The following is a 1,100,983-nucleotide window of genomic DNA, read 5'->3' as shown; positions in this document are numbered from 1 at the left end:
TGCACTGATAACAGCTTTAGAATAAATGAAGTAAAAATGGACAGAATTAAGGAAGAAACAAACAATTGCATAATCATAGTTGGAGGTTTTAATACTCTTTTCCCGCCAACTACTAGAACCAAACCACAGATCAGTAAGGGAAGGGGAGAAGGGGCTGTAAACAGGGAAGGAGGGAGAGCAAGTGAGTAAGCAAGGAATCTCTATAGGGTAACGGGAGCTAACCAAGCCCCACTTAGGGAGGGAAACAAACTAGTTTACCACCAGAGATGTGGGACTGGAGTGGGACTTACCCATCAGTGAGAGTCAATCATAAATAATTACCAAGGATGCCACACAATATGGCAAACAACGCAGCAGGTACGCCACAGCAGGAGAAAGCAAAGAAAGCCCCAAAGAGCACACTAGGGCCAGCTAACTTGTTGGCTACACTTGCAATATCTCCAGTACTACTGCTACATAGGAGCCAAGTGTCTACACTTGCAATATCTCCAGTACTACTGCTACATAGGAGCCAAGTGTCTACACTTGCAATATCTCCAGTACTACTGCTACATAGGAGCCAAGTGTCCCCCCCCACCAAAAAATTTGTTCTGAACGGGGAATGGATGGAAAGGACAGAAAATGACTAGATACAGAGAGCTAAGGGGAGGAAGAGCAGGAATACCTCAAGACAAGTCTGCAAAACACACTTCCCGCAACACAGAAGACAATTGTCAATAAGAAAGAACAAACCAATTCAATAAATGAAAACAAATTCATTTTCAAAAATGCAAATAGGGTAAATTTACATGAGTTAATAATAACTATGTTTAGCACCTGCAAAGAATTTGAAATATATAATCATTAAAATAAAAATACATATGTAAGCAAATAATTCTACATGGACTCAAGAGATCATTAGTGATTTGGAAGAGAGTGTCAAGGAATTCACTGAAATCATATCACAGAGAGATAAAACATTTTTAAATGTGTAAGAGGAGTTAGGTGCAGGATGGACTGAGAACCCAATCAGAGAGGCATCCCATAAGGAGAAACTAAAAGAAATGGTAGAGAAGCCAGATAATGGCTTGAGGGATGGCTGGAATTTGAAGAATCAAAGAAAGACATGAATTCTCTGCTTGAAAAGGTGTAACAAATTCCAGGCAGGATAAATACTGATAAATTTGCACCTAGAAAAGTCGAAGTGAATCTCCAGCCACATAAAGACAAAGTTTCAAGACCCCCAGAAAAATATACATCTCCTTCAATGGAATGGTAATTCTACTGATAGCAGATTTGTCTTCAGCAACAATAAATATTAACAAAGGGTAAGTAGTACCTTCAAATTGTATAATGAAAACAACAAATCAAGACTATTATACCCAGTTTCAGTATCACTCACATGGAAGAGGAGATAGATATTTTCAGACATATGAAAACTAAGGGTTTACTACCCAAAAACCTCACCGAAAGAGCTGCTGAAGGGCACACTTCAGCAAAGACGAAAGATAAAGACAAAGTTGGGATATAAGAAATCACGGGGAGCAGAGAAACTGGTGAAATACATCAACTCTAGATTGTAAACAGTAACAACGATGACAAATACATTCATAAAGGGGACTAGAATTTTAAGTAACAAGATGAATAGGAGACATTAAGGAAATAATTCAAGCATGCTAGGGATCTTGCCTTAGTCTCTTCATTCATATCATTCAGAACATGTTTATAAAGTGGCTAATATGGGCCAGAAGCCGTCGTCGGCGTTGGGAGGAACGGACCAACAGTAAAAGGTCCTATCCTCATGGAACTTACATTGTGGGCCAGGGGGGTGCGGGGGTGGGAGAGACAAACAAAAAAAAATCATGAAAAATAATGTAAGGTGCTATGACAGCAGGGTGACCGATATTTTTTCTTCACACCAGAATACCCTCGAGGGTGCAAGGAGGTACTCTTATGCCAGGAAAACCTCCGTAAACCACCACCACCCCATATGAACTCTGGGGTTCGTACCACCCGGTGTATGTGCTAGGTAAGTGCTACAGATGAAAAAAGGCAGAAGATAGCAACACTGGATATGTTTAGACTCTGTCACAAAAATATTAAATTAAATATAAGTGAAAGTTTTAGGGTATTTTTTAAAATAATGGAAATAATTAAAAACAAAGAGGGAATTAAACTATCCCTTCAACTAAAGGCCAGAAAAGCAAGAAAAAGCAAAGCAAAACAAACTATGATGAAGAGAGAGTGATTTGGGTGCTAGGTAGGAGGGCTAGGAAAGAAAAGGGACCGTCAAGGCCACGCTCCGGAACCCTGTGCAAGCCCTCCTTGTGTTATACCCCTCAGTCACGATCGTTTCCACTTCCCAGCCAATCCGTGAACTCAGACCTTGAGAGGCTGTGTTTTTTATTTTTTGTTTTCCATGAAATGCATCTTATGCATTATATAATCAAAAGCAATAGGAAGAGGCTTAAGTTTTAAAATGGTGTGATAGAGGGAATATTTACCCCTTCTCTTCTCAGAAATCATCCCAAAGCAATAAGGAGCAAAAGCACAAACTTCATCTTTGATTAAAATTAGAGGTATTGAAAACCCAAACCACAAATTACATGGAAAATCTTCCAAATGTGTGGGTACGGAAAGAGGCAGAGAAGGGATGCTCACGGAGGCAGATCTCAGAAAAAGCCAGGAAAGTCTTCTCCAAGATGAGGTCACAGCCGTAGGTGCCACCTCGCGATCCTGTGTCTGCCATAATGGACCTTGGGACACAACTGGTGTTAGAAGTGTCTCTGTATATGGTTTATTTACTTATTTTTTTAAAGCAGGGAGGAGGCCTAAATGAGCAACAAGACAGACAAGATACGCAGGAAGATGTCTACCAATACAATAAGAGGGAGAAATATTTCATTACTTCACAAAGAAATATTTGCTAGCTTGAAACACAGCCCGATCCTCTCCCCAACACACAGCTCCCACCGATAGCTCGTGAGCTTAACCCTCCTAAAAATTATTCGAAAATACTGTAGACCAACACATTTATGAACAGTCCTACAAAAATACCAAGCAAAATACTAGCAAACACAAAAAGAACCACAAAGAAGTGGGGTTTATTGCTGAAATACCAGAATGACCACATGTATCTGACTTCGCATGTATTTTTTTTTTTAAGATTTTTATTTATTTATTTGACAGGAAGAGAGAGAGAGAGAGAGAGAGATAGACAGCCTGCAACAAAGGGAACACAAGCAGGGGGAGTGGGAGAGGAAGAAGCAGGCTCATAGCGGAGGAGCCTGATGTGGGGCTCGATCCCAGAACGTCGGGATCAAGCCCTGAGCCGAAGGCAGACGCTTAACGACTGAGCCACCCAGGCGCCCCTATTATGTATTTTAAAATATTTGTGTGTGGTGAAAATTACGTTAGTTCCTCCAACTGCTAAAAAATCATGTATGCGTTCAACATAATTTTTGATGAAAAAAGTCTGAATGATGTGAATATGTCCTTGAAAGATCAAATATCTCAAGGCAAAGTCAGGTTTGACCATAAAGGGGGCATTAGGAATGTTCCCATTAAAAGTCAGCAACAGGACCAGATGTCTACTTTCACCATTGCTATTTATCACTCTTCTGATAAGAGGGGAAAAAAATTAAAAGGATAAAATTGAGAAGGTGGAATTAAAATAATTTTTGTTTGCTCTCTATCAGATTATATACTCTGAAAACAAAATAATCAGCCAAAAATTTATTGGAAACAAAAACAGAATGTGGTAAATTGACTAGGCAAAAAGTTAACATACAGAAATCAGGAACTTTCATGTATACAAATGATATCCAATTGGAAGATACAATTGGGAAAATTCCCCACTTAAAATAGCAACCAAAAAAGGTGAATAGCATGGAATAAATTTAATAAAAAATGTGTGATATCTATATGAAAACAATGGAGAGACACACACAAAATAGAAAGGCATGTGATTGGCCATGTCAGTAATGAAGCTTTAAATTTAATGAAATCCAAATAAAAATATCAACAGAATATTTTGGGGTGTGGGAATGGCAGGAACTGGAGAAGCTGACATGAACATTTATATATAAAAATAAATAAACAAGAAGAGTCTTGAGGGTTGGGGGGTTTGGGAAAGAACAGTAGAAGGAGGAACTGGCCCAACTACATACTAAACACATTAGAAAGTGACAATAAGTATTTGTAACAGCAAAAGAGTGGAAATTTCTAAAGAGGTAATATGTAAGCTTTAGAAAAGAATGTGTACTTTATGTACTTTTATAAAAGATGTACAACATTTTAAGAGAAAAAAATCCATGAAAAAGCTTATGTCTTTGTCATTTTTGTGTGAAAAAAACTAAGAAGCAAAACTGTGTGCAGTGCACTCCCCTTTATGTAAAAATGGGGGTAATGTGATTACTGAATCCAGAAACTAACATACAGAGATGGCGTCTGGAGGCATTCGTGAAGAACTGCTCACATGAGCTGCCCTGGAGAAGGGAAACTGTAGGGCCATGGGGTAGGGGAGAACAAGGTCTCTTCACTGTGACTTCCTTTGGCTCTTTTGGGTTTTGTATAATTTTGAAAAATAAGTCAATATAGAAATATATAGAAAAATATAGAAATATTTTATAATTTTGGGAATGTGTCTCATTTCAATTATCAGGTGACACACCTATGTGGTCAATTCTGTTGAATCAAGGAGACAATCTGCTTTAGGTAATTTCTGATGCTTTGCACATCACTATAGCAACGCTATCAGATATTGTCCACAGGGAAGATCAGGAAAATTCCCACCCTAGACCACTCTGGAGATTTGTAAGGGTGGGAAGCCAACCTTGCTTGTCTGTTGCAGGAATGAAAAAAGAAAAAGAAAAAAAAAGTCAGGGTGGTCTGTAGGCCACTGGACACATTTTCTCCTATGGTGGTCTGATTGTTACAGTAACATTGGGCTTTTTATTTCACAATGGCCCATTTTGGTAATTCTTATGCAAAACCCCATTCACTTCAATTTTGGAGTTACTTCATACAGCCCTCATTGACTTTATGTAAATGTTTCTAATTTATGGCTATAATCCTATCGTATATGGTAAATTTTCCAGAAATTAACATCATTCTCTTATCCATGCAATAGATCCCAGGACAAACCCACTCCTTATGGGCTAATCAACAATGAGATTTTTCTGTTGGTTTTAGGCCTTTGGAGTCAGACACTGGCAATATGCTTAAGCCATGTTATAGTAAAGCCATATCACACTAAAATTCAATTAATCTAAATTGGGCTCCATAATAGTGATTATTTCATATCTGTATATGTCACGTGGTAAATGCTATCGGTCACTTGTCAGTATATTCTTAAATTAGGGAGCTCATTTTTTCAAGCAAAGGGTGAGAATCAAGAATTTTAATATTTAGTTTACAGAATTTCAGGATAAATCCAGAAATAGACCCCATCAATACAGATCCTTCTAGCACATGGACAAACAGACATGTGGTGCTTATGGGAACTCAAGTTGTATATTGTTTGACTCCCCAAATAAAACAAAAATTAGAAAAAATACACACCACCACAAAACAAAAACAGAAAGCAAAAAAACTACAAGATGTAAATATTTGGATAACTCAAACCTTTTTGCTGAACTTTCAAACATCAAATTTAAAGGTTCCAGCCTTGATCAGACACCCAATTCATAATTTGGTATCCAGTACGCACTCCCCCGACATTAGCAATTGTCCTCATGGCTATGGTCTTGTTAGAGGAAGAATGTCCTCGCAGCAGAATTTTTATGGGTGGAGGTAGTGGTTGGGAACTCTTTATGTGTGCCGGGGTTTTAAACACACTTCTTTCCTTCAGGATTGGAGTTGGGGTTGGGACTCAAGCCGAGAGTGCTTCATCGGGAAGGAGTGGCACTGCTCAAATAGCAGAGAGATGCACAGGGGAGGGAAGGATAGAAGCATTGTGTAGGACAAGAGTGGCTCAGCAAAATGATATTAAGGCCCCACTTTTTCTATTAGGTAGTGAGCAGACATTGCCTAAAGAATGTCACTCATGTCCTTTCTTCCTATTCTTTGTAAGTACAGTTGACCCTTGAGCAACATACGGGTTAAGGGTGTCAACCTTGCGCAATCAAAAGTCCCCTTATAACCTAACTTCTGACTCTGCAAAAACTTAACTTTTAATAGCCTGCTATATTGGAGGCCTTACTGATGACATGAATGGTTGATTAACACATATTTTGATTTGATTTAATTTTAATTTTAGTATAGATAACATACAGTGTTATATTGGTTTCAGGTGTACAATATTGTGATTCAACAATTCCATACCTCACCGGTGCTCATCACGACAAGTGCACTCTTTAATCCCCATCGCCTGTTTCTCCATCCCCCCACCCACCTCCCCTCTGATCACCAGCAGTGTGTTCTCTAGAGTTAAGAGTTTGTTTCTAATTGTTAGATCCTCTTGTTGGATACACCCTTTAAGAATAATATAGTGTCCTTCTGTATCTCTAACCACAGTCTTTAGCTTAAAATCTAATCTGTCTGATATGAGAGTTGCTACCCCAGCTTTCTTTTGAGGTCCTTTCTTTTGAGGTCCTTTGGCATGAAAAATGGTTCTCCATCCCTTCACTTTCAGTCTGGATGTATCTTTAGGTTCAAAATGAGTCTCCTGTAGACAACATATGGATGGGTCATGTCTTTTTACCCAATCTACAACAATGTGGCATTATGGGAGCATTTAGGCCATTCACATTGAGAGTGATTATTGAGAGATATGATTTTAATGTTGTCATATTGCCCGTGAAGTCTTTGTTTCTATAGATTGTAAATTTCTGTTCTGTATCACTTTTGGGTCTTTTTACTTTTATAGAACCCCCCTTAATATTTCTTGTAGGGCTGGCTTCGTGGTCACATATTCTACAGAACACTGATGAAAGACATTGACGAAGACACAAAAAGATGGAAAAACATTCCATGCTCATGGACCAGGAGAATTAACATAGTTAAAATGTCTATGCTACCCAGAGCAATCTACACTTTCAACGCTATCCCAATCAAAATACCAATGATATTTTTCTAAGAGCTGAAACAAACAATCCTAAAATTTGTGTGGAACCAGAAAAGACCCTGAATCGCCAAGGAAAGGTTGAAAAAGAAAAACAAAGTTGGGGGCATCACGTTGCCTGATTTCAAGCTATACTACAAAGCTGCTATCACCAAGACAGCATGGTACTGGCACAAAAACAGACACAGACCAGTGTAACAGAATAGAGATCCCAAAAATGGACCCTCGGCTCTTTGGGCAACCAATCTTTGACAAAGCAGGAGAAAACATCCAGTGGAAAAATATAGTCTCTTCAATAAATGGTGCTGGGAAAACTGGACAGATGTATACAGAAGAATGAAACTTGTCCACTCTCTCACACCATACACAAAGATAAACTCCAAATGACTGAAAAACCACAGTGTGAGACAGGAATCCATCAAAATCCTAGAGGAGAACATAGGCAGCAACCTCTTCGACATCAGCCACAGCAACTTCTTTCGTGACACGTCTCCAAAGGCAAGGGAAACAAAAGAAAAAATGAACTTTTGGGACTTCATCAAAATAAAAACCTTCTGCACAGCAAAGGAAACAGTCAACAAAACAAAGAGGCAATCACGGAATGGTAGAAGATATTTGCAAATGAAACTACAGATAAAAGGCTGGTATCCAAGATCTATAAAGAACTTCTCAAACTCAATACCCAAGAAACGAATAATCAAATCAAACAATGGGCAGAAGATATGAACAGACACTTTTCCAATGAAGACATATAAATGGCTAACAGACACATGAAAAAATGTTCAAAATCATTACCCATCAGGGAAATTCAAATCAAAACCACATTGAGATACCACCTTATGCCAGTTAGAATGGCAAAAATGGACAAGGCAAGAAACAACAAATGTTGGAGAAGATGTGGAGAAAGGGGATCCCTCCTACATTGTTGGTGGGAATGCAAGTTGGTACAGCCATTCTGGAAAACAGCATGGAGGTCCCTTAAAAAGATAAAAATAGAGCAATGACCCAGGAATTGCACTACTGGGTATTTACCCCAAAGACACAGACATAGTGAAGAGAAGGGCCATATGCACCCCAATGTTCATAGCAGCATTGTCCACAATAGCTAACCTGTGGAAGGAGCCAAGATGCCCTTCAACAGACGAATGGATAAAGAAGATGCGGTCTATATATACAATGGAATATTACTCAGCCGTCAGAAAGAACAATTACCCAACATTTGCAGCAACATGGATGGGACTGGACGACATTATGCTAAATGAAATAAGTCAAGAAGAGAAAGACAATTATCATATAGTTTCACTCATTTGTGGAACATAAGGAATAGCAGGGAGATCAGTAGGAGAAGGAAGGGAAGAATAAAGGGGGGGAATGAACCACAAGAGACTGTGGACTCTGGGAAACAAACTGAGGCCTTCAGAGGGGAGGGGGTTGGGGGATGGTCTAGGCCGGTGGTGGGTATCAAGGAGGGCACATATTGCATGGAGCACTGGGTGTTATACGCAAACAATGAATCACAGAAAACTACATCAAAAACTAATGATGTACTGCATGGTGATTAACATAACATAATAAAATTTTTTTAAAAAAAGTTTGTTTCTTGGTTTGTCTCTCTCTCTCCTTTCTTTTCCCCTTTGCTCATCTGTTTTGTTTCTTAAATTCCAAATTTAAGTTTGATGCTTGCTGTGGTTCTTCAATATGTCACTTTTATTATGTTGAGGCATGTTCCCTTGGAACCTACTTCGTTGAGGGCTTTTATCATGAAGGGGTTGTTGTACTTTGTCAAAGGCTCTTTCTGTGTCTATTGAAATGATCGTATGGTTTTAGCCTTTCTCTCGCTGATGAGGTGTATCACTGTGATTGATTTGTGAATATTGAACTACCTTCCTTCCTGGGAATAAATCCCACTTGATTTTGGTGAATGATTTCTTTAATGTAGTGTTGGATTGGTTTGTTAGTATTTTGTTGAGGATTTTTGCATCTATGTTCATCAGAGATATTGCCCTGTAATTCTCTTTTTTATAGTGTTTTTGTCTGGTTTTGGTATCAGGGTAATACTGGCCTCATAGAATGAATCTTGATGTTTTCTTTCTTCTCCTATTTTTTGGAATAGTTTGAGTAGAAAAGGTATTAAGTCTTCTTTAAAAGTTTTGTAGAATTTGCCTGTGAATCTATCTGGTCCTGGACTTGTGTTTGCTGGGGATTCCGTTTCCTTGCTGGTTTGGTCTGTTCAAATTTTCTATTTCTTTTTGCTTCAGTTTGGGTAGGTTATATGTTTCCAGGAATTTATCTATTTCTTCTCAGTTGTCTAATTTGTTGGCGTGTAGTTTTTCATAATATTCTCTTACAATTGTTTGTATTTCTGTGGTGTTGGTTCTTATTTCTCCTCTTTCATTTGTGATTTTGTTTGAGTCCTCTCTCTCTCTCTTCTCTTTTGATGGTGATTCAAAGAACCAGCTCCTAGTTTCATTGATCTGTTCTATTGTTTGTTTGTTTACTTTGTACGTCATTTATTTCTGCTCTAAGTTTTATTATTTCCTGCCTTCTGATTTGGAGTTTTATCTGTTATTTTTTTTTCTAGTTCCTCTAGGTGTAAGATTCGATTGCTTATTTGAGATTTTTCTTGTTTTTTTGAGGTAGGCCTGTATTGCTATAAACTTCCCTCTTAAAACTACTTTTGCTGCATCCTAAAGGTTTGGGACCATTGTGTTTTCATTTTCATTTGTTTCCATGTACTTTTTACTTTTTCTTTAATTTCTCAGTTGACCTGTTCGTTGTTCAGTAGCATGTTATTTAATCTCTATGTATTTGTGGTCTTTCCAGATTTTGTCTTGTGGTTGATTTCTCGTTTCACAGCGTTGTGGTTAGAAAAGATGCATGGTATGACTTCGATATTTTTTTCAACATTTTATTTGTTTGTTTGTTTATTTATTTATTTATTTATTTATTTATTTAAAAGAGAGAGTGAGAGAGAGAAGCAGACTCCCTGCTGAGTGGAGAGCCTGACGTGGGACTTGATCCCAGGACCCTGAGACCATGACCTGAGCCAAAGGCAGATGCTTGACCGACTGAGCCACCCATGTGTCCCAGACTTCACTATTTTTGAGTTTGTTGGGCTTGTTTTGTGGGCTAATATGTGATCTATCTGGAGAATGTCCCATGTGCACTTGAAAAGAACGTACATTCTGCTGTTTTAGGATGGAATGTTCTGAATAGGTCTGTTAAATCCATCTGCCCAGTGTGTCATTCAAAGCCACTGTTTCCTAGACGATTTTCTGTTTGGATGATGTGTGCGTCAATGTAAGTGTGGTATTAAAGTCCCCTACTGTTACCGCATTACTATTGATTAGTTCCTTTATGTTTGTTGTTAACTGTTTTAAGTTTTTGGGTGCTCCCGTGTTGGGTGCATATATAGTTACAATCGTTATATCTTCTTGGTTTGTCCCCTTTATAGTGTCTTTCTTTGTCTCTTTTTACAGACTTTGTTTAAAGTCTATTTTGTCTGATCTGAGGATTGCTACTCTGGCTTTCTTTTGACATCCATTTGCATGATACATGTTTCTCCATCCCCTCACTTGCAATCTGCAGTTGTCTTTAGGTCTAAGAAGAGTTTCTTGTAGGTAACGTATAGATGGGTCTTGTGTTTTTTCATCCACTCTGTCATAGCTTATTGCCCTACAGAGTTCCTTTGTATATAAGTGTCTTCTTTTCTCTTGCAACCTTTAAAATTCTTTCCTCATCACTATTTTTTTTTCAATTTTAATTACTATGTGCCTTGGGGTGGACCTTCTTGGGTTGAATTTGTTGGGAGCTCTCTGTGCCTCCTGAAACTGGATTCTGTTCCCCTCTCCAGATTTGGGGATTTTTCAGCTATTATTTCTTCAAATCCCTTTCCTGTCCCCCTTTCTCTCTCTTCTCATTCTCAGATCCCTAGAATGCAAATGCTGTTATGCTGATGGAGCCACGGAGCTCGCTAAGTGTATTCTCTTTATGTGATACTTGTTTCTCACTCTCTCCTCCAGGTCACGGGCACATTCCTACAGCCTACTACTTATTCCGTCTATCATATTTTTAGTTTTTTTATTGAGTTCTTTGTCTCCAATATGTTAGTTTTTGTCTCTGTGTCAAGGGTCTCACTGATGCCCTGCACCCTTTTCTCAAGTCCAGGGAGTATCTTTATGACCATTACTTTAAATTCTTCATCAGGCATGTTACTTACTTCTGTTTTGCTTAGATCTCATGTTGCGATTTTGTCTTGTTCTTTCATTTGGGACATGTTCCTCTGCCTCCTCATTTTGTCTGCTTCTCTGTGTCTGTGTCTGTGTCTGTGTGTTAGGGGAGTCAGCTAGGTCTTCTGCTTTTAGAAGTTGTGGCTTCGTGAAGACGAAGTTCTGCGGTGCCCTGCAGTGCGGTGTCCCCTGCTCCCCAGAACCGGGCACTGCGGGGGTCTCCTATGTGTGTGGCTTGCGTCCTGCCATTGTGTCTGGGTAGCTTTTCCTTTCAGTCCAGACGTCTGCACTGACTCTCTACCTATTGAGGGCTGTGTTTGCTCTCTGTGATGTTAGTGAGACCCGGGCAGACCAGCTCTGAGGGGCGGTGCTTGCAGAGGGGCTTGGAGGTGGGGCAGCAGTATTAGAAAAAAATTTTAAGTTTTTATTTAAGTTCCAGTTAGTTAAGATACAGTGTACTGTTAGTTCCAGGTGTACCATAGCATGATTGAACACTCCCGTAACACACTCACTGCTCATCACAAGTACACTACTTAATCCCCATCACCTATTTTACCCATCACCCCACCAATCTTCCCCCTGGTAACCATCAACTATTAGAAAATTTGCACTAAGCTGCTAGTCCTAGGCCATATCCTCCACGACCTGGTGGGTGTGATGGTGGTGGTGGTGGCTGGGGGCGCAGTGTCTGTGCGCGGGGCAGCCGGGCAGGGCATGTGGGTGGCATTACCAAACTTGCCCTGAGAGGTTAGTCCTAGGCCGGATCCCCTAAAGCACAGTGGCTGCAGGGGCGTGGTGTGTGGAGGCAGGGGCTGGGCGTGCACAGCATTGACCAAGTTTGTGCTGAGCCAGGGCTGAGGCCAGCAGGCTGGGAGGGGGCAAGTCCTCAAGAGATTCGTGGGCAGGGTACACTGCCAGCCCTTGAGATAGCCAGGGCCGGGCAGCACCCCCTGCAGATGGCTCAGTGTTTATGCTGGGGGCGGGGTGATGGAGTCTGCCAGCTCCTTTCTTCCTGGAGAAGTCCCCCAACACACTCCAAAGTCTGTACAAATATGTCTCCCTCCCACGGTGCAAACTGTCACTTCTGTGTTGCCTCTCCAAGGGCTGTTGTCTCTTTAAGGGCAGGGACCAGGCTATCCCTGGCCCTCCAGGCTCACCCAGTGCTGCTGAGTCAGCTGACTTCTCAAGCTCCAGGCTCCAAGTCCCGCTGGTTATACAAACTCTGGAATTCAGCCCCTCTGGATTTCAAGGCCAGACGTTATAGGGATTTGTTTTTCCTGTGTGGTCTCCCTGGTGCTTTCCCTTCTCTGCACCCACCGTGCCCTCCTCCTGTGGGCAGCTCCAGACCACCCTCTCTGCCCTTCTAACCTCTCAGATGCGGCTTTGTCTCTACATTTGGTGGATAGCTCTCCAGTTTATTTCCTGGGAAGTGAGTGTTATCTAGTTGTAAACGTGGAATGAGGGGAGCTTGGGGTCCTCCGACTCTGCCATTTGCGCAAAGGGAGGCAACACATATTTTTGGTGTTATATGTATTATATACTGTTTTCTTACAATAAAGTAAGCTAGAGAAAAGAAAATGTTATTAAGTAAATCATGAGAAAGAGAAAATACATTTTGCAGTACTGTCCTGTATTTATTAAAAAGAAGTCCCTTATAAGTGGGGCTGCACGGTTCAAGCCTGTGTTGCTTTCAAGGGTCATCTGTATTTGCAAAGGTCATTTCGTCTTCTATTCCTTCATTCTCTCTCTGTCTCTCTCTTTTGGAAGTCTCAACTGTGATCATGAATTTAGTCATGGTTTTTTTAGCTTCTAGCTTGTCACTTGATTCCAGTCCTATTTCTTCAAATGGGACAGTTTTATTTAGAATACGTCACGGTCACTGCAGACCTAACATCTCCAAAACCCACGTCATCACCTCACTTGTATCGGGTTCCCCATCATTTACACTAACATACTGCTCTTTAGTCACCAAATTCTGCAAATATTTCATGTGTCTGTCTCTTCCTTTCAGAGTCGGTTCTGAGTCTGGCCGTGTCTGGCCCTAAGCTTCCACCTAAGTTCTCACGAGAGCCGCTGAGTTGGCCCGTCTGGGTGCGGGTTCTGCTCCCTCCGGCCAACCTGCGCAGTGTGACTAGGATAACCTTCAATCAAATTTGTCAATGATTTTCTATTTCCTATGAAACTGTGGAACCTCCTTTGCTTCTCTTTCAAGGTCGTCCACATTTTTTACTCTCTGTTTCCCCCTGCTCCCACCCTGACCCCCGACCCCTGCCAACACACATGCTAAGGTGAATATTATGGGATCCACTCAGATACTCTCTTCAGGGCTGATGCACCCATCCCATGTCACCCCACCTCCTGACCCCGGTGAATTAGGCAGCTGCTGATGATTCAGAACTAGACCCCTCACTAAGAGTTGTCCTTCATGAGAGAGAATGCGTGCTCCCTTCAGGTGATGCCTGAAGCCCATGACTGACGGATGTGGGACCCAAACCCTGTCCTCCTTGCTGCCATTGGGACAACTCTAATTACCATCTCAGCACCAGAACTCTGCATAGGCCTCAGTTGCAACCAGATTGATTTTTCTGCTACACAATCCTATTTCCTCACCCCCTTATAGGTCTATGTTCTGAAGTTATGCCCCAATAAACTTTCTGCACACAACAATTCGTCTCGGAGTTTGGGAAACCTGTCCAAGATAGGCAGTTCCAGGAGTGGTCCAGAAAGTGTACTCAAAACAGGATTTGGAGATGGATCCCTTGCCAGTCAATTGCCAAAGACGGCCCCTGGCATGCCGTAGCATGCACTGTTAATATTTTTCCCAGGAATCAACTGAGGTGGGATGTTGGTGAGGGGACTCCTGCCTGGTACAATACTTTCAGTGCTTAAGAATTATAAGGTACAGGGCGCCTAGGTGGCTCAGTCGTGAAGCGTCTGCCTTCGGCTCAGGTCATGATCCCGGCGTTCTGGGATCGAGTCCCACATCGGGCTCCCTGCTCAGCGGGAAGTCTGCCTCTCCCTCTCCCACTCCCCCTGCTTGTGTTCCCTATCTCGCTGGCTGTCTCTCTCTGTCAAATAAATAGAATCTTTACAAAAAAAAAGAAAAGAATTATAAGGTACAGTGTGACTCTTCAGACTTTGGAATGGGGTAACAACTTCCAAGTGACATTGGTTTATTGAAGAGATTTTTAAAAAGGCTTAGGGTGATTGATGATCAATTCATTCAGAATATGAAAGCAATATGATCTCTGGCAGAGTTTAATGAAGCCCTAGTCTCCTACTCAATTGTCAGGCAGACTCAATTGTAGAAGTAGTGCTATTTCAGAAAAGTTTGGATTCTTAGCTCCAGCAAGGCTTCTGTGCCAAGGTTAGGGTCCTAATAAAGAGAGATCGAAACCCTAAAATTGGGAGGGAAATACCTTTGACAAATGTTGTCAAGAATCTCAATTCCTCAGAACCTGATGGGCCTGTTGTTAGGCACCCAGCCCTACTCAGAATGTGCTGGGTCAGCTAAGGAATAAGAGTGAAGTCACTCCAGGAGCCAGGTAAGTAAGTATGGGATTGTATCCTGAAGGTGCTGGATCAAAGAAGGGGAGCAGAGTGTTAAGCTAGGTATCACCATGGGAGCACTCGCCCATGATTCAGGATTTAACACTGTGGCAAATTCCCCAGGGATGGTATAAGGTATTAGCCTGATTCTTAGACTATCACAAAAACTGATCCATATTCAATGAAATGAAAATGTAGGAGCTTCTATGATGGGTGGTGGAGGAAAGGATCCCCAGGCTCAGAGAAGCAGGCATGCTAAAGTGCATCTGCTATGTCAAGCTAACCCCCCCCCCCCCCCGCCAATGACAGTCCCAGGAAAGCCTATGTTCACCAAAGCAGTGTTGACTGGGCTTGTTTTAGGAGAAGCAGCAGTACTGAGAAGCTCAGTTGTCTGTAGCCCAGGGCCAACAGTAGGAAGAGATGCTGTTAAAAAACTAGGCTCCTTGATGAACCTGAGAATAGCAAGATCTCAAAATAATATAAGCCAGGTGCCAGTGCTTAAGTTTCAGGAGTATTGTGGGCACAACTGTTGCAAAGAGTTATGGGATTGGAGTGGCATCCAGAGAGTCTCAACTGGCAGTCGATTAATAGAACATGGTGTTCCTGGATATATGAGAGATGGACTGCCTACAAGGGTATTGCTTAATTTATATAGTTAAAAGAAATCAATAATGGATTATCAGACACAGAAGGCAGTGTCTCAGTAAATATCACAATTCCTTGCTCAGTTTCCAAATCAGATTGGAACCCATTGACCGAAGGAGGGGCTGATTCTTTAGAAGTCAGGACCCTTTGATACTAGGGCAGATATAGTCATTTGTTATCGCCCTGGTACTTAAACAGGAGAGTTTAGACTAGTTCCTCAGGTAAATGTGCTACGTGTAAAAGAGGAATACTCAGAACTTTTGAAGAGTATTGAACATTGGTTCTGAACTTACACAAATACCTGGAGACCCAGTAAACCAATATGGCTCCATATTAAAGTGAGGGGTATGTAAGAATTATCAGAGTCCTAGCCAAAGTCTGGTTCTCAGAGGGCCCACTAGTCTGTTGGCCAATCTGGTGGTCCTTCCCTTAATCTCCAAATGCATAATTGAAAGGGACACGCTTGGTAGTTTGAAGAACCCTCACAATGATTCCTTGATTTCTTGAGTAAGAGCTATTGTGGTGGGGTGGGGCAAGTAGAAGTTTCGGAAACTTCCTACCCCAGAAAAAAAACAAATGAAAAATGATGTTGAATTCCAAAGGGGATGGAGTAAACTAATGAAACTTTCGAAGAGTTGAATATTGTGATAACTCCTGCCATTCTCCATGTATTTCATCAGGTCAGCTCCTGCAAAAATCAAACAGAACATGGCAAGTGATAAGACAGGAGCCCCAGTTGCAGCTACTATGCTCAATGCATTTTTTGTTTGGTTGGTTTTGGTTTTGTTTTTGCTAGAACAGGTTAAAATAGCCTCCAGCACTTGAGCCGACAAGTGTGTTTCTAGCCACATCTATCAGGAAGGAGAAGTGAGTACATTGGCATTCCCATGGGATAAACGGTGGTTTATGGTCTTGCCCTCAAGTTTCTTACACCCTTTATCAAGGTGTAATCTGAAATAACCTGGATTTTATGGACATTCTGTAAAATGTCATATTGATTCACCATATGATTAGCATCATGTAATAGGATCAGATGAGAGGTATGGGGCAAGTATATTGGAGGTCTTGGTTTATATATTATATATACACCAAACTGTAAGGTTTATACACGATAAACCTTAGAGAATAGGTAGCAAATCTTACAAAGATTCATAAGACTTCTGATTCCAGACAAGATGGAGTAAACACATTCTGCTTAGTCCTCCCACTAAAGACTCTGGAATATGTGTGTGTGTGTGTGTATATACTATAAATACATCATAATATATATATTGTATACATATATAATGATATATATTTTTATATGATATATATTATATATCATCTATGTGTCATATGGTATCCATATATATGTATACATCTATGTCATAATATATATATTATGTATATATACATGTATATTATGTGTGTGTATGTATATATATAAATATATATATATAAGACATAATAAGGCTTTAAAAGTTGGGAGAAAAAGAGAGATCAGGTAGGAACCTCAGGACCCAAGGAACGACATTACAGCGATTTCCCTGGCTTCCCCCACCCCCAACTCCCCTTATGTATCCCAGACTGAGTAGCAGAGAAATCAGCAACCCAGAAATGCCAATGGATACAACCATCACCACCAAACAAGAACTACTTGGCTTCCCATTTTTCCCTTTTGGTAAATGGCCTGCTGTGTTAGAGCAGTAGTGGCGGCTGGATTGGGTGAAGAGGGTGGCAAGGGTGGGTGGAGGTTAATAAGGATTCAGATGATAACCTGATGATCAACACATTTTAACTGTACTTTATGTTGGTCTTATTGGTTATCTCCCATGGAGAGCTAATCATCAGTGGTGATAGATCAATCAGCAAACGAGCTTTCTAGGAATACACACATTCTAAGTTGTTCACTCAATAGCAAAAATCCATTTTCTTTGACTTTATACCTTAAAAATCTATTGGCCAACTTCAGAAGCAAGTGAAGTGAAATATCGTAGCCTCATTAGTGGAACAGTCTGTCCCATTGAATAAACTAAGATGAATTATTTATTATTAAGTTAAATTTAATTCCTTTGAAGTCCATAGAGTAAATCAACCATATGCAATTTTATTATAGTGTTTATTGTTTTATTGGTAATTGAATTACTTGAATGGGATATAAGTCAATTAGTTGAAAAATAGAGACACAGTGAAACCAAGAAGTATTTAAATTAAGAAATGTTGGAACATGTGAAAAGTGAGTGTGGAAGTGGACAAAACTCAGGACCAGTTCTGGCTTGCTGAAGAGACAAGTGTGGTACCCTGGCCATTACAAGGAAGATGAACTCCTATTTGCAGCAGTTTCTCGACACTTCCTCATTCAGTATTTCTTACTCGAAGAGCACAATGAGAGGAGGCTATGAACTCTGTCTTCAGCTGCTGAGCAACCTGTAAGAGGCTTGGAGAGCCAGCATCGAGAGCCATCCCCATCACCTCTGCTCCTTGAACACCTGGTTCTGATTCTCTTTGAAGATGCCAGGCCCCAAAGGAGGTTGCATGACGTAGGCTAAGGGTCGAACTCACCACGACGGGACAAAAACACTCCAAACACACAGTGTTTCCTTCATTGCCAACTGAAACAAATTCTGAATTCCATTTTCATGGCACATCACACCAGGATCACATATAATCCTAGAGTATCTTTATTTGTTCTATAATTTAATAGTACACCTATAAAATAATTACATTATACTTATAGCTTTTCTTCATTTATAAACAGACACAAAGAATTAAATACCATTTGAGCCATTATAAGGTAAACTTTGTACATAGAAGAACCCCCAGAAGGAGCTTCCCACTGCAGCATATCATATCGCTTCCACTGCTACATCCACATTTGGGTTCAAAGAGAGTGTGCTCATGGGTGTGTTCTGCGAGTTCGTAGCTTAATCCTTCCTCTATCTGCCTGGGTTATGTGTTAATAAAACGGGCTTGGCATTGCAGTCAGCCAGAGCCTCCCATCCACTCCCACCCTACTCTGCTCCATTAGCCTCCATTACAGTCCTGTGGACCTCCTTCTCCTTCCTTCACAGCTTTTCTGCCGTGTGTTCTGCACTGAGTCTGACTTGAGGTTTTCCATTTAATGCAAAAATAAATTCTGAACGTGGACACGCTCTCCACGCTTTCTTTCCATCCCAAGGTTCCAGCCTTCAAGGATTTCTGTGGAGTTCTGCCTCCTGATTTAGGGCTGCATATACCCATTTCTAAAACCAATACCCCCTTTTACAACAGCACATTCTGCTCAGGTCTCGTGGAGATACAGAATAGACAGCAAGGAGACCCATGGGGCAGGGGCAGGAAATGGATTCAGGGACGTGCCACACGCCTTGCTCTCCAGGTGAACACCCCTGGACAACGTCTAATGTCAGGAAGCCTCAGTTCCCCGAGCAGTTTGTAGAAGGTCTCACGAACCTGGAAATGGGCCTTTCTGAGTGCCCTTGGCAGCAGCACCTGAGACTCAGTGCTCAGAAGTCACTCCTGAAAGGTTTTCAAAGTGTGCTGATTCCCACCAATGGTATCTCATTCACATTTATCAGACTGTGTGAACATGACTCACAGGGAGGCCTCTGTGGGGCAACTTAGTGAAGGGATTCAAAGTAAGTGTAATTTTGCCAGAAAATAAATGATGTCAGCTTTCTTATACCAAGAGACCACAACGTGAAAACCTCAATGATTCATTATAAAAATGAAAGGTAAGCTGATGTTCGATCATCCTTTTAAAAAAAAGAAGTCCATTCTTTGAAAAGGAAGCTTCTGTAGGATAGCTTAACTAGATTTCTAGTCTCTATGTCTTATCTTTTACTTCCTCCTGCCCCACAAAGTGACCTGACTCCTTATATATTTAAATATTTCTCTCTTTTACCAGGAAATATTTCTTGTTTAGTGTCATGGCAGTAAAATAGTATACCTTCTCACACCACATACGCATATTAAACATCGCAGGGCTTTTCGGTTCCCTGTGAACGACTTCCCAGTGAGTCCCAGCCTATACGCGCGTCCATCTCCACCCCCTTCCTGCACTGTGCTGCGACGCCTTAGTACCTTCAGGGAAACAGTCTTCCTTGTAAAATCACCTGCCGTCTCCCTGCCCAATCTAAGAACAGGTGCCTGACGGTGACTCTGACCAGGCGTTACTGCTGAGTGAAACCCCTCAGGAGTCTTACTCAGAATGGTGCTGCAAAGCCAGAGCCCAAACTCGTGAAACGATACATGGATAGGTCTATAGTGCTTCTTAACAGTTCTTTACAATACAGGTCAATTACAAAACCAGCGTTAATATGGAGACCTTTGTGTGTAATAATATTCTAACTGCAGCGATAAGAGCATGCACACCAGAGTTCATCTGAGTCCACAGATGGGGGGGGTGAGGAAGAGGGGGTGGTGGCTGGGGGTGGGGAGAGTGTGGCCTGCTGTGAGCAAGGTCCCCAGGGAAGCCCATTTCGTGATCCCAGTGGCTCAAGTCGTCTTCTCGGGTGTGGGGTTTGTTAGGAGACCCTCCCTGCGTACCGGCTGTCCGAGCCCCGCATCACAGCGGCGCGAGGGCAGCCCTCCCTTCCCCAGGGAACCCTGCAGCTGAAGCGCCCGGGCTCCGCGGGAGAGGCGAGGGCCGCATCCTTCACCTCCCGGGAAAGGGGAGCTGGAGTGTAGGGTGAGGCCGGGGAAAGACTCGCTTTTCCACACGGTGGAAACATCAATGCCCCATCGGCAGCGCAGCCCCGCAAAAGTCCTCTCCGACCTCCGGCTGGCAGGTGGCGGGTTTCCAGCCGCGGCCCTCGGGCCGGAATCGCAGCCGGCGTGGGACGCGCGCGAGGGGCCCGCGGTCGGCCGGGAACGCCTCGGCGACGCTTCGCCGGTGGCGCGCGTGTGGCAAGGGCGCCGTCCGCCCCAGGAAGCGTGCTGGCTGCGGGGCTGGCCACGGGGCAGCGCGTGCGTGGGCTCAGAGGACGGGGACGAAGGCGGCGGCGGCCCGGGGACCGGCGCGCAGGGCGAGCGGCGTCGCGCCGCAGGTGCTCACTGCTTGTCCGAGTCGCTCAGGTTCACCGACATGCACCGACACTGCTTCACCTTCTGGATCTTTTTGAGTCGGAAGGGAGGGTCCAGGCCAGGGCACTCGAGCTCCACGAGGACGGAGGTGACGCGCTGGGGCTTGCAGAAGGCGCACGACTGGAAGGACTCCTCCTCCTTGCGGACGTGGCGCGGGATGTAGAAGGAGTTGCACTGGCCGTAGCAGAAGCGGTTGAGGATGGTGCGGCTGCGGCAGCCCTCCTCGCTCACCGTCTGCCGCAGCGGCTGCGTCTTGCACCAGTCACTCTTGAGGTACTTGCGCTCGGTGACCACCAGCGCCTCCTGGCTGGACGCCAGCACCTCCTTGATCTGCTGCTGCCATCTCTCCGAGTGGTTGCTGCTGCCGTCCTTGTAGGGCGAGGGGATGGCGCCCGCAGGCCTGTTCTTGCGGGCCTCCGCCACCTTCACCAGCGCGGCCACCAGGCACAGGGACAGGGACAGCTTCCAGAACATCCTGCAACGAGAGAGAAGAGTTAGAGGGCTTGGCTGGGGCGCGCGCGGGCGCGCTGACCTGGGCTCAGGAGGAGGAGCTGCGGGCAGGTGGGGCAGCTGCAGGGGCGAGCGCTTCTGCAGGGATGCTCTCCGAAATACCTCCCCGAAGGCGAGGCGGGGAGCCACAGGGTGAGTATAAAAGAACACAGTTAGAACACAGACCCATGTCGAACAGCTACAGAACTACAAAGCAAGGGTTGCCACGCCGGTTTTCCGCAGTGCCGACAATAGTTAATACATTTTACTGCATTTTCATTTAGTACGGGAGCAGTACTGTCCTACGCACATTACGTGTATACCTCGTTGGATCCTGAAAACAGGTTTAAGTTGGAGGTTATTATACCTACATTACAGTGAAGGAAACTGAGGCACACAGACGCTAGCAATTTGCCCAAGGTCGCACAACCGCTGCGAAATGTCCAGGAGCCAGGCATCTGCCTCCGGAGCCAGCAAAAGTAACCACTAGACACGGACCTGATCAGGAATATTAGCAGAAAGTAAAGGAAAGCTGGGCATGTTCACGAGTTTCTTAAAAATGAGTATTAAATTTAGGAATGGACACAGATCAGGAAAAGTCATATTTACACTTCTGGTAATTGTTCGGAATAAAAAAATTACATTTAACATCTGCACAACGATATTCAAGGTAACCCAAGTGAGTAATGAATTAGAGTCTCGTAGTGGAAACCACTTCCCAGTCGTGAATTAAGAAATTTCCAAGGCTGTGTTAAAATGGCCTTAGACGATGCAGTCGTAACCCACACGAATAGATGATTCTTCTGTACATTAGGGCCCGTGACCCAAGTGTGCAGGGATGGGCACTAGAGAGAAACTGACTTTGAATCATGTCTTGTAGGAAGGAAGCCAATCTGACTGAAAGATGGACTTCTTTGAAGTTTAATTCCCAGTTTTCATTGCTATATTTCCGTCAGTGCCCTCGAGGGACTGCAATACCCCTCAGCAGACAGGATCCTTGTCTCCTGATGATGGATCTTCACTTATCCTTGTCATCCTCGCCATCATACTCACGTTTATTCGTTGCCTCCCTGGGTATTCTACCACCTGTAGAACTGCATGAGACTCCCATCCCTTTAACACATACACACCAAACTGGCACGTAGACATTGAGTACATAGTTCTGTAATGCATACTACAAATTCAGTAGGAAATATATTAACCCCCCTGAACTATTATCGATGTCTTACATACATTTCTGCTAATAATAAAAGTTAATATTTATTGGTGTTCAAACCCCATCCCTCTTACAGTTTCCTTTCATGTGTAAACATATCCAAATTCTGTGAAATAAGTATTATTATTTCTCCCATTTTATGGATTAGGAAACCGAGGCATGGAAAGGCTTCATAACTTACCAAGATCAGATGGCCAGAATGTGAAATATTTGAATCCTGGCTCCAGGTGAGTATAGCTATCTTGTTTCTAAAAATATTTGTGTTAAGAGGACACCTGGGTGGCTCAGTCATTAAGCGTCTGCCTTCCGCTCAGGTCATGATCCCGGAGTCCTGGGATCGAGCCCCGCATCAGGCTCCCTGCTCATTGGAGAGTCTGCTTCTCCCTCTGCCTCTGCCTCTGCTCATGATCTCTCTCTCTCTCACTCACTCATGCTCTCTCAAACAAATAATTAAAATCTTTAAAAAAATTGTGTTAAAATATCTATGTTAAAATCTTTCTATATGTCATTATTGTTAGTCTAAGTGTAAACCACAAGAGGCTTTTACAAACCACATAACAGAGAATTCCTTCATTTAGCAAGTTTTGTTGAGTATTTATTCTGGAGCAAACTGTGATAAGCCTTGTGAATTCCAGTCCTTCCCTCAGAGACTAAGAGAAAGTTCTTCCCGTGTCAGATGAGCCCTGACAAGATCTGCTCTCCCTGTTCTCATCTCATGGACCTCCTCATCGACCCTCTCCTACTTGCTCTGCTCCCAGCAACACTGACCACCTTTCTGTTTTCAGAATGCACGTGGCATTTTCTGCTCTAGGGCCTTATGTCTCTGTCCTTCCCCCAGACAGCGACATGGCGCTCTGCACAGCCTTCAAGTCTTTGCTCAGTTATCACCACCTCAGTGAGGCCTTCACAGGTAACTTCATCAACACCCTGCCATTCCCTGTGTCCTTCACCCCTGCTTTGTTTTTCTCCCTGGCACTTGGCATCTTATAAGATAGTACCGAATGATCTTACCGATTTCGGTGTTGTCCGACTTCCCCAACCGGAATGTGAGGTCCAAGAAAAAGGACCACCTGCTTACCTATATTGTATGTCCTGCACTCAAACCAGTGCCTGGCACATAGTAGGTACTCAATAAATGTGTGTTGAAGGAAATATGAATACCGTGCATTTCGGGATGCCGACGATGGTGCTACAGTTTGGAGGCACGATGGCGTAGGTCTGCACAGCCAAGAACATCGGAATCACTGGGATGCTTTAGAATGTAGATTCCTTAACTCCACCCCCAAAACATTCTGAATCAGTGGAGCGGCCGTGGAGTTTGAGATCTGTATTTTAAAGAACTGCTTTGGGTGATTTCTATGGGCCAGTGCCCAGGGGACAGTGGGGACACAGGAAAAGAGCATCAGCTCCTCCTGGACAGGCAGCAGGACAGCCCCGGGAAGTAACAGCTAACGAGTGTCTTAAACTCCAGATAGGATCCTTCCAGGCAGTGACGCTGCCAGGAGTGCTGAGTTAGGTTAATGTAATGACAAGAGGCAAAGAGAAGTAAAAACATTGAGAACAGAGAGGGGAGAAAAGGGAAAGATTTTCTTTTTTTGTAAAAGCATTTTTGTGCAATACAGTTACTGAAATTTTGAGGCCGAAATTTTAAAGAACTTTCCTCATGCCTCCTTCATTCCACACATGAACTGTCCTGTGAAAACGGCCACGCTTCCAGCAGATTCATGGCAAGCACTGAGTATTGGACTCGTTCAACTTACGCAGCTTATTATATTTGCAGAATGATTTGTGATCTCAACAGTCTCTTAAAAAGAAAGCATGTCGGTTCCATTTTAATAATTTCCAAAATCATTAACATTCTGAATAAACACAACCAAAAGTGTGTAAGGCCCAGCCAGGAAAGACTGACAGCGTCAGCCGGGTCTTCCGCCCCCGGTTCCAGGAAGAGCTTCACATGCGTCTTCGAGAGGCTCACAAATGGCGTGCTTTCACTCGACAGGTCCTAGCTGTTGTCAGGGACAGCAGAACTAAAACATGTTCCGATCAATTTGGGGCAAAAACTCTTCGATTCTCAGTATTAGATGGGATGATTAACAACATGCATTCTTTGAACGCTTTGGAATATTCTCACAACATCTGGCAATCACCCTTGGAAGTTATGCTTCACGAGAACCTAAGAAGGAGAGCAAACCTCCCGTTTTCAAGACCAGGACGAGAGGCTGATGACATTGCTAGGTGATGGGGGCCAACCCAGGCTCTTCTCCTTCCTTCCCTCCATCTCGTGTCTTTACTCCTTCACACATAGCAACAGGAACATTGGCAAGGATCTGGAATCTCAATGTCAGGGCAGGTGAGGAGGCAAGAAGTATTTGCTGCGGTGACTGTTAGGCTTTTCAGTTCAAGGGCATTAAAGGAACCGAACCAGCTCTTGCTCGCGGCACATTTTCCCCTAGCCCTCAAGTGCGTGAGGTCGTCAGGGGAGAGAATGTGCATGCGTCTTTCTTCAGTTCGCTAACTGTCTCACACACGCTCACTTCACACGCATGTCAGTGGCCCCACCAGGACCTGGATTTAGCAGTCAGAGTTCTGCTTTGCCTTGAATTACCTCACTACTCACAGAAACGGTTCGCATACAATTAACCTCTCAGGAATGTTGCCATCATGGCTGGTATCACAGCACGAACGTTCTTCATTTCACCCTCACATCTTGTGTTCGGCTTGTCTCAGAAGAAACTCGTAAATAAATCCTTTCAGTTTTCTTAACCATCCTTGTGGCCTGACAATGTTGTACATTTGCAAGGGGTGCCGGGACCGTAAATGCTGATACCCTGAGCGGTCTGGGTTGTTCAAAGTGGGTTGTGTAGAGAGAGGGGAAGCAAAAGCACTTTCCTCTTCAGTAATGCCCGGGGCCCTGGCCCTTCTTGGTCTCAGAACAAGGGCCGCACAGGCCAGGACAGCATCTAGGCCGCTAAAGAATAGCTGGCCCCTCCTATCAGTCTTTTCTAGAAGCGTCGAGCGGTTCCGCGAGAGGAACTTGGCTATAATGCTTCCTCATTTCTAGGAAAGGCTGTGGCAGCGCTGACCTCCGTGCCGAAAGGTGTACATGATCAAAGGCCAAGGGTTCGGCGAGGCTGGTCGGCTCACTCCCAGAGTGATCGTGTTGGTTTTAGAGGTCCGGTCAAGGCAGGGCAGGGCTGTGCCTGACTGCTGGATGGGATGAGGCTCAGGCATTTTCTGACATCCTTGGCAGGTTGAAGGGAAGCACCCAAGGTTGCATCTGGGCGGGCACATCTGCGATAAGCTTGCTCCCACGGCCCAAGCGAAGACAGAATCCAAATCAAACAGCAAACTCCAAATATAAACCCCCAACAGGGTTAGAATTCGACAATTATTTTGATGAGTTTTACTACTAGAACCTCAGCAGCCAAAGGTCCTTCACCCGTGACACCGAGTCTTGGCTGGGAGGCTGTGGCTGAGCTCTCCAGCTACAGGTGGACGTGCCTCGGCTCGGGGATCACCCTCTCCGCCTACAATCACTTGTCTACCGAAGCCATTGACTTCCAGCAGCTCTGATCTGCAACACGCGACTGCCCGCGGGCCGATCCCCACTTGCACTCTGTTTCGGTAAATAAGGTGACAGTGAGCACAGCCCTTCCGGTTTAGCTGCCTTTTCTTTATGGCTGCGTTTGTGTTACAAAGACAGAGTGAGTAGTGGGAACAGAGACACAGCCCACGAAGTCAAAAACATTTACTATCCGGCCTTTCGCAGAAAAAGTCTGCCAAATCCTATTCCTAACGTCCTCTCCCACTCGGTCATTGCTTCCCTTTCCCTCTGTGCTCTTTCGCTAGAGAAGTAGCTTTGAATTTTAGAATTTCTGTCTATGAAACATTTCAAACATAGAGCAAGCTAGAACATACAATAAACCCTATCAGCCCTCCACCAAGATTAAAACAATATTAATATCTCCTATCTTTCTCTCGCAATCTCTTTCAATTTTGAAAGCAATAAAACAAGATAGATAAAGCCGAAGTTTTGTTCTCGCAGCCTTCTGCTGTCACTGAGACGACCAGCGTCCTGAGGTTGCCTGTGTCATCCCTGCTAGTGCTTGCCCGTGTTTCCTGTGTGCGAAATACACGGTCATGCTAGCGTGCGTGCGTTCGACCTCACGTGTAGATAGCCCTACGCTCTTCTTGAGCAGCTTCTGCATTCCACAGCAGGTGCTTGAGATTTTTAGGGTCTATTCATCTCCACTGCTGAATCTGAAAGCGTAGTGTATACATTCCCCTTCCTGGGGGCGGTGAAGTCTCCGCGTTGTCACTGTTACCAGCAGCGCTATCCTCAACAGTCGTGTGTGTGTATTTACACCCACGTGTTAGAGGTTTACTCGCGGAGACACCGAGCAGTGGAAATGCTGCCTCGCACGGTATGTGCCACTCGAGCTCGACGAAGTCTTGCTAAGTTACTTTCCAAATGCTTGTGCCAGTGCCCCTGCCCCGAGTGATGCTGAGCCCTTGCTGCCACACACACCTGCTAACACTCGCTGTTACCAGGTGCATGACGTTTTGCCCATCCGAAGAATTTGAAATGGCATCATATTATGATTATTTTAGTTTGCACCCTTCTGATTACAAGGGAGTTGGTCACCAGGCTCAAATACTGTAGTCATACACTGAACTTATTATAAGTAAAAGAGAGAGATTAAAACATTAGGAAAGGAAAAATAAGAAGTAGTGACTATAAATCTTCTGAACTGTCATGAGAAGAATAGGAAGTGGCTTGCAATTTCAAAGCAGAACGATCAGGGCATCCCACATGACTCAGAAGTTTGAAATCCGAATGGACTCATTTACTTTCCCAAGTGACACCGCCTGAGTGGGACACTGAGTATCATTTTGTTCCAGGAGAAGTTTCATTTCGCCTGGAAAAATTATATTATGTTTTTAAAAAAAGTTTTCAACCAAAGAAGAAACGATACTATCATTACTTACTTTGACTTCTGGATAGCAAGTGTATCATTTAAGAATTGGTAATCAGAGTTCTTAATCTTTGAAACAATAGCTGGGATAAACTCAGTCTGGGAAATGTAACACTGAGGCAAGATGGCAGCAAAGCATTAAATTAAATAAGAAAATGGATGGGAACGCTCTCAACATGGTAAGTTTATACACACAGGGTTGCTTTTCTCAAGAGAAGAGCCACTTGGGAATGAGAGTGAGAACATGGCTTCTGGGCCTGGAGCTGCCCATCTCGTGACCCTGTGTGACTCAGTCCTAAGCTTCCCTGGGTCCCCCTCTGTAAAACGGTGTTAATGGTACTTGCCACCCCCATTCCACATTGCTGTTACGAGGAATGCGGTGCTGAGATATAGTCCAAGCGCTCTCTGAGCGAAAAGAACCATGAGTTTTATTTGAAAGGAAGGAAGAAATTATGAGCAATCCATTAAGGATTTTATAGCCAGTGACATTGTTCTCTGCAGCCATTAGGCAGAACTATTATTATTATTATTATTATTATTATTATTATTATTTGCAGATGAAGATTTTAGGCTGTGCTCAAGGGACCAGCTGCACTCAGTGATTCTGCACTCTTCAGCCTCGTTCCTCAAGTCTTCCCAAGGCAGCCTTGTGTGTTCAGGGTGATCGTCTAAAACAAAAAGCTTCCACTTCTCTGACAGCAGCGTATAGGTCTTCCGTCCGTGTATTCATGAAAATCAGAGGCGCCTGTCTAAAATGCATGATCGCAGTCGAAAGCATCCCGCCCATGAGCCCCAGCCACACTCTCCACTTCAAGCTACTTGTGTGACAGTGGGTAGCGATGGGACGTTGCATGCAGGAAAGCCTGACCAAACTGTGTACCCCCTTTTCACTTCCTCTGGAATTCACCACAACAGTATTTTTATTCTTTTTCTTTAGTCTTTAGGTGTCTTTGGTCACTTTTACTGGTTTTTCTTTCTCTGGCTTCCTGGTTAGTGTTCCCCAAGAATTGTTCCATAACCCTGTTTTCTCCTTCCTCACATTCCTACTAAGAATTTCATCCGAGCCAAGACTTTAGCCACCAGTTGCTTTCTGCTCGTGACTCCCAGACTCTATACCCAAGTGCCTACCAAACATTCCCTGGATGCCCTATAGACACCCCAAATTTTATATGTTCCAAATCTCATCTGTTTTTTCACTCAGCTCCTCTTCTGAAAGTTACTATCTCAGTGAAGAGCACGACATTTATCCTTTCCCCGGGGCCGGAGAGCTGAGAGTTAGGGAGGGTCCGAGTTGATTTACTGCTGAGAGCCAATGTCCTCAATCTTGCTAATAGAAGCACAATGTCGTTCAGGTAGCAGAGTCCAGGTTCCTCATGGAGGAACTCCATACCATGGAGTACGGCGGTGATAGGCCCAAGTCAGTGACTAACACGATGTAAGAAACAGCCTCCTGGGAAAGATTTTTACTCCCTGTCACAGCCACCAGGCGGGTACAGCATGTCGAACCATTGCAATATAAAGCACAAAATGGAAAGCCACTGGATTCTTGATTACCTTGGTAAGCCATTGAATTAACCATCCCTAGAACTGCTTCTCCCTGGACTTCAATGTTGTCAGTTAAAAAACTCCTCAGGATCTAAATCGTTTTATTTGGGTATAGAGAATATCCAAACCTATCTTCTCACGTATTAAATCCATTAACGAGACCTTATTGTCTTTCTTGCCTCACTGTCAAACCTCGCCATTATTCCTTTGGTTTGGGCCCCCATCACCTGAATATTACACCAGTCTCTTCACTGGCCTCCCTGCCTCCAGCCTCACACTCACATCCACCTTCCGGGCTCCTATCAGAGAGAACACCCTAACATGCAGATCTGTCTCTGTTAGCCCTTTCGGGTTTCCCTTTTCAGATTTCCCATCATGACAAGTTCAAAGTCTTTGGACAGTGTCTAAGCTTCCGTGACCTTTGTCCCCTCTAGTGTCATCATGTTATCCCTTCACGATATCACGTCATGCTTGAAACACACACAGTTCCGTGTCCTGCCACACTGCAAGGTTGTTTTCCACCTGCAAACACCTGCAGTTATTTCTTTTGCCTGAAATACTGTTCCTTTAACCACTGGTGGGCATTGAAGTTTCATTCCAATTCCACTGCCTTTGTGACACACCCGTGCTTCCCGCCCTCATCATCTCTGCCGTCGTCGCACCTGCTTTCACCACGACCAACGGGCCGCTATGCGGCTGAGGGCCGCGCATTCCCCACTGGCGTGTGTGTTATCGGAAACCGTGACAGTTAATCTTTGTTTCCCTACTGACTTGTGGTCGGTCTACAGAATAGTTTTAAACGCTTATTTATGTATGAATGAATGAAAGATTGAATGATTACATAGGTTTTAGCCACATTGGTATAGAGGAGAATGTTTTTATTTTGAAAAACCATAAAGAAGAACTTGAAACTGGGTTAGCTCTTCAGGAGCAATGATGCTTTTTATGCCAGCTTTTAATCATAATGGTTGAATGCATATCAAGCTATCACAATCAGATATCAACATAACTATTAAAAGTGGAATAATTTTTTTAACAATCTAGTAGACTGTTGCCTCTGATTCAGTAGTAATACTTTTGCAGCTCCTTATCCTCCTTTTATTTCAAACCGTTGTCCACCTCTCTCTGCTCTCTCTGACCCTGACCAGAAGTTCTTTGTCATGTCTCACCTTCCAGCTGGCACAGGTCCAGTCCTGGGGGTTACAGAAAAGCTTTCCGAGGGGTATCGTTCAAGGGTAGTTTTAGATGAAGCAATATTCAAATCCTCAACCCCCATTTGTTCCTTCTCTTCTAAGAGATCTGCCCAAGAAGTTGTCTTTACACTAAAGGTGTCTGTAGTGTCCAGGCAAGTCCTCCCTTCCTGCCTCTATCAGTCTCCCTTCCCCTACTTGGTAAAAGGAAGGGACAGTTCTCATCCACCCTACTTCTACTGGGCTGTCTTGCCTGGGGTATAAGTAAGGTTCCAGGGCACCAAAGGAAAGGACAATTCTAAATATTAGAACTCTCCCTAAAAAGTAAATTTTAATAAATCCTTCTTCATGTCAGTTTTTTTCCCCAGTAATTTGCTTTAAATCAACACTGAAGGAAGATCTAAATGGTCAGGTGATATATCACCAAAAATAATTTTTTGATGATGAATATTATGTGATTATTTACATGCAAGTAAGTCTGAAATGTTTTAAGAAATTGAGACATTGCTTTTAGAAAGCACATTTCTATTACAACCTATTTTTGTGGACACATTTACTTAGTATATATTATATACAAAATACAATCATACACATATACACATGTATAGTGCATGGTAGAAATTCTCTGCTGAATCTTGTTTCCTCCTGGCAATAACTAGCATTTATTCATGAAAATATAAACAACAGTAAATCTCTGTGTATGGGACATCTTTTTAAGAGAGGTAAATAATTAAAATTTACCTTTTTGTATTTAATAATTACTAAATTTATGACTTATTAATGCTATTTTGATCAAATACTATTCTAAACTCTAATGAGCAATCAGCAAGAAACATTAAATATTTAAAGCTTATAGCAACAGGATTAAAATTTGCATATAGGCTTTTGGTCACAGAAAAGAGTGATGAGGTAAAAAAAAAGACTTTCAGGGGCACCTGCGTGGCTCAGTCGGTTAAGCATCCTACTCTTTTTAATGTCTCCAAAGGAATCTAAATACCATAATAGCTAAATACCTAGCCGTATTTTATGCCCACTATTACACATTAAAAAAAATACATGTAGAAACACTTCTTGAAAGGAAATGTTACATTACTTTTTCCTTGAATTCCTATTTCTTTCTAGTTCTCCCCCACAGAATTTATCCTATTATGACAGGTTTTGGGTTTGAAGGCTTTTTTCTTTTTAAAGATTTTATTTATTTCTTTATTTGAGAGAGAGAGCCTGTGAGTGCATGTGGGACGGAGGGGCAGTGGGGGGGGGATAAGGAGAGGGAGAGAATCTCAAAAAATTTACACTGACAAGATTTTCAAAACTTTAATTACGAGTATAAGAAGGGATGGGGAACTGTTTCAGGAACTGTTCTACATATATTTTTTTAAATGTGTAATAATGGGCATAAAATATAGCTATGATATTTAGCTATTATGATAGATTCCTCTGGAGACATTAAAGAGTATTGTAACTGTCTTATTTTAAAATATCAGTGTTGCGACACTCTTTCAGTGATATTCATTACAAATTTGTATGCCAGTTAAAGAGTTTGTGAGGTTATAAAGATTTAGAACTAAAAATGTTTACAGACTAGTACACTAAGTATATTATTATATTACTATTTCTAAACGGGAGAATTGTGTTAACAATACCAGGCGGGCAAGAATACTTCATCCTTGAATTCTCTGGTACATAAAAATTTTGTGTCCCCAAGTAACTGTTATGAAGAAAGATCTCAGACTTTCTTTCTCTCCTATTCATGTACTCATGTCTCCCAAATTCTGCAACCTCTGTTTTCTGACAGTTTTTCAAAACACTCCGTTGGCTAATGGGTCCATAGAGGACTGGAAAGTCCCATATTAAGTAATTTAATTGAAACAAGAAGTCTGGTTCGGTTGGTGTTAAGTCTTATGTACCCTGCCTTTTTCCTGTTAGCTCCTATTGACAACTGATGTGAATTCAGACAAATTAAAGGGTAAATTCAAGGCTCTTGACCAAAGAAAACAAACATAACCAGAGACAACCAGGAGACTTATGCCAATGGACATGGAGTCATGGAAAAAGTAAAAAAAAATTAAAAAATTAAAAAATGTCAACTTATTTAAAATGAATCCTAATACTCGATACCTAAACCCATCTCTATTTATACACCTATAACAGCAATACTTTTACTAATCCTGGAAGCCTTAAGTGGTTTGTTCATTCATTCCACATGCTCTATGAACCTTCCTAGGGGTTGGGATACAAAGATGAATAAGATATCTATATCATGCCAGAAACAAGATAAATCAACAAAAAGTGACATTAACGCTGGAAGTAGGAGACTGGTGAGCTGTTGGAGTAATCCGTGAAAGAAACAATGTAGGGTGTAACTAAGGGACAATGGGAATAGAAGAGAAGGAAATGTGTTGGGTACTTAGGCTCTAACATGTTGAAGTGATTGAATGGACGTATGGATGAGGGAGACTGGGAAACGCGGGTATCTGCCCCAGGCGACAGGAAGCCAGGGACCAGGCTGGCTTTCCCATGGTGGAGAACAGGAGACGAAGAGCTGGCTGGCAGAGGCAGGAAGTCTCCACACCCAGGAAAGCTGTCGGCACAAGATGTGCCTCACAGGGTTGATCTGAAGAGATGTCCTTGTGTGGAGGTAGTAAGATCATTCAGGGGTACAGCCAGAGGAGAAGTGGGCTGTGGGTGGAACTCTGGGGACATAAGCTTTTCTAGGAACTGAGGAAAAGAACCCTACGAAGGAGGCCAAGGGAGAGCAGAGATAGCCAGACCGTAAGAAGTCGGGGGGGGATGGGCACGTGTCTGCCGGACTGAAGGTCCACCAGTCTTGGGCACAGGAGTGTTAGAGACAGAGTGCGGTGAGAGAGATTGCAGAGGGGAGAGAGTGAAGATAATATGTAATGGATTCTGATTCTCATACTTTAAATTTTGGTAAGCAGTAATTATCTAGCCTTCCAAATATTTAACAATTTACTCTGAGTGAAGTCAAAGGACCAGCTGGAAAGGACAGAAAGTACTTTCTGAACCACAAGATCACTAACCCAAGCGATATCAGCCCGAACAGCTGAGCAAAATGAAGCAAGGGCCGGGCTGATGCCTGGGCTTGAAGCTCTGGGTACTCTTTCTGAGATTTCCCTTGATTTTCAAATAATTAATCTTCTCCCCGAAACACCTACGCTACTAGTCCTCTGCAATGGAAAATTCCATCAGAGGAGAGATCAAGGCTATTTTAATCACTACCATATCCCTGGAACTTAGCCCAGGTCCTGGTGTATAGAAAATGACCAATCAATATTTATTGACTAAATGAACAAATATCTAATATTTTAGAAAAATTACAGATGTCATAATTGCTAGTATTCAAATAGCCAGAATACAACAGAGAAAAAGGAAAGGAAAGCCTAAGGGATTAGGAATCAGTCCTTTGCCTTTTACTTGGGAAATAAAGTCACTCCAAGTGTGTCATTCATGCAGCAAATATTTACTGAATGCACATGTGCTCATGATATGTTTGGTGTCCATTCTGCTTTTTATAACTCTCTGTTTAGATCTTTCCTTGGATCAGCCTAATTATAAATAATGTAAATAAAAAGGACCCTTACTGAACTTTTGAAGTAATTCTAGGGAATGTTTCTTGTTAACATCAAATAGAGCCAGTTATACCTTAAGCCAAGCTTATCGAATATTTTCTAGTGTATTGTTTCCAAACACAAGGATCGGCACATTTTTCTACAGAGCAAGTTCTATTAACAATATCTACTATTTCTTTCAATATAGGACTCTTTTTAATAAGTGGTCCTCAAATTTCATTATGAACGAGACACACATGGGAACTTGTTAAAATGCAGATCTCAGGACCCTATACTGTCGGAGTTCTGGTTCCCAAGATTTGGGCTGGAACCTGGAGAGTGGCATTTATAATAAGCATTCCATGTTCTGAAAAACACAGCCTAAATTAGTTGTCTAAAATAAAATTATCTGGGCTCTGGTCCACTGCCCAGGGCAAACTTCATTAATTATATCCTCATTAATAAGGACCAGGGACTAATCCAGTGATACGTAGCAATCAGTGTTAAAGTTAATTGAAATTTAGATGTAACATCTCTTCTTTCTGTGAGCAATTTCCCCATGTTTAGAGTAGAGGACTTCTTTCATGGTTTGTGACAGGAAGATGTGAGGGAGATGATTTGCAAGTAATTGTGATGTATGTTTCCACTTAGGATGCCTTTCTTCTCCAGCCTGTGTGTGCTGTCGCTTCAGCAGCTCTGTGGATCTCGGTGTTGGGAGAGATCCCTGCACGGGGCCCTGGGGAGAGGGTCTGCCCCAGGGACCTGCCCCTGCGACTCAGGTGAGGTGGAGGTTGGCAGTCACATACACGCAGAAGCCTGCCCAGGGACCAGCTTCTCTGTTCTCATGACCGGCCTCCCCTTCTCTCCTTCCACTTCTCCATGAAGTCGGGGGCTCTTAAAGGCAACACATGTGGCGTGGGAGCTTAAAGAGCTAAAGAGAACCCATAGCAGGCATCAGTCGTGGTGAAAGGGGCCACATAAAGAAATCTGTATATTTAATATGAAGAAAATCATAGGTATTTGGTAGAGACATGAGATTTCCTTCTGGGGTAATGAAAATGTTTTGAAACTAGATGGAGCCTGTGTTTGCACAACTTTGTGAATGTACTAAAATGTCATTGAATTGTGCACTTTAAAATAGTTAATTTTATGGTATGTGAGTTTTGTCTTAATTTTAAAAAGCAGCAGAGACATTAACATAAAACTATTTTTTGAACAAAATTCTGTTTATGGTTAAAATCTAAATCAGTAAAAATCAACCATTATTTTCAAAAACAAAAACAAAAAAGTACACGGATCGATTCATAGCACATGAAATGCTTTCCCTCTGAGAACACATGTAATAAAAGTTCTGTGACTGTCCTTCAAGGACGTCGTTGGGTGAGCAGTGGCCATATGTATGACCCAAGTTAACTTGCTTTTCTTTTTAAAAACTTAATCTTTTTGTCTTTAAAATAATAATTCCATTTGGTTGCGATATTCTGTTTGCGATTTGTAGAAAATTTGGAGAATTCAGAAAACATGGAAGAGAAATATAAGTTTCAATGGCTATATAATCTTCTAACACATCTGAGGGTTCAATGCACTTAATTATTCTTCCGTTTAGCTGGTGTCCCAACTTTCAGCTTTACAAGTCACACCGCTATAAACACCTGTGTATGTGAATTTTGGAGTATCACATTAACATAGCTTTCTAGAAATAACATTACTTTATCACAAAGAGACCTCTGGATTCTAAGATTTAATGGGTTTGAATATTTGTTTAGGAAATCCAGTGTCTTTGATCTGGGGACAGATGGGTGAGATTACTGCTATAAGTCCTGCTAAGAATAGGCATGGAAACTGAGTTCAGAACTCCTGACAAGCAAAAGAACCCAGAAGAGATAGGGGCTGAACAGAAGCAGAAGAACGACCTGTGACTGGTAGTCTATCTTCTCAGTTTACTGTGTCAGGGGATTTGAAATACAACAGCAAATTTTGAAGTTCCAGTACAAGGGAATAGTGGCAGACAAACATTAGTTGGGGCAGATTGTCTTTAACTAAATACTAGAGAAGAATTTGCTGGTGAAGAATAAAGGAAATATGGGAGTAGAGCGTCAGTATGAAACATCTATATGTGTGTTTAATAAATATCGGGTAATAAAAGGAGTCTTGACATCAAATGAGACAACACCCTATATTAAAATAAATATAAAATATTAAAAAAATGATTTTCTGGATAGCTCAGTAACAGGTTAGTAGAATAATTATGGAAGTTATGGGTAAAATTTCCTCCTGTTTTCTTCCTATTAGGGCCTTTTTCCTCTTTTCACAATTAATTATGGATAAGTTTTGATTGTAAAGTGTGGTTCCCTGATTAGTACCATCTCTATCACCTGGGAATGTTTTAGAAATCGCTTCTCCCTCCGTCCTCCAGATCTACTGAATCAGAGACTCCAGAGAGGAGATGGGATGTGTGGGGGGTCCAACGCTCTGCATTTTAATAAGCCTTGCTGATGATTCTGGTTTTTTGTACATCGGCTTTCTGTTACAAAACTTACCGGTAGAGGGCTTTAATGATAAGAATTTTTAATAATTGATGCAATTACTTTGCTCCTTGCTAATTGTAGTATATTTCTTACTTCCTTGACATATTGATTTAAAAAGCAGTATAAGCTCTGTATATAAAAACTGTCTTAATCATTCCTTATAAAGTTTTCATCTACAATACTTAGTAAAATACTCACTAAGATATTCATCTAAAATTCATAGTTCATTTGTTGTTTCATTATCCCACTTTTCCTGGAAGTCACATTTTAGTGAGGGTGCACAGTAAGTGTTATAAAACTAAGCTATTTTCAGATAGCAGGAGGTGCTCTGAAGAACAAAAGTCCAAGATGATGGGAGAAAAAATGATTTGGCTGGGGTGTCATTAGATTGCGTGGTTAGTTAGGGAAGGCTTTACTGAGGAGGACAAACGAGCTGAGACCTCAATACCAAGAATGAATGACACTCATCTTTCTGGAAAGAGGTAAAAGCTAACACAGGAATGACCAGAAGTGAGGACAACTTATATGTTCTTGCAAGAGAAAGGCCAGGGAGGCTAGTGATTCGTGAGCTGGGGGACAGTACCAAGACATGGGGGAGAGGCAGGGGGGATCAGATCATATATGGTCTTGTGGACTAAAATGAATGTTTGGGCCTTATTATATGTTCAATGAGAAGCCAGCACAGGGTTTAAAGTAGCAAAGTAGTATATGATCCAATTTCATGTCTTAAAAACCTTTGCACTCTTACTGGTCTGTGAAGAAAGGAGGTGATATGGTGAGAAAGCAAGTGGAAGACCATATAGGAGGCTACTGGAATAATCTAGATAAGAAATAATGGTGGTGGAGAAAAAGAGAAGGAAATAACTCTAAGACATATTTCAAGGATAAAAACAATGTAACATATATTTGGTTAGATTTGAGAGTGAAGTAAATTTTTTGAAATAAGAAAGGTTTAAGACAGAAATCAAGGATTTAGTTTTGGCCAAGTGAAGCGAGATGTCTATTAGATATCCAAGTGGAAAGGATCAGTTAAGTTGTTAATATGAGTCTAAAAGTGACAGTTTGAGGGGAGAGGTGACAGTGGGAGAAAGATGGTGTTTAAAGCCAGGGACACAGACTGGCATATTTAGGTAGACACTAGAGAGGAATGAGTGCCGGGAACAGCTCTGGGGCCCTCCTGCCTTAAAAAGTTATGCAGAGAAGGAGGAACTAGCAAAGAGGATTGAAATGGAGCAGCCGGCGGTGAATAAAGTAAAAGAGGAGACAATGTCTCACAAGCCAAGAGAAGATGTTTCAAGGAGTGGTAGGGTCTTTGGAATGCTGCTGCGATCGAGTAGGTGAAAGTTCAGAAAAAAACTGGCCCATGGATGTGGCAATATGGAGGCCACTGTCAAGTGAACGAGACCCATCCCAGTGGAGAAGCTTTAAAAGGAAGCCACATTCAGTAGGGATGAGGTGAGAATGGGAGATGAGGAAATAGAAACAGCGACCACAGGAACTGCGCTGCACATGCGCACGGTGGAAGGACATGGTGGCTGGAATGGGGAGGGGGCCGACTGTGAGGTTACAGAAAGGTTATGGTTATCTCAGTGTATGTGGCCTGCCGTGGCGCTTTTAGGGTTGTTCTTTACTGAAATGAAACACAGGACTCCAACAAATCCTATAAATCCTCAACATATATCATACTCTTACAAGTCCAGTCAACGGAACTGTAACTTTTTCTCCACTCACAGTTTTATTTATTAAAGGCTTTTTATTAAGTGGGTCTATTCGTCCAATGTCTTTTTGCCTCACTTTCCCTCCCCATAATTTAAAATATTAATTTCTGTTACTTCCCACCCCTTGATGAGGTTAAAAGACATTAGAATAAGATAATATCTCGGAAGTACTTTAAGTCTCTTGGAGGTACTCTGTATCAGTAAGGCTTTTATTATTTTTCCTCATTTACTCATTTCCTTTCTCTCTCTGGGAGGGCACTTTTGAGATTATACGAGGTTGGGATTTATGAGTTAAACAACACAAATACTTAACAACACAAGTACTAGCACTTAAAGAAAAAGGGATAGGGGTCATTGCATAATATTGTAAATTTCGGGACTAACAATTTTGTTTTGTGGGTTTTCTTCCCGAGGCTGTGTTCCAGAGAGGGCAATAAAGGGTAAAACTCATTAGTGCATCATTATCTTTTGTCTGAAGGAAACAATGTGGGGTTTCTGGGCAGCCCACTTGGTGTTTGCATTGGTCCTGGATGTATTTCAAACCAACTATATTGTTTGAACAATTCCCCCTCTTAAACATGAAAAAGACCACCACCAAACCACAGAGTTGATGCTAAATTACTAGGTGATGACTCTTCTGGCTCCTAAAGGTTTCTAGATCTCAGTCACTGAAATCATGGATCTTTCTTCTAATGAGAAAGATCTAAGCCTTTATGGTAGACCTCCCATGCAGTCCCCCCACTCCTGCCCCCAGTGTGCTCCATGGACTTCTGAGAAGTTTGGTTTAGAATCAAGGTCATTGAGTTCTCTCCAAGCCTGACTCTTAATAGCAATTCTTTGGAAACTGTGAAGTATTTCCAGGTCAAATCTGCAAATTTACAATTATCAGCAATTGTATAATCAGTCAATATGTTTGATAATGAAAATCCAATCTGTTTTCTCTTTATCAAAATGAGGCATTAAATGGACAGTGGTGATTTTATTTTTATTCTGTTGTTCACTAAATTTACTTATCTTCCTTAGGGATTTCATTAGACTTTATTTTTATTTCTATATTTTTAAGTGGTGATATGAGAAGAGCATTTATGAAGAAACTGAGAAAATCCATTGGGGGACATCTGGGAAGAAATCCTTTTCATAGGGATTTCCATTAAATACAGTACCATATACTGTGTCTCCAAAAAGATTTATTGTTGACTTGTTTGTTTGATTTATTGAATGATCAATTGATCTGTTTGCTTATTGTTTGATTTGTTTCTTGTAAACATACTCTAGATCTAAGCAAAAGCAAAAAAAAATCAATTGTGTAGCTCCTGGTTTATATTACTTTCCAATATGCAAGAGTTTCAAGGTTTTAATATGGGAGAGGTAGAAAACTATAGAAACGGGAGTGTCATCATACAGTGACTGAGCCTCAAATCTGTGCTTGAATTGTGGGTTTTATTTTTGTTCTTATAATGATTAGTGTCAGTATGATCCAGCGATGCATACGTGAGAAATGACGGTTAACAGCACTGACTGGAGTTGTCCTTGAACCAGACTGCTGGGTTTGCAACCCCACGTCCAACACTTTCCATGGGCAAAAACTGGAGCAAGTTTTGTACTCTCCTTGTACTGTGGTTTCCTGATCTACGACCAGATAAGAAAACTGAAACTCCATCATTATTAAGAGCCAGGCTTCAAATTTACATCTGACAAAAAGTTCCTTGCTTTTCCTATATATATCCCAATTATTCAAAAATTAAAAACCCCCTTACCTTTTTTATAATCTAATAATGTGCCTTTCTAATTACAACACTTAAATATCCAAAGAAAACCATAAAATGATATTTAAAAATGGAAACAATCAATCATGCCATTTTGAAATTCTTAGTAAATTTTGTACAAGGAGCCCCACATTTTTAAATTTTCTCTAGGCGTTCACACTTTGAGGCACAGAATTCACGACTGTCTGCTCCAAGCCTCTCCTGGCCATCCTGTATTTCTGAGGGGATTGAGTATTCTAGCACATTTATCATCTGCTGCTGCCCATTCTTGGGCCCTTGGTTAACAATGGATAGCAACTCTTCTTCAAGATAAGTTCTTTGATTCCTCTTTAATTATGAATTTGTTGAAAAAAAATTTAAGAGTTGGAAATACTGCATTATAGCCAAGAAAATCCATAATGCCGGCAGAAAATAGGAGTCCTGGGGCGCCTGGGTTACGCAGTCGTTAGGCGTCTGCCTTCGGCTCAGGGCGTGATCCTGGCATTCTGGGATCGAGTCCCACATCGGGCTCCTCCGCTGGGAGCCTGCTTCTTCCTCTCCCACTCCCCTGCTGTGTTCCCTCTCTCACAGCCTGTCTCCCTCTGTCACATAAATAAATAAAAGCGTTAATAAAAAAAAAAAAGAAAAAAGAAAATAGGAGTCCTGTGACATAGACCCACAACGGAAACCCTTACCTTTCAAACACCCAAATCCTATTAGCATCACGCAAAGACATTTTAGAGATGCCAGGATAGTGTAGGTGGGAACTTATGAAGCAGCAGATTTTGTTATTTCTGTTCATTGTTATCAGTGTTATTTCTCTTCACTTTCACAGTCTTTTTGGGGTTTTTTTCCCAATATTTTTTGAAGATTTTATTTATTTATTTGAGAGAGAGAAAGCGAGAGAAAGACACCAACCACAGAGGGAGAGGGAGAAGCAGGCTTCCCGCTGAGCAGGGAGCCCGATGCAAGGCTTGACCCCAGGACCCTGAGATCATGACCTGAACCGAAGGCAGATGCTTAACCGACTGAGCTCCCAGGCGCCCAACTTTCACAGTCTTAAGAACAAAATATCATCATTCTTGCAAATCATGCCTGTTAAACTCCTTTCATGTAAAGGAAAGAGTTGGTCTTCACGTATCTAAAGGTATCAGTTTTTCCCAATTAATTCAGGATGTAACTGACCTGCTTGTGCTTTTCAAAGGAATATATATTTTGGAAGGCAAGGGAGTAGTGAGATTCTGGTGCAGAAATGAAAACTGCAGTTCTGAAATGTTATCTAATTCTGCCCTTAGAGGGGCAGGGCTAATGAACTCATGGTAAAAAAATAAAAAATTTCCCTGCTAAATGTACTTGCTTTTTCCCTAAAGGATGGGAAACAATTGTGAACAGAAAATATGTCCTCGTTAGTCTATATTATGTGGAGAGAAATGTGTCCTCACCTTTTTTCACGTTTTAACTGTTAATTCTTCCCATGTCTGAAGGTCAAAGCAGACTATTAAAGCCTAAGAACTGCTGGATTTGCTGTCTAGATGAATTCATAAGAAAAGCTAACTCCATTTGAAAATTATGTTTTGATCAAAGGAGTCTATCTCATTCGGAAACATTCACTTCTCAAAAAGAAACATCCTTCTGTGTACCAACATGTTTCACTCTGACCCTGCCCCCAAATTTGTGCTTTTGGTCAAAAGAGGCTTTTTTAAAAAAAACTTCATGGATGGCTTGTCATTACTGGACACTAATTGGAAAACAAAATCTCTCAAAGTACATATTGTCTTTATGTAAGGACAGCAAGTTTTTATTTCTTGATTAATTTGTTTCTTGAAAGAATGTCAGTGAGTTCTAAAGACCAGTGTTCTTGTGGGTTTTTCAGAGTGCGTTAAATTGCTGTTGTTGTTGATGGTGTTTTGCTTTTTCAAGTTTCCTGCATTTTGGGAAGGAAGAAAGCTGACTGCCAGCTTCAAGGGGTAAGAGTCTTGTAAGAAACCAAATTTTGGTAATGGATTCATTTTAAATACTTATTTAAATATTCAAATATCCATCTTAAATATTATTAATATTATCGATATTTAAATATTATTAATATTCATTTGAATATTATTTAAATAAATATTCATCTAAATAAATATTTGTTTAAATATTAGGCTAACGGTTTGTAACTGCATGAAAGATTCTTGCAATGTACTCTTTTAAAAAGCAGGGTTTTTTTTTTTTTTAAGATTTTATTTATTTATTCGACAGAGATAGAGACAGCCAGCGAGAGAGGGCACACAAGCAGGGGGAGTGGGAGAGGAAGAAGCAGGCTCATAGCAGAGGAGCCTGATGTGGGGCTCGATCCCATAACGCAGGGATCACGCCCTGAGCCGAAGGCAGACGCTTAACCGCTGTGCCACCCAGGCGCCCCAGTTAAAAAGCAGGTATTTTTGGAAATTGAAGGATCAACCCCTAAGTTTTCCAAATGTACATTTCACATATTAGTTTACATGAAAAACAGAGGTTAATGATGTGTATAAGGTCATTTGCTCATACACTCAATGCTCTTAGATAGGGGATATAATCGTAATTGGTATTTTTTTCTCTCCCTGCCCATAATAATAGCTTTTTTGCTAGTGCTGCTGTTTGGACTGATCCTTCTATCATAATTCTCTTCTAGCTTCTTCATTTTTTTCTTTTTCTCTCTTTTCTTTCTTAGTTATCATCTTTATTTTCTCACTTTCTTATTTTTCCTGGTAACAGGATGTAGCTTATATGACCGCCATTTCCAAAAATAAAATTGCTTTATTTTCATTGGTAAACCAATTAATCATACTAAATTTCTATATTTATTTTTAGACTCTAGGTCAAGACAAACTGAAAATTAGCATACATGTATTCACGTAAAACTTATTTTTAAAAAAATCTGAAGCCATATTTGTATCAATAGAGATGAAGTGTTCTTTCTTCCTTTACCTTGTTATTTCTCTTGGTCTCCTAAAGTTAATCCGTAGTGTTTGTCTCATATGTTCTGGGAACAGAAAGACACACTTCTTGTTCTCAATAACATAATCAATATGTGGAAATAAATTTTAAGGCAAAATGAGAAAGACTTAAAAATGCTGTATGAAAAGGTCATCAACAGGTAGTCAGAAGTTGCTCTCTCACTTAGAAAAGCCAGCTCAAACTCACCTACTCCAGAAAACATTTTTTGTGTATATCCCAAGCTCATGGTTCTCCCTCTCTCCTTTTCTGGGGGGTAGGGGGACAGCTTATCAATATTTTCACATTTTCCTTGTGCTCAATGTTTCTAATTTGTTCTTAAAGTCTTTGAGTGTGGGTATCATGTCTTAAGATTGCAATGGGCCCTAGTGGTCTTCTTGTCCATTCTTCAAACCCAGGAACCCAAGCTGCGGAATACACAGCTTGCTCTTGACTCTTATCACAAAACGGCGACTGCTGGGTGAGACCCTGGGACAGAGTGGAATGACACTGCTTGCAGATAGGCTTCAAGGGACAGCTATGAAGCAGATGTTTCATAGAGTGTTTTTTTCCATCTAGATTATAAATTCATTGACAGCAGGAAATTTTTTTCACGTATATTTATCTTTTTAAAGGTTTTCATGGTATAATATTTTGTATTAGTGGACAAAAGAAAAAAAAGTCTTTTTTTTTTTTTGTGGCCCATTTGAACTAACAATCTGGTTCAGCATTCTTTCATACTTTTTGGAAAGCAGAAAAAGTAGATTAAAGTACCCAAATAAACTCCTAATATAATTATAGTTTGGGTAAGCTTTTTTTTTTTTTTTTTGATCCCATTAAATTCTATCTTTGAGTCCCTTACTCTCTTCTGGTTTTTCTGCTCTGAGTTACAAAGGCTTCATATTTTCCTAATCCTGTCTTGTGAGTGATGGTAGCAGCTTATAAATGTCATTAGTATGTTCTTGCTTACGGTTTCTAATTTTTGCATATTTTAAATATGAAACAGGAAAAGACAGTAAGAATCCCAAAGGAAGCCCAAATGGCAGGGTACTAATGACATCTGTCAGGATATTATCTACTTGCAGTGGAGAGCTTTCTTCCGTTCTCTCACACTGTGCGTAAGATGGCCAACTCTTTGTCCCTTTACGGAGATAGATATGTATATATTTCCTTCGTCATGGAAAGCCGTCAATGTACTCTGGGCAGGGTCCTACCTTGATTGCGATGAATGCTTTACCTTGACAAAGCAGCTTCAGAACAGTGGTAATCAAGTGGGAGGGTAGAGAGTTAATGGTAAATACAATTTTACCACCTTTCTGTCAGCATCGAGTGGGACATGGAGCAGGAATGACTAATAAAAATTTACAGTAGATTTAGGAAATGATTCCAGAGAAATTTTTTGAGGTCCTTTGACCTCTAAAGGCACTGTTGTCAGGAATTCTAATCAAAAGGCACCTCTGGCCTATCAGTTCCCTTGTATAGGAGTGTTTGTTCTGCCCCTGAGAAAACATTGACTTACACATGTGTAACTTCTAGTAATTGAGGTTCCAGTTTTCTCTGGTGTTTGCTAAGATGAAAGCCTGTTTGGTCCGATACAATGCACTGTAACTTCATTCTCTTATTTTACTCTATTGTTTGAAGAACCTTTCCAGGAGAGAACACTCCATCTATGCTGAAACAATCAATATATATGTCCTTGAACTTATCAAAAGGACAAGAGGCCACAGGGAAAAACACAAAGGAGTAAAATCAAAGATTTTTCTTCCCAACCTCGACAGACTTTTTTTTTTTTTGAAGATTCAACGACTTAAAAAAAAAAAGCAGTACTATTTATTTATTTTTGAATAAATAGTATATGTACATGTAGGTACAAAATGGAATACAATGGAAAGTTTCCATCCATCCCTGCTAATAGTCATGTAATATAATCAGTCTCTGATCATTATTCTAGAGCAGGGTTTCTTTTTCCTGGCACGATTGACATTTTAGACTAGATAATTCTATGCTGGGGGAGGCTATCCTATATAGCGTAAGATGTTTAATAGCATCTCTGGCTTCTACCCATTGGATACCAGTGGCAGCCCTTCTCTGCCTCTCAGACATGACACCAAAAATGTCCCCCAAATAGTCCCAAATGTTCTCTGGGGAGACATTTAACAATATATCTAGAAAAAAATCTCCAGAACAGTAACTCTCCATAAAGAGAGTTCTCACTATTTGGGGACACCACATCAAAATTCATTAACTATATTATGAGAACTTATTTAACTAGTAACTTATTGATAATCCTTTAGATTTTTTTTCTCTATTATTTGCAGTTACATTCAGGGTGGCAATGAAAAATCTCACACATGGGTTTTTTCAATATATGTACTTTCACCTTTAATGTAAATTCCTAGAAGTAAATTGCTGGGTCAAAAGTTATGTGTGTTTGTAATTTCTAAACAGGCCCTTTTAGAAGCGTATCAATTTATATTCTTGGTAACAAGATATTTTTGCCAACATAGGGTGTTATTAACATTTAGATTGTTGCCAATCTCATAGTTAGAAATGGTGTTTCACTGTTCTTTTAGCTGTCATTCCCACATTGAGAGAGGTTAAGCTGCTTTTCATTTATTTAAGATCTATTTTATATACCCTTTTATGAACTGTATGTTCTTATCCTTTGCTCATTTTAATTGATTTTTAGGAGTTCTTTATATATGATGCCCTTCGTCTAGGATATGTGTTGCATTTATTTTTTTATCCAGTTCATGGTTCTTTGATTGGCTTATGGGACAGAATATGGGGTTTGACAAGAGACTCAGATACACATGGACATGTAGAAAGTTATTTTGTTGGTATTTTGAATAAGTGTGGAATTATAGGTTTTACAGTAAATAGTGTTGGGACAACTGAAAAGTCATCTGTGAAATATAAAGTTGAGTCGATGGCTCACATTACACCAGTATAAATTCTCATGAATTAAAGATTTAACTAAAAGGGTAAAGTATCAGAAGAAGCGTATAGAAGTGTTTTTTTAATAATCTAGGTATAGAGAGGGTGTTCCCAAATATCACAAAACAAAAAGAAAAAAAACCCATAGTAGGTGAAAAATGTTTACTTTTTGATGACCTTTCTTCTGTACTTTTTTTCCTACCACAATTTTCTGAACTACTTCCAAGACCAAAACAGACCTATCAGCAGGGCCTCAGCTGCTTTAGCACAAGCCGAAAGTGACCTCCCGATAATGAGTTGAAGCCACACCGGAGCAGCTCAGGGTTGCGGAGAGCCCGTGGGCTTTTGGACCGGGCACACCTGGTTTCACCTTGTGTTTCAGCTCCTAAGAGACTCCATATAACCTTGGGTAGTTCACACAGCTGCTTTGAGTCTTAGTTTCCTTCACTTTCTCACAACCTCAGCCGAAGTAGATGGGATAAAGGCACGTGATCCTCTCCAAGCTTCCTCCTGTTTTCCACATCATCTCCAACTGCACACTAATTGGGCAGGAAATGTCATGATTTCTTAGCTCAAGATTGCTCAGCCGCACCCTGGTGCCGAGTCTCCATTTTGGGCCAACGTTACAGGTAGGACTGCGTTTCCTTGTCTTCTCTCTGAAGTCTCTCCTTTGATGAGCAGCAAGCCCCAAGTGTGTTTCTTAAGGCTCTCCTGGCTCTCAGCCTGGGGCCAAGAGGGACTTTCTCAGAGTAAAGGGCCAGGAATAAGGACCCTGCCTCTGAAACCTGCAATCCTCCTGCGTTCATTCTCTACTGCCCTCGTAGCAAATTACCACACACTGAGTGGCCCCCATCAACACAGATGTATGTCCCTACACTCCGGAAGAAGTCTGACATGGGCTTCAGTGGAGTGAAATAAAGGTGTCTACAGGGCTGTGTTCCTTTCTGGAGGCTCTAGGAGGATTCTTGCTCTTTCCGGGTTCCAGAGGCACCCGCAGTCATTGGCTCACGCTTCCCTTTCTCCATCTTGAAAGGCGGCAACGTTGCGTCCTCTGACTGTTGTTTTGTGGTCACATCTCCTTCCTCTGAGCACAACCAGGAAAGGTTCTCCTCTAAGGACGCTTGTGTTTATATTAGGTCCACCTAGGTTATCCAGCATAATCTCCCTATCTCAACACCATTACCTCAATTACCACTGCAATTTCCACGTGAGGTAACATTCACAGGTTCCAGAGATTAGGATGTAGACGTCCGTAGGAGGACAGGATTTGGTTTACTACAGCTTTATAACATGAGTCCAGGATCTGGGTAGTGGGCAAATCATCCCTGAGACATTAGAAGTCATATTTTACAATTGTGTCGTCATGATAAATACATTGGCTGGGTGGTTTGGCGTGATAATTTTATCAGATTTAAGGCCCTTTGTATAACCAGCACGTGAATTTAACATGCTGGTTTCTGTAGAAATCAAAGCAACTCAATCTCCTCTTTGCCTTTATCACTAATCCAGCGAGCATTTAAACCCGTGTTCTCCCTGGCTTGCTTGGCCATCCAGGCAAGCAGTCCGAGGGGCCCGGGGTGCAGCTGCTCTGGCCATCATCAATGCCATGGCCGCGGATCAGGTTACGTTGGCCTTCTTCTCTACCTTGGCTCTCTCCCAAGAGTACTAGATTTAAATATTCTATTACTGAACTACCAGGCACTCTCTGACCCCCGTCCGTCTTTGAGGCCCTTCCAAAGCTCCATGCTTATGTGAACGTGCCTTTAAGAGAACCCCCTGGGCAGACGCACATGGTCCTACTGCTTCAAAACCATCGGGCTCCAATACAAGTGTCTCAGTACTGACACACAGCCGAAAGGTGAACATTGCCAGGTGAAAAACTGCATGTCTAAACTGCTTTTCTGGGCATATGAAGAGATGGCCTAAGTGCACTGGCTGGAGAGAAACTTGAGCCCCAAGGATGGGGTCAGTTATCTTGTTACCTTTTAACTGTTAGCTGATGTCCCACTAGCTAAGCCGTCCTTACCAAGAGCGGTCTGCAAGGCCCCACTAGTGAGACGGTGACATGGTTTGAGGATTCAAGGAAGGGAAACGAGCAAGGGCGCTGGTGAACAGGTGACAGGAATTAAGTCTACTTCAGGGAGAGAGTGCCTCCTCGAGGTCCCTCGTTAGTATCCACGGCCGATGGATTAGTTTTGTTCTAAATCTGTTCTCCTTCTCTTCTACTTGTGTCGGGAACCCAGATAGGAAATGACATTGATTTTTATTAATGAAAGGGATATTTAATCTTGATAAGTTTAATAAGATGCACAGTTGTGTATCTTCATGTAGCATTCATTGTGACTTGAAACCATTTATAGTCCTCACTGAGAGTCCTTAAAATAATCCTACCTAAAGGTAATCACGGCAATTTTATATCATTAAAGATTAGAATTAATTTTAGTGTCTTTGCCTTTGGGCAGGTTCTTAGGGTGTACTCAGATTTTACAGAAAACACTTGTTTAGGACAACCCACTAGAACTAGAGGGAAAATACAAATATTTTATAATGCCATTTCTGCTGTTGACGGTAGAGAACGTTTTCAGTATGTGTGTTGGTGTGTTTGTACGAGCCATTCAGAAGGAAGGACAAAAGAGAGGAAAGTGTCTCTAAACTGTCGTTTCTATTTAGTGCTTACCATAAACGGGAATAAATGTTTATAATCTCTCATCCTTACCGCAGGCACCCACATGCGATACTGTTTTCCAGACCTCACAGATACGCAAACTAAGGCTTTCATTGCTTGTCCAAGATCACACAGCCACTAAGATGGGGAGACAAACGTCAAATCCCAAAGTGTCTGAATTCTAAGTCTTTGCTTATTCCATCATGCAATATGTAAAATTACCGAGATCACCCATGGACTTGTTCTGCTGTCTTAGCAGAGGAATATGAAATTATGGAAAGAAAAATAGGTTAATGTGGAAATGCCCCAAATAATTTTCAGACGGATATAGAAAATTTAGGTACACAGAAAAGCACTTATTATAGCTAATCCTCAATGCCACGTACTGAACACACATCTCAGTTAGTCCTTACAGGGACCTTTAGAAGTACAGTAAGGTCACTCCCTACCCCTCTGTTATATTTGAGGAAACAGAGGCTCCTAGAAGTTTGAACTGTATTTAAAAATTTATTTGAATATCAAATTTTGCTGAGAGAGATACAATTGCCATTTAAATAATGAGATTTCCTATGGGATTTTGAAATTCTGAGGATAGACCTACTATGTGCATCTAGAGAAGTACGTTCTCAACAATGTTTGTTACATTAGCACATTCTAAGTCCAAAATGATCATGGTTCTCACTGGCCACTCACTCTCTTTATTCACCTGTCTCCAATCCCTAAAATTTAAGGAACATCACTGGCCACAAGGAGAAAGTTGTACCTGGATTGAAAAGAGAATATTTTAGGAATGGTAAGAATAGTTTGCTTTGAATAAACCTAAGAGCCACAAAACAACTACATCAAGATAATTCAATAAATTAATTAATTAATACCAAGCCCATTCTCAGTATGTTCCGTGAATTTCCTTAGCTAAGTCTGACTTGAAAACACGTCTCACTGGCCCCCTCTGTGCATGTCCAAGGGTTCTGGCCCCTCAGCCCAACATTACCCACGGCTCTGCCAGGGAAACGATAAACAGCCTTCCTGCTGGGGCTTTATGACTCTAGCTTAGAACAGCCCTTTATATCCAAGGAGAGGTTTAGACTTCGCATCAAGTTTTGCCAAAGCCACATCAAGGAGAATCGTTTACCTCAAATTCTTTTCCATCTCTGACTCCTACATCCCAGTGAAGGGGCTCTTGGGGCTTTCTGAAAGGGAGCATTTGATGAATCCCTATATTGGCAGCCAAAGTCGCCCTAAGGTAAAACAGGATCAAACTGCTTGAATTCAGTTTCCTTTATTATCTCACCACTTAGGATGACATGAAACATTTAGCCTTAATTCAGCAGGTATGTGAGGGTGTTTCCCTGCAGGACTTTCTGAGGTGAGGGGAGTCGAATGTATGGGTTGTTACAAAGCTGTGTCCCAGACAGAGATGGCATGGTGATTTATACTGTGCCTTTTTGATGGACTCATGGGAACCATTGGGTAGAATTCTCTGTTTAAAAATTGCCCATGACTATCGTTTTTCTTACAAAGTTTGTTAAGCTAGTGATTTCATAGTTTCATCAAAGAATTTAGAAAATGACAAACAAGGCATGGAAAGTCAGAACCAGAATGAACATAGAAAAATGACAGCTCATTTAGCAAGATACAGACCCTCCCATATTGCTGATCTCATGGCCCAGGGCTGAAGAATGGTCTCTCCTTGCAATGACTTCCCAGCAGACTAACCCATGTGGGCTTCGACCCTACAGCAGGCTAGTGGTAATCTCTACCTGACATATCTATTATACAAAACACTTAGTAATGAATATATCGGATGAATAGAAAACAAAACAAAACAAAAAACCAGAACAACTTAAACCTGTTCACAACTCCGTTTTATTCACTAAATTCCAGGATTATCAAAAAGTCCTACAAATATACAGACTGACTTAAAAAAGTGGTTGTGGAGTGCACTAGTTGTATAAATTTCCCTGAGCTCCTGGAGGGTAGATGCTTTGGGATGTACGTCCCAAGTGATGTCAGGGTACTATTAATCTCCCTTAGGTGGGGTGTTCCTAGGGTCATTTGCACAGCCTCTAAGACACGGACAATACTGTTGCTGCTTAGATAAAAACAATGTATTTAATAAGCAAAGAGCCAGGCCTGACATTTACTACCCAAGGACTTTCACCAGGTAATCTTAGGACACAGGTTATCCCTAAATGCTAGTTAATGTTTCAATTCCAAGATTCTGGTTTTAGATACTAACCAACCACTTGGCAACCTTGCTGAGCCCCAGATTTCTCAAGAAAAGGGAGTAGCTCAATGTTTCTTGGAATGCAAATCTCAGAATGCTAGCTCCGTGGAGTAACAGAGTTCTGTGGCCAAATAAATTATGATGACTAGGGTTAACGCGGCTATAGAGCCCCTTTTCTGAAAGACGTCAATGTGACTAATGTGATACGCGAGCCTCTACGAGAGAGTTACAGCGTGCAGGATTTCCTGACTTGTCTGACAATGGAAGCTGGGAAGGATCTCACTGGACTAGTGTTCCAAGCTAGCGACGTACTTTGGGACGTTCCAGACAAGATGATTTCTAAGAGTTTTTCCTGCTCTAAATTCTCTGATAATCTTTGGTTCATACGAAACACCAAGCTATTCTCCAGATATTTCCTATATGCCTAGCTCTTGACATTCCTTTCTAAAATATATGACTCCTCTACGATCGCAAGGATCAAAAGGGTCACTGTGGCTTCCATGAAAAGAGAGATATTTTGAAATTGCAGCATAAAAAAACATACAATCCAAGGGCAACTTTACACACAGTTTTAAATAATGTTATCACTAACCATTCTGACATGGAACAATCCCAAATGAAATCACTCTTTTAAAAATGAAACGGCAATGCAACGATAAGCTCTATGGACAGCAGCTACTACCAAAAAGCCCAGAGAGGCTTTCTGCAGTGGACGTGTATAAAGAACGCCAAGTCAAGTGCTGTTCTTTCTGTCATATTTTTCCTTGAATATAAATTACAAAATTTGGGCCTCACACTTCGAAAGAATCGTTCATTCTGTCTAGCAACCAAATGCTTGTGAACAGTAGCACGAAGTGAACCAATAAACTGCATGGAAAAACACAATGTTTTCTAGAGCTAACTTCTGCTGTTTTAAAGAAATTTCAGAGCAAAAATAGTCCTACAAACTTCGAAATGTAGACAGATATCTAGAGGCCTGTGCTATTAAGGGCTTTATTTTATTTTATTAAGCCTTCAATCCGATTTGTTGACAAATCATTGGGATGACTGAATTTATTACCAAGAAGTTTGTGGGATTAGGAAACTCCCTTAACCAAGGACGACTCATTTAGAAGCTCCCGTTTAGATTTCTGCAAGAGGAAGAAATATTCCCAGTTCTTTAGCATTTTTTTCTCTTTCTGGCACAAAATGATCTTTTTCTTGCATGTTCTCTCAGTCTCCATTTATAGAGATTCTCTTTCTTCACCCTACCCTTCTAGAGTACCTCAAACAAACTGGTGACATAATTAAAAATTTGATTTTTCTGGGAGATAACTTCCTAGGGGAAGGCGACATGGTTAAAGCTAGGTAGAAGGGTGAGATTCAACCTATCATACCTGCATGCCAGCCCTGGGGAATGTGTCCATCTCAACTCAGTTTACAGTCGCTGGACATTTAATCAGATTTGTATGTAATAGTATTTCATAATTTTCCACAGAGCTCTTTTTCCTTTGTTCAGAAAAGAAAAACCTCCCAAACAAAGGAAATAGAGTAACAGAATCGTAGAGTTGGTATGTGCTTATGTGGCAAGGGCAGACAGTTCTCCACCCGTTTGGCATCTTCCTCCTCCCTGACGTTGACTCAAGAGTTTCAAGGTGCTCTCGTTGTCCTTCAGACCTAATAGTCGTATGGATTTCATCCATCCCAACCCCCGGGAGTAAGAGGCATTGATAGATGCTTTGGTTCTAGTCCCGGATCTTCACTAACTGGCCTCTCATAAGCTATGTGATCGTAAACTTCTTAGCCCCTATTTCCTGTTGTAGACGGTGAGGGTTTTGAACTAAATGATCTTTATCAACCCTTCTATTCCAAACATTTAACTCTTGAACTTAATAGCAGTTTTCCAAAATTAACCAAAGTTATACAGTTCATTTTCATTCTTACAACAAATTTTAATTAAAAGGCTAATAAATTAAAAAGTGCAGTTTAAAGCAACCTGCCGATACAAGGTAATAAAAATGGTAAGTGACATTTACTAAGGGCCAATCTATGTCAGGTAGTGTAATAACCATATCATAGAAGTTATATGAATTGATCCTTGCCAGAACCTCATCATTACCATTTTACAGATAAAGAATAATTCTTTTTGAGATCAAGTACCTATCTAACTATGAGTAGCTAGTGTCTAGCCAAGGTGGAATCCAAACCCAGTTTCTTTATCCTCCAAAGTCATGCTCACTCAGAACCAATGTCGTTTTCTCCCCCTAGCATTCTGCTTTGAAGTGTACGCTGGTTCCCTCCTACTTTGCAAGTTGTTTACCTTTTCTGAACTTTATTTGTATTGGTCTATTCATTCATTCAACCAACAGCAATTAGGTGTTTATGTACCATAGGTACTATGATTGATATTATGATACAGAGGTGACTATGACATTAAACCCACCTAGGAAGAACTCGCAGTTTTATTAAGGAGTTGGGCAAGAGACCTGGCACTTATAATACAATGTCATAGGTACCATGAGGTATATGAGATATGTGTGCATGGCACATGGAAAAAGGGGACCTGGGAGTAGAGATCAGGGAAATAAAAATCCGTTCCTTAGAGAATAAGAAGTGGAAGAATATTTGAATTGGCACTTCAAGAACCAGTAGAAATGTGCTAGCTGAAAAGGCTGGGAAAGGCATTCTCGCAAAGAGAATGGACGAGTTCAGAAGTTTGTAAGGGCATCACGTTTTCTAAGAACTGAGAGTAGGTCTCCATTAATGAGGTACAGTGTGCATGATAAATACTGGGAGATGAATCTGAAAAACTCTACGACTGAGAAACCTTGGTATCTCATGCTACAGGTATGGAACTCTATTCTGAAGACATCAGGGAGTCCCTCTAGAATTTTAAACATGGTATATTTATGTAATAGGGAAGTCCCTTTGGAAGCAGTGAAGAGGCACGAGTGGGATGGAGGGTGTTGGGGCACGAAGAACAGATTGGAATCTCCTGCAGGATGTGTAGCCCCCTCCCCAAAATCAAACAAAGGAATCAACTATTGGAATATAGAGAAACTGTTGAATTGGAGTGATGTTTGGAGGTGGCCGAGCAGGATAGAAGGGATTTTTGTGGTGGAACAGATATTGGAGGTAGAAGAGTTACTATTGACTGTGTCTCCAACGTTTCTTGTTTGGCTAACAAAATGGATGGTAGCTGGCTCTGTTCTTCAGAAATGAGTCAACAGAAGGAGTAAAGACTTGAAGAGACAAAAATTCAGTCTATAGCATGACATTCTTGAGTTGCCTGTGAAGTTTCATTCAGGTAGATAAATGTTCCTATCACGAGTCAAAAAAGACATGGTGCTACCCTTGAGTAACATATATTTGGGAGAAGGACAGATTTCTAAACAAATAAGAGCATCAAATGTGTATTGGGCTTAGTTATTGGTTAAACATAATAGCAATGATATTGATAAAACTATAAAAGTATAATTTAAATTACTATGTGCAGGAACTGAGTAATGTATACTTTATATTAATGCATACATTACCCTGATGACAATCTGGATATAAACATCGGATATGAATCCTTTTTATAGAGATGATAAATGATAATGTGATTGTGTAACTTATCCCACGTTATGCTGTCAGTGAAAGTAAGGGTACGAGCTGATATTCAAATTCAGGTACGTCTAGGTCTTCAAAACCAGTGTTCTGTTTGTTTACTTGTTTGTTTCTTAGCCACAACACCTCTTGGAGTTCGTAAAGAGGGAAGATTATAAAAAGGAGAGAGCATAGAAAGAACAAAGGGCCAAGAATGACCATTCTAAAGAACAGATGTGGATAGAGGCTCTTGTACAGGAGATTTTGGGTGAAAAGATGGAGGGTGAAGCTCAGCCAAGGCTTTCATGTAAACCAAAAGAAAGATAACATGAGGAAGTAGGGAGTGATCTACCATGTTAGCTGTGGCCAAGAGGAGGACTCAAGTGAGTCCTTTGAGTTGGGAATATGTAGGATGTGAGTGACCTTTGTCAGAGCAATTTTACTGTGGCAGGTATCACAGAGACCAGACTGCACAAGGCTGAAGACTGACAAAGACAGGAGAAATGGGCATCACAGTACAGACTATTCTCTCTCTCTTTTTTTAAAGATTTTATTTATTTATTTAACAGAGAGACACAGCCAGTGAGAGAGGGAACACAAACAGGGGGAGTGGGAGAGGAAGAAGCAGGCTCCTAGTGAAGGAGCCTGATGTGGGGCTTGATCCCAGAGCACTGGGATCATGCCCTGAGCTGAAGGCAGACGCTTAACAACTACACAACCCAGGCGCCCCTATTCTCTCCTTTTTTAAAGATAAAATTATTATATAACATCATGTAAGTTTCAGGTGTACAATTATAATTCAATATTTGTATGCTCTACAGAGTGATCGTTAAAATCTAGTTATATCCATCACCATAGAATTGACCCCTTCATCCATTTTGCCCACTCTCCACACCTTTTCTCTGGTAACCACCAATCTATTCTCTGTATCCATGAGTTTGTTTTTGTTTTGTTTTGTTTGTTTGTTTTTAGATTCTACATATGAGTAAAATTACACAGTATTTGTCTTTCTCCATCTGACTTATTTCACTTCGTATAATACCTTCAAGGTACATCCATGTTGCAAATGACAACATTTCATACATGTTTATGGCTGAGTAGTATTCCATTCTATGTATACTGTAAATAATACTGCACTAAACATAGGAATGCATATATCTTTTTGAATTAGCACTTTTGTATTCTTTGGATATATACCCATAAGTGAAATAACTAGCTCATATAGTAGTTTTATTTTTAATTTTTTGAGGAATTTTCATATTGTTTTCCATAGTGCCTTAATCAATTTATGTTAACTCACCAACAGTGTGCAGGTTTTCCTTTTCTCTACGTCATCTCTAACACTTGTCATTTCTTGCCTTTTGATAATAGCCATTCTAACAGGTGTGAGGTGATGTCTTATTGTAGTTTTGATTTGCATTTCCATAATTGGTGGTGTTGAACATCTTTTCATGTGCCTGTTGGCCATCTGTGTGTCTTTGGAAAAATGTCTGTGCAGATCTTCTGCCCATTTTTAATTGTTTTTTGTTGAATGGTATGACTTATTTGTAAATTTCGGATATTAATCCCTTATCAGAGATATGATTCACAAAACACTTTTCCTGTTCAGTAGGTCCCCTTTTTGTTTTAGTGATGGTTTCTTTTACTGTGCAGAAGCTTTTTAGTTTGATGTAATCCTCATTTATTTTTGCTTTTGTTACCCTTGCCTTTGGAGTCAGATCCATAAAAGTATTGTCAAGACCAATGTCAAGGTGCTTACTACCTACATTTTCTTCTAGAATTTTATGGTTTCAGGTTTTACATTCAAGTCTTTAATCCTCTTTAAGTTAATTTTTGTGTATTAGCGTAAGATAGTGGTCTAGTTTCATTCCTTTGCCTGTGGCTGTCCACTTTCACCATCACCTTTTAATGAGAGACTGTCCTTTGTATGTTCTTGGTTCCTCTGTCATAAATGAATTGTCCATATTTGTGTGGGTTTAACTCTGGGCTATCATTTTCATTCCATTGATATGTGTCTAGTGTTATGCTGATGCCATACTGTTTTGATTGCTATAGCTTTGTAGTATAGTTTGAAATCAGAGAGCATGATACTTCCAGCTCTGTTATTCTTTCTCAAGATTGCTTTGGCGATTCAGGATCTTTTGTGGTTCCATACAAATTTTAGAATTATTTACTTTAGTTCTAAGAAAAATGTCATTGGAATTTTGATAGGGATTTCATTAAATCTGTACATTTCTGTGGGTAGTATGGACATTTTAATAATATTCTTCCAGTCCCTGAGCATGGAATATCATTCCATTTATTTGTATCTTTGTCAATTCCTTTCATCAATGTCATAGTTTTCAGTGTACAGATCTTTCCCTCCTTGATTAACTTTATTCCTAGGTATTTTATTGTTTTGATGCAATTTTAAATGAGACTGTTTCCTTAATTTGTCTTTCTGATAACTCATTAGTGTATAGAAATGCCACAAATTTCTGTCTGTTAATTTTGCATGTGGCTACTTTGCTGAATTCATTAATTAGTTCTAGCAGTTTTTTGGTGGAGTCTTTTGGGTTTCCTATATAGGGTATCAAGTCATCTGCAAATAGTGACAGTTTCACTTCTTCCTTTCTGATGGGGATGCACTTTATTTTTCTTGCCTAAATGCCGTGGCTAGGATTTCCAATACCAAATTGAATAACAGTGGTGAAAGTGGACATGTTTATCTTATTCCCAATCTTAGAGAGAAAACTTTCACCTTTTTACCATTGAGTATGATGTTACCCGTGGGTTTGTTACATATGGCTTTTATTATGTTTAGGAACTTTCCCTCTATAGCCACTTTGTCCAGAGCTTTAATAATAAATGGATGTTTAATTTTTTCAAATGCTTTTTCTGCATCTGTTCAGATGATCACTAATGTGATTTTATCTTTCATTTTACTAACATGTATCACATTGAATGATTTGTGGATGTTGAACCATCCTTGCATCCTTAGAATAAATCCCACTTGATCATGGTATATGATCCTTTTAAATTATTGTGGAATTCAGTTTGCTAATATTTTACTAAGGATTTTTGCATCAATGTTCGTCAGTGATATTGGCTGAAATTTTCTTTTCTTTGTCCTGTTTTGGTATCAGGGTAATGCTGGTCTCATAAAATGAGTTTGGGAGTGTTCCATCATCTTCAATTTTGGGGAAGAGTTTGAGGATAGGTAGTAAATCTTTGTATGTTTTGTGGAATTCACCAGTGAAGCCATCTGGCCCTGACCTTTTTTTGTTGAGAGGTTTCTGACTACTGATTTAAAATCCTTACTAGCAATTGGTCTATTTAGATTTTCTATTTATTCATGATTCAATCTAGGAATACTTTATGTTTCTAGGAATTTATCTATTTCTTCTAGTTTGTCAAATTTGTTGGTGTATAATTGTTCATAGCAGTCTCTTATGATCTTTTGTATTTCTGTGGTGTCAGTTGTAATTTCTATTTCATTTCTAAGACTTTTTTCATTAGAGCCCTCTTTTTTCTTGGTTAGTCTAGCTAAAGGTTTGTCAATTTTGTTTATCTTTACAAAGCATTAGCTCTTAGTTTCATTGATCTTTTCTATTTTTTTGCCTCTATTTCATTTATTTCCACTCTTATTTTCATTATTTCCTTCCTTCTACTGATTTGGGCTTTATTTATTCATTTTTTCTAGCTTTGTTAGGTATAAAATTAGATTGTTAATTTGAGATTTTTCTTATTTTCTGAGGTAGGCCTGTATTGCTATGATATTCTCTCTTAGAACTGCTTTTTCTGCATCTTAAATGTTTTGGCATGTCATATTTCTGTTTTCATTTTTCCCCAGGTGTGTTTTTTTTTAATTTCCTCTTTGATTTCTTCAATGAACCATTGGTTGTTCAGTAGCATTTTGTTTAAGCTCCATATTTTTGTCATTTTTCCAGTTTCATCTTATAATTTATTTCTAGTTTCATACTATTGTGGTCGAGAAGATGCTTGATATGATTTTAGTCTTTCTGAATTTTTTGAGACTTATTTTATGGCCTAATATGTGATCTACCCTAAAGGATATTCCATGTGCACTTGAGAAGAATGTGTCCTCTTTTGCTTTTGGATGGAATGTTTTGTATATATTTTATTAATTTCATCTGGCAAAATGTGTCATTTAATGCTGATGTTTCCTTATTAATTTTCTGGTTGGATGATTTACCCATTGAGATAAATGGGGTATTAAAGTCCCCTACTATTATTGTGTTGCTGTCAGTTTCTCCCATTACAACCATTAATGTTTGCTTTATATATTTTGGTGCTCCTATGTTAGGTGCATATATGTTCATAAATGTTATAATTTCTTGTTGGATTAACTTCTTTATCATTGTGTAATACCCTTCTTTGATTTTTATTAGTTTTTATTATATTTTTAATTTTTTTATTAGTCTTTGTTTTAAAGTCTATTTTGTCTGAGTGTATCTTCCCCAACTTTCTTTTTCATTTCATATGTTTGTTGCTATCCTTGGCCACATCCATGGTGCAAGGGTGGGTGGGGCTGGTGCCTAGCCTGGCTGCCACTACAGGATAGTCTTTCAAGAAAAATGATCAAGAAGGGAAGCCAAAAGTGGCTACATTGAGACACAGATTATGCTTCCATCACAGCAAGTTTATTGCAGTGGTGACAATGAGGGCTGTAACATTTTTTTGCTAGGTTCATGAGTAAAGAGTGGATATAACAAGATTTTTCAATATTAGAAACCATTAGGGAATAATATATTTTAGATCATTTGCCAAAATAACAAACAATATAATTCCTATAATTTGACTTCTAGGGCCCTAAAGTAAATTGCTTGACGAAACTGGATCTTTAAGATTACAGATGGAGAATTTTTTTTTAAAGATTTATTTATTTATTTATTAGACAGAGAGAGAGACAGCCAGCGAGAGAGGGAACACAAGCAGGGGGAGTGGGAGAGGAAGAATCAGGCTCCTAGTGGAGATGCCTGATGTGGGGCTCGATCCCATAACGCCGGGATCACGCCCTGAGCCGAAGGCAGACGCTTAACGACTGAGCCACCCAGGCGTCCCCAGATGGAGAATTTTTGAAGTATATCTATATTCAAGTAGAGATCAAAGAACCCCAACCACCAAAAGAATTGTGGGCTGACTTACAATGACAACTGGGGATTGAGTATAAGTTCTTTTTAAGTGGGCTGTCTTGTAGATTATTACTTAGACTTTTAAGGAACTAAGGTGATTGTCAGTAGAAGGAATCACATGCGAAATTCCTTGAATGAAAATTTATTGACTTTAAAACAAAAAGAAGAGAAGGCAAAAGACCAGATCTCAACTAGAGTGGTTAAACAAAAGGCAGCCCCAGAGAGGTGACGTATTTTTTATCCATTTATGTATTTGGCTCGATTATAAGTGCACGTATTTTTAAAGCTGAAAGGTAAAAAAGTAGCGGGGAGCATGAGGTTTAAATCATAATAGTCCTAGTCAAATCATGTAAAGAGAGACTAAAATGAATCCTGGAGCAAGGTCTGTAGTGAAATGAGAAGGAAGGGGCATTCAGCCAAGTACACAGGTAGATGTGCTGACCTTGAACTGATCAATGGGCATTTGCCTTTGACACCAGGGAAAATATGTAATGATGGAAGAGTAAGTTGGTACTTTGGTATGAAGGGTGAGAAGTTGATGCTTGCACCCGAGTGATTTAATTTTCTCAATCCAGGAGGGGGTATGGTAATTTTTCCTAGTATGAAATTGAAAATATGGGTCTCAAGTACAAGAGAAAATTCCAGCTGGGGTTGTAGATCTGGAAGCCATCTGTAGTTATGTGCATGAGGATAAAATCTTCCAGGAGTAATGTGAGGATAAATGTTGAACCTTGGAGGAAAATATTTGGGATGAGCAGAGGGTAACATTCCTTCGAGGGAGCGATGAAGTTTGGAAGGAGGAGCACTCAGAACCCAAGAAAGGCAGGAGTACCAAAGAGCTGAGTACTGAGCAAAGTGTACTGCCATAGCATGTTAGAGACAATACGATGGAAATGACCAGTTAACTCCTAACAAAGTAGATACCTTAGTTAAAGCAGTTTTGGTTATGCTGTGGGAGAGAAAATAAATACAGATTTTTTTTTCTAGAAACTAGAACAGACTTTAGAAATAACAGCCTTCCTCCCTCCTTCCTGTCCCTTTCCTTCTTTCCTTCCTTTCTCCTTGCCTTCTTTACCCTTTTTTAGAATTAAATTTTAAATGAAAGCTATTTGAATATATTTTAAATTAAGAACAAAAAATGGAGTGGGAAAATAGAGGAAAGAAAGAGAATACTGGACAAGATTAGATGCATTCTCCAAGATGGGAAGTAAGGAGAAAAGAATGGTGAGTTGTGGAGAGAGGTAAGTTCTAAAGATGTGGAGAGTCATGCCTGGTGGCCTCTCCATTCTCTGAAGCTGTCTACTAAGTGAACATGGCTGTGGACATGCACTGAAATCTTAAGAAGCGTGGTAAATGCAGGAGACAGCACTGCAGGACAGGAGGAAGGGAGCTAACGTCCAAGGAAACAACAGAAAGAGTTCAGTAACCTCTACAAAAAATGAGGGTATATTACTCTATTATAAAAATGGAAAAGCATCAACACTATAAATTCTGCAAAATACCCATGATTGATGCAATAACATCCATAATGTTCTCTAGAACTTTGTGTCAGACATTAAGCCCCGAAATGATTGACAGACTGCACCTTCTCCAATAAAAAGACTGAAATCTGCTTTATCAAAACTAAAGAAACATTAAACCTCAATAGTTTTCATTTATTTGAAACAAAAAACTTAAAACTAGTAAAAGTCAATAAATAGAGAAAGGAAAGAATTGAAGTAGGATTGTCTAGAAAGTAAAATTTCTTGGCTACACTGACTTTAAACTTAGTTACTCTTATTACCTATAAACGCATATAAAGTGTTCGGGGGTTCAGGCTTCATGTGTCCCCAAATGGCAAGGTCTGTGGCTCTGTCTTGACTCTCTTGATAAAGAGGTTTTTTGTCCTCTTGAGAATGCTTTTTCTTAGCTCTTTCTTGATTTATTATTCCCCTAACAATGTCAACGCATTAAATTGGAACTAACATAAAGCAACTTCCTTAAGTTCAGTAACCTGGGGAAAAGTTCACAAGAGTATGGAATCATTGAATTATTCTTCCATCCACAGCTGTACTAAGGACACATAAAGACTTTTTAGAACAGAGTTGGGTAGCTAGCATATCAATTAATATTACCTATTTATAAAATATTAAATTCAGTGAAGTACTACGTGTATGTGTCTCTCCCAAAATGAATCTGAAACTTGGCACACTGGTGAAAAATGCTTTGAAACATCTCTCAAATGAACAATTTTTAGATATTACATTTTAGAAATGAAATAACAGTATCAGATAATTGGCAGCAAAGTCATTTTCCCAAGTACTGATGCCAAGCACAGGGCAGACATCCATTATGGGTTGATGTAGATCAAAAGGGGTGAGACACCATCTCATGCTTATAGAATTTCAGAATTAGAGACATTTGGAAGGGAAAAGTTAGCATCATTTGCCATGTCCAAGCCAAGCCATGTGCACGGAGCTGCTTTTCTGCACTAGCCAGGCCCTAGTCATCCGTCCTTATTTACCACCCCCTCTGGATTTCTGACAACAGCCGATGCATGCAGAATTAGTCAAAACTACATGCCTCACTCCAGTTACAACAAAGGCTGACTTAGGCTCTTTCTATTTGGTCACAAGTCTCTGTATTCACCTGGCAAGCCAGAATTCGTCCCCCTCTCCGGATGAGCGTGCATGAGTGAACCATCTAAAAGTACTTAGAAAAAAAAATATTTGTCTACTACTTCTACGGAAGGGAGGAGCCAAACATCTCTCTTTTCCTGGACCCCCACCCAAAGCCCTAGTTTTCTCCCGTTAGACCTTACCACTTTCTCTGGTTGCTTGGAACACCAGGCTCTTTAACAAAAGAAATTTATGAATTGATGCATGGTTTTAAAAACATACTTGAGCACTTCCAGGACTTTGAAAGACCTCTTGAAATAATGGATTCAGACTCCCTGGAACACATAATCCATGTACACATGGTGAAGAAATGACTTGGAGCTAACAGTAGGCTTTAGAGGGTAGAAGGAGGAAAAGGGCAATTGACTCGTCATGTTAAACTCTGTGTAACACGGATGAAGTGGAGATCTTAGACTGCAATGTTATTGTAAATTTTCCAGTAATCCAGATTTCTGAATTGCAAATACTGGAAACCAGTTCTGCCTTCCTGCTTCACACTGACAGTGACACTTCGCTTGCCCACATCAGAGATCTTGTGGCTTTTGATTCATTCAGTTGTTGATGCCTCCTCTTTTGTTTTCTCAAAATGTCAATATTTGTTCTGTCTGCATCCTAATTGCTAGTCTTGGTGTCTTACTGTGTATGAGGGTTGTGGTCACTCAGCTGTCTCAGGATCCCTTGCTATGTGCTGGGATTTCACGTCTTAGGATATTAGCTTGGCAAAGCTGTCAGCTACCCTGTTCCATGCCTCTGACTAAACTGCAGTTATGTCTCTAATTGAAAGCCAAAATTATTTTATTCCTCTCTACAGAGAGGAAACCCAGAACTATTATTCTGTACACACACCAAACCACAGGAGCCTGGGTGAGGGTCTGTAATGACAGGGCCTCCTACACAGCACATTTGCAAGCTTTCTACTAATTACCTTAATTTTCTTTGTCTAGACTAACTTATTGCATTGAAGAGCTCCTTTTCTAAAGGGGTGGGGTTAGGGTAAAAGGGACATCGTTAGTCCTTCAATTCCTGCCAAGTAAAGAGGAGAGAAAAACATGAATAGAACCAAGAAAACAAATAAAACAGAATGAGAAGATTAGCCCTTGAGTGGGCCGTTTCCTAGAGCACATGCTGGTTTAAAATTGATCCGGGAGATTGTGATCTAGTAAGACCAGAATCTCTACCCTTACAGCAGAAAACACATTAAGCAAAATATAACCCAAAGAAGAAAGGTGTTTCATAAGAGAAGACGGTCACTAAGCAGGGAAATGACACTCGTCAGTGTGTTCCCTAGATCACCAGCAATAATGAAAATCCTTCTGTTTTGTTCTTCGGCTTTCACAACATTTCCTTAGTTTGTCTTTTCAGATTGAAAGAAAATGGGCTTGTGCGGAATAACCTGGCTTCTCTGGCTCATGCTTGTGGTGAACACTAAGAAAGGCTGCAGTTCAGCTATAAGCCATTTTGAAAACCTTTTCCTTGGAGAAAGGCATTGGATCAGTTCACATAACAGCAGGCTGCATTTTCACTGTTCTTAAAAGCTAGAGATGAAAACAAATGTTGGTACAGACTGTATGGCTTTAAGGCGAGAGAGAGGAGCACCAAAGGTGGATTGAAAGACCGAAGGGCAAGGCTGGCCCCTCCTGGGCTGCAGCTGCCCCTTTGGTTGCCAGCAGGCCAAGGCCATGGGAACTCTGGTCCTGGCTGGGAGCCCGAGAAGCTCCTCTCCTGTCGGACAGTCTCTTTAGCCAAATTCTCAAGCCCCTGCTGGTTAACTCACTTCCCACCTCTCTTCTGTTGGGAACATTACATTTATTTCCATTTGCCATATTCAAAGACTTACTGGTTTCCTAGGATGTGATGATGGGTTTCATTTTATTGCTCTCGTGTGTCTCGATTAGGTTGCCCTTGATTGATCTACTTTTGAGTTTGGTTAAATTAACTCTCAGCAGGCCAAAAATTCAGGAGTATTATTATTATTATTATTTATTATTATTTTGCCTCTGCATACATTGTGTGTAATAAAGAAGTTTCCTGGATTAAATATTGAGCTTCTGTTTCTAAATCCAAGGGAACCATTGAGGCAAAGATTACGAAGGTCCCAAAATGTGTCTTGTGTCACTGGCCCCAGGGTGGGCGTAAATAATCCGAACCGGGGAGCACACACTTGGAAGCGAGCGTGCTGCCATGTCTTCAGCACTCATTTATCCGCGTCATTGCTCTGAGCCCTGTTTCTGGGACAGGTAATTACATATTGATTAGACCAGTGGTTTTCAGCCAGGCATGACTCTGCTCCCCAGGGGATATCTGTCAACCTCGGGAGTCCTTTTTGGTTGTTACTGCTGGGGAGTGGAGTGGTACTGGAACCTAGAGGGTGGAGGCTAAATGGTAAACATCCCGCAGGGCTCAGGACAGTGTTCCCCAAGAAAGAATTATCTTGTCCTTGATGTCAATAGCATCGAGACTGAGAAATCGCGAATTAGATTGACAACTTGCTGCTCCATCCCATCTCTAGAGCTTCCCTGTCCACTCAACAGCAACAGATTCAGCACCTTACCTTCTTAGGAGCCCATACATTTTTCTTCTAATGCTGGATAACTCTTTGGATTTTTTCACTCAGTTTTAAAAGAATTGGAATCATATGAAGCTGTGGCATAAGAAGATTAAAGCCAAGCCCATCTGACATAAAACTTTGCTTATGCTTCTGATTTGGGAGAAAGGTGTCATAATTTTCTGTGCTCCATAGATTTGTATCTAGATTTTTTTTTTCTAGTAAGTTGAAGTTCTTACAAAATTATTCACTACCTCTGAGGAAGAAAAAGCTCCTTTCACTTATACAAATTCTATGAAATCCCTTCCAAAATTCACCTTCTTTTTGAAGCCTTTCACTTTCCTTCCTACACATTCTCAAGATCTCATTAAAGCATTAATTCCTCTATGAAGCATCCCTAAATGTCCCAGGCTGAATTTTCTAGATCGCTCTATTTTGATTACTTGTCTGCAATTTTATCTCGCCCACCAGATTACGAATTACCTAAGTTTGGGGCCAAGCTTGCTTCATGTTAGGATGACTCCACAGCCCAGCAGCGTAAATGGAGAAAGTGCTCTGTAAGATGTGTCAGATAATGAGTCCAGAAATTACCACAAATATTTCATGTCAGTTTTAGAGACAAAGTACACCTTTAAAAAAATATTTGACATAAACAGAAAATATGTCATCAAAGGTAACTTGCTATAACACTAAACCTACCTTGACATTGATCTTTCATGGGAATAACTAAGTAATTACATTTCAAAAGGGGTTGACACATAGGCCTAGCACTATTTCTGAAATTTGATACATTAAGAGAAATACCATATGTAATATGGGACTATTATAATTTAAAAAGCATATTACATGCTTTCTTATGGAAACAAGAGTAGAACTAAGGTGGCCCATATATTCAAAAGACTCCAACTGTGACTCAGAGAACTCTTTATATCAATGATGGCTACGTGTTTTCTATTATTATAAGAAAAATGTTTCCACTCCTATTTTTTAAGGCATTTTCAAGTTCATCTATACCCCTTCAAACATCTCTTTTACTTCATTTTATGATCTTTGCAGTTTGAAATACGTGTGCTTGGTATCCTGAATGCTATACTCTATTCCCTTTTCCCTTCTCAACTGCCAGTGTTGTTTTATCTCTGATTTGTGTATGTGTTGTAAGGAACTAAACTATCACACCTTTCTGGATCTTCTCATCCTCCAGCCCATGAAAAGTTACACAATTCTCGAAATTCAAAATTTAACATTACCCACGCCAATTTGTTTCATAAAGATGACACTGAATAGTATATGTTACTAAAATATAAAACATCCAGGACATGAATGTTTTGCATACAACTAAACAAAAAACTTTTGGTAGTTAATTAATTAACCAAGTAACTTATTAATTAGTTATCATTTAAGCCCAAATAAATGACATTTAAAACAAAACTAACAACTCCCAACTTCTACCCCATTTCTTCACAGTTGTGTCCAATTTCTCTAGGAAGACTATTTCATTTTCATCATTTGCCCACTTTATGCGTGGCTCACAAGACCGCTCCCTGCCAGATCTAAAAGGTAGGGACACATGCATGTGTCTTTACAAGATTGTATCTCCCTAAGGGGAAGGTTATCACATTTGTCTTGCCCTCCCACATACCTACCATGGAGTTTTGCACAGAACTCACTGAGTTCGGTGGAGGTATGCACTACAGAGAAGCCTACGAACAATACTCTTGCATTTGTGCTTCAAAGGTATGCCTCCTTCTCAGAATCTGTAAAATGTACTGCAACGTGTTGACCCTGTCCATGGTATCTTTTGGGAATGAGAGAGAAAATACAATTTTTATTTCACTGTAAAAAGTAGTTGTCAACTCATAAGTATTAACCACTTGCCTTGTCTGCTTGATGTTTTTAAGGCCCATTTTAAATGTCAGGAACACAAAAAAGTAACTTGTCCTTTGTGGCCTTATAATACAGTTAGGAAGGTAGATTGCATATATACACGTGAAAAAAATACATAGTGATATCGGATATCGTGTTGAAATTGCAGATGGAAGGAAAGAAATAGTGTTACCAGAGCTCATATGAGAAAGAAGACACTGAAGACTGAGGTGCCTGTTGATGGCTTAATGGGGGAGGTGGAAATTGGCCTGACCTTAAAATGAAGAGAGGGATTTAAAGGGCAGAGGATGATGAAGGGTATTCTTGCTAAGAAGTGTGAAGAAATGCCTTGGAAGCCAGAATGTATACGGCATGGTTACAAGGGAGAGATGGGAGAGGAATATTTTGATGTGAAAGAAGGTTAGGCACATTGATGGAGGCAAGGGAGACAAAAGCAAAAATGAACTATTGGGACCTCATCAAGATAACAAGCTTCTGCACAGTGAAGGAAACAGTCCACAAAACTAAAAGGCAGCCTACAGAATGGGAGAAGATATTCGCAAATGACATATCTGATAAAGAGTTAGTATCCAAAATCTATAAAGTACTTATCAAACTCAACACCCCAAAATTAAATAATCCAGTTAAGAAATGGGCAGAAGACCTGAATAAACACTTTTCCAAAGAAGACATCCAGATGGCTAGCAGACACATACAAAGACACTCAACATCACTCAGCATCAGGGAAATGCAAATCAAAACCACAATGAGATACCACCTCACACTGAGTCAGAATGGCTAAAATTAACAACACACAGGAAACGACAGATGTTGGCAAGGATGCAGAGAAAGGGGAACCCTCTTACACTGTTGGTTGGAATGCTAACTGGAAAACAGTATGAAGATTCCTCAAAAAGTTAAATATAGAACTACCCCACAATCTAGCAATTACACTACTAGATATTTACCCCAAAGGATGCAACAATACAGATTCAAAGGGGTATAGGCACCCCAATGTTCATAGCAGCATTATCAACAATAGCCTAACTATGGAAAGAGCCCAAACATCTATCGACTGATGAATAGGTAAAGAAGATGTGGTATATAGATACAATGGAATATTACTCAGCCATCAAAAAGAATGAACTCTTGCCATTTGCAATGACATGGATTGTGCTAGAGCATATTATGCTAAATGAAATCAGTCCATCAGACAAAGACAAATACCGTACGATTTCACTCCTATGGAATTTAGGAAACAAAACATAAGGGGCAAAAAGAGAAGCAAACCATAAGACTCTTAACAATAGAGAACAAACTGAGGCTTGATGGAGGAAGGTGGGTGGGGGATGGGCTAAATGGATGATATGTGTTAAGGCAGGCACTTGTTATGATGAGTACTGAAATCAATATTACACTATATGTTAACTAACTAGAATTTAAATAAAAATTCAGAAGAAAAAAAAGGTTAGGAAGGGGCCTCTGAGCAGACAGAGTGGAGCATTCAAATTACGGAATGTCAGATGTGAAACAAAGGAAGTTAGACTGGTCTCGATAACTGAAAAGCCCTTTAACAGAGTAGTGAGTGCATGAAGAGGTGTTTTCGGAGGATTAATATGGCACTTAAAGGAAAATTCTGGGAACAGAAGTCTTTTGGGGAAAACTATAATCATCTACTTACCATATTAAAAAACCACCAAGAAGAAGTCAAGCTTCAGCACAGTAAATGCTGACTGACCAGTTATTGAATAATGAGTAAACAGATGTGAGAATCACAAATATATTATCTGATAGAGAAAGAGAAGGGAATGTTAAATCACTGTAAAGGAAGATATTTATGTTTATGTAAAAAACACAGAAATAGGATTTAGGCTCTTCAAACTTATAAAATATCTAAGATTTTCTTCTGAAATTTCCAAATCTTCCCCAATTGCTCAGATTTAATTTCTCAGTCATAGTCCTTAGAACTTTGCATGTAGTTCTCTTAAAGCTCTTATACTCTGGTGTGTATTGTATTATTTTTCATACAAGATTCAAAAGCTCTGGGAGGTGCCTGGGTGGCTCAGTCGTTAAGCGTCTGCCTTCGGCTCAGGTCATGATCCCAGGGTTCTGGGATCGAGCCTCACATCGGGCTCCCCTGTTTGGCGGGAAGCCTGCTTCTCCCTCTCCCACTCCCCCTGCTTGTGTTTCCTTTCTCGCTCGCTCTCTCTCTCTGTCAAAAAAATAAAATCTTAAGAAAAAAAAAAAAAGTCTGCCTTCAGCTCAGGTCATGATCTCAGGGTCCTGGGATCAAGCCCCACATCTGAGCAGATTTACAAGGTAAAGAATCAGTAGGGAGTAAAAGATTAAAGATGCAATAGGAAATAATGTGCATTAGAGCATCAGAAAGTTCAGGAGGATACGGGATTTATAGGACAGAGATGGCTACAAGGGGGACTAGCCTTGTGAAAGAGGAAGTACAGCTCTTTCTCTGAGATAAGATGGAAGAAAATAGGTCCAGCAAGCTACGAATACGTGCACTGAGCCTCTGCAAAAGATGTGGCTCAGTCATGTAGAGGTAGCAAGGAATAAAACAGAAGGTAGAGTTCCATTTATGGAAAGAAGTGAGGCCATCAGAAGGGTAGAATTCTGAGAGCAGCCCGTGGAAGCAAGATAAAACATGATTATGGGGCAAACTTAAACCACGAGGACCCTGTGAGCTTACAAATTAATAAGTTCTAAACTCATGGCACAATTTCCAGCTTTCTCTAGCAACTCTCTGAAGACTGAGTGAACGTGGGTGTGACTCAGGATGGGGGGCAGCATAACCAAAGGCCCCATGAGATTGGTGTGGGAGGTTGGGGAGTAAGAGGAAATGGAGTAAGGCCAAGCATAGCATTAACTCAAAAGCTAGAAAGGATCACTTTCTGTTAAAAATGAAAGATGGAAATAGAATTCTATTAAATAGTGTCAACACCCAGTTTCTAATCTTTAATTTTCTTGTTTTATAATAGTATTTCCTTTTTCCATATTTACATTGTAGACTTATCTGTTGGGTCACTCTGAAAAGATTTTAATGATACTTTTGTTATATGCTAATTAAAATGGTTTCCATTGCGTATTGCAATATTTTGAATGATTGAAAGCAAATATTGTGCTGACATATGCAATAAATGGTTTTCAAACATTCCCAGACTATATTCTTTAAATTAGGTCTTTCATATATTTGGGCATATTGCAACTACTATGGCAAGACCATGAAGATGAATTGGAATGGAAACTTAGAATTTAAAAGGAATACTGATTTTGAAAAAAAATTCTTCTATGGCCAAAAGAACCTACTTAAAGTGTTCTATAATGGGCTAAATATTACAGAATGTTCCTTAATTTGATTTATTCTGTTGTATTCTGAACTTGGGCTGGTTTCTCATCTTCCCCATGCTTTCAGTGGAGCTGATCCAAGCACAGAGTCTTCTTCAACGTTGGAAGAGACTTTGCATTTGGATCTTATCCACAAGGATTCGAAGTTAGATGAAACATTGGTTCTTGGGAATGAAATGCCTGTGGATCTTAATTCCCTGACATCTGAAAAAAAATGTGGTTGATTTCTGTTGAGATATGAGTTCATATTTTGAGTTACTGTGGTCTGATTGTCATTAAACATTTTTTTAATCAATTGAATGAGGTGCAAAGTATAAGCACAAATAAGAATAAAAAAAACCCACATAGAAATAAGATCTGCTTCTTTTCTTTCTTTTTCCCTCCTTGAATGCTGAGTTCAGATTAGTTGAGGCTATTGAAGGGAAATATTTGTTGAATTAATAGAAACAGGAGGAAGAATCATAGCTTCTTAGAGCCAGAAGGGATCCTACAGATTATGCCACCATTTCTTATGAATTTTGTAGCTCAGGAGAACTGCGACCACTGAGATAACATGATGTGTTAGGGTTACACACCTGTTTAGTGCATAATCCAGGACTAGATGCCAGAACTTTTGGTTTAGTTAACACTTTCCATTGCACCATGCTGCCTCTTATGCGTTCTTCTTAACCCAACTAATTCATTAACTGGGTGACTTTCTATGGAGAGCATAGATTTTTCTTATAGCGATAACATTAGGATTCTAGGGTATTAGTACTATGTGATATCTAATTTAGTTCTCTGCCTTCAACAATCAGCTGCATTTAAAGTACTCAACTAATTTTTAGTAGTTATCTTTGAAAGTGATTTTGGTTTTTAGTAGCCTTCATTTAAAAAAAAATACTTCAGTTTTTCAGAGTAGTTTTAGGTTTACAAAAAGAATTGAGAGGAAGGTGGAGCGATCCCGCGTTTGCTACCTGTCCCCACACAGGCATAGTCTCTCTCATTATCACTCATCGGAATCAAGGATGAGCCTACATTGACACGTCATAATCACCAAAGTCCATAGTTTACCATAAGGTTCAGTCTTGGTGTTGTAAATTGTATGGGTTTGGACAAATGTGTAATGATGTGATTCTATTACTATAATATCATACAGACTATTTTCAGTGCCCTAAAAATCCTCTGGCTCTGCCTGTTTATGCCCCCACCCCCACCCTTCACTGGCACCCACTGATCTCGTTGTTGTCTTCCTGGTTTGTGTTTTTCAGATTGTCATATAGATGGAACCATATAGTATGAAGCCTTCTTAGTTTGGCTTCTTTCACTTCATAGTGTGCATTAAGATTCCTCTTCATGCCTTTTAATGGCCTGATAGCTCATTTCTTGTCAGTGCTGAGTAACACATAATACACAGTAATACATCGGTATTGTTATCTGTAGATGTACCACAGTTTATCCATCCACTCAAGCACTGAAGGACATCTCGATTGCCTCCACGTTTTGGCAACTATGAATAAAGCTAGTATAAACATACTTGTGCAGGTTTTTGTGTGGATATAACTTTTCAATTCCTTTGGATAAATACCAAGGAGTGTAATTGCTGGATTATAAGGTATGTTAGATTTTGTAAGAAACTGCTAAGCTTGGGGCACCTGGGTGGCTCAGTCATTAAGCATCTGCCTTCGGCTCAGGTCATGATCCCTGAGTCCTGGGATCGAGCCCCGCATCAAGCTCCCTGTTTGGCGGGAAGCCTTCTTCTCCCTCTCCCACTCCCCCTGCTTGTGTTCCCTGTCTCACTGCCTCTCTGTCAAATAAATAAATAAAATCTGAAAGAAAGAAAGAAAGAAAGAAAGAAAGAAAGAAAGAAAGAAAGAAAGAAAGAAAGAAAGAAAGAGAAACTGCCAAGCTGTGCCATTTTGCATTCCCACCAGCAATAAATGAGAGTTCTGTCGCTCCACACCCTCGCCAGCTCTTGGTATCATCAGTGTTCTGGATTTTGCCCATTCTGATAGTTGTGTGTATCTTTTTATGGTTTTCATTTGCGTTTCCTTGATGATATATGGTGTGCAGCATCTTTTCATGTGTTTATTTGCCATTTGTGTATCTTCTTGACAGTAGACTTTATTTTTAAAAAATGTATTTCTCCATGTGGAAAGGCAGTTTTTGGTGGTGCATCGAGAGCCCTGGGGCAGGCATGAGTAGATGTGGTCTTACATGGATCTGCTGAGCACCAGCTGTGGGACGCAAGACCCTCTTCACTGGCTGTAAATACAGTGACGAAGTTCTTGTATCCTGCTTTGATGCAGGGATGACTCTTACATGTTATATTTGAAAGTTCTTGAAAAATGCATATTCAAACTGATATAACATTAACTAAAACATCCTTTCCTAATTATTAAGTTCTTCTCTTAGTAGTGTTCCATGGATATTAAGAGTCACATTCTATATATTGAAGATTCTTAAGCTCATTTTAAACATTTCTCCTCTATCATTTGCATTTCTTGTGTAAGTACTTGGAAAATATCTTATAAGAAAGAAATTCAGTGGTATTTCTTCAAGAGACTCTGTATGGGGAATTGTACATGGCAACCTGGTTTCAGCATTCTGAGGTGCCAGATATTAGAATATTAGAAGTCTGTGGGAAATCACGGAGGCTTTCAAGGGTCTGTATCCTGACCACTGAGCCAGAGACCCTGAATCAAAATCTTGTCATTTGTGACACCGTGGATGGACCTGGAGGGAATTATGCTAAGTGACATAAATCAGACAGAGAAGGACAAATACTGTATGATCTCACTTACGTGTGGAATCTAAAAAGACCGAAGTCATAGAAGCAGAGGTGGGGGTGGAGGTGGCAGGGGTGGAGGGGTAAAGGGCTGGAGGAATTTGGCAAGGTGGCCAAAAGGCACAAATTTCTAGTAATAAGATAATTAAGTTCTGGGGAGAAAATGTGCAACATGATGACTATAATTAATAATGTATATTTGGAAGTTTCTAAGAGAATAGATCTTAAAAGTTCTCATCACAAGGGGGCGCCTGGGTGGCTCAGTCAGTTACGCATCTGCCTTAGGCTCAGGTCATGATCCCAGAGTCCCAGGGTCCGAGGGTCCCAGGGAGCCCGCTTCTCCCTTTCCCCCTCCCCGCCCCCCTCCCTCTCTCTCAAATAAAATAAAATAAATAAAATCTTTATTAAAAAAGCTCATCACAAGCGAAAAACTTGTAACTACACAGGTCACGAATGTTAACTACTTGTGGGAATTATTTTATAATACACATAAAATCGTTATGTTTTACACCTTAAGCCTACACAATATAAAAGTAAAGGGACTTTCCATCTTGACCATGATATGGCTTGAAAGGAGAATCTAACCTGACTGTGGGAGGCTAAACTATTTTTCAGTTCTCTTGCAGTTGGGATGTATGCAGCTTTCAGGACCACAGGGCAAACGACACATCCAATTTTTATTGTCATTTTCCCATTCTCTAGGAGTTAAATTACATTTTTCTTTTGATGTCTTCTCTAGGGCTCTTGACATACCTGCCAACCTGTCAGATGTGTAAAAATCTCCTAAATTCAACATGAAATATGGACATTGACACAATCTGACAGGACCACACATTTAATTAGACACGAGTTCCCAATTAGCAATCATAAACGAGATCACACACTTTAAACAGTTAACACTTCGTGTGTGATGTGGTGTGAGATCTCAGGCTTGCCACCGTTGACTTACACAGTGAATTCTTTTGAGACCAATGGAAATGAAATATATATGGAGAAGTATAAAAAATGCTGTGCACGTGTCTATAAATAATATAAAGCAGAATTCATATTCCTCAATTGGATAACATCTGAATTCTTAATCTTTACAGAGCTCGGTTTTCTTAATTTCCCTCCTAAATTTCCATGGAAAATACTCCACAGATTTATAGAGAATGTGAATCTGCTTTAGAATACACTGCCCTAGAAGAAAAAAGTGAACAAGAAAAACAAATTTCAGATATGGGTGGATGAACTCTTATCCAAGAGTGAATAATCAGCCCTGGTTGAAGGGCTTGCCAGTGTCCCATGAGTCTAGAAGGTCCCCAGTCTCTGGAGTTGCTTGAATCATCGACTCCAGACTTGGATGCTAAATGCATTAATGCCTTGTCTTCTTTTTTGCATCATTTCTTTCTTCTTGATCCTGGAAGGAAACAGTGACCTATGATCTATCACTTTCCAGTTTTTTTGGACCAGTCAGCACCTCTTCCTCAAATACCACTTATGACCCCAGCAGTAGATGTTCTTTGCAACTAGCTAGGAATAGCTTCTAGAACAGAGGACTATCGCTGCCTTGCATAAATGGGACTATTAACCTCATGCCACTCTGCCTACAAATTCAGGAAAGCCACATAATACAATAAAATGAACTTGTGAGTTGGAAGTTTAAAAATTCATTTATTCCAATTCAAATTAAAGGGAGAAAAAGAAATGTGTTCACCTGAGTTTTACTTTGCAAATGAGGAAGGTAGAGAATTTTTAAAAAATTTCCTCTAACCTGAGTCTTCAAAGTCACTTGGCACATGAGTTACAGAGTTAGAATTAAATGCATAAAGTGGGAAAAATCTAAAGAAAAATTACACGTTAGGGAAGCTGTCTTTTAGGTGTTTTATTGTTTTTCTCTTTGAAGTCACTCTCCGAAATCCTTCTTTCCAAAAAGTAGAACTTATTGGACATCTGGAGTTGCACTCTGCAGAAATCCTTCTTGGATCTTAAACTTCGGATAAACAAACAAACAAAACATGAATCCCTATCTGATCCTGCTATCATCTTCCCTTCCCTTTTCCAAATAAAAACCAACCTGCCCAGGTCCCTTTGGGTTAGATCATTCCCTTCTGCTAGGGGTGTCTGTCTTGGTAACACATTCAGATTTTCCAAAATAATTCCCTGGCAATTAAAAAAACAAAACAAAACAAACATGAGAATTTAGTGACTCTGGAAGAGCAGTGGGGATGATACAAAAGATTGAATGAATTAATAAAATAATGAATGAACACATTCAACACATATTTATTGATCACCTATATTCTAGGCACTGGAACTACTAAAAAGAGCAAAGCGTACGTGGCTCGTGGATGCAGGGTCCAATAATGCCAGGATGCGCACAGGACTGCTCGGCCCTGACCAGCCCGTGGAAGTTAAAGATCACTGCCTCCGCCACCAGTCACATGAACAATTCTCTGGCACTGTGCATCTCATCCGAGGTCGATCATCTCGTGCCTCTTGTTACAATGATTTACGAACATGTTTCAGCCCTGATTCTTCTTTCACTTGATTTTAAGTTCTTTTTTGGATCTTATTTGTCTTTGTATCCCTTACAATAACTACCAAAGTGTATTACAAATAACCCCAGAGGATATTCTTAAAAATTTCATGGGTTTTCTTCTGGGTCAGAACAGTGATCAAAAACAAATAGAAGGCAGAATTTTTTTCTTTTACCTTTTTTCTTTTTCTTTTTTGAAAATGAGGATACTTACATTCTACTCTCTCAGCAAATGTCAATTATACAATACAGTGCTACCAACTGTAATCACCATGTTACGTATTCAGTCTTCAGATCTTATTTATCTTATCACAAAATCCTTGTACCCTTTTACCAACCTCTTTCCATTTCCCCCGCTCTCCAGCCCCTGGCAACCACCATTCTACTCTTTCTACGGGTTGAACATTCTTTTAAATACTCCACATTATTTGTCTTTGCTGGCTTATTCCACTTAGCATAATGCCCTCCAGGTTCATCCAGTTTGCTGCCAATAGCAGCATTTCCTTCTTTTTAAAGGCTGAAAAGATTCTGCTGTGTATTCATACACCATGTCTCTTTATCCATTCATCTGCTGACCAACACTTAGGCCGAGATGAGCGTGTGATTTTTATCCTTCGTTTTGTTAACGTGGCACATCACATGTATTGGTTTGTGTGTGTGAACCATCCTTGCATCCAGGAGTAAACCCACTCGCTTTTAATGTACGGTTACATCTGGTTTGCTGAAGGTTTGTTGAGGATTTTTGCATCTATGTTCATTAGGGATATTAGCCTATAAATTTCTAGAAAAAGTATATATTTAATTTGGAAGCTTTCAGCAGCTAAACTTAAAGTTCATACTTTACAAATCCCTCGTTAATGTCAAAAGAAAACTAAGGACTGTCGATAATCACTGAATAAGCTGAAAGTTTTCATGCTCTTTAATTTTCAGATATTACATAATATCTACTTAAATCTGACAGTCCTTTTGGTAGAATCCTAAGAATTTTCAGACTTCAGCCCATGATTGCTAGACAGAAAAACTGGTAAATACACAAATGTTGCATTAGTTCAGAGTACTGAAATTTATTCCAGAATGGTACCTCCAGGGACACAGGCTACGGTGTGATAATGTTTTTTCATAGAGCCTACATTATTGGTTGCAGTACAGACAGCTCCTGACCACAGCTGAACTATCCGAGTAAGCACTCATTTCCATGGGTAATTGTTGACAAGGACAGACACATTTGCATAGGCAGAGCACCAGTGATTATTAAATTGCTATAAAAATTGCCATTTTACGCTGTTACAGAAAACAGAACTGGTATTTAAGTTTCACAGTTTGCATACTGGAATTCATGTATTATTCACAGTTTTATCTCATTTCTATAATTACGGCATATTTTCCATTTTGGAATTTGAGTTGGCATATCTTGTCCCCTTCCTCCCTCTTCTCTCCATTAGTTATGCTAATATGCTAATGTTAAGAATCAACCATAATCGAAGAATTTTGACCATATAATTGGGAGGCCATATTTCATCATTTTGAATAATGCAGAATTTGGGGCAGATGGAATTATATTCAAGTCCTGGCTTCACTGCTTTGGTTCCACATCTATAATGATGGGTTGTCACAAGGACCGAGTGCAGTTAATATGTACAAAGCATACCGCACGGGGCCTGCCACAAAGTGCAAGCATTAGAAATAGCTATAGTTATTGACAATGTGAAAATGCGTACATGTTGGTTTTTAAAGTGTTGTAAATAATTTAAATATTTCTTAAAAATAAAAATGATTAGGACCAAGATAAATCAGAGATGAATGATGTAAGATGAAACAGTAACAGGGGCGCCTGGGTAGCTCAGTCGTTAAGCGTCTGCCTTTGGCTCAGGGCGTGATCCGGTGTTAAGGGATGGAGCCCCACGTCAGGCTCCCTGCTCCGCTGGGAGCCTGCTTCTCCCTCTCCCACTCCCCTGCTGTGTTCCCTCTCTTGCCGGCTGTCTCTCTGTCAGATAAATTTTAAAAATCTTAAAAAAGAAAAAAGAAACAGTAACAGTAAGAGTGTTTGATATGCCCTCCTAGTGTCTCTGAGGATAGAAAAGAAAGCTGTCCATACACTAGAATTGAGTGTATACACCAGGGATGTTGATGTCACCCGTACTTTGGATGTAGATGACGTGTGCCGGAGAAATTTATCAGCAGATCAAGCGATAAGTGTAAAATAGACCTTCAATGATTTGAGTTTAAGATACTTGTACTGGGAAGATATTCAAAGTATGTTCTTCATTAAGTGTTCACCCCAGCTATCCTTGGAGAATAGCATGATTTGAAACAGATGCAAAAACTGCAGTTAATTAATAATTCCCACAGAGTAGATAGATTTTAATTGCCGGGATATTTTAGTCACCTTTGATTTAATAGCCCTTGGTTTTTCTTTTCTCTGTCAAATTTATTTTTCTAAGGTGGGACAAAAATTAGCTTTCTGACACCTCCTTAAAGTTTATAAGAGTTTCTAGTAGAGCATATCCTAAACATGTTTTTTCAGTAAATACTTGTTGCAAATGATGAGGGACCAAGTCTACTTTTTTAAATATCTTATGTACTTGAGAGAGAGAGTGAGAACATGAGTGGGGTGAGGGGCAGAGGGAGAAGCAGAGTCCCTGCTGAGCAGGGAGCCCTATGCTGGGCTCCATCCCAGGACTCCAGGATCATGACCTGAGTCAAAGGCAGATGCTTAACTGACTGAGCCACCCAGGCGCCTGAGGGATTGATGTTAGTCATCATTTATTAACAAGCTCCATTTTTCTCTGTCATTGGATTCTAATATCTATAAGAGGCTTTATATAATATATTCATTTAAGTCATATTTGATATTTGAAAATTGAATAAATCTTCAGTCGATGTTATAAATCAGATCAAATTTTAATAAAATCTTTAAAATTTTTCTTTGCAAATGCTGGAATATGAAATCTCCGACAATTTCTGGCTATTTTGCCAAGCAATAAAAATCAAAGTGGGTCTTTATTTAAAGCCAGCAAGTTGAACATACACAAAGCCTGCCACTGCCTCCCAAAATAGCTGCTTAAATGACAGGATATTAAGAAAGGGAGAAAGGTATCAGGTTAAAAAAAGAGATAGGAGTCAAAATGGATATATATCCAAGTAGAAGAACAGACAACAGCAACAAGATTTTGGAGGCTGCAAGGATGGGGGTTGGTAATTCTCTAAAGACCATAAGCCAGCAGGGAGGCAGTCAAAGAGTAACTGAGTACAGAAGGAATCTCACAAATAGGGGTGAGTTGGGGGCTAAAAACAGGAAAGTTGGTTAAAGGTCTGTTTACGACAGAATCAAACTTCAGCACCTCTACCGCTCTATGTGGAAGGAGATCATCTTACCCGAGTGTGATGTGTATTTATTTTCTGAACATACACATGTGCATACGTACATTCTTTCTTTGGAGGTAGTCAAAGCAGAAGGTCTCTGGACAATAGGACACCACTCAAAAGTGAGGACACTTGCTAAAAGGAGGGTGATTGAGTGAATGTTGGAATAGGAAGTCCCCAGACATCTTCAGGTTTATACCAGGTTTATACCTCCCAGCCAGGATAGGAAGAGCCTTCCCTGGGACATCTGTTAACCCAATGTGGGATTAAAAAAAAAAAAAAAAAAAAAGACTTAATGATACTGCCTTTAGGGTCACCCCAAATAAAGAACTAAAATAGATCACTTGTAGTACATTTACTATTAGCAAGTCTATTCAGCAGTACTGTATGGCCAATCAGTTTTTTAGGTTTTTAATTTTAAATTTGTACCACAAACAGCCAGGATGTCCGTCAGGCATTTGAGGAAAGCCTCTAGCATTAAAGAGACCTCCAAATAAGCCAACCAGTGAGCAGAAACAATCAGAAGAAAGAAAGAACTATTCTGGGGTGAAAAATCTCAAAATCCTCAAGTAAAATAACTATTGCTCCTTCGGGGGGGGGGGGGAAGACACCACCAAGAAAGGACTCCGGAGAATAAAAGAGAGCTCTTGGAAGCTAAGGAATTCCAAAACAAAATAATTAATAATAATAATAATAAATACACTGTAGCAAAAAATGAAAAAAAAACAATAAAAATGGGGAGATAAAATTGAGGAAATCTTTACAAATGACAAACAAAACAACAAAAGATGGAAAACAGGAGAGAAATGATAAAAAAAAAATTAAAGGGCCAGTCCAAGAAGACTTTTCTAAATAAAAAGAATTTCAGAAAGAGTAGGAAGGAGGAAATTATCAAGAAAATAATTGAAGAAAATGTTCAAGCCAGAGGAATCCACCAGTATCTAGCATAATGAATGAAGCCTACATCCCCAAAGTATATTTAGAATTTTCAAAAATGGGACAAGGTGAAAATCCCCAGTTCTTCCAGAAAGGAAAACAAACAAACAAAAAACAAGAACAGTTTTTATACAAATAACCAAGGATGAAATTCCCCTGGACTTCTCAACAGCTATACTAAAAGCAGAGGCTCACGGAACAAGGGTTTTAAAAAATTCTGAGGCAAATGATTTTTCAGTTCTCTTCTAAATTAATACATCTATTTTTATTTATTCATTATTAATACATGTGTTTTCAGACATGCACATGCTAAGAAATTTAATCTCCCATGTACCTTTTTTGGTGAAGTTACCGGAGTGTGCTGCACCAAACTAAAGAGAAAAATAAGAAAGAGGAAGACATGGGATCAGAAACAAAGGCAGTATTTGGTGAGATCCCAGAGATGGCTGCCGCACAGCCCGCCTGAGAGCAGCCCCCGGGCGGGAGCAGGTCAGAGGGTACCCGCAGACACTACCTCAGGAAGACTAACACCAGAGAACAGCTAATGTGATTAAAATATCAACAGGAGATTATGCAACCATGGAAAGTTTGTGGCTGGAGAAGCAATAAATAGAATATGAAAATTAAAAAAACAATTATTAACCCAGTGAAAATAAAAACATATGCAGGAAAGGGAAATTCGTCCTAGTGCACTACTAGCTCCACTGCAAATTGTGTGTGCATATTTATCATGGTATATGAAGTTAGCATTTTACCTAACAAAGCTTTAGTTTTAGGAGGATGGGGCTTGAGGAGCGTGTGTGGGAGCGTGTATGTATTTGGAGGTGGTAGTGATGGGTTTGGAGGCATAAGACAGAGCGCTCAATCCTCATCTTCCTACTCTAACAGCTAAAAAATTCGGATCTCAAAATAGAAGCATGTTATATAGAGAAAGAGAAGTAAATACCAAGAGGACTAGCTGGAAACATTGGAAATAATTGCCTTTTGGAAGTTGAAAATTTGGGGATAGGCTAGCGGCTGAGGGATTTCTGATTTCTTTATTAAGCTTTGTAAAAAATTTGTCTCCAAACTATGAAAATGTGACTTTGATGAAATAAAATATAAACTCATTAAGAAAAAAGCCTGAAAAGCATTTATAGCATTCCAATTGAATAAATAAAATGCTAACTATAGAAAGGAAATACATAACATATAAAAACAGCAAGTTCTGAATTATAATTGCAACTCTGATAATTAGTGAACTCCATTGCTTTCTTTTTTTCTACATTGATTTCTATTAATTGGAAGGATAAGGGAACAACTGAAAAGTAGAAAAAGTCTTCCCTGGACACTCCGTAATTGGCTAGCCCAGCAATTCTTGAAGAGCTTGGTCTCCGAACCTTTTTCACTCTTAAAAAAGTTATTGAGAATCACGAACAACTTTTGTTTCTGTGGTTTATATCCATCATATTAATCATATGAGAAATTAAAACACAGAAAACTTAATTATTAATTTATTAATTCATTTACAAATAGTGATAATAAATTCACCATATGTTTTATGAAAAGTATATTTTTTAAACAGAAAGAATGGCATTCTTTTACATCTTTTGCAAATCTCTTTAATATCTGGCTTAACAGAAAACAGCTGGATTTTCATATCTTCTTCTGCGTTCAAGCTGTTGTGTTGTTTTAGTCGAAGGATATGAAGAAAATCTGGCCTTACAAGGTATGTAATTATGCAGCCTTTCTAGATAATTGCTGTGAGTGTTCTTTGATAGTACACCAAAGCCTGACATGAAATTGTTTCTTAAGGCTTAGTTGAAATGCGGAATTTAAAATGATACAAATGAACTTCTTGAACTCTGTTACATTGAAACTCATTGGTCTACCATTCACTTCAAATGGAACTTTTATTCAAACGTGATTTTATCAACATCATGCACTGGCTTACTGAAATGCAGAGATCCTGAAAATGTTGACACACGTATTACACAGTGTTAAAGAAATCAGCCATTGTATCACCACCAATCTCATCACAAGTCTTTGACAGGCTCTCAAGCTACTGGCGGCAGATAAAATATTCCAAAAGTCTAATATTTGCTTGAAAGCCCAGATTTTTCAATTGGCAATAAATACTGTCAGTCGCTTTCTTTGAAGTGACAGACTCATTTTGTTAAATTTTCCCAGCTCTGCATATTGGAGTAATCCTGGTTTTCCTGATATTGGTGTTTGGTGGGACTCAATGGTGTTCAACTCAGTCACACAAGCGCTTTCCCGTGGAAGAGTCCCGGGGTTTCAGCATCCAGCACCCATGTTTTTTGTGTGCTTCTCATTTGCCTCATACAGTATTAAAAAGATATTTATTCAAGGGTTGAGATTTAATAAAATTAGGAATTTTTACCACTGTGTTGAGAATGTCCTTAGGTGAAACTGGCAATTTGTGTTCCCTGTGATTGCATGGTCAAATACAACTACAGTACAGTTTGGAGACACTGCCCTGACTGGTGCTGAGACATTACAAGTTTTAGCCACCACTGCTTTTGTACCATCAGTGCCAATGTCAACACAGTTAAAAAGACCAATAATGTCTTAGTATTATTGTGACCTTTTGGACTGCCAGAAACTGTCTCAGGACTCCTTCTGGGCTAAATTATAAGCTCCTGGAAAGTGGTGATTAATTCTTATTCTTCTTTGTTTCTATAAAAGATGGTCAAAAATATATTGACTTGAATGAAGATAGTGAAATGAAACATTTATGTGGAAAAATAGTGGGTAAATTAATGGGAGAACGTGCCAAGAGATGGACCCTCAAAAAACAAATTAAAACTTCTGGATGATACTACGGTATTTTCTATTCTCCTTAAACCTAGGCATCCACTTCCTCCACGCCCCTACGGCTTCTCAGCTGACACTATACTGGCCTATAGAACAAACCAAGACTTGCATTCAAGCTTCTCCATCCAGCTAAAACCAATGTCTTTTTCTATAGCCTCTTCTCACTGATCCCTAATTAATCACATAGCTTCTTTCAAATAGGTGATGGTCCAGTGCCCCTATAGGTAATATCCTTTCACTATTTTCTAGCTTTTCTATGTTTTCTCCTGTCTTTCATGTCTGGCTAAAATCCAAACATTTTTATGATGTATGTCCTGGTGACCTGACCCTAGTGACATATGCCATCCGTGGCCAGTGATTTAGGTTAGGTTTAGGTCACATGACTTAATTTTATAAGTAGACAGTCAATTGCCTGCTAACTGATTCATGTGTATGAATAGTATCTCCCTAGGTATCAAGCTCCTGGAGTCTGGAAATTATCTCTTTCAAGATGAGACCAAGAAGAAAGGAGACAAGTTCCATGAGTGGCTTGTGAACCAATAATTATTATATAATCTGTCAACATTTATTTTTCTTGCAGACTCCATAGTGTTTCATATGGTACAGGCTTACTGTAGGTCTTCAGTAAACACTTGTAGATTAATTAAATACAGAAAGTAAGGGCTGCTATTGGGAGAAAGATTACCCACAAGGGAGTTAAAAGACTTGAAGGATTGTATGTGGTAAGTTTGAACACAATAAAGCCAAGTAAAGTTTGTAGATTCCAATTTTCCAGTTGATTTTCATTACATTTTATTTGTCCACCATAACAGGCCCAGGAAAGTGTGGACATGGAAAATGAGGTTAAAAAGAATAAGGCCTTTTGGTTCCATAAATAAATAATAAATAATAATAAATAAATAATAATAAATAACAAATAATTCCATAATAAATAATTCCACATTAAATAGCTCTTTCAATAATAATAATAAAATAAAATTTTCTCAGAATCAATAATTTTTATTGATTTTCCTCATACAAGGTTTTTACTGAAAAAATTCCTTGAGACACTTGACCAAGAATAAGAAACTTGACCAAAGTCCCAGAATGTCTAAGTTGCAGGTTCAGTGTTGGGAACCCAAAAGTCATGTTCTTTCTTCTCCGCCCAATAAAAAGATCTCTTGTTTTAATAAGATGTCAAATAGCCTAATGAAAAATTGACTAATTAAATATATTAGGAGCTACTCTGCGACTGTTACATGCAATCCCATGCTTCTTCTTGCTAACTGAAAGATCCCTACAGAAAGGGGAAAAACGGAAACTCTTGGACGGGGTGTGCCATCAGGGGAGGGAGGTGACGCAGTCGCTGCTGGTGCTGACTCAGAAGTGCGGGGCGATGGTGACAGGGACACACGGCCCCAAAGCCAGGCCTTTTGTGAACGATAGGACCCCAGCTCACCAGATCTACAATTGGGCCCTGGACGTCCTTTCACTACAGTCATTTTATCGTGTCAGCCTCATGAAATGACTGAAACTGGAAAACGACAGAGCTGCTGTAACCTTTAGACACCGCCCTGCCTCGGAGACACAGCCATTTCGTGCTCCGAGGGATTACGATTCCTACGCTAACAGGTGGTGTCAGAAAGCAGAACCCAATCCTCTAGGGGCTGCCTTGGTGTTCAGTTTCGCCTTTCACTGTAGGTGTAATCCATGCCATTAGTTTAATATTTCTCTGTGGGAAAGACACCAAGAGACAGGATCCTGGAGAACGTCCCGGGATTTCCACTATCTCTAGAGGAAATTATTTATATCTGATGTAGGGCTTTCCCTGTAGAATTTCCTATACAGACATCTGTAGGAGGAACTGCAGAGGCTGTCGTGTGCATGTGCAGAAACATATTTGTTTTGAATTTAACATCTCTTTACACACCCACTGCACATGCCAGTGCTCCTCGGGCTAAATTCAGGGACGATGGACGTCTGCCGCTTGTTGCTGCACATTAAAGGGAAAGAAGCAAGTTAGCAAAAGTCGCCATATGAATACGTTCTGTAATATAATGGCAGAACAAATTGATTTAGACAAGAACAAAATAGCCGAGGATGGAAAAAATGTTCTGTGCCCAGCTATTAATCCACGTATGGGATAGGATTGCTACCTTTTGTCTGAGTTTCCCAGGACGTTCGTCAAGGGGACGCATGTGAAACTTAGGCAGTCTCCATAGCAACTGCTAGTCTGACCAGGTCAACCTGGAATCCCGCGTCATTTTGCAAATGTCTGCGTTGGCAGGACCACGTATGTAGCTGGCCTCGCCCAGCCCACCTTCCCGTCCCTTACACACTTGTTTCCTTTAACCTTCTTCCCACTTTATGTGCCTGGTTAAATAAAAGGTAAAGGTCAACTTGTTCCCACGGCCTTTGAACTTTCGGTGTTGAGGGATATACTACAGGCACGATCTATATGAGTACCCAGTGTTGAGTTTTCCAAAGTTACTTCGGCGAGAGGTAGACGTGTGACGACTTTAAACCCTCGTACTGCTCTGTACTCGCTCCACACCCCTCACCCTTCTTCCTGAGTTGGGTCTGGGATAAGGCTGATGAAAGTGTGACCTCAGGGTCCCTTAGAGGCTAACGATATTTTCACATGATCATACGGTTTTGTAACATTTGCAAAGGTAAAGTATATTAGCTGCAATTGTTTAGTACTGAGTATCTTTTATTTCAACTTGCCTCCTGCGTACTTTCCCCTGTGTCAGGTCACACCGGCCATGGGCATATTTTGCGCTTTTCGTCTCTGGGAGAAGCGGAGTTGGACACACATTCATTTTGGGTTTGGTAGGATGTATTTCTGTGGTTCACCGTCACTCCTGTACGTGGGTGAATGAACTTCGAGTAATGGATGACTTTTAGAAATAGTGCATTGACTCCCTTTTTGTCAGAGTTATATATTTCTAATTTTGGATTTTGTTTCTTGAAGAAGTTCCTCAAATTATGTTTTAAGCCTGACTTGATTTTATATGTCTCTTGCTGTTTTCCTTAGGTTAATATTTTGTTCTGCATGCATTGAGGATTCCCTGTTGTTATATGTATGACTGTGGGATTCTAATTACACTTTCTGAAATTTAGTTCAGGATGGGGTTCTGTTCAGGAGTTACACACAGCCTCTATGTCTTCTAATGCTGGACTGCATTTACTTATGAAATGACAGTGTCAAATTACAATACAAATAACTAAAATTGAGTGCACTTTATATCACCCAAATTGACTACACTATTTTTTCATTGTATTTTATAAATTTACGTGAGAAAGCTTGGGATATGAATAACATTTTACAGATGGTTCTGGGGCTTATGTTGTTACCAATTGCAGTGAGTGTCATCACTGAAACCAGTATTTGGGGGAGTACATACCTACTATTTACGTGTTGGGCTCAGTCACTTCCAGTAAGTATACTAAGACGTTATTCCTATTTAAACTTGATGTCACTCCATCATTTTACATTTCAGGGAACAGTCACCTTAACTCTTACTAAGACGTTATTCCTATTTAAACTTGATGTCACTCCATCATTTTACATTTCAGGGAACAGTCACCTCAACCCCGACGCTCAGGAGGGTTTTTACCTGCAGTCGTGTGCATCAAAGCCACACACAGATGCTACATCATTTAATCTTCGAGCTTTTGTGTTTTTCTATGAAACCAGGGAACAGTTTTTTCCTTTGATATTTCAGCATCAAACTTTAAATTATTAGTTAAAGGTTCTGAGAAATATAAATACACACCTTTCAAAAGAAAATGCAGATTCGTTTTATAACAGGTTGCAAATTAAATTTAGGACCTCTGTTTCTGGCCAGGTTAGAAAAGAGGGGACTGAGTTTATGCTCTTGCCTGAAACAACCAAGCCCTAAAGCCAAAACCAAACCAAACCAAAATGGACAAAATATTTGAAACTGTGGTTTTCAAGACAATGAACTCAAGGAAATAAAAGACACTGATCCTTAAGAGATGGAAAACAAACAAGGTGAACGTTATGATTGCCCCGGCTTAGTGCTTTGAGAGAGATTCTGGGTGGTGCTGCAGGGAAAGGGGACACAGGTGGAGCCCAGTGGATTTCCTGATTTGAAGAAATAAAGCTGGAAGTCTGGGGAGATCAAGCAGCTGGAGTTCTCATAACAGAATCTATAAGAGTGGAGAGTGTACAGGGAGAGAACTTCTAATATCTTCAGCGGGTCTTCTAGTGCTCAGCTGAGTACTGATCAGGGAATTCACGTAAACAAACTACCCGGGGCAGGAAAAGAATGATCCAAATGTATTAGAGATCCAAAAGGATCAACCTGCTTCCCTGTAACTTAACTGTTCCCCAGAACAAAACCCAAGAATATTTAAAGCACTATAGCATTATCCAGTGCCCAACTGGCAAAATTTACAGTATCTGGCATCCAATCCAAGATTACCAGGAAAGCAAAGAATTAGAAAAATATAAACCACAATGAAGAGAACGAACAATCAATTGAAAACAAACAAGAATGGACACAAATGGTAAGCTTAGCAGAGAAGTACAGTAAAAAGTTATTATAGCTATATTCCGTCATGTTCAGAAAGTTGAGACTTGAGAAATATAAAAAAGACCCAAATCAACTTCTAGAAATGGAAACTACAATACATGAGAATAAAAATACACTGGCAAAAAATACACTGGATAAGGATTAATGAAAGATTATATATTGCAAAAGACAAGATTAATGAACTTGAGGACATAGCGATAGAAACTATAGTTGACATTTGAATGACGCAGGGATTGCAGGTGCTGACTCCTTCAACCGTACTTTTACATGTGAGCAACAAACATCAGGAAATTAAAAAGTGATATCACAATAACAAAGATATGAAATATTACTAACAAAAAGTGCACAAATATGTACACTGAAAACTACAGAACATTGCTGACATAAATTTAAAGAAGACTTAAGTGAATGGACAGACATCTTGTTTATGGGTTGAAATACTCAGTATTGTTAAGATGACAACTACCCTTAACTGGACCTACTGATTTAATTCAATTTCAATAAAAACCCAAGCAGGTTTTTTTTTTTTTTGTAGATACTATCAAGCCAAGTCTAAAGTTCATATGAAAATAAAAGAACCTAGAATAGCCAGAACAATTTTGAAAAGAACAATGTTGGTACATGAGCACTTTCTGATTTCAAAACTTCTTATGAATTTACTGTCATTGAAATAGTGCCTTAGCATGAAGATAGACAAATTATTCAAAGAACAAGAGCAGATTGCCCAGAAATAGATCCACACGTGATTTCTGACAAACATGTACAAGCAATTCAATAGAGAACGGACAGATTATTCAGCAAATGGTGCTGGAACAACCGAATGTCCATATATGAAAAAACGAACTTTTTAAATCTATACTTTGCACTGTATGCAAAAAGTTACTTGTGGTAGATACAAATGTAAAACTTAAAATGTAAACTCCTTTAAGAAAACACTGAAGAAAAACTTTGTGACCTTAGGCCAGGCAAAGATTTCTTAGATACGATACCCAAAGTACAATGTATAAAAAAAATGATAAATTGGATTTTAGCATCAAAATTTAAAATGTCTGCTCTTTAAAATAAACTGTGAAAGAGGTTATTTAAAGAATGTAAAAGATAAGCCACAGACTTGGAAACAATATTTGTGGAACAGATATCAGATAAGGGACTTGTATCCAGACTGACTAGATCTTGAAGTCTCAAAATTCATGAATAAGAAAATAACCCAATACATGAGCAAAAGAGTTGAAACACCGCTTCACCAAAGCATGTGTAAAGATGCTTAACACCCACAGTCATTAGGGTCATGCAAATTAAGGTCACAATGATACTACTGTATACCTATTAAGACGCTAAAAGGCTGGCCCTATCAAATGTTAGCAACCATAACTATTTCTCCATTGGCGCAAACATAAAATGGTACAGCCACTTTAGAAAACAGTTTGGCAGTTAAAATAAAAAAGTTAAACCTGTACCTACCATTTGATACAGTCACTCCATTTCTAGGCTTTAATGGAGTGAAAAGACGTATTCCTATGTCTAGACCCCCACAAAAATGTTCGGAGTAGCTATATTTGTAACAGCTCAAATGCCCATCAGCAAGTGAACAGGTGAACAGCTGGGTACAGCCACACAATGGAACACTGCACAGAAAAGAAGGATTGAACTATTGATACACGCAGCATGGGTAAGCATCAAAATAATCACCTGAGTTAGAGAAGCCAGGCATACCGACTCCACTTACACAAAACTCCAGAAAATGCGCTGGGTGGTAGAGGGATTCTGAAGGGGCTAGAGGAAACTTCTGACGGTGTTGGCTATGCTCACTGCCTTGATATAGGTCAAAATCACACATTTTAACTAGGCATAGTTTATTGTATAACAATCATACATTACTAAAGCTTTTTTTTAAATCAAGATTTTATTTACTTATTTGAGAGAGAGAGAGACAGCAGAGCAAGAGAAGCAGGAGTGTGGGGGAGCAGCAGAGGCAGAGGGAGAAGCAGACTCCCCGCTGAGCAGGGAGCCCGATGCAGGACTCAATCCCAGGACCCCGAGATCATGACCTGAGCTGAAGGCAGCCGCTTAACGACTGAGCCACCCAGTCACCCCCTTACTAAGGCTTTTTGAAAATGCAGTTAAAAGTGAGTGTCAATACTGTATTGACCGTCGTTTGCCTCCCACCGGCTTCCTGGGGGTCACGGGGCCTTCCCACCCATTATGTTCTTACAATTTGGTTGTAAATCTCTTGGATTCTTCCGATGCTTCACGTGGTGGGCGTAGAGCTGCAGGGGCTTATTTGATTTTCATAGGCACTGAAATGCTTTCGCTGGAAAGCTTGGTGTTGTTAGGTCTCTGATACTATCTTTTTAAAACTAAATTAATTAGGATATGAAGGTTTTGTGAATAAGTTTCAGAGAGTCGAGGACACTCTAGTAAAGGACAAATGTGCCTCAGAAGGCCTGAGACCCTTACTGTCCACAAACAGCAGTTCTCTCCCGTTGGAACTGTGCTCTACCCTGGGGTCTTCTGATTGTCTTCTGGGAGAAGTTAACACAGTCCTGACGGTTCTGCTTTGTAGTTTCTCTTCTCCATTTACTAACATTCCAAAACTGACAGTGCCCGGTCACCTACGCCATCATGTCTTTGTGGTCACGCCCCACACTCTCCGAGTGCGTGATTAGTAACATGTACATGGATGTAATGCATGCAACACGATACTAAATTCCTTGTTCTCCTTTGATACTAATCATCATGCCCTGAGCTTAGCGCCCCACACCCTGTGTGTGTTCAGTAAACAAGGCCGACTGGTGAGTTAGGCAGGAACAGTGCCTGAGGGAGAGACCTGGCCTATCCAGCTAAATATCTGCATATTACCAATTTCAATCTATAACATTTCGACATTTGGAACCCTCTAAAATTGTTATTGATTCTGATATAGAACCAGCACGTCTATGAGAAACATTCATGTGCATATATTTTTCTACTTTGTGTGAAGGAAAATTCCTGATTCTATTCTAACTGATGATATTATAGTTAGAATATAACTTAACCAGTGGCATTCCTTATGAGGGAGCAGAATTAACTAGCGGAAGGAACACTGGAAAAGGAATTCCATAAATCTGGATTCTATTCTGAAAGATGTGTGGCCTTGAAGAAGTTTCATCACCTGTAGGATGAGAGCTGTTTGAATCGACTGATTTCCAAGACCACACCCAGTGTTAAATATCTGATGAGGACAGATCTTCGGAGAAGAATTCAGGTCAGTTTCTTACCTGGCATGCACGGTAGTCCCTGCCCTGCACTGAACTCTGCAGGAGGCCACATGGGCCCTCGAGTTCCACTACCAATTCCTTCTCAGTTTTCAAACTGAGGAATTTGAATTACTGATTTTGTGTGAGCCCTGAGGGGATGATGAAGCCAAGTGCAAGTGTTGGGTTCATCATCAGCTCCCCAGTCCCCGAGACATGCTGACTGCCAGGACCAGCCACGTACGTCAGTGTCACCACTCAGAATTGGCTGATTCCAGGAGGGAGTCTAATTACACCCACGGGCCCCATGAGGATTTTGGCACCTTCTGGTCCAAGGTGTAACTGAAGCTGAACTCATGATAAATAAGCTTATTCTTCCCTTTCTCTTGTCGTCTCTACTTTTAATTATAGCTGGAATATTCCAATAGATTTATTAGGATTTTTTGTTTGTTTGTTTTATATTAAAAAAAGATGTATTTCTGTTCTGGTGTATTCAGACAAATCTTTTTCATTGCACGTACTTTGTAGAAGAATTTCAAGCAGTAGCTAATGAGGAAATTGAGTGTGTCTCACGGGTTGTCCCCCCATCACGTCACTGTCTATAAAGTGAACCGTGTGAATCTTTAGCACTAGAACAATAATGCAAGGAGTTGGCAGATAAGACGTAGATTGACTTTTCTAAGCTTTACTTTTCTGCATTCTATATAATTAGACACACCACCGGTAACTCGAATTATCCTAAAGAGTAAAGTCTTCCCTAGCAGCTGACGAGTGACGTCCCTACGTCAACAAAGGAGAGATATTGCCAACATCTCGTTTATTTTATCCCCTGCTGGACTTCACCTTTGACTAATGATTATAGAGAGTTAAAAATCAGTTTTCTTACAGTTGTGAGGTAGTCTCCCCTAATTCTTGTTTTGTTTTTCTCGGTGGGTTGGTTGTGTGGGAAATCATCAATTCAAAAATATTCACTGAATAACCCAAATATTTCAGGCAAGCAGTCACATAAGGTGACTGGCTGGATAATCGCTAAATTAAGCGTTCGTTTTACCCAAGTGTCTAGACTGGCAGGACCCAGTGAGGTACACGGAGGGAAATGCTCTGAAAAAGGACTTTTGTTGTGACAACATGGCTGACGCTAATTCTCAACTTGTCTTACTGGCAAAATAAAATGATGTTTCTTTTATTTGAATCAGAGTCTTTAATCTTATATTAAAATTAGTCACCGGCCTCTGGAAGCAAATCTATCACAATAATGCTAATATAAGTAAGGTACTTCCCTGAAATAAAATTGAAGTAGGAGCAAAGACCTCAGTAATTAAGATAAGTAACACTTTAAGAAAATGCTTAAAAAAACAAATCCAAATACCAAAACCATGAAAAAAATCCATGATGAATAAAAACATCAAAATTTTAATAAAGATAGAATCAATATTATTTGGATTTTTCCCCTTGGTTTGAGCTTAATAAATATTACTCCACAGAGTATCATTGCTGACACCGTATATATTTTAAATTTTGGTATTTTGTTCTTCATGGATTTTTTTGCACTAATTTTGATTCTTTAAAATATTGCGTTAAAATATTATTTATCTTGATTAGCTTAGGTTTTTGGCGCCCTCTTGAATGTCGTACCAGAGCTGTTCTTGTCTTGCCCTTGTCTCAACCCTGGCTTTCTACTTCAATGCCCAGGACGAGAGATACAAATTCTGAAGTCACATAGTCAGTAAGTGGTGAAGTCTGGATTCATCAGCCCTCATCAGGCCTTCTGTTGAGGACGGTGCTTTTACACTTCCCGAAGCTGCTGTACAGTCTAAGAGCTCTGAAGGAAACAACTTTGCTTCTTTCCAGACTGGGATGGTAAACTCAGAGCTAACAATCTCGGAGATGACATTAAACTTGGATAGGGATCCAGGAATGAGTTAAGGGCTACTTATCTCAAATGGGAGGAATGTTTAAAATTTTTGTTATTGTTGTTGGACAGGATTCAATCCTAAAAAGTCAAGAAAGGGAACTGGTAATGCAAAAAGGTATCATCTAAGGAGTAAGTTCTCAGAGAAGAACCTAGCTTTGTATAGTCTAATGATGAAACAACAGCTTCTCTAACATAGTACGAGTACTCTTCCTACGTTTCCTCACCCATGTATTTGTGTGATACAATCAAGAGCTCTGAGACACAGAGGTAAGCCCTTGGAGGAGGAAGGGGTGTTTCTCCTCTGATACAGGACAGAAGGTGTAATTGGATAAAAATAAGGGGAAATGTTTACTTGCAGAAGAGAAGAGGAATATCAGGATTTGCAGGTAGAACTAGTAAAGTTAAATTTGCTCCCGACAGCCAGCTTAGGAGTCAATGAAGTAGGATACTGGAAGTACTGGTGGGCAGGTGGGGGCAGGAAGAATGTGGAAAGAGAGGGCAAAGACAAGTGGCCAGTTTTGGAAGACTCTTTGTGGTAAGTGTGGTAAGTGTTATTCTAATTTTTTTTTTTCACAAAATATAAGACCACAAGATTATACTTCAGTGGGAACAAAACTGAGATTACATGGTGGAAAAGAATATGAACCCAAGATTTACTTAATTGAAACTTAGTTTTCAATAACTTTTACTGGGTATTTCCTACAGTGTAACACTCTTCTCTTACATTTAGTACACCGCTGCATTTATATTATTAATGTGCTGTTCATTCCAATACCATCACAGCAAAGATTGCTCATTTTTAAAAACACTTACACAGAAGGAGAATGAAAAACAACATCAGCATTTGGGTGATATGTGCTATGCTGGGAGAAAAAGAGGAAAGAACAAAATCACTACTGTAAAATCATAGAGCATTTACCAATGGCAAACCCCAAGAAAGAAAAGCCGTCTGCCCAAAATAAGAAGAAAAATTAATCAAATTGCTATGTGTCCTATGGAAGTAATTTCTAAAAACATTTCTTCCAACTTCTCAAGGCAAACAGCCACATACCCTGTAGAAATGAATTCTCTGGAGAAAACAGACAAGAAAGAAAGAAAACCTGTGAGCTCAGTGATGTACGTTAGCTAACTCACCAAGGCAGCATGAAAGCTCAACTAGAAATGTGAATTCATAGCTAACCCACTTTGATTTACGGGGCCCGCAACAGAATTGGCTATGTTCTCTCCGCACCTTTGGTTTAGCTCCCCCACCTCCCTCCTCCCAAATATTGTCTTTTACAAATCTTGTAAATGGATCTGCCTTCCCGCTCTTGACTGAGCTTCCTGCTTTCATCTAGGGAATGTAACGCAGCCTTGTGACAGCTGGTCACGTTACTAGCGTCACCCCTCCATATTTCCTGTTCAGATTTCAGGGAAACCACAAACTCTGGAGAATCATAGCTTTGGTTTGGTTTGGTTTGGTTTGGTTACAAAACTTTTTTTTTTTTTTTTTGTAAGAAACTGTGAAACCACACAACGAGTCCATAGTCTCAAAGGCTGCCAAGTATCCCTGGTTGACCTAGTTAGTCCTGTAGTGGAAATGGGGGAGGGGTGAAAGTTAAAGAACACAACTCTAATTAAAATATTCTGAAGACTTTCAAACATTTTAAACCGAACTCTTTGGAGGAAAAACAACTAAATATTTGGATGTGATTGAGACTATATCAGAAATTTTAACAATTTTTTCTTTAAATTTCAGATACCCCAATTGGAACTAAATTAAACTCAATGAAGTGGAATTTATTAAGCTCTGCTAGTTCTTTCTACATTTGTTTGTAGCATTTTATTCTAAAAACAACCCCGTAAACAATATTTCTGGAAACAATACATAAGAATTATTTGGTAAGATTTTTTTTTTTAAGATTTTATTTTATTTATTTGACAGAGACAGCCAGCAACAGAGGGAACACAAGCAGGGGGAGTGGGAGAGGAAGAAGCAGGCTCCCAGCGGAGGAGCCTGATGTGGGGCTCGATCCCAGAACGTGGGGATCACGTCCTGAGCCGAAGGCAGGTGCTTAACGACTGCGCCACCCAGGCGCCCCTACTTGGTAAGATTTTTTATTCTGTTTCTGATGTATATTTCTTAGTAACATGCTACATGGTTTTCCTTGCTCAGTTTCAGTACTTATCTAATAAGCAAATCAATAGATTCATATTTGATAGATTTACACATAATTTCCAAATGAATTATTCTGTCTCTATTTAAAGTAGGCACCAAAATTAGTCTTTGGTTTATAGTGGATCTTTCTCATTTTCCTTTCAGAGTCATGCAAAGCCAGAATCTCTTCTTTAACTGAGCTTTAAAAACATTCCTGGCACTGTCAATGTCAAAATAAATAGAAGTTCCATTCCTCAAAACTAACATGGAATTGAGTCGGCTATAAAAGTGATGTTGTCGCAACTGATTTCAACAAAGAGAAGCTCTAAAATTAAAAACATGTTTCTTCTGTCATGTGTCATACAAGAAAAATATGGAAATAAGGGAAATCATAGTGTGTTCCTAATTTAGATTCCTCTTCTTTACTATAAACATAACTTTCTCCAACAACGACACACAGATATGTCATGCTACTCTTGAGTATTGAAGGAATTTCTTTTTTCAATTTTGGTTCCCACCATTTGGACACTGCATTAAAAATACAGTTTATATGTACAAGTGATGGTCAGAGGTGGGTCCACTATTTACACGGGTGTTTCTTGAATAGGGTTTTGGTCCTAACTCGAAAACCAGAACATCATGAAACCTATTTCTTTGAGAAATTACACTTTGGGATGTTAACGTTAATGCCAAGTTTGTAGATATTTTGATCAATTCACAAACTATTAAATTACCTAATTAACAATATTAGTAATTTCTAAATAAAAAGCTTATGGCTACCTATGTGTATATTCTGTATAAATATTTTGTAATTTTAGTGATTAGATTTATGGAAATTCACAATGAAAGGGAGTCAGGAACAGACTAAATCTATGTGAGCAAATCTACATTTTTAGAATAACTGAGCCAAGTAAACAACTTATTTTCTAAAGACAAAATATCCAAGAATTCAAGGTCATCATTTCTTGAGAGTAAGTCATGAGTCTTTGTATAAATGTGGCATTAAATTCAAAGAGCAGGAAGCTGAAGGTGTGTGGTCTGAAGACTGTAGGGTGTTGGCTTATTTTTTTCTTTATGGCTTCTTCACTCCATGACCTTTAGCCAGGCAATTCTTTTTCTCTTAGTTTGTTCATCTAAACAATGGGTATAAAAGCACTGCTACTCCACTGTTCAGCCTCACAGAGGCTTCCCGAACAATGCTTCTGATCAGTATGTCTTATTTTGCAGTCAATTATTTTGTTTTTATTTGTTTCCAACCTGCCTCCACCCAGGTTCTGAGACCTCAATTTCATTGATGGCAAAACAAATGAAATTGGAATTCTTAACAGATGCTACACCATAAATTCTTATGGACCTCAGCCGAATGCATGGCAAGCTTTATGGCTGCTTACGCGGGTTAATAAGATTAACATCTATGAAAGGATCTTGGGAGACAGCAGGTTAAAATGATCACACAAGTAATCCACATGCCATACTCACAAGAGGCACATTGTATCTCATTGTTTCCCAAATTGTGATCTACCAATCACTTTTATTAGAATTACCTATGAGTTGACTTAAAATGCAGATTACAAGATTTTCTGGTAGACACTAATAAATCAAAAGTCCTAGGGCAGAGATTGGGAATCTGTATTCTTAAGCAATCTCAAGATGGGGGGCAGGGAGGTGAATCTTATCTGAGAATTTTATATCTCAGACTTTCTTTATACAATAGGGCATGGAGAACAAGCTTGAGCCATATGTCAGAGCTGAAGTCAGGGTGGCCGCTGTCATTCACTGTTACTGTTCTCAGCTTCTTCCTTCCCCTAGTTAGACAGCTAGTTTTATAGCTCTCATTGAGCTACCCAACTGAAATCATTTGTAAGGGATGGTAGGCAATTTGGTTATTGGAGTGATGCTATCCAGAGTATAACAAAATAACATATATTGAGTCCCATAAAAAGGATTGGGATTGAAAGGGAAAAATCTGGTATTTGGCACTTTTGAGACTAGAAGATTCTTTTCCCTCCTGTTCAGACACATTGTCAGGGGATTCCTCGAAAACCTTTGGGAGGGGAGATGAATTTTCTGGGCCACAGCTGCCAGATTCCACATGGCAATTACATCCATACCCAATTTTCTCTGCCCTAGTATCTGTGGAGAAACTCAGAGGTCTGTAGAGAAGTCTAGAAGGTTGAGGGAAAGCAATGGAAGAGCTTAAATCAACTTTGCAGTAGGATCCTGACTTGCCCAGAATTGACTAATTTATTTTTAAATTTGTTGATTCTTTCAACAAATATTTGAGGACAGATATGCATTGAAAGAGTACAGACTCAGAGTGAGAAAACTGAAGAGTGATACTAAGCAAAGCACTTTCTAAGTCTTACTCTCAGATTCTCCATAGAGTATAAGAGAATCATGATTATGTCTATTTTGCAGAGTAGATGTGAGGATGAAATGATATTTGGGGGGAAGCCACTTTGTACACTCCAATGCCTGAGCAAGCACTCTTACTTCCAGGGGCAAGACGCTGCAGTGGTGGTTACAAGAATGCAAGGATGTTGAAGACCTGGATTTTTCCCTCAGAATGATTGCAGTGTCGTGTTGACATCTACATGACCAGCTACCGTGTGGATGTCATGTGAGTGGGTGAAATGCTAAAGAAGTTGTGAAGGATTTTGTCCAGGGTCACCAGGGAAGTTTTGTTGCAGTGCCTGATGGCGTATCATTTGGGCTTCGAAGTGTGGTTAGGATCTCAAACGACAAAGTAGAGGGGCATTTCTGGGAAAGGGAAGGGCATGAGGAATAATGTAGACAGACCTTAAAGAAAGGGAGATGTGCTTGGGAAATGATACACTTTGCCCCCAAGTGACCCAAGAGGACCATACCCTCACATGTGGCAGTAGGGGAGCAGCTATAAAAGCAGAGTAGCTAGAGTCAGCCCGTCATGCCTGTTGTCCTTCTTGAGACTCAAAGAAATCTAAAGCCCGTGTGCCTCTAAAAATGGAGACTTCTCTCCAAGATACTGAAATCAGGGCAACTTTAGAACAAGATAAAAAGTTCATGTCTGGTGAAAATATTTCACAGTAATATGTATACAGGGATGGAGCATGAATAGATATACTAGGTTTTTGTTAAATTTCTCTTCTTAGCCTATTAAAATAAAAATGGTTTGAATTTTCACAAGCTTTCTCTACATACCAGTGATCCACTAATATTTTCACTTGTTGGCATGCTTCATCAAGATATAAGTTCTTATCTAAATGATTGATAACTCTTTGACAAAAGGTTTATGGAAACACCTCTCAACTTGTTAATTACTACTACATACATCATCTTCTGTGCAAAATTTAGTTGTAAAATATTCAAGATATTGTTTATATTACATAAACATTTGCATTTAAAAATCTGAAATAACCTGCTAGGTAAGAGCATGAACTCTGGAGTCAGACAGCTTGGGTTTGTAAGCCAGCTCTGAGAGTCAGTCACCTTCTGACCTCAAGCCAGTTATCAACCTCTCTGTGTCAGTCGCCATATGCAAAGTACAGCTAATAGTACGTGTCTTATACAGCTGCCGTAAAGACTACAGGGCCTGACGTGCGGTGAATTCTGGATAGATTGTAGCTAATATTACTAAGTCCAAATATTTTAAGTCAAATTGACTCTTATCTAAAGGTTTAAAGAGGGTTTTATAGCCTCATAACAATGTTAATAAAAATATATTAAATCAAGTAACTTTTTAAATTAAGTTATAAAAGTTAATTTTACTTAATTTATATTTTTATTATTTACAAAATAAAATAATATGTTTTATAATAAGCAATGTAGTAAATAATACATATATAATAGATTGTAGCAATTTATATAATTATATTATATAATACAGATAGTATGAACATAGCGATATTATAATAAATATGTAATATCATAAATATAAATAAAAATAAACAATATAAGAATAAGCAATATAAATATATGTCAATATTACATTAGTTATATAATTCATTAATAGTATTCTACAATAATATGTAATAAATAATAATTAATTTATAATTTATTAAAAATAAATTATTTTTCTCAATTGTATTCTTCAGAATTCAGGAAGCATTTTTTGGCATGAAACAGTCTTTTGATAAAGAATTAAACTTGGGATTGAGCTTTCCTATGCCTGCCAATTTACGTATATAAATAGCTGTTTACTGAACAAGGGTTTTGACTTCGAATTTTCAACACAAAGATTTCTGCCTTTAAGTTTTAAAGACATAGTAATTACAAAATATGAACATAAAATTCATTTTGACGGTTCTCCAAAGTAAAGCACTTATGTTAATAATTTAAGTAAACTCTCTGATAGGTGTCTACTTGGAGCCTGCAAGGAGACTCTGTAACATAGTGGTCCTCTCACTTCAGAATCACCAGGAGGTCATTAAAGCCGAAATTGCTGGGTTTCACCCCCAGATCTCTGCTTCAGGAGGTCTGGGTACGGGGTGAGAGTTTGCCTTTTAACAAGTTTTCAGGTGGTGCTGATGGTGCCGGTCAAAGAATCACACTTTGAAAACCACTGCTATAATTCATTGTAAGAATTTAAAATGTTGGATTCTTATCTAATATGAATAAAACTTTATTAAGAAATCTGTTATATATTTCTCTCTTCTTTGAACCAAGGATCAAATATTTGTGTGTATTTTTTCTTTTGTCTTTTTTTTCTTTTTAGGTTTTTTTCTCTGAGTATAGTTGACACCCAATGTTACATTAGTTTTGAGTGTACAGCATAGTGATTCTACTTCTCTACGTATTGTGTTCTTGGATTCCAAAGGGTAAATAAAATCTAGGAAAGTCTGCTTCTCAGAAGACTATTCCTGGATTCCATGAGTGACTTTTTTTTTCCACTTTAGATATGCTCTATTGAGACCTCTTGTATTATATTTCTCTCCCTCACCATACTTTAATGATGATAACAATCTTCCTTTATGGGATTTTAGGATTTTGTTTTGCCCGGGTAAGTCCTAAAAAGAATATTTCCTTGTATTTTACGTTGTCTTGTAATCTATAATTATATTGAAACACTAAAAGAACAATTTTTGGAATGTGACGCTTTGGAAAGACTCCTGAATTGCAGAAAATGTTGCTTATCCAGTATTAATCTCATGGGGGGGGAAGGGGCAAAAGAGAATGAGAACACGTGCAGTCTGAGTAAACATCAGAAGTATCCAAGCACACACAAAAATGCAGACATTATCTAGGAAAAATAAAAAGATGTGGCAAATAGGTAATGAGGAATTGCCAGTTTTCCTGTCAGCAAACACCGCTGCTACGAGCTTCCCTGCTTATGTTCCAGCAAATATGCCTGAGCTCGGTGCCTTTCTTCTGACGCAAGTGCGCCATTCAAACAGCAGCGCGTGAGCGGCCTTCCCTGATATTGCTCTGAGGGCCATATATGCTCTACATCGATTCAGATTTCTAAATCACCTTGCGCCAGTCCCGTCTTCCTGCTTTCTTCCTTCAATCCTGTTCACGTCCATCTGATTCTAGCTTTGAAGTTGAATCCTCTAGAGACGTGACTACTCCCCTCCCCTCCTGGTGCGTCTGGCAGGGTTTGTCATTACTGCCATCCTGTCTCTCCATGCGCTCCCATTTTTGTAGTTTCGTTTCCATTTAGAAAAAAGAGCACGGTTTAATACAGAGAGCATGGCATTAACATGAAGCTGTAGGGTCCAGTCCATCTATTATCTGCAAGACCTTTATCTGCAAATTTAGGCTCCTTATCAATTTGGGGATCATTGTATTTGCTCGATTTCATAAGATAGTAGTGAGAACCAAATTACACTATCTAGGTAAAGGGATTTGAAGCATGACCTACATGTCAGGGTCAGGACTAGGGGAAAGCAAGTGAGTTGCCCAGGTGCCAAGTTTAAGGAGGCGCTCACTCTCAGGGTTGTGCCCACGCGGGGTGTGAAGACCGCCTTCAATTCTCCACGCTTAACTGTTCTCACGTGCAACTGAGCTGTGACCAAAGGGTTAAAACCAGAGTGAACAACTGACATTAAATAGATTCAATACTATTCTTTCTCCCAGGGGAGATGCGCTTAACAGTGACAGCAGTTTGGGGATTAAAGAAAAAGCCCCTAGCTGGTGAAAGACCCCTCAGAAATTTGCAATAGATTTATGGTGACCTACTCTACCCAGGAATAAGGCTGGTCGTGGGCTTCAAGGACACTGACTTAAGAGTACTAGCAGGGAGGAAGCTTGTGCATTTAAAAAGAATTTGCATCGACTGAACTCCTTCTCCGAACAATCTTTCCACTTGGGTCCTCAAAGAAAAGAATTTAGAAGAATTTTACTATATTTAATTCAGAACCCACATGAAAAACAAACAAGCAAAACCCACACATAATTAGAGCAGGAAGCCCTCTCTCTGCCTTACCCTGGAAACTGTTCTGCTTCACAAGCACATGGAAGGAAAAGGTCTCCCTGCCTCAACGTAACATGAAGACAAAGATGACTAGAGAGTGACAGAGCTGAATCGTCCAGGAGGATAGAGTTCCTTGCTCACTAATGACTATCATCTTCCAAGAACTAGCATGCTATTAATACTTGCAAGGTTCTCTGGACTAGAAATCCATTACTAGCAAAAGTGCAAGTCCATTTTTATTCTAGGTAATTAATCTAATTTGACTTTCTCCTGATTGCTGCTTCGCAGAATTGGATGCTGACTCCCTTCTCTGTAAAGAACAGGCAGCTCTCTCCTTATCATACCCTCTCTGTTCAGTGAGTTCTCCAAGTGCAGACACCTGTCCAGGGCTCTGATTATCAGCAGAAAAGATACCCAGTGCCTGAAGGCTGGCCTCTGGGTAAGGAAGGAGGGGGGCTGGGGAAAAGGGCTGAGGAGAGACCCATGAACCAGGCTCCCAACCCCAAAGGAAAACAAAAAGTAAACCACATACATTCATGGTGATTTTCCGGAGAACACAGAATTGGGGCCCATCAGCCTTCAACCTTTCTATGTTGCTTCCTTCAAAGAGAGCTGAAAAAGCATTGATCTCTTGACAAATAAGATGGTTCTTAAAGAAGGAAGTTCAAAAGTGTTGATTTCAGTGCTTTATTCAATCTCTAAAGATGCCTTAGGCAAAGAAACTTCATGTTTGAAAATACTTCCCAGGTTCCAGGCAGCCCACTCTTCTACTGACAGTGAATTTCAACTGGAAAAATCAGAGACTGCAGAAAAGTGAGGAACGTCTAATACACATGTTACCAAAACAATCAGCGGAGAATTCTGGAAATGTATGTGACATAAATTACAGGTATTTCTGGATTACACTGATTTTACTCTCTAGTCTGATTCTTTGATCCTACTTTTGGGTCTGATTATTTTTTTCTATTCTGAACTTAAGGTGTCCTAAGCAATACATGTCAATTAAGGGAAAATGAGAAGGTAGAGGTAAGTGGCAAATAAAATCGCTGAGAACCCTCCCACCCAAAGATAACCTCTGCTAAAATGAACGCTTCATATATAAATATTTCCTTCCAGACTTTTAGCGTATTTATATATACACATACTTATGTTCAAAATTTAACTTGTGTTTTCACTATCATGAGCATCTTTCCATGTGAGTAAATAAGCGTTAATACACTACTCGTATTGACGGCATTATGTGGCACTGTGCAACAATGAATGACTGACAGGTGGAGGGGTATTAATAGCTCTTTCACGTCAAGGCAAAGATGATTCTGAGGTTGTATTTTTCACTGGTTTTTTTGTTTGTTTGTTTGTTTTTTGGCTTTTTGGGTTTTTTTGGTGTTGTCCACTGGATTGAGAACCATTTGCTCACAGAGCTGCTGGTTTAAAATGCATGCTTTTTTGACTGCCTTGCCTTCCCTGGTCACGTCTGTCCCTCTCCTGTGTTCCTTGCACTTTCCAATACACTGCTTGCACTTGAATCCTTGGCTCAGTGTCTGCTTCTGGGATTACCCAAACCAAGACACCTGCTACAGTCTCTTCACCAGCAGGGATTCTGAAAGCAGGGCCTCTGTTGTTGCAGACATAATGTAGGGATTCATCCAGTCATCAAACAGGAACCCTCTTCTTACTTCACATCAGTCTAACATTCAGTGCATTCACGGAAAAGCAGAGCACTTAACACCATGTGTATTTTTCATATGGAAAAACTGCAGACTCTGAGGTCAAGCAAATATTGTACAAGGTCACTCAGCTACTTAGAAGACCCAGTCTTGGTTTTTTACTAGAAAATTGTATCGTTACTAAGTAGCAGTCATGTTAGCAAAAGTGAGGTTGACTTGGGACAAATATGAGTTACTTTAAAGAAGCCTAAACCTTGAAATATGGTCTATTCAGAGTATTTTAAAAGCACAGTTATTTGCTTAATAACTACGTTTCATTCCTGATTCTAATCTCTACTCTTCATCCTTGTTACATCACTTCCTTTGTCACCTAAGGGTGAACTGTCTCTACAAGGCACTCGTTAGGGCCATACCCTCACAAGTACCATCTAACTGAACTTTGGGAGGTTGGACTCGTGGGGACAGTGGTGTACATAAATAGTTACAATTCAAGGCAGTGTGGTAAGCACTCCAGGAGAGGCGGAAAGTCCTTTGGGAGGACAGAGGAAGGAAAGACAAATTCTGGCAGAGGGGAGAGGGAAGGCTTGATGTAACAGGTGGCCTTTAAGCTAGATCTGGAAGGATGGGTAGGATTTCAACAGGTGGATGTCAGGGGAGGGAGGGGTGAGGAGAAAGGAGCAGCATGAGCAAAGACAAACGCAATATGGGTTCAGGGAATGTCGAGTGGAGTGGGGTAACGGGCTCACAAAGGACATCGTCAGAGATGCAAGAGACGTGTTCAACATTATATGCTGAAGAACTCTCCTGGGCGCCTGGGTGGCTCAGTCGGTTAAGCAACTGCCTTCAGCTCAGGTCAGGATCCCAGTGTCCTGGGATCAAGCCCCACGTCAGACTCCCTGCTCAGCAGGAAGCCTGCTTCTCCTTCTCCCTCTGCTGTTTCTCCGGCTCTCTATCAAACAAATAAATAAAACCTTAAAAAAAAAAAAGAACTCTCCCCTCGATGCCTGGGAGTCGCCACTTTGTTTGGTGAGCAGCAGATCTGTTAGCGGGAAGTGTCATGAGTAAATCTATATTTCAAGGATATTTGTCTGAAGACACAGTTTTTTATTAGACGCTATTTATTGTGTTGTACTCAGTCTTCCTTTTACTATAGAATAAAATTCACATACAGTAATACCAGATTCCTTTACCGTGACTCTGACACTGTGTAGTATCTGGCCTTTGCCTGCTTTTCCACCCCAAATTGTGCCACTAACATTTGCACACTAAGCTCGGAGCACATTTGCTTCTAGAAGTTCCTAGAAAACACCTGCTTCTGTTCATCCCTGGCCCAGGGATTCGTGCCCTGCTTCTTTTTCCAGCTTCCACATAACTGGCTTGCCCCCCTTTTATTGAGATACAGTTGACATACATCCCTGCATAAATTAAGGCACAAAGGATAACGGTTTGACTCATGTATATTGTGAAATGGTTACCCCAATAACTTTAGCGAGCATCCATCATCTCATGTAGATACAATAAAAAGAGAAAGAAAAAAAAAGAAATTCTGCCCTTGTGATGAGAACCCTTAGGATCTGCTCTCGTCCCAGTTTTCCTGCATATCATGCAGCCGGGTTCGCTGTCGTCACCATGCTATATGCTACAGCCCCAGTACTTACTTGTCTTGTACCTGGAAGTTTGTACCTTTTGACCCCCTTCCTCCAATTCCCCACTGCCTTCTTCTTAACTGACATTTTCACAAAGAAAATCTCCTTGTCCACCCAGTCTAAAACAACATCCATGCTATTTCCTACATAGAAGCTAACAAAATTATTTATGATTTATTTAATTTTTCACTCTCTGCCACTGTACTTGGCTCAGGAGGGCATGGATCATACCATCATGGCCTTCAGGGTATCCCCAGAGCTTGGCAGAGTGAGTAACACATACAAGAAGCTAAAAAATTTTGTTGAATGAATAAATTGAATGAAGTAGGATGTGTATTGTTGGAAAACTGGAAAGACATTACATTGCTTAGAGGTATACCTAAATAAGGTATTCAGCCTCTGATTATAGAGGTTCCTACTGAGGACTCCGGAACATCCCGGTTCCAGTGTGCAGAATATCTTACAACTTTGGCCCTCCTTACTCATGTTAGCCAATGCGTCGTTTCTAGGTGGAATTTCCTTGCAGTACATTTGTTCCTTCTTCCCCACATTTCCCACCTCCAACATTTTCTGGCCATTATTTCAACTAAGTGCTAGGCTTGGTAATTTTCCTAATGATGTGGAAATGGACTGCTCTTTTACAGATGGCCATGGATTGAGTTGCCCAAGACCCGGTCATAAGTCATGACTTGCTGAAAAGAAAGGGAGTTTTTTGAAGTGGAAGGGGCCTTTGGAGGTCATCCAGCAGCTTTTGAAACAGCTCCAGCAGCCAAACTAGTAGGCCCAGTACCTTCCCTGGCAATCTGGTTTCCTGATTTACTACGAGGTATGGAGCTGTTTATGATGCTTTTGATAGAAAATAAATGACTCTTAATTCTACCGTATGATGAAGTTCATATTTGAAATGTCTGAATAGGTTTTTCAGACCATGGTTCTACAACTGGCCATAAAATTTTACAGTCTTGTTTCAAGGATATAAAAATCTGTGATTGGAGCCTCTACTCCAGGCGACAACCGGGGGAATTATAGAAGCCGAGGCTACAGCTGAGAGATGCCCCTTCCTGGCTTTGGGATAAAAAATGCATCGAACTAAAGCGTCCGTGGATAAAGGTAGTAGGACTGCTTTGAGACTCCTTCTAAAATGAAGTTTCACCTGGAAGGTAAGTAAAAGAGTACTGAGTAACACATCTTATGATTTCCAGAGTGAAATGCAATCAGAACTGTAAGTAAGACACAGTGTTCCTAAACTGAGTTCGTGTGGAAAGAGATTATGAGTTTTAAAATTGTGTTATCTGTGCTAACGGACCCAATGAGGTACCACCGTAACAGTGGCCTTGCGGATACCGGGAAGGGCTCTGCCTCTGTTCTTCACGCGGAACTTCTTCCTCTTCAAATAGGATTTCTTGCCCTAGTTCCACGAACATAATACGATCGTTCTCACTGCTTCAATGTTAGAATATCCCAAAGAACATATTTACACGAATTGTCCAGGGTTATGCAGAAGGTCAGCACCCGTGGCTCTAAATGGAAGTTGAAAGTCTGTATTTCCTAGAGCCGTACTCTCAAAGGTTCTCCCCATATATTTAAACATCATTTATCTGACATCTTCGAAGACAGTCAAGAACTGGAAACCAGTCAAAATGATCTCTAGATAACAAAAACAGGGGGCACACAATTCATGCCCAAAATGTTCCACAGTTTTTGGAAGACCATCTTCCACCCCTACCGTCTTCCCCACCAGCTTGTGTACTTGTATTTCATACTTCACTTTAATAAGCTCTGTTATTTGGTTTGCTGTTGATAATAAAGCAAATCCACCATAGTTAAGGGTAAGGAGTAAGAAGCCACGGCACTGGGGTGTCTGGGTGGCCCAGTTGGCTAAGTGTCTGACTCTTGGTCTCAGCTCAGGTCCTGATCTCAGGGTCCTAGGATTGAGCCCCGTGTGGGGCTCTGTGCTCAGCGGGGAGCCTGCTTCCCCTATCTCTCCCTCTGCCCCTCCCCCTGCTTGTGCTTTCTCTCTCTCTCTCTCTCGAATAAATAAATAAGTCTTAAAAAAAAAAACTACAGTATTGCAGGGAGGAGAAAGCATAGTGTTTTTATGTGACCCAGCACATGGCACACAGGTGAGAACTGTCTCAGCCTCACAGAGACAGCCTGACTTGATTATAAAGCATTCAGGACACAGCACTACATAACGGCTTATTAAATTAATACAAATAAATGTGTATCTTAATAAAAAATGAGGGCCTTGAGGACAATGGACGTTCTCTAGGTTGACAACGATGTTACAAAGGAGAGTTTCATCACCTTTAGTACCTCACATTTAACAGCCCAGGAAAATAAACACCACTTTTTGAAAATATTTCCATCAGAAAAAAATATTTAAATGCAAAAAAAAAAGATAGCAGTTAAAATGGTACATTTTAATTATTTTCAGGTGGAACTCCAACACTGGATTCATCCAACAAATAGGGTTTCTTGAAGTCTTTCTATTCTTGATTTATTTCTTGATTTAATGCTAGACAGGGAGTCTATCAAAATTTTGAAATGTGACAGAAACCCCTTTCTAGCAACAGCATTAGATTGGAGTCAGTTTGTCATGTGAAAGGAAGAGCTCAGGGCAGAACGGGGACCAAGGTCGTGCATCCGGCTCTGGCCCTAACAGGGATGTCGATCCGAGAGCACCGCTCTGCCTGCCCTCACAGGCGTCTGTGCCTTCAAACTGTCATCAGCTCGAGGCCCACTCCCGCTCCCCGCTGCAGAGACAAGTCCTTTGGGGGCACCCGTTCTGTCCCTGCTCTTTGTGCCCTGATGCTGAAGGGGAGAAACTTGCTCCCCTGGCCCTCCGCCTGGCATGTCTCCATCCAACTCCTTTGCTTCCTGATGGAATTCTAGGTTTTCATCAAGGCCCATCTCAAATGCTACCTCCCCTGGGACACTCCCGTGCTCGAGTGCTACACGTGGACCACGGGGAGCGGTGGGAGGCTTCTTAGTGCTCCCCCATCACTCGCCTCCTGCCTGCCCCGTGACAGGTGTCTAGTGTCCTCCACAGGGAAGCAGCAGAGCATGGTGGCCGTGAGCCCAGGCCTGGGACCTGCACACATCAAGTCCTGGACTGTTTCCACCCGTCGCACGTTGACATGTCCTCCTTGCTGAGTCTCAGTGTCCCGATTTGAAAACCCAGCATAAATACACTATTTAGTTCATAGACTGAGTGAGGATTACATGAGATACCGAACAAAAAACCAGTCCTTTGTCACGTGGGCCGTTCTCAGTGAGTGCTGGTCAGCACTGTTACGGCTACGAGCTTCAGACGCGCCTGTGTCTTTCTTCACTAGGTTGTGGGTGTCATCGGTGGACCCTTAAGAGTGCAAGCCCCGGCCTGGCACACGGGGCGTTCTTGGTGCTTGGCAGTGAATATATGTCATTGCTTTCGGTGTCACACGTGATCTTCCAGGACTGTGTTCTCCTAAAGGACTCGCACTACCCTAGCGGCCAGACCACCCTCTTCCGTGCCCTTGTGTGCCCTGCAGCGGCCTGCCTCCACCTGCTGTCCCAGCATAATTATTAGTAGCACCCTCTCAGAACTGTCCGGTCTAGACACTAACACCCTCGTTGTGAGAGGTGCCTCCTCAGTTTTATTTCCAGAAATTAAGTTCCTTGTTGTGCAAAACACATGCTACTTCTTCTTCTTCTTTTATTTTTTTTAAGATTTTATTTATTTGAGAAAGCAGGTGAGAGAATGCAGGATCAAAGGGCAAAGGGAGAGGGAGAAGGAGAAGCAGACTCCCCGCCGAGCAGGGAGCCCAATGCGGGGCTCGATTCCAGGACCCTGAGATCATGACCTGAGCCGAAGGCAGACGCTTAACCCACTGAGCCCCCAGCCTCCCCCACATGCTACTTGTGACGTTATGGGGAGCAGGCAATCAGCTGCTGTATGGGGTTGAAGTCCTTCATACAGACAAAATGTTCAGTAAATAGCTGATAAAAGAATAAATGGATGAAAATTGGGTCATTATTTTCCTTTTTGGGGGGAAATAAAATAAGGTAGAATATTGCATATGAGTCTAGGAAGATAGGAGTATTGGACCCAGAAATTCTTTCTGCCATTTAGGATTAAAGGTGGGATAACCGTATGTGGATAAAACTTTAGAGAATTTAATAATAAATCTAAAACAAGATAAAAGGGCAAGACCCAAGAAAAACCCAAGTTAAGGATATATATGCTCATTGGCCTCATACCTACTTGTGAATAATATTTTCAGGGAATGCTACAGTGAAATTAAAAAAAAAACACACACCAAGTTCAGAGTTTTGTCTTTGTTTGTATCATACCAGGCAGTGCAGCTCACTGACCCAGCCCTTAGAAAAATGGCAAGGTAGTTGCTTTCTTCGTTAATCCTCAAGCTCCTTTTCTTATTTTATTTTGCTCTCTCGGTGTTGTGCCCTCAGACCTCTCTGTGTACCCTTTTTCCTTTGTCCCCCTCCCCTGTGCACCTGTATACTGGCCTTGGCAACCCAGAGCTCTTTGTTCAATCTTCAAATACCCCAGCAGTGTTTTTCTTTCCAAGTCATTTTCCAAATTATGGAATGGAAGGTGTTATTTCCTATTAAGGGAATTTCAGGCACCAGGAAACCCACTGGGAAGAAAGGCAATCCGAGGATGAGGCTAGCGTCCTGGAACACTTCTGGAGGCAGCACACTGAGTAGATGGAAAGCATGGGCTTTGGAGTCAGGCCGAGTTGGGTCTGAATTCTGGCTCCTTGCTGTTGGCAGTGTGGCTTTGGGTCTTCATGTGTATGAACGGAATAATAATACTTGACTCTAAGGTTGCTTTGAAAATTAATAAGATTGTCTTTGTAAAACACCTAGTAACGTGTGTAGGTCATAATCTGGCGTGAGAGTTATGACTTAGAGCTTTGGAGGTGGATAGGCAGAGGGCCTAACTTTTGCTCAAAGGTAAATAACTTGACTCTCAGGCTTCTGGACAGCACAGATAGCAGTGTTTCTCTCAGGACTGTTATTAAGGCTTAAATACCTGTAAAAAGACTGACTCCAGTCCGTGGAATACAGTGAGTTCTAAATGAGGTGTGGCCTTCTCTCATACGGGTTATAATTAGATTATTCTACTATGGATGGGCTCAACGAATGACAGAGATCACTCCTCTTGTCATTATTAGTGAATCATTTGCATTTCTGAATTTCTCTGGGAGATGGAGATCTTCCTTGTTTAAACATGAGGTAGAATCCTGAATCTAATCAATCATTTTATATAATATTTCTTACATAAGGAAACTTGGTCAATGGTTGAAATCCACTGTATTTTTCCAGCGGGGAAGCGAAGGAAATGCAAAACTACAGCAAAATCACTTGACCTTTGTGTCCCCCGTTACTAGTACCGCGGTCATTTGTGTGCACCGACCCGACGTAACAAGGTGACTGAACTTGTGTTTAATGCCATCTGGGCTGCGGAGAACCGTTCAGAGCACTCAGGTAAGCCTCTGTTATGAAACAGGATTCCAGCTCACCTGCCTCTGGTCACGTACACGCGCGCGAACTTACGCTCTGACAGAAAAACAAACATTGGGTTATCTCCTCCTGCGTACTTGGGGGAGAGGAAAAAAAAGAGAAAGGGATCCGACCTTTTGATATCCACTTTCTCCATCCTGCGTCTGGCCGGTGCACCAGTAGATAAAGGCTGGAAACTCCAAGCCCACTGTGCCATTCTTCGTCCTGAACTAAAGCTCAGCCAACGCCAGACGCGAGGCCAGAAACAAGGAGCCTTACGACTCTGCAGAGGCACGTTGCCTTCCTCAGAGCGTGTGTCTTCCAAAGAGCCGCGCCTGAATGTGACTTGCTGGGATTCCGAGAACCCTTTTCTATGATCACGGTTACGATCCTTTCGGAAAAAGCCAGGAAGGAGACCACTGTCTCTGGTGGGCAGCTAAACCCAGAAGGCAGGGTGCAGTGTCGAAGGAGGACCAGCAGGACATCCGAGGTGCCACAAACCGTCTGCGTGTTGCCAGTAGTTCAAGAGACTAGGAGACAGTTGCGGATCTACTGCACTGTCACAGGACAAAACAAAAACAACAAAACCGAACGCTGAAACTGTGAAACAGACGACGGGGGAGTTGTAAACGACCTAGCTTTACTTACTTCTCTTTTTTTATCTCCTCCTGTGCGATGTGTGCTTCCCGGTCTCTACAGAGCAAAACCAGTGATGGACATTGCCGTGTTTGCCCCGTTCCCGCTTCCCTTGGCTCAGAGGCAGCCCCCGCTACGAACGTTGCTGGCATCTGTTCAGCGTTTGTCTCCCCGGTGGACTGGGAGCTGCGGCAGGGCAGGACCCCATCTTAGTCCTTTTTTCTATTCCTGGTGCCTGTCACACTGTAAACTCTCAGTAACGTCTGCTGATTGTACATAAATCAGAACCCGGACAAAACAGGGCTAAAGTTCTAAACTGATGGTCAATTTGTTAACATGATCTGAGACTCTTTTTTATATTTAAACAATTACAGACCTGACTTTTGAATCCACATGCTCTAAGTTATTTTTTTCCGGCACCCCAAAGACATTTTCAATGCACCAACCCTACAGGCCCGCTACTGAGGGGGTTTGCACAGCTGGAAAAAATCTTTTCCCCTCTTTTAATGAGATTACTGAGTCTGTGTCATGAGCCACAGCTGATATATTCAGAAGCCGCCCTAATAAATATTTTTGGGTTTATTTGATAGTCTTGGCTGTCACTTGAAACAGAAAATCAGTTCAACCCCACAGCAGTTAATATTGACTAAACGGCTCCAAACCTCCATTGCCCAATGTTTTAATCATATGGAGACAATCTGAATTTTACTGCCGTCAAGAAACAACAGGAATATCTAATGCAGGAATTAGGAATGCATATCAATTTTCACAGTGCCGTTCCGTAATTAGGAGAGTACACTTTCTTGTTGTCATTAGAGGGGCTTTCTGGTAGCCAAACTATTGTTCTGCTGTGTGTTGAGTCTATGACCGCACTGGCCTCTCTGCCTTTGATCTTTTGAGTTTCTGAAGTTGTGGGATTTAGCATGCTACACTGATAATCTGGGAAAATGTACAATCACTATAAAAGGAAATTTTCCTATTAGTCCAAGAATAATTGTTTATAGCAAAACCACCTGATAGAAACATGTGGGTGCATATCACCCTTATGAAGACCAAAGATATTTGTACAACCGAGGATTATTTTCTTCCCTCTGTACAAATCCATATGGTACTTATTCAGACATCAGTCATCAGCAACGCTGTCTCATTCAACCCCAAGAATAGAGTTCACAAGTTTTGCTCCAAATTTGGATAAAAAGAAGTTTTATGAAGAGTTAGTTATTTCATCTTCCGCAGCCCAATTACTTGAGGTCAATGGCATGTAAACTCCACTGGAACAGGGCAGCAATCATGAATGAGGTAGCCACGGAGTACGGCTTTCCTGCTTGATCTGTGCCCTGCTTCCTGCTGCTTTCTCTCCTGGAGTGAAACATCTTCCTGACTGTCCAAGGGACAGTACTTCTCCCACAGACAGAAATCTATCTCTTGCTGACCCTTAGAGTCATCTGGGGGCACCACGAATAGGGACTGCTGCACCTCATTCATTCATTCATTCATTCATTCAACACAGAGTAAAGGAGGGAGGTGCCCACTACTGACTGGACGGCCTGTCCCACGTGGATGTCTGGTTCTGTGCATGTCCGGTTCCATAAATAAAAGGAACGAGGAGGGAGAAGGAGCACTGTGCCAACATGATCTGGCCAAGGAGGAGCAGAATGTTTTCCTCCAGACAGTGACCTTCCTCTGACAAATAGGAGGGGGAAAATTCTGGATGGACTGTGACATCAACTCTTTTCTTTCCCCAAATCCTGTCCAGAGGCTGCATTTGTTGGTTAAAGTAATTCTAAGTATGACCAAGTAAACGTGTCTAACTAGAGCATTTGAACTGGAGAAAACACTAGTTTTGGGGGATGTGGAAAAACCTGACTACATATTTCACAAAAAAAGATCCATCCTTGGTCCAAACAGAGGGAAGGGAAAGTCACTGCTATTACTTTAATAAGCCAAATGCACTATGATGTTTGGCGACCTGGGAAGGAGAATGCAAGGCTACTTTACTCCTCCTCCAATTTCGTTCCATTTTCCATTTGTTCACCTCTTGATTTGAAGGCATTGTTGGACTTCTAAAAATGACTGGGACTATTTCAATGGAACTCAGCCTTGGGGAGTTGAAGCTCTAGGATTATCTAGTATTGCAGAGAGCAGGAGAAAAGTTCATCCAAATTAAACAACAACAGATTACTCTGCATTTGTACAAAATCCTTCTACCGTCCCCAGAGCAAGATGACTTCTCCCCCACTTTGGCACACACCCTGTGGGCTGCACCTTGGACTTTGGTGAAATCTCCAGCAGCACTTTGTGTACTGTTGATTTCGGCTTAGCTTAGTGGTGGAGGTCCACTGGGGGCCATGGTGTAGTAGAAAGAAGAGCAGACAGGGAGATAGGGGACCTGGGCTCTACTTGTGGTTCTACAAAATAACCAGTGAGCAGCCTTACAAGGCACACAACTTTCTGGGCTATCAGTTCCTTCTAGGTAAAATGAGAAGATTAAGTAAATTGCTTCTCTGTATCTCTAAAGTGCAGTGAGTAGAGGACATTAATACATAACATGGGTTTAGGGTGGAGAAAACAGAAAGGACATGATACACAGTGGTCCCCGGTGTGACTCGTCCAGGTCTTCCTGGAGCATCAGAAATTCTTCGTTGGAAGTAACTTCTCACTCCTCCAACGCCCTTGTACCTCATTTGTCCACATCTTTACCAGTTTTATCCAGCTCTTACCTGGTGTTCTCATTATGGACACACACGTCTTGTCTTCCCCTTTAACTATAAGCTCCTTGAAAATGTGATCTGTCTTTTGGTATTCTGCCATTTCTAACTCTGGATCCGTAAATATTTGTCAAAAGAATCAATGGTTCTAGGGAGAGTGTTTAATGAACTCTTCTAAATAATTATTACACTTAAAGATAAAATTAAGACTCAAATGCTTTATGTATCTCCATTCATAAAATTGGATTTGAACTCCTGATTCTAAAGTATTCACGGTAATGAGCTGTTCTTTTATTAAACATTCCCAGACACTCATCCTGAAGACCTTCGCTTTTTTGTCCCAGTCTACTAATGTCAAAAGCCTGCTAAATAAATAAACAAATAATAACCAGCACGGCATTTTTGTGCCTGGGATGAAAGCATTGTTTTATTTAGTTCTTAAAACAATAGTATGCAGTTTTAGACGAGGATTACTGCCTCTAAGTGCCACTCAGACAGGAGTGGAGCCAGGTTATCTGACTCCAAAGTTCATGCTTTAACCTGGAGCACACTTCTCTGGGTCCGATTATCCACCCAGCACAACGCACCCAGCCTCCTATCTCTGTGCGTCTCTAGCGTGAGCCCTACCTACTGCGAGGCAACAGAGCCCAACAGATTGAGGAAAAAGGCAGGGTGTTAGAGCTTTGTTGTAGTGAAAAGGAGGTGAATTTTATTTGGAGTTCTTAAGCTCTCACATGAATGCTTACTTAGCCACTTAGTGGCTGTGTGAAGTTAGGAAAGTTACTGAAGCTGTCGGTAAAATGTGGACAATAGCACTCACTGCAAGAAGTTTTTATAAAAACTCAATGACGTATTGTATGTTTAAATACCTAAAATGCATAGTACGAGCTGGATAGGTCCTTTCTGTCCCTTTCCTCCTGTGTCTTCCAGCATAAGCCCTGCCTTCCCAAACACAGTCCATAACAATGGAAGAGGGAGCCATCCATTTGCAGGAACACCTTGGATCCTCTGTGAAGGAGAACTTCTCCTCAGCTTGCCTGACATCCCAGATGAAATGCATTACCTCCCTAGAAGTTACCAGAGCTCACCACGGCCCCAGCCATCCTGAAAGGTGTTTGCTATCAACACTTCCATTAAGTTGAACAGAAGTGGCTCATTTTGCCATGAACAGGATTCTTCTCTGAGGTTTTTATTTGGGCGCTCAGTGGTCCAGAACTACGTTCTCCATGAGCCCAGCCCACAACGATACTTATATTGAGTAAAATCAGAAGTATTCTTTCTCATATTTTCTCCCTTAATTTATTTTTAAAAAACGGGGCCGCTGGTTGTGCAACAACAGTGATCTCTACAGGGGCACCCATCGATTCATTGGCCAAACATGAAGCATCTTGGACTAGAGATGTCAAGACACAAATGCATGGCCCCTTAGATATCTCACAGTACAGCAGGGGAGAGAAGAAATGAAAAGACAATCACAGTGCAGCCTAGAGCTCTCCGTGCCTAGGAACCCCGTGCGGTGAGTCTCTGACTCTTTAGGACGCTAGCCAGAACTGATCAGTAACCATGGCCCTCGGCCGTCCAATGCACGAGTACTTCCTGATGTCTGAAACCAGCCTAGAAGCAAACACAAAGCTGTGTGGCGTGATGTACACCTCTCCTTACAGAAGCTGGCTGGCTCAAATCCTCACGAATTGAAATTGAGGACAGCAATGGGCTTTTCTTTGTCTCTTGGTCTCGACCATGTAGCCTCAGTGTTACGTGGCAACATCATGCCCAACTCCACGTCTGATGTATGACTCCCTGAGCTGGAATCCATCCCCACCTCCGCACCGCCCCTCACCAGCACAAGCTTCCTTGGCTCAGAGGGTGGCCTATTCCATTTGGGGCAACTTCAGCTGATAGAAACTTTGCCATCTAATAAACCAAATTTACGACCCTATAGAGTGAGGTGTTTTGCATTTTTCCCCCATGGACCTTCTTTGGGTCTAGTGAAGCTCCTTTTCAGGATAATGTTTCTAAGTTCTACTCTTTTTTTTAGAGAGAGAGAGAAAGTGAGCAGGGAGGGGCAGAGACAGAAGGAGAAAGAGAATCTTAAGCAGGCTCCATGCTAAGCTCAGAGTCCATCACAGGGCTGGCTCTCATGACCCTGAGATCATTACCTGAGCTGAAATCAAGTGTCAGATATTTAAGCAACTAAGCCACCCAGTCTCCCCCAGAAATATATACTCTAAATTGGAAACTATGTACATGTGTACACACACACACACAGACACACACACACGTATACATGTATACGTATGTATATATATGTGTATAAATATACAAATATGTATATATACCAACATATTTTTTTTAAAAAGTGTGATATAGATTTATGTGGTCTTCTTTACACGCTAATAAGATCTAGAAATAGGTATAATAACTACCATAATTTTGAAGTAGTGATATGTGTAAGTGATATTTTGAAACATCTGTATCAACTGTGATGTGATATGAAAATAGCTCTGATTTCTATTGGTGACAAGGTGACGGTTCTGCTAATACTAGCATGGTATGTTACTCACATTCATAACTAAAGGGGTTGGGAAATTTCAGTTTCAGGGCAGTAGAAACAAAGATGCAATTTTTTTTTTTAAAGATTTTATTTATTTATTTATTCGATAGAGATAGAGACAGCCAGCGAGAGAGGGAACACAAGCAGGGGGAGTGGGAGAGGAAGAAGCAGGCTCATAGCGGAAGAGCCTGATGTGGGGCTCGATCCCATAATGCCGGGATCACGCCCTGAGCTGAAGGCAGACGCTTAACCGCTGTGCCACCCAGGCGCCCCCAAAGATGCAATTTTTTACCACCCAAATTCATACACTCCCCTGAATAGTCACGGCCTACTGCAAGGTAAAGAATTCTTTCAGAGATTTTTAAAAATCTGCTCTTTGCAACCACATAGAGCAAATCAGTCCTCTTGAACTCTCCTGTTTCTCCTAAATGAAGCCTTCCAATTCAAAACCGACATTGTTTCCAGAATCTTTGGTAACCTTATCACTTTCTCTGCAAGAGCTAGAGTTTGTTAATTTCCAAATTAAAGCACAGAGCCCAGAAAGTTAGCAAGCACTGCAGATGTTCTGACCAGGCCAATAACCCCAGAGGAATGAAGGATAAGCTTGCAGGACCACCTTGGCACCCTCGAAAGATGATGTTGTCTCTCACTGGGGGAGAAAAATGTGTCCAAATGGTTGATGAAGTATTTTAAAGTCAAAGAGGTAAGTTGTTTAAAAAGAGGATCAATTGACTTTCAATGACAGCTTGATTTTCTTACTGAAATGATCGTTTTAAACACAAATGTGTAACACAAGAGATCAGTAACACAAAGCAAAAAGAAGAAAACAAAGCTTTTCCCCCAGATGAATGAGTTGGTCATTTGTTTAGCCTATGCTAGATGTGTGTATTTAAAGCTTTTTGAAGACTGCGCCTTTCAGCAGAAAAGCAGGAGTTTCTGACCTTAGCGGTAAATTAGACGGAGCTAGAGCTCAACAGAGGTGCGACTAACTAAGCGCCAGTTCTGTGCTGGGAAACCAAAAGATGAATCAGAAATGGCCTCTTTCCTCAAGGGAAATTTAAAATTTAGGGAGAGATGTAAACATACAACAAAAATAATTATACAAGGAAGACTAATGCCACACTGTATTGGAGGGGGAGAAATACCCAAAATGATATAAAGAAAAGAGTTGAGCTATTATAATCAGCAGACTTAAATTGTCAGATGGTTTTGTTAACAAGGCAAAATAATACCGTAGATTTGCAAAACATCCTGTACTATCACACTCCGCAAACACCATCCTAGTTGCTAGGCTATTCTCTGTCTTTCCCATGTATTCGAGCTCTTCGCCATTATCCCCTCTAACTTAGCACGTGGTGTCTTCCGCACACATGTTATAAACAAGTGAAAAAAGGTAAAACAGACTATAGGAAAGGTGGGGGAGGGGGGTGTGGAACCCGGTTCCGCAAATTGCTTGTCTGCATTAATTTTTGAAAGCTCTTAATCTCTCTAAGCCTTAGTTATCTCACCTGTAAAGCGGGGATAATAACAAGAATACTAGGCTTTTGATGAAGAGTAGATGATACCTATAAAATATTTAACACAGAGTCGTCCTTCAAGGAACGTCAGCTATCGTCACAGAAGGAAGCATGTAGAACTGATGTTTGGGGCTGGAATGAAATACGAGTATCCACTCCCACGTTCTCTTTTTAAAGACTGAACTCAAGAGATTGCAGGCTCTCCCTAACGCCATACTGCCAGTGTGAAAAACAGGAACAGGTGCAAACCTGAGTTTCCTCACTTAATAAGTTTTAATAATAACCAGATAACCCTCTCCTAGGTCAAAGGAGTCTTAATACCATTCAGCTCTGTGCAACACAGTGATGCTATCGTCTGCTATTGTCAGGTTTCTCTGAAGGTTACATTCTCTAAATTCACGGAAGTGAGGTATCTTAGGTACTTTTTCCATATTATTTGCCAAGTTGAAGTCTTGGATATATACATATTTGGAGCTACACATTTCTGTCTTGCTCCAAATATTTAATGAGGAACAACGAGAGGTGCTCTCTGCAGGCTTGAGGCTGTGGCCCCGGGACATGAACACATCCTCAGCAAAGGGGTTAAAATGGACACAATATATTTTTTCTCTCCAGTAGTAGGCTCGAGGGTGAATATTTTTCATCCATTTATACTCTATCAAATAAGGCACTCCTATGACTATAGACTTAAATCAAGCAATCAAGATTATTTCCGTATACACAATTTTAACCACTTAGTGACAAGTTGGTGCTATAGAAAGATGTTTGCTTGTTGTTGTTTTTACATGTGTGGGTAACCGGCTTACCCAGGAATTAAGTGCAAAAATGTATGTGGAAACATAACATAAAGGATCATGCTAGTGATAATAACCATACTATTTTATTACTGTTGCCGTTGTTACTGCTATACAAAGAAGGAGCTCAGTAGCTATACGTTGAGTGAATGCTTGCATAAATGGTTATATTCTTAGCTGTCAAATGTTATGGTTATAACCAATTGCCTAAATCAATAAAACTTGCAGAAGATAAATCCATGGAGCTGTGGTAGAGATTAAATTACATGTTATGCAGAATGCGTCTAGTATACTCTGGCATGTGTTAAGCACTCAACAAATGTTAGATGAATTTTAATTTGTAAAATGAAAATATGAAAATTAAAATGCAAATAAGGGGAAATTAAAGATAGCTTGAAAATTTGATGAAATTTAAATTCCTAGAAAAAGCAGTTGGCATTGAAATCTCATTATAGAGCTGCTGGATTTTTATTAACTGTAAGTACAATATCACACATCTATCAACTTTCCTGAAACGCTGCTACTACAATTAGAAAATATAATGCATTATCCAGGGTGTGTGTTGTAATTGCATAAAAGCAGAGTGAGGTGGCGAGTTCCCCGTTGGTGATAAGATTAGCTTCCTCCAGCTTTTAGAGCCACGGCTGCAGAACCAGGTGGAATAATTTTTAATGCAGATGGTATTTGTACTACACAAAGTCAACTCGGCTTAGCATTTCAGTGTGTTCTCTTTTTCCCCTCTCTCGCTGTTTAAATAAATTATAGGAGTGGAGAATTTTAGCTTGGAACTGCTACTAGTCCATAACATGAAAGTCATGTTTGTGAATATTTGTGCTCTTGGCGTCATATCCTTCAAAAACTCTCTTTTGGGAGAATTTTTTCATGAAGTCATGTCTTTCCTTTGTCTCTAATTCCCTTGCATTCCTAATTCAGAAATGTTTTCTTAGTGTCACAAGCCCTCAGGTATGTCTTCTCCTGAGGGTCACTGCATCTGCCAGCATACTACGACCTTGCTTTGCCTCTCAAACAGGTCAGAGCCTTCAGGGAGATTTCCCCTTCAGCCATGGGCTTCCTTTATTGCAAAGTAATCTAGAAACAAGAGACGGAACCCAGAGTTTCTCTGACTCGAAGGAGCTGGGAAGAGCTGCATCAAAACCTGAGAAACATCAGGAGAGCTCTCAGCTCTCATCAGTAGAGGTCTAGGACTTACCTCTCCCTCCCTGGTTGCTGACACCCACTCTTACAGCCTTGTGTTTGGTTCTGCGGTGACCCTGCATGAATGTTCTCCCTTCGCCCCAGCTTCCGCAGCAGCCCTGGGGCACTGCGGCGTTCCACACGGGACATGGGAGTGCGCAGAGGCTAATCAGGCTGAGAACGGGGGAGACACACAGTGACCTCCCTTTCTTCCCAGACACAGAGAAATCTTTACTTTGTCCTTGAAAAACCTTTGCTTTGATTCAAGGACACTGCACCTCCCAGCAGAGGACAGTGGCCCCAGAGAGACGTGCTTCCTAGGCTGAGCCCTGCTGGGCAAACCCTGAGGGTCCCAGATTCACTTTCCAGAAGCCTCAACACTACCCTTTCCTGGCACAGAGGTCATGGCTTCCCTCGCCCTCGTGTGCCCATCCCCAGACCAACATCCCTTCTGCCTCCTCTTCTCTCAGGAGAATGCTCTTTTCTGGGCCTCCCAGACTGTTTTAAAGCCCCTCTGAGCTGCACTCTACAGCCTTCAGACGGAGAAGCAAGTCACGCGGCATTTGAACCAAAGACGGCAAAGAGACACGGGTGTTCCTGAAGCTAAAACCACCAGCCGAGCTAAATTAGGATGAAGCATGCAGGAATTATCACTGCCAGTTGCCCACTTTAAGAGTATTTCTCTCTTCTGTCACATTTATAGTTTGTCCCTAGAATATGGCCGATCCGTGAAAGTAACGACAGTGTGAGGCTTGTTGGCCATGAGTTTTTAAAGGGCTGGACTAGGTGTAGTAGGGATTAGGTTTGACCATCTCTGAGATTCTAAAATGTAGATGCATAATTTTTATTTTTTTAGCACCTGTCTTAGACTCTGGGAACCACTAAAACAATCTCTTCCAGCTCTTCTGTTTTGAAGCCAAATTCACTAGGGTTCTAGAGACGCTATTGACTGTCAGTGTACAAAATGTACCCTTGTGGCCCTGAACCTACCTTTGAGAAACACTTAAAACAAAGCCTCGGTGTATGGATAAAGCAAGCGGTTCATAAACATTTCACCTGGAGAACCAACTCAAGAAACCCTATTCTCTCTCTTCTTTTCTCCTCTGTATTCTACTTCTCTTTCTCCCACCCATCTCCTAGCAGAGTAAAGATAAAGTCCACTTGATAGCTTCATAGAATGAAGCTTCAAAGAAAGAGAAGTTGAGTTCTCTCTTAAATATGCTGCTTTCCTTATTTGCCAGGCAACACAACTCTGGAGGCAAAAGTAGAAACAAATCTTTCTGAATGGTGTATCCCTTATTAAGTAAGGCTCTAGACTCTGCTTTTCCAAGGGAAGAAGGTATGTACAGTTAGACCGGTTTAGCTATTTTGGAGATTGGAGTCTCCCCCTGGTCAAGAGGAAACGCCACTTTTTATAGTCTGCATGCTGCCCTCTCCTGGCCTACGTGTACGAGAGTGTTAACAGCACATCAAATGTATTTATTCTCGTCCCATACCTGTGTGCAAGCTGCATGACTACACATGAGAGTTTGTTCAAAATGTTAGGGAAATCTCACTAGAACTTTATACTTGAAGCTTATTTGAGGAAATGGACTCATGATTCCTTTGACTGTTGGATTCATATTCAAGGGTGCCAATCTTCACACCATCTCCCCTCACACCCATGGCGCTTTGAGCTCTCCCTGTTCATTCTCTCACCGCCACGTGGCTGTGGCAAGTCAGGGCTCCACATGAGCCGGGCCCGATGGACGAGCTGGCCAATCAGACATATTCCCAACTAGGGGGTGGCCATGGGAAATACCTGTGTTTAGATTAGTGGTTTGAGGACCATACTTTAGCCTGACTTGTTATCAAAATTAATTCTACATATTATTAGGTCAGTGTGTCCAATTTACAGAAAAGAGAACTCGGTGGTAGGAAGAGAAACAGCTAAGCAAACACAGGGGTAGATGGCCCAGAGGCCAAGTTTATAATTGTATACTTTCCCCTTCGAAACCATTTGTCTTATTTGCTGGCTCTTTGTGTGACTTGTTTTAAGCCCAATACTTGGCACATTTGGTTGCGATAATTTATCACTTTCTCCTAAATACTTAAAGGACCCTGATACTGAGAAAATGCTTGCAACCTGGCCTGACTGCTGTAGTAACGTTGGCCTACAAACGTGGCTGGTCTAATCTGCTGTGTGCTTGTGTGGCCTCTGCAGCCTCTCCGGGTTTGTCCTTGACCTAGGCCGGCCAGTCCTCCCCATATCAATAAGAACTTGGCGCCCAGACTGGAAGCCTAATTCCATTCCTTTGCTTTAGAAGAAGAGGACTAAGGAAGAGGTGTTTACTTTAAAGAGGTTTAAAGGCATGTACCTTGTTTAAACTTTACCAAACTTACAACTCGCGGGTATCTAAAGCTCTAGCTGGCTATAGTAAAAAGCACAGGGAATGAACTTTTGATTACTTCTGTTGGTGACGACTGATAGCACAAAACAATGAGTAATCAAAGCATTATTTACATTTATCTTTGAAAAGCCGTCAGCGTCTCTTAGTCCAGACAAAGTGTGTATATATATTCAGCCTCACATTGACTTTGTCACTACTGACATACGCAAAATTGCTTCGGAGATTGAATGGCAAGAGAGAAATGGGTCTCAATTTATTTCAGATATTATATTTACAGATTGAAAAATGTTTAGAGTGATGCAAAACTACACTTTTAACGGCAAATAAAATTTAGTTGGGTCAATTAATTAGCATTAACTTAAATAGGGAAATTCTGGACAGTTTCCTTTGTGATGTAAAAAGAGAAAAATGTTCATCTATAAAATCAAAATGCTGTCTCCGAAATAAAACATTCACTTGCCATGTGTATTCTTTGACATGATTTCAAAAATACCCTGTTAAATCATTCAAACTTGGCACTGGGCAAAAATATGAACAGTTTTCAAGACTCCACGGTAGAGCTAAGCATGCATTTTCCTTAACAACAAAAGAAGCTGTTAATTTGATTTAAAAAAAAACCAGGTCAATGTAAATTCTCTGTTGTGATATGTAAAACAAACACCTTTCTTATATCTTCCTTATCTACGTCGGGCAGGCACACGTCTTGGATAAGGAGTGCCCTAAAAACCAGGCATGACAGAATGGGGAATTGATTGTGAATTACCAACGGAGGGTTTGAATACGTTCCACCAAGAAAGCACTGAGAAGAGTGCTAATAAGACAACACATTCCATTGGTCCTTGCACCTGCCGCAACGCCCGCCATTCTCTTGTGGAACTGAGTCCCGATCTGTGTATGCTCCTTACTGCAGGAAAAGCTCTTTACCCAGGGATTCAGAGCAGCTATACACCAGTTATTCCAGGATCGCCCAAAGCAAGACTAATCTTTTCACTTAGCCTTCATTCAATCCCCACTGGCTTTTCCAAGGCAGAGACTGAACTCATTAAGCAATGTTAATTTAATCACAAGTAATCAACAGGAAAAAATAAAAGTTATATAACCATCTTCAAAATTTGAAATCAAATATGGTAAAATCCCAGGAAATAGATTTTTTTAAAACAAAATTCATGTCTCAACATAAAATGAATAAAGACAGGAAAAGAAATGGCCAGATGTCTACCGATTTTAGTATCAGATAAAATCAAACCAAAAATGGGCATTTCCTCACAAGTATCCCATTTATGACACCGTTCCAATTCATGACTTTTTAACGTAGTAATACATGAGGTCTGGGAGCTCCTCCTGCCTGAGGGTGCAGAATACAAATGCATTTTCAGGTCCTGAGACAAGGTGGAAATAAAGCAGGTACGCAAGGAGGGTCACTGACCGTGACACTGAGAGACCTGTCCCCCTTCTCTCTTTCCCTCACGCCCAGCGAAGCGGTACAGCGCCGTGTCGCTTCGGGGCTCGGTCCCCGTTGGCCCCGCGCTTTAGAGACCAAAGCCGCGCTCAGGTCCCCTGGTTCCTGCCCCGCAGAGGAGGGTGTGAACCTGACACAGGTGGGAGCGCTCCAAGCCTGCTTGCTCACCATCAGACGCCGTCTGACGGGCTCTAGGTCGCGACCAGAACGGAGGTCGCCAAGACCTGTTAAGTGGGCAGCACGACACCGCGCAGGTACTGATGCCGTTTCGGGGAAAGAGACGACGGTCAAGTCTGAAGGTCTCTGCTTTCCACCCACGGAGAATTCGGTAGGTGAATCCACCCTGTGGCCTCCAAACGCACGTTAGCAGCTTTCAGGACCGGGGTGACCCGGGGTGGACACGCGCTTTCTGCTCTGACCGCCGGGACGCAGCGGGGTCACCTACTTCTAAGCGCCGAGTGACGGGAGAAATCGGAACCGCGTCTGCGCCCCGTTAGTCGTGACAAGCTGCGTACCTGCAATGACGCGACGGAAGCCGCCGCCTCGGGTCCCTCTCGTCTGCGCCACGGGGTCCAGGGCGGGCTGCGCGCCGGCTCTCGCTCGGCCGCCTTCGGGGGCCCGCGGCCGGAGCCCCGCGGACGCGCATGCGGAGGCGCGCGGGCCGGGGCGGCGGGGGGCGCGCGGGGCGGCGGGGCGCGCGGGCCGGGGCGGCGGGGGGCGCGCGGGGCGGCCGTGCGCCCGGGCTGCGGCTCGCAGACGCGCACCGGCCGAGGCTCGGCTCTGACTGGCGCGGCGCTGCACCGGGACAGCACCGCGGCCGGGGATTTCTATTGGCTCCGCGCGCCAAACAAATCACACCGCCGCCCCCCTTCTCGGTTTCACTCAGCGCTTGTTTCTCATCTAAGCCGCAAACATCGCAGCCACACACACTTCACTCGCTCGCGATGTTTCTCTTCTCCTTCCAGGCTGGATTTACAACCCTGTGGTCAGCTGAAACATTTTTTTTAGCAGACTTCCAATCCAAACCTTCTTGTTTATGCAGAGAAATTCTCCATCCCTAAACCCGCAAAACCGCTCCTTCCCCTCAGATCTTCCTCCTCCTTTTGTTGATGGGTTTGCAATGTGAAGAATGTACGGAGCCCGAGTGCGATGCGTCCGCGAGTGCGCGCACACACATGCACACACACCAGGCTCCTTTTGTTTTGAATAACTGAGGCCAATGAAATTAAAGGCAAGCTGAGTCTAATAACCTAAGTGAGAGCTCAAACTCATAAAATCTTGAATGAATTCAGTGGAAAACACTCATTGCTTGAGTTTGTTTTCTGTTCCAAAGAGCGCTTTGGTCATTATCCCTATTTTTGTTTATTGAATGCAGAGGTTTCTAATGGAAATCAGATTTACAGCATCCAGTGAACATGGAACAATGACGCCAGACCCGGTCTTGCGCTGCGTGGGCTCCGTGTGCTTTATCACAGGCTCCAGGGACGCCTGCATGCTCCTGCATGGTTCCTTTTTTTTTTTTTTTTTTTTAATTTTTTGGTCTTGTTTCCACTGATGGTCTCAAGACACTCTTAGTGTGATTCATCGGCCAAAGAAAGCTGGTGAGACTCTGCTGATAAAGTTTCCTGGATTAAAAATTTCAATCCTTGTATGTCAATAGTAATAAACCCTCAGCAGAGAATGAGCCCCCCAATTTTTTTTCTGAGATCCGACAAACTTGACTAGGAAAGTTAAGAAAAAAATAAAATTTCACTGTGTTTTCTAAAACAGACCCTCCCTTAGCTTCCATCCCCCCTAAAACCATTTTCACTTGTGCCTATTAAAATTTTAATGACAGTTATTCTTGAAAAGAAACATTGCTTCTGAAATCAATGAGCTGTATTTTCATTTTTGGCTTGAAAATTTCCTCCCAATGTTATGCCTTTTGTATACTATTTTGGTATTCGATGTTCTGGTTTCAGCCCAGTTCATAACACATTTTGTTGCAAAGTCACAGGAAACAAAAATTTGTTTTTGAAATTTATTATCACCAAACAAACTACCTGCCTGCTTTTATTACTTGGACATGTTCCAAGAAGCCATATTTTTCAGAATGGGCCAACCTAAAACCAGCTGAAATTGACAAAAGAAATACAAAACAAAACCACATTTGGCCACATTGGTTTCTGCCAACAACACTCCAACTTCAAATGGCATCTCCTTATGACTTTTACAACTCTAATCCATTCCCTTTCTTTAGGTAAGCAGTTAAAAAAAAAGATAACACTGACATAAATCTTCGAATATGTGAAGTGTATTTCCTCTAGAGGTCTCAACAGTCGTAGAAAGAAAGGAGGCATAGGTAAGGCTTTCCAGATTTTCCAGGTGGAGAAACAGAGTCAGAGAATGATACTGTGACTTGCCTAGGTTAGGAAGTTAGCAAGCAGAGCTGGGAGATTGGAGGACTGCTCTCCTTCATATCTTTTTGAGATTACTGTTCCATAGAAATTATTCAGCTCAGAGGAAAGTGAAGTGTTAATACAGCAGATTTGGATTCCCATGTGTCTTTGCATAGACTAGCTAACAGTTCATGAAATCATCTGACCAACTTGGTAGATAGTCATTTTACACATTATTCCGGGACAGATCATGATATGTTCTGATAAGCTGCTAATACTTTCTTAGAGTTGCCTTTCTAAAAAGAAAGAAGTGACTGATAGAAACAAGCAGGTTGTTATATTTTCTGCTTGTTATTTGGGGGGATGACTATTGCTCTTTATATTCCTGCAAAGACAGTACAAATAAAACCATGGATAACTTAAAGTCACAGATAAATCTTAAACTTTATTTTAGGTGATAATTCACGCCTTCTTTCCTTTTTTAATGGAAGGATATACCTCTTATACCCATCAGTCATGCGATTTAGAGAAAATAAATTATTAGTGTTTGTTTTTCTACATTTTGTTCTTTTGATCATTTTGCTACTTTTAAAAGATTTTTTTTCAAAGGTGTTTCTCAAATGCTGCAATTCAATTAATTAGCTCTTTTTAAATGACATAGGTGGTGGTAAGAAGAAACACTGCATCTCGGAAGGCAGCACAGTAAACTGCCAAGCACAGTGGCAGCAGAACAATCCTGTTTCATTTGTTTCAGCAACATCAGGGTCATCCTGTTTAGCTCACTGTGACACCTTTTACAGGCGACATTTGCAAATTGGCATGTATCCAAAAGAGTCCATAAGATACCAGTTTTGGATATCATAATTTATAGGAGATGATGACGAGAACTGGGCCGTTTGTCTTGGAGAAGGGAGTTGGAGTAAACATAACAATTTGCAAATGATACATGTATAAGAGGAAGTATGTTTATCATCCATTTTTGCTTTAAATGTATTATCATTTTCACAAGTATTTTCTTATTTGAGTCTTTTAACAACCCTATGAGGAATATGGGGCAAAGAGTATTAGCCTGATTTTATAGATAAAGTCTGTATAGAAAAGGATAGTAAAGTAACATGATCTAGTTATCGGTATGCTGCTAAAGGGTGGGAAAACTTGAAATGCGTTCCGAGCCCAGTGTTTTTCTGGGGAGAAGTTAAAGAATATGAGCAAAATTCAGAATAGGGTAGGACTTTTCATCATTAGAGCACGCAAGCACATGCAAGGATATCCTGGCAAATTGATGATTTCCCAGGGATGGAAGTGGGTCAAGAAAGGGCTTGCAGTCATCTAAAGAGATGATTAGAGCATTGCTGAAGAGGCTCGGCTGGATGGTCCAGGGTTTATTTCAGTTTGACAGCATCTTTGGTTGTATTATGGACCTTTAAAATATTGTAGAAGAACTTATAATTTTACTGAATGATCTTCACGACATGTTATTAAGTTTAAAAAGGTTATGATTATGACATAAGTAGATTGCTGGACGGAAGATGATTACAGATGGCCTTTTAACCTTTTACACATATGAGAAGATGTATCATTTGTAATAGGAAAAAACTCTAAAGAAGAATCTAGAAAAAGAATAAAGGAGTTACAGTTTTTTCTCTGCTATTCAAAGACATGAGATCTCCACACCACTAGTATACTGAAGACTGAATTTCTAGTAAGATAAGCATCATACCCTCAATGTTTTCTATATCTATTTATCATTTTCTTTCCAACTTGTATTAGATATCTTTTTAATGCTGATATTTTTTTCTTGGTTATCTCATATTCGGCTTAGTAGCTTTCTCCTAACCTATCAATTTATTGTTAAATCTATGAATGCTTGTTTAGTCCTTTTATAGTTGTGGTCATTTTCCTTAGATTAACATGACAGTTTAAATTTAAAATTATTTAAGTGAGCTTGATATATGAAATTTTCAATTCTTCAATTTAAATATATATTCTTCCATCAGATTAAAATCTTCATTTTATAGAAAGACAGAAACTCTATTTGTTAATGTTGTATACATACATCAAAATCTCCAAACGAATACTATTTAGGATTCACTGATATATATACATCTGTATTTTACTACCCGCACATTTCTGCTGTTTACATGTACGGACTAGCATTTCTCTCTCGTGTCATAATATTCCTCCCCCGAATGCATAAGAGTGATTATTAAGATTTATAAGAGTTTTATAGCAAAACATATAGCCCTTATTGGGTTGCAGAATAAACTCCTTGGGCATGAGAGTGTTATCTGTCATGTTTGTGCCACCCCAATGGTGCAGAGGGCACAACCCACAGAGGAGCTTGGGAAATTAACAGGAAAGGGAATGACCACGTATTCAGCGCGAGCCCTGTATTTTCCCTTAAGACCCAGGGAGCAGGTGGCGGTGGGTTTTTTCGATTCATTAGTTCATGCTTATTAGATGTCAGTCAGGCCTCTGCACAGTACTCTTAGTTCTGAGATGTGGATGGAAAGAGGCGGAGAGGACAGAATCGGAGTGAAGAGAAGATAGAACCACCTTTGCAAACAGAGGAGACGGCGAAAATAAGATTTAGGAATGACAAATGTAGTTGAGGTAATGGCCAGGACAGTCTCGATTATGGTGCCAGCCACCCCCCAGCTCTCTCCCCAACTTCACAACCCAGCTAAGGAAGCCCTCCTAGATTGTTCCGTCCGTGAGTACAGAAGTACCATACTAACGTCCCTCTGGCTACAAATATCAGCCCAGACCCGGCCCAAAAGCAGACAATCTGCCATCCACGCAGAGATCATGGTGGTTACCTGCCAATCAGACTTCCTCTTTTGAGGCTCTTGGACTAAGGCTATCTGTGTATCTATCTGACTATCTACCGATCTCTCCCTCTGTATCTGTCCACCAGTAGTTGGCATTCAATAGCAATAGCATTAACTTAGTCTGAAAATCAGGGAAAAGAGAATATACTATTTATGATTATGCTAAAAATGATCGTTTGCGAAGTTTTGACTGAGAACGCAGCACTAAGAATGCAAGCCAAGAGGAGGTCCTGTTGCTCAATCTTAGGTTCCATGGGCTCTACCTATATTTCCCTTGTTTCTGTGTGCATTCTTACACTAAATCTCCCAGTGCTTGAGGTGAGATTTGTGGATTTCTCCTCCTGGGAAAGGAGACTACAAGGAGAAAAGAACTCAGTGAAATATGGGGGCATCCCCATGATCTGAAAAGTTAGATTAGCCCCAGGCTGGGTTTGGATCGTGGGCGTTCTCGCACTGCTGTTTGCTGTGTGGCTTTGATGTCAACACGGGGTTCGAGTGCTGAATCACTTGCAATTTCGGCTTTTCTTCTTGGGTTTTGGTTTTTGCATATATAAAATAGGGATAAAATACCTACAATGTAGAATTTGAGGAAAATTAACGTAGATTTTGCTTCAGAGAGATTACACAGGGCCTGATCCAGAGAAAATACTTAATAAGACAAGGAATCCAAGCTTACAGAGGCAGGCATTTCATACGTTGTGGATAGCAGGAGTTGTCAAAGTCCACTAATCAGTGTTTGGATGTAGGGGGGAGAATCGATGTGGCTCAAAATAAATTGAGGGAAGGGTGTCCGCTCTGGGATTGGCTTTAACATCTACAGTGTAGTCTACTGATAGGGTTTTTAGAAATAATCCCAAGGCATTCTGAGCTGTGCCTTATAGGAAGAGATAAGAAATATTCCCATTTTAGAAGATTAATGCAGTGTGATTATATGATGAGTCTCTCTACACTCCTTAAGGATAAGGACTAGGTCTCATTTGATTTTCTATATCCAGTACCTACCACTGTGTCTGGTACATAGCTGGCACTCAGTAAAGGTTAGTTGAATGACTTATTTCATAATTATGAGAAAATTAACTGATTGATGAGTTAGCTTGTTAATGGAAAGATAACTTCTTTTATGGATTATAAACTGGCTTGGAATGTAATTCTAAAGAAGGGGTTCCAATCTGTTTTGTCCAATAGAGGTACTGTTTGAATTTAGTGGTTAATGGTGGTTGATTATGTTATCGTTCAAAATATTCATTTCCCCGGGCGCCTGGGTAGCGCAGTCGTTAAGCGTCTGCCTTCGGCTCAGGGCATGATCCCGGTGTTCCGGGATCGAGTCCCACATCGGGCTCCTCCGCTGGGAGCCTGCTTCTTCCTTTCCCACTCCCCCTGCTGTGTTCCCTCTCTCTCTGGCTGTCTCTCTGTCACATAAATAAAAATAAAAAATCTTAAAAAAAAAATATTCATTTCCCCACCGTACAGGACTTATCCCTAAGAGAGGATTATATATGCCCTCTCCTCTGACTGAGGCTTGGCATTTTGGCTTACTCTGGTCACAAGTTACACGTGCACTTCCCAAACAAAACAACAGTCCATGCATGGCTCCCAATTCCCCTCTTGCTCTTGTTTTCTTCCAGGAGACCAGCAAGGTCCTTGGGTCTCTGAATCAGGATGGCATGAACATAACCAATTTGAGACAGATATGAGGATGAGAGATAAACCTTAGTTGTCGTAAACCACTGTAATTCTGTAGTCACTTGGTGACTGTAACATAACATAGTCTCAGCTGACTGATAGTATACATTTTAAGTAGTATTTCAGAGACCAGAATTCTTTTGCATAGATAAGAGCCAGTATGCTTGTTAATAGATAAATGTCCACTTGTCTTACTTAAACTGGATATTATGCTAATGTGAATGCTATCTAATGAAATTCCCATAAAAAAAAACAAAAATGTGTCAGATTTGATGCCTAATTCTCCCTTCTGTGTCCAATCTTTCTTCACCCCAGCCATAGACCTCCTGATTATAAGACTCGTGTGTACCCAGGAATCACTTGGTGACTGTTGATGAAGCTCATTTCCTGACACGTGGCCACAGAGGACACGTTGGGTTGACAACCACAATCCTCTGACACAGTGGAAAAAGCCGGTGCTGAAGCGAACATCGAGACCGATAGGCCCTCCGAATGTGTCTTGACCACTCCTTTCCTTCTTCAGAGCCCCCTAGGAAGGACAGTAGCCAAGGGGGGTCTAATTCTTACCACATTTTACAGAAATCAGTCTCCACATCTGTAAGACGGGAATGCTAAGACTTACCACCCAACATTGTGTAAAAATTGCCCATCACATAAACAAAGTGTCGAGCAATGGCACACACAGTCTTGTGTGTTTATGCCTCTGTGGTTTTCCACGTGCACTTTCTTCTTTCTGAAGTAGTTTTCCACCTTGAAAATTCATGCCATTCCTTCTACACTCAGCCTGATGCCGCCTTGTCCTTCACCCTCCTCTGTTTGTAGTGGGTCAGGCATTTCTTTCCTTCCAAAGTTCCCATCACAGGAAGTCTCTTTCTCTTGTCATTCTTAGTAAACATAATCGGTGCCCCTACGTTACTGCAAACTGCCCAGACAGATTAATTTCACAATTAAGAGAAAGAATTCTGCACTCAGACAGCTCAGGTTCAGGCCCTAGCTCATCGGTGTGGAGCTCTCAACCTCTCTCTGACTCAGTTTCCTCATCTATGAAAGAGGGATATCGATCACCTTCCTCATGGACGTATCCAGCCGACTTCTTGGTAGTGGACATACAGATAACCTTTGCTAAGTGAACAAAATTTGCTTGTGCCATTGTGGTAAGAAACACGACTCCTCCCCATCTTCTAGCACATTTTATCTAAAAGACATGTTGCCTAAGTGCTTATGACATGCATTGATGACATCTTGGAGCAATTTCTGGAGGAATAGGCAGAATTTAAATACTCTGAAGAGATTTTCTCTGGTTGTGCTTATAATAGTAGGAAGTATTAATTTTTAATGAGTTTCTGTTAAGAATGGCAATATACAATACTTACTTAACCTCTGCTCTGGGTTATTTACAAAATACATTGATCTCATCTCCCCTCTCTAGTCCAGAGCCTGAATTAAAATAACACAATCCTCATGGCTTCTTCTGTTCTCCCACCCACACATTCCTGCTGTCTGAAAGGACCTGAAGCAGACGTTCCCGATATATTTGGAAGGGAACAAAAGTTAGTACGGAACAGCATTTGACCTCTGTCTTGTATTAATGTGAATCTTAGGCTGCCCTGCACGAACTTCCGAAAGTGACATATCTCCCTGTGGGATCAGTAACAGGGGGACAGCTGGCCAGCCTCAGAACGAGCTCGGCCCCATAAGGACTGCAGGGCTGTCCTGTTAGAAAAGCAAGGGTGAGAGGCTTCTCCCCAGCTGCTGCCTTTGTACGGACTTTCTCATCAAGAGTGGCTACAGAACCCGGGTCGAGGAGTCACAGATCTCTGGGGATTTGGTAACAATAGGATTATGTTCTATTAGTCTTGAGAATTCAGAAATTCATGAATATTGAAGAAATGCATGTGGTCACCATAAGAAAATATCGATTAAACTTCTGCACCCAGTGTCAGCATATTAGGAGTTAATAAAGTGAACTAAATTGATTGGTAACATTGATCTCTAACTCAGGCAGCAGAATTAGACCTTGGGTGGGTACAGAAATCAAAACCAGCAGACACACTCCATGCCCTTGCAAATAGGTCTAAAGTCAGAGTCCATTCTTTGGTTTCATATTATCGTGAAGACTCTTTAATATTTACGTATTTGTGTGTGTATGTATATATAGACACCATATGTATGTATATACACGTATGTATGCATGTATGCATTGGCAGCCACCCATAGACAGGATGCAAGAGAGGGCTGAGCTTAGTGTGAGACCCCCCCAGGCATTCATACATATCACATTAAAACCCTGAGTACCTTGGCCCTCTAATCTCTTCTTGAATGGTTGGTTGCATTACTGAATAACTCTTAACCACATCTTCACTGGAATTGGGATAAATTAAGAGAAAGAACTAACATTTCTTAAGGGTCTGTTGAGCCTTTTGCACTTTCAATGCATGAACTAATTTTTTTAAGATTTATTTATTTATTTTAGAGAGAGAGAGAGAGCAGGGGGAGGGGCAGAGGGAGAGGGAGAGACTCTCAAGCAGACTCCTGAGTGCAGAGCTGGGTGTGGGGCTCGATCCCATGACCTTGAGATCATGACTGAGCCAAAACCAAGAGTCGGCACTTAACCTATTGAGCCACTCAGGGGCCCTGGGGTAACTCATTTAAACTTAACTGTAATACTTTAATTTAGGTATCATTTTTCTTATTTTACAGGTAAAGAAACAAGAGGCTTCCCCAACCAGAAAACTGAAGATCTAGAGTATAAATTTGAATTCTCCATACTCCACAATTTATGCTTTCTGTCTTGCAATGAACATTTTCCCATAAGAAAAGTAATGCGTTCTTCCTGGAAAGCTCTTTATAGAAGTGCACAGTTAAGGGGCGCCTGGGTGGCTCAGTCGTTAAGCGTCTGCCTTCAGCTCAGGGCGTGATCCTGGCGTTATGGGATCGAGCCCCACATTAGGCTCCTCCGCTATGAGCCTGCTTCTTCCTCTCCCACTCCCCCTGCTTGTGTTCCCTCTCTCGCTGGCTGTCTCTCTGTCTCTCTCTGTCAAATAAATAAATAAAGTCTTAAAAAAAAAAAAAAAGAAGTGCACAGTTAAAGGAAAGCATATCCGTCAAAATTCCACCACTAACTTTTTAGTATTCTGTTTTCTGACTGTTCATTTTTTGCCTAATCGAGATCATACTATATATTAAACTTCCATATTGCTTTTCTACTTAATATTATATCTGAGCATTTCAAATCTGAAACAAGATTATTTAAAAGTAATTTTGTGGTTACATAATATTCTACATTATGGATGCATTAAACCAACCCTTCTTATTGGACATTTAAATTATTTTCAGAGATACACTCTTATAAATAAATTGTAAAAAATTTTATTATGTAGGGGCACCTGGGTGACTCAGTCAGTTAAGCGGCTGCCTTTGGCTCAGGTCATGATCTCAGGGTCCTGAGATTGAGCTCCGTGTAGGGCTCCCTGCTCTGCGGGGAGTCTGCTTCTCCCTTGCCCTCTGCTCCTCCCCCTGCTTGTGCTCTCTTTCTTTCTCTCTGTCTCTCTCAAATAAATAAATAAAATCTTTTAAAAGATTTATGATGTAAAAGTATCTGTACATTCTGGGCATACATTTTGTACATTCGGCTTTTAAATAACACTAATTTTCTCATGGCGACACCCTTAGCTACCTATGACATGCTAAGTTTGGAATTCCATGCATGAACTAGCAAATAGTTCCAGCTCTTCAGCTCTGGCAACATCGTCTTTGATGTAATATTTATCCGTTTGCACACCTACGCATTGGTGATCAGCACACGGCAGCGAGGATTCCAAACACAGCCGAGCCTAATGTGAACCTCAAGGAATTCATATAAATCGCATTCTGAGTACCGTGGTCTTCTATAACCCTCAGTGGTTCACCACTCTGCACCTTCTCCGCCCAGAGAGAAATTCCAGATATTTTCCAGGTTCCAGTCTATTTCTTTCATTTGTCTCTGTGACACCAAGTGTTTGTCAATCATTTTAATATTTTCCAGTATCTATCCTATGTATTTTATAAAAATTAATGAAATTAAGGGAGGTAGAACATGGAAGTTATTATGTACAGCCAAAGTGGCACATTCTTATCCTCATTTGACCCTTACTATCCTGCAGTCGTTTCGCTATGTGTTCAGTAATGAGGACAAAATTAAAAAACATATGAAATGTTGGAAATATGTGTGAAAGACAGTGCCTCAAAAGTGACGTGGAATTAGGGGTGTTAGAATGATTTTAGCAATTTGATCATTGAAACTTGCCCTTAGAACTATTTATTAGCATGCGGCTCGTGGACAGTCTGCGTCGGAATCATGTGGGGGTGCTTTTCAAGAATGGAAATTCCTCTGCTCCCTCCAAGAGTAAGGGTAGAAACGGCAGTTTAATAAAGTCCTCAGGAGAATCTTAGCCACATTAAAATTTGAAGACAACAGCCCTTAAACTTATTTTTCCACTGGTCAGCTTTCCCATGTTTGGCATTCGAGTGGGTTTTCGGAAACGTGGTAAATTCAAGGAATGTCTGTAGTACAGAATACTGTTCAAGGCTACTCATACACAGATCTAAAATCGCTGGAAAACTTCTTTCCACAACTGCTATTCTATAATATACGAAATTTCTGGTTTCTTATTAGTGGTCATTCATTTTTTTCTCATTCGTCCAAGTTGAGATTTGTTGTTTGTTGTTTCCTGTTTTTAATGACAGGACAATTAGACGTGTGTGTGTGTGTGTGTGTGTGTTTTAAATGATCAGCGTGTGTTAACTAATTTATTTGCGTACAGTTGGTTCTTGCCATTCAGTCTTGCCATCCCGGAGATGGCTGAGCGTGGTGGCCAAGTGGGAGCCCGGGTACGGATGCATGTGGACACTCCCGAGTGAAGACCATGGGCAAGCCCACCCACGGTAGGTGCTTTTTCATCTGCACTGTAGGAGCCAGGGTTTACGAAAGCCATGGGCACCTGCTATTCTGTAAGCCGTGTGTTTGTATGTGTTGATTCCTTTAACTTTTAAGATCTTAGGATGCATTTTTCTGAATCTTTGCAGTAGCTTTTGATATAGTAATGGTGTTAACCCTTTGTCACGTTTATCATAACTATTTCCACGGTATATTGTTTCCCTATACATTTACCCGTGCTATTGTAGAAATACAGCATACAAGTTTTAAAGTGTATATTGTTAATATATCAATATAGTTTCTTGGTTATTTCTTTCATTATTTTGCAATACTTGAAACGTGTTTCTCATCCAAGGATGAAGTCAAATTTGCCCATATTTTCTTTTATTTATATCTGAATTGTAAAATTTAACAGTTTAATGAGAGTAACTTATTAATATAGGTTAATTTTAAGTAATATTAAGTAAATTCAATTTAATTTAGGCGAAATGTGTCTCATTACATAGTGTGAGGTGACATTGGTGAATGACTAATGCTTCTAATTTATAGTAGACTAGATTTTTGTATGTATGTTAGATTATATGTGTTTTATATATAGATTATATTTTATATAAACGATTTCCCCAGTTCCCTGCTTTAATTAACCCTTAACTAACAAAATAATGGTCCTGATCCTATTGGCTATGGGGACTTTCACAGTAACATAGATACTAATCAACAGATTTGGTTGTTTTTCTCCTGAGTGAAAGTTCTACTGTTTCCCCACTAAGCAAAGTGGGCAATTGGTACCTATAAACATTTCTTATAAATATTGTATTTGTTATTATATGTATATTACATGTTATTATATGTTATTTTATACTTGTTAATTGTGATAGGGAAACATTCTTCTGCACTAAGAGAATGTTTTGAAAATGTAGTTAGCGTGCACTCCTCTCATGGCTCCTCTCCCCCTCTGTTCCCCCCCCACTTCATTTTTCCCTTCCTTCTCCTGATGTCCCCCCTATTCCTTATGTTCCACATAAGTGAAACCATAGATAATTGTTTTTCTCTGCTTGACTTATATCACTTAGCATAATCCCTTCCTGGTCCATCCATGTCAGTGCAAATGGTAGGTATTCATTCTTTCTGATGCCTGAGTAATATTCCCTTGTATATATGGACCACATCTTCTCTATCCAGTCATCTGTTGAAGGGCATCTCGGCTCCTTCCACAGTTTGGCCATCAGGGAAATTAAAATCAAAACCACATTGAGATACCGCCTTACACCAGTTAGATGGCAAAAATTGACAAGGCAGGAGACAACACATGCTGGAGAGGATGTAGAGAAAGGGGATCCCTCCTACACTGTTGGTGGGAATGCAAGTCGGTACAGCCACTTTGGAAAGCACATTGTCCTTTTGAAATGGTTACATTATTTTCTTGCATGTTCTACAAAACCTCTCATTGGTTAGGAGCAGAGCCTCTGGACTTAAATCCCAGCTATACCACTTACTAGTTTTAAAATTCTGAGCAAATACCCACTTTCTCATTTGGACCATAAGGGCACTAGCAATACCTGCAGGGTTCGCGGCGAGGGTGAAAGTATTTACTCCCTGCCGAGTGTGCACAGTGGCAACACACAGAGGCTCTGCTCCTCGGGGTTGGGCTCCATGCCCTTCTGAGCAGCCCCACGGCCACCGAAACACCAACTTCCTAATTTGTATTCAGTGTTCCGTTAGGTCGCTAAGGCTACCATGACGGAGCATACGGAATGGGTAGCTTAAGCAACAGAACTTCGTTTTCTCGCAGTTTTGGAGGCTGGAAGTCCGAGATGCACGTGTCAGCAGGCTTGGTTTCTCCTGTAAGGCCTCTCTCCTTGGCTTATGACCGGCTGTCTTCTCCCTGCGTCTTCAAAAGGTTTTTCCTCTGTGTATCTCTGAGTCTTAATCTCCTCTTATAAGGAGGCCAGTAAGACTGAATTAGGGCCCACCTAATGACTTCATTTTAACTTTAACTCTTAAAAGATCCTACATTAAATATAGTTATATTCTGGGGTACTTGCGGTTAGGACTTCAACATATGAATTTCAGAGGGACACGATTCAGCCCACAATAGGTGCATGTGGCTAAAAAAATATATTTTATCCTTCAGGGAGGAAAATTTGGGAACACGTTAAAGGACTAAATTAGACAAAATTTTTCATCAGAGAAAGAACTCAAAAACTCCGTCATGAATCGGTTTGCTTGAATTCGCACAGCCGACGAGGGGCCGCGGATTCTGCCAAGTTCTAAGGCAGCGTTCTTACATATCCGCCCTCCTCTGCTCCTCAGCCCCTCTGCTTTGTGTCATCTAAGTCTGAATGCTTCTTCGTGGGTAAGAACAATTCTTACAGTTTCTGGCATTTGGATATTGGATCGAATAGTGCTCTTAGTTCATTAGGGAGGAAAGGCAGAGAATTAGGTGGTTTTACAATAGAGATTGAATAAAAGACAAAAACACAAAAGGGTGGGGCTGTTCCACGAAAACGACTTACTACCTGTGGTTGCATGAAGTCTCCACCAACTCCCCGTAAAACCCGGTACTGGAATCTTCTAGCTCAGGCCCCATGGCTGCTATTAAGACAGTCTGTGCCACGTATGTGTCTGACTGATGTGGTGAGTGTAGCCGTATGTGGCTTATTAATAAACTCTGTTTGCCTTGCCGATTGCCTCGAAGATGCCAGATTTCCCCAACTGCTCTGCTTGCTGGGCTCTCCGTCGTTCAGTCTCAAGTAACCATAAACACAGCCGTCTCTGCTCTCGCCTCCAACGACTGGGCGTTCTGACAGTGTAACGCACTCGCTCTGAACAGGTGATCTATTCTAATCAGGGGTTGAATTAAACAGTACATCACTTCCTCCGTCCTTGTCTCCTGTGAGGCAGTAGACTTTGGAGGTTAAAGAAATACACTTGAAAATGATCCCAGCTCTGTCTGTTCTTTAATGGCTTTATAACTTGGTGCAGATCACCTAATCTTCCTAACCCTATTTTTCTTACCTGTAAAGAGGTGTTAGTAGCAATGCCTTCCCTTAAAGTTTATTGTGAAGATTAAGAAAATGCAGATAACACAAGTTGTATAGTCTATGATTCATACTATGTACCCAATAAATATTAATTATTATGAATAATATCAATAGGCATTATATTTAATATATGATAAGTCATAATTAATATTAATAAGTCTTGGAGGAGGATGAAAATGCACATGGGGAAAATAGATGAGAATAAGCTTTTAGCTTATTTTAAGCAACTGCTGTTTGGGTATTAAGTTTCCAACTTTTTATGTCACATTTAAAATTCTTTTTCAGAGGTCTCATCTCTCTTTCATAGCTCATTCTTATTATATGAATGTATTTGATATTTATTTCCCATTTTGCCATTTGTTTTTTATTTTTATAAAGCAATTCTGTGACATAAAAAGTATAGAGAATGATGCAATGAGTAAGCACGTACAACACCCCAACATGACTTTGCACTTACAAAGCACAGTTGAAGCCTCTGCCGCAAGTTTTTATACACAATCCCAAACCTCTCTTTTTCCCTCTAGACCTTCAATCCAAAATTCTACCACCTTCATTCCACCTTAAAATGGGCACATCTTCCCCCAAACGGTAGTTCTATTTGATAGCGTGTGAAGGAAGGAGGATGGAAACATTCATAACTGGCCCCAGACTCTGAAAGCTGTGTGCTCCTGGTGAACACTGTTCTGTTTGTTAGCTTACGGAGAAAACTGCTGCCACCATGTTTTTCTCATCCACTGTATTCAGCGTAGTGATTTTTAATTCTGTGCCCTAACTCATTAGTGAATCATGAAATCAAGTTGGTGGTTTGTGACCAGCATGATTACAAACAATGAAATGGGACGAAATAGAAGAAAAGAGAAATGAGGAGAGAATTTCAAAGTGTGCATAACAAGGACAGATTTCCTCATGTGGACTTTTGCTGCAGATTTGTGTATGTTTATGTATTTATTTGTGTACACACAGCTGCGATGCAAATTATGTTTATGTATTATAAATATAACTCAGAAAACTATATTTCTGCCCATGAATTCTGCTGAAAAAATCCTGAAAATGGCTGATAGGGAAGACTGGACAATGTTCCCGCAGACCTGCTGTCCAGTCCTCAGCATCTGGTGAGGAGCTAGCAATGCCATGACAGCACAATGTCAAGATGGTGCTTCAGGACCGAGACCTCCGTCTGGGAACTTGGGGCAGGAAATGTGCCTCCTCTGTCCTCTGGTTCCCACCAAGCCAGTCACTGTCTGGGGGTCTATGAGGGCGGGAGTGCACCCTCCATCCCGAACACCAACACGGCTGAGAGCCAAGCTGGAGTCTTACTCCTCCTTGCGTCCTCCCCCGTCCCAGTGACTGTCAAAGTAGTACGCATGAAGTCGGCCTTTCATAAATGTTTGTGTTTTACGGGGACCTGGGATTTATACTGATCAAATAGGGTCAGACATGCAGACACAGAAATGACTGTCGTGAAGGAAGAAGTGTTTTACACTCACAGATTCTAGAAGCACAGCATGCCACACAGGGCCACGTGGGGAAGCCCCGGGGTCAGTCAGGAGGCAGAGAATATGGTCCTTTACTGTATATTCTATGGGAAGAAATGGGTAAAACAAGCCAAGTAAGGTTAGGGTTAGCTACGTGAATTATTTCAGTGGGCTCTGGGGCCGGGGGGTGCCCCTCGTTGTCTGGTGTCTGGCCCTGGGGCGATTAAGGCAGGCGGATAGCAGCCCAGAGTGTGAGAGCCCATGAAGGAGGTGGTGGGGAAACCGGGCCCTGGACTGTTGGTTTGCGTATGAAGACATACTCAAAGGTGCACTGTTTGCCATCTCTAGGGATTGGCTGGTCCTGGGAAGGTTTGTCCCCCCTGCAGCGGCAAGCCCTCAAGATGTCAAAGCACCAAAAATCCAGAAAATAAAGAGATGTGATTAATGACTAATACAGTGTGAGGAATGGGGGAAGACTATCCCAGTAATAAAGTTATTTTGTAGTTGTTCTGCTGTGAGACAGAAAACAGAATATATGTCTATAATTTGATGTTCTTCTCTCTCTTTTTCTCTCACTCTCCCCTATTTATATGCCTACTTTGGTGCTTGGTATATAATACCCATTCAAAAGTGTTCATTTTTCTCCCTTTGTATTTAAATATAATAATTTTGAGTTAGTAGATATAAACTAGCCTCTGTGTGAGAGAATATTCATTACAGCATAACTTTTCATCAAACCAAGAGTTATAATATATTATATGACTGTAACTACACATAGAGAATCTTACTTTTTTGGTGTAATAAGGCAAAGAGAGAAAGATAATAGTGGTCTATATTTGTTAAGGTTGCCAAGTAGAATACAGAATGCCCAGTTAAACTTGAATTTCAGATAAACAACGAAAGTTTTTAGTATGTCTCAAATAGTGCATGAAATACACTTAGACTAAAGAAATATATTGTTGCTTTCCTAAAATTCAGTTTAACTGGGTATCCTATACTTTTTTTTCCTAATGTGGTAGGCAGAATTCTAAACACGGTGCCCCAAGACTCCACACCCTCATCTCTGGAACTTGCGAACAGGAGTAACTTCCACTCCCATGATTATATTATGATATATACAGTTCTATATAACACAGCCGACCTTAAGGTGGAAACACTTTCCAGTGGGCCTGATCTAAGCAAATAAGCCTTTGTGAGCAGGAAGATTTCCCTGGTTGACAGCAGAAGAGGAGGACAGAAAAGAGGGCAGAAGAAGGAATCAGAGATTCAAAGTGTGAGGCCTCTACACTCTATGACTGACTGAAGATGGAGGAGGGTCATGCGATGAGGAGTGCGGGCAGCTGAGAGGAACTAAGGATGGGAAAGTTGCAAGGACCAGGGTTCTGCCCACATATGTATGAGTTTGGTAATGGATTTTTTTTCTAGACCCTCCAGATAAGAACCCAGCCCAGCCAGTACCTTGCCTTTGGCTTTGTGATGTCCTGCGCCCCATACCCGGATAAGCCCATCTGGACTTTGGATCTACAGAGAGGTGATGGGTATTTTGTGATGGGTATTTAGCTTCTGTGTTTGTGGTACTGATGCAGCAGGAGAAAATGGATACACCTAGCATTTAAATGCATTTGCTTTCAAAATACTTCCCATACATTTTTCAAAAAGATTATTTATTTATTTGGAGAGAGAGAGCGAGTGAGCGGGAGGAGGGGCAGAAAGAGAAGGAGAGAGAGAATCTCAAGAAAACTGCCCGCTGAGCACAGAGCCTGACACGGGGCTCAATCTCACGACCCTGAGATCATGACCTGGGAGCCAAAACCAAGAGTTGGAGGCTTAACTGGGTGAGCCACCCAGGCACCCCTCTTCACATCTATTTTTTGACTTGATTTTCAAATGTAAGAGAGACACAGGATGAGTTTTATTGCAAATTTTCAGATACATCCATTGGCATTCAGACAAATTAAATCACTTGCGTAAGGTCCCCTCGCTTTGCAGCTACAAATAGAAAACAGGTTGTCAGGAAGTATTTTTGCTTTTCATTTGTTTGCTTGTTTAACAAGTATTGTAATAGAATACCTGGAAAAACCTAGATTGTTTGTTCTTTACTTTCTTTGTCTCTGCCTCAATTTTCCACATGTGGAAGCCATCCTTTTGGGAAGGGTTTGCCTAGTTTGGTACCATGGAAGAGTTTTCAAAAGAAGCGAGCTTCAACAGGGGATTGAAAACTAAAGAAGGAGCCAGTTTGGGGACCTAAAGTAGAAGAGCCAGAGGATTAAGGATCTATGTACAAGACACCAAGAGAGTATTTCCAAAGTAGCCTGTTCCATTTTACACTCCACATGAGAGCATGGCTGAGGCATAGGGTTAGAAGGCAGTGAGCTGTGGCTCGTGGTCCACGTTTTCACTGAGGATGAAGACAGACCGTGTGGAGACCTGCCTGTTCTGGCCCAAGGACTTACGTCGCTGAGAGACCGTGTGCCCTGAGTGACAGCAGGTGCCTATCCCAAGACCCACCCAGCCAACCCCTCAGAAGGAGGGCCACAACATTACCCCAGTGTCTTCTGATTCTACAAGCAAATTTCCTCTCATTCCCATGATGTGGAGGGTCAATAGCCCCTTGTCCTTTGACCTAGTAGTTAAGCTCATAAGCCCTAGGTGAGGATCAACTTGGGTTCAAATCCTAGATCTAGAATAAATTCTCTGTGATTTTCAGCAAGTTGCTTAACTTCTCCAAGCCTCACTTTCCACATCTATAAAGTTGGAATAATAATGATCAAGCTCATAGCATGTGCTAAGAATTAAATAATGTATAAATAAGGTTAGCATTATACTTGGCATGTGTGATACATTTTTAATAATTGCTACTCACAGACCTTATTGATATTATTATTTTTGTACTATGACTAACTGTTCATCAATGTTTGTCTCCTACGGGTTATGAGCAAGTTTGGAGAGCAGGGGCCATCTCATTTCTATTAATTTCTCTGAGCATCTACCAGGATGTCTGGCACACAATAGGAGCTCGATAAATGCTTGCTGACTGAATGGATTGATGAATCAGCAATTGCTTTGAAGTGTCCCTGCTGGAAAATGTGTTTGGCTGCTTTTTTAAAAAATGGAAAGTATGTAGTGGGTTTGGGGTAAAGCCAGAGGTTTTTCCTTACCAGGTCTGGGACAACACATTGTCAGCATCCCATGAACTTGGAAAGAGAGAATTGGATGGCACGCCTTCCAGACATATCATATTAAGTGACAGAGAGCCAGCTAAGCTTCGGTCTTATTCCCATGTACTTTTTAATTGACCAGCCATGGCAAGTCCCCTATCCAGTGACTTCCCTTCTCTCCGCCCACAGTCTGTGTCCCTAAATTTATCCCCACCATCCAAGCAACAAAACTGCTCCCAAGCTCATGGCCATGTGGAAATGCCAGCATGGTGTTAGAGTTCATAGTTTGCCTGAGGTGTTAGAGCCATGTGGATGCACTTGAACAACAGGGAAGCCAAAATGATTCCCAAAGGATTCCAGAAATTACTTTTGGAAGCACATTTTAAAAAACTTCCAAATGGATGTGTCTGGAGTAAGAAAAGCCTGCAAACATGTATGTCCACCTTCAAAGTTGAAGTTTCTCTAACTCAGTTGCATACTTATGGGTTTGTTGTGTCTAGGTGTCTGGTAAGATGCCCTAAACTGTATGTGTACTGCATTTAAGTGCAATTTTCCATCTAAAAACTTTCCACATTTTTCCATGGAGATAATGCTGTTTTTCTAAATCCACAAGTCCCCCTTATGAGGTGAGCAACCTGTATCATTATTTTCAGAAAGGAAGTGTGTTTTTGTGCTTATGTACATGTCTGTATGCACACATGAGTGTGTGAGAGGTAGAAAGGTAGTGTTTATGCTTGAATATTCAAAAAATTTCATTGATTTCCTTACTCATTTCTAGAAGGTAGTCATCTTGCATAAGATATGTTCATGTTGAAAAGATTCATTTGGTTCCTGAAAAACCAGTCACTTATGCCTACAGCAGTATTTGTTCAACAAACATTTACTGAGCATTCTGTGAATAGGACTCTGGTAAGAATTCTGGGAAATGCAAAGCAATACAACAAAGGTCTGCATGAATAAGAGTCCAGTTGTGTACAATTATCTGAAATGCAAGCAGAAGCAGAGAGATACAGCTTATGCAGTTCAACAGAAGGATGACTTCTGGCTCTAATGAGCTGGGAAGGCTTCGGAGGAGGTGAAATATGAACTAAGTCTTGAAGTATGAGGAGGATTTTGGTCAGTGGAATGGAAGAAATAGGGTGGAAGACCATTCCCAGAAGGCAGATAACAAGGAACAAAGAGACAGAGCTGGCAGGCTACAGAGATGGCACAGGGAAGCATGCAGGCCTCTTTATCCAGAACAGAGCTTTCATGTTGGGAAGGAATAGCAGGAATATTTGCAAAGTAGACAAGGGTCACTAGAAAGGTCAAGAATGCCAGTTGTATCAGGATTCATTCGTTTGTAAGTAACTAAATACAAAATAAATTAATGATTTAGAACTCTTCAGGAAAACAAACAAACAACAAACAAACAAAAGACAACAACAAAAAACCTCTAGGCTTCAGGACAATAAGGTGTTGGGAAAGCCCTGGGGCACTTCAAAGAATCAAGAGAAGACTACAGGAACCAGGAGTCCAGCCAGCGCAGTGGCTCCAGGACTCCAAATTCCCCATCCATTTGTTTCCTTTTCTTCCCTTTGTTTAGTTTTTTCCTCTTCTGTCATGCAAGTCTTTGCAGAATTGAGTTAAGAACAATGGCTCCCTGTAGCCCCAACTACCCTTTCCTCTATTATCATGCTATTAGAGGCACAGCTGCCTCTTCTCCAGCTCCAAATCGGGAAGCCAAGTGACTGGGCTGTAATTTACTTGGCTTCAGTCACATGATCACCCTAGTCCAATCACGTAGCAATGGGAATGGACGTTGTGATTGGACAGGTCTGTGTCACAGCCCGCCTTACCATCCTATGAGAAATGAGCAAACTGTCTGGACAAACAAGGGCAGTAAAAGCCACATTTTATTGCACCAGGCTGAGTTTTATTCCTTTTGAATTAATTCACTCGTTCATGTATTCATTTCTTTGATTTTCATCATAGAGATAATGGAAAATCACTAAAGGTGTTTTATCGAGTAAAAAAGTCAATGAAAGGATAGACTGTAGTGATCTCCAGGATAGGCTGGAATGAAGAAGAGAGGATTATGTGATTAGCATATGAAAAGTGATGAAGCCAGAACAAGAGTGGGATCATGTGAATGAAGAGAAAGGAAGTGACAAATCGGAGAAGTAAAAGGTCGATCGTCATGGAAGACGTAAGAAAACTGCAGTTGAAAATATGAGGAACACAGGAGTCAAAAATGGCTGTTTACTGACCAGAGTAAGAGGGTCAATTAGGGCAGTACTAATTGAAATTGGAAAGTCAGAATGCGAATTAGATTAGATGAGAAAATAATATTCCATCAAAATAATATTCTGGAAATAATGGGTTTGAGGTAACAGTGAGTCATGTAGGTGATATTTCTTACAGGTAGTCCTTAAAGTGCTCAGGAGGGAAGGTGGCTGCGGATTCACACTGGGATCACCTGAATAAAGATTCAGTTTGAAGTTATGGGAGGGGACCAAAATTCCAAGGGAAAGGATACAGAAAGAGAAGAACCAAGAAAGAATACAGGATGATGGGGCAGGAGGAAGAAATCTTTAACCAATGATGATCCTTATTATGAACTGAATTGTGTCCCCCTGAAAAGATATTTTGAAGTCCTGACCCTGGGTACCTATGAATGCAACCTTATTTGGAAATGAGGCCTTTGCAGATGAAATCAAGTTAAGCTGAGGTCGTCAGCATGGACCCTTAATACAGTATGAGTGGTATTCTTAAAAGAAATGGAAAATTTGGAGACAGACGTAGACACAGAGGAAGTACAGCTATGTGAAGATAGAGATTGAGGTTCTTGTGCCTCAAGCCCAGGAGTGCCTGGGACCGTTAGACTCTGGAAGACATGAGGAAGGATCCTTCCCAAGAGGCTTCTGACGAAGCAAAACTCCGCTGACATCTTGATTTTGGAAGTTGTGGAAAAGGGCCCACACACCCTGTTACTGAGAGTTTGGGAGTGAGTTTTCCTCTACTCTGAACAGGACAGTCTGAGCTGAGGATTCTTCTATAGCTGAGCCCTAGGGAGATTCAGAAGACAGAAGTTTTCAGGTTGGTAGGAAACATTTTGGGACTGCTATGTACGCCCAGGCAATAAAATGAGAGGAAAGGCCTAAATGTGGAGAATCACCTGGTCCTCTATTTCTGGAGTTCTGAACACTACTGGATAATATCACAGGCAAAATTCAGGGATGGAAGACATCTGAAATAAGGCGCCCAGTGTTTGGGGCTTTTCAAGATACCTATTTCTTAAATTCTGCCAATATTTTAAAATTTCCTTCAGGCCCATGAGTTCTCTGTGTTCAAAACTAGGGAATTAATGTAGTCAACTGGACCATCCACTGGAACGATTAGCCCATATTCTTGTGAGAAGCTTGAACTAAAAATCTGCCAGCCGCATAACGAACCGGTCCTCTGACACGAGGGCCACACATATTTTCACTATGCTTTCTGTGTTCGTGGAATGATCCAATTGGTTTTTGGTTTTGGTTTTTTGTTTTTTTTTTGGTCAGTGAAGATTCAATGGATTGCTTAAGATTACTGGAGACGTTCCCTGACCTCTAAAATTTGATCTCTGTACTAAGTTGTTTTGGGGTCCAAAGTATTATGTAGCAAGGAATGGATGATGTTTTATAACAAATCCTTAAAAAATATGTCTATAAATATCCAGTGCACTACTACAAATGCAGTAAATGGTGTTCCTGGGAGCCAGAACACCCATCCTGGCTCGCATGCCAGGAACAGCCTCAGTCCTGCTTGGCGCACCGAGCTGAAATTCATCGCCCTCTGGGTGACTGTGAGTACGAGTTTTTCTTGAGAGGAGGCCAATATCATGGTCAAATCAGAATGTTTCCTCCCAGATATATGCATTTCCTTTAGGGATGAAGAAATGCTTCTAGAGCTCAAGCCTTGGGAAAAAATAGTCTCCTTGAATGTTTTCCTTCAGTTTTTGCTTAAGTAATTTAAGAATTGCCTAATAGAGAAGTGAAAGCTTTCTCCTGAGTTTTCTGCAGAAAGGAACATTTTGGCTACAGTTGGGAATGAAAAACATTCTTCTCGTTTAGGAAGTTTCAGTTAAAGTGCCATTAAATAGATTAGCTTTGTGACTTTGGGCTGGTCACTTCATTGCTCCAGGCAGCTTTCTCCTCTGTAAAGTGAACACTAAGTAATTTCTGAGCACGTTGATTATACAATTTACTTTCTGCAGTGAATTACACCAGCCCTAGGAGTGAACTGGAGATGTCCTGGGGAAACTGGAGTGTATGCTCTTTCCTCTCTAAGGATTTTTGAAGCTCTCCAACTATACAGTTCTCAGGTTCACCGTCTGCGCCGACATCTAATCGCTGTGCTGGTCTTTATGCTATAACTTTCTTCTGGGCAGGATATGTCCATTCTGCTTTGGAAATAGTTCAACTGAATCGAAGTGTTCATTGGTCACTTCGGTACGGCAGAAGTAAACGCTTGGACTTGGGTTGCTGCTGGGTAATAATCAGCTTTCTTATGTCTTATCTAATCAAAACCCAGCTTCAGACATATTCTTCTTCCACATGGGTTGATATCCAGGTCCCAAGAGAGAATGTTTAATTCCTTTAACCTGGGATCTGGGTAGCAGTAAGCCAGTTCTAATACTTTGCCGTTCTGAGAGTGTTGTTAAAAACCATTGGTGCAGACCCAGTGCCTATGTCATTATCTTTCCTTTGTGGTGATAATGACCATGATTCTTACTACTGTGTGCTTATCGCTGGAGGAAGTACTAGAGTCTAAAGGAACCTAGGAGCTGCTATGTCTTTGTCATCTGAAGATGGGAGGCCAGAGTTGCCATTTTCAGTCTGGAACTAACCTACTTCTCTTCTTTATTAATTCATGCAGCCTACGCCTGATGACGACGACTACATACAGGGCATTGTGTAGGAGACCCAGCGTATGGTCTGGGAAGCTGGTAATCACAGTACAACACAGCAATTGACGGAATAGACAAATCTCAACAAGACATGGAAGGACCACATTGTGAGGTGGTTCTTATTTCCTTAACATGCGTTTATCTCCATTACTTAAATGACATCAACTTATTAAAATGCAGGGATTTAGTGAACCCTCTTGTCATCCAGTTCTATGACCCTTTTCAGCCCGGAGGAGTGACGTTGGATCAAGAATGAATTTCTTGTTAGTGGCATTGAGTTGACATCTGGTGTAGCCGGATTAAAGTCCCATCGCACGCGCACAGATTCCCTCTTACTGGAAAGAATCTCGGTTTCGTCCTTGTATTTTCCTCTCTTCTCATTTCTCTCATTTCTTTCCCTTCTCTGTTCTTTCGCACAGACACTTAGCGACGCATATGGTGCTTCTGTGACACGTACCCGCTCTCTCACACGCACTGTCCTGGGCACACGCACATCCCTATCACTCATTCTGTGGAAGCCTCGTACACACTGACTTTCTCACTCTCAAACACACATGATCTCAAGTTTGCAGTTTCCTACAGATGCTCTCTGTCCCTGGAGACACGTTCGCTTTCCCTTGAGCACACGGCATTTCTGCAACAGCCTGGCTCTCAGACGTGTCCCCACATCTGCAGGCACTCGTGCTTCGGCCCTCGGCCCCTCCCACACCTCAGGCTTCTCACTGGTGACCAGCATGGGGATGGAGACAGGAAGGGTGGAGGAGATACCCGTAAGTCATCTGCCCTCCACCCACATTTTCTTTAATTTTTTTCTTCCTTTCTGGTAAGCAGAGAGAAAACTTGCTGGTAGTATGGTATGACTCTTTCCAAGCCTAGCTGTGTGCCAAGGATGAATGTAGTAAGAAGGCATTCGAGAAGCCCTCAGAGTGATGTCGTTCGAGGGGACAAGGAAGCGTTTCACGCTGCCCAAAGAGAAAAACCTTTCTCACCAAGCAGCTATCCTTCTAAGAATGTTACCACTGGGAGTAATTCATTGAACTAAGGCACTATGTCTCTACCAAAAATATTACAATTCTAAGAGAGACAACACGTAAAATAATTAGAAGCTATCATTGAATATTGTTGTGTATCAGGGATTGGCAAATTTTTTGTATAGTAGAGGCCAGATAGTAAATATATTTTAGGCTTCTAGGCTACAACCATTCAACTGTGCTACCACAGAGTAAAGGCAGCCATGTATAATACATCAGTGAATGTGTGTGGCTGTGTTTCAATAAAACTTTATTTATAAACACAGGCAGTGGGCTGGATTTGAACCATGGTCCCTAGTTGGTAGACTCCTGATCTATGTAAACAGCACCATTTTAACTATTTTTATCCGTCCCCTGCTTTTCTTACCATTTAATTTGAAAATGGCTGAATGAAATCTTCAGCAAATTTGGAAGATTTATTTAGAATGGTCAGATGTAAAAAATCAGCTTTGTACTTTGTGAAAAATTCTTTTCTGGTGGCTCATTGACATGCTGAAAAGGTAAGAGATCATTTTCTAAACTCGTGACTGTATTACACACTGAGAGCAGATACACAAGCGTTTCAAGTATAAGCCCCAGCTAGGTTTTTATCAGTATCAGGCTGCTGCTGCTTCCTGCACACGTCTCTGTCGGGCGCTCCTGGTGTGTAAGGGCACAAAGTACCAGGGGAATGAGCCCGAGGACGGAGACGCGGGGACGGTGGGAATGGGAAGGACCTTGCTGGTAGGCAAGTCTAGGAAGGTTACACCCCCACGAGGGAAGTTGGGGAGGAGGGTCACGTGAGGAGCACAGGCAATCAGGACAGCCTTGCAAACAAAGGGAGCGCCGAAAGCCAGGTTGGGAGGCACCTCCAGTACTAGTTGACTCCAGTAATTTGTAGTCCAGTTAAGGTTTTTAATTTTTTTCTCCTACAGTAAAATTTCGTCTGAAAGTATCTTGTTTTTGAGCCAACGAGCTAGAAAGTAGTTGCCGATTTGCATGGTGCACTTTTTATTAGTTTCCTTTTGCTCTTGAAATGCTATTTAAATTTGGCAACTATTGCTGAATAATAGAATACAGTGAAGAGATGTGCATATTAACATGAATGTTTACACAGTGTATCGTTCAATGAAAGAGAAAAGCAGATTCTGGGGAGTCCTTATAGAAAAACCTCACATTTGTGTGCGTGTGTCTGTGCATATACATACATCACACTCTTGTCTCCAAAAAAGTTCATACAAACACGTACAAATTATTTCTGGGCAGAACGGCACTTCTAAGGTTCTATAATTTCTCCTTATCCATTTTTTCTCTTTCTTCGTCTTTCTCTTTCTCTTCCTCTACATAAACACATATTAGACTTCTAGTTCCAAAGGGCAATGAGGACATTTTCATTTAGAATGTTTTTAAAAAGTTGAATAGTCATGACTTCAATTCTAGAAGGACGGATTATTCATATATTGAGACTGGGTAGGAGAAAGCCTTCCTCTTATTTACCTTGCCGGGTGTTCTTGGCTCTTTCCATGTGGGTTGTTGGAGTAAAGTTACTTCCAATTATGATCCAAGAATGTGTTTTATGGAGTGAAGGGATAACTTTGTCCTTGAGATTAACATTGTCTATGGGCCACAGTTGACCCTCATTAAAGAAAAAGCAGAATTTTGAAAGCAGTATTCTTTGCGGTTCAGGGCAAATTAACTTCTCTGAAACCCTATTTCCTTATTTCTATAAGAGAATTAATAACACACATCTTACAAGTATGTGAGGATTAAGTGACAATATACCGAGAACACCTAGCAGAGCCTGACTTCTGGTAATCACTGAAAAAATGCTAACTTCTATCTCTTTCTCACATTTTCTTTCTCCTCCAGCGACAGATTTCCCAAATGAGAAGAGGAAGAACTGGGTTATGCTGCCATCTTTAATAAGTCCCATTGCACATTCTTCCCCAAATCCCAAGCCATTTGTTTTCTCTTTCATTCTCAGAGAACGCAAAGACCCAGATGGCAAGAAAATACTGGAGGAAGAAACAAATGGCAATCCCATTTGTGTTTGAATGGCCAATATAATTTCATTTTAAAATGAAACTCCAGAAACAACATTTGAAATAATCCAATTACTCTTGATAATATCATTTAAAAAAAAACTTGACTCAGGCAGGTTTTATTTTAAATCAGAGATTTGGCTTGCTGAATGTGATGTCATTTCTCCTTATTCCGCGCAGTTCCCCACTGACTCACCAACCCTTGCCCAAAAGATCACCAGCATCACATAACATCCAGTTTCTTCCTATTAATGGAAGTTGTAATGAAAATGTGCATATTTCCTGATTTTCAGTATTCTACACATCACTGCCTCATGGTGTCAACTGGTATGTCATGCTTCCCTATCAGGAGTGTTGGGGTTTTAATTTTAGACAAACGTATTAATACTGATTATGTTAAGGGGGAACAGTGTCAGCCTCAGCATTTCCCAAGCTGAACTCACAAATGTTCCCTGCGATCTCCTTCTGCTCACACTTTCTCTCATAGCGGTCTCACATTTCACCCCGTCATCCAGTTTGACGGTCTCATCCTCTGCTCCTCTGTTGTTCTCTAATCATCCCGTCCTCCTCTCTATCCCTGCCACCAGTGCCAAATTCAGGCCCCTCCCACCTCCTGTCTGCCAGCTACAAGATCACCTTCCCAAGGAAGACACTTGACCCAGTCCTCATCCATACCATTACCAACGTTAATTTGACCGTGACACTTTTTTGTTTACAAGTATTCATTGGCCCTCGAGACTTACAGAATAAACTCTGTATTTTCTAATATGGCATCCAGCACCCTCTGTAATCTTGGGTCAGCCTCCCTCACCAGATACATGGGTACATGCCTTGCCTTTTTCTGCTTCCAGTGTTTCCTTTCCACAGCATAAAACAGATTCCAAATTCCTGAATACACAATTCTATCTCATGAATTCTGCTTTTGGCTCATGTCTGCTCCTTTAAAATGTATTTTCTTTCCCTATTGGCTAACTTCTGTGTGTTCTTTAAGACATAATTCAAGTATAAAAATTCTATGAGGCTTTGCCAAACTCTCCTGGATAGATTAAGTCCCTCTTTTTGTGTGTGCTTTTATGTAACTTTTTCATTGCACTCATCCACTGGAACTAAAACTATTTGTGTATCCACATTTTAAATGGTTCTTTTAGCTCCTAGAGGGCAGATACTTTGTTTTATTACGTCTCTGAAGTATAGTATAATGATTGAAAGACTGTAGATGTCTACAGATACCTACTGAATAAATGAGTTAATCATAGGTGTGTATTAATTATCTGTTGCTTCATTACCTCAACATTTAGAGGCTTAAAATAACCGACATTTATAATTTCTTATAGTTTGTGAGAGTCAGGAATCCAGGAGTGACTTAGCTGGATGGGTCTAGCTCAGGATCTCTCGTGAAGTTTCAGGCAAGACGTCAGCTGGGGTTGCGGCACATGAGGGTTTGGGTAGGGTTTGAGCATCTCCTTTCAGGCTCAACTCACATGGCTGTTGGCGGGACACCCTAGTGAACCTCCTCATGGGCGTCTCCACAGGATTACACCTGACATGCCAGCTGACTTTCCCCATAGGGAGCGATATGAGAGAGAAAGAGAGAGCGTAATGTAGATGAAGGCATGATGTATTCTATAACTTAATTTCAGAAATGCCATCGCATTTACTTCACTGTATTCTACTGGACAAACAGATCAACCCTAGTATAATGTGGAAGAAAGCTGTATAAGGGTCTGGAGATCAGAAGGCAAGGATCACTGGGTCATCTCGGACGCTGGCTACAACAGGCAGCAAATATTTTTCACATTCCTAAAACCCTCCTAACTAGATATTCTCTCTTTTGCCTACTTCTAGGTCATTTCTGGATCCGAACATTCAAAGATTGGATCAAACAGCGTCTAGGTAAAGCCTCTGTAATTTATGGATACTGTTCGTTTTGTTATTAATGTGTGAGAGAGAGAGAGCTATTATCTTGGGATAGAGACAAATTTCTCTTGATGTTATTGATTCAACAACACTGATCAAGCTCATTAGTGCAACGAGAACGTATTTATTTGTTCTAAAGGTTCACACTTGGTATTTATGCATTTTCCCTCAATTTTTACACATGGGGCACATAATCCAAGAATATTTTGAATGAATGAACATTTAAGGATTAGGTTCAAGAAATTAGGTTGATCGTTATAAGCAGGAGCGGGACACGCAGTAGAAATAACGACAAAAATAATCATCTAGTTGGGTTTCTAAACAGATGATACTCAGCTGAGAGCAGAAGAGCATTCAGTCACGAGCACAGCCAGCGGATGCAGCTTGTACCACGCTCTAAGCACAACAGCTCTGCTAGTCAGACTCTTTGGTCCTTTTGTTTGCTTGTTTAAAGTATGCGGGTACCGGTTCACCTGTAACTGTGCAGCAGCCGGCTGAAATGGTTTTCTAAGGGGAGACACTCTCACTCACCGACAATTTTTTTTTTTTTTTAAAGAGGTGAGATGGCATCTAGCCCCTCACAGAAGTTGCTTCCTCCCTGGCTGGACGCTTCGTGTCCACGCCTCGTATTTCTAACATGGGGTAAAGCTCCCCCGTCCCAGGAGGAAATGATATTTCACATTCAATAGTTTTCTACGTCCCCTACTTGCTTCTCTTGCAGGAGGAGTAACTTACTGCTGGAAACTCTGGGGAGAGGGTGCAGCTCTCCAGGTCTTTGGCTGCATCTCATGTTTCTGACCACTCATGCACTATACCTATTACCATTATCTACTTTTTTCAGGCAAAACAAGCCCAGTATAGGTACCACTAACTATTTAGCATCTCTGTTGTAACTAAGTGAGTTAATGCGATTTGTGACAAGTAGGAGTTGGAAGTCCATTTTGTCATTGGGTCCAAGCCACTTTCTCTGAGCCGGTTGAACTAGCAATAAAGCTGTTATGTTGAAACTTCTCTGATTTCCGTATCTGTCTCTCAGCTGGTTCTGATATGCTAGAGAAGCCCAGGTTCAATTAGATTTCCCACTTACATACTCTCATTAACACCCAATTCTTCACGGCACTCCTCCACTTGTCATTATTTTGCAATGTCTTTCTCCCTCTTTAGACAGATAGACAGTACGCCATAGTAGTTAAGAGTATGAGCATGGGAGTCAGACCTTCTGGGTTTACATGCCAGCTGTGCTATTTACTACTTATATGCACTTTGGCAAGTTATTTAACCTTAAAAACGGTTTACAGAAAAACAACGGAAAAAACAGAGTTCCCATATACTCCTTCTCCCCTTCACCTTGGTTTCCCCTATTCTTAACAACCGGCACTGGTGTGCTACATTTTTTTTTTTTTTTTACAATTAATGATCCAATATTGATACATTATTATTAACTAAAGTCCGTAGTTTAATCGAAGACTCATTCTTTGTGTTGTGCACTTCTCCAGCATTTGTCATCATGTCAGCCACCACCCACCACGACAGTGTCATACAAAATAGTGTCACTGCCCTAAAAACCCCTGTGCTCATCCTCCCCATCCCTCCTTCTCCTCCACCCCTGGGAGACCAATTAATAAGAAAAATAAGAGATTGGAGTTTACATTTATTTATTCTTTCTTCAATGTTTTCTCTTTAATTATGTAGATCCTTACTTCCGACCTATGTCACTTTCTTTCTCTCTGAAACTTCTTTTAACATTTATTGCAGGACGGGCCTTCTGGCAACACATTTCCTCAATCTTTATTTGTCTAAGTCTTTTTTTTTTTTTCTGTATCATTTTTGAAGGATAGTTTTGCTGGATATAGAATTCTAGATTTTTCTTTCAAGACTTTTATTTTATTTTATTTTGATTTTCTGCAGTTTGAATATAATAGCCTACGTTTTGATTCTTAGATATTTCACTTGTTTGGTTTTCTCTGAGCTAGTTGGATCTGTGCGTTGATGTCTGTTACTAATTTTGGAAAATTCTCCACCATTATTACTTCAAGCATTTCCTCCATTTCTTTCTCTTTTTCTTCTTCTTCTGGCATTCCCATTATAAGCATGTTGTATCTGCTGTGATTGTCTCATAGTACTAGGATATTCTGTTGCATTTTTAATTTAATTTTGTTAAAGATTTATTTATTTGAGAGAGAGAGAGAGCACGTAAACAGGAGGTAGGGGAAGAGGGAAAGGGAGAAGGAAAGAATCTCAATCAGATTGCCCGCTGAGCACAGAGCCTGACATGGGGCTCCATCTCACATCCCTGAGATCATGACCTGAGCCAAAATCAAGAGGTTTTTTTTTTTAAGATTTTATTTATTTATTTGACAGAGAGAGACACAGCCAGGTAGAGAGGGAACACAAGCAGGGGGAGTGGGAGAGGGAGAAGCAGGCTTCCCAGAGGAACAGGGAGCCCGATGCGGGGCTCGATCCCAGGACCCTGGGATCACGCCCTGGGCCGAAGGCAGACGCTTAGCAACTGAGCCACCCAGGTGCCCACAAAATCAAGACTTTGATGCTTAACAGTCTAAGCCACCCAGGCACCCTCGATTGTTTAAATATTACATTCCCAGGACTTATTTCTCTTGTAATTGGAAGTTTGTAGCTTTTGACCACCTCACCCATTTTGCTCACCCTTCCTATCTCTGGCAACCACCAATCTGTTCTCTGTATCTATGAGTTTGATTTTTTTAAATCCATATATAAGTGAGATCACACAGTATTTGGCTTTCTTGTCTGACTTATTTCACTTAGCAGTTACGACCCTCAAGGTCAATTTATGATAGCACAAATGGCAGAATTTCCTTCTTTTTTATGGCTGAATAATATTTCTTTGCATTTTCTTTATCCATTCGCCTGTTGATGGACACTTAGGTTGTTTATATGTTTCCCTTATTTACACAATTGCTTTATAACAGATTATTTAAATACCCAGAAATGGAGTTGCTGAATCATGTGGTAGTTGTACTTTTAATTTTGGGGGGATCCTCCAAACTGTTTTCCATAGTGGCTGCATCAGTTTATAATCTCACTAACGATGCACCATGGTTATCTTTTCTCCGTATTCTACGCTTAACACTTGTTATTTCTTGTCTTTTTAAAATAATCATTCTAACAGGCATGAGGGGATATCTCATTGTAGTTTTGATTTGCATTTCCCTGATGATTACTGATTTTGAACGTCTCCTCATGTACCTGTGGGCCATTTGTATGCTTTTTTTTGGGAAAAAATATCTATTCAGATCCTAAATTTCTAATTAGATTGTTTATTTGTTTCTACTGAGTTGTATGAGTTTATATATATGATATGCTATTAACCCTTTATGAGGCTTTATGATTTAGGAATATTTTCTCCCATTCATAAGTTGCCTTTTCCTTTTATTGATGGTTCCTTTGTTGTATAGAAGCTTTTTTAGTGATGTAGTCCCACTGGGGTTTTTGTTTGTTTGTTTTTGTTGCCTTTGTTTTTGATGTCAAATACAAAAAAAAAAAAATCATTGCCAAGACTGATATCAAGAAACTTACCTCTATATTTTCTTTTATTCCTCTGTTCCTTTCTCTTTTTCTTCTCTTTCTGGTATTCCCATCAGGTGCACATTGTGCATTTTGTAATTGTCCCCGTAGTTCTGGGCTATTCTGTCCTCCCTCCTTTTTTCGTCTTTGCAGTTTTGGGTTTTGTTTTAGTTTGGCTTGGTTTTTTTTGTTTTGTTTTGTTTTTTTGTTTGGTTGGGGTTTTTTTGCCTCTCAACTTTGGACGTTTGATATATTGATATATTTTTAAGATCACGGATTCTTTTCTTGGCCATGCCCAGTCTCATCAGCCCATGAAATACATTCCTTATCTCTGTTACAGTTTTTTTTTTTCCTAGACTGTGCCTTCACTTCTTTCTTAGAATTCCCGTCATTCTGCTCACATTACACATCTGTTCTTCTATGTTGTTCACTTTTTCTATTAGTGTCCTTAGCATATCAATCATAGTTATTGTAAATTCCTGGCCTGATCTTTCCAAACTCTGTGCCACGTGTGAGTCTGGTTTTGATGCTTGCTCTTTCTCTGCAGACTGCGTTTTTTGCTTTTAAGCATGCTTTGTAACTTTTTGTTGAAAGCTGGATGTGATATATCTGGTAAAAGGAACAGAGATAGCTGAGCTTGTATGTGTTTCTGGCTGGGAGTTAATCTGTGTAGTTCTGGTGTCAGAGGTTCAAATTTCTCCCAGTGTCATTGTTTTTGTCGCCCTTGTTGGCTTGGGTGTTTCTATAGACTCTCTAACAGGGTCTGAGGCTTGCAGTTATTTTAGCTGTGACCCTCTGGTATTGTACTGGAACCCTAGTGAAGTGTGGGTAAGGTGTGGATGAGGGGAAATATTCTATTTCCCAACTCAGGTGGTTGGAGGAGACTGGCATTGGAGTCTTACATTTTTCCAGGTTGTGTAGCCTTTGGTAAGAACTCCTGTTAGTTAAGATCTGGAAAAATAGTTTTCCTTGAGGGCAGCCTCTTTTTAAGGAGGACAGAGAATTTGGGTCCTATTTCAAAATGGCTACTTTTCCCCTTCTCCTGCTGGATGTAGGAGAGGATTTTTTTACTGGATTTTCACTGTGAGAACTTGGGAGGGATCCTGGAGGTAAAACTCACAAACGTGTGGAAGCCACGCAAGACTGAACCCCAGTGTGTTCACTCCTCAAGCGAGTCTACACTGAGCATCGAACAACTCACCAATTACAGTTTTAAGTGTTCACGCTGATACTGGACTCAGCTGTGGAATTTTGCTCCTGGGCTTCTGTTCCTCACAAATTGTGGTTCTCTGTGTCTGCGTTTGTTTCTCCAGTTTTCAGGACAACAGTTGACCTCATCGCCTCAGTTATCTGACAAATCGAAGAGGAGTTCTTCAGGGTTAGCTTGTGTAGCTTTTTTCCCTTGTTCAGAGGACAGGAGAGATGGTTGGGACAGAAACTGGAGCTCCAAATGCCTTAATTTTTGTGCTTTACTTTCTTCATTTATACAATGAACGTAGTTAAATCTGCCCTACAGGATTGATGGGAGGGTTAAATGAGTCCAGGAGTATGTAGAGATTGCAGAAGAGTCTGGCGTGTGGTAAATTTCACAATTAGTAGTCTTCGTAAAGGGCACACGGTCAGGGACCAGGTCGGTCTTGGTCATTCTTCTCAGCAGTGCCTAGCACAGAGTAGGCCATAAATATTTGTGGACTAAATGGCCTTGAAGACTGACTAAAACTTTGGTAATCTTTAACACATCACATGTTCTCTTTGGCTTCTGGAATCATAAGACTTCACTCACGTCTGTGGTCTTTTTACTCCAGATCACAAGCAAATGGGGCCGACGCTCCCTGTGAGGAGGGAGGACATTGCAGCTACTTCCCACATCCATTCATTGGCGATGAGGGGCTGACAGGTGACTAAAGACTCACGTTATAGTTCCATTTTCTATTTTTCATTAATCCAATAGAATGTAGAATACAGGTCTGAACCAACTGTTGGCCACTGCATAGGGTGATGGCTTCCATCACCAACTCTGTATCCCGGCGGCATCTTGAGTCCTTTTACCTTGAGTGGTTCTTTCCACCACCTGTAAAGGAAACATCACATCCTTCTTACCTGAAAGTCCTGTCAGTCTAGGAAATCATGAATGTGACAGGGAACAGAATCGGAATTCCTTACTGAAATGAATTTCACTAGGTCCACGTCAGTGAGAGCACTTTATTATGTAGGTGATGGGATATTCGCAACATTTCAATACCAAGCAGATGTTTTTGGCTTTACTCCATCTAGTGGTTAGAATCAGAAATATTTCAACTGGGTATTTCCTTTTCTTCCCAATTTATCCTTAATTTTGTTCTAATTTCTTTTAAAATTTATTTTCCTTAATCTTAGGTTGTCTAGTCTCCTCCAGATTTCCTGCTTTCTGTAAATGAAGAATTGTCTGAGATTTTAGATCTTGGTTTTACCATTTTGGGCCTTCTGTTAGGGTGTTTTCAAAATAGCAGACATGAGGGGCCCCTGAGTGGCTCAGTCAGTTCAGCATCCAACTCTTGGTTTTGAATCGGGTCACGATCTCAGGGTCGTGAGATCTAGCCCCGTGTAGGGCTCTGTGCTCAGTTGGGAGCCTGTTCGAAGATTCTCTCCCTCTGCCCCTCCCCTGATTCACACACACTCTTTCTGAAATAAATAAATAAATCTTTTTAAAAAATAGCAGACATGAAATGAATGGATAAGCACAATTTATGCTTTTTAAAAAAAGATAGATTTTGGCCCGGTCAGTGTCCTTTTAAAACCCCTGTCCATTAAGGTGAGTAGGAAAGGTGACCTAGAAAAAAAAGAATTAGCATTTATTCATCATTTTATTCTCTTAATCATATTGTTACTTAATCTAGAAAATAGTTAAGATAATTTACAGAGTCTTACAAACTTCAGGAAAATTCCATGCAATAAATAGAGTAAAAAGAGGAAAAAGAAAGAGGCAAAGGCATACCATGGAAGCTTGGAAACAAAGGCACTCCGTAAAGACTGACGTACTTAATATGAAGGCCGCAAATTGCTTGTAGAGTGTCCAGTCGTGACTCCAGACAGGAAGCCTGCTTAGTCACTAATTTCATAATTATCATCAGAATAAAATAAATCAAATACTCCGAAGAAGCACAAGCATTCTTTTCTTTTTTTTAAAAGAGATTTTATTCATTTATTTGAGAGAGACAGCATGAGCTGGGGGAAGGACAGAGGGAGAAGCAGACTCCCCGCTGAGCAGGGAGCAGGACGCGGTGCTCGATCTCAGGACCCTGAGTCATGACCTGAGCTGAAGGCAGACGCTTCGTGGACTGAGCCCCCCAGGCGCCCAGCACAAGCATTCTTAAGAGACTAGAATGGAATCTCTGCCCAGATTATCCTACAGATCGTCCAGTGTGATACCGTGAATCGGGCCTCGACAGCATTCCCAACATTAGTGCAGTCGTGCAGGCCAGGGGGTGTCTTTCCTGGCGCCTCACTCCCGCTCCTCAGAGGCATCACATGAAGTCCAGCTCAGGTGGCTTGACAGGAGGTCACGGTGATAAGGTTCGGAATTACGTTTTGTGGCTGGTCTGCTGCCATAAAAGGGCCAGTTTCAGAGCAACCGGGGCCACGACCGAACTGTAGCCTACCGATCCTGAAAGTGGTTTCTGTCCACTGTTGTTCTAGAGGTCAGGGGGCAGTGAGCTGAGGCCACCGGTGCCGACCTGGTGCCTGCTAACAACATAGTGGTGTCTGGGTCCCTCTCGTCATGAGCGCCTCCCTGCCACCGCCCCAGATGACACCTGCTGCCTCGCTCCAACTTGAGTACTGGCTCTCACGTGGGTGCTGCCAACAGCTGTCTCCCATATTCCCCCAGACTGATCTTTCACGATTTGCCCCCATCACACCATTCCCCGTGTGTAAAGCTTAAGTGGTTTCCTTATTTCTTGAATAAATCACAAATCTTATTACTTGCAATCTCCCAAACTCACTGTTACAAGCGAACCTGGCGTCTCCCTGCACCCCGTTTGAATCGTCTGATCATATGCCGTTGTTGAAAGTGTTTTCGCTTTGCAGTCTTGGTCATGGCCTCTTGTCTACACCGTCAGAACGTGTCATTCATTCGATCTCGTTTCCAATACCAGCTTCTGGATCCTGCTTCTTCCCCCATCCTCTGCACTCGCACGTACTTTGCACCTCTCCTGGACTGCATCCTGCCCCAGTTTACCTTTTCACTGTATTTCAAGCACAGGTCCCCACGCTCACTGTGTTTCCGCCACACTGCTTCCCTTCGGTCTCCAGGACCACCATGCTCTCCTCTGCCTTTCGGAGCCTTTGCCAAAGTTCTCCCGTCTGACAGGATGTCCAGTCGTCGACTCTTCACAGGATAAGAGCTGTCTCAGTTGTCAAGATACCCCGCCTGGAGGCCGTCCTTAGTAAAGCTCATAAAGTGGATGTCCCTCTTTCTTCTCCGTTTTACCTACAGGACACATTTTCCAAGATGTAATTACAGCTGCATTTATTTGTTTGCCTGTTAATTATCTATCTTCCTCCACTAGATTGTGAACTTTAAAGGGTGGGCTTGTAATAAAGTCATGTTCAGAGAATGAGTAACATATATCATGCCTGCTGTTATAGTGAAACATTGTAATTATTTGTTTTTATTAAGCATCACAACTCCTCTGTGCCTGATATGGTATTGAAAATAGATGATTGATAGGTAAAGGTGTTTCTTGAAATCCATTGAATGTGTGTCTTATTCTCCTCATGGTTTGTAAGACTTTTGAGGGTAACGATGGTATTCCTGTATAAAGCTACTTCTCAAAAAATGTTACACATTACAGTGTTTATTGTTTTTTATTGAAACAATGGGGAGAACATTGGATTATGGAAAATGCTTCATTTTTATTTCTTCCAGAAAACCAGTACATTGAAATATGATATTTTATGAAAGATTATTATAGTGAGTAATTATACTATTCACATGTAATTAAAGAAACACATTATAATGCATGTATGAATAATAAGCATGTTTATATAATACTGTACATTTTTGGGGCAATAACTTTAGTTTAAAATGTTAGACCACTCATCCTCATTTTTTTCCTAAAAGGAGCATATTGCCATTTCTAGTGCTTCTTTTCAGGATTCAATGAGTATTATTTTCACTAGCTATCTATATCACACCCACAAAACACCGTCTACACAAAAAAGGCATTGTTTTGTTATTCTGGTTGTCACAAGGTCCAAACGTAAACATCGGCATTAATTAGTGGATTGGTAAAATGATGTAGTGGAAAGACCTTTAGCTTCAGCCTCTGTCCAAAGTAGCTTTAAGCTATGGCTTTACAGTAGGTAAATTTGACCCTAAGAAAATAACTGGTCTCTCTCTCTTTTTTTTAAAGGTTTTATTTATTTATTTGACAGAAAGAGAGACAGCCAGCAAGAGAGGGAACACTAGCAGGGGGAGTGGGAGAGGAAGAAGCAGGCTCCCAGCGGAGGAGCCTGATGTGGGGCTCGATCCCAGAACGCCGGGATCATGACCTGAGCTGAAGGCAGACGCTTAACGACTGAGCCACCCAGGCGCCCCAACTGGTCTCTTTTCAACCACAGTTCTTTTCTCCCTCTTGCTTAGCCTTGTATAAAATGGCATCTTGTACATTCCTTGATACACAGTAAGTGTTCTTTAAGTATTATTTTCCTAATAATAAATAAATAAATAGGAAAATTTTTAAATAAGAAAATAAATTCTCGTTTTCTTTAGTAATTTTCCTAACAGTCAGAAACTAGCCAATTTATGTGGCTCAAAAAAATTTCCACTTTCTGTATGTTGATTTCTTGCCTGAAGACACAGTTATTTTCTGGCTTGGAATTTTCCTCAAACTTTCTCTGGCAATACTCTTTAGGGTAATGGCTCCATTTGGAAGGAAATAGAGTATTAGACATACATCTAAAGAGCTGTCGACACCTCTGTTATGTCAGGTGGAATCCATTCTGAGCCCATCCATTGCACACGGAGCAATGGTTTATCTGCAAAATGAAAAATCCACTTCATTTAAAAAATAGCTCTTTATGATGTGATCAATTACTCAGAATGGCCTGAAAATGTCAGATGTGTGGTCCCAGCTCCAGTCAAATGAAGTGAGTAATTTTCAGTCGCTTGTCCAGTGGTTGAGCCAAGAAGAGAGTAAATATTTATAGGCTTATCCCAGGGCTCTGGTTAGCAGAGTGCCTGGACTTCTTCTAGAGTAAATAAACAAGAAACCCCTACAGTCTTTAAACTTGTCCACTCTCTCTCAGCCAGCTTCTCTCTTGTCTCCTCGCAGCGATTACATACCGCTCATTTCCAACCACATTTTGATTGTCCTGCTGCTAAGTTATAGCAAGGATTTCAGAGGGGACAAGAGTTGTTTTCCTTTTCCTTTGACCGCATGTTTAGATCGCATGAGCCGCTGTGTTTATCCCAGGTCTTACTCCCTCGTGTGCTTCTTCGAGCTCAGTAGGTGACCACAGTGTTTGCTTTTGCTCATTAAGCTTTTGAACATCACGCAAAGCATTACAACAGAGAGGAATTTAAACAGTACGTTACATAAACTGATCAAGTAATTTCATCTGAAATCAAACGTCTAACTTTCAAGAGACTTGAAGTTGAGAGACAACTGATTTTATGAGGTTCTGAGAACTTACAAAGAGTTTAATATCCTGTTTAAGTATTTCATTGATTATGTTAATAAAATCGTATCTGTTGCAAGGATTTTTTAAACCACGTGTCTTTTTTTTTTTTTTAAGTTTATATGTGAATCTTCATGACAGATCTTAGAATTTTACAGCTGGGAATGATCTTAGAATTTATCCATCTATTCCAAACACCTCATTTTACAAATAAGGCAACTGATGTCCTGGGAAGTTAGTGAGGGACACGCCCCAGGACCCAGCAATTGTTACTGATTTTGTGGTGTGTTTTCCCAAGATGAGGCTTCCAGCTTTCCTGATAACATTTTAATTGTTTCATGAGCACTGTGCTATTTCAAAATAGAAAGAAAAAAAACTGGCTTTATCAAAATATTTTTTAAGCCCTTAAAGATGGTTCTTAATCTTCTTTGGATCATAAACCCCTTTAAAAATCTGCTGAAAACTCTGGATCCTCTCAATAGAAAAACTCACATAGATGGTAATTCACACCCCATTTCCTGGAATCCATCGAGTCCTGAACCCTTAATTCCAGATTCATTCATTTATTTATTAGCAAAGATCTATCATAGTAATGGTGGTCTAATTATGTTTCTATATTTGAATCAATTTAGGCATTAAATGCCATTGGAGGTAGCATGATAGTTACCTATTAAATGATAACTATTATTACTAATAACAGTAAAATTAATACACTTTGCAAAAAAACTGTTTTTGATTCATATGACCACATTATCAGAAATAATGCAACTATTTCTTGTCGATTTCGACTCACAAGTGAGCAGGTCTTGTTTGACATGATGGGATGCTGTACAGACAACACGGAATACAGATTCTCCAGATTCCCTAACATACATCTAAGAAACATCAACAATAAACACCGTCGTTCCACATTCAGGAATAGAGAGGGGGCTGTCCGCCATAGCAGTGTGTGTATCTTATACGCAAAGGCCAGACTGTAAGGGGACTTCTTACGGGGTGGGAGGCTGGCCTGAATCTTACACAGTGAGGCTAGTCTGCATCTCTACAAGAGTCAGGCTACAGACCTCAGCCCTCGCACTGTCAGTGCAGCTGTAAGGGAAGACATTCACACTTTCTCACAATTAACAATGTAAAGACAGAGCTTAGGTTAAAAGGACACTCTGCTAGCAGCTTCTAATCCAGCCTCTCCTCACCAATGACCCATCAAAATACCAAGCAAGACAGAAAAACAAGCGCAGGGGAAGATAGGAATCTGGGTGGGATTTAAAAATGCCTGACTTAAGTTTATGCCAGTGTTATTCTACCAAACAGAGCAAGACTTCTCACCTGAAATGTGGTCAGATGGGGATGGGTAGTAAGGAGGGCACGTATTGCATGGTGCACTGGGTGTTATAGGCAACTAATGAATCATCGAACTTTACATCAGAAACCAGGGATGTACTGTATGGTGACTAACATAATATAATAAAAAAAAATTACTGAAAGAGGAAAAAAAAAAGAAAACGCTTTGTGTTTCCCCAACTGTTTACTGTAAACAAACCTAAGTAAACTGGAAAACTCTAAAACCGTATTTTACAAAGGTACCTCTCTTGAAGGCAGGTCTGTGCTCCCCAGGGACTTTTCTCCCAGTTCTTTCCTGCACCCCCTTGGAGGCCAACTCCGGACAGACGGGAAGAGGCAGGAAGAAGGGAGAGGAGGCAGTGCTGTGTTATTGCCGTAGAGGAGAACTCACAAGAGAAGTACAACAATTTTACAAGCAACGCACAAGATGTGGAGGAAAAGGCAGGCTGACAGGCATACTTACTGAGGATTATGGTCAGGAAGAACGAAGTTTACTCTGAAGTCACCAGGCAGTGAGTTAGGAGATCCAGTCTCATGACAGCTGAGAAAGCCTTCCAGACTTTCTCACAATTGGTTGAGGGGCTTGGCACTTCAACCCATTTTCCCTCCATAAATAGGAAATGTGGATGCTGCCAGAGTCCACATGAGTAGAACAAGCAAGAATAATCCAGGCATGTGGTTGGGTTTGAAGGAATAAGGTCTTCTGTCATTCTAGGATAAAGTAACAAAAAGGATGAATGTGATAAAATACTAAAGAAAAAGGGAATAGAAGCATCAGCACCTTAAACAAAATCTGAACAAGAACAGACTTCTGAATGTGACTTATTCCAGGTCCAGAAAAAAATTACTGAAGACTGCAGAATAGTTTGGCAAGAGATAGGAAGACAGCCTGCATGTAACAGAGGCAACAAATCATAAGGAGAGAGTGACTTGAAATAAACAAATGCTAGCTAAGATTAAAAAGTAGACTTGGTAAGAGAAAAGAGGTAAGAAACTAAAGATCCAATACTAGATTGTAATTCCCACTGGAGAAATAAAGATAGAAATGAGACTCCCGAGAGTCAAATCAGTATCGTGGAGGACAAGCTCTTTCCCTTGTAGGAAGCAGAGGAAAACAAAATGTGTGCAAATGATGAGAGAGAAGATGCCCTGAGGCAGAGAACAGGGAGAGAACCTGGGATTTTGCATATCCCTGAGGAAAACACCCAAAAAAATTATAAGCAATACTCAAAAATATATTTGAAGAAAACATCTGACTTGATTAAAAATCTATATATGGAGAATGAATGCTGACATTTCTAGGAAAAAAATAAATGGTAAGAGAAACACACTAGACAAATTGAAATGTATTGTTTGGAGATAATAATGAGGAAAAAATGACAAGAATTCAAGTAGAATAAAAAGTGCACTTTGAAGAGTACGTGCTTCAGACTCATCTCTAACTTTCCCATGCAGTAGGGACACTTACACCTGTTTCATTAAAAGTGCCGTGATTTAGGGGCGCCTGGGGGGCTCAGTTGGTTGAGCGTCTGCCTTCGGCTCTGGTTGTGATCTCAGTGTTCTGGGATCACGTCCTGCGTGGGGCTCCCTGCTTGGCGGGGAGCATGCTTCTCCCTCTCCACCCCCACCCCCTCTCACTATATCTCTCTGTCAAATAAATAAATAAATAAATAAAATCTTAAAAAAAAAGAAGTGCTGTGATTTAGAGTTTCATTACAAACCAAACTGACTCCATATGGGAGGGCACCAGAAATACATTCTCAAGTATCTGACCAGGATATTCGCAGAATTCCTGAAGATGCAAAGAAGGCAAACGTGGAAATGTATGGTTTAAAAGATTCTGCAGTATGTGTTGACAACAAGTAAGTCTAAATAAGTACTACATATTTAGATGCAAATCAAAATTATATCCCAAGTATTTTTTAAAGAAAATGCCTTATTAAAATAATAATTAAAAAATAATTTGCCCTCAGTGCCTTCAGGATTATTACGAATAGAATCTGTGGACAAACCGTCTTTGTTACAAAAGGAAACACATAAGGGAAACAGGAAGAAAACATAAAAACCCAGAAGTTCACCGTGAAATCCCATGTAGTCATGACACGATACTGAGTGAAGAAGCAGCAGGGCACAAATCGTGATGCACACGACGAACTCAATTCCATTTAAAAATTATGCCCACACCTATCTTCCCAAATATATACCCAGATACTCACAGGGTGAAATTACAGATCGCTTTTAGTTTCATCACAGTTTTATGTATATTTTCCCACAATAAACAGGTATTACTTTTATAACAGGAAAACAGAAAAAAGTGCTTAAGAAAATTAACAAGAAGGAACATTAAGGAATTGGCTGAGGTAAAGGAACATGGTCTCCAGCCTTGTTTGAGCTCTTCAGTCTCAGACAGGAGCCAGAGGACCACCTAATATCTCACATTTTAGCGTTTATTACAGTGTGTTTGAACCACAAGGTGCATGTATTAGTGATTTCTCCTGGATTCTTAGTTACAAATGGTTAAAAATTCACTTTCAAAATGTTATTCATTATTTTACACCACAAAATGAGTTGATAATTTACTGAATGTGTTTAGTTGTTCCCAACACACAAACAATAACAGTAGTAAGTCAGTCTGTTTTGTTGCATGATTTTTTTTTCATTAAGTCCACTTTAGGATTTCTGGGCCTCTGTCTTTTGTTTTAAATATCACGCTTTGGCAAAAGCGTTAGACTCTTTTGAGGAATATCGAGGCTATTGTCAGCAATCATCTTTCTCAGGGATTCCGTGATTGACACACTTCGCTTTCAGAGGGAGATCGTTGTGGTGTTTGTGGTACCATTCAGTCTTTCCAATGCAAAGAACCTACTAGTGATAATGTGACTTTTTCCTCCACATGAACAGATCCATGCCAATGGTACATTGTGGTTTCATTGGCTTGTAGGCAGCTCAGTATTTGCACTCACTGGAAACAACTGGATGTTTCAAGATAAGTCAGGCAATTCTCAGACACAACGTAAGCCACCAGAATATGCTCAGATTTTTGGTTTGCATTTTTCAGACCTGTGGGCTAAGATTGGACTTGTGTTAACTAATTTCTATGCATGTGGAATAACAATTTTCATACCATTTTAAGAATAACTCTTCTCATCAGATTTAAAAGTTAGCGACACTGAGGTTTGTCTTGCTGACTCGTCCAACTCCTTTATTTTAAATTGTTTTTTAGAACTAATAAATCTTGTACACTGAACCCAACATTCTCTAGTTATTGAGGAAAAAAAACTAATAAAAACATCTGTGTTAGCTTATACATGGGATCTAGAAAAACCAACTTGTAAAATCATACAGTACAATGGTGGTTACCCGGGGCTGGGGGCTACGGGAAGTGAGAAGATTTTGTTTAAGGTACAAACTTACACCCAATAGATAAATAAGTTCTGGAGATCTAATGCGCTACATAGTGATTCCAGTCAGTAATACTGTAATATAAACTTCAAAGCTGCTAAGTCATAACTGTTTTCAACACAAAAATAAATGATAAATATGTGAAAGGATAAAAGTAGAAACCGGCATATTGTGCACCTTAAACTTACACACTGTTATATGTCACCTACATCTCAATTTTTAAAAATCTGTGAAAAAAAAATCTGTGTTAGTATTTGTATCTTTGGCATCCGTGCTGCCAGAGAGTAGCGCGTGCTTTCCGTGTGAGATGAGAGAGGATCTTGAACTGTGTGTGGAGGTACCAGACTTGCAGTGCCCTGAGTCCCACTGTCCCACTTTTAAACACGACAGCGCGCTCACAGGATGCTGATTCCGTGGCAGGTGGGAGTAAGGAAATCATAAATCCCTTAACGGGAAGTCCTCATGTATCAGTAAGTATTTTGGTGTTGCCAAAATAATGCCACATAACATATATCCCCGCAATCAGTATTGTAACCGTCCTAATCACTCATTCTCAAGGATGTGCTAGTGGGCTGGGGTGACCCTGCTGCTTGTGGCTGAGCTCATTCATGTGGGGCGGCTTGCATTTCTTGATCTAGCTGGACAGTTCTGCTCTTTGCCGCAGCTCTGTGTGTTGGCCAGGAATCTCAGCTCCACATGTTTCTCATCCTCCTTGGAGCAGCAAGCCAACTAGGCAAGTTCTCCTGACGGACGGCAGAGGACCGAGAGGGCTTGTGGAGCCAAGCAGGTGTGTCTAAAACCTCTGCTTGCACCGTGCCTGCTAAAGCCCTGTAGCCAAGAAAGTCACAAGACCAAACGCAAACCAGGCGGAAAGGAAGCACCCTTCTCCTAAGGTGGTTAGAAGAAGGAGTGGAACTTTTGAACAATAATCAAGTCGAACACACTGTAGTAGGTTAAAATGCTGGTTGGGAAAACCTGCTTTCACCATGGTGAAGAAGCTTCAAGTGGACCAAGTTTCTCATTGGGAACTGCCTGAAGTCATTGGAAAGCATCTAAGGCAGCCAGGACTTGAGAGACCAAAACCCAGAGACAAGAGCAGCACGCGGAACTGAACCACATCACCTTTTCTTCTTCTGTTTGGAGCATGGGCTCATTTGCAGGTGTGAACTAGAGGCCACATGTGTGTGGGGCTTGCAACAGTGTTCCTGGGCTGGAGAGCCCGAGAACAAAGATCAATGCTTCCAAGGCATCCACTACTTATGAAAATCAGATCACAGAGAGAAGAAAACAGGACTTCAGAGATTTGAGCCTGAAGTTCTGTGTGAAATTTTTCATCAGGTTTGTTGTTGATGCTTAATACGTACCTCAGTGGGGCAAATATTTCTGGGAGGGTAAGAGCTAGGAAGCGACTTTGTCAGTCTTGTAATGCTGCAAAGATAAAGGTAGCAGTTTAGGGTATGCCGTGGAGGAAGAGACTGAGGAAATACTCAAAGTCTTCAACTGAGTCCTCTGGAAGAGAACTAGAAAACCCATAAATCTTTGCAAATTAGGCAATATATTTCTAAGTAACACACAGGTTAAAGATGGCTTCAGCATAGGAATTAGAATATTAGTCAATAAGAAAATAGTTTGAGGGGCGCCTGGGTGGCACAGCAGTTAAGCGTCTGCCTTTGGCTCAGGGCGTGATCCCCGCGTTATGGGATCAAGCCCCACATCAGGCTCCTCCCTTTGGGCCTGCTTTTCCTCTCCCACTCCCCCTGCTTGTGTTCTCTCTCTCGCTGGCTGTCTCTATCTCTGTCGAATAAATAAATAAAATCTTAAAAAAAAAATAAGAAAATAGTTTGAAATGGATGACAATGAAAAAATAATACATACCTTGTCGTATTCCGCTAAAGTAAGGCCTGGAGGGAGACAGGAGTGCCTATGCTGCAACAGAAAAAATGCTGAAAGGAATTGGTCTAAGTATTCATCACATCAGCTAGGGAAAGGACAGCAAATTAAACCCAAAGAAAGAATAAGAAATGAAATAATAAAGCAAATGGCAGATATCTGTGAAACAGCAAACATAATATAGAGAAAAACAATAAAACTACAAGTTGGTTCTTTGTAAAACCTAAGATCGATAAACGACTAGGAAGATTGATATCATAAAAAGAGAAAAACACAAATCATCAGCATAACCATGTCCAACAGATAATAAAAAGGTTTAGAAAAGGATATAATGAGCAGCTTTTGCCAAAATTAGGTTATGGTCAGATGGACAAAATTCTTTAAATATAAAGGACAACTTAGCAAAACCAAAATAAGAAAAAACAGAAATTTTGAAAAATGCAATGAATGAAATAATGGAAAAAATTGAATCTGTGATTATAAACCTTCCCTCCCCCACATGTCTGTTCACACACACACATACACACACACACATCCCAAAACAAAACAAAACCCCAAACAAAAAACTCCAGGGTCAGATGTCCTTACTGGTAAATTCTTGTAACATTTAGGGAAGAGATTAGGGCAATGCTTCAGAAACTCCTCCAGAACATAGAAAGTGTGGGAACACTTCCAAAGTTAACATTCTGAGACCAGTGTAACTCAACTACCAAAACCTGACAGAGAGAGCATAAGAAAGGAGAGTGAACATGCATGAAAATATCCTCCACAAAGTAGTAGTAAGCCGGTTCTAGCAACGTCTCAATTGCATGATAGATAATGACCTCAGTGGGTTGATTTCAGGAGTGCGGGGTTGTTAGATATCCAGAAAATAATGTAACTCACCTCATTAATAGGATAAAGGAGAAAAAATAACATCATCTCCATAGACTCAATAAAGCATTTGATACATTTCGTGTCTCTTATCAAACTTGGAATAGAAATTGAAGATGAATGAGGCTTCTACATGTAAAATTATAAAATATTAATGAGAGAAGTTTTCAAAGACCAAAGCAAATAGAGGGATAAATCATGTCCATATTGCAAAACTATACACTGGTCCCAAACTGGTTTATAAATGTGTGAGAAAATGACAAACTGACTTTAAATTTCATAGGAAAATGGAAATGGCAGCGTTAGGTCACCGCTGAAGGAAAAAAACCACACAGGACTTGTACCAACAGATATCAAGAGTGATTTTAAAGCTATAGTAATTAAAACAGCGTGATATTGGTAGAAGTACAGATAAGGAGATCAGTGTAAATGTAAAAAGATACCAGAAACAGATCTACTTGTATGAAGTCATTCAATTTACAAAAAAATGTTACTGCAGTACCGTGGGACTGTACCCGAAACACTAAGCTGTTCACCACAATTACAGGAATTGTCTTTTGTCAATAAACACATCACTTCCTTTTGAAATCAAAAGCATCATTGGTCAATACCTGAACAGCTTATTTGCCTTTGAGAAAAAGCAGCTCACAGCTTTATTGTAGTTTCGACAACAACTGAAGGACACTACGTTTCCTAAAGGCAAATCACTTGTGTATTCTGTTAAATTAGGCGGGGGCAAGGAGGCCCCTCCCTAAAACACAAGGACATTCAGAGCTGAAATGATGCCTCATTATTACTTGGGATGAAACAAAGTGGAAAAAAGTCTCCATTCTGGTAGTATAGACACTTTGAATTCAGATCAAGTGCCTTGCACTTGGGCCATGTATACCTTTTACAATAGACTGCAATTTTCACAACTTCCAATCTATTATAATTTTGGGTCGGTATAAGAAGAAAAGAGTGGGAAATACCCCAGCTGGCAGGCAGAACAGGAATCTGACTTGGTCTGAAGACCATGCTTTCTTTACTTTCCAGCCAAACAAAACAGGGGTCTGTGTGTGTGTGTGTGTGTGTGTGTGTGTGTGTGTGTGTGTGTGTGTGTGTGTTTTGCAAGTCCTATCAAATACCAACTATCCAGACCTAGCATGCTATCCTGTAATTAGCCTTTGTCCTTGGTTTTAACTTGACAAAGTGTCAAGCAAACAGGCTCTCCGGTCTTTTGGTATTGGTTTTCACATGAAGTCTGCGTCGGTAACTTGCCATATCCTCACTTGAATTTCTGTTCTGTGGCTATTCTGCATCTATTCACCAGCACGCGAGCGGTGCATGTTCAGACCCTGCTACCTTTCTTGTGTCAAACGGCCCCATTTCCAGGGTAAAGAAAGCAGAGGCGTTAGGATGATCCCCTGGTGTTTCTACTTGACATTGGTGTTCAGTTCTTTAGGGTAAAGAAACTTGGAGAACTGAACGGCTGATGTCGAATTGGTTGTACACATAATTTTAAGGGATTTCTCTCTGCTTTTCATTAAGAAGCACCCTCCATGAGGAGGAACTCTGTTAATAAGAGAGATGAGCCTTCAACTATTTTGTATTTTCAAGGCTTTGGAGACTGATGTCAGCCCGGGCACATTCATTCCCTGGAGCTCCAGAGTCAGGCGCACTACCTTGTTGTACTGAGATTTTGAGCGATGTATGTGTTCTGGCTTTAAATATCTCGCAGAAAAATGGAAAAGTGGTGCTCAGGATTAAGTCAGTTACAAACTAAGTGGTTCCTAAGGCTTTTGCTGCCTTGCCATGAAATTTGCATCTAGGAAACTAGATCTGTGCTCAAGGCACCACATGTGTTTCGTATTTGCCAAATAAAGTTTCAGTACCTTCAACTCTTGCTCACCCATTTCCCGTCTGTGATGAGCATCTCTTCCTCTCTCTGAACGACAGTCATCGTGCTCTGCCCTTTCTGATTGTAATCTTAAAGTGACTGGAACTCATTGGCTTCAGAAGGGCGCTCCCCCGCTGCTTCTGGAATGGGACCAGACAACGAGGCCACTCCCACTGCAAACTGCGACGAGACAATACCGTTTTAGAGTCTGGGAGACAGAGTTTCGTGCCGTGGCAGGTAAGACACAAGACCAACACAGTCATGCATGTCTCTCAAAGATCTTAATGACTGGGACAAAAGCCCCCCAATAAGTAGAGATACAAGAACCTCCACGTGGTTCTGTGCCGGTTTACATGGACGGGCGCTCACTGCTCTTGGTATGCCAGCGTCTTCTCTTTTTTTTATTATTTTTACTTATTTTTATTATTTTTTAAAGATTTTATTTATTCATTCAACAGAGAGAGAGAGACAGCCAGCGAGAGAGGGAACACAGGCAGGGGGAGTGGGAGAGGAAGAAGCAGGCTCCCAGCGGAGGAGCCTGACATGGAGCTTGATCCCAGAACGCCGGGATCACGCCCTGAGCCAAAGGCAGAGCCAGCGTCTTCTCTTGGTTCGCTTCCTCGGTTTTTCTTTGAGGCAGGATGGGAGGGAATGATCCATCACGAATAAATCTGTGGGACACAGCAGATTACTGTCCCTCACTAATAGCCTGGACCGACCCTACATTCTCAAGCATTTGCAAAACTCATCTAAAAAGCTAGTCTGCTCAGCAGGAGATATTAACCTATTATATATGCAAAAGAATTATATTGGCAGTGAAATTTCACGAACTGAAAAATTACATATAGGAGCATATGTTTCTATTTTTGGAGAGAGGTTTGCTTAGCTTTCTTCAGACTCTCAGGGCAATCCAAGCCTCCCAAAAGATGAACAACTACTGTAATTAGAATTGCTGCTTTCTGAAAACACACCCCGTCTCTGGGCTTTATACCAAGTATTGAACTTTCAGGTCCCTCTCACCTAAGCTACCATCATTTCTCTTTACTTTCTAAATTATTCAGTGTAAAGGAATCATATTGTTCTGCCTTTTGTGTTTTTTATTTTACTCTTGTCTGTGTCTGGGCAACTTTCAGAAAAGCAGAAATCTATGTTTGGCTTCTCATCTTACTCTTGAAGGGCTAGCAGAACAGCGATCGGCAACCCTAGCTGTTACAGGATTGTTGTTATTGTGAATTATTATGTTTCTGGGATGCTTTTAAAATATTCATTTTTTTTCCTTTTCCCTCTCAAATATCCTCAGCTTTCTTAGCTCAGAGGAATTCATACAAATTACTTGCTCCTAGGAAGTTCTATGCTGGTATATTCTAGAAAGCCCTTCTCTGCTTTTCTCTTTCCATTATACATGATGACGGTTTCCTGCTTATCTTAAGAGCTATCCTGCTTTCATAATTCACTTCAGTGAAACCGCCAGATGTATCGGGAATTTGCTCTTTCACTCAAGAGAAGTGTTTGGGAATCGCTATATTCCATTTACTAAAGAGAAATGCAGTCGCCTTCATCTATCCCTAACTTTGCTTAGATCACAGACCACAGAGCTAGCAGGGTAGCCTACGTCCTGGCAGTTTTCACCCAGTTCATTCTTGGTTCAAAGACACCAGCCTAGGCCCACCCAACGCTTTCCCACAAGGTCTCCGGGGAGGTGATTTGTCAATAGCTGGGCCAGAGGACAACGGACTGGGACAAAAGTCAAAGTTTGAAAGTTAGATTTTTCAAAGTGTTTTTAAAACATTTTGAAGGACTATCAGGGTACATCTCTTGGTGACTTAAAATATTTAAAAATATGTGAATAGGTTCACATTTTTGAATTGGCAAAAACTGATACAGTGAGTATTATTTCATAATTTGTATATTAAGGTAGCTGGAAATTGATCGCTTCGCTAAGACTACTTATCTTCCTAATCAGTCAATGTTTACTGGAGAGAAACCAGACTTAACCAAACAGCTCCTACCGCGAAGGGGGCAGAACACAAAAGTTGCTTGTGACAGCGTTCTCTCCCAACTTGTGCTAAAGCTTCGGTGATGTGAACACCTTTGCTTTGTTTCACTTGAAAATATATTTGAGTGTTTTCCTCAAAGTGACTTTTTCTTTATTCAGTGTTGGGTCTATGAACCCAGCATTTGGAAATCCATAGGTTGGTTTCTGATAAAATGGTTGCTTTGCTCCTGAGAATGGATGGCCGAGGATAGCCAAGGTTAACTGCATACCAAAGTCTGAACTCCAAGTCAGTGACCCACCCAGAAGCACTCACAGACAAATGCCATTCAGTAATGAAGTTATTTTTAATAATCTTGAGCTCGGGGAGTCAAAGTGTTGGACCCATAATCCTAGTTTCTTAAAGGGCTGATCTTGTGAAAAATTTAACTTTAGATAACTCAGCTTTGTAATATCTGGTCACAACACTGAATAATCAGGACGAGCACATTCTCGTTGGCTATAAGAAATAAACCGGGCTATGGGCATTTTATAGAAGGCGCAAAAGAACAAATTTACCTTCCAGATTTTAGCACAAAGGAGAAAGGATGCAAGTTATCTGATAATCCCAAAAGATAAGAGCAATTGTCTCACCTCCTTCCCTGTGTTCCTGCTGGTCACTTGGGATCCGAATCTAAGCAAGTCCCCAAATCCCAACATCACTGAGACTGCTTACGACTTACTGACTTCAGCATAGATGAATGGCCCAGTTAATGTCAGGGCAGTTTGGTTTGTCTGTCTGAAGAATATACGTCTGTATTTTAAATTGCATTATCCAGTCTATCCATGGGATAAAGATGTGTTTACCTTCACAAATTCCTGGCTTCTGAGCTGAACTAAACAGGGCAAGTTTAAAGGCAGGAGCTGAAGCAGTTCATAGCCTTTGACAGCTCTGATGTGGTCTGCCAAGGCCAGTGAGTCAAATCCAGCTTATCTCTTGGCTTCGGGGCTGAGTGCCGCGGGATCTTGGGTCTTTTCTGCTACCTACATCTCCAGTGAGCTCTGTGCGAGGCTGGTAGTTGCAAAGATGATAAAATGACACTGCAAGGTATTGTTTGGCATGGGATTAGTGTTCACAGACGTGGGTCCAAGGAATTGCTCAGCAGCCTGCAGAGGCCCAGGAAGCTCTGCCACCTGAGTGGCACGTCTTGCTAGGTCACCTCGGGTTGGCTCGAGGCCAGTTCAGTTGGTACAGCCAAGCCCAGGCTTTTCTTCCACTCTCTTACTTGCAGTTTGCTGCACTTCTGTGAAATGAGGTGTTTCTTCATTCCCAAGAAGTGCAGAAAGGTGGAGGCAGAATGTGAGATGATGAACACGGGACTCTGCTCCTCCATCCCACCAGGCTTGGGCTGGCTTGGAAAACAAGCTGTGGCCAGGGGTGGAGAGGGCTGCTGCCCTCCGCTGTGCCCACTGCTGCCAGCAAGCACCTGACCATGGCTCACACGGAAGAAGGAACGAGAACCGGAGGAAGCAAGGGATGGGGGGCCGCCTCTCTACCGGCACGGCGGGGAATCCCCATGGTCAGACAGCTATGGATTCATGTCACAAAAGCAGCCACCTTTTCCACTGCATATGAAGCATGGTAATTTTTCAGGACTTGGAACATGTTTTCCTTTTCACGAAAATGTCATTATTTCGTCCATATTATGACTATGAGGTAAGAAGGAAAATGTATGTGCAAATAAATAGATTGGGTACAATAGAATGCGAGGTGTCTTGTATTGTTGATAATGGAATCCATTGATCATTATTACAGGCTTTGAACTTCTCCTCAATAAATATTGATTTAAAGTGCAGATTAAAGAATTACTGGTGAGTAGCTTCGAGGAGTCAGTCTAGAAGATGCAGTCTAAAAGTGATCGTCTGTCCTGAGGAAGTCGTCACATCATTCTCCCTCCCTTCCAACAGCCTCATCACTTTACTTTCTTTCTGAATCAGCCTTCTTGAATGATCGCATTTTCAAATTTCCAGATGCCCGCCATCCTGTGTCACCCAGTGATTTCACTCACGAGTGAAACAGGTAAATGAAGTGTTATCTGAATTCACTGATGGTCTTAGATCTGATTGTGGAAATTGCCCTCCTTGACTTATGCTAAATCCAGTTTCTTAAATATAGTCTGCTGCTGGTCTTTGCGAAACATCAATCTTTCCTTTTCATGACCTGCTCACTTCTTTTTGTCCCATCTACTAATTTTGGAAACTCAGAGAAAAGACTCAATTTTGCTTAATTGTAAGCGTTAGTGGGGCACCTGGGTGGCTCAGTTGCTGAAGTGTCTGCCTTCGGCTAAGGCCATGATCCTGGGGTCCTGGGATCAGGCTCCCTGCTCAGCGGGGAGTCTGCTTCTTCCTCTCCCTCTGGCCCTCCCCTCCACCATGCTCACTCTCTCCCTCTCCCTCATTCTCTCTCTCTCTCTCTCAAATAAATAAATAAATAAATAAAATATTTTTTAAAAACCGTAAGCATTAGGAACGGATCTGAGCTTGGGCATTGCCTTTCCAACTTTGAACTAATTTTCCCTTTCCAACCATTTATTCAGATTCAATAATGGCGAATTTGCTAAAGACTCATAGAAAAATCTCAATTTTGCCCTCTTCAGTGTTGGGTTTCTCACTTCCTCGCTCTGTTTCATGATACACAAAATAGTTCTGTTCCATCAAGTTTATGGCATAAGCTGTACAAGTTCTATCGCAGAGACTGCAAAGCTGATGTGAGTAACCATTCGGCTTTTGGGAAATAATTATTTATATGACTTTTATGGTTGGGGTAACATCCTATGGCTAAAGATCCAGGATCCAGTACTGCACTTTCCTGAAGGGTCGTCAATCTTTAAAGAAATATACCATCTTTACATGCCTAACTGAGAGTGAGGGGGATTTCTTTTCCTTTCTCAGTCTTGCACAGGATGGTATGAAATATTTCTTTCACTGCATGTTGCTAACACACATCCACCCTCTGAAAGTTTATTTGGTAGTTTGTCAATATCAGGTAACTTGAGGACAAGCTAACAGTAACTTGATGAGCAATTGATCCCTTTGTGAAACCTAATAGTGTTATAAAGTGGAAATGAGAAAACCATGCTGTGATTGCCAGGGTCCTATGATGTGTGCATCAACTGACGTGGTCAAAGCATGAACCACATGGCTAAGGTGTATCTTTAGAGACGATCTTTTGAAAGTGGCTATTAAGCTTTCACTTCTTTTCAAAGACCCACTAAATGTCCTCACCACAAAATAGAAGGGTCATGATGTGTTGTGATGGAGGTGTTAGTTAACACTGCAATGATAATCGTAAGTGTATCAAATCAACACATTATACATCTTAAACTTATACAGTGTTATATGTCAATTATAACTCAATAAACCTGGGGAAGGGGAGTGTGTCAAACAGTGTAATAGACACTGATGAGATTTAGAATGATAAAATTGAAGCAACGTCTACTTCCTTTGTGAAAGTTTTACCTACCACTGCCATCTCATGGTATAAACCCGCTCATCCTTTCATGCTTTGATTGGACTCCATACAGACTTCTACTGGGACTTGAACTTTTTGTTTATATATGTCTCCCACATATTACACTGTAATCCTATGGAAGAGAAACACTGTGCTTTAATCACTATGAATTTCCGGGTTCTGTTGCCCTTCACTTAGAAGATGTTTAAGAAATATTCATTGAATAAATGAATTAACAGTTTCAGATCTCAGACAGATAGGCAGAAAAGGTTAAACACTTGAACTGTGAAAGAGAAATCAAAGGTATGTGCCAAATCCCTGAAGAGTATTATGTGTCAAGAGTGGACCCAAAAGCATTTACTATTGTATTTTTATCCTTTGTCTTAGAGTCACAGAATCTTTAAGTAAGAAAGGATAATATGGTCTAATATGTTTGTTTTGCAGAGAGGGGAAAAAGGACTTATAAAGGTCAAAAGACTACCCAAGATAAACAGATGCTTTATCTGTTTAGAATTAGCACTAAAATCTCTTCATGCTCTGGAAATTACATGTATGTTTTCAGGTTGTTAGTTGTGTGTCTGCAACGTGAAATGTATTATGGGTCTGCCTTGCTTTATCATTTAAGTATGCATTTGTGATAAAGGTGAATACCTGCAATCATTAAAAATTATAGTTTTTATTGAATCAAATTAAACGTAATGAAATTGATTAGTTCATTAGTTCATAGTTCATTCGTTATTATTTATGAAGACATACAATTAACAATGACAACTTACCTTTATTGAGGGCTTCTGTATTACCATGTGTCAAGCATTCTTCTAAGTGTTATACAATATTAATTTATTAATCCTCTTAAAAACCACTCAGGTATGTAAAGGTGAGGCAGCAGGGACAGAGCGACTATGTGCACTGGCCGGTATCATGATCTAGTCAACGGTAGAGGAGAGTTTGAACCCAGCCTTTCCCTGGAACCCAAGCAGTTGACGTCTAGGACGTATTCTTCTTCAAATCAGACACGGTCCTCACCATCAAAATACTTACATAAATTTGTGAACAGAGCACAAGCCAACCAGTCCTAAAATTTAGATATTCGAGAATCCAGAAGAAGAAATAAATTGATAATATTCATTGGATTTCTAAAGGTGGCCATAAACCAGCAGGGAGCTATGTGTGCGTTGTTCTCCGTAAACTTTGCAGGGTGGTAAGTCCTATCACCTGATGCTCTCCTACTGGAAGCTCACTTTATTCTCCGTGATTTCTTCTTCCATCGCACCAGTCTTGGTGCTGGAGAAACGTGTCACTGGATCCTGCAGGGAATGTCTGTGGAGTATGACTTTTACTAACTCTCGGCCGTACAGATCCTGTCCACCAGTAAGGAACTCTGACACTTGGAAACAAGAGGAAATTTGACCAGCTCCATTTCTCTCTGGATGTCTCTATTGATGAGTTTCTTTATCTTTTATCGGTAACCTCTTCAAAAATGCCATATATCATGTTCATAAAGAGGTCTTCTTGGCAGAAGATGAATCAACCCATAGTAGTAGGATTTTGATTTAGTGCTTAGTGAGTTTATCAATTGATTTATTGACGATAATAACTGAATATTGATTATAATAATTGAATTAGCATATCAAATACATATCAGAATTGCTCTGTAATATCGTTCAAGTCCTGGTAACATATTTTCAATGAGGTTGCTTTGAAATGTGCTCCTGAATTCCCCATGAGGGCATTTCAATTTTTCCTTCATTTAAATTTGTCCATTGAAAATTATAATTCTCATGAAAATTTGAAATATATTATTGACACTGTTTTACATGACATAACTTCATCTGTGTTTAAATAGCAAAACCATAATATGGGGGGAAAAAAGCATTATTTATTTGCTCGTTCTTCTGCTGTTTTCTTTCTATCCCTAGTGGAATACTGCCAACACTAATAAGTTAAACCAACAATTGAAATGAATATAAGAAATCAAGGCATCCCAAAGCAAACACGGTTTGCTGATTTTAGACTCAATGTGGCACTGTGGCACTTAACAAAACAATCAGATGAATTTAATTTACACCTCTAATTTTGCATTTTATATTAAAATAGCACTGTGATACAGTGGAATGGCCATTTAAATCTTTCCTAGTTCTGCCAGTAAGAGGCTATTTGGCTTTGAATACATTACTCAGGCTGATTTTACATATTACTTATTCTGTAAAACAAGGAGGTTGGTAACACCTGGTTTCTGAGGATTTTACTAGCTCTAAGATTCTGTATCAAATAACAAGGATTATTTAATAAGGCTCTCAAGGCGTTAAAGTACTTTTCAAGAGTCCAACTTTGAGTCCGGGTTTAAGCCCAACTCTGCCACTTCCTAACTGTGATCTTGGGTAACTTACTTAGTATTTCTGAGCCACACGTTCCTCATCTATGAAATAGTGAGCCAACTCTATTGCTGTGCGTATTAAATACGGGAATGCACACAAAGCCACTAACACAAGATATGACATAAAATCAGTTCCAAATAGATGGTTATTTCTCCCTAAACCCCAGGACAGATTATTCCTCTTAAAAATCCAGCCAATAATAGAGCCATATCACTATCAACCAAGAGTTACTATCATTAAGTTTTATTTCCATTAACTAGAAAATACATTCTTTCAAGGCTAATTACCCACAAGTTTTGGTTAAACAACTAATTCCATGACACCTAAACCAAGACATAATCAGCAGAGAACCCAAAACTGGTGCTGATAATTAGCATGTCATGTTGATTAGCTTGAATGTAACTAGCTTTTTGATATTTTCTAATGAAATATGTAAATAAATATAAATGTTCAAATAATTGTACAACGAACACTCGTGTAGCTACCGTCTATACTCTGTATTAAACATGTTAATGTATTTGTTGTATCACATTTCTATCTATCCATTTTTTCTCCATCCACCTGCTTGGTATTTATTGCTAATTAAAGTAAGTTACCTTCATTAAAATCCTGAGAATAAAAATAAGAACTAGAAATATGCTTCTTCCTAGAACCAGACCAAAACAAAGAGCAAGATTTCAAAACTCTTAAAAATAATGAGATGCTTCACATTCCATAAAATAAGTAAACTAAAATTTGTTACCCTTTTGACAGCTACAATATTTATTATAACTATTTTTAAAAGTGAGAATATTTAGAATAGTGGAACTGAAATACATTGTAAAATTAGAGTTTAGCCATCATAACAGAAGACACACATGGGCCTTATTTTTTTCTAACTTGGGAATAAAGCTAATTAATTACATATTCTGTATTCTATAAAAATAACCTCCAAAAAGTATTGTTATATGATCTGAAAATATCATCCTGCAAACGCCATATTTTGACACTTACGCAACTCAAATATTGGATGAACAGTATTCGGTTCTGGCAAAATTTCTCTGCCAAGTTCAAATCCAAAGGAAACTTTCTGTTTAATCGTCCTATTATAACCCTTTGAGATGAGTGCTGTTAGTGAAAATCCCTATGGTCACTCCATTAAGACACATAGTTGACATGGAGCTCTCCGGATTTCAGCTGGTCGCAGCAAAAACCAGCTTCGCAGGATTGTTAGTCTCTTTAGGAGTCAAATACCCAAGGGCATGCATGTGTTAGTGTAGACTGTGTGCACAGTGCTTCCGACACTATTTCTGCGCAAGCTCTGCCCATCCACCAGGGAGATCCTCTGGAACCCGCTCTTTCTCCAGGTAGCTTCTGTTTCCTGGGCTCGCTCCTCTCTCCCTACGGTGGCACCGCTGGGACGATTTCTTGCTTTCCTCCTGCCTTGCTCCTTCAGAGAAGCGCTGTCACAGTGAAGAGCGGCCTGTGTGTCTCCGGAAAGTCCTCACCCGACATTTCACCCTACCGTGGTCTGCAGGGGAGAGAGGGTCTGTTCTCGTGAAAATAACAGAGGCTCTTGCATCAGTGATTCAAAGAATATTCACCAAGTGCCTGCAGCGTACGAGACGCTGTTCAGGGTGCAGGGGTTCCAGTGGAGGGAGATGTGTCCCCTGTCCTACGGAGCGTACTTTCATTTAAATGAGAGGGGAAAAAGAGTCTACAAAATGGCTAAGATAATTTCTGGTCCTGATAAGGGCAATGAAGAACATAAAGCAATGCGACAGAGGGTAATGGAGGGAGCTCTTTAGGGTAGCAGGAAAGGCCTTTCTGGGTAGCTGACACTTGAATTTTTAGCTGAATGATGAGAAAAAGAGTTGTGGGCATTATCTGGGAAAAACATGGGAAAAACTGGAGGCCCGTGGGCCTTAGGACGTTAAGGAGGGATTTAGCGCTTAGAGCAGGGAGGTTGCCTTAGGCAGGAGCAGGGATCCTTACTCCCCTAGACAGGGAGGCCGAGGTGGGCACAATAAGGGCGTTCTGGCTGAAGCACGAGGAGCAGTCAGCATCTGAGAGTGAGAGGAGCTGAGGTACTGGCTATTCTAGGAGAGAAAGAGAAGTGATTAGGGCAGCCTGGGAAGATCGGACGACTTCGCTAAATGCCTCTTTCATACTTGTCTTAAATTTGAGACGTATTCCGTTATCCCGGTTGTGTGACTTTTCTCAGACTCTTTCAGTTGCGCTGGGGCGGGGCGGGGGGGGGGGATGGGATGAAGTAAGTAGATGTTTAGGAATTCCAGACAAGTGTGGCTATGGGAAAGAGGAGGAAGAGAAGAAAGGATCTTGGTCGGGGAGTGGCTGCTGAGCTGGGTCGTGGAAGCTACTCTTGCTAAGGAGGGGAGGAAGAGCACGTGTGCGTAATAAATCATGGAAAACTGTGGAAAGAGCGAACCAGAGGGCTCAGAGTGGGTGGAGCTAGTCATAGGTGAGAACTTGAGTAAGTTAGCTGAAATTGGTAGGAAGCGAAGTTCAGACAGGAGATATTTAAAGTGGAGGTATTATAGGTGGTTACAGTGCTAATAATTCCAATGAAAGTATCTGTTGTTGCTTACTTACACCGTGCCAGGAAAACTACTAGGAGGTTCACAGTCATGAATTCATTCAAACTGCACAGCAGTTCTCTGAGTCAGGAAACACAGGTGTGGCCATTTTACAGAAGAAACTACAGAACAAAACATTAAGCAACTTGTTCTAGTGATACTGGTAGAAAGTGGCTGAGCCACGTTACAATAGATAATCACATTTAGGGTGCAGGCAATGGGAGTGGATGGCCAGGGTGGAGTGGGAGAAAAGATTATTAGGGCAAAGGAGGACATACTTGGAAAAGCCAGGGCAAAAGATAAATAAATCACTTGTGTGGTCTGCAAAGACAAGAATTATGCTGGGAGATAGTAGCAATGGAAAGAAAGATGGTCACATAGTAAAATTCATCAGTGCTGAGGGCTAGTAACCAAGAGGTTGACGGATGATAGCACCAGGAGGAGTAAGGGATGGAAACTTCTGATCACCTGGCCTCAAGCTGTAGGGAGGCTTTGAAGAATGAAGGAGAGGTGGTTTAGAGGCGCCATGAAGAGCAAGAAAAGCCTAATGCCCCTCCAGAGCCTGGTACTCAGGCGTGTGTATGTTAATTGTGTTCTCCTATTTTCTATATTCTTGATGGCCTGACATCTGGGGCCTCACTGGCTGGGGAGAGAGACTGCCTCTCCCAGCGCTGGCCAATTCTTAGAGATAGCAGATGGTTTGCCCTGGGGTGTGCCTTTCATATGCAAACTAATGAATGCAGAGCTTCCCTTCCACCCACCACCCAATCTGGCTTTTATATTCCAGGCCAATATTCCTGGGCTCTGACCACCCCAGGGCCAGGTACCAGACAACTCAGGACAGTCCCTACATCCTAGAGCCTGCCAGAATTATTCAAACTAACCAATCCTAAACCTGCTATCCTGCCTCACCTGTTCCATTACATGCAAACCACAATAAAGGCTCTTGCCATGTAATTTTCAAGCTTCCTTTTGCCTCCTGACCAACTTTCATGCTTCCCCTTGGGCTCCCACCCTGCACGGTGTGGTGTGTATCTTTTCAATGGCAGTCATATCCTGATCTGTTGGCCTCACCATACTTCAAAAATAATAAAACCTATAGTCTAAAATCGTGTAAGAACAAAATTAGCTTCTTTTGGAAAAGGTCATGGAAGAAGCAGGGACCTCAGGCGGCAGTAAGGTTTTGTGCAGGAAAGTGCTGAGAGGAGTTTGAGTTCATAGAAGCAGAGCTTGAGGATATTGGGGGGTTCCATAAGGCACCAAGGAAAGCTTTGGGAAACTAGAGAGGGTGGAAGATGGGGCCACATTAGGGAACTATAGATGTACGTGAACCGGTGGGGTGTCTATGCAATGATACCTATTGTTAGGCTCAGACTTCTGAGGGAACCAAGGAGAAAGGGGGTGGTGGGGAGGGCCTGAGCTACTTGGATGGAGACAAGGTGATGGATCTTGTTCATGGCTTGCATTCTGAGTTTCAATCTCAGTTCCACCAGGGACCAGGTGGTTGCCTTTGGCCATGACATTATACCTGAAACTAATATAACACTGTGCATCAACTATACTCAAATAAAAAATAAATAAACTCAGTTTTCTCATTTATAAGCTGTTTAATAATATCCATATTTCCTGTGTATAGTAAGGATGAGAGAAAATACACATAAAGTGACCAGCACAGGTTATGTGCTCCCACCCTCAATTAGCCATGACCGCGATGATGTTGGTGATGATGTGATTTTTGACATAATACTGGAAAATCTTCAATATTTGCTCATGTTCTACCACATTTCTTGCTGGTATATCCAACTTTGGGGAACCACACTGAGTTAGGAACTGGATGTGTGGCAACCTTGGGACATATTTCAGGGGAAAAGTACCGTGGAGCCGAGCAGTAGGAGAACAGGAATAGCAGATAAAGTTGATGTGAGAAGACAGTATAGCTCTTCTAAAGAGTAAGGAGCCAAATACGACAAAGAAAGGCTCAGTCCAGAATCAGACAGCAGTATTCAAAAGATGGAAAAAGTGCATGTACATCAAGCACTTTTCAAGACTTCTGGCATATCGGGCCTGATGCTCTCATCTACAAAGATGTTGAGAAAGAGCTACTGAAAGCTACGCAGCACTGCAACGACGAGGTACACTCAAAGATCCTGTGGTCCTTCTTCTTCATGTGTTCCCTTTGATGAGCCTTCAGGGGATACGAGCCTAAGCGGACCCCCCGCCTCCTGCATCTTGGTTCCATTTCCACACACACATGCTTGATGTCAAGCCACCGACTACAAGTCAAAGAAGAAATAGTTTTCCTTCAGGAACTTGTTGATATTATTGTTAATATTTATTTAGCATTTTCAGGTATGCAAAGCATTTCATCATATATTACCTGAAGCATGATCCCAATAACAGGATGAGGAACAGTAACAGATGCAGAAGGATACTTGGCTATAAAGGCAGAATATCATGGTTTGAATTCTGGCTTGGCCACTTAGGAGATTGTGGTGCTTGGGAACATTCTTCAACCCCTCTGTGCTCCAATTCCCGTGAAGGGCATTATCCTATATGTCAAAGCTTATTGTAAGTATCAGCAGAAACAATGGGCAAGAGGAAATCTATAAATTTCCTAGCACATAATAGGTGTTTTAAAATGTTCATTGTTTGTGCATGCATATATAGAGGTTAAGTGCATATAATTTTGAAACATAAATTGTTGAATGTGAAAATACTGTGGTTATCACTCATCACTGAAGCTCAATGATTTCCAAGCAGCCTTGAATGATGTCAGACTTGGTATTTTCTGTTCCAGTGGTACAGCTATCTGCTTATTTGAATATATAAAGTAACATATACAACAAGGGTAAAAAACAGAGGGGGGGATATTTACATGTGCCAAAAAAGTAAAAGCAAGAAATCTAAAAAGCCAGAGGACACAGAAAGAAGTAAATACAGAAAAACCTGAATCTTAGGAAAATTCATGGGAAAAAAATCCAGAATATTTATGGTAAAGGAAAGGAAGGAAGGAATTGCATACAGCAGAAAGACAAGACCACAGAGAAGCCTGGCACTGTGAGAGGAGAAAGCATGTGTAGGAGAAATGGAATAAAGCCAGTGAAGATGGGACTCATGAATAAAAAACTGCTATAACAGAATAATCGGGTAGGAAATAAAAAACCAGCGAAAGCCAGTTCAGAGCAAGGATTAGAAGTAAAAACAATTTTTTTAAAACATTGTGTTCTTAACATGATAAAATTTTAACTGGATGTTAAAAGATTAAAAAAAAAAAACTTGGCTTGTCAAATGTCACCCTCTTTCTTTTAAAAGAAATTATGTAGAGAGCCCCAATGTACATGATGAATGCACTGGGATGAAAAGTAGGGCATAGAGTTGCCATCAGCAAACACTGTCATCATCTGATGTTTGACTCTCTGGAGGTCAGAGTTTCATCTATTTTTAAATTTAGTTTGATAATTTGGATGCAATTGGGGTATTATGAATTAGTTTAGATGAAGTTTGCATGTTCTTATTACACATAGCTGCCAACGATTTCAAAAGTCCTTGACTGCCAAGATGAGATGCCAGTTTTCCCTGGCTTGGCCTTTCCTAAGTTTATCCCTCCTTATAGACACAAAGCTGGGTTGGAGCCAAGCATGTCAGATATTTGCATCTCTTTGCTCCCTCCATGCTGTATGTAATCACCAGTCTTCGTGAAACCTCTAGATGAACTTACTGCGACTCAGATGCAGAGATGGATGCTGGTCCACAGGGCCGTTCTCTGAAACTGTTTCTTGCGTGAGGTCAGCAAGTACTTCAGTTAATGGTAGATTCTTAGGAAGATGTTCATTCCAGACTCTTTGTGGCTCTCTACCTAATTCCCACTCATCTTTCAAGTCTAAGTTTAAATATCACTTTATCCATGAGGGCTTTTCCAAACCCCTTCACCTAAGTTAGAAGAGCCTGTTTTATGCTTCCTTAGCCCTGAATTTTTTCGTAACACACACCATTCTTATAATGACTTTCTCAGTGTAGCCCTCTCTAGCCCAATCATAAGATCCTGTCACTCGTTCAGTGTTGAAGCCTCAACACCTAACACAACAGCCTGGACCATGGTCGGCCGTTCATGAGTATTAGTTTAATGTGTGAAATGGTAAATGAACGAGTTAAAAAAATGAATAGAATCTGAAGAAAAATTTGATAGTGGCATGAACCACAAGGAAAATTTTCCATGTTCTTTTAATCACTGGACCTGTGCGGCAGTGCTGTGAGGCCGGTAAGGTAAGGCAATGTCCATCTTACACAGAGACTTGGTTAGAGACCACATTTTCATATGATCATAGACCTCCTACCTTTATAACACGGAAAATGTTTGTCTCACAGAACTCATGTTAGTTCATCTGGACATATTATGACTGTAAAGCTACATATTTGGAATTTTATTTGTCTTCCAACCTAAGCAAGTTTCTTATCAGCTCCTCATAATTGGTTTATCCACTTTCTAAGTTCAGTTTGACATCAGGTCTGATATGTTGTCTTCCAATCACTAAAGAAAAGAAGAACAAACTTTCAGAAATGCTGAAGAGTCCTGAGGAAATTTTACACTGATACAAAGGGCCAAGGTAGAAAAGACTTGGACAAAACCAGAGTTTATTCAATGAAGCTTCTTTGAACATGGATGGTGAAAAAAGTAGAAGGGACAGACAACAGTCATCGTTACAAACCAGGCGGCCAATTCTATTACCCAAAAATCTTGGCAAATGCTGGAATTTTCAGTCACAGAAAATATCTGACGGTCTGGTGGAAATTATCTAATGGCTCCCTCACTGCCTATAAAGCAAAGTTCTTTGTACCAGATACAAGACCTTTTCCAGTCTTCCCAGAACTCACCCTCCCCTTCTCATGATCTACTCAAGCACCCTGCACTCTGATCGCACCCCATCAACACAACATACACTTCTCCATTCTGGGTCTTTGCAAGAAGTTCTCATTCTTCCTAGAAGTTCTTTCTTGCAACACTGCTTTTATTGGTCTGCTTAGATTGCCATACAGAATATCACAGTGGGTGGCTTAAAAACAGAAACTGATGTTCCCACAGCTCTGGAAGCTCGAAGTCCAAAATCAAGGTGCCATTAGCGTTGGTTTCTGGTGAGGGTTTTCTTCTCAGCTTGGAGAAGGCATCTTCCCTCTGCAACTTTAGAAGAGAAAGAAATCTTCCTCTTCTTGTAAGAAAGCCAGTCCTATCAGATTAGATCCCCACCCTTTGACTTCATTTAACCTTATTTACCCACCTAAAGACCTATTTCCAAATATAGTTACATTAAGGATTAGGGTTTCAACATGTGAATTTTGGGGGGGAAGTGTCAGGAGAGATGGGAAGAGAAACACAATTCAGTCCATAGCACTTCTTCAGGGAAACTCTTACCCATCTTTTAAGACTCACACTGGATACTTAGGTGCTGAGGAAATCCAATAATCTAAGATTACTGGAGAGGGGAAACTTTAAATTGATTTATAAAGGATGTGACACATTGTTCAGAGAGAAGAGAAGGCTCTTCAGAGGGATAATCAATAAGACAATGAGATCAGAATCAATAAACATCATGAAGGAAACGGGAAAGACTGTGGCAGAGGACTGAATGCTCAAAGAGGTAGTTTGGCTTCATCACCAGACTTCTTTTTTTTTTTTTTTTTGCAAAGAGTGACTTTATTATATCTACCATAAAAGAGTAATTCATATTATACACATGTAAAATCATGTATTTTAGTTTGTCTGCTCTTTTTTTTTTTATTAATAATGATTTTTTATTATATTATGTTAGTCACCATACAGTACATCCCCGGTTTTTGATGTCAGGCTCGATGATTCATTAGTTGTGTATAACACCCAGTGCACCATGCAATATGTGCCCTCCTTACTACCCATCACCGGTCTATCCCATTCCCCCACCCCCCTCCCCTCTGTAGCCCTCAGTTTGTTTCTCGTAGTCCATATTCTCTCATGTTTCATTCCCCCTTCTGATTACCCCCCCTTTCTTTATCCCTTTCTTCCCCTACTGATCATTCTAGTTCTTATGTTCCATAGATGAGAGACTTCTTAACAGACAAAATGAAAGAGACCAAACCCACCAGGGAATGACGTACCCTAATCTTTCTTTCTTTCTTGGCACCCTGAATGTTGGTTGAAAAGTCTTGAGGAACCGGACACAGCCCCAGAACTGATAGGTCTTCAGTGAAGAAAGTTTTCCCCTTATTCCTTGGAAAGTCCCTTGTAACATCCTAGGACGGGGATAATTACTAATAATACCCAGTGACCAAGCACATACGGATTTCTGGATTTAAATCTAAAGATGTTAGATCACCCCTTAGAAATACACGGCAAGACATTGCAAGAACAGAGAGCATTATTTCTACATCTTCCAGCCCTCTCCCTGGCCAATTGCACAAAAACCCTACTGCATCCCCTTTGTGGATTCGAGAGTCCCAGTCAAGGTCACTCCTGCGGGTTGAAGGTCTTTGGTGAAAGTCTGAATGAGCGAGATCGGCCTCTGGCATGGACGCTGGTTGTTACACACTGAACTGCACGTTCTCCCTGTTACTCTACAATGAATTATGTTCACGGGATAGAAAAATCACCTGCATGAACCAGTAAAGCAGTTTCCAGAAGAAAGAGGTTATTCGAAAGAAGCGGTTTCTTCTTTTTTTGGAAATTTTTCTTTCCTTAGAACAGACATACCAAAAGAAAAAAAAAAGCTTCATTTAATGGTCTCTGGAAGAAAATGAACAAAAGGCAGAGATAACTTTTAAAAGGCAAAATATCCATTTCATTTCTTTCCAGACAGGCTTTTACTAAAAACATTGATCATGAAGGCACCAGCCTTAGTTTTCTAAACTTCAGAATTTAAAATAAACAGCTATCAGTCTCCTTTCCTACTGAGGAAAGTTAAATAGCACATTCTTTCCCACTAAACCAGAAGCAACATAATGCAGAAATTTTACTGACAGTTTTAAAATGAATTACTGGATACAAAAATAACAGTAACAGTCTCACAGCTTAGGTAACCAATCAAATGTTTTGCATAATAAAAATACAGACATGGCCAAATCCAGATTTAAAAGAAATAATATTTAGACGCTACTAGAATTTCCATTTCATAATGTAAATCCAGGGTACTAGCTGCTGTCTTCAGCAATCAAAGCATTTCTCTACAGCTATTACTACGTATCTGTGCAAGGTCAGGCCCTCATCATTTCATGCTTCAATCATTGCCTCTTCATTCCACTCTGGAGTCTTGCCTCCGGGTTTCTTTTCACGTCCATTCTTAATTGTATTAATCAACACTGAACAAAGGCCACTTGCTTTATTTTCCGCAGCCTTACTGAGATATAACTGACAGATAACACAGTGTAAACTTATGTGTACAATGTGTTGAGAATTACATCACGTATGGATGGAAGGCTGCTTTGCACTCTACTCCCGTGCTACTGAGCACCTTCACTCTTGCCCTCCAGTCTCCATGCCACTATCTTCCTCGTATCCAGGATACACCCACCTGCACACCCTTGCTCGTGCCTCTCCCTGAACCACCAATGCTGTAAGGCTCAGCATTGCTCTATCTCTGCCCAGAAGCCTTCCCTAAGAAACAGAGCTGGTCCTAATGGCTTCTTCTTCTTCTTACTTCTTTTGCAATTGCTACTTACCCTTTTCTCTTGTATTTTACTTAATGTCAATACTTTTCCCTCTCTTTTAGTCATTTTGTGCTTACATGTTTGCCATTCTAGTTAGGGTTTTAAGAGCCTTATGCATTTCAAAATAGTCCCCCTGCCCCTATCCAGTATTAAATATAGAATCTACATTCTAAATGCCAATTGGTTGACTGATGCTGGTTCAGCTGAGACCTCCAAAGTCCTTATTTTTTTTAAATTTAAATTCAATTACCCAACATATAGCACATCATTAGTTTCAGATGTAGTGTTCAATGATTCATCGGTTGCGTATAAAACCCAGTGCTCATCACATCACATGCCCTCCTTAATGCCCATCACCCAGTTATCCCACCCCCCCTCCCCTCCAGCAACCCTCAGTTTGTTTCCTATAGCCAAGAGTCTCTCATGCTTTGTTTCCCTCTCTGATTTCTTCCCATTCAGTTCTCCCTCCCTTCTCCTCTGTGTAATTTCTTATATTCCTCATGTGAATGAAACTATATGATAATTGTCTTTCTCTGCTTGACTTATTTCACTTAGCATAATTCTCTCCAGTTCCATCCATGTTGATGCAAATGGTAGGTATTCATCCTTTCTGATGGCTGAGTAATATTCCATTGTAGGTATGAACTACATCTTTATCCATTTGTCTGTTGAAGGACATCTAGGCTTCTTCCACTGGCTATTGTGGACCCATTGCTACTATGGACATTGGGGTGCAGGTGCCCCTTCTTTTCACTACATGTGTATCTTTGCAGTAAATACCCAGTAGTGCAATTGCTGGGTCATAGGGTATCTTTATTTTTAACTTCTTGAGGAACCTCCATACTGTTTTCCAGAGTGGCTGCACCAGCTTGCATTCCCACCAACAGTGTAGGAGGGTTCCCCTGTCTCCACATCCTTGCCAACATTTGTTGTTTCCTGTCTTGTTAAGTTTAGCCATTCTAATTGATGTAAGGTAGTATCTCAATGTGATTTTGATTTGTATTTCATTTTTTTATTATTATGGGTCTTTGATATCAGCCCTTTATCAGCCCTGATGTGTCATTTGCAAATATCATCTCCTATTCCGTAGGCTGCCTTTTAGTTTTGTTGACTGTTTTCTTTGCTGTGCAGAAGCTTCTTATCTTGATGAAATCCCAATAGCTCATTTTTGCTTTTGTTTCCCTTGCCTTTGGTGATGTGTCTAGCAAGAAGTTGTCGTGGCCAAGGTCGAAGAGGTTGCTACCTGTGTTCTCCTCTAGGATTTTGCTGGATTCCTGTCTTACATTTAGGTCTTTCGTTCATTTTGAGTTTATCTTTGTGTATAGTGTAAGAGAATGGTCCAGTTTCATTCTTTTGCATGTGACTGTCCAATTTTCCCAGCACCATTTATTGAAGAGACTGTCTTTTTTCCATTGGATATTTTTTTCTGCTTTGTCAAAGATTCGTTTACCGTAGAGTTGAGGGTCCATTTCTGGATTCTCTGTTCTGTTCCATTGATCCGTGTGTCTGTTTTTGTGCCAGTACCATGCTGTCTTGATGATCACAGCTTTGTAATATCGTTTGAAGCCAGGTACTGTGATGCCTCCAGCTTTGGTTTTCTTTTTCAACATTCAATATTCGGGTTTTTTTCTGGTTCCATTGAAATTTTAGGATTTTTTGTTCCAGCTCTGTGAAAAATGTCAATGGAATTTTGATAAGGGTTGCATTGAATGTGTAGATTGCTCTGGGTAGCATAGACATTTTAACAATATTTTTTCTTCCAATTCACGAGCATGGAATGTTTTTCCATCTCTTTGCGTCTTCCTCAATTTCTTTCATCAGTGTTCTGTAATTTCTAGAGTATAGATCTTTTACCTCTTTGGTTAGGTTTACTCCTAGGTCTCTTATGGCTTTTGGTGCTATTGTAAATGGGATGGATTCCTTGCTTTCTTTTTCTTCTCATTGTTCATGTATAGAAATGCAACTGATTTCTGTGCATTGATTTTGTATCCCGCCACATTGCTGAATTGCTGTATGAGTTCAAGCGATTTTGGGGGGGAGTCTCCTGGGTTTTCCACATTAAGTATCATAAAGTCATCTGTGAAGAGTGAGAGTTTGACTTCTTCTTTGCCAGTGTGGATGCCTTTTATCTCTTTTTGTTGTCTGAGTGCTGAGGCTAGGACTTCTAGTACTCTGTTGAACAGCAGTGGTGAGAGTGGGCATCCCTGTTGTGTTCCTGACCTTAGGGGAAAAGCTCTCAGTTTTTCCCCTTTGAGAATGATGTTCGCTGTGGGCTTTTCATAGATGCTTTTATGATACTGAGGTATGTTCCCTCTATCCCTACACTCTGAAGAGTTTTAATCAGGAAAGGATGCTGTATTTTGTCAAAGGTTCAAAGCCCTTGTTGTCCACTATTCTCAAACTTCACTGAGTAATAGCAAATAACAATACCGACTAATCTAATTTGCTCACCTCACTTTCCTTATCTCTATTCTCTAAGACAAGTTTTAATAAGACAAATCAGTCTCAAAGAGGGCACAGCAGTGCTCGATAACAATACTGAGGAACTGGTGAACTCTCTGCATTCAATTTCCCGGGATAAATTAATGCATGATGGTTGAAATACAACAACAGATCTTGGTCTTTAGGACATTTTCCATGCTGTGGTGTTCTGGAGCGGAGACCTCCCTCGATGGCTGTGAGGTGCTTTGTTGATTACACACCCTCTCTGCACCCTTTTTCCGCCATATTCCTCCCCCTTGCTCTCCACCCTGCGCCCTCCATCTCTAGCCTTCTGCTGCATGGCACTATGCTATTTGTTCAGAGGCCCTACCTCCAGCATTCTCCGACTTCCTGGGGCTCTGAGGAATCACAGGTGTGCCTTGCTCACGTAAAGGGCAGGTACTGAAGGACTGCTTTCATGGTAAGGTTGAAAGAAAGTCAAGCGTGGTGCTAGCCTCTCTACACAGCCTAGCTTGATAATGTTGATAAAGGAGAATTTACCGGATCTAGATTTTCCAACCCGTATGTGGGTAATGTGGACGACATCGGAAAGTTGTGTCAGCATCAACTTGATTTGGTTGAGAGGCACAGTATTATCTTGTATACAGAAAGGATCTAATCTATTAGCAAATTTCACTGCCCTCCTAAAACACACCAATCCATCTATCCATTTGCAGTCTACACTATTTCACCCACGTGTCAGCATCATTGAAGTCATCATGATTCCCATTCTTCCCACTAAGTTTCTGAATTCCTCTGGAGAACGGAAGGATGCTCTCCCTCATCTTCCAAAAACCCACACTAGTGGACCTCTGTACAGCTGCTATTTAACCACACTTTTCTCATTCCAGACTTGCTTTGTCCAAAAGTTGTCCAGATAGTTTTCAGGTTAAGTAAAAGGTAAGTGATCGCTTGCTCTCGTGCAATCTGCTACAGACCGAATGTTTGGATCCCCCAATATTCGTATGTTGAAATCCAGTCCTCGATATGATGGTATTTGGTGTGTGTGTGGGGGGTGGAGTTTTGGGAAATGGTGAGAGTCAGGAAGGCAGAGCCCCCCTGAATGGAATTACTGCCCTCCTAAAAGAGATTCCAGAAAGCTTCCTTCTCCTCTGCTGTGTGAGGACATAGTGAGAAGACAACCAGGAAGCAGCTTCTCACCAGACACTGAATCTGCTGGAGCCTTGATCTTAGACTCGTCAGTCTCCAGAACTATAAGAAATAAATTTCTGTTGTTTAAAGCCACCGAGGCTGTAGTATTCTGTCATAGGAGCCCAAATGGACTGAGATACAATATCATCCTGTCTCAATGTGTATTATCCTTATTTTTCTTTCCATTCAATGTTCTTTTGCTTGGATATAATTTAAGTACAGCATTTATTTATTTTGTTTAGTGATCTGTTGATAAGCTGACGGTAATCTCATCTGGTTCAATATCAGTGCCCTGTCTGAAGCTATCCCTATCTGCACAGCAAGGAGGGGTGCTGTAACACAGCTTTACGAACTGCTAAGAGCCGGGCACTCTGCTGGCTGCTTTGGCACGCACCACTAGTTAGTTTCCACTGAACGGGGCCACACTCATTTTCCTTACGCCGTGCAATCTGCAGTAAACCACCAGAGACGGATGTGTACCCGATCACCTTGCGGCGGGAAGGAAGGTGACGCGGTCGGGATGATGCTATAGGTTATTAAAGTGAAACTATCACAGCAACAGCCAAAACACAGCAAGAGATGATATCATGCCTCCCAAAATGGAAAAAGCATCTTCCCAGAAAAAAAGAAAAATCCTTTTAAGTCACTTAGGCTGTGAATGTCCTCAGGGCCCGTTGTTTTCTTGTGACACAATAGGCTGACAGAAGCTTTGAGCCCTCACTTTGTTCTATACTCCTCACTGCCTTGAACAAAAGACTGGAGGGGTCTGAACAGGGCAGCAGGACTCAATGGCACAAGGGCTGGGTACTCTCAGAGTCCTCTGCCTTTGTGTTTCAAGGTTAACAGAGGAAGAGTTTCCCCCAAAACCTTTCTAAACAGAACTGCTTAAGTCTTGTCCTTCTTTCAACATGTCTTTCTTCCCCCCACCTCTACCTCCTTCCCCACTACCCTACTCACCCCTCTCTCCAGGTGGCTGTGAAAGACTTTGCATCTTGGTTTAGGGTTGGAGCCACATCAGTTCCAAACTCAGCAGGCAGGCTCCAAGCCTGTCTCCTTCCAAGGGGAGGCTGTCAGAAGCAAGGCTGCTTTTGTGACGAAGACCAGGGCACGAGGGGAAGCCACATATTTCAGAGCCAGAGGGGAAAGTGCTGGCCCCACTGTGACAGATGACAAGATGCCACAGGCTGTGAAACAACACGGAGCCGGTGGGAGCTGCACGCGGCTGCTTGGAGATGGCACTGTGCACATGTTGGCTGGACTTCGGTTCCCCCTTCGGCAGACACGGAAGCCAGTGATTAATGGTGGGATCCAGGGGTTTGGAAGTTATGCAAGTGCTTTGTGGTCTCCAGAGAAACTGGTGCCAATTCAATTAAACCCATCACATTATACTGGGTGTCTGTTAGGCACTTGTAAGTGAGCGAGGTATTTGGGAGAAGGGAAGACACAAAAAAGCAAATGATGTCACCTTTAACTTTCAGGGTTGCTATACAGACTAGTGACAGTGTATTTGAACTGCATGATACGTGCAGGCGCTCCGTGAAAGAGAACTTCAAGAATCTGAATGTCAACTCTTCTTCTTTACCCCCAGGAGTGGGTGAAAACGTTGTCATGTGCGTTACAAAATGTGTAAGTAGGGAAAGGGGTAAAAGGTAGGAAATAAGTTTACCTTCCAAAGCAGGAGAGGGGGGTGTAATCATCTGTACCTTTAAAAAAGCCTTATTCCAGAGACCCCAACAGGCAGATAACAGGCAAGGGCGGGTGGAGGCACGAGACAATTGACTGCAGCCAACTGCAGTAGCTGTGATCCCTGGTTTGAAAATTAAACAGAAATGGCTTCCGGATTGTGTCCAAGTTACGTCACTTCTCCGAGGCTCAGTTTCCTCATCTGTGAAAGGACAAATAGCGGCACTTCAGTGCAGTGGTGGGAATCTGAGAGAAAGGTTTCTGGGGTAGCACACTGCCTGTCAGGCTGCAATTACTCCGGCTGTAACACAGCCCAGGGGTGAACCAGAGGGTAGACAAGAAGGCTGGTTGAAGATGCAGTAAATAGAGAAAGAGACAGACCTCGCGTTCAAGAGCTCAGTAGGCTGCCCGTTCTTTGGGTGGTCTTGGACAATTGACATCACCACTTCGGTTGTCAGGTTCCCCTTCTGGAAATATAAGATGAGACAGCACGTCGTGTCCTTTTCAGCTCCAGTGGTCCGGGATTCTTTGAGTTGATTTCGCCTTCCGTGGAATTCTCCCCTCCAACCAGGTGTAGATGGAGGTACTGGCAGAATAATTGGAAACGTTCAGACTTTTACTCATTCCCTGACTCTAATGAGGCATTAGCTCTGTTGTCTAGAGGGGAAGAAAAGGCTAGATTCTTTCTTAATCTCACATTCTGCTGTGTGGCCAGGCACATATTATTATTATTCTTTGCTGTCTCTGCATATTATTAAATAGATGCCAAATTCAACTTGGCATTTCAAAAAAAAAAAGCACAAAACTTTTGGACATGCAGACTGCTTTGGGATATAAGATTTTTATGCAAATATAAAACGTTAATACATTTAAAAACTTAGAGCACTTTAGGCTCCAGGAGAGAAAGAGGTTTATTTTTAGACACTTAATTCAGTGCTTACTTAATAAGTATTTAATAGCCATGAGGCAAATTATTTAACCCCTCCCTTTCTGTGTAAAACTAAGAAACTAGGTACCAGCTCTGAAACAGTCTTCTTGAGAACCTGGAGGGGAATGAGGATTGAATTAGCTTTTCTGCCACCTAATTGTGAGGAGGGGGCTTCCATTCTATGCCCCCAAGGTAAAACAAGATGTGGGGGATGAGGCCCTTAAGATCTGTGGTTTCACCTGTTACCATGGTAACTATATGTGGTTTTGTTTTCTTCTTCTTCGCCATCAGCTTGATGGAATAATTTTTGATGTAACGTACCAAGCTAAACCCCAGAAATGTTGTAGCAATTTGTCTTCCCAAAAGTGGGTGAACACCGAGTCCACAAACCTGAAGAAAACCAATTCTTTCCTTGAGGTGGGTGGAGGCATGGAGCAAAAATTAAATTGAGACAAAACAGGAAACTTCTTGTTCCCTCTGAGGACCTATCTCCCCTAAATTGTGATGGTCATCACAGATGCAAACTGCTGGACCCAGTGTGCGTGTGCGTGTGCATGTGTGTAACTGGGGTCAGTGAGGTATGCATCAACTCTGAAAATCGGGTTTGCGTTTCATTAAGTCCCAATAAACATGAACCTTGGGGAAACTGGTAATCAGAGACTGGTGTTCTCCTATAACTTTGACAATTTGCTTTTAAATAATATTTATTAATATACATGACTGCCTTTAAAGTAATACATATTCATTACGGAAAGTTTGGATAGAACAGAAAAGAAAAAGATACTGGGTAATCCTGAGATCTCAAAGTAACATTTGATGGACTTCTGATATGATACATACATGTATTTCAGATTAGAATTAAATAGTAATTAAAAATAATGTGCATATTAATATATATTTAAATTTACTTTTTTTGGCTATTTTATATTTTGCCTCAACAAATTTAATAACAAATTTCGAACATCTATGTGGCCACCAAATCTTCTACTGTATCAAGGTCATAAAACATTTTCTGTTAAAGTCACATATAGTAAATATTTTTTACTTTTTTGGTCATAAGGTCTCTGCCCCTACTGCTCAACTCTGCCATTGTTGAGAAAAAAAATGGCCCAGACAACATGTAGATGAGTGAGCTGGGCTGCTTTCCAGTAAAACTTTATTTACAAAAACAGGCAGCATGCAGGTTGGAACCTCTCTCCTAGAAGAGCATTTAAACGACAGCATCCTTTATTCTGGGAATGCATTCAAATAAGGAGAGCATGCTGTTGAGTGCTGCACTTTTCCAGCATCGTGGGACTGTGCATTTTTGTAAACAAACCTCTTTGTGTGTCTGTAAGATTCTTTCTTTGGAAAGGAAGATTTGGGGGGAAGAGCTGTATCAGAGCTTGTGATACATTCTAAAAGAAACTTTGGAAAATTGATGGCAATTCCTTATCCAAAGAGAGAAGAGCTCTGTAGACACCTAGGAGCGACAGAATAGGGAGCATTTTTGAGAGGAAAAGGTTTACTATAACCAGCTCCCTAGAGCTCAAGAATGGAGATGGCGATGCAATCACCAGCTGTCATCCTTCCTGCAAATACTCATTTGTCGTGTTTTCTTTTTCTATACAGGAAGCTTGAAAATTTTATTTAGGTAAATTCACTCATCCTTTCCATTGTTAATTTGTTAAAAATTAAGAAAGTTTTTCAGCCCTCAATATTGAAAAATATTCTCTTATATTTCCCTCAAAAGCCTCTTTGACTTTCATTTTTCTATTAAAAACTTGAACGCATCTGCAATTAACTTTGCAGTTGGTGTTAAATGTCAAACTTGCTTCCTGTTTCTCCTTCCTTCCCTCTCTCTTTCTTTCTTTCTTTTTTTCTTTCTTTCTTTCTTTCTTTCTTTCTTTCTTTCTTTCTTTCTTTCTTTCTTTCTCCTCTTCTTCCTTGCTTCCTGCTTGCCTTCCTTTCTTCTTTCTGTCTTTCCTTCTTCCTTTCCCTTTCCTTCCTTCTTTCTGAGAGTTAACCAGTCAGTACATAGCAATTATTGGATAATCCATAGGCTTTTTACTGATTAGAAATGTTATCTTTGCCATTTAACACAGTATTAAATATACATGGGTTTGTTTCTGAGCCACCAATGCTTTCCCATTACTTTCCAGCCTATCTCTGGATCACAGCAATACTGACACTGTTTTGATAATTATGGCTTTATTATGCCTTTCATAATACCAATCTTTCTTTTTTTTACACAATTAAATATGCTTTTTCTTTTTTCTTTTTTTTATTATAATAATTTTTTATTATATTATGTTAGTCACCATACCAATCTTTCTTTTTTAAAAGCTGTCATTTATTCTTCTAGAGCTTTGGAAAGATTAAGTTGAAAAGACAATCAGAATTTTATAGCATTTCACCTCCTCTTATATATGAGCATTTTCAGTTTTTTCCTCATTGCATTGTATGGTGCTTTCAGGAAAATGTTAAAGCAGCAAGGACAAAAATCTTTATATTCTTCCTCATATATTTAGATCAGCTCTATTGGTTTTGACTTTCAATATGAGGTTGCCTATTATTTGATACATGTACGACTTATATTAAGAAAATATCCTTCTGTAAATGGTTTATGAACAGATATTTTTAAGTTATAAATTGATGGATTTTATCAAAACAATTTTTGCCACTTTCAAAGTGAACATATGGTTTGTCTCCCTTAATTCATCAATGTGATGAAAAATAGTAATACATTAACTAGTATTGAACCATCACTGCATTTTTATTAAATTACACTAGTGTCATTCTTTTATTATAGTATTTAATTCAGATGTTTGCATCTATATTCATAAGTAAAACAATTCTTAACGAATTGGAATAAAGTTAAAATGTGTCTTGCTCCTCCTAAACTATAAATACATATGTAATACATAATATATATTTTGCACATAAAATATATATATTTTTCTCTTTTGAAATTCTGTATGTTTCTTTAAGAATGATAACATTAAATAAAATACTCAAGACAACTTTATTTCTCCTCAGTAAAGTCCCCCAAGTCAGTTGTATTCTGTCACTTCTTGCTGAGTAAACATTTGAAATTGAACTTCTTTTCTTTTAATCTAAATACCTGAGCTACGTGATATTATCTTCACTTTACAAGTGAAAAAAAAAAAAAAGAACCACGGCCTGTTTTTCCACGAGTAGGTATTGTTGCTGACTTCTGCATCCAGGATTTTCCCATCCCACATTCACTTTCTGCCATCCCAAACCACCTAGACCTTTCTGCTGGGTTTCTCTTCTGCCATGTATAATCCCGATTTCCCCCCCACTTTTTATGTCTATTTTGAGTCTTCCTATGTCACATATCTCTACACAGTAGCCTTGTGGTTTTCATTCAAACGATCACCTCAAGCACTTCTTTCTGGATAGGACACAGAGACTTAGACGTCTTGCCTTCGGAACACATGGACAAGGGTATCTACCCACACGATCCTAACTAAATTATAAAGGTTATCCGTATTCCTCCCCCTTTACCCATCCCTGCTCTCCGAGACAGGAAGGGAAACTCAAATATGAAGGATTCACGTTCCTCACCCCCACTCCTCGCTCACACTCTCCCCCACCCCTCAACTCCAAAACCTTTCGGTATGACCCTCATTAATTGTTCCGACCTCACAGCAGCCCTCATTTGTTCCCCAGAGCGCCGACTTAGATCTGTACGGCACCTTGATTACTTCCACATCTGGGATTCGTCACACGCTCGTGTTAACCATGACCATGTGCAGAATTACCCAGCAGGATTTAGGAGACACTCAGTCAGAAAGATCATCCCTACTAAGAACAACATCTGGAGAAAATTAAGAGAAGATATTTTTCCATTGAGAATCCTTTGGAAATATATTTATGATGTAGAGACAGACAGACACTAGCAGACAGGCAGAAACGGATGCTGCTGCTTCTCTCCTGAGGGATGAGGAAGGGCACCACTTCTCCAGAAGATTCCTGAATTAATTATGCACCATAAATGCAAATGCATGGCAAATTCACAAATAAACAAGGGATTTTCTCATAAAGTCTGGTTTAGAACCAGGCGTCGCCTCCAATAGAAATGTCTCTGTGGACTTTCTTTTGATACCATGTGTGTGAACAAATAAAGATTTTATAAAAGGGAGAGGGGGAGTGGGCCACATTTTCCTGAGCTGGATCATTGGACATCTCCAACTATTTTCCAAAGCTTCGGGGTTGGCAAAAGCCAAAATTGGCGTCGCCAAGCATTTTTCCCTTAATTTTTAAATCCATGTGCATTAAGGGAAATTTAATCCGTATGTTTCTGATTCATTTACACTTAACTCATCAAAATATTGTTTTGTAAGAGTCATTTGGCCACAGCAGGACTTAGGAGCCCTCTTAGCAGCGCGCGCGCACACACACACGCACACATGTGAGATCACAAGAGTACCCACACATATTCTTGATTCCTTAGAATCAAGAGTCATTGTCTCTCCCTGAACCCACATCTAAAGGGCTTTGCCTTGGTAAATCCTGGCCATTTAATTGTGTTTCAGGCTGCAGAAAGTTTTATCTTCCACTCTTCTGAGGATATTTGGAATCAATCATTTCAGGAGCCCCTTCTTCGGGCGCTGGCCGTATCCTACGTCTGGGTGAGTGGCTCCTTAAGGACCTCACGTTAGGCAGCTTAGACTTTCCTGTGTTCCTTTAGAGCATTAATTCATTAAAACTTGCATTAATTTTTTAAAAAGTGGATGACAATCAGTGCAGAGGCAATCAATGATGATGGTGAAGATTTAAGGAAAGACAGACATAAGCTTGTCCAGGGAGCCTGGGGTTGAGGAAAGCCAAGGGATGCACATGAAAGTGTAGGGTTTGTGCTAAGGTTTTGTGTTTATTTTCCACTGCCTGAGCATAAAAGGATGGTTTGCTGGCAGCTCCAAATCATGATAAACATTTCAGAAGAATTCCTCATATTGAGTTGGAAACTATGAGAATGTATTCTTAAGAGAAGTAGTGGGACATGTAAGGCCACCTAACACTGCATTTCAAAGCAGTAGGATGAATTCCAGGGCATCTCAAGCCTGTGAAATGCTCATCGGATACACAGTTTATTTTTTTTTTATTTTTTATTTATTTATTTTTTTAAAGATTTTATTTATTTATTTGATAGAGAGAGAGAGAGACAGTGAGAGAGGGAACACAGGCAGGGGGAGTGGGAGAGGAAGAAGCAGGCTCCCAGCGGAGGAGCCTGATGTGGGGCTCGATCTCATAACGCCGGGATCACGCCCTGAGCCGAAGGCAGGCGCTTAACCGCTGTGCCACCCAGGCGCCCCCGGATACACAGTTTAAATAAAGGCCCAATCTTCAGCATGGCAGATGGGAATTTGGGGTGGTAGTTAAGGAGGAAGAAGAGGGTCTGCCTGGTTTGCTAAGTGGGGGAATGACCTTCATTTCTTTCCGCAAGGGAACCGCTACGGACTTGGTGAGCTCAACTGTCATGTTTTGCAAATCTAAGCTGGAGGGAATAGCTATTTGCAAAAATATGTCTGTTATTGGTGATAGCATCTTTGACCGAGGGATCTGTCTTTCCTATTGTTACCATGACATCATTCGTTTCCCCTAACTTTTTCACAACTCATGCTTTTCTTTTCTCAGGGAAATGTCTGTTGTTTAATTGTATTTTTCTTGTTTGATGGCAGGTAGATGTTCTTCCTAAAGCTGCCATCTTTCTGTGGACAATTTTGTCAGACTCTTAAAAGATTTTGCCTTTTTGAACGTTTGTAAGTTTTCCTAAGTATTTATTTCCAAATGAAATTATGCTTGTTTAATTTTACTTAGAATTAAATACTATTTATATTTCTCTTCCAAAGCTTTGAAACAGAGTACCACATAATGGATTTTATAAGAAGAATACATTTAATAGCCAATTAGATTAACTATCAAATCTGTTTCGGGGGGAAAAAAAGAATCTGGTAATGGTTTGATTTCACCAAACTACTTTGTATATTTTTATTTTCTAAAAAAAAAGAAAAAAAATTCTATTTCCTGAAGCTTAAGTTCTTCAAGTTTTTTTTTTCTCCTCACTTAATTAAAACCACTATTTTCAAGGGAAATGAAATTAAAGAAAGATGATATTTTCTCACTCGGTAGAAACTTGTGTCATGTGAACAACACAGATTCTCCATTGACATAATTTTACCCTTATTTTTGTGTGTGTAAATTTTTTTTAAAAAACTGTGGCAATCCAGAAACCCTACTTTCAAAGCAAAGACAATATAAAATTCAAAACATCTAAGCTTTGTTTCTGGTCTCCCACTTTCACTCATCCCCACACCTGGATAGTCACTCTCCTTGTTGCTGCCCACTGGTTGTCTTCTGGTGGTGTGGCTGGGCACCCTAAAACTACAATGCCTCCCCAACTTTTCCACCAGCAAGTCTCTGCTTAGCCCAAGGAGCCCAGTTCAGAAGGTCACACGAGGTGTTGTTTTCTTGCCTCTCAGAGCAATGCACCTGCCTTCTAAGCCTAAACCAGTAGAACCCAGCTCTGACTCTTCCAGTGCTCAGCACGTGCCCTTTGTGTAGCCCATCCTCTAATGGGCAAACACTACAGGATTAAAAATAGAAAGATTTGTATCTGGTTTTGTTTACCCTCATAGATTGGGACTTCCTGAGACCAGGGATTGATATGCTCTAATATATACCTACCCAATGTTAATTGAGTTAAATATCAACATAAGAGTTTTGTCAGTGAAGCTTTGAGATTATCCTTTCAAAGTGGAAAAATTTAGTCAAGATCATTCATTCAACTTCACACATCTGGAGTATGAACTCTGAAACCTTGAATCCATTGCTTTTCATTCAAGAATTTGTTCCCAACTGTTTGTGCTCAATTTCGTGACGTTTAACTGAGTACCGAGTAGGAGCCTAATAACTGTTTTAGGTCTCTGGAGAAACAACAGAGAACATAATAAAAAAAATTTGACTTCATGGGTCTTATATTCTATTTTGAAAGACTCAGACAAAAAATAATCGGACAATAAATGAATCCTATAGCAGCTGACATAGACCCTGTGGAAAGAAATATGACAGTATGAGAAGGGAAAGGAGTGCAAGGGATACATCAGGGCTCGCTGTCGTGAACGAGGAGGGTCTCATGGGGAAGGGGTATTTGGGCAGAAACACAAGGAGGGTAGAGAGGTTGGCCATGGCGATATAGGGCAAATGGTCCAGCAAAGGAAATTGCAGTGCCACAGTCCTGAGGTGGGCACATGGTTTCTGAGGAGCAGGAAGGAGGGCCAGCGGAGGAGGACGCGGGCAGTGACCAGTGCGAGGGGGCCGTGGTGGGAGATGAGATTAGAGAGGATGGAGTCAAACCATGGAGGGACTTTTAAGTGATGGTGGGAGGTGCAGAGCTCTGAGCAGGGCAGGGCTGGCTCTGACTTACGTGTTAAAGGAAACATCCTGGATGCTGTGTGGAGAAGCCTGAAGCAGAACAAGGAAGAAGTAGGAAGACCAGGTAGGGTACTGACGCGGTAACCCTGGGGACAGGAGCTCATGACGTGCACTGGCTGTATTAGGGAGAGATGGCCAGATTCCGAGGACGTTTTGCAATGTGAGCCAGTAGGATTTGGAATAATAGAATGTGGACTGCAAGAGAAAGGGAGGAAGCAAAGACGACTCTACACTTTGGGGCTTGGGAAACTCAAACGTTGACCTCTCCGTTTATTGAGGTGCAGGGGATTTCAGGGGAAGGAGGCAGGCTTGGCTGGCGTGGGGACCGTGGAAGTCACTCGACAAGCCAAGCCAAGGCCGAGGCCTAGATCTGACTGATCCTATTGGGAAAGGTACACTGCTCATTACTTACCTACATAGTGAGAAGGAAAGGCAAGGTGCCAGTTCCCAGTGACCCTTCCCCCACACCAAAATGATGACCCAAAACAGAGGGGCCGGCTGATGAAAGTGTGACTGTGGGGACAACTCTGCTCAAGCTACATGCTGACAGAGACAAAGTGATTTTAGAGTCTACAGCTCTATTTCCAGGGTGAGCGGGCAGAAAGCTCCATATCTCATCAGAACCTGGGAGGCAATGAGCAACGGCCTCATGACAGCCTCTCAGGGGATACAGGGAGGAGAGTAAGGGATGGCCTCCTAGCCGCAACCTCCAGGCCTTCCATTATCTTGTGTTCCTGTTAATCACATGGCGTTCTGCCAGACTTAGATTAGTGTGGTTTCAGACTTTGCCTACGTGGCCTCTTTGGATACACGCAAGATCACCAGGGCGACATGCTGAGGCCCTTGCCCCACGGGAATCAAGCGTTTGGGTTTGGGATATGTCGGACATCCACATGGATGTTTGAGACGGGGGCTTGGAAGGGAGGCGGGGGCAGGGGGCTGGAGTTCGGCCAGGAGATCGTACATTCGGGTGTCGCTGGCACATACAGTTTAAATTAAAGCCAGGAAATGATGAGATCACCTAGAAACGAAATGAAGAGATGAAGTCCAAGTTCAGCATAAGCTTACTCACTAATTTGCATGCATTCAATTATGTATTTATTTTCCTTACCAAGGCATACAAAACACTTAGGATTAAGATTTAAACTACTTCCACAATTTAACTACTAGATAGCAAAAACGGGACTTAGAAAGAGCTTAGAACGAGAAACAAAGCATGATGTAAAGAAATAAACATTCAGGCCCTTAGCAGAAAAGAAGGCAGGCTGGGTAGGAGGGCAAGGCAGGGCGATTCCCCTCTGCCGCGCCCGCGTGACCTCAGCTCTCCTGCGCTGTCGCTGTAAGTGGGAAGAAAATACGGGTCACACTGCAGAGGAGTCTTTCCCTTTATGTCACTTTCTACAAGGTATCTTTTCTTCAGCATTCGGTCAGGACACAGGCCAGGGTCAGCGGTGGGTACCTCAACAACAGACGTATGTTCCTGATTCTCAGAATGAATGAAACAAACACCACTTTAAAAAACGCCACGGAAAACAAACACATCCCGAGAAATTGTTTTTACATTTCTACACTCCTTCTGAAAACTTGTTATTGCAGTGAAAACCGCTAGCCCTAGGGTCTAAATCCTGCTACCCCCAACAGCTGGCTTTACGCGGTATTAGAATTGAAGGCACCTTCTCGGTTGTAACCCTCGTGAGTGAGCGCACGGAAAGCAGAAGGTTTGGGAGCAGCTCATCAGAGTGATGGGTGGTTTTTAACAGGCGTATCATGGGCTTCTAACTATGACCCTGCCTTCCCTACTCGAGGCGTGAGGTCAAACTGCATCTGTTTATACATTTGAATAAAATGTGCCGAAGCTGCTCTCCTGTTCTGGGAGAATACCTCTTGTCCGAGAGCCCCACCTTGCGTGACCATGTACCAAGGCCTCATGGGTAGGTCTCGGTCCAAAGGCTCACCCCTAGCTACTTCCCATTTCACCAGAGCAATGCCGGTGTTCTCAGCATTGCAGCTCTGCTCAGAGCCTGGCTGTTGAAACCGTCTCTGGCGGCCTGGTTCGCCCACCGGTGACCTAACCAACGCCACCTCCTGGCCTCTCCGAGGTGCAGAGAAAGTTTCTGTCTGTCCTGATCCCAGGCTTGCCAATTCCTACACAGTGACGGTGCCTTAGCTCCACGGCTTTCTGGGCGCCCGCCCCGTGCCCTCCTGCACGCCACTACCCACCTTCCCTTGTCATCCCACTTGTGCACCTGTTCCAGGTCTCGTGCATGGTGCCTTTTTGGATCATGCTGCCCCTGGAAGCCTCACTCTAGCTCTTTAGACTAAGAATTTCTGAGTCAGATAAGCCATCTGGGAAGCCCCTCTAAGTAGGTTCTTAGACATTTCAGCTATTCAGAGGAGTTCCCCCCTGAAACTGTGAGTTACAAACTGAATGATGTCATCTGTCTTTCAGAGAGATTCAAACCTCAGTCTACAGATCAATTTAAGGCCCAGTGTGCTTATCACCTGGGCCCCGTAATCTCTAAATTTAAAATCTCAGAGGAGGTCACTGGACTTTGGGAGGGCCTGGCTTAGGTTAGAAGAATATCCAGAGTGCTGGAGCAAGGAGCATAGCAAGGAGTCTGCAAGAGGGAAGGGACGGGATGCTTCAAATGGCAAGCAATCGGAAATTGCTCTCTGGTCAGAAAATGAAGATGTGAAGCAAGTAAGGATTTCTATGGTTGTCCTTTCTATTCAAATATAGACTCCAGCTGGAAATTATGATGTCCTAAAGGAAAAAAATAGGATAAAAAAGAGAATCTAATATAATTCACATACATATGTTGACTGAATAGCATATAAATTAAGAACCCAAATGAGGACAGAGGTTTGTTTTTTTTTTTCTCTTTTAGCTATCTTTAATTTATGGGTAGATGATCCCATAATAATTTCCCAGTTCAGAGAAGAAAAATTGTTCTTCCTTCCTTTGCCCGTTATCATGTGCTGGGCTATTACACCGCAGCTGGAAAGTAAAGGATTTAGGGTAGCGATTTGGTTCTTCCAACTGTTGTTGTAAGAAGTTGGGCAACTCAGCAAGTCACTTGGCAAATCAGTTCTATCAGCTATAAATATTGTAATGTTTATTTTTCAAGGTTGCTAGGAAATCTGTGATGTTTGAAACATTTAGTATGAAACCTGTCACACGGTATCATGTAAAATATTATTGAGATTATTAGTAACTAACATGTACCACCCCATGGCTGTTCTCCTTTCTGTCCCGTCTTCCTTGAGAAATGACTGCCTAGAACTTGTATCTTTGAGTCCGTCACCAATTAAGTTATTTGATTATAGACGGGTATAACAGACTTCGGAGTGATTTTCATAATTTCCATTCTTCACCTTTTAACAAAGTCGCACTGATTCTGTCAGTGAGAAATACACTCAGAAAGTCCAACCAACACTTTTATCAGTGAACTTGAACAGATCTGTCTCCTTCAGTCACCTGAGAAATACTAATTGGCCACTAGATGTCAGGCTTGTTAAATAGTTAAAATTACTGCATTTTTCACCCCTAGGACTCAGAAACATTGATTTTTTTTTCTCTTTTTAATATTTTTTCTCCTTTTTAAGAAATTTCCAGTGACTTTGACAACTCTTCTACGAGGGTCACATTTCCACTGATTTAGAATTCGATCAATTGTTTCTGAGTTTGTGAGTTTACGGTTCATGCAGGTATAATTCATTTTGTTCAGAACTAAAACTTCAAGGACAAACTCCACTGTCTTTGCACTCGCGTGATGAAGCAGCTGACACCAGCCATCCAAGGGCTCAAGCTAGGTTGAGAAATACACACAAATGCAAAGCCCCCCAAAAATCTAATGGCGATGAGAGGCCAGGCTCAGAGGATGGTCCAAAGACAGTGACAATCAGAGGTTGCATCTAAAAGAAAACAGCTATTATGATTCTTTAAAAAGTCACCAAATTCTAGGTTTTAGACATCCAGACTCGTGGGATGAAAGGTGTCTTCTTTTCCCTTAATTGTGCTGGGACCCTGGAGTTGGGCAGTGGACGTGTGAGTTTGGAATCATGAGTTAAAGAACCAGCTCAGAGGATAACCTGAGTAAGTACCTTTGCTTAGAAAGGTTAGTGTCTGGTTCAAAAAGGCATATAAATGTTGTCTGAATATAATGGCGGAAATGAGCCATAACAGGACCAAGGAAAAGGTAAAAGAAGAATGAGGACAGAAGAGAGAACTCCAGGGCAAGAATAAGTTTGCCAAAGAACACAATTTTTTTTTTTTTTTTTTTTTTTACAAATTATGTAGGTTACTAGGGTCTAGGGGTGCATAAACCAAGAAAACAAATAGATTTCATAAGAAAAGTATTCCTATTAGTGCACTTTTCTTCCCTACATATGTTTATAAGCTGTGAATTAAAAATAGAGCTGAATCATTTGTGGCTAGACATACCCAAACTTAGAGTGCATTTCACAGTCTAGAACTAACTATTCCACCACGAAACCCCACAAGGCACACTCCGTGCAGCTATAACACTGTCCCTTAAAAGGCAATATCATTCTGTCTTTGTATTTCACCCTAGTCTCAAAACACCAGCAAGTAATCCTAGAAAACACTTTCCTGGTGTTTCTGGCATTCTGGTGAAGGAAACTTAGAGAGCATACTTTCCAATTACTGATATCCCAAGAAGGAAATACACCCAGGAGTTAATTAACTGCTCAAGACCCTACATCTAGTCAGCCCCAACTTTTGGAATTCGTTTATGTCTTATAAACATTTTGAGTAGTCATGTAAGACCAGCATTCTTCAACACTTCACAGAGCAAACAGGAGAAGGAGGCTTCTTTGGTGTGATATAGCCCAGTATCTCTTAATGATGGTAGCGAGGGGAAACCTTACTATGAGTCTTCAGAATTTGAGAGCAGTTGGCAGATTCAACTCCCCAAGACCTTGCTCTCACTCAAAGTTGTATTCCTTTACTGGTGACACGGGGGAGGAAGGACGGGTTGGATCATAATTTTGTAGTTGGAGACCCCTTTCAAAGGTGCTCAAGTAAAATTTTGTAGGTTAGTGGAATGAGCACAGGGTTTGGAATGCATGGCCTGAGTTAAAGCCTACATGACTTATTATTTAGCCTTGAGCTAATCCTCTGAGTGCAGGAAAATCAATTGTTAAGGTCGAAAGTGCCCAGTTAGCCTATTATTACAGTCAGAATTGAAGGTAGTTTGTTGAGAATTTGGGCGGAAAAAAACAGACATGGGCACAACTCATGCAATGGAAAACACAGTAACAGATAATGTGAAGAATCGTGTTCTGGATTTCCCAGGACAGTATTTCATGTAACTGTCAAATTTCATGTAACAGAATATACTAAATGTATAACTATATGTAAAGTATTATTATACCTCTGTAAGATTTCTTCTCTGTGTGGATTAGTTACTTTTTATTTATACCAGCCTTCTTTCTTATGGAACTGAAAATGGCTTATAGAAATACATAACTACAAGTAAAATAAAATTAACTGTATTAGTCAGCATGTCCTTATGCATTTGCGTATAAACATGAAAATGCTGGAAAACCTCCTTGGGGATTTTTTATTTCTAAAAATATTCTCACTATATGTCTAATAGTAGAAGAGCAAAAATGTGCTTGAAAGCTCTGAGGGGAAGTGATTATTTTGGTGAAGAAAACGAGGAAGGGCTTTACTAATTTAATACTGTATGTTAACTAACTGGAATTAAAATAAAAACTTAAAATTTAAAAAAAAAAAAAGGCTTTTGAGCTGGTTATGCAGTAAAGTATATAAATGGGTGGGGCTTTCAGGGAACCCTGAGGCCCACCTGTCAAGCCCCAGATAGCTCCTGATGGAAAAGTCTGGGGAGTGCTGCCCTATTGTGGATGCCGGGGCAATTCTCACTGGTCCAGCTTACATTCTTCCTTGAGGAAGCAATAATATCAAGATTCCTACCTGAGGCCTTCCTGATCTCAGTGATGTAAGTGCAGGATCCTTTTCCTCCTCTCCCCTCCCCTTCCCCTCTCTTCCCTCTCCTCCCTTCCCCTTCCTTCTCCTGTCTTCTTTTTGCTTGTTTCCTTTTTAATTTTTGTTTCTTCTTCCTCTCTCCTCCCCATCCCCCCTCTTCTAGGTTTGATTTGCTAATAACCAATACACATAGCAGATAGTGGGGAAAGTACAAACGGACCGAAGTCCTCAAACTACTTGTCCGTTACTTCTTGAACTAATGATCCTCGTGATAGATTGAAATACAGAGTGAGTCCGGCTCAACCACTGTGCCCTCTTGCCCAAATCTCTTTGTAACAGGCACGTGACAGATCTGTTTTGCTCATTGGTGGGTAAGAAGTTCATTTCAGATGCCCTTCAAACTGAGGCCAAAATGCAAGTTCACTCCTTGGTTCTTGTTGGAAATGGCATGAAGTTACACTGATTTTTATTTTTTGTATCTTAAGGCCCAGTTACTGAAAATCTAGCAGATTTAGGTCGTATTTCTAGGGTTGAGAAGTTTTGTTGGCATTTAACACCGGGCAGTGTTGCTTAGCTCCAGCTTACTGTGCACCATTTCCTCTGTGATCCCTGCTATGTTCAGGACAGAGATATTATCAGTGTCCCAGCCAGTTTTGACTTTCTATTAATTTTGTTAGTTTTGTAATTATTACTTTAGTTAACTCCATCATTATTAATTTAGTTCGGAATGGGTTTTTTAAATTAAACCTACGAATATTGCACATTTAGATCTGCAACATTTCTGGCTCCTAATTAACTAACAAATGAACCTTAAATTGGTGCACTTTGCTGTTCAAAAGAGACTATAATATATCCAAATATTAGCCTTGTTGATATAACTAGTATACTTAATTCCACCTTGTCTATACCACCTTCCTTAAACACATTTCAGTGGTAACGTGTTGCCTGTGAATCTGAGCCGCTTACGTACATTGCACCACTCTGTCAAGGTAACTGTAATCACATTTCTGTATGTAGAACATTGTTGCTCTTCATTTATACTTTTGCCATCTGTGATTCTTCACTTTATGTGTCAACTCGATTGGATGATGGAGTGCCCAGACATTTGGTCATTCTTCTGAGTGTTTCTGTAAGCGTGTTTTGGGGTGAGATTAACATTTAAATCAGTAGATTGAGTGAAGCAGACCATCACCTCATCCAATTCACTGAAGGCCGGAAGAGAACAAAAAGGCTGACCATCCCCAAAATAAGAAAATTCTTTCCCACCTAAATGCCTTCAAACTGGGACGTTGAGTTTTTTCCTGCTTTTGAACTCAAACTGAACCATCAGCTCTTCTGGGTGATGACTTACCCTGCAGGTCTCGGGACTCGTCAGCCCCCATCCCTGCATGAATCAGTTCCTTATAATAAATCAATCTCTCTCTACAATCTATCTCTATATCCATTTGCCTATATATATTTTATCTATTATCTATCTATCTATCTATTTATCATCTATCTGCCATCTATGTATCTATCATCTGTCATCTAATCTCCTGCTGGTTCTGTTTCTCTGGAGAACTCTGACTGTATACATCCAACATTTACTTTTCCTTCCTAACAGCATCTCTGTATATATTTTGGAAACTGTTTCACTAATACTGCGTACATATGAAATACTCCATCTTTCACAGTGGGACTACAGGTGCCTGCAATCCTGTTACTGAGACTAGCAGGATTTTCACTAGATAATCATAAAGAGAACAGCACTGACAAGATTAATAATCATGCATACAGATTATACTAAGTGTCAGGTACAGCTCTAATGGCATTATATCTGTTTTAATTCTTTTAATCACACAGCAACTATTACACTCCTTTTACAGGCAATAAAAGTGAGGCATGGAAAATGAGGGAGCAACGGCTCCTTCCACAGTTTGGCTATTGTGAACATTGCTGCTATGAATGTTGGGGTGCATGTGTCCCTTCTTTTCACTACATCTGTGTCTTTGGGTAAATACCTACTAGTGCAATCATGGGTCGTAGGGTAGCTCTATTTTTAATTTTTTGAGGAACCTCCATACTGTTTTCCAGAGTGGCTGTACCAGTTTGCATTCCCATCAACAGTGTAGGAGGGATCCCCTTTCTCCACATCCTCTCCAACACTTGTTGTTTCCTGTCTTGTTAATTTTTGCCATTCTAACCGGTGTAAGGTGGTATCTCATTGTGGTTTTGATTTGTATTTCCCTGATGCTGAGTGATGTTGAACATTTTTTATGTGTCTGTTAGTCATTTGTATGTCTTCTTTGGAAAAGTGTCTATACAGTTGCATTTCTATACACTAACAATGTAACTGTAGAAAGAGAAATTAGGGAATTGATTCCATTTACAATATCACTAAAAAACATAAGATACCTAGGAATAAATCTTACCAAAGAGGTAAAGGATCTATACTCTAGAAACTACAGAACGCTTATGAAAGAAATTGAAGAAGACACAAAAAGATGGAAAGACATTCCACGCTCATGGGTTGGAAGAATAAACATTGTTAAGATGTCTATGCTGCCCAGAGCAATCTACACTTTCAGTGCCAACCCTATTAAAATACCATTGGCATTTTTCAAAGAGCTGGAAGAAACAATCCTAAAATTTGTATGGAACCGGAAAAGACCCCAAATCACCAAGGAAATGTCGAAAAAGAAAACCAAAGCTGGAGGCATCACGTTGCCTGATTTCATACTATATTACAACGGTGTGATCAAGACGGCATGGTACTGGCACAAAGACAGACACAGAGAGCAATGGAACAGAAGAGAGTCTCCGGAAACGGACCCTGTGTGTCCCAGGTACTCTTCAGAGTCCTGTTTCCACACTGTATGTCTGCAGGGTGTTTGCTTGCCTTTTCTCCAAAAGCGGCACAAAGCCCTCTGGGCTCTAGCTGAGCTATGACCGCTGACCTTTGAAACTCCAGGCTTTGAGACCCACTGGTTGCCAGAAGTCAAGAAATTCAGCCCCTCTTGTTTTCCAAGCCAACTGCTATAGGGAATTATCTACCCCGTGTGCTCCCCAGTGTGCTAGTCTGTCTCTTGCTCTTCTCCATGCCCTTGGCTCCCTCCTCACCACAGCAGTCACAATCCATTTCTCTACCAAACCGCATCTTCAGTTGTGGGGTCTGTTCTGCCCGACTTTAGGTCAAGTTCTGGGGCATTTAGGATGATATGATAGTTAACTAGTCATATTCATGCGACTCTACCACCATCTCTTCCTCCTCTCGTCTACAGAGTAGTTTTAGAAAAGTAATAATTCTCCAAGACTGGTCTGCCATATTTACAATTTCGGGCTATAGGCACAGGAAAAACAGAAAACACAAGAAAATCACCCTGCCCTTCCATCTTTTTCTTAAAAGTAGTTGAAATTCCTTTATGAAAGATGTCCTCCCTAAACGAGAGGAAAGTAACTTTCAAAGACAAAAATTTGAGACCAAGAGAATTCTATACACACAGACCTTGTTAAAATAATCCTTTTCTTCCTTCAGCCTCTCCACAGTTACTTCCCCCCAAACCACCTTTCTTTGTTCAACCTAATATAAAAGTAAGTGGTTTTGGGGGCACCTAGGTGACTCAGTCATTAAGCATCTGCTTTTGGCTCAGGCCATGATCCCAGAGTCCTGGGATCAAGACCCGCATCGGGCTCCCTGCTCAGGGGGGAGTCTGCTTCTCCCTCTCCCTCTGTCCCTTCCCCTGCTCGTGCTCTCTCTTGTGTGCTCACTCTTAAATAAATAAATAAATAAATAAATAAATAAATAAATAAATAAATAAAATCTTAAAAAAGAGTAAGTGGGTTTTGCCATTTCTTTAAGTCTTTATTCCATATGAAGGCTCCTGTGTCATGTAAAACTTGCATTAAATAAGTTTCTATGCTTTTCTCCTGTCGATCTGTTTTATGTCAATTTGATTTTCAGGCCCAGGTGAAAAGAATCATAAGAGAGTAAAGGTAAACGTTTGCTTCGCCTACACATCTTACTCCTGGAATGCCTCTCAGTTTACTGTATCTTCTACATTTCTCTTTTTGAACCACGAAATAAACATTATAACCTCTATTGTCTCTCAACATTTATTATTTAATTATCTGTGTGTCTTAGATCATATTCATACAATGAGTTCCCTCTTACTTAGATATCATTCATGCAACATCATTTATTAAACACAGACCATGGGCAGGATATGGTGTTAACTCCTGTATGAGGGGACGTGTCTGAATACAGTGAAGAATAAGGTCTTTGGAGTCAGGTACACTTGAGCTCGAATCCCAGCTTCTACCATTACTAGCTCTGAAGGTGGATTTACTAATTCACTAGGAAAGCACGGATTCCCACTCTGTGACTTCTATTTCCCTTCCCTTAACAGTCTCTTCTGAAGAGCAAAAGTTTTAGGTTTTAATGAAATCCAATTTATTAATTTATCCTTTTATGGATCATGCTTGTGGTGTCACATCTAAGAAATCTTTTCCTCACTCAAGGTCACAAAAAGTTCCTTTTTTTTTTTTTTTTTTTTTTTTTACTTCTAGAAGTTTTATTGGTTAGTTTTATATTTAGGTCTATGACCCCATTTTGAGTTAATTTTTGTGTATAGATTGAAATTTACATTTTTTTGCATATAGATATCTAATGGTTCCATCAATGTTTTTGAAAAAGGCATCCTCTCTCCATTGAATTACTTCTACATCTTTGTCAAAAATCAGTTGTCAATGTAAGTGAGTTTATTTTTCCCAACCCATGAACCATATCTCATCATTAAATTAGATCTTCCTTGATTACTCTCAGTGATTTTTCAAGTTTTCAGTGTACAGATTTTTCACATATTTTGTTAAGTTTATCCCTAAGAATTTCATATTTTCGATGCCATTGTAAATAGTATTTCTTTAAAGCTTCAATATCTGATTTTTTGTTGCTACTGTAGAGAAATACAAATGATCTTTACTATAACTCTATGGATATATGATTCACACATCATAACAATTATCCTTTTAAATGTATAATTTGGTGGGTTTTTGGTATATTCATAAATATTACAACCATCACCACTAATTTTAAAACATTTTACCACCCAGAGAAAAAACTCATTACCAATTACTCCCTGCCTTCCCTCAGACTCTGGTGACCAGTAATCTAATTTCTGTCTCTATGGATTAGCTTATTTGGGTTATTTCATCATCTAATTGATGAGATATCACTCTCATATTTCCCACTAATTCTTTAGACATGGTTTCCTTTAGTCACTGACCATATTTCTAATAACTGATTTAAAGTCTTAGCAGAGTAAGTTCAATGTCTGGACATTTTCAAGTACAGTTTCTATCAGTTGCTGTCCCCCACCCCCATGTATGGATCCTACTCTCCTGTCTGTATGCATGGCTTATAATTTTTGGTGAAAACTGAACATTTTGTATAATGTAATGGGGCAATTTTGGAAATCAGATTCACTAGGTTATTGTTGTTTGTTCTTGTCATCATTTTTGCTATTTATTTGTGACTTTCCCGGACCAGTTCTGTTAAGTCCATATTCTTTGTCATGTGTAGGCACTTAAGTCTCTACTAGGTAGGTTTAGTGGTTACCCTAAAATTGGACAAATATTTTGGATAAATTTCCAAGCATCTGCCAAAAGGCATTGTGTAGGTGTTGTGTGTATTTTTAATGCTCTACCAGGTGGTTTTCAATTCTGCCTTAACTCTCCCCTCCTGCTTTCACAGAGGCTCAAGTTTAGTCAGAGGTGAGAGATTAGGACCTTCTCAGGTTTTTCCTGGTCATGTGTCCAGCCCGGCACCTGTGTCTGACCTAGATTCCTAGGACCACGTCAGAGTTTTTCAAAGCTGTGCATAGACATCTCATTCCTCAGATTTTCTTTGCATGTTTTTTGGTCAGCATCTTATAAAACCTCATAGAATCATCATCCCAGGCAGCCGTGATGCTAAGCAATTATCACTGATTGTTTATGGCCAACACCCTAGTGATAGAGCTGTCCTCACAGAGCAAGCTCTGAGCCAGGTCAAATAAAGAGAAGCCCTGAAAACAGAGCCCTTCAGGGAGCTGCCAGACAGGTCCAAGACTGACAAATCTTTTGGGGTAAGGCTGTTTGGAGCAGTCTAAACTTATTCTTTCCCATACACTGACTGAGGTTTCTGGTTTTCACCGTAGTTGTGAGGCTTTTGGTTTTCAAGGTTATGACAGAGCTAGGGAAAGGGGGATGAAAATAGGACAAGTTAAGACACCAAAAGCTTACCGTTCTTACCACAATTCAGTAGACTTTCTTGAATAAATGCTCTTCCAAGTGTTGTAAGCCTTTGGTTAATTGCCAGAGTTGTGAAAAAAGATGGATTTTGGTTATTCTGGCTAGTGTTCTCATTATTATGGAGGATCAGAATTTTGGATGTATTTATCATTCTGGAAGCACTTCCAAAACAATGTTTGTTATACATTGATCTTTCATCTTGTAACCTTGCTAAATTAATTTTTGTCCCATTTATTTTGCACATTTATCCTTCCATATAAATTTAGAATATATTTGAAAATTTCCACAAATAATTCTATTTAGGTTTTGTTTGAGCTTGCATTTATTTCTTTTCTTTTTTATATTTTATTTTATTTAAAATCAGTTAATCAACACGTAGTGTCTTATTAGTTTCAGAGGTACAGTTTAGTGATTCATCACTTACATGTAACACCCAGTGCTCTTCACATCAAGTGCCCTCCTTAATGCCCATCACTCAGTTACCACCTCACCTCAACCACCTCCCCTCCAGCAACCCTCAGTTTGTTTCCTATAGTTAAAAGTCTCTTATGGTTTGTCTCCCTTTCTGATTTCATCTTATTTTTCTCTCCCTTCACCTATGTTCATCTGTTCTGTTTCTTCAATTCCACATATGAGTGATATTATATGACAATTGTTTTTCTCTGATTGACTTATTTTGCTTAGCATAATACCTTCTAGTTCCAATAAGTCATTGCAAATGGTGACTTCATTTTTTTGTTTGTTTGTTTCTTTGGGGTTTTGAGTTTGATAAGTTCTTTATAGATTTTGGAGACTAGTCCTTTATCTGATAAAACCCTTCCAAATATCTTCTTCCATACTGTGGGTTGTCTTTCAGTTTTGTTGATTATTTCCTTTGCTGTGCAAAAGCTTTTTATCTTGATGAAGTGCCAGCAGTTCATTTTTGCTTTTGTTTTCCTTGCCTTTGGAGACGTGTCTAGCAAGAAGTTGCTGCAGTCCAGGTCAAAGATGTTGCTGCCTGTGTTCTCCTCTAGGATTTTGATGGATTCCTGTATCACGTTTAGGTCTTTCATCCATTTTGAGTTTATCTTTGTGTATCATGTAAAAAAAAAAAAAAAGTACAGTTTCATTCTTCTGCATGTTGGTCTCCAATTTCCCCAACACCATTTATTGAAGAGATTGTCTTTTTTCCATTGGATAGTCTTTCCTGCTTTGTTGTAGAGTGACCATAGAGTTTTGGGCCCATTTGATCTATGGGTCTGTTTTTGTGCCAGTACCATGCTGTCTTGATGACTACAGCTTTGTAAGGCAGCTTGAAGTCCGGAATTGTGATGACACCAGCTTTGTTTTTTTTGTTTTTTTTTTTTTTCAACTTCCCTCTGGCTATTCAGGGTCTTTTCTGGTTCCATAGAAATTTTAGGATTGTTTGTTCCAGCTCTGTGAAAAATGCTGATGGTATTTTGATAGGGATTGCATTGAATGAGTAGATTGCTCTGGGCAGCACAGACATTTTAACAATATTTGTTCTTCTGATCCATGAGCATGGAATATTTTTCCATTTCTTTGTGTCTTCTTCAATTTCTTTCATAAGCGTTCTCTAGTTTTCAGAGTACAGATCTTTCATTTCTTTGGTTATGTTTATTCCTAGGTATCTTGTGGTCTTTGGCACGATTGTAAATGGGATTGATTCCCTGGATTCTGCCAAACTGTGTTCACCCAGCCTGTGACTGGCGTTTTTATCTCAGGCACATGACCCTATTTTGAGTCTTCAAATTTTAGAGACTCCTATGGCACGGACACATGCCATTCCTCCCTGGGGAGACAGGGGAGTCTTGCTGCACTTCTATCTTTTGCTGGGACCCTGCTTGGAGAGGGGTCATCCAACCATGCAACAGTTTGCTGGTTATGGCAACACTGAGCAGAAAGCCAGTGCCTAGACTCACTGTTCACAGCCAGCTTCCTTGCTCCGATGCTTGGGAACTCTGCCTCACTCATGCACCCCTGTTCTTTTTGTGACCCCAGGGATCCTGAGAACATGCTGTCCCACCTAGGATTCTGTCCTATTTCAGGCAGGAAAGTCTCCCACTGGAGCAGACTTCTAAAAGTTCCAATTTTGTGCTCCACTGTTTATAATACTTTCCAGTAGCCTACTTAAGCTGGTTCCCTCCCCCCGTACTGCAGTTTATCTTCCAAAATATTGCTCAGATTCACATCTTCACACCTCCTACCTTGCAAAAAAATGGTTGCTTTTCTGTTCGTAGAATTGCAGCAATTTTTTTCTCAGATCTCTGGTTAATTTCACTGGTGTTCAGAATACTTTGATGAATATCTAGCTGAATTCCAGGGACCAGACGAAATTAGGGTCCCCTGCTCCTCTGTCATCTGAACTCCTCCCCTATTGAGCTGCTTTTAATTTATAAATTAGTTTGCAAAGAATCTGTGTCAGTATAATATTGAAAATTCCCATTCACCATTTATTTAGCTGTGGTTTTATGTCCTTCAACAAAATAGTGTTATTTTATGAGGTTCATCCACCTTTGCTAATATTATTTTTAACTACCCCTAAGTTTTTTTTTTTTTTTTTTAGAAAGAGAATGTGTATGAGTGGGGGAAGGGGGGTTGAGGTGCAGAGAGAGATTGAGAGAGAGAATCTTAATCAGGCTCCACTCAGCATGGAGCCCAATGCGGGGTTTCATCTCACAACCCCAAGATCTCCATTGTAAAGTTACTCACTTCCCTTTTGCAATTAACAGGATTTTATGGGGAGTTACTCTGAAATTATGTAAATATCCCATTCCTCACCAAAATTCCTTTTCCTTTTTAAAAAAAGTCTTTATTTAAATTCCAGTTAGTTAACGTACAGTGTCATGTTAGTTCCTGGTGTACAGTTTGGTGATTCAACACTTCTATATGACACAGTGTTCATCACAAATGCCCTCCTTAGTCCTCATCACCTATTTCAGCCATCTCTCCATCCACCTCAACTCTGGTAACCATCAGTTTGCTGTCTATATTTAAGAGTTTGGTTTTTGGTTTGCCTCTCTCTCTCTTTTTCCCCCTATGCTCATTTGATTTGTGTCTTAAATTCCTCATATGAGTGAAATCATATGGTATTTGATCTAGCTCTATCCATGTTGTTGCACATGGCAAGGTTTCACTCTTTCTCGTGGCTGAGTACTATTCCATTATCTATCTATCTATCTATCTATCTATCTATCTATCTATCTATGTATCTATCTATCTATCTATCTATCTATCTATCTATCTATCTATCTATATCATCTATCTATAACATCTTCTTTATCCATTCATCAGTTGATGGGCATTTGGGCTGTTTCCATAATTTGGCTATTGTAGATAATGCTGTTATAAACATTGGGGTGCATGTATCCCTTTGAATTACTTTTTTTGTACTCTTTGTGTAAATACCTAGTAGTGTAATTGCTAGATCATAGGGTGGTTCTATTTTTAATTTTTTGAGGAACCTCCATACTGTTTTCCAGAGTGGCTGCACCAGTTTGCATTCCCACCAACAGTGCAGGAGGGTTCCTCTTTCTCCATGTCCTTGCCAACATCTGTTGTTTCTTTTGTTGTTGATTTTAGCCATTCTGACTGGTGTGAGGTGCTATCTTGTGGTTTTGATTTGTGTTGCCCTGATCATGAATGATACTGAGCATCTTTTCATGTGTCTGTTAGCCATCTGGATGTCTTCTTTGGAAAATTGTCTATTCAAGTCTTCTGCCCATTTTTTAATTGGATTATTCATTTTTGGGGTATTGAATTTTATCAGTTCTTTATATATTTTGGATACTAACTTTTTATCAGATATTCATTTGCAAATATCCTCTCCCTTTCTACACGTTGTCTTTTAATTTTGTTGTTTCCTTTGCTGTGACAAAGCTTTTTATTTTGATGGAGTCCCAATAATTTATTTTTATTTGTGTTTCCCTTGCCTCTGGAGACATATCTAGTAAGAAGTTGCCATGGCTGATGTCAAAGAGGTTACTGCCTGTGTTCTCCCCTAGGATTTTAATGATTTCATGTCTGACATTTAGAATTTTAATTCATTTTGAATTTATTTTTTGTGTATGATGTAAGAATGTCTTCCAGTTTCATCTTCTGCATGTTATTGTCCAGTTTTCCCAACCTCATTTATTGAAGAGACATTCCTTTCCTCATTGGATATTTTTTCCTGCTTTATCAAAGATTGATTGACCTTACAGTTGTGGGTTTATTTTAGAATTTCTATTCTGTTCTATTGATCTATGTGCCTATCTTTGTGTCAGTACCACAGTGTTTTGAACATTGTACACTTTTATAATATAACTTGGAGTCCAGATTATGATGCCTCCAGCTTTGCTTTTCTTCTTCCAGGTTGTTGGGCTATTTGGGGTCTGTTGTGGTTCTATACAGATTTTAGGAAATTCTGCCTGAAAAATGCTGTTGGTATTTTGATAAGGATTGCATTTAACGTGTAGATTGCTTTTAGTAGTATAGAGATTTTAACAATATTTGTCCTTTGGATCTATGACCATGGGATGCCCTCTTCAGTTTCTTCAGTGTTTTACAGTTTTCAGAGCACAGGTCTTTCACCGCTTTGGTTAAGTTTATTCCTAGGTATCTTCTTGTTTTTGGTGCATTTGTAAATTGGATTGATTCCTTAATTTCTCTTTCTGCTGCTTCGTTACTGGTGTGTAGGAATCCAACAGATTCCCTAGGTTGATTTTGAATCCTGTGACTTTGCTGAATTCATGTATCGGTTCTAGCAATTTTTAGTGGAGTTTTTTAGGTTTTCTATATAGAGTAGCATGTCATCTGCAAATAATGAAAGTTGTACTTCCTCCTTCCAATTTGGTTCCCTTTTATTTCTTCTTCTTTTCTGATTGCTATGCCAGTACCATGTTGAATGTTGTACTATGTTGAATAAAAGTGGTGAATGTGGACATCCCTGCCTTGTTCCTTACCATAGAGGAACAGAGCTCCATTTTCCGCATTGAAGATGATATTAGCTGTGGACTTTTCATGTATGGCCTTTATTATGTTGGGGTATGTTCCCTCAAAACCCACTTTGTTGAGGGTTTTTTTTTTTTTATCATGAATGGAGATTGTGCTTTGTCAAATGCTTTTTCTGTGTCTATTGAAATGATCATATGGCCTTTATCCTTTCTTTTATTTACGTAGTGTATCACATTGATTTGCTCTAGCTTTATTATTTCCTTCCTTCTGCTGGTTTGGGTTTTGTTTGTTGTTCTTTTTCTGGCTCCTTTACATGTAAGGTTAGGTTGTTTATTTGAGACCTTTCTTGTTTCTTGAGGAAGGAAGGTATGGCTATATACTTTCTTCTTAGGACCACTTTTGCTGCATCCCAAAGGTTTTGGACTGTCGTGTTTTCATTTTCATTTGTTTCCATATTTTTAAATTTCTTCTTGGATTTCCTGTTGACCCATTCATTGTTTAGGAGCGTGTTGTTTAACCTTCATGTATTTGTGGTCTTTCCAAATTTTTTCCTGTGGTTGACTTCAAGTTTCATAGTGTTGTGGTCAGAAAAGATGCGTCGTATGATCACAATCTTTTTGTATTTGTTGAGGACTGATTTATGACGCAATATGTGTCTATTCTGGAGAATGTCCCATGTGCACTTGAAAAGAATGTGTGCTCTGCTGCTTTAGGATGAAATATTCTGACTATATCTGTTAAGTCCATGTGGTCTAGTATGTCATTCAAAGCCAACGTTTCCTTATTAATTTTCTGCTTAGATTATCTATCTAGTGATGTTAAGTCGGGTGTTAAAGTCCCCACTATTATTATATTATAATCAATTATTTCCTTTATGTTTGTTATTGTTTTATACATTTGGGAGTTCCCATGTTGGTGCATAAATATTTACAATTGTTAGATCTTCTTGTTGGATTGTCCTCTTTATTATGATATGGTGCCCTTCATCTCCTGTTATATTCTTTGTTTTAAAGTCTAGATTTTTCAATACAAGTATTACTACTCTGGCTTTCTTTTGGTGTCTATTTGCCTGATAAATGTGTTTACACCTCCACACTTTCAATTTGCAGGTATCTTTATGTCTAAAATGAGTCTTATATAGGCAGCATACAGAGAGGTCTTTTTTTTTATTATTATTATTCATTCTGACACCCTATGTTGAGCAGAGCATTTAGTCCATTTACATTCAGAGTAATTATTGATAGAAATATATTTAGTGTCATTTTATTACTTGTTTTGTTGTTATTCCTAGAGATTCTCTCTGATCCTTTCTTGTCTTTGTCACTTTTGCTCTTTACTTTCCACTCAAAGAGTCCCCCTTAATATGAACTTCTTTAACTTTTGTTGTCTGGGAAACTCTTCGTCTCTCTTCTATTCTGAATGATAACCTTGCTGGATAGAATATTCTTGGCTGCAGATTTTTCCCATTCAGCACTTTGAATATATCATGCCACTCTCTTCTGGCTTGCCAAATTTCTTTTGAGAAATCTGAGGTAGACTTATGGGTCTTCTCTTATAAGGTAAGGACTTCTTTTGTCTCAGTGCTTTTAAGATCTTTTTATCAGTACATTTTGCAAATTTAATTACAATATGTCTTGGTCTTGACCTGATTTGTTGACTTTGATGGGAGTTCTTTGTGCCGTCTGTATTTGATGTTTGTTTCCTTCCCCAGATTAGGGAAGTTTTCAGCTATTACTTTCTCAAATAAATTTTCTGCTCCCTTTTCTCTCTCTTTTTCTTCTGGTTCTCCTATAATACAAATATTATTATGTCTAGTGGAGTTACTGAGTTCCCTGTCTATTCTCATGTTCCATAATTCTTCTTTCTCTCTTTTGTTCGGTTTCATTGTTTTCCATTATTTTGTCTTCTATACCACTAATTCGTCCTCTGCTTTTTCCAGCCTGAAGTTTATTGCCTCAAGCCTGTTTCCAGTCTCAGTTATTGCATTCTTCATTTCTGACTGTTTCCTTTATAACTCTTTTATCTCTATGATAAGGGTTTCCTTGATGTCTTTCATTCTTTTTTTGAGCCCGCTGAGTATTGTTATGATTGTTGCTTTAAATTCTGCATCAGGCATGTTACTTGTATCTGTTTGGCTTAGATCTCTGGCCATGGCTTTATTTTGTTCTTTCGTTTGGGATGAATTCCTCTGTTTTGGCATTTTGCCCAAGTCTCTGCGTTTTTCTCTGTGTTAGAAAAGCCAGCTATGTGTCCTGCTCCTGAGAGTGTAATGGCTTTATGAAGAAGAGGTCATATAGTGTCTGGGACCTGCTGCTTCAGGGAGTGTCTCTGTTGTGTGCAGCGACTCTGCTGTTGTGTTTTGGCTGCTGTCTCCTTCAGGCCAGTAGCCTGGAGAGGCTCTCCTTGTCTACTGCGGGCAGTGTTTGGACCTTGGCCAGAGTGTGGCAAGTTTTAACTAGGTGTGCTCTGGTCTGCTTGTTCAATGAGACCTGGTACTACTTCTACTAGAAGTGAAGTCCTGCAGAACTCTCTGATCGGGAGCGGTTTCTGCCGGCCTTCCTGGGGAGGGGGCCATCTGTGGTGGCACTGAGGCCATCTTTACTGAAAAAGGCAGTCCCATCAGAGTGTAGCAGTGTGGGGCTTGGTGTGAGCGAGTTAGGCAGCCAGTGTTGGGGAGTACTAGTTCCCACAGGTGGTCCCATGCTTATGCTGGGGGGGGGGGAGGGAAATGGCACTGGCCAAGTACTTTGTTCCCAGAAGGGTGCCTCCCTGAATGCTACTTTCTGGGACACGCTCCAAGAAGAGCAAATATTCTCCCCATGGTGTGCCCCGGATGCTCTTGAAATTGCTGTTTCCAGACCATATGTCCCCAGGTTGCGTGCTTGTCTCTTTCCAAGAGCAGCCCCAATGCCTCCAGGCTCTCCTGGAGCCCAGCCTGTGAGACTTAAACCTTCCGGCTTTAAGCCTCCCTGTTTGCAAGAACTCACAAAATTCAGGCCTTCTCACTTTCAAGCTAGTGGCTGTGGGGAAACAATCTGTTTGTGCATTCCCCTGTGTGCTCGCCTCTCTCTTGCCCTCCTCCACAGCCAGGACTTCCTCTCCTCCACAGCAGCCAATCCATTTCTCCCCTAAACCACACCTCTGCACTTCCTGTCTTCTTCAGTGAAGCTTCTTTTCCAGTTTTAGTTGTGGAGTTTGTTCTGTCGGTCTTCAGGTTGATTTCTGGGGCATTTAGGATGATTTGATAATTATCTAGCTGTGTTCATGGGGAAGGTAAACTTAGGACCCTCCATAGCCCCCCTCCGTGTTTGCTATTTAATACGATCTTTGTTTCCCTTCTCCATTCTTATTTCCAATTTGTACGTCTAGTTTTCTGTTTGTTTCCCTCTTATATGTATAAGATGTTATGCTTTCGTGTCTATATTTATATTGTATATTGTATAAATATAGTTAATAAAAATTTAAAGTGCATTTTCTAGCTACATAGAAAGCTAACGTATACATCAATCATCTGCACAAATAAAAGTTGAACTACTTTATTTCCCCCTGCTCTCTCCCACGGTCATCTTCTAAGTTTGCCTCCGAGCTTGTAACGAAACATATTCAGTTTTGTGTTTATTGTTTATAGAACATACGCATTTAGTGTACTAATTTTTTTTTACTAATTTGTTTACTTATCATTCATTCTTCTATCCAATATATTACTTAGACTTCTTTTTTTGTCTTTATGATAGAGTCCATTCTTTGCTGGTTCTGTCAAATACTCACACTCATCATAGGTGTACTCTTTAATCCCCATCACCTATATCACCCTCTAGCCTGCCCACCTCCCTTACGGAAACAATCGGTTTGTTCTCTATAGTCGAGTCTGTTTTTTTGTCTCTCTTTCTTCTTCATTCATTTGTTTTGTTCCTTAAATTCCACATATGAGTGAAATCTTACGGCATTTGCCTTTCTTCGACTGATTTCACTTAGCATTTTACTCACCAGCTCCATCCATGTTGTTACAAATGACAATATTTCATTCTTTTTGATGGCTGACTAATATTCCATTGTATATAACATATCCTCTCTATCCATTCGTCCATTGATGGGCACTTAGGCTGCTTCCACAATCTGGCTATTGTAAATACTGCAATAAACGTAGGGGTGTATATATCTTTTGCGTTCTTTGTGTTCGTGTTCTTTGGGTAAATAGTGTATTTGTGTTCTTTGGGTAAATAGTAGTAGAAATATGGGATTATAGGGTAGTTCTATTAACTTTTGAGGAAACTCCATACTGTTTTCCACAGCAGCTGTATCAGTTTGCATTCCCACTAACTGTGCATGAGTGTTCCCTTTTCTCCACATCCTTGTCAATACTTGTTGTTTCTTGTGTTTTTTTATTTTAGCTATTTTGACAGGTGTGAGGTGATAGCTCATTGTGGTTTTGATTTGCATTTCCCTGATGATGAGTGATGTTGAACATCTTTTCATATGTCTGTTGACCATCTGGATGTCTTTGGAGAAAATCTTCATGTCTTTTGCTCATTTTTTAATTGGACTTTTTTTTTTTGGTATCGTGTAAGTTCTTTATATATTTTGGATACTAACCCTTTATTAGATATGTCATTTGCAAATATCTTTTCCCATTCTGTAGGTTGCCTTTTAGTTTTGCTGATTGTATCCTTTGCTGTGCAGAAGTTTTTATTTTCATGTAGTTCCAATAGTTTATGTTGCTTTTGTTTCCCTTCCTCGAGGAGACATATTTGAAAATGTTATTATGGTCAAAAGCAGAGAGGTTAGTGCCTGACATTTCTTCTAGGATTTTTATGGTTTCGTGTCTCACATTTAGGTCTTTAAACCATTTTGAATTCATTTTTGTGTATGGTGTAAGCAAGGGGTATAGTTTCATTCTTTTTGCATGTAGCTGTCCAGTTTTCCCAATACCGTTTGTTTAAGAGACTTTCTTTTTCCTATTGCATATTCTTGCCTCTTTCGTGGAAGATTAATTGACCATATAATCATGGGTTTGTTTCTGGGTCCTCTCTTCTGTTCTATTGACCTATATGTCTACTCTTGTGCCAGTACCATACTATTTTGATTACTACAGCTTTGTAATATAACTTCAAGTCCAGGATTATGATTCCTCCTGTTTTGTTCTTCTTTTTCAAGATTGCTTTGGCTATTTGGGGTCTTTGTGGTTCCATAAAAAATTTAGGATTATGTGTTCTAGTTCTGTGAAAAATACTCTGGTATTCTGACAAGGATTGCATTAAATGTGTAGATTCCTTTAGGTAATATAGGGATTTTAACAATATTTGTTCTTTGGATCCATGAGCATGGAATGTCTTTCCATTTCTTTGTGTCATCTTCAATTACTTTCATCAGTGTTTTAACAGTTTTCAGAGTACAGGTTGTTCACCTCTTTGGTTAGGTTTATTCCTAGGTATCTTCTTGTTTTTGGTGCATTTATAAATGGGATTGTTTTCTTACACTCTCTTTCCACTACTTCATTATTAGCGTATAGAAATGCAACAGATTTCTATATATTGATTATCTATCCTGCAACCTGACTAAATTTATTTATCAATTTTTGCAGTTTTTTGGTGGAGTCTTTTGGGTTTTCTATATAGAGTATCATGCCATGTGCAAATACTGAAAATTTTACTTCTTCCTTACCAATTTGAATTCCTTATACCTCTTTTTTTGTTGTCTGATTTCTGCGGCTAGAAGTTCTAGTGCTATGTTGAGTAAAAGTGGTGAGAGTGTATTTCCTTCTCTTATTCCTGACCTTAGGGGAAAAGGTCTCAGGTTTTCCCCATTGAGGATGATGTTCACTGTGGGTTTTTCATATATATGGCTTTTATTATGTTGAGATATATTCCCTCTAAATTCACTTTGTTGAATGTTTTCATCATGAATGACTGTTGCATTTTGTCAAATGCTTTTTTTGCATCTATTAAAATGATCATATGGTTTTATCCTTTCTTTGGTTGATGTGATATATGACATTGATTGATTTGCTAATATTAAAGTATCTTTGGATCCCAACAACAAATCCTACTTGATCATGGCAAATAATTTTTTAAATATGTTGTTAGATTGGGTTTGCTAATATTTTGTTGAGTATTTTTGCATCTATGTTCATTAGCGATAAGGGACTGTATTTCTTTCTTTGTGGTGTCTTTATTTGGTTTTAGTATCAAGGTAATGATGGCCTTGGAGAATGTATTTGAAAGTTTTTTTTTTTTCCTTTTCTATATTTTGGAATAGTTTGAGAAGAATAGGTATTAACTCTTCTTTAAATGTTTGGTAGAATTCACCTGTGATGCCATCTTGCCCTGGACGTTTGTTTGCTGGGAGTTTTTGTGTACTGATTCAATTTCATTGTTGGTAATCAGTCTGTTCAAGTTTTCTATTTTTTTTCCTGCTTCAGTTTTGGTGGGTTATATGTTTCTAGGAATTTGTCTACTTCTTCTAGGTTATCCAATTTGTTGGCATATCATTTTTCTTAATATTTCCTTATAATTCTTTGTATTTCTGTGGTGTCAGTTATTTCATCTTTCATTTCTTTTTTGGGGGTACAGTATACTGTATTGACGCTACATGACAAGGTAGGGCCCCCCCAAGTCGCTACTCTTCTTCAGGGCGTCTGGGATGGGAACTGTGGTCAGGAGATTCTGTGTGTTGGGAGATGAGTTGGTGTATGAACTCCCCAAAAGCTGAGGGCCTCTCTCTCTTCTTCTTGCTCTTGCTGGGGCTGGTGCTCCAGGGGGCTCTTACTTCTTGGAGGCCATATGGATCATAAGTTCCACCACCCAGTTGCTGAGGCCAAATTCACTGTTATGCCTGGAAATGAGCTTGACAAAATTGTCATTGAGAGCAATGTCAGCCCCAGCATCAAAGGTGGAAGAGTAGGTGTCACTGTGAAAGTTACAGGAGACAACGTGGTCCTCAGTGTAGCCCAGGATGCCTTTCCAGGAGCCCTTTGATGCCTGCTTCACCACTTTCTTGATGTCATTGTATTTGGCAGCTTTCTCCAGGTGGCAGGTCAGATCCACAACTGACACTTCGTGGGTAGAGACACTGAAGGCCATGCCAGTGAGTTTCCATTTAGCTCAGGGATGACCTTGCCTACAGCCTTGGCAACAGCAAAAGAAGAAAGGATGGGATGTTGTTCTGGGCAGCCCCTTGGCCAGCACACCACAGTTTCTGAGAGGGGCTATCCACTGTCTTCTGGGTGGCAGTGATGGCATGGACTATGGTCATGAATCCTTCCATGATGCCAAAGTTGTTATGGATGAACTTGGCCAGAGGGCTCAAGAGGTTGTTGATGCAGGAGGCATTGCTGACAATCTTGAGGGAGTTGTCATGCCTCTCATGGTTCATGCCCATCACAAACATGGGGGCATCAGCAGAAGGGGTGATAATGACGATAACCTTCTTGGCCCCACCCTTCAAGTGAGCCTCAGCCTTCTTCATGGTGGTGATAGATATTCCTGTTGGATTTTACTCTTTATGATTATATACTATTTTAAAAAATCTCTTGTTATATTCTTTGTTTTAAAATCTATTTTGTCCGATATAAGCATTGGTACTCTGGCTTTCTTTTGGCATCCATTTGCATAATAAATGGTTCTTTAATCCCTCACTTTTAATCTGGGAGGTCTTTAGGTCTAAAACGAGTCTCTTGTATACATATAGATGTGTCTTGTTTTTTAATTAAGTCAGTAACCCTATGTCTTTTGATTAGAGCATTTAGTCCTATTACTTTCAAAGTAATTATTGATTGATACATACATATTGAAATTTTGTTACTTGTTTTATGCTTGTCTTTGTTCTTTTCTCCTCTTGCTCTCTTCTCCCCTGGTTTGCTGGCTTTCTTTAGTGATACACTTGGATTCCTTTCTTTTTATTTTTGGCATATCTATTACTGGTTCTTGAGTCTTGGTTACTATTAGGTTTGTATATAACATCTTATGCATATAGCAGTCTATATTAAGTTGATGGTCACTTAAGTTTCAACCCATTCTTTGCTCCTCTCCCCTGCATGGTTTGGTATATTGTCATACTTTGCCTCATTTTATTTTGTGAATCCCTTGACTGATTTTTATTGATATACTTAATTTTCCTGCTTTTGCACTTCTTACTTTTCTTGCTCCTGCTTATGGTCTTTCCTGTCCACTCCACGTGTCCCTGGTTATTGATAACTTGTTTTCTCTGGGAAGCTCTTTATCTCTCCTTCTATTCTGAATGATAACCTTGCTAGATAGAGTTCTCTTAGCTGCAGTTTTTTTTTTTTTTCTTTTCTTTTAGCACTTTGACTATATCCTATCTCTCCCTTCTGGCCCTCAAAGTTTCTGCTGGGAAATCAATTTGTAGCCTTATAAAGTTTACCTTCTATATAACTGTTCTCTTTTTTCATGCTGCTTTAAAATTCTTTATCACTACTTTTTGCCATTTTAATTACTATGGGCCTGGTGTAGACCCTCTTGGTTTGATATTGTTGGGGGCTCTCTTTGTCGCGTAGATATGGACTTCTGTTTTCTTTCCCAAATTTGGGAAGTTTTTAACGATTATTTCTTCGAATAAATTTTCTGACCCCTTTTCTCTTTCTTCTGGGATCCTTATAGCATGAATGTTATTACACTTTGGGCTGTTGCTAAGTTCCCTAAGTCTATTTCATTTTTTATTATATTTTTTCCTCTCTCCTCTTCAGCTTGATTGTTTTCCATTACTCTGTCTTCTAGGTCATTGGTCCAATTTTTCTGTTTCCTCTGGTCTACTATTTATTCCATCGAGTATATTTTTAATTTGATTTATTGAGTTCTTCATCTCTGATTCTTTCTTTCTTTCTTTCTTTCTTTCTTTCTTTCTTCTTTCTTTCTTCTTTCTTTCATGTTTTCTATCTCTGTGTTAAGGGTCTCACTGATGTCCTCTATTCTCAAGTCTGATAAGTCAGTTTATGATCATTACTTTAAATTCTTTACGTATCTCCATTTTGTGATGGAGATTGCTGTGATTTTGTCTTCTTTTTCCTCCTTTTGTCTGACTCTCTGTCTCTTTTTCTCTGTGTTGGGAAAGTCCATTGCATCTGCTCTTGACAGTAGTGGCCTTATAGGGAAGAGGCCCTATAGCGCCCTGCAGCAATATTCCTCGTGTACCAGAGCTTGGCCCTTCAGGGGTGTCTCCTGTGTGTGTTGCATGGGCCCTGCCACCGTGGCTGAGCTGCTTTTGCCTTCGTCCGGTCATCTGCAATAGGTCCTTTGCCTGTTGTGGGCAGGGTTTGGTCCCTGGGTTGTAGTGGACCAGTCTGGGGCCTCCGTGGGCCTGAGTCAGACCGGGTATCTGCCAGAGATGCTGTAGCCCTGAACAGAGCAGGGCAGGCTCCCTGTGTTTTCCCCCGAGAAGCTTTCTTTGTTGGGTGGGCCCTGCAGCCAGAGTTGGGTTGGTGTATGTGGTTATCTACCCCTCTTCCAGGGGCAGATCACTTTGGAGAGGTCCTGGTCCCTGTTGGGGCTGCTTGCACATGGCGGGCTTGTGGCACTGGTTTGAATGGGCTCTGGTCAAGTGCATATTGGAGGTAGGTCTGGGGGAGGATGCAGGGGTAGGGTACCTGGTGTTAGCAAAGTTTGTGCAGGTCTGCTGTGGGAGGGGACCTGGAGCTGAGGCCCGACTGGAGGGGGCGTGTCTGCAGGAGAATGGGAGGGTGGGGCAGTAGTGTTTGCAAGTTAGGTAGTGAATTGACACTTTGTTCCCACGGGTGTTCATGTGTTTAGGCTGGGGGTTGGGGGGGATGGCATCCACCAGCTCTTTTGTTACTGTAGAAGTCTCCCAAAAGTCCCTGCTCCTCTATCACAAGCTCTAAGATTAGTAAAGAAACTCCCTCCCGTATGCCCCAGGCTTTTTTCCTTCTCGGAGCTGTTCGTTGTGCTGTCTCTTCAAGTGCAGGGACTCAGTTTTCTTTCACCCTCCTGGCTCTCCTACTCTTGAGCCTGTTTATTTTTAAGTTCAAGGGGTTAAAGCCTGGTGATTGTAAGAACTCATGAAATCATGCCCCTCTGGTTTTCAAAGCCAAATGTTATGGGGATCTTCCCTGCCTGGAGTGGCTGGTGTGAGGGTCTCCTTTCCCTTCTCCGCTCCACTGGCATATCTCCTCCCCCAAGAAAGTCCTGCAGGTTCATTAGCTCCTCGCCACATCTCCGCCCTTCCTACCCTCTTTGATGTGGCTTCTTCTCTATGTTTAGCTGTAGAGAGTCTGTTCGGCTTGTGTTCGGGTCAGTTTCTCAGTTATTTACAATGACGTCAGTGTTACTTTGTTGTATTCCTGGAAGGAGGTGAGTGTAGGGTCCTCCTGAAGAGGAAAATTGACCAGAGCAGGCCCAGGCCAGGAGGCCCTAGAAGATGGAAAGTTACTAACAATAAGCTAGAGATAACCAGAAGCCCTACTGGGAGCAAGAGATATCAGCCGTTTCTGCCTCTGCAAAAGGGCTTCCCGCCACAGGCTCCCTGTGCTACTGTTCCTGCCTGAAGCAGCCCCCACTCCCCCAGTTTCAACCCACCTACCAGCAGTCAGCAGAGCTCTTGGAGCCTGACTGCCTGCACTCCCGTTGCCCGGGGCCCAGAATTTGGAGCACGAGCTCCCTTGGGTCCACCGGCGTAAAATAAATCCGAGTTCTACTTCTCCGAGTGTCACGTGGTCTCTCGCCGGCCTGTTTCTTATTTTTCCGCAACACTCTTACTCCACCATGTTTCTCACAAGTCAAGTTGAATATAGAATTTTAAAATCAGACCTGACTTCTGACATTCCACATTTCCAAAAATAAATATAATGTCAATCGGACTTATATTACTTTGCTTCCTGGCAACTTCCGTGGTATTTTTTTCTGTTCTCTTTCATTAATAGTCTAAATCTTCACTATGAAACTCTTGGTGTATATTTATAAAAATAATCCTGCCTCCTCTTCTCACGTTTATGTACTTTATTGCCGTAAACATTTAAAAATACTGCTTGAGGCACTCTTCAGAGAGATCTTGTCTATTTCCTCTGGTGTTAATTCTTCCATTTGCTGTGTCATTCACAATGCTTATCCTTTTTTGTTTGTAAGCACACACTTCACACGTTTCTCCCATATTTGCTTTCATGGAAAATCGCAGTCTGTTTCCTAGCTCTAGGCCGGGGTGCATTTTATGCTCCAGGGAATGCTCTTGCATGCATGAGACCTTTCCTGCCCTGCACATGCTGGTGACATAACACTACCCTTTGCGTATGCAGGAAGATACGGGCACCATGGCCATTGAAAATGGCTTAGCTCTCTAGTAACCTTGGGAAGCGTGCAAAGCTCTGTTCATGGCACAGTGTGGGTCTGTAGCCATGAGTGTGTGAGATGTCCAGGCCACTGTCCCCGTACTTTCTGCTTGGCTCTCTGCCTAGCTCTCCAGTGCCAAGTGACTTCAGTCTCTGACAATACCAAATATTCCCTTTGGTTATTTTAGGAAATGGTTCCCTTTTTCACTTTCATTAGCAGCTATTTGTTTTTTTAATTTTGAAAATTTAAAACTCATTTCCATTTGGAGTGGAGGTTTTAGAATGTGTTTACCTTCATAACTATTAGATCTTAGCCTAGAGGAAGCTAAGACTCTTTCCAATCTTGTGCTAAAGCCATTAAGGTTTGCTATGAAAAAGAGGCACAAAGAGGGGCTTTTGTGCTTGAAGCCTTGAAGAAGTTTGGGAAGGCCAAAAGCAGGGAGAAATTAGGGAAAGAGGAGAGACACTGAGCACTGCAAGTTGCAGTAGCTGTCATCAGATAGTTGGTTCCGTTATATGTCTGCTCCCCCCCAGGAAGCGCCAGGGCATATAGCGAGAATAACTGGTCTGCGGAATGGACTTGTGGACCTTAATGCGGTGTCACCCCACCGAGTCCGTTAAATTCCGGCAGCCTATGGGAAACTCTTCCAGATCCGCTTTCCATCTTGTAAGCCAAGCTTTCTATAGGCTGTGTAATACAACATCACCTGCTAAATGGTCAGTTTTCACTTGACTGGGACTATCACACAGCCTGGACTTGTCATGGAAGCAAGAGGCTGCAGAGTCTCTAAGACCTCCCACGACAAATCATTCAGTTTGCTTATACTTAATACCCACTTCCCTGGTTGGTCCGCGAGGACTCTGGAAATCTAGTGTGTGGGGAAGAAGTTCCTCTCCTTATACTTTGGGGCCAGACAACTGTTATCTTGCATTGAGAAAGAGTGATGATTTTACCCCTGCTACATTATCACTGCCATCTGGCCTCCCCTCCACCTCTAGCTCACATTGGCTTTGTTCCTACAAGTTTCCATCATACATTCAGGTGAGGTCCCAGATGCTCTCTAACAAACCCTATTCCTATTTTCCAGAGATGCGGTTTCCAGAATTCACTTGTTCAGGATGCAGTCTCCTTAACTTAGCTAAGTTTCACTTTTTGGTCACCCTTTTGGTACCAATGCTTTATTGACTCCATAGGGTTGGTTACAAACCCACCATCACACCTGATGCTCTCCAGGTCTTTGCCCTGGTCTCTGGTATACGGATTCACCACTTGGCTTTGGCCTTCTGAACTTCAAACCAAATCATTCCACTTGAGCTAAGAGTGGTGTTTGAACATGTCTTTTATCTTTTTAGAAAAACAACCTTTTGGAGAAAAAGAGAGGGAAGAGATTAAGGTAAATATTATTTTTTGACTTCTAATTATGTACCTAATTCTGTGCTTGGTAATTTAGATGCATTGTCTTGTTCCTCCAACCAGTACTGAAGTTAGATATTATTAACCTTTAAAAAGATAACAAACACACTCCCAATTTATTTGGTTTCTGAACAAGTTGAAATGATTGAGGTCTCATAACTTAATAAAGACAAAGATTTATTAATCAGTTTATTAATTATGGAGTACTCATGTCTACCCAGCAAGTAACAACCTTTGTAAAGATGAAGTTGTAAACGCATTACATTTCAGCTGTAAGGAAACTTTTCCAGGTATTCAAGGGCATATACAACAGTTTCTGACTTAAACTGATTCTTAAATAATGATGTCTTATGTTTGATATATCATTTGGCATCTTTTTAAAGGTTAATTTGGAGTATAAAATTCTGAATAAAAAGATACAAAAACATGGTCGTACGCAAGAAAATATGTGGGATACATTTGTATGATACACGACTTAGATCTCTCTCCATCCTTTACATTCATCAAATTCTTTGCTATCTCTGTTTTCTTAAGATGGCTTAGAGGATGGATGGGTAGCTCTGGTTACCTCCTGTTGATGATTTAGAGGGTGTTAGAATATGCAAAGGGACAGTCATGGGCAACAGTAAAGTCATTGGCTATTTCAACACGCTCTTTCAAGTATGTAATGAAGAACCCACAAATCCTATGTGTGGAGACAGTCCGTGCACACACCTGGACTAAATCGATGCCGGTAGCCAAGACTTGCTTTCCACATAGACCAGAATTACTCAGAAACCATCACACATCCCTCAGGAGAAGCGAGCACTCAGCCAGGAGAACAGGACGAGGCATGTGCAAGCCTCGAGCAGCAACATCTGCTCACACACGTGTCATGATGAAAAGGGAGCAGTTTTTTCTCTCATTTATTTTCCTGGCACCTGACAGAGGTAGAGTTGCTGACCATATTTCTGCTACTGTTATTCAATCGGAAAACCCATTGTAGCTCCCCAGAAAACACTGCTGTAAACATCGCAAAGGGAAGAATCAGGCCAAGGCAATTTAGAGGGTGAATTAAATAGTTTTGCAGTTGAGTGTGGAAACTCCGGGCTGCTTCTTCAGGGGGAAACTTTTTAAGTTGTGTTAAGGTAGAAAAAGACTTCTTAAAAACCATTTGTTCATTGGAAACTTGAGAGCTTTTTCTTCTGTGCCGGAGTGGGGTAGAGACAGTTGCCACATGCTTATCTGAGTGAACTGCAAGAAAGCCAACATTTTTCTAAATGCTTCTCCTAAAATACGCTATTTCGTATCCTGAGCCTTGTCTAAACCCTGTTAAATGGAGTCGTTAGGCTGTTTAAATGTTTTATATCCTTGAACTCAAACGGACTCGCATGTTTACTAGGAGCTCCCGACTTGGGGATACTTGCTTGGATATTTCTCTTTTCTGACCTCTTGCCATTCTTACATCTTTGATTTCTGCATACATTTGTGATTTAAAATTTTCAGTAAGGATGGGCACCTAAGGAATGACAATTTGAAAGAGGTAGCCTCCAAAATAACCAATCCTATTTGTGCAAGTAATCGGTTATTGCTTTCTTTCAAATAATGTTTTCAAATACTGTTTCTGCTACATGGTGTTTCAATCTAGCGTCCGTGCCTCTGCCCCAGGCTGTCCTGAGTGCGGTGTTTCCAAGGGAGAACACCTATATGTTCGGATTTATGTGTGTGTACTTTATGTTCTCCTTTTAAAAAGTCACAGGGCATATAGCTAAACCTTTTCTAAATCTTAAAGTAAATACAGTGTTCTGATTATTGTCCATGTACATATTTCTCCTATCAAGTCTCTCCCATTTCGTGACAGTTCTATACACTAGCTCACAGACTCACAACTAACTTCTCACAGATGTTGGTACTTTCTTCCAGAATTTAACTTTACCAACAGTAATTAAGAATTACATTAATTACAATAACTACTTTTTTCTTTTTTAAATATCCAGAGTCTGCAGTGCCTGTGTGGATGCAAAAGGAAACAAGGTAAGCTTGTCTCCCCACTGTGACCACCTCTTAAAGGGAGTCAGGTTTCGCTTCTAGGGTCCATGGGTGAGTTTCAGAGGGTATTCTGTGAATGCCCTAAGATTTACGGCACATGCTTCCTATGTGAGAGTGTATAGGGATTTTCATTTACATTTTACCAAAAGAAGTTGTGTGGTGGAGTGGGTTGGTGTGGTGTAGGGGGCTCTGGAGGGACACTGCCTGAACTTGTTCACCAGCTCACTACACGGCTGTGTGACTTAGAGCAGCTTCCCTGGCCTCCCTCTGCTTCAATGGTCTCAAAATTGCAGAAATGATCTTATAGGGCTGCTGTGAGAATGAAATGTGAGGACTTTATGGGCATGTAAAGCCCATACTACTGAGGCAGGTACTTATGAAAGATTACTAATTACCACTGTGTTCTCAAAAGAATTAGTAACCACCAAAGTGTTAAAAAGTCGCTGATTGAAGGCATTTTTAGAATTATACTTTAAGGAAAAATACCAGTTCCTGAGTGGGGAAGTCATACTCAAACCTAATTCTCATAGAAATATCCATTAGCAAAACACAGAGATGCATATTCAGAATGAGGCTGAAAGGCCTGGGAAAAAGCTCTAAAAATGTCGACGGCCAATTTGTGTTGGTCTTGAACGGGAGAAAAAGCATCTACCTGGTCCTGGGTTAGTCCCCAGGGAAACACTTTCTGTCAGCTCCTGACTATGGTACCATCTAAACTGCCTTAAAGCCCTGAAATAAACATTCGGGGTGATAGCTTAAAATTTCATTTGTGGATGCTTTCTCACCATTTTGTCAGCACGCAGAAGTCAAAAGTTACAAAAACAACGAGATTCTGCATCTTTTAATGAAAGATAAAACAACAATATAAACATACACAAATTTACAGAGAAGGGATCAACTTTAATACAATTGGAGTAAAAGGTGTTTCTTATTTAAATATGGTATAAAAATAAATGCAAGAAACATTAACCGAGAATGTACAGACAACAAAGACATGAGCTTGTTTCCGACTGTGAACACATTGGTGAAATGAAACTTTCTGTGCTAATTTATTGTTTAGTAAATGTGAAGCCATATGTATACTTATTAATATATGTTTTTTCTGTTACAATTCTTCCAGTTTTTGACTGAGTGAATTTTCAGTGAACTGTGTGTTTAGCAGAAGCTTTAAGAGAAAGAGAAAGAAAAAAAAAGGTTTACTTCACTTGAACTTGTTAAAAAGGAAAAGACACAGATCGAGCTTAGTACAGGAGAAAGTAAGCAGACAACATTGTGAAATGGAGGCATTGAGATGGTAGAGTCACTGGGAATGGCGATGCCCTCGTGTACACAAAGAGAGAACAATTCAGGTCCTTTGCTCATGCAACATCTTGGTCTAATGTCCTCTGCTCCAGGTAACAACAAAGAGCTACAAAGTATATGCAATGACTCCAGGCTGCTTCCATGCTACAAGGTGATCCTTTTAGTAAGACTGAACGAGGCTTGTTAACCTCTTTGACGTGAGAGATTTCCCCTGAGAAAAAATATAAAACACAGAAAAAAAAAACACAACAGTATGATCACTGAAAACCTGCTCTGAGTAGCATCTCTTTACTGCAGCTGATTTTTGTGCACAGGTCAAAACGGAACCCCTTAGATACATCTTAGTTCAAACTTCCTCCCTCCACCAACACATCAGACAAAATGACCTGCCCCTCTTTCCACCCTCCCACCCCTCAACCCACTACCTCCCCACTGCAAACAGACTGATGGGTTCACAGCACAGATTAGCAAATAATAAAACATGTCCATAAACGTTTCATCAAGGCTTAGCAATGATGCAACACCTAGATTTGCAACTGGTTATAAACATGTTAAAACAAACCTTAGTTAACTGCTCTGAAAGTACCAATGTGAATGCATTCTTGTTGAATTGCTGGAATGAATGTCATGTTTACAAATATCTAGATATGCAGAGGGTATGATTTAATTAAACAAAATTCATTTTTAAAGGTGTAATTGGTAGAAACTCAAGATTGAGTCTGTCCCCCATCTTATACGGTAATGGAGAAAAAGATGCCAATTACACATCTACAGATAAAAGTCTATTTGCCCCCTACTTCTAACCAGACATCTTCTTATCCTTTTCCACCAGATTTCCTCCAACTCCAACCCCATAAAAATCCCATATATCCTGATTCCATATATTGTGTTAATACCTAGAGTACATATTTACTTTTTTGAAATCTTGAAAGCCAACACTGCCCCTATTAATACTAGTACCCTAGAGAGATAAAAAATTTTTTTAATTTCTGATCAGAGTTGCAGATTGTCAATTGGTGGTTTCTGTCTCATCTCTCATTTTATATGTTCTAGTAATAAAAATAAGATGGTTCACTTATTTGAATGGAATTTGTCTTTTTCAGAGTATAACATAATAAGGTAAAGTCAAAAGCTTTTATGAGAAATATAATCCTTTAGTAATAAACTACTCATTAAGTAGTCTTGATTTACTACCTAATATGGATCAGAGTTTGATGACAGGCAGTGTGGTGTTGGGAGAGAAATGATCACTCATGGCCATATTTGGGGACAGAGCAATATGTTTAAGAAATGATCAATAATTTTAAAATCAAGCTTTCTTTACACACGTCACAGTAACTGACAAGGGCCCTGTGGCTGACAGGGATAGCAGCAATGGAAAATCAAGCACCATTTTCTTTTAATTGGGGAAAAAGTTTCAAAACTTAGCATCTAGCAACTAATAGTAGAGAATACCTTCCCACTGGCTATGCTTTAGTCACTTTATGGAACGAAAAGAAGAAAAGAAAAAGCAGTTCGCTAACAAGAAACCCTACTTTACATTGTATGTTGGCCTTATAAACGATATGTTTTGCTTCTTCCTGCCACCCCTTCTGTGCTTGTTTTCTCATCCGTAAAATGGGGATAATTACAGTACCTACTTTTTTCTGAAGAATAATGAAACTAAATTGCTTAAAACTATTCTTGGAACATTTTACGTGCTAAGTTTATGTTGGCTATTATCTCACTATATTATTACTATTATTGTTTTTGTTATATGCTTTCTCATTAGGACACTGACCCCAAAGTCTATTCTGACTCTATAAGGGCATAAAGTCGCTAATATATTGGAATCTAAAATTATACTGCTTTTCCATCCTAAACCTGGGCAATAGGCTGATCAGATAATGCTGGAATCTAAAAGCTATCTTTCTATACTTGAAGACCACACGATTGCCACGTGGACGACTGCATTCATTTCTTGTGCTATTGATGTAAGTGTGCACGTGAGTTTATGTATATTTATTCTGAGGCTGATTAATGTATTTTTAAAAAGAGCTTACTGTTTCTAATGCCATATATGGGATGGAAAAATGCCATATTGGTTGAGGCATAAGAGTGAATGCTTAAATAGCAGAGGAGGGGGAAGATGCTAATTTAAAATTGTTACTTTTAAAACTGCAGATTAGTGTGATTTGTTAAAAACTACTGGGAAGAAGAACGAAATAGTCACGTTGAAATAGAAAGTCATTTGAAACTCATATAATCATTTTTTATTTGGACTGTGAAAATTACTGTCATCTTTGTAAATCTAATAAATATTAACATGGCTCTCTTTCTACAGATTTTTGAAACATCCTTGAAGCTATTAGTACTTGGCCTGGTATGGGTTTCATTAAAAAGGGGGTGAGTTACAAGGTTAGCTTGACAAGCTGTTGTCCTAGGAGATAATTTAAAAATACTCATTCTTAGAAATCCATAGAAAAGCACAGGCTTACAGTCTACTTGGGGACTTGTGATAATAGGAAAACAGAACAGAAATGGGAAACAGTCACCCGGTGGAACACTTTGTGTGTTATGGTCTTACCAAATACGTAATAGGGATATTTGTTATGTGCATTGAGAAAACTAAAAGGCAAATTTGGGTATGACTAACAGTAAAAAAAAAAAAAAAAAAAAAAAAAGGTTTACACGCCCCAGTCTGGGATCGAAGTCAATAGCCCAGGTGCCCAACGAGTCACGTGAACTTGAAGATCTAGATCATTGGGCTCTATCTGTAAACCCTGTGAAAAATTCTGGGAAAACCAGACAGGCACTATTTTAGTGTACAAGGAAATACAGTTGCTCACTCTGCTGGAAAATCTTAAATTAAAAAGAACATTGGTCTTTTCTTGTAGGTAGGAAAGGATGTATTTAGACATCCGCTGTTTATAAAACTCCTTTTCAGTGTGGATCCTCAGGGCTGTACTGAATCAACCCCTGCCAACTAACTTTTCATGATTTTTCTAAGTTGAAGAATCTGAGAAATTTTTACAGCTAAGTTCTAAAATCTTAATTCTGGAAACCTGCTTACAACTGAATTCTGTATGAATAATATTTACTTTTAACCAAATCCCTATATATGTGTTATGTCATTTATACCCTTTCTTGTCAGATTCTAAAGAAAAAGGATTACACTGGGAACAGCACTCCATAGAGAAAGACAAAGACAGGAACTCAGAACAAAACAAAATAGAACGAAAATTCAAAATCCTATGAGATGTTGTACTGTCCAGCTCATGGGCAAAAAGCTAAAAAAGCAGCACATAATCAATTTCAGGACAGAAATACAGCTCAGAGTTTTGCTGGCACCTAAGTGAATACGGACCACCTGCCTAATCTACAATAGTTGTTACATAAAGTCATATGAACAAGGAGAGTTTTCTGGTCCCTCACAGTAAAACTTCACCTCTTAAATGCCCCATAGAGATTCTGTTAGCGTCAGGAAAATATCCACCTCCCCGCCCCCCCCCCCCCAAAAAAGTCAGAGCAAGCAACCTATGTGTTGGTAACTAATAGTTAAAAATTTTACATGATTTTAAAAATGTTTCTTGTTCTAAAGTAGTGACAGAACGTTGACAATAAGGCACTGTGAGTTGGTAGAAATGGACATGACAGCCAGGCTCACAGCGCCAGTCTGAGAGCCTGGGGCACTAGGGAGATGGAGGCCGTTCTCTGCCGTCCTTTCCCGCAGAAAGGGGGAGAGAAGGCAGAGAAGCCACACGTGCTTGGGTGACTAAGCCACTTGTTTTACTACTGTTGTAAAAACACACAGCAGTCTTTCCTGCTCTACAGGACACCAAACAGACTGAGAAGAAATGAAGGGGTAGGATGTATAGAAGAGAGCCATGAAAGAGCTTAAAGAGAAAAGGAGGGGATTATCAGCATCTTTTGGATTAAAAAAAAAAACTGTAACCTCTTCTCTCTTGCATTCTCTTGCAATTCCAACTTGCACGTGTCCTGTCAAAGCCTCCTTGTCTCTGTTCTATGTTGCTGTAGACTCAGAAGTCCATTCTAGAATGTCCTGTAGGCTCCAGAGTGAGGGAGCCAGAATAAGAAACTGCACGTCTTGCTGAGTGTGTGTTGGTGTATGTGACCCGTTGTCTGAGCGGAGGCCCAGCCCCACTGCGTGTGGTGAGGAGCTGAGTGCTTGGCGATAATGTGGCACTGTGGTACCAGACACAGGTGGGCGATTCGAGACACTGCACTTAAGGGTACTATCTGTTCTTCTGCTCTCATGTTGAAAAATGCCCTGTTTCACTTACAAATACCATTGCCTTTGCCCGGATTCCAAAATCCTTCCTAATCTGGCTTTCCCGGCCTTTCAAACTGCCTATCGTCGCCCCACAAAATGGTTCTTCGCACCTGCTGTTCTATCAGCTTGGGTCACCTACCCATGGTGGTAGATAACCGTTCAGATTCTGCCCACTTCTCAAAGATGACTTTCTTATCCAAGTCCTTGCTGGAGCCTTCTAACTGCCCCCTAAAGCCCTCTGAGTCCCTCTCCAGACTCTCTTGCCCAGAGAATCAGAACTAGCATATTTACAAGCCATTTTGTATAACTCATCAAGTCAACTGGCTTTGTGAAACCATCAACAGTTGTTAAACAGCATTAACATTACAGAATCCCCCAGTACATACTAGATTCTTTGCATGAGTTGAGTTCCTTGGCTGAAATCATAATTTTAAAAATAAGCTTCTAGAAACTAAGGTAATGAGACTCAAATGTCTTGGGTTAACTTTTGACGTAAGGGAGGAGAGACATAGTGGATTGAGAGATGGGGAACACTGGTCACACCCTAAATACTGACTAACTGACAGATTCTGGGCCTGTTTAACCCTTATTTTAGAAAGCTCTTCCCTGCTTGAAATGAAACCAGTTCTCCTGGGTAAACTTGCAGTTGGGTTTACTGAACATGTGAATAATTTAACGAAACTATGGAGAGTGTCAGTTCCCAGAAAGTTAAAGATAAGCTCAAATCGTTGAGAAGAAGGAAGAAATGAAGGAAGGAAGGAGGGAAAGAAGGAAGAAGAAAAGGATTCTATATCTAGTTTGCGAGCTGCTATATGTAATGTGGAGGACTGAAAAAATTCTACTGTTATGTACTAAAAAGAGAGGGCTTAGGAACACATTTACATTTAAACATCTATTACTAGCTTCCTGTTTGGATTGAGAAAGAACGATTAAAGCCAAATACTTTCCTCAGTTTAAAATGTTTTCCTAAAATAAAAGTAGTGTATAACCATTAGAAAAAATGGGGAAAACATAGAAAAATATAAAGAATAAATAAACATTACTTGAACACAGTTTTTTTACATACTAATATGTCATTCTATTGTTTTTACAAAAATGTTTTAATTTTTTACAAAACTGAAATTATACTGTGCATAGTATTGGCTTATTATGGGTAACACACATATTACAGTGATTAAATTTTAATCAATTATTCATATTATATGTTTTTTTCTAAAATAATGTTTTGTCCAAATTCATTGCATTAGTGGGTAAGGAGATCAATTTAGATAGATGCTACCAATATGATGAAAAAAATGAAATATGATAGAATAGCTTGGAATATATCAAAGTGCATCACACATAATAAGGGAACGTACTATTTCTGAGGTGTTATTTTAGTTACACATATAAACACACACAAGCAGTTTATAAAGTAATACAATATATACACGAACACAAACACACATGCAGGACTGTGTCTAATGTGGCTGGCAATAAAAAAAGATGCAAGCCAGTGCTCTCAAGTCTAACTTTTCACAGCTGCATAGTATCCATCAGGGAGGTTTACCTTACTGTCTGTGAGAAATCGTAACAATGTAAACTGCTCTACCTTAAGGTTGTGTTTTGTATTTGGCAGTTACATGATGCAACGAACATTCTCGTATGCATGTAGGTTTTCTTAGAATTAAATTATTAGCAGTTGAATTACTGACTGAAAGTCCAAGATGAATTTTGAAACTTTAAACAAAACTTTGAGCAGCTGTTCAACAGTACTTTTGAAAATTTTTTGAAACAAAATTTTGAAACTTAAACAAAACTTTAAAGTTTTGTTCAAAAAAAGTGTTTAGCAATTCATATTCCTGTTAACGGTGTATGAAGTCACTGATTTACTTACCCCTTTTCTCACACTAGATATTATATTAAAACTAACCTATTTGGAGGTAAAAGTTATTTTGTTGCTTTTTAAATTATACTTGGCTATTAATGAAGATAGATTTTTGTTCTCATCTACTTATTGACTATTTGTATCCTTCTTAAAGTGTTCAAATGCTTTGTCCATTGTTCTAATGGCACATTGTTCTGATTATTCCCCATGTAAAGTATGTTAGCTTTTTGCCATGTACAAGCTCACGAGTTTACCAGACCTGAGGACAGGAGGTTGCTGTAACAAAGGTTTGTGGAGTGAGACATGGAGTGGTCTTTCGTGGTACCTCTGTAGCCGAGACAGAGAAGGGTGAAGCTCCTAACAAAACAGTTATCTCCAAGATGTGCTAGTTATTGGAGTAGTAGAAATCTGCCTTCCTCTCTGTTCTTTTCTTTTCTTTTTTTTTGACTTTATTTATTTATTTGAGAGAGAAAGAGCACAAGCAGTAGGGAGGAGAAGCAGACTCCCCACTGAGCAGGGAGCTGGACATGGGACTCAAACCCAGGAACCTGGGGTCAGGACCTGAGCCAAAGGCAGCCTCCTAACAGACTGAGCCACCTACGTGCCCCTTCCTCTCTGTTCTTTATGGCATTTTAATAAGTTATTTTCACTATTAAACTGATGTAGTTCTGATAAAATGTACGTATGATGCAAATTTGGTAATCTTGGTTGAAAGGCTGGCTAACAAAGAAATACTCTAGAAACTTATGTAAAGCTATAACTCACAAGATGAGTTTAATGAAAAGAAAGATAAAGAACCAAACTTAGATTAAAATAAACAAACAATAAACCAAAATTCTAGCAGTAAAAGACAAGATTGAGGAGCTCTCATCTGAACTTCTGAGGGAAAAAAAATGTTTTTTTAAAAAAGTTCAAGCCCCATATGACTACATTTTATTTTTAAAAGTTTTTAATTTTTAAAATTCCAATATAATTAACATACAGTGTTATATTAATCTCAGGTGTACAATCGGATGATTCAACAATTCTATACATGACTCAGTGCTCATCATGATTAAGGAGCTCTTAATCCCCTTCACCTGTTTCACCCATTTCCCCCCCCCCCCCCATCTCCCCTCTGGCAACCACCAGTCTGTTGTCTATATTTAAGAGTCTGTTTTTCTTGGTTGTCTCTTTTTTTCTTTTTCATAAAGAGAGCATTTGTGTGTCCAGGTTCTATTAGGCAAGGAAATACAACCATGAAAATGATGGCGTTTCTTCCTTCAAGGAGTTCATAGTTTCGTTTGAAATTTTTGTTTTATTTTGTAAATTTAAATTCAATTAATTAACATATAATGTTATTATTAGTTTCAGAGGGAGAGTATAGTGATTCATCAGTCTTATATAACACTCAGTGCTCATTACATCATGTGCCCCCCTTAATGTCCATCCCCCAGTTACCCCATCAAATGACTACATTTTGACATGGCTGCTGTGAGCTGGGGAGGGGGAATTGATGCAATTTTCAGGCTGGTTTATAAAAGTTCTATGACGTTCTTTCTTCCTATTTCCTTTCCTACTGGAAGACAATAGTCCCAGTCTCTGCCGGTTGGGTTACATTTCAAGTACTGTGTTCAGGAATGTTCTGGGGGACTGCTGACAGACTGGAGCAATGTAGGAGGTTAGCAACTAAGATGATGAAAGAACAGGAGATTATTGGATTAGAAAGTATTAGAAATACACTTTCCTGATGCAGGTCTCACTCGAATTTAATTTGATAGCAATTTTTAAGGCATCTTCACTTTATTGAGTCTTATTAAGCGTTCAATTTAGTTTTCACAGAAATGTCTTTTTTCTTTTCATACTCAAATTTCAGCAGCTAATATATTTAAATAAATTTTGTAATTACTATCAATTCAGTTATGATAAACTCAACATGGGAACAAACACAACGGACTCTTAACCATATAATTCAACTGGTGGTTGCACAATGGGCACAGCCGGAGAACAGCCCCTGAGCTGTGACATTCGGTGTACCCTTGGCATCGACCAGTGGAGGGAGGACAGCATTGGTTAGTCCAGGGCTGTGGTTTTCAGAGTGTGGTCTCAAAGCCAGTAGGAACAGTGTCATTTAAGAATTAGTTAAAAATGAAAATTCTTGGATCCCACAAGAAAACTACTATTCAAACCTCATGAGAGGTGAGGTCTAGCAATCTGTCTTACCAGGTGTTTCCGCTGCAGTCAAATGTGAGAACCACTGATCCTGGTAAGGAGAGGTCAGGTAGGAATGCTCCTACGTGGATCACAGTTCTTAAACATTACTGTTCTGATGTGTTTGTAACAAATGCAAATGGAGGGATCAAAAGAAGGGGGGAGAGAAAAACGACTGACTCAGTTTATCTGGGATGAAGTCATGGAATCTCCATTTTCTAAGTCCCTGGTGATTTTGACATACGGGATATGGGTAGTTGAACCTCACAAAAAAATAATGAATTAGAGATTTTAGCTCAAGGAAGTAAAAAGAACACTTGAGAGGACTTGGTGTAACCACACCTTCAAGTAGTTCGATAGCCGTCTAGATCCAGAGGAATGTTTGTTATTTTGTCCGGTTCCAGAGACAGAACTAGGGTCAATACATGGAAGTTACAGAAAAGTAGACTATGCTGAAAATAAGAAGTGGATTTCTAGGAGGTGGTGTGGGCTGTCTGCACCACCTAAGGGTCCCACAAATTCTCTGGAATTTGTGAGCCAGCAAATGCTAGATGCTTCCTTGTCACCGAGGCCACAGAAGAGATTCCCGCAGTGGCCTGGAGACTGGGCCTCGGGAACTGTAGCCTGTAAACTCCTTTCCAATTTGGAGGCTCCAAAAAAAATTCATCTTTCTCAGTATCTCCCCAGAGTAACTTGAAGACAACTTTTAAAATTAGAAAAGATAAAAACTTTCCAGTTGCTTTTACTTTCTGGTATTAGAAGTACGTTCCTTCTAGATATTTGTAAGTATATTTCAAGTGAATTGTCTTGATAATAGATGCTTGTTATTCCCCTTTGTAACTCAGCTATGTCTACTGGGTAATTTTTCCATTGCTGATGAAACAGATGGGAAAACAATCTTTAATATCAAAGCAAATAAACTGAAATGACTTGATAAACCAAAAAAAGAATAGCGGAAATTTTCTTCCCCAGAAATTATAGTCAGTGCAGTTTAGTAATGGTGTTTTAAATTTCCAATAACTACCACAAGACTATCTTAAAAATGGTCTTTTCTGGTGGAAATTACAGGTGTAAGTATTGTATTTAGAGTTGTCCAGTGTTTTCTCTTATTACTATTAGATCCTGGCCGTTGAAAAACAACAACGGAAAAAACAGCCATCAACCCATGCAGAGGACATGGGATTTTGCCCAGTCTGGGCTTGCACTGCGGTACCTGGCAAATGCCCAAGAAAATGCAGCAGGGCATCTGTAGAACTGAACACAATATATCTATGTCTATAAACATGTATGCAATTTATATTACGATGTCTAGTGTTTATCTGTTTCAAATTGCTTATTTTAGTTTTGTTGCCTCTAAGCACTAGCAAAAAGTACGGAGAAGTAAAAATCATACCCATGGCTTGTCATCAGCATAAAAATGGCTTTCTTTTCTGAAAAACGTTTCATAAAGGAATACCGACAAACACATAATGATGGTATGTGTGGCTTTAGAATGGGTAAGTGAAAAGAAAGAAATGGCTTGGTGAAGCTATAGGGCTGCCTAGTAGTGACATCATATCTAGAAATAATTAACATATGAATCTCCCGTTGGTGGAAATTAAATTTAGACATCATAGACAGGCCTAATCTTTTTTTTTTTTTTAAAGATTTTATTTATTTATTTGACAGAGACAGCCAGTGAGAGAGGGAACACAAGCAGGGGGAGTGGGAGAGGAAGAAGCAGGCTCCTAGTGGAGGAGCCTGATGTGGGGCTCGATCCCGGAACGCCGGGATCACGCCCTGAGCCGAAGGCAGACGCTTAACGACTGCGCCACCCAGGCGCCCCAGGCCTAATCTTTATCAATTTTAGGCTCAATTCGTATTTTCCTAGCTATGTAAAATAAGTTCATAGCAAGAATATGCAAACATATTGCCTTTAGATCATGCATCAAAATCTATTTAAATCTATGTAATTTTATTCAATTCTATTTAACTCAATGAGGTAATTGAGACTGATACCGAGATTTGGTTGACTATCTGCAAGTACTCTCCCAAACACTGTAAGGCTAAGTACATAAGCAGCAACATTTCACATGCTCCTGCTTTACTCAGCTACAACCCTGTAACTTAACATAAGATTCAGTTCGTATTTCAGTAATATTCCAAGTTTACGTATTTTCAAATAAAATCAAAGCGATAATGTAAAATTATGTATTAACTATTATATAACTCTTATAATTTATTTTTAAAAAATATTTTATTTATTTATTTGAGAGAGAGAGAGAGAGCGTGATTGGGAGGGCAGGGGCAGAGGGAGAAGGAGAGGGACAAGCAGACTACCCATTGAGCAGGGAGCCCTATGTGGGGCTTGATCTCAGGACCCCAAGAGCATGACCTGAGCCAAAGTCAGACACTTAACCAACTGAGCCATGCAGGTGCCCTACAACTCTGATAATTTTTAATTGTGACGGTTTGAAGTTCCTTTTTCTACTATTAACTCTCCCAGCAAACGTGGTCCAAAAATGGTCTAGCATATATGTAGATTCACTGGTGCTAGAAGTTCTACTCTTCCATCTGTACTTCTGTTTTACTGGCCAGGTCCTCGTTATCATCAAGTGTGGAGTCACACAGCAGCTGCTGATCCTGCAAACATGTCCTCCCGTTTCTAGGTTCTCCTAACTTGCTCTCTACCTGTATCTTCTGCAGAGATGAAGATGGTGTGTGGATCCAGGATACAAGGTGTCTCCTTGATTACCTTCTTTTGCACTATGCTCCTCTAACTGGAGACCTCATGGCAGTCCTTGCCTGCAACACAGCTGATTTGTCAGGTCCTCAGCACTCTTTCTGGTTCTACCTTTGCCCTCTCTCCTTCAGAGCCCATTGCCCCAACTATCCAGTATGCAGGTCTCTTGCTTAGACCTTAACTCTTTTCCCTGCCTACTCTGTGCTGCTTTAAGAGAAACTGTCATGATTTCCATGAAGTAAACTAGTGGGAAGCTAGTAAGAAGTGAGTTCTGTTCATTGAATAGTTAACTTTTCTGAGAATGAGCCAACTTAGGTGCACATGTTAATGGCATCCCAAGAGTAGTTATTTCTATTAATACCTTATCTGTTATGAACTGTAAGCTTCCTAATAGTAGTGGCTATGTCAGAATGGCTATGGCTATTATGTATGTATTCTAGGATAGGGAGCAGAGTATCTGACCCATAGTAGATGTTTAATAACTGTTTGTTGTTGTTGTTGTTGTTGTTGTTGTTGTTGTTGTTGGATAAAAGAATCCAAGAGTGCTAGGATACATGAGCACTACTGGGTCATACACTTGTTACATAGAGCCTCCAGGGTGTTTCCAGCTATGCACGAAGCTGGGGCCTTGTAACCACTGGTGTAAACCCAAGGCTTCCAGTACATTAAAACAGTACTTTGGGAAATGCTATTAAACTTCTGCCTCTTGACATATGTACTAGCAATGGGGAGGCTTCCCACTGGGGACTTTCTCCTTAGCAGCCTCCAAACATTCCTTAGGAACCTCCAGGGTTGCACTGGATGCTCCCTGACCAAAAACCACTAGACAGTCCACAGTTTATAGAATTCGAGTGGCAATTTAAGAACCAATGATGCTACTAGCGGAAAATAAAGATATGTTGTCCAAACGAAATAGGCTACATAGTCTGATACATTTCACACCAATCAATTTACCTCATGCTGCAGGGAACCTGAAATTGCTTTCTAAGCTAAGTTATCACCACAAATAGTTTCTGTAAAACAAGATGGATAGCCATATATGCCAACAACAAAATGATAAATGAAATGAGTTTCAGATCCGTAAGAGAAGAAAGAGGAGAAAACGGTTCGTCCTTGAGTGGATTGATTTTTATGTGTTTACTGGTAATATCTATGGTGGGGAAATTCAATGACCAGTTTATAAATTATATCCACCTAAGATGCTCTAGAAATTTTGTAACACAGATCTCTATGACATACCTGCAATTTCAAGCAACAAAGTCTACAGAACTCAACCAGAAAAGAATATGAACAAAGTTCTCCTTAAGGTAAATTCAAAGACGTACAGATATAAAACCAAAACCTTCCTGGGGCGCCTGGGTGGCACAGCGGTTAAGCGTCTGCCTTCGGCTCAGGGCGTGATCCCGGCGTTCTGGGATCGAGCCCCACATCGGGCTCCTCTGCTGGGAGCCTGCTTCTTCCTCTCCCACTCCCCCTGCTTGTGTTCCCTCTCTCGCTGGCTGTCTCTCTCTCTGTCAAATAAATAAAAAAATCTTAAAAAAAAACAAAAACAAAAACAAAACCTTCCTTCTCATGGTTCATAATCTTATCATGATGGGTGTTTACGTGAAGAAGATGACCCGCTTCATTATGGGGGACGTTTATGTAAATCGAGGAGCTCACCGCTCCACGGAGGTTTTACTGTAATGTAACTTCACTAGTATAAACAGTCTTGACCATTCTGAATCCTCTAAGGTTTGTCTCTACTTCCTTGTGGTAGAAATTGGTATCAAGGGGAAATGAAAGTAAAGACAGGCTGTAGGATAGTCAAAACTTAATGTATGTTAAATGAATGAATAATCCAGAACTAGTAAAATAGTATATAAAAACAACGATAAAAATGTAGCAAATGAGTGGATCTTAGATTACTAGGTCAATTTTCTCTATTGGTAGTGTTCCTGGTGAATAAAAACGAACAAGTGACAAGTTTATAACTTTTTTCTTTAGGTGCTTCAGGATCCAACAAAGTTTACCTACACTAATGTACCTTAAACTCAAATAGCAAAGTCTAGAGCACTTGACCAGAAGTGCCATGGTTTAATCCTAAGCAGAGCCAATGTCCAGTCCAAATGGGCGTCCCCATGAGTAGATACTGCAGGCACTGCCTTGCGCTACTCCTAGCACTGCCCCACAGCGGGCTGGGGCTGTATTTCCCAAACCTGGAATCTCTGTTATTCATAGGGTTATACCAAAGTGACAGGGTGGTCTCAGTGCACAATCCTAGTGAGTGTTAGGGTATAGAGAGAGTATTTTATGCTAGATTTCGCATTTGATGAAAACCAAAGTCATTTCACCAGGACTAGAAACAACCCATAGAGTCACTGACAGTATCTTAAAAATATAGTGAAAGACTCCCAGAAAGAGACTACGATTCTTCATAGATTGAAGACTAAGTATTGAGGGAGACCTGTTATTACGTGTAACACAGTGTAGAAATTAGCGATACAAAGTTTGATTCCTGCCTTCTACAATAAGTTATTTTTTCCTCTAGTGTGTGTTAGGGAAAATATAAAGATAAGAGAGAAGGAAAAATAAATAAACCTCTCTTATAATTTTGCATTCCATTTCACCAAGCAATTTAAATTTTTATGCTGAGAAAAAAATCAGTATTTTACTTGATGGATGTTTATCACACCTTGGTCTATAACATAAAGAAAGAAAGAAGGAACAATGTAAATGTCCATCAATAGAGGATTGGAAAATAAATTTCAGGTGTATCCATTCAGAGGAATTTTGTGTTGTCAATAAGTAGATTATGTCAAAGAGTATGAAATGACCTGGGAAGATATCTATGATGCAATTTAAGAAAATAAAACATGTTTCAAAAGCATATTTAAAGTATAACCCCATTCTTTATACATTTATATGAAGAGTATTTGTATTTACATATAATAGGTATATGTTTGTGCAAAGTGCTAATTAAAGCTACTCCTGCCCAGGACAGTTATAGATGAAGAAACGGGGGTTTGGCAAGTTTCTAAAAATTCATATGGCATGAAAGCATAGGACTAGGTGTCAAGCCTAAATATTAACATGTCAAGCTTTCAGACCTGGGCTCTTTTCCCCACATTTTGCTGCTTATATAAAATCTACATGAGTTGTATTAACCAGCAGCTCCATAATCGGCTCAGATAAAGAATTTAATTAGATGTTTAGCTTTTGAGGAACCTTCGTACATCACCCTTACGTTTGGGACTTACTGTAACTATAGGGTATTTCACCTAAGAGTGAACAGAGTAATCATGGGGGTTTGATTGGGTACAGGAGAACTAGCATGACAGGGTGTATTTCAAGGGAAAAATGGGAACCTAAAATAAAGTTACTTTACAATTATTGGGTTCATTCTTTCTCATGGCTGAGTAATATTCCATTATTTCTCTCTCTCTCTCTCACGTCTTCTTTATCCATTCATCAGTTGATGGGCATTTGGGCTGTTCCATAATTTGGCTATTGTAGATAATGTGGCTATAAACATTGGGGTGCATGTGTCCCTTTGAATTAGTATTTTTGTATTCTTTGTGTAAATACCTAGTAGTGTAATTGCTGGGTCATGGGGTAGTTCTATTTCTAATTTTTTGAGAACCTCCACACTGTTTTCCAGAGTGGCTGCACCAGCTTGCATTCCCACCAACAGTGTAAGAGGGTTCCCCTTTCTCCTCATCCTTGCCAACATCAGTTGTTTCCTATATTAATTTTAGCCATTCTGACAGGTGTGAGCTGGTATCTCATTGTGGTTTTGATTTGTATTTCCCTAATGATGAGAGATGTCGAGGATCTTTTCATGTGTCTGTTAGCTATCTGCATTTGAAGAAATATATCTCTTCATGTCTTCTGCCCATTTCTTAACTGGATTATTTATTGTTTGAGTACTGAGTTTGATAAGTTCTTTATAGATTTGGATACTACGCTATGACCCAGCAATTGCACAACTAAGTATTTACCCAAGGGATATAAAAATATTGATTCAGGGGGGCACATGCACCCCAATGTTTACAGCAGCATTTTCGACAATAGAAAAATTAAGGAAAGAGCCCAAATAGCCATTGACTGATGAACAGGTAAAGACAATGGATGACTCAGCCATCAAAAAGAATGAGTCTTGCCATTTGCAATGACATGGATGGAGCTAGAGTATGTTATGCTAAATGAAATAAGTCAGAGGAAGACAAAAACCATATGATTTCATTCAAATGTGGAATTTAAGAAACAAAACAGCTGAATATAGGGGAAGGCCAAAAAAAAAAAAAAAAAAAAGGAGAGAGAGGGAAACAAACCATAAGAGACTCTTATCTATAGAGAACCAATTGAGGGTTGATGGAGGGGAGTTGGGTGGGGGATGGGCTAGATGGGTGATGGGCACTGGGTGTTATATGTAAGTGATGAATCGCTAAATTCTACTCCTGAAACCAATATTACACTGTACATTAACTAACTAGAATTTAACTAAAATCTTGAAAAAAAACTGAATTTGTATTTTTTAAAAAAGAATTTAATTAGATGCAACTAAAAAGAAGATTCCAAAAGACCTAAGTATTATATCTTTCACACTTTTTAACACTCCAAGCAAATTGTAGGATTTATATTTACAATTGCTCTTATCTATATGAACACGAATCAATTATAGAGTTAAATAAAGATTTCACCCCAAAAGATCAAGTGATTTCATAGTCCACTCAGTGCTTTTGTTAAAATTCTCTCACAGAGTTTCCACAACTCCTGGTAATCTGTGGCTATCTCCAGAACACACCTTCCAAGCCCAGTGCAGTACTACAGGTGCCAGAACAGTGGAGATGCGACACCAAGATGGTCATGGTATCTTTTCTATTGATTCTTTTAACGGCTCTGCAGATACTGGGCTGTACTGAGAAAGGGTAACCTTTTTCCCCAAATGAGGTTATATTAGGTGAGTTCCTGGGAGTTCAACATGAGCACTCGCTATTTCTCTTTTCTCCTTCTGTAGCCCAGAGCTGGGCTGATTTAATTTCTCCTTCACACAAACTAAGGAGAGGAGGTGAGTAGTACACTTGTCCTGTTGATTTATGAATTCTGGTCGAAGGCATGGACTATCAGTCCTCCTACCCTGTTTTTCCTCTTGTTTTCTGTCTGTTCTCCTTGAGGTTTGTGTGGCAGACAGACGCCATGAGACTAGTGGTTGGAGAAATGGTGTCAGATTTGGTGATGGTGATAGGGGAAGAAAACAGCTGTTAGAATTAGTGCAGCACAGGAACTTTGTCAAAGAGAATGACATCAGCTTAATAACATTTAAAGGCATGCGAGAACATAGTAAACCTTGAAAGACCTTGCCCTTAAGGTCTTATCTGATGGCAAGGAAAACAAAGTAATAAAAAAGTAAATCACAGGAAATGAGATGTCTTGAGACAACAGGGCAAGGTGAAGATATTTCACAAATAGGAGTTATTCTTATCCCTCCAGTGTTGGGCATAATGAAAGGAAAATGAGTAATCAATAGAGTAATGGATTTAAAGTCAGAAAACTTTGCTTCCAGTCCTGGCTCTAATACTAACAACTGAGTGATACTGCTGAAGTGACCTCACCTCACTAGTCCTTAATTTGCTCATTTGCGAAAGGGTGTTGACATCTGCCTAGCCTTCTCCCAAGACTGTCATAATGTAAAACAGCAACGACGAAACAAAACAAGCAAAAAAGAATGAGTGTCTTTGGAAGACTGCAAAATGCCATATGCAACTGTTAACTGTTATTATAATTATTCTCTAAGGTATTGGCAGGAGTTTATTAGTCTCGGTAACCAATGGCAGTTTCAATGGTATTGGGAAGAACTGTCCAGCAAAACGTTTTTCATTCTCATGTGAAACAAAACAGTGATGCCATTTTTATAAGGCAGGTTATGAAAGTAACTGTGCTGGAACACGGAAATGAACTTCTACAGAAAGATACATCTATATACTCTAGATGTATACATCCTCAGCTGGAGGGATTTATCTCCTACGAGTTGGAAGAACACTAAGGAACAAGGTGATCAATGGAGAAAGAAAGCATTTGGGAACAAAACAAATTTTGGGTCAGTGTCAGCTCCTTTAATAGCTCTGTGATTCTGGGCAAATTATGTACCTCCTCTGACTCTTCAGTTTTCTCACCTGTAACATGAGTATAATAATAATATAATAAAATGAGGATAACATTTAGCTTGCAGGGTCAGATTATACTAAGTTAGGTAACTTAAAGTGCCTAGTGCAGAGCCTGGTCCAGTGGCAGGCACTCAATGAATATGAGCTATTATGATCTCACTTTGCCCAGTTCCTTTCATAGTCTCTATACTGGTTTACCTATATTTTCCCTATTCCTCTTGTTTCTTGAATAGCCTGTCCTGTAGCCTCCCTGTATTTACCAGACTAACCTGCACAATAGGACTCCGCTAAAATGTTTATTTAAACTCCCCATTTCCTTCATTATGTCTACGTGGTCATAATAAAATCACTCATTCTTCATCTTGTGTTAGAATCACTGTATTGTTCCTGTAAAGGCATCCTATTCAATTTATTATGTAAATACTTAGGATGCCTCACACACCTGCTGACCCTAGAAGTAATCATATACATGGAACAACACAGACCCATGGGAAAACAAAAAAGAAATGAGAATAGAAAGAGTTAAAGGGAACTTTAAATAGAAACTACCATCCTAAGATTTAATGTTGTATAATACATTCATTTTCATTTTTATATATAGACAATTTTCAGGATAGAAACTTACTTCCCATGACTAATAAAATAAATATAATTGTTTGTACTCTATTGAGGAAATCAGAGAGCCTTTCTAATTTCCTTATTCCATTTCTTTAGAGTATGACAGAAACAAAATATTCAATGAAAAATACTACTTTTTGTTTTCCTGGATGAAAAAGAGTAACCCTGAACAATTCTGTCTGAGGATTATCTGCAACTTTTTAGTATGTTACGTGCATATGTATGAATCTGACTCAACTTCTTTCTTCAGTAATTCCAGCCTTTTCTCTCCTTCTTAAAAGAATGGTTGCCCTTCTTATCCTAGTGAAATCCTATATGTCCAGTTAAATATAACTTCCTCTGGGAGTTCTGACATTACCTATGGGTACTCCTTCCCCACCCCAACACCAAGTAGAAATATTTATCTTCCTCCTGTATGTCACGACATCTTGTTTATACCATCAGGCTCCTTAGCAGTTAAGGTCTCTACGTCTCCACACTCCTGAGACATAGCACAATGTCTGGAATATAGCTGTCATTTCCTGTATGAATTTCGACTGAAGGCAGCAGAGGATTGAGCCTGTCTTCCCCTTATTTCCTATTGATCTTTTCTTAAGGTTGGCCGTGTGTGACAATGTGGTTCTATTTTAAGAGTTGGGGAAGTTGGTCAGAATTGGGGATGGTGTTGGAGGAAAGACAACCATTTTGCTTCCCTTTTTCATCTTCCTTATGTTGTGTTCTTATTTTTAATTAGATCACAGAAATTTCCATTCCAATCTTTAGAAAACTACTCCATCAGCACTATGTTAGGAAAGGATGAATTTGGAACAATACTAAAACATTGCACAGAGCAGTGCACTGCAGCCTATGTCTACCTTCTCCAGCAAAACCTTGAGGCTTTTTAAAAATATTGTCTTTATCTTCCCATGGTGACTTATGAGGCATGTTTAGGAAAATTTTATTTTAAAGGTCAGAGATTCCAATAGAGCCAGCCAAAATTTTGTGAAGTTTATAGAGTGATTAGTTCCTGGAGTCCTTCATTTTCCAGCCCTTTCATTTGTGCAATCACACTGAATGTTTAAAGTATATACTGCTCTTTAGAGTCTTTCAAATTCTCTGTGCCGAGTCACAACTGGCAATTCATAAATAGAACCGATCAACATTCCCCACCACAAAGATCCTTGAAGGAAACTAAAAACAAAAACAGCATCTTTGTTGAATCCAATTTGCTTACATTTCAACACACATAACTCCACTTCACTGGCCATCACAGCAAAAGCCACAACACACACACAGCAGCACGGAGCTGACCACACGACTCAACGGACAATGCAGACAAACTTGAGTAGAAACCAAGATTTTTCTACCTCTTTTCATAACAGGTTAGTGCTGGCTCTCAGTGTTGGTGTACAGTTTTTATGGCATGGGAAAATAGGGATGTTTCTGCCCTATAAAAATAAATGTGTTGAAGGCTTTAGTTTGAGCTTACACAACGTCAGAAAGTTCCAAAGGCACTGGCACAATACAAAAAAAAAAAAAAAAAAAAAATCCCACAAACAAATATATCACCAAAATATCACCAAAACACATGGCAAGATACTAAGAAAACAGTGGTAGGAAAACTACTGGTCTCCTGGATGATTTATGCAACAGTTTTCAACACCTTCCTGAAAAATAAAGCATAAGAGAGGCATGCTGGGGGGCTTTGGTGGGGCATATCTTGTCACCACCCACCATTCATACCAAGTCTTTGGCTTTAAACTGCTCATTAGGTCATTTTCTCCCTGCAGAAGTAGAAAGCACAGAACCCTCATTGTTCTTTATCTTTGAAGCTTTAGGAAGGGCTAAAAGAAAGAGCATGTAGAAATGCATGCACTAGCTTTATGAATAAAAGGGAAACATGGAATAAAAATACAAAAATCATCATTTCTTCATTTTCTATGTCATAATATACACTTCTTTCCAAACCTTAGTTTGATACATGTGGTTTTTCATGGATGACATCTTTACTCTAGATAGAGTTGGGACAGAAAGATAAGCAGGAAGCACAAAGTTCTGAATTTGAATAAAGACAATTCTTTCATTGTTACATCAAAGGATGCAAGGGGACAGATGGGGCTAGAAATCGGGAAACTTTGTGAATGGGACTTAATGATTTGTAATTCCTCAAAAAAAATAAAACTTACCACATTCTGTGCAAATTTCTCAAAAGATGTTCTGCGGTCCATTGAGAATTCCGACTTACATGAGTGGGGCGGGATGGGGCAAAGGGAAATAGGGAGCATAAACAAAAAGAAAGCAAAGAAAACAGAGCAGAAAAAGACAGGCTGATGAAATGAAGCGACAGCAAATCCATGTTCTAAATCAAGGGACCAGGAAAGCAGGAGAGCTGCTGAGTAGGTCTAGACACAGGGCCCAGGCTCTGTTTTTGTTAGTATTTTTATTTTTAACACCAAAACTCTTCCTGAGCAAACAAAATGGTATGGTTTCAAGCAAAATAAAATGACACTAAAATGAAGTAGATATGTGAAGGTTTTACACTGACATGTGCTAATCCTACGTATTTGAAAATCTAGTGGAATATTTTCCGAATTTCCTCATTATTTTCTGTCAAGACTAGATTTCTATTGATCACATTGATTCTATAGAGGACTGGTGTCCAACAGAACTCTCTGAAAGGATGGGAACTTCGTTCTATGTTCTCCAATATTTCAGAAGCCTTTCTCTGTGGCCATTGAGCACTTGAGATCTGGCTAGAATTTTACGTACTTATGATGAATTTAAACTTAATTGTAAACAACCCCATGTGGCTAGCAGCAGCTGTACAGGGCACCTGCAAAGACAGAGTATCCGCTTCCAGCTGCAAAGGCCGTGGACTTTGAAAACTCCCATTAGCCTACATGACAGTCACGAATCACAGAAAATTCAATTTAATCTCAAAATTTTAAGAAGTTACGGACTATTTTAACATTAAAAATAATGAATGGTGTTGATTTTTATATTCAGATTTTCCATATCCTGTTTTCTTGTTTACATTGATTATAAACATTAATTGAATAATGAGGTCTACTGCAGCTCTTCCAAAATGTGTTTGGCTACCTTCTTAGGTATGTAAAATTTATCCTAGAGATACTGTGTAATCCAGGAGAAATATCAAATTAAAATACCCCGAAGCAAACATTACTGCATTTTGACAGCTACCATTGAAAAATATGAGTCTATATTTAGTTATGGGGTATGTGGCCAAAAACATACACTTAAGCTTACTGGACAGAGAAAACCCTCTTCAAGTTTTTGACCTAATGATGTTGTTCTTTCCTTTTCATTATTCTCATTTTTATTTCCTTAAACTAGACATACAGAAGACTAACATGAAACATGAAAACAGCTTCTATAAAACCTTGTAAAGCATGAACATCCGCAGAAACAAACAAAACAAAAAAGAAAATAAGCAACCAACCAACAAAAACAAACACACCTTAAATGGCCCTTATAAAATGCAAAGGTTTGGGGAAGGTCTTGGAGTGTGTTCACTTACCATTTGTCCAATACCCTGGGCTCAGCAGAAGGCACTACTCCATATAATTATAACTGAGAACCAGATCGGAAAAGGTCACAAAGAACCAATACCTTTTTCTTTGCCTGTAGAAGCTCTTGATAGGCACTGGATCTTATGAAGCGTGGGTATGAATCACTTTTCATCAATTTGTAAATGTGCTCCTAAAAAGACATAATGGTTGAGGTGCTTCTTTATTATTTCTCAGGGAAAATCAAATACTGTGATCAGAATACAGGATATGGTCCAAGAACAAATCTGGAAGCAGCTAAAATTAATAGTGATAATGTTGGTGAGAAATACTTTGTGTTTACAGAACATCTAAATCTTCAAGTTTATTATTTTTTTCACGGATCAATATTTGAACTGGTTTGAGAGCCACAGACGATGCAGATCACATCCAGTCCTTTAAAACAATGGAATTCAGTCAATGGAACGTCAGGAAGTGATTTCAGGTCAGGTGGTTGATCTATAGAGGTCATCTAAGAATATAAATCTGCTATCTCTTGAAATTATTCCAGGCCAGAAGTGAGCGACAGGAAGGCAAGATCGAGTCATCGTCCTAGATACCTTTGGCACCTACATATACTTGGAGGAGGGAGACAGCCCGGATGAATCATTTCTTTGGTGCAAATTATATGGAAAATTGTCATCTACATCCACTTCGGGCCAGAGCACAAGTCCAAAAATAAATTTGGTGATATTTAATTGCTAAACCTCCCAATCTGTATGCTTTTTAAAAGAACTCCTTCAGTGAAAGATTAGGTACATATTTAATCATTTAATCCTAATCAGTCTGCTGTGTTCTATCTTGATGATGAATATTGGTAGACAAAGAAATCAAGGAAAAAAATGCATTCATCCAAGTCACTGCTGGCCCGATCTAGGGAGATTCTGCTTTAAGCCACTGAAGCTCAATGGAGCATAAGCACTCCTTCATCTTTCTAGTCCAGTGAAATACCAGTTAGATGTGGAGAGTAGCCTGGATGTCCCGATCTCTTTTTGTTTGCACAGAATATATATTTTAAGAAATGACTCGGTTTCCCTGGTCTTAAACACACTGGCCATAATTTGGAGTTACTCTTGCTCAATATCTAGCCCAAGGCTCATCTCCAAGAGGACCCTATCAGAAACTGTCATTGGAAAAGTGGGGTGATGTCTCCCTTTGGAGTTAAGCATTTTGGGATTCAGATTTTATTGTGCTCAAGGCCTGCCACATAGAAACATAGACATTTAGGCCAATTCGTTCATCTTGCTGAGTCTTAGTTTTCTAATTTGTAAAATAAGGTGAGGATTAAAGGGATGACATACGTTTAGCAAAGAAGGGGGGTAAGCAAGGTAAGTGCTCAGATCTGACTGAACGTATGCCAGGCACACTTCCAGGGCTTGCCTCTATCAGTTAATGTAAGACTCAACGGAACGTCAGGGAGGCTGGGGACCATTGTTATATCCATTTTAAATATGAAGGAGAAGGATACAAAGCAGAGCTCCGACTAGAACTCAGGCAATTTAGCTCCAGAATCTACTTTCTTAACCATTACACTGTGTCTTTTCTTAAATAATGCCAGGGATTTCTATTACTATATTTTTGAAGATGAGGTTAAAAAACCCAGCAGAAACTGGAGTTAAATATCTGAACTTAACTGAAAAAGAAGCCCAGGGTCAGGTGGTGATGTTTTCTATAGAAAATTATGCTTTCTCATCTTATTGAAGAGCTATTAATCAAGAATATTTTAAATGCCACAGATAACAAAGAAATGTTCTTTTTAAGACTTTAGGAAGGTTATTCCAAACATTTTACACATTGTTGGCTCTAGAAAAATGCTTGAAATCTTATCTTGAACTGAAAGAAAGATAAATCAGCAGAGAAGGAAGCAACAGGGCTAGAATTTTCGCCCTGCGCTCTCTCATGTGTCTCTGTAATTATTTCCACATAAAAGGCCATGGCAGAGCTGAAGAGAATGGGTGTCTGGTTAGCTGTTTCCACCTGTGTTAGTTTTCTGTACGATGGCTCATTTCTTTAAACCAAAGTCAGGAGATACGTACTTTCCACTGAGAATGCAAATAAGGAAGGGCGTGTGTGTGTGTCTTCTTCAACTTCTATGGTTTATTTTAGTAATGTTGTTATTTGAAAAACAAGATACTTTCTAGAACTAACATTCTTCTCTAGAAGAGGTTTAAGAAATTAAGAAGTATGCATGTTCCGATTTAAAAGCCAATTTCAGCACATCATTAGGAAAATAATATCCACTCATTTCAAGTTTATTTTCCTTCTTGAGCACAACTTTTTTAGGGAAAGTGGAAATTCAGATTATGTCTAAAGAGGCAATTATGTCTAGTTTGGAAAAAAACACTAAGAAAATTAATATCTTAATGTAAATTTGTCTTAGGAAATTAATATCTTAACATACATTTTATTTTATTCTTTTCACATATTAAAAAGGTAACTTGGAAAATTCATACATGCCTACATCTATGATTTCATTGTATCATCAAAGACAAAACTGGCTTGAGGGTGACGTAACTTTAGGCTACCTCAGTTCAGTTCTGAGCAGTCATAATAATGAATAGCTTAGGGTGTCAGAACCTTAGAATCTCCACATTGGAAGACACCTTAAGATTTCAAAGATGAGCTACTGAGATGGGGCCATCGTTCGATAAGTGTTTTCTCACATACCGGGTGACGAAAGTAGAAAATGAAGTAAAAGTGTTCAAATACCTCAACTACCCCCCTTCAAGAAATGCTCACGTAAAAACGTTCAAATTTGTAAGACGTTCCCAGGTTCTAGAAACTGTTCGTTTGAATGCATCTCTGTTTTCTTTTAAGTCAACTGGAGTTCTTTTACGTACACTTACTTAAATTGAAAATATTAAGCCTAGCTGCCAATTAAATGAAAATAAAGCAGAAGTATCTCCAATGCCAGCCTCCCAGGAGCAGGTGCGTGACTTACCGCGAGGCCCGCCCACATACCCACCTGAGCATCTTCGAATGTGTATCGCCCAGGCTCCTTCACATTCTGCGTGGTTTTGTCATAGCTCTTAGAATCCAAGTTAATGGCACTGGGGGCTCCTGGAGCCAGAAATTCTTGCCATATTTCCTGAACTCGGGAAGGGACTTCTCTAATAGGCCTTTTCTTCAGGTCCTCCACCGCGAGCCAGAATCTGTGCAAAAGGAGACACCAGGCATTTACTGTGATGCCTCATAATCTCCAAATTCTTCTAATATTGACTGAGCCTACCATTCACCAGAATGCATAATAACAAGCTCCTTTTTTTCTGAGGGCTTCCAGTGTATGGCCTTTTTTTTTTTCATTAGTTGTATTGAAAGATATCAAAGTTTTCAAAAGGAAATATTGAAAACGATCTCTTTTAAGGGTTTGCTCGCCTTAATTTTTAGTAGAGAAAAATAGCCCTGCTAAAGAACCATTTATTAGAAAGGCAGTGGAGTTTGAAGGGAATTAGAGTGAGCGACATAGAGCACCTGCTTGGGGGATAAAATAGGGCACTATACTGTATTCTTTGGATCTTTTATCCATTTGAGCAATGAGGGTTAGTTTGGAGAGGATTTTCTGCTCTACCTGGCAAGGGAATTACAGTGAAGCTTTACTGGAATTAAAAGAGGACTAGACACAAGATCAGAAAAGGCTGGAGCTGGAGAAATCGGGGCAAGTAACTAATTTTAGGCTATTTAATTCAGAGAGTTATGGAATGACAGAAGCGACAAGCTTTCACATGCCATTGTTTGAAAAAGGCTTAAATCTCCAGAGGCATTATAGCAATTCAGAAGCTAGGAAAAAAACAAATATATACTGACTTACTTCTAAATATACAAATACATTTTATATGCTTCTGCATAGAGTATCTATACTGTAAGGAAAGAACCCCAGAACATATTTTGGTTGGTAAGAGCAAAAAGCAAAGTCTAATAATAAAGGGCCACATTGTATTAATGGGTTTCATTTCTTTAAATTTTGCTCTATGTTATATGATTTTGGTTAGAACCAGAAATATTATTGAAAAGATGAATATGTATAGCATTATAATTTGTTAAAATGAAAAAATACTTGAAAAAGGAACTACTAGGTCTTTGTTATCCTCAACATGGACCATTATCGCTCTAATGGCAGATGTTGTCACGCATGAAATGGGCAGATGGGCCAATGGGCACAAAGACGAAGGTCACTACAGGCTACGGAGTCTTCAGAGAGGTATATGACAAGCAGAACCTTCGTAATTATTAAGTGTTATATTGGGCATTAATGAAAGGTCAGAAATAAGCAATAAAACAGTTCAACTAGAGTTGGAACCGCAAATACTACCCAATGTAGTGAGCTTTCAGTTTCTGGAGATCATTTTCCTGTAGATATATGTAACAGTAGATTTAGACCACGCCTCACACATGAAACTGCCATTACCGCTTTCAGAAGGGAAGGCCCAAGACCATTTCCTCCAAAAACAGGAGATGTGACACTCTGCAATCTAACAGGAATGCCATATGCCATCTGAGTGAGCATGAATGTTGTCATCAATGCTCATTCTAGTTCATTCCAGCATGCTTTTAACACCTTAATCAAAAGAATTTTTCTGTCTTCCAAGAACCACTAGAGAAAAAGATACACCATTCAAATGGCTGCCTAATGTTAAGAAGCCCAGGAGGGGCTCTCAAGGAATAGTGCAAAAGACACAGTGTGGGAGGGCAGAGCAAGAAAGGGCCCCCTGCTGGGCAAGCACTGGGCTGGAAAAAGGAGTCCTAGGACAGCTGTTATAGATGCAGTGACATGTTAATGAACTCGAAAGTACAGAACAGTTAATCTAGCGTTGAGAACGTATTAATAACAACATCTACACTAATACGCAAGTGCAGGCACTGCTGGACACGCTGTAGCCCCACTAACTCACGCAGTCCCTACAGCTCTAGAGTCCGTGCTATTATTTCCCCCATTTGCAAGACCAGGCAACTGAGGATACGAAGATTAAGTCGCTTATTTAAGTTGCCCACTAGGAGTGTGATAAGCAGGATGAGTTTCACAGCTAGGGTTTGCCCATGGGTAATCCGCAGCAGAGGACTTGCTCCTAACCACCCGCTCAGGTCTCTCCCTAAGCGCACCATCGCCTTTGTTATTCTCGGCCTTACTGTAAGTGCTATGATAAGTTAGCAGCAAGGAAAGTGCTCCGGTAAAATCCCGCCCCTCCTCACTATATGGTACCTGGAATATGAAGAAGTAGGTGTCTTAATGTCTTTGAGCCTTGAGGTCTTCATCAGGAAAATGGGATGATAATGTCTATCTCATCAGGCTTCCATTAGATTAAATAAGACAAATGATGTAAAAGGCACTTTTGAGGGCCTGACATAGTTTCAAACCCTCAACAACAAAACTCACATTCCTAGGTGTGCTCAGTCCTTACGCTAGGCTGCGTGCTTCATCTGGAAAATGAGCAAAGACACACCAACGGACAGCAGAGGTTGTGTCTGAGGAATAAGTCGTCGTCAACAAGCAGTATTTCTCGACCTTTTCCTCTGTCTTAATACTTGAAGAAATGCTCGTATGCGTCACACTTGTGTGAAGAGCAGGTACTTACAGGCCGCTACCTGGGGAGACGCGCTGAGACTTACTTAAGCTCAATTAGCCCTGCCTGCGAACCGGACTGTTCCGTGTCCCTCAATCTGTTACGCCAGATACCTAAGCGGAAGAAGCGGGGCTCAGATTTGGGGAGCAATGGAGTGTAGCCTGTAGAGGTTTACAGAACGCCAAGAACGCCAATTACTAGCCAATCTGACTTGGACAAGACGACTAGCTTCCCGCAGACATATTTTGCTTACCTGAAAAAGGGGCAGGAATGCTTACACTTCGTTTTTGTTGTGATGATTAGATGTGTGATAATCAGAAACAGTAAACACAAAATACAGCATGGCATACTTAGAGCAGTAGTGGGTATAATTATAATATACTCACAAAATATGTCATATTTCTTAGATGAAATAACTTAGCTCGAAAACTTTCATGGCATAGAATTAGCGAGATAAGAAATGGTTAAGGCTTGAACTGAGGAATCAGCAGTGATTCAATTAATTCTTGAAAGAGAGTATGAACATACTCTTTCCTTTGCCTAAAGCTTCTTCCCTCTTTGTTTTATGGACGGGGAGGTGGAATTCTGGCCTGGTTTTCTCCTGACGTCCAGGTCATAGCCTAAAGCCATCTCCTCTGGGATGCCTTTGCTGACCTCCAGCTCTGGGTTGGCGGTCCCTCTGTACTTCTCTGACCTAAATAACCACCACTTTGTGTTGTGATCTCTTTTCTTCTCTGTATCCACCACTAGGCTGTAATTTTGAGGAGATCAAGAACCATTTTTATTTGGTTAGGTGATACTGGTGAGGCTCATTATTTGTTTATTTCTTTTTCATGATACCAATGATGTCAGGACTTATTTAAAAACTTACAGAATTCGAGGCAATTCCACCTCCCCATCCACTAAAAGGCTAAAAAAATATTCTTTATCTCTGCTCTATTTTTTTAATGCATTCTTATACTCAATAATTGATGATGTGGCCTCCATGAAGAAAACAATCCTTAGCGACTGTAGATCTTGTAAAAACTCTGTCAAGAAGGGCTCCTACAAACGTGAAAGAATACAAAGCTGCATCCCAACAATTCACGACAGACTTGCATATATAATAACATCCCTCCAGGTTCCGTCTGCGGTCATCTTGCTTAAACCACAGGACATCTGTCAAAGTTCTACCTTATTTCTGAATGGTTTGGTACTGGTATCTGTTAAATCATCTGAAAAGAATGTGACACTGTCTGGAGCCGTAGTGTTCCAATGAAAATAAATGAATGCTGAGACCTTTCTGTAAATGAATTTCACAGGACTGTGTAAGTCATGGGAAAGTAAATTAGGGTATCGTGTTTCAAAAGAATAATGAATGAAAGAGTTCATGGAAAAACATTTTTACGTAGTGGAAAGTTATCACTCACTTCAGTGATCTTAAACAGACACTAAAACCTATTGCAGTGTCTCACATTTAAAAATTCAATTTCCAGGTGCCTCTGAAGTTAGAAAAATCTCTAAAATATATAAGGATCATGTTCCCAACGGATGGGTGGGATGCACACCCCTCTTTCACTAACAGCTCGGTGTGGTGCGGCTCTCGACTGCCCCGAGGCTGCACGTAAGTGTGCAGAGTGGATGAGCTGACCCGTAGTTTTGTTTCAAGTTGTTTTTCGTAGGCACCCAAATCTCCTTCCGAGACCTAACCCAGGTAGGAAGCAATATGCAAAGAAGACCAATATTGATAAATAATGATATTATTTAACTGCATAACTATTATTGGCCATTCCTCATTTTGCCAAACATTAGTCCAAGTGTTACACTTCTTTACGGAGTCCATTTCAAATGCATCAAATTTATATACTTAAAAGATCAAGAGATAGTGTAAAAATAAACTATTTTAAGGAATTGAGAATGCTGTAACAGGCTTTGCCATTGTTAGCTTTTTCCTTCCGTCAAGAGGCAGAAATTCAATGGGTTCATATCGTCATCATGTTGGTAAGAGAGTAACTGGTCTATTTAGTGCTAATAACCGGACATACCACAGTAAGTGTCTCTGACACAGAGTAAGATACAAACAATGTGTCTTACCTTAAATTTTCTGAGCTGAATTCTGACTCTAGAAATTTAAGGAACTGTTCTCTCCCAACTGGGTCTTTCAGTGCTTCATCCATGCCAAAACCCCATCGTTTTACCCTCTGCTGGCTTGGTTCTTTGCTACGGGAGATAAAGCCAAATATATTCCTTTCGTTACCAATTCTATCTTTTGCAATGACAGTTCCCTACCTTGAAGGTCCCACGCATATCTTTCAGAAAAAAAAAAATCTGTGACTGACGGTTTTGCGTGAAATTACGTTGAGATACATGTCAGGCATTAACAGTCGTGTCCAATGTTTATTGAGTATTAGGTGCTAAGTGCTCGAAATGGATTCTCTCTTTTAGATTTTTTTCTGCAACTTTATGAGACAAGTACTGTCATGTTGTCACTATGTAGATGAAGAAATCAAGACACAAAGAGAGTTACAATTTGCCAATGTCCGACAGGTAATAAGGGGCAATATTCTAGACATTTTGACCTCAAAGCTCATTTCTTAGCCAGTATACAATGCAGTCTTCAGGGGTATGTTGTACTGTATTGTACTGGGGGAAAATGCATCGGGAACCAAAGGCTTCGATTCTGGTAATGAGTCTGCTGTTGAAATGTGGGACCTAATCCTAGCTGAGTCACAACATTCTGGGGCCCAAATTCCTCATCTATAAGATCTAGAACGTAGGGATGAAGAGTCTGCACTTGTCAAACATTTAAGAACACTGGATGGGGGTAAAAGAAGGAAAAGGTCCATCAACACAGTTTAGTGAAGTGCCACTAAGTACCAAGTCCTCACTCTGTAAAGTGAGGCATTGCTCTTTGCCTGACTCTGTCAAGATAATGATCCAAGTCTTCCCTCCTCAGGAAGGAAACCAGGAAGTCTGAAACTGTGCTGCGGTTTTCTTAAGAAGTCAGTCTCTTGTCAGATTCTCTTAGAGTGTTTTTGGTAAGTTCATTTTATTTTAAAATAGAACTTATAAAGGCATACTCGTATTGGGCTTAAATAAGTATGGATTTAGCATTCATTTTGCTTGAATACAGGGGCCTTGTGGCCCTGTGGATTTTCAGAAAAGCTAAAAACAACGCACTAAATTTTAAGAACTGAAGATCTCAACTCTGAATAGTCTATTCTGAAACTCTCATCCCTCTAATTCTGTGCCAGTCCTCCAGAAATGCAAATCTGAATACAAATGGAAGTATCTAAGGTTTAAAAACCATTACCTTGAACGAGAACTTTGTATCATGGGCTGATAGAGACACAGAGTAAAAATGACCTTCCTATTATCAGCTATAGAATTCTTCCTATTTCAACCAAACCCCGAAATAAGTGAAATATTTGAAGAGAAAACATGTCACATACCTTGCTTCAAGTTCCCAGAAAGTAGTATCATCAGACAGCCATGGGTTAGAAGGGTCAGGTGGCACAAGAAATGGGTCATATTCTAAATATTGTTCTGTGTAGCCTAACAGACTAGAGAGAAAAAACATTTTCATTTTCCTTAGTTGTTTTGGCTCAAGTTATACCCCGCCCAGAATAAGGAATACAATATAAGTAGGTCTGGCCAAGGAATTGCTTGCTTATAGAGTAAAATCCAATGGCAGTTTTTATGTTTCAGTAACTTACACACATTAACTTATTGTGCATCGTGGAAGGCAAATGTGGCTACGGAGACCATGTCTACCCATGCCTAATTCAAGAGAGGCAACATCCCTCCATTCAGATGAAGCAAAATGGAAGGGGCCAGTGTGCGAAAGCAGTGCCAAGAGTCCGTTCTTTGGTCAACCAGTCCACCCACAGCTGGACTGATTTTAGCCAACTTGAAGAACAGTGACAAGGGAATTTTTGTCAAAGGTATTTACAGAAATTAGGTAAAGGGGGAATCATTAACATTTTCAAGAAGAAATCTGTATCCAAAAATGAAAGAGAAGAAAAAGACGGAGAGGAGAGGAAAGACGTTGGAGAGGTAGGATTTGGCAGTGCTTCAAAGTAAAGAAGACAAGTGCCATTAATAACAGATTTAAATGAAGAAAAGGAAAATATCTAAAATCTGTGTTTAATTCAAATTCTGAAGTCATGCAGTAACTGAAAAGTGTGGATGTTAAGATGAATTTACATAGAGGTTCTAAGTTGCCAAAAAGTAACTTGATAAATTGGAAGTTTCATTTGTCTCAGCAGGAGTGAAAAATTCAACTCCTTGGCATTATCTTCTATATCTGATTCTGGTTGCACCGGATTGGATCTCTACAGATTGAAGATAGTAATGATCATTCTGTCATTTAAACTATAACAGAAGAGTTCTTTGGAAGTTTTCTATGTGCAAAAAATGAAAAAAAAAAATAACATTTCTTACAGGATTCCATTTTTAGCACATTTGACCGTCACATGAAATTTTTTTATTTATATGGGCATCTAGAAATACTTACCTATCAGCAACTTTTGACATTTTTAACCGATGTCTATCTAACTGTATTTGCCAATATTTAATCTGAAAAGAGTTAAAGAAGTAGTTAAATAAGCAGTGACATTCTCATATTTTCCACTCTAAATTCTGATGGAATGGGCAATTCTAAGTAAGAGTGTGTTCTAAGTAAAATTTCTAAGTCTGAAAATCAAATGAGATGGCTCTGAAAATTAAGGTGTTTGAATATAAACATAGCCAATATCACTTTAGAACAGCAATGAATTTGAACATTCTGCATGCTTTAACAAAATGTAACTTTATTTAAAAAGTGTTCTAGAGATTGTCAACATTTATCCAGACGAGATCAGGCGTGTTCAGGGTGGTATGGCCGTAGTGTAAACATTTATTCATAGTGAATAACCAAATCAGAATCACCCCCAATATTAAATTCAGAAAATAAACATATTTGTTATTTGTATTACGTTTGTACTATAATTGCAAAGTAAATCCTACTTCTTAATACTAGCCCCAGAAAACATCAATGATCTGTGTTTTGGGAATAATTTTATCAACATTTCAGGACAAATACGTGGACATAATCACATATGGAAAATTTTAAAACTCTCTAAATTACTTTCTGCTCATGGTGATTATAAATATACCAGAAAAAGTATTATTACACTATTGATAAACCATATCACAATAAAATATCAGGGGAAAAGAATCAAAAGGGGAAAAAGCTCCATGACCAAGCCAACCAAGAGATTTCACTATTATTTGATATAAGAGACACTGCTGTTTGCTTTGAAATATTCCTTGGAGCCAAAACTTTTGATCAATTGGTGAAACAAGACATGATGTATACCATAACCGTACACCAGTGTTAGTGAGAGAGAACTTCCAGAGGCTTATGGAGAGCAGTACTGGAAGAACAAGAAAGAACATTCTGCGAAGGTCATGTCACATGACTGGAAACGTAAAACACATGACTCTACGTCACCAGCTTCTTGTCTCCTCATTCTTCAAGAAGAGCTCTTGAAATGGAGACACCGAAACATCGGTGTACCCCTGTTTTAAAAACTGGTTAGAGGACACAGGATTCAGGGAATTGAAGAGCAAAGAGATTTGAAAACCATCTCCATATATTGACACATTTCCAGGTGACTACATATCTTAAAATTAAATGATTTCACTACCTTTTAACTGCAACTCTTCTCTATGAAACAGTCAACCATACCAATAACCTTTTGAAAACCCCTGCCATGAACGTTCAGCATGTACTCTTCATAGCTGCTACTCCGTAACCTCAGCAGGTCATTTTATAGGTTGACCCACCTGTTGTTGTAACTCCTCTTCTGTTGGAGGTTTAGTTTCTGGTGTGGGTGTGTGGGTAGGACTGTGACTTCTAATGTCATTTTGTAAACCATAGACAGACTATATGAAAGTAAAAAAGAAATACGTTAGGACAAAATACCATTTACAGTCACAGACTTTCTAAAAGGTAATTTTGTGTTATATATTCAGCAAGGTAACTCAAAACTTTGCTGCATATTTGATGAAGCTTCTTATTAAAATTCAAAGGCACTGTTATCATAAATATCGTATGAATATAAAACAGCTCTTTGAAAAAATATGTGGCTAGATTATTAACTTTGACAGAATAATTGATTATATGGAAAGAACATAGTAAGTCTGATACTAAGATCTGGGGGTGGATGAGAGTACCAAGTGGGGGAGCAGCAATACTATATAACATTCAATAAGTACTGATTTCAGAATAAAACAGGGGTGGATATAGAATAGAATAAAAAGTTAATAAGCCAAGAGAAAATGAAAATGATTTGTTTTACAGAATGGAATACTGAGGAGAGAGACCAGGTTAACAATTCCATTGTTGATTTAGTCTCTGCGACTGTGATCAAAGACACCCCAGAGTGCTCCACCCTTCCCAACTCAGCATTGGTTATTTACCTCACCATGCTGGTCTTGCCACTGGTGCCACTGGGTGCCTCGCAACATCAGTGACCCCGAAGTTTTCACTTTGGAATTCTTGATGTATTTTGTCAAAAGGTCAAACCTACTACTTAGGAATATTCTTTTTTGAGAAAGACTATTACAGGGACACCTGGGTGGCTCAGTCGGTGAAGCGTCTGCCTTCAGCTCAGGTCATGATCCTGGGCTCCTGGGATGGAGCCCCGTGTCAGACTCCCTGCTCAGCAGGAAGTCTGCCTCTCCCTCTCCCTCCCTCTCCCTCTCCCCCTCCCCCCTGCTCATGCTTGCTCTCTGTCTCAAGTAAATAAAATCTTAAAAAAAAAAAAAAAAGACCTATTGCTTAGTCAGTACAATTAAAGGTTTGGAGACTTGAAGAGACAAAAAAAATCTTCACCTGAGGGTGAGACATCTCACATGTCAACTCCAGGGAGAAGACAAATAACTTTTTCTTTAATAGCAAAGAATTACTATTTTAAAATAAGGGACTTAATATGAGCTATGGAGCACTTTTTCTTTGGACATGAGGAAGAAAGATAAGCACATAATACAACTTCATGAGCCCACAAAATTAAAGTTACCAGACAGGTTTGGAAGAAACTCTTGAAATCAGAAGAGGGTAGATACAGATGCTTAACTGAGCCAATTTTCAGGCTCATCACCAACCTCACCAGTATCTCTAAATTCACATGTGTTTTGTTCCGGACATGTTTTCACTCAGACTCTATCTTTTCTTAATGTTCACTGTTGGCTCTATACCTGGACCCGTTGGATGGACTTGGTTTTCCCTTGTTGCCTCCCATTACTTTGCTCTTGGGCTTTCTTCAGTAGATTTTGACTTGGCTTTAACTTACCTGAATCATTCATTTTACACTATCTTTGGTAAGTCTTCCAATCTGCCCTCTCTTGACCTAGCCTCAACCTCTGGGAACTCAAGTTCTATCACTGGGCAACAATTTCAACCCAACGAGCAGCACATACGCTGTGACTTAATTATTAATAGGACTGAACTGAACGGCTTAAATTTTCTCTGTTCTTTCTTTCATTTATTCATTCAGCATCTCTTGAGCACCTACTGTATGCTGGGTAGAATGCTGCGTATCAGGAATACAGAAATAAACAAAGGTGGACATGTTTTCTCCTCCATTGGAACGCACAGCTTAGCGGAGGGAAGCGTGTTACACAGATAATCACACAAACACACGCATGATTACAACTGTGAGAAGTGTTATGAAAGAAGATGCTAACGGGAGCACAGGGCCTGAGGGACAAGGACACTGAATTTCCACCAAAGAAACAGAAAAGGCCTAGGTGAAGTACTAGGCGTCATATCTGAACTTTGAACTCTGAAGTAACTGTTGAGGTTGATTTTTAAAAATTAGGCACACGTGAGAGATTCAACACTTGTAGACAATAAAGTAGACATTTCCCAATGTCTACAATTTTTCAGTGGTACGACATTAATCTTCAATAAAGAAAACAAGAGGACTCTAAGGCTTGCATTCTTGTTCACCTTAGTTTAATTACTAAAAATTCTTAATAAGCAACTATACTCAAGTAAAAAAGGCTTATAAGGTAAGAGAGCGGACTGTTTTAATAGTAAGTTTTTTGGTTAAGATGAAAAATAACTAAAAAGACTGCTAGAAAACTACGGCATCTTATGGTGCCACGGCAGTAAACGGATCTGTAAGCTACCTTCTGTCTCCACATCTCTGTGAGCGTTTCAGCACGCATGCAGAGACCATAGGCTCAGAAAGGTCCGCGTGAGAACCGGATCCCTGGGAGGCGCCCTCCAGCAGCCTTGCTACGGCTCCAGCTCCGTGGTTACCATGGAGTTTCCGTTTCATGCAGGTAAACATCAGGAGTTCTCTCTTTCATCAGTCAGAGTGCCTTTCATTTTCTGGGGACCTGTGATAGCTTTTAACTTTGATTCTTGGTCACAGTGAAAATGGCCACGAATAATGAAATTTTATGTACAGGGCTTATTTTAGGGACAAAGGAGGTAAGGAAATGGATCCTATTTTGGCGGACAAGTTCTGAGGATCATTCGAAATGTGAAAGGTTTCGAATTTTTTTAGAAAAAGGAAATATATTAAAATATTGGCCTGCAGTGGGTAGAGTAGAGCTAGCGACAGGTAGGACCGGAGAGGAAGGGACATGAAATTGTCTCAATGGGGGAAAATAAAATTAACTAGCTGGGACCCATTTTGAGTTGTTAGGAAAGCTAGTACCAATCAAGATGCTTAGACTTGATAAAAATGTACATTTATTTAAATCCAGTGCCTGACCAGCTTTTTTCACAGAGGGTACCATCCAACCAAATGAATACTGGGTCAGTTATTCATAAAATGAAACAGATCTGACTTTCTCCATAAACCTGTTCTTATGTGATTTCCCTTCACATCCTAGAAGAATTCTAAGAAAATACTCCCCTACTTTTATCCTTGACAGGCGGTGTGGGGGGTGCTTTAAAACAGGAAGCAAAGAGTACGGAAGCTCTTATGCCCTTCTTTGTGGAGTGAAATCTTTGGGATTTTCCCAACTGGTGGTGGAGCGTGGGGATATTTCTCTGTCTCCTGGACCGCTCAGCTGGACCAGAGAACAGACTGTGATCACATCTGCTGGTGTGTGGAGGCCGCCAGTGCAGAGAGGGCAGAGCACAGAGGGCACGGGAGAGAGAGAACCCTGATGAGCCCTGGGGTCCGTCAACCCCAGGGCTAACTCCGCCCTGCCAACTCCCAAGGGTCTAGAATATTCCCTGCTTTTTGCTGTTTTGAGCAGAATGTTTGTTGCCTGTCACCTGATTGTACTTCTTACTTAAAACCCTTTTGTGTTACTCTAAGGCGTGAATAGTTTCTTCTGTTAAAATTAGAATTCCACATTATGCATATACAAGCAAGGAAATGCCAATTTTTTTTATGTATAAACAGTTTTATGTGTAAACAGCCACTGCATTAAAAGCAGGAAAACGAGACATGGCATCAGGAATTTCCTAACTGCTCTTCCACGATGTGCTCATTAGCTGTTACCTAAAATACAAAGTGTCTTAATGCCTAAATGAAGGTGTCAGAGAAAAGAAAAGTAGTGAGACAAGAAACAGCTTACTTTGGTTTTGAAATAGGGGTCCTGAAGTTGCAGGAAGCAATGCAAAGTGTGGGTTTAGTCATGTACATACAAATGCTTTTTTCATTTTCCTCAGGTTTTGTGGTGTCCTAGGGCCCCTCTAGCTCTCATCATACAGAGGGATCCATCCTGTGTTGGTTAATTTTACGTGTCAAGCTGGCTGGGCCACAGCGCTCCTATATTTGATCAAACATAATTCCGGATATTTCTTTGAGGATGTTTTTGAATGAGATTAAAATTTAAATCAGCAGACTTTGAATAAAGCCAATTCCCCTTCATAAGGTGGGTGGGCCTCATCCAATCAGCTGAAGGCCTGAATAGAACTAGAAGACTTCCTCCAAGCCAGAGGGAATTCCGTCAGCAGAGGGCAATTCTCGCCTGGGACTCTGGCCGCTGGCCTCCCTCATCAGATCTGGGGCTTGGCCAGCCTCTACAACTGCAGGGGACAATTTCTTAAAATACATCTTTTGCTCTCCCTCCCTCTGTCTCTGTCCTTCTCTCCTGCCCCCTTTGGGGGACCCTGACTGATACACAGCCTGACCTATTATAATTAAAATCTTAGAAACAGACTGAAGAAAATCAGGCACACCGTGGCCCTTAAAATCTGCCTGGATTAGGCTGATTTCTTTCCGGCTCTGCTACATTATCACCCCTTCACAGAGACATAAGGAAATACACTCCACCCGCCTCTTTGTATTTTAGTAAAGACACTGATCCTAACTACCTAAAAATATCTCAAATCAGATGTACTTCTAAGCCTTCTCTTCACATATTTGATAAACACATTTGAAATTTAACAATTAAATAGAGAATTCTAGTCCCTGCTTTCTTTAGGTACGTGTGTGGATTACTGCTGTAGGGGTTTACGGGGTCCCTTATTCTTGTCGGGATATATAGTCATGAGAAATACTGTCTCGGCTGACTGCTAAAGGAATACACAGCAGCTCTCCTCGCTAGGGGTAGCATCTGTCTGCAAGAATGAACTGCCATCCAGGGCTTCCACTTTCTTACCAGCAGAAGTTTAAAACATGGTGGTCACAGCACTAAAAGGATAAGCAAAGGACATAGTCCGATTAGCTCTGGAAGGCAAAGACAGTTTCCAAGGTGAGAGGCTGGCCTCTGCCATTTCTGTCCAAGGCTTGCAGTCCCACAGAACTGCCCACTCCGCAAGGACAGACTGCGAACACGTCAGAGGGTGGTGGGACAGTTTGCTGTTTGCCGTGTATTGTTTGGGTAATAAAATGGTGTGGTGATCTAGAATCCCGAATCATTCAAATTCCCTGGATAACATGTTATAAATGGAGTTGCAGCCCTCTGAAGTTCATGTTGGAATCCTCATCTCCAGTGTGACTACATAGGGAGATGGAGTCTATAAGGAGGTAACCAAGGTTAGAAGAGGTCATCAGGTAGCACCCTAATCCTATGAAGCTGCTGTCCGTACAAGAGGGACAGACACCAGAGCTCTGTCTCTGCCACGTGAGGACACAGCGAGAAGGCAGTTGTCTACAAGCCAGGAAGAGCGCTCTCACCAAAAACCCAACCTGATCTGGGACTTCTGGTCTCCAGAACTGTGAGTAAATAAATTCCCATTATGTAAGCCGCCCAGGTGGCATTGTGTGAGCAGACTGATAAATACCGCTTAACACAATCACACGGTCATAGAGGTACAGACATTCGCCTACTTGTTCAATGTGCACACTCTCATTAGACCATGAGCTGTCTCATGGTGGGATGCGAGCATTGACCGGGGAATACCTAAAAACCAGTGCATACCTGGCATAAAGTAGAGACTTGTTAAATCTGATTAAATGGATCATTCCAGTTACTAACCAAATATGAGCTAATGTAGCCAAATTCAACACTTTTGACTCTGAGAAGTCATACACACACACACACACACACACACACACACACACACACCAAAAAGTAAAAAAAAAAAAAAAAAAAAAAAAAATCAGCATTCCCTAATTTTGAAAACAAGGGCACACGTGCTGCTTGCTGTAGCATTCTCCAGAATTTTTGTTTTTCTCTGGTAATTTTAGGGTACGGAGCTCCACAGTGAGGCCCTGCAGTTCTACCGTCACTGACTCACAGGAAATCACACCACCGCTGAGACAGCTCCAGCTCCGCAATCCCGTCTCTACGGCATTTCGCCTTGCTCTGCCTGGTTTTCCCATGATGAAGGGAGGGCTGATGCGACGTGAAGCTCAACATCGCCAATTAACGCTTTTCAAGTTTTCGGAAAGCACGGTGGCCTGCGTGGCCTTGGGAAGACAGCAATACCATGTAGCATGAAGAACACAGTTCTCTAAGTCCTATCTGTCCACCCATATGCTGTCTCTTCTGACTCAGAGCATATCTCAGTTGGCCTCTGCTGGGAAAGCTTGACACAAAGTAAGGTATTATGAAAAGTAATTCTTCAAAATTCAGAAGTAGTGATGGGCGGCCAAAAAAAAGGCAAGGAAGATGCTAGAAGATACTCCAGGAAGTGGGTGAAAGGTTTTTATGACTGATGTCCTCCAAACAGTGCAACCCATCCCAAGATCACAGCAAACGTGGCTATTACCTTCCGTGTTTTGTGTGGGTTTCTCATTCTGGATGACTTCTTAATGTCCACTTCCGTGGTATTTACACATCCAGGCTGGAAATGGAAACACAGAGAGACAAAGGAATCTTTGAGGGTGAGGTTTTTGATCCATGTGCGAATGACTTGCCGTCCAGGTCCCTGGCAACTCCTTCCCTGGTCCCAGGTCCCTGGCCACAGCCACCCTCTCAGCAGAGCCAGTAAAAAAAATATATTATACTCTCACTCGCACTAGAAGGACTTCAGAAAACATTCTTGAATGACTTCCGGAAAAACAGGGAAAAGAAATGCATGCGCTTTGTCTGTGAAAGTGGGTGTTGATATTCGTTGCTAACCCAACAGATTGAGAGTAAGGGTGTCCAAAGATCCAGTGGACCATAGCCCAGCTGGTACCCGCACACAGCCCCGCTCAGAGTGTCCCTCTAAGTGAGGTGACACTGTTATTAAAAGGCTGTTTGCTTCCCAAGTTGCAAAGCCACAATCTGTTGACCCAGCTCAAATCCCAGAATGAATTTTGATGAGGGAACGGAAGGCAAGGGGAGGACAAAGCAGAAGCTGACACCCAGCCCCCTCCCCCCGCCCCCCCCATGGGATGTATGAGACATTCCTCAGGCACTCCTGGTTGCCCTGAAGGACCAAGAAACAGTTAACCTATAGAGACCACCATCTTGCAAGACCTGTCTCCCTCAGTTTGCAAATGTCTTAGCAGTTTACAAGAACAAAGCATTTCTATTACTAACCTAGTTTCCAGGAGGGAATACAACTAAATGTCTTATAGCCTGCAGACCACAGACAGATACTTGTAGGAATCCAGGAAGGTCCCAACTATCTTCACGTTAATGCCTTGCTAGAGGAAAAAACAACTTAACTCGACAATGGCAAGGCCTCTGGTATCTTGTGAATCTTCTTTAACATATGAAAATCCTCTTGAAACCTCCCTTTTTCCTTACTTCCCCAACCCCACGGTATATAATCAGCCACCCCTCACAACCCGGAAGCTCTTTCTGCCCTAGGGTCCTGTCCCCGTGCTTTAATAAACCACCAATTTTGTACCAAAGGTGTCTCAAGAATTCTTTTTGGTCGTTGGCTCCAGACTCCACCCCACTGAACCTCACCTAAATCCCGCAACCTCCTCAAAAAAAATTTTTTTTACAATGATTGATGAAATCGGGGTACTAGGGATACTTGTTTTCCCTACACAGAATGGGAGTGTGGGAAGCCTGCTACTGGTTCTCTGACAACCTCAAGAGTATCATTTTGCCAGATTTATTATTCTGTTGCCCAGAAACAGAAAGCTGGAAAGCTTCTCTTCTATTTGGAGGAGGAGAGGGAAGGAGGAAGAAAAGACAGAGAGGGTGGGGGTGAGGAGAAGGAGAGGAGAAAGGGAAGGGAAGGAGGGAGAGGGAGGAGAGAGATGATGAATCAGGAAAAAGAGAAGAAAGGAGATTTCAAGAATCCAGGAGACCTTTTATCTGGAAAGGTCCTTAGATATCGCTTAGTCTTTAGAAGGGATTGGTAGGAAGTGGTTACACGGATTACATTTCGCCAGCTTTCAGGTTTTGGTACCAGATACAGGGATCTCTGGTTCTGGTAAAACGTATGATGTACGGAGCTGCTCAGTTTCTCTATTTTTTCCCACAGACTGCAAGATCATTAAGACATCAGATATACCTGAAAGTGACTCCAGAGGAACTGTGAATGTGGAAAAAGACTTCAGTGCATTTGGGATGTTATGGGAGGGGTAGGGGCAAAAAGGCAGCGCTGGTGTGATTCCAGAAATAGGCTGCTCTCTACACTCATTGGCAGGCGAGGGGGTTCACTCTCTGTCTAATGAGGACATGGGGCATTTTCTTAAACCACTCTGTCCTGACAGCACAGCCATTGGGAAAAACTCCACCATAACAGTGTAAGGGATAAAGAAGCAAGGAAGGAAAGTCTTTTTTCTTGTTTTTTCCCCCTACATATGTTGGATGTGAAATACATACACCACAAACACACAAACACACACACGGCACCAAACTGTTAAATTAATCACAAATTTGGTTTGCACATCTTCGTGGCAGTATCTGGTTTAGCACGACGGTCTGCTGGGCCGTGTAGGAGGAAGAGCACCCACTGGCGTGGGCGTAGTTACTGACTGACACTGCGCAGCTCCCTTCAGCTACCCCCGCATCAGACTGATCAATATCTGATATTCCGGTTTAATTTTTCTGTGGCTCGTTGTGGCAGGCGTGTTTTCTAAAAGACCCCGGTGATTTTGATATGCAGCCAGGATTCACAACCATTGATCTAGATGTAACAAAATAATGCTTTGAAAATTTTAAAGCAATATTGACGTGTCTTCATTTCCTGTTAGATTTCCGTTTCCTTGCAACGTTCCACCTGTAAGCCTCAGTTCATTAGGAAGGCGAAGCACTGAAATTCTTTAAGCTCTTACTGATTCACCGAAAGCCAAGCATGGCAGGACAGATCATAGAGGTCTTCTATACGTCAAGGGGTGGGAACGATGAGGATACGCTATAGAGGAAAGGGAAGGCACGGCCTTCCATCAGCTGGAGAAAAAGAGACCATTTATTATTTATTTGAAAATACTTATTTCTGCATCTAATTGCCAGATCTTGTGATAAATGATGAAATACAAGGATGCATGTATGATCAAATATAAGCAGCATAATAAAATGTGAATCAGCACAATGTGGGAACACAGGACTGGAGAGAAGCTGGCATGGGCGTTATGCAACAGAACATTTCAGACACCCATTATTATTATTATTATTATTATTCTTTAAGATTTTATTTATTTATTCGACAGAGAGAGAGACAGCCAGTGAGAGAGGGAACACAAGCAGGGGGAGTGGGAGAGGAAGAAGCAGGCCCATAGAGGAGGAGCCTGATGTGGGACTCGATCCGGAACGCCGGGATCACGCCCTGAGCTGAAGGCAGACGCTTAACGACTGCGCTACCCAGGCGCCCCCCCCACATGCATTATTATGCACATCGTCTTGGTTCTCACCAACATGGCAGATATATATATATGTAGTATTTGAGCAAATTCGATCCCAGTAAGACCATGTGGTGTTTGGTTATTTTAAAAAGGCCAGCATTCTATGCTTTTAGGGCATATATAACATGTACCACTAGCTGGCACCATATCCTCGTGAAATGTTATGCCTAAGTTGGTTTTCCGCACTACTAAACACAGCTTCCCAATATGATGTAACACTAGCATTACCAAGCAAGCCCTCAATAAAAATGCTCAAATAAGTACTACTGGCCAGATATAATATTAAGTTCATAGTATTGTTCAATTTAAGGAATAATGATGAATATTTACATTGGCCTAGAAGGGAATCCTGTTCTCTCCAGCGATTCAGAGGTGTATTCATTCAACAGAATTAAGCTTTGTTGTGACATTACTGTTACACTATTTATTACAAAGTAGAATTTAATGCCTTGGAATCCATTCCTGAAGCAGCAGAAGGATCATATCACTGAGAAATATTACGCCGTAATGCTCACGTAAGTGTCCCAGTGAGCTGCAAAGCAGAGCTGCGACTGGGTTTCACCACTGACTTGACCCAAAAGCATCTGGATACCCTTCAGTTCCCGTCGTGGCAAAACAGCATTATTGGTTGCGGCGGAAGGCACCCTGTGCTCAGATAAGCAGGGAAACCTAAGGACTCTTCAGGGAAGAGCAGCATGAAGAGACAGTAATGGAGAACGACTGTCACTCAGTCCCAGGAGCTGAAGTGAAACTGGGCAAAACAACGTCCTAAATGACAAATGAACGGAGATGTAAGAATGAGGTGGCCAACAGAACTGATAATGAGATACCCATATCCCTGGAAATTAGAAAAAAGATATGATTCTGGGAAAATTAAGGTTTTGAATACTGAATGTGGAAATATTTTGAAAAATTATTGGTTCAAATGTGATTAAATTACTGGAAACGATCTGTCATTTTGTAACAGTACAAGTTTTAAAAGTTCAGTTTGTCGCGTATTGTACCTCCGTGAAAATGATTCCTGACTCTTACATAAAGTGATTACAGATTTTAGAGTGTTTGATCTCAGGATATTCTTTTAAACATCTAACTGAAGCTTTTATTTCTGTTCTTGGTCAGCGGGGCTCACGAAGTGCTACCTGTCAAGGCAGCTGTTTAAGGGGGCTGTTCTGGAAATCCTCCCGTCCGACCTCCCCTGTAAGATTTACTCGTTTGATTACAACTCCATCTTACTAGCTGGACACAGATTCTGGGTTACGTAATCCTGCTTCAGCGCAGGCTGTGAACAAATCCGGAGGGTCCGCCGACGGAAGGCAGGCTCTGGCAGGGAAGGGAGGGAAAGGTACCACGACGGCTTGCCGCTGCGGACGGTGGTCAGGTCCGGTAGAAACTGCAGCTCATGGGAAGAAGGACTTTGGTTTAAGTCTACAGATAAGTGGAGGTCATAAGGGAAGTGACTTGATATAATTTATTTTTTTAAAAACTCACTGTGTCTCTCACAAAAATTAACTCAAGACAGATCACAGACCTAAATGTGCAGTGCCGAACTATAACACCCTAGAAGATAAGCACGGGAGAACACCCAGGTGACCCCGAGTTTGGTGATGACTTTTTACAGACAATAACAAAAGCACAGCCCGTGAGAGAAATCATTGATAAATTAAAAACTTCCGCTCCATGAAAGATAAGCCAGACAGGGGAAAAAGCATTTGCAAAGGGTGCATCTGAAGACAAATACAAATACACAGAGATCTCTCAAAACGCAGCCCTGAGAACGTGAACCACCCGAGTCAACGATGCGCAGGGGGTCTGAGCAGAGGAGACGTAAGGACAGCAAGCTAGTGGATGAGAGGATGTCATCCACCGTGTGTCATGAGAGAATTGCAAATTAAAACAAGGTTGAAATACCTCTACACTCTTACTAAACAGCCGGGATCCAGGGTCCTCACCACGCAGTGCTATGGGGCAGGCAGGGCAGGCAGGGCAGCAAGAACGCTCCTTCCTTGCCGCTGGGAACGCAAAATGGTACCCACCGGTGGTGGAGGCCCTGACAGTTTTCTTTTCTTTTTTTCCTTTTTTGTAATGCAAATACCTGATTTAGGCTTCCAGGACCGAGCAACCCAACCCTCTCAGAGAGGCACCCGTTTCAAGGGCTGCTAGCTAGAAGGAACAGATCATCGGCCACACCGCTTCATAAAGAGGCCGGCTGCCTCCCGCCCTGGGTTCCTTTGTCTTAGAGATCCTGGTTGATCTCAACATCTGATCGTCTTGGGTACTTGCTTTTGTTTTATTTTTGCTCTTTCTCTTCCACTGCTTTAAATTCCTGCTCTTACGGTTTAAATTCACCAATAAAGAGTGAGCCTATGCAGCCCTAGGCCCCCACCTGGACCCTAGTAAAAGCGGTACCCCAGGCCATGCACTCCCCCCTCCCCTCAATCTCATTACGTGGCTCCAGATGTGCTGTGTAATTAACAGGTTCTGAAAGCTGTAAACCTTTATTTTTTCAGGGTTTCCTGACAGCTGTCGGAAGGGCAACTTGCAGTGATAGTAAGAACCACGGGGTTGATCCGACCAGAACACTAGCTATTGACCGGCTGAGACCAGCACAAAACAAGCCACTTTGGATGAGTTATTTGGCAGTTTCTTACAAAACTAAACCTCCTTTTCCATCTGATCCAACAATTGTACTCCCTAGTATTTATCCAAAAGAGTTGAAAAATTACGTCCTCACATGGGCGTTCACTGCAGCTTTATTCATAATTGCCAAAACCTGACATCCTGCAGTCAGTGAATGGATCAATAAACCATGGTATGGAACACAATGGAACAGTGATTAGGGCTAAAAAGAAATACGCAATTAAACCATGAAAAGACAAGGAGGGACCTTAAATGTATATTATGAAGTGAAAGAAGTCAGTCTGAAAAGGCCACACTGTAGGACTCCAACTATGACATTTTGGAAAAGGCAAAACTATGGAGACAGTAAAAAGATCAGTGGTTTCCAGGGCTTAGAGAGAGGGACGGATGATTTAGGCAGAAGACAGAAAATTTTTAGGGCAGTGAAACTATTCGGTATGATACTATAATGGTGGATACGTGTCTTATACACTTGTTTGAAGCCACAGAATGTTCAACAGCAAGAGTGAAACCTAATGGAAATTATGGCCTCCTGGTGCCCATGATGTGTCTGCGCCGGTCCACTGACGGCAACAAAGGTACCAGTCTGGTGAGAGATGCATTTTGAAGCTAGAATCAATAAAACTTGCCTATGGACTGGGTCGAGGAGCACAGAGGGAGGGAAGAAGAGTCAAGGATGACTCTGGGTTATTGGCAGCTGGGCGAGTGGTGCCGCTTACTGAGATGGGGAAGCCTGCGAGAGAAACAACCGTGAACAAAGATGGAAACCAAGCATGGCTCCTGGATTGCATTTACATACAATTCTAGTATTTTCACTGAATCCTCCACTACAGTATAGCTCTTTATGCGGTAAGCATCAAGAGTCATGACTCAGAACATTTCAACGTTAAAGCTTGTACCATAATCTGGCCCATCCTTCTGTGTCTCTGACCGTTGGCATCACTACTGGCAATATGAGCACATCACTGAATGTGCAAACCAGAACCTCGCGGTCAGTTCTGGAGAAGCTGGTGGAGCGCCACCCCGTGGCTCGAACCTCTACTACACCTCTGTAATTCTCCAGCGCATCCTACCAGACTCTCCGGATCTGTCCTGGGTGGAATCGGAGCACCTCCGCTAACATCTAGCAACTGCGTGTTCATCCTTCCGTGACAGTCCCTTCGCTAACATCTAGCAACTGAGCATTCATCCTTCCGTGACAGTACCTTTTTATTTTTTATTTTATTTATTTATTTTTTTAAAGATTTTATTTATTTAACAGAGATAGCCAGCGAGAGAGGGAACACAAGCAGGGGAAGTGGGAGAGGAGGAAGCAGGCTCATAGTGAAGGAGCCTGATGTGGGGCTCGATCCCATAACGCTGGGATCATGCCCTGAGCTGAAGGCAGACGCTTAACTGCTGTGCCACCCAGGCGCCCCCGTGACAGTCCCTTTTTAGAGACGAGCAGCTGCCACATGGGCACAAGTACGGCTAGACTGTCACCGTTCTCAACAGGGCACCAAGAGGACTCCAGTAAGTTTGCTATGGCTCCTTTATGATCACTGGCATTACTCATGATTCATGTTCAGCCTTTAAATACTTAAAATATTCCCAGCTAGAATTGCTTTGCAATAAAATAAAAGTCACCGGGTAAAGGTTGAGCTGTCACACGTACCTTGAATAAAATATGAACGCCTTCAGGAAGTGACAGTGATCTGAGGCAGGTGTGAGCGAACCCTTCTTTTCTGTCACGCTTGGGCCTGCCTTTCATACCACTGGTTGACCTCCCTCCCTTTCCATGATTTGTTTTTTTCTTTACAAAATGCTGGTTGTAATTTGATTTTCAATTGGGAGATAAAAAGGCCCCTCTGAGACTGGAGACACACACTCCAAACTTGCTGTAGACTGGGGAGTCCTGGGTTGGCGCTCGGGGCAGGCTCATAACCTTCGTGAAGTGGCACGTGGGTTGGCATTATGTCGGTGTCACTCTGGGATGTTGTTCATGGGAGGGCGAGTAGCGCCAACATTTTGGGATTTCCGGTCCATAAGCTTAGTATCATCAGGTGCCTTAAAACTTTTGACTTTAACTCTTAAAGTATTTGCTGAATGTAGGCATGAACCTGAACTAGCTCTCTGATAGCAACGGAAACTGCCCCAGCGCAGGAGTTAAGAGCTAAAGAGCAGGAAAATGGGTCTGTTAACTGAGCTGGTGAAAGCAGTTTTGTAGATACGACTATTGTTAGTCCTGGTGACTTAATGGCATGCTGCACCCAGTGAAGAGAACCAGATAAAACTCCTAATAATGTAAATAAGCCACAGTAAGTTCAAAAGGCTTCTAATAATTGTTGTAACAAATAATAGCAGGACAAGTAGAAAATAACAAGCTCATGAAAATCAGAGAATATTGGAAGTGGCCTTGAATCCAAATAGACTTGAATTACAAAGGATATGGGAGGCTCTTCAGTCATTGTCCCCAAATTGAGAAGAGGCTTACTTCCCTCTCCAGCGGAGACACACAGAGAGGCTATTTGTAACACACCCCTCAGCTCAGCAAGACCTCTATAAAGAAGATGAATTTCAAAGACACACTCTGTTGCATTAAACTTGATTTCCAAAGTCAGAAAAGATAAGCATTTTATTTATCTAGTGGTGTCAGAAAAGAGAAGTTCACATAAAGTTATTTTCCAGATTACATATTTATCACTAACTGCCAAAACTCAATTTCATTTTCACCATTAGAAAAAAAGATCTTTTAAAATAATTACCATCCACCCCTGCACTCTTACACAATTATATCCAAAGCAATGCAATCTTTTCTTACTGATTCAAGGTCATTATTGAGAACCACACTTACTGTGCCATCCTTAAGACAGCAATGCCTGTGAGGCTACATGGTCCTAACTCTTTGTGTTTTTTGAGCTTTTTTTTCATTTCATGTCATTTTTTGAATACCTCTGCCTTCTGTCTGTCAGTTGTCAGTTTTGCTGCTCTCAGTGTCCTTGCCCCCAGCACCACCCCACCATCCTCTAATCCGGTACTTGCATTCTGACAGGGGTCAGGAAACCAGACAAATACTTCTTGAAAAAACACAGCATCTAACATTTTAGCAAATGAACCAAAGTACCCAAGTTAGAGTGTGGGCGTTTTAACAGTTTCTTTGACTAAAAAAACTCTCTTGGCTAAATTTTGCATAGAATTAGGTTTTTGGATATGTGGGGAAGGACGTAAAGAATGGTGACAAAGGAAATGTAAACAAGTTCTCATGATAGCTTCTGGGACACTTACAGGGCATAAATATTATAGGAGCTAATAGAGTGGACCACAGTAGATGACATGAAACATTTGTCTGGAATTCTGAGATAGGGGATGACACAGGCAGGGGGAGATTGTGATTCGCTGTGTGTTCTCAGGGGCAGGAGGAAACCCTAAGTTCAGGCACAGACTGGGCAGCATCCCATAGGAATGTCTGCCCCAAATCCTGCAAGTGAACGATCATGCACCCTGCTCTCTACCAGCTGCCTGTGCCGAAAGCCTTCCAGACATGGTGCTAGGTTTAGTTCAGTTGTTCGGAAAGGGCACTGACCAGCTAAGAGCTCCTCTGGCCTCCCCCACTCCATCACTCACTGCCTTTGCAGCAAAGGCCATCACCATCCACCAGGGTGTTCATGCCGTGACCTGGGAGTCGTCAGCAACACCTCGCTTTCCCTTACTTCCCACATTTCGTTTAACAACAAATCTTGTGCACTTTACTTCCAAACACATCCTGCATTCATCGGCACCCCCTCGTGCCACCAGCCTGGTCTAAGCTGCCATTATCTCCCACCTGGACGATCTCAGCAGCCTTCTGATTTGTCTTCATCAGTCCTTTCTTGCTTTCTCCACTCTACCCCCAAGCTGTTCTCTGCACAGCAGTCAGACCGACTTTTTAAAACTATCGCCATGTCATCACGTTCCTCTTCAAACCTCCACACACTTCCCATCACCAGGCAAACCCTCCGCCGTGTTCTACAAGGTGCTACGTAAACAGCTTCTGTCTGCCTTTCCAACCCTGCTGGGGGCCTCTCTGCCTCTGCTCACTTCACTCCAGCCTCACTGGCCTTCTCCCTGCCCCTCACATGTGTCAGGTTCTCCCCTTTGGACCGGCTGTTACTTCTCTCCCCAGTCTTCCATTCTGGCCTGAGAGAGGCCTTACTGGACTACTTGGCCTCCAAACCCTCCCAATCATATCACCCTGTTTTTATTTCTATTTATAGCACTTGCTTCTATCTAGAATGTTCTTGTGTATTATATTTGCTTGCTTATTTTTTCTCTACCAAAAAGTAAGCTCCTCAAATATAGGGACTTGGTTTCTATCTTGTTTAATGTCACCACCAGAGACTGAATTTTTCTGCTACCTAGTAGGTGCTTAATGAATATTCAATGAATAAATAAATAAATGAATGAGAGAAACCATGGGTGATATGTAATAGTTATTTCTGAACACTACTTATGTTAAAAATACAAAATAAGTTGTATTTACTGTGTTATGGTATATTGTGCATGTGTGCTTGAAAATATTGGTACCCATAACAACTTCCAGACCAACTGGTCATCAACTATCATTATTATCATACATTAACTGAATAGGAAACGTGTGGTCTAATTCTTCACTTAGACTTAAAAGAGACATTTCTGGTACAAGAAAATTTAGCTCAAATGTTCTTTCTCTTGAAATGTAAGTAGTTCATCACTTGATAAGTATATATGGCTAATAATATATTGCTTCCAGATTTTACAGGGGGTGAGTACTTAAAAAGTACTTAGAAAGATTTTTAGAGAAGGCAATATGAGAAAGCCCCTCTGCCCCTACATTTATAATTTTGTTTCAAACCATCTCCATTTTGACCTACAAACATTCAAAGACAAATAAAAGCTGTGCTTCTCTGCATTTTCCCCACCTGGATGTTCAAGGCATAGCAGAGTTAAGATAAAACAACTGAACCGTAGGACACAATACTACATCTCATGAATCACTTTTTGGTTTTCAAAAGCATGTGGGTTTTTAACAATATAAAGTCATTCAATCCATGAACATGGGATATCTTTCCATTTGTTTGTGTCTTATTTAATTTTTTTCATCAATACCTTGTAGTTTTCGATCTACAAGTCTTTCACCTCCTTATTTAAGTTTATTCCTAAATATTTTGTTGTTTTTGTGTGTCCTGTTGTAAATGGAATTATTTTCCTAATTTCCTTTTCAGATAGTTTGTGGTTAGAGATTGGAACCCTTGCACACTGCTGATGGGAATGAAAAATGGTGCTGCCATTATGGAAAACAGTATGGATATTTCTCTAAAAATTAAAAATAGAACGACCAAAAGACCAAGTAATCCCACTTCTGGATATTTATCTAAAACAACTGAAATCAGAATCTCAAAGAAATATTAGCACTCTCATTTTAACTGCAATGCTACTCACAATGGTCAAGATGTGGAAACAACCTAAATGTCCCCTGACAAAGCAAAGATAAATAAACTGGGTAAATACATACAATAGAATACTATTCAGGCTTAAAAAAAGAAAAGAAAGAAAGAAAATCCCGTAATATGTGACAACATGAATGAATCTTGAGGTCATTATGCTAATTTAAATCAGCCAGATAACCTAGAAGAAATGAATAAATTCTTAGAAATATACAATCTTCCAATACTGAACCAGGAAGAAATAGAAAATCTGAATAGACCATTTACAAGAAATGAAATCGAATCAGTCATCAAAAACTACAAAAGAATAAAAGTCCAGGACTTTTAGACTAGGTGGATTCACAGGTAAATTCTACCAGACATTTAAAGAAGAATTAATACTAATTCTCCTCACACTATTCCAAAATCTATGAGGCCAGGATTACTCTGATACCAAACCACACAAAGACATCACAAAAAAAATATCTACAGGCCAATAACCCTGATGAACATAGATGCAAAAATCCTCAACAAAATATTAGCAACCACACACAACTATACATTAAAGAAATCATTTATCACGATCAGGTAGGATTTATTCCTGGGATGCCAGGATGGTTCAATATTCACCAATCAATCAACATCACACAACGTAGGACAAAAATCATACAATAATTTCAATAGGTGCAGAAAAAGCATCTGACAAGGTTCAACATCTATTCACGATAAAAACTGTCAACCAAATGGGGTTAGAGGGAACATACCTCAACGTAATAAAGGTCATATATGAAAAACCCACAGCTAACATCATCCTCAAGGGGGAAAAACAGAGAGCTTTTCCCCTAAAGACAGAAACAAGACAAGGATGTCTACCTTTGCCACTTTTATTCGACATGGTACTGGAAGTCCTAGCGACAGCAATCAGAAAGAAAAAGAGATAAGAGGCATCCATATTGGTAAAGAAGATGTTAAACTATCACTATTTCCAGATGACATGATACTATCCTAAAGATTCCACCAAAAAATTACTAGAAGTAATAAACAAATTTAGTAAAGTGGCAGGATACAAAACTAGAAATTGGTAGCATTTCTATACACTAACAATGAAGTTGCAGAAAGAGAATTTTAAAAAACAACACTACTTACAATTGCAGCAAAAAGATTAAAATACCTCGAAATAAACTTAACCAAAGAGGTGAAAGACCTATACTCTAAAAACTATAAAACACTGATTAAAGAGATTGAAGATGACACAAACAAATGGAAAGATAGTCCATAATCATGGATTGGAAAAATTAATATTGTCAAAACATTTGTATTACCAAAAGCAATTTACAGATTCAATGCAATCCCTATCAAAATATCAACAGCATTTTTTAAAAAACCAGAACAAATAATACTAAAATTTGTATGGAATTTCAGAAGAACTTGAATAGCCAAAGCAATCCTGACAAAGAACAAAGCTGGAGGTATCACAATTGCAGACTTCAAGATGTACCGCAAAGCTGTAGTAATCAGAAGAGTGTGGTCTTGGCACAAAAACATATATATAGATCAAGAGAACAGCATAGAGATGCCAGAAATAAACCCACATTTATAAGGTCAATTAATCTATGACAAAGGAGGTGAGAATATACAATAGGGAAAAGATAGTCTTTTCAATAAATGGTGCTGGGAAAACTGGACAGCTACATGCAAAAGAATGAAACTGGACTACTTTCTAACACCATAAACAAAAATAAACTAAAAATGGATTAGAGACCTAAACATGAGACCTGAAATCATAAAAATCCTAGAAGAGAACACAGGCAGTAATTTCTCTGCCAACATTTTTCTAGATACATATCCTAAGGCAAGGGAAACGAAAACAAAAACAAATTATTGGGACTACATCAAGATGAAAAGCTTTTGCACAGCAGAGGGAAACCATCAAAAACCAAAAAGCACTCTATTGCAAGGGAGGGAGAAGATATTTACAAACGATATATACCATAAGGGGTTAATATCCAATATATAAAAAGAATGCATGCAAGTCAATACTGAAAAAAACCACAAACAAAACAAAACAAAACAAAAATCTTATTTAAAAAATGGGCAGAGGACCTGACTAGATATTTTTCCTAAGAAGATGGACAGATGGTCAACAGACACATGAAAAGTTGCTTGACACCACTGATCCTCCAGGAAATGCAAATCGAAACCACAATGAGATGTCACCTCATGCCTGTTAGGATGGCTACAATCAAGAAGACAAAGCAACAAGTATTGGTGAGGACGTGGAGAGAAAGGAACACTCATGCTGTTTGGTGGGAACGCAAACTGGTGCAGCCACTGTGGAAAACAGTATGGAGATTCCTCAAAAAGTTAAAAATAGAGCTACCCTATGACCCAGCAATTACACTACTGGGTATTTGTGCAGAGAATACGAGAACACTAATTCAAAGGGATACATGCACCTATGTTTACTGCAGCATTATCTGCAATAGCCAAGACATGGAAACAACTTAAGTGTGCATCGATAGCCAAATGGACAAGGATAACGTGGTATACATGCACAATGGACTATTATGTAGCCATAAAAAGGATGAGAGCTTGACATTTGTCACAACATGGATGGACCTCGAGGGTATCATGCTAAGCGAAATAAGTCAGACTGATAAAGAGAAATACCATACCATTCCACTCATAAGTGGAATCTAAAAAATTGAATAAACTATAATTCAGAATCAGAGCTTTAATACAGAGAATAAACTGATGGCTTCTAGAGAAGAAGAGGGTGGGGGGTTGGGCAACATGGGTGAAGAGGAGAGGGAGATACAGGCCTCCAGTTACGGAATGATTAAGTCATGGAAATAAGAAGCAGAACATAAGGAATACAGTCAATGATACTGTAGTAGTGATGTGATAGGACAAATGGTAGCTATTCTTGTGATGAACATAGCATAATGTATAAACTTGTTAAGTTACGAATTTGTATACCTGAAACGAATATAACATTGTGTCAGCTATTATTTTCAGAAAAGATAAATACAAATAAATTCATAAATAAGCCAGTCATAGAAAGACAAATATTATATGACTGCACTTTTATGAGGTTTCTAAAATAGTCAAATTCAGAATCAAAAGGTGGAATGGTAGTTTCCAGGGGCTGGGGAGAAGGGAAATTACTGATTTGCTAATTATCAGGCATAACATTTGAGATAAGGAAAAGGAGTAAGTTCTAGAGATCTGATCTCTTAAGTATTCTTACCACAAGAAAAAGTTAAAACAAAGTGTGAGTTTTAGACATAGAATAAAAGAGCTTAATTTCCAAAGGACTCATTCTGTTACCACTGTTCTTCCTTGCTCTGTATTATGGAATTAAAGATTAAAACCCTCTATGAATGGGGCACCTGGGTGGCTCAGTCAGTTAAGCATCTGCCATCATCTCAGTAATGATCTCGGGGTCCTGGGATCAATCCCCATATCGGGCTCCCTGCTCAGCAGGGAGTCTGCTTCTCTCTCTGCCTCTCTCCCCCACCCCTCACTCAAGTTCTCTCTCTCTCTCAAATAATTAATAAAATCTTAAAAAAAAACCTTTATGACAAAAATCTTCATTCAAGATGTAAAGCAATAAAAATAATACAGATAATAACAAAAGTTCTTACTTTGTGATTTTCCAACCAATATCTCATTTGAGTTTTGTAAACATTTTATAACCTACACAGGTCAACCACTCTGAGCCTAATTTTCACTGAAACCTAATATTGAAGACTTGCACAGTAGAAGGCATCAATCTTATCTGGTCTAACCTAGCACCCAGTTCATGATTTCTCTGACAACTTCTATGACCGGAGTCATTCAACCTTAGCTCTTGCAATGGGCATCACTCTTTCCTTAAGATAATCCCATCTATGGCACATTCTTTACAATGTAGAAAAACCTTTTAATAAGTCACTTATTTAAAGAGTTAGACTATGTTTTAAAATGTTACTACTACATGAAAAGAACAAAACAACATGACTACAAAATAGGTAAGATCATAGGCTGTATATTCTTGGAAGGTAAGGAACCCTGTAAGGCTGGGCGTCTCTACACGCAAAGGTAAGAGGACTGGTACCAAACTCTGTTGTACAAAATAATGTGTGCAAAGGGGAGGCATATTCCTGATACATAAAGCATGTGTTGGCTGCTATTATTATTAGAAGTAAAGTTTGACACACAGAAAACAATCATAGAGCAAGGAACTGGGTCTTTCAGATTGTTAGGATTGAGGAAGTTACTAATTAAAAACAAATGGAACTTTATTGAATGGAAGCAAAAATAAAATAAATAAAATGAACAAACTTTAGCAATTTAAGACCAGAGATCATATTTAATAAATAAATGAGTAAATAGCTTTTTGGGACTAGTTATATGGTCGTGTGGAGGTAAGAGTGCAGAGTTGTTTCAGTTCAAAATCCTTCAGCTACGTCAAGTCAGGCACCAGATGAATACATGTGAGTTTCATTTCCTCAATGGCTGCTTTAATGTTTCACTTCTCAAAGGGCTAACTTCTAACATCTGAAAATACGTACTGACAAATGTCTTTATGTTGGAGTTTGTGACAATCAAATGTAATTTGCTTCAAAAAATCCAGTTTTTAATTGTGAGAAGGTACAAAATATTGTTGAGGGGAAATAGCAGAGCTGAGGAGAAATTTTCTAGAGCTTTCTGGGTCTGAGAGAGAATTGACTTATTTTCCCATTAATTTAGATTGTTTTCAATTTTAATTTAATTATTTTTATCAGGAAAGGAAAGTTCATTTGAAGCAGACACCTGGTATCAGATTAAGAGAACACAGCCTTTCTTCCGTTTTTTTTCCCAATACAATTTGGGGAAACTGTATCTGGGGGGAATCAAATGGACAGCAAAAACAGGGCCCAAATACCCATTGCTCCCTGTGGAATCAGAATTCATGCTGGTCCTGTCGGTACTGGTAGGTTGAGTCCAGTTGGGTTTGCTGGGCCGTCCCTTCATAGACTGTGTGCACTTGTGTGTGCGTGTGCGTGTGCGTGTGTGTGCGTGCACGCATGTTTTTACTTTTTAATTGCATTTGATTTCAAACCTCCAGAAAAAATTGCAAGAAAGTTCAAAGGACTCCACAGACTCTTTCCAAGACTGTCCAACTATCTTTACTCCATTTCTCCGTCTATAGTAAAAGATGAGCTATTGACCCTTCCTGCCGGCAAACAGGACTTCACTATCCTGCTGTCATAGGAATGGTCCAAGAGGCCGGCTTCCCAGGAGCACGGCAGACCTAGAGGCTTTTCTTTTCTTCCCAGCACTTGCCCAGACCCCCGGTAGATGCAAGATACCATCAGTATTTGGGATTAATACTCTCCTCTCCTCACCTCCCTGAGAGGTGGGCTGTTGGCCTCAGGGCCTTGCTCCCAGCATCACCCCAGTCACATCCGTATCCTCATCATTTCAGAAGGAACAGGACAGAAATCTGACACTACATTTTGAAAAGCTGCCAACGCATAAGCTACAGAAACACCAACTTAATAAGGGGGAAAATAGTTTTTATTCTCACTCTAACCATGGCTCACATAAATAGCATCAGATATTACATAATAATAGGACACTGTATCTCCAAGTCTATTCAGGGATAGAAAGAACAGACAAAGGATAAAAGATGTAACCAACGGAGCAAAAAAGAACAGTTTCACTCACAGAGGCTCGTGATAGTTACATTGTCAAAATATTTTTTAATCCAAAGGAACAGATCAGAATAATAGACAGAAACGCTGTTCTTTTCATCACACAAAAGGAGAATTAAATTTGGATTGACACATCTTGGATTTTCTGGACCAGTTAAAAGAACCAGTAACTGGATCGTGGACTACTGGAAAAGGAGAGCGTCACGCGCCCAGGCCTACGCGAGCATTAAGGACACAGAACTGCGTATTTCTAATGACTTCAGCATATTTTCTCATGCACACCTCAAAACTGACAATGCCAAAACTTACAACAGGAATATCACAGAGTTTTCAACAATATTAGGAACTATATTAACATCCTGCTACAAAGCTCCAAGTGAACACATGAGATTATGTGTGTAAATTACACACACAGTACAAAACAAAAGCTACCCGCCTCATGCCTACACAGTCTCCAGACCACCGTACCCGCAGCTCCAAGTGCAGTTGGCCCGGGGCTCTTCTGGCTCTGATACCTGCCCCCTTACACAGCACATTCCACACCGCGGCTGTTTCCAGCAGCCTCATGGGGCTGATAATGCTGAGCTCCTCTCAGAGACGTTGTGCCAACAGACAGATCCCACCATTCGCCTGCCTCAGAGATCAAGCAAATATGCAAGGCACAAGGAAAAAGAATGAAATCTCGCCATTTGTGGCCGACACGGATGGAGCTGGAGACTATAACCTCAGCAAAATAAGTCAGACAGGGAAAGACAAACACCATATGATGTCCCTCATATGTGGGATTTAAGACAAAGCAAATGAGCAAAGGGAAGAAGAGAGAGAGAGGGAGGCAAAGCAAGAAACAGACTCTTAACTCTAGAGAACTGATGGTGACGGGGTGGAGGGGGGAGATGGGGAGGTGGGGGGGCGGCTACATAGGAGGGCACTTGCGAGGCACCGCGGACAGCCTAGGAAATGAAAAGTTCATCACTTTGCCGCATTTTACGACTAAAACAAAATCTAGCTGATGCCCACGAAGGTGGCCCTGATGTAATGAAACAGCCTCACATGTATCACGAACCTACGTAGAAAGACTGAATACTATTTAAGTAGAGATCGCACGGGGTCCTGGAGCAACTGCCCGGCTCTTAGTCCCAAGTAAGGACTTGAGTCTAAGCCCTCTGACGGTTAACAAAATTCAACCTCTGAGCCTTGTTTGAAGGACAATAATGACCCACCCTACAAAATCTCTGTAAAGAATTTGTGACATAATGAATGTAAGGAGCTTTTGTATAAAGGTCCTAATCAATGTTCTTACTGGTATTGACAGATACCTACAAGGATCCTTTCCCCTCGCATTTTGTGGAGAGGAATGCACGTGGACGTATTTTGCACGTGCTTCAGGGGAATACTGTAGATTCGAGCCGAGGCACAGCTTGTACAGCTGGGCACCCGGAGCTCGCCGACAACGCCAGGAATCGACGAGCTTTGTGACAACTGACCAAGCTCTGCCGATTCAGACCCGGTCACTGCTGCCCGGGTTGGTTCGAACATCAGAGCCCTGCGGCAGGAAAGCCTGTGTGCTTCTTAAGGCTGCGTCCTGCATCAGTGTGTTGAGTGTCACACAAAGGGTGTATACGGGAACGAGGGAGCGCAGGGATGATTAATGCACTCAGAACACACTATATCCATCAAGTGTCCGCTCCGCTCTGGTCCTGCTGAAGACAGTGAGGAACAAGCTACCTGCAGGAGTGAGGACTTCGTCCTCTTACGGACGACGGGAACTACTGCAGGCTTGCCCGCCGTCTCTTTCCCAGCAAAGTTCACTTGTATAAGGGGCTTTCGTATTCCTCTCTAAAGATTTGTTTTACTCGCTACTGTAAGAGAGATTAGCAGCTCTCTTTTAAAAATGTAAAAATTAAAGTTAAAACACTTTAACTCGCTTCAAGGTTGACACGGGCAGCAAGATGCATTCCTCAGCTCAGGAGCGTGTTCGCTTCGTGTTCCTCCTCCGGGGATTTGGCAAGGACGTCACCCGGACGACTGTGACATGTGTGCGGTCAGCCCTCCCCCACTGACCTAGAGCCCTGTGTCTCCACCTCTCACTCAGGTTACTGGAGATGGTTCCATCAGCACTGGGTGGAATCTCCCACGGCAATGATAGGAATTTCATTCATGCTAGGGTCTGACTGTGTTTCCTCTTTTCCACCCAATTTCCAAATTCTTTCCACTGACCAGATTCCCCTGGGGTAGTCATCTTCCAAGACGGTGGGTGATGGTCCCTCGCAATCTCTTCTCCTGGTATTCACACCCCTGTGCAGTCCTCACGCTGTACCACCGTTGGTCTGTGTGCCAAGAGACTATGGCAGAGGTGATGATGTGATACTTCTGAAATCTGGCTACAAAGGAGTAAGGTTTCCAACTTGGGGCCCTCTTTCTATCTTGGGGTGCCATGGGGAAGCTATGTCTTGAGTCCACATATGCAGGGGTCTTGGTGGTCAGCAACAGGAGTCTCCTGCCAACCATGGTGTGAGTGATGCGGATTCTCCCGCTCCTTCAGATGACTGCAGTCCTGGTCAACAGCCTGACTACAGCCTCATGGGAGACTGAGACTCAGAACCACGGGGAAAGCAACTCCCAGGTTTCGGAACCTCAGAGGCTGGGGAAAAGAGCAATGTGCGTGTTTGATGCCGCTAAATGGGGGACTTTGTTAGGCAGCAGTACATCCACTCAAGCTTCGAACCTCAGATCCAGCTCTCCTGATTCCCAAAGCCTTTGGGCATTCCACCAGGTCAAAGGGATCTGCCAACTTTTCTTCACAGCCGTACCCCTTGTGTTCTTTTCTCCCTTCAAACGCACGACTGCTGAAACTAACTACCAGTTGTCGAACAATGACTATGTGCTACGTACCTCTACTTTGTCTCAGTGCATTCTCAGTGGACCTTGAGGAGCCTGGGACTTGAAGGTGTTTGGTGAAATGACACACGTGGGCAGCGAGCTGGTACTGGAGCCAAGTGTTTTGAGCTGCCGTTGTTCTCCTGTCCTACATCGAACTGTGCGGCTGAGAAGCTCCCCCCAGGCCCTCAGCATTTCAGACAGGGGGACGACAGATGGAGAGCGGTCGTGGTGCGTAGGGCTTTGCATCGTAGGAGGAGTGGGGACAGAAGTGGGAAGCAGACGAGTCTCTCTGTCCAGCTTCATGGAATCCATCATTTGGATTTAGCTCACAATCCTATGTTGCTCCACCCTCTCATCACACGAAGGAGAACTAACATAATCCCTTATCAGGCTTTCTAAGTCATGGAAAAGCATGCCAAAATTAACGATTGCCCTTCTGTACGGTAGAGATCTTGTTACAGAAATCAAAAAGACATCTACTACGAGCCAATCTCACTTTTGAAGTCCATGTCAGAATCCTAAATAAATAAGCACAAACAAAATCCACTGTCACATGAAGAACACGATGCATCATAACCAAGTGGGGATTATTCTGGGATTTCAGGGATCAATCAACATTAGGAACTCCATTAACAGAATTCACGTAATCATAACGATGTAGGAAAGAACGTTAGGGTCTGAAGCCGATGGCCAAGAAAGAATTCTTGAGATGTCTTTGGTGCAAAAAGGTGATTTTATTAAAGTACGGGGACAGGACCCGTGGGCAGAAAGAGCTGCACCGGGGTTGTGAGGAATGGCCCATTATATACTTTCAAGTTGGGAGGGGGTTAGGGATAGCCTAAGTCTCTAAGGAATTTGGAAGCAAGGTTTCCAGTACCTGGAAGGGGCTAGCTATTGTTGGGAAAAGGTCATTTATTACTGTCTAATAGAACCTTAGTCATGAGACCCTTCAGATGTATATCGGTGGGCCATATGCTTGGGGGATGATTGCCGACATGTGTCTTGGGGGGTTTAGAGATAACAGAAATTTCTAAAGGAATTTTTATACGTTAAAGTAGACTTAACAGGATCTTGGTTGGGGTGTGGGGGGCTCAGGCTAAGATTGCCTTTTGCCCTTAACAAAGTATTAACTTCGAGGCAGCTGAGTCCCTAGAGGAATGTCACTTTGCCTGTTTCAAGGACTTGTCAATGGGCTGTAGGTAGTAAGGAGATTTAATAATTTTTCTTCTGCCTTTGTTTCCCACATCATTAAGACCTAAATATTTGAAAATCACACCTATATAAGATGCCAGTTAATGTCCACTTTCTTAATTATATACACAGTTGCTTTTTTAAGATATAAAAGAAAAGTAAACACCACTTACAACAACTGAAAAAGAAAGAAACTTAACAAGAAATGAGTAAAAGCTGCACGAGGAAAATTTAAGGTGCTTGTGAAAGACACAAAAGTAGACATAAACAAACGGAGTGGATAGGATGATTCAGCTTCATAAAGAAGTCAATTCTCCCAATTTTTATATAAATTTAACGAATTCAATTAAAATGCCAAAAAATGTTTTTTCTTCTGATGTTAGCTAGATGAATGTTTCCAAAACTATATGGAAAAATAATTAGGAAAAACCTAAAATGAAGGACAATGAGTGAGGAGCGGAGTGGGGGTGCGGAAGGTAAGATCCCCAGCCTGGATGACATCTTCATGTCACATGCCCCGCATGTAAAGGGGTGGGGGGCTCTCTGGTATCCAATGACCATACTCCTTGTTTTCTCTCTTTTCCTTCACTTCACGTTCTTACAGTATAATTCTGTGCTGTGGGGTGAGATTTCCAGATGTGCGTACCTCTTAGAAAGACTCTAGTTTGCTTTTAATAAAATTTGTTTCATTGAAGAAGTTACGCCTTTCCTTTTCTCTGGTTTATTGGAAGTCCTAGCTTATCTTAACTGCTTTCCCTTCCTGAATTGTCCTGTTAACCTCAGGGCCTGGCTTGTTAGGGGAAAAAGCTCAATTCTGGCTCCTTCTAAAGGAGAACACGCCCTCAGGGAACACAGGACAAAACTCAACCTCTCCTCAATTTCCTCCTCCGTGAAACAGGGCTACGATCCACGTCAAACTAGCAGAGTGAAGGGTCATAGAATACACCACCCCGAATATCTCACTTGGGCATACTGATTATTTTGAGATGTGGCCACTTAAAACACCAACTTTCCCTGAACTCCCCTTACCTGCCTAAGGACAGATCCTCTAAGAGCGTCTGAGCGGTCACAAGTCCCCTCTGTGGGAGTTTCATCAACGTAGAACGCGGATTCTTCTCACAGGAGAGGACACTAGAGGTCCTCACCACACCCAGATAAACACTGTCACAAGCTATCATACCTCTTATCTGTTCTTCAGAGGGAGTCACCGCCCCTGAAAATCATTTACTCTGCCCGACGAGGCCTACGTGCCCTTCCTTTTTCCCTGTCAAGATGGTATTGAAGTCTGTATTCTAAGCTACCTCAGGGAGTTACTCATTTTTCCTGGGTATCTTTCATGTCTACGTGAGGTATATATGTGACAAACTTCTGTTTTTCTTTCCTTCAATCTGTCTTTTATTGTAGACGTCTCAGCGAGGGCTCCGAAGTGTAGAGGAAAAGTGACTTTTGCTCCTGCATGAGAGTTATGTGAAGATTACAAAGAAAATGTGTTGGCGATCTCATTCTGTGCCAATACCAGCTTTATCCAGAGGTGCAGAGGGCCATGAGGACCACCTAGTGTTCGGTACTAGCCCCCCACTACCGCTTGTAGGGCCCTGCGCCACTCCAGTGTCCTGTGGCTGGGATTCCTCATCTGTTGAGAGGAGAACATAGCCGTACTGCCTGGGGTTGCTGTGAGCACTGGCTGAGCTCAGTAATTTATGTGAGGTGCTCAGAACACTGACCGGCCCCTGCTGAATGTTCTCTGGGCACTGTTATCTACCACCCATCTTCCTTCCCATCACTGGGGAAACAGAGGTATTGGTTCTCCCAGTGTTGCCGTTGCTCTGGGGAGAGAGCTGCAGGGACCCAAGAGGACAGGACCTCATTCCCTTCCTTCATAATCAAAGGAAACTAAAGACCCAACTAAGACCAGAAAAAAAAAATCATTAATATCAATGTTGCCTTTCCCCGTTTCTAAAGGACAGAAACACATTCAGTCTCAGGGATGGCTGGGGGCTTTTGTTGCTTTAAAGTGCCACTTTTCAGGAACGTGAAATTTGATGAGGGGAAAGACCAATGTTAGGTCACCTAGATGACAAGTACTATTGTCTGCAATTACAGGATAATCACACAATCACGTAGGTCTTTTCTGGGCCATTTGTAAGTATTTTAAAATGGAGAGAGAAAATGTAGGACATCATATGAAGAAATAAGATATTATAAATACCTGCACATTTTAAGAGGTTTCCAGACCTAGTTTTCTCAGAAACAAAAAAAATACTTAATATATTTTCTCCTGAAGAAAATAGTCTGCTATAGAGAGTGTATCCAAGTTGCAACCATTTCTTTAAAGTAGCAAATAGAGAATAGTCTTATCAGAAATTACCATAGTGGAATGGAAACCTTTTTAGAGGAACTTTTTCCTCAAGATAACCAAACATGATATGAAATGAAATAATTATAACAAATTACATTATTTGTATTAAATTATAACAAATATTTTTATTAAATTATAACAAATATATTATTTTTATCTCGATAATACTCTCTCAAACATAAAATAGGCTGCAGCTTCTTGGTCCCGATTCATAGAAAAAATACCAAAATTCTTAATATTTGAGTTAATGAAGCCAACGACAGAAATTCTTTGAAAATTTACCACCACTCCTCACAATAACAACAGCCTGCAAAATCGATTCAATTTTTGATCCAATAAGAAAAAGGAGCAGTCACTTAATGTACACCAAATTTCAAAAGCATGTTATCTATTTTAGAAATGGAAAATGTAAGAAAAGCTATGCTGATTATGAAACATACTAAAAAAAAATGTAGTCAAGTTCTCCGTGGGGATACATCCAGTCTCCTCTCTGGAGTTACTCCAGAGAGACGTCCGTCTCTGTCTCTGAGGCTGAGTGGAATTGAGACAATTTAGATGACTGCTCTCACACGTGTGAAAATCACACCCTGGGCCTACTCAATACCCCACCTTAGGCTAAAAGGGAATCAGCTATGAATTCCACACACAAAATAATAGATTTTGGCCATGGAAAAAATATGCAATCAAGGAATAACCTTCACCATCAATAACATAACACCTAGAGTTTAAACCTCCAGCCCTTCCTCCTCCTCTATTCCTAGTGTGCCGACTACCACCTACAACATACAATACACAGAATTTAAAACCCGAGTGGATGACAAGCATGTTGCACCATCTCTTTCCATTAAGTTCACTGAGACATGATGCTCTCAAATTTCTGTCTCAAGTCCTTTAACCGATAACTTTCCAATTGCATCTTCTCCCGGGGAGAAACACTGACTCAACCTTAGGCATGAAGGAGGTCCAAGCGGACCCGAGAGAAGCGATCGGGACGCCACAGCCCTGGACGACTGAGAACACGAAATGTGCCAAGCTGACGTCTCTCATAGCGTGTCTGCAGGAGTATTTGTAATTGTGGTCTTGTGCTCCACAGTTTGTGTTACAAATAATGTTCCTTTGTAGCACTGTCTGCAAAGTATAACTTTGGAGCTCCCACTGGGCAATGGCGAATTTTCAAGGTTAGCAGAAGGGTGACACATTATATATGGCCAACTCTACCTCTCAGTGCACACATCTGAATATGCCCAGAATTAAAATGGCCAGTGTTCCCTGGCAGCTCTTTGGATTAACTCTAAGTGGGTGTTAATTAACACGGTGGGGGGAGTCCTTTCACAACGTATACATAAATCAAATCACCACACACCCACACCACACACACACACACACACACACACACACACACACACACACATACACACACATTTCATCAGACTGTTTCATACTGATTTATTTGAAGAAAAAAAATGTATAGAGAGTTTAAGCACCTCTCCCAGAATTATGGGACTATATATAAGGAAGAAAAAAGATTAAGAAATCTTACTAATTGATAACTAATCCTCTTTTGACCCAGTTGCTTTCCACTGACAAAATGTTCCCGCCTCTGGGCCTCGATTATTACCCTTCAATTAATGATTTTCAAAGTTAATTTGAGAACCCCAAAACATCCCTTAAAAACTTTGTCCTATATCTGCAACTATTGGCATTTCCAGCTGGATGTTAGGTTGTCATACTCGGCATGCCCTAAAACAAACTCTGTATTCCAAATCTGCAACCACCTTTTAGAAAAATCCTTTGCAAATTTCATACTTCCACAATTTCTCAATTACTCAATTCAAAATTTAGCATTAAATTGTATCCTACATGCAACATTTAAGCATTTAAGACATACTCTCTGCTCCTCAAGACTGTGATCTGACAAACAGTAAAACAAGTATTCTGAAGTTACTGTCAATGAAACCATTAAAAATGCTAATATGCAACTGGAAGTCATAGCCAGAGCAGTCAGACAAGAAAACTAAATAAAAGGCATTCATGTCAGAGAGAAAGAAATAAAACTGTCTCTGTTTGCAAATGACATGATTATATATAAAAAATCCTTAAGAGTCCACCAAAAACCTGTTAGAACTAATCAAGAAATTCATTAATTTGCAGGATTAAGTTGTAGGATAAAAAATAAACATACACTAACAATGAATTATTTGAAAAAGAAAGAAAGCAATCCTATTTACAATAGCATCAGACATAATAAAATCCTTGGGATAAATTTAAACCAAGGAGGTGAAAAACCTGTACACTGAAAACTGTAAGATACTGATGAAAGAGGCTGGAGAAGACATAAATAAATGGGGAGATATTCTGTGCTGACAGCTTGGAAGAATTAATATTGTCAAAATGTCCATACTGTCTAAAGCTATCTGTAGTTTCAATGCCTCCCCACTGCCGTATTGTTAGCTACATCACCCCGGATTCAAGTCTGTGCACCTCCTACCATCCAAACGGTGGTCACTGTTCTAATTGTAGATGTGCAGCATTTGTTTTCTCAGATCTCTGATTGATTTCTCAGGTGTTCAGAATGATTTGATAACTACGTAATTGTATTCAAGGGACAAGACACACTTAGGGTGCCCCTACTCTGCCATCTTATTATCTTCCCCTTTGCATCACTATTTTTATATGGATAAATACCTAGTAATGTCATTGCTGGTCACAGGATAATTCTATTTTTAACTTTTTGAGGAACCTCCATACTGTTTTCCAGAGTGCCTGCACCAGTTTGCACTCCCACCAACAGTGTAAGAGTATTTCCCCTTTCTCTGCATCCTCGCCAACATCTGTTATTTCCTGAGTTGTTCATTTTAGCCATTTTGACCAGTGTGAGGTGGTATCTCATTGTGGTTTTGATTTATATTTCTCTGATCATAAGTGATGTTGAACATTTTTTCATGTGTCTGTTGGCCATTTGTATGTCTTCTCTGGAGAAATGTCTGTTCATGTCTGCTGCCCATTTCTTGGCTGGATTTTTTGTTTTTTGGGTGTTGATTTTGCTAAGTTCTTTTTTATATTGTGATTTCATTTTCCATTTTTTTTTCCACATTGGTCACCCAGAATCCAACATGGGGTAAAAAAATAAGCCTCACTCCAACTCTACCTAATTAAATTTCCAAAATATGAAGGCACTTTTTCCGGGTCCTCTTATCCTTATGGCCTCTAATCTCTACTAATTTCACAATTTCTTTACTTCTTATTTTTGACTTTGCCCCTTCACTATTTACCTCAACTACAGTTCAACCACATTTTTTTTTTTAAAGTACGGTTTCTAGAACTGAGTACAAAACTCTAAAATTGAGTTCCTTAGCACGGTGACAAGCATAATTTTTACTTCAATTAAACTAGTTCCCAAAATTCTGTTAATACAGACTATGAATGCATTAGCCCTTGAAGGGCTTCATAAAAATATTGAGACATTACATATACTAATTAACACAAATTCCAAATTTCCTTTGACATTTACTACAATTTGGTGTATTTCTTCCACTATCTTCTTGAGTAGTTAGCTTTTGACAATTCTATCTGGAATCCCTGACAACTGAAGAGTCCTTCTTGGTGTTAATGACTTCATTTATTTATTTATTTTTCCTGCAGTAAACATGGCATGCTCAGAGAAGCTAGATTGATTTCATAATGGTAGTTAAGTGCAATAGATTGATTTTACTGTGTTAAGTGACCTCATGGTTTTTTAACAAGTAAAATCATATTACATATATTTTCTATATCTTCAAGTGGAAATTCATGTAATATGCTATAATAATTTAAATTAATTTTTAAAGTATACTTTAAAGACTCTGAGTTGCTGTCTGAGATTTCCCTTTCCCTACCACATATCTAGCTAATGTCTTTCAGCCTATTTTTGATTGAATAAATGCCAGAGTAAAGCCAGATGAAATCAAAGCAAACCAAACAACACAATGTAGCAGATCACCTTGAATTAGTAAAAGCTTCATGAGGATTAACTGTTCCCTGTTATATTTTTTTATTGAAATGTTATTAGTAGGATTGTATAAGAAGAAGTCAAATGAAAAACGTCAATAAATATTACTATTAAAATAACTCCATTTCTGGTTTTTGAAAACAAAGATAGTTTATATATTGATGAAGCTAAACCAATCCAGGAAAATATAATTTTGTAACTTAAAAGCCTTTCAATTAAATTGTGTTATAAATCTGTGAAATTTGAATAGAGGGTTTTTAAAATTCTAATGGGAATATCGATCTCCAGATTTTAAGACTTATAGCGGTCAGTTCATATTTTTATAATTTGTCTTTTTAAAACCAAAATAAAAATAAGGGCATTCTTTGTGATCTCTCTCATGTACGAATAATTTATGTAAACTAGATTTATTTATATCTTTATAAAAATGTTAGATTGTTCTTGAAATAGTATTAGATTACACAAGATTATCCTGAACATGGAGATAGTATTGTATCAACAGCACTGGAGCTGGTCCTTCAGGGTTCATATTGTTTAAGCACACCTGACCATGTTGTTCTCTATCTGGCAGTGGGATTCCCCAAGATTGGGATGCGGGGCCTACAATTTGAAAGATGGCTTGAACTCTGGGCTCTTGAAAACAGCAAAATGAATGAGAAAAGAATATTCAAAAACCATGAGTAAAATATACAAGTAAAATACACCTATACCAAGACGCCTGTAAACACGGCCATATCACAGGCGCAGTCCTACTAACTCTTCATCCCTTCTTTTTGCAGCACGGAGGCACGCAGTGAGGGTATCACTCTTGCTGCCACTGCTTTCTTTAACTGGAGCCCCTCTGCTTCCCCATGGCTCCCCTTCCTCTGTGACTCAGACTGTGGAGTAGGAGACGGTTGGTTCTGGCTTGGCTCTGCTGCTACTAGCGTGTGGACACGAGCAAGTCATGTAAATCCATGACCGTCTGTATTTCCCCCAGAAAACAAATGTGCAGTCATGTCTGTCTTAAAGTGTTTGTGACTCTGTTCGTAAAATGCTTCCACTGGACGTGAATTTTAGGAATCAAGGACTATGTTCTAATCAACATTTCATGCAGCAAAATGTCTGGCACATATCGATACAGAATAAATGGTATTTTCGCATGATGTTGCACAAGCAGACTGTTTCAGGACGTTCAGATACGGCTTTTGAGGGAAACAGTGCTTAGTCATTGCATTGGCAGATGGCTACAGGACTGATGCATTAACAAGCTGGGGACAGAGGCTATCCGTCAGAGAGTTCGACAAGTTTCAGAGGTGAGTAGAGAATAATCCCTTTGAAGAGGGGAGTCAACACAATCAGATCATCCCAGGTAAGCTCGTTGGTAAACATCAAGGAAGGCCATGTCCTTGTAATTCTCCTATTGCCTAAACCTAGGACACAGATTCCAAGTTCCCGACGAATAGCTAAATAAAGTGGAAAGTGTAGCAGAAACCAAGAGTTCAGCAGTAAAAGACCGATACTAAGAGAGAGCCCACAGATTAGCGTCCCCCACATCAGCACCTGCTATCCTCAGCACCTAGAAGCTGAGTAAGGGAGATGGAGGCCTTGGCTTCAGGGTGGTTCTCCCTCAGGGTACGCCTCAGAATGATTTTCTGATCGGAAGCCTAGTGAGGGATGCATCATGGGACCCCCTGGAGAGCACTCCTATGTGCTCCTTGCTGTAAGGACACACAGAAGACTGGACAGAGCCAAAACAACTGGGAACAGGTTCTGCCTCCAAGAGGGGCACACGGAGGGCCAGGGACCAGCTGAGGACCTCGGAGGGGATGGAGCAGAGGAGTGGGTGGAGGTGGGATCAATGCACACGCTCTGTGAGCTTGAGTGTTCGCCATGGAACGGATGTGGGCAGTGCAGGGAAGTCACGGCGCGAGTCCTCTTAGGTGGCCAGGAGGCTGCGGGCCATCGAAGGTGAACAAGGCTAGAGATGGGCCACCAGATGTCTGGGGGCATAAAGTGGATACACACAGGAACATAATGTATTGACTCGTTTCCAGAGACTGCTTAAAACAAACAAACAAGGAAAAATCCTACTTCATATTCTTGCAACAATTATGCACATGACCTCATAATCCTTTTTCACCATGAGCAAAAAACTGGAGCTGAACATTGAGCAGGGGAGCCAGTTAATCCTAATTCTACTCTTTTGGGAATTTAAAGAGAAAAAAATTCAATGTAGAATTTAACAACTGCATTGCTATCTAAAATTGAAACACACACACAATATATAAAGAAATCTTTGGAAAGCAGGCCTACTTTGGTCTGATCCTGAAGGTAGTTGAGAGGAAAGGTTTTAAAATATTCTCATCAGTCTTGATTTGTCTCATGCTGTGAACCTGATATTTTTTCTGTATTTATGTAAATATTATTCTCTAATGCCTTGTCTATATTTAAAGAAATATATAAAAGACAAACACATAATATCAAAATAGAAAGAAACATATGAGATTAGACATTTTTTCTTATGATGCTCATAACCAGTGTTGAATCCCTTACACAAAGCTTTCTGGTATTAATCAAGGACATTCATTATTTGTTACTCTGAGTCACATGGTCTACGTAAGACTGCCGTGTTGCCGTCTTTTCTCCTTCAAGGGTATAAAAGTGTCAAGCACCTCAAACGCCAAGAGTGATGTTGTGGTGGAGAGATGCATAGCTTTGTAAATTAAACATTACACCACGGAATTCTGGTTAGCTTACACGAAAGTGGCAATCTTTTCTTAACGAAATCACCAAGATTTGGTGAAGAGTGATTGGGCTACCATATCGTTTCCTCACTTTTTCAGGCATCCCTCAGTTTCCAAAGGCTCAGATTATGAACTGGAGGTAACATTTGCACATTTGCTTACCACAGGCCTGTGGACGTCCCAGAATGCTCTCTCTTGGCTATCAAGGATCTTCCTTTCAATCTTGTCTCTCTTCTTGTCCACTCTGTCAACATGGTAACAATGAATAGTGAGTAATGTTAACTGTAGCACCTCTCTGGACAAAAGGCCACAACGTGAACAAATTTTCCAAAAGACTCACAAGGACTCACTTTGCTTGTGCTTCTGCTTGCATAAAAATGAACTCCCACTTCCGAGCAAAAGCTCTCTGCAGCCTGGCCAGACTCTCCTGGAAAATACAGCACAGGTGAAGACGTTCTGGGGCTCACTGCTCATTCACCTACTGTGTGCATGTATCAAGAGAGCAAGTACAGAATTTCTAAAGTCGTAAGTGTACTCCTTCTGAATGATAAGTCATGCCCACTGAATGCAGCTCATCTTCAGATTAACAGTCAGAGGAAACAGGAAAACCTGTCACAAATACTGCTTTTATGAACAATTGACTTTAGAGAACACAAGTAAACATCTAAAATGCGAAAATTACTTTGTATAAAAAAAGTGCTCAAGACTAACCCCCTGGATTTTTCTGTGCCCATATCAGTGGGCAACAGGAAAGCAATGCATTTCTACTAATGCTTCAGTCCGTCTATCCAGTTCCTGACAAGAATGTAAACCCTCCACAGCCTATTAACCGTTTCTAGTCAGGGATTCAAAGTCAGTAAATCTCAGCACAGCAATTGTCTGAACAAGTCACATCAGATTAATTTTATCTGCTGATGGTGGCCAACCTGAAGGTTTGGCAAAAGCTGTTTACTCAAAGTAAATGCCCTTTATTTCTCTAAGTTTGGATGTCTTCACTATACACAGGACACATCAAATGTTTTCGCACTTAAGTCGAGTTTAGCAAGACATGCTTCTCCCTTCTCCTGTGAGGTTATGCGTCTAGAAGTTCACCGTCCCCAACATGAAGGACGAGACGAAGCAAGCAAGTCAGGGATTTGAGTCACTATGATGCCTGATCCTGGAAATCTGGTCCTTAAAATCCAGGGTGGAAAGTCAACAGAGTCTCTGGAAATGACCATAGGCCTTATTCCGGTTCATTTTATGACTTTCTTTGCCAGAAGGTCCTGGGTACTTACGGCTTCATAGTCTGCTAATTCCAGCCGTGCCTTGTTTTGCATTGTTCTCTTGCAGAGGTAAACCGCTGAAAGAAAACAAAATCAATCACTTCTTGCCTGCTTATTAACTGGAGGAACTCATTAAAAATAAAAATACAGCATTAGAAATCAAGACATCTTGGTCTCTGTCACTTTTTTCCAGTAATAATTTTCTATCTTTATATTTTTTTGACAAAAATAAATAATTGGTAACATTTTTACTGAAATTCAAACATAGTGGTATTTATGAGAAAATAGATATGTTCAGATATGTTTAGAAAGTTGGTAACTCTATTAACATAAACTGAAGGCTTCTTGTCATCTCCTTTGCTACATTTCACCGTCATCAACTGTTTTGCCACTAGGAGAGAGAAACTATAACATCTTCCCTAACTACAACATAACCACCTTTTAATTCCATTTTCCTGAGGACTCAGTATCCTTGCTACCAGGGAAAGTCCACTTGGGCAGGAGATCTATGGGACAGGTGCCAGAGGGAGGGAGGAGAGAGAGAGTTCTACAATGGCACCGCCACTGAAAAACCACATTTCTTTACTTATTTCAGGATTATTAGCAACGCTTATGATAATATCAAGACATTCAGAGCCCTCTGGAATAGTCCTGATTTCCAGGACACTGTTTGTAATTTTTCCATAATATGTGATAGTTGAGTCTCATGAAATTCAAGAGAAGCTATACATGTTAGATGCTGAATAAATCTGCTGGATGAGGACTGTCAAATATGACTTTTGGTAAGGTTAGTTCCGGGGCTGTCCTTATAATTACCACCATTGCACTAAGTAGTGCAAAAACCCTCAGTTTCTGATCAACTCCAGCTGATATCACTAAGAAAATATCTTACGCAGAAAATCTGAGATCTCTGCAAGCGCTGATGCTGTGTATTCAATTTCTGTCCTCTAATGTTTCCTTTCTGAAGGTCAAGGCAAGGAGAAAGCAAACCATGGACCGATTCTAACATGACTACAGACACTAAGAACCCAGGAGATGATCTGAGAACACATCTTTCTACAATCTATCATGGGAATTTTATTTTTCCACTAGTATTAGTAATTTTCAAAATTGCTAATTCTCAAAATTAGTAAAATGTAATACATATTGTTATGAAACTCTCCTTTTAATTATTTCAAGTTTACTGTGTGAGCGAATCCTTCCCCAGTCCCTGAATAAAAACTCAAGCAGCATCTACAGTCTTGCTTGTCACTCAGGTAATTCAAAGAGCCCCAATTTATGGAGGGACCATCCCAAGGAATCGTCAAAGATTCAAGCCTGGTGTAAAGTCTTAAGGTCTTCCCCTCTCCCCCAGCTTCTGTGAGAGAAGCGTGACTGTCTCTTTTGTTCACCTTGTTCTGTGTCCCCAGCAAGTATTGCTGACCAAGGCTTCTAACCTCCTGGGGTTGGAGTATAGGGAGGAAGGAGAGGAGAGCGGGTGCTGCCATTCTTGTTTGACTGACACCAGTGTGGTGATCTCGTGTGGCCATTCTCTGGTCTTGGCAGATGAGTTTTAAAGCTGATTATGTTTCTCATGTTACTTTGTGGGATGCTTTGGAGAAACCCTACGCCAGCCTTGCTGGGAATCTCTCACCTGCCACGCCGTTGTAGGGGCTGACCACTGCCACAGCCCTTGGACTACACCTCTGGCCTCTCTCTGCAGTGTGTTTGCCTGTCCAGGCTGTTCTCTAGGACAGGACTCGCTGTCGTATATGGCTTAAATTACACACGAGAGAAACACTCATGCACTCTTTGCCCTGAAAGTAGACCACAGAACATAGCCACTTCCTTTTAATTCCTCCACCCATAACTAGATGGCCTGTCTCATGTCTCTTGTAACTCCAATGCCTGGAGTTCGTGATCCGTTGTGTCCCCAGGAGTTGGTGCGTCCCGTCAAGCACTCTCAGAAAGCCCTTGAAATCTTTGTCATGGGGCTTGAGATGAGGGACATCCCCACTCCTTCTTCCCACTTGGGTTGCTGGGGCAAAGACTCCTGACATCTGAACAGCTACAGAGTCAGTCTTGAAGCCAACATGTTCCCCTTTAATGTGCGCAGCGGGAGGGGACAGCAGCTAGTGTGACAATTTGTAGTCAGTCTAGAATAGCACTTTCACGCCTGCTCCTGATCCACTTCACACTTTGGCTGGATCTCCATGTCAACGTCGTGTTACAAAAATCACTTTCCACTCATCAGAAGAGCAGATACGTTTGGGCGACAATAACTCGTTCTGGCCGTAGAGCAGTGAAACAGCACCGCGGTGGGCACCTCAACGGTGAAGTCTTTTCGGGAAGGATTTTGACAACGCGTAAGAAAGCCTTAAAACATTCATGGCCATTGTTCCAGGACCCGCGCTTCTGAGAACGTAACCCAAGGAAACAGCATGAACGCAGAGATGTGAGCCTCCATGCTGTGGGTACAGGAACACAGGGGGCAAGGGCTGCAGGGGTATTCGTTCGGTTAAATGCACTGCCATTGAAAATGATGCACACAGGTTGTTTTACTTTGGAGTTGAAATAGTTTAAATTTTAAAATCCTTATCCCTCATGTAAAAGTGAAGACGACGCAGAAAAAAAAATTCTAAAGAAAAAAATCGTTCTAATCTCACTTCTGTCATTATTTGGCACATCATTTGGCTTTTCCCTTCTCTATATATCTACACACATACACATGAATATCTGTATTTATACAAAAACGTTATCTGCATATATTTATTTAAAACTGTACTACACATGCTATCTTATGAGCTTTAGCCTCTAATGTTATAATTGGCTAACTTCTTATCAATCAGCGTTGTTCTGTAACACCCTGAAAAATCATTTCATGATAATCCATTTATCATATATTTAAACGAGTCCTTATTGTTGGGCACTTGGATTATGTCCTTTGTCTTGCAATTATTTACTAATGCTTCTGCAAACATGTACGTATGGTTATGTGTTTATTTGTTATTTTATTTATTTATTTGTTTATTTATTTATTTATTTATTTTTTAAAGATTTTATTTATTTATTCAACAGAGAGAGACACAGCCAGTGAGAGAGGGAACACAAGCAGGGGGAGTGGGAGAGGAAGAAGCAGGCTCCCAGCGGAGGAGCCTGATGCGGGGCTCGATCCCATAACGCCGGGATCACGCCCTGAGCCGAAGGCAGATGCTTAACCGCTGTGCCACCCAGGCGCCCCTATGTGTTTATTTTTTTAGATATTTGATAATTTCCTAAAGTGTCATTGCTGAACGAGAGGGTATGTACCTTTCAAGTCCTCTGATCTGTGTAACCAAATTCCATAGTCTAAGCATGAGTATGTCTTGCTTAAACTCTGGAGAGTCCATTTTCAGCAAAACAATCAGAGTTGTTCTGCTAAGACTTAAATCAGATTTCATTGTATTCAAACTCCCCATTTTTCATCTACTTCCTATCTCACCTCACTTCTACTAATGACCAAAGTCCCTGGGTGCCCATTTCATCATCCTGGGACCTCGCTGGCAAACTGACCTCAAACAGCGGCCGCGCCCCCGTCAGACACGTGCTCTCAGCGACACCTCTGTCCCCGCTGCCACAGCCCCTTTCCCATCGTCCTCCTCCACACAACTTTCTGCCTCCTCACATAAAACTTCGGTATCCGTTCACGGAGGCAGCGTATTAGCTTCTGTCCGCCGGCTGCCACCTCACGGGAATGCCAGCTCCGTGAGCCGGAGAGGTCTGCTTGTTTTGGTTGCCCCTGTGTCCCCTTGCCTGGAACATACTTGGCCCACACGATGGTCAGGACATAGTCGCTGAGTAAAAACACCACTAAACTTTTCCTGTCTCTTCTCTTCTGCGAATTAGGTAGTCACGGCTGCTGAATTTTCTCTTGGGGGATTTAGCTTTTCCTTATTAGACTTAAAGCCCATTTATACATTCTAATGACATTCTAAGAAACTAATATCAGATATATCTATATCTATATCTATATCTATATATGCAGGAAATATATTTCCCCATGTTTTTGAGAAGTTTAATAAATGATACAGACAATATTGAGTATACCTCAGCAAACACTTAGTTTTAAATTATATGTTATTTAAATTATATATTTATATATACATACAGCATTCATAGTGCATTTTCTGCAACCTGCTTTTCTACTCCACATGACGTACTGAGACCCACCCAGGCACTTTCCGTGGCTCATGTGTCTTCACGGCGCTGGTCTATCCTGTGAACGCAGCACTCATCGTTTAAGCCATACACCTATTATTAATTCTTGGACTGTTTTCCTTTGCTCTTTCTTTTTTCTTCTTCTCAGTTTTATTGAGACATAACTGACACGCAGCACTGTATGCGTTTAAAGTGCACAGTGTAATGACAAGACTCACATAATTATGATCACCACGGTAAGTCCAGTTAACAGCCATCATTTCATCCACATACAAAAAAAAAAAGGTTTTTTCCCTTGTGATGAGAACTTTTAGGATCTACTCTCTCAGCAACTTTCAAACAGACCATAGAGCGGTGTTCGCCATAGTCTGCACGGTGACAGGACATCTCCAGAACTTGGTCTTATAAATGATGTTTTGTACACTTTGACCTCATTCCTCCAATTCCCGTACCTCTCACCCCTTGCCTCTGATCTTTTCCTTTTTACCTATGAGTGTGTGTGTTTTAACATTCCGTATGTAAGTGAGATAATGCCTCCATATTTTGGAGCTGTTAACAAATAGCGACTCCATATAGGCTCTGATCAACGTATATCCTTGGAATTGGTAGCAGGGCTTTGCGGGACAGGCACAGTCGGAATTTTTAAGACCCTGCCAAACTTCTGCCCACTCTACCCTCCCAGCAATATGCCAATATCCTCACCTTCATGCCAGACTTGAGTTTTGCCGATCTGGCTTGAGAGAGGTGCATTCAAGTGGAACAATTTCATTATGTTTATCTGTTCTCTTAGATTTCCAGTATTTTCACATGAAAGGTTTTAATGAAAAAAGATGAGTATGGATTGCCCCCTTCACTAATTTGGCTCTATTTAATACTTCGTACCGTCGGTTATTTTCATTTGATCTATATTGCAAGCCCTGGTTTCATTTTCTACTTGTGTTTGCCTGGTATATCTGCTTTACCAACCTACTCTAACTGAAAGAGGCGTCATGCTTTCCTTATCTTCCTTGCAGACAGATATTACTGGATTTTATTTATGACCTACGCTAAAGATACCTTCTATTTTAAAAGATGAACTTAATTACATTCATTCTTGTAAGTTATATTTGTTCTTCCTCTTCTTATATCTTGATCTATCTCTCCCTGTGATTGCGATTTCTTTGTTTTCTACCTTTTGTTACATGGGATGAGTTTTCTTTAATTCCCCTTTTAATAATTAAGAAGTCATAAAACTTACCGTTCCATTAGTGGCCATTCTTATGTGTTTAAACAAACGTTTTATATATTTTTCTTGAATTTCAGCCTCAGAAATAAACACTGTCTAATGTTTCCCCCACAATGATGAAGAAAATAATATATTTCTTTCTAAAATTTTTAGTGACTAGAGTTTATTGTATGTTTTATTATAGTTTTTAAAAAATTAATTATAGTATTCATAATCCATTTGGAAATTACTTTTATCACAATTACTTAGATCCTGGAGGGCATGGAGGGAAGGCTGTTGTCTTAGACAATTAAGAGAGAAAAACGTTGACTTGGCATATTTTAAAAAATCTAGATTTGCTGAAAGTATTCTATCACAGCTCAGATCTTCCAAAAAAACCAGAGCTATTAACCATGTGGCTACCCTTCTTATTTCTGGTTTCCTTTGGCGTTGCTCACTTAGTTTGGACATGAGGCCACTACACTGGTGAAGTTGACCTAGTGAATCCTGGGTTTGCTGTTGTAACTGTCAGCCAGCATCGCAACCCTGCAAGGACACTGCGTTGTTCCCCTAGTTCCTCCCCTTTACTCTTAGGCTTGCTCCCTGCATGTCTGAGAGCCTGAGCTGCTTTATGAAATCTAGGTCAGAGACAAAACATCAGACAAGGTATAGGGCTGTCTCTTTGAGTGCTCTGTTTAAGCCTAAGAAACCTTAATCCAAGATGGGGCAAGCCTTTCTCTGCCTTCCTAAGACTTTTATCTCCAGCCCTCATGCATCGATGAATCATTAATGGGGTTGGTCAGAACTTCATCCAATTCTGTAAAGCTGCCCTAATTTCTTGAGAAGAGAAATTTTAAGTCTGATGTCACCATCTTCCTTTCATTTGGCTAAATTCTATTGACTCCAGAATACATTTTTCAAGTAAGTGGTATATGGCATCATTCTCCAATTTCCACACTGTCCTAATAATTCTTTCTATTCTAGTTTTGCTTTCTTTTCTTCTTATTCCATGCGGGGTTGGGGGAGGGGAAGAAATTTTGGACAATTTCCAGGAAGTATGGTGTACAAGTCAGTTCTTGCTTCTTACATCCATCCCAAGATGCAAATATATTTCGTGATTATATCTAAACAAACATACCCTTAAGACCTCAAAGATTTTTGGATTTTTTTATAATAAAAAAAACTTAAAAACATTATCCTTAATTTCACTCTAAAGGAAAGAGATCTTCTTTCCTTCCTTATCTTCCTCAAAAACAGAATTTCCAAAATAATTCTTTGAAGTTATTTTAAACTTAATACAGTCCTATAAAATCTAATACTCATTTAATGACTCAACCATTAGAAATGCACTTGTAGAAATGAAAGTTAAGGAATAACAATACTTTAGGGAATTTTATTTTTTTAAATTTATAAATGAACAGCAACTCAAACATTAATTAACTGAAAGAGAAATGAAATCTTAACAGAAAATTAACTAGAGAACATATGATAAAAATAATCTTAAAATTATTTAATTTTCTGATATGTTTTTTATAGATTTTTTAGATTTTATTTATTTATTTGAGAGAGAGAGTGTGTGTGTGAGAGAGCACAGATAGCGGAAGTAAGGAGAGGGGCAGAGGGAGAAGCAGACTCCCCGCTAAGCAGGGAACCTGACAAGGGGCTCAATCCCAGGACCCTGGGATCACGACCTGAGCTGAAGGCAGACGCTTCATGGACTGAGCCACCCAGGCGCCCCCAAATTTTCTGATATATGTTAATGAAGACCATGCTACTGCAAGTAGTAGAAGGAATTCACTCATGTATGAGATCGAATACCCTGACTAAAGATGAATCAACAGAAGAGGGATCTACTGAGGTCATTTAACACCTGGACCGTGTAAATCTTCCAACACCTGCCAGGAAGGTGTAGCCTTGAGAAGAAAGAATCCCTTTGGGAGACCCATGGGATCATAGCCAAGCACTGAGTATGAGAAGAGTTAGAGCTGTGGACCTCTCTCTCCTTTTCAAGGAAAAGGAAGTGTCCTTGGATGATTTTACCATGCAGACTGCAACATTTTAGGGTGTTAAACACGTATTACCTTATCCAGAGCCTTACATCAACGATCTCAGAGAGAAAAAAAAAAAAGGTGTTGTCATCTTTACTTAATTGACCGTACTAGTGAAATCCAGAAAGCCTAAATCCTCTCCAGAGCCATACAAAGAGAACTCGGCGAATCAGAGGGTTCTTGGGTTATGGCCACACCGCAGATACTAATCACACGTAAACTATGAAGGCAGTGGCAATGGGAGCCCCCCATCAGCTCTCAGAAAGTGCTGAGAAGGGCAGTGGTCCTTCGCATCTGTTTCCACACGCATCCCTTTTTCTTAATTTCTGAGAATGTTGCTCCTAAATGTAGGAACTATTACTGTCACCGCGAATCTTATTTGAATCCCGTTCTCTCCGCATTCATCCACAAATTGTATTACAGATCGTAGGCTCCAACCACTTAAATTGCTAAACAAATGAAACAGAGCTGTTTATCTTTCTTTGTAAATATATCCGCGGCTCGAAAAGGTTTGATTGCTTTTCTAAGGCTCATGAGTCTCGGCAATGTGTAATTCCTGAAGTTGCTGTGGATATTTTATTCTCCCCAAATTTACTTTCTTTCTTTCTCTTAAAAATTATAGCTAATCATCATTATTTGCTGATTTGCCTGCTTGCTGAAATTTATTTGCAGCTCTCCAGTTTCCACTCGCGGTGTTTTTATGATCACCTGCAGCCGTTTGGAGCTGTCCAGAGCTGCAGGGCGCAGGCTTTCTCAGTCGAGGTGGCGGGGGCAACGCTCTGCCTTCCTGTTCCAGCTGACTCAGTCAAGAACCGTCCTTTTTAGGGTCCATTTAGTGCCACATTTTTGCATTTTTGTGCCCTTTCTGGGTGTGTTTGCTGTCTAAAGTGAGTCCCAGGAAGAGTGCCACAGAGCCTTCCAGTGTTCCTAAATGCAAGAAGACTGTGACGTGCTTTTGGGAGACAATGTGTACATGGGATAAACGCTGGTTGTGAACGACTTAGGATGCCGCTGGTTGTAGGGTCCGTGTCTATTAGTCAAACATATATATGAACTAAGGTGTCTGTTGAAAGAAAAACACATACAACAAAGGTCTTTGTATTGATCAGTTGGCAAAATGGTGTGACCAGAGGCTTGCAGGGACGGAACACTGTCCTTCCCCTAGGAGCAACAGCTCAGTACTCCCTGATCACGTATTTGTGGCAGGTTTATAGAACAGACCCACCTCGAAGAACAGGAGTCAAGTGCATGTGTGTGTGTCTAATGCCCTCTGTTGGAGACTGGCGAGTAAAACAGGTCTTCTCTATGATTACAAAGATGCCCACGAGACGTTCAGAAGCTCTGCGACTTATCTACGGCCGATTACCTGACTTCCCACTCGTATGTGGCACCATTACCTCTGTTGCTTGTAGCATTTAGCAGGGTTTTAAACCAATAGTGGATCTATTTTTTTAACACAGCATAATAAAAATACCATAATTTAACTTTCATGGTATTTCTGAACCACTTTTACAAAGATTTTAAGACTCTCAGGATGAGAGGGGTCTATGTGGAATAATTACACGAGGAGAAGAACAGAATCTTTGCTTTATAAATTAGCCAATTAATCCTTCAAGCAACCCTATCAGGTGGGGGTATTGTCATTAAAATTGGGCACGGAGAGTTAACTTTTTCAAGTATACAGCTACTCAGCCACTGAATTGTAATGTGAACCCAGTTGTCTGGAAAAACCCATTCTATTTGGAGAAATATTCAGTACAAACTCTGAATCAAGGGTGTATCCTAAAATGTAAAGTAACTGGGAGAACAGTTTCATACATCTCCCAGCTGAAATAAGAGGCTGAGGGTGTTCAGGACAGTACAAGGTTAAGAGCGGTAAAGCAGCCTGATGGAGGCAGATCAGGATTAGGGGGAGACAGAACTTCGCTAAACATCTAAGGACCTGCTCCGCTAACTTCTATAAAGTTTGATTTTGCTCTTCAATTTTACCTGTTTGTTATATTTCTTTCCCTTCCTCTGGAACCTCTGATAGGTTCCTTCCACTCAACTTCCCCAGAGGCGTCTTGACTAAAGCATATTAGCAAAGTGGTCTGTGACCAGGGCAGCACCACAGGCTGCAAATGGTAAATGATCCTAATTACGGGTATGAACCAGATTGCTCCACAAACACAAGAAAAACACACCGTAGGTGAAAGCTAGGACTTTGACAGATGAACGGATGAGACAGCATCCTCAAAGTCAGTAAGTGAGGCCTGTTCCTAGGCGGGTGACAAAGTTTTCTGTCCTTTCTGAGTCTGATTCCTAACAAATGGGAATTTTAATGTATTTTTTTCGGACTTTATAGGACGGCTGTGAAATTTGAAGGAAATGATCAATGTAAAGGACTTTTGAAAACGTATGAGGTATTATGCAAATGGAAGATTAAATGTATCTGCAGTGGAACAGATAATCAGCGTTTTAGCCAAGTCTGATGAAAATTCTAAGTATACCTCAGATTCAAAGGCACATATAATTTTTGGAAATAAATTAAAATTTGACTTCAGGACCTTGGCAATAATTCTGCTTTAAATATTCAACAGTATACTCATAGCTTAGAATTTCTCTTTCATGCTCTCATTTCTTTAAGCTATGACTAGCCAAACTGTATTAAGAAGTAAAAATGGATGCATTTTCTTCAAATGTAGGATATAACTTTTTATCAATTGAAAGGTACTCTTTTGTTCATTCACTGTGCCAACTAAGGTTCTAGGCACCAAGATACAGAGATAAACAATTCAGTCAGTGTTGCCTCAATCCTTATGTTTAACTGGGAGGAGACAAATATATAGGTAAACAATAATTATTTTTAATGTTTGCTATACACCTCATAGATAAGTGAATAACCACCATTATTTCCCAAGCCGATTTAGTGCACAAGTCATTTCCATGTGTCTCCTCTTCATCTCCTCTGTGCCTGACAGTAATGGTGTGAGCTACAAAACATAGGTTTATTATATATATAATGTATAAATAGCAAATATATTAAATACATATATATATATTTTATTAGATGGAAACACAAGGCTCAGGATGCAATAGGTTAGCCCAAGTTTTCAGAGCTAGCAAATGGAAGAGGCAGGTCTCAGCTCAAGGCTTTAGGACAAAAAGCTCCTCATGTACCCCAGAGACTTAGCAAGAATGGGGAGTGTTATCGTCTAGCAAGGTGCTGGCCCTAGCGGAGGGTCTGTGGTAAAAATCCATCACGCTGCTTCTTTATTTAGTGTTCATACAAACTAATTAGATCAGAGTATGTATAACGTAGCCTATAATTCTATGTAAATGGTTCCCAAGCATATCTTACGTTTCTCTCATACACTTGGCTTCTATTCCCTTTTGAGGTTCATAATGATTATATGTCCATTTAGAATATGAAATTAAAACCTAGTATTCTAATTTGTCTTCATCATCTGACACATTTTGATAGACTTATGACATCTCACAATTTTGTCCCTTAAAATCTCTCTTGATGTTCTAGGAGAAGGGCTATTTTATGCCCACCTAACTGTAATTTCAAGCCTTATAGGGCAAGCATAAAGGTCCTCACTGAAATTCAGAGATGGTCACTTCAAATGTTACTGTTTAAGATTTTTGTTAAAATTGTTGCTGTTAACAATTTTACATTTCACATTGTTTTCACTGTTCTTCAATTTGAGCATAGATAGTTGGCGTCTTTAAAGCGCATATAATGCGTTGGACCACACGGTAAACCCCAGGAATCAAAACTCCTCATTCATTCTATTACTCACTCAGTTAAATGTTTATTGAACACCCACTGATCCTGGATATTGTTCTAGGCACAGGGGATACACAGGAAAGAAGATTTTGTCCTCAAACTTTCAAGCAACTCACAGTCCAGGGTGAGAGACAGCTGCCTGGCCCGCACAGCCGGATGGCCCGCTGCTCTGGGTGCAGTGGAGGCCAATACGTTTGCTGAATCTTAAAGGACCAGTTGTGTTAATCTAGCCATGAATTTTCACATGACTCAGTTTTTCTTTGATTTTCTTCTCCTTTGCAGTATGGGAATAAATACGTTATGATACTTATACATGAAGAAATCCTTAAGAAAAAAAAAATCTACTTCTAGGTAAAGCAACAGATGGATTTTTATATATAGGAGTTCAGTAGAACTCTATTTCCTTTCTTTCCCCTTATTTATTTAGTTTATGTTAAAATCTTATATATTTCTCCCATAATGGGGCTTGAAATAAAAAAAAATTAAACCATGCTTTTCTGGGTATTATTTTTGAATAAGTCTTAGTATCCTTGTATCTGAAATTTGTCATGCCCAACACTGCTCCAAGGATGTACTCTATGGAAGTGTGGACTTTAAAAGCTTTTGCTCATGCACTCACCTCAGGGGGGAGGGAAAAAAAGCATTATTTTAAATTTGACTCTAAAATTTTTAACATAAATTTAAATATTCATGAATCATATAATTCTGAAATGTAGATATCCACATTTAAAAATATAACTGTTAACCACTCTTCTGAATGTATCCAGTGGGCTCCGAATATCCAAGAAAAATACACGGACAAGTTCTTTCGTGGGAGGAATTTGCATTATTCTTTCTTCCTCTTGAACTCATGTGTTAATTACACTATCCTTATAGAATTGGTCACCTGTTAGTCTTCTGTATAACAACAATATATTTAGAGATTAGTTGAAATTTTAAAATTTCCTATGATCATAAGGCTTCTATGAAAAATTTCTTCTGATTCCAGTCATCTTATTAAATATTATTAATCTATAGCTTATGAAAATAATATAAACATATTGCAAAATTTTCCAAATAATTATTTTTAAAAAGCGAAATTTTATTGCAAAATGTTCCTTAATATACAAGTTTTTTCTTAATAGGAAAATTTTCATGTCACTTAGAAAGACTACTTTAGGGGCGCCTGGGTGGCACAGCGGTTAAGCGTCTGCCTTTGGCTCAGGGCGTGATCCCGGCGTTATGGGATCGAGCCCCACGTCAGGCTCCTCCGCTATGAGCCTGCTTCTTCCTCTCCCACTCCCCCTGCTTGTGTTCCCTCTCTCGCTGGCTGTCTCTATCTCTGTTGAATAAATAAATAAAATCTTAAAAAAAAAGAAAGACTACTTTAAAAAAAGGAGAAAACATAGTCCCTTAAATCTATGGTTCCCTGGAAACCTTGAGAAGTCTGTGAATACCTCCAGAGGAAAACGTAGCCCTGTGCCAACTGTTTCAAAATTTCCGGTGTGATTTTCTTCCCTGAGAATGTCATTTTGAAGAGTGACTTTACGTTGTCAAACATGAGATACATGAGTTTTTCATAACTGATACATTATTGCTGTCTGCCATCGGGATTTCACTTTGATTTAAATCCTAAAATTAATTATTTAAAAAATAATTAGTGTTTATTTTGATTTATCGATTTCTTATCATTGGTTCTTGCACCTCATTCTTTCCTTTTTGGTCTAATTCCAAGATATAAATATAAGTCATTCCTTCTTTTTGGAGTCAGAGTGGAGAGGAGACCAGAATCCGCTGAATTTTTGTTAGCAAAATAATACATGAACTAAAAGTAAGCAGTGCATAACCTTCTCCCAAAAAAGACAGAGCCTGTTGATGATAAAAAGCTCTGACATTCCGGAAAGCATGTTTTGCTGCATTCTTTGTGTGGTCGGCATGTAACAGTTCTTTATTTTTTTTTTTATTTTTTATTTTTTTTAAAGATTTTATTTATTTATTCGACAAAGAGAGACAGCCAGCGAGAGAGGGAACACAAGCAGGGGGAGTGGGAGAGGAAGAAGCAGGCTCATAGCGGAAGAGCCTGATGTGGGACTCGATCCCATAACACCGGGATCACGCCCTGAGCTGAAGGCAGACGATTAACCGCTGTGCCACCCAGGCGCCCCTAACAGTTCCTCTTTAAAGCACAGACAGACATCCAGGTGTGAGGAGTGAGTATAAAATAAGCTAACGTTCTTCTGTAGGTTTGGAATAAGTCTAACAATTTAGAGTAACTTGAGTATTTTTATTGACTAATGTTCGTCACCTGTAGTTTTACAAAAGGATAACATTTGTTTTCTTTATGCCTTCCTACTTCTCTCTCTAAATTTCAGGTGCTCTCAAATTGCCCTGAAAGATTAAGCAGTAGAAATCTTAATGTTAGAAAATCTGCTTTAAAAGAGAATACTTTTACTCTGTTATAGAGTAAACTGTTCTCTCCCTGGGGGTTGGGCAAAGAAGGTTTAGAAAAGGTTATGTGCATTGCCAAACACAGAATACTGACCATTAGTCAACCATGCTGGATAATGTGTGATATCAGCCTTCGACTGTAGAAAAATAATAAAGGCAGATGGATATAAACCTATTTTTTAAAACACTGAATGAAATACAATTCAGATTCTTTCCAATTTCAGTGCATAATTCATATTTAAAATGTCTCACGCATTGTTAAATACGCCAATATCATAAATGATGCTAAAACCCTGCAGTGCATCTACTATTCAAGATCACCAGTAGCTACTACTTTTTCCAGCTCAGAGGGCAGAAAAATTAGAGACCACGAGATGCTAAAATGATCCGTATCACTACGGTTATGAACCTTGAAAGTTAGAATGCACGCCTTAAAATCAATTTCAAAGTTTCCAAGGAAACGAATGAAGATATTTCAAGACAAGATTAATGTGATTTGCAAATCAAAACCCACTTAAGACTGTTATCACAGCATTATGTGCTAATTGGTGCTTGCCACATTTTTTAAGAAAGCCAGAAAAGAAAATCTTACTTCATGAACCCAGCAATAACTGAGACAGCAGCCCTCATTTTCTTCTCTGTCTGCTTTGTTACCATATTTTGAATATAATGAAGAATCTGTAAAAGAGGCCTTTGTTACTAAGATTTTGTAAAACCTTAAAAAAAAAAGAATAAGGGCATCAAAAAGCCCAGAAATCTGTGGGGTTGCAAAGAAATAGGAAGAGAGAAAACTGATTGAACAAACATTTGTGACTGACGCTCTGTGAGGTGTAAAATGAGGTTGGACTTTGAGATCCCACTTTACAGATGAGGAAACTGAAATTCCGAAAAGTGAGGTCACTGACATGAGGTCACAGCTGTTAAATGCTGAGAAAGGATCTGAAGCAGTGTTTCTGATTCCAAAACTCCTCGTCTTCGCAGTGCCTCGTGCAGAAAGAACGGCAAGGGAAGTGCGGTGTGCTCGGGGTCCTCAGCGACGTTCTACGTCCTGAGCGGACGCACGTCCTGAATAAAGAGCTGCAGGTCGGAGGAAGGTCATGCTGGAGGTCTGTGGACGGTAAAGTTCCCTTTTGGACCCTGCCTGCTCCCTCTCCGTGACGGCTGGCTGACGAGATCAGCGACTGTCTCTCACCGACCTTTGCTCCTGCCCCCACGCAGCACGATGCCTTGCACAGCCCCGGAAGCTCAGTGAGTATTTGTTGAGCTGCACTGACAGAATTGGTTGTGTCAGGTGTGAAATAAAATTAATTGGTGAGAATGTCAGTTGGGGCTTTGAATCAACTTCTAACTTCCCACTGTCCGTGTGACATCTGACATGGTCCTGCTACTTATACTGGACACAGTCTTCCGTAGGGAAGTCCTCTGTGTCTGCGTTCACTCCAGTGGCCCGAGGCATAGAAATGCGACCGGGGACCTGGATCTCTAAGCGATGTCTATCAAGTTTACGCCAAGTCTGTGCTGGTCTCTTTGGAAAGCGGTCGTGGAGCTGTTCACTTGGATACGTCCTGTGCTTCTGTCTGTCTGCGCTCTGGACGGGCTGCCAGTATCTCACTAAATGCCTCTCTGGGTACTGCACCAGCTGTCGGATGGGACGTAACCTCCAAAGTGCGCCCAGCAATTGCTAAGGCGCGTCCTGGTGATTCCTTTCCCAGCATTCCCTCCTGACGCGTTGTGCATTCGGGGGATTTCATCGGGTGGTTTGAACAGAGAATGGGAATAGTCAGCTGGGCAGGGGAATTCTGGTCTTCCCCATAAACTAAGCAGACACATTGTTCTTTCTTAGCTGTTAAAATATGTCTAAAACAGAAGTACATCTAAGAAGGGTTTGCAACAACAACAACAACAACAACAAAAAGAAGAGTTTGTGAGTCTTGCCCTTTGCCTCCTCCCCAGGGAAACAGCCTGAGGTACAGCCCTGAACCTTGAAAAATAGCACAGTGATCTGGGAGTACAATGGGTTACCACTTTCATTGTAACAGCTGGGAGCTGGCCAAGGCTTTACAAAGAAACCAGAAAGCAACAGCAGGAGTTTGGGCAGCCTTACAAAAATATTTCTTGGCTTAAAGAGAAATTTCTTTAACAAGAATCTGACACCTCAGACTTAGCATGAAAGCACAGACCAGGTCAACCACAGGAAATCCAGCTCGCCAGAATGTGTCCCATAATGGTAGCAGAAACACAGTGGGAGAGCACGCTGGGTGCACTTGGAGGCCCAACAAGAGTTGCGACCACTGAAGACTCAGTTCTTGAAAATCTTTCCTGGTTGCTGCGTTAAACAGGGATTCAGCTCTCTTCCTACTTATCTCACTTTTTCATGTGTTCTGAATTTGGCCAATGATGAGGGCGCGACCTTGGCCGGGCAAGTCCTGCCACTCTCTGGAACTTGGCTGCCTCATCATTAGCTGGGATGGATGACACGGGATCATCTCTCTGCCTCCCTCCAGCTCTGACATTTTGTGGCTGGAGGAAGTCATGGTCCAACACGGTCCTCAGGCTCGCCCCCTCGCCTCACTTTCCGGGGTTCTCACGAGAGCCTTTGTCTAGTGTGATTTAAAACAGTCTAGGTCTCCCTTCTGTTAAGAGAATGTAGAAAATCCTAAGTCCCCCCACCCCCTCTTTGCTCAAGGAAAATACAGAAACAAGTGTGCACATCTCCCTTTAAGCAGGTTTACAATAAAGGATTTTTTTTTTTTTTTTAATTTCAGATCACTTGGACTTACAAGTAGTCCGGTTTTTGTTGTTTCAGCTCGTGGTACAAAAACCTTCTGTTACGCAACCAGAGAATCACACAGTGTAGACTGTTTACCACCCCGGCTGTAGAGGTTCTGCCTACTTGCCAGGTTGACGAAATTTCATACCAGAAACTAAGTGAGCTACACCAGTCTGTTTTCCCGCTTCCGCTCAATATTAGAACAATGAAAATATGATGCCTGTCCTGCTGATACAGTGTTTAACCAAGACTGGGCTTTTAGCTTTAACTGTGAGACATGGAGTCTTCACGAAACTCATAAAATCCATGCCTAACGGTATTTATTTAAAGTACGGGTGATCTTGCCAATGGTCTTCTTTATTTTTTAATTTTCCTTTTCACTCTTTGGTCTTCAAAAATGCCATGGGGGGTCTGAATAGTTTTTGTTTTTATCACGGCCACCATGACTAGCTCTTTTTCTTTACCAAAACTTTAAATGGGGGGCCTGGGTAGCTCAGGTCGCGAAGCGGCTGACTCCTGATTTTGGCTCAGGTCATGATCTCAAGGTCAGCAGGCAGTCTACTTAAGGATTCTCTCCCCCTCTCCCTCCACCCCTCCGATCCCCACTCCCCCACCCCTGCTCATGCATGTTCCCTCTTTCTCTCTAAAATAAATAAATAAATGTAAAAAAAATAAAACTTTAAATGAAATAAACATGCTTCCTGTAATTATTAAGTCTAAACATAAAGGGGAGTTTTGCTTGTACCCTGACACCATCAAGGCCCCTACCTCCTGTCACTCCGTCTCCACCAGGTAAAGCCCATCTAAACCAGAATATTTCCATCCTGGTTCAGGTCCCAGAACAACTTCTCCCTCACTAATAAACAAGCACAATGACAATTTCCTAAGTGCTTCCATTTTTTTGTCACACAGATTGTGTGACTCAAGTGATTCACAAGGAAGCTAGGAGCTGTACTTGGCGAGCGGTATTGGGAGAGCTTGTTAATTCAAACGAACACCTACATCCACGCTTGTCAAAGCAAGGCCCGCGGTCCACTGCTCAGGGATCCTCAGGGTAAAAGGACCCGATGAGGCAACTGTTCCCTTCAGTTTGCATTAGGAAGCACCAGGCAACAAGGTCACACTAAAACTTGGAATGCATAAACTAAACTCAGCTTGTTAACAAAACTTACTGAGGCCTCCAGTGCAGACTTTGCGAAGACGTCTGACTGCCACATGATACCTGGCGATGGTGCAAAGCTCTGAACACACGTATCCATGGATAATCGAGATTCCAGTCATCTCCCAGGAGAATATTTTATTATTACTGAATCCTTAATATTGTTGTGACTTGGTCATGATTTTCAGTGACTGATGTTCATGACTTAACGTTGATTTTATGTCATCATCTTCAATTTAGATTGTCATGAACTGTGTGGTTAATCCCATGGTGTGTCATGATGCACATTTGCATTAATGACATTCCTAGACAATAAGCTCCAGTAATTTCACAGGGAAGCAGCACACATATGTTACAGTTCATGTATGAGTTGTCCATACCTTTTTTCTGAAATACATGTATCTATTCCACAAGTTTTCCTATGCAGTGCCACTCTACTGTTCCTAGTTTTTTCTGCCTAAAACTAACTTAGGATGAGACCATAAAGCCATAGAGTCTTTTAAATGTGCCATAATCAGAGTGGTTGAAATTCAGCCATGAATTGCAGCATAGATTGGTGGGAAAATACTCCAAACAGTATTACCCACCAAGGATCAGCATCCTGGAGAGGGAGAAGTGCTAGATTCTGGGTTCTAGGAATCCTCTTGTCATTCCAGTCCATTCTGGTCAAGAAGTTAACCATCAGTGACAGAGGTATTGCTCGTCCTACTCCAATTGTAGTTCAAAGCACGGTGGTGGACAAGGTCAGTCAGGAAGGACATGCAGAGTGAGACAAAGAGAGGTACCAGGTTGGGATTTTGAGAATATCGACATGTAAGGAGAAATTAGCAGAGGAGGAGCCAGCAAAAGAGAACGAGAAAGGGACGTGGAGATCAGATTCCAAAGAGGGGATGGAAACAAAGACAGCTGGAGCTGGGACTGCTGTCCCAAATACTTGGCAATGGAGTGAGAAGAAGAAAAAGAGATGGATGGATAAATGGGAGAGGACAGAAAAGAGGTAAAGAGTGGGCTTGCTTGCTGGATGGAAATGACGCTGCAAGGTCAGTGGCCTGGGGTTCAATATGGAAGAAAGTTGGGATTATTTGGAAAATAAAGGGAAGCTTCAGTGAAGGGACAGACATTAGAGTAATTGTCCCAGAGCATCTGTAATTTTGACTGACGTTGTGACATTCCTAGTGGGATATAATGTTTTATCTTTCTTTCTGGATGAACCTCTGAACTTGTTCCAGTCCACGTTAATTTACAAATGACCATTCATCGTGACAGCTTTGGGGAAAACGTGCTGGAACATTAACATGTAAATTATGTCCTTTACAGGTTTATGGTGAAACATAGAAAAAGTTAAAAAACATGCGAGTCTTACTAGAATTCAGCTTAGATGCACTCTTATTTTGTTTCTTTACCCTTTCATCAAGGTCTGCCAACTGAGTGTGCCAGGCTCCTCTCCCTTTCCACTCTAGGCCACTTCCAAAGCTACAGGGAAATCAAGGGGAAAATAACAACCTCAACTTTTCCATGACACTGATGTTTGGACTTCAGACACTCTTCAAATGCCAGTGGAAATGGAGAACACATGGAAGAGAAAAAACTAACTTTGTTTCCCACTTCTCTCAGAAGTTGATTCAAAGACTATCCCATGATGAAACAGTGAAGGAAAAAATGAAATAAAAGCAGAAACAAATAGAAATAACTTGTTTAGTAGTGATTTGTTCTTCCTTTTCCCCATAAAAACCTGCTCTCTGCTTTCTGGTCTAGCATGTAAGCAGCTTGGAAATTGTTATTCCCATCCATCCTCACAAAACTGAAAAAATAAAGCTGAACAAAGTAAAAACCAAGTGTTCCTCCCTCCATCCGTCAGAGAATGGAGACCAGAGGGGCAATCAGTGCCCCCAACCTGGAGAGATGGACAGACATATACAGAGAAGCATGACTCACTGGAGCAGAAGCCCAAGAGTAGAAACCTCCATCTGGGGTAGAAAATTAACATTGTAGCTGACTTACTGGGGAATCAGAAACTCCAGGGGATTGGGCCAGTGTTGGGGGAATATCACCCATTGTGACTTTTACCTCCAGGAGCACTCCCAGCTTCTCACAGGCAGGATCTTAGAAAAATTCCCTCATGCTTCCAACAAGACAACAGAAACAGAAACCATCTGAAATACACCCAGAACATTCTGTTCTTTTTTAACAAAACTTTTCTCAGGGGAAACTATACTACTAGCATCTAATAAACGGGGGTTACACCAGCATCTAAACTACCTGGGGGAAGGGAAATACCAACTCCAGCCCAGTTCAGTCTTCCCCCTACAGACAGAGAAATGACCAATTTAAGCCCCTTAGACCTTTCCTATGTCCTTTAAGTGGGGAAGTAGGAATCTCAAACCACCAAGGAGCATCCGTGAAGGTCACAGCTCAGGGGCACCCTAAAAAACTGAGAATGAATCATAGGACTATACAAGGCTCCCCTTCCCCACACATACACACAACTCACTACCACATAAATAGGGTTCCTGGATAGAAGAAGAAACTGAAAAAACTGCATGTCTCAGACCTTATGTTAGAAGTATCTAAAGAAACTCAAAGACAACAGGGGAGGCAAAAACAATGACACCAGAGGAAATTACAGCCTCTAAAACCCATAGCTACAACAAGAGTAAACACAGACTACATCCTACTTAGAGAAACATAAAACCTCACATTAAAGGCCTATCTTAGTTTCTTTGACATCATGTCTTGCTTTCAACAAAAAATTACAAGGTATATAAAAGACAAAAAAACACAGTTTGAAGAGAGAGAGCAAGCATGAGAAGCTGACTCAGATACAGAAGAGACTTGGGAAATACCAGACACGGAGTTAAAAACAACTGTGATTGAACTACTCAGGGCTGTAACGGAAAAAGCCGACCATACGCCAAGAGCAGGTGAACACCGTGCACAGAGAGACGGAAACGCTCAGGAAACATCAAGAGGGAACATAAGAAATCAAAGCACTGTAATAGAAATGAGGAATGCCTTGGATGGGCTCATTAACAGACTGAACATGGCTATTAAAGAGTCAGTAGGCTTGAAAATATGTCAATAGAAACTTCCAAAACTGAAATACAAATAGAGAAAAGAATGAGAATGAGAGAGCAGAATGCCCAGGAACTGTGGGACAACTACTACAAAAGATGTAACATACATGTAATGAATACCAGAAAAGAACAAAGAAAGACCAGAAGAAATATTTGAAACAATAATGACTGATAATTACCCCAAATTAATAATAGACACTATTATTGGACACTACTATGGATTGAATTGTGTTCCTTTAAAATACATGTGTTGAAGCCCTAATTCCCAGTAACTTCAGAATGAGATTGTGTTTGGAGATAGGGCCTTTAGAGAGATAATTAAGGTTAAATGAGGTCCTAAGGGTGAGGCCCTAATCCAATATGACTGGTGTCTTCATAAGAGAAGAGACACCGGGGACACAGAGAAAAGACCATGTGAAAACACAGCGAAAAGGTGGCCATCTGCAAGCTGAGGAGAGAGATCTCAGGAGAAAACCACCCAACAGCGGCTTGACCATGGACTTCCAGCTTCCAGAACTAAGAGAAAATAAACTTCTGTGGTTTATGCTACCTAGTCTGTGGTATTTTGTCATGGGAGCCCTAGCAAACTTATACAGGCATCAAACCCTAAATCCAGGGTGGTCAGAGAACATCAACTACGATTAATACCAAAATCTCTCTCTCTCTCTCTATTTCTATCTATATCATCTATATCTATATGTATTATATTCTAAATGCAGAAAATCAAAGACCAAGAGAAAACTTTGAAAGAAACTGGGGTGAGGGATAGGAGGGAACACATATAGAGGACAAAGGATAAGAATTAGTCAAGTTTCTCATTAGAAACCATGCAAGTAAAAAAAGAGTGGAGTGAGATTATATATAACATGTTGAAAGAAAAGGCCACAAACCTAGAATTCTTTATTCTGCAAAATTATCTTTCAAAAGTGAAGATGAAATACAGATTTTCTCTGACAAACGAAAATTGAGGGAATTTGTTGTCAGTAGACCTGCGTTATAAGAACTGTTAACAGAAGTTCTTCAGAGGAAAGGAAAGTGATATAGGTTGAAACTCAGATCTACAAAAGAAAGGAAGACTTTTAGAGAAGGAATCAATGAAGGTCAAACAAAATATTTTATTTTTCTTATTCTTAACTGATCTAAAAGATAGTCATTTGTTCAAAATAGCAATAGCAACAATATATTCAGTGATTATAGCTTATAATTAAGTGAAAGGAATGATAGCAGAATTGTACGACTGGAAGGAATAAAGTGGGGATATTCTCTCATGAGGTGCTTGTATTACTCATAGAGTGTATAGTGTTATCTGAAAGTTGCCTTAGATTGGTTGTAAATGCATATTTAAAACTCGGGGAAATCCAGAAACAATTAAAAAGTAGTATAATTGGGGCACCTGGGTGGCTCAGTCAGTAAGCATTTGGCTTTGGCTCAGGTCATGACCCTGGGGTCCTGGGATCAAGCCCCACATCAGGCTCCCTGCTCTGGGTAAACCTGCTTCTCCCTCTCCCTCTGTCTGCTGCTCCCCCTGCTGTGCTGTCTCTCTGTCAAGTAAATACATAAAATCTTAAAAAAAAAAAAAAAAGTAGTATAACTGATATACTAAGAGACATGAGAAAATGGAATCATATGAAATGCTCAATTAAAGCCAGAAACAGTAGAAAATGGATAGAAGCAAAAAACAAAACAAAACAAAGAAAAAACAAAGAAAAAGGGATATAAATAGAAAATAGTTACAAATAGGATAGATATTAACCAACTATATTAATAATCACTTCAAATGTGAATGGTCTAAATATGCCAATTAAAAGACAAAGACTCAGAGAGTAGACAAAAAAATAGGACCTAACTATATGCCGTCTATAAAAAACCCACTTAAAAATAAAGATGCAGATAAATTACAAATAAAAGGAAGGATAAAAACTTGCCATGTTAACACTATTAAAAAAAAAACAAACCTAGAGTACCTAAATTAATTTCAAAGACGGCCTCAGAAAGGCTAAAAAGTAAAAGAATAAACAGGGACATTGTATAATGATAAAGGGACTAATTCTTCATGAAGACATAAAAATCCATGTTTATGCACGTAATAACAAAGCATCAAAATGCTTGAGGCAAAACTGAGATACTTCAAGGAGAAGGAGGCAAATACTATTATGATTAAAGACTTCAACATGCATCTGTCTGGTTGACAGCTCCAGTGCCCAAAACATTGGTCAAGACAAGCTGAACAGAAGAGAACCATCAGTCAACTGGACCGAATGGACATTGATACAATACTCCATCCAACAGCAGAACAATCTTCTCAGGTTCCCATGGGACATGTAGCACCAAAATAGACCACGTTCCAGGCCATAGAACATATTCTAATTAATTTCAAACACAGAAATCTTATAAAGCATGCTCTCAGACAACAATGAAATCAAACCAGAAATCAATAACAGAAAGATCGCTAGGAAGCCCTCAAGCGCTTGCAATCAAACAACACACTTGTAAATAACATATTGCCAAATAAATCTTGAGACATTAAAAAAATATTTTCACTAAAGGACAATAAAAATACAAGTTATCATAATCTGTAATGCAGTGAAAGCTGTGCTTAGAGGAATGTTAATAGCATTGAACGCATATATTTAAGAAAAGATCTAAAACCAATAAACTGAACTTCCAACATAGGAAATGAAAAAAAAAAAAAAAGAGCAAATTAAATCCAAAGCAAGCAGAACAAAAGAACTACTAAAAAAATTACAGCATTAATCAATCAACTTGAAAACAGGAAACCAATAAGGAAATTCAACAAAACCAAAAGCTGGTTCTTTGAAGAGATCAATATTGATAAACCTCTAGTCAAGCTAATGAAGAAAACCAAGAAGACACAGATTACGAATGTAATAGATGAAAAACAGGGCTATCACTACCGGTACACGGACTTCGAAAAGATAGCAAAGGAATATTAAGAACAACCCTAGTCTACAAATTTGATAACCTACATAAAATACACCGATTTTTTGAAAGACACAATATACCAAAAGTCACACAAAGAGAAAAAGATAATCTAAATAGGCTTATATCTATTAAATAAATTGAACCAATAATTGATAACCTACCAAAACAGAAAGCACCAAGCTAAGATGTTTTCACTGGTGAATTCTACCAAACATTTAAGGAAGAAATGATACCCTCTACAATTTCATTAATGGGATGGGTTCACTGGAAAGCTTTGCAATGTTTTAGGTCAAGAAATAAGCAATGCCTACTTTTAGAAAAGTGAAGTTCTTTCATTTTCCCCAGCACCTTGAATTCTCCATTTTTAAATATTACACATTACAGAATTATCACTGCATCAATATACAATAATTTAAGGCTCTGTTACTTTGTCAGCCACCCAAGTTCTGAGGACATATATGCTATTTGGTTTTGTTTCTGCATTTACTTCACAGTTCTTTTAAATTGGTTCGTTGTGTATTTGATCTCTCTAATTAATCATAAATTCTTCCCTAAAACATGGAACTTTTGATATAGGAATCTTTCTATCAGTGTTAACTGACCCACTTAAAATCTGTCCCTGAAGGAAAAATTACTATTTATATCAAAGCTGTTCTGATTATTTATATCAGCATAAAATTAATTGCTGTGATTCACCAACTAGAACACTTTCTTTTTGCTGACCTCTTATTATTTCTATGAAAAGTGTATGACTCCTCTGTTTCTTTTTACTATTATTTGAGCATGGTTTTTGAGAAGTGGAATTTAGTGTTGTCTAGTTCTTAGGGGGGTCAATAAGTACATTCTCTCTTCACAGTCCTGTAAGTCTTCACACCATTCTGGAGAAAACACAGACCTTTGGTTGGGTATTTTCTGAGGCACAAATCATCGTCCTACAATTTAATGGAAAGTTCTCAATAATTTCCATTGTTAAAAGGTCTGTCTGCAACTGTCATGTGTTGGTCTCAGTTGCATTACCACTAGGTATGACACGAGTAAGTTACTTCCCTAGGGGGCAGGAGTTAAGGGAGTGACAAAAAACTCAGCAATCAGGAAAAAAAATAATATTACAAGAATAAAAATTAATGCAAAAAATTTTGAACAAAATCTAGAAATACTAAATAAGACAGGCTCCAAAAGGGCTAGGATGTGGTGGGTGAGTCATGCCAATACAGAGTCAGCTCCTGTCTTTATTGGAAATCTTGATTTCTTGGGGTTCTAGTACTACTTGAACATTGGAGACGCCACCCTCAAAAGGGGACTGCCTGAAGACGCTGAGTGTGTGCCCATTCATAGGAACCTCAGTGTGCAACGTGTGCCGAGACAGCAGTCAACATCCCGTCATGGCTTCTGTCTCAGTCTGCAACAGTGCTACTGTGTCTGCTTCTTCAGACAGTTCTCTGGAGCTACTCCATGCTTGTCCTCCAGCCCTCACTGACAGCCCTTTGTGCTAGATCATTCCTGATGCAGGGACACCTGGGGAAGGCCATTCCTGGCTCCATTTTAATTGGCTTGGATTGGAATGGTTTTTGTACTTGGGTGAGAAATACAAAGAAATCTCACCTCACTTGATTTTCAAAGAACGGTGTTCCTAGATCTGCAGCCCTGCAGTCCATATGGGCTTGTCTTGGGCGCTAAATATGGTCAGTGTCTTCTATTTTTCTACAAGACCAAGGCAGGCATGGAGAAGTGTTTCTCCATGTAAACTGACCTGTAAAGGTTTATGTTCTGCGGAACCTACTTGGTAAGTTCAAACTGGGGATGGAAACAGAGGTTGGGATCCTAATACAGGGAAAGGAAACCTTCTTTAAGCCTGCTTTAAGCATGAAACTCCTGCCTGCCCCCAGGCTCTCTTAGAAACAATGCCTAAGTAATCGCTGGGTTGGGGCTCCACAGCCCAACAGCATCACATCATCGATATCATCTTTGCAAACAGGGATCCACATTTCATAACAGCGTTCTTTAAACACATCGTGGTAGGAAATTCAAAGTTGGGTAATTTGTATTTTTGCTGTGATTTATTCGTGCCTAAAAAGAAAAATTACAGAAGACACAGCATCAACCTCACCTGCAGGAGTGGTATCGTGTCTGGGGTCATTATTACCTACGTCCCGTCTTTTTTTTTTATAATCTCCAACGAATAATTATTTTATTCTCCGCTTGTAGATAATCCAAGCAAGCTAGACACAAGCAGGTATATGTTTATCCAGGGGGAAAAACCAAATATAATAATTAAAGTCTCTATCTACGGTTAGTTAACAAATTGCAGGCACTCCAGCTTTGGGTGTGAAATAGAAGGTGACCCTCTCTGAAATGGACCCAGTAGGAGCTACTGTGAAACTGAATGGCATTAATCATTTTGAGACGACTGACTCTGGGGGTTGTTCTGTAACTGATTTGCTGTGTAGGCCGTGCCACTTCCTTGGGCTTAGCACGGGAACATCGATGTGCTGTGAAAGGGGACATGAGCTGCGACTGTGAACACCGACACATTCGTGAGAAACACAAAAGATGTCTAGAGAAAACACTGAGAGTAAGAATTTGCTTTTCTGCAAGGAACAGAGGCGATATATGCCAGGCAGTAATGAGGAAGGAGCACGAAACACTTTTGCTTTGATGTGACAATCTGACTTACGGACTAGGAGAGAAGCAATACCATTACTTTGGATTCATTCATTTGGGTTATTTTGACAACTGAAGAAAGTCGGTATTATTATTCTGCTTGAAAAGTGAGCACACTGGGTCTCAGGAATGTTACGTGTCGCACCCAAAGTCACCCAGCTGGCAGGAGGCTGTGACAGCAGTTGAGTCAGATCTGTCTGCCCCGCCAGCATGTGGGTCTTTCCCCAGCAGTTCCTCCCAAGCCGTCCAAGTGTTTCCTCCACGAGAATTCCAAATTCTCAGGCAACGTCCCAGGTTGGGCAAAATCTCCACAAAGTTCTCCAGCTCAGACTCCATAAATCAGCAGTTGTTTTTAAAAAATACCTTCTTTCTCTAAGGTATTCTTTGAAGGATATGCCCTGAATGAATACATCAGCATTCTCACAACGGGAATATTCTCTCAATTTATAAGTATTCTGGTGTTTTGGTTGTTTTCTATGTTAGTTTGAATATTTGGCACCTGATCAATCCTGGATGAACTACTAAATTCGAGATTCTGAAAGGACAGAAATGAAGGATGGCTCCATAGGTTTTTATGGTTTTTTCTACAGTCTTCTTACAAAGATGTCTCTCCAAGAGCAGTGCCAAAGAAAGCCAGACTGCTACAGAGCTTCTCCTTGTCCTTGCGTATGGTGGCCCGCTGCCTCAAATGCGTTTGCTGCATTGTCTCCTGACCAATATCCCCTCCTCCTTCAAGATCCAACTTAAATGGCTCTCAGTTCCGCTGTGAAATAATTCTACAATGCCCTGAGTAAGGCCGATCTTTCATTATTTTAAACTTGTACATAATTTTGCACACATCACTGTTAACAGTCACTCAGCTCCCTACAGGAACTCCTCCCGTATCATTCTTTCTTCTCATCTAGACTATGAGTTACCCAACCATGTGGATGGAGCCAGAGTCACCTTGTTAGTCCTGCACCACAACAGCACTTGGCATAGGAAAAAATCCTCAATAAATATTCGTAGACATGACATTTTAAAACCATTCAGTCTTACTTTGAAAACCATAGCCTTCAGGAAGATAGGAAAACATGGGTTCTCGTTAGGGGTCTACTTCCTTGAAGGGCTTAACTAAAATCACGGTTGTTGAGCGAAGTTCATTCTAAGTTCACTAAACTTGATTTAGTACAGTTAAGACTCCTATTACATCTTTTCTTTTGCTTGCCTCTCCATGTTTAATATACCTTCTGCTTATGGAATCCTAGGGTGCCTGAAATAACAGTGAGAAAAATGGAGCACCAGAAAGTCAAGGGATTTACCACAAATCACAGAGCTACGTGGCAGAATAAAGTAGAACACTGGAACTTTGAGCCCTTTTGTTACTCTTTCTAGTGGACCAAGGTGCTATGGAAATAATATTAAAAACTTCTTTAAGCTTGTTTATAGCTCTTTAACCTATTCAGAAGAAATTTCTTCTTCTTTTTTTAATAATTGCTTGGGACACTATACCCTGGAAAAAGTTGCCACCAGGTTTGTGCCTGACCCTTTCCAAACAAAGCCATCCACAAATTCAATGTTAGAAATATTGGTGCCATACTGATAGCTGTGGCTTTCTTTTCTCAGTTACAAAGCGATAAAATGTGCGCACGTGCTCATCTATGCATATCGGCTGCCGTAGTAAACAGAGGAGATATTGCACTGACCATAGTCCGTGTTTTCCGGCTCCCAACAATTTGATGGCCAAAAATAGGGTGTCTGTGGAATACAAAGAAGCGGAACTCAGGTTAAACACACACAACAAGAAGAGAGTTCTTGGTTTATGACTTGTGTTCATCTACAGCGATTATCCAGAATAGTTTGCTGACGGTGTATGTTTTGTAATCCAGGAAAAGTACCCAAAGAGGCATCGTAAGGCTTTTCTTCCACACTTACTTTGCTGAGCAATTGTCTAGTCTCCAAATGTGTGCAGCACCACCAGGTACTTAAAACATCATACCTTTGCTGCAATTTTATGTCAAGTGACGCAGGTATGAGGTCTGATTGCATCATTCAAAAAAAGTGTTAACCCACAAAGACTGAAAGCAGACTATTAAATTCAGCAAGACAGGATGAAATATATTTAAATCTAACAAATTGTGTTCTATGATTCAAACATCTCATTATTGCCTTCTGTAGATCCCATGCTCAACCATCAAATTTCCCTAAAATCTGGCGATCATTCGTGTGCCTTTGTTAATCAGATAACGCAGCTCTGAGCATTATCCAGCTAAATTTAAACAACTTTTCTATCTCATTTTAAAAAGAAGTATTTCTCCACAAAAACACATATTACTTTAAATTTTTAAACTGCAGAAACCAAAGGTGATTTTTTAAAAACTAATTTTACTTGATTTTAATTGTGTTAATTTAATCAATTTTAATTGATTGATGTGATCAACAATTGACAGAAATTTCACTCTGTGAACATGAGAGACTATGGACTCTGGGAAACAAACTGAGGTCCTCAGAGGGGAGGGGGTGGGGGAATGGGATAGGCTGGTGATGGGTAGTAAGGAGGGCACGTATTGCATGGTGCACTGGGTGTTATACGCCAACTAATGAATCATCGAGCCTTACACCGGAAACCGGGGATGTACTGTATGGTGACTAACATAATATAATAAAAAATCATTATAAAAAAAAAAAAGAAATTTCACTCTGTGAAATTCTAGAAACTAACAGACAAAACTACAAAGAAACTCTCTGATCAGGAAAACCCTGTTTCTGTTAACATTTGTATTTTCTCCTAGGGGTTCTCTAGCCCCATCAGACACACGCGCTCCAGACCACTGTACCAGTGAGTAGACCATCCATCTACTCCCACAAACTCTGATGACGACTTGGACTCAATGAAACAGTGAGTGCAGACATCAAGCTTGTGGGCTTCACTATACCTAGTAGCTATCCCTGTGTAATGAGCATAGTTGAGGTAATCTCCGATTAACTGTGTGATAATTCTCCCTCCGGAAGAGGGACTCTCAAGGAGGGGGAAAGGATAATGGGGAGAACTGTTTGAACCTCTGAGGGAGAGCCTTTTCAAACTGCAGGACATCAGGGATCTTGATTTACCCTCTACTCCTTCTTGGGAATTGCTGCAGGAGACTAAAGAAATCCACTGATGCTACCCACGTGAACAGAATGACAACAGGAATTTCGATGGGGTGGGGAGAGTTGAAACACTAGACAAAGGCAGACATCAAGGATATTTATGGCCCCATCCTCACGTGAATCCCACTTGACTCCTTGGGAAATAGAGCTTTGAGGGTAAAATTGAGTTAAGATCTAGGGGAACCACAGGGGACAAAATAGTTAAGATCTTGTGGGCTGCTAGTTTTTGAGACACGTCTCAAAAGCATTATTCCCTTTATTTTGTGAGGAGTATGTGTGTGTGTGTGTGTGTGTACACATATCTATCTAACTTTTAAAATATCTATTCTAGTCAGACTGGTCAGACACATACTTTTTTCTCAAAGCCACAAGGAATGTTCTTAGCTGCATTCTTACAATTTTTCTTCATTCTTCTATCATTTACTTTAGTGAGAATTTCCTGACTAAAAATAAAAGAATGAAGCTATTTTATGCTGTGATATTATGAGGAAATGCCATAAAACCAACGTTCTTCACAAATATGGCAAGATTTTTTTTCTAGGAAAAGTATATAAATGTATAGTAAAAAAGAATTTAAAGAATAACAAATGCTTATAATCTGTTGAAATCTAAAAATTTACTTTTAAAGTTCAAGTAGACTTCAGGACATTTTAATGTCTGAGTTTCTCTTTTCTTTTCACAGTTGGCTTCTTCACCCAAGATAACGCTGATCCAGCCATTACTCAATAATCTTTGGCACATATGCTAATGTAATGAAAGTCGTGAAAGGGACCTGGAGAGTCACATCAGATCTCAATTCCAGCTAGCTAAGAGAGGATAATTAGACAATTGCAAGTTTACAATAAATACAGAAATGACATGATTTAAAATGTGCTGAGAAATTGAGACAAATTTACATCCTGCGGCATATCAATGAGATTAAATGAAGAGTTCTGTTTGTCTCAAACTCATGCCCTGAAGCTTCTTCAGATTCCTAATGATGGTTAGAGTCTCAGTCATTCACTGGAGGAATAGAAAACGTGATATTGCAAGTTTCCCATTTTAATTCATGATTTTTAAAATCTTCCCAGGGAGTTGAATTTCAGCTCAATGGAATAAAGAACTTTCTGCTGCTTGGAACCAACACAACAATGGAAGTGGACACCTTGAACAATAATGTTTTCTATTATTAGAGCTGTTCAAATATAAACTGATTAACGCCTTCACAGACATTAAAGCAGGAATTCAATTATCCCTGATTTTTCTGGAGTGTCCTTTGTTTGTTTTTAAAGTCTCGGTTTTAAGATCCTATGATTATTAGATTTACAAATATGGCACATTTAGATCCTATTTCAAATGTGACTAGGAAATTGAAATATTTGACATTTAATATTTAACATTAATTAATGTAATTTAAAAGACTATCTATCTATCATCTACCCAGGCATATTGAAAACTTGCTACCCTTCTGTCCGCACCTAACAGTGATGTACCCATTCCCTGTCTTGTTCTAAAGCTCTTTAAAAAAAAAGTAGCTATTTTCTCCAGAATATAGGGTGGCCCTTGCCCAACTCTGCACATCTCTGACCCAGGACTAAGGCATGTAAACCTTGTCCGCCTATTAATTTCAGTCTGGGAACGACAAGAGCAGAGTTAAAGGTTGCAAATTAGGTTAACTCAAGACATGATCACGGACTTTGGGCCATGTCTGAGCTTGTTTGCTTTAAGGAAAAATTTTAAAATTAGATAATTCTCCAGAGATAAACAGACCATATCCAATGTTTCCCTCACAGATATGTTCTTTTACACAGAGATGATTTTATTTGTAATACTGATGGTGAAGATAGATAAAAGTTGTTATTTTTGTAAAAAAGAAAAATCCTTTCATTCAGAATTTGTGAGATTTTTATTAGGCCCAAAGTTTACTTATAGTCTCTATATGGAAAATTTTTCAAAGAAAATGTAATCCTGCAGTAGCAGAAAAGTAACTCCCTTACAAAATCAAAAAGTGTTACAAATACATAAATATTTTGTTTGCTAATCATTAATAATTTTTATTTATTAAAAGTTACCTTTAGGATCATAAGTTACCTTATTAATAAGCTATTTTAAGCTACCATTACTTTAACTGTATAAAGGATAATATTCCTTTATTTTAAAGCCTTTTAAAATGAATTAATTTAACTAATTTATGTTGCTTGAAAACTTAGGTCAGTATCATGATTTCAAGAGGCGGCTTTATCTCCTCGCTATTCGGTGCCTGAAAGTCCTGTGACTATTTGCCTTGGGTACAAAGGTCCTGAGGAAGTGGCACTGAGAGGGTTCTAGGAAGACAAAGATCTTTAAATGTTTTAAAAACACATTCCCTCTTTGTTTCTCTGTTTGTCCAACCAAGTTCTTTGGCCCCCAAGTTATTATTTTGCCATTTATTTAGCTATAGAACATCTAATGATATTTAGAACAAATGAGGAAGAATGCTCCAATGCCTACAAGTTTGACAATGGGGAGAATCCTTGGAAAACACCTGGAGCTAGAGTCTGAACTCTGGCATCGAATGTGCCTTAATTTTATCGGCTAGAATCCACCAGCCAGTGGGTAATGAACTATCCTGCCTAAGGAAATGTGGAGTGTACTTCAGATAAATCACCGCGAACTCAAGTGTCCACTCCACGCTCAAGGACCAAACTCAGAGTCTGTCTCATTGAAAATGACCCAAACGACTCTTCTCAGTTTACAGGTTATCTAGGGTATAGTTCTGTCTCAGATGAGCACACACACACCAAGTATCCTATGCCTCAGGCTTCAGTCTTCTTGCAGGAAGCCTCAGACACTGACATGCAGAGGGCTTGCATAATTAGCTAAATTCTGCGTCGGAGTTTCGAGCATTCCCATGAGAATCTGCCTAGACCGAAGACAGTCTTGTATCCTGGACAGGGTCCAGGGTGTAACCAATTCAGTCGCCCTTCTCAGCGTCCTTCTCAGCGGCTAGTGTAGCTCACACATGAAGAACTCCCCCCTGTCCTGAATTCCAGCAAGCCACTCTCTGAATTTTCTCAAGGGTTAATATAAAACATAACTTCAATCCTCACACAATTTAGCTTTCACAAATCATCATAACCAAGCACATTCTATCTTTCCCTGCTTATTGTTTTTTGTCCTATGTTTAACATTAACTAGTTTCTAACTAGACTATTCAAATAAAATAAGTCATATTTTCAAAATTTTTGTAAAAACAATCCACAAACAAAATGCAGACTTCTATTTTACCGTTAAGGAATGTTTTCATTAAACTTACCTGAAACCGATAAAAGGTGCCATCATCTTTGAGCGTGAGGACGTGATCCGAGATTGGAAAGAAGTAGCCATGGGCAGCCATTAATGTTCCCAAATGGAGTGCCTCCACTGTTTCATGGAAACAAACAAAAATGTATACAAAAATTTTTTTAAATGTTAATTTGCAGGAGTAAAGGATTTTATCTTGTTCCCTTTTGAGCACATTCTTGCATCCAAATTCTTGGCATCCTGAAAAACGTGGCTTTGAATTTTTTTCTTTTTCCAGCTCTTTCACAGAGGGTCCTAAGGTGGCTCTGGTTCCTAGTAGTAACTGTGCAAATGACCAACCACATGGCATGGCGACCGGCATGTGAGAACGTAACACTGTGGAACGTGGAGACTGGGAGGCTGTGCTGGAATCACAGAATCTGACTCCGTCATTTCATAGATGGGATATATTTTGCTATATATTAACAGTCTTCCACAAACAATTATATCTGGCATTTATATAGCACTTTAAACTTACTATTTTTTTAAAAGATTTTATTGATTTGAAAGAGAGAGAGAGCATGAGCAGCAGGCAGAAGGAGAAAGAGGCTCCCCACTGAGCAGGGAGCCCCATGCGGGGCTCGACCCCAGGACCCCGGGATCATGACCTGAGCCGAAGGCAGACAGCTAACCCACTGAGCCACCCAGGCGCCCTTGCAGTTTAAACTTTTAAAAGTGTTCTCACTTGCATTACCCCCCAGCCTATATAATGGATAATCTAACACTATCAGCAATTTTTCTAATGGCATGGATCACTGTTACATGAGGTCATCAGCGAAAGTTACGGCATCCAAAACCATTTATGCACATTAAGTGAGTGCTAAGCAACCATTTATGCTGCTTCTGTAGTCCCATGATCGTCCGGACTGCTCTCGTTTCTACTGCTCTATATTCAGTGTTCTAGATAGGGACCATGCAGAGGTTTACTTGACAATAAAAAGATTACTTTTTCCAGAAGGCTGAGAAACGGCTGGAACAGAATACTGTGATACTCATGGTCCTTTTGTAGCGGCCGACGATTTCTTCCAATAAAATGGTTAATAAAATGTGGTCAACTGGGTTACTATTGCATTCATGCGGGGACAATATAAAGTTTGCTGACTCAGAGTCTGGAAAGCATGGATCCAAGCACAATGGTTTTTCTGTCCACTGGGAGGTTAGGTTGATTGATCTGTTTTGTATCTGTTTACTTATGGATTTATTTGCGTTTCTTAGACAAGTAAATGGTTCTTTAACTCTAGAATTCTTACAGTAGGTCCACGACTGTGCGGATCTGGTTCTCCTGCTATCAGTCCTGGGGAGCTCTGATATTCCAGCCAGTGCTGAGTCACGAAGCAGCTTGCTGTGGTGTGGCTGAGCATAAGAACCTGTCCCTGCCCTGCACCCTCCATGCCTAGGTGGGCTGATAATAAAGTAATCATTAAATTCTATCTGCCGTGACGTGCTATGGTGCCCCTTTTAATTGTCATCTAGCATCTTGTAAACACTTCAGTTGGTAACTTCTACTTCCGGCTTCTCACTGTGTTGCTCTTGTCAATAAGAAAGAACTGTCAATTATCCCTCTGCCATGACTTCGGAAGACTGTGGCTAAGGGTCCCAGCCACCACCTCACCCACACTTCCAATTAAGTGCCTCCCTGCCTGGAATGTTCCTTTGCTACAAAGGAGCAATTTTTTCACCACATATATATCACGTCTGCATCCTTTTTAGCTCACAGCCAAGACCTTCTCAAAGCCTGTGCTGCTTGCAGCTCCAAACCCCCATGTTCTGTGACTCTTGCTGAAACTCAGGAGCTAGTGGGGTGTTGTAGGAAGAACAAAACGTCTGGAGATACTCGAAAACTCTGTGTGCCTCTCCCATTTATTAATAAAGGTAGCAGACCCACCTTGCAGGGTTGGTATGAGAATCCAACGAGAATACATGTCAAGAAGTTGCAATAGTGCCCCGTGCACAGGAGACATTCAATAGACGGTAGCAGGTAAGCTTCATTATTCACACATGAGCTCAAGTCACTTTTATCCAAAGCACTGTTAGGAAATCCACTTGCATAAGTGTGCCTCAACTAGGCTGAGTGCAAGAAATCAGCAGTCCTAAATAGCATCCTGAACAGCCCCTTATGTACTGGTGTGTGTGTGCGTGTGTGTGTGCGTGTGTGTGCATGTGTGTGTGTGTGTGTGTGCGCGCGTGTGTGCGTGTGTGTGTGTGTGCGTGTGTGTGGATTATTTACAAACTTGAGACAGTGAGAGAATCTCTCAGGAGCAGCACTAATTACACCCGTTTCAGAATCGCAGAGTCAGGTGGCCCACCTATCTTGTCATAACCATCTTTAATGGTGGCCTCGGAAAATATTATTCGCACTGCTTTCCAGAAACGCGATTGAGTTACGGCACACGAGCACATGTGCAGGGAACAGATTCAAGAAAGGGAACCTGAGAGGCCCAGAAAGAGAAAGAGCAGAAGAGTTCTGAATTCTAATCATGAGAATGAGTGCGACTAAAATAAAATCAACAACAGAAAGCAGGGGGGCAGGGGTGCTAAAGGGTTGGCGAGGGTTAGAAAAACAGAGTGGAAGTAAATAGAGCAAAGCTGCAGGGAAAAATCAGAAGCAAATAAACGTAAGCATGTTTCCCTTCCTGCCTGCGTTAGACACTGATTCTGAGCGAGCACACGCTTCCAGAGAGCTGGTGCATTCGCCGGCTTTTCCTCAGGTAGCACGACCATGCGTGAGCGGATCGCAGGGTCATGGCACTGACCCAGGACCACGAGAGAAGGCGGCTCCGGGACAGGAACGGTGCTCAGAGGCAAAGCCAGGCAGTCGGGTGCCCTGTCTGCTTTATTTCAGACTGTAAGTTCGGCACTTAGCGTATCAAGAGTAAAAGTAGCTATTGAGCCAATATTTGCTGAATGAGTAAATAAGTAAGTTTATGAATCAACGATGCAACAGAAATATGAAAAACGGAGCGCTGCATGAGAAAAGGCCAAACTCGTTATTTTGTGCTGTGATAATGAGCAGCTTTCTGAGCTCTTCCAAGATCATGCAGATGTTCATAATCTTGTTTCAGGATACGTTTATACAGTGTGAGGTGGGGCTGTGGTCAGTATGCTATTTTGGGGAAAGGCGGTAGTGAGACTAATGGCACACACACCACTGGGAGATCTGAGAGTGGGCAGGGGTCGTGTTCTCAAGGCCGACCTGTTTATTGCTGGTGATAAAGATGGAGCGAGGCTTCCCCATGGTCCCTCTGCTTCCGGATCCCAGCACAGCCTTAACCTAATAAGAATCCAGAGGACTGCTGACAGTCTTGGAACAAAGTGTTGGAAGAGTTTAATGAGTAATCCATCAAGATCGCCTTTCCCAGTAAGGACACGCCAGATGGCTCCCCCACATTACGCTTCTCAGCAAAATAATCACTAATTAATCTTGTACATGTGTTATTCGCGTCACTCACACAGCTAAATAAAGTTCAACAACAAACCTACATAAAATTCCATTTTGTTTTTCTTTTCGATAGTCCAGCCACGAACAAACTGGGAAATAAAAATCCATCTCCAAACAACTGTCACTGTGTGAACAGCGTCGCGTGGCTTTGTCAAGGTTGACGGATTCACCCCATTACCTCACCCCAAGCCCAGGAGCGACAGAATTATCAAAATCCTTTAAAAGCAAAGAGAATTCTGCATAACATAATTTACTTTTGAATCACAACTACTTGAGAAAGTTAATAGGATGAAAAGCATACCATAAAATAGGCTTGTGGTGTTCAGTGCTAGATTTCTAGACTCAGTTCTATACCTACAACATATTTTCAAAACTCCATAACATTTTCCTTATCCTGAGGTCCAATTCTTGGCAGTCTCAACCCCTCCCAAATACAGTCCAGAATTTTGAAGGGATGGAAAAATGCCTCTGAGTCAAGAAAATAATAATGAAAAAATCTCATTAAATTATGTTTTTATTCCTATCATACAGTATTTATTTTTATTTTCTGTGTATATATTAGCAAATGGGACTGTTTCATTATTAGCACATGGCATCCTTGATGTGGTTAAATACGATTAGTGTGTGGAGAGAAATATTTTAGAAGGAAATCCATTCAAAACAGAAAAAAAATGACAGCTGGTGATATGATATGAGGGAGAGAAAAAGCTAAAAAGCCGACAGAGGTAAGTTACTACACAGTAAAACAACAGGCATTCATCGGGATGACCCTGTGTCATAAAGATTTCATTGAGCTTAAGACTCTCTGTTTAAGAAGACAGGGAAGTGGTCACTTTAGAAGTACTTCAAAATACTCTAACTTTTTTTTTTTTTTAGAATTGGCACTTGAAAAGGTAAGATTAGTCATGTGGAAAAATCAAATATGCAGCACATTTTATCCTCCAAGGCCAAATAAAAATAAACTATTACTATATTTAGGAATTTCTGAGGTAAGTCCATCTTCGCAATGGTTAGGAGTTAATGAAGGAAGTAAGTATCTGGGCTTTCATCTTTTTTTTTTTTCTTTTCTTTTTTAAAGCGCCATTTCCAAGTAGAAAAATCAGGTGCCGCTTGCTTTTTAGCAATCACAATCAGGACGCAGAAGTGAGTAACATGGCGATAGAGAATAGATAAGATAAAATAGGTTCTATTTGGAAGAAATAAAAACAGGCATAGTTTACATCAATTTTGGAGAACACACTAGGTAATTAAGACAAGTAAATAATATTTCCAAACAAAGGAGCAGCGTACAGAGGCGAAGGGGCCAGGCTGTGTAAGCCAGCTGCCTGGGTTCAAATCCTGACTCCCTCACTTGCTGGCTGTGTGATTCGGCAACAGACTTGCACTCCCTGGGCCTCAGGGTTCTCATCCGCAAAATGACGATAATAAAATACTGATGTCAAAGTTCTGCTGTGAGGTTCAACTGAGATAATGTGTGCAGGGTGCTTAAAATAAGGCCCTCGACATGGAAGTGCTCCAAAACTTAAGTTATTATCAGTTAGTTGATACTTACAAAAGGACCCTCTCAGTGGCACTTAGTCTAGTTTAGTCCAGTGCTAAGGCAACGAGGTCACGCACAACACTTATAGCTCAACATCTTTTAAGTTCTCCAGGTGGTCAGACTGGGGGTCTTTTGTGTGCAGATGATGAGTCTGCTCTGGACTGAGGTCCCACCTGACGCCAGTTAGAACGGCAAAAATTAACAAGTCAGGAAACAACCAGTGTTGGGAGGATATGGAGAAAGGGGATCCCTCTTACACTGTCGGTGGGAATGCAAGTTGGTACAGCCACTCTGGAAAACAGTGTGGAGGTCCCTCAAAAAGTTAAACATAGAGCTACCCTATGATGCAGCAATTGCACTACTGGGTATTTACCCCAAAGATACAGACGTAGTGAAGAGAAGGGCCATATGCACCCCAATGTTCATCGCAGCATTGTCCACAATAGCCAAACTGTGGAAGGAACCGAGATGTCCTTCAACAGTTGACCGGATTAAGAAGATCTGGTCCATATATATAATGGAACATAACTCAGCCATCAGAAAGGATGAATACCAACCATTTACATCGACATGGATGGAACTGGAAGAGATAATGCTAAGTGAAATAAGTCAAGCAGAGGAAGACAATTATCATATGGTTTCACTTCTATGTGGAACATAAGAAATAGTAGGGAGGACATCAGGAGAAGGAAGGGGAAAAATGAAGTGGGGGGAAAACAGAGGGGGAGAGGAACCACGAGAGACAATGGACTCCCAGAAACAGACTGAGGGTTTCAGAGGAGAGGGGGGCAGTGGGATGGGTTAGCCCGGTGATGGGTATTAAGGAGGGCACGTATTGCGTGGTGCACTGGGTGTTATATGCAAACAATGAAGCATGGAACATTACATCAAAAACTAATGATATACTATATGGTGACTAACATAACATAATAATAAAAAAAGAATCCACGCTGGTATATATTTCCATTGTTTCTTAGACAGCAAAGAACACTACCCCAAATCCCAAAGATTTGGTACCATAGTGATAGAGAAAGATTTCCAAAGGTAATATCTTCTGCACACCGGGTTTACAATCAAAACCTGACAACACCGGAAATCACTGGGAAAGCTCCTGGCTCAGGAGAGAGGTGGGCAGGACTGACTGATGAGGACACAGTGAGCTGACAGTACTGAGAAATAATGGTGACAGAGGGATCCCAGGGACAGTACCCACAAGACAGAGGAATTCTTAGGGAAGCATACTAGCTCAGTACTCAAAAAAAAAAAAAAAAATCCATTAAGAAAAAACAATTGGCACCATCATAAATCAGTAGCCCTTATCAGACACACAGAGAATGGTCTAGTTGCCTAATATCAGCAGGTGTGACACCTGAAGAAATTATTTAAATATGAAGAGCAATGCTAAAATAAATAAATTTTAAAAAGACACCTATGCAATACTGCTGTGGAGAAAGGGTTAAGATCTATGTCATGTAAGGGGCTCCTGGGCGGCTCAGTGGGCTAAGCTTCTGACTCTTGATTTGGGCTCAGGTCATGATCACAGGGACATGAGATCGAGCCCCAGATCAGGCTCTGTGCTTACTGCAGAGTCTGCTTGAGATTCTCCCTCTCCCTCTGCCACTCCTCTCTCTCTCTCTCAAATAAATAAATAAACTCTTCAAAAAATCTATGTTCTATAATAACTACACGATATCAGGATGTTCATTTCACAGACAGTATATCCCCCCATATAACTGGCAGTTCCATCGTTGTACAGAATGAACTGCATCGTAACAAGACTGTTATATTTCTGTGTGTGATAGGTGCATAGAATGGTATTCAGATGAGAGAAAATCACTTTGAGTTCATCCAAGAACGGTGCAAGGGAACGGTAACAATCACAAGTGCCAAGGCAGTAATAAATTATCATGGAAAGCAACATTCCCTCTAAAATTCAGCATGCATTCTGCAAAATTTCCACCAGTTAGCTGGCTGAATGAGTTGGAAGGAAAGTGGGGCATGGAGTTAACCCCCTGGACAGATGGGGTTTCCATACCATGTGCTGCTTCAAACCAGCAACAGCACGTGCTAGTCAACAAGCACACACGCGTATCAAGGAGACACACGCTCCACTGCAGGTCATGGGATTTGAATTCTGATCCTAACTAGTTCTATGACTGCATATGTTGAGTAAATCATCTCATTTTTCTGGACCTTGGAGTCGGCATCCATAAAAGCAGGGCTGGATCGCCAAACGTTTTCCAACTCTGGTTCTATGGTGTGCAACCAACCTTCACACTGGAAGTCGCAGCAAAAATTCTGCCACCCTTCTTTCGCCTCTTTGTGTCAAAGGGAAATTGATTTTTGTACGTTCTGCAGATAATCTTGCCATGTCCATGGCCAATACTCCAAAAATAATGTACATTATAAAATACACCACTTCATTTGAATTTCAGTTGCTTCAAACTCAATCCTCATGATGAGCTAGGGCTGTTATGGTAAAGAATTTTGTGTGCACAGAGCAAAAGTCATACTGATTCCAAATAAATAGGAACTGCCTTGATGTGTGTGTTCTATTTATATATGTTCTAAAGCTAGTTGTAAAAATGCAGGCATGATATGGGAATTACCAGTAACTCACTCCACACAACAAAATGCCATGAATGAATTTGGTCTGAAAACCAAATGTCAATCCTAAAGATTAAGCAACATTCTTAAAAAAAAAAATCACCATTCATTAATGTATTTAAACCATGATTAAGTAGAAGACTAATTTCAAAGCTATAGCCTTGATCATACAAATAGTAATAGTTATTATAAAATTTCTAAACAAAACCAGATGTAATTTCCTTTAATATGTATTTTGTAGAAATGAATGCTTCCACTGGGGGAGAAGTTTGGGACATCAGAACTGATGTCTGAAAACTTAGATCACGGTTATCACTTGGCGTCCTTTTTATTTTTATTTTATTTTATTTTGTATTAAAATAAATGGTATTAAATGTATTAAAATAAATGCTAGGCATGGGGGAGGGGCTGAACTCACAACCCCGAGATCAAGATCTGAGTGCAGATCAAGAGTCCAACGCTCAACCAACTGAGCCACCCAGGCGCCCCACCTGGTGTCCCTTTTTAAAATAAAAATGCCACTTTACATAAATACATGTACTTATCAGTTTCATTTTCTTATGTTTGTGTCTACGTGTTGGTTTATGTGTGTACTGGAAACCAATACCTGGAAATAAGCACCTTTGGGAATACCTGAATTCTAAGGTACATGCCCAGAGCTAATCAATAGAGATGGCCCTTTGCAAGGATCAAAGTTGGGAAACCAAAGGGGGTAAATTAATTAAATGAGATGCATTCATTAAAATAATTGTTCTTTTTCCTGTCTCAAAACAGCACAACTGTCCATCAAGAATCTGATTTTAATTTTAAATGCCACAAAAAATCCTAACTATTGCAGAGCGGCGAGAATAAGGCATGAATACAGATGAGGTAATTAAAGGGTTAACACCCTTGGCAAAAAAGTCTCTATTTTCGTACAGTAAGTCAGAACTTAAACACCAGATGTTTTTAAAGGATTAAAATCAAATCTAAAAATATATGGCTTCATGAGTTTCTGCTAATAAAGTGTGTAGACAGCTCTACTGCCAGAATTCAAATCAAGAAATTCTAGATGCTGTGTAGTCATGAATAATAAGGAATGCCTGAACCTCAGTGGGTTTGTAATCTTTGTGGACAACACTTCCGTACTTGCACCTGCCGGAGAGGGCACAGCAGTTTATGGGGCAACAGTCAGAGCACAGACTTTGAGCACTTTGTCTGGCTTCACTGCATGTTAGACATCGTCTAGTTTTGAATATTTGAATTTTTAAAATTTTCACTGTCATAAACACCAAAGTGATAAACATTCTTAGAACACAGTCATTGCACATATCTCTAGCTCCACTTCTCCCCTGAATTCCTACATTGTGTTTCCAAGAGTCTGTGTGACATCTCCACTCGAATACATCCTGCATTTGTCATGACAAAACCGAACGGTTGAATTTCATCTCAGACCTGCTCTTCTTGCAGTCTTTCCCGTATCAGATGTCCGTGATTTTCACTCAAATTCTCAAGCCAGAACACTCGAATTGTTTTTGATGTCTGTCTTTCCCTCACTTATCACATCCAGTCCAGGAGCACATTCTGATCACTGTTCCTTACAAACCCAGAATCGACAGCCCCTCCACCACCATCAGTCACTGAGATAACGTTCAGACTAGTTTCCATTCATGCCCTGCTCTTTGCCACATTGATTATTTTAAAATGTAAATCCAGCAATTCTACTTCCAGGTATTTATCTGAAGAAACCACCACCACCACCACCACCACCAGAAAACCACTTTCAAATAGACATATGCACCCCTATGTTCATAGCAGCATTATTTACAACAGCCACGATATGGAAACAATCCAAGTGTCCATCAAAGAAATCAGGAAAGAAAATGTGATTTCTCTCCCTCTCTCTCACACACACACAATGGAACAAAAAAGTAAGCGATCTTGCCATGTGTGATAACACGGGTGGACCTAGAGGATATTACATGAAGTGAAATTAAGTCAGCCAGACAAAGACAAATACCAAATGATTCCACTTATGTGTGGAGCCTAAAAAACAAAACAAATGGACAAACAAGCCAAAATAGAAACAGACTCATAGATACAGAGAACAAAGTGATGGTTACCAGAGAAGAGGGGGTTGGAGGATGGACGGAATTGGTGAAGGGGATTAGGAAGTTCAATCTTCCAGTTATAAAATGAATACAATACAGGGATACAGATTCACTGTATCTGTATATATTATATACTGTATCTATATATATACACTCTAACTATATTCACCATAGAGAATATAGTCAATTGTAACACCTTTGGTGACAGATGGTCACTTGACTTACTGTGGTGAGCATTTCCTAATGTATATAAATACTGAATCACTGTGTTATACCCCTGAAATTAATACAATATTGTATGTCCATTATTCTTCAATTAAAAATGTAAATCAGATCATGTCATTCGTAGTAAAATCTTACAATAAGTTTTCATATTTCTTAGAATAGAGCTCAAATTCCTTGACTTGGCCTTGGAAAATCCTACATGATCTGGCCACCAGTTACTTCTCTGTCCTCCTCCCCTATTACCCACCCCTTCACATATCCTGCTCTAGCATACAGACCTCCTTGCTGTACCTCCAACATACCAGGCATGTGCCTGCCTCTAGGCTTTGCATTTCCTGTTTTCTCTGCCTGGAATGCCAGCATTCTTCCTCCAGAGAGCTAAACATCCCACTTCCTTCCATCAGCTAGTAAAAATTAGGATTCACTCCCTACATATCCTTTTACTACTTTGTCTTCTCTTCATAGCACTCATCACCACTTACCATATGAAACATTTATCTATTTATTATTAATCTTTTCCAACGAAAACGTAAGCTCCGTGTGAGTTGGAACTTTTTTTTTAGTTGTTTTTCATTTGTTTATTTACTTCTTTGATTTTCTATCTTATCAGTGCCTTAATTTTCTGCAATACTACAAGCAACTAAAAAATGTATCAGCAAAAATGGACACATGAATCCTATATTATTTCATAGAACAAATTCTTAGAAATAATATAATGGAGTCAAAAGTTACAGATATTTTTAAAGCATTACTATACACTACAAACTTAATTTCTAAAAATGTATATAATTTAAATTCTCACCAGGAGGTTATAAATGTATTGGTTTCCCTGTAAACTTGTGAACCTCTTGGCATTAGGATTTATTTCCTCATTCTTCATTTGCTGGAACAAATGGTGTCTTGCTTTAGTTTGAATTAATTTGAGTTGTACTACATATTGAATTTTAGCTAAAATTAACAGTTTTATTATACCTAGCATGAGTGAAAGAAAAATACATGCAGAGTTACCAGTGCAGGCTTTGAGAAAGGCTGGGTTAGACTAGGCATGGAAGAGTATTAGATTTGTGGGAAGAATGCTGTCCTTCAATTTCTCTCCAATTTTCCTGAAAATGCTTTCCTTTCTAATTCTTCATTTTTGATTTGTTCCCTACACTTATCTTACATAATTACTTAAATTATAGTCCCTGCGTATTTCCTTTAAATTTTTCTCTACTACTGATTCATACCAGGCTTTGGCAATTTATTCCATGAGTCTTCATTTCTTCATCCATCCATCCTTTCATCCACCCATCCATCCATCCATTTTACTATCCATCTAACAGATAATTATTCACGTTCTGCTTGGTTTCATTCCACGGATATAAAAGAGAATATAACATTCTCTCTGTTTCTATCTTCAAAACTCACAATGCAGTAGAATAATTATGCTTAAAACAGCAAACAATGACTTCTGGTTTCAAATGAGATGATAAAGAGCTTAGAAGAGATCACTTCCATCCTCACAACAAGGAAAGCTGAACAAGCTAAAAATCAACTTTTCCTGGAGCAATTTTGACAACGAAGGTTGTAGGACAAACCTCCACCTAAAAATCTGCAGAGACAGGCTCTGAGACACAGCCCAGACGTCCTTACTTAGAGCATCGATTCAACTTTTCTTTCCCTTAGTGATAAACCTAACAAAATAGATACAGGATCTGTGTGGGAAAAAAATAAGAAAACACTGACAAAAGAAATCAAATAAAATTTTTAAATGGAGACATATTTCATGTTCATGGACTGGAACACTCACTATTTTTAAGGTACCATTTGTTTCAATTTGATGCACAGATTCATGGCAATCCCAAGCAAAATCCCAGCAAGCTGTTTTGTAGATACCGATAGAATGTATGATATGTTGGCTAACTGAATTTGAATAATAAAAAGAAGGATTCCAGAGTTCATATGGAAAGGCAAAAGACCCATAATAACCAACATGGCACTAAAGAATAAAAACGAAGTTGGAAGATTCACAGTATATGACTTCAAGATTTACTTTAAAGCTATAGTAATAAAGATAGTACAGTATTGGTGAAAGAACAGACAAACAGATGACCAGAACAGAATACAGAGCCCAGAAATAGACCCAGGCAATTGATCTTAGACAAAGGTGCAAAGGGTATTTAATAGGAAAAAAGGATACTTTTTTCCCAGCATTATTTTTTCTCTTACATAACCAATTGTTGTGTAAAAAGAAACCCAATGAACCTAGACACAGACGTTATCACTGATGACGTACAGCTCACCGTAAAGTGACCTCCCCCACCTCATACTGTTCTTTGGAAAGAAGTTACTGAATGTAGCCCAAACTTAAAAGAGTAAGGAGTCATGCTTCACCTCATTCAGGATAAAATATATACATAAATTATTTGGCATTTCTTGGCAGGGGAAGCTTTGTTTATACACCCCTTATTTATGTATCCAATCATTCATTTATATCAGCATGAACCTATGGATGTAGTTTTTATACTTTAAGATATAATCCAATGCTACTTAATTTATTTTGTTGCAAAACCTGTTCTGTCTCTGGCCATTGGGAACTCTTTCATTTGGCTCCCGTGTCCCTTTGGCATCCACCCACTAGTATGTGTACCCTTAAGTGCATATTACTAACTGAAAGGATCCAGTGTAAAAAGGTTACAGACTCTACGACTCCGTTCATATGACATTCTGGAAAAGGCAAAACAATAGGGATGGTAAATGGAGCAATCGTTGTCTGATGTGATGAAAATGACATTTTATCTCTGTGGTTTTCCTCCCCCAAACCTAAAATCCCGGTCTAATCATGCAGAACAAAACAAAAGAAAAGAAAAAACAAAACATCAAACAAACTCCAATTCAGGGACAGTTTATAAAACGCCTGACCATTACTCAAAACTGTCAAGGTCATAAGAAACAGGAGAGTCTGAGAGATTCTCATGATCTAGAGATGGTTACCAAGACATGACAACTAAAGGTAATGTGATAACCTGGATGGGATCCTGGGCCAGAAGAAGGACATTAGTTAAAAAGGAAAGAAAATCCGAATAAAATATAGACTTTAGTTGATCATGTATCAATATTGGTTCATTAGTTGTGACAAATGTGTCATACCAGTGGAAGGCATTAATCACAAGGGAACCGGGACTGGAAGAAAGGGCAGACAGCAATCAATGGAATTTCATTCAATAATGTGGGAGAGTTTAAATTGTTTTCAAGCTCCCTGAATAAAGGCAATAGAAAAAGAGATGAAAGACAATTGGACACCTCCCCGAAGGGCTTCCGGGCTGGCTGTCTTCTAATCTATGTTCCACAGTATTGGCCTTTGATCTTCTAAAGAACAAACTCTTAACCCTGTATTTGTTCTAAGGATCAAAGATAATGCCGCTAAAGTTATTTAACATAGTATTTGTAACATAGGAGAAACAAACAAATGTGGCTATTGTTTTGTTACTTTGCAACTGAAATCTATTCAAAGGTTCCAAGGTCTCCCCATCACCCAGCACATTCCTTAATGATGTCCTTGGGACAAGTTTCATCCCTCCTCTACAGGAAACTTGCTCCTTAGCTCCTCCTGCCCCAGCCCTGCCTTTACACTACGTTCACTCATTCTCGCAGTTAAACTAGATGACCTGGAGCAGGCTGGTTCTCGCCTCTGCGCCTTTACTCTAGAATTTATTACATCGAGAAAAGCCTCCTTGCTTACCTTTACCAGCTAAAATTAGATGCAATTCCCAAAGTCCACTCAAATAGAGGCTTCCCTTACGAAGGCCTTTCTAATTCCCCCACGAGTGGGCCTTCCCTCCACTGAGCTCCCAATGCCTGATATCTTTTATTGTAACTAATTGTGCTCTGGTCTTCGTCTTTCCTATTATTTCATAAGGATCCTGAAGGATAGGCACTCTGCTTAAACTTTTTGTTTCCCTGGTCATGCACTTTACACCTGCTACCTGTGGAATACATCATTTGTATTGAAAATAAAGTAAGGGAAAGTGAGTTTAACTTTAAAAACTATTTATTTTTGAGTATTTCTTTGATATTTATAACAAATGCCCACTTTGCTCTGATAATAAATATGATTAAAGCTTGCATTTCAGGGGCTGATATATTGCTTTTAAAAGACTAAATTAAAAATCAATGTCTTGATTGAAGCCACACATCTAATAGTTGCTCTAAGAATAAATAAGAAGAAAGTATGTAATCTGTATGAAAGGGTTTTCAACTTGTTATTTTGTATCTAAAAATCACAGTGCTGGGGCGCCCGGGTGGCACAGCAGTTAAGCATCTGCCTTCGGCTCAGGGCGTTATCCCAGCGTTGTGGGATCGAGCCCCACATCAGGCTCCTCTGCTATGAGCCTGCTTCTTCCTCTCCCACTCCCCCTGCTTGTGTTCCCTCTCTCGCTGGCTGTCTCTCTCTCTGTCAAATAAATAAATAAAATCTTTAAAAAAATAAAAATCAAAAAATAAAAATCACAGTGCTTAAGAAACCTTGAGAATTTATTAAGTTTTGAAAACAACAGAGGATAGAAAAACTTCAAATATCATCTTCTCTGTTTTTAATTAATACCTAGTGTGAGCACAAAAGTTATTTCAACCCACCAGTCCATATTTTACATTAGAGTACATGGCTACATACATTTGGAATAGAAAATGGCTAAACTCAATTTATTTTCCTTCCAGAAATCTTTGACCCTAACTTTTAAAAATCAAGTAAAAAGCTCAGGAGACTAATGGCATTTGAGGTGAGACTCCTGGAACTTGCGGCCTTACCCATCCCTCCAGCAATGACATAAATGGCCAGTCCCTTAATTTTGCCCACAGGAAGCGATTCTGCATTCCCTAACAGTGAACTGAAAACGCAGTTTTAGAAGAAAGGAACTGAAACAAATTCTGAATGTGAAAACTTTAGAAAAGCAACACAGCTTGAGACTTAACTATGCTAAATAATGCAAATATATTTTATTCACATGAAAAAATGTTAGTAAAGACTTCAGTCTAATTACAAAAATGTCTGACTGGAATGGTCTATGAAGTGAGGTTATGAATAAAGATATGTTGAATGGTAGAATCCATTTTAATCATATTAATTCTTTAGCATGTTCGGAATTCGAATTTGATTATTAAGATAAATTTTGAAATTGGGAGAAAAGAGACAAAAGCTACGAATAACAAATGGTTGCTTCCAGAAATGTTTATTTTTTCCAGAAATTTGCATTAAATAATTAATAATAGAACTTATTACTTGAATTTAGTTTTTATTGATTAAAATCGTGGAAGTAGTAAAAATAGTTAGTAAAATAAGGCATGTAAATACAGCCAACTTTAATAAGAAGAGAACAAAGTTGGTTAAAAATAGTATCAATGATATTAAAATATCACTGTTTTTAAAATTAACAAGTATGCATTGGCAGGGAAACATACTGTATCGGAGAAATAAAGGCTTCACAGTAATATTTGTTTCCCTTTTTAATCTTCTCTACCACCTCCTCCTTTCTTTGAGATAATACAACAGCAACATCAGCGTTTGGCCCAGGTCAGACGTATGGATGAACACCACCATCATTCTGTCGCCTTAGAGCAAAAGAATCTATTCCAAGTCAGGAGCTCGTTTCAGCTTTCAGTAGAAATTTACTGTTATTAATAAGCTATCACCTCACATCAGTCAGATGGCTAAAATCAAAAACACAAAACAAGTGTTGGGAGGATGTGGAAAAAAGGAACCCTCGTGCACTGTTGGTGGGAATGCAGCCACTGTGGCAAACAATACAGAGGTTCCTCAAAAAGCTAAATGTAAACCCTACAACCCAACGATCACACTATTGGGTACCCAACCGTGAAATATGAAAACACTAATTCAAAGGGATACATGAACCACTGTTCACAGCAGCATTATTTACCACGGCCAAGATACGGAAGCAGCCCAAGTGTCCATCAATAGATGAAGGATAAAGAAGGTGTGGGGTGTGTGTGTGTGTGTGTGTGTGTGTGTGTGTGTGTGTAATTAAGTCATGAAAAAGAATGAAATCTAAAAAAAAAAAAGAATGAAATCTTGCCATTTGCAATAACGTGGATGGAACTAGAGGGCATTCTGCTAAGTGAAATAAGTCAGTCGGAGAAAGACAATGATCACATGATGTCACTCGTATGTGGAATTTAAGAAACAAAACAAATGAGTGAAGGAAAGAGAGAGAGTGAAAGAGAGAGAGAGAAACCAAGCAACAGACCCTGAACTCTAGAGAACACACCATTGGTCACCAGAGGGGAGCTGGACGGGGGATGGGGAAACAGGTGATGCGAATTAAAGAGCGCACTTGCCGTGATGAGCACTGAGGAATGTACAGAACTGCTGAATCACTATATTGTACGCCCGGAACTAATATAATGCTGTATGTTAACTAGACTGGAATTAAAATTAAAAATGTAATAAAAAAGAGTCAATCGGATGCACTTTAGCGAAGTCACAGGAGTGCCATCTCTTCTATGCAGAAATCAGCATTCCAATTTAAAGGGTGCAAACATTTTTTGCTGTTATGCTCACATTTATTTTCACTTACTTTGAATGAAAACTGCTGTTCCAACAACCGAGGTGCCCAAACATACCAGACACAGACCAGGAATTTGGCGAGTGCCACGCTACCTACTGGCACACGCTATCTAACTTTAAATTTGAAGGGTTCCTTGTGATGACAGGACGCGAAGAAGTCCTAGCTCCCTGTGCTCTGTCTTCTGAACCAAAAGCTTTACTCATTCTGCTCAGAAAGGTTGCAATGACTTCCTACCACAAAAGTGCTGCACCTTCCCCTCTCTCTCAGTCTTCTCTCTTTAACAAGCCACTGATGAATCTCTTCCTGAGACCCTCTGTTTGATGCCCTCTACTTTGCTGTCTTTCCCGCCAGCTCCCGAACTCTTCTCTGCCGTTGTCCTCCCAAACTTTACAGTGAGGAAGTCTCCTGAAAATCTGTCTTTGCTAAGGCTCCCATTTGCCTTTACTCTTTTTATATGCTTTCTTCTTTGGCAAGTTCATCTAATTTCAAAGCTTTGATTTCCAAATGTACAGGTCATTCATTCATTTATTCAACACATGGGAAAAGTACCAAAGAAAGGTGCCAGCACTTTCTTTAAGAAGTGTGTAGTCTATTTAATAGGCAAAATAGGCAGATAAACGGGCACTCAACCACACCATGTAATAAGAATTTCAATGAGGTAAGCGCAGTCTTCTAGAAACACATTAGAAAGACATCCAATCCAATCTTGGGAGGCCAGGAAAGTTTTCTAAAGGAGTTAATACATAACTTAAATCCTAAATAAAGACAGGAGCTATGAAGCAAAGAGGAGGCTGCAAGCAAAGAAAACAGCACGTGGAAACGCTTGTGACCCAGAGGATAGCGTCATTTAACAAAGAGCCAGCAATCTGGCTGCGAGGCGCGCTGTGAGGCAGGGAGTTCTGGGCTGCAGACGCAGCGGCAAACAGCCACACCCAAACAGGTTTCACAGTCAAGCTAAAACGTTTGGACTTTATCCCATGGGCAATGGGGGAATCTATTAGGGTTATGAAATCGCCAAAGAGACATGCTCAGATGGAGTTTTAGAAAGGTCATTTTAGACAGGTGACATGAATATATGGGTGTGGGAGAAAGAAGAAGGGCTATGAGTTAGAAGACTGTGGTTGTTCCCAGTGAGATGAGACTGTGGTTGGAGTAAGGTGCGGAGACCTTCTTTTTTTCCCCTCATTGAGGCATTTTATTTGCACATATGTATTGTATCCTCAGGAAAAGAATCCTAGGATTTTCCCTCCTGTGTGTTTTTGTCCTTGCTTCCTCATGGTCCATGATGCCAGGTGAGGTTGTTAGTCCAATGAAACCAAACTGGCAAGATAGAAGCAGATTGTTCTGCCATTTTTCTAGATCTCTGAGTTGTAAATCAAATCTGGGGCTGATCACTCCATACTTGCTTAACCTGCCTATGGGTTCACAACAATTTTCCCAGCTCTATGATCATCAACGATCTCAAATTCACCAATGTAACCACGTTTCATCATCACAGTTGAAACTGGACGATGACCTTGGAGCATGGCCTAATAAGAACCTGGCATTTGCCTCTCTTTTCGGCATTGTGAATGACCTTGAGAGCATTTGCCAAGACATTCACGTGGCCCATCATGGCAGCAGGAAAAGATGGCAGAAAGAGCAGGGGAAAGATATTTAAAAGAAGAAGTCTACACAGATTTGGGGATAAAACGATGAAGTCAATTTTGATTTGTTGAGTAAATGAAATGCCTGTTAAAGCTCCAAGTGAAAAATCTCTACAAGATAGTTGGATCTATAGACCAGGAACTCGGAAGGAATTCTAGATGAGTATTCACACCAGTCGTGAATAAAATAAAGAAGTACGTGGCCTGAAGAAAGCCAATAAATGAGAAAGACCGTGTTTGGGTCTCAAAAACCCTGACAGTAAAGAGGCAAGTAGAGAAATCTGTGAAGAATACTAAGTTGGACTGTGAGAAAATTTTAGCTCAAACCAGAGGATGGCGTAGGAAGACATGAACGAATGAAAAATGCCACATGAGGTCAGATTAAGGACAGAGAAATGATCACTGAATTTTGTAATGAAGAATATTAACTGGCTGTACTAAATAAAGTTTCAGATTATAAATGGAGGACGCAAGCAAGATATCAGTGAATTGAGAGAGGAATTATAGAGATAAGGATCAGAGACAGAAAGTACAACTGCGTTTGTAAAACTGAGAGAGAGGACAGTGGCTAGGATAGACCACCTATCAATACAGGAGTGTTTTGTGATGGAAAAACATGGTGGAGAATAAACTGGTAACTATATGTTAGTTCAGCACAGACAAGAGGAGTAGGAACCCTGAGGTGCTACAAAAGGTCAGGGTAGTAAGGACAGGAAGCCTGACCCAGATGGGAAAGGATGCAAGGATGGCCGTAGACACTGTCATGGTTTTGTGAGGCACAAAGAGTCAGAACGTGGACAAATTTCCTCTTTGATTTATATTTTCTCTAAGAAGTTATGGTCTGACGCTGAGGGTGACAGAGAATGTGTCTGTCAGGAGACTTCAGGAAAATGAGGGCATTGAATAATCTCCCCCCCTGCATAGGAGCTATGACTAGGAAAACACGATTGCCAGGAGACCCTGAAGGCCTGACTGGAGTTGGAAACTGTGACATCTTGGGGGCAATGATCTAGAGCATTGAGTAACTTCTCTATAATGTGTGCACAATTTCAGGTAGAGACAGGAACATAGTGAGACTGACCAGGGATTAGACGCTGTCAGTGGATTACTGGACGGACAAGCTGAGGGAAAATTGGAAGCATTTGTGCGGTTGAAGTGGCTGACTGTTTTGCTGTTGGTATAATGATTCCTCAGATGGCTGTCTTGCCTGTGAGAGGGGCCGTATGGGTATACTGATCAGCACTGCAGGACCAGCACATTTTGCATGTACGTAATTATTAAATGCATGAATGACCCTACCTGCAAGCCTGGTTTCGGTATTATGACAGCATCACATCACAGGGAGAAGTCTGGGTTTCTACCTTCCTCATTACTCATAGAATATAACATTCCACAGAAGCCTTGTTTAAAACGATGGGAGACTTTTGCATCATTTGTATGATATAATCTAAGCCATAGCTACACTTCTGCCCCACTCTATTTTTAAACTGTCTACATCCCTGTCAATTTGTGTGCACCTTTTCCTGTGAGATGGTGTGCCTAAAATCCATTGTTTGCTCAAACATCTCCGTTACTAGTTACAGAGGTATTCCCAACCTCATAGCCTTATTTAACTTTCAGTGGCAGCCCCTGGAAGACCTGTCCTCAAGTGAGTGAATACGCAATGCGTGTGAACATCTGACAGAATCTGCAGGCAGGTGGACAAAGAGCAGAGGCATGAGAAGGAGTTACATGAGGTCCTCCATCTCAGCAATGCCAGCGAGGAGGGGCCCCCAGCTGCCAGACACTCATACCCAACTCTCTGCTCTTATTTCTCTTGTAAGAGGCTGGATGGAACAGTTGGGGTGTGGTTAAAGGCAAGGTAAGGCCCTGGATTTAAAAGTCTTTCATACTTTCAATAATTTTTTCCTGTTTGTGGTACTGCATCAGGGACCAAAAGCTTACTAGGCTACCATTGCCCATATGTTAGTAAATTAGGCTTATTTATCATATTTGGGGGCCCAGATGGGAGCCGGAAAACATTAATAAAATTTAGGGTTCATGTTTATATAAAGGCAACAACGCAATGGTAATTTACCTATTTGTACAGGGACAGGATATTCTCCTTCCTGATGGCCGATCATCGTTTACCAGATTGAGCAGAAATGTCTCAGAAGAGCAATTCAGGGCTTTGCAAGCCCAACCACCCAACACCTTCACCTTATCTCCTGCTATTGGCCAACATAAAAGTGTCATTCCAGAAAAGCTGACCTACTTTCTCTCCCTATACTATAGGAAAAGAAATGTCTACAACAGCTACTTTTCTAAGCTGGAAGCAAGTGGTCCGACCTTGAATCATGTTAGAAAAGATAGGATATCTGCAGGGTGTCAGGATACTTTCCAATGGCTTTACATTTATTGAAAAATTGTCAGGAAAAAAAAATCAAAGCATAACCTAAAGCAGTTATTTCACTTAATATAATATCATTTCAGGCTACAGATAAATGTTCAAATGATAAATTTGTCTTTTTATGATTTTTATGAGACTCTATTATCCTTGCTATGCCTTTACTAGGGTTTTCCAGTGTGCTATAATATTTCAGCCAATAAATCATGTTTTGTTTCTAATAGGAGCTACTATTTGCTCATAAAACTCATTTTTTCCATGGAATAAAAGCAAACTCCTTAGGCTGTTTCAGAACATTAGAGCTGTGGTTGGATAGTATCTATCCTTGACTTGACTTAGAGAAAAATATATTATTTGAAACCTATGAATTGATAACCCTGGGAAGTTTCACTTTCTGTTTGAGAACTGAACACTCAGGATGTCATGGAGGGTCATGGGAACCTATGGTTTTCCACTTCGAGGTGAACCTCCAACTAGAGTGTGAACCATGAATTCTGAAATATGAAAGATAAAAGATAAAAACAGCCTATTTATTACATTACTATTCTCTTTGTTAAAAATATTCAATTCAATAATATTTAAATGCCCACTATGTGCCAGAGGGCGAAGACAAAATGCAAACCTTCTACTCACACACCTCACATTCTAGTGACTATGTGCCCCAGACCCTGTGAAATGTCCTGAAGTCAGACCGTCATGTCACAGTGGAGCCACAGTCCAGGCCTGTCAGCAGGGGTGGTGTTATGTCAACACGCCCTTGAAAGAGGTCAGTCCTCAAACATATCCTTAGAGGAGGTCAGTCCTGGAGTCAGATATGAGAATTCAGAAACTGCGGCCAACAGTAAGATGAAGGAAACTGTACCCTAGGAATCAATTAAGCCCAGACGCTGGGCCTGAATATGCCTGAAACATTCTCAATGTCAGGGATGCTGGCCACTGTCCTTAGATGTGAAGAGGGCAACAAGAAAACAGCTTCTAAAGGACGCACAGACAGATCTGGACTGAGAAGGGGTAACAGTTACTCTCTGTGATGTATTTTCCTTCTACTCACTGTGGGGCTCAAAGACATCTTGAGAAAAGTGAGTTTGGGAGATGGAAGTGGAAGTCCGTGAAGAGGTACAGGCTTCCCAGCACCCAGGTCGGAGTGGTGCCCTGGGCTGGGGTCAAAGTGACGGGAGCAGATGGTCATTGTTCTGGAGCACTACCATCTCTGAAGGGCAGTGAGGCTCTGGCAAGGAGGAGGGCCCCACAAGTAGGTGGGGGGAAGGGACATGAGACACCTCAGGAGCGGCCCAGGAAAACTACCGGATATGGGGAGGGGAAGACATGGAGTGGGACTAGCTCCAAAAACAAAGCCAGTGAGAGCTCACACCTTCAAAGACTGGGAAGATATGCTAGAATTTAACTGTGGCTATCTGAGTGCTTTTTATGAATGCTTCTTATTCTCCACCTTATATTTCCCAGATTACCTACAGTAGGTTTATAATGGTTTTTATAAATAAAAACGTGTTAAGAAAAATGGGTCAAATCAAAACCACACGAATATACCACCTTATGCCAGTTAGAATGGCAAAAATTGACAAGGCAAGAAACAACAATTGCTGGAGAGGGTGTGGAGAAAGGGGATCCCTCCTACATTGTTGGTGAGAATGCAAGTTGGTACAGCCACTCTGGAAAACAGTGTGGAGGTCCCTTAAAAAGTTAAAAATTGAGCTACCCTATGACCCAGCCATTGCACTACTGGGTATTTACCCCAAAGATACAGATGTAGTGAAGAGAAGGGCCATATGCACCCCAATGTTCATAGCAGCATTGTCCACAATAGCTAAATCGTGGAAAGAACTGAGATGCCCCTCAACAGATGACTGGATTAAGAAGTTGTGGTCCATATATACAATGGAATATTACTCAGCTATCAGAAAGAACGAGTTCTCAACATTTGCTACAACATGGACGGCACTGGAGGAGATAATGCTAAGTGAAATAAGTCAAGCAGAGAAAGACAATTATCATACGATTTCTCTCATCTATGGAACATAAGAACTAGGATGATCAGTAGGGGAAGAAAGGGATAAAGAAAGGGGGGGTAATCAGAAGGGGGAATGAAGCATGAGAGACTATGGACTCTGAGAAACAAACTGAGGACCTCAGAGGGGAGGGGGTGGGGGAATGGGATAGACCGGTGATGGGTAGTAAGGAGGGCACGTATTGCATGGTGCACTGGGTGTTATACTCAACTAATGAATCATCGAACCTTACATCGGAGACCAGGGATGTACTGTATGGTGACTAACATAATATAATAAAAAAACATTAAAAAGAAAAAAAGAAAAAAAAAAGAAAAATGGGTGCATCCTAAGGAACTACGTGTCACATCTGACGTCCGCCCCCACAAAAAGTCTGTGAACAACATGCCGAGCAGTGATTAGGGGCCCTCGAGGAAATAACCAGGGCCAAGCACGGCAGCGCTGGGCAAACCCAAGGCTAAAGGCTTCCGCGGTGAAGCTCTCAGAAGGGTGATGAACAAGTGTGTGTCCATCACTGCTTACAAAGAGGCCCACAACGACCCAGACCACAGATGTTTTCATGCATGAACCCCAGCAGAGGAAAAAATCAAATGTCAGCTGTGCTGAAATAGCCAAGTCACCCCGACAGTCTCAAAATCTGTCGCCCCCTCTTTTTGTGGCTATTCCATAGGATCAAAGTGCGAGCGACGTCTGGTAGATCCCCTTCCAAAAAACCGGCTTAAATTAAAAGAGCAATTATCGCTAGAAAATGACAAAATCACAGTCCGAGTGTGTGCCTTCCATGAAATGGAATTAATCAGAATTCTACGTGGTGTAGATGATGCTTGCTAGTGTGCCTCAAAGCCCAGGTATTCGCGAGCGCAGCGGAAAGGAGCAATTCTGGATAGTTCAGAAATACCAATCACTTCAATTATAACATAACCGCAAAACACAGAAGGCATTTCAGTTTTATGAGACAGAAAGTCTTCCTTGCTTACAGGGGAATTTTCAAAATATAAAAATCATATTATGTTATATTGAGTTTCTTAGACCCATTTTTTTTTTCTTTCTTTCTTTTTTCTTTTTTTTTTACTGTGAGAGCAGTAATCTTTGTGTATGGTTTGCAACCAGATGGCGGTGGAGAGACAGGCGCATTCATGCCATGGTGGGATCACATTCCGGTCACAAAGCTTCTGTGAGCACTGCTGTCATGTGCTCTATGCTGCTGTTGTGAACACTTCTTGCCATTCTTAGATATAACAATCAGAAAAACTTTATGAATAGGACAAATAGCCTTGTTCTCAGCTCAAATAGAGAGGGGAAAATCCTAACTCATTCTTCAGCTGGGAAATAAAAAGTGCTGTTATCTTAATAAAAGATAAAAGGGCCTGACTTTTCAAACAGCTCTTACCCAACGGTCTGTGTCTCCCTCTGGATAACGGATATAATCACCTACATCTCCCTGTCCTTCCCTGAGTGGCGGGCCGATCCCGGCGAACTGGCCTATTTTCAGTGCTGTCCTATCCTCCAGGCCTTATTAGCTTTAAAATCCTTTCTACTTTTCTTTCCTTCTTTATGCTTTCCTTCTTTACTTCCTTTCTTCCTTTCCTTCCACCCAAACCTCCTACTTCTTTTTTAAAAAATGTGTATGCTATATTTCTTCCTCAAAACAAAAAACAAATTCAAGTTGGCTATAAAAGGAACATGTGTACACAGAGGTTAATAAAATAGACAGTGAAGACCTAAAAAGAAGAGAACAGAGATGTCAACAAGCTGCTAGAAGAATTAGACAATGCCAATGGGCAACTGAGCTTTTCCATTTGGTTTTTATTTTTGTTTTGTTTTTTCTAGTGCATAGGATAGAAATACCAATCTCTGCTGAGATATGAAATGTGCCTAAGTGAATTTAAACAACTATTCAAAAGTACATTGAACTCTGGCATCATTTTGCTTGTTCAACTTTTACAAGCAAAAAGACAGCAATTCTAATATATTCCCAGCTGTCTTTATACTTTCCTTAATTGTTGGGAACTCTAGTAAGCAGTATATAAAAAAATCTGCCAATCAGGTAAGAATGGGAAAGATTATAAAACCCTGGAACCGGCATTGTAGACGCATGTACTGGCCAGTACAAACCAAAAGAGGGAACTGGCCCAGAGAGACAGCACCTGCAGAATCTCTCACAAACGCTGGCATCATTTCTGACCCACACCAGGTGTGAATCCAGGCTCCACATCTCAGCTCTGCCCTAAGCCTTAGGGACCTCAGTTGGAAAATGAAACTGATACTCCTTCTCTGGATCTGAAAGGGTTAATGTTTTGAAATCAAGTGTATCTGGATTTGAAGAGTGGTTCTATCGTTTAGTAGCTTCATGGTCGGAGACTTAGTTTTCTGATGCACCACGTACTTCATGAAGTTTCTTTCTCTTTTTTCTTTAAGACTAAATAACATATATCAAGTTCTCAACACGGTGTTGGCACATTGCTGGTGTTCAGTACAGGTGAGCTCTCTTGTCTCCTTCCTGTTTATAAGAACCAAACAAGAGGAAAACATCCAGCATGGTACCTGGAGGGAACCGATTAATTAATGTCAATGCATTATAATTATTTTTCACTGTTACTGGCAATATAGCCACAGAGAGGGAATATGAAAGCAGCCAGAAGCCCAAGAAGAAAAGGCTTCTGTTAACAGGAAAATGGCCTCTGGGTGGCTGAAACCATAGCAGACATACTGGGAGTACTGACTCCTGTTACAGTAATGAAAACTTGTATTTATGGACTTTATGAAGACTTTTCAGTATAGTGCGGGTTTTGAGTTTTAATTGTGTAGAGAAACTGCACAGTGACGTTAGTCAAATGGTAAGAGCAGTCTCTTGTTCCATTATGAAGTATACTATTTAAATGCAAATACAAAACATATATACATACATATACATACATAGATACATAAATGGATAAAGCAGTATGGTTAGATACCAGGTTAAAGGAGACCGCTGGTCTCAATGCGCTGGATGTGACTGGGCTTTAATTACTTTGAATGGGAGGCGTCCTGGAGCAAACATCTGCAGACTTGCGCACTTTCTGCCTTGGTAGAGCACTCCCGAGGGTCAGTGGTCACCAAGTGAGAGGTTCTTGAGGATATTAAGTGCACAAGATACAATAATTTTTTAAAATGCGGATGCTAATGGAAGATGTATAGAAAGGAATTACTGCTCTCTTGTGAGGAGAAGCTAATAACACACTGAAACGAATACACAAAGGAAACCGTATTTCCTGCTCATCTCACATGAAAATAATTAGAGCGGCAGAGTATTCCTCATGTATGTAACTAGGAAGCTTGGCGCAGTAGCAGAGACATGGCTTGGGAGCAGGTGCCCAAAGATATGAGGAATTTATTCATGTTTTCCTTAAGTCTTATTTGTAACAGAAAGTGCACATTTGAAAGGTGTATGCTTAGGTAATACTATTATCTTGAACTAGATCAAACTAATCCATGTTCTTAAAGGTGTTATGTGATGGCTCTGGTCTATGATGTCTTGCATGTTACCACTAGAATGTTAAACAATGTCTTAGACACCCAGAATGTTTTCCTATAATGAATGGTTCACTAGCATTAGAACAATAAATAATAAAGGAGTCACTTTATTTCTTTCATATTGACATGATAGCTTACAGAATGGACAATAAAATGTGTGTTTTTATAAGCTTTTTTTTTTACACAAGGCTCTTGATTATTCGCAACAGTGTTCTAAATGCTTCTATCATCCTGCCACCCAAGCAAGATTGTTGTTTGAAACAATATGAAGAGCACACAGAAAAGGTTTCTTTTTACTTTGACTGTAATAGATACACATTGGAATATGCAGAAAATAGCTCTAACAAAGGGTATGCCCAGGATGCAAGAGCTAAATATAACACCAAGTCTATGAAAATCATTTACGTTAGTCCAAAAGACACAGCGTAAAGGATCATCTGGGCAGGTGGACCCATGCTCCTCTCATGGTCGCCAACCATTTAAGGAAAAGCAGCATCTAAGCCTGAAATAATTGTGTCAAAAGGAGAAGACACACAGGCTATAGACTGGAGACCAAGGTTCTATTTCTTTGAACAGGTTTTTGTGTGATTTAGACATTCATGTTTTTGTCAGTTGACTTTCCAATTGCGAAATGAGTATGTCTGCATGACTACTTCATGATATTGTTGTCAAATACTATCAAATCAAATCAAATAATCTATTTAAAATGATTTGGAACAGCATGAAATACTTTGCAGGTATAAAACATTATCAAGGATAATGGAGACATTCTATACTTTCTCACTTCTGATAGATCCTCATGTTCCTTGGGCTGATTTCTCTAGCAAGCCAACCCAAACCATGGGATACAAAGGCTATTTATAACAAAGTTTTATTATATTCATTAACAGAATTTTTATCATTTTATCTGGAGGACTCATGGGGGGTTGGGAGATGGATGACAGACTCTAATGGTGCACATAACGAGTTGATTTAATTAGTTCAGTGACAAGATATTCAACCCAGTTGAATGATGTACAAGCAAAACATCTGGTTGATTTGTCTGAATCTCAATTTTCCAGATATTTTTACAATAGATAATACTCCAAGAGGAAGAAATTTTGCAACTATTCAGCTGAAGTTTTTATTCTGGATAAATCCATATTCACTCTTAATCTTATTCTTCTATCTGCACTTTAAATCATTTCTTCCACACTGGGTGTGGTTTAGATAAAGAAACATACATTTTAAATTTCTTTCTCTTTACTTTTCCCCAACTATTTAGGAGAACACAAACTTAGTATCAGGTCAATGGATTCTCATTAGTAAAAATCAGGGAGTATTGAGAACTGTTGGATCTTGATCCTTCGGTCAGTGACTAGAGAAGATGTGTGTCCTCTGCCACTATGTATGCAAATTGAGCAACAAATTGAGTAGTAACAAATGTAAATAATTCATGGTAAAGAAAAGCAACTGGGAGCTGAATTGTGGAGCGAAGTCTTCATAGAATAGTTTGTGTTTGAAGGCTAGTATAAAAATCACATGCATTTTAAAGAATTCAATTTAGCTAAATGTGCTTGAAAATGTTAGAGTTTTAAAAGAATCTGGCCTATTTAAAAATAAAATCAAGATTTGGGCACACTTGAATGCTGACTCATTTAAGCTTCCCAAAACACTGTATTAAAAGCATTTTGCTGATGAAGAAAAAAAGAGAGAGAGAGAGAGAGAAATTAACTAAGTTGCCCAATGCCCATAGCCAGTAAGTGCCTGAATCAAGATTCGAGCTCAAGCACATCTGCGAAGCCCATGGCTCAACTCCAACGTCAAGATGCCTGTCAAGGAATACTGGGATCTCAAGAAGCATGGGTGAGCAGAAAGAAAGAGAAAAGTGAAGCAAGCAGGGTACCAGAGAGCACAGACATACTTAATGCTCTTTAAGTATCCTGGAGTTATAGCGAGGCTCATTTCAAATCCTAACCACTCATTAGAATGAGGCTCTCAAGGTACTCCGTGCTTTGGTCAGCATCACTCCAAGAGCTTGGCAATGGTAACTCTTCCAGCGAGTGGCAGCAAGGGTCACAAACGAGCAGGGTGATGTCAAGAAGTTATTAATGTCTGTCAGTCATTTCGTAAAGGGTGCCAACCTTCACCGAATCTTTGCCTTTTGACAAATTGTCCCAAAATATCGGGGCGCCTGGGTGGCACAGCGGTTAAGCGTCTGCCTTCGGCTCAGGGTGTGATCCCGGCGTTATGGGATCGAGCCCCACATCAGGCTCCTCTGCTATGAGCCTGCTTCTTCCTCTCCCACTCCCCCTGCTTGTGTTCCCTCTCTCGCTGGCTGTCTCTATCTCTCTGTCGAATAAATAAATAAAATCTTTAAAAAAAAATTGTCCCAAAATATCATCCATCATTAATGACATGATATTAGACACAAAGCATATTTACTAATAAATGATGAATAGGTTCTGGAGGATAAATTTTGTAAACTCAAGTGGAAAGCTAATAACACATATCATAGAAAGGAAGATCTGAAAGGCAGAAGAAATACAGATGTGGAAGACTTTTGCAGTAACCGCCCAAATTTGTTCACCTATCCTCTTGGACAGTCCTTAGGGAAGGACACTGGTTCTGCACTTGGCCGTGGTACTTGCCTTGGCAGAGTGCAAGCTTGTGTTGTGTTTGGAAGCCTGAAAACCACTATAGTAAGATACCAGTGCTAGCAGGCTGGAGGCTGGGAGAATGAGATGCAAAGGACCAAATATGCCCCAATCCTAGATCATCCACCCAACCACTTGGCTGCGATCCAGAAGAAAGCCCAGCAGAAATCAACCGAGCGAACTTCCAGAATTATGAGCTAATAAATAAAATAGCTGTTATTTTAAGCCACCAACTTTACACAGCAAAAGCTAATTGACGTGCTAGAATACCATTTCAAGCAATGAGAAAAACAAGCAAAAGGTATTATTACAGCCTTGTTTCCCAAATAGAGACCCAGTAATCCAGAAGGAGCATACTGCAAAGACTGTGTGCTGTGTGGTAGGCTCAGGCAGGAAGATTTTGGGCATCCTGAAAGAAACGCACGCCTTGGAATGGTGGGAGAGCAGCAGAATATTCTTGTGCAACTGAGAGTAAAATAGAAAAACACCATAGGTCCTTGGGAAGCATCGTACACTTTCCCAGTGTGAAGAAGAGTCAGTTGGTGTGCCCCCAGACTGAGCTTGGTTGAAGCAAAGATTGTAAACAGACAGGAAGAGGCCCTGTCAATGGGAACAAGAAATAACACAGAAGCAGTGGAGTGGGCCACCAACGGAAGACACTGGTGGTGGACGTCGCACTTCCCAATGGGTGCCAGTGAGCACAGAGATGCACCAAGGGCCCAATTCCTCCTCTCACTCTCCTGCCCCATCCAACAGATGGCGTGCATCGGTTTTCCTTTCTGTGAAATCAAAGTACCACTATATTGTATCGGCTAAGCTCTCACTCGGAGACTAAAGCAATGCACTCTGCGCTTTGTATTTTCATACATATTCTATGTTCTCAGTAACAGGCTTGAAAGGTGTTAATACCATTATTAGCTCCTTACACTACAGCAACATAAGCAATGTCTATCACAATTAAATCATCATCAATAAGAAGAAACCACGCAAATGGAAACCTGCATTCAGCATTAAAAATTAGGGAAGGGTGCCAAAACACATGCCCCCTAAGTCTAACACTACACTATATAATGGACCAGACTGCAAAATCGTCCTAAGAAAGCACCACAGTACTAAGTAGAGAAGACTTTGGAAGATGACTAATGAACCCGCAAGTCTGCAGTGGGAAGGTCAGAACATAGAGGAGAAGGAAGCACATCGCTGTGGATGCTGTTCCCTGGAGTCACTGAACAGCAGCTTCTCTCCACCGCGTGGGGAGCACACACTACAGAGATCTGGCCTGACCCCAGGGGCAGGTAGCCGGCAACTTACAAAGCAGAGCACAGGGTGAAGGTGTGGCCCATGGAAAGGGTCCATCATGGTCAGAGACAGTATGGCACCGTGAAGAGGTCCTGAGGCTGGGACCGCTCCCAGCTCCACTCCTTCTCTACACGCAGTCTAATGAAAAAGGAGAGCTGACGTACTAATGCAAATTAATGTCACCAGCACTGCCACTCCTGCTGCGAAGAAGGGAAACTATGGCATCGAGTCATCGAAGACAAGCCATCCACCCTGTCAATACTCAAACATCAGTCCTATGAGGAATCCTTTATGCTTAAGGAGAATAAATGGGAAAACAATTCATAAAACAAACCACAAACATTTCTAAGACGTATAGCGGCAACGAAGTAAACTTAACGCCCGTCTCTTCTGTGTGCAAGCGGAACAGCCAAAGTGAATGACAGTGATGTGACGAGAGAAGCGATGGAAGGACTCACAAGACAACAGGCTGCGGCTAGAAGGGGGCATGCCAAAGGGCACGTGGAAATACAGAACTGGGCAGAATGAAGAAAACGCACCATGCAAGAGATTTATTCTCCATTAATAGCAATAAAGAGCTGAATTGCCGGCGGGGGAAATCAGAATGAATGCCGTAATGTGCAAAGTTAACAAGTTTACCTAGAGGGAGAAGGAAGGGAAAGAGCTACGAGAAGAGCGAAAAAGAAGAAAGTGATCAATGATAATTGGGTGTAAGGTGGAAAAAACATACAAGTAAATGTTATTTCAAAAGAATAAACCAGAATAAATAAACAGGAAAGTGATTAGACATAACGACAAAAATGAATACAAAACCAAGTATGATTGTTCGTGTTTTCTGAGCAATTATTAAGTGTAGTAATAAATGCTTGATTACTGTTTTTTCAGTAGTAGCTGCTTCAGATACATGAATTCTTTAATTTTCAGGGAAGCACTAAGTGGTGGGCATCATTATTATATGCATGTTAGACATGAAGAAAGGAAATCAAAATAATATAACAGGAAATATTTTTTCAACTTAAGTAAACCCGAATCAACAGACTTCAATGATTTAGCAGATCATACAAATACACCAACCAACCAACCAACCCCTAGCAATTGTGTACTTATTTTTTAAAAAGATTTTATTTATTAATTTGACAGAGAGAGAGAAAGCAGCAGAGGGAGAGGGAGAAGCAGACTCCCCGCTGAGCAGGGAGCCCGATGCGGGACTCAATCCCAGCACCCTGGGATCATGACCTGAGCCGAAGACAGACACGTAACAGACTGAGCCACCCAGGCCCCCTTTATGTTTTGAATTTCAAAGATAGGGAAGATATCACAGAGATCAAGGCAGAGGAAAACACACACATATGCATATAGATATATACATATATATGAAAAATTATATATACAAATTTCATATATATGAAAAATTAGTTTCAGATTTTGCCATAGTGAATGCATAAAAGCAATGAATTAATATCCACAGTGTTTTAAAGAAAAAAGTTTATCTCACTTACATTATATCTGGCTAAGTTGTCAATATACACACAGGCAACAAAAGTTAATGTCAGATACACAGAGGCTCAGGAATTGAACAAATACATATAATCCCAAGAAACTACTGGAAGAAGTATTCCAGCTTTACAGTAAATTAGTTAAAATACTAACAAAAATAAATTTAGTAAAGTAGTGATATAGAAAATTAGCAAACAATATTCATATGCACAAATAACCAGTTAGTAGATACAAGTGCGGAGAAGAACCTACCTATAATAGTAACACAAAATAAAATAACTAGGAAAATGCTTAATATGAAACATGCAAAACCTATATGAAGAAACTTTAAAACACTCCCGAAAGAACCCACAAAGCAAACGTGAACAAATGAAAAGACACAGCATGTTCTTGGATAGAGAAGACTGAAGTCTGCAGTTGGTCTGGGAAGACAGAAGGAGCAGGTCTGGGAGGGGATGAATGAGGACTTGGTCATGCTGAGACTGGCCCCCTGAGAGAGGCCACATATGTGTCAGAGAGACTAGTATGGAAGACCATGGAGAGGTCAGTGTGAAAGCTGTGAATTTGCAAGTCTTCCACATATGCCGCTGAGCAACAGCGCGTATATGGAGAAAAGAAAAGTACCGAGGACAGAAACTTGGACATTCCAACATTTATAGATTCGCTAGGAGTGGAGACCTGTTGCAGAAGACTGTACGGGTAGTGACAAGGAACAAAAGCCATGAGCGTGACACCCTAGAAGCCAAAGACAACAAGTCAATCAGGGAGGGGACTTCCTCCTGTATGCGTTCATTGTAAGAATTCAGAAAATATGTGTTAAATGAATAAAAGTATGAAGAAATCAATGAAGAAATAAGTTCCTTCTAGAAAAAATATCAATTGTGAAAACAGACCCAAGAGGTAGATGAAAACAAAACCTTTAGATGAATCCTTCATGTATACTGTATGGATATGTCTGTATGTAAACATAACAAAAACAATCCTAAATTCTAATTAAAAGTTTAAATACAGCTTTATTTAAAAAGAATAATACGACATGGCCACTTGTCTAATAGTACCAAAATCTCTAGTAAAATATCAGCCAAATGTGCACTGAATTACTACAATAGAAATGGAAAGGTATTAAGTATTCATTAACAAAATATTGAACACTAAGTGTACAAATAATGTGGACTCATTGGTCTTACAAAGACCCTGAAGACCATGCAACCCTCTCCCCCTGTCCCCAGATGGGCCACCAGAACCTGCTCCTATCACTAGGCATTGGTGTCTTCTTCCAACTTGTCACAGAACCCTCTTTCAACAAATGACTGACATCTGGAACTTCCAGCGATCCCTAGAGGTCTTCAAACAACCACTTGGCAAGCAGGTAGAAGCCTGGCATGAGGCTTATTTTATTCTTTTTTATTTTAAAATTTCCAAGAAAATGTATAGGGTTAAAATAATATATTCAGTTACTATAATAACTATTAATCTCTTTCGATGGGCAGTTCCAGAACGCTAGGACTAATTTCATCTGTGCAGTCATCAGAGTTACTTCCATGATGTCAGCTATATTCTTGAGCACACTGAATCAGAATCATGCTGCCAGATTGACGCACTTCTGTGTGCAGATCTGTTATAGCTTTAGAACAGTCATCGATGCTTTCTGCTCTTCTTAAAATCTAGCCTTTTACTCTTCAGAGATTGAACTAGTTCATTCAAACCAACCAACCAGCCAACCAACCAACCAACCAACCAACCACTAGTTTTTCAGCCAGACACAAATATGACTAAAGAACGTGTCTGTTCTTTCCTGGATATGGTCAATTTTATCTTTCCATATACCTTCTAACGAAGCTTTACAACTTCCTTAAAGTGTTGAGCAAGCAGATAAGGTCAGTTTTTCATACACGTTATAGCAAAAATGATATCTCCTGTGTAAACTATAAATAATGACTGTGTCTTACTAGCTTATCATGTACCTTTTCCCTGCTTCCCAGACTATTACTAAAGTACACTTTGGGTCTTAACCCCCAAGAAATACTCTTGAATCCACTTCACCCTTGGAGCAACAGTATTTTTTGTAAAGCGGTAGTTTCCTGTTTGTCAATGACTACGCCAATCTGTGGTGGGTTGTTTTGTTGTTGTTGTTGGTGGTGGTGGTTGTTTTCAGCACTGGGGGCTTTTGTCTGGTGCTACAATTTGTAAAGTGAGCCTGAGTTGAGATTAGAATGTAAACTTGGTAAGACTGTGACTCCTTGTCCCAGGAATCATCTCCTCTTTCCACTTGGTAACAATATGATGCTTCACCTGTACTTGTCTGAACCCTTTTAACCTGCTGGGATAGTCTAGCAGCTCACGCACCAGACGCGCAGGGGCTGTGTGCAGGCATTGATGTGCCGAATTACATCTCCATGTTCTGATGACCTGGCTTTATAGTTAGCTCAGAAGGAGGAAAAAGAAAACCTCTGCCTTTCGATGTACGGTTACTTCTAAATCATTCTAAGGTGGTAACCACCAGAGGCAAGAGCAGAAGCCACGCTGGATTCTCTTCTCATTGAAGCGACAGTGTGTTGTGTGGTTGGTGTACTGTTCTCCTTCCCCGCCATGTCATTCTCAGTCACTTATGTCATACCAATTTTTATAAGCTTTTTGCTTGTGTGGTTTCTTAGCATCTTCTCTAAACAAAATACATCTTATTTTCACCTCAGGGATGTAAATTGTTTGCTGAGTGTGAAAGCTCTTACATGACGTTTTTGTAAAGTCATGAAGCGCCCTCCATATGTATTAATTTGTTCTAGGCCACGTACAACGTGGGCTGGAAGAAGCTGTTCCCAATCTCTGGGAATTAGCTCAGTGCTGCAGAGCAGACATAATGTCCACCACAGCAAATGGCTCCATGACTTAAATAAGAGCATTAAAAAAATCATGGAGGTATCATGATCAAAAAAATAAAAATTACAAATAACATTGTTTTCAAACCTCATGCAAGAATAGAGTTAAGGAAAATCATAAACAAATGAAATTTTAATTAATGGTTTTATGAAGGGAAATTTCATTACTTTATAATCACTTGCTGTATATTATATCTACAATTATTTATGAACACATATATACTTTACCCATTGTACAGTCATCAATCGCCTGAATCAAGTTTTATGAAATGGAACATTAAATATGTGAAAAATTGTTAAAACTTACTAAATAAATTTTAGTTAAATGATGTTGACTACCATAAAATTTGTATAAATATGAAAAGCATAGTTTAAATGTAATTATAATCTTTTAGATTTGCTTGCTTGCCATATTAGCCCTAAGAAAAACATATGTCTTAAAACCACAAAGAAAATAATTCTATCAATGGGAAAATGATTTATTTACCTGGATCTTCTATAGTTAAGTTCTTTATTAACCATTGAACAATGTCTGACCCTAGAAAAAGAAAAAAGAAAAACACAAATATTTGTGAACATTTGTTTATACATGTTAACTTTAAGAACTCTCAACTTCTGGCACTCACATGACTAGGAATGTTTGTTTCATGTTTTGGCATATATCTCTTTTTTGTTAAAGTATAGTTGACACGCAATGTTACACTTGTTTCAGGTGTACAAAATAGTGACTCAGGAGGTCCACATGTCATGGGGGGCTCACCACAAGTGTAGCTACCCTCTGTCCCCAAATAACACGATTATAATACCACTGACCATATTCCCAATGCTATAACTTTCATCCCTATGACTTCTCAACTGTGTAACTGGAAGTCTGTATCTTCCACTCCCCTTCACCCATTTTGCCATTCCCCTCTCTGCTCTCCCCTCTGGCAACTGCCACTTTGTTCTCTGGATGTATTTCTCTGAGTCTGTTTCTGCTTTGTTTTGTTTTGAAGATTCCACATATTAGTGAAGTCATACGGCATCTGTCTTCCTTGGTCGGACTTACATCACTTAGTGTCATCCCCCCATGGAGGTCCCTCCATGTTGCAAATGTCAAGATTCGCCCAGGTGAAAACTAGTAAATTATTTAATATGAAATATTTGAACACAAAGGTTTACTATACCTGCAGTAGACAAAATGATTCACTCATTTGTTCACTGAATTAATGCTTATTGCGTGCCCACTGTGTTTGAAGCACAATTCTTTGCACGGCATAACCGATACTTTGTAAGACGGTCCTTTTAGCTACTCTCAAGCCAACCCAAATTTCTTGTTAGCTTTTGAAAACTCCTATGTGTTTCAAGTCTCCATGTCTTTATAGTACTATTCTCTTTGACCAAAATGTCTTACCACTATTTTCAAAACACTCAAGATTCATTTACACACTAGAACTTTCCTTGACCCTCACCTCCATCCACGGAGTCTACAGCAACCTCCACTGAAAGTGAACTGGTGTCTGTGTAATCTTGTATCGTAGTACAGATCACACAGTGTTGCAATTGTTTACCTGAATGAAGCCCTCAAGTAAGGACCTTGAAGTGGGGTACCATATTCATCTTTCTACATTTGGAACAAAGTAAGTGTTTGATAATGTGTGATGAATAAAAAACATGAGTAAATACAGGTTTTCACTTCATACAGAATAAATGAAGGAGGGTCTGCAGAAAATGAAATGTTTGAGCTAGATTTTGATATATGAAAAAGACGAAACTTAGTTACTCAAGGCCTATGTTCAAAGTTAAAAAGGGGGCAATAGGCAAGAAAAACTATTTACTGCATTCTTTCTACACACTACATGCTGGGAATAACAGGAATGTGATGCTTAAAAGTATTCACGGTGTATTCAGCAGATCTTGAATTCCAGGTGAAAGAATTTAGATTCTTTTTCTGTAAGTCGGGCAGAGAAAGGGAGACATGGTATGTTCTGCAGTGTTTTGTTTCAAACAGAATGACCTCAGTTTCAGACGGGAGAGGGTGGGGGAATGGGATAGGCTGGTGATGGGTAGTAAGGAGGGCACGTATTGCATGGTGCACTGGGTGTTATACGCAACTAATGAATCATCAAACTTTACATCAAAAACCAGGGATGTACTGTATGGTGACTAACATAATGTAATAAAAAAACATTAAAAATAAATAAATAAATAAAGACAAGGGAAAAAATCATTAACACAATACAATAAAAAATTATATGCTTGGAAAAAAAAAAAAGAATGACCTTATCAAAACAAGTTCAAGGAATTCAATTGGCAATACACATGGAGGGCCTTGGGCTGGTCAGACAGAAAGCAGGGCTGCCAGTCCTTCTACTGGTTGAGAGCCGGGACTGAAAGGAAAAGTACTGAACTTGTTCAGTGTACAAGCGAATTAAAGCAAAATTAGAGGCTTGCTTCAGGACTTTGTGACTAATTAGGTATGGGGGTGGCCAGTGGGAGAACAGTACAAGAACTCAAGGTTTCCTGTGCAGTGGCATCGGGGATGAAAAGAACAGTGAAAATATGGGCAGAAACGGGACATTCAGGAAGAGGACTTGATTTACCTGAAATGGTTAAACAGTTCTTGCTGCTTCATGCAAAATAGGTCAAAACTATCTTCAGAATAAACTTGGGGGCACCTGGCTGGCTTAGTCAGTAGAGCATGCAACTCTTGATCTCGGGGTGGTGAGTTTGAACCCCATGTTGGGTGTAGGGATTACTTTTAAAAATCTTTAAAAATAAAAGTAAAAAAATAAAATATGTATGCATTTTTTAAATGACTTCATGTGTTGAATCCCTTGTATGCTTTTATAACTGTTACTTTTACAACTGCCATTGATTTTAATATATGTAAGAAGATGGATTCACCTCGACCCTAACGCAGCTCTGAGGGAGGGAAGGGGGGGACCACTCACAAGAACACAGGTATTTCGCAGTGTTTTGTTGAGACTTATAACCTAACTTATCTGGACGCATTGTCATCCCTTCAAAAAAGAGAAGGGGGACTCAGTTTTTCTGTGTGCATTGATACTTGCCCAGTGTAGAATTCCAGGTACCCAAATCTTATGCACTATTTCCAGGTACCTTGCTCATTTTCCACATTTGAGCATCGACTTGGGGAACATATGTGAGCAGCCACTGGAAATTTTCCATTCTTTTGAAGAGAGCCAAACATTGGTTCCAAGACTATAATTTTCTCTCAGTGTGAAAAATGATTTAAAAATGCTTTTAGGGGAGGTTTTTTTTTTTTAAGTTTTCTTCTTCTTATTTTTTTTTTTCTCCTGAGCAGAAAGAAATACAAAGAAGCTTAATTTGAAACTACATTTAACTCAGGAAATAGGAAACTTTTTTTCCTAGCCTAGATTTGAGTATTTCTGTTACGATCATATTCTCAGTTCAGCTCTGAAAAGGATGATTGGACCGCTTGTCAGTATCACTTGGGAGATGCTATTACAGTGATTTTATTGTTGTGTGGTCACCCCAATATACTTATGGTTTTAAGTTAGAAGATTATGAATTACTTTATTGTTAAATGTGCACCCAAATCCACCGTATTCACCTATTGTACATGTACAACAGCAAGACCCTAACTCCCAGAGACAGGTAGAGACAGGGAGAAAAAAATTTCACATCTTGATGGAACCAGAAGACAGAGAGAGAAATGTGCTATCATAGGCACATTGAGAATTACAATTCAAATTTAAAAGGGTGCATTAGGGTCAGGAGGGGTGTAGGAAAGAAAGGCGCATTTCTAGCAACATCTCAGCCTTTGTTTAATGAATAGATAAACAGATTTGTGTAAATGTACACATCCGTCTTTATTCTGGGGGTGTCGCAGTAAAATAGAGAATTTTTTGTTTTCTTTTTTGCTTATTGGTGTTTTTTTCTTTTCTTTAAAAAAAAATTGCAAAAGAGCTCCTGACTAGCTACAATGTGAAACTTGTTGAGAGCTGCAATAACATCTTAACCCCCGAGAAATAAAAGAAACACCTGTATGACTACAGCTACTGGGAACTTGAGCCCTGAGCAGTGTCTATACTCTTGCTTTGAATTCTTAGAAATTACTCTGGTAGTCCTCACAGTTACAAAATTATGTGTTCCCTCTCCTTAGCAGAAGAAGTAGAGGTTTTATTTATTTATTTATTTTTAAGATTTTATTTATTTATTTGACAGAGAGACAGCCAGCGAGAGAGGGAACACAAGCAGGGGAGTGGGAGAGGAAGAAGCAGGCTCCTAGCAGAGGAGCCTGATGTGGGGCTCGATCCCAGGACCCTGGGATCATGCCCTGAGCTGAAGGCAGATGCTTAACGACTGAGCCACCCAGGCGCCCCAAGAAGTAGAGGTTTTATTATCGTGCAACCCCAGTAATCTATGATTTGAAAAATGAAAACAAGCAACACAAACAAGCGTGAGAGTTCTTCACACTGCTCATAGTTGCCTGCATGCCATCTTGTTTCTTACTTCAGTGACTTTGTGGATGCTGTTTCTCTTTCTCGGATGCGGATGTCCCCATCTCTTTTTCCTTCAGCCAATTACAACTCAGTCCATAAAATTCAGGTCACAAATTAACGACTGCAGCAAGCCTCCTCCACCCACCCCACCTGCAGGAGGGTCTCATTCATCTTTGGATCCCAAACACCCAGACTAGTGCCTGACGTGTAAACGCTGATCACTAAATGTTAAAAGAATGAATGAATCGCCGGCAAGGTTCCCTCTCCAGATCATTCTCTAAAAAAATTTACGAAAGGATGGTATCCATCCTACAAAGAATATTTGGCCAGCGTATGATTTTCAGCTACATAATCACCTTTTGCAGTGATAATTTTCCCATTTCAATGCTATCACTTTACCACTCCACCCATAATGAACGCAAAGCAATAGAAGATGTTAAGACATTGGCATTATTTCCTCACCCATGTCATGGACCCGAGCGGAAACGGGCTTCCCCAAGCCTGCTGTGCTGCAGAGAGACAAGGCCTGCACCGGGCCCCGTCTTGTACCTGCATCACTTCCACCGTAGCCACATTCCCTGTACTGACCAGGACACACCCTCAGCTACAAGCACCAGCTTCGGTCATCCAGACCCCAAACCTGAGCCCGCGGCTCACAAGGAGGAAAATATTGTGGAACTCTGGTGCATAAGCAACCAAAATGTGACACTTTAGATTTGTGTCTTCTACAAAAACAATCTCTTTTGTAAGTTCTGCTAAAGCCATTAATGAAAACTTCAGCTCTTGATCAGTGGAAGAGGCCCAAATATTCCTGAGGCAAAGACATTGACCTTTTTAATATTTCTCTTGCAGGAAAATAAATGGGCTTTTAGCTTGGGGGTAGAGCTCCTGGGTCATTTTTTTCAAGCAGTTATTTAATTAAGATCATGACAATTTATCTGGATTTTTAAACTTTGTTGTGTAAGTTCCATGAATCATAAAAAGATTTCTTCGGACACAAAGCAGGGATTTTGCGCCTCTTATAAAGCCTACGGAGCTGTAAAGAAAAAGGCAGCACAGGCTCAGTTGTTAAGCATCTGCCTTTGGCTCAGGTCATGACCCCAGACCCTGGGATCGGGTCCCTGGGACGGAGTCCCTGGGATCGAGTGCTGGGCTCCCTGCTCAGTGGGGAGGGTGCTTCTCCCTCTGCCTGCCATTCCCCCTGCTTGTGCGCACGCTCTCGCTCTCTCAAGAAAGGCAGAAGAAACGGCAACGCAGCAAAGATGACAGTAATCGGAGGGTACAAGAATACTGAGACGACCCTGAGGACTGTTGCCCACCTTCCCCCAGAACTCGAGATGGTTACTGATCAAGCAGAGCACCTATTTTTCAGACCGTGCTCCGAGCAACACCGCTTGTCTCGTGTATGAGATGCTATGAGTACACGTGGGGATGCAGTACAATTAGAAAGAGGAAGGGGAAGTGGTGGTTCCTCGATGTGGCCTTTATTGAGATAAAGAACATCGTGAACAATCAAGAGAAGGGTGAGTTTGCAATGTTTCCTCAGAATCGGGATATGGGATCCCTTTAAAGAACATTTTAAAAATTTTACTGTATTTTTCTGGTTTTACAATTCTTTAGACTCACAAAAAATGAAATAAGTAATAAAAGTGTTAAATGTGCAAATGTAACTATCAATTTTGAGTTAGTGAATACATTGGAACTTACCAACAATAAATTAAACAATTGAGTGGTTGATTGATTAATCAGTTAATCAATTCTATGTGCTAACTGCTAGGCATGAAGAAGAGATTTGAGACCATTCATGCTCTGAAAACATAATCCCTTTAAAACCAGACACGGGCAATGTCTAGTTGTCTAATTGTGTCTTTGAGGGACATATGAGATGAAGAAAACACGTACTGATTGATAAATAAAAATTTCCTTTAGTGCAATCTATAGCTGCAATAGGAAGGAAGAATAAACTAACATTCACTGAGTTTTTCTTGCAAAATAGGGTACTTCACATAAATTTCCATTAAAATCTCCGCTTCAGCTTCTAATAGTAAACGTTCAGAAATGCAACAAATGAAAATGTCCAGAACCAAAATGGGAATGAACCATCCAAAGTGCATATTTAAATATGTCTCTCCTAATGAAAAGTTTGCAATGGTGCCTGGATAGAGCCCAAGGACTTGCACGGCAAGGTCCTTCGTGGCTCACTTCCTTTCTGCCTCGTGCCTCGGATCACATCATTCCCTCTCCTGGAGTTTATAACTTAAAAAGCATCAACCTGAGCTTCTTTAACCACACATAGCACGATGCTTTGTATTCTGTGCTGTGACAGACACTGTACATTCTGGTTGGAATAACTTCTTCCATTTAAGACACAGCCCGAGCACCCTTCCTCCTGGAAGCTGTCTCAGTTATTACCTCCCTCATCTCCTGCTGTGCCCGTTCCTCGCCTGGGATCTCATAGCTCCATATCCATTCTTCCACTACAACTTAACCATGTTGAAGAGAGAGTATCGAGACACGTATCACTAGATTATGAAATCCTCAAGGACCTGAACACAGTACCCGGTACGGTCTCAAGAACAATGAGTCAGGATTTGAATGGAATTTCTCAAAGACCAAACTCAGAATATAGTGTTTCTTAACACTTTGGAATCTTCCTACATTTTGAGCTAGTTATTAGGAATCTTTAGCTGTCATTGCTACACAAAGAAGCTTTACATTTTCAATGCTACGAGACTAAGAATCATTTGGATTAATCCATCGTATCTTTGCATTAAGAAGGGCTTGTAAAATAATGAGACTTCTAATAAATCATTGTTAAATAAAATTTAAAATGTAAATTTGAACAGTACCTTTTAGACTAGAAAGTCTCCATTTTGAAAAATAAGAATGGTGCTACATAAATTAATAGATGTGTCCTGCTCTAGATGATATTTATATTTAAGCACTTCTACTTTGCCACATTTGGTCAATGAAGTTAAAATAGTCAGAGTTGAAAAGTAATTACATTTCCCACTGCCCACAACTACATTTTGGCAATTCCATATGTTAATTAAACTTTTTAAAAACAGACTTTATTTTCTAGACAAGCTTTAGGTTCACATGATATTGAGTAGAAGGGCAGAAATTTCCCATAGGCATCCTGCCCTCACACACACACAGCCCTTCCCAGTACCAGCAGCCCAGTCCTACATCTGTTACAGTTGACGAGCCTGCATTGACACATCATCTCCACCCAGAGTCCCCAGTTTAAATTACGGTTCACTCTCAGTGTTCTACATTCCGTGGGTTTGGACAAACTTACACTGGCATGTACCCACCATACTGTATCGTGCACAGTAGTTTCACCGCCCTGAAAACCCTCCATCCAACAATTCATCTCACTGTGTCCTCCAACCTCTCAACTACTGATCTCTTTATTGTCTCCATAGTTTTGCCTTTTTCAGAATGTTATATAATTGGAATCATACAGTACGTAGTCTTTCCAGATTGACTTCTACACTTAGGAATATGCATTTAAATTTCTTTCCTGTCTTTTCATGGCTTGATAGCTCATTTCTTTCTTAGCACTGAATATTATCACATTGCTTGAGGGTGCCAAGAAACACAATGGGGAAAGAACAGTCTCTTCAATGCTTAGAAAACTAGTCACATGCAAAAGAATGAAATTAGACCCCTGTATTACACCATACACGAATATCAACTCAAAATGGATTAAAGATTTGAATATCAGACCTGAAACCATAAAAATCCTGGAAGAAAATGTAGGGAGAAACTTCCTTGACACTGGCCTTGGCAATAATTTTCTGGGCGTGATAGCAAAAGCTTAGGCAACAAAAGCAAAAATAAGTGGAAATATATCAAACCGAAAGGCATCTGAACAACGGAGCAAAGGGTGAACAAAATGAACACAACCTATTTATTGGGAGGAAATGTTTACAAACTCTATGTCTCATAGGGGTTAGTATCCAAAATATATCAGACTCCTACATCTGAACAGAAACAAACAAACAAAGAACAACTTCAGTAAAATATGGGCAAAGGACCAGAATAGACAATTTTCTAAAGAAGACATACAAATGGTCAGCAAGTATAAGCAAAGGTTCTTGCTGAGAGTGGGGCTCTCTGCTCAGCGGGGAGTCTGCTTCTCCCTCTCCTTCTGTGCACACTCTCTCTCTCAAATAAATAAATAAATAAAGTCTTCAAAAAATAAGAAGAAAAGAAAGCTTCTCAATCATCAGGGAAATGCAAATCAAAACCGTAATGAGATTATCACCTCACAACTATTACGATGGCTATTATAAAGTGAATAAATAAAATACGAGTCTTTGCAAGGATGTGGAGAAAATGGAACCCTTGTACACCATTGATGGTAATGTAAGTTGGTATAGACAACAGGGAAAACATCATGGAGATTCATCAAAAAATTTAAAAATAAAACTACCACATGATCTAGCAATCCCCTTTCTGGGTATACACCCAGAGGAAATAAAATCAGTACTGCAAAGAGATATTTTCACTCCCATGTTCACTGCAGCATCATTCACAACAGCCAAACCATGGAAACAACCTAAGTGTTTACTAATGGATGAGTAAAGAAAAGGTACGATAGCATTCAGCCTTAAAAAAAAAAAAAAAAAAAAGAAGGGAATCCTCCTATATGCAATGACGCAGGTGAAAATGGAGAACATTATGATAAGTGAAATATGCCAGACACAAAAAAGACAAATAGCGCATGACTTCACTTACATCTGGAACCTAAAAAAGCTGAACTCAGAAAAGCAGAGAACAGGATAGTAGCTGTTGGGACGAGAGGGCGGGAGGTGTGAGAATGGAAACATATTGGCCAAAGGGCACAAAGTTTCAGTTATACGCTAGGAATCAATTCTGGAGAGCTAGTGTCTAGCACGGTGACTAGCTTTAATAGTACTGTGTTGCATACTTGAAATTTGCTACAAGAGTATATCTTCAGTGTTCTCACAACATATAATGGTAAGGATGTGAGGGGATAGATACGTCAATTACTTGATTGTAATAACCATTTCACAATGTATATACGTGCCTAAAGATCACATTGTACACCTTAAATATATACAATTTTTATTTGTCAGTTATACCTCAATAAAGCTTAAGCGGAAGAATAAATACAAGAACAGGGCAGAGAAGTCCCTAACCTTCTTTCTGTCCTGTGAGGATACAAAAAGTGAGCAGTCTGTAGCCTGGAAGAGGGCTCTTCCCAGAACCCAACCACGCTGGCACACTGATCTCGGACTTCCAGTCTCCAGAACTGTAAAAAAATAAATTTCTGCTGTTATAAGCTATCCAGGTTATGGTGACTAAGCCCGAGCTAAGTAAACTGAAGGACAAGTTCCATGTTTTGGCAACTAGGAATAAAGCTGCTGTAAACACCGTGTGCGGGTTTTGTGTGGATGTAAGTTTACAATTCCTTTGAGTAACAACAACAGAATGCAATTGCATGATTGTCGGGTAAGAGCACGTTCACCTTTGTAAGAGATCACCAGCCCATCTTCCAACGTGGCTGGACCATTTTGCATTCCCACCAGCAATGAATGAGCCTTCCTATTGCTCCTCAACTCGCCAGCATTCCGTATTATCACTGTTTGGACTTCGGCTGTTCTCACAGGTGTAGAGTGGTATCTTGTTTTAATTTACATTTTGTGATGACATATGATGTGGAACATCCTTTCATATGCTTATTTGCCACTTGCGTATCTTCCTTGGTGAAGTATCTGTTAAGGTCTTTGGCTCATTTTTTAATCAGGTTGTTTGTTTCCTTACTGTTGAGTTTTAAGTGTTCTTTGTACATTTTGGATAACAGTCCTTTATCAGATGTGTCTTTTGCTACTATTTTCTTCTAGGATATGGCTTATCTTCTCGTTCTCTTGACATTGTCTTTCACAGAACAGGAGTCTTTAATTTTGATAATGTCCCGCTTATCAATAATATCTTTAATGGATCATGGCTTTGGTGTTGTATCTCAAAAGTCCTTGCCACACCAAAGGTCATTTAGGTTTTCTCCTATGTTATCTTCTAGAATTTTTATAGTTTTGTGTTTTGCTTTTAAGTTCTGTGATCCATTTTGAGTTAACTTTTCTAAAGGGTGTAAGGTCTGTGTCTAGATTTATAATAATAATAATATTATAATAATTATTATTATTTTTCAAGTGGATATCCAGTTGTCCCAGCACTATTTGTTAAAAGGACTATCTTTGTTACATTATATTGTCTTTGCTCCTTTGTCAAGGATCAGTTGACTATATTTACATGGATCTATTTCTGGGATCTCTGTTCTGTTCCGTTGATCTATTTGTCTATTCTTTCACCGATACCACACTGCCTTGATTACTGCACCTTTATAGTAAGTCTTGAAGTCAGTCCTCCAAATTTGTTCTCCTCTTTCAAAGTCATGTCGGCTATTTTGGATCTTTTACTTCTCCGTATAAGTTTTAGAACCAATTTGTTTATAACCATGAAATAACTTGCTGGGGTGTTAACTGGGATTCCATTGACTCTATAGATCCAGTTGGGAACAACTGATACCCCAGCACTATTAATCTTCCTATCCATGAATGTGGAATCTCCCTTCATTTATTTAGCTCTTTCTTGATTTCTTCCATCAGAGTTTTAGTTCTCCTCATGCAGATATTCTACACATACTTTTTAGATTTATACCTAAGTTTGTCTTAATTTAAATTTCTCGATAATTATAGATTCATACACAGCAGTAGGAAGTAATACGGAGAGATCCCATGTATACGTTACACAATTTCCACCAAAAGATAACATTTTGCAAAACTATAGTACAGAATCACAACCAGGAAACTGGCACTGATACAGTGAGGATACAGAACATCTCCATCACTCTAAGGGTCCCTCGTGATGCTCTCTTACAGTCACACTCAATTATTCTTGACCCCTGGCAACCAGGAATCTATTTCCCTTTCTACAATCTTGTCATTTTAAGAGTATTATTAAATGGAGTCACAGTACGCAATCTTTTGACACTGACTTTGTTTTTCACTTACTCAGCATGTCACTGGAGATTCACCCAAGTTGTTGCACATATCAATAGTGCATTCCTCTTTATTGCTGAGTATTACACTGCGGTAGGAACGTACCAGAGTTTGTTTAATTCTTCACCTGCAGAAGGGCTTATTTGTCAGTTTGGGTTATTATGGATAAAGATGCAGAAGCTATAAACATTTCTGGGCAGATTTTTGTATGAATATAAGTTTTTTTATTTCTCTGGGATAAATGCCTGCAACAGCAATTGCTGGGTCATATATTTTTTTCTTTTTAAGAAATGGACAATTTTCCATAGTGTCTATTTTCCACAGCCATTCTGACAAGTTATGTGGCAATAGCTCACGGTCTTTTTAATCTGCACCTTCTTGATGGTTAATGATGTCGGCATGTTTTCATAAGCTTATCTGATGTATGTACATCCTTTTTGGTGAAATGTCTCTTGATGTCTTTGGCTTATTTTCTAATTGGATTGTTTGGTTTTTTAACAGTTGATTTTTTCAGAGTTTTTTACATATTCTAGATACTAGAATCTTGGAGATGTGGCTTGCAAATATTTCCTTTCATTCTGAAGCTTGCCTTTCACTCTTTTACTATTTTTTACTTTTTAAATTTTTAAAAAGATTTCTTTATTTATTTTAGACAGGGGAGGAGAGGGGCAGAGGGAGAGAATCCTGAAACAGATGCCCGCTGAGCACAGAGCCTACCATGGGGCTCCATCCCCTGACCCATGAAACTATGACCTGAGATGAAACCAAGAGTTGGATGCTTAACCGACTGAGCCACCCAGGCGTCCCTCTTTTCACCCTTGAAACAAGGCCTTGGCAGAACAAAGATATTCAATTTTTATGAAATCCAATTTATCAAGTTTTCTTTCATACATCATGTTTTTGGTGTCAAATCTAAGAACTCTTTGCCTAGCCCTCGATACCCCCAAATTTCTTACTTTATTTACTAAATGTTTTTTGGTTTCAATTTTATACTGAAGTCCATGATCAACTTTGTGTAAATGTTTGCATACAGTATGAGACTTAGGTTGAGGTGTTTTTTTTTTTTAATTGGTCTCTGAATGTCTAATTGCTCCATCACCATTTGTTTAAAAGTAGATTTTTCTTCAATTAAATTGCTTTTCTACCTTTGTCAAAAACCCATTGGGCTTATTGGTATGGGTCTGTTTGTATGTTCTCTATTGTTTCATTGATCTCTATGTTTTCCCTCCACCAATACCAAACAGTATTGATTATTATAGTTCTATGGTAAGTCTGGATTATATAATATAAATATATAATAAAGTCCTCTCACATTATTCTTCTTTATCAAAAGTGTTTTAATTATTCTATTTCCTTTGTTTTCCGTATAAATTTTAGAATTATCTTGCCTGTATCTACAAAATAATCTTTTTTAGGATTTTGATAGAAATTGCATTAAACCTTTATACCAATTTGAAGAGTACTGACATCTTTATAGGGTTCTGTTGTCAAATCTATGAATATATATGTCTCTCCATGTATTTACATCTTTGATTTCTTCTATCAGTATTTTACGGTTTCAGAATACAAGTCCTGTACATAGTTTATTAGATTTATACCTAAGTATTTAATTTTCGAGTGCTTGTAAATGGTATTATATTTTTAATTTCAGCATCGACATGGTCTTTGTTAACATATAGAAATACAATTGACTTTTGCATGTTTATGGTATATCCTGTAAACGTTTGGATTCAATTTTTGGTTACAGGAGCTTTTTTGTAGATTCCTTAGAATATTCTATATAGAAAATCATATTATTTGCAAATAGGGAAAGGTTTTTTTCTTTTTTAAATTTCTTCCTTTCTGATATGTACATCTTGCATTTCATTTTCTTGTCTTACTGTCCTGTCTAGAACTTACAGCTTTATGTTGAATAAATCCTTGCCTTATTCCTAATCTTCTGGGTAAAGTATGCGGTCTTTCCCATTATGTACAATGCAAGCTGTACTTTGTTTTGTAAATGCTCTTTATCAAGTTGAGGGAGTTCACTCTCTCTCTTTTATTCCTACTTTTGAGTTAATTTTTTGTTATAAATGAGTGTGGACGTTTGTCTAAAACCTTACTGTATTGATCGTTATAAATATGTGTTTTAGCCCATTATAATGGTGGATTACTTTGATTAATTTTTGCATATTTAACCAGCCTGCATGACTGAAATAAACCCAGTTGGTCATGGTCTGTAATTATTTTTATATACTGTTAAAAATTTGCTAAGAATTTTTACATCTATATTCATGAAATAGTCATCAACTGTAGTGTTCTTTTTGTATTTTCTTCTCTGTTTCTGGTTTTGGCATCAAGGTAATACAGTTGCTACTTCTTGTCTTTCTGGTGACAGCTACTCTAGGAGTTGTGAGGTAATATTTCACTGTGGCTTTGATTTGCCTTTCCCTGATGATGAGTGACACTGAATATCCAATTTGGAAAAACGTCTATTCATGTCCACTGCTCATTTTTTAATGCATTGTTTGTTTTCCTAGTGAGTTGTATGAGTTCTTCATTATTCTGGAAATTAACCCCTTGTTAGATAGACGATTGGCCGATATTTTCTCCCGTTTAGCGGGTTGCCTTTTCATTTTGTTGATGCTTCTCTTTGCTGAGCAGGAATTACTCAGGTTGATGTAGTCCCACTTGTTTATTTTTGATTCTGCTGTCTTTGCTTTTGGTGTCAAGTAAAAAAAAATCATCACTAAGACTGACATCAAGGAGCTTGCCTATGTTCCTTCTGTTTTACGCTTTCATGTCTTACATTCAAGTATTTAATCCATTTTAAGGTGATTTTTGTATGGGGTATACGATAATGGTCCAGTTTCATTCTTTTGCATGTGGAGGTCCAATTTTCCTAATACCACTGATTGAAGAGATTGTCCTTTCCCCACTGTATATTTCTGGCTCCTATGTCAAAAATTAATTGACCATATATGTGTAGGTTTATTTCTGGACTGTCTATTCTGTTCCATTGATCTATATGTCTGCTTTTATGCCAATACCACACTGTTTTAATTACTATAGCTTTGTAATATAGTTTGAATTCAGGGACACTTTTACTTCTTCCTTTACAATTTGGACACTTTTAATTTTTATGTTTTTCTTGCCTAATTATTCTGGCTAGGACTTCCAATACTATACAAAATAAAAGTGGTGACAGTGGGCATCTTTGTCTTGTTCCTAATCTGAGAGGAAAAGCTTTCAGCATTTCCCCATCGAGTACGGTGTAAGCCGTGGGCTTATCATATGTGGCTTTTAGTATGTTGACATGTATTCTCTCTATACCCACTGCGTTGATTTTTTTTGGTCATAAATACATAAGATTTTGTTAAATGTCTCTTCTGCATCTATTGGGATGATCATATGATTTTTACTCTTCACTTTGCTAACGCGATGGATCATATTGGCTGATCTGCAGATGTTGAGCCCTCTCTGCAGCCCTGGACTAAATCTCATTTGGTCATTGTACATGGTTTTTTCATGTATTGTTGAATTTGGTGTGCTGATATTTTGTTGATGATTTTTGCATCTGTATTCATCTGGGATTTTGGCCTGCCACCTTCTTTTCTTGTGTTATCCTTATCTGGTTTTAATATCATAGTAATGCTAGTTTTATGAGTTTGGAAGTTTCCCTCCTCTTTCATTTATTTGGGAAGAGTCTGAAAAGGATGGGTACTGATTCTTCTTTGAATGTTTGGTACAATTCACCAGTGAAGCTGTCTGGTCCTAGACTTCTGTCTGTTGAGAGGTTTCTGATTACTGACTTGGTCTCCTTACTAGTAATCATTCTGTTCAGATTTTCTATTTCTTCATGACTCATTTTTGGAAAGTTGTATATTCCTAGATTTTTAAAATTTACATGAATTTATATTTATCAGTCATTTATTTTATAGCTTCTAGGTTTTATATCTTGCTTAGAAAGATTTTATCCTTATTGTTCTACTTTTTAAATTATCTAATTTTCTTCTGGTACTCTACAGCAAATTTAAACTTCTATCTCTTGTTTTTGATTTGGGGTCTCCCTCCCACTCTTGGACTTGCCTCCCAGCAAAGCATTCAAGAATCCACTCACTTGATCTTTAAACAAAATTCATTTAGCTCTCTTCCAGGCAATGTGAGAATAACATAAGAAAAACATTATTTCTACACAGAAGAGGCTCCCTGCTTAGTAAGAGAAGATAAAGGAGGAGAAAGCTGGACCGTTCCGACCCTGTGCGGACCCTGTGCCTCTACTCCAGTTCCGGGCTGGAAATCCTGAAGAATTCATACGACTTGTAGAGCTGCATTTCACACGTACAGTCTCTGCCTTGGCCTTTCTTACTGGTACTCAGTAATTCGTTTATTTGTTCATTCCACAACCATGCATACATACCATACATACGTCCCATGGAATAATGGGAACACTGACACCCTGGAAAGAAAAGGTAAAACGAATATGATGGTAACTCTCAAAGAGCTAACTGAATGGTAATTGAGGCAAAGAAACAGATGGATAAGTTACAATGTGGTGAATGTTCTGATAGATCTGAGAACAGCCCCCTACAGAGCAAGCACAAGGGGTTCTAACATGGTTTAGAGAGAAGGAGGAGAGGAAATACCATGGTCCGCTCCCACCCCATTCCTCACGGAGCTGTTCCAACCGTGCGCTGCTGGTTCAAATTTCTCTATGAGGTTGCTCAAAATGAAAGCAGAATATGGAAGTTTAAGGTGACTAAAGTATATAGCCCTATTTTTACTGAGGCATAATTTATACACACTGCTGTGAAATATAAAATCTGGTAAATTCTGACAAATGTACAGACCAGCTCAATTAAGATACAGAACATGTGCATCATCATACTAACTTAAATACCCATATGGCTGCTTCCAGTCAAGATGACCCCACGCACTGATGGGGAAAACCAGGGTTCTCGTGTCTAGCGCCACATTCCCGGGACTTCATGAACAAAATCTCACAGTATGTACTTGCTGTGCCTGGCTTCTTCTTGCCCAACAAACCGTTTTTGTTAGTCATCATATCATTGTATGCGTCAGTGCTCCTTCTAAGTGTTGAGCTATTTCCATTGTTTGAACGTATTACAGTTTATAGATCTTTGTGTTCTTTCTGGTTTAAGGTCATTGTAAACAAAACTGCTGTAAACATTCGTGTGCATATCTTAATGTGGACATATGTTTTCATTCTATTTTCTTTTTTAATTTCTGTGAATATCTTCCACCTGCTTTTGACAAACACAGAATGCGGTATTTCTGAACCCCAGAAGTCAGAAGGCGGCAACGAAAATGCCAGTGGTATCACTGGGTGAAAAAAATCTCAATCTGATACTCAAGTGGCCTGAATTACAACTTCACATTGCCTCTCATTTCAATTAAAATATGGAGCTTAACAAATATTAACTCCATCAACTTACTGCCTCCCAATATATAAATTTGTCTGTCTTTAAGTCTCCCCTCCTTCTTTTCTCCCACTTTTTTAAGGAAGAGGGTTCTACTTTCCTGTCCCAGGCAAATCCCACCTTAGCTTCTTATTTTCCATCTCCCCAAGAGCTTCGCTCTACTTCACCCGCAAGTCTTTTTCATACTTAAAAGAATGAAACTTCAAGGACAACAGTACGGCACTCACACTGCAGCAAGTGAGAAGATACCACACAAACAATTCTACAATTAATTATATAACTGAAGTGACAAATGTTGTGAAGGCAAAGTAAAGGGAACAAGGAAAGATGAAAGCAAAGGATCCTGATTTACTTTGCAAGCTTGGGAGGCTTCTCTGAGCACCTGGATAGAAAATGCTGGACGACGTATGAGGGAGAATTATAGCTAAGGAAGGCCCTGGAACAGAGAGGACAAAATCAGAATCAAAGTACAAGGGATGTGATTGAGGAAGGAAGTGAAGCAAAACCCTTTTTCTGAGATGGAAAGAAAACGTGTGACTAGAAAGTGAAAGTATTTTAAACATGTAGAAATTGGTATGTTTATATCTCAATTTTTCCTATGAACTGGGAAGCATAACAATTTTTTGAGGCAGCTGTGGGTGACATTTCGAATCTGAAGAAAGATGTGAGGAATTGGAAATGCCTGTACAAGAAGAGAAGCAGGAGGGCTGCCGATGCAGGAGCAGTGCAGGGTGTGCTGAGGGCCTTGGCCGGGTGAGCGGGGGAAGCACAGGATCCGGGCTCTGGACATCCTCCCAGCCCCTCATCACTACCCCCATCACTCCCTCTCCCCCCTCCCCATCACCCCCTGCCAACCCTCCCATCACCCCCATCACCCTCCACTCTGCCAAAACCCATCACTCCCAACCCTGCCAACCCCCATCACCCCCCATCACCACCACCCTGCCAACCCCCCATCACTCTCCATCACCCCCCATCCTGCCAACCCCCATCACCCCCCATCACCCCCACCCTGCCAACCCTCCCAGCACCCCCAACCCTGCCAACCCTCCCATCATCCCCATCACCGCCACCCTGCCGACCCCCCATCACTCTCCATCACCCCCCATCCTGCCAACCCCCATCACCCCCCATCACCCCCACCCTGCCAACCCTCCCAGCACCCCCAACCCTGCCAACCCTCCCATCATCCCCATCACCGCCACCCTGCCGACCCCCCATCACTCTCCATCACCCCCCATCCTGCCAACCCCCATCACCCCCCATCACCCCCACCCTGCCAACCCTCCCAGCACCCCCAACCCTGCCAACCCTCCCATCATCCCCATCACCGCCACCCTGCCGACCCCCCATCACTCTCCATCACCCCCACCCTGCCAACTCCCCACAACTCCCCCCCCCCCACACACACAGCTCTCAGCTGTGCAGGCACAAATGCTCAGAGGCAGCAGGAGGTTTTCAAGGTGTATATGGCACAAGGACAAGCCCTGGAAGTCATTCATTGGTTGAGGGGGCTGAGGGAAACTGCTGAGAGAATAAGAGGAAATTCAAAAGTTTTGAAGCGATAATAAAGTTAGGAAAATTCTGTCATTCCTCCTGGCCCACAGCAAACACACAGATATGTGATGTAGGGGCAAATGGTCAACCTCACTGTATACGCTGGCAAAGAATACAGCGTCCTTCAGGAAAGACCAAGCTTGCTGTTAAGGCCAGGAATCTACAAGAATTTTCTATAAAGAGACTGAACCTGAAAGCAAGACTCAGGAACTGACATAAAACTCTAGTTTGTCTCCTCTGGAATGACAGAAAGTTACCTAGACCAGCACAGTGTGCATGAATCACACTGTCAAAATCACGTTTAGAAATGCAGATTCTGATTCAGAAAATCTAGGTTGGGCCTGAGAGTCTGCATTTCTAGCAAGTTCCCAGGTGGTGTTGCTGCAGCAGGTCCTTGAACAGTGAGGGTCCAGACCACCTGAGGAGTGTGAATCAATGCTGAGTGACTTAATGGGGCTTTTGTGTTTGAGGATCTAGGAAGAGAAGGAGGAACATAGTAGGTCCTTTGGGTCTCTATGGTGAAGGAGTCTACACTGATCGGAATTCCAAGACTGCTCAATAGCTGTGGAGATTACCCTTCCAACAGGCGCTGCCCTCCACAAATGTCTCCAACCATTACTGAGTGGAGAACAACTGGCAGCATCAGCCAGTACTCGGGTGGACTGGCATATGACCGTAGACCCAGAAATGGGAAGCGGGCATCTCGGTCACCCTTATAACTGAGTAGGCATGTTGGAAGGCACACTGTTGAGGGCTGGAGGTGGAGCCAGTGATGGGGCATAGAATGGAAGGCAGAAGGACTGGGTCACAGTACAGCACAATCCTGAGGAGTTCAGTAAAAGAGATGGGCTGAGATTGTGCCCCTCTGAGTTCCTATGCTGGAGTCCTAACCCCCAGCACCCCAGAGTGTGATCTGAGGTATTTAAAGAGGTAATTACAGTTAAGTCAGGTCATTAGGGTGGGCCCTAATCCCATATAAGTGGTGTCCTTACGACTAGTGGAAATGAGGACACAGACCCACTCAGAGGAAAACCGTGTGGAGACAAGGGGAAGGCGGCCATTTACAAGTCAAAGAGAGGCCTCGCCTGAAACCAACCCTGCTGATGCTTCGATCTCAGACGTCCGGCCTCCAGAACCGTGAGACAATACACCTCTATTGTCAGACGCAGCTAGGCTGTGGTACCTTTGCTATGCAGCCCAAGCACGAACAGAGCAGAGGAGAAGGCATTTGGGTAAGGCCTAGCATGATGGCGTAAGAGGCTTGGTGTGACTTTCTGGGCTGAAGGATCTGAAGGAGACGTGGCTCTGGAGAAGGTAACCGTTGGTGCTGTGATGAGTCTCTGACATGTGCTCGTTGGAGAGCCAGAGCCCTGGGACTCCTCTAGAGATTCACACTGGTGACAAAATACAAACGTTTACGTGGATGCAAATCTTTAAGGTGAAAAAATGAGCAACCTATGCTTCTGTGTTTCTACCACAAACACACCAGGAGAAAGTCCCAAATGGATTAAGAACCCTGCCTCATAATGATCTCTCTCTGGCAAGTCCAACACCTAGAAAAGAACAATTGCTGATAATCTGTAATATGCGAAGACCATAACTGCATTTTAGAATATTTTATTCTGTCCTCCTTCCTACAAGAGGAGGCCAAAAGGCAGAAATTAAATTGAAACCCATAGATCAAAAGCTTAACTTGTCTTCCAGAAATGCATCCACACATTGGTTAACATTCATAAGACTGGCCCCTTTGTGGCTGGGTGACTTTTAAGTCAATGTCTTTCTTTAGCCAACGCTCAGTCTCCTGCTGATCTATCAATGCATCTCCTCTGGGAAGCTCAGCATCTGGGATGCCGTAACAGGGAAATGTGCGACTGGCTCCCAGGGAAGAGCGATGAGTTCCAACAAGTCTCGATCCTCTTATCAGTAATGTTGCCACCACCTCTCTTCCCCCATGGGTTTCCCCTCTCCTGATGTGGCCCTTAGGCCTGGAAAATCAGTATGAGACAGTTTCCATAAATTATGTATAAGGAACAAATAGATTGTTTTGGCCTCTAACCAGAACTGTATGTGTTTTATTTTAACTAAAACTGAATGCATAACTCTAGTGATATAAAAGTCAGCTTTGTTTTGTCTCAAGCACAGAAAAGCCTGTAAAACTGGGAGAGTTAATCCTTTTGGGTTAGTCTAAGAAACATAAAAGGATTTTCCCCCCAGTTCTTGGATGGCAACATTTAGCAGAAAGTACCAGCACAGGGGCGCCTGGGTGGTGCAGTCGTTAAGCGTCTGCCTTTGGCTCAGTGCGTGATCCCAGCGTTCTGGGATTGAGCCCCACATCGGGCTCCTCCGCTATGAGCCTGCTTCTTCCTCTCCCACTCCCCCTGCTTGTGTTCCCTCTCTCGTTGGCTGTGTCTCTGTCAAGTAAATAAATAAAATCTAAAAAAAAGAAAGAAAGAAAGAAAGAAAGAAAGAAAGAAAGAAAGAAAGAAAGAAAGAAAGAAACCAGCACAAAAGGACAGAACCCATCATTCCAGAATAGCTCCGATAGGTCTGTGGGTCCAAAGGCAGAATGTTGCGTGTGCCACTCCTTAGTGCCCGGGCAGGGCCCAGCCTCATGGAAAGGCTGACTGCAAAGTGGAATAGCCTCGGCAGGGAAACAACAGCATCTGGCCTGTTTGCTCAAGAAGAATCCGGGGAGTTTTGGAGAACTTTGGGTGCCGGGCATGGAAGCCAGATGAGAATGAAGAATCATGTTGCTTACTGGGGTTCTGTCCAATGTGGAATAAGGTAACTCTGGACGAGGGTGCGCAAGTATAGACAGTAGCGATGGTGGGGGGAGGAAGGGGGTGCCTTATGTGGACCATACCCACACAACAGACCACAGGCTGCACCAGTGCAGTCTGGGAACCGTGGGAGCAGCCAGGCCGGAGGGCAACACCCAAAGACACGGGAGGACAAGACACCTCAGTGAGACCAGTGAGAGCCTGAGGGGCAGACAGGACAAGAAGCCTGTGAGAGGTTCAAGGCCCCTCCTGCAAAGGCACGATGTCATGCAACCTAATTGTGCCGTGTAACGGTAAGGAACTGGACGTTGGTAACGTCTCTATTGTTCTATTTTATAGTAATAACTTGTTAACTCTATTAACAAGGGTCATTGCTCTTTGTTCTGCACGAGTGGGAAGAGGCTCATTTATTGGGCTGGACCAGAACGTCGTCTAAGAAAAGGAAAAAAGGGAAAGGGAATTGGAAAGAGACTTTACCCCAATGACAGTGAGTGTCCAGGGCAGTGACAGTATCAACAGGAAGTGATTCAGTTTTATATAATAGGCAAGATTAAGCCACAGTCCCAGTCTCTCACTGTCCCTCTTCCTGACCCTTCATCTATGAATAGAAATAAAGTTCACGAGGAAGTTCAGGTCAGTTTTACAGAAATAGAAAGATGTATACTCTGCTCGATGTCATTGTGTTGGGCTGAATTTTAAAAAGCTGGACTAGGGTTCTGAAAGGGAAGTTTCTTTCCATTTCACAGCTCAGAGGGCTTGACTATTGCCTCCTCCGTGCTGGTGAGAAAATCCAGCTCAATAAATGGGCCTCTTCATTTGCAGAGCTCTTCAATGCAGAGCAAAGGAAATGACCCTTGTCAATGGATTTAAGAAGCTGTTACCTTAAAATGGAACAACAGAGATGTCACCTACATCCAGTTCCTTAGTGTTCCACTGCATAATTAAAACGTCATATTAGTAAAGGACATAATGGCAGAAGGGGACAAAGTAAGGCAATGTCACTTCTGACAGTCGGAATATTAATGGGACCTTTCTGCCTGATAACGTAACCATCCTACTCTCAGTAAAATTCCAAGGAGTGAAAGCTACTAAGAGGACGTCCTTCTCGAATAACCTCACTGGCACCAGGCCATTACATTGAGGAATGGCAATGATGGTTCACTCCAGATAAAAGACTGTTTTTAAAAAGGTCTTAGCTGTCAAATACCACATTCACGTCACCAACCCTACATTTTCTCATTCTTTTCTTCATGAAATAATTTCTCTTTTCCTTCACAATCTTTCCTGTTCTACATTTATTTATTTTTTTATTAATAATGATTTTTTATTATATTATGTTAGTCACCATTCCTGTTCTACATTTATTTAATCTGAAGTCTTACAATGCAAAATCTGGACAGCGCTACAGTCCCTAACATAGAAAATCAAAATTATCCCTTCCGTGCGCGTCCTATGCTTACATCCTCCCCTCAGGTACGAAACTTGAGTCTGTCCGTCAATCAGGTGGCACTGTCTAGATAGTATCTGTATGTATTTAGGAGATTAGCCTTTCATGCCAGGCTATCTAAAGATCACATTTTAGACATTAACGGGTCACACAGCACTTATCGATTTTAAATCCGCTGGACAAATGCACTCTCTGTTACTTGTCTATAGGTATCCACAAAATTAATCTTTTTCAAGTTCCCTCTAGTCATTTTGGCTGTGACCCAACAGAAACTCCTGGGCAACCATGTAAGTATACAGTCATTTCCTACACAGAAAAACTGTTCAACTCATTTGTATATTCATTAATATTCTTTGAACATATATTATGTTCCAGGAAGCGCCATGATATTGAGATCCTAGTCAAACGAAGGAAGTAAACGTCTTGACAAAATAAATACCACATGAACGTTTTCAGAGGACTATGAAAATCTTGGGAAGAACAAGTTCTTCCTGCCTCTAGTGACAAGAAAAGGAATTTCGGTTGGCCTTGAAGAGTGAATAGGTTTTCACCAGACTGAGATGAGACTAGCATATGGAGAAAACCAGGTTCCATACCTTGCACTAAAGACAAATTTTTTAATGGAAAGGCCACATAGTTCAATTCAGATGGGATATACAGTGAGATAAAACTAAAAAAGTTGCCAGATTTCAGAAGACCTCTTCATTCTTCTGTATGTGTTGTTTTTTTTTTTAAGATTTTATTTTTAAGAAATCTCTACACCCAGTGTGGAGCTCGAACTTAAAACCTTGAGATCAAGAGTCACATGCTCTACGCACTGAGCCAGCCCTCTCCTGTATGTTTCCCATCACTGAATAGTGAGTTGAAGATTTCTCCTATGTTCTTAATTCACAATTTAAATACCTCTAATGACAAAGGTCCACAGTTTCAAAACCTTTGCATTTTCCATCTCCAGGCTCTTGCAGAAAGTCCAAGCAATCTTTTGGAAGTGGAGAGAAAGCCATAACTTTCAATGATACATTTTCCTTTTGCTTGAGATTTTAAGTTTCATTATGTTCATCTGCCCCATACTTTCTAGGCTCACTGTTCTGCTAAGCTTAGAAGACAAAATAAACCACAAGAATCATTCAGTAAGACTTCCCATTCTGAGTTAAGATTTTCACCACTTTTTCTTGGTTGCTAAAGAGGTAAACTGTATTCAATTTGCCTAATATTGACTCTCCCAATTAAAAAATTTAATAATAAGGCGTTATCCCATTGACTTTTATGGCCTGATTTCATACAGATACTTAGAACCAAAGCACCTGCTTTGAGCTAAATCTGCTTCACAGAAGGTTACAGCCTTGTAAATTGTGGATTACATGATTGATTTTATACTGATTAACAGTACTCAACAAATGTCAACCTCCATTCTTTTCATGTCAGTTTCCTCAAAATTTTGGTCTATCACTATCAACTGAATTTATCTAAATTAATTTAATTAAAGAAATGAATGAAATATTTGGGATAATTTCATTTAGATAGTTCATCTTTTTTTTAAAGATTTTATTTATTTGAGAGAGAGAAGGAGAGAGCAAGCAAGAGAGCACAAGCAGGGGAGGGGCAGAGGGAGAGGGAGAAGCAGACTCTCTGCTGAGCAGGGAGTCTGACTTGGGACTCGATCCCACAACCCTGGGACTGTGACCTGAATGGAAAGCAGACACTTCACCAACTGAGCCACCCAGGTACCCCTAGATATTTCATCTTTTCAAGAACAAGTATTTTCCTTCTTTCCAGTGATTAACACGAAGATAATATCCATTACAAGAACTGAGTCAGATCAGAATAAGACATTGGCTTGTTCTCATTCTCCCTTTCAGTTGTCTCTTCAAGTTGAAAAATGACCATGTTCTGTCTTGTACTATAGTTAGAAAACTCCCATATAGATAAAATCACAGAATTTTAAGACCGTTATGTAATTTAGTCAAGCTGTTTGCTCAATCCATACGTGGGTCTGAATTTATTACTTCATTTATAAGGTGACCAGAAAAGTGCTCACCTAAAAGTTATTAACCAGGAATTAGGCAGAACTACCTCAGAAGGCTATGGAAGAAGTCACACGTAGGGCAGGAGGCAAGAGGGGATAATGGGGCATACGGGGAATGATGACAAGTTGGTGCCTATGGCATACCAAGCCAGGCTTAAATTCCTCAGAAAAAATGTTATGTGAAAACTCATAACATGCAAATGAATTCAGGTAAGGCAATTAAGTCTGGAAAGATTAAGTGAGTTTGTAATGCATACCGATTTAGGGAGAGAATCCAGACTAGAAGAATCTCTCTCTTTCCGGCTGTGCAGCATTTTGCTGAACCTTTATGTTCTGAGTGGGTTTTTATAGACAATATTGTTGGATCTAATTTTTTAAATCCAATCTGACAATCTCTGTCTTCACCTGCATTTTCACACTATTCATATTTAAGGTGATTATTTATATATTTGGAATAAAATCTACCATCCTTGTACCTATTGTCTTCTCATTTCCCTTATTCTTTCTATCTTTTCTCCCTTTTACTGTCTTCTCTTCTTTTAATTGAGCACTTTATATGATTCTATTTTATCTCCTCTCTTGGTGTATATAGTTGATGCTTATTTATAATTTTTAGTGGTTGCTTACGATAGACAATACACGTTTTTAAATAATCAAAATCCACTTTTTTCTGAAAGGACAAACTAAGCTTTATTTGCGTCTTTCCTATCATATAACTGTGGGATCAAATTCTGAAGATGATGAACAGTAACACCCAAGACCTTGGTGCTGAGGTAACACGGGGCAGTAGTGAAGACCACGGACTCTGGGCCAGTCTTCCTGGCGCAAACCCACACTGTGTATCTTTCTCTGCCTTAGATTCCTCCTGTGTCAAAACGGTACTGTAATAGTACCTTCTTCTTTGAGTTGTAATGAATAATGAGTAAATTTTGTAAAGCTCTTATAACAGTGCTTGGCACAGTGTAAACATTGTTCATAGTTAAACTACTTTTTTATAAAGATTTTGTTTATTTACTTGAGAGAGAGAGTGAGAGCAAGAGAGCAAGTGAGTGAGAGAGAGGAGGGGGAGAAGCAGAGTCTCCACTGAGCAAGGAGCCCAACGTGGGGCTTGATCCCAGGACCCTGAGATCATGACCTGAGTCGAAGGCAGATGTTTAACTGACTGAGTCACCCGGGTGCTCCATAGTTACACTGCTTCTAACAACACAAACTTCATTAGTGTTTGAGCATATTTCTGGCAGGTCCTTATTTTTTCTTTTAATTTTCCTACTTTCACTGAGGTATAATTCACATACCATAAAATTCACCATTATAAAGTTTACACTTCAGTAGTTTTAGTAAAGTCAGGGTTGGGCAACCGTTCCCAGGATTTTACATTTCAATCACACGAAATAGAAAACCCATCCCCATTATCAGTCAGTCTAAATCTATCCCCAACTCAACCTCAACTCTAAAAAACTACTAACTGCCTCTGCCTCTAAGGATTTGCTGATTTTGGAACTTCCCTATAAATGAAACCCTCTAGAACCACTTTCAGTAGCACTATAGTACTTCATGAGACGTGCGGGTACCTTACTACAGAGAATTCCTAATTTTCCTGTCCCTTGTGACACTGCTGTCTTTAATTCACTTATCCATATGCTATAGTCACCCAAGTATTGTTGCTATTACTGTTTCACAAAAGTCGTATTCTAGATGAATTAAGAATAAGAAAAAATAAACAATTTTCTTTTCATCTTCATTAATTTTTCTGTTGCTTCTGCTTTCTTTGTGTACACACAAATTTCTGACCTGTCATTCTACTTCTGCCTGGAGAACAACTTTTAACATTTCTTGCAAGGTAAGTCTACTGGTGGTGACTTCCTTCAATTATTACTTATCTGAGAAAATCTTTATTTCTCTATCACATTGAAGCATACATCAGCTACACAAAGAATTCTAGGATGGCAGATTTTTCTTTCAGTACTTTGAAGATTCCACTCCATTCGCTTCTTGGCTGCATAGCTTCTAGTGAGGAGTCCACTGCCATTCTACACATTTTTCCTACTGATAAGTTGGTTTTTATCCCCTCTCCCTTCCTTCAAGATTTTCTTTTGTCTTTGGTTTATTGCAATTTGAATATGATATACCTACATTTTATCTTGTTCCATTTTGCTTAAAGAATCCTACCACTCCTTCTTTTATGTCATCTATTTTTTCTATTACATTCCTTATTAGTCATAGTTAGGTTAAATTCCTCATCTGATAATTCCAGCATCTTTGCTACATCTTAGTCTGGTTCTCATGATTACTTTGTTCCTTTAGACAGTGTTTTTTCCTCCCCTTTTGCATCACTTTTAATTTTTTGTTGAGTGCCATACATGTTGTATCAGGTAATCGGGATCGAAGTAGACGGGGCTTTACTGTGATGACTTCTATTAATACGGCTATGAGTTCAGCTGTGTTCAATGTTTATTGCAGCTGTCGGACTAGAGGTTTCAAATTCCTCCAAGTGTCCATTTTTGTTTTATTGTGGTTTTTGTTCTGTTTTGTTTTGTCTTCTTTCTTGATTTAAGTGCTACTCTTGATACTATTCTTCAGTAACGTCTGTGCCTTGCAGTCTGGCATGTCTTCAAGTGGTAATATATTGTTATAATGGAGGCTTATTGGTGTGGAGGCAGGGTATTTATAAGATGGGGGCATTTTATAATCTTCTGATTGTTAGCCATTTAGTGGGACTGTTTCTTGGGGCTATGGTCTTCACCTTTATTTCTGTCCCTCCCATCCCTGTTCCCTTCCCTAGCTACAGTGTTTCCAATACATTTCCTTGAAATCCTGCCCCTGGTAACTATGTTTTTTGTCGTTTTTTTTTTTTTCCTTTTTTCCCTCAGGTAGATAGTGCTGAGGTGGGGCAGAACTGTCTTCCCTGTTTAGAATAAGGTTCCAGAACTGCCCTCTTGAAAATCCCTTCCCCCTGGAGACAAGAACTTTTTGGGGCAAAAGAGTTTGGGACAGTATCCTTTCCCTGCCCATTGCCAAGGCCATGTGAAAATCCTTCTTAGAGCCTAACCCTGAGAACCTGGTCCAGTTTCTGAAGGGAAAGCCCAGAATGTGTGAGGGCCTTACTAGGACCCCAGGAGCTTCTCACTCTCGTGCTAGTCTGCCTCAGGCTCCGGTAATTCATCACAGTTCCTATTTAAGTGTTCTTGCCAGCTTGTGGCGTCTAGTGTCTTCTGCTCCTTATAAGCAAGTCTGTATCCCTACTCCTACTGCCATGCAGTTTTTCCCTGGATGAACCTGTACCTGCAGGTTTCAGGGTATCAGGATGACCTATGACCTTAGTTCTCTGACGAGTCTAAGAAAAATCACTGGTTTTCAGTTTGTTCGGGTTTCTCCTATTGTAAGGACAAGAGTGATGAATTCCAAGCTCTTTATTTATTGGAGATGAAAGTGGAAATCACATCTCTTCTTATCTGTGAGAATCTCAGCAAGTTTCTAAATCTCTTCAGTTTTTTTTTTTTTTTTTTCCCACCTGAAAACATGGGTGCAGAGTGACTTACCTCATGAAGTTGCTGGGAAGGGATAAGCTCTAGAAAACATTAGCCACAAAGTGTGGCATGACTCAGGGGCCCAATCAACGCTATTCCCATCCCCCATCATGCCATGTACCAGTTTGACTGAATGAAAGGAATAAATTACTGATTTGCTCCCTTGATTTAGAGTCATATAAAAATGACATTTTTATAATTAAGTGGATTTTACTTTATAGTAGGGTATCAACTGGTTGTCTTACAAGCTGTATCTAAACCAAACAGAATAATCCAATGCATCACTCATTCCAGTGATGCTGTCTGTCTAGTCAATAAAATGTGCACTCTCTTAGAGCTACCATAGCAATTACCACAAACACGGGGGCTTAAATAAACAGGAATTCATTCTCTCAGAGTTCTGGAGGCCAGAAATCCAAAATCAAGGTGTTGGCAAGGCCATGCTCCCTCTGAAGGCTCTCAGGGAAAATCCTTCCCTGCTCCTTCCAGCTTCTGTCAGTGCCAGGCATTCCTGTGGCTGCGAATTCCAATGTCTGTCTCCATCTCCACCTGGCCTTCTCCTCTGTGTCTTCCTCTTCTGTGTCTCTCATAAGGGCACACTAGTCATCAAATTCATGGCCCACCCAACTAATCCAGATGATCTCATCTCAAGATTCTTAACTTCATTACATCTATAAAGACCCTTTTTCCAAATAAGTTCATATTCACAGCTTCTGGGGCTCAGGGTATGGACATATTTAGGGAAAGCAACCATTTGACCCATTAAAATGCATTAGCTAAATTAGCTGTTGCACTGGGCAAACCTATCAGTTTGGTTAAAGAATTAAAGTTCTGTATAAAGTCCTGAATTGCCCCAGAAGAACACAGAGGAGTGTTTTTATTCTTTGTTCAATCCAATGGATTCTGTGATATAATCATCAGGGCTAGATCCTCAAAGAAACATGATCAATTGTATCAACTTACTGCTTTTTTCCCAGAGTGGGTCACAATATTTTATTTTCAGAGGCAGTTCTAGATGATTCCTTTGAATAGAGAGGAAGCAAATAATATGCCTCTCATGTTGTAAATGGAAAATTAAGACGGAAGGGTAATCCAGTTAATGTTTGCAGTTTAATTAGAAACGCTGACAGAAAGACTTGCACTGTTGGTACAGCTCCCTGTTAGTGCCGTCAACATAGCTGCACTGCCTCATCGTCTTATGTTCTTTCTCGAATTTCAATCTGGGCTCCAGAACCACAGAAGTTCTATTTTACATGCATCAGTAACAATGAGCAATTTACACTTAGCTATCTTTGTCTGTAAACCACAGCAGCTGCTTGGGAGTCCTCATTCTACTGTGATAAGCAGGTCTGCTGTTTTCTCCCTCACTCGTTCGGCACTCATGCCAGGGGCAGGGTGGAGGGCTGGGTAAACAGGAGAGCAAGGACACAACACCACTCCATTTCTAAACAAAACAGGTTGTTTCAAAATCCAGCTACTGTTTTGATTTCCAAGGTGTGTAATTCATTTTTAAAATGTTTAGATACTCTCTTGGTTATAATGCTTTGGCTTCCCTCCTGAGAATATACATAGCATTTGGACAGAAGTACACCTCTGATTGGGACAGAGCAATGCCAAATTACATGGTTACTGGAAGAATGGATGCACAAGAACATTCATCCAATTTCAGAGTAAGAACTAGGTATTAGCTGACTCAGGGGCATTTGGACACTTTCAGATTCTCTCTCCATAACTTTTAAACCCATATAGGAAAAAAAGGAAGTGGAGGGTAGACTATTCACTAGGATCTAGACATTTTTTCTTTACTATTAAAAAATGTAGGAAGAAACATTCCTATTAGATATGGTAATATCCCAGTTTTGTACCATACGAAAATCTATTTAATTTGTTTCCATTAATCATTAATCACTTGGTGCCCCACCATCATACATCATAGCCCTACTCTACTTTTCAGTACACAAGTATGTGCTCTGTTCAACCTGAGAAAAATGGTGGGAAAGGATGGCCTGAGGTGGGGGCGAGAGCAGTGACAAGAAAGGTGGCCAGTTGCCTGTGGGTTCTCGCTGACAACTGCATGGTCCACTGTACTGTTTAAGGAAGCCATTTTAGGTACAGTGCAGGGACCTATGACAGCATTAGTTTCCCTTTCTTGAGAACCGATTATACATAAAGCTTTTAATATTCAAGACCTCATTAATCTTCACAACAGCCCTATCAGGTAAATACTTTCAATCCCATAAAGGCTTAAAAAGTCAAGTAACTTGCCAATGGCCTCACTTAGCCCGGAATTTATGGGCAGAGCTGTTTGACTCCAAACCACGTCCTCTAAATTGCAGACATAATACCTGTTATGAATAATTAGTAATCCTTTTTTTTTAATTTTTTTTAGCACCTGTGGCATTGTTTTTAGTACTTTACATGGTTTTACCCATTTAACAAGTATAACAACTACAGGATGTAGGTATTGACCAAGATGGCCACGACATTGTCCTCAGCTAGACTAAAGTTAGACAGGCTTCTTCCTGACTCTAAGCCCGACTTCCCTTTTCTTAGAGCATTTACTTTTGATAACTTGTAATTTTAAATCCTTTCTCTGACCTTTGGGGGTGTAAATATTTTTAACCCCTCTTGCCTATTGTACAACTTAGGATTGTCTTCTCAAAGAGCTGGGAGCCATCCCTGTGAAATGTCATTGTCAAGAAAGATTGTACCCCTAAGTCCCAGTCTCTGTGAGAGGATAGGAACCTAACCTTGGTGGAGTCTTGCTCCAAGTCGTACCATGATCTCCTGTCAGAAAAACACAAGAAGGATGACTTTCTCTTTGAATAAGGCCAATTGGCAAACACAGATGACCTATGAACTTCCTCACCCAGCTCTTAAAAACTCTCCCACCTTTGTTTCAGTGGGGTTGAGTTCAGATTGCTTTCTGGTTTCTCTCCCTATTGCAATAGTCTGAATAAAGTTTTCCTTGCCTATTTAAATTTGCTCAGTGCAATTTTTTTCCTTGATAGTGCTGTTGATCCCCATTTTAAAGATAAGAATCCTGAAGCATAAAGATGAACTAATGCCCCAAGATCATGATTGGTAGGGCCAGGGCTAGGACTCACGGTCTAGTTTCAGAGACATGCATGAATTATTATATTCAAAGGGAAATAGCATATTCAACTATTATGGGGAAATACGTGCCTTCACATAATAGGCGCTTGAAAGCTGAAAGCCATGCGTACGAAAAGCAAGAAGGGAAATATGACTCGGTCAAGGAGATGTGGTTTAGATCGGGAGGTCCCTCTCAGTAACCTTGCAGCCTTGGATGAGCACAGTAACAGTCCCCGATGCTTGTGCTTGTCTGTCCTTGTGGCTGAGTGGAAGGACAAGGGCCCTGCTCACCTCCCCTGGCTTTACCACTCTCTGGACCATCCGACAGGAAGCACAAACACCACTGAAGGATGATGAGCTCGTATGTGTGACGTTGCTGAGTCGTATCTCACTACATTACTCGCTAAGGTCAAGAAAGAAATGTGAATTGGCCCTTTTTAAAGACCAGATCTAATCTAAATGTCATTTGATAGGTTTAAGGATGCCAAATGGAAGATGAAATTATGGAGTGCAAAGTCAAGTTCAGTGAAGAAACTAGCATATGAACACAGAGAACAAAGGGAATTGTGGAGAGACATGTTTATTTATGCTGAAAAAGACCTTGTAGCTCATTGATTTGAAATACTTAAGTATTAATTTCAATTGAGGATAATTTAGGAAAGCTTTGTATCGTGCCCATATTAGAAAAGCAAATGTGACACTCCCATCCCTTTATCAAGAACTAGAATAAGTCAAAGCAACCACTGATTGCAAATTAAAATGCTAATTTCTACCCATTTAAATTTTTGATAAATTCCTACTGAGAGCTACTGATTTTAGAAACTCTCAAGTGCCTCCATAGCTTTCACTCTACTGAGTCCCCAGGAGTTTGCCTCAAGGGTCAATTGGTTTCAGGCTCTATTATAAGGAAGTCTAAAATACTCCCAGGAAGAATGAATGCCACCTTGGTGGAAAAAACACATTTCAACCTATGAAAGGCAAAGTATTTTAGGTTATGTAATGTGCTCTCAAATGCACAAAAGAGTTGAGGAGACCAGCTTTCAAGGAAAGTAAAAATACACAATAGCTGAAGATGGTCGGCCAGCGGTAAGTACGCAGTAGTAGTAGTCACCAGACAGTGCGATCCAAGCTTCACTGAATGCTTACCAAGGGCCTGCGACTGGCTGAAAGCCCTTACATGTGTTAGCCATTTTAATCCTCACAACAATCTTTTAGACGCTATCATTATTCCATTACATCCAAGAAAAGTAAAACAGAGAAGTTCAGTCATTTGCCCAAGGTCACACAGCTAAACAGATGAGATTTGAACCCACAGGCTGATACTAGGTTCACGCTCTTTTAACCACTGGAGTTAGTAGGGGTATTGGGACTGTGGCAGGGAGCATCTCATATTATATATTGCTGAAAATCACTAAGACCGAATTTGTGGGAGGGAGGATTTTCCTTTGCTTTCATCTGTGCCTGGAAGGCTAGGCAGTTAAAGCACAGGAAACTGGAAAAGCTTTCTTTGAGTGGAGGATATGACAATTCATGGTGAGAACATAACCATCACAGGATCATTTCCAAAGAATGCAGTTCCCTAATGGTACTACCAGAGGGGGAGTATAGAACCTCAACACCCCAGTGTCTCCTAGATAATGAACAAAGTCAATACTACAAATATAACTGACAGTGCACTAACCTCCGAGAAACAAGGGCAGACTGGCGTTAAGACTGAATCACAATAGCATGACAAATCCCTCGAGTAAAATACAGTCTAAATTTTTCAGGATGTTTATTCAGCACGAAGAACGAATGGCACATAGTGATGTCGGCATACATTCTAAATGTAGCAGTACAGGGTGGATATTGGTAAGTTATCACTTTAATGTATTTTTAACTTCTAGCACTCAATAATTCATAAATAATTAACTGACAATTATTTGTTTAGGGTCTATTTCTACCATTTGAACATTAAGCTCTAGATGGACAGCAACCATATTTCTAACCGTGAACCAGACAGGCAAAGTCACGCTCTGACAGCACTGACAGCATTATAGTGAAGTAGACAGATAATTGTAACCTTGTATAAGTGAAACTACTGAATACCATGAAGAATTAAAAGGATACTCTGAGGGGAAGGGGAGTATGATAGGTTTGGGGGCTATGATAATAATCTTCCATGTGGTCAAGAAATCACTTTATTGAATTTAAAGTGTCTACATTAAGTTCATTGCTAAGAAAGAGTTTGGAATGCATACTCAGTTTACAGAAACAAACACAATTACAGTGTATGCATAGCCAGAGCTTAAATGTTGCAATATTATACTTGTTATACAGCTAGAGATGATGTGTAATTAAAGAATGGAAAAGGATCGCATAGCATACAGCCCTGTGCCACTCAACTCACTTCAATATTAGATTTTGAGCCAGGAATGGAGACTGAGGATGACACATAGGGAAGCCAGGAAGGCATGGCATTACAAAAGCCAACCCAAAAAACTGTTTCCGCCAAGAGACACTGCATATGACCAGGCAAGATGAAAGCAAAGAAGGTGGAGACATGTGAGAACCTAGGCAGATACATTGAGGTTTTTTTTCCTTTTTAAAAGATCTTATTTATTTATTTATTTATTTGAGAGAGAAAGAGAGAGAGACTGAGACCATGAGCCGGGGAACAGAGACTCTACCCCAACAGAGCTGCCTGAGTATCGGTGAGGCAGGCCCCTCCCCCAGAAGGCAGGCTGAAAAATCAAGAAGCCCACATCCCTAAGATCCCTATAAAATAAGTGTGCAAGGCCTGGGTCCCGGTCAATAATTTGGGCTCTGGACAACCCCGCAACCTCTTCTCATCAGAATGACAAGAAGGAGAAATCCCCCCCAGCAAAGAAAAGACAATGAGTCTGTGGCCTCTGCCACAGAACTAATGGATATGGATGTAACCAAATTATCAGAAATGGAATTCAGAGTAACAATGGTCAAGATGATGTGTAGACTTGAAAAAAGTATTAACGAAAATGTTAATGAGAATATAGAATCTCTAAGGGCGGAAATGAGAGCGAATCTGGCAGAAATTAAAAATTCTATGAGCCAAATGCAGTCAAAACTAGAGGCTCTGACAGCCAGGCTGAATGAGGCAGAAGAACGTATCAGCAAATTGGAGGATGGGTTAGTAGAAGAGAAAGCTAAAATAGAATCTGGACTCAAAAAAATCCACGCTCAAGAATGTAGGTTACGGGAGATTACTGACTCAATGAAATGTTCCAATGTCAGAATCATTGACATCCCCGAGGGGGTGGAGAAAAACAGAAGTCTAGAAGAGATATTTGAACAAATTGTAGCTGAAAACTTCCCTAATCTAGCAAGGGAAACAAACGTTTGTGTCCAAGAGGCAGAGAGGACCCCTCCCAAGCTAAACCACGACAAACCTACGCCACGTCACGTCATAGTGCATTTCACAAATATTAGATCCAAGGATACAGTATTGAAAGCGGCCAGGGCAAAGAAATTTCTCACGTACCAAGGCAAAGGTATCAGAATTACGTCAGACCTGTCTACACAGACCTGGAATGAGAGAAATGGTTGGGGGGGCATTTTTAAAGCTCTTTCAGAGAAAAACATGCAGCCAAGGATCCTCTATCCAGCAAGGCTGCCATTCAGAATGGATGGAGAAATAAAGACGTTCCAGAATCGCCAGTCATTGACCAATTTTGTAACCACAAAACCAGCCCTACAGGAGATATTAAGGGGGGTTCTATAAAAGTAAAAAGGCCCCAAGAGTGATATAGAAAAGAAAGTCACAACCGATACAAACAAAGACTTTACTGGCAACATGGCATCATTAAAATCATATCTCTCAATAATCAGTCTCAATGTAAATGGCCTAAATGCTCCCATAATGCCACAGGGCTGCAGATTGGATAAAAAGACATGACCCATCCATTTGCTGTCTACAAGAGACTCATTTTGAACCTAAAGATACATTCAGACTGAAAGTAAAGGGACGGAATACCATCTTTCACGCCAATGGACCTCAAAAGCAAGCTGGGTAGCAATTCTCATATCAGACAGATTGGATTTTAAACTAAAGACTATAGTTAGAGACACAGAAGGGCACTATATTATTCTTAAAGGACATATCCAACAAGTGGATATGACAATTATAAATATGTATGCCCCCAACGGGGGAGCAGCAAGATACACAAGCCAACTCTTAACCAGAATAAAGAGACATATAGATAAAAATATGTTAAGAGTAGGGGACCTCAACACTCCACTATCAGAAATAGACAGAGCACCCATGCAGAAAATCGACAAAGAAACAAGGGCTTTGAATGCCATACTCGACAAGTTGGACCTCATAGATATATATAGAACATTACATCCCAGAACCAAAGAATACTCATTCTATTCTAATGCCCATGGAACATTCTCAAGAATAGACCATGTACTGGGTCACAAAACAGGTCTCAATCTATACCAAAAGACTGAAATTATTCCCTGCGTGTTCTCAGACCACAACACTTTGAAATTGGAACTCAACCACAAGGAAAAATTTGGAAGAAACTCAAACACTTGGAGACTAAGAATCATCCTGCTCAGGAATGATTCGATAAACCAGGAAATCAAAAATCGATTTAAACAATTTATGGAGACCAATGAGAATGAAAACACAATGGTCCAAAACCTATGGGATACTGCAAAGGCAGTCCTAAGGGGGAAATACATAGCCATCCAAGCCTCACTCAAAAGAATAGAAAAATCTAAAATGCAGTTTTTCTATTCTCACCTCAAGAAGCTGGAACAGAAACAGAGGGACAGGCCTAATCCACGCACGAGGAAGCAGTTGACCAAGATTAGAGCAGAAATCAATGAATTAGAAACCAGGAGTACAGTAGAGCAGATCAACAGAACTAGAAGCTGGTTCTTTGAGAGAGTTAATAAAATTGAGAGACCACTGGCAAGACTTACCCAAAAGAATAGAGAAAGGACCCAAATTAATAAAATTATGAATGAAAAGGGAGAGGTCACAACCAACACCAATGAAATTGGAAGGATTATTAGAAACTTTTATCAACAGCTTTATGCCAATAAATTAAGCAATCTGGAAGAGATGGAGGACTTCCTGGAAACCTATAAACTACCAAGACTGAAACAGGAAGAAATTGATTTTTTTAAATAGGCCAATTAATTATGAAGAGATTGAATCAGTGATAAACAACCTTCCAAAAAACAAAACTCCAGGCCCGGAAGGTTTTCCTGGAGAATTCTACCAAACATTCAAAGAAGAAATAATACCTATTCTCCTAAAGCTATTTCAAAAAATAGAAACAGAAGGAAAGCTACCAAACTCATTCAAAATCCTCAACAAGATCCTGGCTAATAAAATCCAACAGTACATTAAAAGGATTATCCATCATGACCAAGTGGGATTCATCCCTGGGATGCAAAGGTGGTTCAACATTCACAAATCTATCAGTGTCTTAGATTTTATCCAGAAGGAAAAATTCAAAAATCATATGATTCTCTCAATAGATGCAGAAAAAGCATTTGACAAAATACAGCACCCTTTCCTGATTAAAACCCTTCAGAGTGTAGGGATAGAGGGTACATTCCTCAATCTCATAAAAACCATCTATGAAAAGCCTACAGCAAATATCATTCTCAATGGGGGAAAGCTGGAAGCCTTTCCCTTAAGATCAGGAACACGACAAGGATGCCCACTCTCGCCACTATTATTCAACATAGTACTAGAAGTCCTTGCAACGGCAATCAGACAACAAAAAGGGATAAAAGGTATCCAAATCGGCAAAGAAGAAGCCAAAATGTCTCTCTTCACAGATGACATGATACTCTATATGGAAAACCCAAAAGAATCGACTCCCAAACTATTAGAAGTTATAGAGCAATTCAGTAATGTGGCGGGATACAAAATCAATACTCAGAAATCAGTTGCATTTCTATACACGAATAATGAGACTGAAGAAAGAGAAATTAGGGAATCCATCCCATTTACAATAACACCAAAACCATACGTTACCTTGGAATTAACCAGACACGTAAAGGACCTATATTCTAGAAACTATAAATCACTCTTGAAAGACATTGAAGAAGACACAAAAAGATGGAAAAATATTCCAGGCTCATGGATCAGAAGAATTAACATAGTTAAAATGTCCATGCTACCCAGAGCAATCTACACTTTCAATGCTATCCCGATCAAAATACTGATGACATTTTTCAAAGAACTGGAACAAATAGTCCTTAAATTTGTATGGAACCAGAAAAGGCCCCGAATCACCAAGGAACTGTTGAAAAGGAAAAACAAAGCTGGGGGCATCACAATGCCGGATTTCGAGCTGTACTACAAAGCTGTGATCACAAAGACAGCATGGTACTGGCACAAAAACAGACACATAGACCAATGGAACAGAATAGAGAACCCAGAAATGGACCCTCAGCTCTTTGGGCAACTAATCTTTGATAAAGCAAGAAAAAACATCCGGTGGAAAAAAGACAGTCTCTTCATTAAATGGTGCTGGGAAAACTGGACAGCTACATGCGAAAGAATGAAACTTGACCACTCTCTCACACCATATACAAAGATAAACTCCAAATGGATGAAAGACCTCGATGTGAGACAGGAATCCATCAAAATCCTAGAGGAGAACATAGGCAGCAATCTCTACGACATCGGCCAAAGCAACCTTTTTCATGACACATCTCCAAAGGCAAGAGAAACAAAAGAAAAAAATGAACTTGTGGGACTTCATCAAGATAAAAAGCTTCTGCACAGCCAAGGAAATAGTCAAAAACACAAAGAGGCAGCCCACGGAATGGGAGAATATATTTGCAAATGATGCTACAGATAAAAGACTGGTATCCAAGATCTACAAAGAACTTCTCAAACTCAATATGCGAGAAACAAATAAACAAATCATAAAATGGGCAGAAGATATGAACAGACACTTTTCCAATGATGACATACAAATGGCTAACAGACACATGAAAAATTGTTCAAAATCATTAGCCATCAGGGAAATTCAAATCAAAACCACACTAAGATACCACCTTACACCAGTTAGAACGGCAAAAATTGACAAGGCAAGAAACAACAATTGCTGGAGAGGATGTGGAGAAAGGGGATCCCTCCTACATTGTTGGTGGGAATGCAAGTTGGTACAGCCACTCTGGAAAACAGTGTGGAGGTCCCTTAAAAAGTTAAAAATTGAGCTACCCTATGACCCAGCCATTAAACTACTGGGTATTTACCCCAAAGATACAGACGCAGTGAAGAGAAGGGCCATATGCACCCCAATGTTCATAGTAGCACTGTCCACAATAGCTAAATCGTGGAAGGAGCCGAGATGCCCTTCAACAGATGACTGGATTAAGAAGTTGTGGTCCATATATACAATGGAATATTACTCAGCTATCAGAAAGAACGATTTCTCAACATTTGCTGCAACATGGACGGCACTGGAGGAGATAATGCTAAGTGAAATAAGTCAAGCAGAGAAAGACAATTATCATATGATTTCTCTCATCTATGGAACATAAGAACTAGGAAGATCGGTAGGGGAAGAAAGGGATAAAGAAAGGGGGGGTAATCAGAAGGGGGAATGAAGCATGAGAGACTATGGACTATGAGAAACAAACTGAGGGCTTCAGAGGGGAGGGGGGTGGGGGAATGGGATAGACTGGTGATGGGTAGTAAGGAGAGCACGTATTGCATGGTGCACTGGGTGTTATAAGCAACTAATGAATCATCGAACTTTACATCAGAAACCAGGGATGTACTGTATGGTGACTAACATAACATAATAAAAAAACATTAAAATAATAAATAAATAAATAAATAAATAAATAAATAAATAAAACCCTAATCTGATCAAATGGGAAAAAAAAAGATCTTATTTATTTATTTATTTATTTATTTATTTATTTATTTATTATTCGAGAGAGAGAGAAAAAGAGAGTGTCAGCAGGGGCAGGGGTGGAGGGAGAGGGAGAGAGGAATCTCAAGTAGACTCCAAGCTGAGCGTGGAGCCCAGTGAGGGGCTCAATCTCACGACCCTGAGAGATCATGACATGATCATGACATAACCAATGCTTAACTGACTGAGCCACCCAGTGCCCCCAGGCACGGTGAGTTTTGTTGAGGGTACAGATACCTTTGGATAGGTATAAAAGCAGAGGACAAGTAAAGAGACACAAAACGGACAACACAGTCAACAACAATATTCTTGTCTTTGAGGGGCTCACAAACTGGAAAGCAAGACAGGATGATTCATGAGCTAGACCTTAAAACAAACATTCAGTTGTAGCCAAGTGCCATCAATGATCCAGAAGAGCCAGAGGGAAGCATGAGCTGGTATAGCCAGGGAGAGCTTCCAAGGATATAAGACTTGGAATTTTCAAGAAATTAGGAATTAGATGAGAGAATGGAGAAAGAATGTTCTAGGCAAGGTGTCTGACCAATGTTGCAAGTGGGAAAAATCAGCTGATCCTTTTGGGTTGCAACAGAGATTTTTTTTCCCCTCAGGATAATGGAGGATATGATTGAAGAAGCAGAAAATGACAGGACACCTTTTTTGAGGTAGGTCAGTAGGGTTCCAGGGTAAGGTTCTTGAAGTGGGGGGAAAAAAAAAAGCAGAAACTAAAGGAAGATGTTCTGTAAGGTGGCACAAATCCAACTGTTTTCTCACTGACACAACACTTACGATGGGGGGGAAAAGAGTAGCAATCCAGTAAAATGGATTTCATCCAATCCTTTCAGCTTCAGGTACAGACACCAATACTTATTTTCAGTGCTGTTTCATGAAATTTTAAAAAATGATGTAATTACACTTACTCATTTTAAACAAAGCCCCCCCAATCTAGCTTTTTTTTTTTTTTTAATCTAGCTTTTTAATAAGGAAAAAAGGCTGGCAGGGGTCTTGTGACTGTGGTTTAAGACAATTTGGGTGGCAAGTCAAACATTTTAGAAATGAGCTTCCATGAATCTGCTACAGAACCCGATGTCGCCATTCGGGCAGAATATTCAGCGTGCAGTGGCATGTGCAAAATAAGAGGGTTACTATTTCAAGCTTTCAAGATAAATGTTACAACATCTGAACAAGAATAAATGCCATAATTATTCCATTACCTTGTATCCCTGGGTCTTATTTACCATCAGTTTTCCCAGCATGCTAATCTATTTACAGGTAAATTGAATACTTCTCCCTAAAGGGGATAACATATGCTTACTAACAACTTGTCCCTAAACTCCCTGATTTCACAGCATTGATACACAAATATACTATATAGAAACAGTGGCTTATGTGCACCAGGTCTGATGTAAGCCACAGCTGCCAAAAAGACTGCAGTAGCCTAATCTTATTTAATTTCTCTTTGGTGGTGTTTACCTTTTCAAATATAATTGGTTGTGGCAATCTGTGAAACAGAGAGGCACAAACAACAGACACCTCCATTATCTTGGTGATGGTTCTGCAGCTTTCTGCTGAAGGCATTCCCAAATGATGCACAACACAACGTTACGGCATCCATGTTTATCCAAGAGCACTTGATTAAACTTATGCTGAGCGTAAAGATTACTCTTCTTAGCATGCCACTTTCTCACTGATGGCTGGCAAATTATTGAAGGAATACACTAAGTATAGTGTTTTACCTCCTGTTATAAAGGCAATGAGAATACTGGATGGGAGTGTTTCTATTTTCTTTGGCCGCACCATGGTCTTGAGACAACAGGTGCAACTGATAACTGATTGAGAGATGGGGATTTCTACTTCCCCCCCGGGCACAGCAGTATATTTATTTTAAGTTGGTCTGGTTTTGTCACAACTTACGTAATTTTTAAAAATGTGCAGCAGGGGCGCCTGGGTGGCTCAGTCAGTTAAGCATCCGCCTCTAGATTTCAGCTCAGGTCATGATCTCAGGGTCGTGAGATTGAGCCCCGAGTAGGGCTCTGTGCTGAGCTGCTTAAGATTCTCTCTCTCCCTCTGCCCCCATCCGTGCAAGTGCACACCCTCTCTCTCTCTCCCTCAAAAAAAAAAAAAAAAAGATTTAAAAATGTACACACCCCTCCCTTAGTAGATGGCTCCACCTCCCATCCAGCTGTACAAACCATAACCTAGAGCCTCCCTGTTCTGTCTCTGTTCCTCACTGCCCCCATCATCGTCATCAAGTCCTATCTGCTCTGTCAGTACAAGAACCTCAACACCTGATTCATTCTCACCTTCTCTGTCACCACCTAGTCTAAGCCACCATCATTTCTCCATGGGCCTCATAATGGGTCTATTGGCTTCTACTCTTCCTTGTAAAGCCATTCTCCACATAACAGCCAAAGCAATCTTTTAAAATGCTCCTTTAGAAAATCTTCTCCATAGTACCAAAGATAGAAACTGACAGTCCAAGATTATGATGGTGGGATGGTGGGGGATGGTGGGCTCTATTGGGACAGCCCAAGTCACACCCCACCCCTTTGACTAATAAACACAGTGAACTCCCCCCAACACCTCAAACTAATCATATTGAGTGAATTCTCCTTATAGAAATGTGGGCGTTCTAGTCAAAAAATGGGCAGAAGACATGAACAGACACTTCTCCAAAGAAGACATACAAATGGCCAACAGACACATGAAGAAATGCTCCACATCACTCGACATCAGGGAAATACAAATCAAAACCACAATGAGACCACCTCACACTAGTTAGAATGGCCAAAATTAACAAGGTAGGAAACAACAAATGTTGATGAGGATGTGGAGAAAGGGGAAACCTCTTATACTGTTGGTGGGGATGCAAGTTGGTACAGCCACAACCAAGAACAGTATGGAGGTCCCTCAGGATGTTAAGAATAGAGCTACACTATGATCCAGTGATTGCACTACTAGGTATTTACCCCAAAGATACAGATGTAGTGAAGAGAAGGGACACATGCACCCCAATGTTCATGGCAGCAATGTCTACAATAGCCAAACTATGGAAGGAGCCAAGATGCCCTTCAGCAGTCGAATGGATAAAGATGTGGTCCATATACATAATGGGATATTACTCAGCCATCAGAAAGGACGAACACCTACCATTTGCATTGACATGGATGGAACTGGAGGGGATTATGCTAAGTGAAATAAGTCAAGCAGAGAAAGACAATTATCATATGGTTTCACTTATATGTGGAACATAAGGAATAGCATGGAGGACATTAGGATAAGGAAGGAAAAAACGAAGGGGGGGATATCAGAGGGGGAGACGAACAATGAAAGACTATGGACTCCAGGAAACAAACTGAGGGTTTCAGAGGGGAGAGGGGCAGGGGGATGGGTTAGCCTGATGAAGGGTATTAAGGAGGGCACATATTGCATAGAGCACCGGTGTTATACACAAACAATGAATCATGGAACACTACATCAAAAACTATTGATGTACTGTATGGTGACTGACATAACATAATAAAAGAGAAAAAAAAAGAAATGCGGGTGTTCTTTTTTTTTAAGATTTTATTTATTTATTTGAGAGAGAGAGAGAGAGAGCATGAGGGGGGAAGGGTCAGAGGGAGAAGCAGACCCCCTGCTGAGCAGGGCGCCTGATGCGGGACTTGATCCCGGGACTCCAGGATCATGACCTGAGCCAAAGGCAGTTGCTTAACCAACTGAGCCACCCAGGCGCCCAAAATGTGGGTGTTCTGATATCAAAAGAAAGGAAAGAAATGCTCCATAACCAAGAATAATGGATATGTATTATAGGCTTGTGATGATATTCTCATTGGCTCAAAATAAAATGAGAAAAACAAATATGACATATTGAAATTTTTAAAAGAATTTTTTGAGAGAAAGAGAAAGACAGAGAGCACATGGGGAGGCAGGGGCAAAAGGAGAGAGAGAATCTCAAGCAGGCTCCATGCTCAACATGGTGCCTGAGGTGTGGGGTGGGAGGGGCCTCAATCTATGAACCTGAGATCATGATCTGAGCTGAAATCAAGAGTCAGATGCTTAACCAACTGAGCCACCCAGGCGCCCCCACAACTGAAAGTTTTATAAAGCTAAATATAATCAATTTTTAAAATTTTCTATGTTTTTACTGTTCTTTCTAAATTTTTTTTTTGGTGATAAAATGCCCTTCCTTCCAATAAACTACATCAGTAGCAGATTACAGCTTTCTCTTGATATCTGTATTTGGTGAAATAAGGTTAGCAACGCTATGACAGTCCCTAAATATATTACTTAATTTTACTTGTTCATAATACCCAAACCTTTGGGAATCCTTAATTTAGAGCACACATTTCCAAACTGCATTCTAAACTGCAGCTGAGGTCGCCTGCCAAAAACGGGTAAGAGAGGTTTATTGGTTTATTGGCAAATATGCTCAGAATTTCTGGATTAAAAAATATTAAGCAAAAGAAAGTTATCCTCCTACAGGACTTATCAGAACCTTAAAAATGTCAATGTACACTGTGAATCCCACCCCCCCAAAAGATTCAGTATACAGCATATCTTGCAATTATTTGACAAATTCTCTCATGAAGAATCATCTTGAGAGACTTATCCTAGGAACTGCTAATCTAGGGACACATGAAACACTTCATCAAATATGTGATGTTTGCTGATAAATATAAAGGCATCATTCCACTTTTTTAAAAAAGAGGAAACTAAGAAACACTAGTGAAATTAAGATATAAATTCTTAGTGACATATCACTCTTACCTACAACCTCAGTATTTTCAAAATATTCTTTTCTTAGCCTGGTCTGCACGTTTGTAAAAAAAAAAAAAAAGTTCTCATTCATATCCTTGTATTTTCCCAAATGACTGAAATACGAAGTCATTGCATGAATTGGAAACAGTATCTTTAGACCATTACTGAAGATGTATTACCATTGCCAGAGTATCAAGTATCACCAGGCAGGAATAGGCAGGAAAAAATCTCTCTTCAAGTATCAAGGATTGAATAAAGTAAGAGGCTTGGAAACTTGTGATGGAACAGGATGTTACAAAGCTGTCATTCCTGTACCCATAGATTAGAGCTAACAAGGTCAATTTAATGACAAAGAGCCATAACAGAGTACTCAGCCCCTCTGCAAAAGGAAACAATAAATACTTAAAAAAATTCCAAGTACCATGCTTCTTGCTGTAAAGTTATGCCAGTTACATAAGAGGACAGCAGTTTTATAATTGGCACTGGTTTATGGAAGTCTGATGCTGTGTCACACACGGAGTGGCAAAGGGGGTTCTGATTTGTTCATTCAGGTAGAATTTATTGAGGCCATCTGGGGAAGTGCGGGAACCACTATACTAATGCTAAGTAGACTGGACAAGGCGCAAAGAATAAAAACTAGTAAAATGACAGGTGTACATAAATTCCTGTATCACTGATAGGAAATGAGAGTATGAAGCAATACTCATTTAGGAGGGTAGGGACATCCATCCTGTTCCCTTCTAACACTCCTGTTCTTCTTATGCTTAATATTAATAGATATCAGGGTAGAATGGTCACTATTTTGAGAGAAAGCACTGAACAGGATGGATTGTTGGGGGTGGGGTTTGCTGTGGACTCAGGATGCAAGTGTGACTGTCGGTCTCGGGATACAGGGGATAGCATCCTCTCTTGGTGGGGTAGTGTTTGGTGGCAGGGAAACAGAACAGCAAGGCTAGGTCACAGCAGATAGGCAATGGGTAGCATGTAGCTCAATACTTGCTCTGAAATCAAGGGATGTGATATAAAGGGAACACCTAAGTTCACCCCTAGAATTTCCAGGCCAGAGAGTTCATTAAAATATGGAAGAAAGGAGGGATGCGGAATTTCTCCAGGTATGCACAGAGGGCGTTTATCTTTAGCACTTACACAGAGGGATACTGAAACAACAACAACAACAACAACACTCTTAAGATCATTTCAAAGAAGGATCCTAAGTAATTCATCATTTCTGGGATGATTAGGAAAAATTTCAGAACTGGTCTACAGTTCAAAATACACTCAAAATAATTATGTAATGTGCTTTCTCAATGGTATCTCAGTGACTGAGAGTTCTAAGGATGTACTACATTTTTTCCTAAGAGTTATAGCCAAATCAACCCATATAATCACCAGCACTACCATCACCACCATCATCACCATTATCATCATCATCCACCATCCTGGTCGTCATTATAGCTAATGAATAGTACAGTAGAGATGAAATACTGATCATGTGCTTCTATTATTCCTAACCCTTGACATGAATCAGCTCTCCGTGTAAACTTCCTTCAAAATTTCAGCTGAAATGTCATTTCCCTCCCTTCAATGAGATTTTCTCTTCCTCTATAAACTCAATTATCTAATGGAAAAGAACATAATCCCATATTGCAATACAGATATGTTACTTATTTACCTTCTCGAAGGAGATATTGTGCCTGGTTCTACCTTATGCCTCTCAGTGAATCCAGCTACTAGTAATTGCACAATAAACTTCGTTTTGTAAATAGACAAAAATATAATGCCTAAAGATCTAATATTTTTTAAGATTCACTGTCATTTGAAATACAAACATGCCTTTGGATATGTCATTCAAAGAGGTCAATTAATTACCTCATTTACCTATGTCAGACTGTGCATCTTCAAAACTCCCAGAAAATAAAGAACAAATTACAAATGAATCTTATGTTAGTTGTGACAGCAAAGCACAAGTTGATCGTTAGCACATCAGGGGTATGGGTACATAGCACATCGAACGGAACCCAGAATAATTGTGCTACTGGATATTTATACATCATATTGTTGATTTGCAATCAACTTTTATTTATGAGTCATGCCACTGAAGGTATAAAGGGCAAAGAAGTGTCATCTAGAAAGCAGCTTTGATGTAGCTGGGTGCTTGCACATCTAAAATCTAATTCTAAAGCACATACAAAGTTAATACTTTTCATTCCCCAAACTGCCTTTTCCCAGTTTAACTGAGCAGCCAACACGGCTTCCTGCAGAACTTTGTGAAGTTATTTGATAAGTGATTTACTGCTCCATTTTACCAATTTGGATAAGTGGGAGCAGGGATCCAATGATCTGCACAAGTGTGCTGTCGTAGAGATGAACTAGCAAACGTTCCTGGACACAGGGACACACATGACTAGCTTCCCTTGCAGTTGTGCTCATGTGACTGACAGCTAGCCAGTGTATACTGAGCAGAGGCTTCCAGGCCTGGCTCTTAAGAATGTCCCATGTATGAACCTTCAGGAATTTTTCTGTTTGAATCCATGGACAGACATGGTGATCACAGGAGACACAAAGTTAAGTTGAAGAAAAGGACAAAATAGACGAAGTTTGAGTGCCTGAATCAACCCGGAAAATCAACTGTTCTGGACTTTAGATGAATAAGAAAAAAATTTTTATGATAACAAAGCAGCTAATGCACTAAGATTTGAGGGTTTATCTTTGAGAGCAGCTAAGGTACCTTAACCAACACAGAACTTGGCATCTGGAAGTGAGATGTTGCTATTATGGAAAACTTAAATTGGCTTAGTGGTCACAGAGTACATGGCTAGGAGATATGTATCTGAGGTTGGAAAGATGGAGATCCGTGTTATTTGGGGACAACTTATGTCCATCATGTGCAATGACATGAAGGATCCCAACTAAATGCTCAGGGGAGTGGATGTGGAAAGTTAGATTCATAGCTGTATTTCTCACAATGGCTGTTGTTGGCACATCTTCTTCTGTGGCATGCGGCTAGATTAGATCTCTCATGAGCCTCTGACATTCACTGTGGTACACAACTGAGCTCCGGCCGAGGGGAAGGAGTGGAGTGATCTCTGCAATGTGATACCCCATGTGCTTTCCTTTTGTAGTGTGAGGCACACAAGCCAGAGACCTTGAAAGCCACCTGGTGACAGTGGCAGAGCCATTCGATGGAAGAACGCTGGATACACGAATCAGCACTTGGAGAAGAGCTGTGAGCTGATGGGGACACGTGCTTTGGGTTATATGTGCAATAGATAAACCCCTATTGTATGAAAACACTAAAACTCAGGGTCTTTGCTGTTACCACTGACAGCATCACCCTAACAATACATTCGTAACCGTGTCAAAGAAAATTAAACAAACATAAAGCAATTTCAAGGGTGCAACTGCTGCTTCTCCCATATCCTACCCTAAATCTCACTATGATGATACACCAGGAAGGAAAGAAATTAGTCATACCTACTTACTCTTTAAGACCATTTTCACCTGCAGAACAAGTATGATGAATAATTCAAGGCGGCCACACCTTCTTGAGGCCGCCTTGGTCTTTCAGTGTTTGCCGTAAACCGAGTTTGTTCTTTAGAAAATATCCAACTAAATCTTGATGTGCTAGAGCCATCAGAAACGTAGAGGCATCATTTGTGCCCAAGCCACTAGACGAAGGTTCTCTTCCAAAGAATTTTATTGATTTTGACAAAAGTGCTCCTAAATATATATTTTTTATAATATTTTTATTATATTATGTTAGTCACCATACAGTACATCGCTAATTTTTGATGTAAAGTTCCATGACTCATTACTTGCGTACGACACCCAGTGCACCATGCAATATGTGCCCTCCTTAATACCCATCACCAGCCTATCCCATTCCCCCACCCCCTTCCCTCTGAAGCCCTCAGTTTGTTTCCCAGAGTCCATAGTCTCTCATGGTTCATCCCCCTTCTGTTTACCTCCCCTTACATCTTCCTTTTCTTCTCCTACCGATCTTCCTACTTCTTATGTCCCATAAATGAGTGAAACCATATGATAATTGTCTTTCTCTGCTTGACTTATTTCGCTTAGCATTATCTCCTCCAGTCCCGTCCACGTTGCTGCAAATGTTGAGAACTCGTTCTTTTTGATGGCTGAGTAATATTCCATGTATATATGGACCACAACTTCTTAATCCAGTCATCTGTTGAAGGGGATCTCAGCTCCTTCCACAGTTTAGCTATTGTGGACAATGCTGCTACGAACATTGGGGTGCATATGGCCCTTCTCTTCACTGTGTCTGTATCTTTGGGGTAAATACCCAGTAGTGCAATGGCTGGATCATTTGGTAGCTCTATTTTTAACTTTTTAAGGGACCTCCATGCTGTTTTCCAAAGTGGCTGTACCAACTTGCATTCCCACCAACAGTGTAATAGGGATCCCCTTTCTCCACATCCTCTCCAACAATTGTTGTTCCTTGCCTTGTCTGTTTTTGCCATTCTAACTGGCGTAAGGTGGTATCTCAATGTGGTTTTGATTTGAATTTCCCTGATGGCTAATGATTTTGAACATTTTTTCATGTGTCTGTTAGCCATTTGTATGTCTTCATTGGAAAAGTGTCTGTTCATATCTTCTGCCCATTTCTTGATTTGATTATTTGTTTCTCGTGTATTGAGTTTGAGAAGTTCTTTGTAGATCTTGGATACCAGTCTTTTATCTGTAGCATCATTTGCAAATATGTTCTCCCATTCTGTGGGCTGCCTCTTAGTTTTTTTGACTGTTTCCTTGGCTGTGCAGAAGCTTTTAATCTTGATGAAGTCCCACAAGTTCATTTTATCTTTTGTTTCTTTTGCCTTTGGAGATGTGTCATGAAAATGTTGCTGTGGCCGATGTCGTAGAGGTTGCTGCTTATGTTCTCCTCTAGGATTTTGATGGATTCCTGTCTCACATTGAGGTCTTTCATCCATTTAGAGTTTATCTTTGTATATGGTGTGAGAGAGTGGTCAAGTTTCATTCTTTTGCATGTAGCTCCTAAATATATTTGACATGCATGAGCACGGGGTGTTTAATGAGCAGCTTTTCCTCCTGAACGTCCTTTTCCCCCAAGGTTTTCTTGCAAGCAGCTTGACATGTGTAGATAATTATGGAAAAATATGCAGACTCACATTTTTACCTTTTTAAAAACCTTCTCCTATTCTCAGAAATCTTGCCCTGGCTGTTATAAATCTTGTTCTAAATAACCAACAGCACATATCATACCTCCATAGGAACATGTCTGCAATTCTCCTTTGGTAAAGTTGCCATACTTCTCCAACAGGTGTGTGTGTGTGTGTGTGTGTGTGTGTGTGTGTGTGTATAATTCAATTACATATGCAGTTCTGAGGAAATGTAGAAGACTGTGCTAGAATTCATGGATTCAAAGTTGAATTGTGAGACTCTCTGAAAATAGGCTTTTAAATGCATATTTTAAATCTGATTATTACCTTTTGAAAGGGAACTGAAAGAAAAAAAATAGTAAATTATAGACACTGTTGAAAAATTGACAAGGGGCTTATTCTGCTTCATTTTTTTAGTTTTACGAATTCCTCTGGCATTACTGGGAATTAAGTTTTACTATAATGATCTTTCACTAGTGTCAAATTAATTCCAATCACTTCAAAATCCAGAGTTTGGTATTACCTATTCTGCTTTCTTATCACCTCATTTCTTATCGTATTAACTGGATGTGCTGAGACCTGGAAGAACTACCTGTAAAAGCTCCTCTGACTTTACGTCCCTGTGTAATGTGCCGTCACTCTCTCTTGTGAACACTTAACATGGCAATGACGCCTAGATTGGAGCTTTGCACCCTATTTTGAGGGTAAGCCCCAAATGTTGATATTTTCTGCAGAGTTCTCCCTCCAGTGGCAAAGGTCCCTGCATAATACCTGACCTCAAAACTCTCCCTTTCCCCAATTAATGAAGCCACCAGGCATCAGACCCCAAACCAGCCTTAAAGGAAATCCTACCATTTGTGACAACATGGATGAACCTGGAGGACATAATGAAAAGTAAAAGAAGCCAGAGAGAAAAAGACAAATACTGTATGATCTCAGTTATATGTGGGATCTAAGAAAAAAATGTGAATTCTCATAGAAACAGAGTAGAATGGTGGTTGCCAAGAGCTGGGGGGAGTAGAGATGGGAAGATGCTGGTCAGTGGGTACAAATTTCAGTTATAAGGTGAATGATATCCAGGGATCTAATGTACAGTGTGGGTGACTATCTTTAAAAATACTGTATTGTAGGGGCACCTGGGTGGCTCAGTCGGTTAAGCATCTGACTCTTGATTTCAGCTCAGGTCATGATCATAGGGCTTGAGAGCGAGCCCTGCCTCAGGCTCTGTACTGGGTGTGGAGCCTGTTTAAGATTCTCCCTCTCCCTCTGCGCCTCCCCACTCTCTCTCTCAAATAGTAATAACAATAACAACAACATAATACTGTTGCTAAGTATTGACATATGCCAGGAGAGGAGATCTTAAGGGTTCTCACACACGTAACTATGTGAGGTAATGGAAATAGTAAATAACTTGGTTGTGATCATTTCACAATGTATGCAGATATCAAATCATCACATTACTCATATATACAACTTTGTCAATTATACCTCACTAAATCTAGAAAAAGGAAAAAGACAGTTGTGGTAGGTTATTGGAATGCAAGAATCTACAGAGATTTCTATAAGCATATATATAAAAGAAATTATAAAAGAAAAAAACTACCTTGAATTCAGATTTTTTCCCTGCAGCATTGTATCACAACAGACAACACAAGATGTACAAAATGAGACAAAATTGTGTAATTAAATTAAAACCATGCTGTTGTCCATATAAAAAGAAAATAGAAGTACACAAATTCAAAGATTCAAAGCATTTCAAAGACTCAGGAAATAGACTAGAAGGTATAGTTTAATGGACTGAAAGTGGATGATAATTTTAAAAACTCATTTGTAGAATGAATGGACTAATAATGAGCATTTGAAATTATTTGAACATATAATTTTTCACAATGTCTATTAGAAATACTAAATACACAAAAGAAGGCAATGTTATAATACAATAATTAATGATAATTTCTCTAGGGTAAGAGGGTGTATAAATCTTGGAGCATGCTGCAATGAAATGGAGATGAGAGGAAATATAAGTAAACTATTCTTAGTCTTTTATGTTCTTTTCAGTAAGTGTTGTTTTATATTAGTATTAGCTCCTCTTCAATTTTTGGAAGTGTTTGAGAAGGACTGGTATTAATTCTTCTTCAAATGTTTGGTAGAAGTCAGCAATGAAGCCATCTAGTCCCGGACTTTTCTATTATGGGAGATTTTTTATTTAGGTCTTGATTTCCTTACTTGTTATTGTCTTATTTTGGTGTTTTTTTAATACACATATTGCTTTGTAATAAGTACGCCTGAAACATCTTGACTCATTTTCATCTACAGATTTGGGTCTGAATTTATTTCTTTTTTGGGGGGGATAATTTATTTCCAAAACTCATTTTTTTGTTCTGATGGTATAACCATAATGTATAGGCTTGATATTCATTTCTTATCTGCATATCTATAATCTTTTCTCTAATTAAATAAGTTAACACAAGATTTTAGAGTAGTTTCTTAGACTGAGTGCTCAAAATAGTAATCATTAATAAAATTAATTGCTTTAACCTCTCCTTTTTCCTGTATTCAGGCTGATTTCTTGGTCTTGCTCTCCCTATTACTGACACAGCTCTGTAGTGTTGACTCTTCACTTTGTGTTTCTAATGAGTTTTAATTTCTGCAATGGCAATTACTTTCTCTTCAGTTTATTTCCTTAATATGGCTAACTCCCTTACACTTAACTATCTTGTATTATCACGTCATCTTTGATTTATTCATTCAGAACATTAGATGATATGCTTTAAATCTTATTAAATTCCCTCATGATGTAAAACACTTGCCCCAAAATTTCTTCTAATTCTTTGTGTGCGCTTTCCCAAAATGTGTTCTTAAACAATCTTTTCCATGCCAGTCTCTGTTCTTTTACTTTTGGGACATTTTGTAGACACTTAACATAAGTAAGTTATATTATGTCTGGGTATATTTGAATAGTGAGGGCTATTCCATGCAAGCCTGGCTTTTGCCCAAAACTAGGATGGGTGGATTCTCCTTGAAACTCATCCTTGTTTCTCTGTATACTGTTTGGAAAATCTCTTTAGAACATGAGCTGGAGGACTAGAATTTGTAGTTTCTATTCTTAAAAAAAAAAAAAAAAAAACACCTTTCAATAAGGAATTTGTAAGGGGAGGGAAAAGGGCTCTGGGGTAGTTACGATCAGGGGATTCTGTTTTCTCTTTCCTCCACCAATTAGCCTGAATCCCAGCAATATGAACCAGCTCCACAAAACTGAAAATGTGCCCTGGGATTTAGTAGAAAGTACCTTTGAAATTTTGACTTCTTTCTTTACTTGGGGTAGAGTGGCCAAACATTTTGTGATATCCTTGTGGTTTATGACTTACGAATTTTTCGTATTCTCCCAACTATTTCATTTGATCCCTAAAGATATGTCTTTTAGCTGGCCAAAGAGGTAAAGTGGTTAATTTTTTGGTGCCATTCAAGTGACGGCCTTGACAAACCATTTGTCTTTAGTGGGAAGGAAGAATTTTAAATTATTCCACATCTTCCTTGGACTGCCCACACCTTGAATACTTCAGTCTCTCAAAATTAGAGAATACCAGTGACAATGTATTCAGAATTCTTTTCTAAGTCTCCCCTCATACCGCAGCGATCTCTCCCAATAGGAACAGTCCCCCAAATACTCATGTCTTTAATTAGATATAAATTATTCTGTAGGGACATTGAAAGTGTGCAGCATGTTACTGAGAACTTTCTTTAAGATGAAGATGTATTTTTAAAAAGTGTTTGTATTACTTCTTTCTATTGTTTCACAGCTTCATAAGAGAGGGACACCATGAGTTTATGTATAACATTATCATTTTTTCTGGAAGTTTTTCAGAGATTTCTTAATACTCAGAAAATTTTATAAATGAGAGGGAGATAACTGGGCAGATGAGGAAAAGTTTCACTGAAACCTCAAGTTTTTAAGAACAGTGGCTCCAAGTTGTTGAAGAAGCTGAACTGTTCCTAGATTCTCTCCCAACCCCCAGTGCTTGTTGGGCTTATCGCCTGTCTTTCGTCTCTGGAAGTGTTTCGTCTGATCTCTCTGCAAATAGGTCTTTTTATAAATCCAGTGTCATTCCTACAGATCAGGAGCCTAAAACCCACAGGGTTTCTTCTGGAAAATTTCTTCCTGATCCTCACTGTGCCATGCTGCTGACAAACGCCTCAGCTGATAAGCTCGCAGTAACCACCTGAGGACTTTGGAACAATTACTGATCAGGATTATTAGGGCTGCATTTAGCCACCTTATGCCATTTCGTGGGCCGGCCTAAGAAAATGCAATTCTATTAATGGCACATTATGGGGGGGGTGCATTTTATCCAAAAGATGACAAAATCTTATAAATAAAACCTATTAATAATTGGGCACTTACCTGTATTATGCTATTGTTTTGTGAGCATTCCTTTATTTCTTACAAGTTGTAAGCCTTTTAAAGGGAAAATAATTATCTTCCTTCAGTTATTCATACTGACTTTGCAGGAAAATCTCTTCTGTAAAGAGCTGGGCTATTTTTTTAAAGGGCTTCGTTTTTAATAATTTGTTCATTTAACAATACTTCTAGCGTTACAAGAAAAGTGAGATCATGTGAGAGGTCATGTAGTGGTTGCCAGTCTCCAACAAGGGCTTGGCACACATCTCAGTGAATATTTAAAATTCACTGCAAGAAAATACTTTAAGAAGATTTGGGCTTTAAGAGGGAAAGATGTAAAAATATTTTCCAAAAATCGTAATTATCAGGTAAAAACACAATAAGAAGACTTAGCTGAGTAGTCATTTCCTCTAGAAACTTCCCCCGAGCCCTGAGGTTAAGCCAACTCCCTTGGGCATCCGTAGCATCCTCTGGAGGACTGTCTTAGCACTCCCCGCAGGACCTGCGGTCACCTGCTCACACACGCTTTCTCACCAAACGATAACTCTCGCTTATTGTCGGACAACACTCTACTGATTCTGTGCTCTCAGTGCCCAGGTGCTCTAGGTAAAGATCAATTCTCCCTTGGAGGGTAACTCAAATGGTCTATACCACAAATCTGTAGGCAGACGGTTTTTCCGCTACTCTTCAGCCACCAGGCTTTCTTCTTTATCCTCCTTGGCAAACTGGCAAGTCCTATGGTGGGGACGCGTGGCAGCCAGTAGTCGGGCTGCAATTCACACAAGCTTAACTTTTACTTCTCCTAGATCCCCAGGTGGGCTCCGAAGAAGCAGGATGAAGATAAAGGCTAGTGTGCCCCCAGTGGCTTATTCTTCCAACAGCAGCAAATTTTCTGAGTAGCCAACAGCCCCTAAGTCTCAGATCTGCCTAGAGGCAGAGAGGGCTGCTGGGATTTCAACAGATGACTGGATTAAGAAGATGTGGTCCATATATATGACGGAATATTAGTCAGCCATAAAAAAGAATGATTTCTCAACACTTGCTGCAACATGGACGGGACTGGAAGAGATTATGCTAAGTGAAATAAATCAAGCAGGGAAAGAAAATTATCATATGGTTTCACTCATTTATGGAACATAAGAAGTAGGAAGATCGGTAGGAGAAGAAAGGGAAGAAGAAAGGGGGGCTAAACAGAAGGGGGAATGAACCATGAGAGACTATGGACTCTGGAAAACAAACTGAGGGCTTCAGAGGGGAGGGGGGTGGGGGAATGGGATAGACTGGTGATGGGTAGTAAGGAGGGCACGTATTGCATGGTGCACTGGGTGTTATACGCAACTAATGAATCATCGAACTTTACATCAGAAACCAGGATGTACTGTATGGTGACTAACATAATATAATAAAAAATTATTATAAAAAAATAAAAAAAATAAGGCCTGTATTTATGGTCTTGATTACCTTCTTTTCAGAGCAAGAGGAGATGCTACGGAGAGAACCAGTCACTCTGAGCTTTGCACTGTGGCCGTATCCTCCCCCCTCCCCAGGCTGCTATCAAACAATGAGTGAGATGATACGGTTACTCCAACAGGCATTCCTGGGAGACACGCGCATTTCTGACTATGATTTTAGCTTGAGGACTTCCAACTGGCCGTGTTGAACTTTTCAGAGAAGTGCACTGGGATCTAAGACACTTTCATTCAACCTTCCTTGCCTCCCACCCTCTCTCCTTTGTCTCCTTTTCCCCCTTTCCCTCCTTCCCTCCCTCCCTTCCTCCCTCCCTCCCTCCCTTCCTCCCTCCCTCCCTCCCTTCCTCCCTTCCTTCCTTCCTTCCTCCCTTCCTTCCTCCCTCCCTTCCTTCCTCCCTCCCTTCCTTCCTTCCTCCCTTCCTCCCTCCCTCCCTCCCTTCCTTCCTTCCTTCCTCCCTCCCTCCCTCCCTCCCTTCCTCCCTCCCTCCCTTCCTCCCTTCCTCCCTCCCTCCCTTCCTTCCTCCCTTCCTCCCTCCCTCCCTTCCTCCCTCCGTTCCTTCCTCCGTTCCTTCCTTCCTCCCTTCCTTCCTTCCTTCCTTCCTTCCTTCCTTCCTTCCTCCCTTCCTTTCCTCTTTCAGTTAGGGTCAGATGTGCACCATGTTCTGGCAAATGTGCTTTTATCACAATACAGTTCACATCTTTGTATTATACCCTCTGTTATACTCTCTAATGTATTTCAGATAGGAAACTCTACATCCAATTGTCACCAATAGTACTTACCACTTAACAGAAGAAGACAAGCACTCTATGAACAAATTGACTCATTACACAAATATCCAAGCCATTAGAAACTATGCACCATTCAAATCTTCTCAGTCAAATAATTGTTTACAATTCCCAATGGCCTGCGAATGTCCTGTAGAACCATCATCATTTGTGTGTGTGCGTGGGGAGTCACTACCACGTCTCAGGGGAGAGTCTAGAAGGTACTCCCTTGACTCAGGACAAGGTGTTCAGATGATGTTCCCATGTCTGTGCTTTGGGTCCATCTATATTTATAACTCCAGGACAGGGTCAATAATATGGAAACCAGACTCAACTTTCCTCATATATGAGCCGAATGAAGCACAGAAACAAAATATAAAAGTAAGTTCAATATCAGCTCTTATAATCTCATAAGAATTATTAAGGATTAAGAAAAACTTTTAGAGAATTTTCTTAAGGGGTAAATGAATCTGCTTTCCTCCTAATTCCCCTGCCCCAACCTTCTGCATAAATCTGAGGAGAGGTGCCCACCAGGAGGGCATGAACTCCCAGGCTCCCAACCTCAGTGTCACCACCAGTGATGGTACTATTATCAATAACATTATGTGGTGTTCCCTTTCTAGTCAAATTCTCTGGAAAATGTTATATAAGTGTGCTGTAAATTCGTTTCTAAATTTGCTAAATAATGCCAAATCATTTATAACATCTTGGATGCAGCTAGGAAGTTTGCTACTAAATTTATGCCCCATTTCATTGGGAAAAAAAATCACATCCATATCAAAGAACATTTAGCAAATCTCTGCACCTGCATAACTCCGTACTTTTCACCAGGGTTATTTAATAACATCTACTGAGGGGAGATGCCACCCATTCAAGTGGAAGGAGTGCACACAGTTGTAGGTCAGGACATCTGGATTCCACCATTCTGTCTGATACACCATGAGCTCATCACCTGGGTGAATCACTTACTTTCTGGGGTAACCAATCAATCAAAAAGTCTAGGGAAAGTACTGCTACTGTCCCTCTGACGTAATACTCTATGCTTCTAAGAGAACGGCACATGCGAGGTCTTGTGCTTCTCTGGTCTTTTCATCCCATTGTTCTAGGGCTGCCATAACAAAAGGCCACAAACTCGTTGGCTTAAAGCAAGAGAAATGCATTGTCTACCATTATGGAGGTTAGAGATCTAAAATCAACATGTCAGCAGGGCCATGCTGCCTCTGAAACATGTACAAGAACCCTTCCTTGCCTCTTCCTAGCTTCTGGTGCCTTGCTGACAATCCTTGGCATTGTCTGGCTTACAGCTACAACACTGCAACCTGTCTTTGTCCTCATGGTGTCTCCACTCCTGTTTCTGGGCCTGTGTTTCTTCTCTTCACACAAGAGCACCAGGCATATTGGATTATGGCTCACTCCAGTGACCTCATCTTAACTTGATTACAGCAGCAAAGACCCACTTTCCCAATAAGGCCACATTCACAAGTGCCGGGGGTTAATTCTTTAACATGTCTTTTTTGGGGAACACAACTCAACCTGCAACATTCACTGAGATTGGAAAACTGGTATCATTGAGTTAAATATATTTGAATGTGTTCCTCAAAATCTGATTATTATGCCTTTTACAATGAAATGGTCATTACTGATGGTATCCCATATACATGTTTCCAGAGTTCTGAACTATCTTTTTAATTTCTCATTTACAACATAGATGCATTAAAAGCAATTTTTATTCCATTAGACATTCCTTTACCTTTGTAATACAGCGAAAAATAGATAGACTATCCAGTCAGCTCAAATCTCAAGAGACATTTGGGTCCTCATGCTTCTATTAAAGTGTCTCAAATATCTTATTATAATCGGTGGCCAGGAAAAAGGGCTTTTTCCCCCTTTGATCACAATTTACTGTGCACAACTTTTGTAATGGGTTGTATCCCAATGTTGCAGAAGACTTAGCTTGACCATGAGTGAGAGGATGAGTGATCTGGTGCATCTGGCAAACTGCTGGTAGGCCGCCAGGAGCCAGAGAACCTTCCTGTAAGAAATTCTTGGAGGGGAAAATGAAGCTTGGCCCAGTGAACTTACACAGAAAGAAAGCTCTGGTCATACAGAGGATGGAGAGTTGTTAGCTATCGTAGTAAGTTCAATACCGCTGATTTGTCTCCAGGCCCTTGGGACTGAAGTCTGAGATCTGTGGTAGTGGGGGTGGTTCACTTAGTATTGATCTAAGAACTATTTTATGAACACTAAGAGACTCTCTGTAAGACACTGAGGCACAGAAAGTATGTGTTACTTGGGCATATCCAGAACTTCCCTCAGACCTGGGCAAGACGGGCCTGGCATCTGGTGTCATCAGGCTGTGGCCCACCTCTCTGGACCCCCATCAGGTGAGGGTTCCACACAGCTAAGGGGATGGATCCACCTAATGCTGATGCTCTTAATTCTAGGCCATGCTTTTGGTACTCAGAAATTCTCTGCCCAAACAGACTTGATTCTACTTCTATGGCCTTCCCAAGTTCAGCTCCCAATTTTTCATCGTGATGGCAGATGGCTCATCCAGTATGCATACAGCAGGTTTGAAAGGTGGCCAGGGGTGGCTGCTCATAGAGGTAGTACGGATAGTGCTTAGATATGCAGAATGGGGGCGCCTGGGTGGCTCACTTGGTTGAGCATCTGACTCTTGATTTTGGCTCGGGTCATAATCTCAGGGTTGTGGGATCGAGCCCCACGTCAGGCTCCATGTTCAGCATGGAGTCTGCTTAAGACTCTCTCCCTCTCCCTTTGCCCCTCCCCACCTGCTTGCTCTCTCTCTAAAAAAGAAAAAAAAAAGATATGCAGAATGGAGCATCCATACATTTTTCCGTGAGGTTGCTTGGCTTGGAAGAGAAAAAGAGAGGTAGAAAGAGAAGCAGGAATAGGCAGGAGGACAGCGAGTAGCATTCCATCCATCATGGAAGTCTGAGGAGTGCAAAAATTGCAAATGTGAAATGACTTCCCCATCATATGAAGGTAGACTTGTCAAGATGGGAGGAACATTACTGAACATTTTCTTTGCTTGATTTATAACTCAATATTTAAGCCTAGATTATGAAGGTCCCTATTTGTGCTCCTGCCCTGCAAATGTTAAGGGTGGGTCTAGGTGACCCCACATCACAGTGTATCCCTAGCCAAGTGGGAGGGAGGCTGTAATTGCAGGTCCAAGGAAGATCAGAGAGCAGCAGGGAAGGAGCTGGGATGACAAAACAGAAGCTCAAGGAAGTCAGGTCATTCGTCCCATGTCACATACCTAGTGAAGGGCAGATAGGACCCACATGAAGATCTATCCCACCGCATTCCAGTTTCCTCGTAATACAAACTCCAGAATTAGCTGGGGATCTTCCTCCTTACCATGTTTCATGGTGTCTCTTCATCCTCATGGTGCCCAATGCTAGTCATCACTTTTATTAGAAAATAATGGCTATTAATCATGTTCACATCTCTACCTAACATTCCCCCTGCAGTGAGTGTTATTAAGTTACTTTCGAAGAATGATTTTCATTTCCTTTTATCTTAACCAGATTCCATGATTCACATAAATCAATCAAATCACCATAGAGCTCCAGCTATTTCCCTTTTAACTGATGCTGTTCTTCTTTTTTTTAATGTTCAATTAGCCAACATACAGTACATCATTAGGTACTGATGTACTGTTCAACGATTCATTAGCTGCATATAACACCCAGTGCTCATCACCACACGTGCCCTCCTTAATACCCATCACCCAGTTACCCTTCCCCCACCCCATCCCTTCTGTAACCCTCAGTTTGGTTCCCAGAGTCCAGACTAGCTCATGGTTTGTCTCCCTCTCTGATTTCTCCCCATTCAGTTTTCCCTCCCTTCCCGTGTTGTCCTCCATGCTATTCCTTATGTTCCACATATGAGTGAAACCTTATGATAATTGTCTTTCTCTGCTTGACTTATTTCACTTAGCATAATCCCCTCCAGTTCCATCCATGTCAATGTAAATGGTAGATATTCACCCTTTCTGATGGCTGAGTAATAGTCCTTTGTATACGAACCACATCTTCTTTATCCATTCATCTGTTGAAGGATTAAGAGGCAACCCACAGAATGGGAGAAGATACTTGCAAATGCCATTACGGATAAAGGGCTGGTATCCAAGATCTATAAAGAACTTCTCAAACTCAACACCCAAAAAACAAATAATCCAGTCAAGAAAGGGGCAGAAGACATGAACAGACACTTCTACAAAGAAAACATACAAACTGCTAACAGACACATGAAAAAATGTTCAACATCACTAGCCATCAGGAAAACACAAATCAAAACCACAATGAGTACCACCTTACAGCAGTTAGAATGGTGAAAATTAACAAGACAGGAAACAACAAATGTTGGTGAAGATGTGGAGAAAGGGGAACCCTCTTACACTGTTGGTGGGAGTGCAAACTGGTACAGGCACACTGGAAAACAGTATGGAGGTTCCTCAAGACATTAAGAATAGAGCTACCCTATGACCCAGCAATTGCACTACTAGGTATTTACCCCCAAAATACAGATGTAGTGAAAAGAAGGGGCACGGGCATCCCAATGTTCATAGTAGCAATGTCCACAACAGCTTAATTGACGATGTTCTGACTTTTCTGGGAAGACCTGCCAGGATCATTCAGAGACACATCCACTCCAGGGGCCATGGGACTGAGACTTGCACAGAAGCCCCTGCCCCGGAGCAGGAGGCCTCTCAATCTCCTCTCACTACTGCTTTCACTGGAGCCTTGGCTTTCAACTTGAAGTGGTTGGGATTTTGAGGAAAACATGCCTTTTTTTTTTTCTTTTTTAGGAAAACATGCATGTTAAGAAAGACAAGACTTGGCTTTATTATTTATTTATCTTACCAGGTTGTTTTCACTGAAACCTTTTACATAGTTTTCCCATTTTTCATTTTGCTAATATAATGGGTTGAATTTTTTTTATAACTGTAATGCATTAAGATAAAAAAATTAAATACTATTAATAAGATCCAAATTGATCTGGAGTAGAATGATGCCCTTTCATGATGAGGTGATCTAAATATTCTCGGCCAATGTTCACTAACATTAGGACAAAGTTGGCATTAACAGAAAATACAGAAAAAAAAGGAAATTCAGAAAATTATTTTAAATTCAGAATCTAGTAACCACTCTTTGACTTTAAAACACTGGAGAAAAGACATGAGGCCTGAGAAACATACTATATACATATATTGAATCTTCTTTTTCCTCTATTACAAGAAGCTCGGGTTTGTTTTGTAAAAGAAGTTTTGGAATTAATCTAGCTAATCCATGCTCAAATAAAGCCACTGGTCCTCAAGAACCAGGGCTTGAAAGGATCATTATTCACGGGGAGATCTGGCCCCTCCGTTGAAAGGCTGGCGTTGACACACTGGCCACGCCAGAGTGGGAGGGAACCGGGAAATGCTCGCGCCCTGTGTCCGGTGATCTGGGTACGCTTTAATCGCCCCAGTAAGTTACACGCTGTTGTCTTCATTTCCTAACCGAGGAAACGGAGATTCAGAGAGATCAGTAATCTACCTCAGCGTAAACGAAGTGGACAGTGACAGTCTGTTCAGCCCCAGACGGGAAAGCTGTGCCTCTATTCAGCAGCTGAACTGCCTCAGGCCGAGCATGACCGCGACCACAAACGGGGTTACGGCGACTCAAGCTTATGCTCTTACCGGCCTGGAGAGTGGGATCTGAAGTTGGTCTTACGGGGCTAAAATCACGTTGTCGGCAGGGCTGCTTTCCCTCCAGAGGTGCGGAGAAGAACTTCTTTCCTTGTCTTCTCCAGCTTTTTGTGACTGTCTTGGCTCTTTGACCACTCTGACCCCTGCTTCTCTCATCACATCCCATCTCTCCAGCTGCTTCTTTGTCACAGGGCCTTTCCCCACCTTTCTCTCTCTCTCTCTCTCTCGTAAGGACCGTTGTGATTTCACTGCCCCCCAACACTGCAGGCTCCCATCTCAAGGACAGCTGCTTAGCAGCCTTAATCCCCTGCCATGTAACCCAGTGTCTCACAGGTCCTGGCAACTGGGGAACAGACAGTTAGGTAGCCTGATAATTTTTTTTTTTTAAGATTTTATTTTTTTGAAGTAATCCCCACACCCAACGTGGGGCTTGGGCTCACGAGCCTGAGATCAACAGTCGCCTGCTCCACCCACTGAGCCAGCCGGGTACCCCAGGAGCCCTGATTCTGTCCGCCACAGGCTGCGGCCACCCCCAGGCTAGTACCAGTACTCCTTCAGGTGTGTCGCCAGGGGGCAGGGGATGAGTCACGCTCTGTGGTTACAGTGACAGGGGCCATCGGGGCAAGAGAGGGAGACAGAAGAGGAAGACCAGGTAACAGTGAAGCAAGGGCTCCAAGACCAAGCCCTTGTCCACTGCTTCTATTCTTGGTGAAACAGAATGTCAGCGTCTCTACCGCTCTCTCTGTGTCCTCCTCACCTGCTTACCTAGACAACCAATCAAACTGTTTAAGTAGCTTCTGTGGATAGAGAGAGCTTAAAATACAAATACAGAAACTAAACAGATTTTCCAAGTCACACAGGAAATCAGACTTTACCTGCTGAATAACAGGTAATGGCTGATGTATGTTGAGTGTTGACGTCAGACCCCTTTCTAAGCACTATACAGGTGTTATCTTACTCATTCCTTACAGTTTCCTTATTCAGCAGGGACTACTATTACTCCTGGCTCGTTTCAAAGATGAGGACACTTGGAACAGTTAAATAACTAGACTGCAATCACACACATTGAGTATTAAGTGGAAAAGCCAGTCCTCAAGCCAGCCTCTAGACTCCCACACGAGCTCCTTGGGGCCATGCTGTAGGTCCACACTGTATGGTTTCACTCTGAACTTTCCTGTGAATCATCACTGAGCTTCCCCAGGGGTGTGTACGTCCTCCACGAACATGTAATACACAACAGGCATGAACAGCTGGTTTAAACCGGTTCAATGTTTCCCAAGAGCCTTACGTGTACCAGGGCCTGGCTGAGATGTTGGGCAGACAAATATGAATAAGCAAATGTCCATGTTCCTGAAAATCTTATAGTTTCTTAGGGAAAATGGAAATACTATGAAACGTTAAGTCAGTGTATTAAGGGTAAAGACGAGGTGTGCCCAGTACATTACAGAAGCCCAATGGAGAGGTACTCCCCCAACACTATTGAGGAGAAAAGGAGTAGGGTAGAGGGGATTCACGTGTCCAGGTAAAGAAACCCTTGATATGGAACTTACTGGCCGAATACAAGGTGGAGAAGGCTGGGAAGGTGTGTCCACTCAGGGATACCAGCACCACTGGGGCCCAGTGGTATGGGAAGCACACCCCACACATGGAGCTGTACGAGAACCCTTCGCCATACACACTTTGGAGAGCCACGCGTCTCCGCTTTACCGTCTCTGTTTAGATAAACGATGAAGTCACTCCTCGCCCTGATGCTTCATGTCAAGGTTGGAAACCATCTACTTTATCTCAAAATTGGCTGAGATGATTTAACCTGAGGGATCGCACAATCAACCTGACTTAATTCTTAGCAATTCCCAAGAAGAAGGATTAAATTAATGGCTCTCCCCTGAGACAAAGCAATTCTCTCAGGAGAAATGGTCTTAAAAACTTGAATTTTACTGCATAGTGTAGGTGCCTTTTTTTTTTTTTGACAGAACACTGATTTCTGAAAATGACAAGAAAGCTGTGCGGCTGAGCTTAAACAGCCTAATCATGTCATCTGTCTGCCAGAATACGACAATTTTTCACCTAATTCACACCATCCTCTGCTTGATTTGAAAGACACCTACATATATTTGACTAAATTCCAGGTGTTTCAAAATGTATACTCTTTCTTCCTAAAGGCATATGAATCTGGAAGAGAAATCCATTATCATAAAGCAATAGCACTGAAAATACCTCTTGACACATATTTAGACTTTTAGGAATAAAATGAAGATTGATGTCATACAGTGAAGTAATTCACCAGAACTCAGTGAAAACTGGGGCCAAATCAACTTTCTAACCAAAATAGTATCCCCTCCTTCTTGTTCTTAGACCTCCTTCCTCCCTTCTTGGCCACACAAAACCAAATCCCAACTGCTGTCTCAAATAGCTACAGCAAGGTTCCTCGGGAAAGACACCCACCCTCTAGGACAAGCAGCCGCCCGCTCAGTTACTTGCTGGATTTTCCCCTCGTGACCTTGTAGTTTTCTGCTTAATTTGCTTTGGTGAATATTGCCCATACTGACCCTAGAAGTTAGAAGATTTCCCCAGGGTTTCACCAGGGTAATAGGGAATTTTTAAAGTTAATTTTGGCGATGTGAAAATGAAATTCCCATCATTATTTGTTGAAGAATATAGCAAATACCAGTTATAATACATGTACCTTTTGGCCACCTATTACTTCTAGACTGACTACAAATACACTTAAATAATTCTACCTTTCTGGATCCTTCCTAGTAAGAGGGTGCTCACCGCTCACTATTGTCATCATGAGTTTTGTGATGCATAAAATATATATTAAGCATCTACTCCATAGAACATAGATTCTATGACCTATGGTTGCCCTGCTTAACAAATATGTACTGACTTAATGGGTATGACAAAATAAAAGACGTAGAAGAGAGTCCCGGTCTCTTTCGACTTATAATAAAATTAGGAAAGGAATAAATAAAAACTGAGGTTTCATAACTGATCCCAGAACAAGAGACATACAACTAGGTGTTAAGATGTGATTTGGTCAGGACAGCTCAGCAAAGGCGGGGACCGCCCAGAGCAGAAGAGTCAGAGGGAAGCAGACTGAAGGGTAGCTGTGTACAAGGAAAGACGTCTAGGGCCCAAGGTGGCCGAGCTCCGGTGCAGCTCCTTCCCGCTATCAGACTCTCAGTGCTGGAGATCCCAGGCTTACGTCCTTATCATTCCCACTTCCATCCGCATTCGGTTCCGTGGAGCACACACCAGTGACTCCCAGTTAACGTCTCCTACGCCAGCCTCCCCTTTGAGCACCTGATTTGGAGATCCGACACCTCCTCGACAGCTCCATATTCCACGTGGAGCAGGCAGTTCACATGATAGCATGTCCTAACAGAACTGCTGAACTCTCTCAAACACCCCCAAACACCCCACAATATGTCTCCAGTATCCTACATACCCATTAAAGATGCCAAAGTGCAGCCAGGCGCTTCGACCGAAACCTGGAGTCATCCTTGACTCTTTTTTCTTTGTTGTGCCTATCCAGCTCCTCCGCACAATTTGTCAGCACTCGTATCACAGTCACCCGATACTTCTCACCCTGACCACGGTCCCCACCTTGGTGCAAGTCACCATTGTCTCTCTCTCAGCTGGTCTCCCTGCTCCCACTTCTGCATGCCTGCTATCCAACAAGCAAAGTTACCTTTTTAAAAACTTAAATCAGCACTCCACTTAAAACATTCCAACTGACTTCTCATTACTCACCAAATAAAATCCAAGCTTTCTTACTACGCTCTACAAGACTCCACTCTAATAAATCATGAAGTATTAATCCTATTAGTTTGGCACAATATGACCCATGTTAAAAAAATTAGTGTGGACTAAAAAACACCATGTATATCATATGTACTAGGGTTAAGTGTTTTTCAGTTTTATATACATAGGCTATATGTATTTGTTTGCAATGCAAAATGTATTTTTTTTTTATTTACTTATTTGAGGTGGGGGTGGGGGTGGGACAATGCTGAGATCATGACCTGAGCTGAAACCAAGACCTGGGTGCTTAGGGCACCTGGGTGGCTCAGTCAGTTAATGTCCTGACTACTGATTTCAGCTCAGGTCATGATCTCAGGGTTGTGAGATTGAGCCCCGCATCAGGCTCTGCACTGGGTGTAGAGCCCACTGAAGATTCTACCTCTCTCCCTCTGTCCCTCCCTGCCCTCGTGCTCTGTCTCTCTCTTTCTCTCTCTCTCAAATAAATAAATCTTAAAAAAAAAGAGTCAGGTGCTTAAATGACCGCCACCCAGGCATTCCTAAAATATATTTCTTAAAATGAGTGGCATCTAAAAAAACATGCTTGCAATCCCTGACCTACATGATCTGGCTCATACCCACCTCGCCAATCTTTTCTCACACCACACTCTACCTTGTTTCACTGCAGCCCCACTGACCTTCATTCTAGTCCCAAATCAAGCAAACTCATCCTTGCTGCAGGATCTTTGCACATACTACTTCCTCTGCTTGGAATGATTTCTCTTTAGAGTTTTACATGGTTGGTTCTTTCTTATTATTGATCTCAATTCAAGAGTCAACCCCTGGGGCGCCTGGGTGGCACAGCGGTTAAGCGTCTGCCTTCGGCTCAGGGTGTGATCCCGGCGTTACGGGATCTGCTGTGAGCCTGCTTCTTCCTCTCCCACTCCCCCTGCTTGTGTTCCCTCTCTCGCTGGCTGTCTCTATCTCTGTCGAATAAATGAAAATGAAATCTTAAAAAAAAAAAAAGAGTCAACCCCTAATAGGTGTCCTATCTAACGTGATAGGTTCCTTTCTGTACTGTCCCCTGTGACTATCACATCACCCTGTTTGAGCCTCCTCTTCACACTGTAGCCATATCGTCTTACCCATTCACTTATTTGTTTGCATCGATTTCCTCATCTGGACTGGACTGTAAACCTCCATGAGCTCAGGGGTTAGTTACATCAGTGTGACTTACCACTTTGCCTTCAGTGCAAAGAATAGTGTTGGTCGTACAGAGAGTGCTCAGTAAGTATTTGTTGAACAAATAAAGGAAACTGAAGACAAATTCTCAACGGAGGCATAGCCAGTGAGATCTGTGGTCTCTCCTGGGCTTCTCAGGGCTCCATTTAGAGATGATGAAGCAGTGGGATTAGTATTCAAAACTCCTCCCTTTGGCTTTGTACTCAGTCCAACAGGCCATTCATTTCAGCACGTTAAACTGTTAATTATGGGGCCTGCCTTCTCCTTGCATTATGTAGAAGGGATAAATAGTTATTACTAAATAGTCATTTAAGAGGCAGTGATTTCTTTCAGGGCAATCATTATTAAAATTGCACAAACACGTACATAAATAAAGCTACTTATTTAAAACTAGGACAGACTGACTAAATGGAGTCCATTTCCCTTTTATTCGCTCTCATGTGTACGACCTGCTTAGAATAAGGAGTCCTTTTTTGCTCCTCCTCCCAACTGATTTCCTAGCTCATGCCACATGCACACCACTGCTATGACCAAAATAACTCTTTATTCCAGTGATTTACTTCCAAGACAGCGACTTTTTCTCTGGCATTACTGATTTAGTTAATATTATTTTTGGCACTAAGTAGTTTTATAATTCATTGTAGAGAATTAGCCAAATAGATAATTTTATACAATATACATTGTATAAGGATTGTTTTCCCTGGATTTTCACTGCAAGTAGATGGAACATGTTCATTGAAAATTGATGGTGCCGGAGATGACAAGTCAGTTACTTAGTGCCCTGATTCTAGCTCTAATCTTGACTAGCTGAAATGTTTGAATAAGTCACTTAAATTCCTTGAGACAACAACTTAGGTTAAAAAAATCCTACCATTTATTGGGAGTTACTGTATTCCAAGAGCTATTTTAAATTTATCCTCAGTTAATCCTCACCAAAACCTTCTGAAGCAGGTTATATTAAGCCTCCCATTTTACATATGAGGAAAAGGAGGCAGAGAGAATAAACAACACAGCCAACACAGTTACGTGGTGGAGGTGGTTTGAACCTGGTGATTCCAGAACCCACACTCTTCTTCACCTCTGTTTCTGTAGGGTCCACATTCTTGTCCATCTCTAGGAGTTAAATTGACAAGTTTTGAATCCTTGCATCTTATGTTAGCTTATCGTACACTTGTCTCATTCATCCAGCTCACTGTAAACTATTTAAACGTAGAGACAGTGCCCATGTTGGAATATTCAGGGGCAATTAGCTTAGTATCTTGCATGCAGTAGGATTCAACAGTTACTTTAAAAACTGTCAGTAATGGAGATGGATTCAGGCCACAATTTTGAGATAAACTAGATTGAATCTAAGGTCTTTTTTGAGAGTCTGTGATTCAGGTGTTGAATTCTCTTCGTGAAGGGATTGACTGTGTCTGCACAAACTTACTTCCGACTTATTCTTCAATCCACTGCAATATGGTTTTCACCCCATTCATGCCATTGAAATTGCTCTTGCCAAAGTCAAAAACAAACTTCAAAAGAGTTTCTCATCCTCATCACCATCTCTTCTGAGGTCACTTGATGTTTTTGATGACCCTGTTTTTCTTAAAGCACTCATCTCTCTTGGATTGGGTGACACAGCCCCACCCTGGCTTCTCTCCCACCTCCCAGGGTGATATGCTCGGTCTCCACTTCAGGATCCACTTTCCCCACCTTATACCTATAATGTCAGCATCTCTCCAGACTCAGTCATAGGCCCTTCTCTTCTCACGTTACACGCTATCTTCTGAACACTGTATTTGCTTCCTTGGCTTTGCTCGATCATCTAAATACTAACGATTTTTATTTATTTTTTTTATTTTTTTTTAAAGAATTTATTTATTTATTTGACAGAGATAGAGACAGCCAGCGAGAGAGGGAACACAAGCAGGGGGAGTGGGAGAGGAAGAAGCAGGCTCATAGCAGAGGAGCCTGATGTGGGACTCGATCCCATAACGCCGGGATCACGCCCTGAGCCGAAGGCAGAAGCTTAACCGCTGTGCCAACCAGGCGCCCCGTAAACACTAATGATTTTTAAATCTGTATTTCAAGTGCAGATCTCTCTCAAGAACTCCAAACCTGGTATAATGGTAAAAACTGATAACTTACTCTAAGAATACTTCAATATAGATGGTGCAATGTATGTGTGGAGTGGGTTAGCATCTGAAGGATCCAAATAAGGAATCCACAATCCAGGGATGGATAACTAACATTTGAAGTTAATCAAGGATCCTTTCCAGCAGTGGCTTAATAACTGCTTCATATTACAACAGTGTATCCCGGAGGGTTCCGTTAGATGCCTGTGTTCGAAATAAAATTTTGTTCATGAAATGAGAGCTGTACAAACTGTATTTTTGGCTGTAAAGATCCAGCAAGCCCAGCAGCCCATCCTTTTCAAGCATCACTCAGAGACTAGCCTTGGCAGACCTGGGTCTCTCCTCTTCACAAAGAATGCTGTCACCTGCCTTGACCTATAATTGGTCCTACCAGACACAGAGTTTAAGATGGGTTTCCCGTATCTTGAACAGCAAAGGGTGGTGCTTTGGATCTTAAGTTCAACGTGTCCCGAACTGAACTGATCATCGCTGCAGGAACCCGCTCCTCCCTTTAATGCTCTTTTACATACTCGGGGAATGACCCACATTCACTCCGGTCTGAGCCAGAACTCTGGACATTACTGTTAACTTCTCCCATTCCCTCATCTCCCACATTCAACCAATTACCAAGTTCCATCAACTCTATCACCTCAATAATCTCTGATCTACCCATTTCTCTCCATCTCACAGGCACTTCTCAAATTGAAGCCACCGATTCTTCTCTCTCCTGGGTTACTACAATGACCTTCTAACTGCTTTCTTCTGTCACCTGTCTTGCCCCCTCTACTTCCTTCTACTCTCTTCTCTATATATCAGTGACTCATAAAATGGAAATCTGTATTCCAATTATACTATATTTACTCATTGTAAAATGTGGGTGATATTCAAAATACCTAACTGTTAATAGTAGAGACACCAACTAGTCAGAACAAATGCCAGCCCATTAACAGTGAGAAACTGTTGTACACACCACTTTGAACGAGCCAGGTTACTTGTGTGCTCACATCCCTACTAGTCTGTAAACTCCGCGACGTTGCAGACTGGGTATGTCGGTGTCAACCTTTGTATCCTTAGCACCTAGCTTGACACATAACCGGCTACTGTTGAACAAAGGAAAGAATTCAATCAGCAAGACAATGTTTTCAACCTGGTTTCTAGAACCAATTTGCAATCTAAGTTGGGGGTAAGGATTAGTGCGGACTTAAGGAACAGTGACGTAACACTTTTAGGCTCAGTATTAAATCACACCTGCTGCTTTTGTAGCCCTAATATTGAACCCCACGTTCCCATCCTACTGTCTCATTTTCTTGTCTGTAGGCAAGTTCTTCCCCTCATCCCTCCTCACTCCCCAGTTTCCTTCTTTTTTTTTTTTTTTGAAGATTTTTTTTATTTATTTATTTGACAGATATAGAGACGGCCAGCGAGAGAGGGAACAGAAGCAGGGGGAGTGGGAGAGGAAGAAGCAGGCTCTCAGCGGAGGAGCCTGATGTGGGGCTCGATCCCAGAACGCCGGGATCACGCCCTGAGCCGAAGGCAGACGCTTAACCACTGTGCCACCCAGGCGCCCCTCGTTTCCTTCTTGAGAACTGGAGATGTCCCAAACCTCAAGACTCAGACAGGTCACTGAAGCCTATTGATTGACTTAGTGCCCAAATTCTCAATTGTCTACCAAGGTTCCATTAAGCGCAGCTCAACAAATATTTATTGACAAATTCTTGGAATACAATGATGAACAAGAGATCCTGCTCTCTTTCCTTTTAAGGAATCACTGTACATTGGTGGAAATGAATATGCAAATGAGTCATTAAAGTAAAAAAGTGTTCTCCAACAGGAAGATTAAACTCATAATTAGGATATCAGCATAGTGCAGCCCTAAGGGCACTGAGAAAACATGTGGACAAGTTACCATAAAAGAAGCCAAACAAGCACCGATAAACACATGCAGACTTCAGTGGACTTCCTTAACCCATGTGACTATTTAACACTATTTGTTTCTGTTACACGGAGGATTACACAACAGTCTCATCCTCCCGATACAAAGGGCCTCTAAGAGCTTCAATCCATCTCTAGTAAGTGTTAAGACAGAGACATCAAAAGGATGTTAGGGGGCACACAAGACAATCACATCAGTCAGGGCAGGGGAGGACAGGCTACAGGAGAGAAGACATTTTAGAGTAAGTGCTGTGTGAGGTAAGTGCTGTGGGACAAATGAACCAGGTAAAGGCTTGAGGAGTTGGGAGACACAGGCAACCCCTTTGGTGAGATTCTTTCATCACATGTAATCAGATCTTCAACACTTCCTGCCAGCCTAGACTGTCATTCCTTATCTCCCTGCCACCTATTCAATCTGCCTAGACCCTCATCCCTAATCTCTCTGTTATCTATCCAGTCTGCCACATTGAACCTCTCCTCACTCTACTGCGGAGTCTATACCACACTGAGGTTGACGTAGCTTGCAAGCCCCATCCATGGCTGTGTCCCAACATTCATCCCACTGAGGCTGGTCTGCTTACAGTTTCTATACTGCGTTTCCGTCAATAATCACCTGCACTTCTCCTCATTAAACAAATGTCAGATTGCATCATCACTATCTTTCAAAACCTTATTTGAAATTCTCTTCCTTAAGGAGTCTTTCACAGTGGACAGAAGCATGTAATTGAAGGCCCCCTTCCTTCTAACTTTCTTAGAAGATTTTTATTTATTTAAGTAATCTCTACACCCAATGTGAGGCTTGAACTCATGACCCTGAGATCAAGAGTCACATGCTCTTCTGACTGAGCCAGCCAGGCGCCCCAGGTCTCCTTCCTTCTAGTGAAAAGTGATCAATGCATATTATTTAGAATTGTGTATTCATAAATATATATTCAAAGACAATAGGTATCTGTATGGACAATGATGTTACTAATGTCATTCAACCATGACTGTAAACTTCTCAGCTGAAGGTATTCAATCTCTCATTGCTTCAGTTGTCCTGTCATCATCTCAAATGCCTGGTACAGCACCAACACAGTATGGTCACAGTGGTTCCTCGAATCCTCACTTAATTTTTATTCAGCCTTACTCCATCATAATTTCTCACCAACATTAGATTACTGGCAAAAATTTGATCAGAGTGAGCAGAGTAGGAAATTACTTAAGTCTCTTGATGGAATTTAATAGTTTTGAAGAATTAGAGCATTTCACATGGGAACAATATCAAAATAGATGACCTGAAACAAGTTGTTTTCCCCAGAATTTGCAGTTCCTGAATTCTCTCCTGAGGCTGCTAATATTCTTTTCAGCTCTTTCTGAAAAGGAAAATAAACAAATGCAATCCACTTTTTCCTCAATCGCTCTTTGCTCCCATATGAACACGTAGGCAATATTTTATAAAGTGTATTCCTTAGACCACCGATCTTGGGAGGTGTTGTAGAGAAACAGCTTCTTTTGGCAATACCTTTGGGAAACACTGCGTTGGATAGCCCTGGTTTGGATATGCACAACGAACACTAGCATCTTAAAGACTGTAGTATCTCAGTAAATCGCCTAGTTTTGCTTTGTTAAACCCCTCATTTCACAAGTGTAAGTGAGTACAGATTTTCTCCCCCAACAATATCCCTATAAACACTACTGTGTGGCAGATCAGGGTGGGGATGCTGTGTGTACTCCCTCCGTTGGACTCATGGGCTGACAGGTGCTGTGTAGTCTGAGGCATTTATTTTGACTTTATATATCTTCTTGATGTCTGTTGTATTCAACCACAGAAAACAAGCACAGAGCAGACCGTTCTTCAACGCGAAGTGTTTACTTGTATAACCCAGTGGGGTTTATCCCAACTTTTATAATTGTAGCAGTTACTGCTTGAATGCAAAGGCAGCAAAAATAAAAATAGAAATTCTAAGAAAGGAGAACACTAGCACTGAACCACAGTGCTGCAGTCTAGGCAGACACGGCATTATTGGGTTGATGGTGAATGCAACGTAGATGTTTGAACACCATACCCTCACTCGATATTCTTCTTTATAAAAATCCTTGCTTCTGGCTTGGATTAGGGCCCAGTCAACTGCCAGGAGAACTGCCGGCTCCCACACAGAGATTCAGAGCAGAATTATAGGTTCTCAACATGGGAATCCCAGGGGGCAGGTGATTTAGTCAATAGGCCCCAAGCAACTATTTTAAACGTGGGACCTGTTCTCTCTAAAGGCACATGATTTATTTATTTGGTAGCCATTTAAAACAGCCTGTTTTCACCTGACGTTCTTTCCTTTTAATGCCATCCTCTATTTCCAGAAGCTGCTTAAAAGTAGCAAATATCTACAGAATTAATAGGATTTCAACGTTACTGCTCTACTGAGTTTCAGTAAAGCTGGTTATTAATCTCACTGTAAATTACTGCAAAAATTCAAAATAGAAAAACAATCACTAGCAAGAAATCACAGGTATAAAAACTCAGATGTTGACCCATGACAACCTTCAGTTTTTATGTCTTAGCACCCAACTCAGTTTAATATTCTTTTTCACTCAACTCATGTACTGAGTGTCTTCCTATTTTCCAACGTGGAGCAATTTCTTGCAATTATACTATATTCACCCATCCACTTGGCAAGTATTATTGACAGGCACTGCTCTGGTTTTATATTACATTTGCAAATAATAGCGTATTATAATAAATGAAATCATCATTTGCTTTTGCAATCCAAGAAAAATTTACCTATACTGAAGAATCTAAGAGATCTTATCAAAAGGCAACTGATACTTGAAGGAAATCAGATAAGGGGCAGGCTGTGCATTTTGTGGGTTAGTATTTTTCAAAGACCTCTGTTTCAGAATACTTGAAGGCTGTGTTTACGATGCCGACTCATAGGCCCAAATCAGACTACCTGGGGTCATGGCCCAGGAGTCTGCATTTCCAACAAGTACTCCTGGTGTTCTCTGTGCACCTAACGTGTCATAGGAATCCTCCTCCAAAGGCCTGGCGGACGGAGCTCTGCACACACACCCTTCAACAGGACTAACTCCGCTCTTGAGTCTTTACTGGGGCTCCTGTGTGAAGGCTTAAAAAAAAGGCGGGGGGAGTTGAGTGCTAGAGCTTCTTTGAAAATCACTTCTTTTAAGTGTAACGCCACTAGAAAGTCATATCTATGAGACTCTAATTTGACCCACCATATTTTAAACATGGCACAGTGGAGTAAGCATGGATTTTAGAATCAGAAAGACATACCTCCACTAATCACTAGTTGTGTTTGCTTGACAAGCTAATTGATCTGTCTTGGTTTTCTCATCTATAAACCTGGGCCACAGCAGAGAATGATGACAATAGTAGGGAATAATGACAAGGGTTGTTCAGATTAAAAGATTGACAGATAAATACTTGGCCAAGGAGTTGGTTTACACTGGGTGCTCTCCAAATTTTAACGCTCATCCCTCCCCAATTTTGCCAGCTTTTATAGAGGAGCCATATAAAATTTTTTTTTAAATGTTCTCTAAAATTCTGTTCTTGAGGACATTGGCCTTTGTGTTCATGAAATACAAGTGTTAAATTTCTTACAGAATGAGGTACTAGGTTCAAGTTCATTGTTTTGGTTAAACATTGTTTCAATTTAACATCAATAGGAATTACTTAAACCACCACGTTTTCTCTTACCTTAAGTTATCACAAACTTTGGATACAACATTAATACTCAATAACAGAAACGCTTCTTACTCTCCCTAGATTGCTTATATTTATTTTCCAAATATATTTATTCAACATTCTTTTAGCCATTCAATAGATTTATTGAGGGGGGTATATTGTCAAGTGGAAGAGCGTGGGTGTAAATAAGTCTCACTTCTTGCCTGAGTGATGTTGGATGAACTATTTCTTAGGCTCGAACTCCTGAAGTATTAAATTAGGCTAATAATAGTACCTCTCTCATAGAATTGTTGTGGGAATTAAATAAGACAAATCATACGTAGCACTTAGAATGCTATCTAGCAGTTTGGCGTGCACTCTAACAGTGCCACTTAATATTATTTACCACACAAAGTAGTTCCTGAAGAGACATGGTAAAAGGGCATGTAAGCGACCTCAAAGCTTACATGAAAATAAGTGTAATATAATGCATATGTTATGAACGAATAATGTAGTAAATGATATTCTCCTTTGTCTCATGTAAGAAAACTCGATTACCACCTTGATACTGGTCTTGATATCACAGCTAGCTCTAACCCATTACCCAAGAAGGCATTCCTCATTTATCCTCCTTGAGACTGTCTATATGAGTGAATGAATGAGCAATCAGAAATGTATATACATTGACCCATGTTCCATTGATCTGTGTTATGAAGATCAGTCGACCTCTGAAGCATCTAGTCCATTCTAGGATGGTCCCCACTCAAACAGATCACCCTGAAGAAAAGGAGGCACTGTTACTTCTGGTTTTCTCTGTCTCCTTAAAATACGAAATGCAAATGAAGGAACTACACTCAATAGGACTCGTGGTCAAGTGGTTAGCTGAACAGCTCACATCTGTTTCCTTTGCTCTACCCACACTCCAGATTCATTACTATTAAAAATCTCAATGTGAGATCTTGATTTAATATTTTCATTTAGCAACACTGTGCCCCCAACACATAGTTCTTACAGCCTTCTAAGGGCCCTCATCTCTTCAGATGAGCCCAACTCTTTGCTCCTTAAATGATAATAATCACCATTACATCTGAGACCCACTTAAAGACACTCATGGGAGCTTTTAAATTATGGTATTTGATTGACTCAGGAACAGGAACATCATAACTGGAATCTATTTTATTGTGTGGACCATTATTGCAAGACTTCCTGGCAGTTAAGGTGAAAGGGAACTGCTTGTCCCGTACTTTTCTGGTCGTGGGAGAAAATAAGATAGAATCTTTAGGCAAAGTTGGTTGCTAAAGAGCCTCTGGGATCCGTGAAATAATCAACTGATTTGTGGTGGAACGAGAAGAAACGTTTCTTCCTGGACTGGAATACGGTGTGTCCAACTCTGCACGGCTTAGCATCAGAGGTCTGGGTTTTCCAAAGGGTCTAACTGCTAAGCGCTCTGTGAAGTTGCTGTTGAGTGTGGTTAAGCCTTAAGGCTCCCTTTTCTGGTGAAACGCCACAATAGTTAAATGAAGCTAAAGGGATGATCTCTCTTATGTGTTGGGGCTTGACTTCGCTGTGTCCTCCTTTCTATTACAACGTTCTTGTGACACTGTGTTATGATCATTGTGTATCTCTCTGTCCCCACTAGCTGGAAACTCTGTAAGTATAAGGATTGCTCCTGGTTTAACTCCGTATTCCAAGATCCTATTTTGACACTTAGTAGACCCTCAGTCAGTGTTTGTTAAATAAGCAGAGACTGCATGACGACCACTGAAAACTACCTTCCCAGGGCTCTGAACACCTACATACCCAGTCGGAGAATATTCACGAAAAAAGTGAGAAATGAGAATTTTTTTCTAAGAACAAGATCTGCAAACAGGTTAATAATTACAGAGATCGTTATAATCAGAATAATGAAATTGTACATTTTCTGTAAGTGGTTTCTGGCCAGTACGTTAGATGCACCTAAATGACCTAGACAGAGGAGAACGGACGTGCTGAGCTAAGAAGATGGAATCACAAAAGTGCAGCCTCACACTGAGGTTCCGAGAGCAGCAACAGTACAGAGTATGCGTCAGGCTGGACAGCGGCTCGTGAGTTTTGCGGTTCTCCAGCGGCCCAGGGCGGACTGAAGGTAGTAAAGAAGCTAACGCACCTTTGCAACACTAATTCAGTGGGTGGGTCAGAATTTCACCAGACCGCGTAGAGTTTACTTTCAACTTTTGGATTCTATGCGTCTATTATATATACGAATTGAATACTATTTGTCAATCTAATAATCCTTAAAGACCCATAGGATAACCAAAGCTAAAGAAACATGGACACCGGGCACTTCATTTGACTTCCTGTCCTTACTCTGCTCCATGATCGCCAGTAACCACACGTAAAACCTCCGAGCACGCACCAGCCAGCCAGACGATACAGTAATATATCATGCATAGTCTTACGATAATTACTCACTCCCTTTTTGCAGACGAAGGAGCAGAAGCACTAATTTAAAAGCATTATCACCTAGGAGTGGGTGCCTTGAAATACTGCCAAAGATACTCCAGTACCTCAGAGCAATAAAGACTAATAGGGGAAAATCTGCTAATCCAAATTACTAGTAGAACCACCTACATCTTGGTAAGTCTTCCTTATATGAATCAGTAAGAAAGAAGCAAAAGTATCACATGAATGGCCACTCTACTGATGAAAAGAAATTATACACTGACATCGGATCTCTTTGGGGAAGAGGAGAGAATATAACACCTGTCCCGTTCACTCAATTTTTCATATGTGGTTTTTTTGTGCTACTGAAATGGTAAATCATCCATGAGGACACGGGTGAAAATGATATTGTGGGCAGTATGAAAATGCAAGAGAAACATACTTGAGTGTCTTGTTGACTTATTTCTGAGATATGTGAAACTGTGCTAACCCAAAGTACCCTCGATGTGGGTAAAGCTACTGAAGTTGTCAACACACTGAAATACCTTCTCCTCCTGTCGTTTACTTGGTCACTGCCATATACGGATAGGTGAATAGCTGCTACCCCAGTGAGTCCCTTCCCAGGCCAGCAGCCGAAACTCGCAGACAGCAGCTTCTGGTTTGATGGTCAGATGTCTGTACAAGACCAATTATTAGATATCCCGAGTACTGACCCAATGGTGTAAACGATAAATGTGTTTCCTCAAGAGCAAATAACCTCTTTAATTACAAACCATATGAAAATCAATTAAAATGTAATCACTGATGTAGGGATGGATTTGGCAGAAATTAACAAGTGATTCTGACGTAAAGTTATGGAGTTAGCATTACATATGAAATTATTTCACTGCATCATTCCTCGGTAGACCTGGGAAAATAGTTGAATCCAGAAATGGGCAAAATGCTGTAGAATGTCAGTTACACAGTGAACTCAATAAAAATAAAACTGAAAAAAAAAAAAGTGCCCTTGATAGACCAGGACCAGCACCGGGATACTGGAAAATTACACTGAAATAAAAGTAGATGACAGGAAAAAAAAAGTCAAATCGAATCTGTATTAGGAGCGATTCACATATTGTGAGTACCTTATATTTACTGGGTATGTATATATTTGTATTTATAATTACATATTTACATTACACATTATACTATACTATACACTATACTATACATTATACTATACATTATACACACACGCACACACACATACGATCATTTAATGTTTATAACAACTTTATCAGAAAGGTATTCTTACCTTCATTTTACTGATGAGAAAACTGAGTCTCAGACATACTATATACTTTGCCAAGGGGCACACACGTCAGGCAGCTTTCGGTGAGGCTCGGATGGCCTCTGCCTACCATAACACACGGCCATCCAAAGAACAATGCATTCTCTCTGCTCACAGGGAGATTACCAGCACACCTGCTCCCTGACCCCCAGGTGAGGGAGCAGTGGGCAGAATGGGAGAAGGCACTGAAGAGGGACTGTTACATCCAGAAAAGTGAGCTGGAGAGGAAAGTTCACCAGGCACAGCTCGACAGGCCACTCTCATGAGAGGTAAACTGATCAGGGGCTTCTTGATAATCTGCAATTTTATTCTGCACAGCCCAGTAATCCAAATAAACCTAGGGGGTTCTCCACGGCTTGGCAGAATTGTAAGAAAGGCTCCAGCCAAGACGTCATTAGAGTCCGCCAAACAAAATCAATTTGTTTATGATCTGTCACTTCTAGAAGCTGGAGAATTAGAGCTCTTTCCGATGTTAGTCAAGCAACTGTCTTCGAGCTCCTATGCAAAACCACTTTTTAAGCTCTCCTTGACCTAAAGATGATCTCACAAAATGCTTTACCAAGCTGAGGAAACGCTGCTTTCCCACACAGCTGTGAGTGGCATAAGACGACAGCTTCTCGGGCCTTGCTAAGGACCAAGTCAAGCCTGCAAAGGACAACCCACTAGGGGTTGAGGTGCCCACTGGGAAGCAGACACGGGAGCAGGCCCAGACAACATGCAAGGCGAGCTGGGAAAGGGGGATATTTATATCAGGCACGGAATTTGGCCAAGTTGCTGCAGGAAAACATTAGGTGAAGAGCCCAATGGGAGGCAACGTTTAGGGGACTGGCCATCAAGGACGATGCAGGATGCTCTTTGTTTAGAGGAGAAAATGGGAAAGAGAAAGAATCCATTATATCCATGTAACTCAGAGGGATAAGTGATGGGCGTAAAAAATTCCCACTGTTTCTCAAAAACTTTGACAAGAGCTTTGGGTTACCTTTAGGTGCACTTTCCGTGAAAACTGAATAGAAAGAGCTTGATTGCCTTCCTTTTACTGATATTTATTTACTAAACATGCATTGTCTAGCTATCTTGGTGGCAGGTGGCATTTTCTATAGAAACCTGGCATTTATGACTACTTTCAATCTTCTATCTCCGTAGGAATTTCAGCTAAGTTTGTAGCTGAGGGGACATTCTCTGCAATTCTAGCCTCCTATTTCACTTTCTAGGTGGGTGCTTTTCGACTGGACTGATTACGTCATAGGTAACAAGGCATGTCTCAGAGCCAGCATGCCTTGCCAGATATTTTGAAAATCATCACAAATGTAAAAAGATATCTGTTCACCTTTCATAGCATTATTATTGTAGGACTTCTCCGATTTGTGGTAGGAACTGGTGGTAAAGAGAAGGCTGGATGGTGTAAGAGGAATATAGAATGCGGTTTCATTAATGAATTCCCCAGTTGCTGTTCTGCACCTGTATTAGTTTGCCAGACCCGTCGTAACAAAATACTACAGACCGGATGGCTTCAACAACAGAAACGTACTTTCTCCTGAGGCCTCGGCCCTTGGTTTGGAGACGGCCTCCTCGCTATGTCCTCAGGGGACTTTTCTCTGCATGTGCCTATCCTTGGGGTGCGTGTGTGTGTGTGTGTGTGTGTGTGTCCTAATCTCCTCTTTTCAGTCAGATGGGATGACGGATCACCCTAAGAGTCTCATTTTAGCTCAATCACTGATTTCAAGGCCTGTCCCCAAACACGGTCATATTCTGAAGCACTGGAGGTTAGGACTTCAACCCAGGAGTCTGGAGGAGAGACAATCATGCAAAACAGTGCCTTAGAGAACATGTGAGACTAAGGATAATTCTAACAAAGTCAACGTATGTCAGTCCTATGTTCAAGTCCCATTTCCATATTCACTAGCAGTGTGCTTTTGGTCAGGACAGTTCTGTCCTCTGGTTTTCAGTTATATTGCTATAAAATGGCAAAAAAAAATCAGCTGTGCTTCACTTGTTAATGTTTAGGTGCTAAATTAATTTTAAGGTATAATTTTAAGGTATGTATTTTAAGTATGCATAGATAACTTCCTTATCTTATTACCTGTACCAAAGGCAAAAACAAACAAACAAACAAAAACTCCAAACAATTCAAAATCAAAGGTCCAATCAAGAAATCTAGGACAGGTGTTCAAGCCTACATCCTGATTCTCACTCTCTAGTCAGTGAAATCCCATCTGGGAGTGCCTCCATCCTTACATGAACGTGGACTACACCACGTACCCCACTAAGGGCAAAAATAAAGGAGAGGATAAGGATGGAAAGGAGGAAGAGATGAGGAAGGAAGGAAGGAAGGAAGGAAGGAAGGAAGGAAGGAAGGAAGGAATGGGAGAAGGAAGGGAAGGGAAGGAGGAAGGGAGGAAGGGAGGAAGGGAGGAAGGGAGGAAGGGAGGAAGGAAGGAAGGAAGGAAGGAAGGAAGGAAGGAAGGAAGGAAGGAATAAAGAAAGATCTTCATGTTGGAAATGAAGTGCTCAGGGCATCTGGGTGGCTCAGTCAGTTAAGTGTTTGCTTAGCGCTCAGGTCATGATCTCCAGGTCCTGGGATCGAGACCCATGTCAGGCTCCCAGCTCAGCAGGGAGTCTGCTTCTCCCTCTCCCTCTGCCCCCCCACCCTACTTGTGCTGTCTCTCTCTCAAATAAATATAATCTTTTAAAAAAAAGAAAATGACGTGCTATATAATACTTATTCTTAATTAGCATTTTCCAGTTCCTGAAGAATTTATTATCACTTTCAGATGACACAAAAAGAGTAGAAGTTGAAATTATTAGTTTAAGACCTGGGTGGAACGAGAAGATAGTATTTAGGACATTCTGGAAGGCATCTAGCAAACCCACAGCACATCTGATAAGTCAAGCTGAGCAGAGGTAAAACTAAAGCTTTCCTTAAACTATCACAGCACCGGACGCCCAGGCCCTGAGACGTGACAAGCACAGGGAACAGCCCTGCAGACTGCCCTGTGACCTGGCACGTGCCCGCAAAGACCTGAGGCTAGGCTCACTCAACTGCAGTCTGAGCCGTGGCTGGCGGAATGCTCTCTGCGATTCCGCCCGGAGCGTGGCAGGACGCTGGGCTGTGAAGGAGCTTCCCCACAGCTTCTCCCACAACAGGCTCTCCGCCGCATGGGAGAATCTCCATCCCACAGAAGGCTGCCACGGGGCTGCTTTCTACCCACCTCTCTGGCTCCAGTGAGGCATGAGATTTTGCACCTTGTCCTTTAGGTAGACCTGCGGCTCGTAAACCACTTAGCCGCAGTGTGGAACTGACGTCTCAACATAGACTGACTTGCCACCTGTGCCATGCGTCATCTGGTCCCCTGGGTTTGGTGGTGTTCTGTGACACCATGCTAACCTAGCTTTTGCCCTCTGTGTAAATAAGAAATTTCTGAAAACATTTAGGCTTGCTGTCTCCTTATTAGTCAAATCTATGGACACGGGGCAAGCCAAGTGTTTTAAAACATACCCAGGCTTTGTTTTCATCAGGTATGGTAAGATATGCAGAGAGAACAATGACGGTCAGGAAGGAAAACATGTTTACTCACACTTCCCCGGCAGCAGGAGGACCTCTATGCCACGTGGGGCCACACATGGGAGCATCAGGGTCAGTCAGGAGGCAGAGAGGGCAGGAGGAGGAAGCATGGGAATGAGCCTCATTGTCACGTTCAGGGGGAAGACGAGGTAAAATGAGATTAGCAGAATTAGGACTACCTAGTTGGAATGATTTCAAGAGACTTGGAGGATAGGGGCTGTCCTGAGTTGCCAGGTACCTGGCCCCGGGGGGCAGTGGCCCAGGAGTGGAGAAGCTCTCTGAGAGCAGGATAGAGGACGGGGTTTGGGGCATGGGTTTTGGATTGCTTGGTTTGCACATGAAAGGTCCTTGCAGGCCAGACCTTTACTAGCTTTAGAAATTGACTAACTCTGGGGTGGCAGTGTCTCCAGGGTAGAAAGGCCCCAAGATATCAAAGTGTCAGAAAATGTAGGAAATAAAAATATGATTAACACACCATACTATTAGCTGATACCGTGCTATTGCTGAAGGACTCCTGGATGCTCAACAGCAGATACATTAAAAAAATTAACAAGCATTGACTTGGCATCTCCGTGTGTGGGAATAGAGAAGTGGGTGAGAGCTAGTCCTAATCTCAAAGAATTTATAGACCAAAATTAATGAAATAGAAATGAACACTGGACACAAAAAATTAGAAGGGGATGATCAAAATATAAGAAGATGACAGTGATTTTTAAAGATTTTAAGAAAAATGTAATGCATAAAAACGTGTTTTAGAGGCAGGAAAAGGTATACAAAGTTCACGTTACCTTTGAGTTATGTAAACCCAGAACTCTTTTTTCAATTAAAACTGCATTACGTGCAAGTTAAAAGTTCAGAATAAAAGTGTTAAAGTTTAAAATTATTGGGGATATACAGGTAAACAGGTTTTAAGTTCCATCATATGCTCTCTTGATTAAAAAAGAGGGTATAAAAACCTTCTGTGCAGCACAGGAAACAGTCAACAAAACTAAAAGGCAGCCCACAGAATGGGAGAAGATATTTGCAAATGACATTACAGATAAAGGGCTGGTATCCAAGATCTACAAAGAACTTCTCAAACTCAACACCCAAAAAACAAATAATCCAGTCAAGAAAGGGGCAGAAGACATGAACAGACACTTTGCCTAAGAAGACATACAAATGGCCAACAGACACATGAAAAAATGTTCAATGTCACTCAGCATTAGGGAAATACAAATCAAAACCACAATGAGATACCACCTTACACCAATTAGATGGCAAAAATTAATAAGTCAGGAAACAACAAGTGTTGGTAAGGATGTGGAGAAAGGAGAATCCTCTTACACTGTTGGTGGGAATGCAAACTGGTACAGCCACTCTGGAAAACAGTATGGAGGTTCCTCAAGACATTAAAAACAGAGCTACCCTATGACCCAGCAACTACTAGGTATTCACCCCAAACATACAGATGTAGTGAAAAGAAGGGGCACATGCACCCCAATGTTCATGGCAGCATTGTCCACAATAGTCAAACTGTGGAAGGAGCCGAGATGCCCTTCAACAGACGAATGGATAGAGAAAATGTGGTCCATATATACAACGGAATATTACTCAGCCATCAGAAAGGATGAATACCTACCATTTACATCGACATGGATGGAACTGGAGGGGATTATGCTAAATGAAATAAGTCAAGCAGAGAAAGACAAGTATCTATGGTTTCACTTATGTGGAACATAGGCAATAGCACAGAGGACCATAGAGGAAGGGAGGAAAAACTGGGAAGAAATCAGAGAGGGAGACAAACCATGAGAGACTCTGGCCTCCGGGAACCAAACTGAGGGTTACAGAGGGGAGGGCGGTGGGGGGATGGGGTAACTGGGTGATGGGTATTAAGGAGGGCACGTGCTGTGATAAGCACTGGGTGTTATACGCAACTAATGAATCTCTGAACACTACATCAAGAACTAATGATATATTATATGTTAGGTAATTGACCACAGTAATAATAAAAAAAGAGAGACTTCCTGGCCAGTCTTGGAAACTCTCTTCCCTGAAGGTACCTGTGATTCCACAAGATGTGGACTGTTATCAACTCTAAAGAAATATCTGCGGAATGACTGAAGCTGAATCATGGCCTTTCTCCAGGTATGAGTGTGTGTGTACCTGTCTTCCTGCATACTGTTATTCCTTTATACTTCCAAATAAATTTAGGACTGAAACAAATACTAGTACAGGAAGGCCACTGCTCTGGGGCCAGTGACTTTCTTCAGAAGGGTGTTCCCTAGGATCCCAAGCTAGGCAGCATGCGTGTGATCGTCAGTGTTCAGGAAGCAGGCTGGGGAAAGGGAGCCAAAGTCTGAGTTCAGGAACACAGCTTTGCATTTACTTGTCTTTTCCACCTCATCCCTCCTTACTGCACCTGATATTCTCATATCAGGAGACTCCCAGAATTTCCAGTATATACAACTGTGACTTCGTTGGAAGGTTGCATGGGGCCCAGTTGCTCTAAATCCATTCTTTCAATAAATCCATCTCTTTTCAGACCTACTCCTCAACTAAGTCTTTCACAGTATGGAATTCTATGGGGCAAACTGGCTCATTTCCCACTGGCGTCCTCTGTTGGAAGCTGGGTTATAGTTCTGTCTCCTCTGCTAAGAGTGGACACGTACTTCTCTTCCATCACTTTCCGTATTCCAAAACCAAAAAAATTATTTGCATATCTCACCCATTTTTTTCCTTCTCTCCTGCCTGTTCTCCTTGTCCTTGTGGATTAGTACCTTTCAAACATTCCTTTATCGCCACTTTTGTGGGTCTGAGGAAGAACAGAAGATAAATTCTACTGGTCAGTCTTCCGTGTATAATGAAATGCTCCCAATTCAACTGGATGGGGTATGCCTTCCGATTTTTGGGTCATCTGTGCACTTCACAGTGCCTGCCTGGAGAAGGTGCTCAAAGAGAAGCTATCACCAAGGAGGCAGCTGTGAGGACAAATGTATACTTTGACAACAAAGTTAGATAGGCTGGTTTGGTTCCACAAATATTTTCTGAGCACATATTCCATGCCAGGACCATGGACACTGGACAGGAGGACAAATAAAACATGACTCTTGCCTCGTGTGATCCATATCGAAACGCCCTTGGAAAGTTTCAAAATTTCAAAGTCTGCAAAATTACAGTGCAGACAAGAATACGCATCACCCAGGCTTGTTCCTAGGGTTGGTGTCTAGCATCTGGGAGGAAAAGCAAGCTGCAGAAACCTGATTACAATCAGACAATTTAAAAGTTAATGGACAATACCCAATGGGATTGATTCATCCTGTATAAATGCCATCTTTCTCCTTTGAATCTCTGCAACTGGAAAATCAAGGGTGGCCAAAGACCTCAGTGACAAAAGCAGATGACGGGCTGTCTTTGTATCTTCGCTTGTTTTAACTTTAAGAGGGAAAAAAAATGATGCTTTATTTTGGTGTTTCAACCTAAAGGGGAAAAAATGCCACTTTAAAAGGAAATTTTCACCCAAAGGAAAAAAAATACCCAAGTCTGGAGCCAGATACAAAGAACTTCTGGGAAGCAGATGAGATCTGAGGACACTCATGAGGAACGTATTATTCTGGGCTCTTGACCAGAAGAGCAGGGCAAGCTAACTTGAGTAAAGTGGGAATTTACTGGCTCAGTAGCTGAAAAGTTTTTGGAACCACTGGTTCTAAGTGCTTAGAAGTTGTTGTCAGGAGCAAATGGCTCTGCTCTCTTCTGCACAAGCTTCCCTTTCAGACATTTTTCACTTTCAGGTTTACGTCTGCCGGCTTAGCAACACACAGGCACAGAGAGTCTTTCTAGCAAAAGCACCAGCCATGAGTCTCTGATCGCCCGAACCTGAGTCAGGTTTGTCGCCTCACCCTCGATCCGGGGATTAGGCTGTTCCACTCACACCACATGGACCGAGAGCGTGGCGAGGTAGTTGTCCAGAGGAAATCCAAATCAATTTGGATGCCAAGAAAACGAGGGACGGCTTTGGAGCCATCAAATACGATAGCTACTAACTGGCCTTGGAGTTTGGCTGCATCACCATTTCCAAGAACTCTTTCAGTTCTTAAACAAGCCAGACGGCCTAGCACTGAGGCCTGGTTCTTGAGGGCAGCTATTTTTAGCTTATTTACTGATCTTCCACTGCATTTGCCCCCATCAACCATTAACATCCCTCTCTTGCTAAAAGGCCACCTGACCAGAAAGGTTAAGAGAAATATTCAGTAACCTCTAAAGAAAGGGTAGAATACTTATTTTTAGCTTTCTGGTATTTGATCATAAATGCTTTCAGCCTGGAATGACTTCAATGAGATTTGTACATCTGAAAGCTGCCAAAAAGAGAAGGGGAAAAAGTCAAATATTAAAGGAAACCTTGCTCTCATCCAAAAGAGGAAGATTCCTTAAATTTCTAAAGAAAATGTTAGTTCTATTTTTAACTCCCTTTTTAGGTTTTCTAAGGCTTGGGCTAAGAGGAGACATAGGTCTGGTAGCAAAAAAAGCTTTAAAAACCAAAGGTTTTATACCCAGGGCTTGTTAACCCTATATTAACAAGTCCTTGAGAAAGGGGAGAAAAGGAGAAAGCAGGTTTTCCATGTGCAATCCGGTCCTCTCCAACCTCAGTATCATCCATATATGGGTCCCGGAAAATTTCTAAAAGGGAATTTGTTCTGAGAGAGAAAGGTCACTAAAAGCACATGGTCTCATGAAGACAGATGCAGGCCATGAGAACAGTCCTTTTAAAAAAGAGCTACCATATTAGCTTGTCATCTTAAGAGAGACATCTATGGGGGGGAGAGTGATCAAGAGGCCAGAGATTCTTTGCAACAAATTTTTGTCCGGCTTCCTTGCAAACATTTTAAAGCATCAGCGCAGCTCCTCTGAATGCAACTTCTAAGTCGACTCTTGGAACGGTACATCCATCAGCAAGCCCTGCTCCAGATTCACTTGAAGTTGGCCGTTTTAGGTTTCAACTTACAGCGGCTTAACACGCAAAGCCATCCGAAGATTATACCAATCATGGGGCAGCCCACCGGGAGGACCTCACAGAGGGGCACCCGTGGCCGTGGGATGTGCGGGACAGATGGTTCCACCTGATTCAGGTGTGATGTTCTCAGACCGAGTCTCTTCTAGGACACTCTTCATTTGCTTCCGCATCTCCCTCCTCTTCCTTGACGAGTCTTTCACTGACCGTCCCAGCCCTTCTTGATGGCTCCCCTCCACTCTGAACCCCGACACACCAACAATTCAGCATTTAACAATATACCGTCTTACATTCCTCCCTAAGTATTTCAAATGTGAAGTTTTGCTCTCACAGGAATTTTTGTATGGCTGTGATAAAAGCTTTCTGGCTTGATACCGTACTGAGCGATCTCTGAGCAGACAATACGAAGCCCCATCCATAGGCATCCTCAATGCAGACTTAAGTGTGAATGATTATTAAAGTTTAAGTTCCCGGTACTGTTATGAGGTGAGAATGTTTTTCTTATACCAACAATAATTCGACCAAAAATCACATTAAAGGGATCTTTGGGCTTAATTTAGTGTCTACTTAGTTTGAGTCTGAGTGTACAGTTTCTGTTTAAAGGAACAACATCTTGTTCTTCCCCTGTGCTGCACTCAACGGCCAGTTGATTTTTACTTACGTCCTGGTAATTCTTTGCACATTAGGTACCTTCACATGGGAACTCAGCTCTCTGGAATAAACACCGGGGACAATTTTGCTCAGTGAGGATCTCTAGTGCTGCACAGGAAAGGCTGCAGTTTTAAAAACTGTCATTTTTGTTCACGTGGTAAAACTTGACCTTGTGTAAATCATTCCCCAAATCTCCAGCCAAAGAGAGAGGTCATGCTCTACACCCATCCCACAGCACAGGCTAGAGACAAAATTAAAAGTCCAACCCCATAACTTTCCTCTTCTGACTCTCCCTGGTTCCAAGGGTACAGGGGGAAAATGGGCTTGGCATGGAAAAATAATTTAGTACATAGTATTTGAAGAAGAAATTGAAAAATAAACACCTCCCCAAAACATTTCATTGTAACAAAATGTGGCAAAGAGGAGTTAGGACAAAAATCTTATATTTACACAGACAGCACAGCTGTTTCCCTGGAAACAGGCAGAGCAGTTATGCAAATGATATGAGTTAGTAGAAATCTGACCCAAAGAATAAATGAAAGAGACAAAAAATGGCTAACAAGGATACAAATATGTTCTGTGGTGAGCAGTGCTAAGAACAAGTTTGAAAACTGTGTCATGGGATCGTCGTGGTATCTGGAGGGAGGTGAGGGACAAACTACTGTGGAATTGGGATGTGCCAAGGTCTGGCCCAGGGTCTGGGAACCGTCGGTACTTTGTTCCCAAGTCTGCTGCTCTGTCAGTGGAGGGGAGAGGAGGAAGGGAAGGCGAGAGGGAGAGGGGCCACTGCTTCCGGGACAGCGATGGGTCCCCAGGGAAGTCTGCACAAGCACAGCTCCTGCGTTAGCCCTGCAGCCACAGCTCTGTTCATTTTTGTTCTCTTTGCGCCATGCCATACTCTGCCTCAGCCCAGGTCAGCTTGCTGCTTTCCTTCTCCTTCACCGACGGCTCCTGTCTCCTAAATAAACATGGCACTTTCTTACCCAATAAAGCACCAGGGTACTGAGGTGAGCAAACTGATACTCACAATCAAGTCTCAAAACCAAAAAAAAAAAAAAAAAAAAAAAAAAAAAAGCCATTTGATTACTACTCATGTCACCTTACCTTGAGAAGTCTCCTCCTGGACTGATTTCTCTATAAAGAAAGAGACCCTTTCCAAGCTGAATGCAGAATGAAATAAGGAAGGATAAATAATTCAAGTTGTTTTAGGGAATCAGACTATGATATAGCTATATGTTATATAATATATATTATATATATCATCATAATATATATGATATATATTATAACGATACATACAAAAATAGACACACTATTAAATTAGCCTAGATTCAAATGTCAGCTCTCCTGCTTACTAATGGTATTACCTGGGGCAATTTATTGACCTATCTTTTACTTATCTTTGTAAGGACACGGATGTATAAAATAATACATCTAAAAAGTCAATACTTCCCAAGTGCCAAGTGCATTGCCAGCACTCAATCAATGACAGTCGTCGCTATGACAGTTGTTTTGACCCAAACGGATTCGTGTTCATATGTGCATCAGAACAAGAACGGTCATTTAACATAGAGTTTTCTTCTCTGAAACAGGAGAAATAGGACTAAAATCCAGGTTGCTTTCCTACCAGTCTATACTCTTTCCACTATTCCAGACAGGCTTTGAAGAATATTAACATTTGAATATGGGAATGTCCAACATTCTAAAAACTCACTTTAAACCAAATAATAAAATTTAAATTGAGACTGTTTTTGGACCCTGGAGAAATTTGGAAACTGTGTTCCATTTCCCGCTTCTCCGTCTTGAAGCCCACCTAAGCTAGTAGCGGACAGCAGAGCAGAGCTGCCATCTTTCTAGGGCTCCCCACTGTGATAAAAGCATCGTACGGTGCTGGCTGCCAACAGAGCAAATAATTAGGCAGAGCGCTCTTTCCACTGCCGATGAATCGAGAAGTGGCATTTGTTGTGAATGCACCTGAATGCCCAGAACATCCGCTGTTCTAGGAGAAGTCATTAACATTTGCTGAGTGTCTTCTAGGCACCAGGCACTGAGGACGAGGGAGGATACAAACTGAAATGAAAAATTATTCTTGTTCTCCAGATGCTCACAGCCTCTCGTAAGAATCACATCACATGCTCACTGAGGATAAAATGTCAGGTAAGATAAATTCCATGAAGAAGAACGCAGTGCTAGGAAAATCCACAGGTATGAACGACTAAGGCAGGCTGGCCTGGGGGTGGGGATGGGATGGGAGAGATCTCTATCCTAGAATTCTGGGGGGTGAGAATTTAGAGTCGTTCTACATCTGTTCTGAGAGAGAGAGAGAGGCGAAGGGAGAAAACCAGCTGGTGTTACCAGGATAAAAAGACAGCACAAGACAGACGACATACACACCTTGCACATGTGTACTGATTCATTATTTCACATCCACACTAGCAGTCCAGTCATCAAGATTTATTCACACTGGGGATAATGAAGACTTCAGTGTCTTCCTAAGCGTCTTACTCGAGCGTTAATTAGGATCTCCTCTCGAAAGAAAGCAACGTTAATGGATTAATTCAAAGAAGTAAGCTCTTCTTCAATAGGTTTTTCTTTAGCAACCTATCATTTCTGGGATTTTAGAAAATAACTCACCAAGGAACAAAATTCAGCTTTTCAGGTCTGTTGACTTAAAGACAAGACGACATTTGTGAGAAATAATTTCCAGAGTGGATTACTATAAAATGAAAATTGAATATGTCTGCGTCAATGAAATCTCCCAAGATAAATTTGCAAGATTGCCTGTGACTTTCACTATTTTATTCTTTCAGTAATTGTCCAGATGGCACAACCCACTGAGTGTTGACATTATAATAACACAGAAATTAGTTAAGAAAGTAAAAATGTGACTTATTTAAGGAAGAAAACCAATATCAATATGTAATCTTTCTAAATTCAAATAAGATATGAAAAGAGCTACTAACAAAACTTTATGTCCCCAGAAGATATCGCTTTGATATGTATAGTTATTCGTTGTAAGGAATAAAAGGTAGGACGCAGTAAAGAGTATTGAAGGCTGTAAGGCACCTTTAGAATGTGGAGAATGATTATTATTTGATGAAAGTTAACAAGACTTAAACTAATAGCTTTTAAGCACCTACTGGGAAAACCTTGTGCCAAATGCTACAGAACATTGAACACAGGTAGTTCCTTGGTCTTACAACGGATCAGCTACCCAGCAGGGAAGAGAGCTCCAAATCTGAGCCTAAACCAAGCCTCTGGAGGGGGTAATAAAAAGCATCGTAAAGTAATAACTACAATAATGCTTCCATTTATTGTTCATTTTCTGTGTGTCACATGCAGAAATAGTGAGTTTCCCAGTAACATCAACATCCCCAAAAAAGCCTAAATATCCCTTCTTTTTTTCTTGTTCATCTCTTCTGCATGTATCAAGTCTAGTTATCTAACCTTTTTCGATCTATTTATATTTTTAACACAGGACCAATAGCAAGTTCTACCTTTTAATCACTCAGGCCATATAAATTCTTAGTATCTGTGTCATGGAAAAGCTGCCTTTTAAGGGACGCCCTTTTACTGAATCCTTTCAAATCTGTTGTCAGCCTCGAGCTTGGATTAATGGCATGAAATGGTCCAAACTCTGAGGAGCTCACATTTGGTTTTGAATATGGGTAGGGCAGTTTTCTCTCTCTGTCCAATTTCCTCCCATGTTTTATACTAAACACCTTAATCAAAACTGCATGTGGTCTCCTTCATCAAAGGTCCACACTGAGCAGTGACTTGAGAGACGAGACTATCGGTGGCCCTCTGGTTCTTTTCACAGGTCTCAACTGTAGTACTGAACCTGTCTTCCTAAAGATCGATTTTGTGTTACTTCTTAAAAAGGTATTAGTTTCTATGTGGCTAAATCTTATCTGTATTGATAACTTTCAGGGCCTTCACATATCCTGGTGTTCTCATCTTTCAATTTCTTTTTTGGCTGGAATTTTCACTTTTTAGTACAATTTGGCATCATCTGTAAATCTGAAGAGTCTAGATGCCTATAAAGATAACATTTAAATGTAAGATAAAATTCAGCACCAGCTGGGCTTCCGCAGACTTCCAGAACGTTGTTTGTTCATGACCACATGATGTTTTCTTCCTTTTCTATTGTCCCTTAACCGTGCCAAAATAGTCCCAACATTGCCAGGCACAGTCTTTTTTTTTTTTTTTTTTGTAGAAATGCAGTGATGATTTTTGGAAACTCTAAAGTATATCAATTGCTCCCTTCGTGACATCTAAAAAAGCAGTTACAATATCAGTGAGGCTCACTATTTCCTCATAGAATCTTGGTTACATGTTTGCTCCCTCACTCTGTACTTAACTAGGAATTCTGCCAGATTCCTAGAGGTGCTATCTCCAGGGTGCTCCTTAAGAAGAGAAATCCAATATTTTGTAGGCATGGGGGTATTTATCCAGTTAATTATTCATTTTGGCCCAATGTTAATGATTTACTCATGAGGTCTGTTCATAATCTGAAGCAGAGATACCCATCTCTAGAGATTTATTTACAGTTGTTGGTCATACAGCAATACAATGGGTCATTTGTGTTAGAAAGAGGCTTTCCTCTAGGGAGGACATCATAGGGAGAAGGTATGGTATTGTGAGGAAAAGATAAGGCAATAGAACTATTCTAGACAACCAACATGGTTGGTAGTCAGAGAGACGTCGTATGTGTAGACTTTGACAGACACACTTTTGTATTTGAACAGAGTTTTCTCACCCTGGGATGGAGTTATTTGGAGGACAAAATCAACTCCAATCACAATAATATTCACTTAAGATATAAAATAGCAAAGTTATTTGGAGGACAAAATCAACTCCAATCACAATAATATTCACTTAAGATATAAAATAGCAAAGTCAGACGTTCAGAAAGCACTACAGGGAAGCAGAACCACTATCTTCCAGTTACCTGGAAAGAGAAACAGTTCCTGGTCCTAGTCAATACATCTATTCAAAAAGCTAAAGCCAAAATCAAAGCGTTTAAATATTCCTCAATTTGTAGTGTTTCTTTTAACATTCTGGTGAAAATAAGATAAGTAAAAGCTTGCCTTTCATCTTGGTCATATTAAACTGATCCAACCATATTATAAAATAAAACATTTCTCTACAAATACAGCGAGAGCCCAATAAATGTCTAACCTTATCATTTCCCAGTAGTATTGAGCTATTAGAAAAATAATTATCTAGAATAAATGTCAGAGATCCAAGAGGCTGCGATTAGAATTCTTTACTATTTCTAATCACTTACTGATGCTATTTTATAATGAGGAAATAGTGACAACCAAGAGGGGTGAAGAATCTTTCACAGCAAAGATAATTTAAATACCCAGTTGATTATGTGACAGTTCAGCTTCTCCTCTTGTTCCCCAGCTTGGCTGACTATGTAGTTACTACGTGCCAGTTACTTTGTCACTTCATCCGAGAGGTGTGGCAAGAAGATGACAAAAAAAGGATGGGCTCTTTTCAAATGTTCATGTTCAGATTTGCAGATCTACTTAGCATTTCCTGTTTTCTCCAAGAATTTTTTGTTGTTGTTTTTCTTTCAGAACTAAACTTTAAGAACTGCCAATATTTTTAGAGTACTTTTTTTTCTTTTTTATTTACCACTCATAAATTTCCCCAATGCATTCTTGAATTTTCTTTGGGATATCATAAAAAAAATATTACGAGCATAATTTCTGCCAACATATTTTAGAATTATTTTCAAAATAAATCTCTTTCTGAATTTCTGTATACCCCATGATAGCCATTCCAACAGCAGATAAATATATATATATATATATATATATATATATATATATATATATATATATTTTTTTTTTTTTTTTTTTTTCAGAGTAAGCTCTCAGTTTCAGAAAGGAGCATCTTAGACTCTTAGAAGCATCTTATAATTACCTAGATAGCCTTACAGGCTCCACAGAAAAACATTCCAGATTACTTATTCTTATTGTCTTTAAATTGACTCCAAATATAAGCAGCATTGGGTTAAATCACATAAGGCATCTTGAAAGCTGCTCTCAAAAACATTTAGATGCAAAATATGGACTTACTAAAACTTGCATTGGCCTAGGCCATATGATCAAGCTTGCTCTTTTTTCTTCTTACCTCTGCAACTATCCCCATGACAAGTTTAAGCCTCCACAGATCATGCCTAGATGGCATTAATAAATGTGCATGCAACCCTCGGAGGAACAAAGGAAAAGAGGCAGGAAATACTGTAATTATTACATTTAAAGGCAACTTGATGTTTTTTTAGAGATTTTTAAATTTATTCATTTATTTCAGAGAGAGAGAGACCATGCACGAGCAGGGCGGGGGGGTAGGGGAAAGGAGTCAGAGAGAGGGAATCTGAAACAGACTCCATGCTGAGTGCAGAGCCCAACAATCTCACGACCCTGCACAAGCCAAAACCATGTCAGATGCTTAACCGACTGAGCCACCCAGGGACCCCAAAGGCAACTTGATTTTTAAGCACACATATACTGCCCAGTTTTCATATACATGACTGAAAACAGCAAGGCATCATAGAGAACTGTCTACGTTGTTAGATAACTAAATCAATAATAAAATATAAGTGGTTCCCTATCCATTGATATAAAATATCACGGTTTCTATTTCTATGCAATTGGAGTAATTCAACATGTCACTTCCTTTGACATCAAGCATGTTGAAAGGAAGAGCAGGACAGAGAGGAAAAAAATGGTCAGAATGCTTTTCTGAGCCTTAAGGCTTGAGACCAACAGAATATTATTCAGCCTTGGAAAAGAAGGAAACCTTGTTTTTTGTGACAATATGCATGCACCTGGAGGATATTATGCTAAGTGAAATCAGCTAGACACAAAAGAACAAATACGTGATGCCATGAATATGAGAATCTAAACTGGCCAAACTCCTAGAAGCAGAGAGTAGAATGGTGCTTGTCAGGGGCTGGGGAAAGGGAGAAATGGAGAGGTACTAGTCGAAGGGTACAAAGTTTCAGTTACACAAGATGAATAAATCCTCGAAGTCACAGTGCCTAAACTTAATAATATTGTGCTGTACACTTTAAAATTTGCTAAGCGGGTAGCTCTTATGTTAAATGCTCTCATCACCCCCAAATAAATAAATAAGGTGGGAGGAAACTTTAGGAGATGATGGATATGTTTATGGCATAGATACTGCTGATGGTTTCACCGGTTTATACTTCTCTCCAAAGTCATCAAGTTGTACACATGAAATATGTACAGCTTTCTGATGTTAGTAATACTGACATACATAAAGTCACTTAAAATGAAAAAAAGACCTGAGGCCAGCCAAACCCACACAACATAAGGACTATCAGACAACAAATGTGACCACACATTTTGGTCTTGCGGGGTGGTGATTGGTGGTAAGTCATTTATAGGAGAGCATGTTAAAAGTGTTGAGGAATGGAATTAACTTGCAAAAGAAGGATAGCAATGAGATTCAAGCCCTTAATTATCAACATGCTTGTGATGGAGAACCTTCTCAACCGAATAAAAGACCAAAGATAGAAATATATGAAATGCAGGAATGGTTGACCAGAACTCCCTTTAATTTCTACCATTTTCTCCTCTGTTTACAGTGCTTGGTGATTTAGAACAGGCACCAGCCTTTTTGGCTCCTGAGAATTTGTTCAGTAAGTTCAACCTTCAAATATGTTAAATAACCTGATTTAATAGGAGTATATTTATTTAATAGCTGCCAACAGGCAGTCCTGCAGACTTTTCTGATTGCGGTGGGCTGCTTCACAGGCATGGTCCAATTTAAGTTTAATGAAAACCTACACCATTTACAAAAAATCGAGAAGAGAATTCCGGTTTGTTTCCTGCTATAGAAAGTAACATTGGAAACCCAGTAATTTCACAGTCAATTGATTGAAGGAAATGAAACTCATCTAATAGGTAAAGGCTTATTTCACCGTGACCTAGAATAACTGAAATGCTGACTGTCCAGATATGAGAACATCCAAATGCCCTAAAGAATCACGGAGTGTCATGACAAGAAATATATTTCATTTTCAGCTGTGTTAATCTGCAGGGAGTAGGGCGGTGGTGGTGGATATTTCTAGAGATATTACCTGAGGTTTGGCCAAGCGTTGATTTTAAGCTTATCTATCATAAACACAGTGATAGCTTCACCCCACAATCTTTCATGGTGCACAGACCATGATCCATTTTGAATAAAGCAGATTAATGGAGAGTTTAGACTTCATGTGCTGATTGGTTCTCAAAGAAAACTGCTGGAGTCTTTATCCCCTGAGTGTTAGATCTCCAGACACAGAATGATTCCTAGTCACTTAAATGAGGACTTTATGGTTCACCCTGAGCCCATCTCCCTTGCTGCTCCAAGGAACTATGGCGACAGTCCTGTAGGCCAGGACTTGAGCAAACATATATGAACCACATACTCTGTTCACCCCTAAGAGCTTCTGTTCCACAGAGGTCCATCTTTGGTCCTCTCATTTTCTCCTTCCACGCAGAACTCCAAAAGAGATCTCATCTACTCAGCTTCTCACCAACAATCCACCCAGACTAGATCTCATCTACTCATTGTATTACTAAATACCCATGAATTCTGGATATATATAATATATATATTTATTCAACAGCTGGACATTTCACAGGGTTGTTCTGTGAGAATCTGAAACTCAAGGTGTTCAAAATTTACCATCACTTCTCCATCATTTCCATGAAAATAGAGAGAGAGAGAGAAAGAGAATCCCTGTGTTTATGAATCCATTTGTAAGAGGTATCATTGTGCATTCATTGTCAGGTCATAATTATGGGTGTCTTTGTTGGCAGTGCCTTCTTTAGTACCCAATCTGGCCTCTCGCTAATCCCTCCCCGCCACTGGCTCCATCCTGAATCCTGCTACTGAACTAATGAAGTTCCTTCTACGTCCTTCAAGTTTCTTGTACATCTGATTTTTTTTTTTTTCAATTCCACTGGCCCTGTGGGTCAGGCTGTTGTAATCTTTGCTCTAGATTGCAGCCTCAGCTCCCATCCTTGTGTCACTTCTCTACAAACTGATATTTACTCCCTACATTTTCCCCAGAGAAACCACCATTAAAAAAATTTGATAATCCCATTTCCCTGCTTAAAATTCACCAATTGCCCCTGACTCTTTACAGGATAAAAGTCTGATTCCTCAAGATTCTTACTATTGCTTTCAGTTCTAACTTCCCCTCTAGAATCCACATGCCTCATCCTGTGTCAAGGTCACTGCAATTTGTGAAGTTCTTTGAGCTTACAGGACCCTCTCCCATCTTGAATTTTTGAACAACTGCTCCCCTGTCATCCGGCTAACTCTGATTCATCCTTTACAATGAATCTCAGACGTCACCTTCTCCAAGAAATGCCTCTGACCCCAACAGCTTGGGTTAGATTTCACACACTCCTCAGCACTCTGGGTGTGCCCTATCATGAAAACTATCTCACCTTGTTTGTCTGTCTCCTCACAAGAGAGTGGTCTCCTCAAGGGCACAGACCATGTCTTACTTCTCTGTATAATATCATTCAATTCCAGAGAAACATTTCTTTTTAGAGGCCAAAAACATAGAGAAAAGGTTTTTAAAAATCCAAAAAATCGATGTATGTTGATGAAGCCACACAATAGTGTAACTCCTTTCAGAATCCATATGAATGCAAATATTTCCCCTAAAATTACCATTATTAGTTACCCGCTTAACGAATGTTTAACGAAGACCTCCTATGTTAGACATTGCTTTGGTGCAAGGGTGACAAAACTGAGCATATGGAAGTGTCCTGTGGTTTACAGTATTGTCTAGAAGACAGACATTAATCGAATACTACCACAAGTGAGTTTATAAACTACAGATTGGAATAAAGCTCTCCGAAAGAAAGTAATGTCATTTTATGAGAGTACATAAGAAAGGAAACTGGCCTGGACCTAAGACTAGTAGGTCTAAACTGAGCGTTTCAAAAACCAGAGGGAAACGCCTCGCAGTGGAAAGCCCCCATGGCAAGAGGAGCGCGGTGAAGTGTGAGAGATGAGAAGTGGTCCCTGGGGCTAGAACCAAGGAAGCCAGAGACAGCTCTCGGTGAGACGAGGTCTGACAGGCAGGTAGGGATGAGCTGTGTTGCTGTCAGGAATCTTAATTTTATCTGAATTCTAAAAAGAGAAACGATTTAAATGGATCCGAATTCCAACTTGAAACTCGCAGTGTGGCTGCGCTGGAGAGATGGAAAGGATAAGGAGCAGAGTGGCTGTGGAGAGCAGTCAGGAATCAAGGTGCTCACTCAGGTGAGTGGAGGTGCCAGGAGTGTGAGAGCAGAGAGCAAAAAGCCAGCGGACCGGATGACTGCTAGGAGAAAAGTTCCCAAGACTTGTTGACGAAACAGCGCACTTGGTTCTCTGAATCACAGAGTGTATGTGGAAGGGAAGCTTGGGTATCATTACGTGTAACCTCATATTTTAGAGGTGAAGACAGCACAGCCATTTTCTCCAGGTCATCAAGTCCTCAGAGGTAAAACAGACAAAAGCCCAGGTGTTTTGTCAAGTGCTCCGGTTTTTACCTGGAGTGAGGACATGCTGGGAGATGAATGTAAGGGTCTCCAGGACTGAGGAGCCTACAGGTCTGATATGTATTCATTTGTCATGATGAAAAGACACAGGCTCCGGCAAAGGACAGAACTTACGGGGGCAACACACAGTGCTGGCCATGGAAGTAGATCTTGGTTTGAATATTAGTAAGCTGTGCAAAATTGAGCTAAAAACTTGAACTCTCTGACCCCCCCATTTCCTTCTCTATGAAACAGAGATAAACAATAATTACCTTGAATGCTGTAAGGCATAAAACTAACATAGTAAAAGCCATTAACCATACGGGAGGCTCCCAAATTACTAATATTTTCCTCTAAAGTAGAAAGAAATGTTTTCCTCCGATACATATCTGCTATATAATATAAAATTAATATAACATAAAATGTAATACATAATACATAATTATCTAATATAAAACTAATTGTTATTGTTAACTGTTATATGTAATATATAAGCAGTTTGCTATTTTAATACATAGAATCAAAAAACCAAACACTTACAAAAGAAAACTATTACTATTAAAAAAAATCCCAATGTTTGATTTAAACTTTTAAAACATTAAATATTGAGAAAACATTTATTTCATCAGGACTTAAAGCCTATTTACTTTATGTTTATTAGACTCTTAAACCCTATAAATGTCCATGATGGTGAATCAACAAAAAAACTACACCCAAATAATATTCAGTATTATTATAATGTAATGTATTTTCCAGAAATAAAGCACCCCCAAAAAAGCCCTATTTCAACATCTTGTTCTTAAGCAACTGAAAAACTATGTTGTCAGTTTTAATTCATTTGAATATGCATGTAGCCAAGGTAAATGGTATAGTAGTAAAAATACTATCAAAGATGGATCAAATATCATGAAAAATGTAACATTAATCATTTCCTCTTATTCACAAAACTTGTGCTCCATCTGGATTTGGATCTATATTCTGATTCCATTCAGAGTTTAAACGCAAAGCTTTTGTGGCTGATATGAGTGTCATAGTTTGCTTTACCAAAGACTTTCAGGCTAGAGATGAAGAAATATTGTAAGCTACAGGATATGAATTCTAGGGCAATAGTTACCTCATAGGAATAAGGCTTATGAGATTCATTCAGAGAAAATCCTCAGCAAAATCTGCAAATATTATATTTTTAGCTTTATAGTTATGTTTTTCCAATTTGAAGGTACAATTGTATAAAAATTGCATGAGCACTTCTATTACACTCTTAAGCAGTATTTGAGCTTTATCCTTCTTCTTGTGGTGGAGAGCTTCACTTCAAAGGCAAGATGAAACCCCACTTGAATGGGGAGGATTCGGGCAAAACAACTCCTAAGTATACAGACACTTCTCAGATATTTCTGGATTTATTTCTTATCTACCTTCAAAATATGACGTGAAGCAATTTACAGTATCAATCCCTCCCATTCTCTCTGTTTCACACACACAAACGTATCCCAGATAAAAACAACAGCAGCAATCAAAGACAGACAGAAAAACAATTAGAGAAAAAAGGAGGTAATACATCATCGAGGTGTCAGGTGAGAAAGTAATAATAAAATGTTCAATTTAGCAAACGAGCTTCCTAGAAACAAGAGAAAATTTATATTTTTCCAAAAGGTAACAAAGTAGTATGTAAATAATCATTTCTCTGCCTCTAAAGGCTTCTATATCATTATACCCAAACCTCATAAAAGTATTTCTTTTGGCAATTAAGGACATGTAATTAGGGTTCGTGGTTGAAGATCCAGTTATAAAGTGAAGGCATGTAAGCAGTTTTGCTCCCGCGACTGACTTTTTAACCCTTGTGAAGAGAACTCAGCTCAGTTGATTGTACTTAGTTGAAACTTGAGCATCAACGTATACGTAATATGTCTATTTGCCACTAATATTAAAATATTAGCCTTCAAAACACGATATAGTAGATAAAACAGTGGGTATTTGCTCACTGTTTGTTGAACTGAAATAAAAATCCTAAAGAAAAATATAGTTATCAGGCCTCCAAGACTAGAAGATGCCAATTCTATATATACATATTTTTTCAGCTTAGAAATACTGATTCCCTGGATACATTTCCATCCTAAATATCAGCAGTTAGGGTTTGGAAATTTGTATTCCTAAGAACCTCCCCACTGAATCTGTTTCAGATGCAGGAAAAGTCTGAAACAGAAAAGGGAAGTGAAGAATACAGCAAAACAAAAGGTAGAGGTTTTATGGTGTGTGTGTGGGGGGAGGGGCGTGTGTGCGATGCCATAGGAAGTGGGTGAGGTGGCAGTACCGTGCCCTGGAAGACTGGGACAAGGGCTGCAAAGCCACCAGAAACCCAGCACTTTCTGCCCCCTCTCCTCTGCTTCTTTTCTCCCTGTGTTCCATTACTCTTAATCTGCAGACAGGCTTGCTTTGTTTTTCTCTGCACCTGCCCATTATCCAGTCCCCAGCTTTATGTCATCTCAGTGCCAGACACACACACACACACACACACACACACACACACACACAGAGAATTGAAGTTTGGGAAACTCAACAGAAAGAATTGCGGGAAAGAGAATCGATAGGCCAGGCTCTAGTCAACACTTACCACTGAGCTCATCCCCTAAACGGGAGGGGTCCAGCTACATACCACCATCAGAACTGCCTGAGCTGCTTCCGCAGTTGAGAAAGTAATTTTGGGGAGAAACAATGTGATTGTATCCACCCAAAGATATCTCCTAGCCCGCAGTTCAACGACCAGCATGGAGGGTTCATTCAAAGACTTTTCCCTTGATCTTGGCACCACAGAAACCAGGAGACCAAAATTAACAGTTCTAAAGAGCTAAATAATTAAAAAAAAAAAAGCCTGGATGTTTAGCTGGAGGAAATGCATTTACCAGGAGGGGGGAAAGCAAAGAAACAAAAACCCCAAAGACCAAATCATAGTTATATTATCTGCGGAGTAAGAGTCTTTGACATGATCGGGGTCTGGATCTCAGATGTTGTGAGATAGGATTGTGTGATCACTTTCTCAACATGGCTGTTCTCACCCGAGGCAGGTGGGGGCATTCCTTGGCTTAGGGGCTGCCAGGGGCCGCTGGAGAGTGCCCATCCCTCCACATGGCTGTTAACAGTCAGGAGTCTGAGATGCTGAGGAGGTTCTTGGGTGGGGAGGAGAAGTAGATCCTTCTTCCCATTCCCTTCTCCTTCCCACAAGCAAAACAAACACAACAGCAAAAAACATTTAATGGACTGGGATAGGCTTGATTGAGGCCAGATTGTAGAAAAGGAAAAAAAAAACCAATAATAATAATAATCAGAGCCCTTGAAAGCCCTAGAAAGATCTGCACAGGCAAGTTGGCCACTGCACCCAGCATCCTGGGTAAAACACAGGTGTTGACGTGGAACCCAGTCCAGCCCTGCTGCCCTGTCCTTAAGCTTCAGTGTTAAAACTGAGGTTCTGCTTTAGTGGGTCTGGGGTGGGCCCACATACTATGTTTCTAATAAATTTCCAGATAAGGTTGATACCACTGGTCCATGAACCATGTTTCGAGCCTCAAGACTTTATAGAGCGTAGTGGGTAATCCGAAAGAGTGGGACTCACCATAGTAGAGACCCTTTCCCCCCGTGGAACAGTCCACGACAAGACAGACTCCCGACAATCACGCCACCCTCCTCTCACACATGACATCACTCATTCATCACAACTAGTTTCTGCTTCTGCTAAGAACCACGACATTAGCAGACCCATTATTTCTTTGGGAATTCTGCAGTAGAACGTGAGGCACGTCTAGAGGGAGGAGGGAGAGGCGGAGAGGCAGGAGAGCAAGCAGCAGGTGGCAAGTGGGACCACGAAAGGACACAGGGATTAATCCCAAATCACGGTAAGAAATATCAGGGAAGGAAAATTACTACAAAAGACCAAAAACTGCTAGTGAAGTAGATGGGGCTTCAGACCATTCTAATTTGGGGATATTACGACAAAGAGATTGGTTAATACTAGACATAATACTATGATATCAGTTAAATCTATGGCAAAACAGATAATTACACCTGTGAGGTGGAGCTCATGAAAAGTTTCTAGGAAACACAGAATGATAATTAGAAACTAATTACATTAATATGAAAATGTCACTGATACTCTCTTTATGTAAGAACTACCATTGTTGTTTTAGGTTAATGAACCTAAAACGAGCCTCAGGCACTTCATGGTTCATTCTCTATCTATACGTCCAATCTTACTTTTTAATTAAGATCTTCATATTGTCAATCAAGTGTTCTTCCAGGAGGGTGCTACATGGGAGCTGTATGAAATCTTATGGGACTCTATGGGAATTGTATGAGGTATTGCTACTTGAAGAACTCAACCAAAAATTTCAGATATACCATGAGAGCAGATAACTCAAACTTGCAGCTCAATGAGCTAAACTTTTTTTGTTCAGCCATTTTTGTTTATGAATATTGTCGTTAAAAACTCTTCAACTGCCATGCCTTCACACAGGCCACTGTTGACCTGACCACAGTTCCCAGGGCAGACGGTGGGTAACACAGCATTTATCTGCCTGGACTCGGACTGCATTTCAGTTTGCAACCTTTGCATGACAGTATTTAGGGAGCTAAGTCCTCTCACTCGTCATCAAAATATGAGTGATTTTCATATTCGTGTGTATTTTTTTAAGATTTATTTATTTATTTGAGAGAGAGAGAGAGCACAAGCGGGGGTGGGGGCAGGGGGAGAGGGAGAAGCAGACTCCCCACTGAGCAGGGAGCCCGACTTGCGGGACTTGATCCCAGGACCCCAAGATCATGACCGGAGCCCAAGGCAGACGCTTCACCGACTGAGCCACCCAGGCGCCCCTAGATTCGCGTTTAGATACAAAGTTAACTCTCCAAGTCGCTGACTCCAAGGAGCTTAATTTTTCCTAAGGGATGTAGGACATCATACAAAAATATGCATAAGACAAAGTAGAGCATAATAACTGCTATTAGAGAAGCAAAAAACAAGTTTTTCCCCAAAGAACTCTTGGAACTAGCTGTTAAAGAATTCCGTAGTCAGAATGACCTGGAAGTCAGGACGTGAGTCAGTGAGAAGGGAAGAGATGGAGTAAGGCCCCAGATGCAAGAAAATACTGGCTATCATCAGAGAAGAGCAAGAAACTGGAACAAAGTGGGCGTGAAACGCAGTAACAGGAAAAAGGGCGTATTTTGAGACCAGATGTCCTCCCAGTGCAGCTTTCGTCTGGTCCTGTTCTCTCTCCCATTCATCAAAGAGCAATGCAGCCACCAAACACCAACATCTGGGCCTGCCTGTTTGTTCTGGTCCTAATTACTGCCCTCTCACCAAGGCCGAAGGCCGGCTGACCATTGTTCATCTTCTGACTCTTGTTCACGAGGAGGTGCCACAGAACCCTTGCTTAGGAACCCCGTCAACCCCATCAACCCCTCCTCGGGCTCAGGCCAGCCTCCTTACCCCGCTGACTCGCTGTGAAGCTCTGGTCTGTCCGACTCTGCTTCTTCTCCACATGCTTGCCCAGGCCCAGCACGCCTGAGCCCCACCGCTCGGGCACCCACCGTCTCGAGGAGCTGGAGCACAGATTTCTAACGCAGCACTACCACTGTCTCTAGGGTTTCTCCAGTCACTTCCAATCACACTGGGGGGTTTCCCTATTTCTGCTCATGATTCCTTAGACTCACAGTCACCCAATGACAAAAGAAACCCAACCCCATTGGGTTATGTCCCCTCACAGCCTCTATACCCAGTTATTTAACAGATGCTCATGTTTTCCCCTCTACTCCCTTACTCCCCAGGGAGCAGAACGCTGGAACCCAAACTATTCCCACGCAGGTCTTGGACTTACGCGGTGACAATGGCGCTCACTGAACGCCAGTTTGCCCTGAGCGCCTTCATCGTAATGAGCTCTGCGGGAGTGTGAGGGTCTCCATATTCTCCATAGATCAGAATTAGACCCTCATCCTCCGACCCAAGTCTGTCTGTTCCAGCCTCTCTGTGCATCCTCACCCTGGTCACCCCGTTCTGCACACACCGCTGGTGGTCTTGAAGCTGACAGGACTCCTCATTTTTCAAACTCAATTCATCACTGCTGTTCAGGAACCCCTTCCTGACTGATGTTTTTCATTCTCCTCATTTCTTTTTCTTTCTTCTTTTTCTTTTTTAAGTAGGGCTTACACACATTATCCTGAGATCAAGACCTGAGCTGAGACCAGGGGTCAGATGCTTACCCACAGAGCCACCCAGGCACGCCTCACCCTCCTTTTTTATATATAATCTATACCACATTGTTTCATCCATCTCTAATATCATCTTCTATTATTTCACATTGTCCATCATGTCTTTGCAACCGACCCAGAGTAAAGTATGGTCATGATTTTTGCTTTTATGTTTTGTTTTACTATCCCTCCAAGGCTCCAACATGATGTGGAACATGGCCTGGGTATTTCATAAGAGTTACTGAATAAATGAGTTGGACAGAGTTTCAATACTGAGTGGCTAGAATTGATTTTAAATGGTTACGTCGAGGGTGCTGGAGAAAACAGTGCTGCACGGAGCGCACACTTACCAGAGAAGACGCTAGGTATCTTGGAAAGAAAGCTTTTGACAGTACGAATGGGGATCCCATTTTTTTCATCTTGCATGCGTGCTATGACGTCTTCCATCTAAATAACAATAATAAAATAATTAAAGCCTTTTAAAAGGTGAACTTTTTCAGAAACATCAGTTCTCATAACAACTCGTTATACCAGTCTTGCCCAGCTAAGCGTAATGCCATATCCTTGCCTTTCTACACTTCGTCACGTTAATACTTTTAGTTGGTTAAACAATGATGGAGAAAACAGTACGAAAGGCGGCCATTTTAAGGTCCATGAGGCTATTGAAAGGAATTCTGTGCTTTGACTATTCCCTCTCTCCTGGTTTCACATTCTTTGGGTATAAAGGTTGAGATAAAAGAGTGTTTATTTCTGAAGCTGTCAGAAACTACCGTCATAGCAAAATTCTCACTTCATTAGTATTATCTCTGTGGAACTCCCTGCAAAAGAAAATAGAAGCCTTAAAAGCATGTGTGTGGATTTCCTCTTTCAGAAAGCGAGTTTCTATGATTTGTTTCAATGTAAACTTCTTCGACCTGCCTAGAAATGCAGGACTGACCGCCAGCAACTGCTGCTTCTCTTGCCTGGGCATTTACTGAAGTGTGACATGAAACACACGCATGTGCACGCACACACGCACATACACGCACGCACACTAACACACGTGCGCGCACACGCACGCACACTAACACATGCGCGCACGTACACTAACACACGCGCGCGCACACTAACACACATGCGCACACACGCACGCACACTAACACGCGCGTGCGTGCACACGTACACTAACACATGCACACACACTAACACGCACGCACACACGCACACTAACACAAGTGTGCACACACGTACACTAACACACGCACGCACACTAACACGCACGCACACTAACACACGTGTGCACACACACGCACGTACACTAACACACGTGTGCACACACGCACGTACACTAACACACGTGTGCACACACACGCACGTACACTAACACACGTGTGCACACACACGCACGCACGTACACTAAAGTGAATGCAGCACTGCTGCTTTCTGCCCATCTGGTGAATTCTCTTCTACCTGTTTCAGTCTGGTTAGTATACACTCTCTCTTGCTTTTGAGATGTTTTCACAGTGTTACGAAGCCTAATGTGAAATTCAGATCTGAGTAACATTCATTCAGATGCTAATCCCTGTGTGTTTCCATGCCTGTGGCCCACATACACACACACACACACACACACAGGGGTCATATCATGGAGCTCACCATCCCTTCACTCATTCCCTCGCTCCACAAACAGCTACTGATCGCCGATTCTAGACCAGACTTACCGGGGGCACGGTGGATATGAACATGAATATACTACAGTTGCTGTCCTCAAAAAAAGTCACAGTCAATATTGAAAACAATGGTAAAATCTGAGTAAGGTTTGTAGTTTATCTAATAGTGGTGTACCGATATCAATCTCCTGTTTTTGGTCATTCTGCTAGGATTCTAGAAGATGTTTACATTATGGGGAGCTGTGTAAGGGCATCTGGGAATTCTCTGAACTATTTTTGTATCTTTTCTATAAGTTTAAAATTATTCCAAAAAAAATTTAACAAAATCATACTATAAACTTGGTATCAGTGAATTACCAAATTCCCATGAATACAACTTCAGAATGGTTTTCAACGAAGACCTCTCACTTGCATGGGTAAGTATTTTCAGATGTGTTCCCATGAGAAACTGCTCCCCAGAAACTGGAGATGTGGGGAGAGTGGGTTTCTGAGTCAGACAGGTCTGCATGGGACTGACTCTGCTCGTCTTGTGACCATCATGTTCACCTTTGAGCAAGGGAAGTAACCTTTCTAAGGCCGCTTCCCATCTTTAAGTGGTGATAATAATATTTATAGTCATTCCTTCACAATGTTCATAGGGTAGGGATGGGGCTGGGTGGAGGGTAAAGTACGTTAAGGTTAAAGCATAAAACATATATAAAGCCCCATACACAGACAGTAAACCTTGGACTTCAAATGTCCGCACACACCCCCAGTGCTTAGGGATGTTTAGTCCTCACTCCTCATGCTTTTTGGGGTTTTGTTGCGTTTTTTATGTAGCGGGAACACCGTTGTCTCTCTCCCCTGCCTCTTTCTGCCTCTCACACCTGCTGCTCCAGGGAAACTGGGCTGACTTAGCAGGTGAGAGAGTTGGGAATGAGAAATTGGTCCTGGGCACATCTCCCTTCCCTGGGGAAGCCCACCTCGAATTCTGCTGGTGGGAGGCCTGCCCTAGTGAGTGAGTATGACTGTTCAGGACTGAGTTGCAGGATTAATGTCCTCGATAATAGCTTTATCAGCAGTGCAGGTGATACTATGACCCCTTGCTGCCTTACGCTTCGGTTGTGATTCTCAACTGGTTTGGCATTCAGAAAAAGGTTTTTTTTATTGACCCTCCAAAGAGCCCAATAATAGCTAAATCTTTTCATGTAATCAACACAGCTCCTCTAAGTATAGAAACATGAAAATCGTCATACTTTTCTGACTTTTCGTTTTGTTAAGTTTGCCCTTCATCCACCTGACAGGGTGTCCTGGAATGATGAAAAGCGGCTCTGCCTTGTCTCGTGGCAGCCGGTAGACTCTTGGATTATGAGTTTAACAGTTTAAACCAGGTCAGATGAGACAGATGGGGACACCTCTGATGCCCCTTAACACCTCCACACCCTAGGATGTGGCAACAATCACCTCTGGTTGGGACTCAATTACAGTTCCTTGCTATGAGGAGAGAGAGGTGTTTTCTCTGCAGTCACACCACTTCTCAGCTCATTGGATCCCAAAGGAATGAGATTAGGAATCTGGGAATTGAAAGTGAGCTCTGTGGTTGTATTTTCAAAGTTTTAATCTTTCTGAGCCATAATTTCCATAATAGAGAAAAATTCAACTCCATGTAAAAAAGAAGATCTGTGTTCTAAACTGAAAATGTGATCACTGAAATGTATTCAGGTATTTTTATCTTTATTCAGATACGATGTATCTGTGAACTTTACCATGGCCTAGAATGAGCAACAAACAAAATAAACAACAAAACAAAAAAAAAAGCAAAGACAAAGACAAAACCGATCTGGTTTCTAAAAGCTGAAGCCAGTCTCAAAGGCCACATACAAACACACATCCTTGGGGCGTCTGGGTGGCTCAGTCCGGGTGGTGTCCGACTCTTGGTTTTGGCTCAGGTTGTGATCTCGTGGTTACGGGATCGAGCCCTGGGTTGGGCTACGTGCTCAGTATGGAGTGTGCTTGGGACTTTCTCCCTCTCCTTCTGCACCTTCCACTTCTTCTCTCTCTCTCTCTCAAATAAATAAATCTTTAAAAAATATAAATACATACATACATACATACGAACTAACACATCATCTTATTTGATGAAGTTTCCTTACATACTCACTTAGATTTTATTTATTTTTATATTAAGTATGGTTTTAACAGACTTGATTATCTGCTTTCCCACTATTTGCAATAGTAAATCAGATGGGAAATAGAATGTTAAAAGCAGACAAACTAATAGAGCAAGCTAGGCAGCAAGAGGGATGAGACACTGTACAAAGTAACGCCAAAAAACACTAAAATTCTGCGACATTTAAATGGAAGCCGAAAGGACTCAGCTACCTCAAACACCTGAAAGAAGGTATTTACACATACACACATCTATTGACTGATCGATCTATGATCTGTCATCCCCATCACGGTGCCACTGAGTTGTAAAGCGTTAGACTGTTTTCACTCGCACAAGCCCATTTCTAGGGTGAGGAAAATTTCAGCTTGAGATGACGGAACACTGAGCTATGGACAGGACCGCGGGGCATGGCTGGTCACTGAGGCTCTCTCTGAGTCTTACTTTCTGCACCCTTCAAATAAGAAGCTAGAGGCCTGCGACTGGTAAGATTTCTTCTAGCTACAAAATTACTCAAGTCTGGAAATAATCATCCGTGTTCAGAACCAGGTAAGTCTCCTCACTTAAGTCAAAGAGCCAGTTCCCTATCAGAGACAAATAGATGAGCCCATTAAATTGGTCAGGGCCTTTTACAAAATGCTTCCAACTGTCAGCACCTTTTAATATCAATGCAAATAGCAATGTGATTAAGAACGCGCAGTGACGCCAGTCAAATCTAAGTTTGAATCCTGGCCATGCTACCTGCACGTTGTATGAACAGGTAAGATACTCCACAACTCTGAGACTCTGTTTTCTCATCTGTAAAATGGAGATAATAGCATTATACATCTTATCAGGGCTGGGGATTGATGAAACAATGCTAATTAAATGTTTACCCATAATGCTGCCATTATCATCATCACGACATCATCAGCACCATCATCGTCATCACCTTTGTCCTCATCAACAAAAGTTTCTTCCCTCATCACTGTACTAGGAAGCCACAAGCCCTTCTTCTTTCTTTGACGGTCCAGCTGACAAAGATAGCTGTGATTAAATGCCAAATATTCATAAGAACCAACAATCGTCAATCACTTAGACAGAGATACCCACGGACAAGCTCTCTCTTAGCTTTCTTATAGAAGACTGGGCTGGTGTTGTCCTCCTAAAGTAGGGGGTTTGATGAGAAGAAATGTCAGGAAGAATATTTTTGCATATAAGCAAGGACTACGTAAACTATGGAAAGATAATATTTAGAAGAAAGGGAGAAATGAGGTTGCATTCATTTACGACAAAGTGCAAATGCCTCTACTGTCATATTTTCTTGATGAATTTGCCTCGTGAAGTGTAGAGAGTCAAAAAACTGAATTGAGATTGAGTACTCTTTGCAGAAGTAATCTTCTTCTCTATGTGAACGAATCTTCTACGTGTGTGAAGAGTAAAACAATTGTCTCTTGCAAAGTAATTTTGAGAATATCTAGGCTCGACTTGTTCAAAACATTTCTTATACCTCAATTAGAAGACCTTCACATTTAATTATTATAACAGTCTGTTCTCCCTTAGAGGTGAACGTCTTGAAAAACGAAATCTCACCTCACTCGTTTTTGTATTGTTGATACCTAAAGTGCCTGGCCCGCAAGGAAGGGTCAAAAAAAAGGGAGGGGGCGATACATTGAATCTCTGTTTATAGCACATGTTGGTTTTTCTGAGATGCAAAGCAAAAGTGCACGTTAAATTGTTTGAGATGCCTGAGATGTTGAAAATGGTTGTTGTGTTGGGGGGGTTTACCTTTTATCTAACATTTGTTGGGAAAAAACAGGCTGGGTCAGAAATACTGGGACAGAAGAGCTTAATGTACTATAAACTAAACTACTCTCCTTATTTTTGTTCCATTTCAGGCAGGGATTCTTCGCCTGTTTATTAGAGGAATTTCTTCCTTCTAAACATGAGGGTAAATCAGAGGCTATTGAGGAGGCCGCCTTCCTACTTGCAGATGGGACACTCGGGTTCCGGTCCTGAGGTGAAAGGCGCGGCCGAACGCCAAGACGCTGCTCTTTTTCCGGGAATTCATAACTAGCTTTTCCTTCGGAATAGTTCAGATGTCATGTCAACGCTTGTGATGTATTTCAAATGCTGCTCAGGGTAAACAGCGCCCGCCCTCCCACTTGGCGGAAAGAAAGGGAAAGCGGACTGGGCAGGCACCTCTCTGAAGAGCAGGACCAATTATTCTAAAGGGGCCTGCAGACAGGGGACTCCCACATACCTATGAAACCAAAACCGCTGCCTTGAAACCTTTCGGGTTTCGTCATGTTCTAACCAATGATGGGAGTTTAATTGAATTTACTTGTAGCGACGTTTGCCAGAGCTTTATCGTAATCTCAGGACGACTGATTTCATTAAGCCAGGAGCTTTACACAGAGACACCCCGACTGCAGGCGAGACGTGTATGAGAAGAAGCTAAACGTCTGGGACTCTGTAGTTCTGGAACAGAAACGAATCCATCAAAATCTCAGAGGAGGTCTTCCAACTTCTTACTGTAACCGCCACGAAGCACAGGCATTTGGAAACGGATGTGGGAGCCTGAACGCACCTGTCGAGGGGACTGTTTCCCGTGTGCACATGCTTCCAAATGACTGTGCACCACCACCGCTTTTAGCGCTGGCTGGGAGAGGAAACGATGAGTCAAGGGGTTCTCGGGCATCCTAGACAATTAGGGGGTGGCAGGTGTTACATAATCTAAACCTGCCTATAATTCTTTTTCCTTCCAGAAGCCTTGCTAAAGAAGACGATGATGTGCCCTTCTGAATCCCGTGCTGACAGCGAGAGCAGAGTCAGGCTCTAATGAAGGTTAAATAAGAATAATGAGATTAAAATTTGCAACCCAAACTGTTTTCTGCTACAATAACTCAATTAAAGCTGCTTCTAATTGGTATGATTTTCCCTCATGTTACAGTTGATGGTCGTCAGGATCTCAACTCAGAATTAATTACTTTTTCCTATGAAAAAGTCACCATTTTCACAATTATGACTAAAAAAATACACACATAAAGTCTAGTTACATGTAAATCTGTCCTAGCTCATCTCAAATGTAGATTTCTTTTTTCAGAAGCAGTAACTAATTTAAAAAGGTAGAGATTTTAGGCTTTTGTGATTTCACAGAAATAAAGACTTTTTTTCTTCTTTTTGGGAGGGGAGGGGCAAAGGGAGAGAGAGAGAGAATCTCAAGCAGGCTCCACACCCACTGTAGAGCCTGACACGGTCACAGGGCTCTGTCTCAGAACCCTGAGATCACGATCTTAGCAGAAATCAAGAATTAGGTGCTTAACAGACTGAGCCACCCAGACACCCCGGGAAATATTTTTTCAGGTTTATACATGTTATTTTCATTTGTTTTTAAATAAAGCAATTCTATCACCAATGTCAAGGAATATAACCCTATTCTAAATAAATAAATTAGTTAAAAACTATGCTCACTAGATTTGTTAGGATTACTTGGGTTACAAGTGATAGAATTCTGACTTAAACAAGGAAATGCGTTGTAAGCACTGTGGGATGTTTCATGTAACTCAAAGATCAGAATGTGAGTGGGTCTCAGGCACAGTTGACCTGAGGAACATTCTCTCTGGCTTCCATCTTGGCCCCACTTGTGTCTGCCTCACGTTTCTGCACCGACCAGAGGCTTCCCCTAGTTCTCCAACGTACACAGCAGGAATCATGGTATCCCTACCTTCTGAATTTTATAGTTTACAGTCTGGAAACCCAACGAGAAATTGCTTCTCCCTCTCATTCCCATACCTGAATTTTGGGCCTAACCAATGCTCTATAATGTAGGGGGTTGAGGCTGGAAAGGGTGCTGGCAGATAAAACAGTGGTGTTCACTAGAGTTTTATTCAATAGGAAAAACCTACTGAAAGGCAGAGGGATAGAGTTGTATCATAGGGGGAAAAATGTAAGAGAAGTCTAGGGAAACAGAGAGAGAAAGAGACCTCCTGCATAATGATGGAGAGCCAAAGACAAAGAGTGATGAGGAGAAGAATCACCGGGCAGACAAGCAAATCAACAGAAGTCGTTTTCGCAGCTATAGGAGGTAAAGAAGGTCCTTGGTAGTATTTGCCCATGAGGTAAAAAATGCAAGAGTATTAAATATCTATGACAGAGTAACTTAGGTTTTCAGAATTTTTGTTGTTGTTGTTCCTCTGCGGTATCATTTGTTTAACTCTCAAAAGAGCCTAATGGCTAATCGCTATTGCAGTCGGAGTTCAAGCAGGAGAGCTGCCGGAGTCTCCTGAAATACTGGGAAAGGCTTCATGAGAAAGCGAAGACCGACTGAGCTGAGCCTAGAGGGCAGCCAGGATAAAGCGATGGAAAGAGAAGAAGGATGCAGAACATTCGATTCCTGAGTCAACTGCTTCATCCTGGCTTCAAGACGAAGAAGAACAGGACTTTGCTGACAGCGGTGACCTTCATAGGAACCCTTCTCCTTCTGCGCCCACATCCAGCTATGTCCACGCTGAAGCCTGCCGTGACTTCCAAATACATCTCCGCTGTCGTCATCACGTAGTTCGCGGATAGCCTGCTTGGTATTCTCTCTGGGACGGACTCCTGTGCACACCTACCTTAGTCCGCTCAACTGACAGATCAACTCAGGAAGGAGTTGAATATGTCACCCTTCATTAAAAATTTTGATTGACCTGACAACCCCATGAGCTCTCTGTAAGTCAAACGACCTCTCCAACTTCTCCACAGTAAGGCCCCAAACGATCATTCCAGCCTTGTAACTGCCCACTGTCCTCACAAAACCTCAGGCTCCGCACATGCCCAGCTACGGCTCACTGCCTCACCTTCTCCCACACTTTTCCTTCTGCCAGCTGTGTCCTACCCTTTCCTGGGGAAATCTGAATCTACTTTTAGGATAATTTCAATGTTAACTTTCTTTCTGAAATCGTTCCTAATCCTTTCCACTGCCTCTCTCATGCCAACTGAATATAATCATAGCTCCTTTGGAACTCACAGATAATTGTATTGTCATTATTTTTCAGTATTTACTCCCACCTTACTTTATATGACTTACGTATAAGTTAATTCTGTACCTATTTACCATTCCTTTTAGAGTATAAATATTTTGATGATGAGCCCCCGCCTTGGCTACTTTGCCATCTGGGGCATAGAGCATAGGAATTGGTGGCAGAGGTCCTCTTATTTTTCGCTGTATATATTTTGTGCTATTTGTATGCTTGTTTATTTTTTAACCATGAGCATGTATTACCTTTATAATTATTTTTTCACTAGAAATTTGGATTATTTGATAATGCTCACTTTATTGGAATGAAAATCTTATACTGTAAGCCCTTTATTCAAACATCTACTGTCACATATTTTAGGGTCAAATGTCCCTAGCTGCCTGCTATAATATACCATATGTAGACATTCTGGGCAATGACTAGTAGTCTTCAGCAACTAAACTGGTCTACCTAGAAATCACCTTTTTTTCCCCTGTCTTTTAAATTTGGAGCTAATGGACTAAACTGTTTACATTCATTTTAAATTAGTCACACCTCATTATCACCCTGGTAGACAGAATCGATAGTCTAATCATTAGCCCTTACTCAGGGCACAGGAGAAATCCTGATAAGTGGAAAGTCTTTCTTGATAACTTTCTCACTGATGCAGACACCTGATTGTGGATGAGCTCTTTTCTTATTTTAGCTTCTGGAATTAACTTGAAATTCCTCAGCCTCTAGGGTTTAGCAAAGATAGACCATTCTCTTAAAATAACTCGACAGTGAATCCTTAGGAAACAAATTATCTAAAGACAGCCATTGGTTTGGGTGAGAGAAAAAGGCACGAGAATGCAGAATATGCCCTGGGTTTACAAATGCTCTGACATTTAGCAGGAAGGACCAGCAAGAGATACCAAGGGGCGCTCCACCAAGCTTGCCATTTTATCAGTCTCCCTAATGGAAAGGGCCGTACATTACTGTCAAAGAGCACAACAGCTCAACAGTGGTTTTGGACTGTAAGAGTTACTCTAGTGTTTCAGTTCTTTGATTAAATCTTGGCTTCTCTCTATAGCCATGTATGTCTTCATTGTTCATAAATTCATCCAAATCTTTCTGAAGTCATTTAAGTTATGTGGCTCCTCGGGTAATAAATTCTGTAACTAAATTGCCTGCTACTTGAAGTCATAGTTCCTATTATTTCATATTTGCCTCACTCAAGATTAAAAGACATGCCCTTGGGGAACCTCAGTGGGCTGAGCACCTGACACTTGGTCTCAGCGCAGGTCTTGATCTCAGGGTCCTGAGTCCAGGCCCCACATTGGGCTCCATGCCCAGTGTGGAGCCTACTTTAAAAAGTTAATAGTAAAGTAAAATAGAAGACACGCCCTCATCATAAAATTCCAGAATTTAGTGACTAAGACTTTGTTTATCATATTCACGGTACATAAATCTATAAATCCTCACCCTGACTGTCTCGTTCCCTCTCTGTGGTAAGGAGGCCCGCCCTCTCGCAGATTCTCACCTGACTGTCTCGTTCCCTCTCTGTGGTAAGGAGGCCCGCCCTCTCGCAGAGCTCTGCAGAGAGCGCCTCCCTTGGCGCTGCCAACCCTACCTGATAATGATCAACAAAGCTTGGTCAATTGCTGACCACTGGGCACCACAGACCCATTTCCAGAAGCCTACGAAATAAACTCTCCCTTCCTCCGATACCTTCACACTCGGCAGATCAGAGATACATGCTTACGCCCTTCTCCCTCCCTCACTGAAGACCAGAGATGAAGAACCCTCTTGTATATCTCAGCCATCCGCATAAAGTGACTGGGATCAGAGATTTAACCGGCGGCAGAAAGAAGGCTCTCCTCGTGGTGTTTTGTGATTCAGAAAACGCTACATTTGCTAAAGGCCTAGTACATCCCCGTGGTTCTGTAAACACCTCACCAAGTTACAGACTTCAAATCCAGGAACTGTTAAAACAAATGGTGTTTCTACCATTGGCTTCGCCCTTCATCCTTTCTCTCTTCACCTCTCCTCAGATTTACCCCTCAAGAGATACGTTTTCTAGGTACCTACGTTCTCAGGGATCATTAATGTTACTATCTCCTATTATAAGAACATTCACACCTACCGCTCAAAGAAATGAGTGTCACCTGGGATATGTTTTTGAGCTCTTAGATAAAAAATTTATGTCAAAATTATTCGAGTCATTGAAGTCTTCACTTGATTACAGAAAATCTGAATGGTTTCAAAAAGATTTCGATGAATATAAATTCCTAAGAATTCATAAGAGTAACAGACACAGGAACGGCTATGAAGGGAAGATGGAATTTAAATCAGAAACATTAGATTCATTTTTGCTCTTATGTTAAAACATAAATCATTTAACTGATAATTCAGTTTCAACATGGAATTATCTACAAACTATAAAATATACTGAGGTCCACCCTTGCACAAATTCAATAAGCATCCAATATTTGTGAACAAAAATGTCATTAATATGACATACTGAAGTTGACATAGCAAGAAAGACAATAAAAACCTGAGTTTATTTTACCCCCTCCTTTCTTCCTCTTAGCCTCTTTAAGGAGTTCTCATATCATCAAGCCTATATAACAATATTTTTGTTATATAGTGTAGTGTAGAAATCAACCGAATAAAAGTACACACAGGAATATGGATACCGTATTTCACCATTCCATGAAAGATATTACCATACATTCATTATTCGTACTGTAAGAATCTACAGTGATTCACAGAGAAAGATCTGAAAGTTCTTCTTTCAAGGTCTCTCATCATTACACAATTTTCCTAACAACGCTTGGCATTATGTGGGACAATGTTGGGAACACTGGGATAGAAGAGAGGAGGCAAGAAGTCTGTGCAATCACTTTGAACAGGTAAGCTTCAGAGTCAGCCACGGGGCTAGAGATAATAGAGGGTGCTATGCAGTCCAATCCAAATGTGAAACAATGAAATGAGGCTAAGTTAAAGATTCAGCTGGGAGACGTATTAGTTCAGTCATCATGGGAAAGCCTCCCATCTGAAGCCTCTGTATCTTTCTTCATCAAATGGAGATAACTCTACTCACTTCTCATGTTCAATGAGGATCAAATGATGTATATGCCACATTGTTTCCAAAACTAGCAAGTATGATTATGAATATCATCCTTAAGTCACTGAGCACACGTCCCCAAGTCTCCTTAAGTGAAGTTAAATTCTGATTGCAGAAAATCAAGCATTACTAAAAAGGACTTAAAAAAAAAAAGGAATTTGATCTCTGATCCATCTTTTTTTTTTTAAGATTTTATTTATTTATGTGACAGAGAGACAGCCAGCGAGAGAGGGAACACAGCGGGGGAGTGGGAGAGAAAGAAGCAGGCTTCCAGCGGAGGAGCCTGATGTGGGGCTTGATCCCAGAACGCCGGTATCATGCCCTGAGCCGAAGGCAGACACTTAATGACTGCGCTACCCAGGCACCCCCTGATCTCTGATCCATCTTACACTCACTTTTTTTTTTTTGTCCTTCCTGTCCCCTTAGCCTGGTTAGAGCTATGAATGTGAGGGGAAGTTCTCAGAGTCCATTCACTGTCAGGGAGACTTCAGATACAGAAAATAAGCAAGAGGTTCAAGACCAGTAAGGAAGGTGCAGTGAGTGAGGGAACGTAAGTGGCGCGTGTTCTCACAGCATTGATCACGGTGGGAAAACATGGCAAACTCTCTGAGTTAGAGAGACCAGGCATCTGTGGTCACCGTGGAATGCACTGTTTTCCAACCTGGAGCCACCAGGCAGCCTGTTGCCCACATGCCTGCTGGAAAACCTAGGACCTGAACGTTCTTGCTAGGGCCCAGCAGACAGAGGTGTGAGGGCCTCTCTAAGGATGAGGAAAGGACGCTCATCCAGTGGTTTCGTTGATGGGCAGGTTCACCTGGATGAGATGCTTCTTTTGTCAAAAGGCAAAGGACAATGCCAAATGAAGTCATGCCCTACCCAGACTCCTTTGTCAACAGGGCTTCTGTAAGAGAATTAAGCCCTTCAGAATAGGAGTGATTATCTTCTCCATTCTCTCAAGGTTGGTAGAGGACCAGCAGCAATCAAATGCGTAGCAGAGAGGTTACTTTATCATGTACAATGGCTCCTCAGGCAATTAGGGCTTCATATTCTTGGAAAATCCAGGTTGAGAGCATTACTCAAGACGAGACCTGTCTGTGCATGGAGGGCTAATTTTGGAGCCACAAGCAATACCTGTGCTCAGCTTCCACTGAGAAGAAACATGTAGCTCTTCTGCTAAAACCACACATTTTTAATGACATGATACCACGATTTGTTACTTAAGTAACTTACTTTATGGCAAGTTCTTTTGTAAAATGGAGGCTCAGAGATGACTCTGGGACCATTTTAGTGCAGGTTTGCCGGGAGTGATCAAAAGGATGACTTGTAGTCCCCTCCACCACATAGGTCCCCCTGTCATCAGAAAGTAGCATTCCTGCAAAACCGAAGTGACCTCTCTTAGGCTCTTCTGATCTCTTCAGTCACATCTTGCCAACAGATACATAAAATAAATGGAGATAAAGCACAGATGGTCACACATACAATTCAAAGACATGGATGCAAATGGAGGGGTTTATGCTAAGTGAAATAAGTCAAGCAGAGAAAGACATTTATCATATGGTTTCACTCCTATGTGGAACGGAAGGAATAGCATTGAGGACATTAGGAGAAGGAAAAGAAAAATGAAGGGCGGGATAGCAGAGGGAGAGATGAACCATGAGACTGCAGGAAACAAACTGAGGACTTCAGAGGGGAGGGGGGTGGTGGGATGGGTTAGCTTGGTGATGGGTGGTGGGGAGGGCACGTATTGCATGGTGCACTGGGTGTTATACACAAACAATGAATCACGGAACATTACATCAAAGACTAATGATGTACTGTATGGTGACTAACATAACATAATAATAAAAAATAAAAATAATAAATGAATGAATGAATGAATGAATGCATGAACCCAAAGCTCTGGTGGTGTGACGGGGAGACACTGGGTGTAGTTCCTGGAGAAGGCACTAGGCGGCGCCACTCTCACTGCCCCAGGGTGAGCGCTGTCTCTGTAAGGGCTTGCTGCAAAAAGGATGCTTAACACACCACTTTTTGCCTTTTTCATAAAAGCGAAAATCATCTTTGGATTTGTGTTGGTTAGTAAAAACCGGCACTAATGTAGGTCTTTCATAAAAGCAGAGTGGCACAAAGAGAACTTTCTAAAAGCGGTGATCCCTATACAGGATTAATGCTAGCAGAGGTTCGCCCAGCCCGCTTAGTCGAAGAACTAATACCCTGCCTGCGACTCATTCAAAACCATTTTTTTTTTTAAAAAAAGGATTATAACCTGAATGTAAGGCAAAAGCACTTAGAAGGCCAAAAGCACAATCATGCCAATGATGGTTTATCTACTTCAGATGCACACACTAAAAATAAATATATGCATGCCGATTTGGCTCTTTGCCTTATGTTCATGCTTTTCAAGGGTTTAAATTGGTCTTTGCTGCTGCCGAGCTTGACCTTTCCTCCTGTGTGACATTCCTTGGTTTACTCATTTCATAGATTGATTTTTAAATTTCAATTTCCTAGAATTCTTTTGAGATCAGTGAGTAAATTGTAGAAAGGCAAAAGGAAAAGAATTTCCCCTTTAACTCTACCTCTGCTAGTGCTGCCAATTCAAGGCACTATAAAGTTAAAATGGACTTCATTTTTCAGAAGCATTTGAACAGTCATATCGATCTTCCCAACCCACTGAACAGTTAGCTCTTAAGAAGGGAAAACTCAATGTGACTTTTCTGGTTCCTCCTACACATGGGCAAGGCTGGAGGGGGGAATTGGCAAAGTCACCTCCTGGCTGATCCATCTACAAAAGAAAGCTCTCTGTACAGGGCTCACTGCAACTGTTCATTCATTGTCCTCCACTCTCAGGAGAGAAATTAGGATGCACGGTGCGTTAGCTTATACCAAGTCCCTAAGCAAACCAGGTCTAAGCAGAGACATGCAAATGGATAACTTCTAGTCCAATAACTTTCTTTTATATCCCTCATGATTTTGTTTTCTCCATACCAAGGAAATCAGAACTCCTGGTTGCCTTCTTCCTGATAACAGTTCTCAACAATTTCATGAGAAAATGGAAAAAAAGGGGGGGGGAGGGAGTTTGCCTTACTTATTACTAGATAGTGTCTATTATCTTACAGTTAAAACATAGACTTCAGGGGCGCCTGGGTGGCACAGCAGTTAAGCGTCTGCCTTCGGCTCAGGGCGTGATCCCGGCGTTCTGGGATCGAGTCCCACATCGGGCTCCTCCGCTATGAGCCTGCTTCTTCCTCTCCCACTCCCCCTGCTTGTGTTCCCTCTCTCGCTGGCTGTCTCTATCTCTGTCGAATGAATAAATAAAATCTTTAAAAACAAAACAAAACAAAACATGGACTTCAGAAGGTCTCAGCAGACTTAGACTTAGCAACTGTGGTTGGCTTGCAGCTGTTCCATGGCACTGGCCAAAATCCTAATCTGAAATCCTAATTGTATTTGGTTGCTATCAGAGGCACACGTACCACTCCAAAAATACTTCAAGTATAGTAATGTTATAATTAATTATTATAGTGTTTATGTGTGTGTCTAACCTAATTATGGAATATAATCATTTTTTTTAAATTTATTTCTTTGAGAGAGAGAGAGAGAGAGCGCGCCATGAGGAGGAGGGGCAGAGGGAGAGGGAGAGAGAGAATCTCAAGCAGACTGCCTGCTGAGCACAGAGCTCTATGCGGGGCTCGATCTCATGATCCTGACATCACGACCTGAGCCGAAATCAGGAGTTGAACACTTAACTGACTGAGCCACCTCGGTGCCCTGGAAGGTAATCATGTTTAATACTGGTTTGAAGGAATAGTCCTTACATCAACTGTATTTCCCTTCCAGATTCTATAAGGTGTGTGAGGTTTACAACTGTTAGGTCTCAGGGGTTCACTCGACCTGCAGTATATGCACTTACATGTAAAAGGAGCCACACTGACAGTGTCTCCCAGGCGAAGACTGTCTCTTTCCTATAATCTATAAAGTGCTTCCTTGTATGTTGTGCCATGTATAACACCACGTACAGCTAAAAACTAAGTCATACTCCTAGGGAAATGGAATAGCATTGACTGAACGTGTACACAAAATTTATAATGAAATTATTTCTTTTTTTCATTCATATCTGCTCACTTATTCAGTTCCTAAATGCATTCCGTTTCTTCCAGTGAATGTGGCTGGAGGGCAGATAGAAAATACTGAGGAAACAGATATAAATGCTAAAATCATCAATTCACCCAAAAGACTGGGAAAGATCTCAATGTCCTTTCTGCATGTTTAAACCCTTGCCAGGATGCAGATTTCATTACACAGCACTTTTCTCCTTTAAGCCAACATTCCTTATTACAAAGCCCAGTATCACATGCTGTGTAATGCATATGTTGCCAAGGCAACAACAGAGCTATACGCCAAGCAGGGAAAATAGAAATTAACCTTGGACAATTACCTAGCATTGCAAAGAAGGAAGGTAAAATATGGCATAGCACAGTTATGCAACACATGGTTGTATGAATAGAAACAGAGTCCAGGTGAAGGGAATCATAGCCGAGGTGCCAGTCAGGGGACACTGCGGTAAACTGGGAATTACAGCTACACAGACAGTAAGACCTTCCTCCACATCGTATGCTTATAGAAATTTGTATGCAGCTTTTCGGAGGGAGGGTGGGTGTTAATGGGATGTTCATGTTTTTAAAGCACAGGAATGAAATAATAGAAAAAATATATATTGGTCTCTGCCCTGGCTTCCTGACACAGAGCTCCTAAATCCCGTGGAATTTCCCAGGTGACAGAGTGTCTTTTGTTCTAGTAAGGTGACTCTTGATGGGTTCCTGGGTGGGGCTGGGTTGGTCACCAGAAAGACCAAGCCATGATAGAAGCTTGGAATTTTCAGTTCCATTGCCCATTCTCCAGGGGGGAGGGGCTGGAAATGGAGTTAATGATCCACCATCCAAAAACCCCAGTGGTAGGGGGTGTGGGGAGCTTCTAGGTTGGTGAACAGATGCACATGCTGGGAAGATAGCACATCTCAACTCCAAGGGGACAGGGGTTTCTTCTGCTCTTAGGACCCCTCCAAACCTTGCCCTATGTATCTCTTCATCTGGCTGTTCATCTCTAACTTTTATCATATCATATTCTTTATTATATAATAAACTAGTAAATGTGTTTACCTGAGTTCTGTAAACTGTTCTAGCAAATAACTGAATCCAAGTGGGGGAAAAGTCAAGGGTCAGAAGTTGTGGGGAACCTTGGGCCCCACTACTTGTGTTTAACATAAGGTGGAGGCAGTCTCACAGCACTGAGCCCTTAACCTGTGGGGTCGACACTAACTGCAGTTAGTGTCACAGCAGAATTGACTTGTAGAACACTCAGCTGGTGACTTAAGGAGCTATTTGGTGGGGAAAACCCCATACATCTGGTGTTAGAAGTGTAAATGTGGCAGTCGTGTGAGGGTAAAGGAGAACCACTCCAGAACAGATGGTTTTCCATACGATACACAAGTCTACATTTCAGTGATGACTTAAAAACGTGCCCTGTGACACGCACACACACATCCATGCTTTTATATGTATACACCATTTTCCAGCTCAGCCCAGCTGCAATTTCAATGAAGTGTTTGGTTTCTGACAACTACTCTTCACCTCCACCTCAACATACACCCTTTTTTGCTTCTGATCCCTCTTCTGCTACCGTTGCCACCGTGAACGTTCCTACCCCACCCACATGCAGCGACACATTCCTGATTACACTCCCATTTCCATCACTGCTTCCTCCAATCATTTCCTTCTGGATAATCCCGCCAGATCAATATTTCTGAAGCACAGGTCAAATCATGCTATTGGGTTCATTGTATGTACCGCTACCACTAAGCACATACCTAAAACACCTTCAATGGCTCCACACTGCCTACTGAATTAAGTATGATTTAAAATTTCTTTTACGTTTTGGGGCACCTGGGTGGCTCAGTCGGTTAAGTGGCTGAGTTCAGCTCAGGTCATGATCTCAGGGTCCTGGGATTGAGCCCTGCATCAGGCTCCATGCTCTGCGGGGAGTCTGCTTGACATTCTCTCTCTCTGCCCCCCTCCCACTCATGCTCTCTCTCTCTCTCTAATAAATAAATAAAATCTTTAAAATTTCTATTATGTTTCTTATCTCCAACTGTTTGGGATTTGACATACTGTCTACATATGCATGTGTTACTTTATGTTCTTAATTAATAATTAACGTTATTAATTATAGTATTAATTTATTAATTGGTCAATATTGGTTTTCTTAATGAATAATTAAGAAAATAAATTAATTAAAGAAGGAGGCCCTTAGACCAAAGTGGTCCTACTACTTTGGTGGCCTTTGAAAACAAACCAAAACCTAAGCCTGTAAACACCTCGATGTTAAGAAATTGAAACCTAAGGCTAACCAATCAGAGTCAGCTAACTACTCTTTCCCAAATTAGGCAAATGCTAAGGACAACCAGTCACAAACAGCCAAGTAGGCTTGAAGCTATGGCTGATCAATTTCCTTGCTTTGATTCTATACCTTGCCTATAGAAGTCTTTCCCCGCCTCCCATCTGCAGAGTGCCACTGACCAGGTCTGGTTTGGCGATGGTATATCGGAATCTATTTTTGTTCAGATAAACTCTTAAGATTTTTAACATGCCTCAGTTTATCTTTTAACAATATATATATGTGTGTATGCACACACACACACACACATACAATCTTTGTTTAGTCTTTTCATTGCTTCATTTTTAGTCTAATCAAATGTCTATTGAACAAACAGAAATGACATTAGTGGGAATTAGAGCTAAGGGCACTCCAACAGAAACATACTTATATTCAAAAACCACCTCATCGTGGACTAAAGACTTATTGGATTATCTTGAGTGTCAGGAGTCTCGAGAACTTTTAAGTAGGCTTGATATGGGGAAGGGGAAAGCAACATTTATTGTGCACCACACACAAGCCAGGTACTCCCCACACAGTATTTCATTACATATTCATAACAACTGCAAATTCGGGATTACCAAATATGATTAAATATAAGATGATAATGTCCTCCACAAGATGTTACACTCACACCAGCTCAATCACTGGCATCTGCAGAAACTTATAAAGGTTATGTAAGGGAATGTTTAAAAGAGGCAAATACACTTACTGTGCATTTAATAATTATTTACAACTTAGATATTATTATAAACAAACTCTGAAAGAGCATATATATATTTTTTAAAGATTTTATTTATTTATTTGACAGAGAGAGAGACAGTCAGCGAGAGAGGGAACACAAGCAGGGGGAGTGGGAGAGGGAGAAGCAGACCCCCAGCGGAGGAGCCCGATGCAGGGCTCGATCCCAGGACTCCGGGATCACACCCTGAGCCGAAGGCAGACACTTAACAGCTGAGCCACCCAGGCGCCCCTGAAAGAGCATATTTTTAACACACACATGAAGTGGTAACTTTTTCCAGAGTATAAATATTCACCAGAAGTCAGACAAGGGGGCGAGGGGGACAGTCCTGCACGAAAGTTGCCACACATGGTATTGTCTTCATGCTACGGAGGAGAGGAGAGGCTGAGTACGTTGGGGACCTGCCCAAGGATCCGTCTGCCCGGTGATACTAAAACACAGTGATGTTGAACTACTGACAATGATTCCCCCCTTTGGCAAGCGTAAGCCCCACAGGGACCCCGAGATAGTCTGATACACCCTCCACTGAGAACCCTCAATTTCTGCAGGTCTCCACCAGTACAGAAAAGCTGGTGAACTTTACTTTCTGTAGCTGGAATAAAGAAAACAATAGCTTTGGTTTTTATTGTTTTAACGGAAAAATAAAAATATTGAAGATATGTTTAAACCTGTATCTGGTGCCTTAACATTTTGATAACTCGTGGATATACAACTTTGGGAACGAGGAGCAGGAAGCATGTGACCTTCATTGTCCAGAAGAACCAGGTGAAACTCTCAGTTCTGTCATTTGCTGAACGATTCTAGGAAAGTCCAGTTGACCCTTGCACAACTTGGGGTGTTATGAACACTGCCCTACACCCCCACTAACCACTGTTGAAAATCTACATATAACTTTTGACTCCCCCAAAACTGAACTACTAATAGCCTACTGCTGACCAGAAGCCTCACCGAGAACATAAACAGTGGATTAACACATATTTTGTGAGCCATACGTATTATATCCTGTATTCCTACAATAAAGTAAGCTAGAGAGAAGGAAATGGCACTAGGAAAATCATAAAGAAGAGAAGAGGACATTTACAGTACTGGACTGTATTTACTGAAGAAAATCTGCATATAGGGGGACACGCACAGTTCACCCCGTGTTGTTCAAGGGTCAACTGTAATTCAACCTCTCTGAGCCTTAATCTCCTTTCCCATAAGATGAGAATTCTAATTGCTTGATGAAATGTGTGTTTGTCCATGTTTGCTTCCCCTCCCCTCTCCTGAGTAAACTCCAACATGGTAACTATTTCCAGAAGTGCCTACTCTGAGGAGAAACGGTCCTATTATCTGAGTGGCTATTATGACTTGATTCCTCTTTGATTATTAATTAATAATAATTATTATTCATCCCCATAGCATTTATGAGGTTTAAATTAGCAGAAAATTTAAAGCTCATTCTTCAGGGAACTGTTTCTTCTTAATCGGTTATTTCTCTGTTCAGACCCTGTGAACAAATCCAGTAGCTCTCTCTGCAGAAGCTTGGACTCCAGGTCAACTACGACAGGCCGCCAGCCTATGAACAAGCAAGGTCCTGCATCCCTTACCTGATGTAAGGAGCCAGGACCCCATCCAGCTTATACGGACTCGCAAAACATGTCCTTTGTCCTTTGTCCTTGTCCAACAGTTACCTCTGCTTCATCTTAATGTTAAAGTCTCTGCCTTGGGAGGAACACACGGTTCCTTGATATAATGTAGGATGCAGGTATAGGCATGTTTTCTAATTATGCCTACACAACCTTATGCCCACCTTGACATGTCATGACAAAGCTCCCCTTTCTGAATATTCATCCTAAACCCTAAACAAAAAGAACCCCCTCACCGCTGCTGAGGGACTCACAACTTTGGAAATTATTCCCCATGACCTCCTCATTTGATGCAAGTAAAGACTCCCATAGTGACAATGCCACCTGTGTAGTCTCCCCTGTAACTCACTAAGGAGCGAACTCACATTAGTACAGTTACACATTTATGTCACGCTATAGTGTATTACACTATAGTCATCTGTGTACATCTCTTATTTCTGCTGCCCCCAATACACAAAGAGAAAATGGCCAGACCACACACGGTGATGGAACTCTGGCCCCACAGCCTCTGCATCCAGCCTGGGAAGCCAAAATCACAGCATCACAGTGAGCCCCAAACAGCCAGGACCTGGGCAATCCATCAGCCTCCCTAATTTTTACTCCTGTGTCTATCTCAGGATCAACCAGTAAAAGCTAAACATGATCCCTCAACCAATCACTTAGGATGCTCGACTATGGGCTCCCCATGCCAAAACTTCAATCAGCGCGTGTCTGCCGCCTTCCTTCTTTCACTGTGAAATCATCCCACTCTTCTGCCTGCCTCTGAATGTCTACCAAATGTAAGCGATGGTGGCCAAATCCCTTTCTAGGCAAGCTCTGAATATTCTTTTTCTCATTTGGATGACCTCCATTGATTTCCATACTTATCAAACCTTTCCATACCTTTTATACCATAGAGAGAGAGAAAGGGAGAGAAAGTGAGAGGGAGAGAGAGATGGAGTAGAGTATTTAGAGCAAATTCTTGTCCAAAATGATGTCTTTTATAAAACCAAAGTCCCTTTTCAGTTCTAACATTCTATAACTAATACCAAGGTGTTGAGGTCAAATAAAACACTGATTTGGTAGATAGTTGAGCAACTGATCAGAAATACATTGTTCCTATGTAAAAGAATGAGTTGCTTTGAATCTCAAGACAAGTTACAGGCTTAAAGTGCTATACCTTAGAAGTTCTAAAAGGCCAAATTAAACCCCAACCACTTCCAGCCTAGTAATGCCATACTGCTCATTTTAGAACCATGGGTATAAAGTTATATGATTTCTTCCAGGATGCATTTATCCTCCTACTAAATAAATATCAATTCACTTTTTCAAAAAATCCACTTGCCTACCCTTAAGGGCCCTGAATGCTAATTCTCAAATGCAGAGGCAAGAGCAAGGGTGCTAGCAATGAATTCAGGCCCTAGTGGAGACAATCATTTTCCCCCGGTGTGTTTGTATTGTGTGGCTTAGGCTGACTTCTCCTTTTCTTCTCACCAGCCCTGGTCACTTGTTTTGGATCAGTTTCCCTTGGGGAGTAAGAACATTGCTCTCCCTGCCAAAGGGCCATCTCTGTGTCTTTGCAGTTGGTGTTAGGTATCGATAGGCAGGGAAGCCATGAAAATGCCGTGTCTAGGAAATCTGTGCTCTTAGAAAGTGGAGTCACATGAAATCGGAAGTTATATGACATATACTTAGACTGCTCTAAAATTTGCATTATACATGGAATTTTTAAGCTTTTATTGCAGAAAAATTTAAATAGACACACAAATAAACAGAATACATTGGGCCCCCCCATGTACTCATCACTCAGCTGTAGTAATCATCAATTTATTATACCAATTTATGTTTTAAAAGCAATAGAAACTCTCTTTAAAAAAGATATGATTCAAGAAAATATATACTAATTTTTCAATTAGGGTGAATTTCTCACATAAGAGGTAACTGGGCTCGGGGCGCCTGGGTGGCTCAGTCAGTTAAGCATCTAACTCTTGATCTCAGGATCGTGAGTTCAAGCTCTGTGTTGGGCTCCATGCTGGGCGTAGAGCCTACTTTTAAAACAAAGTGACTGGGCTCATGAACCATAGTTCATGCACTAATAAAGTAAAATTTGTATTCTACTTTTATATACATTCATAGATAATAGGATTTTTATTAACCCCTTTGTACAGATGATGGAAGTAAGGGTCTGCAAAGTCAAACGATAGACTCAAGAACAGACTCAAGGTCACACATTGGTAAGAAATGGACCCTTTAGGAAGGCACGTTTGCAAAACAGGGCAATGAAGAATATTTAAAAAAAAATCTACAGTGCCAAAAAAAGAAAAATGAACATCATTTTTTTCCTTCAAATAAAATATAAATGTTTCTGGAATATAGTCTCCTCTCAGGGAAATTTGGGGAAAAGATTTATACATCCTGAAAATTTTCCATTTGATTGCACACAATGGCAGCAATCCTTTGCATTTCAACTGAGACCTTGAAATGCTCTCACTTCCAGTTCTGCTTGTCCTCATACATTCTGTGGGAGTGCTGCTAGGATTAATATAATTTTTGAAACTCCACAGAAGCCACGTCATTCAATCCACATGGCAGTTGTTAAAACAAATGTGTAATGATTCTCTCGAAATGCCTACTAAAGTAGCTGGTATTTATTGTGAATCTACCATGTTAAAAGGTTAAATGGTCTCTGTGGTCTGTGGTTTGTGACAGGAAAGGAGGTGAAGAATGACCTCCCAGAGAAGGGGTTCTTTGAGTTGTGCTTTTAGCCCTGAGTACCAATCAGAGACAGTGCATGGAGGCATGCAGCAAAACCATGGCAATGACAAGGCTTCAGATGAACCTGACCAGAAGAGAGAGTTTGTGGGGTGCTATCTGTAGGATTAAATCGATGACCATCACACACAGGCTTGAGTGGACATCTGACAGGGGTGATAGAAAACAACCATAGGAAAAGTAAGAGCTGTAATATAATTCCATCTGGATAACCTAACGTCTTGATGGAGAAGTCAACAAAGACAGAAAGGACCTTGGGCAAGAAAATGGGTAATGGCTTTGGGAACAACAGCCACCAGTGCAGAGAATCCAGACAGCATGAAGTCAAATCCAAGCCAAGGCTGGGCTAACATGACCATTTGTAAGACTGATAAAAGATTCTCTCTTGCAAAGGCTTTCAAACTTGTACAGCAACCTACGGTACGATAAACATTTTGCATTGTGACTCAGTACAAACGGGCATATTCCTAAATATATAGATTGAATTGAAACAAAAGTTCCGCAAAGCAATACTTATCCTCCCCTACCCTACCCCCTGGCATTTTCCATTCTATTTTATCATATTAAAATAAAAACATTAGTTACAACTTTCTCGGTTGCTTTCACAACCTACTAATGGAACACGATTCAACTGGCAATTTGTAAAATACTATTCTACCAAGAGTATTCTATGAGGAGGTACACATCAGCATGTAGTTTCTATCCTTAAGATCCACCCAATCACAAAAATTAAACAAAAAACTCCCTGTCCTCCTCTGGTCACTATTTTATATCATTTTATTTAAGGTCAAACCTCCTGCCTTCTAGAATGAATTCCCTAACCCAGCAGTCCTCAAACTTTTTGATCTTAGGACCCCATCATACTTTTAAAAATTACTGAGAACCCTAAAGAGTTTGTGGCCCAATAGGCTACATCTATTAAAATTTAACATTTTTTAAATTAAAACTGAGTAATCTACAATACATATGTGTATATGTGTACTTACATTATCATAATTATAATAATAAATCCATTACATGTTAACATAAATGTTTATTAAAAAAATAACCGTATTTCCCAAAACATATTTAGTGAGAGGAATGACATTATTTTACATTTCTGGAAATCTTTTCAAAGTTTGCCTAAGAGAAAACTGCTGGAATTTCATATCCTGCACTCAGTCTGTTGCAAATATATATGTGTGTGTATATATATATATTTAAGATATTAGTATTTTTTAAATTTTTTATTAAGTTTTTAAAAATTTTAATCCCAGGTAGTTAACATACAGTGTTATATTAGTTTCAGGTGTACAATCTAGTAATTCTGCAATTCTATACATGACCTGGTGCTCATCACAAGTGCGCTCCTTTATCCCCATCACCTATTTCAGCCCCACCCCCACCCTCCCCTCTGGGGACCATCAATATATTTTTTGGTTGAAGAAAATCTGGCCTCACACAGAAAATACTTTGAAAAAGAAGATATATTTTGATAGCCCTCTCTGACAATTGAGGATACTCTTCTTGATACTACACCAAACACTATGGATAGTAGTTTCTTAATGCTTAGGTGAGCTCTAGAATCTGAAAGCTTATCAGTGACCTTTTCATTCTCTACTACATTAAAATCCATTGGTCTATTTTGCACTTTCACCGGATCTTTTACCCAGGAATATAGTGCCATTAGTCATTTGGAAAATATTGGTGCACTGAATTAGGAAGATCTTTCAAATACTGACACATTATCTGACACAATATCAAAAATGACACTTGCTAATATCACCGCCACTCTAATGAGAAGTCTTCACTGTGGGAAGCTGCCAGGTTCGCCATGAATGACAACCACACATTCTCCAAAAAGCCTAAACCTTGTTATGGGCAACTAATACCGTCAGTTATTTCCTTTGAATTGAATTGAATTTCCTTATTTTGTTCATTAAAAATAAATGAACAAGTTGGCCAAATACTCATGTCTGAAACAGCAGAATCTGTCCTTCAGTCATTTTTTCAAGTAACAATGCTGTTCCATGAAAAAGGAGACTAGCTCAGCTTGCCCGTCAAAGAGCACCACAGTGTCCTCCCAGAGGCAGCCATAGTGTTGGGGTATGCAGCCTCAACCACCTCAAAGCCACCCTCCACACTGTGGGTAGAATGATGTGTTGCGAGTGAATTTAATCATTTTGCTTTTGTTGAAAATGCTTTAGTGTTTCTCCCTTGTCTTTAGGCTTAAACCCAAAGTGGTTGGCATTGTATGAGGCCCTCCCCACACTGCAGTTCCTTCCCACACTGCAGTTTTCAGTCATATCGCCAAGTGAGCTATTCTCATGCCTGTGATCCTTGGCATGAACTGCCTACCTGGGAAGATTCCGCTCATCCTGCAACATTCTGCTCAAGTGACCATATAAGGCAACTTCTCTTATGCACCTTGATCTCTTTTATGGTCCTTATCATCTGATATTGTATTTTACGTTTATGTGTCTCTCCCCATAGACTATGAATTTCTTATGAATAGAAATTGCATCTTGTATAGAAATCTTTTTACCTAGCACATATATATGTCCAAAATGTGCTTGTTGAATGAGTTAGTGAGTGGGCCAGAGATCCCTTGGATTCCCTTCTGCTTCCTGTTCATGGACAGAACTGGTCTCAGACCTAGAAACACACAGGCCTATAAGGAGAAGCAGATAAGGACAGTGAGCTGAGCAGAAAGGGGCTACTCCAGACAGCCCAGCAGCACACGATGGAGTCCAGTGCCCACATGGAAGATTGGAAGTGTAGGTCCACCAGCTCAGCAAGTTTTAAACAGATTGAGTAAGCCTGCTTCACACCACTTCAGATTTGGAAAAAGATAGACTAGAGGCCAGAATTTCACACACACTTAGACCCCAGGAGAAGGCTGTGATCCCAGGACAACCTGTCCCCATGAATGCCACTGTCCTGACTCGACTGAACGCTGAAGGATACCCAGAGACCAGAACACTAGTGGTTTGGACGGTGAATAGATGATATCAGGAAATGGGATTCAGGGCCAAACTGTTTGTGGAATACTGGGTGAAAAAAAGTTTTGAACAGATGTCTCCAATATAAGGTTTCCAGAGGACTTGCTTTTCTGACCTGCACCAAGATCCCTAAGAGAGAACAGTGGTATGCAGTGTTTCCAAAACAGTGGGGCTGCAGAACTTTATTCTGTAGGAGAATATCAAGGACTAATGCTCAGTAGAAGAAACTTGGAGGGACTCTGAGGTATGTATGGGTATAGGTTAAGGTAATGAAAGAATAAAGAAAAAGGAACAAAGCACAAGTCTGCCAGGGAGCAGCAGCAATGAAACTGTCATTTGAAAATGTGTCTGGCCACAATGCTTTGAAATTGGAACTCAATCACAAGGAAAAATTTGGAGGAAACTCAAACACTTGGATACTAAGAACCATCCTGCTTAAGAATGACTGGGTAAACCAAGAAATTAAAGAACTTAAGCAATTTATGGAAATCAATGAGAATGAAAACACATCAGTCCAGAACCTATGGGACACTGCAAAGGCAGTCCTAAGGGGAAAATACATAGCCATCCAAGCCTCACTCAAAAGAATAGAACAATCTAAAATGCAGTCCTTATATTCTCACCTTAAGAAGCTGGAGTTGGAACAGAAGAACAGGGCTAACCCACGCACCAGAAGACCATTGATTAAGATTAGAGCAGAGATCAATGAATTAGAAACCAGGAGCACAGTAGAGCAGATCAACAAAACTAGAAGCTGGTTCTTTGAAAGAATTAATAAGAACGATAAGCCACTGACCAGACTTATTCAAAAGAATAGAGAAAGGACCCAAATTAATAAAATTATGGATGAAAGGAGAGATCACGACCAACATCAAGGAAATAGAAACAATCATGAGAAACTATTATCAACAACTATATGCCAATAAATTAAACAACCTGGAAGAAATGGATGCCTTCCTGGAAAATCTATAAATTACCAAGACTGAAACAGGAAGAAATTGATTATCTGAACAGACTGATTAATCAAGAAGAGATTGAATTAGTGATCAAAAACCTCCCAAAAAACAAGAGTCCAGGGCCTGATGGATTCCCTGGGGAATTCTACCAACATTCAAAGAAGAAATAATATCTATTCTCCTGAAGCTGTTTCAAAAAATAGAAACAGAAGGAAAACTACCAAACTCATTCTATGAGGCCAGTATTACCTTGATCCCCCAACCAGGCAAAGACCCCATCAAAAAGGAGAATTACAGACCAATATCCTTGATGAACATGGACACCAAAATTCTCAACAAGATCCTAGCTAATAGGATCCAACAGTACAGTAAAAGGATAATCCATCATGACCAAGTGGGATTCATCCCTGGGATCAAGGGTGGTTCAACATTCACAAATCGACCAGTGTGATAGATCACATTAATAAGAGAAAAAAACCATATGATCCTTTCGATTGATGCAGAAAAAGCATTTGACAAAATACACCATCCTTTCCTGATCAAAACCCTTCAGAGTGTAGGGATAGAGGGTACATTCCTCAATTTCATAAAAACCATCTATGAAAAGCTTACAGTGAATATCATTCTCAATGGGGAAAAGCTGAGAGCCTTTCCCTTAAGATCAGGAACACAACAACGATGACCACTCTCACCATTATTATTCAACATAGTACTAGAAGTCCTTGCAACAGCAATCAGAAAACAAAAAGGGATAAAAGGTATCCAAATTAGCAAAGAAGAAGTCAAACTGTCTCTCTTCACAGATGACATGATACTCTATATGGAAAACCCAAAAGAAGCCACTCCCAAACTATTAGAAGTTATAGAGCAATTCAGTAACGTGGCGGGATACAAAATCAATGCTCAGAAATCAGTTGCATTTCTATACACGAATAACGAGACCGAAGAAAGAGAAATTAGGGAATCGATTCCATTTCCAATAGCACCAAAAACCATAAGATATCTCAGAATAAACTTAACCAGAGAGGTAAAGGATCTATACTTTAGAAACTACAGAACACTTATGAAAGACGTGGAAGAAGACACAAGAAGATGGAAAAACATTCCATGCTCATGGATCAGAAGAATAAACATAGTTAAAATGTCTGTGCTAGCCAGAGCAATCTAAACTTTCAACGCCATCCTGATCAAAATACCAATGACATTTTTCAGAGTGCTGGAACAAACAATCCTAAAATTTGTGTGGAACCAGAAAAGACCCCGAATCACCAAAGAAATGTTGAAAAAGAAAAACAAAGCTGGGGGCATCACGTTGCCTGATTTCAAGCTATACTACAAAGCTGTGATCACCAAGACAGCATGGTACTGGCACAGAAATGGACACATAAACCAATGGAACAGAATAGAGACTCCAGAAATGGACCCTCGGCTCTATAGTCAACTAATCTTTGACAAAGCAGGAAAAAACATCCAGTGGAAAAAAGACAGTCTCTTCAATCAATGGCGCTGGGAAAATTGGACAGCTATATACAAAAGAATGAAACTTGACCACTCTCTCACACCATACACAAAGATAAACTCCAAATGGATGAAAGACGTTGATGTGAGACAGGTATCCATCAAAATCATAGAGGAGAGCATAGGCAGCAACCTGTTCGACATCAGCCACAGCAACTTCTTTCAAGGCACATCTCTAGAGGCAAGGGAAACGAAAGCAATACTGAACTTTTGGGACTTCATCAAGATAAAAAGTTTCTGCACAGCAAAGGAAACAGTCATCAAAACAAAGAGGCAACCCACAGAATGGGAGAATATATTTGCAAATGAAACTACAGATAAAAGGCTGGTATCCAAGATCTACAAAGAACTTCTCAAACTCAATACACGAGAAACAAATAATCAAATAAAAAAAATGGGCAGAAGATATGAATGGACACTTTTCCAATGAAGCCATACAAATGGCTAACAGACACATGAAAAAATGTTCAAAATCATTAGCCATCAGGGAAATTCAAATCAAAACCACACTGAGATACCACCTTATGCCAGTTAGAATGGCAAAAATTGACAAGGCAAGAAACAACAAATGTTGGAGAGGATGTGGAGAAAGGGGATCCCTCTTACACTGTCGGTGGGAATGCAAGTTGGTACAGCCACTCTGGAAAACAGTGTGGAGGTCCCTCAAAAAGTTGGAAATAGAGCTACTCTATGAGCCAGCATTTGCACTACTGGGTATTTACCCTAAAGATACAGAAGTAGTGAAGAGAAGGGCCATATGCACCCCAATGTTCATAGCAGCATTATCCACAATAGCGAAACAGTGGAGGTAGCCGAGATGCCCTTCAACAGATGAATGGATAAAGATGTGGTCCATACATACACTTGAATATTACTCAGCCATCAGAAAGAACGATTAACCAACATTTGCAGCAACATGGACAGGACTGGAGGACATTATGCTAAGTGAAATAAGTGAAGCAGAGAAAGACAATTATCATATGGTTGCACTCATTTGTGGAACATAAGAAATAGCAGGGAGATCGGTAGGAGAAGGAAGGGAAGAATGAAGGGGGGGTAAACAGAAGGGGGAATGAACCACAAGAGACTGTGGACTCTGGGAAACAAACTGAGGGCCTCAGAGGGGAGAGGGGTGAGGGATTGGGATAGACCGGTAATGGGTATTAAGGAGGGCATGTATTGCATGGAGCACTGGTGTTATACACAAACAATGAATCACAGAAAACTACATAAAAAACTAATGATGTACTGTATGGTGACTAACATAACATAATAAAAAATTTAAAAGAAAAGAAAAGAAAATGTGTCTGGAATTAAATCTTGCAACTGATGCAGCCATACATCAAATGTGACAAACTATGGTTTGAATTTCCAATATAAAAATCTGGGGGAAGAAGCGCCTGGGTGGCCCAGTGGGTTAAAGGTCCAACTCTTGGTTTTAGCTCAGGTCATGACCTCAGGGTCATGAGATGGAGCCCCACGTCAAGCCCCAAGTCAGGCTCGGTGCTCAGTAAGGTCTGCTTGAGATTCCTTCACACTCTGCTCCTCCCCCTGCTCGTGTTCTCTCTCTAAAACAAATTAATAAATGAAATCAATCAATCAATCAATGACTTGGGGGCAAAACAAGTTGTTTAGAAGCTTCTGGAAGACCATACTACTCTAAATTTCTAGTCAGGATCAACTTACAACTTAGAGGTTTAGAGAAGAAAGATGAAATGGTGGTCCCCCTATGTTACAATTGCTAACTCTTTTTATAAACGTAATTACTAAGCTCTGTTCCAAGACTCCTCTACCCCTTTTTAAAAATCACTTATAGTGTTGCCTTCAGTAAAGTCTGTGCAAACACAGCTGGCGCCATCAGTGACCTTGTTCAGTGGGTTCCCACTGAAGTAATGCAACCGCTTGGCACTTCGTCCTCCTGTTGGCAAGACGCACAAAGGAAGAGCAAAGACTGGAGTAAGTGATCTTCCGCTAGACTTGTGCGTTTGTTTAGTTTTCTTACTGCTCTTCGCCACCCAAATGCGTAACACACGTGAGGTGCTCAGCAAGTGACTGGTTAAGTGAAGGAATAAATGGAGAAAAGCTCCTGCTTGTGTGTGATCAGCTCCGTGTGGCTGCTGTCATGAGAGCCCGTGAACCCCCAAGGACAGAAAAAAAAATGGTGGCCTCAGTCAGGCCTCTGATGACTTACCCATGGCCTGCCCTGCTGTAACCACTGGGCCCCCAAGCTCTTTAACACTCATGGCTCTGAGATCTTAAACCCAGTCTGGCCCAGCAGCTCCCTGCTCCTTCCATTTCTCCATTTTCTTAACAAGCCTTCAAATGTGATTGCCTCTACCTCATCAGTGGCTTTAAACCAGATGTTCCTTTCTGTCAATGAAACGACTACCCTGCTAGTCCATACAATTACAGCTGGACGAAGCAGTGAGAATGCCACCCTTCCCCCCACTCTGATAATCCCCCACTCCCTGGCAAGTGTATTCTCCCTAAAAAACAATCCATCAAAGTCTTAGGGGTAAGAGAATGTGGCTTTAGGTTTTGACACCAAACAGGCTTGACAATACCTAACCTCAGAACGATGCCGATCTATTCCCAGCCGTGGCCACGCTGGCCTGGGTGACCCCCAGCCTCTCCTCCACCCTCCAGCCCACCCCTGGAGAAGGAGGAGATCTTGTGCTCCTTGTGGGAAGCTTGATCCCAAGAGAAAGAATAAAGGTGGAGCCTGACCTAGGATTCTCAGTCATCCTTCCAAAAGTTACTGATCAAATTAATCATGCTGATTTCCCAAGTCAACAGTGAAAACAGAGGTCGTGATAAGCAAGGGCTATGCTTGGGGAAATGCCTCTTTATAAAAACCAGAAACAGAGAAAAGGCACTTTCCACTACGAAGCTTTACCAAAGCATTAGTCAACCGATGGGAAGAGAGTTTTTGAGGACAGCTGGTTCTCCCTCTAGAGTTTTGTCTCATTCCTACAGAATGGTGAGGGGGAGGAAGGGTACGCAAAGAAAAACAAAATAAGAAAAAGTTGTTCCATTAAAACTGTAGTGTTGGGAGGAACCCAATCTCAGCTTCAGTAGTTTGGTGTCTGAGAGCTAGAGGGCCTGGATCATGGCAGGAGATGCCCAGTGACGGGTCAGAGCCCATTTGGTTCCCAACAGAACCATGGAAGGCCCTGAGGGAGCTGCTCTGATCCTGTGGACACATGAGATACACCTCAGGGCCTCCCAGCAGTGCCTGGAAACTGCACTGCGGCTGATTACTGCCTCTCTCTGCACCGTCAGACTGGTGAGGCCTGCAGAAGCTTGGTTACATGAAGATGAGGGGCCTCGTTCAGAGACTAAAGCCTTGGCCTCTCCCAAGACGTCAGGCAGAAAATGCTTCTAGAGATCATCCATATTTTTGGCATGCTCTTGCCTTCTTCCTTCATGAACCATAAGCCAGATGCCCTTTGACCCTCCAGTGGACAATGTGAGGAAGTCATAAGGCGCTCTGAGATTTCTGTGAATTCCCTTTCTGGCTCAGCTCTGTCCAAACCCAGGGTCATTATTCTGTGCCTGTACCGTACTGAGCTCAAACTCGGCCCTTACACAGGTCTGCACAGAATGCTACTCACTCCAGTATCACGTGAGAGCATCTTCCACTTGAGGGAGTGACAGAGAAGCTACGCCCTACAGCTGTGCTCAGTTTCTCTGTGTCCAGATACTCAGAGGCACACATACACACACTGACCCTGGCCTCTCCTTCCTCTGCTTTCCTGAGAACAGCTTCCTCACACCCAGTTTCCAGCTTTGACCCTAAGTATGCTCAGTAAGGAATTCTTCCCACCAAAGTCATTCTGTATTTAAGAAAATTCTCCTGCCAGCTGTTCAAGGAATAAAACAATCTCCCTGGTTTTCCAAACTAATTTAGACACATAGTAGGTGCTTTAGCATATGATAGGTACACAAATTGCTCTGGATAGAGTGCTCTTCACTGTGACGGAAGCAGCCTGGGGCTGGGGGAGGGTTCGTACTCCCCATCTAATTTTTAAAGGATTAGGACAGGCATATATCGAACCCCCTTTACTACATAGATGTTATTCCCTCTTAGGAACCTATAGTGCTTTCAGACACTATCTCACTAATCCCCACAGCTTCTAAGGCAAGGAACAAATGCCCTTGTCTCCAGTGTAGGACGGAGCCCAGAGATGTGAGTCAGGACTGCCAGGCTTGCCCGCGGGGAGCACAGAGTGGAACCTCAGCTGGGACCCCGAGTTTCAGAAACCCAACTGCAGGGCCAGGAGACAATGCTGCCTCACAAAGAGCTTTCAAGTTCTGCTCCTTCTGCTCCCAATATTCCTAAAAATTGGGCTTTTCCCATTGAGGTAGTATGGCATGGGGTTCGAACTACAGGCTCCGGAACAAGACAGCTGGGGTAAAAGTCCAGCTCCGCTACCACTCTCTAGCATCTGATCCTGGGTAAGTGAGCTGACATTTTAGTGTCTCAATCTCAGCATCTGAAAAATAGAAATGATAAATAATAGTATCCACCTCACAGGGTTATTATGAGGATTAAATGAGTTTACACCCTCCTACTCCCAGCCCCCCATACACCCAATATAGAGCTCAGGAAAGTGTCTGGTACAGAGAAACACCACAAAAGTGGTAGCTATAATTATTTCTTCTTTCAAATTGTGCATTCTTTATTTAGTAACCCTGAGTTGATTTTTTTGTCTGGGTGACAGCATTGTCTAACTATAGAAACCAAACTTGCAGAATCCTGGGCATATGATTAACTCCAATATATTACCATCCTATTGTTCACTTCCCCCTTCCTTCCCTCCTTTTTCTTTTTTCTCTTCTCTTCTTTTCTTTCTTTCTCTCTTCTTTCTTTCTCCCCTTCCTTCCTTCCTTCCTTCCTTCCTTCCTTCCTTCCTTCCTTCCTTCCTCTTCCTGTCTCTTCCCCCCCTTTCTCTATCTTTCCTTCTTTCCTCCCCCCCTTCCTTCTAGAAAAATTTCCTAGGTGCCTACTATGTAATAATGGTACAGTATTAGATTAGCTATAGTAGTAAAGATAAATTAGAAGGTAATTTCAATTTAGGATCTTATGATCTAATAAGTATATAAATGGAAATTTATTGTCAAAGTAATATTATAGGAGGAACCCAGATGAAGGAGTATCTAATTCTACCTGAAACTATCAGGACAGCCGTCTCTCAGGAGGAGGCACTAGAGCTGAACCTTGAAGGATAGATAGGAATTTGCCAAATAAAGAATATTTGCAATATTTGGGGGAATTTTTTCCAGAATACGTATTTTTTTGGAAGCTCACATACAACGATTATAAAAAAAAACATATTCCTGATCATAAAGCATGTCTCAACACATTTCAAGGATTGAAATCTTACAGAAAGCACAATTCTATTAAGCTATAAATCAATTACTAAAACAAGTAGCAATGCATATTAGATGGTCATTTAAAAAAATAATTTCCCATGCTATTTTATCAATTAAAAAAATATTGGTAAATATTTAAATAGTATAGACTACACCTAGTAGTACTGCTGTGTATCTAGAGGGATATATTTAAATATAAAAGCTTAGTTTTAGAGGTTGTTCTCCACAAATAATTTAACATATTTCATAAATATATAAAGATGCTATTTTTCAACTGAAAATAACAAAACTGAGGCTGAATACATTTGCATGGGGAAATATAGAGGGATATATTATAAAAAAGTTCAAAAAAGATTTCACAACACAAATTTTAACTGTGGAATACATGTGTATATGTAAGTATATATGAATAACTTGCATCCCTATGAACTATTTCAAAATTATTTTGTAAAGCAATTTCTCAGGAACTGATTATGCAAATGCTATTTGAACATGAGAAAAATAAGCAAAAAAAGCAGCTCTTCTGAGGAGTGAGTAGGGAACCTTGTGTAAAGAGCGGTAACTCTTTTAAGGTTTTTTAGCCTTAGATACAGCTCACATTTTCCTCCCATATGGATCTACCCTCTTGGGACCAGAGAGAAGACAAATTAAATAACTGAAACAAGTTAATAATTAAACAAGAAAATAATTACATTGATGTTCCGACCCAGGATTATTAACAGAAGGATAGCTACTATTTATATGCCAGTTAGCACTATGGAGAAGGGGTAAACATAACTGTAAAGAACTTCTCAAAATTATATTTTTCTCACATTTTGAAAAAGCATTTTCAAAACAGAAGTGATGCGAAAGAAGTCAAGGTTTTACCCTCAGTCTCTACCTTAAATAACAGTCACATCAGCCAGAAGACTAACTTACAAAATGCCATAAATGACCTTCTGTATTCAAGTGTACCTAGAAGTTATTGGGTACTAGAAACAAATGAGCAAATAGACAAAAAAACCTAAACCTGAAAATTCTTTAAGCAGTTTTTTTAACTCCTGCTTTAGGGTGACCAGATGCCATTAACCCAGTTCTTCCTGTATTTAACCCAGTTCTTCCCGTATTTCTATTTTACATTCTCGGTATGTGACCTTCATCGTCAGAAGACGGGGGAGGAGGGTAGAGGCCCCAGGCATCACATTTTCACATCCCGAAGTCCAAAGACGGAGGGGAAAAAGAGTTCATCTTTTACTTTTGCTTCCTTAAATAGCAAAAGAGTTTTCCTAGCAACCACAGAGAAAAAAATCACTTCAGGTCAGATCGGCCAGACTGGGGCTACGTGTGCTTCCTAAGCCAATTACCAGCAAAGACAATGAACTAGTATAATCAACCCCCAGAAAAGCAGTGCTCTCAAGCCCCAGGGTGCACCAGTTACTCGGAGAGCTTACTAAAACAGATTTCCGAGTTCCTTCCGGAAAGCAGTGGGGTCTTAAGGGATAGGGCTCTTGAGTTTGCATTTCTAACAAGCTTCCCCGTGGTGCTGGTCCCCCAAGCTTGCCTTGCACTGCCCGACAGCCTGTGAGAACATGAAAGCCTACGTAAAATCGTGAAATCGGGGATGTTAGCCAAAGGGCAGGGGTAATGACTCAAGTAATCAACCGAAGTTCATCCTAGATCTCTTCATATTATTTTAAAGTTGTTTTTCAAGAATTACTATGTTAAAAAGCAAACCGCAGACCTAAAAGGGTATCACTTAGGCTGAGTCAACATCCCTGATTGAGGTTTCAACCTTCCCCAGAAATGTAGTTTTAACAGATGAGTCAGGAATTTTCTGATAAGCACCAAGAGGGTAATCTGTGCCTTGGGCCTTTTCCTCTCCCCAAAGGAAGATGAGTTAATCTCCATGATAAGACCCTGCACTCCCCCCTGGGGGAAGGTGACCTGGCCTGGAACAATCCTTTTTATTTTGTTTACAACTTCCTTGCCCCACTCTCCTTCCTATGAAAACGTTCCGTTTGGTACAGCTCCTCAGAGCTCGATGGGCTGCTGCCTGATTCACGGATCATTTAGTAAAACAAATTAGATCTTTGTATTTACTCAGCTGGATGTTGGGTTTTTTAACAACTATTACATCAAATTAATGATGTAACCATCTTCTTCTGGGCAAGAATAGGGTCAGGAAGTTAGTATCCGCACTCAGCAAGGGCATCTTCAGATCATCAGTGTCATTGGACATGGCACTACTAAACGTCTAATAATAAAACACACACATACACACACGAAGCAAACAAACACTACAATTCCTAACTTGGCTTTTCATATATAAACCTCAAATTTGGAAAATTGAAAGAGGGGAAAATTTTTTTCTATCAACAAAACCTGGCTCCTAGAAGAAAAATAAAACAGGCAAGTGAAAACAAATTACAAATATATTTATATATTACATATACATATTATATATATATATCATATATGTATGATATATATTTTTTAAATTTTGTCTTTAGTCTATCTTCCCACTGAGGAGTTTTAAAACTCAAGTCTGAGCAATGACTCACGTCACTGTAGATTGTGTTCTATCTTTGCAGTAAACCGATGAATTCCATTGAGTGAGCGGATAAACAGCCATACGGAAGTAGAAAGTAGACTTGGCTAGAAATACTGGATAAATATTTGTATTCTGGAAAGGGGTTGAATTCTATCAAATGTTTGCCTCTACATATATTGAAGTCATCATAAGGCTTTTGTCCTTTGCATAAACAAGTTAAATTACATTAAATGAGTTTTGAGATATTAAGCCAACTTTACATTCCTGAAATAAATTCCAGATGACCATGAAAAAAATAAATAAAATAAACTTCTAATAAAAATGAGTATTGTTTGGCTGACTGTAAAAAGGTGGAAAAAAGGAGGTAGACGTTAAAATTTTTCTAGCCCAGCAAGTATCCACTTTTACATCGAAGTCCAAACGAATGACCTTCACCAGATGTTCCTTTAATTTTCCAGGGATTAATCTGAGAGTTAATTATCCATTTTAAGTGATTAACAACAACAAAGAAAAAAAAAACACTAAGCTCTGTGCTGATGCTTTTTTTTTTTTTTTAAAGATTTTATTTATTTATTCGACAGAGATAGAGACAGGCATCGAGAGAGGGAACACAAGCAGGGGGAGTGGGAGAGGAAGAAGCAGGCTCATAGCAGAGGAGCCTGATGTGGGGCTCGACCCCACAACGCTGGGATCACGCCCTGAGCCGAAGGCAGACGCTTAACCGCTGTGCCACCCAGGCGCCCCTGTGCTGATGCTTTTAATTGTACTATGGACCATTGTTCATTTGCATTTTTAAGAACTAGAATCATTTTGACACGCAAAAAAAAAAAAAGTCCTGGAATGAATCTGCTATTCTGCTTGGCAACACTGAGTGAGTAATTGTGGAAACTCAATTGTTCATGTCTGTTAATAAGAAAGGAGAGGACAAAAATAAATATTTCTTAGTAACTCTAAAATCTTTTTTTCTAACTATGTAAAAGAATTGCTAACAACAAACAATGGATTTTTGTTGGCTAAACAGCAACTTGGCTAAACCACCAAAGATCTGAATTTTGCAAGTCACTCAGCTTCTCTGAGCACCGGTTTCCTTACCTGACCCACTGAGGGTTTATATCGGGTATTTGCTTGGGTGTTCCTTCCAGACATAATCTAAAGGTGACGACTCCTTTCTCTGTCCCATCCATTTTGGAGACAGGTGTTAAGAAGCAGTTAAATGTGTAATAACAGGAAAAAAATATTTAATTACAAAGTGAAAGAAAACTAGAGTTCAGGATAATTCTGCTCTGAAAGGTGAGTTGATTGTGACATAATAGCGATGGCGGTGATTTTAGAAAACGGCATTAACTGAATTATAGAGAGTTATTTAATGCTAGTTTGAAGAATGACGTCTTTATATCAATGACATGATTCACTTTTTTAAAAAAAACTGAACAAAATATGTTTTTCTCCTTTAGACTTCACTCTCTGTACCTTAAAAAATAAAGACACCTTTCCAGAGTCATACATGAGTCATACTGATTGTCAAATTATACCAAACACTCACAGCACACAGGGAAAGAAGCCAAATGGTTATTTGGAAATGTAAGGGAGTTTGAATCTCATTACATCCAGTCCTCACTTTTTGCCAAATATAAGCAGTAAAAATGTACCAGCTGGACCTGACTTTGCCCAACATCCTATGTAACGTCGCTATTTTTTTTTAAAGGAAATAAAAAAACTTTGGCTCCCTTTGCTAGCTGCCCCATAGTAATATGCAGAGGAAATAGTTATTAGCCCTGCAGAGAATGACCGACGTTTTGTTAAGGGTCTAGTTCATTACATCAACCTGAATCATATTCCGTACCCTAAGAATAGCTGATGCTTACAAATACTGCAGACTCAACGTGCATCGTCATCCACACGACCCGGAAAACTTGAGGGACTGGAGTTGACGAAAGGAAAGGAAGGAGTAGCAGTCTGCATGCACCCTCCTGAAGGATGGGCACCTTCCACAAGCCAGGGACTCTGCTCCCTTTTTCATTAAGGAGAAACTCCCATGGACACAGTCTAAGCCTTTCTGAAAGTCTGAGATGGTAGACATGACTGTACTTTCTCTTATGTACCATATACAAAAATAATTTGAGGAGAGAATTTAGGGAACTGACATTCTTTTTCAGGCAGAATTGCAGAGGAATTTCGCTAGAAGGTCACATGGACTTGATGGAATGGGTTCCCCATCCCCACACGTAGAGTGGAGCCCAGAGAAATGTTCATTCATTAATCACTCAGCAATCACTACGGGGCCCCTCCCCTGGGCCAGGTCTGTGCTTTGGGTTGGTAAAAAGATCCCTGTCCTCATGGAATTCACAGCCTACTGGCTACTAACAAAACCACAACACCTGGTAAAGAGCAAAGTTTCAATCAATGCTTTCTTTAATCAAAGGAAAATATGATCACACAATGAAATAATGAAATATAATTGCCAGGAGGGCAGGACACCTGGAGCCCATGGTACAAATTTGTGAGAAGAGACACTTGTGTTTTTTGAGGGAGGTACAATATTGGCCCAGAATTTCATAGAATACAAGCAAACTCAAAGTTAAAAATCAGTGTTATTGTTAAAGGTGTTAACTCAATTTAAAAGAATGGATTCTCTATAGAAAAAGCTCTGAAAAACAGTAAAATACTATAATTATATTGTAACATGTTGTAATAGTTATAATACAAAATCAGATAGTGTTTATTTACATTACTAAAGGGTAGAAAATATAATGAACGTATTTTTATTTTTATTTTTTTTAAGATTTTTATTTATTTATTTGAGAGAGAGACAGCCAGCGAGAGAGGGAACACAGGCGGGGGGAGTGGGAGAGGAAGAAGCAGGCTCCCAGTGGAAGAGCCCGACATGGGGCTCGATCCCGGAACTCTGGGATCATGCCCCGAGCCGAAGGCAGACGCTTAATGACTGAGCCACCCAGGTGCCCCATGAGCATATTTTTAAAATAAAAATAAACCCTTCATTTTTTGCCTAAAATTGACTATAAATGGAAATAAATGAGGTTACCTATATTTCAAGTTGACAACCACACAGAACAAATCATTATTTCTAGTAACTTTCAAGTATAGTTGATTGTCCAGTTGTAGTGATATACAAGTCTGAGGCCAAAAAAAAAAAAAGTCTGAAAACACTCTACATTTTATTAGTGGGTTTATTATTTGTAATAATATTGGTGTTTTAATCTTCAGACTTTTTGGTGCGCATTCTACAATAGAGAAACTAAGCCGTCGTGTTGACATTAGCAACCATGATGTTTACTCCAAGAGAAAAGAAATACAAATGTAAAAGAACAAAAGCAAGAAAAGAACAGAAAACAAAGCAAGAAAAGAACACTCATAATATTAATTATCTCCCATTAAATTTTTTTGGCAACTTTAAATTTAAATTGGAGAACAATTAATGTGAACTAAAAAATATGTACATATTTCCCTCCCACGGTTCTTTCTACTGAAAAGTTTAGAAACATTGACACAAGAGCAATGAGAAAATTTAGCTCCCTGATCCCGGTTTCCGCATACATTTTCTGCCAGATAAAGAGCCAGTGGATTCCAAGGTTGAGGTCTGGACAAGGTGAACTTGGGACAATTTCTCGTATCAAAAACTAGTCAAATAATATCAAAGGACTCAAAGTAGCTTGAAAGAGCTTCCATGATTTCACAATAAGGGGGAGGGAGGGAAGGAGACAGAGAAGCCAGGAAAGAAAGAGAAGTGATGTAAGTCCAAAACACCATGTATGAAGTATTCCTGCCAAAATCTAACCAAGTGTCTCATCCCGCACTCTCCAATAGCCCATCCCCTGGCCACATGCATTTAAAATAAATCGGAGAATTATGTAAATAAAACAATTTAAAAATAAAGTAATTTAAGTTAAAAACATTTAAAATTCTGTTCCCTAATCATCCTAACTCCCAGGATATCCTCCCCCTTGACTGTGTTACGGTCATATGACCAAAAAACAAAACAAAAAAAATTGTGAATGTAATTAAAAGCCCATCATCAGTGACCTCAAGAGAGGGACATTACCCATCTCATCACTTGAGCGTTTCAAATGCAGAGTTTTCTTCCACCGCTTGAGTGAGAGATGAGAAAGGAAGCCAGACATTTGAAGGTGAGGGGGCTTCCTGAGGATCCTGGCCTGGGCTGTGGCATCCCATGAGGGCCTGTGAGAAGGCCCAGGGCCAGGACCTTCACTCAGCCTGGAGGGGCTGAGAGCCAGCACCCCCAGTCCAACCACGAAGACTTGAAGTCAGCCTACGACCAGAATGAGCCTGGAAGCAAATTCTCCCCTAAAGCCGTCCGATCAGAGTGCAGCCCTGTGATGCCTGACTGACTTCGAGGGACCCTGAGCAAGAACCCACGGAGCCCACCGGACCGCGGGCTTACAGAACTGCATGCTAGGAAAGGTGTGCGGCCTCAGTCGGCTAGAGCGCCGTGAAGCGCTGTGGGAGCTACGGCACGGGACGTGAGGGCACACCGAACCGAGGTGCACACGGTGAGTCCCCACATTACCCCCTCGGCACTGCTGACTGTTGGAAATGTTTGAAACAAAGACGAGCAAAATTTGTATCTTTCCTCTGAGTATAAATCCAAGAAAATGCAGATTAAATTAGAGGCTGGGTCTCTAGGTGGGACTTCTGGCCAGTTCAAGGGTCCCACACTAACAGCGCTGACCTTAATCTATGATCATTTTCACTACAAAAGTCCACTTCCTGGTTCTGGATTCACCAGTCCAATCTACTTGGGAGCCCTGATAAATACTTCCTTTTCTTTTTTCTTGCTAATGGAAACAATAGTGGCAGGAGGAGAGAGAGAGAGAGAGAGAGAGAGAGAGAGAGAGAGAGACAGAGTGTGTGTGTGTGTGTGTGTGTGTGGTGGGGAAGGTGGAGTCGTGTTAGCAGAAAAACAAAAAGGGTTATTGATTTCCTAAGGTGAACGAGAGAAAGCAGTAGCAGGTGTCTCCACAGATGTTCTGGAGTAAGGGCACACAGATATACTAACAGGGAAGTTTAACAGATGCCGGTGTCTCCTCGTCCCGCCCTCACTCCATCCCCACACCCACTCCTTAGAAAGAGAAGTCATCCTTAGGTGTCTACAGACTCCGAGGGGACACCATCCTAACTCTGCCCAGAGGGAGGAGTGGCTGGCAGGCAATGAGGCACAGACGAAGCAGGTGCCCAGAGGAGGGAGAGACTCGCCAGACCTGGAAAGGGAAGGAGGTTCGCTCTATCCCCACCACTTCTGGGATGTCTCTCCCCCTTTTCTGCAACATTTTTTTTTGAGAGAATATTGGCACTGTGTTGTCCTAGGGGGAAGGACACCTAAGCTCCAGGACTCCCAGGTTTGGAAGAGGCTCCTAGGAAGAGACGCTGAGTAAGCACCGGGAAGCAGCCACACAATCCCACTGACCGATTCCCAGGAGCCACGGTGGGAGGCGCCTAGAAGCAGACTGACCCTTGTACTTTAAATGTGGCCTCCAGTTACATAAGGACGTTCAGCACACGACGATCCCCCTGAATACTCCATACAAAGTGCCCCGTGTGGACACCCCATTCCTCTTCAATAGTCTATGAAATTCAGAAGCATCCTCCCCTAGAATAAGGTCTTAGAAAACCGGGAAGAGTGAGGAGCCCACAGTCACCACCCGAAGGAGATGGTGCCGTGGTACCCACCTGCACATGTCACTCTGCTTCGACTGGCTTCTTAATAAAATCATGTGCACGCAGTGGTTTTCTCATGATAATGATGAAAACTATTTTTTATAGACATATTTGAAAAGTGAGAAATTCACAGACTGTGGACAATAAAAGACAAAGAAAGAGTGCTACGAACATAACAGGAGTCTTCTTGAAGAGAAGTAAAATGTGCCAAACAAGATTATGTCAGGTCTAGCCAACCTCGGCACTGGGCGCTCAGTTTCCAGTGAGTGAGGGTTGATGGTGGAGGATGGATAAGGAAGCTTGGTTCAATTACAAAAATATACTGATAGTTTGCAGTGTCAGACACAGTCATGAGCTCTAAATGGTGTAACAATTACTTCAGAGACTTGATAAAAATATAGGTTTCAAGGCTCAACCCCCAAAGATTCTGATTTAGCAAGTTTGTGGTGGGGTCCAGGAATCCTCCTTTTTAAACAGAGATCTCTATGACTCCACAAGTGATCATGATGGAAATTTTCTTGCAATAGTCCCTTGTGAGAACCTGTTCCAGTGGTTTGGAGGTAGTGTAAAGGGGGATGCCCCCCCCCCCGTCCAGTCCCACAGAGACCCCACTCGACTTCATGGTGAGGGGCCCGTGTGGTGCACGCCCGCCATGTCTGGTACTGAGCTTCTGCCACAAAGCCCACTAGGCAACAAAGCTGTGGTAAAGAAGAAACAGAACCATCTGGTTACCTGAAAATGGCTATAATCTCCCTTTTTAAGGAAAAAAATACTTTCTACCTTGTTTTCATTTCCAACTGATTTGAGGACTGCTCCGAGTCCCAGTTCAAGTGCATTTGTCAACATACTTGTTTAAAAAATTAGAAATGGGGATGATACTATCCTTGCTTATTTTTCATAGGATGCTAGCATCTAGACTAGTTTCTCTTTCCTTTGTGTAAAAAATGCATAATTTTCATATGTGAGACCTAGAAAGAGCCCGAAGCATCCATGAGGGCGAGCCTTCTGTAAACTGTTGGTCACCTGGGTCACCTTAATGTCCACTAAAGCAAATGTAAAATTCTATTATAAACCTAATTCTTAATACAATGTCTATTGTATTTAACTGCTCTGGGCAGGTTAGCCAAGGAGGACGGGTTCTAAATGACGTATGGTCCCGGAGGTCTCTGTTCAGAAGTCATCCTTCAGAAAGATTCTGTCTACTCTTACACTCTTCTCCCCCACGTCTGGGATGGATGTGCCTCAGTGTTCCACCAGCAAAGACGGCATTTTTCTTCTTACTCTTCTCTCTTTCCTACTGTGAGTTCCTCGAGGAGAGCAGTTATGTTGCTTTGGTCTTCTAGAGCTTAAGTCAGAGACTGGCAGAGTCTTCTGTAAGTAAGTAACTTCAATGAATTACAGCTGAATTAAAAACACTATTTAATACATGTGTAATGTTACTGGTATCTCTATGGTGTTTCCTGTTATTACTGTTTTATGGAATTTGAATATATTACAAAGGGTCTTTTTTATGACTTTGGGCTCCCAAACTTTATGTTCATGATAAGATCCTAAAGATTCAGCTGCTATAACCTCCATCGTGAGCCAACTGAGACTCCCAGATAGCTGCTGGACCTTTCTGGCCCTGCGCTAGTTTCAGCATGTGCTGGAGCTGGTACACACCTGCTTGTAGGAGCCAATGGTTCGATTTTCAGAAATGGTGTACGAGATTCTTAAACCACCAATAGCTTGAAATTGGTCATGGCAGAAGTATTTCTACTGTAGAAACCGGCAAAAGCTACAATCAGGGCACTGTTTCTTCAGAGAGCTGGTTTACCAGCATGCGCTGCCCCACAAGGTCACAAAGAAGTGTGCGTACACACCACCCAAGAGGAACCTGAATGCTATCCTTCGGAGAGACAATACAGATCAACACAAAGCAATCAGAGAATAATAACAAAATAAAATATGACCAAGCCCTAAATTTAATACAATCAGGAGCCAAAGTTACAACACAGAGAATACATGATATCGGGGTTCAAAAAGGGAGGTGCCACACCGTCAACCAAAATTATGATGGAGACATTAGCGAGGAGATGGGGAGCAGGGGAGAGGGGAAGAGGAGAGAGTTAAGGGTACGGAACAGACTGAGCACGACCGGGCACCTGAAGCAAGTAGAATTGGCTATTAAAAGTACTGCATCATGGGGCGCCTGGGTGGCTCGGTCGGTTCAGTGTCCAACTCTTGATCTCAGCTCAGGTCTTAATCTCAGAGTCATGAGTTCAAGCCCCATTCTGGGTGTGGAGCCTACTAAAAAAAAAAGGAAAAAAACAGTACTGCCGTGGGGCGCCTGGCTGGCTCAGTCAGAAGATACAACTCTTGATCTCAGGGTCACGAGTTTGAGCCTCACATTGGGTGTAGCGATTACTTAAAAAATAAATAAATAAACTTTTTACAAGGGATGATTTATTACCTTGGCAGAGCAATAGCAGAGTCATAGATGCTTAGCATGTGCTAGTATAATTTCATAGGCTGTGTGTCCTCTTTATTTCACATACCGTGGTTATCATCTATAGCCCTCATTTAAAATGTCATCTCCAAAAAAAGAAAAGAAGTCATTTCCACTCTTCCCACTTACTGCTTGAAGTTCTCTTCCTAATACTTCTTTTATATTTCTCTAAAACTTTGGGGGGTTATTTCCATTTCTCTTAAATGGCTTTGTGGAATTATTCCCCATAATATGCTTTTTTAAAAAAATCATCTATCTCCATAATTGAGATTAGGACCCAATCAACGTACCTGACATTAAACATAGTACCAACCCTGGCCTTTTCCTGTAATCACTACACAAGTCATTAATAATGCTCAATTTAGGACCAAAGAGAAAGGAAATATCATCAAAGATTAAAAATGGTTCAAAATTCTGTTGCTATAGATTTGTCTTTTCTGGACATTTCATATAAATGGAATTGTACAACATATGTCTGACTTTCTTCACTTAGCATAATGTTTTTTATCAGCCGATTATTTCTTTCCTTCCTACCTTCCTTGCTTCCTTCATTTTTTTTCCCCAAGTAGCATCCAAATGTATGAATGTACCACATTTTGTTTATCTATTTACCAGCCGTGGTGGACACTTGGGTTTTTCCACTTTGGAGCTATTATCACTAATTCTGAAATCAACATTAATACACAATTCTTTGGATGGACATATATTTCATTTCTCTTGTGTCGAGAGCAGGAGTGGAATTGCTGGGTCAGGCAGTAAGCTTCCATTTGGCTTTTTCAGACTAACGGTTTCCCAAGCTGTTTCCCAAACTGGCTGCACCATTCGACATTCCCATGTGCAAGTATAAAGACTCCCATTTCTCCGCATCATGGCCAACATTTGTTACGGTCTTTTTGATGACAGTCATCGTACTGTGCGCGTGGCTATATCTCATTGTGATTTTGATTTGCATTTCTCTAATGGCTACTGATGTTCGGCGTCTTTTCATGTGCTTATGACACACTTTCAAATAAAGTGTTCATTTCCAAAGACATTCATGTGAGTACTCTCAACTAATATTTTCTTGTCATTATAAATCCCCACCTTAGAAGAAACTCTCCTTATCTTAGGAGTTTTGCATCAACTAATACTTACAGTCATGATCTTGGTGCCAGCCCGAGTAGATTCTAGACAATAAACATCGTTTCTGAGGTGCCCCTTACGTGAGCAGCCCTGCAGAGAGACCTGTCAGATGTTCTCGCTGGCCCTCCACATCTGCCCTGCTCTTTCTCTCCCTGCTCTGTGCTCTGGAGGCTGGCCTCTGTGCCGAGCTCCCTGGGACACGGCAAGAGGAGAGCGGGACTGGGGACCACCCTTCGCTCCCTCCCTGTGGGCTGCAGTTTGGCAGAGGCTCCTGCCTCTCCCTTCCTGAAGAACAGTCCGGACAGGCAGGCCCTTTCCTGTGGCTGGATGCTCTTGACAGCTCCCACCAAGACCTCCCTACCTTTGTACCTTCAGCGGTGGGCAGGGCTTTTTATGGTGATTTTTCCCTTATTCTTCTCCCTTCCCTGAAGGTCCCTTGAACCGGCTATCCTCTGGACAGAGCATCATGCATTCTCTTCAAATGTATCCTTTCCTGTGTGTATTCTCCTTCCCACTGGCATCCTGACTGACACACAGGGTATGCAAAACTCCTTTTTTAAATGCAAGACCAGCAACTAGGTTCATATAAACAAAGGTTAATACTAAGAATAACCTTAAAGTAGTTGTTTCAGCCATATTTGACAGTTACTCATTAGTGCCCATTCCTCTCTGATCTCACAGCATTTGGGGCTTCTCTTGAGGACTTGTCACTCCCTGTCTTGTTTTGTAGTCACTCACAATAGAAGCCAATTCCACCACCTTCATCCTAAATGGCATGAAAATGGGAAACTTTGGTTTCCCTAAAGTCTCCTGAGCAGCTTTCTCCATCCCAAAGGAGCCTAAGCACCTTAAGGGCCCACGTGCTTTTACGATAAATGCTCTCTACCCAGACTGGAACTATGGACTGTTGACTGTCACACTTCTCTTCCAATGAGGAGTGAGGGCAAGAGAGGAGCAGAGCCCCTACCAAAGGCCCAGAAGGAGCACCAAGCAGAATCTGAAGGCAGAAGCTCACACCAGTTAGATCTCTAGAAAGGGAGCCTGCTGACCTGCGACAGACATCCCCACCACTTCTAGAAGTATTCAAGCAAGCGTTTTGACAAGGGTTTCCACTTCTGGTTCGCGGGTGCATTGGATAACCTTCAAAAGGCCTCTGCCATTCCAAAATTCTGATTGCATGGTCTCATCCCCAGTTTAATTAGCACTTCCAATCGTGAGATCAGAGTGAAATTTGCATTTTCCAACCTTGCATATTTCCTGATATTCTTCTCCGTTTTGAGGAAGACACAAGTTACAAGATCTTTCTCACTTCAGTTCTCCGTTAAGGGGAAACACCAGTTTGGGGAGGATAAACTCTTTTTATCTGTTGACTGAAGATAAGGAAGTAATCACAGGTCTGCTCTGTGGGGGTGGGGAGGCAGCTGAGGAAGGAGGACAAATGTGCTTCCAGAAGCCAGTGACCTAGGAGCAGAGTAGTCATACAACGGCTACCTTACCCTTATTCAGTAAGATGTCAGCATGACAGGAAGTATCTGGAAAACCCAATCCTGTCAAAATAGCTGACCTCTGACCGTAAAAACTCTTAAGACAAGAGTCCCAACCAACATGCTATGCCAAAGCAAGAAAACCAGAAATTACCTTCTTTCTCCCCAGAGGTCAGTCACTGTCTTTCCCAAGAAGATAATGCTTTCCGCCTCCCCCTTGCCCCTTCAATAGCTAAGTTTTGTCATTCTCCTTGCATGTTTATTTCACACTTGAAGCATCACTGGTGTTGCCAATCCCCACCTCCAACCTACCACAAGGAAGTGATTAACACATACACATAGATTCCAGTTTCCACCAAAGACCCCTCCAGAAGAAACTACAAAAGGAAGGAAGGAAGGAAGGAAGGAAGGAAGGAAGGAAGGAAGGAAGGAAGGAAGGGAGGAAAGGAGGGAGGGAAGGTGGGAGTGAAAGAGGGAGGAAAGGTGGGAGGGAGGGAGGGAGGGAGGGAGGGAGGGAGGGAGGGAGGGAGGGAGGGAGAAATTGCTCTCCAACTGATCCAGAGATCATTGTAAAAATCAGGAGAGGCAATGAATAATGCAAAGAAAGTCATGCCCCCATCCTTTTCCTCCTTTACTCATTTGTATCCAATGCAATAATTTCTTATATGCCAGAACTGCATAAACTAAATTAATTTCAATCTGTTGTAAGATGAGACGACTGTTATCATTCACTGTGGTTAGCAAACCATAGCCTAGAAGTAGGATTACTTTCTCAGTTTTGAATGAAAATACTCGTTATAGGACCTTGGATAAATCACTTACGTTTCCCTGTCTTGCTCTTCCGCCATCTATAAAACACAATGAATCTTCCCCTCTCCATATTTTATGATTAAGGAAAAACCAGAAAAAGGTTTGATAATGATAGACATAAATGATTCAGACAACAGTGCCAATACTGGTAAGTAAATCACACAGTTTCAACCTGTAATTTCTATGCAAGGTGCCAGTAAAATACATCTTTAAATCATTTTGAGAGTCACTCCCCAATGCAATAGAATTCTGATATTTTTCCCTTTTTTGGCAGATTAAATATCCCATCTAGATTAAGTATATACATGTAAGAAATCAACATAACACCTACACGATATGCTATTTCCTTACTCCTCTTTACTTTTTCTCGTTTGTTCATCCAACATATATTTATTGAGAAACTACTATTTTTCCAGTAAGTGTGTTGGGCCTCACAGGCTGTAGCTTTATCTATGTGTCTGATGACAAGACAAGCTGACTTCACCTATATGGTGATTTCAAATTTTCTCTAGACTTTCCTTCTATTTAGTCAAATGGTAATGAGTAGGTTCCACTGATAATCAGGGTCAGTGTAAGATAGAAACCCGTTTGTTTCACTATGTATATCTTAACTCCTCGCGGACCACATCTCTTTACTTTATTCCCAGCACTTGGCCTTGTGCCTGGCACAAGACAGACTCAGGTATTAGGTGAACTATAAAAAATAATCAGAACGCTACCTGGCAACAGTCCCTTCACTATACATGGCCGGAGGCAGTTCACTTTACCTGATGTCTTCCTCCCCTGCAAAATGATACAGATAGCCAAGGTTGGTGCTTCCCAACCAGTGGGGTCAGGACTGGAGATACTGTAAAGACCCAAAAATCCAGACACAGTCTAAGCCTTATGTAAAAACTGAGTGATTATTTGTCACACATCCACACACACACATGTAATAACAGAGCGGTTGCACATGTATGTACGTTTTTGTGCCCGAGAGAATGAGTAGCATTTAAAAGCATTATTGAAATAAATCTTTAAAAAAAAAGGAGGGGGCACCTGGGTGGCTCAGTCAGTTAAGCGTCTGACTCTTGATTTCAGCTCACGTCATGATCTCAGGGTTCTGATACGGAGTCCTGCGTTGGGCCCCGTGCTGGGGGGAGTCTGCTTCAGGGTTCTCTCTCCCCCTCCCTCAATCCCTCCCCCGCTTGTACTCACACTCTCTCTCTAATACATAAATAAATCTTCAAAAATTTAATAAATAAAAGCATTATTGAATTTAATAGCTTTTGGTCATGATACATACACAATTTTCTAAGATTTTTATTTTATCTTTATTCATGTTTTTCAGGTTGTCCTAAATTTATTTTATCTTTTAAGATGATTCTTTTTGTGTGTGTGATAAGAACACTTACCGTAAGATCTACCCTCTTAGCAAATTTTTGAGTATACAGTGAAGCTGTGTTAACTATAGGCTCTATGCTGTTCAATACACCTCTCTAGGACTTATTCAGCTTGTGTAACTGAAACTTTGTGCCTTTGGACTAATACCTGCCCCCCCATTTAAAATCTAAATTCCATTTAAATGGAATTATTTCAGTCTCAGTTTTGCCTGAAGCATCAAATCCTGGTTTGCTACCCAAGTGAGAAGACGCACTATAATACAACACATTTCTTAGAAGAACTAGGGAAATATCAAATGGAATTCCGCTCAAACTAATACTAAAGAACTTTATCTCAGAGGAAGAGACCTACTGGTATTGTGAAACTCTTGATGCTATAAGATTATCTAAATAATGTTCCTCTACTGTGGGCTAGCTTTGCAAACTATGTCCATGGTACATTCATTTTATCAATAAAGCTATTCCAGAACATTCCATGTCCTTGCTTCTTATTTGCTTTTATAACCTAATGTCTGGCCCTGTAGGTAGCATTCTCATTGATTCAAATGAGAAACCCACTGGGTGACCTGATGGACAATGAGGAAGGAAGGTGCCAGGATCTCTTGCTCACCAAGAGTCCAGAAAAGGGGATTTTAGGACAGGCCAAAGTCCCAAGGAAAAACAAAAATGAAGAGCTGGATACCAAAGCCATGTATATTTGATACTTCCCTTGATAAGTTTAAATCTAACTCTGGAACAAATGAACTCCCAGTTTAAAGAAACAAGAAGACATCATTTGACAATATCGCAAAATATATATTATTTAAAAACAGGGAAATACAGGTCCCAGGTAGTGCCTTTTGCATCACTTTTGAAAATGTTACTATTTGTGGAAGACAGACCATTGATACCTGAGTAAAGACTCTTTCTTTCAAGCTGTCCGGGAACAATGTGAAAGTCATAAACAGCAACTGCTGGGTTTTTGGTCACTGAATGCAACTCCTTCATTAAACCTGCTGAACATTCTAGATTCTTCCAGCCATGCTATCGTGTGCTTTGGTCTTGCTGACTCAGTGTAGCCAGCAACACTGACATCGTCCCCAATGCTCCCCGCCAAGGAGCATTCCCGCTCTCCACTGTCCGGGGGGACGGTGAGAGAATGCAAGGTGGGCCGGGTGATGAAGGGAGCCGTGTGGCTAGCTCTGCCCACCCGCGGTGAGTGGGAAGGACGTGCCCTTCCTGCCAAGCGTCTTCCGAATCTGCCGGTGTGACGCCACCTCTCCTGCCTCCCTCAGCAGCCCGCAGTGTTCCAGTGGCTGCGGACAACGGGCGGGCCGGGCCTCCAGCGGCCTGTGCGGCCAGAACACGGGGGAAGATAACTGTTTTACGTCCCTGAGGCTCGGAGGTTACCTGTTTCCATCCCTTAGGCCATTCTGCCTGAAACAGAGGTCTTACTGCCTAACTCTTTACCGATATGAAACACGGAGGTTAAACACCTATTAAACAGGCTTGGACTGCAAACCGGTGCGTATTTTTACCTTGTAAAGACCTATGGAGTCTGAAAGATCTTGGAATTCAGGGTAATGTAGATAATAGATTCAAGGGTCACTCAAAATAAACATCAGCTGGTAATGAACAGTCACTGCGGATTCACACAAAACCCCCAGACGATCTAGTTCCTTTTGTCAGACAGAAGGTAGATGTGTTCGTCGGGCTGCCAAGAGTCGCAGCAGGCAGAGAACAGTGTCAGGGAGTCGGCAGCTGCGGTGACGGGCAGAGAATTCCTCGGAGACGCACTCAGCCTGCAAGCTGCACGCCATTCGGCTCAATCCACTTTACAATTAAAAATAATCAGTAAGTGTTTTCTCTGAGCATTGCATTATAACATGCGCGACGAGGCACTGCATAATTCGCTGAAGAAAAGAGTTACACAAATTACACATGTCAGATCAGACGGTTTGACAAAATAAATAAACAAAGTGGTTAGATTCACAAAGGGCTTGCAGGGAAAACACATTAAGGGAAATATTCCGCTCTGCTCCTTCAGGGAAGTCTTCTACCAGAAGAGGGGCATGGCTCAGTCTACCGCAGCCTGTGGCCCAGCAGGCCCCCCGCTAGCACGTTCACCTGCAGACCCACATCTCCCCCTGTGGCCTTTATCAGTAACAATGGTGGCAAGTTCATCTCCTTGCCCTCCCTGCTCTGTGTCTCCATTTGTCCAGAATCTGTGCAGGAAAGGGAGCTCTGTTTGTTGGCCCCTCAAATGCAGCAACAGAAGGGTCTAACGGAGCTGTCCAGTGTTAGGCTGAGCCTGGAAGGAAGGAAGAAACCTGGTTTGGAAGTCAGGAGGGTGGGGAATATTCCAGGGTACAGTACTGCTGCCCAAAATCAAGGATGAATATTCTTAGCTGACTAAATTTTCAATTCTCCAAAGTGAGTTTACATACATGACAGAAATGTATCATCTTCCAGATGGTCGGTGTAAGGACCGCACGCTCCTCTTCTAGGGACACAAGATTAACAGTGAGGAGCACAGACTCAGGTCCTGCTTTTGTGGGCAACACTGAAATGGAGGAAGACAGACAAAATCAAGGGACAAGTATAGAAATCATTTTTAGATACTAATGAGTCCCATGAATAAAAATAAAGGAGAGCAGGAAGACCGAGACTCCTGGAGGTTGGCTCTCTTGGGCAGGTGGTTAAGGAACTCTGGTCTGTGAGGAGGGTATTTGGGCAGAAACAGAAAGAACCCCTAGCCGACATGGGGAGAGAAGAATCTCAGACACAGGGAAGAGCAGCTGCACACACCCTGTGGGAAAACTGGTTTGGCTTCCCTGGAGGCCAGCATGGCCTGAGAGCAAGAGATGGGGGGCTGGGGGTGCTCAGGACATAAGTGATAGTAGGCTGGCAGCAGCTGGAGGGACACCTTCAGAAAGGGCCAGTGAGAGCCGGGGTGGCACCCGCGGAAAGTGAGGTGATTAGAGCACTCTTGAAGATGAATCTTGTTGCTGGGTGTAGGATGTCTCCAGAAATGCCAGGAAAACTGGCCAGAGCCCATTAAAATATTTCAGGTGTAAGACGATTAGAACCTAGCCTTGGGCAGTGATTGCAGATGCCAAAATCTGAACACTCATCCTAAGACAGAGTTGGCAGAGTTTGGGAACATACTGCATGACAAGGACAAAGAGGACAGAGAAATGACAGACAAGCCAGGGTCACAGACCCGATTTCACTGTCGATGACGGCAGACATGGGACATAAGGGCAGCTAATAAACGATCACTCCAAAGGGAGATACAGGCAACAATGACAGTGACTTGCTAGAAAAACATACATATATATATATAGTCTGAACAGCTATATTATTTGAAAGAAAAGATACAAAAAAGAAAACAAAAATAAAGGTAATAAAAAAATCTTTATAAAAAATTCACTAACTTCAAGATAAGCTGCCAAAAGACAAATGTCATGCTTAGTGATGAAAGCAAAATAAATACTTTTAACCAGTTAATATTGCAATACAACTATTTTGAATATGCATCCCAAGCAGTGGAGGAGATTTGCATGGATTAAATTGTTAGGGGGGGGGGCATCTTTTGTCTTTTTCAGGGCCCAGTGAGAAACCAAGAAATTGGAGAACTGTCAGAAAGCCCTGAGATGCACATTGTCCAAAATTTATGCTCCCTGAAAGAAAAATAATCCAAATGGCCTGTGCTGCCTAGTCAACTAAAAAACCAAACAGCTTTAAAATAAGGCTGTTCAAAATATATGTGCTTAAAGTGAAATTGTTTCCCCAGTCTCTAGATGAGATTTCCAGTAGCCTTCTATTTAAAAAATACGAAAAACAAACACAGATGAAGACTCTTAATCTCACAACTGAACACTGTGCTTCAGGTAATGTGACTCTTCAAATCCAATATTTAGGTATTGTCTGGCCCTTAGAAAAGGCCGAATGGATCACAGGATGGGTCAGAAATCCTCCTTTTGAGTTTCCTCTTCTTTTCTCTAAGCCTCAATTACTTCTCAGTGCTTCTTATATGACTAAATCAATGTGACCACCATAGAAATCGTCGTCGATCCTTCCAGCAAAGTATTCAAGTGCTATCCACTGTGCTAGGAACTATAACATTAGAATTCTTAAATTCACACACATGTGTGCACACACACACACACATTCTATATTGACTGATACACAGATAGACAGGTGAATAGATGGATGGGCAGATAAATGCTCCCGGCACAAGGGCTTGTAGCCTCGCTCCGAGAGAGCAGTCAGTAGACACCTTCAGCTGCATGCGTGGATTGCCACAGCTGCAGAGAACTGCCCCACACAAGGTCATACCCCTTCCTCAGTGGCTCAAAATCTAATGACACAACCAAGTGACGGCATAACGACCTGCTCGCCTTGGCCCCATCTGGGACAGCTCTGAAGGTCATTCTAATTCCAGCCTTCCCCAGGGGGGTCCCTGTCACTGGGCCTGCACTGCAGCCTCAGGCCTCCTTCTGCTGCCTCTTGCTTCCTTCTCTTCCCCACCAGATGCTGGTCCCAAGAATACTTCTTAATCATTAGTGCTTCGGGGCGCCTGGGTGGCGCAGTCGTTAAGCGTCTGCCTTGGGCTCAGGGCGTGATCCCAGCGTTCTGGGATCGAGCCCCACACCAGGCTCCTCCGCTGGGAGCCTGCTTCTTCCTCTCCCACTCCCCCTGCTTGTGTTCCCTCTCTTGCTGGCTGTCTCTCTCTCTGTCGAATGAATAAATAAAATCTTTAAAAAAAAAATCATTACTGTTTCATATCCCAAATTCTGATTACAGTCTGCTTCCTGTACGGGCACACATGTATATACGCAAACATACATACGTGTGAGGGAACATGCATATCTGAAAAATCTTTACCAAAGGGAAGCCTGCTATCTGTCACTGAGCTGTCAGGACGGGTTCTTCCTCCAGGGCAACCCGTATCCCAATACCATTGGCAGTTCTTGAAAAGGAGAGGAAAAGAAGAAAAAAATGGAACCTAGAAATAAGTGCCACCCTGCTCCTGTGGAACATCCCTTGCTATTGCTTCTCCCGGCCTCCAGGACGCCTGGCTGGCATCTGCTCTTGAAAAGTCTGAGGATCAATGAGTCAGTGAAGAAGTGAGGCGTTGAGGCTGGAAAGCTTTGGAAGGGGACTTCCCACACTGCCTTCCCTCCACCACTCAGACCGTGTTCCTGCGTTGGCTCCACATGGTAAACCACCTGCTGTAGAAAATGGTTAGTAGCTGATGTGAGAATTATTCCCCCCAATACTTAAGCAAAAACTAGTTTCCAGGGAAGGTCTGCTTCTCATCCATGCGGCTTGGGAGTAAATCCATCCGGCAGATCCAGACGGCCATTCTAGAAGCAGAGACGATCATCTCTGTCTGGGCTCAGCTAATATTGGCCTATGGGCCAAATCTGGCCTGCCACCTGTTTTCGCATGGCTCACAAGCTAAAAAAAAGTTTTCTGGGTTTTTCCATGGTTGAAAAGAATAAAAAGCATAATATTTCATGACATGTGAAACTTACATGAAATTCAAATTTCAATATCCATAAGTAAAGTTTTAATTAGAGCACAGCCATGCTCCCTCATTTACATATTTTCTACGGACGCTGTTGCCCTGTGATAACAGAGGTGAGAAGTTGTGACAGATGAATCGTATGGCTCATAAAGCCATACACGTATACTATCTGGCCCTTTCCAGGAAAAGTTTGCTATCACCCAAGCTATATGACCTAGGGTTCCAGGGACAAAATATCACACATCTGCTTATTGGTGAATGCCCCACTTTGGGTCTTCACATAGACAGACTCGCTACCATACACGTCTGTAAGTATCTGGCCTCTCAGAAAACACTACTCACCTTTTGGTACACAATGATCTATAGACCCCTATTCAGGCTCAGACTTAACTGCTGTCTTTATTCACATCTTTTTACATCAAAATCCCTGCATTAAGTATGGGGCTGGAAAAACAACATTTGCCAAATAAATGGGAGCCATTTTAATGCTGAAGAGCTGAATGAATGGCTGCACCTTCTAACATCTAAGCAGTAGGGAAATGTGCCAGAATGATGATGCCTGTTTTAGTATAAAGAATATTTTAGATCTGCCTCCTAAAGTAAGGTAGAAAATATTTTCCCTGGCCTTTTCTTAACATTTCCAAAATTTTAATCCATCCCTGGGAATCAATGGCTTTGACAAAAATAGCACTTCATCTTCAGATGCCTGAAATTATGTAGTCAAAGATATCGGAAGACTAGAAATGAGATGTTCAATCCCAAAGGCTGCATTTAAGGTCAGTTAAATACAAAAACGTCTGGGGTTCCTATAAGCTCTGCAAACCATAAATCCATTTGTTCCAAAGCTACCCATGAAGCCATCTATCTGTCTCTCCAGCCATCAATTCACTTATGCAGTATTTCTCAAAAGAGCTTTTAGGAGCTTATGCTTATTCCCATTTTTCAAGGCATATTGAACTTTACAGAGTCAGAGTTCACAAAGGAATGATAAATATTTTTTATCTTTTATAATTTTATGAACACTTAATCCATTTTTAGTATATCAGTTGCTTACCTTAGAAATTACAATGCTTTCTTTTCTGCTTATTTTAGCTTTAAAAACCTTTCATAATTTAATCTCACCTGACCTGTCCAATATTACATTCTATTACCCACCTGATTCCACTCTATCTCATCCACTGGCCTCACTATACACAAAACTATTAAGGCCTTCCCTTACTTACCATGTGTTTTCTTTTCTTTTCTTTTCTTTTCTTTTCTTTTCTTTTCAGATTTTATTTATTTGACAGAGAGCAGGAGAGAGAGTGAGAGAAAGCACAAGCAGGGGGAGCAGCAGAGGGAGAGAGAGAAGCAGGCTCCCCACTGAGCAGGGAGTCCAATGTGGGGCTCCATCCCAAGACCCTGGGATCATGACCTGAGCTGAAGGCAGACACTTCGCCGACTGAGCCACCCAGGTGCCCCTCGCCATGTGTTTTCATGAACTCTATGACCTTTGTTCTTTCTCCCCCAAATCCCCTTCTCTTTCTTTCCTTATTGACAAACACCTACCCACCCTTCTAGAACAATCCAAATGTAGGAACTTTCCAAATTCCTCAAGAAGGAATAAACATTACTTCCACCCATCCAGTAAGTTATTATTTATTGAAAAAACACATTGGGCATCTACTATACACTCACAAATGGACAAGAAAATGAGATATTTCTGCTCGATTAATAAGAGCATTGAGGTATGAGCAAAATGTTATGGGATCAAAATAAGAACATAGAAGAAAGACACCTAAGTCAGACTGGAAGTGCACCAATGTAGAAAACATCATTAAGAGGAGGTGATGCTGAGTTAAGTACATGCAGGGACAAGGGACAGGAAGAGGAGAAAGTATTCTGGGCCAACGGCATAGCAGGTGAGAAACCAGGAAACCTCTGGAAAAGGCTAAGTGAGCACGGAGAAAACCTTTTCCTAGGGCCATTTTGTCATACTTCTGATAGAGCACCTACAACTTAACGTTATCATTAGGTAACATGGACCTGAGATCCCTATTTCAACTCTTCCTTTTATAACCTGTCAGATGTACAGTATTAATCTGGAAGCATTTGGGCCAGGCAGTGTCCTGGAAGCGATCTTAGAAAAACAATGTTCCATCATTTTTGCCTTATCATCTTGTGATACAGACCATGACGCAGCCCTCCAGATCGACAAAATACCTTTCTTCTGAACAGTCCAAAGAGCTCTGGGTAAGATTTTCTCCCTCTGTATAAACTTCTTGTCAGATGTTAAATGATAGACATTACTTTGTTCTTCTTCCAAGTGAGGGAGAGTGAGTGACTCGTCACCTGAATGGTCTGTGAAACGGGTGAAATGAGTAGCAATCAAGAACTGGGATGTGGAAGATGTATTTGAATTTAAAAGAGAGTGTTGTTGTTCAACTTTCATGTTCAAAAAATTCTGTGAGATTTATGTATTGGCTCTTTATATGTACCATCATATGTGTGATACCTAATAATATAAGAGCTGTTTCATCATGGTAATGAATCAATTCAGAATCGAAATGGTGATGAGTTAATTTGATATCTAAACTGTCTTGGAATTATGGAGGAGTTGTATATCTTGTGCATCGCTCCAGCTTATTCAATCTTTTCATTGAAATTTGATTCTTAATTCCTGACCCCATCAAACCATCCAGACCTTCTGGTCTACAGCAGAGCAGGACTTTGAAGAGTCATACTGTTACCACGTTTTGGTGGTTTGAAAGGTCAAAGGTAGACAATGGAATATGGAAGGAATACAGAACAAATATGGTGGCTAATGCATTGGGAATTTGCTTGGACATGAATTAATGATATCCAAACAATCCGTAAAAGTGATTAAGAAATCTTCATAAAATATAGCACCCTCTTTCAGGGGGAGTTTCAAAACAGAGACTACATCATTCCAAGGTTGTGTCTGTATATGCAGATATATCAGAAAAACTGAAATATCACTTTTGATGGGACTTAGCTGTGAAAAGGGACCAGAGCTATCCATGTACCTCTAAGTAGCAGTCACAAGGCTCCTAAAAGGTCTGCCACTGACACAGAGAGCTCACTGCACCGACAGAACCCAAATCCCCATTCAGATGTGGCCAGCCCACCTTAACCTGAATGCTGTTTTTGAAACATGGTTAAAAATGTTTGCACAAATGGCACAGACCATAACAGTATTAATAATAATAACTAATGGTGAACTTAATGCTAATTTCAATATATGCCAGGAAATTTGCTTAGCATCGTGTGTAAATCATCTCACTGAATCCTAACTATTCTAGTAAGCAGGCATTATTATTTTTCCCATTTTACAGATGAAAAACCGAGACTTAAAGTGGTCTCTCTGTCAAGTTTACACAGCTACTACATACTGTAACAGTTATTTGAATTAAGAGACTCTGAAGCTGCTTTTAAACCGGTTTCCAGTTCTAATCATTGTTGCCTTCATTCGAGCCTGTCTTACGTTTAGAACACAGACCTAGAGTCGGCATATTGGAAATAACAGTATTACATTCCAAAAACTTGTAAAAGGTGAGCTAGGTTGTCCTGGGACTTACCGCTATGGAAACCATATGATCAGAACAGACATGTGCAAAGTCTCCTGGCTACATGGCCAGGAATGCATAACTACACAGCCAACAGGGTGACAAAAGGGCTCAATCAGAGGAAGCCAGGAGAAGAAGGAGCCTGAAGCAAACCTTCATAGTGACCTTCCAACCCTTCCAGTAGAAAAAACGGGTGATTTAGTTCAACCCGTTCCATACTAAGGCTAAATGTGGCTTTATGGAGATAACTGGGTAACACCCTTCTTTTGAAACATAAGGTCAGCAACCAGCTTTCCATTTGTAATTTGGCTTCTTAAGTATTTTGTCTGTAAAGAGTGTTTGAATTGACTAGAGAAGTTGGCAGCATTCTTGGCAATTTCCACTGCAAATTAATAACTTCTGTTCTGCTTTAGGTCCAATTTTAGAAGCTGGGATGATATGCATTTTCCATGCTAGGGATGGGCTGACGCTGGGTTGTGCCAGACAGATCAGGTCACTGAGTCCACAGGGCCAGGCCAGCCCCTGGAGCACAGTGGGCCGAACTCAATGAAACCATGTTCAGTGACTGGGAACAGGACAAAGGTAGAGCCTGGCGATCCCAAGACCTTCCCTCGTGCCCCCTACTCAAAATTCCTAAAGCCAAATCGAATCAAATTGGAACTTTTATTCCAACAAACTAGAATAGTTATCTTGAAGCTTAATGATTTTCACCAACTACTTTTTTGTACTTTCTTTAGAGTTTTTCTGAGGCTTACCACTCTTTAAATAAAATGTCATTTTGGTCAGGTACAAGTAACATGTGGCTTGGTCAGCGGAAAATCAAAGAACACTGGTTCTGCTGGCAATTTAAACACAGTGGCCAACTCTAGTCATAACAATCCTTCCCATGTGCTGACCCCAGAGGCCAGCACCAGGGAAAGGCAAAAGAAGGAAAAGCACGTCAGGGCTTTTCACAACACACTCAGTAGGGTCTCCTTATCAGACTGACCAGCTCCAAGTCCTCAGTGCAGCCAGACACACAGGATGATACTACCTTTTAAAGAAATGTTCCACACCAAATGAATTCACACAATTCTAAACATGTTAAGTACACATTAATGCTTGGTACTCTTCATGTTTCAAGAGTTTGACTTTCAAGAAATATTTGCCATACTTCTGTGAAATTTTAAGGATGGTCTTTATTTGGTTTCAACAATCTGATAATAATGTATATTTAATTCTTTTCTGCACTTCATCAGATTAATTCTAATCACTACCCTTTTACATAAGAGGCAAAAAATATTTATTTTTATAAAGAAAAAAAACCCTACAGAAAAGATAACTGAAGCACCCTTGACTGAGAGAATACACTGGAAGAAAGCAGAAATACTGAATAGAACTGCAGAGAAGGAGAGAGAGACTCAGAAGGGGCATTAGTGCAGGGGATATGGAGCACACGTAGTCAAGAAATGAGACTCATACCAAGTCAATGGTTGGCACTGATAGTCTCTCTAAGAACACCTTGAAATCCCTGGACATAGTAATTACACTTAATACCCAGCTTTAATTTTGGTAAAAATTTTTTGCTGCTGGCCCCCACTAAGTTGTTCAAGATCATCTTATGTACAAAAATCTACTGGTTTAAATCTGAGAACCTCTCCTCTCTCAGTGTTGGTCCTGGTGTTTTGTTCTCTTTCCACCGGTAATCAACACAGATAATCAGGTGCATATTCCTGAGAGGCAACAAAAGATTCCTTTGGGCAGAGGTCACAGCAGAAAGACGCATGACTGTCATCACAAACTACATCCAGGCATTTCTCCCAGGGTTCCTGTGTCAAATCCTACGTGAAATACTACTTCCGTCGTAACTACCCAGGCACCTATGCTGCTTCCTACATCCAGGTTAAAAATGGTAATTCCAATGGGAGTGAAACAAGTCGCTGATGAAGAGAGGCTCGATGCCCAAAGGGAGCTGAAACCGAAACAGTGTCAGCCAGTACGAACCATATCGGTGGCGGTGGTGGTGCTGTGTTCATTTCATCATTTTTATTACCATGTGTTTCTGGTGACACTGAAAACGCAGTACTCCGAAATGAAATACTTTATCATGCTCTTGACACCATGAACAAAGGAAAACCCAAAATCGATAGCCTTGTAATCATACAGCTATCTTCAAAGGTAAGAAAAACACAAGCTAAATGTTTTTAACAAATAAAATAATTACATATAAAAAGGGGGAAAAAACGAAGGAAAGCCCAGTGGAAATCATGCACTTTGCTGGGAATCATTCTGCATTTGCTTTCTGGGGGTTTTTTTTTTGGGGAGGGTTGTTTGGTTTTTTTGTTTTATCTTCCTCACATCTATGACATCTCATCTAAGAAAGGACAAAAAAAACACCTCTGGATCCTTTTTTCTCTCTCTTGATTCTTTGCAATAATTAGCAGTATCTCCTATAATACTTTATGCAAACCTCCATTACAGAGCGGTTACCATGATCACTATTGGCTTCAGCTCCTGTGTCTCCCAGCAGACCATGTGCGCTCGGAGGGCTAAGGCTGTCTTAATCATCTCTTCGCTTCCAATTCAGTTCCTAATACACAGCACATGTTCGCTAGTGTTTGTTATACAACACAACAGGTTGAAAATCCAGTTGTCTACAGGAGGGCTGAGCAAGTACTGTAACTGAACGGAAGCCAGGTGGGGTAAGATGAGCAGTGGGGTAAATGTCACTCTAAGGAGCCCTTGACCCAACTAAGTGGGGCCGCTGCTATTTAGATCTGGCAGATTGTTGACAAGGACTTTTCTGAAGAAACTAGATATCTGAGTATGTATTTGAAGATTTCCACATTTAAAAATACTTTGCAAGCGAAACGAAACACATCCACTAGGCAGATATCGCCCATGGCCGCCAACTGGCACATGCTACTAGGAACTTGGGATCAATAAATTCTATTATCGAGGAAACATTTTTTTCCCTCAGTAATCTGAATTTAAGGAACTATTCTCAGAGTTGCCAATAAAGTCTTATATAACCTGAACACCACTGAAAAACACCTAATTCAACTGGCCATCAACCATAGCTCTGAGCTATGCCACTCACATGCACTCTCATTGGTCAAATTCCCATTCCATGCAAATCTTCAGCAGCCTCTGTGTAAAGGGCTCCCTCCTTCTGTGTATGAATCTTCATCATGTGATGGACTTATTTTGTTAAAGAGCTAGGAGACCTAGCTATTAGTTACAGCAGAAAGTAGGTACTAAATTTGTATATAACTCGATTTGGGGGCACAGAAGTCTGTATTTTTAACCAGTGGTCATTCTGGGAGTGAAATATATTGGATGAATAATATACACAGATACAATTTTCTTCACCTACCAATTTAATAAGTCACTCAACAAATATTTAGTGGTTGTACACTGTGTCAGACTCCATGTCAGGGGCTGAGCACATAATGTTGAAAAAGACAAATCTAGTCCTAACCCTTAAAAACCTGCTCCCAAGAGCTGGGGTTCTCAAATTTGAGCCCAACCCCCTCCCCCAGTCCAGAAGCATCAGCACAAGCTGACATATTGTTAGGAATGTAGGTAAATTCTTGGGGCCCACTTTAGACACCCTGAGGGTGGAGGCCAGCAATCTGTTTTACTAAGACTTTGTGGTGACTCTGATGTAAGTTCATGTCTAAGAAGCAACATTCTAGAGGACAGTCAAAAATAAATAAATTAATTAATTAATTAAAAAGGAAAGTGTACAAGTTTTCTAGGGCTGTCATAACAAATTACCCCCAAACTTGCTGGCTTAAAACAACAAAAATTAACTCTCTCATAGTTCCAGAGTCCAGAAGCCTGAAAGCAAGGTGTTGGCAGGACCACGTTCCCTCCAAAGGCTCTAGGGGAAAAAGTTCCTTTGCCTATTCCTGTTCCTGGTGGCCTCTGACGTTCCTTGACTTGTAACAATATGACTCATTTCTGCCTCCATCTTCACATGGCCTTCTTCCTTTTATGTCTCTCTGTGCCCTCGCCTCCTCCTGCGAAGATACCAGCCACTGGATTTGGGGCCCGCCCTAAATTCAAGATGATCCCATTTCAAGATACTTAACTAATTCTATCTGCAAAGATCCTATTTCCAAATAAAGTCTTATTCTGAGGCTCTGGATGGACACAAACTTGTTGGGAAGGAGTGGGCACCACTCAACCCACTACAGAGAGCAAATTTTAACATCATCCATTGGGTGAACACCATGAAGGAAACAAGAAGGCAAAATGGAGAATTTAGAGAATCAAAGTGGGGGAATTTGTTTACATATAATGGACAGAACAGTCTCTCTTAACAAGTGACACTTGAACGTGGGAAGCGATGGGTGAGACTGAGTCAGCTGCTGAAGAAGAGGAAAAAGAACAAGACGATGAATCGGGAACACATTTCAAGAAGCAGCATATGGCCATGACCCTGAGCAGGGAAAGAGGTCAGCATATCCGAAGAACTGAAAGAAGCCCCTGTGGCTGGAGCCCAGTGAGCAGGAAGAGATGGAAAGATTTGAGACCAAAGCAGGTATTCCGGAGTACCCCCGAGGTGCAGCTGGACAAAAGCCCAGAGGCTGCGGACGGGGAAAAGCCGAAGCCTTGATTTCACAAGTCACCCTGTAGCTGACATAGGCTGAGATGGGCAGAGCCAGAGGTTTGGGATTTAAAAACTTCCTAGACAGGGCCTTTGGCTGTATTTACAGATGGGACAGGCATGAACAAATAGTTCAGAAGCCTTCCAAGTTTTTGAAAGACTGTACACTCCCAGCTGCAAAAACCTGTCAATGTTCGGAATCCAAGAGAACCCTGGGCCCCCAAGCTAACATCAACTGAACAGCCCCAAGAAGGGCATGCTCTCCAGTGTCCTCCCATGAATGAGGTCATGGGCAATAATGCACGAAGAACAATCTTTTGGAGGGCTGAGTCAGAGGGCACAGGGACACTGAAGAGTGGAGTTCCTCTCAGAGGGCAGAACTTAGGCCTTCAGGACAAGCTCAATAAGAAAAATGCTCTGCTACCGGGGAAGGAAATCCTTGCTATTCCTGACCAGTCAGATGGGATAATTACAATGGGACAGTGCCTGGCCTGTGTTCCCTATTCTCCTCTTTTATGAGTGAGAGTTTTTATTAGGGTTTCCTACGCCATTAGTCCATTGCATAAGGAGTGAGTTGCGGGCCAAATAGCTTGTCTTTTAGACAAAAAAAAAAAAAAAAAAAAACACTGCCCAGACCCGGGAAAGAGCATGAGGATGGCCCAGATATCCTGGACTTTGGTTCAGATGCAGGAACTGGTTAGGACTGTGGACTTTCGTCCTTTGCAGAGGGAGGGGGTATGTTCTATGTATGGAATATAGAACACACACAAATATTTGGGTGGCCAGGGGCACACTAAAGCGAAGATTGCTGGATTTCCTCCATTATGTGTTCTCCCCATCTTTCAGTGTAATAAAGACATCAACTTTTAGCTGACCATATTGCCACCCAGGATAAATACCACATTGTCCAGCCTTCCTTGAGGTCAGGTGGAACCTGGTGACTAAGTTCTAACCAATATGATATAAATAAAAATGTTGTGTGACATCATCCAAGAGTTATCCATAGAAATACAAGTTATATGCTTTGACTCTCCTTTTGTTTTGTCCCTTCCTTGATCCTGCTATTACCCAAATGTTATCTTGGACGGAGAGAACCAGGACCATACCCTAGGGTGGTATGGTAGTGGGAGCTGGAAGAAGGGTGGGCAACTGAAAAGCTCTTGGAAGACAGCCTTGGACTACTTCAAGATTTTTGTGAGAAATAAAATGTATTTGTCAATCTGGGGTTTCTGTTATTTGCAGATAATATAATAGTAACCAATATACACCTTCAACCATTACAAGGAGTTTAGATTTTACCCTAAATGCACTAGCAACCCATGAGAGAGTTTCAGGCATTGATTACAACAGGACCTACTTTACATTATATGTCCAACTCTGTGAGGAATGATGGGAAATAGACAGGAGTGCAGCCCATGTGGAAGATGGTGGCCTGCACAAAGATGGTGGGGTGAAGGGGATACATTTGTGGTATGTTTTAGAGATAAAATCCAGTACTGTTTCATGAACTGGATGAGGAGACTGAAGGAAAAGAAAAATAAAATACTGCCTATGACTCATGGAAAATATAAAAGATACTTATTTCCATCAAATTCATTGAAGGACAGAAATTTCTCTAGAATATATGAGGCGATATATATATATATATATATATATATACCCTTAGCAAACTAGGGTTTCTACACCAGGACTCAGCTGCACTAGAAGCTGCTTTTGCATTGTTCCCACTGATTATACAATCACTTTTGTGCTGTCAAGATACTTGCTGGTTTTGTCTTCTGTTTTCTGATTCTGCCAAGTTATTAATTAAAAAAAAAAAAACGGCTTAGCTTATGTGGCAATCTAGAGTCCAAGGTCTTCCCTGACATCGCTGATTATGCTTTCGGATGAATAAACACACTGACTTTGACAAGGAGGATGCAAAATATAAAGACTAAACTGGTAAAATAAAAAGATGTATTATATTCAGATTTGAAATAATGACATTCACTCACAGAAAAAATAGTATCTTAAAACCTAATACTTAACCAGAAGAGGAGGGCAAAGGGTAGGATATGGTTATTGTAATCTGTACCTTTCTCTATATAAAGTCCGCTCCTCTTCAGTGGGAGCTGAACCCGCGACCTCCTAGCCCACAGCACATGGCAGATGTGATGGGTGGTCACCCCCCATTATTGTGTTATGCTCCATCACAAAGGCTAAGGGATTTTGCAGATGCAGTGAAAGCCCCTGTTGAGTTCATCAAAAAGGGAGATCATCCTGTATGGACCTGACCTTTTAAAGGCATCTAGAGCTCAGAGACTTGAAGCAGCAGAAGTTCTCTCTCCATGGCTGGCTTGGAAGAAGCAAACGGCCATGAGTTCCAGAGCGAAAAGGAAGTGAGTGGTGCAAAGAACCTGAGGGAGCTTAGAAGCAGATGCCTCCCTAGTGGAGCCTTCAGGTAAGAATGCAGCCAGGATGGACATCTTGATTGCACTCTTGAGAGCCCCTGAGCAGAGGAATCAATTAAGCTGTCCCCAGACTCCCAACCTTTTACCCACAGACACTGAGAGATAAAGGGGTGTTGCTTTAAGTCACTAGGAAATTTGTGGCAATTTGTTCTGCAGCTGTAGGAAACTCTACATAGACACACACACAGGTATGTTACATATGTTCATAAGGAAATTTATGTACAAAACTATATATATATGTATATATATGTATTTGTCAATATATATATGCATATACTCCTTAATTTTATTTATTAATTTTAATTTAATTTAATTTTAATTTAATTTTATTTAAATTTAATTTTAACTATATATATATGTATATATATGTATTTGTCAATATATATATGCATATACTCCTTAATTTTATTTATTAATTTTAATTTAATTTAATTTTAATTTAATTTTATTTAAATTTAATTTTAACTATATATATATGTATTTGTCAATATATATATGCATATACTCCTTAATTTTATTTATTAATTTTAATTTAATTTTATTTTAATTTTATTTTATTTAAATTTAATTTTAACTATATATATATATGTATATATATGTATTTGTCAATATATATATGCATATACTCCTTAATTTTATGCTCTTTAAGAAAATCAGGAGTCTTTTTCATGCAAATGTGGTGTGAATGTGACAACGCATGTATATGTGTGTATGTGTGCTTGTTTAGCTCAGACCCATATCTCAACTGGTCTCACAGTGACATCCCTAATGAAATTCTGCAATGACTCTGTTGGACAGTTACCACGTGGCTCTCATCTCAGGAAGTCTCATAAGCATGAGGGGAACCTCTGGCACCAAACTAACACAAACAATAGCAGCATCATCACAGAGAGGTTTCCTGGAATTCCCTTGACAGGCCCATTCTTCATCACAATGCACGTCAGGGGCACCATTTATACTTTAGCAACTACTCAGTCTTTTCTTTCAATTAATTTCCAAAGATTTGAAATAATGAATAAATTTAATTTTCATTTATATTCCTTTCTCTCTCACCTACCTCTCTTTTATTAATCACATGGATAATGTCTTTCAAAAAATGTCATTTTAAATGTGAAACTTTAATGAATCATCCCTGAATATTATAATCAGAGACAATTATCTTTTAATGTAGTTTGATTCCAGACAACTTTGCAACCAGCCTGAAAAGATGCACTTATTCCTACAACCATTTATTTTATTTTTTAAGCTATTTATTTACTTATTTTAAGTAGGCCCTAGGCCCAGTGTGGGGCTTGAACCCATGACCCAGAGACCAAGAGTCACAGGCTCCACGGACTGAGCCAGGCAGGTGCCCCGACAGACATTTGTCTTAAACTTACTATGTAGGTGAGGCACGGTGGTGTGAGGTATCAAGTTCACGATTCCTGCTCCGGTTACCACGCCAGTGAGGCCGAGGCGGGCCGGCAGAGCAGTGATGCAGTGACAAGCGGGGCCCGGTGTGCAAAGTCATCAGAGCGGCTTTGCCCGTGCAGTGAGAGGGTTTCACTCCTCCACGGTGGCAAAGACACAGAACCACTCCAGTTCTGGGGGAGGGCGGGGAATGATTTATTTTGCATTTTAGGTAAACCAATATTACTCTTAACAGGCTTAGACTTCTATTGTCTCCTGTAAATCTGATCTCACCCAAGTCTACAGAGAACTCAAGATAGAGGCAATAATGTCATCTTTTTCAGGATAGTGAGAAGTAACCGGTGATAGGAATAACCTAATTAGGCAAGGCAAGCGTGCTGGGGCCCCTGGATGTAGAAGCCATCACTTCTATAAACTTTAATAATCAAGAAAAAATTGCTGCTTTGCAGCCCACTTTGTAATAATAACCATGAGTCATTAAAATGAGGTTAAGTCATGTTCATTATGTTCTGTTTAATAAAGGAGAGAAACATGTACTCTATTTTAGAAATGTTTCCATCAAATTAGGTATTTTTAATGCTACCTAAATAGGTGAATGTCTTGGAATTTCATTCATCAAACATGTCATTTTCTCATAACATTGGAAAAAACCAATGTTACCACACTAAATAAAGCATCGCATTACGTTTGAATAAAGTTATTAATGGTTTCCAAAGTTTTTTCTCATTTTTCATCATAATCCCATAAGTCAGAGGTAATTCCCATTGTGCCGATGACTCATCTGAGATGCAGCCACTTGATTTTAGTCATGTCAATGACTCTGTTCTTCTAACTCCTATTAATGTTCCTTCCTTTACCCATCTATGCATTCATTCAGCACACAGTGACTGAGCCGTACTATGACCCACGGTTCCATGAAATAAAACATAGGACAGTTTAAGTATGAATGTAAATCTATGATCATGGTATGACACGATTCCAAAATCCTCTGGAGGTTGGTTTTATAGTGATAAGTGAATTCTAGATGTTTTTAAATTACTTTATAAAACCTACCATAGAGCTACATGTGGGAATAGGGTGGGTATTTTGAGAAATGGATTATTTCTATACCCAACCCACAAATGACACAGGTAAATGAAATGGGAAGGAGTCTAGCTTCCTCTATATGTTCGTCAGATAATTAGTTAATTTAAAGAACTTTGTAACATTTTGTTAATCACTCAGTTCAGTAGGTGAAAAAAACGCAGCAAGGCTAATGCATCGGTAGACAAATGGGTTGACTACATGCTTCTTTTTTCAGTGGATTTCTTTCAATATTGTGTAGATTTAGTGTATGTGCTCTTCTTGAAATACCCCACTTAGCAATCCAGTAAACAAAATACATTTAACAAGTAGAAAATTGTAGAATAGAAAGCTCAACCGAACTGACTTCAGATGAACCTTTAGCAAACTAGGGTTTCTCCACCAGGACTCAGCTGTACTAGACGCTGTTTTTCCTCTGTTCCCACTGATTATACAATTGTTTCTGTGCTGTCAAGACACGTGCTGGTTTTGTCTTCTGTTTTCTGATTCTGCCAAGTTATTAACTCAAAAAAAGGACACAGCTTACGTGGCAATCTAGAGTCCAAAGTCTTTCCTGACATCGCTGATTATGCTTTTGGATGAATGAACATTGACTATGATGGGAGAAGGCAAAATACAAAGATCAAAATGGTAAAATAAAAAGATGTATCATATTCAGATTTGAAATAATGACTTTCACTCCCAGAAAACATATTACCTTAAAATCCAATACTCAACAAGAAGAGGAGGGTGAAGAATAGGATACAGTTATTGAAATTCGTGTCTTTTTTTTTTAACTGACTAAAGATAAGGTACTACACATAGTTTAATGGTATATGGACAGCAAGTTGGACTCACATTAGCTAGAATTAGCCAGGTTTTGAACTGACAACCCAAGGACAAAGCAAATCTGGTTGTGTCTGAGCTCAGCCTTGATTCTGATGTCAGTTAATTTACTGGTGACTTTGAAAACTTTTATCATTGCCATCTTCAAGCCTTGAGAAATGAGTCATGTTTCTGTCAAATGGATAAGGACAAAATCAGCAGGGAAGGAATTTTATTTTCAAAGTTCAGAGAGAATGTAATAAATGGTAGAGTTATTTACTAGTAACTGTGCTATTGTTTTTTGTGTTTTTTTCCCCCCAGAATTCCAAATACTCTCTTAAAGAACACAAAAGGCAAGCAACTTTAGGAATACCTGTAACAGGATGGAACTGGAGAGGATTATGCTAAGTGAAATAAGTCAAGCAGAGAAAGACAATTATCATATGGTTTCACTCCTATGTGGAACATAAGGAATAACATGGAAGACATTAGAAGGAAGGGAAAATGGAAGGGGGGGATCACAGGGGGAGACAAAGCACGTGAGACTATGGACTCTGGGAAACAATCTGAGGGTTTCAGAGGAGAGGTGGGCAGGGGGATGGGGTAGCCCAGTGATGGGTATTAAGGAGGGCACGCGTTGTAATGAGCACTGTGTGTTATACACAAACAATGAAGCATGGAACACTACATCAAAAACTAATGATGTACTGTATGGTGACTAACATATAATAATAATAATAATAATAATAATAATAATAATAATAATAAAGAATACATGTAACAATCAGAACTTCTTTCTGTCAAATTATTGCAATAAAATGGAGCCAAGGAATTGGCTTGGTATCACTATTCGGTCCTAGAAAGGGAAGCATAAATAGGCCATTGCAATTTTTTCCTTTAGAGATTGTTAGACCACCTTGGTATCTTAAATTCAGCTTCCAAATTATATTCCTTATAAAAGAGCATACATGAAGAAGATCAGTATCTTCATTTTTCAGATTAATAATCTGAGGCTCAGAGGTTTTACATCCCTTGGCAGAAGTCACCATCCTACAGGGCAGATCTCGGGTTTGAACCCCAGTGTGGACTACACACTGGGGCCTCTCCTGCAGCTCATTTCTTCAGTGGATTTTGATACTTTCATCACCTGACTCTTCCTCTCCTTTTCTGTACAAATAAATAAAGATGCCTGTCTTATCTAGGTTACAGGGTTGTTATGAATATCAAGTGTCATAATGTATAGAAACATGTTTTAGGAATGTGATAGCCAGAAGTTTTTACTTCAGAGCATACAGGAAGTATGGTCGATTAGTCTGAGAGAAAAGTGGTTATTTGGCTTTAGGTTAGTTACGTTTATGGTAATCTAAAATTGCACGACTTTGTCTCCCACCCCACCACTGCTCCTCCACCAGTCAAGCTGAAGAATCCCAGTTTTATAGTAAGACATACTGCTTGAGGCAGTCCTGGGCCACAGGGGTCCACATTCCCATCCTTCCAGAACACACTCAGCCACAACACCTACTCATATTTATCCTGGAGGAACGATGAGTTAGAAAATACTGTTCATATTTCTGAGTCAGTTTTAACCTAACACCCACAGTATACAGAGAGTTTGACTCTTTAAGGGTACAAATTATTCCCAAGTGCATTGACTTTCTATGTTCAATAGGAGTCCCAGCACTTGCTACCCACCCTGATGTCTGCTGAAGGGAAACCAAAGAAAAATATAAACTTTTAAAAATATTTTTTCAGTCCTTTTTCAGGACTACATTAAGGGCTTTCCCAACATTTGTAGTGATCCTAAGAAATTAGTAAGACAGTATCCAAGTTTTAGAAAAAATGGTGAACTTGGGGCACTACTCCAGGTACCATGCTAAGAAAACTGAAAATCTGACACGGAGGCATCTCATTGCTTTAGTTATGTTCCACAAAATCGGTTTCTATGTGCTCCAATCAGAGTCAGAAAGCAAGAGGCAACTTTAGGATAGCAAATCTTTGTTTTGCCCAAATTTACTTTGCAAATTTGCCAACGTTTCTTTTATTCCCAATACCAGGTAAGACATTGATTTGTTCAGATCCACAGAATTGGAATGAGCCATTAATACTGATGAGAATGTAAAACACTGCATAGCATACCCAAGGGACACTTTTATTTCTAAGATCTCAACTCAACCATCCTCTTTGCCACTGGGCCAAGAGCTCTGTATGAAGCGTTTGAATTAACCCTTAAACACTGTAGGGTGGGGCTAGCACTAATTCCCATTTTACACATCAGGAAAACAGCTGGTTGGTGGAGGACCCAAAGCTAGAATATTACCACAGTCTTGAACTGTTTTCAGAAAGTTAGCAAAAAAGTAGTTATACTAGGGCAACTCCTTCCTTCTCCATAACTTTGTGGTCAACAGGAAGAGCACTCCTACCAGGGGCGGTTCCGTGAACACTGAAGAACAAATTATGGAGTTATTTTTAGTGTATTTGAAAGGGACTATGTGTTTCTGGACTCTAATCTACAGAAAATAACAGAAGGCAGATACATGAGAAAAAGACATTCTTGTCTCCTGGTAACACATTAGTAGCTTGTAAGATTCTCTAGTATCTTTATACCATCACTGCAAGAAAACTGTAGAAGAAAAGAGAGAGAGTCTAGTTAGGTGCTATAGCAGAGACACTTTGGCCGTCACCATTTTGCCGGGGACTCATCTAGCTCTCTTTCTCGTGCACTGCTCGTTGGGTAGCCTCCCAGTCACCACACTGTGGAAGAGGTCCTCTCCAGAGGGAAGACCAGGCTTTGGTCCAAGGTTAATGAGTTTCACAGACCTCAAAGTGCTTACAGTCTATGAAGGAGAATGGACGCTGCACCAATGGCAGAATGCTAGCAGAGTGTGGTAAGTACGGTAAGAGGGCAGCAGGGAAATGTGAAAATTCAAAGAAAGGAGTGTGCCAAGCCATGTGGTGGCAGGAATCCACGACAGAGGAGGCAGAGAGGCAGAAGCTGTTGGTAAGTCTAAACATGGAAAGATCAGATGCCTAAGAAGGCTGAATTTTATTTAGTGAGGGGGTGATATTTGGTGAGGATGAGAAAGAGGGCACTGCAGCCATAACCAAACCATTGAAATAGGAATATATGTGTCCATTTTAGTCACCCATTTAGCTAAGAGGCATAGTGGACACATAAAAACTACTAACATTTAAAGAACAGTGATCCTTTACCAGGAATTATTTTAAGTGATTTCCATGCAATATTCTTTTTTAGTCTGCACTATAAAGTAGGTACTACCAGTAGAAGGCAAGAACCATCGCTACTGCTATTTTACAACTGGACCTTAGACTCACTGAAGTTAAGGGCCCAGGAACACCAGGCAGCCTGGCCAGAGCTCCCTTTGTTATTCTGCTATCCTTTGAAGTAAAGATGCGAGAGATAAGGCTGTGAAGGGGTCACAGGCTGAAATCAGGAGGCCTTGAATACTATCCTAAGATAAGATATGTAAGCTTGAAAGGGTATCATCCAGGAATAGAGCTTTGGAAAGACTACAGCTACAGAATATGGTTTTAAACTTGGGTTTTTAGTTCGTTTACCTGTTGACAAGCTCATCTCAAGGATGGAGGAAAAAATGCTTAGTTATTTCTGAGTCAGTATCTTTCGACTGCTTTCACCCTCCCCCACCTCTGGACTAACATTAATCACCTAGAAGAGTCAGGTCAACTTTTCTAATTGGCTGAGGGTTCTAAACTGAGGAGTAGTAAGTGAGGGTCTGGGATTTGTGCTCGACCAACGGGGCAGAAACGGGGGACTGAGGCTTCTATTTTACATGAAGACACAAAGGAGCCGTACTTCGGGTAGTCAAAGCTCACACGTTGCGTGGTTTCTCCATTATAGGATATAGTGCACCTTGGATATGACTAAATACGATCAACTTTATGAGGAAAACAGCCTCAACTCTGAAGCCTTATGACCTGAGAGAAACCCAGGAGAATGAAGTCCCATGGCAGCCTCCTCTGGTAGGTTTCCCTCCTCTGAGAAATACTGAGATTGGGCAGGAGGCACTCTCCAGTGAAAAAACTCTACGCATCTCTGCCTGTCAGGTTCTAAAATCGTGATGAGTAAAGCTGACATGTCACTAACTCACCAAACTGAGGGCCCTGAGGGCATGCAGAGAGCTAAAGGATTTACACACTCTGACTAGGACAAAACAGCAGATGGCAATGTGGATAAGCACATGCTCTCAAGGAGCTTATGTTCTAGTTGCGGGAGAAAGACGCCTTTAACAGTCAGTAAAGAGAAAATGAAAGGGGCTGTGAAAGAAATAAAATCAGATCCTATCATAAAGTAACTGAGTGGAAGCTTTCTTCCTAGAGATGGCCACGGATGGCCTGTCTGAAGAGGCAACATGTCAACCTGGATGATAAGCAGTCAGCAGGCAAAGGGCTCGGCGAGGGCATCTGGTGCAGAGGGAATAGTGGTTACAATGGTCTTGAGGTAGGAACAACTCCATCTATTCACACCATATGTTTGCAATTACAGAAATAAACTTTTTTTAAAGATTTTATTTATTTATTTGAAAGAGAGAGAAAGAGAAAGCATAAGCAGAAAGAGGAGAGGGACAAGCAGACTCCGAGCTGAGCGTGGAGCCCATCATGGGGCTCGATCTCACGACCACGAGATCATGACCTGAGCTGAAATCAAGAGCCGGACTCTCAACTGACTGAGCCACCCAGGTACCCCAGAAATAAACTTTTTATTCATCACCATTTTGACTATTACTTTTGCAACTGCTATAGATCCTAGTGTAAGACTGATATGCACCCACGTGACCTGTATCTCTTCAGGGCTCACTAGGTAGAATTTTTTTTTTAATTATGTTCAGTTAGCCAGCATATAGTACATCGTTAGTTTCTGATGTAGTGTTCAACAATTCATTAGTTGCGTAGAACGCCCAGTGCTCATCACTGGGTAGAATTCTAAGGTGCCTACTCCATTGTAGCTCAGCCTAAAGACACATGCTAATTGCCTTCCACAGCAGTGCTTCACTGGCTACATTTCTACTGAGCCATGAGCTCTGTGAGGCTGGGAACATGGCTGATATGTCACACACCGTCTTAGAATATAACAAATGTCTAGTGCTTTGTAGAGCCTCAAAAACTTTGGTTGATGAGGTGATTTATCATCAGTCAATGTTACGAGTCATGGCACCACCAAATATGGGCAAGGAAAGGGCTGTTAGCACTCCCATTTGACAGACTGGAACAAGGCAGCCACAACTAAGCACTGTCTTGTAGGCACGTAGATGCCATTGTAGATACAAGGGCTTTTCATTATTCATAATATTATGACATATAAAATCTCCACAAACACATGATTCATTACCACACAGATTCACATGGACAACAAGTGACCCAGAGTTTCTCTCAACACAGTAATTACCAAAAGAAAGTCTAATGATTTATAGTTTATCTAAAAAGCACATTACTCTAATTCTCCACCAAATTCCAAATATTATGACATCACAGTCTGTTGGCTCACAAGAATTAATTTGCCAAGAGTTCCTTCTTATACGGTATGTTATTAGTACAATTCAGTTTTAGTGATAGGTTAACTGGCAAATATATATTAAATCATACTCACATGATGCACTCTGATGGGTGCTACGAGGGATATAAAGAAATACAAGATACACAGATACAATTCCTGACCTTCAGAGGGTCCCAAAATCTAGTTGAGGAGATGCCTTTCATTATATGAGATGTTAAATAATAATCTAACATTACAATGATAGGGAAATCATAAAATGTTATGAGGTCACATATAAGTCACAGTCATCCCTCCATCACTGTGGTTCAGATACAAGGTGGATAAGATCTTTAGTAGAATTTTTGGTAAATACATAAAGTGAAAAATAAACACAGTAACATAAAGTGTGTATATACATGTTTTGTTCTCCCTTAAAACGAAAATTAGTTTCAGAGCGTCATCTATAAGAAATCCACCTCGATACCCATTTCTTGTTGCATGGCAACCACGAGGAAGTACAACCCTGCAAACAGATCTCTAGAGAACAGCTTGGGTGTGGCACAATGTTTCCAAGCAGAGAATAAGATTTCTATCTCTATGATCCCTCTTCCATTATAGTAACAGCTCACTTGAGAAGGAGAATGGCATTGTAGAAGATGAGGATTCAAAGGGCTTGAAGTTGGAGCTTCCTGACTCTGCTACCAATTGGACGTGTATCCTTTCCATGGTCATTCTGACAGGGCCGTGGCGGCACAGGGAGTCAGGAGCTCTCTCCAACTCTGAAGTCAGGCACGTCTGCCACCCACTCTTTTTGTAATCCCAGGCAAGTCATTCAGCTTTCACAGACTATTTTTTTTCATCTATAAACTGGGAAGAATAGTACCTCTGTAAACTGAAATGCATATGACTAAGTGAAAAAAGCTGATCTGGAAAGGTTACATACTGTGTGATTCCAACCACATGACATTCTGGAGGAGGTGAAACTCTGAAGACTGGAGAAAGATAAGTGGGTTCCACAGGTTAGTGGGAGAGAGATGAATAGACAGAACACAGAGGATCTGTGTGATGGTATAATTGCGGAGACACGTCATTATACATTTGTTTAAATCCACAGAATGTACACCACCAAGAGTGAACTCTACTGTAAACTACAGACTTAGGGTGACTGTGACAGGTCACAGTAACAAATGTACCCCTCTGGTGGAGCATGTTAATAATGTAGGAGGCTATGTACGTATGGGGACAGGGAGTATATGCAAAATTTCTGCACCTTTCTCTAAATGTTGCTGTGAATCTAAAACTGTTCTAAAAACTAAAGTCTATGTAAAACAAAGACGAGTACCTCTACCATAGACTAACCATGAAGGACTCTGGCCTCCGGGAACCAAACCGAGGGTTACAGAAGAGAGGGAGGTGGGGGGATGGAGTAACAGGGTGATTGGTATTACGGAGGGCACATGTGGTGATGAGCACTGAGTGTTACACACAACTAATGAATCGCTGAACACTACATCAAAAACTAATGATGTATTATATGTTGGCTAACTGAACATAATAAAAAAATAAAAAAAATAAATAAGTAAATTACTTTGCATATTTTGTCAAAAAAAAAAGAAGAAGAAGAATTAAATGAGATAAAAAACTTAGCACAGAACCTGCCAGGTAGCCCGTGTTTAAAAAATACCAGTTATTACTATGATCTTGTTTCTAAGCCTACAGAAGATCCCAAGCTACTAACTGGAATGAAAAGTTAGAAGTGCTAGAAGAAGCCATACTATAACGAAAAGATGTTACAGGAGAACACAGAAGAATGATGGCAGGAAGCATAAGAATTCTGGAAGAGTGTCGTATGGAGACTGAACAGTGGGGACACAATGCCCCGGGTCTCAGCGGACCAGCAAGGGTTAACATGTCACAGCAACACCAGCAATGGCATCATGTGGCAAGAAAAACAGGACTGGAAATTCTCACTCATCTCCGGTCCTATAATTTTGGGACCTTGACTGAATCACTTCATTGCCTTGCACTGGGTGCCTGCCATCAGCACCCGCAACAGGCTCAACTCAGCTCCTGCTTGCCCCCGTCGGCAGACAGGGCTGGGACCTTTCTGGCCTGGCTCATCCTGTTGAAAAAAGCGAAGTAAGCTCCACAGAAATCAAAAGTACAATAAATCATACTCCGTTTGTCACAGGTATGATTGATGATCAATTTCTCCAACTCTAAAAATGGAGACAATATGCGTCTCACAAGGCAGTTGAGAGAATTGAATGAAATGATGCATAGAAATCATTTAACACGCACAACTCCCAGCATATAATAGGTGCTGCATCAGTGTTAGTACGGATAGGAATGCTTTCTAAATGACAGCTCACACTTTTAGGTATCAGCGCAGAGCTACATCCGCTGCTATTCTGACCCTGGTATTGTGTCTCTGCTCTGAAAACCAAGTTTGCATTCCATTCCTGAGCCTTAGTTTGCCAGGTCTTGTAAATGAGCTTCTTCGTAACACAGCACCTGGCACATTTAGGTTCCCGTATGTGTCTTTTGAAAAAAAGGAACGGATAAGTGTATGCATACATGCTCTGGTCCCCCTTCATTTGCTTTCATTTTGATAAACCTCTGCTAGGACTACTAGGTCCCTGCCATGTGCTTGCTAGTCCCTTAACTAAAATCTGAAGCCCAGACTCAGAACTGAGTCTGGTGGCCAAGCCCTTCTCTCTATCAGAGAGCACCCGAAGACCACTTGCCTTCCTGCTTGGACATACGAGTAAACCATGTTACAGCTTCCCAGTCCTTGGACTTCACACACATGCCTATTACACTATCAGTGACTGCAGTATGGTTTGAGTGTGTGCTATCTGTACTGGGTGGTTTCTACTATCAACACCTGCAAAAGGCTCAGCCCAGCCATCTTCACGCCATCTCAGCAGACAGGACGAGGGCCTTTCTGGTCCAGCCCATCCTTTTGGAAATAACTAAACATGCCCTGAAGATACCCAAAATACAATAAACCATGCTCCATTTGTCACAGCTATCATGAACCCTGGAATTCAGGAATCTAAGTTTGTGGGGAAAACAGGTGAGTCAGGCCTGTAGGCAGTCTATCTACATATGGTATTGCAAAGTCTCCTGGCAGGGAAAATCACTCTCAAGGAAGGACTCAACCTGGGTCAAGCACAAAGCTAAGCTGAAGAGAAGAGGACTGATTCTATGAGTTGAAATCTGTCCTCCAGTCCAGTCTTCCCATATATTCTTGTCTGAATTTTATTTTATTTATTTTCTAAAGATTTTATTTATTTATTTGTCAGAGAGAGCGCACAAGCAGAGGGGTGGCAGGCAGAGGGAGAGGGAGAAGTAGATTCCCCAATGAGCAGGGTGCCCGACAAAGGGATCAATCCCAGAACCTTGAGATCATGAGCTGTGCCAAAGGCAGACATTTAACTGACTGAGCCACCCAGGCACTACTCCTGTCTGAATTTTATAAGGGAGTGGGAAGGAGAGGTTATGTGTAGAAAACATGGAAAGATATCAGAGAGCTACATGCAAACCATGTGGAAAAGTGGAACATTAATGAAAGATGAGCATTCTTTCTATTTCTATATGGCCTTCACACATAAAGGACATCAAAGAACTTGACATCCCATAGGCATCTTCAAACCACAGCATACTTGGGGCATCATTCAAGGAAGAGACAGCAATAGCTAGAAGAAGGGATAGCGTTGCTCAGTAAAAGCAGGTGGACAGAGCAAAGGATGATGGAAGTGAAGAGCTGCCCATTGACAGTAGCTCACCTCTGGAGATTACAAGTACAGGTAAGATACCTCCATGAAACTCTGCATCAATCAATAGAAAAGGAAAAAAGTGAAGAAATAATGGATGTCACCTAGTAACTGACTGGATAATTTATGCACTCAAAGACTATAAACAGCCCTGGTTAATTAATCAGCAAAAAATATATTGAATGAAATATTCTGCTAAGGATCATGACTCCATAATTATTAAGTGAGGTCAACAGCCAAGAAAACATAAATTATCTAGGCACTCTCTTGAAGAAGAAAATTACATTAATGTATTCATCTATTTATTTAAAAACAATCCCTAAAAACATAACCACACATCAGGTTGCTACGACAAGCAATAGAGAAACAGATGGTTAAGTTATTCTTGGAAGGAAGTTCATAGATATATCAAAAAGAATAGAATTTCAGATGCCATGATAGAGATGTGATTGAAGAGATATGGAAGCCCAGATTAATCAACCAGGGAAAAAAGTAGTTCACAGAAATTTGGCTGAGAAAGTAACCTTTAATTTGGATATTCCCAAGTATAATAAAGGGGAAAGAAAAAAATTGTACAGGCACATTTTTATAGGAGGTCGGGTTCTAGAGTAAGTACATGAGAAAAAAAATCAATAGAGAAAAAGTATCCTTGTATACTCCTGAAATCATCCATGAAGTACATATGGATTTGAGTGTACAATCTTGTAGGACTTTTAACTTTAAAGTCTGATAACCACCAAGCCAATCTAAAGGACAGAACAAAAGAAACTGTGCCTACATGGTCTATGCATGAAGATAATTTCTTTAAAGATTGATTGATTGATTGATTGATTCGAGAGAGCAAGAGCGAGAGTGCGCAAGCACCAGTGGGGAGAGGGGCAGAGGCAGAGGGAGAGAGAGAATCCACAAGCAGACTCCCCACTGAGCTTGGAGCCCAATGGGGGGCTCAATCACAGGACCCTGAGATCATGACCTGAGCCAAAACCAAGAGTCCACTGCTTAACCGACCTAGCCACCCAGGGGCCCCTACACATGAAGATAAGTTTTAAAGTAACTTTTAAAAAAAATTTTTATTATTTATTCATTTGAGAGAGAGAGAGCACAAGCAGAGGAAGAGGCAGAGGGAGAAGGAGAAGCAAGCCGACTCCCTGCTGAGCTGGGAGCCAGACATGGGGCTCGGTCCCAGGACCTGGAGATCATGACCTGAGCCAAAGGCAGATGCTTAACCATTTGAGCCATCCAAGTGGCTCTTAAAGTAACTTCTTAAAGAGGAATCAATACACAATTCTATTGTTTCTCCTTGTCTGTAGGATTTATTCTATCCTATTTTAATATGAAAGCTCTATGATCAGTTAAAAACAGAGCTTCAAAATTCATGAAACAAAAACTAATAGAACTGAAAGAAAACATCTAAAAATCCACAGTTGTAGTTGAAGATTTCAACAATTCTTTCTTTGTAATCAATATAACAAATAGGAAACAAGTAAGAATACAGAAGACTTGATCAACGGTACCAACCAATCTGACAAAAGTGATATTTCTAGAACAACAGCAGAATGCACACTCTTCCTAAGTGCATTTGGGATATTCACCAAGCTGGACAATATTCTGGGCATAAAACAAACATTAAGAAATCATAAAAATTACAATAATACAAATTCTCTAACCATAATAAAATTAAACTAGAAATCAGTAACAGAAAGATAGCTGGAAAAAAAACCCCTCCATGTTTTGAAATTTAAAAACATACTTCTTAATGACCATGAGCCAACAATGAAAATCAGAAGGAAAACTAGAAAATATTTTGAACTGAATGAAAATGAAACCCAACATATTGAATATTGTGGGTTATATCCCTGACATTTCTTAGGAGAAAATTCATAGCATTAAACACCTAAATTAAGAAAAATATCTAAGTTTCCATCTTAAAAGCTGGGAAAAGAAGAGCAAATTAAACCCAAAATAAAGAGAAGGAAGGAAATACAGTTAAGAGGATAAATCAATAGAATCAAAAGCAGAAAACCAATAGAGAAAATCAAAAGCTGGTTCTTAAAGAAAAAACCAATAAAATTGACAAATCCTCTTCTCAGTTTTATCAAGAGAAAAAGAAGAAACAAATCACCCATATCAGAGATGGGCGGGAGGGACCATCACTATAGACCTTACAAATATTGAAAGGATAATAAACAAATGTAAAATTACTCAGCTACCATTTGCGTTGACATGGATGGAACTGGAGGGGATTATGCTAAGTGAAGTAAGTCAAGCAGAGAAAAACAATTATCATGGTTTCACCCATATGTGGAACATAAGGAATAGCATGGAGGATCACAGGGGAAGGGAGGGAAAACTGAATGGGAAGAAATCAGAGAGGGAAACAAACCATTAAAGCCTCTGGACTCTGGAAAACAAACTGAGGGTTACAGAAGGGAGGGGGGTGAGAGGATGGGGTAACAGGGTGATGGAGGGCACATGCGGTGATGGGTACCGGGTGTTATATGCAACTAATGAATTGTTGAACACTCCATCAAAAACTAATAATGTATTATATGTTGGCTAATTGAACATAATAAAAAAAGAAAGAAAAGAAAAAAGAAAAGGGTCCCACCAACTGCAAAAAAAAAAAGTCAAGAACTAGATATTAAATCACTCCTACCTACTCAAAAAACTTACGCTCACCCAAAAACCTGTTCATGAATGTTTGTACAGGATTTATTCATAATCTCAAAAATCTAGAAACAACCCAAAGACTTTTCATCTGGTGAATGAACAAACAATGGTACATCCACAAAACAGAATATGACTCAGAAATAAAAAGACAGAATATTGATAAATGCAACACCACAAGCGAATTTCAAATGTTACACTAAGCGTAAGAAGCCAGACTCAAAAGACTTTATGATTCCACCTATAAGACATTCTAGAAAAGGCAAAATTATAGGGACAGAAAACAGATAAAAGGTTTCCAGGGACTGGGAGCAGCGGAAAGTACTGACTATAACAGCACAGCATGAGGGAATTTGTTGGGGTGATGGAACAGTTCTCAGTCTTGATTGTGGTGGTGATTCTATCACTGTACATGTTTGACCAAACTCACAGAACTGTAATGCAAAAAAGTAAATTTTATTGTTCAGGAAAAAAAAATGAATAAAACAATCTCTGTGACCTTAATGCCTGTTTTGTGATTTGTCTGTTGCTTTGAGTTTAAACAAAACAGTGGAGCTGAATCTTAGCAAAGGTCAGGTTCCAAAGGCAGTTGTAAGTTAAATAAAGGTGTAAAAATAACTACATGCATTTCAGACAGACTCCCGTTAAAAACTGCAAAAATAAAGAAAAGTCAGCATATTTTTTAAACTTTTATTTACTTTTTTGAAGGGGGGAGGGGCAGAGGGAGAAGGTGAGGGAGAGAGAGAATCTTAAGCAGACTCCACCCCCAGTGACCCTGAGATCATGACCTGAGCCAAAATCAAGAGTTGGAAGCTTAACTGACTGAGCCACCCAGGCGCACCAAGCATTTTTTTTTTTTTTAATTTAAGTGTTACTGAAGTGAATTTAAAATTTATCCCACATAGGTGTACAATTCTATGATTTTAGGAAAATATACAATGTGCGACCATCACGACGATTGAGTTTTAAAAGATGAGCCTGTCTTTGTCTGCAACCAATCACCACTCCCCATCCAGGCCTAGGCAACTGCTAATGTCCTTCCTGTATCTATAAATTTGCTTTTCTAGATGTTTCATACAAATTAAATCATACAATACATATTCTTCTTTCATTTTGTATTATTTTTCTGAGTTCACCCATGTTATGACATGTATCAGTAGACTGTCCCATTTTTCTTTTTTTTCAAGTAGTACTATTGCATCGATATACCACATTTTGGGGTGCCTGGTGGCTCAGTTGGTTAAGCATCTGCCTTCAGCTCGGGTCATAATCCCAGGGTTCTGGGATCGAGTCCTGCATCAGGCTCCTTGCTCAGCGGGGAGTCTGCTTCTCCATCTGCCCCCCCTCCCTGCTTGCGCTCTCTCTCACTCTCTCACAAACATAAATAAACAAAATTAAACAAATATATACCACATTTTGCTTACCCATTACCAGCTAATGGACACTCAAATTGTTTCCAAATTTTGGCTCCCATAAATAATGCTGCTATGAATATTCACATGTAATCTTTGTGTAGATTCCTTTCCTCATTTCTCTTCTCTTGGGTGAATACCTAGTAGAATCACTGTACCATACAATTAGTTAGAATGAACTTTTTAAAAGAAACTGACAAACTGTCTTCCCAAGTGGCTCTATAGCTTAAATTTCTGCCAGCAAAAAATGTGAGTTACAACTTCTCCACATTCTCATCAACATTTGCTACTACCGTTGTTCTGATTACAGCCATTCTACAGTGTGGATAGAAGCACCTCCTTGTATTTTAACTGTGTCTCCTTAGTGACCAGAGATATTAAGCACCCTTTCAGGGGTTTTTCTGCCATTAGTAGAGCTTCTTTGTGGAAAGGTCTACTCAAAGCTTTGCCCCTTTTACTGGGTTGCTTTTTTTTTTTTTTAAGTTGGAAGAACTTTTATACATTCTAGATGCAAGGCCTTTATCAGATATGTATGCTTTCCATGCATTTTCTCCTAATCTGCAATTTACTTTTAATTTTCTTAATGGTTTCTTTTGAGATGAAAAAAGTTATTAATTTTTATTAAGTCAAATTTATCAATTGATGCAAAAAGATCACAAGATCCATCATCTAAGATGTTTTTCCTAGTGTTTTTACCTGATTCTTCTGGCTCTTTTTAAACTTCTTTTCCCTCAAATTCCATTTCTTGAACGTGCTCCTTATCTGGCATTAGCATATAACTGTGACAATGAACTCCGCTCTGAATGAAGCAAAAATGTAGACAAATGATGGGTCTTGTGGTCTTTTGTGTTGATTCCGTTTGCCGGGTATCACGATCCACTCACACTATGCTCCTTTTATATCAAATCCCAACAGCTTCTCCAGGATGCTGAAGAAGAAAAGCTTGCCCAGTTGAGAGATGGGAAAATTGTGACAAAGTTGTTTTTCAAGTAGGGAAATGTTATAATACAGAGAAAAGGACCCTGTATAAAACTCTGTCATTATTTTTTAATAAAGAAAAAAAAGGAGTGGTAAATGTTATAAAGAAGAACTAAAAGATAAATAAAGAATAAATAGGGGAGTTTTTAGTATTACATGAGATCTCAATTTAGGTTCAATATATCCTAAGATCCCACTGGAAATCAGCCACAGTATGACCCCTTATTTCATCTCCTGACACTCTTGTGAGGTAGGTAACAATTCTCTATTTATAAAGGGAGCTAAGTTCAGTGTAGGTAAATGAGTTGTCCAAGGCTATACTGCTAATGAGTGAAGTAGGTAAGGTTTGAACTCAAAATCAGTGGTTGTATACTTTTTCTCAAGTATCAACTGAAGGCAAAGTTATAAAATACCAGTATACAATCATTTCACGGAAGACGGAGGTGTTTAGAGAAAGCATTTCAATTGTGTAAAATAATTTAAGGTTCTTTTCAGGGTCCGTTCTATCTGGTTTAGCACAATAAAGGTGGAATGCCAAAAATCAAAGCTTTTAGATTCATGGTGGTCGCCCCATTTCATGCCTTTATGACTGTATTACAACATCTGAGGATAAAAGTGGAGTGAGATTTTTATCAGACTTCCATTCTAGTCCTTTCATTTCTTAAAAAAACACAGGCAGACCTTAAATAATGACGCAGAACATTTTTCACATGTGAATATATTAATTATTAATATAATCAATCTACTCTTTAAATAGTTGAGTAGGTTTTCAGAAAAAAGTATTTAACTTTAGTAAACATGAAGTATGTACAGGAATGAAAACGTTAACATCAATTATAAGGATTTTTTATGCAAAGTATTACAACATAGGAGTAACAAAAACATGATTTTCAGCTTTCAATCCAAGGAACTTTTACGATCGTAGTTTCATTAATCCTCCTCACACGTTTCACAAAGAAACCATGTTTGAGAGTATAAATCAATGACAGAAACAGTAAGAATCACCTTAGCGGCCGTCTTGGAAAACAGAAAAAAAGCCCTAGGACTGGTATTGGCTGACATTATGGTTCTGTGACAATACTGCTGTGTGACCTAAGAAGAAAATTAATCCCCCTCATAAGTGAGGTACTTATTTAGAAAGAGAATAAGAATCCTTTCCTATTACTTTCTCAAAGAAATGGTTTTAAATTCTATGAGGAAACATAAAAATACTTTGAATATTTAGAAATTTGGCAGAAATTCAAACTATCAGCCAAAAAAACACAAAATGTACCTGGCTCTACAAATTTAATCCTTATTTATCTCTTATGTTTTCTTCAGGTGAAGAAACAAAATAGAAATACCCTATTATTCTTAATTTTACATGTCTAACTCAATGAAGTAACAGGGCTTTTGTGATAATGCCCTCTATTTCGGTTATTTATCCAACTGTCAAAAACATTAATTGAAGCCCACTTCCATTACGCTAGGAGTTGTGGAGAATACTGACGAAAGGCACAGAAAGACACTCTCTCGTGCTCGGGTGGCCCACAGCCCAGCTGAGCAGCTGACATAACACACACGAAGAATAAGAAATGGTCTGCAATGAAGCAGAAGTCAGGTAAGATCTAGGAAATCAGTCAGCAAGCAGTCGTCTCAATGTATTCATGGGTTTCAGTTTTTCCCCTTCACCATTTATTTAATTATTACAGTTTAATCAGGATTTTTATTTTGAGATAATCATAGATTCATACGCAGCTGTCAGAAATGATACCATGCACCCTTTACTCAGTTTCCCCCATGGTAACATTTGCAAAATCACAGTATAATCAGGATATCAACTCTGATCCCGTGAAACCACAGAGCATTTCCATCACCACCAGACTCCTCATGTTGCCCTGTTACAGCCACACTCACTTCCGTGCTCACCACATACCCTCCTTAATTCCCGGCAACCACTGATCATTCTCTATTTCTCTAGCTTCGGCATTTCAAGAATGTTACCTAAATGCAATCCATAGTACGTCACTTTTTCGCTGGCTTGTCTTCGCTGAGCGTAGCTCTCTGAAAAGTCATACGAGTTATTGCCCATATCAATCATCTGTTCCATTTTATTGCTGAGTCGCAGTCCATGGCATGGGTGTGCCACAGTGTGTTCAACCAGTTACCCACTGAAGGACATCTGAAGGACATCCCATCTGGCGCTGTTATGAACAAAGGTCCTATGACACTAGCTTATAGGATTTTGTGTGAACATACGGTACCGTTTCTCTGAGAAATGCCCAGCCGTACACTAGTTGCATGTTTAGTTTTTTAAAGTGCCAAACTGCTTTCCAAAATGACGAAACCATTTCACATGACCACGGGCACTACACAAGTGTCTCCATTCCTCCTCGTTCCCAGCAGCAACTGGTGTTTCCACTAATTCTTAGTTTACCACTCTGATAGGGACATTTCATTGCAGTTTTGATTTGTATTTCCCTAGTGGATAATAATGTTGGACATGTTTTCATGTGCTTGTTTGCCATCTGTATATCTTTGGTAAAATGTCTTCATGTCTTCACTGATGTTCTAATTGTCCTGTTTGCTTTTTTTTACTGTTGAATTTTCTAAGTTCTGCATATATATTCTAGATACTGGGCCGTTGCCAGATATGGGATTTACAATTATTTTCTTCTAGTCTGTAGCGTGTTTTTTTACCCTCTTAGGGTCTTTCACAGAACAAAATTTTTAAAATGTTGAGTCCAATTTATTGATTTTTTCTTTTATAAATTGTGCCTTTGGTATCAAGTCTTATACTTATTTGTGTTGGCCTAGAAACTGAACCGTTTTTCCTAATTTTTTTTAAAGTTTTATACTTTTACATTTTGCATTTAAGTTAGGGACCCATTGTGAGTTAATATACTTGAGTTTTATATAAGCTATGAGACTTTGGTTGAGACTGTCATTTTTTTTGGTCTATGGACATCCAAATGCCCCAGTATTAATTACTGAAAAGGCCATCTTTTCTCCCTTGACTTATTTTTGAAGCTTTGTCAAAAATCAGTTGGTCATAATTTTATGGGTATATTTCCAATCCTTTATTCTGTTCCATTGATCTATGTGTGTATCCCACTGTTAACTCCACATAGTCTTGCTAATGTAGCAATATACCAAGTCTTAAAATCAGGTAGACTGATTCTCATACTTTATTCTTCTTTTTCAAATTTTTTTAGCTATTCTAATTTCTTTGAATTCTATATGAGTTTTAGAGTAATGCTCTCTATATCTATAAAAATCTTGCTGGAAGTATTTTTGGGAATTGTGTTAAATCTGTATGTCAGTTGAGAGGGACTTGACATCTTTACTATGTTGAGTCTTTCAACTCATAAAAATACAATTAAAAATAAGGCATACGGGGTGCCTGGGTGGCACAGCGGTTAAGTGTCTGCCTTCGGCTCAGGGCGTGATCCCAGCGTTCTGGGATCGAGCCCCACATCAGGCTGCTCCGCTATGAGCCTGCTTCTTCCTCTCCCACTCCCCCTGCTTGTGTTCCCTCTCTCGCTGGCTGTCTCTATCTCTGTCGAATAAATAAATAAAATCTTTAAAAAAAAAAATAAGGCATACTATTATGGGTTGAATTGTGTCCCTTAAAAAGACATGTTGAAATTTTAACCCTGAAACCTGTAGATGTTATCTTTGCAGGAAATAGGGTCTTTGCAGATGTAATCATGAGTCCTAATCCAATGACAGGTCTGGCATCTTCATAAAATAAAGAAAACGTAGGGGCACCTGGGTGGCTCAGTTGGTTAAGCACCTGACTTCCACTCAGGTCATGATCCCAGCATCCTGGGATTGAGCCCCACATTGGGCTCTCTGCTCAGCAGGAAGTCTGCTTCTCCCTCTCTTCCTTCCCCCACTCATGCTGGCTCACTCTCTCTCCCTCTCTGAAATAAATAAATAAAATCTTTAAAATAAATAAGGAAAATAAAGAAAAATTTGGATACAGACACACAGAGATGAGAATGCCATGTGATGACAGAGGCACAGATTGGAGTAATAAGTCTAGAGGCCAAAGAACACCAAGGATTGTCACTAAGAACAAAGGTCGGAAGAGAATAAGGAGTAGATTCTCCCACAGAACCTCCAGAAAGAATCAAGCCTGCTGACACCTTGATTTCAGATTCTAGCCTCCAAAACTACAAAAGAATAAATTTGCTGTCTTAAAAAAAAAAAGGCACTTTTCTCCATTTATTTAGATTTCTGTGTTTCTTTTGTGAGTATTATGTAGCTTTTAGCATATAAGTCCTGTACATTTTGTTATATTTACACCTAAATATTTACTTCTTTAAAATTTTGAATGACTGTAAACAATATTACCTTTTTAATTTTCATATCCATGTGTTTATTACTATGATAGAGAAATACTATAGGTTTTTGCATGGTTTTTTTCTTTTTTTATTATGATATCTTAGTCACCATACAGTACATCATTAGCTTTTGATGTATTGCTCCATGATTCATATTTGCATATAACATCCCGTGTTCCATGCAATACGTGCCCTCCTTAATATCCATCACCGAGCTAGCCCATTCCCCCACCGCTCTCCCCTCTGAAACCCTCAGATTGTTTCCTAGAGTCCATAGTCTCTCATGGTCCCTCTCCTCCTCTGTTATCCCCCCCTTCATTCTTCCCTTTCTTCTCCTACCGATCTCCCTGCTATTCCTTATGTGCCACAAATGAGTGAAACCATATGATAAATGTCTTTCTCTGCTTGACTTATTTCACTTAGCATAATCTCCTCCAGTCCCATCCATGTCAATGCAAATGGTGGGTATTCATCCTTTCTGATGGCTGAGTAATATTCCATTGTATAGATGAACCACATCTTCTTTATCCATTCGTCTGCTGAAGGGCATCTCAGCTCCTTCCACAGTTTGGCTATTGTGGACATTGCTGTTGTGAGCATTGGGGTGCATATGGCCCTTCTCTCCACTATCTCTGTATCGCTGGGGTAAATACAATAGTGCAATTGCTCAGTCATAGGGTAGCTCTATTTTTAACCTTTTGAGGAACTTCCACACTGTTTTGCAAAGTGGCTGTACCAACTTGCATTCCCACCAACAGTGTAAGAAGGTTTCCCTTTCTCCACATCCTCTCCAACATTGGTTGTTTCTTGCCTTGTCAATTTTTGCCATTCTAACTGGCGTAAGGTGGTATCTCAGTGTGGTTTTGATTTGAATTTCCCTGATGGCTAATGATTTTGAACATTTTTTCATGTGTCTGTTAGCCACTCGTATGTCTTCATTGGAAAAGTGTTTGTTCATACTTCTCCCCATTTTTTGATTTGATTATTTGTTTTTTGGGTGTTGAGTTTAAGAAGTTCTTTATAGATCTTGGATACCAGTCCTTTATCTGTAGTGTCATTTGCAAATATCTTCTCCCATTCCGTGGCTTGCCTCTTTGTTTTGTTGACTGTTTCCTTTGCTGTGCAGAAACTTTTTATCTTGATGAAGTCCCAAAAGTTCATTTTTTCTTTTGTTTCCCTTGCCTTTGGAGACATGTCATGAAAGAAGTTGCTGTGGCCAATGTCAAAGAGATTACTGCCTATGTTCTCCTCTATGATTTTGATGGATTCCTGTCTCACATCAAGGTCTTTCATCCATTTGGAGTTTATCTTTGTGTATGGTGTGAGAGAGTGGTCACGTTTCATTCTTTTGTATATAGCTACCCAATTTTCCCAGCACCATTGATTGAAGAGACTGTCTTTTTTCCACTGGATGTTTTTTCCTGCTTTGTCAAAGATTAGTTGACCATAGAGCCGAGGGTCCATTTCTGGAGTCTCTATTCTGTTCCACTGATCTATGTGTCCATTTCTGTGCCAGTACCATGTTGTCTTGGTGATCGCAGCTTTGTAGTATAGCTTGAAATCAGGTAACGTGATGCCCCCAGCTTTTTCTTTTTCAACATTTCCTTGGTGATTCGGGGTCTTTTCTGGTTCCACATGAATTTTAGGATTGTTTGTTCCAGCACTTTGAAAAATGTCATTGGTATTTTGATCAGGATGGTTTTGAAAGTTTAGATTGCTCTGGCTAGCATAGATATTTTAACTATGTTTATTCTTCTGATCCATGAGCATGGAATGCTTTCCATCTTTTTGTGTCTTCTTCCATGTCTTTCATCAGTGTTCTGTAGTTTCTGGAGTATAGGTCCTTTACCTCTTTGGTTAGGTTTATTCCAAGATATCTTATGGTTTTTGGTGCTATTGTAAATGGAATCGATTCCCTAATTTCTCTTTCTTCAGTCTCATTGTTCATGTATAGAAGTGCAACTGATTTCTGCACGTTGATTTTGTATCCTGCCACATTACTGAGTTGCTGTATGAGTTCTAGTAACTTGGGGGTGTAGTCTTTTGGGTTTTCCAAATAAAGTATCATGTCATCTGCAAGGAGAGAGAGTTTGACTTCTTCTTTGCCAATTTGAATACCTTTTATTTCTTTTTATTGTCTGATTGCTGTTGCTAGGACTTCTAATACTATGTTGAACAATAATGGCGAAAGTGTAAGAGCAGGCAGGAACATGACAAGGTTTTTGTATGTTTATCTCATACCCTGTTACTTAACTGAACTCACTAATTGGTTTTAGGAATTGTTTTGTAGATTCATCAGGATTTTCTATGCAGACAGTCATTGCATCTGCAAATAGTAGGAGTTTTGTTTCTTCCTTCCAGTCTGTATGCCTTTGTTTTGTGGTTTTTTGGTAGATGTTTTTATCAGGTTGAGAAAATTCTCTTCTATTATTTTTATGAGAATTTTTATCAAAATAATTATCGAATTTTTAAAATGCTTTTTTCTGAATCAATTGATGCAATCATTAGTTTTGCATTTTTGGAATAAACTCCACCTGATCATTGAGTATAATTTTTTATATATTACTGAATTTTATTTGCTAATATTCTATTATGGATACTTTCCTCTGTACTCATGCAATATATGGGTCTACAGTTTGTTGTTGTTATTGCTGTTGAATAGTCCTTGCCTGGTTTGAGCATCAAGATAATACTAGCTTCATAAAATGAATTAGGAAGTATTGTTTCTTACTCTGCTTTCTGGAAGAGAGTATACAGAATTGGTATTAATTCTTCTTTAAACCTTGGGTTTAATTCTCCAATGAAATCAGCTGGGTCTAGAGATTTCTTTTTGGGGAATTTTTAATTACAAATTTAATTATCTATTTCATAGGGATACTTGTGGTAGTTTTTGTGACAAATTGGACCATTTGCAGAATTTGCATATAAAAGTTGCTCCTATGGTGAGAAGGGATGCTTTATCACCAACCAGAACGGTGATATAAATTCAGGCTCCCAACCTGGCCTTCTCTGTCATCAGGCTGGTGAGGGTATTTGGTCACCTCATTACAACAGCCTCATGAGGTGAAAGTTCAGGTTTCCCACTTGGCCTCTACTGACATGAGTAGTGGTGAGGCCACATTGTTTTCTGTGGTATTTGGCTGGAGTAGAGAAGTTATTGTCTAAAAGGTTTCTGTCTTACAATGCAGCCATTTCCTGGTCCTTTGACTAGAGAGAGCAGGAATTTCTTACTGTTTTGCTTTGGTTTTGTATTGTCTGTGCCTGTGAACATTTCTGGGATGCCAGCTCTTCTGCTTTAAAAGCCCACCACCTGACTGTATCTCAGGTCCCAAAGACCCTAACCAGTCTGTTTATTCTCTCCACCTTTCAGAGTCTTCTTATGTATGTTTTACACATAATGTTCAGACTTTTTAGTTGTACTTAGTGGGACGAATAGGGAAAAGTATGCCTGTTCCACCTCCCAGAAACAGAAGTCATGCAGGGCTTAGTTTTAAATAAATTGTCAAAGATGAACTTACGGTGCATTAAATAGCCTGCTCAAAACATAAATCTTTACCTGTGGAACGAATCTTTGCCCCTTGGTGGACAGTCTGCTATGCCTCATGAGAAGAGAGCTCAGGAGAGGAAAGTAGAAAAGTAGAAAAGAGGAGAAAATGGAAGTTTCTGTATGCCATTCCTTCCTTTGTTCCTGCCTCACCTTCAAGGCAAGTGTAGGACCCCAAAATACCAAGAGTTCAGGTAAATCCTAAAGCTGAATTTAAATCAGTCTAGCCACTAGAGATTATCTATCTATCTATCATCTATCATCTATTATCTATCTATCTACCTATCTATATTTGACATATTTTAAGCACTTACTTTTTGGGTACTCTCATGCTAAACACGACGGAGAAATGTTTGTAATGGGAATCATACATTTTTCTTTTTCTATGGCTTCCTCACTCCTTAGAACCAAATCTAACACCAAAAGATCAGATATCAGTTCTTAAGTCAATTCTGACCAGGGCTGAAGTATATCAATTGAGAAATAACTCATCCTCTTTAAGCCAATGATAAGATGGCTAACCCAAGAATGCTGACCTCCTAAGCTCCCCTCAGAACCTCATTCATCCCTTGCTGCACCATAGGATGGTCCTGGATAGCCCTGTGGATCTGAGTCTCAGACTCACTCTACTACCCTTCTGTGTCTGCTCAAGGGCTTGGTGCCTGCCATGTTTGGTCAGGTCTCCTACATCCTGGATCATGAAAATTAGCTAGTGGGGTTTCCAACTACTATTTCTTTCTAGCAGTTACTATCAATCATTTCATTATAATGAAGGCAGTGACTTTCAGAAAATGAATGGGTAATCTAACAAAAAGTTTTTGTTCTTCAAAAATGAAGCAGACTTCTGCTTCTGACAATGGAAATCAGTTTGTTTCTCACCAGTTTCCTGTTGAAAGTAACTATAAAAGATGAACAAAATATATAAAACCATACATATGAAGTCATCAGTCATCAAGATAAAGAGAAGCTTCAAGGCCAAGAGCCTGAGAGAAGGGGGCCAAGAGAGGTTTACCCTCAAAACAGCAGCTGAAAGGCTTAGAGATTGAATGAAATATTTTAAAGTTGTACAGGGAAAGGCAATAAAAACTTCAGTTCAGAGACTTCCAGGGACAAATAGCCTTGGGTAAAGACAGAGGATGTCATTATGGACCCCAGGGCACTTCAGCCTAGGGAGTGTTAACAGAAAGCAGATCAGCCATCATAAGAACTTACAAAAAGCTTTAGGTCAGCTCAACCCCTAAAAGGATTAAGGTGATTGGCATCTCACCAAGCTACTTGCCAGAAGCAAATCTACTCCTACATGGAGAAAGAACATTCATTTAAGCCTCAAAATATCTTATAAGTTTTCATCTATTGTATATGACACTCAGTAAAAAATAATCAGCATACTAAAAAGATCTAACCAAACAGTAAGTGGGGGGGGGGCGGGGGGGAACAGTACATAAAGAGCCATGAGAAATCCAGTTATTGTACTTGTCCGATAGGCAATTCAAAATAACTGTGACTAAAGGGATAAATAAGTTGACAAAATTCAGCAAAGAGTTAAAAATGGTGAAAGCCAAGATAATGTAAATTCTAAAATTGAATTAAGATATATATATCTTAATATAGATAGATAGATAGATAGATAGATGATAGATAGATAGATAGATAGATAGATAGATAGATAGATAGATAGATCATCAAGAGATGAAGGGATAGACAATGGAAAGATAGCTTTCAAGGATCGGGGGCCACTGGGGGGAAGCTACTAACCTATAATAAAGGTTGAAAACATACTTCAAAAAAGTATTGGAAATGTATTTCAATACAGTGACAAAATACAGATATTTTCACACAAATATAAATTGAATGCACCATCAGCAGATGGACACTGAAGCAGATACTAAAGGGTGTTCTTTAAGAAGAGAAAGGTTACACCCACAGCCTGGCTATGCAAAATGACAAGGAATGGGAATGATGAGTAGGTGAATAAATCCAATCGAATACTGACTATACAATATACACAATATTGCATACAATAAACAATGATACTTGTGTTAACAATAATGATTATGTTATTATGCCAAGAATATCTTGTGCAGTGTTAAATATGTAGAAATGACAATACATGTGAATATAAATTAGAATGTGAGCAAATGGCATAAAGTATATTATAGCTCTGCATTGAGTTGGTAATGGTAAAAAATAGTAATTTATATTAGACTTATATTAGACTTCAATAACTCAAGGATGCATTTTATAAACTAGGGTAACTAATATAATGGTAAAAGAATGTGTATCTAACCAGCTAATATAGAGAAGGAATGGAAAAATAAATAATACCCAATTCACCTAAAGGAATGTAAGAGATGAAAAATATATAATAGAAGAGGTAACTAGGAAATAAATGGTTTTAAACTAAATATGTCAATAATAACACCAAATGTAAATGGACTAAATATTCAATTAAAAACAAAAAAATCAGGCTGAATTAAAAAAAAGACAGTTGTTTGTTGCTTACAAGAGACCCACTTTAAACAGCAGAATATACAAAGTTTGAAAGTAAAAATAGGAAATATATCTACCAAAAAAAAAAAAAACCATCAAAGTAATTAGATCAGTCTCAAGGTAAACTGTATGCAACAAGAGCCACTAGAGATAAAATGGCTTTTCACCATGATAAAAGGAAGGAAGATAAACATTTTATAATTTGTACACAGTTAAGAAACAGCCTTGAAACATATGGAAGAAAACTGCCAGAGGTAAAAGGAGATATACACAAAGTCACAGTATAGTGGGAGATTTCAGTGCCTTTATCTCAGTACCTAATGCACCAGCAAACAGGAATAATCAGTAAAGAGACACAAGATAACAAAAAACATGACGACCAATTTGATCTAGTTGACATTTATAGAACATTGCAATCAATAACTATATAATAACATCCTTTCCAAGTATACAATTTACCAAAATTAAACAAATAATGGGCCATATGTCATTTCAAAGCTTTGAACTCATAGAGAATATTTTCTGACCCTAGTGGAATTAAGCTAGAAATGAATAAAAATATCACTAGAAATCACCATGGGCTTGGAAAATAGACTATAATTTTGATAACTCATAAGGAAAGAAGAAATTACAGGGGGAATTAGGAAACAGTTTGAATGAAATAATAAAGTCCTGCATCTCAATTCTTAGACGTTTTGTACAAAGTTGTGCTTAGAAAGAAATTTACAACCTTTAAAAATATATTAAAGGCTGAAAATCAATGACAAAACAACATCAAGCAATTTTAAAAGGGCATGTTTAATGCAAAGAAAGTATTAAATGAAACAAAAAATAAGAGTATAAATTAATACAACTGAAATAAATACACAATAGAGAGATAACAAAAAGGGAGTTCTTTGAAAAGACTAATATAACTGACAAACACTTAGCAACATTAATCATGAAAAAATAAAAGGCAAAAATAAATGTTATCAACAATGAAAGATGAGACTTTATTACAAACCCTGTAGGCATTAAAAAGATAAGAAGGGGCTATTTTGAACAGTTGTGTGCCAATTTAGACAAAATGGACAAATTCCTAGAAAAATATAAGTTAACCAAAATGACCTCCCCAAAACATAAAAATATGAATAATCCTATACCTATGTTTTAAATAGACTCTCTCTCTCTCCCCTTCCTCCCAACCCTCTCTTCCTTCCTTTCTGTTTTTCTATGTCTTTACCTCATTCTCTCCTACTGTAGATGTGTCTCCTATAGGTGAGGGAGGAAGAGAATGGCCATGGCTACAGAGACTTCAGGCTTACATCATCTCAGCTAGTGAGGCTCCCAAAATGAGGGAACTTGTCTCTTCTGGCATCAGAATATAAAACCCCAGGGAGACAGGTGTTAAAACTACACATGTCACATTCCACTCCCAGAGGTGGGGTGAGGAGTGAGGTCGGGATAATTGCAACCTCACAAGAACCAAACAGAATGACAGATGGCTAGTTCCCCAAAAGAAAACAGGGTTTTGTTTCCAGAAGAAATGAGAAATGAGGCTGAGAAGGAAACAACAGCAAGTGTCTGCTGTGTTTCTCTTAATGATCCCCAGTCCTTAAGTATTAACGGTATACATTGCTATGGTATTTTTCACTGACCTTAGTCAGTGTCAGAATTGGGTTCTGAACCTCAGTTGAGAAAAACCACTGCAATCACACAGAACAGGTCAGAATTCAAGCTCTTGCTGTAAGACCTTAGGTAGGTCATGTAGCATTTAGTTCTTTCATTTTCAAAAGGTGTGTGCCTCTTTGTTTGTATGAAGACTAAATAAAATTATATGATGTAAAAATCTTTAACATATGGGTATTAAATGTTAGATGGGTTTTATTGAGATTATTAGTAAAAACTCCAAAGCCTTGGTTCCTTCAGTAAAGGGATTGGCTGAAATTCATCTCAGGTGTAGATAAATCATACCCTAAATCTAAAATAAACAGTTGTAAGAGATTATTTGAAAAAGGTTATTATTGAAAATAATAAAAATGAGGCTCACATTTATGCATTACTCAAATATTATCTTGCCCCTTCCATAAGATGTTCTTTCAATCTCCTTCTTATGATTAAGAAAAATTTCTTATTGATGCAGATAAACAGAAAAATACATACACCTCAAATGTAAAATTCATTGGGATTTTACGAACTAACACATCTGTGTAACTACTATCCAGATCAAATTCTTCCCATGACTTGATCATTTGGAAGTTCTTTCAGATTGACAAACTCATGTTGAAGTTAAGCAACCCATATTCTAATCATGACTCATAAAAATGCACTGTTCGACTTTAGTCCTTCCTTACATCCTTTCTGTGATAATTTTCCTCATCTGGAAGCTAAGAGCAACATATTCCCCACCGATGTCATAGCACAGTTCTAGGACTACACCCAGATGACTAAGTCCCTCTTCCTAAGTCTCCCTCTCCTTTGGTTTCCATGACTCTGAACCTACACGAACTTTATCCAGTCACCCTGGATCATCGTGTAGTTTCTGCCCCATCAATGTCCTCATTGCTCAAGATTCCATCCCGACCTCAACTCTCCCCACTTCACACATTCTCATTCAATTCCCCTTCTCTGGTCAATTTCATCTGATCATTTTAACTCCATGACTCTCAAGTGTAAATCCAAATCCTGACTTTTCTCCCCAACTCCCGTGCAAGATTTTCAACTCCCTATTGGATATCTCCATTTCAAGTCCTGTTGATAAATCAAACAACCTATTGAAAAGAGGAATTCATCTTTCCTCCCAAACCTTCTCCCTCTTTCATATTCTTTATTTTAATTACCATTTTGTGACCCATGTAAGACATCTTGAAATGATCAACTTTCCCTGGGTCACTTGCCAAGCCTTGTTCTTTCTACCACCATAATGTCCTTTGAAATGAAATGCCTCTTTCCCTCCATTCTTCCCCCACTTCTCTAAGTCAGTTCTCCCTCTCTGCCCACACTGTTCCAAATGTTTCCTGACTGGTCTGCTAGTCGTCCATGTCATTTCTGCACTTCACCTCCTATTCTCTAATGAACTTATTTTCTTAATGCACGTCAGATCATGGCAGTCCTCTGCTTCAGCCGTCTGACATCGCAGAATAAAGACTGAATGCCTTCACCTGACGACCTGCCTCTTTTCCATGAAATAGCTTCATACAATTTTCATTTGATCCTACAGTAACACTGCTCCTGCATTTTAATAATGCCAAGCTTTTGTTTCTAATGTCCTGCCTTTACTCATTAAAACAGTATATATCGGGGTGCCTGGGTAGCACAGCGGTTGGGCGTCTGCCTTCGGCTCAGGGCGTGATCCCGGCGTTGTGGGATCGAGCCCCACATCAGGCTCCTCCGCTATGAGCCTGCTTCTTCCTCTCCCACTCCCCCTGCTTGTGTTCCCTCTCTCGCTGGCTGTCTCTATCTCTGTCTAATAAATAAATAAATAAATAACATCTTTAAAAAAAAAAAACAGTATGTATCCTTCAAAGCAAGGCAAGTTTAATCTTCACAGAATAAATCACTCCATTTTCAGAACCCAGAGCTTTAAAAAAATACATCCATTAGAACTTAAAATATATATATATAAAAAACAACTTTCTGTATACTTTGTGCCAGGCATTCTAATAGATACTTTATACGCTATAATGCATTTAATTCCCATAGCAAGTCTGTATTTTAGAGGTGATAAGCATGGGTTCATTCGGATTGAATGATTCACCCCCAGATCTTACTGTGGCAGACATACAGAGGAGCCAGAACCAGTTCAGAACTCTCTGACTCCAAACTCAATTTTCTTTATACCCTGCAGAATGTACAAGTGGTTGTCTCTACACCTCTCCCTGAGAAGAAAGTAAGTTCTCAGGTGGCTGAGAATGTGAATTCTTTAGTCTGGTCCCTTCCCACAACTCAGCAAACACACACACACACACACACAAACGTAGCTGGGTTTCTCCCATAGCAATCTGACTCAGTAGATATGGAGCAAATGAATGAATACATTATCAGGATCCATTCACAAATATCTACTCAGTTTTAATGACAGATACCAATGACAAAAGAGCTCTATCTGGCCCTGCCCTGTGAACTCACAAACATAGAGAACCACAAAAGGACAATAACATCAGTTAGCATAGTCACTAGCCTAGAAGTAGCTCACGTACAAGGCCAACATACTTCTAACATGTTCTCCCTTTCGCTAATAAGAAAACAGGTCTCTCTATTAGAATAATAAAGTTAACTAATTTGAGCCATAGCACCAAAACGTAAGGAATCCAGCAAAGAGAGACGTCCATCCTGACATGCTTTGTTCTAAACACTGACCATGCAGTCTTGCTGCCTTTTATCTGTGCACTTTTCTCATTCAAACCCAAGCCGTGTTTCCATCCTGCAATGTGTTCCTCCCTCTGGAAGGCATCTGCAGTTTTAACTGTCGTGACCATCTTCAGGGACCTTAGTGCCTGCTTCTTTTCAAGCTGGGTTCTCCAGTTTTCCATTGATTACATGAGCACCGAGTGCCCCAAATAACATCCTTTCAACAAATTCCTTTCTGCTTAAACCATTCAAAGTAATATTCTGTAGCTTGAAATCAAGAATCCTGCCTGATACCATCCCAATCTTCTGATTGACATATACAGGGCAATCACAAACTAGTGTGCTAAATTCTACAGCTCTATTTTCTTTTCTGTTAAAATATAATAAATTAAAAAAAAAACAAAAAACAAACCCAAAACCCTCTCTTCTTCATTCATTCATTCATGGACGGTACACTTCTAAATAATACAGATACAGTAGTGGCAGGATAAAACTAGTGCTAACCCTCACAGAATTTACAATTCCTTTGGTAGCTCTGTTGTTGGCAACCAAAGGATATAACACATATAGTCCACGTGAAGATGTTAACTGGAAACAGAACTTAACTTCCTAAAATGTGAAGCCTAATAGGAGTTACTTTTAAACAGCCAACAATCTCAACACATAGACTAAATGTTAACATATATATATACATATATATGTGTGTGTATATATGTATACATGGATATATGTATGTGGATATGTGTATATGTTAATGCGGAAAGTTTGATAAACCAGAGTTCAAGAAAAACTTCAGAGGGCAATGAATCTGAGATGGTAAGAATTTAAATATCTGTGGAGGGGAAGGGATGGAGCCACACATGTGAAATACTCTTAGAACAACACAAAGATGGGAGCTTAAGAATCAGAGTCAACACACAATGAAGAAAATAATTGGTTGAAATGAAATGGATCCCAGAGAAAGACAAAGTTGGAGAACAAGAAGGCCAAAGGGTTATTCTTATCTGCCAAGCTCTAGTATATTGTGGGTTTGATTTGATTTTTCTGGAATATTCTTTTTTTCTGAAAGCCATAGGCACGGGTTGGGATGGGTGAGATGTCATGAGCAAGTTCTTGAAATATATGGCACATATCACAAATTTGGGGTGGGTATAGTATGATCTTCTTAGTGAATAAAGGAGAAATTCATCTAGCAAAATTTAAAATTAAGGTAACTACAGCATTCTTTTTCTTTCTGTTTGAAAAGCGAATTAATTGTGGTATCTGCCAATTTAGAATAGAAATGTTTAAAAACAAAAGAATCCAATTTAGAGAACTCTCTTTTAAAATTAGTTAGATTTATCAACAAAAGAAGAGACTATTGTCTCGATTGTCTTTCTGTTGTTTTTTCTTCTTCCTATCCTCTACAAAAAAAAGAGAACGAATATATTAATGGAAATGCTAATGGTAGAAATCTCTGGAGTTTTCACTAATGCTTTAAATTGGCTTTTTATAGAGCAACAATTACGAGCTGTAAAAATAGATAATATACTGTATCATTAATGAAATGCTCTGTTTGAGGGCTTTAAAATGCCTTACACTAAAAATTCATATTTGAACATCTTGCTATCAGAAATATTGAGCTTAAAATAATACCTACATTAATAATATAAACACATAGGTACACAAAAGTAAAACTGTTTAAAATAGATTAACGTCTTTTTATCTATGATCATGAAATTCAAGACTCAATAGTGGATTCATTCTAGTTCCCTAAATTCATTTTAGTCATTATTTTTGAATATTTTTGCTAATTCATGAATTAGCTAATGGAGAAAAAACAATTAGTATTATAGAATCTCCTATCGTGAATATTTTCTGACCCTAACTTTGAGGAAATGCCTTAGAAAAGCATCCAAAGGCCCACCAGCGATTAGAGGTAAAGAGTCTTGATAATTCAGTCTGGATGGAACAGTGGAGGAGGTATGAAGACAGCTAACTTCTCATAGCTTTAAGCTGGTTGCTCGAGCTGAAAATCTAGACAGAAATTTCTACATTCATGTCCCCATGTCTAACTCGGTGGCAAATTCGGTTGACCCACCCTCCAAAATATACCTGAAAGACATCCATTTCTTTCCATTCTCACTACAATTGCCCTGGTTCTACACACCATTACTCAGGCATGAACTCATACGCCAGCTTCCTAATTGTCTTCTGCTGCCACTGTTACCCAGCTGCTCTTTTCCACACGAGCCAAGAATGAACTTTTAAAAAACCCGATTGCTCATTCCATGAATATTTATCAGGCACCTATATATCCAGGCATTGGAATAGGAGACAGACAAGGTCAGTATCTTCATGCAGCCCACATCTAGCTGGAGGAGACAGAAAACAAGCAAGAAAATTTCAGGCTGTGATAACTGCTGGGAATGAAATTAAATAGTAATAGCAAAAGAGTTACGATGGACTCATTGAAAAGGGTTCATTAGCTGAACCCACCAAAATAATCTAGTGAGATATTCAAGTAAAAGTGTTTTACAATTTTATATCTTACTCTCCTAAATCTGCAACACCAACAGAAGCAGTTAATTGTCCATAAACTACACTCTAGTGGAAGATTCCCTGAATTGCTGCCACTGGAAAAAACTCATGGCCCAATGCTCAGTATCAGAATGCAGACGGAGTCTTTCTCTCGCTGTTTTGAGTAGAACCTGTATTATCCTTGCCTTCTGTTTTTTCCCTGAAATTAAAAAAAAAAAAAAGGAGTAATTTTTGCATGTTGCTGAGGACATAATCCTGATTTGGCCCATGCTCCACACCACACATCTCATGCCCACGACTGAGCCGACACTGGCCATGGGAATGGGATTGCTGCAATAGGGTCAGTGATGGCCACGGACCAGGGGGCATTTGCAGAACCACACCAGGAATCTGTTGTTGGGAGATGGACAAAGGGCACGGATTCTGTCTGCTCTGCTGTGTGTGTGTGTGTGTTTCCTGACAGATTGAGTTTCCTCCCAACACCTGTCTCAGATTTGCCGCCTCAGTGACAATAAGCACCTCAATGAGCTGGTCTAATCATAATCCTCAGCCCTTCCCAGTTGGCCCTGTCCCTGTGCAGTTTGCTCTGCCATAGCAAAGAGGAACACTGAAGGTAAAAAGTACACCGTACGTTCCCTAGTCCACCCACCTGTCCCTCCCCAGCCCCATGTCAAACTCAGAAACCAGATCCTGAGTATCTCTACAATACTGCAATACACAGTCAGCTTCCATGATCTGGCAAAGGGAGGAAACCTTGAGAGGTTTCAAAACATAATTAGCAGCGAGATCTTCAGGAGGGGCAAGGGAATCCTTGATTGTTTTAACCACATTATCAGGCACCAAAAGGACTTGAAGAAGTCACGGAGCCTCTGCTGGAAACTGGTGAACAGTCAGGCAAGACGGGAGCTCCTCTGAAGACAGAGACTCCGCCTTCACCAACACCATGTCCCTGAGTGCAGGACTCATTTTTTACAGAATACAGGCTGAACGATAATAAATTCTGGTGCCTTTTTCCTGGTTGAGTGTCTATCCCGAAGAAAACTAATTATTAAATCAGTGTCAAGCTGGTGCGATGTCTCTCGTGGTCCACCCCAGGGCACTGTGTGAGGCACTGTCCAATCGGACACTTTCAGCAGTGACCTGACAACCCAGGGCACGTAGATGACACACTTACCATCTGCGAAGTAACACACAGCCTAGAGGAACACAGCATGAATTGGGTAAGAGCCTCTTGATCCAGATAACGGGCCATAACGGAATTTTAACAAAATGGTATTTAGTAAACCCAAAACTTATCTTAAAAGTAAAATCAAAAACCCTACAAGGATAAATGGGGAGAACGCAACTGAACATCAGTACAAGTAAGATTTAGGAGTTTTTTAATGGACCATTGATAACAGTAATAATAGTAATCATGATAGTAACAGCAGCTAACATTTATTGAGGATTTACTGTGTACTGGGCACTGTTCTAATCATTTAAAATGTATTATTAACTCATTCGATCTGTACAACTCCCTTGAAGTAAATTGCTGGCATCCTCAGTCTACAGGTGAAGAAACTAAGGCACAAAAACATAAAGTAACTGAAAATTAATCAATAATGTAACGTGATTGCCGAACACATTTGCTACCTTAGGTGTTAGAGAACAGTGCCCAGAACAAGAGATTAATGACTTCGAACTGTACTTAGATAACTGTATTCTGTTCTGGGTTATGAGAAAAGCAACTATTTTGAAAGAAAAAAATAAATGGCAAAGACCGGTGAATTTGTACCTAAAGGACGGAAAGAGGAGAGGAACATGACAGCTTGTGGGGGTCCTCAAACCCAAGGGGCTGCCTTAGACTTGGGCTACACTGTTTCAGAGGTCGGCCATGCGAGTCATAGCAACATATTCCATGGACTGTTTACTCTCAGTTTCCCAGATGACAAAGAACAAGGGTGAGATGTGAAAGAGAATAACTATGGGCTCAATAGAAAGCTCTCTAGTGGGACCCCTTTGTAAGATGCGAATCTCACCTCACTGACAATGTACAAGCAGTGACACGGGACCAAGTGACTGCCAAGGATCTTCACTCTGTGATCCTAAAGCAATCAACTGCAGACACGATTTTGGTAACACATCGACATAAGTAAATTCCAGGCTAAAGGTAAATTATGGTAACCAAACTAAAAGTCCTCGGAGAGAGCCCCTACCTGAGCCTCTAAGTGTTTCAATTAAATTCAATATTTATTGACTTTTATATGCCTGACTACACAGAGGCAGGGATCATGCCTTATTTATAAGCTTACAGCTTATTTTTCCCTGAATAGAAATAGCTATGTTAAAAGACAAGCTACAAATAGATATTTCAAGAGTGCACGGACATAAAGCCAAAGTATGACCATCTGAATTTGAATCTGGCCACAGATTACCTTAACTTTATTTGCTTTCAACAATTTCTAAAGCCATTTTGCATTTGTTTTAAATTGCCGTTCAGTATAATGTATGTTCTGGGTAAATAAATTAATTGAATTAAAGATTGTACTTTTTATTTTCTTGTATAATCTGATTTGACTGATTTTGCCTTTCTGAAGTTCAGTTCAGGTATTTTTTGTTTTAATTTAGTTTTTTGTTTTTGTTGGCTTGTTGTTTGTTGTTAGTTTCCTTACTATTGTCATTTTTCCCTAAATTCTGGTTTTGTCCTTTTCCTTCCATTTTTGTCATCCTCACTATATTCCCATTTTGAATATTGTTCACCCTGGTTCATGCCCATTCCTGGGTATGTCATCAAGTTGTTAACAAAATCACTATTAAGAAAAAAATGAAACAAAACAAAGAACCAGAATCACTCTTAGAAAATTTTTCTATCAACTCTTCACTTAACTTCTTTCTAAAAAAAAATTCTTATGTAACTTCAGGAGCACAATAATCCTGTTTGGTTGGTACAAATATTTTCCAATATTCTAGTGGCACAGAGAGGTTAAATAACTTGCCAGAGGTCACACAATTAGAAAGTGATGGATTGAGAATTTAAACTTCCAACCCTGTGTATTAAGTCACCAGGCTATCCTCCTCTACCCACCCCATGCTCCACTGTGAAATAAAAGGTGGCTAGTATACTATCAAGCAGATAATAGTTTTAAAATTATTTGGGAATCAGGCCATCTCATTCTTGAAACAGCAACTTCATTGTACAGTTTAGCAGTCCCTGAACTTCAGAATCGAAGACCCCATCACTTTAGCTCAATAGCAAGAAACAGAAAGCAGTGGGGACGAAACCCATTTACAGGTAGGTCTCCTCTGTACTTGACAAGAGAAGAAATCAGAAAAGACCCTGCAGGGGCACCAGGGTCAGTTAAGTGTCTGCCTTCGGCTCAGGTCATAATCCTAGGGTCCTGGGATCGAGCCCCATATTGGGCTCCCTGCTCAGTGGGGAGCTTGCTTCTCCCTCACCCTGTTCTTGTGTTCTCGGTTGCTCTCTCTCTCTCCAAGAAAGGAAAGGAAAGAAGGAAAGGAAAGGAAAGGAAAGGAAAGGAAAGGAAAGGAAAGGAAAGGAAAGAAAAGAAAAAAAAGAAAAAGGAAAGAAAAGACAAGACCCTGCAGACAAGGCTTGTCCACCATATGGTTAGTACTCATGAAAGTTTGCTGAACAGAGGCTAGGTTCTCAGCTGCTGTACCAGTACTGTTTATACAAAGCAGTCAAATCAATCTTCCACGTGAAATTGTACCTAGAGTAGTTTAAACTTCACAAATGAAAGTATCATTACGTCCCACCAAACTCTAATGCAGGGAGGTAATGTAATGGGGTATGACAGTGTCATAGAAGGAAATCTGGACCAAGAGCAAAAAAAAAAAAAAAAAAAAAAGGAGGGCACGTATTGCACAGTGCACTGGGTGTTACATGCAACTAATGAATCATCGAACTTTACATCAGAAACCAGGGATGTAACTGTATGGTGACTAACATAATATAATTAAAAAACATTAAAATAAAAATAAATAAATAAATAAATAAATAAATAAATAAATAAATAAATAAAAAACAAAAAAACAAGAACAAATCACTATTCTATCTCATTGCCTCAGTTTTGTTTTTTTTTTTTAAAGATTTTATTTATTTATTTGACAGAGAGAGAGACAGCCAGCAAGAGAGGGAACACAGCAGGGGGAGTGGGAGAGGAAGAAGCAGGCTCCCAGTGGAGCAGGGAGTCCAATGCGGGGCTCGATCCCAGGACTCTAGGATCACGCCCTGAGCCAAAGGCAGACGCTTAACCGACTGGGCCACCCAGGCGCCCCTCATTGCCTCAGTTTTTTAATCCAGAAAATAATTTCATTGTTCACAGGATTCTAAGAATCCAATATAATTGTGTTAGGTGAAAAGCATTCTTTGTACAGTGAAGAGTTTTACAAGAAAAAAAAATCAACATCATTATAAAACTTCTAGAAGGTAAGGTAGGAGAAAATCTATATGATCTTCGCTCTGGCAAAGACATTTTAGATACAACATAATCCACGGACAAAAGAATTGATAAACTGGATGTCATTAAAATTAAAATTTTATAGTCTGCAAAAACCAATGTCAAGAAAATGAGAAAACAAGCCTTACACCAGGAGAAAATATTTGCAAAAGAAACATCTGATAAAGGATTATTTTCAAAATATACAAAGAACTCTTAAAATTGAACAACAAGAAAACAACCCAATTAAAAAAAATGGGCCAAAGACCTGAACAAACAGCTCACCAAAGAGGGCATGTAGACGGCAAATAAGTACATGAAAAGATGCCCCCCATTATATGTCATCAGGGAAATGCAAAATAACACAAGATACCACCACACACCTATTAGAATGACCAAAATCCAGAAAACTGACCCCAAATGCTGATAAGGATGTGAAGCCACAGGAACTCTCACTCATTGCTGGCAGGAATGCAAATTGATACAGCCACTTTGGAAGAGAGTCTGGTGGTTTTTTACAAAATTAAACACACCCACAATACAATCCAGTAGTCATGCTCCTGGATACTTATTCAAGGAATAAAAAACTCATGTTCACACAAAAACCTGCGCACCGATTATGTATGGAAGCCTTATCCATAACCGCCAAAACGTGAAGCAAGCAAGACGCTCTTCAGCGAGTGAATGGAGACAAAACTGGTAACGGAGCATCACTCGGTGCTAAAGAGAGCTGGTCTACCGAGTCATGAGGAGACCTCGCAGAAACTTAAATGCACGTTACTAAGTGAAAGCAGCCGGTCTGAAAAGGCTCCACGTGCTATGATTTCAATTCCATGCCATTCTGGGAAAGGCAAAACTATGGGGACAGTGAAAACATCAGTGGTTCCCAGGGATGAAGAGGAAGGAAGGAAGAAATCTGTGCAGCACAGAGAATTTTTAGGCCAGTGAAACTACTCTACACGACACTGTCATGATGGCTATATATCATGGTACATTTGTCTAAATCCAAACAGCACACAACACCAAGAGTGAGCCCTAACGCACACAATGCACTTTGGGTGATGACAAGGTGTCAGTGTAGCGTCACCGGCTGTAACAATGCACCACTCTGGTGGGGGGTGTTGATAATGCCGATGGCTGTGCATGTGTGGGGAGGGGGGTACGTGCTAAATCTCTGTGCCTCCCACCCCATTTTACTACGTGTCTAAAGCTGCTCTAAGAAATAAAGTCTCTATCATTAGTAGGCGTTAACTCAGTCTATAATGATGACGGTTAGCCACGATTCCCATTTCTCGAATATGCCGGATAACAAATGTGGACTATGAGGAGGCAGGTATATACGATTACAGTTTATTCATATTCCGACATCGAACTTGTAACACTTGCATATTTGTCACTTGGGATAATCTGTATCACTACGACGTGTTCAGAGCCAAATCCCAGAGAGCACAGATGGCTTCCCAGGCAGGTGACCCAGTTAGTCACACAGGTCTCAACGCCTGGAAGGGCCATGTGTTTGGTTTAATGCTGTGCCATCTCTGTCTTGTTGCAATTCTCATTAGTATTTGAGGAAGGGGCCTTGCATTTTTGTTTCGCACAAGACCTTACAAATGAGGTACGTGATCCGGCCAGCGGGTCGAACAGCTGGATCGGAAGCTGTGAGGGAGGAGGAGTTGAGGAAGAGGCAGGCTCCGCGACAGAAGCTCCTGATTGTCTGCGCGGGAGGGGGAGCTCAGCTGCACTTGGGTGCAGCCCTAAATCTGGATCGCAGGGACATCAGAAATCACTCAGACCCACCCTCTCGTTCACGTTGAAGAAATCGAGGCCTCCCTCCAGAGTTGCAGCAACTGGCCCACGTCCCCCAGCTCACCCGTGGTGCGTAGCCTCGTTCCGTCTAACAGATGACCGGCCCTGATATAAGCAGATGTGGCCACACAGCTGGCTTGGTGTCCCAGATCAGACGTGTCCCTCCTAAGCAACACTCTGTGGGTCACTCTGTTCTGTGGGTCACAGCTACCATTCATTTGGTAACTTGCCTTTTTGTAAAGCCCCTAAAACCAGTCACTGAGAAAATGGGCTGATCCTTATATTAATCTGAGTGTTACTGGTTTTTGTTTTCCTATTTATCTTCAAAGACTAACAGTGTGAGGGTGGAATGCCTGAGAACAACCTGAACACGAGTGCTGTGGGCTCTGCGCTGACGTTGCTTGTTCGGAACACATATGGGGTGCTAAGTTATTTGTCTATCGAAATGCTTCTGAAGGATGAGGACTCACTGATAGATAACGTCCTGCTCATAAGCTTGGGCATCAGACACTGCATCTTCAGTACCAACCACAAATCTCACTTGCAGGGGCTGAGCACCGAAGGGCCTTCTGCTCCAGTCCTTACCCTCTGTGCACCACCTACAAAGCCGAAGGAACCCCAAGTCCAAATCAAGTTATCTGATTCAGGCTGTTGCCACTCATGCAAAATCAAACCACCTATGACAGAAGGTGAAAGTTAGCCACGGGAATGGAAATGGGAAAATTTAATCGAAGTCTGTGTAAGAAGTTGTCAACATCCACCTCCCTCCTGTCACACCCAACATTGCTACTGAAAACGTTGGTATCCTCTTTGTGCTTGTCTGCTGGTTGCTGCCATGGTGATTAGCATATGCGTTCTTAGCCTACTGCAGATTACCTGGAATTAATATTATATCACTTGATACTTAATGTAAGGACCCATCAGTAGTATAATTCCATTTACAGACCTTGTCATTTAAAGTACACTTACCCATGTTAAACTCCACAATACATTGTCATTAATTAAGTTATAAACATCGGTGGACTTTATGTAATTTTAAAAAGAAACTAAAATAGTCTTTTATTTATGTACATATCAACGATGCCCTTTGCGTTTCTTTCTTTGCTGTAAATCCATCTGGTATCGTTTCCTCTCAGCTTGAAGAACTCCATTTTAGCATATCTAGTACTGCAGACCTGCCAGAAACAAATTCTGTTTTATTTATCTGAAAATATCTTCATTGTGTCTTAATTTTTACAAACATGATCTTGTTCAATATAGAATTCCAGGTTCACAAGTTTTTCCCCAGCACTTGAAAGGTACCATTGCATTTCTGTCTGGTCTCAACTGTTTCCAACAACACGTCAGGGATCTTAAAAGACTCTTATCATTTTTATCCAGTACTAAGTTTCTTTTTCCTCTGGCCGACTTTAATATTTTCTTTTTACCTTTGGATTTCAGAAGACGTGCCTAGCTATGGTTTTTGTTCTATCCCTGACTGAGATTCTTGGACTGGTGGTTCACTGTTTCAGACCAAATTTGGAAAAATTTCAGCCAAAGTTTCTTAACCAATTTTTTTTTCTTCATTTTCTCTCTTCTCTCTGTCAAACACTATAATTAAAAGTGTTAGACCGTTTGATACTGTCCTTCAGATCATTGTGAATTTGGTTTTTTTCCTCTTTGTGCCTCATTTTAGATAATTTCAGTTGCTTTGTTACCAAATACATTGTTTCTTCTGTTACATCTGGTCGGCTATTAATCTCATCCCATATTTGTTTTTAATTTCGGCTTTCATATTTCTTTTAGTTCTTGGATTTCTATTTGATTTGCTTTTATACATTTTTCTTACTATTTCCTCAAATTCTCCATTTCTTTATGATTGCATCTATCTTTTCCAGTAAACTCTTTACATATTTATGATAAAGTACTTGTCTGCTCATTGTAATATCAGTATGATTTGTGGGTCTGTTTCTACAAAATTACTTTTTTCTTGACAAGGTCTAGTAATTTTTGATTGTACAGTGATCTTGTCAATGTTTCATTTAACATTTTAGAATCTGTTCTCTCCCTCCGAAGAGTACTGAGTTTTGTACTAGCAGGCAGTTAAGTTACTGGTGAATCACCCTGACCAAGCTGCAATTTGATTCTCTATTTCATGAGGATATACCTATTTTAGGTTTACCCTGAGTCTTAGGGCAAATATTTCAGTCTGGATACATAGTACTTACTCCTCAGGGCAGACCTTATAGGTTTTTAATGGAAAGCTGAAACAAGTTTATCAACATTCTCTAACTTGACTCAAAATTCAAACTCTGCTAGTAGCAGGAAGCAGCTAAAATCCCTCCGGAGCTCTTCCGGCTTCCAGCTGGTGTTTTCTCCATGGGCTCTCCGGAGACTTTCCCGGCACACGTGCAGTCATGGGTCGAGCAAAGATCTGGGAAGCGTCTGCATCATATTTTGCAGCTCCTCTTTCTGTATCTCTCTTCTCCGGTATTTCTTCAACTTCCAGCTATTCTAGGCATTCTAAACTCTTTTTATATTTATGACTCCTCAGGCTAATAGGACTTTAACTTTCTGCCTCAGCTCTAGACATCCATGAGATGCGATTCAGAAAGGGTTCCTGAGGGAAGACTTAAAAATGTGACTCGACCAGGGCAGTGCCCTTTTTTTCAGGGTTGGTTGCCCTCAATATCTGTTTGCTTTTGATCATTTTCCAGTGATAAGAATTTTTTAAAAAATGTTTCCCAGACTTGATAATTGTTATCATCACAAGAGTTAGTTTTATACAAGCCTACTGCCATTACCAAAACAAAAGTGTCTCCTCTGTTGAATTTTTTTTAAGATATTTATTTATTTATTTATTTATTTATTTATTTATTTGACAGAGATAGAGACAGCCAGCGAGAGAGGGAACACAAGCAGGGGGAGTGGGAGAGGAAGAAGCAGGCTCCCAGCGGAGGAGCCTGATGTGGGGCTCGATCCCAGAACGCCGGGATCACGCCCTGAGCTGAAGGCAGACGCTTAACGACTGAGCCACCCAGGCGCCCCTCCTCTGTTGAATTTTTAACCATGTGTCATGTTATGTTGAACAAAATGATTTTTAAATAAATAAAAATAAGGCCACATGCCTCTCTCTACAAATAATAATAATATTTACTGTGCCCCATTTCTTTTATAAATTTTTAGCCTATGTTAACTTATTTAATTCTCATGACAGCCCTATGAGGCAGAGTCTATTATTGTAAGTTTACAAATGAGGAAACGAAGGCCCAGAAATTTCAGGTAACTTGTGTATTCATAAAGCTAATTATAGAGCTACCTCATGGCACACGATTTCAGTACTAGCCTCCTCCCTTTCCCATGCGAGAAAACTGAGATGGCTTTGCATTTCTGTGGAGTGGACTGCCTCTCAGATTGGACTGTGAACTCCCCTGTGGGAATAGCTTAACTACGCCGTCTGTTCACCAGAGCATATGAGTACAGTCCTAACCACTGTCATATCTTCCATATCAGCCAGTTACTCTCCAATGCCTGAGCCTTTCATCTCTCAGATGAGTGAGGAAGATAATGCTCTTTTAAATCCCTAATAAAAGCACCTGCCAAAAACTGGTATTATTAAAATCCCTCATCTTTCAGCTCATCTACTTGCATGAATAGACTGCAATATTATTTTCAAATTTATAAATTTATAAATGTATTAGTAAAGCTAATAGAAGGAAAATAAAATTCATAAAATAACCCAACTTCACTTTTCCAAAGTAGTTGAAAGGAAAAGCATCAATGTTCACACATATTATAGACATAAGATTGTTGAATAGAGTATTAGAGAATTTTACCAATTAAAATTGGTAATGTACCCCATCATTTGAAGACTGGAAACCTCACTGACCTTTTTTAAAGAAAAAAGAAGAAAAGAAACATGGCCAGTTTAATTCTATAGATTGAAAATATACCTCGTTAGATGATAACTTACTATATTAAACATTCAGTGTTTATGAAGTTACTCTAAATCTAGTTCATTTTCAGAAAAAAATACAAACCGAGACAGGATCCTGTCAACACCAACCATACCTGTGATAAGAAAGATGCGGTTTTCTGGGGGAAAGTCCATTCTGCCAAGGAAGTATGGTGGGTATGCTATTTCTACTGACAAGGATGGGTTCTCCTTTCCCCAGTAACATATAGCTTCCTCTGGAACTTTCCCTTTATTCTCCATCTACGCTATTGGACATGTCCGCCCCAAACCTTGCTCTAGCCATATGACCCAGGTAGAGCAATTGGCTTCCTGATCAATATAATTGATTTAGGAATGAGCTTGAGGCCCAAATAAACCGAAAGAGATATAATCCTGGGAATCTGAACAAAACAATTGGTAAGAGGAAGCTTGCTTTCACTGAGGTAGAGGGTAGAATGTAAACTTAGAATCGGTGGGGGCCATCCTGCCACCTCCTGGACAGGGTCTGCCTGAGAATGAAAATCAATGCTTAGAAATATAGAGGGACAGAGTCCTGGCAACTTCGTTTAAACCCGAATCCTGAAGCTCTGGAAGACACACCTGAACTTTCCGTTATCTGAACCTTCCCATTGTCCTTGAGACACTTTCCGTTGAGTTGGCATTATCAACTATGTGCCCCCAAAATTCATAGTTGAAGCTGTAACCCCAGTGTGGCTATATTTGGAAATGAGGCCTCTGAGGAGGTAATTAAGGTTCAGTGAGATTATAGGTTGGAACCCTGATCCAACAGAATTGGTGTTCTTATAAGAAGGGACATCAGAAAGTGTTCTCTCCTCCCCACCCATCCCCAAGAAAATGCACCAAGGAGAGGTCATGTGAGGACACAGTGAAATGGCAGCTGCCTACAAGCCAGGAAGGACTTATCATATTCTGGATTTGCTGGGACCTTGACCATAGACTTCTAGCCTCCAGAACTGTGAGAAAATCAATGTTGTCTAAGCCATCCATTCTGCAGTATTTTGTTATGGCAGCCCAAGTAGACTAATACAGTTGGAGTTACATAAAACCATGGGTCCCTACATAATACAGGAAGCGAGGGTCCAAAAGCAGGTTTGTACTGCAACCCTGTCATGCCAGTTCACTCCACTGACAAAACTTCCCTTCAACTAAAACCCAAATGATTTCAAGGAACCCAAACTGGGGCTAGCGAGAGACCCACTGAGACTGAAAATCTACTCTGTGCCAACAAAAGCAGCCTACATGACCTTTCTAAATTTCCCTTTTACCTTTCCAAGTGGTTCACTTGCAAAAATCAAGGTTCCAATTAAACTTAAAGGGCTTTCCAATCACAGGATTGGCACCAATTATTCATTTAACTATGTATGTGTTAAGCCTAGGCTAATTGCATTCCCCTCACACCAGAGCCATTTCAGAACAGGACACTCATGATTATTTCAACTTGACACAAGAGGGTAATATGGAAAATGGTAATAAAGAATTCTCTACTGCAGGATAAGCACTCAGATGGACTTCAATTGATTTTGCAAGTTCTAAAATTCAAAAGAGCAAAGTGAACCATTTAGCTGGGGTATTCCTTTCTACCTTTTGAGGCCTTAATAAAAAGATTCGTATGAGAATTAAATACTTGGTTAAATAAGTAAATCAACGCATTTGTATGTCTGTGCCTGTGTGTGCATGTATATGTGTATCCTTGAAGGACACTCTTCTTTACCTTCAAATTCTGGTAGATTCTAATGAGGAAGGGCACAAATGTGTTTCCTGCAAGAGTCTCAAGTACCTTTGTTTACGCTTCCTCTCTTCCCCTTCTTCAGATGAGAACTTTTGCTCTAGGGGAAACAGGATTTAATGGTTCAAACTGACTCCCAGAGAGTTTCACTACAAACAGGAACTTTATCTCACATGATGGCCCATAATATGTGTGCCAAAGTAAGTCCTAAATGGTAAAACCATTTTTAACCCACGAGGAAGACAAGTGCATTCCCCCCGGCACACTTTCATATATAGTGAACGCACAATGCCCACTAGAGAAGACTTACAGATTCAACTAAACTGAGACCCATAGACCACACCGGGCATCAAGGGCCCCTGGAGCGACGGTCTTAAACCTGAGCATGCATCAGAATTACCTGGAGGGACCGTTAAAACACAGATGGCTGCTCCCCATCCCTCCCCTTCCACCTGGGTCTCTAATTTAGTAGTCCTGAGGTAAGGCCCAGAATATGAATTTTTAACGTGTTTCCTGGGAAATAACACTGATGCAGGACTGGTGAACCACACTTTGAGAACCACTGCCTAGAAGCTATGGGACAGGAGATGTAACTTGTCAGAAGGAAGGCATCAAGTGTTCCTTCTCCTGGGGAAGACTTGTAGCAGGTCACCCAGTTTTTGGGAGCTACAAGATTCACATCTGGCAGGTGTGAGAGGTATCTTGGCGTGGAAGCCACGTGCCTCATGTCTTTTTTTAAATTACTCTACAGACGTAGCTCCCAGGAACCCCAAAAAGGGACATGTTGATTACTCGAGTTTTCAACTGGGACCAAAATTATGGCTTCCAGTCAGGCATTTACAGGCCTCCCTGTCCAAGTGCAGTACCAATCAGTGCCAATCAGGGGTCAATTTTACAATGTTGCCTAGTAACAAAGTTGACCCAACCATCTTTATATGTTTCCGGGGAAATAGCTGGGAAGTTAAGTGAAGGCGTTTCTCCTTCATGCAGAAGGGGAAAGGACTGCTTTGTTCCCCTTTGCCCACTGCATACATATCTCTATTCATATTATACTCCTATTTTAAAAGCTAAATAAAAACGGAAATGAGATTATGTCCAAATTTCCTCCATTTTTCAGTCTTGTAGCTGAATGTCAAGTCTACCAGTTGGAATGATCTGGCCAATGAAAGAAGGCGGTGACTCGCGTTGTGCATCCTTGGCTCTACGATGCCAGTCACATGACAACGCACATTTTCATGGGCTCTATATTATATCACAGGAAGCCTCTGAATCCCATGCCAAGAATACTTACTAATCTCTAACCTGATTTGTAAACAAGAAATAAATTTCTACTTCAGAGCTTCTGTCATCTATTTTTTCCACCTGATTGCTATACAGACTGCTTCATTTTATCACACTTCCTACTTGAAAAAAACTCTCTCTCTCTCTCTCTCTCTCTCTCTATATATATATATATATATATATATATATATTTCCTACTTCAAAAAAAAAAGGAGGAGGGGGAGGGTTAGAGGAAAGAAAAATTAAGAAATATAAAGAAAAATAATTTTCTCTCAGGAATATACTCTACTTTCAAAGGTGCTCAACCCTTGCTACACATCAGAAATACCTGGGGAGCTTTAAGAACATTCTGTGTCTGGATCCCATCTCCAGACATTTTAATTTAATTGGTCTTTTTAAAAAGATCCCTGGGTGAATGTGACTGGGAGTAAGAATTACCTCTTTAGGCTAAAAGTTGTTTCTTTTTGAAATTTGTCTTGTTGGCAGAAATACATATTCCTGAGAGAAAATATCACTAATACTAATATTCTTTACAAGTATATTAGGGAGTGAGCTTCTAATGAAATAAAAAGGAGAAATGGAGCACAGCTTTAAAAAAAATGATACAAACATAATGTCCTGCACTCACTGAAAGAAGAAGAAAGAACTCATCCTCTGTTAGTGAAAAGAGCTAATATTTATTTTTCTTTTTCTCAAATGTGGAAGCAGCACAGACCGGCTAGATGCTCACCCATTTCCTCTCTTCCCAAGCACACACCTGAACGAGATTCTCTAGCTTCCCTGTCTTCGGTCGTCAAGCAACGTGACTGACTTCCAGCCAGTGGAGTGTGAACATATATAATAAATGCCACATCCAGCCCTGATTAATGAAAACTATTCTTGCAAGACTATGATGATTATTTTATGTGTTGACATGGCTGAGCCATGGTGCCCAGATATATGGTCAAAAGTTATCCTAGAGGTTCCTGGGAGTGGGTTTGGGAAGAAATTTACATTTAAGTTGGTGCACTCTGAGTAAAGCACATTACCCTCCACAGTGTGGGGACGCCTCATCCAGTCAGTCAAAGACTTGAACAGAACAAGTGGCCTCCTCTGGGCTGGAGAGAATTCTGCAGCAGCAGCCCTTCTCTGGGTCTCTACCATGCCAGCCCACCCTGAAGATTTTAGACTTGACAGCTGTCCTAATTGTGGGACCCAAGTCCTTAAAATAAGTCCCTCTCTCTCTCTCTCTCTCTATGTGTGTGTGTGTGTGTATATATATATATATATATATATATATATATATATATATATATATTTGTGTGTGTGTGTGTGTACACACACACATCTGTGTATGTGCACACCCTATTGGTTCCGTTCCTGCAGAGTGCTGACTCATACTGTGACTTTTTAGGAAGAACATTAAAAATTAGAGGAGAGTAAAAACAAAATGGAAGGAGCTTGGTTTCTACACCAGAAGTCCTTCTGACAACTGGGAATGTCCACTGGACGTGGGTGAGTGAGAACCCCTCATGATGCTAAGCTACTGAGACTTGTGAGTTTGTGTGTTACAGCTGTTAGCATGACTTACTCTAGCTAATTGTAGCAGATGTTGAAGTAGAAAGTATTTAAGCTCCCTTGATTCTCTAACATTCTATAGCAGTGGTTCTCAAAGTTAGCTGCACATGAAAAAATCCTAAAGCTTTAAAAAACAGGGTTACTTGGTCTTCACTCCCAGAAAGTATATATTAATTGGTTTCTGAAATACAGCCTTGGGATGAGAATTTCCTAATGCTTCCCAGGTGATTCTAAAATGCAGAGAAGTTGAAGAACCACTGGTGTGCAGGATGACAGAGACCAGACTTAAAACTAACATGGAAGAGAAGCCAAGAGCGTGAAAAGCTTGATATAAATGGACAGTGTGATGTGCTTGCCCCACATCAAAGTTCTTGAGCTGTATTACCATTGGTCTTGTTACTAATGGTAATGAGAAGACATATCTCTATGTCTCAACAAAGCTGCTTCATAGAAATTATGATTCCCACGTGTTGGATGAGAGAACCAAAGCTCACAATGAGCAGCTAGGTAACTGCTCAAGGTCACACAGCCAAGGGCCAAGCTACAGGTCAACCAGTGATCTGGCTGAACCCATAGTCCACACTCTGAAGCCTAAGCTACAATACCTCCCATCAACCTAAAGAAAATGTCCTGGTGAAGATAAGCAAGAATCTCACTGTGCAAACACCAGTCGGGTACCTGGAGTGCTGTAGTCCAACCAGGTTGTTGGAGAGTCTGCAAGCCGGTCCCACAAGGAATAGGTAAGAGACTATGGAAGACTTTGACCAAAAAGGGCAAAATTAAATTGAAGAGTAAAGAGAAAAAATTATTAGAAAAAGAAAACATGAGAGTGCCTTCAAATACTAGAGAAGTTATCATGTGGAAGATACTATTATGCTTATCACCAAATAAAATAAGCTTATTGTCTTCTCTCCAGAGAGTTAAATCTCTAGATCATAAGTGAGATGTTACAAAAAAGAAAGTTCTAGTTGATATAAAGAACTTTTCAGGGGTGCCTGGGCAGCTCAGTCAGTTAAGTGTCCAACTCTTGACTTCAGCTCAGGTCATGATCTCAGGGTCGTGAGAGCTCGAGCCCTGCGTTGGGCTCCACACTCAGTGGGGAAGTCCGCCTGAGAGTCTCTCCTCCACCCCTCCCCCTGCTCACGTGTGTTCATTCTCTCTAAAATAAATAAATAAATCTCTAAAAAAAAGAACACTTTCCGGGGTGCTTGGGTGGCTCAGTCGTTAAGTGTCTGCCTTCGGCTCAGGTCATGATCCCAGGGTCCTGGGATCGAGCCCTGCATCGGGCTCCCTGCTCAGCGGGAAGCCTGCTTCTCCCTCTCCCACTCCCCCTGCTTGTGTTCCCTCTCTCGCTGGCTGTCTCTCTCTCTGTCAAATAAATAAAATCTTAAAAAAAAGAAAAGAAAGAAAAGAACACTTCCCAATAACTAGTGCTGTTCCAGAAAGAACAAGCAAGGTTGCTATGAAAATTTAATGAGAAATATGTTTTGTAAAAGCACATAAAATTCTGGGTATTTTTGCTTCTATTCTCACATCTGTGAGGCTCCATCCATTGCAACATCCACGGAGATACTGAAACGATGGATCTGCACTGGAAAGGAATAAGATAGAAGATAACTGAGGCCCATTCCAATCCAGAGAGTCTATCCTTCCATGTCCTGGGACCCTAAGAAAAGACATTGTGTGAAATCCCTTATCTATCGACTGGTGAACAGAACACACACACACACACACACACACACACACACACACACACTTGTCTAGTCTATGGTTTCCAAAGCTATTTACCAGAACATGCAGTCTCTTTCTTTCCACCACTAACATTGGAGAAGATTCACAGCAATACTTTGGCCAGTTGCATCTTGATGGAGACCTAACATGAGGCCAACTCTGGACGACTCTCTTCATCTGAATACGATTACCACAGAACACGCCAGTGGATAAAATACTTCCAGAGACAGAGACCCAAATCTCTCCCCTCGGGAAGCTACCACGGTCAATCATTCCACTTCAGTTTCTCCATCTGTGTTTTGCCTCATCTTCTCCAGGGCAGGCTTCTCACCAGCCCCACTACAATTTGGGAGCCCCGTGGTGCGTGGCAGAGCACACACTCCGTGTGAGGGCAGCACAGGGGGCTTTCAACAAAGCTTTACTTGGAAATGACCTAGACCGCAAAAATGTTTGTGGTCTAGCACCTGGAGCATAGTGGAGAACTGAGGAAAATGTACAATTTGGGGAGAAATACATTTTGGATAGGTTCTTATAATTCAGGGAAAACTACAAGAAGGGGGCTTCAATTATGGAAATCATTCAAGCAATTCTGCAAAAAAGACACACGTAGCAAATATGCCAACTGTCTAGAGGTGTGATATACCTGACTTCATTGCTGACATCATGAGAGCTTTAACAAGTCCTCAAATTCTGTGCTCTGCTTCCCCGTCTCATGAAATGGACAGGACACCTGAGGGCAGAGCGGCTTGCCCCCTCACAGCCAGGCTCTGTGCCCGCCGCCCCTGGAACCGGGTGTCTGCTCCACGAGGGCTGGCTGGGTGAACGAAGGCATAGAGGCCTGAATGGGAAGGCTCTGGATGTGAAATACTTGATGTGCCTTTTAGAGAAATATTCCAGGCCTCCGAGTGACTATATTCCACCAAGCTTCTCTCCAAGCATATGACTTATTTAGCACCTTAAAGTTCATGTTGACAGAGAAGGTGAAAGTACGCACACTTCTGGGAGCTCAGTTATTTCTGACTTGTTAGGTCCCGATAACAGCAGTGATAACAGTCCAGCCCGAGCTGGGTATAAACAGGAGCTGTATGCCAACTTCCCCATTGCAGTTTCCATGTCGTGTCGGCTCTGTTTTGCTGCCACTGAGAAAAGACTGCCATTTAGCGGTGGTTAGAGTGAGGGAAAATGGGTCCGCTGGGCTAAACATTTCAAAACTCGTCCAGGGCGCTGACTTTTGCAACAGCCCTCGACACTGTGGGCTAGAGCCGGGAGAAAGTCTGCAGGTGGCCAAGAGGGCACGGATTTGTCCACAAGAACAGGCCAGTGGCTAGATTTCAAACCAACAGTGATGGAAGACAGAGCACCCCAAGTCGCTCACAATCTCCTAACACGCTCATTTATTTGCAGAAGAGGCTGGTAGCCAAACGAAGAGGCTCTCTCAGAAAAAGAAAGCGAGAATGAGGAAATCCCCCTTATTTTCCAGGTGAGAAACATCAAATGTGTTGCCGGCGTAGCGAATGCTCCCGCAACACACGCGAGACACAAGGCTTCCCACCGTCGCGGTATGCAAGCACCTTGAGAGGGGCTGGGAAGGCCTGTGTACTCGTCTGTGCAGACACGCTCTGGAAACGCCAGTCTCACGGAGTCCCGCGCTTAAAGGGATCTCTCTCAATCCAAAACACTGAGAGTGCTTCCCACTCGTCGTTCATACAGCAAACCTTAGCTGAACACCCACCAGCGCCCCCACGGTGTAGAAGGCGTGGGGCACAGAACGAATTGGCCAGGCCACCGTGCAGCTTCATAAAAGCAGAGGTAAGAGATAATCAACAACGTATTATTCACTTACCTAGACATTACTCTGTTACGGAGCACGCGTGACCCGCGTGACGAAGACCAGGGTGCTAGCAATTCATGGAACAGAGAAATGTGACCTGATCACTTACACGAGGAGGTGACTTTTTTTTTTTTTAAAGATTTTATTTATTTATGTGACAGAGAGACAGCCAGCGAGAGAGGGAACACAGCAGGGGAGTGGGAGAGGAAGAAGCAGGCTCCCAGCAGAGAAGCCCTATGTGGGACTCGATCCCGGAACGCCGAGATCACGCCCTGAGCCGAAGGCAGACGCTTAACGACTGCGCTACCCAGGCGCCCACGAGGAGGTGACATTTGAGCCGAGAACTGAAAGATACGCAGGAACTGATGGGAGAAAGCCACCATCACACTTGAGAGGAAAAGTAAATAATTATTTCTCAAAACTCTTTACGTGAACAACTCATTCTGCATGTAGTTTTTGTTTTGCTTTTTTTTTTTTAATTCTGAGGTTTGAAAAGTCTTAGAAACGACACTGTAGTAGAAGTCGGTTTTATGTGCCCAGACGACACCAGTGGGAATTGTCACCGTCCTTTCATGTCACTTACATGCACCTCCGAACGCACAAGGATGCATGTGGCGTTTGCTTCCAGAAGGCAGACCAGCATCTCTGTGCAGCGATGGCTATGAACTGACAGATGGAGGTCTGCTCTGCGAGGAGTTCCAGGATGCTAAAGTCCACTTGGGTCAGCTGGGGAAACATTTTCTACGGAGGGATCCAGCATGGCAAAGTAAGACTCACGTGTAGGGTATTTCCACGTGCACGTGGGGGGTGAGAACGAGGGCTGTGGGGACTGCAGGACCCATCTGCCTGACTCCCCACAACTCAGAAGAAGGCTCACGGAAGGGACACAGACTGCTCTGGGGTCCAGCCAGTGTGGCGGCCGACAGCACCGTCCGTGGGATGCCATGAAATCCATCTCAGGGTAAAACAAGGTCTGTATAGAAACGAGTTGATAGAGGGAGAAGATGAAGTCTCTCAGGTAGCAGGTAACCGGTATGGAGCCTCAAAGCCCAGGACTGAGTTTTATTTGACTTCATTATGCAAAAGGCCAGATTTCGGGGTCAATGAAAGACATCTGTCAAATTAAAGGTACAGGCAACTCTTAGCACTTTAACGATCAATAGTGATTTGATTAACCACGTACCCTGAGGGAATCTTCCACTTGGCTCGGAACTCTTTATTATCATTTTATTTAATGTGGTGGCAGATAGTTTTCTGAAGATGTCCCCACAATATCTCCCATCCCATATGTTCTTCTGCAATGTGACCTTGCCATGCCCCCATCAAGAGGCGAAGTCCCATTTGTCTCCAGTTGAATCTGTGTGGCCTCTTGACTTGCTAGCAGCCAGCAGAACCTGGTGGAGGTGACGCTGAATGCTCTGGGAAGGTCAGAAAAACCATGGGGCCTCTGCCTGGTTCTCCTGGGACACTTGCTCTGGAGAGGACACCCACCACGGAAGCAGTCTGCCCATCCCACGATTGCCATAGGGAAAGGCCCCATACCTATCCTCCAGCCAGGAGTGAGCCCAGGTGAGCCCAGCCTTCCATCCATCCCTGCCAAGACGCCACAGACTGAGAATGAAGGAGCCATTTCAGAAGTGACCTCCCACCCCGAGCCATGCGGGTCCTCCCACCTGAGTTCCCAGACATCCCAGAGCAGAAGAAAAACGCCCCCTAGTGCCCTGTCTAAATTTCTGACTCACAGAAACCATGAGCATAATAAAATTACAGTGTAAATATAAATAAAACCCACTAGGCTTAGAGGGGTTTGTTACACAGAAATAAATTATTGGAACAAATGTTTATAGGGTTTTTTTATATACAAAGATTATATAATAATAATTATTATTATTGAGCCCATTGAACAAAAGAGAAACCCAAGGTGCAGAGAGATTAAGCCAATTAGATCACAGAATCATATACTGAATTATATAATCACAGCAATCAAATGATCATCGAAAGTTCATTTGAGGACTTTGAAACCCAGAGAAAAAATGACTTGGATCAAGTTACATAGCTGAAGGAAGATCCAGGAAAATAATTTAGATTTCCTAAAGATTCCTGGAATCCAGAGATCTTTCCAAAATATTAGACCAAGTATGATACATTAAAAAGATCACATGTTTTACAATCAGATATGAGCTGATTATATCCTTACTTAATGCCTTATATTTAAAATAGGAAGAATCCAGAGAAAGGTTAATAGTGGGAAAACCACTGTGATCTGAATAAGGTGCATGGTTTAATAGATCTGTGCTGATGCTAATTTCCTGGTTTTGATCATTCAGCTACGATTACATAAGACACTGATACTAAGGGAAGCTGTGTGTGGGGTAAACGGGAACTTTCTGTACTATTTTTGTAATTTTTTAAGTGTAAATTGGATCTAAATAAAAAGCTAAAAAAAAACAACCAATTTTTCAAGTCTAAAATTGGATCTAAATAAAAAGTTTAAAAAAAAAAAACAACCAATACCTACCAAGTGAGAGTTTTTAAGACAGTGTTTGGAAAATGTCATGCTTGGTAATTAGAAAGCATTCAAATACAATTTCCCTTTGCTACCCCCATCCCAACCCGCTGATAAAGCCAAAACAGATGGTCTCCTGACTCCTGGTTCGGGCCTCGCTCTCCGAGGCACGTCCTCGCTTTCCGTAGCTCTAGTCAAGCGCACTGAAGCCAGGAATTTCTGAGAAAATTAACTTAGGAAGCAGGCGATGGGGGATGGGAGACTTGCCACAGCAGCGACACCTCTAACGTCTTCTCTGAACTTGGACTGCTCGGCAGCCACAAACCGTTCCAGCCAAGAGTCCTGCCCCATGCAGCGACCACACCTACTCGCCCTCGTTGGGGTTACACGCCCTCCACGCCACAGTCATTGGATGCCATCTGCCTGTGGCTGTGAGCTAGCCGAACGCTCTCTCAAACAGCCTTCCAGAGCTAACTGAGCTGCTCTAAATATTTCAAGAGACAGAAATGGGGTTGCGCCAAAGATGGTCTAATAAAATATTTAAGTGCTTTTTTCTAGCCACTTCCGTCTTTCCTCCTCCTCAGGGAAACATGCATCTTATCTGTTGACATCAGAATTGAACCTGACTGCTCTGGAAACCGGGCCATCTCAGGACGGGGAGACCGAAGGGGACATTTCTGGGAAATTATCAGAATCATTTTGAAATAATTTTGCCAATGCAAATCTTCAAATCCTGGGAACATTCATAAATTCATCTGAAGATGAAGGTACTGAATAAACCGAATATGGGCTTGGCCTCCGACCTCAGAACCACAGGCCGTCATGGTTGTGAAACAGACTGCTGTGGGTCTACAACAGGAAACAGACAACCGCCGCAGTTCAGCTGAACAGCCGGAATTTTGGCCACAGGACGATCAGCCTTTATCAGTTCACAAAGCCAGCAGCTCCCATCCGTCCACATCCGAGGTCCTTTCTGTCACGCTCTACGCTCTCTCTAATATTAACCTGACTTCCTACCAAAAGTCCTTGTCTTATCATTCTTGGAAATTTCTACTTGACATGGACATGTAGTGACAAAACACATCTAATTCAGAAGCACACAAACTCACTTTTCTAGAAAAAATTGCTGGGCATGCCGTACAGCCATAAACCACGGGCCCATCTTTGACTCTTACCGTTCTATACGGAGTGAGCATGGTATTGGCCTCTAGGCCTGCACAATGCCTGAGCATGTTCTGAGCCATTAAGTAAATCTCAGTGATATTTAGTAAAGCCATAGGGTCCAATATGGCTTGTTTTATTTTGATTCCTTGAAAATTAGTTATCCTTGGGTTTGTATGGAAATCTCTGCATCAGAATCATACATAACTAGAATTCACTGTTCTCCAACCATACCAGATAAAGTAGTTCTTTATACAAACATTATCTATTCTTCTTCATTTTCACTTCTTTGTGTCCTGGGAGAAATCATCTCCTTCTTCCACCTTTACATCTTCAATGATTTTATTATTTATTAAGTGAGATCCCACCTTACTGTCCCCCTGAGATGTCACATTACTTTTAGAAGCTAGAGCTCTTGGACTGTACCGCAGTCCAGATCAGGCTGCATTGTTCCTGTCCCCAGCGATCTCCCAGAGTTCGCACGAAGCAAGATGCGATTCTACCACTGGAGTTCTAGAAAATCATTACAATGAAGACACCTCATTTCTATAAAGATATTATGCTAAGAAATGAATTTTTCATTAGAACTAAAGGGGTATGCTATTAATTTTCATCCAATAGCCTGCTATGTCTCATGCCCTCAAAAGGGACAAATAAACAGATGCTCGTTTCCTTTGTCAAATGCAGGAACACTGGCAGAGTCTTCCCTGTCTGGCCCCAGGGACATTTATGTCATCCCCTTGTCCAGTCATACAGTTTACTTTTATGAACAAATGACTAAAATAGAAGACATTTCAGACCTAGTTTCATCAAAGATGACTTGAGAAAGCTCTAATCTAGGGAAAAAACTCTAGTGCAGAGAATTTAAGGAGTAGTGACTTCTACACTAGTCACGAGGACATCAGGAAAGAGTACTGAATAAGAACAAGTAAAAGTATTAATGATCAGAGGTAAAAGTTGAAAAGATAAGGGAACAAGAATTTATCGAGCACTAAGTGACTTCTCTACATCCACTACTATGCCCGTCTCAACCAACAGACGGGTGCTTTCTGCTTCCTAGAGCACAGACCCAACGTGGGGACAGCTGGGGGCCTGTTTCCATTCTCAGACATCCCCCCCAACCACACACACCAGGACATCCATACTAGTGTTCCTCCTGTCACACCCTCTCCTGCCCACTTCTGCCCTGTGTCACCTTGATTCCTCGCCTTCTCTCCTGCAAAGTGTTACCCCTTCACAGGGTCATCCGAATCTACATTCCGATCCTTCGGCGTTGCCCCAGCTACCGCTAAAAACAGCAATCATGATCATAAACGCAGATACTCAGATGAGACTCTGGGCCAGGAGCTGTTCAAAGCCCATCACATATGTAAACCCCAGGCCCTTGCCTGACTGCCCGTCTCCAGTGTCTCCCCCCTAGGGTGTCGCCTAAGGTTGCACATCAAATCACCTGGGAGCATTCTCCTACAAGAAGTGCCCAAGCCCACTCCAAACCTAGAGAACCAGAACCACCACAGGGCACATGGTCCGAACATGTACACGTTCAGAAATCTTCCCAGGGTTTCTGATTTGTGTCTTTGATTCAGACCATAGACCAGTCTGATTCAGATTGTCGTGTTCTCTTTTGAGAGCCCTACGTTAGTACAACCTATATACTGTAAAAGTCACCCGTTTTAAGTGCATGATTCAATGATTTTTAGTAAATTTACAAAGCTGGGCAACCCTAACCACAATCCATTTTTAGAACATTTCTATAACCCCTAAAAGAGTCCTTCTGTCCATTTGCAGTGAAGCCTGATTCCAAACCGCAGCACCAGGAAACATTTCGTCTCTACACATGTGCCTATCCTGGCCATTTCAGATAAGTGCTATCTATTAAGTCTGGCTTCTTACACTTAGCATAATGTTTCTAAGGTTCCTACATGTTGTAACTTTTATCAGTAGTTTGCTGCTTTTTATTGCTATTAAGAATGATACTATATGCATATACCTCATTCTTTTTAGTCATTCACCATTGGGGTTGTTTTCATTTTGGCTACCGTGAATACATCTGCTCTGAGAATGTAAGTACATATGTGTGGATATATTTTTTCAATTTGCTCTGTTGAGCTGTATTTTAAGTTAATATGCAACTTTTGGAAAAGAATGTCAAACTGTTTGGCACAGGGGTTGAATTATTTGACATTCCCACTAGTAATGCATGAGGGTTTCATCCTCTCCACACTCTCATCAGCACTGGTAAGTATCTGTCTTGCTGATGATAGCCATTCTAGTGGGGAGAAAAGTTTTAATCTGTAGTTCCCTAATGACAAATGATGTTGAGCATAATCGTTATTCATATGAGGCATCTTCTTTGGTGAAATGTCTATTCAGCTCTTTTTCCACTTTTTATTTTTTATTTTTTTAGAGATGGGGGAGGAGGGGCAGAGGGAGAGGAAGAGAGAGATCTTAAGCAGCCTCCACACCCAGTGCAGAGCCCAACACGGGGCTCGATCCCACAACTCTGAGTTCATGACCAGAGCCGAAATCAAGAGTCAGGCACTAACTGACCGAGCCACCCAGGTGCCCCTCTTTTCCCACTTTTTAAATGAATTGTCCTATTATTGAGTTGTAAGACTTCTCTATATATCTTGAATACATGTCTTTATCAGTTAAATGACTTGCAAATATGTTTTCCCAGGCTGTAGCTTATCTTCTCAGTTTCTTAATGGTGGCTTTTCAAGAACGAAAGTTTTTAATTTTGACAAAATCCAATATGTTAATTTTTCTTTCGTGGATTGTGCTTTTGGTGTCATATCTAGGAACTCACTGCCTCACCCAAGACCCTAAAGACTCTCCACTGTGTCCTCTTCTAGAAGTTTTATAATTTTAGCTTTATGTTCAGATCTATGACCCATTTTACATTAATTTTGTATATGAGGGAAGGTAAGGTCTAAATTCACCATTTTCCATGTGGATATCTCATTGTTCCACTACTGTTTGTTAAAAAACAAAACAAAACAAACAAAGAAAAAAACCTATCACAATCTTTTAATCCCCTTGACACCTTTGTTGAAAACTGGTTCACCATAACTATAAAGATTTATTTTTGGATCTCTTAATTCTGTTTCACTGATCTATATGTGTATTCTTAAGCCAATGCCACACTATCTAATTAATGCAGGATCAATCACAATAAGCTTTGAATTGGATAGCGTAAGTCCTCCAACTGTCTTCCTTCAAAATTACTTTGGATATTCTGGGTCCTTTAACATTTCCATATAAATTTTAGGATTAGCTCATCAACTTCTGGAAGGAAACAAAAAGAAAAAAGAAAGCTTGTGAAGACGTAGCTAGAGATTGTGTTGAACCTACAGGTCAATTGAAGAATGACCATCTTGACTAAATAGGTCTTCCAATCCATAAACATCTAATTTCTTTTCATTTACTTAGACCCTCTTCAATACGTCTCACCCATGTTTTATAGTTTTCGGTGTACACATCTTGCACTTCTTTTGTTACGTGTATTCCTAAGTGTTTGGGGCTCTTTGATGCTATTGTGAATGAAATCATGGTTTAATTTTCACTGTTGAATCTTCCGTTGCTAGCATACAGAAATATAATTACATTTGTAAACCACTGCTCTTTATAAAATAAAATCTTGCAATCTTTTTACAGAATTCACATGATGGTACGAAAAGACTTCCATGCCATAGTCTCCGCCTACTCCTTCAGCATCATTTCCCATCGTCCACAGTGCATAGTGTTTGTCTCCTTAGTGCTGAACCTTTAGTGGGACCCTACACTCCTGTGATGTTTCTTACTTAAATTTAAATTATACCGCAAGTCTAGTTTATACATTGTCTTGTCCCAGAACCTTTCCTAATTTCTTTCTCCCGCTCTACCACTCGCGTTGACCTGTGAAATGCATGTACACAGAGGTCTTCGTGTGTGCTCCTGAAATTCTAAAAACAAAGATCTCTCATTGGTTTTTCTGTATTGCATTTTAAGTAAGTCCTTAAGTGTACATCTTGAGAAACTCAGCTACCATGTGCAGCAAAGTCTGCTGCTTGTTCATCAATATTCATCTCCTTCCAAAGTAATAAAACTCCTGATTTCCACTCGGCATAAAGCCTGTGTCTCCCAGCAGTTAGATGGAGCAGTGAGACTTCCCTGTGGCCATGAGCAGGGGTTCATGAGGCAGCTTCCAGAGATCTTCCCTAAACACAGACAAAGTACGGTTTTTCCCCTCTTTCCCTCCTTTATGTCTTTCTCCTTCTTGCTACATAGAATCAGACCTGATGCTGACGCTGTGCTGGGGCAGCCACCCTGACCATGAGGTGACCTTGGGAATAGAGACCCACACAGAGCAAAGCAACAATATGGGAAGAGCCTGGGTCTCCATACATTACCCCGGACTGCCAGGTGTGGGTTTTCCATCAGAAACACATACGGTTCTCCCTAATTTAAGCTGTTTTTTCTCTGTTAGCTAGTGCCGGACTTACTGCACACGTACACACCACACCTTACCGCATCCCAGTAACTGCTGTCCTGCCTACACACTGCAGGGCCTTTAACTGATATTTAGTTATTTCTTTCAGAGGAGAAGCAAAAGTGGGAAAAAACCTTCATGAAATATTAACTTCGATTTCCATGCTGCACCCTACAGTCACCAAATCTATTTCCAGGGTACTAAAATCCTAATTTTTAGGTATATAATATGACCTTCAGAAACCTGTCAGGGTTTTAGATCTAGTTTCTATTCTAATTTATTTATCATGATACTAATAAGCTGGGGTACTGTGGGGGTTTTTTGGGATGTAGCAGAAAAGAGCAAATTTATTCAATGATTCCATAGATATTCAAGAGACAGAAGGCCTGTAATTGAATATAATAACAGAGCTCATGAAATCAGAATGGTTAGTGATAATAGCATACAAGCCATTAAACAACTGGATGCCGCAGATGAAAAGCTAAGGTTCAGAGAGGTGCCGTGACTGTCTCCGGGGTCACACAAACACTGAATGGGAGAGCTGATGTCAGAACTCACATCCTCTGACTTCCAACTTGGGATTCTTTGAATCAGTTAGGGTTCTTTTGGTTGTGAAGCGCAAACTGGCTAATTCATGCAAGAAGGAAAATAATTTTTTTTTTTAAATCTGGGAATTTACAAGATCAAAAACTTGGAACAGATAGGAACCAGGCAGTTCTAGGAGGTTTCCATGGCAATCTCAGCTGCAGGGCTCATATTGATGTCGCCAATGGAATGAATGGATAAACTCCAGCAATGTTTACTGTTCTTTTTTCATTCTGCTTGTGGGAGACAGATACATAATTTTTCATATATACCATATATATATATATATACACACACACACATATACATATATATATCTTTTTATACATATCATATACACACACATATATTTTCCCCATTCCTCTCTTCCTTCCTTGCTGACTGATCTGCTTCCCAGGACACTGAGAATGCCAGGTATCCATTTTTCTTGCTTCCCTTAACTTGGTGTGGAGAAATAAGACCTAAGGGAAGTCTCTTGAAGGTGCTCTGGGAAGTGTTGGTTTTCTGAGAGAGAGAGACAGAGACATGCACAGAGAGAGAGTTTTCTGGTCTCCTGGCCCCCTGGCTTTGTTTTGATGTACTGCTCTGTGCCCATGTGAATATGTGAAGCCTCCAGTTTGTGCCCCTGAGATGACAAAGTAGAGAACGAAAGCCAACACAGTGAGGACAGCTGAAGGGGGAGCTGTGAAGTGCCAGCATCCCCTGTGGTGTTACTGCACCACTGAGCCCTCCCCGCCAGCCACCTCCCTCCACATCTCCTGTTATGCGAGATCACATATTTGTTGCCCGAAGCATGATACGCAGCTCATGTCCTGCTTTCAGCCACAAAGCATCCCCACTGTGACATCACTCAGGATTTTAAGTCCATGGACAAAGGGGCTGAGTGGCCACCTTTGGATTTAGTGCCTGCCTGGGAGTGGAAATGGGGCAGTGTGAGGAACGATCCAGTGGAAGGAGCCTCCGGGACTGTGCAGGTTTACCAGTGTGAAGCCAAGCACCAGAGTGTGCCTTCCCACGGAGATGCTGTGGGGAAGGGGAGAAGGAAGGAGAACCCCCCAAATAAATGTCCCTAATACATACATTCTCTGTTGTTGGCATTTCAGAAACATAACCGAATGCATGACTACCACAAAGCGAACTACCTAGTTCACGAATGTGCGCTTTTAAACACCTAGAAAGGCACCAATCACTTTGTCTTTTCATCTGAAAACAAGTAAAAAGTGAAATGTATTCAGAAATATTAGATTATATAATATGCAATTTTGCAATTCAAGGTTTTTATTTCTCCACAGCGTCTAGAGTTAGCCATGAAACAAATTTACAGATATCAAATGACCCAGCTGCATCTCCCACAGATGTTTTTTTTCTCGTTAATGCCTTGTCACTTGACCCTAAGCAAGGACTTCTGCACACCCGTCACATGTATAGTACAGTGTTTATTTTTTTTTTATTTTATATTTCTAGTTTATGAACACCTTGCTTACAGACAAAGAAGACCTCTTATCTTATTAAATTGTGCACGGTGTCTGCCACTAAGCCAAAAGCTAAGTCAAACTTGGGCAAAGCATAGTTCGAATTGACAGAATATGAACAATCTAAGACTAAGTAAATTCAAGTGGAAGGTCCCAGCATTATCATCATGCCAAAGTTACATTCACGGAAGAAGCAATATGATTTTGGTTTGAATTCAAGGCCGACATGGGTTAAAACCTGAACATAGGGCTGAGTAGAGAACCTACAGGAAGCACGTTCAAGAACTCAACATAAGTTCTAGGATCTAAAAAAATACATCTTATTTTCAATATATATAAATTCTACGATCAAAACCTATACCCTGTTAATGCTACAAAGAAAAACTCCCCTTACAAAAGAAAGAAACAAACAAATTTCTCCTTTCTTCCCAAAAGCTGTACTTTGTCCATTTTAGTCCATTATGTAGCATTTTCCGTGGAGAGGAGGCCAAGGAAAATGTACATCAAACACTTATTAATGGTCTTTTGAGAAAGTGATTTAACTACACAGATAAGTGCTGGGTCAAAGCTGATGGGATAAACCAGAAAGGAAAGAAAAGAAAATATGGGGGAAAGTTAACCAATAATACAACTATTAAGGAAGGACAACAAAATTGAAGCCTAGAGATTTCTGCCACATTCTTAACACATTGGCATTACTTCTGGACTGCAGAATTCTTAATCCCATGTCAGAATATTTAATTTAAAACTAATCTATATCCAGTGAGCATAATTTAGGGGAAAAAAATAAAATTTAGAGTGTCTCCCAGATTATAATAAAAATGACACTAGGCAGGCAAATGTCACCCAGGTCTGCCTGACTGAGGGCGTTGTGCATATGACCGTGGATTGGTACGTAAGTTCATCCACAGTGATGGTGTTTCCTTAGGAACGCCCATCAGAATCTCTATTTCAGGGCACCTGGGTAGCGCAGTCGTTAGGCGGCTGCCTTTGGCTCAGGGCGTGATCCTGGCGTTCCGGGATCGAGTCCCACATCGGGCTCCTCTGCTGGGAGCCTGCTTCTTCCTCTCCCTCTCCCCTGCTGTGTTCCCTCTCTCGCTGGCTGTCTCTCTGTCACATAAATTTTTAAAAAATCTTTAAAAAAAAAATCTCTACTTCAGAATCTCTGTCTTTAGAAGCTGATTTTATATTCTTATATTTGTCTAATATAGACCACAGAAATTGAGATTCCACCAAGCCTTTGCCAAAGGAATGAATAAACAAAAGATAAATTAAGAAAACTTTATCGAGAGACTCAAACATTTTTAATTGTTAAGAAATGCTCTCTTCCATATTGGATGGAAGTTCTGCCAGGAGAGGCAAGGAGGCCATGACCAGTTAACCAGAGCAGCTCTACTATGTACATATTGTTTCTAAATATTTTCTCTGAGGAAAGGATAGTACAGGGTAAAGCCCCCAAACACAGTGTTCAAGAACAATGTGGGCCAGGAAAGATGTGAATGCAACTTTTTACTCTGTTCTAGAATCCTCTAGGAAAGGAAGGTTTTTCTTGGGCTCCTTAGAGAATTCCAGCTTGCTTGGGCAAGACCAGGTATATCAAAGGCTTTGCAGGTATCCTGAAATCAATAGTCTCTCTGCGTGAGCCCGAAACTGCATCTGCCAAGATAGTCCCTGGGATTAAGCCTGGCAGCTGAGGGATAATTCACTTCCCCTGTTCTTTGTAACACTCCCTTCCCACCAGGGCCCCACGTACCCTTGGAGAAGACAAGAGTACAGTACAGAAGAGGCTGTGACAAATGAAGTACAGAGCACTGTGTGGGCAGGAGAGGGAGCCACATGGGGCCAGCCAACCTGTGTTTATCGTGTGTGTGTGTGTGTGTGTGTGTGCGTGTGTGTGTGTGTGTGGTGTTTTGAGGTCTGGGAGGAGAAGGAAGAAAAGGATGGCTACAATTTCTACCTGAAGATACTACGATTTACACAGGTATGTTTCTATAAATGTCCCATGGCTTTGCTTTCAACATGCCATTTAGGACCAGCTACTTTGGGGCCAGTGACTTTGCATCAAAACAGACCCCAATGACAGCTCTATTACCCACACAGTTGCCTCAAGAATTTTAATAAATACTATTTTCCCTTACGGCACCTTTACTAACCCTCTTGTTATCCCATTGCACTAAGTCTACTAAGCAATCCAGGAAGAAACAATTTGAGAAAAGAAAATAAAAATGTTATGAACTGGACATATGAATAATGTCTAGAAATAGTACAAGTGGAAAGACAAGGACGTAAGGAAGCGCTAAAGAGCCTAATGAGTTTTTGAAATTTGTTTTAAAATATTTTTTAACCTGCTTTCCAGATTTAATTGGCAGCTAAGTCCCCAAATAGTTCTTGGATCCCTCTCACTCTTAATCCTATTGCCACTATATTGGTTCCATGCCATTAACCTCTCTTGTTCCAATCTGGATGATGACAACGTCTGCACATTGGTCTCCTTGCCTCCACCGCGGACCCTATTCAGGTTGTCCTCCAACCCAGCAGGTGGAATGATCTTTGTAAATTGTAAATGTGATAGCATCTCTCCTCCATCTGAAACTCTTCGATGGCTTCTCCCAACAGCCTTCAGGATAAGGTCCACACATTTTACTCTTCTTTATGGCTCTCCATAACCTGACTCTTCTCTTGTTACTTGATCAACTTGTTACTTAAGCTCCGGACAAATGAACTATCTGTTAAACCCCAAACATGCCACGGTCCCATGTGGCTCCATTGCTTTTACCGGCCACTCCTCTTGCCAATGATGACCTGCCCCTGTACTTGGTCTAGACTGGTAGTTCTCAAGAAGTATTAGCAGGTATCAACAAAGGAACTTGTAAGAAGTGCAAAGTATCAGGCTTCACCCAGGCCTTCAGAATCAGAATCTGGGGCATGGGACCAGCAATCTGGCAATACTTACTGTATGTCTTATACGTCCACCTGGTGTGCTTGTATCTCAGAAGATAGGAAGTACAGAGCTGCACAAAAACTAGCAAGTCATCAATTACTACACTGTCTGCGTTTTGGCATCCATGCGGCTGAACTGAAAACCGGCAGGCTACTTGTTCAAGCTAAAACAGAAGTGGCTTAAGGAGAGTAAATGGATAATGAGGGGACGCTGTGGCTCGAGGAGTCGTATAAACGTTATAGAAGCAGTGACTCAGTGTCTCATGAGTCCTAGAAGGTCAAATCATCCAGTCTCATCGTTTCACAGAGAATGAACACAAGGCCCCAAAAGGTGAGTGGCTTACCGAGGTCAGACAGATGGTCAGGGGAAAACTAAAACAAATGTGTTGTGGGAGGAAAAGGCTACATGGCAAAACCGTTCAGTCATCTAATGGCCACTGACACAGGCCACCCAGGCAGAACGAGAAGCGTGACATGTGCTACTCAAAATAATTCAGTGATCTTGCAGTTTTGACCCCCTGCCACCAGGTAGAAGTGATACCCCAGTTTGGCTGACATGATCCCAACCAGTGTAAGACTCAAGTCGTAGATAAGCATGATGGGGCTAGAGAGTTTGCTCTGTAAATGTGAACACAGATATTACACATATAAATGTGTGTGTATAAACATTACTTGTAAGAAATCAGGGTCTATCAGAGTCCTTCATTGCTGCTTCTAAGGCTACAGTAACCATGTAAAAGAGTACCTCTCATAGAAACATGGGTCGGCCAAATGTGTTTTACTTATATACAGATATATATGATTTGTATGTCTACATATATAAATAAATACACTGTGTATATATAGCGCATATATAAATACTCAGTAATATAGTCAGTATATATAAATAAAAATACTGAGTGTATATAAACATTCTGTCTATAAATATGTACACTGAGATGTAGATAAATATATGTAAGAATGTATATAAATATTTACAAGTATAAATAAAGGCATAATATATATAACCATACATTGTATGCAGTTAGGAATGATGTATATGTAATTATTAGATATATGTTATATTTTATATTCCTCTGTGTATATGTGTAATATATATATAGAGAGAGAGATAGGAATTATAGATATAACTAGGAACATATATAACATTAAAATGATAACGAAATTTTAACATAATATTAATTATAATATTAAACATTAAATTATAATTTAAAATTATAACAAGAAAAAATAGATAAACGCTATTATTTGGGGGCAAATATCGGCATCAACAAATCACTGCCCCAATCCCTGAGCCACTTCTGCTGATGTGAAACACACTTCTGAGGACTCACGCTGGCCTTCTGGGCTTCAGAGAAACCTGACATCAGAGTGCCGTTAGGTTCCTTCTGACAGATGCCATCATTTCTTCATCTTCGTTACAGGTAGTCCATTTGCCCTTCTTAGGAGCTCAGAGCTAACTAAGAGGCCAGCCTTCAGCTCACCATCCCAGCACTCTAAATCAGCTGGAATGATCTCTTTGCTTCCCTCCAGATCCTCTGCAGGAAGGTTCCCTGCTTCCTTCCACTGAGGGAGGAAGTGAGAGAATTAGGGCCTCAGGAGAAATTTACTTGTGCAAGAGAGGAGAAACTTTCCTTCCACTTGATAATTCAAGTGAAGGGAACAGTCCTTTTTTGACCCCAGGCACCATGCCTGGCCTTTTGACTTTAAATAGGAGTTGCTTTATTTTTCTATAAGCACTATTAGCAATGCTTAGCAAATAAATTTGGCTCAATATTTCTTGAAAATAAACTTTTCAGAACTGTTTTCTATTCTCACCTCAACATCCCATGGGCTAAATGTCATAGAGCAAGGACAGTATATACCCTTTCAAAGGGGGCTGCTTTGATCTTCACCTCTCTGCTCCTGGGAATGCTTGGCAATCTCATGGAATAGCAACCAGATCTGTTCCACACTTAGAAAAATACCTTTGGGAGTTCAGTGACCTTGAAGAACTTTCTTCACCTTTCAGGTGTGCATGAGCCACACACAATCCCGACACTCCCAACTTGACTACCGATGACTCAGATGCCAGAGTGGACACACATGTCCATGCACGTTAACAGACCCCGACTATCCATGTATCCATAAAGCCTATTCTTTCACAGGGTTGCCATCTGAGAAACAGCAACCTAGGGCGAAACTAATCTATTTTGTTTCCTTAGAAGTGTCAATACATTGGCTTTTTGAAATGTCTTTCCTAAACATTTGCGATACCTTTTCCTGCTCTTTTCTTCTCCTTTCTGCCTTTTGTTTACTCCTCTCCCACTCCTATTCCCCAACCCAATCTTGATTTATCTCCTTATTCTAGAGAAGATGATTTCATCTAGAAACCTATATGTAGCATTGGAACTAAGGAAAGCAGAGGTGATGAGTGTCACCTGAATCATGTCAGGCATTCCATTAAACATAACTCCATCTTGACTCTCCCTCTGTTTTCATACCAGTGAGTCACCAAGAATCAAGAATCCTTCCCTCAGCACAGAAGACTACATAGGCCATGGGAAGGACTCTAAATGTTACTCTAAATACAGCAGGAAACCATAGTTCAGTTTTAGCAAGAAAGTGATATGTTTTGGTTTTCACTTTAAAAAGAATGGCCTAGGAAAAGATATTTGCAAATGACATTACAGATAAAGGGCTGGTATCCAAGATCTGTAAAGAACTTCTCAAACTCAACACCCCAAAAACAAATAATCCAGCCAAGAAAGGGTCAGAAGACATGAACAGACACTTCTACAAAGAAGACATACAAATGGTTAACAGACACATGGAAAAGTGTTCAACATCACTAGGCATCAGGGGAATACAAATCAAAACCACAATGAGATACCACCTCATACCAGTTAGAATGGCAAAAATTAACAAGACAGGGAACAACAAACGTTGGCAAGGATGTGGAGAAAGGGGAACCCTTTTATGCTGTTGGTGGGAATGCAAGCTGGTACAACCACTCTGGAAAACAGTGTGGAGGTTCCTCAAAAAGTTAAAAATAGAGCTACCCTACGACCTAGCAATTGCACTACCAGGTATTTACCCCAAAGATACAGATGTAGTGAAAAAAAGGGCCATATGCATCCCAATGTTCATAGCAGCAATGTCCACAATAGCCAAACTGTGGAAGGAGCCGAGATGCCCTTCAACAGATGAATGGATAGAGAAGATGTGGTCCATATATACAACGGAATATTACTCAGCCATCAGAAAGGATGAATACCTACCATTTACATCGACATGGATGGAACTGGAGGGGATTATGCTAAATGAAATAAGTCAAGCAGAGAAAGACAATTATCATACAGTTTCACGCATATGTGGAACATAAGGAATAGCACAGAGGACCATAGAAGAAGGGAGGGAAAACTGGGAAGAAATCAGAGAGGGAGACAAACCATGAGAGACTCTGGCCTCTGGGAACCAAACTGAGGGTTACAGACGGGAGGGGGGTGGGGGGATAGAGTAACCAGGTGATGGGTATTTAGGAGGACACGTGTTGTGATGAGCACTGGGTGTTATACGCAACTAATGAATCACTGAACAGTACATCAAAAACTTATGATGTACTATATGCTGGCTAACTGAACATAATAAAAATAAATAAATTAAAAATTTAAAAAAAATTTTTAAAAGTTGCTGTACGAAAAAAATAAAAATAAAAAATAAAGCAAAATATATTGTTATATTTTTTAAAATTTTTTAATTAAGAAAAATTTAAAAATTAAAAAAATAACATAAAAAGAACGGCCTGACTTCTAGGAGGTACAAGAATGGAAGCAGAGAAATCAGTTAGAGGCTTCGTACAAGATCTCAGGGTCACTTGACTAGGGGGAGGGAAATAGATGAATTTGGGGTACATTTTGTGTGATGTCAACAAGGCCATAGCTAACAGCTTGGAAAGAAGAAAGAATGAGGGCTGTGAGGAAATGGGGTGAATCAAGGCAGATACCTACGTTTCTACTTGAGCAACCAAAGTACAAAGGTTGCCCTTTAATGAGATAAGGACAGAGGAATAGGAGAAATTTAGGGGAGGAAAGGCAATCAAGAGTTCTGTATCGACCACATTATGTTCCAGAAGGCCACTAAACAAGCAAATAAAAATGAATGAAAACAGTCACCTCTTTTAAGTGGACAGGCAAGAACCTGAAGTGTCATGACACTGGAGCATCCAGCAGAGAGATTGTCTATTACAAGAAGTAAACACTTGATTTTGCCTTGGAGGCAGTGCATCTCATTACTCAGAGAACTTTTTTTTTTTTTTCAGAAGGACCATGAGATATGCAAATGCACAGCAGAAATTTTTCTGGATGTAAAGGTGTTAGAAGCCAAAAATAATAGAGCAGACTGATGTAAAAGAGCTCCTTAGTGGTGGGCAGTGTAGAATGTCTGCAGACTTTTTTCTCTTCAGAGCAAAATTCCTTTCCCAAGTATGGACTTAACACTGGCCTAAACAGTTATATATCACTTTCTTTAAAAATATATGCATGTCTTTGGTGATAGGGTGTGGATAAAGAATGGCTGGGCCACCTTAGAAAAGTTCAGGAATTAATATCCCGAAATTAGCAGGAAGTATATGCAGGCCACAGAATCCACTTCACGATGGTAAAAAAGAATGAAACCTGGCTTGATTAAATTTACCTTTATTTTTCCACTTGTGTATTTCCAGACAATAACTCAGACACAGAGAAATATACTGATGCTTCACCATTGTGGTCAAGCATGACTATGCTTTTAACCCAGGAGCCAGACCATGTCCCTGCAGAGGTAGAAGATGGAATTTCTCCTGAAGGAAATAAATATTTCCACTGTCCATGTTCTAATGGAGAGATTCATTCCTGTACCAACACAAGATTTAGGAAGGCATGTCTTAACTAGCAGGAATGAAGACAAGAAGAACAAATCTTCTTGCTCAGAGACTTGCAGGAGCCGTGGCCCTGGATTACAAGTGAGCAACAGCTGCATGAGCAGTCCTTCAGAGGTAGGTAAACTGGCTTCTGGAACATGGTAATAGGCTAGAATCTGAGGGATCTGTGCAGGTCAGCTTTAATGATGGCCACATCAAGTAGCCATTATAAATTGCTCTCTTGGCTGTTTTTTTCTTCTGTTATTCCTGAACGTACTGTAAATTTTGTAAAATTAAATGCCCAAGCTTGGAGGAAGCATCACAGAGGAGAGCAGCAGCAGTCCAAAGAGAGCCATTTCCAGGAAATGGGGGCATAGGAGAAAGCAAGCCGTGGCCCCCAGGCAGCACTGAGATGGCAGCTGACCGAGGCACATGGCGGCAACAAGGAATTGATTTAATAATAACCATCCCCTTAGGACTATCAGAAATACATGGCAAGAGAACTTGGCAAAAAACTAGAATTACTTTTGGAGGGTGGGAGGTTGGAGCCATTGTACATCTGTTCTTTAAAAGAGAATGTGTCCTCAATTTGTCTACAAAATGAGACATCCCTGGAACATTTGACTCTATCCTTTCCTGGGCTGTCAGTTCTCTCAAAACAAGAATGTACCAGGTAAGAAAGACTTGATAATTATTTCTGAGTGAAAGGCTAAAGAGATCTTGAATTAAACCTTTTTATTTTAATTTTTGTTTTTTAAAGGTTTTTATTTATTTGAGAGAGAGAGTGAGAGAGCACAAGTAGGGGGAGTGGCAGAGTGAGCCACAGAGGGAGAGGGAGAAGCAGACTCCCTGTGGAGCTGAGAGCCCAATGCAGAGTTAGATACAGAGCTAGATGCAGGACTCGATCCCAGGACCCTGGAATCATGACTTGAGCTGAAGGCAGACGCTTAACCAACTGAGCCACCCAGGTGCCTCTGAATTAAACCTTTTAATTCAAACAGCTCAGTTTGTTTTAAAGCAACACCAAGTCATATTTCTTGAATTATATACCTAGAATTGCATTGTTATGAATGTCATGAAATAACTGCTTTTAAATGAGCTTGAATTTGTAACAGAAGGAAGACAGGGATTTTCTGTGCATAAATCATTTAGATGAAACTGATAGCCACATGCTGTTGTTCTTTACCAATAGTACCACGGACAGCCAGCCAAGGAGGCCCAGGGACTAAGTCCCCGTAATAGATTTCTTAACATAATGCAATCATGTAAGTGGTGTGTATCACTACCAGGAACAAGAATTAAAATGAATTTAGCTAGAGTAGCCTGTGGACTAACTGAAGTTCTTTTCCAATTGAAAAACAAAAAACAAAAAACAAAATAGGAATAGTGATGCTAGATCTCTAATTACTCTTAGAAAGTTTTAATAAGAAAATAATTTTAAAAACTTTGCCCTTGGGTTAAAATTAAAAAAAAAGAAGAAGTAATGTCTTATATCAATAGATGTGTCTTATGGTTCAATATATAGGCTTTTTGGATAAATTATCCATGTAAATTGAAATGAATGAGTATTCTGCATTAATTGGATTATTACTGTATGTCTGTCAATATGGTCAAGTTGATGAATGGTGTTGGTCTCTTCCCTGATTTTCCATCTATTTGTGCTGTCAATCACTGGGAAAGGAATGTTAAAAAGTCCAAATATGTTTCTCCCTTTATTTCTGACAATATTTCTTTCGTGTATGTTGAAGCTATGTTATTAGATGCATAAACATTTAGAATTGTTATTAGGTATGGTAACATTCCTTGTCCTGAAGTCTACTTCAATATTTACATAACCAACCAAGCTTTCTTATGCTTAGTGTTTGCAAGGATACATATTTTTCCATCCATTTACTTTCAATTGGTGTGTGTCTTTATATTTAAAATATCTATCTATAGAAACCATATGGCTGGATCCTGAGTTGTTTTTTCTTTGGTCCATTTACATTTAATGTAAATAATGGTGTGATCTCCCATCTTGCTTTTTTATTTTTTAAATATATGTTCCCCTGACCTTTGTTGCTTTATCCTTCATTTCTTGCTCATTTCCTGTATTCTTTTGGGTTAAATGTTATTTTTAAAAGTGTTTTCTTATCTATTCCAAACTATTTTGTTTCCAGCTCTATTAATATATAATTGACATATAACATTGTGTAAGTTTAAGGTGCACAGCATGATGATTTGCTGTGATTTGAGATATATATTGCAAAATGATTACCATAATAGGGTTAGTTAACATCTCCCATCACCTCAAATAATCACCCTTTTCTTGTGGTGAGAACACTTAACATCTGTTCTCTTATCAACTTCCAAGTATATAATAAAGTATTGTTAACTATAATCACAATGCTGTAAATTAGATCCCCAGACTTTATTCACCTTGTGATTAGAAGTCTGAACACTTTGACTAATATCTCGCCATAAAAATGTATATGTATGTATGTACACCACATCTTCTTTATTCATTCATCTGTAGATGGACACATATTCTTTCCATATCTTGGCTATTGTAAATAATGCAGCAATGACCATGAGAGTGCAGCTATCTCTTTGAGATCCTGATTTCTTTCCCATTGGATATATATACCCAGAAGTGGGACTGCCCAATCATATGGCCGTTCTATTTTCAATTTTTTGAGAAACCTCCATATTCTTTTCCATAACGATCATTCCAATTTATATTCCCACCAACAGGGGTAAGGGTTTCTTTTTCTTCACATCCTCACCATCAACTTCTTACATTTTATCTTTTTGATAACAGCCATTCTAAAGTGGGTGAGGAAGTATCTCATTGTTGTTTTCATTTACACTTCCTTCATGAGTAATGATGTTGAGCATCTCTTCATGTACTTGGCCATTTATACATCTTCTTTGGGAAAATGTCTATTCAGTTCTTCTGCCCATTGTTTTCATTGGATTGCTTGTTGTTTTACTATTGAGTTGTAGGAGTTACTTATATAGTTTGGATTCTACCTATTAGCAGATATATGTTTCCAAATATTTTCTCTCAGTTGGTATTCTGCCTTTTGCTATGCAGAAGCTATTTAGTTTGCTGTAGATTCACTGTTTATTTTTTTGCTTTAGTTGCTTGTGATTTGGGTGTCATATCCAAAAAATTACTGCCAAGACCAATGTTAAGGATCTTCACCCCAATTTTCTTCTAGGATTTTTATGATCTGCGGTCTTACATTTAAGTATTTAATCATATTGAATTAATTTAGGTAAGTGATACAAGTTAAGGACCTATATTCATTTTTTGCATGTGAATATCCGGTTTTTTTTCAATATCATTTATTGAAGAGATTATCTTTTCCCCATTGAGTGTTCTTGGATTTATCAAATATTATACATTTGATATACATGCATGAGTTTCTTTCTGGGCTCTCAATTTTGTTTATTGGTCCATACATTTGTTTTTTTGCCATTACCATACTTTTTTTTTATTACTACAGATTTGTAATATCGTTTGAAATTAGGTAGTGTAGGGGCGCCTGGGTGACACAGCAGTTAAGCGTCTGCCTTCGGCTCAGGGCGTGATTCCAGCGTTATGGGATCGAGTCCCACATCAGGCTCCTCTGCTATGAGCCTGCTTCTTCCTCTCCCACTCCCCCTGCTTGTGTTCCCTCTCTCACTGGCTGTCTCTATCTCCGTTGAATAAATAAAAATCTTTAAAAAAAAAAAAAAGAAATTAGGTAGTGTAATGTCTCCAGCTTTGATCTTCTCTCTCAAGATCACTTTAGCTGTTTGTGGTCTTGTAGTTCATACAAAATTTAAAATTTAAAAAATTTTCCTTTTTTTTTTATTTCATTGAGTCTATAGATGGGTTTAAACAGTGTGGACATTTTACAATATTAGTTTTTCTGATCCATGAACCTGGGATAGCTTTCTATTTGTTTCTGGGTTTGTTTTGTTTTTCCATTTTTAAAAATCAATATCTTATTGTTTTCATTGTACAGATCTTTCAATTTCTTGATTAAATTTACCTTTTTTTAAAAAAATTTCATTCATTTGAGAGAGAGAGACAGAGAGAACATGAGCATGGAGGGGCAGGGGAGGCACAGAGGGAGAGAGAGGCGCAGACTCCCCGCTGAGCAAGAAGCCTGATGTGGGGCTCAATCCCAGGACCCTGGTATCATGACCTCAGCTAAAAGCAGACAATCACCTGACTGAGCCACCCAGGCGCCCCTTGATTAAATTTACTCTTGTGTATTTTATTTTTTTGATGCTATATAAATGAAATTGTTTTCTTAGTTTATTTTTCAGACATTTTAGTGTTAGTATATGGAATCATGATTTTTTATGTTCATTGTGTATCTTTCAACTTCACTGAATTTGTTTTATTATTTCTAACAGTTTTTTCGTGGAATCTTCAAGGTTTTCAATCATAAGCTGGTATCATCTGCAAACAGAGATAATTTTACCTCATCCTTTCTAATTTGGATGCCTTTTTTTTTTTTTTCTTTTCCTTGCCTAATTTCCCTGGTGAGAGTAAGCATCCTTGTTTTTTCCTGATCTCAGGGGAAAAGCTGTCAATTTTTCACCATTGAGGATAAAGTTAGCTGTGGGCTTGCCATTTACAGCTTCTATTGAGAAATGTTTCTTTTATATCCCATTTGTTGACTGTTTTTAATTGTGAGAAGATGTACATTGTCAAAAGCTTTTTCTGCATTTAAGGTTATCATATGGTTTTTATCTTTCAGTTTATTGATGTAGCATATCATATATATTTACTTGTGTTTGTTGAGTTATGCATCCCAGTGATAAATGCCACGACGTGATGGTGTATGATCCTTTAAGATACTATTGAATTCAGTTTGCTAATATTTTCTTGAAATTTTTTACATATATATTCATCAGTGACATTGGCCTATAATTTCCTTTTCTTATCGTATTCTTATTTTGCTTTGGTATCACAGTAATGCTGGCCTCATAAAATGAGTTTGGGAATGTTTTTTCCTCTTCAATTTTTTGGAAGTGTTTGAGAAGGACTGGTGTTAATTCCTCTTTAAATGTTTGGTAGAATTCATCAGTGAAGCCATCTGGTCCTGGGTTTTTCTTTGTTGAGAGGTTTTTGATTACTGATTCAATCTCCTTACTCATTATTAGTCTGTTCAGATTTTCTATTTCTTTCTGATTCAGTCTTGGTAGGTTGTATGTTTCTAGTAATTTATCAATTTCTTACAGGCTATCTAAGTTGGGTTATATTGGCCATAGTACTCTCTTTTAGCAACACTCTTTTTTTTTTCTTCCTTTTGGATTTGTATGGTGTCAGTTATAATGTTTCCCTTCCATTCCTGATTTTCTTTGGGTCTTTCCTTTTTTTCTTCTTAGTTTAGCTAAAGTTTTGTCAGTTTTGTTTATCTTTTCAGAAAACAAGCTCTTAGTTTTTATTTTTTAAAAATAAAATATTAAAACTATTAAAAATAAAATATATCTTAGTTTCAGACCATTATTTTCTGGTCTCTTTCATTTAGTTCTGCTCTGATCTTTTTTCTTTTGTTCCTTGTCCAAATTTGGGCTTAGTTTGTTCTACTTTTTCTAGTTCCTTGAGGTATAAAGGTAGATTGTTTATTTAAGTTTTTTTTTTCTTAACAAAGTTGACCCTTCAACAACACAGGTTTCAACTGCAGAAGTCCACATAAATGTACTTTTTTCAATAAATACATTACAGTGCTGTAAATGTATTTTGTCTTCCTTATTATTTTCTTAATAATATTTTCTTTTCTCTAGCTTACTTAATTGTAAGAACACAGTAAATAATACATATTATATACAAAATATACATTAATCAACTATTGATGTTATTGGCAAGGCTTCTAGTCAACAGTAGGCTATTAGTAGTTAAGTTTTGGGGGAGTCAAAAGTTATATTCAGATTTTCGAGTTTGGGCAGGTGTCACTGTCCCTAACTCCCATGTAGTTCAATGATCAACCGCTGAACCTTTTATCACTATAAACTTCTTAGAAATGCTTTTGCTGCATCCCTTAAGTTTTGGTTGTTGTGTTTCCATTTTCATTTGTTTTAAAAATTTTTTTAAATATTTTTTATTATATTATGTTAGTCACCATACAGTACATCCCTGGTTTTTGATGTTAAGTTCGATGATTCAGGGGCTCCTGGGTGGCACAGCGGTTAAGCGTCTGCCTTCGGCTCAGGGCGTGATCCCGGCATTACGGGATCGAGCCCCACATCGGGCTCCTCTGCTATGAGCCTGCTTCTTCCTCTCCCACTCCCCCTGCTTGTGTTCCCTCTCTCGCTGGCTGTCTCTATCTCTGTCGAATAAATAAATAAAATCTTTAAAAAAAAAAAAAAGTTCGATGATTCATTAGTTGCGTATAACACCCAGTGCACCATGCAATACGTGCCCTCCTTACTACCCATCACCAGCCTATCCCATTCCCCCAACCCCTTCCCCCCTGAAGCCCTCAGTTTGTTTCTCAGAGTCCATAGTCTCTCATGCTTCATTCCTCCTTCTGATTACCCCCCTTTCTTTACCCCTTTCTTCTCCTACCGATATTCCAAGTTCTTATGTTCCATAGATGAGAGAAATCATATGATAATTCTCTTTCTCTCCTTGACTTATTTCACTTAGCATTATCTCCTCCAGTGCCATCCATGTTGCAGCAAATGTTGAGAAATCGTTCTTTTTGATAGCTGAGTAATATTCCATTGTATATATGGACCACAACTTCTTAATCCAGTCATCTGTTGAAGGGCATCTCGGCTCCTTCCACGATTTAGCTATTGTGGACAAAGCTGCTATGAACATTGGGGTGCATATGGCCCTTCTCTTCACTACGTCTGTATCTTTGCAGTAAATACCCAGTAGTGCAATGGCTGGATCATAGGGTAGCTCAATTTTTAACTTTTTAAGGGACCTCCACACTGTTTTCCAGAGTGGTTGTTTTAAAATTTTTTAAGTTTCTCTTTTGATTTATCTTTAACTCATGGTTGTTGTTTAATTTCCACATATTTGTAAATATCCATTTTCCCTCCTATTATTGATTCCTAGTTTCATACCATTGTAGTCAAAAAAAGATAGTTGGTGTGATTTCAATCTTCTTAAATTTATTAAGAATTGTTTTGTAACCTAGCATATGATCTATCCTGGAGAATAGTCCAGGTGCACTTGAAAAGAATGTGTATTCTGCCGCTTTTGAATGGAATGTTCTGTATATGTCATTCGGATCCATTTGGTCTAATGTATAGTTCAATTTCACTGTTCCCTTAAGATTTTCTGTCTAGTTGATCAATTCATTGTTGAAAGTGGGATACTGAAGTCCCCAACTGTTACTGTATTGATCTATTTCTCCCTAAGTTCCGTTGTTTAATATATTTAGGCACTCCAATGTTGGATGCATATATGTTTATGATTACTGTGTTCTTTTGATGAGCTGAACCCATTATCATTATAGGATGATCTTCATCTCTGTTGCAGCTTTTGAGTTTAAGTCTATTTTGTCTAATAGGCAACCCTGATCTCTTTTGGTTTTCACTTGCATAGAGTATTTTTTCCCATCCCTTCCCTTTCAGCCCATGTGTGTCCTTAAAAGTGAAGTGAGTCTCTTGTAGGTGATGTATAGTTCAATCTTTTTTTTATCCATTCAGCCACTCTATGCCTTTCGATTGAAGATGAACCCATTTACATTTAGAGTAATTGTGATAAGTAAGGATTTAGTAATGTTATCTTACTAATTATTTTCAGTCTGTTTTGCAATTCTCTTATTCTTCCTCTCTTGCTGTCTTCCATAGTTAATTGCTGATTTTTCTGTAGTATTATGCTTTGATTTCCTTCATTTATTTTTTGTTTGTCTACTATATTTGTTTTTGATTACTATGAGGCTTACATGTAACACCTTACATAGTACTCTGCTTTTTAAGTTTTTTTTTAATTTATTTAAGTAATTTCTACATCCAACGTGGGGCTCAAACTCATGACCCTGAGATCAAGAGTCACATGCTCTTCCAACTAAGCCAGTAAGGTGCCCTGTCTATTTTTATATCAATATCTTTGATCTCATACAAAAACTCCACGTTTTACTCCTTTTTATGTGTCTGATGTCACAGTTTACCTCTTTTTATATTGTATATTCATTAACAGATTATTGTAGCTATATTTCAATACTTTTGTCCTTCAACTTTTATATGAGAGTCAAGTGGTTTGTACACCAACAAACTACAGTATAGAAAGACTATATACTTTACCAATGTGCTGTATATTTTCATGTTTTCAAGTCAGTAATTAGCATCTTTTCATTTCAGTTTGAAGAACTTCTTTCAGCATTTGTTATAAGGCAAGTCTACTGGTAATGAACTCCCTCAAATCTTGTCTGTCTGTGAAAGTTTTTATTTCCTTCATTTCTGAAGGAAACTTTTTTGGATAAAGTGTTCCTGGTTGGCAGTTTTCTCTTTCAGCACTTTGAATATATCACCCCACTCTCTCCTGAGCTTTAATGCTTCTGCTGAGAAACACATTGATAAACTTATGGGGGTTCCCTTGTATGTGACATTCTTTTGCTGCTTCTAAGATTCTCTCTCTTATATTTTTGACAGTTTTATTATTATAATGTGTATTGGAGAAGATCTCTTTGAGTTTGTTTGGGGACCTATGAGCCTCGTTAACATGGATGTCCAAATTTCTCCTCAGATTTGGGAAGTTTTCAGGCATTGTTTCTTTAAATAAGCTTTCTGCCACCTTCTACTTCTCTTCTCCTTCTTGAACCCAATAATTCACAGATTGTTTCTCTCAATGTTATCCCATAGTTAACATAGGCTTCCTTCACTCTTTTTTTCATTTTTTGTTTATCTGTGTTTTCTACTGAACAATTCCAGAGGTCCTGTTGTCTACTTAACAGATTCTTTCTTCTTCAGGGCCCATTCAGCTACTGATGCTCCCTACAGCATTTTTCATTCCATTCATTGTATTCTTCAGCTCCAGAATTTCTGTTTGATTCTTTTTTTAATCACTTCTAGCTTTTTATTAAACTTCTTATTTTGTTCATGCATTGTTTTCCTGCTTTCACTGAATTGTCTTTCTGTGTGTTCTTATAGTTCATTGTCTTCTTTGAAGTAACTATTTTGAATTCTGTGATTGGGTAAATCATAGATCTCCATGAATTCAGGATCTGTTACTGGAAAACTGTGTTCATTTGATGGTATTACGTTCCTGTCAAGGTGCCTTGGAGTCTTGCACTCTTGTTTTCACATTTGAGAGTAGCAGTCAACTTCACCAATTTTTACTGATTGATTTCAGTAGAGAAATATCTTCTATTAGCCCTGCTAGGTATTCTGAGGCTTTCTCAGACCTTCTATGGATTCACCACCTCCATGTTTCTTGCTCCATCTTGTGGCAGAATTCAAAGCTTATATATATAATACATATTATATATATATATATATATATATATATTCAAAGCTTTTCAAATATATATATTCAGAATTCAAAGATCATATATATATATATATATATATATATATATATATATATATATATATAAAATACATATTCTTCCATCCTGCCAAACCTCCCTTTTGTGTTCACAAGGGTGATGCTAAATGCTCAAGTATGGTATCTCCCAAGCTGGCTTTCTGCATATGCTCACTAGTCATCTGCAAAATCTTGCTCTTGCTGCCATTGGGAGTGTATACATGAGCCAGTTACAGACCAGGGAATTTGTAGGTGAGATACATGGAGCACTAGGGGTGCCTGTGGGCCAAATGGTGTGATCTGCAGGCAAAGTATTCCCAGTGACTCACGGGCAGGCCTCCCAATGGAGTCCATGACATTTAACAAGGTCCCTGTTCCTCTATTACATTCTGTTCCAAGCCTTGGCTGCCACTTGCTGCCTCCCAGTCATGAAGCTTACTAATTAGTCCTCTGGATGGGACAAGAGAAAAATGGACCTTTCTCCCAGCACCCATCACAGCTAGAGAAGCCAGATGCTCACTCACAGCATGTCACTTTCCCCACAGGAGAAATCATGGGCCAAGATGGTCTTTCTTGGCACTGAACTGAGGGAGGAGTGACAAGAGTAAAAGTCAAACTATTCTTACCCTCTCCAATGCATCCAATGGATTGGACTCCTGGGATTCTACCAACACTGTCTCATCCATGGGAGACTATCTAAATCAGTGTTGATTCATCTGGCCAAGAGGGGCTGGAGCAAGTTCATACACCACTTTAGGGTCCACAACCAGGACTAAGTTCTGTATGTCTGTTATCCAATGCTCTGGTGGGGAAGACTCCTCCTGGGTCTCTTGGCATATGGTGCTGGTGACAGAACTAAAGCCAAACTTCTCCATTGGACTCCTGGGATTCTACCAACACTGTCTCATCCATGGGAGACTATCTAAATCAGTGTTGATTCATCTGGCCAAGAGGGGCTGGAGCAAGTTCATACACCACTTTAGGGTCCACAACCAGGACTAAGTTCTGTATGTCTGTTATCCAATGCTCTGGTGGGGAAGACTCCTCCTGGGTCTCTTGGCATATGGTGCTGGTGACAGAACTAAAGCCAAAAGGGGCCACAGCAACATCTTCATAGTTGTTCCCAGGTCTATAGCTAGGACCATGTTTGGTGAGTCAGCTGCCTGGTTGAGGCCTGTCTTCTCAAAGTGGTTCTTCTCTTCCATGTGCTATACCAGAGTTTCATAACATCTTTATAACCCACAGCTTCCTCAAAAACAATTGTATTCATGGATTGATGCCAATTTGTTGTTGGGGGGGGGCAGGGTACAAGTGAGGGACATCTTATTTGGCCATCTTGCTGATCCCACCTCTACTGTATTTAAGCTACATGTCTTTGCATTTTTTAGTTGCTCTAAGAATAAAAAGTATTCATCCGTAACTTGTCACAATCTACCTTGAATTAATATCATGCTAAGTCATGAGTATTGTAAGAATCTTTAAAGCACTGTGATTTTATTTACATAGCCTGTCATCATATATTTTAATGTTATTCATTGTCATTTGTTTTAATTTTATGTATGATATAAATTTCAAAATACTGTGCTGTTATTTTTGCTTTAAACAGTCTATTGGGAGGGCACATATTTCATGGTGCACTGGGTGTTATACGCAAGTAATGAATCATGGAACATTACATCAAAAACTAGGGATGTACTGTATGGTGACTAATGTAACATAATAAAAAATTATTATAAAAAATAGCCTATTGGCTTTTAAAGAACTTAATAAAAGAAATAAAAATAATCTCTTATGCTTATTGATGTATTTGCTATTTTAAATTCTCTTTATATCTTCTTTTACATATAAATTTCCTTTCCTGCCATTTTCCTTCAGCCTAAAGAACTGCAGTGTTTCTGTCAATGAAGGTCTGCTAGTGGCAAATTGTCTCATTTTTTCTTTATCTCAAAAATATATTCTTTTCTGAACGTTATATTCACTAAATAAAGAACTCTAGGTTGACAGGATTTTTCTCTTTTAGCATTAAGTGATGTTGTTCCATTGATTTTTGTCCTCCATGGTTTCTGGGGAGTCATTGTCTGTCATTCTTATCAATACCCCCATCTATTTTCAGTGGCTGCTTTGAAGATTTCTGTTTTTCATCGATTTTGCTTTCCAGAAGTTTTATAATGATGTTCATAAGTGTGATATTCGTTGCTATTAATCTGGTTTGGGATTTGCTCAGATTCTGGAACTATGGGTTACGGACTTTGATCATACACACTTGCTTTCACAACAATGGTGATGGTTCTGGGCTGTCAGCAGCAGGTAAATACAGGTTAGACATGCTGACTGGCCTAGATCACAGAGTAATTTGTTCACCTAGAAGAAACAAAGTTTCTGATGGCCAAAATATCTGTAATAGGCCAAATATTGTCACACAGAAAGTGTATAAAAAGATATAAAGAAAAATAACAGAACAAAAAATACTTCTGAAGCTCTGAAGGAAAGGAATATGTGGAGGCTAAAAATTAACCTACATTCCAGCATTGCAGTGTTTGAAGAAAATAAATTAGAAAAATTTGCTGTATATGCTTACTGTGGGAGGAGTCACTAGATGTGGGCAGGGTGACATGTGTGCATTTGCTGTGTAGAGTGGTAGTGTTAATATTTCTTTCTACCATGATTACATTTATATATTACAGCTGTAGTTTAGCATAGGACATGTAAAACTATTCATAATGCCTTCTTCCATAAATTTTATGTATACGAATACACACACACATATATATGTGTATATATATATGTATATATATACACATATATATATATATATGGGAAACATTTAATATACTAATAATCTATATATAGGCCACTATCATGTATAAAGTTTTTTAATATATTATTTCATGTGACACTCATAATAATCTTATTAAATAAATAGAACATGTCCTGTTCTTATATCCATTTAGTAAGTGAAAACCTCAAGGCCCAAGAATGTGTGGCTTACCCATGGTTGCCCCAATATAATAGGGCAATGCTGAAGTGTGATTCTAATCAGGTCTCATACACCATATCCTATCTAACCTTTAATCTGAAACAATTAAAAAGTTCTAGCATCTAGGGGCACCTGGGTGGCTCAGTCCTTAAGCGTCTGCCTTCAGCTCAGGGCATGATCCCAGCGTTCTGGGATCAAGCCCTGCATCAGGCTCCTCTGCTGGGAGCCTGCTTCTTCCTCTCCCACTCCCCCTGCTTGTGTTCCCTCTCTCGCTGGCTGTCTCTCTCTGTCAAATAAATAAATAAAATCTTCAAAAAAAAAAAAAGTTCTAGCATCTAATCCATACCTATGCACCTCAAATCTCCAGCAATTAAGAATTACAAGTTCCCTGTGAATTCTGGATAAGTAAATTTTATTCTACTGTTGCCTGTTTATAATTTTGAGAATACTTTCATTCCTATTATCTTATCTATACTTATTAAAGGGGTTGAAAAGGCAAGTATTATTCATATTTTAAAGTAAAAAATAGAAACAAAATTTTAAATGACTTATTTAAGAACACACAGTGAGTATTAGAAAAGTAGGAGTTGAGATCTAGGACATCTGACCTCATCTCAGGATTGTTTACTCTGGAGCGTTTATAGCCTCAGAGAAAACTATTCTGATTTCTTTTATGTTGGGTACCAAATACCTACATGGACATTTCATAATAACTAAATGACAGTCACAGAAAACCTATGTTGACTTAATGTGAAGATTGTGTACCTCCAACAATCCCACACAGACTTAACCCAGGCACTGAGAGTCTAGGAATTAGATCTTATTCCTCTATGATTTCTTCCATTCATAACAGGAAGCCCCCTTATTGGATGACAGATCAAGAGTGCAATTTATCAAAGCAAGGCTGTCAAATTTATATTATCTGGGAAATACCTAAAACTATTTGCCAGAGACTATATTATTAAGTGGGTTGTGCTACAAAAGTTATTTCAAGATAATTTCTAAGTAGATTAGAAACTATTAGTTGGTCATCTCTAATCTCTGAGTTCAGAAGAGAAATTTTTATAAAAACACAATTTTCAGAAATTCTGGTAACTCTGTTGAACTTATTTATGATAATTCATAGAAGGATAAAAATTGAAGCATCAGGATAAAAGGGAGATTCCTGAAAATCCACAGGTTATCTTCAAAGTCATAACATTCCTAAGTCAAAGAAAGAGGAATCTGCTTATAGAGTTCATTTTTTTAAAATTTTTACAAGAAGATTGTACAAGAGTATCTGTAGATATGTGAAACCATTTTCAATGTTCAAAAACTAATTAAGCATATTTAAAATTGGTGTGCTTCATTTGTCTAATGAAATGGTCACATGCAAAATTTCACAGCATTTCATTAACATAGCCCTTTGGACTTTATAAAAATAATATTTTTGCTGAGAAAAAATCAAACAACATAAAAAAGTTAAAAGAAGAAAATTAAAGTCACAGAAATCTCACTTCCCAGTGATGACCTCATGAACTTCTAGGCAACTGTATTCTACACATCTCTTGATATAAGCACACATGATGTAGCCCATGTGTTTTACTGCTGCAATTTCAGGAATGAAGTAACCTTACATTTCCTTTAATATTCAAGTTAGGTATTAATTCTGAATATCTGCATCTTTCCCTTCCTTCCTGAAAGGCTGTCTTCTCTCTCTAGGTTCTTTCTGCAGAGTTGATAATGTCATTGAAGGGAGGCTCACTCGGTCCGTGGGGCAGATGCAGACATGGCCATGGGAGTACAGTCTTCTTTGGGTCCTGCAAAGCATCCTGTCATGATGTGGGGCCACAACCTCATCCCTGTCACTCGTTCTGGAATATGTTCTTCACTTTTCCTAGACCAGCCCTCTCTGCTCGACCTCCCTACCTCAAGCAGAGGAAGTTCTTTCTTTTTCCGATCAAAAAATCTCACCTTCTGTGAGAACATATAATATTTAATTCAGAAGAAACTCCACCTGGTTACACAACACACACACACACACACGCATGGAAGGACGGACGGATGCGTGCATAAACGCATAAATGCATGGATGGTTGGTTGAAAGTGGGAGAAACATGTCAATCATCATTTTCTCTGGCTACCTATTTCACATGATGCATATATCCTAATTTATTTAACTAATCCTCAGTTAATGGACATTTAAGTTCTTTCTAAAATTTTACTAATATAAACCACACCACAGGAAATTTATGTTAAAAGATGAGCAATTATTTTTAAGTGTGAGATTGCCAGGCCCAAAAGAATGCACCTGGGATGTCCATACACATTTAGTAGGCTGCCCTCCACAGAGGTTCTATGAATGCATGTCATCAGAAGCATCTGAGGTTGCCTGTTTTACTTTATACTGGGTTTGTTGAGATTTTTTTAATTTTTGAAAATCTGGTGGATGAAAAAATATTAAGCTGCTTTTATTTGCATCTTTAATTATTTATGAACCTAAGTAAATTAATTTATTGCACATTTGTATTTTTGTTGTTCTTGTTAACTACATATTGATATGCTTGCTACCCACATTTTTCTACCATGGCCTTCTTTTATTTTTATTATTGAGTTGTAAGCATTCTTTCTTTTAGGGATATTGAAATTGGCTCATAACAAGGCAACCATTTTACCTTATTTTTAATTGGATGGTGTTGAGTTGTAAGAGTTCTTTATACATCCTAGGTACAAAAGCTTTGTTGGACATGTATTTTGAAAAGATTTCTCTCTCAGTCTGTAGTTTCTTTTCATGTTCTTCACAAGATTTTTCAGAGAGCAAATATTTTCAACTTTCACGAAGTTTAACTTATTGGCTTTTTTTTCTTTTACATTTTGTGTGTTTTTGTGTTGCATGTAAGAAAACTGTCAAATTTAAGGACACTAAAATTTTCTTCTAGAAGTTTTCAATTTTGATTATTTTAGTATATGGTTCCTTTTGAGTCAATTTTTTGACATGGTATAAGGTAAGAGTCAGGTTCATTTTTATTGGTTATGACTACCTAATTGTTATAGCACAAGCTGTTGAAAAGATTATCCTGTCCTCACTGAATTTTCCTAATATTTTCATGAAAAATTACCGACCATATGTGTGGTCTATTTCTAGACTCCTATTCTGTTCCATTGATCTGATCGTCTGTCTACACCAGCACACTATTTTGCTTACTTTGTAAGTCCTGAAATCAGTAAATTCTTCAACTTTGACTTCCTTTTCTCAGTAGTTTTAGCAATCTAAGCCTTTTGCATTTTCATATAAATTTTAGAATCAATATGTCATTATCTATCTAAAAAGCTTCCTGGGATTTTGAGTGAGATTACATTAAATCTATAGTTCTTTTGGGAGGAAATTAACTACTAAGCATCTTGTGTCTTCTGTTTCTTAATTGACACACAGGGTTCTATTAGTTTCAGCTGAACAACATAGTGATTCAGCATTTCTATACATTCGTTACTCAGAGCTTACCACAATAAGTATAGTCACCATCTGTCGCTACACAAAGTTATTATGGTATTATTGACTACATTCCCCATGCTGTAAGTCTGTACCTTTTAATCCCCTTTACTTACTTTGCCCATCCCCACACCCACTTCCCCACTGGCAACCAACGGTTTGTTCTCTGTGTTTAAGAAAGAGTCTTTGGTTTTTTGTTTGTTTGATTTGCTTTTTGGTGTTTTTTTGGATTCCACATATAAGTGAAATCATATGGTATTTGTCTTTCATATCATATCTGTATTTGTCACTTAGCATAAGACCCTCTATGTCCATCCATGTTGTCACAAATGGAAAGACCTCATCCTTCTTACGGCTAAGTAATATTCCACTGTATAATAATATTGTATCTTCTGAGCATATCCCTACCTTATGACCTATATATTCTTCCTAGGAATGCGTCTTAGAAGCTCTTGGACAACACACCAGGAGACACATGAAAGGATGCTCCTAGTTCCACTACTTGTAATAGAAAGATACTAGAAGTTTTTCTTCACCAGCAAAGAGGATAAATAAATGATGATGTATTGGTACATAAATAAATTATGGGATATTATATGGCAGTTAACAGTGTATTTATTCTTAAACATAATGGTTAATTTTTTAAAGAGCATTTCATACAGTATGATTCTATTAATATTATACTAAGAGATCTATAAAGCTGGTGACATATTGTTTCAGAATGCAAATATATGTGGTAAAATTGTATAGAAGTGCTAGAGAATGATAAATACAAAATTTAGGATAAGGGTAACTTAATAGTGTAAGGGGAAAGTAATGAAATTGGGAAGACTTCAAAGTTTTTTTTCTTAATTTTAATGGTGAGTTAGGAGTTTATTAAAGTTTTATTCTAGACAGTATACACACAGTTTAAACTATCCTTTTCTATTTCATATTTAAGTAAAAAATCATTTTTAAAGGAAAGAGCAAACAATTTTATTGAATGGGGAAATAAGAGTACCTTAAATCTGACTCTAGTAAAGAGGACAAAGCACTGTTTTAGTCCATTCGGGCTGCTGTAACAGAATACTATAACCTGTGTGGCTTATAAACAATGGAAATTTCCTTCTCACAGTTCTGGAGGCCAGAAAGTCCAAGATTAAGGCACCAATATTCTCAGTGTCTGGTGAGGCCTGCTTCTTGGTTCAGATGACTGTCTTCGTACTGCATCCTTACACGGAGGAAGGGGCAAGAAAGCTCCCTGGGATCTCTTATTTACAGGCACTGATCCCATTTACAAGGGCTCCAACCTCATAAACTAATCCCATCCCAAGGGCTCCACTCCCAACACCATCTCCATCACACTGAGGGTTAGGATTCAAAATACAAGTCTAGGGGAAAGCAAATATTCAGTCCACAGAAAGCATTTACAGTTCTTTTCCTTTTAAAATTGCATAGCTGACTCTTTATTTATACCTTTCTACATTTGACCTATAAGCTGCACAGTAATGTCCTAAATAATAACTGGTATCACCAATGTAAACATTTTAATATTTTGCTTTTTTTGACAGCCACCTCCTACAAAGTTACTAAAGGACTTTAAAATGCGAGAGAAAACGTTGTTTGGAGAAATGCACCACTAGGCACTTAACAGACTATAAGTAAGAGATAAACAGCAGACTCCACTGCCAGTCTCCAAGCTTCCTTTCACCTGGAGACAGGTGAAAACTGAAAGCCAGAATGGCTTGAAGAGTGGTCTGGTCTGGCTTGGATGTCCCTGTTGTGGGGCTTTGATCTGTATCGTCTGATGTGAAGCTGCCACATTCACTTCTTGGTTCGTGAGGTCTCCCTGGTGGCTACATATGTCTACAACGTGAGGACCCCTTGGGGCATGGCATTCTGGTGATAGGAGGGAGGGTTTAAACCCCATTTGACAAGAAGAATCACCTTCTGCTTGAAGTGGAAATGAAAAATGAACCCTTAAGTGTGCAAGAGGCAAAGATGATAATATACCATTCCTCATGACACTCCAGCAAACAGCACCTGGCACTAGGATTACCGTTTGATGACTGCATTCCCACCACTGTGTCCATTGCATACATGGACCAAAGCTCCAATTTCTGTCCCCTATGATTCCGATTAATGGGGCATGAGGTTGAGAATAATGCGGGACACGTGGATGTTGATAATGGTTTCTGATTGGGCAGCCCTCTCTCTTCTCTGGCATAAAACCAATGATTTAGAGGCTACAAGTAGAAAAGGCACTCTTCTTTCTGTCAAAGAGGCAGAAAAGGAGCAGTGAGAGACAGACCTAAGAAACCACAATTCCAGGAAAAAGGATGACAATGTCCCACGTGGTTAAGAAATGAGAAGAGCACTACACAGAGGCCTTGGTTTTTTTGTTTTGTTTTGTTTTGTTTTAAAAGATTTTATTTATTTATTTGACAGAGAGAGACAGCCAGCGAGAGAGGGAACACAGCAGGGGGAGTGGGAGAGGAAGAAGCAGGCTCATAGCGGAGGAGCCTGATGTGGGACTCGATCTCGGTACGCCAGGATCACGCCCTGAGCCGAAGGCAGACGCTTTAATGACTGCGCTACCCAGGCGCCCCAAGAGGCCTTGGTTTTGATGGTTGATGGGTGCTGGTAAGAAATGAGTGCTAGAGCTGTGCTATAAAGGATACGAAGGTCATGGGAGAAGCTCAAGGACATAATAAGATCATTTTATAACAATGTAATCCAAAGAGAGGGAGAAACTTTCTTGAGGTGTATCTTAGCCCATTCAGGCTGCTGTAACAGAATACCATAGACCGAGAGGCTTCAACAACAGAAATGTATTTCTCACAGTCCTGGAGGCTGGGAAGTCCAAGATCAGGAAGCCAGCATAGTCAGGTTCTGATAAGGGCCTACTTCCTGGTTTGCAGACAGCCTTCTTACTGTGCCCTCCCATGGTGGAGAGAGAGAGTTCTCTAGACTGCTCATCCCCTCAAAAGGGCACCAATTCCATCATGAGACCTCCACTCTCTTGCCCCCACCCAAACCCAATTACTTCCCAAAGGTTCCACCTCCAAATACCAAATACCATTGCGCTGGGGATTAGGACTTCAACGCATGAATTTGGAACACAAAATTTCAGTCCGCAGGAAGCTGGGCTTTGAGAATCTTGTATAATTCTTCTGAGTGAGTGACAAGATGCCAACAATTTTCAGGATAATACTGACTGATCTCGGAATATTCTCAGAATAATAACTGAATGAATTGCAAACCAGTAATGATATATTAAAAATCATATTGTCTGGCATTTTACCACTCAGAAAGTGTTAGAAACCATTTCTGATCTTCTCCAAGACGCACTCAACATATTCCCGAGACTGATCCTAAAAGCCATCGAGCGTGTGCTGAAACACCCACAACGTAGCATCGTAGAATTTCAGGGCGGGTAGACCAACCCCTCCAATGACCTCATCTTCATTTCGCTGAAAGGTGAAGAGAGTTGGCTTCAAGGAGACAGAAGATGAACTACCTTGCTGAAGTGCTCACTGTTCTTCTAAACAAGTAGACAATACCTTCCTCTGATGTTATGGATATAATTATTTGTCAGCAACTACTCTTTTTCAACTCATCCATGTGTGAAACACAACAAGCGGAGTATCACTGGTTCTGAATTAGCTGTGCCCAATTTTATGAGGTAAAAATAAGTGTATTTTCAGTTGCTCTTGGGAATGACAAAATACCTCTATTGTTTCACTCCTGAAACCAGGTTTTGTAGAGACTGGCATTAATCACGACCTGAAAACCTCCCACCATGTCATCGGCAGGTGCACTTAAGACTGTACATAGTGTTCAAACTGAACCAAGCAGAATTCCAGGAACTGTCCATGGCAGAAAACACTACACAAAAGGCATTCTGAGGGCAGACAGAAAAATGAGCGGGCACTGAACTTGAGGGAACTAAGGTGATAATCATCTCTACATTTAAAGTGGGTGAGGGAGCTGAAGAAAAATCGCCAACGGCATTGAGGGGCGCCATTGTCCACAAACGTAAGCAGATAGGGCTCCATTCCTGAGGGATTTGTGATGTGCTTCCATCCTTAGATACATGCGGAGAGGAACGGGCCCTGAATCTAGGTCTGACTGAAGGAAGGTGTTCCTTACCTTTCTGCACTTCACTGAAACTCTGAAGTGGGTGTTCATGATGTAAACACGCACAGCAGAACAGGACAAGGGTAACCCCATCAGGGAAGGAAACCAGAAATTCTAACTGGGACACCAAAATATTTTTATGACACTAATTTATATTTCTTGAAATTCTGAGATGCTAGAGGTAGAAAAAAAAACAGACCGAGAAGTCCCTGAACAACTATAGAAACTAAAAAGAGGAGAGGTTAGGAACAATCATACAAGCAGATATGGACCGGGTAAAGTTTAAAGATCTCTGACAACCTTTACCTATTGGGAACCCCTGTTCTGGAATTCTACAGCTCCCCGCAAAAAAACTCACTGCCGTAAGCCTAGACCATCAAACCATGTGGTTTCTGGAAGATGATTTAGTCAATTAGGACGTCAAGATTTTAAAATGTATGCATCTCTAGAGTGGCTGTGGGTGTTTGTAAAAATTTACATTAATACTCCAAAGAGAAAGAAATTACTAAAAATGCTTTTATGTTCTGAACAAAATGTCTGTCCAATACCTGGTGTGGTTTCAGAAAGCCTTCCTGCATAGAGAACTAACAAACAACTGGTCCCTACTGAAACATGTAATAGCCAATCATTAAGGACAAGGATCCATGGTAGCTGTGAGGTATTCTTGCTAATCACATACTTAAAATTACCATTATTCTCTCAAAAGACTGTCTTGGTTTGTGTTGCTATAACAAAAATACCATAGACTGGATGGCCTAACCAATAGAAATTTATTTCTCACATTTATGGAGACTGGAAGTCCACGATCAAGCTGCTGGCATATTTGGTATCTAGTGAGAGCATGCGTCCTGGTCTGCAGATGGGCATCTTCTTGCTGTAACTTTACATGACAGAGAGCAAGAGCAAGCCCTCTGGTCTTTGCTTCTAAAGAGCTCTAATGCTAACCATGGAGGCCACACACTCATGAGCTAATGAGCGTGCCCCAGTAGCCCCATCTCCAAATACCTTCACATTGGAGGTTAGGATTTCAACATACAAATTTTGGGAAGACACAAACATTCAGTCTATAGCAAGCACATTCTCAAACTTCTTCAATAGACTGAAATCCCAACTGCTTTTAAACTGTTATTAGAATAATATATGTGCACATTACTGTTCTAAGATTCCTGATTAAATTTAATCTCCTGATTAAAATTTCGGAGCACTTTACAAAACTTTCAAACAACCAATCAAGATTGTGCCAGAATGCACAAATCTATGAAGTAAAAATCTGCAATTGTTGAGGCTTCCCTGTACAGTTAAGCAATATGAGGAAGGTGCAAGCTCCTATCTTCAAAATGCTTCTAATCTAATTGAAGGGAAAACAACACACTTCCCTCTGAGGAATTTAATTCTATGCAAGTGGAAGTAAAACATCATTTTTTAAAAGATTTTATTTTTAAGTAACTGCCACACCCAATGAAAGGTTTGAACTCACAACCCCAAGATCAAAAGTCACGCGCTCTTTTTTAATTCAGTAGGTAAAAAATTAGGAGACTTCCCCAACCCTCCCCCTCCTTTTGCTTCCTACCCTTCATTCTCTTACCAACTTGCAGGCACACAAACGAGAGAAAAGAAAAGCTATGTTCTTGGCTCACAGATAAGGAAGCAGAGGCACAAAGAATTAAAATGCCTTGCCAAATTTCATGCAGAAAGTGTTTACTAGAATTAGAATTACCATTTACTCTACTAGACTAATCATTAAATAAGTAGGAAGAACCCATCACCTTTGCTGTTACTGAAAATTAACAATCCATATAACATCATGTAGGTAGAAGAACTTAAATGGCTATTTTTTAAAAATCTTTTAAGATTTATTTATTTTGGAAAGAGAGAACCTCCAGCAAACTCTCTACTGAGTGTGGAGCCCAACACGGGTCTCAGTCTCACAACCCTGAGATCATGACCTGAGGGGAAATCAAGAGTCAGATGCTCACTGACTGAGCCACCCAGGTGCCCCTTAAATAGCATATTTAAAGACATAGAGCCCAACCTCCTAAAAATTGAGATTTCCTGAAAACCTCAGATACAATTTTTAAAAAGTCTATTAACTATCTAATGAGACTATGTCTGATAACTCAAGAGGTTTATTCTTTTTCCCCCTTTTATCCCATTCATTTTGATTTATGGAAGCTGGAAACACTTCCTTTTCTTACAGAAGTGTAATTAATTGGAGCACTTCTGTAATCTCAATGAGTCCCATTTCCCTTGTGAAAATGAGGGTAAAGCTTTAGACAAAAAGTAGATAAAACAGATTGACAGCGAACGTGGGTGGGAGAGAAATGAGAGATCTACTGTAGACTAAGGTTTCAGACATAAGCAGCAATAGAAGGATTTTAGTGGCAGAATTTTGCTTCACTGAACGTCTTAACTTACAATGTTTAAAGCTTATGGTGACCTTTTCCAAGGCAATTAATTTACTTAAATATTTAGTGAGAGCTACAGCAGGCTTTCAGTGTTCGTGCATGCATGCCGTGTCTTTTAAGGAACAGAATAAAGCAGATAAAATGAGGAAATCATAAATTGCAACGTTCTTTCCCAGGTAGCCAGGTTCTTCTTAATCTATGTCTACATGAGCAAAGACCAAGGTCACACAAGTCAGACCACTTACAGTTCTAACAAGGAACAGACAACCCTCAGGAGGTTCTAATTGAACTGACTTTGGCTAAAAACTCTGTGAATATCACTGAAGCCTGAATTTTAACAAGCAAAGACTCAGGGGGTGGGGAGGACTACTCAATGATCTACGGGAGGTAAGACACAAGGAAAGTCTCCTACACCAATGGAACTATGCCTAGCAAAATGGTAATTCACATTTCCCTAATGCTATCCAACAGGACCTCAAAGAAAAACACAATTAGTCTAAATCTACACCATCATTTTTTTATTTCTACATCTAAAGAGAAATGATGATTCTTCGAGACTGTAGGCAATGCCAGTCACAACAGGGGACCTCTGTTACACAGCAGGAAAATGAGAGAGAGAGAGAGTTATGAGACCCAATTCCTTTTTTTGCCTCTGGTCCACATAACCAAGGCCACCTACCCCTTCTTTATTCACTCCCCCTCCTCTCAATTTGTAGCATCAGTTTTCAGAATGACTGCTACTTTTCTCATGTTCCAAAAAGTTGAAAAGCACTTTCGTCTGACAAATATTTATTGAGCAGCAAGTCTATGGCAGACACTTATTGGACAAGTATGAATCAGGCATGGCCCTGTTTCCAAGAAGCTCAGCAGTTACTGGGCATGCAAAACATGATGTATAAAAGGGTGATAAATAGAAGGACTAAAAAGAAACCACAAAGATTAGGAACAAATTATACCACTAACATACTCAACCTAATCGCAACAAGAATCACGTTTGATACCAAAGGACGCAAGTGTCCAAGACAAAGCAAGCAGGACCGTAGGTCCTTGCGCCAGCCCCATCTGCCTGCACCACTGCACCTCACGACCTAGCACCCCAGCCTCTACCGATACCCCTCAGCTGGGACAGTTTAAAATTGTAAAAGGTTAGCACTGGAAAGGACCTTAGAGCTCCTCTCGTTTTATTCCCTCATTTTAGGCCTTAGGACTTTAGGACTAAAATTTTGGTTCCTAATCCCATAACGTGTTGAACATCCAAGACCAGAATGAATGCAAGTCATCTGACTCCCAGTTCTGTGCTCTTTCAGCTACACCACATTGTCTCCCATTCATATGCAATTTGCCCTGTACTCACAGGCACTCCCCCTGCGTGGCCTTGAAAAGCCCCACTTTCACCAGGAGCTCTTCCAACCGCTGTGGCTTTCCCGGTCTCACTCTTCCTTGAGCTCCTACAATACCCACAAGCTAAACCACACAGCTGGTCTACCGAACATTCTATCGTTTCCGAAAGGAAATTCCCAAGTACGTGGGGAGTGACTACAGAGTATGAACTGGTCACTTGGCACCGCGGCTCTGCTCCTGGTTTCTGTTGGGCACAAACAAGGCAGCTCTGGATACTTCCTCAATGGTTGAGTCATGTTTAATGGAACCTAAACTATTTCTGTCCACTTGAGGTTGGATATATCAACAACCGGCTATTACCTGGAAAGGCCACCCCTTCCTTCAAACTAGCACTCCCGCTTTATGGCAGGGCAGCCAATCCAAGCGTGTGTGCACCAAAATTCAAAAGATATTCAACTCGGGTTTGGAAAAAGCAAGAGTAAAGTGTGTTATAGTTTATTCGAGGTGGAAGATTTGTGGGGTTTCCTCCATATGTGTCTAGACCTTGCATAAAGCACTTAACCTCTCTGAAGCTTGGGCTCCGCATCTCTAACATGGAAATAAAAATGCCTGCCTTACAGGTGGATAATATTGTTGTGAAGATTAAAGACAATTGTGAAGATCGACCACAAACCATTCTGACGCCCACGTCCTCCATCCCAGTGCTTCTTGTCCCCTAAAACCAGATCTATGCCATGTTTCATTCTGCTAATTCCTTGCACAGGACTAGCAAATATCTAAGGAGTTGACTAAAATCAGATTAAGATGGGATGCCTTCCTAAAATATATACGTTTCAACAGAATACTTCAAAAGTAAGAAAACGAGAAATCAAAAATGCTATTTTCCTCGATTCTTTATGGTGTGTTATGTGTAGATAAAGGAGGGTAATTTTATGATTGAAATGAAAATAATAAATATGAACTACATATATACTATGTGGATGAGCCAGAAAAAAAAAGAACCATTATTTTCAAAACACAGGTGGAAAAAGGATTTTTTCAAGTGAAATAAAATTATGTATCAACATTAGGGCATGGTTTATATATCCTCAAAGTCTGAATTTCACCCGCATACAGAAGGTTGGAGCCCTCCTACCTACCCCGGTCCTCCTCCGCCTCGCACTGTCTTGGTAATTCACACTGTGGGGCGCAAGGAAAAGGGAAGGAGACATCTCTGAATGGGTCTCAAGTACTACAAAGACACTGTGGGAGAGATGTGTGTGCCTATGAGAATGTCCCAGTGTTAGAATTCTTACAATATTTAGGGTCACTTTTTAGCTGGTAGGGACCAAGGCATTCTATGGCTCCCAGATAAAACTGCAAAATCTCTCACTGTCAGTGAAGTAAATGAATACTTTATCTTAATAACATCGTACACAAGGCAATAATACCTTCCAGCAAAAGGGCTGCCAGAAGTTCGTGAACACTATCAATAATCTCGATAAGCCTCATGAGAGAGGCTATTTGACCGGTCCTCAACGAACAGCCCTGTGGGGACAGAGAGTCCTGTGTAAGCTTTGAAGCAAAACAGCACTAAGCAAAACAGAAACTGAGCTTAACCTCTGAATCAACAGTTCAAAACTGTGACCATTTTTTATACTATTACTATTGTTTAGTGATTTGTAGGTTAGTTATTCCCAAATGATACTTCCCCAAGTTTATATTTCTTAGTTTTTACACAGAGATGCTGCACTTCTTCAAGAGAGTCCTGACTCCAGGCAACTTCTGTCATTCACATTTCACAAAGAAATCCCATATAATCACAATATTTATTTCATTTATTTAAAATACCAACATCTTGGGGCGCCTGGTGGCACAGTTGGTTGAATGACTGACTTGGTTCCAAGTCAGGTCGTGATCTCAAGATCATGGCATCAAGCCCCACGTCAGGCTCTGCACTCAGCTCAGAGCTGAGATTCTCCCTCTGCCTCTGCCCCGCCCCCGCTCATGCTTGTGTGCATGCTCTCTCTCCAAAATAAAATAAATAAATATTTAAAATAAAATACCAACATCTCATAATGAGCACACTTCTTGCAGGTCCTCCAGTCTGCTTCTAGTCAACAGCCCTGCATCTGGGAAACGCGCAATGACACACGGGAAACGTAGAGGATGTCTGCACTGGAGTGGCTCCAGAGAAAACGGGGGTAGCAGAGCAGGTAACACCAACAGGGCTGGTCCCTGGCGCACCTCTTTCTTGTTGTATACAAGCACGAAACAGAGCATCACTGTCCACCTGTCAGTGTCTTTCAAACCCAACAAAAGACAGAAGAGCCTGTGTTGACATGAACTAGGCAGGTTGCACTCCTTAGCCCAGGAGGCAGCTTCCCAAAGCAGGCTGGATGGTGTAGAAACTTCTCAGTGCACTCCTGCCGAGCAGGCATTGACAAGGTGCCTGTATGAGCCCAGGTAGCGAGGATGCAGCAGAGAACAGGAGAGTCCGGCATGCCTGCCCCACGGAGCGGACATGTCTGGGTCCCAGAAAGGGCGACATAGGTCCGTGGTCTAATCTCCACGGAAAATGCTGCCACCACGAGTCAGAGGTCACAGAACTTCATGTCCCGGATTCAAACACATGCTGCATTTACGGTTTTAGATAGGGGCAGGAAATCTGTGCCCTTTCAAAATTACAATAAATAATGGGTCATCTTGAAGCTGCTTATTAGAAGCCACTGTACAACACCCTGAATATATGGCATCATTTACTTAGCTACTAATATTTTAATTTGTGTTTATTTTTTAATTTCCAAAAACTTTATTACAGACCAATAGTTTCTCACGAGAATATGCCTTTTTGGAAAAACAGATGACATTGATTCTATTTATTGATGGAAAACTCTTCAAACTTTAGTCACTTTTTAAGAACACTCTTTCTGGGGGCGCCTGGGTGGCTCAGTCGTTAAGCGTCTGCCTTCGGCTCAGGGCGTGATCCCAGTGTTCTGGGATCGAGCCCCACATCGGGCTCCTCCACTGAGAGCCTGCTTCTTCCTCTCCCACTCCCCCTGCTTGTCTCTCTCACTGCCTGTCTCTGTGTCAAATAAATAAATAAAAAATAAAATAAAAGAACACTCTCTCTGGTCATAACTATGTGCTCGGGGCATGCCACGGCCTTACTTCCCTCACGTATGAAATGAAGCTGTCCACGCAAACATCTGGAGGTTTCCATCAAGCTATTTTATTCTATAGCACTAAGGAGATCTATGCAGTGTGGCTTGACTTCCTCCCAGGAAGCTGCAGGAGAGGAAAAGGTCAGTGCAGTGAACGGGGCAGGATCATCAGACAGAAACACACAAATAGGCAGGAGATAAAGGACAGAGCTATCAAGGCCCCGTATTATATGTGTCTTGGTACGTGGGGACAACCAGGAGAGCCTCCAGCGGCCTAATCGCAACTTCCCCTCCTCCCCCCCCCCATTGTGCTTCTACAGAAAAGGTCACCGGCTAAACAGCCCTCCTTTTCCAGGGGAACAGGCACAGTTCCTGCTTAACCTTGAGTAGTGGGCTTCAGCTCCCGACCAGCCGTGGAATCAATCAAACAAGCCAATCACGTCCTCCCACAGGAACCAGTTACCCCACTTCTTGTCACGTCAAAGGCTGCGTGTGGCTTTGCTACCACGAGGTCCTCCCCCAGCCTGTGAGCACATGTGTCTTTGATCTCACTGTCCAGTATGGCTGCCGTGTGTCTGGCCATCCCATAACTCTGGGAGGGGAATTTCTCCCTCACCAACAGGACAGAGAGAAGGAAATCAAAACAGAGCTGTTCGTGTGTGAAGGTAAAGCCTGCAGTCGATTCTGAGAATCAGAAGGTGGTGTGGTGAGGGCAGCCGGGAAGGCCACAGAGGCCAGGAAGCCGCAGAGGGAGTTTTAAGAGGCTTGGAGACAACAGCCACGAGAGGTGTGGCCACAGGCAGCCCTGTAAGACCGACATCTATCCTCACAAGGCAGAGGCAGGGTGACAGGGCAGGGGGCCTCCAAGAGGCTGGACAGCCAAGGGATGAACTTGGACTAGTTACAATACAAGGACTGAGGCACGGAGAACCACAGGGAAGCAAGTCTCTGGTACACGAGACGGGCATTTAGACCCAGGAAGAACTAGAACTCTGATTACTCACAATGCGTCAGGACATAAAAGAGCATCCACGTCCCCTTGATCCCAAGTTATCCGAGTAATACACTAGAGCAAACTACATTCACCTCCCTCTCCCTCCTCACTGCCTTTCAGGGCCCAAGACAGCCTGGTTTCCAGGAGCTGGAACAGAGCTGTTCTGTACAAGGAGCCTGCGGACAGCTCAAGGAAAACCGTGCGCCACAAAAAACTCAGGATTCTCACTTGGGACCCGAGAGCCTCGGAGCGATACGCCATTCTCCTGCCCTTCCTCACTGCAACCGTGTTACTGTCCCGAAGATTAACACCAAATTCCCAAGACTGTTATTCACCTATTTTAGAAACCATTTTGCAGCTTCTATGCATAGCTCTGGTTTCATGCCAGGTTTCCGTGATTTTCAGATAATTGGAAGTGCCTTATTAAATCTGTTAGCTAAACCCCTAAGACTGGGGAGTTGGTTATTGTCAAGATCACACACTGACTCCATTATCTGATTTTTAAAAGTGGCTTTTATCAGATTATCGTGGCTCCATAATTGGCTAAATCTCTCCATTCCTTTTCCTTTAATTTAAAAATTCTATCCAGTTCTTAGCCGCTGTTGAACACCCCTGCTTTCCTGCGCTTTCTCATCCACAGTCACGCTTACTTGGCCACATGTTATCTGCCTTCAGTACACTTACCAAGGGCTTCTGTATGATCTTACGTGTTCTCCCACATTTTGTGGGACTACGGTTCATACTTAAAACTTATATTCATTTATTCAACTAACACTTCTCTATGGCATACGTAACATTTCCTAAGCACTGGAGAGAAATTTCAAAGACATGATGCAAGACGTGGTTTTATTTTCAGGAGCGTAAGCATGCCTTTTGGGTATGAAATGTGACAAGTTCTCTTGTTTTCTTCCTTTCCCCAAAATCTGCTCAGATCTTGCATCTGGTATTGTACTTATGAGAACAGCCCTCCAATTCAGACCCTTGCTTACTGTATGGGCCATAATTAAGTCAGTCCAGTCCGAGCCAGCCTGGCTTAAAACCTGTACTCTACTAACCCAGCAAATCAGGAAATTGTTGTTTCACGTTTTCCCTGGAGACCTCTGTCTTCACCTTCAGGCTAGCCTGCGTGCTCACCACCCCTGCACCGCAGTTCTGCACCTGTCCTCAGACATTCCCCGAGGCTGGGACCTTGCTTCCAGGATCCCAAGTCAATCTCTCCGTTCCTCCTCTTTTCCAGTGTCTACTGGAAAACAAGGATACAAAGTAGGTTTGGGGGCTCCTGCTTGTCTAGAAATGTCTTTTCTCCTTCCTTGCCTAATGGAGGGTCTGACTGGCCAGAATTCTAGATAGATGACAATGACCAGGTCATGCCAATGTCCTTCAGGACACAAAGGGATTGCTATGAGCTTCTAGAAGGTCAGTGCTTCTAAGAAGCACAGTGACACCACTCCTACTCCCAGTCCTTTGTCTGGGACCTGTTTTTCTCTGCTGCTCTAAAAACCTGCAGCGATTTGCCTGGATAATTCTGTTTTGATTTTTGTGCTGGCTACTTGGCAGGTCTTTCTTTCTGGAGACTCCAGTTCCTAGGTTTGGGGAATTATTCTAACTCCCCCCCCTCCCCGTTATCTATGTTCTCTACAGGACTTCAGTAGTCCTGGCAGAGCCCCAGTTTTTGTTTTCTCTCCAATTGTCAATTTCTTTGCCTCTAATTTTTCTTTCTAGGAAAGTTCTTCAACTTTTTTATTTGACTCTTCTTTTTCGTGTGTGTGCCACATATTTTTAATTTCAAGAAGCTCTTTCCCACTCTCTGATTTCTCTTTTTAGCATGGAATACATTGAGTGTTCTGTTATCTCTGAGGATATTATGAGATTCTTTTGAAGTGTTCTTTTTTCTATATTTTGTTTCCTGTGTTTATACTTTTTAAAATTTTAATGTCAGTTTATTTAGGTGTGTGTCTTTCCTTTTAGAGGTTGTTCTAAAATTTCTGATTCTGAAATACTTCTAAAATTCCTCCCTGCCACTCATATTTAAAACTAATATGTGACTAAGCTGTTTGGACCTTTGCAAATATTGGTGTTCTTGCCAGGTGGTGGTCCTCAGTGTTGGACAAGTGGGCAGCGAGAGGCATTTTTACTAGCGTGCCCCCAAAGCCCCTGTCTAGAGGCCTTTCCTTGTCTCTTGCACAAAGAATCACCCAAGCTTCTGCCTTCTATTTGGCATTTAGGAGCAGAGTGGGGAGAGGAGCTGGGGCCCCCACTGTTCACCATGCAGACTCCAGCTTAATTCTCTGATTCTGCGCTCTCCCTCTCCTCCCCTCAGGGCAGGCTTCTCGTCCTCAACTCTGGTGACACTTGGTGCTAGAAAGTTCTTCGCTGCAGAGGCTGTCCTATGTATTGTAGGACAGTTAGCAGACCCCTGGCCTCTAACTATTAGATGCCAGAAGCATCCCCAAGTTGTGACAACTAAAAATGTCTCCAGATGTTGACAGGTATGCCCTGGGGAGGTGGGGAGACTAGTCCCTGCTTGAGAACCATGGCCATGGTGTGTCTTGTCTCCCTGAGGCCAGAATTTCTCCAGTTGTAGGGTTCTGGGCTCCCACAGAAGCAAGGGTAGGGGTGGCTAAGGGAGAGAAAGTGGAGGTCTAAACACTGCAAATATAGATTTTCCTATAATCTTGCCTCACACTGTCTGTGATATCCAGAGCCTCTAATTGTGTGCTTTTCTGGGAATCTGTGGAGTGTTGCTTGATGACATCTGCAAGCATAAGGTACAGTTTTCTCTCTCCAGTCTCCACTCCTCCAACCTCTTTACGTGTTCCAAATGCACGGACACCTCTATCCATTCCTGACTGCTCTATTCTTCACTGCTGACCTGTCTTTATGTCTTTTGCTGGTATTTACGTGGGCTTTTAGAGGGAGCTAAGAAGAACCATGTGTTCAATGGTCCATGTTCAACTGGAAACTTGCACCAGTATTTTGCACATTTGATTGTTTGTTTAGATAAATACACAAGGAACTGCTTCCATGGTTGTTCTAGAGATTCTAATTATATGGAGTGACAGTGACTGTCCCTGCCACTTTTTTTCCTAACTCAAATCAACCAGCTCATGTTCCCAGGGTTTTAATAGTTCAAGGAAAATGGAAGAGTTGACAGAATCCTGGGCCTCTTTTATAAAAATCTGTTTTGTGGGGCTCCTGGGTGGTTCGGCGGGTTGAGAGTCGGCCTTCGGCTCAGGGCTGGTCCTGGGATCGAGCCCCGAATCGGGCTCCCTGCTCAATGCGGAGCTTGTTTATCCCCCTTCCCACACCTCACTCATGCTCTCTCTTGCTATCTCTGTCTCTCTCTCTCAAGTAAATAAATAAAATATTTTTTTAAAATCTGTTTTGTAACTAGCCTAAAAGCCTTCGCTGAACACAGTAGGAGGACTGTGGAGGTGACGCTCTAAGCGCAATGCTGCATTTTGTGGAAACGTGGGTAGACACCTTCTGGTGGACACACACAACAATGCCTGAGGACGCCAGCATGTAAAAATAAACCCGAAGGAGGACTGGGTTCAACCACACGTTCCGTTCCTGGAGGACCTCAGGCAAGGCCTCCCGCGCAGCCAAGTGCTTATGTCACGACAGATTCCGCTAGGTGGTAAGACCGGTGATGCATTCATCACGTAATTTTCCAAAGGTCTTTCCAAGAATAATTGCCAAAATTTAGCTTGTCTGTCCACATGCTTCTGGTCAGATTTAGAAAACAAGGAAATGGGAAGAAAAAAGAAATCAAATCAGAAAAATTGACAATGAAAGAGAAAACTTGAAACAAAGAAATTGAAAAAGAAACGTGATTCCAATGACAAGAGGGAGATCTGCTACTCTTCGAACCATAAATACATGTCCTCGATCAAGACGCACCATAGGTATCCCAAATTAGACGTGCCAGGTTTTCAAAACTTAACCTGTGGGTTTTCCAGTGGACTTTGACACCAGTGCCTCAACAGTACAACAGCAAGGCCCGCAGTGTACATCACCCAAGCCACTCAGGGCTGCGGACTCCAGACTGTTTGGCAAAGTTAGGGCATCATGAGGCTGAATGAAAGACAGCTCATTCTTCCTGAACGTCATTACTTCTGCAGTGCATTTATCGGCAAGTGAAATGAGCTGGATAGCACACAGGAGCAGATACATGTTTTTTAAAATAAACTCCGAGAGCTGAAGTATGACGAAGTCTTAGTTAATTCGCCTCCCTTCATTCAGAACTGGCTTAAGCCTCACCCCCTCTGGGAGGCCTACGGTGCCAGCCCTACCTGACGCCACTGGCTCCACTGATGAATGTCTGCCCCTGCCTCCTTGACTCCTCCCCCTAATCTCAGCTTTACAATGGTGTTCCTTCTCCCATGGGGCCAATTCCCATTGAGCTTCTCCTCTGTGGTGGGCAGGACAGAGTGGGGCTAAAGTCAGTCTATGGTGCAAGCAAGCCCATACCCTTGGCCTAAAGCACTATATTTTAAATTGGGCAAATGGAACAAGAGAAATGCATTCCTTCCATCCATCTATGGGTGCAGAAATATCCCTCTCTTAATGATCTTCAGGGTTATTTCATTTTTTGCATTGCAAATACTACAAAGATAAAACTTCATTCTAAACCTACTTAAACTTCTTTTTTAATGGACAAAATTTAAGCCATATCCCCATGGCTTACAAGAAAACTGAATCAGTTTTCTGTTCTGATGGCCTTGGAAAGCATACTGATAACGCAGAGATCAAGTATCTGTCTTAAAGAAAACAAGGACCACGTAGAGCTCTGGTGAGTCTGCTTTATTTTCCTCAGGTAGGTTATCGCCCTAAACCATGAAAAATACAGAAGATTGAACATTCAGAATCACTATGAAGTAACATTCATACAAATAAAACTCCCTGCCCAGACATACAACATTCTTTTGACTTCTCCTCGACTCCTATCATTGCAGTGGCTGAAACATTCATCATCTCACTTCTGACCTATGTGGAAAAAAGAACCTGCGTATTTTCCACTGGTAGGAATTAACCTAGCTAAAATGTCGCTTTTATAATGTGAATTTGAAAGTCCAAAATTATAAACATATTTCATAACCTTTTAAAGTATTATGATCCTCACCCACAGATGCCCTCAGAGCTTCCAGATGTACTTGACTAGAGAGATCACTAGAGAATCTTTCCTGAATTAACATTTTTGTGTCTCAAAAAGGGGAATAAAAGGAATCAGATGTGAAAAGCTGTCAAGTATCCCCCCAGTTCAAACTACTGCCAACAAAATGCATTCAGTTCTCCAATGTCTTCCCATAGCGGGATTTGCCCAACACCTCTTACACAATGACCTACTCATTCCTGCTGACCTCTACAAATTATTTCCTTTATCTTCCCCCTCACTGGCTTCCTGCTGTCCTCAAACACCCCAAGATTATTACCAAGTTAGGGCTTTTGCACTTGTTTCTTCACCTCTGAATGCTCTTAACCATATTTTACCGTGGCTCATGATTTCTGCTCAAATTATGCTAACCTCACATAGACATTCCTTGAACATCCAATCTGAAAAAAAAAGTTCTTAACCCCATCCATACCCCATCTTCCTCTAGCTCTTTTTTCCAAAGTTGAAGTCTTTATAATCAATTTTGAAAAATTCTCAGCCTCTCTTTCTTCAAATATTTCTTTTCCCTCTCCTCTTCTTCTTTCCTTCCACAGGTTCAATTACCTATGATTAGATCATTTGATACTTCTCCAGCTTCCAAGTAGCCTGTTTTTTCACTCTATTTTTTTCACTCTATTTTTTCACTCTATTTCCCATTATGCTATCATTCGGATCATTTGTTTACCTGTTCACGTGGTCAAGTTTACTGATCCGTTCCTCTGCTGTGAATGTCTGCTATTAAGCTCATCAAATAAACTGCTTATTTTTGATTTTGCAGTTTTCATTTCTAGCATAGCCACTTGGATCTTTTATCTTTCTTTGTTTTTCTTTTAGTTTCTATGTCTCTGCTGAGGTTTCCTATATGTGTTCATAAATGTCCACTTTTCCACTGATCCTTTATATATCATAGGGTTTTAAAATTTTTCTGATAACTTCATCATCTAATCCATCCCTTTGTCTACTTTTATTGACTATTTCCTCTCTTGACTTTGAGTTATATTTCTTGTTTCTTTGCACACTTCATGAATTTTTATTGTGGCTCAGACATGGGAGTATATTAGATAACATATATTAGATAGTATGTAGTATTATATATGACACATATATGACATAATAATATATATCATATAATAGATATATTAAAGAATCATATTAGAAACTAAAGTAAATAATAGTAATTCCAGAAAAGGACACACTCCTTCTGTCAGGGCTGAGTTAGGCTAACCTATAGTTGAGATATGTCTGAGTTTAGTTTAGCTTTAGTTAGATTCAGTTACCTAACTCTAACTAAAGTGGCTTCAAAAGTTTGAAGACATGATCAGGACTTTCCCTTCAACAAGACTGGGTCATTGGCAAGTCTCTGGAAATATCACTCGGCTATACCACCCAGCCACCAAATTTTCAAGCTCTAAAAAAAATCTCAATCTACTTTTCAGCCCATCTTCTGTTTTGTTTGTTTTGTTTTGTTTTGGGTGATTTGTTTCTGGTCTCTAGAGAGTTTTCTTCTTCTTCCAGTCCCACTCCTGGCTTTCTGTATTCCTTAAGATATCTCTCTTAGCACTGCTGTCTGACCTCGAGCCTCTGGAAGGCCTGCACAGTACATTCTGTGAAGTCCCTGATTCACCTAGCAAGACAACTCTCAGCTTTCCTGCCCCCTTTCCTAACCTTTGGGGATCTGCCGTAGTATACCTGATGAAGGCCTAAAATGCCTAAGAGAGATCTGTCTCATCTCTCCTGCCCTACCCCTGGCCTTCAATAGTCTTCTGCCTTGTATTTAAGAAAAGCTTCTCAGACCTTAGGGGTAAATTAGTTCAGCAAACCTGTACTGATTCCATCACTTGGTATCATACTTCTATACATTTAGCGAAGGTCCCTAGAAAAGAGCTGCCAGATGGATGCAGCTGAAACTCCTTGGGATTCTAACCCATCATGCCAGCTCACATGCAACTGTCAAATGCTGATGTGGTTTCTCTTTATGCTTTCATCTATGATAAAAATTTCCCCCTCCTACTGACCCATCAGGAACAAAAGTAACTGTGCGTCTCTTCTCTCACAGAAATGGCTTGTCACTTTCTGCCATGTAGTTAATTCTGCTTTTTTTGCATACTGAGCTCTGATGGGTTTGAAAGACTATAATGCTGTAGAGTATCTGGCTTGATGTCAAGACTAGAGGGAGAGTGACAGTGTCTCGTAACTTCCTACATCCATCAGAAGTGGAGATTACCAACATGTCTTGTTCATCTCTGTATTTTCAGCATCTGGACTGGTGTTGATACTTGATAGCCACTTAATCAAATTCTTGTTGAATGTGTAAAAAGAGAAGGGTGGTATTAATTAGACAGAAAATTGGTTGTATTAACTGAACAAAGATTAATTAAACTAAACTTGCCCTGAATTGTTTGAGGGGGTGAAGACTACACAAATAACAAAACTGTTTAAATCACTTTAGGTAATATTGCCATTCTAAGGCAACTTCCTACTTGGAAGTAATGTTATTTATTATGATTTTGTAACATGGATAGCTGCATAGATTTTGCAGATGAAGAAAAATTAATGTAATCTATGCAGATATGATTATGACATTAACTGGGAGGGGAAACACAAACTATAATGTATTTAAATGGAAAATACAGAAACTAAGTTAGAAAACAGATTTTAATGGAAGGTTTGAACTGGCTTATTACTCATGACTTTTCCAGGTTTAAAATGAATACAATTATATTATTAGTAAAACCTCATTACTGCCCATGGAAATGCCTATGGGTACACTCAGTATTTCCTCCCAATCTCATGACTGACTGTGGAAAATTGCAAGCCTAGGTTTCTCCTGGCTCAAATTAAGCTGAGAAATTACACTGAACTAACTGTATCATCCCCCTTCTAAGTACATGCTTTCAGATTATAGCACAACCAGAGCACTGAGAAAACATTTCCTTATACGGGATGGATTGACTATTCAAATTAACTTTGGCAGAGTGGACATGCTCCTGTATTATCTGGATAGCTACTCTGTTTTACTGACAGAAATGAGAAGCAACGGTCAGAAAAGTCAGTGTACAAGGACTGCACTTACGACATCTAATATCACAGCAAGCAAGGGCTAGCTCGGTGGAACAATGTTTAGACCTGCCCTACTATACCAAGTGACTACAGCTAGCTCACCTCCATTCAGCTCTAGTTGCAGGAAAAGAGTGGGCTATACATTAATAGCCACAGTTCAGCAATAATAAGGACTGATAAGACATTTCTCAGTACCTACTAACTCAGATTATGAGCCAAGAACGTTGTCTATTTTTTTCAGCCTCAGGAAAGGTAATATTTAGTAGGAACAGTTTGTGCAATGAGTCACTTGCATCTGTAAAAATACATATTATAACATACCCTTAACAGGATACTCGTTTAGACATTCTTAAACGTGGTCACCTTGGGAGTATGTTGGCTTCCTGTTTATGTCCTATGGTAGTTGAAGATATTGACTTGATTCTTTAAAACTCCCTGTGGTAGGAAATGTTGCCAACCTTGAGAGCATCTTTAGCTCCCTTGTAGCAATTAAAATCAGCTGGTAGATCTTTAGTAATGGCCCCAGAAGGAAACACAGAGTTAAGAGCAAGCAGGGTATTTATCCATAAAAGCATGTCAGGGAATCCCTTCTGCTGATACTATAGAGCCCTAGCTGAGAACAGGGAGAGAATGAAGCATGCACATGTCTAACCAGCCACAGCTCAAGCACTGCCATCCCTCATGGCATTTCAGTGGCTACTTGTCACTCAGTTCTGCCATTGTATGTACCTTTCACAAAGAGTTACAGCAGGAAATGAAATCAAATCAGTAAAATAAAGACCTATTTGTTTAGAAGTACCAATACTTCAAATGGAGGTTTAGTCATTTGAAATTTTTTTTTAAGATTTTATTTATTTATTTGACAGAGAGAGAGAAAGCCAGCGAGAGAGGTAACACAGGCAGGGGGAGTGGGAGAGGAAGAAGCAGGCTCCCAGCAGAGGAGCCTGATGTGGGGCTTGATCCAAGGACCCTGGGATCACACCCTGAGCCGAAGGCAGACGCTTAACGACTGAGCCACCCAGGCGCCCCTAGTCATTTGAAATTTTTAACAAATCTACATAGGTGCCCTTTACAGGCTTGCATGTAATCATGACCAAAATGTGCCATGCTAATGGCTGAGAAACAGTGATGTGGTTGTGCAAGAGATCCTGGGGGGATCCAGTTAGATTTATCACCTCCCCCCATTTAAAGACTTATCTCTGTCATAAAACTCTTGTGTGGGTAGTGGGAACATACAGATTAGTGAGATATGTCCTAAAGAACTTGGAAAGATCAACCCAGAATGGATGAGGGACGAGAAGACGCTAGGGACCGCAAAAATATTCTGTAACTAGTTCAACCCACACACAATTAACTTGGGGAACTCCTGCCATTAGCACATTTAGTTCTTGATAAAGCCCGAAAAGTTAATATGATTCTTTTCCCAGGCACAGATATACCTTTCTGCCCAAAAATGAAAATTACAGTTCTTAAAGCAGAATAAGAAATGGCTTGGAAGTGCTAATTTTATTTGCAATTCTCAATTCCCTGTTTCATCTGGCTAAATGGGAGCAATGCCGACAATCTGGTAAGATCTGCATACTCAAGCAACAAAGGAATCTTGTTAAGCAATCCCTTTTGTCGCTGCCTTTTAGCTTAGTGAATGTCCAGGCAATCAGTGTTTATTGAGCGTCTTCTCTCATAAAAGTAGTCTGAAGAAAAGCAAAATAAATAATGGTCTCTTTCTCCCAAGGGACTCATAATTTGCTATGTGGCCTCTGAATATTTGCATCTTAAAATGGAAGCCAGTGAAGAAAAGTGAAGAGTGGCTCTAACGGTGAACTTTCAGCCTCTAGGACAGAAGATATTTTGAATAAACAAGTCTATTTCTTTTCTTTTCAGTTCTTTATCTTAATCATTATTATGGGCATACAGTAAAACAGAGAGTAAAAGAAGGGGGAGGTATCCCTCGTACCTCTGCCTTGTGACAATCTCTATTACCAGTTTTTAAAAATACATCCTAAAATACACAAAGTAGCAATACACTGGTTTTTTTCCCCCCTTGAAATATATCTTGGAAACCATTCTATATTATGACTTTTAGAGTTGCTGTATTCCTTTAATTGCCATATAATCTCCCACTGTATACATATACTGTAATAATAAAATTTATTTAAATAGTTTCCTATTGATAGACATTTAGGTTATTTGATTCTTTTGTTATTTAAAAACAATTTGGTGGGGCACCTGGGTGGCTCAGTCGTTAAGCATCTGCCTTCGGCTCAGGTCATGATCCCAGAGTCCTGGGATCGAGCCCCGCATCAGGCTCCCTGCTCAGCAGGAAGTCTGCTTCTCCCTCTCTCATTCCCCCTGCTTGTGTTCCCTCTCTTACTGGCTGTCTCTCTCTCTCTCTGTCAAATAAATAAATAAAATCTTTTTAAAAAAATAAATGAGACAAAAAAAAAATTTGGGGAAAGAACAGTATAGAGTAGTGTTCCAATTTCTTCTATTTCTGCTCTAGATAATTTTGTGGAAAGGTGTAAGGTTGGGCACAGTTTTTCATTTTATTATGCCCAAAGAATTCTTTTTTTCAAATTTGAAGTCAGTTAATTTACTAGGTAAGATATATAAATATTTATGTGCACTTCTTGGCACTTGAATCCTGGGTTCAAGACTTCTTTTGGTTATGGAAGTTTTTCTCGAGGTCTATCTTCAGATTTTTTTTTCCATTTCATTGTTTGATTCTCTTCTTCAGGAAAAGTAAATGCGTGTATGTTGATTCACTTTGTCTTCCATGTTTATCATTTTCTCAAATCATTTTAACCTTTTGCTTATATCATCTTCATTTCTTGACTGCTTTTCTTGATGTTGTCACAATCATATTTGTAACTGTGTTTATTAAACCACTTTTTGAGGTATGATTGACACACAAAAAGCTTTACATATTTAATGCATACAATTTGTGAGTTTAGAGATAAGTATACACTCATGAATCCATCACCAAATCTTTGCCATAAACATATCCATCACGTGCAAAAGTTTCCTACTGCCCTCTTTATTATTTTTTAATCATAGAAACACTTAAGATCTACCCTCTCAGCAAAATTTTAAGTATACAATACAGTATTGACAACTATGGCCACTGTGCTATACAGTAGATCTCTAGGACTTATTCATCTTGTATAACTGAAACTTTGTACCTTTTGACAAACACCTCCCCATTTCTCCCACCATATTTTCAATAATCTCTAAATTCCTTCATGTTGCTGTCAAGCATGACTTCATATTTAATGATTTTGGTTTTTTGTTTCACTTTTTTCCCGAGCTTGAACAGTTCATGTTTCACTTTCTTCCACTGCCTCACCACATCTTCCACGACGTCTTATACATGTGATCTAAGTTCTTATTTTCTGGAAGTTATCACATTCTTTTTTTAAAAAAAATTTAAATACAAACACTATTCTGTTCAGGGAACATCTCTTAGTTGTATGTTCTCCATCTACCATTTGTATTTGTTATGTCTAATCTTTTCTGCATTACTTTTTTTTAATGTTTTTTTATTATATTATGTTAGTCACCATACAGTGCGTCCCTGGTTTCTGATGTAAAGTTCAATGATTCATTAGTTTTTCTGCATTACTTCTGTGCAAAACCTGTTCTTGGGTCTTCTCCTTACCTACTTCACCTGGCCCCCATAACTTATCGTGTGTCTCTGAACAATGTGAGCTCTTCTTGGAGCAGATACTAGCGGGTTGTTGGACAGGTTCTCTGGGACACAGAATTGGACGAGGGCCCTTGCAACAGCTGCAGACTGCTCACAGTGCAGACGCTCCCTCACTCCCCCAGCTCACAACTGCGGCACATCTGTATGATTTCTCATTCGCCCACAGCCAGCAATCCTTCCCCCACCAGGCTATGCACCTCAACACGCTATTCCCAACAGCGAACAGTTACTTTACCCCTCAGGTTGTGCTGCCTACTTTGAATGTCTATGCTCTATCGGTTTTGTCTATAAACTATCACTTTGAGCATCCTGACTCAATGTCTCTGCACACCTCTCCTTGACTCCTTGACTTGCCCACCCTTCCTCATACAGTGTGGCTTGGGGTGCCAGATGACTTCTAGTTCCACTGAAAATGGATATTGTTTGCTGTTTCCAATCTCATTTTCTGAGGAAACAATGGGAGCAGCACTCTCTTTACTCCACCGTCAAAGGAACACCTGCCCACAACTTTCACCTGGGGGCCTCCAACAACATACGTGCCCTCACCAGAGTGGGACACAATTAGTGCCTGATCTCAGTGGTTCTCTCTCCAATGAAGACCATGGGGAATCCCGGGCAATATGGAAGGGAGCGAGAACTCCAAACTTCCCTATAGTATAACTGAGCACAGAAATACACAGGCGTACATGAAAAAGAATTAGGACAAAGATGTTACTTCCTTCAGTATCCAAGAAAGCTCAGAGAGCTCCATTTAGAACTGAAGAGGCAGAGCCCAGTTATGGTGAAAAATGGGTGGTGGTTCCTATTGATTTTCTTAATATTTCTATATTTGTTCTTTAAGGGAAGGTAATGCCAAATGCATATATATAGGCACACTTTGTGCTGGAGTTGTAGGGAAAAATGGTATTTATCAAAGGTAGTAACTAACTGAGCACTTAGTACCGATTTACTCATTTAGTGAGCAAATGCTCATTTACTGAGCACTTAGCTATGTAGATGCACTTAAGTCTTAGGTATTTTGGGTAGTACAACTTTATTTTGAGATAATTGTAGACTGGCATGCAGTTGTAAGAAATAATACACAGAGACCCTGTAAATCCTATTCCTTTAGTCAATTTCTCTCAATGGTAATACCTTACAAAAGTATAATACAATATCACAACCAGAATATCAATACTGGTATAAAGCACAGAGCCTTTCCATTACTACAAGATCTCTCATGCTGCCCTTCTTTCTAGAGTCATACACACCTCCCTATACCCCACCCCCTCCATTGCTCTGGGCAACCACTAATCACTTATCCATTTCCATAATTTTGTCATTTCGGGAATATTATATAAATGGGATTATGCCATATGTAAACTTTCAGCACTGGCTTTCTTCGTTTGACATAACTTTCTAGATATTCATTCAGGTTGTTGCATGTATCCATGCCCCTCTTTTACTGCTGAGCAGTATCTTATGGTGTGATCTATCACAGTTCAACCATTCACCTGTATATTTCTGTATATATATTCACCTGTATATAGACATTGAGGTTTTTTCCAGTTTGAGGCCTGTTATTGGTTAAATAACAAAATGCATATGTTAAGGTACAAATCCCCAGTCCTTCAGAATGATCTTTTTTGGAAATAGGGTTGTTGCAGATGTAGTCAGTTAAGATGAAGTCATACTGGAGTAGGGTGTGCCCCTAATCCAATGTGACTTGTGTCTGTATAAAAAGAGGAAACTTGTACACAAGCACAAACACAGGGAGAACTCTGTGTGAACATGAAGGCAGAGATCAGGCATCAGCAAGGCAAGGACATCAATGATTGCCAGCAAACCATCAGAAGCTAGAAAAGCAATATGGAACAGATTCTCCCCCACAGTTCTGAAGGAACCAATGCTGCTGACACCCTGATCTCAGACTTCTAGTTTCCAGAAGTGTGAGACAATAATTACCTGCTGTTTAAGCCACCCAGTTTTTGGCACTTTGTTATGACAGCCCCTGCAAATAAATACGAGGCTATTACCAATAAAGCTGCAGCAACCATTTGTGTACAAGTTTTTGTGTGAATATAAGTCATCAGTTCTCTGGGATAAATCCTCAGGAGTGCAAATGCTAGAAAATGGAATGGTAGTTTCTGGTTTACTTTTTTTTTTTCAGGTTTACTTTTTTTTTTTTTTTTTTGATGTAAAGTTCGATGATTCATTAGTTGCATATAACACCCAGTGCACCATGCAATACATGCCTTCCTTACTACCCATCACCAGCCTATCCCATTCCCCCACCCCCTTCCCCTCTGAAGCCCTCAGTTTGTTTCTCAGGTTTACTTTTTTAAGAAACTTACAGTTTTCCAGAAGTCGTGTATGAGTGATCCAATTTCTCTGCGTTTACAGTATTTGCTATTGTTGCTATTCTTTATTTCAGCCAATCTGATACCTGTATAGTTATCCTTTCTTTTTTCTTAAGACATTATTTAAATTCAATTTAGTTAACATATAGTGTATTATTAGTTTCAGGGATAGAATTTACTGATTCGTCAGTTGCATCAACATCCTTAATGCCCATCAGCCCATCCCCTCACCTAGTTCCCCTCCAGCAACCCCCAGTTTGTTCCTTATAGTTAAGAGTCCCTTATGGTGTGCCTCCTGCTCTGTTTTTACCTTATTTTATCTTTCCTTCCCTCCCCCTATGGTCATCAGTTTTGTTTCTTAAATTCCACATAGGAATGAAATCATATGGTATTTGTCTTTCTCTGACTTATTTTGCTTAGCATAATACCCTCTAGTTCCATCCACATTGTTGCAAATGGCAAACATTTCATTCTTTTTGATAGCTGAGTAATATTCCAGTGTGTGAGTGTGTGTGTGTGTGTGTGTGTGTGTGTGTGTGTGTGTGTACCACATCTTCTTTATCCATTCATCTGTCGATGGACATCTGGGCTCTTTCTATATTTTCACTATTGTGGACATTGCTGCTATAAACATTGGGGTGCATGTGCTATTGTTGGCTTAAAATTAATTTTCCTGATGGCTAATGATGTTGAACATATTCTCTATACTTGCCATTTGTCTTCTTTGATGAAATATCTCTTCTTTGCCATTTTATAATTAGATTGATTTTTTTTTACAGTTGACTCTTAAGAACTCCTTTATATTCTAGATACTAGTCCTTTGTCAAATAAATGGTTTGCAAATATTCTTTCTGGTCCATAGCTTGTCTTTTCATCCTCTGAACAAGGTATTTCAGAGAGCAAAAGTTTTAAATTTGATGAAGTCCATTTTATTGATGCTTCCTTTTATGAATTATGCTTTAGATATCAAATATTGAAACTCTTTCCTTAATTCTCTATCCCAAAGGTTTTCTCCTATGTTTTTCCTAAAGCTTTATAGTTTTACATTTTATATTTAAGTTCATGATCTACTTTCAGTTAATTTTTGTGTAAGTTGTGAGACTTACGTGAGATGTGAGGTTAAGATTCATTTTTCCCCATCAGTGTCCAATTGCCTCAGCACATTTGTTGAAAATGCACTTTCCTCCATCAAACTGCTTGAGCACCTCCATCAAAAAACAGTTGATCATACTTCTGTGGGTCTATTTCCAGTCACTCTATCCCATTGATCTATGTATATGCCAGTACCACACAGTCTTGATTACTACAGCTATATAATAAATCCTGAAATTGACAGGACTGTTTCTTCCAACATTATATTTTTTGACATTGTATTAGCTATTCTAATTCCTTGAACTTTCATTATGAATTTTAGAGTATTCTTGTCTGTAGCTACAAAAAATCTTGCTGAGATTTTGATAGGGATTATATTAAGCCTATTTAACAATTTGGGAGGAATTGACATCATTACTATTTTGAGTTTTCCAATCCATTAACATAGGATGTCTCTCCATTTATTTAAATTTTCTTTGATTTATCCAAATGGCATTGAATAATTTTTCAGCATATAATTCTTGTATATATTTTATTTAGACTTACACATATTTCGTTTTTATCTTTAGCAATTATGATTGGGATCATAATGGGATATTTTTAATTTTCTTGAGTTATGTTTTAAATTCACTCTGGCAAATTCTGTCTTTGTATTGGTGTATTAAGCCATTTATTTTTATTTTTTTCAAAGATTTTATTTATTTGAGAGAGAGTGAGAGAGCAGAAGCAGGGGAAGTGGCAGAGGGAGAGGGAAAAGCAGGCTCCCAGTGAGCAGGGAACTCAATGTGGGGTTCAATCCCAGGACCCTTGGGATCATGACCTGAGCTGAAGGTAGACACTTAACCAGCTAAGCCACCCAGGCACCCCAGGTCATTTATTTTTAATGTAATTGTTAATATGTTAGGGCTTAAGCCTTTCTTTGTAACTTTTGTTTTCTATTATCTCTGTTTTTTGTATCTTGCTTTTCTTTTTCCTATCTTCCTGGGGATTATTTGAACATTTTCTAGAATTTCATTTTGATATATTTATAGCCTTTTTAAGTAAATTTCTTTGCATAACTTTTTTTTATTTGTTGTTTAAGGTTTTACATTATAGATATATAATTTATCACAACATATTGGTATCACTATCTCACCAGTTTGAGTGACAAACAGAAATCTTAACCCCCTTTACGTCTTTTACCCTCTTTTTTTATAATATAATTGCCTTAAACATGTCCTTTACAAACATTTAGAGCCACATCAGACAGTGCTGTAGTTTTTGCTTCAACTGTTAAACATACTTCAGAAAACTCAAGAGAAGGAAAAGCTATTGTATCTACCCATACTTTCACTTACTATGTTCTCTTTTCCTTCCTGATGTTCTACGGTTTCTTCTTTTATCATTATTTTCTGTTTAAAAAACTTTCTTTACCTATTCTTTTAGGGTAGTTTTGATGGCAATAAATTCTGTTTTCCTTTATCCTAAAGGTTGTCTTGATTTCCCCTTCACTCCTGAAAGATATTTTTGCTGGGTAGAGGGTTCTGGACTGACAATTATTTTATTTTTTTTAGCCCTTGAAAAATAATATCACTTTCTTCTAGCTTCCAATGAATGTTTTTGATGAGATTTTTTTTTCTTCCATAGGTAAAATGTCATATTTCTCTGGTAGCTTTTAAGATATTTTTTCTTTTTTTTTAATTTTCAGAAGGTTAATTATGATGATTTTGCCTGACTTTGTTGGGGTTTATTCTGTGTGGATTTCATTCAGCTTCTTAAATCCGTAGGTGTATATCTTTTGTCAAATTTGGGAAGTTTTTAGCTAATATTGCTTTGATCACCTTTTCAGTCCACCCTCTTTCTCATCTCAGATGACACGAATATTAGATCTTTTGTTATAATCCCACAGATTCCAAATCTGTTCGTTTTATTTCAGTCTAGTTTCCCTGTTTTTCAGATTGGGCAATTTCTATTGTTTTTTCATCCAGTTATTGACTTTTTCCAATCCCCACTGCCATTCCACTATTGAGCCCATCCACTGAGCTTTATCTTTTAGTTACTGCATTTTTCAGTTTTATATTTTCCACATAGTTCTCTTCCATGTCCTCTACTTCTTTGTTGAGAATGTGTACTTCTTTGCTGAGGCTTTTTTTTTTCTCTTATTTGTTTCGAGTGCATTCATATTGCTCCCTGAAGTATCACGGCTGCTTAGAAATCTTTGTCAGATAATTCTAACATTCTCTGGCATTTTCAGGATGGTACCTATCCATGGCTTTTTTCACTCAGTTTGAGATCTTCCTGATTTCAGTATGATGAATGATTTTCAGTTGAAACCTAGATATTTTTGTCATGTTAGCAGACTCTTACTTAATTCTTATGTTCAAGTTGGGTTTTTCTGACACTGCTCTGCCAGGGTAGAAGGGAGGGTGCCACTTCATCACTGCCAGGTGGAGGCAACAGGGCACTTCTGCTACTTGGCCTCCATTAACACCTAGGGATGAGGGAAGCTCTTCATCACTCTTCAGCAAGGTGGTATTTCCAGCTCCCTGCATGGTGTCCACTGATACCACAGTGGGGGTGCTCTTGTTACCCCTGGGCAATGGTGAAAGCCCTGAGTCCCCACTAGGTCACCTCTGACACCACCCCAGAGGGAGGGGGAGCGATGCCTTGTTATTGTCCAGGCTCCCCACATAGTCTCCACTGACAGTGGGGTGGTGGAAGGAAGTCCTGATTCCCTGCTTATCCTTCTCTGACACCACCCTGCTGAGGATGTTGGACACCTCAGTATAGTCTTCTGAGGACAGCAGTCGCTAGCCTCCCCACTCAGCCTCTGCCGGCATGGGTGAGGTAAGGCCACAGTTTTTTTCTATGGTGTTTGGCTAGGGCAGAGCAACTATAATTCAAAAGTATATGCCTTTTTGGGTTATCCTTTTCCTGGGTTATACTGTACTAACTACAGTATTTTCCTGTCCTTTGGCTAAAGAGATCAAGTTTCTGTTGGGCTTTTTTTTTTTTCATCTGTGCCCATTGGCATGTCTGGGTTGCTGGCTTCTTCTACACCATGCCTGGTGTGTGAGACAAAAAGAAAACCTAAAGGGGCACCTGGGTAGCGCAGTGGTTAAGCATCTGCCTTCGGCTCAGGGAATGATCCCCAGCGTTCTGGGTTCAAGACCCACATCAGGCTCCTCCACTAAGAGCCTGCTTCTTCCTCTCCCACTCCCCCTGCTTGTGTTCCCTCTCTCACTGGCTGTCTCTCTCTGTCAAATAAATAAATAAAATCTTAAATAAAAAAAAAGAAAACCTAGAGAACTCATGAATCATATCATTCTTCATGCCCCAAAGTCACTAGCCAACCTGACTGCTCTCCTCCCTGCATAGTCTCTTTATGTTTGTTTACATATAGAGTCTGGGGTTTTTAACTGTATGTAGAGGATCCAAGCCCTCTTGGGTACTTCACTGTCTTCAAAAGTCTGCCCTAGATATTCTATATGTAACCTCCACAATTACCCTCTGAAGTAAAATTATCATCTCCATTTTACATATGAGGAAAATGAGTCACAGAGAGGTTAAGTATCCTAAGGTCTTACAGCTAAAAGTGACAGAGCCAGATTTCAAACTCAAGAAGCTTGTATCCATAGTCAGTGCCTTCAAACAGTATCCTAAAACTCCTCTCAAGTAATAATGTTCATGAGGAAGCCCCTTATTGGTCTTGGCTGGCCTCTCCCTGCTGGGCTGGATTTCTGACTATTCTCCAGTTGCTGGGAGGGCCCTCTGTGGAACACAGTCCTCCAGGTTACATGCTCCAGGCTTTCCCCACCCGTCACCCACAAACATACACCAAACCTAAAAGGTTCAGGTCTATATGTCAAATAAATTATCAGTCACCTTCCTGATTTTTGAAGGTCTACCACAAGTGTTAATAACAACCTGAAAATAACTAAAAATGTAATCATAATCCTTTTGATTATTGATCAAATAAACCTCCTCCTGCATCATCCTTAAGGTAATTTTTTTTTCTCTTCTTCAGGTCACTTCCATTCTCTCTGTCCTCTCCCCCAGTCATCCCCATTCCCTCCAACATCACCCCTACCAATTCTGTCACCTTTTCCCATACCAAAGCCATGGCAGCATTGACGTAGAAGAGCCTTAGGGACCACTGCACAGGTGACAGGGTAACTAAGTGACTTGGCCAATTTCCCACTGTTTCTTTGTGGTCAAACTAAGACTGAAACGCATGGCCTCCACGCAGCCCACTTTCTACCACAGCACAGTGGCCCGCTTCCTCAGCTCCAGTAAAGGAGTGTGAAGTGCTTTCTTATTATTTCATATGTGAGTCGCTTCCTTTCCTTCCACAAACCTAATCCGGAGACATTACCAGGAAGAATTCAGAGGGGAGTGGATGATGGTGTTATCCCATCAGCAAATCTGAATGCACAGACTGTCTGCTAGTTCAATCACAGACAGATTATATCCAAGCTGCCTCACCAGGAATCAGTCTGAGTCAACCTCTGAGCTTCTTCTCCTTTTCTCCATCTGGCCCAAACTGGGATCCTCCTATCAGGTATTTGGGGCATCCTGAATAAGAGCCAGCCCCCTGCAGCTTTGCTGCTGCCAGCCTATTGTAATTTTCCAGAAGTCTCTAGTTATGTCACATTGCTCAAGAAAAGCAGTATCACTATGCTTCACAGTCCCACAAGCATGCCACTTGCAGCCCTCTTCTGCTTGGTGATCTATACCACCCACCACAACTAACAACGGGCATCTAGATCTCAGTGCCGAATCCCTGCAGATTCCAACCACCTGAACACACTTTGTGAAAGCCTGCACAACATAAATTTCTGTATGTCATGATGAAATAACCAGGCATTAATGCTCCAGTTAAAGTTAACTACAGTATTTTTAAAAAGCCACTGGCCACTGAAACATGTAGATATTACAAAATTAATCTAAACTGATCAATGCTGAGGAAAGTTGCAACGTGTCCAGGGGTCTTAGCAGAAAAGAACTGCTCTCTGCCTATTAACATAAAGGATTATGGTAAAGGTAGACTCCTCCTCTCAGGGCATAAAGGTTACGTGGCAGGGAGGTCACCAGTACAGGATATGACATGTAAGTTCCTGGTTCTACTTTTCCCAAGAAGTGTTCTGCCTCATATAATGATCAAAGGCAAAGGAAGATCCTTCCAGTTATCGTTACTTGTATGGATCCCTACTGCATACAAATCTGTCATGTGACACTTGGACTTCTGTATAAATATCCCAAGCGATGTCAGGGGTCAGGTGCCTGCCCGCTTAGACATCTGTGGTGGCCACATTTTCTGACTAAAAAAATCAAGGTATATGACACAGGACAAATCATTTGAAAGTGGAACTCTTCCAGAAAATCAGGGCATGGAGTTGTGGATTCATTTAACGTTTTATCTGATGTAGAACCTTGTGAGAAAAATGGAGGTAGGAGAGGTGAAATAAGTTCCTGAGATCACATGGTTAGAAAGGAGAAGATTCAGGACTGGACTCCAGGTTTGTTCTGCTCCAAAGCTCCTGTTCTTTCTCATGCATCTAGTTCAGGTTCCTTCATCTCTGAGCAGGTGAGCGGACTAGCATGCCTTTACTTTCTGACAAGGGTTTTTAGAGGACGCGAGCGTTATGAAGCACTCAGTGGATCCTCACCATGACTTCATCTGCACCTGCTGCGAATGTATGTAGGGGACAGTGATGCAAAGGAAGGGAACCTTCCTTCTGATCTCCAGACACCTCAGATGGGAAGCTGCATTGCTGCAGATACCAAGGTTATCTGTCAGCAAGCAAAAGTAAAATAAGTCCAGGGGCGCCTGGGTAGCAAAGTCGTTAAGCGTCTGCCTTCGGCTCAGGGCATGATCCCGGCGTTCTGGGATGAAGCCCCACATCAGGCTCCTCCGCCGGGAGCCTGCTTCTTCCTCTCCCACTCCCCCTGCTTGCGTTCCCTCTCTTGCTGGCTGTCTCTATCTCTGTCGAATAAATAAATAAAATCTTAAAAAAAAAAAAGTAGTCCAAAGGTCTACTGCCATTTCCAAACTGAGGGCTCTTAATAACTCCAAAATCCTCTAAGGAACAAATCCATTTCTGGAAAGTCCTAAAAATGATCTTAATTGAGCCCTGCCCAAAGCATCTAGTCAAGAAATTGAGAACTTGCAAGATAGGATTCCTCCCCAGCCTCTAGAACTTATGTTCTATATTTGATTAGAGGCTCTGACCCCAGGAACCTGTCCATCCCCACCCTCCAGCTACCCACCAGGAAGTAAGCCTTTCTGGAGCACAAGAACCACTGCCACGAGGATGCCTCCCAGTGACCACACCCTTCTGATACTAGATGCCAGCCAGAACCAAAGCAACCTGCCTGCTCAGTGATTGTAGAAATCCGTTCAGCTTTTGCAAATGCCCAGACCATTCTTTGTTGCTGTTGTTTTGGTTGTACAAGGTTTAATATGCAAAATAGGCTATGACACCGATACTTCCCACCAGTGAGGGGTCCTGGTCTCAGAGCAGCCCCCACACCCAGGAAAATGCAAGTCACCTTTTCCATAAGATGCTTAGCACACAAGGCCCTCATGGTATGACTGCTGCCCGTCAAGCCTCAGCATCCGACTCTCCTTCTCCAGTCAGTCCCAACTAAGTGTAGGGCCCTAAACACATCACCCTGTCCTTAACTTTGCACTTTCCTTGGCATAACAGTTTCCGTCTTTCTGCCCTATGGACCTTGTCCATCTGACAAATGCCCACTTAGTCCAGTTGTGCAGTCACTGGGAAGCACTTCCTGATCCACAAGCTTGATGCCGTTGTCCTCCACTGTGTTCCCTATTCCCATGGGAGTTCAGTAACAGCCACTGAATTGACCAACCCTTCCCCACAGTTAGATTCTACGTAACTTGAGGAAGTTTTCTTGTTTAGTTATATAGTTCCAGATTCTGGGGCACGGTAGTTGTTAAGCAAGTGCTTAATGAATGGAGCGCCTGCCTCACTCACTCACTGAACAAATATTTATGGAGTAAGCCCAAAGCTCCTGCGTTCCTGAGCACCGATTCTAAGCTGTGGAAGCCGCCATCACCTCACTGTCAGGTGCCTTAGAGATCAAACAGACTCAAACGATCCGCCTGGGGGGAGTGAGGCATGGTGAGGAGGGGACAGAGTGGGGCATGACTGCCTGCTGCCACATCAGCGGGACGAGGATCCACGAAGGTGAGGTACAGCAGCGGGACACTCTCCACCACACTGCCCTGCGCACTCGCACTGAAAGACAAAGGTCCTGCTGCCGTCACTTCTTCCGGCTCAGCAGGAATTTTCTGTTGTGGAACTTCCGATCCCACTAGCGGAGACGCCATCCAAATCCGCGCAAAGGCTAAGGCACGCCTCATCTTCTACCTCAGCATTCGTATCTTCTAGCTCGTCGCACAGATGCACGAAATCTCTCGCTAGACCTTCGGACAGTAGGTTCATACATACAGGTGTTTGTAAATGAGAAGTCCATATTTTAGAGACTGCCTATGTAAAAACATCTTACCTAGAACCACTAGAGGCGAGATGATCAAAAGGAAAAATAGCAACAGCTGATGCCAAATGTGTGAGTCAGATGATTCAAAAATTAAACGGCATTCCGAAGAATGTGTGCAAATCTCCCTCAGACATGGTCCACTGGCCAACAGATTGAATTTTTAAGATATAGGAATAACTTCTCTGACAAAAGCTTACCAAAATATAGCACTGCCTTAGAAAATTAGCATGGTTTCGTGAGATCCAAATCTCTCTCCCATCATCCCACTATCTCAGGGCTCAAAATAAAAATCATTTGTTTCGTTTTTATTTATGCTAAGTAGAAAGGGAACTTGGGCCTGTGCTCATCCCAACTTAGGTTGCTTGACTGATTAAAAAAGAGAACGAACTCTCCTAGAATACTAAACACTGTAGCCAACTGTATATTAATTGAACACCTCAGCATAAATTTATAAAAAGGAAGTGGTATGGGAGGGTGGCAAACAGTCTTTACAACTGATTTGATCTTGATTTGGATACCAGCTTTTTCAATTTCCAGCTGTGTGAGTCTGGATAAAAATCACAGAAACTCTTCAGAGCTCAGTTTTCTCCATTACCAATGCGGAGGACGGTAGGTAACTCATGGATTGGCTAGATAGAGTCTACACTCGTCACTTACAAACACCTGCATGTGAATGTGGCATTAGAACTCCAAAGGAGATCTGCACACATAAGCAATGAAACAAAATAAAACGGCAGCAAACAATGGTGCAAGTATCATGCATGTAACCTAGCGTGGAGTGAACACCCATGTTCTGTTCCCACCACCCTACCTCCTTACCAGACTCCTAGTGAGAAAAGGACAAGGTAAGCAAGACACTTCCATGTCCTTAAGGAACTTACACTGGTGAAAGAGATAAAATGTACACAAGTTATGCCAAATGGGACATACACTTTAACAGCAGAATACTCCAAATGCTACGAGAACAGAGAACACAAGGGAGGAAGGTGATATGCCAAGTTCCCCTCTACGCGAAGATCGGCTCCATGAAGAGGTCATTTTAAATGGACCCCACTGAGTTGTAGGGATCTTCCTGAGGTGCTGTTTATAGTTCTTGATTAAGCCCCACAACTGAAATATAAGCGGTAACACAGAAAGAGACTGAAGCTAAGACAGATGGCCCACTGGTAGGAGTGCTGGAGGAATTTCCACTGGTCACCAACTTGCCGAGCTGAACTGAGGATCACCACTGAACAAAATATAGTTTACTGCCTAAAATAGGGCAGTGCTGCCAATATAGGGGAAGGTCTGGCATGCTTTATTCTTCTCCTTCTGAACCAGAGAATTCCCAATGTTTCAACCAAAGCACTAGGAGCTCTCCCCTGCAGTGCAACCACCAAAAGAAATTGTGTCTTGGTCTTTACTTTAACCATACTATTCATTCTACAGCTTCTTATAGAAAGTAACTTTCCCCACTCCAAAAAAAGAGAATGTCAACAGGTCATTAAGGCAATAAACTACTCCTCGGAAAGGAGTATGATCCTAAGAAGCAAAATGCTATATGGTAGCTTGTGTAGTAATCTGGAGAAGAGCCCTGGTAGCAAGGGGACACTGGGGCTGTGGATTTTTCATTTAGTCCACCAGAGAGACAAACAGTGGGGACAAAAGAAGATCTCATTAATCCTACACCACTGCACACTGGGCTAGACATAGGGCCAGAAGGTGTTCACAGCACCACAAGCCCAGACTGGGGTCTAAGAAGACACTACTGGCACTCAAGTCCTGAGTGGGGGGTCCAAGGACAAGCCATCTACCTTGCTACAGCCCAATACTTAATCTATATCAAATGCTCTTCTCCCCATGGAGAGTAAGGAGGCAATCAAGGAAGGGGAGAAAGGAAGGAAGGCAATAAATCATGTGTCCTAAAAAAGAAAAGAAAAAAAAACAGTATAGGGATAATCACCCTAAAAATTCAGGAGAAAAACATTTCTCTTTAAAAATTGTTTACTACAAAAACAGAAGATTTTGAATAGCTTACAGTATATCCACATGATACAATATTTTGCAGACATTAGACAAGTGTTCTCAATACTCAATACAACACAAAATGCTTACAATATAACAGTGTTTGTCAATATTACAAAACGCTGCATATGTGGTACATAAATATCGATTACAGCAAATTTGACCTAATAGTTCTTAGAACTGAGTGATGTGATTATGCAAGAATTTTAGTTCCTTCCTAAGATTTTTCTATTGTCTTCCAAAATTTCTGTGAGACGGTTACTTTCATGACTTAAAATACTCTATGTGTTAGGAAAATTAGGTAAGTTTAAAAAAGTAAAGAGAACACAGGTTGAGAGAAAGAGTCTTCAAAGCAAAGGCGAAATGTCAGCCAGGACAAGTCTGTAAGGAAACACGACCCAAGTCCTGAGAGCGGCCAGAGGCTTGGGTGTGAGGGCACCAACAGCTGTGGTGAGGCAGGAAACAGACGACAAAGGGCTTGAACACCACACTCCAGGACACAGGTTTTCTTCTGTCCACAGCATGGTTTGAATATCAGGAAGGGCTGGGTCCAAGCTGAGTTTTTGGATATTACTCCATCAAGTAGCATCCTGAATGAATTACAGGTGGGGAGCTACTCTAGTGCCCCAAGTGACGGGAAGTAACTGGACTGAGTGGTCTCCATGGCATCCTGATTACAGGTGGGGAGCTACTCTAGTGCCCCAAGTGACGGGAAGTAACTGGACTGAGTGGTCTCCGTGGCATCCTTTCAGGACGGCACAGATGTGAGTGTCAGGACAAGACTCAACCAATGTTTCGATACACATGGCCTGGGGTAGAGGAGGACTGAAGATGGCATCAAAGTCTTGGTTCTGAGTGGCTAGTTCGAGATCCATAGTACTCACGAAAACTGGGGAATGAGTACAAGTTCATTTTGAACACGCTGTTTTAAGTGCCCACAGAGAATCTGGAGAGAATTCTAACTGGGAGTTAGAAATGTGAATTCGTAACTTAAGAGAGAAGCCTGGGCAGCTGATGTGGATTCAGGAACCATCTGTGTAGACATGAAAGATGACCAGATAACGGGGAGATAAAGAGCAGGAGGAGAGGGAGAATGAAGAAGGGACACAGAGGAGTCAGAACACAGGACACACAGGAGGACCACACTGCAGAAGAGAGGAAAAACAGGCACGCGCAGAGTCAAAGAAGTGCCACAGAAAAGGGCTTGAGGATGCCGACCAGAGAGTCGGCCTCTGGGGTCAGTACTGTACAAAGTTCAGAGAGGCTGAGCATTGAGCGTAGGCTACTGGAAATGGTCATTAGGAGCTCAGGTAAACATTTTTTTTTTAAGATTTTATTTATTTATTTCACAGAGAGAGAGAGAGGCAGCAAGAGAGGGAACACAAGCACGGGGAGTGGGAGAGGGAGAAGCGGGCTTCCTGCCGAGCAGGGAGCCCGATGCGGGGCTCGATCCCAGGACCCTGGGATCATGACTGAGCGAAGGCAGACGCTTAATGGCTGAGCCACCCAGGCGCCCCTCAGGTAAACATTTTTAAGTAAAAACTAAAAGCTAAAATCATCCTGTCTTATGTGATCAGAATAGACCCGTCTCTCCAGAAATCATCGTGTTAAAAACACACTTGGAGAGGCGCCTGGGTGGCTCAGTCAGTGAACCGTCTGTCTTTGGCTCAAGTCATGGTCTTGGGTCCCAGGACTGAGCCCCCCATGCCAGGCTCCCTGCTCAGCGGGGAGTTTGTCTCTCCCTCTCTCTCTGCCCCTCCCCCACCACTTGTGCGCGCTCTCTCAAACAAATAAAATCTTCTTTAAAAAATTAAAATAAAGTAACATAAAATAAAATAAAATAAAATAAAATAAAATAAAATATAATATAATATAATATAATATAATATAATATAATATAATATAATAAAACAAAACAGAAACACACCTGGAGCCCTATGCCCTAGGCATCACATCATTTCCGCCTCCCCCTCCGCACTGGCGCTCTGCAGCTCTGGAGCGCTACCAGTTGGAGAACAGCACCACCGTCACCAACAGAACAGCTGTTGCAGCTCAGCTCTGCCCTTCGCCAACCACATCCCAGCCCGTGGACCGCATGGAGATGAAGTCGTTCTTCCAGACATTGCCATGTGGGAGTCAGCCTGATTGCAGGTGTCTGTGAACACTGCCTGATTTAGGGTATTTTCTGTAATTACTGGAATGATGAAATGTGTCATGTGGTTAGGTAGCAGGCAGGAGAGACCAATTCATCCCTTGCTTCCTGGACTAAAAATATATATTTATCAAGTCTAATTGGATTTGTCTTAATTAGTTGCTTTTTTAGGTCACAGTTTTAGCAATTCATTTATTAAGCTGACTCCTTTCTTAATATTAAAGAGGAATTTTTCACTTAAATATCCCTGCAAAAGCAAACCCACTGGGTCTTGCTTATGTCTCATCTTGCCCACCCCAGGACCAGCTTAGGATAAGGACAAAAATCAGCTGTTAGGTCTACTCTCTTTTCACATAAATTGATTCTTCTTTTATTTGTTTCTATATGCTGAAGTGGAAAATGCAGATAACCCTTGAACAGCGTGAGGGTTGGGTGTGCCAGATCTCACACAGTCAAATATCCACATATAACTTTTGACTCCCCCAAACTTTAACTACTAGTAGCTGACTGTTGCCTAGAAGCCATACCAGTAACATAAACCATTGTTAGTACACATTGTGTATGTTATATGTATTATATACTGTATTCTTATAATGAAGTAAGGTAAAGAAAACAAAACATTATTAAGAAAATCATCAGGAATAAAAAAATACATTTACAGTACTGTGCTGTATTTCCTTTAGAAAATCCACACAAAGTGGACCCATGCAGTTAAAACCCATGTCCTTCAAGGGTCAATTGTATTTAAAATTATTTGAATCCATGCCACCTATCCATTTATTGTTAATAATAGTACTAAAACAACAAAAAACACCTATTTGAGAAGCAGTCCAGGGTAACTGAGTGTTGAAGATCCATATATTATGTTTTTGCAATTACTAGAGAGAAATGCAGTGCAATGTGACCTCGTGGCATGCAAGATCTCTAGTCCTCGACATCCACGATGAGACTGGACCACCACTGAACAGAGATGTGGAAGAACATTTCCAAGTATCGGCTGGGTGGTTCCCAAACTCATATACATCCCAACCTTCACAATTTCTGCTATAACTGTGACCCTCTTGTACCATTATTTACTTAATTTTTCTTTAAATCAACATTTTTAGCTGAGCCTTTTTCAAAGTAATAACACAACTGGCCTTATAGTATAAAACAAAAGAGAGTTTACCAAACCCCTGACGTGCTAATACCTCTGAGTGTTCTGAATCTTAAAGATTTATTCCTGTCCTTGAAATTTTCACAGTACGTCACTCCTTTGATATCATTCAAGTAACATACGTACCCATATCTCAAAGAGCCCCTTCCCTGTGAAGCGCAATCTCCATGTGAAACCCTTACGGAAAGGAAACCCAATTACAAATGACAGGATGATCTGTTTCAAGGCACAAGTCATATGATAGAATCTGGAGCCCATTTATTCAACAAATTCACCAGGTCCTCTTTGGTACTAAGGGCAAGGCAGTGAACAAGCAAATATGGTTCCTGCCCAAGAGGTCTGAGAGCAAGACATAAAACCAGGCAGGAGGGGCCCCGATGGTTAGAGATGTCACAGAGGAATTAGAAAATGTGAAACCCCAAAGTAATGGTTTCTAGCTCGAGATATCAAAGCTGACATTAAAGAGGAAACTACCAACATATCAGAACACCTACAACCAAAGTCCTTTATTTCTTTCTTTGTGAGGTTGTATCACTTCAACATGAAAGATGACCGTTACATAATTTCTATTTTTCTTCAAGTCCCTAGCCCTCCAGGACTCTGTCCAAAATTCAAATGTTAAAACAGCAAAATCTGTCTCTACACATATCCTCTCCCCTTCCTCAGGTCAATACTGAATGAGACCTTAGCCGCTAGGCACCTTCCAAACTGCCTTCAGTGGGGGATGAGTCAGCATGTGGGGGTCAGGCCTGAGGAAGCATAGGAATGGCCTTGGCTACTGACGAAGAGTGGAAGAGGGAGGCCTTGTCCAAACTTCCGATCTTCCACTAAGCCCATGCTCCTACAGTCTTCCCCATCTCTCCTAATAGGAACTTTGCATTTCTAGTGCTTGGGCCAAAAGACCCTGGGTCATCCTGGACTTGTTGATTCTTTCACATCCCACATCACATCTGTCACCACGTTCTATTCGATCTACCTTCCAAACATGCCCCAAATCCTTCTCCTTCTCACCACCTCCATGGGCACCACTCTGATCCAAAACACCACTCACCCCTTCAGGGGTTATTGCAGTCCCCTCCGAACTGGTCTCCCTGCTTCCAGCGACATCCCTGTCCATCTACTCTCCAGACCACAGCCAAAGTAAATGCATCCATACGTAAATCAGACCATGTCACTCTTCTCAAAACTCCAGGGGATATCCATCTCCCTCACAGTAAGAGCCAAAATGTCCCACATGGTCCCACATGGCCTGCCCTCCTGTTCCATATTTGACTTGATCCTCTTCTCCTCTCCCTCTTGGCCCTTCCACTACAGCCCCTCTGGTCTGCTTGTTGTCCTCTCACCATCCTGGGCAACCTTCCGCCTCTAAGCTTTTCCCTCCTGCTGCTTTCTGTCTGGACACTCTTCCCCCGGTTGTGCCGTTGCACTTCCTTCACATCTTTACTCAAAAGTTAGCTTCTCAGCAAAGTTCTCCCCTGGCCACATGGCTTAAAACTCCAATCTTTCCACCAACACTTCATATCTCTCCTCCGTTTCTCTCTACAACACACATCATCAGCTAACATGCTGTATGTTGTACTTACTTCTCTTATTCATTGTCTTATTCCTTTAAAATGTAAATTCCATCAAGAGAGTGATTTTTGTATCTTTAGTTGACCACTGTGTCCCAAGGACCTGGATCGGTGTCTGGCCCACAGAATGTGCTCAATGGATGCCGCTGGAATTAATTTGTAGAAGGAGGGATGGAAGAACAGATAAATTATGAAAGTGAATCCTCAGAAGGGCCACCTTAGCACCATCTTAGCACCAAATTAAGGTGAGTGGATTAAATTCAGAGAGGATACAGGAATGCTCTACCAATGTAGGAGAAGATGTGAATTGTTGTAATCAGATATAGGAATATTATAATCAATCAATTTTCTTTATATCCGGAATGAATGTGGCTTTGATTATTCAGCACCACTGGGAGAAAAATCAGTAACAAATTATGTGATTCTAAAAACCTCCTTTTGGAAATTTAGGAATTTCGTGCCAAGTCAAAGTGACCTTGCCACTAGGAGAATCACTGCCAGGTAAAAATCCAACAATGTAACTGGCCAATACTAGCAAGAACCACATGACAAAGGGTGAGCTGCTGAGAAGTCTTATAAAAGGAACATCGCTGGATTCTTGACATGAAAACAATTCCAGTACTAAACCATAGATAACATTTGGCTTCATAAATCTAATTAATCTAAGCTTCAAAAAGTGTTTGATTTAAGGAGTTACAGCATTTTAAAAGTGTCCTAATCCTGACAGGTAAGTGTACAAGGTAATGGGAATCCTCTCTACTGAACAGGGGCAAAGAAAGTAAAATCAAAGTGCCTTAAAAGTGGCACCTACTTCCATTTGAACGTGTCCAGTGAAATGGTGAATAACAACTCTATTACGTAGTGAAGTTTAATTACTACGAGACCTTAATCGAACACTGATATAGGAGTGTGCTATCATCATAAATGGAAAAGCAATATATTAATACATTTTGAAAAAGGTTCAATCAGAAAACCACCAAAATCATTAAAAGGAACTTGAGCAGCACAGAAAAATTTCCAAGCCAAGTCTCATTTACTTCCCACTGGAGTCACTACAATTCACATCAATTCATTCCTCTTAAAGGAGAAGCTGGGTGAACAGAGACCAAAGGGACGTAGGAAAGGAATCACAAAGTAACTCAAAATTACTCAAATCCAAATGATAAAGAAAAAAATCTAACCTCCTGATTACTAGGGAAGACTGATACAAAATGGATAATCACAAAAGAATGCCTAACAAGCAAGGAGAAGACCAGCGTCCCAAGCCAACATGAAGGCATCTGTGTGCAGACCTTGATGAAGAAGCTTGCATTTTTGAAGTTGAAATAAGGGCAGGTAATCCAAGTAGGGTTTGCCTGAGTGACACCTACTTGTTCTTTTGGTTCCAGCGTAAATGTTACCACTTCAGGGAGACCTTCCCTATGTCACCCATCCAACTAACATCCAACATCCAACCAACACGTTGTTCCATTCATTCCCTTACGGTACCATCTACTGTTCCGTCATAGCACCCAGCACAGGCTCTGAACCTCACGCGTTATTAAAAAGATGCCGTGCGCCTAAATGGAAACCAAGACTCAAATTTAGAGAAAATCCTGGAGCCTTCAGAGAGTGGACCAGAAGCATCTCACAAGGAATTCTCCCCAAATAAGGCTTATCCCTTTCTATGTATGTCCAACATTAAGCAAAAACTTGGGTGGTACAACCAACAGGGAAACCATGTTAATTGGCAGTAGCAAGATCAAGAAAGGTGAAGCTCTTTCCAAGTCTCGAGGACTCTCATCATCTCATCTTCCAAGGAGAGCTACCTAGTCATGGAGAAAGAGTTTAGTGTTCATTGTTTGGATTCCTTCCATAATATTCTGGTGACCTTATGATAATCTTCTAGAAAAGAAATGCAAAAACAAATATAATCAGGTCAACGAGCTGTGCCCAAGTCTGGGGGCATGTTTGCCATCACATAACTCAGTAGACAAAGAAAGAGAGGTGTCTAGAGCTGGTACAGTGATCTCTGCAGGCACGAAGAGCACTTCTTACCCTGCTTTAATTTTAATTCTGTTGTGTCCAAGCTTACATAGAGGCTCAGTCCTCAAGAGAGGATAATATGTGCAAAGAGAAGGAATAGCTAAGGAACCTGAGCTAAAGTCGTCCTGAAGACTCTTGAGTTTCCCTTTCTAACCCTGACACACACAGGCTTAATAGTCTCCAGACCTTCCCAGGAAAGTCTGCGTTTTGATTTTTCTGTCCAGTTACCACAATGACCATGTCATGGGTGTCATTTAGATAATACGTAAATATATTAAGTTCAAAAAATACTACCATTGTTGCTAGAATGCAAAGAACTTATAAGCAAAGAAATGTTTGAAAGTGAGCTATGAAAAAGCCAACTATCTTGAGCAACTCCAAAGACTTTTTTGGCAAGTCTCTTTTCTGAGAGCTTTGTATATAAATTCCATCATTGGCTTCGGCTGCCATGGCAACTGAAATATTTCGGAAATGATTTGCAGGGAGTATCACTACATATCCAGCATCTTTTGCAGGAAGCAGAAAAGACTATGAGATCTAATCCACTCTAAATTTCAAAATACAGCTTCAATTTTCATTCCTGAATCCTATTTATGCTCCTATTTGCAAATCAACAGATAACAACCTGGTACACTGACCAGCACAATACAATGGAGAGGCCTTTTATTCCTAAACTAGTCACATGAAGGCGTCTCAGTTTTATTGAGCCTTTCTCTTTTTCTGTTTTAATAGACTCTATTTTTTTATTTTTTTACAGCAGTTTTAAGTTCACAGCAAAACTGAGCTGAAAATACAGAGTTCCCGTATCCCTTCCCCCCACCACAGACATAGGCACAGCCTGCCCCATCATCAACATCCCTCAGCGAGGTGAGACATTTGTTACAACTGGTGACCTACACCTGTATCACCCCAAAGTCCACTGTTTCCATTAGGGGTTCACTCTCGATACTGCACATTCTATGGGTCCTGATAAATGCATAATGACCTGTATGTGCCATTACAGGAGCATACAGAGGGATGTCACTGTCCTAAGAATCCTCTGTGCTCCACCTCTTGATCCTCCCAGCCCGGCTAACTCCAGGCACCCACTGATCTTTTCACCATCTCCATACTGTTGCCTGTTCCAGAATGTCCTACAGTTGGAATCATACAGGATGTAGCCTTTTCAGATTGTCTCCTTTCACTCAGTAATGTGCACTCAAGGTTCTTACATGTCTTTTCAAAACTTGATAGCTCGTTTCTTTTTAGTGCTGAATAATAGCTCATCGTCCAGATATTCCACTGTTTATTTGACCTTTCACCTACCGAAAGACATCATGGCAGCCTCCAAGTTCTGCAATTATGAATAAAGCTTCTATAAATACCTTTGCAAAGAAGTTAAAAATTGAGCTACCCTATGATCCAGCAATTGCACTACTGGGTATTTACCCCAAAGATACAGACGTAGTGAAGAGAAGGGCCATATGCACCCCAATGTTCATAGCAGCATTGTCCACAATAGCTAAATCGTGGAAGGAGCCGAGATGCCCTTCAACAGATGACTGGATTAAGAAGTTGTGGTCCATATATACAATGGAATATTACTCAGCTATCAGAAAGAACGAGTTCTCAACATTTGCTACAACATGGACGGCACTGGAGGCGATAATGCTAAGTGAAATAAGTCAAGCAGGGAAAGACAACTATCATATGATTTCTCTCATCTATGGAACATAAGAACTAGGAAGATTGGTAGGGGAAGAAAGGGATAAAGAAAGGGGGGGTAATCAGAAGGGGGAATGAAGCATGAGAGACTATGGACTGTGGGAAACAAACTGAGGGCTTCAGAGGGGAGGGGGTGGGGGAATGGGATAGGCTGGTGATGGGTAGTAAGGAGGGCACGTATTGCATGGTGCACTGGGTATTATATGCAACTAATGAATCATGGAAAATTACATCAAAAACTAAGGATATACTGTATGGTGACTAACATAATATAATAAAAAAATATTATTATAATAAAAAATAATAAAAAATAAATATATATATGTATATATTTTTTTAAAAAGTTTTCAATGCATTTGGGTAAATAACAAGGAGAGTGGCTGCTGAATTGTATGGTAAGAGTATGTTTAGTTTTGCCAGAAACGTACCAAACTATCTTCTAATGTGACTTCACCATTCTGCTTTCCCACCGGCAGTGAAAGACTGGTCCCGTTGCCCCACATCCCTGTCAGAATTTGGTGTTGTCAGTGTTTTGGATTTTGGTCATTCTAATAAGTGTGTAGTGTTATCTCATTGCTCTATTAATTTGCACTATCCTGAGGACATATGATTCTGAACATCTTTTCATATGTTTGTTTTCCTAAGCCTTTCCTTTTAGTCATTTTGTAGGCCAAGGTCTGAATGTCCCATTGAATGCTGTACAAGGCAATGAAAAGAAGCCCTTCAGTGATCAGTTGGCTATGATGAAGCAAAGACCCAACCATGGTTCTCACATTCTACGCTGGAGCACTCCTCCTCCTGGATAGTAAAGATAGCTAATTTTGTTTGCTGAAGCACAGAAGGCTGTGCAGAAATAAAAAGTAATGCAAACACTGGGAAATTTCAATACAGCATTGGACCCATGCACCCTAACTACACATATGAAAAACAATATCAAACAAGTTCCCAAGCTGAAATTCTCAAACAGTGTTCCCCTGAACACTTAGGGATGATGGTCGGGGGCCAGGAGGGTGCGGGTAAAGGTTAACCTCTCCAAGTGGACTTGTAGAAAAAGAAGCATGGTAAGCTATCTAAGTATACCCTGCAGGATAATGGGGGAATCTGGGGTGGGGGGCATTCTGATTTAAGCAAAAACACTAGAATCCAAAAGAGCCAACATCCTAACTAAAAATTGTAAACCCCTTAAAATAACGGCCAAGATGTTTTCGAAGTAAACCAAACAGTCATTCTTTTTCCTCTTAAGGCTTATTGATTTTGTTTTTAAGATATTTATGATATTATAGTCTCTTAAAAGGTTTCTACCTCTGCATTTTTTGGTGTAGAAACATACTTACATTGACTTTTGAAGAGAATTTAACACAATTTGCACTTTAATCAATATCGAAAAGTGTTTCCAGCAGCTCAATCTTCCAAAAGCATACTTTAAATGTTGTAGTTGGTGTGGATAATATATAAGAAGTGTCAAGCAAAGGGAAGAAGAATTCAGTGACATTCATGGATGTCACTTCCATCCATCCATTCATTCTATAAAACATTGTTTTGAGTAACCACTAGATTCCAGGCACTGTTCTAACTACTTAAATGTGTGAAGCTCACATTGATTAACTCCGTAAAAGTAATACGGTGTGTTGAAAGACAGTAAGTGGTACCAATCAGAAGGGCTGCTCTGGGCTGTGGGCAGCGTCCGGCATGACACGGAGTCCCTATCAGGAAGGTGGCATCTAAACAAAGTCTGGAAGGAAGTGAGGGAGTGAGCTCTGTGGTCCTCTGCGGGAAAGTGTTCTGGGCTGAGACAGCATCCAGCACAAAGGTCCCAAGGAGGCAGCAGGTCCAGCACACCGACAGACCGGCAACGAGGCCAGCATGAGGAGAACAGAGTGAAGGGAGAGGGTCAGGTGTCTGCAGTACTTTTCATGCATAGGCAGGACTCTGGCTTCTACTCAGATAGGAAGGGTTTCAGTTTCAGTTAGAAGAAATGATTTACTTTTTAAAATCTCTTCTATTTTAGAAAATTTAAAACATATGGGAAGTAAAGAAAAACGTATAAGGAACCCTAGTGTTTCCATGACTTCGTCTAAAATACTGTTTGATTTATACTCCTTACCCCACCCCCCACCCCAGATCATTTTAAAGAAAACCTCAGACATCTTGTCATTTCAACCATAAGCATTTCAGTAGGAATCTCCAAAATACAGGCACCCTTTTTTTTTTTTCAACACCACTGTGATATAATTATCACCTCCAACATGAGCTTGTCCCACTCCGATCGCTGGCTTCACACTGCTGACTTGAAACTGGCTATGGGGGGAGTATGTACTCCAGGGACACCCACAAACACTCAAATATGGGTCCCACTGTTAAATATTTACCACCTCACCTCTGCCTCATGCTTAAAAGGTTAAACAGTGCTTGTGGATAGCATTATGTCCACACAGTGGCCACAGTTCCTTAGTAAGCTTATAATTTCTTTAGTTTGTATATTTGAAAAGGGATCAACATAAGATCTACAGTTTGTGATTGTTCATATCTCTTAGGCCCCTTTTAATCTGTAAGGTCTCCCACATCTCGCTTTGCTTGCTCGCTTTTGTCATCCCTCGGTAACAAGAACCTGGGCCGTCTGTCCTCTCGAGTTGTCCACAGTCTGGATTTTGCTGACTGCACACCTGTGGTTCCACTGACCATGTTCCTCTGCTCCCTATAAATTGGGAGTAAGAACAAGTGGCTTGCTCAGATTCGGGGTCCATCTTTATAGACCAAACATGCCAGGTGGAGGAAGAGTACTTTCATCAGGAGCAACAGGAATGCAGGCTGTTTTACTGTGTGGTGGCAACAGCCTCCTAATGGTCGCTTCACGACAGTGACCCTTGGCACTCTATCACTCTTCCCTCACTTATTACCTGGAATACATTTATAAGAGAAATTTGCATTCGTCAATCATTTGGTGAATTTCTATTTTAATGGGATCACTGATTGCCGTGCACAGAAAAGACTGTAGAGACAAGTGTGGCAACAGACGAGTGAGGTAGGAGCCAGAGTCCTGGCTGAGACCCAGGTGTAACCCTGGAAGTGTGAGAAGCTTCGGATTCTAGATCCATCTTGAAGTACAGCCAACAAGAGTTCTCACTGGATTGGAGCTGTGGTTTCTGCTACTTGCACACGATCCAGGAGGTGCCTGATGGCTGAAAGTGTGTAACGGAGCGAAGACGGGAAGTGGAGTTCTGGGTATAAATGCCAAGCACTCAGCCAGAGGGGGAGGGCGGGGAGGAGTGGAGAGTGTGGAGGGAAGAACCGGCCACCCACGTTTCCTATCCTAACAAACTTCCTATCTATTGCTAAATATGCAGCTTGTTTAAAGATACAGCTGTTGACTTCTAAAAGATGGTAGTGAACATTACTAATAGTTGTGGCGCTGGCTTGAAAATAAAACATGAAGAAGGATGAGAAAATCACGTATTTGAAAATATGTGAGGTTTGAGGAGGTCTTGGGAATGTAGTGTCAAAGATATACGTACTTAACTGCACATTGTTACCAGCACTCTTTATTATTACCTATATTTAGATATGTCATGAATTAAAATACAATGACTAATTGTAGTAATTACAGTCTGTTGTAATGTTCTTGATCTATAACCAAAAAAAAGAAAAAAGAAAAAAAAAGTTGTTCCATTATCTAACAACCAAATTTTACAATAAACCTCATCTGGTATATTATTTAAAGGTTTTATTTTATTTTTTTTAAAGATTTTATTTATTTATTTGACAGAGAGAGACAGCCAGCGAGAGAGGGAACACGAGCAGGGGGAGTAGGAGAGGAAGAAGCAGGCTCATAGCGGAGGAGCCTGATGTGGGGCTCGATCCCATAACGCCGGGATCACGCCCTGAGCCAAAGGCAGACGCTTAACCGCTGTGCCACCCAGGCGCCCCTATTTAAAGGTTTTAAAATGTTCAGACCTTCTGTGTATGAGTGGCACAATTGCCTAATTTCTCTGAGGATAGTTCAGGTTTTCTCTGGTAGTTTCTCTTAGGAGTTTTTAACTGTTTTCTCTAATGTCCTTTTCTAAGTTTTAATGAAGTAATTTACAAAAGTATACACTTTCTTCCAGCATTTCTCTTCCCACTGCCTAGTTTTCTCAAACTTACTAATTAAAAAAATAATAATAACCTGAGAAAAACAGGCACTAATATAAAACCAGAGCTCAGCCCCACGTTGTTTCAACCTCAGGTTTCTAGATCAATTTCCATCTCAATGACCAACATGTTCCCAGAGACTCCAACATGGCCAAAGCCCCAGCGAGGGTGCCAGAATGTTACAGGGCGTGTGCCGAGAACCTGCAGGGAAAACGCTCCACGAGATATTTATAAAAGGAATAAAATAATCTGATAACTGGATGAGTTCCAGAGGTCTCCTGACAAACGTCCTCTTTTTTATAGAAAGAAAAAGATGTAGAGAGGTAAAGTGACTTCGTCTAACGTCACTGTAACTAAGCAGTGGAAATGAGGTTGGAAATGGTTTATGGGTCTTGAAGCATGGCATTCAGATCAAAATAAAGAGAAGGTAGATTAATTTATTTCCCGATTAACTACAAGAGGACATCATATTCTCTCCCCCTCTCTCCCCCCTCTCCCTCTTTCTCCCTCTCCCTCTGTCACACACGCACACACATCTGGGAACCCAGTTTGGAACTGAAGAGGTTAACTGGCAAAATAGGCGTTATAGGACTGGTTGTCACAGTGTTTCCTTTCATAGCACACTAACAACAAGGTAACGAGATGGTCTGTGAAGGAGAAAGCTGCAAAAATGAAATCAAAGCCCTTGGCAGGCAAATCAGTATTTGTTCACCTGTTGGGTGTGCTTTGCTTGAATAGATTTTTATTGAAAGATTCTATTGTGTTTCCCATGATTTAGATATGATTTTTTCAGCTTTGTTATAAGAGTGACCATAGAAAATGCTCTTGTTCCTGTCCAACCTCTATTTGCAATTTACTGAATGAGTCATTTTTAGAGAGGATCCTGAGAATATCTAAAATACCATGAGTGGGCCCTGAAAGCATACTCTCTCCACTCCATCCTAATGAATTTAAAAGTGGTTAAAGGCAAACTTACTAAATTCACTGACCTATTAATAATGCCACACTGAAGAAGATTCTAATGGAAATTCTGTGTAACCAAGCGCCAAGGGAGAGAAATAACAAATGCATATTATATAAAAATAAACATCAGACTGTTTTGAGTGCATCAATTATCTTGGTACTTCCCTTTGAGCGAAGGCAGTGAACAGGCCTTTCAAATACATGCCTCTTAACTCACCAAAGGATCTCAACAAACTGTTAAAAGAGCTTTAGTTATTCATGCAAACCACCGCTAGACATAGAAGTCCTTTAGTAAAATTAAAACCTAGGTAAGAGGAAGATAACGAGAGACTGCTGGTCACTGATCACCTGTTATATGGCAGGCCTTCTGCTAGGCCCTATTCTGAGTTCTGTCAAGACACGCATGTTTCTGCAGCAGAACAGAAATTCCACAGGGACGGGAGCCTTGATCGTTTGTGTCTCTGCTGTGTCTCCCAGCACCCACAGTGCCCCACACAGTAGGTGCTCCGTCCACGTTCTTGAATGAATGACTGACTGAATGGAATGTCTTCCCAGAGGGGTGGCCATTGAAAGCACTCAGCGGGTGTCCTTGGCAAACGGCCATCTTCCCTGGGCCTCAGGGTACAGGTAACAGGGGCAAGAAGGAAACGTGCTTGCGGAGTATTTCAGCAGCCCGTTGATACCCAGCTCCTCGCTCACTCCAACAACTGATCTCACCGCTAGGATTCTATGCTTAAAATCTGCATTTGGATGCACACATCCTTGCCTAGGGGAAATGAGGAATAAGTTTGGACACAGTGATCTTTATTCCTGTCAAGGGCTGCTTCAGGCAATGATGCCACGCAGACGCAGTGCCCCGCAGTTGCTAGGGAGATGAGGAGAATGCGGTGGGGAGGCACTGAGTGCTTTCTTTAGCCCGCAGCCCAGGGCACAGTGACCAGAATGGAGAAACAAGGGCAGCCCGGCCTCCCAATCAAATCCCTTACAGCCCACTGAGGATAGAAGGAGCTGTGATCCCATTTTGGTATTTAAAATAGAATCGCCAAAATATTAGCTCAAAACTCAGCTATATTCTCATGTTTCAGTTCTAACGTGTCAATTGTTAAAAAGAAAAAAATTAAAAAAGAAGGGGAGGGGAGGCAAACAAGACAGAGTGATATTTTTACAAAGATGTGGATAAGCACCTGGAGAAAGCATTCCACTTCAGACATCTGCCCTGAGAGATGACAGCAACAAGCCTGACATGGGGACAGAGCAAACTGTCTTTTATCATCCGGAGCATTTCCTGAGAGGCCTGAAAGGGCTCATGCCCAGCTATGCAAGTACTTTTGAGAGCTCAGGTGAGACAGTTGCAAAGGTTCTCGTAGGCTGCTGTCATGGCGTGGATGTAAGTCTCCGTCATCGAGTGGTGGCACCATGACTCTGGGCTGCTAGGCACAGCGCGCTGTTCAGGTCGGTGTGTTGGTCCACACCACAGACTCTCACAGCACACTGTGTGCGGGTCCTCTGGGCTTAATGCATACAGGAAAACAGCCCAGGAAAGACACAGGGCTTTATTAAGGGAAAGCTAGCTCACACAGCATTTTAAACTAAAAATGTTTGGAATTATGTATATTGCATGACTGGCCCTGACAACGTCTGGTATCCTTGGTCCTCCCGCTCTCCATCATCCTCTCTACACTGAGGACCACCATCACCTGTGTCCGAGTGGCATTAACGAGTGAGTACCTGAGCAAACCAGCTCAAAAACTACCCATTTTCGGGCACCTGGGTGGCGCAGTTGTTAGGCGTCTGCCTTCGGCTCAGGGCGTGATCCCGGAGTCCTGAGATCGAGCCCCACGCCGGGCTCTTCCACTGGGAGCCTGCTTCTTCCTCTCCCACTCCCCCTGCTTGTGTTCCCTCTCTCACTGGCTGTCTCTGTCAAATAAACAAATAAAATCTTTAAAATAAAATAAAATTTAAAAAACTACCCATTTTATTTCTTTTGCTTATGCTGCAATAACTTCTCCTGAAACAGTCAAGGTATGCAGGCACTCGACAGAAAATGACAAGAATACACCACCCAAGGAACAGAAAGCATCCAATCACCCGGGTCATGTTGTGGGCTGCTAGAGAGAAAGTTCACTTTCGAAAGAAATTATTTCAGTGTCATGGCACCTGGCATGACAACTGTAGGCTTCTGACGTCTGCCACTGGATACAGAAGATGGAGACAATACGCTCATCTTTCAGAGAATTACTAGACCGCTGTACGTGGTAGCGTCAGCATGACAGCAAAGATCTGAGGAACGTTATGTGATCGCGTTATACTTTACAGGGCATGTTCCTATAAAGCAGTTGTGGAAAAGGATACAGATTGTGGCATTTGCTGCTTTGGCACAGGAGACAAGGCAAAATGCAAATGTTCGAAGCAAGCTCGTATTACAACATCGCACTTCACGCGGGCATTGAAATAGCAGATGCACAGATCGCCCTGGCTGCCTCACTGTAACTGTTCACCACACACAGCTCACGTTCTTATCAGCTCAGCTTAAGAGAATCCATTTGTCACGCTGGCATGAGTGTCCTTAAGAACACTAGTGAGCTGGGTTGTAACGCCATGGTCAACGCTACTGCAAAAATATGATACCGTTCCAGAGTAAGGAGAGAGAGAGACACCCAGCCCCAAAACACCATCGATGCCGCCCTGTGAGTAACGCCATCACAAGTTAATAGGGCACCCTTCCAGGCACAGAGCATTGCTTCTTCCTGACGTGTGTAAAAGGCAGGCCTTTATTTTCTTAGACAAAGAATTAGCATTAATTTTAAGGAGAACAAGAAACCAATGCTTTTCCTCAGGTAAAAAGTCAAGAACCTGAGAAGCTGTCTCCTGACACCAAACCCATCTTCTCCTTTAGTCAAGTTAACCGTCTCCCACTACATGTTTTTATCTTAGGAAACAATGTAAATTAAGCCTGGATGTAGCAAGAGTGTGAGTGTGAGTGTGTGTGTGTGTGTGTGTGTGTGTGTGTGTGTGTGTGTATTGAAAGAGAGAAGGAGACATACAGCAGGAGGATAGGAAAATGTTCTTTTTACCAATATAGCACCCATATAGTCAAGAAGGTTACCAAAATCCCGACAAAATCACGACATCATGAGATTCCCAGGGGGCCAGTGACTGCCCATGAAGGGGGCTTATAGGAGCGACTGGCGAGTACAGCACCCTCCCTGAGTCTTTCAAACTTTCCCCTGCCCAATGCAGAAATGCTCTTTCCTACTTGGTCTGTTGTTAGCTGAGATTCTATTTTTTTTAAGATTTTATTTATTTGTCAGAAAGAGAGAGAGAGAGAGCATCAGCAGGGGAAGCCTCGGGCAGAGGGAAAAGCGGGCTCCCTACTGAGTGGGGAGCCCGATGAGGGACTCGATCCCACAACCCTGGGATCATGTCCTGAGCTGAAGGCAGACGCTTAACCAACTGAGCCACCCAGGTGTCCCATTAGCTGCAATTTTAAAATCCTTCATTTAATATTCTTGTGTTGCTTTTTTAAATTCACTGCTCAGTCAGAGGTCTTCATTCGGCCATCAGAACTCTTCTTCCCACGGAGGGATATGGAATGCACATTTGCAAGATGGTGATCAAAGAAATGAGCCAGCATCCTCTCCTCTTGGTCCCACGGCATTGGTGGGGCAGGACTGCAGGTGAGACAGAGCTTGGGGTTGACTATCGTCCTAGCAAGTACTAATTTTTGACCCTTAACAGCACTCTCTCTTAAGTTTTGATTCTTCACTTATAAAATACATCCCTCAAAGAACCACTATGAGAACAGTGAGATGACAAATATGGACGCTACATGTGGCAAAGCATAACACAACCATGACATGTCCTTGTTACAGGTAGTTTGCTGGTCCCTTCTGAAAACAGCTAGCTCTGCTACAACACACAGCTTAGGTATTCCTAAAACTCATGCACGACGCAGAACTATACAATAAAAAAATCACAGAGCTTACGGGGGGCAAATACAGGAAAGGGCACAATACTCAAAACCTTCATCTGTGACACAAGAAACAGAGATACGAACATAATAAAAATGGTGGCACAGGTTTTCACATGTTAACTGGTTAAGAAACACATCTGTACTATAGTACGGACGTATTTTCAGGACAATTCGTAGTCTCCATCTTGGAAAAGATCTAACGTTGACTGGCTAATGCCGTTGGGCGTGGGCCATGGCAGGGTTCCAGCTCGTGAGCTACTGCGACGTGGGGGAGAGGGGTGTCCGGAACCGGGGAGTTGAAACCCCACATGGAGGCCGATGTGGTTCACCCAAACGAGCCTGGACTGGAAGATGGTTGGTAGAGGTCTGAAAAATGCACTTTATGAATTTGTATAAGGCTCAGTTCAGCTGGGTGTGGTTTCCTGAATCCACTCACCAACGAAATCACGCATAACGCTAATGGGAAATCTGCCGTTTATGCAAACTGCTCCCTAATGCCTCAATTAGGTTGGAAGTAATTTGTGATTTCAAATGAGTGTTATAGCAGAACTGACTGTATTGTGGAATGTGTCCCCAAAATGGAAAATAGAACCCCAAAATAATTAACAGAACATCAGCTGGTTCTCTGCACCCCTGACTCACAGAGGCAGCGGCCAAGCACTGCTCTGAGCCTCTCTCCTCTGGCTGCAAGTAGACGGACACTTGATACTTTGAAAAATTAAAGGTTTCAAAAGTGAACTTCACCTTGACCAGGACCACCTTAAAATATTAACTTTGAGCCTCACACTGGAGGTTTGACTACAGAATTAAGACCACTAGACACTAACCACAGGGAGTGCTTCCTTTCTTTCTCTAATCACTCAACCAATGTTCATTCCTGATCCTTACGTATTCGGTAACTATTTATTGAGCACCTACTATGTGCCAGGTACTATTCCAGGCACTGGGGATCCACCAGTGAACAAAACAAAGATGCCTGCCTTTTGGAGCTTACATTCTAGTGAAAGAAAGAGACCAGGGACAAGAGCATAATGCAGAAACTACATCCAATGTTAGAGGGTAATAAAGGCCATGAATAGGAGTAGAGTACAGAGTAATGGGCACCGCACATCAGAGAAGGGAACAGGTGAGTATTATTACATTGGGGGTCAGGGAACCCTCACTGAAAAGCAGACAATAAACACCAGAATCGCATATAATATCAGGTCGTGATTGATGCTAGGAAGAATAAAGCAGGGAGAAAACAGAGTAGTGCAGGAGTGGGGAGCTGGCTGCCTTAAACAGAGGGCTCAGGAAGTTTGATAGTTGAGTTGAGAGGAATCACAATTCTCATAAATATCTGGAGAAAGAGAATTTCAGACAGAAGAATAGCAGGTGCAAGTCACTTGAGGTCGATGAGCTTGGGGCATTCTAACCCCAACCAGACACCAGCGCTGATGCAGCAAAGAGCCAGGGGAGACCTTTGCAGCAGGTACAGTGAGAGAGGCAGTCAAAGCGATGGTGGGGCCCGGGTCCCACAGGGCTCTGAGGCTCAGGCAAGGACCTACAGTGCACCGAGGTTTCAGGTACACCATGGCATAAGCTAATTGAAATGTTAAATGGATCATTTGGGCTGTACTGCAGAGAATAGATAGACAGTAGGTAGCAACAGTCTGGGCAAGAGAGGACAGCAATAGCTGAGGAATGGTTTCATGTGGATGGAGTTCTGATGTATTTTAAAGGTAGAACCAGGGAAACTTGTGGATGGACTGAACACAGGGTGAGAAAAAGCACAGAATCAAGAATAACTTTGAGGTTTTAATGTAAACAGTGGAACAAAGGGTGGTACCATTGTTTGAGATGAGATGATGGCAAGTACCGATTGGGGCTGGCAGTGGAGGGAAGCTTGAAATCAAGGTCGACAAATTCAACCTAAGAGAAGCCTCACACTGATTTATTTTAAATTTAACAGTGGCTGGGGCGCCTGGGTGGCTCAGTCGGTTAAACATCTGCCTTTGGCTCAGGTCATGATCCTGGGGTCCTGAGATCGAGCCCTGCATCCTGCTCCCTGCTCAGTGGGGAGCCTGCTTCTCCCTCTCTCACCCCACACTTGTGCTCTGCCTCTCTCTCTCTCAAATAAATAAATAAAATGTTTTTTAAAAAATTAAAAATAAATAAATTTAACAGTGGTCAATCTCACAATTAATTACCTTGTTTCATTTATCAGGGGAATTTTATGATTTGACTTTACATACATTTTTTAACTAATTATAAATGACCTTCTCAAGTTCTGCATTTCCTCTCTTGTTAACTGTCTGATGCCTGAATGTAGTTATACCTTATTGCCTTAAAATTTCAGAATAGAAGAAAAAAATATTTCAAAAACTTAACGGTTAACAAAATGTGTCAGTAACCAACAATGAGTCTCTTTCCCATGGTACCAAAGATTTGAATGTATTTTCTAACAGGATCTCTACTTGATAATTCAGCTAAAATACATCTCCAACTCTACGGACAATTCCCATCTTATTACCCCTCCCTCTCCAGAGCGGTGGACTGTCACACACAACTGGATGACCAGAAAAGACCCTGATAAAAGAAGCAAACTATTTAAGACCACCATTCCACAAGGGATGTAAACTCTCCTGTGACCAGTGTTCATCAAAACCTCTAATTCTAAATTTCTTGCTGGCCTTGGACAAAATATAAAAGTGGATAAAATTCATCTTTGATGTCTGACTCCCCGTTCTGAACTCCTTCACTCTCAATAATATCCCTGCCTCTCTAATCAATGTAGTGATGTGACAAACTCAAGCATACTATGATATAAATGACTAATGAGAAATAATGTGTCACTTCTCTCAAGAATATTAACATCTTAGACAGACAGGAAGCCTTATGTCCAAGAAACAGAATTCTAACCATCAAGAAGAAAGAGGAGAAAGGGCTTTTCCACAATATCATAAACAGCCTCAAACTCTGAAGGCGAAGGGATAGGTGGTTTGCCGTCGGCTTCTAGTTTGGCAATGGTGTGCTAACAAATGGTTAATGATTGGCCCTCCAAAAAAAACATACATAAAAATGTATGTTCAATAAATATAAGTTTATTATAAATTATACTGATTAAGAATGTGTACCACACAATTTACCAAGAATGAAATAGACAATACCTCTTTATTGTAAATTCCGTACAGCCAATCGGTTCTCCCAGGATGCTTAAACTGGTTTCCACCTAATTCTTGTATCCATAGCTAACCAATCATGGCTGCAATTCAACTAGGAGTTGACAAATGGGGTTGTATCCCAATCCATAACTCCTGTCCCAATAAAGTTACTGTCATAATTTTGTATGTGTTACGAATGCTGGTAGCTATTTTTGTTTATATTAACAAGACAAAAGTACAACAATGAAGATGAATGAAGATGAATGTTCAAATTTTACTTCTTTATCAATGATGTGAGCAACTTTCTTTTGTTGATTCAGATAACAGTTCTCAAAGATCCAGAGAACATCCCCTTCTTTGGCTGTTTACAATGTAACAGCTACAGACATAATGCACTTTTAAGTTTGTATCTGCATTGGTAATGTTTTCTCAATCACTTTCTGAAGTCTAGACAGTCAAAAAACAATCAAGCAAGTGCTGCTTCGTACAGTTTGCTGGTTTCTATAATGCAAATGCTCCCAGTGTGGCTGATCTCAAGCTTCTAATGTATGATATGGAAACCAGAGATGGGAAGGGAGGAGCAATTTATTTACAAGATGTAAATAACTTTCAAAGCACAGATAATAATAAAATGTGGGGAAATAATTAGGAATTGATGAGTTTTGAGTATTTATCACCTCCTTTTAATATCTTATTGAATTATTATTAACAACCAACATAGCAACTTCCTGAGACCTTAACAATGGGTGACACGCTCCAGAACACCACTGGTCACCAGTAACAACTCATTAGGATGACCTGGGGCCCAATGTAGGGTAAAGACCTGCCTCTTATTTTCTACCTTTGTCTCTTCTTGCGTATCTTAATGTGCCCAAGGGGAGCTGTTACCAACCGTCAGCTGAGTCAAACCTAACTTCTGAGCCACGCTTCTCACCCAGGAACCCACCACACTGAGGACCACATGCCCACTCACCCAGGATTCTGATGATGGGTTTGAGGAGGAGAGACCATCAGTAGCTATCCACATGCACCAGCATGCACCCTTTAGAAAACATCATGAAACAAACTCTCAATTGTTGACATTATAAATGTACCTCCTTGGATTATCAAGGTTTCAGACTTCTGCTTCTCGGCCACTCCTCAGTTGCTGTTGTTGGATATATTTTTAGGTTCTGAACATATCTCACAAGGACAATAATATCATCGTCGCGTTTGCCAAAGCAGAAGATAACATTTGGCAGTAAACACTGATTCATATGTCATCCCAGTTCTTCTAAGATTCATTTCCAAGGCCTGTCTCTTCCCTACAGAAACTATACCCTTTCTTGTGTGTGCCCCATGATAACCCTCCGGCCATATTTCTTGATGCTACAGGAGACCTACTTCACCTCTCAATGGAAAGCTGGAGCATAACGTTTATTCCTTGTACAGTACATTTGTCTACATCTTATAGGCATATTCCCTGCCACCCCAGAATTTATAGCCAAAGCATAAACATTCTGATAGGAAAGGACAAATAAAGACGCATATATGGACAATAGGTTAACATTACTAAGTCAACACTGGAAGCCAAACATCAAACACTAATAGAAGTATCCACAGTTTTCACAATAAAATTTAACAGTAAAATTATACACATCTATAATACTTCACATTAAAAAATCAGACTTGGTTGGAATGTATCAAGTGGATGGCCTCAAAGGGCTCTCCCCTTTAAAAAGTCAGTTCTTATATTTGATGGCATGTTAAAGTATCCTCCGGTGTGGAGGATGTGTGCCCTTGCCAGCATTTAAGTGCCTCTATCATGAGGACTTTCCGTTTGGGAGAGTTATTTTATAAGCAGAAATAATCAACATTTATATTATTGTTGAATCATTATAAAGCAAGAACTACTTTGTGATTCAATTCTCTGCTTCATTTACAAAGCATTGCATAGGGTTAACCCTTTAAAAATGCATGGCATTTGACCTTTCTTTTAAACAGAGAAGGTAGAAACAGATGATCAAATGAAGGGCCCTGATGCATAAATTACTCCTCAAGTAAGAGTTTTCCAATGGTTCCCTGAATTGCTAAAATGGTTAAGTAAACAGCTACAGCAACAAGAACTCAGTGCAGACAGGGTAGCACCCACAGGCGCTCCTCACCTCCTGGAGACTGTAGTCTGGGTCCCTCTGGCAATTTTAACTTGGCTGACTGATAATATTTACTATGAAAACCTGATGGTTGTCAATAAATGTTAACTTTCTTCTCCCTTTCTAAAATAAAAGCCATGTAATGATGATTTATTACTTGACTTTGATTTTCCCCATGTTCACATCCGTGAAATGCACTGATGCACTGATATGAAGCACTGATACAAAAGAAAGAAACATATAGGAATACATCAAAGTATTACTGCTAATGGTTTCTGCTAAACGTTGATATTTTTAAAATCTGTTAGAAAATACACCAAAAAATTAACAGCAGTAGTGTCTCTGAATAGAGGGATTATAGGTAGTGTCTTATTTTATTTTTTCTGTGTTGTCCAAGTTTTCAAAATGATTACGTATTACCACTGAGTTAGAGAAAGTGTCATTTTTTCATTTTTTTTAATTGTTTTGATTCATAAAGATTATTTTATTAATTCAGCAGGTAGTTGTGAATATTTGGTAGTTTATGAAAGTTTTATTTTTTAGATGTTTAGATCCTTTTTTTTGAGAGAGAGAGCGCGCTTGCATGGCGGGTATTGGGGGAGCACAGGGGAGAGACTCTTAAGCAGACTCCACACCCAATGCGGAGCCTGACACAGGGCTCGACCTCACGACCCTGAGATCATGACCTGAGCTGAAAGCAAGAGTCCAACACTTAATCAACTGAGCCACCCAAGTGCCCTGAGAAAGTTTCGTTTTTAAAAGAATAAATGAAAAGAGAGAGAACGTAATCTTATCTCATTTCACTTGCCAAATACCTTTAAGAAAGTATTTTATAATTTAATTTCTGCTTTAAAAAGTTCTAAATGTGTAAGAGAAGCTGACCACTCTCCCAGCCTTTTCCCAGCCATGATGAGTTATCTGTAGTTTCCTAAAGCACCACGCTCACTCCAACTCTGTGCCCTTGTGGGTGGTGTTCCTGACATTTCCCTGTGCCCGCTCTTCACGCAGCTGACTCCTAGCTCTCCTTCAAAGCTCAGTACCACCTTCTCCAGGAAGGGTTTTTGGGCTCCCGGTACAATACAAAGTTCATCCTTCGTGCTGAATGAACAGCCTTCTCTGCACTCAAGAGTAAGCACTACCCCACTCTCACACCTGCAGAAAGTGTGTAATTCCCAAGGGACTTAGCACAGAGCCTGCTGAAGGAAGAGATGAATGAACAATCAACTTTGACATTCCTATAATTTCAGCAAATGACCGACCTTTGTTCTTTGTCTCGCCTAAGTGACTGGCTCTTCGACTAGAGCAGTTTAACTAGGTGTTTTGACACCTTAGAAAGTTATTTATGTACAGTTATTTTTGCTAACTCAATCCATTCATTTAATTAACAGTATTTACTCAGTAAACATCAATTGATGGCACAGCAGTTTCCAGATTGTGTGTTAAGCCCTGGAATACAGGACAGAGAGCCGGCGCCTCTTCTCTCACACACCGAGACCAGTGCAGATACAGTGGAGGTACAGTGAAGGGGTACCGAGGCGTGCACTTTCGGCAGCAGCAGCAAAATGGGGTGGTGGGGGCGTGGGGACAAGCCTTCTCTGTTCCAACCATGTATTAAATTAAAATGCAGCTGTGTTCACAATACAAAGCAAAATAGAGATTGGACTGGACAATTACCTGAGTAATATAATCAGTGTGAATACCCAATGTTCTGGAAGTTGAACAGACAAAGGAAATGGCAAACCCCACAGCGCTCAGCACGGGCTCACAGTGGAAGACTAGAAGACATGCTAACCGCCACTCACCGTGAGAAACCTAGGTCTGGAAGAGGCAATGTTACGAAGATTTTAAAATATTTAAACCTCATGTTAATTGATTATTTCCCAAATCCAATTCCTAGGTCTGAAATTAGGGGGTGCGTTTCTCCTTAAATTGTACCACCACAGGGAGAAAGTCTTTTGCATCAAGTTGTTGCAGAACAGTCGAGTTCACATTTGCCATCCCCACTTGAAACACTATTGTCCTTCCTGCCCCCCAAACAAATAGTTGTCTCTATATTAACGATCTAAGCATGAGCGGTCTTTTTGTCTCCACAGCTTGCAAGCAGTTCAGAGTGCCCAACTGGATTCGAACCCAATCTCCCTTGCAGCTCACCCAACTATTTGCCTCCAGGCCATTCCACAAACACACAGCTGGGTGAACACTTCAGACTTACTTTCCAAAGACGTCATGAGAAACATTCAGCTTTAGTTCAGAATCACACGCCAGGTTTTATCTACTTCAATTCAGCCTCCTTCACTGTTCTTCTTAAGGTTGTTGCTCATACCACAGAGCACTGTCGTCGACACACAGCCACGTGAAGAGAGGAGGCCGCGGTTGCTTCAACTCCGACAATTACCACCCGCACCACGCACTTACTACAACCGTAAACAACAAGTCATACTTGGATGACCACACGACCGTAATCCTAAACGATCTTCTGTCGTACGGTCTGCAGGGTTAGACCTCTTAAAACAAAGCTCAGAAGTGGGTCCCTGGTTACAAGTGTATAATTCTGGCTCCTTATCTGTGGACTAGAGTCCAAGCCTCTGCTGTAGAATTCAAGCTCTTCAGAAGCCGAGTCTAGTTCACCCCCCTCACTGATTACCCACGGCCCTTGCAAAACCAGTACTCCCTCCCTGAAGGACCCAATGTCGTTCCCTATTGCACCTCCATGTCTGTGCCTTCCTCCCAACTCACCTACTCAAACCTCACTCCTCCAAAGCCCTTCTCCACGGAGCATGCCAGATCCTGCCAACTGAGGGTAATGTCTCTGTCCTCTGCACTCTCACCTTTCTCGTTTATATCGCTCTTCCCACCTCTGTCCTATCTTACTCATTTTGATAGACTTCCATGGCAGATAGAACATGGTAGGTGTATAATTGCAGAACTACAAGCAAGTAACAGGATCATTTAAAATAATTATTCAGAAGACATTCCAGAATTATTTCATTTCTCTGCATGATTGCACGTATCCACTGCCATTATTTGATAGGCTCAGATGTTGCAAGATATTGGTGGCTGTGTTCACCCCATGACTGACACCATTAGTGCATACAGATAACAGCCTATCTGCCATTTATTTATTACTCATATAAAGATAGAGCATGAAAAAAATCTGATGTTTGAATATCCTACGTGTAGAAATTCAGCTGAAACAGGAGTGTACTATTATCTGCTCCCTGAATTTAATTATCAGCTGCATGAATTGCCCTTTATGGGTGAACTGCGAGCCTTGATGCTAAGCGACTCCTCAGACTTTCTTCAAGTTCCAACCTCAGAACATTTTAAGGCCTTCCTGGCACTAAGTGATAAATACCAACATAATGATTACTACTGAAGATGCTCGTTTTGGAAATCCTATCAGATGGTACCGCAGTGAAGTGTCAGCTCCTTGTGGTCATATCATCAATAGCCCTCACTTTTCCTAGCAAAATATCCTATAAAATGCAAGCTAAAGATATTATAATTCATGAATTCCCACATGAGAGACAAATGAAAACAGAATCACAGATACTGCTCAGACCCTGAATTTTTACGCTACAGCCTTGGACTACTCTGAGGGAGAGAAATCAATTTGGTAAGGCTGGGAAATGAAATGATTTCTAAATTCTTCTGACAGTAAGAAACAGATACATAAATTTTATCAAGGTGGAAAACAAAAACCAAGGGTTTTGATTATTTGATTTAATCATTTAAATATCATATTTATTTTTGTACACTACATACTCTCCCAATGACTGTGATATTTCGCTTGGAAATAAAAGGAGAGATTTTTTTTTTAAAGTGAAGCATCTGATTCTGTGATAATATAAAATTTCTTGATACTATGCTCCTGCGGACATACTAAGTGCCAGTGAATGCACCAAGTTCTGCTAATCCAGGGGCTGTGGTGACAATCTCTTCCATTTAAACAGCGATGCCTTTGCAAGGCACACGTGTACCCCTCTAAACCAAAGACGTACCTGTCTGAGCCTCTGCTACCGGCACCCTTGCTGAACGGGCAGTCTTCTCCTTCCGCCTAGGTCCAAGTACAGGAATCAAAAGTGAGCCCTCGCTCAAGGACAGCCCACGCACACACTAGGCTGTGACAAACCTATGCCCAAATACTGAAAGATGTACAAGGCAATCAGATTCGCTCTCGAAAATTCGGAGCTAGGAAATCAGGAGTGAGCCCGTGTAAGTTAACGTCACAAGGAACTACAAACGGTGAGGTGCGGGGCGAAGGCCGATCAGTAGGGAAAAGGGCAAATGAAGAAGTCAGCGAAAAGCCTGTACCAATCAGACGGGGCCGGAGAGCTGTCTGAGGTCCTGATATTCTGAGCTTCTGATTCCAGGCAACCCGCTGGGTTACAACTTTCCTCAAATATAACCCAAACTCCAGTAAAACAGTCATAATGTGCCCAAATAATTTAGACAGACCCTGGAACTTCATAATAAAAGAATTTAACCTAGTCTTGATAGACTCCTATAGCAAAACGACAGGCAAACACCATAACTTTTTTAAAACCCAAGCTTCCTGAGCCCAAAGCCCAGCTCTGCCGTTTACTACCTGTGCGGGCCTAGGCAAGCTATTTCATCTCTCCACGCCTCACATACCTCATGTGTAAAGTGGGTACAATCACAGTGCCCCGAAGGGCTTTTATGAGCGACAGGTGAGAGGGTGACTGCGTCGTAGTCGGCAGAGACAGCCTTCAGTGCCGCTGGGCGCTGATCACTACTGTGATGACGAGAATGATGATGAGTTTCCTATGCTCGCTGCTGTAATGGTTCAACAGAGAAATAAATGAGCTTTAAATTTAAACTCTCTAGCCACTTATCACCAGCTTGCTCACTTAAAATAGGTAACTATTATAGTTAATATTTTAAACACTGGAGGCATTGCCTTGGAGACCATTTGGAATGGAAAAGAATAGACAGGGAAGCAGAAATCCAGAACTGTTTTCTCCTTATCACCTAGACTATGGTTGCCTTTCTATCACCACTCACTGATTCTAGATCTCATATATAAGCCATGCCCCTTTTCCCCATGTTCTCTGCGAACAGCATAGCTCGTGCTCTCAATACCTCCTGGAGACTTTGTGAGGGCCTCCTCAGTGAGTCTCCTGCATCCTTTGCACAGCTCCAGATCCTCCTAATTCATGGTCATCCCCAACTAAAAACTCTTCTAGGGACCACCACTGCATGCTTAACAAAGGCTAAACTGTGTTACAGTGATCATTACAACCCTTCGCAATCTGATCTCGGCTCCCGGCATCATTCACTTCTGTTACCCACTAACTTCCCATGGCCCTTTCTAATGTGTTCATTCTCTCTGGCTGTTTTTCCTGCCTCGAGGCCTCTTCTAGCTTACATGTCTAGGTGAAAATCTGACCTATTTTGTAAGGCTCAGCTCATTGTTTTTTCTTTATGAAATATACCTAATTCCTATATTAAGAATTAATATTTTTTTCCTATGGTAAAAGTGTAGTGTGTGTTTCTACTATAACACATCACATTCCAGTAGAAAGCTATGATTATACCTTTTAAAAAAAAAAGCTATAGGTACATTTTAAATGAAGAGGAATGAAAAAAATGATCGTAAATTTCGTCGACAACGTAACTGGTTTGAGAAAAATATTGGTAAACATATTTGAAACTTCTATATCATATATTTTAATGTCCACATTTCCCCATCAACAACCTGATTCTAAGAAGATTAAGAGGATTCTATTTAGGAGAATACAATCATTTACACAGCAAAGACCGTCTCTATTTCAATGTGGCTAACTTTCCTAACACCTATGTCATCTCTACTCACTACAATGCCAGGCCCTCCTGGTGCCCTTGAGCACAACAGGTAAGACCAGAGGTCAGGGGCTCTCAGCCCTTTTCAAATAATTCTTGGGGAGTTATCACCGTGATCCAAACTAGCAGAGGAACCCTTGCCTACCAGTCACACAGCAGCCGCACAGCACTAATGGACATTTGTCCAGAGAGGGTATCTAGGTGGCCTGCAGGTGCACAGAAGGGTGCTCACCATCCCTGGATGGTAAGGAGGTGACCAGGCCTATGGTGAGGTCACCTCATACCTGTTGGAATAGCTGTCAGCATCAGGGGGAAGGGAGACGGCAAGAGCTGGTGGGGATGTGGGGCAGGCCTCGCGCACTGTTGGTGGGAAGGTGGGTTGGTGCACCCACTACAGAGAACTGTATGGACAATTAGGGATGGAGCTGCCATGTGGTCAAGTGGCTTACTTCTGGATGTGTGTCTGAATGAAGCAGAGTCACTACCCCAAGAGCATGTCTGCACTGCCATGTCCACTGCATGTCATTTACTTAAAGTGCCAAGGACATGGAGGCATCCTGGGCGTCCAGCGGCAGGTGGACGGGCGGAAAGGATGCAGTGTGTGTAGGTGACACCATACTGTTGAGTCAGAGGGGAAGGCAAGTCCCGGCATTTGCAAGGACATGGATGGACTTTGAGGGCATTGTGCAGATAAAGTGGGTCAGCCAGAGAAAGACAAACACTGTATAATCTCACTTGGCTGTGGAATCTTCAACAACAACAACAACAACAAAACCACTCCCAGAAATGGAGATCAGATTGATGGTTACCAGGGCAGAGGGCAGGGGAAGGGGGCTGGGTAAAAGTGGTAAAAAGGCACAAACGTCCGGCTGTAAGACAAACAAGCTCTGGGGGTGTGAGGTACACAAGGACTACGGCTCACAACACTACAGGGCACGCGGGACAGCGGCTAAGGGAGCGCACCTTACAAGTCTTCTTACAAGGAAAAGGAAAATAGTGTAACCGTGTGAGGTGCCGGATGTTAGCTCCACGTATGCTGATAATCACTTCACAACATATCCATGTATCAAATCATTCTGTTGTGCGCCCTAAGCTGACACGGTATTATATGTCAATTGTATCTCAATGAAACTGGAAAAAAGAAAAGAAAAGAAACATACAAAAAGTACTACCTGGCTGATTAAAGTCTCCAGTACGAGTGTCCACAGGTACTCGCACACAGCTGTAAATACAGAACTGCGAAGTGACCACAGCACAGCAGAAAGAGTATTTATGTGGATAATGTGAGAGCTGGAAGGGGGAAAACACTGAAGGCTCTGAACAGCTTCCACACATCCCTCATGTGCGCACAACACAGGGCCAGGCACAGGTGCACAGGTCTGCAGACCTGCTCCCAGATAACCCAGCGCGACACCCACCTCCTCCCCAACACGTGCCTGTGGCCAGAGGCTCTCCCTCCACGCGGGTCACTGGCAACCTTGGTCTAGAGACCATCTGGCAGACTCCAAGCATCGCACATGGATTTCAGATTTGATATTTGCTGCACATGTGTCTCTTAATGTTACGGGACAACATTCTGCTCACAAGCCATTATCACGTGTTTAAGTCAGCATCAAGTATTCTCACACACACACACACACACACACACACACGGGAGGGGGAGGAGGGTATCTGTAAACCGATTTGGGGAAAATATAATTTTTCTTTTATTTTTTAAGATTTAATTTATTTATTGGACAGAGAGACAGCGAGAGAGTGAACACAAGCAGGGGAAGCGGGAGAGGGAGAAGCAGGCTCCCCACTGAGCAGGGAGCCTGGCACGGGATTCAATCCCAGGACCCTGAGATCATGACCTGAGCCGAAGGCAGACGCTTAACGACTGAGCCACCCAGGCACCCTTCTCCAGGCAAACAGGATGACTTGGAACAACCACTACTCTCTTATTCTTTCCTTATTATGTCCCAGGTACCGTCTACCCTACAGGCCACACTGTCAAACACACTAACGTCCAGGGTAACAAGGACCTACTGATGAAACAAAAGAACCCTTCTGCCACTTCCTCCAGCCAAGGTGAGCTTCCCCAGGGGCTGTGAGGTTTCTCAGGAAAATCTTAAAACCGTTCAAAGCACTGGCAACCTCAGTCCCCCTTCAGGACTCATACCCAGAACCCCTGGGAGCCTCATCTCTGGGTTCACTGCTAGTCGGAAAAGACTGAGGGAAAGAAGAAAACCCCTGACACGCTACTCCTGCGACCCCAGCTGTGTCCCCGCATCAAGCCCTGAGTGAGGAGCAAAGAAATCCCCCTCAGCCCGGACGGTCCACAGAAAGTCTCTGGGCAGCTCTGGCCTCTTCCTCGCGGCACAGCAGCGTGTTACATGGACAGACTCCCCCAGCCGTCACCTTCCTTCGTTTCTGCATCCGAGTGCTTCTCCAGGTGTCTGCTGGACGAGGTGAACAAGAGGACGTGGCTGCGGGATGACCCACCAGCTGGATCCCGGCAACGGGAGGCAGCTCACCTCCCCTCGGTTCTGGGAATGTACATTTTACCCTCTGTTCCCACAGTGGGAGCCACTTTCAAGGGGGCAGCCTGGAGACAGCAATGTGGCGTTCAGACCACCACTGTAGGGTATCTGTGACTGAACCCCAGTAAGACCACTATAGACACTTCAAGACTCTGGAGGGAGAAGGCAGGAATCTACTGAACTGGTTGCCACCCCTCAAGCCTCATGTGTAAGCTCCGTGGCTTATTCCCTCTGCCACCTGCCACCTGGGGCGGCTGCCTCCTCCTTCCTGCCCCCCCCCCCCCGCACACGGCGGCCAGTTTTCAGATTTCAGCCAGGGACTCCCAAGGGTGCAAACCAACAGTATCCACTGTTCTGCCCACAAAAGCTCTACCAAATTTTGTTTTTATTTGTTGCTTGTACTTCAACTTGTGCTTTAAAAAATGTATTTGAAATTTATCTAAATTATTATTTATATCATGTTTCATTTTTATAAAATATATATAAGGTCAATGACAAAGAGACACTAAATTTCAATGATTAGAAAATCCCAGAGAAACAAAAATAACAGAAAAAATGAGATCAGGCCTTAGGTACACTCAGGTAGTTATAATCTCAGGTAGTTGTCATCTCTTGCACCTCTGTTCAAGGAAGGCCACACACACGGCCTCTGAGCATCCTACTGTTTGTGAGAAAATGCAACTGGTTATAGGACATACAGTGTCATAAATAGACTTTGTAAGATTTCGTCGGCTTGGTGTGGGTATTTTCATATTACAATAGTAAAGGAGATGAATAAAAAGTAAAACTGTATTTGTATGGAATTCTTTACGAAATAATACAGAACAGGCAAGAAGAAGTAGCATAAGTTTTCGTAAGTGAACCACGTAGGTGGACATGAGTCATGACACAGCTCGGTCATGTGAGTCCCTGTCGTAAGCACAGACGCGGCGGCATCGAGAGCTAGGCCTCCACAGCTCGTCTACGGGCAGGACTGTGCCATTGGGCGGTCAGTGTGACAGGAATGGGAAGGAAACGCTGTGCTGATCACAGAGCCCCTGCAGCAAAGACAAGGCCGGCTGTGACTCGAGCAGAAGTTAGACGTAATCAAGAACAAATCTGCTTACAGGTGATGAGGTTTTGTGGCTATACGTTTACAGGTACTTTCAAAGCTCTTATTATTGAAATTCCTACAGGAAAAAGTAACTGTAATTAGAGATCTGAAACTCTTGAATATCATTTTCCCAATGAAATCATTATTCCTGTAACTAAGGTTTTGACAGAAAAAGGCTTCTAAGGGTACAACTATCACATTATAGCATAGACTGTAAAGCTAAGTAACCATATTTTTCAAAGCAGAAATAACGGCATATGGCTTAAAAAATATTTGAATTTGAAGGTTTATTTGTATAAAAGATTATAATTTGTGCACATATGAAATTCATTTGATTTTCTATTTAATGACTCCTTTAAAAAGTTCTATGAAATCAGCACTGCCACAGAAAAATCTGGAAAGTATATTTGGCTAAAGATGGATCCACTTTCAAGCAGTTAAAATCAAAACAAAACAAAAAGAGCCCACCCTAGTTGTTCACAAAAATTGACCCCTAGGGGCGCCTGGGTGGCTCAGTTGTTGAGCGTCTGCCTTCGGCTCAGGGCGTGATCCCAGCGTTCTGGGATCGAGCCCCTCATCAGGCTCCTCCGCTGGGAGCCTGCTTCTTCCTCTCCCACTCCCCCTGCCTGTGTTCCCTCTCTCACTGGCTGTCTCTCTGTCAAATAAATAAATAAAATCTTAAAAAAAAAAAAAAATCGACCCCTAGTAATATCTCTGATGTGTGGTGGGTGGCTGTGCCACTCGTTAGCAACCTTGGACAAATCCTGAGCTTCTAGAAAGTTCCACCTCCTCATATGTGAAATAAAAGTGTTGGACTACATGGTGCATCATCTCCTTAAAGTTTTGTGACTGTGTAGGCTTTTGAAAAGACCACCTGTCATTCACCAATTCCAAGCGAGGGTGCAGATGTTTAACTTCAGAAACCACAGGCCCTGGAAGGTTTTAAATCAAGTGTTTGTAGGGAGAGCCTACAACCATCCTACAGCCATCCTCTGATGGCTAGGGCTTTAATCTTTTTTAAGATTTTATTTATTTATCTGACAGAGAGAGAGAGCACAAGCAGGGGGAGCAGCAGGCAGAGGGAGAGAGAGAAGGAGGCTCCCCACCAAGCAAGGAGCCCGATGCGGGGCTCGATCCCAGGACCCTGGGATCACGACCTGAGCTGAAGGCAGATGCTTAACCAACCGAGCCACCCAGGAACCCCAGCACTCTAATTTCTAACACAGATCCATTTAGTTTGACGGAATGTCAAACCTGTGCCTGCTCCCACCTGTGATCTTCATGTGCCCCAAAACCAACGTGGACCACAGCTACCCATTCTTCAGCACGCTCGCTCATCTGTAGGCGGGACTGCTATCTGGGATGCTTGCTTTAATACTTTATGCTGCCTTCTTGTAGCACTTAGTTCATTAAATCTGAGTCTTCACAGGAACATTTCAGAAAAGACTATCATCTTACCTCTTGTTAACTACTCCAAAATTAATACGGCAACTGGGTGATTTATTTTGTGGAAATACCCTGGAAACAAAGTTGAAGCTCAGGCAACTGGTCTACCAGGAATATAAAGATTTTTTTTTTCTTTATTAAAGAAATACCTACACCCAGACTCACATCTAAAAATCAACAATAAATGTGAAATAGAAGTCATCACCACTTACCTGCATAAGCAATACTTTCCCTCATTTCCCTTACAGACAACATAAAGGGATGAAAAAAATCATTTTTGTTAAGTACTTGGTATGCTTCCATCTAATAAAAAGCCTATCTATAAAATACACTAGCTACCAGTCTATCCTTCCTCACTGGTCAACTCTGGGGCCGTCATTCATCCCCTAATGTTCTCAGGGGTTTGAGGGCAACCTGTATCCACACCCAAACCTTCCACACCCAAGGTCCACTAGTTAGTTGCAAATGTAATCAAAAGAGATCAAGGCATTACAGAATCATTTTCAAATTTACCTTGACAGGATCCAAAGACAGTATCATTAGAAAAGAAACAAAAGCATGTTTAAAAGGGAGGAAAGCATTCTGTCAATGAAGATCAAAAGGTGTGCAAAGTACACCTTCAGTTTTAAATGTCCAAATGTTTGAAAACCCAGTTACAGCTGCTGGGAGGTCTTCCTAGACAGAATGCCCATCACCAGTGGTGAAAGACCTGTCTCCTTCCAACATTATCCTACACAAAATAGTTCACAGGAGACTTAATGGAAGTGATAATGCAATGCAGAGCTAATCTTCCACGCAGGGCTGGGTGATGTCAGCATACCATATGTTCCCTTTAATATTGTTCCCTAATGAGCATGAGGGAGCTAAGAGTCATCAATAACCAAGTTCCCGTGGGTCCTTATTTACTGGACCATGTGGTTCTGTCCTTGGAACTGGATAAAAGGAAGATGTTCCTTAGCTCTAGAAACTTCAGTGAGATCTTGCAAGACATGTGACAAAGTTGAAGCTGAGATGTAGAAAGAAAAGATACATGATGCTTTAAAATTCAATTTTACAGCGGTACACCAGAGAACATTGGTTCACAAGTCAATGAAAAGTTGGTGGCAAGTTTCTAACTGAAGTGAAACCTCGTGGCTCCATCCTCTGATGCGATGAGCTTCAAGGGGCACATGTCATACATCTGAGAGTGAAAGGAAATGTACCACATAATCCAGCACATTAAGAACCCCAACATTATGGAAAGCTGACTGGCATTTAATAAAATGTAATTAAACAGACTTAAACATAAAACTAGGGTTTGGGTTTAAATAATCAAATCACCAAAGTAGAACTTGTCGAGGCTCCAGTACACGGCAGCTTCTCTGCAAACTATCTAGAGTCTTCCTTGGATTGAGGGCTCACTATGATCTCAATGGTGAGGGGGCTGCTCAAACAAAAAGCTGTTGAAAACATTCATGCAAAAGAGAATTATAATACCCAGGAAAGAGGTGGCAGACTTTCCACTGTACTCTCTACTAGTCAAGCCATTCCTGTGGTTGACTTTTCTTATGTAAAGTATATTTCATCCCAGAATCTAGAGGCACATCCTTCCACAATACAGAGCAAAATTAAGCCTTCTTTCTTTCGGCACACAACAAACGTTTTCATTAATCCATCATTTCATCTCTATTTAGTTTGGCTTTTCCATGATTCCTGTATTACATGTGTTCTTCTTTAGTGGATTTTTCCTTCTGTTTTTCTAAACTATTTCCTCCTGCAGATATCAAAAAACAACTAAAGAGATGTTTAAAATACACATATTACTTTGTTGCCCACTTCATATCCTATCAAAAATGAGAGAGTCTCAGTCGGTTAAATGTCCAGTGGTTCAGTCAGTTAAATGTCCAACTCTTTTTTTTTTTTTTAATTTATTTGACAGAGACAGCCTGACAGCGAGAGAGGGAACACAAGCAGGGGGAGTGGGAGAAGAAGAAGCAGGCTCCCAGCGGAGGAGCCCGATGTGGGGCTCGATCCCAAAACGCCGGGATCACGCCCTGAGCCGAAGGCAGACGCTTAACGACTGAGCCACCCAGGCGCCCTAAATGTCCAACTCTTGAGTTCACCTCAGGCCATGATCTCAGGGTCATGGGACGGAGCCCATCGTTGGGCCCTGAGTGGTAAGTCTCCAAGCTCAGTGGGGAGTAGGCTTACGATGATCTCTCTTCCTATGCCTCTGCCGTTCCCCCCAGTCACACACCAATAAATAAATAAATCTTTAAAAAAATCAGAGTCTAATCTAAGAAGGAAGGTATTGTATTCAGCCAGTCACTTACCCATTGTGCTTTTTTGTTCATTGAACTGAAAGTCATCACTAAGTTTGCAGAACCTCTTAGCTTCCTTTTGAGGGCAAAAGTATGCTAATGAAACTTTACTGACAATCTATTGAGTGTACTGCATTATAACACAATGGTTGAGAGAATGAGCTTGAAAAAAAAAATCTGGGTTTGAATCCTGGCTCTGCAACAGGCAGCCTGGCCTTGGCATATTCCTTGACTTCTCAAATCTGTAACTAGTTCAAGGATTAAATTATATAGCATATGTAAAGTGCTTAGCACAATGCCACCCATGTGGTAAAGAAAAGTAGAGTTTAGCTATTATGTTGTTATTGATGTTCTTATTAGTGTTATTATTATTACTACTATTACTTATTCCCTTATATAGTCTAAGTTTTAGACCTGGGATCTAGCAATCATTTCTACTATTTTATTTCTGCATGTTTTTTACTAGTCTCATCTAATCCACAGTCTCTCTAACATGAGAGAGTAAATAAACAACTAGTCTTGGGCAATTTTACTGGCCAGCTGGAAGTGTGACCAGCAATGTTTTACAAAGAAGCAGATCGGGCAACACAGTTTCTATTCAGATATCCTCAGTCAGGGAGTCAGAAGGTAATTATTCATTCATTCACACACAGGAAAAAGATTTATGGTAACACAGTGATGAAAAATGATCAGTGTCAAAGAGAAACATCAATAAAATGCTGGGGGGAGTTCAGCAGATGGAGGAAGAATTGTGTTGGCCCTGGAAGGTTAAACTCGTAGTGGACAGAGAGTGCAATCGAGTTCCTAAAATTGTTCTGCGGTTACTTTCATGCTGAAATCTCCCTCCCACCGGCTGCACCCCCAGGCTGCGCTCCAGTCCTGATGTGTCTATGGGATTGACTTTTAAACATTTATTCCAAAAAATACCAAGCGGTTTTAAAAGGTAATCATATGAGACATGGTCGTGAAAACTGTAAGCACAGGGCTGGAAGTAAGTGAGGCATCAGCCTGTTAGAGCTCCTCCAGGGGAGACCAACAAGTAGGGAAACGGATCCGCAAACCACATCATGGGCTGCGACAGGGCTACATGAAACAGAAACATTAATCCTGGAAGAGAAGGCTTGGGAAACCATGACTGTTGTTTTTGTACAGGTGAAGTGCTCTTGTGTGAATGAGGGCTTGGGTCTCGTGTAAATCTGGAAATGTAAATGAGAACCACGGGAAAGAGTGCCAGAAAAATAGATTTTATGTTAATGTAAGGAACTAATCTATAATGGTTTGCGGTGTCCAACCATGGCTTCCTCCTGAGGAAGTGAACTCTGTTCTACTGATGGAGGTCCCCCGAGGGGAGCTGGGAAGGGAGGAGTGAGTTAGATAACTTGCACGGTCCCTTCACACTCTGCTTAGGAAATGTCTAAGACAGTGAAACATTCTCCTTTTAGAGAAAATCTAATTAATTGTGCAAACTGTTTTCAGAACTTGATTGTGGTGCAGCTCTCCTATTTGCATGTCTGTAAGCAAATGAGAAACAGAAATTTACTGAAGGCTTAAACTTCCTTGGAGAGTTTAGTTGGAATGCCAATAAAATAAAGCTTCTGAATCCTCCCCCACAAATGGATATGAACAGGACCAAGAAAAAAAATTAAAACTTCAACTTCTGAACCATATAGTAGGGTGTCTGACATTATAGGAATGCAACAGGTAGCCCATTTCCCCACCAGCCTTTGTTTTCATGGCCTCCTGCCAAAGACAGAGAGTTTCATCCCAAAATGGTGAGCGATGATGTCTGGGACTATGCCCTCCTGTCTGCCTCAGTTCACTCCCCACCTTGGGGAAATGGGTAACAAACACAAGGTTTTATGCTTTGAAGGCTCTTTCACAGAGAAGAAATTCAGGAGTTATAGTTTAGAAAGAATCTCCAAAGCAGGTCAACAGAGAGACAGACCGAGGCTCTCCTCAAAGGCATCGACAGCTACAGTACTTATTTGTGTCCCTCAGCTCTCCACCGTTGACTTCTCAAGGCCTGCCAGACTCCTGGTTTTGACAGAAAAACACTCAGTTGGTGACATGAGGTTACTAAGATGAGAGTAACTTCCCAAAGTCTACGTCTTCACAGGAGAAAATTTGCCACAGGTAATCCAGTGATAACTGGATGTGTCTATTCTGGATCCTTTCAATCTTTACTTGGAGTCCATCGGAACAGATACATTCAGAATAACATCTAGGGGTTGGGGGACAGGAAAAGACTTGGAATGGGAGAATGGGAACTACTCTGTGAATTAGAAACCCTGAGCTCGTGTCTCCACGTCTATAATCTTGGCTAAGTCTGAGACTGAGGTTTCTCATCTGCCCAATAAACTAAGGATAATAACTCCCACAGGATAGGAGGGAGGGCTTCAAAGAAATGACTTCTATAAAAGCACTTTGTAAAGTTTGAAATGTACCTAAATGTTAGGTTATGGCAATCTTTTACTATGCCTAATAAGCATGATTTGACTCTTTAAATCTCAATAATTTAGCAATGATTTAAAGTAATACTCTATATTTTCTTACTTTTGTGTAAGAATACCAAAACTATTTGCAGAGATACTATGCAGAGATCTATTAACGAGATTATTAAAAGGCCACTTGGAGTTTTAGATTTCTTTTTTAGTACAAAAATGTTCTTTTTATTCTGTAACTTAGCTTCTTATGTCTACAAAAAGTAGTCCTTGATATTTCTCTGTTTTGATCAGTTTCTGTGAAAGTTCTACATAAATAGCAATTATAATATCATGGTCTCATGAACACTGTTTGGCTCTGCAATGTTGAAACAAAACAAAAGCCATAACCACAAAGGAACTTGCTCAGAAATCTATCCGTGGAATAAGTCAGTAATATACATTGTATATAATACAATATATATATTTTGGAAAGTGTTTTAATCCCTTCAAAAAAAAAAGGTATACCAGAGATCAAATGTTTATCTTGAATAAGCAGATGACAGATGAGACAAATAAAAGCTTTTCTGAATTCTCAGCTTCTAGACTGACACTAAGAAGACAGCAGTGAACTGAAGAGTTAAAAACCTTTTCCCTTAAAAGAGTAATTAAGGTTTCCACTAATTGCAAGGGCAGTGGTTGAAACATCAGGATTCATCCTCAGTCACAAGGTTGGCTGGGTTACAAAGATCACTCTAGACCATGTAATGCTTTAAAAATACCAGTGACAGTCCTACCACACACATGCCCCTGGGGCCCCTCTCTGGAGGGGAAGCTCCTCCGGGCATTCGAGTCAAAAGCTCTTTTGTATATTACAGGGCAATCGGTGGGGAGGGACACACTGAGCATTTTCCCCAAACAGCAAAACTCACTCAACTGACACAACTTTCCTTCCATACTGTAGATTTTTTAAAGTAGCATAAGAAAGCCCAGGATTTTTGTTTCCTTTGCACAGTATGACCATTCCATATTTTTTACAAAACAGGAAATTGCAATAAAAAGGGAGATGTCTTGTCAAAAAGGCCCTACCAGTAGTTCTAGTTATAAAATCACTTCAAGAATTATCCACTGAGTTAGGCAAAAACCCTTTAATATACGCAGATACAAAAGAAAGCAAAATTTCCACAAGCATTATTAAATTATGGCATATTAGGAGTCATTAACAATCAGCAGGCAGGGGCACTGGGTTCTGCCAGTCTAATGTTCCAAACGATCAAAAATGATGTCCATGGGGCAATTAATTTCCTGCACATTGATTATTCCAATCTCCACACTAATAAGGAGGGCTAAATGAAATAAAGTTAGAGAGCGCCATGAGAAATTGCAGACTGAGCCTACTTGTAAGGGGCAGGGGTGGGGGCAGGGGGTTATAACCTCTGGAGATGAGCTACCTCTCAGGTTACTGGGGGAGTGAGAAGTTTCTCTGGCACCCTGACACACATCTTGACAACTTAGCACTGCTTAGAAATCATCTGTACGTCAATTATCCCCCTCCCACACGCGCAGAATACGTGCATTTGCACAAACCGAGGAATTAGGACCCAGACAGACTGTCCAAGCCAACCAGCTAGTGATGACCACAAGAACAGACCAGGGACTCCGGGTGAGTCCAATTAGCTCCTACTCTGTGGAGACTTACTTGGCTGCTTAATGCTCCTGGAATTAGCACAAATGTCACTGCTATTAATTCAACAAGTGACAGCAAACTGTAAAACCGTCCCTTTGGTCTTGGTTTATAGAACTACTTACTAATAAAATGTTAGTCAACAAATGTATCGACTCTGTTGCAAAAATTTTAACCACAATTCTAACCACTCCTTCCTTCATACCATCCTTGATCTGTCAGACACTTATGAAATATCCAGTAAATCTGTCAGGCAACGTGTTCCTTTCTGTTGGGACACAAACCGAAATCAGACCCGGATCCTGTTCTTAAAGGGCTCAAAATATTAAAAAAAAAAAAAAAGAAGAAGAAGAAGAAAGCGCGCGCACACACACACACACACACACGCACGCACGCACACAGTGGTGTGCTGGTAAGCATTTCGCAACAGTTAAGACGGGAGAAAAGGGTGAAGGAGCTCCCATGCTGTCAGTACTCCTACCATGGCCGATTTCCATCTGCCAACCTGCCGTCACTGAATGCAGACCAGGGAGAGGGCGCAAGCCAGCCAGCCGCTGACTGCAGTGCACCACTCCTCGATTTACACTGATACTCGTCTTGTGTAAATTTACACACACACACACACATATATAAAAGAACAAACCAAACACTTAACAGTTGTTATCTTAAAGCAATGGGATTATGATTAATTTTATTTCTTCTTTATACGTTTTTAGCATTCAACCTTTTTTATAGAGTATTTTTTTTAAATCCTTAACTTTTCACCCATTTTAATGGAGCGATAATGGACATATACCGCTGTGTATGTTTAAGGTATAGAGTATAATGACTTGACTTACCTGAATGATGACCACAATTACTTTACTTAACGTCTACCATCTCACATAGATACAAAAAATGGACTAAATGAAAAAGAATAAAAAGAGTATTTTTAGATCAGCACTAGCACTGATGTCCTCATCCGAGATCATTCCTACGAGGCAGTTCTGGCATTACCAGAACTACTTAAGGAGCAGAGAAACCAAAACATTTTAAAGGCACATCAAATTAGCTTTAGAGCCCCAGGTCCAGGTAGAGCTGGGAAAGGCAACACTTCGCAGAAAGGCTTCAGTCGGCCCTGCGCTCTCCCGAGCCCCACCCTCACTGCCGTAAGACCTTCTGTCACCTGTAAAATACCTCCCAGGGCAGCTCTCACCACACATCCTCCATCAGCTCAAGTGCTCAGTCATCCGTGTCTGCACACGGAAGGAGAGGGAAGTGGGAGCACAAGGAGGAAGACGATCGCTAAATCAAGTACAGGGACCCCGCAAGAATCTTCCTGCCGCTGCCAAGCCCCTAGACGCACTCCGGGAGATGCCACTGTGTGGCTGTGCGGTTAGACCTCAGCAGTGTCTGCTGCTGCAAATCCGCGGTCCCTCCTTCAGCTTTCTCGATGCACAGATGGATTCTGCTCTGGAACCGAGCAGCTATGCCTCATCCCAGAAACCCTTCCTCTCTCTCCTTTTTTCACTTGTGACTATATACACCATGAAGCCCACGATCTTAAAAACCACTGATATTTAGAACTATTTTTAATGAAAAGAGCTGGAAGTTCCGTGGAAGGAAAATAAAATGCCTTCTTGCTGCATGATGTCTGAACACTTGCGAAGCACTTCCACGTGTCTTATCATGTATCATTGTCACAATCACCCTCTGGCGTGCCTGTCCCTGTCCCCTCTGTATGTGAGCGGAAAGAAGCTCAGAGGGTTTACAAGCTCCCTGCAAGTTCCCGAGGCCACAGAAGGCTAGTCCACTGCCCTCAAGACATGGACTTCAGGTTCCATATTCCAATCCAATAAGGAATCGCCCAGTCTTGACTCGATTTCAAATCCTGACACCACCACTTTCCTTCTGTGTGGCCTCAGGGCAGAATCCTCACCTTCTCTGGGCCTCATTAACTCTTGTGGAGAATGGGGGAACAATACCTACTTCATGGGGCCGCTATGAAACTCAAACAATACCAAACTCGGCATATGGCGGGTTCACAACATATTCACCTTCCCTTTCCAAACCTGCCCTAAGCCCCCTGTTCGTTTCCTCTGCCTCCTTTCCTTGTACCACCCTTCTGTCAAACACATTCATTTTGTTTCTCGCCCTGACTCGGCAGGCTCCCCAGTCTGACAGTGAGGGTTCAATGGTCTTCTGATGGATGGTGGATTTTACGCATGGTGTACTTCCGTAACGAGAGTTAGCCCACACACAACTGGTAAACCAGGGAAATGTGTCAGTCCAACACGGAAGCCCCACCGGCAGTTCTCAGCACATTATATTTTGTGCTATCACGACACAGAGGCCCCACACGTGCACGCACGCACGCACACACACACACACACACACACACACACACACACGGGTGGGTGCAGCAAGCCGCGACAGAATGCAGCACTGCCCACGTGGCCTGCCCTTCCTCCTGGCTCAACCTGGCTACACGTGAGGTTTCAAAAGGGTTTACTGCACGTTCCTCTCAGATATTTGCACAAAACAAACAAGCAAAGCCTAGAGAAGGAGCCAGACCATTTTGTGCAAAGCCTCTCCCTGCTCCCCTACCTGCAAATTCTGATGCTAATGTCCCTCTGTCCTTGTTTTCAGAATTTGGCAGACCCAATGCTTCCTTATCTACTCCTCCATCGAGCTGCCTTCTCCTTTGCCTTTTAGAGAGAAAGCCTTGTATTACCCTGTGATTCCTTTATTTAGAGGGAAGTTAGCAGGTTATTATAGTTGTGCTGTTATTTTTAATAAGATCGCTATTGTCCTGGCTAATGTTAAATTATAACAGCAAATGTTTTGAGTGGCTAAAATGTTTAGAGTGATCTATTCCAATTCTATTTCCCTTAAAACGGCAGTTATTTATACTGTGTGTTTTTGCAAAATGTGGTTTTTTTAAAGGACTGTATTGTGCTATAGCGGAAATGCCCATATTTTGCTATGTTGAGTAGATATTTTTTATATACTGAGGCACCATGGACTGGTGGAATAAATCATTACAGATAAAGGGTTCTCATTGCACTTACTTAATTCTTGGCTAAAATTCAGCTCAGGACCTCATTTCTATGGTTAAGAATGAACAAGTCCTACCACAGATGGTACCAAGGTGGGCAGTTCATACTGGTTTTCATAGATGTGTCAACGAAATGCTTCCAAACATAAAACAAGGTTAACATGTCATGTTCAAATAACTCTATGCAGTCCTGGCCTAGCTCTACAACTGTAAGCAGTTTTTGTTTTATTATATAAAATTACCCCATTTTTAGTGAGCCAAACTTCCAAGCAAGCAAAGACACTGCAAGAGAGCCCTCTGTGCACGCTCCGCTGTAGGGTAACCAAGTTCTAGGGTGAAGAGAGAAGTTCAAATATTCTTTAAAGTTTTTCCTCTTACCCTTGCCATATTTAATTTGCAGTAAAATAAATAATATGGTTTTCATTTACAATGTTTTTTTGACACGGGCAAATAACCTTCCCAGGCCTCCGTTTCCTTATAGGAAAACAGGAATTTTTATAAACCAAGTAACTGCACTGCCAATTTTAGGAGAATGTGTGTGTGTGTGTGTGTGTGTGTGTGTGTGTGTGTGTGTGTGTAGGGAAATTACTCGTGAATCTGCGGATCCTCCAATCTTGACGCCGTAAACTGCTCTGGTAAAGAGCGTATTATCGTCATCAATGATTCTTTATCCCCTGACACTTCCCGGTAAATTGCCTGGCACATAATAATTGCTCAATAAGCATTTGCTGAATTAAATTAAACCATATGCATAATTAATCTAAGTCCAAATTTCTCAATTAAGTTGTTTCAAAGAAACTAGATTTATTCCTAGACAGCAAATAGATTGTTTTTAAAATCAAACGAAAAACTTCTATTTCAAATAAAACTTGAGCCCTGTTACCATCTTACAGATGTGAAATAAAAGGCACTGGATATAGTTGTTGAATTGGTTAGAATTTGGGTTTATTGCAACTGACAGAAAATCACAATATCTTGAAGAGAAGAAAGGCAACGAAAAAACTCTGTACAAATAATAGCGATAGATGCACATCATGACGTGTTTGTCCAGACCCACAGAAGGTGTCGCCCCAGGACTGAACCCTACAGCACACTGTGGACTCTGGGAGATCACGACGTGTCAGTGCAGGCCCGTCCTTGGTAACAAATGTACTGCTCTGGGGAATCCCGTTGGTAATAGGGGACTCTATGTAGGGGCAGGGGCTAATTGGGAAATCTCTAAGACTGCTTTAAAAAAAATAAAATCTTGCAAACAGTAGAAGAAGAAGACATACGTTAATTTCCTCTCACATGAAAGTTTACGCAGGCAAGTCCAGTCAGCGTGCTGACGCTACAGTGATCAGGGACCCAGGTCCACTCCCGTTTGTTGTTCTGCCATCCACACGCGTCACCTTTCATTTCATGGCCAAGACAACTGGATACCAGCCGGCAAGAAGGAGAAAGGGGAAAGAGAAAGGTAGATCCTTCTTTTTAAAGGGCATGTCTCAGATGCTATCCACATCTCTTCTGCTTACATCTCATCGGCCAGAAGGCATCCCACGGCCATGCCTCGCAGGTCTCGGGAGCCTAGGAAATGGGGCCATCACTGCAGTGGCCACGTGCCCACATGTAAACGCAGAGTGCTGTTAATGCGGAAATGTCAAGGACAGACCATGAGCTTTGGGTCAAACAAATCAATATGGTACAAATAAACTTATTTGCTTCTAGTAAGTTTTCAGACTAAGACTATCTCTTGAGTTTTAAGGCCATATGTAATCCAGTGCTAGTTAGTGGGGAGAGTCAGAACTCACCTCCCACAGATAAACTGCTTTGGATTCAAGCCATTAAAACTCCCATCCCAAATGACCTGTACGGAGACTTCATTAAAATTAAAAGAAATGTTCTAAAAATAAATAAATAACTGCATAAGGCCAAGATTTAAGAGGGAAGGAGAGATCCATCTGAAATTACCTTTTCTAGTTATAATCATAAATATATCTGTCTTCTTATCTTCAGGACAGAATGAATGCTCTATATTCACTATTGTTATCCAAACTTAATGCACTGGGAATAAAAGTGTGGGGAGGGGCGCCTGGGTGGCTCAGTCCTTAAGCGTCTGCCTTCAGCTCCGGGCGTGATCCCGCCCCATGTCAGGCTCCTCCGCTATGAGCCTGCTTCTTCCTCTCCCACTCCCCCTGCTTGTGTTCCCTCTCTTGCTGGCTGTCTCTATCTCTGTCAAATAAATAAATAAAATCTTTAAAAAAAAAAGTGTGGGGAGACTATATAAAAGCCAAAGAAGGACAATGAATATTATAATTTTGAGAGGGTCTGGGATATTCTTTAAAGCATTTACAAGATTCTCTAAGAGATGTGAGACTTCCTGCCCCATCTCAACAACCCAAAATGCGGTTATTTCAGACTAAAATAAAATGTAATTTATTTTTAAATTTGTTATTTTATTTATTTTTTATTCATCAAGTTTCATCACTACCACCTAAAAGAATCAATTATGGAGGTTTCACTCTTAGCTAAAAACCTGGAAGCTAAGAATAGAAATGACTTTAAAGATCTCCCCATTATTAAAATCTAGCTCAGAATTCCAAGCAAAAATAACAGAATTTTGGTTAGACAGAAATCTAAATGGTCATATAGTTCATAGGTCAAAACCATTCCTGAGACAATCTAATCTGTATCTGAAAGCTCATGGATTCTCCAAAGAAGATATGAAAAAGCCCAATAAGGACATGAAAAGGTGCTCAGGCATCAGGGAAACGCAAATCCAAACCACAACGAGATGCTACTTAGTCCCCGTTAGGACGACTACTAGCAAAGGTAACAAGTGCTGGTGAGGGTGTGCAGACCTACGACCTTTGTGCTCCGTAACATGTAAAATGCTGCAGCGACTAAGGACATCGGTACGACGGCTCCTCAAAAAAATTAAAGATACATTTACCATACGATCCAGCAATTCCAACTCCGGAGGGGAGAGCGGGGACTCAAGGAGCCATCTGCACACCCGTGTTCGCTGCAGCATTATTCACAACAGCCAAAGGGGCAGCGACCCAAGTGCCCAGCGACAGATGACATTCAAACAAAATGTGACATAGACCCATACGGTGCAGTATTCAGCCTTAAAAAGAAAGAAAATTCTGATATGTAACAGAGCATGGATGAACCCTGAGGACATCATATGAGGGAAAGAAGCCAGTCACAAAAGGACAAAGACGCTACGACTCCATTTACATGGGGTCCCAAGAGCTGCCGCATCCATAAGGTGGCCTGGCGGCTGCCAGGGGTGAAAGAGAAGACTAGGAAATTGGTGTTTAATGGTGCAAGTTTCAGTTTTGGGAGGTGGAGGGTGGTGATGGTTACACCACACTGTGAATATCCTTAATGCCTCTGAACTGTACACTTAAAAATGGTTAAAATGGTAAATTTTATGATATGTGTATTTTACCACAATAAAAAAAGAAAAAAGAAACATGACAGACCCTTTTGGGCAAATATTTAAAAAATTAAAAAAACTCCCGGAGTAGGATGTGCCATCATAGGAAGGACTCAGGATGAATAAAAGAATAATTATCATTTCATTTACGTTTATCTTCCTTAAAAGGAAGTACCCCATACACATATGAAGGAATTTAGACCTTAAAAGATATGTTTTCTGAGATTTGCCTCAAAATAATCCCCCGGGGGCAGCGTCCGTTGTGAAGCGCAAACGAAACACGATTTGCCCGTGGTTAACGACTGTTACGCTATGTGATGGCACATGCAGCCCCTTCTATTATTTTTTCTAATGATGTATCTGTTTGAATTGTACCATAATTGAACATTTTAGGTGATTTTTACTGTACTTTTATGGTATGAAACAATTTTTAACAAAATTATCAAGAGCACTGAAGAGCAGCAAATTCTAAAATATGTGTAAGAAAGAAAATTTTCAAAGGGAAGTGCTCCCTAGATATTTCCACTTCCATTTATAGGGAAACCCAGTTCCTTTCCTTTGGGCTTTTTTAAGAAAGAGCTAAAATATACTGAATGTTTCTGACTCATCCAGGCTTTACATGCACTATTGATGTGCTCCTCAGAATAACCTATTCCCATCCCCATTTCACAGATGAGGAAACGGAGACTCAAAGAAGCAAAGTTATCCGGTTCAAATTCACAGGTATTATTGTCAGTTTTAATCCAGGAGTCTGACTGCAAAGCCTTAAGCTCACTTAACAAGCACCTTTCTCTCTCTCCCCTTTCTTGCTGGCGAAGGACGGCCTCATCAACCCCGAGTCGCCAGAATGGGGGTGGCCTGACTGACAACCTATGGAAGGAGACACCTCGTCTTCTGAGGAACAAGATCAACACCGTTGCCTCAGTTGTCTCAGTAAAGCCCTGAGCGTTTTCAACATTAGCTTAGCTCCATTCAGTTCCCTGACTGTGGACTCACTAAGCGTCAGAAGCTGTATGACCTCGGGCGCTGTGCTAGGCACGCAGGTCGGCAACAAGAAGATACAGATCAACATAGAAGTTATTTTAGGAACCAGGTGACCAAACATGAATACATTTCCGTATCACCCAGCTCTTCCCCTTTCACGTCACTCATCAGCCTGATGAGTTACTTGACATCTGTCTTTGCCACCGTGACATAAGCACAATGAGGGCACAGAGGCTGTCTGCCTTGCCCACGGCTCTGTCCCCAGGGCCGACGACGGGGCTGGGACAGAGCCCAGGCTCAGTGCACATGGAGTGAAAGGAACTAAATTCGGAGTGTCGTGACTGTTCGCTAATTTAATTGGAAGCAATGTGACGAAGAGGCAACAGCAGGGTCTTTGCACGAAGCACTCATTTGTTTGTCCGTTCACTCGTCCGTGCATTTATACACAAGTACGTGCCACTTTTGTAGGTGCTGGGAACACAGCAGTGCAAGACAGGCGTCTCCACCTCCACGAAGAGCACCAGCTCTGCCACTAACCCCCGGCGATCCTGGGCAGCCTGCAGGGGTCAGTGTCAGCTGTCTGCTTAGACCAACAGGACACTAATAACCAACATGCAACGCTGTTTTAAGGAAGATGGGTAATATTTGTAGAGAAGCGGACATAAGGTAAGCACTCAATAAATGGCAACTATTCTAATTAACAATAAACCAAAAGTCAGAACAAAACACGAAGTTATAACCCAGAGCAAGTGACACATGGCCTTAAATACCAGAGCAAATGTACCTAGAAAAGTTTGGTGACAGAAATGTTGGTAAAATGTGTTCTTTCTATGTGGCACTTAATTTTCTTCAAAATGTTTGGGATATGTCATCTTAAATAGGGGTGAAAAATCTTCCTGGATTTCTGAACAAGAGAAAAAGCAGCTACTGAATCAGTCGGCCTGACATTCAAAAGCTTTGAGTGGCCAAAGAAGGTCATGTAGATTTATATTGTTTCTGACATCTTCCAGCAACAACCAAACAGGGGAAATCATGTCAACTGAGCTTCTCAATGACCCACAGCCATGGGGACACTTGGCAAGCCGGGAAAGACTTATCAGGAAGCCTTCTGCAAAGTTCACTCTTTTAAGGAGTCTCAGTAATTTCCGCAATTCCCAAAAAGCGTCCACAAGTATTAACTGTCAGTCACTCTCCATCACACATTTTCACTGACATTTCATTTCACCTTCTCCAAGATTCTGTGACGCAGTCTCTGTCATTCTACGACAGAAATGAAACTCAGAGAAGGTGAGAAGGGTGCCCACGCTGGCACAGCTAGTGCGGGGTGCCCAGGAACCCGCAGACAGCCCTGCGGGTCGACCAGGAGGCCCAGCCCTCTCTCAATGCTACGTCCCCATGGGCTTCTCGGCTTCCTTCCGACTTTCTCAGACGCAGGAAAGAGAAGTGAGCTTAAAAAGAAAAAAGGGGGGGATTCCTTATACCCCAATTTTAAATCCTCAACAAGGATTCCAACCACTGTAAAGCCCTTTTACGGGGAAGCTTCTCGTTTTTTCTCATTCTTGTGAGGAATTAGAATGGCTAGAATGCGTCTCTGAGATGCCAAAAGATGGGGAGCAGCCGAAAGGCCTCTGACATCGGCGCGTCATCCAAGCGCCTGCGAGCGCCCTTGCTGGCCGGTGCCTGCAGGCTTCGGTCCCACAGCCACTGTCTTCTCGCCTTGGCAGAGCCACCCTCTCCTGACACTGAAAGTTTCCACAGGATGACAAAATAAATAAGTAAACCAACTACTCCTTCATCCTAATATCTACCATCTCCTTATCAGGCTACGGTCTTCCTTCAAAACTTCACTTCTATTTAATTCCCTTTGAAAATCATTTGTTGAGCCCAACTTTGTTGCAAGCACCGTGTGCCCAGTGTCAGCCTAGGGACAGCATATTCTTTTATCTCTTCTCTTGGGTTGGATGCTGTTTCCCCAAAGCTCTTTGCTCCGTAACACTGTCAAATATAATGATCACTGGCCACAGGGGGTTATTTAATTTTAAATCACTTAAAATTAAGTGTAATTTAAGATTCATGTCCAGGGAGAGTCACATTTCAAGTGTTCCACTGCCCCCGTGCTGGTGTCCGCCATATCAGCCAGTCCATGCATGGGTCTTTCCACCAAGGCAGGAAGTTCCGTGGGACAGTACTGCCGTCGGGCACCACGCTCTGTGTTTTCATCCGCCTACAATTTCCAGCCAGGATCAGATCAAGCACAGAGCTACTCGCACAGTGGGGCAGACCACGCTCCACACCTTATCGCTCCTCTCCAAACGAGAGTCCAGGGGCAGGGAAACGCAATCCCATAACCATCTCCCGTGAGCAGTCAGGCATCCTGCGGTAACCCAAGGATGCCATGGAGTGACCAGGGTGCTGATTCCTTACTGACATCAAACTACACACAAGGCCTGACTGTGTTTATTTGAAAAGAGAGAAAAAAACATGAAGAACAGAGCTCAGAACCGACGTGTCGCGCTTTATCTGGACTTGGTCGTTTCAGGACTGTCTCGTTTCCATCACACACTGTGGAGTCAGCTCACAGGTCTGTGACGCACGAAAATCAAGAGCTTCTTGGTGTCCCAGCAGCTGTACCCAGCGGCTCTGTGTCCATCACTGGGCCACCAAACATACGAGTGACACCGGAAGTGCGATGGCTATCCTTCGGTCACCATGAGAAAAAGAGAAAGAAGCAAGATCAAGAGCCTCATGAACATTCAAAGAAAGCAAAAAAGATGACTGGTCAGAAAGCTAAGCTCTACCACGAGCAGCGCCATGCTGAGAATAAACTATCGAGATGCATGACAAGAGGGCCGCCTGGGGGGCTCAGTCAGTGAAGCGCCTGCCTTCGGCTCAGGTCAGGATCCCAGGGTCCTGGGATCCAGCCCCTAGTCAGGCTCCCTGCTCAGTGGGAGTCTGCTTCTCCCTCTCCCACTCCCCCTTGTGCTCTCACGCTCTCTCTCTCTTTCTCTCTGTCAAATAGACAAATAAAATCTGGGGGGAAAAAAAAGGTGCATGAAAAGAGAAACACTGAACAGAAGAATGACGGGAAGACTCCACAAGGAGCAGCATCTGCATATCTACTGGCCAGGGAGGGACAGTCCCCACCTAAAATACTTTTCAATATGATTCAACAAAAACGAAAAGAAAAAGCAGAGAAATGGGAGCTCCTTTGCCCAAGGTTCCTGCCCAGGGAAAAAGAAGTATTAAAAGTTATTCAAACAGGAAAGAGAAGGAAGAAAGCATGGAAGTGGATGGTTACTTAGGTCTGCTTTGTTGGAGATGGCTTTACTCGAAAACCACCTAATTATGAAAGATTCATTAGGCCAATGGGCTTATGTGTCAAAAACGCCCATGTAACACATCCTGAAGTGAAAGCCACATTTTGCCTACAAGTGCTTGGTGTAAGAAAGAAACCCTCTTCCCCACTATGTACAACTTTGGGTGTTATTACCAAAGGTACTGTCCTGGAGGTGAACGTGAGTGAGCTGAGCCTTGTAACACAAGGAGACAAGGTTATTTGGGGGAAAGATGCCCAGGTTACCAACATCCTGAAAATGATGGATGCCTGAATGCAGTCTTACTGGTTTGACAGCAGTTTGAGACTAGGAATGCCTGTAATTACCGTAGACTACACACGAATCAGGAAAACCACCATTACTGCGGTGGTTCTGAATATCACCGAACAGCCTTCCATATCTGCAGGAATCAAGAGAACTGCTTATTCTATTGTAAAAAATAGATTGAGGCACCTGGGCAGTTCAGTCCGTTAAGTGTTGGACTCTTGCTTTCAGCTCAGGTCATGATGTCAGGAGCCTGAGATCGAGCCCGTGGCAGGCTCCGTGCTCAGCACACAGTCTGCTTGAGATTCTTTCCCTTTGCCCCTTCCCCCACTCAATGGCGTGTGCTCTCTCTCTAAAATAAATGAAAAAACCTTAAAAAAATTAAAATAAGTAAATAAATAAAAATTAAATAAAAGAAAAAGCCATCAAAAGACAAATAAAGACCTGAATTCAAGCTGTGTGACTACAGACAAATTGTGTTACTTCTCTAATCCTCAATTTCATCATCCGCAAAATGAAAAAGTGGACAAATTCTAAGTTCCCTTTCACTTCTGAAATTCCCGGATTCAAAGGCTTTATTTAGTTTACATAATATTCAAGGAACTGTACAGACTTCAGAGATATATAAGATAATACTTCAAAGAGCTTATTAAAAAGTAGAAGCTAGCCAAAAAAAAAAAAAAAAAAAGGAGAAGCTAGCTACACAGGACTAAATAATGTTAGAAAGGACATTGTACGTGTTATGAAAATGGTACTACCAAAACAGCCTACGGAATCTGCCTCCCTAACTTTCAGGAAGACATGGAAATACTCACCCTTTTCCCTTTATCAAAAAATTTAACAACACAGTGGTTCCCATGGCACATACAAGATGTTTAATAATTTTAATTAAATCAACAGGAATAATAATTACTATTACTGTTGTTATGGTGTTTATTGATGATCTAGTATGTGTTAGGGTCTCTACGAGACACTTCCCTAGGTGACTCATCTTGCCACCAAACAGCTCTACGCAGGAAACACTTCTGGTTTTCTTTCTTTTATAGATAAGGAAACTGAAGTGAAAGGATTCAGCCACTAACCCACAACAGGACAGATAAACACTGGCAAAGCCAAGATTTAAAACCAAGACCACGCAACTGTCCTGCACATGTTTCTACTTTAATACACTGGCTCCTTGAGAAAATGTTTACTTGCTAATAACCAGGAAGGACATAAAATGAGAAGGCTCCTAGACTTATGCTTAAGAACCCAGCTCATGTCACAAAGCTGCCCTTTTCCTCTATATTTCTTCAGAAGACGGAACAGCAACTCATCTTTCTGGACGGGTTCTTCAGCCAAAATATTCCAGCCTACACCAGGTGGCAGTTTTAATGGAATTGGAACCAAGTCCATGACTGCCTATTAGAGTTCCGATGTCCTGAGACCTTTGTTAATTGAATTAGACACAAGAGAAAGGGAACTGAAAAGAGGGTAAGTTAAATTTTCATATTGCCTCGGGCAAATGGCAGAGAGAAGTGGGCCTTTTTTTCCCTATGGAACCGGGTACCCACTTTATCATTTACAATTATTTTATAATTAGATTGGTGTTTTGTAAGACAGAAGTCCCTGTCACCCTGACCTTCCAATGCCTCCTTTTCACTGATATGAGAGGGGGAGAGAGGGCCAAGCATCTCTGTTGCTTATTTTCCACAGTTCTGTTTTTCAAGGAGACTTAACATTTATTATGTCACCAAACTACCCAAATCCAAAATATTTCCATATTCTCTGCAGTGAACACATTCCATCACCCACACCACCTAAAAATACCCTGCTCTCCATCACTCAGTAGAACCACAAAGGCTATTAGGAGGCAATAAAATCCCTAGACAGCTTCTCTTTCCTACATCTGCACTCTCTTCTGATCAATTAGATTCGGGGAGGCTGGAGGTGGGAAACACAGGAAATAAAATTCAGGCCACAAATCCTTATCTTAATACCACAAATAGCACTGGCCAGCAACAACTGGGGAGGGAAAAGCTCACCGTGGAAGGCTTTCCTGCTCTGAACTCAAGTTAATTATTATACAAAATCCATCATTGAATTATTACTCATAAAATGTCTGCTTCTCAGCAAAAATATCACAGATGACGGTCCTATTCTATCTCGGGGCACATGTCAGTATTTATGTCACTGAGGGGAAAATAAGTCTGCATTTGATTCAGACAGATTAAGTTCATATTTATAGTAGGTAATCTCCCTTAGTCTAGAAAGGTGCTTTCAAATAATCTAATTTCTAGAAGACATTCCATTCTGGAATTTTTCAGCAATAGCAAGACACGTGTCCTGGCCCCTGCCTCCCATGGAAGCCCTTAATTGAGAAATCTGAAGGCTTAAAGGCTCGGGTCTTTTGTGATGACCTATTTGCAAACATCCCTCTCTTTTCTCATGGGCCTTTCTCTTACCATAAATATTCTTCACCAGCACCCTAAACCCAGAAAGACCAAGACAAGCAAGGTTCAAAATGTCAATGGTTATTTTTTATCATGGAGTTTAGGGAGGGGGTGGGGATATTGACACCTCCAAGACTGACCAAACTGGACAAACCGAAAGAGACAGAAGCACTCAGTTAGTGTAGAAAATGTCAGCTAACTCCACCCCTAAGAGGCAAGGAACGTCAGTGGCTCCATTTCTTCCAAGGAAGAAGCAAGTCCCTCCCCTTTCTTATGGGTATGTGTACGCTCATGGGAATCTCAGGGCACGTGCAACGGACTTCACACATAGCTTTCAAAGGCAAGGTCTAGGTCAAGCCAATCAGGATGGGGACTTCTCCTACTGGGGTGACAGCTCCCACCGCACCTTTTTGCAGGAAAGGCCAGTGGGCCCACCTTCCTCTTCTGAGCAGTGGGTCCTGAAATACTAACAGTCTGCCACACCACATCCACACCCCGACATCCTGGACCCTATGGTGCATATGCGACCAAGTTTAAAAGTGTCCCTGCAAGAGCGTGTGCATAACAGGTACCCAAACCAGACTGGACTCTGCTGTCTTATCCAAAAGGCATCGTTTTCCCTTTTACAACTAAACAGAGCATCATCTCAGGGAAAACTTACCTTCATGCTTAGGTCTGTTTTGAAAAGAAGAAATTAAAAGGAAGAAGCAACTGGAAGGAGTATGGGAGATTCTCCTGGAAGAAGCAACTGGAAGATGCATGGGAAATGAAGAGAAGAGAAGAGCACGGAGGGGAGGGTGGGCAAGGACTGGGAGGGGTGGGAAGGGGAGGGCGCAGGTGTGGCGGACACGTGGGTTTGCTATCACCAAAAACACATGCATCCCACTAAGGTAGCGAACGAGGAAATATTTTGATTTTCTTTTTCAGCAGTTGAAGCATAAACGGTTGCTACAGTAATATCAGAAATTATTGGTCATTTTGAGCATTCTTGCTAGTGAAAAGCCAGCATTCCAGCCAATTTGAAATACTGGCCCCAAAGTGCCCTAGATATTTTGTTTTTCAAATGCAGGAATGTCAGCTGCTGGACAAAAAGTGATGTATACCGTCTAGTGGGCTACATGCTGGCCAGACGCCGAACGTGGAATGTGTCTCCCTGTACCCTGGGTCCAGCGCAGCCGTCCTCTACAGCCAGCGCCACGCCCAGAACGGGGAGTCTGCCCAGAACAGAGCAAGAACGCAAGCAGTATTTGAACAAAACTGAGTTCAAAGCCGTCCCCTCTAACAAATGTTTCAAGAAGCTAGCCCAAAGCCAAGGCAAGTTGGCACTAAGGGGGTCTCTTCTTAAGAAAGCTGATTACTCCTAATTCTACTCTAGGTAAGGCCTGTCTGAAGGGAGCCTAGAAAGCCCCAAAATTAAATGTGGCCAAGTCTCCTATTTTATGAGCTTTTCAATAAGGTGTTCTCAAACACATAAAACGGCAGAAACTCTCTCACTTTAATCACGTGCTTATGAAAGAAAACAGCATTATGAGCTGGAAAATTGACAAGGCATATATTTCATCCATACGGATTTTTAAAGTGTACCTATGACCTCAAATGAAGCCTAGAGAGACCCTTCATTTTTAAAATTCTGTTTAAGTTAAGTATAATTAACTTGCAAAGTTATATTAGTTTCAGGTTACAACATACTGATACAACAGCTGTACATATTACTCAGAGCTCACCACACTACATGTCATCAGCATTCATCACCATGCAACATTATTAAAATATTAACTTATAGTCCCTATGCTGTACTTTTCACCTCCAGGAGTTATTTGTTTTATAGTTGGAAGTTTGTATCTCTTAATCCCCTTTATGGATTTCACCCGTCTTTCCACCTGAGATCCCTCACATGAAGCCAAAAAGGTACTCACAAACATCCCAGACCGACCTGCAGGTCCCAACCTTGACCGTGAGGCAGCATTACCATTGTCCCAGCCACCGTGCATTTTCCCATAACACCACTACAGAATTCTCCATGGAAAAGAGACCCTTGGAATCTTCCTATCATTTGGAGGAACACCTTTAATCCATGTGAGGATAATCGTAATAGGAGAGACAGTTGAGGAACAGGAGAAAGGCACGCATCCCAGCTCTTTTCTGTGCACTCCACTTTGCTAACCACTCAGTCTCCCTCCCTCACAGGACGGTTACTACCTGTCATTCATTCACAGGAATGTCACTATGTGTCATTCATAGCCTACCCAGACAAAATGGAAACAGCACATACATATCTTCAGTGTGTGTAAATCACGAGAATCCTTAGAGTAACCAAGAGGTGTCCTACGGGGGAGGGGAAAAGGTGAGAACACTAGGAATGTTTCTAGCCCAGAACCTACTTCCGAGAACAGTGTTGCCACAGGGAAGCAGAAGTAGAAAACTGGCGAGAACTGATAAAACAGCAGGTTATCCACTCTCTGCACTGCTACTGAGGAATGCACCGTGGTACCAAGCTCTTTCCTAAACCTGTGACTGACTTCATGATTGATCAGCATTTGTAACACAGTGCTTTCTCCTTCAAGCAGGTGCAGCAGATGGCATACCCTAGTAACATACAGTAGTCCCACACCCCTCTCCCACTACTCTGCGGTTCTTCACAGTAAAATTTGGCCTCTACTGAAAATATATTAACTGTAAAGCCCATAGAACATAGAAGACACAAGAAACTGGCAAACGGTCACATGAAACCATGATGTCGGATGGTGTGTCTCCACACAGACATGGGCCACTTTGATGTGTGTTTCATTATATAAATTATCTGCTATTTATACATTCTTCTTTATATCACAAACACAAAATACATATGCTCAGAGAATAAAAGAATACATAGGCAGTCCATAGTTACACATCACGAGTACAAATCACTAACTTATTTTTTTCTAATAACGATTTTTCAGAGAAATATGTTCTAAAAGTAAATTGTGCCATTAATACAAAACAAAGAGCTAATAAAAGGAGGGCAGAAGAAGTAGCGCACGGAGTTCCAAGCTTAACCAACAAAATAATAATGTTTAAGGGAATCAGGCATCGTACCCCCTCCCTGAAGTCACAGTCTGTCAACTTACAAGCAGTACTAGCCGCGATTTGGTGCCAATGCAACAATCTGCAGAATAAATTCAAAATGAGCATGAAGAAGCTCAGGTAAGACTCTATAACCTAGTAACTATTTCTAAAGCTCCCAGTCTCACTTTTTCATTCATTCTCACAATAATTGACTAAATGAGATACCTGGATTCATGTCACCCTAAGCTTATTTCTAATCAAGACAAGCGTTAGGTGTCTGATCAACGTAGCCCCCATCTTCTATAAGGAACCAGAAAAGGAATATAGTGTTTGACTGAACAAGAGCAGCTAACCACTGTAGTCTCACACCCTAAAGTCCAGCTCTCCGCACGTACACACCTATAAGATAGAATTTATAATTGCCACCTCTTGCATATAATATTAAAAGCATACCAAACAATGAAAACACTGTAACTTATTTAAAAACACATTAACTGCCCTCCAAATAGCTCTTCTCAGAACAAACTCTATATAGAATGGGTGGCAAATATCCAGTTTTTTCAATTGATGTAGGAATACAATAGTAATAATTTAGGCTCAAGTGGATTATGTCCTTAATTTATCCAATTGGAATACTTTAAGTCTAAAACAGGCAACTCATCTCCAATTTTTATTTCCTATCATACTGTGTTGTCCCAGACACAGAAAACTGCATTCACAGGTACACAACACAGTACCGTCTGTAAGGCTAGAGAAAAAAACCACCAACGCTGTGTCAGGATGCCCATGAACCTTCACAATAAACCCATAACAATATTCCCTCAAACACATATTCATCACCGCCTCTTAATGATTTTGGCCCACATAGCAGAAAGTTGGGATTTAGTACAGAGCAAGGTAGCATAGCGCTTTCCAGCTGTATTCATGAAAGAACATTTACAAACTTACCTGGACTCCCCAAGGGGCTCACACCAATTAGACCTTTAACAATTTCCTTGATTCCAAGCTATGATTTTCTTTTTTGTCACTGCTAACATTAACTAAAAAAATCTTGCCCAATAAGCACTACAGATAATATGCTATAGAAAAATAATCCCAGCATAAAACGCAATAGGAACAACTGGTACAGAAGTTAAATAAAGAATATTACTTCCTTAATTTTAGTAGTATTGTTGATTGTGACCAGAATGAAGTTACCTAAGCAACCACTCCAAAGCACACACAATATTCAAATGTATCTTTATGATGGCTCAGTGTCTAGAAGTTTGTTGCTGATAGCATTGTTATAACATGTAGAAAGCTGTCAGATCCGTTTGTGGGGGGGGGGGGAGCTCTGAATATACAGGTTTATTTAATGGTCATATGGCACTAAAATACCCATAAACAAAATCATAAAAATAACCCAAAGTAAAAAATAATTTAGTCTAAGACCAAAAAAAAAAAAAAAAAAAAGAATTGTTTAGTCACAAGTAAAATCTTTAAACCAACCATAGATTCCCAGGCACATTCACTCTTGTCGAAGAACTGCAAAGTGGTCTTTTCATTTCTAAAATGTTATGCATTTACATAATCCTGACAACCCAAATGCTTAGGGGGAGCATATGAAAAAGCTTCTAACAACTATTACGGATGCTAAAAAATCACATGCATAACAAAATATGTGGGATGCCCAAACCTGCTGATATTGCTGATTGCAGATTAATCTATGTGAAATCAGCAGGGAAAGGAGCGGGCAGGGGACGGCTGGCCGCATTTAGTTCACTGTGTCTCTACACAGATGAGAACGTCAGGTTATCTTCAAGGAGAGTGTGCAGTATTTGGCAATATGGGAAACCCATGAGGCCACAAAATTGATATACACGTTACTCTGGGGGAAAAACAAAGTCAAAAGAAGCCAAAAGTTTCCCTTTCTCCAAGGAAGTGAAGACATTCTTACCTTTCTGTATACCAGCATGTTGGGTGATTCGTCTGCGACCCCGTTGCTGGTCTGCGTGTAATTATTCCCCTGGGCCATGTCACCCCACAGTTGGTCCGCTGAGATCTCAGATACTGGAATTACTGGTCTGCGCGCTGCAAAGGGTGAGGGAGACTTCAGTGAGATACGAATGGTGGTGCTCAAGGGGGGTGACCACCCCACACGGAGCATACTTACATGCCGGGCTGGCTGGAGGAAGGGGCACAGAAATAGATTTTTTTAAAAAAACTGATTTTACACCTACAGTAACCTCAGGGAGTTGTAAGAAATGACAATCTTTTAGTTAGAATAGTCATTTGGCTCCGGTTTTAACTGACTTGATCTTCTGGATACTCATTTTAAAAAGTATCGGATGCTCCCCTAAAAACCCACGGTTACCACGTCTGCGCTACCGAGTTCTCAGGTCTCCCAACACTTGCATCTCGACTTGATGATGTTTTCCCAAAAGGGCGGAAAGGCAGCACCCTCGCTCGCAGGTGATCTGGCTAGTTCCCCACCGGCAGCGCATCACACAGGCCCCTTCCGCGCGGCATTCTCCCTTCGTTCCCCCGGGTCTCCCACACGGAGCCGAAGGAGCTTCGCCCACTGCCACCTGCCCGCGCTGCGCGCCCCGGGTCCCCTCCTCTCCACTCCGCTTCGGAAGTCAGGACGGAACCCTGCCCAGTCTTCGCCAGAAGGCACCAGAATCCGTCCCGGCCACAGGAACTGGTGGCAGTCCACCCTTCGGCGAGTACCTGGGTCACCGCGGGCAGCAGCCCGACTGCAGGAGCCCGAGAGCCACCGGCCCAACTGGAGCAAGCCGGCGAGCCCCAGCTCCCGCCGCCCGGCTCTCCCGGCGCCACAAATGGCAGCGGTGTCAGCACCGCGGACCCGGGCGAGCGCGGTGCCCGCAGCCCGGCCGGGACGCGGGGCTCGCGGGGCGGCCGCGCGGCGGGGCGCCGAGCGCGGGTGGGTGCGGGGCGGGGGCGCGGGGCGCGCGAGGCGGCGCCGCCTCCCCCCTTCCCACCGCCCCTATTTACCTCGTCGGCCAAGGTCACGGCCCCGCGGCGTGTGCCCTCCCGGGCGCGCTGGGTGCCGGCGCGGTCAGCGGGCGGCTGGCGGAGCGGCGAGGCAGGGCAGCCTCATCACACTCGGCGGATGCGGAACCGCGCGGCTCAGGCGACCGCCGCCGTCGCCGCCGCCGTGCACAGGCGGCCCCCGGCAGCCCGCCGCTCGCGCCCGCTGCCCCCCTCCCCGCCGCCTGGCCGGCCCGCTCCCTCCGCCGCCTCTGCTCCCGGGCACGGGGACCCGCCGAGCGCGCGCGGGAGCCGAGGCGCCGGCCCGTGCGCGCGACTGGGAGGCGGGCGGAGGGCGGTCACGTGGGCCGGGCGGCCGGAGGTGCGGGCTCCTGGGCGCCGGGCTCTGCGCGGCCGCCCCGCCGGCCGCCCTCGCGCCCCGGCCCCGCGGGCGCCCTCCCCGCGCGGCCGCCGGTGTCCGCGCCGCGGGCGGCCTGGGAACCCGCGCGGGGCGGCGAGCGCCAGCCGGAAGGGCAGGACGGGCGGGCGGATGGAGGGATGCGGGGATGCAGGGATGCAGGGATGCAGGGATGGAGGGAGCCCCGCGCAGCCGGCGCGTTTAATCACGTGCCTGCTGACTCCGCTGACAGTGCGAGGGCAGCAGATGATTGATTATCGCTGTGCTTAAATGACGAGAGTAGAGACACACTGAGAAGTCCTAGGAGTGAAGAAGATGGCCAGGACCAATTGAGCCACTCAGCCCGCTGCCTGCGGCTTTCACAGCTTCCTCCTAAGTTTGAGAAATGGGGACCGATTTGGAGGCTGCAAGCTCGAGCTGGAAACCTTGCCACCTGTGAAACCCAAGGGCCATCCCCGGTGCGTGCTGCCTCCTTGGGAGGGAGGTGCTCAGAGGACTCACCTCTCTGCCACAGCTCTCACCCCATGGCAGGTTTCAAAGAGGGCCTGGGGTGCTGACCCCCCGGAACTAGTCTTCAAGTCGCTGTCACTAATTCTCTGTAAGGGTTAGAACGACATGAAGAAGAAAAATCACTGTTGTCCCAGTTACAGTAAAGAAACTTGTGTCTCTGGCTTTCCGGGGCAGATTTGGGAAGCTATAAATATCTGAAGTTTTCTTTCCTCAGCTGGGCCAGGTGTGGGGGAGAGAGAGAGGATAATCAAGACAGCTGCTCCTTAACCCCCTGGGTACAAATAGAATAGAAGTTACCCCTGGTAGGGACGGCTATTCAGAGCGCGCCCAGAGCCATGTGGTCCAGGGCCTTTCCCCAGTCCCGCCCAGGCAGGCAGGTTTCACCCCAGGAACAAAGACTTACCTAACCTATTCTCTGTTCTAAACACTACAGGGCAAAGGTTACTATCCCGACTGCTTTACACACACTATAATTTGACCCATCTCCCACTCCACAGTTCCCAAAATCTCCGCATTCTGTGCTCTGGAAATTACGCTGTTTTTCACCAAAGTTGCCATTTTTAAAAATTCTTCTCTACTATTTCCTAAACATTCTAGCTGTAACCAGACTTACCTCTTCCCCTTCAGCCCCTCTCTCTCCCCGTTAGCTTAGTCTGCTTCTGGGAAGTTGACATGAATGGAATTAATAAATTTGGAAAGAATAACTGGGCATGCTCGCTCAGCTTGACCATTTTTCCTCTTAAGGAGGAACTGCCTGAAGAAGGCAGGCTTTCCCCTTTGCATCACTAGACAAAGGTTCTAACCCCCTTGGGGCCCTGCCCCTGCTCAGCACTGATGAATCATTCTCATCAATGAGCAAACTAACAGAATAGAGTATATACTTCATACACGGGGTGTAAAATACACCCCAGCTGCATGGGACCCCATCCATCTATCCATCCATCATGTAGATAGGATATGTTTATCTATATCAACATATACATAATCTTGCATAAGCTAGTTATATGTAGATAGAGCTATGTATAAAATCTCCCTTGACACACTTTCCACTTATTCCTGCCCTATTTTTTGGCTTCCATTGGCACCAAGAACTTCTTATTTTGTCTTGAACCCATTCTATTCTGGCAACAACCTCCATGTTACTAAACCAATAGTGAATTCTCAGTTCTCATATCAGGTGACTTTCAGCAGAAGCTGAAGTTGATCTCTTTCACATTGTCAAGAACATTCTACGTTCGGCTGCTGTGACCCCACTGCACTACTGGTTGCTATTTCTCAGGCTATTACTTGTTCTGCTTTATCTTTTTCATCCCTAAATTTTGGAGTGCCTCAGATCTCAATCTTTGGGCCTCTCCTCCTTTCAATCTATATACACTCCCTACATGAGCTAAATCAGACCCCTATCTTTAAATGCTACCTAAATACTAATAACTTTCAAGTGTAAACTTTAATGTAGGTCCATGCTCTGAAATCAACCACCTACCTAATTAACATCTCTGCTTGGATATCTAATTGGTGTCTGATTCAGCTTCATGATAACAAGGATATTGTCTGTTTAAGATTTTATTTTTACATATTTGAGAGAGAGGCAGAGACAGAGAGAGGGAGCATGAGCAGGGGGAGGGGCAGAGGGAGAAGAAGACTCCCCGCTGAGCCGGGAGCCCAAATGGCTGATGCAGGGCCCATGCCAGGACCCTGAGACCATGACCTGAGCCAAAGGCAGACGCTTAACTGACTGAGCCACCCAGGCGCCCAGATATTGTCTGTAGCTCACGCCGTACGTATATCCCAGGCATAGTACAGTTTCTAGTCCACAATGGATGCATGTGAACTAAATGAATCAATGTATCTAAAGACAGTAATCTGATACATAATTTTTATATTTAGTAATACATTGTTTACATTATTATCTCATTTAACCCTCTAAAGCCCTAGTTATAATTGTTATCGCTTTTACATCAGTACACCAATAAGGAAGGGGAGGATCAGAATGGTTAAGTAAACTGCCCGATACTAAGTGGCTGTGGTGGTTTGTTCCGTGTCGACTTGATTAGCTGGAAATACATTTCCCAGCATCCCCTTGCCTGTATACAACTGCGCAGAGGAATTTACAAGATTGGGAAACAGAGCAAGACAGCACCTATTACTCCTCGAAGGTCTTTGCGGTTTGGGTGTTGGCACGTGCTGAGTCCCAGAAGGTTCTAGCATGTTCTTGTTCTCCTTCACTTCACTTTCAGATTTTCCAAATTCTTTCCTCTCCTGAGCAAAAGTAGCCCCACACAATTCACAAAAGCCTGAATCTGGACCTACAGAGGCAACAGCCACACAAAGACTACAGATTTTCATTGACTTCTCTGCCAGCTCCCCTTCATGGTCTCCCTCCTGCACCTGGGCATGCCTGGCCCCCCAGCTTCCTCCGTAAGCTTCAATTTGCCCATTCACTTGCCTAAGACTCTGGGGGAGGGGGAATTAGTAGTGTCTTTTCCCAGATTCTTCAACACTTTCTTCTGGAAAATAACTTCCCCAGCTTCCCTCACAATTATGTAAAGTCTTGTTCCCATAATACACCCCTTCCTCCATTATTTTCATAGTGCTTCTACTTCCCTGACTGAGTGGCTGGCAGAGCTCAAGTCCAAGTCTTCTGGTCCTTTTCACTATTCCACAAGAAATCTAAGTTAGAGAGACAAAAACCTTGAAACCAATGACACATGAGAATGCAAAACTGAACAATGAAAGTATGAAAGGTGTTCACATTCCAATCAGTCTCTTCAAGGACTAATAGGAGATCTACATGGAAAATGACAAGGGAAGGAGTTTCTAGTAAGGCACAAAGGCAAAATCTGAAGCCCATTTGGACAATTACTATAATAAGACTACCACTTCTTGAAGTCATACTATCTCTAAACACATTAAAATATTCTCACCATTTCTCACAAAATTTACCCCACAAGAAATGTAAGGAAACTGATGTTCAGGTTAGGAAACTTGATCATGATTGTGTATCCTTTTTTTTTTTAAGATTTTATTTATTTATTTGAGAGAGATAGAATGAGAAAGAGAGAGCATGAGAGGGGGGAGGGTCAGAGGGAGAGGGAGGCTCAATCCCGAGACTCCAGGATCATGACCAGAGCCGAAGGCAGTCGCTTAACCAACTGAACCATCCAGGCACCCCAGTTGTATACCTCCTAAACTTTAGAGTCTGGACTCAAACACACTGCTGTGTGACTCTGAAGCCCTATGAAAAACATGTGAAAAATGCCTCTAGCAACATAATGAGTTTTTACAAATCCGAGGGTCTCCCACGAAGACATCTGTCATTCTTTTTTTTTTTTTAAAGATTTTATTTATTTATTCGACAGAGATAGAGACAGCCAGCGAGAGAGGGAACACAAGCAGGGGGAGTGGGAGAGGAAGAAGCAGGCTCATAGCGGAGGAGCCTGATGTGGGACTCGATCCCATAATGCCGGGATCACGCCCTGAGCCGAAGGCAGATGCTCAACCGCTGTACCACCCAGGCGCCCCGACATCTGTCATTCTATTGTCTGTTTTATCTCTCCTCTGACCCGTCTTCCCTCCACACACCTAACTCACACATTTCTCTCTGGGCATTAATGGCTCCAGGTGGTTTATGGTTACTTACGGTTGCAAGGCAAATATGGAGGAAGATTCAAGGAATAGCATAGTTCACCATTTCTTCTTCTGTTATCATTAAGCCTCGTTAGGCAGCTCATCGTTTGTGTTATTGTGCACTGGGACCAAAATTATGTCCATCACCTTCACGTTCCTAGGACTCACATTTTTTCCATCTATAACCTGAGGGAATTAGACTAGATCATCTCTCAAAACCCGTCTGGATCTTAGAACATAAGGTTTTAATATGTTCTCTTTTGTCCCTTCCTCCTACATAATGGCCCTCTATGTTGTAAACAGCAAACAGTATGGATATTGTGGGATATTTTTCTGTTTCTTTTCTTTCCAAAGCCATGTAAATTTATGTGATCTTCTGCTATCATCATTCAAAATCATTTTTTATCATTTTCCTTATGGACCTGATGTTTTGTGGTATTTCTGTCAAATAAATTATATTGTAAAATGTAATAATGCATCTATTTTTCTATACCAGATAAAACTTCTAAAAAGTAAAAGCCCTGTTACTTCACTAAGTAAATATAATTCTCCCCCAAATAATGATATTTAAGGCTTTTGTTGTTATTGTTTTTTTGTTTGTTTTCAGCTTCAGCAGTCTTATCTTGGGAAAAAAGTAGAATTTGATTTATATTTTTGAGATATTGGACGTAGTGGTAGTAGTTTGCTAGGACGTTGTAACAAAGTATCACAGACTGAGAGGCTTAAACAATAGAAACGTGTTGTCTCATAGTTCTGGAGACCAGAAGTCTAAAATCAAGGTGCGGGCGAGTTGCTTCCTTCTGAGGACTCTGAAGTGAAGATTTGTTCCAGGCTGAGCTCCTTGGCTTGTACATGACTATCTCTCCCTGTGTCTCTTCACATTGCCTTCCATGTTTGTCTCTGTGTCCAAATTACCCCTTTGTATAAGGACACCAGTCATACTGGATTTGGGGCCACTCTACTGACCACATTGTAACTTGGTTACCTCTCTAAAGACCCTATCTCCAAAAAGGTCACACTGTGAGGTACAGGGGGTTAGAACTGCAAAAGTATCTTTTGGGGGGATGACACCATGTGACCCATAACAACAGTGTATATTTTTGCAAATCATTAGGGTCTCTAGGATTTCTTAAGTGCGAACTACCTCCTTCCCTCCTTTCATTAAACAGATACTTGTTTATTTCTTGCACATGAAAAGGTGTTTTCCTATATATATTATATAACATATACATATGGTGTCTATACAAAGAACATAAGGAAATATAATAGGTGACTTTTGCTCTCAAGAAGTTTCTAGTCTAGTTCAGAGGATAAAATTTCTCTTTTTGTCACAATTCACAACGCAGTCTGATCCACAAATCCAGTCGGCTCTACCTGCAACTATGCCAGAATTCTCACCACCTCCTCTGCTCCCACCCTGGTTTAAGCCACGATTTAATCTCTCTCCTGGGTTAAGACAAAGACCCAATTGCTTTCTCTGCCCCCATCCTTTCCCATCTACACCAATCTCAATGTAGCAGCCAGTGATCTCTGTAAAATGAAGTCATGTCACTTCTCCATGAAAATGCTCCAAAGACACCCACATCACTCAAAGTATCTTCGAAATCCTCTGAGGCCCTCATGATCTGACACCTTGCTAATTCTTCTGGCCTCGGTGTATGCTACTGTCTTTCTTACTTACTCTGTTCCAGTCACACTGCCCTCCTTGATTCTTTAAACACTCTCACATGCGGCTGCCGCAGGATATTTGCACTGGCTGACCTCCGCCTGGAATCCTCTTCCCCCAGATATTCCTCCCTTTCTTTCTTCAATTCTTTACTCAAATGGCACCCTCTCAGTGAAGCCTATTCTTCATGCCCTAATTATGATTATGACTCTCCTGGGTGAAGCCTGGGTGGCTTCAATCAGTTCAACATCCGACTCTTGGTTTCAGCTCAGGTCATGATCTCCGGGTCATGAGATCAAGCCCCATGTCGGTTCCATGCTCAGGCTGCTTAAGGTTCTCTCTCTCTCCTGCTGCCCCCACCCCCACTCACACTTTCTCTCTCTCTCTCTCTAAAATAAGAGGGAAAAAAAAGATAATGTACTGTCCTTGCACTTCCTTTTCTAATAACATGTTTACTTGCTTTCCAGAGCACCTATCACCTTCCCCCATACTGTTCTATTCACTTACTGACGGTGTTTCTTGTCTGTCTCCCCCCAGAAGAAATGAAGTTCTGTGAGGTCAGGGATGTTTCTTCTCCTATTCATTGCTGTATTCCCAGGGTCTAGAACAAGATATGGTATATAGTTGGCACCCAAAAATTATTTGCTGATCTATTGTGAATAAATCCATGAACATGATTCCATTGCAAGACTGGATGGACTAGAAAAATCCTGTCAACAGCTCTGAACAAAACTGAATTAGCATCAGGTTTCACTGTGGATCTAAATGATCCAGCCTTCAAACCTGTTTCTTGTGCGTCATAAAGGGTAAGAATAATTTCTTTTCCCACCCCACACCCACTTCACAGAGGAATGGTTGAGAATTAATTAAATGGTAACGTGGAAAAGGCATTTTGAATTTCTAGGAGAAAGCACTTCATTAATTTGAGGCTTTTATTACATGAAAGAATTGTGAGCAACACAGGGGCAAGCAGAAAGAGGAGAACAATGTTGAAGGGATTATACGCTTCACAATACTACTTTGGTATATTAGGCGATAATTGATTTGAGATTGATATAAGCAGAGTGAAAAAAAAGAAAAGTGCTTTGAGAAATCTTACCCCAAGGACAGGTTTTTTAAAAATACCTTCTTCTCTGTAGTCAAATCTCAATTTTTTATAGCACAATACCCTCATTAATGAATTACTCTCCACTTTTACGATCCTTTTGTCCATTTTATGGCCATTTTCCTGCTAATTAGAGCTCCCATAGCAATGTCAGAGGGCTGGCAAAGAAGACGAGGAAAAACTAAAATTTGTCCTTCTCAGGAATTGATTCCTCTCTCCTTTCTGCTGAAATGTTTAAACTTTGATCTAGATTTCTGCCAGAATGACACCATTTTTAAATGTTATACATTTTTCAATTAATTGGAAAATTAGCTGAGCCTGTATTATGAGCAAGACACTGTGTAAAGTTTGGAAAGAAACAGGGAACATGTTGAGTCTTGTTCCTGCCCTTCCATTTTTGGAATGGTGAACAGAACCAGAGACAGCATCAGGACCTCTGAGGTTTAGCCCTGACTCCACTGCTTAAAATCTAGGTCACATGGGGCCAGTGACTTGACCATCTCAAGCCCTGATTTCCTTCACTATAAAACAAAACTTGTATCATCTGCTTTCTCTTACTCTACTGTGAAAATCTTTCTATTCCAGCACAGATGAAGTTGTTTGGAAAGACGGTCTGGTGGTGACCATACTGAGCACATCAGGAGAGGCAGTGGCCCAGAAACAGACCGTCACTCCGCTGGGCAGACACCAGGGGTGCCTAGAGCTACCGTCATTGAAAACAGTCCATCCAACAGGGAGTGTGGCATGTAGAGTGTAGTAAAGACCAAGTGGCAGGGTCAGGATGGCATAACAAGGGGCGCCTGGGTGGCTCAGTGGGTTAAGCGTCTGCCTTCCATTCAGGTCATGATCCCAGGGTCCTGGGATTGAGTCCCACATCGGGCTCCCTGCTCAGCAGTGAGGCTGTTTTTTCCTCTCCCTCTGCCTGCGCCCCCCCCCCCACTTGTGCTCTCTCTCTCTCTCTCTGTCAAATAAATAAATAAAATCTAAAAAAAAAAAAAAAGGAATTGCATAACAAGGGATCCAAGTTAGTGCCCCTGCAGGATGGTGAAGCGTGGAAAGACCAGGCCACATCTGGAGTTTCAGCAGGCAGCAGGGCTGCTGTTGGGATGCCTGGGAGCAGAGCGCCCCCAGCCAGATGGGAGCCATGGGCGTTATGATCCCAGAAGGTGGGAAAGTGCACACATTTCCTATTTGGTTTCTAAACCCTTAGCTGGGAACAGCCTTCACACTGGAAATGATAGAAGGCATGATTAGAATAATAAATAATAAAAATGGGAGGGATGGGGGCGTCTGGGTGGCACAGCGGTTAAGCGTCTGCCTTCGGCTCAGGGCGTGATCCCGGTGTTCTGGGATCGAGCCCCACATCGGGCTCCTCTGCTGGGAGCCTGCTTCTTCCTCTCCCACTCCCCCTGCTTGTGTTCCCTCTCTCGCTAGCTGTCTCTATCTCTATCGAATAAATAAATAAAATCTTTAAAAAAAATGGGAGGGATGATCCTCAAATAATACACACAGAAGCCAGACTTCGGTGAGGCGAGCTTCCGTTCTCCAGGTGACACAGCTCCTCGGCGTTAGAGCCGGGACTTCAAGCCAGCCTAACATTCCAAATCTCACACCCTGTGATGCTGCCTGTAATAGGCAACCAGGACTCGGGATAAGGAAAGAAGCAGTAAAAGGTACTCGATTGTTTTCAAGTTTGCCTCCAGAGTCAGAGCAGTTCTAGTCATTTGCCCTGAAGAAATGTGGAAATGGAATTCTCAGGAACTTCTAAAGTGTGGTGGAGAAAAGATGATAGCAAAATAGAGTTAACTTGCCTCAAATACGGGAGCAAATGGATACCCAAATCAAATTGGCACACAGACCCTGTCCATAGGAAAGCTTTATCATAGAATTCGATAAGTGCTTATTAAGTCCCTATAATACCAGGCACCATGTTAGTCTCTGGTGATGAACAGACCTTCCCAAGACAGAGGCCAGTAGAAGGGACAAGTGGGTCACTCACTGTAGCACGATGTGCTCAGTGTGTGTGCATATAAAGTGTTAGGAAAGCACAGAGATGAGAGTCAAGGACATTTTACCCGAGTCGTTAAAACTGATGGGAATCTTCCGGGTGGACAAAGAGGAGGAATAGCACAGGTGGGCAGAATAAAATGTGCTGAATGACAGAAACAGGAGTAAGGACGAATGTTTGATGAACACCAGAAAGTTCGGTATGGCGGGTTTCAAAGACAGGGAATGCCTCGGATGGAGACGAAGCTGGGATGTGAACTGGGGACAGATCGTGGAGAAGCTACGGCTCATGCTGAGAAGGCTGGGCTTTAAGCAATCAAAAAGAGGAGGAGCTTTGAAAACTTGAAGAGTGGTGATCACAAAGGGCCAATGAGGGCCCGCCGAGCACATGTCACACGGACTAGCTTCATGTCCTCCGCCAGGACGGGCTCTAGACGGACAAGTGAGGCCTGTGTGACAGTATGTGTTCTTCAGCAAGACGGGCAACAAGTTCTTCTGCAATAGCTTTGTAAATGTGACAGTAAAATCAGAGTTTACATAACTGACTAAATAAGGTCGGCAACTGAGAAATTGACCGGGACACACCCAAAAGGAGAACTTTATGGAGAAGATTCAGAACTCCGACCTTAGAATCTCCCTGTTCTAACTGGGCGTGCATGCAGTGACTCTATTACAGGTGTAAACAGCCCACTTACCAAATGTATAAATGGCACAGAGCTATGAGGAATAGCTAATGCCCTGGAAAATGGCAGGGGGACCCAAAGAGATCAAGGCAGGCTAAAAAGATGGAAAAAAGGGAAAATAGCAAGGAGAAATCGTAAGCCTCGTATCCAGATGGAAGAGAGCTGGCTTAGCACTGAATACAGGACAGAAAAGATGTGACCCAATGAACATCAGTTTACATGAAAAAGACACTAGGTTTTTGTTTGTTTTGGTTGTAGTTGAAAGCAAACTCAATATTGTTCAAAAAGAGCACACATCTGCCCCCAAAAAACCACTCTGATGACTGGAAGAAAGAGACATTTTGTTGGTGAAAAAAAGGGCTTGGATGATTTGGGATAATTATCTGAAAACATTAAAGGACTCCCAGGAGGAAAAAGAATCAAACAATCTTTGAAGCCCCAGAGGACGAACTTCACTTTAACAGGTGGAAGTCTCAGGCAGATAGATTTCAGTTCAACGCCAGGAAGTACTTTCTAACCGCTGTTTATCCTTAAGGAAGAGGTCAGCTGCATGTCCCTGGAGGCGTCTGAGGGCACCTGGTTGACCCCAGTCTGCAAGAGCTAGTTGCTACCTTGAGAATGCTGGTCTAGGAGACGTCCACGATGTCTTCTTGTAAGATGAGATGGCATAGGAGGAAGTGATTTGAAAACCGAACACTACCATTTTCCTGGGAGGCTTTCAAGTGATTTTGATGTAAACTGAGACAAGAATGACATGAGATATTTAAACAACAGCTGAGTGATGCCAATGACATGGTCTCTCTTTGAGTTCGTCTTGGGCTTCAGTGGTGTCAGGGAAGACTTCACGTGGGAAAGGGGGCTTCCTTAGCTTTGAACACTGGGTAGATGGCAAGGGGGTGCAATGGCTGTTGCTCAAGTGGGACCATGACAGACACTGCACACTCAGAAACATTTATTATTTGTCTTCATCTGAGTGGTCTTTTTACCACATGGTTGTCTTAAATGCACCTGCCAGTCAGCGGCTTATAGGTCCTCAGGAGATGCTGATTTTATCCTGCTCAGGGCGAAAGGACACCTGCTCACCCCAGCCAAGCCTCACTTGTAATTCCCTGGTTCTCCATCATCCTGGCTTGTAAATACTGCCTAGGGCTTCCAGCTAGCCAAGCATTAGCACTCCTGAATTTCTGTAAACCTACTTGTGTAAGGAGAATAGTGCAAGGAGGGGCGCCTGGGTGGCTCAGTCTTTAAGCACCTGCCTTCGGCTCAGGGCGTGATCCCGGTGTTCTGGGATCGAGCCCCACATCAGGCTCTTCCGCTGGAAGCCTGCTTCTTCCTCTCCCACTCCCCCTGCTGTGTTCCCTCTCTCGCTGGCTGTCTCTATCTCTGTCAAATAAATAAATAAATAAATCTTAAAAAAAAAAAAAAAAGAATAGCGAAAGGAAAAAAGAAAAGAAGGAATGGAAAGCCTTACTTAAATTACTTAATACACTCCTATAACTGATAGAAAAACATCTAGGAACTTGACCTTAAGTGGGTTTCCTATGTCCATCAACATCGAATATCACAAGAAGGCGAATACTATAAGCAGAACACTGCTGTCAGTGCAAGACTGGAAAACGATCAATCTAAGGTAAAGAGTGTGGCACCTGAATTAAGATTCTCTATGTGCTGTGCGGTTTTCTCTTATGGTACATTAGCCTCCTTCCCTGCAGCTTTCAATCTACTTGGCACAAGGTAGTGTTCTATCCTTAAACAAGAGATCCTTTTCTTCCTTATTGTGGGTTATTCCATGGATAATTGTTCAAGGTATGAAAATCCATATGATTTACCTTTGATTAATAGAGCTCATTCACTAGATACTTCAAGATTCCCAGTGTAGACTGTGGGCACCTGGGAACCCAACCCTCCCTGAGCAGCAGGCCAAGGGCCCAGGTCCGTCTCTTTCAGGCTTCTGAACACAGGTCACGGAGCCTCCCAAACACCTCAGCTCTTAAACCTAACCTCTGTCTACTTCCTGATTGGCAAAGAAGTTTTGGGTTTTGTTTTGTTCGGATGTTTGAGCTCTGCATCTTGAGAAAGCGGTGACCACTTGAGGCATCTGCAGAAGAAATGTTAGGATGAGCAGCCCTGCCCCTGGCAAGGGCCGTGGCACTCCAGGCCTGCAGACTCATCTGGCCCAAGGCGCTCCCTCTCTCCCCAGACCCATATGTGAAGGCACCAAATTCAAGTGGCCCCTGTAAACACCCATGCCCCATCTCAAAGAAGCGAAAGTTGGACTCGAACACTGCTGACACAATTCTACCCTGATTGAGGGGAGAACAGTCTTTCCAGGAGCCCCTTAAGAGAGGCCCCAGAGTTCTCCACTCAGCCACCGCAGGTGGAGGGAAGCTGAGAAGCCACGGCAAGAACTCCTACAGATCCTCCAACCTCTGCCCCAAACACAGTCTTCCTGAATCCCTCAGTGCTGTATTCATTAAGCATCTACCGCATCCCTGAGAAGTTTCTGAATGAACGTCACAGTGCAAGTAGATGCGGAATTCTCTAGACCCCAAACAGGAACGCCAGAGAGCCACTGCTGTGCCCCAGAGGACGTCTCTCCCTAGCTCACCTTCTTTGCTGCCCCGATACCCTCTCTGTCCTATGCTGAACTCACCCAGTTCAATGGCTTTAAACGCTGAGATGCTGGTGGCACCCTAATTTACATGGCCAGTCCTGATTTCTCCTATCTCAGAGCTCCACACTCATGTTTCCAACAGCTCACTTGGCATCTTCATTGGGACACTTAATAGCCATTTCTATGAAAGAGGTTCAAGACAGAACTAGTTTCCCAACCTACATTCCCAAGTTTTCCTTTCCCAGAATTCCCCATAGGAGTAAGCAGGGCATTCTTTTCCCAGTTACACAAGAAAAAGCTAAGAATCATTCAAGTAAATCATAATCCTTCTCTTTTCCTCACTTGCAAGTCCTATCAGTACAGATCAAAATAAACATCTTGTCAAGATAATTCAATTCTCCCACTTTGCCTGCCACCTCCTCATTTAAGACATCAACATCTTCTACTAAACTACTTAAGTAGCCTTCTGACTAGTCCTAGAATTAGCATTCTCCAGAGAAGGCCACATGGTATATTTAAAATATGTAACATATCATGGTGATGTTCAGCAGCTTAAATCCTTCCATAGCTTCTCAATTCCCTTAGAATAAAATCCAAACCTCTCACTCTGACCTACAAGACCTTAAGTCATCTTACCCCTTGTGATGTCTCCAAGTTCATCTTACGTTCATTCCCTTCCACTCAAAACTCAAGAGGTGATCATCTCTATATCTTTTTATTGCAAATTTAAACGTCCCTTATTCTATTTTTTTAAGATTTACTTATTTATTTTAGAGAGAGAATGGGAGAGCGAGCACACATGAGCACAAGCAGGAAGAGGGGCAGAGGGAGAGGGAGAGAGAATCCTCAAGCAGACTTCCTGCTGAGCTGAGCATGGAGCCCCATGATCTCAGGGCTCTGGGATCATGACCTGAGCCAAAATCAAGATCCGGCCACTTAACAGACTGAGCCTCCCAGGTGCCCCTAAACTTCCCTTATTTTTGAAAGGCTTAAATATGATAAAAGTTAAAAGCACCCACTTTCTTAAGCATTATTCTTCATTACTATCACTCTGATTAGTAAGCCAAAGATTTGGAAATACTTTTCCACTAACTGGAGAATTCTTTAGACCAAGGATAATAGTGGCAGCTTCACACCACATTTGTGGGATTTGGCAGAGAACGGAGAAACCCTTTTGAAGGATGATTTTTGTCCCACAGCAGATTTCCTCATCTATTTTCCTAATTCTTTAAGCTTATGAATAATTTATTGAACAGTCTGAGCCTAATGTAGAGACAATTTTTTTAAACCTTGACTCTTCGCCGTCAACTGTTCTATGACAAATCTCCCATTTCCCCCCCTTAGTGGAATCTCAGGCAGATCCAGAGCCTCGGTTTAAAACTGGTAATCACATTGAATTAAACACTCACTTCCTCCTTGCCCAGACTGATTCAGACCTGAGGGACAAGGAGTGATGGGATTGGGCTTCTTTCTTATACCTCTCCTCTCCCTGCTCAGAGTCACTCTCCCCTCTGGTGTGCTAGGAATTGCTGCTGCTATTGTCTCCTCTTAAGCCGTGATTGCTGCTTCTCCTTCATGGCTGTCTGTGTAGTGAGTGTTCGAATGGTGGCTCCTCTGTGGGGCCCATGTTCAAGTCTCGTGGAAGGCCCTTTTGGAAGGGCCCTCTGACCTACAGAGTTCCCTGATGTAAGAGACTCATTCTTGCTTGCTCTGACCTCTTCTTAGTCCCAGGAGTTCCCACCTTGGTGATCTCTTCCAGAACAGCCCAATGGTGAGGTTCCCTTACCTGCTGACCATCCCTTTTGAGTGGCACACCTACAAGAAGGCTCGGTCCTGGCTACTTTTGTTGTGTCTACTGTTCTATGAGAAATCCATATATCCTTAACCATTCAAATTATAGGAATTCAAGCGGTCACCTGCTACTCTTCTTTCCACCTGCCACTTCTCCAATTCTCTTTTACCCCTGCTCCCATAGACATGGAAGCGTGCCACCCCTTACTCTGCAACCATTCACCTGTAAGTAAGAGGTTGATTTCCCCTTTTTCCAAGCCCCCCGTCACTATGAGTAGTTCTCCTGGACCGGCCATCATTTGACGTTGGGGGTGGGAAACCCCAGAACTTCCCAAATAGTTCAGTATTTTTTCTTTTTATTATTGGTGTGTAACTGACACACAATATCCTATTAGTTTCAAGTGGCATCATAGCCACTCAATATTTTTACACATTAAGAAATGATCCCCGTGAGAAGTCTAGTTATCATCTATCACCACACAAAGGCATCACAATATTATTGACTATATGCCCTATGCTGTACATCACATACCCATGACTTACTTGTTTTCTAGCTGAAAGTTTATACCTCTTAGACCCCTCACCTATTTCACCTATTTCACCCACCCACCCCAACCCATTCCCTTCTAGTAACCAACAGCTTTTTTCCATTTCTACGGCTTTCTTTCTGTTTTGTTTTGTTTTGTTTTGTTTGTCCTTTTGCTTTATTTTTTAGATTCCATATGTAAGTGAGATTATGTGGTATTTGTCTTTCTTAGTCCGACTTATTTCACTTAGCATAATACCATCCAGGTCCATCCATGTTGCACAAATGGCAAGCTCTCATTCATTTTTATGGCTGAGTAATATTCTGTCATTTATATATATATCACATTTTCTTTATCCATTCATTAGTCGAGGGACACTTGGACTGCTTCCGTATCTTGGCTATTGTAAATAATGCTGCAATGAACACATGAGTGCATATGTCTTTTCAAATTGGTGCTTTTGTTTTCTTTGCAAAATACCCAAAAGTGGTATTGTTTGATCAGATGGTATTTCTATTTTTAATCTTTTGAGGACTATCTATACTGTTTTCCAGAGTGGTTGTACCAATTGAAATTCCTACCAACAGTGTATGGGGTTCATTTTTCTCCACATACTCACCAACACCTGTTATTTTTGTCTTTTTGATAATAGCCAATCTGACAAGCATGAGGTGATATCTCATTGTCATTTTGGTTTTCATTTCCTTGATGATCAGTGATGTTTCGCATCTTTTAACATGAAAAGATGTTTTTCACATGGTCTGTTGGCTATCTGTTTGTCTTCGGAAAAATGTCTATTCAAGTCTTTCATCTACTTTTTAATCTTTTTTGTATTTTTGATATTAGGTTGTGTATGTTCTTTACATATCTTGGATATTTACTCCTTACTGGATGTATAATTTTCAAATATCTTCTCCTATTCACTAGGTTGTCTTTTCAATTTGTTGATGGTTTCCTTCACTGTGCAGAAGCTCTTTTAGTTTGATGTAGTCCTACTGGTTTGTTTTAGCTTTTGTTGCCATTACCTGAAACCGCTCCCCCAAAATATTGCTAAAACCAATGTCAAAGAACTGTCTATGTTTTCTTCTAGGGTTTTAATGGTTTCAGTTCTTACATTCAAGCCTTTACTTCATTTTAAAGTAATTTTCTATATAATATAAAATAGTGGTCCAGTTTATCCTACTGCATATAGCTGATCAGTTTTCCTGACACCATTTATCAAAAAGACTGTCTTTTCCCCCGTTGTATATTCTTGCCTCCCTTGTCATAGATTAATTGATCATATTATGTGTGGCTTTATTTCTGGACTCTTTTGTTCCATTGATATATGTGTCTGTTTTCATGCCAGCATGGTACTGTTTTGATTATTATAGTTTTGTAGTATACTTTGAAATCAGGGATTGTGATACCTGCAGCTTTGTTCTTCTTTCTCAGGACTGTTTTGGGTATTTGAGCTCTTTTGTGGTTCCACACAAATTTTAGGATTCTTTGTTCTAGTTATGTGAAAGATGTCATTGGTATTCTGATAGGGACTGCATGGAATCTTTAGCTTGCTTTGGGTAGTATGGACATTTTGCAACATTAGTTCTTCCAATCCATGAGCATGTATATTTTTTCATTTATTTCTGTCATCTTTAATTTCTTTCATCGTTGTCCTCTAGTTTTTAGAGTACAGGTCCTTCACCTCTGGGTTAAATTTATTCCTGGTACTTTATTCTCTTTATGCAATTATAAATGGGATTGTTTTCTTAATTGCCCTTTTTTTTAAAAGATTTTATTTATTTATTTGACAGAGAAAGAGAGAGCGAGCAAGAGAGGGAACACAAGCATGGGGAGTGGGAGAGGAAGAGGCAGGCTCCCAGCAGAGCAGGGAGCCCGATGCGGGGTTCGATCCCAGGACCCTGGGATCAGGCCCTAAGCCGAAGGCAGACACTTAATGACTGAGCCACCCAGGCGCCCTTTAATTGCCCTTTCCGATGGCTTATTAGTAATGTATAAAAATGCAACCAATTTCTGTACGTTATTTTTATATCATGTAACTTTATTGATTTCATTTATTAGTTCTAATAGTGTTTTATGGGGTCTTTAGGGTTTTCCATGTATAATATTATGTCATCTGTAAATTCTGACAATTTTACTTCTTCCATTCCAAATTTTGACAATCTTACGCCTTCCTTTCCTGTCTTTTATTTCTTCTTCATGCCTAATTGCTCTGGCTAAGACTTCTGTACTATGTTGGAAAAAAGTCATAAGAGTGGGGAATCCTTGTCTTGTTCCTAATCTTAGAGGAAAAGCTTTCAGCTTTTCACTGTTGACTATGATGTCAGCTGTGGGCTTGTCATATATGGTCATTATTATATTGAGTCACGTTCTTTCTATATTCACTTTGTTGAGAGTTTTCATCATAAACTGATGTTGAATTTTGTCAAATGCTTTTTCTGCATTTGTTGAGATGATCCTTAATATAATTTCTTACCCTTGATTTTGTTAATGTGGTGTTTCATGTTGACTGATTTGCAGATGTTAGCATAGCCCCTGGTACATACAAGGACCTATATAAAGGTTAGTTCCTTTCTTTCCTCAGTTTTTTGATAAAATAGCCTCAGCCATACCTGAAGAAAATCTGATCTTCTAAAACAACTAAATTGAAAAGGCCTAGAGAACATGGTTAACTAGAATGGCAAATGTCAGTGCTGTCTGTTAATACTAGTGCCAGGACAAGCCTTCCAAATTTGCGCCACTTCCAAGCGATGCAAAGATAATTCACAGCCACATTTACAAAGATCTTTGGGCTCCTTAAGAGAAGGATTAAGTGCAGGCAAAATTCCATTCCTATCATTCTTCAGTGAAAATGCCACGCTTAACCACATTGAAACTCTATAATGCATTCTTATCTTTCCTTCTAGCCATGTCCCCATGAGAGCCCTAGGTTGGTATTTAGAAAAGATGTGTCTGTCACCACAAATAATGATGAGATCCAATACGGGACAACTTAGAATAAAGAAGTGAAAGAGACTGGACAGATGGTGAACATTAGCTCCTCCGAGGAGCTGACTGGAGAAGAGACAGAGCAGGCTCTTAGAGAAAACTTGCAGAAAACGCATGGTCATGGGACGCCTGGGTGCTCAGTCAGTTAAGCATCTGCCATTGGCTCAGGCCATGATCCCAGGTTCCTGGGATTGAGTCCCACATCAGGTTCCTTGCTCAGTGGAGAGTCTGCTTCTCCCTCTGCCTGCAATTCCCCCTGCTTGTGTGCACACTCTCTCTGACAAATAAGTAAAATCTTTTTTAAAAAATGCATGGTCATCTTACCTTGCTTATGAATTAAATTTAATTATGTTATAATGCCATTGCCTTATTCATTTCTCTAATGCATTATCAAGGACAGTCAGTGCCCTTTAGTGATCTAGAATTGATTAATGCTCATTGGCATTGAGAGCCAGTTCAGAGTGAATGAAAATGCACCCTTTCAGCCCTCTAGGGGGATAGAATAAGAGGTCTTTATATTTGAAACAAAAGCTCTCAAAGACCTGAACTTATCATTTCATTCAAGCACAGGTGAGAGAACAGCAAAACCACTGGCAACCAGGGGGGTGATGCTCCCTGCCCCTCCATCACCGTGTGCCTCGGGTTGACACTCAGTTATCTGGCCTTGACACATCCAGGAGTTGTCTGTTTCTCTGACCAAGATGTAGCTATATACCTAAGGTTTTTTTTCTTCCAAGGAGCACGACTGGGCTAAATTTAAGACCTATAAGTTATAGTTAGAAAACTTGAAGATGAAAGAGAAGCATAAATAATTTCAAACCCATAGGTAAGGGAAGAAGAGAGAAATAACATACAAAACACTAATGGGAAATTCCTTCAAAACAGAGAGAAGGCAAGAATTCTATAAATTACTTCCATGAAGAGCAGATAAATAAAACATTTGAAGAAAAAAACTGGTAGAAAAATGTACAATAAAAATAAATTGACTTGTCCTTGAAATGACTTTCTTCCAAGTATGGGATGTCTGACAATTTTGATGAAAGTTATTTTGGAACATTTTTCAATCTGTGGACATTATAATAAATATACTTTGTCTTCTTAGGAAAAGGAAAAAAGAACAATTTTTTTTCTCATTAATTGAAATGTGGGTCTGGTTATTTTAATCAGAAATATCATTAGACTAGTACAACTAATTCTTCTAAGAGGACGTAGAGAAGGGCACATATAAGTCAATATTCCAGTGTATCTCAGAAACTCCCCATCCCTCCAGTCTTGTTTTCAAACATAATTTAAGTGTTATAAGAACAGATCTAGAACTGACACCTGAAAAGAAATGAGCCAAAGATATGAGCCTTCAGTTCAGAAACATAAATAAAAGTTGGCTTAAGAATATGAAAAATATGTCCTAACTCATTTGTAAGATAAATGTAATTTCAAACTACACTGACAATGGATTTAATGCAAACCCTATCAAAATCTTATCTACCTTTTTTGGGCAAATTTACATACTGGTCCTAAAAATTTATATCGAAATTCAAAGGGGCCAAGATTATCCAAAACAATCTTTTTTTTTTTTTAAGATTTTATTTATTTATTCGACAGAGATAGAGACAGCCAGCGAGAGAGGGAACACAAGCAGGGGGAGTGGGAGAGGAAGAAGCAGGCTCCTAGCAGAGGAGCCTGATGTGGGGCTCGATCCCACAACCTCGGGATCACGCCCTGAGCCGAAGGTAGACGCTCAACTGCTGTGCCACCCAGGCGCCCCTATCCAAAACAATCTTTAAGAAAGAGAACAAAGTTGGAGGATTCACACTTCCTTGTTTCAAATCTACTGCAAAGTTACAGAAATCACAGAAATCAAGGTAGTGTGGCAATGGCGTAAGAAGGGACACAGAGGTCAAAGAAATAGAGTTGAACCCAAAATAAGACCCATAACTTTGTGTCCAACTGATTTTTTTTTTTTGAAGATTTTATTTAAGTAATTTCTACACCCAATGTGAAGTTTGAACTCACAACCCTGAGATCAGAGTGGCGCTCTCCAACTGAGCCAGCCAAGTGCCCCTGGCCAGCTGGGGTTTTTTTTTCCTCTTATCACAAGAAATTCCAAGGATTTTGTTTTATCTGCATATCTTAATTGATTCAATTTTTTATTGAAGTATAGTTGATGTATAATATTATATTAGTTTCAGGTGTAAAACATAGTGAGTTAGCAATTGCATACATTACCAAATGTTCACTGTGATAGGGGAGTTACCATCTGTCACCAAACAAAGTAATTACATTATTGACTATATCCCTTATGCTACACTTTTCATACCCATGACCTATATTTTACAGCTGGAAGTTTGTACTTCTTCATCCTGTCCCTACTTCACCCATCCCCCCACCTTTCTTCCCTTTGGCAACTCTTCACTCGTTTTGTTTCTTAGATTACACATATAAGGGAAATCATACAGTATTTGTCTTTCTCTGATTTATTTCATTTAAAATAATACCCTCAAAGTCCACCCATACTGCTGTGAATAGCAAGATTTCATTCTCTTTTGTGTCTGAGTAATATTTTTATGGCTGAATATATATATTCATATATAGAGAGATATAGATACATATCTATCTATCTATCTATATCTCACATCTTCTTTATCCGTTTATCTATCAATGGACACTTAGGTTGCTTCAATAGATTGACTATTATAAATAATGTTGCAATAAACATAGGGCGCATATGTCTTTTCAAATTATTGTTTTTGTTTTCTTTGGGTAAATACCCAAAAGTGGGATTACTGAATCAAATAGTACCTCTATTTTTAGTTTTTTGGGGACCCTACTCTTTTCCAGAGTAGCTGCACCAGTTTACATTCCCACCAATAGTGCACGAAGGTTCTTCTTTCTCCACATCCTTGCCAACACCTGTTTCTCATTTTTTTGATACTAGCCATTCTGACAGGTGTGAGGCGATATCTCATTGTAGTTTTGTTCTGCATTTCCCTGATGGTTAGTGATGTTGAGCCGCTTTTCATGTGCCTATTGTTATGGTCAATTGATTTTTTGTTAAGGATGCCAAGACTATTTAAAGAGGAAAGAATAAGGGCACCTAGATGGGTCTGTTGGTTAAGAGTCTGCCTTTGGCTCAGGTCATGATCCCAGGGTCCTGGGATTGAGCCCCATGTTGGGCTCCCTGCTCAGCAGGAGTCTGCTTCTCTCTCTCTGTTTCCTTTCCTCTCCCCACCCCCATTCAAGCTCTCACTCACTCTCTCCCAAATAAATAAATAAAATCTTTTTTAAAATGTTTAAAAGAGGAAAGAATAGCTTTTTCAACAAATGGTGCTGGCACAACTAGAATCCACATGCAAAGGATAAGGTTGAATCTCTATATCACACCATTTACGAAAAGTAACTCAATATGGATCATAAACTTCAATCTAAGAACTCTAATCCTCTAAGAAAAACCTTAAGAGTAGATCTTCATGGCATTGGGTTAGGGAATCATTTCCTAGATATGACACCAAAAGCAGAAGCAACAAAAGTAAAAAAGATTCCTTAAACTTCATGAAAATGTGTAACTTTTGTGCTTCAAAGGACAAAACATCAAGAAGTGGAAAGACAACCCACGGAACAGGAGAAAATATTTTGATATTATATATCTGATAAGAAGCTGCTATCCCTAATATATAAACAGCACTTACAATTCAACAATAAAAAGATAAATAACTCAATTAAAAGTGGGCAAAGGGGGGCCTGGCTGGTTCAGTTGGTAGAGCACGTGACTCTCAACCCCAGAGTCATGAGTTCAAATCCACTTTGGGTGTAGAGCCTACTTAAAAAAATAAATAAATAAAGACTTTTGCTAAAGACGGTATACCAAGGGCCAATCAGTACGTGAAAAGATGGTCAGCATCATTAGCACTTAGGAAATGCTAATCAAAAGCACAAAGAGATATAAAAAGCATGCTGAATGAAAAAGATAGCTAATAACGAGTGGTGGAATAGATGAGGAGAATAGAACCTTCATACATTGCTGAGAGGTTGCCAAATTGTGCTTTCACTTTGGAAAACAGTTTGGTAGTTCTTCCTATTACTAAACAGAATTAGCACATGGCCCAGCAATTGCACATATTGTTATTTACTCAAGAGAAATGAAAGAATATGTCTACATAAAAACTTGGACATAAATGTCCATATCAGCCTTTTTCATAATAGTGAAAAAGTAGAAACAACCCAAACGTCTGTCATCTGATGAGTAGATGAACCAATCTGGTATACTTGCATAACAGAAAATTATTCAGTAACAAAAAGGAATGAAGTGCTGGTACTATGACAAGGCCCAACGGACAGACCTTGAAAATAGTATGAAGTATAAAAACCCCTCCACCAGAGATCTGATTCCATTTCTAGGAAACGTCCAGAACAGACAAATCCATGGAGACAAAACACAGATAAGTAGTTGCCAAGGCCTAGACATGGGGAGTGAGAAACAACTGATGTGTGTACAGCGTTTCTTTTGGAGACGATGAAAATATTGTAAAATTACATGGCGCTGATGTTGGCACAACTCTGGGAATACGCTGAAACCCACTGAACTGTGTGCTTTAAAAGGGTGACTCTTGCGATAAATGAATTATATCCCAACACAGCTGTTGTTAAAACAAAACAAAACAACAACAAAACCACTGAGTTTCCACCAGATTGAAAAAGATTCAAAAGCTTGGTGACAATGAGTTGTCAGACATGTGTTGAAACAGGTCCTTTCACATATTGCTGGGGGAGATGCATGTAAACACAGTGTCTACAGAAGCAAAATTTTCAGTGCTTACCAAAATTAAATATCTGTCTTTGCGCCCAACAACCCAACTCCAAGGAATTTATTTTGCATATAGAACTTGCACACACACGAAGTGCTGTATGTGTGCAATTACCCATTGCAGTAATGTTTGCGATAACAAAATGTTGTAAATAATCGAAATGTCCATCAACAGAGAACTGAATAATTAAATGATGGATGTCCATAAAATGGAATACTGTGTAGATATAAAAAATGAAAAAAAAAAGCTGTTAATGGACTGACACTCGAATCTGTCCAAGATATATTAAGTAAAAATGCAGGGTATATTGCATGAGCTTATCTTAGGTTAATAATCAGCATCATTAATCTTTAAATATTCGCTCCTACCACCCTGTGGAAGGAACCTGTTTCCTCACCCCATTGACTCTGGACTGGATCACATGACTTCCGTTAACCAATGGCATATGGATGGAAACAAGTGTGACATTTGTAAGCAAAGGATTTAGAGGCATTGTATGCTTTTGCTAGGCTCCCTGGAGCTCCTGCCGTCTGCCATGAGAGGAAGCACAAATAGCTCCTGCAGCCTCAGCGTGGGGCCCAGAACGAGAGACATGTGGAGCGGACCTGGTTCAAACCCAGCCAAGTCCAGCTCATACCAGCAGAACTACAGTCAAGCCCGCAGCTGACCCCCACACCCATAACCAAAACTTCCTTGGGATGAGCCGTTGACTTTTGGAGTAGTTTATCGTCACAGTAAAAGCTGCTATCAAAACGGCAGTAAAAAGAATGCATGAAGTTTATTTCCTTGCATATAAATAAAATATATTTGCAAGGCTAACACAAGAATCTAACAACACAGGTTGACCAGGGGAACTGAATGGGGAGGCTGAGTGACAGGGCAGCATGGAGGATTTGCACAGTATAACCGTTCAGGCATTTTTAATTTTGACTAAGGAAGGGAATAATACATTCAGAACATTATATTAAAAATCAGTCACTTTCAGGAATTCTTCTGAATAAAACAGATTTTATCAAATTGAGTCACCCACAGCATAAGGCCGATTTATTCTAAGATGCTAACACTAGATACAGAAGAAATGAGTGGCTCGTGTAAGAGGTGGAGATTGACGGAGCTGCGTGAGGACTGGTGGACAGTCCACGGGAGGCGCTGGAAAGCTCCTGATACAGCTTTCTTTTTCGTCTCCAACTTCTCCACCACCAACAAACCAGCTGCATATCTTTTGTTTAGGCATTTAACTGCTCTGGGCCTAGTATCTGCATTTCCTGAGTGAGTACGAGTTTTATAAGAGCTCTGACAATAATCAGCCAGTTCCTTTTTTTAATTCTATAGATGATTTATTGAGAAGAAATCACCACAAAATTCATATTAAATAACACACATAGAGCTAAGTCAACCTGCAAAAACTTAAAAATAGTTATCTTGTTTAGTTGTGGGAGGATAATTTCACCACCTGACTTTCATGGGATGAGAATAGTGAGGTATTTTCCTTAGAGTAGGAATGAGTTTGCATCTCATTTTTTTCTTCAAATTTATGATTTCAAAAGATTTTGAAAATCCTAACAAAGTACCACAAATTTATCACCCAAACCGTTGGAAATTATGTATTTGATATGCCACGAAGCAGCTGACAATGAATTCTACACAGGCAGATTGCTTCTAAGTAACTCAGGTTTAGACATTAAGCAACAATAAAAAGGTGAAATCTACAAGCAGCCCTCGTCATGCTGTTTTCTTCACTCTCCCAGACCTCTTTTTACTCACAGACTCCAATAACTCAAAAGCTGCAAATTCTTTTTTTCAAGGCAATAGTATCACAATTAGACATTAACCTCAAGCCAAGAACTGTTTCAGTCCCTTAGGACTACACTTTATCTTTATAAAAAGCCAGGCAAGAATGTTTTTTATTGGTTAAATAGGTAGCAAGGGAATGGAAGAGAAACAAGGGACAATAAATCCACTTCTCTCTCTAGAGGAAGTGAGACTGGTTGGCATGCAAGGCAACAGACTAGACCCATGCCCCACCCCTGTGTGCAAACACAAATCAAACCTTCAAGACCAACGGACAGAACTAATTTTACATACACGTAGAGAAATTTGAAGGACTACAGAATACTAGAAATTCCAACATTTCTGAGTTTTTCCTTTGCATTGCTTGCTGTAAAATGTCTTTATAAGATAAATGCCCTAGGAGTTGCTTATGGAGAAAGAGGAAGTCTTAGTGAGCTTTGTAACAGAAGGCTTCTCCAGATTGATTCATGTCACTACTCCCAAATAATGTTCTACTGCCACCTCCAAAAGCCCAAAGGGTTCGATAAGCTTGGGGCATTAGGATTTACTACCTAACCCTTTACACGTCGTCTTATGGTACCTGTCCTAGAGCTAGACTAAAGCAGTTCTATAAATATCAAGCAACAGTTATTACTATATTTCAAAATACGTCATAATACTAGCAAAAGTAATGGGGGTTTTATAGGTTCTACAGTCTAATGTTACTCATTTAGTGTGATAAATTTTTAAATTATTTTAATTTCATACCATATTTTACCTACTTCATTTCATCTTCACTCACGAAGAGTTTTTCCTGAACTCAGAATCTGGGATCACTTTCTTTTCTTTTTAAACCTACTATTTCAACACTCATACTCAGTTGAGATATCTTCCTACATTCTAAGTAACCTCCACACCAAATGTGGGGCTCACTTCCAGGTTATGAGAAGCTGTTGGGGAAGCCAGTCTCCCAGGAGAGCATTTCATCTGAGTCCAGAAGTCGTGGGAGAAGCCAGCACCTCTGGATCCCATCCGGACAGGTTTGGAGAGCCACAGTGGCTTCCACCATCCTGGGGACAATGGAGGCAGCCAGAGGCTAGTCCCCTGAGAGGTGACTAGGACCCCCAGCAGTGCTGACAGTCTAAATGGCAGCAGTCTGGGCTTTCTCCATTAAGCAAGTGGCCAAGTGTTTGGGAAGCAGGAGAGGCCAAGCCAATCTGGGAGATGTAAAAATTGATCCTAATATACATACCATTTAGACAACTGTCCACCGAGCATCTGCACAAGAATGGAGATACGACTGGTGTGTCCAAAACTGAACTCAAGCTATCTCTTCTCCTCCTGCGCTCCCAGCCAAGGTGAATACCACCATTTACTCACCTACTGAGACACAAAACTAGGTGTCATCCATCCCAATGCCCTCTCCTGCAAATCGACCCCCATATCTAACTTCCACCTCCTGAAAACTGCAAGTTACTCTTTAAAGTATCACTCCTACCTTCATTCAAGTGCGTATTGTTTCTTACCTGGAAAATTGCGTGTCTCTTAACTAACCTCATTGTCTTCATTCTTGCTTCTAGCTAAGCTATCCTCAAACCAGAGTACGGGGAAGGGGTGAAAGTAGGGTAGGAATCAGGAGCACACAATCTGTAGTCAAATGGAGTTAAGTTTGATTCTAGTTCCCTTACTTATTGGCTGAGTGTTAACTAACCCTTCTTCACATCAGTTCCCTGCTGCTTTGGTATTCAGCCACGGGCACATAAGCGAGATGTGTTAAGTGAGGGAGTATGATCCATGTCTAGATTTATTTATGGGATCACTGAAGAGCAAAGTGTTTTAAGGGTAGGAATCTACTTTTATGTTGCTTTAATTTTGCTGCCTCGTTGATGGGAAGATATGGGTCATGGTCTTGTCTTGCAAAAGTTTAAGGAAGACTGTGCGTGTGGGCATTATCTGTGCTGTAAAAAGTCCTGTGTTTCAGAGCCTTCACCCTTTTTCAGGTGACTGATGTGATTGCTTCTGAGAGTCAGGCTCTTTCTAGGGCCTGGACATTGCTGACATGGCCCACTGAAGTGAAGAGTCAGGTGAATCCAAGTGCTTTGCAATAACTTTTGAACCTCTCATTTATGCTGTAAGGGCCTGGCTTAGCAGGTGAAGAGACCGCAAGAACGAATGAAGAGTTTTTCAAAATTGAAGTAATTTTAGATTTCATTTTATGTAAGAGATTCGTAGGAGAAAACCATTTACAAAGGTATATTGAAGGAGCTGAGTGGCTGCCTGTGTGCCGGACCCAACAGATGTGAGGATGAAACAGATAGCACAGAGATTATGTGAGGGAAAGGCACGGTTTAGGATCATGCACTGACAAACATGAAGGGGATCCTAGGGGCCATTGGGACCAATCTCTTCATTTTGTAGATCACATTAGCCCAGAGAACAAGAAATGGTTCCCAGGTTAGCTCAGTTTCTATTACACCACGTTATCAGTTTCCTAGGGCTTCCGTAAGACATTCCACGAATGTGCTGGTTTAAGACCACAGAGATGTATTCTTGCTCAGTTCTCCAGCAGAAGATTTCAGAAGTCTGAAATCAAAGTGCCAGTGGGGCCGCACCTTTTCTCTGAAGACTTTAGAGGTCAGCCCTCCCTTGACTCTCCCGGTTCTATTGCTTGTAGCCACGTCCATCCAATCTCTGCCTCTGTCCTCACATGGCCTTTCCTTCTGTGTGTGTCTCCATGGCTTCAACTCATCTTATGATACTAGTCATTGGATGTGGAGCTGATTTCATCTTGAGATCCTTAACTCATTGCAGCTTCAAAGATCCTGCTTGCAAATCAGGTCACATTCTGAGGTTTTGTTCCCCTCCTTGGCCTACGGATTATTATGGATCTAAAGGGGCAGGTGCGAGATCCTTCACCCTCTGCAAACCTCAGGCCATCTCCTCAGTTACAAATGGAGACGGTAACATTCTTCTCCTCGCAGGAGCTGAGGGTTGTGGTGTGGATAACCCTCATGGAGCACTTAGCCCAGAATGGACACATGGCTAGGGCTCCATAAATATTAGCTGCCACTAATCAAAGCCATCACTGATGCTTTGGAAGGGTTCACATAATATACAAACTAAGACTCAACGGCCATGTGGGGAGTGCCATCCAATAGCTGGCTAGTTATTCCCAGCCAGGTCACCCTTCTCTGACTGTTTGGGGAAAAGGCCCACCCTCGATGCAAATCCTTTCAGTGACACTTGTTTTGTTGACTCCTACCTGATCTCTCTGGCTCTTGGCACTTTTTTGTGCTGCCGACTAGTGCCAGACTGACATTTGGAGATTAAGCTGTAGGATCTGGACTACAGCAGAGATGAGTGTACATGTGCAACAACGCTCAGGGTACACAGATCCAGGACCCGGGCTTGAAAATCTGACTGCTCTTGGGAACCTCTCAAAGGCAATCTCTGAATCAAGTGGCTAGGTCTTGCCAGAAAAGCATGCTATAACCTCAGGAAATGGCTGTCAGCATAGAAAGCTGGGACAGAGACCAGGAAGACAGACTAACCCTAGGGTGGAGTCAGTGGTGTCTGCTTGATGTCCAATTACAGCATCTTAGGGAAAAGCATGGTGAGATGCTGGGAAGGGGAGCCGAGGTGACAAGGTATATCCCTTGTATATACTATGGGATCAGGGCTGTACGTTCTCCCGTGAGACCGTGGGGCACGATCCAGCTCCCCCTTCACAATGGAAGCGCTCGTTCCCCCATGCGCTTGAGGGCAGCAGCTCTCAGGGAACCGGCCTAAACTAAAGAGAGCACCTACCCAAGGTCACACATCCTCCCTGGAAACAACCCATAGCAACGTCTGGTCCACGAGGAGGGCTTCAAGGGCCTGATGCTTCGCCTGGGGCAGAACAACTCAGAAGGATCATCCCAGCTCCAGAGCCCCTACAAGATCAGCTGAGGTTTCCCTTACAACAGCACAGCAGTCCAACTTCCACTCGACCCAATTTTGCTTCTTTCCCTCCCCCACAGGTGTGATCGGAGAGAGCCCAATAAAACCCTTGCATGCAAATTACCCTTCACAAAATCCCAGAAAAGCGGGCTTTTAACAGTCATTTTACAGATGAGAAAATCGAACCTCGCAGATCAAGCAGCTTCTCCGAAGACACACAGCTGGTACGTGGCAAAGTCCTGGAATGAGACCCGAGTTTGTGCAGCCCAAAGCCTTTGGTTCATTCACTCCCGTCTCTGCCTGCAGGGAGTCACCAGTAAGAAAACGGAGATGAAACGTTTTCAAGATGGGTAGATAGGAAGGTACACATGCTGTAGTATGGGGAGACTCCCTTTCTGCTCTCCTGGCTTGTCCTGTGGTTTGGCTGCAGTGTTTCCTCTTGTTATCTCACTCAGCACTGGTTGCCACGTGTTTGTTTTCTTTTATTAGCCCGCTGTGTGCTTAGGAACAGGCTCCGCTTCCCAGTTGTGCTTGTCTAGCTCCATCTACGCTTGAGCCATCTGTTCCCCTGGAGGTGAATGAAAGTCTCCCTCCCCCCGAGATTACCCTACTTTTTACTCTATAGAGGAAGCGGGCTAGGCGATTCATTGTCACCGTCCTCGTCTTTATCCTCCTCCCCCTTCCCATCATCATCAACAAGAAAACACCGAGAGGAAACCTTCAGAAGCAACACGGCGGCCGTTTCCACACGTGTGACACGAGGTCTCGCGAGAGCAGCAGCGCGTTCCTCACGTTCGCATTTACAACTAGGATCGCACTGAAGCGGAGAACGTTGCGCTTCACCAAACCGCGATTTTTCCAGTTTTACTGAGAAATAATTGACATACACCCTTGTATACATTTAAGATGTAGAGCATGATTTGTGTAGATGGTCAACGGATTACAACAGGTTCAGCTGCCATCTGTCTGCTCATCCAGATGCAGTAAAAAGGAAAGAAAGAGGGGTAGTAAGGGGGGCACGCATTGCATGGCGCACTGGGTGTTAGACGCAAACAATGAATCACGGAACGCTACACCAAAAACTAAGGGTGTACCGTCTGGTGACTAACATATCCTAATAATAATTTAAAAAAAAAAAAAGAAAAGAAAGAAGAAAAGAATAAAGAAACAAAATTTTCTCCTGTGATGAGAGCTCTTAGGGTTTACTCTCTTAACTTTCCTGCATTCCATAGATACAATCATCATGCTGTACATTACACCCCCAGTACTTACGTGTCTTATAACGGGCACTTTGTACTTTTTTGACCACCTTCCTTCAGTTGCCTGTCTCCCATTACCCACCTCTTGGTAACTGCAAGTCTTATTGATCTCTTATTCTATGAGTTGGTTGTGAGTTAATTTTTTTTTTTTTTGTATTCCACATATAAGTGAGATCATACAGTATTTGTCTTTCTCTGTTTGACTTATGTCACTTAGTATAATGCCCTCAGGGTCCATCCATGTTGTCACAAATAGTAGGATTCCCCTTTTTATGGCTGAATAATATTCCATTGTGTGTACCTCATCTTCTCTATCCAGTCATCAATCCATGAACACTTAGGTTGTTTCCATATCATGGCTATTGTAAATAATGCTTCTTGGAACATGAAAGGTACAGGTATCTTTTCAAATTAGTGTTGTAGTTACTTTTGGATATATTCTCACAAGTAAAATTGTTAGGTCATATGGTTGTTTAGCTTTTAATTTTTGGAGAATTCTGTATACTGTTTTCCATAGGGGCTGCACTAATATACAAGCCCACCAACAGTCCACAAGAGTTCCCTTTACTCCACAACCATGCCAGCATTTGTTATCACTCCTCTTTTTTTTTTTTTTTTTTTTAGTAGGAGGGCAGAGGAAGAGGGAAAGAGAGAATGTTGCAGGGCTTGATCTCACAACCTTGAGATCATGACCTGAGCCGAAATCAAGAGTCAGATGCTTAACTGACCGAGTCACCCAGGTGCCCCTCTCTTGTCTGTTTCATAATGGCCACTCTAACAGGCATGAAGTGATATCCCATTATGGTTTTAGTTTTCATTTCCCTGATAGGGATATTAATCATCTTTTCATGTACCTATTGGCCTTTCGTGTATATTCTTCGGAGAAATGTTTAGTCAGCTCCTTTGCCCATTTTAAAATTGGGTTATTTTTAAATTTTACATATTTATTTATTTTGCTGTTAAGATGTTATGAGTTCTGTATGTATTTTGGATATTAATCCCTTACCAGATATATGGTTTGCAAATATTTTTTTCCCTTCCATATACTGTCTTTTCACTTTGTTGATGGTTTCCTTTGCTGTGCAGAAGATTTTCAGGATGATGCAGCCCCACCAGTTTATTTTTGATTTAGTTGCTTGTGCTTTGTGTTTCATATTCAAAACATTACCAGGATTCATGTCAAGGAGTTTTATTTCTGTTTTCTTCTAGGAGTTTCATGGTTTCAGATCTTACATTTAAGTCTTTAACCATTTTTAGTTAATTTATGTGAATGGTATAAAATAGAGTCTAGTTTCATTCTTTTACATGTGAATACCCAATTATCCCAGCACCACTAATTGTAAAGACAGTCTTTTTTTCATTGTTTATCCTCGGCTCCCTTGTCAAATATCAATTGAACATATATGGTTGGATTTATTTCTTGGCTCTCAGTTCTGTTCCATTGGTGTATTTGTCTGCTTTTATGCAAGTACCATATTGTTTCGATAACTAGAGCTTTGTAGTATAGCTTGAAATCAGGAAGTGTGATACTTTCTTCTTTATTCTTTCTCAGGACTGCTTTGGCTATTTGGGGTCCTTTGTGGTTCCATGTAAATTTCAGGAGCATTTATCTACTTCTGTAAAAAGTGCCACTGGAAACTTGACAGGGATTGCATTGAATCTATAGATGGTCTCTGGTAGTATTGACATTTTAACAATATTAATTCTTTCAATCCATGAACAACGGATACCTTTCCATTTATTTGTGTCTTCTTTGATTTCTTTCATCACTGCCTTGTAGTTTTCAGTGAAGAGAATTTTCATCTCCTTGGTTAAGTTTATCAAATGTTTTATTGTTTTTGATGCTTCCATAAATGGGATTGCTTTCTTTATTTCTTTTTCAGAAATTTTATTGTTAGTTTATAGAAACACTACTGATTTTTGTATGTTAATTTTGTATCCTACAACTTCACTGAATTTGCTGATTAGATCTAACAGTTTTTTGGTTGAGTCTTTAGACTTTTATGCATGACATCATGTCATCTCCATATAAAGACAATTTTACTTCTTCCTTTCCAATTCTGACTGCCTTTTATTTCTTTTTCATTTCTGCTTTCTGTAGCTAGGACTTCCAGTACTGTGTTGGATAAGAATGGTGAGAGGGGATACCTTGTCTCCTTACTGATCTTAGAAGAATGGCTTTCATCCTTTCACCACTGAGTATGATGTTAGCTGTGGGATTGTCATATATGCCCTTTATTATATTGAGATATGCTCCTTCTATGTCTAATTTGTTAAAGTTTTTATCATATATGGGTATGGAATTGTGCCAAATGCTTTTTCTGTGTCTTTTGAGATGATCATATAATTTTTATCCTTCATTTAATTAATGTGGTGTATCATGCTGATTCATTTCATTCTATTAATGCAGTGTGTCACTTTGATTTGCACATGTTGAACCATCCTTGCATCCTAGGGATAAATCCCACGTGACATGGTAAATGATCTCTCTAATGTGCTGCTGAGTTCAGTTTGCTAATATTTTATTGAGAATTTTTGCAACTATATTTATCAGGAACATTCGCCTGTAGCTTTCTTTACTAATAGTGTCTTTTTATGGTTTTGGTATCAGGATAATTTTAGCCTCATAAAATGAGTCAAACAGGATTTTTGAACCAAAATGATCAGACTTGGTTTTCGGTTTCAGTACATACTAGCTGCATAATCTTGAGTAAGTTGTTAAACTCCTATGTGCAATCTTTTTATTTGTAAAATGGAGCTAATAATAGTAATTATTTTGTGTGTGTGTCTGAGGATTTGTTGATATGCATATAAAGGGCTTAGCCCTTTGCACTGTCAAAGTTACCTAATGATGTGTGGAAGTTAAAGGTGAATAAGTTTGGGTTGTTCATTAAAAAATATACTATATGATATTTAGAGCAGTTCAACAAAGAGATAAGCTGAGTTCTGGCAGAAGACAGCTCTAAAAATGTCTTGGAAGAGTGCTTTTCATTTTGGAGATTTGTTTTGTTTTGTTTTGGAGTTTAAAATGCATGATTGAGTTGGCCTCTGATACGTACAACTGGTTGCTCAAATCCATGGACTGGCTGAGTCAACATACAGCATGCTTTCAGGATGTTTGTTCAGTAGGAGGGCAAAAAAGGAAAACAATACTCATCCTCCAGTACTCAAAATTTTACCCAAAAGGTGATAACTCCCTGCACTGCCAGGCTGCATAAGTATAGACACATTGAGAGAGAAGTCCTGAGTCTAGATGGGTATAAAAAATGTGTAAAGAACTCCTAGAAGTGAGTAAGCAAACATCAAACAAGCCTATAGAAAATTGTCCCGGGTGAGATGCTTGAACAGGTATTCCACAAAGAGGCATATTTTAATGACCAGTAAACATATGAGAAAGTATTCATAATCAGTAGTCACCATGGAAATGAAAATCAAAAGCACAAAGAGATATGACTAAAAACCACCAGAAATACCAAAATTAAAAGACAGAAAAGCCATATTGGTGTGGATATGGAACAACCAAAACTCTCCTGCACGGTGGGAATGTAAGTTGGTCATAGTCCTTTGGAAAACTATTGGGTCGTATCTTCTAAAGTTGAACAGGCAGCTGCTGTACCAGCCAAGCATTCTCCCTCCGTGTATTCACCCAAGAGAGACGTAAAGCACCTTCACCAACAGACACGCGCAACAGAGCTCATAGTTACACTACTGCAGTAAGCCTACACCAGGGTTTCTGGACCTCAGTGCTACTGACATGTTGGATTGGATAATTCTTTGTTGTGGGAGGCCTTTCTGTGCTTTGTAGGACAGTTAGCAACATCTCCGCACTCTACCCGCTAAATTCCAATAGCAACCCCAGCCCACCCCATTATAAAACCGAACATGTGTCTGGACACTGTCCTCTGGGGAGCAAAATCACCCCCAGTAGAAAACCATTTCCCTAAAATGTAAACAATCTAAATACCCATCAATGGTAGTATGAATAAATAGTGGGAGCATATTAATTCATTACAATATTACATATCAGTAAAAATAACTTAACAACAGGACGATACCACAAAGAACGTTCGGCCAAAGAACCTAGACAAAGTAGGGCTCATCCCTTAACATTCTCTCTCTGTAAAGTTCAAACACAAACTATGATTATAGAAATCAGAATAGTGATGAACTTTGGAATGAATAATAGCCTGAGAAAGGCATGAGACGGGCTTTTAGGATGCTAGTGACATTTTTTTATCTCACTGCCATTACATTCAATATACCAGAGGCAAAAGTTTAAAAGCTGTATAGATTAATGAGTTGTGCACTTTCTGTATATATATTATGTTTCGACATAAAAATGTATTCTCAAAACAGATTTTGTATTAGTTTTTTATCAGGAGAGTTTTCTTTAAAAACATATTTAGTCTGATACATTGCCCCCAGTGGAAAACCTACAGGCATCTTTTTTTACTGAATTATAAATTGCTTTTTCCACTCTCTAAAATAGCATTTTCCCTTTTTCGCTGAATGTGGTCTCAATCTTAGGTCCCTTTGCTTGCTCCTTATCACCAAACCACCTAAACAAACCATTACAGGGATTTGGAGCATCATGGCATTCTGTTAGACTGGACCCACTCTATGCTTTTCTCTTCTGGAGTACTGCACACTATGTATTTCTCAAGTTAAAAATTGTTTATTGAGAATTTTCCACTTTTTCAGATAAGTAGCAGCTTTCCAGGTCGACAGTACACTAAAATTTAAGCGATAAATTCTACCTCAGTTAAGTCTGGCAATGGATGAATTGCATTTGACTTTCTGGGACTTCACATGAATCTGTTTACTTAGGACATAATCCTCATATTTTGGTCCATCTATACGTAGTTAGGTACAGATGTTGTGCGATGTCAGACCCACTGAAAGCCTCATCTTCTCAAAAATATATTCTTCACACAGGATCATGCTCGAAAGTTATGGTATTTTTAAGCTATTATTTTCAGTTCTGAAAGCCCTTTGTAAAATGAATACTTTTCTTTAAAGAAACAATATATTTATTTGTCAGAGTTCATTAAAACAGTTAAAAATTAGTTAATTTATCAGTTAAGTGAAGAATGCAGCTCAAAGGAGGTAAATTATGGATTGCCTATGAGAGTGGAGAGAGGAGGACATGTACTTGAATGGGAAAGGTCATGTGGCAAGTTCAAAACCGGTCCTCAAATTCACTGACATTTTTTCCATCAAGAGGTGGGGTCTACCTCTCCACACCTTGACCGAGAGCTGGCCTTAGTAACTAAATTACACCAATAAAATGCAGGAGCAGTGTCTTCCCAGGCTGTGTGGTTCCAGGGCTAGGTCAGAAAAGGCCGTGTGGCTCCTACCTGGTCGTCTCAGGGCACTTGCTCAGGGGAAGCCCGCACCACGGATACGTGTGACTACGCCAGAGCACCAGACCGGAGAGGAGGCCGGCCCCGCACAGCTTCATCCACACGACAGCCAGCAATGATTGCCCGCCACCAGGAAGAGCCATCGCGACACCAGCCCAGCCAGACCCTCAGATGACGGAAGCCAACGTCTGACAGAACCACGCAAGAGACCCCAAGAAGGCACAGTCTGACCCAACCCTCCCAGAATTATTGACCCACAACATCCCCCAGAAAATCAATGGTTGTTTTAAGTTCTTGCTTTGGGAGATAATTTGTTATACAGGAGCTGTAACAGGAATAGAAACAGTCATGCAGAGAGACAGCGAGATAGGAACACAAGCAGGGGGAGTGGGAGAGGAAGAAACAGGCTTCCTGCAGAGAAGGGAGCCAGATGCAGGATTCGATCCCAGGACCCTGAGATCACGCCCTGAGCCAAAGGCAGACGCTTAACGACTGAGCCAGCCAGGCCCCTCATGCGTTCCTTCTAAAGACAGCGGCCCCATTCAGTGGAGCTCAAGAAGCACGTACTGAATTTCTACTATGTGTCAGGCAGGGTATCAGGACCTGGAGATTCCAAGGTCGTCGTACAGTTACAGTCTCTGCCAGGCAGGGGTGTGAGCGACATTGCGAACACTCAGAGTTGTACGTACCAGGAACAGAGGTGTACAAATCCAGACGTGGTTAGCCACTTCCTAGACACAGGGCACGGTGGCCAGGTGCAAATTCCAGTGTGAACACTACCGATTGCCGCAGTCTTGGACACATCCCTTCCCCTCCCTGAGCCTATTTTCTCCTTCCTTATTCCTCGCTGTGATACTCATTCCTCCCCAGAAAAGAAGGAACGGAGTTAATTGGTACATCGGCAAGCAGACGTACCAGCCCTTCCTCTTTCTTTTCCCTTTGCTTCTGGCTGCCTGCGGACGCCAGGCCTCTGCTCTTCTCCCTGCCCTCCGGCGGACGAGGTCTGCCCTCGGGTTCAGGGGAGGGACCGTTGGAAAACACGGGCCACGGATACCGGCGCGCAGCTCACCTGTGCCAGCACGGCCGTGCGCTTCCCTACCTTAGCCTGCCTGGGCTGCGATAACAGCGCGACAGAGAGCCGGTGCCTTATGAACAGCAGAAAGTTCTTTCTCACAGTTCTGGAAGCTGAGCGTCCCACCCCCCGGTGTCGTCACAGCTCGGGCCTCGAGAGCCGCTTCCTGGTGCGCAGACAGCCGGCCCTTCGCGGCGTCCTCGCTGGGGGAGGGGCGCCCTCTGCGGCCTCTTTCGCAAGGGCACCCATCCCACTCGCGAGAGTTCCACTCTCATGCCCTCATCACGCCCCCAAAGACCCCGCATCCTAGTACCATCCCGCTGGGGATTTGGGCCGTTACCTGAATTCTGGGGAGACGCATTCGGTCTCGTTCAGCATGCCATGCTTCTTCCTTCTTCTCAGCTGGCTCAGCGTTTGGGCAGGGAACATGCACTGCGAACAGCATCTAGTACGTGGGGCCAGAAATCTGAGAACCCAACCGACATGATGCGGCGAGTCTTTTCAGCCGAGGCCAGGGCGCAGGAATCGAGGTGTGGCCTTCAGCGAGCGCGGCCCTGACCCTGGCCACGGGGAGGCTGTCCTGAGCCGGTGGGTGCTTCTGACACCCGCACACTCGTTTAGCTCGTAGCCGTCGGCACCAAGGCCTGGGGCGGCAGGCCCGAGGCGCAGCCACGCGGGGTTCCTCGTGTTGGTGGCTCGGGCCATGTTGGCCCGCGGAGAGCTGCCGTGTCGGTAGGGCTGCACGCACCCGGGCTTTGGGAAACGGGGTAAAAGCCTGGCAAAGAAGGCAGCGTGAGGCGGGCTGCTGGCCTCCGCAGCCCGGTCTTCAACTACAAGCAGTTGTGGCGGAGAGAAGGATCCAGCTCTGGGACGAAGAGGATCCCTTCACGTACAGGCCCTTTACACAATGTTGGGCAGCAGAAAAAAAGGGTCGCTGCGTGCAAACGTGAAGCCGCCCCCGGAATTATTGAGGCTCAGCCTCGCCGGAGACGTGAGCTCCGCGGCCCACATGCGGCTCTGCTCTCGGGCAGGAGCAGACGAACCGAGAGCCTGGAAGGTGTGCTCTTCCCGCCCAGGCTGGAGGGGCTGCAGGGGGACCTCGAGGGGGCGGGATGAGCTCCGAGGCAGCGGCGGCCTGGGCCGCGCGTCAGCGGCTACCTGCGCTCAGAGGCGCCTGCACGTTTGAGACGAACAAACAGACGATGACCGCGGCAAGCTGAGGTGCGAACACCCAGCCGCGGTTCTGAGAAGACGACGGTGGGCGGCGCGGTCCGGCTCCTGCACGACAGGTGGCCCGGCGTCCAGGCCGCACCGCCGGAAGGCGGCCCTCGTTCGCCTCCCACGCCGCCAACCACCCGCAGGCGCTGCGGAGCGACCGTCCGCCTGAGCGGGCTGGAGGAGGAGACCCCGTCCCACAGGAGGCGGGTCTCAGGGGCTCCCGCGGGGCCTGAGGCCGACGGCGGCGCCCGACCGAGCGCACTCGGGTCACCGCGCGCCGCGGACCGAGGGCCTCCCAGAGGGCGTGCTGGCTCGTAGGCAGTGCCCGAGACAGGACAGGGCACTTTGGTCACCGCAGATTGCTCGACTTGGGGTCAAGGTAAGGCCTCCGCTGCCACTCTGTCTGAAGAAGAAACTGGGACGCCGTCAAGGCCCCTGCGGAACCCGGTGCCGGGCGAACGCTGTGTCCCTATTAACCTCCTGCGGGGCAAGTCCTCCCCAGTGAGCTCGCTTCTCTGTTTACTGTCAGGGCTCGCTTATTTGTTAGAGAGACACAGAGAGAGAGCGCGAGCAGGGGGCAGGGGGGCGGCACGAGCGGACTCCGCCCTCATGTTGGGTAAGCGGCTGCGATTCCCGCCGGGGAGCCCCTGGCAGAGGTCAGCGAGCGCGGCTGCTGGACAGCGTTTGCTGTCCGACGAAACAGGACGGTCGCAGCCTGCAGAGCCCCTGCCCTGACCTCTTCTGGCCTTGAACACCGCGGCCCGTCTTGCGGCGTGGGCCGATGAGGCCGCGAGGCAAGGCAAAGACAATGCACCAGGGCTTGTGGCCTTGTCACGTCATTGAGCCGCCCCGAGCGGCTGCTTCCGCTTTATCGTGTGAACTCCTGTTAAGTCACACTTTCTGTTGCCCAAACATATTCCTAACTGATAACACTCCTAAAGAGCGGGTCTTTTGGTTTTGGGTTTAGCTGCCTTTCTCCATGTCTGTGTGCGTGCGCACGTGTGTATGCACGTGTGTGTGTGTGTGTGTGTGTGTGTGAATGGCGTGGGAAGACTTACAGCTCTGTCTTATTCTTTCTTCACAGAAACGACACGACATTTATGAGATGCCTTCCATATAAGAGTTTTCCCAAGGATCAAAATGATCTCTAGAAATCATCAACTCCATCTTTCTGTCTATGTTGCCTACGTTCCTAAGGAAATATCCTCTTCAAACAGTTTTCCATCATCTCAAAACCATATATATGACCAGAGGATTTTTCTCACTATGTAAGCAGCATCTTACTTAATTATATTTCTCCTTTGTCCTCAGTGAATAAAGCGAACAGACATCCCACCTCCCTTAAGTGAAAACTGATCTCTCCTCAGTGAGAATTAAACATTTTCAATAATTGGAAAGACCTAGGCCACTGCAGAACAGTAGTTAGCTAATTATCTAGACCAGAAGTATAAAACCCATATGTCTATAAAGGGATAGGGAGATAAAGTAAAAGAGTAAGTGTGCTTGGCATCAAATAATAATAAGTAGGTGGAGACTATGACCCAACTGAAAATCAGACAGCCAGTTAGTATCATATGGAAATAAAAGTCCAGCATTGCCCAATACTTCCCTTTTTTTCAAAAGGATACACACCTAGATTTAGGTGAAAATCTCCTGATTTTCAAATGTTGATAATGAGAAACTAAAAAATGACCCCTGTTGAGAAGCAGACCACAGTGCTCCCAGATCATATTGCTGAAAACAAGACGCATAAAATAAGTTACTCCACGATCACATGCAGAACAAGACATAGATACGACCACTCCGTGACACAAGACCACTCGGTGACACAAGACCACTCCGTGACACAAGAGTGACTAGTCATCCTCCTTTGCTGACGAACATCACCTGTCTCAGTAGGTCCTGCTTCTTCAGCAATTATACCTCTAGACTCATGTTAGTGCTCCTGCCTCCTAGGTAGGAATTATTAAGATCCTCAGGGTCTCAGTCGACCTAGCTTCTTGGTAGTCCAAAGTCCAAAGCTGGTCTCTGCTTCCCAGTCCCCCCCAAGAATTTTCCAGACTCTGAAAGAAGACCCTCTCAACAACCCTTTCCCCAGACACTCCTGAGGTTTCCCCAGAGCAAATCACACTTGCTGTAACTAGATAGATAGATGATAGATAGATAGATCAAACTGAATACAGTGAAAGGAAGCCAAAAATGAAGAATAGATCTATAAAATGTAAATATAAAAATGAAAATTAAAAAAAGACTTCAAAAAAGAGTTGCTAAAATAAGAAACTAGATGACGACATGGCAAAAGGATGGCAGTCTATAACCAGGAAGCAGGCTCTCACCAGGCACCGACTCTACCTATACCTTGATCTTGGACTGCCCAGCCTCCAGAATTGGGAAGGGAGAAATGAAGAATTGGCGGAATTGGGAGAAATAAATTTCTGTCATTTATAAGCCACCTTATCTATGGTATTTTTGTTATACCAGCCTGAACCGACTGCAACCATGTTAATATTTCCCCCCTCCCCCAATTAATATAAAGATTCAGTGCAATCCTAATCAATATTCCAGCAGGCTTTTTTGTAGAAATTGAGCTGATTCTAAAATTCATATGGAGATGCAAAAGACCTATTTATTTCTCTACAATAAGTAAAGTTACAACTACCAAGATAGATCTCAAAATAATTATGCTGAATGAAAGAAGGCAAAAAAGAATGCATACTGCATGATTGCATTTATAGAAGGTTCTAGAAAATGCAAAGTAATCTATGTAACAGAAAGCAGATCAGTTGTTGCCTGGAAAGTAGGGAGGAGTGAAGGACCAGGGACAGTGGCATAAGCAAACTTTTAAATCATTTAGTCTAAGTGCAGGGTAAAGCTGCCTCACCGAGGGCTAGAAGAACTGCATTGCAAGTCAGCGTGCCACATCACGGCATGACACAGGATTTACATCACAGAAGCCCGGGGAGTTCTTCAGGTGCACAGAACAGAGCCAGCACTCCGGCACGGAGCCACAGCCACATGCAAACACCAGCCCAAACGCACAGTGTTTTTTATCTGAATAGACGGCTCAGGATGTAAACATCGGAAAGTAATGAGTCAGGCTCCCAAACATATGCTTCATTCCGAAGCCAAGCAAATTGCCACAGTAAGAGCATGGCTTCGGGGCACAGTACCTGGGCACCTGGGTGAGAGGCCCGCCTGAGGCAGTCGACAGGAACAAGCTGAGTGTTTTCTCGCTCTTCTCACCCTTGGGGGCTACCCAGTTACAGCTTTGTGGGGCCTGGAAGTCTGGTTGCTGTGACCCCGGCTCCCTCTAGAAATAGGCTGCACTCTCTCGGTTTAAATTGTCACAACTTTGCCGCTACCACTCCTTCTGATCAGAAGGTGGCGGATGGCACGAAAGGAATACATTACACGGATGTACCGGACAGTCCACGGCCTCCCACAACCCGGGCATCCTGGCAGTGGGATTAGTGGTACATGGGGAAGGACCCTTGGCCATCAGCCATGCTGCTCACTGGTGGCCTAGAACCCAGTGTCCTGGGGAGCTGGACCTGAGGGGCAGTGGTCCCCAAATCTCTGGGCCCACCCACAGCTTTTTCAGAAGAGATCGAGGCAGGTTGTTTTGTTCCAAACCAGGTGAAAGCATGAAAAAAGGAGAGGAATAGGCACATCTGGACACTGCTGATCAACTTCGTTTGGGATGTCTGCTCAGCCTACCGTGAGGCATGCAGGGGCTGTCAGCCGGCGCACACCGACTTGCCTGTTCGTGGTCCTCTAGTACCTACAGCAGGGACTGATCTCCCCAAAGCTGGCCCGGCGAGTGACTGGATCACATCTTGGCTTTCTGTCTCTTCCAGAGCTCATAAACCTAAGACAGGTCATGGTGTGTGAGTGCGTGTGTGTGGTTTCCCCCATGGCCTCTGATGTAGCCATGGCTGCTCTGCCATTTGATTAACTACATACCCTGAAATCGGATATATTGAAAAGAGGAAAAGACTCCTAATCATCTTTCACCTTTGAAGTGATTTTTATGTATTACAACTCTAGATTCCAGAGGGGCTAGAATGAGTAATGGGGAAATTTTCATGAAAAATGTAATTATCTTAGAGTTTTTATGGATAGATAGAGGATAAGTGGCCATATAGATAGATGAATAGACATATATGGTAAAAATGACAGATATTATAGAGAGATAGAATATAGATAGTATTATACATTAGACAGTAATATTAACCAAAAGTATGTTTTTATATACATACATACATGCACAAATGAACACAATCACAGGAAATAGAAAAGGTATTTAAGAAATACAATATCATCTAAAAGTTGTCCCTTTGGTAAGAGGGAAATGGAAAAGTACAGCTCTTTTTTCTTGTCCTTGCTGTGCCCTTGAGGAAATGACAATGAATTCCTCCCCCCACCGCTTCCCTGTGGTATAATGAACTGCCTTCAGTTTCTGTGACATAGATTTTTATCTTTGTGAGATCCTCCAACCCAATAATGTTATCTTTCACTTCACAGAGCTAATAGGAGTTATTACTGCAGCCCAACACAACTCCACCTCTCTCTGTGTAATACTTGTATCCCTAAAGAGTAGCATGTCAGTTGTGAATATTTAATGAATTGGATCATATTTTTGAATGTATAAGAGGATCTTGCCTCTTCAGGTAATCAATTATGAGTCTTTTGGTAAAATGTATAATCAATAATTGACTTATTATTGTTTAAATCTATGTATGTTTAAATTATTATTGTTTAAATCAATTTATAAATCTTTCCAATGTAAAAGGTACTCTTGCAAATCTGAATCCCAATAATGATTTTACAAGATCAGAATGAACAGAGGAAGTCACCGAGAGTGTAAGGTGACTTTGGGCTCTAATGTGGCTAGCAAGGATTTCTAACATCTTGTTTGACCTATTCCTTAATACCAGGGCAGGTAGGAGAGTTATTCAGTGCCCCAGACAGAATCAATGGCCATGCAGAATTAAAGTTTTAGAGAATGCTTTTAACAATAGGTCCTATAATAAAATTCCCACTGGAGTGACAGCCGCTAGCTTTTGAACTCCTTGAGCTCAGAGGGTATGCCTGCCCATGTTCATACTTCATTTTTCAGCCTGGTGCTTTGAATTTAAAGGGTGCTCGGTATATGTATTTTTAACTTATTTTAATACACATAAATATGATTCATGTTTTCAGTAAGTGGGAAAGGACTATCAGAGCAACACATGTGGTTCTTTGAGAGTAGAAACTTCTCTCATTCCACATCCTAAATTCACACTTGGTGAGAAAGAGCCTGTACAAAACAAAGAGGAGAAGGTTTTTACATTTATTTGAGATAATCTGAATATTTGGAATTTGAATATCTTGTCTGACTTCAAGTGAATCTAGAAAGGGCAAAGGAAAGGAATACAGTACGTAGAAGAGAATCAACCAACAGGCAGTAAGTGAGTTTCATGTAATCACTGGCATATACTCAAAAAATATTTTTAAAAATCTGAATTGGGCCCAGAGTGGTTTTTCTTCTGTCATTTACACTGAAATTTAAACTTTTATGTGTAACTGAAGATGGGATATTTTAGGGCGAATTCAATTTCCTAAACTGAAATCATTCTGCAAAATGGAGAAAAGTGTGTTGCACATCAAAGAAGATAAACTTGGGAACAAGGCTGAGGTTACAGCCTGAGATGCCTAACTCAGAGGCGTACTCTCCTCCAATTGCTGCTCTGCCCTGTGTCTCCTACATCCCATCCCTACACTGACTCTAGACTTCCAACATAGCCAGCTCTTCCCAGTGGCCCGTTCTGAGAATAATGAACTTTTGCCAAGGTTTTGATCTTGTTAGGCCAGATCTAACCTTATCTGCACGACATATCATGAATGCACAATGAAAAAATTAGATATTTAAACTATCTTAGTCTATTCTCAACATGGCACTCTGTTAAACTCGATGATCCTTTTGTTTGAACACCCTCAATGGCTCCCTACTGCAGAAAAGGAAATGGGAAAGCCTTTCTGGTGGCCTTCATGTGCCTATCTCTGTGTTCCCACCCTTCCCTCCCTCCACACTGTCTGCTCTGCTCTAGTCCTACCAGCATCCTTAAACAGTCTTCCACCAGCCAGCTGCTCTCTTGGAATCTTTGTCATCTTCTCAATGACCACTCCATTTTAAAATGTAACCACCCTGAACCACACCCTGTGCGGATCCCCATTATCTTGCTCTATTTCTTTTCTCCAGTTTATTTACACTTTTGAATATACTTTACAATTTATTTATTCATTATTGTGTTTATTGCTTATTTTCTATTCTTTACCCATTAGAATGTGAGTGATACAAGAGGAGGGATTTTTGTCAATTTAAAAAATTGATGTATTCCCAAATGCTTAGAACAGTGTCTAACCTTTAGTTAGAAGTTATTTGATAAATATTTATAGATAAATGAAGGGGGGAATATGTATAGCATTCATTTATTAAGTAGTGTCATAAAAATAATACAAAACTCAAATTTAATTATATATAATTCTCTAGCCTTTGGGTCATATGTCTATAAACAGACGTTCCACTGAGATGGAGAGGAAAGAGGCTTGGGAATCACCTAGAACTATGTTCAAATTACAGTTCTGCCCCTTTCTACTTTTTCCATAGGGAAAAGTTTTGTTTTTGTTTTTGTTCTTGTTTTTGTTTTGTTTGTTTTGCCAGGCATGGAGCTGAACATGCGGCTTGAACTCATGACCCTAAAATCAAGACCTGAGCTGAGATCAAGAGTTGGACACTTACCTGAATGAGCCACCCAGGTGCCCCTCCATAGGGAAGAGTTAAGTAAATTTCTGTGGGCTTTAGTTATCCCCATTGTGAAATGGCAGTGATGTAGATATTCAATGAGCAAGAAGCACAGCTCCTGGTGCAATGGGCACATGATAAATATGAGTGTCTTCATTTCTTCTTCCTTTAATTCCTCAGCAGTTCCCACATGGTATGAGGCAAAGAGGAAAGTCAAAGGCACCTGCGGAGATCCATAGTGGGTCCCCAAACCTCTCTACACAGGAAATTGTGCAGAGATTGGGGAAAAGGTGAAGAAGCAGGTATCAAGCCTCTTCTAGCCCTTTTTCACTTGAAGGCCTGGCCAGTGGGGATGGAGGATGAGGACAGAGAGGAGCACACCTTACCCATGACTGTGGTGGAAGAAGTTACAGACCAAACGTGAACAAGATGGTGGTGGAAAAGCCTGGCCACTCAGAGCCATAGAAACCTGACCAAACATCATCGAAGCAAAAACAGCCTGAACCCAGAGTCAGAGACCAAAACCTAAGTCAAAGGATTAAAGAGGAAAAGGGGTCAAGAATAAGAAGGCTGAAAGCGGCTAGAAGAAAATGGACTCAGTGAAAGTCTTTACAAGTGGTCATATCCTGCAGCTGCTTTGAGAGGGCCAAATGGATAAGATGATTCTGGAAGGTGAGTGGCCCAAGGTTGTTAAGAAGTCCTGCACGTAATACACAGTATCTCCCACAGCCATGCCAGGCCCTTCCCTGACAGTCTGGGGACTTTTGTCTTCACTGATACTGTACTGACATTTCTAAAGAAGACTTTCAGCCTGGAGAAATTAGAAAAAAGGCAGGATAGGGAAATATTAATTTTCTTCCTCAAATCCGAGACTATTACTTGATACTCTGAAGTCAGAAAGAAAATTAAAATGAAAATATGTTTGAAAAAAATACAATAAATTGTAATCAATGCTCATGGACATAATGAGCAATCAAGAGCGAGTCAGTGAAGGAGTGTTTATTGAGTAATGCCCCCAACATGTACAGCCATGCCCCACGGCTCGCATGCAAAAGCACTTCCAGCTTTGGCCTCTCATGTTGACGCCCACGTTAGGAGTGATTTTGGTTGAGAAATCCTCTCAATAAAATCAGTGGGATGTGTGGAGTGTTACTGGTTTTTGTAATCTTGAATATGATATCTTTTATACTTAGTAAATAGCTAACCTGTTAAATTCTATAAAATTCATTAACAAAATAATGAACTCTCTACTACTAGTGGTAGTAAAACCAGGTGCCAGCCAGAGAGCTGAAAAGTAAGCTCACAAAGCACCAACATCCTTTCCTGAGGCTACGGTGTCTAGAGTCCGCCTCTCACTCAGCAGGGTCAGAAACTTGACTTTATAGAACCATCTGGTAATGACTGATTTCAACTAAAGAAATTCACAAAACAGGCAAATTGAGATTTTCAGATTCATGAAGAATCATTTTTTTGACATTAGCCACATACATTTAATAGCGAACAATCTAGAATACCCTTATGTATCCCTTTTGGATTTAGGAAGAATCTTCATGATTATTGCAGTAAACGATCCCCAAACAATGTTCTGTGAAACACTGGTTCCTCAGGACGTTCATAATTTTCTTGAGGGAAAAATTCAGGGTCAAATAAGTTTAGGAAATTCTAGGATAGATAATGTTACACATGCTTCTTTTTTACAGGACTTCCTGGTCTTTCATGTCTAAAATTCTATATGAATCACAAAGAGAATCTCAAATAGTATGAAGTTCCCATATACCCTCTTAACTTCCCCCTGCCTTGGTTTCTATTATTAGCATCATGCATTGGTGTTGTACATTTGTTAAAATTGATGAGCCCATATTGACACATTATTTTTAGCTGAAGTTTATAGTTTGCCTTACATTTCACTCTTTGGGTTGTACATACTGAGTTTTGACAAATGTACGATGACCTGACTCCACCATCGCAGTATCATACAGAAAAGTTTCACTGCCTTAAAAATCTCCAGTGTTCTACTAATTCATCCCTCCTCCCTCTCCCCAAACCCTTGGCAACTACTGATCTTTTTACTCCATAGATTTACCTCCATAGTTTTGCCTTTTCCAGAATATCACACAGTTGGAAGCATACAGGATGTTCTTTTCCAGATTGACTTCTTTTCCTTAGTAATATGTGTTTAAGGTTCATTTAGGTCTCTCATGGTTTCATAGCTCATGCCCTTTCATCTCTGAATAACGGTCCATTGTATGGATGCACCATGCTTTGTTCATCCATCCGTCTACTGAAGGACATCTTGGTGGCTTCCAAGTTTTGGCAACGTTGAATAAGGCTGCTATAAACATTACGTGCAGGTTTTCGTGGACATAAGTTTTTAATGCATTTGCATAAATACCTAGGGGAGCAATTGTTGGTTCATATTTTTGTAAGAAGCTGTCAAACGGTTTTCCAAAGTGGCTGCTCCATTTTGCATTCCCACCAGCAATGAACGGGCTGTTGCTTCACACGCTCATCAGCGTCTGGTACTGCCAGTGTTTTGGATTTTAGCCATTCTACCAGGTGTGTAGTGGTATATTTCTGTTGTTTGAATTTGTAATTTCCTAATGACATGTGATGTGCAATAAGCATAAAGATAAAATAAGCATCATTTCATACGCTCACTTGCCATCTCTATATCTTATTTGGTGAGATGTCCAGATACCTGGCTTATTTTTTAATTGGTTTGCTTTTTCTCTTACTGTTGAGTTGTGAGCGTTATTTGTGTATTTTGGATACTCATCCTTTATCACATGTGCTCTGCAAGTACTTTCTCCCAGTCTGTGGCTTGTTTCATTCTCTGAACAGAGTAGTGTTTTTCAGGGCAGAAGTTTTTCATTTCAATGAAATCCAACTTATAATTTTTTTTAGTGGACTGTGCTTTCACTGTTTTATCTAAAAAGTCACTGCCAAACCCAAGTTCACTTCGATTTTCTCCTATGTCATCTTCCAGGAGTTTTAACATTTTGTGTTTTAAATTGAAGTCTATGATCCATTTTGAGTTAATTTTTGTGAAAGGTGCAAGGTCTGTGTCTAGATTCTTCTTTTCCCTTTTTTTTTTTTTATGCAGATGTCTAGTTCTCTAACAGACTGAGCACTGTTCTGTTCTAGGACTTTCATTTTGAAGGAGACAATCGGGAAAATGCTGACTTAATCTGTTTCAATTGCACAAGTGAAGAAATTGAAACTCAGAGAAGTGAATTATTTTTTTCAAGGTCACACAACTCACACTAGCTCAATTAAGACTAAACAATGGGGTGCCGGGGCTCAGTCAGTTGGGCACCTGACTCTTGATTTCAGCTCAGGTCATGATCTCAGGGTCGTGAGACGGAGCTCTCCTTTGGGCTCTGTGCTCAGGGTAGAGTCTGCTTGACCCTCTCCCTCTGCCTCTCCCCTTGCTCACGCATGCTCTCTCTCTTTCACTCTCTTTCTCTCTCAAATAAACAAATAAATAAATAAATATTAAAGAAAAAGACTAAACACTGACTTAAAAAATAGAATTTCAATTTTAATTTCCAGTGACACATATCATTTCACTGACCAATGTAGTTGTATCTATTGCCTCATTCCTTTCAAGCTGAAAGGTCTCCCCATACAGATTAAATAATCAGAGGGTTGTTTGGTGAAACAGATCAGACATTTCATCTAGGTGGTGTGTAATCTGGATATTTTTTTCTTATTTTACTTTGTAGTCTTCTAGGACATAAATTTTCGTATCTCTCAGAGATGGTGTCTTTTTCCTTAGTCACTATATATATTAATCTATAATTAATTAATTAGCCACTATATTCATATAATTAATATAATATATAAAGAAAAAATATATAGAAAATTAAACATGTAAGAATTGTATATATATATATGATATACATATTCGTTAATTTTCTTTGTCCTTGATCATACATATCATTAATACTTAGGTATTGGTATTACTTGAGGCATAGCATTAATAGGTATACAATTTACGTTACATTAGTCACTGTTAATGCTGGGAAATTCAACATTCAGTTTGATGCATTTTTACTGAGCTCTTTGAGTCTTGGATCTCTTCTACAGTCCTAAGAAGGGTGGAGATTTCAGAAACACCTGAGGGTTTTATTTGTTTTGTTTTGTTGATAGAGGATTCTGAGATTCTCCTATATCTCTACTAAGCTTTTGAAAGATTTCAAAATCTTATCTCTTATATTTAGTTACTATAAGAGACTTAATTTGTTTCATTTATGTTGACTTTTCTGACATTGTACCTAAATTCTAGAAGTTAGGACTCCTTTGGTCTGATGATCCCTAGAGATGGTCAAGAGAAGGGAATCAGCCTTCCTTTGGCTCTAACCATTGCCCCCAAATATATATTTTAATAAGGTCTGTGAATGCAGTATCTCCAATATTCAATTAAGGGTGAGTTTATTTTTATAGGCAGCAGGTAATGCAAAACATTCTAAAACTGTTCTTCCTTTTCTCCATTCCTTCTTAGATGTTCGAATAGGTCACTCGAGAATTATGACTGGCTACTTCAGGTGAGTACATTACCCTTGGATGGAAGGAATTCACCCATGTCATCTCTAGATAAAGTAAATCAGTTTTACAGAGTAAGACCTTGTTGCCACTCAGAGCATAGCATTGAATTACTGTCTCTGCTGGACATCACCTGAGGGGGCTAATTACTTTTTCCAAAACCCAATTCTCTTACAGATTGCAAAGTGTTTTACTTCAGCAGTTAGATGTTTTGAATTGTGGGTGTAAAAACTCCCATGATCTATAAGAAACCTCTATAATATAGAGATAAAACCTGGGAAAGAAGATGATCTAGAGAGAGATATAGAACAGAATGTGCCTGTTTACATGATTGACAATAATAAAAGTTCAGTGAAAGGAAATTAAAAACACCCAATTTTAAGACAGTGACATAACTATCCACTTAAACCAATCAAGAACTGGAGGAGTAAAAGAAAGGATGTTGAAAGCATCAAGACAAAACCCTGCATATAGTTGATGTTCAATCAAAATTTGTTAAACTGAACTGACCTGAGTTACTTTGCAGTTGAATTATCTGATGAGACACTTGAGGACTAAGCCCTGTCTGTTTAAAGAGGTAGATGTATTTTATTTTATTTTATTTTTAAAGATTTTATTTATTTTTGTGACAGAGAGACAGCCAGCGAGAGAGGGAACACAAGCAGGGGGAGTGGGAGAGGAAGAAGCAGGCTCCCAGCGGAGGAGCCCGATGTGGGACTCGATCCCAGAATGCCGGGATCACGCCCTGAGCCGAAGGCAGACGCTTAACGACTGAGCCACCCAGGCGCCCCGGTAGATGTATTTTAGACACCAGAAATGTAGAAAACCAAGCTTATATTTTATTAATTTTGTTTTAATATTGACTTTTAAAATATTTTTATTATAAAAAATATTAAAACATACATAAAAGCAGAAGAGATTGTATAATAAACTCCCACATGAATCAACCAGCTTCAAAGATTATAAATACATTGTTCATCTTGTTACATCTATATTCCCCACCCACTACACCTTGCTGCTTACTATTTTTTTACAGCCTTATTGCAGTATAATTTATATAACATAAAATTTAGCCATCTACTGCACAATATAATTATTTTTACTAAATTTATAAGGTTGCACACCACTACACAAATCTAGTTTTAGAACATTTCTATCACCTCCCAAAAGTTCCCATGTGTTCACTTGGCGTCAATCCCACTTCCAACCTCAAATCTAGGTGACCACTGATTCAGCTTTCTGTCTCTGTAGATTTGCCTTTTCTGGACATTTTATATAAATGGAGTCTTATAATATGTAGAATAATGTTTTAGAGTTTCATCTATTTTATAACATGTAACATAGGTTCATTCTTTTCCTTATCACATGGCCCTTCCATTGAAGGGCTATACTACACTTTGTTCATCCATTCACTCTTTAACATACATTGGATTTTTTCCTGGTTTGGGCCTATAATGAGTAGTGGCTGCTATAAAAATTCACGTGCAAGTCTTTTTGTGGGCATATGTCTTTATTTCTCTTCTAGATACCTAGAAGTGAATTATTGGGTCATATAGTGAGATTACATTTAACTTTTTAAGACATAGCCATGCTGTTTTCCAAAGTAGTTGTACCATTTTAAAGCTACTCATAAAATTTCATATACAGTGTTTTTGTTTACATTCAATTTAAATATTTTCTAATTTGTGAATATTCCTTTGAGCAATGGATTATTTAAGTGTGTTTTTTAAATATCCAAATATTGGAGGATTCCCCAAATTTCATTATATTGTTAATTTCCAATTTCCTTATACTTCATATCATTCCAATCCTTTTAAGTCTATTGAAACTTGTTTTTAAGATCTAGCATATGATCTGTTCTGAAGAATGTTCCATGTGCTCCTGAAAAGATTGTGTTTTCTGCTATCATTGGGTGGAACATTCTATAAATATTGATTAGTACAAGTTGGCTGACAGTCTTGTTGAAGTCTTCTTCTCTTGAAGTCAGTGATATGTCTGTTAATCTAGTCTATATTAATATACACATGTCAGCTTTGCTATGATTACTATTTCCATATTAGATTTTTTCCTGTCAACTTACTTATGTCTTTGAATTTAAGTATGTAGATAACATACAGTTGGATCTTGTTTTTATTTTTATATGCAGTCTGACAATATCCACCTTTTTAGTGAAGTGTTTAGTTCATTCACATTTAGTGCATTTTAATGTAAGTCATTTAATGCCTTTTGTCTGGAGTTGTTTAGTCAATTCGCATTCCACATACCATTTAATGTGATATAATAAAGCAGGATTTGTAGCTGCCATTTTACTACTTGGTTTCTGTACAGCTCATGTTTTTGTTGTTGTTCCTCTGTTCCTCTTTTACTGCCTTCTTTTCTGGTTAAATAAATATTTTTGTTATAGCATTTAAATCCTCTTTTAGTTATTTCACTATTATAATATGCATCTTAAATTAGTCACCCATTTCAGATTAATACTAACAATTCTGATAAAATATAAGAAATTTTCTCTAATATAGCTCTATTCCTTCTCTCCTTTGTATCATTATTGTCACATATATTGTATCTATGTATATTATAAATGCAACAATACAATTATAATTAGTGCTTTATGCAATCCTGTATCTTTTAAAGAAATGAAGAGAAAAAAAGAAAACATGTATTCACACAGTGTTTTATATTTACCCACATCTTTACTTTTTCCAAGATGACCTCCTTTAGTATTGTTTGTAAGTCTTGTCTACAAGCAACACATTTTCTTGCTCTTTACCTTCAGATCTTTACTCCACCTTTCTTTGTGAAGGATAGTTTTGTGGGTTAGAGAATTCTTGACTGAATTTTATTTTCTCTTTCAGCACTTTGAATATTTTATTTTATTACCTTCAGGCCTTCTCTTTTTAAATGACAAGCCAAGTAGCTGCTAGTAACAACACTCCCCTGTGTATGAGGAGCCAGTTTTGTCTTGCTGCATGCAAGGTTTTCTCTTTGTCTTTGGTTTTCAACAGTTTGGTTGTGATTTCCTAGATGTGGCTCTCTCTGTGTTTCTTTTACTTGGAGTCTGCCAAGCTTCTTGGTCTGTCATTCATGTTTTTTTCTATCAAATTTGGGAATTTTTTAGCTGTTATTCCTTCAAATGAGTTTTTTTGTCTGCCCATTAGTCTCTCTCACTGCTTTCGGAAACTGCCATAAGCTTCTGAAGATCTATTCAGATCTTTCATTCTTCTTTCTTTTCTGTGATTTTTCAGATTGCAATTTCTATTCACCCATCTTCGATTTCACTGATTCTTTCTTCTATTACCTGAAATTGACTGTTTGGCCCCAGTTGGAGAGCGGCATGCCTCAGATTATTCTTACCCAATGATCAGTCATTTTTCATGAATAACTGCTTCTCAAAGTTTATGACTATCAATGTCTAGAGCAATGAAATGAAATTTTTCTTTTTTTTTTTCTTTCTTTCTTTCTTTTTTTTTTTCTTTTTTTTTTTTTGGTTATTGCTTTTTGGAAAGGGATTTGCCAAATTTCTCATTCTACTTTACTTTAAGTCCCACCTCTATGTTCCTGGGTTAGTTTCGTAGGTATGCCATAACAAATTAACATAAACATGGTGGCTTAACATCACAGAAATTTATTCTTACATACTTCTAGCAGCTAGAAAATTTAAATCAAGGTGACAGCAGGGCTTCACTCTCTCTAAAGGCTTAAGAAAAATCGTTACTGGCCTCCTCCAGATTCTGGTGGCTGCAAGTGCTCCCTGGCTTATGGCAGCATGACTCCAATCTCTGCCTCTGTCTTCACATGGCCTTCTTGTCTACGTGTCTCACTCTCTGCCTTTTCCTCTCCTTTAAAGGGCCACAGTCATTAGATTTAGGGAACAACCTAAATCCAGGATGATTTCATCTCAAGCTCCTTAACTAATTATATCTCATAGACTTCATTTCCATGTAAGGTCATATTTTGAGGCTCTGGGTGGTCATGCATTTTGAAGATACATCATTGGACCCATGACAGTTCCCAAACTGACTTTTAAAGTCAGCATCCAGACCAGGCTAGCTCACTGCATGTATTCAGGTATCTGTGTTAACTTCCTGTCACAAACATACAATAAATGCTTTGTTCTCTTATAATTTCTGTGCCTCGATTTTCTCATATTTTAATGAGTTGGGAGCAAATAAAAGCACCAATCTGATAGAATTTTTGCAAGGACTAAATGAAATATTTTCAATGTTCTGGTAGAAGTTTTTTTTTTTTTTTTTTTTACTTTAAAAAAACTGTCATGTAAATGTCTGTTCCATGGCATTACACTATTGCTTATTGGTAATTTCACATGGGTTAAAACCAAATACAATGCATCAACTAGTTCCCAAAATGTTCAGAGAATATTTTCTTCCAGTACCAATCAATATATATCTGCTATATAGAAAATGAATCATCAACTGTCACTTATACATTAATGGTTACTGATGAGGTGCTTGGCTCCAAGATCAGAGAAGCTACTGGAGATGCTCACTTCCTCCCCCAAAGCATCAAAATATAACTTAACACTAACCCAAACTTAAAATACACCAAAGATTCTTCCCATTTTAGCATTTGTTTCTCGTTTCTCATCTCTCACTTTCAGAACAGAGGAAATGTGTAATTGTAAAATTGCTTTGGGATTAAGCATTTTCTTTAAAAAGGCTTCTATCTTTTCTCCTATCTTATCAAGAGCCTGGTCTTTGATTGACAAAATTCATATTCTGATTGAAGTCAGATATCTGATACCCAAAACCAGTCACCCCAGTGACTAAAAGTTGGTGAAATTCATCATTTAGAATACTGTATACCAAAGTCTACTCTCCTCACTTTTTAGAAAGTCAGTTGTGTTGGTCTTATGTAGGGAATCTAGAAATTAAGATACTCTAACAATGTATTGAGGACGCTAAGAACTCTTCTTAGTGAAAGATACTCATTTGCTCTCCTTTACCTTTAGAGAAATGTAGAGCCAATGATCTGTACTCCCTGACCACATAAGTCTATGGAAATTTTGTCAAGTTCTTAAAGAACAGGCAGGACATTTTCTCCAAATCTCTAGTCTCTGAGGATTTTCACTCCATGTGTCTAGTAGCATTTTAAATAGTTCATTGAGGAATAAGTGACAAATACAATTTATATATTTAAAGCGTACAACGTGATGATTTGATATACATACACATTGTAGAATGTTTAGCAAGGTCGAGATAATTAGCACATACATCACCTCACACGGTTAACTCTTTTTTCTTGTGCTAAGAATGCTTGAAATCTACTCTCAACAACTTTGAAGTATGCAGTACCACATTATTAACTGTAGTCACCATGCTGCACGTTAGACCCTCAGCGCTTACTCTTCTTATAACTGTACCTCTATAATTTGTACCACTATGAAAAACAGTGTAGCGTCTTCTCAAAAAATTAAAACTTGAACTACCATGTAATCTGGCAATCCCACTTCTGGGTATATACCCAAAGGAACTGAAATCAATATCTCGGAGAGGTATCCGTACATCCATGTTCATGGAAGCATCATCCATAATAGCCGAGATATGAGAACAACCGAAGTGTCGGTCCATGGATCAATGGATGAGAAAATGGGATATAACAATGGAATATTATTCAGCCACAAAAAAGAGGGTCTTGCCATCTGCATCAATATGGATGAATCTGGAAAGCATTACGCTAAGTAAAATAAACCAAAGAAACACAAATACTTACATGCAGAATCTTAAAAAATCCAGTGTCTAGCAGTATCATTAACTCAAGTTTTACCCCAAGCCTGTTTAACACAGCCTGTTCAACAACTGCTGAAACCTAATTAGCTTTCAGGTGGCTTTCCGCCATCTTGACACACCTCTGAAGCTAAAAATAATAGGAACAGCAGGATATTTTGGTTCATTTTATCTGATCATAGGTATTTTTTTTAATGTAGAGCACATAGGACTTATCATCACACAGATACACACATAAACAATAATAAACGAGGCCTGCTTGTTGGATTATATAAATGATAGTTTATATCTTTTTATAGCTTAAATGGCATTTTCACAATTCTTATTTCTTGTTAAGAAAATCTTTGGGGGTACCTGGATGCCTCAGTTGGTTTAAAGTTTGACTCTTGATCTCAGCTCAGGTCTTGATCTCAGGGTCGTGAGTTCAAGCCCTGTGTTGGGCTCCACACTGGACATGGAGCCTACTTTAAAAAAATAGAGAAAAAAAATCTTTTAAGTCAGAAGAGAAAGCATTAATTTCTTCATTTTAAAGATCAACAACTGAATGAAACTCAGAACAGTTAAGCAAGATACTCAAGGTCAAACAGCTAGAAAGTGACAGAATGGAAATCCAGATTCAGGTCTCTGAATCATCACATAACTTTGGAAGTTGTTATGCTAATAAGTGCACAATATGATTCAGATATTTGTCATTATTTACACTGGTTCCTAAAACATAGCTTTACTTTCTAATCCTAATGAAATATATACTTTTTTTTTAAAGATTTTATTTACTTATTTGAGAGAGAGAGGGAGAGAGCATACATGCATGGGGGAGGGGCAGAGGAAGAGGGAGAAGCAGGAACCCTGGATTATGACCAGAGCCTAAGGCAGACACATAACCAACTGAGCCACCCAGGCACCCCTGAAATATATACTTTTTACACTGTTCACGAAGGACTTTTCAGTACCCCTCAACTGAATTTTGGATTTGATTAGGACTGAAAAACAAGTTCGAGGAAGAATAACCTAAGAGTAACTGGCAGTCCGATTCAAGGGATGAACAGATCTTACTGCTTTTGCCCTAACGATCTGTAGGAGGCAGGTTGCCTTTCTCAGCAGAATGACTGCAGTTTACCTGTTATCTCCAAACCGACCATTTTAGGCTATTAGGCATAAGTTTTCAGGGAACTAGATACATTTCTTTCCATCTGGAATACTATTTTGTTTCCTTGTAAACATCAAAGAAAATAAATTCCATTTAGATGATTTCTCATGATTGACACCAATAATTGGGCTCACATAGTAAGACAAAATCATAAAAGTAGAACTCATTTGGAAAAATAGAGACTAGAGATGGTGGGGTCATTAGCTGGAAAATAGAAAATCTCTGTTGAAATGCTCACGATGTAGGATGGCAAACTACAGTTTATTTCTACAAATACGTATCGAACGGGGCTATGTCCTGGATGCTTTGCTAACAGTACAAAGATTCATTCAATCACAGGTAAGTCCAAGTATTTGCCGTGCACTTAGTGTGTGTTAGAGACTGCTACTGGTGTGGGGCACACAGCAGTCAACAAAACAAAATCCCTGTCCCCATGGTCAGGCCACGGTATGATAGTCTCACCGTGGCAGCAACTTACAGAAGACATGTATGTTGTCTCTAGCCCAGGGCTAATTGGAGGCTAATGAGTATTGATCAGGTGTCCTGCAACCAGCAAACATTTGGAGTCAGAGCTGGATTCAAATCCAAGTCCCATCACTTCACACAGTGTAGCCCCTGGGCAAATTACTCAGTCTTTCTGGGTGTCAGTTTCCCTTTTAAAGATGGCATCTATAAATAATGTAACAGATCATGACTACACGTATGGTGGTGACACCAAGTAATACAGAGAATTGGCAAATCACTGTGGGGCGTCTGGGTGCAGTGGGATAAGCGTCTTGCCTTCAGCTCAGGTCCTGGGATCCAGCACAGCCGGGAGGCTGCTTCTCCCTCTGCCCTACCCCATTCCCTCTCCACTGCTCATGCTCTCTCTCACTCTCTCTCTCAAATAAATGAAAAAAAAAAAAAAAAAAGAATTGGCGAATCACCATGTTGTAGAACAGAAACTAATACAAGATTGCGTGGCAACTATGCTTCAATAAACAAACAGCCAGTAAATAAATGAAATGGTATCTACACCAAATACAATGCACCATTCCAAACAAAGCACTTCACCTAAGGGCCTGAACCTGGTAAAGTCTCCTGCGTGTTTGTTTCCTTTCTCCACCATTCCCTTTGTGAGGACGAGGTAAGGAATGATATGCCCTCGGGAGACGGCCGTCTGCAAAGCCTGGAGGCGTTCCACTTTCTGGATAAACAGCCCTACGCCCAGCGAACTGCGCTGATTAAAAGTCCCAACAGAGGAAGAACAAACTCATTTGGAAGAGGTGATCGAGAGACTCTCCACAGTCCAGACGGCATGATTTCCCGACCGTGCAGAGAACCCATAAACCTCCATCCTAAAGACAAAAGTAATTTTATGAAATGGCATGAGGTCCCTCCCGAGATGGAGGTCTCACAGGGCACGGGGGTCCCAGCTGAGCGGTGCAGCCAAAACCCCAGACCTGGGCCATGGAAAGAGCGAGTCACGGAGTTCTTTGCTAAAGAAACATGATTCTACTTAAACTTTTATCCATAGACTTAAAATCACTGCAGGTGATTTGACCCAGGCAACAGCTCCCTCCTCCCATCCCATCATCTGGAATTTAGGACCTCATTTTCTGCCACTTTTGCTCATTCCTCTTCTGGAGGAATGGGGCTCTTCTGGGTCTCATGTCCTCCTCTTTTGTCACCATATTGCACTTAGTGTTTTCTCCCATTTTCCATTCTTTTCTCTGTTGTAATCTACATCTTTTCTTTCCTTGTGACTATCATCCTCAGTGTCCTATGAAAATGCTGCTGTTGCCGCCCGAAGGATGGGCTCCCTGAATGATTTCCCAAATGGGGTCATATGCACCCCTCACTCCTCATGGGCTTCTTTGTCAGTAGTGTCTTAGGTGACAAGATGGCTCCCCAAGGCTGTGAGTTCTAGAGCTGAGTTAGATTTCTTTCTCTGTGAGAAACTAGGTAAGCTTGTCCCAAGTTTAAATTCTAATTCCCAACTTGAGTCTCACATGATAGGTCAATAGGCACGTGTTCATGTCAGAAATATTTGCTGACACACAACCACAATAGAATCCATCCCGAACACAATCCCCACTATGGAGTAGACCTCATACAATGAGGAGGACGAAGACCCGGCTTCACCCCGGCCCCCCAGTTGGAGGAAGGGAGGGTGCTTTACCCTTTGGCAGCCAGTTCATACATCGGCCACTATGATCCAAAAAGCAGAGCTGGCCAATAATAGTCTTTCTCAAAGGAATTTGAACGAGGAAAAGGAAAATCAGGCAGGTAGCCACGAGAGAGAGAAAAGTGAATAAAAACAAAATCTTCGCCCAAAGCAGAAGTCCTCTTTACAAAGACAGTAGAGAAAGAAAGCACCTTTGTTACTGAATAAGCATGAAGCCAGAATGTGAGGAGCCCCACAGGCCCCCTGCTCAGAGATTGCAAAGACAGAAAGGAACCGCACCCTTGTACGCAGTTAAGCAGAAACAACCTGTTACATACATGTTCTCGAGATAAACAGCTAGTCCTCAAGTATGACGACTGGCCCCCACCATTCGTCATCCAGAGTTCATCCAAACTGTAGTTGGTGTTGGGGTAATCGGCTTTCTCCAAAGGAAAAACAAGCTTCTCACATCGTGGTGGTGGAACAGAGACTGGAAACTCGGAGCAAGGAACCCACTGTGGTTAGGCTTCTAACCTGCCACAGAACCTAGGAGACGGAGGCCCTCGCTCCTCCCATGTTCACATTCCCAAGAGATGACTCCCTGGTCCTTGAGAAAGACATTCCTGGTCCCAAAACTGACAGAAGCCCAATCTCATCTTCAAAAGGATTTACATACATTTCAGAGAAGATTAAGTACTTATAATTAGAAGTTTTCTGAAGTAAGTGCTCAAAGAAAAAGGAAGGGAGGGTAATCTCCTTCCTAATTTCAATGGGAGAAGAAGACCTGGAATTGCGTGGCCTTAGGAAGGGCCTGACGTAGAGAGCGGCTGGGAGGGGGGTGGCAGTCATGGCGGGTGCGCGCGCTGAAGTGACGCGGTAACAGAACAACCGAGTCAGCAGAGGCGATAAGGTAGACACATCTATCCCAATATTCGTATTTATACCGAAATCTAAAATTCAGAGTTAGTAGAAACGAGAGAGAAACAGACATGTGCACGTAGCAACTAGCTGAGCAAACCCACCATTTTTCGCTGTCGCAATTGCCCTCCATCCAGACGCGTTCATGTCGAACAGATAAAATTGCCTCTTCTGGGCGAGCCTCGACATCTGGAACATGGCGAAGGTCATTCTATGAAGTCGGGGTCCTCAGACAACTCCAGTGACCGGCCCACACGGTTCTGTAGACCACGTCTGTAGACGTGCAACTTAGGGAAGTGAATGAAGGATCGTGATGACAGGAGGCGATCTTTGGTTTCCTTAAATATCCCCGCTCGACGGTAAGAATTAGCGCCTGTGCAACATAATCACAGAGCGAGACACTCATCTGTTTGTTCCTTTGCGCACTCATTCAACCAACCAACAGTTATGGGGCCAGGCGGGGCTGTGTGAGCTGGGGGCCCAACCGCGGGCGGCCAGACCAGGCCCCTGCCATCGGGCAGGTAGCCTTAGCAGGGGAGGCAGACCACACGCACAGAAACATATAAAGCTATCGTCGTCAGGGCGCAGCGGGGGAACGAAAGCCTGCGGTGCGGGGCTCGTGTGCATAGGTGGTCAGAGGGGGCACATACACTTGGTGTTTCTCATCCCTCTGGCGTGGGTTCGGCCCACGGGATGAGCTACAGCAGGACTGATCACATTTCCCAAGGGTCAGCGAGGAAGACAGCAGATGGCTGGAGCTGGATGCTTAAGGAGTAAATGGGAAAACTCCCTCTCTGCGCCCAGCAGGCAGGCCGGCTCCTTAGGGCCTCCAGCCACTTCCCTCAGAGAGCGCCTGAAGGAGCCAAGCATGCGTCATTGTCACTGCAGTCCGATTAGGGGCGCATTGCTAAAGGAGCCCTGACACATCTCCCGACAGGATGCAAGCATGAAGCCCCGAGGAGGGCCGGGGGAGGGCAGCGGTCTGGTTACCCCGAGACGCCAGTGTTACCCCAGGGCCCCCCAGGAATTTACTGTTATCCTAGCAGGCAGGGTCTGGCCACCTGACCTCTCAGGCTCGTGGCCGCGGCTGAGATAAAGGAAGTTAAGAAACGGCCCGCTTGGTATGAGCTTGGACGGGGCTGCGGCTGAACCGCTGCCAGCGAACTCCAGACCGCCCTGAAAGCAACCGAGCGCTCCTCCTCTCCCAGACCGCCCGCCGCTCCTGGAGCGGGGGACCCTGCCGGCTCCTCGCCTGGCCGTCCGGCCCGCGGCCTTGCGCTTGGCCGTCAAGTCAAGAGCTTGCCGCCGTGCCCCTCCTCTGCTCAGTAAACTCCTCCTTGAAGCAAACGAAATGATGACGCTACTTCTGTTATCATCTGCTTTGGACTCTCTGTGGGGAGAAAAACTGAGAAACAGACGGCTAGAGCTGGGAGGGTTTTAAATGACCCTTGAAGGGAAAGGTTTGGAGGCCGCGCAATGAGAAGCTGGATAGGGCGATAGCTCCCCTTGGTGGCCTTCCGGAGCGCCAACCCTGAGGACTGCCATCTCCGCCTGTGTCTGTGTGGCAGTCTCTGGGGGGCTCCTGGCCGATCACGCTTGGTGGAGACACAGATGGTTCACGCTCAGACACGCTTCTGGGAGCGACCCAATGCCAGGTGCCTGTCCCCAGCCCAGGGGCTTCTCCACTCCGCCACCTTGCCCCGACGGCTCCAGCAAAGAACGCTATGTGCTGAGGACACCTGCCCCTTAAGCACAGTCACATTTGGTTTCTTTGAACATATGAATGCCTAGAGCCACAGTCAGTGTTGCTCTTATGAACGCGAACTCACAGGATCGCTGGAACTTGGCCAGAGCACGCAAGTGAAGTGATGGACATGAAATTTGGGAGTGCTCACCCCCCCCAAAAAGAGTACAGTCAAATGCAAACTCTAGCCGCAAAAACAAATACATAAATCTGTGTTGGACCCGCTCAACAGGCAGCCCTCCACGGCATCCAGCAGGGGAGAGGTTAGCAACCGTCCAGTGAAAGCAGGAAAGGTCTTCTGCCCAGCGAAATTGGCCTTAGGGAGGGCTTCGGCCTGATTCATTCTAATGATGACAACAGCTGGAGTGCCAACATCTGTCACCCCTCCCAGAGGCTGGGGAGGGAGCTGCTGTGACAGCGGTAGGTCTCTGTGCCCAGGCTGGGGCCGTAGGCGGCTGGCCAAGCGCAAGACTGTGACTGTGACCATGGCCAGAGGAAGACTGAGAGGCAGTGGGATACGATGACGACAAAGGCCCTGAGATACAAGGCAGAGCTCGGGACGCTGCCAGATCTTGCGCTGACGGTGGGACTGTGGGCCAGTGACCAGGAGCACACGGCGAGCCTCGTTTCTTCATTCTCAGGCTCAGGCCGGGCACTGGCCTAGAAGAGTGCGCTGACTGAGGTCACGTATAGGTACTCCACTAGCGTGTGAGGAGAAACAATCCGGGCTTCTACTTGCATTTTCCTTTTACGGTCTTCTGTCTCTACGTTTCTATTTCTGTATATGTTTCAATGCACACGGCAGTACAGTGGTACACCGATAATTCTAAAATTCTGTGGCCAAAATGGGGTGAAGGCCACCGGCTTAGAGCACCGCAAGTTAGGAAAACGTGAACTCAGATCTCTACTCTGCCACCTACGATTCCCCTGACCGTAGGCAAATCCCTTAACTTTGCCGAGCCTAACTTTCAATCTGTGTATTAGCGGGGTAATAATAGCACACACGTCATAAGATCGTTGTGAGGATTAAATGAGTGCTTAGCATAGTGCCTGGCAAGAAGTAAGTGTGAAATAGATAACAGCTCTTATTACTCATCAACAAAATGGAGACGATAATTTCTTTCTTGCCAAATTGTTGTGAAATTTAATGACATGGTATATTTAAAAGCACTTCGTAAAGTATAAATTCCAGACAAATGTAAGGTACTATTTTTACTGCTTGTTGAAAAACGTTTCCAAGTGTCAGGGGAGTAGACCGGTTCAGTTTAACCCTTCGTCTCTGGGACCACCCGACCTGCCCTCATATTTCAGAGTTATCACGGGGAGGCCTGGGCGAGGATGCGCGTTAGCACTGGGGCCCCAGACGCTTTTCTGCGAACACAGCTCCAATGTCGCCTGCACGGCTGGGTGTGGCCTTGAGAAGGCTACTCTGCTACCTCCATGCTTCAAATGTTAACCCTTTTCCAGCTGAGACCAATACATTCCTAGTATTTCCCAAAGTCCTTCTCCTCTAAAACAGACGGTCAGAACCTGAGGTGGTTTGTTCACGCAAAGCAACGCTTTCAAAAACACAAGACTTATGTACTTCATAGGATCTACAGAATCCCGTGAGTTGGTGCCGACTAGGTTTCTAGCGATGCCGACTAGCACTGCAACGGTCTTGGGTGTAGTGCATGATCGATAACTCACGCCATCCCTGCTGTAGCTCGAGTGATCCCACATGACACCGTCTGACAGAGCAATGAATTCAATTATCCATGTTCTGACTCTTCCCGCTGAATCGCCTTTACTCTCTCTTTCAGTGACCCCGGAAAAGGTGGCGGAGTGAGACTCACGACGGTGGAGGAGGCAGGATGGCACTTACCGTTGGCAGATCCGCGAGCAGAATGTCAGGGAAGGCCCTCACCTCAGGTTCCTTCCGGGCGCCATGTTGGGGAGGAGGCCGCTAGCTCAGGGATGGTCCTACCGCTGTCATTCTCCGGTCCTGAAGTTGGCGTACAACCTCCCTGGAACCAAACTCCATGGGCTAAAAAGTGGAACTTCACAGGACTCTGGGCTTCTGGAAAACAGAGAAGGGCAAGAAATCCCCCCACCCTTTGTGTTCTGGGAAATGGCTGTCTGCAGTCTGGAAAAGTGCCCACTAACTTAATTAAACTTTATCAGGCTTCCCTCCTTCCCCCTTCCGCAGGACTTTGGCTCCCCTTAAGCTTTAGCAAGCTTTTGTGAGCACTGAAATGCAAAACATCCTCCCCTTAGTGGCCTTTTCCTGCCCAAGCTGTCTATTCACACCGCTGCTCGCCCACCCCACCCCTGAACATCCACGTTTCTCCAGCCGTCACTATAAAAGAAAAGCCCTTTCCGCCTGACTTTCAGATGCCTTCTTCCTATTGCAATGGTCCTTGTGAATAGAGTTTCTCCTTACCCAGGTCCGGATTTATTTTTTGAAAGGAAAGCTACATTTCATATTCTACCCCTAGTATTTTCTCTTAAATACGTTTTTTCTTGTATTCGCCTATTAAATCTGTACATATCGACATAGAGAGCGCAACGTTGGTGCTACTGGTAAAACAGAAGCAGCAAACTCTTACGGCGCTACGCGACTGGGGGAGCGGCTGAAAGAGAAGGAAAGAATAAACATAAAACGACATGAGACAAATACAGCAAGGCAGGTGAGAAGGGTACCCTGGCTTGGGAATGAGTTGAATGAGTACGCATGACAGTCAAACGGAGATAGACTGAGAAGGAAGGATGGAGAGAGCTAACAGTGCGAAGCCCCGAGATGTGTTTCTGGGGTGTGTCTGGGGTGTTCAAAGAATAGCCACGAGGCCAGTGTGGCTAGAACCCAGTAAGCAAGGGGCAGGAGGTCAAATTAGGGAAATAGGGTGTTCCAGACCACGCAGACTGTGCAAGCCAGTGTGAGGACTTTGGTCTTTACTCTGAATGACATGCAAGACCAACAAGGAGTTTGAGCCGAACTGCGGTGATCTAACACTTCACAGAACATTTCAACGGAATAATGCCCTGCAGCCCAAGTGGAGAAGAGACTGGGAGAGAAGAGCGGGACAAGCAGGGAAGACATCTAGGGACCCAACTGAAGCATCTCTGCCATGGAAGAGGGTGGTCTGCCCTGATACAGTCCAAGAGGGCAGGACCCAAGGGCTGGACTCAGAGCTGGGGTTTGGGGGATGTCACGCTTTATGGGCTCGTTAGACGTCAAGTGGAGTTCTAGGTGAGAATTATATATATTCATACAAGTCATGAGTTTGAGACAGAGATCCTCACAGAGCCTGGATGTTAATATCTATGAAAGGAATATTATTGATCATTTAAATAATTAAAATGTAATTACTGAAGTCAAACAACTATTTAATTGTTTGGTGTACGCCAGCCACGTACACACACTCAGCTTTGCCTGCTCCTCGGGGCTACTTTGCCTCGGGCCTTTGTCCTTTGTCCCCTCTGTCTCCCAGGGTCACTCAAAGTACCACACGGTAAAAGTCAGAGACGGTGAGCCAGACGGCAAACTGACAACGGCTCCCTTCCACGCACGGCCTTGCAATAAGAAAGAAAATGCCAGCCGGCCTGAAGACTGTGCTTGGCCATGAGGCTGGTTTGCCTTCTGGGACAGTCTCCTTACGTTATCCCTCCCTGGAAGCCAACATTTCATGGACCTCCCATCGAGGACCACTGCTGAGACCACCAGCTCTCTTCATTTCATGCAGGTCCTTGAACAGGTGTCCCTTCCTCTGAGAACGTCCCCTCCCACGCTGCTGTCTGTGTCGGCCTTACCTTGCCTTACTTTCCTCTGTTGCCGTGACCATTATGTGACTTTACGCTCTGTCACTATTTGCTTAGTTCAGGTGAACAGGGCGCGTGCAGTCAGAGCGTGAACTTTGTCTTCCTGCGTCACAGCATCAGTGCCTAGGAAACGGTGAGGCCCAGACAAGGACGAAAAAGTGAACGTGAATGAACAGAAATATAAAGACTGGGCGCGTGCTTATTACTATCAGGCCCCGTGTCCGTCTAATAAACCTCATACTTGTATGTGTTCAACGACTCAGTTTCCTTATTTTAGGTGTATTCTTTGCGGACAATACGTTATGGGATTTGCATTTTGTTTCTGTTTTAAACCAACCTGAAAGTTTTTCAAGTTACATGAATAGAAATGTAATCCATTTGCACTGTCAGACAGATATGTTCAACTTGTATTAATTATCATACATTTGGCAGTTGTTTTTTTAAAGATATCCATCCTCTTCTTGCTTTTCATATTCTGCTATATGAACTGAGTTTGGGAAAGTGTTTTCCCCTCATCTTTCTGTCGTTTCTCATTCTCACATCAGGGATGAAAGACTAACTTGATCCCCCCCCCCCATTATTTACAATTATTGATTAGCAACTTTTTCCCTGTGTCCTCACCTAACCATCTTTGGGTTTTCAATATTTATTTCACCATCTCCATGTCATCCTTCCTGTTCCAAACCCTCACGTCAAAAAGACTTACCATAAAGTCACACGTGTGATGGACTCATGGTTTCGTTAGGAGTCAGAATTTCCTTCTCAATCAGGCAGAAAATCTATTTCAGAAGAAGCCAATAGGATCGCATTATTTTTGAGCAGTCCATTTCACGGGAACCTCAGTGCTGCACACATCGTATATTTCCGTGCACTCATCTCTGTGAAGTTTTGACTCAGGCAAGAAGTAGGATGGATGTTTTTGGTCCCAGTCCACACCCTTTAAGGAAAAGTCCACAGACACAAACCACTGTCACAGTCTAAGGGCCTGGGGTGAGGACAGGGAACAGAAATCATAGATTCTCACTTAGTGAACATTCCCGGCAACACCAGCTCCCTGGAGAGAAGTCCTCGACCCTGTGCTCCTCCTAGACTTCCAGGGTGGGGAGCCAAGTTTAGCTTCAGCTCATTACCTTCCAGTCCCTGTGGAATGGGAACGAACAGGGGAACGATGGGTTTACTGGTGGAACCCAAACCCTCCCCGTGGGAAAAGGCAGGTGGGCGTTGGGAGCCCCAGAGCCTGCTGCTGCCTTCAGTTCCCGAGTTAATCGCTTGTCCGAGGGGCTCTTCCCGGGCTCCACACCCACTTCCAGCTCCGCTTTCTCTAAAAGAGACGACCATGACAGCATCCCTCCACCCGGAATCTACAAGCTAAGGGTGATTTTTGTCTCTAGCCTTCAGCTATCTAAAAAATAGATTTCTGGGGCGCCTGGTGGCTCAGTCAGTTAAGCGTCGGACTCTTGGTTTCCGCTCAGGTCACGATCTAAGTGTTGTGGGATCGAACCCCAAGTGGGGCTCTGTGCTCAGTGCAGAGTCTGCTTGGGATTCTCTCTCTCCGTCTCCCCCTTGTGCTCTCTCTCGGTCTCTAAAATAAATAAATAAATCTTTAAATATATATATATACATATTTCTATATTTTACTGGTCATTTAAATCGAAATTTGAGAGGAAACATAAAAATGCCTTTTCCTCACACCACCATCTTGCTCAAAAGTAATTCCTTTGTATTCTACTCGGTAGCAGGCACGGTAGAAGGAATTCTGAGAGCCAGTTCTGGGAGTCAGTGCTCGGCTTGTTTATTCAATGCTGTTATCAAATCACTTTCAGTTGTGAACTCATAAATACCATGACCTGTGTATCTCAATCCCTGTAATCCTCTAAATCTAAAGGAGTAATTACGGATAGGTAATGCAGAAAAACGAAGGGACTTAGGGAGAAATGAGTGGTCATTTTTGTATTCAGCTGAAACTCTCAAGGACTGGAGGGCGGGAGATCTGCAAGCAGGAGTAATTGGCTTTCCTCAGTATCTATTATCTTCCCAGACCAAGATGCCAACCAGCGTAGGATTTATAAAGTAATAAATAACGGTAAGCTGAAGAAGGCAGATCTGAACATCTATTCTCCAGGCTTGATTAGAAAGCAAACAGTAGGCTTTCACGTCACCAGTAGTTGAAATCTTGTATGAATTTCTCTATCCCACGACATGTGGGCAAGTCAGCAAAACAGAAATTATTTAATTTAAAAATTGCCCTAAATTTCCCCTTCTGCTGCTTATTCATTATCTTACTCATCTTCATTTCTGGCCAGAAGTGTCAGGAGACAGATGCTCAGTGACGTCATCAACAGTGCCGTGCCACGGAGCCAGCTGTGAGGGTTTAGGGGGTGAAGTGGTTGACTTTCACAGATACCGCGGCCATTTAATTGAATGACTGAGGCAAGACTAAAGGCTGGACTCGCGCCTGGTGGAGGGAATTTGAAGGACTCATCAGCACGTCAAACCACGGGATTATGAACAAATCCTACAGTGCCCTTTGCTGTTAACAGCCTCATCCGGACAAGCAGCAAAGATTAGCAGCCTTTCTGGGGTTGTTCACTTGCTCACAAATCACAACTACAGGGAACAAAATCCAGAGTTACATAACCGGTCCTCGAGGAGGCTTACAGGCTCGTGCTATTAGCTAAGACATTTGGAGTATTATTCACAGGCTTGCTGGGGAGGGGCTGGAGGGCTGGAGTCCTCGCTCCAAGGGGCTTTTGGTGGCACAGCTGGCCGAGTGGAGACTTGCACGCAGAGACTGGAGCCTGGGAAGCTGCCTGGAGAAGGGGGCGCATAGGAACGATGCCCGCGGGCCTGGGGGTGGCGTGGAGCTCAGGGGGTGCTGGGAAGGCACGGGGGTGAGAGGCAGATGGGGAGTTGGAGGGTGCCTTGGAGACTGAGCGAGTCCCCCTGATTTCTAAGTATAATTCAGAGGCAGATCACATCTGAAACATTTTATTTTTGAAAACTAAAAAGTCTTTTATTTCTATTCATATGAAAGTCCAAGGTGGTGCCAAATATATAAAATGTGTGATCGCATCCCCTGAGCCCTGCGATTCTGCTATTTCCTCACTCAGCTTGGCGAGCGAGGCCCTTTCTTGCTGACAATTACTAGGCTGCATTGTCTATTTGGAAACAGCCCAGGTGCTTCACAGGGAGAAAAGAGAGAGCAATTCAATTTCATCTGTATTTCTCTGGCACCTTCCCTGCCCTATTCTACCAAGTGGCCTGCACTCGACTGTTGAGCTAGGACTCTTTTAACTAGTGGTGATGAAAGCAGGGATCAGAAAAACGAATGGACATGGCCCAAATCGACACCTCGTTAAGGGCCGAGCCAAGCCCCTCATCTCCTAGACCTTGAAATAGCTCTCTTTCTCTCCGAAAGTACCCTCCTAAGAGACAATATGGAAGCAGCTACCACATTTTGTTGAATTTCAAGATCTCATAAATTTTATGGACCACTAAGAAAAAGAAAGATTGCCAATTATAAAATCCCATTAATGGTGAGATGTATCCTGATTTTACAGATGCTACTATATGTTATGTATATATTAGAGACCTAGTGTCTACACTATATTTTTAGAGATGCTCTTCTATGACATATGTACACGTGATATATTAGGTATATTAGAGATGCTCTATCTATCTTAGAAAAGCATCTTAGAGCTGAAAAAATATGGTAATGGAAATCCCCGGTGTTCCCAACTAAAGTGGAAGCCCACCTAGACAGGACGCTCCATTGTTTCGGGCAAACCAGACAGAGTGCCACACCAAGAGCTTCAAACATCTACTGTAGTCAGTCACTTATTCTATACTGAATCTTCTACAGTAAGCTTATTCTTCAGTTGGTGATACTACAGTATTTGCTCTGTGAAAATCCATTAATATAATCCATTTACCTTCTGTACACTTTTGAATATTTAAAAAAATTTTAATAGACTTCGAGAGACGTTTTGGATTTATGAAAAGACCGAGCAGAAAGCAGAGGTCCCGTACACCCTCTCTCTCCTGCCCCCAGTCTCCCCTACTACTAACATCATGCATTGTGGTAGCACATTTGTTACAATCGATAAATCAACATTAATGCCTTACTAATTAGCTGAAGTCTACAGTTTGCAATAGGGTTCATTCGTTGCGCTGTATAGGTGTGGGCTTTGACAAATGCATGATGTCGTGCACGAACCATCACAGAATCACATAGAATAGTTACACTCCTCTAAAAATGCTTCTCCTACTCATCCCTCCCACTCCCCAAATCCCTGGTAACCATAGGATTACTGGGGTATTATCTGTCTCCATAGTTTTGTCTTTTCCACAATGTCATAGAGTTGAATTCATATTCATGTTTTTGACTGGCTTATTTCATTTTCAGTTAGCATCTTTCACCAAATGTGCATTTGAAGTTCTTCTATGTCTTTGTATGCATGACCTGGTAGCTTATTTATTTTTATCAACGAATAATGGTCCACTGTCTGGATGTCCCACAGTTTATTTATCCACTCACCTAACAAAGGACATCTTGATTGTTTTTAATGTTTAGAAATTATGAATAAAACTATTATGAAACCACAAAAGACCCTGAATAACCAAAGCAACCTTGAAAAAAAAGCTGGAGGCATCACAATTCTAGACTTCAAATTCTATTACAAAGTTGTAGTAATCAGAACAGCATGGTACTGGCACAAAAATAGACACACAGATCAATGGAAGAGAATAGAAAATCCAGAAACAAGTTTATGCTCAATTAATCTTCAACAAAGCAGGAAAGAATATCCAATGGGAAAAAGACGGCCTTTTCAACAAATGGTATTGGGAAAACTGGACAGCCACATGCAAAAGAAGGAAACTGGACCTCTTTCTTATGCCATACACAAGAATAAACTCAAAATGTATTGAAGACCTAAATGTGAGACCTGTAACCATAAAAATCCTAGAAGAGGACACAAATAGTAACTTCTTTGACATTGGCCATAGCAACTTCTTTCTAGATATGTCTCTTGAGGCAAGAGAAACAAAATTAAAAATAAACTATTGGGACTACATCAAAATAAAAACTTCGGTACAGCAAAGAAAACAATCGACAAAACAAAAAGGCAACCTATGGATGGGAAAAGATATTTGCAAATGGCATGTCTGATAAGGGGCTGGTATCCAAAATACATAAAGAACATCTAAAACTCAACACCCAAAAAGTGAATAATCTAATTAAAAAATGGGCAGAAGACATGAATAGACATTTTTCCAAAGAAGACATCCAGATAGCCAAAGAACACATGAAAAGATGCTCAACATCACTCATCATCAGGGGAACTCAAATCAGAACCACAATGACTTATCACCTCACACCAATCAGAATGGCTAAAATCAACAACCCAAGAAAACAACAGATGTTGGCGAGGATGTGGAGAAAGGGGAACCCCTTACACTGTTGGGAATGCAAACTGATACCGTCACTCTGGAAAACAGCATGGAGGTTCCTCAAGAAGTTAAAAATAGAGCTACCCTATGACTCAGCAATTGCACTACTAGATATTTACCCAAAGAATGCAAAAATACTAATTCAAAAGGCCACATGCACCCCACTGTTTATAGCAACATTATCTACAATACCCAAATTATGGAAACACAAGCATCCATTGACTCATGAATGGATAAAGAAGCTGTGGCATACACACGCACACACACACACACAGGAATATTACTCAGCCATAAAAAGAATGAAATTGACATTTGCAATGACATGGATGGAGCTAAGTATTATGCTAAGCAAAACAAGTCAGTCAAAGGCGGACATCGTATGATTTCACTCACATGCGTAATATAAGAAACAAAATAAATGAGCAAAGGGAAAAAATGCAAGAGAGAGAGGCAAAACGAGAAACAGACTCTGAACTCTAGAGAACACACTGCTGGTCTCCAGAGGGGAGGTGGGGGGGGTGGGGGAGACAGATGATGGGGATTACAGAGCGCACTTAACCATGACCAGCAGTGAGTAATGTACAGAAGTGTTGAATCACTATATTGTACACTTGAAACAATTATTACACTGTATGTTAACTGACTGGAATTTAAATAAAAAACTTAAAAACCTGTTGTAAACTTCATGTGCAGGGTTTTGTGTGGATATAAGATTTCAGCTCATTTGTATAAGTACCGAAGAGTGTGGTTGCTGGAACTTATGGTAAGAGTATGTTTGGTTTTGTAAGAAACTGCCAAGTTGTCTTCCAGTGAGGCTGTGCCATTTTGCATTCCCATCAGCAATAAGAGACAGTTCCTTTTGTTCCACACCCTCGCCAGCATTTGGGGGTGTCAGGGTTGGGATTTTCACCATTCCTCCAGGGGGTAATGCTGTGTCACTGTCATTTCTGTTGTAGTTCCCTTTGCTGATGTATAATGTTGAGCATCTTTTCATATACTTATCTGTCATGGCTGTATCTTCTTCGTGGAGGTATCTGCTCAGATCTTTTACCTACTTCTTAACTGGGTCTTTTTGTTTATTGTTAAATTTTAAAGAATTCTTTGTATATTTTGCTTTTTTAATTTCTCAAAATTAAACAGCCGAAATAATTCACAAATAAAATAATTTAAATAATTGACAGAGTATAATTTTCATCAGAATCAGAAATTTTCATTAACAATAAAATAGAAATAAAATAAAAATAACCTTTAAGTAGGAAAATGAATTTCAGTTTTCTCCACTGTAAAATACCTAAGATTTTTTTCAAGCACCAGAAAACTTCTTATAATGTGAAATCACTGATCAGTCAAATAAATAATTTCCCTCTTTTTAGCTTGGATTAGTATTAATTGATTATACTTGTGGTTGCAGATAGAGGTCAGGGATGAGGTGAGACTTAGTTTTACACACATTTCTTGGTTATAAAATAAAACTAAAGGCATATGATTTATTTCTCAGGCTACTTCAAGTGTCCATGAATCAAAATGTTAGGTGTCAAATATTATGTCTATGTCAGTAACTCTGTTTCGGATAATCATAGTAGTTTTAATTAATTAAAAGTGAATTACATATATGAGAAGAAGAACAGAAATTATGGTAGATATTGAACTATTTAATATTCTTTTTTGAAAAGACCTTATTTTTTTATCTTATTTTTTTAAAAGATTTTATTTATTTATTTGACAGAGAGAGAGACAGGGAGAGAGGGAATACAAGCAGGGGGAGCAGGAGAGGGAGAAGCAGGCTCCCCGTTGAGCAAGGAGCCTGACATGGGGCTCGATCCCAGGACTCCAAGACCATGACCTGAGCCGAAGGCAAACGCTTAATGCCTGAGACACCCAGGCGCCCTAGACCTTATTTTTTAGAGTAGTTTTGGGTTCACAGCAAAACTCAGATGTTTGAGATTACAGAGATTTCCTACATCCCCCCTGCCCCACATGCACACCCTTTCCCATTATCAACCCCCTCCCAGAGTGGCACATCTGTTATAACTGAGGAATCTACATGGGCACATCGTTATCCCTGGAAGTGCATAGCTTACATTAGGGTTCACTGGGCTTTTTTTTAAAGTAAAGTTCAAAAATATGACGACAGGTGTTGGCCCTCAGCTTGCTATGTGCCAAGCTATTTGCTAGAGATCTCTTCCCACCACCGTGTGTGTGTCTTCCTTGATGCCTGGAGCAGCCCTCTACCCTATAGGTTAAGACTGTCTCGTTTATCTTTTAAACTTTAGGGCTGATGAAGAGCCAAAGACATAGTAAGTGTTAAACACTTACTGTTGAAAGAACGTCTGTTACACAGCATATATATTCCTCACCAGTTTCTTTGAGTTTGGATTTGTGTATGAATAAGGGTGACAAGTTTCCAGCATTCGCCATTCAGGTCATCTTCCTCAGCCAGGGCAAAGCCTTGATCACCCCAGCTCTGAGGTGCAGTGAACAAGTCAGCATGACTGGCTGTTCCCCATGGAATTCACTTTCCCATTGAAGAATGAAAGTCACAACGCTGTTATATTTTGGCGTGCTGTAACTAGGGAGGCTGTCTATTTTAATTCTCACAGAACTATTTGATCTATTCATTATGCTTGAAAACAGCTCTTCTGTTTAGATTTTTCAATAGTATGCAGTGCTTTACTAAGGCAAATGCTTTATTAGTCAACCAACACTTGGTGTCTGTTTCCTCTGTGTAACAGTGGATGAGAGCCTTGTTACGATGAATTTCATATTTCGGCAAGAGACTGAACCAGATAACCTTTAGATGTGCTCCAGCTTTGTGCTTCTGTCGTACAACAGAGCACGTCAGGGCTTACATTCAACGACTGCACTTGGTCTCCCTGTGAGATAATCCTCCCAAACCCTATTTATCACACTGCTGAAAAGAAAACTGAATTATGAAACTTGACAGCATTCAAACTGCATATCCCTGAAACATGAAACTTCATACATCTGCAGATAGAATTATAACAGAGCAGCTGAGCAATTGTGTATTTGGAAACCTACTTTAAAATAAATTTGCTTTAAAAATGTGGGTAATAATTCCAACTTTCAGATTAAACTAGACTCTTCTCATTGTGTTGATTTTTTCCCATACTCTACACCCCCAAACCCTGCCCCAGTAATGGTTTTGTGACTAAGACTGGTGTCACCATAATGTTCTTGGGACAGAATGATAGTCGAATGACTCATCAGGCACCGGAAAGGAAAATATTCAAGAGACTTCACATCATTGGCATTTGAAATATTTCAATACTGTGAATCTCTTCCTAAAACTAAAGACAACTAAATAACTTGATTCAATGATAAAAGCCACAAATCGAAGTGTGAAGTACAGAACAAATTATAATTACTTGAAGAATCATTATGATTACTCATCAATACCTTAACATTAGCCAACCAATGTTTTTTGTCAAAATACATTGTTTCTTCTGGGGCTCACACCCTCGATTTGCCCAATTACTCTGCACAAATGCTCTTTTTGGTGGCTGAGCCACACCATGATATTTAGCTTCCAAAGGCTTTTTTCTGTAGGAACAGTATTTGAGAAGCAGATGAATACCTTTCAAAGGCAATTGTCGTTGAGGCTGTGGGTGAGAAAGACGGAAAAAACACTATCTGAGGACTCCGGCTTATGCCAAGAAATCGATGAGGAGAGCAGATACTCTGAAGTGTATTCACAGAGCTGATGGCATGGCTAACATCCCACTTTCTTTCTTTCCCTTGTTTCCCCTAGCTTCTCCCTTCCTTCACACGGTCCACGTGTCTGTCACTTTCCCTCCCGTTTCCTCTCCCTGCGCTTCTCCCTGTGCATATTGACCTTCTGGGGTTCGTATCTCAGAGACAACTGGGTGTAGGACCTACAAGAATAGGTGTCTTTGACTTTCTGATTACATCTCTGGGAAATGCTAACACACAATTAATTCCACAGTACCTTGTTTTTAGTAAGATACTCAAACACATTAAAAGTTGTACAGGCACAGAGCTCATCCCTGGGAAGTTGTCCACACCTGCTTTAACAGGCTGTTTTCAAGAACCCACTCCTCGTTTTGAGTGTTCCTCTTCCAACGCATTCATCTTCCTCCAGATCCCTACTGGCGGCTCAGCAATGGCCTGCCCCAACACCACAGCCATGCCTCCCTTACTCAACAGTATCCCACACTCTCGACCTCCTTTCATCAGAATTACATCTCATGCATCTAGGATACTGCCATGTGAATGAAGCTAACAGCTGATTACTACAAGCCAACCCATGAATAATTTAATAGATAATGCTTGCATTTTCAGGGATTGTCACCTAGAATCAAGGTCTTCTCAAAGAAGTGATTCAAATAAATTTATTTGATCAACAAATATTTATGAAGTACTTCTTATGTTCAGGTACTATGATGTTGGATATTCAGAGACAGAATGCACATGGCCCCTAGTCCTATCTTCATGGAGTCTTATAGTGTAGTGGGTCTTCGAGTCAACACTGGAGAGGGATTGTTCTCATACCATTTGAATCACATCAGGCAGGTTTAGGTGGTCCCGTAGGACCAGCTAGGTGGTCGCCACATGAACTGCAGACAATTTCTCGGTCGTTCTTCGGAGCATTTACATTCTGGGACATACACCAGCACAAACAATTATGTGAGTTAGAAATTTCTACTCCCATTTTGTAAAGGAAATTGGCTCCGCAGAGGTAAGTCCTCTCTACTTAGGGTCACAGGATGAGCAAGTAGCAGTGTCAGAATCTGGAAAATACTTTGGAACCAAAGTCCACCATTGTCCATTCCACCATCGGTGTTACTTTAGATACTTCCCAAGGCCACTGGGATATGTACTCAGTACATAAGCAGGAATCACATGCCCTCTTCGGTTTCTCATTGTACGCATACCATTGCCTCCCACCGGAGAGAGAAGACTGCAAGGCAGTTTTAAACTATGACTACGCAATAGTGCCATGCTAATAACATGCCATTCTTAGTGCATAAAATATTCTGGCTAGAATCATCCAGCTAGCACCCTCTTTGTCCTTTACCTCATTTATTTTTACACATATTAACTCACTCTATTCCTATGTTTCCCTCGAAAGTGTCAATGTGGCACCGGGGGTTGATCGTGGTTGGTCTTCTTCTGTCTGGTACTTTATCTCTAGGCATAAATCTATCCTCCTCTCAGGTCAGCTGACTGACAAGTGGCTTAGTCCCCCAGCTCACCCTCGATAATCACTGAGCATTACACTGGCGGCGTGGAGAGTTGACAAAGCATGACAAGAGCACGGTACTGCTTTATGTTTATTCCATAAATGACTCAAAAATGACTTCTGTGCACTGGTACCTAGGTCGGCTATTTCTTCACTGCACACAAAGGCCTGTTGGTTCAAAAGCCTGCCAGCTCCAAACTCCAATGTTTACACATCCAGTTGTTTGAAACATAGTCCAAAGAGGCAGACTGTTAGCCGTTTGGAGCTTGCCTGCTCTGTGTACCTCGTGAACCTGCACCAGCATCTGCTAGCAACAGATAAGCTAAGCTCAGGCCACAAAGGCCTCAAGCTGCTGCCCTCTGGAGCTCTCTGGCCCGAAGACTCCTGCTGAGCTCTAGGTAGCTTCCCTGGACACAGAAGTCCCCTTCCTAATTCCCTTCCCCCCCTGGGCGTTCCCTGCCCCTCCCCTTTCCGAGTGGTGGCCCCTGAACCGAAGACTCTGGAGGGTCTCAGTGCGTGAGGGACTCCACTGTCCTGCAAATCCGGCCGGGTCGTCCAGCAAGACTGGCGTGTGCTACTGCCACCTTGTGGTCATGTCCTTCCTCGACTTCCTCCCAAATCCCTCCGACGTCCTTAAAATAATCTGAAGTATTCTCACTGGAGACACACACACACACCATACACATAGTTCCATAGGTTAGACGTGGTTTTAGTTTATTATTTTTCACTTATGAGTGGTATTTGGTAATATTTCTTTACCTACCAGTGTTATGTGGCACTGTCATCACTGAGGGGCACAACAATTTTTATGTTACAGTCGGGCTGATTATAACACAGACGTGAACTAATGCATGGAGTAAATCATTACCAGTCATATTAGTTCTTGAATTTTCAAAGGCAACACGTTGCCCTCATAGGATCAGTCTTTTTTTTTTTTTTTTAAGATTTTATTTATTGATTTGACACAGAGAGACAGCGAGAGAGGGAACACAAACAGGGGGAGTGGGAGAGGGAGACGCAGGCTTCCCGCTGGGCAGGGAGCCCGATGCGGGGCTGGATCCCAGGACCCTGGGATCATGACCTGAGCCAAAGGCAGACGCGTAATGACTGAGCCATCACAGGATCAGTCTTATCCCATCATTGAAATGTTTGAAGATCACACAGATGCAAAATGAAGAATATCTTGTGGTACCAGGAAAGTAAGGAAACAGAAAAATCTGACAGCTCATCAAGAGAACACGAGAGCCAACCTAAATAGAGCAAACTGAGTCACAAAATACGTAATCGTAGATATTTTAACACATAGCATAAATATTCATAATGTCATACTGTTATAAATAAATAAAAAAATAAGAAAGCAAATGGGGGGAAGAAACAGATCTTCCTTAGAGTAGAAACCCAGTTAATAAAGGTATAAAGGAAATGAGAGAATCACCACCAAGCAAAGGCCACAATAATTACTGCTGCAGATAAGATCTATCATGGAGGCAAAAATTGGTGGGTGAAAGTCTGAGGCGAAATAGCGTTTGCATAGTTTCAACATATCTCCCCAAGGTAATAACAGCAAAGGGAGAGACAGGAACTTTACGGCGGAGAGACCGACAGCCTCCAAGTCAGCCAAGTGACCCAGGTCAACAGCACTGGTAACAAGACACAGACATATGAAAACCTTGACACGCTGCACTGAGAAGACGACCACATCTTTCTGTCCTACTCATGCCAAAAACGCGTAATTTCATTCCAACCACAAGAAAATATCGGAAGTATCCAAATGAGAAATATTCCATAAAGTAACTGGTCTATACTCCTTCAAGGACAAGTATCAAGGTCATAAAAGAGAAGGAAGGACTGAGAAACGGACTAGAAAAGACCTAAGAAGGATTTACAACTAAATGCAGTTGGGACATTAGAGAGGATCCTGGAACAGATGAAGGATCATAGTGTGGAAAATGGTGAAATCTGAGAACAAGACTATAGTTTATTAATAATATTGTACCGATGTTAACTTCCCAATCTTGAGCACCGTACTGTGGTTATGCAAGATGTCTGGTTGACAGACGTAAAGGAAAGACTCAGGAAAGGAGAGGGAGTATCGTCTTTGCTCAGGGTTTGAAGTTTTTATTGAGGATGTGGTCTGGTGGACGGTCCTCTCAGGCATCCAGGAACTGGTCAGAACAAGGACAAGGATCCAGGTGTCCTGCAAAAGTCACTTGTTCCTTGGAGCCTGAGGTCTGGACGTTCAGATGTCTAGGGCTAATGGTCTGGAATAGGCACATGGTGGCTCCATTCCGTCATTCTTGCCCAGCCCTTCCTTAGACTCTTCCTTGACTCTTACAGATATGTGGTGCAGGTCCTAGCAAGGATAGCAGAAAAAGGAGCAAAAAGCAGATTTCTATGGAGTCCTTCAGTTTCCTTGTGACAAGAATTCCACAGAATGGGAAAATATTGTGTGCTATATTTACTGTGTTTTAGCTTTTGTGCCTGTAAAGTTAGGATGGTTTTCTGGAATACCTGTTCATTTATCATTGGGGAGTGTTGAAAGGTATGGTGAGGGATGTCAATAAATTTACATCTAACAATTATGAAAGTATAAAGTCAAATACTGCTTAAGTTAAAAATCAGAATAGCTGTAGACAGTATGTACTAAGTTTGGGGGCATGAGGGGTACTTTTTATTTTGAGAAAATATCACAAAATTCCAAGAAACTATGATCTCACTCTTCTCATCATAAGACTTAGTAATATAGAAAAACTGCTTTTGAAAAATGTTTAATCATTAAAATAAAATGGCCATGAAATTTTCTCCCTTAATAATAAGAGTCTTTTAGTTGGGGCACCTGGGTGCCTCAGTCGGTTGAATGTCCCACTCTTGATTTCAACTCAGGTCATGATCTCAGGGTCATGGGAGAAAGCCCCACATTGGGCTCTGCGCTCAGCGTGAAGTCTGCTTGGGATTCCCTCTTCCCCTCTCCCTTTGCCCCTCCCCCTGCTTGTGCTCTCTAAATAGAGAAATACATACATACATACGCACACACATAAAATTAAAAAAAAATCAGAGGCCTTTAAGATTAGAGGAAATAAAGGAGAAGTAACTAGAGAATTTAGAACAGTGATTGATACTGTGAAATTTTGCTGGATGACTTAAACAGCTTCATAACAAGAATGGCACAATGTACATTTTTTAGACATTCTCAAAACGATTATCATTATATCTGGAATATAATGAATTGCTAATTTACATATAAAGAAATTATCATTGTATTATAGATTGGTGGTCCCCAGTCCTGCTCACCCATAAAAATTGCCTGGGAAGGTTTTCATAAAAATGCGAGTGCCTAGTGTCCTTCCTCAGAAATTCTGATTGAATTCATGAGGGATGGAACAAGATATTGATATTTTAAAATTTTTTTCAGAGATTCTAATGAATCTCTGCCCTGCCCCAACTATCTGGGGTGAGAATGACTGTTACAAGTGCTTTTTGTTCAAATATATCTGCAATGAGATATACAAGATAAATATTAAAATTAAAAACTACATTTGGCAAAAAACTACATGTGGCAAAAAAAATTACGTTTTAGCAAGATATATCATAATACCACCCTTGAAGCAGTATTTTTGGACTTGAATAAAAACGGATGCCAGAAAATATGTTAAATAAATTGAATCTAAATAATTATAAGTGTAAACATGACCAAAGATGATTACAATCAGAATTCAGTTCATCATCACCTCATCCCAGTAAAATGCAAATCCACCCTATGTCATTGTCATTTAAAATTTGTTTAGTATAAAATATGTGGTCAGTTTAAATAAGCAGCATCCCCCTCCCAAAAATGACTAGTGTGAATCTAAACCTGTATTTTTGTTTTGTGTGTCTATCTATATATCAGATAGAATCATATGTAGTTACATAATCTCAAATCAAGAATTCAGAACTTACGTTGGTAATTTTCTTAATTAATGCATCAATAATTAAACACACACACACACACAAGGAAACAATCCCCTACTGAGGTATTTGCTAGCAAAGCACTTCTCACCTTGTAAAAACCATGAAACGTATTTGGAATAGATTTAATTAAAATTAACACATTTTTAGCTACTGTTGGGAGAAGGTGACTATTTCCATCATTCTTGCTGTTGGTCTGACAACTGCAAGAACATACAGGTTTTATTAAAAGAAGCCTTTACCATCTTCCCAGTGCCGTGTATAGCACCTGGTTAATGCGAGAAATCAATCTGGTTTGGTCCGCAGAATCCTAGCTCGTGGTTTTCTCAGCAATTCAGCATGCAATACAGAATTAAAACCCTGCAGGCGAGTGTTTGACTGGAAAGATTGTTAACTTTGTCTCTTTTGTCTCTCACCCTCTCTTCGTCTGTCAAACTACAGCCTGTCATTTTTTGTTATTTCCAAATATTTTGAAAGAGCTCAAGTGTAAAGTGGATGGATTTCCTGTATGCCGAACATTCAGAAACTCAGCTACAAGGCAAACAAAACACTGGGAGAAAATATCTACATGAAGTATGTCAAGCAGTCAATCAACTTGGTATGTACAAAGCTCATTCTAATTGATATGAACACACAAAACCCCAAAAGAAAAAATGAACAAAGTTGAAGAACAAAAAAATTATAGAAAAATAATTGACTAACAAATGCATTGAAAAAATTGACTTCTGTAGCAATAGAACAAATTCACATTAAAACAATGAGGTACCTTAAAAAAAATCCATTCACCAATTTTTGAAATGGTAATACTATTGTCAGCCTAAATAGTACCCTCACACAACAGCTACCAGCAGCATCATTTGCACAACTTTTCTAGAAAAGAGTTTGGTAAGACAGCCCATCTGTATTATCTATGGATTCCATCTTTGCTAATTCACCTTCTGGCTAAAATGTATTTGTAACCCCCAAGTCAGTACTGCCAGCCCTTTTGAGGTCATTTGTGGGCATGAACAGGATGAATAACAAATTTTGGGTCCCAGTACGTTCAGGCAAGGCAATCTCTGCCTTCTCATTTCAGCTCTTATTCTGCAAACAGCACTGCAGGAGACAAGGGCAGGCTCCCCAAATGTGCCACTTAGCATATTCATTATCTTAAATAATCTCTCCCTCTGCACCTCCCTCCACTCGTGCTTGCTCTCTCTTGCAAATAAATAAATAAATAAATAAAATAAAAAGAAACAAACAGCTGGTGCAAGACACTCAGACCCTCCTCTATCCCCCTGAAAGCAGGAAACAAATCTTCCATATGAACAATACCTTCCTTCTCTCAAGAAGGAAAAAGACTTCCTCATCACCAGAGATAGTGACTTTAACGTCCAAAAAGCTGCAGAAATAAACCTTGTTACTCTTTACTCCCTACTACCTCAGCAGCTTAGAATTCTGCTTAGAATTCCTTAATTTCATTATTGGTCCTCTGTGTGCACGTAATAAAACTTTGTGGGTTTTTCTCCTGTGAACCTGTCTCATGTCAGCTTAGTTCTTAGTCCAGCTGGAAGACCCTGAGAGTGGAGAGATAATTCTCCCTCCCTGACAGTGTTCTTTTCATGGTCTACTTAGCACTATGATTTTCTCGCTTTTGTGCCTTTTGTTGGTGACTTTGCTGTTTAAAATGTCCCCCGAATGCGGTGTTGTCTGGCGCCCCCTAAGCACAAGAGGCTGTGATGTGCTTCACGGACAAAGTACCTGTTAGGCAAGCTTAGTTCAGGCATGAGTTAAACAGTACTGCGGGCCAGGAGTTCCATGCTAATGAATCCACAATACATATTAAATAAAACGTTTTTAAGTCTAAACACATGAAAAAAGGCATTGATCAGTTAATGAAATGTGTTGAGCAGAGTCCTGCAGGATCCTGACCTTGTCTTTCTTGCAGGGGCAATGGTTCGAGTATTTGCTAACTCAGTCTTCTCCATGACTTTATAAAATGTAAGTGCCAGAAAAAATGAGAATCGACTGAATATATCAAGAGGACTCTTGCAAGCCATGCTCTTGACCCCCCAAAACCTCCCCTCACTGCTGTTATCTAGAAAAATAATTAGTAGAGTGGCCAGGAGTTCATGGCACTGTGAAAATAATAAAAATTAAAAATACTCAGTGGTAGTGGGAAGGTGTGTTTGATGCAGCCGTCCCTGCCAGAATGAGCAGTAGGGAATGTGAGATGAAAGCAAATGCAAGCAGTCTCTAGAAGCTGGAAAAGGCAGGGCAACAGATGGATTCTTCCCCGGAAGCTCCAGAAAGAAGCAGTCCTGCCAATGAGTGAGGCTGATTTTGGACTTCTGACCCCCAAAACTATAGCAGAATAACTTGGTGTGGTTTTAAATCACCCGTTCTGTGGCAGTTTGCTCCTGTAGCGATAGGAAATAAAGACTGAGCAGTCCGGCCACAGAGCACGTCTGGTGAATGGTTGGAGCACTCCTGCCACGACGGTTTCTATATTTATTGTGTACCATGAATCTACAAAAATTTATTTATTGTATTACTAGGTAAATGTTTTTAAAAAGATTTTAATAAGCCTTGTCAGCAGTAATAAACTCAAAAGAGGCTTTTTTCTTTCTTTTTTTTTTTTTTTAAAGATTTTATTTATTCATTTGACAGAGATAGAGACAGCCAGTGAGAGAGGGAACACAAGCAGGGGGAGTGGGAGAGGAAGAAGCAGGCTCATAGCGGAGAAGCCTGATGTGGGGCTCGATCCCATAACGCCGGGATCACGCCCTGAGCCGAAGGCAGACGCTTAACCGCTGTGCCACCCAGACGCCCCTCTTTTGTTTTTTTTAAGTAGGCTCCACGCCCAGTGTGCAGCCCAACGTGAGGTTTGAACTCACAACCCTGAAATCAAGACCTGGGCTGAAATCAAGAGTTGGACGCTCCACTGACTGAGCCCTCCAGGTGCCCCCCAAAAATTATGTACTGCCTTTCATTTATCAAGGAAGTTATGGATAAATATGCCACTTGATAAAAGTATTTGTCCACACTGACATCCGCCTTCGGGATATCACTGACCATGTGAAAACCAGAAGGCACAAGCGTGCCGAGGCGCTCGAGCACCTGCTTCCGGAGCTGATAGCTACTTTAAGACAGTGCTCGAAGATGACAATCTAAAACACGCAGCTGCAGCAGGGGCATTTATATCTCACTTTGTGAAGCAAGGCTTTTCCATTTAAAACAACGACTATCCTACAAAGTGAATTTCATTTGTTTCGGTTTGCAGGTTTCCTTGCAGGCGTAGCAGAAGTGAAGCCATAACGCTGTGCACTGGTCCAAAGCCATGTGTGTGCAACACCAGGAAAGAACCCTAATGTAAGTCACGGACTCGGGGTGACAACGTTGTGCCAACGTAGGCTCATCACGGGCACAGATATACCGTCTGGCGTGGGACAGCCATCCTCGGGGAAGCCGTGCATGGGTAGGAGTGGGGGTAAACAGAAAATTTCTGTACTTTCCTCTCAATGTTGCTGTGAACCTAAAACTACTCAAAGAAAAATAAAGTCTTTAGAGTGAAGCGACAGAGTTGGGTTCGTTAACCAGAGTTACATGGTGCCAGCTTTCTATCAGTCACCAAGTGTTCCAAACAGGAAGTCTGTTATCTCCAATAATGATTGAAAGCTATTTTTGTTGGGGTGTCACCGGTGAAACAGTATCATGAATATTATTGTAAATGTTATTAAAAAGTTCAACATTGAGGGGTCCCAGGGAGGCTCAGTCCATTGAGCTTCCGACTCTTGGTTTTCGCTCAGGTCATGATCTCCGAGTCTTAGGATCAAGCCCTGCGTGAGGCTCCTCGCTCAGCATGCAGTCTGCTTGAAATTCTCTCCCTCTCCCCTGTCTCTGCCCTCACTCACTCGCTCACTCAAATGAATAAATAAAATCTTTAAAAAAAAAAAGTTCAACATTGAGGATAAAGTTTTTTGATCTTGTAGCAATATAGACACTTGGAACACAGTGTGGTGGTAAAAACAGTGACTTCACTAAATTAAGAAACCCGTGGAGCAAAAGTATACTTGGAACTGGTTGTGGTCTAAATACAATTCAAACAAGCTGTGATATTCTCCCAATTGAAACAGAAGATGTCAAAATATATGTTACATATTTACTTCATCAAAAAATTTTGCAATGACGCTGATACTGAAAATCTTTTAAAAGATTTTAATATGCACACACTTTCGCAGGCTTTTAAGGAATGACTTCATACATCATCCTAAGTGCCCTACAGTAGAACTGAATTTTCCGTAAATGTGCCTTCTAAATTGTAATTGCATTTTGTTCATTATTTGGTGTAGTATGATAAATAATGGCTGCCAAGGATGTCTAGGTCCTAATTTCCAGATCTTGTGAATGTTACTTTGTATGGTAAAAAAGAAAAAAAGGACTTTGCAGATGTGATTGAGTAAAAGATCTTCCGATGGTCAGTTTGTCCTGGATTATCCCGGTGGACCCTAAAGGCAGTACTGACTTGGGGGTTACAAATACATGTACCTCGATTCTTAGAGAAACAGGGAAATCTGATGCAGGCAGATGAGGAAGCCATGTGAGCGTGGGATGGGAAAATGGCGTGATGCAGCCGCAGGTCAAGGGTTGTGGGCAACCACCAGATGCTGAGAGGCAAGAAGAGATTCTCCCGGGAGTCCCAGGAGGGGTGCGGCCAGAGAGACACGGACTTGGGCCAGTGAGAGAGATTTCAGACTTTGGGCGACCAGAACTACATTTCTGTGGCATAGGCTACCAAGTGCACATTTATTCATCACGGTAACCACAGGAAACTAATAAAGTGGGAGAATTTTTGATCAAGATATTTGATGAATGGAGCACCAGCAGCTGTAGGTATTACAGCTTTTTAATCTGAATTGCAATGATTGAAAACAAAGCCCCCAAACGGTAAGACCTTGAAACTTGTTCCAACGAAAATAAAAGAACTAAACAAATTCCATGATGAGAGCTCCAACCACGCATGGTTTCACTTGGAGTGTCTCAACTTCTGAGAAAACTCTTCATATGAAATTCCCACCTATAATTGTGCAGATTAATATTTCGTTTTGGGATAGGATTAATAGACGCTACGATTTCACAGCATCTAAATACGGCAAACAAATCATAAATAAAAACTCGTCTTTCTCAGCGTAATAGGTTAGCTGCTAAGTGTAATAAGTCAGACTGAGAAAGACAAAGACCATACGATTTCACTCATACGTGGAATCCACAAAACAAAGGAATAAACAAACAAAAAAAGCAGAATTGGTCTTATAAATACAGAGAACAAACTGGTGGTGGCCAGTGGGGACGCGGGTGGGGGATGAGCACGACGGGTGAAGGGGAGAGGGAGGCACAGATAACTGACATGCAATGTCTGGTTAGTTTCAAGTGTACGGAATGATTAGGTATTTTTATACATTACAAAACGCTCCACACAAGCCCAGTCACCGGCTGTCTCCATACAAAGTTATTAAAATATTGCTATATTTTATTGCTGTATTAAAATATTCCCTATGCTGTCTACTGCATTCCCATGACTTACTGATAACGACTGGGAGTTTGTACCTCTTAACCCCCACCAACAATTTCCTTCTAGGTTACCAGTTTTTAGCTTATCTGCCTTTTAAAAAATATATTAAATTTGTCTCTCCCAGGTTTCTCGCTGTCAGTTATAAATCGCAAGGACCACTGAAGAGGAAACGAAAGAGGCATAACACAGATATATTCAAGAATACAGTCTTTCAAATGTCTGAGTGTGACATAGCCTCCTAAGTTTTTGTGCATACATTTTTTTTTCTGTCAACCAAGTTAAACAGTTAAATGAGCAAATTTCACCCGTGACTTAGTATGAATTTGCCTGACACTTCTGCATGTCAAGCTGGTGGTAGTTCCAGACTGATCACTTCACAAAGCCCGTGACCCTCCTCCTCTGAAATTCGCTTGCTCCAGAAAAGCCCTTGTCATTCTACGTGTTTGTTCATAGTCACGACACTGTTCACAATCAATGGACTGTTTTTGTGTCCATTTTAAACATATTTACCTGACATTTTAACCAAAAAGGTCTCAAGATACTGCCAAGCGTCCCATGGAGACAAAACCGCCCCTGTGTAAAAACGCTGAGGTTGATGGGCAGTACGACCCTTCACCAGGGAACTCTAAAACCCTCCTACAGGGTTCCGTCATAAAGCACGGGTCTCCTTCACCAACATCACACAGAGATGACTGTCAGCTCACGAGACTCACCGCGGCTCGTAACGCGCTAGGACACAGCAGACAGCCGCGCGAGACTGAGCTAGGAGCGCAACCTGCTGTTGTCTCTGTTACGCAACTGCTTCCGTCTCCAGCTGAGCCGTCACACGCGGCCTGTTGGGACAGAGGACGCCTGCTTGGGCAGGACACCCACGTCACGAAGTTCCACAAAGACACAACACTTGCCAGTTGGGATGGCGACGACCAGGCACTGCTAAGCAATTTAACTAACTTTATGTTTTTTTCCAATAAAAATCTTTTTGAAACAAAATAGACCAGGAGCATGCTTTGTTTTAAAGCAGAATGTGCAAGCATTGCACCATCACCATGAGAAGAACACTGGCAAATACAATTACTGATGGGTTGGAAAGCAGAACTTATAAGTTACACAGCTCCATAAAAAAGCTTGGAAACCCTTTTTACGGAAAAAAAAAAGAGTGCTCACTCAGGCTTAAGAGATTAGTTACAACATAATTTCATCTTTCACCACAAAGGTTCTAGAACTTTTAATTACAATCTTACACGCTACATACGCTGCCTTCTGAAGACCACAGGGAATGGGTGTTGATGGCCGATTTTCCAAGAATAAGTAAGAGGGGTAAGTTTCCCATTTTTTAAAAACATACTTGATACAGCACTGCTTATAGATGAGATGCTTTAACTAGCGGGACTCTGTCTCTCCACGATCCTGTTATTTACCAAATGAGGAGAAATGGCAAAAAATCCAAACTGACCTAGTCCCTCCATAATGGAGGCCGATTCTATGTTAAATCGTGCCATTAGCTTCAGGTTTAGATCAATCTGGCCTGGGTCTCCCTAGAACTGCTTGTTCAAAATCCCGTGGTTCTTTCAGGTGAATCCCTGCTAAAAAATCCCGGCTCTGGTACGCAGAGATAACGGACAGGACTCCCTTGCACAACACCCTCCTCTCTTCCCAAGTTCAGGCCTACGCCTTGACCCTTTCTAATCCACGTCCTAGAGTTCCTGACCCGCAGTCTGCAGCCCTTCTGTGATGACTGATCTAAGGTCGGAGGTGTGTGTGGGGGTCATCAGCACATGGAGTCTGTCTGCCCAATTTTTAAACCTGCCCTACTCCCTAATGGACAGACGTATGCACACGCACACACGTGCACATGTACACCCCCCCGCACAAGCTGCAGGGCAAGTGTTCCGTTAGCTTATGCCCCCAAATCACAGGAAAAGAAAAGATGTCTAAGTATATGACCTAGGAACAAGATAACAAGTCCTTTTTCCTTACAGGGGAACTGAAAACAGTACCAGCCAACAAAATTAAAACTCTTTAAAAATCGATATTGCTCTTCCATAAAACATATGAAGCAATACACACACACACACAGAAATGAGATTAGACTATAATACAGTCAATTAACATAAAAGAAAAATGAGTCTGTTTTCTTTGACTTTATACAATTTAATCACTTCACTTACACTTTTCAAATTCACTTTGGACCCAGCACATCCTGGGGTTTCATATATCAACCAAGTTGCTCTGCTAGAGACAGTCAAGTTCAGGAGCAGCTTCCTTGCACATTCATCCATTTCTGTTTCAGAACATTAATAAGGAGTTTCTTCATTTCTTTTATAGAACATAATTATTTTTACTATAAATTTATTTCAATCACTTTGGACCCAGCATGTCCTTAGGTCTCACCCACTCGTCGAACTGCTCTGCGGTGAGATAGCCAAGTTCCACAGCAGTCGCCTTCAACGTGGATCCATTTTTGTGTGCTGTCTTGGCAATCTTTGCCGCCTTGTCATACCCTGAAGAAAAAATAAAAAGCCAGTGTAGGCCTTTGTAGTGAAATCGGGTTTTCTAAAGTAAAAGGCAATCAATCATTTAGTCGACTGAGGCCACTGATCTCTTCAGTAACATTTTTAATCTTAAAAATACTTAATAGGGGCACGTGGGTGGCTCAGTAGGTTAAGCCTCCAAATCTTGGTTTCAGCTCAGGTCATGATCTCAGGGTCGTGAGATCGAGCCCCGTGTCGGCTCCACATTCAGCGCAGAGTCTGCTTAAGATTCTCTCTCTTGCTCCCTCTGCCCCACCCCCGTTTGCGCTAAATAAATAAATAAAATCTTAAAAAAAAAATTAACAGTGATTATCTTCAGAGCTGTCATATCTGACACAGAATAAAACCTTCCCTTTTCTTAAATGATACAGACGTAAACATACCTCACTTTCTATAACAGATTTGTTCCTGCGGGCAGTTGGCTGCTTCGATCGCCTTTGGGTTCCCCTGTCTAGCTCTCGGGCTGAATGCTAATGTACAGTAATTTTTAAAGGATCAAAAACATTATTCCCAATGTCAATACTACACCACAGAATAACTCCCATTTTCCCAGGGGGAAGAACAGGAACACGATATGGCACCGAGACATGAAAACATACTTCTGAGTAGCAGAAATACGTGTTGGTTCCAGCAACACGTTTAACCAAAAACAACCATTCTAACCGGCTGAGTGCTGTCGTGCGGCAGCAAACCACCCTGTGCGGAGCCGCGGGGACTGGCGCTGGGGGGGCGGGCGGGGGCCGTGCGGAGGGAGGCACCTGCCAGCCGCCTCCAACAGCACTTCTCAGTACCCTGACGTCTTCCCAGACATCACGAGGATGCAGGGGAGTTTTAGCATAGATCCTGTACCAGAGACCACAGGTGTGTTGCTGGCCTCAGTTACCTTCCTCTGGAATTAACAAAGGTTAAGGGCATGGACGGCTTTGCAAGTTGTCTTAACACAAATGAACAAAGGGTCAGAAGGCAAAAGCACGAAAGATCACAGAAGGGCGCCTGTGCGGCCGGGTCGGTGAAGCATCTGCCTTTGGCTCAGATCATGATCCCCCACTTCTCCCTCTCCCTCTGCCCCTCCCCACTGCTTGTTCTCTCTCTCCCAAATACATAAAATCTTAAAAAAAACAAAAAACAAAAAACCCCAAAATGAAACCAACAAAGGAGGAAAAAACCCCAGACACCTCCAGATCAGAGGACAAAGGCCTCGAGGCAACACGATCGCCAACCAGGCAAGATGTTACCTGTTGGCATGTAACCATTAACCATCTATGAAACAGATTACAGGCAGTTTTAGTACTCACCTGAACTCGTGAATGCTAAGCATGCTGAAAAGTGCATTTACCGAGCAGAGTAACTTTGAGAAAGAATTTTCATCGATCAGGGTCAACATGAGGTACTGTGTGCTCTTATATTGAGGACGTTAGAGTCTGAGTCTTACGCTAACCATTCAGCTCTACTCTTCGGGTCCCACAGAACCCTGTCACCAGCCAGCCTGCTCCATAACGAGGGGCAGAGGACCCGCGACAGCTGCTACAAGGCTCACGCTTTCCAGCAAGGTGTGGTTTGCCCATTTATCCTTGTATGGCCTTACCTCACAGAAGACTGATTCCAAGAAAGTCTGATCAATTATTCAGAGTTAGGAGCTCTTCTAACTTAAGTGTTCTGAAGTCCACATGCGAGGGAACATTTCTCACATAAGCCTGTGGGTTCCCCTGTGAGGCGCTCTGCGCTCTGGCTGAATGCTGAAGGGCAACAGTTTGTGAAGGATCGAAGTACCATCCCCAACCTCAATACTGCAGCACAGAACGGGAGACGTGTGCACACGGTAGCTCAGAGCGCACGAAGCAGCCACGTGAGCTCTCGCTTCGTAACACTGAAACTGCAGCTCGATGTGAAGCCAGTAATAGAAAATCTGCCTTCAAAGTTCAGGACTATAGAGGAATATTTTAAACAGCAACCATATCGTGCCAATGACCGTTCCATAGCTTATCATAAAATAGAAAATCAAAGAATATGTTAACGACTCAGCTCAGCAGTAAGAAGGTGTAGAAACATAATGCAGCAAATGCCTCAAAACCTACAGGCTGAAACCGTGTCTTTAGTGAGAACCGCTATAGTCAGGCCACAACACAAGTCGGTATGTTTGAATTTACGCAATAAAATACTGATAATTCTGGAAAAGGCTTGCAATATGAGTCATGGTTTTAGATAAAATACGTATATTTTCCCGCCTTTCCCTGTAAGCAATGAATACCACTCTTTTTCTTTTGTTCTTATTGGTAACTTCCCACTTGTGAATTGAATAAAACAACAAAATCAAAGTGTAGCAGAGCATCGAGACAAGGCAGAAAAATCAATCCATCCCACTGCCAACCGGCCAGTGCCACCGAGTGACGCCACCAACAGAGGGGACCTGTCCCAGCTCGTCTGCACAGAATCTCAACGTCTCAGTACCACTAAGATCGATGTGAGTCTGAACTTCAGAGTTTGCCACATTTCAAATAAAATGAAGCATAACCGACAGCATATTAATATAACACAGTTTTAAATATTTTATGACATTTTACTAAACAATGCCTGAAAGGAATTTGCTGTCCACCTTGACCCAACGATCTCTTAAAAATACTTTAGCTTTTCCATTTGTAGTCAAGATGACATTCTTATTCCTTAGACCTTACCTATATGAGGGTTGAGAGCAGTCACCAACATCAGAGATTCATTCATCAGCTTGTTGATCCTCTCTGTGTTGGCCTGGATTCCCACGACGCAGTTTTCTGTGAAGGAAACGGCCGCGTCCCCTAGCAGCCGGGCTGAGTGTAACACATTTTTGATCTGTGATGGGAGGGGTTAAGGGGAGAGGGAGAGAAAGAGAGCGGCTTTTTGAGCCTAACTTTTCTGTCCAATAATATATATTATGTGCTGTTCGTAAATGAATAAATACGTAATTGGATAAACATGCAGCACTCCTACGACTTGTAAAGCACTATACCCACAGAAACACAGAAAGAAATTGTGAACATTTGAGGACACTGAAATCTAAAAGAGGTAAAAAAATACAAATAACTGGAACCCAAGAGACCCTGTAGTGTGAAAGAACACAGGTATGAGATGTTAGCACAGAGAAAGAAATTAATTCAGTTACAGGAATCGGTGAAGTCCTATTTGATGGAGGGGACTCAGATAACCAGAGATGGAAAAAGAATCTCCTGAAGAGAAGTAAAGATGCAGACGTTAGAAAGTTCAGCCTATTTGAGGCAATCAGTGCAGTGAGGGCTTCCCAGGTCTTAATGGTCAAGACGTTTTTAATGCTTAACCACAAATATTCCTCAGACCCTTTAAAATAACCTTTCACACAACATTTAAAACAAACATAAAATTAATTAGTTTGCTTTAGCGTTTTTTTCCTTTTTGATGACATTTCCAATATGTATAAAGATATATCCACATTCCACTCTCTTTTGGTCTAAAACCTCAGGGTCTGAAAACTACAGTCCCAACAATGGTCTCCAGGAGAAGGCTCAGAACTTCAGGGTTTGATGTGATACTAATGACTTTAATATAAGGCAAATGTTGGGGCGCCTGGGGGGCTCAGTTGGTGAAGCGTCTGCCTTCGGCTCAGGTCATGATCCCCGGGTTTTGGGATGGAGCCCCGCATCAGGCTCCTTGCTCAGCAGGGAGTCTGCTTCTCCCTCTGCCTGCCCTGCCTCTCCCCCTGCTCGTGCTCTCTCTCGCTCTTGCTCTCTATCTCAAATAAATAAAATCTTAAAAATATATATAAGGCAAATGTTGATTACCTTGATGTATTTTCTATAAAAGACAAAAAATAGATCTTTGTTTTTTAAAATAAAAAGATCAGCAAGACATATGGCGCACACCTACATTTGCCAGGCAGCTGGCATTAACTGGAATCCGACATGCAAGCAAAAGCTTAGATGTCCGCGTTCTGCTTTGGCCCGACTTTTATTTTTCATGAGACTGTACATTCCGTGAGGGCAAAAAAATACGTCTTGCTTATTGTTTTATCACTGGTACCCAGTATAGTGCCTGATACAGATTAGACAAATACACCGAATAAACAGTCTTCATATTCATCACTGCATGTCCTTATCAAATTAAAACTGGACTTTATACCAGATGCAAACTGGTAATAAGCCTCTAATATCTTTTAGATAAAACACTCTACCCAAATAATGGACTCCAAACGACGACAGCTGTTATCTGAAGCTGAGGGAACTGGAGGAAAGATTAAGGATGGGGCCACCCTGCTCCATCTTTGTGAAGATGAAGGTAAAGAAGAGATTTTAGACACACGAATGTTTTCCAGGCGTGTGGAAGAGAGAAAACAGCTGCAGGAGAGCCAGAGAGGGACAGGGAAGAGCATGGGAGGAGGGCGCTGAGGAAGCGTTTCAAGGCTAAGGTCAGATGTTATCAAGTCCGTGGGGATTCCAAACGACCAGGAGAACAATCCAAGGACAAGCTGGGGTGGAAGCCTGGAGCAGGAATCTCCCTGAAGGCGAACGTGAGTCATCCTTCTAAGACAGAATTTGAGGGAAGAAGAAAGAAGCAACGTGAGGAGGAGACAGGGTTGAGGGACAGCTTGAGGAGACTTATTTCTAGCCAACAGCGTCCCCCCCGCTGGGTGAGTGACGAGGAAGAAACCCACATCCTATTTCAGAGTTTTTCTTCCTATTAAATAAAGCAAGCCATCAAATTCCTTGAGCTAAAAATCACCTAATTAAATATCCAGGCTTAATCTTCTAAAATGAACATATGCTTGACTTCCAATTGCTACTTCCATCATCCCCGTGCCTAACGTGACATCTTTAGAAACCTTTATGAAAGAAAACACAAGACAATTAGCCTTCAGTCAAAAAGCATTAAAAATCGAACCTAAAGCTTACCATCATTGGCTTGAAAACGTTCAACTCAAAATGTCCATTGCTGCCCCCCACGGTGACGGCGACGTGATTCCCCATGACTTGGGCGGCAACCATGGTCAGCGCTTCACACTGGGTCGGGTTCACCTTGCCTTCAAAAGAGCCACCAAGGAAAGACGCCACATCAAACATGCTCGAGGCCTCGAGTGTCCGTTAAGATTAGGGATTATGTCAAATAAGCAAGAAAAGAAGGAAATCTAACTTCATTAAATAAAGCGAGTCCCCAACCATCAGTGCTGATACAATGAAACAAACCAAGCAAAGAGAGAGGGATGGGTTGCCACAAACCATGAATCATTCATTCAATGGCTAATGAGTCATGAATACTCGCACCCACACATTAAATCAGTCCTCCCCATCTCCACGGCGTTTGTCCATTGTACACATATTTATGGAGCCAGGCACTGAACACACCGCGGTGAGAGGGAGAGGGCTGGCAGTTATAGCACGTGAGGGGTAAATACCGAGAAGCCGGCTGCTATGGGAACAGTCATAAAAGAGGCACCTCGCTGACACTGGGGAGACTTCTTGGAGGAAGCCGACATTAAGCTGGAATTCTCCTACTTATCGTAAGTCTCCAGAGCCCCACCGCCCCGGGAGCACCCCTCTGACGAGCTCAAGTGTGAACCAGACACCCCAGAGTCCTCTGACCAGTACACGGCAACACACTGGAAAGGTTATTTCTTTATCTGTGAATCTGGGTTTCTCTTTCCTAGGCAATCACCTTGAATTTGCAGTCAACGAAACTCACATCGTTTCTCAACTTGAACTATTTTAAAATCAGATCTCTTCTCATTCTATACACACGCACAGATTTAGAAGAATCTACAGTCAGCTTTCTTTTTCACTATTAAAAGTCACTTTGTCAGTTTCACTCAAGCCCACAGAGGCCTTTCTTTATGAACCTTGATCGTGTCACCTGGCGTACGGCTGTTCCCTTGTCCGCTGATGTGACACATACGCATTCCCTGCCTTTGCCCTCCGTCACCAGTCAAGTGCTGGAGGGGCCGAGCCCTTCAGCCTGCTACCGAGACATGCCCCCAGTGTGAGGTCCACTCATTAGTGTCACTGAAGTGTCACTGTTCACCCACCACATTCATCTTACAGGGCTGCCCACACGTCCCCACAGACTCCGTGAATGTCACAGGAGTCTGTCAAATGACTCGCTAGAATCCAGACAGCCAGTGTCTGTGTCACTTCCCTTATCTGACAGGCCAAAACCCACAGGAAGAAATGAAATAACAGGCAGTTGGAAGAATTCATTTTTATGCAACCCATGCTGATCACTTTAACAGCTGGTTTCAGAATTCTTTGGGCTCTGGATTATGAAAGATGGAACTTACACATTCTCTCGTGTAGGAATCAAAGTACACGTGCTAACTCTCTGCTCCTGTACTGCTGGGTGCTGCTCCCAATTCTGACTACAGGTGGCCAGCAGACATGGTGAAATGAGCGCCCACACGTCCCGATCCATGCCTGGGATCATGCTGACCACAAGGAGACACACTCTGCTCTGAGAATGCCCGGGCTCTTGTCAAGCGCAGGCGCTGATGTTCAGCAGCTCTGTCATTACCTGGCATGATACTGCTTCCTGGCTCGTTTTCAGGCAGGATCAGCTCTCCCAGACCCGAGCGGGGACCAGAACCCAGAAAGCGAATATCGTTTGCAATCTTCATCAGGCTGCAGGCGGTCGTGTTCATGGCCCCACTGAGCTCAACCAAAGCATCGTGCGCGGCCAGAGCTTCAAACTTGTTAGGGGCTGTGACAAAAGGTAAGCCTGAAGAAAGAGAAATTACTCCGACTGAACAGGTAGAGTGAAATGTGTTTTCTAACATCAGCAAGTTAAACAGAAAGTTCCAGGATATGAAAAGCAAAAACAGAAGAAACACTTAACTTCAAGAAAAAATGCTTATTTTATGATTCAAGCTTTGTCTATGTTGAAGTCCTGAACCAGTAGAAGAATCTGGTGATACTAGCGTGTTTAAAGGATAAAGAAACAAGGACAGGAAATGCACTGCAAGAAAAAACGCTATTCTTCTGCGAACACATGTATGATGCCTGACTACTTTCGAGTAAGGAGGAAAAGTAGCTCAGGTTCACTTTATTCCACACCCCTTTACTAGTACAGTTTTTCCCCATCTCGGGCCATTCTAGTGCCTCCTTTAGCGAGAACCCCACAGATCCCAAGAGGGCAGGGGGCCAAAAGGAGTTAGACATTTCACTCAATGTCGCCTGTGTTCAAAATTTTGAAGAGCACATATTCTAATCCCTATAATACAGTACTTTTCGATTAAAACCTGACTGAAAAAAAAATCTCTGCTGGAGAGCAGTAATGCGCATCGTCTAATTATGTCTGTCCTTTCTGCTAGTAATCTTTGGAATCTGTATCTTTGGAAGAGTTTTCTAGAGATGACAACTCAGTTGTAATAACAGTTATTACCGAGAACACAGCACTCTCTCTACTAAAGGAAAAACAAGATTCAAAAAGGTCATTAACTCAGAGAAATACCCCAGTATGATATAGGGAAAAAAGAAATTAAGCCTGTCAATATCTCAACATATTTACCACTGAAAGGAATGTGTCTCAACCATCCTTTGATTTCGCCTGCTTTGAAAATGGGTATTCGAAACAGCTTTCAAGGGAAAATAACCGAGGAGCACCATGAGAGTAAACAAGCCAGCACTGACGGGATTTAATTACATACTGTACGAATCATACACGGGAAACTTAAAAGGCAAAAGGATTAACACTGCAACTTCTGAAACAGACATAAAACACATGTTTGATGGGAAAGTATTATTTTTAACTTTAAATACACAAGAATTCACAGCAGAAACACCTAGAAAATATGGGCAGGTATAACGAAAATGAGTCGTAATTCATATTATCACTGACCTGTCAGTGCAGCCACTTTGGCAGCAACCTTCTCTGCAAAGCCTACTCTAGTATTTAAGCCAGTGCCGACCGCGGTGCCTCCAGCTGCGAGCTCGTAGATCCTTGGCAGGGCGGCTTTTATTCTCGTCATTGCATATTTCACTTGTTGAACATAACCACTAAATTCCTGGAAAGAGAAGGAAATTAAGGTGAGAACTCGTGATTTCCCAACAGCTTACAAGTTAGTCTAATGTTAAACAGAAGTTCTTTTAAATATGTTTCAGGTACTAAATTATGAGCTACCAAGTGGTATGTATACCATTTTAATTCCTACGACGAACAGAGTACAAGGAAAAATGAGGATTTATAAACCTATAAGGTGGGACGACGCCACAGAGGATAACACGCAGCCTCTCTTAATAGAAAGCAAAGAGAAACAACACAGGAAATAAATTTTAAAAAGAAAGACTTTAGTACATTAAATTATTGGTTTGTTCACAGGTGATTTTTTTTTTTTTTTTGGTATATCCCAGACAACTTCAAGAAAGAAGAAAAACCCTGAATCCTCTCCCAAGACAAATGCAAGCATAGACATTTTCTCCACACAGTTTCAGTTTAAAAATCTAACAGAGAACAGGATTATGCTTTGAAAATATTCAAGAGGCTGACCAGCTCATTGAATAGCACAAGACGGTAACAGGCTAGAGCAAGACTATCGCACGACTATCGCTTCAAGATGCAAGTCAATTCTGCTATTAACGTCCCACTGGTTCCCAGAATTTGGCACACTTTAAAAAAAGAAAGCCACAGAATTTACTGTCTGAACACAGCAGGGCCCCTTTGAAGAATTATGCAGGGACAAAAGGCATAAACCAGAACTCAACTGAGCAAGCCAGAATATACAGTTACACTAAAGCTATCTTTTTCCTGCCTAAAAACACTGAAAAACCATGAATGCTTTTGACTCGTATTAGAATATCTTACTGTTTTAAAGACAACATTTTAGAAGCTATGACTCCTTTCAGGTAGACCTGACCCATCCAATCTAATGTCACTAACAGATACACCAGCTGCAGGCACTGAAGAAGTTTATTTTTATTGGGGAAAACCTGCATAAACGCAAAAGACAATTTCAACAAAAGCAAGTGGAGGTGCTCTGGTAAGGTGAAGTCGGACAGAAAACTGTTTCTGATGTAACAGGCAGAATGAAGATTACACAGGAGGTCATGGCCCAGACGTTAGCACCGTGGTTTTCCACCATGTGACACCCAACAAGGAAAACATTCGCGACCAGAGGGATCCTCAAAGGTTTCAGACATTCGCTGCTCTTCTGCAGAAAGCACGCCATGCGCTAAGAACCCGTGAGGCAAAGAGAAGAGCCTTCAGACACGACTGAAGTTAGGGAGCTCGCTTCCCTCACACCGCCGGCATCCCAATGAACCATTCTGTTCTCGTTCCTTCCGTACTGAAATTAAGCTAAGCTATCAAACTTCTCGCAGTGTCCGTCTGAACAAATCTACAAATGGGACTCTCTTCAAGTAAGCAGCACTCACTCACCTCGCCATCACCTGAGACACCTGACTGTGCAAGTCCTACCTCCCAAACCACAGGAGAGTTTTACTAGCAGCACTACTGCCTAATCCCTTTCATCTCCTCCGTGGTGCATGCTATTAGACACTGTTTGAGGCACTGATCAAGAAACATAAGAACACTTCCCGGTATTTTGGAGAAGAGAGTAGTATCTCTTTCCCATGTGGCCCAATACGATCCTAGAGGCAGATATGCCTTGTTTAGTCCACTTAAAAGTAAGTTTTGTAGAGCCTATTAATCCAGAGGAAGAATACGATCCTAGAGGCAGATATGCCTTGTTTAGTCCACTTAAAAGTAAGTTTTGTAGAGCCTATTAATCCAGAGGAAGAATACGATCCTAGAGGCAGATATGCCTTGTTTAGTCCACTTAAAAGTAAGTTTTGTAGAGCCTATTAACCCAGAGGAAGAGACAAAGGGAGACAGGATGACGGTCGGTGACGATGACGACGATGGTGACAGCGAACCCCAGGACGCGCTCATTACTACGCGTCGGCAGGGTTCTAAGCCCTCGACATGAACCGATTCGAACCTCACAACCAGGCCAGGATGCAGAGGTTCTTTTCCTCATTTTAAAGCTCAGAAAACTGCGGCACAGAAAAAGCTCACTGATTTTCCCCAGGTCCCACTGCTTGTAGACAGCAGAGCGAAGCTCTCAACCCGAGCCGACTGCCCCGAGACCAGCTCACCGTCTGCACGCTGCGCTCTTCCCCTCAGAAGGCGTCAGTGAAACTACTGACCGGTCCAGGCAGAACCGTCTCTGCCACTGAACTGAAGTGCTGTGACCTGGCCCTTTACACCAGGGTGACGTAGAGGGCAGGATGCGGGCCACCTGCACCAACCCCGAACGGAAGCACACCCAGCCACGCTCCTCTACCTGCCCGAGAGTGAGAGGGACGGCGTCCTGGGTGTGCGTTCGCCCAATTTTGATGATCTGGGTAAACTCCTTCGACTTCGCGTCGAGCGCGTCGTGCAGCTTCTGCAGCCCCGGCAGGAGCACCGCATGGACTTCCATGGCGGCCGCAATGTGCATCGCCGTGGGAAACGTGTCATTGGAGCTCTGTCGGAAAATTTACAGAAAATGTAAACGCTTACATCAGAAGCAACAAAAAACAAACTTGGATGTCTCCATTAAAAATCTAACTAAATGATTACTCAGCACGCATGTCTTTAGTGCTCAATTACAATGATGTGTGGCAAGTCAGAGGTCACTTAAGGTCAAAGAACAGCAACCGGGTTTAGTGAACTCAGGACTGTATCATATACTATTATGATATCTGCTAGTAAGTGACAGCGAAACATGAAGAAGTACGGTTAGCAAGTGCACGTAAGGGTAGCGATAAAATATCTTATAGTTACGCAGTACAGTCTTTCATCAAACTTGAGTAAAACTCTTGTGAGGTAGTTCATTACTTCAAAAATAGGAAAGCCAAGCTCTCAAAGAAATGATGTGGCTTGCCAAAACATTGAGGAACTGGCAGAACTGGGACCTAACCAGGAAGTCCACACTCCGTGCTCTGTTTTCAACTGGAAACCCCATACTTTTACATTATTATGCTATTTAAAAAAGATGCATTATTTTTGTAACTTTTTACTATGGAAAATGTCAAACCATTTACAAAAGTAGAATGAACGGTATAAGGAACCTAAATCACAGTGCACCCAATCTCACTTCCCACATAGCTCCTCCCCACTCCTCCACCGAACGCACACACTGCATTACCCTCACATAGATCTCAGACTGCAGTATACACACAAGAGGAGGTTATATATTTAATAAGTTTGAAAAATCCTTCAAACAGTAAACTTATGTGAAAAAGCTTCCCCATTAATACTTAAAAATATGTTAAATTACACCTAGCACTGGGTCTTGATTTCTAAATATTTTCCAGTAAGATCCTCCCAGAGTTCCCTGGAAAAATGAGAGCTGATAGGGGCTGGGGCAGGGAAAATACAACATGATGAGCCTGGAGCACCTGGTGGCAGAAGAAAGTAAAGAACTACTTTAAAAAAGAAAGGAGGGGTAAAAAAGGATGGGGGTACATCCAAAGGACAGAGGAGCCAACGGAGAAGGCTGCCAAAGCCGGAACAATCTGAGCAACAACATAAATACTAACAGTATCAGATTAGAACTCTAAAAAATAAATATTCACAAATCCATGTTGATATACATAAACAAATAAGTGTTGGGGTGGAGAGACGAGGACAAATCTTTACAGAAAAGTTCCAATTAATACAAGTAGAAGGAACGAGGGGACTGCAAAATCACCACTAAGACATCACAGTCATAACTGCTATAGGCAAGATCCACTAAAGAATGATAACATTTGTGGACAAAAGTTTAAGGATGTTTGCACAGCCTCAAAATTACCTATTAATTCTGTGTTGATTTTAACATATGACCAAAAATTCCTTGATACTCCTCCCTTTAGAAAGTGAAGCTTAAGTGCAGGGCGTGAGTGCAGGCAGGCCTCCGCGGCTCACTTCGAACAGAGATGAAAGGTGGAGGAGCCCCCCGGCCTAACCAAAGGGTTGGTTCACATCACCAGTCCCAAGTCCTGGTGCTATCACGTACCCCGGCCGTGATGCAGTAAGAGGAGCCCTTCACTTCTCAACAGTCTTCCCAAAATCCAGCGTCTCCCTCTGATCATGAGAAAGCATCAAACAAACCCAAACCGAGGAATGTTCCACAAAATACCTGACCGCTACTTTCAAAAGTGTCAAGGTAACAAAAGACAAGCTGTCAGAGACTGGAGGAGACTAAGGGAACACAGTGACCAAATGCAACGTGTAGCGTGGATTATCTTGGGAGAAAAAAGACAGTGGTAGAAAACTAGGGCCATCCTAATAAAGCCAGTCTAGTTAAGGGTGCTGTATACCAATGTTAATTTCACAGTGTGATAAATGTACCAGGGTTATGAATAATGTTTAACATTAAGAAAGCTGGGAGAAGGGTATACAGGAACTCTGTGTGAAGTACCTTTGTAATTCTTTTGTAATTCTAAAATTATTTAAAAATACAGCATTTTTAAAAAACAAACCAAACAATACAAATACACATATATACTAAATTCAGGTGCCCTAATAGGGATTTTTATGAAGTTCAAGACATAGACCCAAGATTCCTAAAAGAAATAAGAACATGTAAGAAGTCCTTTCTACTAAAGAATACAAGCCAAATGAACCTTCCTTGTCAAAAAGCTAATGCCTGTTTTAAGCTAATACCTGAGCACAATCTCAGGTATCCTTTTCAATTTATAACAAAGAAAAGATTATATACTGACCTGGCTTTTATTAACGTGATCATTGGGATGCACGGGTTTCTTGCTACCAAGCTCACCTCCTAGCATTTCAATTGCTCTATTGCTAATGACTTCATTTACATTCATATTTGTCTGGGTTCCTGAGCCAGTCTGCCATACCACAAGAGGAAAGTGATCATTTAATTTACCTTCGGCTACCTGCAGGAAAAAGAGTTTAAAAAATGAATTATTAAAGATAAGAAACATTCGCTCTCCATTTAGCTCCTGTGATCAGCTATGATTAAGCAGTCACGTATCAAGCGCTATTGTAAAGACGCTCCCTTCTCTCATAGGCTAACTGATTTCCTGACGGTGCCGCACAGCTCGTGCTTGTCCGCCGACTCCAAGCTTCCGCAGCATCACATGTTCCAACCACCGTTACTTTACACAGTGGAAGGTTATCTACTCTGAAAGAACAATTTCATGGATTGCACGAGAAAACCGAATCAAAGCCGTCTTTCTTCTCCATCTATCTCCAACTACCTCCTCGAATGCTATCCAGATAGGGCCACCTGTGAAGGCTGGCACACGTGGTTTTAGAGACATTTACTGTGGTGCTCAGCGGACTATCCAACAGACGTTACAGCTGGAGTCAGCACGATAATGAACGAGTTACTTGAAAGTGAGTCTGCTAATAGCTACTTCGCTGCACAGATGTCCGATGAGCAGAAACTGCCAAGAGAAGAGACAAATACAGCCCAGATCTGTCCCCATTTCTGTCATATAATTTTATGCGTTAGTTTTTTAATTATAAGCTTTCTGAGACAGGAGTGCTTCACTTCATCTTCTAGAATGATTTTAGCTTAAAAAAATCATTACACACTTAGAAAATTATTACCTTAAACAATTAGTCCATTTTAAAGTAAAACTTTTTTCCTGGTTATATAATAGATGTTCAGTATGGAACATTTTGAGAAATGAGCAAAGTGTGTAAGTTACGAAAGCCCTACCCCTCAGAAACAGTGACTCTTGGCATTTTGGCTTCTCCCTTTAAGCCTGCCCCAAGCAACAAAAAAACATGTTTTCTGTTCATATTTTCCAAACACAATTAGGATCATAAAATACATACATTTTGCTACCTCCCTGACCCCACACTTCCTATATGGTAGACTCTATCGTAGGACATTCTTAAGAAACTAATTTTCTATGGCTCTACTATGAAATGTATATAAGCATCTGTTACGGTCGGTACGGTCTAATCTGTTATTACCGTAAATAGTACTGCAATGAACAACACTGTAAATACAGGTTTTTAACCTTTATCTCTGACTACTTCCTTACGATCACGTTAAGTGCATTAGTGAAATTACATTCTCCATACATAACATCAAATAATCGACTAGTTTTAAAAGGAATCATTTATACATAAAATAAAAAATCAAATACAAGTTTAACAGTGTCTCTTCAAGTTTTCTTTAAACTGTATAAATTAAAAGGAAAAATCAAAAAAATTAAAAATAAAAGTCAGGGTGTCTGGGTGGCACAGCCAGTTAAGTGTCTGACTCTTGGTTTCAGCTCAGATCATGATCTCAGGGTTGTGAGATCGAGCCCCACATCAGACTCCGTGTGGAACCCACTTGAGAGATCTCCTTCTGCCCCCTCCCCTTTCTCTCTCTCTCCCTAAAATAAATGTCTTGAAAAAATAAATAAAAAATAACACAATAAAAGGTACAGCATCCTCCAGAAACTGTTGCCACAATATCAAATCACCACATTAACATCCTCACCAGACAAGAACACGGCCAGGCTGCCGTGACATTCACTAACTCAGGAACTCAGTGCCCTTTGCCCGGCCAGAGCCCAGCATCATCTAGTGGAGACGCGGGTGGGCTGCCGCTGAGTAAAGAGCACACGTAGCACCTCCTACCTCGTCTGCTGCCTTCATTATGGCCTCAGCAATCTTTGAGTCAAGACCATAATCCTGGTTTACTTCAGCAGCCGCTCGCTTCAAGATGCCGAAAGCTTTAATAACTGGGATCTAAAATTAATCAGAAAAATATCTCAAAATTGCAAGTTTTGTTAAGCATAAAAATTTAAGATTATGATGTTATGCAAGTGCAAAAACTGTACATAAAACACTGAAGTAAGTAATGCCACAGTAACACTAAGATTACACACAGGTATGTAACGAACCAAGATTCATCATGTATCTGTTTAGGGAACAAAACAAGAGCAAACAGGTTGACTCTTTAATACGTGTGTCTGCCCCCCCCAACCTGTACCCCTTTCTTATAATATAACGGATATGTGTTTATTTCATGTATATAAACACAAATAGTACTCAATCATTTCACCAGCAAGCACCGTTATTTTCCCTCACTGGATCTCATGCCACATTATAATTTTTCCTTCTTCTTTTTAAAAACAATAAAAATAAAAAGAATATTTAACGCCAATAAGTTTGAAACAACCATTCTAAATGGGTATCATTTCATCCCAAAGCCAAAAAGCAGTTATTCTAGTTAGTCAACAAGGCTTTGACACTCCTTAAGTCACTGGAATGTCCGTCAGAATATTTCTTTAAACCCAGGGTACTACATACAGACTTGGGACTGACAGCTTCTGATGCCTCTAACCCTATTTCAAACACTTCCAGTTTGCAGGTCTTTTCACTTCCTGCTCTGAATCAGCTCACCAAATTTAAAGAGATGAAATTCAGCAACTTTTGAAGACACTTCAAGAAGTGGTATCTGGTTTTTGTTAAGACCAGAGAATTACGTATTCTTACCAAAATTAATAATGCAGATTATAGTCTAGATCTCACAAGAGGTTTGAAGGGGGAAAGTGTGCAAGGGAGGAAGGAAGGGTGGGGAAAAGAGTACAGGAGAAGCTACAGTCCTCAAGGGGAATCAGGGTGAAAAATGAAGAAAAGGAAGGAATAGGACATGTTAAACCTGGGCCGAAGAGAGGACATGCCAAGGGTCAAATAGAAAAGGAAATAAAGAGAACATTTGTATTTTGAATTCTACGAAACGAGAATTAAAACATTTTTAAGTGTTTTACCCCAGTGAGATAGAAACAAATGGCACACAGCATTAGAAACTTAAAAACTTTAAACATGACATGGATGGGAATTTGAATTTCGACAGGAGCACACTGCAGTGGTGGCTTAAACTCCTGCCAAAGTCGGAACCAACGGCCCCTCCGCTCTGACCATCCGAATGCAGCGACTGACCCCAGCGTCTGCGGACTCAGAAAATGAAAAGAGGGTCACAGCACCGTTTCACTGACTACGATTCCAATAAAACGGTAAAATGTCACTGGGGAGAAAAGAAGGGTTTTGTTATTCTTAATTTACTCACATTAGAAGTTCATAATCTTTTTTGGTTTTATTTTCCTTTGGACCTCAGGTACAAAGGGCTGGGTTTACTCATACTGCTCAGGCCAGGGCACATCACAGTCCGCTTTGTATTTTAAAAGTTCAGGATATTAATCGAGATGAAGCAAATGTGACAAAACAGATACCCCATGTGTCCATCTTTTACAGACGCGTAACGCAAACAGCTGCCCTGTTTCTGGGGCAGCAGCAGCAATCGCACACCCTTGAACCCCACCCCTGCTGCCTGAAGCAGGACCCTTAAAACTGAGCCATGTTTACTGCTACCGAGAGTGCTCGGCACTGACCTCCTCGGTCCCAGGAGTTGAACTAGATGAGGGCATTTTAGGATCAGCGGTACCCCGTCACCTAACCATGTCATCTGACCCTAGTTTACGTCCACCACCAAGCTGCCTGTCAGTGGCAATGACAAAAAGATTTTCTTCCAAGCGTCAGCTGCCTGTGGTAAAACTGTAGGCACCTGTCAGAATTCAGTCATAAAGGCTTAGGAATGGGCTAAAAGAGGGAAGTTAAAACAACTGTAAGATAAAAAGTATATTCAGAAGACAGCTATTAAACAGTATCTCACTGGACGGTGCCTGGATGCCTCGAGGCTCTTCGCCTGTCCTGCACCCTGGCAATGACCAGTGCTCATACCGAGCTGGGCGCCAGCAGCACAGGGAAGCCAGTCCCTCCATTCTCTTCCCTCTCCAACAGCTCTGAAACCAAGATGCACCATCACATAACCCGTGACAGCGCACAACTCGGACAGCCTTTTTCTTTCTTGGTGCTCCATACTGCTGCATCTTCTAACTGAGGTTTAACGAATGTGGTCCCTCAGTCATTCGTGTGGCACTGCACGTATACTTACGTATTACCTGTTATAAGGCAGATGTGGTGAGGAATAATATTTTTATGTATTTGTGTATACTTTTCTGGAAACTAAAACCAAGAAAGATAGAATGTGTAATATTAAAGAAAAATCTGTTTTCTTTTAAATCAGTTTTTAAAAATCAGCCTTAAATCAGTTTAAAAAACTAAGTACTGAAACTAAAAATGTTTAAACTAAAATTCTACTAAAAATCTGAAAAAACCCAGCAAAAATAAAAAGACAAATCACAGGGCGCCTGGGTGGCTCAGGCGGTTAAGCGTCCAACTCTCGATTTCAGCTCAGGTCTTGATCTCAGGGTCTAGAGTTCAAGCCGCATGTTGGGCCCCACGCTGGGCGTGGAGCCTAATTAAAAAAAAAAAAAAGACTCGGGGCGCCTGGGTGGCACAGCAGTTAAGCGTCTGCCTTCGGCTCAGGGCATGATCCTGGCGTTGTGGGATCGAGCCCCACAACAGGCTCTTCTGCTATGAGCCTGCTTCTTCCTCTCCCACTCCCCCTGCTTGTGTTCCCTCTCTCGCTGGCTGTCTCTATCTCTGTCGAATAAATAAATAAAAAAAATCTTTAAAAAAATAAAAAATAAAAATAAAAAATAAAAAAAAGACAAATCACTTAGTTCTATCAAATAAAACTCTAAAACATTCAAACTCACAGCTCAAATAGTACTAAACTTCAAAAAGTTCTTTGATATTTTAAAGAGAAACATGCTATTACTCACAAAGCCAATTCCACAATAACTTATTTTAACTCTGTAAAATATTTATTTATAAAATAAAGTGACTCATTGAATGAAGCCAACACTTCCGTAAAACCACTTACTGGCATGCGTTCTGTCGCACCTCCAATCTTAAAATTCATTGTAGATCTCACAGTCTGGGCGCCGTAATATTTATCATTCGGGACCTTGAGTTCACCAAAGGTGTCAAACTCTACCCTAAAGGAATTTTGGCTTGCCTAAAGAGAAACATGAAGACACTGTCACAGCTTGAAAAGAAACTGAGTATCAAAGCAATAATATCTCTCAGCTGTAAGGGGAAAGAAATCTTAGGAAGTACTACAAGGACAAAAAATCCCACTCGACTCTCATTCCACTCTCCAGTTCTTTTCTTGACAAATTTCTGTCACACATTTTTTTTTTTTTTATTTGAGTATAGTTGACACACAACAATGTTACACTAGTTTCAGGTGTGTAACATGGTGACTCAACAACTCTAGGTCCGGCTACGCTTGCCACAGTGTAGCTACCAGCTGTCACCACACAACATTATTACCACACCACCCACTATACTCCTTATGCTGTACCTTCTACCCCACGACTTCTTTCATTCCCTGTTTGGAAGCCTGGACCTCCCACTCCCCTTCACCCATTTGCCCATCTCCTCATCCCCTTTCTCTTGGGCAACCATCAGTTTGTTCTCTATGTTTATGGGTCTGCTTCGCTTTGTGTTTGTTTATTCGTTTGTTTCGATTTTTAAATTCCATGTATATATGAAATTATATGGTATTCGTCTCTCTCTGACTTATTTCGTCTAGCATACTACCCCTCTAGGTCCATCCATGTTGTTGTAAATGACAAAAATCTCATCTTGTGGCTGAGTAATATTCCGTTGCATATATACACCACACCTTATCTATTTGTCTATCAGTGGACACGGGCTGCTTCCATAATTTGGCTACTGTAAATAATGCTGCAATAAACACGAGGATGCATCTATCTTTTTGAATTAGTGTTTTTGCTTTCTTTGGGTAGAATTACTGAATCACATGGTATCTCTAATTTTTTGAGGAAGCTCCATCCTGCTCTCCACAGGGGCTGCACCAGTTTGCATTCCCACCAACAGCACACAAGGGTTCCTCCTTCTCTACACCCTCACCAACGCTTATTTCTAATCTTTCTGATTCTAGTCATTCTGATAGGTGGAAGGTGATATGTAATTGTGGTTTTGATTTGGAGTTCCTTGACAATTCATGCCTCTGTTGGCCACCTGTACATCCTCTTTGGAAAAATGTCTATTCAAGTCCTCTGCCCATTTTTCAATCAGATTATTTGGTTTTTTTTGGTGTTGAGTTGTGTAAGTTCTTTATCTATTTTGGATTTAACCCCTCATCAGATATCATTTGCAAATAATGCAGATGTTAAAGACAAACAATAGAATTCACACACCATACAGAAGATAAAGGAAAACCTCTGAAGTAAAAATAGTAATCTTTTCCAATTCAAGAGTATACCTCTTATTGGCAAAGCTTTAACCAGTTCATTGTACTTGGCTTAATCTCTATTTCACTGGGAACTTTAGAAAATGACCTAAGAATGATACTTTAAAATTTGTAAATATTAGACATTGAAGCAGAGCATCTCCACGGTCTACAAACACTAAGTAAGAGCCCCACCATAGTGTGATATAAACAGTCCAGGCTTTGCAGTCAAACAGCCCCCATGAATAGCTGTGTCACCTTCAGCAAGTCAGCTCTTCTCATCTATAAATTAAATGTAGAGATAAGGGAGGATGGGCTAGGTCAGTTCTTAACCTTTTCAAGGCAATGGAACCCTTTGAGGATATGAGGAAAGCTATGGATCCTTTCTCTAGAAAAATGAACATACATATATGAAAAATCTTATGTATGATTTCAGGGAGTTTACATCTTGAAGCCAATCCACCACCCAGAATAAGAACCCATGATCCAAAGTCCCTTTTATGGAGACCCTAGGATTCTACCAAGTACCTCAACTTCTGCTAATAAAAAAGTTAACAACTGCTCAACAAATATTTCAGAATACTATAAAAAAATATTTATTGTAAAACACTAAAAAGTTGGAATTCACATGTGACAATTTATATCAAGGAGACTTCAGAAAGATACTCAGAGCTTTAATTAATGTGCATTAATTATGAAATAAATATGGTCAGATGATTCAAAAGATTTAAAAATCCCTAGCCGAATAATTCTGTTTTAGTAAATAGCCCTCTGAAAAAGAAAAATCTAATTTGTAGTTATCCCCTGGGACTAGAGAGATTTACAAAACCCTTTATATGATATAAAGCCTTCTGATTGCACAAATAGAAAAGTATCATTGTATCGAGGTAGAAATACAGTGATACTACCAATGAGGTACATTTTTTTTCCACGTCTAGAAGTCTGCAGAGGACCGGCCTAAGCCAGTAAGCAGCAGCAGCTAATAAAAATAATCACACCTCAGCATCTACTGTGCTAACGCAGCAACTTCTTTCCAAGTATCACCTTATTTGACTTTCCCTCTAGGAGATTTTACTATTACCACCTCCACCTTAGAGGAAACACTGGGACTTGGAGAGATTAAATAATTTCAGGAGATCACCCAGTTAGCAAGAGGAAGGGCCTGAAACCCTCAAACCTTGGACCGTCAAAACCCGAAATCTGTTTGAATTACTACTTTTTGTTACTACTTCCAAAACCCAAGAAGCGGAGGGAGTAACTTCAGATTGGCCACAACCAGCCCTTGAGTTGTACCCCTAACCCTGAAGAATAAAAGGAGCTGAAGATGTGTAGTTAGATTTTTCTCTAGTAGGGCTTGGTTACACTGACATCACTACCACTATACACCCACTTGCTTCCTACCCTGAGACCAATGCTATCTCAAATGCACAAGTAAAAATACTTTGCATTATGATCTTTGTTTTAGATAGCCTAAGGAAATTCCCACGTATGTTAAAGTACACTTTGGCCCAATAACACCAGCAATGACAGCAGTGACACTGGACACATGAGCTAGCTTTTCTTCCTCTCGTCCCTTCAGTATGTGACAGCAACAAGATGCCAGCTCCAAAGGGAGGTCAGTTTCCATCAGTCACTTGAGGAATCAGGTTCAACTCCTTAGATTTACATCATTGCTTTCTGTGTTCGAAATTATTAAATTTTCATCATAAAGCAGCAATAACTTGTCCCCTAAGTAACTGGTTTTTATGTTAAAACTCAGATCCATTCAAAGTTACTTGGGAAGATCTAGATGTATACATCTTACTATGTTCTTCAGCTTAAACCTTAACAATTTTCTAATTCCAAATCAAATTCTAGGATCTTGACAGTGATCATTAAAATGTGCAGAAGTCAATTGTGGCTGAAATCACAACCTCAGCAAAAACTTCAAAAAATATGCTTACTGTCCCTAAAATAAAAATCAACATCCCAAATTTGCAACAATAAATATTGTTTGCAGCAGCTTAGGTAGCAAGTAACAAACTGTTGCAAAAAGCCAAACAGTTATCTCTTTATTTGAACCCCAGGAAATATAGAGGTTGCATAAATTTGTAAAATAGAAACTGAAGCAATGCTGTAAAACACCTTGTAAGGCACCAGGAATTAGAGAAAACTGTCAGAGGAGGCTATGTTTATGTGTGGTCAGCATCTATTAGAGAAGCTCATATATACATGGACAGAAGAATAAACCAGGTAACTTTACCAAATCTCTTCAAACATTCTTTTCAAAAACCTACAGAAGCCAAATTTCTTTAAGTGTTCTTAACAGTCACCCCCAGAAAAGACCTTTATACAGCGATCTGGTACATACATAAACACGTGCATATACGTACACAAGGCTGAAACGAAAACTTCATGAAACACTAGGAATATTTTCTCTACTATGCCTTCTATTCTGTCAAAATAATAATGCTGGTAACTACCCACTACATTGATTTCACCATCCACTAATGAGTCCACCTGAGGTCTGAAAAGCACTAGTGTGGTTTTCAAGATTTTCCACATTATCGTATATCTCTCTTCCCAGTGGCTTGGGGAAGAAGAGGAGTGATGCTTACCCTGAATTAATGAGAAAATGATCAGTGCTTTTGATGAAAAATGAATAAACGTTTTTAATCCATACAATATAATCCACTGTTACAAAAAACTAGTGTTTCTGAAAACCGTGCCTTCATATGCCATAATTCAGAAAGAGTTTCTAGCAGAAGGCAGTTTATCACTTCAGGTTAACACCGTGGTTTAAAGAGTTCAACCAGCTAGGCATGGGGCAGCACAAAGTGCAACTTGCCATGGGTTCCTGTGAGATTCATGCTCATTTAAAATCACCTCGACTTCTGGAGAAGCATGAAGGGTAATGGTCTTGTTCACTACAGTCTTATTGCCATTAGGCCCTAGAAATATCAAGTACTATTCTTACCAGTCACTAACCCCAGGAATGTATGAAATTAATGAGGTGTTCTCAAAATCTGAATGCCAGTCTAAATCAGAAAGGTAAAAAATATAGGCCTTGAGCCTCTAAGATGTCCCCATGTACATTCATGTGTAAGATAACCATTAACTGAACCATGACGTCTCCTAAAAAATAAAATGCCTTTCAGATTCTCAGTTTAGGGTGGGTTAAAAGAATATTTCGGTGTTCAAGAAAATCCAAATCATTTCTCCTGTAAAAGCACTACCCAAAGATAGAAAATTCAATATTTGACTTCTTTGTGTTCGGGTTTTCGGTTTCTTTGTGAAAAAGTCTATCTGGTCTTAAAATGTAGGGTGACCACCAAGTCTTGCAATACTGGCAAATATGTAATAAATGTTTTATTGATATTACATTGCAATATAGAAGATATTGTCTATGTTTCCAGACTTTACAGCCATTATGCAGATCATTAAGGAAATAAAAGTGACTTTAAAAGATGTAAGGCTTCCCTATCCGCCATGCTAGCAAGGCAGTATCAAAGCTGCACTATTATAGCTATTCTCCATGAGACATTCTCACTCTCACCTGTGTAGTTTTTATCACCGTACATCATTTCTTTGCTTATTTATTCTCCCCTGCTAGTCTCTAAACTCTATGCCTATACTGTCTTTTTCACACGGCCCAGTACATAGCAGGCATTCAATAAATACGTTATGTTCCCACCGGATAAACATTTGTGTTCTTTTAGATAAAAGGTAACTTAGGGCATTTAGGGTTATGTAAATTCTCAACAGTAGCAAAAAGAAAAACTTTTCATAAAATCAACACAAAGATTTTGGAGGGAGCTTAGAGGGCAGAAGGTATAGTCAGAATTAGGGGGGAAAATCTATCTTCATTTCATCTTAGCTATCATTCCTATCATTCCAACACTAAAAGCAAGGCAGTGCTATTTTTTGAACGTTTAGAGCAGGACAGATGCAGTTCTCCAGTCTCCGATTCCCTTTTACAAAACGAAAAATTAGTAGAAACTACATAAATTTTTAAAAGACTCTAAAATGCATTAAAATGATTAGAGCAGGGAGTTGCAGGAACATAAAGCACCCCTGATTTTGTAGTTTTTTTTTTAAATATTTTATTTATTTATTCAACAGAGATAGAGACAGCCAGCGAGAGAGGGAACACAAGCAGGGGGAGTGGGAGAGGAAGAAGCAGGCTCATAGCGGAGGAGCCTGATGTGGGGCTCGATCCCATAACACCAGGATCACGCCCTGAGCCGAAGGCAGACGCTTAACCGCTGTGCCACCCAGGCGCCCCTGATTTTGTAGTTTCAAGCACAGTAATGCCACGAAATCACCTTCAAGTTTATAGTTCAGAAAGTATCTTGGGCCTTTGAAACACACTAGATGGGGGCACTGATTTGATAAGCACTCCCTATCTGCCAAACACAAAGTACTTTTACACGGGCAGGCTTGCTGCGTACCTGTTCTTATTTCCATTTTACATGCAGAAACCCAGGCACAAAGACAAGTTGCCCCAAACCCCAACTCTGAGCAGCAGCGCAGGACCTGAAATCACATCTGACTGCAAAGCTCATACTACAGCACCGTGAACTGTGCACAACAGTAACTCTTCCTCAACTACCATTTATTTTCCAAACTTTTCCTAAAAATACACGTGTGCATAAGTCTTTAAAATGCTCGTTAAAGCCCAAATTACTGAAGGTGCCACTCTCAAGAGCAAAAGAGTTGAACTTGGACCGTTAAGCTCCTTAGGTGTTTCTGAATAAAAAGCCCTGACTTAGCTACAGTCAGATCCTACCCAGTGTCCCCTAACATACTTCAGCGCACTCTGTCCCTCGCTGCAAGGTTCAAGTTTTACAAAAGTGAGGGAACCACAGTCAGCCTAACAAACCAAACAGGCAATTACATAAAAAGCAAAATCGTGTAAGTTCCTAAGACCCTTCAAACCCAGCTGGAGGCCCGAAAGCAGATCACCACGCAGCCCCAGGTCGGAGGCGACCACCACACCGGCCAAGCTGCTAAGGAGCAGGGAGGCAGCTCGGTCGCCCCCGCCTCCCAGCCCGGCACGGTCCGCAGGGCAGCGGCCAGGGAGGGGCGTCCGCACCCCAGGAGCGCAGTAGTGAGTGCGGCTGGGGCGCCCCGGAACGCCCCCGGGAGCCCCGCGGGACCCTTGCCGCCGCATGCCGCCCCCGCCCAAGCGCTCGCTCGCTGAGGCCGCGGCCCCGCGAGGCCCGGAGGCCAGCCACACGGGCACGCAGCCCACGCTGGGCTAAGCCCGGACGCCCCGGGAATCTCTCCCGCCTGCCTGGCCGGCGAGCGCACAGCTGAAGGTCATCGCTAGGAGGCCGGGGCTCGGACGGCGCGCGCTCACCATTCGGGCGAAGCTCGGGGGCCGCAGTGGGAGGACGGCCGCCTCTCCGAGGCCGGGAGCGGAGGCTGAGCCCGGAGGCCGCACGAGGCGACGCGAGCGCGCGAGAAGTCGGACGGCGAGATACATGGTGCAGCGGTGCCTGGGTAGAGTTTGCGGGGGCTGAGGCCACGCCTCGGCGCGGGCTGTCGGAGCCCGTCCCGCCCACGGCGCCTCGCTCTTATCCAATCAACAGCCTCAAGCCCAGCGAGTGGGGCGGGACCAATCGTGAGCGGCCAGTAAAGAGTGAGGGGTGGGGCTAACTTCCTTGCTGTGGAGCGGACCTTTGGAGCCCTCGGGTTCATGGGAAATTGTGCGAAGGGAATTCTGGGGAAGGAGGCTCCGGTTACCCGGAGACCGCGGATCGCTGTGTGAGGCGGGAGGAACGGACCGTGGGCCGATGAAGGAGCCCGGGGTGGTCAGCGACGTTCGGGAAGGAATATTTCCTTGTCTTGTGCTCGCTCCCTGCTGGTTGTCTGACGTCTTTCAACATTCCTTCCGGAGTCCGTCTTCCACATAGAAATCGTGGAAAGGGAAGCAGAGCATCAATCGTGAAATGACGGTTATCCGCGATGCCGACGCGTAGTCGTTTCGAGGTCTCCGCGGGCTCCTCCCGGCTAGACTGGGGGCGCTCCAGACCCGCCTTCCGCAGCGCCGTGGGAGCATGCGTGACTGCGGGCGGTCTGGTCTCTGGAGGTCACGTCGGCGCTCTGCGGGGTTTGGCCCCGGTGACACGCACGCGCGCGCACCCCGGCCGCGGTGCAGTCGCGACGACCGCAGAGCGCCCAGCGCCCCGGGCCGGTGCGTCCCTTGTCTCTTCTCTGTCTGGGGCCGGAGCCGGCGGACACTCGACGGTGACAGAACCGCCGGGTGATGCCCGGAGCTCGAAGTGCAGCACCCGCACGGCTCTCTGCCGAACCTCTGGTGACCTGCGCGTGTCATTCTGTGGATTATGGGTTGGACTCGCGGACGTTGAAAGCAGGGAAATGTAGCCGCCTGAGCGTGATACCTGCTCGGCAGTCAGAGCTCTAGACCTCGCCCGAGCTCTGCACCTCAGTGTCTCTTCCCCGTCCACCGAGGATTCAGAAAGTACTACAACACTCGACGGAAAAGTGAACCAACAGTTGCTTAGAAGGTCAGAATAACAGAAACTCAGAATCAAAACATAACGCAACGGTTTTAGGAAACAAGGAACCACCTGTCCCACGTGCTTAGGCTTCCCCCCATTAAAAGGCAACACAAAGTGTAGTGTGAAGAGAGTGATGTTAGTGTCGTCATCAGTTTGACAGAAAACTACAGCAGTATTTACTCACAAGCACTATCACTTCCTGGAAAATGCTAATCTGACGCCTTTGCTTCATATCCTTTGTAAAACGAAAGAGATAACAAATTACTGATATTACAGACGCATTTTCTTCCCATCTTCCCAGAAACTATCATTATTTTGCTATGTATCCATTCAGTCACTGGTGTATTTTTTGCTTTGTATATTAATATGCAAAATAAATGGTTTTAAACATTTTAAATTTTACTGTTCTATAACCACAGTATTTTTTGAGATCTAGCCATGATTTTTTTAACTTAATAGTATTCCTATGACATGGATTTAGCACATTTTTCTTAACAATCTTTTTTACTTAGTATTCCATCACGTAAATACAAAACATTTTCTTTATACAATTTCTTAAAGAGGGGTGTTTTTGCTGTTATACACAAGCTCAGCAAGCATATTTATGGTTTCTTCATGGATAATGGAGTAACCGTCCCTTCATTGAGTGACATCACTCTGTATTCTATTGTTGCTTCTTATTTTAAACTAGTTTTTCAATATTGATATTTCTATGCCAGATGGTTATTATTTGCCTGATGTATGTTTCTCATTTTATTTTGGATAATTTTGTTTCCTTTTTACTTTGAGGGTATCTCCTGTTTCCACCACATGGTTTTTAAATCCAAATTGGTAGACTATTTTAATCCCTTTCAACAACCACCTGGTGATACATGTTACAATCCAGAAAATTTTCTAGGCACTTGATGTATTAATTCTTTTAAAAGTCAAAGCAACCCTGAAAAGTAGGTCCTATTATTCCTGTTCACAGAAGAGAAAATTCATGCGTAAGAGCATCCAACTAGGCCATGATCATGACTATTTTGCAGGCACATTGTGGGACTTATTTTCTGTATTATTATTAGTATTTCTCAGGAAACTACCTGGCACTGCACAATGATTAAAAATAATTGATTAAAAAATAAATGGGTTGTGGTGAAATTTATTTTCCAAATAGGGTCGTAACAATATCTTCCATTCCATATGGCCTTCTACAGTGTGAATTTGCCACAGGAGAGTCTAAATATCCTCCCCTTTAATATTGGCAGGCCTTATGCCTCGCTAATAACCAATAGAATCTGAGAAAATTGACTGCTGAAGCTAGGTTAGAAAAGGTCGTGATTCTTCCCTGTGGTTTCTTGACATACTTGTTCTGTGATGAGCCAACCACCATGTAAAAAGGTTTGACTACCCTAAGACAGTCATGCCAGAGAGGCCACGCATAGGCACTGCGGCCAGCAGCCCTGACTGTGCTCCCACCTGACAGCCAGCATCAATTCTCAGCCTTGTGAGTGGCTGTCTCAGATACCTGGCCCAGACGGGCTTACATACTGGAAACCCACAAATAGAACAGATTCCAAGCTAGACAATCTCATTGTTGTAATTTTATTTCTCTTCTCTTGGTTCTGCCCTTTAGTTGTGGAACTTTATCAAAAAGACGTGACTGCTGCTTGACCCATGAGCTAGACCAGTGCACTTGGAGGCTCCTCCCCTCCCCTGTCCTTGGAGTGTCTTTCCTGCTCCCAGAGGCTGCTCCGAAGACACAGCCTTGAGATGGTGATGTGCTGAAAACACCTGCATGGTACACATGACTGGGCCCAGGTAGGACGTCTTTATACCCTTTTAAGATCTGGAGGGTGGGTGTGGGGGTCCAGTAGCCTTGCTGCCGCTCAAGACAAACGTCCCATGTAAGCTCCTTCTGCTGTACTCAGCATAACAGGGTAACACAACTTTTCCAGAATTGTCTTTCACATAAAAAGTTTTCCTTTAATTATTTTTTTAAAGATTTTATTTCTTTATTTTAGAGACAGGAAAGAGTGATTGCATGCATGAGCAGGGACAGGGGCAGAGGCAGCAGGGGAGGGAGAGAGACAAGCAGACTCCACTCTGAGTACAGAGGCCCACTTGGGGCTCAGTCTTATGACTGAGATCATGATCTGAGCCAAAACCAAGAGTTGGATATGCTTAACCGACTGAGCCACCCAGGTGCCCCCCAAAATTTTCATTTAATTCTAACAGACAGTGTTGTTCACTGAAACTTTTAAAGAGTAGAGACAACTCATATGAACACAGTTACAAATATTTACTGAGCATATGTTTGAAAGTTTTTCACTTTTCCACTTTTTTTATATCTCTTTTTCCTTTCTTTATTATACTTTGTCACCCCTCTGCAACAGAAATATTAGATGGTGTAAAACTTAGATTATAAATTAAACCTTTTTTTTTTTTTTAAAGATTGTATTTATTTATTTGACAGAGAGACAGCCAGCGAGAGAGGGAACACAAGCAGGGGGAGTGGGAGAGGAAGAAGCAGGTTCTCAGCGGAGGAGATCCCAGAACTCCGGGATCACACCCTGAGCCAAAGGCAGATGCTTAACGACTGCGCCTCCCTGGCGCCCCTATAAATTAAACCTTTTGCTTAGCATTCACAACTTTATGCCCCATTTTCAGAATCTCAGCTGACTTTGACTGTCATTCCCAAGTGAGTTTCATAGGTTTAGTTCCAGTCTGGACTGAATGTGGTCTATAGTTGTACTTGTTATTAAGAGAGGAACACTTTCAATTTTATTCTTCATCCTCATCTCTAGTCAACATCTTTGCCTACTACGGGAAGATCAAGACTCTTTATATAAGGAATTATGTGTGTAAATCCCTGTTTGCTGGCAACCCTGCATTGTAGTCCAGGAATATTGGATTGCTTTCTCCTAAGTTAGCTCTCTGCTCTGCTACACATCTAGCCCACCTCTTTCTAGGTCTCCAAGCCCAATGAGTTATCTCTGCCTTGTTTGCTGTTCCTCTTAATCCCTGGGAATATTGCATATTGGTTTTACAGAACTCATAAAAGTAATTTTTAAAAAGTTGTAACTGGTTGTTCTAGACACTTTTCAAATTTCCCATGACTTCTGGTAAGCCTATTCCTCAGAGTGGAGAAAAGGCAGTCCTCACTGGGAGTTTGTTGGGGGAGGAGCCCAGCTCATCTTACCATGATAATTTGAATTTTCTAGAAATGGAATTATGGCTTCATATATCAACTCTTTTTTTTCTGTTTTTTAAAATGTGCTTTTTGTTTCATTTCTTCTTATTTTCATTTTGTTCATTGTGTGTGTATGTGTGTGTGTGTTTCCCAATTTTCTGACTTGAAGTCTAGGTCAGAGTTCCTGCAACAGTGGGATGTATATCATTCTTGGTACCCTGGTGATTGTAGGTGAGCCAGGAATGTAACGTTAATTAATATTGATCATTATCCCATTTTCAATTTTCTTCCAGCCCTACCCATTTAGTAAGAAAGAGTCTTTTTTTTTTTTTTTTTTTTTGGTGCAGGTGTATATTTTATAACTCTCTAATACTTGCTAATATCCTTTTGTAAAAATAGAGGGAAAGTCTTTGGTGAAACTTCATCTATAGGTATAGAATTCAGCTACCATTTCTTTATTTTTCTATTTTTTTAAAGATCCTATTTATTTATTTTAGAGAGAGTGCATGAGCGTGCGAGCAGGGGGAAGGGCAGAGGGAGAGGGAGAGAAACTCAAGCAAACTCCACCCTCAGCATAGAACCCAGTGTGGGGCTCAATCCACAACCCTGAGATCATGACCTGAATGGAAACCAAGGGTTGGACACTTAACCAACTCAGCCACCCAGATGCCCCTCAGCTACAATTTCTATTTCCCTTCTAGTCACCAATGAAACTGATTTTCCATTTGCAGCCATAATATAAAGTTACATTTTTATTTAAATAAAATGTACCTCAATTTGAAACAAAATATTAAGTATATTATGAAAGTGTTGTACAATAATTGAAATTTGAGAAACAATGGTCAGTTCATTTATTACATTACTTAGTAATGAAAACGTAATGTAAATACTTTTAAGTTAATCATTGACACCATGTATTTTCATTTTAGGATACAACCTTTTATCCATGTGAAATAAGTTTTTTATTTTAGGTAGGGGTTTTTTTTTGTTTGTTTATTTTTTTACCTTGAACTTTGTCTATAATAATATTGACCTGCTTTCTTCTTGTTGACATTTGTGTAGTTTGTGTTTCTGTTTTATTTGTGCTCAAGTTAAGGGACTCTGTGTCCTGCCGTGAAAGCCAAGTGAACAATGCAATCGTTTTCTCTTTCCTCTGCTCTAAATCTAACACCTTGTTGACAAAATTGATAGTAACTTTTAATTCTTATCAGTCTAAATATCTTCATTATCCTAAATAAAGACTTTGAAAATTTTAATTTAGGATACTTCCAAGCCTGGGAGATTATTAAGGAATTTCTTAGAAGAAGCTTGGTAGAAAGGTTGGAAGATTTAACTGTAAAAGTCTTCCAGAAAGTAGAGCAAATATTCAAAAGAGAAGGAAAATACGAGACATATATTAATAAAATTAGAGAAACAGTTCAGGATGTCCAACATCTCAATAATTTTAGTAAACAATATACAAGAAACCATTAAACAACTAAATTTAAGAAAATTTAAGAAATTTAAGATTTAAATTTAAGAAAACATCTTAAAACTAGCAGACTTGAGTTTTCAGAATAAGAGCCTACCAATTACCCAGAGCAGTTGGGAACACAGGGCAAAATAAGTTATATCATTGAGAAATGCTAGAACACTGAGAGCAAAGGCAAGAGTTTCCAGAAAGAAAATTAAGCAAGCCACCTACAGAGGATTAGGAATCTTTACGACTTCTCAACAACAACATTGGAAGCTAGAGGACAGTTGATTGATGTCTTCAAATTTGAAAGAAAATTATTTCCAACTTAATATACCATACCCAGTCAAATCAAGTGTGAGGATAGAATAAAAATATTTTCACATGCCAAGGCCTCAAAAAATTTACTTCCCATCTATCCTTTTTCAGAAAATTCCCAGAGAAAGTGTTCCACCAAAACTAGGTAGTAAACCAAGGGAGAGGCAGGCCTGAGCTTCAGAAAAGACAGTCTCCAACATAGGCAGCATAGACGTGGAAAATTCTCTAAGTGAATGTATGACAGCTTGCACTTCGCATAAAGAGCAACCGTGGCAGACTGAAGCAAATCAGAGCCTCCAGGAGATATTTCTTCCAGAATACAAAATGTTTAAAGCCTTGAATATATACTCATGAAAGATTTAGAAAATTGAGGGAGAATTTGAAAATTGAATTTCTGAAAAGTCTTAGAAAATACAGCAAAGAAAAAAAAAACCAACTATCAAACCAAGAAATAAAAATGGGTTTTTTTTTCAGGAAAGGAAAAATAATCATTATTAAATTTGAATGGTCATAGCTATAATAAATCAAATATAGAATATTGACCTAACCAAAATTGTGATGTAATATGAAGAGAAAAGAGAGATGAATACATTAATCCTCATTTCTGATAGTGGGAAGTCATGACCTAAAACCACAAACTAAAAGAAACAAGAAATAATAAAATAGTGCTGGCATGCTACTGAGAGTCATTGACATATACGAAGAGCTGGAAATGGTGGATCTGTGTGGGGACACAGGGCAGAGGGGTAGAGAGCGATCACTGCTTATGTAGAATGTCTTGAAGAACTTTTTGATTCTTAAAACTATGTGCATGTCCAATAACCTTGAAAAACACTAAAATTAGCGATAACAACAATACCAGCTAAACTTCTCTCTCTGTGTTCCCTAAGAAAAATAAAGGGAAAAAAATCAGTTCTTCTACGAATGTGCTGGATTCCATACCCTCACAAAGACATCGTTCCTTAAATTTTCCACCCCTTTCCTTCTATCATCAGCTTATTTCTCTTTATTGGACCACTGCCAGAACTAATATGTAAACTTGCTGTATTAGCCCTCATGTTAAAAAGAAAAACCTGCCTTGAACTTGCATCCTGCTTCAGCCTCCTCCCTGTTTCTAGGACACAAGGTGTTCACGCACCATGTCCATTACTTCGCCTCACATTCTCTCAGTAGGAGGGTCTGCCTCAGTCCCCGGCTGCCTTCAGTAAGCATCACTGCACCCATCCTGCTCAGGGTCACTAGTGCCTTGCACTAACTAACCCCAGTGCAAGTGCAATGGACAGTTTTCTGTATTTTCAGCAGCACTGATGCAGTTGACACACCTTCCCCTTGGAAATATCTTTCTTGATCTTTGAACTCTCTCCCCTGACTTCGTTGGCCACTTCTTCGTACTATTCTTTGCCAGATCATCACTTATAAAGAGGAAGTGACTCAGGGCTCAGTTCTAGAAGAGCTTTCCATTTTCTTCAAAATCTTTTAGTAGATCTACCGTAGAGAGGGTTGAGTTAACCATACTTTTAACTTTATAGCACGTTAGAGAGTATAAGGTTCATTCATACTCTTTTCACTATTTTTTTCCTTTTCTATTCATCCCCAACACCTTTTCTCCTTTTGGTCCTCAGGAAACACTGTAATGTGTTTATTTCTATCATTTTATTCATATGTATGCTTGTAAAATATGTACAGTTGTTTTGTGCATTTTAAAAATTTTATGTAAGTAATGAAATACACATTTTTCTCTTTCTCAAGTATCTTCCCAGCCATTCCTCAATCATGAGGTGAGTTATCCATTCGCATGATTTTCAATACCATCTTCATGCTGATGTACTTGATGCCTCCAGACTGAATTTTTCCAGCCTAGACTCCTCCTCTGTGTTTCAGATTTGTGTATCCAACTCTATACTTAATATCCCTATTTATTTACCTAACTCAATACTCATATCTCAAACTTGATAATACCCTAAAGGATGTCTTGGTTGCCATCCCCACCCCATTTTTTCAGACTCATTAAATGGTTCCACCATTATTCAAGCTAGAAACCTGGGAGTCTTCTTTGATTCCTAAACTCTGCTCCCATTCCCCAACCAATGCAGACACTGTGCCCAATTTCCCAACAAATACTGGCCGTTCTACCTCAAAATTATATCTGAATCCATCTACTTCCCCCCTTCTTCACTTCCATTATTATTTATTTGCAAATGAAATAAGTAAATGAATACACCAGGTTTTGTATAATAGGAAATTTCATGTACTAGTAAATGTAATGAAGTAAGATGGAAGATGTTTAGAGAAAGATGGAGGGGTGCGTCTTTTATGCAGAGAGATCAACCCGAGGATATCATGTTTGAGCTGAGACCTGAACCCTGAGAGGGAGGCATGCAAAGACAGAGGAGCGTTCCAGGCAGACTGCTGCAAGCGTAGGGGCTGTGATGAAATGAATAAACAATTACTGAGCAAGACAAGTTTGTCAAACAAATATTCTGTCAACTTCAAATGTATGAGAATGATGAAAACAGCAAAGCAAATATTGTATTAATTAATCTCTGCTAAATTTTAATTTTTTACAAACTTTTCTTTTCCCCAATAATATTGATTTGTTAGGTTTGTAAATATATGCAGAGAGAAATGGAAATATTCAGTGTCCCTTGTAAAGCCTACTATAAAGTATGTTCCTCTTGGAGTCATTCTCTTGGAAAGGACTGATTTAGGGCTTAATAAGTAACTGAATCCCCACGAGAATGAATTGCTGCTTCTCCTGACACAGCAGTTACCCCATAGTCTCTAGCTCATCCCAGAGCCTCAAGTTCTTCAAGCTCAGAGGATGGAGGAAAACCAGCTTCTTCATTTCCCTTCACCCTCAAGAAAGCCCTCCAGAAAAGAAGGTGTGATAATCTTTAATTTTCCTGAGGCCTCTCTAAGGCAACTCTTTCTACCTGACTTTTAGGAAGAATAGATAAGTAGCCAGGCTCAAAATTGTAGCTTTATAATCATTAAACTTTGTTCAAGCTTTTGATACCCTCTTCTCTTAGTGGGCACCCAGGGCCTTTATAATATCCTGCAATTTCTAAAAGTCAACAATATGTCATTCCACCCAAATCTGTGTTCTCCCGCCCAGCCTTACACAAAATGTTAATTATCTCTTCCTTCTTACAACCCACAGAACATGAAATCCACAGTATTCAGATATTGTTATAAAATGTAGCTACTTTATAAGTTCAAATTTCATTTAGATTTGGATCATCAAAAAAAGGCAAGATGAGACTTGAAAATTGTTACCTACCAGGGGGAATAGTCATGTAATATTTCCTCTCCCTATTACAGAGACTGGGGAAACTCCTGGAAGTTGTAGTACAAAGTAATTTTATCTGTGCCACTAAGAGTGAAATGAGAAAAGAGCTAGGATTTATAGCAAAATAATAATAATAGCATGTTGTTTACAGGCTGCAAGGAAATGTACGATTCACTCTTAATCTCATCACCTTGCTGACACATGTTTCTTTGGCCCATACCTGGAAGGTAATTTGACCCACCTCATAAATAATCTAGAAATGTCTTTGAACGACAGCTGTGATGTCATAAATCATTTTAACTCTATCATTTGTGAGGTGGGTCAACAATGTCATTCATAACACTTAAAGTATCAAAATTTAAAAGTTATTTTTTAAATAATTAAATTAGTTAATAATTAAATATTCCTCAGATAGTAATATATTATCAGATGTGCTTCCTTGAATAGAAGAGAAAGGGTATGTTTTCCGCTATTAAACAGAGAATTGCATGTAAACATCAGGATGTCTTGTCTGTGCCCAACCACCAGGATGAGTACTGCCATGCGCTTGTCTTCCAGGTGAATAACATTCCAAATGGGCATATTACGTGTTGTGGAAAAAAAGGTTAGAATCCCTGGGCTGAAAGAGAGCAAGCAGAATGAAGTCACAAGTTGAGTCTCATGTGGGCCAGTATAGATACCAAAGGAATAACTTTTCTAAAGACAGATCCTGCTAACTTTACACAGCAAATAAGTGCTGGATCACCCACAGGAAAATGGCAGAAGCAAAAATAAATCCTCTGTAAAGCATTATACTGATACCTGAGGCTTCCAACTCCTCCTGTTTCTTTTCTTTCAAATAGTTTTGAGCACTCAGCTTAAAATGTGCACATAGAGGGACACCTGGGTGGCTCAGTCGGTTAAGCATCCAACTCTTGATTTCAGCGTCGGCCATGATCTCGGAGTCATGAGATTGAGCCCCACGTTGGGCTCCATGCTGGGTGTGGAGTCTGCTTGGGGTTCTTTCTCTCCTTCTCCCTCTCCCTCTGCCCCTCCCTGCTGTGCTTGAGCTTGCGTGCATGCACTCTCTCTCTAAGATAAATAAATAAGTAAGTAAGTAAGTAAGTAAGTAAATAAATAAATAAATAAATAAATAAATAAAATGTGCACATGGAAATTAGAGATCAAGGGTACCTACCTACCCCCCAAAATAAGTAAATAACCATCAAAACAAACCAACAGTAAGAATTATAGACACGGATCCTAAGGCAATCATGTTTGCTATGTTACAAAAGACAAGCTTGAGAATTTTGGCAAGGATACTAGAAATAAATACTACAAACTAAAAATAGTGCAATATGAAAAAGAACCAAATAAAAATTCCAGAACTAAAAATTACAGTAGTCAAAATTGAGATCTCCCTGGATGGGTTTATGAGCTATTAGACACAGAAGAAAGGAGAATTGGTAAATTGGGTTATATTAAAAGAAGCTATGCATAAGGAAGCACAAAAAGGCAAAAAATAAAAGTAAAAATGAAAGGGTAAGCAGCATGGAAGACTAAGCAATATTTGGAGAGGTAGTGGCTGAGGATATTCTAGAATTGATGAAAGAAACTAATCCACATATTTAAGAAACGCAGTGATTCCCTATTAGGATATGTAATCTTTACTTAGGTACATCTTAGTGAGACTACAGAACACCAAAGACTCAAAAGAGAACAATTGTAGATTGGATTTTTAAAATATTCAAATAAATGCGGTTCCCAAAGTCCACATTAAAAACACACAGATACAAGATAGCTGAGATAAAAATGTTAGAAAAGATATAATACATAAATACTAAACAAATACAGAAAAGTAACATTGATATCAGGCAATTAAACTTTTAGGCAAAAATCATACCCTGAGATAAAAAGTTGCCTTCATAATGATGAAAGTTTTGCTTTGCTGGTAGCATATAGCAATTTTATTTTATTTTATTTTTTATTTTTTAGAGAAGGAGGAGGGGGAGAGGCAGAGGGGGAGGGAGAGAGAGAGAGAAAATCAAGCAGGCTCCATACTCAGCAGAGAGCCGAACTCGGGGCTCAATCTCATGACCCTGATATCATGACCTGAGCTGAAATCAAGAGTTAGATATGCTTAACTGACTGAGCCACCCAGGCGCCCCAGAATATAGCAATTTTTAAATGTAGATTATTTCATATAGAGAAAAACTTGAGGAAATAGAAAAATACTAATCAAACATGAGATTTTTTTAACACACGTCTTTCAGTAATTGACCAAATGAGCAAAACAAATTTTGAACACATGACTATTAGATTTGACCTAACAAGTATATGTAGGAAAATGCACACAAAAATTAAAAGCATGCATTTTTTCAGGCACAGGCAAAGGAAACATTTATACAGATTTACCTTTTGCTGACCATAAAATAAGTCTCAACCAATTTCAAATGTTTGAAGATGTATAGAGCATATTCTCTGACCACAGTGAAATTTTGCTAAAAATCAATACGAGTAGGATAACTAGGAAATCCTATCTATTTAGAATGGAAGAAATACATTTCTATTCCACTGAACCATGAGACTAGCTAAAACAGTAAGGCAATCATTCAATCGACAGAAATGAAAATAAAAGAATAAAACACTATCATGATTATGGTGGGAAAAAAAACAAAAGAAGCTACAGGTTGTATTAAGAAGAGTTTTGCAGGGGGCGCCTGGGTGGCACAGCAGTTAAGCGTCTGCCTTCGGCTCAGGGCGTGATCCCGGCGTTATGGGATCGAGCCCCACATCAGGCTCTTCTGCTATGAGCCTGCTTCTTCTTCTCCCACTCCCCCTGCTTGCGTTCCCTCTCTCGCTGGCTGTCTCTATCTCTGTCAAATAAATAAATAAAATCTTAAAAAAAAAAAAAAGAAGAGTTTTGCAGTGTTGCTAGATACAAACTCAACAAACAAAACTTAATTGTATTTCTATATACCATCAACAGCAGAAAATGAATTTAAAGATATCATTTACGATAAAATGAGAAACAAAACAATAATTACCTAGAAATAAATCTAACAGAAGAGGGGCAAAACTTCTTTTGTATGTCGTATAAAATTGGAGAGACTTTGGAGAAGACCCAAACAAATGGAGAGATAAGCCATGTTTCTGGATTGAAAAACTCAATGTGCTAAATATGGTATGCTTTCCAGATAAAAAGCCTCTTGGTAAAAAAAAATCCCAACAGGATTCTTTGCTATTGTTTTTGTTTTTTTGGTGGAATTCACTGACTCATGCTAAAACTTAGATGGGGGGCGCCTGGGTGGCTCAGTCGTTAAGTGTCTGCCTTCAGCTCAGGGCGTGATCCCGGCGTTCTGGGATCGAGCCCCACATCAGGCTGCTCCGCTGGGAGCCTGCTTCTTCCTCTCCCACTCCCCCTGCTTGTGTTCCCTCTCTCGCTGGCTCTCTCTCTCTCTGTCAAATAAATAAATAAATAATCTTTTAAAATAAATAAATAAATAAATAAAACTTAGATGGAAATGCAAAACACAAAGAATAGTCAGGGAAATTATTGAAGAAGGACAAAGCAGGCGAAATTCTTTAAGATGCCAAGGCTTATTTTGGGGCACCTGGGTGGCTCAGTCAGTTAAGCTTTGCCTTTGGCTCGGGTCATGATCCCAGGGTCCTGGGATCCAGCCCCAGGTTGGGCTCCCTAATTAACAGGGAGTCTGCTTCTCCCTCTCCCCCTCCCCATGCTCCTGCTCTTTCTCTCACTCTGGGCTCTGTCTCTCTCGCTCAGATAAATAAATAAAATCTTAAAAAAAAAAAAAAGGCTTATTTTGAAGCTATGGTAATTTGGCTGTAGCACTGGCTCGGCATAGGCACGTGTAGAATGAAATAGAATAGAAACCTAGAATCAGGTCCACACATACGTGAACACTGGACAAAAGCCAATAGTGGGAGAAGGAAAGTGTTTCACTTAATAGTACTGGGGAAAAGTGCATATTCATTTGGAAAAGAAAATGAAATTTGGTCTATGAAAATATAAAACATGACAAAGCAAAAGCCACAAAGACTGATAAATTTGCATATGCCAAAATTAAGATTATGTTTTCATCAAAAGAGTCCATTAAGAAAGCAAAAAGGAAAAATGTATCAGAGTGTAATAAGGAAAGAAATTATTTGCAACATATATAAAGAATAAAACTCAAATTAAAAAAAGGACTATTCAAAAGAAGAGAAGCAAATTGTGAATAACATACGAAAAGGTGCTCAACTTCATCAACAATGAGTACAAATTAAAATGACCATGAGGTAGAGAGCACCAACTCACCGGACATGCAAAAGCTAGAATTCCCACGTGTCAAGTAAAAGTACACTACTTCAGAATATAACTCTGATTTATTTAGAGAGGTTAAAAATATGCATAACAAGCCTGTATTTCTAGAGATACTCATACAGTGGTGCACTGCATTGTATATACAGAATTAATCAGGGCAGCAGCATTATTCATGCTATTAAAATATTGGAAACACCTAAGTATCCATCGACAATAGAATGGATAAATGATACACGACAACAAAGATAAACTAGAATCACATGCAAAAGCTTGGATGGAGCTTAAGCATAATATTGAGGAAAAGAAGCAAGTTGCCAAGAAAAAAAAGCATGAATTTATTTGTAGTAACGTTCAAAGAGAGGTAAAACTAAGCTATTTTAGGGGTGCATATATGTCAGTAAAATTATAGATAAAAGCCGGAGAGTGATAAAGTCCGGATGGCAGTTGCCTCTAGGAAGGAGGACTGGTAAGCGAGGGCCACATATAGATTTCTGGGCTTCTGGCAATGTTCTTTTTCTGGACCTGAATGATGGCTCCTTCACAATAAGTTATTGTACTGCTGTATACTGTTTTGTGTACGTGACTTTTTTGTGTTACGGCCCATGATTTAAAAAAAAAGAACGAGAGCGCGCTCTATATATTGGCATGGAAGAATGCTCAAGCTATATGTTGTGAAAAAATGGGTGTGGGAAAGTGTAAAAGTGTATAAAATTTACTATTTATGGACGGGAATGGAGGGGGCAGGGGCTTCAGAGGAACAGGGTGACCCAGACACCAAAACAGTGGTTGTCTCTGGCAGGAGAAATAGGTGCCCAAGGGACAGGGTCAGAAGACTTATTCACTCTGAGACCCTTTTGTTATGTCTTTTGAATTTCATACCATGTGAATGTGTTACCTATTCAAAACAGATAAGTAAATAAAAACGCCTAACACCCGAAAAGCTTTCTAGCGACTCTAACCATACTTATCCACAAGGGGCCACTGTTCAATGATGTTTAACTAGTTCCTACCCGGGAGACGCCTGTACGCTCCCCGCCCTCGCTAGGAAGCTAAGACAGGTCATCATTCACATTCTTACTTTATTTTACACATGGTGTTTGGGGCGGGGTGGGGGGGTGGGGAACAAACCTCAATTCACAAATATGCGCCCAAAATTCATAATATGCGTGTCAAATGGGATGAAAGAAGACGAAGAAGTGGAGAGAGAACAGGAATTCAGGGATGAGTTTAAAAGGACAGCATTAAGCACCTCCCCGGACTCACTGCACACGTTAGAGTCTGCGGTTTCTAGCATCCGATGCCAAAAAGGGAAGCATGGTTAGAGACAAATTCAAAGTCTTGCTCGGGAGAGTATTAATACCAGGGAAAAAACTTTTCCCTGGCGGTCTGTTGAAGACCACCCGAGAGGACCCTGGAGGTGTGTTCCTGGCAGGACGGTTGGGACACCAAGCCTCCTCACTCCCCAAGAGAAGTGTGAGCTGCTTTGGGACTTGAGATGAGCAGAGTTGCATTCATGGTTAATCATGAATGAAAAAGAAAGTGCGAATACGAATACCCGCTGCAGAAAAAAAAGAAGAGCCGCCACACCCTGCTTGTAAAACATTCCCCGCCTTACACGCCAGCCAGAGGAGAGTGGGCTTCTCTCGGCTGGATTTTTCAAAATTTGGCTATTGCAGTGCATTCTCTTTTTCCCTTCAAGTTGAGCTGGTTGTGCGCCAACAGGCTACGAAGGAGTTAAATGCTGTCCTCTAAGTTCAAGGGGAAATTAGCCCTCTTCAAACACTGTGGCTGGCTGGCTCAAAGCTCTGGGCGCTGGGCGGTATAAAGGCAGGGAGACCCGCCGCCAGGACACACAGTTTCCTCTGTGACAGGAGCTGCAGCCCTTATACGACACTGTGGCAGTCATGGATGTACCTGACATTCAAAGGAAGAAAATCGCTGTCATTGGTGGTGGCTTGGTAAGACTCTGTCTGGGCAGATTATTCCTGTTGGCGGTATTATATTATCATTAGTCTGAGTGATTATCACAAATCGCCCGCGTAGATTGTTCATCTTCTTGTGAACTTCTCTGATATTTAAACACACCTATTTTAAATACGGCATGAGTGGTAATTTGCTCTTTTCTACGACAGGTATTTTTATTTCCATTAAATACAAAGGTGTCTGTTTTCCCTGGTCATTTTGGTTTAGCATTTATTGAAAATGCAAAACAGAGCAAATTGAATTTTATTTATCCCCATGTTGGCTGTGTTTTTAAAACAGGTATTATCGTAGTCATTTTAATCCAAACGTTTGCCTCATTTGGTGAATAACTCAGTTTATTCTAATAATAACAAGTAATGCAAAATTGTTATGTTGGACGTTTGCTAGTTTTGGGTGATTGGGAATAGCGCCTGTTTGGTCGCCTCACTTATTTGGCTGGTCCCATGGAGCACGTAGGGTGGTGGAGTGAGGGGCTCCCCTGTCGCTGGGCATAGGCGATGAGCCTGCCAAGCCTGGCCCCCCACCTAGAAGATGTGGGAGGGGTCTCTTCTCCACTGCTGTTGTTGTCTTACCGGACCTGGTCCATTTAATGTGGGGCTGCCTCAAGTGCGCTGTATTTTCCCCCTCCACAGAACTCCTATTTTGGAATAAAAGGATCACCATTGGTAAAAGTTTAATCATTTTGTTTTCACCTTTGCTGTACTCATTTGTAGGCTTTTAGCTCATAGGTATTCATTCATTCACTTACTCAACAAAAATTTCTTTTCTTTTTTTCAACAAAAAATTTTTAAGAGCCTACTATGTACCAGACACTGTTCAAGGCTGTATAGAGATTAGAGTAGTTTATACCACCATTTATTTATAGAGTATATGCTAATTTTGTCTTTTGTTCTGCCTATGTACTATGACAGTTCCTCTAACATTTCTGGTTCTAGAGTTCAATATGCTAACGAATGCTGTCATGTGCTAGTTGGTCAATGCATGTGACATATGTTGTCATTTCTTTATACTGGGCCTCAGTCCAGGTTTTTCCTATCAAAATTTTGCATGAAGTGAGATGCATGTATTTGCCACAATGTCACTGCATGCCCGCTATCTGCCAACATTGTTTTAGTTAGGAGGAATACAGTGGTGTACATTCCTGGGAAGTGAAAGAGTGACGAGAAGAAAACAAATAAATCATTTCAGTGAGAGAGAGACATTGTAAAGAAATGCAAATAGGGCAGGGCTGTAGAAAGTCTTCGCGGGTATCTGTTTAGAGTGTGGTCAGGGACGGCCTCTATCTGACGGGGATATACGAACAGAGACCCGAATAATAGAAGGAAGCAACCATGTGAGGGGCTACAGAAAGCATTCCAGGCAGAGGAAAGAGCCAGAAGAGAAACGCTGAGGTGTTCAAGGAGCAGACAGAAAGGCAGAAAGAGGGAGGCTAGAGAAGAGTAGCTCCCGAGGCAGGAGAACTGAGAGAGCCAGATCCCGTAGGTCTTAGAGGGCAGGGCAAGAAGACCGGATTTCGCTCTGAGCATAATGGGAAACCACTGGAGGACGTTAGGCAGGAAAGTGAGTTGTGGTTTTAAAAGATTCCTCAAGCTAGTGTGTGAAGGAATGGAAAATTTTAAAACAAGATAGACCAATTAAGACACTTGTGTTTGTCCAAGACTTGGACTACAGGAGCAATAGTGACACCTCTTAGAATGTCTCTTAGCGAAGGGGAGGTAACAAATATGTGATTGCATATTTGATTTGGGGAGGCAAAAAATGTGGGTGTCATCCATGGATTTCTTGCTGAATAACACTTAAACTCTTTGTCATGTAACCACTTCGTTATCTGGACGCATACCTGTGATGGAAAATAGAAGATATGTATTAGAAGGGGAGCCTGGGTGGCTCAAATGGCTAAGAACCTGACTGTTGATTTTGGCTCAGGTCATGATCTCAGGGTCATGGGATCCAGCCCCAAGCCAGGCTCTGTGCTGAACATGAAGCCTGCTTAACATTCTCTCTCTCCCTCTTCCCACCCCTGCTCACGCTCTCTCTCTCTCCCTCCAAAACAAAAACAAAAACAAAACCCCAAAAACTAAAATCCCTCTGCAAAGGAATTCTATCCACCTTATTGCTCAGGCTCATGCCTAGGAATCATGTCTGATTCCTTTTTTCATTTTATGTGCAAACCTCCATTCCTCTTTTACTCCACCAGTAAGCCTTGGGGGCTCTTCATCCAAAATCAGTGGCAACTCTGGCCATTGCTACCATCCCAGTCCAGACCATCATCATCCCTCATCCACCTTCTGTGCGGCCTCCCAGCTTCTGCTCTTATCCACGGACAGTCCATTCTCTACAGAGCAGCTACAACCATCCTCTGAAAACTAAGTCTGTAACTAGAACTCTTTGCTAATGCCTTCCAATGGTTTCCCATTGCAAAGAAAATAAATCCAACTCTTTACCAAGGGCCCCACTCGAACTGAGCCTGTCTACCTGCCTGGCTTCACCATTTCCCCTGTTTTATGTTTTTTTAAATATTATCCATCAGCACCTGAAATTATACACTTTATTTATTTTTGAATTTTAACCTATCTATTAAATATCTACTCCAACTAGAATACAAACTTATATTTACCAGTGTATTCCAGTGGCTGGAGCCATGTCCAACATGACTTACTGTTATTATTTCGCTAGTATTTGATAGATGAATGAATGAGAGGGATGAAAAACTCTCTTAAGGATAGGAAGATGAAGGAAATGTCACAGTAGACAAAACCTTGATAATTGAACATATCATGAAAAAAGTATTAAAACAATTCAAGAAGGTTAAATTAAAATGTAGAGGACAAATTAATTTTCTCGCTCAACTTCTTTCTTGTGTCTTTCTGTTCATCTTTCCCAATCTCTTCCTGCCATCAGGCCATATCCTAGTACCTTACACTGTCTAACACGTTAAAGGCTCTCCCAAGCTCCTAGAGGGGAAAACTGCAACAGAGTTAAGAACTTTTCGTTAGAAGTCTGAAGGAGGGGCACCTGGGTGGTGCGGTCGGTTAAGTGTTTAACTGTTGGTTTTAGCTCAGGTGAGAGATCAAGCCCAATGTCAGTCTTCCCTCTCAGTGGGGAGTCCGCTTGAGATTCCTTCTCCCTCTCCCTCTGCTCCTCCTGCTCATTCTCATTCTCTCTCTCAAATAAATAAGAAGATCTTTAAAAAAAAAAGAAGTCCAAAGGACGCAGTGAATTCACCTCATTTTTTTCAGTAGTAGCCTTGCCCGGTGACAAGCCACCCTGAGAATTTTTCCCTGCCCGACTGTCAGCAATCACCTGACCCTGTGATAGACTGATTAATTTCTTTTCTCTGAAGACATGTCAGGTCAAAGAGGTCAGAATGAATCAACGGATCAAGGAAGGAACTCTTATTGAGAAACTAAAGGCGAAAGAAACTAAACCTTGATCTTAAACTGGTGAAAGTAAAAAAACTTTAATCTGAATATTTAGAAAGATCACCGTGTCGACTTAGACATTTTCCTCCTTGTGTGAAACACTGCTCCCCAAACCCCCCTGCCAATGACATTACCTCCTGGAAGCTGAAGGGTCAGCCTGTGAAGACCTCTTCTCTCCCGGAAATGCTCCCAGGGTTCCTTTCGCCTTTATCACATGACGCATCCTATAAAAGTTATTGATATGGATGGTTTATTTCCCCTGTAACGGTATTTAATTTTCTAAATCTTGAGATTGTCTTATCTTTGGGTCCTGCTTCCTTCCCTTTTGTAAAGGTTGTCTCAGTGCCTTATACTGTCAAAGACACTTAACATATTTCGTGTCATAAGAAAGTCTGTCTAGCCTATCCAGTACCCTCAAGCTCTGTTCATACTCAGGTCCTTGGGATTCGGAAATGCTGCTTCTGATGCGTGCTTGCCGTGTTTACTGGCAGGGTAGAAACAAGCGGGGCCAAAGGGCACTCTTTCAGTGACAGCCACAGCTCCTTGAGCCCTCATTTTTGGGGGAAAGCCAAGAACTTTATCTGAAAGAACTACTGAGGATTCCGGGCTTAGCTGTGGCCCACTGCCCGAGCCCACGTTCAAAGATGGAGCATAGTGTAGCATTGAAGCCTTTCTTCTGTCTCCCCTGCCGACAAGCAACCCTACTACACAGTGTTTTGAGATCCATAATCCCTGTGTTTGACCAGCAAAACTCTCCTTGGAAAGGTGTTTAGAGGGTAAAGTCTTTCAAAACATCAGCATGAGGAGTCTCGTGAACTTTACAACTTGCTGTCCATAATCATGCCCTGTCTCCTGGTGTTTGAGTCAGGCTAGTGATCTCTGTTCATGAAATTGCTTTTGAAGCAACTTAACTTTGACTCTAGGAGAGGATCTGTGCCACAGCCGAAGACGTTAGATTCCGTCGTGGATTTATAGGGTCAGAGTGATGCTGTATTGGCCCTAGATTGTGTTTCTGTCTTGTGTTCCTAGGATGTCTCCACCTCACTGCTCGCTCTTTACCACCTGCATGGGACAAAGCGATAGTGAGGGGATGGCAATGAGAAACTCACTTAGAACACCAGACCGCTTTGTCTTCTAACTCTAAAATTCGACTGCTTCCTTTTCACACTTCCTTATCTACACGTCTCTAGCTTTGTTCTCAATCTAGTGGGTCCAAAAGCAAAAATCAGATGTCACACAGAATTTTCGCTTTTGCCAAAGTCAATATCCTAGGCACATAGAAACCATTGAATACCTTATAGTCTTCAGTCAAGGTCTCTATTTTATTTTCTGCAAATATTAATGAGACAAACCATGTAAAGAACGTAATTATTATGAGCCTTTATTCGTATTTTATTGATATGAAAGTAAATAAAACTCTTTTCACTCCACTCTTGATTTCTACTCCCCAGGCACTGAGCCCTATCTGTGAAAAACGCTCATTTCATTTCTACACTAATATCTAGCACCTTCTGCCAACAGGAGTGGAGAGGATTTCTCTGTGGCTGTAGAAGTCATCCTGAATTTGCTCCAAGCCAAGGGCAAGTCTTGATCCCACCCTGTAGCTCTCCTCAGTCTGTTTTTATAGCTTTCCTTGTGCTCTGATCCCTCTCATCAAACACATTTATTCTAGCTGTCTCCCTTATTACTTAGCCCTGTCTCAATTTCTCCAGGAGGTTTGACGAATGCTTTGAGATATTTTTGCAGCCCAGATAGACTGTTAAGGCATCTCATAAATTCTGCCGTTACCTAGTAATACAGAGAGCTCACCCTTCAGAGTCTGCTTATTTTACTGCCTTGTGAGCAGCCTCTGAGATGGAACCGGTAATGTTAGGCAGCTCAAAGCTTAACTGCCTGTTTTTCTTTCCTTGTCATTTGTCCCCAGATGTTCTCAGACAGCTCGTCCATGTTTCACGCGTACATCCTCCCACGAATCTGTCCATTCAAAGAGGCCAGCTATCCCTCTCTTGAAGCTGGCCTCAGCGAGGCATTGCCTTGAGAGAAACAATTCTCCTTCAACCTAGGAGAAATAAAACGCAATGAAGAATCTTTAACGTGGTCTCTCAAAAGCACCCAGTCTGGAGGATATTCAAAACTCACAACAAAACCTTAAAAATAACTTGCCCCACTCACTCCCAATTTCTTTTGCAGGCTTTGTAGCTATTCCAAAAACTAACCCAGATCAGACCAACTCTTCTGATACTCAAGGCTGTCAGCGTCCTCTCCCCAGCTCATTTCAGCTGGCCTTCTTCCTCTCCTCTCTGTCGTCTTTCATTCTGCTGTTAACTTTATTTCCCCCTGGTGCTAAGGCCCGGAGCCCCCGGGGCGCCATTTCATGACTGCAGTTTTATCAAAGGAAATGCGTGGGTCCCTATGATTGTTCACCATCCAAAAAATTAAAATAACTTCAATGTCCAAATATAAGAGCATTGCCTACAATGAAATGTAATGCAATTGTTTAATATTTTGATTTAAAATATTTCCTGACATGGAAATATATTCAGAGTATCCTATTCATTTTTTAAAACAAAATCGTAAAATAAAATATACAACATGGTACCATTTTTAAAAAGAAATACTGTGTGTTTTATATCTGTAGAAAATTTTAACACTGGTTCTCCCTGGTGATAGGATTGTGGAACAATACTTTTTTCCTTCATGTTTATCTAATTTTCTATTTTTTAAATTAAAAAATGCTGAGTGTTTACTAAGTATCAGGTATTGTGGTTTGGACTAGAAGTAGAAAGAGCGATAAAATACAAGCTTTACAAATATCATTGTGTTCTGGGCACTTACAGCCTGTGGGGAAGTCAGACGAGAATGTAAATAAATAATTCAACTCATTGTGGGAGATATTGAAACATATATTCATACAGACATCTGTGGAATTACAGAAGAAAAGGCAAATAAGTCTTTTGGAGGAGGAGAGATATCAAGAAGAAGAATTGCACTGAGAATATGAGTCTTGAAAGAAGACTAAACATTTTCCAGATGGAGAAAACAGGAAACGATTGTTCAGGCAAAGGGAACATTGTATTCAAAGGTGTGTTAGTGTAAAAAAAAAAAAAAAGCATGGCATATTTAGGAAAAATGCAGTAACTTTGGTATGCCTATTACAGGTAGGGAATGGCAAAAAATGAACTGAAAAGAGAGGTTGGGGTCACATGTAAGAATCTTCTAGGTCATATTGAAAATTTGGGACTTTTTCCCGCAGACTTAAGACGAGCAAATAAAGGACTATAGGACAGAAAATCTGTCCTCTAATTTTTGTTTTAGGAGACACCTAGTCTAGTGTGGAGCATGGCTTGAATAGGTGGAGACTGGGAAGGAAGGCTCTTTGGAAACTGTCACCGTAGTTCAGGTGAAAGGTCGTGAGAGCCCTGAAAAGAGAATGGAGGGTAGGAGGTGTATTTTGAGAAAGGCTCAAGGGGACCAACAAGACTTGTTGCCTAATTAAATATGTATTGGCGAGTAGAAAGGGATGGTAAGCAATCCCTGAAGTATCCTGGTTGGGTGAACTACTGGGCAGGGGTGCTGTCTCTAAGTCGTGGGATCCAGAAGAAGGTTTGAAGTTTGAGGGAGGGGAATAAGTTGGATTTGAGGCATGTTGAGATGGAGATGCCTGTAAGACCGCCCCCCCCCACCGTCCCCCGGCCAGGTAGAAAGAGGTTTGCTAGTCAGAGACAAGTGCAGGAGAAGGATCAAAGCTGGAGAAAAAGTCCTAAGGACCCCACAGAAAGTCATCACCACCAAAGGAGGAAGGTCGAGACTACTGCTTGGCCTCCGAGGCCAAATCCAGAGGCTACAGGCTGGTGAGTTCAGGTAAGGTTTAAATATGAAAACACATAACATATACAATCATAGCATGTGCAGTTCTAGCAGATGGGCTCATTACTGACAGTGTGAAGGCATTTTTATGTGCTTATTTCACGGTAAGTGCAATTAACAGTCTGGATCTTTTCATTACATTCATATGTTCAAAGATCAAATTCTGGAGAAATCAAAGTAGGATGAGTGGGAGGTATAAACAGGCTTTTCTGTTTGGTGACAAACTCAGAAAGGCCTAGAAGTCTTAGGGAGAGTTTTATATGTTTCATTAAGTCAAAAGGAGTTGACACATGTTTAACATTAAACTATGAGGTTAATTTCAAACACATTATAATAAAGAGACATAAAATGCATGACATTTTTATAGTCACGATGCCCCTTCCTTCTAGGGTCAGCATTTATAAATTAAAAGGTATAGTTTTCTCATTGTCATTGGACACTTGAACGATCATTGCTGGAGAGGTCACATGGGAACCCACAGAAATTTGGCGAATCCTTTTGATAAAAGCAAGCCAGCAGCGGGGCACCCGGATGGTTCAGTTTGTTAACCATCTGCCTTTGGCTCAGGTGGTAATCCGGGTCTTGGGATCGAGTCCTGGGATCTAGCCCTGAGAGCAGGCTCCCTGCTCAGCGGGGAATCTGCTTCTCCGTCTCCCTCAACCCATCCCCTCCCTCCTCCCCCTCCCCCCTTCCCCCCTCCTGTTCTCTCTCTCTTGGTCTCTCTTTCAAATAAATAAATAATTAATTTAAAAAAAAAAAAAAGCAGACCAGCGAAACCCCGGAGAAGCCTACTTCAGCATTTACATAGGAGAAGTTTTCAAATGTTTCTAAATGGTATGTTAGGTGTCAGTAGAGTGGGCCAGGGTGGGGTCAAAGAAAGCTCGTGACTTGTGAAGAAGGAAGTAAGAGGAGACAGGAAAAGAAGGCAGAAAAACAGAGCAAGTGGGTCAGTCCCTAATTACATAACCAAGGAATCTCCTCAGAGCTCTGCTAATGCACAAACAGGCTAGACGAGTTGTTATTAAAGCTTTTAATTTGCAGATTGTTCTATGAGCAAAACAATCTACTCTTGTGGACTTTGGATGCCTCAGAACAAATATAGAGACGTTTCATAGTTGTCTGTGAACTTGGTAGAACTGTCCTATCTCCGTCAAGGCAGAACTCCCAGAACTCACATTGCGTAAAGCGTGGATTGCTCCCAGGTGTCCAGCCTTGTCCCATTTCCTCTCTCCCCTCACCACCCTCATCTCTGGTTATGCTCAGAAGCCAGCAGAGCCTTACATGAGGGTTTGTGGTGGGCTCACCATGCCGTACACACATTTTCCTTTCCATTTATATCTTTATGTCTAATTAGCCTTCTTGCCAGCGTAACCGCTAAAGAAGGAACTGACAGTCCCAATTAAGCACATTTTATAGAAAGTGAGAAGGGGAAATAAACGTAGAGTGGAAAAAGCACTGTATGAGCCACGTTATTAATCCTTCTGGCTGGACCTATATATTACCTACCCGTATTTGTTTCTTTTAGTTTTACTCGAACTTTAGTTACACAGAATTGGAATTACACTCTTTGTTTCAGAACATACTATGAGCATGTCGTGGTCTTAGAGAAGACTTTTATCTCCTTTTTTGTTTATTAATGATAAAAATAAGCAGCAGCAGTAACTGAACTCACACTCAACACTAGAATTAACACACTGCTGGTGCCTTGTGTCAACCTCTATGCTTCTCCCTCCCCCATGATAAGCATATAAGCATTGCCTTGAATCTTGCGTTTATCATTCTCTTGCATATATAGAGAGAGTTCTATCTATCTATGTATATATCTGTATAGGTTTTATGTATGTATCTCATATGTACATATTAATTGTATATGTATATACTTCTAAAAATTATGTATATTTGTATATCTGTGATTTAGCTTTACTCATCTTTATCAGATTTTCATGCAGTATGAAATCATCTGGGACTTATTCTTTTCATTTATAGTATTACTAAAATATTCCTATTATTGCCTCTCATGTGAATATACCATAATTGATTTGTTCATTCCTCCCTGATGGCCATTTGGGCTGGTTCCAGTATTTTTGTTTGTCTGTTAGTTATGAAAAGTATTGCTGTGAACACTCTGGTGTGTGTCTCCTGGGTATATGCCTTGAGGAGACATGGCAGATTTGTCAGAACCGTGGTCATCTCTAGTAAGAGTTCCTCCTGGTCCTCATTCTCTCCAGTAATTGATTTTTCATTAACCAAGATTATATTTAATCTTACCTCCAAAGTACTTCATCTAGTTTTATTCCAACATTCCTGACTCTGTTGATCTCCTGATCAATACCCTTCCCCGTCCTGCTTTCCACCGTAAAAGGAACACTGAGAATATGTGCTGTGAAGGAAAGAGGAGTTTCTCAAGCCTCTGTCTTTTCCTTCAAGGAGACTTACTCCATTTAGCCTTTAATTGCTTCCTTAATTGTTTTCTAAATGCCACAGAACAATTTAGCCTTCAGAAGAAATTAATTTTATTGTATCAACTTCACTGTAATTTCCAGTTTTCTTCTCCCCAATGAAAAACTTGTTACTGCTATTGCCCTGTCTAGATATTCTTTAACACACAAATGGAAGGAATGTAGATAGACGGGCGATTTTTCAGAAATTGGAAGAAAGTAGAGAAGGAAGAAAAGTATTTAAGATTTTTTTTTAACAGGAGGAAATCATCTGCAGTGACACCAAAGGATCTGTGACGAGCGAAACATAGAAGGGTCTAGGGCTGTGCTGGAAAGGAGTGAAAAGTGACGGAAAAGTTGTTGAGACACACAGTGTTCTCTGCCAGGCACCAAGTCACACTGTTAGTTGAGACAGCCTGACCGCTGTTGACCGCTGTTGGGAAAGTGATGCCGGCAATCAGAGAGGAAGTCACTTCAGATTGAGGAATTGAAAGGAAAGCAATCAGATGGAGGGATTAAAAGGAATGCAGTTTGTCACGATGTCTTCAGACACATCGAATGCTAACAATGAACGTGTTCACAATTTCAGTAGCGGCTGCACAGGGAAAACTGGTTTATTTATTATGACAGTTTTAGGGTCACAGCGAAATTAAGGGGACGGTACAGAGACTTCCCGGTATCTCCAGCTCCCACACAAGCATAGCGCCCCCTTTATCAGCATCCTCCACCAGAGTGGGGTATTCGGTACAAGTGAGGAACCTTCATGGACACATCATCACTCAAAGTCCGTAGTGTACATTGAGCTTCATTCTGTGAGTTTGGACAAATGTATAATGACATGTATGTATCATTAGGGTATCATACAGAGTATTTCCAACGTCCTAAAAATCCTTTCTGATCCATTTGTTCATCCCCCACACCAACCCCAGCGTATTTATTTTAACAAAATAATTGAACATGGATTTCTTGGTTGGCCTTACAGAATATTAGATATGTGAATTGCTTTGCAAAAATTAAATTTGAAGCCTTTCCATACACTTAATGGTTTAAGCAGGGACTAAGTTCTTAAAATAACTATCATCAGTCTACAGAAATTGAGTGATATGAAGAAAGTTTCGTGGTCATGGTGTCAATGCATGGTGAGAGGAGCTCAAGCTTGAACCACTGGATTATTAAAACAAACAAACAAACAAACAAAAACCACCAAACCAGACAAAAAACCCCAACATAGGTGCTTAGACGTCAAGGTGCCTTGGAGCAGAGGAGTAAAAACTGGAGGAAATAGAAGAGAAATTCGGTCTGCCTGTGCCTGCCCATGGACTGACAAATAGGCCCTAAACTCTGACCAGGTGCACGGCCCTCTCCTCAGCCCCCATATCCACCAGGGAGCTGCTGAGAACCTCTGAGGCCTCCCACCTCCCAGGTGTGCTTCCATTTAGCTCTGTGATTCCTCTCTCCCACTTCTCACTGCTACGTTCCCTTCCAAAGCCATCCGCCCGTCTGTTGTCATCGGTCAACCTCTGACCCACTTCCCCCCAGTCAGTCCTGAAGACTTCAGCACATTCACATCATCTTTTATCTATATCCCAGCACTGCCATCACCCTTAGTGACTATCCAAGTTCACATTGTTGACCCATGTGATTCTCGAGCCCCTTCATCCTTGAACTGCAAGCTTCCAGTATCGTCCATCTCCACCATACTTCAGCCTCCAAGTCCCATGACCCATGTTGGACTTGGACCTCCTTATCCCACAGAACTGCCCCATCTAAGATAATAGAGGAAGACCTCGGACTCAGATTAAAAACCCCATAACTCCCTCCCTCAGTTCTTCACAGGGACCTCCTACTTCCCCTTGTTCAGGAGCCCTCCTCTGTGTTCCTTCCATTTCATCCAACTTGGTGTTACTGTCTATCAATCTAACTAAAATCTTCAAGTCCTTGCTTTTCATCCCATCCACATGGCTGAAACCCACCCTGTTTGTTCCAGTGGGTTCCTTCCTCTGCATAGAAATCCAGGCTGTCCAGTGCTGTAAGAAAAAATATAGCCTCACATCTTTTTTTTTTTTTTAAGATTTTATTTATTTATTTGACAGAGAAAGACAGCCAGCGAGAGAGGGAACACAAGCAGGGGGAATGGGAGAGGAAAAAGCAGGCTCCTAGCAGAGAAACCTGATGTGGGGCTTGATCCCAGAATGCCGGGATCACGCCCTGAGCCGAAGGCAGACGCTTAACTGCTGTGCCACCCAGGCGCCCCTTCAATGGTATTTATTGGTAAAGAGCTGAGATCTTTATTGATAAAGAGCTGTTCTGGAACCAGACTGGATCCACTTGAATCTTCACACCAACTCCAGCCTCACTAGTTGCGTTACCTTAGGTAAGCCACTTCACTTCTCTGTGCCTCAATGTCAGTACCCGTAAGATAACAACACAACAGTACCTCCCTTCATATGGCTGTAAAGATGAAGTAGAGTAGGGTGGTGTATGTAACAACCACTTCATGGGTATTGTACATGAGCAGTATTATTTTCTAAATCAGATTTTTAGATACTAAATCAGTATTATTTTCTAAACAGATTTCTTTGTTTCCTTCTTTCTAGTAGTTACTTTTAACATTTATCATGTGCTCCTTCTACTTAGAACCCTCCTCTTGACTCATCCACCCTTAGTGGGCACATTCTTTCAGTCTCAGTTTAGATTTCATTTTTTTCCAGGAAGTCATACCCTATCCCACTCCACATCCCTAACTTGGCTTGAGGGTCCTTTCTCTGTACTCCCATATTGTTGATTACCTTGTGTTATAATTGACTGTAATTCTCTCGAGAAGCCTGGGTATATCTTGCTCTCTGTTGTATCCCTAGCACCTAGCACAAGGCTGGCACATAGGAAAAAATTAATATATCAAATAATATAGAAAAAATGAAGACCTGGACAGGACCATTAACTCCCTGAGGGCCGCTATTTTTTCTGGATCACTTTTAATGCCTGGCAAGGAACCTTGTAATACTTGGAAATCTATAAATATTTTCCAAATAATAATTTTTCTATATCTCTTGAGAGTTGTTTTTAAATTTCCAAAAGGATTCCTACTCCTTATCAACTTGGTTCTTCTCTACATGTCAAAAAAGTCTAACTCTTCAAAGCTGAACTCAAAAGTAATGCTTTCCAGGAAGTTTGTTTTACCAATCCCTTTGTTCTGGTTGTCTATTGCTATGTAACAAACCATCCCAAAACCTAGTGGCAGAAAACAACACTCTATCACTATGCCTCACAGTTCTGAGGATGGTCTGTCATATGGCTGCAGTCATCCGAGAGCTTGACCAGGTTGGATGTCCAAGATGGCGCACTCCAATGGCAGGCAGTTGGTATGGGCTGTTGGTGAATAAAGAGCTCAGGTGAGGCTCTTGATTAGAACAACTGCAAGTGGCCTGTCCCTGTGGTTTGGGTTTTTCATTACATAGGAGCCTCCAAATATTTCCTCCTCCCATGTGATCACTGGCTTCTGTGGTTTGGGTTTTTCATTACATGGCAGCCTCCAGATATTTCCTCTTCCCATGTGATCACTGGCTTCCAAAAGGCAGGAAGCAGAAGCTTCCAGGCCAGTTAAGGACCATGCCTAGAAAAAGCTCAAGTGTCACTTCTATTGGATTTTAGTGATCAAGGCTATCATAGCACAGGCCCTCCTGGATTCAAGGAAGTGGAGAAATGAACTCTATCTTCCGATGAAAGAGTGTCAAGGTCATAACTGCAGAAGAGCATGTAGGATGGGAGATATTGTTACGGCCATCTCTGAAAAATAGAGTTGGCCACATACCTCAGGGCAAAATTTATCCTTTTCTGATGTGTTCTCAAAGTACATATTACTTTTGTTTTTTTTAAACATTGATTTCCACCTCTGGGTCCAGAATTATTTTGCTGGGAAAGGTCTCTCAATCTACAGGCATGCAAAATGTTGGGTAAATGGAGTAAAACTATATGACTCAAACATACACAGTTGACCCTTGAACAACAGGGTTTGAACTGTGCAGGTCCACTTACGTGCTGATTTTTTTCAATGAATATAGTACAGTCTTATGAATGTATTTTCTCTTCTTTATGATTTTCTTTTCTCTAGCTTACTTTATATGTAAGAATACAGTGTATAATACATAACAAACAAAATATGTGTTACTATGTTACCGGTAAGGCTTCTGGTCAACACTAGGCTACTAGCAGTTTTCAGAGAGTCAAAAGTTATAGGTAGGTTTTCGACTGTACAGCCGTCAACAGCCCTAACCCCCATGTTCTTCAAGAGTCAACTATAATTATTATTAAAGTATATGTAAATGTTTTTTGAAAGATTTTTATTTATTTGAGAGAGCGAGCGAGCGAGAGAGAGAGAGCGAGCGCGTGTGGGTGGGGGGAGGGGCCAAAGGACAAGCAGACTCCCTGCTGAGCACGGAGCCCAGGACCCAGAGATCATGACCTGAGCCAAAGTCAGATGCTTAACCAACTGAGCCACCTAAGTGCCCCAGTATATGTAAATATTTTATGATTAAATTCATTACATGTATTTTTAACCAACCTATATTGGAAATTATATAATGTTGGGGATCTGCAAAATTTTTATGTAAAAAGTGGGCCTTTATACTCAAAAGCGGTTTGCTAAGCATTGATTGGTTTATCTGTTTGTCTCTTCTTAACTGAATTAGGTGTTATTGAGCTCAAGGACTTGGCTGGATAACCTTTGGATCCCTAATGTTTAGTAGATTAAATCATACGTAATAAATGCTCAATAAATTTTGACTTGATTTCATTATAAATTTTGTTTAAAAATGTAACCTCTACCATCCATTTATACATTTGACAAATACTAATCAGGTCCTTATTATGTTGCAAACACAGTGTAGAGGCCAGGGATCAAATGGTAAGCAAACCAGTTTGCAGCCCAGTGGGGTAGACAGATATTGACCACACAATCACCCTGAAGATGTGAACTTTCAGTTGTGACCAGCTCTTTGTATTAGTTTCTGCAGGCTACCATAACACAGTACCACAAACCAAGTAGCCTAAAGAAGAGAGTCTTAGTATCTTATAGTCCTGGAGACTAGAAGTCCAAGATCTAAGTGTCGGCTTATGGGTTCCTCCTAAGGGCTGTGAGGGAGGGATGCATTCCAGGCTCTCTCCTGGGCTTGCAGATGGCCAACTTCTCCCCGTGTCTCTTAATATCATCTTCCCTCTCTGTACATGTCAGTGTCCAAGTTCCCCTTTTTAGAAGGACACCAGTCGGGTTAAGGCCCATCCCGATGACCTCATTTTAACTTAATTATCTCTGTAAAGACCCTCTCTTCAAATAAATCATACCCTATGGTACCAGGGATAGGACTGCACCATATGAGCTTGGGGTGCACAATTCAACCCTTAACATTTTTCAAAGGAAAAGCCTGTAGCACCGTCAAGGAAGGCTTCCTCAGGGAAGAGATCCAAATAGCCAGTCAGTATATGAAAAAGAGTTTAACCTTTTTAACAATCAGTCATATGCAAATTAAAACCACACTCCCTCCTATTTTACCCATCTACCGCAAGATTTAAAAGTTTGAGAACGCCAAGTGCTGGCAAAGATAGATTCTTGGAAGCTGCTGGTAAGAAAACACATTGATATAAAATTTCGAAACAGTTTGACATAATAAAGGTAAAGATACATAAACCTTTGACCAGGGATTAAGCTTCCATGTATAAAATCCTAGAGAAAAATTATGCATGTGTATACCAGGATACAGGTACAAAAATATTCTTTGCAGCATTGCTATTTATTTATTTATTTATTTTTGAGAGAGAGAGAGAGAAAGGCAGCGAGTGAGCAGGGGACGGAGCAGAAGGAGAGGGAGAATCTTAAGCAGGCTCCATGCTCAGCACAGAGCCCGACTCGAGGATCATTCTCCTGGCCCTGAGATCATGACCTGAGCTGAAATCAAGAGTCAGATGTTTGACTAAACCATCCTGCAGCTTTTTGTTTTATAATTTAAAATCAATTAATTAATATATAGCATATTATTAGTTTCAGAGGTAGAAGTCCGTGATTCATCAGTTGCATATAACACCCAGTGCTCGATACATCAAGTGCCCTCCTTAATGCCCATCCCCCAGTTACCCCGTGCCCCCAACCATCTCCCCTCCAACAACCCTCAGTTTGTTTCCTATAGTTAAGATTCTCTTAGGGATTGTTTCCCTCTCCGATTTCATCTTATTTTATTCTCCCCTCCCTTCCCCTCCATTCATCTGTTTTGTTTCTTAAATTCCACATATGAGTGAAATCATGTATTTGTCTTTCTCTGACTTATTTCACTCAGCATAATACCTTCTAGTTCCATCCATGTCGTTGCAAATGGCAAGATTTCATTCTTTCTGTTGACTGAGTACTATTCCATTGTCTATATAGACCACATCTTCTTTGTCCCTTCATCTGTCAAGGGATATCTGGGCTCTTTCCATAGTTTGGCTATTGTGGGCATTGCTGCTATAAACATTGGGGGGCAAGTACCCCTTCAGATCATTATGTTTGTATACTTTGGGTAAATTTGTAGTAGTGCAATTGCTGGGTCATAGGGTAGATCTATTTTTAACGTCTTGAGGGAACTCCATACTGTTCTCCAGAGTGGCTGCACCAGCTTGCATTCCCACCAACAGCATAGGAGGGTCTCCTTTCTCCCCATTCTCACCAACATCTGTTGTTTCCTGACTTGTTCATTTTATCCATTCTGACTGGTGTGAGGTGGTATCTCATCCCTGCAGCCTTGTGAATAATATTCCCAGGCCATCATTTCATAATATATACATTTATCAAATCATTGTATGGTATACATTAACTTTATACAATGTTATATGTCAATTATAAAAGTGGGAAAAATATTCTCAGACCAGAAACAACTCAAATGTCCTTCAACAGTGGAACAGGTAAATAACCTGTGAGATTGTATGCAGTGAAGAATCATACAGTAATGAAAGTGGATGGCCTGGAGTTTATGTACAATTATATAAATGAATCTCAGAAGCATTTTGTTGAGTTAAAGAAGAGAAGATACATAAGTGGGATTCTAATTATGTGATTCATAAACAAGGATGGGTTATTACAAAAGTCAGAATAACATTTACTCCTGAGTGAAAGGTTGGGGATCATAACTGGAGAGCAGGTGGGGAGAGCTATGGAGGGTTGGCAGCAATATTCTGTTTTCTACCAGAGTGGTAGTTACATGGATGTTTGCTTTCTAAGTATTCTGTAAACTGTACACATTTTATGATCTTTCTGTATGAAAATTATCTCACTATAAAAAGGTTAAAAAAAAAGGCCAAAGGGGCGCCTGGGTGGCACAGCGGTTAAGCGTCTGCCTTCGGCTCAGGGCGTGATCCTAGCGTTCTGGGATCGAGCCCCACATTAGGCTCCTCCGCTGTGAGCCTGCTTCTTCCTCTCCCACTCCCCCTGCTTGTGTTCCCTCTTTCGCTGGCTGTCTCTATCTCTGTCAAATAAATAAATAAAATCTTTAAAAAAAAAAAAGGCCGAAGCTGCCTCTGAAATCATACTATTTGATCTTGAGTTCATCCCATTAATTTTGCTTTCTTCTGGTGATTGAGTAAATCGATTGGACAGCCAAGGCTAATACAAGTACGGTTACACACAATGTTGCATTTTGCCAGTGAAATTTCCCTATATTTGTGGAATCAGATAAAAATATGAAAAAAATTGCTTTGATTCCTAGGTTGGATCATTAAATGCATGCTTCCTTGCAAAGAGAAATTTCCAAGTTGATGTATATGAAGCTAGGGAAGGTAAGACAATACCGAAAATCGTGAGATGTGAAAATTCTGATTCTCTGACATCTTTCTCTTCAGATTTTAAAAAGATAGTTCTTTAGAAAGAGGAACTTAGATTTTTTTTAACCACCTCAACTATCTAAATTTAATTTAATACAAAATCACAAGTATTAGTGTTTTCTTTAAAGGAGCTAACAAGGTCTTTTCATTTGGTTCTAAAAACCCCAGTTGTTGAGATCCTGTATTCTTCTCCTGTCCTAAGATATAATACGGAGTCTACTTTCAATGTCTTAGATATCCGAGTGGCTCAACTTTCCCGTGGAAGAAGCATTAACTTGGCCCTTTCTTATAGAGGACGACAAGCCTTGAAGGCGATTGGCCTGGAGGATCAGGTACCTTGTGAAAGCTAATACTTGCCATTTTCCAACAACTGCATGCTCTTGACTTCAGCCCGGCTCAAAGCACCGCCTAATGCCAAGAGCCTTGGATGCAAATGCATTCTGCAGAGGTTTTCAAACTTCTAATTTGGGCCAGAGGGTGAACATTGGACACTTGAGGCAGCCGGGGGGACTGGAGAATGATGGGGAGCAGCGGGATCCTGCAACACCCCCCCCCCATCATCGCTTCTGACACTGGGTTCGCAATGGGCTGGTGGGTCTCGACCCACAGAAGGTGTGACCTGACGTAGCATCCTGATGAGAAGAGGCCTGCGAATCCCATTCTTTCGACCATACGGGTCCATCACCTCCTATCCTGAGCTCTACAAAGCTCTGGAAACAGAAAGCTTTTCATCACCCATTCAGCAGCAAACCTGACCTGATGTGAGGCTTTTTACGGCTTTGTAAACAGTCTCACGTAGTGTGAATGTTTTGCTACAGCTACATTGTGCTCAGTGATGGGGTCGTGCCCCAGAGTCCACGGGGCGTTCTCTGCTATCCGCATATGCACTACCTAACCGATCTAAAATTTGAAACCTGTGAACCCTGAAACCAATGGGCCCCAAGGGTTTGGATAAAGATTGTGGGTCTGTAGATTTTCCTGATACGGTCTCAAGGTTGCCCAACTTCTCACTGTCTAGCGTGTCGCTTGGAGACATGAACAGAAGTAATATATTTTGCTGATAGTACATTTGCTGACAACATGTCTTTGAGATGATAATATAAGTCAGTACAGGTCCCAGTTCCTAACTCCACAGCTTTCCACAGATGTGTGTCTAGGAAAACACTCTGCATGGGGCTTCGGGAGCCCTGGGTTTTACTCCTCATGCATTACTCTGTTTTGTGATCACCAGAATATCACTAATAACCTCTTTGACACTGAACCATTTTCCTGAGTTGTAATATGTGATTTAGACCAGATACAATTTAAGTCAATTCCAAAATCTAAAGGTTAAAAAAAAAAAAATTTGCAGGAACATACTTTTCATTAAGTTTCCATCATACTATGCTTCCATCATCCTTTGCATTAATTTTTAATTTTTTGAAAATATTTGAAAAATCATTTTAAAACCAGTATGTATGTTATTTGCATGATGCCGTGTTATGGTAATTGAAATAGATACTTCTGGTTTTATTTCAGATTGTATCCCAAGGCATTCCCATGAGAGCAAGAATGATTCACTCTCTTTCAGGGAAAAAGTCTACAATTCCCTACGGGACCAAGTCACAGGTCTGTTTACCCTGAAGACAGTGTTTGCTTACACTTGAGTCTAATGTCTGGAACTTGATACTTGCTTATTGGTCCCTCCTCTCCTCTCTAGACCTATCTTCGACATTGCCTGTGTCAGTCTACCATTCAGAAACATATACTAGTTAACAAGTTAATTGACAGGAGACCCTTAAATAGGGCCCAGTTTCTAATAACCATTCAATAGGAGTTAGTTACGTTGTCATCACTATTAGGCTCTTTTTTGCCCGTATGCATCGCTCGTGGTGGCCTAGGACACCCTTTCTCTCCCATCTGCTTTCAGTTACATAGAGAAGATTACCATGTATTTATTGCCAAGCATACAATGCAAGAACGACTCTAGAGGGTTTTCCCCAAACTGACTCTGTTGCCCCAAATTTAATTATAATGGAATTTATAGAATGAACCAAAAATGTTTTCAGTGCCGTATAATTCCTAAAACAACAGAGGCCAGATGGTGATGTAGTTCACAAAAGAAAATCCATTATCCTGCTTTGTGTTTTTCTTATCTTTACACGGTAACACACAAGAGTTGGGGAAAGTATGTATTTTTATCAAATATTTATACCTTCTAAGTTTGTTCCTTTGAGAATGAATGTACCAAACATCTATCAACCAGAGAAAAGCCTAACTTGCTTCATCCAACAAGGCCTCGTGTTATTAAGTGCAGAACCCAAGTGAGGTTTGTATTCTTTGAGTCTCTGAGCTCCCACAGAGCTCCCATTGCAGGGGGATCAGCAATTCTCTGATTCTGCTGGGATCTTGTTGAAATGCACGGTCTGACCATTTGGAGCCAGGATGGAGGCTGAGATTACGCATCCTAAACACACCCAGGTGGTGTCCTTGCTGCTGGCGTGTGGACCGCACGTTGGGCAGCAAGAGAAAGAACAGGCGCTCACGGGAACAAGGTCTGTGTGGTGCTTGAAGCACCTCCCCCCTGTGAGGATGCTGCTATCAGAAAACAGAGAAACAGAAGATAATTAGTGTTGGGGAAGATGTGGAGGAATTGGAACAGCTGAGCATTGTTGGTAGGAATATAAAATGGCGCAGCCGCTATGGAAAACAGTCCAGTGGTTCCTCCCAAAATTAAAAATAGAATTTCCATGTGATGTGTAGTTCCCCTTCTGGGTATCTATCCAACAGAACTGAAGACAGGGACTTGAAGAAATATTTGCACACTCATGATCATAGCGGCATTATTCACAAGAGTCAAAAAGCAGAAGTGACCCAAAAGTCCATCAATGGATGGATGGATAAACGAAATGTAAGATAATAGAAAATATACATTGGTTTCTGCCCCTGGTTCCTGGCCCAGAACTTCTAAAACTCTTGTAATTTCCTAAATGATAAAAGCACTAGGAGATCTTTTGTTCTAATATTTGGTCTTTGTGGTTCCTAACACATAGCTTCTAAATCCCTTGGAATTTCCTAGGTGATAAGAGTATCTTTTGTTCTAATGAACAAAGCCCTGGTGGGCTCGTGGATGGGGGCTGGTCAACAGAAAGACCGAGACATAATTAGAAGCTTGGAATTTTCCCAGAGAAGGGAGAGGGGCTGGAAGTGGAGTTAATAATCCATCATGTCCATGTGAGGGAGTCTCCACAAAAGTCCCAAAAGTATGGGGTTCAGAGAGCTTCCAGGTTCGTGAGCACACAAAGGTGCTGGTGGGAGAGTAGCACACCCAGAGAGGGCAGGCACGTATCTCGCCCTACACATCTTTCCATCTGGATGTTCATCTGCACCCTTGATCATATCCTTTCATAATACACTGATAAAGAGTAAATCAGCTGTTTTCCTGAGTTCTGTGAGCTGCTCTAGCAAAGAGGGGGTCATGGGAACTTCTGGTGGAGGACACCCCCCCCCCAATCTAGTGTCAGAGTGTTGTGAGATTGGTAGTAAGTGCAAGTAATGAAGACACTCCCTAGAGGAGAAGGGGAGGTTTTCTATACAATATACATTGGAATACTATTCAGCCTTTAAAAAAAAAAGAAAAGAAAAGAAATCCTGACACCTGCTACAACATGGTTGAAACTGGAGAACTTTATACTAAGTGAACTAAGCCAGTCACAGAAGGGCAGGTACACTATTACACCTATGTGAGTATCTAGAGAAGATGAATGCATGGAAACAGAAGGTGCGATGGTGGTTGCCAGGGCCTCGGGGGGAGGGAGAAATGGGGAGCCATTGTTTAATGGGCAGAGAGTTTCAGACGTGCAAGATAAAGCGCTCAGTCGATGCATGGTACGGATGGTCGCACAGCCATGTGAATGGACCAAATGCCACGGAACGTACACTTAAAAAGAGTTAAGACAGTAAATGTTATACCATGTGTGTTCTACTACAATTAAAATTTGCTTAAAAAGTGGCTGAAAAGTAAAACAGTCCAATAACTAAGTGCCTATGGGGATGGGAGGGTGGCGGGGAAGGATCAAAATTTTCCATTTAGTGACTTTCTAAAATAAGAACCCACTGAGTTGGGGGTTATAAAAACATAGGTACAGAGTCTTAATGCATGAGCCTGGCAGGAGAAGGAAGCAGAAGGAAGTCTACTGACCATCCATAGTCAGATCAACGTTTTTGGATAATTAATATGTCCTGTTTCATCAGCCCCAACCTGGGCTTGGTGCTGTAGGAAAGAAACATAAGGTTCACACACACCGGGCCCTGTAAGATGTAGTAACAACTGTAGCCTTTCCGTAAACAACTGTCCTTCTGTGTGCCACACCCCGTGCTTGTGCTATGTACCAAGGACCCGAGGACCGGGAGAAGAGCCTGCAACCTCGTGAGGACAGATGGTATTCAGGTTCTTGAAGAAAGGACTCTTCTGAGTGATGCTCAGCTGTGTGGTTCAGAGAGGAGGTAGCTTTGGTTTTCAAAGACCTCACAGAGAAAGTGAGGTGTGAAACAGACATTTTGTTTAAATATTAAATCGGAGCCAAAATGGCATTTTCCCAATTCAGTGAAGGTCTATCTATGGAGGGGAGTTGGGTGAGACCAGAATTCTAAAAAAATGTAAATTTTTTAGTGCCAAATGTGTATTGGATAAGAAAACGTATAATGCACTTTTGCATAACAGAATCTTACAGCGATCAGCAACCTTGGGCTCTTTGAATCCACCCACCTTGCTTTACAGATGAAGAGGTAGACTGCATGGGTACACGAGGTCAGCATCAAGGGAGACACAGGGCGGGTGGGTCATGCACAGTGGCCAGCAAAGCGCGGTGTAGAAGGTGCTCCCAGGAGCGCTGGGCAGGCTTGATTAGTTGCACTCTTTACTTTTGCTAAATTGACAGTGACCGTAGTAATCGTCCCACTTTTGTCTTGGATTCACAACAAATTAGCCACGTAGGCCAATTCCAACATCATTATCCCCCGCACCCCCGGAAATTGAGCCAATAGAGTCTGTGTAGACCAAGGAGGAAGACATGGTTCAGAATATCAGGAAAGTTAGATGAGCAGGGTGACCTGGCCTTGAGCCTGAAGGTGGCTTTCTTGCCCCCAGAGCCAAGGGAGACAGGAGGGGGCAGCTTCAACTCCACTGATGCCTGAGAAGGTGGAGGTGTTGGTGGGAGTTCCCATTTGGGGCCTTCAGTATATTAGAAGAGGCAGGAAATGAGCGCTTGCCCACGGATCCTGCCATTCTAGGTTCTTAAGAATTCAGTCACTCTAAATTTGCAGGCACCTCTCTTTGGTTTGCATTGTTACTTTTATAACAGGGTCAAACACGGGGCCTACATGAAATTGTTTTGAATCGCTCAGTTCCACAGCCTGTGGAAGTGCAAAGCCCTCCCTGTGACCCCAGGATTTCTGCAAACCTTCTATTGGCTTCCCCCCTTCTCTGAGCCTCCCTCCTCCACCTGTTTTCTCTGCCCTTCTCCTTGCCCGGGCCAGACTCTTCCAGTCTTCCTGGTTCCTGCAGTCTCCCTCCCAAATTGCCCTGGGAACTATCAAAATATTCCCTGATATACAGAGCAGGTCAGAGCTCCCCAATTTTGTTAACGATGCAGAAAAATATATTTTGAAAATTTTCTTTAATTCCAGTGTAGTTAACGTACAGAGTCAATCGAGCCTCGCAACTGATAAAGAAAGAATATTTTCCCCACGTAAATGAGACTTCCTAATTTAAATGTCTCCTCACATACTATGAATAACAAGTGTGGTTTCCATCGAAACGAGGTGATTAATGACACGGAAGACTGAAAAACAGAACAAAGAGGCAAAGAATGAACAAGTCCCGTTAATTTTAATTTATAGCAAAGACACAGGAAGTTGTGTCCTCAGTCATTGTCTTTATAGCATGACCGAGTTATTTTTATACCAACTATAGGTTTATCTGTTAATATTAAATGTCTACTTTTGGATGAGGTGAAGATTTATAAATTAGCATATTTGGATTAAATGATGTGGTATTTCTAAATTTGGGAAACATATGCTTTAAATTTTTGAAGACTAGACTCACCCTGAATTGCAAGTCTGCGTTAAGACTTTGTGGACTCTGAGTAGGCACTTTTGTTTTTGTGGGTCCCTCTCTCTCTGAAAAAATAAATATTAAAAATTAGATTTTATGAGTGCATTGGTATAAAGATTAATCCAGACTGGATTCATTCTCATATATTCATTATATTTTTTTTCTTCTGATTTTAGTATCAACTGAAATTACAACATTTTCATGGCCCCCTAAAAGTATGTGGGCCCTAGGCGCTGTGCCCACTGTGCCTCAGGGAACAGTCAGCCCTGTTGAATTGTCCTATAAAGTCAGGAGAAAAGAACATGTGTCCCAGGGAGGGCTGATTCTACTACCCCCCCCCCACGAACCCTTCCCCCACCACACTCCTTTCACATTGAAATGAGTGCCTTCAAAGTAGTCTCTCTAGGGAATAGCACGTTTATTCTAGTGATGCTGTCATTACTGAAGTTTTTCTAACAGCTTGATTTGGAGACCTAAGATGAAAATATGAGATTTCTGAGATGTTGTTAAAGCAAAACTATCTTAGTGAAAATAACATTTTTTGCTATAAGACGAGGATTTGATTTTTGTGGTATCAAACCTTAAAAAGCCTAAGTTTAAACTTGAACATTGTATTGTATGTATTTGGTTAAAGTGTTTATCTTTTTTAAAAAGGCTACTTAGTTAAATGGCTATAAAACTAAGCTTGCAACGTTCTGCTAGATATTTCCTATTGCTTAGTGAATAATGTGAGAGGTATTGGTCTATTCTCCAGAAGCAAACAGTATCTACTGTATTTTTCTTGCAGTATATTCTTTCTATAAGCAGAGAAAATCTAAACAAGGACCTATTGACTGGTAAGTCCAATGCTTTATTCAGCAATTGTCATTTCAGTAAAGTCCATGAGCCTAACTAACCTTGTCACATGACTTACTGGGATTTGCTTATGATTCCTTTTCATGGGTTGTTCACGCGTTATTAGTGCCAGGCTACGTACAGTACAAAGTCCTTGAAAACTAGTAGTGGTACACCATCCAGTGTCTTTCTCTCTCATCTTGTCACTGATCTAAATAAAAATCATTTGTTCGTCCCGCATTAAATTCCTGTTGCCTTCTGAGCACTGGATTGAATGAGTGCTCACTCCCTGAAGAACTCAGGGACTAGAGGAACAGCAGATACCCTCGAAGGACAGGCAAAGTGGCACAATTAGCTCCGCACTACAGAGAGATGAAAGGCAGCAGTTGGAGGCTGAAGAGGGCTGTGGTCTTCAGAGTATTGCGATAATCCCTGGGCGCATCAGCCAAGCCCCAGACTAAAGCTAGAGCACAGGGGGCAGAGGGGGGCAAAGGCTCGTGATATTTGTAGGAGAACAAGTAGATAGAGGGTGTAGGAGGTTGAAAAAGAGGACGTTGTGAAATATGCCCCGAAGACTTCAATGTGTTTCAGACCCACCCGTTCATGGAAAAGCCCCTGGATTGCAAATTTGCAGCTTGGATAATCAGTTCAATCACCTGCCAGGTAGCCCTTGATCGTAAGTTTTTTCACCTCGTCAGCATTTGCACTAATCAGGTCCATCCCCCACAGAGCATGACACTTGAATAATTCTGCTATTTTTCAAATCAGTTCCTCTGTGCAATTCCGCAGCCTCTGAGTTTTGGAGAGCAGAGTTTCTACATGGTTTATCTGTGTGTCTGCACAGCCCCCTACCCAGCAAGAGTTTGCGGTGTGTCTGTTGGATTGGATTGAACTGGCAGGAGTCATCGGCGAAGCTCACTCCTGCTGATTCACCAGGGACTTCAGAAATAGGGCTTAGTATTCTTCTTAATTCTACTTCTTTACTTATATTTGCAAGACTATCCTTTGGATGGGTAGATGTTGGGGGGGGTAGGTTGCTTGGTATATTATATTGATCTCCAGAAGCCCCCAAACAGCTTTTTAAAAAGTAGTCGAGAGCAGACCTTAATCTCTTTAGTGCATCCTCTGAATTTATTAGGATAAAAATGAGAGCAAACATTCGCGGAGGCACCAGGAAGTATAGAAATCTCATTTCTATAGCCCTCCCAACAGCTCTGTGAGGTGGGAACTCTTTTCCCTCAGTTCTACAGGTGGTGAAGGCGGCTTCTGGAGCCCCACCCCACCCCCCAGCAGCCCACACTGTTAATCAGTGGTAGAGTCCGGGCTGGAGCTGGAGCCTGTACTCCAAAGTCCGTGCCCTTATCCCCTAGAGTCAGTGCCTCCAACATGACACATGAAACATCTGCTAACTGTAGGAGCTGCAGCTTGGCAAGAGCTGATCTTGGTGGACAGACCAGAAGCTCCCAGACCTAGTTTCCTTAGGAATGTGCTACACGGTGTGTAATTTCATAAATGCGTGAATAAAATGAATGCAGACTCTCTTCGCTCCTAAACGTTGTTTGACATATAAATTCTTTCACACGGGAGTGATTCTTTACACAAATGGGTGAGCCGTCGGCTTCCACGCGCAAATGCTTGCTCCTGACTGAACAGCACCACCCCCTCCCCAAGACTCAGGAACAAAATCATTGCCCTGAACAATTGTTTCATGGTTCACTGGGGGGGCTGTTAATAATCGTTAAGCAAACAAGCAGGAAAAGGACATGTGGTCAAGGCAGTGTGATAAACCCTGCATGAAACAAGTTTTATAAGTTTTCCTGCAGTCTTTGTCAGGGCCTTTATTCTGATGGTCTGCATCGTGGATTTTCTAGAGCAGTGCTATCCAAGACATGGCCACAAATGGCAGCCACATGTGTAATTTAAACTTTATATTAATCGCATTTAAAAACCAAAAAAGAAACAGGTGAACTTAAGTTTAACAATATATTTTAACCTAATATAGCCAAAATATTACTATTTCAATGTGTAATCAATACAATACTTTTTTTTTTTTTGTACTGAGTTGCCAAAACCCAGTGTGTGTAACACATCTCCATTCCGACTAGCCCCATGTGGCTGCGGACCAGGACCGCACAGCTTGGGGGGTCAGCGTATTAGCATTTTTGCTAATGGCTTGGACCACAAAATGGTTTTTGTTAGGAAGCATATTCCAGGAGTAGTGTTTTGTGGAAAATTCTTTGGGATGTATTAGTATACACTTAAATAAAAAATATATTTTTTTAAGATTTTATTTATTTATTTGACAGAGAGAGAGAGAGAGCACAAGCAGGGGGAGCAGCAGGCAGAGGGAGAAGCAGATACTCCGCTGAGCAAGGAGCCTGATGTGGAACTCGATTCCACGGACTGAGCCACCCAGATGCCCCAAATAAAAAATTAATTTAATTTAATTTTTTAAAAGATTGATTCCACAAACACATTTTGTGTTTATAAAAGATATCCACAGTGGTTCCAATAAACTCTGATTTCTCTGAAGTTATTTTCCAAAAGATTTCTTAAACATAGATGAATAGATCTGATTTGTAGCTTTAATGACAATAAGGAGCCTGTAATTATGGGCCTCCTATCCATGAGAATTAATAGGGACAAAAATAATATTTTACTGCTATGACAAGAATATGATGAATTCACTACTTTCTATAGATTTCTAGCAGGCAAAATAAAAAAGCACCAAAATAATTCGATTCTCTTTATTGAGAAGTTTTAAATCTTCTTACTCATTTTTTTCTCTAAGTATTCTGGTGTTTGATTACAAAAAGAATTAGTATCAAAAATATTTGTGGGCTCTGAGAAACAAACTGAGGGCTTCAGAGGGGAGGGGGGCTGGGGAATGGGATTGGCTGCTGATGGGTAGTAAGGAGGGCACGTATTGCATGGTGCACTGGGTGTTATACACAACTAATGAATCATTGAACTTTACATCAGAAACCAGGGATGTACTGTATGGTGACTAACATAATATAATAAAAAAACATTAAAAAAATTGTGACAACATGACTCAGAAGTCTAGAGACTTACTAAAAAGAGATAAAGAATCAGGCATAGCATGAGAAAGGAGTTTGGCTGAGTATTTCTAATCACAAGTATATTCTTAAGTTAGAGGCAACTTTTAAAATATGTGATGCCTGCTTCTTTTCTAGGGTGACAACCATCATAGCAATGTAAAAATGTCCATAGTGGAATTGGTGGGAATTGTTTTATTGTTGTTTTTTGGTGTTTTTTTGTGGGTTTTCTTTCTTTCTTTCTTTCTTTTCTTTTTTTTTTTTTTTTTTTGAGGACGAGGATAGTTGGTTTGTATTCATCACTTTTACTACCAAATTATCCTGGAACATTTGCCAAATGGTTGTCAAATTACCATTTTAAGTACTTCATTTTTACATTCTTAAGAATAAACATCTCTGTCCTGCTGTTCTCAGAGAATGATGGCTATTTCAATTTGATTAAGTGAAATGAGAATTGGAATTTCATTGCTCTTTGGTTTTCTTCTTTGTCTCCTCAGCTGTTGAGAAATACCCCAACGCAAAGGTGCACTTCAGCCACAGGCTGTTGAAATGTAACCCTGAGGAAGGAGTGATCACAGTGCTTGGGTAATCACCGGTCCCCCTATTGACTGCGGAGGTGAAGGGCTGACGCGGAGAACCGTATCTGTAAACTTTGTTCTCTGGCTTATTTGAAAGAGTTAAATGATTACTAAAAGGGATTCAAAGAATTTCAGATCAAACACCAGCCTTGGCTGCCTTCTAAACACCTACCCCAGTGAATCTTCTTGGTTCTCGTGCTGGCTCAGCGTCCTACCACGTTCCACAATGGTGGTCACCCTCTTCAAACGCTCTCTGCCCTTGAAACAGATGGCCCTCCACTGCCCTGCATTTCCTCTCCTCTTTCTGGAAACGGTTGGTCTGCCTCTCCTTGGCTGCCTCTGTTTCCTCTAAAGTTCTTAGACCCATGTCCCATTCTTGGGTTGTGTCATGGGTTCCCAGTTCACTCAGCAACCACTTATAAATTCACTTCGCTAAAGTGAACCTCTCTAGCCTGTGCCTCTGTCTCCACTCTCTTCACTCTCAGTCCTACTTCAATCCTAATCCAGGCTAGTTTCCTGTTCTGACACCTTCACAGGTACCTCTTGCCATGATCTCAAACACATCTCAAATTTTAACCACCTATTTCTCTCCAAGCGTGTCTGCTCCTGACTTCCCTAGTGCTATCACCCAAATAATTAGAATCATTCTTGATGTGCCCTCTTCCGTGTTTCCTCCATTAAATCTATGACCCCTGCCCAGTCTTTCTTACTCCCTGATGGCTTCCGAACCTACGTCTTTCTCCTGAGCCCCATGGTCCCTGGGCTGTCATACCTGCACACTCAGGCCGCAACACTCACCTTGTCCTCTCCGTGTCCCCTCCCTCCTGCACTCTGCCTCCAGTTCAATACATCCAGTGCCGGATGAGTTTTCCTAAATTACCACTCTTCATAAATCATCCCCTCAATGGAAAGAGTTATTTTCTCTCTTTTGCCAGAAGAATATATTTAAACCTTGTCTTAACATTCAAAATTCTCTTCTTCTCCTCCCTCCCCACATTGTATTCTGTCCCTGAGCTTATCTTCCAATGCCCTCCACTCAAGCTAGACACTGCTCTTGGCAAGTCCCGGGCACACCCATGCTGTGGTCCATCCCTTGCCTCACTCTGCCTCCTTCTCGAGACTCCCTGCCTTTGTGCAGGGAGCTTTAGTCACACTTCCGTGGCCTGGCATGTCCTTATTAATGAGTACAGCAGTGTTATTCTCATTCTTATGAGCAACACTATCATCAGGACAAGGGCTGTCATCTTCATTCTATAGCTGTCGCCTCCAAGCTCAAAGTCAGATACGTACAAGTGAGGAGTGGCCCCCTGAGTTGCTACGTTTTATACCCAAGCAGATGAACATCATCATTTTTACCACTGAACTGTTTTTGTAATGGTACCTTTTATTTTTCAGATCTGACGAAGTTCCCATCGATGTCACTTGTGACCTCATTGTAGGATGTGATGGAGCCTATTCCACTGTCAGAAGTCACCTCATGAAGAAACCCCGCTTTGATTACAGTCAGCAGTACATTCCTCATGGGTACATGGAGCTCACGATCCCACCCAAGAACGGGGATGTAAGTCCTTTCCCTTCTCTGGCTCCTTCCCGCAGCCCTCCCACCTCTCGGACGAGGGACGACACGTGTTCTAGGGCACTCGTTCTTGGCAGCATGTCTGGATGAATTCTGAGGGCTGTCACAGTCCTTTGTAAGGCACAGTAGGTTGGGTGTGCAAATATCCCTTTGATAATATCACTTCTCCCCCTTGCCTTCAAGATATGCTTTCTTGAGTGGGCAGGAAAGAAGAGGCATCACAACTCCCCCACTGGAAATGCACAGGGAATTTGTCTGACATAATCATGTCATTTTTCTGTTTTTACTTGGGAGAAAAAAATGGGTCGGGAATCCTTCTGTATACTTACAATCCAGATCTCTTATACTCATGACTGTATCAAATAATAGTTATTAAATAAAGTGAGTACCAAGTTGTTGCAAAGAGATTTCCATTGCATTTTTCTCATTTCCTGGTTCCCAAGTTCAACCCTATGTGGCCTGAGGCAAGTACATCCTAGGTGTGTTTTATATTGTCATAAGCAAATAAATGTAGTAACTTCCTAAGGGAAATTAAAATACCAACAAAATCAATAAGGATCTTGGCTTATAGGTAAAGATAAGTAAATAACATTCATTAAAATTTGATTTGCATATAGAACATTTGTTTTTAAGGTATGGATGCAATCTATCCCATTTGCAATTCAGACGCCTATAAAAATAGCTAGTCAATTTGTGATAGTGCTATCAATACTACCAGGTGTGTGCCAAACTGTATCAGCCAGTCAAATCCGTATTTTAACATTAAATCATTGTCTATTTCTTCCTCCTGGTCACAAAAGTATTTAGTAATTCTGAAGTACTAATTTTATGGTTTTCATGAGGGCCTTGTTCTCGTGGCCCAGGATCTGATAATTCTGGGTTATAGGATAATAGGATTCTGTTGAAAAATTGCCCCACACTTGAGTGGACTCATGTCTCCTAATGTAGATTTAAGACAGCCATTTATTTTCTCTAGTTGTTCATATTTAATAGTGATGATTAGTGGTTTGCAAAAAGTCTCTGCTCTTAAAAAAAAAACAGCGTTTTGACGTAGCAATGGGACCCAGACACCTGGGAGTATTTTAACATGGCCCCAAAACAATCCTAGGAAAACTCCCTTCCTTCCTTCCTCCCTTCCCTCCCTTCCTTCTCTTCTTCTTTCCTTCCTTTCCTCATTTGTCTGTCTCTCTGTCCCATGCCCCCTTTCTTTAACATGATAGACTCCTCATTCCATCTCCGAGGGTTGAAGTGGGGGAGAAAGATTGGGTGAGGGACAGCATGGGTGAATATTGGGGGTGCTTAGGGAATTGGTTGGGAGGCTCATCTCAAAGCTGCTTTTGTTTATCAAGCACATGTTTGGAGAGACTTGTGGTGAGGGCCCAGTGGTGATTATTGGAGACTGACCTGGGGACTGCTCTTGGATAAAGATATCTGTTGAGAGCATGACTTGATAATAAAGAAGCTGAAATTTTAAAGGATTATTTTCTAGAGTCATGAAATATGCGTGAGCGTCAAAATATTCTTGGTATCACAGTTGCTACATCAAAACAACATATAAACCACCAACGGTGAGGATGAGGTGGGGGTGGGGGGTATGTATTGTCTCCCAAACTTTGTCATCGGCTGTTTGAACCTTCACTATTGCAGTAAATGAGAAATCAGTTTCAGCGGCCACTTCTCCACTCTTATCTTTTGGAGTTCTAAAAGGTCTTGGACGTGGTCAGAAGATAGCAAGAAGGAAAGGCAAGGACCATGGGCCTCATCCAGGCTGGTCTCCTTACTCACACTTCCTAAAGTCCTCGTTTCTGCCGTCTGTGCTTTGCTCAGCAAGCTCACCCCCACCCAGAAGCCACGTCCTTCACTTCCTATCTAATCTCTGACTCCTTCGTAGTTTTAAGCACCCCGGCCCCACGAATCTCTTCCCTGCCCAGCTTTTATTTCCCACCCTTCTACCTCAGCATCTGCCTAGTCAACCGCACGTAACCTCTTGGAGGGCAGAGACTTACGCACACACGCATTTCTGTGTCTGCGTGTTGAGCTTTTTCTGAGGCTCTGAGCTGAAAGGCCAGGAAGGAAGACACAAAGAACTCTAACTGTAAAAATGCTGGCGAGGAGCCTATGCCGTGCTTTCTATGTTCTTACCGTGTAAGATACACACGTGACAGGTGCTCCCGGAGCTTTGTAATAAGTCACGGGTACTTGAAAGGGTTGGAAACGGATTCCATGTTCTTACGTGTATCGTGCCCCCAGGAATCTCCAGGATTAGGGTCGCTGGCCCTTTGGGTTAGTTGATCTGCCCAAGCAATCAATACTCAGTCTTGCTGCTATTGGGTTGTCGTGGGGTCGCTAAAAAGAGAAGACTTTCCTTCTATCACTTATGTTGTCAGAAGCAAGTGATAAGAGGCTTGTTGGTACAATTTTATTTTGCCCGTGAAATTTAAACTTAGTTTCTGTTCATACAAATAAGTCCCCAAGTAAGGTGAAAAATAGAATATAAAAATACCACACACACACAGACACGTACATATATAGTTTATGTATGTATGCGTGTAATGTGTATGTATATATGTGTATGGGGGGGTCTGTGTGTGTGTGGAAATGAAGAGAGATAGAGAGAGAAGACACCTCACAGCTTGTTCTCAAATTTTGAATTTTATCTGGTATCGAGAACCCACCTAAGTTATATGGATTTCTAAAGACAGGATAGAAAGCATTTTTAAGATAATTTCTACTTTAAAACAGTAGGTGTGCATATCGCCATGTGTGTGATACCAGTTGAATCACTATGGAAACGATCATGACAGAGCAGAGTCAGTTTCAGAGATGTTCTGCATTCACGCACTAATCCCACACAAATATAATTTTCCCCCCTACAGTACGCCATGGAACCGAATTATCTGCATATTTGGCCTAGAAATACCTTTATGATGATTGCACTTCCTAACACGGTAATATAGAATTTATCAATGTAATTTTGCATCTATAATTTAAGTTTTTCATTACTTTTGTATTTTGTATGTATGCCTAATGACTTTTATACTTAGCATGTGTATACCCAGCATCACTGTTTAGTCTGTTTAGTGATTATGTCGTTGAAACTTTGGGATTCCTGAGGGAACACCTGAAGGAATTCCAGTTATTTATAGTGGAAAGGAGAACACATGTAAGTGACAAGTGGCTGTTTGCGTGTGGTGGGGCCCCTCCTCTCCCCCAGACGGTGTAGGAGGAAATGGCCTTTAAGTAAAGCCCAAGAGATTCAAGTTCTACACGAGGCAGTCCTTCCAGTCTGTGAGGTGTCTGGGACATTGGAATACAGATTGTCCAAAAGGGGCATGGCTGTTCTTCCATTAGACCCTAGAGACTTTTTTTGCTCTACAGCTCTACCTATGCATTTCTCTAGATGGTCTTCTTCTGCCGCTCGGCAGCGATGCTGGGGTCCTGGGCCTCTTGATGTTATCTGAAAAGGAACAAGAGACAGGAAAAGCGAAGAGAGATTCAATCCCACCAGCCGATTAGTAATCTACGGAGGGTGGTGTTTGCTTGGTGAAATGGCCGAGGTTTACCGTGTAGAAATTCTCATAAGCAAGCTGGGGAGCACGGGGGACTTGGCGGGGCTTTTCTTTGGGAGTGAGGGGAGAAAGCCAGGCTGTCTTCCCGCCGGCCTGGACATTTCTGCCGGGTGCGCCTCGGCCACAGCAAGAACCTGAGACTAGATTCTCTCACACTCTTCCTCTTCTCACAGAACAAATCTTTCACGTGTACTTTGTTCATGCCCTTTGAAGACTTTGAAAAACTTGTAACCAGCGGTGATGTGCTGACTTTCTTCCACAAGTACTTTCCAGATTCCATCCCTCTAATTGGAGAGTAAGTGTCAAGATGCGTCTTTCGCTCCACTGGTGTGAGTTACTCAAAATTCAAATAAAGGGGACGTGCCTTACTTCCGTTGCGATTCAACGTGACTGGTCCTGGACAGGAAGCCTGCCTTAGGGCAGAAGTCTAAGGCGGATGTTGTGCTGTGAGTGGGGATTCTGAAAACCCCACGACAGGGCCAGTTTCCCTGAGAAAAACAAGTCACCCCCGTCCCCAGGCCTTTCTGCCTCCTGTGTTGGCTCTCAGCGCCCTCAAGGTTGGTGTGTTGCCGAGCAAGGCTCTGCTTCCCTCTGCTGGTGGACAGACAGGGCCAAGGCCCAGCAGATGCAAGTCTGGGTCCTCACTTACTAGCAGGTTTCGCTTTCTAGCTCGCAGGGCCCTCACGGGAACATGGCGATACATAGCGGCCCCTGCCCCAAAGGGCGGAGAGGACTGGACGAGTTCATGCCTCTAGAACATTCCGCACAGGGCCGGGCACATGCAGAGCCCCCAGCTGGCAGCGAGCTTGTTAGCTGTCTGGTTTATGACCCACGGCCCCTTTGGCCCCTGTCAGTGCCACCCTTCCCAGGGGCTTGTCACTGGGTCTCACTAAGTGCCTCAGCCCCCAGTGTCCCTCGCTGGAATCCAGCTCGCTCTCCACCTCCAGCAGTGGTTTCATGGAGGCAGCAGAATGCTGCAGAAAGTGAGATTTAACCCTGTTTCCGCCCGTCCCTCCCTGAGTCTCAGATTTCTCATCTTTCCAATGGGCATCAGGATATCTTCCCTTGGGGGGCAGCTGTGACCTTTGAGGGAGGGGCATACACTAAGTATGTGAAAGGAGTGGCCCGATGCCAGCCCACGGCAGGTCTCTTTAAAATGGTCACTTTCCATCCTTACTTGCAGGTTCAGTGTGCGCTGATCTCTCTTTCCCTGATGTTGGGAAATCTCTGCACACCACAATTTACCTCTTATGGTTCGTGGTTATTTCCTGCTTCTCCAACCAGACTTAAAATTCTTGAGGGTATCCTCTACTTCCACCTGCCACAAAACCTGTGTAGATAACTGGCATTCACTAGCTTCCAAATCTATACAAAGTCGCATGCATTTTAATTTTGGTTTCTGTAGCTTAATCAGATGCAGAACATCTCAATTTTTCCGTTAAAACCTAAAACACACCAGAACGGCTGAAAATTGCATGACCCGTACGCACCATAACAAATATTACGACACCTCACACAGCCGTATTTCGAGTTCTTGAAGTGCAGTCAACTTGCCCTGGTTGGATGTGATTAACATTGTTGAGAACAAAACAGGTAATTACAACAATGGAATTTCAGGAGCTAGAGGAAACTTTCTTTCCTGTTTTACTCCTTTCCTGTTTTCTTCCTGGCATTTTTGTGTATTTCTCAGTAAAATCCAGCGGTAATGAAGTCAGTACATCTGCAAGAATGATGCAGGATTTAATACCCAACGTAAGGTGCTTACGTTCTGGTTGTTTCCCCCGAAGGCAAGCCCTGGTCCGAGACTTCTTCCTGTTACCAGCGCAGCCCATGATATCTGTGAAGTGCTCTTCTTTTCACCTGAAGTCACACTGTGTGCTGATGGGGGACGCAGCTCACGCCATCGTGCCCTTTTTTGGGCAAGGAATGAATGCAGTAAGTCCTTTCTCCAAAAGTCAGTCAGTCTCAACTAAAAAATCGTAAATAACAATCATGTCTAAAACTCCCCCCACATGATGTCTGAGAAAGCAATCGATTCCACAGTCCTACCCGCTGTTTGGGTGATCACTAACCGTCGTCTGGTCTTGGTTGTTTGATCCCGTAGTTGCACATAGGAAAGAGCAATAAAGGATAAGATGGTTTTTATGTGCTGTCCGAAAATATATTGATAGCTTGAAATTTGGGAACTTGACTGTCAGCAATTCAAGGCTTGATTTAAAAAATTTCTTAGAGGTTATGCATAATATAAAACGTTAGGCTCAAAAAAAGAAAAAGAGCCCAAAGTGCCTGTTGTTTTCTCCACTTTTTCTTTCCAAAGGAAAGGAAAACACAATCAGCACAGTTGAGTAGGACTATGAAATAGATTTGATGTTGAGTAATACTGCTTTCATGGAAGTTTTATTGTTCTGGCTAGAAAAAATATTTCTGAAAAGAAATAGGCTCAAATATGAAACACTAATTTCAAGGAATCCTAAAATAGTTATCTAGACAGACAGTTATTTTGTGTGTGTTTGATAACTAATAGCTTTATAATCACAGTCTTCTATTGTTTTGGTGATTGGGATCTATTCCAAGTGTAAATAGGCTATAAATCTAATCACTTGTATTTTCCATGAAGTAGTGGTAAACACTTCGTTTTACAAAAACCTAAGAACACACCAATTTTAGGATAGTGGATAAGGGCTCCGGCTCTGGCAATATAAGGCCCAGTCCAAATCCTGGCTCCAGGATTTATTAGAATATGTTCTTGTTCAATTACTTAAACTTACCTTTACTTCCTTGTCTGTAAAATGGGTTTTCAGTAGTGCCTACAGCATAGAAGTTCTTGGGGAATAAATGAATTAATTAAGTAAAGAATTTAAAAGTGTTAGTATCTTGGCCTCTATGGTACTCTGCATCTCTAACTTCCTGTAGCATTAATAGTCTACATAGCTGACAAGTGTATTTATTTACTTCAGATGTAATCTCTATAACTGATGTGAAAAATAGTTTTTTAACTTGTACATTTTTTAATATTGTCTCTAAAACTATAGTTTGAATTCCTAGAAAGCAGGAAACCTAGATTTTTATTTTCTTCTTCCCCTCTGCGTTTAGCGTAAAACCTTATTAGAGTTAATTTTGTGGACTTCTTGACATTGGAAATTTGCTTTGATCTTTGGCTTAAAGGAACTACATTAATATGAGAGTTCTATTGTGTTATTAATTGTTCTAAGTGTGAAGCTTAAAGACCCAAATAGTTTAAATAAAATTCAAATACTCATGGTAGAGCAACATAATTATTCTTGCTTCTTAAAGAAGCAATGGAATCCATCAAAATTACAAGAGTAATTTAAAATTTTGATCAGATTCCAAATCATTATCATCAGTATGCATTAGGCAAAGACAAACCATCAAGTATGCAGTTGATGGTCTTTTATAATCATAATTTACGCCAAATGTGACCAAGCAGCTGTTGCGTGCCGGTTGAAGGCAAACATCCTCTGAATTATACTCACCCCTGGGAAGTCTGTTCAAAATTACTTAGAAGCTTTCATTATTTCCAGTTTCTTTTTTCCCATTTTTTCTTATTTCAGGGCTTTGAAGACTGCTTGGTATTTGATGAGTTAATGGATACATTCAATAATGATCTTAGTAAGTAAAATTTGTCAAATGGACCTGGACTAGCCCTGCTGATTAATTGTGGACCTATTTCTGACCCTGGATGAGCGCAAACCCATGGTGCATATTTCCTGTTCAGGATTAAAAATTTTCTATTAGCAGCCTATGCCACTGGTACCCGTGTCAGACAAGGAGTGCCCAGAGAGGGAAACATAGTTGCTTTTAAGGTTTGCACCTGGAGGTTTGTGCAGGGATCCCCACAAAGAAAGAAGTTCCCAGGACCAACACTGGCCCAAAATATGCTCCTTGCTCTCCCTTTCCACCTGGGGAATCCACACCCTCATCCCCTACAGCATGCCCCAGAAACCCTTGTAGGAGCTCCAGGCTTTCCTGGGTGTTGCCTCATCAGTGTTGCAGCTGCTGCTTTATTTGCCTTTGGTTAAAACTGATTCCTCCAAAAGGATTGATTTGACAGATACTGGACTTTAGGATTTTTATATGTAATGTTGAAATTAACTAAATTAAATGTACACCATTTCAGCTGTAAAAGAAGTTGCCAACAATAGCCCGAGACCTGGATAACTTTTACTGCTTCTCGGCACCCCGTGGTCTCAAGGGCTATCTCTGAACTTAAACCTCATTCGGGGAAAGGATAAACCTAGAGAACTGGCTTCGAGTCTACACCCGGATTCCAGTCCTGACTCGCCAACTTATTAACTGACTTATTGAGCAAGTCGTTTCAGGTTTTTCAAATCTCAGGTTTTGTTTTTTTTCTTTTCCATCTATAAAGTGGGGACAATAATACTAACTTCAGAGAGATGTGAAAATGAAGTGAAATTATTTGTGTAAAGCTATTTTATTAGTTTCAGAGGTAGAGTTTAGTGATTCATCAGTTGCATACAATACCGAGTGCTCGTTACATCACGTGCCCTCCTTAATGCCCGTCACCCAGCTCCCCTCCATCAACCTTCAGTTTGTTTCCTGGAGTTTAGAGTCTCTTAGGGTTTGTCTCCCTCTCTGATTTCATCTTATTTTATTTTTCCCTTCCTTCCCCTATGATCCTCTGTTTTGTTTCTTAATTTCCACATAAATGAAATCATATAATTGCCTTTCTCTGATTGGCTTATTTCACTTAGCATAATACTTTCTAGTATCCGTGGAAGATGAATGGATAAAGAATTGGGGTATGTATACACAATGGAATGTTACTCACTCATCAGAAATGAAATCTTACCATTTGCAATGACGTGGATAAAACTAGAGGGTATTATGCTAAGTAAAGCTTTTTTTTTTTTTTTAAAGTCTGGCACAAAGTGAGTTCACAGTAAATGTTTGTGATGGTGTAAGAGGAAGTCCTTGGACACTGGTGTCTGGATCAGATGAGACTAGAGGGTCCAGGGTAAAGTTCTTCTGGTTTTCTGCCTTCCTTCTCCAGTCCTCTTGCTCAGATGCTCCAGATCTAGAGGCATTTTGTTGCCTCCCATCTCTCCCCTGGTGGGACTGGTCTGCATGTGATGGGGATGATGGAGGGGATGTTGCCTCCCGCCTCTCCCCTGGTGGGACTGATCTGCATGTGATGGGGATGATGGAGGGGATGGAGGGTTCACATGTCAAAACATACTGTCAGCACTGGTCTTGGTTACTACAGAACAAAGATAAAACAATACTGATTATGACAGTGCTACTTATAACTAGCATTACTGAACATTTCATATGTGTTCGGTATCTTGCTTTATTTTTTAATCCATTTTCTCATTTGGTCTCTGTGGAAAGCATGGAACATAGGTACTATTCTTGTCCCTATTTTACAACTGAGCAAATCTAAGCTTAGAGACTTAGAGTAACTCACCCAAAGTCATATAGCTGCAAGTGTTGAAGCTGCGACTGACAGCCAGGTTCTCTGACTTTTGAAATGGCATCCTTAATAACTAGTGTGGATTGGCCATGTGAGAGTTATCTTGGCTAGTCATTCGTTTATCAAGTATTTACTCAGTATTTACCATTTACCTGGTTAAGATTTCAGACATGAATAAAACATGAGGCCAGCCTCTGGGAGGTCAAGGGATTATAAGGTGTCTTCGGTGCAGTGAAACCATGTGCCTGAGGTGTCAAGAAAGGACGAAAAGGAGAGTAGCAGATTCTAAGTGGGACTGGGGAGGGGGTCACTGACAGTCATTTCTATGAGCTGCTTTCCACTTGTGAAATAAAATAATGATTTGCTAACCAACAAGTATATATTTTATTAACTTTATCTTAAGCTTTATTTAATCACAATAGAAAATGCCTCTGTGTTATTGTTCAGTATTCATAGATTATTGGTCATTCAGCGTGGTTACCCAAAGTTTAAAAGATTAGAACAGTGGTAGAATATACACCATTTAATCTGATTGGTGTAGAGACTGGCACATTTTCGTAGACTGTATTGGAAACGATGTATTATTCAACTTGGCTCCTAGGTATGTGTCTTCCTGAATATTCGAGATTGAGAATTCCAGATGACCACGCAATCTCAGACCTGTCCATGTACAATTACATAGAGGTGAGTGAGGGGGTTGGGCTTCATTCCATGAGATCTTTCCTGACAGTCTAACAGATAGTCTTTTCTTTTTAAACAAAATTTTTAAAATTTGAATTCCAGTGTAATGAACATACAGTGTTATATTAATTTCAGTATAGAATACAGTGATTCAACAATTCTATACATTGCTCAATGCTCATCATGGTAAATACACTCTTTAATCCCCATTACCTCTTCCCCTCATTCCTCCACCCACCTCCCCATTGGCGACCACCTGTTTGTTCTCTGCAGTTAAGAGTCTATTTTTTGTTTGTCTCCTTTTTTCTTTGTTTGGTCTGTTGCTTGATTTCCACATATGAATGAAATCATATGGTATTTGTCTTTCTCTCTTATTTCACTTAGCGTAATAGACTCTAGACCCATCCATGTTGTTGTAAATGGCAAGATTTCATTCTCTTTTATGTCTGAGTAATATTCCATTAGATAGATAGATGATAGATAGATGATAGATAGATAGATAGATAGATAGATAGATAGATAGATAGATAGATAGACAGATATCTCACCTCTTATTTATCCATTGATCCATCAGTGGACACTTGGGTTGTTTCCATAGTTTGGCTCTTGTAAATGATTCTTCAATAAACATAGAGGTGCATATATCTTTTCAAATAGTGTTTTCATATTCTCGGGTAAATAGTAGTGGAATTGCTGATTCATATGGTAATTCAATTGTTAGTTTTTGACAAACCTCCATACTGTCTTCCACAGTTTGCACCAGTTTGCATTCCCACCGATAGTGCACGATGGTTTTTTTTTTTCCATATCCTTGTCAACACTTGTTGTTTCTTATGTTTTTAATTGTAGCCATTCTGACAGGTGTGAGGTGATATCTCGTTATGGTTTTGATTTGCGCTTCTCTGATGCTGAGTGGTGTTGAGCATCTTTTTGTCTGTCTGTTGGCCGTCTGTGTGTCTGCTTTGGAGAAGTATCTGTTCACGTCTTCTGTCCATTTTTAATTGGATTGTTAGGGGGTTTTACATGTTAAGGTGTATATGTTCTTTATATTTTGGATACTAACTGAATATCCAATACATCATTTGCAAATATCTTCTCCTATTTTGTGGGTTTTGTTGTCTTTTAGTTTTGTTGATCATTTCCTTTGCTCTGCAGTAGTTTTTATTTTGATTTAGTCTCAATAGTTTATTTTTGCTTTTGTTTCCCTTGTCTCAGGAGGCATAGCTAGAAAAATGTTGCTAAGGCCAGTATCAGAGAAATTACTGCCTGTGCTCTTTTCTAGGATTTTTATGCTTTTGGGTCTCACATTTAGGTCTTTAATCCATTTTATTTTTGTGTATGGTGTAAGAAAGTGGTCCAGTTTCATTCTTTTAGATGTGGCTGTCCAGTTTTCTCAATACCATTTGTTGAAGAGACCATCTTTTTCTCATTGGATATTCTTTCCTGATTTGTTGAAAATTATTTGAGTATATACTTGTTTCTGGGTTTTCTGTTCTCTTCCATTGATCTACGTGTCTATTTTTGTGTCAGTATCGTACTGTTTTGGTTACTACAGCTTTGAAGTATATCTTGAAGTCTGGGATTGTGATACCTCCAGTTCTATTCTTCTTTTTCAAGACTGCTTTGTCTATTTGGGGTCTTTTGTGGTTCCATACAAATTTTAAGACTTGTTCTAGTTCTGTGGAAAATGCTGTTGGTATTTTGACAGGGATTGCACTAAATGTGTAGACTGCTTGAGGCGGTACAGACACTTGAACAGTGTTTGCTCTTCCAGTCCGTGAGCATGGAACGTCTTTCCATTTGTTTGTCATCTTCAATTTCATTCATTAATGCTTCCTAGTTTTCAGAGTACAGGTCTTTCACCTCCTTGGTTAAGTTTATTCCTGGGTATTTTATTATTTTTGGTGCAATTGTAAACGGGATTGTTTTCTTACTTTCCCTTTTGCTCCTTCATTATTAGTGTATAGAAATGCAATGGATGTCTGTATATTAATTTTGTATCCTGCAACCTTACTGAACTCATTTATCAGTTCTAGTAGTTTTTTGGTGGAGTCTTTAGGGTTTTCTATATATAGTATAATGTCATCTGCAAACAGTGAAAGTTTTACTTCTTCCTTACCAATTTGGATGCCTTTTATTTCTTTTTTTCTCTGATTGCTGTAGCTGGATTTCCACTGTTATGTTGAATAAAAGTGGTAAGAGTGGACATCTTTGTCTTGTCCCTGATCTTAGGGAGAAAGCTCTCAGTTTTTCACCAGACTATGATGTTAGCTGTGGGTTTTTCATATATGGCCCTTATTATGTTGAGGTATGGTCCCTCTAAACCTACTTTGTCGAGGGTTGTTACGATGAAAGGATGTTGTACTTTGTCAAATGCTTTTTCTGCATCTATTGAAATGATCATATGATTTTTATCTTTTATTGATGAGATGTATAACATTGATTGATTTGTGAATATTGAACCACCCTTGCATCCCGGGGATAAATCCCACTTCATCACGGTGAATTATTTTTTTAAAGTATTGTTGGATTTGGTTTGCTAATATTATGTTGAAGATTTTGGCATCTATAGTAATCGGAAATATTGGCCTATAGTTATCTTTTTTGTGCTGTCTTTACCTAGTTTTGTATTAGGGTAATACTGGCCTCATAGAATGAATTTGGAAGCATTCCTTCCTCTTCTGTTTTTTGGAATAATTTGAGAAGAATATGTATTAATTCTTTAAATGTTTGGTAGAATTCACCTGTGAAGCCAACTAGTCCTACACTTTTGTTTGTGGAGAGTTTTTTGATTTCTGATTCAATTTCATTGCTGGTAATTGGTCTGTTCAAATTTTCTATTTCTTCCTGATTCATTTTGTGATGTTGTATGTCTCTAGGCATATGACATAAAATTTTTCATCATATTATTTTATAATCCTTTGTATTCTGTGGTGTCAGCTGTTATTTCTCCCTTTTGTTTCTGATTTTGTTTATTTGGGTCTCCTCGCTCTCTCTCTCCCTCTCCCTTTGATGAGTCTGACTGAAGATTTATTAATTTTGTTGAAAATTTCATAGAACTAGCTCCTGGTTTCACTGATCTGTTCTATTTTTTAAAATTCTTATTTCATTTATTTTTGCTCTAACCTTTATTATCTCCTTCCACTGGTTTGGGGTTTTGTTTGTTGTTCTTTTTCTAGTTCCTTTAGGTGTAAGTTTCGGTTGCTTCAGATTTTTCTTGCTTCTGGAGGTAGGCCTGTATTGCTATAAATTTCCTTCTTAAAACAGCTTTGCTGTATCCCAAAGATTTTGGACCATTGTGTTTTCATTTTCATTTGTCTCCATGCATTGTCTCCATGCATTGTCTCTGATCTCTTGGTTGACCCATTCATTATTTAGTAACATGTTATTTAACCTTCATGTATTTATGTTCTTCCTAGACTCTTTCTTGTGGTTGATTTCTAGTTTTATAACATTGTGGTCAGAAAAGATGTATAGTATGACTTTGATCTTTTTTAATTTATTGAGACTTGTTTTATGCCCTAATGTGTGATCTTTTCTGGAGAATGTTCCATGTGTTTTAGGATGGAATGTTCTAAATATATTATTAAATCCATCTGGTCCAATGTGTCATTCAAAGCCACTGTTTCCTTGACGATTTTGTTTGGATGATCGATCCACTGATGTGTGTTGGATGTTAAAGCCCCCTACTACTATTGTATTACTATCGATTACTTCTTTTATATTTGTTATTAGCTTCTTTATGTATTTGGGTCCTCCCATGTTGGTGCATAAATATTTACAATTTCTCTATCTTCTTTTTTTTTTTTTAAGATTTTATTTATTTGACAGAGAGAGAGACAGCCAGCGAGAGAGGGAACACAAGCATGGGGAGTGGGAGTGGAGGAAGCACGCTCCCAGCGGAGGAGCCCAATGTGGGGCTCAATCCCAGAATGCCGGGATCACACTCTGAGCCAAAGGCAGTCGCTTAACGACTGAGCCACCCAGGCGCCCCAACAATTGCTCTATCTTCTCATTGGATTATTCCCTTTATGATTATGTAATGTCCTTCTTTGTCTCTCGTTACAGTCTTTATTTTAAAGTCTATTTTTTCTGATATAAGTATGCTACTCTGGCTTTCTTTTCAGTTCCATTTGCATGATAAATGTCTTTCCATCCCTTTACTTTCAATTTGCATGTGTCTGTAGGTCTGAAATGAGTATCTTGTAGGCAGCATATAGATGGGTCTTACTTTTTGTATCCTTTCTGTCACCCTGTGTCTTTAATTGGAGCATTTAGCCCATTTACATTCATTGTAATTATTGATAGGTAGTACTTATTGCCAGTTTGTTGCTTGTTTTATGATTGCTTTGTAGTTCTTTTCTGTTCCTTTCTTCTCTTGCCCCCTTCTCTCATGGTTTGCTGGCTCCTTAGTGTTATATTTGGATTCTTTTCTCTTTATTTTTGCATATCTATTACTGCTTTTTCATTTGTGGTTTATATATAACAAAGAATGCTTACAGAAGTCTATATTAAGTTCATGGTCACCTAAGTTTGAGCCCATTCTAAAAACACTAATTTTTTACGCCTCTCCTTCCATCCCACATTTTAGGTGTATGGGTATATTTAAATCCTTTTATTTTGTGAATCCCTTGACTAACTCTATAGATATACTTATTTTTACTGATTTTTTGCTTCCTTTTTTTCTTACTCTTACTTACGGCCTTTCCTTTCCACTCAGAGTCGCCTTTAACATTTCTTGTAGGGCTGGTTTAGCGTCATTAATTCCTTTAACTTTGTTCCAAACCAGCCAGGAAACAATGGCAATGAGTCATTGGTCCCACAGACTATCCCTAGATCTGGTTGAACAAATCTTTCACTGACATAGAGTTCCCGTGTTGCCCCCTGAGCAAAATAGAGTTCTCTAACAGGTTTTGTGCAATTGCTCAACCTTTTCAAGGTAATGTCTTATACTTTTACTAAACAGGATTGGAAATGACTGTTAAGGAAATAAGAATTTGACTGCTTTGAGTCCAGCTTTGCAGTGAATGGGAATATGTTGTAGTAAAGAAATGAACGTTACTTATTTGAAGTACTCCTTCAGACTCTTACGTTATTGCAGATGCGAGCACATGTCAACTCGAGGTGGTTCATCTTCCAAAAGAACATGGAGAGATTTCTTCATACTGTTATGCCATCCACCTTTATCCCTCTCTATACCATGGTAAGGTCTGGATTTAAGACATCTTCTCATTTTATTCTTCCGTTTAGCCATTAGCCATTAAAGAATCACAAGAATGCTTTTTAAACTTCCTTTCAGGTCACCTTTTCCAGAATAAGATACCACGAGGCAGTGCTACGCTGGCATTGGCAGAAAAAGGTCAGAACAAATTGAAGTTCATAGAGTTATCGTTAGGATTCTTCAGGAAAATTCAGAAATGATGTGACAGACACCAAATGTTTGCTTCCAAATAAAAACTGTCCTGGGTATACAGAGGATAAAGTGCATAATGAACAAAGTACAAAAAGGGAGAATGAAAGAGTGAGCAAGCAAGAGGGAGACAGACAGAGAGAGAGAGAGAGATTCTGAAGGGAAGAAATTAAAAAAAGAAACTGATGCTAGTATTTTTTTTTTAAGATTTTATTTATTTAGAGAGAGAGAGAGAGCACAAGTGTGGGAAGGAGCTGAGCTCAGAGCCTGATGCAGGGCTTGATTCCACAACCCTGAGATCGTAACCTGAGCCGAAATCAAGAGTCAGATGCTTAACCAACTGAACCACCCAGGCGCCCCGATGCTAGTATTTCTAAACTTTTTACTTTATTTTAGCAATGTGATTTTTTTACTTTTATTTAGCAATTGACTTTTGCTTCATGCAATATTCTTATGGGTTTAATTTGTAAAATTGGACAGAATTGAATCACTTATAAAACATAATCTAATTCCAATGTAATGCCCTAACTTGTTCACTTTGGGCAGTTGATCCAGAGATGCCAGTAAATAGACATTCAGATTCCTGATCTTTGACTTTGGAAATCTAACAACTTTATTCATTCAGCAAATCATTTTATTTAATGTCTAGAGACTGAGCTGGGCATGGTGATGAATAGGCAGCAGCCCCTCTCCTCGTGTAGCTCAGAGGCTGGTGGGTGGACTGACCGCTGCGTGGAAAGGCCCAGCTGCCTTGGAGGAGAATGGGAGTGGCCAGGGTGGGTGGGGCTCGGTGGGCCTGGAAGGCAGCCCTAATGTGTGAGAATGGCCAGAGGTGTAGCTGGAATGGTGAGAAGGACCTCAAGGACACTTAGTGCCACCAAACCAATCACTCTTCTCATGGAGACTGTACAGGGTCTGAGCATGACTGAATCATTTGTGGCTTCAGCACAGTACTCTTCTAAGATAGCATTTATAACTCTTTTCCTAAACCCTGTGTGTGTGTGTGTGTGTGTGTGTGTGTGTGTGTGTGTGTGTATGGCTATACAAAGGCAGACTAAGAATTCATTATACAGAACACATGGATTCGGTTATTTCTGGGAAGGGAAAGAGGACAGAGACAGAGGAGGGAAGCTCCAAATTCCTGACCTTACCAGCCATTGTAGGTCTTGAGTAGTGGTCATGCAATGAAATTGCTGTCTTAGGTTAAAGAACAAAGACGACATTGTATATTTCTTGGTTGTTCAAGAATGAAGTCTTTTCAGATCTTTATCTCTGGACAAATAAAGTGAGACTTCTTGCTGTTTTTACAGGTGATAAACAAAGGACTCTTTTTCTTTGGAGCACTGATAGCCATTGGTAGTACCTACGTATTTATGTGCTCCATGTCACTGAGACCCCTGCACTACTTCAGAAGACCATGGGACTGGCTGACTTACTTCCACAAGACAGGACATGCGTCCCTGCAAACTCCATGGAGTCACTAGAAAAAATTCCCAATGTCATTAGCAGGTAATATAAAGATTCTGAAGTGGCAAATGGATTTCTTTGTAACTAAAAGTAAGGATCAAAACCATGTTTCCATCGTCATATTTAATTCACTAGTGAAAAATACATGTCAGCTTCCAGTTAAATTCAGTATAGAATTTCTCTGTGCGTTCATCGTGATTATTGGGGGAAAAAACCCAACCCCAAACTACCAGTTTAAGTTGCAAAACACAGCTTTCCCACAACACTACGCATAGGTGTGGTCATTCTAAATATAAAAGTGCAATGACTAAGATCTCTTTCACTTCTCAAAAAGTAAAGCACCAAAGGCCTCAAGGAAGACACCAATCACATCTTCTCTTTCAAGGACATAGTTAAGGTCATAATAGGACTGACTTGTAACACCCAGGACCAAAAACTATGATTTGCCTAACATGTTAAGTATACTTTTGATCACCTGGTTGGAGCTCATGCAACACAGAGAGCTCAGTGTCACTTACTAAAACTGGAAGTTCGAATGAGGAATTTGGGGCACTCTCGAGAGTTACAAAATGAACTAATGTTACTACACAGTCTTCAAAGGTCAGTATTGCCTTTTGAAGATTAACAAACGGGGGGCTATTAATGCCATACTAAGTGAAGAATAAGAAGAGTTTTATTTACAAATTAAACATCGATATATACAACAGAGTGGAAAGGAAATAGGGAAGACAGTTTTCATAGAAATTATTCCATTTGAGACTCTCAAGAAGCAGTTTACTAACGAGTGATAAACTTGATTTTGAAAAGTTCTTTTAGTGAAAGCATTTCCTTTGGTTCTTCCTTCTTCAGTAGACCAACTGAAACACTCAGAAGTCTTTCAAACACGGCCAACCGTGAAGATGCTACACCAGTAGGACAGTCATCGAAGAAATAAAAACGAGGCGATAAAATAAAATGATTCCGTTTCTGTTTTAGTCAAAGAAATCCTGAGTTCTAATGAGCTGTGTTCAGTCTAAACAATGACTTGTGGGAAATGGCATCTTCACTAACACTGACCAGTGATTACCCAGTAGACTGAAAAGCAGAAAAGACTGAATAATACAGTTTATGAGTACAGTTTTACACTTACTTTCATCCCCTTCAAATGTAGGTTTGTTTCATTTTTTGCTGGAAACTCCTTTTCTAAACCCAAAACTCTTGGCAAGATTGTGGCAAATTGTCAAGAAGAAAAGATAATCTTGCCAAGATTATGTTTGAAATGAAACAGATGGAAATACCCATCTGCCATCAACACTTCCTTTCCATGTACATCTTCTGCTAACGCAGGATTCTCTGGCCTCCAAGAGTACTTGGAAACTCACCACCTGTCCTTTGCTGGGCTGCTTTTTAATGTTCGTTCCTTTTGGACCTTAGCAGCACCTCCATCTCGAAGCTCCTTTTTCATACCGCATGTACAGCAAATCTTTTATTTCAGAGGAAGCCAGGGTGCTGATTTTCTTTTTCACCCTGGAATTGTGTCTTTGATAAATTTGGTCAAACATAGGATGTGACCGTGATTAGGGTCCAATACTACAGAAAATCTGAGATTTCCTAGTGACTCCACACGTGCATGATACAAAGCTAGTTTTACAGCTAGTTTTGAGCTGTGAATACAGTGAAGTATTTGTGAGAAACAAGTATTATGTGCTTTGGAAAATAGTGTCACTTAAAAAAATATATTTGAAATGAAAATTTCCAACATGTTAGAAGTTGATGGTGCCAGATGCCCATCTTGTGCCATAAGTGGTTTCTCGTTATGGAAAAAGCACCCATTGAATTAAAACAATCGTCTTGCTCAGTTGCTTCCAGAGGCCAGAAAACATATGGGCAATTCAGATTTCCTGCTGAGCCACAAAAGTTCTGTTGCTATTGTGGGAGCCCAGGGCAGGCTGCCCTAAAATATGCCACAGTTTGAATGAAACTTAAGAAACAGCAAGTGCAAAAAGGACAGTCTGACCTTCCCCCCCGCCCCCCGCAAAAGCAGAAAATCTCTCGTGTGAAAAGTACCTCCCTAAACCAGGGGTAGAGAGACATTTGTATCATCAAAGAATTGAGGGCTGAAAAACCTACATAAGCATATCTTGTTACTTTTACTAAATTACTACTCAGCCCAAATCCTGTTTGGAATTATTTACCGAATGAAGCTCCCAAACATGAGCTTTCTTGTCCTGTCAGTTCCTTACGGATTCATGTCTCTTTGTCTAAAATGTATGAAAGCTGCATGCCTTGCTCATTTCTTTGGGTCTCATTTTTATTATTGGACCTCCATGAACAAAGAATTAAACTTTTGGGTTTTCTTCTCCTGTTAATCTGTCTCATGTCAATTTAATTCCTACACCAGGCGGAAGAAGCTTTTAAGGCAGAGGAAAGGTTTTCCTCCCCAAAGAATTACACAGAATGAGGATTCCAAAACGGTCCTTATAATGGAAGTTTAGAAGTGGTTTCCAGTATAAGGCCTCATCTTTCATTACCATTACTCCTTCCTATAAAGGACGAACTTGGATTACATCAACCTTTGACACACTGGTTTTGTCACTGTCCTCGACTGACAGTGACTCATCACTGGTGATGATAAAAATAATGGAAGAAGAATTAAAAGTCACTTTTTTCTTTGGCCTGTCCCCATCTTTTTGTGACATCACAATGGGTCTGATCTGCATTTCACTCCCACTGGCTGGTAGGTCCTTAGCAGGCCTCTGGCATCTCAGCAGTCGGAAACATAGCAGTTGCAAAAGGGATCTTCGGAACTGGGCAGAGAGAAAATAAAGTTGAATATCAAGTAAAAATTTGGCCCTTAATCTGGATTAACATTCAATAAAATTAGTTGAGTTTAATTTTGGTTGCTCTTTTTTATTCGTTAGCTGGGGTGGGTGTGGGGTTGGGTGGCAATGCTCATGTGTACCTAAATAATCCTAGAGTTTTATGTTTTTTATTATTATAATTCTCATTAACAGAATCATATAGGACTGTTACAATACCTTATCATCTCCATGGATCCACATAGCACGCGCCTTCTATGAGGGCAGCTAAATCTGTTTCTTTAAGGAATTTGAACATTAATTCATTCCACAAATATTCAGGGAGCTCCTGCAAGGTGACCGCCACTGTGCTACCCTTTGGGGATATTGTGGGCAGCAAAGACTGACAAGGCCCTTTCTGCAGAGTTTACAGTTGGCTGTACTCGCTAATGTTCCTTTGGTTACGTAAAGAATTGTTTTCTATCAAGATTACAAACCATTTGGAGGAAATTACAACAGCAGAGTGTGCTGGTGTTCACCAGTACCCATGACCCTCCCCTGTCCTGGGCACAACACTGAACCAGAGTTCCCAGCTCCCTCTCAGGGGCTCCTCCCTGCTCTTCCCTCCTACAAGCCCTCAGAGGTCATGTCTGAAGATGATAACATCACAACGTGAAGGAACCTAAATTCCTACAGAACTGCATGGGACAGATCCCCCACCCTCCAGCAAATGCAGTGGACTGTGGACCAGGGCCTAAATGAGCAAAACCTTGGAGCACCTGGGTGACTCAGCCAGTTGAGCTTCTAACTCCCGGCTTTGGCTCGGGCTCTGATCTCAGGGCCTTGACATCAAGCCCCGCGAGGGGGGGGGTTCTGCACTCAGCAGGGAGTCTGCTTGAGATTCTTTCCCTCTGCCCCTCCCCCCACTCATGTGCTCCTGTGTGCTCTCTTTCTCTCTCTAAAATAAATAAATAAATCTTTAAAAAAAAATCAGAAAAACCTTTTTCTTGTTAATGCACTGAAATGGTTTGGAGTTGTTAAAATAGTCTATCGTGACCAATAAAGCATATAAATAAGAAGTTAATTTAACTTTTATCTCCTTAGTTCAGAGCAAAATAAAAGTTTAATACATGGGCTTTCCCAGATCAGGAAATAGCAATGAAAGGGGTGCCTGAGTGGCTCAGTCCTTAAGTGTCTGCCTTCGGCTCAGGGCGTGATCCTGGCGTTCTGGGATCGAGCCCCGTGTCAGGCTCCTCTGCTGGGAGCCTGCTTCTTCCTCTCCCACTCCCCCTGCTTGTGTTCCCTCTCTCGCTGGCTGTCTCTCTCTCTGTCAAATAAATAAATAAAATCTTTAAAAAAAAAAAAAAAAGGAAAGAGCAATGAAAAATATAATAGCCAGCTACATTGATTTGTCTTCTTTAAACCTCACTTATATACAAGTTAGCACTGAGTTTATACCCACATTTAAAAATATTTGCTTGAGACTATCTATTCATCATACTAGTGTTTGGTATATCAGGTTAAGTGCTAAAGATACATTATTATAAGGGTTAAAGTATGCCAAAATATGTTCTCCCATGTAAATGGTAAGCCCCGTGAGGATAAGGACCATTGGTTTATTTGTTTGTTCTTGTTTGTTAGTTTATTGTGTCTTTTAGACTTCCTGTTTAAAGTGTGCTCCTGAGAAACAGAATCTTGGGCACCTGGACATACCAAATCTGAATATGCACTCTGTTTTTTTAACAGTCTCTCTTGGTGTGTGTATGCACATTAAAGTTTTGAAAGAACTGACATATGGCCCACTGGCCCAGAGAAAGAACACAAAAAAAAAACCTCTTAAGTAATATATTTTAAATGTAATGATCTGCCTGTTGAAGTGGTAGTTCTTAAAATATGAAGGCCTTACCCTTCCTCAGAAAATTAGTTATAAACTATCTTGTTAGAAAAATTCACATGTGCATATTCTTAAAAAGTTTTGTGACTAATTTCAGGGGTTCTCATGGCTCTCCGGAAACCAATTCAAGTAATTTTCAGATTTTAAGAACTCCAACTTAAAATTCTCAGGGTTTAAGTAAATAAATGAAGGCATCATGAAAGAGAAAGTAAGACCATCAGTGAATAGAGATCGAAGCCATATGAAAGTAAGAAGAGGGATATTAGGAGTGAACACTGTAAGATTAATTGAAAAAATGCTCTCCTCTTCCAAACTATGGAGCATTAGTAGCCAGAGTAGTTATCATTGCCTGTTATTAGTGTGACCTGTTACTTTAAAATTCCAGGGGAGGGGCTCCTGGGTGGCCCAGTCTGTGGAGCGCCTGACTCTGGGTCTGGCTCAGGCCGTGATCTCAGGGTTGTGAGACTGAGCCTTGAGCTGGGCTCGACACTCAGAGGGCAGAGTCTGCTTGAGATTCTCCCTCCCTCTCCTCTGCCCCTCCCTCTCCCTTGTGTTCTCTCTCTCACTCGCTCTCTCAAATAAATAAATAAATATTTTAAAAATAAAAATAAAAAAATCCCAGTGGAATAATTAGCCATTATTTATAACTTAAATCCTCTGTAACTTAGAGGCTTAGTTTCGTATTTCACAGCAATCATAAAGGGGGCTCTCATAGTCATGACTGACAATCATCAAGTCAAAACCTTCCTACCACAAAAACAGATAATAAGCTTCCCATTAGCTCTAGAGGACTTTCTGGAACCAAATTAATTTGAGCTACACAGTGGTGGCAGCATGTGAATAATGGTTCCTGTAACCCTAAGTGGGGAGCCATGAGCAGGGACTTCGGTATTCAAGCAAACCAGATTAGAATCCGGGCACTGACAATTCCTGGACAGGGCAAGTCATTCAGCTCTTTTGAACTTGTGTTATAATTCGTAAATAAAGTAAAAAATCATATTAGTGCCTATCTCTTGGTGTTTTGAAAGATAATGGGTATAACCTCCACAGTACAGTAAGAATTTAAAGTAAATCATTAACTTTGTGGCTATTATTATTACTAGACATAAGATTTTTCTTGATGAATTAAATATTAATTTTAATAGAATTTTACTTAACAAGATCTTTTGGTAGCTCTTAGAATTGTTATTATTTTCTTTGGGAATATCTTACATTTATCCTGAACCCTTTTTCCTGTAAAATTCTTGATTTAGGTTCTTATCATTGAAGCTGTCCTGAATAATCTCTATAAAAGTAGTCAATTTTCCAACAAGCACATCTACATGGTGAAAGCAATGTGTTTACTACCACACCTACCTTTCTGATCATGATGATGTAAACAACAGGATTATACACAGTGCTCGATTTCGCAAAGAGATATGAAACAACAGATACCGCTGGAGTGACCAGGTGTCCGTAACCATTAACCATCAGGAAACAGAGCACGATACAAGGCATCCAAAAGGTGAGGAAGATAACTATCATTAAAAAGCACATTTTGGCTACTTTCTTTTCATATCTTAAAATCTTAATCACTTGAATTGTCTGAAGATCTTCAACACAACGAAGCTGCAGAAAGGAGAAAGAGAGTTGAAAATGAAAGAATCCTTTTCTCACATTGTTTTGATAATAGACATTCGGACGAAATTCCGGGGCCCACCCCAGTGGACAGAGGGCTCAACAGGACCCTGGAGGCCAACTCCTGGTCCAAGAACCTGCAGCTCAGCCCAACCCTTATTCTCTCCAGGTCTCGGTCTGTGCATCTTTAATATAGTACCTTGAGCCACATAGCCTCTTTGATCCTTGAATGGTTTTTAATGTTTCTCAGTTTATTTAAAGAAGAATAAAATGGGGGCACCTGGGTGGCTCAGTTGGTTGAGTGTGGGACTCTTGGTTTTGGCTCAGCTTGATTTCACAGTTGTGGGATCAAGCCCCCACCCTGCTGTGCTCCACACCCAGTGTGTAGTCTGCTTGGGATTCTCTCTCTCCCTCTGCCCCTCCCTACCCACCCCCCAACGAGCAGGTGCGCTCTCCCTCTAAAATGAATAAATAAAATCTTAAAAAAAAAAGAAGAAGAAAAGGGATTATTTTGCCTAGATCTTCTAGTCACTGAAAGACAGCCCGAAAGAGTCCTGATAAATTGGAAACAGTTTCTCCACGATCCTGGAAGCTCTTATCCAGACCATAATCCTCAACTTCTCAAACCAGGCAGCAAATGTGATGTCGGTTCTGCATGGTTAAGCTGGTCTTGATTAAACTTAATTCCCAAATGAATTCTTGCTAGAAACTATGGTGACTTCCCACTCACAGCTAACCACTACAAAGTGGGATTTGATGGGGACCTTGCTTGTGGTTGGTTTCATCAGGGCTCAGGTGCAGAGAACACTTGTAGCCACATTCCTGTAAACTGAGCGTTTCTGCTTTTAATCTATCCCATTTAAAGCACTGAGGAGTGATGGCCTACCGTCTGAAAGTTGTTTGCGTTTCTCAGATAAAAGTTCTTTACAAGTTCCTTCTATTGTTATTATAAATTTGTTAGTAAGGGGAGGGGAATAATATTCCTCTACACCAAAAGTATGTTCTTAAGTAAAATGGTTATTTCTGATTATCCTAAAAAGCTAAGTTTGCTGCAAAAATACAAATGCCTTATATATTTAAAATAAGGTATCTTGCATACTATTCATACTTAGAATACAATTTTAAACTGGGAAATTTATTGTATTTCAACAAACTCTAAGTGTTCCTTTTATTTCTAGCATTATCATAAGAATTAAGGAAAAAATTTCCAAATAAATCAGAACATATGCTTATGGTATTGAAAAGTGTATTTGAATTGATACATCTAAGTTATTGATATCATCTAAAATTATATTTAAGAAACTATATTCTTAGCAGAATCACATATTCATGTTGACAGAGAATAGGAAGAATATATGGATAGTTAAAATGAGTTTTTATAGAGTAGAGGGAACGTGTAGGAGTGGGCACGGTTGTAAAGTTAGATACTATTATTATCTATGTGTGCAATTCTAGTTTAAAAGAAACTATTTTATAATGTGATAGGATATTATTCTATTTTCAGAACAGCATTTTTTGGGGGGTGAGAGATTTTCCCCAGAGTTTTTTAAGGAGGTTGTGGAGTTCTAGTAAAAGCTCTCAATTTGGAACTAGGTCTGGATCCATATACCAGATGCACCCCTTTTGCTCTTGGCAATCAATTACTTTCTCTAAGAGTCAAGATTAAAGGAGGGTCAAATAAATTTATAACCTATTGTACTTAGAAGAAGTTGGGTCCCAGTTCCACACACACGACTGTGAGATTGTGTTCAAGGGTAAATATGTATTTACACTGGAATTATATTTGAAACTAACATACTTATAAGCATTTGTACTTTTATGATACTATGGAATATTTGGAATCATGATTTTTGGCTCCTTAGAGTTTCAATTAATATATATACATATATATATATATATATATATATATATACATATATATATATATACACTTATTTAATAAGTGTATTCAATATACTCAATATATAGTATATTCAATATGCTATATATTGTACTGTATTGATAGACTCAATACACGATATACAGTATACTCGGTATACTCAATATAACCACAGCTCAATCATCTGTCCCCGATTCCCCACCATCCAGAGCCCCCACAGTCTCATCTCTACCCTTTCTGGGCAACTTAATTCCCATCCTCTCACCATTTATCAAAGTTGAGCTCTCATTTATCATCTCGGAATTACATGCATGCTGGAGGAGTTAATTTAAGGAAATGTTGGGAGAGGAAAGCCCCGTTCCTCTTTGGTGTAAGGATACAGTTCTGACTAATGTTTTGGATTATTTGGGTTTGTATATGTGTAGTTTCCATGATCATTTTTCATTTTTCTCTTTTGGCCTCTCTGTTTTATCATTCTCTATTCCTTCACTCCGTTCTTTCAGCGTTTTCCAAATAAAGAGCTCTACGTAATGCCTTACTCTATTTAGTCAAACATTTGAGGGTGTCTTTCAAAAGTGCTCTGGATGAAGCAAAAGCATATGCACGGTTGAATTCGTCCTGAAGGGTGAGCCACTTAAGACAAACCCCAGAATTCCCAGTAAAAGTGTTCTCTGCCTGTATAAATAGGGCGTATTGATCCAGACACCTGTAGATTTTCAAAAACGTCACTGTGAGTCCTCTTGTCACGTGAGAAGCTATGTCTCCATCACTGGTACGAGTCACCCGTCTGGATAAGTAAACAGAGGCGATGGTGTCACCAGGTTCTGAGTGGAGAATATTGGGGTCTAGAGTCAAGTCTCTTCACCCTTGTACCACTTCCCCTTCCTATGCACTGTCTATAACTCGTTCCAAAAATAGTCTCTGATCAAGTATTGTATGAAAGTACTGTTCCAGCTACAGGTGAAAAAATAAATAAGACTGGATCTCCGAGTTTAAGGAATTCACTCTATTCTGAGGGTGACAGGCACACAGACTGCTTCCGTAGAGGATACGTGTCATGAGGGAGGTGACCAGAGAGGGCTATGGGAACACACAGGATGGGTAATGGATACAGACATGGGTCAAGGCAAGAAGTTACTGAGCTCAGCCTTCTGTGGTCAGTAGGAGGCAAGACAGAATGTTCCAGGGACAGGAAGTATGCTAAGGCAAAGTAGTAAAAGAACACATGTTTTGGGAACAAGAAATAATGCACTTGACTGGAGCCTGAGGTGGCAAGAGGCAAGTCATGCCAAGAAGTAGGGCACCTGCATGGCTCAGTCGGTTGGGTGTCTGCCTTTGGCTCAGGTCATGATCCCAGGGTCCTGGGATCGAGCCCTGCATTGGGCTCCCTGCTCAGTGGGGAGTTCGCTTCTCCTGCTTCCTCTTACCCCTACTCATGCTTACTCTCTCTAGTGCTCTCTCTCGTTCTCAAATATATAAATAAAACTTTTTTAAAAAAAGAAATAAAGCTGGACACACAAACAAGACATGGTCATGCAGGACCCTGGTAGCCACACTCGGGGGCGGGGCTTTATTTTTAATCATGAAGGCAAAGGAACATCTAAAGGATTTTAAGCTGGGCAGTGATACGAGAAAATTTACATTTGAGAACAATTACTCTGGTGGAAGTATGGAGAAAATGGATTAGAAGAAGCAAGAATAAAGGAAGAAAAAACTAAGGCCCCTTTGAAATTAGTCTGTGTCAATAGGAGGAGGGGAAAAGGATATAAGGAAAAATAGGAGGTTGAATAAATGAAAACTGGTTGGGTGTAGGGGGAAACATGAATGAGGAATAGTCAAATATTACTCTCTCATTTCTGGCTGAGGAATAATGAGCATTTACTGAGAAAGAGAAAGAAGGAGCAGCAGCTCCGGAAGAAAGATGACCAATTTGTCTTCACACGCATAGAATCTGTAAGTCTGAATGTTCTGAGGGGGCACCTGGGTGCCTCAGTTGGTTAAGCATCTGCCTTCGGCCCAGGTCATGATCCCAGAGTCCCAGGATCGGGCCCCGCATGGGGCTCCCTGCTCAGCGGGGAGTCTGCTCTCCCTCTGCTCCTCACCCCACCCTCGCCCCACTCTCTCGTGCTCTCTCTCACTCTCAAATAAATAAAATCTTAAAATAAAAACGGAATCTGGTAAGTCTGGCCATCCCAGTGGAGAGGTACAGTAGGCACCTGACTGTGAGACCTGACAGAGGTCAGAAGAACGCCCTGGGTCAGAAATAGAGATTCCAAAGTCACCAAGTTATTGTTAGAGGGGAAATCCTCAGAGCATATGAGATGCCCCAGGCCAGTGTGTAGTATGAGAAAAGAACCACACACAGAATGCCGGGAGGCCCAAGGGAAGCAGCCCTTGGCAGAGACCTGAGAAGATGGGCCAGAGAGTCAGGAACAACAATAGGAGAGACCTAGAAACAGTGGAGGAGAAAACCACAAGTGAGTGGAAGTTGTTAATAATGCCCCAAGCGTCAAATGCCACGGATGCCAGAAAGGAAAAAAGAGATGGAAATGTGTTCATTGGCTCTAACATTTGGGAGATCATCGATTACCTTAATGAGGGCTCTTTCTGTGACAGCGTGCTCAAGGAAGGAGGCGCCAATCTGCAACGGGTTGAGGAATTAAATGCTAGGTGAATCTATTGAACTACAGACTCTTCGAGGCTGGGGCGATATTTCATACATGTTGTATCCTCAGAGCTGGTAAATGACTTAGCTTGGGCTTCCATAACAATATGCCATAGACTGAGCGGCTTAGCCAACAGAAATGTATTTCTCACAAATCTGGAGGCTGGGAAGTCCAAGGTCAAGGTGGGTCTCAGTATGAGACTTATTTTCTCAGCTTGGAGATGGCTGTCTTCCCTCTGCGTACTCATACGACCGAAAGAGAGGGGGAAGGAGGGATGGAGGGAGGGATGGAGAGATGGAGGGAGGGAGGAAGGAAGAGACACAGAGAGAGAGAGCCACTGGTCTCTCTTCCCCTTCTTATAAGAACACTAATCCCATCACGAGGGCCCCACTCATGGCATCATACGACCCTAATTACCTCCTAAAGACCCCATCTCCAATACGATCGATTGGGGGTTAAGGCCTCCATATATATATTTTTGAGAGACAAAAACAGGCCATAACAGTAAGTAATTGGTACGTTCTAGATGCTCAACAAATATTGGCCAAACGAACGCTTACTGAGTGGTGATTCAGCACGAAAGCCACTAATGGTTCTTCGAGTAAGCCCGGGCGAGGAGAGCAATAAAGTGACAGCCAGAGGGGTTTGACGGTAGATTTTGCTTTTGTGTGACATTAGCATAGTTATTGCTAAAGAGCAGGAGCCAGAAGTAAGGGAGAGACTGGAGATGTAAGTGAAAGAGAGAGAGCTCCTGGGGCAGAGTATGGGGCTGGGGGAAAACCAGAAGCGAAGGTCAGCTTGGTCCTGAGAGATCCATTCCATGGCCCCATAACTGAACAGAGGGGCTTGTATAAAGGGGGACAGGGAGCTGAGAAATTTCTTGATAATGGCTTTCTTTTGCCCAATAAATAAGCATGATTATTTGATAAGAATGAAGGGGCATAGGGCAAGGGATTAAACCGAGCACTGAGGATCTGCAGTAGCGGCTGTGTGAGTAGCCCATCTAGGGACCCGAACACTGTGGGCACTGCTGAGAGGACGTCTGGGGACGGACACTGGGGAGCTGGGGGCAGATTTTCCTCTAGCTCTCTTTGTAGTGTGACTACAGGCATGGGGAAAACCTATCATTGGATTGATGTGGGGATTTTTTTTTTCTTTTTTACAAAATAGGGATGTATGAAAAAAGTTTGAATGTGGAAGTTGGCAGTGGGTTATGATTTAAAGTGATGCATGTAGCCAAGTTTGATTTGAAAAAAAAAACAGGCGAAAGCTAGAAGGTCTCAGCAGGGTGCAGGAGGCCGAGGAGCGGGAGCTCTGAAGGAGGAAGACACAAACAGGGAGACACGGTGAGCGAGCAAGGAAAACACACGTGGCGAAAGTAGGAGACTGCCTCGCACTGTCACTTCTGGTCAGTTCTTGTGCTTTATGATTCAGAAGTGATTCCCAGACGAAATATCTCTACTGTGCCCTAGTGGGTTATGTGACCTTTGAATGAATAAATCATGGCAAGTGTGGAATTTCCTCGGTTAGAGTTCTTCAGTTCTAAGAGTGCTAGAGAATGCAGCTGTTCTTGGTTGTTACTGATTTTATCTGTCTAGAACACCTTTCCTTCCTCCTTGTGGTTTAGAGAGCGGCGTAGAGAGAGTGGATGTTATTCCTCATTGGTCTTTTAGAGAGTGACTCGGGGCACAATGCCATTGACTGGAAGTCCCATAGAACTGATCCACCTGCGGGAAACCCCTAGTGACGTGGGAAGAGTTTGAATCTCTTCTGCTCAGAATTGTCCACCCTGGAACTAGTTTAGGGGAGGGGCATTTGCAGTTTTCAACTTACCATTCGAATGGAATACAGAATATGGCCGTAGCAATGGGCTATGACGCCCAGAGGCACCACCAGACAGCCAAGAAATAAGAAAAGCACAAAGGAGGAGTCGTTGGCGTCCTTGGATTTCCAGTCCACGGCACAGCCAAGTCCATGTACGTCCAGGATGTACCTGTTCCAGCCTAGGAGAGGCGCTCCCGACCACGCCAGTGAGTACAGCCAGATGTACGTAATGGCCCTCCAGGCCCAGGAGAAATTGACCACTCTGGCATGGACCACGCGAATGTAACGCTCGTAGGCCAGCACAGTTAGGGTAGTAATGGAAACGATCCCTGCAAGAAGAGAAAGTGGGACAGTATAACACGGCGCAGGGGCACACGGACGTGCACTGGAGACACCTCTCAGAGTGTCTGCAACGAACAAGGCACTCTAAAAGTGACATATCTAACAGGAATAATGCCTCACCTCCCCAGGAAATGTGACTGGCAACACATTTACCCAGAAAAGAAAACAAATGGCAGGTGGATTGCAGCAGGACAGACATCAAAGCCCTTGAAGCCAACACCACCCCAATGCTGCAGCTGCTGTGTTAAACCTTCTGCCAGAGAGAAAGTCTGAAGAGAGTCAGAGTCACTAAGCGAGTCTCATTTGATTTGACCTTTTCTCCATTGTGTCTGACTCAGGATTAAAGATGAAGCTGCAGTGGGTTTCACAAGGACGAGCTGACCAAAGTTACGGTAAAATATGCAGGGGGCTGGGTTAACCCTCCCGCGAGCAGATGGTAGCCTGCGAACTGTTCTCGCCCAAGACCACGGACAAGGGTGTAAGACTTCTGTGCTCCCCTGGTCTTCATTGATGCCTCCATTTTGCAACAAATACACTTTAACAACATTACTCATTCCTTTCCCTGCCTCTTCTCAGAGAGTGATTTATTCCATCAACAAGCTTCTATTGAGCACCTGAGTGCTGGTCACTTTGCCAACCCTGGAGGTTTAGGGGTGACAGAAATGCAGAAATGTAGGTGCTTGGCGGGAACAACAGTAAGACTGAGGGAGGTATAAATGTATTGTGGGAGTCACAGAACAGGGGCCTTTGTGAGCGAGGCAGGAGACGCATACTCCAGCAGGAATGAAGAATCACGTACCAGAGCGTGGAGACCATGTAAGGGTCTAAAAATGACGAGAGGACTCAGAAGTGCCTGGGCTCAGAGGATGCAAAGGAGAGAGGAGGTTAGGAGGGGCAGATGAGGCCACTGGAGAAAGGCTTTCGATTTCTTGCTAAGGGTTTTTGTTTCCTTCTCTGTTCTTTAAAAAACAAAACAAAACAAAAACTTTTCCAGTATAAAACAGTGAATTATAAACCTGTTACTCTGTCATTTTTTTAAGTGTGAAGTGACAACAGTTAAGGTCTCTTCTTCCTCCTCCTCTTCCTCTTTCCTCTGAAAAGATCCTCATTCCTGCCGTGGTGTAGAACTCCCATCCCAGGCCAGTGCATGGAGAACAGCTGGAAGGCTACTGCAGTCGTCCAGGCAGGTATGACGGGGCCTGAGTTAGAGTACCTTTGAAGGTATGAACGGCAAAGTCTGGATTCCAGAGACATCTGGTGATTCATATCAACAGAGCCCATTAGCTTATTGAATGTGATGAGGGAGGAGGAGAGGAGTCAAGAATCACTTGGAGATTTCTAACCTGTGTGGTGAGTCGAGTGTGATTACATTAACAGAGACTAAAGCTACCAGGTGTTACAAGCAGATATGGGGGAGAAAATGAAACCGTGACTGCCTAGAACACACTGGCATAAATAGTTGTTGAATGAGCGGATCAAGAGAGGCTGTAGAAAAAGTGGTCCTAACAGAGAACGAAAAATAAGACCTGTGTCAGGTAAGTAGGTAAGAGAGTGGGGGTGGGGCTTCAAGAACCCTGGAGGGATCCCTGCTCCCCCTAAATAGCTCTGTGACTTTGGCAATTCATACGATCTCAGTAGACTTTAGTTTTGTTTTTGTTTTCATAAAATTGAAAATCCCTTCGCATTATAAAATTTTCACTGTAAGAGTGTGAAATGAAGAGGTCTTAGGACAGGTTTGTTATTTGCGGGGAGGGCAGCATAATTCCCATGTCTGATGCCTGTGGTATTCGATGAATGTTCGTTGAATACATGAATGTTTGACAAATACGTAAGGGACTGGAAGAAGAAGACAGGGTTTTGGAACACGGTAGAAGGCAATGTTTCAGGAAGTAGTGCTACAACCGCAAATAATGGACTCGTATTCAGATTATACGAAGTAATTCTGGAGGCAAGGAAGTTGGGTATGCTGCCTTCAGAACTAAGAATCAACTGTCACCTCGTTAAATTTTTCCCTGAAGAGTGATTCTGTCTTTTCTTTAACTGAATATATTCCCAGAAGGAAACCAAAAAATCTGAAGGTAGTTACGTAATTAGACTCTAATGAGGTTAGATACTGTTGGTGTTACTTAGTTTACAAACCTTCCTATCAAATATAATAGCATTTAATTATATAGTTGCCTTTAAATATTAAAACACAGTCTTGGGCCTTCAACTTTTAGTTAATTTACCTTGAATATGACTTAGTTCTTCTTGGGCAAGAAAACTTGCTGCTGTAGATTAGCAAATCTCAATGTACCCTACAGATGAATACATGAGTCCTTATGATTAAAGCAATAGGCCGGGATAATTCTAGCTGTCATTCATTCATTCATCCATTCATTCACATTTACTGCCTCTCTACCTGTCCATCAGTATGCGAGCAAATGGGTACAACGAAGGGAGGGACACGAGCACCTCCTGGAACTGACAGTGCACTGGTAAGAGGGGTAATAATACCAAACAAGTAGGCCAGTGGGACGCCACCAAGGAGCGAGGCAGTGCAGAGAAGAAGTGAGGGAGGCGGCTGCAGCCACGGACGATGTAGGACTATTAGCAGGCTCTCCGGAAAAGCCTCGTTGTGCTTAGGGCTGAAGTACGAAAACCCCAGGGATCAGGCACGGTGCAGGAGTGTGGGGAGTTTTCCCTCTGACTATTCAGGTCAAAGAGGAAAGAGATGTTTTCAGTGTGATGCAGTTTGGGACCACGCCGCCCCCAGCGAGCACCACGAGCCTGCCGCGCCTGCCTCAGCCGCTAACACTCCCTGCCGTCACCAGTTAGGGCAGTCCCTGACCTTCCAGGCCCTCCCTGACTGCCCGCCACTTGAACAGACCCAAACTAAATCTCAATCCCTTCCTTACACCCCCCCCTTTTCTTCTCTCTCTTAACACCACTTAATTACCCATGACTTTTGGTCCTGCCTGAGTCAAAAGTATTTGCTGTGTCCTGGAGAATGAGAATGAGCAACCGTCTTACAAATACTTCATACGTACGTTGGAACTGAGGTGGGACCTAATTCTCAATTCCCTTAACACCGGACAGGGAAGGGGAAGGTGATGCCCTTAACACCGGACAGGGAAGGGGAAGGTGATGCCCTTAACACCGGACAGGGAAGGGGAAGGTGATGCCCTTAACACCGGACAGGGAAGGGGAAGGTGATGCCCTTAACACCGGACAGGGAAGGGGAAGGTGATGCCCTTAACACTGGACAGGGAAGGGGAAGGTGACTGCCCCCAAAGGAGGGCCCATCCTGTGAGGCCCCGTAAGAAGCTTGCTACATACAGCATCCCTCCTTGTGGGAACGGAGTCCCGTGGCTCCAACGAATAAGGAACCAATAGGAGGTGAAGAGAGTTTTGAGAACCCAGGACTGGCTGAGTCCACAACCCATAATTTTGCCTTTATCCCCCTGTTCCCACAAGCTCTACAAGGGGTAGCGTGACGTCACTGCTCTCCCCACAAAGCTGCACGCTGATCACAGGTGTATAAAGTGTGTCTCCCTGTGCCGAGTAGGGTCTTCGAGGAGAACCCAGAGATGTGTGGTGCTTCCCCTTGAGGAGACCACAAGACCGTACATCGTGTAGACCCAAGACCAACTCCATGCAACATTCGAGGCAAGGTAGGACGGTACGGAATCACATGCTATGTTTACCGTGTACCAACAAACCCGAACAAGGAAAATTCCAGTGGGTTATGCAGTGGGGACGGCATCGTGAAGAGGTAACACTGAGGCTGGGTCTTCAAACATGGAATAGGGTGAAGGGACAGAAAGGACCAGGGCAGGCCTGCCTGGAAGAACTTCTACAAAGGAAAGCAACCCCCCTGGAATTCTCTGAAGAGTACCGGACTCCAGGCGGGTGAAGAGGTCCAGACCTGCCCGTGCCTTCCTTCCATGCAGGCTGTGGGCCACAGCAAGGGTCTTCGGTTTCCTTTCCTGTTGCCTTCCTTAATAGAATTGTGAAAAACTGTGCACTCCCCAAAATTTAAAAAGCTAAAGTTTTTCACCTTAAGTTTAAAGAGTTGTGTGATGTAAATATAAATATTTTAAAATAAAACTATTACCTTATTCTTTCAAACAGATCCAGTAATTTATAAATATGTTAGTGATTTCATATTTATATCTCTACTGATGTATACACAGATACGTACACACACACACACACACAGCAGTGATCAATCATTTAAATTTATGTTTCCACTCCACTTCCCCTAAACATTTTATCCTGGTGTAATATATTAATACGACTGAAAGATTTTAAATTATTTGCCTTATTTTCTTCAACAAAAAATGTATTTAAAAAATTGAATTTTTAGGGGCGCCTGGGTGGCTCAGTTGGTTAAGCATCTGCCTTCAGCTCAGGTTATGATCCCAGGGTCCTGGGATCCAGTCCTGCATCGGGCTCCCTGCTCAGTGGGGAGACTGCTTCTCCCTCTGCCTGCTGCTCCCCCTGCTTGTGTTCTCTCTCTCTCTCTCTGACAAATAAATAAAATACTTTAAAAAAATTGAAATTTTTGAATTTCTTGGATAGCAAGTCTCTAAATGTTTAAAAAATTGTCTTACGGATTGAGTTATCAGTTTTTCTTAGTACACAATTGATTAAATACTTTGTTAAATATTACAAGTAAAAAACTTAATTAGAAATACATCTCTTGGGGGGCGCCTGGGTGGCACAGCGGTTAAGCGTCTGCCTTCGGCTCGGGGCGTGATCCCGGCGTTATGGGATCGAGCCCCACATCAGGCTCTTCCGCTAGGAGCCTGCTTCTTCCTCTCCCACTCCCCCTGCTTGTGTTCCCCCTCTCGCTGGCTGTCTCTGTCTCTGTCAAATAAATAAATAAAATCTTTAAAAAAAAAAAAAAAAAGAAATACATCTCTTAAAGTGATCAGTGTAGCTTTCCCCCACCACGAAGAATATACCCTATCCACAAGTTACTATTACCAATGCTAGAATGATAAAGGGCAAATTCTCTTCCTATTTTTCCTCTTTATAAAGTTAAAGATTTCTTGATCACATGTGTATCCAGATGTCATGGAAGGAATTTTGTTCTAGTCAATTCTTATTGATTGTAAGAACATTCCTTCTACATTCAACTATTTGAACTCTCCTGAATTTATATGCCAACAATCACAGTGTGGTTATTGTCAACAATTACGGCTGATGATCTGTCAACTACCCACTCGACTTCGTTAAAAGCAAAAAGCTGGGAACCACCTGAGTGGTCATTCACTTCCCCAGGTTCCGCAACAGTATTTTAACTCGTCCCTTCGTTTGCCATCCTGGAATTTCCTCCCACCCCTCCCTGGTAATCTCCCATCGTAAGATTTGGGATGCGTAAGGAGTGTATCTTTTCGTGGGAGGTGGGAGACGGGCGATGGAGAAAGGGGGGTCTGGATCACAGGGAGCTGGTTTCTAGGACAGAATTTGGAAGTTGATTCTCCTAACACTGTCCTTGCACAACCATTAGGGAGAGCTGTGTCTCAAGCAGTACGGAGACGCCAATTTGAAGACAGAAGTCTATAAAAACTGATCTCGTTGGCAGAGTACGGAGACTCTGCTTCACCTAGCTGCATTGCCTACTCATGTTGGGACACAGATGGCGTGCCTCAAACTGCCAGCCACATGCGACGCTGGCTGCCTTGACACCACTGTTCCCTCTGCCCGACATGCTGACGCCTGGAGGAGAAGACAGGCGTGTAAAGTAGTAATTACGGGAAGGTGGTACGTACTAACCCAGAACTGCGTCTGGGAGCTGGAGGGTACCGTTGGGGAGGCACTGACCTCTGCCTAGGGAAATACTGAGGAAGGTTTTAAGAGAAAACAATATTTGCACTGATGAATGGAAGGGCGTTTATCAAGTTGAGGAGTGTCAGGCTATCTCAAGTTCAAGGATATAGCATATAAAATGCCTGGAAGCAAAAGGAGGTATCCAAGGGTTAACTCTGCACCAGATTGAGTCAAGCAAAGCTCTCTGTGATATAACTTGGTGATTATGCATATTCACTTACAACACTGGTCAGCGATCCAATATCATGCACATACAATAAACCAGGCAAGGTGCTAGGAAATGGGCAAAGACACACTTTTGTAAAAGCAAGAAACAATAATAGAGTGATAAATTCTATAATAGAGGAACGTCTATGAGGCCAGTCTTGGATTCAACTTCAGTTTCTATACAGAAATACAGATCACTCTGGGAAAATTAATTAATATCTATGAACCTCAATTTGCTCACAGTAAAAATAGAAGAGTACCAAAATGCTGCCTCATTGTGAGTGTCTATGTATTACACGAGAATAGGAATGTATTTAGTAAGATGGTAATATATAAGGTATTATTATGATTGAATAGTTGAATATCTGGAACCAAAATTGCTTTCAGTGGCAGAAATCGGGAGCAGACACAGGAACAGGTAGAGGCGCTCTGCGGCTTACGTATCTGGGTGTAGAGTACGATATACAATTACTCAAGAACAGTCATCTCCCCCCTTTGGCCACTAGATGTCCACATTGAATAGCTTCTTTATAGTTCCGTGGTCTAGACTGTGGAAAAGCTTGTTTACACCAACGAGAGCCTAGAAGAGGTGTTGCCTGGGCGGGGCTCCAGATCTGCCAATACCCATCCGTCAGATTAAGAAGTTAATATGACACGGTTCATGTCTTCAAGGAGCTCACACTCCAGAGTATGAGGAAAGACTCCACATCTACTAGGACGAAACGATCCAGTTTTTCTCTGGGAAGCAGGCACGCCACCTGAGTGAGTCTTGTAGATTAAACACATTTCACCAGGCAAGTAAGGAGGGGTGAGAGGGAAAGGACTGCCAATCCTATCCCAGCTTATGCAAGCACATGGAGACCTGACACAGCTAATCCCATTTGCGTTCCTGCAAATAAATCAATATGGTGGAAGCAGAGAGTTCTAGAAAGAGACAGGAGAAAGACTACGAACTCTCCCAGGAAGACCCTTAAATGTCATGCAAGGAGTTCGGAATATATTCTGAGGGGTCCAAGGAGTCATTAAAATGTTCTTGTCCTCCTCTTACTGTACTACTTTAGAGAATTTTATTTCACTTTACTTTTCTTTTACTTTCGTTTTCTGTTTTTCTTTTGAAGATTTTCCTTATGGAAAGTTCCCTCCAGCTGTGATGTGGAAAAAGGATTGGGAGGAGGGACAAGTCTAGTTATTGAGAAAGCTGTGGGAGAAACGCCATTTTGAGGATTCTTTCAACATAGGCACCTCTGTCTTGCCTTCTTGGGCCTCAAACCTGGCTCCTTGTCTTCCTATAGCTCCATTTGGACAGACAGCCCAGTTTCCCTGTTCACCTTGCCTCTCATTTGACACTGTTTTAGGGTTTGCTTGCTTTTCTGGGGAAAGAAGAGCCCCATGTTGGGATAAGGTCTCATTAGAACTTACTTTATACTTAACGTCTGCTTGTCAGGGGAGGGTATTGAACCAGGTAGATCATGATGGGGAAAATGCATCGTCATCATACTAGGAGAGCCAAGAAATGCCCATTGTGACCAGAGTCTACAGGCCCAGTGCGAAAGGAGAGCTTGAGTATAAAGTAGCTGCTCTGCGGATTACTTCAGGTTCCTAAGCAACGGCAGAACACGGCAGGACAAGTCCAGGAGACAGTCCAGCGGAAGGGTTTACCAGGAAGTGAGAGATTCTAAATTCTAATCCTAATTTACCTGCACTCATAAAATGGGTCTGGGTGCCACGAGTAAAATGGGAAGCATACACTTCGTTTTTACCACTCAATCAAAACGACCTCTTGGAAACCGCGATCTCGATCTTACGATAACGCACTACGATGTACCCAGAAAAGCTGCATCAGAGAACGCTCCTCTAGGAGGACCCAGCCTCCGGTCCACGTCAGGAACCGTGTACTTGTTCCATCTCCCCTCTCCTCGTTCCTGTATCTTGCATGCTCATGTCACAGAAGGCTTTTCCTTTGAAATATTTCTAAATTCCTCTCTGTGCCTCCCACGTCCCATTACTCTCATTCAGCTCACATCCCACAAGTGGTTGCTCTGACCTGCTCCTAACCGAGTGATTTTTTCCCCTTTGTCCGGCCTCTATCCTCTCTCGCACCAAATAGCAGTGTGAGACTGGATTCAGTGTCCGTGCCATCCCAGACCCCCAGCCAGCTCCCCAACGCGGACCGTGACCATCGGCCTTGCTTCCCGGCAGCGGTGGCTCCGATACAGTCACCAAGCTCAGCTGCTGCGGCTACAGCCACCACGGGCCCACGGGCAGGGCCAGCCTGCTCCTTTGCCCTCCCTGTGCTGGGCACGCACAGGCTCTGGCTTCCCCAGTCGCTGCTCCCAATCAGCTGGCCCAACCCAGAGGCAAGGGCATGGGACCACCTCTTGGAGCAGACTGGGACCCAAGGAGTCAAGAGACAGGAAAGGGCCGGTGATTAAATTGCTTGCACCCCCCCCCCAATGGGTTATTTCAGGACGCGCTCATTTCGTACACACTGCCTGAAGATGTCCCGAAGGACGGAGCCCTCAGGGGCTCTGCGGGAAGCTATGGCGGGCTCGTGCTGCAAACTCTGACACTTGGCTTCCTTTCTTCCTCGCCCCTCCCTGGACTCTCTCATTCGTGATTCCCTGGAAATATACGCCCCAGTCAATCATTAATCCGTAAGCTTTGCGTTAGGTAGTATTTGGAGGGAATTTATGCTGATAATCCCATAACCTGTATAAGCCCCTCTCTGGCATAATGACCTGCATGCAAAGCTCCCTCTGCGGAGTGCACTGGTGGTCAAAGATCTCCGAGTATTACTTCCACTGCCTAGCCCATCTTCTCCTTCGCCATTTCTAACTTCTTAGCGCGCGGCACTCAGCTCAGGCACAGCATAGGACGTACCTTCACGGCTGCTCTACACTACTTCCTCTGTTTTGGTCGCACTTCTACTATTCGTGTCTTATCTTTCCAGTTAAACTGTAAACGCCTAAGAGATAGGGACCATGTCTTTTGTATCCTGACATCCTCTCTGGCCTCTGCAATAGTTAACGAGAGTTTATTATGTTTACTGATGATAAAAGTTACCTATATGTGACCATATTTCTTCTCAAATCAAGAATAAAAATGCAAAGTAAACGCAGTCACACCTGTAATTAAGCAAACACTAATGTGAAATGATGCTTGGAAATAGCCAGTCAGATTTCAAAGAAAAGGAAAATGTTTCTAAAGGAAAACACAACATGTAGGTCAGAGGAACACAAAACAAGACCAACTTCCTGTTTTTCCTAAGGGATCCCTAGCTCAACTCAAAATACTATTTAACAGTCATCACATGATAACTTTTGATTATTAAAAAGTCCCTATAAAATACTCATTTTTGTGAATGACATAAAGTCAAATGATATTCCTGTTAGATTTGTCATTTCTTGTTCTCCAAGGACAATAACAAATTATGACACCATTTCGTATGGTGTTTTATAATTTTCAAAGCACTGCCCCATGTGTTTGTCATCAGCTCTTCGGACCTGTGAGGCAGAAAAGGCTCCTGTCCTCATTTGGTTAGGCTGGAACAAGGGGGTTTGGGATCTGGGGCGAGCCTAATGTCACAAGACGAGTCAGGTCTCGCTTGGAGGAGAACCCACATCTCTGACTGCCAGTCTAGAGCTTAGTTCACATTTTCCTCAGAAAGATTTGACTGAGTGAGTTGGTTGCGATCGACAGAGAAGCATGGAGTCTTGTTAATTCTACGGAAAAATTCAACCCATGAGTGAACTGTGGGATACCCGTGTGACCCCTTCCTGCAACGAAGATTCTGGTTTCGAAGTACTCTCTGGATTACTACCCTGGCACCAAGAGATGAAAATCTGAGATAGCCAGAAGACCAAATTACAAATATGAGGACATCTGAGAGGTACAGAATTAAATCTTAATTTAGTCATTAATAATTTGCAAAACCCTCAAAGGAGCTCAGAGTTCAGGTTTCATAGCAGGTGGTAACACTCTGGTTCCATTTTACAGTCATTTTCTATCACCACGTCGCTGACACACGTGGAGAATGTTGAGATATCTGGTCAAGGACCAACGTCACTTTCCTCTCAAGGATGAATACAACACACTCAGCTGTGTGTGTGTGTGTGTGTGTGTAAGTAACTTATCAACTAAAAACTGTGGTACGAGTTTCCTCAGGACCGTAAAAGGAGAGTGGGTAAAAAAGATAACGAGCCTGCCAGAATGTGTCAGGGACCAACAGAATTGCTGTGTCCTGGGCAGTGCACTGATGGGACAAGATGCGGGAGGTTTAAAGGCACCTCGGGAGGTGGGCGTGTAAAGTGAAACCCATCTCGGTCACTACTGTGGGGCAGTTCGGATGGGCAAGAAAAGACCATTTACTTGAAAGTTTTAGTCATCCTGAGCCGAGAATGTCAAGTGGAAAAGGCTAAAGCAAGATCGGAGGTGGGGGAGGGAGGCATTACAAATAGGAAGGATTCTGCGTCAGGACACCACCCAAAGCTAGCGGGTGCCCCATCCGACGTCCAGCCCCATTCAGATGCTGCTGTTCCCGGCTCCCATCCCATGCTGTCAGCGGGGGCTTCACGTGGATTCTCCCTGGATGTTTAATTTAAAACCTTCTATATCTGAGCGGTGAGTCTGTCTCCCACGGTAGGAATAGTGACTCCAAATGCCAGCTCTTGAAATAGCTCCAAATGAGCCTCCTGGGGAAATGGCTGACGATTCTGAAGGTTCTGCCTTCGTTGGCCTGGGATGGAACCCGAGAGTCTGTTTAAGGACTCCGGAGATGATTCTGACTGAGTTAGGAATGGTAGGTCTCGATTAAACTCGAACGGCCTTTAACACAATCTCTCTGTGGCTTTTTGCTCACTTCCCGGGTTTTCCTCCAGAGTCAACACCGGCGGAGAAACACAAGAAGCTGCCACTTCATTTCACAAAACGGCATCGCACAGGGACACCGGCCTCCTGTTGCGCCCAAAGCTCCAGCTGAGGGAGGGGCTTGTCTGTGTTGTATCGGCGGCTCGAAGTTTCCTCACAGTTCACTCACCTCTAGCTTGAGTCCTGTCTGCCCTTGTATTTTGCAATTCTGCTACTTCCTGTGCTCCTGGAAGCTGTCATGACGCCATGTTTCATAGAACCAGATGCGACCTGGCGGAAGGCAGATGGTGGTGTCATTTGACGAGGAGCTTTTATAAACCCGAATAATGGCCTTGTACATGTGAAGCTGGCCCTGGCCTCCCCAGTTCCCAAGACTCCAGAAGCCATGAGAAGCGAGAAGTTTGTTGGAAAGACATTGGCAGCTGTTTCTTCACAGAAAGGGAAGCAGAGTGAAGGCTAATGTTACTTCCTAGGCAATCTTCCCGTATTAGGGAGAGCAGAGGGAAGCCTGGATGCATAAGAAACATAAGGCATGTTCTAGGTAAATCAGATAAAATTATTTCAGGACGAGTCACAGCTTAAAAGCAGACAGGTACCATACCAGGGGCATCTAAACCTTCCTTAAATATTTAAGTGGCTCTAACATGTGGGGCCCTGAGCTTACTGCTGGGGAAGCAAAGTCATCCGATATGGTCCCTGATGTAAAGGGGGAAAGGCACCATAAACAGACAAACCAAAATACAAAATTGCGTATTTGAAATTCCAAATGAGACATTCAGATCTAAGTGCCATAGGAGTCAGAGAGAGGAAAGATCACAAAGAAACTGGGGGGGGGGGGTATATAAAGGGGTTGGACTGAAAGAAAATGAAAAAAGTCTGTTTACCCAGCATACACCACGACCACCAATTCCAAATTTGCTTATACCCGCGAGAGCGGTGCTGTCCAGTAGGACTGTGTGGGCCACATAGTAGTTAAGGTTTTTAGCGGCCACACTTTGAAAAGTAAAGAGAAACAGATAAAATTAATTTTAATAACATTTTATTTAATCCAACATACTTAAAATATTTCGATTTGTAGTCAACATATTCATGAAGTATTTTGTTATTTTTTTCATACTAAATCTTCAAAATCTAGTGCTTTTCTTACACTTACACACCTCAGTGTAGACCAGCTCCATTTCCCGTGCTCAGGAGGCACAAGACTAGCGGTTACCGTGTCGGACGGCACAGACCTAGGGAAGCTCTTGCACAGTGAGTACAAAGAGGTGTATACTAGGATATACTCTGAGGCACTGTTAGTTATAATAGAGAGAAAAACAGGAAATAACCCAATGTCCATCAAAAGGGGGAAAGGGGTAAATAAATCGTGAGCAAAAAACCTGAAACACTGCTTGGTTTCATGTTGCATTCATGTCTGCACTGACCTTGAGGAGGAAGGAGGTGGAATGAACTGGAGAGAGAAATACATAGAGGAAAACTTTATCTGTAATTTTCAATTCATTGAAGATAGATTAAAATAAACATAGGAAAGTTCACGTCTGTTCACTGAGGGTGGTAGATAGGTGGGTATTTACTGCGTCAGCCTTCACACTTTTCCATATTCATAAAAACTTTTAAATAATTTACAGAAGGAATAAAATTCACTGAGGCGATGGAGGTAGCCAAGTAGCGGGCAATCAGAAGACGGGCTCTTCAAACAAAGAGCAGAACGGGGTGGTCACAGGTCAAGGGATGGCTGGGAGTGGCAGCTAGACCATAAACTGATGATCCAGGAGGGAGAGAGAAGACTCTGAACAAGAGCCAGTAGCCTAAGCTTTATATTCCCTGCACATCTATGTGGCAGGCTGAGTTCAACCTCGCTGTGGGCAAGTGTTGACGACTAAACTTTTTCACTCTGCAAATGAGGGTGGAATGCTTTGGAAGGCACAGTGATACTCAGGGGGTCACTTCTCAGCCACCTGGCCCTGGGGTCTATGGGCTACGTCGAGAGTTGAGCCAGCTACTCCATACTGTTGGTGTCTCAGCACCCACTTTGTTTGGTCAAATGGCCTGCAGGGCCCTTTGCACTAGCCCCTCATGCAAGTGCACGCCTTACACAGTAGCCTGCAGTCACAAGCAAACCTAAGTTCTTCATACGATTTTCCCAATAGCCCCTATGATTGCGTCTCCCACGGCCTTCCCCTTGTGCACCCCCGGATAAGAGGTCCACGTAGCATACCAAAACCTCAGTCCTTTTGGTTGTATTGACCAATCTTGCTTTGGCCCGGGAACCCCAAAGCACTAATAAAGCCATGTGCCCTGGCGTCCTGCCTCTCTCTCCTTGTACCCTGCCTTGATCTCCCCATGTGACCCCTGTATCTGCTCCAGGACTGTAAGAAATAAACCATCTCGGTTTCTCCTGTGGTGTTTCTGAACCCCGATTCACCATCCAGAACCCTATACTCCACTTAAAATGTTAACTTAACAACATTAGAATAAAGTATTAAGGAAAACAAAGAACAGCGTCTGCTTGGTGTTGGGAAATCAGGGTCCACAGGGGCTGCCAGGGTTAAAGGAAATTAAGGAAGTAGCAAAAATGTTCAGAGAAGATGCTGAGGATACGGGGGAGTTCGCTGCTCGTGGGGGAGGCTGAGCTCAGGATTGGATCAGATCAAGAAACACACTGAGCCATAAAGATGTGAGTCATCACGGACCGAAGAGGTTTTCCCTCTTGGCACCGACTGACCTCAGCAGGGGTGGGAGGTGACGGGATTTGTTCTGATCATCTTGGGGGGCAAGAGGAGGGAGAGCGGCTCCAGAGTCTGAGTCCTGAATGATTTGCTTGCTGGTACGCTGATTTCCGAAACACACACTCTCTTAGATGTCACACTGCAGATCTTTACGTTACTTTCGGCTTTTGACTGTTCTAATAACGCTGTGAGGAGAGACGGTACAACTTAACCATCGAGGGCACTGGGGTCAGGCTCCGTATCCTCCACTTTTTAGGAAATCTTGAACAAATTAACCTCCTGGTGCTTTGCTCTCTTTAACTGAATAATGGGGTAATAGTCGTTTCTAACTACGTCACAGAGTTGCAATAAAGTTTAGGAGTTAGGATGAATGAAGCACAGACAACAGGAACTAGCTTGTGGTACGTAAGCCCTAGCCGTGGCCATTACAAGCCCCTCGCTACCTATTCCCATACATCTATGACGACCTCCTCAGGATAAGTTCTTGGCAATGTAATTGTTGGGTAAGAAGGCATACAAAATTTTAACGCTTTTACTACGACTTGCCAAAACACGCACCAGAAGCTCCGTTAAATCCCCTCTACTGCCTCATCAGATACTCGTTTTATTCCCACTTACCTACGCCACAGTGCACGACAACACGCCCCCCATCCAGCAATCAATTAGCTGCTTTCTGTATACTCACTGACCCAGAATGCAGGAGTGGTGCCCGGTAATCTGTATTTTAAAGACATTCCCATTTGATTCAGATTCTACAGTATAAAACCATTGTTCTAGAATTTTATCAACTGAGAAATCAATCAATTGCTAAAACATTAGTTTACCCGACCTCTTTGCAATATCAACACTTTAGACGAGGATATTTTTGAAACTCCCCTTGGCTTCTAGAACTCCTCTCCTACCTCTTCTCCTATTTCTACGTCACCTTTTTTCTCCTGCCTTTTTTCCCCCTGCCTTTAAGGAAAAAGACACTGGATTATATCATGTAACTGGGAAGTCCACAGTGGCACTGCCTACAGGCACACTGTCCGTCAGAAATTCAGCGTGAGCCGTGTAACCGGGGGCCTGAAATAATTCATCAGAGCGCTGCCTCTCTCATTCCATCATTGGCTTGGTTGCTCCCTATGTGGCCTAAGTCTTGGAGGGACTCTCTGGAAATCAAGGTACTGGCAGCTTCTAACTCACATCCTTGAGGCTTAACAAGCCCAGGAGGCAAGGAAATGTATATGCAGGAATCCTAGAAAAGGAATCTTCCAGTCTGGCGCTAACCCAGGGGCAGGAGTTACTACGTCAAACCCAGGGGAGCGCCATGTTTGCATTCCCAACACATCCCTGTCTAGCAACTCCTTCTCGACTGTCTTCAGATTGCTCTCGCTCCCTTGCAGCATGCAAGGGGATCAATCACTGAGTCATGCTGATTTAACCTCCCCGCCGTTCTCAGGTCTGTCCTCCTCTGTCTTACCTGCCATGACCCCAGTTGAGACTCTCATCCTCTCTTGCCCAAATCTTTCAATAGCCGTCTGTCTGGTCTCCTTTCTACATTTTTTGCCACCCTTGGATTCCTCCTCCATACATACCCAGATGCGGCCCGTTTCCTTGGTCACTGACATGAAGTCTACACCACTAGGACAAAGTCAAGACTCCCTAGCACACAAAACCCTCTAAGACCTTCCAGAACCACCTCCTCATCACCTGGCATGACCAACCAAACCCATTTGCTTTTCCTCAAAACCTGTTCTCAATTTTGTTTAAATGTATTCCACTCATTCAAGTACCAGTGCTGAAATTGTAGTCACTTTCAGCTCCTTTTTCTCTCCACTTATCCGTAACATACAGCCATTTCCCACATTTCTCTCTGCCCATTTCTATGGCCACATTTCTCTCTGCCCGTTGCATTTTTACCACTATGCCTTGCCCAAACCATATCTTCCCTCCTTCCCAGCCATCTGCAGGGTCTCTGCACCTTCCCAGCTTCCTTCCACATTGCCAACAGGTATACTTCTAAACATAAGCCTTAATTAGAAAAAACTTCAACAGCTCCTCATTATCCACAAGTCCCATGGTATTCAAGTCTATATGATAATCAGTATGGTTCAACACAGCTGATAATTAGCATGATTCAAGATGGCTGGTACGTTGGGCCCTATCTCCTGTGCCCCAGCTCTCCACAGCAGGTCACTGCTCTAGCCACGCAGACAACCTCAATGTCCCCATGCCTGCTTCCCCGTTCTCCCTGTATGGAATGTTCTCCGTATTGACTTACAGAAATCCTTCTCAACCTTCAGGGCCCCGGTGTTTTCCTTTCATGAAGCCTTCCTAGATTTCCCTAGTCAGACAAAATGCTCTGTGCACCCACTGAAGTTTGTCTATACCTACATCACCAAGGTGCTCACAGCCTCATTAACGGAGTGGTTAACTGTGCACCATGTCAGCCCCCATAGAGTGGGAGTTCCACTACTTACCAGTTCTACAGCTTTGGGAAAATTGCGAGCCTGATTTCTCATCTACACATGGAAACATTAATACCTGCCTCACAGGGTGATCTTAAAATATGTAAAGAAATTAGAACAGCTCCTTGCCCATGAGTAGCTACTTGTTCCGGATTGCCCTGAGCCCTCTCTGAAGACCCGCATCACATCTCGGTCGCAGCGTGTGGTTCTGGAGTCCGACTCCCTGGGACCGAGGCCCAGCTCTATCACTTACCAGCTGTATGGTTTTGGTCAAGTTCTTTGTCTTCGCAGTGTCTGCTTTCCCATCTGCAAAACGGGGATAATAAGAGCAGCTACCCGATCGGGCTGTTACGAGGGTTAAGTAAGATAAACGCTGCAAACTCTCAGAACAGTGCTTGGCATAAAGGAAGTGCTCAGTAAGTGCTAGGTGCAGTTCTGAAGTCTGCATTCCCAGAGTCCAGCACAGCCAATGGGGACAACGCTCAACAAATGTCGCATTGTATGGAACCCTATGCTTCTCTTCGCAGTGTAATTTAGGTAAGGTTCTTCCCTGCATTAAGAATGCTGACCCCTTCCATTACCCAACAGACAATTTAGGTATTGTCTATAGATCAGCCCCGCTTATAAAATGTCCAGCGGAGGTGCCTGGGTGGCTCAGCCGTTGAGCGTCTGCCTTTGGCTCAGGGAGTGATCCCAGAGTCCTAGGATCGAGTCCCGCATCAGGCTCCTCCGCTGGGAGCCTGCTTCTTCCTCTCCCACTCCCCCTGCTTGTGTTCCCTCTCTCGCTGGCTGTCTCGCTCTGTGTCAAATAAATAAATAAAATCTTTAAAAAAAAAAAATGTCCAGCGGCTGCACTCTCTCATTGCGCGCTGAACCATCAGTGAGGGTAAATGTGGGTACAATTCAATTATGGGTGGTTTATTTAGTCTTGGACTGGATTCTCTGAAACTCATAGGATATTATTATATACATGTAATTTGATTAATTTGTCTATAGCCTGTTGAGTGAAAAGCACCTTCCAAAAAAGAGTATATTGCAATATGTTTACATTGATTTTGAGACAGTCACTGCAACATACACAAAGATATCATCTAAAAATATAACAAGGAAGTATTACCAAAAAACACTAAAATAAACAAGATATCATCCTCTCATTTCTATAAATTTTTTACAGAATTATTCTAATTCTGGATTAATGAAATTTTTTTTTAAACCAACAAAATCTCTTATCTATACGGACAATTGGGGCAGGATGAGATATATTCCCCAATACTCTGAATTTTGTTTGGAGTTTGAGTTATCGTAAAGCTTTAGAAGGAACCCACTGTTGATTATTGAGGGAGGGAGACAGGGGCACTGGGGGGCACTGGAGGGAGCAGCCAGGACAGCAGTTTCTGCCAACAATGACCCTGTTGAAGGAACACTGACGGTCAGATGTTAAGGAAAAAAGGTAAAAGAAAGGAAAACTATTTCATTATAAATACTAAAAACTTTAATGAAGAGCTCCTCAACCTTGGCCCCACTGACACTTGGGGCCGGGTAAGTCTCCGGGGGGAGGAGGCTGTCTTGTACCCTGTAGGGTGTGTGGCAGGCTCCGTCCTCTACCCACTAGACGCTAGTAGCCCCCCTTGCTGGTTTTGTAGTTTCGACAACCAAAAATGTCTCCAGACACTGCCAAATGTCCCCTGAAGGGCAAAATCACCCTGGTTTGAGAATAAGTGCCTCGATGGGAGAAAATCAGCAAACGTATAAGGTGGAACATCTTACGGATTTTTAAAATATTCCCTATTTTTCAGTATTTTGGTTGGTTCACATAGACTTGTCACAGAATCAATTATCTATACTACTAAAAAAAGACCCAGGACCGTGGTTTTGATATATTTTCCCGGAGCTTGGCCCAGTGACCCTCTGTCTGGAATGGGGTGATGAAGGTAAAGGCTGACGTGAAGGGTGTGGACACCACACTCAGACTGTGCTCTCAAGGAAATTATAATCTCACGACAAATGACTTCTAGAGCAGTTCTTATCTGTTGCTTTTTCCTTTTAATAAACACCTGGTTGATATTTGTCTTAACAGCAGAGGCCATGGTAAATAACGGTACACAGTCATAAAGTGGGACTGTTAGAGGAACAGACGGTCATACAGCCCGTTTCTCGGCCGTATTTCACTAAAATCGTTTCAGGAAATTAACAGTTATATTAATTGCCTAAAGACAAGAGTCCGTGGTCTTCCTCAGCAGGACATTCCCCCAAATTTCTTCTTTACAATGGGCAATAGAAATGCTGAATTTGGGATAAAAACTTGAAACTTACACATAATGATGAAAGTATGATGCAAAAAAATACTTCCCCATACTGCATTACTAACATTTCTGTTATTTTGAAGTATGAGGGAGGAATAAATAAAGAAACAAATAAAAGACTCAAATAAGGGCACCTGGGTGGCTCAGCTGGTTAAGCGTCTGCCTTCGGCTCAGGTCATGGTCTCAGGGTCCTGGGATGGAGCCCCGCATAGGGCTCCCTGCTCAGCGGGAAGCCTGCTTCTCAACTCTGCCTGCAGCTCACTGCTTGTGCTCTCTCTTCCTCTGTCAAATAAATAAATAAAATCTTTAAAAAATACAAATAAAATAAAGTCTCCAACAGACCTGGGTGCTCCAGGGCGTTAATCACGTGAAAAATAAGAAGACCTGGCATAAACCCCATGGCACAAATGTCCCCAGGGATCCCTTTTCTTTAAAACGAGAACATGCCTGCAGGTGTACCTCCTGAATGAACCACAAACAGGTCTTCATCTTCCTACTGCACTTTGTCAACCCTGCGCTTCTGAAGCCACTCACTGTTTCCTGATGACGGACATGTCTTTATTCATAGGAGCCGTGCAGAGTGTGTTGGGTTAAATACATATTTAGGGACAGGAAAATGCCGAAATCACAGGACGACAGCAGGAACTAACAGACACGGCATATGGAGAAATGGAACTCTTGAAATAAACACTGGGATAATGCCACCGTCTGCTTTGATTTCGGGTATGAACAAAGTCATCAGCTCCCTTCGCCCCCTCCCAAACCATCGTCCCACTTTAATTATATAGATCTTAATTTATAGGAAGATTTTTTGCTATTTGTTGAAAAGCAAATGTCCTCTAAAATTCTAGGAGCCACTTTTTAAGCCGTGATTCGTGTTCCACACTCGTGTACGAGACGCACAGCATGCTGACAGGGCGGCGGCCGGGCACCGTCATGCTGCCATTCTCACGACTGTCATGATCTCGACACTCATGAGGGGTGCGTCCACGTCAGCCCCTCAACGCCCCCAGGTCTTATCTAGGCAGCGGGTGTAAATACCTGGCCCTTCTTACCTGACATAGCTGTCCTGGGGCTCATGCAAGAAAGTGTAGCTGTCAAGGAAAAGGCAGTGCTCCCACCCGGGCTGTGGCAGGACTGCTGTCCTAACACACCTGTGAGGGTCTGATTCTTCCAGCTCAGGCAGCTGCTTTGTTCATGCCCTAGAGAGCTGGCCGGATCGTGTCCCCTGCCATTGAAACCTGAACACATGAGGTCGTCGGTTACAAGAGTAAGAACTACACTAGAAACAATGCTTCTTAATAATGAAGGCAAAGATACTGAAGTAAAAATGTAAAATCTTCAAAGGGGAGGTGACTATCTCCTTGCCCTGAGAGCATGACCTCCACTTGTGCTGCCAAGAGGGAGATACGACTCATCCTAATCAGAACTGCTTGGCCCTGAAACGACGATCGGCGTCATTGTTTCGGTTTTACACTCCTGACTCCCTGAGCTCTCAGCACCCGGGGTCCCTGCGACCCCATCTCTTCTACCTTCTCTTCATGTTTTCCCCCAAACAACACAAAAAACTTGTGATTGAGAAACTTTTTAATTAGCTGAATGGTAGCTAAAATAACTTCAGAAAGTATTAACTGACCTTCTAACCCTTAAGCCACCCAGATTTCTCCTTTGTTTCTTTTTCTTTTGGGGGCACGGGGTGGTAGTAGTTATAGTGGAGAGTACGATGGATAGGAAACGTCTTATATTCTCCTTAAGGTACAAAGGTATTCTCCAACAGAATGGTTCTCGGGTACAGAACTTACCCACTTTTCTATTTCAAATTCTTAGAATGTCAATTCATAACCCACAGTTGATGTTCAACTAATGTTTGCTGAATTCAGTCACCCTGCTTTGGATCGGTCAGGCCAACAGCAAGGAAGGGTCTGCGAGCATTCTCGGTGCCCTGAGATCTGCCCTGAGCTGGTCTCCCTCAGACAGAGGCTTGGCCGTGTCTATGAAGCCAAATCCTCCTTCACTCCCCTGGCCTCCAAGACTCCCAAATGAAGAGTACATTCTTGGATTTGGGGCCACACTTTTTAATTAGTATGTAATGTCTTCATACTGAAGTCCTACGATGCTTTAATATTATTTCTATTATTTCCACCTCTGGCTCTGGGATTTCCATTTTTTAAAACGGCGTTGTTACAATATACCTTCTTATTTCTTAATGTTGAGCAACTGAGGAAAGATACAAGATACAAAATCCATCTTAACCAAGAAGTCCTTCCCATTAAGTTGTAAAATTTCCCGTCTACGTTTTGGAGATTACCTTTTGACATTAAAATTTTAAAAATACAAATACGTTTTTTTAATTTGAAGAATTTTACAAGTTTCAAAAAAAATCAGTAACTTTCTCACCAATTCAGTAACCACTTTAGCAATTATTCTTTTATTTGTATCATACACATCAACATTTTACAGAAAAAAAAAACCCTGTTAAACTCTAATTAATTACATGTTTTCTTCTGATTCTTTTCAATGTAGACACCTAAATTTTTACACAAATAGCATCAGTACATAAAATGTTTTAACACTTCTGAATCTAACATTTTCCATACAATTTTACATATATCAATATCATTTAATGACTATGTAACAGTCTACAATAGCAATACCAATACATCAAAATTTACTTATCCATTTCCCAAATACTGGGCTTTTTGAAAAAAATGCATACGAATGGAATTGCTAGAAGTATCTTTGTACAAGTGGCTTATTTTTCTTGTAAATATTTTCCCAGGTGTATGCTGTTCAGAGTGACTTGATCTAGCCAAATATAGATGGGTTACAGAGCTTTCGTTATATTCATCTAAATAGTTCTTTTAAAAATTAGTAATATAATAATGTTATTGGTATGAAGACACATAAATTTTGAAATGTTTTGCTAATAGCATAAACCAATTCAAAGTTGTTTCAATTTGCATTTTTTAATATTAGGAAACCTGAACAGCATTCCAAGAATTGACTTTTACTTGTATCTTCTCCTTTGTACTCTATCCTTTCATAAATTTGCTTACTAAGAGTAGAAACTTTATAGTTTTGCATCTACTTTTTAAAAAATATTAAGCACTTTATCCATGTGTAATGCAAGTAGCTTTTTAAAAATCCAATCTCTTATTTTTTGTCTTCTTCCTATTTAATGTCCATTTTTCATTTTTCTTTAGTTGATCTCACCTACCTTGCCAGTGATATTTTTCGCTGCCATAAAGTTTCTTTTGTACTACTGGGATGAGAATTGTAGTCTTTTTACTTTTACCTTTACAATCAACATTTTAATTCCTATGGAGTGAATTGTCTTATCACGTGTAAAGTGGGCCTAATGCTTTTTTTCACACTGACACCCAGTTAAGTCTTTCCCCCAGTTTCTTTCCAATTGGTTTATTAAGTCTTAAACTTCCTACTAAGCATCATAGTATATTTCGAAAGGTTACTTTAGGATTTAAAGGGCAAGACTCTCATCAAAGATAGATAAATCTATCTTTCCTTGCCTATTTTCCCAATTTGCCACAATTCTGTCAAATTAAATAAAACATCCGTTGGAAGGTTAAGTGGAAGTGTAGTAAATCTACATATTAATGTCCTCTGGTGGCATCCCTTTGGATATGATTTCAAACACATTATCTAACTTGATCTTCACAATACTTCTGCAAAGTATTATTTCTGTTTTATAGATGGTGAAATTACTTTGATAGGTTTAAACCCAATAAAACCACTTTGCCATATTAAAAAATGCATAAGTATTAATACCAATTCATGACTTCAATTTTCAGTAAGCTGTAAATTACTTAAGTCTTTCTTGTTTCATTTTCCTTACATATAGAAGAGCGACAAAAGACTATTCCCAGCTTATTTTGGCCTCATAGCATCTGCAGTTTTATAACACGTCGTTCAGATTAAAAGATACATTAAAAAGCAGTACTTTGTTAAAATTTAGCCAAATTCTGCTTGCATGAGCTCCTTAGCTCTAAACTGTATTTATCTATAATTGATCCCAAGTTTCACGTGTCCCTGATCTGAGAACAAGCGAGAGGCCAGAGTCTGTCTACTCTGCTTTAGCCGCAATGCTGCACGGACTTCCACGAGCATCCTTTCCTCCTCCTGCAGCGTCTGCACTCCTCTCCAGTTAATGTTAGTGGAAAGACTTGAAAATCGTGACAGCCTGGATTCCAACAGTGGCTCTTCCACATACCAGACGCTGGGCAAATTAGTACTAATTGTCTTTACCTCTTTGCCTCTTCTTTAAAACATATGCACTACTACCAGCCTCACAGGGTGGTTGAGAAACTGTACCTAGAAAGCACAAGTGCCCAGCACACAGTAAATGCTCCATTCCAGAACAAAAACTGCGTCTGGAGGGCTCTCTTCCTGTAGGATTTACCGTCGTAAGGAATGGAAACCAGAGACTGAAGGGGGATGCAGCTTATGTCCTCCGACAACTCCACAGGTCTTCACCCCTGGAGGACGGCAGTTTTGACTTCTGATGGCTCTAGAACACATGTTTTCTGTTCTCTGGGTAACAGTGGAGAGGCCAAAGTGATCACGGAGGCGGTCGCCTCACTAACTGTGAGGTGGGACACAGGGAGGAGACGTGGTGAAACCCTCCTTCCATCCACTCCTATCCGGCACAGTCAGTGCTGCTAAGGAGAGCGGCGGTGCCAACAAGGTGCTATATCTCACCCTCACTAAGAAACCTTGGGAAATCTACAGATGGCTTTGAAAAACCATCGGTGTCCCAGGTTACAAATGCCTCACTCCATCTCTTCTTAGGAATTTCAAAACCGCCAATCTGAAGTACCTTTTCCTGGAGTGATGTATTTTTCTCTTTTGGCCCGAGTTAGTTGGAAGTTCTTTTCTTTTAGGCGTCAGCACAGGGCTCTGCAGAAATTTTCTGAAGTATTAAACCAGAACTAATGACCCCTAGATTTCCTTTGGGACAAACTTCCATGACTAGATGAACGGTCCACCACTTTCTGTAACACAGAAGATGGTAGTGGTGTCGACCCCTCGCCCGTGACAAGGGTCAAGCAGGGGAACCAAACCGCACAATGTGCTGTAAACACTAGAGCTTCACAAATACAGGATCATGCAAAGTTAATCTTTTAACAGCTGGCACTTGCATAAGTTGCTATTGCTACCACCAGGTCTGTACATTTTTATTATATACAAAGACCCACAAATTTTACTGTGTGTGTTTAACTATTCAGAGGCGGTAGCAACTAAAATAACTGCAAAAGTAACTGAAATATTCCTTAGATATTATTGTTACTATGGACTAATAAAATCTGAAGATCCATTAACAGACACATATAACGTCCCTTTAAGCACAGTTGCTAATATGGAACCCTCACTAATACACCCAATACTAAAATAAAACTAACCTTGTCCAATAATCAATCAATCAGTTACTGATAGGTTAATAATGACATCCAATGACTGAATGTCTCAAACAGAATTAAAGACAACATCTGCATAGAATTCATCGTATAACCAGTTCTAAGGAATCATACAAAAAACGGTCCTTTAAATGAAAATACTCTGATGCCAGGATGAAGGCCCAGGTAGCGTTTCCCGTTTCCTTTTTTCTACTTTTGAAGGCGCTTCCCCGGGCTTTCTAGGTTTCTGCTTCCCTCAGAGGAGTCTACTTTGGCCATGATTATATTATTGGTCCCAGGAGCCTCTGGTTGCTTATCATCACCATCAAAGATAATGTCTTCTGGATTTGGAGGTGGGGGGCAGAACTCTTCGTTGGGAAAGATCTCCTGGAACAGCGTTTCAGCTTGCTTGACGGCATGCTCACTTCCCAGTCCGCAGTCAGGCCCGGAGCAGACATAGACATTGGAAGGCAAGCCATTGTAGGAGCTTCGGCTGATTTCCGAGGAGTCTCTCATATTAAAATAAAGAGCCCACAAGAGTCTGGGCTTTGTAAGTTCTTCCTTGTCTATTTCAGTTTCAGTATATGGGGTGAATAATTTCTTCACGACTGACTCCAAGTCTTCTCTGGCTGTTTTCGAAGATGAACAAGTCAGGTGTACCAGATAGGTGTCTTTCATGCACGTCATGGTCGAAGAACATAATTCAGTGACACGAACAGCACACGTTCCCGATTCCACTGGAGGCACCACCAAGATGGAAATTTGCTGATCTGAATCTGCCTTTAGTATAGACTGATCTGTAATGAGCACTGCCCTGGAGATCTGCTTATACTGCACATCTGAGCATGTGTCCTCAGAAAGGTAACTATCCTCCACAATAAAATACTTAGCATTTATTCTTTGACCTAAGTGATCTATAATTGCTTTACATCTTCCAGATTCTTTGTCAACTACAAGGCATTGAACTTTATGACGAAGACAATAGATTCCACCAAACACTGCACACATCCTGCAGAAACACTGGGGAATTTCTCCTTGCCCATACAAGGGAAATAAAAAGGGAGTGTTGCCAAATCGTCCAAGACACCGAAGGAAGTTTTTAGTTGCTTTAAGGCCATCTATTGTACTGCAGGATGACTCTGTCATTGCAATTGAGTGCAGCACAAAATGTTGGAGACTGGGGGTTAGTTTTTTAGTCTGTAAGAACTCCGAAAATGAGCCCTGCACAAAAGCTTGGTATTGATCAGGATGTTGTTCATAGTCTAAACAAAACGTAAGAAATTTCATCAGTACCCTCTTTTCAACCATAGTGAGTTCTTTGCTATTAAAGACATCTGCTCTGGAACAAGGCACCTGTTCTACTTTTCCTTCACGAAATGCAAGAATCCTAGTGACGTTTTTAAATTCTGCGTAACGACTAACATTTGATTTGATTAAGAGATCAATTAGCAATCCTTGAGAATACAGCAGCTTTGATACCAAATCAATATTAAACCTCCTGCCTTCTTTAACTATTTGAGAGTAAGTAATCCTAGTTCTCTTTGGATGGTCAGTGTTCTCTTCCTCTACAGGTCTGTTTCCATCTTTATCTCCATCTGAAACTGTGTGTGTCCAAGTTTCGTCTCCACAACGTTTTTCTTTTGCCAAGGTGTCCTCGACATCAGTTACTTCTAGTGAAACTTCTCCGTCACTTTTTGGAGTGTCTTTGGCAGGCATTTCACGGCTAGTAGCAGACAACGAGTGTGTTTCTTCAGACAAGCATGCAGAATCCAGAGGGTCAGTGGAGGTACTAGACGTTCCTGAGGAAGGGTTTTTCTGCACAGCATCGACCTCTTCCGTACTGTCATCCATATCCTGACTGGCATAACAAAAAACTTCTGTGTGTTGAATGCTTTCGTCCTTCGTGCGAAGACTGATAGCTTCCTCTGTGTCATGGATCAGGTCTCGCCACGAGCCAGTGCTTTCTTCCACAACGTCACCGTCTTGCTGACACTCCTTCAACCAGGAGAGCAATCCCGAAAAGCTGAAACTTGCCCAGTTTCCTCCATAGTAACTTCTGGAATCAAGATGCAGAACCCGCTGGCCACTTCTTGAACACGCAGCTGCAAGGATGGATTCAGGCAACCCTGTCCCTATTATGACCACATCGAACTCTGTGGGAAGACTGTCCGCCATTCTGGGAGACAACTGCCGATAAAGGAAATGCGTGTGAGTCTAGGCGGAGGGCTCAGCTGAGATGCAAATACGCTGCCATAAAATCTCTCCTTGTGATATTCCGGTTCATCCCAGAAGTACTGAGGTGCAGGTCCTAGCTGTTTAACAGTTACCCTTTCTTAATATTGTTTTTCCTTATAGGTCAGTAGCACAAAAATAGGATAAAGTATATCTAATCACATCTGAGAACACTAAAACGGATGTGTGGTTTTCATTCCTGCATTTCATCTTAGCAGTAAATGTCTAAATGCATCACACATGCATTTGTGACTGGAACTCTTCTCTGAAAGAAGAAAATTCAAGAAAGAATACAACTGTAAACAATATTAAGAGAAAAGTAATTTCATGCAACAGCAATTACAATTACTCCACTGGAGTCTGACTTGTTACCAGGACATAAGCCTCTAGGAAAGCAATTCATTAAATGCTTTCTTACATAGTTCCTATTTTCTCAAAAATGAACAATAGAGATTTACACCCCCCCCCCTCAAAACACTCAATAATGAGGAAGGGACATCATGATGTCCCATAAAAACAAAGAATTTTCATAATACAATTCTGTAACTTTTGCTTTTAATAAAATTAGTATTTGAATAAAACTACATCGAACTGTGAGCTTAATCTGTAAGAAATGTGTGGTTCCACTGTGTTTATGGAAACAGACCACATACTATGTGCACATTGTCATGATAAAGAATATTTCTGTGGCCAGTTTAGTCTGTGGGTGATTTTCGAACAGCTGAATGAAAGACATTTCCATGCCACAAACATCCTTAGGATCTCGTGGTAGCATCGTGAGACTATTTCAACTGAATTAACCAGTCGGATTACTGCAAAAGGATTATTTCAGTAAAACAACTAGCCTTTTGAGAGATTTAGGTACAAAAAAGTTCTACCGAAGGGAACATGCATTTTTAACAAATCTTTATATGTATGCACATATGCTTTTTTAGGTGTAAGTTAAAAAGGAAAATTCCTACCTTTGTAAGTTAAAATATCTTAACATAAATAATACCTCCTTCTAAAGACTTGCATTTTGCCAGACTCTGGCTCTATGACCCTGAATCTCTGTATCCCAAGACAAAGGCCCGTCCAAACATCCTCTGCTAAGATTGACCTGTTGTTTGCTGTTTTTGACGGGTAGGAGGTAGCAGTGAAGAAAGGCTCTCCCATTACTGCTGGCATAATACTGGTGATATGCCACACACAGAACGTCTGTGTGGCACCACGTGTGGCCAGAGGTGCAACAGCCGCGGGGATGAACGGCATACTCACCTGGAAGTCTTTAGACTAACACACTACACACGCCACGCGAAGGGGGCCTTTCTAGCAGTCGTCATTGTGCAGTTAGAGGAAGAGCTCTGGGAGCACTAATTTTCCCTATCACTACTCTTACTGAAATCTACATCAGTACGAACTGGGCCTGCCTAGGCTAAGATGACGAATTAGCTTGGACATCTGTAAAACAAGCCATTCAACCGAAAGCTGGGTTAAAGTGCCTAGTTCACTGAACACACCGACTGGTCAGTTTAAGTGAAATGGCAATCCTACCCATCCTGTCCAGTCAAGCCTCTGCCCCAGGAATATGAGAGGTTCTACCAGTTTTCAGCATTCCCTGAAACACCAGGAATTATGCCCTGATGAGGCAGTTGGGTCGCCTACTCATACATGTATGTAAGTATGTCTGCACGACTTATCCTGGCTTCTCGTAGCAGGTGTGCGCAGGAAGACAGAACCCGGAAAGGTACACGGACAAGTGTGACCACAGCATCTGCTCATTTTTGGCTCAGGGGATAGAGCAGAGGAAACAAGCCGTAAGTGCTAGAACCAGGCACCTTCTAACCCACAGATCTCAAAAGAGCCCTCAAAATACCAAGCACACAGGACAGAACAACCTTCAAGAACATTTAGCTCACTCCCCCAGAAGAGAGAGAGAACAAAACCGACTGCAGGAGAGATTCAGTGATGGCAAAGTGCACACACGGGGTTGGCCAGGCAGCGGAGCAGCACCCACTCCAGTGTCATCAGGCCGCTGGGTTCTCCACTTGCTAAGGCGGCCTCTCCAGGGACCTCTAGCGCAAGCAGCCACTCCCGGCATGTTTAAATGTCCTCCCTCTTGAACACCCCGTGGTTAGTTCTTGTTTGGGGACAACAACCCGGGAATCACCCTCCCTTCCTTGACTTTAACCCTTAGCTAGAAGCACCATCCTTGGAATTTACTTCAGGCAAATACTTAATCTGGGTTAAGAACTTTTTCAGTTCCATCATAACCCCACTCCCGACTTGTCTCCCAGGGTTTAAACAAAGTCTTTGAATCTCTTACCCCGGAGTTTCCACCTCTAATTTAAAAACAGGGATAAAGTCATGGTTGAAAGCAGTAACTACAGGCCCAGAGAAACAGAGCAGTCGTCAGGCGAAACAGTGTGTGTGGTTAACGTTTCCAGCAGTCTTAGAAAATCCCTTTTGACCAGGATGGGACCCGAGCAGGGAGGAATGAAGAAGGAAAAAGCAATGGAAGGAGACGGAGCAGCAGAATGAGGTCACAGAAGCAAGAGGTGAGCAAGAGGGTGAATTCTGGTGTCAATAAAGAACTCAACGTACCCTTGTCTTTAAACCCCCAGGCCCAGAGTCCAAACAGGAACAGATATGCCCGGCACAGAGAAAGCATTTCTTGGAAATACGAACTTTCATGTCTATGATCAAACACCTGTTGCCCAGCGGAGGAAGCATTACTGATAATGCTCTAGGTTTAAGCTTCAATCACCCTCCTTAACTGAAAGCTTAGCCCTGCCTAAAAGATGCCTGGCAGGTATTTTAAACTAATACTAAGAGTAATAGCACGTAGCCATCTATATCACCACCTACATACACTTAGAGCCCTCTCCCAAGTTTCAAATCTTTGTATAAATAAAATTCTCAGATTGCTTATTGAGGAGGGGGAAGCAGTATTAGAATATTAGAATCACTGAGTCAGCCAAATAAATGAAATCATGATTTCCTTCAAAATACCAAAAAGTGAATTATAACAAATATCAAATATTTGGGTTTGCCACAACATAGGAGGTTGGTGAATAGGACAATTTCTGATAATGCTACAAAGATACTGTTCTCAAAAAACCTGCCAAGATAAAAGCAGTAATAAATTATCAATATGTTTTCAAGGAACTGTAAGACCTGAGAAACACACATTCCTATTTCACGTCTTGTGCAAGTGAAATTCCTGGAGCACACACAGAAAGATAACTCCCCGGCCTAGAAAATCACATCTGCAATGATATATTGGGTGGGTCACGTCTCAGTGAGACTTGAATCTTCCACAGGATGAGCAGTGATGTTGAAAGCAACCTTCAATTACCAACCCAGTTCCACTTTAATGAAATCCACCGGCTGCAAGCTAATTATTTGTCCGTCTAGGGTGGGATTCTCTGAGCCAGCTGTAACCTCTCCTTAGATTTTGGTGTGCTGGAATCACTAAGGAGGAAAACAGTAAAACAGCTTCGAGGCCACATGCCGATTTGCGTTCTGAGGACCTGAATGAAGCTCTGTCACTTCCTAGGAAGCACTCAAAGGTTTACATCTGCTAACGGCAAAATTAAAGAAAAAAATGACACACTGCCAGTCTGCTACAAACAGCACTGAATTAAATCTCTTCCTGTCACCCCTCCAGCTTTCATGAGTTAGTTACTCTTTTTCTTGAATCTGTTGACTCTACAGCCCCTCGTCTTTCCTCAAAGCGTAAAGCCGCTGTTTCGTGCCCTGTTGAATTGTATCGGGGGTGAGAACAGAAATGAGATGAACCGGACAGCGGATGGAGGGGTCAGGGAGGAGCTGGGGGCAAAGCCGGGCCGGGGTTGAGGGCCGGCGGCGGGGACAGGAGTGGCCACAGGGCCAGAGCCGAGGCCGCCGCGGGGCGAGAGGAGGGGAAGGAAAGGGGAAGGAAAGCCATGCAGCCCGGGGTCGACGAGCGGCGCGGGCGCTGCGCTGCAGGGCGGGCTGGGGCTGAGGCCGCGTGGGGAGGAGCCGCGAGCGGGCTGGGCGGCAAGGGGACGCGCAGAGGTGGTGGCGAGGCAGGGAGCGCAAGTGTGCGGAGGGGAGAAGGCTCTCTCCTCCCAGCCCGACTCACCGAAGAGGCTGCTGCTAAACCCGTCCCACACGCAGCCCACGGTGTCCCAGACCCAGCCGTTCCTCAGGCAGGACACGAAGGTAAAGGTGACCCCGAAGAGGGACACCAGCAGGTCGCTGAGGCTGACGTTGACCAGCAGGAGGTGGGTGGGGGTGCGCAGCCGCTGGAACTTGTAGTAGAGGACGAGCACCAGCAGGTTGTTGCCGACGCCCAGTAGCCCGATGGAGCCGAGCAGCAGCGCCAGGCGCTCGTAGGTGCCGGGGCTGAAGAGCGGCGCGGGGCTGAGCGTGCCCGCCGGTCCCGGCCCCTCGGCGCCCGCGGCCCCGCCGCCCTCCCAGTGGCCCTGGCCGCCGCTCCGGTTCCCCGAGTACATGGCCCGGCGCCGGCGCGCTCCACGGACGAAGCGCTCAGCCTCCGGCGCGGCCCGGGGCGCGCTCCGCACTGGGTGCGGCTCCGACTCCGCCGCCCGCTCGGGCCATTGTGCGCGCCAGGACCGCGACGCGTCGCCCGGGACCGCCCTCCCCCGCCCCTTCCGCCCGGCGCGCCCCCGTAGCCCCGCCCCCTCCCGCGCGCCGCGATCCCGACACGCCTCTTAGTTCCGCCCCCTAACTCGGCTCGTCGCGCTCCCGCCGCTCCTCGCTTCCCCTCGTAGCCCCGCCCCCTCACCCTGGGCGCGCCCCGTGGCCCCGCCCCCTACTCCGCGCGCCGCGTTCCCGCCGCTCCCCGCGCCCCCGGGCCCCTCATGAGCCCCGCTCCCTTCCCCGGCGGCTTTACCGCCACTCCCCTCCGGCGCGTGCTCGGTTTTTCCCGCTCCTCGGGCCCCGGACTCTGCAGGCCCTCGCGCGCCTGCCCCGGCGTGTGCGCGCTCGCGTGCACGCGCGTCGGGCCGGCGGGGAGAAGTCCGTGGGGCGGGTGGCTCCTCACACCCCGTCTCCCGGCACCCCGCTTGAAAGCATCCCGCCGGTGCAGCCGTTCACCCCTCTCTTGTGCGCTGGCGCGTTAGAAGCACTTGGGAGCGCCTGCGCCCAACACGTGCCGGGAAGAAGGTGGGTGAGGCCTTCCGTCTCGGGTTTCCCACCTTCCCGGGCGCTGTAGTGAGCCCCGCGAGCGCACGCCGCCACGCTCGTCTCCCACCGGGCGGTGAGCCCCGGGCTGGCCCCCGCGGCCTGCGCCAGGGTAGGGGCAGTCGGTTCCCTTCCCGAGGCCGGCCAGAGCCCTTCCTGGCGGTGACGGTCCCCTGCGCCCTCGACGCTCCAGCCTACATCTCGCAGGTAGACGGAGGCAGGTGCTATGTTTAGAACAGCACACATTTTACCACTTGGCCTTTTCCCCAGTAGCGATGAAAATAGAGTACAATTCAAATATAGGTTGTGAACGTGATCAGTCTGCAAGGGCGGCGCCGCCGTCCCTGCACAGCCCCTGACAAGGTCCCGAAGGAGGACCGCAGTCCGGCCAGACCCGAAGCGGGCTCTGGAACTGGTGACTAACAGGTGTGCAAGGCGAAGGAACTGTCGTCTATGCGGGTGTTTACCAGGAGACAATGACTAGCTTCACCGAACCCCCATTCTGAACTCCCTGGGCGTGTCGAAGCTAATGGGGCGGGTGGTCTCTCCACGCTGGTGCGCGGAGCAATAGCCGAGGGGCAGTGTGTTCTGCCCTGAAAACCTCGATTCGTCTTTACAGATTCCAATCTGGATTTGTCATCTACGAGACAATTTAACCCAACCGCACCTTTAAAAAATTCATTTAATTTTATATTTTAGATGTACAGAACCATTTAACAAGGTCTGTATGTTTAATGTTCACTGTGTTTTCATCACACTTATGCGTCGAATGAATAAATAAGGACTCACTATATTTTCTCTAAGAATCGTTCATTCATTTGTTCTTTTCATTGTTGCGGACACCCTGCCTTCACAAAGCTTACGTTCTGGTTGTGCTGGGACAGCAGACAAGAATCGAGTACATAAGCAGTGTGTCAAGTGCTGATATGTGCCATAAAGAAAAATAAGGCAGAGAGAGGGTCTGGGGGAGAGAGGGAGAGGATTATTTTGTACAGGTGGTTATGGATAGCCCTGCTGAGCTCTGCAGGCCCAGGGAACATGTGCTGGGTTGGAACTGTGCTTAGCATGTTAGAGAAAAAAACCAAGGGAAACAATGTGGCTGCAGCAGAAGGGGAATTAAGAAATGAGGGCAGAAAGGTGGGTGAGCCAGGACTGGGCAGATCATGCAAGGCCATGGCCATTTTAATAAAAGGACTTTGGCTTTTACACTCTCAGAGTCAAGTCCAGGGCAACATCTATGGGAGGGAAGGAAAAAGACGAGTAAGAGGCTTTTGGCAAATGTGTAAGAACTCTGATAGAGTCGTTTTTACAATACTGTTAACTGTTAAGGATGTTTATTATACTGAAAGAAACGGGCACTGTTACCACAAATATGACTTAAATTGTCAATAATGATATATGTATTTTTTGTATTCTCAGAATTATGTTATGGAAGATGATGGCAAAATACTACAACTTAAAAGGTAAGTGCAGTACTGACATCAGGACAGATATATAGACCAACGAAACAGCATAGTCAAGATAGAAACTTTCATGCATATGGTCAGTTGATTTTTGACAAAGATGCCAAGGTCATTCAATGGGGAAAGGGAACGCTTTCCAACAAATGGTGCTAAGAAGCCTGGATGTCCACCTGCAAAAAATGAAGTTGGACCCTTCTCTTATACAGTATAGAAAAATTAACACAGAAAGGATCAAAGCTAAGCTTAAGCACTAACGCATAGAACTCTTAGAAGAGAAGATAGGGAAAAAAGTCCGCATTGCATTGGGCTTGGCAATAATTTCTGGGATGTGGCACCAAAGGCACAAGTAACAAAAGAAAAAATAGATGAACTCCAATAAAATTTAAAATTTTTGTGCCTCAAGAGAGTGAAATGACAACTCATAAAATATTTGCAAATCATAGATCTGTAAAGGATTAATATCCAGAATATAAAAAGAACTCCTACAACTCAATAGTAATAACAAAAAATCCGCTCAAGGACCCAATTCAAAAATGGGCAAAGGACTTGAATAGACATTTCTACAAAGATATACAAATGGCCAACAAACACTTGAAAAGATACTCAACCTCATTAGTCATTAGGGAAATGCAAATCAAAGCCACAATGAAATATCACTTCACACCTGCTAGCATGGCTCTTCTCAAAAAACTAAGCTCTAAAACAAAAAATGGAAAATAATAAGTGTTGGCAAGGATGTAGGGAAATTATAAGCCTGGTATGCTTCTGCTGCTGAGAACGCAAGATGGTGCAGCCACCATGGAAACAGTATGGCAGCTCCTCAAAAAGTTAAATGTAGAATTATCATGTGATCCAGTGATTCCACTCATATAAGACATTATATATATATATATAATGTGTGTGCATATATATATATATATATCTCCAAAAGAGTTGAAAGCAGGAACTTGAATGGATATTTGTACACCAATGTTTATAGCAGCCAGTAGGTGGGAATAACCCAAGTGTCCATCATCAGATAAACAGATAAACAAAATGTGGCATGCAATGGAATATTATTCAGTCATAGAAAGGAACGCAATTCTCGTACGTTATAACATGGATAAACCTTGAAACCATGATGCTAAGTGAAATAAGCCAGACACAAAAGGACAAATATTGTGTGATTCCACTCATATGAGGGACGTAGCATAGGCAAATTCATGGAGACAGAATTGCGGCTGCCAGGGGCTGAGGCAGGAGGAACTGGGAGTTCGTGGTTAGGACCATAGAGCTTCGGTCTGAGATGACGCAAAAGTTCTGGAGATGGATGGTGGTGATGGTTGCATAACATTGTGAATGTGACTTAATGCCATGGAATTGTACACGTTTTTGTTACGTATATCTTACCACAATATAGAGGAATATGCAAGTTGTGTCTGCATCTAACAGAGTAGGAAGATAAAACAGCTGTAACCAGTTTATTGAGCAAGGCAGACTCTGCACGTATAAGCAGGAAGGAACTTTACTCTCTCTTCCGTTACTCGTTTCAGATGTCTTCTCTGCATCTGTTCTTTAACTATCTTTGAAGGGCATTTTCTCAGGTCTGAGAGCCTTTCTGGTCACTTTCAATTAATATAAAGTCCTGAATGTTGTAACACTGAAGTGTTGAAACTCATGGAAAACTCAGTTGTCCACCCTCCAAAACAGAGCCCACTTCAGGCCTGGAGAACTTCAGGGGGTAGTTGTGGAGGGGACAACAAATTTAGCTTCTCCCATTCCCTAAGTCTAATACCTTTACATGTTGCTCTGGACCCCTCTGGGTTTCAAGCAAAAATCTTCCCTGATTGGTAAAGTTGTCACCTGATGTCGGTGCCCTCTGATTATAGCAGATTTTAAGTGCTGTCATTTTCTAGGGTGATTTGTGGGTTCTTTTGAGGACCTGAGATCACAGAGATCTTTCTCGCACAAGTCCCCTTGACAGGGGCCTTGGTCACCTGGCTGCTTACACCTCCCTCGAGGACCCTGGTAGGACCCCCAGACCCTGCCGCAGTCTTCTCTACTAGGGGCCCTCAGAGGATAGCATCTGGCCCTTTGGAAATGAACGTATCCTTGTCCCACCAAATTCTGAATGTGGACTTTGGTGGAGAACCTGCCAGCCCCAGTCTCTCCCCTCTCGTGCCCACTGGGTAGAAAGAAGTTGAGAAAAGTCACGGCCCCTTGACTACTCTGAAAATCCCAAGGAGGTGCTGACTAATGCTGTCCTCAGTCTCCTAAGAAATTGCCTTCTCCTCAGTTTGAAGTTGAGAATGAACCACCACCTGCAGAACCGGTTTTCCTGCATCTCTGCACGTCCTCCTGAAGGGGCTGTAGAGCCCTGTCCTTTAGACTGGGGGAGTTCTTCAGCTGTATTGTGGGGCCCCTCCCAAGGCATCAAGGGATACCTTTTAATATCCTCCTACCCTGGAGCACTAAATCATCCTGTCCCTGTATTCCAAGCAAGCCCTTTATAAAGTACAAGGGGACTGTGAGGGGGAATGGAGACAGGTTTTATCTGTCATTCTTACATGGGATCACTGATAACCCCCAGCCTCCTGCATCAGGCACATGTCACCTGAGAGGGAACTTGGACCCTTACTCAATTGAGTGGATTTCCAAGGACTGGGGTGCAGGCTTCCTCACGCTCTCAAACCTTGGTCCCTGGTGGGAAGCCCTTACAGGAAAATCTTGCCAAAAACATCTGCACCTGCATCCTGCCTTACGAAACATCGTTTAGAGAATGTCATTGTTTAAAAAAGAGAGAGAGAGAATCTGGCATGTTTTTGGTTCTGAACATCAATTCTCCTAGTGCGTAAAACTTCTCGGATGGTAGGAATCAGCTTAATGTAGAAACTGTGTACTTGTCCACACTCCCGTTTCCCAAAATGCAGACACTTGTTTAAAAATGAAATCTCTTTTACCACCTTGCCCTTAAAAGCAGAGTGTGAGTGACCAGAGTTAGGAAAGAGTGGACACTCAATTTCTTAAAACAACTGGTTAGTGAAGTTATGATTTATTTATAATCAGGATAAGCCAGAATTAATCAGTGAAGGTACCACTGCCCTGGGGTGAAATGAGCATTCTCAGCTGGTGCATGTGGCAGGGCACACAGGGGCACGGCACCAGCTTACCAGGTACTGCAAAGAATCTGGGCCGTGCTTACCCAGGCATTTTCAGGATAAAAAGATGATGTGAGAGCAGATATAGACATATATCTGCTCTCATATATATATATATGTAGATATCTATATATAGACATATCGACATGTCTATATATAGATATGTCTAAGTGACATATATAGACATATAGATCTATAGATATCCACACCAATACTCGTTGTAGTGGTTTTATACACTTGGGACAGAAAGGATCTTTATAAGCTTTCTGAGTGTGTGTGTGTGTGTGGGGGGGATAAAAACAGGTTAGGTGCAAAGAATTAGAGGTAGGACAGCTTACAATTAGCAGCAGAAGCTGATTCAAAAAGATTTCTTATAACAACAACACGAGAAGCAAAAAGACGATGGAGTAATATCTTCAAAATATTAAACAAAAGTGATTTCCGATGTAGAATTCCCAACCCACCCAAAGAGCAATCAAATGCAAGAGAAGATTAAGAATGCTTCCAAACATGCAGGGTCTATCAAAATTTATCTTCCAGGCACTATTTCTGGACGTAAGCCACCAAAATGAGGGACGCACCCTTTGGAAAGAAAGGCATAGGATATAAAAGCTAGGATAAGGGAATCCCCAAAATGATGGCAAAGGGGGAAAGCAGTACAACTGCTGGGCCCTGATACACAGACGGCATTAGTCCGGGCTGCAGGAACGAGACCCAAGAGACAGGAGTGATGTCAGGATGCTTTCTTTCGTATCATCTTCTTATACTAGCTCAGGGAAACCATTTCACCTATTTTTTTAATAGATTTTATTTTTTACGTTTATTTTTTTATTTTTTAATAATCTGTACGTCGGATACGGGACTCAAACTCATGACCTGGAGATCAAGAGTCACATGCTCTTCCAACTGAGCCATCAAGGCACCCCATTAGAACAGCTTTAGATTGACAGGAAAACAGAATATAGTGCAGACAGTTCCCATGTAATACTTTCTTATCCAGTTTCTCTTCTTAACATCGTACGTGAGTTTGGTTTATTTGTTGTAACTCATGAACCAATATTGATACTTTGCTATTAATTTAAAGCCCAAGTTAATCAGATTGCCTTAGTTTTTACCTAATGTCCTTTTCTGTTCCAGGATCCCAACCAGGATACCACATTACACTGAGTAATCAAATCTCTTTCGGCTTCTCTTGGCTGTGATGGTTTCTCAGACATTCCTCATTTCTCATGACCTTGATAGTTTGAGCAGTACTGGTCAGGGTGGTTGTTGTGGCTGTTGTTGTTGTTGAAGTATAGTTGACATACACTGTTGTGCTAGTTTCAGGTGCACATAATGGTGACTGGACAAGTCTGTACTTTACTCAGTGTTCACCAGGATAAGTGTAGGGCCATCTGTCACCATCCTACATCATTACATTATTGACTAAATTCATACTATGTGCTCTATTCAACTAATGACGTTTTGAAGAACTTCTCAATCAAATACTACTCCTTTCCCATGCCTGCCTCACTTTATTATTTTAATTGGAAGGTCAGTGTATAAAGGAAGAAGAAACTTTTTTATTCCCTACAACCTCTAAAAATATCCTTTTGGGAACAGAAATGACAAATGCTGAAATACACTTTCATCTTTAGAAGTGTATTTGGAATGAATGTCAACTGACTTTCCACTGCATCTTGAGGAAGGCAGATGGTTTGAGGTTGGAGGAGATGCAGGGGAGAAAAAGTAATGCCCAGTTTCCTTCCCTGGCCTTTACCCATTCTACCTCCCTCCCAGGGAATGCACACACACACTGACATATACACTCACACAGTTTGTGGGGAAAGAAAGATCAGCGCCCTCCTTATGAAGGAAAGGGAGGTTACAGAGATATTATGATGCAATGAGGACCATATGAAAGACACTGGTAACATTATGAGGTCAGGATTTTTACTGAAATGCTTGCCTATATGAAATGCATTAGACTAAGCCAGGGTTCCTCTCTGCTAATGTCCTAGTGGCGACTCTGACTCCTACCCACGATATGAGATTTTAAGATCAAGGGAATGCAACCTGGGACGAAGATTGAGACGGCAGGGAGGCACTGTAACAACTGGAAGGTTTTTCAAGTTGGCAGATTTGTGCTATTTCTTTCTGCACAGAAGTAAGAGATTCCCTATGTCCCTATGGATATCGGGAAGGAAAAGCGTTTAAGCATTGCACTTCAGATTAGCAATTTCAGGACAGCCTTGAAGGGGTTTGAAAAATTGGTTGAACATGTAGCGGCCCAGAAAAGAGATGAAAGGGCGGGCTTGTTTATCCAAAAAGAAGGTAAGACCAATGATTAAGGGCAGTTGAGTTGGGTTTGTTGATTAGAACTGAAATGTTTTAAGCCATCAAAGAGAAGCAACATAGCTTAATAGCAAAGACATCAAATGGAGGACCTGAGTGCTGACTGCCTCTAAAGAGCTAAGTGGTCCTGGGGAAGCTTTGTTCACGTCTCTGAACCTTGATTGTCTCAAATGTAAAAGTAAGAGTTTGGATGCAGTGACCCTCTAAGGGCTCTTCTGTGCGATCTACATCCGATGGCTTGCTGGTGACCTGGGACTCGCAGTAGTACACAGTGATCATTAGCAAGCCATGGAAACCACCCTGCCCTCTCTTTACTTAAGGGTATGGTGAGACCATAAAGAGTTTCATAAGCAGGGCAAAGTGCTTTCTCTGCAACTTTGCTTCACTGTCTCGGCTTCTCCTCATGTCTTTAGGCTGGAATGATTTCAAGCATGCCAGGGTAAGGAGAATGAGATAGGCAGTGGTCTGCCAAGAATACTAATAGCAGAAAAACCGACACAGAATGGAAAGTACACCACCATGGTCAGGGCTCCAGGGGACAGCTTCAGGGCATTGTGGATGACATTGAGGACAGCAGTGACAAATAAGGCTTACCAGCAGAGTAAAAGACTAATGGAACAAAGCCTGTTGTCACAAAGAAAAGGGTAGAGCCCATATAACTGCAAAGGGGTCGGCATAGCCAGCCTCTTAACGTGCCAGGCTGTACAGCCACAAATGAGTGCAGTTGTTGACTTTGGGTGGTCAGACACAAGCTGGTATTATTTGAATAGTGGTTAAGAATTTATAAATCACCTTTGAAAAAAAGAATTTGGAAATCACCTTAATATAATTTAGTTGATTCTCTTGGCAATTCTAATAGACAAATATTACTATTATTGCTATTACCCATCTTATTTGTTAAAGGATGGCAGGAAGAGGAGAATCATCTGCCCCAGTCACTCCACCTCTGTGTGTGAGAGCTAATACTCAGAGCTTTGAGGTGGACTTTTCAGATGAGTGTGAACCTGGCTGAGCTTTCTAAACCACTAGACAGAACTTTTATTTTGCCTCCGTCAGCCTGTTCACCGATTGATTTTCCAAACCCTTACCACTTTTGTTGAATACTCTCTGGATCTCAGCATCTCTCAGCCAGGTTTCCAGCATCATAAGATAAAGCAAGACCAAAAGACAAGAATTCCCTCAAACTCCCTTTCGTCCACTTCTGAGTTTCCCCATAGCAGCACCTGTCATTTCATCCATCCGTCCTTCTGTCCAAGGCTATCACTTTGCTGCAACAACTTCAAAATCTCTTCTCCATTGGCTTTGTCCTCTCAAACTAAAAATATACCCAAACGTCCTAACCTTGACTTTCTCTTCCCTGTAAGTTGCCACTGTATGCCTTTCTTTGCTTCTCCACTAAATTTCCCCACAGCGTCACCACTTAATTTTCAATCTACTCAAGTCTGGCTTCTCTCATCGCTTTGCTGAAAATGCTCCTTCCGAGGTAACCCAGCACCTAATACAGCTGCCAGATTCAATCAGTCGTTTTCATTTTCCAGCTTGCTTGGCTCTTTCACTCATTAGCTCGCCCCTCTGCTTCCAGAAACTGTCTCCTTCTGTGTCTCTCATCACACCTCTTAGTTTTCCCCTTTCTCATTCTTTCTTTGCCTCTTTTTTTTTTTTTTTGAGCTCTGCCTGTGTTCTCTCTCAGTCTTAAAGCACAAATGCCACCCACCTAGTCTCCTAAACTACGTATCTTGCTATAACCTTTGACTATTTCATGGAATCTTACTCTTGGGTTATTACAACAGCCATTCAATATAATCATCTTCTTGCCAGGAGTTATTCCTTAAACATTTTTTCTGAACTACCACATCCCTGGCTTAAAGTCCATGTAGGTGAACTTGGCATTTGGGGCTATTCCCAGCCATGCCTCAATCTGCCTTTCCAGTCACAGCTCCTGGAACTTCCCTCCATGAACTTTCTACCCTACTAGGAACTTTTCAGCATTGCCGAGCACCTCATACTCGTAATAACTCTGATTTTGCATGTATCATTCCCCCAATGTATAGTGCCTTTCCTCTCTTTTTTTGTCCCTGTAAACTGCTCATCCTTTAAGACCAAATCAAATGTCACCTTTTTGTAAAAACTTTCCCCAAGCAAAGCCATTCTTAGCACCATTAATGCACTTTCTGACCATCTTGAGAATTTCCCTTGACCTGCTGAAACCAACATATATGCGTGTGTTCCTGCCCCTTCTCTCCATAGCACTTGCACTGTGAGTGCTTTGAAGGCTTTGTAACCCTAGGGCTAGCCCAGTCTTATGTCTTAAGTCTTATGAAATGTGTGCTTGGCAGGGGCGCCTGGGTGGCTCAGTCGGTTAAGCAGCCAACTCTTGATCTCAGCTCAGGTCTTGATCTCAGGGTCATGAGTTCAATGCGCGTGAAGCCTACTTCAAAAAAAAAAAAAAAGTCTCCTAGGCAAATGGATTAATCTTGCTTCACTTAGAGCTTGCAGTCACAAAGCCACAATGAAAAACATCCTTCCTCTATAGTATATATGTGTATATATGTATGTATGTATTGATGCAGAAAGAGTATATTTTAATAGATATATAGTAATATATATTTTATAGAGTATTATACTACAGCATAATGTATAGTAGATATATATCTATTATATATATAGTATAGATTTGATAAGAACTAATTACTGCTAAGTTTCCTTCTATGACAGAGGGACTGATCTGAAAGACTGAGAGGGAGAAATACAATCTTAACTTTCATCAGACTTAATACTGGCATACATTCATATTCATTCATAAATACTAGAAAATAGGGTCTATTTCTCACTATAGACAAGAAGCTAAGATCTAGAGAGAATGTTTTTAATGTAACAGTGCCTACCTCCAAAGTGATGTCAAGGAATTCATCCAAGGAATTCATCTGAGCAATATTGCTCTTTAATTTTCTTGTCAACGACCTGATAGAATTAAAATCACCCCAGGAAAGAAAAGTTTCGTCATCCTCATCTAGCCGCGTTGACAACGAGACACATTTACATGGAGACACATTATACTCACAGTGGTGTGAATTTAGAGCAGCTAATCCATTTGGATATCTCATAGGGATTTTAAATTTAATATGACCAAGAGGGAATGCTTTATTTTCCCCAGAAATCGTGGTCCTTCCTCAGTTGCCCCTGTTTTGGTAAATGGCACCAGGATGTGCTGAGTTTTGAGACCAGAAACCTGAGCGTCATTCTAGAACAGGATTTCTCAACTTGGGCTCTACTGACATTCAGGGCCAGATGATTCTTTCTTCCGTGTGTGTGAATGTGGGGTGGGGGTGCATTGTAGGATGGTCGGGGGCGTCTCCGTCCTCTATCAACTAGATACTGCAGCATCCCATCCCTAGTTCTAACAATCAAAGCCGTCTGCAGACGACGTTGCCAATGGCCCTGTGGGAGGTGGAGGGCAAAGCCTCCCCTGGAGGAGAACCACTGCTCTGCAATCCCGCCTGTCCTTCACTCACCCCCCCTGCCCGCTGCAGCTTCCAATCCATGACAAGTCTTTGCCGTTCTCCTTCCAACTGTATCTCACCATGTCCAGTGCTACCTCTCAGTGCCTATATCACATGTCATCCAATCGAGGGCATTTTCAAGAATGAGAGGGGTTGTTATTAGTAATTAAGTGGAGAACATCAGCTGCATTGCTCCGGCCAAGCCCCCACTATCTGAAACCCGGACTAATGCACTTTTGCTGAGTTCACAGCTGTCACTCTTACCTCCTCCCAGCAGACAGTGTGCTTTGAGAAAAGGTTAAGGCAATACCTTACCAGCATGCTGAGAATAAAATGCAAACTGCTGACGGCAGCCTGACCCTCCTTCTTGATAATCTCACCTGACAGCTCTTTCCCTGACCTCACTATACTCCATACCCACTGACCCTCCTAAAACATTCCAAACTCTGTCCAGCCTCAGAGTCTTTGTGTCTGCTGGCCTCTGCCTAAAATGCTCTTGTCTAGCTTTACACATGGCTGAATCCTTTTTGCTTATCAGGTCTTAGCTTAACTTTTTTACCCATGTCCTTAGAGAGGCTTTCCTGAAGTCCGTCGCTGCCCACCACCATCGATAGATAGATAATTCTATCACAGTGCACTACTGGTTTCCTCCTAGTACTTAGGTTCACTCTGTACCTTTGTACTTTATACTTTTATACGTTTACTTTGTTACTAAGTTATGACATACAGGAGAGCCTGAGAACACGCTAATCTTAAGTGTATAGCATGATAAACGTGGACAGCGTAAACATACCTGCAGCCACCAGCCAGACCCAGACAAAGGACATTCTAGCATCCCAGGGAGTCCCCTTATACACAGACAACCACTCCTCCAATGTCTATCTCCAGTAATTAGTCGTGCGTGTCACAGTCTAAATATTTTGTTTGTTTACATGTTGATTTTATGTTTCTCCCACTAGAACGTAAACTCCCTGAGGGAGGGAACTTGTTTATTTAGTCCTAAGCCCAGCGTCTAGCTCGGTTCTCACACATAGCAAATCCACAATGCATTTTTGTGTCAAACTCCTTCTTGTCTTTAGACTCAGTAGTAGCTCCCAAGTGAATCACCAAATTTGGCAAAATCAATATTCGGGATGGTGTGTGTGTGCGTGTTCACGTCCTGTCGCAGAACTGACCGAGAACCGCTCTTCGCTCCCCTCTCTCTTCCACCCGAGATGAGCTCTAGCAGACACTCCTGATGGGTAAAACCTTCCACAATACGAAAGACATAATCCACTTTCTTATGTTTGCATTCCTGAACAAAACTCCTAAAACAGTTGAAGCGTAAGCTGTGGAAGAAGAACTACAGACCAAAGTAAAATATTTTCTTCTAAGTAATGTTTTAGTCAGGGGCCTAGTTATCTTTCTAATGTAAAGAACCTTAAAATGCAGCATAATCTGGTTTTAATAGGTTGAAATAAGGAAATAGATTAGAAGATAGGAAAAGGAGCTGAGCAAACATCGGAGACCTTGGAATTTGGTCACAATGTCCTTGCACTTTGTTACGATGCAGATGTGATCGATTATGACAAGTTTTACACAGCCGTGCAGGAACTGTTTGGTCCAGAAGTGAAGAATCAAGATGTGAAATGCTTTTACAGGAAACTCTGCAACAATCCCGATGCATCTACAGACTGGTGTGAGGTAGTCGCTTTTCATGTTTATCGTAGAAATCCAGGTATTATTTCTCCTCGTTCAGAATAAATAATTTAATCAAAGTCTAATTCCCACAGGGGTTAAGCCCACAGTGTGTATGTGGTATGTAGGAATATAAAGACGTGGCCCCCGCCCCTAACTGCACGTGAGTGAGACAGACGGAGATTTAACTGTATTATTAGTGGGTGACGCTTGTACTTTTAGACCGACCTGCCAAATGGAAGGACTATACATGCATTAACAACCAGCAAGATGTTATGTACCTTCATTACACTCTCCACGTGGTATTCCTTTTCAGTAGTTTCAATGTATACAAATATCATAGAAGGAAAAGACCATGGTTGACCTTCTCTGCCATTTCCCGAGTCACTTCCCTGTCTGTGTGGTTTTGTGTCCCTTCCCCATTGTCTGGTGTTCTTGGATGAACATAGAGAAGCATGTTTGGGTAAGTGATCTGCGGACGACGGAAAAGGAGAAAGAAATGCCTCTGATCTTTGTTTAAACTCACAGAAGACGACACTCTGTAGGTTTGTTTATTAACCAGATTCTTCCTATTCTAAAAGGATTTGAGGTAACTTACAATTTAAAAATCACAAAAATGCATATAAAGCGATTGAAGTAATATTAAAAATTATCAGGCTCTTTCTCAAAAATCAGTAGATAGAGGGGCACCTGGGTGGCTCAGTCAGTTTAGTGTCTGGCTCTTTTGATTTCGGCTCAGGTCATGATCTCAGGGTTGTGAGATCAAACCCCGTGTCGGGCTCTGCACTGGCCTGGAGCCTGCTTGAGATTCTCCCTCTCCCTCTGCCTCTCTGCCCCCTAGCTCCCCAAAAATCAGTAGATATAGTAGACAAAAGGAAAAGCAAAGATTTAAAGAATTTGACTATCACTTTTAACAAGCTGGTACATATGTATAAATAGAACTTTGAACCCGAGATGTGGGAAAGACACATCTTCTCAAGTGTAGATAGGGCCATCAAAAACCTGTGCATGTATAAGCCTTAAAAAGGACATTTCAATAAATTCCAATATAATAAAATTAGAAATCAATAATAGAAGCCCAAATCACCCAAGACCCAACCAAATAAAAGAAATAATTAATTTTGGAAAAAATTGCAAACAAAAAACCTATTAAGCCTTTAAAGAATACGTAATTCCTGCATTATATACATTTTTGTACAACTTAGGAAAAGCTGGAAAGCTATCCAACTCCTTTATGAGGCTGAAATAACATGAACCGAGCAAAGATAATCTACCAGGGAACTATAGGCCAGTATTACTCATGAATATAGGTGCTGAAATCCTAAATACAGTTTTGACAAGTCGAATCCTGCAGTTCGACTCCTCAACTCAAATCGGACTGCATTTCCAAGGTTCCGTATCCAGTGAGGCTAGTGGCGATCGTGTTGCACAGAGCGGGGTATAGAAGATACACGTCTCTACAGGCAGCCCAACTGGAGGTGCTGCTGTACAAGCGTGGGTCCCAGGGCGTGGGTCTCAACGCGAGACTGGAAGTGCAACGTGGCTGTTTTGTCTTTCTTAACCCACTGATTCGATAACATAGAAGACAGCTATATATGACATATATATCCACAAAAGCCCTTAACCATCCAAAGATTAGAAGAGTTTAAGAAATCAAATGAACAACAAGACAGTCAGTAATTTTGTAGGAATACAGGAATGGCCGTCTTTTTCCTAAATTTTGTAGGTGTACAAAATGAACATGTTTTTTCAAGGATCTGGGCTCAGTCACACTGTGTAAATCCTTTGGGTGTTGTCCCATCTACTGATAACTTGAGTTCTCTGCCACTGAACTTGGAGTAGCAATAATTTTGAGAATCCTGTATCTTCACTGTTCTCAATTTTTTAATGAATATTTCTCACACGCTCAACAGTTCATGTGCTTGAATTTCTAATGCAATATTTTTGGATCACTAAAAATATGAAAATGAGTGTATAACAAGTGATCCATGTCAACACCCAATAATTTATGCATTTCAAGAAATAACAGAAGTCTGTTGGTATGACATTACACACTTGGATTCAGAAAACCAAAGCTCTAAAAACGTCCCATGGTGCCAACAAACGAGACACGGCCAATCTCCTTACCTGCCGTTCTGCGCCATTAACCGAGAATTTAGCCGCTGTGTATTTTACAGCGTTCTCTGTTTTGAAGAGACAGTCATGTTACAAATGTTTTGTTGTGAGTCAACAGAACACTTCTTTGTCCTTGAACTTAATGGATGAAGGAACAAGTAAATAAGATCCCGATTGTCTCATTGTGTGGGTGAGGACCTAGAGCCCCGTTCTTTTCTGCATCTACTCCCCTTCTCCTTCCCTTTCCAGTTAGAACGTCATCATCATCTTACATTTGGTGTTTTCAGACACTTCCTGTGTTCTCACCTAATCTCCCCAACAGCCCCCCTCCCCACATAGCTTGTGGTGGGGAATGTTGTGCAATAACAAAGATGAGGGAAAGGAAACACAGAAAGGTTAATCGACATACCGAAAGCCACAGAGAAAATTGGTTTTGGTCCTGGAGCTGAGACTTTCTCGTTCTCTGCAATAATTTCATGAGACATTGTTCTGTGATATCACTTGAGTTCCTCATAAACTACACGCAAGCCTAGTAGAAACACTCGTGAGCAGCCTCCGCACACTGTGTAGACATGATGGAAAACGAGGTTTGAGAAGCTATTGCCGGAAGCTTCTCCTTCTGTTGTTGCGTCATTTTCCTCATAAGCTGTGCCAGTGCGCCTAAGAGGCGTTTCTGTCCCAAGCGGTGTGACCTGACCTTTCTAGCCTTCAGATCCCTCATCTGTAAAATGGAAATTCAGTGCTGGGAGACTAACTTTGTGTCACTGAATTGCCTTTTTTCTTTTTTTTCAATCAACCAATGTTAATCTTATCAGGTGAGAAGAACTGGGTGTGTTCTTTTAAAGTCAGACATGAATGTGCCAAAGTGATTCTCCTTTTTAAAGATTTTATTTATTTGAGGGAGAGAGAGAGACAAAAAACATAAGCGGGGGAGGGGCAAAGGGAGAGGGAGAAGCAGGCTCTCTGCTGAGCAAGAAGTCTGGTGCGGGCTTCGATCCCAGAAAGCCAGGGTCATGACCTGAGCTGAACCTGGATGCTTAACTGACTGAGCCACCCAGGCGTCCCAAAGCTGATTCTGAATATAAATGTCTGTTGTAGCAATGCCATAAAAAGGTGCATTTTCTTTTTCTAGGTTTCAGATTCAAATGCACTTGGAAAAATGGACGGGCATTTATAGAATAATGAAACCTTATAACTCAACTGAAACATCACCTAGACCTGTCTTTTTATTTTATAAGGAGAAAGAATTAGATATAAAGAGATCCAAGGAAATGTGATGGTATTAAATTTATAAAACGAGTCAGTGGTAATTCTGATACAGATACAATCCACTTTTCCTACACTGCAGTTAGTCTCCATTTCCAGTGGGCAATGCATAACCACACTTTTTTCTAGGAGCATACTCAAATTAATTTTTAAAAGAGTCATACAACACCATATGGGATGCCTGTAACTGTATTCTCCCCAAACTGATTTTAAGTGAATTGTTATAAATCTAAAACTGTATCTGCTAACTTCAAAAATATTTTTAAAAAGATTTTATTTATTCATTTGAGACAGAGAGAGACAGAGAGAGAGCGCACATGAGCAAGGGGAGAGGCAGAGGGAGAGGGAGAGACAGACTCCTCACTGAGCAGGGAGCCCAATGCAGGGCTCAATCCCAAGACCCGGAAATCATGACCTGAGCCAAAGGCAGACGCTTCCCACCTGAGCCACCCAGGTGCCCCCAAAATATTTTTAAAATGCTCCAGCATAGGTTAAAAAATAGGTAGGATACAGGTTTCTATTTTCTTCTATCTGCTTTTTATTTTCTTCAAATGTCCTGCATGTTCCTTATGTAATCAGGGGAAAAAAGTGTAGTTAAATGAATCACTTAAAGCGTGGAGCAAGTCCTTTAAATAACATAGTTAAAAGAAAATTAATACTCTAATGCATTATTAATACTAGCTATAAAGTACTCCAGGCATGTCACATGCACAATGGCTCATCTGAAATTTAAATTGTTGAACGAGAAATTTGAGATCCTTGAGGCTATAGTTCATCATAGGAAAGATGTTTTCTGCTTTCTGCTCTTTAGAAACATTGTTTGATTGAAACATTTCCTTTCGAAATGTAAAGGTTTAGCTGTCTCTTCTGCAGGAGTTTATCTGCTATAAAGGCTCTCAAATTTTTCCTCGGGAAATTGTAGTTTTTAGCCTCCTTTGGAAAGGAAGCAGTGTAATACTGTGTTATTACAAATCAGAGTAGCAAAATTTGTCATTTCCGTAAGAGCAGATGCCCTACAGGATGGCCCGTACCTGTAGACGTGACCATAAAGCACATGTAGGACAGAGTGCACGGACGATGCGCTTTCTGGGTGGGGAGCAGGGGTGCCCAGTGGACAGCTCTGAACTAGTGAAGAGGACATCTGAGCTCTGCCCCTGTACTGTTGCTCATAAGACTGAGAATTGTATTTACTCAGATATTGGCGTCCATTGAGTTCCTACCTGGCACTTGGTGCCATCTAGGTACTTTCTTATCTTCCTAATTACTAAGTAATCTAATCATGATCTCCTCATTTGATTCTAACACCAAGGCATAAGGTTGGGGTAATTATTTTTTACAGATGGGAAAACTCAAGCTCAGAGAAATTAAAGAATGGGCCTAAGGTCCATATGACTAGTAGGCATAGAACCTGGCTTTGGACCCAAGCGCTAGTCGAAAGCACCAAAGGCCTCTCAAGGGACAGCCTCCCACATCTGTTCTCAGACATTTAACAGTTATGCTGTCACTGTGTCTGTAAGAATTACCCCCCAAATTGCAAATTGAGTTGAATAACTGTCTGTAAACTGCTCTTAAAATATAGGTATTATAAACATCTAGAATGTTATTTCAAATTAGGTGACAACACATATGGTGTGCAGTTCTCCAGCCCTGAGGAACACTGGAATTCATTAACACAGAGCTAATCATCATTAAAATCATCATTTCACATTATTATCTCGCCCTATTGTCTGGAGTTAAATTGGTTGCAAGTGTTTGCCACATTTTTGTTGTATTTTGCACAAGTAATGTAAATCATACTGAACTGCATTTTAAAAATGAGGATATGATAAGCAGAATTCTCAAGGTGCCCCCCTCCGAGACTCCCGTGCCCTGATGATTCAATCACACACTAATTTAGTACTGCTACAAGGGATTTTGCAGATGCAATTAATGTTACTAATCAGTTGAATTAAAATAGAGAGATGATCCTGAATTATCTGCCTCCTGGGCCAGTGTGATATTTGAAGGGCCATTGCTAGTGTGAGACAGAGGGTCCTGTCCTGGGACTGAAGAGAGGCCTTTGGGGGCTAAGTGCAGCCCCAGGGCACAGCCAGCAGGAAACGGGGACCTCAGGCCAGCGACCTCAGGCCAGCAACCTGAATGAGCTTAGGTGGGGAGCTCAGCCGGTTTAGCGTCCGACTCTTGATCTCAGCTCAGGTCTTGATCTCAGAGTCATGAGTTTGAGCCCCATGTTGAGCTCCAGAGAGCCTACTTAAAAAAAAAAAAAATTAAGTTGCAGATCAATACATGACTGTTAACTGGCTATTACACCAATACGTGCGGATGAGGAAACCACGGTGACGTAAGATTCCTGTCCATTGCAACATAGGTCCCCTGGAAGCCATCTTCCTTCTCTTTTCTCAGTCCTTCCCAGGGCACTAGATGCTAGATCCACAGGTCTTGTACACATGGAAAATGAGCAGTGATTTCTGAAAAGATAAAGAAATTATTTGAGCTCTTACTGGATGCTGATTTTGCTGGTGGGAAGAAGGGAAAACACGAGAGACAATGTCTAGATGATCTTGATCTTCTCACAGTGAAATGTGCCTCATTGTAGGAAATGATTAGGGCAGTCATTGTGTGTTGGGAGGTCTAGACGTGGGGGAAAGTAAAGGTGGAAGTAGCACCCTTTGTGAAGCAGCTGATGAAGGGACATAAGATGCTAAACCGTCACCTAGCATCAAAATAAGCAAATGTTGTCTACAAAAGCTAATATATGGCTGGTTTTGATTAATTTTAATGGACTCGGTCTCTAGGTCTTTTATACCAAAAGTGTGGTCCCTCATGAGGAGCTTATTAGAAATACAGGCTCTCTGGCCCCACCCCAGACCAACTAAATCAGAATCTGCACTTTAAAAGGATTCCCAGTGGTTTGTACATACATTAATGTCTCAGACATTCTCCACAGTTCATTCATTCATTTACCGACAAGCACTAACTCGTCTCAACTGGATGAGAAATAATTGTGTCATTAATTTATGAGAATTTTACTCCTGCTTATTCATAAGGCAATTGAAGAACAGCTATCTTGTTTTTCAAATTCCTTGGAGTTACAGAATTTGACAGTTTATCTACAAATGAAGAATACTTTTCCTCCTTGGGATTCTTTCATAGTAATTTATTTTCATGCAATGCCTGGAGAGTAGCATTTAGAACGGTTAAATGCCAAAACTCCCCTTAGTAGGCATGAAAAAACTTGTCCAAGAAGATTTATGGAAAATGGGTAGGAATGGCCATCTGAGAGTGGCCAAATTCAGTGTCAAGGTTCTCAGTGGGGACCCTGTCTGATGAAGGCTGATTTGATTTCTAAGCACATGTAGCTCCTAAAATAACTACCAGTCTGAGCAAAGACACCAGCCTGGTGCACCAAGTCATCCATCAGAAGGAAGAATCAGCAACTGTGCAACAGTCCTGCACCATGGGAGGTGCACCATATCATACTGTGATATGTTGAACATCGTTAACTGCCCTCTCTTGCTATGGGCAACACCCTGGCATTTAGAAAGCAAGGCGTTGACCATTCATCCAAATTAAACTAACTGCCCTCTCTTGCTGTGGGCAATGCCCTGGCATTTAGAAAACAAGGTGTTGACCATTCATCCAAATTAAACTTGAAATTCAACCAACATCAAATCTGTTACTTTACAATCAATTTTGAGATATTGTAAATGTTTATGCGTGTGTTGTTTGGCATTTTAGATCTTTGGATACCTCTCCTCTGAAGAAGATTCTCCAGCTTCGCATATGGATGAAGAAAATTTGGTTTTCCTTGTTTCCAGAAAACAGCGAATTGTAATTTCAGGTGATATTTTTAATTCTTTCCAAATTAATATGGGCTTTAACATTTTCTCAAAAAAATTGGGAGACTAAAACAGAAATTATACCTGCAGTTGAGTTTGAAATATAATCGTTTCTCTGAAGGACACTATATAAGGATTACGAGGGGGAAAAAATTCACATTTTTCTGAGAAGGTTCAGATCTTGAGTTACAGCTCTGTACAACGTCATCTCAATACTGCATGTCCATGCACCAAATGGAAGCACATTTCTTTTAAAATTTTCTTAAAATGAAATTATCAAGTTTTTAGTAATTGGAACTCCTTCACACTCTTCCCTTGATTATCATGTGGAAGTTTATCCCTATATCTCTAAAACTGTGAACCTGGGCCAATCACAGAGGTGGGGGGGTCATCTCAGTTCACGAAGTCTCAAGAACATACGGCATTTTTTTTTTTTAGATTTGAGCCTGGGACCCATCTCTCTCCACTGTTGATATTTCTGGTTTTCTTTCCTTTCTTCCCTCCAAGGAAGAAGTCCAGGAGGAGGAAAGGCGAACCCCAGAATCTGCCCTTGTCCTCCATTTCATCCCAGATTCTGAGATGAAGCATGTAGTGCAGATAGGATCTGGTGTTCCTTAAAAAAGCACCTAAACTTACTTCAGTCATTTGTGAACCAAGCCCACCCTCGCCAGAGCCCATCCTCAAGCCATGGAAATGATCATGAAAGAATAGAAGTTAGGGGGCTGTCCCTGCTGCCACCACCTCTTACCCGGGGAGGGGAGGGCCAGTGGGCAGGGGAGACCTGTTGCTGGCATCCTAAGTTAGAACTTTGAAAGCATTTCTCTCAATGACAGTTGTGTTCTGTAGTTCATTATTCACTCAACCAGTATTTGCGAAGTTCTGCTATGTGGGACAGGTACCTTTCTAAGTGTTGGGACACAACAGTGAACAAAAGATCATAAATTCCTGAGCTCCTGAAATTTACATTCTGATGGGGAGAGACGGACATAAAAAATCAAAGTAAAATATACAAAGTGCCAGATGGTAATAGTGCTATAGAGAAAGAATGAAGTAAGGAGGTTGTGGAGAAGAGTAAAGCAGGAGCGTGGGGAGAAGTTGGTTTGGAGATGGGAGCATGGTGTTGGAATTTGAAGAGGGTGGTGGGGGAGACTACCCTGAGCAGGGACTGAGACACCTGGAATGGAGGCGGTGATGGGGTGGGGGAGCCCAGGAAGAGAAGGCAGGTGTGGGGTCAGGTGTGTGGGCCTGGGGGTGGGAGAAACGAAGAGGGCAAGAAACCTGCACAGAGGGGAGGTATGATCTGAGCTACTCGTTGAATGTTCATTACCGCTGCCGTGTCGAAAACAGCCCAAGGTTGGGGGAGCACAAACAGAGAGAATGGCAGTAGCATGGAACAGGATAGTGTATTTGACCTTCTTTTCATTAGTTTTTCATTATATTATTTTCATATTTTTTTCATTATAGGGGTCCCTAAGGAGTCTTTTAGACATTTTTTACCTAATTGTATGCCCCCTTTACCCCTCCCCCACTCCATGACATTTTAATATGTCAGATATGCTGTGTATCTGTTTATGTAAGTTTGTGTATCTGTACTTAATACAGAAAAAGAGCAAGACTCATTTATATCCCCCCAAGAACCAATCTGCACCCCCTTGAGGACCATATTTTGTCTGTTGAGAATGCATGGATTACGCTGATAGCACTGGAGTATGAGATCCATTCACTTGCTTTTCCTAAGAGTTTGTAATTATAAAAACTACTCATGCTGGAAAGGGGTCCCATAGATGTGGTTTTATCAATTCAGGACATAGGCAAAAAAACATGAAGGTGTCTAATGGTTTTTTCAAAACGCACACAGAAAGAACAAAAGCAAATCCTTAATAACAGTATTAAGGTCATTTTATTCTTTTATGCCTGAAAGTCTGAGATCATATGAGGCTTTTATTCTGTGTAAATCATGTCAGTGACAGTTTGAAGAGAGGATTCCTGAGATGCGGAAATCTCAGAATGAAATGATTCTAAAAGATGTTTGGAATACATGTTCTCTGCAAAATATGTGGCAGGAGCATGAGTGTATATACATTTTCTCTAGGAATTCACACACCACATCGAGTTGGAAAGTGTCATAGATTCAGATTACTGTCTCTGGGGATAATTAAAAAGCGATGAGATGTCCATCAACAGATGAATCAATAAAGAAGATGCGATGTATATATACAATGGAATATTACTCAGCCATCAGAAAGGATGAATGCTTACTATTTACATTGACGTGGATGGAACTGGAGGATATTATGCTGAGTGAAATAAGTCAGTCAGAGAAATGTAATTACCATATGGTTTCACATGTATGTGGAATATAAGAAATAGCACAGAGGATCGTGGGGGAAAGGAGAGAAAACAATGGAAAAAACTCAAAGAGGGAGACAAACCATGAGAGACTCTTAACTCTAGGAAACAAACTGAGGGTTGCTGGAAGGAAAGCGGGTGAAGGGGTGGGGTAACTGAGTGATGGGTGTTAAGGAGAGCACATGATGTGATGAGTACTGGGTGTTATATGCAAGTGAAGAATTATCGAACTCTACATCTGAAACTAATGATGTGCTGTAGGCTAGTTGAATTTAAATAAAAAATTATTGCTAAAAAAATCAACAGTTGTGGGTTTTTATGGTTTTATTCTACTCTACTTTTTAAGCAAAAAGTTTGCTTACTCTTTTCTTTTAAAAACAAACCTAACAGATGAGTTTTAGGATCTTTACTGCTGGGAGTTGAAATGAATATTATGTTGTTGACAGGGAGTAGAAGACGGGATGTGATTAAATGCATCGTCAAGATCCCTCAGTTGGATTTACTAATAACAGCTTCTCAGAAAGGATTAATAACAGTCTTTAATAGTCAGGTAATTTGACAGCTTGGATTCCTCTCTCTTCCCTTCTCCCTTCTTCCTTTCGTTCAATTGCTCATTCGTTCTTTCATTCTTCCTTCTTCTCTTTGGCCTATGGATTATGCATATTTATAGGTGCAACAGAAAACATAAACATATTTCAGAGTTATTCCAAAAAATAAAGCCAGAAGTTGCTAAAATGAGAGGATTGCTGAGCCCTGGAGCGATTTTTGAGATTTTGATAACTGCGTTTGGCAGTGTTCCTCAGGAGTCTTTTTTTTTTTTTAGATTTATTTATTTGTTTTAGAGAGTGACAGAGTATGAGTGAGAGGGGCAGAGGGAGAGGGAGAGAGAATCTCAAGCACACTCCACGCTCAGCACAGAGCCCAACGCAGGGCTCGATCCTATGACCCTGAGATCAAGTCCTGAGCTGAAACCAAGAGTTGGAAGCTTGACCGACTGAGCTGCCCTCAGCGAGTCTTACTGAGCCATGTGGCATCAGCATAATTAAAGGATGATCCTGGATAACTTCTCAGATAAAATCAGAAAGACTCACAAGCCAAGTGATTCTGTCATGATCCTAACAAGTATAGACGGTCCCACCAAGAACCTTGGACTTGGAGTTTAGGGGCGGTTCACATTCTGGCTCCTCTATTTTACTAGCCATGCTGTTAAGTAGGGAGCTCAGTGAGCCAACTTACATGTTGTCATGCCTCTTTTCACATTCTTGGAATGAGGACACCAGAACTGGTCCTCCGTCCCTCTGAGGGCTGTGGTGAAGGTCAACGACACGATGAACGTAGAAGCACTGAATGAACGATAAGTTCCCATGTGCACGTGGGCATTACTGTTATTGTCCCTTCGTTCTGAATCTGTAAGTTTTGGGCTTCCACTTCCAAACGATGAGCGATTTTACTGGAATGTATGGTATAGACCACATGGTACTGCGCTGTGAAAATAAAAGTGAATATCAAAGCAAAAAATTCCAATTACTAGTTCATTTCCAACTAGAGACAAGCTTTCTGCAGGTAACCGCTGTTTAAAACAGTCATCACATGATTACAATGTCAACAGTAATGTTTAGCCCTTCAGGGACCAGAGCAGCTGGGTTCTGTCAGAGGAGCAAGCGGCCTGTGCCCCGAGGAGGGCGCTGGAAGGTTCCTGGTGTGGACGTGGAGCCTGGCGTCCCTGCCCAGCTCGGACACGTGCCAGCGGTGCGTGTTACCTATTCCTGTCCGTGCCCTGGCTCCTCTCATTCAGAACGGAGGCAGTCGTGCTGTTTGGGTGAACACACAAAGTGCTCAGTTAGCATCGCAGTAAGTACTCGGGAGACGTCGGTAGTTGCAATTAGGGACAAATGGTGTGAAAACAAAACTGGATCGCCTCCTAGAGACATGAAGACTTTCCTCCTCCTCTTTTCTCCTTGGTGCTTCATTTCCCTTCTAATTTTCTTACCTTTATTTTCTCAAAAATAGAACTAGGCTGGAACGTAAAGAAGAGCATGAGAAGAAAAATAATGGTCCTCATAACGAACTAGTTCAGGATCATGTGCAATAAGTGAGGTGGCATTTTCATATTTCCAGAGACATCTCTCTCACACGCATACACACGCTCATTCACACGTGCTTAGACGTAAGCACACGTGTATGCTCACAAATACACAAACATCTGTTTCTTACAAAAACCATGCAATTGGAGAGAAAAAATTGCTTGAAAATTATTGAAGATTTGATTCACCAGGAACAAATAGCATTTTGAATGGTGTGTGTCTTACAACTAGGATGACGCGTTCTGTGAAAAAATAATCGGTAAGGTGGGTCACAGGAAAAATTTATTAGAGGGTAGTCACTAACAACACAAAATATCTTATAATATTTTATATAATATAAATATAATATATAATATAAATATAATATAATAGGTTAATCCATAATTTAGGCTCTATGTAAAGCAGAATAAACACAGTTAAGGATTTTCACGGTGCTCTCAAGAGGGCTTGGTGATAGAGACAGTAAATGTCATTAATAAAAATTCTTGCAAAGGAAGGCTAGATTTTCAAAATTCAGAAGACATCCATAAGGATTATGTAACTTTTAAAGATGATAAAAGAAATTTAAACATGTGCTTTCCACTAAGGATGGAAGTAGAGAAATAGGAGAGGAAAACCACAGGAGTTTTGTTCTCTGCTCACCGACTTCCTGAGGGCACTGAATTTTTCCCATCTGGAAAAAAGTCCCTGGTTGGAAAAGCATCTTTGAACTCTTCGGATGAAGGACAGTCTGAGAGGACCATTACTAACAGTTGTAGTGATCTAATTTACTTTTCCCTCTTTTCACATAATATATTCCTTCTAGGCAGCCATTTTCTGTACTTCTCCCAAGATCACATGACCATGCAAAAGAAACCAGGTCATGAATAAACCTCAAATACTTACCTTAACCTTGGAAGCAGTTAGTATATGCCGTTAGGGGAGAATAGGCTGCTCGGGTCCTGACAGCTCTGCACGGAGTAAATGTATGCCTCTTAACCAGCACACTACCCACCTGAGATTCACGCTGGAGATACTTAGCCAGTAAGAGACGAAGCCCACTGGAGGCAGCGTTCCCACATCTTTCAGGAACCTGAGAGAGAACTTTCAAATGAAACTGGTTTTCTCCCCCACATCAAGCTGTGTTCATATTGACCTAGTTAGCATCCTTTTGGACTATTCTTGCCATTGCTGTTAGTATTATTTTGCATTCCCACTTTTTGATATCCTCTGTTGCTCTGAATAACTAAAGAATGTGAGGCAGTTTGCAAACAGGGAAGAATCATGCTTACGGTGTAAAACTCTAAGAGCGCAGTCACCAGGCTTACACACTGGCCAGACGCACCAACGGTATCCAAAGCCAGCAATGAGTCATTCCGCAGAGCCAGGTTTTCGAGGGAAAGGAGAAACGGAGAAAACTCACGAAAGGTAGAAATGACAAGTGAGATTAAACCGTGGAGATATGTGTTCTTTTTAGAGCCAACCTCAATTTTAATTGTAATGCCAACTGGCTTTCATTATTCTCTTCCTTTGTCTGTAGATGAGAGTCCAGGCCAGCACCAATGTTATGGTAAGTACATTTCACAAATTCTTAGTGACGTCCGATTTGGGACTCTGGTGATGGTTCCTCCCTCACTAGTCACAGTCTCAGTGCAGTGTCGACTAGGCTCGAAGAATAAGATGTTTTCATATTGTAAGGCTACTGACTAAGATCAAAGCCATACCTTGAGCAACAGCGGAGGACCCTCACCTTGCTTGCTGAAGTTAAATTTACTTCAGAGAGCTGCTTGGAGACGTTACTCCCTGGAAGCTTCCAGTTAAAAGTCTCACTGAAGTTTTCCTGAGCGCCCACTATTGAGGAGTGAAAAAAACGGACACAATTCAAGGTGTGAGAACAACAAGGAAGTGGCCAAGGGAAATAAGTTGAAAACATTTTATTGTAGACTTGAAAATTGCGTAAAATATTTGAGTCCGATTTTGTAAATTATTAAATGTGTATCACTGATTGGAGAAGCGAGCTTGCAGCAGTGGAACTATGATAAGTTGCTTCCGGAGCTCCACTGTGGCTTTGTGAGAGATGGGGACATGCTTACGTTTTCACCTGCTTACAGGCACTGAATGCCCTGAACCACGCAGGAGGGCACCAGGCCACCTGGCAGAGGAGTCGGCCTTCTCTCTAAGCCTCCCAGCCTTTGCTTCTAAGGCTGAAACAAATGTTAAAAATCCTAACGTAGTCTGAAATGCGTGCAGAGGTGTGCCTGGCGCAGTGGGCACTCCTAAATGGGAACGGCTGTTCTTCGTCGGGTGTGTGGTGTGACAGACCCTACCCATGGCAACTTGATGACTTCAGGAAACGCAACAAACTCATTGGGCTCAATTTGGTTATTGACCAGATGATTGGTAAGGTCTTTTCTAGCTAAAACTTTTATGCATGGGGACCGGGCCAAAGAACTGACTTGATCTAGCCTCGCCACGTCCCCATGAAGAGATGTTCTCACGAAACCGAAGAGTGCAGGTAGATGCCCGCTCTGCTGGTGGCTCTGAGATTCCGGGGAGCTGCCTCAGGCATGAGCTCATCATTCTCCAGCCAGCGATGCTGAGAAACTCAAGCTAAGAGTCAAAGGGTGAAAGATGAGAGCCTCTCCTCCAGGCATCAAAGAAGAGACATTGCAAGGCTCCCCTGCAAGTTGGGGGGGGGAGGTAGGGTGCAAAGTGAGGCTTTTAATGTAACTGCTCTGCTCTTTAGTAACCATCACCGTGGGATAGACCAAAACATGTTACTCCCACCTCTCCCAATTCTGTATTTTTCCCTCAGGACACCTCCTGGATCACAGGATGTGATTACCTCTCACAGCTGAAAAGAATCGTTGCCACTACAGAAAGGACCATCATTGTCTGGGATTATAAAGCGCAAGGCAGTGGCCAGGTACTGTACCAAGAGAAATACTCCAAGTACTGAGGTGGTCTTTTCCATCCTGGTAGGATGAGAGCAATCCACTTCCTGTACTCAATGTCAGTTCCTCATATATAAAATAGGGGCTTTAGTGAGTCAAGTTCATTAAACAAGTTCAGCATTAATATTCTGTGAGTCTAATTAAAAAGGAACGTTCTTTCCATTTAGTGCATATTTAATTTGTTGATACTTGTTTTGTTTTGTTTTTGAGAGAGAGAAAAGATAATTCCTTCCTACTTTCATTCCCTTCTCTGAATCCAGGTATTAGCTTTTTGATTATGCTCATGTTATCAAGTTCAAAGCCTTTCTCTCCAGTTCAGCTTCATTTGGTAAGAAAATTACTAAAAATCAGATGACTAATCCTGGCCAAATATCTAATGGGGCAGATGCCAATGTTACTCCTTCAGTGGCTGAGATGTTACCACTTAAGTAATTCACAATATTTATTGAGCATTTGCAGACATATAGAAGTAATGAACACGTTCCCTGCACTCAAACAAAACTTAGTCTTGAAGGATCTCATGATAAAACATAATATGTAATATAATGGTACAGCAAACTTATACAGTAAAAAAAGGAAAACCAGGGCAATAGAAGTTCAGGGAGAGGCACGATTGTAAAAATGCCCTCAGGAAGTGGCTGACTTTGAAGGACAAGGAGGATTAAGATCTAATTAGCCTTCCTCCTCGCCCTACTTGTCCCCAGGCTCACTTCTCATTCCTTTCCCCATTGTTGTAACCAGCTAGTGATGCCAGGATGACTTCCAGGAGAGTGGATTGTTGACTCACGCCCTTTATTATGTGATGTGTTACTGTCTCACGGTCTGCAGTTGGATTGCAACGTCTTCCCTGTCCAGCTCTCTCCAGTTTTCACTCTTTTCAGTCCCACGGAAGCCTCCAGTTCCTTGAGAACATCCTCTTCCCCTCTCTGTCCCATTCCTCTCCCCTCTTTGCCTTCCTGCCTGCACCACCAGGCCGGTCCTCTGGGCTGAAGCCACCCCACCCTCCATTCTCTTAAATCCTTCGAAACTCGAGTCCTGGTGAGATGTGACAGCCTGTCTCTGACCTTCACGGTGGCTCAGCCCTCCTGGAGAAAACACGAAGCCACCACTGTTCAGTATCACTAAAGATTCAGGGTCCGCAGACTCATCTGAGGATTCACTGCTTCCGTCAACCTCTCTCGCCCTGCCAAATCGCTTTCCCATCCCTGGCAATATTCCAAAAGGCCATTATTGTCCTCAGGCTCGCTCCCTCTCAGCAGATGGACTTGCCCCTATTTTCCTGAGAAATTTGATTTTATGAGGCTTGTCCTCCTCCAAAGGCCAGCTCTCCCACTTACAACTTCAGTGAGGACACCCTACTTCCTTCCTCTCTCTGGAGGCAAAATATCCTTGCATCCGACACTCCCATTCCTGCGTGCCTCGTGCAGAACAAGGCTCTTCCCTTTGTATCTTGTTGACATTTATCTCTCCTTATGGGCTCCTCGTTTCAACCGCCTCTGAATCTTTCTGGGGACCAGTTCCTGTGCCAGATCAAAGGTCACCTTCCCAGCCCATGAGACCTACAGTGACCTCTCCAGTCGCTCTTTATCATAGCACCCTTGTTTCTTTCCTCAGTCCCCTTCCCAAGATCTGCAATGGTCTGCTTTTTTTTATACCTGTGTTCCTGCCCTGGAATGGTAGTTTCACAAAGTCAGAAACTAGTCTTCTTCATCACCATATGGCCCATGCCTAGAATCGTTCTTGGCACATCATAAGTGCTCAATAAATATTGGTTGAATGACTGAATGAAGCTCTAAATATGTTCAAGTCTCACTCACTCTAAAGGAAACAGAACAAAAAAATTTTTTTAAATATTTTTTTCTTCTATCTTAGGTAAAGACTGAGTTCTGAGAGAGCACTGGCTGTCTAGCTTAGTGAAGCCAGCCCAATAGCCCAGAGTCGGCTTGACAAATGCTTGCGGAATATTTCTGGATCAGCTTGGTTGTTAGGATATGTTTTTCCCGATAACTTCTTGTGACGTAATTGGGGTGTTAATGCTTGATTTTCCTGTTTACCATACAGTTTTATGTCAATGGTCTTATAACGCCTGAACCTTTTTATGCTTTCCATTAATATTGCCTTACAAATCCAAGAGAAGGACGTGCATAGTAACACAACAGAAAATCTCATTTTTCTGAGAGGTCCCTCACCTTTTTCCCCACAAAGGACTCAAAAGCACAATGTTGGGCTCACAGTGAATGTGCATTAACTTTTACTTGGTTAGCCTTTTTTTCAAGTTTCTTTAACATGGTGGGAATATCTAAAATTAAAAATATCAGAAAGTAAAACTTTTATCAAATAGTAGGGCAATATTTAATATTAGATATTTAGAACAGTGTCATAACTTGCTAAAGGCATTCTTCTGTTTCTAGGAAAACTATTTTGTCATAAAGCCGATGGATCACTGCCTTCTTTGCGTGTGTGTAGTGTCTCTGCCCGACCAGCTCTGCAGGGATGACATCCTCTTGGGGGATGACGGTGGTTTTGTGAACAAATTCACAGTAAACAGTGATGACTTTGGACTAAAGCAGGCAAAATCCAAAAAAAAATTACAAAGCCAAGTCTTAGACTCAAAGAACTTTAAAAGGTAAGGGTATTACATGAGCAGTTCAATTTTTCTAATATGGACAGTGTTCAAGTATTTATGTAGTGAACACAACATACCAGACCCCACGGTAGAGATCTGAAATACAAAGCCGAGCGAGAAACACTTCTCACCTCAAGGAACTTCCAGTGTAATTGGGAAGAGAGATGGGAACATTAGCCATTGAAATTCCAATTGTAAGTGCTATTGACAATTCAAATCTATAACTACTTGAATGAATTAAACTGTGCAAATTAAATGAAAAAATTAAATCACAAAAAGAGCAATGAATGCAGAATTCAAAGAAAAAATTGGATAGATTTGACAAAATCAAAACTTCTGGACATCAAAAGATAACATTTTAAAAGTAAGTAACAAACTGGAGGGGTGCCTGGGTGGCTCAGTCCTTTAAGCGTCTGAACCTTAATTTTGGCTCAGGTGATGATCTCACGGTCCTGGTATCGAGCCCCACATAAGGCTCCATGCTCAGCAAGGCGTCTGCCTGAGGATTCTCTCTCTCCCTCTGCCCCTCCCCCCACTCACATGCTCTCTCTCTCTCTAAAATAAATAAATAAATCTTAAAAAATAAAAGTAAGTAAACTGAACTGAATTTATATAAATATATACTAAATATGGCAATGGGTTAATACTCTTTAATAGTTTTGGCAGTTCAATTAAAAAATAATAATTCCCCAAGAAAAATGGGCAAAGACTGTGAACAGATAATTTATGCACAAGCACACATAGTACAAATAGTCAATAACCATTTCAAAGTGATCATCAGGAAACGCTAACAATTATCTCCAAATGATGAGATTATAGGTGATTTTTATTGTCTTTATAATTGTATTCTTTGAAGTTTTTACAGTAAGTATATATTACTTTTATTAGCAAAGAAACAAATTTTGTATTAAATATATCCTCTTAATCAAAGAAGGACAACTTAAAATCAGATACAATTTTGCATTTCTAACATTGGAAGGGATTGAAAGTGCGGTAGAGTCTGTAAATGGACGTTGTCACAAACTGTCAGTGATGGAAGTATGAGTTCGATCCCTTTCAGGAGAGCGGTCTGGGAGATGCATCCAGTGTCTTAATAAACCGTTCTACATTGGGACCCAGGACCCCCATGCAGTTAAAAATATAAGTGTGGTTATCACAGCATTATCTCTAATAGTAAAATCTCTAGTGTCCAACAATGGAGGAATGACTAATTTAAATGATTAACCATTTAAATAAATAATTCAGATACTATATAAATGTATAATAAAATGTAATATAGTTTTGACAAATATGTTTACATATTTTGTAAATATGTCCATACAAACACAATATATTTATATGTAAAACATATTTTTTGTCAGACACCTTTTTTTGTTGGGTATTTAAAGTACCAAGGGCAGGGGTGCCTCGGTGGCTCAGTTGGTTAAGTGTCTGCCTTTGGCTCAGGTCATGATCCCAGGGTCCTGGGATTGAGCCCCACATTGGGCTCCCTGCTCAGCAGAGAGCCTGCTTCTCCCTCTGCCTGACACTCCCCCCATTTGTGTGCTCTCTGTCTCTCTGTCAAATAAATTTAAAAACAAAAGTTTTAAAGTACCAAGGGCATTCAGTAAATCATTGTATAACCATAGTAGGGAATGCCATGCACTCCCACTTAATAATGTGTTGGAATACATTTAATAACATGGAAAATGTTCATGATATAATATTAAGTAAAAATTTTAATTTTTCGGGGCGCCTGGGTGGCACAGTCATTAAGTGTCTGCCTTCGGCTCAGGGCGTGATTCCCAGCGTTCTGGGATCGAGCCCCACATCAGGCTCTTCCACTGGAAGCCTGCTTCTTCCTCTCCCACTCCCCCTGCTTGTGTTCCCTCTCTCGCTGGCTGTCTCTCTCTCTGTCAATAAATAAAATCTTTAAAAAAAAATTTAATTTTTCTATGTACCTCATATGCACTATCAAGCACTTCATTCCTATTACTGTAGGCTCTTGGAATAGAAGCTGAGACATGAATTTTCTTTCTGAGATTTGTGTCACGCGTCGGAAAATTCCATGGCCTCTTTTCCATCCCCGTTTCCGTTAGCTGGATGTGCTTGAAACGGGACTGGGGACCTGAGGAAGCTGTACAGTTAAGTGAACAGACTAATTGGCACTGGCTCTTCGGGGTCGTTATTTACATGGAGACGAAGTAGTGAGGTAGCTGAGCATCGTGTACGCGATTTAAGTTATTCGAGACTGAAGTCTGTAGATGGGCTGAGTGTTGAGGCGTGTTCTTACACCGACAGGCTCTCGAACCTAACAGAATGAAAGGTCTTAAGGCCAAAGGGGTAGTTAAACTCTGGAGCCATCGTCAATGTTTTCCTGCAGTTGATATTCCCATAAGTCATTCATATTAAATGGGTGTGCAAAATGCTGTGCAAAATAAAGCAGTAGCCAGCACTCAGAGTCCAAAATTAAACACAGTCTGGCATGGAAAAAGAAATCTCTACTGCGTTTAATCCCATATTGTCGAACATTCCTTATAAACACCTCAGTTCCTTCACTAGAGTCTAAGGAGCTTGGGAACAAGAATCTTACCTTAGTCATCCTTATGTCCTTTTACCTGGCATACAGTAGGTGCTCAATAAGTGTTTGTGAATGAGGAAACAAATACACTGTAAAATGTGAGTAAATGTGACAACATGAAGATGGCTTCCTCCAGGTTAAGACAAGAATTTTACCATAAAAGTTTGGCCCCTCATGCTGAGCCTCTCCCGGGAACGTCCTGTGGACTGATGAGCAAGCCTTCGGTGAGGAATACAACAACCGTCCCAGACTCAGCCTCACCAGCGACCTGGGACGACGAACTTCCCAGTGTTCTAGTTCTGAAAGTATTCCTGGAAAATATGGAAATGAGTTGACTCATCTAAAACAATACGAAACACAGTCCTTTTGGGCCGGAATTTTTCAGTAAAGTAAGGATGGTAGTGCTCAGATTGCACAGGGATTCTTCTAGGTTATTTCTTTAATTCTGAATCTACAGATCAATATTTGATGATGCATTTTTATTTTTCCATTTTAAATGTGCTAGGTGACAAATATTTAAACAGTTAACAGTGGTGTAATGCATAGGATGGTATTACACGTGCAAGCCTGTGTGTGTCTAACCTAACCCCTCCTTTTCCTTAAATCCCCAGTGTTAAAAGGAAGCTGCATAATGACTGGGTCATGAAAATTAGATATATTACGCCCCTAAGTTGCTTTGGATCCTGCTCCTTAGACAGTGTTCATTCGCTGGTTCTGGAATCCTTGAAGAGACTTGAGGATAATCTGTAAGTACAATAGTTCGTATACGTGAACATTCTGTGACTTTCAGACTTTTTACAACTCATAAGCTTTCAAACTAGTTTTTAGAAATATCGGATGTTAATGATGCCATTTATTTGGCACAATTAATTAGATTGTTAGGAGGAACTTGAAGCTAACTCGTGCAAATCCGAATATGAGGCGTCCTCCTAGCGCCAACATCGCTCGTCTGTTGTTTACTGCCACAGTCTATTGGAATAAATCAATACAGGTGTGTCTGTAACTATATTTTCCAAATATAGATCTGTGGGTAAAACGCTATACTTTCAAAGTCTTTCTTACAGGTCAGTTGGCCAGCCTGTGAGTGTCTGTAGCACAAACATCATGTTCCATGTATAATAAATACATGAAATGGCTTTCTTATAGACATGTGAATTTGAAGAGTCTGTAGTCATATTTTTTATCTGGTTAAATGTTTATTAATAACTATTAATATGTAATAATTATATAACATAACCATAACTATGTAGTGCCTATGTGTTAATTATATTAATATATGGTAACTATAAAACTATTAAACAGATGCTATATTTTAAGTTCCAGTTTTAAAAATGCATGAAGTCATATCTTATAACATGGATAGACCTCAAACATTATGCTAAGTGACAGAAGCCAGACACAAAAGACTGTACATTGAATGATCCCATTTATATCAAATGTCCAGAAAAGGCAAATTTATAGAGATAGAAAGTAGATCAGTGGATGCCAGCCAGGAGGTGGTGGTGAGAGCGGGGATCTCAAGTGGGCATAAGGGAACTTTTTGAGATATTGAAAATGTTCCAAAACTTATTGAGGTGATTGTTATACAGCTGTATAAATTCACTAAAAATAATTGAATTTTACACTTACAAATGAGTGAATTCTATGTTATATAAGTTATACCTCAACAAATTGTGTTAAAAAATGTATAGAAACTTCTAGTCTCCAGTCTGGCACGTGGAGTTTGGAAGTCATCACTCAGCTCTAACAATAGGTGAAAAAGATGAAGCAAACTAAAAAATCCACAACTCTTTTTAAATCCATCAAACAAGTGAAGTCACAGATCAAGCTGCTGCCCCCAAATTTGGAGAGACAGACAGGCATATACCAAGAATTGCAACTTACCAGAGCAGAAATCCACAAGCAGATACCTCTGAGAAACCAATATTCTCTGATAGAAAAATAGGCCTAAAATGTGATTGACAAATTGCCGGGGACTCAACATAGGAAAGTCCGAGAGTTAAAAACTCCAGAACAGGTATGCAAGGCTCGCTCAGCATTTGAAAATTATTTAATGTGATCCATCGTATCAACAGGCTAAGAAGAAAAACCACATGATCACATCAATAGATGCAGAAAAGCATTTGACAAAATCTATCTATTCATGATAAAAACTAACTCAAGACACCGACCTTATATTTTTACACACACACACACACACACACACACACACACACACCTCAAAGTGGATCATAGATGTAACCATAAAACTCCCAGAATAAAATCTAAATAATCCTGGGCTTGGCAATGACTTTATAGATATAACACCAAAGGCCTAATCCATGAAAGGAATGGTTGATAAGCTGGACTTCTTAAAATTAAAAACTATACTCTGCAAAAGACATTGTCAAGAAAACAACAACAAAAGCCACAGGCTGGGAGAAAATATTTGCAAAAGGCATATCTGATAAAGGACTTTTATCCAAAATATACCAAGAACTCTTAAAACTCAACAATAAGAAAACAAACAACCTAATTTTAAAAACAGGTCGAAAGATCTAAAGAGACCCCTCACCAAAGGAGGTAAACAAATGGCAAAAAGCACATGAAAAGATATTCTGCATCAAATGTCATTAGAAAAATGCAAATTGAAGCCACAAGGAATATGGCAGACCCATAGCTAACACCATACTCAGTAAAACCTAAAAGCTTTCCTCCAGGATCAGGAGCAAGACAAAGATGTCCACTTTTGCCACTTTTTTTGATGTAGTATTTGAAGTCCTAGCCAGAGCAAATAAGAAGAAAAAGAAATAAAAGTTATTCAAATTGGAGAGAAAGAAGTAAAACTGTCACTATTTCCAGATGATATGATATTATATATAGAAAGCCGTAAAGACTCCAACAAAAAGCTGTTAAAACTAATAAATTAATTCAATAAACTGCAGGACACAAAATCAAATATATAAATATACAAAATATATACAAATATACAAAAATCATTGTTTCTACACAATAATAACAAGCTATTGGAAAGAGAAGTTAAAATAATCCCATTTACAATTGCATCAAAAACAATACAATGCTAAGAATGAATTTCACCAAGAAGTTGAAAGACTGAATACTGTAAGACATTAATGAAAGAAATTGAAGAAGGTACATATAAATGAAAAGATATTCCATTCTCATGGCTTGGAAGAATTAATATTGTCACAATGTTCATACTACCCAAAGCAATGCACAGGCTCAATGCAATCCCTATCAAAATTCCAATGGTATTTTTTCACAGAAATAGAACAAACAATTCTAAAATTTGAATGGAACCACAAATGGCCCCAAATAGGCAAAGCAGTCTTGAGAAAGGGTAACAAAGCTGTTGGCATTATGTTCTCTGATTTCAAACTGTATTGCAAAGCTATAGTAATCAAAATGGTATGGCATAGGTCTAAAAACAGACCCATAGATCAATGGAACAGCGTAGAAAACCCAGAAATAAACTCACACATATATGGTCAATTAATTATGACAAAGAAGCCAAGAATACACTATGGGGAAAGGACAGTGTCTTCAATAAATGGTGTTGGGAAAACTGGATAGTCACATGCAAAAGAATAAAACTGGACCCCTATATCACACGTACACAAAAATTAACTCAAAATGGATTAAAGACTTGAATGTAAGAGCTAAAGCCATAAAATCCCTATTGTAAAACATAAGTGGGAAGATCCTTGACATTGATCTTGGCTGTGATGTTTTGAATCTGACACGAAAAGCAAAAGCAACAAAAGTAAAAGTAAACAACTGAGACTATACCAAACTAAAAATCTTCTGTGTCGCAAAAGAAACCATCAGCAAAATGAAAGGGCCACGTACTGAATGGGAGAAAATGCTTGCAAATCATATATCTGATAAGGGGCTAATATTCAAATGTGTGTGTGTGTAGTTCATACTACTGAAAAGCAAAAAAATCAAATTAAAAAATGGGCAGAAGATCTGAATGGAATTTTTTTTCAAAGGAAACATACAGATGGCCAACAGATACATGAAAACGTGCTCAACATCACCAGCATCAGAGAAATGCAAATCAAAACCACAATGAGATATCACCTCACACCTGTTGGAACTGGCCAAAATCAAACCTTCAATGCAATCCCTATCAAAGTACCACCAAAATTTTTCATGGAGCTGGAACATATAATCCTAAAATGTGTATAGAACCAGAAAAGACCCCAAGTAGCCAAAGGAACGTTGAAAAAGAAAACCAAAGCTGGAGGCATCACAATTTCAGATTCAAGCTATATTGCAAAACTGTAATCATCAAGACAGTATGGTACTGGCACAAAAACAGATGCATAGATCAATGGAACAAAATAGAGACCCCAAAAATGGACCCTCAATTCTATGGTCAACTAATCTTTGACAAAGCGGGAAAGAATATCCAATGGAAAAAGACAGTCTCTTCAAAAAAATGGTGTTGGGAAAATTGGACAGCCACGTGCAGAATGAAACTGGACCATTTTCTTACATCATACACAAAAATAAACTCAAAATGTATGAAAGACCTAAATGTGAGACAGGAATCCATCAAAATCCTAGGGGAGAACACAGGCAGCAACCTCTTCTACCTTGGCCACAGCAACTTCTTGCTACACATGTCTCCAAAGACAAGGGAGACAAAAGCAAAAATGTACTGTTGGGGCTTCATCAAGATAAAAAGCCTCTGTACAGCAAAGAAAACAGTCAACAAAACTAAAAGGCAACCCACAGAATGGGAGAAGATATTTGCAAATGTCTTACCAGATAAAAGGCTAGTATCCAAAGTCTATAAAGAACTTATCAAACTCAACACCCATAAAACAGAAAATCCAGTCAAGAAATGGGCAGAAGACATGAACAAACATTTTTTCAAAGAAGACATCCAGATGGCTAGTGGACACATGAAAAAATGCTCAACATCACTCAGCATCAGGGAAATACAAATCAAAACCACAATGAGATAACATGTCACACTGGTCACGATGGCTAAAATTAACAAGGCAGGAAACAACAAATGTTGGCGAGGATGCTGAGAAAGGGGAACTCTCCTACACTGTTGGTGGGAATGCAAACTGTTGTGGCCACTTTGGAAAACAGTATGGCGTTTCCTCAAAAAGTTTAAATTAGAGCTACCCTATGACCCAGCAATTGCACTACTAGGTGTTTATCCAAAGAATACAAACAGTGATTCAAAGGGGCACATGCACCCCAATGTTTATAGCAGCAATGTCCACAATAGCCAAACTATGGAAAGAGCCCAGATGTCCATTGACAGATGAATGGATAAAGAAGAGGTGGTATATATATACAATGGAATATTACTCAGCCATCAAAAGAATGAAATCTTGAAATGACATGGATGGAACTAGAGGGTATTATCTAAGCAAAGTAAGTCAATGAGAAAAAGATAAATACTGTATGATTTCACTCATATGTGGAATTTAAGAAACAGAACAGGTGAACATAGGGGAAGGGAAGGAAAAATAAACAAGATGAAAATTGAAAGGGAGACAAACCATAAGAGACACTGAACTTTAGGAAACAAACTGAGGGGTGCTGGAGGGGAGGTGGGTTGGCAGAAGGGGTAATTCGGTGATGGGCATTAAGGAGGGCACTTGATGTAATGAGCACTGGGTGTTACATGCGACTGATGAATCACTAAATTCTACCTCTGAAACTAAAAAAAAAAAAAAAAAAAAAAAAAAAGGAAAAGAAACACCAAGTGTTGGTGACGATGTGGAGAAAAGGGAACTCTGGTGTATTGTTGGTGGGAATGTAATTTGGTGCAGCCACTATAGAAAACAGTGCAGAAGTTCCTCAAAAAATCAAAAAATAGAACTACCATATGATGTAGTAATTCCATTTCTGGATTTTTATCTGAAGCATATAAAACACGAATTCAAAAAGATATATGCATCCCCAAGTTTATTACAGTATTATTTACAATAGCCAAAATATGGAAACAAAGTATCTATTGATGGATGAATGGATAAAGAAAATTGGTATGTATGTACAATGCAATATTATTCAGCCATAAAAAAAAAGAATAAAATCTTGCCATTTGTGACAACATGGATGAATCTGGAGGGTTATATCAAGTGAAATAAGCCAGACACAGAGAGACAAATACTGCATGGTATCACTTACATGAGGGATCAAAAACAAAACCAAAACCAAAAAAAAGGTCAAGCTCATAGAAACTAGGAGTAGAAGAGTGAATAACACGGGCTTGGGTGTTGGGGGAAATAGGGAAAAGTTGGAAAAATGTATAAACTTTCAGTTATAAATGAATAAGATCTGAGGATCTAATGTATAACATGGTGGCTATAGTAGATAACACTATATTGTGTAACTGAAACTAGCTAAGAGAGTAGAACTTAAACGTTCTCAGAAGAAAGCAAGAAAGAAAAGAAAAAAAAGAAAGAAAAAAGGAAGGAAGGAAAAGGAAGGAAGGAAAGGAATGGAAGGAAAGGAAAGAAAAGAGGAAGGAAGGAAGGAAGGAAGGAAAGAAGGAAGGAAGGAAGGAAGGAAGGAAGGAAGGAAGGAAGGAAGGAAGGAAGGAAGAGCGAGGGTGGCTCAGCCAGTTAAGTGTCAGACTCTTGATTTTGGCTCAGGTCATGATCTCAGGGTCATGCTTGTGATTCTTTCTCTCCCTCTACCCCTCCCCCACTCTCTCTCTCTCAAAATAAAAAAAGAGAGAAAGAGAGGAAGAAAGAAAAAGTTAAATACTGGGATAATGGATATGTTAATTAACTCGATGGTGGGGGGGATCCTTTCACAATGTATTCATATATCAGATCCCAAAAAAAACGAAAAGATAAAATAAAAAAGAAAACATTAAGGGTCAAACTTTAAAACTATAAAACCCCTCCTTGATGATTTAATTCCATTCCTTAGCACTCATTTTCTTGATTGAATAATTTTTTTATGGATTTCAGCTTTTCTATCCAAAGAGTTGGTGAGTTGCAATGACATTGAATCATAGCTGGAGGACTTGGATTCAACTAAGACAGCTAGGGAAAATGGTGAATAGTCTGTTTGTCCCACTAACAATGAGCTGTGGGGAGAGGGGGGGGGAGAGAGAGAATCCCAAGCAGCAAGCAGGCTCCACACCCAGTGTGGAGCCCATGGGGCTTGATCTCACAACCCTGAGATCATACGCTGAGCCAAGACCAAGAGTCAGTGGCTCAACCAACTGAGACACCCAGGTGCCCCTCTATTGAGTTTTTTAATGAAATTCACAAAATGTGAGAGGAAAAGATAGCCTCCACACATACAGAGCTAGAATTTCTTTAAATTCGAAGATTTTCAAATTGAGAAATGGACTAACAAAATTAGAAATTTTATGGAAGAAAAGACTGTCACATCTCTAAAATGACTGACTACCTACATTTTCTTGAAAGTTATAGTCTTTGTGAAAGATACATATTTTCCCCTCATTTAGAAAAAGATAAAAATATTTATCTTGATGTGTAACATATTGCACTGAGAAATGAATTAACTTTTTTAAGCACATTAAAAACAGTTTCATTTCTTAACATCAGATCTGATTCCACAAATATCATTTCTATGGCATAATTAATTTTCATTTAGTTTCTGTAACATAATTAATTACTAGTGATTACACTCTGGCATTTTAAAGGAGTGCATTTCTGAAACATTAAGAAATAGATGCAGCTTAATTTCTAATTGATTTTGTATTATGTTTGCAATTCATAACATATTCATATCCATAAAGAAGCTTTTGTGAAACCATATGAAATATAATATGCTCGGTGGCCCTATGAAAGATACATATTTTCTATTTCAACATCCAGAGAAAGGATTTTCATCTCCAAGATACACAAATCTACAGACATGATTTTACCCACAGAAATAGAATTACCAGGGTAATTCTAACATTCAATATGGTAACCAGAAAGCTATACGTAGGTCATGTAGTTCAGCGTTTAATCCAGAAGTGTGCCAGTGATTCAACCAATATTTACTAAGGCACTCTGTGTTAAGCATCATGGACAATACAAATATGTTTAAGGCGTGACCCCTGCCTTTAAATGGAAATCTAAGCGGGAAGACAAGAAATACAGCCATAAAGCCAGTGGCATGCTGGAGTCAGCTCATATCGGCTAATGAGAGCTGATCGGTAAGATTTCAGGAATTCGACAAACTTGTTGAACACTACCATCATTTACAATTTAATTAGATAAGCTCACAATTCCAGCATATTAAAAACAAAAGCAATAAATACTCAAAACTCATCAGTTTTTATTTTACTACATTTTACTATTATGTATATTCTTGAGGATCTTATGTCCTTCAGGACATAGGAATGCTATATAATGACATGCAACCGTATATCTTTTCCCAACCCCAAGTTCAGAGATGTCACATTGCTAGTTTGAAATTAGCCACCATAGGAATATTTATACCATGGAAAACAGCAAATGTTATAAACCAACGACCTCCCCCACCCCCACTTCCCTGCCCTTGCTGAATATTAAACAACAGCACACAACTGCGTAGGATAATTCATATTATCCTATTATTAATTCATATTGCAAAGCACAGCATATGAAATTTCAGTTGAATGATTTATGGTTGTAGGCATCATAGGAGCTCAGAAAAAGAAACGATAAGTGATGGTATTCTAGCAAGCCCTAGGGATAAGAACAAGTCTTTTATAGAGGACTATGAAGATATATTTGACAGGGATTTTATTAAGCAAGAAAGGTTATGGCAGCTAATAATAAGCATGCCAAGTTGGCTTCTGAATGAATTAAGTAGCTTATTTCTTCTTAAAGAGTATCTTTACATTGGAGTGTTTAACTGTGTTTTGGAAATCTCACATTGCAAAATAGAGCAATATTGACAAGTCTCTGGAAGTTTTGTCTTCAGAAACCACAATACCCCTCTCTGGCCACTGTGTCTTGCATTTTTGGCTCTTGAAGACTCTGACTCCCTCTGTGCCTTCCCAATGACCTCACTGAGGTCTCTGATCCTTCATCTCCCCCATTAGCTCCGATTTCATCAGCTCCCTCCTTGACTTCCTTCTCTCCCTTTCCACCTGGACCCCATGCTTTGATTTTGTACATATTTGGTGCCTGAAATTCTCTTCCCATTCATCCTCTCCATCTCTTCCTTCAACCTCTATAATCTTTTTTCTATTTTGCAAAAGAGGAAAATATTTTGTTTTTAATTTTTTCCCAATTTTATTGAGGTATAATTGCCCCATAATCCTTCAAGGATCAGGTGATACCAACTCGAGAAAATTTTCCCAACCCTCTCCTGGTACCTCTTTTCCCAACTGGGTTAGGCATCCTTTTTGTGACTCAATCTTTTTTTTTTTTTTTGTCTTTTAATTATGTCTAAGTGTGTGTCTTTACCATACACCAAGCTTGTTGAGAGTTATTAATATACCCAACATCGTCTAACTACTTGTCCTATAACTTGAGCAATTTGATGACTCCAGACAAAGCTTTAGAGTCTGAACCTTCATTTGTTTAGGAAATACTTACTGATGAGTTACTATGTTTGAAGCACTGTTCTATGTGTTGGGAATTTAAAGATGAATAAGACTAGGTCCTTGATCTTTTTTTTAAGATTTATTTATTTATTTTAGAGAGAGAGAGAGATAGATCGTTGGGGGGGGTGCAGAGGAAGAGGGAGAGAGAGAATCCTGAGCAGACTCACCACTGAGCCCAGAGCCTGACTGGGGCTCCATCCGGTGACCCTGAAATCATGACCTGAGATATCAAGAGAGTTTGATGCTTAACCGACTGGGTGCCCAGTCGCCCCTGCCATGACTCTAATTCTTTTAACCTCTCCCCCCACTGCCTGTGAAGTGCCTCCTCCTTTGTCACCTATGCTCCTGTTTCCCATCAGGGGCTCCCCTCCTAAAAAAGGGAGGGGGAGGGGCTCCACTCCACATTTTGTTTCCCATCATCTCCCTGGAGATTTCCTTCTTACTCTAAATTTTTCAATCTTCTCTCCCATTGCTGCTACTTTGCCATATTTATGGTTATCTCCCATTCTTCTCTGTTCATTTTTCTGTAATTCTCTCAGTGGGTCTTGTGAAAATAAATAAGGAAACCTCATTTAAAACGGAGAAGGGAAACCCCGAAGTGGGAGCTCTCTGGCAAGTACCACTCCCTGCAGCCTGCTTTACCAGCCTAGGTCCTTGATCTTGTGTCTAATGAGGGAGAAAGCAAAGAGAGTCCTACAGAGGATGACAAATGTCATGATATAGGTATTAGAGAAGTGTAGAGAGGAGCAGAAGAGAGTTCTTAGAACATCTTACATAGGATTTTGAAGGGAGAAAAATTGGAGAAGGCTTCCTGAAGAAGGTATCCTGAAGGCTGAGTTTTGAAGACCTGTTAAGAGTTAGCCAGGCAGGGGCGCCTGGGTGGCTCAGTAGTTAAACATCTGCCTTCAGCTCAGGGCATGATCCCGGTGTTCTGGGATCGAGCCCTACATCAGGCTCCTCCGCTAGGAGCCTGCTTCTTCCTCTCCCACTCCCTCTGCTGTGTTCCCTCTCTCACTGGCTATCTCTCTGTCAAATAAATAAATAAAATCTTAAAAAAAAAAAAAAGAGTTAGCCAGGCAAAGCAATTGCATGAGAGTGGATAAATAGCCACATTAAAGAACTGGCATTTACAAAGGTATGGAAGTGAAAAAGAAAATAGTGAGTTCTAGAAAGATGAGGTTGGGTTGGGAAAGAGAAGGAGGGACAAGGCAAACATGAAAAGGCCTGAATATCAGACTGAAGAGCTCAAATAGTAACCTGAAAGCCATATGAGCTATTGAATGCTTTGGCCAGGAGAATGGTCAATGAGGTGTATTTGACAGACTGCCCTAGCAGCAAGAAGAAGAATGGGTTGGGGAAGGAGGAGGCAGGTTGGAAAGGAGGAGATGACTGGGAAGATAGGGTTATAGTTCAGAAAGGAACTGATGAGAGCTTGAACTTAACCAGTAGAAGTAAGAATGGAGGGGTGCCTGGGTGGCTCAGTCGTTAAACATCTGCCTTCAGCTCAGGGCGTGATCCCAGAGTCCTGGGATCGAGCCCCACGTCAGACTTCTCCGCTGGGAGCCTGCTTCTTCCTCTCCCACTCCTCCTGCTTGTGTTCCCTCTCTCGCTGGCTGTCTCTCTCTGTCAAAGAAATAAATAAAATCTTTAAAAAAAAAAAAGAAGTAAGAATGGAGAGAGAATAGATCCATGTATAATTTATAAGAACGGGAGACCTACTAGATGAGAAGAATAAAGAGAGGAATCTAAGCTTCATTTTGTCCTTTGCAACAATATTTATCGCTTGTGTATTATACACCAAAAACTGTTCCAAGAATTGATATAACGGTATGCAAAAAAGACCAACTCTTTCCTCCCCTGGAACCATAGTCTAGTGGGAATGACATAATCTAATAAATGATACAAATTTAGGAAATGAAATAGGGTTATAGGATAAAGTGACCAGAGGCAGTATTTTTGGTGGGATAGTCAGGAGAGGCTGCTCTGGGGAGCTCACATTTGAACCAAGAGCTGAATGAGGTAAAGAGCAAATCATTCACGATCCAGAAGAAATCTTAGAGCAGCAGAAGGCTGCTGGGCTTCTGGCTGGGAGGACAGTTTGCATGGCTGTGTTATTTACTAAGAGGGAATGTGAGTAAAGGAATACGTTTACAAGGAAGCAAACGAGTTCTAATGTCGCTTCTGCCACTTACTTGTTGGCCGAGTGGTCTTGAGCGTGTTACTTGTCTGAACCTCAGTAACCTCACTACTGAACGGAGATAATACTTTCTTATCTCCCAGGACTTTTGTGCTGCTCAAATAAGCTGAGATGAGTGAAGGTCCCTTGAAAACTGTAAAATACTGTAACAATTAAAAGGTTTATTATTTGCTTATAGATGTTTATGTTTTTTCACAAAGATTTCATTTTTAAAGAACACTTTGATTTCTGTGTGCTGTGAAAATCCATAATAATGACAATACTGAGGGAAAAGAAAGGCACTAATCTTTTCCTTGGGGACCAAGTTATGATGGAGCCCATATTCCCTTTTTCCAAGCATTAAGGTCTGTCAATCAAGTGGTGATTCTTGCGTTAGGTTTTAAGTAAGACAGTAATCTTTTTTTATCTCATTTAGATTGTATACCTTCTTTTTGGGAGGGAAAATATGTCCTTCAACTAGCAGGATTCTAGGCAAATCTAATTCCCTTTTTTCACCCCAGTGGAGTAACCTCAAGAGCAGGACTTAGTTGTTCACATTCTCGCTCTCTCATTTTATTCCTTTTTATGCTGTATCCCAATCCATTTTCCTGTGCGTGCACGCGCACACACACACACACACACAGGCAACCGTTCTCTTGGGTTTCATACATCTTTTTGTTTATACATTTCCTTAAAAATATATATTTTTATGTATTTTTAATTTGTGTAAAGGTATTATAGGGAATTTAAATCCCTACTCTGCGCAGTGTTCCACAGATTTGGTATTTAGTAGTTGTAAACACTGAGATTATCTAGGTTTTATTTTTCAAACTAGCCAGTACTTTCTGGTCTTTGCTCTGAAAAGTGTCTATTTTGCAAGAGTCAGGAGTTTGTCTCTGAGCCCAATTCTGAACTTCCTAGTATTTACCATAATGCCTAGAACGTGGTTGATGATACATTCAGCCTGAAGGAGTCAGGAGATGGAGGTAAAAATACACAGACAGCCTCAGCAAACGGTGGTCATCGATCTATTCAGTTGGATTCTGCCTGAGTTTTCAACTGTTTCCTTGGGCCACTCTCCTAAATCTAGAAGCTGAAGAGATTTCTCAATGATATAGTATAATAATGTTTCCTTGACTGCCGGGGCCCTTGGGGAGTCATCTCAATAGAAGGAGAGCCGGGTCCACTTCATCCCTAGATTCACCATGTTCCTATTTCTGCAATTTCCTATAATGAGTCTTAAGTTGAGCCAGATGAAACTGCAATTATACTAATACGTAATTGGCCAGCTGTTAAAATGGGAGCCAGCACAGCTCCCAAAAAGGCAGGAAAAAACTCCTCTCGAAAAAATTTCCATTTCAAACATGATTACCATTTTGGTTATAATTTTGTATGGTAATTTCACAAACGGAGTTTTGTACCAGCAAGAAAATGAACATCTGCAATTAATTATGCCATGTAAAGCAGGTTGGCCTGTTGTAAGACATCAGTTGAACCTTTAACCCTTCAATAGCTTGACAGTTTCCCAGAGAGGAGCAGCTAACTATTCAGCGTTACTTTTTCTCAGTTACCCAATTCGGTGACAGGCCATTATATTGGAAGGTGTATAGTTACCCTCAGTCGGGTTGCTGTGGAGCCAGACAGAACTGGTTTCTGTCCCGGCGCTCACTAGCTTTGTGACCGCCGAACACCATGCACACAATACCATTAGCTCTTCTTCTTCTGTTTTCCCGTCTTTAGATGGGAATGAACATACCTCCCTCATAGTCTTATGAAAAGTACCTGAGTTAACTGGGGTAAAGTGCCTGTTAATGCCTGGCACACAGTTATACTCAGAAGATATAAGTTCCTTACTTTGTTCCCTTCCTAAAGACACTGAAATGCGTCAAAAAATGAATTTGAATACGGAGAACAGGTGGAGTGATTGTAGAGCTGTGCTGGTTTGGACTTCCTGGTCCTGCATCTCACGAAGGGCTCACAAAACCCCGTGGGCCAAATCCAGCAGGCACCCTGTTTTTGGAACATCTGCAAAATGATGTAAACAGTGATTTTTACATTTCCAAATGGTTGAACAAGTCAAAAGAATAATAATATTTCATGACCCATGAAAATTATATGAAATTCAGATTTCTTTGCTCGTAAAGTTGTGTGGGAACACAGCCATGCTTGCTCATTAGTGCATTATTTATGGCTGTTTTCGTGCGACAGTGGCAGAGTTGAGTGGTTGTGACCACAGGGCCAGTATGGCAAAGTCTAGAATATTTGTTATTTGGTGCCTTAAAAAAAGAGTTGGCCAACTCCTGATCTAGAATCTTCCGTTGGACTCCCCCTTGTCCCCTGGGAGTGGGCACCATACGGATCAATGGCAGGTTACAATGCAGAGTGTGCGCCACTTAAAAAGACATACCTTGATGTGAGGCACTCTGAAATGTTTTACTTCACATCTTGAAGGAGAAAATAAATATGCCTTCTTCCTCACTCCTGCCTTCATTCCCACCCACTACCCCCACCTCCAAGGGGAGAAAAGATACTTGCCCCGTGGCCCTCCTTTATCAATCACAGGATCTCCCCGAGGGCCTTGGTGTCTGGGCACCATCTTACATTCAGTAAACAGCCCCTCTTCTGTAACGTGCACCCCACCCCCAGTTACCCCTTCATCTTCCATCTGACTAACCTCTTCCCTCCCAGGCTCGCATTTGTGTGACAATAGCAGGGAAGCCAGGTGAAGGACACTCTCATTCAGTGTAGACCTTTTGATAGGAGAGTGGGTTTTTATTTTTTTGAAAGAAATTGTCAGGAAATGTTTCCCTCTCAAAAGTGCTATTATCTCAAGTGGACCAGGGAAAACTTCAGAGGGAACTTCCCAGAATCAGTACATTTCTATTCTCTGTGACTCTGGGAAGGGGTGTTGTCAATCAGGTGTTCATTTCTTAAAGATATTCAAACAAATACTTATTGGGAGCCTTCTGTGCTCAAAGTACCATGGTATCTACATTTTATTTTCTATGAAACGGACCACGTGGGCCTACCTTGTACATGAGACTGAGCCTGGTGCCCTCCTGCTGTGGGTGGTGTTTACGGGGCTCGCTGAGGTATCCTGACCAAGGGGGCAGCCCTCCCACCCCCTCTCACCCACTACCCCATCCTTGAGGAGGGAACATGGTGTGGAGGACCTGGATTCAAGTCCAAACACCAAACCAAATATATCCCTGCATTGTAAGATAAGAGTAGAAGCACTCTTCACTCTTTAACCATAAAATGCTAGCTAAATACCAGCTGATATTATCATAACAGATTTCTCACAAAGAGTTTGATTTCTTAGAACACTGGTATGTTCCAGTTAGAGTAAGATACACCCAGTAACAGAATAAAAAAGCAGTCTATTCAAAAGTATACAGTTGAATATGTATATAAAATACTATTTTTTGAGTTTTTTTAATCAATTAACATCAATTATAGCTTTAATAGTTAAAATAGTTTTATTTAAAGGTTTAGTTCATTCATTTGTAATCCATCTCATTATGTCGGCCAGAAAAATAATGGGTATAATTCTATTGGGCAGGTATTTAAAATCAACAACAACAACAAAAAATTTAAATGCTAAGTCTGTATAAGTCCCATTTCACGTGCTGAGAAATTGAGAAAATAATAGATTCTTTTGCACAATCAACTAATAGGATGCCAAATAGTTCTTTTCCTGCTGTCTTGGGATTTCAACTACTGCCCCATTCTCAAGAGAAGTATACTGAAACGTCCTCAGAATTATTACAGTGTAGTCAGAACAGTCCCATGACCCTTCTGCCATCATCCATCCCCAGCAAAGAGGGGACAACTAGCAATTCTAAAATAATTGGAAAGAAGGCTCAAGGAACACAGCTGTGGGACCAATGGGGAATGTTAGGGTGATTCATCTGCCTTCTGCAGGTGGAAAGTGGAGGTTGGAGAGAGAACTACCCCTACCCCAAACCAAGTGAGGACAGCTCCCACTTGGGAGAACCCACTCCAGGAAAACCTGCTCCAGAAGAGCCTAAAGGGAGAAAACATGCATGCGACGACCACCACCTGCTTGCCCGTGGAGAATTCTGAAGGCCACAGTAAGGGCCACATTGTGACTTATGTGGCCCTGGGCACTTTGCCTCCATGGGTCCCTCCCACCATAATACTATCAATATGACATATTATTTTTGATATAACTTTAAATACTTCAAGTTCTTTTCTGTTTCAGAAAAAAGTCAATAGATTTTCATGGTTTCTGAAAATTTTATTTTTTTCTGATGTGAGAAAAAATTAAAACATTTCTCATGACCTCAAATTTAAATTTTTTTCCTTCTAATTTTAAGAACAATTAGAGCATTGTTGTAGGACCCCGAAAGTACCGTGAGCCCGAGGCACTGTGCCTTCTGTGCCTAATGGACACATTCCTCCCTTGCTGGAGGGACCCACAACAGTGGGAAGGGGCTGCATTCACCCCAACGCTGTTCCATCTGGCGAGCCCGTGTGAACTGTATCCTGTGAGCTGGCCCGAGAGGCCGCGCTGTTGGTGCAAGAGCACACAGGAAGAGACCATGTTTGGAGACAAAGGTAGAAGAAAATGAACCAGCTATGGTTACAAAGTGTATCATTGGCAAAACTCGAAATGAGTCCCCACTCAGAACTTTCTGCTTCTTCTCTAGGACATTTAAACATTTTCACAATTCTAAATTCTAACTTGAGATTTATGTTACTACATTGAGGCTTCTCTTCATGAACTTTGAAAAAGAAAAGCATGAGAAAGTATTTTAGGTACTGATTTGGAAAGATCTTCAAGATACAATATTAAGTGGAAAAACAAGGACCAGAATGATATACATTGCCATGTGTATTTAAAAGGAAAGGAAAGAGCACAAGAACACACGGGCATCCAAGACTAGTGGAGATGAAGGCCAGCTGCTTTCCTTCCTTCCCCTCCTAGCTTCAGGGCCTGTTTACTCCTGGTCTAGGGCTCCTTCTGGGTGTCCCCTTTCATAGCAACACGTCCCCTCCTTTACCCCATCTGGTCAGATGCAGTAACAGCTCTCAACTATGGCTAGTATCTAAGGGCAGTATCATTATTATCCCATTTAATAAATTAGGACACTGAGGCACAGTGATGAAGCCAGGATTCAAATCTACACATTTTCACTTAAGCTTGGGCTGTTTTAAGTCTAGCACAGTACTACTCACAGATATTAAATCAACACTCAAAATCTATATACTAAAATTATAGGGTAGATGCCAAATGTAGGGAAAATAACATGGTCCCAGGAGAGAGACTAACACAAAAGACATTACCTCGTTAGTGGGGGCAGGAGGGTGGAGTTGAGACAAGGCCTTTGTGGAAAGGTAGCATCTGGGCTGACACTCACAGGAGGACGTTGCTAGAGGGGCTGAGATCTGGGGCCCACACATTGGGCCTGTGCAGAATCCCCTGAAGAGGGAGAGAGCTCAGTGCAGCCAGCAGGGAGGCTGACTAGAGCAGCATGGCTGGAGCACAGCATGAGGGGGAAGAGGAAGGCAGGGGGTGAGCCTGGAAAGGTGACAGGGGCTGCCCAGGGCCAGGTGGGCCAGGTGAGCCAGGTGGGCCAGGTGGGCCAGATGAAGGAGTTTGGCCCCTCTTGGAGCGTCGGGAAGCCCCTGGAGAGAAGTGGCGTGCTCTAACTCAGGCTTTATGAAGATCACCCTGGTTGTAGCATGACAGCGGGATTTGAGGTGGGAATGTGGACAAATGAATGGACAACGGTGGAAGCTGAGAAGTTAGCAGTTTATTGCAGAAGGTCTGGTGGGAGGGGACAGAGGCTTGAATCTAGACACTGTAATGGGAATGGGAAGAAGTGGTCAGATTTCAGGTATATTTTAGAGGTCAAAGCAACAGGACCGGACAGCAGGTGGAATGTGGGTGGTGGGAGAGGAGGACGTGTCCAAAGGCATTCCTGGCATTGTGTATACCAAACGCACTCAGTTAGCCATCCAATATCCTTTCTGGATTAAGAAGGATTGGTCTCTGGCCCCTCCCCAGGGGGGAGGACTGGATTTCCTGTTAAGCAGAAACAGTACAAAGTGGGATGCTAGTATCACCACATTATGGAACAAGTAGACTCTTGTCAGTCCATGAGGATGTCATCATTACTTATAATATTTGCTGTGGATAAATAGATTTACAATCAGCTTAGAAAGGAGCCTATTGAACATAACCTATGTAAAAGTTAGAATTCGTTGTATAAAGAGAAATGTAGAAGCTTTACATCCGATTTGTGTTTCCCAGGCCTGTCAGAGAATTCTCCATGCCAAGAGGAGCCAACACTTTCTGTTACTGTACGAAAGCAAACGTGATTGTCACTGGAGGTAAGGGGTCAGTTCATGCGGTACAGAGATTCTCTACTTTACCAATGGGGCTCTCCTTGATTAATATAAGGATAGAGTAGTTTTCATAAAGTGACAGGGCTTTCCTACTAGGGAAAACCTTTTAGAGACTTAAAAAATTCACCTAAAGTTAAATCAGTCGGTCTTTCTCTTTGTGCCTCTAGATTTGATGGCACACTTAGAAAGTTTTTCCCTGGCACCATAATAGGTGTTATAAATTCTTCTGTATTTATTGTAAGTTTTTTATTGCTTTATATTTTACCTTTAGACCTTTAATCTCTCTAGAAGTTACTTCAACATGTGCGAGCATGAGATCCCAGCCTGGGGCCCCTGGGTGGGCTTTAGAGGAGTCCTGGAGGCTCCTATGGCCTATCGACACTTGTGTGTCTATGTGCATTTTTCTACAGAGATAGTCCAAAATGTTATCAAATCCTCAATGGGGTCCATCTCCAAAAAGGTCAAGGGTCAGTGTTGTAGAGTTAGCAGAGAAGAGGCCAAGGAGAGAGCCTTGGAGCCTACTAGCATTTAAGGGTTAAGGAGGGTGGAACATAGGACACAAGGTCATCTGTGGAGAGTATGATGTAAGAAGCTTGAAGGGGAGGGTGGAGGACAGAAATGTTCCTCAAGCCTCACACTTGTCACCTACATGTTTTCAAAAAAAGAAGTGGCATGCTTGTATTACAATTTCTTGATCCCTGTTGCCCTTTGCTGAGTTGATGACTGTCTTGGCTTCTTCCGTGTGAGGGAAATGGCTTGGACCACTTGTCAGGAGGACGTGGGAGTGCTCCAGGGATGAGGGACAGAGCACAGTGGTCCTCAGACAGGAAGCAGCAAAACTGCCCCAGAATTGAATTCCCATGGGTGCTGCCCCCAGCGGGGCAGGTCTTCAGTTCCCTGAAAATCCTGGCCTTCTATCCTCCTTCAGCTCAAACCCTCCACAGGAAACCCTCTGAGAAAGCAAAACAGCACAGTTAAAGTGAGATCCGATTTCTAAAATCTAATTATTCTGCAAAGACAAGCTGTCACATTAATCTTAACCAACTCCTTTGAACAGCCCTTTGTTCTCACACAGAATACTTCAAAACCTAAGAATTGACCAGCTTTCATATATCTTGTCATCTTAAGTATTTTAATCATTTCTGAGAAAAAAATATGTATTTGGTTAAATTCTGGCACTCAAATCACTTCAGTGTTTACAGATTAAGATATTTGACCCTCATTAAACTCAACAGTCATTATATTGTAAGACGGCCAGCTACAGCTTTGCAATCTTATTTTTCTAGCTCCCTTACAAAACAAAACATTTAGCAGTATGACTGACAAGCAACTAATACTCTTCACCAGGCAAAAATTATTAAATTGTCACAGTTACGGAGCCTCAATTGTGGAAAACGCAGTTCCTCAGTGCCTAGAAGCACGTTTCCTCAGGAGAATACTCTCGTTGATTAGTGACTCAGCTGAGCACGTTGCTAAATGCACTGTATGTACCAGCTGATGACTCAAAATATACTATGAAAGCAACTTTGTTAGGCGTAGTTGAATGTGTGAAATATGCAGGGACATTTGATGAGCTTGAAGACAGAAGCTCCTGCAGGGGGGGTGAAAAAAGCCAAACCAGGACAAGGTACTTACAAAACAAAACAAAATAAAATTGCAGACTTCCTGAGCATTTTTCTTTAGCTCATCGCTCTCTCTCGGCCATTTTAAGGGTCGAACTCCTCTTCGGAAGGTCCAGTGTATACAACCGGTCCCCTGCCACCCAAGATAATTTGGGGGCTCTGCATGCATCTGTTAATGTTTCATTCAACAAATATTTCTTGCACAACTGCTACAGACTAGGCTTTATGAATCATAGAGATCAGGTTGTATTTTAACCTCCAAGAATTCAAAATTTAATGGTACAAATAGGACATGTTACTACATAGCTGTAAGACAGCATGGAGCATGAGTCAACAGATTCCTAATCATGATAATAACAATGCAGATTCAACACTGTAGGCATTGGGAGCTTAGTTTCCTGTCCCTTTCTGATCAGGCTGGCTCCAGAGCCACCATGCAGACTACATGAGGATTCCATTGCTATCGTCGGAAAGCAAGCAGAGCTGGAGGACGTCTGGTAGCAGACCAGAGGAGCCCTCTGTAAGACGGGGTTTCCTTCAAAATGCACACTGGACAAAGGTCTTTACCACGTCGTTCACATGACAATCTTCAATTGTATCCTTCTTCCTATGGCACGCAGTCACAGATTTTCTTCTGGGGAGAGCCTGACCTCATCTTCCAGGAGTGATAAAGTGCATTTCACGGGGCAGCCCAGCCAACCACCTGGAGGCCCAAGGCTCAGGTTCTGAACGTACTGGAGTAAGTTTAAGACTTCTCAGCCATTGCCAGCGAAAAGCAAATGCAAGCAAGCTAGTGCATTATCGGAATTATTCAATATGAATCATGTAACTGATAATCTGGAGTTTTTCTCATGACCTTTACAATTCCAGATTGCTCTCTTTTCTCACTGTAGTAACCTCTCCCTCCCCAGTACATAGTCATAAAACTTTAGAGTGGGAAGGAGTCTTGGGAGATCAAAATTCTACAGATAAGGAAATTGAAGCCCCAGGAAAGAGAATGATTTGCCTCAACTCATCATGTGACTAGTCAGCTGGGAGAACTGGGCTCCATTCTGTTCTCTTTGCTCCCAGCCCCTGTCCCTCCCCCTGGACCCCCGGGACCGTGGTAATCTGGTTCACACAGTGTCTCCCTCCCCTGCTTTTCTCTCTGCACTGAGCCAGCTCATCTCATCAAGAGTGAGGCATTTGGATCAACTGACTCACCAGCTGAGATAAGAGCTTGCTAAAGAAGGAAAATTTTATCTTTATATGTGGCTTTATCTGAATCCTGGTTAACAAAAAGGAAGAGAGAAACTAAAATAAATGGAAAATGACAAAGGAAAAAGAATTAACCCCTAATTAACCATAATATATCATTTAGTATTAAGTCCTACCTTCAGATTTGAATTATTTTCTGTGAATACTTCCTTTCCCTCTATATCTTTCATGCTTGTCTTTCTGCTACCACCAGATTACAAATTCTCCAGAGGAGGGCCCATGTTTCATACATCTATACATCAGTTCCTCTCTCTGTCCCCCAAACATTTTATAGAATGTGTTGCAAATGACAGGGACTTAGAAGAACAGAGTAGCAATAGTAAGCTCATACTCCAGGAACTGCTCAGATTACCCATGGATGACCCCATTTAGTCTCACAATAAGGTTATGACATAAGTTCTGGTCATCCCCAACATGTGTACAGATAAGGAAACCCAGACACGGAGAGGGGAGGTCACTACTTAAAGCTGTAAGACTAGTGAGTGATAGAGCGAGGTCTCAAATCAAGGTAGACTTTCCCCAAATAAGTATTTTTTAAGCACTTCATGAGTCGCCCTATTTGCCAACTAATTTACTTGATAAACGTGTATCTTACACTAGCTGTTTGTGAAACACTTTATTGATGAGAATTATGAGGCTCACCAGATGACGGGTGAACAGATATTTACACAAACAGCTATAATTGAATAGACTTCATGCCATAAACAAAATCTGAAGAAAACACCCTCAGAACAAGAAGAAGCCTCAACTCCCTCTGAGCTGGGGACAGTGATCAGGGGCAGCATTAGGGAGGAAATATTGGAACTAAGTCCAAAAGGGCACAAGTTTTGGTCTTCTGAAAAAAAAAAAAAGACTTTCAGTAGTGTCAGTATGTAGACTTTTTTGTATCTTCAACATCTAACAAAATGCCAAGTGTATAGTAATTTCTCAAGACATTTTTCTTCTTGTTAATAAGGATAACATGGAAGTTTTAAATTTAAGAAAATACCCCACTTAAAGGAAAGAAAGAAACAAACAAACAAGGAAACAAAGAAAGAAAATATCCCACTTACCCACTGACAATAGTCCTTAAAATACCTTGGGTGCTGTCTTGGTCAGCTTAGGTTGTCATAACAAAATACCATAGGCTGGGTGGTTTAAATTAAATCATTTAATTAAAAATCACTTAATCATAGGGATGCCTGGGTGGCTCAGTTGGTTGAGCCTCCAACTCTTGATTTCAGCTCGGGTCATGATCTCAGGGTCCTGGGATCAAGTCCCGCATCAGGCTTCTTGCTCAGTGGGGAGTGTGCTTGAGATTCTCTGTCTCCCTCTCTCTGCCCCACCCCAGCTCACCTGTATGCTCTCTTCTCTAAATAAATTAATAAATATTTTTTAAAATTTAGGTTTAGGTTACTTTAAAAAAAATCAATTAGACTATAACTATGCATTACTTCAGGTAATGCTAGCTGTTGTAACAAATAAACCCCCAAATGTGTAATGACTCAAACCAGATGGAAATGTATTTCTTTAGAAATGTAAAAACTAAAATCAGTTCCCTTAGTTTACTGGATAAAAGTCAGTAATCTGACCACATCTAACTGCAAGGGAGTCTGGGAAATGTAGTCTAGCTGTGCACCCAGTAAGAGACAATAAGGGTGTGGTGAACTAGGCAGTCTTTACCATGAAACTGGGTGTGTGTGTGTGTGTGTGTGTGTGTGCGCGCGCGTGCGCGCGTATGATAATAAAGTTTTATTAAATTTTAACTTTTACTATCACCAGAATTCTAATAGACCGTGGGTAAAGGATATGATCAAACAATTCACAGGAGATACAATTAGCAGATATACATGGGAGAAAACACTCAGCAGCATCAGCTGTCATAAAAATTAAATAAAAACAAAGTGTCATTTTAGACATTAAAATATCAAAGATTTTAAATCATGATACTATCTATGTGCTGGCCAGACTCTGATGAAACTGGTATAATCCTATATAGTTGATGGCCTTGGCATTTGGTACAACCATTTTGGAAAGCAACCTAACAATACGGGAATTTATCCTCAGTGTGTATGTCCAAAAGAAGAAAAAAACCCACATGAATAACTATTTATTGCAGTGTTGTTGAATAAAGTGAAAAACTAGAATTAGCAGGAACATTTATTGACAGACAAACGGTGCGGCATTTTGGCCTTGCAAATGAAATGTTGATTATGAAGGTGTGAGCCTGTGGTCTTCCATAAATGCAAAAAAAAAAAAATGGGGATGGATATGAATTCTATTTAATTATTTTAATTATATTGGATATATAAAATTTGTATTTTAAAAAAGGGGACAAATTTCCAGTTAGAAGATGAGTAAGTTCTGGGGATGTAATATACACATGGAGACTATAGTTAACAGTACTGTATTTATAATTGAAAGTTATGAAGAGAGCAGCTCTTAAAAGTTCTCATGATAAGGAAAAAAGGGAACCCTTAGGTGATGCACGTGCTAACTAACCTTACTGTAGTAATCACTTTGCAATATAGCCTTATTCCATCCCTGCGCGGGAGCCATGCTAATCTCCTCTGCATCGTTCCAGTTTTAGTAGCTGTGCTGCCAAACCGAGCACTGTACTCATATCAAACAATCACGTTGCACACCTTAAACTCACACAATGTTGTCTATCGATTATATCACAATGAAGCTGGAAAAACCGGAACGTGACTTGCCCGGCAAACCCTACGTATAATAAGAAAGTGACAAATCCCTTCTACAAAACTTTGATTTTGTCTGTCTCTCTCTGCTCAAAATAGCATGCTGTGATTTCTTGGTAAAAATACATTTTAAGAAGCAGTGATTTTTTTTTTTTTGTATTTCGGCAACATTTATAATATATTTTAAATGGGTATATCAAAGATAAAAGTTAGTGGTAGTGATCTTTTGTTGTTGAGAAATGGTCACCTAAATACCTACTGAAAATAATTCAAAGTATTTAAATATGAATGGGAAAGTGTTTTTCTTAACTCTGAAAATAAAAAGTTTATTTGTAAGAAAGAGGGGGGAAAAGTGAACAGTGATTACCTATAGGGAGTGGACGTAGGGATTCTGAGGGGAAAAAGAAGACTTTTTTGGACAGAAATTATACCCTTCCATATTGTTTAAATCTTTTACTGTGTACCCATATGATTTTAACAGTTAAAAAAGTAGTACGTGTGCCATGGTAGTAACTGCATGTGAATTATATATGCTTACGGGTGTGCGCTAGAAGGGGAGATGGAGACGTTTATGTGTTATAACGGTAGAGTTATATATGCTTACGGGTGTGCGCTAGAAGGGGAGATGGAGACGTTTATGTGTTATAACGGTAGAGTTATATATGCTTACGGGTGTGCGCTAGAAGGGGAGATGGAGACGTTTATGTGTTATAACGGTAGAGTTATATATGCTTACGGGTGTGCGCTAGAAGGGGAGATGGAGACGTTTATGTGTTATAACGGTAGAGTTATATATGCTTACGGGTGTGCGCTAGAAGGGGAGATGGAGACGTTTATGTGTTATAACGGTAGAGTTATATATGCTTACGGGTGTGCGCTAGAAGGGGAGATGGAGACGTTTATGTGTTATAACGGTAGAGTTATATATGCTTACGGGTGTGCGCTAGAAGGGGAGATGGAGACGTTTATGTGTTATAACGGTAGAGTTATATATGCTTACGGGTGTGCGCTAGAAGGGGAGATGGAGACGTTTATGTGTTATAACGGTAGAGTTATATATGCTTACGGATGTGCGCTAGAAGGGGAGATGGAGACGTTTATGTGTTATAACGGTAGAGTTATATATGCTTACGGATGTGCGCTAGAAGGGGAGATGGAGACGTTTATGTGTTATAACGGTAGAGTTATATATGCTTACGGATGTGCGCTAGAAGGGGAGATGGAGACGTTTATGTGTTATAACGGTAGAGTTATATATGCTTACGGATGTGCGCTAGAAGGGGAGATGGAGACGTTTATGTGTTATAACGGTAGAGTTATATATGCTTACGGATGTGCGCTAGAAGGGGAGATGGAGACGTTTATGTGTTATAACGGTAGAGTTATATATGCTTACGGATGTGCGCTAGAAGGGGAGATGGAGACGTTTATGTGTTATAATGGTAGAGTTATATATGCTTACGGATGTGCGCTAGAAGGGGAGATGGAGACGTTTATGTGTTATAATGGTAGAGTTATATATGCTTACGGATGTGCGCTAGAAGGGGAGATGGAGACGTTTATGTGTTATAATGGTAGAGTTATATATGCTTACGGATGTGCGCTAGAAGGGGAGATGGAGACGTTTATGTGTTATAATGGTAGAGTTATATATGCTTACGGATGTGCGCTAGAAGGGGAGATGGAGACGTTTATGTGTTATAATGGTAGAGTTATATATGCTTACGGATGTGCGCTAGAAGGGGAGATGGAGACGTTTATGTGTTATAATGGTAGAGTTATATATGCTTACGGATGTGCGCTAGAAGGGGAGATGGAGACGTTTATGTGTTATAATGGTAGAGTTATATATGCTTACGGATGTGCGCTAGAAGGGGAGATGGAGACGTTTATTTGTTATAATGGTAGAGATTATGTGCAATTTTCCTCTTCCTCTGAATGTGAAAACAAAAGAACAGCTGTCTGAAATACTTTGGGAAGTAAATAAAGTATAAATAATACATTAATGCATGAATGAGTGGGAACGTACTGAATCAAGAAAAGGACTCATAAAACATTTATGAGAATTCACATTTGTGTGTGTAAATACAATTATTCCCGAGCAGCCTTGACAGGACGAAGGGGCTCCAAAGCAGGGCTAGCGTCTTAGCAAGTCAATCCTAGAGGGCGTCCTGGAGGAAGCCGACTGTGATTTGGTGCTAGAAGGACGATAAGGCTATCACTGAGTGGGAGGGACTCTTTGGACTTGGACCAGCTGTATCCCTGAGAAAACAAATAATCCCGTGTCGTCCTTCCAGGAGATGACAAGGTTCTCCGGCTCTGGCACCCCAACATCAGCACCAAGCCGGTGGGGAAACTCGTGGGGCATATGTTCAGCATCACGGAGATCGTCATGAACGAGAAGGATCAACACGTCATCAGCCTCTCCTCTGCAAAGGTAACAGAAAACAGCCTAAAACCAGCCACGTGTTCCCCTCAATCCAACTACTGGAAAATCTAGAACACGTACGGTCTTGGCAGAAATAGCCGGTATCACTGAGAAAAGTATTGTCAGTGGGAGAAGGAAATGAGCCACTGTTCTGCTCGGTTTCTGCTGACAAGGGCGCGTGGAAGTTCATGTTTGAAGACAGGCGTGCAGGAAGGCAGCGCTGGGAAGGAGCCGCTCGGTCCCCCCCACTGCAGACAGCACATTTTGGGCAAAGACAGAAAGCCTGGGGCTTCTGTTACAGTGGCTGTCATTAAACAGTGTCTTCAATGTCCTAACCAATGTACCCAAATAAAAAATGAGTTAACGAATATTAGCTATGAAGAGACTGAATCACTGTATTTGCAAATAATGTGATTGTCTCCTTGAAAATTTCAAAAAAATCAGCTTAAATTTTTTTTTTTTTAAAGATTTTATTTATTTATTTGACAGAGATAGAGACAGCCAGCGAGAGAGGGAACACAAACAGGGGGAGTGGGAGAGGAAGAAGCAGGCTCATAGCAGAGGAGCCTGATGTGGGACTCGATCCCATAACGCCAGGATCACGCCCTGAGCCAAAGGCAGACGCTCAACCGCCGTGCCACCCAGGTGCCCCAAGCTTAAATTTTTAAAATTGAAGTACTGTTGACATGCAAAATCAGCTTGAAATTTGAAGAGCGGGTAAGTTAGCAAGGTGGCTTGTGACAACAGCGATTTCTAAAAAATAAATAAATTTCTATATAAGAGCAGTAACCACACTGGTCAAAGAGCTAGCATTCACAAGGGCAAAAAATGTGAAATACCTGGAAATAACCTTAACAAGCAATATTCACTATTTATATCAAGATAGCTATGACGTTTTTCTGATGTACTTTTATTTAAGAACATGGACAGAGGGATACGCTGTGTTTCTGCATGAGACTGTGGTACTGTAAAAGGTATTCTCCATCAAATAAGCTATCTTTAATGCTATTATTTTTTTAATGCTATTCATGACATTCAAGAATATCTTAGAAACGTTGGAAAATATCATTATAAGCTGGCATTTTTTTTTCCCTGTGGGATACTAACACATATCCTAAAGCTGCAATAAATAAAACAGAGCAGTAGTTGAAGCAGAACTAGTCAAGACACATCCATGAGAAAAGAGAAAAGGTGAGAATGAGTTCCTATCTGTATGAGCGTTTGTGTATAATAAAAGTAGCTCTCCAAATCTGTGAGCAATGGTAGTTTGTTCATTAAATGTTGGGAAAAGTGATTAACCATGTAAGGAAAAAATACGTAATCAGATGATTACTTCATTATAAACCACAAAATACATTCCATATATATTAAAGATCATAAATATAAAATACAAAAACATGGAAGTTCTGGAATTTTCCAGAAGAAAATACAGGTGAATATTCATATATCCCTAGAGGAACTCCTAAGCATAACACGTGTGGCTAAAGGAAAAATAAATATGACTACATAAACATTTGCACTTTCTGTGAATTAGAATAATAATTAATGTTTATTGGGGCGCCTGGGTGGCTCAGTCGGTTGAGCATCTTTCTCTTGGTTTCGGCTCAGGTTATGATCTCAGGGTCCTGGATCCCCGTGCTCTGCAGAGTCCCAGACTTGGGACTCTCCCCCTCTGCCCTTTCCTCCTCTGATGCACACACATGCACGCTCTCTCTCTTTCTCTCTCTAAAATAAATTTTAAAAATCTTTAAAAAATAATTACCATTTATCAAATGTTCACCAAGTGCCAGGCACTGTGGCCCATATTTTACATACTCGGACTCACCTGATGTTAATAACAACCCTATAAAATAATTACCACAGCTTTGCATATGTAAAGGCAAATGGACCTAAGTAATCTGCACAAGGTCACACAGCTACCTGATGGCTAAATATAGCAACCATCATCTCAGAGAAAGAAAGAGAAAGAAAGGACAGAAAAGGAAGGAAAGAAAAGAAAGAAAAGAAAAAGGAAAAGAAAAAAGAAAGGGAGGGAGGGAGGAAGGACGGAAGGGAGGAAGGGAAGGAGGAAGGGAGGGAAAGAAAAAAAAGAAAAGAAAAAAGGAGAAAAGGAAGAAAGAAAGGAAGGAAGAAAAAGAAAGAAAAGAGAGAGGGAGGGAGGAAGGGAGGGAGGGAAAGAGGGAGGGAGGGAGAAAAGGGAAGGAAGGAAGGAAGGAAGGAAGGAAGGAAGGAAGGAAGGAAGGAAGGAGAAGAAAGAAAGAAAGAAAGAAAGAAAGAAAGAAAGAAAGAAAGAAAGAAAGAAAGAAAGAAAGAAAGAAAGAAAGAAAGGAAGGAAGAAAGGAAGGAGAAAGAAAGAAAGAAAGAGGAAGAAAGGAAGAAAGGAAGAAAGAAAGAAAGAAAGAAGAAAGAAAGAAAGAAAGAAAGAAAAGAAAGAAAGTTAGTTTCTCCTTGCGGTAAGAACTCTTAAGATCTACTCTCTCCACAACTTCCCTGCACACTACACAGCAGTGTCAGCTACAGTCACCGTGCTGTACGTGACATCCCCAGTGCTTACTTATCTTGTATCTGGAAGTTTATACCTTGTGACCCCCTTCCTCCAATTCCCCCTCCCCTCCATTCGGTAAGTTACAATGTATCCTTTCACATAATAGAAATATCATACTGACTTTCAACATTATAAAGATGAACAATAATGTGAAAATATCTAAACAATAAATTATTTGAAATATAGTGAAACAGTGTGTAAGAAACTAAGCCATTTTATTTTTTTTAAAGATTTATTTATTTGAGAGAGTGGAGGGGAGGGGCAGAGGGCGAGGGAAAGAATCTCAAGCAGACTCCTCGCTGAACTCAGAGCCCAATGTGGGGCTCGATCTCACGATCTGGAGATCATGCCTGAACCAAAAATCAAGATTTAGATGTTTAACTGGCTGAGCCACTTCAGTGCCCTGAAATTAACCCATTTTAACATATATCTTTGGCAATCCTGTATTACCAAGGGTGATTAAGAAGATGCTAGTGATTACCTGGGTGCAAGATCATAGATGAATTAAAATATTTTTTTCTTTTTTGTGTTTTTTTTTCTTTTCTTTCTTCTCTTATCTATTTTTTATAGTAAATAAGCATTGCTTTTATAATAAGGAAACATTTTCTAATTTTAATTAAATCACAAAGAAATTTTAATGGTACTGGAAAGACAGTGAAGGTTTTGAGGCACTAAAATTAAACCGCCCTATGAATTGAGACCTGGAGTTCCCTCTAGAGAAATTCAAGGAAACAAAGACAGCTTTCTAGCAAACATTCAGGCCACTCACGCCCAGAGGTGAACAGACACAAGACATCAGCTTTCCAATGTCTTGTAAAGGTAGCGAGCATCTTAACCTGATGCGCCTTCAAGCATCCCAGCGGCTCCAGTCGGCAAATCACTTAGTATCTTTCCACACGGCTTCTTCGTGTGTAAAGTGTAGCTTTGCCTACAGGGCTGTGGTAGAGATTAAACGAGCTCATTCATGACTTCTTCAGAACACTTATTTCTTGAGCATTTATTATGTGACACCTCTTAGGTGCTAATGGGTTCCAGAGAGGGAGCGCTGAATGAGGCAGGTAAGGCTCTTTTCACAGGAAGTTTCCCTTCTCGGGGAAGAGAGACAACAAGGTAGCAAATAAAGTGGAGGACAGCAGGATAAGCATTACAGTGAGCAGAAGACACGGCACGAGCTGCCTGCACATCGCCTCTGAGGAGGGGACGTGAGAGGGGACACCCGAATGACAGAGGCACCAGCCACACAAAGATCTGAGATACGCGCAACTGAGGCAGAGAGAGCGGCAGACTGGGCACATACGTGTTTTGGCTGAAGCTGTCATCGCCAGTAGCAGCGGTACTATCATTCACGACAGCAAAAATAGCAGGTGTTTTACACATCTAACAGTCCTTCCAATTTCTTCATAAACTAGCTTTCATCACGGCAAGCTTTACCAAATTGTCAGCCAGTCACATGGTTGCTATGCCTTTTCTGAAGCCCTTTAAGCAAATTTCATCCATCCTCCTGGCTCTGCAGATCTTCCACCCAGATATCCGTCACCTCTGCAACCGCGAACCCTGTAATTCCAGTCCCAGGTCTCAGGCGTGTCAGCACCGTGCCCCGTCTGCTGCTTCTGAAGAGCTGACCAACACCGACAGAGGCCAGGAGGAACACAGATTTCCTTTCATTTCCTTAACAAAACCAAGGGGAACCATGGCTGGCAACTTTCTCAAGCACAAGTCTAGGTAGCAAAGGTTATTTTTCTTCTTTCTGCTGAGGAGAGAAATATACATGTTGTGATGACGTCTAACAGATTGCAAATGGGTTAGCAGTCGCTTTTCTTTCTTTCTTTTTTTTTTTTTTAATTTTCACTCTGGAAGCAATATGAGGGAACCCGAGAAAGGGCACAGTTCACTAGGTTGGGAGCAAGCCTTAGAGCGAGAAGCAGTGTCCTGAAACCAGGTGCCAGGTGAATAACATCAGGGCAAGCCAGAGGGGTTGCCAACCTGGCCTACAAATTGGCTGGACGCCGTCCTATTGATGACCGTGTCTAAGATACTGTCCTCAGTGATGACGGGTGCTACTGTCTTGATCCCAGGCAACATGGCTAAGAGAACGGCCTTGAAAACTGGGCAAACCTAAGTCAAAGTCTGACTCTGACAGGTACAGGTAGTGACCTGGGATGAGTTATTTGAGACTGCCAAGGAGGCTAGCAGAGTACCTTCCTCATAGCGTTGATGTGAAGATGAAATGAGATTAGCTAGCGGTTCTCAATAAACATCAGCAGTTATCAGAAAGGCAGGTGCTGTCCACTCTCCATAGTGGGGACGGGACTTGGGTTGATCTATCTGCATTGGTGCTGAACCGCCATTATGGCCACACAGGTGTAGATTATGGGGATTGTGGGTGTGGTCCGTGGCATGGGACAGGGGGAGGCTTTCCAAAAACCCGTGCTTCCGATGCTACTCATTTATATATATGTATATTTTATTTAAATTCAAGTTAGCTAACATATAGCGTAGAATTGGTCTCAGGAGTAGAATTCAGTGGTTCATCATTTACATACAGCAGCCAGTGCTCCTCACGAGTGCCCTTCTTAATCCCCGTCACCCATTTAGCCCATGCCCCCACCCATCTGCCCTCCAACAGCCCTGTTTGTTCTCTGTATTTAAGAGTCTCTTATAGTTTGCCACGCAGTCATTTATATGCGTCTCGTGCTCAGTACCTGTCAAGTCTACATGACAGTTAAACACAGTCCCTACTCTCCCTGAGCCGCTGACCCCATTCCTCACTCTCCACAAGCTACCTTGTCTTCTGCTGGGCTGAGAATGTCGAGGTCGCTTCATTAACTTCTGTCTTTTCCACCTCAAAATATTTCTGTTTTTCCTGTATTTTTTGCTGCTTTCTCTTCTTTTCCTCCTGCCCAAGAACAAGCATTTCTCTTGCTTCCTGAATCAAATCCCTGCTCTCATTCTCCTAGTCAAATACTGCCCGTCCAGAACCTTCTTTCATCAGCCAGCATCTCTCTTCTTGTTATGCTCAACGTCTCTATCTTCAAGGTTCCTCGAAGGGCCATTTGGTCCTTATTTATCCTTTACAAAATTTCTGCTTATCTACAACTGAATTGATTTTCCTCTTCAAATCTTTTCCTGACTTCTGATCTTCCTCCAGCTGTTACGATACCATTTGTTACCCACCGAACCATGACCAACTTCAAAGTCACTTTTAAACCTTTTGCTTCCCTAACCCCATCCACTGGCCAGTCTCCAAGTCTCTGAACGTTTCTCATATCCGGCACCTCCTTCTTGTTCCCACACTGTGACCTTAGTTCAAACCCACTGACAGGCTCCCAGTTGAAGGAGACACATTAGAAGGCACTCGTGGTCCTCCTACTTAAGTCTCTCCCATCTCCCCATCGCCCAAATGTTACACTGTCATGTTAATCATCATCTTACCCACTTACAACCTTGTCAGTACCTTCTTACATATCTTCAAAGACATCTCTTGCCTTATAAATAAAGTTCAAATTCTCTTTTCTAGTGTTTAAGGCTCTCCATGGTCAGGACCAGATACCTTTCTAGTTGCTACTTATTTGTTTTCAGATAGTCTAAACCTCACCCAACTCTGCCCCAAAGTCTTCCTTCTCTCCTGCCTTTGTCCGCAGTCACTCTCGTCCCATACCCAGCTAGTCTAGCCACCCTTTAAATCTCAGTGAAATATCACATCCTCCGTGAAGACTTCACCAAGAGAAAAATGGAGCTCGTCTCTCTTTGGTGAATAAGAAATGTGGGTACTTGAAATAGACCAAGGGATAGGAAGAAAAGCTGACCGTTTAAAATATATTTCCCTTAAGTTATAAAAATCAGAACTGTTTTCTGGCTTTAGCTCTTTACGCTTTCTTTCCATATGGGATTATTGTATATGAGGTAAATTCCAGTTGTGTTTTTTTTTTTTTTCTTGCTTTTTGGATGCCTGGAAGCGTCCATGATCGAGAGCCTGATTTTACTACTCCCAGCATTTTGCCACCTTCTGTCCTTGCCTTGCTGCTGGGGACATTCGATTTGGGGTAAACTGATTTGAAACATCCTCAAGAGTAGGAGTTAACTTGTGTCAGATCTTTCCTCAGAGTGACTGTCAGAAAATTTTCTGGGAAAGATCAATACACGTTAGGAACCTTCAGCTAAAAAAATGTAAGTGACCAATCGTGAAGAAAAAGTACAAACTAAGAGAAAGGAGGTAAGGACACATGTTTTGGGATTCACACTCAACTTGAAGAGTCTGAAGCAAAGAAAGTAAGCTTTTTGCTTATGTAAAGGCTTTGTTTTCCTTCAGTCTGTAACCCCACGACAGCTCACTGACCATCTTCAAAAGAAGACCCTGCTGATGGCTCTGAGCCATGGGAGCTGATGTGCCTACAAAGACATTGGGGAACCAGCCCCTACATGAAGTTTCCTTTCGTTTGTGGCTATCACCCTCTAGTTATATAACCTGGGACACTGCTGTCATTGCACATTTGCTTGAGGTGGGCCATGATGTTTCTGAGTTTTGCCCTGTGGGACTACTTCCTCTTGGCCGCACCCTCCACTTCCATCAGCTTTCAGGACCCTCCACCCCTTGCACAAATACACACACACACACACACGTTTGCATGTACACACATACACATTCACTACCTAAAGTAACTATCTGAGTATATTGTTGACATTAACTTTCATGTCTTAGTAAATATAATTCTTGAAAACGTCTGACACAGTTCTTTGGCAGGTAAACTGGTTGTATCTCAGAGCTATCCTACTAGGAATCTTGAGTTCTACTGTGTTAGTATGAATCTGTCAATATAGGAGCCCCTGCTAAGTGCCTCATATTGTATCCTGCCCGGTGCCTAATACCTTTACATCTTTTGACATCTTTTGATGTCATCTCTGCCCAAAAGGAGTTAAAAATCTAGTTGAGTAAATAAGGCAAAACTACCAAAAATCTTTGATGGCAAAACCTAGTAATGACAAAAACATCCAGTTCAGCTCTCCTAGAGAAGTGGAGCCAATTATGAAAGCTGGTTTTGCAACTTGAAATCAAGAAGTCATGAAATCGTAATCTCAAAAGGCAAGGTTGATCTGGCAACCTAGCAAAACTTAAAATGCTCACAGCCTTTGACACAAAAATTCTACCTCTATGAATTTATCAAACAGGTGTGTCTAGATTACTATACAAAAATTGCATATACAGGGGTTCACTAGTACTTTACTACAAGAAAAGAAAAGAAAAAAGTCTAGCTCCATCAGCCGGGGACTAATTAGAATAAATTATAGAGCATCCGTACCACAGAACACTATGCAGCCGTTAGAAGGAATGAAGTAAATTTAAGTAGTTAAGTGCACCCTCACATAGATGTGAGCTCTTCCTATACGTGACCTCATTTAATGTTTGTGACAACTGCACGAGACAGGTTCTGGTATAACCTCCCTTACAAAGGTAAAAACTAAGGCTCAGAGATGTTTAGTGATTTGCCCAAGGTCACACAGCCAGTAAGTGGTGAAGGAGGATTCAGCTGAGCTTGTCTGCCTCCAGAGGCAATATTGCCAACAGCAATTAACCTAAGAAGTAGAACTGGAGAGCCCAGAAGGAGTGGGGAGGTGGGAAAGGGGACTGTGGTGTTTGTACAGTTTGAAATTTTCTAGTAGACACATCTGATAACTTGGTCCTTAAAAAGTTCATTTTTCAAAGGCATGCTGGCTGCCTTCATTTCATTTCTGTTTGCCAGTTATCGCAGAGGAAAAATGTAGGAACCAGATAACAAAATTAACAGTTTTAGTTTCTCATGGCAAAAATATTTTTCCTCTTGTTATTTGTAAGAGATTAAAAAATGCATCTTTGCTTTGAATTCATACACAAGTAACATCGAATGCCTACTGTTTGTACTATACTGTTATACATATTTATTTTCAAATATAATATTCATCTATAATACAATGTCAACCCTCAAAAGAGTCATAATATCAGATATCTTCAGACTCTTCCAATGTAAAATCATGTAGCCCTAATACGATTCATCTGGGGTCTAAAATCTAACTAATGTCTTGTAGTTGTTGGGTAAAATTAGGGGGGCCGGCAAAATCCCAGCTTCCCTTGACAAATCAGAAATGCTGAATTCCCAGGTCCTTCTCTCTATCTAAATGATACTGCAATTCTAAAAATTTCTGCCAATACAAGTTTTAGCATGGCACAGTTCAAACATCTGTTCAAATAGCTCTTACAGTGCACGATAATTACTTGTGTTGTAGCTACTCTCCCGACCAGATGAAAGTCTGTTCAAGAACAGCTGTAATAGTGCTTCTCTTGATCGTTTGCCTCTGTAGCACCTAGCTCGGAGTTCCAGAGTTACTTGCTGTATAAGGAATTGTGCATGTCATGTTAGTTTTGCACCTTTTTATAATTCTTTTTTATGTATTTCAGGCCAACTCCTACACATCAGATATATTGCTCTAGGTCACTCTATAATAAATACCCATCAAGGAAAAAAAGGAATCCTTTATTTTATTTTATTTTATTTTATTTTATTTTGTTTTATTTTATTTTATTTTATTTATTAGAGAGAGTACAGGAGCGGTGGGGGGCAGAGGGAGAGGGAGAAGCAGATTCCCTGCTGAGTGGGGAGGCTGATGCAGGGCTTGATCCCAGGACCCCATGATCATGACCTGAGCCAAAGGCAGATGCTTAACCTACTAAGCGCCCCCCCCCAAAAAAGCACTTTATTCATGCATTTGGATAATAGTGATTGGTATTGAGTTTGCAAGAAAAGCCAGTAAACCTGGTTGAATCAAAACAGTCCTCACTCCTGGCACATAGACATGTAGAGTTTTCAAACAGAGTCGATGAATTATGTTTGCTAATGTGGTCCCATTTATTAATTGATTTATCTAGTTACACTGTTGAGTTCTGACTGTCTCTGCATTGCTGCACTTCTGTAAATTCCTACAAGGTCCTGGACCAAGACGGGGGATAAACAAGAGAGCAGACCCAAACCCAGCCAAATAACCAGGCTAACTAAGTATGTGTTCTACATAAGACACTGGGGAAATAAATAGCATGTGGTTCCTCTCTCAAGCGAGCTATAGTTTAGTAGAGAAGGACCCTTAGCAAATCATCATATGACAGTTGCTCATTGCTATTCATGTGGACAGGTATTATGGGCATCTACAGGTGGGACATCTCAATTAGGAGGGTGACCAATGGGAGTTGTCCAAAGGAGATGAGTTTTTGGATTTTTCAACTTGCAACAAGTACTATGTTTTTATACCATTAGTACATATATAGGTGTCCCGAAACTGTGTATACTCTTATTTTGCCTGTTTCAGTGTTCTCTGTGAATAAATCCTACTGAAATTTCCTTTTTTCCCCTCAGCACTATATTTTGAGATTTATCCACGTTATTACATACAGCTCTAGTTCATTTATTTTAACTGGGGCACAGGATTCTGTTGTATGTGCATTACACATGTATCACCTTGGCCAATGAACATTGGACTTGTTTCTACCCTTTGTGTCTTTGGGGTTGTGGCTTTGGTTGAACAGAGAGCTTTAATTCTAACTCAGTTGAATGAATCAATCTTTTATGGCTCATGCTTTTTGTGCTTATTGAAGAAATCGTTTTCAACTCAAGTTCATAAAGATATCCTCTTCTAAGTTTTCCTAAAAATTATAGTTTCTTCTACACGGGTTTCTAGGCTCCGTCTTCCATATCTGTAACTTCCCCAGCCTGGCCTCTTGGGCTGCAGTGTAGAAATAGGTCTAGTTCCTGAGCCAGGAGTAGTTTTGGTTTAGTTCCTGGTCGAAGGCACGTTCCTCCTTGCTCCCTGGTCTCACAGCTTCCTAAACCCTGTACCTCCAGATGAAGTGAACAAGAGCGGCTCGGTCTCCCTGTTCTGGACTAGAGAGTTGCTCCAGGCTCTGCCATGAAGCGCTCGGTGCCTCTGGTCCCACCTGCCTGGGGCGGCTCTCCTGCTGCCCCTGCCTGGTCCGATGGGGGGCACGCGCCTCTGAGGCAGCCCCTCCTTCGCTTCATGCGTCTCTCTTGCTTGGATCTATAGACGTATGCGTCTTGCTTTGAAGACTTGCTGTTTCTTTTTGCTTTCTCTTTTTTATATATTCTTTACTATTTCTCTGTGTTTGGAGAAGAAATGGCACATCAAGGCATGAACGTATGGAACTGTAACTCCTTAATTCTCTTTATAAGAGATTTGAGGAAAGAGTAGCAGTTAACTATACAGCAGGGGATGTTGAAAGGAAATTGCAGATGATAGGAAGAGTAGGTGCCGTGCCCAGAGACCAGAATGAGAAGGAGGGTTTTGGAAACGGGGAGCAGTTTGGTATAACAGTGACAAAGATGACACATGGGACCCCAGGACAGGTGCGGCAGGATCTGACAGCCCAACAGTCACCCCGTCCCTAAAATCACACAAAACACCCAAACACTGAAGAAGAGAGAAATATGAAAAAAGAAAACAGCCCTGCTCTATAGAAAGCATTACAGATTTAAAACCTGCTCACATCAGTTCAGTGAAGAACAGAGTGCCGGTGTTGTACGTCCATTCTAGAAACAAGAAAGCTGAGGCTCCAGGAGTTTAAGTGATGTGCTTGAACTGAAATCCAAATCCTCTGCTGCCCCTTCCCTTGTTCTTTCCAGCAACCATGATTCAGAGCATATACATATGGCAAAAAGCCTGCCAACCCTGAATGCATCTCGGCCAAAGCAGTACAATCAGAAACAATTTAAATTGGGATAAGTTTCTTTGGCACTCCTCCATTCTACTTTCACGTTCTTCTCCTACTTGTCTCTCATTCTGGACTCTGAACCTAAATTCATGAAGAGTCCATTATACTTGCTTAACCTATGATACAGAAAACTGAAAGGTTCAGTATTCTAGCAACTACCCCAAATTTGCATTTTTACTAGAACAAAGGAAGTAACTTCCAGCCGTATGGGTTCTGAGTAATACTGGCCTACCGAGGGTCTGCATTTTTTTTTTAAGATTTTATTTATTTATTTGACAGAGAGAGACAGCCAGCGAGAGAGGGAACACAAGCAGGGGGAGTGGGAGAGGAAGAAGCAGGCTCCCAGTGAAAGAACCTGACATGGGGCTCAATCCCATAACGCCGGGATCACGCCCTGAGCCGCAGGCAGACACTTAACCGCTGTGCCACCCAGGCGCCCCAAGGATCTGCATTTGAGGCCAAACTCCTTACCAGTGCTCCCTAACTCACATGACTTAGACATCCTTATGCTCCTACATAAAAGAATCAAACCGCCTTTGCAACAGTGAGATTTGAACTCATTTAACTCAATTACAAGTGTCTCAAGAAGTCAGTTATCTCCCTGTTAACAAAACTACTTAAAGTTTGATATCTTGTTCTACAGTGATCACTCATTTACTCAGCAAATATTCCAATTTAACAGGTTAATAATGACTATTATAAAGTGAAAATATTATTCAAGGATGCATGATAGAAAATATCACTTTGATCAAATCACACTTCTTTCTGAAACTCAATCACACTATAACTTGCTTACAAAAACAGAATAATGAAGAAGACTAAGACGGACCAGTTATTTCAAGTGATAAAGGGTAAACTTGACCTACTTTTGCTGAATTTATACTTTATTTTTCTTTCTATTCTCTTAAAACAACCCAAGCTCTATTTAGGTAATTACATAGTTCTTTCCTTTCTCAAAGGAGTGCTTAAATAACCTATTTCTCCACACTCTTACTGTATCTAACCCATCCGTAAAAACTGCTTTCTGTAATTCTTACATCCCTGGACAGGAGGAGGGGGAAACTCTTAGAAACCTCATTTAGTAAGATGTTCCATCCTTTTCTTTTTTTAAAAAAAGATTTTATTGATTAATTGGTTTACAGAAAAAGCACAAGTTGGGGAAGGGACAGAGGGAGAGGAAGAGAGAGAATCTCAAGCAGGCTTCACGCTGAGCGTAGAGTCTGATGCTGGGCTTGATCTTAGACCCTGAGATCAAGACCTGAGCTGAAATGAAGAGCCGGACGCTCAACCAGTTGAACCACCCAGGTGCCCCGATGTTCCATCTTCTTAAGTCATAAAAGAGCAATTTGAAACCCTCCACTTAAAATATGTCTTCTGTCTGGGGCACTTGGGTGGCACAGCGGTTAAGCGTCTGCCTTCGGCTCAGGGCTTGATCCCGATCTTATGGGATCAAGCCCCATATCAGGCTCCTCCGCTATGAGCCTGCTTCTTTCTCTCCCACTCCCCCTGCTTGTGTTCCTTCTCTCGCTGGCCGTCTCTATATCTGTCGAATAAATAAATAAAATCTTTTAAAAAAATAAATAAAAAATAAAAAAATAAAATATGTCTTCTGTCTAATTTCCAATCCGTAGTGTAGGGAGAAAGGTGTCTTCATTTGAACTGTTAAGTCATGATCAGTCCTCCAAATTCTTAAAGAATAATAAATACTATATTTCTCTGTAATGATAGAAAAATCCAGTTCCTTTAAGCAAATTTTTAATCACTGCTGCTCTTTTTCTTTGATGTTAACCAACAATAATTGAACCAAGAACCAAACTGGAGTTTAGCAAGTGTGTGCTCGTCACATAAATCGTAGTTGCTGCACGTTCGTTAAGAACATACTGCAGACTCTGAAAATGCTTTGAGTGGGGAACGTAAGGTGTAAGAGTGGTGAACTGTGTTCTTTCTTCTCCCAGGCCTTCAGGGTGTGGGATATACAGACCCTTTCACTATTGCAAGTGTTCCATGACAGCCACGGAGGTCCGGGAGACATGCAGATCTATTCTATGGTATACGATGCCAATCACGGCATGCTTATTACAGGTAAGTGGACCCGATTAATGGCAGACAAAACTCATACCTTGACTTTCAGTGTTTTTTTAACTAGCACTTGAGCACTAACCAGAAGAAAAACAGAAGTAGAAGGGGAATGAATGTGTTAACTGTGATTCATCACAGTAGATATTTAATTCAGCTCCACTCCTTCCTGTCTTTCCATGGCCAGGTAGATAAAATGTGTAACTGCACTTGCTTGAAAAAACCAGGGCAGTGCGCCAAGTCCTTGAGCCAAGGAAGGTGGCCTTGGGTAAAGCAAGAAGTGGTGTGTGATGTGTTGCTGCATCAAAGGCAAAACCAGCTCTGTTTTGACTCTTAGGAGCTGAAATAGGAACCATCTTTGAGTGGCTACACCAGCTTCAATGTCCCCTTTATTCTGTGAGGCAGTTTGGCCCCATGCATTCTGGTACTGAGACAGTTAGAAGGTGCTGACCTTCTCACCCGCCTTTGCATCTAGACAATAAAGTGGAGAGAGGATAGAGTCCCAAATGAGAGATCCACAGTGCTGACACCAGCAGATTTGTTCCCTCCTGTACTTGTTGCCTCTTAAAAACATGCTTCCTAAAGACACAAAAGGTGCTGCTGCACATTTAGGTTAAACGCTGTTCACAAGCATGCCTTCAGGCTTCAGATGAAAAATGAAGGATATTAACAATACTTCTTCCTTCCGCAACACCAACCCTGAATGCATTTCCTAAGCGTTTTCCCACTAACCACCTGTTCTGAGTTCCCGTGGGATTAATTAGGGCAGGGACATGGTTGGTGCTATCTCTGCTGGTGGACAATATAATTATTTTTAACCTGGGTGGTTTTTTTTCTGCATTAGGAGTGAACTAGCACTTCATGCTTGACAGATAATTTTACATCTTGCAAAACAGAACTTAATTCTAGGTGTAAGCACTCCTCTTCTATATTAGTTCTTCCAAAAATAACATGCTAATAACTACCAGCATATTTTCTCCTAGTACCCCCACTTGCATGTCTGATTAGTAGGCTCAGCATTTCCAACCCATTTATCACCAGAGTAATTAAGGACTCAAGTATCAAGACAAAAGAAGAAGGAAAAGGAAGAGGAGGAAAATGGAGATTGCATCCCAGTTTTATGTAATTCTGACAGTGCTTTGCTTACAAAAACATACGGCTCGTGTGTCGCTTACGTTGACTCCAACCACCAACTCGACATCAGAATTACAGGAAGCTTGTCTCCCAGACTTTACTTCATGCTCTGATTCCAAAGAAGCCGCCATAGTAATCTTCTAACCCCATGACAGCAGCGCCCCATTCTGGAAATGCTTTCTTGAATATAGTGTTACTGTCGCCGTCGTTTGTATCATTCCTCTGTTGTGACGGCGCCCTCTCGTGAAGTTCTCCTACAAAGTGCTTTCGTGTACTTTATTTCATTTCACCTGCACAACCATAGGAGGTAGGAATTATTGTCCTAGTTTATAAATGACACCAAATATTAAACAGTTCAACTGACTAGTAGGAAAACACCAGGTTGGGGCGCCTGGGGGGCTCAGTCAGTTAAGCATCCAGCTCCTGATTTCGGCTCAGGTCACGATCTCAGGGTTGTGAGATCAAGCCCCATGTTGAGCTCCATGCTCCGTGCGGAGTCTAGTTGAGTTTCTCTCCCTCTGCCCCCCACCCCACTTACGTGCACTCGCGCGTGCTCTCTCTCTCTCTAATGAAACAACAACAACAAAAACCCAGCAGGTTAAAAGGTAGAGCTGGGATTCAATCCCAAAGCATCTGGCTTCTGAAGCCACATTCTTTCTCTGTAACCACATTGTGTCCACAGCAGTAGTGTAACTAGCCCAAAACATAGAGGATTACCGCCGGTTCACAAGCATATCTGTCTTCGTTGTTGTCAGTTCTAAATAGAGCTAGTCATGATATGATGTTAAAGGGTCTACCAGGAAGTTCCAAGAGTTGGTTATCTGCCTACCATATTCCTCTGATATTTCCATATTAGGATATTTGAACTGAGAAATATTACCAGAAAAACCTTTTAAGTCGTTCTTTACAGATGAACAGACTTTATCTTAAACTTTAAGTAGCTTAGGAAAGGGCTTCGTTAACTCCTGGGGCTCCTTTTCCTACAGGTGAGATTGGAAAGTGTGAGAAACTCCGTAATACAAAGTGTTGACCTTTGATAATTTAATCTCCACATCAGTAAAACAGAGAAGTTTCATTTTGTTTGATCTTTGAAATGCTTTGAGTTTCTTATTTATATTTCTAGACATTACACCAAAACAGAATGCATGGTTGATTTTGAGAGTTAAATCACATTTGCCTTTTGTATTAACCCAGTAAAGCCAAACCAGCACCCTTAGGAAAATGCAAATAAGGAATACCTGCTCTCCACCTGCTTCCCCACGTTGATTTGGAAATTAATCTTATTTAACATTGATATTGCAGGCATGGGTGTGTAACCATTCTCATTCATTACATTTAATAAGGCTGTGTTTACAGAGTGCTTTGTCGGTTGTTGGTCAGAAAAGGCTCTCTGACAATAAATTCCAATCACTAAATGGAAGCTTACCTTCCGCAGAAAGCTGCCCATCCCCGTGATTACTATTCACCAGATGGAGAGGCACACGGCAGGCACTCTCAAGAAGGAAAAATGTAGACTCTACAAAAATAGAAAAATTGGAATCACTGAAAAGAGGATATCAATGAATCCAAATGGCCTGCACTTGAAAATTAATGATGCCCCCAATGAATGCTTTTCTCTTGCTGAATAACATTTACTTTATTTGTCAAAAAATGTCTTAGAGAAAATAAGTGTGTCTTCCCCTCATTGGATAGCCTAGGAATTGATGTTACTAATCTCGCCGGTGGGTGGTTTCCAAACACAACTGATTGGGAAAAGTCCTTCATGATTCCAAACTTCTGATGTTGGTTGTTTGTGAGATTCTCACTCTGTTCCAGGATCGAGTGTTATGGACATGTACCCTCTGACCAGGATGGTGCAAGGTACAAGACAGATCCCTCGCACTCACGAACGAGAAATCAACATCATGCTTTACAACCGATATTTTCACCAAGTACTTACTATCTGTTCTGAATCCATCATGAGGGTAAGTATGTGTTGGCTCTTCAGAAAGAAAAAGGCAAAGCAGAATTTTCTCTTTTTCGAGGTAAGTCTTTGAGTGATTGAGTAAACGTAGTGTCACGTGTGATGAGACTCGACAGTAGAGCTATTTTTAAGCGCTCGCGAACACACGAAAAACCAGTATTTTCAGCCAGCTCAGACGGCATGCTGTTCAGCTGCATCTGCAATTAAATAAATAAAGCTAGTTTTTACTATCGGAATAGGAATTTTAAAGGAAATATACCAAGGAAGGAGTAACTAGGATGGATGGATGGGTAGATGGGAGGGTGGATGAATGGATGGACAGATGGATAGATAGATAGATTTTTATATCCGAGCTATGGGCAGAGGCTATGGTAAGAAGGAAGGGAGCGGAATTTGTAATATTTCTATAACTTCCAGAGAGGTAGGATATGTGCCAAGAACCTTCAATCCATGATCGTATGTAATCTTCAAACTGATTCTGTGCGGACAGATAAAGGGTTCCATTTTAAAGATGAGGAAACCAGGACTCATGGCGATCAAGCCACTTGCCCCAGATTGCATAACTAGTAAGCGTCACAGCTGGGATGTGTACCGAGGTTGGTGTGATGTCATCACCGAGCTCCCCAGAGGCCGGGGTACGCAGCCATCCTGAGCGCGTCTGTAATTACGACCATTGAAGCCATCTAGCAGTGATGGCTGGTGGTGTTTGCTTCAGAGGGCCATCCTTTTATTTCACGCATGCTCTCCAAAAGGAGACATCTGGAGCAGTAGAGAGCATCCTCTGCAGACCCTTTAAGTCCCCTCTCGATCTCTGACCTTCTGTGCTCATCTGCGGAGATTTTCTCAGGCCAAACTCTCGGGAGCTCGGTTAACGATCACCTAGTTCTGATAATGCCTCATAGAATAAGTAGAGGAAAGCTAAAACTCAAACCTACTCTGTTTTCCTGAAATACTGACCTCTAGGGGGGAATTGGCTTCTCTGGAAGGGGAGAAGGGGAGAAGGAATGCATCTAGGTGAGTTTTCATACTTGAGTGGTTGGTTGAAGAGGAGTCATTCTTCAGGCAGAACATGGGTGACCTCTGAGACCCGTTCATGTCACACATTTCTCTTCTCCTTTAAGGACTTTGTCTGTACTGGGGGCACTCAGAGATTGAGAATGTGGGCTCTCGGGCCAAACTGACCTCATTCAGGTCAGCCAGTGGCCCTTGGTTGGCCTCCAGATGATTCCACCAGGTCCCTCTGGTCCTGCTCTCCCTCTTTGAGTCCAGCTGCAACAACTGTCTTTCAGCTCCCTGGAGGGACAATGGGCCTTCCCATCTCTGGCCCTTTGCTCATGCTGCCTCTGCCCCACAGACCTTGAGGGTGACCGTCTGTCTTGCCAGTGAGTTTCGTTACTCACCGGCAGTCTAGTTTACATGTGAGCATGGCATATCCACGAAGAAGGAGAGATTTAGACCGAAAGGCTGAAGGTCTAGAGCCTTGACTGTGTTTCCAAAGGGAGAGAATGATGTATCCTGACATGTTTCTGGATTTTCTGATTACCCCCAGCCTGATTACAGACAGCCTTCTCTGAAGTCTCTCTCTCTCCCCCTCCAAGAGCAAGGCCCATGTCCCTAATTAGAACACTTCTTGGAGAAGTCAGTGAGCTCCTTCCTCAGGGTTCTCTCAGATTCCGTGCTGTTCCCAGAGATTCTGTGCTGTGACTCCTAGCTAATTTGGGTGAGCGTCAACAGGGAATAAATCCAGTCTGATTTTGTCTGGTGTACTTGCAGTGGTTACATTGCTATCTGGCCACTACTCTTGCTTCGTGCTCACAGTAGCAAAATTCGCTACTTCCTCCACAGCCAAGGCTGCCTAAAATAGTCGCTGCCTGTCTCGGCCACCTCGGTGTGCCGCGGACACGCTCCAGGATCCCACAGGAATGACTAGATGGCACTGCATCTTTTAGAACTTTCTTTGATCAAACCAACATTCAGGGCAGAATGTTGGAAAAGATTTTAGAAGAGCATAGTACCCATTCTGAGGCTGTTTTGAATACTGTTAAATTTTCGTAAGAGCCGAAGGGTATATGGATGATTTGATTTTTTTGTTCTTTCCTACAGGTTTGGGAACTCGAGACTGGCCTCCAAGTATACCAGATTTTAGACCCTCATGGCTTCAGTGTTGAACTGACTTCTGCAGCTGTTGATGAAACTGGATTTCTTTTTGCCACAGGAGCGTACAATGGTCAGATTCCCATCCAGAATATGGCCTCCCTGCTTTAGTGCCCTGAGAGTTTGTGCTAGGAACTCATTGTGTGGGTTAGAGAGAGAGCGTGAACCAGCTGGAATATGTCCGCGTGACAGAGAGGCTGCTCTGCCCGACAGAATGGGCATCACAGTACTGTCACCGCACCTCACATCACATTCATATTATTGCTGTAACGTTTGTGAAGGTCTTTCACGCGTATCTCATTCTACCTTTGGCAGGACTTGTGTTGCACTGACTCCTTTTGTCCTTTTACTTTTGGGGACCATCAGCTAAGAGATGGATGTTTAGACTTCGTGCTTGCTGATAATATTTTTACCGACAGTAGCTCTGGGGACTAGACAGAAATCCAGCCAACTTTGTTATACAACACCCAGAATTCTGTATTGGACCCCTTTATGAGTCCCAGCTCCTTGGGGGCATGTGCCGTGTCAAACTCGAGAGGATGTCAGGCTCAGGTGGTGTTATGTCCCTTGCTGCTCCTCCTGCTATGGAGCACTGCGTAGAACTTTCTGGAGCTAAGCACTCCGGCCTGCCTCACCTTTCACCTCACCTTGCTCTGACCTCCCACAAAAGAACTACTTTATCTAGACAATATGACCAACTTGCATGCACTACTCATAGTTTATTTATTCTAGAGATATATTTACTAAAGAAATTCTTGCTTGTAAGCCAGTTGGTGGGATGAGTGAACATCCTGACGTGAAAGTCTGATTTTCAAAGTGTGACAGATCGCAGTACACGTGAAAAGAAATCATGAATGCTAAGTTGATGGGGCATGAATAAACGCAATGCTCCACGTGTGGGACGGTTCTTAAGAAAGCCGTTTCAACTGCTCTACACACACATGAAAATTAGTTATAATAGAAGTTCTGAGCATGTACACAACTGTTACCAGGCATAACCATCAGCAGTTCATACAGATGACTAAGACGGTGTTGTTTTCACGCAAGCAAGTCCTATCTCATTGTTAGTGCTAGGGTCTAGAGTTTCCTTAAACTTGGGCAGTTGGTTCTCCTCAGAGGTCACTGACAAAGATGCTGCACCATCCTAGGTCACCCTGCAAGGTAGGGTTCTCTGACTCTTGGAGCAGCTCTGCTCACAAGCCAGCAGTCTTCCTCATCCCCACCCCCCCAACCTAAGCTGACCAACTCCTCTCCCTGCCCTCTGCCCCATTAAATCTGACTGCCAAAGTCCCAACGTAGCGGGAAATCTGGGCTGTGACACTGTGGGCCACACACCCAGGACTGAAGGAGAGCATTTCTCTTTTCACTGTTTGTATGACTATGTTCCTCCATGACCATAAAGTCCTCAAGGGCAGGAACCATGCCTGTTCACTTTGCATTCACAGCTCCTCGCATAGTGCTGAGTATAGAGGGAAAATTTAGTCAGTGTTTAATGATGTTGTGAACAAATAAATGGTAGGAGTTGTGAGTATTGCTGACAGAGAGAAGCTGGCAGAAGGAAAGAAAAACAGCACAGTGAGAACATTATGGATGTCCAACAGGAGTAGAGCTGGGGGATACGAAGTGGGGGTGGTATTAGGGTCAAGCGAAGGAAGGAAAGTGCTGTGAGGAGCCGTCCACTAGATTCCAAACTTGAGGTGACCCCAGAAAAGCCCACGTGAAGAGGATTCCTACACGGAGTGATGATCTAGAAATAGCCATTCAACAACCACGCTGTTTATCACATCTCCTGGCCCCTTCATCAAGCTCCCTTAAATCAAATGACCCAAGTTAACTGTAAACAAAGTATGATTTCAAATGTAAGAAGAAACTCAACACCGCTGTTGCATGTCCTTCCCATGTAACTGACAAAACAACTCAAAGCTTGATAGATTCCTATGTGCTGGAATTCTCTTTAATGTTTTATTACCCAATAGGGGCAAAAGCCTTCAAACACATCAACACCTTAGGAAATGTGATGTCATTGGATTGATCTTTTACTATGAATGACTATTGTGGCATGATATTAGGTAAATAGAAAGATACTGGGGAGTATTTAGCAAACTGGAGGGTTTGGAAGAATAAGGGCAGAAAAGATCCACTTCAGCCAGAAAGCTCAGCTAGGAGAGTCCGAGTGTTTCAAGAAAACTGTCACAAATTTCAAGACGTTGCCTAGTCCTGTTAATTTTATCAGCCTGTGACAAACGAAGGCATACAGAAATGTATTCTGTGCACAGCAAGACTAAGGAGACTCACACATCAGTCTTAGCAGGAAATAAATATACGATAAATTGTTGGCAGAAAGCTTTCAATTAGATCAATTTTTGTCTGAGATAAAAGCCAAGCTTTCTATAAATTACTTGTACCTACATAGTCTTTTTCTTGTGTGCTCAGGAACAATTAAAATCTGGGACTTTGGCAGTGGGCAGGAGATGAAAGTGTTGCCGGAAGGGAAAGACTGGAAGGAGGAAGAGCACTGGCTGCGACGCCTGATTTTCCTGAAAGCCCAGGAAAAACACCAGTATTTGATCCTCGCCTTGGAGCGCAACGGGAAGATCAAGATGGTCCAGGTGTGCAATCCCTGTTCTGTATCTGTGCTCTATGCGCTTTCTTGGGAACGTCAGTGGAGTACTGGATGGTCCCCATCTCACTCTTCTGCCAGTCAGCTGAGAATAGCATTTCTCCACCAGTCTTCCTAGGAGGCTCCTAACTCAGACCATCCTTGCCCAGGTCCAAGACGAGAGCAGAAAGAACAGCTGCTCAGGGACAGCTTCTCACCCACCAGCGTTTGCCAAAGGATCAGTCAGGACCCCCTGGAGCGGGTATCAGAAAGGTGAAACACCCACAGGTGCCCCCCCCCCCGACATGCTGTATACTCTCATGTGGGGATACTCCACTGGCAGAGCTGCTCCCCAGCAGCCTCTCTGAAGGGGAGCAGTGATTTCTCTCTGTCCTTAGAACGCATAATGCATTCAGGGACGCTCAAGTCACTTTTTCAGTTTGTCACCAAAATTGCTTTGTTTACTTTAAGGTTAATGATGCAATCTGCTCAGGGCCATTTCGGGAGGATTGAGGTAGGCTCATTTATTTTTTTCTGTGAGTCTATTACCACCGAAGAATGCTAATGCCTACTTCATATTTAAAATGAAGGCTAGATCATTTATCCTGGCTACTGAGTGGATCTCCCTCTGCCTAGAACTCAAGGACTCGTTGACTTTATTATTCCCCTTCTGAAAGCTGAGAGCAGAAAAAAAAAAATCTTAAATTAGGTTAGCAATCATGAAATTTCAGCATTGATTAAGGTGACTGATGGCCTTTCTGCTAGAAAAAAGGAATGAAAAACATCCCTGATTGAATATACTCTTCCCATGTGGTCTGAGCAATCCGAATAGCAGCATAGGAATGTCTTAGTAATACGCTTTACAGCACAACAGCGGACTGATTTCCCTTCTTTAAGGGAATGCAGTTGACCGTCAGTATGCTTTTCCTAACAGACGATGTCTTACAAACACTCCTTTTTTAACAACGGCAAAAAAATAGCCTGGTGCTGTTCCCACATCAAAATTGGTTTTGGTTTTACTGCAGCATTTGTCATTTTGGTTATTCTGGTTCTCCATGTCTCCAAAATCCGTGGACTGAGCTTGAGGAAGCCTGAAAATCTCTCTTATTTGTGCTTGTGTTCCTGCTCCGCCCTGAGCAGGGGCTCACAAGGATTGAGAGAGTGAAGAAATATAGGAAACCTTTTTTAAAATATACAACAGGAAATGTTTGGGAAGGGTTTTTTTGTGTGTGTTTTTTTAAAGATTTTATTTATTTATTTGGGAGCAAGAGAGTGAGAGAGCACAGAGGGAGAAGAAGAAGCAGCCTCCCTGCTGAGCAGGGAGCCCGACGTGGGGCTGGATCCCAGGACCCTGAGATCATGATCTGAGCCAAGGACAGACGTTTAACAGACTGAGTCACCCGGGTGCCCCAATGTCTGGGAAATTTTAGAGAATTTTTATTAATATTGGAGAGAAGAGCTTTACAATAAGCATACCGTCGAATGCACACTTCCTTATTATTTATGGTTAATGCTTTTTATTATTACTTATTGTTATTACTTGCCTATTAAAAATAAGATATGGTTTGATTTATATACTTATTTTCTAGAATACTGTTGACCCTTCAACAACATGGGTTTGAACTGCATGGGCCCACTTATATGCAGATTTTTTTTACAGTACAGTACTACAAATGTATTTTCTCTTCCTTATCATTTTCTTGATAACATTTTCTTTTCTCTAGCCTACTTTATTGTAAGACTACAGCTTATAATACATATAACATACAGAGTCTGTGTTAGTCATCTGTTTATGTAATCTGTAAGGCTTCCAGTCAACCAGGCTATTAATAATTAAGGTTTGCAGGAGTCAGAAGTTGTATGTGGATTTTCAACTGAGTGGGGCTCAACTCTCCTAACCTGCATGTTGTTCAAGGAAAGTACTTTCATTCACTCATTCTTTTTTCGAAGAGCATTTAGGAAATGTGTCTCATGGACCAGAAAGATATCTTCCCTTTTGTCATGGAACTTACAATTTAACAGGAAGGATTGGTCTTGATCTACCTATTACAAGTGTTACAAACACTTGCGCAGAGAGCTCCGTGAATTGACTGTGGTGGGCGGTGCCCAGCCGAAGCGGAGTCAGGAGAGATTTCATTTTCCACTGGTTTCCAGTGAAATTCAACACTTCAGGAGTCACTTTGTGCGCTCCACGTGTGCTAGGTGTTCTTCCAAATCCCAAGAGTCTATGGAAAATAAGGTATTTAGAAACTAGATTATTCAGACCCACCCTCCACTGAAAACAATGAAAAGTTCTGGATAAAACAGTTACTGAATCTCTCGACTAACATTAAAGAGCTGACAATATTAGTAATGAAATAGCAGACCGAAAATTTAGTGAAAGTGGAGCATGAAAGCGGTAAATGAAGAACTGAAACACCATTGTTTTTCTCCTAAGGGCATTTTCCAAAGCAAATAAGAGTTCAATTTTGGAGGCTCACCTCGTTAGGAGGGACAAAGAAGTCAAGTCCCAGGGCCTGCCTAAGGCAAAGAATTTAATACCATGTCTATAATATGCTGGGACTCAAAAGTTACACTATCATCATAAAGGTAAACCAGAAAGAAAGAAACCAGCCTCCAACGGCAAGGCAGGAAAAGCTGCCCTCACACTGAGCCAAGCAGGGAAGAAGGGAGAAGAGTAGGAAAACAAAGCAAGATGAGACAAAACGCTGTCCCTGTGACAAGTAGGATCTCATAGGCATTTGCAGGCTAGATCGGCAGTGGTTAGGAGGTCAAGGAGGTCTCAGCTATGGACTTGATTTAAGGAGGTCTAAAACTGGTAGTTTCGCAGGCATCTGGCAGAAACAAATACAAATCCATTCTGAAGAGAGGCACATTCCCCTCAGACCAGGGTCAGGATAATTAAGTGCACAAGAAAACTAGACAAGAAGGTTTGGGCACAGAGATAAGTACAGCAACGGAACAAAAACAGGTCCATATACGACAGAAAGGGCACAGCAGATTTGTGTGGCAAGAATATATTTTTCAATACAATGTTTTCCATATGGGAAAAAAACTATAATTTTTTTCTCCTAAGACTATTCCTTGTGGATTAATGACTTGAAAATATTAATGAAAAGACAAAACAATACAGGTTTAGCAGTCAATATAGGACATTGTCTTTTATGAACTCAGGAGAAAAAGATATCTTAAATAAGACTCAAAAATCACTAATTATTTAAAAAAATGGATATATTTGGTTACACTAAACTAATAACTTTTCATCAGAAGTCATCATAATTAGAATTAAAAGCCAAGAGTAGAGTTAAAGAAGAGATTTGCAACATATAATAACCAACTGGATTAGTATCCTGGGTTCTTAGATAATAAATAAGGTAAATAGTTCAATAGAAAATGAAAAAAGATAGGCATTTCATAAAACAACAAACCCAAATAGCCAATAAACATATGCAGAGTTGCTAAACCTCATTAGTAATCAAAGAAATTCAAACTGGAATTACAATAGATATAATAGTAACAATGTTGCCAGTGAGCAGTCCAGTGCTGGTCTGATTTTTTTTCCTCCATAACTTACTTGCTTTCTCTGCAAACTTAGATGTTATCTTTGTCCCAGAAGCTTAAAGGCTCTGCCTACATGCATATGTTTTCTCACCAATTCCACAGAAGACTTTTTAATCTGCAGTCCTAGATATTTCTTCCAGCGTAGGAAATGTTTTTGTAATATTATTTGTTTATTAAACATCTTTTCCACATCTGTTTCTTTTTCTAATTCAGGAATCATACTATTTGCAGATTGGGTCTTCTGACTCTATCCTCTCAATTTCTTATATTTTTCTTTGTTTTTCTTTTTAATCATGCTGACTGTTTTGAAATATTTTTCTCTATTGCTAAGCTATTAGATTAAGTCTCAAAGGGAAATTAATTCCCCTTCAGTTCACCAAGCAAATTCTTAGATTTGAAGGCCATGTTTTGTTGTCGTTTCTGTTTTGAACTTCCTTGAGGACTCTTCAGTGTTGCTCAGGTTAACACCCTCCCAGCAGCCTGGCCAGGGATCTGTTCTGCATGTTTTGTCTGTAGTTCTTCTCTCTGGATACTAGCCCCTCTTAGCTACATTTCTTTTTCTGCTCACTAGGATTTGGCTACTAGAAAAGCGCAAGAGTTGGCAGTCCTGAGAGGGTGAGGTGTGCAGCCATGCTGTTCCTGAGGGGTGGGTGTTTACAGCTCCCACAGCACTCCCCCGGTAGAGACCACAGCAGGAAGACCACCTGCTTCCCATTCTCTCTCCCAATTTCAGAAGTAAGGAAGGCTCCGCCCAGCTGTTCAGCTACTCCTCAACTCCTTGGTGGCAAAGAACACTAGGGTATATGTCATACTTCACCTTGTCCCCTGGACCCACCTCCTTCTGGGGATTTAAACGTATTTGTGGAGTAATCATCATGTTCAGATCTTACTGTACTTGGACTCTCTCCCACTCTGGGCCCCAGGCTTTTGTTCAGCCCAAAGGGTAACAACGCCATAATGACTTTCTTTCCCCAAATGCCAAACTTCATTCTCTTCTTGCCTCCAGAAATTGTTCCTGGAGTCAGAGCTGGGAGTTGAGTGCAAAAAAGATGTACCAAACCTCTATCTTCTCAGACTCTCAGCAGCATTAAAAAAACAAATAAGCAAAAACTGCTTCAGTAGTCATATTCTGGTACTCAGGGAACTCAGCTACGGAGTGATGCACTCAGGGGAAACCCCCGTACGGTCTATGTCTGTATTCTTAACATCTTCAGACCAGCCCTTAATAGCTTGAGCTGTAATGTCTTTCTTGCACTTACATTCTTGGTTTTATTTTCCCAACTCTCAAAAATGTGCTTGTGTCACTGCCTCGTCCTGTCACAACTGTCACTGGATGAGATTCTTCAGGCCTGGCCTTCTTGCCATGTCATACGAAGGCAGGTAATGAACTGACTAGGCTGTCAGTGCAATGTCTGACCACAAGAGAAGGAAACAATAGTCATTTCACAATCTCAGCTTTAAGGAGACAGAATTACATCTTGCCTGTATAAAAATTTTTATAAATTTGGGATAAATTTGCCCCCAAACCCTTGTTGATAAAAACCATAGATTGGGGTGCCTGGGCTCAGTCAGTTGAGCATTGGACTCATGATTTCGGCTCATGATCTAAGGTCATGAGATCAAGCCCCACGATGGGCTCCACACTCAGCGGGGAGTCTGCTTGAGATTCTCTCTGCCCCTCCCCCCACTTGTGAGCACACATTCTCTTTCTCTAAAATACATAAAATCTTTGGAAAAAAAAACATAGATTGGTGAGTTATTATTGTTGTAATATCATGAACAGAGTGGTGCGGGAGTTCAGAGATTTCGAGTAACTAACACCAAAATAGTTCAAATTCTGAAGACCCTCTTACTTCCCTTTACCTGTCCTTCCATCCACGTAACTTTATGTGTTTACTCCTGTAGCCCTATTTGTGACTCCCTTAAAGCAAAAGACCTTCCCTTACAAGGCGATTAACATAATACATGTTCATAGCACCATGTGAACTGCGATTTTCCAGGAGCACCAATTCCTGATGGCCTATCTACCAATACCAACCTCAGATAAAAAGTTTCAGCACTTAGGGTGAAATGAAAAAAATAAGAGCAATTTTTCATGAAACTAATGTTGCTTTTTATATTTAAAGATTGTATCTTTCCTACTTGTTGGTATTAAACTATAGCCTTTCTTGTCATAAAATGATGACAGCAGAGTTTCCAGTCCCCTTCTCCCCCATCTCCTCTCTTGGTAAAATTAAATGTTATACCTCTAAGTCAATATTCCAAAGTTCGGTTGTTGTTGTTGTTGTTGTTTAATTTTACTGCTGCATGGATTCAGAAAGATTGGGAGCCACTGTGTCCATCAGGGGGCACATGAGCTCAACTAAGCTATTACTCAACACGTCAATGTCTGACCACTTCCTAGACATCGATGAACTTCCTTCTGCTCCCAAAGTGGCACAAACTAACCAAAGACCCACCTAGCAGGTAGGAGGACCACTGGCCAGTGCTTTTAAACTAACACAGATAGGAGATAACAGAGACCTTAGATCACCTAGAAACATAATGCTTTTGAAAAAAGAAAGAACTTTTATCCATCCACTCAATGAAGTCCTCATTTTACAAATAAGGAAAATAAGGCCCAAAGGAAGGAAGATCCTTTCCTCAGGCTTTTGCTAGAACTGAGACTGGAAATGTGTTGTCTTCATGTCTAGACCAATATTCTCTCCACTTTACCACAGCTGCTCTCATCCTAAAAGATCTGTGCTCTACTAACAAAATAACCAACCTTAAAATTTTGACTTTTATCCTCATACAAAAATTAAAAATTCAAAAATTAATAGCATCTCAACAATAATAACAATTAGAAAACAGGATGATCACATTATAAGAGCAAACAAAATTATAAAATACCTAAAATAAATTTAACAAAAAATATGCAAAAATTTTGTGAAAAAAATTCCTAAAGAACATAAACAATCTGAAAATATGGAAAGATACACCATATTCACAAGTTAAGATATCATAAAAATCTCTTTATTACATTCAATAAAAATAAATGTCTTAAAAAACAATGAAAACGTAAGTCACACACTGTGGAAAGAGGTAACATACTGTGTCCCAGGTAAATGAGAAAGTATTAGGAAACAGAATTGCTAAAGAAATCCCACAAATCCAGAAGAAAAACAGCCCAAGAGGAAAATGGACAAAGGACAGGTGAGAAAACCCAAAATGGCTCACAAACACATGAAAAAATTTTCAGCTCACTAAATTAGGAAAATGTGACTAATATAATCAATACATTTAAAATTTTATTTTAAAATATCCCACTTTAAACCCATCATAAACCAAAAAAAAAAAAAAATCCATTTAAACCAAGTGTTGGAGAGAATGTGGAGAAAGGAAAACTCTTATGTAACTCTCATGAGGGTAGAAATGGGTAACACTACTTTGAAGAACCACTGGGAACATCTAATCAAGTCAATAATTGCATATCTTACAATTTAATAATTCCATCCAGGCCTACGCCACAGAAACTATGGCGCCTGTCCCTAAAAACAGGCAGTGAAAAATTGGCAGCAACCTGAACACCCTAGCAGAAGACTGGAATACACTGTACAACAAAGTCTTACAATCCTATACAGGAGTTAAAAATAAATGAACTAGACTTCCATGTAATAACTTGTATAAATCTCAAAAATATAATATTAAGGGAAACAAGAAAGTTAAAGAATCATACAGTTTGATAATTTATAAAAAGGTAAAAAGCCTAAAAAGCAGGGCGCCTGGGTGGCTCAGTCAGTTAAACGGCCGACTGTTGGTTTTGGCTCAGGTCATGATCTCAGGGTTGTGGGATCGAGCTCCGTGTCAGGCTCTGTGCTGGGCATGGAACCTGCTTGAGATTCTCTCTCTCCCTCCCTCTGCCCCTACCCTCCTAAAACAAAACAAAACAAAACAAAACAAAAACAAAAAAAACCCTGAACGCAAGGGCATTACATATGTACAATAGACACATATATACGTATAATAATATATGATACACACATATGTAGAATACATGTGTAAGTTTATGTGGAAATATTAAGATTTTCATAACCAACACCATATTCGGGTTACTAATGACCTCTAGGAAGGAATAAGAAACAGGAGCTATATTAAAGAGGGCTAGACGGGGCTTAAGATTTGATAATGACAATGATAATTTGATAATGATGTATCCACCACCTTGACACCCAGGTGGTCAGTGCATCATTGTATTTTCTATTTTTCTCTGTATCTTTAAAACAGCTCAAAATAAAATAGTTAATTGAATTTTTTCGCGTACTCACTGTATTTCTACTGAAGGGTAAGGAAGAGGATGCGTGTCTCGCGGTGATATGGGAGCTGCCCAACGTCGTGCCTTTCCTACAAGACGGGAATCACGCCGTGCATCTGAAGACAGCTCCGAAACACAGGAGCATGCGTATTCCTTTCCCAGATGTTGAACTGGTGGAGAAAAACTTTTCTCAAAGTGTTCACGTAAGTTTCATTTCTTGATATTTTATTCCTCTTTATTATGGGAAATTATACAAGGGTAGAGAAAATAACGCATTGAACTTATACAGTACTAGCACGCAGCTTCAGAAATTATGTGTGCATGGCTGAACTTACTCCTTTGTATTCCTACCACTTCCCACGACCGCCACAAAAGAATTACTTTGAAGCAAATCCCAGATATTGTACCATTTCACCCCTAAATACTTCAGTATGTATCTCTACGTTATAATGACTCAAAAAAAATGTCACGACACCATTATTTTTAAAGATTTTTTTCTAAAATAATTTTAAGAAGTCCTTGATATCATCACACAGTGTTCAGATTTCCAAGATTGCCTCATATATTTTTAGAGTTTACAAGGATCCGAACGAGGTCTCTTTGTGGCATTTAGTGGAAAGTGTCTTAAATCTCTTTTAATCTATAAATATCTTTCATTTCTTTTTCCCTTGCAGTTTATTTATTGAAAATACTGGAGAGTTGGTGCCATAGTTTCACATTTTCTGTATTTTGCTGATTGCATCCCCCTGGTGTGATTTAAGGAATTCTGTGTGTACTTCCTCTAGCCTGGTTTCATTGCATGAGTTTGATTTTATTTTAATAAGACTCCATACATGCCACCATATACTTCCATCAGGATTCACAAAATGACTGGTTGTCTTTCTTTAAAAAAAAAAAAAAAAAGATAAATTGTTTTAAAACCTGTAAGATTTTTTCATGAGGTGCTTATATCTACTCAGTGTCACAGGAGCATGTGTTCACAGCTGAGGGGTAAAGTGGGGGGCATGTTTCAGGCTGAAGAACAGAGAAATAAGGAGACTGCCCTCTTTGTTCCCATAAAAATGTAGGTCGACTGACTTTTCTTTTTTTTTTGGAGACTTTATCCACTTTATTTGCTTACTCCAATATTAGCTCAAACCATTTACACTTTTCAGTTTTTACAAGGATAAGTAGTCAGAAACTAAAGAATGCAAGACACCACAAATTCTAGAGGGAGCAATTAAAGAAAGTCTTGTTTTTCACCTGTCATTAGTGAAGAAAATGTAATTTAAGAGAGAATAATATAACTTGCTTCAAAGAATTTTGGCAACTGTTCTTTTTAAAGATTATATTTATTTTAGAGAGGGGGAGAGAGAGAGAGCGCAAGAGTGAGGGGAGGGGCAGAAGGAGAGAATCTCAAGCAGATTCCGTGCTGAGCCCAGAGCCTGACCGGGGGCTCCAGCTCACAACCCTGAGGTGATGACCTGGGCCAAAACAAAGAGTCAGTTGCTTAACCTACTGAGCTACCCAGGCGACACTGGAAAGTATTATTTTATCATACTATGGGGAGATATTGTATTATTGTCCCTCAAATTTAAATGTTAGTTTAGCACTGCAGTTCCAATTCCATTCATAGTTAATTTAAATCAAAAGTAGGTTTCATTGTTGCTAAAAGATTTGAAATGAAAATCCACAGTGACCGTCATCGCCTCATGTGTGCCAAAGTTGCAAGAACAGAACCCACCTCCTTAAACAGTCATTCTAGGCCATTTCATCCAACTCCACACAACTGGAAGCACTCGGTTTGGTTTTATGTTCCTTGTGAGGAGCTAGATCTGATGCAGCTGGCAAGTTATTACATGTGAAATGAAAAATGCTCACTTTGGGGAAAAAAAGGCGGGGGAAACTTCTGTAATAAATTATTGAAGTAATAAATGAAAGTGCCTTTTAGGATCATAATAAAAATGTAAATTGTCTTTGAGTTTTGACCCTTACATTGTGTATGTATGATAATTAGCATTTATAGCACTTCCTTTTTGCAACATATTTTAAAATTATAGATGGAAAATTTGTAAAAGTCACTTCGGGGAAAAAAAATTCTCTTAAGACTCTCCCATTTATGAAGCTCTGTTGGTTGAACAGCGCTCTGCAGCCTGTGTGGTTCTTAGCCCTGGGAACGCAAAGATTACTGAGGTAGGGTACCCGTCCTACTATGGCAGCAGAGCAGGAGCTTGGAGGGTTGGGCCAGGCGAGGGCCTAATTGCTGATTCGGTTGGAAAGAATGACCAAGACTCAGCTTGGCCCAGATAGGAAGTTTCTAGGGGGAACGGAGAAGACAAAGTGAATGCCAAGTGGAGGGGGTAAAATGGAAAATGTCACAAAGGTGAGAAATGGCATGGTTTGCGAGTGATAACTGCAGGTATGTCAGTGTGGCTGTGGGAGGACAGGGAGGAAAGGAAGATGGAGATGGACAGAGAGGTAGGGGCTGGATCGTGCTCACGGTGTTATGGCACTTGCATCTCGTAGAAGGAAGGAAAAACGAGGAAGGGGCTTTAATGAGAAATGGCCTGATCAGGCTGTGTTGTGGGTGGCACCAGTGGCGCTGCTTCGATGACAGTTTGGAATGGGACAGAACTGCAGGCAGAAGATCAGGCAATAATCCACTGTTTGAGCTGAAGGACATAAGGCCATGACAGTGAAGATGGTGGAAGAAGAGATTTCAAACAATATTTAGGTGGCAAAGTGGCAGAACTTGGGCTTCGTTAATTAGGGATTGATGTCATGCAGTTGAGAGAGGACAGATCTGAGAGGAGGAAATCAAGGACAACACGGAGCTACCTTGAATGGTGGGCTGGGACGTGGTGCTACCAGTGAGCTATAGAATGGAATGAAATAACGTGCTTGAAGGAGGCAAGAAGTTATACATGTTAAGTTTGAGATACCTGTAAAAAATTTCTAAGTAACTAAATATACAACCCTGAAGCTTATGGGAGGGAATGACTAGATTATTAGGGCATTGAGACTGGGATGATTATTAAAACACAGGGGACAAGACTGCCCAAAAGGAGTTGGAAAAAAGACAAAGCAAACGGGGTAGAGGTAAGGCCTCAGCATGTTAATAACTAACAGACTGGCAGATTAAGAGGGTATCAAGTAGGAAGCAGAAAAGGAAAGGTCATACACAAACAAAATTAGGAGTCTGGTGTCAAAGATGTCAAGAGAGTAAGAAGTTTCAGGAAGGAGTAAGCAATTGGGAGTGACAAGAATAATACACTTGTAATCTTTTTTAATTTGCGTACAGTTGACACACAACGTTACATTAGTTTCAGGTGTACAACTTAGTGATTTGACAAGTTTATACATTATGCCGTGTTCACTGCAGGTGTAGCTACTCTCTAGCCTGACACGCCGCTATCACAATGTCATTGACTCTGCTCCTTATGCTGTGCCTTTTATTCCCATGACTTACTCCTTCCATAACTGGAGGCCTGTGTCTCCCTCTCTCCTTCACCCCTTTGCCCAACCCATCCCCTCTGGCAAACATCAGTTCGCTCTTTGTATTTATAGGTTCAATTCTGCCTTTTGTTTGTTTTTTTAGATTCCACTTATGAGTGGAATCATATAGTATTTGTCTTTCTCAGTCTGACTTATTTCACTTAGCATAATACCCTCTAGGTCCATGCATGTTTTCTCAAATGGCATGATCTCATCCTTTTTAAAATTTTAATTCCAGTGGAGTTAACATACAGTATTATATTAGTTTCAGGTGTACAATATAGTGATTCAACACTTCCCTGAATCACCCAGTGCTCATCACGACAAGTGCCCTCCTTAATCCCCAACACCTGTTTCATCCATGCCCCCCCCCCATCTCCTCTAGTAACCAGCAGTTTGTTCTCTATAGTTAAGAGTTTGTTGGGATGCCTGAGTGACTCAGTCAGTTAAGCATCTGCCTTCAGCTCAGGTCATGATCCCAGGGTCCTGGAAGGAAAGGAAAAGGGAGAAAAGGAAGGAAAAAAGAAAGAAGAAAGAAAAACTTAGTGATAAATAGGAAGTTTTCATGGGGGCTCCTAGGTGGCTTAGTTGGTTGGACGTCGTTGGACTCTTGGTTTTGGCTCAGGATGCTGGGATCGAGCCCTGTGTCAGGCTCTGCGCTCAGCGGGGAGTCTGCTTGAGGATTCTCTCTCTCCCTCTCCCACCGCCCTTCCCTCTGCTCGAGTGCTCTCACTCTCACTCTCTCTCTCACATAAATAAATGTGAAAGAAAAACTTTTCATTCTGTACTATGGAGCGGAAGCCAAACAGTGAGTAAAAAGGAGATCAAGAAGGAGAATCAGCCGATGTAGATTTTCAAGAAGTTTGAAGGGAAAAGAAGGATGGCAAGGTGATCTCATGGTTGGTTGGTCCAGGAAGAATAAGTCAAGGCTGAGAGGAAGGAGCCGGTAGATGGAAGGGTGTATTTTGTTGTTTTAGTGAATTCAACAAGTTGAAAAACTTTAATGCAAAACTAACTCTATTTTACTAAATTTCATAGCAATTAGTAATAGTAAATTTAAGTAACTTTAAAAAATCATAATAAGACTTTGGTTTTAATGATAGAACAATGAAGTGTACACATAGCACTTGTACTGTGGTTAGATGCTGTGTTCACGAGGTCCACGAGTCTGCTCCCTTCCTTCTTCAGAGTCCTGCCATCAGTGTGGAAGTGAACTGTATTGATTTACTGCAAGTAGAAGGATATAATTTGATAGCTGCTGGAACCTTAAATGGTGTGATTATCTTATGGAATTTTGTAAACTTTACCGTCAAAGAACTGTAAGTTGCATCTTTTTCTTAAACAATATAAAAGTTGTACTACAATTGAGCCAAAGCAACATTCAATACTTTTTTTTAAAGACAATAAGTAACAGTGGCATACCATTGGTGTTCTGATGTCCAAATCCCAGAATAATAGGAATACGGTGAACCTTAAGTATTCATATTCCCAAGTGCCTTGACTTTCACTCCTCTAGTACATGCTTTCATGTGGGATCTTGTCCAAATTTATAACCTCAGCAAAAAGTTAAAATAGATGTTTTAAACACTAATCTCCCTAGAGCTTTAAACACACATATCTGCCTATTACCATCTGGGTCACCAACAACACCGTAAAGCCCAAAGCTTTGTCCCAGTCTACCCCTCCCCCATGTATCTCCTCTTCCTGTATTCCCAGTGACACCACCACCTACTCAGTCACCCACGTCGAATGGTAAGTGGCATTCTAGGCAGGTTTTCCTTTTTATTCACCACTGCAACACGTTCAGTGCTAACAAGGGGCTGGCATATGCAATTAAATAAATCAGTCTCAACCGATTAGATTTACCCAGTACCATGACCAAAAGCTTTACCACTCCCTGCTATTCATTTCTTTTCCTTTGTCGCCGCCTCCTCCTCCTCCTCTTCCTCCTCCTCCTCCTTCTTCTTGTTTGAGAGAGAGAGAGACTGTGTGTGTACATGGGCATGGAGAGGGGCAGAGGGAGAGGAGAGAGGGAATCTCAAGCAGACTCCCCACAGAGGTTGAAGCCGGACTCGGGGCTCAGTCTCACAACCCCGAGATCATGATCTGAGCTGAAATCAAGAGTCTGATGCTTAACTGACTGAGCCACCCAAGAGCGCCCACGCTATCCATTTCTAAGCGTTCTTACCATTGGTTGTAAAGGAAGTAATGTAACATTGTATTTTTCGCTATGGATGGTCATAAGTAATAAGCTCTCCCCAGTTGTGTAATTGGGCTATAAGCAAGGGCCATATGTGAACATCCTATGTGAAGGGAATTTGTAATATTGTACTTTGAGGTACAAGATGGTCAAGAACCTTAATGAATGAATAAAAATCAAGTCTATCTAAGCATTCAGAGGAAGGAAAGAGGTAGAAAAGGGGGAGAAGAGAGTCAGAAAGGACAAGGGAAATGAAGAAAACATCTCTGTCTCTTGAGTTACCGTGCCTCACATACTCTTGGTCCTCCTGGACTCCAGGCCTCTTTCCAGTTTAACCCACTTTTTTTTTTTTTTAAGATTTTATTTATTTATTCAACAGAGATAGAGACAGCCAGCGAGAGAGGGAACACAAGCAAGGGGAGTGGGAGAGGAAGAAGCAGGCTCATAGCGGAGGAGCCTGATGTGGGGCTCGAACCCAGATTGCTGGGATCATGCCCTGAGCCGAAGGCAGACGCTTAACCGCTGTGCCACCCAGGCGCCCCAAGTTTAACCCACTTTTGAGGGGACATACTCCTTTCTTCCTTGGACCCTGGATTGATTCTCCTCGAATCATCTCTTTCTGCAGGCTCCTCCTTTTGTACCTCAGCCCCATGTTCTCTTGGGCCCTGCCCCTAGAATTCTTGTCGTCCTTCCATTCCTCCCTTTCAACCCTTGTCCTTGGACTTTCTCACGACTGTATACTTGTCACTCGATGCCCATGTCAATAGGCACTGTGCAGTTCTTTACCGTCTTATTAAAGCAGTTCTCACACTGTGTCAGCTCGTACATGACTCACTATGAAGGGAAAGCAGATAGACAGGCAAAGGCCGTAGTCCTGCCGCCACAGCATGACGAGGGAAGCTCCCCTGAGCATGTTCCCGACTCGAAGCCGGAGATGCTCCGCATTTTGCCAAGAGATGCAAACCCAACACGCAGTCAGAGAAGATAACAGCCTAGTGAGCCACACATCGCATTCCCTGCCCGTGAGAACAGGGTTCCACAAGAATAACTGACTTACAATCACTTCAGTATTTTGCAAAACAAACAGTTTAGTACAGAACCGTCTAACGGAACTTGGGCCCAGCGTAAAAAGGCTCCGAAGTTGAAGGTGGTTTCCATAGTGACGGTGGAAGCCGTCTCTACCTCTACCTCAAACTTGCCTAAGGTTCCTTCAGCACTCGGGAGAGAGAGACTTCTCTTGCTGGTCAAAGCCTCGTGCGTTTTTTGGGTCCAAACTGGAAATTGTTCTTTCTCATTACCAGCCATTCAGCTCATCCATGGAACAGAAATATCCAAACAGTTTGAGCTGTACGTCAACAAGCTCGCAGGCCCTTCTTCAGAGCTTGCCCCACTCCCCTGTCTCTTCCTCCGTCACTCTTCAGTCCAAATCAGCAGAGGCGATTTCCACCAAAGGGAAAGGAACGTTTTGCTACAAGATCTATTTTCAGTAAAGAATGTTAAGTGTGAGTTCAGGAGCCAAGCATGAAGTACCAGTCTAGACGGTGTAGGGACCATCGCTGAGCTCCCAGGAACCAGCCCAGTAAGGTGTATGGTTCACTGGAAGCTGGGTCCACGGGAGATGAGCACCTAGGGTGGTGTAATCCCTGAAATACTTGCTTGTCTTCACTCATTCTAAGCTCCTTTAGGTTAGTCGCCCTATTTTATTCAGATTTGTCACTCCACTAGAATTCTGTTCTTTAAGCTTTCAAGACTTCCAGGAGGTTACATATAAGTGCACCCTGACCCACAAGTATAACTAGACCAGCTAATTGGACTGAAAGACATTTGTTTGTTTGTTTTTATTTCATGTCATTTTGGATTAAAAGACTTCTAAACACTAAACGGTCATGTTGTTATTCAGGAAGATAGGTTCCAACTCTACGCCTCCAGGTTTTCTCTTCGTGTTCAGTGATATCAACATTGCAGGAGTCGATTACCTCCGCACAGACGTGTGGTATACGTGACGTAAGTTCCCTGACCCGTAAGTGCTGATTATGCGAATGTGTGTTTACTTCCAGGTACAGACCTGAAGACTGCTTCACTGTGGACCCTGGTTTGGATCCCAAACGCTTTAGAATTAACAACATACTGTTCCTCTTCCGAACCCCTGAATGTGCAAGGTAACTCAGTACTTACTGATCTGGAAGTAGTGACTGGGACGTCTGTGGACGGTGTAAAAGAGTTCTGTTTATCCCCGCACTGAGGAAGGTACCGCTAAGGGAAGACATAAGCTGGGCGTACTGTTTGGCTTAAGCTTTCTTCCCTGGTGCCGTCTTTTGTAGGTGGGTGGTCCCCAGGGATCTGATTTGCTGGGTGGGGTTCTAATTTCCCTTACCACGTCAGCCTTACAACAATCTCTACACCAGTAGAAGAGATAGAAAATACTTACTTGACCACACTGCGGCCAAAATCTAATTCTATGAGCGCTGACATGAGACAGAATGTGAAAGACCCGTGTCACATGGCATCTACTAAAACTGAGCCGTCTCCATCCATTTCTGAGGGAGCAGGGCATTGTTTTTTAAATATTTAGGAAAAGCTATTTTTTCCTCTGTAGATATGCTTGAGAGCGCTGATTTTCAGGCAACACGTAACAGTATACATATCTCTGGGAAGAAATCAAAAGCAGCAGTGAGCCAGCATATAGCACCTTCCCCATTTTTGAAGACTTGTTCCATATTGACTCCTGCACTAGAACCTAAGCCACTTTCCAGCCCGTTCTAGCAGAGCACTGCTGAGATGGCCAGGCCAGAATGGATACCATAGAGAGAAGTTAGCCAGGCTTCCTGGGTGTCCACCTCCAGCCCCCTTCCTGCCATTTCAGTATCAACTTCTGGGACTAAATCTAGCCTGAGCTTTGGGACAGGGCAAATTTTTATTTCCCCAACCCAGGCAGCAATATATCTCAATTACCAAGGCTCCCCAACAGCGTGTACCAATATGGGACAGATGAATGTTGTAACACAAGATATAAGGTGTGATTTGTGTCTTAAGGAAGTGGCTCAGTACCCACAGATGATGAAAGAAGCAATCTACTGAAATTAAAGCAGAGAAGAGCCCACTTCAGGTGTGATGGAATATCTTAACTGTCCCTCCTTGGGTTTCCTCCCTGTCCTTGTAGGAGATCAAGTCAGGACTCCGTGTGCTCTTCATCCCAATGTGATTCTAGCAAAGGTCCACAGAGTAGCAAGGTAAGCAATAGAAAAAATATATCTTCCTGTTACACCAGTGTTGGTTCAAAAATAGTGATTTTTCCCATTTGAGCCCCTCCTTTGATAGAAGGTCAAGGTGGGAAAATTCTGTGTGTACATGTGCTTGTAAAAACTTGTTTTTTGAAAAAACAATGTCTACACTGGGTTCATCTGTTATTTTCCATATTTTCAAGCCTTTCATATCTGTGAATAATCAATACATACTCCTAAATAAAATAAATTACATATGCTACCTTTACCTTTCTGAAATAATAAAGCAATTCTAGGCAATCTCTTTTGCTGAAACGTATCACACACATTTCACAAGATACCTTATAACGCACTGGTTTTCAAACTCTGTTCTCAGTCCCAGTTTTACAGATTTTACACATTACATCTCTAGTAGGATTTTACTGAAAGGAAACTTTTTACTGCAAAACTTGTTTTAGAACCACTAGTTTGGTGAAAAGAATAAACTTACAAGGATGTAAGAGTCAGACAGACATACACTTCAATCCAAGTGCTTCTTTTATTTTCTGATTAGCTGTAGAGACATCACCTAATGTCTGAGTTTCTGTTTATCAGTAAAAAGGGAACAGCAGAGCCTAACTCGCATGGCTGCTAGGGGGATGGGAGACCACGTACACTAAGAACGTGGCACGCACCACACATGTGATTGCTCTCATTGTTAGGTCCTCCCTGAGCCGCGAGAATGCTGTTACAGACACCCAATTTGTGAGCATGACTCCCGCTGCAATACATTTTTCAGATGGATTAATTCAAAAATAACTTTAAAACTAATGCTTAGAAATATAAATTTAACAGAGAACAAACGGGCTTGCCAGAAGGGAGGGGTGGAGATGGCAAAATGGGTGAAGGGGAGTAGGAGGCTTCCAGTTGTACAGTGAATAAGCCATAGGAAGAAAAGATACAGCATACAGAATATAGTCAAATGGTAATGGAACGGCGTTGTATGGGAACAGATGGTAGCTACACTTGTGAGCGAAACATAAGGTAAAGACTTGCCTGGTTGCCATGTTGGACACCTAAAACTAAAGTAACAATGTAACACTGTGTGTCAACTGTACTGCAATTTTTAAAAATTTAAAAAAAAAATGTAAGTTCACCTGAAGAATCTATTCACCCAGTATATCTCATTTCCTTACAATTTCATAGAAATACTTTCTCTTTTTCTCCCCTAATTCAGGGAAGCAAACAGAGCATACATGACAGTGACATTAAAGGTCAGTATGAAATCACCTCTCTTCTTTCTAACAATTCCTTTGCAGTAGTGAGTTTAGGTTATAGAGTACTCTTAATGAATGTACAGAATATTCTCTTTTTTAAAATAGATCTTATTTATTTATTTTAGAGAGAGAGAGCATGAGTTGGGGGAGGAGCAGAGGGAAAGGGACTAGCAGAATCCACGCTGAGCCCAGGGCCCGGTGCAGGGCTTGATTCCAGGACCCTGAGATCATGACCTGAGTCAAAGTCAAGAATTGGACGCTTAACCTACTGAGCCACCCAGGCGCCCCTACAGTATATTCTTTTTGTGCCTAAATGTTGAGGTGGTATGAGATTCTGTAGTCTAAGAGGCAGAATTTCCATTTGTAAATACTAATTCTAGATTTTTAAAAACCCAGTGCAATACTGAGGTTTCTAGTCTTCAGCCCATTTTCCTAAAACTTATACTAGATTCATAAGCCATTTTGGATGTGTAAGACTTATGCTGGACGTACATCGGCTTTTAGCTGTTATAGACAGGGCAGAGGCTTTTGTAATAGGATCAAAAATAAACTTTTCAGGCTTTTCCAGTGATCCAGCATTCTATTTGCTAATGTTTTTTTGTTCTCTGACCTGAGTGAAGTTTGCTGGGGTTGAAAAACTTGTTCTAGGGGAAAGAATGCGTTGGTTTGCTATTTTCCTACCTGTCTTCTCTTTTATGTTCTATAAAATTTGGAATTCCAAGTATTGCAAACACCCACGGTAGCTCATCAGCTTTTCTGTAGGTGAGCAGACCGATGTCACAGCAGGAGACCAACAGCCAGTGGACAACAAACATCCTGGAGGCACCAATGTGATTGATACTCAGCCGCCTGTCATTGTCACTGCTCATGAGGATGGACACCTTCGCTTTTGGACTCTGGAGGTGATGGGGCCCATTGTTTACCTGGAGCAGCAGAGAATGAGAATGATAAGAAGTAGTACTGAGTGAATCCTAGCCTTCTAAGTGTCCAGAGAGCATGCAATTCTAGTATTTTCCAACCTTCTAGCCAAATTGCTGATTTTGCAGCCTGCCCCCTGAAAGCGCTCCTCAGACTTTACAGTAGGCCACTTTGTAATTCAAGAGGTCAAAACTGCGAAGTTAACTATTTCAAATCTTTCTTTTCTTTTCTTCCCTTTTAAGTTTTAATTTATCTTTACACCCAACGTGGGGCTCGAACTTATAACCCCAAGATCAAGAGTCACATGCTCTACATACTGAGCCAGTCAGGCTACCCTAATCTCATGTAATATGATTACATGCCACTAAATATTTCATTGGATATGTAAATAATATTGGAGGATATTAAAGATGTATTATAGTAAAAGAACATAAGAACACTCGAATGCGGAGTATCTATAAATTTTTAGTTATCCAAGCTATTGGAAGAAGTTATTACATTGTATTGTGTGTCCTTAAATATTTTACAAAGAAAACATAACTTTTATTTACCAGAAAGTTTTAAATGTCTTGGAGCAGAGGGTGGTGGAGTTTAAAATGGGAAAACAGACATGATGGAAGGAAGGTCTTGAGTAGACTTGGTGATGATGAAATCGTTTGAGAGACAAGTAGGAAACCCAGGAAAGAGCAGCCACTTTGTATGACAGACGGTGAGACCCAACATCACGGAACAGCACAGCTCTCTGCTGGACAAGGCTTCCAAGTCTATCAGCAGCTCATAGCTTATCAGCAGGAAGCTCTTGATTTGAAAATACAAACTATTAACAACTTCCCTGAGAGTATCGAGGTATCGGAGCAATGCCAAAATAGAACAGCGAAATAGAAGAAAGATTAGATCCAAGTAAATAAATCTCAGGAAACGAGTAGCAGATGCAAATTCTTTCTTCCGAAGCATGGATGTTTACTCTCTAAATGAGATGGTGCCTTTGGAAGTCCTTCCTGGTTCTGACTTATCGTAGGCACTGAGAAACAATCTGCGGAATTTGAATCTCTCACAATCTCTTTATCTTGCACCAATGTTCAACAATAGCTACATCTGAAAAGGCAAATGCACTAACATTACTGTTTGAAACAAGTGAAGTACACTGCAAGACCGAAAGGAGAATACGTACCTGGAAAAGACGTGTGAGGAAGTGATGGAAACGGTCTTAGCAAGTGTAAGAACAACCCCAAGCACAGCGGTGGTCTGTACTAATCAGAGCCTGTTGCTCTTAATTAATGGTTGTTACATCTTTGCGAATATTTCATTTCAAGGAAATAAGTCCCTACAAATAGTTTCAGTTTGTTTCTATGACAAAGAAGAGAATCATATTCCAGTAGTAGAGAGAATTTTTAGATGGATTATTTATAGAGAAATTCAACTCCAATATGGATGTTTTATAGAATTTATTGTCATGCTTTATTCAGGGAAAACTGCTGAAAAATATGCTGCCTTTCACAAAACATTCTGCCATTTCTCTGACGTCGCTGTATACGGATTCATGCACCAGGATCCTTCTGACCGGGAATATGGGTGAGTCCCTCTCAGGAGTCAGTCACATGCAGCTCCACCGGCACGTCACATAGGTGGAGACAGGACAACACATGACATGTACTGAGACAGGAGACTAAGGAGGATGCCTAAGCATGCGAGAGTGTTATGAATAGCTTGCTGCGTAACTAGAACAATGGATGACTGTCACGAGCGCCTCGTCCATTCCCTGCTCTGTACTTAAAGCAAAGCATTCTATTTTTTTCCGTCTTTAAATGGGGTACAGGACCGCCTATTCCCTCACCTTACATGTCGGGAAGAGTGTAAAGTTTTCATTTTTAATCTTGAAAAAGTTATGTTATGTAAATCATTATTAAAGGGAGTGATGACATTAATTAGAAAGGAAAGGGGTTATTGGTTCTCAATAGGGTACTTTTATATTGATAACTCATATAGTTGGTCTTAATCCTTTCATGTAACACAATTCTCTCTTTTTTAAAAATATTTTATTTATTTATTTATTTATTTATTTATTTATTTATTTATTTATTTATTGAGTCTGAGAGCAGGGGGAGGGGCGGAGGGAGAGGGAAAGAAAGAGAGAAAATCTTAAGCAGGCTCCACGCTCAGCACAGAGCCCAACATGGGGGGCTCGATCTCACAACCCTGAGATCTTGACCTGAGCAGAAACCAAGACCCGGACGCTTAACCAACTAAGCCACCCAGGCACCCCAACAATTCCCTTTTCTAATGCTTTATTTTCTTTCTTTAATCTTTTGAATAAATCCTGAATTTGCTTTCTTTTCATCTCTCCCAACTTGGAAAGATTACGTGTGTGTGCCTGCATATTTTAATTTTACCAGCATTTACTTGTAAGTTTTTCCAAAAACCAAACCAAACCAAACCAAAAACCCTAGCCAGTTTGTTAGAATTTAGACTGAAACAGCGTCTTTTCAGTTAAACAGAGGTTTGGCCTGCTTTCCCTTTCCCTTTGTTCCTCGCCCGCTCCTTCACTTACCGTTTGCTAACGTAATCTTGAGATTTGCATCCAGATACAACTGTTACAATAATATTTGAATTTTATGTCCTCTCTTTAAAGAACACTGTTCTCATTTCAAAACTAATTTTACGAAAGTCACAACAACAAACCAGTTTGTGGCACCAATTATTTCAGTCCCCTGGAAATTACAGAAAATAATTTTTTTTATTCATATTCAGTATAATCAGTAGCTTCACAACATTTGTTTAACGTTATCTTTATTTTATCTGGTTTTATCGCTCACCACCCGTCCTATTATACCAATATCTGTATTCTTGACCTCTTTTGTATCTCCATCTCCATAGTTTCTATCATCGTTTCTGTTTACAGCCAACTAGAAGGAAAATCTAATGTCAAGCAAATTGTATTCCTTTTTAAAAATGTTTGCCTGCATATTTTTGCACTAACTTTACCTACTATAGGGTAAGTTTTTTCTAGCAAAATACATAGAACTACAATTTGAAATTATCTACAGAACGCTCCGACCCGCCTCTATCGGTGTTACCAGTAGGGAGTACGTCCCTCTCGTGTAACCTTCTGTGTCTTGAGATTCGTGCTGTTGGTTGTGGTCTAGAAAACTAGACTGGGCTGGGTTTTGGATTGGGGCCATTCTAAAAGGCTTGTACGGTATCTCCTTGTAGTTTTAACTTGCATATCTCCAATGATATACAATGTGGAGTATCTTTTCATATACTTTTTTTGCCATCTGTGTATTTTCTTGGTGAGGGATCTGTGTAGATCTTTTGCCTATTTTTAAATAAGGTTGTTTATCTTCTTATTGTTGACTTTTAAGATTTCTTGGTATATTTGGGATAAGAGTCCTTTATCAGATATGCCTTTCACAAATATTTTCCCCCCATCTGTGGCTTGTCTTTCTGTTCTCTTGACAGTGTCTTTTGCAGAGCAGAACTTTTCAATTTTTTAAACATTTATTTATTTAAGAGAGAGAGAAAGAGCATGGGGTGGTAGGAGGGGGGTCAAAGAGAAAGAGAGAGATTCTCCAGCAGACTCCCCACTGAGCGAGGAGACTGATTCGGGGTGTGATCCCAGGACCTGAGATCATGATCTGAGCCAAAATCAAGAGTTGGACGCTTAACCGATAGAACCACCCAAGTGGCCCTGGAAGTTTTCAGTTTTAATGAAGTTCAGCTGATCAGTGGTTTTGTTCATGGATTGTGACTTTGGTGTTCTATCTAAATAGTCATTGCCAACCTAAGGACATTTAGATTTTCTTCTACTTTTATAGTTATACATGTTACCCTTAGAGTTGTTTTGAGCTGGTTTGTTTATCTTTGTGTGTGTGTGTGGGGGGGAAAGCTGTAAGGTTTGTATCTAAATTGAGACTTTTTATCATGAACTGGTGTTGAATTTTTGTCAGCTGCTTTTTCTGTATCTATTGATGTGATCATGTGATTTTTCCTCTGTAGCCTGTTGATGTGATGGATCACATTAGTTGATTTTTAAGTGTTGGCCATGGCATATAATTCTTTTTTTAGAGAGAGCGAGTGCAAAAAGGGGTGGGGGAGAAGGGGCAGAGGGAGAGAGAGAATCTCAAGCAGGCTCCATGCTCAGTGTGAAGCCCAACTCAGAGCTCGACCCCAGGATCTCGACCTGAGCTGAAATCAACAGTCAGTCGCTTAACTAACTGAGCCACCCAGGTGCCCCTATGGTGTATAATTCTTTTAATAACTTTTGGGTTCAATTTGCTAATATTTTATTGGGGGCTTTACATCTATGTTTGTAAGAGCTATTGGTTCATAGTTTTCTTATAATATCTATGTCTGGTTTTGGTATTAGGGGGTGCTGGCCTCCCTGAATAAGTTAAGAAGTATTTCCTTTCACTTCTATATTCTGGAAGATTTTGTAGAGAATTGGTAAGATTTCTTCCTTAAACATGTGCTGTATTCACCATTAAACAGTGGTTTCTGCTTGGGAAGATTATTGATTACTTTAATTTCTTTAATAATATAGGTCTATTCAGATTGTCTGTTTCTTCTTGTGTGAGTTTTGGCAGATTGTGTCTTTCAAGCAATTGGTCCATTTCATTTGGGTTATTAAATTTGTGGGCATAGAATTCATAGCATTCCTTTATTATCCTCTAAATTCCCCTGAGATTTTTTTTCTTAGCCTGGCTGGAAGTTTATCACTTTTATTGACCTTTTTAAAGAACCTGCTTTTGGGGGCACCTGGGTGGCTCAGTCAGTTAAGCATCTCCCTTCGGCTCAGGTCATGATCCCAGGGTCCTGCCCCTCCCCCTGCTTGTGCTCTCTCGCACGTTCTCTCTCTCTCTCTCTCTCTGTCAAATAAATAAATAAAATATTGGGGGAAAAAACAGCTTTTGGTTTCATTGATTTTCTCTATTGGGTTCCTATTTTCAGTTTCATTGATTTCTGCTCTGATTTTTTATTATTTCTCTCCTTCTGCTTACTTTGGATTAATTTGCTCTTTTTCACCTAGTCCTCAGGTGGAAGCTTAGATTATAGATCTTTCTTTTTTTCTAACATGTGCATATAAATTGCCCTGTAAGCACTGCTTCTGCTGCTTCCCTCAAATTCTGATGTCATATTTTCATTTTTATTTAGTTCAAAATATTTAAAGATTTCTCTTGAGATTTTTTTTCTATGATCTATTATTTAGAAGTGTGTTGTTTCATCGCTGCTTATTCTGGGATTTTCCACCTGTCTTTTTCTTATTGATTTCCAATTTATTCTGTTGTAGTCTGAGGGCATTCACTGTATGATTTCTATTATTTCAGATTTGTTAAGGTGTCATTTATGGTCCAGAATGTGGTCCGTCTTGGTGAGTGTTCCATGAGACCTTGAGATTAATATGTGCTGGAAGCAGCAGTCTACAGATATCAATTACATCTAGTTGACTGATGGTGTTTTTTAGTTCAGCTATGTCCTTACTGATTTTCTGCTTGCTGGATCTGTCCATTTCTCATGTCCATTTCTCATAGAAGGGTGCTAAAGTTTCCAACTATAAAAGTGCATTATCGATTTCTCCTTGCAGTTCTGCTGGTTTTCACCCCACATATCTTGACACTGTGATGTTAGGCATGTGCATGTTAAGGATTGTGGTCTTCTTGGAGAATTTATCGTTATGTAATGCCCCAATCATCCCTGATAATTTCTCTTACTCCGAAGTCTCCTCTGTTTGAAACACAGCTGCTCTTGCTTTCTGTTGATTAGCATTGACATGGTGAACCTTTCTGTCCCTTTACTTTTAATCTCTGTGTCCTTACATATGAAGTGCAGTTCTTGTGGGCAACATATAATTGGGTATAGTTTTTTAATCCATTCTAATGATCTCAGTCTAAGTGGTTTACTTGAACTATTGACATCTAAAGTGATTATCGATATAGTTGAATTAATATCTATCATATTTCTTACTATCTTCTATTTGTTTCCCTTTTTTTTCTTGGTTTTGTCTTTCACTCTCTTTCTGCCTTTTCTGATTTTAAGTGAACATTTTATATCATTTCACTTTCTCTTAGCATATCTTTTCTTAGCATATCAATTATACATCTTTTTAAATTGTTTTGAGTGGTTTCCCTAGAGTTTGAAATACATATTTACAACTAATTCGTGTTCACTTTCAAACAACACTACACCACCTCACTGGCAGTACAAGTACCTTATAATAACAAAGTATTCCTAATTTCTCCCTCCCGTCCCTTGTGTCATAGCTGTTATTCATTTCATGTATCTATAAGTTACAATCGTCAAATATATTGTTGTTACTGCTTTAAATAACTGCTGTTGGTTTTTACTTTATCTTCACTTATTCCTTCTATTATGCTCTTCTTCTCTTTGTATAAATCTGAATTTCTTGCCTATATAATTTTCCTTCTCTTTGAAGAACCTCTTTTAGGGATGCCTGGGTGGCTCAGTCAGTTAAACTTCTGCCTTCAGCCCAGGTCATGATCCCAGGGTCCTGGGATCGAGCCCCATACTGGGCTTCTTGCTCAGAGGGGAGCCTGCTTCTCCCTCTGCCTGCTGTTCCCCCTGCTCATGCTCTCTCTCTCTTTCTGACAAGTAAATAAAATCTTTTAAAAAAGAACTTCTTTTAGTATTTCTTTTTTTTTTTAAGATTTTATTTATTTCTTTGAGAGAGAGAGCGTGCACATGCAGAAGGAGAGGAAGAAGCAGGCTCTCCACTGAACAGGGAGCCTGATGTGAGGCTCAATCCCAGGACCCCGGGATCACGACCTGAGCCGAAGACAGAGGCTTAATCGACGGAGCCACCCAGGTGTCCCAAAAACTTCTTTTAATATTTCTTGCAAGGCAGGTCTACTAGCAACAAATTCTCTCGAGTTCTGTTTATCTGGGAAAGTCTGTATTTCTCCTTCATTTTTAAAGGACAACTTTACGAGGTACAGAATTCTACGTTGATGATTTTTCTCTCAACACTTAAATATTTCATTCCACTGTCTTCTTGCTTGCATGATTTCTGAGAAGTTAAGTGTAATTCTTATATTGTTCCTTTATAAATAAGGTGTCTTTTCCTTCTGGTTTCTTTCAAGATTTTTTTTCTTTCTGCGGTTTGAATATGCCTATATGTAGTCCTTGTTGCTTTTTTAAATCTAGTTTTGCAACGATTGTTTGGATTGTAGAATGATCATCTGTGTAATGGTTTGGACTCCATTTGGGAGTGGAGTGTGCATCTCTGTTTCATCTACCTGGACATCTAGAAGAACTTTGAGTATCCATAGCAACAGTAAGTCATAATGAGGTTGCCATGTATACTCAACAAAACAGAATTCCTCCATATAAAAATTGATATAAGTTTTTTCTTTCATTTCTGGTTTTGCAGTTTCCATCTTATTTACTGTTATAAATGCCTAAGTCAAATTAATTTGTCAGTCTGGGTTATATCTGCTTAGATAACATGATGTCTAACTAAAAATTCCAATGCTTACATTTTATACAGAAGGACACGTTATCCTTTGCAGTATTAGTTCCTTCCTGGACCCACCTCATGAAGAAAAGGTAAGAACTTTAGTTTTAGTTTAATTCATGAACCAGCACATACTAATTGACCATTTCTTTGTGCAAGATACCACAAAAGGTAGAACAAGACAACACTCCCTACTCTTGAGTCATATATAAGACTACTGAATCTTAAGAGTACTCTTATCTTGATGGGCACTGAGAAATGTATAGAATTGTTGAATCATTAAATTGCACACCTAAAACTAATATAACATCGTATGTTAATTATCCTTGAAATAAAAAAAGAAACAAGAAACAAGCTACATGCCAAATAACAATGGTTTACTGGTGAAAAGAGAGGATGAATGAGTGAGTGAGTGAGCCAGCCATGGGCCACTTTATATCGTCTTCATGTTTTCACTTATTAGAGAGAATCTATTGTAGAAACCCAGAGCTTAAAAGAGTTCACACATCATCAGCTCCTCCATAGTCAGTATGTACAGCTTATATATCTTCACAGAAGGAGATTCCATAACTTTCCCTTACAAGTCTAATCTGGTGTGCAGCCAGTATAAATAAGTCACGGGGACGAGAAGTACAGCATGGGGAACATAGTCAACAGCACTGTTACCACTTTGTACGGAGATGGATGGTAGCCGTGTTGATTGGGCGAGCACTGTGTACCATATAGAACTGTCCAGGCAGTAGGCTGTAGGCTGTACACGTGCGAGTAACGTGACACTGTACGTCAACTGTCCTTCAATTAAAAAGAAAGAAACTCTTCCTCACGTCTAGTCTAAATCCTCCTTGTAATTCAAACATGTTTTATGCTCTTTTTAGTGTTAATGCAATGTAAATGTCACCAATCTTATTCATAACCATTTAAATATGCATTTTTGTGCATATGACACTCAAGGTGTTTATCTGTTTACTGACTCATGAAGTAAAATGTGTTTCTTACTATAGATATGCCACATAGTAGAGAAACACTTGCCTTGGAGAATCCCATCCCAAGGCAGAGAAAGAACCCTTGGATGACAAGATATTCTTGACTAGCTGTGAGACAATAAGAAGTGGGAGAACACAGATTTTGCCCTGATTTTCTAAGAACAACTTGAGGGAATGTAGTCAGAAGGCCAAGAAATTAGGAGGAATTGTGTCTGACCTTTAGAGTCTAAATGAATATAGACTCCTAGGAGAACTCCCAATCTCCCAGAATTCTAGCCACACCAATGCCCTAGGTAGATGGCCCGGGAAGAAGTCGTCTTGATCTGGGTTCATCAGAGATAGAGAGGGAACATGCTTGAAGGGGACGTTGCTACAGAGCCAGCTGCCCAGCTGACACCTCTAGTTCACACAGCTCAGGCCTGTTTAAGGGCTCCACACCTGAGAGTAAGACACATTGTGAAGGAATATACCAATCAAGCCTCCTGATGTCTCTGAAAGAGAATGAGCTAGGCCCATCCCTTCTGTCCACTCCTTATCATATATAACCTGCTACCATCACTGCTACCACCAAAAAAAAAAAAAAAAGAAAGAAAGAAAAAAGAAAAAGAAAAAGAACCAAATAGCCAGGGCTATCTCTGGATAAAATTTGAAAATGGGAAAGTTTTGCCAGCCTCCCCTTTCAAAGGTCTTCACCTTTCATCTCTGCTTCCTCCTGCTCCTGATTCCACTCTGCCTTGGCCTCCTACAGCCCTTCTCCTAAGGCTTTTCCTTCATCAAGTCATCTTGTGACCCTCAACTAAGTGAATTTTTAATCCTCACTTAAAGGAGAAATTGCTGAAGACATAAGCTCTTTCCTCTCCCAGGGGTATGTGCACATTAGCAAACACCTAAACACGGTGTCTGGGTCCCTGAGCAAAGACGAGCTCCCAGGGAGAGGGGCTGCCTCTTGCACAGATGCCCACCCCATTCACTCGTAAGCTTGGCTCGTTGATGGCTCATGGTTTTGCTCAAGATTGGATTTCGAGCAGCACGTGCTTGCTCCCCTGGAAACACTTTACTGTTGCTCTCTAGAAATTGAAGCAGCTGCTTGCCTGGCGTGCCCATTCTTTGGAAGTTACTCAAGTAATCTATGTAGAGGACAAGCAAATGGTGCTCACGGCCTCCGTCGACGGCTCCGTAAGGTACGGACCTCCGCATTGCGAATTTGGGGTTTCGAGCCTGAGAAGTGAAAATCTTAAGCTAAAGTTTAAGTATATACCCTAAGTAGACTCTTGATCAGATAATTAAAATAAATAAATACATACACAGACAAGAGGTAGCACGCACAAAGGCTTTGAAAAGACGGCCACTGGTCTGGAATTCTTTTCCATGCCCGAGGAGATGAGATGCCTTGCTCCTCTACGTTAGAAGTATAACAAATACTTTACTAAAGTGTTGTGTGTGTGCATGTGTGTGGATTCATTTCAAAGAATTAAGCAAGATGATTATCCAAGAGAGGTAGACCCACCCCTGGTAAGGCCACAGGAGACACGGGATCAAAAGTCACAAAGAAAGTAACAGCGAAGTGCAGCCTAATGCTGAGAAAAGTGAAAGCGAGCTAATGTTTCCATCAACAATGTGATTGATTTTGCAGAGAGCCTGCTTGTTTGTGATGGCCTGGATCATGCTGAGGATGCGTACACAAATGCTGAACACACAGACACACGCACACCCCCACACCCCCCCCACACACGCACACACACACACCCACACACCCACACACAGAGGAAATGTCATGACATTTCTGGAGACAAATTGCTACATATTAAAATGTCTCAAAATCATGGTAATGAATTATCCTCCTGGGTGAATAATTCAGGAGCGATTGGGAGAGGGAAAGAGACTTCAAAGGGTATTGGAAAGTTTAAACATATGAAGGCAAAGAGGAAGGAATATTTTACGTTGTATAGAAGACCCTGTGTGGACCTGAGGCTCATTTGAATCTTTGCCTTGGAAGAAACAGCCACCAAAGGATTTTAAGTGAAGGACTAACATAATCTGATGTACATTTAAAAGAAATAACATGTAGGGAATGGACTTCAGAGCAGCAAGGTGGGAGCAAAGAGAACAGTTGAAGTCTGTGCTGGGCGCAGTGGGCAGGACTAGGGCAGTGGCAACAGGCTGGAGGGAAATCGTCTGGCTCCGGGAACTATCTAGGAGGTAAAATCCAGGAGACAGAAACTTTAACTGAAAGGGGAGGTAAGCCATAGATGCAGGGATACCTCCTGGCCTCTATAACTCAGGGAATGTCGGTGCCATTCGTGAAGAGAGGAGGCACTAAAAGAGGAAAGTATTTTGAGTGTGGAAGGGTGAAGGTCCGCTTTTAGAAATGTTGAGTTAGAGGTGAGTCTGTGGGGGTAAGGTCGCAACTGGGGTCAAATAGAGCTCTTCTTCCGCCAGAAAGGGGATCTATTGTTTTATTCATAGGAAAAATAAAGGACATGACGTTTCGTTATTAGAGATGTTTTTCACGACTCTGTCCCTTGGGTCTCTGTTCCAGCTTCTTTTCAGCTACCTGTGAGCAGAAGTGCTAATTGGGGATGGTAGCATGCTCACACACACACACCCCCCACATGACACATGTGCACACACCTCTGTTGTTATAAACAGTCCCTGCGCAGACTGGTCACCCTCGGCACGGAGGAATTACTTTCATGCTCCCTTCACGGGAAGATGTCCCTAGGTGCGCAGTCCAGGAAAAGCAGCTCTAGGAATAGCTACCTCAGAGACAGCTCTCTTTCTGACCAGGCCTGTCCTTTTGTGAGCACTAGCTAACACAGGAGGCAACTTTAACACACGAAATGTTCCTTGTCAAAAAGATGCTGAGTTTGTAATAGGAAGAACTGTAATAAAGGCTTAGCTCTTGGACAGAGGACAGAAGGGGTGAAGATCCCTCTCTGCGGCCCAGGAAGTCAGGCTGAGAGGTGGGATCCGTTGTCTGGGAGAATCCCACCTGCAGCAGGAAATGCCACACAGCAAAGCAGAGCAGAAGCTGCTTCCGTCCTGGCCGAGAACACAGTGGGTTTAGAGTTGTCCTGACGGTCGTCCTTACCCTCTAACTTCCATGCTGGAAGGGCTGGTCCATTTCACTTTGGGAAAGGCTCTGGCAAGGCCACAGCGTTGATGCAGTGTTGGGGAATTCACATATGTAAGGGATAGAGAGTGTTTATGTTACATTCTTAGGATGCTGTCAGGTGTGGGGAGTGCTGGCTGGATACCTCTGCTCTGCCTTTTCGTCAATGTCTGCCCCCTTGACCTGGGAAACCACTAGGACTTCGTGGAATTAACTCTTAGCTCATTTAGCTGGTCCTCTTCATGGGTCAGGATGACTGCTTCCACCATTTGCTACTCTGAGGTTGAAATCAAGACATAAAAAAAAGATCTTCCACATTCTTGTATCTGTCCTTGAGACCTAGGGCACATACTCCTGCTAACGACATTCTGTAGTACTTTAAAGCAAGTGGGCTACTTAGAGGGATCTCATGCACTGAACCGATGGAGAAATAGTGCACACAGAGAAAGAGCCACTTCTTCTGCCATCTTATTTCGGAATGCAGCCATAAAAAATGGTTGTAGATGTTTCCATCTACAAAAAAATCGTAGAGGTGTTTTCATAATAGTAGGACTTACGGACGGAGGTAATAGGAAAAGCATCCATAGGAAACCCCCTCCCACAAGTTCTACTGGTGCCGATACGGAGGTAGACAGCTGAGCTGCAGCCCGTTCAAAGGCCTAACTCCGCTAAGACACTGTCTGCCAACGTGGGTTCTGATCACCTTGAATGCGCAGGGTTATTCTGGGAAATATCTGTTCCTTGTTTTCTGGCTTTAATGAGTGGGAATCATAAGGACAGATTCAAGTTCACACTTCCCAAAGTTGTTGTGGATTCAAATCCTAGCTGATAAAAATGCTTATGCTCTGCTTAGTTTCATGTATCTAATAGGAAGAGTCCTAGAATCAAGCTTCAGATCCGTAATGGCCCAGGGACAATCCATATAAATGATCTAATGAAGAGAATAACTTCCACTGAATTCCAGTCACTTTCTTCTCCCTGTCTTCGTCTCTCCTCAGGCTTTGGCATGCCTTCAGTGGTCAGTACTGTGGATATTTTGGACAACGAAGGATGCTTGAAATATCACAAACAAGTGATTTCATTTTGCCATGTGATGTTAATGAATATCCTGTAGAAATAAAAGAAGAAAACAAGTTCACAGAGAAGCAGCGAAAATATGAATATCCCCTGGTATTTGACCGGCAGAAGTAAGACCATTGGTTTGGTTTTATTTGTTTGTTTGTTTGTTTCGGTTTGTTTGGTTTTTTTAGATGAGCAGACAAGAATTAAACTCTTATGATGCTGTGACTCTGTGCTAGACGTGGAGAATTCAAAGGTGAACAGTCCAGGGCTTTTCAATAATGTCACAGTCCAGTGGAGGGGAAATATGTAAACAAAGAGCTACAATTCAGTATAATAGTACTTCTAAGAAAATTTAATTCTTGAGATAATCACACAGAAGTAAATGGGATGTAACCAAGAGGCAATTTTGATCTTTGTTTAGTTGAATCCTATTTAAGTAAAGCACTAAATAATGAAACACTATGATACATCATCAAGTTTTTCAAGACTTGGGAGTCCAGTGAGCAAGTAAGGAAGACGTGGTAGGAAACAGAACAAGAAAAGTTTATAGAGGCTAGATCACAATGGTTGTTATGGGCCAACATAAGGATTTTAATCTTTACAGAAATCATATTTGCAGAATATGCAAGAGAAAAAACAGGTCAGAAGAAAAGGACAGTGAGTTTGGTTTGGGACAGGTTTAAGCCTAGATGCTTGTGAGACATCCAAGTGGAGATGCATCTTGAGCATTGAGATAGGCCCGTCTGGAGGCTGAAAAGAAAACCACAAGCAAGTATGATGGCAGTCAAGGCAGGAGAGGGTTGTTAAGTAAAGGGTAACGACGACACATTCGCAGAGAGGACACATTCGCAGAACGCTCCAGTGAAGTCACATAGGAGCTAGAAGAGTAAACATTGAATTTGGCATTGTTTCAGCTGATGACCCAGGAGGGGGTAATTTCAATGAAAATCACAGGGTGGTGCTTGAGAAATAAATAGGAAACATGAGGTGACAATAGTATAGGTTACTTTGTAAGGAAGCCAGATAGCTCTAAGGTTGAATAAGAGTTTGATACATGGGTTTGCTTGTGTCTCAGGGACACTTGAGCATTGCTTAAAGGCTTAGAGGAGGAGGACAGTTCCCCAGGAGGGAGTAGAGTGTTGGCAGAAGGTGTTTTGTGCTTGTGTAATGTTCAGTCCTGGTTTGGATGTGATTGGATCTTTGTCATAATGGAAGAGATCAGGGCTCACTTGAGCTCAACATCAGCAAAATATGGTGGTTAACCTCAGGGGACCGACCTACCTGGACTGGCAACATGGAGCCGACCAGCACTGGGGGAACTGACTGGATGAGCGCAAAGGGGGAAGAATCAGAAGGGACTGTCTAAAATAAAGTCCTTTAGGGAAATCCCAAGTGGGTCAAAGCTGGAGAGACTCAGTGCCATCATCTAGTCCAAAAGCTGGTAGAATAAGTAGGAATTGAACTAAGAGTCATAAGCCACACAGAATTTGGATTAAAACAGAAGCAATTTGAGAAAAATCAACAAGGGTTCCAGGAGACGGCATCCACCTATTTTAGTACTCAAAATAGTATATTCTAATTTGATAATATGCATAACTAACTCTGTGAGTTCCTTGAGGATGAAGACCACGTTTTGTACATCTTTACATACCCAGCTCTTAGCTTAATGCTTTGCGCACAGTAGGCACTCGAAGGGTATTCGAGTGAACAAATAGAGACGGCTGGGAAGTGCAGAGGTAGCATCATTAGGACCTGAGCCGTGGGAGCCAGAGAATCAGGGACCCAGAGAAAGAAGGACGTAACGGATACTTGTTTAGTAGGCAGAGAATAAAAGATGTGGGTATGTGCTGAACAGTTTTCCTTGTATCTTTTTATGCAGATGGAAAAAAATGAGCTCAATGTCTTTGCTTTTCAAACGTACGCCTCCCAAGGCCTTTGAAGTGGATCATGACTTTAAGTTTTTCAAGTCTCTTTCTTCTCCCAAGGTAGCTTAAAACAAATGAACAACAACAACAACCACCCCAAACGAACAAAAGAAAGCACTTTGCTTTTGGTCTCCTGACTTTCGATCTCTCCAGTGTACTAGTTTTCTACTGCTGTTGTTACATGCGACTACCTGCTTGGTGGTTTAAACAATACGAATTAATCATCTCACAGTTCTGTATGTCGAAAGTCTGACCTGGGTCTTGCTGGGCTAAAATTCAGGTGTTGCCCCAGCTCTGTTCCTTTTCTGGAGGCTCCAGGGGAGAATATAAAAGCTTTACTTTGTGGCCCTCCTCCTTCGTCTTCAAAGCCAGAAATGTGGCTTCTCCCTGATGGTTTTCCTGGGGTCACAGCTCTCTGACCCGGTGGGAAATGTCTTCTGCTTTTAAGGATGCCTGTGATTAGACTGGGCCACCTGGATAACACTTCTCAAGGTTCCTGAACTTAATCACATCTGCAAAGTCCCTTTTGCCAAGTGAGGCCATGTAGTCACAGGCTGGGGGTGGGGGAAATAGGGTGTGGACATCTCTGGTTGCCACCGTGTGGCTGTCACAGACTGACACACACCCATGCAGAATTAGAGAAGGGGGTCCTTCGATCCATTCTATGTCTAATATTCCTAAGACTGCATGTGGCACGAGTTGATTTCTTCAAGATCTTCCACACGGTAAACCAAACTGAACCTTTCTAAACGGGTCTCCCGTTCTTAACCTACTGTCGCCCCACCTTCTGCAGTCAGGCTAGTTGTCGTTGCCTGCGAGTTTCTCTCTCCTGCCCCCACAGTTCGCCTGAGCTGCCCTTGCCACATCAATGCCCTTCTCTGTTTGTCAAGTGTATCCTACCTTTGTATTTGACAAAGGATTAGTATCTAGAAGACAAAAGAACTAAAAAATTGACAAGAAAAAAAAGACAGTCCAATGTTAAAAACGGTCAAATACTCAAATAGATACATCACAAAAGGAAAAAAAAAAAGCCTTTGCCAGTAGCACAGGGTGAGATGTTCCACTTCATTAGTAAACGTGGAAATTCATGTCAATAACATTAGGATTTTACACTCAGCAGACTGGCGGATATCAAGGGCCAGTGTGCATTTGGCACGATCAGAACACGAATCTGGTGGTGGAAGTTGTGTAAATTTGTAAAGCACTTTGGAAAACAATTGAATATGAACCAGGGAAGTTGAAAATAGGTATAGCCCACTAGAGCTGTCCCCTGGGGGACTCGTAAACATGGGCTTAGGAAGCAGGTACAGGTGGGCTCAGAGCAGTACCGTCCGTAACAGCAAAACCCTGACAGCAGCCTACATGCTCGTGAACAGTATAATCGGTACGTGATTACGACGTGTTTGTAGGCCAGAACACTGTGGAGCCACGAGCATAAATGGACCAAAATAACACTCACCTGTGTAGATAATAGTTTGACACACACTACTGAGCGAAAAAGTTTTGCTTAAGAATATCTACGTAATTATTTATATAAAAGTCAAAAAAGAGAACTAAATAAAATATTGTTTGGACAGAAATCATATAAGGTAAAACTATATAAATAAAAGCAAGAGAATTAGAAGCACAAAATTCAGGACTGTTGTTACATTTAAGGGCAGATGAAAAGGACTGAGAACCTCAAAGTTGACGGTATTATTTCCATATGTAAAACGGAGCAGTGGGTCCGTGGGTGTCGATTATGTCATTATTGTTTTACAGTGTCAACTTCGTTTTTGCTAAATACTTAATACGTTCCAAATGAAATGATTTCCATAAGCCCTACCTTTCTGTCCAGATGGAGCTCAGCTGCTCCCAGAGGGCAGGGGGACAGGATGTGGAGTGTGACAGAATTAGGGTTAATCTTAGATAAATTATTTTATCTCTTTCCTCATTGGAAAGCCCCTCGAAGTGTTGTTGAGAGGATTAAGTGAGAAAAACGTATACCTGTGACATCACAGATACTCTATAAATGTTAATTCCACACCCAACAAGCCCAGTCTCTCCCGGTTCGTGTCTTACGGCACATTTACTTACCATCTTCCCCAGTGAATCGGATGTTTGTACACTTACCTTCACTTCCCACCCACCACTAAGTCCCAAGCTCCTTATGGCCAAAGACATATGCTTGGCACATAACAGAGACTCAATTTTGTTGAACAGGATTGAAATAGCACAACCTAAAAATAAAGATTGGTATATACTTTTAATATTCTCTTCCAATTTGAAGATAAGAAATAATCTTTTAAAGTAATTTAACTGAAGCATTAAATACATTTCAGGAAATCTTTAGCAAAGTTTTAAAGCTCTTGAGACAATTAAGTGCCCTAAGGATCACCTTCTCCTTTGCACGCCTTTGTCTTCTCAACCGTTGGTAAAATAGCGAAACTTTAATGCTAAAGTTGAGTTAAAACACCTTTTTCTTAGGAATCTCTGATCTTTCCCAGAATCTTGTTTTGCCCATTCCTTTTCTTTCTCAATCGTATTAAATGTATTCATTCACTTCTTTTTGACACACCATTATCAGTAATAACAACACAACTGATACTAAATCTTACGTTTGAGTAGCCCCGTGCTAGGGGTTATTTCATTTGATTCTCATAAATAGTCAAGAGGGGAAGTACTTGCCCAAGGTCGTTCCGCTAATAAACATCAGAGTCAGGATTTGAACACGGGAATTTTGCCGCTGATGGAATGTGCCCTTTGCATTAAACATTCACTCCTGTGTTTTGCAGATTCGAAGACGTGCCTTAGAAGGATTCCTGACGGAAAACAGAGAGGCAGGGATTGTTTTTGGTTCTCTGCCTATATATAGGGTGAGCTGGAGGTTTCTAGCCCTAGGGTGGTTAGAAAACAACAGGGAATCTGACATCTCCTTCCTGACCCTGAGCTACCAAACAAGGTTGAGGAAAATCATGTCACCAAGCCAACTGCGGCTTCTGTGGGCATGCCTGTCCGATCCCCAAGCCCCTAGTTCTGGGTGTCTGTGGCCTTGATCCCTGTCTCTGCCATTCCACATTAAACACCACAGGAAATTATTTCAGACTCCATCCTGGTTCTTCATCACCCACAGGATAAAATCCAAACACTTTCAGCCTGGCCTACAAACCTTTCCTAGTCTAGCCTCTGCCTGAATTGTCTGTCATCATTTTCTACCACTTTCCCCATGTACCTTACACCCCAGCTGTGCTGAATTACTTGCCATTCCTTAGGCACCATTGCTCTTCCCTCTTTTGTCACTTTGACTGTGCTGTCCTCCCGTCCAGAATTTCTTCCTCCTTACTCACCCTTCCTGTCTCCACTCCAGATAATCTGTGAAATTAAAGAACTAATTAAACCAGGTGTAATCAATTGAAGATGAAATATTTCCACTTAATCTGAACTTACTATTTTTTAAAATGTTCTTTCCCCTTCCCGAGAACACATTCATCAAAACAGGAGCGAACATTTAAGCTACAGAGGACGCTAAAGGTGCCGTGTCCAGGAGGGATAGTGGGCATCTGGGAAGGAGGGTGCATTTTAAAGCAGGCGGACCTTTTCGTTCCCTATTCTCTGCCTCTGAATTCACATTACAGAAGCAATTGCCTGAAGTATGTCCTGCTAACTCTTTACTTATGGCTTCTAGGTACCAAGCCCCACCAGCCTAAGATTCCTTCCACTCATCGGTTCAGAAGTACAAAGGGAATCCGTCGAGAGCATTCCAGGGGAAAAGAAGGAAAGTCATGTTCAACACGAAGGAGTGAGTACTCAGAATTCCAGAGTGTACCCCTTTTCTGTCCAGACTGTTAACTATTGCTTTGTCCCCAGAGACATGCCGGGGCTAAAATTATCTTGGTTCATGCTCTTGTCGTGAATATTCCAGGATGCATGCATTTTAGGTTGGTGAGATGGAGATCATGAATTTACTGAATGGAGAGAAGAATCAAATAGGACCACTGAACCTGACAGATGAAACTTTTCCAGAGCTAATTTAAGACTTAGCTTCACTGCCTAGATTTAAAAGCTAGGCAATGTGACATGGCGTCTCTGAGAGCTGTGTCCCTGCGGGATAGAGCCATGATACAGCTAGGCAGTGTGACATGGCGTCTCTGAGGGCTGTGTCCCTGTGGGATAGAGCCATGGTACAGCTAGGCAGTGTGACATGGCGTCTCTGAGGGCTGTGTCCCTGCGGGTTAGAGCCATGGTACAGCTAGGCAATGTGACATGGCGTCTCTGAGGGCTGTGTCCCTGAGGGATAGAGCCATGGTACAGCTAGGCAGTGTGACATGGCGTCTCTGAGGGCTGTGTCCCTGTGGGTTAGAGCCATGATACCAATAAGCTCTGGCTCACCAGCCACGTCTGGATTGTTCACATATTCACAGGAGTAGCATACGATGGTTTAGAATTTACACAGCATTTTTATAAATGATTCTGTTCATTTTCACAACAATTACAAAGGAAAACTTGGGAAAACGTGGAGCCTAACCAGAGGGTAAGTGAGTTGCCAAAGATCTGATGAGGATTAAGTGATAAACTGAGATCAACTCTTACTCTAAATTTTATGCTCATCCTAGGAAACCGTACAGCCTAGAAAATTCAGATGCTGTTACTCTTCCACTGGCTCTAGGAAGCTGGTATGGGCCCAGCTTAACCTGCGGCCATTCATCCCATCCTTAAAATAGATCAAACCTTAAGGGGAGGATCTAACATGTGGCACTTTGTGTAACCCGCATCCCACAAAGTCGGACTAAAAACAGAAAGGACCTGGTGCTTATTGCCTGCGCCTGACAATCACAGTGACCACCCACCAAAACCCACTTTGTTTAATTAAATAAGAAATTCTTTATTTAATTATATAGAAATTATATCGAAAACTTGACCATCATCTGTCCTCATGCACATAACGAGAATATGAATGATTCCCGTTCACCCTCAACTCCACTAAGAATTTTTGGCAAAGGAAGGGTTTACTATAAAATAATGTAATTTATTTTTAATTGTGTTAAGTAATGGATGAAACACAGTGGTATAAATAATCCAAAACTAATAGATAGTCAAATGTGTGTTTTGGGTTTTATAGTTCATACATTTTTTTTGCCTGTATTTGCATTCTTATTTGTTTTGCCTCATCTGATTTTAAATATACTTTACATTCTCTAAATACAAACTAAGTGACAGAAAGAAGATAGCCACGTATGTCTTAAATGCCAGGGGGAGTCAAAAATGGAATTAAAAATTAGTCATGGGTAATGTACATATGAACAATCTACACTTGGATAATCAGAAATTGATTGCACTATGATAAGTTTTATCAAAGATCATGAAGTATAATTATTTGTGCAAACATAAAGGAATTTTTTATATATCTCTTGTTTTAATAGTTGCTTTATTTTCTCTTTATCACTCTGAGAGGTCATGAATCACACAGAAAGGGCAAAGGGAGTAGATATCTTCACTTGCTTACAGAAAAGGGACCACAAAAGCATAATTAAAAATTCTCCTTCTGGCTTAAAGAAGAAAAGAGTTAAGTGGAGTCAGAGATTAAAATGTTTCCAAAATAAAATGAGGTCATTTTCAGAAAGTTGTGCACTTTGCGAAATAACAGTTGTGTAGATTAAACTATCACTGTGTGGATTGTCTGTAATTTTAGGACACAGCCTAAGTGGGAAAATAGTGGATGAAGTCTAGTCAACAAATACCCACTAAATGCCTATTTTCATAAAAAGCACTGCCAGGAACCTGGGCATAAATTTACCTCAGAAAGTTTGGTGTTCAAATTCCAATTTTGTGAAACAAACATGTACAGAATACCTTGAAATAGGCACCAAGAAGCCATTTCATAGATCAAGGACCTCACAGTGTAGAGGAAAGCTCTCTGAGCAAATAGTCCAAAAACAGGTAACTTAATCTCTTTGACGTTATTTTTAAATAATAGAAATGCCGATTCTGACTGTTAATGTCTTTAAGTGGTGTGTAAATCCCTGTAGAATTGAACAAGTTACAAAATATTAACCATAGTCCAGGAACACATACATCAGAGCATAAGTTTATATAGTTGACCCTTGAACAAGACAGCCTTAAACTGCGAGGATCCACGTACATGCAGATTTTCTCAATAACTACAGTACAGTACTTAAGTGTATTTTCTCTTCCTGATGATTTTCCTGTAACATTGTCTTTTCTCTAGCTTGCTTCCTTGTGAGAACGTGGCACAGGTACTAATAGACTCTCTGTGTTGCCGGCGAGGCTTTCTGTCAACAGCAGGCTGTTAGCAGTGAAGTATGGGGGCGTCAGAAGTTATACATGGATTTCCTACTTACGGGGGGCTGCTCAAGGGTCAACTGTAGTTCCTTTTTGGTTTAAATGTGGGAAGAGAGTGGGAGAATATGAGCTTTGTGACATGTTCCGTTTACAACACCGTGGAAGCGTACCCGGTAACAGAAAAATGATTGTGTGAAAGATGGTACACATGATAGCGTACTTGAGGTTTTCAAAGAATAACAGAAAAACTCTCACAATTTTACTTCAGGTGAAAGGGGACATAAACTATAACTGAGTGATATTGCTAGTGAAAATGGCTCACGTTTGTGTTTAAATTAGTGTACCAGGTACAAACCCGAACCTTGCACAGGTACTCTTCCAATCAATCTTCATTACATGGAGGTAGTTACAATTATCATCCCCATTTGATACTCAAGGACACGGAAGCACAGAGGACGAGTAACTTCAGATCCGCAGAGAAGTAATAACAGAGCTGGCATCCAAAACCAGCAGCTTGACTTCGGAGCCTAGACGCGTAAATGCAGTGCCGTGTAATTCAGGGGTGGGTAAGCTGCTGGGCCTCCCCTGGTCACAGTAACTGGGCGACAGTCTGCAAATAACGAACAACGAAGGACTGCCCCTTCCCACCACTCTCCGTCCGTCCCTCACCCTAGTTCATTTTTCTTCACAGCTGCTGTCCCTACCTGACATGACATTCTGGGAAAGCTCGTTCATTTGTAATGATTCTTTCCCACTGGAATGTAAGATCCTCGAAGGCAGGCACACCGACTTATTCTCTGCTGCAATTCAGCGTTTGGAGCAGACTGACACACAGGTCACACACACACACCCCCACACACACACATCTGCTGAATGGGAGAATGAGTGAGACCAAAGGAGAGAGGAGGGTGCAGGAGGAAGTAGAGGAGAACGAGGACAGAAAATTGAAGAAAGAAGCACGAGCGCGGCTTAGGGAATCCCATCGGCTGGAGGGCAGACTGACGTGGGGGCTCTTTCCCACCCTGTGTCTCAGAGGCACAGAGTGCTCAGGTCACCTGGAAGTGATCAAGCCTCAGAGACCTTTAGGTGGTTGGATTTTGACCTAGGGGCTCATTCTGTCTTTTTCTTTACCTTGAACTCCCCGTATTTCCTCTCCCCTTTTTCATCTTTCTTTCTTCTTCCCCATAATAGGCCGTAAAATCAAATCAACGTGTAGTGTAAATATTAGCTGAATATTATGGACAAAATTTCTGAATTTTTAAACTAAAGGAGTTTAACTTTTTATATGTATGTGTTCCAGAAATAACCAATTCAAAACTAATTTTCACTTCTCATTTGTTCAATCGTCGCTTGATTTTATTTTCCTGTCAGTAAATGGATTCTGATGATATTAGCATACAAGATCTCTATGCCTTACAACAACCTAGCAAACTTCTCTAATTTGCTTTGTTTTAACCAAACCTTTGTAGACTGGGCAGTCGAGTCCCAGCGTGGATAACCGCCCAGTCAAGTAGTTAGTCTAAAGCTTCTGCTTTTCCATCACACCTTCTGGAACTCCACAGATTTTTCCTGGAGGCACACAGGATAGTTAAGGAAATAATGATACTTTCTTACAAGGAAGATTAAATTCTCTACAAAAATAGTGGTGCAACGTGACTCTGAAGAACTGTATTTATCATATAACGTCAGTTACTAACTGACGTGCCCTTTATTTCACAGACGTCACGGAGGAGAAGTCTGAAAAGACATTTAGTCCCACAAATAAATCTGGCTTCTTCCTTCTTCCCATCCATCTCCGAGTGAAGAGAAGAAAATCAGGAGTGGCTGCTGTCGCCTGAGTTGCACAGAAAATGGCAAGATCTGAATGATACTCCAGTCTTTAGTTCAGGATGGAAGTGAGGGTCCGCCAGACAGTGTCACCTGTGTCCGTATCCTCGGGCCATCCTATCACTGGAGAAGTTTGCTCGAGAAGCTCAGGGGGCCTCAGCTCTGAACAAGCAAGCCGCAAGCAGCCAGGTGTCCAGTTTCTTTCATACATTGAAATACACTTAACAAATAGGCAATGTTTCTTGCTTACTGCCAGCAAAATGACACATAGGGAAACAAAGAAAATCAATAGCATTAGTAGATCTAAAATAATACGGTTGTATCAGTGATCAGCTTTTTGCCTCCCCGCCCCCTCCCTTGTTCACCTTAATTCATAACCAGAATTATTATCCAAATATATGCAGTAAGAGGCAAATTACTTGCGTCAGGCTATGTGTTTTACAAAGAAAATTATTAAAAAGAAAAGTGTGCCAAGCAAGCCTCTAGCTCTTTGTCTTCTTCATTTAGGAAGAAAATGTTCAGAGTTTCTTAAAGTTAGAAGTTATTTACATTTCATCTAGAAACGACTCCAGGTAAAGTGAATTTGAATGGTTATATGAACTTTCTGGGGTTCATCTTTTATTAATTCTTTTATTAATTGATTTCAGCGATTTGGCTAAATGATTAGTTTTACCAATGGGTATTCACGTATTTTTACTTTTTTTTGTATTTTTGTATTTGTATTTGTATGAAAGCATCTCAATTTGATCAACAATAAATGAGATTTTTTAAAAGATAGATTGATTTGAGAGAGAGTGAAAGAGTAAGCAAGTGAGGGGAGGGGCAGAGGGAGAGAATCTTCAAGCAGACTCCCTGCTGAGCTCCAAAGCATGGGTGGGATTGATCTCAATACCCTGAGATTATGACCTGAGCAAAACTGAAAATCAGCCACTTAACCAACTGAGCCACCAGGCACACCAATAAATGAGATTTTAAATAAGTCAAAGGCATGAGTAAAGTATGAGCATTGAAGCCTGCAGCTTTGCTGACCCAAGCCTCTTCGGGAAATGTTTCAAAGCTCTGAGTAATGAAAGCATTCCCATGTCAAGGGTTATATGCACCCAAATCTCCAGACCACTTGGTAAGAAAAAAATGGTGGTCTCTTAGTGTTTGATTCTGCCTTTCCATACTGAAAGGGTTCTATAATTCTTAAAATCCCAGCAACTTGGGAAAAATAAGGAAATTTTTGTTCACATAAACCTTATTTACACATGCCTTTTTATGTTTATTTCTAGGCAGGTACTAATTTTTGGTGCTTGTAGAAACATGATCATTTCTCCTACTGATTTTCTTTTTCTTTTAACTTTTTTCTTCATATATTTTAATTACATAAGAAACTAAAGTTCCAAAAGAAAATATGTGACCTCCACAAATTGTCACATGTCTACACTATACATACTCAGGAGCTCATTAATCATCCTATTTTAAAGAAGAGAAATATATAAAACATTAAACTGTTAACTTTTAAAAATAGGAAATTGAGGACACCTGGGTGACTCGGTTGAATGTCCAACTCTTGGTTTCAGCTCAGGTCATGATCTTGGAGTCATGAGATCGAGCCCCACCTTGGGCTCCACACTCGATATGGAGTCTGCTTGAGATTCTCTCTCCCTCTTCTTCTGTCCTTCCCACTTGTGCACTCTCTCTCTCTCAAATATATAAATCAATCTTTTAAAAAAATAGGAAATTGAAATATAAAGTATTACTACTTTAATGACAGAACTCCCCAAGACACTGTTGACAACTCATGGGCATTCATTAACAACTTGAGAAATACTACAGTGCCAGGTCTAGCCCCAAATGAAAAATTCAGTCTTATCTGTGTGCTCAATTTTAGGCAATCCAACCTACTCACCACTCCCTGGTGGGCTCTAAACTGTCCCTTATTTTCCTTTTCTCTTGTTCCTGGCCACCAAATATCTCCAATTATCAAAACAGTACCATATTTCAATGCTTAGGTAATTTGACCTCCTCCATAAAAACCTTTCCCTGTGCTTGGTCTCACCATAAATGATATCCCTTTTCTTTGGCTTCCATAGTACCTTTTCTCTTAAACCTCCCTTGTAATGTTAAACACATTCTACTGTGAATTCGTTATTTGGGGTACTTATATGTATCTCCAGATTTTCATGATTTGGTAGAGTTCTGGGTCAGAGAGAGAGATTTGGGAATCATGAGCTTTGGTGCTGAGGAGGCCAGCCAGAGAGAGTGCATAAGATGAAAAGACAAGAGAGCTGAGGACAGAACTGCAAGGAGTATCAGTATTAAGAGGCAAAGAAAGACTTGTTTAGAAAAGAAATGTCAGAGGGAAATCAGAAGAGAATTGAACACACAGAAGCCAAGACTTTCAAGGAAGAAGTTATCAGTGTGTGAAATTTGGCACGACTTCAAGGAAAATGATAAGAAGCCCTTTGTGTTAGCTCATGATGTTGTTACTCAACTTCCTTGTGGCTCTGAGAATTTTGAAATATGTAGTCTATATTACTCTTTCAAAAACCATTTACTTTTGGCTATGAAAGTAGGGTAGCCAGATATAGAATTGTAGGAGGGGAGGGGCTTAAACATGTATAAAGACTGAGAAGGGAGTCAAAACACTGAAGAGAAAAACTAAAGATACCAGAGATATCTGTGATATTTGTTGAAGAAAAAATTGCCTTAGACCAGAGGCAGTACTTATCTTGTGCTGTGACAGGAAATAATGAGAGGGTACTGAGATGAAACGGTAGTTGCCAAGGGAGAAAGTCAAGGGAGTTCCTGCCAATATGTCTCATCTTCCCCCATGAATAATGATAATAACTAATGTACATTTAGTATTTATTATGTATCAGTCCCATGTTAAGCATTAGACATAGATTTTCTCACTGAATTCTTATAATACAATGATGCTATTAGTATCTAAATTTACATAGAAGTAACATACAGATTCAAAGGGGCACATGCACCCCGATGTTTATAGCAGCATTATCAACAATAGCCAAACTATGGAGAGAGTCCAAATGTCCATCAACTGATGAATGGATAAAGAAGATTGGTACACATACACACACACACACACACAATATTACTCAGCCATCAAAAAGATTAATCAAAGATTCCATATATTCCATACATATATATGAAATATTACTTGGCCATCAAAAAGAATGGAGTCTTGGCATTTGCAACGATGTATTTGGAGCTAGAGTATATAATGCTAAGTGAAATAAGTCAGAGAAAGACAAATATCATATGCTTTCACTCATATGTGGAATTCAAGAAAGAAAACAGATGAACATATGGGGAGGAGGAAAGAAAAACAAAGGAGAGAGGGAAACAATCCGTAAGAGACTCTTGAGGGTAGAGAACAAACTGAGGGTTGATGGAGGGAGGTGGGTGGAGAATGGGCTAGATGGCTGACGGGGATTAAGGAGGACACTTGCTAGGATGAGCACTGTAAGTGATGAATCACTGAATTCTACTCCAGAAACCAATATTGCACTCTATGTTAACTACCTAAAATTTAAATTTTAATTAATTAATTAAAAAATAAATTTACATAGGAGAACACAGAGACTTAGAGAAATTAAGTAATTTGCCCAAAGTCACATTTTCAGAAATGGAGGAGAATCAAATTCTGATTCCCAGGCCCAAATCACTAGCCATTCAGAACTGGTAGTGAAAATGGAGCAGGGGCTTTAATGGGTGGTTGAAAAGGAATAAGGAAACTTGGATATTGATGAAGAATGGAAGAGACTGCCAGGTAGCATTGAAGATCTGAGTTTTTAAAAATATGAAATGGCAATGGTTCCAACTTACAGAGTTATGGGATCTTCTCTAGAGCTCTTGCAGAGATGGAAAGCTCTGTGGTCTGACTGGAGACCTTACAGACTGAACATAAAGGAAGGACAAGGGGCCAACGATTCGGTGAAACGGCAAGCCAGTATTTTATGGTGAACCGTGGTATGGAGGCTGATTGAGAAGACGGTGAAGCTAGCAGAGTACTGATAACCCAGGGAGGGTGTGTGGCCAAGGACCACGTAATACTTCCAAAGTGTATTGAAGAGTAGGAGTGACTGAGTTCATGGTGCGTTGTGGTCTTGTCAGAGTGGGTTAATGAAATTTTAGTTTATAGAAGTGGAGCTATCCTAGATGCTCGAGCATAGTGAATGGCCATAGGGAAAGACAACTGCAAGAAAGTGGAGGTCAAGTTCGTTAAAACTGAGATCAGGAAATTCAAATGTTGTGCATTAAGTAAATTTCCCACAAGATATGAAAGATGCCCGGGAAGATGGTGGAATTGAATTTGAATGAAAATAGCCTGAGCCAGAAGTTCACTTTGTATGAGGGTAAAAGAGCGATGATTTTGAAAAAGAAAGGGGGTGGAGGGAGACTAGAATGTGTCCTTGTCACCGTGTGACCTTGGGTTGTACTAAGAGAATGGAGTAGTTTGCAATTGAATGGAGGACCTGGCAAGCACAGTGGAAAGGACTAGCAAGTAGGGCAGGAGTATGGGGGCAAGCCAGGAGAGAGGAAGCCCAGAACAGAACTAGGATAAAGGATAAATGAGGACAGGTGACTGGAAGGGCCCGGGATTTGGGGGGTGAAGGACAGCAGGATGAGAGATAAAGTAATATTGGCCAGTCTCAGGATTCGGACTATAATACTTGTACAAAGATATTTCGGTGATCGCTAACACACAGTTACTTGGTGGTGTCCTAAGCCGCACCAGTTTGGGGCAAGGCAAAAATTGTAGCTCTCGTTGGCCTTCCAATTTCTGTAAAGTTTAGATAGAGGAAATCTGGATAGTGGGAACCATTTTTCATATTATACATCTCTTCCTCAGATCTGGAGCAAATTCTACCCTTCTTTTCACTGTTCTAAATCTTAGCCACCCTTTAGACCTACGCGAGAACCAGCTCTCCGTGATATCTCTGTCTTCACTGAACAAGGAAATCCTGTTGCGTTCTCTACCATTCTTATACATCAGCATGGATGAGTCACAACACCAAACTCACTTTTCAGTAGTTACAGCCTTTTTGGACCCTGAGATAGCTTTGTCAACGAAAGACAAAAATGAATCTGACAACCAAAGACCTTACAAATTCATGACCAACAGACACCACGGGAATGAAGGCATGGGGCTCCAGACCCAATTCCAGAATTCCAAACAAAGCTGACCTAAGAATGAGGGGCAGTCCTTACCCCACCTTGGTACTGCAAACTTTGCCCATTATCTAAAGATAAAGTTACCCCCAGTCTCCTCCCTGTTGACTCTGAAGTGTCATGCCACCCATTTCAAGTGGGTGAACAGTACCTAGTTCAGAGGGTTTGTGAGGATTGCGTGAACTAGTATACAGGAAAGGTTCAGTGCCCCACCTACAGGAAGCACTATTTAAGTGTTTTCTATTATTATCATTGTTCTGAACTATTTTGTTATTATTACTATTACACCCTCTCCTAGCAATAGAGTAGAAAAACGTAAATGCTGTATAGATCCTGCCTATAAACAAGGGTAGTTGTTCTCATGAAATCACTAGGGAGCTTTCACAATATAAGACTGTGCGGGGACAGGAAGCGTGGGAGAGACAGAACAATTCCCCCTAAATGTGTCCATACCCGAACCCCTAGCATCTGTGGCTATGTCACCTTACATGGCGAAAGGGACTTGGCAGATAAGGTTATTTAAAGATTCTAAGACAGGGAATTTATCCTGGATTATCTAGGCGAGCACAGAGTAATCACAAAGTCCTTACACGAAGAAGGCAAGAGAGTGAAAGTCAGTAAAAAGAGATTGACAACAAAAGCGGAGGTTGGAGTGATGTGCTCTGATGGTGGAGGAAGGCCCACAAGCCCAGCAAGTCAGGCTGCTTTGGAAGCAGGAAAACAGATTCTTCCCAGGCCTTCTAGAAGGAACACAGTCCTGCTGACACCTTGCTTTTAGCCTTGTAAGACCCACCTCAGATGTTTGGGCCACAGAACAGTAAGATAATGAGTTTGTGTTGTTTGAAACAGTCACAGCAGCAGGAAACAAGCCAGTGAGGGAAAGGGTAAGAGTTACCTTTCAATCTGCCAGGGAAACCCAGGCATCGTTCTTGCTGTTGTTGGCTTCCTCTCCCGGGGGACCTGCCCTCACCTGCAGCCAGAGCTGAGAAGTACTGAGCTGGGAGGGGAAGGACAAGGGGAAAGTTTCTGAGACTAAAGAAAGTGCCTTATGGCAGAGTTGGTCCATCAAACAGAGCAGTGCAAGATTACAGAAGAAGGTCTGTAGCGCTCGCTGCCGGGCAAACGGAGAAAGAGACCAGAGCAGTTCTAGAAGCTGGGTGCTTCGCGGAGTGCCCCCTGAAGCCCAGCCCAGCGATACGCCATGCACTATTATTTATTTCACTTATGCGTTGTGTCTTTTATTGGCTTTGTTCTTTCGCTTGTTTTCAGCAAATGAAATAAACTTTTTGAGATTAGGGAAATTTTGTACTTTCTAAAATCCAACTGAAACTCATTCATCGTGGAAGATACAATCTTGGCCATAAAACTCTGGCTATCTTTGCTCCACAATATCCTGAAACTCCATCTGCTGTTTGATTCGGCCCAGTTTTGAGGCTGTGTGTGGCCAGGATATTTTGGGCAATGTCTTACCACGTTTTAGGATGACATAATTAGATTTATTCCAGTCTAGCGGATTTTACTCCCACCAAGCTGGGAACGCTTCATAATAATTACCAATGTGATAATAATCACCAATGGCAATTTTTACATGAGGCTAAAAAAAAAAATGTCGTAAATATATAGGCCCAAGCTCATCTTCTCAATATAAGCCGAGTATCAAAAAAGAGGGTTGTATACCTTAGCCGGCATATCTGGCATAAAAGGAGAATATTATCTCTCAAGGCACTTCACTTCCTTCAAGTCTCTGCTAGATGTAATCTTATCAAAGTCCTTTTCCGGGGACTCTCATTTACCATGACACCTTCCCTCCCCGCAGCCCCACCCCGACTCCCTGGCTGACTGTCTTCCTCACTGTTCTTCCCAGCACTTAGCGCCCCGTGGATAACATTCATTTGCTTGTTTTTTTAGTATCTGTCACTCCTCCATCTCCAAGAGTCGGGACTCTGGTTACCTGACTTGCTGTGTCCCCGAGTTCTCGGCCAGTGCCGACCCGGAGCAAGGCCCCTGTAAGAACTTGCTGGTGTAGTGGGGAAAGCACTGGGCTTGGGACTGGGAGGTCACCGTGAAGAGCCCAGCTGGCGCCAACTCACAAACTGTGTGACATCAGATGAACTACGTATCTCCCCGATCCTAGATCGTCTAGTCACTAGAAAATAGGAATGTTTGCCATCCCGCTTACCTCTCCGTGTCTTAAAAACTACACAACGATGTGCTGACATCACGTGTTGTGTTATCGTGCGTGCGCTGTGTAGTTTCCCAGGGGAGCTGACCGGTCGGTAGACGTGAAAGGCAGTTCCAGTACATGTCGTGTCCTTCGTATCATGTCATTCTGTTTGAAAACTGCCTCCTTGGGTCACCTGGTTTGGCAGTTCATTGAATTGCTTGTTCTAGATTGTACTTTGGCTTTGTTGGACCTAAGTTGAGGGACACTGTGATGAGCAACCAAAAGGAGGTCTCTGTTGTCCTCATCACAGCGACCAGAGATGACCGCATCGTTTCGAGCTCACACAGCGTCCCTTACGAAGACTCAGAGAGAGCTCTCTCTCAGGTCTCAGGGTGAGGGAAGGCTGTGCTTTGGCCGGAGAACTGATCTGCTCTGATCTTAGAGCACCAGAGTTCCCGGAAGCAGATGTCCTTTCCTCTCTTCTCTGATGGCTGAGAACGTTTAGAGCCAAACTCGTATCCTTCCCGAGCAACTGTTTTAGAACAGGACTACATCTCATGTTCTTGCAGAGTCCTCTGGCCCAGACTGCCTAAGTAATTTATGTTAACCTTTTGTATGTATGTATTTTTATAAATGAATTTAACCCTTTTGTGGGACAAGGTCGAGTGCAGACGGATGATTACATACACATATACACGTATTTTATAGTTCAGTGTTTAAAGAATAAGAAAGCACAGAATTTGTTTCCAAATTTCCTTCTCAGTCTCTAGTTTTCTTTTATGAATTGATTTTGTCTGTTTCTGTGATGTTCTGCTGGTGAGTAATGACTTCCTTCTCCCAAAGCTGACCTGTTTTTCATAAAGCTCCCAAATAAAGCCGTCGATTTGCAAATCCAATGTCAGTAGCTGATGTTTGTGCAAATGAGAGTGCCTCCTCCCAAGACAGGGCTCATGAAACCTCTAGAATTATGGAGAATAACCTAGATCTTTCCACATAAATAGGCATCCAGGGGAGAGAGAAAAGAAGTAAGAACTAAAACCCTTTTCGTTTTTCTTACTAAAATCATGACAAGCCAAAAACCAAAACCAAAACAAAGCAAAACCCACCACAAACAGAACTTGGGGCGTGAATGACATTTGTCATAACTGATGAAGCATTCTTTTTTGTTAACACGATCCTCTTGTTTTGAAAGATATGTGCTCGATATGGAGAATATGTTACCACTAAGCCATTTAGAAGGCCTTTGAGAAATAGGCAACCGTTAGGGAAAAATATTTTCATTACGTCAGTAAGTAAAAGGCTCCTTTAAATTGAATTGTTATTACATAAGAATTTTCAGGAGTTTGGGATACTATATTGAAAATCTAACCATACAGCTCGTCTACTGTTTAGAAATGTGGGAAGGATTATCTAACTTCTAAATTGTTCTCAACTAAAATTTTAGAACTGTCTTTTGATCAGTACTGCAGAGGGAGGAAGTTAAATCTGCCTTCATACACTTACCGACCCAGATATTGATCTGACCCCATTCCAAGCCCTCCTACCATTCCTTCCTCTTTTCCCCTGACTGATCTAACCCTAAGAACCATATCTTTCTACATCCTAGAACGTCAGCATACCATGCCATTTTGGATTCCAAATAGAATTTTCTTCTACCTTCCTTTAAAGACATTTCCCCCGTTTCCTTGCAAACCTCATTTATTACTTTGCTTTCTCTTCCCCTACCCCCCCCCCCCACCTGCACCAAGGGAATCACTTAGGTCCTGCTTCTAAGTCCATGTCACAGACCAGGATACCTCTCCCACTTCCCTCCAACTCCTGTTCCGCCCTCTATATTCTTGTAGCTGTTTTAAAAATTAGTAAATTGACCTTCCTAAGCATAGGAAGCTGAAGACTACCCTGCAGGATGTAAGCAACATGAGAAGATCTTTGAATTCCATTTTGATGTATATTAAAAATCTGAAATGAGTAGCACCCACACCCGTGGCATTAACTCTAACACTACAGAATTTCATTCAACTTGCCCTTGCTTGACTCAGGAGGGTTATTAGAATAACCCCCCTGGTATTATGCTACTGCTTAGAAATCACACTTACTATTCTCCCGTAGTCTGCCTTTCCTTAGTCGCGCATTCCATCTATTTTTAAACTATTTTAAGAGTGATTTGTGATCCGTACGCTGTGCCTGGCACATAGCTGGCACCTGATAGTATTTGTTGTTTGATTTGAATTTCGTGATTGCCATAACTAATTCCATTCCAGTACGCCAGATGCTCTTCCTATTAGCACTGATTAGCAAGGCTGAATCATGAACCGTTCCAGCGTGACAAGTAAATTATATAGAAACCACATAAGAAAAAAATGCAGACATGTCACTTAGAAAAAAAAAAAGGGACTTACATTTTACTTTTCTCTGAGCTTTCACTTTGCAAAATTATGAAACTAAAAATTTGCCTGAGTTTCTGAAAATTGTGTCACTAAAAATGAGGAGATAAATTAACATGGCTCTTTTAGTTATTCCCTCATCCAGACATTTCAATTGAGTTTTACTGAGGTGAAATATGGACCGGGGATTCCCAAAAGCTAGCCCACTGGCTGGGTTACAATCAGCTGATAAATTGTTTTTCTAAAAAGCAATAGAGGGGCACCTGGCTGGCTCAGCCCAAAGAACATGCGTCTGATCTCAAGGTTGTGAGTTCAAGCCCCACAAGCCCCACATTGTGTGTAGAGATTACTTAAAAATAGAATCTTTAAAAAACAAAACAAAGCAAAAACCAATACAGGTCCCCAAGCTTAATCCCCTAAAAACATTGACTTGGTTGTTTTTAATGTGGATTCGAGGCATTCTTATTATTTCAAAAATACCAAAGTGATTGTGATTGTACAGACAGGTTTAGGTTGTTAAGACTAACTCAGGACGTTACGTAATCCTTGTGATCAGTTTCTAAATGAGGCAGCATACAGACAGCTTTAAAAACAGGAGGCACATGTTTTCTTCATTATATTACCTACTGTGTTTAATGCAATGCCTTGCTCACTCTAAGAGCCTGATCGATGCTTATTGGCGGACTACAGTCGGAAATACGCACCATATCATACCTCGTCTGATTCAGTTTTATTCTGTGTGGGACTGAGAAAAGCATCTCTATGATAGTTTGATACTTCTGTCTGAAATACAAGATCATAAAGAAATGCTCAGCCAACATAACTTCTCATGGATACACCTAAAACCTTAAGAACTTTCTAACTTACCAGAGCGATGCTGAGTCAAATCTGCTACGGAAAATTATAAGCGTGGACCGAGGGTTGAGAAAGAAAAGGCAGGTGGCATGGGTGGCAAGCTGGAGGGTGTTTCTGCAAGACGTCCTTCTGGTCAGGACATCTGGACACTGGGACTGAACTGATGGCCCTGAGTTAGAATGTTCTTCTGTGTTCTGGTGGGCTTTGGTGTGAAGAAGCCATCACAGTCAAAGCTAAGATTATGTAACTCATCACGATGGGATGAGATACTAAAACCAACTCTTGCCAAGAACTGGGGAGTGCTCTTCAGTGATGTGCTTAGAATATTCAACAAAAGTGGCCCACATTTTTATCTCTGGAATTCGGGTTATCTGTATAGATCACAGAAAACAGAGCCATAAAGTGGGTTTCATCATTGTGCTTCCAGATTTATTGCAGAATGATTCCATTGAGTCAAGAAAGGCATATCTGCAGTCGTAGTCATTTATTCAACAAATGTTTCCTGAGCCCCTACTTTTGGCCAGAAACTGTGCTAAAAATGGAAGAAACTATTCTAAGCATTGAAGATAAGCCCTTTCAGAGCTAACCAACCACAGAAGGAACAGATGCATAAGTAAATAATCATACATCAAGTGACAAAAGAGGAATCTAAAGGTACTACATTGTCACCAAGTACAGAGCAACCAATTGTTTGAGGGCCGAAGGTCTGCTGAGTAGGGCACTGGGGACAGACGGGAGAGCAGCCTGCAGCATCCTGAGCCACACCCTGGGAGATGCCCAGTGTGTACTTCACCAGGGAAGCCGAACTGAAGACAGATATTTGAGAGTTGAGGCCATGGCATGGATAAGACCTCACAGGGAAAAGACATCAAATGCAAAGAGAAAGGGGAAGTAGGGAAAGAAAGAAGGCGGAGAACGCCAAGTGCCTACCCCATGGAAGTGGCAGGTGAGACAAAAAGAGGGAGTAAAAGAGCCTGGGGGTGAGTGACGGCGGGAGGTGGATGTCAACTGGAGGAGAAGCAGAAGACAAACGGCTCTCTTATGTGTCTACAGGGAAGGAGAGGGTTTCAGGAAGGAGCGACTGGTCAACACTGTACATTTTCAAAGGTCAGAGAGTTTAAGAGCACGTTCTGAGAACTAAGAAATTTGTAGACCTTCAAAAGTGGAGAAGTAGAGGCAGAAGCAAGGGGTGTGTGGAGCGAGGTGGGGGTGGGGACAGCAGAGACAGCCGAGCGAGGGCAGCCCCTTGCAGCTGCTTTGCTGGAAAGAGAGAGAAAGCAAGGGGACTGCGGAGTGGGGGGCAAACAAGGTGGAAAGAGTGGGTTCTTTTTCTCTTCTTGTTTTGGTGTGGGGGGTACAGGTAGGTGGGAGCTGCCGGTCACATGAGTGAAGGAACTGCTGGACAGAGATTTCCCCCAAAGCTCCGGGCATGGGGGGAGGGAGGAAGGAAGCATCCGGAAAGGAAGCCCTAGGTGGGCAGCCGGCGGAGAGCCGGGCAGAGCTGGTGTCAAATCCTGACTGGCTCTTTCCCGAGCTGCGCGACAGAGCACACGACAGCCTTTGCAGGGTCTGGTTTCCTCACGTAGACCCTCAAACAGAATCTCCCTCAGAAGCTCGACGGGAAGGTGCCTCAGGCCGTAACAACCGAGTACAGGCGTCCCTCCCTTTTCTTTTGTCCTAAGCAAAAATCAAAAAGGATTTAATAAGAGCATATACACGAATTTACTAACCTTGAAGTAAATATGTACATGGCAACTGAAATTCACATAAGTACCCACCTAGAAGCAATCAGTGTGTCAAACCAATAATTTCAGATTTGAAAATGTGGTAATGGAAAACACAGATGTTTTATATTCAGAAAACCACATGAAACAGTAGAAATATATAATAGGTATCTAAATTTGACGAGCAGTTGAAACAGTGCAGCCATGACTTGTACACACAGAGCGCACAGAACCGGCAAAGACGATTTGCTGCCGTTGACCCCGGCCAGGGGAGCAGGCTGCTGACGGACAGCCGCAGATTCAACCCAGAAGAGAGGAGGCTGTTCGTTAGGCTACTCGCCCGGGGTGAACTATTCCTTGCCCATACGTCCCCGCTCTGCTTGGCAGAATGGTGTCGAGGAGAGCTGCTGCAGAGGGAGTCCTGTGGGGACTTGCATTTGCTCGTGTCATCTGTAAAGTGGGGTCCAAGCCTGAGGACCTAGACTTTGGGGTCTGGCACTTGAACCCCTGTTGGTGTCCCCTACCCAAAAAGGAGGGACAGGCGTCTCATGACAGTTGAGAATGCTCTCTTTATCAGCAAAACCAACTGTTGAAATGCTTATCCAGATTCCCTGCCAGGACACTCGGGCCAAGACAGGAGGGTCTCCGCGGAGTTACGGGTAAGTGGGGTCTGCAGCGAGCAGTTTCATCCGGCCGGTCGGTCCTATCCGTGGATGTGCCGTGCGCGTCAGACTGCTGGCTGCCAGGATCCGGCCGAGCATCACCCCTGAAGCCCGATCTCCAGCCCGACCCACACTCCGAGAACACAGTGTGCTCTTGTCGGGCATCTGAGGGGCCCCCGGGTCATCCAGCGAAAACACTGTTTCTGGATGCCTGCGTCCTAGAACCGACGTGTGCCCTGACCCGCTCAGCCTTCTCCACGAACACACCTGTGAGGGTCCGTCGTCAGATACTCGATAGTTCGAAAGGCTGAAAAGGAAAGACGAGGCGCGTGAAGCTGGGTAGGAGCGTGTGCGCACGCACGTGTGAACGCGGTACCTGCGTGTGCTGGGGCGTGCTGAGGAGGGAGCTGGCACAGACGCGGAGGGAGCAGAGCAGCCGCAGGACAAGCCCCCAGGAGTGAGGGTGAGGAAGAACGAGTCTAGAATATTCCGGTCAATGCTCTCCGGGCTGAGCCAGCCGGGCACACCTGTGCCCCCAGATTTTAATTTACCTGTTTATGAGCTTGCCCACCTTTATATTGCTCTCTGAGACACCAGCTTTTAAGTGAATGTGTAAGTACTGAGGTAAGGGACAGAAGGAGATGTCAATTTGCTCAGCAAATAGTGTGTCAAAACACTAGAGATACCTGGGAAAATAGGAGATGATGTCTGCGATACTCATTGCCTCGGAGAAGAAACAGATGGAATCAGATATGGGCACCGACATGCCGAGGTGCCAGGATGGAGGTCAGGACAGGTAGCACAGGGACACCCGACACCTTGCCGTTCTGACAAGTAGACACCTGTACTTGGAGTGACAGCCATCACCTGTGCAGGGGGCCAGAAAGGAAGAAGTATTTATTTTTAAGCTGCATGAAAGCCATTCTCCAGTTTTTATAGGAAACGCACACCGCATTAAAGGCAGGGAGAGGGGGAACAATACATACAAGGGTCGGCAAGATTTGGAAATACAGAGGAGTGGACTTAAAAAGGACCAACAAAAAGGATTCTTATTTACATAGCTAGTCCCCATTTTATATTATGAAAAGATAGATGATTGCATGTGGCAACCAAGTCAAAATAAGTTTTAGTTTACAGCCATATACCATCTGCACTACTTACTATTTTTATTATGGCAATATGTTTGAAGAAGCATTTGATTTTAAAAGAAATGTCATATCTACTTTTAGAATTATTTTCCTACATAAAAGGCTGTAGACTGCAGAAAGCTCAGAGGCATAGGTGGCTAAATAAAAATTTTCAACGAATAGAAATAAACTAAAAGTCCCTAACATTTCCTTAAAATGTCTTGTGCTATCAGAACAAATTGAACAAGCTAATGCATTGCTCATACATACACACAATCTATTTGTGGTGTAGTGACTCCGATTTGGTGCTTGGCTAGTAAATTCAACTTCTGCATTTCTATTCACTGCCTGGAAATATTATTTTTCAGCCATACTGACTTCATCACTCATGAATAAAAGGGGATTAACATGTTGGGAAGAAAACAAAAATAAAAGGTTTCTGTTACATAGAACAAAGGATTTTTTATTAGAACAGTCAGGCAAAATCATATGCTGAAACAATAGGTAAGGGATTTCATTAATTTTACTATTATGTCCTTCTGAATATACAGCAGAATGACAAGAAATGTTGCATACAATTATTTGCACAACTGTGTCAGAAGTCAGAACGATAGAAAAATATGTATGCTTCAAATTCACCTGTATCGGCGATAATCATGTGATTGCCCATCAAACATTCTAGTAAATAGAGTTCCTCTTCTTTTCAAATTGTCAGGTCAGTTCAGGCCAGACCCAGAATATGTTTCTGACCTGGGGTTCCAGGACTGTCTGTGGTTGTTCTAAAGGTCCTTCTGGAGGGGACTGTCCATCTGGACCTACTCCAGTCTAAAAATCACACCCGCCACCCACACTTAGCTTGAGCGGCAGAACCCTCAAAGAAACTCTGTAAGTGCCTGCTCTTCCGAATCCACAGAAGTGACTCCGACTTCTTTTTGTGGTAAGGAACATAAGCTCTGGAATTCGCCCCCCTACGTTGAAATCCTGGCTCCCCACAAACATGCCTTGGGGCAAGTCCTCTGAGATCTCTGTGTTTGTCTCCACCTGTCTCCAAAATGAAATCATAATAGTACCAACTTCACTGTGGTGTTATGCATATTAAATTACATAGTGCATGTGAACCTGCTTAGCAAAATACATATTACACGCATATACTTCTTCAATGTATAATTTCTATGTGCGTAGATGATGGATACAGATGTGTGTGTGTTTCTATTCTTTTCAACTTTATTTCTCCTGGGCATTCACCGCACTTTGTTCTTATCTTGCCAGTGTTGTACACCAAACATTTTCTGGTATTTCCCCCATCCTTGTTCCCCTTCTGTGCTGCCCTTTGCCAAATGAACACAAGCAATCTAACCAGAAGGAAAGAGAAAAAACAAAGCTCACATCCTAGAAACTGTCCATTTGTTATCGATGTCAGTCCTTCTGACATTTCCCCCATTGCTGGAAATAGCAAAAAGATGGATAAAACAGCTCGGGTAGCCGAGAATGTGCTTTTCCTTCACCAGTTCGCATTGAGACTCTAAGTCCTGTGATAGGAGCAGCCTCCGCTCTGTTTGCAGAAAACACCAGCAAACCCGCACAGCTTTACGTCTGGAGAGAAAATCCTTTCTCCTAAGAACCCTGGTTTAGTTCAAAGGCCAATCCTACTTGAACCCGGAATAGAATAGGATGGGAACTCTTCAGAAGAGAGTCTAAACCTGGGACTGGGGGCGGGGGAGAGACGAGCGAATAGTCACGCACCGAAAGGTTATTCCTGCCTGTGTTCTCACGCCTTCCTGGGGCTTAATCGCTGCTTCCATGTCAGAAGCAAAGAATGAAAAAGAACAACCGGAATGGATTACAACTAACCGAAGGGGAAGGGGAGGGATGGAGCCCAGCCACAGACCTCCCAGTTTTGTGTTCGGGCTACCCAGGCTCCGTGGGGTCACTCCCTGCATGGTCACAGACCCCCGGCAGAACAGGACCTAGCACGTGGTGTTTAAAGCAGGGGCTGGGCCTCTGGCCATTTTGTGCCCATGGGCCTAGCCTCGACAATGAGACTGGGACTGACCGTCTCTGGGCTAATTGTTGGTTCCAAAGCTAAAAAACCAGTCCCACCAGGGCAGCTGGAAACATGAGCCTTCCTTCCCCAGAGCGTCACTCACTACATGGGGAAGTCACTCACCCAGGTGGAAGGGGAGAAGCTGGGTGTCCTCGAGGGGGCCGTTCTGAACGCTGCGTGTATAGTGTTACCCCACTTCTCTTCCAGCCTCGCTGCTGGACATGTGCTCCCTGGGTTCCTTCTCAGCGTCGCTGAGGGAAGGCAGCTGCACGGGTTCTGAAAAGCAAGTTGTGATATTGTGATACAGTAAGAAGTATGTATCTGGTTTTTATCCCTGTTCCAGCACAGAGTTTCCAAAATCCTGGAATTTCCTAAGTGACCAGAGCTAGCCATGTGTCTTTTGTTATGCTAATGAGATGATTTCTGGAAAGCTCCTAGGTCACCTAAGGATGGGGGTGGGGGGCTGGTTACCAGAGGAATGTGATTAAAAGGTTGAAGCTTTCAGGGCGCCTGGGTGCTTAGTCATAAAGCCTCTGCCTTCGGCTCAGGGCGTAATCCCAGCGGTCTGGGATCGAGCCCCACATCAGGCTCCTCTGCTGGGAGCCTGCTTCTTCCTCTCCCACTCCCCCTGCTTGTGTTCCCTCTCTCACTGGCTGTCTCTCTCTCTGTTAAATAAATCAAATCTTTATAAAAAAAAAAAAAAAAAGGAGGGCGCTGTGACCACCACCCTCCTTAAAAAAAAAAAAAAAAAAAAAAGGTTGAAGCTTTCAGTCCCATGCCTGACCTCCAGGGAGGGGAGAGGGGCTGGAGATTGAGTTCAATCACCAGTGGCCAGTGATTTCATCACTCATGCCCACGTAATGCCACTGCCATAAAAATCCTGAAGTCTGGGTTTTAGAGAGCTTCCAGGCTGGTGAATATGAGACTGGGGAGAACGATAGGCTCAGAGAGGACTCGGAAGCACCACGCCCCTTCCCCATACCTTGCCTTGCACGTCTTTTGCCCCTGCCTGTTTCTGAATTATATCCTTTGTAACAAACTGTTCTTCTAGTAAGTAAAATGCTTCTGAGTTCTGTGAGCCACTCCAGCAAACAAATGGAATCTGTTAAAAAGAAAACCACAGGCCCAAGATGGTGTCACTTATGTTAAGTCAGTAAACTAAGACTTAATATATAACTTAACTGGGGTTTCAATGCCCCCCTGCCTCCACACCCCCACCCCCACTCCAGGAAGATAACCTTTAACCAGCCAAACTGGAATTTCCTGGTCAACACTGGTAGATAATCTGATTGACTCCTTCTAGTCCCCTTAGGAGGGCATGCTTGCCTAAAACTGCATTCCTTGCTAATAAATTCCTTTTTCCTGCCCCTGGCCATCTTTAGAAAACTTCCATTTTGTACAGTTTCTTGGAGCTTGATTCTACTTGCTAGATGGGATCCTGTCCAATTCATGAATCATCGAATAAAACTAATTTGATATTCAAATTTACTTGGTTGAATTTTGTTTTTTAACAAAAGCAAGGAGGGGGGCATGGGAGCCACTGGTTTATAGTTGGTCAGAAGCACAGGGAACAATCTGGACTGCAATTTGGCATCTGAAGTGGGAACAGTCTTGTGGGGCTGAGCCATTAACCTGTGGGATTAGACGTTATCTCCAGATAGCCAGTGTCACAGTAGATTTGAATTATAGGATACCCAGCTGGTGCTGGAGTGTTGCTTGGTGTGGGAACCCATACAATGGTACTGGAATCAGAATCAGAATGGTTCAAGTCAAGAGAAAGAGCTGCTGACCTAAAAGTGCTCTCAAAAACTGGGATCATAAGGCCAAAAACAAGATGGTGACCCAATGGCAGCGTTTAACACAGAATGGGATACTTACTATCTTCTTCCCAGCTGTTATTACGACTAAACCATGGAAATTTGGACTGGCCAATTCTGCCTGGAAGAGGGCCATTGGAGGGAACTTTAAGGAACCAGGTGAAGGAGAATCACCACAACAGGAGAGAAAGCCGTCACATATTGTCCATGTCCTTTTCTCACTCACTGGGGCTGGCAGTGAACCAGTGCTGTCCGGGATGGGACTTAAGGGGCTAGAACTAGGTGAGAACTGCCTGCGAGGGCCAAAGTCAGCAAAGCTTGGAAGAGCAAGTATAAGCCACTGACCCTTGGAGAGAGTGAGAACCCAGCTCAGCGGCAACAAATACCGACTAGGGGCTTGAAGGCTGAATGAGCCAGAATTCAAAGATGGGCTGAGAGACCAGGAACAAGGAAGGACCAAACAAGGACAGCGTAGGATGATTGCCAGGAAGGGGCCAAGCTCCATTTCCAAGCAGACAATCTGCCAAAGGCTTTCATGCCCCAAGAAGCTTCAAGACGATCTTAGCAATAGGATGTAAGGCCAGCAGATATGCGGGCATCAAAGACAGAATTAAATAACAAATTCAAAGGTTCTGTAAATATGATACCTGAGGTTTGCTTCAAAATAACGTGGAGAGGATCCTGCGTGCACAGACAAGACAAAACTGGCCTCCAGACAGAACGGTATAAAAAGTTTTTTTTTCATTCAGGATGCATCATTCTGAATAGAGATGACAATAGCTAAAAATTAAACATATTCATGAAAAGTACCAACTAATCTTGCGAGTGAGGAAGGAAACATATCCTGCAAGGCAAAATTTCCTAGCAAATTTTCATCTACATAAGAAGAAGAGAACATTCAAGAAAGGAGTCACCTTTATGCAGTTTGAGAGCGGAATTGTATGATGTTGTTTCTTCCCCAACATTCAAAATTTTAAATAAAGGACGACTCCATCATTAGAGCCTAATGTCTTATTTTTACAGTTTTTGTCCCCAGTATTGCATTTTATCTCACGGCAGCCCTGGGGAAGAGGCAGAGAAGTGCTACTGGGCTTGTTGTACTGATGAAAAAGTAAGGCCCAATGGGATGGAAGAACTTGTCCAAGACCCAGCAGCTTCAGTACGTAAGAGTCAGGACTCAGAGCCTCAGTCTGTTGGCTCCAAAGTCAGACCTTCTTTGCTACACGGTGTGACTCTGCCCAGTTTCACATGTGGCTTCTAATTGTCACATTGGTATCCCATCCTGGTACTTCGCCTCGTTCAGTCTTCCCAGCCTTGACCATTAGGATCATTCCAAATGATGGAAATATGGTTTTGCATACGGCTGGTCCTTGAACAACACAAGTGTGAACTGTGTGGGTCCCACTTAGACATGGAATTTTTTTGCCAAACGTAGTACAGTTCTGTAAATGTATTTTCTCTTCCTTATGATTTTAATAACATCTTCTTCTTCTAGCTTACTTTATTGTAAGAAAACAGTATATAATACATAGAACATGCAAAATATGTGTTAATTAGCTGTTCGTGTTATTGGTAAGGCTTCTGGTCAACAGTAGGCTATTAGTGTTAAGTTTTAGGAGAGTCAAAGGTTTTACATGAATTTTCAGCGGGGTGGTGGTTGGCACTCCAGCCCCGTACTGTTCAGTGGTCAACTGTATTCTTGTAGCCACAATATCATGCTATTTTGTTGAAAATCCAAGTATTTTCTGGTATTTTTCTTAGTGTAGCACCATTATTTCAGTATTTCAAAAATGTAAACTCCGAATTATGTACACTATGAGATATGTCCAGAAAGGTCTATACTGCATTTACATTTACATTTTATATTAAATAGAGATGACCTGTGGGCGCCCGGGGGGCTCAGTTGGTTGAGCGACTGCCTTCGGCTCAGGTCATGATCCCAGGGTCCTGGGATGGAGTCCCGGGCCTGCTTCTCCCTCTCCCTCTGCCCTTCCCCCTCTGTTCTCTCTCTCTCTCTTTCTTTCTCTCTCAAATAAATAAATAAAATCTTTTTTTAAAAAGATTTTATTTATTTATTTGACAGAGATAGAGACAGCCAGCGAGAGAGGGAACACAACAGGGGGAGTGGGAGAGGAAGAAGCAGGCTCTTAGCGGAGGAGCCTGATGTGGGTCTCGATCCCAGAACACCCGGGATCACGCCCTGAGCCGAAGGCAGACGCTTAACGGCTGCGCCACCCAGGCGCCCCTATAAATAAAATCTTTTAATCAATCAATAGAGGTGACTTGCTAGAAAGTTTCTTACTATATCACTTCCCTTCTAAAGCCTGTTCAAAATATCTTTTCATCACATTAATTCCAATTTTCTAAATTACTAATGAAGCTGAGCTTTTTTTTTTTTTTTTTTTTCTCATAGCTTTTTATTTCCCAGAGCTAGTTTGGGCCCAGTTTCCAGAAGTCCCTGATGGAATTTGAATGGGGGCAAAGGTGGGGATAGGGACTTAGGAAGGGGCCGTATGGAAAATGGAGTGGGAGGGAAGGCGGAGGGCAAAAAGAAGAAAAACTGGGGAAGGTGAGCGTTTCTTCCCTTTCTTTCCTGAGAGCAGCGAACCCGTTTTCTGAGAAACAGATGGTTCTCCCATAGGATAATTTATTTTAACTTCCTCCCAGCTTACCCTTTCTAGAATATTTAGTCTGGAAGGACACAGGGACAACAGTCCTTGGCTCTCTCTCACGTTCGTCAGTTTCTCATGACAGAGTGTAGAAGATGATGGCACCGTACAATTCTTTTTTTATAAGATACTGTCAGTAAGACCAACAGTAGTGCCGGTATTTTGGGATTATGAAAATACCATTGTCATTTCTGTCCAATGCTCCAGTTACTAAGCCAGGGGACTGGAACTTACCAAGCCAACTTCTATGGCTCCTCTCATGGCCTTCCCCTGTGCCTGGCCACCCACCAATACCATCACATCCCAACATCGGTGGCCCTAATCACAGGTCCCAATGATTGGCGTCTCTCTGCTGACTCCACTGCCACAGAGTGGACACTGCTCTACTAGGAAATACTCCTGCTCTGGGCAAAGCCAGGATTCTGCTGTAAGTGTCCTCATTCTCATTCAGGCTACCATGGGTACCATGGTTCTGTGCCAGACCACCCAAATTTCCATTGGTAAAGGATTGGTCAATTCACTTATAGTACCCTCAAACACTGCATAATTTTAAGTCATTAAAAGAGTGAGTTACATTTATATGTACTGACATCAAAAGTGAAACTGGACTGTTAAAGTGAAAAGGGCAAGTCTGAACAGATAAGCCCATTTGTGTCATGAAACATACAATCTTACTCATGTAACGGAAACTCCATAATCAGTATCTGCCTGTCTTCTGTTTCGCAATCCCGTTGATTATGTCTTTATGAAAAGAGGTCTGTAGAATTTACTGGACTGCCCGAGAATACTTAAATGCACATTAAATTTATTTAGCTCACAAATAGGCAGAGTATCCAATTTTTTTAAAGCATAAAAATAAATTAGGAAGCAAACGATGAACTGAATCCAAAATAATTTTTTGGCAGAGAGGACCCAGACTGCCAGCCCGTGCTGAATGCCAACTTAAAGGACGCCAGCCAAGCTAGGAAGTGCCTCGAGAAGAGTGAATAAACGGCCCGTCCGTAAGGTGACCCTTCTCACGAGGGCGGAGATGCTCAGTGTTCCCCATCCTGGTAACAGTGGAATGGTTATCACCCTTTGCTAACAGTCCATTACTGAGTCTGAATCCAGTGCTGCTCTCGTACCCTTTCTCTCCCCCTTCCTTTGATGAAGAGTCAGTGGGAATTCTTCCGTCTCTGGCTGGGGAAAAAGAAGCAGGTCAGGGTGATCCTCGTCCATTAGTTGCAGCTTTGTCGCCAGAAAAAGGGGACAGAGGTCCCCACTTTTCATTAGCTACTGGTGTAGCAGGCACAGGACCTGAGCGTGTCACTCACAATATTACGGAGAACTGAGCCTTAAAGTTCAGTATAGGTGCCATAATACAACAGATTTGACCGATGCTAATGTCCATTACTCTTCATGTTTATTATACATATTTTCCTATTAGGTAGGCTTTCTGATTTTCTTAATGACTGCCAAGAGCTTACTCCTCCCCCACCCCCGGGTAAATTCCCTTGCTCTCTCACTCTCTCTCTCTCCACACCATCCCCCCCCAATTATTTTAAAATAGACTTAACTTTTACTCTGTATCCCAGGTATTTATTCCATCAGTAATGGTTCTATGTACAACAAAAAGTTATATAGCTTTACTTTTTTAGTAGATTCTTACTTTGCTCTTTAGAAATGAGGACAGTAAAATTTAAATGTGTTATTTTCACATGTTGTGTCTATATATCTGGAAAACCCAAGAGGGTAAACTTAAAAGCCATTATAAACGAGACGAAAATTTAGTAGCTTGTCTAGGTACAAAACAAATGCAAACAACACAGTAGTTTTCCAGCGCACAAACAACAATTAAATAATAGATACCAGACAAAAACTATACAACAGCAATCAAAATGTTAACTTCTTAGGGATACATTTAACAATAAATGTGCAAGATCTATATTAAAATTTTTAACCCTATTTTAAAATGTCAATTAAAAAATTTAAACTGTGGGGTGCCTGGGTGGCTCAGTCAGTTAAGCGTCACCTTTGGCTCAAGTCATGATCTCAGGGTCCTGGGATCGAGCCCCACGTTGGGCTCTCTACTCAGTAGGGAGTCTGCTTCTCCCTCTCACTCTCCCTCTGTGCTTCCCCCCCCCAAATAAAAACATGAAATCTTTAAAAAAAATAAAGTATAATAAATAAAAAATTTAAACTGAGAGATAAAAAATACTTAAATAGAACAGTATTTGTTATTGGCTCAGAAGCTTAAATATTATAATGATGAAAGTCCTCCTGAAACTATTATATAAACTTGAAGTGATGAGTAAAGATAACAAACTTTGTTTTTAAAGGTTTTATTTATTAGTTATTTAGTTAGTTATTTAATACTTAGCAGGGGCGGGGTAGAGAGCACACAAGCAGAGGGAGCAGCAGGCAGAGAGAGAAGCAGGGTCCCTGCTGAGCAAGGATCCCAATGGGGGACTCGATCCCAGGAGACACTGGGATCATGACCTAAGCGGAAGGCAGACACTTAACCGACTGAGCCACCCAGGTGTCCCGATAACAACCTTTTTAAAGCAAACTTCTAGTGTTCATAGGGAAATAGATATGTTCCAGAAGAAAAAATCTAAAAAAGAGAGGACTAGTCCTTCCAGATATTTTTCATCTCTATCGAGGGACACTTGATATACTAAGAATTGCCCACATTTAATGTATCCATCTCAATGAGTTGGATAGATGCACACACCTGTGATACTATCAGCACAACCGAGCTCTAAACATACTCATCCCCCCCAAAAATTTCTTTGTTTTTTTGTGTGTGAGTTGTGGGGGGAGGGGTTTCTGGGAGGGTGGGATGTTGGAAAGAGCTCTTAACGTGAGGTCCATCTTCTGAACACATTTCAAAGTGCACCATATTGTTCCCCACAGCTACCCCGTTGCACAGCATATCTCTAGAACACATTCAGCTGTGCAAACAGAAACTCTACCCATTGACAAGCTCTGTTTCCCCCTCCCCCACCAGTCCTCTCTCTCTGAAACCCCAGCACCCATAATTGCTATCGTTCCCATAATTTTACTTTGTCTCTATGAATTTGACTACCCTCAGTACCTTATATAATAATAAGGCAGTATTTGTCTTTCTGTGACTGGCTTACTTCACTTAGCATAATGTCCTCTAGGTTCATCCGAGTGTCACAAATAGCAAAATTTCCTCCTTTTTTTAATGCTAAATAATATTCCATTGTATATAGCACACACACACACACACACACACACACACGTTCTTTATCCATTCATCTGCTGGTGGAAATTTGGGTTGTTTCCATATCTTAGCTATTGTGAAGAGTGCTGCAAAAGGGGGTGCAGATATCTCTTCAACATCCCGATTTCAGTTCTTTTGGATATATGCTCAGAAGTGGGATTGCTGGATCATATGGAAGTTCGATCTTTAATTTTTTGAGGAAACTCCGTACTGTTTTCCATAGCGGCTGCACTATTCTAGACAGCAGTATATAAGGTTCCAGGTTTCCCCATCTTTGCCAACATTTGTCTTTTCTCTTTTCAAGAGCCATCCTAACAGGTGTAAGGAGATATGGTCTCCTGATGGTTTAGATCTGCGTCTCCCTGAAGATCAGTGAGCTTGAGCGCCTTCTCATATACCTGCTGGCCGTTCCTATGTCTTTATGGAGAAATGTCTATTTGAGCCCTTTGCCCATATTTTAATCAGATTATTTGTTTTTTGCTATTGAGTTATGAGATTCTTACATATTTTGGTTATTAACCTCTGATCAAGTATTTTCTCTCATCCTGTAGGACCCTCCTCACTGTTGATTTCTTCCTTCGCTGTGAAGAAGCTTCTTCGTTTGTAGTCCCAGCTGTTTGTTTTGGTTTTGTGCTTTTGGTGTCATCCAAGAAATTATTGTCAAGAAGTCCTCCCCTTATGTTTTCTTTGAGTTCTACGGTATCAGGTCTTACGTTTAAGTCTTTAATCCATTTTGAGTTGAGCTGGTGTATGGTCCAATTTGATTCTTTGGCTTATAGAAATCCAGTCTTACCAACGCCATTTGATGAGAGACTATCTTTTCACCATTGTGTGTTCTGACCCTCTCGTAGATCAGCTGACTGCATGTACGTGGATTTGTTTCTGCACTCTCTATTCGGTTCCATTGAACTATATGTCTGTCTTTATATCAGTACCATACTGTTTTCATTACCATAGGTTTGTACAATATTTTTCAAATCAGAAAGTGTGAGGCTTCCAGCTTTGTTCTTTTTTCCCAAAATCATTTTGGTTGTTCAGGGTCTTGTGGTTCCATATGAATTTTAGGGTTTTTTTAATCTACATCTGTGAAAAGTACCATTGGGATTTTGATAGACTGCATTGAATCTGTATATTTCTTCGGGTAGTTTGGACCTTTTAATTAACACTATTAATGCTTCCAATACATGAACATGGGAAGTCTTTCCATTTATTTGTCTGCTTTAATTTCTTTCATCAGTGTCATATATATATATATATATATATATATATATATATATATATATATATATATATATATATTTTTTAGTATAGTTGACACACAATGTTACATTAGTTTCAGGTGCACAACTTAGTGATTCAACAAGCTTATGCGTTATCCGGTGCTCACGGTAAGTGTAGCTACCGTCTCTCTCAGTACATGGCTTTTACAACATCATTGACTATAAAAGGCACGTATGCTGTGCCTTCTATTCCCGTGACTTATTCCTTCCAGAACTGGAGGCCTGTATCTCCCACTCCCCTTCACCCACTTTGCCCAACCCACCACCGCCCCCCCAATCTGGCAACCATCAGTTTGTTCTCTGTATAGGTTTGATTCTGCTTTTTGTTTGCTTATTCATTTGGTTTTTTCATCAGTGTTTTATACTTCCTAGTGTATAAGTCTTTCACCTCCTTGTTTATTCCTTAATCTCTTATTCTTTTTTATGCTATTGTAAATGGGATTGTATTCTTAATTTCTTTTTTTGATTGTTTATTGTGAGTGTGTATAAATGTAACTGACTTTTCTATGTTGATTTTGTGTTCTGTAACTTTGTTGAATTTGCTTATTAGTTCTAAAAGTTTTTTGTATGTCTGGAGTCTTCAGTATTTTCTACATGTAAGATCATGTTTTCTGAAAACAGAGACAATTTTACTTCTTTGTTTCCTATTTGGATTCCTTTCCTTTTCCTGCCTAATTCTCTGGCTTGAACTTCCAGTATTATGTTGATTAGAGGTGCTGGCAGTGGGCATTCTCGTCTTGATTTTGAAACCTAGTAAAATGTAATAGCAATCAAAATACTCTGCCACGTGCACACAAAGACACATGAAAATCAACCAACAGAAGAGTCGAGAAACACACAAATACTTATAAGGACAGTTTTGAGAAATGAAGACTTCAAATCAATGGTAAAGATGAATTGTCAATAAGTCAGAGACTTTTTGGGCAGCCATCTAAGGAAAAAAAATACTCTAGTTATCAACCTCATTTCTTATATCAAAACAAATTTTAGCTGGATTAAGTATATAAATAAAAAATAAAATAAAATAAAATAAAATACACTCTGATGGAACACCCAAAAAGCATGCTTAAAAAAAAATCGATAGTTTTGCTACATGAAAGATTCTCAATTTCTGCAAATAAACTCAGGAGAATGATTTTTATATTGCACAAGGATCTACAAATCCTTTAAAAAATGTCTTATAACCATGTAGGAAAATGGGAAAATGGGCAAAAAAAAAATAATCAGTTCACTGAAAATACAAATAGTTTTAAAATAGGAAAATGTTGAAGTTTTGCCCATATTAGGCGAAATGCAAGTTAAAATCACAATAAGATTCTTTCTTTCATCCAAAAACTTGATAAAAGCCGTGTTGGAGAGAATATGGTTCCACATCCCTCAGAAGGGCAATATCAGTGCAAATTCTACACACTACATGGCCATGAATTCTGATCCCTCAGTTACTCTTCCAAGTTTCTATTCCTAAATTATATTCCCACAAAAGAAATACAGGGACACAGAAAATCACTTAATATTGTGTTGATAGCCAGTGACGGAAAACAACCTATCTGTCTTTCAGCGGGAGGCTAGAGAAGTCGACTCTGGTGTGTTCGACCAACGGAATACCGTGTAACTGTTTAGAAGAATCAGACATACCTCATTCTGATCTAACTGACCCGAAATGAAACCAAACTACAGTTGACCCTTGAACAACACGGAGGTTAGGGGGCCCACACTTCACATAGTTGAGAATCCATGAATAAATGTTGACTTCCCCAAAACGTAACTACTAATAGCCTGCTGTTGACTGGAAGCCTTGCCAATAACAAAAACAGTCGATCAACACAAATTTTGTATGCTATACGTATTATGTACTGTATTCTTACACTCAAGTAAACTAGAGCAAGGAAAGTGTTATTGAGAAAATCATGAGGGGAGCCTGGGTGGTTCAGTCGTTAGGCATGTGTCTTTGGCTCAGGTCATGATCCCAGGGTCCTGGGATCGAGCCCCACATGGGGCTCCCTGCTCAGCAGGAAGCCTGCTTCTCCCTCTCCCACTCCCCCTGCTTGTGTTCCCTATCTCACTGTCTGTCAAATAAATAAATAAAATCTTAAAAAAAAAAAAAAGAAAATTATAAGGAAGAGAAAACACATTTACAGTACTGTACTGTATTTACTTTAAACGGTTTGTGTATAAGTGGACCTGTGCTTTCCAGTCCAGGTTGTTCAAGAGTCAGCTGTCTTATCATTTTAAGTGGTTATCACTGTTCCTGGTGTCTGTGACTGGTGTTTTAAAGCTAGGTGTGGGGGCACCTGGGTGGCTCAGTTGGTTAAGCAGCTGACTCTTGATTTCAGCTCAGGTCGTGGTCTCAGGGTCCTGGGATCAAGCCCTACATGGCCCTGCTCAGTGGGAGTCTGCTTGTCCCTTCCCCCCCCCGCCACCCCTTCCCCTGCTAGTGTGTGCACGTGCTCTCTTTCTCTCTCTCTCTCTCAAATAAATACTTTTAAACGTGTTCTTTTTGTTGTACATACTCAGTTTTTATAAGTACTAAATTGAAAGTAAGCAGAAAAGATATTAATTTGAAAGTTCGTTGTAATGTAAATTGTCAGGTTTAAGATGTGTTTTAGTTGAGGGGCGCCTGGGTGGCACAGCGGTTAAGCGTCTGCCTTCAGCTCAGGGCGTGATCCCGGCGTTATGGGATCGAGCCCCACATCAGGCTCCTCCGCTATGAGCCTGCTTCTTCCTCTCCCACTCCCCCTGCTTGTGTTCCCTCTCTCACTGGCTGTCTCTATCTCTGTCAAATAAATAAATAAAATCTTTAAAATAAAAAAAAAAAGATGTGTTTTAGTTGATTTTTAAAACTTTACCATGTCTTACATACAAATATAAATCTTTCATGCATTTGCTTGAATTCATGCACAGGGCACCTGGTTAAGTGACTGACTCTTGATTTGGCTCAGGTCATGACCTTGGGGTTGTGAGGTAGAACCGGAGTCAGACTCAGCTCTGAGCCTAGAGCCTGCTTGAGATTCTTTCCCTCACCCTCTGCCCTCCCCCCCCCCGCCCCGTTCCTGTGTGCTGTATCAAAAAAAAAAAAAAAAAAAAAGAAGGAGTTCACGTACAAATCTCTTCTTAGAGCACGAGCTGTCATATTGGTATGATATAGCACCCCGCTTAGGAAGGGGCACCCCGGGAGCCAAGTCCCCCGCTGGCATATGCATCTTTGTAGTAATAACAGCGCTTTACTTTTCATGTTGTTTTGCATATGGGCCACCATTTGATCTTGGTCTTTTGTTCCAGGACTAAACAGATGCAACTGTCTACGTGGAAAGAACTGTTTCCTGCTGTCCTCTTGTATTTTCATAGATAAGAGAATTGCAGCCTTGGGAGTTGGTCCTTCCTTCCTTCCTTCCTTCCTTCCTTCCTTCCTTCCCTCTTTATCTTCCTCCTTTCCTCCCTTTGTGGATTTGTCTACGTCTGTGTCATAAACATGATTTTAAGAATTTTAATGGGACTCGGAGAGGAAGCACTTTTCAATGATTGCTTAGGGTCAGCGTGGATCTTTTGGAGGACAGGAGAGCCCCACCTCCTGGCCTTTCAGAGCAAAGAGGGGGAGAAAAATAGAAAACGTCATTACTGCTGTTTCTTGTTACCTACCTCTTATTTACTAATGATTAATGTAGACTTCGCAAAAAAGCTGGACCATTTTTATTTTAAAACTAAATTTTCTTCTAAGTTAGTTTGTTAAAAAATTTAACTGCTTTTTTTGTATTTTTTGCTATTGTTTTTTTCACTAAAAAAACCTCAGAATTCTCTTTATCTCATTAGTGGCCTTTTCATTTTATATAGACTCTTTTATATAATTTCCAGTCATTTAAGTGGAAATTACTTATTTTTATGTAAAGCTTATTTCAGCTACTTTCCTCCCTTTCAGAGAGAAAAGGATGAGTTTTAGGAAGGGACATCAGTTTCTTTCAAGGAAGTGTTGGCCCCTAGTGGATCAAAAGTGACACCACACTTTGAAACAACTGGAGGACATATTGGGAAGAACGTATTTGGGGAAAGCAGTAAAACGGGTTGCGTGTGCAGGAGAAAACGCAATTCACTTTGCCAAATAGCATAAATGCATTGGATGAAACCACATAATACCATTAGTAGATCTGACTACCCACTAAATTTAAAACAAATGTATAAAATAGAGTGAACAAAATTAAAATTAAAATAAACCGGAGGGAACACTGTTAACAAACGTAACGTACAAGTAAAGTGAAATATACTAGAGACTTGGAAATCTATAAAGAAGCCCAAATAAACCAGAAAACATTTTTAAAAATGCATGAAGTCTATGCTTAGGCAAGAGAAAACCCAAACCGAGATGCTCACATCCATTAGCAATCAGAGGAATGCACAGTAAAATAATAACTTATTACTCTTACCTGTTGGAGTGACCAGTAAGTATGGGAGGAAGGCAGGGATTTGGGAGTTTTTATGCACTGCTGGTGGGAATTTAGACTGGAGTAGCCATCTGAAGAGCGTGGGCGGTTAGTCGCGTTAGGTATGACCTAGCAATTCCGCTCCTGTTGAATATACACATACTCACCCGTCACGTAGTACTTTGCAGCAGTTACAAGTAAAGTACTAAATCCACACGGAGCAACATCGGTGATCTGTAAAATTGTGCTGAGTGAAATTGAGAAGCAGAAGTAAATGTAATACATAATACCATTTGATTGATATCAATCTGAAATACACGCCTGTAACAAACAGTACATATGTCACAATGCACGTGAATGGATACACCAGGAAGCTTGCCTCTGGTGGGGGTGGGGAGAGCCAGTAAGATGGGAATCAGAAATCAGGATGAAAGGGACCAATGTGCATGAAAAGAGGACTATCATTACCTCAACTCTCTACATTTGTGGCCCAACATCAGAAAAAGAAAGAGAAAGGAGAACTTGAACAACCTGGTAGAAAAAAATAAGCAGAGGGCATCACGAGTCAGCATACAAAATAAATGCAAATAAGGAAAAAGCACACAAGACTCCACGCTCAACTTCTTAGGAGCCAAAGAAATACAATGCAAAGGAGGAGGGTGATAACATCTTTCACCTGGCATGTGGTCAAAATGTCTTTTAATGAAAATACCCTGCATCACCCCTGGGGACCATTGGAAGAGGCACTTCTCAGGAGCTGGTGGCTTAAATTGCTAATCTGTTTGCCAAAGGGCAGTCTGTGCACATGGAGGACAGTAAGGATGAAGATAATGGAGTTCTGCAACTCCTCTCCAAGGAATTTACTCCAAGGAGGTCATGGGTAAGCGGATAAAGATGGAAGTATGTCCACCATCTACAAGAAAAGATAAAAACAAGCTAAATATCCAACAATAGGTAAAGAATTAAAAAATTACGATTCATGCATAATGAAGAAATATATAATATGATGTGTTCAAAAATACTGCACAGGAAAATGCTTGTGAGATAATAACATGTGAGAAAAACTTGAGATTATATATACCCATACATATATACAGTGCCAAAATGCATAGAATATTAACAGTAGTTACCTCTGAATAGTCGTATTACAATCTTCCTGGGGATTTTGTTTCCTTCTCCATACATTTCTGTGTTTACCCAAGGTCACTATAAAATAATGCAATACAAAAATATGTATTTCTATTGTAATTAGAAAATACGCATTGATTTTAGAGGCACAAGGACAACGCGACTTGTCCTGAACAGGCAATCCGAGGAGGAAGGACAGGACATCTGGTCTAAGCAGAAATACTACTCGGGGTGACGAAGTAATTGCCAGGAGCATTTCTGTGGTTGTCATTTTTTAGGAGCAAGACCAAAACACAAAATATACAGTGGGGGGGTGGTGAGCGGGGCTTGTGGTGCATTGGGACCCCCATTGCTACCGCCAGCTCGTTTAGAGGAGATGTGATGTGCTGAGTGAAACAGAACAGATGGTCTGCGGTCCACTCACGGTCATGATCAAAAGGTCACCCAACCCGAGAAGTTTTGATGGATAACGTCAGTGCCCTTTTCAAACAAAAGGTGCTTTATATCATTACAGTTTCCACTGAAAAGGGATTTCTAGGGAGATCTGAAAATTTCTAGAAGGCTACTACCAGGATCAGTTACAGATAGACCTGAAAATTCCAAGTTTCAGAAAAAGTATATCACTTGAAGAGCTATTGAAGACAGGTGTGTAAAGATAAAATGGCACGGAGATCAGGGTACGATATCCAGGTTATGCAAACCCAGAAATGCTTTTGCCAAAAATATTTGTAGATTCGACACTGCCTTATGGGAATTTGGATGCAGAAAACCGAAGTCCACGTCTAACGGAGACAGATTCCCAGTGGAACAGGCTGGGTTCACTGTGACTGACACACTTCTTAAGCCGAGCCTCGATAATTGATGATCTAGCCCCCAGCGAGCAGAAATGCCTCAGCCTGGAGACCAGCTGTACGTGGCGTGCATGGACAAGGAATCCAAACCCTAAATGACTCCAAGAGTCTACGAATTCAAATTTTCATTCTGGGAAGGTCATTGGGATCACCAGCTGAGGTGGTGGGCACGGTCCTACTGGGAAGGATGCTGGACATCGTGAAGGTACAAGGGCAGTGAGCACCCACCCCAGAAGTGGGAAGGAGTGATCCCCGAAGGTAGGGGAGGAAAAAACAAGGAGGCTGGAAGGGCACCAGCGTGGGAACAAGTCAGATACCCTTACTTGTGTCTTCGTGAAAATGCGATCATCAATGATCCGTAGAACAGAAATGAAAAATACATATCACCTAGGGGCGCCTGGGTGGCACAGCGGTTAAGCGTCTGCCTTCGGCTCAGGGCGTGATCCTGGTGTTCTGGGATCGAGCCCCACATCAGGCTCCTCTGCTATGAGCCTGCTTCTTCCTCTCCCACTCCCCCTGCTTGTGTTCCCTCTCTCGCTGGCTGTCTCTATCTCTGTCAAATAAATAAATAAAATCTTTAAAAAAAAAAAGAAAAATACATATCACCTAGACTGAGATCCGAAGACTTATGAAGGTACATGTTTTATAAAGTCACCACATTTTTTATTTCTGCAAACGAATGGAGCAGAGCAATGGTGAGCTCTATCATGGTCTGCTGAGGTGTTTTTGAAAGCCAAATAAGGCCAATGTTTGGAAAACAAGGTTCTAGGGGACATGGTTCATAATACAGGAGGTAAAAAGAACCAAAGAAAGTTGTTCAAAACTCAGAGAAAAAGACAGCGCGAACTTTAGAGCTTTGAGTCCTCTGTTTGCAAAATGGATGGAAGTGAGCAGGAAGGACGGAATGGGGGACCCTGGAAATGTACACAGAGCTGAAGATTCCGAACCGATGAAGCAAGACCAGGCCTTAAGGACATGTAGCTTCTTCAAAGAAGACCCACTTCATTCTTCCCGTCACTCACTCTATAAATACTTAAATACTCTCCAGGTACCCAGCTCTGCAAGGATTAAGGATTAATAATATCATTGCCTGGGGCGCCTGCATGGCTCAGTCATTAAGCGTCTGCCTGCAGCTCAGGGCGTGATCCCAGTGTTCTGGGATCCAGCCCCGCATCGCATCGGGCTCCCTGCTCAGCGGGAAGCCTGCTTCTCCCTCTCCCTCTGCCCCTGCTTGTGTTCCCTCTCTCGCTGTGTCTCTCTCTGTCAAATAAATAAAATCTTAAAATATATATATATATCTATAATTGCCATCTCAGTGCTCTGATGGGTTAAGCTGGCACAAGTGTAAGACTTTTTTGACAAGTCTTTGACAAGGAAGGACCTTCCCCAAGTACCTGCTATGCTGGACCCCCCCCCACGCCTGGGCAGATAGAACTACCGTCACAGTACTACGCTCCGATTCCTATTGCTCCCGTTCCTATTGTGGCTCTTCTGTTTTACAGAAAGCTGCTCCGTGTTCTGGTCTATCTCCCCCCCGGTGTGTAAGCACCGTGGGCACAAGCACAACCCGTGTCCTCGCATTCATAGCCCTCAGGAGCATGTCTTACACGTTATGGACACTGTAACTGTCCCGTAATAGTCAGCTCTGCCAACAGGTCTTGATTCCTCGAGCCTCAGTTTCCTACGTAGAGCTATGGGTAGGACACTTAAGCAAGAGTGCTGTGACAGTGCTTGGCACAGGCAGGTGCATGTGGTGACACGGGCCTTCTGAGCACTCTAGCCCCCCTCCTCCTGGTAATATCGATTAATTTCTCCTTCGGAAATCACACCCTCACCTCTCTTAAGTCCTGTGACTTCAGTGGTGCTGAGACTACCAGCCTCCTCTCCCAACCGGGCTCTCTAGGCTAGGGTATAACCAAAGCCCGATGGATCGAGCCAACAAACACTTGTCCTGGGCCTTTTGCTGAAACAGTTGAGAAGAGGCTCCTTGTCCCATGAAGCCGCTAAGCGGCTGGATATTAACTTCTGAGCTGCAAGATTCCCCACACGCACAGCCTGCCTGCAAACACTTCGTGTCAAGTCTTCATGATGTCATTTGTTCTCTTAGACCCACCCCTGCCTAACTCCTTATGCTACTCCCGGACTTCCCAGGTATAAGAGGGTGTACTATGTTCCCAGGGCTGCTGCAACGAAATACCACATACCAAGTGGCTTAAACAATAGAAATTTATTACCTCACAGTTCGGAGGACAGAAGTCCAGGACCGAGGCGTTGGCAGGTTGGGTCCTTCCGCGGGCTGTGAGGGAGGGATGTGTCCAGGGCTCTCCCCCTGCTTGTCGACGGCCAGCTTCCCCAGGGTTTCTGACATTGTCTTCCCTCTAGACACATCTCTGTACCCACGTTCCCCTTTCCATAAGGACCTCAGTCACACTGGATTAGATCCCACCCTAATGACCTCATTTTACCTTAATTATCTCTGTAATAATCCTGTCTCCAAATAAGGTCACACGCTGAAGAACTAGGAGTTAGGGCTTCAACATATCTTTTTTGAGGGGATAGAATTCAACCCGTAACAGAGGGAATAAAGTCCCTTTTTACAAGAGCTAGTTTAAGTTGGGTTTCTGTCATTTGCTACTAAAAGTCTTCTTCTGCACAGTGAATTTCAATTTCCTTCCCTTACGAAACTAAATATTCTTTTAGGTCCCAGCAAGTTCCAGAAATGGGTGATAATATGCACAGGCACAATTTTTACTTAACCAATTCAGTTCCTTCTGAGCAGTTCTTGAGGGAAACCAGAGATTCAGGGGGAGGTCGTGCAGGAGGAGACCTGGGCTCTCATTTTGATCCTTCTGCTATGAATGAAGTTGGCCAAATCAACTACAAAAAGAAGAGCAATTTCATTTTAAAGGGAAGTAGCATAACGTTGTAAAAAGCCGTTAACCTAAGGATGCAAATGTCTTCTTAGATAAAATATCCTGACTCTACCGTTTGTTCTGTGAAACCATGTGAGCCCCTGAACAGAGCTAAAAACCTCCTTCCTTTTCATGAAAAGGACAAACCTGAACTCTCACCAAATAAATATGTGTGAAAGCTCTCAGCACACTATATGCCACAAATATTGTGGGCTTTTTTTTTTTTTCACTTAACCAATATGGAGACACTGTATTTGCTTTACATACATTATCTCACTTAATCTTCACAATCCCTTTAGATCTATTATCCACCCCAGCTTCAGATAAACTGAAAAACAAGGAGACTAGGAAATTGTCCCAAGTCAGCTCATGAATGGCTCACAGGTGGTGCAGCCCAGATTGGAATCCAGGTAATGTATGTGCAGAGCTTAAGCTCTTAACCAAGTGAGGTGGTGCATAAGGGGTAACAGACGACAGCTACAGAGATAAAATATGCCTATAGATGTACAAAAGAACGATGGGGAAATTGGCCGCAGATGTTTGGTAAAAATATTTATTAGATTTTAAATGGTGAGATTAAAGCCTGTGTTTATCCTCAGCTTCTGAAAATAGAACTGCTGGCTGAGAAAGTGCCCTGGAGGCTGAAAGACCAATAAGTGGACCTGAATTCATTATCCTGCCATTCTGAGAGCAGCTGCTTCGTGCTCAATCTGGCTCTCTCGACACAAGGACCCCTCGTCCCCTCGTCATCAGTGTGACTCCTTTGTTCAAGCCCAGCGTCTCCATCTTGAATTTCTCCTCACTAAGCAAGCTGTTACTGGTTGTTCTTCTCACTCCAATGACGTATTGATGTCCGCTTCTTGCTCCAGGTTGAATTTCGCTGAGGTTTTCAATGGCAGCGTCGAGCTATCTGTCCTCCAGCAGCTTACCACCTTGGAACTATTATCCTGGCACCTTATTGCCAGTCACACCTTCCCACTCAAGTCAAAAAAGCCACACCTATTTTTTATCTGTGGTAGGACTGATCCCAAGCTCACCAGGAAAGGGGACTGCATTCTCTCAACTTTGCTTTTTCTAAAAAAAAAAAAAAAAAAAAAGAATGGAAGTTTTGGGATGAGTGAGTGAATTTGGGCCATGAGGAAGTCAGGGCAACACGGAGAATCACCGCAGGTGTGATTGCTCTTCCAACCGCAGGAAGAACGAATTGTGTTCACATCGCTGAATGAGACATAAAAATGAAAGAGTAAACAAGACTAGAGGGTCCCTCAGAGATGTGGACGAGTCTCACCACGTGAGGTGAAAGAGGCCAAGTGCTAAAGGATAAAAACCGCGTGGTCCTAGTTACATAAACTGTACCAGCAAGACAAAACTGACGCATGCAGTTAGAAGACGGACCACGGTTACCCTTGAGAAGGACAGACCTGTTTGTTACCGGAAAGGGAG

At 41.2% G+C, this 1,100,983-nt stretch overlaps 7 protein-coding genes, 1 non-coding gene and 4 pseudogenes across 13 annotated transcripts; 4 read left to right on the top strand and 8 right to left on the bottom strand.

Moving 5' to 3' along the window:
- Nucleotides 1-18,102: 18,102 nt before the first annotated feature.
- On the bottom strand, nt 18,103-122,786 carry GREM2 (gremlin 2, DAN family BMP antagonist). The gene is made up of 2 exons (XM_045795809.2): nt 122,620-122,786; nt 18,103-21,001 (listed from the first exon to the last, which is right to left on the bottom strand). The coding sequence occupies exons 1-2, from the start codon at nt 122,748-122,750 to the stop codon at nt 20,494-20,496; spliced, it is 639 nt and encodes a 212-aa protein (XP_045651765.2). The 5' UTR covers nt 122,751-122,786; the 3' UTR covers nt 18,103-20,493.
- Nucleotides 58,402-58,531, top strand: LOC123792668 (small nucleolar RNA SNORA1). Its single transcript, XR_006779752.1, has one exon. It is a non-coding gene; the product is annotated as a small nucleolar RNA SNORA1 (small nucleolar RNA).
- Nucleotides 122,787-226,798: 104,012 nt separating the features above from the next.
- LOC123790983 (glyceraldehyde-3-phosphate dehydrogenase pseudogene) lies at nt 226,799-227,516 on the bottom strand (annotated as a pseudogene).
- Nucleotides 227,517-235,595: 8,079 nt separating this feature from the next.
- RGS7 (regulator of G protein signaling 7) lies at nt 235,596-785,721 on the bottom strand. Of its 2 annotated transcripts, none has more exons than XM_087859757.1 (18): nt 785,616-785,721; nt 725,835-725,968; nt 477,628-477,724; nt 373,802-373,852; nt 338,948-339,054; nt 334,230-334,281; nt 306,323-306,387; nt 305,396-305,472; nt 305,208-305,289; nt 275,142-275,216; nt 268,799-268,897; nt 267,486-267,547; nt 266,422-266,532; nt 265,064-265,189; nt 260,398-260,584; nt 257,497-257,586; nt 255,234-255,314; nt 235,596-236,282 (listed from the first exon to the last, which is right to left on the bottom strand). In XM_087859757.1, the coding sequence occupies exons 1-17, from the start codon at nt 785,719-785,721 to the stop codon at nt 255,240-255,242; spliced, it is 1,596 nt and encodes a 531-aa protein (XP_087715883.1). In that variant the 3' UTR covers nt 235,596-236,282; nt 255,234-255,239. The 2 variants fall into 2 exon arrangements, with proteins under 2 accessions (XP_087715883.1, XP_087715887.1); XM_087859761.1 differs by lacking the exon at nt 785,616-785,721 and adding an exon at nt 726,893-727,132.
- On the bottom strand, nt 356,630-359,960 carry LOC123791189 (small ribosomal subunit protein uS8 pseudogene; annotated as a pseudogene).
- Nucleotides 716,429-718,450, top strand: LOC123791200 (ribosome biogenesis protein NSA2 homolog pseudogene; annotated as a pseudogene).
- On the bottom strand, nt 779,103-838,364 carry FH (fumarate hydratase). Of its 4 annotated transcripts, none has more exons than XR_015723351.1 (13): nt 838,190-838,364; nt 831,472-831,606; nt 828,318-828,428; nt 826,433-826,609; nt 824,026-824,208; nt 821,583-821,748; nt 820,260-820,463; nt 818,651-818,778; nt 816,428-816,581; nt 813,393-813,725; nt 791,760-791,832; nt 784,932-791,176; nt 779,103-781,764 (listed from the first exon to the last, which is right to left on the bottom strand). XR_015723351.1 is itself a non-coding variant. In XM_045795845.2 (10 exons), the coding sequence occupies exons 1-10, from the start codon at nt 838,313-838,315 to the stop codon at nt 813,583-813,585; spliced, it is 1,527 nt and encodes a 508-aa protein (XP_045651801.1). In that variant the 5' UTR covers nt 838,316-838,364; the 3' UTR covers nt 802,651-813,582. The 4 variants fall into 4 exon arrangements, 1 of the variants encoding a protein (XP_045651801.1); XR_015723352.1 differs by having other exon boundaries at nt 785,616-791,176; XR_015723354.1 differs by having other exon boundaries at nt 779,103-781,761; nt 785,616-791,176.
- Nucleotides 838,365-853,476: 15,112 nt separating this feature from the next.
- KMO (kynurenine 3-monooxygenase) lies at nt 853,477-900,270 on the top strand. The gene is given in 16 exon segments (XM_045795872.2): nt 853,477-853,847; nt 871,330-871,399; nt 871,679-871,776; nt 872,963-873,052; nt 878,326-878,374; nt 881,929-882,016; nt 883,405-883,570; nt 886,462-886,533; nt 887,328-887,449; nt 888,942-889,089; nt 890,727-890,784; nt 893,208-893,290; nt 898,389-898,490; nt 898,587-898,646; nt 900,008-900,145; nt 900,148-900,270. Coding segments are annotated over 16 exon segments (1,461 nt in total). The 5' UTR covers nt 853,477-853,793; the 3' UTR covers nt 900,211-900,270.
- Nucleotides 900,271-900,819: 549 nt separating this feature from the next.
- OPN3 (opsin 3) lies at nt 900,820-943,794 on the bottom strand. Of its 2 annotated transcripts, XM_045795886.2 has the most exons (5): nt 943,284-943,794; nt 912,831-913,150; nt 910,922-910,972; nt 906,192-906,443; nt 900,820-902,950 (listed from the first exon to the last, which is right to left on the bottom strand). In XM_045795886.2, the coding sequence occupies exons 1-5, from the start codon at nt 943,654-943,656 to the stop codon at nt 902,687-902,689; spliced, it is 1,260 nt and encodes a 419-aa protein (XP_045651842.2). In that variant the 5' UTR covers nt 943,657-943,794; the 3' UTR covers nt 900,820-902,686. The 2 variants fall into 2 exon arrangements, with proteins under 2 accessions (XP_045651842.2, XP_045651849.2); XM_045795893.2 differs by lacking the exon at nt 910,922-910,972 and having other exon boundaries at nt 943,284-943,792.
- Nucleotides 933,941-939,388, bottom strand: CHML (CHM like Rab escort protein). The gene has a single exon (XM_045795858.2). The coding sequence runs from the start codon at nt 939,119-939,121 to the stop codon at nt 937,157-937,159; it is 1,965 nt and encodes a 654-aa protein (XP_045651814.1). The 5' UTR covers nt 939,122-939,388; the 3' UTR covers nt 933,941-937,156.
- A 7,316-nt stretch (nt 943,795-951,110) lies between the features above and the next one.
- Nucleotides 951,111-1,065,570, top strand: WDR64 (WD repeat domain 64). Its single transcript, XM_045795938.2, has 28 exons — nt 951,111-951,260; nt 956,334-956,464; nt 963,578-963,680; nt 966,474-966,577; nt 969,631-969,660; nt 970,906-971,016; nt 973,456-973,670; nt 976,842-976,976; nt 994,222-994,301; nt 1,002,171-1,002,310; nt 1,015,551-1,015,677; nt 1,018,621-1,018,769; nt 1,020,872-1,020,995; nt 1,023,356-1,023,531; nt 1,031,406-1,031,579; nt 1,036,039-1,036,169; nt 1,039,108-1,039,209; nt 1,040,211-1,040,280; nt 1,041,488-1,041,524; nt 1,042,290-1,042,429; nt 1,043,912-1,044,017; nt 1,049,947-1,050,005; nt 1,051,968-1,052,077; nt 1,055,007-1,055,195; nt 1,056,950-1,057,055; nt 1,059,770-1,059,850; nt 1,060,660-1,060,773; nt 1,064,994-1,065,570. The coding sequence occupies exons 1-28, from the start codon at nt 951,116-951,118 to the stop codon at nt 1,065,075-1,065,077; spliced, it is 3,273 nt and encodes a 1,090-aa protein (XP_045651894.1). The 5' UTR covers nt 951,111-951,115; the 3' UTR covers nt 1,065,078-1,065,570.
- LOC123792683 (U6 spliceosomal RNA) lies at nt 999,689-999,788 on the bottom strand (annotated as a pseudogene).
- Nucleotides 1,065,571-1,100,983: the final 35,413 nt, after the last annotated feature.

This window comes from Ursus americanus, chromosome 2 (assembly GCF_024610735.1).
Source record: "Ursus americanus isolate L20-20 chromosome 2, mUrsAme1.1.p, whole genome shotgun sequence".
NCBI classification, from domain to species: Eukaryota; Metazoa; Chordata; class Mammalia; order Carnivora; family Ursidae; genus Ursus; species Ursus americanus.
This window is presented reverse-complemented; position numbering and strand designations above follow the sequence as displayed.

Excerpts from the sequence above, each read along its gene's own strand:
- GREM2 (XM_045795809.2), bottom strand. The coding sequence starts at position 122,750 with ATGCGCGTCCGCGGGGCTCCGGCCGCGGGCCCCCGAAGGCGGCCGAGC. Across the intron at positions 21,002-122,619 it reads CTTCCGTCGCGTCATTGCAG|GATGTTCTGGAAGCTGTCCC; the intron begins GTACGCAGCTTG and ends CTCTCGTTGCAG.
- RGS7 (XM_087859757.1), bottom strand. The coding sequence starts at position 785,721 with ATGACCTTCGCCATGTTCCAGATGTCGAGGCTCGCCCAGAAGAGGCAA. Across the intron at positions 305,290-305,395 it reads CAAGCAGAAGCACAAGCAAA|AGTGGACAAGAAGAGAGACA; the intron begins GTGAGTCCTTGT and ends CCATGTTGACAG. Across the intron at positions 268,898-275,141 it reads ACCCACACAAAACACGGAAG|TCTGTCTATGGTTTACAAAA; the intron begins GTAATAGCCACG and ends ACTTTCATATAG.
- FH (XM_045795845.2), bottom strand. The coding sequence starts at position 838,315 with ATGTATCTCGCCGTCCGACTTCTCGCGCGCTCGCGTCGCCTCGTGCGG. Across the intron at positions 828,429-831,471 it reads GTGCGACAGAACGCATGCCA|ATCCCAGTTATTAAAGCTTT; the intron begins GTAAGTGGTTTT and ends GATTAATTTTAG. Across the intron at positions 826,610-828,317 it reads TAATGAAGGCAGCAGACGAG|GTAGCCGAAGGTAAATTAAA; the intron begins GTAGGAGGTGCT and ends TTTTTCCTGCAG.
- CHML (XM_045795858.2), bottom strand. The coding sequence starts at position 939,121 with ATGGCGGACAGTCTTCCCACAGAGTTCGATGTGGTCATAATAGGGACA.
- OPN3 (XM_045795886.2), bottom strand. The coding sequence starts at position 943,656 with ATGTACTCGGGGAACCGGAGCGGCGGCCAGGGCCACTGGGAGGGCGGC. Across the intron at positions 910,973-912,830 it reads TTCTGTATTCCATTCGAATG|ATTGGCGCCTCCTTCCTTGA; the intron begins GTAAGTTGAAAA and ends AACCCGTTGCAG. Across the intron at positions 902,951-906,191 it reads ACATCATCATGATCAGAAAG|TTCCGAAGATCCCTTTTGCA; the intron begins GTAGGTGTGGTA and ends CTCTCTGCCCAG.
- WDR64 (XM_045795938.2), top strand. The coding sequence starts at position 951,116 with ATGGATATCGGGAAGGAAAAGCGTTTAAGCATTGCACTTCAGATTAGC. Across the intron at positions 951,261-956,333 it reads CTTGTTTATCCAAAAAGAAG|ATGTGATCGATTATGACAAG; the intron begins GTAAGACCAATG and ends GTTACGATGCAG. Across the intron at positions 1,042,430-1,043,911 it reads TTCGCTTTTGGACTCTGGAG|GGAAAACTGCTGAAAAATAT; the intron begins GTGATGGGGCCC and ends TGCTTTATTCAG.